This window comes from Tachyglossus aculeatus, chromosome 2, assembly GCF_015852505.1.
Source record: "Tachyglossus aculeatus isolate mTacAcu1 chromosome 2, mTacAcu1.pri, whole genome shotgun sequence".
NCBI classification, from domain to species: domain Eukaryota; kingdom Metazoa; phylum Chordata; class Mammalia; order Monotremata; family Tachyglossidae; genus Tachyglossus; species Tachyglossus aculeatus.
Genome location: NC_052067.1, coordinates 6586954 through 7740386, shown reverse-complemented (window position 1 = coordinate 7740386; position 1153433 = coordinate 6586954). Strand labels below are relative to the sequence as shown.

Here is a 1153433-nt window from a genome sequence, read left to right as displayed (position 1 = left end):
GGTTAAGTAGCCCAACTAGGCAAAACTCCAACAATAATTGCAATGATTTTTAAGAAATACAGCTCTAAGCATTTTCCTCTTAACCATTAGGAATTAGAACAAACGGTATCCTTGGCACTCTTCATTACTAATGGTTTTATCCTTTGCAGAATACTTGGAATCTTCATAAAATTAACAGCGACATCATCAAGTCTGCTCTGAAAAGCTGACACCTCACAGCTCTGGATTGGACTATATGCCGCTGGAATATATTCAGTGTCTCTCTGGCTCTTGGCCTTAATGTTTCTCCCAGACGGGGCTAATTGTTTGTGCAGACTTCAAGTTAGGTTTTGTACATATGTTGATTGTAATTTATTCCTCTCAGATCCTTGGAATTTTATTGTTTCTCAGCAGAATGAGGTTAGCTGAATATTATTATTCCGAGTTTCTCTGTTTTCCAATTCTCTCCAGTATTTGAGATGACATGCGTCTACTGGGTTTGGCCGTGGTAGCTCAGCGGGAACTAATTATGCACGATATGTCTGAGTTATTGTGTGTTTCAATAGCTTAGAGTGAACTAAACTGCTCGGTGTTACACGCATCATTACAAAAACTCTGTTCTGATTATCTTGGATCCTCCCCAGTGCCCGCCACATAGTAAGCACTTCATAAATACCACAATAATTATTACAAAGTAGTAGTAAGTGACCGAAATAGAAGGAGAATAGAAATATGCGGGTGAATGATGCTTAAATAATAGACCAGATAATTATCCAGTCAGTTAATTGTATTTATTTAGCACGTACTGTGTGTAGAGCCCTGTACTACTTGGGAGAGGACAATATAACAGACATATTCTCGAAAGAGAAGCAGCATGGCCTAGTGGATAGAGCAGTGATCCTGGGAGTCAGATGCTTATGGGTTCCTATCCCACCTCTGCCACTTTTCTGCTGAGTGACCTTGGGCAAGTCATTTAGTGTGTCTGTGCCTCAGTTTCCTCACCTGCAAACCTGGGATCAAGACTGGGAGCCCTATATGGGACAAGGATTGTGCCTAACCCGATTATCTGGTATATAATAATAATGGCATTTTTAAGTGCTTACTATGTTCCAGGCACTATCCTCAGCACAGGGGTAGATCAAAGTGATCAGGTTGGACAATGTCTCTGTTCCACATTCATTCATTCAATCGTATTTATTGAGTGCTTACTGTGTGCATAGCACTGTACTAAGTGCTTGGGAAGTACAAGTTGGCAACATATAGAGATAGTCCCTACCCAACAGCGGGCTCACAGCCTTATCCCCTATTTTACAGATGAGGTAACTGAGGAACAGGGAAGTTAAGTGACTTGCCCAAGGCCTCACAGCAGACAAGCAGAAGAGCTGGGATTAGGAACCATCACCTTTTGACTCCATGCTCTTTCCACTATGCCATGCTGCTCTCCAGCTTGTATCTACCCCAACCTTTAAAACAGTGCCTGGCACATAGTAAGCACTTAGAAAATTTCACAACCAAGTGCTTAGTACAGTGCTCTGTACAAAGTAAGCACTCAGTAAGTACAACTGAATGAATGAATGCATAATTACTATATTTTTATCCACATGAATACAGTCTAGATGGGGAGACAACATCATGATAATCAATGATATTTATTGAGCACCTACTGTGTGCAGAGCACTGCACTAAGAGCTTTGGAGAGGACAATACAACTGAGTGGGTAGACACATTTCCCCCTACACACTTCTCACATTCATTCTCCTACAGCCTCTCAATTGTCCCTTTCCTCCCTACTTCTTCCATCTTTTCCCAGCCTCGTTTCTCCTCATCATCCTCTCTCATCTGCCTCTTCTTTCCCAAGTCATCTCTTCCTGTAGACTGTTGCCTGACAGACTGACCAACCAGTATATCTAGCTTCTCAAGTCATTGGATCATCTCGTCTTTCCTAGTAGGGTCCGTATTTTTCCCATCATGTACACTGGATTGATTTATCTGCATTATTAACTCTTAGTTTTTCTTAAAGCATTATAGAGAACTTCCATAATATGGATATAGACAAACCATATGGTTCTTCTTTATAGTTTGGATTAGCCTACTATTAGAGAAGCAGCGTGGCTCAGTAGAAAGAGCACAGGCTTGGGATCCAGAGGCCATGGGTTCTAATCCCACTTCTGCCATTTGTCAGCTGGGTGACATTGGGCAAGTCACTTCACTTCTCTGGACCTCAGTTACCTCCTCTGTAAAATGGGGATTAAGACTGTGAGCCCCTTATGGGACAACCTGATCACCTTGTATCCCCCCCAGCACTTAGAACAGTGCTTTGTATGTAGTAAGAGCTTAACAAATGTCATTATTATTATTACTAATGTGGAAAAAGTTCATTTAGGAGTCAGATTTTGGTTCAGTAGATTTTTCTGGAAGTCTGGGCTAATTCTGTGAATTTTAATATCCACTAAACGATAGTCTGGATCTTTGTAGATCCAGATGAGAAGCAGCGTGGCTCAGTGGAAAGAGCCTGGGCTTCGGAGTCAGAGGTCATGGGTTCTAATCCCAGCTCCGCCACTGATCAGCTGTGTGACTGTGTGAGTCACGTCACCTCATCTGTAAAATGAGGATTAAGACTGCGAGCCCCATGTGGGACAAGTTGAAAACCTTGTACCTCCCCCCTGGCCCCAGATCTTAGAACAGTGGTCAGCACTTAATAAGCACTTAACAAATGCCATCATCATTATTATTATTAGTTGTAGCAAATCCACTCAATCCCATTGCAATTTGATTGTAGAAATTTTGTGACAAAGCCTGAGTATTGGCAAGGAGTTTCTACATTTCACTTTTTCATTGTCAATTATTCCTTTCCTTTCTCAAACTTAGTTACTTCTTTTCCAAGGAAAATTTTAGTGTTGGTGACAGCTGTGGAACTGGGGGTTTGCCCTTAACCACTTGGTCTCTTTTATCCTCTAGCCTGTAAGCTTGGGGTAGACAGGAAATGTGTCTGTTACTGTGTTATATTGTACCCCCTCCAATAACTTAGTAAAGTGCTCTACCCATAGTTACATGCTCAATGAATACGCTTGACTGATTGATCTCTGACCACCATGTTTTGACTCTGGCAAAGGGGCAACAACTGAGAGGCAGGCAAAGATGCAAAATTGTGGCTCCTAGCCCCACAACTTTTTGTTAGGCCATGCCAGCTCTCTGCTTTATTTACATTCCCTTAAAGCCCTTTTTAACCTGCACGACCTGCATGCAGGACACTAAGCTTTGGATTTAGATTCGTTTAGAGGTGACCCAGAACACGCAGAAGTTGGATGGCATAGAATTGAGATACCTTTGAAAGAAAATCCTAAATGTCCACTTTTTTGGGACCTCGGTGAGCAATGACAGCAATCAATCCATTGTATTGAATTCTGTGTGGATAGAACACAGGCCTCGGAGTCAGAAGGTCATGGGTTATAATCCTGGCTCCATGCTGTGTGACCTTGGGCAAGTCACTTCATTTCTCTGTTCCTCAGTGTCACCCGTCGTCGGGGGATGGGTTCATTTGGTAATAGGCTCAGTGAGAGAGAGAGAGAGAGAGAGAGAGAGAGAGAGAGAGAGAGAGAAAGAGAGAGAGAGAGAGAGAGAGAGAGAGAGAGAGAGAGGCTGGGGATGGAAAGCCTGAGTTTTATAAAAAAAAAACTTCTTCTGCGAGGCAAATTGAATTATTTAATTGTTTAGGCACAATGAATTGAACTTCCCTTTCAGGAAGAATGTAATCACTTAGTAATATTAGAGCTTCCCTAATGGGAGGAACACAATCATATGTTACTCGCTCATGGGTGAGGCGGCTAGCTCTCACCCATGTGCACTTCCCACTCGGGAAGGATCCACGTGCTTTCCCACTCGGAAGAATCTACGTGCTTTCCCACACAGGAAGAATCCACTTACTTTCCCACACGGGAAGCATCCATTACATTATGCACACGCGTGGAGGGGCATCTAGCTTTCACCATGTGCTGTCCCTACACGGGAGGAATCCGTCCTCAGCGGAGCACCTGGGTCCCACCCATGAGCATTTAGCGAGACACTCACCTCTCCTGCAGTCCTTCCCTCGGTGTGTTGGTTCTGGATGCAGACTGTGTACAACCCGATTTGCTTGTATCCTCCCCGGTGCTTAGTACAGTGCCTGGCACACAGTAAGTGCTTAACAAATAAGTATTATTATTGTTGTAAATGTTTTTGTAATATCACAAGTGGTGGAATTAGGAATGCCTCAATCGATGTTATTGATTACTTATGGAGGAGATGGGTGTAAAGGTGGGTATGTATAGATGGAGAAAGTCAGCGGGTTTGAAAGGAAAGGGTGTTCTAAGCAGGAGAAGGGGGGGAGAAATTGATCAGAGAAAAGATAATAAAATGTGAGGTATGGTGAGAAAGGAATGCTTGTGTAGAGCTAAGGAACTAGAGGCTTTGGTGAAATGAGAGAAAGAGCTACAGAGAGTATTACTCCTAAAGGTTTGGAACTTGTACCGGTGGCATATAGACTAGACTGAAGAGGAAAAAGGCTGGAGACAAGTTGACTACCATTTTAAATGTTCAACACATAGATCATCTGGATTCAATCTGGAATGAAATCGTACCCAGGTACTATGTAATACATACTTTGTTATCATTCATTCATTCATTCATTCAATCGGATTTATTGAGCGCTTATTGTGTGCAGAGCACTGTACTAAGTGCTTGGGAAGTACAAGTCGGCAACATATAGAGATGGTCCCTACCCAACAGCGGGCTCACAGTGAGAAGCAGCGTGGCTCAGTGGAAAGAGCCTGGGCTTTGGAGTCAGAGGTCATGGGTTCAAATCCCAGCTCCACCACATCTGCTGTGTAACCTTGGGCAAGTCACTTAACTTCTCTGAGCCTCAGTTACCTCATCTGTAAAATGGGGATTAAGATTGTGAGCCCCACGTGGGACAACCTGATCACCTTATATCCTCCCCAGCGCTTAGTACAGTGCTTTCCACATAGTCAGCGCTTAACAAATGCCATTATTATTATTATTATTATTATTATTATTAGAAGACTGACTCAATTGGGCTAATTCAGAAGCCTGCCCGGAGAGGCTATGAGAAGGAAATACATCTATTTCATCTAGAGTACGTCAAACAGTCCACTGTTAGAGAAGTCTTTAGGAAAAAAAAAAACTGGCAATCCTTCCCTTATCCCTGTGTAGGGAAGACTCCCTGGTCTCTTTGTATTTGCTATTGGATTCAAATTGGCTGAACCAAAATATCATTTTTTTGCCAAATTCTACACATAGCTTTCTGGGCCTAAAACATTTTTAAATCATTTTAAAGATCACTCTTCTGAATCCTAACTGGCAATGCACTTATGGGCAAAACAGACAGAGGAAGCCAATAATAATAACAACAACAGTAGTGGTATTTAAGTGCTTACCATGGACCAAATACTGGGGTAGATGCAAGCTAATCCGGTTGGACACAGTCCCTGTCCTGCATGGGGCTCACAGTCTTAATCTTCATTTTGCAGGTGAGATATCTGAGGTACAGAGAAGTGAAGTAACATGCCCAAAGTCACACAGCCGAAAAATAATAATAATAACAATGTTGGTATTTGTTAAGTGCTTATTATGTGCCAAGCACTGTTCAAAGCGCTGGGGGAGATACAAGGTAATCAGGCTGTCCCACGTGGGGCTCACAGGCTTCAACCCCATTTGACAGATGAGGTCACTGAAGAGCAGAGTACTGAACTGACTTGCCCAAGGTCACACAGCTGGCAAGTGGCGGGCCTGGGATTAGAACCCACGACCTCTGACTCCCAAGCCGGTGCTCTTTCCACTAAGCCACGCTGCTTCTCTGACAAATGGCAGAGCTGAGATCCCAAGCACTTAGTACAGTGCTCTGCACATAGTAAGCGCTCAATAAATATGATTGAATGAATGAATTGAATGAACGCAGATCCTGTGCTTTGCTTCTTAGCTTCCTCGATCCTGCACTTGTTTTATCTTTTCTTTCCTTGAAATTCCCTTGCCCGATTTCAACCAGATCTGTGTGGAGGATTTGAAAACAAGCGCACTAGCTGTAAATGATTGGTCATGAGCAGCCATCTAATGCTGGGGGGTGGGGTAGAAAAAGAAGATTCACAAGGAGGGCATTATTCCTGGCTTCCCTCCTCTCATTTTCTCAGATTAGACTCTGGAGATTCATTCATTCAGTTGTATTGATTGAGTGCTTACTATGTGCAGAGCACTGTAATAAGCACTTGGAAAGTACAATACAGCAATAAAAGAATAATCCCTGCCCACAATGGGCTAACTCTTCCCTCCCGCAGGATACTTGTCAACTGCTCACATACTGACTGGGAAGACTTTATCTTTGACTCTCATTTTTTAATCCAGGACATTTCCTGACATATTCAGTGACTGCTGGATGCTATTAGAGCCCCAAACCTAGAGCCCCAAACTTGGGGACTGACTCAACTGGGCTAATTCAGAAGCCTGCCCTGAGAGGCTACAAAAAGGAAATATATTTAATTCATCTAGAGTACATGAAACAGTCCACTGTTAGAGGAGTCTTTAGGAAAAAAAAACTGGCAATCGTTCCCTTAAGCAAAAACCTAGGAAGCATGGGTTTAATTAAAGTGTCCCATGAAATACAAAATACAATATCGTCGACGGCATAGAAATTAAATGAAAACTAAGCTACGGTGGAGAGAGGAATTGTAGTACTGTGATTTCCTATTTGTATTACACATGTCAGAGTCACCCAAGCCCATTTGTACAACACTAGGTCCTTTCTCAAGTCCCTTGCTTGAACTAGACATTTGGGAATAAACAGACGTGATTGAATCACTGAAATTCAGAAATACACTCAAGTCATACTACGTGCCTTTGATTTATCTGACAGGTGACAACAAAGCTCTATTGAGTTAAGGGTACAAACAATATCTCTAAATTAATGTTTTTTGGACTTTGCTGTAGTTATTGTCTTAGCAGAACAATATCCTGCCTCGGGAAGTTGCTTAGAGCAGATGCTTCCAAGGAATGGGGAAAAACACCCATATTACAACAGGATAGATGTGCAATGCTATACCCCAGGGGATATTCAGTTCATCCTGGCCCCAGGTGGTGAATCATTTAGGCTTTGAAATACCTGTGAGGGATGATATTTGCAAGGGGCTATCACTTTGGAAAAGTATTTATAAATACTTTATTTAAAGTACACCCTGTGACAAGTACATGCCTTCAATCTGTCAGGGAGGTAGCTGGGTCACAAAAATCTCCAACCACGATGCCTTTCAACCTTGAAATAAAGAAAGGTCAAGTATTTTTGGCATCAGGGGTAAAACATAGTATCCTCTTCCTCTAATTACATTTTAAAGGGCCCAAGTGACACGGGAGAAAAGGAAATCATCTACTGATAGAGTTGACCCCAAATCACACTTGCATTCTGTTGGGGGGAATGACGCATCGTTTCCTGTTTAAAAATTTTACTATCCAAAAGACTTAAGCGGTTCATTTCACATCCTCAGCATCTTCAGAGTAATTGAGTGGTAACAAGATAATAATAAAAAATTGCATTCTTGAGTAATTGTAGCTGAGTGCTTACTGTGTGCAGAGCACTGTCCTAAGTGCTTGGGAGTGTACAATGCAGCAGAATTAGCAGAAACGTTCCCTTACTATGAGCTTACAGAATATTTCATACCTTAATGCTGCTGAATCTTTCATGGCTTCATGATTTAAGTGGCTTAGTCAGATATCAAAGCAGCACGGCTCAGTGGAAAGAGCATGGGCTTTGGAGTCAGAGGTCATGGGTTCAAATCCCAGCTACGCCAACTGTCAGCTGTGTGATTTTGGGCAAGTCACTTTACTTCTCTGTTCCTCAGTTACCTCATCTGGAAAATGGGGATGAAGACTGTAAGCCCCTCATGAGACAACCGGATCACCTTGTAACCTCCCCGGTGCTTAGAACAGTGCTTTGCACATAGTAAGCACTTAACAAAGACCATCATTATTATTATATCAAAATTTGAGTTTTCATTACCTAATGAAGCTGGTTTGATGATCTGGCAAACCATAAGTGCAAAATGAGGCATACTCTGTTTGGGGAGAGAAAAGTGTTTGTAAGGAATCAACTGGGTTGTGGGTACCAAGTCCTTTAACACAACAGAGAAATTGTTGTGGAAATTAGATTGGGTGCAGAAATTAAAGGAGGATTGTTTTATTAGCTTATCGCAGTCTGGCTGGCTTCCTGAACCTGGACATCTGGTTTTCCCCTCCTTAGATGTGAAAAGCAGTGTGCCCTTTGGGAAACAGCATGGGCCTGGGTTCTAATCTTAGTTCTGCCACCTGTTGGCTGTGACCTTCGGTGAGTCACTTAGCTTCTCTGTGCCTTGGTTTCCTCATCTGTAAAATGGGGATTAAATCCTTCTCCTGCCTATCTAGACTGTGAATACCATGTGGAACCAAGACTTTATTGAGACTGATAACCTTGTATCTACCCCAGTGCAGCGTGGCTCAGTGGAAAGAGCCCGGGCTCTGGAGTCAGAGCCCCGGCTCTGCCAATTGTCAGCTGTGTGACTTTGGGCAAGTCACTTAACTTCCCTGTGCCTCAGTTACCTCATCTGTAAAATGGGGATTAAGACTGGGAGCCCCCCGCGGGACATTCTGATCACTTTGCATCCTCCCCAGTGCTTAGAACAGTGCTTTGCACATAGTAAGCACTTAATAAATGCCATTATTATTATTATTACAGTTCTTGGCACATTAAAAGTGTGTAAATACCATGATTAGTTAGGGCTGTGTCATGAGCAGCATCAGATGTTTGGAAGAGGTGAGGCCCAGAATGGCTATCACCTACAGGCAAGACTGGCTTCCGTTATTTGGGTGCCATTGGATAAGATCAAAATGACAGCCTCCCATGCTCAACATAATATCACATCACCCTGTGGGTTCACTTTGTAAAACCAGAGGCTCAATTCTCTAGAAGGCCATTTATCCACCTGCTCTCCACTGATCCCCCTCAACCACCAAGCAGCAGGGCCGAGTGGATAGAGCATGGCCCTTGAAATCAGAAGGACCTGGGTTCTAATCCCAACTTTGCCACTTGTCTGCTGTGTGACCTTGGGCAAGTCATGTAACTGCTCTGTGCCTCAGTTGCATCATCTGTAAAATGGAGATTAAGACTGTGAGCCCCGTGTGGAACAGGGAATGGGGCCAACCCAATTTGCCTGTATCCACCCCAGTGCTTTGTACAGTGCCTGGCACACAGTAAGTGCTTAAATAACAAAATTATCATTATTATTATTAAGTACCTCAAGCAGTTCAGTTCTGGGACTCCTTATTACGCCCAGCTAATGGACGTTTTTGTGAGAAGTCACGCAGTCAGCATCTTTGAGATGGATTGGAGTCCTCCCTATTTGGAAGATTTCCAGTTGAAGTTCCATTGGTCCAAAGTCTGTGTCTCACAGCCATATAGCAATGCTGCAGAGATGGCAACACAGTAGACAAGGGATAAGAAGTGAATGGGAAAGAAGAGAATTGGCTTGACATGGCCGATATCTACATGGTTTATCAAACAAAACAAGCAAAGAAAACTTTTGTGATGCAAAAAGTTGGGTGATTTCATCCATAAAATGGGAGAGGCCATAAAAAAAAAAAGGAAAAACTTTCATGAATGGAATAAACTCTCATTAAATCCCCTAGAGGAGTAGATTTAGAAAATGCCCCCGATTCATTGCCTTGAATTAGAGTAGTTTCTGGGGATTCTCTAATGCATTTTTTTTTCCCCTGACACTTCACGAGTAGATAATTAATCATCCAACCCTCAAAAGGAAGAGACCAGGTTTCCTGCCATTTCAATAGCATTTCTTTCTTGCCATAGCCTTTTTCTTTTCATTAACTTGAAAAGATTCAGAAACCCATTCAGTGTACCCTGGGGAGCAAGTCTGCAGGAGTTTTCTCCACGTTTCCCCTCAGACTAAAACTGGGAAATTGGTATGAAGTGAAGAATAAGTCTAAAGAGCCCAGTCGTATCAGTTCATAAATCACATCAGTAGCTGTGCCCACAGATTTGTATTCCCTGGATAATCCAAACCCTGTGTGCCCATTGCTTCAATTATCTGAATATGATCAAGGATCAATCATTCAGTGGTATCTGAGTGCTTAATAGGTGCAGAGCATTGTACTAAGCACTTGGGAGAGCACAATAGAGTTAGTAAATGGGCAGGGGATCTGTTTACGCTGAAATATTGGGATGATCCAGCACGGCATTGTAGGTAGAGCACAGGACTGGGAGTCAGAAGGCTATGGGTTCTAATTCTGGCACTACCATTTGTCTGCTGTGTGGCCTTGGACAAGTCACTTGACTTCTCTGTGCCTGTTACCTCATCTGTAAAATGGGGATTGAGACTGTGAACCTCACATGGGACAGAGACTGTGTCCAACCCGATTTGCTTTTCTCCACCCTAGTGCTTAGTCCAGTGACTGGCACGTAGTAAGTGCATAACAAATTCCATTAGTATTATTATGATCAAAATATCCTTCCCCTTCATCTGGCATGCCTTGAGTTGCCTTATAAGTGTATTTCAATCCCAGGAGATGTTTCAGGAGTAAGTGCAGGAAGCTAAACTTGGGGCCTGGGGACAATCAAAGTTTTGAGCTGATTTGTTCTGGGGTTTTTTATAGCATTTATTAAGTGCTTACTGTGTGCAAAGCAATCAATCAATCAATCAATCAATTGTATTTATTGAGCGCTTACTGTGTGCAGAGCACTGTACTAAGTGCTTGGGAAGTACAAGTTGGCAACATATAGAGACAGTCCCTTCCCAACAGTGGGCTCACAGTCTAGAAGGGGGAGACTGTTCTAAGCGCTGGGGAGGTTCCAAGGTGATCAGGTTGTCCCACGGGGGGCTCACAGTCTTCATCCTCATTTTACAGATGAGGGAACAGAGACCCAGAGAGGTGAAGTGATTTGCCCAAAGTCATACAGCTGACAAGTGTCAGAGCTGGGATTTGAACCCATGACCTCTGACTCCAAAGCCCGGGCTCTTTCCACAGAGCCATGCGGCTACTATGTCAAGCACTGTCCCTAGGATTGGGGAATATTCAGGATAACCTGATTGGAAATAGTCTCAAAGACTAAGGAGAGAGAATAAGTATTTTGTTTCAATTCTGCAATTGAGGACAACGAGGCCTGGAGAAATTAAGTGACTTGTTCAAAGTCACAGAGCATGCGAATGTTGAAAATGGGCTTGGAATCCAGGTTTTCTGACTCCCAGTATGGTACGCTTTCTCCAAATCTATTCTGGCCCTCAGTAAATAGTGTCAATTTAGAGAAGCAGTATTGCCTTGTGGATAGAGCACAGGACTGGAAGTCAAAAGGACCTGAGTTCTAATCCAGCTTCACTTGTTATCCGCTGTGTGACCATGGACAATCCACTTCACTTCTGGGTGCCTCAGTTACCTCATCCATAACATGGGGATGAAGACAGTGAACCTCAGGTGAGACAGGGACTGTGTCCAACCTGATCAGCTTGTTTCTATGCCAGTGCAAAGTACAGTGCCTGGCACATAGTAAGCACTCAACAAATACTATGATAAAAACAGATTGATATGATAATTAGATTGACTCGGAGTCAGGAGAATCTATCTTGCCAAAAACAGGGGGAAAAAAAATCAAAGATAAATATAACAATGAAAAGTAAGGGAGAGAGCGTCATCATTCACCCAGTCCGGAGGACATCTGATTGCCGAGAAGGAACAATCCTCTCGCCGTCGGCGGAGTCAGAACCAGTATGGGCTGAAGGTGACAAAATGCCCACCCACAAAGAGTTCACTAAATCCCTGGGATAAACTAGCAGAGTCGGGCTCCGGGAGAGAAGCCAGCCAATGGATCGGGCCTGAGCCAGGTCAGAGTTACTCACCAATTACCACTTCATATGAGTCCCGCCACCCAAAATTATTTCAGGGTCGAGTTCCAGCCACACCTAATTTTCCTTCCTTTGCAAATTCAGCCCCGCTCCCAAGTATTTGAAATTGTTCCATTATTCATTGAATTCCATGATTCCCCTGTCAGAATATTCAGACTACATAAAGTAGAACCAATTGTGCGTGTAATGTCCTATATTCACTAGCAATCTGGGTTTATGCCCTAGGTGGACTCATGCAGTTGTTCTGATTCTCAATCCATCGGTGACATTGAGAATTTATTGTATGTTGAGAGTAGTAAATTCTTGGGAGGGGATAATAGAGATTCTCGATCATTTGATCAATACTATTTATTTAGTGTTTGCTCTATGCTAGTGCTGTACTAAGCCCTTGAGAGAGTATGACAGCATTAGTACATGCAAACTGTGTCCTCAGTGGGCTTAAAAATCTAATAGGGGAGTTCTCAATCTAGCAGTGAAAGTTAATTCCTGACCTCAAGGAAGTTACAATCTAACAAGAGGCAACGCCACAGAATAACTTCCAGATGAAAAAAGAAATGGAAAGATTATTGAATGCAGAGATCTTCTCTAGTGTTTAGCTTCTCTATTGTACTCTTCTAAGCATTTAGTACAGTGCTTTGCACAAAGTAAGCACTCAAATACCATCAGGGGCTAACTATGAGGTTGTATGGTAGAGTAAAATGAAATTGAGAAGAAGCATGGTCTAGTGGAGAGATCACAGATCTGAGAATCAGAGGACCTGGATTCTAAAACCAGCTCTGCCATTTACCTGCTGTGTGTTCTTGGGCAAATCACTTAATTACTTCAGCATTTAGTTCAGTGGCTGGCTCGTAGTGCTGAGCAAATAGCAGTAAAAACAAGTGAGCTTAATTGCCCAGGTAGTAGTTAGGAGGAAATGGCCTGGAGAGAAGAAAGCTTGATTGAAGAAAGCCTCCTAAAGCAAGTGGAGTTTTAGGAGGGTTTTGAAAATGAGGAGAATTGTGGTTTGGCAAGTGTGAAATGAAGGAGGGTAAAGGGGAGTATTGTGAGAGTGGGGATCAGAGGTGGGAGAGGCAAGAATAAAAATAAAAAATAAGAATAAAAATTGAGAAAATTAGTTCAGAGGGTTGAAGGAGTCCCAGTTGAGCTGGGAGATGGGGTAAGTAAAAAAGGAGACAGCTGATGGAGTTCCTTAAAGACAGTGGTCAGGAGTTTCTACTTGAAGAGGCAAATAATAATAATTGTGGTATTTGTTAAGGGTTTACAATGTGCCAGAAACTGCACTAAGCACTCGGGTGGATACAAGCAATCAGGTTGGACACAGTCCCTGTCCTGTATGGGCCTCACAGTCTCTATCCCCACTTTACAGGTGATGTAACTAAGGTCCAGAGAAGTGAAGTGACATGTCCAAAGACCCACAGCAGACAAGTGGTGGAGCCAGGATTAGAACTCATGACCATCTAACTTTCAGGCCCATGCTTTATCCACCAAGCCATGCTTCCAAGAATAGGATTGGAGTTTCATGAGGCATGGAGAGACATGCCGAGTAACCTTTTTAAAAAATGATCCCAATGGCAGAGGGAAGTATGAACTTTAAATGAGAGACTTAAAAAAAACAGAGAAGATTGGTGAGCAGGCAGCTAGAGTAGTCCAGTGAAAATATGACAAATGGTTGGGCCAGGGGAGTGGCCATTTGGATGGAGCAGAAGTGGGAGGATCTGGGACATTTTGTGGAAGAAAAAAATTAGTAGTATTTACTCACAGCCTGAAAATGACAAAGGCATCTTTCAGCTTTGAAATGAACCATGACCATTCCTTACCTCATTTCCCTGCTGCCCACTGACATTCCAGAGCTTGTTGGCAACTCAGAGAGTTGGGAAATGGGGTACACTGAACCGGCCAAGTTGGCTGTTCACTAGTGACTCTTACAAAGGGGAGGTGGAAGACAGCCATGCTTAAAAGTGAGCATTTTATGACCTTATCCAGACAAAGTGGCCCTTTCGGTAGCCCAGATAAATTGAAATCTGGATAGATTTCAATTTTTGCCAATGTTAAACCAGTTTACTAATCACATGACGCACTACTACCAATGCTGACACAACGATTACACGTGCCAATGTGGTTCCTCATAGCTATAAAATGGTACTGATTGACTGACTGATGGTAAGCCCCTCAAGGGCAGGGTCTGTATAATTAACTCTTACTAATGTACTCTGAGCCGGACACCCACATCTGCTCAACCCAGGGCCCTGGCAAGATCTGAGCGTGCCCAGGAAGGGCAAAATAGTCTCCAAATGGCAGCTGGCTGGCCTAGTCGTTGCTTGAAGGCTGAATCCCACCTCCCTGAAATCTTCTCCCTCAAACTCACAATGAAAAGTTGGCTTTTCTGAGAGAGGCCAATTTTATCTTGGCCAGAGGGCTGCCTTCTCATTCCTTCTTCTGAAGACATGTCATACTTCCGATTCAGTCCTCCCCTGAGTGATCTATTTCCTGCCACCCCTGTCCCTCACCTTCTCCACTCACTCTTCTTCCCTAGTCCCTCTAGATTGTCAGTTTATTGTGGACAAGGAATGTATCTGTGATATTCATATCTTTTACTCTCCCAAGTGCTTAGGAAATGTTTTGCATACAGTAAGTGCTCACGGAATGACTGGTCCCACATCCCAAACCCTCTGAGAGGCCTTTTAGATGGAGAAATCTGGGAACTCTTTCTCCCATCCACTGGACTCCCCCACCCAAACTGGTCTCCCCAGTAGTCTGGTTCTTGTTTGGGCCTCTTGACTGTAAGCTTCTTTTGGGCAGGGAACGTTTCTATCAAGTCTGTTGTACTCTTTTGTATTCTACCAGGCATTTAGCACAGTGCTTTGCACTCAGTAAGTGCCCCCAAAATTCTACTGATTAATTGATGATAATCATCCCTTAGCTTGAGACTGCGTGCTGCATCAATCACCTGTAGGACAGGCACTGTGTCTGATCTGATTATCTTGTATCTACCCTAGCACTTAGCACAGTGCTTGGCACATTGTAAACACTAGGCTGTAAGCTCATTATGGCCAGGGAACATATCTGCTAATTCTCTTGTACTCTCCCAAGAGCTTAGAAGAGTGCTCTATACATAGTAAACGTTCAGTATATAGCACTGATTGCACAAACCCCATAATTATTATTCAGTTCTGAAGAACAAATATAATATTGCTTCATTCATTGAATGAAGATTATGGAATTCATTCATATACATTGACTGTGGAGAAGCAGCATGGCTCAGTGGAAAGAGCACGTGCTTTGGAGTCAGAGGTCAGGGGTTTAAATCCCGGCTCCACCAGTTGTCAGCTTTGTGACTCTGGGCAAGTCACTTAACTTCTCCGGGCCTCAGTTTCCTCATCTGTAAAATGGGGATGAAGACTGTGAGCCCCCAGTGGGACAACCTGATAATAATAATGATGGCATTTGTTAAGCACTTACTATGTGCAAAGCACTATTGTAAGCACTGGATCACCTTGTAACCCTCCCAGCACTTAGAACAGTGCTTTGCACATAGTAAGCGCTTAATAAAGCCATCATCATTATTACGATTATCATTATTATTCAAACATATTTATTGAGTGCTTACTGTTTGCAGAGTTTTCCTCAAAAGTTGACAAAATGTCACAATTGAATTAAAGCCGAAAGCGATCGGTGTCGTCTTGCTTCAACTTCATGTCCTAGAAGGATACCTTATTTGTTCAGAAATATCATCTATGCACTTGCAAATATCTGCTGGGAAATTTGAATGCAAAATAGTTCTAAACATTGAGCGTTCTGCATCTTTAAGGATGTGACATCCCCAAAACAGCACCCCAGAACCCTCTGGGAAATATGGCCATCAGCTAGAAGGAGATGGATGAGACGTTAGGAGAATGAATAATCTACAAAATGTACACTCATTGTCCCCTCCAGTTTTGTAGTGATGATTTGGATGATGTACAAAACTTCCTATCACCTAATTGTAAATCACAGTTTCAGAAGTCTAGAAGGCTAGTGTGAATTTAATCTTCCAAAGTAGTCTGTTTCTGACTCGTCCCTTGTAGATGTCAGAAACGTGTAAAAAAAAATGAGTATTGATGCACAAAGCAGTCAAATTGAAAACAGGTAGTTTCAAGGATTTGTACATAAAGCTGAGAGCAGCCAATTTGAAAGAATTCTACCCGGATAGTTTTAAACAACTCAATCAGTGGTTTTGAAATTCGACTTGGACAGATAGTTCCAAGGTCCTAAAATAATTGCATTCTATAACCAAGAAATATACAAACCACGCGCAATAGTATTCCAAAAAGAGCAGAGAGAAAGGCATTTGGAAAATGATGAAAGGAAATTGCCCCCTTGAATATTGAAGCAAGGATCCGGTACCCATCAGCAGAAACAAAAACTGCAAGACAAAGCCAATTTATCCTTCTCCGGCACGAGGGCCCAGATGGATTTGTTACACAGACCCGATCAGTCTTTGAAAGACAACGGTTGAACATCTCAATAAAACTAGGAATACTTCCCCAGAGGCTGTATCTTCCTCACTGGAGCGGGAGATGAAATACCAACCCTGTTAAAGAATGGCTAGTCACATATGACTAAAATTAGGATCCTTTCCTAAGAGGCCCTTCCCCTAGAATAACATTTGGCAGAAGCATTGCTTAATGTGCCAAGAATGGAAATTGGTTATTCCATCTTGTTCTTCCTCATAAACATTTCATTTTCTTTTTGAAACTGCTCATCGAGGGGGTGTGGGGAAGTGTGTGTGTATATATGTATGGGTACACAAGCATACATTTAAAAGGCAGTGACTTGTGAACCATTTGATGACAAATAGCTGATCCTCAGTTGGGAAATATCTTTAATTTTGAGAGAAAGGGTTTATCTCTCCACTGGATGACTGCAAGATAATTCCTCCACCTCCTCCTCATATTGGCTTCTGGCACATCCCATGCATTGCCAGTTGCATGACTTAAAGCCACTACTGGGTATCTGCTGGCCATTTCTCTTCATCCAAAGATTGGACTCCTTCTCCACACCTCCCACCCCTACCCCCTATATCATGGTTCGCAGGGCCTTCAGTGTCTCCTAACTTCACTTGAATCATATTTGAGCGCTTACTGTGTGCAAAACGCTTGGGAGAGTACAATATTACGGACATATCCCTGCCCACAATGAGCTCACAGTCTAGAGGGGGAGACAGATATTAATATAGATAAATTATATAAATATATGCCGTGGGGATTGGAGGGAAGATTAATAAAGGAGCAAGATTGCCCCTCTACCTCTCCAGAATCCCATCCTCTGTGTTATCCCTACGTGCCCCCCACCACCCCACAGTGATGAGTTAAACCAGCCACAGCCTGGTGCTTCCTGCACTAAATAATGATAATAATAACAATAATTATGGTACTTGTAAGCAAGTACTATGTGCCAAGCACTCTTCTAAACACTGGGGTAGATACAAGTTAGTCAGGTGGGGAATAGTCCCTGTTCCACATAAGGCTCACAGTCTGCAACCCCCTTTTTCATGTATTCATTCATTCAGTCAGTCGTATTTATTGAGGGCTTACTGTGTGCAGAACACTGTACTAAGCATTTGGGAAGTACAAGTCGGCAACATATAGAGACGGCCCCTACCCGACAATGGGCTCACAGTCTAGAAGGGGGAGACAGACAACAAAACAAAACATGTAGACAGGTGTCAAGTCGTCAGAACAAGTAGAATTAAAGCTAAATGCACATTGTTAACAAAATAAATAGAATAGTAAATACGTACAAGTAAAATAAAGGTAACTGAGGCCCAGAGAAGTGAAATGACTTGTCCAAGGTCACTCAGCAGAAATACGGTGGAGTTGGGATTAGAACCCATGACCTTCTGACTCCCAGGCTGGTGCTCCATCCACCAAGCTTCTCCAAGCCTGAAGAAGACTGTGATGGTGGTCTCTGTAGCTATGGTTCTGATGGTGGGTTCTGAAAAGTGAGGAGCCTGAAATTCTGCTCCTGTAGCCCTCCCCTACCCTACTGATCTGAATTTGTGTTTCAACATTCACTACACCTCGTGTTGGTCACCTGCCCACTCTCCCCCGTCTTTATTATTAAATTATGAGCTTCCAAGGGGTAGGGACTGTGTCTCATTCCCATCTGTGTATTCTTATCCCAGTGCTCAGAACAGTGCTCCCCACAGGGTAAGTGCTTAATACCATAACTACTACTAAATGGGCAAAAAGAAACACAAGAAATTGCCAGATAGCTACAGCGATTAGACAATAAATGAATAGCATTTCAGAGTAAAATAGAATTGTTAATCTCAAGGTTGTGCGCTAGAGCTCCATGTTGTGTGATTATTTTCCCTCTGGACTGTAAATTCCATTTTTTTTAAATGGTATTCAAGTGCTTATACTATGTGCCAGGCACTGCTCTAAGCACTGGGGCAGATACAAGCTGATCAGGTTGGACACAGTCCCTTTCCCACTTAAGGCTCCCAGTCGTAATCCCCATTTTACAGATGAGGTAACTGACGCACAGAGAAGTTAAATGACTTGCCCAAGGTCACACAGCAGATGATGGCAGAGCCAGGATTAGAACCACATTAATTCAATTCAATTGGATTTATTGAGCAGCTTACCGTGTGCAGAGCACTGTACTAATCGCTTGGGAGAGTACAATATAACAATAAATAAACACTTTCCCTGCCCACAACGAGTTTATACCCAGGTTATTCTGACTCCTGGGCCCTACAGGGTCCTCCTTGTAGGCAGCAATCATGCCTACTAAATTTATTATATTGTACTCTTCCAAGCACTTGATGATGATGATGATGATGATAATGGCATTTGTTAAGCGCTTACTATGTGCAAAGCACTGTTCTAAGCACTGGGGAGGATACAAGGTGATCAGGTTGTCCCACGTGGGGCTCACAGTCTTAATCTCCATTTTACAGATGAGGTAACTGAGGCACAGAGAAGTGAAGTGATTTGCCCAAAGTCACACAGCTGACAAGTGGCTGAGGCAGGATTTGAACCCATGACCTCTGAATCCTAAGGCCGGGCTCTTTCCACTGAGCCATGCTGCTTCTCTGGGACAGTACTGTTCATAAAGTAGCAGTGTGAGAAGCATCATGACCAGTAGAAAAAGCCCGTGCCTGCGAGTCAGAGGATCTCGGTTCTAATCTCGGCTCTGTCATTTGTCTGCTGTTGGACCTTGGCCAAGTCCACTTCACTTCTCTGGGCCTCAGTGACTTCATCTATAAAATGGGGATTAAGTCCGTGAGCCCGTTTGTGGGATGGGGACATTGTCCAACCTGATTACTTTGTATCTACCCCAATGTTTAGTACAGTGCCTGGAACATAGTAAGCGCATAGCAAATACCACAAAAAAATGCTCAGTAAGTACCATAGATTTACTGAGACACGATCCCTCACTTTAAACTGCTTACAGTCTAGTAAATTAGCAGTTATTGTTTAGTGGATGAAACTAATAGCAGCAAGTCAGGTAAGGAACTTCTTTTTCATCATTGGGTTAAACACGGGCATTCAGTCACACTTATTGAAAAGTAATGTGGCATTAGTCCTGACAGTTATAATTGAACCTTTAGAGAGGATTAAAAAATCCCTGCAGGGATAGTAGCAAGACATGAAAACAGCCCCCAGGAGATAGAAAAGAGATTCAGCATGCTATTAACTTTAGATCCTTTTCCTACTAAACTGCCGACTTTATCATTGCATTAGAGAAACAGCATGGCATAGTGGATAGAGCACAGGCCTGGGCATCAGAAGATCATGGGTTCCAATCCTGACCCCTCCACTTGTCCGCTGTGTGACCTTGGACAAATCACTTCACTTCTCTGGGCCTCAGTTACCTCATTTGTAAAATGGGGATTGAGATTGTGAGCCCCATGTGGGGCAACCTGATTACCTTGAATCTACCCTAGCACTTAGAACAGTGTTCGGCACATACTAAGTGCTTAAATGCCGTTATAATCATCATCATTATTCAGCTGTAAGGAGATAGAGGCTAAAAGGTTTGTCTATGGAGCAAGTGCAATGAACTTGGTCTCTAGAAGATGAAATTCAGTGAGGTTGACATAGTTTGGTCTCCAAAGCCACTTAGATGGATGGTTCCGCATTTGACTTTTTTAGTCTACCAATTTTGTAGAAGGAAAAAAAAGAATGAATCAATCAACGGTATTTCTTGAGCACTTATTGCATTCAGAGCACTGTACTAAGTACTTTGGAGAGTACAATAATAATAATAATGATGATGGCATTTATTAAGTGCTTACTATGTGCAAAGCACTGTTCTAAGCACTGGGGAGGTTACAAGGTGATCAGGTTGTCCCATGGCGGGGGGCTCACAGTCTTGATCCCCATTTTACAGATGAGGTAACTGAGGCACAGAGAAGTCAAGTGACTTGCCCAAAGTCACACAGCTGACAAGTGGCAGAGCAGGATTTGAACCCATGACCTCTGACTCCAAAGCCCGGGCTCTTTCCACTGAGCCACGCTGCTTCTGCACTGCTTCTGTTACAATGCAACAGAGTTGGTAGGCATGTTTGCTGCCCACAAGGAATTTACAATCTTAAAGGGGAGACCAACAGTACAATAAATTGTGAAACATAGGGAGAGAATTACAGGAGGAAAACAGAGAAGAAACACGGGCCTGAGAGTCAGATGACCTGAATTCTAAACTTGACTTTGCCACTTACCTGCTGTGTGAACTTGGGCAAGTCACTTAACTTCTCTGTGCCTCAGTGACTTAATCTACAGATTTACAAAATGGAGATTAAAGCTGTAAGACCCATGTGAGCCGTGGACTGCTTCCTTCCCAGACTGAGCCCCCTTTTTCCTCTCCTCCTCCCCATCCTCCCTGCCCTACTTCCTTCCCCTCCCCACAGTACTTGTATATATTTGTACAGATTCATTTATTTATGTATATTTATGTATATTTGTATAGATATATGTATATGTATAGATATATATGTATGTATATTTATACAGATTTATTATATGTTGCCAACTTGTACTTCCCAAGTGCTTAGTATAGTGCTCTGCACACAGTAAGTGCTCAATAAATACTATTGAATGAATGAATTACTCTATTCATTTTACTGGTACACATTTACTATTCTATTTATTTTGTTAATGATGTGCATATAACTTTAATTCTACTTGTTCTGATGATTTTGACACCTGTCTACATGTTTTGTTTTATTGTCTGTCTCCCTCTTCTAGACTGTGAGCCCGTTGTTGGGTAGGGACTGTCTCTTATGTTGCCGACTTATACTTCCCAAGCGCTTAGTACAGTGCTCTGTGCACAGTAAGCGCTCTATAAATATGAATGAATGAATATGCCCATTGCTTACTTTTAAATTGCAGATGGCAGAGCTTGAATTTTTTTCTCCCTTTTAAACTTTTATGTTTTGCTTTCCCAGTTACACTTTGATCCTCTAAGTCTGAAACAGTAAAAGGTAAAAATTAATGTTCTGTTGCAAAATATTGTGACAAACATTTTGTTAAAAATACGAGTTGAGCCAGCCTTTGAAGTTGCTGTGAACAATTTGGGAAAGCTGGAACACTTAAGAAAATTAACTAATTTTCTAATAATCTAATTCTATGTCAAAACAAAGCAAAATTAAAAAAAAAAAACTGGGTTTGGCAGTGCTTTCAAAGTGGTTCCTTTTGGGACTGAGTGATGTTTCAGGTGGCAGCAACTTACCGACATTCCATATTACTGCATGTCAAAACCTCATTAAGACAAATGCAAAGTGATTTCAAACCTTTTATTATATCTTCAGATATATAATCTGCAGGATGTGAATGTAGAATCATTAATTCAATCATATTTATTGAGCGCTTACTGTGCGCAGAGCACTGGACTAAGCGCTTGGGAAGTACAAGTTGGCAACATATAGAGACAGTCCCTACCCAATGTTCAGTGTATAGAAACCGTCTTAAAGATAATTATGCAGAAATGCAATTAAAACACAATTGATGTTACAGAATTTGCCATTACCGCTTGATAAAAATATTTCGGCTCTATTTTGGAGGCTTTCCATCAAAGGTGAAGAGGAAACTGGATCATCCAATCTGCCTTTCTTGAGGGCAATTTTATCGGGTCACAAAAGATAAAGATTGTATTGTAATTATAGCAGAATTTAGTAGAACTCGGTAGAATTTTACTAACATTTTAGAAATCCTGGGGTGAACATAGGGAAAGTGATTTGGTAGCATTTCATAACATTAGTAACAGTTTAAGACTTGCTAACAAACTGAAACTATTTGCTTTGCAGTCAAAAAATTAGCATAGTACTACAGGTCCTAAGCCCTGATGAGATCGGGCTAGATTTGAAAGAATTCAGGCTCTAACAATAATATTCTTTCAAAATAAAATAATAAAAACTGTGGCATTTTTTAAGCACATAATCCATGACAAACACTATACTAAATGCTGGAGTACATCAACAAATCCATAGTATTCATTAAGAGTTTACTGTGTGCAGTACATTGTCTGAGCTTGGAGGAGTACCATACAACATAGTTGGTACATAATAATAATAATGGCATTTATTAAGTGCTTACTATGTGCAAAGCACTGTTCTAAGTGCTGGGGGGATACAATGGGATCAACTTGTCCCACATGGGGCTCACAGTCTTAATCCTCATTTTACAGATGAGGTAACTGAGGCTCAGAGAAGTTAAGTGACTTGCCCAAGGTCACACGGCAGAAATGTGGCAGAGTTGGGATTCGAACCCATGACCTCTGACTCCAAAGCCCGTGTTCTTTCCACTGAGCCATGGTGCTTCTCAGATGTTCCATCTCAAGGACTTCAGGGGCAACTCTCTGCATGAAAGTATTAGGTTTTAGTCCTGGTGGTTAAGTATGTTAAGTTAAGCGCTTACTATATGCCAAGCACTGTTCTAAGTACTGGGGTAGGGACTGTCTCTATATGTTGCCAACTTGTACTCCCCAAGTGCTTAGTACAGTGCTCTGTACCCAGTAAGTGCTCAATAAATACGATTGAATGAATGAATGAATGAATCCAACTTAATCAGCTGGACACAGTCCCCATTCCACATTCATTCAATCGTATTTATTGAGCGCTTACTGTGTGTAGAGCACTGTACTAAGCGTTTGGGAAGTCCCACATGGGGCTTACACTCTTAATCCCCATTTTACAGATGAGGGAACATAGGCCTAGTGAAGTGACTTGCCCAAGGTCACACAGCAGAAACGTGACAGAGCCTGGATTAGAACCCAGGTCCTTCTGATTCCCAGGCCCAGGCTCGTACTCCTATCCACTAGGCCACACTGCTTCTCTGTTCTCTGCCTGAAGTCACACAGCAGGCCAGTGGCAGAACCAGGGTAAGAACTGGTTTCCTGCTCTGGTCTTGTTTTACGCCGGCGAGTCATTTCCAACCCATAGCGACACCGTGGACTAGACCAACCCATTTCACAGTTAGAAATCAGTAAGGGCCTGAGGAGTCCATCAGACAGTAAGTTGTGTTGATTGAGCACTTACTGTGTGCAGACCATTGTACGAAGTGCTTGGGAGAGTACAATATAACAGACATATTCTCCTAAATCAATCAATCGTATTTACTGAGCGCTTACAAAGATATCATCATCATCAATCGCATTTATTGAGCACTTACTGTGTGCAGAGCACTGTACTAAGAGCTTGGGAAGTACAAGTTGGCAACATATAGAGACAGTCCCTACCCAGCAGTGGGCTCACAGTCTAAAAGGCTCACAGTCTAAAAGATATCAAAGATGTGGCTTCACAAAGTGGAGAAGTGTTTCCTCTACACTGAAACCACCCTGTGGGCAGGCATAATGTCTACCAATGAATACGATTGAATGAATGAATGAATGAATGAATGAATGAATGAATGAATGAATCCAACTTAATCAGCTGGAAACGGTCCCCATCCCACATTCATTCAATCGTATTTATTGAGCAATTGCTGTGTGCTGAGCACTGTACTAAGCGTTTGGGAAGTCCCACATGGGGCTCATTCTCTTAATCTCCATTTTACAGATGAGGGAACTGAGGCCAAGCTCTTAGTGCAGTGATCCTCACACAGCCAACTCAAATACAAATACAGATTGATTCTCTTATATACATGATATAGGAAAGATTCAAATCCCTTTACCCTGATGTCTTTCAATCCACCATCTGACACCTGTGTCTTCAGACAGATTGCGGAAGAGCAGTGACTTTCAGTCAGTGGTATTTACTGAGTGCTTATTAATAATAATGATGATGATGGCATTTATTAAGCGCTTAATATGTGCAAAGCACTGTTCTAAGCGCTGGGGAGGTTACAAGGTGATCAGGTTGTCCCACAGGGGGCTCACAGTCTTAATACCCATTTTACAGATGAGGGAATTGAGGCACAGAGAAGTTAAGTGACTTGCCCAAAGTCACACAGCTGCCAACTGGCAGAGCTGGGATTTGAACCTTTGACCTCTGACTCCAAAGCCCATGCTCTTTCCACTGAGCCACGCTGCTTATTGTGTGCAGAGCACCGAACCAAGAGTTTGGGAGAGTACAATACAACAGAGAAGGTAAGTGAATCGCCCAAGTTCACACAGCAGATTTTTTTCAATTTTGCTGTGACCTAAATGAAGGATTTCTGAGAATTCTATTCGGCAGTTCTGTTGATTTTGACACCTGTCTACATGTTTTGTTTAGTTGTCTGTCTCCCCCTTCTAGACTGTGAGCCCGTTTTTGGGTAGTGACCATCTCTATATGTTGCCAACTTGTACTTTCCAAGCGCTTAGTACAGTGCTCTGCACACAGTAATCACTCAATAAATATGATTGAATGAATGAATGAATTAGTGGCACACCTGGAATTTGAACCCAGGTCCTCTGACTCCCAATCCCAAGCTCTTTCCACTAGGCAATCAGTGAGTCAATCAGTGTTATTTGTTGAGTGTTTATCAATCAATCAATCAATGAATCATATTTATTGAGTACTTGAGCACTGTACTAAGCACTTGGGAAGTACAAGTTGGCAACATATAGAGACGGTCCCTACCCAACAGTGGGCTCACAGTCTAGAAGGGGGAGACAGAGAACAAAACCAAACATATTAACAAAATAAAATAAATAGAATAGATATGTACAAGTAAAATAAATAAATAAATACAGTAATAAATCCGTACAAACATATATACATATATACAGGTGCTGTGGGGAAGGGAAGGAGGTAAGGTGGTGGGGATGGAGAGGGGAAGGAGGGGAAGAGAATGGTGGTGTGCAGAGAATGTACTTAGCACTTGGGAGAGTACAAAAAACCCTTATTTTCTGATTTCTTATTCCATTTGCAACCCTCTGAAAAAGGTCATGCATTTCTTCAAAAGTCCTCATTCACTCATTCATTCATTCAATTGTATTTATTGAGCGCTTACTGTGCGCAGAGCATCGTACTAAGTGCTTGGAGAGTACAATTCAACAAGAAATAGAGACAATCCCTGCCCACAGTGGGCTCACAGTCTAGAAGTGGGGAGACAGACATCAAAACAAGCAAACAGGCAACACATCTCCAGGGGTTATTGATAAATGTCTGTATTTTATTCTCCCAAGTGCTTAGATCTGTGCTCTGCACCTAGTAAGCGCTCAATAAACACCACTGATTGATTGATACAGTGTAACAGAATTGGTAGGCATGTTCCCTGTCCACAATGAGCTGAGCTTTTGATACTTCTTCAGTGGTTGAAAATAAATGGCTGATCTATGTGAGGTCAGAGGGTTTCAGGCTCTAAGAACCGAATTCCCAAGTCTCTTGGTGAATCCAAACTGAAGGGATGAACAGGCGGATAGTTTGCGAGCTACACTTTGGTTTCTCCAGCAGGGTGAGTGCCAGATCCGTAACACATCCGAGTCGGAATTCTTGTTAACATTCCAGAGGATGCCAGGCCGTTTCAGAAGCTATTTTAATTAATCCATCAATCCTGTTTATTTCAGGGCTTACGGCTCGCGTGGCACTGTACTAAGGGCTTGGGAGAATACGAAATGCAGACATTTATCAGCAACTCCTGGAGATGTGAGAGTTTTAAAGAATTGCGTGACCTTTTTCTGTGGGTTGCAGCTGGAATAAAAAATCAGAAAATAACTTCTTTAAGAAAAAAAAAAACCCACCAGGACTATTTTTCACTGAATGAAATCTTGCTGAATTAAATAGAAGATTATGCTTTGCTTGCACTATTTTAGAGGGTCTGAAAATAAATTGGAGCTTCTATTGCCCATGAAAGATGACTAGAGCTAAAATGAAAAGACTAGAAAAGAAAAAGGAAAAGGAGAGAAAAAATAGGTCAGAGCTAGGTTCAGTAGGTGGGAGGAAATTAAACTTACTTGATGAAAGGAATAAAGGGAATGGAGGAGGAAATTAATTAAAATCTCATTGACTTTTTCACATTACTCTTATTTCCATGGCAATGAATATGTGTGGCAACAGACTGCTTCATTTGTGACTTCAAACAGAAGACCTGTACCTGTAAAGTGGGTAAACTCTAATTATTTATTGCTTTGTGGTAATTAATTCACTATTTCCCTTAATTGTGGAGAGTTTTGCATTTTTATGGTTTGGTTTATCCACCTACAACCTTCCTGATTTAGTGGAGAAAGTTGTTTGGTAATACTAATCAACAGCGGTAAGCAGCATGGCCTAGTGGATAATAAAAATGATGGTATTTGTTGAGCACTTACTAGGTACAAAGCACTGTTCTAAGTGCTCGGGAGGTTATGTGGTAATCAGGTTGTCCCACGGGAGGCTCACAGTTTTAATCCCCATTTTACAGATGAGGTAATTGAGGCACAGAGAAGTTAAGTGACTTGCCCAAAGTCACCCAGCTGACAGTTGGTGGAGTAGGGATTTGAACCCATGACCTCTGACTCCAAAGCCCGGGCTCTTTCCACTGAGCCACGCTGGATAGTGCATAGGCCCAGGAGTCAGAAGGACCTGGGTTCCCAGCTCAGCCACTTGTTCCTTGTCTACGAGACCCTGGACAAGTCACTTAACTTCTCTGTGTCTCAGTTTCCTCAACTGTAAAATGGGATTGTCTTGTCTTGTTTATCCTGTATCTTATCTGTTTATCTTGTACCTATCCCACTGCTTAGTACAGTCTCTGGCACACAGTAAGCACTTAACAAAGCCTACTTAAAAAATAGGAAAAGCAGCTGCTTAAAATCACTTTTACATTACTAGAATGTGAGCCTTCTAGACTGTGAGCCCACTGTTGGGTAGGGACTGTCTCTATATGTTGCCAACTTGTACTTCCCAAGTGCTTATTACAGTGCTCTGCACACAGTAAGTGATCAATAAATACGATTGATTGATTGATTACTTCAGTGAGGGTAACTACAGATGTGGAAGATCAAAGTGATTGTAGCAGGTCTTCTGAAACTTCTTGAGGTAAATGACCTTAGGGTGCGGTCAGGATAAAAGGAAGTTGGTACAAACAACTGCCAGTTGTTGATTCCTTTTGTTGTAACACTATTAGAGGAGTAGCTGCTTCAATAGAGAGCCCGGCTTGGGAGTCGGAAGTCATGGGTTCAAATCCTGGCTCTCCCAATTGTCAGCTGTGTGACTTTGGGCAAGTCACTTCTCTTCTCTGTTCCTCAGTTACCTCATCTGCAAAATGGGGATTAAGACTGTGAGCCCCACGTGGCACAACCTGATTACCTTGTATCCTCCCCAGCGCTTAGAACAGTGCTTTGCACACAGTGCTTAACAAATGCCATTATTATTATCATTATTATTATTATTTATTGACTGGCCAACTAAGTGCCTGGGAAAATATGATACAAAGCAGGAACGTGTTCCCTGCTCATAAAATGTGTACGCCCCAATGAGGAAGCATTCCATTTCAATTATTCCCCAACCTTGCTCTCTCTTATTATAATAATACTAATGGTGGTATTTAAGTGCTTACTGTGTGCCGGGCACTGTATTGAGCGTTGGGGTGAATACAAGCAAATCAGGTTGGACACAGTCCCTGTCCCACAAGGGGTTCACAGTCTCACTCCCCATTTTACAGATGAGGTAACTGAGGCATCATATGGTAAGTGCTCAATAAATATCATTGATTTATAGATTGACTGAAACTCATTCTTGTCCCCACCCTCTCATCATCATCATCAATCGTATTTATTGAGTGCTTACTATGTGCAGAGCACTGTACTAAGCGCTTGGGAAGTACAAATTGGCAACATATAGAGACAGTCCCTACCCAACAGTGGGCTCACAGTCTAAAAGGGGGAGACAGAGAACAAAACCAAGCATACTAACAAAATCAAATAAATAGAATAGATATGTACAAATAAAATAAATAAATAAATAAATAGAGTAAAAAAATATGTACAAACATATATACATATATACAGGTGCTGTGGGGAAGGGAATGCTGCCCTCCCCTCCTTTTATGGTTAAGCTCTTCCTTTGTGCTAGGCACTGAACTAGATATAAGTTAATCAGGTTAGATTAATCAGGTTAATCAGGTTAGATTAATCAGATTAATCAGGTTGGACACAGTCCATATGGGGCTTAAAGTCTTACTCCCCATTTTACAGCTGAAGGAATTGAGACACAGAGAGTTAAGTGACTTGCCCAAGGTCACACAGTAGACAAGTGGTAGAATGAGAATTAGAACCCAGGTCCTTCTGACTCCCGGGTCTGTGCACTATCCTTTCGGCCATGCTGCTTCTCCAAGGGATTTCCCTCCTCATAGGACCATAACCCTCCCCATAGTTGTAGCCCTCCTGAAAGGCTACCTCCTCCAACATGACTTCCCTGATTAATTCTCAGTATTCCACGTCGTATGAATCCAACAGCCATCTCCGCTGCTAACCCCTACCTCCTATCAACAATGTACCAGGGTTTCTATAAGAGAGGCCCCCAAATAGGGAAATAATTTGCTTGTTGATCGGATATAATTACCAATGTAAGAATGAGACAACACAAGTTCTACAACAATGTACTTGACTGGTTCACCTTTACACTGATGTAACGACCAGGGACTCAAACCTGCATAGCCCAGATTACTGCCTTTGGATCCCTCTTTTACCCCCTCCAACATTATTTACCCCTCCCCGGTTCCAACCTTAAGGAGGGCTTCCTTGTCTCTGATATCACTCTGGATATTCAGGGCTATTGAGAGTTGGGGGGCCTTCATTCATTCATTCCTTCAATCGTATTTATTGAGCGCTTACTGTGTGCTGAGCACTGTACTAAGAGCTTGGGAAGTACAAGTTGGCAACATATGGAGAAGGTCCCTACCCAACAGTGGGCTCACAATCTAGAAGGGGGAGACAGAGAACAAAACAAAACATATTAACAAAATAAAATAAATAGAATAAATCTGTACAAATAAAATAAATAAATAAATAGAGTAATAAATAAGTACAAACGTATATACATATGTACAGGTGCTGTGGGGGGAAGGAGGTATGGTGGGGGAGATGGAGAGGGGGAGGAGGGGGAGAGGAAGGAGGGGGCTCAGTGTGGGAAGGCCTCCTGGAGGAGGTGAGCTCTCAGTAGGGCCTTGAAGGGAGGAAGAGAGCTAGCTTGGCGGATGTGTGGAGGCATTCCAGGCCAGGGAATTCCAGGCCTGTCTCCCTCTTCTAGACTGTGAGCCTGCTGTTGGGTAGGGACCATCTCTATATGCTTCCAACTTGTACTTCCCAAGCACTTAGTCCAGTGCTCTGCACACAGTAAGTGCTCAATAAAGGCGATTGAATGAATGAATTAATTAATTAATGAATGAACTCCTACCTGACCATCTGGAGAAGTTGGGGAGGAGTCCCTCCCCCTTCAATAATGTCATAATCAGTCATCTTCCTGGGGATGAAGGGGTTATCTATTCTTGTTAGAACTGTATTGTCTCCGTTATGCTGGTAACTGCCCTTAATAAACGTGTTATTTGTTAAGCACCTAAACGTTTCAACTTTGTCATCTTCATATTTTGGGGTGTCTCTCAATCAGCGGGATCTGCTCAGTCTTAGCCACAAGGCCATGATTAGGTCAGGCAGCATGACAGGTTTGAAGGAAACCCCAAAGTGAGCCTCCTTTTCCCTCTCCCCCTCCCTATCCCCCCCACCCTACCTCCTTCCCCTCCCCACAGCACCTGTATATATGTTTGTACATATTTATTACTCTATTTACTTTACTTATACATATTTACTATTCATTTTGTCAATGATGTGTGTCTAGCTTTACTTCTATTTATTCTGATGACTTGACAACTGTCCACATGGTTTGTTTTGTTGTCTGTCTCCCGCTTCGAGACTGTGAGCCTGCTGTTGGGTAGGGACCATCTCTAAAGGTTGCCAACTTGTACTTCCCAAGCACTTAGTCCAGTGCTCTGCACACAGTAAGCGCTCAATAAATACGATTGAATGAATGAATGAATGAATGAACATCTGGAGAAGTTGGGGAGGATTCCCTCTTCCTTCAATAATGTCATAATCAATCATCTTCCTGGGGATGAATGGGTTATCTATTCTTGTTGGAACTGTATTGTCTCCATTATGCTGGTAACTGCCCTTAATTACTGTGTTATTTGTTAAGCACCTAAATGTGTCAACTTTGCAAAAAGCGTTGGGATAGGTATGGGGTAATCAGTTCCCACACAGGGCTGAGAGTCTTAGTAGTATGGTTAACAGGTATTGAATCCAATTTTGCAGATAAAAGAATTGAGGCATAGAGAAGTTAAGCTAATTGCCTGAGGTCACACAGCAGAGAAGTGGAGGAGCTGGAATTAGAACCCAGGTCTTTCCACTGGCCACACTGCTTCTTACAGCAGTCCTTGCGGCTTCTAATGTCCTAATCACAACCTCTTTATGTTTCATTCACGGTTGGGCTACTTCCAGGAACTGATTGTCCCACCCTATCCTCCTGCTCCTTTCAGTATTTCCCTTTACATTCATTCAATCGTATTTATTGAGTGCTTACTGTGTGCAGAGCACTGTATTAAGCGCTTCGGAAGTACAAGTACATGTAGTTTGAGTATAATAATAATAATAATGGTATTTGTTAAACTCTTACTATGTGCCAAGCACTGTTCTAAGTGCTGGGGGGGATACAAGGTGATCAGGTTGTCCCACGGGGGTCTCCCAGTCTTAATCCCCATTTTACAGATGAGGTAACTGAGGCACAAAGAAGTTGTGACTTGCCCAAGGTCACACAGCTCGGATTAGAACCCATGATCTCTGACTCCCAAACCTGTGCTTCTTCCACAGAGCCATGCTGCTTCTCTAAATATCCCAATTTAGGCTGCATGATCCCCGCAACTTTGATGCCAGAGAAACCGCATGACTTAGTGGATAACACATAGGCCTGGGGGTTAGAAGACCTGGGTTCTAATCCTACTTCCACCACTTGTCTGTTGTGTGACTTGGGCAAGTCACTTAACTGCTCTGTGCCTCCGTTTCCTCTGCTGCAAAATGGGGATTCAATACCTGTCTCCCTTCTATTTAGACTCAAAGTCCTAAACACTGGGGTAGGGACTCTATTCAGCCTGATTAGCCTGTATCTACCCAGTGTTTAGAACAGTGCTTGACACATAGTAAGCACTTAACAAAACCATAAAAAAAGATTGCCAGCCACCCTAACCATCTCTGGTACTTGGGCATTTATTTATATTCCTTCTCAGCACTTATGCACTTTTTCAATTGCCCAGTCAATTATTTATTTGGGTGGCTCTGCTTGTCAATACTTTGTCTCCTCCATTAGAGTGTAAGCTTCCTGTAGGCAGGGAATGTATTACTTCCTTGCTTTGTGCTTCTCTGCATTTAGTACAATGCATTGCAACCAGTGGGCACTTAATAATTTCCTATGCTATGATGATTAGGAATCAATCATATTTATTCATATGTATTGAGTGTTTACTGAGAAGCAGTGGGGCTCAGTGGAAAGAGCACTGACTTTGGAGTCAGAGGTCATGGGTTCAAATCCCAGCTCCACCAATTGTCAGCTGTGTGATTTTGGGCAAGTCACTTCACTTCTCTGTGCCTCAGTTACCTCATCTGTAAAATGGGGATCAAGACTGCGAGCCCCCCGTGGGACAACCTGATCACCTTGTAACCTCCCTAGCGCTTAGAACAGTGCTTTGCACATAGTAAGCACTTAATAAATGCCATTATTATCATTATTATTAGTAGGTGCCCAGCACTGTACCGAGTCCTTGAGAGAATACAATATAACAGAGTTGGTAGACACATTCCTTGCCTACATGGAGCTTCCAGTCTAGAGGGGGAGAACAGTCCGTTGCACACTCTGAACACTCAACAAGAATAATTGAGAAAGACAATGCTAAAAAAAAGGCTCAAAATTGATTTTCATTAACAAAAAAAAAACAAATTTTACCTAAGCAGCGGAGAAAATATTTATAATAGAAGTCATTTGTATTTGAGTGCTTACTGTGTGCAGAGCACTGTACTAAGCGCTTGGGAGAATACAATATAACTATAAAGAGACACATTCCCTGCCCACAACAACTTTACAGTCTAGAGGGGGAGATGATTAATAACGTGAGTGATTTTTAAGGATGGAGTACAGCTATTCTGAATGTTCTAAAACTCTGGAGGTATGCATTTCTCTATAGAGAAAACGTGCAGAGTTGAACCAATATTAACCGGAGGTTCGGCAATTTTCCATGTGGGTGGTTTAACAGAGAACTCAATCATATCGCTACATATGCAGTTGATAGGTGTGATAGATTTGCAAGAAGATTATATCAACACAATGCACTGTTCACCCCTTTGAAACCCAAGATCTAACTCTAAGAGGACGTGAGTCCGGAATTTTTTATTCACATTGCAGCCCGATCGGCTTCTCAGTGTTGACTTCTGAATAAAGTCAACAACCATTTACTCAAGACAGATGTCAAAAAGTGAGTCATGATTTATGAGTAATAATAGCCGAGCCGCAAGAAAATAATATGCCTTCATAATAAATAGATGAAAAATAGGACTGGCCAAGGAAAAAGAAATAGAAGATGTCATTAAAAATACAGTTTGATGCTGTCCAAAGGCAAAGAGCAAAGATAAATCCAGTATATTAAATGTGATTGTGGAAAAAGAACAGATAGGGAACTTAAGCTGTTTACTTATGTATTTCAACAAATCCAGTATGTGTGCATATATATTATATATGTGTATGGTGGCAGGATGGGAGGGGTCATGCTAAGCATATTGAAAACACAATGTGAATCCAGTAGAGAGTTGAGCAGCTGCCTAAGGAATTACATCAGTGTTTAGGCCTATCTGGCTCATTCGGCCACAAAAAAGATTTTTTTTGGACTGAAGAGTTCTGGTTTGGCTTTCTAGATTAAACACAACCATTAAATAATTGCCAGGTTTCCATTCTATTTTGTGCTGGTTACATGGAATCTTGGGAAAGTGTTTTTTTTTTCCTCACTCATCAATTATTTTTAGTACATTGTACATTGCAACCAGTGTGACCAGTGACACTTCTCTTTCTTTCTCCTGTCGGTATGTTGTTTTAGGTTTTCCTCATTAGATTGTAAACTCGTTCAGGGTTTACCCTAGTTACAGGAGAAGCAGCATGACCTAGTGAAAAGAGCACAGGACAGGAAGTTCTAATTGTTGGATTCATCATTTGCCTCCTGTATGAATTTGGGCAAGTCAATGAGTGCTTCTCTATGCCTCAGTTTCCTCACCTGTAAAATGTAAATGATTCCTCCCTGCTGTCTTAAACTCTGAGCCATATGTGGGACAGGGACTGTGCCCAACCTGATTATCTTGTATCTACCCTATTGTTTACTACAATCTTAGCACATAATAAGTGGTTAACTATTAAAAAAAAAACTACGGAGTGCTTCCTGGGTGGTAAGCAATGAACTAAGGACTTGAGAAAGCACAATAACTGCAAGACACTGGTTCCCTGCCCTGAAGGAGTATACAGTATAAAGAGGAAGATAGATAAAAGTGATTGATAAATCATTTACAATTATTTGCACCCAATGATTATACCACTTTATGAAACTGTTAGATTCTTTGGATTTACATTCACAATTTCCCAATCAATCAAAGGTATTTATTGAGCACTTACTGTGCGAAGAGCACTGTATGAAGTGCTTGGGAGAGTACAGAATAATAGGGTTGCTAGACATGATCCCTCCACAAAAGGAGCTTACAGACTAGAGAGAGGGAGACAGATGTTGAGATACATTACAGTGGCATGTGTGTTACATGTTGGGCTTAGATCAATCTACAGTGTTCATTCAATGCTTACCGCATGCAGATCACAGTACTCAGTTCTTGGGAGAGTATATTACAACAGCGCTGGTGTTAGATACATAAAAATTAGATCAATCAATCAATCGTATTTATTGAGCGCTTACTGTGTACAGAGCACTGTACTAAGCGCTTGGGAAGTACAAGTTGGGAACATATAGAGACAGTCCCTACCCAAAAGTGGGCTCACAGTCTAAAAGGGGGGCTCACAGTCTAAAAGGGGATATCTAAAAGATCAGAGATATCACTGTCCCAAAGTGTGTCCACAGACTAAAATAGGAGATCAGGATATGTTATAGAGAGGAAACTCTGTTATATTTTTCATGTTGTATTCTCCCAACCGCTTAGTACAGTGCTCAGCACTCAATTAATATGATTGATTGGCTGACTGACAGATGGAAGCACATTATTATCACAGGATTTCCCAAGGGGCATCACAGGACAGTGGCAAAGCTAGAATCAAAACCACCCCCCAGTCCCATGCCCTTTCCCCTAGGCCACACTGCCTCCTATATTCCTAAAGACCCTGTAGTTTTCTTCTGGTCACAAGGGATGATGACCTTCATATTACCCCAATAAATTAAAGAACAACGCCAGATCTGTCTGTGTGGAACACGCGAGGAAAGAATTGAATAGGATGGATTCTCATTTAAATGAAATATGTAAAATGGTTCAGTGGACATTGATTTGTTTGTGGAAAGATGATATGTGCTGACATATTCTGAGCACTGAAGCCCTGCAGAGATTAAATGCATATTTAATGCACTTTTTTTCCTTTGCCGAGAGCCCACTGAGGAAGTATATATTAGAGAAATAGATTAACCTTAAGCCTGTCAATAACATGCAATAAACTTTTCTGCTCAAACTCCTTAAAAGTTGCTCCTTCAGTGTTATAGATAAAATGAGGCAACTCTAATACTCAAAATAATTTTCACTGAGGCAAGGTACAAAGACCTACAACCTTAATATTATTGTAAGTATCCGTTTCACTCCCTTATGCGTTTCATTAAACACGCTGTAGCTGTGTCGTCATACTTGAAATAAAATGAAGAGTTGGAGAATTACCCAGTGAAATAATCAAATCGGCCATTTCAGACACATTATTTTTCCTCGATTACGCTTTTTTTTCCAAAATTATCTGCTGAAATGATTCATTTCATTTCCTTATGGTGGCAGACAGCTTCCCTACAAGGGCAGAAATGTTGAGAAGCAGCGTGGCTAAGAGAAGCAGCGTGACAGTGGAAAAAGCACAGGCTTGGGAGTCAGAAGTCATGAGTTCTAATCCCAACTCCGCCACTTGTCTGCTGTGTGACCTTGGGTAAGTCACTTAACTTCTCTGTGCCTCAGTTCCTTCATCTATAAAATGGCGATTAAGATTGTGATCCCCACGTGAGACAACCTGATTACCTTGTATCTACCCCAGTACTTAGAATAGTGCTTGGCACATAGTAAGCACTTAACAAATACCACGATTGTTATTGTTATTATTATTATTATTATTGTTGTTGCTATTATTATTATTATTATTATTATTATTATTGTTGTTATTATTATTATGTGAAGGCTGACAGGCCTGATTTCAGTATGCCAGGTGGTGAGATCACAGGGAATCTTTTTCTGGAACATCTCATCAAGGAGCCAGGGGAATGTTATGTCCAACTGGCAAGAAAAGCAGGATTTGGCCAAGAAAGATCGTTCTTGCTTAGGACAGTGTTTTGCACAGAGTAAGAGTTCAATAAAGTACATTGGTTATCTAGATGCATGAAATTGTGGGTCACCATAAGCAGGTCCTCCCAATTCCACCATTCCTTTCAAGGCTCTACTGGTGGCAAAAATAATTCTGACGAGGATAATATGAAACAGAGTTGCTACAGCCAAAGGGATGCACAGAAACTTCATTTGCTGATGTGGTCACTGCTACAAAGTTCCCCATTATCCTCATACCCACCAGGAGATAATCTAGAAGATCTGAAACAGCAGCAGGGTAGAATAAGAAGCAGAAGAAATAAGAAGCAGCATAGCTTAGTGGATAGAGCTTGGCCATAAGAGTCAGAGGGATCTGGGTCCTAATCCCGGCTCGGCCATTGTCTGCTGTGTGACTTTGGGCAAGTTATTTCACTTCCCGACTCCTCAGTTAACCAGATCTGTAAAATGGCGATTAAGACTGTGAGCCTCATGTCAGACATGGACTGTGTCCAAACTGATTAGTTTGTGTCTACTCTAGTGGGTTTGGACAGTGCCTGAGACATAGTAAGCAATTAGGAAACAACATTAAAAAAAATAGTAAGAGAAGCATTGTGGTCTAGTGGACGGAGGACAAGTCTGGGAGTCAGAAGGATCTGGGTTTTAAGCCCAACTCTGCCGAGTGTCTGCTGTGTTACCTTGGGGAAGTTATTTCAATTCTCTGGGCCTCAGTTACCTCATTTGTAAAATGGGGATTGAGACAATAAGCCCCATAGGGGACAGGGATTGTGTTCAACCTGATTACCTTGTATCTCCCTCAGAGTTTAGCCTGGCACATAGTAAACACTTAACAAATACTATTAAAAAAAAAACAAACCAAATTACGGCTATCACCACCAGCATTGTGACAACAACAACTATTTTGACTGCTGTGGTTGGAAACTTGAAGTGGGGTTGAACCTGCAGAAGAGGCTCAGGCCACCATTACAGGCCTAGCCCTTATGGTCAATGAGAGTATCATTTCTCTTTTTTACTCCTAACTTCCCACTAGATTGGAAGCTCCTTGAGGGCAGGGTTCACATCTACTTTATTGCACTTTCCCAACTATTCTGCACAGAAGAAGTGCTCTGTAAATTCATTCATTCATTCATTCAATCATATTTATTGAGCATTTACTGTGTGCAGAGTACTGTACTAAGTACTTGGGAAGTACAAGTTGCAAATATAAGTGATTGATTACCGCTGTTGCTTGAGGGTGTGCAATTGTGTATGTGTCTGTGCGTATGAGTGAGTCTTACTCTTCCAATCTCTGTCCCTATGTCAGGCCTTCCCAGGCTGAGCCTCCTCCTTCCTCTTCCCCTCTTCCCCCTCCCCATCCCCCCCCGCTTTACCTCCTTCCCCTCCCCACAGCACCTGCATATATGTTTGTACATATTTATTACTCTATTTATTTTACTTGTACATATTTACTATTCCATTTATTTTATTTTGTTAATATGTTTTGTTTAGTTGTCTGTCTCCCCCTTCTAGACTGTGAGCCTGCAGTAGGGTAGGGACTGTCTCTATGTGTTGCCAACTTGTACTTCCCAAGCGCTTAGTCCAGTGCTCTGAACACAGTAAGCGCTCAATAAATACAATTGAATGAATGAATGAATGAATGAATGAATGAATGTCCCTAGCCCCAGGTGAACGATGGGCAGTTCTGTTTGTCGCTAGCCAGATTCCCCAACTAAATGATCAAAGGTCCAAAGTTACAGCCTGCCAAAAAATAAAAGAATCCAAATCTGACCACGGAGAAAACCATTTTTACAAAATTCATTTTTATCCCTTCAGATCCGAAGCAAGTGGTCTAGGCCAGCTGGCATCGTGGACGGCTAAAATTAACTTTTTATAGCTTGAAATCACTTGTCATCATAAAAGTGTAGTCTTCAGAATGTGAAGACAGTGTTCAAGTCTGAATAATTTAGAGTCTAATGAAGACCCAGGATCCTTAAGTCAATATCGTGATGAAGCACTTTGGGTTCACTTGCAATTAATACTTAGAATCACTGGACGGCTGTTCCACAAGATCATAAATTCGAACCCCAACAAAATTAAACCCTTCATCTTACTGAAATTCAAAAGAAAAATAAGGCGCTATTTCTTAAGTTAGTTATTTCTCAAGGAACTAGCAGATCAGTAATTCTGTCCTGCTTAATTGACTTGCATTTGCTTTCTTTCTTCCCCTATGCACCTTTCCCTCTGCGTCGACTAAGCACGTGGCTGTGTACCTCGTAAGCACTTTGATACCTAAACCCCAGAGCATATTTACTCTATATTCATATCCTTATGCACTCATACTCCTATATTCTGCTCTTTTTCCCCTAACTGCAGTTTATTTTAATTCCTGCCTCTCCCTGTAGACTGCAAGTTCCTTGAGCGCAGGAATGGGGTCTACCAAATCTGCTTTACTGTACTCACCCAAGCACTTAGTACAATTAAGGCATTTATGAAGCACTTACTATGTGCAAAGCACTGTTCTCTGCACACTGTAAGCTCTCAATAAATACCCCTCCCCACAGCACCTGTATATATGTATATATGTTTGTACGTATTTATTACTCTATTTTATTTGTACATATTTATTCTATTTGTTTTATTTTGTTAATATGTTTTGTTTTGTTCTCTGTCTCCCCCTTCTAGACTGTGAGCCCACTGTTGGGTAGGGACCATCTCTATATGTTGCCAACTTGTACTTCCTAAACGCTTAGTACAGTGCTCTGCACACAGTAAGCGCTCAATAAATACGATTGAATGAATGAATGAATGAAAGACAAGCCCCTATAATCTAGAGTGACCTAAATTGGAACCCAAACTATTCTTTTCTTTTATGATACTTGTTAAGCACTTACTATGTGCCAGACACCACACTGTGCTGTTTCTTCCTGCTTTCCGTTAACCACATAGCCTCTTCTCCAGTCCTGTGTGGATACAGACAACCCCTGGGCAGTGGGTTCTTCATCAAAGCCTTTCATTTGTTTAAATTGATAGATTGGAAACTCTCTGAGGCAGGGATCTTATATACTTATTCCACTGTACTCTTCCACTCAGTTAATATAAACACCACTGACTGAATGACATACTCTAAAGATTCTTCTGCCCTAGTAGAACAACCCTGTTACCAAAAGTCAGGAGACTAGGGTTTGAACTCCAGCTTGGCCACTAGCCTGCCGTGTGACCCTTGAGAACTCACTTAACCATTCTGAGCCTGCTTCCTCAATCTGTAAAATAAGATACTTACCCCACATAATAATAATAATAATAATAATAATAATAATAATAATGGCATTTGTTAAGCACTTAAGCACCCTCCGCTCCTCTGCCGCTAATCTCCTCACCATACCTCGTTCTCGCCTGTCCCGCCATCGACCCCCGGCCCACGTCCTCCCCCGGGCCTGGAATGCCCTCCCTCTGCCCATCCGCCAAGCTACCTCTCTTCCTCCCTTCAAGGCCCTGCTGAGAGCTCACCTCCTCCAAGAGGCCTTCCCAGTCTGAGCCCCTTCCTTCCTCTCCCCCTCATCCCCCTCTCCATCCCCCCCATCTTACCTCCTTCCCTTCCCCACAGCACCTGTATATATGTATATATGTTTGTACATACTTATTACTCTATTTATTTATTTATTTATTTATTTTACTTGTACATATCTGTTCTATTTATTTTATTTTGTTAGTATGTTTGGTTTTGTTCTCTGTCTCCCCCTTTTAGACTGTGAGTCCACTGTTGGGTAGGGACTGTCTCTATATGTTGCCAATTTGTACTTCCCAAGCGCTTAGTACAGTGCTCTGCACATAGTAAGCACTCAATAAATACGATTGATGATGATGATGTTCTAAGTGCTGGGGGTGTACACAAGGTGATCAGGTTGTCCCACATGGGGCTCACAGTCTTAATCCCCATTTTACAAATGAGGTAACTGAGGCTCAGAAAAATTAAGTGACTTGCCCAGGGTCAAACAGTAGACATGTGGCGGAGCCGGGATTCGAACCCATGACCTCTGATTCCCAAGCCCGGGCTCTTTGCTCTAAGCCACGCTGCTTCTCTATCTTATGAGGTAAGTCCTGGGTCTGACATGGATATGATTATCTTTATTTACCGCAGTGATGTGACACCTGGGAAGCATTGAGTACCACAATTATTATTAATAATCATTATTATTGCCTCACTTGAGTTCACCCAACCCACTCTTTTAGAGAATAATTGGCTTCTGAACAGAGATGCGACCCACCCGCCTTTGAGAGTTTGAGAAAGTGATTTACTCTAGAGACTGTTCCATTTAATATATTATGCTTTTAAGAAATTCAACATGATTGAAAAATAGATGTCAGCTCAGTGGTTTAAATCTATGCAAGAGGAAACTGACCACTTGAGAAGAGGGGACTCAGATATTTGCTTTAGGAAGGAGTTTGACAACATTACGTAGTCTTGCTTCACCTCTCTGTCTTTTCCTCTGTCCTCCCCTATGTGAGATGATGGTATTTGCTATTGTGAGATGATGCTAGAAAAGCAGCATGTCTCAGTGAAAAGAGCCCGGGCTTTGGAGTCAGAGGTCATGGGTTCAAATCCCAGCTCTGCTAATTGTCAGCTGTGTGACTTTGGACAAGTCATGTCACTTCTCTAGGCCTCAGTTCCCTCATCTGTAAAATGGGGATGAAGACTCTGAGCCCCCCCATGGGACAACCTCATCACCTTGTAACCTCCACAGTGTTTATAACAGTGCTTTGCACATAGTAAGCGCTTAATAAATGCCATCATTATTTCCCATATAATTCAGAGGCGGGGTCAGGGTTAATGTTTCCACAGATCCTGAAGCTCCTGATATAAAAAAGAAAGATGAATCATTTGGTTACTCTTCTTTTATTGCTAATAAGGAAGTTTGAAGAGTGATCACAATACTGAAATATTTCATGCTCAATTCTGAAATCCTCATCCAATGTTTTATTAGAACCAGGTCAAAAGGAAAATGAAAAAAGTCAGCTGAGACAAGGGATCAAATAATATTAATTTGCCATAAAATTCATTCATTCATTCAATCATATTTATTGAGCACTTACTGTGTGCAGAGCACTGTACTAAGAGCTTGGGAAGTACTAGGTGGCAACATATAGAGATGGTCCCTACCCAAAAGAAATGGCTATTAAGACTGTGAGCCCCATGTATGACTTGGACTGTCTAACCTGATTAGCTTGTATCTACTTCAGTGTTTAATACAGTGTCTGGCACATAGTAAGTGGTTAAATAAAAAAAAAAATAAATAGAGAGATTTCTCAATCCCATCCAGTCAATCTACAGTACTGGCTCTTTATATATACCACCATAATGAAACATACAGCATGACTGATAATAATAATAATGATGGCATTTATTCATTCATTCATTCAATCATATTTATTAAGCACTTACTATGTGTAAAGCACTGTTCTAAGCGCTGGGGAGGTGACAGGGTGATCAGGTTGTCCCATGGGGGGCTCACAGTCTTCATACCCATTTTGCAGAAGAGGTAACTGAGGCACAGAGAAGTGAAGTGACTTGCCCAAAGTCACACAGCTGACAATTGGTGGAGCTGGGATTTGAACCCATGACCTCTGACTCTAAAGCCCGTGCTCTTTCCACTGAGCCACGCTGCTTCTCTGATGAATCTAGAGAGTTCATTGAGTTCACGCAGAGTTCTTTCTTATTTATTTTCTGCCCATGAATTATTACCACATGAGCTTCATACTACAAGAACTGCTGGCGGAGATAAATCTAGAGGATAACACGGGTGGAGGTGGGCTTTTTGCATAAATTCCCATTAGTACCTATCAGAGTTTAAATCATATTGGGGCCTCAATTTTCACTTCATTTAGTTTCAGAAACAACATATTGAGGGCAGCCCTTGAAGGCTCAAATTATGCTATGTGCTCATTTTTCTGGGTGAGGAGACACGGTGGGCTGAGCGCAGTTGGTAGTGAGAAGATTTAGGGCCTGGCAAGCAAAATTAAGACTCATTCTACTCTTGGCGTTCCTGACTCTGTCATGGCTTTGCCTCCAGATACAATGACCGCCTGAACACCTTATGCATGAGTTGATCCACAAGAGACCTATCCTTCAGACTACCAACGAGCAGTCTAGCTTGGAGCCAAGGACGCAGGACTAGAAGTCAATAGATGTGGGTTCGAGTTCCAATTCCACCACTGCCTGCTGTGTGAACTTGGGTGAGTAATCTAACCTCTCTGGGCCTCATTTGCCTCATTTGTAAAATGGGGATAAAATGTCTGTCTTCACTCCACCTCTCTCTGTGAGCCCCAGGTGTCTGCTGTGATGATGACGAAGATAGTATTTGTTAAGCCCTTACTATGTGCCAAGCACTGTTCTATGATGTGCTTTGATATACTCGAAGCACCGTGGCTCAGTGGAAAAAGCATGGACTTTGGAGCCGGAGGTCATGGGTTCGATTCCTGGCTCTGCCACTTGTCAGCTGTGTGACTTTGGGCAAGTCACTTAACTTCTCTGGGCCTCAGTTCCCTCATCTGTAAAATGGGGATGAAGATTGTGAGCCCCACGTGGGACAACCTGATCACCTTGTATACCCCCAGCGCTTAGAACAGTGCCTTGCACATAGTAAGCGCTTAATAAATGCCATTATTTATTTTGTTTTCATTTATATCCAGCCCAATGCTTAGTATATTGCTTGGCACACAGAAAAGGCTTAACAAATACTACAATCACTAATGTTAAAGAGCAGGTAACTTCTCCCAAAATGAATGTGCTTTTAAAAGATTGAAACAGTATTGCACACACACAAATCAGGCACTTTGTACAAGTTTACTAAGGAGAGGCGGCATTAACCTATCAAAAATGTGTTTTTTTTTATAAGGTGCTTCATTTCCCAACAGCTCCTGTGTGCCTTTGAGAACATAAGCATTCTATTTAGATTGCACACACTCCATTCCATCGCCAGACAGGTGGTGTTAACTGCTGAGCACTCCATCTTTGCTGTTGGGGCTGAGTACTTCAGGGAAAGTCATGACTCTGTATTCGCTGGTTTCACTCTCTCTGGATCTGGATTTCTTTTTCACGAAAAGCCGGGTTTAGTACCACTTGGCCTGTGAGTAATTACATCTCCTTACACCACTTGGACAACGCTTAGTTAAGCTAATCAACAGGGCCGGAAGCCACTTTCCTTTTCTCACAGGTGATAGTTTCCCACTGAGAAACAAGTTAATGACCACCCCCCGTGGCCCCCAGCCCCAGACTCTCTCTCAGAGGAAAATAAGGACACTGTGCACTGAAAGACCAGCGCCAACTTTGGTCTGACATGTGGCATTTTGAAAATATAATTCTATTGTCTGAAAGAGTCAACCGGTCCTCATTTTTACAGCCCTCAAGGAGGTTACAACCTTTCCCTGGCAAGTTTCCCACCACCCGACTCTGTCCCCGCACATGGAATAAATTTACCCGAAGAGGCAGACACTATAACGTCAGACCTTGAGGAGAGAAATGATTGTGTACCAGCCCAGGCGCAGGGCATGAATCACTTAATCGAGGCTCAGAATGCATTCAGTGCCAGATGGTCACTGGATTCTCACCAGGTCAAATCCTCAGTATCAGGCATTTATGTCATAGATTCCACCGCCCCTTTTCAAATTGTTTCTTGAGGCGATTGCCCCTTCTGCTTCCCGTCTGGAGCTGGCCCTAATCCCAAGAGAGAAATTCACAACTGAGTTTCCTAAAGAGAGCTACTAGGAGCTTTAGGAAGCTTGGGGAATCAGGCTGATTGAAGGACACTTGGAGTTCTGGAAGGTGAGGTCCCGACTTCCTCTTAGTTATTTAGAATGTGAAACAGGTCTTTCATTCAGGAATTGAACAGAAAAACATTTTAGGGATAAATGCTTGGGAATAGCTGGATCACGAGATTTTTTAATGCTTTATGGATTCTGGAAAAGTCATGTGGAATAATGATGATAATTACAACACTACTACCATTGCTACTACTACTAATAATACAATTACTACTACTACTAATAATTTCGATAATACAATAGTTTTGGTACAGTTGTTTCATTTTTACTTTGTGATATAGGGAGATGATGGTATAGGGAGATGATGAGAAGCAGCGTGGTTCAGTGGAAAGAGCCCGGGCTTTGGAGTCGGAGGTCATGGGTTCAAATCCCAGCTCTGCCAATTGTCAGCTGTGTGACTCGGGGCAAGTCACTTAACTTCTCTGAGCCTCAGTTCCCTCATCTGTGAAATGGGGATGAAGAATGTGAGCCCCCCATGGGACAAACTGATCACCTTGTAATCTCCCCAATGCTTAGAACAGTGTTTTGTGCATAGTAAACACTGAATAAATGCCATTATTATTATTATTATTCCCATTAAATGACTAAGGAAACTGAGACTCAGAGAGGTTAAGTGACTTACCCGAAGTCACATAGCATTCTTGGGGAAATTTCAAGCAAGACTTGGTCCCATCTCAGATAATAAAATACCTAGGCAAATACTCATTTTGCAGTAATACATACCATGCTTATTGACTGATGATTAATCCAGCCTGGATTTCCTTCCATCGGAAATGGAGAATGCTATTATTGCAAATAAAACCATTTCCCTAGAAGTCACATCCATCTGCTGAAGGAGTCCCTGCTTGCATAGAACTACCTGATCGGCCAAGTCTAAAGAGTTGATAGTTGATGTTGTTCAGGAAATGCAGGCCCTTCCTTCTGTTCCTCATAAATGGGGACCTTACCGGTGGGAACAACTTGGCTCAGTGGAAAGAGTCAGAGTGGCTTTGGAGTCAGAAGTAGCGGGTTCAAATCCCACCTCCGCCAATTGTCAGCTGTGTGACTTTGGGCAAGGCACTTGACTTCTCTGGGCCTCAGTTCCCACACCTGCAAAATGGGGATGAAGACTGTGAGCCTCCCGTGGGACAACCTGATCACTTTGTAACCTCCCCAGCGCTTAGTGGTAAGCACTTAATAAATGCCATCATTATTGTTATTATTATTAGGAAGAGGAGCATGAGGTGGGAAGACAAAGACGGAGGAAGTCTCTGTCAGTTGCACTACCATTCAATCATTCAATCATGCTTATTGAGCGCTTACTGTGTGCAGAGCACTGTACTAATCGCTTGGGAAGTACAAATCGGCAACATGTAAAGATGGCCCCTACCCAACAATGGGCTCACAGCAGATCCTGGTGGTGACTGTTGAAAAATCAAAGGTATTTATTGAGCACTTACTGTGTGCAGAGCACTGTACTAATCGCTTGGGAAGTACAAATCGGCAACATGTAAAGATGGTCCCTACCCAGCAATGGGCTCACAGCAGATCCTAGTGGTGACTGTTGAAAAATCAAAGGTATTTATTGAGCACTTACTGTGTGCAGAGCACTGTACTAAGCACTCGGGAGACTACAATACAATAGCATTTGTAGATGTGATGCCTGCCCACAAAAAGTTTATATTCTACTGTCAGCTGGGTGACTTTGGGCAAGTCACTTAACTTCTCTGTGCCTCAGTTCCCTCATCTGTAAAATGGGGATTAAGACTGTGAGCCCCACGTGGGACAACCTTGATTACCTTGTATCCCCCAAGCACTTAGAACAGTGCTTGGCACATAGTAAGCACTTAACAAATACCGTCATCATTATTATTGTTATTATTACTGGTGTGACCCTTCAGAACCCTGTACCTTCTCACTGCAAATGATATTCCAAATTTGGAGGCATCGTGTCTAGGAGAAAGTTTTCCATTCTAACATACAATCATCCCGAATCCCCTCAGCAAGGGATGCCATGCCACATTTCCTGAAATGGGGGATTTTTTTTATTTTAATGTTGTAACTGATTACACACACATAAATCATTTAGACCAAATAAATAAATCGAGAACAGTTTGAGACATGAGTTCATTGCTTAATCCAGTCTCATTTAATGTTAAAATGCTTTGAAACTTAGTTTTAGTAGACTCTTTAGAATAAATCCAATATACAGCACTTGAAAGGAATGTGAAATCTCTAAATAACAGATGTGGATTTATGACTATAAAAGGATATGATTATTTCCTATGAAAGATCATACTAAATTTCAGAAACTTAATACACCTGGCTGTTTGTATTAGTAGTAGTCAAGGTGCCCTATTGTTTCCAGGTTACACTGCTCAACCAATCAGTGATATTTATTCATTCATTCATTCATTCAATCGTATTTATTGAGCGCTTACTTTGTGCAAAGCACTGTACTAAGCACTTGGGAAGTACAAGTTGGCAACATATAGAGCCGGTCCCTACCCAACAGCGGGCTCACAGTCTAGAAGGGGGAGACAGACAACAAAACAAAACATATTAACAAAATAAAATAAATAGAATATGTAAATATGTACAAGTCAAATGAATAGAGTAATACACCTGTACAAATTTATGAAGCACTTACTATGTTCACAACACTGTGCTAAGTGCTTGGGTGAGTACGATGCCACAGAATTAGCAGACAGGCTCCCTGCCCATAACTTCTCACAGTGGGAATGTCTATATGAGAGGTAGTGTTACTGAGAGTGACTCTCTTGAACATTTAGATTAATTCATTCCATCGTATTTATTGAGCACTTACTGTGCACAGAGCACTGTACTAAGCGCTTGGAAAGTATGCTGGGGCCCTGAAAATACAGCCAGGTACTTTTTCTCCAGTAGACTGAAAGCTCCTTGAGGGCAGGGGTCATGTTGACCAATCCTGTTCTAATCCCGGGTCTGCCACATATCTGCTGTGTGACCTTGGGCAAGTCACTGCACTTAGACTGTGAGCCCACTGTTGGGTAGGGACTGTCTCTATATTTTGCCAACTTGTACTTCCCAAGTGCTTAGTACAGTGCTCTGCACACAGTAAGCTCTCAATAAATACGATTGATTGATTGATTGATTGATTGATTGATTGATTGATTCTCTGGGCCTCAGTTAACCTCATCTGGAAAATGGGGATTAAAATTGTGAACCCCATGTGAGACAGGGACGGTGCCCGACCTGATCATCTTGAGTCTGCCCTAGTGCTTGGAACAGCACTTGACACATAGTGGGCTCTTAATAAATACCATTATTATTCTTATTATTTATGTTGTCATTACTTTTTTCAAGTAACAGTGGGTTTTTCAAAGTGTCAGAAACTTGCCGGTTCTGTCCATGGTGCTATAGTACTGGCAGTGAAGAAGGAATTTTCCAGCGGGGTCTGGTTATTCATTCAATCGTATTTACTGAGCGCTTACTGCGTGCAGAGCACTGAACTAAGTGCTTGAGAAACTTACAATACAGCAGTAAAGAGAGACAATCCCTGTCCACAACGAGCTCACAGTCTAGAGCAGCGGGGGAAGACAGATCGATCAATCAATCAATCAATCATATTTATTGAGCGCTTACTGTGTGCAGAGCACTGTACTAAGCACTTGGGAAGTACAAGTTGGCAACATATAGAGACGGTCCCTACCCAACAGTGGGCTCACAGTCTAAAAGGGGGAGACAGAGAACAAAACCAAACATACTAACAAAATAAAATAAATAGAATAGATATGTACAAGTAAAATAAATAAATAAATAGAGTAATAAATATGTAGAAACATATATACATACATACAGGTGCTGTGGGGAAGGAGGCAAGGCGGGGGGATGGAGAGGGGAAGAAGGGGGAGAGGAAAGAGGGGACTCAATCTGGGAAGGCCTCCTGGAGGAGGTGAGCTCTCAGTAGGGCCTTGAAGGGAGGAAGAGAGCTAGCTTGGCGGATGGACAGAGGCAGGGCATTCCAATACAAGTAAGCAGCGTGGCCCAGTGGAAAGAATACAGGCTTTGGAGTCAGAGATCATGGGTTCAAATCCCAGCTCTGCCAACTGTCAGCTATGTGACCTTGGGCAAGTCACTTAACTTCTCTGTGCCTCAGTTACCTCATCAGCAAAATGGGCACTAAGAGTGTGAGCCCCCCACACCCCCGGGACAACCTGATCACCTTGTAACCTCCCCAGTGCTTAGAACAGTGCTTTGCACATAGTAAGCACTTAATAAATGCCACTAATATTATTATTATTATTAAACAGACATCAATATAAATCAATAAAATTTCAGATCTACATATGCCCTTTCCATTCATTTACTCAGTGGTATTCAGTGAGTGCTTACTGTGTGGGGAGCACTGTATTACTACTGCTGAGAAGCAGCATAGCTTAGTGGAAAGAGCCCAGGCTTGGGAGTCAGAGGTCATGGGTTCTAGTCCGGGCTCCGCCACTTTTCTGCTATGTGACCTTGGACAAGTCACTTAACTTCTCTGAGCCTCAGTTACCTTATCTGTAAGATGGGGATGAAGACTGTGAGCCCCACGTGGGACAACCTGATTACCTTGCATCTACCCCAGTGCTTAGAACAGTGCTTGGCACATAGTAAGTGCTCAGCAAATACAATTATTATTAATTACAGTATATGTTAAGCACTTATGTGCACTAAGCACTATTTACTGAACCCTTACTATGCGCAGAGTACTGTACTGACCACCTGGGAGAATAGAACAGAGTTGGTAGACACATTCCCTGCCCTCAGTGAACTTACAGTCTAGAGACTGACCTTGTCTTTTAATTACACCCAGTTTTGCTATGATGTGTGTTTTTATTACATTACTTGAATATCAAATGTTGGAATATCAAACCCTTCTAGACTGTAAGCCCATTGTTGGGTAGGGACCGTCTCTATATGTTGACAACTTGTACTTCCCAAGCGCTTAGTACAGTGTTCTGCACACAGTAAGTGCTCAATAACAATAATAATATAATAATAATGACATTTTATTAAGTGCTTACTATATGCAAAGCACTGTCCTAAGCGCTGGGGAGGTTACAAGGTGATCAGGTTGTCCCATGGGGGACTCACAGTCTTAATCCCCATTTTACAGATGAGGTAACTGAGGCCCAGAGAAGTTAAGTGACTTGCCCAAAGTCACACAGCTGATAAGTGTCAGTGGAGAAGCAGCATGGCTCAGTGGAAAAAACCCAGGCTTTGGCTTTGGAGTCAGAGGTGATGAGTTCAAATCCCGGCTCCGCCGCTTGTCAGCTGTGTGACCTTGGGCAAGTCATTTCACTTCTCCGTGCCTCAGTTCCCTCATCTGTAAAATGGGGATGAAGACTGTGAGCCCCATGTGGGACAACCTGATCACCTTATAACATCCCCAGTGCTTAGAACAGTGCTTGGCACATACTAAGCACTTAATAAATGACATTATTATTATTATTATTATTATTATTATTATATTATTATTATAAGTGGTGGAGCGGGGTTTTGAACCCATATCCTGTCATTCCAAAGCCCGGGCTCTTCCCATTAGCCATGCTGCTTCAAGCCACCTATCCCTAACCTATTGACTACCAATGAATCAATGGTGTTTGTGACACATTTTTTCCTCAGACTCAATATTTTTTTGAGAAATACAACCTCCACAGTATTTCATGAATGACTTTATCACTCCTAAATATTGTAATAAAAATAATAATAGTCATGGTATTTGTTGAACCTGTAGACTGTGAGCTCCACATGGGGCAGGGCCTGTGTTTGATCTGATTGGCTTGTATCTACTCCAGCACTTAGTATAGTGCTTGGCATATAGTAAACCCTTAAATGCCACACTTAAGAAAGACAGTTGACAATCATCATCAATCGTATTTATTGAGTGCTTACTATGTGCAGAGCACTGTACTAAGCGCTTATTGAGAGATGAACCACTTTCTAACAGTCTGCACTTTTTCAATGTATTTGTTAAGCATTTACTATGTGGCAAGCACTTTTTTAAGCACTGAGGGAGGTAGAAGTTAATGAGTTTGAACACAGTTCCTATCCTGCATGGGGCTCACAGTTTAAGTAATGATAATAACAATAGCAATAATAATAAAATAATAATAAAAATAAAATAATAATAATAATAATAATAATGACATTTCCAGACTGAGCCCCTTCCTTCCTCTCCCCCTTGTCCCCCTCTCCATCTCCCCCATCTTTCCTCCTTCCCTTCCCCACAGCACCTGTATATATGTATATACGTTTGTACATGTTTATTTATATATTTATCTTACTTGTACATATCTATTCTATTTATTTTATTTTGTTAGTATGTTTGGTTTTGTTCTCTGTCTCCCCCTTCTAGACTGTGAGCCCGCTGTTGGGTAGGTACTGTCTCTATGTGTTGCCGACTTGTACTTCCCAAGCGCTTAGTACAGTGCTCTGCACACAGAAAGCGCTCAATAAATACGATTGATTGATTAAATGCTTACTATGTGCCAAGCATTGTTCTAAGCGCTGGGGAGTACAAAGTAGATTGTCACACGTGGGGCTCACACTTTTAATTACCAGTTTACAGATGAGGTAACTAAGGGACAGAGAAGTTAAGTGACGACCAAAGTCACACAGTTGACAAGTAGTGGAGCCAGGATTAGAACCCGTGACCTCTGACTCCCAAGCCTGTGCTCTTAATAATGATAATAATAATGGCATTTATTAAGCGCTTACTATGTGCAAAGCACTGTCCTAAGCACTGGGGAGGTTACAAGGTGATCAGGTTGTCCCACGGGGGGCTCACAGTTTTAAGCCCCATTTTCCATATGAGGTAACTGAGGCACAGAGAAGTGAAGTGACTTGCCCAAAGTCACACAGCTGACAGTTGGTGGAGTCGGAATTTGAACCCATGACCTCTGACTCCAAAGCCCGTGCTGTTTCCACTGAGCCACGCTGCTTCTCCATGACTCACTGAGTCACGTAGGAGGGAGAACAGGAGAACCAGACTGTGAACCCACTGTTGGGTAGGGACCGTCTCTATATGTTGCCAACTTGTACTTCCCAAGCACTTAGTACAGTGCTCTGCACACAGTAAGCGCTCAATAGATACGATTGATGATGATGATGAAGGCATGGAGAAGTTAAGTGATTTGCCCAAGGTTACAAAGCAAACAGTTGGCAGAGTCAGGATTGGAACCCGGGTCCCCTGTCTTCCAGGCCGGTGCTCTTTCCACTAGGCCATGCTGCTTGGTAGAGAGACGAACCTGATATCTCACTCCAATTTTCTGCAGACTGCTCCCTGACAGATCACCAGAGAGGAATAAATACGCTTCTGTTCGGGTTTCCACGTCTCTGCCTCTCAGACTGCCCTAAATCTCTTTTCTTCATCCTCCAATTTCCTTTCTCTTCTGAGTCTCCACATGCCAGCTTCAATTCGGACGGCTCACTGATGAGTCGGCTATCATTAAAACCTCCCTGCACAGAGCGCCAACCCTGAACAGACAACCCTGAAATGCAATACCAGCCTTCAGAGGTTTGGCACCACAGGGTGACCACGAACACCCAATGTTTAGGTTACTTCATTCTTAATGCAATGAAGGTGACAGCAAACCACTGGAAATTCAGTTTTAAACAGGACAGACACCGCTGCAGGGTGAGCAATAGATATTGTGCTTCTTCCCAGAGGCAGCCTTGTTGCCGATTTTTGTGCTCATGTTGAAATGACTTTTCATCTCTGATCAAAGAATAAAAGCATACGGCCCATTGATTCTTCTGGGTTTGTTATCCAATTCGCGATGTGCGTCACCACTCCCCATCTTTGGATCAGAAATATAACAAATCAAACCAGTCCTGGGACTGGAATTTTTTTTTTTCCAGGAGTAACCTGGAAAACCTCAGTTACCTTGCTTTATCTTTACACTATAACTGTTATCCAGTCCTAAATTAATAATCCCAAAGTACAGATGAAGAAATTGAGGCATGATTGGGCTGTCATCTTGAGGCAAATCTACCATGGACCCTAAGGATTTTTTTTTTTTAATCCTGCCTACTTGTATCTTTTTAGCTGAAATAATAGGCTTAAGTTTTCTTTTCAAGCCTAGAAGTATAGCACTCTCTCCTTTTCAAAGATGGTACTTTTTGAAGATGTTTGCGAGCATGACGGAAAAGACCGATGTGTGATCAGCAAACCCTTCCGCGATATTTGTACAAGTAGCAAGATTTTTCTCTATGAATGGATTTGTCCATTCCAGGGTCTGTCTCTATTTTCCAGCTGAACCCTGAACCTGGAAAAGTCTTTGCTCAGACAGAGCAGCCCAGCTCCCCAGTACCTGCCTGCTAGGGGATTCTGTTTACTGCAGAAACTCCCTACAGTTCTCTGATTTCTACAAACAATAAAGACAACGATCATAAATATCATCATTATTGATGATAATAATGGCACTTGCTAAGTCTTTAATATGTGCCAAGTATTGTTCTAAGCACTGGGATAGACACAAGATAATCAGGTCAGATACAATCTCTGCCCCACATGGGACTCACAGTCTAAGGAAGAGGGAGAACAGGTGTTTAATCCCCATTTGACAGGTGAGGAAACTGAGGTACAGAGAAGTTAAGTCACTTAGCCAAGGTCATTCAGCAGGAAAGTGGTGAGCCAGGATTAGAATCAAGGTCCTCAGGTCGCGCTCCTTCCATTAGGCCATATTGCTTATCTTTGTTTGAGAGAGGGTTTCACTATATCTTTGTATCTGGAGAAGCAGCGTGGCTCAGTGTAAAGAGCCCGGGCTTTGGAGTCAGAGGTCATGGGTTCAAATTCCGGCTCCGCCAATTGTCAGCTGTGTGACTTTGGGCAAGTCACTTCACTTTCTCTGTGCCTCAGTTCCCTCATCTGTAAAATGGGGATTAAGACTGTGAGCCCTCCGTGGGACAACCTGATCACCTTGTAACCTCCCCAGTGCTTAGAACAGTGCTTTGCACACAGTAACCACTTAATAAATGCCATTATTATTATTATTATTATTATTATTATTATCATTGCTATTGCTTATTCTGTGGTCTGGTTTGTCTATGTACCCTTTCAGTTCAACATACAGGTGTTATATTTAGTTCAAATCTGGTCTTCAGCTAAATTTTGTCATCCATTAGCAATCAATCGATCGTATTTATTGAGTGCTTGCTGTGTTCAAGACACTGTACTAAGCACCTGGGAAAGTACAATATAGAGTTGGTGGACAGATTTCCTGCCCACACGTTTACAGGATAGAGAGGGAAATATACATTCATGTAAATACATGAATTATGGATATATACTTAAGTGCCATGAGGCTGAGGGAGGGGTGAAGAAAAGGAGAAAATCAGGGTGACAGAGAAGGGAGTGGGAGTGTGAGCCCACTGTTGTGTAGGGACCGTCTCTATATGTTGCTAACTTGTACTTCCCAAGCGCTTAGTACAGTGCTCTGCACACAGTAAGCAGATAGAGAGGAAAGATCAAATTTTAGCAATGTTGTGAAGATGGAACTGAACTGACAGGATTTAGTGATAGACTGAATATGTGGGCTGAATGAGAGAGATGAGTCAAGGGTAAGTCCAAGGTTATGAGCTTGAGAGACGGGAAGGACTGTAGGACTACCTACGGTGATAGGAAAATCAGTAATACTTCTGAAATCTGACTCCCTTTTGTTCACCTGATATTGCCATTCATCCAGTTTATCTTCAAACAATCAATCAATCAACTGATTTTATTGAGCACTGACAGTGGGCAGAGCACTGTGCTAAGCGCTTGGGAGACTTCTATACAACAGAGATGGTTGACAATTACCCTAATCGCAATGACTTTATAGCAAATGGAGATTATAGGTTGGCCTCTTTATCTGGTTTTTCTGAAAGCCTCTAATGGCTCCTTTCAGTCAAAGGGTACAGCTTCGTTCTGCGTGATATTTTTCCAGAAAAGTTGGGTCTTTTTAAAAAATACTTGAAATATCTGAATTTCTCTACCATTAGTTCAGAAAGAAAACTAATAAACTCATTTTTTTCCCAAATGGTGAATGGCTAATCAACTTTATTTTAATTGGTCTGAAATTTGATTTATGAAGATCACATTTCCCCAAATATTCCTCTAATTTGCTCATCAATTTCCAAGCCCCAACCAAAGAAGTTTGCAAACATGATCTGAAATGATCTCTTCAGCATTCCAATTTATTTCAATGAGGGATTAAATTTTCATCCTACACTAAGGGAGCTGGTTATTTTTTTCTTTTTTCGGAAACAATACAGATGGGATCTTTAACAATACACTATAAAGGCTCAGGAATACCAGGTATGTAATGAGGTTTCTGGAACATTTCAGAACAATCATTAGAGAAACAGGAGACAAGAGTAGAGGACTAAAGCCATCCCTCCTCTGTTTCTCCCCCAACCCCCCAGACCCCCTCAGCCAACCCATTTGTTTCCATCCCCCTACTTGATAATAATAATTATATAATAATAATATTATAATATAACAATAATAATTTTTACTTCCATATCTGCAGCAGGGCTGACAAGAGTTCTTGGAATTAGCTCTACATTAATTAATAATTACTTTAAAACTGCTATTGTTGTATCGAGTTGTTTCGGGCTCTGCGTTGCTATGTTTCTTCTGGAGTGTAAAATTCTTGTAAAATCCCTCCACAGGGAGTAGCACTTGGGAACTGCAACTACATGTCAGTCATTAATGAGATAACACAGTTTCCTGGCAAGTTTAATTACTTATATCCCTCCAAGACTAACTTCGTCTAGAAACACGTGTGTTTAAAGATAAATTTATTAAAATGTGTTAACAAATAAAGGCAATTATTAGGCATAAATAGTAATAATAATAATGATGGCTTATTAAGCACTTACTATGTGCAAAGCACTGTTCTAAGCACTGGGGAGGTTACAAGGTGATCAGGTTGTCCTGGGTGGTGGGGGCGGTTAACAGTCTTAATCCCCATTTTACAGATGAGGTAACTGAAGCACAGAGAAGTTAAGTGACTCGCCCCAAGTCACACAGCTGAGAATTGGCAGGCATGGTTTACACTCACAGAAAAAGGAAACACTATAAGTGCCACAGGTTCATGTTGTGAGCAAACATCACATACATGTCTATGCATACGTTATCTTCTCAAAATTGAATTACCTGGACTTTTACAAAGCAAAATTAGGAAATTTGGTAATTATAATAGAACATATGACATTACTGCTGCTTTTCCAAGTAGGCACATATGGACACTGCTTCCAAACCAAATTCTAGGATCTCAGAATGCCTCCTGAATTTCCATGTTTTATGGGGCCAGTAGCCATTGACAATAGAACTAACTCTGTTAAGAAAAATAAGAAAATTATTAAGAAAAATAAAATACACTCATGGCACCTATTAAACACTTACTGTGTGGTAAATAATCAGGTAGATACAAGAAAATTGGACACAGTCCTCATCCACCACAAGATTCACAACCTCTCATGCCCATTTTGTAGATAAGGAAACAGGTGTCCATTTCTATGCAGTCTTAAAAGAGCAATGAGTTTCTTCTATGGCTTTGAAATCTGGCTTTGCCACTATCAATCAATCAATCAATCAATCGTATTTATTGAGCACTTACTTTGTGCAGAGCACTGTACTAAGTGCTTGGGAAGTACAAGTTGGCAACATACAGAGACAGTCCCTACCCAACAGTGGGCTCTCAGTCTAAAAGGAGGAGACAGAGAACAAAACCAAACATACTAACAAAATAAAATAAATAGATATGTACAAGTAAAATAAATAAATAAATAAAGAGAGTAATAAATATGTACAAACATATATACATATTTATAGGTGCTGTGGGGAAGGGATTAGTAGGGACTATTACTCAAGATCAAGGAAGATCTGGAATAATACTCAAGGAAGATCTGGAATAATATTATCCTTGAACTCCACCAGTTAACCAGTATCTAGATCACACCCATCCCAAATTAGATTTGTGTGCTCCCAAGCACTTAGCACAGTGGTCTGCACACAGTAAGTGCTCAGTAAATATGACTGACTGACTGCCTGACTGACTGTGGCATTTCCAACAACCTGGCCAGGTTAATATTTCCAGCGCATTCTGTGGAAATAGATGACCAGCTGTGCATAGTGTTTTTTAGCCATTCCTGCACGCTTAGGTGATGAACAAAGGCTCCACAAACTTGCTGATTCTAAGTTTGAGTTGCCAACACTTTGGAAAACAGGAATAGAATTCCAAGTGACCTAGATAAATTGGGAAAGTGATCTTCTGAAACCAGGATGAAACTCAAAAGGGATAAATGCCAGGCTTGACTTTGGGAAGATAGACAAGCACCAGTAATCCAGGATGAATGAATCAATCAAAAGCACATATTAAGTACCTACTATTACTATTACTATTTACTATTCTATTTATTTTGTTAATGATGTGCATCTAGCTTTAATTCTATTTGTTTTGGCACCTTGACACCTGTCCACATGTTTTGTTTTGTTGTCTGTCTCCCTCTTCTAGACTGTGAGCCCGTTATTGGGTAGGGGCCGTCTCTCTATGTTGCCAACTTGTACTTCCCAAGCACTTAGTACAGTGCTCTGCACACAGTAAGCGCTCAATAAATGCGATTGAATGAATGAATGAATGATCAATCATTTGATCAATGTACTAATTGAGTATTTACTGCATGTAGAGGACTGTAGTAAGCACTTAGGAGAGTATGGTTTAAAGAGTTGGTGGACACATTTCCTTCCCCTTTTTAGAGGAAGAGATAAATTAAGATAAAATGAATGAATGAATTCCAAAAAATTGTGCATAAGGGTTATATTACTGAGGGTGGAGTGAATATCAAGTGTTTAAAGAGAATAGTGCAGAGGTAACTCAGACAAGAAGCAGTGTGGCTTAGTGGAAAGAGCATGGGCTTGAGAGAGAGAGGTCGTGCACTCTAATCACGGCTCTGCCATTTGTCAGCTGTGTGAATTTGGGCAAGTCACTTCGGGCAAGTCACTTCACTTCTCTGTGCCTCAGTTACCTCATCTTTAAAATGGGGATTATGATTGTGAGCCCCAAGTGGGATAACCTGATTACCTTGTATCTACCCCAGCACTTAGAATGCTGATTGGCACATAGTAAGCGCTTACTAATAATGGTGGCATTTGTTAAGCACTTACTATATGCAAAGCACTGTTCTAAGCACTGGGGGGTTACAAGGTGATCAGGTTGTCTCACGTGGGGCTCACAGTGTTAATCCCCATTTTCCAGATGAGGCAACTGAGGCTCAGAGAAGTGAAGTGACTTGCCCAAGGTCACACAGCAGACATGTGGTGGAGCCAGAATTCGAACCCATGACCTCTGACTCCAAAGCCCGTGCTCTTTCCATTGAGCCACGCTGCTTAACAAATACCATCATTAATTAATTAAAGGGCAAGGGAGTAGAGGAAAAAAAATGGCCTTAATCGGGCAAGGCTCCTGGAGGAGACAATCAATCAATCAATCAATCAATCGTATTTATTGAGTGCTTACTGTGTGCAGAGCACTGTATTAAGTGCTTGGAAAGTACAAGTTGACAGCATATAGAGACAGTCCCTACCCAACAGTGGGCTCACAGTCTAAAAGATAATAATAATAATAATAATAATAATAATAATAATAATAATAATAATAATAATAATATTGGCATTTGTTAAGCGCTTTACTATGTTCCAAGCACTGTTCTTAGCACCAATGTGATTTTAGGAGGGCTTTGAAGGTAGGGAGAGTGGTGGTCTGTCAAATATGAATGGGAAGGGAGCTCTAGGCCAGAAGGACTCCAGGCCAGAAGGAGGATGTGGGAAAGGGGTCAGCAGTGAAATAAATGAAATCTAGGTACTGTGAGTACATATACATTGGAGGAGTGAAATGTGTCTGTGGAGAATCCAGCACAAACCTCACGCTTGAAATTTCAGGTCCACAGAATATTAATTAAAAGGCTAGAGATAGGCACACTCTCTGGTTTCTAGTCATTTGATGAATTAATTCATTCATTCAATCATATTTATTGAACACTTACTGTGTGCAGAGCACTGTACTAAGCGCTTGGGAAATACAAATGGGCAACATATAGAGAAGGTCCCTACCCAACAAAGGGCTCACAGTCTAGAAATGAATGAATATTAGAATGAATAAACAATATTATAATATAACATAATATGATATGATATAACATGACATAACATATAATAATATTATATAATGATAAGTAAGTAAATAATAAATAATATAATGAACAATAAATGAACGACATTTATCGAGCACTTACTGTGTGAGGAGCCCGGACTAAAGCCAGCCATGATAACCCTGGGGGATGGAGTGCAATGAGTAAAGGAGAAAGAGATGCAGCACACCACCAAGGGCACGCAGAAGTTTACTATGTGCAGAATATATTTAGCAGCCCAAGAGACCACAGTACAGTTCCAAGGATGTGCCTAAGTGCCACAACTCAATGAGTGTTGTCTGGGGAGTCAATCAATCCATCAGTCATATTTGTTGAGTGCTTACTATAATAATCATGATATTTGTTAGGCACTTACTATGTTCCAAGCAGAGTCCTAAGGTCTCAGCCCATGAGATAGTACAATACAACAAGAAGACATATTCACTACCCACAGTGAGCTTACAGTCTAGAGCAGGAGATGTACATCAACATAAAGAAATAAATGACAGATCTGGACATAAGTGCTGTGGGGATGGGGGGCAGGGGGGTGATGAATAAAGGGAGCAGTCAGGGTGAGGCAGAAGGGATTGGGAAAAGAGGAAAGGAAGGCCTAGTCAGGGCAGGCCTCTTGGAGGATGTGGGCCTTCAATATGGCTTTGAAGTAGCAGCGTGGCTCAGTGCCTCAGTGGAAAGAGCCTGGGCTTTGGAGCCAGAGGTCATGGGTTCAAACCCCATCTCTGCCGATTGTCAGCTGTGTGACTTTGGGCAATTCGCTTAACTTCTCTGTGCCTCAGTTCCCTCATCTGTAAAATAGGGATTAAGACTGTGAGCCTCCCATGGGACAACCTGACCACCTTGTAACCTCCCCAGTGCTTAGAACAGTCCTTTGCACATAGTAAGTGCTTAATCAATGCCATTAAACGATTTAAAAAAAATAAAAAGTTGGGGAGAGTAATTGTCTGTCAGATATGAGGAGGGAGTGCATTCCAGGCCAGAGGCAGGTTGTGGGTGAGAGGTCAGTGGCAAGAAGATTAGATTTTAGACTGTGAGCCTGTTGTAGGCAGGGATTGTCTCTATTTTTTGCTGAATTTTACTTCCAAAGCACTTAGTATAGTGCTCTGCACACAGTAAGCGCTTAATAAATACCATCAAATGAATTTAGAGTAACTCTGGTCCTTACCTCTCCCATTAGCCTGTTATTTTTCAGCGTGCCTCATGAGCCTCTCTACCTCTTAGGGCCTTCTAGATGTTCTTCTATCAGAAACCTTGGTGTTAGCCACTCCTGTCAGAGCAGAAGGCAACCTCTACTCTCAGAACCAGGATTAGAATCCAGAATGAGACTGCATTAGACTGTGAGCCAACTGTTGGGTAGGGACTGTCTCTATATGTTGCCAATTTGTACTACCCAAGCGCTTAGTACAGTGCTCTGCACATAGTAAACACTCAATTAATACTATTGATGATGATGATGATATATGTTCCCCAAACTGGATGATGTTTGCCAACACCTTCCTAATAAAAATGCACTCAAATTTGAAACCAAATTTCTTCTCCTTTGGTTTCTTCTATATTCAAGTCACCTGCCTGAAATGATTAAGCTTCAGGATGAACAATTCAGGAATATTCATGAAGGTGTCTCATTAGTTAAAGATGTTCATAAAGACAATATATGAATAATGGATGTGAAATCTAGTGAGAGTGTGTGTGCATGTTCTGTTGCATAATTATGAATGGATAAAGAAATTATGAATGATTTCTCCATATTTATGATAATATTTAAATCCCCAGATGTTCTTAACTGCAAAGTGGGTCCAAGTATGGGATTTCTTGTGGATGGGATCTATCGATCCCACAAGGAAGAAAGCCAGGAAAGACAGAAAAAAAATAGAAGAATGAGACAGTGACAGTGAAAGGGGACGGAAGGGGACACACACATACAGATAGAAGTATGCTTTAGTGGAAGGACCACTGAGTTTGGAGGAGGAGACCTAGAATCTAATCCCAGCTTCATCTATTCCCTGCTTTGTAATTTAGGGTGAGTCACTTAGCTCCTCCATGCCTCAGTTTCCTCACCTCTGAAACTGGGATGAGATACCTGATCTCCTTCCCCTCTTAGACCATGCAAGACAGGGACTCTATCTGAACTATCTACCCCAGTACTTATCACATAGTGATAATTATTGTTATTCATCATTATTAGGAGAAAAAGACCACCCCAACCCCTCTGCACACATATACCCTTCTACAAAAGTCCCCTGTGATTGGCAACCCGATCAATCAATCCATCAATAGCATTTATGGAGCACATACTAGGTGCCAAACACAACACTAAATGCTTGGGAGCTATCAAAGCAATATATTTGGTAAATATGGCCCCTACTCTCAAGGAACTTACAATCTAGTGGGGGAGACAGATATTAAAATGAATTACAGATAGGGAAAAGGGTACATGAGTGTGTTGAGGCTGGGGTGAGGTGAGAATGCAAATATTGAATTACTCAAGGGGTCTGAGAAGAGAATCAGTTCTCAAGGGGTACAGACAGAAGAGGATAGGCAATGCAGAAGGAGAGAGATTAGGTGAGGGAATGAAGGGTTAGAGAAGGAAGGCCTCATGGAGGAGATGCAATGTTTGGAGGGCTTTGAAGCTGGGAGAGTGGTAGTCATTCAGATATGAAGTGGGAGGGAGTTAGAGAAGCAGCGTGGCTCAGTGGAAAGAGCACGGGCTTTGGAGTCAGAGGTCATGGGCTCAAATTCCGCCTCTGCCACTTGTCAGCTGTGTGACTTTGGGCAAGTCACTTAACTTCTCTGGGCCTCAGTTCCCTCAACTGTAAAATAGGGATTAAGACTGTGAGCCCTACATGGGACAACCTGATCACCTTGTAACCTCCCCAGCACTTAGAGCAGTGCTTTGCACATAGTAAGTACTTAATAAATGCCATTATTATTATTATTAGACCAGAAGGAGGACATGGACAAGGGACAGTGTCAAGAAAGACAAATGGGGGTACCCAGATAGGTTGACATTTTTGGCACCCAGTGTCTGTCTGGATTGTCAATGGAGATTAGTGAGGTTAGGTAAGAAGGAGAGAGCTGATTAACTGAATAATCAGTCCTAATTTGCATCTCCCTGATGTAGGACTAGTTGCGGGGGAGACTAGAACAGGGTGTCTCCAACCCCCGTTCCAGGATAGGAATGCCCTACTTTTCGGGAGCAGGTGTTTTTCCAGAGGCCAGTGACTTGAAATTAATTATTTCCACTGGCAGTGTGCCCTCCATTGCTAACTTCAGTTAGTCAACAAGAGAATTGGCAGAGTTGTTGAGGTCCTTCTCTGTCCTTAATTACAAGTTGTTTCTTTGACTACAATTCAATTCTTCCTGGCAATTAAAGTCAGTTTTCACAAAATGCAAATGGTATTTCTCCCCCATCCCTAGGGAGGTATCTTTTCAGAGCAATCTTTTTTTCCCCCGGTGGCTTCCAGAACTTGTTCTTTTTTTAGGACAAAAAGTAACTATGAGAGCAAACATCGTTACTAAACCGGGAGTCAGATCTGGCATCCGAGAAATAAAATTGAAGATGAGAATGCTTCCAATCCACTTTTGGTTTATAGAATCATGAGAAGTCACATGAGAAGAATGGAGGGTAATGTGTAGTGGATTCATGGCTTTCAAGGCTTCAGTCAATAAATACCACCGACTGATCAATGGAGGAGGAGGTGGGCAGTTGTCAAATATTTCATGGGCAGGGAACATGTCCACCAACTCTATTTTATTGTACTCATCCAAATGCTTAAGACAGGGCTCTTCACACGTTAAACACTCAGTACGATTGATTGATTTTTTGAGGTAAGGATTAATTGCGGTTCATGGTTTCCCATCCCTCATTCCCTTTTTCTCTCTAAATCCTACAACACCCTATGAACCAGTTTTCTTTTTTTCCCCAGCTGCGAAATCCCTTGCATCATGGATTTGTTCCTCTGAAAGATGTAGTTTCTGCTTTTTGCAACGAGAGTCTTTCTCTACTATGTTTAGAATGAACAACAAATTTGAAAAGGAAATTTGGCTGACTGTCTTCAGTTTCCTCTCAAAGTGACTCAATTCATGCACCTGATTTAAAATGTAAATGAACGATGGTTCTGAACACTTTGTTCATTAGATGAGCTATATATATGCTCACACATCTCGGGGATAATAATAAATCCAGTTCATTAAGAGGCTGCATGAAATTAAAAGTTTAGAGGAAACTTTATCCATGAGAACGTGAAATACGTTCATTTGAAAAGATAGAAATTCTCTTGTAAAGGTTGTCGCAACAGTTTCTTAGCTGATGAGAAGCATCAGTCTAGTGAAAGAGCAAACTCTTCCCCTCTCTCCCCCCTCTTCCCCTCCTCCCCCTCCCCATCCCCCCCGCCTTACCTCCTTCCCCTCCCCACAGCATCTGTATATATGTATATATGTTTGTACGGATTTATTACTCTATTTATTTATTTTATTTGTACATATTTATTCTATTTATTTTATTTTGTTAATATGCTTTGTTTTGTTGTCTGTCTCTCCCTTCTAGACTGTCAGCCCACTGTTGGGTAGGGACCGTCTCTATACGTTGCCAACTTGTACTTCTCAAGCGCTTAGTACAGTGCTCTGCAAACAGTAAACACTCAATAAATACGATTGAATGAATGCATGAATGAATTGAAAAGCCAGGAGATCTGAGTTCTAATCCCAGCTCTGCTACTTCCCTGCTGTGTGATAAATTAAGTCGCTTAACTTCTCTGGTGCTTAGTTTGTCGTCTGTAAAATGAGGATCGAATACCCGTTCTTCCTCCCTCTTAGGATAAGTTCCAGGAAGGAAAGGGATTGTGTCTAATCTTGACTAGCTGCTTTCTTACTACAACCCACCCTGCACACTTTGCTCCTCTTATGCCAACTTACTCACTGGACCTCCGTCTCATCTATTTTGCCACTGACCTCTTTCCCACATCCTACCTCTGGTCTGGGACGCCCTCCCTCTTAATCACCGCTGGACGATCATTCTCCCTACCTTCAAAGCCTTATTGAAGGCACATTTCTGCCAAGAGGCCTTCCCTGATTAGGACCTCACTTCTTCTTCTCCCACTCCCTTCTTCCTTTTCACCCCTTCCTCAAACCCATAGCACTTATATCCATAATAATAATAATGGTGGAATTTGTTAAACCTCTTCTCTCACTCCCTTCTTCCTTTTCACCCCTTCCTCAAACCCATAGCACATATATCCATAATAATAATGGTGGCATTTGTTAAATGCTTACTATGTGCAAAGTGCTGTTCTAAGCGCCGGGGACGTTACAAGGTGATCAGGTTGTTCCACAGGGGGCTCACAGTTTTAATCCCTATTTTACAGATGAGGGAACTGAGGCCCAGAGAAGTGAAGTGACTTGCCCAAAGTCACACAGCTGACAGTTGACGGAGCCGGGATTTGAACCCATGACCTCTGACTCCAAAGCCCGTGCTCTTCTACTGAGCCACACTGCTTCTCTTCCATATCCATGATTAATTGATATTAATGTCTTTTTCCTCTTTTCACTGTCAGCTTATTATGGGCAGAGAACGCATGTGCCAACTCTGTTACATTGTACTCTCCTAAGCATTTAGTACAGTGCTCTGCACACAGTAAACCCACAGTAAATATTATTGATTGATTACCTTATACCTACCTCAATGCTTAACAGAACATTTGGCACCGCTAGCATCTAACAAATACTTCAGTCACTGCTATAGTTTTACACATCCATTTTTAAATGGAGAGCCATTGATCTCCTATATCAATCAGCTGTATTTATTGAGTGCATAGTACTAACACTTTGGGGGAATACAGTGAAGTAAGGCAAAGTCTCTACCCTTAAGGGAAGCAGCCTGGACTTGGAATCAGGAAGTCTGGATCCTAACTCCGGCTCTGCTTCTTGCCTGCTGTGAGAGCTTGGGCAAGTCACTGAACTTCTCTGCTCCTCAGTTACCTCAGCTGTGAAATGGGGGTTAAGACAGTGAGGCCCCTGGGGAACAAGGACTGTGTCTTAATTGATTAGTTTGTAGCCACCCTGTTTCCTGGCACACACTGAGCGCTTAATAGGTATCTTAAAAAAAAAAGGTTTATTATTTTCCAGATCCACGCAGTGGATGATAGAGACAATTTGAATACTCTTTCAACGTATTTTATTTGGAAGAATTCTCAGTGTTCTAGCTAATGCTATAAGACTGTGTGCTCACTGTGGGCAGGGATTTTGTCTACCAAGGAGAAGCTGCATTGCCTAGTGGTTAGAGCATGGCCCTGGGTGTCAGAAGGACCTGGGTCCTAGTCCGGGCTCCTCCACATGTCTGCTGTGTCACCTTAGCCAAGTCACCTTCTCTGCGCCTCAGTTCTCTCTTCTGTGAAATGGGAACTGGCTCCCTGTGCTCAATCCCACTTAATCTGGGAATTAAGACTGCCATCCCGTGTGGGACATGGACTAGACCCTACGTGCTCTGCACACAATAAGGGCTCGGTTAATACGATTGATTGAATGCGCAACTTTCATTCAAAGGAGCTATAACCGAGCTCAAAGTTTTCCACTGGGAAAGGCTTCTGTGGTTCTTTCATAGAAAACAATAAGATTCATACTGTTCCTGTTGCAGATATAAAAAAAAATGAGTCTCAGAGTTCCAAAAGTACTTGTCATTCTGCACAATTGCAGTCATCTGCCACAGACCTTGGCGGAAGGCAATCGGGCTGCAGATATAGTAGGAGCTAAAAGTACTAAACCTCACCCTGCCTCTGCTAGGCCTTTCAAACTTCTAGTCCTCAATACTCCTGTACTTTATAATAATAAATGATAATAATAATAATGGTATTTGATAAGCGCTTACTATGTGCTGTTCCTGTCCCGCCATCGACCCCCGGCCCACTTCATCCCCCGGGCCTGGAATACCCTCCCTCTGCCCATCCGCCAAGCTAGCTCTCTTCCTCCCTTCAAGGCCCTGCTGAGAGCTCACCTCCTCCAGGAGGCCTTCCCAGACGGAGCCCCTTCCTTCCTCTCCCCCTCGTCCCCCTCTCCATCCCCTCATCTTACCTCCTTCCCTTCCCCACAGCACCTGTATATATGTATATATGTTTGTACGTATTTTTTACTCTATTTATTTTTTTATTTATTTTATTTGTACATATCTATTCTATTTATTTTATTTTGTTAGTATGTTTGGTTTTGTTCTCTGTCTCCCCCTTTGAGACTGTGAGCCCACTGTTGGGTAGGGACTGTCTCTATATGTTGCCAATTTGTACTTCCCAAGCACTTAGTACAGTGCTCTGCACATAGTAAGCGCTCAATAAATACGATTGATGATGATGATGATGATGATGATGATGATGATGATGATGTGCCAAGCACTGTTCTAAGACTGAGGTAGATACAAGATAATCAGGCTGTCCCACATGGGGCTCACAGTCTTAACCCCCATTTTAAACATGAGGTAACTGAGGCACAGAGAAGTTAAGTGACTTGCCCAAAGCCACACAGTTGACAAGCAGCAGAGGCAGGATTAGAACCCATGACCTCTGACTCTCAAACCTGCGCTCTTTCCACTAAGCCAGTTGGTTAAGCACTTACTATGTGCCAAACACTGGGGTAGATACATTATACGCAGATCAGACATAGTCCTTTTCCTGCGTGGTGCTTTACACTTTTAGGGTAAGGGAAGTTACACTTTAGGGTACGTTTTTAGGAGGAAGAAAAGGTATTGGATCTCATAATATAAAGAAGAGGGAACAGAGGTACAGAGAAATTAAGTGACTTGCCCAAGATCATACAACAGGTAAATGGAAGAGTTAGAATTAGAACCCAGGTTCTCTGGTAGATATCTTGTAGATATTTGATTGTAATGTCATTTCCATTTTCTCCATCCGAAAGGCAAAGATACACTCTCAGAATTCCTGTTATGCACTTGGAATACATAAAAATGGAATCCATTATGTTTGGAGGATAACTTGAGAAGCAGCGTGGCTCAGTGGAAAGAGCCTGGGCTTTGGAGTCAGAGTTCATGGGTTCAAATCCCAGCTCCGTCAATTGTCAGCTGTGTGACTTTGGGCAAGTCATTTAACTTCTCTGTGCCTCAGTTACCTCATCTGTAAAATGGGGATTAAGACTGTGAGCCCCATGTGGGACAACCCAATCACCTTGTAATCTCCCCAGCGCTTAGAACAGTGCTTTGCACATAGTAAGTGCTTAATAAATTCCATTAAAAAAGAAAACATAAAAAAACTTTAAGAACATTTGCAGACCCCTGAAGAGTGGGCTCTGCCACATGTCTGCTGTGTGACCATAGGCAAGTCACTTGACTTCTCCGTGCTTCAGTTACGCCATCTGTAAAATTTGGATTAAGATTGTGAGTCTTCTGTGGGCCAGGGAGTGTGTCCTTGTTTCTACCCCAGCGATTAGTGCCTGGGACATAGTGAGTGCTTAACAAATACCATTTAAAAAAAAAAGAAAGAAAGAAGTGGCTGAGTCGGGATTAGAACCCAGGTCCTCCTGACTCTCAGGCCCGTGGTCTAGCCATTAGGCCACATTTCTTCTCTCCTTTCATTCATTCAATCGTACTTATTGAGCGCTTACTGTGTGCAGTGCACTGTACTAAGCGCTTGGGAAGTACAAGTTGGCAACATCATAGAGACGGTCCCTACCCAACAGCGGGCTCCTGTTCTGCCATGTTGAGAGGCTCCCTTCGAAGTAATAAAACTTCTGCTCCCTTAAACGGTGTGGCCCTGGTGCTTGGGCTGACACAGGGTTTCTGGGGAGAGATGATTATGGGAGCGTGTTCTCAGACCAAAAGAAATGGAGGGCCAGAGGAGGGTGGAGCATTGTCACCCATAACAGCAACTACAAATCAACCATTTATTCTTTCATAAAACACATAAGGATTAATTTGATGATCTTAGAAGACCCACAAAAGCTAGGCATAAAATCTAGTCACGGGGTCCTCTCCTAGACTACTTGGAAGGACTGGTTTTCTTATCAGTGTATGGCATGAGGCCTCCATAGAAACTTAGTTTGCAATTGACACAAAGAGTCAATCAATCAATCAATTGTATTTATTGAGTGCTTACTGTGTGCAGAGCACTGTACTAAGCACTTGGGAAGTACAAGTTGGCAACATATAGAGACAGTCCCTACCCAGCAGTGGACTCACAGTCTATTAATGGGCTCACAGTCTAGAAGAGTCGGCAATAGACAAGTTCTCTCAGATGCGCAAAGGTAGGAATGTCATTATGTATCAGTGGAGTTTGAAGGGCCCTTCCCCTGAAGCTCCCAAATAACCCAAACTCACAAAATTGTGTTCCACGTTAACACCATTCATTCATTCATTCAATCGTATTTATTGAGCACTTACTGTGTGCAGAGCACTGTACTAAGCACTTGGGAAGTCCAAGTCGGCAACATTTAGAGACTGTCCCTACCCAACAACGGGCTCACAGTCTAAAAGCGCTTAGCGCAGTGCTCTGCACACAGTAAACACTCAATAAATACGATTGAATGAATCAATAGAAGGGGGAGATGGACAACAAAACATGTAGACAGGTGACAGAACATGTAAACATGTAGACACCACCACCCGAAGTAGGGAATAAGCCTCAAATCAAACAGGGTAGTCTAAACCTTCTAGATTTGATACCAAAATTACCATTTATTGATCAGTGATATTTAATGAACACTTATTGTGTGCAGAGCAGACAAGTTCTCAGAAGAGTACAATATGACAGATTTGGTTGACATATTCTCTTCCCACATGCACCTTAGTAGAAGTAGTATTTATTAAGTGCTTGCTGTGTACAGAGCACTGCACTATACACAGGGCTAGGTGAATAATAATGGCATTTTTTTATTGAGTGCTTACTATGTGTTAAGCACTGTTCTAAGTGCTGGGGAGGATACAAGGTAATCAGGTTGTCCCACGTGGGGCTCACAGACTTAATCCCCATTTTACAGATGAGGTAACTGAGGCACAGAGAAGTTAAGTGACTTGCCCAAAGTCACACAGCTAACAATGGGCAGAGCTGGGATTTGAACCCATGACCTCTGACTCCAAAGCCCATGCTCTTTCCATTGAGCCACGCTGCTTCCCCATAGTGTATATATGTATATATGTATACCTGTATATTTGTATATATGTTTGCATGTATTTATTACTGTATTTATCTATTTATTTTACTTGTACATATTCTATTTATTTCATTTTGTTAGTATGTTTTGTTTTGTTCTCTATCTCCCCCTTTTAGACTGTGAGCCCACTGTTGGGTAGGGACCGTCTCTATGTGTTGCCAACTTGTACTTCCCAAGTGCTTAGTACAGTGCTCTGCACACAGTAAGCACTCAATAAATACAATTGAATGAATGAATAGTGAGTCAGAAGGTGAAAATGACAAAATAATTTTGGAAACAATATGTTTATAACAGCTGCCCTTTGGAATTAATCAGGGAACGTGAAGATCAGTATCCCTTTTCCACCCACGGAGATCAGAGTCTTGATCCGAACCCCCCAAGAGAGGGCTCTCACTCGGTTTCAGGCCAGGAAGTACATATTGCCCATGCTAATCATAAAAAAATGATGATAATAATTGTGGTATTTGTTATCCACTTACTATGTGCCGAGAACTGTGCTGTGAGAAGGGCGGATTTACGGTACATTAGAAAGAGTACCTGTCCCTCACTGGGGAGGGATGACAGATATTGAGTCCTTATTTTACAGATGAGGAAACTGAGGCCTGGAGCAGCTTGGTGACTTGCCCAAAGTCAGTCAGCGGGCTAGTAGCAGCACCAGAATTAGAACACAGGCCTAATTAGGACTCCAAATCCTGCACTTTTTCCAGTAGGCCACAATACTGTTTTACCATCCATCTAGAAACAGAAACAGGACCAGAGGCAAAGACATGCCAGTGAGGCCTACTGAAAAGGACATGGGCTCGGGAGGTGGGGGCCTGGGTTCTAATCCTGCTCTACCACTTCCCTGTTATGTGACTTTGGGCAAATACCTCTGTTCCCTCATCTGTAAAATGGGGATGAAATATGTGCCTGTCCTCCCTCCTACTTAGGTTGTAGGATGGGGATTGTTGTGTCTGACCTGATTATCTTGTCTCTACCTCAGTGCTTAGTTGAATGTTTGGCACAGTGTAAGTGCTTCACAATACCACCATTATTAGTATTACCCATCAGGGATGCAGTTAATAATAATAATAATAATAATGGCATTTGTTAAGTGCTTACTATGTGCAAAGCACTGTTCTAAGCACTGGGGGGATACAAGGTGATCAGGTTGTCCCATGTGGGGCTCATAGACTTAATCCTCATTTTACAGATGAGGTAACTGAGGCTCAGAGAAGTTAAGTGACTTGCCCAAGGTCACACAGCAGACGTGGTGGAGCAGGGATTCGAACCCATGACCCCTGACTCCAAAGCCCATGTTCTTTCCACTGAGTCATGCTGCTTCTCAGTTGTCAATTCACTGGATCCCTAGACCCATATATCTAGGCCAGCTCAAGCTAATAACAATAATAATAATAATGTAATAATAATAATAATAATGGCATATATTAAGCACTTACTATGTGCAAAGTACTGTTCTAAACGCTGGAGCTAATATAATAATAATTGTATTTATTAAGTGCTTACTACATACCAAACACTGTACTAAACACTGGGGTAACTAAATCTCTTGGTGGGTTAGCAAGCTACAACTTACAAGACAAATGAAGGGTGGTTCAGTACATCAATTCTCAGGAGCACTGGAGCCAATTTTGCACTCCCTCCAAATTCTCGTTGTGACTGCTATTGTACATTAGTGTCCACGTCTTGTCCAAAATTGAGTTTGCATCCCTCAGGAAAGGATTTTGGGGGTTCTTGATATTTGATTCTATTGACGTTTCCATTCTCCCCATCAGAAAGCCCTTGATACACTCCCAGAATTCCAGTTCCATACACACTCACAATACGTAAAAGTGGAATTTGTCATATTTAGAGGACAACTTTTAGTACACTTAAAGACCCACGAGGTTAGGAAATCCTCAATATGAACACCTGGAAAGTTAGACCATGAATCTGAGTTTTCCCTGGAAGTATCACATCTCAAAAACTAAAAGGTCAATAATTGGTATGTTGACAAGAATATTGCTAATGGATATACAATACGTACTCAAGTGTAGTCCTCAATTTCCGAAACAAGTCATAGTGGGCCACATTTTCCAGATTTGAAAAGGGTTCTGTTTTCATTCTTAGACAGTGAACAAGAATGTTTCGTTTCCAAATTCTCTCAGATGACAGATTGCTTCTGTGACATGTCAAATCAAGTTACGTCGTGTCTTAAGACATTATTTAGAAAGGTACACAATTTTAGAATAGTGCACTACCCGGATCACAAGAAAATACCTCAGGTACTCTGGAGGCAGATGTGAAAAATTTTCTACCTTCTTCCCTTGGCAAATCTTTAAAACTGAAATCAGTCTATCACTAGCTATATAAGAACCCACAGACGCATTGAGAAATCAGGCTGACCTTTGAATTCTGTAATTTTTTAGTCTAGAATTAATTGAGCTATGTTATGCTGTTGTTGCTTTCCTGAAAATAGCTATTCCCGAGACATTGTGAAGGAACATTTGAGAGGAAAAATGTGTATTATATAAAGTGTCTTTATTGTTGATCACCTAGCAGCATGGGGTAGTGGATGGGAGTCCAAAGGTCATGGGTTCAAATCCCGGCTCTGCCGCTTGCCTGCTGTGTGACCTTGGGCAAGTCACTTCACTTCTCTGTGCCTCATCATCATCATCATCAATCGTATTTATTGAGCGCTTACTATGTGCAGAGCACTGTACTAAGCGCTTGGGAAGTACAAATTGGCAACATATAGAGACAGTCCCTACCCAACAGTGGGCTCACAGTCTAAAAGGGGGAGACAGAGAACAAAACCAAACATACTAACAAAATAAAATAGAATAGATATGTAGAAATAAATTAAATAAATAGAGTAAAAAAATATGTACAAACATATATACATATATACAGGTGCTGTGAGGAAGGGAGGGAGGTAAGATGGGGGGATGGAGAGGGGGACGAGGGGGAGAGGAAGGAAGGGGCTCAGTTCCCTCATCTGTAAAATGGGGATTGAGACTGAGCCCCACATGGGACAGGGACTGTATCTACCCCTATTTGCTTGTATCCACTCCTGCGCTTAGTACAGTGCCTGGCACATAGGAATTGCTTAACAAATACCGCCACTGTTATTGTTCATTGTCCTGTGTTCAGTCCACTGTAATGGCCATGTTTAATCTCTTGTTTCCTGCTACTCTTCAGCATACTGTGGCCACCTAAAACAGGGAACACAGCTTGCAGAGCCTGAAGAGTCTGTAAAGATGTCACAACTTCAGTCATCCAACTGAAAAAGAAAGTAACTGCCTCTGATCCAAAGATCAAGCACTTTAAAGAATGGAATTCCTCTTTCCCAGGCCAATAATATCATTGAATATTTCCTCGGGACCAACGGAATGGTTCGAAGAGCCGTTGTCTGCCGTCTGACCTACAGCTCTGTTATAGATAAGTGTCCTGTGGCCCAGTGAAAAGAGAACAGAATTAGTAGAACAGAACTGGTAGCCAAGAGAGTTGGATTCCAGATCTTGCTCTGTTACCTGCCTGCTGAGCGACCTCGGGCAAGTTACTTAATTTTCATCATCTGCAAAACGGGGATTAAGTACCTGATTCCCCTCTCCATTCAGCGTGGCTCAATGCAAAGAACACGGGCTTGGGAGTCAGAGGTCATGGGTTCAAATCCCAGCTCCACCAATTGTCAGCTGTGTGACAAGTCACTTCACTTCTCTGTGCCTCAGTTACCTCATCTGTAAAACGGGGATGAAGACTGTGAGCCCCACACGGGACAACCTGATCACCTTTCATTCATTCATTCAATCATATTTATTGAGCGCTTACTGTGTGCAGAGCACTGTACTAAGCGCTTGGGAAGTACAAGTTGGCAACATAGAGAGACGGTCCCTACCCAACAATGGGCTGTAATCCCCCTCCAGTGCTTAGAACAGTGCTTTGCACGTAGTAAGCGCTTAACAAATGTCATTATTATTATTATTTGACTGTTAGCCCTGTGTGAGACAGGAATTTGTCTGATCTGATGGTATTGTATTTACTCAAACAATGAGCACAGTGCTTGGCACATAGTAAGCACTTTACCACAATTATTATTATTATTGTATGTCTAACTTAGAGTCTAAACATGGGCACATGAAGCCAAGATAATTATCTTTAATACTAATTACTCTGACTGTAAAGGATTTGTTAAGAGTGGATCTGTCTCATTATCCATCGAGTCTTCAAATATAAAGGAGACTCCGAGAAGCAGCTTGGCCTAGTGGAGAAAGCCTGGGCCTGGGAATCGGAGGAGCTAGGATCTAATCCCAGCTCTGCCACTTATTGCGTCCCACACAATTACATCACATCGGCCCCAGCGCTTAGAACAGTGCTTAACACCAAGTTGACACCGATTAACTGCCATAATTGGGAACTGGGGTTCCAGTTTAATTATTTTTTAATAATAATAATAATAATAATAATTGGCATTTATTAAGTGCTTACTATGTGCAAAGCACTGTTCTAAGCGCTGGGGAGGATACAGGGTGATCAGGTTGTCCCACGTGGGGCTCACAATCTTAATCCCCATTTTACAGATGAGGGAACTGAGGCCCAGAGAAGTGAAGTGACTTGCCCAAGATCACACAGCAGACATGTGGCAGAGTAGGGATTCGAACCCATGACCTCTGACTCCAAAGCCCGTGCTCTTTCCACTGAGCACGCTGCCTCTCTGAGCCACGCTGCTTATCTTTATATACCACTGCTTTCTTACTGCCAGGAGAGGATGAAGTCATACAGAGGAGCAGCGTGGCCTAGTGGGAATAGCATAGGGCCAGGAGTCAGAGGATCTGGGTTCTAATCCTGTTACCACTTCTCTTCTGTATGACCTTGGGCAAGTCACTAAATCTCTCTGTGCCTCAGCTAGCTCATCTGTAAAATGGGAATTTAGACTGTGAGCCCAATGTGGGACAGGGAATACGACCAACCTGGTTATTTTGTATCTACCCCAGTATTTAGAAAATTGTCTGGCACGTAGTAAGCATTTAACAAATACCATAGAAAGCAATGATAATGCCCTTTTTCTCCCCATGCCACACTGAGATCATCGGTTTTGACTTGCATTACAGCGAGGCTCAGTGGAAAGATCCGGGGCTTTGGAGTCAGAGGTCATGGGTTCAAATCCTGACTCCGCAACTTGGCAGCTGTGTAACTTTGGGCAAGTCACTTAACTTCTTTGAGCCTCAGTCACCTCATCTGTAAAATGGGGATTAAGACTGTGAGCCCCCCGTGGGACAACCTGATCACCTTGTAACCTTCCCAGTGCTTAGAACAGTGCTTTGCACATAGTAAGCACTTAATAAATGCCATTATTATTATTATTATTATTATTATTATTATTATTACTATTACAACTCGTTGCGGGCAGGGAACATTTCGGCCAACTCTGCTGTAATGTTCTGTTGAAAATATTTGGTATAGTTCTCTGCACACAGTAAGTGCTCAATAAATAATAATAATAATAATAATAATAATAATAATAATAATAATAATAATAATAATAATAGTATTTGTTAAGCGCTTGCTATGTGCAAAGCACTGTTCTAAGCACTGGGAAGGTTACAAGGTGATCAGGTTGTCCCACGGGGGGTTCACAGTTTTAATCCCCATTTTACAGACGAAGCAACTGAGGCCCAGAGAAGTGAAATGACTTGCCCAAAGTCACACAGCTGACAGTTGGCGGAGCTGGGATTTGAACCCATGACCTCTGACTCCAAAGCCCAGGCTCTTTCCACTGAGCCACGCTGCTAATACCACGACGAACTATGAAGGCTAGTTTTCTCTCCTCCTGATGTCAGTTTAAGATTCACATTCTTATATTCTTCCCATACTGACAATAATAATAAAATAATAATAATGATAATATTTGTTAAACATTTATTACATGTCAAGCACTCTTCTAAGCACTGAGGTGGATGCAAGCTAGTCAGATTGGATAAAGTCTAGGATCCCCATTTGACAGATGAGGTCTTAATCCCCATTTGACAGATGAGGTAACTGATGTACAGAGAAGTTAAGTCACTTGCCCAAGATCACAAAGCAGACAAGTAATGGAGTTGGGATTAGAACCCAGGTCCTTCTGCCTCCCAGCTCCATTCTCTATCCACTAGGCCATACTGTGATCTATGTGTTGCCAACTTGTACTTCCCAAGCGCTTAGTACAGTGCTCTGCACACAGTAAGCGTTCAATAAATATGATTGAATGAGTGAATGGCTCAATCGTATTAATTGATTGCTTACTATATGCCGAGCAGTGTACTAAACACTTAGGAAAGTACACTATAACAAAGTTGGTGGACACATTCCCTGTGAACAATGAGTTTTCAGGCTAGTAGTTCCTGCCCCATCTTCCCATAGGTTGATGGAAGGGCAGGGAATGTCACTGAGTTGTTGTTTTTTTTACATAGTAGTTAAGCAGAATATAATAAAGTAATATTAATGCACTATTACTCTCAGAACTTCTCTTTAAACGGATTGTTCTGTGTAGCTCAAAATGCAGCGCAAGCATCATGCCCTTTATCCTGACTGTTTCTTTGATGCTTGTAAAATACAGTCACCCATTTTACAGATGTGGAAACAGCTCTGGAGAGTAAAGTTGATGAAACTTCCCATTGAGAATGAAAGTTCTGAGCATTTAGGTCCAATCAATCAATTGGTGGTATTTATTAAATGCTTACTGTGAGCAGACCACTGTACTAAGTGTACAATGCAATGCAAAGGAATTATTTCTATATATTGAAAATAATCTGCAGCATTTCCCTCCCAGGTTTGAAAGAAATTGATGGTATTTAATGAACATTTACTGTTTGCAGAGCACTGTACTATGCACTTGGGAGATATAGTATAATGGAGTTGGTAGACCAGTTCCCTACCCACATGGAGTTGAAACAAATGCCCTAGTAACCCAGTCACAGCAACATCAGAAACAAGATTAATGTTTGTATTTTTTTTTAATTTTGCATTCTTGGCTTTCTATGCTCTAAATATCTGAAAATCCTGCTAGGCTGCTCTCTGCCTGTGTGAATTAAGTCTGCTCCAAATGCTAATGACCACAATGATTTACCTAGTTGCTTAAAGAAGAAATTTATTTAGTGCCATAATATCTGAGATCTGCACAGTAAGGCCATCTAGCCAGAGAAAATAGTTCTTTCCATAGGATAAGGAAATCATAATATACTGTTCCAGCACCAGATTATCTCTATGTCCTACTTTTGAAAAAAGAAAAAAAAAGTGATATGAGAAAAATCATTGCATTGGGATGAGGAAAATGTAAAATATTGCTCTAACACAGGGAAATTCTGGTTAACAAGTTATTCTAATATTCTAAGCACTTAACAAATACCATCGAAGCAGCGTGGCTTAGTGAAAAGAGCCTGGCCTTGGGAGTCAGAGGTCATGGGTTCTAATCTTGGATCCACCACTTGTCACCTGTGTGACTTTGGGCAAGTCACTTCACTTCTCTGTGCTTCAGTTACCTCATCTGGAAAATGGGGATTAAGACTGTGAGCCCCACATGGGACAACCTGAAATCACCTTGTTTCTAACCCAGAGCTTAGAACAGTGCTTGGCACATAGTAAGTGCTTAACAAATGCCACCATCATTGTGTAAACCAGCATTCCCCACTTCTGAATCCTTCACTGCTGGTAATTTTAAAGCAATGTCAGCAGTTGACATTATTTACTAGAACTTCATTTCAACTGACTAGCGATCCTAAAGACTTTGTTCTTTCTTTCTCTGTTTCTTCATCTGAAGCCTTGTTTTAAACCACCTTGGTTGCACAGTCTACTTACCCTGAATTATCTTTAGGCACACCACAGTCGGCTCAGCACATTTTAATTGCCATCTCATGCTGGCAGTAATAAAATCAGACTCAGCCTATTGCAACAAGAAAGAAAACACTCCTTGTGGAGTTTCCACTTTCATGGGGGAACGGTCTCGGTGCAATCTCATCCAGAAGCAGTTCCTCGCCCATCGTCATCATTATTCTTAGAAATATAAAAGGCACAGTGGAAATATTGATCTTTTCTTGAAGGACAATAAATTATTTTTGCCGTTTGGGGCTACATATCTTATCCTGCTACCACCAAGTAGACTTTCATTCATGGCTTCTTTTCCCCAAAGCAGCCATGATGCTGACATAGAGCTTTCACTTTATAAAAGAGGCATTGATTAAATCCTAGGAAATGGTAGTTATCTCCTCCACCCTCACCCCCAGTGCATGACCCTTTCCAAATGGCATCTAGTCCATATTGACGAGTCAGTTGGGCACAATGGATAGAGCCATGGGCCCAGAAGATGTGACTCATAGATTCTAGCCCTGTCTATGTCATTGACCTGTTGTGGGACCTTGGGCAATTCACTTAACCTCTCTGTGCCTCACTCAATCAATTGAATGCTTACTGTGTACAGAGAGAACACTGTCCTAAGCGTTTGGGAGAGTACAATCGATTTGGTAGTTGCAATTCCTGCCCTCAAGGAGTTTACAATCTCATTTCTGAGCTTACAATCTTGTTTTCCTCATCTGTAAAATAGGGGTAAAATTCTTCTTTTCCCTTCGTTTTAGACTGAGAGCCCTCTGAGCCTTCTCCTCTGAAGAATGTAGCAAGAGAGAGAATATCATCTCTCCTGTCACTTCAAGACAGGCAGAGTGAGCTGAATGTCAAATTCTTTGGGGAAAGAGAGAAGGCTCACTAAAGGTGGCCATCTCACCTGCATCAGAGTGAGAGATGCAGGGGAGCTGTCTTTTGTGGGGCCACCGAGATGCTTCTGGGAGAAACAGGATACCCATAGGGTGAGTGCAAACTGGCAAACTGAAAACTAGGAGGTCAGGGAAAACATTTGCAGGATAAGGAAATCAGAACCTCAAATGATCCCTGCTTCCTAGTTAATGGTTAAGAGTCAGGTTTTTTGCTTTGCTATTTGTTAAGCACTTACTACGTGCCAGGCACTGTTCTATGTACTGGAGTCCATACGAGCTGATCAGGATGGACACAGTCCCTGTCCCACATGGTGCTCATAGTCCTCATCCCCATGTTACAGATGTGGTAACTGAGGCCCAGAGAAGTTAAGGGACTCACCCAAGGTCACACAACAGACAAGCCACAGAGCAGGGATTAGAAACCAAGTCCCTTTGACTCCCGTGGCACTCTGAAATTTAAAGTATTGCTTGAGCTGTTTTTGTGTGTAATAATAATTATTATGATGCTTGCTACGCCTTCACCATGTGTCTCATAAGTACTGTTCTAAGTGCTGAAGTAGAAGTTAGTCAGATTGGACACAATTCCTTTCCAACATGGAGCTCACAGTTTAAATAGACCACTGTGAAGTTTAGTACAGTGTGTAGAAACTTTACCAAACACTTGGGAGAATACGATAGAATTAGGAGACATGATTTCTGCCTCCAAAGAGCTTACATTCTACAAGGGGGAAGGACAACAAAATTGGTGTCTGACACTGGAAGGTAAACTCTTCCACTAGACTGTAAAGATCATCTAGGGCAAAGGTTCTGTCTGTCAACTCTATTGTACTGTACTCTCCCAAATGCTTACTGTGGCACTCTGTTCACAGTTAGTGCTCAGTAAATACCATTGACTGACCGACTTATCAGACAAGAGGAAATGATAGACATAAAGCTATCTACTGAAGTATTACATCAGTAGAGGGTAGGGGTGAATCTTCAGTGTTCAGGAACAGTTTGATGTGCTCAGTTAATTAATCAATGGTATTGGTAGTATGCTGTTTACAGAGCAGTGTACTATGCGCTTGGGAGAGTCCAATACAATAGAGTTGGCAAACACAGTCCCACCAGGAGGTTGCAGTTTAGAAGCAGCATGGGCCTAGGATTCAGATGACCAGGATTCAAAACTCTGGCTGCTGTGTGACCTTGGGCATGTCACTCAACTTCTCTGTGCCCCAATTCCCTCATCTGCAAAATGGGGGTTCCCTACCTGTTCTCCCTCCTACTTAATAATAATAATGATGGAATTTATTAAGCGCTTACTATGTGCAAAGCTCTAAGTGCTGGGGAGGTTACAAGGTGATCAGGTTGTCCCACGGGGAGCTCACAGTCTTAATCCCCATTTACAGATGAAGTAACTGAGTCCCAGAGAAGTTAAGTGACTTGCCCAAAGTCACACAGCTGACAATTGGTGGAGCAGGAATTCGAACCCATGAACTCTGACTCCAAAGCCCGGGCTCTTTCCACTGAGCCATGCTGCTTCTCCCTCCTACTTAGGCTGTGAGCTCCATGTGGGACCTGATGATCATTCAGTACGGTAGTTAGACACACAGTAAGTGCTTAACAAATTACCACAATTGTTTTTGCATTAGAATGACAGTAAAGGGGAACACTTGTGGAGATCACCATTCAAGACAGGAGCAGCTTTTTCTGAGCAGATGTTTTTTAATGATTTGAGAAAGTACGGCAAATGTCAAAACAGCACCAGGTGCTGAAAAACTTAACCATGACAGCACAACAAACAATGGTCTTTTGGTTTGCATAACATGACCTGGACTGTGCTTTCCTACACTGAATTTTTTGACAGCCAACTGACCCATAGCGATGTCTTTGAACGCATAGCTATCTTCATTCATTTAATCGTATTCATTGAGCTCTTAAATGTGTGTGGAGCACTGTACTAAGTGCTTGGGAGAGTACAATACAGCAATAAAGAGAGACAACCGCTGCCATTACTGAGCTCACAGTCTAGAGGAAAGAGCTAGATTCAGATTTAGATATCTGGGCAAGCATTTAATTCTTATAATAATGACATTTATTGAGCGCTTACTATGTCCAAAGCACTGTTCTAAGAGCTGGGGAGGTTACAAGGTGTTCAGGTTGTCCCATGGCAGGCTCACAGTCTTAATCTCCATTTTACAGATGAGGGAACTGGGGCACAGAGAAGTGAAGTGACTTGACCAAAGTGAAGTGACTTGCTGACAATTGGTGGAGCTGGGATTTGAACCCGTGAACTGTGACTCCAAAGCCCGGGCTCTTTCCACTGAGCCACGCTGATTCTCTGTTTCTCCAGAACTGGGAGCTACCAGTGAGAACTCCTTGGCACTTGCTCTTGGAGAGAACTTAGAAAGGAGCAGTAAGATCCTTCAACAACCAAGAGGATAGTTTAGCTCAATGTTTAGGGTAGAACAGGGCCCTGGGAGTTAGGAGGATCTGGGTTCAGGTCCTGGCTCTGCCATTCATCTACTTTGAGAGCTTGGCCAAATCACTTCACTTTTCTGTATCTCATTTCCCTCATCTATAAAATGGAAATTACGACTGTGATATCATGTGGGACATGGACTGTGTCCAACCCGATTAACGTGCATCTACCCTAGCGCTCAGCACTGTTCTTGGCACATAGTAAGTGCTTAACAAATACCATAAAAAAGTGGTATTCGGACAGTCAGTGGTATTGAGACATTGAGAACTCCAAGGTGATCTCATGGTTAAGTGTGCACAACTGGCAGTCCATTGGCTACATGCTGATTGATCCCTGCCCTACTGAGAGCTCAACTCCTCCAGGAGGCCTTCTGAAATCAATCAATCAATCAATCAATCGTATTTATTGAGCGCTTACTATGTGCAGAGCACTGTACTAAGCGCTTGGGAAGCACAAATTGGCATCACATAGAGACAGTCCCTACCCGATAGTGGGCTCACAGTCTAAAAGGGGGAGACAGAGAACAGAACCAAACATACCAACAAAATAAAATAAGTAGGATAGAAATGTACAAGTAAAATAAATAAATAAATAAATAAACAGAGTAATAAATATGTACAACCATATATACATATATACAGGTGCTGTGGGGAAGGGAAGGAGGTAAGACGGGGATGGAGAGGGGGACGAGGGGGAGAGGAAAGAAGGGGCTCAGTCTGGGAAGGCCTCCTGGAGGAGGTGAGCTCTCAGCAGGGCCTTGAAGGGAGGAAGAGAGCTAGCTTGGCGGATGGGCAGAGGGAGGGCATTCCAGGCCCGGGGGATGACGTGGGCCGGGGGTCGATGGCGGGACAGGCGAGAGCGAGGTACAGTGAGGAGATTAGTGGTGGAGGAGCGGAGGGTGCGGGCTGGGCAGTAGAAGGAGAGAAGGGAGGTGAGGTAGGAGGGGGCGAGGTGATGGACAGCCTTGAAGCCCAGGGTGAGGAGTTTCTGCCTGATGCGCAGATTGATCGGTAGCCATTGGAGGTTTTTGAGGAGGGGAGTGATATGTCCAGAGCGTTTCTGGACAAAGATAATCCGGGCAGCAGCATGAAGTATGGATTGAAGTGGAGAGAGACATGAGGATGGGAGATCAGAGAGAAGGCTAGTGCTGTAGTCCAGATGGGATAGGATGAGAGCTTGAATTAGCAGGGTAGCGGTTTGGATGGAGAGGAAAGGGCGGATCTTGGCAATGTTGCGGAGCTGAGACCGGCAGGTTTTGGTGACGGCTTGGATGTGAGGGGTGAATGAGAGAGCGGAGTCGAGGATGACACCAAGGTTGCGGGCTTGTGAGACGGGAAGGATGGTAGTGCCGTCAACAGAGATGGGAAAGTCAGGGAGAGGACAAGGTTTGGGAGGGAAGACAAGGAGCTCAGTCTTCGACATGTTGAGCTTTAGGTGGCGGGCGGACATCCAGATGGAGATGTCCTGAAGGCAGGAGGAGATGCGAGCCTGGAGGGAGGGGGAGAGAGCAGGGGCAGAGATGTAGATCTGGGTGTCATCAGCGTAGAGGTGATAGTTGAAGCCGTGGGAGCGAATGAGGTCACCAAGGGAGTGAGTGTAGATTGAGAACAGAAGGGGACCAAGCACTGAACCTTGGGGAACTCCCACAGTAAGAGGATGGGAGAGGGAGGAGGAGCCTGCAAAAGAGACTGAGAAAGAACGACCGGAGAGATAAGAGGAGAACCAGGAGAGGACGGAGTCTGTGAAGCCAAGGTCAGATAACGTGTGGAGGAGAAGGGGGTGGTCCACAGTGTCAAAGGCAGCTGAGAGGTCGAGGAGGATTAGGACAGAGTATGAGCCGTTGGATTTGGCAAGCAGGAGGTCATTGGTGACCTTTGAGAGGGCAGTTTCCGTGGAATGAAGGGGACGGAAGCCAGACTGGAGGGGGTCGAGGAGAGAGTTGTTGTTGAGGAATTCTAGGCAGCGCCTGTAGACAACTCGTTCAAGGAGTTTGGAAAGGAATGGTAGGAGGGATATGGGACGATAACTAGAAGGTGAGGTGGGGTCAAGAAAGGGTTTTTTTAGGATGGGAGAGACATGGGCATGTTTGAAGGCAGAGGGTAAGGAACCAGTGGAGAGTGAGCGGTCGAAGATGGAAGTTAAGGAGGGGAGAAGGGATGGAGCGAGAGATTTCATAAGATGAGAGGGAATGGGGTCAGAAGCACAGGTGGCCGGAGTAGCACTTGAGAGGAGGGAGGAGAGTTCCTCTGAGGATACCGCTGGGAAGGATGGGAGAGTAGCAGAGAATGCTGAGAGCCGGGGGGTTGGAGAAAGGGGGGAAGAGACTTTGGGGAGGTCGGACCTGATGGATTTAATTTTGTTAATGAAGTAGGAGGCCAGATCGTTGGGGGTGAGGGAAGGAGGAGGGGGAGGAACCGGGGGCCTGAGAAGGGAGTTGAATGTACGGAAGAGCTGGCGGGGGTGATGGGCATGGGTGTCAATAAGGGAGGAGAAATAGTTTTGTCTGGCAGAAGAGAGGGCTGAGTTAAGGCAGGAAAGGATAAACTTGAAGTGAACGAGGTTGGCATGGTGTTTAGACTTTCGCCAGCAGCGTTCGGCAGCTCGAGCATAAGAGCGAAGGAGGCGGACAGTGGCAGTGATCCAGGGCTGTGGGTTAGTGGTGCGAGAGCGGCGAAGGGAAAGGGGAGCGAGCGAGTCTAGCTGAGTAGAAAGGGTAGAGTTGAGAGCAGTAATCTGATCATCAAGACTGGGTAGAGAGGAGAGGGCGGCGAGGTGGGGTGTGAGGCGCTCCGAAAGATGGGTGGGGTCCAGAGAGCGGAGATCTCTGTGAGGGAGTAATACGGATTTACAGGGGAAAGGAGTGTGAGTGAGGAGGCAGGTGAGAAGATTATGATCAGAGAGAGGGATCACAGAGTTGGTGAGGGTGGACACAGTGAAGCGGTAGGAGATGATGAGGTCGAGGGTATGACCAAGTTGGTGAGTGGGTGAGGTGAAACTGAGCCCCCTCCTTCCTCACCCCCTCCTTCCCCTCCCCATCCACCCTGCCTTACCTCCTTCCCCTCCCCACAGCACCTGAATATATGTATATATGTTTGTACAGATTTATTACTTCATTTATTTATTGTACTTGTACATATCTATTCTATTTATTTTGTTTTGTTAATATGTTGGAAAGCAAGGTTAGCAGGAGATGAGGTGATAACTGGAAGGAGCTGTGGGGTCAAGGAAGTTTTCTAAAAAAAAATATTTAAAAGAAGGGGGATACATTTGAAAGCAGCTGGGAAGGAGTGATCAGAAAATGAGTGGTTGAAGGAGGTGATCAGGGGGTGAAGAAGAGGGAAAATATTTTAATAGAGTGCAAAGAGATGGGGTTGGTGGGACAGGTCAAGCATGTAAACCTTGATAGGTGGGATAGCTCCTCTTGAGAGACTGCTGAGAATAATGATAGTCAAAGAGAGCACAGGAGGAAGGTGGGATTTAAGAGGAGCAGGAAAGATTTTAGGGAGACAATGCTTGATGGTTTAAATTTTATTAATGAAATGAATGGCAAGGTCATTAAGGACAAGAGATGGAGAGGAGGAGAGGGCTTCGAGGAGGGAGTCAGAAGCCTGAAATAGCTGGTCTAGGCAATGGACATGAGAGTCAAAATAGCTAGAGGAGTATCATTGCCAAGAAGAGGAGATAGAAAAGTTAAACAAGTCACTTTACGTTTGTGCCTCATTATCCTCACCTGCAGACTTTTGTGTCTGTAAAATCCACACACTTTAACACCCTAGATGGAAAAGTTAAAAAAGTCACTTTACTTTTGTGTGTCACTATCCTTCTCTGTAGATTTTTGTGTCTGAAAAATCCACACACTTTGGGAAATAAAGATCACCCAATTGGCTTTCTGTGAAAAGGAAGCCAACTGATAATGAGGGAGGAGAGATGGACAGATTTGCAACCGCTCTAAACTTTTTAAAAGCACACACAGGAGAGGGTTAATTAAACCCAGAGATGGAAAAAAAATTCCAGTGCCTATAGTTCAATAATTAAGTGAGCTTTCTTGGTTTTAATGTTCTTAGAGTCAGGAACATCAGGAACAGAGAAATAAACTGGAGGCAAGGTGGAATTAAAAAAAATACTCTGTTAAGGGGGATTGTGGGAGAGAAGAGGATGTCTTTATGACTTTTTAAGAGTTCTGGCTGATTCACTGATTGGCTGAGCTCTTGCCAGATTCTTATTGGTCAAACTCCCAAATTCCATAGAGATCTGGGAAAAGTAGTTCCTGCAAAAAGAAGAATTCCTGGTAACAGATGAAACAGATGGAAAGATTGTTAATAGGCCCTCAGGTAAACTTCTACAGCATTTTGTTCACTGTTATGATAATTTTTTATTCACTGTAAACATTTCACCTCCAGCTTCAAGGGAGCATGGATAATAATAAACATGATGGCATTTGTTAAGTGCTTACTATGTGCCAAGCACTGTTCTAAGCACTGGGGGTGATACAAGGTGACCAGGTTGTTCCACCTGGGGCTCACAATCTTAATCCCCATTTTACAGATGAGGTAACTGAGGCACAGAGAAGTTAAGTGACTTGCCCAAGGTCACACAGCTGACATGGCAGAGTCGGGATTCAAACCCATGACCTCTGACTCCCAAGCCAGGGCTCTTTCCACTGATCCATGCTGCTTCTATAATAGTAATAATAATAATAGCATTTATTAAGCGCTTACTATGTGCAAAGCAGTGTTCTAAGTGCCGGGAAGGTTACAAGGTGATCAGGTTGTCCCATGTGGGGCTCACAATCTTAATCCTCATTTTACAGATGAGGTAACAGGCACAGAGAAGTTAAGTGACTTGTCCAAAGTCACACAGCTGACAATTGGCAGAGCCGGGAATCGAACCCATAACCTCTGACTCCAAAACCCTGGCTCTTTCCACTGAGCGATGCTGCTTCATACATAACTAATATTATGTATTCGTCAGGAGATACTTATAAATGTATCACAGGAGAACTAAGATTTTTCCCTTATTATTGCAAATGCTTTATAGGTAATTTCATATGTATTGGCAACATTAAAATATATATATATAGTATTTGTTAAGTAGTTACTATGTGCCAGGCACCGTACTAAGCTCTGTACTAACTATACTAAAGTTACTGCCCCTTTCATTATTTAAAGCTAAAAATGTGTCAAACTGTAACTGAAGTTTCAGCCTTCCTGATCCAAAATCTAGGAGTAATCATTTTATGGTTTCATTTTGTGAGTTGGGAAATTCTTACATAATGAAATGCGGTTTTTAAGAGAAGCTTGAGGTGAAGAAAAGGCTTATCTCACCTTGCGATTATTTTGCGTGCTTTCATTTTTCAGAGCTGAATTGAGAAAATAGGCTCTCCACTTTACCTTTCAGTCCAAATTACAGAATTTAAAATGAGGGAGGAAGCCAAAGGGCTGTTAGTACTAAAGCAGAACAGTTAGGCCTCTAAACTGTAATGCTTAAATCATTAAAGTGACAGTACAGCATTCTCAGATGTACTTACTCTTAGTTAATGCATCTACTTAGAAGACCAGTTTCACCTGGCTGTTGGCCTAATGGCTGAAGGATCTTGTTTAACATTTATATGGGTTTCTCACTACTCTCATGAGTGGCAGGGGGTTGGTCACAGAGGGACTATATAAAGTTATGGTAACTCTTGTTCTGCTAAATACGGTAATGGGAACATCTAGGCCTCTGTGTTTTATGGTCCTCTGTGCAGACAGCCCCGACATCTTCCCTGTCTCACAAGCCCGTAACCGTCATTATCCTCAACTCATTTCTCTCATTCAACCTGTCACCCAATCCTGTCAGTTCAACTTTCACAACATTACTAAAATCCATCCTTTCCTCTCCACCCAAAATACCACCCCATTAATCCAAGCATTTAAGCTATCCAAACTTGATGACTGTACCAGTCTCCATGCTGACCTCCCTTCCTCTTGTCTTTCCCCACTCCAGTCCAGTTCACCTGATAGGATCATTTTTCTACAAAAACTTTCAGTCCATGCTTTCTCGCTCCTCAAAAACATCCAGTGTTTTCCCACTCACCTCCCCATCAAAGAGAAACTCCTCACAATTGGCTTTAAAGCGTTCAGTCACCTTGCCCCCTCCTACCTCACCTCACTGCTCTATTACAACCCAGCCCACGCCCTTCGATCCTCTAATTCCAACCTACTCATTGTACCTGGATCTCATCTACCTCACCTCTGACCTGTTGCCCACATCCTGCCTTTGGCCTGCAAAGTCCTCCGTCTTCATATCTGAAAGACGATCACTCTCCCAACCTATAAAACCTTATTGAAGGTACTTCTCCTCTAAGAGGTCTTCCCCTAGGCCCTCATTTCTGCTTCTCCCATTTACTTCTGCTTCACCTTTGCACTTGGATTTCACACTTTATTCACCCCTCCTTCAGCCCCACAGCACTTATATCCATAATTTATTTGTTTATATTAATGTCTTTCTCCCCCTCTAGACTGTAAGCTCATTGTGGGCAGGGACTGTGTCTACCAATCCTGTTATGTTGTATTTACCCAAGCCCTTAGTACAGAGTACTAAGTATACAGTAAGTGCTCAATAAATACACCTGATTGGTGTATGGTAGCCCCCTTGGTCTGAACCCACATTTCTGGACTGACCAGTAACTGGAGGGTCTCCTGTCTTCCCTTCTGCTGCTTCCCCTGGCTATTTCCCCATCAATCCCTCCTCTCCTCTCATTCTCTCTCAGAAATAACAGTGATAGTTGCATTTTAGAAGCACTTACTATATGTCTAGCACTGGGGTAGAGACAATAAAATCAGGTCAGACATAACTCCTGTCCCACTTGGAGCTCACATTCTAAGTAGACAAGAGAAGAAGCATGGCTAAGTAGAAAGAGCACGGGCTTTGGAGTCAGAGATCATGGGTTCAAATCCCGGCTCTGCCACTTGTCAGCTGTGTGACTTTGGGCAAGTCACTTCACTTCTCTGGGCCTCAGTTACCTCATCTGAAAAGTAGGATCAAGACTGTGAGCCCCCCATGGGACAACCGGATCACCTTGTAACCTCCCCATTGCTCAGAACAGGGCTTTGCACATAGTAAGCACTTAATGTCATTCTTCTTCTTCTTCTTCTTCTTCTTCTTCTTCTTCTTCTTCTCTTCTTCTTCTTCTTCTTCTTATCATTATTATTATTATTACTATAACAAATAGTGAATCCCCATTTTACAGTGAGGGAGCTGAGACATAGGGGAGTTGAGTGGCTTTCCCAAGATCACACAACCAGGGAAATGGAAGAGGCGGGATTAGAACCTAAGTATTCTGACTTCCAGGACCATTAATTTTCCACTAGGCTTCCCTTCTGCTTTCCCTCGCGCTCCCCTCTTCTCCTCCTCTCGATCCCCTTGGCTTCCCCTCTTGCTCCCGTTGGCTTTCTCTCATGCTCCCGTTGGCTTTCTCTCATGCTCTCCTGGGCTTCCCCTCACTCTCTCATAGTGACATGGAAATGGGTGTGCACAGGACCATTCTAACATCCTCCAGGGCCCCTAGGAATAAGTTACTAGACCAGTTGTTAAAATCGAACAAAAGTAAGTGACAGGAACTCCTGTCTTTTTCATACTGTCAGGTGTAGAAACCTTCAAGACTGAGATGGAATCTTGATGATTGAGGGATTGAGCAAACTAGGAGCTTGAATTGTCATTGGAGCAACCTGAATCTCAGGAACACATAACACTATTTGGGCATTTGTTCAAGGAGTGGGAGGATGGGGAAAAAATGTAGTTATCGATAATACACATTAATCCTGGTTCTGCAACTTGCCTGCTGTGTGATGCTTGCCAAGCAAAGTCTCTGGGCCTATGTTTTCTCATCTGTAAAATGGGGATTAAATACCTGTTCTCCTAACATCTTAAACTATGAGCCCCATGTGAAACAGTGATTGTGTCTGACCCGAATACCTTGTATTGATCTTGACATGTACAATAACCATTTACTGTTATCATTATTATTGTTATTATTACTACTTCTATTATTCACTGTGAGCAGAAAACATGTCTACCAACTCTGTTATATCGTATTCCCCCAAGTGTTTAGTACAGTGCTGTGCACCCAGTAAACACTCACTAAATATGATTAATTAATCCAATAGTGTGAAGGCTAGGGTTGAAAGAGCAGTCCAGCCTAAAGCAAGTCAGGGAAAAACTGAGTAGAGGGTTCAGGAAAAAGAGCCAGGCCAAAGCCAAGGACGGCATGAAAGCAGGGAAGATCCGGCCTGGAGACGAAGATCTCAGCAGCTCCAAGGGCAACGGGAAGAAGACTGTAAGCTCATTGTGGGCAGGGAATGTCACTTTATTGTTGTAGAGTACTTTCCCAAGCGATTAGTACAGTGCTCTACACATAGTAAGTGCTCAATAAATACGACTGAATGAATGAATGAATGAAAGCACCTGAGGACTAAGGGCAGAAGGGTTGTGTGTCTGCAGTGGCCAGATTCAATCAGTTGTATTTATTGAGGGCTAACATTGTGCCAAGCACTGTACTAAGTGCTTGAAAGAGTACAACAATGAACAGACACATTCCCTACCCACAACAAGCTTACAGTCTCCGATGAATTGTGAACTCTCATCTACCCATCAGGATGACTCACCATCTTTTTATGGTATTTGTTAAGCATTTACTATCTGTCAAACGCTCTTCTAAGTGCTGGTACCAATTAATTAGGGCAGACACAGTCTCTGTCAGGCATGGGGCCTACAGACTAAATAGGAGACAGAAGACAACCTCAAGGGGTTAACCCAGAGAAAATGAAACAGAGACTAGTAACCTTCTTGCTCCCTCAGACCAGGTTGAAAACAGCAGCTGCCTCTCCTAGCCAAGATCCTGGCTGGGAATTAATAATAATAATAAATAATGATTTTGGTATTTGAGTGCTTATTATGTGCTAGGGACGGTACTAAACTCCGGGGTACATATAAGATAACTGAGTTGCACCAAGTCCTGTTCCACAAGGGGCTCACAATCTTTACCCCCATTTTACAGAAGTGAAAATTGAGGCACAGAGACATGAAGTGACTTTCCCAAGGCCAAGCAGCAGACAAGTGGAAGAACTAGGATTAGACCTTCCCAGACTGAGCCCCTCTTTCCTCTCCCTCTCCTCCCCCTCCCCATCCCCCCCCACCTTACCTCCTTCCCCTCCCCACAGCACCTGTATATATGTTATGTATATATGTTTGTACGTATTTATTACTGTATTCATTTTTTTGTACATATTTATTCTATTTATTTTATTTTGTTAGTATGTTTTGTTTTGTTGTCTGTCTACCCCTTCTAGACTGTGAGCCCGTTGTTGGGTAGGGACCGTCTCTATATGTTGCCAACTTGTACTTCCCAAGCACTTAGTACAGTCCTCTGCCCACAGTAAGCACTCAATAAATACGATTGAATGAATGAATGAATGAATGAACCCAGGCCCTTCTGACTCCGAGGCCTGAGCTCTATCCATTAGACCACACTGCTTCTCGATTCAGTGGGGAAGTGGCCCGTGGTGGCTGCTACTGTCATCTAGTTTGTCCTAAAGCCTGGGGCCTGTAGAGAAGTGAGCTATTCCTTCCACGAGCCACCCAGTGACAGACACCAGAAATGTTACAAGAAATTGGGCCCAGAAGCTCAGAAAATCGGGCTGTGTGTGTTGGTTACACATGAGCGTCTGGAGTTACACCGCCTGCATTCTGCACATATGCTTTTTGTTGCCTTTTTGGAGGTTGCCGATGTACTTCTGAGACTACCTTTTCATGCGGGTTGCAAATAACAAACCAGACAGCTCTTTACTCGCAAACCCTGTTTACTCTTCCAAATACAAAAGCAGGACTTGCATTATTATGATGTTTATAAAGCCCTTACTCTGTGCAAAGGATGAAGAGCTGGAGAAGCAGCGTGGTTCAGTGGAAAGAGCACGGGCTTTGGAGTCCGAGGTCATGAGGTTCAAATCCCGGCTCCGCCAACTGTCAGCTGTGTGACTTTGGGCAAGTCACTTAAGTTTTCTGGGCCTCAGTTACCTCATCTGTAAAATGGGGATTAAAACTGTGAGCCCCCCGTGGGACAACCGGATCACCTTGTAACCTCCCCAGTGCTTAGAACAGTGCTTTGCACATAGTAAGTGCTTAACAAATACCATAAAAAAAGGGGTAGAGAAAGCATCTATCCTATTTATCCCTATTTTGCAGCACAAAGATGAGTGATTTGCCCAGAGTCACACAGCAGGTCAGTGCTAATGCTGGGACTAGAACTCATGCCTCTTGTTGCCTAGTTTTATGTTCTTTCCACTAGGCCACTCTGCCTTCTGGCTTGAGCGGTCCTCATGGATTTGAGAGTGTCTTCTGGATATGGTGATGCGGAATAAAACAAAATTCACCTGTCGATACAATTTCAAAACTGCAGATTGGCTAATCGCTGGGCCAGGTCCTCTACAGTCTAAAGGGGAGCTCAGTGAAGTCTTCTCCTCTTGAATAGGGTCATCTGCCCCCATGGAGGTGAAACCAGCGGAGCTAGTGTTCACTCGTCGGCTGGAGTCCAAATGCAATGCTCTCCGAGGTGTCAGAGCAACGACGTCTGGCCCTTCCAAGTAAGGGAGAGGTCAGAAAACATCTTAAACTCTTTCCTTGAGCACAGGTCCGGTCTCCCCTCTGATAAATACAAAATCTCCTGATCTCCAAAGCAGGGAGGGAGAATAACAGAGTCAAGTGAACCAAGTTGAATTCAGAACATGGAGTTACTTGAATAGGATGAGATATTTTGATCGTCAAAAACATGCTCGCTATGGAGTTTGCGAGGTCAAATCTCAACCGCTACCGGTTGCTGGTGTGAGAGGGGTTTGGGTTTCAGGAGAAACATCGCATCCAATGTGTGTGTTTCAGTAACACCATAATTCCCGGGCGTGAGTCCAAAGCAATAATAGAACTGTCATAATCACCCGGGCCACAGTTCTCTCTTTCTGACTCATCTCAGGATGGTGTTTTCAGAGCCACACTTGTGTTCTGCCTTCTACTGTGTATTGCAACACGGAAATAGACACTTAATTATGATATCTCATAAACATTTACTATGTGCCAAATGTTTAACAGTTGGATAGAGTCATGATAATCGGATTGGCCATAGTCCTTATCCCACACAGGATTTGCAATCTCAGAGATAGGGAAAGGCAGATATCTCTTCCCCATTTTACAGATTAGAAAACTGAGGCCGAGAGTGGTTCAGTGACTTGTCTAAGGTCAAGAAGCAGATTAGTGGTGGGTTGGGATTATTTCCCCATTTACTCTACTATTTCCCCTATTCCTAATCTATATCAATGTCTGTCTCCACCTGTAGACTGTAAGCGCCTAGTGGGCAGGGATCGCTTCTATCTACCCTGTTGAGTTGGACATTCCCCATCACTTAGATACAGTCCTCAGCACACGGTAAGCACTCAAGAGATGCATTGATTAATGGATTAGAATTTGGGCCACATGACTCTCCATCCCATTTTCTTACCACCAGACCAAGCTGTATCACTTCAAGCTGTAAGAAAATTACATCACCTATTGAAAATATATTGAAGCATAAGTTTCATTTCTCTCTTGAGCTTTGTGGACTTTCCTGTTCCACAGAGTGGAACATGCCCGAAGCAGTGACCCCCAGGAGAAACGTGATTTTGGGACTGGTGTAGATAATAATAATAATAATGGTATTTGTTAAGTGCTTACTATGCAGTTTTCTAAGCCCTGGGGTACATACAAGCAAATCAGATTGCCCCATGTGGAGCTCACATGTGAGGTAACTGAAGCCCAGGGAAGTTAAGTGATTTTTCCAAGGTCACACAGCAGACAAGTGGCGGAGTCAGAATTAGAACCCAGGTCCTCTGACTCCCAAGGCCATGCTCTTGCCATCAGGCCATGCTGTGGTCTTACAACTCGATCTGAGTGACAATGGACAATCAGGGTTGTTCAAGTCCATGATGCCCTCTGGATACCCCAGCCCTAGCATAGGACACTGTGATGACCAGGCGTTACCATGGAAACACCCTCCAAACCCCTGTTAGATCCCATTAAGCCAGTAATACCTGACGAGCCGATCAAAATGTCATGCCTGAGAGAAATTCGTCAAAAAGGTTGAATTTAGAGGGTCAGCCATTTGAAAAAGTGGAATATTCCACAAATTATTTTGATCTTTCATACTGACTTCACACTACCTGTGTTGCCCTTTCTATTGAGAATGATAATGTTCAGTATTTGTCAAGCATTCACTATGTGCCAAGCATTGTGCTAAGTGCAGGGGTAAATACAGTGCGATCAAATCAGTCGTAGCCCTATCCCACAGAAGGCTCTCAGTGTAAGGGAGATGAAGAACAGTTATTTGATCCTCATTTTACACATGTCGAAACCAAGGCACAGGGAGATTAGGTTACTTTTCCAAGGTCACACAGCAGCTGCTCCCAATCCCTGTAAATCACTTTTGTCTGCCTGTCACTTCAGATTGTAAGTTCCTTGAGGGCAGGGAACATGGGCCTGCTTCTGTTTTACTCTGCCAAGTGCTTAGTACAGTGCACTGCCCACAATAAGCACTCAAAAGATCCCATTAATTGTTATAAATGATAATTACTTACAGACAACATTGTAGATTATTGCAAAATACTTTTCCCCAATGTTACATAATTATAGCCTCTCAGGGGAAGATCTTTTGCCTTCACAGCAGGGATTCTCACTCCCAATTTCCCAGGGAAAATTCTGTTTCTGTCTGGAGTGAACAGCATTCACTAGAATGCTGGAAGGAGTGGAAGGGGAAACTTCCTGTTGCAAAAGCCCCACTAATGCACCTCAGCCTCTGATTCCCTCCAAACTCTATTAGTACAGTGCTCTGCACACAGTAAGTGCTCAATAAATACGATTGACTGATTGATCAGGACGACCCCAGGGAAGACCGAGATCCTGTTGTTGTTGAAAATGAGTGATACTAAACTCTTTTTTTTGTTTTGTTTTGTATGGTATTTATCAAGCACTTGCTCTATTTCCAAGCATTATACTAAATGCCGGGGTAGATGCAAGATAATCTGGTTGGACACAGTCCCTGGCTCTTCTGGAGTTCACAGTCTTCATCCCTATTTTACAGATAAGGTGACTGAGGCAAAGAGAAGTGAAGTGTCTTGCCTTGTGGCTCAGTGGAAAGAGCCTGGGCTTTGGAGTCAGAGGTCATGGGTTCAAGTCCTGGCTCCGCCAATTGTCAGCTGTGTGACTTTGGGCAAGTAACTTAACTTCTCTGGGCCTCAGTTACCTCATCTGTAAAATGGGGATTAACACTGTGAGCCCCCTGTGGGACAACCTGATCACCTTGTCACCTCCCCAGTGCTTAGAACAGTGCTTTGCACATAGCAAGTGCTTAATAAATGCCATCATTATTATTATGGTCACACGGCAGACAAGTGGCGGGCCTGGAATTAGAACCCAGGTCTTTCTGACTTCCAGTCTTATGCTCTATCCACTAGACCACACTGTTTCTCATTCTCCAATAAAGCAGAATATGAGTTACTATTATTTAATAGCTGTGAGGTACAATACAGCACAAGAAAATTATCCCTGTAAATAACTCCTTGTTTGAAAGGATTGCGTCTACCTACTCTTCTATTCCTTTTCCCAAGTGCTTAATCCTCCGCATCCCACCCCACGGCTCAGTTCTATAGCTCCGTCTATTCTCCATCTAGACCCACTCCCTTGGAAAACTCATTCTCACCAATGGCTTCAAGTACCGTCTTTATGCAAGTGATTCCCAAATCTTGTCAATTCCACCTTTATAAGATGGCCAAAATCCACTCTTTCCTTTCCATCCAAATGGCTACCACTGTGTGGCTCAGTGGAAAGAGCACGGGCTTTGGAGTCAGAGGTCATGGGTTCAAATCCCAGCTCCTCCAACTGTCAGCTGTGTGACTTTGGGTAAGTCACTTCACTTCTCTGTGCCTCAGTTACCTCATCTGAAAAATGGGGATTAAAAATTGTGAGCCCCCTGTGAGACAACCTGATCACCTTGTAACACCTCCAACGCTTAGAACAGTGCTTTGCACATAGTAAGCACTTAACAAATGCCGCTATTATTATTATCATTATTATTAATAATCCAATTGCTTATCCTAACCTTTCTTGATTACTGTAAAAATGATGGTGTTTGTTAAGCACTTACTATGTGCTAAGCTCTGTTCCAAGCGCTGGTATAGATACAAGGTAATCAGGTTGTCCCAGGTGGGGCTCACAGTCTTAATCCTTATTTTACAGATGAGGGAACTGAGGCACAGAGAAGTTAAATGACTTGCCCAAAGTCACACAACAGAGAAGTGGCAGAGCTGGGATTAGAACCCACAATCTCTGACTCTCAAGCCTGTGCTCTTTCCACTGAGCCAGTATCAGCCTCCTCGCTGGCCTCCCTGCCTCCTATCTCTCCCCACCCCAGTCCATACTTCATTCAGTCATATTTATTGAGTGCTTACTGTGTGCAGAGCACTGTACTAAGCGCTTCAGTCTGCCACATGGATATTAAAAAAAAAAAAGAAGTATTCAGACCAGGTCTCCCCACTCCTCAAGATGTAGCAATGGTCACCTAACCACCTCTATATTAATGAGAAACTCCTTACCTTCGGTTTTAAGGGATTCAATAAGCTTGCCTTCTCCTTCCTTACCTCACTAATCTACTACTGCCAGGCCTGACCACATCATTCTTCTAGCTTGTTTTCTCACCGTGCCCTCAACTCATAACTTTTCTGAGCCTCAGTTACCTCATCTGTAGGATTAAGACTGGAAGCCCCAAGTGGGACAACCTGATCACCTATATCCCCCCAGAGCTTAAAGCAGTGCTTTGCACATAGTAAGTGCTTACCAAATGCTATTATTATTATTATTATTATTATTATTATTATCATCATCATTATCTCGTCTCTCTAACTGTCGACCCCTTTCCTACATCTTCCTTCTGGCCTGGAATATCCTCTCTCTCCACTCTCCCAACCTTTAAAGCCTTATTAAAGTTACATCTCCTCCAAGCCGCCTTCCTGGATTTAGCCCTCTTTTCCCAAACTCCCTCTCCCTTCTGTGTCATCTATGTATCTGGACTCGTGACCTTCAGGCATACGCTGTTCTCCCCTCCCTCCACGCCACAGCACTTATGTAATAATAATAATAATGATGATAATGGCTTTTGTTAAACGCTTACTATGTGCAAAGCACTGTTCTAAGCGCTGGGGAGGATACAAGGTGATCACGTTGTCCCACGTGGGGCTCACAGTCTTTATCCCCATTTTACAGATGAGGTAACTGAGGCCCAGAGAAGTGAAGTGACTTGCCCAAAGACACACAGCTGACAATTGGCAGAGCTGGGATTTGAACCCATGACCATAGATGTACATATCTGTCTATTTACGTAGCCCCACTTTAGCAGTCTTATTAAAAACACATCTCCTCTGAAAGGCCTTCCCGAAAGCCTCATTTTCTCTTCTCCTATTCCTTTCTCTGTCACCCCATATTTGTTGTTTTCACCCTTTATTTACCCCTGCCCTCGACCTCACAACACTCATGTACACATCCATCTACCAATGCTGTTGCATTGTACTCTCGGTCCTTAGCACAGTGCTCTGCACATAGAAAGCGCTCAGTAAATACCATCGATCAAACAGTACTCTGCCCACAGTGCGCACTTTGTAATTACCACTGACTGAAATACTAGCAACGAATTGTATTTATATTAGCAGATGGCACTTCCTGATTAGGCAAAACTTGGAAAAAAGCTGGGCAGAATGAATTATGCCACCAATGGAGCTCTCTTCCTCCTGAATGATTTTCTTCTCAGCAGACTCCTACATATGCTTCATGAAGACACTTTGACAGCCGAATAGAACACTGACAGTGTGGACTGTAAAAGAGAAAAAATTGATTTTACAAGAAAAATGGATTTTTCTTTTTTTCTTTTGCCTACTGGTCTCTGCCTGTCACGTTAAGGGCTGCTGGTATAGAAGGGATTCTCCCCCCTGGATTGCTGGTAGCACTGTCCGTTATGGGGGAAAAAAATAATCTCATGCCACTTTCCTGTCTAATTGCATGGCCTAATGGAAAAAGGAGGATACTAGGAGACCAAAGTTCTAATCCTGGCTGTTGCTATTGGTTTGCTGAGTAACCTTGGGCAAATCATTTAGTTGCCTCATCTGCACTTGGACCTCTAACTTTTAGGCAACTGACACTCATCCCACCCTCAACCCCATAGAATTTATGGAATTGTCTGTAATCAATTTTAATGTCTGTCTTCCCTTTTAGTTTATAAATTCCTAAGGAGCATGCGTCTACCAAGTCTGTTGTATTCTCCCAAGTGCTTAGTATGGTGCCCTGCATATAGTAGGTACTCAATAAATATGACTGACTGATTGATTCATCTGTAAAATAGGGGCAACATACCTGCCGTCCCTTCCTCTTACACTAAGGCCTATGAGGGACAGGGGCTCTGTGTCTGCTCTAATTCTCCTTATTAATTCCAGTGTTTAAACAGTTCTTCCACCTTCATAGCCTTATTGAAGACACATCTCTTCCAACAGGCCTTTCCCTTTTAGAGAGTGAGCCCACCGTTGGGTAGGGACTGTCCCTATATGTTGCCAATTTGTACTTCCCAAGCGCTTAGTACAGTGCTCTGCACATAGTAAGCGCTCAATAAATACGATTGATGATGATGATGATGACTAGCCCCTCATTTCCTCTTCTCCCACTCCCTTCCGCACCGCCTTTGTAATTGGATTCACATCCTTTTTTCACCCCTCCCTCCGCCACACAGTACTTGGCTGGCACAGTACTGCATATAAGTAATCTATTTATAATAACCTCTGTCTCCCCCACTATACAATAAGCTCACTGTGGGCAGGGAATGTGCCTACCAACTCTTTTCATAATGACCGCGGGATTTTTTATGTACTTGCTATGTGCCAGGCACTGTATTAAGCACCGAAGTGGATTCAAGCAAACAGGGTTAGACAGAGTTCCTGTCCTATATGAGGCTCACAGTGTTAACCCCCATTTCACAGATGAGGTAACTGAGACCCAGAGAGGTTAACTGATTTGCCCAAGGGTGTCACAGCATTCAAATAATGGAAATGGGATTAGAACCCAGGTCATTTGGACTCCAAGGTCAGTGCTTTATCCACTAAGCCATATTGCTTCTCTATGTTGTACTATTCCAAGTACTGAGAACTGTGCTCTGCACACAGTAACCTCTTAATAAATACAATTGATTGATTCCTCTGCGCAGATTTACAGTCCTAAAACCTGAAGAATAAGGTCCAGTCATTGTTCTTGATGGGGGATTCTTTCTCTGACCATGGCCACAAGATGCATGGAACACCTGGAAAATGGATGCCCTTATGACACCGCTTTTATGTTGCGTTGCTAGATTCTTCCTCTGCTTCTTCAAAAATGGCAAATGATCAGTAAATACTTTGAAGTGGAGGTAGCTGCTGTCTTATTCTGGAAAATATTATGAAATTTTGTTGAAATAGATTCTTTTTTGTCTTTAATGATACTTGTTAAGTACTTAGAGAAGTATTCAGAGTTAGAGAAGCAGCATGGCTCAGTGGAAAGAGCCCGGGCTTTGGAGTCAGAGGTAATGGGTTCATATCCCAGCTCCGCCGATTGTCAGCTGTGTGACTTTGGGAAAGTCACTTAACTTCTCTGTGCCTCAGTTACCTCATCTGTAAAATGGGGATGAAGACTGTGAGCCCCACGTGGCACAACCTGATCACCTTGTACCCCCCCCCAGCGCTTAGAACAGTGCTTTGCATATAGTAAGTGCTTAACATATACCATCATTATTATGATTATTATTTATAGCAACAGCTCATTCATGCCACAGTTATGGTGAAACACCACGAGAGGGAGGAGGGAAAACCATCCACTGCTGCTCCGTCCTGCTCCTTTGAAAAAGCCATTCCTTGGTCTTTCTTCATGAACACTTCTCATACTGAGGGGAAACAACATTGTGTTCACACTCTGCTCCTCTCTTGCCTTTAAGGAACACCCAATAGCCCCATCTTAACTGCCCCACCCTGTTCTTCAGACAATTCCTACATAGTAAATTCCTATATTTCAGAGAACACGTCTACAAGAAAAACAGCATTGCATAACGGATGCGCCTTGGAGTCAGAAAGTCATGGATTCTAACCCCGGCTCTGCCACTTGTCTTCTGTGTGACCTCAGGCAAGTCACTTCACTTCTCTGGGCCTCAGTTCCTTCATTTGTAAAGCAAGGATTGAGCCTGTGAGCCCCAAATGGGACAGGGACTGTGTCCAACCCAATTTGCTTGTATTCACCCCAGCATTTAGTACTGTGCCTGGCACAGGGTAAGTGCTTAAAAACTACCCCAATTATTATTATTATTATTATTATTATTATTATTATCATCATCATCATCATCATCATCATCTTCATCATCATCATCATCATCATCATCATCATCATTATTCTTACCAACTCTTTCATGTTCTGCATTCCCAAGCAGTTACTACAGTGCTCCGCACACTGTAAGCACTCAACAAATGAGATTGTTTGATGGACTGATTCAAGGTGCTTTCTATGCTGGGTAGTTCCCATTTTCTCCACCTCACATTTTGAAGAACTCTGCCGACTCCATCTTTAAGGTGACATTATGCATCTGCAGACTGATGAGTGCTAACGTGTTGTGCGACTCGCATGTGGAAGTTGGTTCTAGTAATAAGCCCCAGGATAGATACAGTGTCTATCCCAAATGCGGCTCATAGTCTAAAGGGGAGAGAGAACAGGTATTTCATCCCCCTTTTTACAGAAAAGGAAAATGAGGCTCAGATAGGTTAAGTGAATTGCCCATGGTCACACAATATGTAAATGGCAGATCTAGGACTAGAATCCAATTCTTCTTTCTCCCAGTCCTTTGCTCTTTCCACTTGGCTACACTGCTTTTCTAGTTATGGCATGTGAAAGGGCTTTGGACAAAGTTAAAATAAATCAGTATACAAATTCAAGGTATTATTTTTGTTGTTATTATTGATAGTCATATACATGCGATTACATGTTCATTTTCCAATGTTACTTTCCCAGAAGCATCACATTTGCCTGGTAAAATGGTACATTTGTGGCGCTCTGTATTTCTAGGAAACTAGAGTATGTGCTCAATAAATATGATTTATTGATTGACTGAGTCCCACTGATGGTATTGATTACCTCGAAAGCATTTTTGACCAAGTATGATGAAATAAGTCACCAATAGAGAGATATTCTACTCCCATTGGTGTCCAGACTCCAGTGAGAGGGGGGAAAAAGGGAGGAAAGGGGAGGAAATAATAGTGATAATCATAACTGTGGTATGTGGTAAGTGCTTATTATGTGCCAGACACTATACTAAGCACTGGGATAGAACAAGAAAATGAGGTCTCACAAAAGACTCAAAATGTAAGTAGGAGGGAAGACAAGCTTTGAATCCTCATTTTATAGATGAGGGAACTGAGGCTCAGAGAAGTGGGGTGGCTTGCCAGGGATCACACATCAGGTATGTGGCAGAGTGGAATTAGAACCCAGGTCTTCTGTGTCCCAGGCCTGGCTTCTTTCCAGTAGACCACACTGCCTAGTAGAAATGGAAAGCGATGATGACAAAAGCGTCTCTAAACCTAAGTGTTCAAGTTGTTCATTGAATCTTTCAGATTCATGTGGGCGGAGGATATTAAACTCTGTTGCGTTGGACTCTCTAAAGTGCTTAGTACAGTGCTCTGCTCATGGTAAGTGCTCAATAAATGCCGTTGATTGATTTAGAAAGTCCAGTGATGAGAATAAGGCAGGTAATAAATAGCAGCCGATAGAATGTGATCATAGGTCAAATCCATACTAATCATCTCTAAGAGGATAGGATTTTTGAAAAAATCACAATATTAACCAGCTTAGTCATTCTGACCTTCTACAGCAGTGAGGGAAATTAGCAAGATAAATTCATGGGACTCGAGGTCTAGAAGAATAAAAAGTGCAAATAATAGTGTGAAACCTTTCACTCATGGTTTGCTGCCTACAGAGTAAAGTATATATCTATATATATATAGATATAGATATAGATATAGATAGATATAGGTATATATAGATATAGCTATATACATATATATAGATATATATAGATATATACATATATATATGTATATATCTATATATATCTATATATATATTCAAATCCAGCAATCATAAATAGAAGTTTGATGTAAAACTCTCACTAGGTTCAGTCACTTCTGAGACCTCATATTTTAATCTAGTATCAACTGGACACTGAATGAAAACAAACGATGCTCTTGGCCCTTTTGGCCTGTCCCTTTTTTTTTTTTTTTTGGTGTTTGTTTTTGGGCTGGCAGTTTCACAGTTTATTTCTAATTTTGCTCTGTTTATGACTCAGACATAAACTCCACACAGTGTTCCAATACCACTTGCTCCCACCTCACAGTCCCTCATAAAAAATAGCTTCTGTGGAGCTCTGTAATTAGTAAACGCATGAATCTGGAACAAAGAGTGGATCAAAAGTGAAACTTTAATACTGGTTTTACAGTAGTCAAGCTGGATTTGCTTTCATTTGAAAATGTGCAGAGATAAAAACTTGGAGGAGTCGATATTTGGTGTATTTTTTAATGCATATTGCCTCCTGTGTACATTTTTTAGGAGCCAACGTTGACTTGTATGCAATCAATCAATCAGTTATATTTATTGAGTGCTTACTGTCTGCAGAACAAAGTTTAGTGCAGTGCTTGGCACAAATCAATCAGTGGCATTTATTTAAGGCTTACTATGTGCAGAGCACTAGCAGAAGCAGTATGGCTCAGTGGAAAAGAGCACAGACTTTGGAGTCAGAGGTCATGGGTTCAAATCCCGGCTCTGCCAATTGTCGGCTGTGTGAGTTTGGGCAAGTCACTTAACTTCTCTATGCCTCCATTACCTCATCTATAAAATGGGGATTAAGACTGTGAGCCCCCCGTGGGACAACCAATCATCTTTTAACCTCCCCAGTGCTTAGAACAGTTCTTTGCACATAGTAAGCACTTAATAAATGCCAACATTATTATTACTAAGCCCTTGGGAGAGTACAATACAAAGGAACTACTTACATTCTGCATTAATTAGGTGAAATCTCATAAATGATGATGGTATTTGTTAAGCGTTTACTATGTGCCAAGCATTGTACTAAGGGCTGGAGTGGATACAAGCAAATCAAGTTGGACACAGTCCCTTTCCCATGTGGGCCTTGAAGTCTCAGCCCCCATTTTACAGATGTGTAACTGAGGGCCAGAGAAGTGAAGTGACTTGCCCAGGGTCACACACGCAGACAAGTGGCAGAACCGGGATTAGAACCCCAGGCCTGTGCTCTATCCATTGCGCCATGCTGCTCCTATATATATGCCAGTTTACTCAATTAGAAAATAAATTCTTATTCTACCATGTGTTGGTTCTATTTCCATATAATAATAATAATAATGAGATTTGTTAAGTGCTTACTATGTGCTAAGCAGAGCACTAAACTCTGCGGTGGAAACAAGCAAATTGAGTTGGATAATAAAAAAAATAATAATAATGATGATGATGATGGCATTTATTAAGCACTTACTATGTGCAAAGCACTGTTCTAAGCGCGGTCCCTGTCCCACGTGGGGCTCACAGCCTCAATCCCCATTTTACAGATGAGGTAATTGAGGTCCAGAGGAGTGAAGTGGCCTACCGAATAGTACAGGAGATAAGTGGTGGAGGTAGGATTAGAACGGCTGACCTTCTGACTCCTAAGCCCCTGCTCTTTCCAGGAGCAGCATGGTGTAATAATAATAATAATGATGGCATTTGTTAAGCACTTACTATGGGCAAGGCACTGTTCTAAGTGCTGGGAGGGATACAAGGTGATCACGTTGTCCCATGTGGGGTTTACAGTCTTAATCCCCATTTTACAGGTGAGGGAACTGAAGCTCTGAGAAGTCAAGTGGCTTGCCCAAGGTCACACAGCAGACACAGTGGAGAGAGCCCAGCCCTGGTTGTCAGGTGGTAGTGGGTTCTAATCCTGGCTCTGCCACTTGTCTGCTGTGTGACCTTAGACAAGTCACTTCAGAGAAGCACCGTGGCTCAGTGGAAAAGAGCCCGGGCTTTGGAGTCAGAGGTCATAGGTTCAAATCCCGGCTCCGCCAATTGTCAGCTGTGTGACTTTGGGCAAGTCACTTAACTTCTCTGGGCCTCAGTTACCTCATCTGTAAAATGGGGATGAAGGCTGTGAGCCCCATGTGGGACAACCTAATCACCTTGTATCCACCCCAGCGCTTAGAACAGTGCTTTGCACATAGTAAGCGCTTAATAAATGCCATCATTATTATTTCACTTCCCTGGGCCTTAGTCGCCTCATCCGTAAAATGTGGATTGAGACTTTGAGCCTCACGAAGAACAGGGACTGTGGCCAACCCGATTTACTGATATCCATCCCAGTTGCTTAGTACAGTGCATGGTACATAGTAAGCACTTAACAATACTGCAATCATTATTACTATTATCATGCCATGCTGCTCCTCTATATATTCATTCATTCAATCGTATTTATTGAGCGCTTACTGTGTACAGAGAACTGGACTAAGCGCTTGGGAAGTACAAGTCGGCAACATATAGAGACGGTCCCTACCCAACAACGGGCTCACAGTCTAGAAGGGGGAGACATATATGACTGCTTACTCAATTAAAAAAGAAATTCTTATTCTACCACGTGATGGTTCTATTTCCAGAGGATTGTAAGCTCTGTGAGAGCAGGAAATCACTTTGCACTAGTGCTAACCTGCTCACTCTCACTGTGCCTCCATCTTACCTGTCTCGCCGCCGACTTCTAGCCCGCATCCTGCCTCCGTCCTGGAATGCCCTCCCTCCTCAAATCTTACAGACAATGACTCTTCCCCCCATTCAAAGCCTTATTGAAGGCCCATCTCCTCCAAGAGGCCTTCCCAGACTAAATCCCACCTTTCCTCATCTTTCACTCCCTTCCGCATCGCCCTGACTTGCTGCCTTTGCTCTACCTTCCTCCCATCCCTGCAGCACGTATGTACAAATCTGTCATTTTATTTATTTGTACTGATGTATGTCACCCCGCCTCTAGATTCTGAGCTTGTTGTGGGCAGGGAATGTTACTTTTTATTGTTGTAGTGTACATTCCCACCTCTGCACACAGTAAGCACTCAATAAATACGACTGAATGAATGAATAAATGAACATGACTTTTTTCCTTTTCTCTTTTTTGGCACTTTCCTATTCTCACGCAGGAGGTGTACAATACATATTAATAAGTGAATGAATCTCAAAATAACCCTAAGACAAGTGAAAAGAGAATGGACTGGGAAAGAGTAAATCCAGATTCTCAGTTCTAACTCTGGTTTTAGCCTGCTGTGTGGCCTTAGGCAAATCACTTCACTTCATTCATTCATCCAATCGTATTTATTGAGTGCTTACTGTATGCAGAGCACTGTACTAAGCGCTTGGGAAGTACAAGTTGGCAACATATAGAGACGGTCCCTACCCAACAGTGGGCTCACAGTCTAGAAGGGGGAGACAGAGAACAAAACAAATTAACAAAATAAAATAAACATTCCCTGGGTATCAGTTTCCTCATCTGTAAAATGGGGATAAAACATTTGTTCTCCCTCCCTCTTACACTGTAAGCCCCAGGTGGGACAGGGTGTGGGTCTGATCTCTTTATCTTCAATATTCTCCTGGCTCATAGGAAAGGTTTAAATAAACCTTATCATTATTATTATTATTGTTACTATCATGCCCTTCCACAAGATTTATCTTTAAATGTTGTACTTAGACTGGGGTTTCACTGGCCAGTCTTCATTCTGTTAAGTGATATGTGCATTAAATAACTTTGAAAGTGGTGACAGCCTTTCTGAATGTAAAATGCATTAATCTATTAAATGGCACCCTAAACAATTTTTACCGAATACTCAATTCATGATCTCTATCTAATTTTTGTGAAGAAAATCACCATAATCTGGAACGAAATTTGAAAATCAACCATAGTTTTGAAAGCAAAATTTAATAGAACATTTTTGGTTCCCTTCCACAAAGAGTTTTTTCAAAATACAGACTCAATTTTCTAACCACCCTAAAAATGTAAATAAAATCCATAGCCTCAACTAAATTAAGCCAGCTGGTAAATACTGTGTACCTTCTTGACAATCAGCAAGACATTAAACAAAACCCTCAACTTTAGCAAAGACCATCCTGGGAATCTGGATTGAGAGATCCTGAATTGTCTGAGTCACTAAGTAGTGAAGAAGTGCTGAAAGTGGCTTTGGAAGAATATAAGGGGGAGAGGTGAGGAATTAATCTGGGAGGGCCTCCTAGAGGAGAAGTCTTTTCCTAAATAAACTGAATATGAGCAGTAGGGCCACTAAACTACAGCTTGTCAAACCCGTCAACCACGACCCCCAAATATAAAATCTGAAATACTCTAGGTCGATTCAATATCAAATCCATCTGAGGGCCATTAAGTGATTATACCTAATTATAAGATTACACCTAATTATGATTGGAGAAATGTGGTGTACAGAAGATTGCTTTTTGCCATTCAGAAAGAAAATCATCCCAATTATGAATTCTGTAGGATGGAATTTCCCAAATGCTTAAGGTGGAAGTGATATTGTTCGAATGGGGAGTTTGATAAGTATCAAGTTAATCTGAAAAGAGAATTTATTTTCCAGACAAAATTATAATACTAATAATAATATTATGTCTGATGAGATGCTGTCAATCTAAAATGTTCTAGTGTCCAGCACATTAATCTATCTTGGTGAGAGCAGGAAATAAACCCTAATTAACCAGCAGGAGTATTAAGACCTGATAAGTAAATAAAGCCACCCCTGGCATCATACTGAGACTATTTGTAATTCTTGCAGAGGGTAATAGGGCTAAGCTTAAGATGATAAATTTATTATTATTGTTAGCAAATGCTATGGAGTCATTTCCAATTTATAGCGACTCCATGGATATATTTTCTCCCCTATCTATCTTCTAGAATGTCCTATCTTCTGCCATAATCCGTAACCTTGCTAAGGGTTCTCCTGTTATTGTTGTAATGGTTTCTATCCATCTAACTGCTGGTCTGTCTCTTCCATGTTTTCCCTGGACTTTTGCTAGCATCAGTGTCTTCTCCAAAGAATTAATTCTCCTGATGATGTGTCCAAAATATGCTAATCTAAGTCAAGTCATTTGGCCTTCCAAAGACCACATTGGCTTAATTTGCTCCAAAACCCATTTGTTCAATTTTTGGGCAGTCCATGGTATTCATAGAAGTCTTCTTCAACACCACATTTCAACAGAATCGATGTTCTTTCTATCCCATTTTTTCACTGTCCAGTTTTCGTGTTCATACATTGTCACTGGAAACACCCTAGAATTGACTATTTTATTGTATTCTTGCAGCAATTGTTGCATCAGCATATTTCATAATTGTTTCTTGGCTCTTCACAGCAAATCTTCTTAACATGTATCTTCAGCGTATTGCTTGATTACTAGTTCTTTTATTATTAATTTTAGATCCCAGGAGAGAAAAAATGCCAACTATTTCAATCTTCTCTCCATCCGCTATAAATGCATTCAATCTTCCAGTTGTCATGATCTTTGTTTTCTTGACATTCAAATGCAGGGTCATCACCAGACAGGAAAATTCAGGATTCATCACAGTTTGTGTCTCATTTTTTATGAATCAAATAGATGTAGTTATCAGGTGTTTAACATTTGTAGAGTACTGTTCTAAGTGCTTGGGAGAGGACCATTTAACAGAATTGATAGACAGGGTCCCTGCCCACAGTGAGGATTACAGTAAAGAAATTGAAATATCTGCTGGAATTATACCAGGCCTCTGAGATCCAGAGAAAACAGTGCAGTCATCCTGGGAATGAGATATAGGCATCTATGTATTACAGGTCACCAGAACTATGAGTGATGGGACTGATAAGCTGCATGGCCTAGTGAGAAGCAAAGTGGCCTTAGTGAGAAGACCCTCAGACCTGGGAGTTGGAAGGACTATTTATTTTATTTTGTTAATATGTTTTGTTTTGTTCTCTGTCATCCGCTTCTAGACTGTGAGCCCACTGTTGGGTAGCGGCCGTCTCTATATGTTGCCGACTTGCACTTCCCAAGCACTTAGTACAGTGCTCTGCACACAGTAAGTGCTCAATAAATACGATTGAAGGAAGGAAGGACTTGGGTTCTAATTCTGCTACTACCATTAGTCTATTGTCTGACCTTGGACAAATCACTTCACTTATCTGTGTCTCAGATACCTCATCTGTAAAATGAGGTAGATAGTAAGCACACAGTAAGCACTCAATAAATACAGTTGAATGAATGAATGAATGAATGAATGAATGAATAAAATGGAGATTAAGACTGTGAGCCCCATGTGAGATGTGGACTGTGTCCAACCTGATTAGTTTGTACTTGCTCTTATGCTCAGTGTAGTGCCTGGCACATAGTAAGCACTCAACAAATACCATGAAACAAACAAAACAAAAAGCTGAAATGGATCTAAAATAGTTTTTCAGCCCCCTGTAGACGAAGGGGAGACACTAAGGTGGTCTGTCAGGGACAAAACACATGCAGAACCTGGGCCATGAAAATTTCACTGAAGCTGAATTTTCTTTATGCCACAAATTGATTTGTGTTTTATAGTTGTAAGAGAGAGATTAGGCCTCAATTTGCTTCAAAGGCAGGCATGAAAGGAGAAGCCAGAGAAATGAAAAGCTAGAGGTGCAAATTGAAGCAAAGTAGGAAGAGGATAAAATTTTCTAGAATAGGACTGTGAAGGGTGAAAGGCCAAAGAGCTGAGAAGAAGAGGAAAGGTATGTCATACAGAGGCGCCTGTATGTTACTAATGATCAATCAATCAATCAATTGTATTTATTGAGCATTTACGGTGTGCAGAACACTGTACTTGGTGCATGAGTGAGTAAAATATAACAATATAACATTGCTGGTAAGTAATTTACCACAGGACTAATTAAACGGATATCATTCAGTAGGTGCTCATTAAATGTCATTGGTTGATTTGGGCGGGGGGGGCAGTCAGAGTTAAAGACTGGATTGCTGTTCAAATAGCAACTGGGAAAATGGAGAATGAGAAGGAGTTTAATTCAGGAAGCTTGGCATTTCACAAAGGCCCTACTTCATTTTCCAGGTCCAAGTAAGAATGAGTGTAATAGGACAGGTAAAGTTTAAATTGAGGAAGTTAAAAGGATGATTTTTCTCTTCTACCATGGACATCTGACCTTTTCAATTGCTCTTTTAAATAACAGCTAAAGGGGAAAAGAAGAGAATACTATTAATCTTTTTCAAACCACATCTCTTCCAAAAGACCTACTAAGTCCTCATTTTACTCTTCTGCCACTCATTCCTGCGTCGCCCTGCATTTGTGTTTGCACCCTTTATTCACTCATCCCTCAGCCCCACAGAATTTATGTACAATTCTGTAATTTTATTTTGTTCCTTCTTTCTTTTTTCTTTGTCTTTTTTCTCTCTCTCTTTTTTCCTTTTTCTCTTGCTCTTTTCCTTTTTCTTTCTCTCCTCTCTTTCTTCCTTTCTTCCTTTTTTCCTTTTTTCTTCCTTCCTTCCTTCCTTCCTTTCTTTCTTCCTTCCTTCCTTCCTTCCTTCCTTCCTTCCTTCCTTCCTTCCTTCCTTCCTTCCTTCCTTCCTTTCTTCCTTCCTTCCTTCCTTCCTTCCTTTCTTCCTTCCTTCCTTTCTTTCTTCCTTTCTTTCTTTCTTTCTTTCTTTCTTTCTTTCTTTCTTTCTTTCTTTCTTTCTTTCTTTCTTTCTTTCTTTCTTTCTTTCTTTCTTTCTTTCTTTCTTTCTTCCTTCCTTCCTTCCTTCCTTCCTTCCTTCCTTCCTTCCTTCCTTTTTCTTCCTTCCTTCCTTCCTTCCTTTCTTTCTTTCTTTCCTTCTTCATGTCTGTCTCCCCCTCGAATCAGTAAGCTCATTGTGGTCAAGGAACATGTCCACCAACTCCATTATATTGTACTCTCCCAATCAATCAATCAATCATTTATTGAACCTTTACTGTAATGCAGAGCACCAGTGCACAGTACAGTGTTCTGCGCAAAGTAAATGCTCAATAAATATGATTGAATGATGAATTGATTGATTGAAAATAGATTCATATTTCCACCAAATAGCCTTCCCCAACTAAATTCTCAGATCCTCCCTTTCCTCCCTCCCTTCTGCGTCACCTGTGTACTTAAGTCTGTACCCTTGAGTATTTTGTTACTCTCCCCACTCCACCACTCTTATGTGTATGTCCTCCTACTCCAATGTTTCACCTCTCTGAAATTTATTTTAATATCCCTTCCCCTCCATTAGAGTGTATGGTCTTTGAGGGTAGGGATCACGTCTACTAACCCTAGTCTATGGTACTTTATCATATTATTTTGTATGATATTGTACTCTCCCAAGTACAATGTTCTGTACACTTAAAGCACTCAATAATTGCCAATGATTGATTGCCTGATCGATAGGGGATTCTTGAAGATAGGGTTGGTTACATCAGACTCCTTTGCTTCTCTTCCAAATTGGTCCATCCATCTAGCTATCTCTTCTAGGCCAAAAACATCTGCATCCCTGCCCAGAATCTCACAACTTTAGGTGACATTTTGACTCCCCCTCGAATCATCTTTTCTCCCTTTTCTCCCTTTCTTCCCCTTTCTCTGAAACTGGGGAAAAAATTCACCCTAGTAATAATATGTAAGTGAAATTAGTAAATTACTAATTACTAAATTACTAATGGTTCTGATTACCAGAACCAATAAATCACCTACACAATTGATACTACATATGTACAGAAGTGCTGAAGAAGGGAATAAATACATTTATTAGAGCTAAAGACAGGTGATAGGTTGTTGTGATGGTTCTTGGGCATCAATCAGGGAGGATTTGATGGGGGAGGTTGAATTTTAGGGCAGATTTGGAGATCAAGATAGCTGTAGACTATTGAATTGGGGAGGGAAGGCAGTTCCATCCTTTCCAAATACTCTTCTACTTCAAATACTTCTCTGGGGTTTCCAAGATTAGGCTAGGTCAAGGTTCCTCAAACTGGGGTTCAGAGATATCAGGGATACAGGGATATTCTGAGGGGGCAATGACTCTGAACAGTTGTTTGGTGAACTGCGGAAAAAGCCCTGTTCATCTCTACTCTTCCTAGCATCTCTTAAACATCTACAGCAAACCCTGAAGAAAGGCAAATTGTGATTTTTATCTGTTGGTTTCTTTTTTTAAGAATAGAAGGATGGTGAGGGGCAAAAAGTCCACTGAGTCATCAGAGGAAATGAAAAGTGCGAGTTTGAAAAGTGCATGAGTTTCTTGGACCCCGGCGATCAATTTTCACGCAAATAATCTTTATGAACTCTCAGGTCACAATTTCACCATCTTATCCTATTCCCCAACATTAACTGGTTTTCAGTCTAGAAAAGTAGGTGAAATATAGTATCTGGAGGTCTGGCTTATTCAGTCTTTGTTACGACTTCCTTTGCCAGAAGGGGCACAATAAATATAATACTTCTTGAAATTCATTAGTTCTCACTGAGTTTCAAAATGAAATCTCACAAGGGAGATTTTATAAGGTTTGCATTACAGCCTTTGCTTTTTAATTGGAGTTTTATGTTCACACAAAACTGAAGGAAAATTCCTGCGAAACTTGCTGTTGTCTTATATTAGCTAAAATGTTTTCCACAGTCTCAGAGCTGCTATCTCTCCCAGTGGTCCTGGGGGAAGTCACCTATGTTAACTGTTAAATCAGAAGTGGATTAATTGTTTTCAGACCCAGCCTTGTTGTCATAGTGGAAAAAATGGGCAATACTGAACTGCTAATAAGAGAAGGAAGCACTCGATAAATACTATTGAATGAAAGGAGGGTTAACTTTTTTTTCTCTCTTCTTAGACATCGGGACAGGTAAGGCTGTTTTTGTCAATTTGATGACTGAGAGATCAATCAATCAATTGTATTTGTACAGAGTGCAGAGTAATAATAATTATAATGGTGATAATAATAATAGTATTTGTTAAACCTTATACTAAGTGCTGGGGTAGATAAGAGATAATCAGGTTGGATACAGTCCCTGCCTAACAAGGGGCTTGCAGTTTGGGAGCGAGAACAGGTATTAATCCCCATTTTACAGACGAGGGAATGAAGGCATAGAGAAGTTAAGTAACTTGCTCAAGTGATATATATGAGATTAGAACTCAGGACCTCAAATTCGCAGGTCTGTGTGTTTTTCTGCTAAATCACCCTGCTTCTTATTAGGAATTTGGAAAGCACAGTAGAATTAGTAGACGGGATTATTACCCTCAAGGAGCTACAAATCTACTTTCTCTTTTTCCACCCCTGCCAAAGAATGTGTTTATGATCCACTTCCTAGGGAATCAGAGTTCACAAATTGTGTGACTTTGGGCAAGTCACTTAACTTCTCTGTGCCTCATGTACCTCATTTGTAAAATGGGGATTAAGACTGAGCCCCACATGGGGCAACCTGATCACCTTGTATCTCCACTGGCACTTAGAACAGTGCTTCGCACGCACGTACTAAGTGCTTAACAAACTGATCAGAGATCCTCTCTAATCTCCCATCCTCCTGTCTCTCCCCACTTCAGTCTATACTTCATGCTGCTGCCCAGATCATCTTTGTGCAGAAACGCTATGGACATGTTACTCCCCTCCTCAAAAATCTCCAGTGGCTGTCAGTCAACCTACGCATCAGGCAAAAACTCCTCACTCTCGGCTTCAAGGCTGTCCATCACCTCGCCCCCTCCTACCTCACCTCCCTTCTCTCCTTCTCCAGCCCAGCCTGCACCTTCCACTCCTCTGCCACCACTAACCTCCTTACTGGACCTCCTTCTTTCCTGTCCCGCCGTCTATCCCTGGCCCATGTCCTTCCCCTGGCCTGGAATGCCCTCCCTCCACACATCCACCAAGCTAGCTCTCTTCCTCCCTTCACAGCCCTACTGAGAGCTCACCTCCTCCAAGAGGCCTTCCCAGACTGAGCCCCCTTTTTCCTCTCCTCCTCCCCATCTCCCCCGCCCTACCTCCTTCCTCTCCCCACAGCACCTGTATATATGCTTGTACAGATTTATTACTCTAATTTATTTTACTTGTACATATTTACTATTCTATTTATTTTGTTAATGATATGTATCTAGCTTTATTTCTATTTGTTCTGATGACTTGACACCTGTCCATACGGTTTTTTTTTGTTGTCTGTCTCCCCCTTCTAGACTGTGAACCTGTTGTTGGGTAGGGACCGTCTCTATATGTTGCCATCTTGTACTTCCCAAGTGCTTAGTGCAGTGCTCTGCATACAGTAAGTGCTCAATAAATACAATTGGATGAATGAATGAATGAACAGATGCCATCATTATTATTATTATTATTATTATTATTATTATTATGAACTCTGAGTAATGAAGATCTCTTCCAATGCTGTCTCACCTCATCTCTACCCTCCTGACACACCCCACTTCTTCCTTTCTGGCAATCGCTCAACTTCAGTATAGTCAAGAGTGGGGTCCCTTCCAGAAAAGCAAACTCCAAAGGACTCTGGGCAATATGAAGAGTTGGACAGGATGTGTGAGAATCTGAGGTAAAGGGGTATTTGAAGAGGGGAGACAGACTTGGAGACTGGGGGAAGGGATAATTTGAGGCGTGACTAAAGTGGGGGGGATTAGAGAGGCTCTGGGCTCAACACCATTCCCAGGTCTCAACCCCAGATCCCCTCATCTTGATTACCCAGGTGAATACAGAATATGTTTTCTCTCATTTGCTTTCAAACAGACAGGATACTTGGAAAACGTACCCTGGAATTTGACAAGAGTGGAACAGAGCTAGCCCCAGCCATTGTAAATAACTCCAGTTCTCTTGCTGAAAAAAAACCTATGCCACTTTTTTCAAGCACCCAATCTATAGCTTTATCACACTCTAAAGACATTCTATCCCATGCTTGAGAAGTTGGGAAGCTTTCTACCTCCAGAATGCAACCTCTGGCCATTTACTGCAACAACACTCTAAACTGTCAGCTTTAAGACCCTCTATTTCTTCCTTAGGTCACAGCTAAAGAAGACTCTCAATTCTACTTCCTCTCCTGACTCTGAGCCTTTCCTGAAGCCTGAAAGTAAAGTGGAAAGTAAGGCGTAGGTGATCTACAGAGGTCTCACCCACCTGGGCACCCTGGACATGCTCTCTTTGAGTGGCAGGGGAACTAATAGAGGCACTAGGAGAAAAAGAGGAAAGAGCATAGGCCTGGGACTCAGGAGATCTGGTTTCTAATCCCAGTTCTGCCACTTACCTGCTATGTGATTTTGTGCAAGTTACTTGCCTTCTCTGGATTTGAGTCTCCAAAGTGTAATGATGATAATTGTGGTATTCGTTAACACTTACTATGTGCCAGGCACCTTACTAAGTGCTGGGGTGGATATAAGTGAATCGAGATGGACAGAGTCCCAGTCCCACATGGGGCTTATAGTCTTAGTCCCCATTTTATGGATGATGTAACTGAGGCCCAGAGAAGTGAAGTGACTTGCCCAAGGTCACACAGCAGACAGGCGATGGAGTCAGGATTAGAACGCAGGTCCTCCAGGCTTCCAGGGCCATGTTCTCCCCATTAGGCCATGCTATAATAATTGTAGTATTTGTTGAGCACTTGAGAAGCAGCGTGGCTCAGTGGAAAGAGCTCAGGCTTGGGAGTCAGAGGTCACGAGTTCTAATCCTGGCTCCACCACTTGTCAGCTGTGTGACTTTGGGCAAGTCACTTAACTTCTCTGGGCCTCAGTTACCCATCTGTAAAATGGGGATTAAGACTGTGAGCCCCACGTGGGACAAACTGATCACCTTGTATCTACCCCAGCACTTAAAACAGTGCTTCGCACATAATAATAATTATGGCATTTATTAAGTGCTTGCTATGTGTAAAGCACTGTTCTAAGCACTGGGGAGGTTACAAGGTGATCAGGTTGTCGTACTTGGGGCTCACAGTCTTTATCCTTATTTTACAGATGAGGTCACTGAGGCCCAGAGAAGTTACGTGACTTGCCCGAAGTCACACAGCTGACAACTGGCAGAGCCGGGACTTGAACGCTTGATCCCTGACTCCAAAGCCCGTGCTCTTTCCACTGAGCCATGCTGCTTCTCACATAGTAAGCGCTTAACAAATACCATTGTTATTATTATCATTTTTATTATGTACCCAACACCCTATTATGTGCTAAGGTAGATAAAAGAGAATCAGGTTCCACATGGGGCTCACAGTCTAAGTAGCAGGGAGAATAGGTAATGAATCCCCGTTCTGCAGATGAGGGGACTGAGGCACAGAGAAAGTGACTTGCCCAAGGTCACGCAGCAGGCATGTGGCAGAATCTGGATTAGAACTCAGGTCCTCTAACTCCCAAGGCAATGTTCTTTCCACTAGGTCATGCTGGAATAAATGCCTTTTTAAAACTTTGGTATTGCTAAGCACTTACTAAGTGCCAGACACTGTTCTAAGTGCTGGGGTAGATACAAGCTAATCAGGTTGGACGCTGTCTGTATCCCACATGGGGCTCACAGTCTTAATTCCCCACTTTACAGATGAGGCAACTGAGGCACAGAGAAGTTAAGTGACTTACCCAAGATCACCCAGAAGACAAGTGGTGAAGACAGGATTAGAATTCAGGTCTTTATGGTTTCCAGGCCCTTGCTGTATCCACTAAGCCACACTGCTTCTCAGCTGTAAGTTCAATAATAATAATGGCATTTATTAAGTGCTTACTGTGTGCAAAGCACTGTTCTAAGTGCTAGGGAACTTGTCTACCAACTCTGTTGCAAAGTGCTTAGGACAATGCTCTGCAACAAGGAAGTGCTCAATAAATGCGCCACTTAGCTGTGTGACTTTGGGCAAGTCACTTAACTTCTCTGTGCCTGTTACCTCATCTGTAAAATGGAGATTAGGTCTGGGAGCCCCACGTGGGACAACTTGATTACTTCGTATGTACCCCAGCACTTAGAACAGTGCTTTGCACATAGAAAGCGCTTAATAAATGCCATTATTATTATTATTATTATTATTATTATTATTAAATACCACTTTTTAATGGTATTTGTAAGCGCTTACTATGTGCCAGGCACTGTACAAAGAGTTGGGGGAAGATTCAAGTTAATTAAGTTTGGCCTAGTCCATGTCCCACTTGAGGCTCACTCCTTCCTCATGCATTTCAAAAGACCAAAAGTCCAAGCTGGCTCCTCCTGCCCTTAGGCATTTTGGTTTTCAAAAAAAGCCAACATATGCTTGTAAACATGGAAAATGTCAGCCAAAACAAAATATCCTGGGGGAGGTTTGAGACCGAGATGTAAACTCAGTTGCTGAGATTTCAGCTCAGCTTTCAGCCAAAACTTGCAAATTTTTCCAAGGACAAATAGGGTGAGAAACCATTTCTTCTATGCAGCTGTTCATCTTTCAGGTCTTCTGATAACCACATTCATAATGATGATAATGATGGCATTTGTTAAGCACTTACTATTTGCAAAACACTGTTCTAAGTGCTGGGGGGGGATACAGGGTAATCAGGTTGTCCCAAGGGGGCTTACAGTCTTAATCTCCATTTTACAGAGGAGGTAACTGAGGCACAGAGAAGTTAAGTGATTTGCCCAAAGTCACACAGCAGACATGTGGCGAAGCCAGGATTCGAACCCATGATCTCTGACTCCAAAGCCCATGCTGTTTCCACTGAGCCACACTGCTTCTCATGTCATCTGAACTGGAATGAGGAGACAAAGGCTAAAAAAATTACATTCAGGGCATTGATTAGGCTAATTCAAAGTTAACTCTACCTAGCTAGAGCAAAACCAGCAAAATAAAAGCCCACTAGTCTGTAATTCATTCATTCATTCAATCATATTTATTGAGCGCTTACTGTGTGCAGAGCACTGTACTAAGTGCTTGGGAAGTACAAGTTGGCAACATATACAGTCCCTACCCAACAACTGGCTCACAGTCTAGAAGGGGGAGACAGACAACAAAACAAAACAAAACATGTGGACAGGTGTCAAGTCATCAGAATAAATAGAAATAAAGCTAGATGCACATCATTAACAAAATAAATAGAATGGTAAATGTTAAGCTACCTAGTAATAATAATAATTATGGTATTTGCTTACTATGAGCCTGTATTACATTCTGGGGTAGGTAAAAGCAATTCAGGTTGGATATAGCCCCTGTCCCATATGGGGCTCAAAGTCTCAATCCCCAAAGTCTCAATCCCCATTTTACAGATGAGGTAACTGAGGCCCAGAGAAGTCAAGTAACTTGCCTAAGGTCACACAGCAGAAAAGTAGCAGAGCTGGTATTAGAGCCCACGATCTTCTGATTCCTCGGCCTGTGCTCTAGCCACTACGCCATGCTGCTCTTCTAGTAATAATAATAATGATGGCATTTATTTAATGCTTACTATGTGCAAAGCACTGTTCTAAGCACTAGGGAGGTTACAAGGTGATCAGGTTGTCCCACGGAGGGGGCTCACAGTCTTCATCCCCATTTTACAGATGAGGGAACTGAGGCACAGGGAAGTGAAGTGACTTGCTCAAAGTCACAGAGCTGACAGGTGGGATTTGAACCCACGACCTCTGACTCCCAAGACCAGGCTCTTTCCACTAAGCCACGCTGCTTAAGCTTTGGGGTGGATATCAGCAAATTGGGTTTGAGAGAGTCCCCGTCATTCATTCATTTATTCATTAGTATTTATTGAGCACTTACTGTGTGCAGAGCACTGTACTAAGCACTTGCGAAGTATAAGTTGGCAACTCATACTGACGGCCCGACCCAACAATGGGCTCACAGTCTAGAAGTGGGAGATAGGCAACAAAACAAAACAAGTAGACAGGTGTCAAGACCATCAGAATAAATAGAATTATAGCTATATGCATGTCATTAATAACAGTGCTTTGCACATAGTAAGCACTTAATAAATGCCATTATTATTATTATTATTATTAATAATAATAATAATAAAATATAGTAAATATGTACAAAAAATAGAGTAATAAATATGTACGAATAAATAGAAGTGCTGTGGAGAGGGAGGGGGGTGATGGGGAGGGGAGGAGGAGGAAGAGGAGAGGAAAAAAGGGGGGACTCAGTCAGGGAAGACCTCCTGGAGGAGGTGAGCTCTCAGTAGGGCCTTGAAGGAGGGAAGAGAGCTAGTTTGGTGGATGGATGTGTGGAGGGAGGACACTCCTGTCCCAAGTAGGACTCACAGTCTCAATCCCCATTTTACTGATGAGGTAACTGGCACAGAGAAGTGAAGTTAGTTGCCCAAAGTCACACAGCAGGCCAGTGGTGGAGCTGGAATTAGAACCCATGACCTTCTGACTCCCAAGAACATATTCTATCCACTATGCCATTCTGCCAGTATTTATTGTCTGTTCTTCCAACTACATAGGACTGGAAGATAGGGCCACATTAAACCTGCCAATCCTACAAGGAAATATTTTAGAGAAGCAGTGTGGCTCAGTGGAAAGAGCGTGGGCTTTGGAGTCAGAGGTCATGGGTTCAAATCCTGGCTCCGCCAATTGTCAGCTGTGTGACTTTGGGCAAGTCACTTCACTTTTCTGGGCCTCAGTTACCTCATCTGTAAAATGGGGATTGAGACTGCGAACCCCCCATGGGACAACCTGATCACCTTGCAACCTCCCCAGTGCTTTGCACATAGTAAGCGCTTAACAAATGCCATTATTATTATTATTATTATTATTATTATTATCATTATTATTATTATTATTATTATTATTATTATTATGTAAATTCTGCATCAGTCCATCTGACTTACATGGCAAAAATGGAAGTCAGGTGCCAGAGTTCCTTTCTCCACTTTTTCACCCTGTTAGCAATTGGTCAGTTATCAGTGTTTGGAGACTGAGCCCCCTCCTTCCTCTCCCCCTCCCCATCTCCCCCACCTTACCTCCTTCCCCTCCCCACAGCACCTGTATATATGTTTGTACAGATTTATTACTCTATTTTATTTGTACATATTTACTATTCTATTTATTTTATTTTGTTAATATGCTTTGTTTTGTTGTCTGTGTCCCCCTTCTAGACTATGAGTCCGTTGTTGGGTAGGGACCATCTCTCTATGTTGCCAACTTGTACTTCCCAAGCACGTAGTACAGTGCTCTGCACATAGTAAGCCCTCAGTAAATACGATTGAATGAATGAAAGCCATTGCTCTTTACCTCTCCAATAAGGACATTTTGCAGGAACAGAGGTGATATCAAGTAGGTTGACATTTTCGCTACGTGAAACTATTTTCATTTAAATGTCACAGGCCCCTTGCATTTTCAGTGTTTTTAAAATGGGTTGTTATTTTGGAAGGAAACCACTTCCTAAATAAGGTATAAAATAAATATTGAACTTTCACTCAGCAGCCACTGGGTCTGGAAAATCGCAGAACAATCCCGTAGTGTTGGTTCTTCTTGAGATGTTGCCCAGGGTAACTATGTTACATCGATTTGAGCTTCCGCCTAAACCCCATTTGTCCTGGAAAGCTTTATGAAGTATTACTCTTTGGCCATCTCGGTGAAACGGAGAAGTATGAAGCCAAAGTAAATTTTAGTCATGAATGAATCGAATAGTAAGTTTGGACTTAAAATTTATAGCAGGACACCTGAATTCCTGTAAAATTATGTGCTAAGTTGCCTAAAAGTGTCAGTATGTTCCACATAGACAATTGGACCACCCCCACCCCAATTCATTACTGTAGTATAAACTTGTCACACTTTTTATAGTATAATAATCATTTTCCTTTCTGTTGGTCACAATCACTTTGGAATTTGGTATCCCAACTATTTAAATCCCAATAACGAAACCTCCCCAGCATGAAGCTCGCCTTCCCAAAGCCGTTGAGAGCATTTAAATAGGAGAAAGTCGTTTGTGGGACTGGGCAGAAGAAAAATTATTCAGACTCTTAAACTGACACCCTGACTCCCTTCTTCAAAGACTCAAAAGCATCTAATAAGGTAAATCATACCACTCTAATGATTGAAGAGTCTTTTTTATTTTACAATATTGGGCCTCTTGTCCAGAAAATCATTTCAGCAGACCGCTAAGCGTGCACCAAAATGTTCTCCTTGGCCTATGCCGGCGCAATCGACATAATCCTTTCAGCTCTTACTTGGTTTTTTTTTTTCCTTATCCTTGAGTGGCTAAACTCCCCAGGTCAGAGCTTATTTATCTGTAATAAATGAAGCCGTGTGTTCTAATAAGCCATTAATGTTAAAATGCACTTAGGAAACAGCACCGATGTCTCTCCAGATAAATTACTTTAATGATTGTCCTGAAGTTTGTTGATGCCATGGTCACCATGACAACATTGTGACAAGGACTAGTCACTCTTGGATACCTAGTCAAAGGACAGATCATCTGTAATTTCTGCAAAAATAGAAATTCAAAGGAGGACCCCTGTTTTAAAGGAGGCAATATCATAATGGGTTGTCGTGTTGAAGCAGAAATGAGATGGAACATTTGGTCCAGCAAAGAAAAAAAACTAGTAATATTTCTTTAAAGGTAAAGTTTTCATATTAAAATAAAATATGCAGCTACTTTAACTTTACAATCTGGGAACAATGCTTTCGTGTTGCAATGTAACTTAACTATTGTTTTTGGTCCAGGGCCTGCAATTCAGTTTATATAATAATAATAATGTTATTATTATTATTATCATTATTATTATTATTGCATTTATTAAGTGCTTACTATGTGCAAAGCACTATTCTAAGCCCTGGGGAGGTTACAAGGTGATCAGGTTGTCCCACGGGGGGCTCACACTCTTAATCACCATTTTATGGATGAGGTAACTGAGGCCCAGAGAAGTGAAGTGACTTGCCCAAAGTCACACAGCTGACAAGTGGCAGAGTTGGGACTTGAACTCATGACCTCTGACTCCGAAGCCTGTGCTTTTCCCACTGAGCCACGCTGCTTCTCTATCCATTAAAATGAGTAAGGTTATGCCCTTGGATAATATGTAGTGTTTTACAGTTGTGTTCATTCTTTATTTATTTTTATTTATTTGTTTGTATTGATATCTCTCACCCCCTCCCCCACCCAGGCCCACTGTGAGCTTCTTGTGGGCAGGGATTGTCACTCTTTATTGTTGCATTGTACTTTCCCAAGCACTTAATACAGTGCTCTGCACAGACACGAATGAATAAATGAATGAATGAATGAATGACACTAACTAGGTCTCACACTTTGTGTGAAAGTTTTCATCGTTCCAACTCAAAGCAATATTTGAGTTTCTCAATGCTTATATCATCCTAAAATTCTGTTTTTGGACAAGAACTAGGCCATTTCTCTAAAGAAACAATGCAGACTGATGCCCTTTTTTACTTAAATCCATTTTTCTGTCATTATTCAAAGGTACGTTTTTCTATATTAAAGATATGAAATTAATAATTGGAGTAATCTCAGGGATAAAAAAAAGTATCATCAGAAAGTCCAAGCACTTTCCAATTCATTCTTAGATGACTGGAAATTCATTTTTGCCCCCTCACTAAGTTTTATAGAGTGAAGTGTCACAGTTTTGACATTTGCCGTTAGAAATGCGTAGCAGCAAATATGGCAGGGAACTGTAGACAAATGGCACCTTTCCCAGGAGCGTTTCTGGGTTTAATTTAATCGTGGCCAATATTGAAATTCTGTAGAGGAATTCCTTGAATGCTGGCTTACCCTACCTTTCCAGCAGAAGCTTTCATTTGCCGGCCACAAGTATTATCCATCAATCAATAACCGGTATTTGTGTGCCTATTCCTTACAATCAACTCCGTTGTATTGTACTTTCCCCAAGTGCTCAGTGCAGTGCTCTGTATGCAATAAGTGCTCAATCAAGAAATGCCATTGATTGATTGATTGATTATTATTACTGGATGCCACCTTGGAGAAGAAGTGATTTTAGGAGGGCTTTGAAGGCAGGAAGAGTGATAGACTGTCGGATACCAACGGAGAAGGAGTTTCAGACGAGTGAGAGGTTGTGGGTAAGCACTGTACTACCCATTGAGGTGTTCACAAGCTAGTGACAAACACTAAATTAAATTTTAGAAACAACTAATACAGTATTTAACATGTCACATAAGTACTCCAGGAAATTGCGAACACTTAAGTGCTTAGGTGGTGATGAGGCCACAGTTGGGGAGGATATAATTTTACTTTTTATTTGCAATGTGTTCAGAAAGGGAGGCGTTGAAAAAGGAAGGTTTTAAGCCAACTTTTACCGCTGGGTAGTACAAAAGGGTCACAGCCGCACAAAAGCTAAGGCATTTCAATATGTAGGAGGAAACGAAGAGAATAAAAAACAGAATTGTATTTACAAGAATCATAATCTGAATGAGGTGAAAGGGGGTAGGGGTGGGGCAGTATTGAAAGTAAGAAAAAGTCCTACTAAGAAGGACAGAACATTGCAAGGGACTTAGAAATTGGCAAGAAAAGTTATCAACTAGTTCCAGAACTACAAACTAAAATAATCAAAGATGTGCTAAGTGCCAGAGTGCTAAGTACCTGGGAAACCATAACTTGAATTAGGTAAAGATTCCCTGCCCCGAAGGAACCTAGAGTCTGAGGGAGACCAGCAAAAATGATTCACAAATGGTAGGACCAGGGGGAAGAACAGGAATATTTCAGGGAGTCATACAAATATGTAGTGGAAAGAACACAGTCTGGGAACCAGAGGATTTGGGTTTAATTCCAGCTCTGCCATTTGTCTGTTGGGTGACCTTGGGCAAGTCACTAAAGTTCTCATTGCCTCAGTTACCTCATCTGTAATATGGAGATTAAAACTGTGGGACACTGGCTGTATCTAACCTAATTATCTGGTATCTACCCCAGGGCTTAGTGCAGTGCCTGTTACACAGCAAGAAAATAAAATCAAGGAATACTGCCTCCCTGACTACAAATTTCATCTTGATTGGAAGGTACCTCTTCCCAACTGAATTCATTTGTAGAATTTATGATAGCACGTGTGGGAGATAAGGAAAAGTTTCAGAGAAACTCTGCCAAGAAATGCATATTGACTATTGCCCCTAAACACCATAAATCTGTGGTTTTAGAGAAGCAGGGTGCCCTGGAGGAAAGGAAATGGGACTGGGACCCAGAGGACCTGGGTTCTAATCCTGATTCTGCCACTTGTCTGCTGGGTGACCTCAGGCAAATTACTTAACTTCTCCGTGCCTCGGTTCCCTCATCTGCAAAATGGGGATTAAATACCTGTTTTCCCTCCTATTTGGACTGTGAACCCAACATGAGACCTTCATTCATTCGTTCACTCAGTCACATTTATTGAGCACTTACTCTGTGTAGAGCAGTGTACTAAGTGCTTGGGAGAATACAACAATAAAAAGACATTCCCTGCTTCTCTTGTAATTACCCCAGTGCTTATTACAGTGCTTGGCACATAGTAAGAGCTTAACAAATGCCATCATCGTTATCATTATTGTTATAAATTTCATCACCCAAAAGTGGAATGTCAGAAAAATAAACACATCCAAATAATTCAAAAAAAAAAAAAAAAAGAACAACCTTCAGTACTATGAACTCCTTGTGGAAAGGGAACATGTCTACCAATTGTATTGTGCTGTACCTCCCCCAAACACTTAGTACAGTGCTCTGCACATAGTTAGCACTCAATAAAGATCATTGAGGATTATGGAACAGTAGATCCTCCAAACTTTTTTCCCCCAATATACCTTTTGCCTGTTTCAGCTCCTTGAGGTGATTAACATAAATTCCTTGTAAGTTTGGAGTTCCATTTAGTAGTTTGTTGTTTTTTTTCCCACCAAGACATTTTCTGTAGGGATTTAGTAAACACTTTTGTGTGCCTGGATATAATTTTGACAGGTGGGAGAACAGGCACGCATAATACTTCTTTAATCACCAGTACCCAAATGGGGAAACTTCCAGCTTTGATTTGAGATCTAGCTCTTCGGCAGACTTGAGAGATTTTTCTCGAGGTAAACAACTTAGAATCCAACTTGTGGGAAATGGAACTGTGTTTTAATGGCTAATCGGCATGGGGTTTGGGGAGAAATAGGACACCAGCAAAAGGCGCTCAACTCCTCTAACATTTGTGTATTTGATGTCCACTCTCTGAATCTGAAGAATATTAAGGCCTCCTTGGCAATTTAAGCTATTCAGTTTCAAGACCTCAGAATTCAGGTATCCAGATTACTCATTTATATATGCTTTTGAAAGTGAATGGTATTCTATTCAATGATTCAAAAAGGGTCACAGATGCAGCACTGCATGCATATTTTTTAAGAGGGACTAATACAAGCTTTTTTCTTCAAAAAAACATTTCTTTTCATTTCATTTTGAAGGCCTGAATTACTATTTTCTTTCACATGCAAATTCAGCCAGACACAAGGGGAGTAGTTTTGGGTTTTTTGTTTTTTTTTTTTGTGGGTGTGTGCATGATTTCTCTGTAACTTTCCAGATGGCTGCAAAACGTTTTTTTCAGAACCAGAATCATTGTTCCTATCTGCCTCTAGCAATGCAGTGAACAGTTAGATGTCTCTTTGGGATCAATCAATAATTGGCATTTATTGAACACCTACTGAGTGTGGAGTACTGTACTATGGACCTGGAAAATAATAATAATAATAATAATTATGGCATATGTTAACTATGAGCCTGCTGTCTTCTAGACTGTGAGCCCATTGTTGGGTAGGGACCGTCTCTATATGTTGCCAACTTGTACTTCCCAAGCGCTTAGTACAGTGCTCTGCATGCAGTAAGTGCTCAATAAATATGATTGAATGAATGAATGAATGTTAAGTGCTTACTATGTGCAAAGCACTGTTCTAAACGCTGGGGAGGATACAAGGTGATCAGGTTGTCCCACATGGGGCTCACAATCTTAATCCCCATTTTACAGATGAGGTAACTGAGGCACAGAGAGGTTAAGTGACTTGCCCAAAGTCACACGGCTGACAATTGGTGGGGGTGGGATTTGAACCCATGACCTCTGACTCCCAAGCCCTTGGTCTTTCCACTGAGCCACGCTGGAAAAGTAGAGTTAGTAGCTGTGAGTCCTACCTGTATGGAGATTGCAACCTAGAGATCCCCTTTTTATATGGAGAAGCAGCATGGCTTGGTGGAAAGAGCAAGTAGTTGGGAGTCAGAGGTCATGGGTTCTAATTCTGCCTGCCATTTGTCAACTGTGTGACTTTGGGATAGTCTCTCAACTCTTCTGTGCCTCAGCTACCTCATCTGTAGAATGGGGAACTCTGAACCCCATGTGGGACAACCTGATGACCTTGTATCTACCCCAGTGCTTAGAACAGTGCTTGGCACATAGTAAGTGCTTAACAAATGCCATCATCATTATTATTATTGTGGATAGTATCATCTAGGTCAAACTTAGCTATCACCAATGGTTGCATGATAATTATTTTGAAATCAAAACCTACTATTGACAAAGCAAGCAACGTATCAATTACAGCACCTAAGAACTGTGGTATGTTCTCTAGAGGAGAAGCACCATGGCATCGAGGATACAGCATAGTCCTGAGAGTCAGAAGGTCATGGGTTCTGAGATAGGAAATGTGTCTGACAACTATATTTTACTCCAGCACTTAGCACAGTGCATGACACATAGTAAGCATTTAACAAATACCAGAATTAATCACTGTTATCATCAACTTATCTCCATAATCGGAAGAAGCAGCGTGGCTAGGAGAAGCAGCATGGCTCAGTGGAAAGAAACCGGGCTTTGGAGTCAGAGGTCATGGGTTCAAAACCCGGCTCCATCAACTGTCGGCTGTGTGACTTTGGGCAAGTCACTTTCACTTCTCCGTGCCTCAGTTACCTCATCTGTAAAATGGGGATTAAGACTGTGAGCCCCCTGTGGGACAACCTGATCACCTTGTAACCTCCCCAGCGCTTAGAACAGTGCTTTGCACATAGTAAGCACTTAACAAATACCATCATCATCATAATCAGCATCAAGAGAGAATCCCAACGGATAAGGTCCCGATATGCAAGCAACATGGCAGCCCTGAAGAAACATTTCCCAGAGCTCATCTTGGCTGAGCTGGAAGGCTGTCTAGAGTGCACGTATGGTTTGTAAGCTAAAGAACAAAAAGCAACATAAACAGGGAAGAGAAAATAAATACTTTGCAGACTCAGTAAAGTGAAAGCTCAGCTCACATGGCAGAGCTACCTGCTCCTGGGAGACAGCAGTGGGAAAAGCAGTGCAGCCTAATGGATAGAGCATATGTTTGGGAGTCAGAAGGATCTGGGGTCTAATCCCTGGTGGCATAATCCCTGATGCCATTTGTCTGCTTAGTGACTTTGGGCAAGTCACTTAATTTATCTTGCCTCAGTTACCTCATTTGTAAAATGGAGATTAAGACTGAGCCCCATGAGACAATTTAGCTTATCTCCACCTCAGTGCTAAATCCATTCATTCATTCAATTGCATTTACTGAGTGCTTACTGTGCACAGAGCACTGTACTAAGAGCTTGGGGAAGTACAACAATAAACAGTGACATTTCCCTGCCGACAATGAGCTTACAGTCTATGGGCGGGGAGACAGACATTCATTCATTCAATCGTATTTATTTATTGAGCGCTTACTGTGTGCAGAGCACTGTACTAAGCGCTTGGGAAGTAAAAGTTGGTAACATATAGAGATGGTCCCTACCCAATAGCAGGCTCACGGTCTAGAAATAAATACAGCAGTATGGCTCAGTCAAAAGAGCCCGGGCTTTGGAGTCAGAGGCCATGGGTTCAAATCCCGGCTCCACCACTTGTCAGCTGTGTGACTTTGGACAAGTCACTTCACTTCTCTGTGCCTCAGTTCCCTCATCTGTAAAATGGGGATGAAGACTGTGAGCCCCCTGTGGGACAACCTGATCACCTTGTAACCTCCCCAGTGCTTACCTAGAACAGTGCTTTGCACATAGTAAGTGCTTAATAAATGCCATCATTATAAATACAAATAAATATAATTTAGATATATACATAAGTGCTGTGGTGCTAGGAAGGAGGAAGAATAGAGGGAGGAAGTCAGGGCAAGACAGAAGGCAGTGGGGGATGAGGGAAAGTGGGGCTTAGTCTGGGAAGGCATCTTGGAGGAGATGGGCCTTCAGTAAGGCTTTGAAGCACTAGAAGAGCCAAGTGTGCCAGCTGGGTTGTAGAAGGAGAGAAGTGAGGTAAGAAGGGGCAAGATGGTGGAGGGCTTTTTAAAGCCATTGGTGAGGAGTTTCTGTTTGATGCAGAGGTGGATGGGCAACAACTGGAGTTTTTTGAGGAGCGGGGTCACACTCCTGAATGCTTCTGGTAAAAAATGATCTGGGTAGCAGAGTGAAATATGGACTGAAATGGAGTGGAGTAGTACAGCGCCTGCCACATAGTAAGCACTTAGCAAGTGTCATTAGACAAACCAAGCAGAGGTGCATCCATGTCATCTAACCCCAGCCTACCCTTTTTCACCTCCGACCCCTCGTCCACATCCTCCCTCTGGCCTGGAACTCTCTCCCGCTTCACAGCCAACAGACCATCACTCTCCCCACCTTCACAACCTTATTAAAATCACAACAACTGCTGCAAGAGGCCTTCCCCAATTAAGCCTTCCTTTCCCCTATTCCCTCTCCCTTCTGTAAACCTACTTGGATTTGTAGTGTATAAGTGCTTTTCATCCTGCTCTTAATAATAACAGTATTGATAATAGCATTTATTAAGCGCTTACTATGTGCAAAGCACTGTTCTAAGCACTGTGGGGGGGGATACAAGGTGATCAGGTTGTCCCATGTGGGGCTCACAGTCTTAATCTCCATTTTACAGATGAGGTAACCGAGGCCCAGAGAAGTGAAGTGACTTGCCCAAAGTCACACAGCTGACAATGGGCAGAGACAGGATTTGAACCTATGACCTCTGACTCCAAAGCCCGAGCTCTTTCCACTGAGCCATGCTGCTTCTCTTAGCCCCACAGCACTACTGTACCCATCCTTATACTCTAGAATTTTCCCTCTCTCTAATTTAGGAAGTGCTCAATACATACGATTAATTGATTGATTTTTTTAAAGTCTGTCTCTCCTTCTAGACTATAAATTCCTTGTGGACAAGGATCACATCTTCCAACTGACATACTGTACTTTCCCAAATGCTTAGTAGTGACACGATGAATATCACTGATTGATTAATTGATCGATGGGGAAGGTCACGAGGTGGAACCAAATTCCACCTAGGTCTATCAGTGCATCCTTTCTTAAAGTACAAGAAAACAGAGCTCTGCACGTAGTAAGCACTCAATCACAAATGTGATTGATAGGTTGACTCATTAATTGATACTGTGTGCAAGACACTGTACTAAATGCATGAGAAAGTTCACAGGTCTGATCCCTGCCCAAAATGAGCTTCCAATCGCCAGGGAATACAGAAAAGGGCAATCTTTAAACTCACACAGTGTGAAAAGGGCTCTTTGTAGCCATGAGTCCTGCAGCTTCATTGGCATAAGAGAAACCCAACTTCCTCAGCATAACTTTTAAACCCCAAGAATGGCTTGTTCCCACTTTTTCCCTCATCTAGTGCTCCCTCCCACCACATCAGTGTTTTCCCAAAGGAGATTTTAAAAAAAACCCAAAAAACTCACGACCAAAATAGCCAACACCTTGAATTTTTGTATCTCTACTTAACTGAGATGATCACAATTCTATTTTTCTTGACGTTAGATGAAGGCATTTGCACTTACTAAGAGGTAAAATATTCGGTGACATTCTTGTTCTTTGCTTCTAAGCAGGATATTTTTCTTTCATGCTTTATGTCTCTGTGCCTCAGTTACCTCATCTGTAAAATGGGGATGAAGACTGTGAGCCCCACGTGGGACAACCTGATCACCTTGTATCCCCCCAGCGCTTAGAACAGTGCTTTGCACATATTAAGTGCTTAACAAATGCCATCATTATCATTATTATCATTATGTTTCCCAAGACAACTGTTTAAAGCATTGCACCTTTTATTTTTTTATTTCCTCTACATCACCCTACCCAATTTTGAACAATTGCAGGTGGAAGTAGGGAGTTCTGGAAGAGATGAGTCCATGGAGTCGCAAAGGGTTAGAGATGACTGGACAGCATAAGACTAAACAAGTGCTTTAGAAATACAAATAGACAGTGCTGTTACCGGGTAGTTCTTAGCTGATTACTAGAGTTCTATATTTTCCTCCTTTTTAAACTACGGGCACAACAATTTCTCCTTTCCAATAGTTCAGCCAATTTTGTTGGCCAATGGTTGGTTGATATGGTGTCACACTTTTCACCCCCAAGACAGTGTCTTGACTGATAAGACACCACTTTGGGTGATTATTTTGCAGCCCAGTGGCTGTTGATTCATTAAGCACAACCAACAGCCATGCTATATTTAGTTTTTATGACTAAACTAGTGAGGGAAAAACACAAGCTGGTTTTGTTTATTCTGCTGTTAGCTTAGTGATTTACCAAGAAAAAAAAAAAACGGTGTTTTGGGAAACCTGAACACGGATAAAAAGATTGTGAAGAGAATGTAAATATTTTGGCCCTCCAGAAACATCAAACAATAGCCATTAAGGGTGATTGGGCCTCCAAGTTTATCTTCTGAAGCCTATAGAGAGGCTTCTTCCCCTTACTGCCCTAATGTTAATTTTTTGTTCCTGAAAAAATATCGATATTCATTCTAGTTACAGCATGTTGGTGGTTTTTGACTGATCCAGGATTATCTTCTGGTTTGTTGCTGCTCAAATTCATTTTTGACTCAAACATCTTCCCTGGCATTTATTAGACTCACAAAGTGTCAACTTTAAAGCATTAGTTTCATAGAGTTAGTCTCTTTGTCAGGGAAGGTATTCAGAGTATTTTCCTTCTACCATTAAATATAATCTCACATTATATGTATTTTCATTTAAGAAGTAATGAACTTCAGTTGTGAAACAATTGCTCCTTCAATAATAATAATACTAAGAACGGTTCCTATTAAGTGCTTACTATGTGCCAAGCACTGGGGTAGATACAAGTTAATCAGATTGGACGCCGTCCCTGTCCCACACGGGGCTCACCATCTAAGTAGAAGCGAGTAGGATCAAATCTTCATTTTACAACTGGGATACCTGAGGCACAAAGAAGTTAAGTGACTTGTCCAAGGTCACAAAGCAACATGTTACAGAGCTAGAATTGGAAACCAGATCCTCTGATTCCCAGGCCCGTGTTCTTTCCACTAGACAACACTACTAGCCTGTAATTTCCTTGTGCGCAGGGAAGGGAGTCCTACCAACTCTGTTATATTGTATGCTCCCAAGCGCTTAGTACAATGCTTCGCCTACAGTACACTCTGTATCCACTTCCTATCCTTCCCCAAAATTTTTCTCATAGTAAAGGCCTAATAAACCCCATAAGAATAATTGTTATGTGCAGCGGATGTATCTGGAATATAACCTTGTATTATAAAAATGAATATCCATTTGTACCTAGTATTATCCACTAGATTTGAATGAGCTTCAGTTATTCTTATACAGAATGTTCCTTCCCACCCTAAAACCACCCTGCTCAGATTTTGCTCTAAAAATAAAAGTGAAATTTCAAGGATTGATCGAATAACTACCATCAGATATATCACTAAATTGGCTCATCTCAAATAATTGCCTCATTGCTAGGGAATGGGTAACACGTAAAGTGGATAAAAAGTGTCAGGCTCTATTTGAAAATGCATAATTTCGGCAGACAAAATGGCTTAAAGGGATTTGTAAGTCTTTGGGGAGGGGATGAAGTCCAGCCTTTGACCTTACATTTCTTTAACATACTGAAACCATCTATTTCGAGGGGATGTTTCGATTATGAATGGTATTTTAGAAGTGTATGTTCTGGAATGCTGAGAAACCAAAGCAGAGGATTTTCTTCATTTTCCCAGTGTTTCCCTTAAATTGTTCAGATTGTTTAAACAATGTTTACATTGTTTAAACATCATTTAAATGTTACTCTCCCTATTCCAAGTCACATTCTATTGGGGTCAGAAGAAAGGGTCAAAACTATTTTTAGAGACCAGATGATCCATATTCTGGACAATCTTACTGTTGATCGGTAGCATTTATTGAGCACTTGCTCTGTGTCAAGTACTGTACTAAGCATATGGCAGAAGTGCTTAGTGCTGAGTAAATTATTATTTAGGGTACAGTTCACCCCAGAAGGAGTAGGGCTTGCATTTGAGTTTTTCAGTAGTAGTGATCGGTTGCCCTGAACCAACTGATCAACCAATGATCAATCAACCAATCAATCAGTGGTATGTACTGAAAATCTACAGGGTGCAGAGCACTATACTATGCTGTCTTGAAGGGAGTTTATGCTAGGCTAAGACTCTAGTTTTGGCAGCTTTTGTTTCATTCGAATTTCATCCCTTTGGGACTGATTTCTGGTGCCCTGGCTAATAGGGAGACCATATAATCGTTGTCTGTGGACTGTAAGCTCATTGTGTCTGGTTGTTGTTGTTCTGTGCTCTCCCAAGGGCTTAGTACAGTACTTTGAGCACAGTAAGTGCTCAATAAATGCAATTGAATGAATAAATGTTCAGCAGAGGAGACCTGGACTTGGGAGCGAGAAGACACGGAGGTCTCCAATGAGGGAGCCAGTTGCAAAAGAGATGTTTGTTTGGATTACGAATGTATCTGGGTGTCCTATCAGATCTACTGATCCATAGTAGAGGGGGTTGAATTAAGAATAAACATGGTGCCTCCTCCCCTATGATTGACATCTGCCAGTTATATGATGCAATCAGACGCAAACCCTCTGGTCTGGAAATACAGAAATAGCGGTGGCAAAGAGGGTGCTCTCCTCCTCTCTATCATTCATTCATTCTTATTTAGTGAGCGCTTATTGTGTGTAGTGACTATACTAAGTGCTTGGGAAAGTACAATGCAATGATAAACAGTGACATTCCCTGCCCACAATGAGCTTACAATCTAGAAAAGGGGAGACAGACATCAATGCAAAGAAATACCATTACAGATACGTGACCTTTGAGAGGATGGTTTCTGTGGAGTGAAGGGGATGGAAGCCAGATTGGATGGGTTCAAGGAGAGAGTTGGAGGAGAAGGATTTGATATAGTGGGGCTAGACAACTCGCTCAAGGAGTCTGGAGAGGAATAGAATGAGGGAGATGGAGTGAGAGAAGCAGTGTGGCTTAGTGGAAAGAGCCCGGGCTTGGGAGTCAGAGGTTGTGGGTTCTAATCCAGGCTCCACCACCGATCAGCTGTGTGACTTTGGTCAAGTCACTTGACTTCTCTGTGCCTCAGTTCCCTCATCTGTAAAATGAGGATAAAGACTGTGAACCCCACTTGGGACAACCTGATGACCTTGTATCTCCCCCAGCACTGAGAGCATTACTTGGCACATAGTAAGTGCTTAAGAAATGCCATCATTATTATTATTAATAACTGGAAGGAGCCTTGGGGCCATGGGAGGGTTTTTTTTTTACTATGGAAAGAAATGGCAATATTTGAAGGCAGTGGGGAAGAAGCCATTGGAGAGTGAATGGTTGAAGGTGGCTATTAGGAAGGGAAGAAAGGAGGGGGCGAGAGTTTTGATAAGATGCAAAGGAATGGGGTCCAATGCATATGTGGAAGGGGTGGCTTTTGAGAGGAGACAGGGGATCTCCTCTAGAGACATTGGTGGGAAGGATGGGAAAGTTGAAGAGGGGGCCAGAAGCGGGAGGGATAGAGGAGGGGGAGGGGTGATTTTAGGGGGTGCACATTTGATGGTGTTAATTTTCTTAATTAAGTAGGTGGCCAGCTCAGTAAAGGCAAGGGATGAGGGACTCTAGGGGTCAGGCGGTCTGAGGAAAGAGTTAAATGTCTGCAACAACTGGCAAGGATGAGAGGCATGGCTGTCAATAAGGGTAGAGAAATCGTTTTGCCAGGCAGAGGAGAGGGTAGAGTTAAGGCACACAAGGATACAATTGAAATGGACAAAGTTGGACTGATATTTAGATTTCCTCCAGCAGCACTCCACGGCTCAATCACAAGAGCGAAGGAGGTGGACTGCACAGGCGATTCAGGCCTGGGGGTTACTGGTACAAGATCAATGAAGGGATAGGGGAGCGAGTGAGTTGAGTTCAGTAGAGAGGGCGGTTGTCGAGCGTGTCAAATTGGTCATCAAGGGAGGGTAGTTTGGACATTGAGGCTAAGTGGGGCATGTTGAGTTGAGAAAATTGGATGGGGTCCAGAGAATGGAGGTCTCTGTGGGGAAATAGTACTGATTTTTGGAGTAGGTTTTGGGGAGAGGAGGCAAATGAGGAGGCTGTGGTCAGACAGAGGGATTTCAGAGTTGATGAGAGTGGAGATTGTTCTGTGGTTAGAGATGATGAGATCGTGTGTCCAAGTTGGAGAGTGGGTGAGGTGGGGTGGTCCAGGATGTCAGTGTAGTTGAGGTGTGATAGAAGGTGGGCAGCAGAAGGGTCATCACTAGGATCTGTGTGATTATTGAAGTCCCCAAGGATCAAAATGGGCATGGAGAAAGAGAGAAGACATGTGAAAAAGGGATTAGAACGATTAAAGAAATTGAAGGTGGAACCTGAGGGGAAGTAGATGATAACTGCTAGAATCTAGAGCAGGTGATAGAGATGGATGATAGAGGCTTCAAAGAAGAGAAAGAAAGGGATAGGGGAGGTGGAATGGTTCGAAAGCAGCATTGAGGTGCGAGAAAAGATGACACCACTTTCCCAGTGAGTCTGGGGGAGTGGGAGATTATTAGGCTCCCTCTGGAGAGAGCAGCAAGGGAGACCGTGCCGTCTGGAGAGGGCCAGGTTTCAGTGACGGAGAGGAGGAGAGGAGGAGGAGTGATTGAGACAGGAATGGGTCGAGGATGGAGGGAAGCTTCCCTATGATGGAGTGGGGGTACCGCAGGTCACAGTTGGCAGAAGCTGGGGAGGGGATAGCGGCTGGGGAGGGTTTGGATGGGACTGAGTTGAAGGGGGCTGGTGGGTTGGGAAGGGGAAGAGGGGTGATGCTGGGTTGAAGGAATTACAGGAATGGAGCGGGGAGGAGTTGGATGGTGAAGGGGGAGGGAGAGGTGAGGTGAGAGAAGAAAACTGGGATGGGCAGACAGGAGCCAGAGGGATTGAAGGGTCATGGTGGGGTCAGAGAGGTAAAGGACAGCAATAACAATTTAATAAATGACAGCAATAACAACATAATTGGGTGATACCCAGAGGAGATGGTTGAATTGGCCTTGTGTGTGAAAAGGTCAGTGACTAAGGGAACCCTGGGGTAATAGTTGAATTGTCCCTGGGGTGTAGAGAGTGAAAAGTCCAATATACAGGGCAATCCTGAGGAGATGGTTGATTTGTCCTAGGGGGCTTGGGAGAGAAGAGGCCAGAGAATAGGAGTAAACAGTCTGGGGTGGGCAGAGTAGGGGCGAAGGAAGGCAGAGGAGTGGAGTACCTGAGGCTGGAAATCTGAGGGGAGTGTCCTCCTCATCCCTCACCTCTAGAAGCATGATCCCTCCGGAGGAGCCTGGGTAATCAATGGTGTTTATTGGATGCTTACTGCATGCAGAGCACTGTTGTAAGCACTTAGGAGCATACAATATAACCGAGTTGGTAATAATAATAATGATGGCATTCATTGAGCGCTTACTATGTGCAAAGCACTGTTATAAGCGCTGGGGAGGTTACAAGGTGATCTAGTTGTCCCCCATGGGGCTCACAGTCTTCATCCCCGTTTTACAGATGAGGTCACTGAGGCTCAGAGAAGTGAAGTGGCTTGCCCAAGGTCACACAGCAGACATGTGGCAGAGCTGAGATTAGAACCCATGACCTCTGACTCCCGAGCCCATGCTCTTTCCTCTGAGCCACGCTGCTTCTCACAGAAACGTCCCCTGCCCATGATGAGATCCCAGTCTAGTAGCAGAACCGCTTGGGTTTTTTCTTGGCCTCCTCTCTGTCCATGGTGGCTGTGGCGGTTAGGATGGGGCAGTTGTGATGGGGCCATGGCAGTAGTGGTCATGGTGGCATCTCTTGGCGACCCTCAGTGCTCTCCCCCTCCTCCCCCTCATCCCCCCCATCTTACCTCCTTCCCTTCCCCACAGCACCTGTATATATGTATATATGTTTGTACATATTTATTACTCTATTTATTTATTTATTTATTTTACTTGTACATATCTATTCTATTTATTTTATTTTGTTAGTATGTTTGGTTTTGTTCTCTGTCTCCCCCCTTTTAGACTGTGAGCCCACTGTTGGGTAGGGACTGTCTCTGTATGTTGCCAATTTGTACTTCCCAAGCGCTTAGTACAGTGCTCTGCACATAGTAAGCGCTCAATAAATATGATTGATGATGATGATGATGACCACCTGGGAGAGCCCGGTTTCCCCAGCTCCCACAGTGGCCTCTCGGTCCCCTCCCGACAACCTCCTACGGTTCTCCTTCCCAAGGAGCCAGGCTGGTTGGGATTTTGGTTTGTCATCCCATTCCCTGTTCCTATCTGGGGCATCTCGGGCCACCGGTCCAGGACCCGCCCACACCAAGGGGCTCTTATTATTATCATTATTATTATTATTATTATTATTATTATTATTATCATCATCATCATCGTCATCATCATCATCATCATCATCATCATCACCACCATCATCATCATCATCATATTTGTTAAACACTTACTATGTGCAACCTCTGTTCTAAGCGCCGGGATAGATACAAGGTAATCAGGTTGGACACAGTCCCTGTCCCACATGAGGCTCACCGTCTTAATCCCCATTTTACAGATGAAGTAGTTGAGGCCCAGAGAAGTGAAGTGACTAGCCCAAAGGCACACAGCAAACAAGTGGCAGAGCCGGGAGTAGAACCTGGGGTCAGGTCTGGGAAAGAGGTCTCATATCAGAGTGCACGGCCCCTGGTCTCCTTGATGCCCCCACAAACTTTGCATATAGCCTGGGAGTCAGGAGGTTCTGGGTTCTAACCCCTGATCCACTGCATGGCTGCTGTGTGACCTTGGGCAAGTCACTTCACTTCTCTGGGCCTCAAGTACCCCATCTGTAAAATGAGGATTAAGGCTGTGAGCCCCATGTGGGACAGGGACTGTGTCCAACCAGATTTGCTTGTATCCACTCCAGCGCTTAGTACAGTGCCTGGCTTATAGTAAGTGCTTAGCCAATACCACAGTTATTATTATTATTAAAGTCTGGTGACCTCATAATTTGGACTGTGAAGACAGTCAATCAATACCCAATATAAACTGCTCGTTTGTCAGAACATCTGGAAGGATTTCATCCCATTAACGTGTCACACAAAATGTGCCAATCCATCAAAGAACCTACTCAGGTTTTATCCCCTTCTCCACCACTGGCCTGCTGTGTGACCTTGGGCAAGTCACTTAACCTCTCCTTGGCTCTGTTTCCTCATTTATAAATTGGGAAAAAGATACAATGCACAAAGCAGGTACCAATTGAGAAACCTATCTATTAACTGCATTAGAATACGGAGTTCTTCAATTGAAAAGTACTTTTTTCTCTTTTATGGGGAAAATAAAAGCACGAACAAGCATCTGCTTGTTTTGGTTTTATTTCAAGTTGAAATTATTTTAATGTACCTTAGGCCCACAATAGACTAAGCCATTAAAATCCCAGTGGCGCTCTGAGAATTGATTAAAAATAAGTTTAAGTGTTGGCTCCAGTGACTAACGATTTCAAAGAAATGATGAAAATATCCCAACTCGGAAAAGCTAGTGCTTCGTCAGTTTTAATACAGCAGAAGGAGATGCAATTGTAAAGAAGGCCAAAGGAAATGAGAGTAAACGTTAAGTCATTCTGATGGCAGCATTGAGCAGAAAGGCCAGATACAGGTAGAGTCGATAAATGTCCTGTTTACCAGAGTAACATCTAGAGTAGGGAAATAGATAGAGGAGGAGGAATAAACGACAGCAATAACAATTTAATAAATGACAGCAATAACAACATAATCGATTCAGAAGATGCTGCACGGCCTAATGGTTAGAGAACGGTGCTTGGCACATAGTAAGTGCTTAAAAAATACCAATATTATTATTATTAACGGGCCTAACAGTCATAAGGACCCGTGTTCTAATCCCGGCTCCATCACTTGTCTCCTGTGTGTGACCTTCACTTCAATTCTCTGTGCCTCAGTTACCTCATCTGTGAAATGGGGATTAAGACCGTGAACCCCATGTGGGACGTGGACTGTGTCTAACCTAATTTGTTCGTAGAACCCATGTCCTTCTGACTCTCAGACGCCTGCTCTTTCCACTAAGCCACACTGCTTCTCTCAGGAAGGAAACCTGATTGTAAATGACCCAAGACAATCAGACAATCTGTAGGATCCAAGTTAACTTATTCACCGCAACACTTCCAGGTACTTTAAATATTTAGCTCTTTAATCAATTTATTTCTTTCGGGTGCCTATTTCTTTGTCTTTGCTACGCACTGAATTTGAAAATAATGTTGAGACGGTTGCTTTATCCATTATTAATGAGCACTTGGTTCATAGCATCCTGCCTCGTAGCAAAACAGGAAAATTCACCTGATGAGATTCCACATCCCTCATCATCAATTTTGGTCTTGTTGAACTGATGTAAACCTCTGGGAGTCGAATACCATAATTCTTCATCACCTATCACGCTGCCATCAGACCGCCAGCTGTCATGCCTTCTCCGTAAACCACCAACTCAATATTTTTTTTTGTAAAACTGTTGGTTTTGGATAACTCCTCTAGTCCCTCTGACAGTAGCAACTTCAGCTTCACTTTGGAGGTAAAGTTCATTTTGGAGACTTTCAAGTACAGCGATGAATCTTTCAGAAAGCACTTGAAAGGTATCCGAACTCCTCTCATTCTTGGCTTTTGTTTTACTAAAACACCTAAAATTCTATCAGCAGAATTGAGAAGCAGGGTGGTCTAGTGGAAAGAGCACAGACCTAAGCTGCCACTTGGGCAAGTAGACAAGTCTCTTGGAGTCTCTGTGTCTTAGTTTTCTCATATGTAAATGGGAATTCAGTAACTGTTCTCCCTCTTATTTAGAAAATGAACCCTATGTGAAAGAGGGTCTGTGACCAACCTGATGATCTTGTATCTACTCCAGTGCTCAGTATTTGGCATATGGTAAGTCTTTTTATACCAGTAGTAATATTATTACAGCTAGTAAATTCTACCACTCTCATTGATCCCTGGCCCCCAGCCCAGGTCCTCCCAATGGCCTGGAATACCCTCCCTCCCCACATCCACCAAGCTAGCTCTCTTCCTCCCTTCAAGGCCCTACTGAGAGCTCACCTCCTCCAGGAGGCCTTCCCACACTGAGCCCCCTCCTTCCTCTCCCCCTATTCCCCTCTTCATCCCCCCCGCCTTACCTCCTTCCCCTCCCCACAGCACCTGTATATATGTATATATGTTTGTACATATTTATTACTCTATTTATTTATTTATTTTATTTGTACATATTTATTCTATTCATTTTATTTTGTTAATATGTTTTGTTCTCTGTCTCCCCCTTCTAGAGTGTGAGCCCACCGTTGGGTAGGGACCGTCTCTATATGTTGCCAACTTGTACTTCCCAAGCGCTTAGTACAGTGCTCTGCACACAGTAAGCGCTCAATAAATATGACTGACTGAATGAATGAATGAATCTGCCAAGCTAGCTCTCTTCCTCCCTTCAAAGCCCTACTGAGAGTTCACCTCCTCCAAGAGGCCTTCCCAGACTGAGCCCCCTTTTTCCTCTCCTCCTCCGCATCGCCCCCACCCCACCTCCTTCCCCTCCCCACAGCACTTGTATAGGTGTTTGTACAGATTTATAACTCTATTTATTTTATTTGTATATATTTACTATTCTATTTATTTTGTTAATGATGAGCATCTAACTTTATTTCTATTTGTTCTGACGACTTGACACCAGTCCACATGTTTTGTTTTGTTGTCTGTCTCCCCTTTGCAGACTGTAAGCCCGTTGTTGGGTAGGGACCGTCTCTATATTTTGCCAACTTGTACTTCCCAAGCGCTTAGTACAGTGCTCTGCACACAGTGCTCAATAAATACGATTGAATGGATGAATGAATGAACGATTGAATGAACGATCCTCTTTTCCTACTTGATACCAGGTGTTTGGGATCATAGAATGAAGAGATATTGTCCATACCCTCAAACTTAAATTATTGTGCAGACAGGCAGACCTAAAATGAACTCATATAATAGGATGGAGGGTAAAACAATAGATGCAACTGACTAAAACCCAAAATAAGCAAAATGGAATAAACAAACAGAGATGGACACAAGGGCTAAGAATTGACTAACAGTATGATTTGACAAAGGGAGGTGAGGCTTATTCAGAGAATATTTCATGGCATAGTGGATAGAGTACAGACCCAGGATTCAGAAGGTTATGGGTTCTAATCCTGGCTCTGCTACTTGTCTGGTGTATGAATGCTGTGTGACCTTGGAGAAGCCACTTCACTTCTCTGAGCCTCAGTTACCTCATCTGTAAAGTTGGGATTGAAACTGAGTCCTGCATGGGACAGGGACTGTCTCCAACTTGATTTGCTCGTATCCACCCCAGTGCTTAGTACAATGCCTGGCACATAGTAAGCGCTTAACAAATACCGTAATTATTATTACTGCCTGGAGGAGGGAACATTTTAGGAAGTCACTGAAGTTGAAGTGGGATGTGATCTGGTGGATAATAGTGTAAAAAGAGTTTATATCACATCAATGAGACTTTTCTTCTGCCAGTTAACCTTCTGATAGACTATAAGTTCCTTGTAAACAAGGATCATGTCTACCAACTCTTTCGTATTGTACTCTCTCAAGTAGTTGTACAGTACTCTGCACACAATAAGTGCTCAATAAATGTCAGTGATTGATCGACTGATCAGTTGATTATGTCACAAGGGAAAATTTCAGTGTAAATCGATCAATTAATCATATTTATTGGGCACCTACTGTGTACAGACTGAACCCCCTTTTTCCTCTCTCCCTCCCCATCCCCCCCGCCCTACCTCCTTCCCCTCCCCATAGCACCTGTATATATGCTTGTACAGATTTATTACTCTATTTATTTTACTTGTACATATTTACTATTCTATTTATTTTGTTAATGATGTGTATCTAGCTTTATTTTTATTTATTCTGGTGACTTGACACCTGTCCACGTGCTTTATTTTGTCGTCTGTCTTCCCCTTCTAGACTGTGAGCCCGTTGTTGGGTAGGGACCATCTCTATATGTCACCGACTTGTACTTCCCAAGTGCTTAGTACAGTGCTCTGCACACACAGTAAACACTCAATAAATACGATTGAATGAATGAATGAATACAGAGCACTGTTCAAAGTGCTGGGGAAAGTATGCTACCACTGAGTTGGTAAATATCATCCATGCTCTGCCACTTGTCTGCTGTGTGACCTTGGGCAAGTCATTTAACTTCTCTGTACCTAATTACCTCATCTGTAAAATGGGGATTAAGACTGTGAGCCCCATGTGGGACTGGGACTTTGTCCAACCAATCTGTTAACTTTTTATCTACCACAGCGCTTAGAACAGTGCCTGGCACATAGTAAACACTTAAGAAGACCATAAAAACACAAAACGGTGCTTACAGTCTACAGAGGAGCTTACATCCTAAGTAGTGCTCCTGTTATTTTTAGATTTGAAGGTTTGAGTGATCCTCCAACTACATGTCATCCTTAGTAACAGTCTTTGTGAGAGAGAGTCCAGGCTCCCCAAAGGAAAGACGTGAAGTCAACAGCAGGGTGACGTTACTTCTGATCACACCATGAAGAACAGATCAGCAGTTGGGGGTAACATTCAAATTCGTGAATCATCCCCTCGTCCAAAAATGACTCACAAATTTTATCGCCGTTTGAAAAACTGGAGAGAATTACTACTTTCTAGAAAAGCTCTGGCAGAAGAAAAGCCACGGATTTTCACAGGAGTGAAAAAGCAGGAGACTGTTTTCTTTAGAGAGAGAGAGAGCGAGAGGACCTCTTTGTTCAAGCTGAGAAGGAGCATATCCGTTGCAATCATCTCTTTATCGGGGCTATTGCTGGTCATTTCTTTGGGGTTTTGGGCGGGGGAATGCTGATATAGGACCAACAGAGGGATTTGAAATGAAAAATAATAAAGGCAGCATGGCTGAAAGGTAGGGCGAGAATTGTGTCTGTCAACTCTCTGTTATATGCTCCCATGTACTTAGTACATTGCTCTGCACAATAAAGACTTCTGACTGATTCATAGCAGGTGACAGCAACCAGGTAACAAGCTCCATACCAAATGCCAAGTACACCAGTCTAGGTGGCTGGAAAACCTGTGAGCCCATTGTTGGGTAGGGACCATCTCTATATGTTGCCAACTTGTACTTCCCAAGCGCTTAATATGGTGCTCTGCACACAGTAAGCGCTCAATGAATACGATTGAATGAATAAATGAATGAAACCTGATTGTACAGCATGGCCTAGTGGATAGAGCATGGGTCAGGGCATCAGTAGGACCTGGGTTCTAATTCTGGCTCCTTTACCTGTTGGCTGTGTGACCGCCAGCAAGCCACTTCACTTCTCTGTGCCTCATTTTTCTCATCTGTAAAATGAGGATTAAGACTGATTGATTTAATAATGATAATAATAATAATAATAATAATAATAATAATAATAATAATGGTATTTGTTAAGGGTCTACTATGTGCAAAGCACTGTTCTAAGTGCTAGTGGGATACAAGGTGATCAGGTTGTCCCATGGGGGGCTCACAGTCTTAATCCCCATATTATAGGTGAGGGAACTGAGGCACAGAGAAGTGAAGTGACTTGCCCAAAGTCACACAACTGACAATTGGCAGACTCGGGATTTGAACCCATGACCTCTGACTCCAAAGCCCGTGCTCTTTCCCCTGAGCCATGCTGCTTCTCATAAGACCTGATTAGTTTGTATCTACCCCAGCACTTAGTCCAGTGCTTGACACTAGTAAGCACTTAACAAATGCCATTATTATCATTATGATGATGGTGAAGACAATAATTGTGGTATTTATTAAGCACTTACTATATGCCAAGCACTGCATTAAGCACTGGGGTACATAATAATTATAATAATAATAATTTTGGTATTTGTTAAGCACTATGTGCAAGGTACTATTCTAAGCGCTGGGGAAGATACAAGGTGATCAGGTTGTCCCACGTGGGGCACACAGTTTTAATCCTCATTTTACAGGTGAGCTAACTGAAGCCCAGAGAAGTGAAGTGACTTGCACAAAGTCACACAGCTGACAACTGGCAGAGCCGGGATTTGAACCCATGACCTCTGACTCCAAAGACCGGGCTCTTTCCACTGAGCCACGCTGCTAATCACGTTGGACACAGTCCCTGTCCCACATAGGGCTCACAGTTTTAATCCCCATTTTACAGATGAGGTAACTGAGGCCCAGAGAAGTGAAGTGACTTGGCCAAGGTCACACAGTAGACCACACAGTGCCACACAGTAGACAAGTGGCAGAGGTGGAATTAGAACCCAGGTCCTCCTGATGCCCAGGCCCAGGCTCTAGCTTCTAGATGCCCCCCTTCCCACTGCCCTCTTTGGGCCATGATCAGCATCCAATGGCAGAATGTGACTAACAGTGGGCCAACCAGGCATATAGCAAATGAGGAAGGGATTTCTCTCCTTAATAATGATGGTATATGTTAAACGTTTACTTTGTGCCAAACACTGTTCTAAGTACTGGGGTAGATACAAGTTAATCAGGTTGGACACAGTCCCTGTCCCACATGGGGATCGCAATCTAAGTAGGAGGGAACGCAGGGATTTCATCCCCATTTTCAGATGAGGTAATTGAGACACAGAGACATTAAGTGACTTGCCCAAAGATGCCCAGCCAACACATCAGGCAATACAATGTTATATATATATATATATATATATATCAGGCAATATAATATTATCAGGCAAAAACTCCTCACCCTGGGCTTCAAGGCTGTCCATCACCTCGCCCCCTCCTACCTCACCTCCCTTCTCTCCTTCTCCAGCCCAGCCTGCACCCTCCGCTCCTCTGCCGCTAATCTCCTCACCGTTAGGCCTCGTTCTTGCCGGTACAGCTGTCGACCCCCGGCCCACGTCCTCCCCCGGGCTTGGAATGCCCTCCCTCTGCCCATCCGCCAAGCTAGCTCTCTTCCTCCCTTCAAGGCCCTACTGAGAGCTCACCTCCTCCAGGAGGCCTTCCCAGACTGAGCCCCTTCCTTCCTCTCCCCCTCGTCCCCCTCTCCATCCCCTGCATCTTACCTCCTTCCCTTCCTCACAGCACCTGTATATATGTATATATGTTTGTACAGATTTATTACTCTATTTATTTATTTATTTTACTTGTACCTATCTATTCTATTTATTTTATTTTGTTAGTATGTTTGGTTTTGTTCTCTGTCTCCCCCTTCTAGACTGTGAGCCCACTGTTGGGTAGGGACTGTCTCTATATGTTGCCAGCTTGTACTTCCCAAGCGCTTAGTACAGTGCTCTGCACACAGTAAGCACTCAATAAATATGATTGATTGTATGGATTTATTACTCTATTTTATTTGTACATATTTATTCTATTTATTTTATTTTGTTAATATGTTTAGTTTTGTTAACTGTCTCCCCCTTCTAGACTGTGAGCCCGCTGTTGGGTAGGGGCCGTCTCTATATGTTGCCAACTTGTACTTCCCAAGCTCTTAGTACAGTGTTCTGCACACAGTAAGCACTCAATATATACACGATTGAATGAATGAATGAATGAACATGACAGAGCCAGGATTAGAACCCGGGACCTCTGATGCCCAGGTCTTCACTCTTTCCATTTGGCCTTATGGCTTCTCTTGACCAGAACCTTCATCATCATCTGGATCCCAAGAAGCAGATTGAAAAACAGTGACAGGCCCTGGACAAGAAAAACCCATTAACACTTGGATGTGAGCCCCATGTAGGACAGGGACTGTGTTCAACCTGAATATCTTGTATCTACCCAAGTGCTTAATAATAATAATAATAATAATAATAATAATGGTATTTATTAAGCACTTACTGTGTGCAAAGCACTGTTCTAAGCGATGGGGAGGTTACAAGGTGATCAGATTGTCCCATGGGGGCTCACAGTCTTAATCCCCATTTTACAGATGAGGTAACTGAGGCACAGAGAAGTGACTTGCCCAAAGTCATACAGCTGACAACTGGCGGAGCCGGGATTTGAACCCTTGACCCCTGACTCCAAAGCCCGCACTCTTTCCACTGAGCCATGCTGCTTCTCTAGTACGGTATGTGGCAAATTTAAGCATTAAATAAATATTATACTAATAATAGTTAATAATAACTTTTCCGAGCCCCTGATCTGCAAAATGGGGGTTTAGGCTGTGAGCCCCATATGGGACATGAACTGTTTCCAACCTGTTTAGCTTGTATCTACCCCAGTGCTTAGTTCAGTGCTTGGCACAAAGACCATCAAAACCAAACAAAACTGAAACGATCTATCCTTAAATGCAAGGAGTGAGACAAGATGTGTTGGTCATATAATTATCATTTCACCCTCCCTTGTACACATATATAGATATTACCCTCAGGAACATTTTCTTCAAAAACAAAGAACAGCAATATAAATTGACAGAGTTCTAGGAGGGATTTTTTTTTTAACCAAAAATAAAGTAATTCTTTTGACAATGCTTATTAGCCTCATTGAAAATGAACGTAAAAAGGTTAGGTATGACACGTTGAGTTTTAGCATTGAACATTAGCATTTCTATGCCACATCAGAGTTAACGAAGACATTTCATATTCAAAGCATCTCTGCACAGTAGGTTTTTTATGGCATTTGTTAAGCTGTTCTTATGTGTCAGACACTGTTCTAAGCGCTGGTTTAGGTACAAATTAATTAGGTGAGCCACAGCCCCTGTCCCACATGGCGATCACAGTCAAAGTAGGAGGGATAACAGGTATTTGATCCTCATTTTACAGCTGAGGAATATGAGATACCCAAAAGTTAAAGTCATTCAATCATATTTAATGAACATTTACTGGGTACAGAGCACTGTACTAAGCACTTGGGAGAATACAGTGCAATAATAAGCAGCCACATTGCCTGCCCACAATGAACTTGCAGTCTAGAGAATGAGTTTATAGTCTTGACTTCCCCAAGGTTACACAACAAGCAGTTTGGCAGGGCCGGAATTAGAACCCAGGTCTTCTGGCCCCCAGGCTCCTGCTCTTTCCACTAGGTCACACTGTTTTATTGTTAGGTCACTAGTTCATTCAATCATATTTATTGAGCGCTTACTGTATGCAGAGCACTGTACTAAGCGCTTGGGAAGTAAAAGTTGGCAACACATAGAGACGGTCCCTGCCCAACAGTGGGCTCACAATTCAGTTGACATTTGACACTTTCCTCAATTCAGTGAAGTTTTACTTTACTGCCATCTTTCTGTTTAATTCAAAGCCCACTCTTTTACCATTGGAAATTCTCAATTCACTGGGACACAGGATATATCCGTAGCCAAAAAATGTTTGCTACAATACAGTTTGCTTTTTGGTCGTGTCATGTGCCGTTACTAATGTTTATGCCAATTGTATTTTTGTCTCATTTTTACAGATTTCCCTTGAAATTATATTTCAAGACCAAAATAAAAATGTAGAGTCCGGTACTAAGCGCTAGGGAGAGCACAATAAAACAAAGTAGGTAGACACGTTCCCTGTCCATAATGAGGTTACGATTTAGAGTCTAGTTGAAAGAATCACTGCTGATGCAATATATGTCATCCTTTGCGTCCGTCTTGTAAAAAATCTGCTAATTTTAATCCTTGTCTTCACTGAGCAAAAACAGCTCTATTTCTTTAGCTAGAAAACATAGAATAGTCACGTGGCTAACGGTAATTGTATGTAGTATTAAGTCACTATCAGACTTGTATTTTTATCAGAAGTGGAGGGTATTATAATACTTAGTCTTTCTGAGTCAGGAGGCAATTAGAGAAATGGCTACAATATATTGGTGAGTCTGTTTCAGACAACCTCAATTAATTCATTTAGTTATTATGACATTAGATCTAATATCCCTGTATCTACACCATGTGGGGCTCACAATCCATCTTCTCTCCAATTTACAGATGAGGACACTGAGACACAAAGAAGTTACCTGATTCCCAGAGTCACACAGTAGTAGAGCTGGGATTTGAACTTTGGTCTTCTAACGCATCCAGTGCTCTTTCCACTAAGCCGCACTGCCTCCTTGTTATTTCCATGTTGCCTAGGAAAAATCATTATAGAGAGAAAGCAAAGACCTGGCAGTCATGCAGAGGATCTGGGTTCTAATCCTGCTTCTAATTGACTTACCTGCTATATGGCTTTGAACAACTCTCTTAACTTCTCTGTGCTTTAGTTTCCTCACCTGTAAAATGGGGATGAAATGTCTGCCCTCCCTTGACCTTAGATTGTGAGCCCCATGTGGGACAGGGACTGTATCCAACCTGATTTTGTACTTCCCAAGCGCTTAGTACAGTGCTCTGCACACAGTAAGCGCTCAATAAATACGATTGAATGAATGAATGATTATCTTGTATCTTCCCCACTGCTTAGCACAGTGCTTGAGATATAGCAAGCACTTAATACATAAAATTATTACTTTTATTATTGCTTTGAGGCTAAATTACATCAATACAATAATGAGTTCCCTAATCCCTTCACATTCTAGTTTACTGGAAGATTCTTTTTTCCCTCAGATTTCAATGCCAAGAGAAAATCTAGATTAAAGTGAACTTTTTCTAGAGGTGAGTTTATGTGAATAAGAATGTCCCAAGAGCCTTACTCTTCTCTCCTTGATCTTTACCTGCCTAAATCACAGTTTAAGACTATTATTCACCAGTGGGATATGATGAGAAACAGCGTGATCCCATAGAAAGAGCATGGACCTGGGCATCAGAGCACCTGGGTTCTAATTCTGGCTTCTGCACTTGTCTGCTTTTTGACCTTGGACAAGTCACTTCACTTCTTTATGCCTCAGTTACCTCATCTATAAAATGAGGTAAGACTTGTGAGCTATGTGGGACATGGACTTTGTCCAACCTGAGGAGCAGCATGGCTCAATAGGAAAGAGCCCGGGCTTTGGAGTCAGAGGTCATGGGTTCAAATCCCTGCCCTGCCAATTGTCAGCTGTGTGACTTTGGGCAAGTCACTTCACTTCTCTGGGCCTCAGTTCCCTCATCTGTAAAATGGGGATGAAGGCTGTGAGCTCCCCGTGGGACAACCTGATCACCTTGTAACCTCCCCAGTGCTTACAACAGTGCTTTGCACATAATAAGCACTTAATAAAATGCCATAAAACCCCCCAGAAAACCTTCTATCCACTACAGCACTTAGTATAGTGTCTGACATATAATAAGCACTTAACAAATACCGTTAAAAAACACTTAGTATATTGTATTGCACTTAGGTGGTGCTCAACAAATGCCTCTACCACGACTACATGGATGGTTTCTCCCTTCTGAGACCTTTAATCTACATAAGTGGTCATTACTGGAACTCGGAGCCTGCTGTAGAAAACTAAACTGTAGCAGAAGCAGCATTGCCTCATGGAAAGAGCACATTACTGGGAGTCAGAACACCTGTGCTCTAACCCTGACTCTGCCACTTCTCTGCTGTGTGACCTTGGGAAAGTCACTTCACTGCTCCGTGCCTCAGTTTCCTCATCTACAAAATGGGGATTCAATACCTGTTCTCTTCCTACATAGCTGCATGGGGGACCTGATTATCTTGCATCTAACCCAGTACTTAGTAAAATGTTTGACACTTATCAAGAGCTTATCAGATATTATTATTATTATTATTATTATTATTATTATTATTATTATTATTATTATTATTATTATTATTATTATTGTTATCCAAAGTGTCGCCCTGGAGCATAGAGGGGCCTGGAAGCATTGACTGGAATCCGGTCTAGGGGTCTCCCCCCGTCCCCTCTCTCTCTCCCCCCTGTCCCCCTCTCCATCCCCCCCATCTTACCTCCTTCCCTTCCCCACAGCACCTGTATATATGTATATATGTTTGTACATATTTATTACTCTATTTATTTATTTATTTTACTTCTACATATCTATTCTATTTATTTTATTTTGTTAGTATGTTTGGTTTTGTTCTCTGTCTCCCCCTTTTAGACTGTGAGCCCACTGTTGGGTAGGGACTGTCTCTATATGTTGCCGACTTGTACTACCCAAGCGCTTGTGCTCTGCACACAGTAAGCGCTCAATAAATACGATTGACTGATTGATTGATTGATTGATTACCCCTGCCCTTCACTCAGCCTTTTCAATCGATCTATAGTGTTATTCAGAGAGAAACAGTGGGGTCTAGTGGATAGAGTATGGGTTTGGGAGTCAGAAGGACCTGGGTTCTAATCCCAGCTCAGCCACTTCTCTTCTGGGTGACCTTGGGCAAGTCTTCACTTCTCTGGGCCTCAGTTGCCTTATTTTTGAAATGGGGGTTAAGACTGTGAGCCCTATGTGGAAGAGAGACTGTGTACAACCTGATTATTTTTATAGAATTTGTTAAGTACTTACTATGTGCTAATCCTGTATTACGTCCTGGGGTAATATGAGATAATCGGTTTGGACACAGTCCCTATCCCATGTGGGGCTCGCAATTCTGAGTAAGAGGGAAAACAGGGATTTCATCCCATTTTACAGTAGATAAAACTGAGATACACAGACATATTTACTATTCTATTTATTTTGTTAATGATGTGCATCTAGCTTTACTTCTGTTTATTCTGATGACTTGACACCTGTCCACATGTTTTGTTTTGTTGTCTGTCTCCCCCTTCTAATAATAATAATAATAATAATGTTGGTGTTTGTTAAGTGCTTACTATGTGCCACAATGTTCTAAGTGCTGGGGTAGATACAAGGTCATCAGGTTGTCCCACATGGGACTCACAGTCTTAATCCCCATTTTCCAGATGAGGAAACTGAGGCCCAGAGAAGTTAAGTGACTTGCCCAAGGTCACCCAGCTGACAAGTGGCAGAGCTGGGATAGACTGTGAGCCCGTTGTTGGGTAGGGACAATCTCTATATGTTGCCAACTTGTGCTTCCCAAGCGCTTAGTACAGTGCTCTGCACACAGTAGGTGCTCAGTAAATACAACTGAATGAATATTTGTACATATTTATTACTCTATTCATTTTACTAATGATGTCTATCTATAATTCTATTTATTTTGATGGTATTGACACCTGTCCACTTGTTCTGTTTTGCTGTCTGTCTCCCCTTTCTAGACTGTGAGCCCATTGTTGGGTAGGGACCGTCTCTATATGTTGCCAACATGTACTTCCCAAGCGCTTAGTACAGTGCTCTGCACACAGTAAGCGCTCAATAAATACAATTGAATGAATGAATGAATGAATTACCACCACAATTATTATTATTATTATTATTATTATTGTTATTATTAAGTACTTACAGAATGCAGAGCACTGTGCTAAGTTCTTGGGAGAGTACAGTAAAACGGAGGTGATAATCAATTAATGCATCAAACATATTTATTGAGTGCTTGCAGTGTGCAGAACACTGTACTGAGTGCGACAAGACTGTACAATATCAGAGTTGGTAGACACATTCCCTGCCCACAACAAAGTAATAACTAGCAACACTCTCCAATCTTACTGCTTCATGTACCCAGAAATAAATGTTTCTTTCTTTCTCTCTCTCCCTCTCTCTCTTTCTTTCTTGGGGTTTGAGCCCCACTTTGAACTGGGACTGTGCCCAATCTGTGTCTCTTGTATCAACCGTAGCATTTATCACAGTGCTTGGCACAGAAAAAGCTCCTGATATGTATCACAACCAACTATGAAGGTACAAAATGGATCGTTTGTATCTAATTAAACCCATATTTACTTAGAAAAGAAAAAATATTTTGTGCATTACCCAAATGAACCCATAATGCTTGCGATAAACATTGCTAAATAAGCACTTTCCCTTAGAACTCCCTAAATGAAGTAAAATATTTGATTTTCAAGGATATTTCTTTCTGGGTTATTAATGATAGGAGTGGAAAATTTTAGCAGCATTAAAAAAAAACCCACTGTGAATTTCATGCTTAACCTCTCAGTGCTCTCCTCAGAAATGATTTATTTTTTGAAACCGCTGATATGGAGGTAGGTGAAAAAAATTACAAATGGTAAGAAAGAGTGAGATGTTGATTTTTTTTTTCTTTTTAGGTAGTGACCAATTGCTCTAATCTCTTTTACACTGATGTGGTTACACTGCTCACACTACAGATGATTCATTTAAAGGGTTTCGCTGATTCTCCGTGATTAGCAAAATACAATAAAAGCACAAAATTACTGTAATTTAAGACTTGTATCTATGACACCATACTGCCTTTCTAGTTGCTTTTCTCTAGGGATAAAAAGGTTAGATTTCTATAAATAGAACATGATCCGATACTCTGTAGCACTGGCTATCATTTGATTTGGAAAGTCAGTGACATATTCTTTTAATGATACCGGTTTCTCGCCTAGGTTGAGACTGGGTGTATTTTAAAGGTGATACTACAGTATTTGCTTTCAAGTATACTTATGTATACAATGATGTGTGTGTTGGGTGTGTGTGTGTGCGTAGTATCAGAGTATTTAAAAAAGAAACAGGACTACAAATGAAGCCATTTGTTATTTCGACTCTTTGCCCACCTCCTCCTTCTATTTATTTTATTTTGTGAATATGTCTTGTTTTGTTCTCTGTCTCCCCCTTCTAGACTGTGAGCCCACTGTTGGGTTGGGACCGTCTCTATGTGTTGCCAACTTGTACTTCCCAAGTGCTTAGTACAGTGCTCTGCACACAGTAAGCGCTCAATAAATACGATTGATTGATTGACTGTACATATCTATTCTATTTATTTTATTTTGTTAATACGTTTAGTTTTGTTCTGTCTCCCTCTTCTAGACTGCGAGCCCACTGTCGGGTAGGGACCGTCTCTATGTGTTGCCAAATTGTACTTCCCAAGAGCTTAGTACAGTGCTCTGCACACAGTAAGCGCTCAATAAATATGATTGATTGATTGATTGTACGTAACTATTCTATTTATTTTATTTTGTTAATATGTTTTGTTTTGTTCTCTGTCTCCCCCTTCTAGACTGTGAGCCCACTGTTGAGTACGGACCGTCTCTATATGTTGCCAACTTGTACTTCTCAAGTGCTTAGTACAGTGCTCTGCACACAGTAAGTGCTCAATAAATACGATTGATTGTACATATCTATTCTATTTATTTTATTTTGTTAATACGTTTTGTTTTGTTCTCTGTCTCCCCCTTCTAGACTGTGAGCCCACTGTCGGGTAGGGACCGTCTCTATGTGTTGCCAACTTGTACTTCCCAAGTGCTTAGTACAGTGCTCTGCACACAGTAAGCACTCAATAAATACGATTGATTGATTGATTGATTGATTGACTGGAACTCCCACCCGCTTCATATGCAACAGACCAACATTCTCCCCAACCTTCAAAACCTTATTAAAATCCCATCTCCTTGAAGATTCCTTCCCCAACTAAACCTTCATTTCACCTACTCCCTCTCCCTTCCGCATCACTTATGAATTGGATCTGTATCCTCTACGTACATGACATTTATCTCACCCTCAGACCCCTTATGTACCTAGTTATGATTCATTTTCATGTCTGTCCTTGCTTCTAAACTGTAAGGTCCTCATCATCATGGAGCTTGTTTATTGACTCTGTTGTATTATTATTATTATCATTGTATTTGTTAAGCACTGTCTATGTGTCAGGCACTGTACTAAGCGCTGGGGCAGATACTAGCAAATCAGTTCGGACACAGTCCCTGCCCCATGTGGGGCCTCACAGTCTTCATCCCCATTTTAAAGATGAGGTAACTGAAGCCCAGAGAAGTAAAGTGACTCGCCCGAGGTCACACAGCAGACAAGTGGTGGTGTCAGGATTAGAACCCGTGACCTCCCGACTCCCAGGCCTGTTCTCTATCCACTAAGCCGTAGTCTCCCAAGCACTTAATATAGTGCTCTGCACACAGTAAATGCTCCATAATTACCACTGGTTGATTGATTTACTCTTAGGTAAATTAGAAGGAACTAACCATTAGAACCGCATTAGAACTGAATTTATGTTTAAGTCTATTCTCCTCTTAAGTTCTCCTTCCTTGAAGATTTCTTGGGTGCAATTCTGTTTGGAGGGCAGGGCTGACAGGTGGCAGAAAGGGATTAATTAATGTTTGGGGGGCTTAGTTGGAAAACTTTGTCAGCCTTTTCAATATTTCATCTTTCATGGTGTTAATTGCAGGATTTGGTTCACCACTGTTGAAATGATTAGTCTTAGAAGTTTCTGACTTCCATTTTAATGGCATGATTTAAGTTGAAGAAAAAAAGGAATTATCATCCAGTGTTCTGCATGGTTTGTTTTTTTTTTATTTATTTTCCCTGGGGCCTCTCAACACATTGGAAAATAATGCGGATGAATCATAGATAGAAATGAAATTGGACTACCCCTCCTACATCAGAGCAAAGTAAAGTTAAAGGAGATAAGGATGGAAATGTCTTGAGAAGAGGTGGCCTGATGGAAAGAGCACAGACTGGGACTCAGAGCATCTGGGTTTTAATCTTGGCCCTATCACTTACCTGCTTTATAACCTTGGGCAAGTCACTAAATCAATTGTTCTTAATGAGTGCTTACTGTGTTCAGAGAACTATAATAATAATAATAATAATAATGGCATCCAATGAGCTCGCTGTTGGGTAGGGACCATCTCTATCTGTTGCCAACATGTACTTCCCAAGTGATTAGTACAGTACTCTGCACACAGTAAGTGCTCAATAAATACGATTGAATGAATGAATGAATGAATGTTCTAAGCACTGGGGAGGTTACAAGGTGATCAGGTTGTCCCTCGGGGGGCTCACAGTCTTAATCCTCATTTTACAGATGAGGTCACTGAGGCACAGAGAAGTTAAGTGACTTGCCCAAAGTCACACAGCTCACAATTGGCGGAGCTGGGATTTGAACCCATGACCTCCGACTCCAAAGCCCATACTCTTTCCACTGAGCCACACTGCTTCTCAGCCTTGTATTCCCCCCAGCACTTGGAACAGTGTTTTGCACATAGTAAGTGCTTAACAAATGTCATCATTATTATTATGCCTCAGTTACCTGATCTGTAAAAGAGGGTTTCAATATCCGTTCTCCCTCCTCCTTAGATTGTGAGTCCCATGTGGGACTTGACTGTCCTGAATCTATCCCAGCACTTAGTACAGTCCTAGGCACAAAGCGAGAGGGAAACAGCATGGCATAGTGGATCGAGCCCAGGCCTGGGGGTCAGAACAGCCTGAGTTATTAATCCCAGCTCTACCACTTGTATGCTATGTGACACTGGACAAGTCACTTCACTTCTCTGTTCCTCAGTTACCTCATCTGTGAAATGGGGATTAAGACTGTGGGCCCTATGTGGGACAGGGAATGTGTCCAACAGGACTTGTTCCAAATCTCCAGTGGCTGCCTGTCAACCTACGAATCAAGCAAAAACTCCTCACTCTGGGCTTCAAGGCTGTCCATCACCTCACCCCCTCCTACCTCACCTCCCTTCTCTCCTTCTCCAGCCCAGCGCACACCCTCTGTTCCTCTGCCGCTGCTCACCTCCTCCCTGTGCCTCATTTTCTCCTGTCCTGCCATTGACCCCCAGCCCACGTCCTTCCCCTGGCCTGGAATATCCTCCCTCCACACATCTTCCAAGCTAGCTCTCTTCCTCCTTTCAAAGCCCTACTGAGAGCTCACCTCCTCCAGGAGGCCTTCCCAAACTGAGCCCCCTTTTTCCTTTCCTCCTCCCCATCCCCCCTCACCTCCTTCCCCTCCCCACAACACTTGTATATACATATATATGCATATATATATATATATATATATTTGTACAGATTTATTACTCTATTTATTCTGCTTGTACATATTTACTATTCTATTTATTTTTGTTAATGATGTGCATATCACTTTAATTCTATTTGTTCTGACAATTGTGACACTTGTCTCCATGTTTTGTTCTGTTGTCTGTCTCCCCCTTCTAGACTGTGAGCCTGTTGTTGGGTAGGGACCGTCTCTATATGTTGCCGACTTGTACTTCCCAAGCACTTGAGTGAATGAATGAATGACTTGTATCTACCCTAGCACTTAGTACACAGCCTGGCACATCATAAGTGCTTACAAATATTATTTTTAAAAAAGTGCTGAACAAATACCACAATTGCTGTACAGTCCAGGCATGCTTTCCCCAAGTTGACAAGCCCCATGTTGGAAACATGAATCCTTAAGGTAATAATAATAATAATAATAATGGTATTTGTTAAGCACTTACTATGTGCCAGACACTGCACTAAATGCTGGGGTGGATACAAGCAAATTGGGCTGGACACAATCTCTGTCCCAAATGGGGCTCACAGTCTCAATCTCTATTTAATGATGATGATGATAATAATAATAATAATAACATTTATTAAGTGCTTACTTTGTGCAAAGCACTGTTCTAAGTGCTGGGGAGGTTACAAGGTGATCAGGTTGTCCATGTGGGGCTCACAGTGTTAATCCCCATTTTACAGATGAGGTAACTGATGCACAGAGAAGTGAAGTGACTTGCCCAAAGTCACACAGCTGACAATTGGCAGAGCGGGCATTCGAACTCATGACCTCTGACTCCAAAGCCCGGGCTCTTTCCATTGAGCCATGCTGCTTCTCTGCTTCTCTTCTTTTACAGGTTGTGGTGTGCCCACAACAAACTGCCTTGTGAGTGACTGTGATAATGCAAACAACAAGAAAGAAGAGACTGGCAAAGGCAGTGATGGGCTCTACCTGAGACAAGTGATATTGCTGGACTTTGGGGGTGGATCATGGAGGGAAGCGGAGCTTTCTCTCCCTGTTCTACCTGATAATGGGCCGGGATCAATTAATGACAGCCAGGTAGAGCCAAATTGACACACCTGAGGGAGATAAAAGGCGGTTACTTTGAGGCATCCAAAGGGGTATACACCCAGGGAGATGTGGACACAGCAGGCAGAGGGGCAGAAGCATGCAGAGAAGCAAGAAAGAAGCACTCCGAGAGCAGCACTGAAAAGGAGCAGAAGGCAGCAGCACTTGGAAGCCGAAAGAATAATAATAATAATAAAATAATGATGGCATTTGTTCATCATCATCATCAATCGTATTTATTGAGCACTTACTATGTGCAGAGCACTGTACTAAGCGCTTGGGAAGTACAAATTAGCAACATATAGAGACAGTCCCTACCCAACATTGGGCTCACAGTCTAAAAGGGGGAGACAACTTAACATTTGTTAAGTGCTTACTATGTGCAAAGCACTGTTCTAAGCACTGGAGAGGATACAAAGTGATCAGGTTGTCCCACGGGGGGCTCCCAGTCTTAATCCCCATTTTACAGATGAGGTAATTGAGGCCCAGAGAAGTGAAGTGACGCCCAAAGTCACACAGCTGACAGTTGAAGGAGCCGGAATTCGAACCCATGACTTCTGACTCCCAAGCCCGGGCTCTTTCTGCTGAGCCACTCTGCTTCCCAGCAGATGTTGCTTTATAAGTCATGGTGAAGAAGTACTGGGCTCCTTTGACCAAAGACAGGTATTGGACCCTTCGTGGAGTGGAGTAAGTGAGAGTGTGGATGTGTCAGTCCCTTGATGATGATGGCAAAACGAAGTAAAAATCTTTCCACGGTAACCTTGGTGATCAGAGGTGGGGTTTGACTTCTACTATGTGTCAGCGGGACTCCCCCAGTCTAGGAAGGCCCTGGTTATAATAATAGTGATGGCATTTATTAAGCATGCAAAGCACTGTTCTAAGCCCTGGGGAGGCTACTGAGTGATCAGGGTGCCCCACGGAGGGCTCACAGTCAATCCCCACTTTACAGATGAGGTAACTGAGGCACAGAGAAGTTAAGTGATTTGCCCATTTTGAACCCACTGAACCCATGACCACTGACTCCAAAGCCCGTGCTCTATCCACGGAGCCACACTGCTTGCTTGGTTGCTTGGTACCAACCGGGGGCTCGTGACACAGATGAGGTAACTGAGGCCCAGAGAATCGTAGTGACTTGCTCAAGGTCACACAGCAGAAAAATGGCAGAGCCAGGATTAGAACACATGACCTTCTGAGGTACCCAGGTTTATACGACTACCATGACTTATAAAGCAACATCTGCTGGGAAGCAGCGTGACCTAGTGGAAAGTGCCCGGGGTTGGGAGTCACAGGACCCGGGTTCTAAACCTGCTCTGCCACTTGTCTGCTGTGTGACCTTGAGCAAGTCACTTCACTTCTCTGGGCCTCAGTTCCCTCATCTGCAAAAAGGGGATTCAACACCTCTTCTCCCTCCCACTTAGACTGTGAGCCCCATGTGGGACCTGATTCTCTTGTATAATAATAATAATAGTAATAATAATAATAATAATAATGGCATTTATTAAGCACTTACAAGGTGCAAAGCACTGTACTAAGCACTGGGGAGGTTACAAGGTGATCAGGTTGTCCCATGGCGGGGGGGCTCACAGTCTTAATCCCCATTTTACAGATGCGGTAACTGAGGCCCAGAGAAGTGAAGTAACTTGCCCAAAGCCACACAGCTGATAATTGGTGGAGCCGGGATTTGAACCCATGACCTCTGACTCCAAAGCCCGAACTCTTTCCACTGTGCCATGCTGCTTCTCTTATCTACCGCAGCACTTAAGACAGTGCTGGGCACAGAAGAGGCACTTAAGAAATACTATAATTATTATAATTATCATGAATTACACCCAGTAGAAAGTAATCCACTAAAAGGAATGTTCTGTCATTTTCACCATTGGTGTCAATATCATGTCCAAATTAACTGTACGTACATCTATATAGAATGTAATCTTCTTTTTGTGTATTATTAATTTCTCTAGAAGAATAGAGGGCACCCTATATGCAAACCAAAGAAAACTATCATCCATCAATCAACAGTTTTTATTGAGTGCTTCCTGGGTGCAGAGCACTGTGCTAAGCTCTTGGGAGAGTTGATAGACATAACCCCTTCCCTCCAGGACCTTACAACCTATGCCGAAAAGCTACTTCTCCAAAGACACCAATTTATCATATAAATCCGCTTTTCTCTTCAATTAGAAGTCTGTTTAATTTTCTCTAATAAAGATCACATAGACATGAGTATTATCTAATTAACATTTTCCTCCCAGTAAAAATAACATAGATGATATTAGCCTCTGTCATCCTTCATGTGAGAGCAATTGAGAGATTTTTAGGAGGGTTCCTTTAGTAAAAAATGTAAAGATTGACAAGCCCAGTTGTCAAATATTAAGCATTCATATCCAGTGAATTAGGACATATACTGATCTTAAGATGGGCGAATAGAAGATATAGCACTAATGAAGCCCTAAATAAAAATTCTCAAAGTGAGAAATGTTATCTCAGCTTTAATATATTCTGATTTAGCTTTGTAACGACTCCCACGGGACTGCCTAATTATCTTTTTCATTTTGTGCACCTCTTCTTCCATTTTGTAATTTTATAACCTGTCACCAATATCCATAAAAGATTTCCAAATGAGTCATCGCGGAAACTTTCTTTAGCAGGCAAGGTTGTTATCTTCTTCTGTCTCATCCTGGTGAATTTCTCTTGCTTACATTTCATTTTTAATCATTTTTCTTTATAGATTCCCGCCCTTTCCTGAAGAAGCAGTGACTGACATTTTGGTTTCCAGACACAGAGCTAAGACTTTTCTTCTTAATCAGTTGAAAATATGTCCACAGTATTTCCGCAAAGTGTTCGGCGACCAGGGTCTGCAGTTTTAGGGGTTTCATTTTAATGATGAATGCTCAGTCTTGAACCATCTTGCAATTAATGGTGTTATGAAATGTGTTCCCTTCGCGTGATTTGGTATGTAGTTAGGACTAAGGGCTAGACTGGAAGGAAGTTTGAGTGTAAGGACCCTAGAGGCAAGGATTGTGTCTTATGCTTGTTTTAAACTTTCCGAAGAAGTATATATAATGCATCGCACTGAGTAGCTGCAAAATAAATACTTGCCACCACTGCTCCTTGCTTGCAGTGAATGTGTTTAAAGCTTTTGCCATATTTCTATTATATCAGGCATTTGTTGTTGTCTTATGCTATTGAGACGTGTCCAACTCATAGCGACACCATAGATATATCTCTCCCGGAACGCCCCACTTCCATTTGCCATCGGTCTGGTAGCGTATCCATAGAGTTTTCTTGGCAAAAACGTGGAAGTGGTTTACCATTGCCTCCTTCCATGCAGTAAATGAGTCTCTGCCCTCGAGCCTCTCCCGTGCTGCTGCTGCCCAGCACAGGTGAGTTTTTACTTGTAGCAGATTGTCTTCCACTCGCTATCCATTGCTCAAGCTAGGAATGGAATGGGTAGGCCTCAGCTTGACTCTCCCTCCCGTAGCCAAGACTGGTAGAGGACTGGGAACTCTCCAGCTACAATCCTGAGATGGGATCAGGCATTTAGTAGAGTGCATGTCACCCACTGTGCTCTCAAAAAATAGCTTCACTGCTATTACTAATTCCTACTGCAGCTAAAACTAACTTACCCAATCACCTCCTTCAAAGACTTTGCAGATGCACGGCTGTGCTGATGGTTGGAAGTGAAGAAGCCCTAATTCTCCTCCTCCTCCTCTTTCTCCTCGTCTTCCTCCCCTCTCCTGCCCCTGGAGGGATGCCCTACCTCCCAAATAAAGTCACTTGAACACTGAAACAGGATGTGGTAGATTCACACCACAGAAGATTAGGGTTGGAAGGTTTAGCATGTTCGATCTCGCTCCTGGAAACCACCTCCAGTAGTTACGAAGATGAAGAAATATCGCCAATGCCAAATGATGTTTAAGAAAAGCCCATATTCTGATTAAGGATTAAGCAATCTCGAAAATTCAGTTATCTTTGGAAGGAGGAATCAGTCAGCTTTAAGATCAAATGAGATGAGGGGCCCTCAATCACCTTGCCCCCTCCTCCCGCTCATGTCCTCTCTCCTACTACAATGTAGCCCACATACTTCACTCCTTTCATGCAAACCTTCTCACTGAACCTCAATCTTGTCTATCTCACCGCTGACCAATTGCTCATGTCCTGCCTCTGGCCTGGAATGCCCTCCCTCTCCATAATTGACAGACAATTACTCTCCCCACTTTCAAAGTCTTGTTGAAGACACCTCTCCTCCAAGAGGCCTTCACTGACTAAGCCCTCTTTTCTTTTTCTACCCTTCTGTACCACCCTGACTTGTTCCCTTTATTCATCCCTCCTCCCAGACCCAGCACTTATCTGCATATCCATAATTTATTGATAGTACTGTCCATCTCCCCCTCTAGACAGTAAGCTCACTGTGGGAAGGGAATGTGCCTGTCATATTGCTATACTGTAATCTTCAAGAGTTTAGGACAGTGCTCTGTGCATAATAAATACTCAACAAATGATTGATCGATTAAACAAATTTTTTAAATATACTTGCAGGACAAAAAGCTAAGTACAGAACTATCTGTCAAGTCCCTGGAGATAGCAAGAATCAGAATTGGCTTAAACCCAGTCAAACAGCTACAATTTGAACAGAAAGAATAGTTTTGTAGTTGATGAAGAAAACTGGGTTGGATTTCTCAGCAAAATCTAACTGGGATCCTGGGCCTAGTCATTTGAGTTCCCTGTCTGATGTCGCCGCTTACCTCCTTCAGACTGGGAATTAGAGGAGGAGGTTCTGGAAGGGTCATTCCGTTCCAGTGCAGGGATGGTTTTATCATCCCAGGGTCAGGATCGGATGACGTAAATCATACATCTTGCTATTGAAGTGTTTTGCCAGCTTATGAATGAGGAGAAAGAGTTATCTTTTCACATGATTGCAAATTCTTTTAAAATAAACTGTTATCCAAAATAGCCGGCCAGTAGCTCCTGGAACACTTGCCGTAGGCTGCAGAGCTGTTCGGACAGGTTGATACACAGACTCCCCTGGGCTCAGACCCCACCACGTTTTCTCCTCCTGTCTGTTTATCCTAGTTAGCCCCTTCCTCCGCCTAGACAACTAGCAGGAACATGGACTTGGCAGGAGGAGAGAATGAGACTGTGTGAGAGAAACAAAGAGAGAGAAAGAAGGAGAGAGTGAGTGGTTGTGGGAGAAAGGTTTCCCAGGTTTATAATGATAATTATGGTGTTTAATTAAGTGCTTACTATGTTCCAGGCACTGTATTAAGCGCTGGGGTGGATACAAGGGCTTACTTGTATCGTACATCCCCCTATCCCCTAGTATGTACTCTGGGTCCAGTAAAGGCTTAAAAGATGTGAATGATGGAGAAGGTCTTCATATTGTCTATTGTCCTGCACCTTTGAGATAAGGAGATATATTGCAGTCACATATTACAGGTTACACAGTCCCTATTCCACATAGGGCTCATAGTCTCCATCCCCATTTTATAGATGAGACCTAGAGAGGTATGGCACTGAGGCCCAGGGAAGTGAAATGACTTACCCAAGGTCACACAGCGGACAAGTGGGGGCATCAGATTAGAACCCTGACTTTCTGACTCTTAGGCCTGTGCTCTACCCTGCTTCTGTACACCACACTGCTTCTTCCAGTAGGTGCAAGATAGGGGTATGGATCAATCAATCAATCAATCAATCCTATTTATTGAGTGCTTACTGTGTGCAGAGCACTGTACAAAGCACTTGGGAAGTACAAGTGTGCAACATATAGAGACAGTCCCTACCCAACAGTGGGCTCACAGTCTAAAATCTATGGATGGTGGCGGGAAATGACTGAGGTAGGGAGAAGAAGGGAGGAAGGGTGAGGAGCCCGTTCGATGTCCCAGTCTGACAACAGAGGAGACACTGGCAATCTTGGCTTTGATTCTGCAGGCTTCATTTCCCTGGCTCTGTACTTTATAGAAACTGTTGGGAAGGCTCCCCAGATGTTTAGGGTTTTTTAAATTATTATTATTTATAAAAGCAAATGCTGCCGTATTTTTGTAATCCTTGGAAACCAGCAGCTTCCCCTTGGCAAACACTCTTTCCTTTTTTATTTTTTTTTTACCAGCGTAATTAATCACTCTAGCAATCAATGGTATTCACTGAGCGCTTACTGTGTGCAAAGCACCATACTAATGTTTGGGAGAGTAGATTACCATCTGAGTTCTAATTCCCGCTTCTGCCAGTTGTCTGCTGGGTGACCTTCGTCAGGTTGCTTCACTTCTCTGGGACTCAGATTCCTCACCTGTAAAATGGGGATTAAATCCCTGTTCTCCCACTTACATAGACTGCAAGTCCCATGTGGGGTGAGGACTGTGAAAGACCTGATTAATTTCTATCTTTCCCAGCACTTAGAACAGTGCTTGAATCATAGTAAGTGCTTAACAAATACAATATAAAAATAATAATAATGATGATTAAAGCAGACTTGGTAGACTTGATCCCTGCCCACAAGGAACTTAAAGTCCAGAGGGAAAGACAGATATTAAAATAAATTAGAAATAGGGGAAATGAGGTAGTTTACTGATATGTACATAAGTGTGGTGGGGCTGAGGGTGGGATGTAAATCAAATGTTTAAGGGGTACACAGCCATGAGCATAGTTGCTGCAGAGTGGAGGGCCAGTGGGAGATAAGAGGGCTTAGTCAGGGAAGGCTTTTTGGAGGGGGTGTGACTGATTTGAAGGTGGGGAAAGTAGTGGTCTGCTAGATGTTAAGGTGGAGTCTATTCCAGTCAGGAGTCATATGACTGTAATATTATATATATATATATATATATATATATATATATACCACATCCTGTGAATCTACCACATCCTGTTTCAGTGTTCAAGTGACTTTATTTGGGAGGTAGGGCATCCCTCCAGGGGCAGGAGAGGGGAGGAAGATGAGGAGAAAGAGGAGGAGGGGGAGAATTAGGGCTTCTTCACTTCCAACCATCAGCACAGCCGTGCATCTGCAAAGTCTTTGAAGGAGGTGATTGGATAAGTTAGTTTTAGCTGCAGTAGGAATTAGAAATATATATACATTATATATTATAGATAATATTACAGTCATATGACTGTAATATGTGACTGCAATATATCTCCTTATCTCAAAGGTACAGGACAATAGACAATATGAAGACCTTCTTCATCATTCACATCTTTTAAGTCTCTACTGGACCCAGAGTACATACTAGGGGTTAGGGGGGATGTACAATACAAGTCAAAGACACAGTTCTTGCCCTTGAGGAACTTACAATCTGATGCACTTATCCTACCCTGTCTTCCTGGAACTGTGTAAAACTGCAAAAAGCATTTTGAAGTCATGCCTACCAACTCTATTGTACTCCCCCAAAACCCTGCCCAAATTCAAATCTCTTGTGAATATTAAGGATGGCATTTATTAAACACTTACTGTGTGCAAAGCACTGTTGTAGGCACTGGGGAGGTTACAAGGTGATCAGGTTGTACCACGGGGGGGGCTCAGAGTCTTAATCCCCATTTTACAGATGAGGTAACTGAGGCACAGAGAAGTGAAGTGACTTGCCCAAAGTCACACAGCTGATTACTGGCGGAGCCAGGATTTGAACCCATGACTTCTGACTCCAAAGCCCGTGCTCTTTCCACTGAGCCACGCTGCTTCTCTTAAGCCCACATACTACTACTACTACTGCCCAATGTAGCTCAGTGGAAAAGGGCATGGGCTTTGGAGTCAGAGGTCATGGGTTCAAATCCTGGCTCCACCAATTGTCAGCTGTATGACTTTGGGCAAGTCACTTCACTTCTCTGTGCCTCAGTTACCTCAGCTGTAAAATGGAGATTAAGACTGTGAACCCCCCGTGGGACAACCTGATTACCCTCTATCTACCCTAGTGCTTAGAAAAGTGCTTGGCACATAGTAAGCACTTAATAAATGCCATTATAATCATTATTATTACTACTACTACTACTGATAATAATGATGATAACTGTGGCATTTGTTAGGCACTTATGTGCCAAGCACTCTAGGTAAATCAGACATACTCTCTCTTCCACATGGGGCTTGGCGTCTAAGCAGAAGAGAGAGCAGGGATTTCATCCCCATTTTACAGATGGGGACACTGAGATACACAAGAGTTGGGTGACTTGCCCAAGATCACACAGCAGGCAAGTGGCAGAGCCACAGGAAGAATCATGGCCTCAGTACGCCTGGGCTGGTCTTCTTTCTACTAGGTCACACTGCTTCACAAATGTCCGCAGGCATGCTATCCCCGATAATTTCCAGCCTCCCAATTTATATACATATTTCAGCCATCCCTAGCACTTATAATAATAATGGCATTTATTAAGTGCTTACTATGTGCAAAGCACTGTTGTAAACGCTGGGAAGGTTACAAGGTGATCAGGTTGTCCCACGTGGGGCTCACAGTCTTAATCCCCATTTTACAGATGAGGTAACTGAGGCCCAGAGAAGTTAAGTGACTTGCCCGAAGTCACACAGCTGACAAATGGCAGAGCTGGGATTTGACCCCATGACCTCTGACTCCAAAGCCCGTGTTTTTTCCACTGAGCCACGAGTCTCCTTCTACTCTGAAGTGCTTAGTACAGTGTTTTGCATACCGTAAGTGCCCAATAAATTCCAGCACTTTATGCTCATTCTGTCGTATTTTCCTTTTTTTTTATTGTTTGCCTCGAAAATGTTTTTTCTATCTTCATACCCCAGTGGAATTTATGCATATAATGGGCAAGGGTTGAGTAACATTTTTTAAAAATAGTACTAAGTGCTTACTATGTGCCAGGCACTGTACTAAATGTTGGGGTAGATACAAGATAATCACGTCGGCACAGTTGCTATCCCTGATCCCACAGAGCTCACAATCTTAATCCCTGAGTTACAGATGAGGTAACTGAGGCACAGAGAAGTGAAGTGACTTGACAGCTGACAAGAGGTGGAGCTGTGATTAGAATGTGCTTGTTTTATACTTCCAAAGAACTTAATATCAATCAGTTGACCAGGATATAGTTCACTGCACTTCGTGGTAATTCAAATACTATTACTTCTACTACTAGTAACTTGGGCAAGTCATTGAACTTCTCTGGGCCTCAGTTACCTCATCTGTAAAATGGGGATTAAGACTGTGAGCCCCCCATGGACAACCTGATCGCCTTGTAGCCCCCCCAGTGCTTAGAACAGTGCTTTGCACATAGTAATAAATGCCATTATTATTATTATTATTATTACTAGTATATTGTCAGACATCAGTGCTGAATAGAGAGCTAACCCTAAACTGACTGATGAAATTGGGGTGAAACACTGCCTGAAGAAATTCCATGTAGAACAACCTGCATGGTACACGCCAAAATCATTGTTCATGTATGCGGGTCAATACGCATAGTGTGTCGTGTGTTCGGACATCGCTGATTGTGAAATACACTTCTCAGTGCCTATGGGTTCCAGCCATAGTTCCAGCCAAATTGCACACACAAAAAAGTGGCCCTTGTTGTGTTGCTTTATGCTTAACATTTACAGTGCCGGGTCCGGTTTTATATAATGATATCAATACTACTACTACTACTACTACTACTACTACTGATTGTTTCTTAGGAATCTTTTGCTCAAACAGGACCACTCATTTCCTGATAACAGTGCACCATAGTGCACCATACAGAGAAGCAGTGTGGCTCTGTGGAAAGAGCACAGGCTTGGGAGTCAGAGGTCATGGGTTCGAATCCCACCTCCGCCACTTGTCAGTTGTGCAACTTTGAGCAAGTCACTTAACTTCTCTGTGCCTCAGTTACCTCATCTGTAAAATGGGGATCAAGACTGCAAGCCCCACATGAGACAACTTGATTACCTTGCATCTACCCCAGCTCTTAGAACACTGCTTGGCACTTAACAAATACTTCTTTTAACAAATACCATCATTATTACTATTTGTCCTCAACAACTGACTCCCAGTTTTTAGCAGAAATCTGCTCTTATCTGAGGCTTTGTTTCACTGTCTCCTTAAAACGTTTTCATCTTATTATTCATTCATTCATTCATTCAATCATATTTATTGAGCGCTTACTGTGTGCAGAGCACTGTACTAAGTGCTTGGGAAGTACAAGTTGGCAACATATAGAGACGGCCCCTACCCAACATTATTAGAGAGGAACTACCATAATATGATGAAGTGAATATTACTAAAACTTGTACATATCAGTACCAGAAACAGAGAGGAGTCTAGACAACTTAGGCTAACTACTCAAATTAGTGGTGCAGTGAAAGAGGTAGGTATAAGGTATCTGAATTTCAACAAGATATTGCCACCTAGCAATGTATCCCGTGGGCAAATTGATGTCGACCTGGCTTGGGAAGAGACAAATAAAAAAGACTACAAAGTGCCTATGTAGCCCGAGGCAGAGAGCAATTAGAAATGAAAATTCATCTAGCTTTAGGAAAGAGTCCAGTGGAGTCCATAAAATGAGAATTTGGTCCCATTTTGGTCAGCATTTTTCTAACCCTTCTAACGATAAAGTAGGACACCAGCTAATTAATTTCCAGATTTTCACCTCAGGGGCATATTTCTCTGCTGGCTCTCATTATCTAGTCCTTTCCTTGGTTTTAGAGCTAAATCAAAGTGTAGTCTCTTCCTTGTTTGGGTCTTAACATAGATCCGCTCATAATAATAATAACTGTAGTTGCTGTTAAGCGCTTACTATACACCCAGCTCTCCATCCCCCCATCTTACCTCCTTCCCTTCCCCACAGCACCTGTATATATGTATATATGTATGTACATATTTATTACTCTATTTATTTATTTATTTATTTATTTATTTATTTATTTATTTATTTATTTATTTATTTTACTTGTACATATCTATTCTATTTATCTTATTTTGTTAGTATGTTTGGTTCTGTTGTCTGTCTCTCCCTTTTAGACTGTGAGCCCACTGTTGGGTAGGGATCGTCTTTATATGTTGCCAACTTGTACTTCCCAAGCGCTTAGTACAGTGCTCTGCACACAGCGCTCAATAAATACGATTGATTGATTGACTGATTGACTTAAGAAGCGTTCCGGTAGATGCAGAAGCAGCGTGGCTCAGTGGAAAGAGCATGGGCTTTGGAGTTGGAGGTCATAGGTTCAAATCCTGGCTCGGCCAATTGTTGGCTGTGTGACTTTGGGCAAGTCACTTAACTTCTCTGGGCCTCAGTTACCTCATCTGTAAAATGGGGATTAAGACTGTGAGCCCCCTGTGGGACAACCTGATCACCTTGTAACCTCCCCAGTGCTTAGAACAGTGCTTAGCACTTAGTAAGCACTTAATAAATGCCATTATTATTATTATTATTATTACAGAACACAGAGATCGGATATGGTCCCAGTCCCACATGGGGCTTACAGTCTAAGTAAGAGGGAGAATGGGTATTGAATCCCCATTTTACAGGTGTGGAAACTGAGGCACAGAGAAGATAACCTGCCCCAGGGGACACAATGGGCAAGTTACCAAGGCGGAATAAGAACTCAGGGCCCAGGTCTGATGATGTAACATAAACAAAAGCAGTTTCGTGGAACTCTAAGCTTGGTTCGTTCATTCATTCATTCAATCGTATTTATTGAGCGCTTACTATGTGCAGAGCACTGTACTAAGCGCTTGGTAACTACAAGTTGGCAACATATAAAGACAGTCCCTACCCAACAACGGGCTCACAGTCTTATGTTCAGTGGAAAGAGCCCGGGCTTTGGAGTCAGGCGTCATGGGTTTGAATCCCAGCTCTGCCAATTGTAAGCTGTGTGACTTGGGTAAGTCACTTAACTTCTCTGGGCCTCAGTTCCCTCATCTGTAAAATGGGGATTAAGACGGTGAGCCCCCCGTGGGACAACCTGATCTCCTTGGAACCTTCCCAGTGCTTAGAACAGTGCTTTGCACATAGTAAGTGCTTAATAAATGCCATCATTATTATTATGTTATCATTCTCATCCCTCACCCATATCACTGAAGCTACAACCCTGGTCTGTGGAGGCTTACCAGAGTTCTCTTCTAGCATGGCTCAGTGGAAAGAGCCGGGGCTGGTTCTAATCTAGGCTCTGCCACTTATCAGCTGTGTGACCTTGGGCAAGTCACTTAACTTCTCTGGGCCTCAGTTCCCTCATCTGTAAAATGGGGATGAAGACTGTGAGCCCCATGTGGGATAACCTGATTACCTTGTATCTACCCCAACTCTTAGAACAGGGCTTGGCACATAGTAAGCACTTAACAAATACCAACATTATTCCTAAGGAGCATACTATGTGAGGATGGTTCTCTTCAACACTTACAGGTATGTTCTTTAGAGGATTCATTATTTATGAAATGTGTATTTGGGAACTATGGTTTCAAATGGAAAATAATAATAATAATAATAATAATAATAATGATGGCATTTAATAAGCTCTTACTACGTGCAAAGCACTGTTCTAAGCACTGGGGGTATACAAGGTGATGAGGTTGTCCCACGTGGGGCTCACAGTCTTCATCCCCATTTTACAGATGAGGGAACTGAGGCACAGAGAAGTTAAGAAACTTGCCCAAAGTCACACAGCTGACACGTGGCGGAGCCGGGATTTGAACCCATGACCTCTGACTCCAAAGCCCATGCTCTTTCCCACTGAGCCACGCTGCTTCTATAATATAAAATAAGACCTTCCTTCTTCTCCTGCAAAATTCCCCTTTTGCCCTTCTGTTTTATGCTGCATTCGGTATGGAAGGAAACCCAGTATCTTGTTAAATGCTCATACAGGTGGCACTGAAGCAGCATGGCCTAGAGGGAGGGGCATGGGCCCAGGAGTCAGAGGACCTGGGTTCTAATCCTGACTCTGCCAGTTGCCTACTTTGTGACCTTGGGCAAGTTACTTAACTTCTCTGTGTCTCAGTTTCCTCATCTGTAAAATGGGGATTCAATTGGGCTATTCTCTCTCTCATTGAGACTGTGAGTCCCATGTGGGGCAGGGAATGTGTTCAGCTAAATTAAATTGTACGTACCTGCACTTAAAACATCAGTTGACACCACATAAATACTTAACAAATGTAATAATAATAATAATAATAATAATAATAATAATAATAATAATTCTGGTTCTAAGACCTTATTCTGTGCCAAGCACTGTGCTAAGTGCTGGAGAAGAAAATTGGAAGAATTCTTGTTCAATATGAGGCCCAAAATATAAGAGGGAAGACGAACAGGAATCTTATTTTCAGTTTACCCATTTGTCCAAGGCCACACAAGAGATTATACATGTCATAGTGATCTCAGAATGTCGCATTGTTCTGGGCACTGGGGTAGATATACGATTATCAGGCTTGACACGGTCCCTGTCCCACACAGTCCTCACAGTCAAAGTAGGAGAGAGTAGGATTTAATTCCCATTTTACAGATGAAGAAAGTAAAGCACAGAGAAGTGAAGTGACTGGTCCAGGGTCATATAGCAGAAAAGTGGCAGAAGCAGAATTAGAGCCCATGTCTTCAGAGAAGCAGCATGACTCAGTGGAAAGAGCACAGGCTTGGGAGCCAGAGGTCATGGGTTCTAATTCCGGCCCCGCCACTTGTCAGCTGCGTGACTTTGGGCAAGTCACTTAACTTCTCTGGGCCTCAGTTACCTCATCTGTAAAATGGGGATTAAGACTGTGAGCCCCACATGGGACAACCTTATCACCTCGTATCCCCCCCAGCACTTAGAACAGTGCTTTGCACATAGTAAGCGCTTAACAAATGCCATTATTGTTATTATTTCTCCCAGGTCCATGCACTTTCCACTAGGCCATGCTGATCCTTTATACCATGGGCAGTAAATGGGGCAGAGTGAAAATTCTGTTAGACCTTGAATCCAGAATCAGAAATCACATAAACCATATGTGATGATGAGTTGTGAATAAAGAGAATGTAGTAGTAGTACTACTAGTAGTAGTACTAGTAGTAGTAGTAGTAGTAGTAGTAGTAGTAGTAGTAGTAGTAGTATTTATTGGCCACTTACTGGATGCAGGACATTGTGTTAAAGCAATGAGAGAGAGTATACAGGGGGGGATTAGACAGTGTCCCTCTCCCTCAGCACATAGGTGCAGTCCTTTGGTTTAAAATTAGGCCATTGAATAGTAATTGCCTTGTCAATAAGGACCATGTCTATTATACTCTCCTAAGTTCTGAGTACAGTAGTCTGTAAACAACAGTAGAAGCAGTGTGTCTTAGTGGAAAGAGTATCATCTTGGGATTCAGAGGACATGGGTTCTAATCCCATCTCCGTCACTTGCCTGCTGAGAGACCTTAAGCAAGCCACTTCACTTCTCTGTGCCTCAATTATTTCATGTGTAAAATGAGGATTAAGACTGTGAGCCCCACGTGGGACAACCTGATTTCATTATATGTATCCCAGCACTTAGAACAGTGCTGGGCACATAGTAAGTGTTTCACAAATACCAATATTATTATTATTAATAATTGCCATTATTTAGCCCTTTGGGATGGCAAACTAGAAAAAGCTCCAAATTATTTCAGATTTATGTGATATGTTTTTTCAGCTTTAACTAGACACAGGTAATACTGATGATGGCTTTCATTAAGGCTGAGATCTCCATTTTAGCAGTTTGTCTTCCAACAGGGATGGCTCTCTTTATCATATATAGTAATCCACGAAGCTGGTCTTTCAGATAAAAGCAGCTTTGTTTTGTTGTCTGTCTCCCCCTTCTAGACTGTGAGCCCATTGTTGGGTAGGGACCGTCTCTATAGGTTGTTGTCTTGTGCTTCCCAAGCGCTTAGTACAGTGCTCTGCACACAGTAAGCACTCAATAAACACGATTGAATGAATGAATCAATGGAAACATCTTGAAATTTATGTGATTACTGATGATGATTCTACCAACTTTGTTCCCTTGGAAATCACATGTGATCAGGAATGTTTTTCTGGTTTATTCCCCAGTTTACCATATGCCAATCAAGCAAACATATTTTCATCGGGTGAAGAATCAAAGTAAGTTATTCTTGGGCAAATGAAAATGGAGGCAGGTGATGGAGATCTAGATGAATTTCTGGTGGGGAAAAATACAGGGAGGAGGAGAAGGAAGTCTTTGTGCTTTTCCAAGTGATCTGTGCTCTTTGTTCCGAAGGGGAAAGTGTCTATCTGACGGCTTCATCACTCATTCTCAGACTAGGTGGGGAGCCAGAGGCAGAGCTAGAACTATGCATTTCTTTCACTTTTCTATCTACGCAGACATACAAACTCCAAAACCAGGACAATTGATTGACTGATCCTAATAATAATGATTATAGTATTTGTTAAGTGCTTACTATGTGCCAATCACTGTACTAAGTGCTGGCGGAGATACAATATAATCAGGTCCAACATGGGGCTCACATTTTAAGTAGGAGGGAGCACAGGTTTGGAATTTAAATCCCCATTTTGTAGATGAGGGAACTGAGGCACCTAGAAGTGAAGTGACTTGCCCAAGGTCACACAACAAGTAGGTGGAGATCCAGGATTAGAACCCATGTCCTCTGACTCCCGGGACCTAATGGCCAGGCCACATTTCAAGTGTGTACTTTCAAAGCGCTTAGTGCATGCCACTCAATAGATGCTCAATAAATACCACTCTGACTCCTATTTCCAACATGATTTTTTCTGCTCCCATTATTAGTACTACTTCAACTGTGGATATCATCCATTCCCTGCATCTACATGCAACATTATTATATCCTCCAGATCATACTTTAAGTTATCACTGTGGCTCTTTGCTTTTACGTAGCCACTGGAAAAAGATCAATAGAGACAAATGTAAGAATATTTTTCAGTGGATTTACAGAGGCTCAGTTTCACGGTAGCATTGTTACAGTGTTACATGATTTTCTCGTGTGATCTTATTCTGCAACTACTATTTCCCAATGGAATAAATAATCTTTTTTGTTAAACCAAGGTTACTGATGCTTGATGAAGCTGTACTGTGTAGTACATTCCCATGATCACAGTTCTGACAGAAGAGGAGCTGTTTTTCTCATTAATTAGAAAAAAATCTCAGTTTGACACACTTAACCGCTCCACATTTTCCCTAGAATCTCCTATCTGTCGTGTTGGTGATTCTCCTTAAATTACCATCATGACACATCCTGTATATGGAGATCAATAATGTAGCTGAAACTACTTTAACTTGAAAAACTATTTCAGTCTCATTAGTGCAGACAAAGAAGACTATTTATCTTTCCCACGATTCATCAGCCGGTGTCAGAATGATGCAGGCACTTCAAAGCTCTCTTACCCAGTACTGCTCCAACTTTTAAGAGGTAAGGAAAAAAAAATCAATAAATCTATCAGGACGTCATCGTATCAGTAACCACCAATTAGAAGAAAAAAAAACACCACTACAAAAAGACTTTATTTAAAATAAATCATAGTTTAAATGACTGTTCTTGTTACAGGCAGGGATTGTGTCTACTAACTCTGCTATATTGTACTCCCCCATGTGCCAAGATATGGTGTTCGGCACACAGTAAGAGCTCAATGAATATAATCGATTGTTAATTGCTTGAATTCAGGTTGCATTTCCAGGTGTCAAACTATTTACAGAATTATAAATATAATAGTTGAACTCCAAATACCAGGAGAAGTAGCATGGCCTAATGGACAGAGCTCAGAACGGAGTGTCAGAAGAACCCGGGTTTTAATCCGAGCTCCACCACTCCACCAGTGGTGCCGGGCACTGTACTAAGCGCTGGGGTAGATCAGGTTGGACAAAGTCCCTGATCCAACTAGCGCTCAAAATCCTAATCTCCATTTTACAGATGAGGTAACTGAGGCCCAGAGAAGTGAAGTGACTTGCCCAAGGTCATCCAGCAGACAAGTGGTGGAGCCAGGATTAGAACCCAGGTCTTTCTGGCTCCCAGATCCTTGAGAGAGGGAATCAGCATGACGTAGTGGATAGGACATAAACCCGGGAGTCGGAAGGTCATGGGTTCTAATCCAAGCTCCACCATGTGTCTGCTGTGTGACCTTGGGTAAGTCACTTGGCTTCTCTATACCTCAGTTACCTCATCTATAAAACAGGGATTAAGACTGTGAACCTCATGTGGGACAGGGGCTGTGTCCAACCCGATTTCCTTGTAACCACTCCAGCACTTAGTACATTGCCTGGCTCAAGCAGCGTGGCTCAGTGGAAAGAGCTCGGGCTTGGGAGTCAGAGGTCATGGGTTCAAATCCCGGCTCCACCAATTGTCAGCTGTGTGACTTTGGGAAAGTCACTTAACTTCTCTGTACCTCACTTACCTCATCTGTAAAATGGGGATTAAGACTGTGAACCCCACGTGGGACAACCTGATAATAATGATAGCATTTATTAAGCACTTACTATGTGCAGAGCACTGTTCTAAGTGCTGGGGAGGTTACAAGGTGATCAGGTTGTCCCACAGGGGGCTCACAGTCTTCACCCCCATTTTACAGATGAGGGAACTGAGGCCCAGAGAAGTTAAGTGACTTGCCCAGAGTCACACAGCTGACAAGTGGTGGAGCCGGGATTTGAACCCATGACCTCCAACTCCAAAGCCCGGGCTCTTTCCACTGCGCCACGCTGCTTCTGATCACCTTGTATTCTCCCCAGTGCTTAGAACAGTGCTTTGCACATAGTAAGTGCTTAACAAATGCCATCATTATTTATTTGTTTATAGAAAGCACTTAGCAAATACCACAATTATTATTACTGTACTATTATTATCATTATTAAGAATCTTGTCTTCTAATTCTATTGTACTCTCCTAAGCACTTTCTATCTATTCAGTCGTATATATTGAGTACTTATTGTGAACAGAGTACTGTTGTAAGTGCTTGGGAAAGTACAATGCAACAATTAACAGTTATATTCCATACCCTCAATGACCTTAGAGTCTAGAAATAGAGCTTACTAGAGTTTACTAAGTGTCAGGCGTTGTGCTAAGCACTGGGAAAGAATACACGTTGGGGAATTTGACACCATTTAGACACCATTTTTAAATCCCCACGTGGGACATGATTAATGTTTTTTCCCAAAAAATATAGTCCAGTGCTAGACACATAGTAAGTGGTTAACAAATATTACAATTCTGTTGTGTCGTGCTCCATATATAGCAGGGGCTCAGGGAGTACTGTTGATTGGTTGGAGTGTATCTCATTCATTCATTCATTCAATCGTATTTATTGAGCGTTTACCATGTGCAGAGCACTGTACTAAGCGCTTGGGAAGTACAAGTTGGCAACATATAGAGACGGTCCCTTCCAGACAACGGGCTCACAGTCTAGAAGGGAGAGACAGATGACAAAACAAAACATGTGGACAGGTGTCAGGCCGTCAGAATAAATAGAAATAAAGCTAGATGCACATCATTAACAAAATAAATAGAATAGTAAATATGGACAAGTAAAATAAATAGAGTAATAAATCTGTACAGACATATACAGGTGCTGTGAGGAGGGGAAGGAGGTAGGGCAGGGAGGATGGGGAGGAGGAGAGGAAAAAGGGGGCTCAGTCTGGGAAGGCCTCCTGGAGGAGATGAGCTCATTAATAATAAGAATAATAATAATGAAATTATAATAGTAATAAAAATAATCTCATCATAAAAATGCTGCAAAAAAGCCACATAACCACACCCATGTACATTTTTGTCTGCATGTATTCAGGAAGGTAGTAACAATTTTCTTTGAAACATTTTAGTATTGTTCACTCAACACCTGACCCCCATTACCTTTGCTAAATATTAACAGATAAAAGCATTTGACTTTGGGACGATTCAGACAAGCATTTGAGTTGATATTTTGATATTTTCCCTACTATTTAATCACTAACTCAGTCACATATTCTTCTTCCTATCTGTAAATGATTTTAATGTATGTCTCCTTATAGAAATTGTGAGCTCCTTAAGGGCAGGAATTGTTTTCATTATACTGCCCCAACTCCTTAGTACAGTACTTTGGAAACAGTAAGTGCTCAATAAATACATTTGATTGATTGATATTTTGTAGGGACAAAAACTCCAGCAGGTTGAGAAAACTCTGGTTGAGTTTGTTTCCTGTTGTATATCCATGTAGACTCTGAAATAAAAGCTACTCAGTGATCACAAAATGGCATCACCTATCAGTGGTTATTTTCATTCACCGCACATCAGAAAACAGCACAATTGAAATACCTTTTCTCTGCTTCATATCTGTAGACCCCTACACAGTATCCTGAGGAGAGGCCAACATTAGAATTACCTGTCATCTCTGATTTTGGTAAGACAGAACTCCACTGTTGTCTTTTAAAATCAACTTCAACCTCCATTTGAGCAGCAAGAGATAAGTGTGAAAACATTTTTTCCACCAGACACTGCTAACAGGCTTAAGCTGAGTGCATTACTTTGTAAAATATTTAGAGGGGGAAAATATCTTCTAGCCTCCCCAGAACGGGCATTTAAATGTCTTTCCAAATGTTTCCTTATTAATCTGGGCAGAGTGTCCATCTGGGCATTTGGACTCATCTTTCAAAAGTGAAAGACATAATCAAAATGAGCAATATTTCAAATACTGAAAATCTAAACACTGATTTTATTCAACCTCATGTTTCCCTGTGAGTGCAGGATATTTCTTTTCAGATGAATAAATTGAAAGCAGAGCAATGTGAAATGTAAGAAATAAACTCTCTCATTACAGACCCCTAGAAATGTTTTTTTTTTTAAATCCCAAACTTTCGAATGCTGTAATTCATTTTGCACACATTATTCTTCTAAAATATACTCTGGATTTCATAATGAGTATAATTTTTCTTCATCTAAACAATTTTCCTAAAGAGATAGGTTTCTGAGTAAATGCTCACTGAAACATAAGGAATCTGAAAATGGAGAAAAGCTGTTTTAATAAAATTATCTTTAATATATTTAGTCAGTGACCATAATAATGATTAAATTTATTCAATATTTACTACTTGCCAAGCCCTGGGGTTGATACAAGATCATCACATTGGACACAGTCCCTAATTCACATGTGGCTCACAGTCTAAGATGGAGGGACAGCAGACATCATATCTCCATTTTACAGAGGAGATAATTGAGGCACCAAGAAGTTATGTGATTTGCACTGTACAAAGCACTCCAGTAGATGCAAGTTATTCAGGTTGGACGCAGTCCACGTCCCCATGGGGCTCCCAGTCTTAATCTCCAGTTTACAGATGAGGTAACTGAGGCACAGAGAAATGAAGTGACTTGCCCCAGGTCACACAGCAGACATTTGGCGGGGCTGGGATTATGGGTAGAAGCCGTTTCTATATGCCACCGACTTGTTCTTCCCAAACGCTTAGTACAGTGCTCCACACATGCTAAGCGCTCAAGAAATATGATTGATTGAATGAACCTAGGTCCTTCTGACTCCCAAGCCCGTGATCTATCTACTAGGTCACACCGCTTCTCAAATGGAAAATGGACACATCCAACACCAACTGGTAACGAAACTGGATCAGGACATAATCGATTCCAGATTTAGCTCAAATGATTCACTCCACAACATAGGAGAGATCATCATCCTGACTGTGGGTTGTGTATTGAAAAAATTGGACTAATAAAGCTGTTTTTCTTCTTCTATTACAGAGAAATATGTTCTATATGATCAGGCTGTGAGGGTGAACCGGTCCTGAGACCGGCTTTCTCAGTATAATTTATGTCGCTCTTGACACGTGTGGAGCCTTGGGACAAATGCCGTCATTCCCCTCACTATTGCTACGAATCTAAAAGCCACGAAAAATGTGTTTTCATAGCTAGTCGGTGGATGCAAGGGCCCCGATCGATACAAATAATTCTCAGTTTGCAGTTGTTAAGCATACCCTGTAACACCAGTAAAATGATTGTCCCGTTACAGGCAAATGAATACGAGGATGTGAAAAACAGTCAATATCCTAAAATCAATCAGTGGGGAATAAAATTCACTTTTTATATTGCCCATTCGACCCTTGTTTGGATGTTAGCTTCCTCACTCTGTTCATGCTTGACAGAATTCAAGTAATTTTCTGATATCCTTTCAAGCGTCTTCTAGGATTTTCTTTCCTGGCGTCTGCTTTGGATGAATGGGCTGATAAAATTGACATTTCCACAGGACTAACAGCAAGTCGTAGTCCGGTGGAAAGACCATGGGTCTGGGTCTCAGGATACATGAATTCTAGTCCCAGTTCTGCAAGTAGGAAAACGCCTGCTAGGGTTAGTGAAGACGATTTCTGAACAAAGAATCGATCGCCGGTATTCATCGAACACCTACTACTTGCAGAACTGTACTAAGCACTTGGGAGAGCACAATGCAGCAGAGTTGATAAGCACATTCCCTGTCCACTAGGAGCTTGCAGTCTACAAGGGGAGTGAAACTAGGGTGTTCTGGGTGTTAAGAGAAGCAGTGTGGCTCAGTGGAAAAAGCCCAGGCTTTGGAGTCCGAGGTCATGGGTTCAAACCCCGGCTCCACCAATTGTCAGCTGTGTGACTTTGGGCAAGTCATTTCTGTGCCTCAGTTATCTCATCTATAAAATGGGAATTAAAACTGTGAGCCCCCCGTGGGACAACCTGATCACCTTGTAACCTCCCGAACACTTAGAACCGTGCTTTTCACATAGTAGGTGCTTAATAAATGCAATCAATATTATTATTATTATTGTTATTCTGGGAGATGGACGTGCTCAGCAGAATTCTCTGCCAAATATCTGGCTATATCTAACTGCATAGAGCATGGAGTCTATCAATGCCAAAATGACTCCTGCATATACAAACCTTTACTTGCACTTTCAACGTACTACAATCTGGGCCCCAGAAGGAGCCCAGAGAAGCAGTGTGGCCTAGTGGATAGAAAGCAGGCCTGAGAGTCAGAAAGACCTGGGTTCTAATTCCGTCTCTGTCACTTGTCTACAGTGTGACTTTAGACAAGTTACTTCATTCCTCTGTGCCTCAGTTACCTCATCTGTAAAATGGGGATTGAGACTGGCAGCCCCATGTGAGACATGGATTGAGTCCAACCTTATTAGCTTGTACTTACCCAGCACTTAGAAAAGCTCACAGTAAGCGCTTAAAAAATACCATAACCGCCCCCGACAAAATAATAAACCAAACACAACTAGTAAGGGCGATTGTGAGATTAAGACTCTGTATTCGTTTTATGGAGGGAAAGTATATTTTCTCAGTGTTGTGCTCTTCCAAGTGCTTTGTACAGTGCTTGTATTCTCTAGGTGCTCAGTAAAAATCACTGATCGATTGGTTGATTGAGTGTGAGTCGTGTTGTAAAAACCTATAATAAACTCATTTGAGCAGATTCTTCATCCTGAAGTCTCAGAGTCAAAGCCTCCTCGGTCATCCCATACGGAAGACCCCAGTTGGTTGAGGAAAAGGCTGTTGTGGGAAGGGAATGTGGGGAATATGTGTCTTATAATATTATATTATACTCTCTCAAGCAGTAATAATGATGATGGTACTTGTTAAGGGCTTACAATGTGCCAAGCACTGTTCTAAGCACTGAGGTAGATACAAGTTAATACTTAGATGCTTTACACGCAGAAAGTGCTCAAGAAACAGGACTAATTGATTGAGAAGAGTGAAATATGAGCATTTGTTCAGATGGGTTTGGGCGAGATGTTGATGCTGTGTAGTTTAAGGTGAATGGAGCGGTAATAATACTTCTTTCTCTGTAGGTCTCTGTTAGAACCAAAAATGTTGCGAATAAGTGGAAACTTGAACACTGACAGGGCTGTGGCCAAAGGCACAGAGAACAGTATCAGAAGACTAACTGTGTGGATGTATTAAGGTATTATTAAACAGGTTCAGGGGATTTAAAGGGGCAACCTTTCAGTAGGTGTTTGCAATAAATTTTCCAGGCATTTAACATTCCTCTGCAAGAGGGCTTATGTAAAATACCTGAGCAAGAGTCATAGACCTGAAATCACTGACTCTTTCTCTGCAGGGGAATTAGTCCGCTTTGAAGTGAGTAGGCAGAGAAAGCACCAGAGATAGCTTTAACAACTTGTTTACCTGCACAGCATTGTAAAAGCCCTGAGGAACGAGATCATAACCAAGATATATTTGAAAACCTTAAGTTCAACTATTTGTATTTTATTTCTTACTTCTGAGTCCTTTAGGAGCCTGATTTTTTTTTTTTATCCAGTTGGGAATACTTCCTCTCTAGGTATTTTAGTTTCCAGTAGAAGGATCTTCTGCAGAAATAATATCAGTGATTAGAATAATAATAATTGTGGTAATATGTTAAGCATTGACTATGTGCCAAGCAGTTTACTAAGCCCTGGAGAAGATAATCAGATCCTACATGGGGCTCACAGTCCTCTAGACTGAAGCTCATTGTCGGCAGGGAATCTGTGTGTTTATTGTTATATTGTATTCTCCCTAGCACTTAGTACCCTGCTCTGCACACAGTAAGTGCTCAAAAATATGATTGAATGAAAATAGGAGAAACAGAAGGGACAGAGAGGCAGAGAGCAGGGAACTGAGAGTCAGAAGACCTGGGTTCTAATCCCACTCTGACACTTGCCATCTGTGTGACTAAGCTATTTATTTTATTTTGTTAATATGTTTGGTTTTGTTCTCTGTCTCCCCCTTCTAGACTGTGAGCCCACTGTTGAGTAGGGACTGTCTCTATATGTTGCCAACTTGTACTTCCCAAGCGCTTAGTACAGTGCTCTGCACACAGTAAGTGCTCAATAAATACAATTGATTGATTGATTGATTGATTTTACCTTTCTGTGCCTCCATTTTCTCATATGCTAAAAGGGAATCAGACACTTGGTCTTCACTCCTCTTAGGCTGTAAACCTTATGTGGAACAGAAATTGTGTTTTATGATGATGATATACTAAACAATGGGGTAGATACAATCAAATCAGATCAGACCCAATCCCTTTCTCACACAGAGTTTCCAGTCTAATGGAGAGGGAGAAGGGATATTTAATGCCCATTTTACAGGTGAGGACAGTGAGACCCAAAGAAGTTACTTAAGTGTAATGCAGAACAGCGGGGACTGATGGAGGTAAGAGATTCAGCAGCTAATGCTGAAAATAGTAATGATATTCATTCTTTCCTTCATTCAGTCATATTTATTGAGCACTTACTTTGTGCAGAGCACTGTACGAAGAGCTTGGAGAGAACAATTTGGCAAAAAATAGAGACAATCCCTATCCAACAACTGGCTCACAGTCTAAAAAGGGGGAGACGGACAGTGAAACAAAACAAGTAAACAGGAATCGATAGCATGGTAATAATAATAGTAATTGTTAAGCATTTTTTCTGTGGTGCTTAAGTACTTTCTATGTTACAGACAATATTCTAAGTGCTGGGGTAGATTCAAGCTAAGCAAGTTGAATATAGTTCATGTCCCACATGGGGCTCACAGTCTTAATCCCCATTTTACAGATAAGGCAACTAAGGCATAGAGAAGTTAAGGGAGTTGTCCAAGGACATGAAGCAGGCAAGTGGCAGAGGCAGGATTTGAATCCAGTTCCTTATGACTCCCAAGCCTGTGTTGAAGCAGCATGGCTCAGTGGCAGGAGCCCGGGCTTGGGATTCAGAGGTTGTGGGTTCTAATCCCGCCTCTGCCACTTGTCAGCTGTGTGACTTTGGGTAAGTCACTTCACTTCTCTGTGCCTCAGTTACCTCATCTGTAAAATGAGGATGAAGACTGTGAGCCCACATGGGACAACCTGATCACCTTGTAACCTCCCCAGAGCTTAGAACAGTGCTTTGCACATAGTAAGTGCTTAATAAATGTCATTATTATTATTATTATTGTTATTATTATAGTACATGCTTAACAAATACCATTATTATTATTATTAGACTGTGAGCCTGTTGTTGGGTAGGGACCGTCTCTCTATGTTGCCAACTTGTACTTCCCAAGCTCTTAGTTCAGTGCTCTGCACACAGTAAGCACTCAATAAATACGATTGAATGAATTAACGAATGAATTATTATTCTATCCACCAGGCCATGCTGCTTCTTCCAATGCTTTATGAAGCGTTGAGGTAGATACAAGATAACCAGGCCTCTCATGGGGTTCATAGGTTAAGTAAGAGGGAAAAGGGTATTGAATCCCCATTTTGCAGATGAGGGAACTGAGGCCCAGAGAAGTTAACTGACTTTCCCAAGGTCACACAGCAGGCAATTGGCAGAGCTGGGATTAGAACCCAGATCTTCGGACTCCCAGTTTTGTGCTCTCCACCTTCTTTTCCTGTGCTCCTGCCATTTGGTCCTACTGCTTTTGAGACATGAAACAATTAAGTAGAGTGTTCTGTCGTCATCTGGATGGAAATGGACCACTTGATTTCTTGTACCTACTCCACTGCTTACTACAATGTTTGGCACTTGGTAAATAGTTATTAAATGCCATAATGGTTGTTATAATCGTTCCAGAAACACATAAACAGATATGCTCCCTCAGGAAGGCAGATGGGGCAGAACAACAGGAGCGGAAGGAGGTAAGAGACTTAGCAGCTAATGCTGGTAATAATGATGATAATAATATTCGATAGGCACATATTATGAGCCAAGCACTTGGTTAGATACAAAATAATCATGTCCCATATGGGGGGGCGAGGGGGGGGGGGGTCCCAGTCCAAATAGGAGGGTGAACAGGTTTTGAATTCCCATCTTTCAGATGAGGAAACTGATTCCCAAGCCCGTGTTCTTCCCATTAAGCCAGGCTGCTTCCCTAATGTTGTGCTGTTGCTGCTACCAACTCTGTCATATGGTATTTTCCAAAGTGCTTAGTACAGCGCTCTGCACACAATAAATGTTCAATAAATAGGATTGATTGATTGCTACTATTACTGATACTGCTATAGTACAGTGCTCTGCACACAGTAAGCGCTCAAGAAAAATGATTGAATGAATGAATTCAACATGGCAGCAAAGGCAACAGGTAAGACCACAAAGGACCCAGAAAGAAGTAATAATAATGATGGCATTTATTAAGCACTTACTATGTGCAAAGCACTGTTCTAAGCACTGGGGAGGTTACAAGATTATCAGGTTGTCCCTCGTGGGGCTCACAGTCTCAATCCCCATTTTACAGATGAGGTAACTGAGACACAGAAAAGTTAAGTGACTTGCCCAAAGTCACACAGCTGACATTTGGCAGAGCTGGGATTCAAACCCATGACCTCTGACTCCAAAGCCCATGCTCTTTCCTACTGAGCCACGCTGCTTAAGAAATCCAGATGTGGATTAACTCTTTTGAATAGAATTTACACATTCTAGAAGGGATTCACCCATAACAGAAAATATCACCTTGGCTCTTCAACAACTCAGCTACCTTGGGCATGTTGCTTAACTTCTCTGTGGCTCAGTTTCCTCATCTGTAAAAATGGGGATTAAATAACTGTTCTACCTCCACTTAAGCTGTGAGCCGTATGTGTGACAGGGTTTGAGTCTGATTCAATTGTATCGCGTCTATCCCAGTGCTTTAGTACAGTGCTCGGTACATTGTTATTATTAACTCTGGAATTTGTGAAGCACTTACCACGTGCTAAGCACTGTATTAAGCAGCATGGCATAGTGGGTAGAGCATGGGTCTGAAAGTAAGAAGGTCGTGGGTTCTAATCCTGGCTTCCCCATGTGTCTGCTGTGTGACCTTGGGCAAGTCACCTAACTTCTCTGTGCCTCAGTTACCTCATCTATAAAATGGGTATTGAGACTGAGAACTCCACATGAGAGCTCACCTCCTCCAGGAGACCTTCCCAGACTGAGCCCCTTCCTTCCTCTCCCCCTCGTCCGCCTCTCCATCCCCCCCACCTTACCTTCTTCCCTTCCCCACAGCACCTGTATATATGTTTGTACATATTTATTACTCTATTTATTTATTTATTTTACTTGTACATATCTGTTCTATTTATTCTATTTTGTTAGTATGTTTGGTTTTGTTCTCTGTCTCCCCCTTTTAGACTGTGAGCCCACTGTTGGGTAGGGACTATCTCTATATGTTGCCAACTTGTACTTCCCAGGCGCTTAGTACAGTGCTCTGCACACAGTAAGCGCTCAATAAATACGATTGACTGACAGGGACTGTGTCCAACTTGATTTGCTTGCATGCACCCCAGCATTTAGTACAGTGCTTGGCGCATAGTAAGTTCTTAACAGTTACCACATTTATCATTGCTATTATTACCTTTCTCCTCTTGACCATAGGAAGAGGTTCTGAAATATCTGCATCACATTTCTGACAACAGGGCTATTTGGCTTTTTTTTTTTTTTTAGAAATTCTCCCCTATAATATCAGGATTTCACTAGAAACCTTTGCCTCAGTTATCACTTCTCTTTCCATCCTCTTCCCCCTTTTCCTGCTCTTGCAGACTTTTCACAGAGTTTTGGAGTCTTCTCTCCATAGAAACCAAGGTAGATGACAAGGGAAAAGAACTCCTGTAGATCTCCAAGCCTGGAGCACTCAATAGGACTGTCTTTTATCCTGCACAATTACTGCTTCTTTCTGGGTCCTTGGTGGTCTTCTTACCTGTCCCCTTTGCTGCCATGTTGGCAGAAATACTAGTAGTGATAGCAGTATCAGCATTAGTAATAATAGCTAGCAATCAATCAATCCTATTTATTGAACACTTACTGTGTGCGGAGCATTGTACTAAGAACTTTGGAGAATACCATATGACAGACTTGGCAGCAGTAGAGAAGCAGTCTGGTTTAATGGAATGAATATGGTCTTGGGAGTCAGAGGTCATGGGTTTTAATCCCAGCTCCACCACTTGTCAGCTGTGTGACTTTGGGCAAATCACTTTTCTGTGCCTCAGTTACCTCATCTTTGAAATGGGGATTAAGTCTGTGAGCCCCACGTGGATCAACCTGATTACCTTGTATCCACCCCAGTGCTTAGAATAGTGCTTGGCACATAGTAAACGCCTAACAAATGCCATCAGCAGCAGCAGCAGCAGCACTTAATGAGTGTGATGTACTGTAATGAGTACTTGAGAGATTAAAGGAAAAAACACAAGATACATTTCTGCCTACAAGGAATTTCCCTCTAGACTCAGCTCACTGTGGACAGAGAACATGTTTCCCTACTCTGTTATGTTGTAATAATAATAATGGCATTTATTAAGCACTTACTATGTGCAGAGCGCTGTTCTAAGTGCTGGGGAATTTACAAGGTGATCAGGTTGTCCCACACGGGGCTTACAGTCTTAATCCCCATTTTACAGATGAGGTAACTGAGGCCCAGAGAAGTTAAGTGACTGGCCCAAAGTCACCCAGCTGACGAGTGGTGGAGCCAGGATTTGAACCCATGACCTCTGCCTCCAAAGCCCATGGTCTTTCCATTGAGCCACGCTGCTTCTCTCCCAAGCTCTTAGTACAGTGCTCCGCTCACAGAAAGTGATCAGTAAATACAAATGATGGATCAGTTCTGCTGTAGGCAATGAAAGTTCCTGGCTGTTGACTCTGCCCATCCGCCAAGCTAGCTCTCTTCCTCCCTTCAAGGCCCTACTGAGAGCTCACCTCCTCCAGGAGGCCTTCCCAGACTGAGCCCCTTCCTTCCTCTCCCCCTCGTCCCCCTCTCCATCCCCCCCATCTTACCTCCTTCCCTTCCACACAGCACCTGTATATATATATATATATATATATATATATATATATATATATATATATATATATATGTTTGTACATATTTATTACTCTATTTATTTATTTATTTTACTTGTACATATCTATTCTATTTATTCTATTTTGTTAGTATGTTTGGTTTCGTTCTCTGTTTCCCCCTTTTAGACTGTGAGCCCACTGTTGGGTAGGGACTGTCTCTATATGTTGCCAACTTCTACTTCCCAAGCGCTTAGTACAGTGCTCTGCACACAGTAAGCGCTCAATAAATACGATTGATGATGATGATGATGATGACCTCTTTCAGTGCTGTGAAGCCCCCCACTAGTAAACCTTCCTCCACCTCCCTCACGTAGCAACACCCCATCCTCATCGTCCATCAAACAAGCAAACAAAAAGGTGGGTCAGGAGAGAGGAGGTGAACAGGAAAGATAACCTGGGGGAGTTTATCAGTTTCAATTTTCATCTCTACCATTTCCCTATCCATAATTTATTTTACTGTCTCCCCCCGTAGACTATAGGGAAAACTCATAGACGAGTGGGCAAAGATTGCATCTACAAACTCTATTGTACTGTACTTTCCTTAGGGCAGAGTATAGCGCTTGGTATACAGTGAGCCCTCAATAATACCACTGATTCATTGATTCAACTGAAGCCAGCAACTCTAGCACTTTTCTGCTGGTTCATTTTCCTCCATCTGCAATATAGTAGAGGCTTCCCGAGGTATGTGCTACTGCTGACTGAGAAACTCATTAGATTGAGAAATAAAGTTGGAAACCATTTTTTGTTTTAAAGATGTAAACAAAAGGAAGTTATCAAAATAAGAAAACATTCTAATAAAATAATTATCAACGGGTTTGAAACGTTCAACAATGGAGTAAGGCCACTACAAAAACTTACGTCTAGAAAGAGCAGAATGTGGAGTTTGATCATAATATTGAAATTGCATAAAATGGAGGAAATTATCAGAGTTGTGTTGCAAGAATAAAAGAAAAGATTATCATTTTAAGAAGAGCATTCTGTCTTAATTAGGTTATAGAATTATTAATGAAGTGTCTGTTTCATCAGCCCATCTATCTTGCACTAAATTAGTCCTTGTTATTAATGGATTTTGCATTCACTTTTCAGCTATCAATAATGATAATAATCACTGTGACCTTTGCAGATGAGGGAACTGAGGTACAGTATACCACGAGAAGCAGCGTGGCTCAGTGGAGAAGAGCCCGGGCTTTGGAGTCAGAGGTCATGGGTTCAAACCCCGACTCTGCCAATTGTCAGCTGTGTGACTTTGGGCAAGTCACTTAACTTCTCTGTGCCTCAGTTCCCTCATCTGTAAAATGGGGATTGAGAATGTGAGCCCCCCATGGGACAACCTGATCACCTTGTAACCTTCCCAGCGCTTAGAACAGTGCTTTGCACATAGTAAGCGCTTAATAAATGCCATCATTATGATTATTATTAAGCCCTTGAGAAGCAGCGTGGCCTAGTGGATAGAACACGGGCCTGGAGGGTCAGAAGGATCTGGGTTCTAATCCTAACTCTGCCCTTCATCTACTGTGTGACCTTGGGCAGGTCACTTCACTTCTCTGTACCTCAGTTCCCTCATCTGCAAAATGGAAATTAAGGCTGTGAGCCCTATGTGGGACAGGGACTGTGTCCAATATGATTACCTTGTATCTAGCCCAGCGCTTAGTAGAGTGCCTGGCACATAGTAAGTGATTAACAAATAGCATTATTATTATTATTACTACTACTAATAATAAATCAGACAAAATCCCTGCCTCACATGGGGCTCACAGTCAAATGGGGAAAGAGAACAGAGATTCAGTCACCATTTTACAGATAACAGTCAACGAGAAGTTGCCCAAAGTCATATAGTGGCAAAAATGGCAGAGGCAGGATTAGAACCCAGGTCTTCTGACTCCAGGACCACATTCTTTACACTAAGCTAGCTGCTAAGGGTCGGAATCCACTTGACAATATAAGACAAGACCGGCTTCTAAGGCGAACTCCAAAGTTTTGGAAATAGAATAGCTATCATTACAAACATTGACCAACTTAACTTGCAGATTATAGGTAAATAGAAATGTACATTTATGAAAGAAAAATTCTAAATGACTGTTTCTTCATATACCCCAAGCTACTCTCACTTTTGTATGCCCTGTCTGCACTCGTGACATGCAGTTTTCCAAGTGGGTTAATCTTAGGATCTGAATTCTGCTTCTAGTTTTTCTTGTAGAAAACTCCCACTGAACATTGCAATTTTGCACGTTAATAATTGGTGGAGATTTTGGGCCTCAAAAGCCATTTTTAGTTTTATCATCCAGGGCACATATCATTTCTGAATTCAGGCCATGCCATTTGAGGAAAGGATAAACTGCTTTCTAAAAAAGATACGTGGTAATGTGTCAGCTTTAAGACGAAGTATGCGACATGCTGCAAATTTTCCAAGCTGAGGCTCTTAGTGGACTTTTTTCCCCCAAGTGGAAAAACCTTGGGTTTTCCAAAGTGCTGCTATTGGGAAGTCTCCATCTTTGCAGTAACTTTATTGTAAAAGCTCTTTAGAACAGTGAATATCGCTTCTCTCAGTGCAATCTATCCTTACCGTGTTCACATTCACCCAGGATGTCTTCTTATCACAGTGTTTCTGCTACTGCCTACGGCTAGGAGAGATAATGGAGAACAGAGCAGGACTCAAGAAGGAGAAGAGCGATGGGTGGGAGGGAGGAGGCATGACCTGAAAGGAAGTAGATTATGAAGGATGAAAGAAACAGAATTCATTCCTTGCAAATGTCACTGTGAGTGAAATTTATGTTACAAGACTGTCAACCTGTGCTTCTAAGAGAAGAGTTGGAAAAAGACATCATAGGGTAAAAGATGATTCATAAAGTCATGGAACAAATCGAATTAACAGTCCTTGACCCTCATTCTTTTGGGATTTTCCTCCTGGGTATTACTCAAAAAGAAAATGAGAAATCAAAACATTTTTGGGAAAAGTTTAAGAAAACCCAAGATATTCTAGACTGTGAGCCCGTTGTTGGGTAGGGACCGTCTCTATATGTTGCCGACTTGTACTTCCCAAGCGCTTAGTACAGTGCCTGCACACAGTAAGAGCCCAATAAATACAGTTGAATGAATGAATGAATATAATTTTAATAATGATAATAATAATAAAAATAATAAGTGCTAAATGCAGGGATAGATACAAGATAATTAGATCATACCCCAATCCCTGTCCCCATTGGGAATTACTATTTCAGAAGGAGGGAGAGTAGATATTTTATCTCCATTTTACAGAAGAGGAAACTGAGACCAAAGAGTGACTTGCTTAAGGTTACATACAAAGCAGGAGTCTTGAGGATGTGAGACTAAACCCCAGGTCTCCTGACACCCACTTCCATGCTCTTTTCACTACCCTATGCTGTGAATTTTATGAACTATGCACTTCACATTGAGGCTTAGAACTGATTATTTTGTCTAACCATTCAAGCATTGCTTTTTAAATTCACTGTTGCCAGTTGGAAATTGATGCTCTTTGTTTCTGAACTTAAAAGGCAAGTTTGGCAGGAAACACTTATTTTAAATGTCTTCTTGCATTCCCCAAAGTAACCACATGGCTAAATCCCACACACGTATTTCCCATTTTATCTCTGTGAGGTAAATGATAATGGCATTTATTTGGCATTTATTATGGCATTTATTAAGCACTTACAATGTGTCAAGCACTGCAGTTGGCAGTGGGGCAGATCGAAGACAGTCCCTTTCCCACACGGGATTCACAATCTAAGAGGTAGTGAGAGCAAACTCTTACCCTCAATCTGTGGAATATGGGAGGCAATGTGGTTTGCTTGCCTAAAACTAGAAGTAAAGAGACCTGGGTTCTAATCCTGACACTGCCACTGGCCACAGAGTAAAATATCGATTTTACACAAGCCAGTTAACTTCTAGGCTGTAAGCTTCTTGTGGGTGGTAATAATAATAATAATTATGGTATTTGTTAAGCAGTTATTGAATGTGTCTACCAACTCTGCTGTATTCTACTCTCCTAAACTCTTAGCACAAATGCTTTGCACACAGTTGATAATCAATAAATACCATTAACTGAATGCATAACCTCTATGTCGCTTCTGTGAAATGGGGATAAATGGTTTTCACAGTGCTTAGCAACAATTAATAGTCTATATAACTCACTTCATTAGTAAGCATCAAGCAACATTTCATATACAGTGCCTGGCACATAGTAAGTGCATAAGAAATACCATCGTTATTATTATTGTTTTATTATTATTATTATTATTATTAATTCCCCCAGCTAACCCCATGGCCCACCCCCAGCCAACACCTGCCCCTTGTCCCATCTGAATATCTTAATACAGCACTTAGTACAGTGCCTTGAAAAATAATTATGCTTGGCACATAGTAAGCACTTAACAAATGCTATCATTGTGAATGTATATACGTTTGTACATATTTATTTCTCTATTTATTTTACCTGTACATATTTATTCTATTTATTTTATTTTGTTAATATGTTTTGTTTTGTTGTCTGTCACCCCCTTCTAGACTGTGAGCCCATTGTTGGGTAAGGACCGTCTCTATATGTTGCCAAGTTGTACTTCCCAAGCACTTAGTACAGTGCTCTGCAAACAGTTAGCGCTCAATAAATATGATTGAATGAATGGATGTCTTTTCAATAAAATATACTGAAGAGCACTTGCCAGCTAATAACAGTCTTTTGATATATGTATGCTGTATGTGTGATATAGTATAAAGAGCTCAAAGAATTGAATCAATCAAGCAATGGTATTTATTCAATCCACCAATAATGGTATAAACCATAAGTGCTCAATAAATATGATTGAATGAATGAATGAGTGTACAAAGCACTCCCCTAAGCATTTCATGCAGTAAAAGAGTTAAAAGACATCGTCCCTTTCAAGGTGTTTGCCACTGAAAAGAACCTGGAACAGAAAGTCAGAAGATCCACCTTCGATTCCCAGCTCCACTACTGGTCTATTCAGGGACCTTGGGTGAGTCACTTAGCCTCTTGGCTTCCTCATCTGTAAAATGGGAATAAAATAGATTGTGAACCCCATGTGGGATAGGAACTGTCAGATCTCGTAACGTTTTATCTGTCTCGGTGCTCAATAGAAGTCAGAATAATAATGATATGCCTACATTTAAGAGTGCACTTATTCAAATTTATTAAATTAAAATGTAATAAATGAACTCTACATGACCCAGTCCCTAAAAATGACATTATAATGCCAAAGAAAGGTGACCATTTCACATAGTCTCCCCCTTCTAGACTCTAAGGGTAGTCTAGGGACCGTTGGGTAGGGACCATCTCTATATGTTGCCAACTTGTACTTCCCAAACACTTAGTACAGTGCTTTGCACACAGTAAGCCCTCAATAAATACAATTGAATGAATGAATGAATGAATGAATGAATAGATATTCTAAAGTTGCCATGTTTTAAAGGCAAAATATTCTGAGAATCAATACTCAGAGTGGTGGGAAAAAGCAGACCCACTCAATAATAATAATAATAATGATGGTATTTGTTAAGCACTTACTAAGTGCAAAACATTGCTCTAAGCACTGGGGGGATATAAAATGATCAGATTATCCCACGTGGGGCTCACAGTCTTAATCCCCATTTTACAGATGAGGGAACTGAGGCACAGAGAAGTTAAGTGACTTGCCCAAAGTCACACAGCTGACAACTGATGGAGCCAGGATTTGAACCCATGACCTCTGACTCCAAAGCCTGGGCTCTTTCCACTGAGCCATGCTATTTAAGGGACAAGAGACATGGCTCTCTGGGTGGCTTGCTAGGAATCAACATGGCTTAGTGAATTGAGCACAGGCCTGGGATTCAGAAGGACCTGGATTCTAACCCCGGCTTTGCCGCGTGTTTGCTGTGTGACCTTGGGAAAGTCTCTTCCCTCCCCTGTGCCTCAGTGACCTTATCTGTGAAATGGGGATTAAGACTGTGAGCCCCATGTGGGACAGGGACTGTGTCCAACCTGATTTGTTTGCATCCACCCAACCCAGTGCTTAGGACAGTGTCTGGAAATAACCAAGTGTTTAACACATTCCATTATTGGAACTGTGATGGTGATTTAATGATTTAGATACTTGGAGGAAGTTCTCTGCCTCCCATTCCAAAATAGCATTTAAAAAAATTATTGTTAGTCCAACAACTTTGGATTTTTATTGATTTATTTTACAATGCAGAGCTCTCCAGATCTGGTTCTGTTTTGAGAAAGCAAATCCTCATTCAATAGAACAAACATTCACTGAGGCCTCTTCCATTTCATATGATGATCTATAGGAAACCTTGGGCCAATGTGAATATGATGTTATTTGTCGAGCTCTTAATACGTGCCAAGTAGTGAACTAAGTGCAGGGGTTGATAATCAGATCGGACACCTTCTCAATCCCACTCTCTGAATAATAAATCATGAACTTCCAATCCAAATAAGAAATAATAATAATGGCATTTATTAAGCGCTTACTACGTGCAAAGCACTGTTCTAAGTGCTGGGGAGGTTACAAGGTGATCAGGTTGTCCCACATGGGGCTCACAGTCTTAACCCCCATTTTACAGATGAGGTAACTGAGGCACAGAGAAGTGAAGTGACTTGCCCAAAGTCACACAGCAGACAAGTGGCAGAGCCGGGATTTGAACCCATGACCTCTGACTCCAAAGCCCGTGCTCTTTCCACTGAGCCACGCTGGCTCTCTAAATCAGAGGCATGGCCTAGTGGGTAGAGGATTAGCCTGGGAATCAGGAGGAAATGGGCTCTAATCCTGTCTCTGCCATATGTCTGTTGTGTGACCCTGGGCAAGTCATGTCCCTTCTCTGTGGCTCAGTTTCCTCATCTATAAAATGGGGATAAAGAGTGTGAGCTCCCCCACGGGACATGGACCGTTTCCATCCTGATTACCTTTTATCTACTTCAGGGCACAGTGTAGTGCCTGGCACAGAGTAAGCACTTAACAAATACCATTCAAAAAAAGTTCAGTTTGCTTCCACGGTTTGGGTCTCTACCTCAAAATTCAGGCAGATAAACCTGCCATGTTTCTGCGTGTTTTGCAAATCAGATAAACAATTTCTTCAAAAAAGGACCCACTCAACTCCTACATCTCCACTTACCCTACTGAGAAATGTTCTTGCTTCATCTTCAAATGGAAACTAAAATGGCAAAATGATGGAGAACATCTCTGTGATTTCCCTAAGGTTATTTTCTTTGTCTTTCAGATGATGTTGTTCCCTGGATAACGGTATCTCTGTCAATTATTGGTTGCTTTATTTTACCAGGCAACACGGGAAATATGGCCTTATGGCTAAATTCAAGGTAATTGTTCAGTTTACTGGAAACCCAAAGAGAGGGGCCCAGGAGAGCAAATGCTTTAAATAAGGACAAGCTATGCAGAGCTTCTCAGCTGTGTTGGCGTAAGTATTGCTCGCTTTATTCGTGATTGCCAGTAAGGACTCTGAATCTCTGAGCACCTGTACTAATACCTTATTTTTTATGATATTTAATAGTATTTCTTTTAATGGTATTTTTTTAACGGTAGTTAGTGTAGGCCCTGTACAAAGCCCTGAGGTTGATCCAAGCTAATAGGTTGCGCACAGCCCATAACCCATGTGGGATTGATGGTCTTCATCTCTATTTTATAGCTGAGCTAACTGAGGCACAGAGAAGTGACTTGTCCAGGAAGACAAATGGTGGGGCGGGGATTAGAACCCAGGTCCTTCTTACTTCCAGATCCATGCTCTATCCACTAGGAAGCAGATAAGTTTATCACCAAAAGGTGACAGTTTTAGAACTCGACCAAACAAACAGTGGTATTTATTGAGCACTAACTTTTTGCAGACGACTATGCCGAATACCACTGTTTCATACACTAAACGGTTGGGAATACAGCATAGTAGATGCAATTCCTGCCCACATGGAGCTATAGATAACAGGGGGAGACAGGCACTAAAGCACAGGCTTTGGGGTCAGAGGTCATGGGTTCAAATCCTGCCTCCGCCAACTGTTGATTGTGTGTTCTAGACTGTGAGCCCGCTGTTGGGTAGGGACTGTCTCTATATGTTGCCAACTTGTACTTCCCAAGCACTTAGTACAGTGCTCTGCACACATTAAGGGCTCAATAAATACGATTGATTGATTGATTGATTGACTTCAGGCTAGCCACTTCTCTGTACCTCAATTACCTCATCTGTAAAAATGGGGATTAAGACTGTGAGCCCCCCAATGGGACAACCTGATCATCTTGTAACCTCCCCAGTGCTTAGAACAGTGCTTTGCACGTAGTAAGCATTTAATAAATGCCATTATTATTGTTATTATTATTAGGGAAAATAATCAGGTATATTTTACAAAGTGTTATGGGGCTATGGTGAGTATCAAAGTGCTTAAAGAGTTCTCAGCTGTGTACCAAAATGCACAGAGAGGGAAATGAGGGCTTAGGGTAGATGTGAGTTGAGGAGGGTTTTGAAGGTGGAGAGAATGGTGTTTTTTCTTCATATAAAGGAGGAGAAAGTTCCAGACCCTTGGCTTGATCTGGTCAAGGGGATTGCAATAAGAGTGGAGGATGTGAATTGGATTGTAGTAGGATGCTTCATCTGGAATCTCGCTCTCGGGATATGGTTGATTGGAGAAGCTACTCAGGTCAGAGAAAAATCGATTGCGAGATTCCACGTCGGGAAACACATCCTGTCAGTTGTAGATTGGGACTGCAGAGAGGAAACTAAGTTATTGGAAACTGAGGAAAGCACAGAGTGAAGTATTGTGCACAGGTGAGTGTGCAACAGTGGGAGGTGGGGGTTGTGGCAGGAACAAATGGTTCATTGCAGCTGGTGAGGTTAGGAAGTACTTGCTCTGTGATGGTTGAGGCCCAGCAAACAGTTTGGGTTTCCTGGTCTGGTCCTCTTTCATTCTTTCATTCAATCATATTTATTGAGCACTTGCAGTGTTCAGAGCACTGTACTAAGTGCTTGAAAATTACAATTCAGCAACAGAGACAATCCCTGCCCAACAATGGGCTCACAGTCTACTATGGCCCAACAGTTCTAAGGTTTGAAACACACACCATCCCCATGGCTGCAAGCCTACACATTCCTTTTCTATCCCTTCATTTCACCCCCCCCCCCACCTCTACCCCAGTAGGTCCCTCCTAACTGTCTACCAAACTCCCTCTCCCCCTCCCATACATGCCCAGATGAGAAAAGTGGCCCATTCTGGCCCTCTCATTCCCTGGTCATCTGTCTGGAAAATGGGTTTGGCTGCTACTGGAAGTGGAGATGGAGCAGGTGGGTAGGCGGAAGGGGATTGGGAAGAGGGAGATAAGGTAGGGAAAAGGGGGATGGGATAGAAGGAAGATGATGGGGTTGTCAGAATGGAGGTGGAAGGAGGAGGAGGAGAGCTGGGATGGGGGGGGAGGAGGATTATGTGGGGAAAGAGGTGGGGAGAAGTGTAAGGTCATGTGATTACCCTTCTAGGCTGTAAGCTTCTTAATGATGACATTTATTAAGCACTTACCATGTGCAAAGCACTGTTGTAAGCACTGGGGAGGTTACAAGGTGATCAGGTTGTCCCACGGGGGACTTACAGTCTTAATCCCCAATTTTACAGATGAGGTAACTGAGGCCCAGAGAAGTTAAATGACTTGCCCAAAGTCACACAGCTGACAAGTGGCGGAGCCGGAATTTGAACCCATGACCTCCGACTCCAAAGCCCGTGCTCTTTCCACTGAACCACGCTGCTTCTCATGTCACGCTGCTTCTTGTGGGCAGCGATGTCACAAGCACTAAGTAGAGGGTCCTGTAGAGCCTAAATGATCAAGAAAGATGATTGATTGGTTCAGGGGAAGGAGGATGAAGAGGAGAGTCTAAGCTTGTTGTGGGCAGGGAACGTGACACATAGCATGATCTAATGGATAGAGCATGGGCATGGGGGTGGGGAGGGGGGAATCAGAAGAACCTGGGTTCTAATTGAGAAGCAGCGTGGCTCAGTGGAAAGAGCACGGGCGTGGGAGTCGGAGGTCATAGGTTCTAATCCCGACTCAGCCACTTATTAGCTGTGTGACTTGGGGCAAGTCAGTTAACTTCTCTGTGCCTCATTTACCTCATCTGGAAAATGGGGATTAAGACTGTGAGCCCCATGTGGGACAACCTGATTACCTCATCTCCCTCCCAGCACTTAGAACAGTACTTGGCACATGGTGCTTAACAAATGTCATTATTATTATTGTTAATCCCAGCTCTCCCACTTGTCTGTGGTGTGACTTTCGGCTTGTCACTTCACTTTCCTCTGCCTCATTTACCTCATCTGTAAAATGGGGATTAAGACTGCGAGCCCCACGTGGGACAGGAATATGTCCAACCTGATTCTCTTGTGTCTACCCCAGCACTTAGTACTGAAGCAGCGTGGCTCAGTGGAAAGAGCCCAGGCTTTGGAGTCAGAGGTCATAGGTTCAAATCCCTGCTCCGCCAATTTTCAGCGGTGTGACTTTGGGTAAGTCAATTCCCTTCTCTGTGCCAGTTACCTCATCTGTAAAAATGGGGATTAAGACTCTGAACCCCCCGTGGGACAACCTATCACCTTGTAACCTCTCCAGCGCTTAGAACAGTGCTTTGCACATAGTAAGCGCTTAATAAATGCCATCATTATTACCGAATGTGGCCCATAGTAAGTGCTTAACGAGTACCATAATAAGGTGTCTACCGATTTTGTAACAGTGCCCTCTCCCAAGTGCTTAGTCCAGGGGGCTACGCGCAGTAAACGGTCAGTGACTACTCTTGCTGATGATGATGTGGGGCAGGGGAGAGCCGCGAAGGGGAGTTGGGGAAGCGTTTTGGACGGTTTTGAAGGAGGAAGTGGTTGGCACTGTCATCTGAGCATCCTTCCTGGGCCTCTCCAGGAGAGGGGTAGCGGATGGGTGGCCGTGGCAGGGCTCTGTTTGATTTCGGACCTCGGAGCCCGAGGTGGGCTGGCAGGCTGGCAAAGAGGGAGAAGGGGAGGAGAAGGAGGAGAAGGAGGAGAAGGAGGAGGAGGAGATGGGCAGCCCCCGCCCCTCCTCTCCTCCCCCCAGCCCCTGGTCCTCCCTACCACACAGAGAGACAGAGAGAGAGAGAGAGACGAGCCAGGCACCCACGTGCCCCGCACACACACAAATACACACAGACACACACAAATACACACACCCCCACAGCCACAGTCAGATGGTCCAGACGAGGAGCGGGCCTGGCCTGGCCGGGAGCTGGACAACAGGTATCTCCGGGGGGACAGTCAGGGGTGGCCGGGTCCGGAGGGGATTATCCCCGTGGCAGGGGGATCAGGGGGACCGACTGGCCAGCCGCGGAAAGGCGGGTGCCCTGCCTGGCTGCAGGCAGGGCAGAGAGAGGAGGGAAGGATGTGGGCACAGGCTGCGCGGAGGATGGAGGAGGGCAGGTGTCTGGGCACCGGCTGCGGGGAGGATGGAGGTGGGCAGGATGCGGGCACGGGCTGCGGGGAGGATGGAGGAGGGCAGGTGTGCGGGCACCGGCTGTGGGGAGGATGGAGGAGGGCAGGTGTCTGAGCACCGGCTGCTGGGGAGGGAGGAGGGAGGAGGGCAGGTGTCTGGGCACCGGCTGCTGGGGAGGATGGAGGGAGGAGGGCAGGTGTCTGGGCACCGGCTGCTGGGGAGGATGGAGGGAGGAGGGCAGGTGTCTGGGCACCGGCTGCTGGGGAGGATGGAGGGAGGAGGGCAGGTGTCTGGGCATCGGCTGCTGGGGAGGATGGAGGGAGGAGGGCAGGTGTCTGGGCACCGGCTGCGGGGAGGATGGAGGAGGGCAGGTGTCTGAGCATCGGCTGCTGGGGAGGGAGGAGGGAGGAGGGCAGGTGTCTGGGCACCGGCTGCGGGGAGGATGGAGAACCGGCTGCGGGGAGGATGGAGGACCGGCTGCGGGGAGGATGGAGGAGGGCACGTGTCTGGGCACCAGCTGCGGGGAGGAGAGAGGAGGGGAGATGTCTGGGCACCGGCTGCGGGGAGGATGAAGCAGGGCAGTTGTGTGGGGAGGATGGAGGACCAGCTGGGGGAGGATAGAGGAGGGGAGGTGTCTGGGCACCGCCTGCGGGGAGGATGGTGGAGGGCAGGTGTCTGGGCACCGGCTGCGGGGGAGGATGGAGGGAGGAGGGCAGGTGTCTGGGCACCGGCTGCTGGGGAGGATGGAGGGAGGAGGGCAGGTGTCTGGACACTGGCTTCGGGGAGGATGGAGGACCGGCTGCGGGGAGGATGGAGGAGGACACTTGTCTGGGCACCAGCTGCGGGGAGGATAGAGAAGGGAACATGTCTGGGAACCAGCTGCGGGGAGGATGGAGGAGGGCAGGTGTGCAGGCACCGACTGTGGGGAGGATGGAGGACCAGCTGGGGGAGCATAGAGGAGGGGTGTCTGGGCACCGGCTACGGGGAGGATGGAGAAGGGCAGGTGTCTGGGCACCGGCTGAGGGGAGGATGGAGGAGAGCAGGTGTCTGGGCATCGGCTGCTGGGGAGGATGGAGGATGGAGGAGGGCAGGTGTCTGGGCACAGGCTGCGGGGAGGATGGAGAAGGGCAGGTGTCTGGGCACCGGCTGCGGGGAGGATGGAGGAGAGCAGGTGTCTGGGCATCGGCTGCTGGGGAGGATGGAGGATGGAGGAGAGCAGGTGTCTGGGCATCGGCTGCTGGGGAGGATGGAGGATGGAGGAGGGCAGGTGTCTGGGCATAGGCTGCGGGGAGGATAGAGGAGAGCAGGTGTCTGGGTACCGGCTGTAGGGAGGATGGAGGGAGAAGGGCAGGTGTCTGGGCACCGGCTGCGAGGAGGATGGAGGAAGGAGGGCAGGTGTCTGGGCACCGGCTGCAGGGAGGATGGAGAACAGACTGCGGGGAGGATAGAGGAGGGCAGGTGTCCGGGCACCGGCTGCGGGGAGGATGGAGGAGGGCAGGTGCCTGGGCACCGGCTGCGGGGAGGATGAAGGACGGAGGAGGGCAGGGGTCTGGGCACCGGCAGCGGGGAAGGAGGGAGGGCGGGAGGCTTAGCATCTTGCAGCCGACCTGTCCCGGCTCCGTTGGTCCAGGGAACCGGGCCGATTTTGGGTTGGGGGTTGGGGGCGACTCGAGCTCTCGCCCAACCTCCGTCCGCCTCCGTCCGGGGCTGCGTTTGGTCTCTGCTCCCGCATCATGCTGCAGTAAGGGCCGAGGGGCTGGGAGAAACTTAGGAGCGTCTGGGGCGTCCGGCCTTCCGTCCTTGCTTCGCTGACCGTTCGGTGGATGATAAGAATAATTATAAGGTTACTGTTAAGCGCTTACTACGTGCCGAGCACTGTGCTAAGCGCTGGGGTGGATACAAGCTAATCGGGTTGGACACAGTTCCCTGTCCCACGTGGGGCTCCCAGTCTCCATCCCCGTTTGACAGAGGAGGGAACCGAGGCCCAGAGAAGGGAAGTGACTTGCCCAAGGCCATACAGTAGACAAGTGGTGGAGTCAGGATTAGAACCCAGGACCTTCTGACTCCCAGGACCGGGTTGTAGCCACTGATGGTCCGGCCTAGGGCCCAGGGGGCAGGGGAGGGTGGGCAGCGAAGGGAACCTGTTGCCCCAAATCTCCCAAACTAGAGGAGGGATCCTCCTGACCCAACTTGCTTTGAATTTAAATCCCATCTGGAGGTGAGAAATCCTGTTTGGATTCCCTCTGCTCTGTTGAAGAGGATCAGGGACTCATTGGGTAGGCTGCAAGGAAGCCTCTCTTGCATTCCTTGGGGAGGCTGAACTTTTAAGAGATTTCTTGAAGGTGAGCAGCAGGAAAACTATCCTTAGGTTCTGAAAGCGAGAACTGGTTCCCCCCTCACCCCCAATCCCTCTCTTCCCCTTCACAACACGCTTTCCAAACACAAACTGGCCTTGAAGTAATTTTCAAACAGATTATCTCATGCCAGAAACCCAGGAGCTTTGCTATAGCTGATGGAAAACAGACTCCTTAAACAAAATCGCTTGGAAAATCAGCCTCCAACAACTTGCTGAAATTGCTGATGTCTGAACTGAAGGAGTTGGTTATGTGGGTCGGCAGGGGACAAATAAAGGCTTCCAGGGAAACGCCAGGAGAATACAAAGGGGAAAAGGCATTTCAAGGAGGAGAATTGAGGAGATGAAAGGAATTTGCCTTTCAAGTAGAGAAAAGAAAAGGAAAGAAAAACCCCGTGAAGTGCTTTTACCTTTCAAATGGCCATAATATCTTAATTGAAAATGATGCTTTCTCATCTGGGAAGAATGTCTGAGTCTAGTTTTCTCTCACCCCTTAAAAAACAAAGGGTTTTGAAGTTGTGGAAGAAGAGCTACTCACACACTATTTTGTGATGTGCAGCACAGGTTAAAAATGCGGGGGCGGGGGGGGGGGATCACAGTATCTTCATAAAACAGCCGTTGAAAAATGCAACCGTCTTCATAAAACAAGAGCAGAATTTCAACAGGTCTAAAGCTGCCAATAATGAGGTTGATTCATTTGCCACCTGCCTTTTCATGAGATCTGCAGGTGAAGTGTGTGAAATAATCATTAGTTCTTATTGAGGGCTTACCGTGGGCAGAGCACTGTACTGTGAGTGGTAATTCTGAAACATCCTTGGGGTAGAGAAACTGAGAAACAGAGGAGGAAGAGGTTTTTTCTGTAACATATTTAACATTGGTTGCAAGCATTTCACCCCTCTTTTTCTAACTATATTCTCTCAATAAAGATGTTAGGGAGGTTGTTTTGGGAGATCTTGTACCTGTCCCCTGGACAGCTCTAGAAAATAACACACATCTCAAAGCATTTGATTTTAAATAATGGTCAAAATCTTGTTTATTAAGCACTTATGTGTGGAGCACAGAACTGAGTACTAGGAAAGTGTACCCTGGACTGTACATATTTATTACTCTATTTATTTATTTATTTATTTATTTTACTTGTACATATCTATTCTATTTATTTTATTTTGTTAGTATGTTTGGTTTTATTCTCTGTCTCCCCCTTCTAGACTGTGAGCCCACTGTTGGGTAGGGACTGTCTCTATATGTTGCAAATTTGTACTTCCCAAGCGCTTAGTACAGTGCTCTGCACACAGTAAGCACTCAATAAATATGATTGATGATAATGATGATGACCATGTCTTCCAATCCTATTGGACTGTACTCTCCCAAGCATTTTGTACAGTTCTCTGCACACAGTAAGCACTCAATAATAATAATTATGCCAGGTAGTGTTCTAAGCACTGGGGTAGATACAAGTTAATCAGTTTAAGACACAGTCCCTGTCCCACATCGAGCTCAAAGCACTATTTTACAGATGAGGTCCCTGAGGCCCAGAGAAGTGAGGTGGCTTGCCTAAGGTCACACAGCAGACAAGTGGTAGAGTTAGGATTAAAATCCATGACCTTCTGATTCCCCGGTCTGTGCTCTATCCACTAGACCATGCTGCTTCTCAATGAATACTTCTGATTGATTCAAAATTGGGAATTGGATGTGGGCGGATAAGTAAAATAGTTTCAGCTGAGAGTGGGACAGGAGTTTTTTAGTTTGTGGGGGTCGGGGGGAGGGACGGGGGCCTGAGCACATATGGGCAGTACATTGTTCAGTAATGAACGAACAACCTGGGCTATGTAATTTTCACAGTGCAGGTGCTGGGCTTGGAGAAACCATGCCGGCAGGGAAAAAAAAAGAGTGTAAGGCAACAGCTGTGAGGAGAGCTGCAGGAACAGCAGATTGTCCTAAGAGTGGGGATGTTTTCTTGAAGCTCTGAGCTACGTACCCCCTTGTTATGGGTGGGCAGCTTCAGGGGGGAGGGCTGGCAGAGGCAGGTGGAGGCTTGAAGCCTCTCAGAGCTACTTTAAAGCCACTCACCGGGGAGTTGGAAGCAACAGTGATGGCCCCTGCTGCATGCTTAAGGTGACGTCCTATTAAAGATGCCTTGTCATTGTCTCCGAGAGAGCACCGCGAAGAAAAGGTAAGACCCGTTGGGAAGAAAATGATGATTTGTCATTGCAAAGGAGCATAAGCTCAGCTCTCAGTGCTCTTTCCGACATAATCTGTGCCATTTGTGATCCTCATCAAAAGTATTCTCCCACTTCCTTTCTATGTTGCCCTTGTGCTTGGATTTGGACACTTTATTTGCTCCTCCTTCAGCCGCATAGCACTTATGTCCATATCTGTAATATGTTAATATCTGTCTCCCCCCTAGACTATAGGCTCACTGTCCATCTACTCTGTCGTATTGTACTTTCCCAAGTCAGCGTGGCTCAGGGGAAAGCACAAGCTTGGGAGTTAGAGGATGTGGGTTCTAATCCTGGCTCCACCACTTGTCTGCTGTGTGACCTTGGGTAAGCCACTTAACTTCTCTGTGCCTGTTACCTCCTCTGTAAAAGGGGGATTAAGACTGTGAGCCTCAGGTGAGAGCCTGTTACCTTGTAGCTACCCCAGCGCTTGGAACAGTGCTTGGCATATAGTAAGCGCTTAACAAATGCCATAATTATAGAGAAGCAGCATGGCTTAGTGGAAAGAGCCTGGGCTTGGGAGTCAGAGGATGTGTGTTCTAATCCTGGCTCCACCACTTGACAACTGTGTGACTTCAAGAAAGCTACTTAACTTCTCTGTGCCTGTTACCTCATCTGTAAAATGGGGATTAAAACTGTGAGCGTCAAGTGGGATAACTTGATAACCTTGTATCTACCCCAGTGCTTAGAGCAGTGCTTGGCACACAGTAAGTGCTTAACAAACACAATTATTATTATTATTATTATTACAGTGCTCTGTGCACAATAAACACTAAATATATAATAATAATTTTGGTATTTGTTAAATGCTTACTATGTGCCAAGCACTGTTCTAAGCACTGGGGGAGATACGAGGTAATCAGGTTGTCCCATGTGGGGCTCACAGTCTTAATCCTCATTTTACAGATGAGGTAACTGAGGCATGGAGAAGTTAAGTGACTTGCCCAAAGTCACACAGCTGACAATTGGCGGAGCTGGGATTTGAACCCATGACCTCTGACTCCCAAGCCTGTGCTCTTTCCACTGAGCCAAGCTGCTTTTCTGTATATAGAGTAACTTCATATTTTCTGGGTATTTATTCTGTGTTTTGGCCTGGGTGCTTAGTATAGTGTTCTGTACACAGTAAGCGCTAAATAAATATGATGAGGATTCATTCATTTAATTGTATTTACTGAGCTCTTACTGTGTGCAGAGCCCTGCTCTAAGGGCTTGGAGGGTCTAATACAGCAGAGTTGGTAGAACTGTTCCCTGCCCACATTGAGTTTACAGTCTACAGGATGAGTTTATAATCTAGAGGATGAGTTTTCCATCCATCCAGCTCTTACTGCATGCAGGGCTTTGTAGTAAGCACTTGGGAGAATACAGTGCTTTGCACAAAGTAAATCCTTAATAATATGACTACTATTGCTGAGTATCTACTGTGTGCTGAATACTGGACCATGTACTTGAGAAGTAGGAGGACATGATCTCTGCCCTTAAGCCGCATGATGTAATGGTTAGAGCACAGGTCTGGACGTTAAAAGATCATGGGTTCTAATCCTGGCTCCACCACCTGTCTGCTGTGTGACCGTGGGCCAGTCGCTTCACTTCTCTGGACCTCAGTTCCCTCACCTGTAAAATGGGGATTGTGACTGTGAACCTCACATGGGACAAGGATTGGGTCCAAACTGATTTGCTTGCCTCTATCTCAGTGCTTAGTACAGTGCCTGGCACATAGTAAGCATTTAACAAATTCCGCAGTTACTATTTTTATTTATTATTTAGGGGGAGATGGACGTTAAGCAGAAAGTTGGGGCTGTAGCTGAGCAAGTTCTTCAGTGAGGTGACAATAGGTTGCACAGAAAGAAGTTCTTTGGGGCAGCTGCATTTTAGGGGTTCTGAGCTGCTGGGGTTTGCATTTTCTGCCTTCTGGCAGAATAGTCCTAAGGAGGTATTCGGGAACTGCCTTTGGGGACTCATGCTGAGACATGGCTGGTAGGGACAGAGATCAATGTGTACTTCCCAAGCGCTTAGTACAGTGCTCTGCACACAGTAAGCACTCAATAAATACAATTGATTGATTGATTAATCTGAGGAAAGGGGAATTGCTGAAGTCTGAGCCCCAGCCCCTCTGGTCACAGACCTCCAGTGTCCCGGCCCCCCTGGCCTTACTTGTCTCCACTGTGTGACTCAGCGTTGTTGTTGTTGTGTGAGCCCTGCCTCCTCTTCCACTGTGTGTTTAAACTCTATCCCGCATCCTTCGGTTGTCTCTTCAAATGTGGGGTTCAGTGTAGCCTTGTAATTCTGAAGCCCCTAGGTAGAGCGATTGCCTGCTTTTGAATACCAAACCCTGATTACCTGAGGCTCGGGTGGTAGAGGGAAATGACAATAGTTCTTAAGCTCTTGCTCTGTTCTGACCATTGTAGTAAGTGCTGGGATCAGTACTCGATAACCACATTAATAATAATAATAATATTGGTATTTGTTAGGCACTTACTATGTGCCAAGCACTGTTCTAAGTGCTGGGGGGAAATACGAGGTAATCAAGGTTGTCCCATGTAGGGGTCACAGTGTTGCTGGGGGGTGGGATATGAGGTAATCAAGGTTGTCCCATGTGGGGCTCACAGTCTTAATACCCATTTTACAGATGAGGGAATTGAGGCACAGAGAGGTTAAGTAACTTGCCCAAAGTCACACAGCTGACAAGTGGCAGAGCTGGGATTAGAACCCATGACCTCTGGCTCCCAAACCCGGGCTCTTTCCACTGAGCCACACTGCTTAGATTAGATGGCCCCACTTGGGGCTTATGATGTGAGGAAGAGGGAGGGCAGGCATTTCATCCCCATTTTACAGATGAGGAAGCTGAGGCAACAGAGAAATTAAGGGACTTGCCCAAGGTCACCCGGCAGCCAAAAGCCATAGCTGGGATTAGAACCCAAATTCCCTGATTCCCAGAGCTGTGCTCTTACCATTATGCCATGCTACTTCTCAAGTTGGCCTTGTGTCCTGGTGAACTGTCCAAAGCAAGAAGCAGTGTCACCTAATGGTTAGAGTTTGGTCCTGGAAGTCAAAGGACCTGGGTTCCGATTCCGGCTCCACCACTTTTTTGCTTGTGTGACCGTGGGTAAGACACTTCTTTGTGTGTTTCATTTACCTCATCTGTAAAACGACGATTAAGACTGTGAGTCCCATGTGGGACAGGTGTTGTGCCCGACCTGATGAACTAGTTTCTATTCCAGTGCTTAGTACAGTGCCTAGCTAACAGACACTATTAAAAGAAAAACAAACAAATTGAATCAAGGGTGGTGTCTCTGTCAGTGGGAAGAGTGCTTATAGTTTATGGTGTAGGAAGTCCCACAGAGTTGAAGGAGATACCTAGGTGTATTACTTTCTCCCGTGTATCACTGTAGGGGTGTGTGTGTGTGTGTATTTTTGCCTTATGCTGTCAAGTTGTCTCTGACCCACTGTGACACCATGGGCACATCCCTCCCAGAGGCCCCACCTCCATCTGCCGTCGTTCTGATAGTGTATCCATACAGTTTTCTTGGTAAAAATCTGCAAATGGTTTACCACTGCCTCCTTCCACTGTCAACTTGCGTCTCTGTGCTTGACTTTCTCCCATGCTGCCACTAGCCAAGCTAGGAATGGGATGGACAGGCCTCTGCTCGACTCTCCCTCCCATGATCGAGACTGGTAGATGACTGGAAACTCCCCAGGTGTGACCCTGAGAGGGGATATATTTATATGGAGAGAGAGAGAAAAACAAAGAAAGAAAGGAGAGAGAGAAAATATATTCCTTACTCTCTTTAGTGCTTCCAGTCATTTTCTTTTCAGCGCTGTTCTCAGAAAAGAGAGAATAAAGGGGTGGGGAAAGGAAAGGGGGGTTGGGATTATGCCATGTACTTTGAGATGGGTGGGCAGGATACCCTATCTCCTGATTTAACACACCACTAGTATGGATAATCTTCAAATTTTATTCTCCCGAGCTTTCCTTCTTGAAGTTTATTGATGTGTTAATCACTGAACCTCGCTCTTTAATTGGGTTTCTTAATGGATAGTCTATTTTTAAGTAAGATGCACATCCTAGTCGGCTCTATCTATTCATTTTCTCTTGTTGATTCTCCTGAGCCATTTCTCTACCCGGCTCTGCCAGGGCTTAGTGGAACATGATATTTACAAGGGACTGTTATACACTTTTTAAATTGGTCTGGTTGCCATCATTTTTAAAGTATGAAGGAAACATTGAGTCATTACCTCTTCAGTGATCACACAGATGATACAGGAATGTGTGGTCCAGTGGAAAGAGCAAATGATGAGTTGGGAAACCTGGGTTCTAGTCCCAGCTCAGCTACTTGCCTACTGGGTCACTTAGGGCAGGTCACTTCACTTCTCTGGGCCTCAGTTTCCTCTTCTTCAACATGGGGATTAAATACCTCTTCTCCTTTCTCCTCAGACCATGAGCCCCTTAGAGGCCAGGAAGTACGACCAGTCCAATTAAACTTGAGATGATGATCATGATGATGGTATTTAAGTGCTTACTATGTGTCAAGCACTGGTCCAAGTGTTGAGTTAGAAACAAGCTAAAAAGATGGGTCTCAGTCCCTGTCCCACATAAACTCACAGTCTTCATGCCCACTTTGCAGATGAGGTAACTGAGGCCCAGAGAAGTGAAGTGACTTGCTTAAGGTCACACAGCAGACAAGTGGAGGAACAGGGATTAGAACCCAGACCCTTCTGACTCCTAGGCCTTGCTGCTTCCCCAGGATTAAGCACTATGTTTAGCGCCTAGTTAAAGAATTTAACCAATACTTCAATCTCTGATGTACCAAAATAGGTAGATACAAAAAATATCTCAATTATTATTATTACAATGTCTCAGCAGTAAAAAAACAATCTCCCCTCTCCCCAGATAGTTTTCCCTTTGTGTGAAAGAAGGATCTATTTTTTTTAATGGCATTTGTTAAGCTAGTACTTTGTTCTAGGAACTGTTCTAAGTGCTGTTAGATATTAATGATAATAATTATGGTACTTGTTAAGCACCAACTATGTGCCAAGCACTGTTCTAACCACTAGGATAATCAGGTTGGACACAGTCCCATATGGGGCTCTCGCTCTTACCCCCATTTTACAGATGAGGTACCTGAGGCACAGGGAAGTGAAGTGACTTGTCCAAGGTCATACAACAGACAAGTGGCAGAGCTGGGATTAGAACCCAGGTCTTTGTGACTCCAGGTCCATGCTCTCTCCATTAAGCCATGTGCAATCAGTCAATCAGTGGTATTTACTGAGTGCTTACTGTGTGCAGAGCTGTGTGCTAAGTGCTTGGGAGACTACAGTAGAACAGAGGTGATCATTATGTTCTCTGCCCACAAAGAGTTTGTCTATATAATAATGATGGTATTTGTTAAGCGCTTACTATGTGCAAAGCAGTTCTAAGCTCTGGGGGATACAAGGTGATCAGGTTGTCCCACGTGGGGCTCATAATCTTAATCCCCATTTTACAGATGAGGTAACTGAGGCACAGAGAAGTTAAGTGACTTGCCCAGAGTCACACAGATGACAATAGGCAGAGCTGGGATTAGAAGCCATGACCTCTGACTCCAAAGTCTGTGCTCTTTCCGCTGAGCCATACTGTTTCTCTGAATATATGTGTATGTTAGCATATGTGCATGCACGTAAGGATATTTGTGTGGGTATGCAAGTAATCTAGAAAGTAAGAGAGTAAAATCAATCAATCAATCGTATTTATTGAGTGCTTACTGTGTACTCTAGTAAAACCCACTCATCTGCAGCCCTTGGAGTGAGCATGTTTCTGGTTCTATAGGGTATGGTGAGAGCACACTGAAAACCCCAGAATAATAATAATAATAATAATAATAATGATAGCATTTATAAAGCACTTACTACTAAGTGCTTACTTAGAACAGAGCAAAGCACTGTTCTAAGTGCTGGGGAGGATACAAGGGGATCAGGTTGTCCCACGGGGGGGCTCACAGTCTTCATCCCCATTTTACAGATGAGGGAACTGAGGCCTAGAGAAGTTAAGTGACTTACCCAAAGTCACACAGCTGACAATTAGCGGAGCTGGGATTTGAACTCATTCATTCAATCGTATTTGAGTGCTTACTGTGTGCAGAGCACTGTACTAAGCGCTTGGGAAGTACAAGTTGGCAACGTATAGAGATGGTCCCTACCCAACAGTGGGCTCACAGTCTAGAAGGGGGAGACAGAGAACAAAACAAAGCATATTAACAAAGTAAAATAAATAGAATAAATATGTACAAATAAAATAGAGTAATAAATCCGTACAAACATATATACATATATACAGGTGCTGTGGGGAGGGGAAGGAGGTAAGGTGGAGAGGGGGAGAGAGCTGACCCATGATGTCTGACTCCAAAGCCTGTGCTCTATCCATTGAGCCACGCTGCCTGGAAGACTCCAGGCAGCTAGTCATCGTCATCATCATCATCAATCATATTTATTGAGCACTTACTGTGTGCAGAGCACTGTACTAAGCACTTGGGAAGTACAAGTTGGCAACATATAGAGACAGTCCCTACCCAATAGTGGGCTCACAGTCTAAAAGGGGGAGACTGAGAGCAAAACCAAACATATCAAGAAAATAAAATGGAATAGATATGTACAGTAAAATAAATAGAGAAATAAATATGTACAAACATATATACAGTCCTCATATATAGTCCTCAGACGTAGATTGAAATGAAAGGTGTGGGGATGCTGCTAGGGGAAACTAGAGAGTTAACAGGCAGCAAAAATTGGGGTGCTGTCTCCCTCCTGTCCCCCACAAGCGATCAATCAATTCATTAAGCTCTCTGTAGGCAGGAAACCTGTCTACTCGTTTTGTTGTATTGTATTCTCCCAAGCATTTAGTGCTGTGCTCTGCTCCCAATAAGCGCTCAATAAATAAACTGCACAGAGAAGCAGCATGACCTAGTGTAGACAGCACAGGCCTGGGAATCAGAAGGACCTGGGTTCTAGTCCCAACTCCCTCACTTGCCCCCTGTGCGACCTTGGGCAAGTCACATAACTTCTCTGCCCCTCAGTTCCCTTCTCTGTAAAATGGGGAACTGTGTCCAATCCGATTTGTTTGTATCTACCCCAGTGCTTAGTTCAGTGCCTGGCACATAGTAAGTGCTTAATAAGAGAAGCAGTGGCTCAGTGGAAAGAACACAGGCTTGGGAGTCAGAGGTTATGTGTTCTAATCCTGACTCCACCACTTAGCTGTTTGACTTTGGGCAAGTCACTTAACTTCTCCGTGCCTCAGTTACCTCATCTGTAAAATGAGGATTAAGACTGTGAGCCCCACGTGGGACAACCTGATTACCTCGTATCTCCTCCAATGCTTAGAACAGTGTTTGGCACACAGTAAGCATTTAACAAATACCAAAATTATTATTATATATTGAGTGTTTATTGTGCATAGCGCAGTTCCCAGGCCTGAGCTCTGTACACTAGGTCATGCTACTTCTCTGTGCAGTTTATTTATTGAGCGCTTACTGGGAGCAGAGCACAGCACTAAATGCTTGGGAGAATACAATGCAACAAAATGAGTAGACAGGTTTCCTGCCTACAAAGAGCTTAATGAATTGATTGATCGCTTGGGGGGACAGGAGGGAGCATTCACCCAGGATGTCATTTTATCACAACTTTTCTGCTACTGCCCACGGCTAGGAGAGCGTGGCTCAGTGGAAAGAGCCCAGGCTTTGGAGTCAGAGGGTTTTGGAGTTTGGAGTCAGAGGTCATGGGTTCAAACCCCTGCTTCGCCAATTGTCAGCTGTGTAACTTTGGGCAAGTCATTTAACTTCTCTGTGCCTCAGTTACCTCATCTGTAAAATGGGGATTAAGACTGTGAGCCCCCCGTGGGACAACCTGATCACCTTGTAACCTCTTAGAACAGTGCTTTGCACATAGTAAGTGCTTAATAAATGCCACCATCATTATTATTATTAATAAATACCATTATTATTATTATTGTCATTTGCTATTCTTTGTGCCTCAGTTTACTTCACCTGTAGGGGAATGGGAGCCCTATCCGGGACAGGGACTGTGTCCAACCAGATTAGCTCACATCTACCTCAGAGATTTGTAAAGTGCCTGGCACATAGTAAGTGCTTAACAAATAGCATTAAGAAAAATAAACACCATAGATTGAGCACTTACTGTGAACAGAGCCCTGCATGCAGTGGCTGGGAGAACACAATACAGTAGAGCTGCTTGACCCAAACTCTGCTCTCCAGGAGCTGATAGTTTCCACCTTCCCCTCTCTCATTCATTCCATCATGTTTGTTGAGTGTTTTTTTTATGCAAACCATTGTACTAAGCGCTTTCCTGCCCTGCATGCTAGTTCTTGGACTTTATACTGCTGCATAGTTCAACCCCATTGCAGATCTCTTGAATCACCTTCTTCCAGGAAGCAGACGGGATTGTCGATTTCCCCCATCTGCAGGTGAGGGAGATTGGAAAGGCCGAGTGTAATTTCTTTATATCAAAATCTGTCTTTCCCTCTAGACTTCAAGCTGGTTGTGGGCAGGGAATGTGTCAGGTTTATTCTTATATTCTACTCTCCCAAGTGCTTAGTGCAGTCTCTGCACACCGTAAGCGCTGAATATATACAATTGACCAGCTGAAACTGGTAGACCTGACTTCACCTTCCATTCATGTATAAGTGGTTACTACTTGCAGAATCCTGTACTAAGTGCTTGGGAGAGTCCAATACAACAATAAACTGACCCATTCCCTGCCCACCTCCAAACCCAGACCCAGTGTTCCCTGTTGTGTTGATGGCTTTGCCATTTTTAGGTCCTAATGCAACCAGAAATACAAGGAGAATAGGATATTACCAAGCAATCTTGTATTCTCGCCCTATTTGTCAAACTATTAATCAGGAAGAAAGGTTGAATTAACTATACCACTTAGCAACCTGTTGTTCTGAGGCTGATTTCAGTGGAGAGAATAATATACCATCTTGGGTTTTCACCACCAAAGACACCCTGAAACTTCTTTATGGGCTCAGCATGAGAATCAGTTCATCAATAGTATTTGAGTGCTTATTACAATAATAATAATGATGGTATTTGTTAAGCGCTTACTATGTGCAAGACACTGTTCTAAGCCCTGGGGGGTGGGGGGATACAAGGTGATCAGCTTGCCCCACGTGGGGCTCACAGTCTTAATCCCCATTTTACTGATGAGGTAACTGAGGCACAGAGAAGGTAAGTGACTTGCCCCAAGTCACACAGCTGCCATTCATTCATTCATTCAATCGTATTTATTGAGCGCTTACTGTGTGCAGAACACTGTACTAAGCACCTGGGAAGTACAAATTGGCAACATATAGAGACAGTCCCTACCCAACAGCGGGCTCACAGTCTAGAAGGGGGAGACAGACAACAAAACAAAACATATTAACCAAATAAAATAAATAGAATAAATATGTACAAGTAAAATAAGTAAATAGAGAAATATGTACAAACATCTATACATATACACAGGTGCTGTGGGGAGGGGAAAGAGGTAATGCAGGGGGGGGATGGGGAGGGGGAGGAGGGGGCTCAGTCTGAGAAGGCCTCCTGGGAAGAGCCAGGATTAGAACCCATGACCTCTGACTCCCAAGCCCGGGCTCTTTCCACTGAGCCATGCTGCTTCTCCGTGCAGAGCACTGTACTAAGCACCTGGGAGAGTAAGATGCAACAGAGTTGGTAGACAAGTTTCTTGAGAACAGGAATCTTTGCCAGATTTTCCCAATCTCAACCGGGCACTTTTGTGGGTGAGACTTCTGTGCCCTTTGTGCATGGAAAGAGACTGTGAGCCCACTGTTGGGTAGGGACTGTCTCTATATTTTGCCAACTTGTACTTCCCAAGTGCTTAGTACAGTGCTCTGCACACAGTAAGCGCTCAATAAATACGATTGATCCCTCCAGAAACACCCACACAATAACTGCATGGCCTAGTGGAATAAGTATGGGTCTCGGAGTCAGAGGACTTGAATTCTAATTCCCACTTTGCCACTAGTCTATTTGGGCAACCTTGGCTTCTCTGGGCCCCAGTTTCCTCATCTGAAAGATGGGTCTTCATTACCTGTTCTGAATCATCAGAAGCCATCAGGTTAGTTACCGGCCTCCATATCCATAGTCTCCCTGCAGCTATAAAAATTTACCCTCCAGTAAATTCATGTATTAGTCAGTTTCACTAAGGAAGAAAGACTTCTGACATGCCAAGACAAGGGCATTCTTCCACTGGTATTTTTTTCTACCTAGTAGCATGGGCTTTCATATTTCCAGAGGGCAATTCTGGAGAAGAGGAGCAGCATGGCTCAATGGAAAGAGCATGGGCTTTGGAGTCAGAGGTCATGGGTTCAAATCCCAGCTCTGCTACTTGTCAGCTGTGTGACTTTGGGCAAGTCACTTCACTTCTCTGGGCCTCAGTTACCTCATCTGCAAAATGGGGATTGACTGAAAGCCCCCCGTGGGACAACCTGATCACCTTGTAACCTCCCCAGTGCTTAGAATAGTGCTTGGCACATAGTAGGTGCTTACTAAATGCTTTATTATTATTAACAGTGACTTTTTCAAGTCTCCCCCTTCTGTTTTACCCTATTTATCCTCATTTAATCACCTCCTTTTCCTCTTTTGACTTACCACTCTGCCAAAGATGCTAGGAGCAGTTTTCCATGCAGGGTGAGAAATGTACACTTTTAAATAACAATAATAATAATACCCTGACTTGTACTTCCCAAGCGCTTAGTACAGTGCTCTGCACACAGTAAGCACTCAATAAATACGACTGAATGAATGAATAATGATAATTATCGTATTTGTTAAGCGCTTACAATGTGCCAGGCACTGTAGTAAGCACTGAAAAAATAAGAACTCGAGATTATGCAGATTGCACAAGAATCTGCGTGCTTTGGGCATTTGGGATTCACCCCTGCCCTCAGCCTTGCAGCACTAGTGTGCATATTCATTCATTCATTCATTCAATCGTGTTTATTGAGCGCTTACTGTGTGCAGAGCACTGTACTAAGCGCTTGGGAAGTCCAAGTCGGCAACATATAGAGATGGTCCCTACCTAACAACGGGCTCACAGTCTAGAAGGGGAAGACAGACAGCAACATCCCAGATCCAGGCTCCATCCACTATGCCACAAGAAGCAGTGTAGCCTAGTGGATAGAACACAAGCCTGGGAGTCCGAAGGACCCGAGTTCTAATCCCAGCTCTGCCACTTGTCTGCTGTGTGACCCTGGGCAAGTCACTTCACTTCCACAGAATAAAATGTTTTCAGACCAAGCGAAGCAGCATGGTCTAGTGGGAAGAGGACGGAACTAGGAGTCAGGAGACCTGAGTTCTAATTCTGGTTTTGTCATGTTGCCACGCTGAGAAGCAGCGTGGCTCAGTGGAAAGAGCACGGGCTTTGGAGTCAGAGGTCACGGGTTCAAATTCCCGTTCCACCAATTGTCAGCTGTGTGACTGTGGGCAAGTCACTTGACTTCTCTGTGCCTCAGTTACCTCCTCTGTAAAATGGGGATTAAGACTGTGAGCCCCCCGTGGGACACCCTGATCATCTTGTAACCTCCCCAGTGCTTAGAACACTGCTTTGCACATAGTAAGCGCTCAATAAATGCCATCATTATTGTTATTATTATTATTCTCTGTGCTTGTTATCTCATCTGTAAAATGGGGATTGAGACTGTGAGCCCCATGTGGGACAGGGACTGTTTCCAACTTGATTTGCTTGTATCCACCCCAGCACTTAGTACAGTGCCTGGCATGTAGTAAGTGCTTAACAAATACCACAGTTATATTTACTATATCTGTAAATGTCTGCCTCCTCCCTCTAGACTGTGAGCTCATTGTGAACAGGGAACATGTCTACCAACTCTGTTGTATTATGCTTTACCAAGTGCTTAGTACAGTGCCCTGCACACAGTAAGCGCTCTGTAATTACCACTGATCAAGGAAAAATGGTATTATTAATTTTGATATGTGTTAAGTACTTATTATATGCCAAGCACTGTGCTAAGCTCTCGGTAAGTGAAATAATAACATTCACAGGTGGCATACAGTCAAAGCAGGAGGGAGAACAGACATTTAATTTTCACTGTACACATGAGGAAACTGAAGCACAAAGAAGTTAAGTAACATGGCCTAGGAAGGCCTCCCAGCAGGCAACGTGACAGAACCAGAATTAGAACCCAGGTCTCCTGACTCTTAGTTCCATCCTCTTCCCACTAGACCATGCTGCTTCGCTTGTGAAGAAAACAATTTATTCTGTGGAAATAACTGTCTTTCCCACTTTGTGCTATCTTTTACCTTTTAATTACATAACGAGGCAGCTCCCATCAGTAGCTGTGGCAATTTTTAAGGATGATGCAATGTTACTTAGTAACTTCTGGGGCTGTCACATTACTGGGTTGAGAACTTCAGGCTCGGAATAAACAGCTTATATCTTCCCTGTGCCGGGTTCCAAATTACTAACATAAAGGAAAGGCATGAGTCACTTTTACTGTCTTGTGTTCTTAACAAGAGTACCGATTACCAGGTTGGCTGTTGTATTGTTGCATAATATTGTTTTTGTGCCATGCAAGTCAACCTTGCCAATTGGCTAAGCTGAGGGAATTAACTCTTCACTTAGTATTGGGGAAAAAAAAGTCCAACTCCTTGACTCACTTGGGAAGAAACTGGCTTACTTGTCTTGCTCTTTCAGCTATGTCTAGCTATAAAACAAAAAGGGAAAAATGCAGCACCAACCACCCATTGAGATGACTATTTGTGTGATCTGTCTCCTTTTCTCCCAGGTACCAAATCACAGGGGCCAGGGAGTGCATTGCATTTCTCCTAAACAATCACTAGTTTAGGTCATGAAGATTTGGATAAGAATCCTCAAGCAATTCGCCCACTGCTATTACTCAAATGTAGTACTTTCATTTCTTGAGAATTACTGAGTCTGGTAATCACTAAGGAGCAATCCAAATGATGACAATGATCATAACTGTGGCATTTGTTATGAACTTATTGTGTAACATACACTGTACTAAATGCTGGTAAATACTGGTTAATCAGATCGGATTCTGTCCCTGTCCCACATGGGGCTCACAGTCTAAGTGGGAAGGAGAGCGAGTATTGAATTCCCATTTTGCAGATGAGGGAATTGAGGTACAGGTAAGTTAGGTGGCTTGCCCAAGGTCACACGGCAGACAAGCGGTGGAGCTGGAATCCTCTCACTCCCAGGTCCAATTTCTTTCCACAAGTTCATGTTGATTTTTCTAGTGAGTCTCTAATACATCATTTCATTGGAAAATTTGGAAACCATGTTTTGCTGGGATTTGAAGTATAGGGAGTGCTCAAAACAGTAAGTGCTCAATAAATGCAGGACTGAATGAATGGAAGTTTCCCCTGGATTTATGATACGCTGAATGGATGTGTTGGTGGATTGTGAATGGAGGTAGAAAGACATTGCCGTCTTTTTTACTTTTAATTCTCAGTTAAGCCACCATCAATCATATTTATTGAACACTTACTGTGTGCAGGAGCACTGTACTAAGCACTTAGAGTGTGGCTCAATGGAAAGAGCCCAAGCTTGGGAGTCAGAGGTCATGGGTTCAAGTCTCGACTCCACCAGTTGTCAGTTGTGTGACCTTGGGCAAGTCACTTAACTTCTCTGTGCCTCAATTATCTCATCTGTAAAATGGGGATTAAGACTGTGAGCCCCACGTGGGACAACCTGATTACCTTGTATCCTCCCCAGTGCTTAGAACAGTGCTTTGCATATAGTAAGTGCTTAACAAATGCCATCATTATTATTATTATTATTATTATTATTATTATTATTATTGAGAGAGTACAATGTAACAGACACATTCCCTGCCCACAACGAGCTTACAGTCTAGAGGGGGAGACAGATGTTGATAGAAACAAGTATAATATGGATATGAACCTAAATGCTGTGGGGCTGACAGTAGGGGTTGAATAAAGGGAGACAATCAGAGTGATGCAGAAGGGGGTGGGAGAAAAAGGAATGAAAGCTAAGACAGGTAAGGCCTCTTGGAGGGGCTTTGAAGGGGGAGAGAGTAATTGTCTGTCGGATTTGAGAAGAGAGGGCATTCCAGGCCAGAGGCAGGAGGAGAGCGAGTGGTAGGAGGTGAGATAAATGAGATGGAGTGAGTAGATTGGCATTAGAGGGCTTAGTCAGAGAAGGCCTCTTGAAGGAGAGAGATGTGCCTTCAATAAGCCTTGGAAAGTGGGGAGAGTAATTGTCTGTCATTTATGAAGAAGGAGGACATTCCAGACCAGAGGGAGAAGCCTCATGAAATTCCCTGTGGATCTGGAGGAGTTTCAGGGTTTGACCACAAAACTAACAAATTGAATAAAATTGACTAATAGACAAATTCTGCCACTGAATTTTTCTCTCATCCTTAAAGGCACCATAGCAGATTATAGTTAGTGTTTTCCTTGGGCTTTCCCCACCCTTTCTGTTGGAGAAAGGCTAAGGTGAAAATATTCCAAGGTTGCGTGTGATTAGACATCGTCTTTGGGCTTCGAGGGGCTCATAATCTAAGAAAAAGCATATTCATTGACTACTTACTGTGTTTATGCACTTTATTAAGCATATGGAAGAGAGAGGAGGGAAGCTTGGTGATAGACATGTAAGGAAAGATCAAACACTAAAATAACACACACACAAAAAAAATAATGGCATTAGTTAAGCGCTTACTATGTGCAAAGCACTGTTCTAAGTGCTGGGGAGGATATAAGGTGATCAGGTTGTCCCACGTGGGGCTCACAGTCTTAATCCCCATTTTACAGATGAGGTAACTGAGGCCCAGAGAAGTGAAGTGACTTGCCCAAAGTCACACAGTGGACAATTGGCGGAGTCAGAATTTGAACCCATGACCTCTGACTCCCAAGCCCAGCTCCTTCCACTGAGCCACGCTGCTTCTCAGAAGAAGCACAACAAATATGCACAGTAAACAGACAATAAAAGTACAGTGCCAGGAAAAAGGAGCAGAATTTCAGACTCCTTGTGTTTCAGACTGATTTTATCATCCTTAAGGGCAAAGTTCATGTCTTCCAGCTCTATTCATTCATTCACTCAATCCTATTTATTGAGCGCTTACTGTGTGCAGAGCACTGTACTAAGAGCTTGGGAAGTACAAGTTGGCAACATATAGAGACGGTCCCTACCCAACAGCGGGCTCACAGTCTAGAAGGGGGAGACAGACAACAAAACCAAACATAGTAACAAAAAAAAATAAATAGAATAAATATGTACAAGTAAAATAGAGTAATAAATATGTACAAACATATATACAGGTGCTGTGGGGTGGGGAAGGAGGTAAGGTGGGGGAGATGGATAGGGGTAGGAGGGGGAAAGGAAGGAGGGGGCTCAGTCTGGGAAGGCCTCCTGGAGGAGGTGAGCTCTCAGCAGGGCTTTGAAGGGCTTTGTGCTCTTCCAAATGTGTAGTAGAGTGCTCTGCATGCAAACATTCAATACATACTATCCATTATTTGACAGAACTGAGACTGCAGTGATAATAATACTAATGATGGCATTTGTTAAGCACTTACTATGTGCAAAGCACAGTTCTAAGCGCTGGGGAGGATACAAGGTGATTAGATTGTCCACACATGCCTGCTGTGTGATCTTGGGCAAGTCAGTTAACTTCCCTGTGCCTCAGTTCATGCATCTGTAAAATGGGGATTGAGCGTGAGCCCCATGTGGTACAGGGACGGTGTCCAACCCGATAAACTCATTCATTCAATCTGATTTATTGAGCACTTACTGTGTGCAGAGCACTGTACTTGGGAGAGTACAGTACAATAATAAACAGACACATCCCCTGCCCACAAGCTTGACACATAGGAAAGGATTCATAAATAGTGTAATTTAACTAACGATGGTGATGATGATGGTATTTGTTAAGCACTTACTATGTGCCAAGCACTGTTCTAAACGCTGGGGTAGATACAAGGTAATCAGTTTGTCCCAGGTGGGGCTCACAGTCTTCATCCCCACTTTACAGATGAGGTAACTGAGGCACAGAGAAGTTAAGTGATTTGCCCAAAGTCACCCAGCTGACAATTGGGAGAGCTGGGATTTGAACCCATGACCTCTGACTCCCAAGCCCGGGTTCTTTCCATTGAGCCACGCTGCTTCTCTGTGTCAGCCAATACAGCCTTCCCAAAATTTTGCATTTTGTGGAGAGCACAACGCTTTTTTTTTTTAATTGGTATTTAAGTGCTTATAATGTACTAGGCACTGTTCTAACTGCTGGTATACATACAAGCTAATCAGATTGGACTGAGTTCCAGTCCCACATGGGGCTCTCAGTCTTAATCCTCACTTTACACATGAGGTAACCAATTACAGATATATGAGTTGACTTGCCCAAGGTCACAAAATAGACAAGTGGTGGAACTGGATTAGAACCCAGGTCCTTCTGATTTTCAGTTTTGGGCTCTATCCACTAGGCAATGCTGCTTCTCACGCTGGCTCAGTGGAAAAAGCCTTGGCTTTGGAGTCAGAGGTCATGGGTTGAAATCCCAGCTCCGCCGCTTGTCAGCTGTGTGACTTTGGGCAAGTCACTTCACTTCTCTGGACCTGTTACCTCATCTGGAAAATGGGGATTAAGACTGTGAGCCCCCTCCCCCCTCCCCCCACCATGGGACAACCTGATCACCTTGTAACCTCCCCAGAGCTTAGAACAGTGCTTTGCATGTAGTAAGCACTTACTAAATGCCATTATATAATAATAATAATAATAATTATTATTATTATTATTATTATTATTATTGTTACCTCTGTTTCTGTCTTTCCCATTGCAGCGAGGTACAAGACAGATCAGGATTGAGACCCCAAGAAGATGTGAACAGGAGCTGGTTCAGTCAATTAGTCAGTGGTATTTATTGAGCTCTTACCATGTGCCGAGCACTGTACAAAACGCTTGGGAGAGTACAATATAACAGAGTTGGCAGACACGTTCCTTAGAACAGTGCTGTGCACATAGTAAGTGCTTAATAAATGCCATTATTATTATTATTATTATCATTATTATCATTATTATTATTGTCCACAGCATGGTCCCAGGGGGTCAGTGTTCCTGTTCAGTGGTTCTTTCTACTTGGGAAAGGGACTGTGTCTGATTCTAGGCTGTGAGCCCACTCTTGGGTAGGGACCGTCTCTATATGTTGCCAACTTGTACTTCCCAAGCATTTAGTACAGTGTTCTGCACACAGTAAGCGCTCAATAAATACGATTGAATGAATGATGATGATGATGTCTGATCTGACTGTCAGCTCATTATGGTCAGGGGATGTCTGCCAATTTTTTTTTTTTGTACTCCCCCAAACATTTAATACAGTGCTCTGCACATAAATACCATTAATCGATCAATCGTCTATCTACCCTAGCACCTAGAACGGTGCTAGACACAAAGTACTTAACTCATACCACGATTATTATTATTGGTAGTGATAATAATAATAATGATGGCGTTTATTAAGCACTTACTATGTGCAAAGCACTGTTCGAAGCGCTGGGGAGGTTACAAGGTGATCAGGTTGTCCCACGAGGGGGATTACAGTCTTAATTCCCATTTTACAGATGAGGGAACTGAGGCCCAGAGAAGTTAAGTGACTTACCCAAAGCCACACAGCTGACAAGTGGCAGAGCTGGGATTTGAACCCATGACCTCTGCCTCCAAAGCCCGGGCTCTTTTTCACTGAGCCACACTGCTGATAGCTTTTACTGAGTAACTAATAGGTACAATGCATTGTGCTAAGAGCTCCAGATGTAATAATAATAATGCTGGTATTTAAGTGCTTTCTATGTGCAAAGCACTGTTCTAAGTGCTGTACCAAAAAGTAACACTTGTCATATGCTCACAAGGAGTTTACACTCCCTGCCACACCTTCAAAGCTGGGGCGGGGGGAAACTGACCTCTTTGTTCGTAATTTTTACATGGAGAACATCTTAGGGAAATAAACTCTTAAGCTCACACGCTGTAGGTAGGTACTTTCAGTTTCATTTGTTGAATTGAGTCTCCCTTTGTCCCTGTGAAGAACACTTGGAAGGTTAAAGGTGTGATTAGTTTGTCACGTTTTTTAAATTCATTTAATCATATTTACTGAGCACTTGTGCAGAGCACTGTGCTAAGCACTTGGGAAGTACAGGCTGGCAACATATAGAGATGGTCCCTACCCATCAATGGGCTCACAGTCTAGAAACGCCTACTATATGTCAACTGCTGTACTAAGCGCTTGGTGTAGATACACGCTAATCTGGACTGGAAGCTCCTAGTGGGGAGGTGACAATGTCTGTTAATTATCTTTTACTGTATATTTTATTCTTCCAAGCTCTCTGCACACTGTAAGCACTCAAAGACTATTGATCAGTAATCAGGTAGGGCATAGTCCCTTTCCCACATGGAACTCACAGTCCAAGATTGAGGGATAACAGGCACCGTTTACAGATGAGGAACCTGAGGCACAGAGAGGTTAAGTGACTTGCCCATAGTCACACAGCAGGCAGATGGAAGAGTGGTTAGAACGCAGATCAATCGTATTTATTGAGCGCTTACTGTGTGCAGAGCACTGTACTAAGCCCTTGGGAGGTACAAGTTGGCAACATGTAGAGACGGTTCCTACCCAACAGTGGGCTCACCGTCTAGAAGGGAGAGACAGAGAACAAAACATATTAACAAAACAAAATAAATAAAATAGATATGTACAAATAAAATAAATAGAGTAATAAATACATACAAACATACATATATACATATATTCTGATTTCTGATTTCCAGCCCTCGGCTCTTTCCTCTAGGTGACACTGGGCTGCCACATGGTCTTCAGTATGTAAGGAGGGCAGTGTCTTGAACAGCCCCAAATCAGATTCCCTAAATATCTCAGATGTTCTTGAAGGGTAACGTAGATACAAAGCAGTGCATTTCAGCATTCTTTCTGATTCCAAGTTCTATGCTTCACTGATCCTTCCTTTGCTTTGCTCTTTGGCAAAAGAGGAGAGGCACTTATTAAGACAATAACTAAGCGTTTGGAAAGGAATATGAGAAAACCCTGAAAAGGGCAATGGTTTTCATTATTTCCTGGCAATGTAAAACTGTCTTAGAAAAGTTTCAGTATGCTACAACTATTGGGTTTGCCACATTTCTAAAGTCTTTAATGATTTTTTTTTCAAAATCAGTTCTATTAAAATTTTAAAGCATTCACACTTTAAAAGAAAATCACGGATTTCTCTTTGGCTCTCGGCTGAAATTTCAAATTGGCAGAATGCTCAACTGAAGAAAGTGTCCCTGTTTTTTTTTTCACACGACGATCCTGTCCTCAATAGTGTCCTCTCAATTCTCCCATCATCATCATCTTCATCAATCGTATTTATTGAGCGCTTACTGTGTGCAGAGCACTCCCATTCCACGTGCTTTGGCCATGTGGTTTGCCTAGAACACGATGGCAGATTTAGGGCTTCTAACAGGGCAAATCTTGATTCAGCCTGTGAACTGTGGAACCTGAGTAGCTGTTTGTGTCTAACGATGTAGCATTGGACTAAGGTGGAGTGCTACAATATGAACTCTTCTTTATCATAATTTATTTATATTATTTTATATTTATATTTATATTTATTTATACTGCCCAGCCCGCAACCTCCGCTCCTCCACCGCTAATCTCCTCACCGTACCTCGTTCTCGCCTGTCCCGCCGTCGACCCCCGGCCCACGTCATCCCCCGGGGCCTGGAATGCCCTCCCTCTGCCCCTCCGCCAAGCTAGCTCTCTTCCTCTTCCTCTTCCTCTCTTCCTCCCTTCAAGGCCCTGCTGAGAGCTCCCCTCCTCCAGGAGGCCTTCCCAGACTGAGCCCCTTCCTTCCTCTCCCCCTCGTCCCCCTCTCCATCCCCCCATCTTACCTCCTTCCCATGCCCACAGCACCTGTATATATGTATATATGGTTGTACATATTTATTACTCTATTTATTTATTTTACTTGTACATTTCTATCCTATTTATTTTATTCTGTTGGTATGTTTGGTTCTGTTCTCTGTCTCCCCCTTTTAGACTGTGAGCCCACTGTTGGGTAGGGACTGTCTCTATGTGTTGCCAATTTGTACTTCCCAAGCGCTTAGTACAGTGCTCTGCACATAGTAAGCACTCAATAAATACGATTGATTGATTGATTAACATCTGTCTCTCCCTCTGTACTGTGAACTTATTATGGACAGGAAACTTGTCTGCCAACTCTGCTGTACTGTACTCTCCCAAATACTTAGCTCAGCGCTCTGCACACTGTAAGCACTCAGTAAATATAATTAATTCATTCAATCATATTTATTGAGCACTTACTCTGTGCGGAGCACTGTACTAAGCACTTAGGAAGTACAAGTTGTACAACTTATACAAGTACAGAGAAGCAGTGTGGCTCAGTAGGAAAGAGCCCGGGCTTTGGAGTCAGAGGTCATGGGTTCAAATCCCGGCTCTGCCAACTGTAAGCTGTGTGACTTTGGGCAAGTCACTTAACGTCTCTGGGCCTCAGTTACCTCATCTGTAAAATGGGGATTAAGACTGTGAGCCTCCCGTGGGACAACCTGATCACCTTGTCTCTATGTGTTGCCAATTTGTACTTCCCAAGCGCTTAGTACAGTGGTCTGCACATAGTAAGTGCTCAATAAATACGATTGATTGATTGATTCTCTGTGCCTCAGTTACCTCATCTGTAAAATGGGGGTTAAAACTGTGAGCCCCCCCGGGACAACCCGATCACCTTGTGACCTCCCCAGCGCTTAGAACAGTGCTTTGCACATAGTAAGCGCTTAACAAATACCATCATTATTATTATTATTATTACAAGTTGGCAACATATAGAGATGGTCCCTACCCAACAGCGGGCTCACAGTCTAGAAGATGACTTGATTGATTAAGCTGAGGTTCTGGAAGAATGGGGTACCCTTTAATTTTTGACAGCCCAGAGAAATCATAAGCAGTGTTCTCACTTCTCATTGGCTTTTGAAGTTTGAGAGGCTTCTGTGTCCTTTACTCATTTTAGTGTTTTATAATTACATTCTTATGAGGAGCCAGTCTTCTCTGCCAGCTATCTTCTTAAACTGTAATGCCCTTTAGGATTCAGAGACCATGTCTAATTCTCACCTGAACATTGTTTTCCAGCACTTAGTAAAGGTAAAATACTTGATTGAGTGCTAGCAATACTAATAATGATAATGATGGTATTTATTAAGTGCTTACTATGTGCAAAGCACTGTTCTAAGCACTGGGGGGATACAAGATGATCAGGTTGTCCCACGGGGGGCTCACAATCTTAATCCCCATTTTACAGATGAGGTAACTGAGGCACAGAGAAGTTAAGTGGCTTGCCCAAAGTCACACAGCTGACAAGTGGTGGAGCTGGGATTCGAACCCATGACCTCTGACTCCCAAGCCCGTGCTTTTCCCACTGAGTCATACTGCTTCTCAATACTAATACTACTATTACTCAGAGGACATGGGTTCTAATCCCGGACCAGTCACTTGTCTGCTGCGTGACCTAAAGCAAGCTGCTTAACCTTTCTGTGCCTCAGTTACCTCATCTGTAAAATGGGGATTGACTGTGAGTCCCACGTGGGACAACCTGATTACCTTGTATTTATCTTAGCACTTAGAACAGTGTTTGGCACATAGTAAGTGCTTAACAAATACCATAATTATAATTGTTATTATTACACAAAGCTCTTGCAGGAAGAGAAGTGACAAATCCTTTGTTTTGTGCTCTCCATTCACTTAATACAGTGCTTTGCTCCCAGCGGGTGCTCAGTAAATACAATTACTGTTAATTAACGATATTGAATGCCTACTGTGGGCAGAGCACTGTACTAAATGCCCAGGAAAGTTGAGAACAAGAGACTTGGTAGACATGATCCTTTCCCCCAAGGAAAGCACAGTTTGGAGAGGAAACAGACATTAATATTAATAAGTAAAATGTGGATAGTCATTCATGCAATCGTATTTATTGAGCACTTACTGTGTGCAGAGCACTGTACTAAGCGCTTGGGAAGTACAAGTTCTCCTAGGGTCGCACCTGGAGAGTTTCCAGTCTTGACTACGGGAGGGAGAGACAAGCAGGAGAAAGGGGTTGCTCAGTGGAAAGAGCATGGACTTTGGAGTCAGAAGTCATGGGTTCAAATCCTGGCTCCACCAGTTGTCAGCTGTGTGACTTCGGGCAAGTCACTTCACTTCTCTGGGCCTCATTACCTCATCTGTAAAATGGGGATTTAGACTGCGAGCCCCTCATGGGACAACCTGATCATCTTGTAACCTCCCCAGCACTTAGAACAGTGCTTTGCACATAGTAAGCGTTTAATAAAGGCCATTATTATTATAATATCCATTCCATTTCTAGCTTGGACAGTGGCTAGCGAGTGGAAAGCCATCTACTACAAGTCAAAGCTCACCTGTGCTGGGCAGCAGCAGCATGGGAGAGAATCGAGGGCAGAGACTCAAGTTTATTGCACAGAAGAAAGCAATGATAAGCCACTTATGGATTTTGACAAAAAATACTCTATGGCTATACTACCAGAATGGTTGTAGATGGAGGTGGGGTGTTCTGGGAGAGATGTGTCCATGGCATCACTATTTGGGCAGAGAGGACTCAATGCATAAGACAAGACAAAAATAAGGGTCTATATAATTTCTCTGGGGATGAGGTAGGGTGAATGGCAAGTGCTTAAAGCACTTACTACTACTACTACTAATTATGGTATTTGTTAAGCTCTTACTATGTGCCAAGCCCTGTTCTAAGTCCTGAGGTAGATACAAGGTAATCAGGTTGTCCCACATGGGGCTCACAGTTGTAATCCCCATTTTACAGCTGAGGTAACTGAGGTACAAAGAAGTTAAGTGACTTGCCCAAAGTCACACAGCTAAGGGGCAGAGCAGGGATTCGAAACCAGGACCTCTGACCCCCAAGTCCGGGCTCTTTCCACTAAGCCACACTACTACTGTTTAATATTCCTGATGCTATCTTCCCTTTCATCAGTGTTTCACATTCCTGCAGAAGTTGTATCCACAGATTTTCTATCATCATCATCAATCATATTTATTGAGCTTACTGTGTGCAGAGCACTGTACTAAGCGCTTGGGAAGTACAAATTGGCAACATATAGAGACAGTCCCTACCCAACAGTGGGCTCGCAGTCTAAAAGATATTAGCTTTTCTTCACTTGACTATCTGCTCTGTTGTACTCTCCCAAATGCTTAGAACAGCTCACAGTAGGCACTCAGAAAATACCACTGGTGATGATGATCCAGCCCTCTAGAGTGTGAGCTCGTTGTGGGCAGAGAATGTCATGTATATTGTTGTATTTCATTCTCCCATGTGCTTAGTACAGTGTTCTTTGCGCAGTAAATGCTTAATAAATATGATCGAATGAATGATCCAAGCAGCTGCCTGAACCAAACTCATTTAGCCTTTAAAAATAAAAACAATAATTGTGGTATTTAAGTGCTTACTATGTGCCAGGCACTATACTAAGCAATGGGGTAGATGCAAGAAAATTAGGTTGGACACAGTCCATGTCCTACATGGGACTCACAATTTTAATTCCCAATTTACAGATGAGATAACTGAGGCACATGGAAATTAAGTGACTTGCCCAGGGTCACACAGGAGACATTTGACAGAGCTGGGATTAGAACTCGGGTCCTTCTGACACCCACGCCTATGCTCTATCTATTGATGATGATGATGATGGCATTTGTTAAGTGCTTACTATGTGCAATGTACTGTACTAAGCACTGGATAATAATGATGGCATTTATTAAGCGCTTACTATGTGCAAAACACTGTTCTAAGCACTGGGGAGGTTACAAGGTGATCAGGTTGTCCCACGGGAGGCTCACGGCCTTAGTCCCCATTTTACAGATGAGGTCACTGAGGCACAGAGAAGTTGTGACTTACCCAAAGTCACACAGCTGACAATTGGCAGAGCCAGGATTTGAACCCCTGACCTCTGACTCCAAAGCCCGGACTCTTTCCACTGAGCCAACACTGTTTTTCACGTACACATTCTATTGAAAAAATGCACTAAAAAGAAGTTTCCAATGTCAATTTGTCAGTCCTCTGCTGGATTTCCTGTAGGCCAGCCCTGATTTATTTGAGGTCCTGGGACCATGCTTCTTTTTGTGGCTACTCAAATCATTGAAATTTTGTCCATCATTTAAGCAGGATTCTTCCAGAAATATGTGTTGGGACTGTGACCCAAAGTGGCATTTATTGAGCAGTTGTTGGGTACAGAGCACTATGCTAAGCATTTAATAATAATAATAATGTCATTTATTAAGAGCTTACTATGTGCAAAGCACTATTCTAAGCACTGGGGGGATACAAGGTGATCAGGTTGTCCCGAGTGGGGCTCACAGTCTTAATCCCCATTTTACAGATGAGGGAACGGAGGCACAGAGAAGTTTAGTGGCTTGTCCAAGGTCACACAGCTGACAAGTTGTGGAGCTGTGATTCGAACCCATAACTTCTGACTTCCAAGCCCGGGCTCTTTCCACCGAGCCACACTGCTTCTCATAAGAGTTGGTGGGGCCGGGAACATCCTCCCTCCTCATATCTGACAGACAATGAATTTCTCATCTCTTCCAAGAGGCCTTCCCTGAGTAAACCTCCTTTCCTCTTCTCCCACTCCCTTCTGCGTCATCATGACATGCTTCCTTTATTCACCCCCCAACCTCCCTCCGCCCCTCAGCACTTATGTCCATACCTGTAATTTTATTTATTTATATTAATGTCTGTCTCCCCCTCTAGGCTGTAAACTCACTGTGGGCAGGGAATGTATCTGTTGTATTGCTATATTGTAATAATAAAAATAACAATGGCATTTATTAAGTGCTAACTATGTGCAGGTCACTGTTCTAAGTGCTGGGGAGGTTACAAGGTGATCAGGCTGTCCCACAGGAGACTCACAGTTTTAATCTTCATTTTACAGATGAGGTAACTGAGGCACAGAGAAGTTAAGTGACTTGCCCAAAGTCACACAGCTGTAAATTGGCAGAGCCGGTATTTGAACCCATGACCTCTGAATCCATAGCCCGAGCTCTTTCCACTGAGCCATTGTACTCTCCCAAGCACTTAGTATAGTCCTCTGTGCCCCGTAAGTGCTCAATAAATACTATTGATTGAGGTACTTAGGGGGTGAGAACTCTAATGCATTGGTGACAGATAATATGCTCTTTCTTCCCTGTTCTTGGGTCATCATCCCACACCCTCATCCTTTTTTCACCTCCAGAAAATGGGATCATCTGATGCAAAGCTGACTTTGGCTATTTTTCCGAAGCTCTGGCTTGTAACTTTTGCAAACGTTTTGGCTTGACTTTTTTGAAAGTGCACCTCAGCAGCTTCGTGATCAATGGAGACTTGCTCAAAGGGAAGGAAAGCAACTCCGTAAAGGGCCTTGTTTATCTTCATGTCTAGAAAGTCCAGTGTCATCACTGTAAATCTTTCCAGAAGACTGGGAGAAAGAGCTCCTAAAATTAAAGGGGGGAAATCATCCTAGGGTGACTCAATGTCTAGAAAATATATGAAGGGCCATTCTCTCTGAGTTCATTTTCTTATCTTTACAGTCAGTCAATCAATGGTATTTACTGAGTGCTTAATTTGTGAAGAGTACTAGGGAGAGTACGGTGCTATCTCTCTCTACCATCTCTTGACTTCAACCTTCCATTTTTCTCTCTCTCTCACTAAATTATGGTGGATTCGGTTGTCAGATGCACTGCACAGGCTTCGGCAGCCAGAAGTGGATAATAATTGGGGTAGTTATTAAGCACTTAGGATGGGCCAGGCACTGTACTAAGCACTGGGGTGGTTACAAGAAAATCGGGTTGGACACAGTCCCTGTCCCACGTTTGGCTCAATGTCTCAATCCCCATTTTACAGGTGAGGTAACTGTGAAGTGACATGAAGCAGTGTGGCCTAATAATAATAATGATGGCATTTATTAAGTGCTTACCATGTGCAAAGTACTGTTCTAAGTGCTGGGGAGGTACAAGGTGATCAGGTTGTCCCACGGGGGCTCATAGTCTTAACCCCCATTTTACAGATGAGGGAACTGAGGCCCAGAGAAGTTGTGACTTGCCCAAAGTCACACAGCTGACAATTGGTGGAGCTGGGATTTGAACCCATGAACTCTGACTCCAAAGCCCGGGCTCTTTCCACTGAGCCACGCTGCTTCTCTTTGCCTCTTAGCCGTTTTAGCTTACTGGAAATCAGTAGGCCTGGGTTCTAAGCTGTCACTCGCCTACTGAATACCTTGGATAACTCACTTCACTTTTCTGGGACTCAATTTCCTAATCTCTTATGTAAGTGATTTACCATTGCCTTCCATGTAGTGAGAACTTGAGTCTCTTCTGTTTCCTTTGATCTACATTTGGATCACTTGATCATCCAACTTTTAGACTGTGAGCCCTCTGTTAGGTAGGGACTGTCTCTATATGTTGCCAACTTGTACTTCCCAAGTGCTTAGTACAGTGCTCTGCACACAGTAAGCGCTCAATAAATACGATTGATTGATCCAACTTTGACTCTTTCCCATATCACCGCTGCCCAGCACAGATGAATGAACTTCGCTGTCACAAATAGTAGTGGCTGTCTCTGTTCTGCTGACTGAGGAAACAATCAAAGAGAAGCGATTTCTCCTCCAAGAGGCCTTCCCTGACTGTGCCCTTCTTTCCACTTCTGCCACTCCCTTCTGTTTCACCCTGACATGCTCCCTTAATTCATCCCCCCCCTCAGTACTTAAAGTACATATCCATAATTTATTTATTTATATTAATGTCAGTCTCTCCCTCTCGACTGTAAACTCTTTGTGGGCAGGGAATGTTTCTGTTTGTTACATCGTACTCTCCGAAGAACTTGGTACAGTGTTCTGCACGCAGTAAGCACTCAATAAATATGATTGATTGTGTGACAAGTGTTGTTCTAATCACTGGGATAGATACAAACCACCCTGGGTCCCTGACCAACACACCACACAAGACTCTCAGCCTAAGAGGGAGGGAGGGAGAGTAGGTTCTTTTAACCCCATTTCACAGATGAGGAAAATGAAATACATAGTGGTTAAATGATTTGCCTGGGTTCTACTCCCGGCTCCCCCAACTTTCTGCTGTGTCACTTTAGTCAAGTAATTTAACCTCTCTGTACCTCAGTGTTCTCACCTATAAAATGTGAATAGTAATCATCCTCATCAGTATTTATTGAGTGCTTATTGTGTGCAGAACACTGTAAAGTGCTTAATTTTTGTGAGAGCACTTTGGGCATAAAAGCATTGTGCAGAATTAAGGTATGTAGTTTAATGCACTGTTGTCAGGAGGGGCTTAATAAATACCACTATTAATCATTCATTCAATCGTATTTATTGAGCACTTACTGTGTGCAGAACGCTGTACTAAGCGCTTGAGGAGAGGAGAGCTCCTGAGGAGAGGAAGGGGCATATAAGAGGAGGAAGGAATTTCGAGTTAATCCAGGTTAGAACCTCCTCTAGGCTCTCAGCTCATTGCAGGCAGGGAATGTGTCTGTTTATTGTATTATAATCTCCCAAGCACTTAGTACAGTTCTCTGGACTCAGTAAATGCTCAATAAATACAATTGAATGACTGACATTGCCTATGATTCAAGAATCGTTCGGAGCCAACTCAGTCCTGCTCAGACAACACACTCGCAAAACTTCACTGAGAAGCAGCATAGTGTAGAGGATAGGGCATAGGCTTGGGAGTTGGAAGGTCATGGGTTCTAATCCCGGCTCTGTCACCTATCTCCAGTGCCACCCTGTGCAAGTTATTTCACTTCTCTGGGCCTCAGTTAGTTCATCTGTAAAATGGGGATTAAGATTCTGAACCGGACGTGGGACAACCTGATTATCTTGTATCTACTCCAGCACGTAGAACAGTGCTTGGCACGAAGTAAACGCTTAACAAATACCATAATTATGGCTATTATTATCTCACTTCTCTGACCCTCAGTTATTTCATCTGTACTTGTACTACACGGTACCTGTTAAGCATTTACTTTGTGCCAAGCACTGTACAAAGCCGATTCCTTACGCCATTGTAAGCTCCTTGAGGGTCAGGATCATGCCTCCTAGTATTCTCAAGTACTCAGTACAGTTCTCTCCCAAACTAGGCACTTAATAAGCGCTCTTGATTGGTTGATGTGGGAGAGTGGTAAGCAGACATGGTGCCAGAAAATTGCATTAGGATCCTGGGAGAATTTCCAGTCCTTCAAAAATGAAGTTTTAGCTAATCTCAGATGCCCCAAGAGCCTTTAGAACTATGAAGAGAATGTGTTCAAATGTCCAAATATTTACATAGAATGGAATCACTGCAGGAGACAGTTCTGACAGGATGACGCTCTTGTTGTCCAAACAGCTAGAAAGAAGAGTTGAATATATTACATTGCCATCTGCAGTGAGAGAGACATTCACTCTCTATTAAAATGAGGTCTAACTTCCAATCCATGTACTGCATGCAAAGCGTGAATATTTGGTCCACAACGCTGAAGTTTGCTGAGATTCTCAAAGCAGATTTTTCATGTGTCTAATCGGTTTTATAGCACTTCCTTGTCTCTGTATATGAGACCACATTAAACGGGGTGATTTTTACTTGTCATTGTTTTGATGAGAAACATTACCTTGACTGATGAACCAATATCCCCAGTTGCCTCGCTTCTGTACAAAACGAAATTCATCAAGAATCCATGTGAATTTATTCTAGCTCGATAATGGAAGTCAGGGGACCTTTGTCCCTGAGAGAAAGAAAAGTTTGATCGTGCACTAAATGGATTTTATGATGGTAGTATTTAATATAGTAATGGTATTTTAAGGGAGGCTGATATGTTGATAAAGTAAAGGGCGTAGAACATTTATAGTGGAGGCCGTAAGCAAAGACGTAGAAAATTTATCAAGAATAAGGCAAAATTAAGTTTGAAGCTTGAATAGACCATGTGTTCTAAATTTTCAGTTTCTGGCTCTTGAGTAACCAATGATAGAACCACACTGTCTGGCAAGGAAGCATGCTGTGAGCCATACAATACAGCACTATAGAGAGATGTTATAAGCAATAAAATGTATTCATGAGTCCAAACTGTCACATTTACTCAGATGTATTCTGCTGCTTTGTTCTCTTCCAAGTGATTACTATCTGCAACCAATTGTATTTGAGTGCTTACTGTGTGCAAAACATTGTACTAAGTGCTTAGGAGAGTACAAAACAACAGAGCTGTAGACACATTCCTTGTCCACAATGAGTTTACAGTCTAGAGGGGGAGACAGACAATGATATTATGATATTAATTAGTAATGATATTAAGTGCTTACTATGGGTCAAGAACTGTTCTAAGCACTGGGATGGATACGAGGGAATCAGGTTGGATACGGTCCCTATTCCCACATGGGGCTCCCAGTCAATCTCCATTTTCCATTTGAGGTCACCGAGGGCCAGTGAAGTGACTTGCCAAAGGTCACACAGCAGACAACTGACAGAGCTGGAACTAGAATCTAGGTCCTCTGACTCTGAGATCTGTGCTCCACTCATTAAGCCATACTGTTTCCCTAAGTATAAATTAGTTTTTCATAGACAGGGAACATGTCTGCTGAATCTGCTGTATTGTACTCTCCCAAGTGCTTAGAACAGTGCTGTACACATAGTGAGTGCCTGAATATCATTGATTGACAAATAAATGAATTACTGTTGCGTAAATAATGCTTCGGGCCTGAGGGAAGAGTGAATAAAGGGAGCAAATCACAGCGACACAGAAGGGAGTGGGAAAAGAGAAAATGAGGGCTTAGGGAAGACCTCTTGAAGAACATGTGCACACAATAAGCACTCAGTAAATACCATTGAATGATCTAAGTGGCAAGGATAATTTTCTGATGTGACGCCTAGTGCTTAGCAAAATGCTGGGTACATAGTAATTGCTTAATGAACACCATCAAGTTAACAATTTGAGAGAGATCTCGTGTAACTTGCACAGTGTATTTGCTCTTAATTGAGGATAACGTTTAGGGTACATCCAGAATTTAGATTATGTTGTGGTGATATTGGATTCTTATGCCAGAGTAGAGATGCTAATCTTGGGCGGTCAATAGCATTGATTTTTCCTTTCTTTTCTCTGTCTATTCTCAAAGGTGAATCTGGGTGTGTGATTTTTCTGTCCTTCCAGATAAAGGGAAAGTCCTTTATTTCTATAAGATCTTCCTTGATGTCATTACTATTTTTTTTTGGCCTAGAGAAAGTCTTTAGGAAATTGCACATTAAGAAATTATGGATGGCACTTTTCTGGAGACCACACTTAATCTCTCCTATACATCTTAATTGATAAGCAGTCCCCAAGAGGCAGGCTTCAAGGATGTTCTCTGGTTTTATCATTTGCATGTTTGCCTATTTATTCCCTATATGACTTAAAGTCGGATCTCTTCGGGAATGGAATGGACTAGTGTGGATAGAGCCGGGGTCTGCGAGACAGATAGGACCTAGGTTCTAATCACGGCTCTGACACTTGTCTGCTGTGTGACCTTGGGAAAGTCACTTCACTTCTCTGGGCCTCAATTACTTCATCTGTGAAATGGGGATTAAGACTGTGAGCCTTGTGTGGGGCAGGGACTGTTTCCAACCTGATTAGCTTGTATTCATCCCAGAGTTTCATTCTGTGCCTGAGACAGCATAAACTCTTAGCAAATACAACAATTATTGTTATTATTCTGAGACTTTGTGTTTCAGACTGAAGGACCAATTCTTTTCAAACTAACCATGTTAATGAATCCAGGGACGTAGCCAAACTCCATATTTTTGGTTTTGTGTTCATTGCTAGATTCAGACATCCAAGCAGAGTCTTGGGACATAAGAACGGTAATAATAATGATAATGGTAATTGTTAAGCACTCACTGTATACCATGCTCCACACCAACCACTGAGACAGGTGCAAGATAATCAGATTGAACAGAGTTCCAGTCGCAGTCTAAGTAGGAGGAAGAATAAGTATTGAATCCCCATTATAGAGATGGGGAAAATGGGGCAAAGAGAAGTTAAGCGACTTGCCCAAGGTCACATAGCAGGTAAGGAGCAGAGTCAGGATTACAGCCCAAGTCCTCTTGACTCACAAGGCCGTGCTGTTTCCCCAAGGTCAAGTTATTTTGCATTGGTTTTCTCCTCACAGATTAGGAATAAGAGAGCATCAACAATTTTCTAGGTGACTTATTCCATGTGAAAAACACAAATAGAGGATGATGTAGAACTTCCTGATCATTTTGATTAATTCCTAGCACAATACCTACAGATGATTTTTTTTCCAATTGGAGGATGTAAAAAGTGAGCACCAAAGAGAGATTGGAAGAATTTCTCAGTTGCACAAGGATCCCTTTAGACTACAAGCTCCTTATGATGATGATGGCATTTATGTTTGGTTTTGTTCTCTGTCTCCCCCTTCTAGACTGTGAGCCCACTGTTGGGTAGGGACTGTCTCTATATGTTGCCAACTTGGACTTCCCAAGCACTTCGTACAGTGCTCTGTCAGGTACTTTACAGGTCATAAATATCAAATCACATAAAACTGGAAATGTTAGTCCTGGGGAGGAAGCTCATTGAATGGGCTTCTACAACAGGATCCACAGTGAATTATAAATTAAAGATTAATGATGTTATAAGGGAAGATATGTTTCATCATTTATTCACAGGAAATGCAGATGGTACGTTGAAGGGGAAATTTATATTCAGAACTTTTTTCCTAGGGGCAGCATGCTGGAAATAAAGAGTAGTTATGACTGCTAGCACATCTATCAAGTTCTCCCTTTTGACCAGGGCACATGATGCAAAGAAGAAACTCCTGCCTTCCCCAAGCCAAAGTGCTTAGACTACCTGTCTTTAAAAGCTCGTTATGGGAAGGGAGCGTGTCTGCTAATTCTGCTGTGTTGTACTCTCCCAAGTACTTAGGAAAGTGCTCTTCACAGAGTAACAGAGAAGCAGCGTGGCTCAGTGGAAAGAGCCCGGGCTTTGGAAACAGAGGTCATGGGTTCGAATCCCAGCTCCGCCAATTGTCAGCTGGGTGACTTTGGGCAAGTCACTTCACTTCTCTGGGCCTCAGTTCCCTCATCTGTCAAATGGGGATGAAGACTGTGAGCCCCCCGTGGGACAACCTGATCACCTTGTAACCTCCCTAGCGTTTAGAACAGTGCTTTGCACATAGTAAGTGCTTAATAAATGCCATTATTATTATTATTATTATAGTAAGCACTCCATAAATACAACTTCTCTGGGACTCAGTTACCTCATCTGTGAAATGGGGATTGAGACTGTGAGCCCCACATGGGACAGGGACTGTGTCCAACCTGATCTGCTCCTCTCCACCCCAGCGCTTAGTACAATGCCTGGCAAACAGTTAATCAGCGTGTCTTAGTGGAAAGAGCATGGGCTTGGGAGTCTGAGGTCGTGGGTTCTAATCTGGCTTCACTGCTGGTCAGCTGTGTTACTTTGGGCAAGCCACCTCACTTCTCTGTGCCTCAGTTACCTCATCTGTAAAATGGGAATGAAGACTGTGAACCCCACGTGGGACAACCTTATAACCTTGTATCTACTCCAGCGCTGAGAACAGTGCTTGGCGCATGGGAGCCAGAGGTCATGGGTTCTAATCCCAGCTCTGCCATGTATCAGCTGTGTGACTTTGGGCAAGTCACTTAACTTCTCTGAGCCTCAGTTACCTCATTTGTAAAATGACTTTGAGCCCCACATGGGACAACCTGATCACCTTGTATGCCTCCCCAGTGCTTAGAACAGTGCTTTGCTCATAGTAAGTTGCTTAACAAATGCCATCATTAATTAGTAAGCCTTTACCAAATACCATCATTATTATTATTAACAAATACCATAATTATTATTTGAATAGAGCTCATGAGTGATATAAAACCCAGACTCCATTCACTCCTAGTGAACTTGATGAGCAGATTTTAAAGTCCTTAGGGCAACAGCACTCCCTAATGAATAGAGCACAGTCCTGGGAGTTGGAAGAACATTATTTCTTATCCTGGCTCTGCCATTTGTCTCCTGTGTGACTTTGGGCAAGTCACTCAACTTCTCTGGGCTTCAGTTACCACATCTATAAATTGGAGATTCAGACTGTGAGCCCTACGTGGGATAGTGACTGTGTCCAACTTGATTTGCTTGTATCCATCCCAGTACTTAGTATAGCGCTTGGCACATAGCAAGTGCTTAAAATAGTATTTTTATCATCATTATAAGCTCCTTGAGGGCAAGATCATGTCTAACTCTTTTGTGCTCTCCTGATTGCTTAGTACAGTACTCTGTACAAGTGCTTAGTATAGTGCTCTGCACACAGTAAGTGCTCAATAAATATGATTGAATGAATGAACGTACACTGTATTCTTCATTGTGTACAATGCACTGTACTAAACATTTGAAGGACAATATAGTTAAGTTCTTACCCTCAAGGAACTTGCAATCTGCTGTGTGCAGAGGACTGTAAAAAATGTTAGGGAGAATACAGTAGAGTGAATAGACAATCCCTGACCTCAGAGAAGCTTGTCAACACTAGGAGAAAATACTAATGGGAATCTATCATTAGCATTTACTGAGTGCTTCCTGTCTGCAGAACACTACTCTTAGTGCTTGGATGAATACAATAGAGTTCAGTCGACATGATCCCTGTCCTCGAAGAGCTTACAGTCTAGCAGAAATCCATTCATTGTTATATTTATTGAGCGCTTACGGCATGCAAAGCACTGTACTAAGTGCAGAAGTGACATCAGTTGGCCCTGGGGATTTTGTCACTCAGTGTGGTGTGGCAAAGGGGCTACATCGGTGGGCCATGAAAGATAATCAGGCTGGACACAGTTTCTGTCCCACGTGGGATTCACAGTCTAAGGGAGAGCGAGAACAGGTGTTTGAGCCCCATTTTACAGATGGGGAAACTAAGGCACTGAGAAGCTAAGGGATTTGCCCAAGGTTGCCCAGCAGATGAATGGCTGAGCTGGGATTAGACCCCAAGTGCCCTGATTCCCAGACCTGAGTTCTTTCCACTAGCCCATGCTGCTTCTCAGTGCTCTGCAAATAGTAAGCACACAAAAACTACCAATAGTGATGATGCTTCTCAGACCTTAAATAATCCAGTGCTGAATCAGTGCTGGGCAGGAGCCAGCCCAATTGGAAATCAAACTCTGTTCTACCTTCAGAAATATAGCTTTAATCTGCTCTTTCCTCTCCATTCTCACACTTAGTATGCTGATCCAAACACTCTTGACAGGTGTTCTGGTCCATACATGGCTGCTTATTAATTCTTCAGCATCTTCCCCTGAAACATTGATCTTTCAGAACATGACATTCTTTGTAGCTACATAAATCTATTCATTGAGAAGCACATTCCAGGAAAAAAAAATAGGTTAAATTGGGCAACTGATATCACTGAGTGCTTGCAGTTTAATTTCTTTGTCACTTTATCCAGATGCCTCCTAACTAGACCAAAATATAGATGTATTATTCAGATTAACATATTTTGCTTATCTATCCAATGTGTTTGCATTATAAAACAGCAGAAGTGGCACGGCCTAGTGGAAAGATCACAGGGTTGGGAGTCAGAAGGACCTAGATTCTAATCCCGGCTCCGCCACTTGTCTGCTTGTCAGCTGTGTGACCTTGGGCAAATCACTTAACTTCTCTGTGCCTCAGTTAACCTCATGTTAAAATGGGGACTAAGACTGTGAGCCCCATGTGGGACAGGGACTGTGTTCAAACCGATTTGCCTGTATGCACCCTAGAGCTTCGTACAGTGCCTGGAACGAAGCAAGCATTTAGCAAATACATTAAAAATTTTAGGATTATGAAACAACCTGCTTATCTTTTTGCCTAATCTTACTGAGATCATACTACTACTACTAATAATAATGGCATTTGTTAAGTGCTTACTATGTGCGAAGCGCTGTTCTAAGCATTGGGGTGATTCAAGGTGATCAGGTTGTCCCACGTGGGGCTCACAGTCTTCATCCCCATTTTACAGATGAGGTAACTGAGGTTCAGAGAAATTAAGTGACTTACCCAAGGTCACACAGCAGACATATGCAGAGCCAGGATTAGAACCCATAACCTATGACTCCTAAACCCGGGCTCTTTCTATTAGCAGGAAACAGTGTAGTCTAATGGACAGAGCAAAGGCCCGGGAGCCAGCTAACTTAGGTTCTCATTCTGGCTCCACCACCTGTCATCGGGGTGACCTTGGGCAAGTCATTTAACTTCCCTGTGCCTCAGGTTTCTCAACTGTAAATTGGGGATTAAGTACCTATTCTCCCTCCAATTCACTGTGAACCCCAAGTGAGACATGGACTGGGTCCCACCTGATTAACTTGTATCTACTCCAGCTGGGGAACAGTGTTTGACACATAGTAAGCTCTTAAATACTATAGAAAAAGAATAAGTTGGAAAGACCAATTTTAAGAACCACTTGACTTTCCAAGTAGAGATATCAGTCGTGAGCTAGTTATATCAGAAAGGATTGGAAAAAGCAAGACTGTATTAACCTGATGACATATCGACTTGTGTGACCATCTAATTCAGGCAGAGTGAAATTAATCTGAAATGTTATGAGGAATATTTCACATATTAATTCCCCTGCTTTCCTACCCTCTGTTTTCATTACACTGAACCACCGAGATGGGTCAGATTGAGTCAGGGCTTGAATGGTAGATCTCAAACCACAAATTGGTGTAATGAAATCGAAGGGCATGTCAAGTGACACTTTGAGTGACACATTTTCTCTGTGAGTCAGATTTGTCTTATGGGTCAGAGCTGCTCTGTAAGACTCACACAACTAAAGTTTCAGATCAGATCGCTAAGTGCTAAGTACTAATTTTCAACATTCAATGGCATTTATTGAAAGTTTACTGTATGCAGAGCACTGAGCTAAATTCTTGATACAGTAAGTAGTCACAGAGAAGCAGTCAATGGTATTTACTGAGTGCTTACTATGGGCAGAGCACTTTACCAAGCGAGTCTTGTCTGATGTTGTCGAGTCATTTCTGACCCATAGTGACTCCATGGAAACATCTCTCCCTGAACACCCCATCTCCATCTGAAATTGTTCTGGTAATATATTCTTAGGGTTTTCTCCGTAAAAATACACAAGTGGTTTACCGCTGACTTCTTCCACGCAGTAAACTTGAGTCTCCACCCGTTGACTCTCCTATGCTGTTGCTGCCCAGCACGAGGGAGTTTTAACTTTTGACTTGTAGCAGATTATCTCCCACTCTCTATCCACTGGCTAAGCTAGAAATGGAATGGGTATGTCTCTACTTGCTTCTCCCTCCCATAGCTGACACTGGAAACTCTCCAGGTGCAATCCTGAGAGGGGACTAAGCAATTGGAAAACTACACATACAACAGAGTTGGCAGACTTGTTCCCTGCACACAACGAGCTTACATTCTTTGAGGGTGCTCCAATCGAGGACCTTATAATCTGGTGGGGGAGACAGACATTAAAATAAATTACAAGTAATATAAGTATATGCACATTCATTCATACGTATCAAATTAAGATTATTTATTGAGTGCCTATTATGTGCAGAGCTCTGGACTAAGTACTTGGGTAGTTCAATCAAAGAAGACATACCGCTTACCCACAGGGATCTCAGAATTTTGCAGGAAAGCCAGACGTGAAGTAATTTACAAATAGGAAGAACTACTAATCTTCTTTCCTCAGATTCCGTTATCAAATTGAATTGCCCTTCTGACCTCCTCAGCATCTTCTGGGGATTCAGACCGGGGTGAGTAAAGCCATTTCTGAGCCACTCAAAGAAAGACAACGGTTTCTAGATTCTCTCCCGGTGCCCAAATCACTCACCGATTGTAAATTAGATGCTGAGCGAATGCCAGTTACAGATTCAGGTCACTGGGAAAAGAATCAGTTCATTATTACTGATTTCAAAGGAAGGATTGAACCTAGTTTCCAAAGAAATAACGGAAAACTTTTTTTAAGTCAGTGCTGAAGGAGGTTAAAAACTAAACTCATCTAGGCTAACAAAGTCACCCCATAGACTTGTGTGGCAGAATTAAGTTCGACACACAGCATCAACCTAAGAATCGAATCTGTAAACTCCTTAAGGGCAGGGAAAGTATCTACTTGTTCTTCTACAAGAACAGTGTGGCCTAGTGGGGAAAACACAAGCTTAAGAGTCAGGAGAACCTGGGTTCTAATCCAGTGGGCTCTTTGACCTTGGGCAAATGACTTAATTTCCCTACGCCTCAGTTGCATCATCTGTAAAACAGGGAACTGTAAAACTGTTAGCCCCACATGGATCAGGGACTGTGTTCAACGTAAATAGTTTGTATCTACCCCAGAGCTTAGTATAGTCCCTCGCACAAAGTAAACTCCTAACATCATTAAAAAAGTTATATTCTACCCTCCCAAGGACTTAGAACCGTGCTTTGTACATAGCAAACACTCAAAAAATGCCATTGGCTGATTGAATCCGATTAGGGTAAACGGGTGCTGCCTGTCAGGGATGGTATAAAAATATTATTTTCTTCACCCAGAGACTTCACCCCTTAACCTCTCTGGGTTTCCCACAGTGTATGCTGTTGGTCATGTTGCCAACTTGTACTTCCCAAGCACTTAGTACAGTGCTCTGCACACAGTAAGCACTCAATAAATATGAATGGATGAATGAATGTTTAAGATAAAGGAGTGTGGATGGCTCACTGCAACCCAACACTACTCCTGGAAAATGAAATCCATCAATCAATAGTATTTATCGAGCACTTACTGTGTGAAGAACATTGTATTAAGTAGTTGGGAGACTACAACATATCAGAGTTGGCAGACACATTCCCTGCCCAAAAGGAGCTTATAGTCTAGAGGGGGAGACGAGACCTTCCCTCGTGATGGAAAAAAAAGTCAACCACTGAAATCAGTCACTTGATTGTTGGGGAGACATCAACTCATTTAAGAATAATAATATTAATAATTATGGTACTTGTTAAGTGCTTAGCATGTACCAACCACTGTTCTAAGCACTGGGGGTAGATACAAGTTAATTGCACTCTTATCCCCATTTTACAGATGAGATGGCTGAGGCAGAGAGAACTGAAGTGACTTGCCCAAGTTCATACAGCAGACAAGTGGCAGAGCCAGGGTTAGAACCGAGGTCCTTCTGATTCCCAGGCCGATGCTATCCACCAAGCTATGCTACTTCTATATCTTCTACCCCCATCATTCAGTACAGTGCTTGGCACATAGTAAGTGACGAGCAATTATTGTTATTATTATTATTATCCCCTACAGGTGGGAGGGACTAGAAAAATTACCTTAAATTGTTCATCCTCATTCAAAATACACTTCAAAGCACTGTGACTGATAATACTTTAGTTTGTGGTTTTAAATCGAATATAAAACTCTTGACTAGAACATTCGTATGAGTTTCCAGTCCTGTTTTCCCTCCTTCCTGTCCTCCTAGGAATGCTAATGACAATCCAGATTGTCTGGCAAGGTTTGAGCAGTGAATCCTCAAAGTCTCCAACCCTGCAGGCAACAACCATCAATCAAACAGTCTTCCTGCCAGTCACAAGCCATGAACAAGCACACCTCAAATTCGATACCCCTTCTAAATCAAACGAAAATACAATGGAAAGACCTAATTACATATAGCCCATTTTGCAGAGCTGAAAAAGAGGTTGCCCCAGCAGAAACTTCCAATTTTACCTCCATTAAAAGCTTTTGGCTTTGGCTTTTTGTTTTTCAAAGAAGAGTTGCTTTTTCAGACAAATATGGCTCTATTCCTTTGAGGTTCCGAAACAGACATTGTGAAGCAAAGAGGCAGAGCGTGAATCTGATTTCCAGGGAGTAATCAAGATGTAAAGATGAGCAAAAACCTTTAAATGAGGAGGGGCTAGCAACTGAAGCTTCTGGGAAGAACTGATGCCCGTGAGTGAGGAGACCTAAGTTCTAGTCCCAGCTCTGTCACTAGAATACTGTGTTACACTGGCAGGATCCTTAAAATCTCTGTGGTTTAGTTTCCCCATCTGTTAAACAGAGATTCAAAACCTGTCTTCCTTCCCTATGTGATTGGAAGAATCAGCTTGTTGGACTGACACTGATCCATCATTGAGTGTCAGGCTCAAGTGTTCACTTAGAAATGATATTCTTCAAACTGTCCTGCTATTGTTCATGATGTTGATTATCAAATAAGTAAACAAGAAGCCAAGTTAATTTCAAGCTACATTAAAGACAGTGAGGAAAAAAAAATCACATCATGAAAATCATAGATTTTCCACTCTTTTTTGCTGGTCATAATAGAAACAAAATTTTGAATATATGCTACTTTTTCTAGCAAATATGTTTAAAATTATCCACCTCCCCCCCAAAATAAATATGAATTTTGATATGTTTAGGAAGATATTTAAAGATTGAGCTTGACACATTTAAATTGCTTCCTTTAATTTTATCTTACTCAAACTGCTAAACTTAAAAAAATGATCTGAATGTTCTTTAAAATATTCCTGGGAAAGAGTACTTGCTCTTATTTCTCTGGAAAGTAAAATAACAAAGGCAGTTTAGCAGTCTGGAAAATATATTCAAATGAAACTTCCTTAGAATTATGTGTAGTTAGGGTATATAGTTAGAGTATACACTTGAGGCTGTCTATGGGAAATAGGCTAGAATCACCAAAGAGTTAATAAGGTAGATAAATGCTCTTTAATATAAATTTTAATGTGATAAAAATGTACTTACTTTATAGGTATCATTTAAAATGAAATCTAATCGAATGAAAGCACCTTAAAGGGGCTTTCCAAAAGTAAGCTAATTCTAATCGTTTTAAGAAACATAGGTGGGTTTATGCCTCCAGTGAATTCTTCTAATTCATCAGAGGTATTTCTAGAAATTATTTTATTACTCAGGAGGATAGGCTATTTCTTCTAGATACTGAAAACATGAATTTCTCGGGATTCAATCTTCTAAAGCATTAAATGTGGATGGCTCAGCACACTGGCAAGGAACAATGGAGCGTTTCACTGCTGTGAGGCAGATGAGATTGGAACTGGGTCAGGAACAAATGGGAGTTTTTGTAATAAATTCTGTCCATTTGGCTTCCAAATGATCTGCCACCAAACACAGCTGGCGCATCTAAGTATCGCTTTGGCAGGCTTAACACTGACCTCAGTTTGAAAAGGCTTAGAAACAGAATGATGATGTCTGTTTCAGACCTGAGGAGAAACAAAAACAATGGAGCCAGGTGTCGAGAGAAAGATCTGATGGCAAAGTAGTGCCACTTCAGCCTCCTTCTACTCAGTTACTGATTGTCCAGAGGTTGACGAGCGAATCAATGTTGTATTTTGAGCAATGTCCACTAATTCATTCCTCGCTCAAATTCCTCCCTCCCGTCTCAGCTCCCCAGCTTCTTTCCCAACCATCTGACCTCCTTCCTGCTTTCTCTCCCCTCTCCCGCTCAGTGGATCCCCATCAGGAGTGGGGAATTGGTGCGATTTGACAGTGTGTCGATTTCTGGAAACATTGGTATTTGAATTTTCCATTCTTGAACTTCGGGTATTTATTTTTCTATGAGTTTTGGAAACCTGAGTGAGGCCAAGAAGGTGATCAGGTATCATTTGTTCTGAACTTGATTTTGCCAATTTTTTGCCTTTGTTGAGATTGGCAGTATAAGGAATTAAATGTGTCTTCCTGAAAGTAATCTGGGCTTGTGGCAGGGGGGCAGGGGGGAGAGAGAGAGAAAGAATGACTATATATTAAACTATGTTGTTAATATGTATTAAGTACTCTCTGTTTGCCAAACATTGTGTTAAGTGCTGTGGTACACACTATGTAATCAGATCAGACATGGTCCTTAATAATAAGACTAATGATAGCATTTAATAAGTGCTTAGTATGTGCAGAGCACTGTTCTAAGCGCTGGGGAGGTTACAAGGTGATCAGGTTGTCCCACGGGGTCTCACAGTCTTAATCCTCATTTTACAGATGAGGTAACTGAGGCACAGAGAAGTTAAGTGATTTGCCCAAAGTCACACAGCTGACAATTGGCAAAGCCAGGATTTGAACCCATGACCTCTGAATCCCAAGCCTGTGCTCTTTTCACTGAGCCACACTGCTTCTCATTGAGCCACGCTGCTCCTTGTCCCATATGGAGCTAGCAGGCTAGGGAGGCTGGGAAAATGGGTATTGAATCCCCGCTTTACAGAAGATGAAACTGAGGCACCAAATTTAAGTGACTTGGCCAAGGTCGCACAGCAGGCATGTGGCAGAGCCAGGATAAGAACTAAGGTCATCTGACTTCTGGTCCCATACTATTTCCCAAGTCCCTGGCAGGGGGTGTGTAAAGTTAATTTATAGGCAATTTTTCCTTGAGTAGTCTTCATAAACTTTCACCCAGTAGTCATGCCAGATAGATGAACTAATTAGAAAAATTTAATTCACTAAAAACAGTCCAGGCCCTCCATATGCCCTATGCTCAGTCTCACAAGTCAAATCACATAGGTCCTAGGCCAGTTGTGTGACCTTGGACAAGTCTTTGGCTCCTTTGGGTCTCTATTTTCCAATCTGTAAAATCAGTGTTATACGAGTGCCTCCTTGCTTGACAGTATGGTAGTAAGGATGGATTGGGACAAATTAAATGGGATTCTCTCCTTGGAATCCAGAAGTGCTCAGGCAAGCTGTGGTCGCAAAGAAGGAAATTATAGCCCGCAGAGTTTTACCTCACCGATCGTCCTGCCTGAACTCAGTCAATCAATCAATCAATCAATCGTATTTATTGAGCGCTTACTATATGCAGAGCACTGTACTAAGCGCTTGGGAAGTACAAATTGGCAACACATAGAGACAGTCCTTACCCAACAGTGGGCCTGCTCTAATAATAATAATAATAATGATTGCATTTATTAAGCACTTACTAAGTCCAAAGTACTGTTCTAAGCACTGAGGAGGTTAAAAGGTAATCAGGTTGTCCCACGAGGGGCTCACAGTCTTAATCCCCATTTTACAGATGAGGGAACTGAGGCCCAGAGAAGTTAAGTGACTTGCCCAAAGTCACACAGCTGACAATTGGCAGAGACGGGATTTGAACCCATGACCTCTGACTCCAAAGCCCGTGCTCTTTCCACTGAGCCATGCTGCTTCTCTCTAGTATTAGTAGACGACAACCCAGCCTGCGCACTTCGCTCCTCTAAACGTTAACCTTCCCACTGTACTTCTCGTTTATCTCACTGCTTGCCCACGTCCTGCCTCTGGCCTGGAATGCCCTCCCTCCTCAAATCTGACCGACAGTTACTCTCCCCACTTCTTCAAAGCCTTATTGAAGGCCCATCTCCTCCAAGATGTCTTCCTTGACTAAGCCCTCCTTTCCTTTTCTTCCTCTCCCTTCTGCATTGCCTTGATTCGCCAGAACTGAATTCTCTTAATTGTCCTGGAGCAGCAGTTCCAATATAAAAATTGTTTTGTGGCCAAGGTTATTTTGGGTGATGGGGGTGGGTGGGGAGGTGGGCCTGTTTAGGGGAGGTACTGAGCTCTCTGGCTCTATTCCCAGTTCTGTGGGGTTTCAGTCAATAAATTGATGGCATTTATTGAGCACTTACCACGTGTGGAGCACTGTACCAAGGACTTCATTCATTCAATCATTCATTCAATCATATTTATTGAGCACTTATTGTGTGTGGAGCACTGTACTAAGTGCTTAAGAGACTTGGGAGAGTATGATACAATTTAGTAGAAATGATCCTTGCCCTCGGGAAGAATCACAGCATAATGGATAGAGCAAGACTAGGGAGTCAGGAGGTGATGGGTTCTAATCCCAGCTCTGCCATTTGTCTGCTGTGTGGCCCCAGGCAAGTCACTTCACTTCTCTGTGCCTCAGTAACCTCATCTGTAAAATGGGGATTAAGATTGGGAGCACAATGTAGGACGGACACTATGTTCAACCTGATTTGTTTGTATTCCCTCCCCAGTACTTAGTACAGTGCCTGGCACATAGGAAGTGCTTAACAATTACCATAATGATAATAATAATTATTATTATTAAGGAACTTTCTGAGGAGAAGGCAGACATTAAAATACATATGGAAGGGGAAATGGAAGAGTATAAGGATATGTACATAAGTTTGGGGGCTGAGATTGGGCTGGATATCAAGAGCTTAAAGCATACAGGGCCAAATGCATAAGCTACCCAGAAGGGGGATCAATTGGGATAAATGAGATTTTAGTCTGGGAAGGTCTCTTGGAAAAGATGAAATTTTAGGAGGGTTTTGAAAGTGGGGAAAGAAGTGGACTATTGGATATAATAATAATAACAACAGTGGTATTTTTTAAGCCCTCACTAGTCATTAATTCATTCATTCAGTCGTATTTATTGAGTGCTTACTGTGCAAAGACTACGGTACTAAGTGCTTGGGAAGTACAAATCGGCAACATATAGAGATGGTCCCTACCCAACAATGGGCTATGTGCCAGGTGGTGTACTAAGCACTGGAATGGATACAAGCAAATCAGGTTGGACACAGTCCCTGCCCCAACGTGGGGCTCACCCTTTCAGTCACCATTTTAGAGATGAGGAAAATGAGGCACAGAGAAGTGAAGTGACTCACCTAAGGTCACTTTCATTCGTTGTCGTATTTATTGAGTGCTTACTGTGTGCAGAGCACTGTACTAAGTGCTTGGGAAGTACAAGTTGGCAACATATAGAGATGGTACCTACTCAACAGTGGGCTCACAGTCTAGAAGGGGGAGACAGAGAACAAAACAAAACATATTAACAAAATAAAATAAATAGAATAGAGTAATAAATACATACAGACATATATACATATATACAGGTCACTTAGTAGACAAGGGGCTGAGCTGGGTTTAAAACCCATGACCTTCTGATTCCCAGGCCCCAGCTCTATTCAGTACACCTTGCTGCTTCTCCAGGATGAAGGATAGGAAGGGGAAGGAGTTCCAGTTCCAAGGAAGGATATGGGCAAGGGGGTCAGGGGGGAGATAAGATTTTAAGGTGAAGAGAAGGCTGGCGATAGAGGAGCGAAGTGTGTGGATTGGATTGTAGAAGGAGATCAGTGAGGGAAGGAAGAAGACGGCCACTAGGAAGCACAGTTCAAGGGTCTCACACTTTGGCCTTGCTCCCAGCCTCTGCTGGTTCTTGGTTCTAGAGGCCCTGGCCCCTCTCTGGGTCATAAATGAAGAGTTTCCATTACTCTGCCAGTCTCAACTGTGGGAGGGAGAGTCAAGCAGAGGCATATCAAATTCTGTTCCCAGCTTGGGCAGTGGCTAGCGAGTGGAAGGCAGTCTGCTACAAGTCAAAACTCACCTGCGCTGGGCAGCAGCAGCATGGAAGAGTGTCGAGGGTGAAGACTTAAGTTGACTGAGCAAAAGGAGGCAATGGTCAACCAATTCTGGATTTTAATCAACAAAAGTCTATGGATCCACTACCAGAACGATTGCAGATGGAACTCTCTACTGAGAGCTCACCTCCTCCAGGAGGTCTTCCAAGACTGAGCTCCCTTCTTCCTCTCCCCCTCCTCCCCCTCCCCATCCCCTCTGCCCTTCCTCCTTCCCCTCCCCACAGCACCTGTATATATGTTTGTACAGATTTATTACTCTATTTTACTTGTACATATTTACTATTCTATTTATTTTATTTTGTTAATATGTTTTGTTTTGTTGTCTGTCTCCCCCTTCTAGACTGTGAGCCTGCAGCTGGGTAGGGACTGTCTCTATATGTTGCCAACTTGTACTTCCGAAGCACTTAGTACAGTGCTCTGCACACAGTAAGCGTTCAATAAATAGGATTGAATGAATGAATGAGATGGAGAGGGGGCATACTGGGGGAGATGTGAACATGGCTTCGTTATGGGTCGGAGATGACAGCAAAAAAACAAGAGGCCCTGGGCTGCATGCCCTTGAAACAACTAGATTATAATCACACTGAGGCCTGAGATCGTGACTTCAAAATGTGTCCTAGCTGATTAACTTGTATCATACTGATTGTGAATTCTGGTGTGACATGGACTGTGTTCTTTCTGATCATCCAGTATCTACCCCGTCACACAGAACAGAGTAAACATTTAATGTGTACCCTAATTCTCAAGAATACCGTGGTATAGTCGACCATTACGAGTACATCTGAAAAAAGTCTACTAGCTTATATAATAGATGCTCCCGAATATAGTTATCTTTCATTTTCAAAGATGGTGCTTTTGATGGCAAACCATATCATTCATTCATTCATCCAGTAGTATTTATTGAGCACTTACTGTGTGCAGAGCACTGTACTAAGTGCTTTGAAAGTACAATTCAGCAACACATAGAGACAATCCCTACCCAACAACGGGCTCACAGTTTAGAAGGGGGGAGACAGACAACAAAACAAAACAAGTAAATAGGAATCAATAGCATCTCTCTAAATACATAGAATTATAGAAATGCACACATCATTAATAAAATAAATAGAATAATACATATGTACATATACGCACAAGTGCTGTGGAGTGGGGAGGGGGGTAGAGCAGAGGGAGGGAATCGGGGCGATGGGGAGGGGAGGAGGAGCAGAGAAAAAGAGGGGCCCATTTCTACTCATATATTGATGGCACTCCATTCCCCATAGTGTGTATAAATAGTTCTTTCCTGTACTGAATATTTGTGAACCTCATACTCTAGGAGAGTAGCTTCTCTCCTGCTTTGGTGAGATATTTAAAACTGTAAAATATACTTTTTGTTTGGTACTTGTTAGCACTTACTAGGTGTCAATCACTGTACTAAGCGTTGTGATAGGTACAAGTCAATTAGGTCGGACAGTCCCTATCCTGCATGGGGCTCACAGTCTTAAATGGGAGGGAGAATGGTTATTGAATCCCCATTTTACGGTCGAGGAAACTGAAGCAAAGAGAAGTTAAGTGACTTGCCCAAGGTCACGCAGCTAGCAGCTTATAGTGCTGGGATTGGAACCCAGGTCCTTTAACTCCGGGCCCATGCTCTTTCCACCTCATCATGCTGCTTCCCTTTTTATTTTTATTTTCATAATTTACCAACCAGAATCAAAATGCCAGGATTAATAGCTGCCAAGCTCAGAGCAGTTCCAATTTCAAAGGTGCCAGGACTCTGAACGATCCATTTCAGAAGTGCCCCAGGATTATGCTCTGGAAGCTCTGGAACTAAGCAATGCAGTTGTATTTTGTTAAGATTGAGGTCTACCATGTGTTTCATTCTTGGGACGGAGGGAAAGGAAGAGAGAGAGAGAAATTATTTCAAAATTGGAAGATAAATCACCTTGTCACACTTTCATGATTTCAATTTAAACTAGAGATTTTCCAAACAGTAAGCCAGGATTATGAACTCTGGGAAGCAAGTCACTGAATGCTCAGCTTAAATAAATCATGAATTTTCATTATCTATTCAGCATTTATTGCGTATTTTTCCTCTCTCCTTCATTAGATCATAAGCTGCTTGAGTACAGGATCATTTCTACTAACTCTATTGCATTGTACTCTTCCAAGTGCTTAGCACATAGTAAGTGCTTAATAAATAAAAGCCATAATTATTATTAGTACAGTGGTCTGTTCACAGTAAGTGCTCGGTATATACCATTAATTGACTAGTTGATTAAAGAGCAGGACAACACATCACTCTCCATTCTCTCTTAGTAGGGATCAGTGATAGATTGCGTATGAAATACTGTAAACTCACTGTGGGCAAAGAACACATCTGCCAACTCTGTTGTATTGTACTCCCCAGAGCGCTTTGTACAGTGTTCTGCACACAGTAAATGTTCACTTATACCATTGATTTATACGAGAGAAAAGTGTAGTGAGGAATCGGGTCTGCACCATTTTGGCAAAACACTTGATATGGGAGTATATTTCTAACTCAGTGAAGACTAGAACATAGTGTTCAGTAATTCAATGTTCCCTAGCCCACCTGTTAGAATGAGATTAAAAACAGGAAAATATTAGTAAGGTGTATATATATATATATATATATATATATATATATAACATTCCAAGTAAAAACAGTATAAGAAGCCATTTGAATATTTCCAGTACCCTTATAAATAATAGAACCCACTTAAAGTTTCACAAATGTGAACACATCTTTTGTTTTCATAAAGATTCATTTTGAACCTAGAAATGAAATGCTGAAGTTCTAATGCAGGAACATAGATCTTACATTTCCGCAGTGGCTGAGGAAAAATGAAAATACAAATAGTCCTCAAACTGTGAGAAACTTGGATAGGGAACACTAGATTCCTTCATGTAATATGTCACATATTCATAACGTCCTTGGATCTGTTCCATATCAATTATTAACACATACACTTGAGCTAAGGATTGTGGTTCTTTAGTTATTAAAAAATTTAAATGGCTATTTCATCAACCTAATACACTCAAGGGAGTGATGTACCCTTATTCATTCTGCCTTATTCTAGATGTTTTAAAATATTCTGAGATACCTAAAAAGGCCACTGAGTTAGTTTTTTTTCCCAACAATGTGTATTTCTGGGTGAACTTTGCATATATGTGACAATAGGCATACTTTTGTGGGCTCTCATTTCATTGTCCTGGGTAGAAATGGGAGGAGTCAGGCATGATTTGAGAAGGGCCTGAAGTAAAGCGCCTCATGTAGGCAAGTCCAATAAAAAAAAATGTTCATCTGAAGAGCTTTCAGGACATTAATATATTCTATAGAGAAGCAGTGTTGCTCAGTGGAAAAATACTGGGCTTTGGAGTCAGAGGTCAGGGATTCAAATTCCGGCTCTGCCATTTGTCAGCTGTGTGACTTTGGGCAAGTCACTTAACTTCCCTGTGCCTCAGTTCCCGCATCTGTAAAATGGGGACTAAGACTGTGAGCCCCATGTGGGACAACCTGATCACCTTGTATCCCCCCAGCGCTTAGAACAGTGCTTTGCACATAGTAAGCGCTTAACAAATGCCATTATTATTATTATTATTATTATTATTATTCTGAGGCCCTTGTGCAGAGGTAGATTTTATACTCCTTGCAAGTGGGACTGTGGTTCTTACTCTGAGAAGCAGGGGGCCCAGTGGAAAGAGCAAAGGCATCCATTTGCCTGCCCCATGACATTGGACACGTCACTTCTCTGGGCCTCAGTTTCCTCATTTGTAAAATGGGGAAAAGAGCTCCTCAGGTGAGCCAGAAATTGTGTCTTCTCTGCTTCTACTGAATCTATCCTAACAAATTCTGTGATTCTTATTCGTTCTTGCAACCCATCAGAAGTCCATTGGGTGTGTCGGTCACACAGTGGATGTGAGATGAAGAGGATGTGAGGAGCAGTTAAAAGCCATGGGGATAATATATCCCAGTGATACTTTCTATTTAGTGGAGTTCTCTTTCAACATCCCCCATTGCCTTTTGTCTAACAGAACCTAATTTCTGAAAACACACCTTCCACATGCTACTTTTCACACAACACATCCTAGTGGTATATTCTGATAGATATATATCTGTCTGGCACATGAGTGATGGAGATGGCCCACACATATTTTTTTTGCTCTTCTCCTTTGGTTTTTTCCTTTTCTTCTCTGCCTCCCAGCCCTCCCCCACACTTCCCATTAGACCTTCCCAAATCAATCTCCCTCAAACTTCCTCACCCAATCAATCAATCATCAAATCAATCTCACCCAATCACAGGTTAAAAGGAAATCAAAAGGTTCTAATGCCTCATTCACCTTCTCCTCCATATTATTCCCCTCTAGACTGTGAGGCTATCGTAAGGAGGGAATGTGTCTTCCATCTCTTTTATATTCTCCCACTGCATAGCAAAATGGTCTGCACACAGTCAATGATCAGTGAATATGATGGATTGAGTCCAGAGTTTTTTAATATGTTCAAATTAGGGCAGTAGAAAAGAAGAGGGCCGACAGATTTCAGGAACAAATGTAAATCACATCTCTTGAGGGATATGTAACCTGGGTACTATTTCTACTTTAAGCAGATCTCTGAAGTGGTATTGGTCTCACAGAGAATAATAATAACAATGGTATTTGTTAAGCGCTTACTATGTGCAAAGCACTGTTCTAAGTGCTGGGGTAGATACAAGATGAGCAGGTTGTCCCACGGGGGGCTCACAGTCTTAATCCCCATTTTACAGAAGAGGTCACTGAGGCATAGAGAAGTTAAGTGACTTGCCCAAAGTCACACAGCTGACAATTGGCAGTTGGGATTTGAACCCATGACCTCTGACTCCAAATGATGGGATTTGTTAAGCGCTTACTATGTGCAAAGCACTGTTCTAAGCACTGGGGAGGTTACAAGGTGATCAGGTTGTCCCACGGGGGGCTCACAGTTTTAATCCCCATTTTACAGATGAGGTCACTGAGGCACAGAGAAGGTAAGTGACTTGCCCAAAGTCACACAGCTGACAATTGGCAGCGTAGGGATTTGAATCCATGACCACTGACTCCAAAGCCCGTGCTCTTTCCACTGAGCCACGCTATTCCATTTCCATTTGTAGGGACTGTCTCTATATGCTGCCAACTTGTACTTCCCAAGCTCTTAGTACAGTGCTCTGCACACAGTAAGTGCTCAATAAATACAACTAATTGATTGATTTCTCAAGAGTGTTCTCTTGCAGGTCATTTTCTTGTTGCACGTGACTTTAATTTAAAACAAAAGCTTCTTGGGTAACTTTGTACTTATCATTTTCTTAGAAGCTGTGTATCCTTTTTTTTCCAAATACAATAATCACTTTGGTGCAGGAAGCACCCTGCGGATTGACTGTTGAAAGAGCATCAATACCTCCCAGCTATTCATTAATCCACAGGAATTGCCTTAGACCTTGATCATTATTGCTTAATTAATAGAAAAGAAAGAGTGTAATTGGTACTAGTGTGGTTTTGAAGTCACTGGAAATTCTAAAGAGGATGTGTAGGAGCTGGAATTAATAGGCATTTTCTAAATGAAAACTGTAAACGAGATGGATGGAAATGACTTGGCAAATTAAAATCATCATTTTTCACAGCATTTATTGAGCACCAGTATGTGCATAGAGTTGTAGGGTCAAAATCAATCATATTTACTGAACACTTACTCTTTTCAGAGCACCATATTAAGCCCTTGGAAGAGTACAATATAAAAATTTAACCCGACTCATTTCCTGCCCACGAATTTGCAATCCAGAGTGGGCAGGGAAATTGGGGTGCTCTACAGAGGAATTTTTTTTTTTTTGGTATATGTTAAGCACTTGCTTTGTCCCAGGCACTGTTCTGGAAAAATCACATAACCTCTCAAATCCTCAATTTCCTCACCTGCAAAATGGGCATGAAATAAATTGTGAGCTCCGTGTGAGACAGAGATTGAATTTAATCTCATACCCTTCCATCTCCTCCAACTCTCAGGAGATAGTAAGTGCCTAATGAATGCCCTGATCATAATAATGATAAGAATGATAATTATATCAACCTAACAGCCACTTCTAACACTTAGGTAGTAATGATAATTATGGTATTTGTTAAATATTTACTATATGCCAAGCACTATACTAAACCCTGGGGTAGATACAAGATAATCAGGTTGGACAAAGTTCCTATCTCACATCTCTTATCAGAGACTAAACAGGAGGGAGATAAAATGTTTCACCCATAGTTTATAAATGAGGAAACTGACTTGCCCAAGGTAATACTGCAGACAAGGTGCGTTGTGAAGATTATAACTCAGGTCTTCTGACTCCAATTCCTGTTCTCTTTTTCACTAGGCTCTGTTAAACAATTGAGAGGGTAGCTTTCTGGTATAAACCCACAGTGAGACTTTCTGTTCGTAGGCAGAGACAATATACGAGCTGACCATAGAGAGCAGAGTTAGAGGGTTATAAGTTGAAGGCTCTGAGAGTGAGAACTGCAGGGTAAAAATAATCTCGGGTGACTAAACTATAAATCCTAGAATGCTGTGGGAACATAGCATCAGTTCTAGTAACCGGGGCAGACAAAGTTCAAAAAGGTAAGCGGAACGGGAATGGGAGAGGGGCATTGAAAAGTAGAAAGATGAGTTTATTTAGGATCATCCCAATCCCACAACCAATTTCTTGTTGTGGTGGTAGTTTTAGTAGTAGCAGCAACAGAAACAACTATAAAAATTCAGGATTTTTCCCTGCAAAATTGGGAGATGGAAGTGATACAAATTTTTTCATTTTAGGTGCAGGGATTTTAGTGGGGAAGAAGGGTTAGAGGGGGTAGACTTCAAATGGTTAACAGTCAGAAAGCCACTCATCTGGATCTTTTCACCTCTTATTGGAGACCCCCAGGTCTCTTCAGAGAGACCTGGGATAATTGAAGCTGGGAATTAATTCACTGATAATAAGTAATAATAATAATATTTATTAAGTGTTTACTATGTGCCAAGCACTTTAATAAGCACTGAGGTGATACAAGATAATGAGGTCCCACATGGGGCTCACAGGCTAAATTAGAGGGAACAGAGGCACTGAAATCCTATTTTACAGATGAGTGAACTGAGGCAAAGAGAATAATAATAATAATAATAATGGAATTTATTAAACACTTACTATGTGCAAAGCATTGTTCTAAGCACTGGGGAGGTTACAAGGTGATCAGGTTGTCCCACTTGGGGCTCACAGTCTTAATCTCCCTTTACAGATGAGGTAACTGAGGCAAAGAGAAATGAAGTGACTTGCCCACAGTAACACAGCTGACAACTGGCAGAGCTGGGATTTGAACCCATGACCTCTGACTCCAAAGCCCGGGCTCTTTCCACCGAGCCACGCTGCTTCTCTTATTGTTTGTGCTTTCTTGTTGTGGTGGTAAGTTTAGTAGAAGCAGCAACAGGAACACCTCTAAAGAAAAGTAAAGTGACTTGCCCAAGGTCACACCACAGGCTGGCGCTGGGATTAGAACTCTGGTCCTCAGACTTCCAGGCTCATGGTCTTTCCACTAGGCCAGGTTGCTTCCCAACATCAATCAATCAATCATATTTATTGAGCGCTTACTGTGTGCAGAGCACTGTACTAAGCGCTTGGTAAGTACAAGTTGGGACAACATCACAGCCCCTAGGCCTAGTCTCAATTCCCATTTTACAAATGAGGTAACAGGCACAGAGAAGTGAATAAACTTTCCCAAAGTCACACAGCAGATACACGGTGGAGCCGGGATTAGAAACCAGGCCCAGTGGGCAACGTGGCTTAGTGGATAAGAGAACGGGCCCGGCTCCACCCCTTGTCTGCTGTGTGACTTTGGGCAAGTTTATTCACTTCTCTGTGCTTGTTACCTCATCTGTGAAATGGGGATTGCGCCTGTGAGCCCCACATGGGACAGGAATTGTGTCCAACCCAATTTGCTTGTCTCCACTCCAGCACTTTGTACAGTTCCTGTGTACAAATACCATAATTATAGCTTACCTGTGGAGAGATAAGGAGAGCTGTGTAGAGGCACCACTATTAAAACAATAGTGGAAATAATAGGTCCAGTTCTTTCTTAGGAAATGCAAGTTTATATTGCTCTCATTCCCTCCTTCTGGATTGTTTCCGCAGCCCTGAGGCAAAATGGTACATGCTTGGCTGAAGCTGAGACAACAGCCCCCAAATCTCAGGCAAGTTTGGAAATTGTCCACTCAGTTCAGCCAAGGCTAATTATTTCATTTAACAATGCAAATCAATCTTAATTAAAAATTTCTCAAAGTAATTAAAATCAACTTACTGGAAAATTACCTAGGACAATCATTTGCCTTAAAGATAAATAAGATTACCGTGCAAATCAGGTCAGTTTTATTTTTGAATACCCAAAATATGAGTGATTTATTACTTATTTACCCCAGAGTTCAGTCGCTGTTGCTTTGGATGCCTAACAATCATTTAGTCCAAGCTTTGCTGAGCAAAGATTTCCTTATATTTTCAGATTTATGAATGCTAATTTTCCTTTCCTGAGGTCCTCAAAATGATTCATTTGGTTCTGGCCTATTCCTACAACAGAACACAGGGACTATGTCCAACCTAATTCACTGGTATTTACCTCAGTGCTTAGAATAGTGTTTGACACATAGTAAGAGCTTAACAAGTACCCCAGGGCACACACACAAAAAAGTGGAACATATAGTCATCAGGATTTCTAACTGTTAACTCCCTGAGGGCAAGGATCTTGTCTAAGGACTTTGTCAAATTGTACTTTCTCGAGCACTTAGGATAGCGCTCAGCACAGAGTAAGTGCTTAATAAATACCATTTGATTAGATCTTTTGGGTATGAATGGATTTGAATTTACACACAAGCCTCTCTCACCCCTCACTTCACCTTGGACACGATATTGTCCTGACTAAAGTCACCAGAGCAAGGGGAGATGGCCAGAGAGATCTTTGAGCAAAGTCAGCAACCTTTGAAAGTTGGTTTCACTGCAGGCCAAATCCATGCGTTCATTCATTCATTCATTCAGTCATATTTATTGAGCGCTTACTGTGTGCAGAGCACTATACTAAGTGCTTGGGAAGTTCTGACCCAGCTCAGCGGGTGTTGCCTAAATGTCCCGGGCAGCCTCAAATCAAGCATTTAACCAGAAACATAACCGCTTCAGGCATGTAGTTTATTGATGACTAATGTGCAGTGAGTTTTGTCACTTGGTGGTAATAACTGTGCCATTCACAAAGTTCCCCCTAAGTGGCTAGCCGGTGCTAAACACTAGGGTAACTATAATGCAATCAGATCAGACGTAGTCCCTGTCCCATATGAGGTTCACATTCTAAAGGGGAGGGAGGTATTTAATTCCCATTTTGCAGATGAAGAAGCTGAGGTTCAGAGAAGCTAAATCAATCAATCAATCGTATTTATTCATCATCAATCGTATTTATTGAGCGCTTACTATGTGCAGAGCACTGTACTAAGCGCTTGGGAAGTACAAATTGGCAACATATAGAGACAGTCCCTACCCAACAGTGGGCTCACAGTGTAAAAGGGGGAGACAGAGAACAAAACCAAACATACTAACAAAATAAAATAAATAGAATGGATATGTACAAATAAAATAAATAGAGTAAAATATATGTACAAACATATATACATATATACAGGTGCTGTGGGGAAGGGAAGGAGGTAAGATGGGGGGATGGAGAGGGGGACGAGGGGGAGAGGAAGGAAGGGGCTCAGTCTGGGAAGGCCTCCTGGAGGAGGTGAGCTCTCAGCAGGGCCTTGAAGGGAGGAAGAGAGCTAGCTTGGCGGAGGGGCAGAGGGAATGGGGGCATTCCAGGCCCGGGGGAGGACGTGGGCCGGGGGTTGATGGCGGGACAGGCGAGAGCGAGGTACTGTGAAGAGATCAGCGGTGGAGGAGCGGAGGGTGCGGACTGGGCTGTAGAAGGAGAGAAGGGAGGTGAGGTAGGAGGGGGCGAGGTGATGAAGAGCCTTGAAGCCCAGGGTGAGGAGTTTCTGCCTGATATTTGCCTGATTTATTGAGCACTTACTGTGTGCAGAGCACTGTACTTAGCACTTGGGAAGTACAAGTTGGCAACATATAGAGACAGTCCCTACCCAACAGTGGGCTCACAGTCAAAAAGGGGGAGACAGAGAACAAAACCAAACATACTAACAAAATAAAATAAATAGAATGATCTCTATTTTAGAATGATCTAAAATAAATGATCTCTCTGAGGTGACACAGCAGACCGATGGCAGAGTGGGGATCAGAACCTGGCTGGTTTTCCTATCTTCCAGTCCTGAACTCTTTCCAGTAGGGCACACTACTTCACTACCTCCATTAGGTCTTGCATGTGCTCTGGCCTGGGAATCAGAACACAGATTTGGCCTAGTTTTCTGGGGAAAGGGAAAGCCATCTTGGGTGATGATTGTAATTTCCAATTAATCAGTCAATTGTATTTACTGAGCACTTCTGTATACAGAGCACTGTAGTGCTTGGGAGAGTACTTTACTTTGGAACCAAAAGACGTGTTTCCTGATTTCCAGGGGTTTCCACTGTTTTAGTTTTCTCCCTACTGCCAGGCATATCCAGGACAAGAGGGCAACATTTAGATAATAATAATAATAACAATAATAACAACAACAACAATAATAATAATAATGGTATTTGTTAAGCGCTTACTATGTGCCAAGCACTGTTCTAAGCGCTGGGGTAGATACAAGGCGATCAGGTTGTCCCACGTGGGGCTCACAGTCTTAATGCCCATTTGATAGATGAGGTAACATAATGAGGAACATTAGCATATTTCTTTGTCATTATTACTATTGTTGTTATTTACACTTCTACCCCTGTAAGTACTTTTAGTTGAGTCTGTGAAATAAAAGTGTTATGTGAAAGAATAATGAATAATAAAGAATAATGCTAAATGATAATAACGTTTTGACATTTGACAGATGAGGTAACTGAGGCAGAGAGAAGTGAAGTGACTGGCCCAAAGTCACACAGCTGACAAGCGGCGATGTCGGAATTAGAACCCACAACCTCTGACTTCCAAGCCAGGGCTCTTTTCGCTCAGCCATGCTCCTGGGCTCAAGGAGGTCATGGTCATGGCTTAGTGGATGGAACACTTGCCCGGGTGTCCGAAGAACCTGGTTTCTAATCCAGCCCTGCTACTTGTCTAACACATGAATTAATCTTTGGAACTACTTTGGCTGGAATTCCTCTGGAGTTTTTCTTCTCATTTCCTCGCTCATTTGACCTCTTTGCCTACCCAGCTGTCTTATCATGAATAATTTTTTTTAAAAAAAGAAAAAAACCTGGATTTTCTTCGACTTCCTGTCCTCTCCAAAAGCGTTAGATTGTGCTGGCAGAATTGCAGGAGAACATGGTCTGAATGGTTGGAAAGTCTCAGAAGGGCATGGACTGAATCGCTTCTCAGACATTTTCATTCTGCAATCATCAGTCCTCAGACCTCAAAAATAATTCAAAATGTAGCATGTTGCCATGACTTTATAAATTCTCCTCATTTGAATGCAAATTAGGTTACCGTCGGTTGGAGAAAATCCAGTCCTGAACTTGTGATAAAACTAAAAATTTGTGTTTCTGGTCAATCTGAGTTTTAAACAATGCTATAAATAATCTTTTAGAAGTTGTTTATGCTGAGAAGTCATTTCCAAAAGGGCACAAATCCTTTTCTCTATCCCCTTATCCTGCCTCCTACTAACAGTAAATGATATTAGTGTCTCCCTTCCCTGCTAGAGTGTAAGCTCTTTGAAGGAAGGGGTCGTGTTTAGTCAGATTACTGAACTCTCCCAAGTGTCTACCACAGTGTGCACCACACAGTGGGTGCTCAATGAATATTATTGATTGCTTAACATGGGTTTCCTATACAACATACATTGGTATGGAAAACCTAATGTTTTAAAAGATAAAATGTGATTTTCTCAGGTGGATTAAAGAATCCATTTCAAAATTTGCCAAGCTAATAAAAATTTAAGTGAACATTAGCATATTTCTTTGTCATTATTACTATTGTTGCTATTTACACTTCTACCCCTGTAAGTACTTTTAGTTGATTCTGTGAAATTAAAGTCTTATGTGAAAGAATAATGAATAACAAAGAATAACGCTTAATGAAAACTAGGATCCCATAGGAAATAAAAAGGTAAGGAATATTGATGTGTTCCTAAGATCCGAAAGAAGACCAAAACAGTGTGCACTTCTCATACTTCTCATATTCTCATATATTGAGAAATATGATTTAAAAATATAATCAGTTGGTCAAATACCACCATGAATATGTATCCATAATGGAATGATTTGAGTTGGACTTTTGATGTACACATATAAATACAGATCAGTCTGAATTTGACACTTGAAGTTACAAGTGCACTTGCAACACTGCTTACTCCCTGCCTTGTTTCAGCATTACGATATATCAGTTTTTACTTTGCAACACTATCCTCCTTTATGGTGGGAGCTCCAGGATAGTCGCTTAGCTTCTCTGTGTCTCACTTACCTCATCTGTAAAATGGGGATTAAGATTGTGAACCCTATCTGGGCAGGGTCTGTGTCCAATCTGATTACCTGTCTGCTTGTTTTGTTTTGTTGTCTATCTCCCCCTTCTAGACTGTGAGCCCATTGTTGGGTAGGGACCGTCTGTATCTGTTGCCGAACTGTACTTTCCAAGCGCTTAGTACAGTGCTCTGCACACAGTAAGTGCTCAATAAATATGATTGAATGAATGAATGAACAGTTTATATCTACCCCAGTGCTTAGTACAGTGCCTAGAACATATCAAGTGCTTGATAAATACCCTAGAAAAGAACCTCTTTGACAATATAACTGCATCAACGCAGCTGTATTATTTGATAGCTTTTGGGTACCCGATTCTGGGTAATTTTGGTTAAAACAGACTTTGCGGCCTAGGCTAAGGAACCAATCACCGTGGAGAGCATTTTTTTTAGAAGTAAATTAGTTCTGACTTGTAAGTATTTCACTTACAGTTCTCAGGACTCAGTTAGGTCATACATCTGAAGACTGCCTGGTATTTCACTTTCCATGGAATCAATTGTTCAGATTTATTGAGCACTTACTATGGGTAAAGCTCTGCACTAAATGCTTGGGAGTGTCTGCTATAATAGTCAAGCACTTAGTACAGTGCTCTGCACACAGTAAGCACTCAATAAATACGATCGATTGAATGAATGAGTTGGTAGCACACCCTGCCCACAAGGAGTTTACACACTCTAGGGCAAGACTGACTACAAATGAATGAATTACAGAGAGGTACCTAAGTGCTGTGAGGCTGAAGATGGGGTGAATAAAGGGTAAAAATCTAAGGGCAAGGATGATACAGAAGGGAAAGGGAGTAGAGAAAATGAGGGCTTAGTGTGGGCCATTTGGAGGAGATAATAATAATAATAATGACAGCATTTATTAAGTGCTTAACTATGTGCAAAGCACTGTTCTAAGCGCTGGGGAGGTTACAAGGTAACGAGGTTGTCCCACAGTGGGCTCACAGTCCTCATCCCCATTTTGCAGATGAGGTAATTGAGGCCCAGAGAAGTGAAGTGACTTGCCCAAAGTCATACAGCTGACAATTGACAGAGCTGGGATTTGAACCCATGACCTCTGACTTCAAATCCCGGGCTTTTTCCACTGAGACACGCTGATTTTGAAAGTGGGGATTGTGATGGTCTGTTGGATATGAAGCAGGAGGGATTAATCCCTGCTCCACCACTTGTCAGCTGTGTGACTTTGGGCAAGTCACTTCACTCCTCTGAGCCTCTGTTACCTCATCTGTAAAATGTGGATTAAGACTGTGAGCCCCACGTGGGATGACCTGATCACCTTGTATCCCACCCAGTGCTTAGAACAGTGCTTAGCACATAGTAAGTGCTTAACAAATACTATTATTATTGTTATTATTATTGTTATTATTATTATTGTTGTTAGTATTATTATTGTTATTATTATTGTTATTATTATTATTATTATTTCCAGGCCAGAGGCAGGGTGTGTGTTGGGGGTTGGTGAAGAGATGAAGAATATCAAAGTAGTGAGTAGGTTTGCATTAAAGGAACAATTGTGACCTTGCTGGGTTTTAGGAGATCAGTGAGGTAATAATAACAATAATGATGGTGTTTGTTAAGTGCTTACTATGTGCAAAGCACTGTTCTAAGCACTGGGGAGGATACAAGATGATCAGGTTGTCCCACATGGGGCTCCCAGTCTTCATCCCCATTTTAATAATAATAATAATAATAATAATAATGGTGGTATTTGTTAAGCGCTTACTATGCGCAGAGCACTGTTCTAAGTGCTAGGGGGGGATACAAGGTGAACAAGTTGTCCCACTTGGGGCTCACAGTCTTACTCCCCATTTTACAGATGAGGTAACTGAGGCACAGAGAATTTAAGTGACTTGCCCAAGGTCACACAGCTGACAATTGGTGGAGATGGGATTTGAACCCATGACTTCTGACTCCCAAGCCCGTGATCTTTCCACTGAGCCACGGTAGGATGAAGCCAGGTGACTGAGTCAGAAAGACCTGGGATCTAATCTGGGCTCTGCCACTTGTCTGCAGTACAACTTTGGGCAAGGCACTTATCTTCTCTGTGCCTCAGTTCCCTCATCTGTTAAATGGGGACTAGGACTGTGAGCCCCATGAACGACAGGGACCGTGTTTCACCTGACAAAATTGTATCTAACCCAAGGCTCCATACTGTGCCTGGCACGTAGCACTTAAATACCATTAAAAAAAAAGAAGAAATGAGGGATTAGTGGAGAGGATTTAATCCCCATTTTATGCATGAGATAACTGAGGCCCAGAGAAGTGAAGTGATTTGCCCAAGGCCAAAGAGTAGTCGAGAAGCAGCGTGGATCAGTGGAAAGAGCTTGGGCTTTGGAGTCAGAGGTCATGAGTTCAAATCCCAGCTCCGTCAATTATCAGCTGTGTGACTTTGGGCAAGTCACTTCACTTCTCTGGGCCTCAGTTACCTCATCTGGAAAATGGGGATTAAGACTGTGAGCCCCCTGTTGGACAACCTGTTCACCTTGTAACCTCCCCAGTGCTTAGAACAGTGCTTTGCACATAGTAAGTGCTTAATAATGCCATTATTATTATTGTTAAGTGGCAGAGAATTTAAGTCCTTTGATTCCTAGGCTTGTGCTCTTTCCATTAGGCCACATCACATCTCAGGAAGAGTGGGGAAACATGGACTGAACATTTTTTAAAGAAATGATCTGGACAGCAGAGTGAAGTATGGACTGGAGTGTGGAAAGACAGGAGGCAGGGAGGTCAGCAAGGAGGCTGATGCAGTAATCCAGGCAGGATAGGATAAGTGCTCAAATCAACATTGCAGCAGCTTGGATGGAGAGAAAAGGGCAACTTTTAGCAGTGTACGCGCTTTCCCATCCTATTCAGACAAAAAGGTACATTATGGTAGCCCACCTCCCTGCATTTTTGCTCCACAGATTATTCATTTAATCCTAAATTGAACATGGAAGTATATTTAACATTGTTTCAACAGTTATCTGTCAATTAGCAATGTCAGTGGTCTTTGAGTAACAATACAAATCTTTCTATTTGTCATCTTTCAGTGCTTTCCTCCAAAGTGGAAGCCACAAGCTCCCCGCAGCAGAGCTGTCATACTGACTGTTGAACCGATATCCCACGCTAAATGTTGATGCCACTGGATTATGGGGAATCCTTGAACTGCAGAATTCTGACAAACGGCACAGTCCATTGGTCTGTAATGAAGAGCATCGTCCACTGATATGTGACAGAAGACAGGAGCCTCAAAATGACCAGTCAGGAGAAGTGGGTTAATCTCAGTCCATCTGAGTTTTCTCAGCTTCAAAAGTATGCCGAGTGTAAGTACATGAATAACTTAAAAGTTTCCAACTGAAGTAACATTTGCGCATCATCTCTTCAAGACCATCTGAATAAAATGTCCAGTTTTTTAAAAAATGGCATTTATTAAGCAGTTGCTGTGTGCAAAACACTGTTCTAAGCACTGGGGAGGTTACAAGGTGATCAGGTTGTCCCACGGGGGGCTCACAGTCTTAATCCCCATTTTCCAGATGAAGTAACTGAGGCCCGGAGAAGTGAAGTGACTTGCCCAAAGTCACACAGCTGACAATTGGCGGAGCTGGGATTTGAACCCGTGACCTCTGACTCCAAACCCCGGGGTCTTTCCACTGAGCGACACTGCTTCTCCAGCCTTGCTGTTGATGTGGAGAAGCAGGATGGCTTAGCGGACAGAGCACCGGCTGGGAGTCAGAAGGACCTGGGTTCTAATCCTGGCTCTGCCAAGTGCCTGCTGAGTGATTTGGGGCAAGTCACTTAACTTCTCTGGCCTCAGTTCCCTCATCTGTAAAATGGGGATTTTGTCTGTGAGCCCCATGTGGGACAGGGACAGTGTCCAACCTGATTAACTCATATCTACCCCCGTGCTTGGCACATAGTAAGTACTTAACAAGTACCATTTTTGTTGTTATTATAATTATATAGGGAGATCCTTCTTTTATTGGTCCATTCCTGCAAAACTTGATTAATTACAGGCCTTATAAGAAGAATGTGATCTGGACACAACTTAATTTTAGCTGTTCATTTTTATGTGATTTCTTTCCAGTGAAAGGAAAGGTATTTATTACGATAGATCAGGAAGCGTTCTCTACCAGATGTGGATAGGCTTATGAGTTGATTTGGTTCCTGCTAGACTGTCCATTGTACTACTACTTTTGTTGTTCTCTCCCAAGCACTTAGTATGGTACTCTGCACATGACTGCAAACCTTTTCAGGGCAGGGTCCATTTCTACTAACTCTGTCGTCTCTCCCAGGTACTTAGCACAGAGTTCTGCACACAGTAGATCCTCAAAAAATACTATCGATTGACCCGACTGATATCAAGTTCCAGGAATAGCAACCATTGTTACTGTTTAGCATTATCTGGGCATCGTAGAAATTATTCTTGGTGTTTTGAGCTCTCTGGCGAATGCTTTATAAGGATCGAATCAGGGAATAATACCAGACAGGAATGAAAAAGTGTCTGATAGTTATAATAACACTATTAATTGCTGATTGTGTGCAGAGCACTGTGCTAAGCACTAAGAAATATTGCATAAGGGAGGATTAGACGTGGTCTTGGGACCCTCAAGGGGATCACAACCTAAGAATCTAAGTCAGGGGAAGAGAGTTGAGACAGACACGTTGGGAGTGAGCCCGTTCTTGGGTAGGGACCGTCTCTATTTGCTACCGACTTGGATTTCCCAAGTGCTTAGTACAGTGTTCTACACACAGTAAGCACTCAATAAATATGATTGAATGAATGAGTGATGAAACATTAAAACAGTAAGCCAATATACAAGACGAGGACAAATGGAGAAAAAAAAAAACCCAAAATCAGTAGAGGACTGGTTGTGGAAGAGCAGAAGTCCAGGCTCTTCGGGGTTCAGATTTCAGGACACACCGTAGCCACAGAAGCACCTGTGGCAGCCACCAGTTTTCCCAGGGCTCGTGCTGTGGGGGTAGTTATCTTTTCCCCGTCCCCGCTGGGTTGGTGGAAGGCAGGACGGGATGGAGTCTCCTTGATAGCCTGGTGTTTTGCTACTGAAGCTTATCTCCCCAGGGCGATTTAACTGTTCTTCTACTGCAACCCAGACCACTCATTTTGCTCTTCTAGTGCCAACCTACTCACTGTACCTCAATCTCATCTATCTCACCGCCGACCTCTCCCCCATATCCTGCCACTGGCCTGGAACGCCCTCCCTCTTCATAGCCAACAGACAATGACTTTCCTCACTTTCAAAACTGTATTTTTTTTTTTGTTTAACGGCATTTAAATGCTTACCAGGTGCCAGGCACTGTACTAAGCAATGGAGTAGATGCAAGGTAATCAGGTTGGACACAGTCCCTGTTCCACACAGGGCTTGTAGTCTTAATCTCAATTTTTCAGCTGAGGTAAGCAAGACACAGAGAAGTGAAATGACTTGCCCAAGGTCAGTCACACGGCAGCCTCACATTTGGATGTTCATGTTCCCACTTTCTTCTTCACATCTACTTTGCACTGACTTGTGCTGTGGGAAGGATGTTCCCTAATTGTTCCATTGCGCTATGTAATAAATCCTGTATTGAAAACATGAGAAGCGGTGTGGTCCAGTGAAAAAACCATGGGCCAGAGTCAGAGGACTTGGGTTCTAATTCCGGCTCTATCATTCATCGACTGTGTTACCTTGGGGAAGTCACTTAACTTCTCTGTGCCTCAGTTATCTTGTCTGTAAATTGGGGATTAAAATGTGAGACCCATGTGGGACAGGAACTGTGTCCAACCTGATGATCTTATATTCATTCATTCATTCATTCAATCATACTTATTGAGCACTTACTGTGTGCAGAGCACTCTGCTAAGCACTTGGGAAGCACAAGTCGGCAACATATAGAGACGGTCCCTATCCAACAACGGGCTCACAGTCTAGAAGGGGGAGACAGACAACAAAACAAAACATGTAGACAGGTGTCAAAATCGTCAGAACAAATAGAATTATAGCTATATGCATGTCACTGACAAAATAAATAGAATAGTACATATGTACAAGTAAAATAGAGTAATAAATCTTTACAAATATGTACAAGTGCTGTGGGGAGGGGAAGGAGGTAGGGCGGGGGGGATGGGAGGAGGAGAGGGAAAAGGGGGCTCAATCTGGGAAGGCCTCCTGGAGGAGGTGAGCTCTCAGTAGGGCTTTGAAGGGAAGAAATGAGCTAGCTTGGCGGATGTGTGGAGGGAGGGCATTCCAGGCCAGGGAAAGGATGTGGGCTGGGGGTCGATGGTGGGACAGGCGAGAACGAGGCCCAGTGAGGAGGTTAGTGGCAGAGGAGCGGAGGGTGTGTGCTTATATCTACCCCAGAGCTTAGTACAGTGCCTGCTGCCTCATAAACACTTAACAAATACCAGTTATTCTTATTGTGATAATTATCATTAAGACCATGAGCCCCATGTGGGACAATGGACCATGTCCAGCTCTATTTACCTGTTTCTTCCCCAGTGCGTAGTGAAGTCCCTGGCACACAGTAAATCCTTAACAATACCTTAAAAAAAAAAAAAAAAGAAAAACCATATCTTATGACAGAATTGGGTGTCACAGCATGCTGGTAGTCATGTGTTCTTTTCCTTTGGTATCACATGAGTAGTGGTGAAGTTAATTCAGTGCCGTGCTGGAAGATGCTTCCTACAAAGTGGTTTTTCCTGAATGTGTGACTATAAGATCCTGCTGACTCGATCTAGGTTTCCACAGTGCAATCAGTTTGAACTACAGCCCTCTTCCTAGCTGCAGGGAATGTAATAAATACCAGCAGGGGTAATCAAATGTTCTTTTTGCTTTTATGAGTCTAAGATCCTGCATGGAGGTAATATACTTTTTCTTAACTGTCGGTATCATAGGTATTTTGCTGATTCAGTGTGTGAAGTTTGAATAGAAACATTTTTATTTCTGGATTTTTTTATTAATGGCATCATTCAACCTTATTTATTGAGCACGTACTCTGAAGACCACTATACTAAGCACTTGGGAGACTACTTTTCAAGCACTCAGTAGAGTGCGCTCCCCCTTCTAGACTGTGAGCCCGTTGTTGGGTAGGGACCGTCTGTATATGTTGCCAACTTGTACTTCCCAGGCACTTAGTACAGTGCTCTGCACACAGTGAGTGCTCAATAAATACGATTGAATGAATGCATGAATGCTCTGCACACAGTAAGCGCTCTATAAACATGATTAAATGAATCAATTAATTAGTAGACACAAGTTGCCCTCAAGGAGCTTTCAGTCTGCCGTGGGCAGAAGACTGTACTAAGTATATGAGAGATTACAACTCATGTACTCCCCAGCGCTTAGAACAGTGCTTTGCATGTAGTAAGCGCTTAACAAATGCCATCATTATTGTTATTATTATTATTACAACACAGCTAGTAGATAGAACCCCTGGCCTCTAGGAGCTTACAGACTACTGTTTGTAGAGCACTGTACTAAGCACATGGGAGAGTATAATACACGTAGTAGAAATGAACCCTGCTCTCAAGGAGTTTATAGTGTGCTGGGTGCAGAGCACAATACTAGGCTTGTGGGAAAGTACAGTAGAATTAAATGATTCAATCCCTGACTCAAGGGAGACTGAGCCCCTTCCTTCCTCTCCCTCTCCTCCCCCACCATCCCCCCCGCCTTACCTCCTTCCCCTCCCCACAGCACCTGTATATATCAGCGCTTAGAACAGTGCTTTGCACATAGTAAGTGCTTAATAAATACCATTATTATTATTATTATTAGATATGTTTGTATGTATTTATTACTCTATTTTATTTGTACACATTTATCCTATTTTATTTTGTTAATATGTTTTCTTTTGTTCTCTGTCTCCCCCTTCTAGACTGTGAGCCCGCTGTTGGGTAGGGACCGTCTCAATATGTTGCCAACTTGGACTTCCCAAGCGCTTAGTACAGTGCTCTGCACACAGTAAACGCTCAATAAATACGGTTGAATGAATGAATGAAAAGGGATTTGAAGTCTAGCAGGTTCAGGCGGATATCTCATGGACAGACACGCGGAGGTCTCGATTTCCTCTCCACTTCAGTTAAGGGCACTATAGCTGCTGTTGACACTCTGGAGTCTGAGAGCCTTCCTATTTTAGTGAGTCATATTTATTGAGCACTTACTGTGTGCAGAACACTGTACTAAGCACCTGGGAGAGTACAAAACAACAATAAACGGACATACTCCATGTCCGCAACAAGCTAAGATTCTAGGGGGAACTTCCCTCCTTCTCCTCCACCTGTTTCCACTTCCCTGACAGGTTCCGTCTCTACTGTTTTCTTCCAAATGACTACAGCCCTCCGTTTCCAGCAATCCCGCTTTTCTTTTCCCCACACTAGCCCCCTTTAAGCATCCCCTTCAATCAACCCATCAATAATACTAATGGAGTGCTTACTGTGTGCCAAGAACCGCACTAAACACTTGGGAGAGTGCCGTATGACAGAGCCGATAGACACGTTTCCTCCTCTGAGCTCAAGGTTTCAGGATTCTAACACCAAGGTCTGGAGTTAACGTCAGAGCCGAGAGTCTGCTGTTTGGATGGATGAATACATAATACTGCATTTCCCAAGCGCTTAGTACAGTGCTCTGCACACAGTAAGCGCTCAATAAATACGACTGAATGAATGAAGGAAGGAATAATAGAAGTCTACAAAAAATTCAGGATGACAAACGTTATTTCCAAACCAATTCCACTTGATCTCCGTTTCCAACCATGCACAATGACAAAAGAAAAAGCCATATCAGCCCTGCTCGTGGTCCAGAGGAATGAACACTGATCTGGGAACCAGGAAACCTGATTTTTCTTTTCTTTTTTTTAATGGAATTTCTTAAGCACTTATTATATGTCAAGCACTGTTCCAAGTGCTAGGGTAGATACAAGATAACCAGGTTGGTCAGTCTGTATCCCACATGGGGGCTTGCAGTCTCAAACCTAATAATAATAATCATCATCATCATCATCATGGTATTTAAGTGCTTACTATGTGCCAAGCACTGTTCTAAGTGCCGAGGTAGATACCAGGTAATCAGGTTGTCCCACATGGGGCTCACAGTCTTCATCCCCATGTTACAGATGAAGTAATTGAGGCACCGAGAAGTGAAGTGACTTGCCCAAAGTCACACAGCTGACAAGTGGCGGAGTCAGGATTAGAACCCATGGCCACTGACTCCCAAGCCCGTGCTCTTTCCACTAAGCCACACTGCTTCTCTATGTAGCATCCCCTTAGGATAGTTTCTGCCCTATGTCGATTCCAGTACTTAATACAGTATAGGGTACAATGATCAGTGTTTAACAATTGCCACAATTATTACTATTGTCATTATCATCATTATGAATCCGGAGGTCTAGCAAAGGGTTTAAATCAATCATTTTTATTAAGCACTTACTGGGTGTAAAGACTGTACTAGGCTTTTGGAGGAGTTCAATAAAACAGAGTCGGCAGGCACGTTCTCTGCCCGCAAGGAAACTGAGTCTCCCTTGCAGCCTAGTTTAAAAAGTTAGTAATTTGTTTTTTTTCTCCAAAATGTCATTCTCATAGAAAACACAGCATTTACAGTTGAAATATAAATGGTATTTCAATATGAATCATCCAACACCCACTTGTGCCCAGAGATTGGCATTGCATTTTCTCTCTCTTCAGTTTGGTGTCCAACAATTGAATTCTTTTCTAAAATCATTACAGTGGTGGCAGAAGGGTTTTAAAACCTTCAGAACCATCCTACTCACCCAGGTAGATGGCTTTGGAGCAAGATATGAAATGTTGATGTCAGTTTTGACTTTAATACGGGCATCTGTGTGTCTGATTCTGAATGACAGAACACTTGATTTTTTAAAAAATGTGAAAATCTCATTGATTTCTTAGTAGGTGTAGCCCAGCCCTTTCTTCACTTGCAATAACTGGATAGAGACAACTAAGGTGTATATTTCTTCACTTGGAATAGCTGGATAGAGACAACTAAGGTGTATATTCAGTACCAAGAAGGGGCCTAGGTGAAACGCTTAGTACAGTGCTCTGCACACAGTAAGCACTCAATAAATACGATTGAATGAATAAAGGCATTTCCATAGCCTTGTGGTAAGAGTCAGGAAACCTGGGTTCATTCATTCATTTATTAATTCATTCAATCATATTTATTGAGCGCTTACTGTGTGTAGAGCACTGTAGTAAGCGCTTGGGAAGTACAAGTTGGCAACACATAGAGACGGTCCCTATCCAACAGTGGGCTCACAGTCTAGAATGGGGAGACAGAGAACAAAACGAAACATATTAACAAAATAAAATAAATAGAATAAATATGTACAAATAAAATAAATAATGCCAAATATAACAAATAATAATAAATAATGGGTTCTAATGCCTGGTTCTGTCGAGAAGCAGGGTTATTAATAATAATAATGATGATGGCATTTGTTAGCGCTTACTATGTGTAAAGCACTGTTCTAAGAGCTGGGGAGGATACAAGGTGATCAGGTTGTCCCATGTAGGGTTCACAGTCTTAATCCCCATTTTACAGATGAGGTAACTGAGGCACAGAGAAGTGAAGTGACTTGCCCAAAGTCACACAGCAGACAAGTGGTGGCGCAGGGTTTTGAATCCATGATCTCTGATTCCCAAGCCCATGCTCTTTCCACTGAGCCACATTGCTTCTCTAGGGCTACCTGAGAAGCAACGTATCCTATTGGAAAGGACTCAGGTCTGGGATTCAGGATACCTAAAACTCGTTGTGGCAGGGAATGTGTCTATTTTTATATTGTACTCTCCCAAGTGCTTAGTATAGTGCTCTGCACGCAGTAGGCCCTCAATAAATAAGATTGAATGAATGAATCCCCACTTTACAGATGAGGTATTTGAGGCACAGAGAAGTGACTTGTCCAAGGTCACACAGCAGACAAGTGACAGAGTTGGAATGAGAACTTAGGTCCTCTGACACCCAGGCTAGTTCTCTTTCCACTAGGCCACGCTGCTTCTCTTATCTGTAATTGATTTTACCCATTATAGCGGAAACCTCACCCTACTGAGAGCTCACCTCCTCCAGAAGGCCTTCCCAGACTGAGCCCCCTTTTTCCACTCCTCCTCTCCTCCCCATCACCCCCCTCCCTCCCTCTGCCCTACCTCCTTCCCCTCCCCACAGCACGTGTATATATTTGTACATATTTATTTATTTATTTTACTTGTGCATATTTACTACTCTATTTTATTAATGATGTGCATATAGCTATAATTCTATTTATTCTGATGGTTTTGACACCTGTCTACATGTTTTGTTGTCTGTCTCCCCCTTCTAGACTGTGAGCCCATTGTTGGATAGGGACCTTCTCTATATGTTGCCAACTTGTACCTTCCAAGCGCTCAGTACAGTGCTCTGCACACAGTAAGCGCTCAGTAAATACGATTGAATAAATGAATGATTAGAACCCATGACCTCTGACTCCTAAGCCCAGGCTCTTTCCACTAAGCCATGCTGCTGCTGCTCCTGCTGCTGCTGCTGCTGCTGCTAGTAATAATAATAATAATAATAATAATAATAATAACAATAATGGCATTTATTAAACACTTACTATGTGCAAAGCACTGTTCTAAGCACTGGGGAGGTTACAAGGTGATCAGGTTTTCCCACGGGTGGCTTACAGTCTTCATCCCCATTTTACAGATGAGGGAACTGAGGCACAGAGAAGTTAAGTGACTTGCCCAAAGTCACACAGCTGACAATTGGTGGAGCCAGGATTTGAACCCATGACCTCTGACTCCAAAGCCCGGGCTCTTTCCACTGAGCCACGCTGTTTCTTCTTATCAGACCAAATGATTCTGCTTATCAGACCAAGTGGTCCTTGGTGGGGTGGAATTGTGTTTACCAAATGTATGGTACTCTCCTAAGCGCTTAGTACAGAGCGCTGAAGAAAACTGCTCAATAAATACTGCTCGTTGTTTAATAAGAGTGCAAGTATATGTTCAGTATAGATTACTGGGCCGGAGACAGTGATTTTGCTTTATCCATTGTCTATCACCGTTCTGTGCCCAAGGTGGAAACAACATTAAAGGTTTTGATGAAAATGGCAAAAAACAAAAAACACGATTTCAACAATCAGATGAAACATGTGGTTCACATTTTGAGCTTGGCAAACCACCAATGCAGAAATGTTTCTTCATTCTATTTAAAAACTTTGTTCTCACGAGTATTTTGGCCTTGGTTTTTGATAGTATGAGCTCGTCTTTTCAGAGAGGGAAAGTGAGAAAAGGTGGGGGTTTGGGAGGAAAGAAGAAAGGAGGGTGAGAATGGGAGAGGTGGGAAAGATGCAAATCATCTCCCACTTTGTGTCTTTTCCAGCTCCTCCAGTACACCAACAGATTCCCTGTAGATGAGCAGCCCCTCCTCCGGCTAATGATGGCCTTTGCTTCTCAACTGTCAGTTCTGAATTGCTTTTAATTTTGGAAACGTAAAAAATGGTGTCGGGGGGTGCGAGGGGAAACTGTGACACTAGCAGAAGGAAAAATGCTTTTAAAAACACAAACATCTTAATAAAAGTCACTATTCCAGGCCCATAAAATAATATGAAATCACATTTTACTCTTCTCCTTGCCTATTTTCAAAATCTGGTAGTCTTGCCCCAGAATATTTAAAGTTTGAGTGGCCGACTCTCCCTTTCTTTGAGGAAGAGTAAGAGATTCACTCTTGCTTGCTGTGTTGCCGTGATCTGGGAGTTCAGATGAATTCTCATCCTTAAAGGGATCTGGGAAGCGTCATGATGATGATGATGGCATTTATTAAGCACTTACTATGTGCAAAACACTGTTCTAAGCGCTGGGGAGGTTACAAGGTGATCAGGTTGTCCCACGGGGGTGCTCACAGTCTTCATCCCCATTTTACAGATGAGGTAACTGAGGCCCAGAGAAGTGAGGTGACTTGCCCAAAGTCACACAGCTGACAAGTGGCAGAGCTGGGATTTGAACCCATGACCTCTGACTCCAAAGCCCGGGCTCTTTCCACTGAGCCACGCTGCTTCTCCATGGCCAGGAAGCAGTGCGATCTGGTGGAAGGACCACAGATGTAGGAATCGGAAAACCTGGCTTTCAGTCCCTTGTCCATCACTTGACTGTTGTATAATGTTGGGCAAGTCACAATCTCCTGTGCCTCAGTTTCCTCACGTGGAAAATGGAGGGGGGAGTACACCTTCTGTAATAATAATAATGATGGCATTTAAGTGCTTACTATGTGCCAAGCACTGTTCTAAGCACTGAGGTAGGTTTTGTTCTCTGTCTCCCCCTTCTAGACTGTGAGCCCACTGTTGAGTAGGGACTGTCTCTATATGTTGCCAACCTGTACTTCCCAAGTGCTTAGTACAGTGCTCTGCACACAGTAAGCACTCAATAAATACGATTGATTGATTGATTGAGGTAGATACAAGGTGATCAGTTTGTCCCACGTGGAGCTCATAATCTTAACCCCTATTTTACAGATGAGGTAACTGAGGTACAGAGAAGTTAAGTGACTTGTCCAAAGTCACACAGCCGATAAGCAGCAGAGGCGTGATTAGAACCCCTGACATCTGACTCCCAAGTCTATGCTTTTTCCACTAAGCCATGCTGCTTCTCATCATCATAATAATGGCAGTATCTTTTAAGTGCTATGTGCCAAGCACTGTTCTAAGAGCTCCCATTTAGACTGTGAGCCCGTGTTGGGTAGGGACCGTCTCTATATGTTGCAAACCTGTACTTCCCAAGCGCTTAGTACAGTGCTCTGCACACCTTAAGCGCTCGATAAATACGATTGAATGAATGAATGACTGTGAGACCCTTGTTGGATGGGGACTTTTAGACTGTGAGCCCACTGTTGGGTAGGGACTGTCTCTATATGTTGCCAACTTGTACTTCCCAAGCGCTTAGTACAGTGCTCTGCACACAGTAAACGCTCAATAAATACGATTGATGATGATGATGGGGACTGTTTTTTGGATTTTTTAAAATTAGTATTTGTTAAGTGCTTACTATGTGCCAAGTATTGTATTAAACACTGGGGTAGATACAAACTAATCAGGTTGGACACAGTCCCTGTCCCATGTGGGACTCACAGTCTTATTCCCCACTTTACAGATGAGGTAACTGAGGCCCAGAGAAGTAAAGCGACTTGTCCAAGGTCGCACAACAGACAAGTAGTACAGCTGGGTATGGAACTCACATCCTTCTGACACCCAGGCGCGTGCTCTATCCACTATTCAATACCGCTTCTCATATCCAGTGTGATTATTATCTACCCCAGTGCTTAGTACGGTGCGTGGCACATAGTAATAATACCAGTATTAGTACTATTGTTTTCATTATTTATTGTGACAGTTCCAACGTCATTTCAAAATATCGCTTTGATTCTTTTTTATTAACTCCATTAGCTCAGTGAAGGAATTTGACAGTAATTTTGAAATGATGTTAGCTCTAAAAGGAATAAGTGGTGAGAGAAATAAAGTGGAGAGAAGGGTGCAGCCAGTCAATCGTATTTATTGAGCACTTACTTTGTGCAGAGCATTGTACTACTAATAATAATGATGGCATTTATTAAGTGCTTACTATGTGCAAAGCACTGTTCTATGCTCAGGGGAGGTTACAAGGTGATTAGGTTGTCCCAAGGTGAGCTCACAGTCTTAATCCCCAAGCACTTGGGAGAGTCTGATATAACAATAAGCAGACACATTCCCGGTCCACAAAGAACTTATAGTCTAGGGAGTGAGATGAGCTTTAATATAAATAAATAAATAACAGGTATGTATATAAATGCTGTGGGTTTAGAGAAATTGGATATTCCAGAGCAGTTGCACAGGCTTGAGAGTCAGAGGTCATGGGTTCAAATCCCAGCTCTGCCAATTGTCAGCTGTGTGACTTTGGGCAAGTCACTTAACTTCTCTGTGCCTCAGTTCCCTCATGTATAAAATGGGGATGAAGACTGTGAGCCCCACGTGGGACAATCTGATCACCTTGTATCCTACCTAGCGCTTAGAACAGTGCTTTGCACATAGTAAGCGCTTAACATATGCCAACATCATCATCATCGTATGTCAATCAATCAGTGGTGTTGCATTGTGTCAAGTGGTGCTTCATTCATTCAATCGTATTTATTGAGCGCTTACTGTGTGCAGGGCACCGTACTAAGCAGTTGGAAAGTACAGTTTGGCAACAAAAAGAGACAATCCCTACCCAACAACGGTCTCACAGTCTAGAAGGGGGAAAGCAGACAAGAAAAAAAAGCAAAACAAGTAGACATGCATCAATAGCATCAGTATAAATAAATAGAATTATAGATATATACATGTTGAGTGTGTACTCTGTGCAGAGCACTGAACTAAGTGCTTGGGCAAATATACTATGACAGAGTTGGTAGACAAGATTCCCTCCTGTAAGGACCTTACAATCTAGTGGAAAGAGCCCAGGCTTGGGAGTCAGAGGTCATGAGTTCTAATCACCGCTTTGCCGCTTGTCAGCTGTGTGACCTTGGGCAAGTCACTTAACTCCTCTTAGTCTCAGTTAGCTCATCTGTAAAAAGGGGATGAAGACTGCGAGCCCTACGTGGGACAACCTGATCAACTTGTTTCTCCCTCACCACTTTGAACAGTGTTTGACACATAGTAAGCGCTTAACAAATACCAACATTATTATTATTACTATTGTTATTGGAAATATCCATATATTATAATTCCTAACTGGTTCTTCTCATAATTCAATAATTGAAACATAAGCATGTACAGGCAGTTCTCAGTCTAAGACACGTTTAGTTAAGGTAAATGGCACTTAAAAGCATTTCTAAATTTGCATCCTGTTTCAGCTTTACAACCCATCAGTTCCCACTTTACAACACTACCCTCCTTCACTCATTTTGTCATATTTATTGAGCACTTACTGTATGCACAGCACTGGACTAAGCACTTGGGAGAGTACAGTATAACCATAAACAGACACATTCCCTAAATGGCACTGATTCTGGGGCCACAGGCAGTGTGCAGAAGTAGGGAATGAATTGGAGCTGTTAGGTACTGGGGAAATAATTTTAAAAGCTGCACTGAAGGTGGGAAATAAGGGATAAATTTAAAATGAGCAGGGACCAGAGGCAGGGGGAAGAAAAGGGTCTCGTCTATGTTGTCCCAGAACTCTCACCCACATCCTGCCTCTGGCCTGGAATGCCCTCCCTCTGCATTCCCAGCAAACAATTCCTTTCCCTCCTTCAAAGTCTTATTGAAGGCACATCTCCTCCAAGAGGCCGTCCCTAATTAAGCCCTCTTTTTTTCCTTTTCTTCAACTCCCTTCTGCATCTCCCTGATGTACTCCCTTTATTCACCTCCAGCTTCCAGCCCTGCAGTACTTAAAAATAATAATAATAATAGTGATGACATTTATTAAGCGCTTACTATGTGCAAGGCACTGTTCTAAGCGCTGGGGAGGTTACAAGGTGATCAGGTTGACCCACGGGGGGCTCACCATCTTAATCCCCATTTTACAGATGAGGTAACTGAGGCCCCGAGAAGTGACTTGCCCAAAGTCACACAGCTGACAATTGGCGGAGCCGGAATTTGAACCCATGATCCCTGACTCCCTAGACCGTGGTCTTTCCACTGAGCCATGCTGCTTCTCTACTTGTGTCCATATCTGTCATTTACTCCTTAATATTAATGTCTGTTTCCCCCTCTAGATTTAAGCTCACTGTGGGGAAGGGAAGGTATCTTTTCATTGTTATATTGTGCTCTGTCAAGTGCTTAGTACAATGCTCTACACACAGCAAACACTCAATAAATACGATTGGCTGACTGAGAAGACAGATGAGTGAGAGAATGAATGTCAGTAATGCACCCAATTAATCGCTGGTACCCAGGATATGGATATATATATCCATAGCAAATAAACTGTCAGATGCATTCAGGTACACGTGGGTGTTAGGACAGTGTGCTGGGGAAGGTGGGAGATGAATTAGGAAAGGCTTCCTGGAGGAGATGACTGCTTAGATGGGTGTAGAAGGAAGTGTTTTGGCAAACGTGAGTGGGGAGGTACCTTGAGAAGGGGCAAAGAATTGAGGTCAAGAATTATTTTGGGTGGTGACAGACCACTATTCTCCTTAAAGCATCATGGCTCAGTGGAAAGAGCACGGGCTTTGGAGTCAGAGCTCAAGGGTTCGAATCTCGGCTCCGCCACATGTCTGTTGTGTGACCTCGGGCAAGTCACTTAACTTCTCTGAGCCTCAGTTACCTCATCTGTAAAATAGGGATTTAGACTGTGAGCCCCGTGTGGGACAACCTGATCACCTTGTATCCCCCCCAGCACTTAGAACGGTGCTTTGCACATAGTAAGTGCTTAATAAATGCCATTATTATTATTAAAGTCCTACTAAAATCATATTTTCTCCAAGAAACCATCTCCAACAGACCTCTCATTTTCCCACCCTAATCTCCCTCCTCACCTCTCAGGGGCACACCTGGAGAGTTCCAGTCCTCTACCAGTCTCGACTATGGGAGGGAGAGTCAAGCAGAGGTCTGTCCACCTGTCCATTCCAGTCTTAGTTTGGCCAGTGGCTAGCGAGTGGAAGGCAATCTGCTACAAGTCAAAACTCCCCTGTGCTGAGCAGCAGCAGCAGGGGAGAAGTCGAGAGCGGAGACTCAAGTTAACTGTGTGGAAGGAGGCAGCGGTAAACCATTTCTGTATTTTTTCCAAGAAAACTCTACGGATCCAGTACCAGAACAATTCCAGATGGAGGTGGGGCATTCAGGGAGAGATGTGTCCATGGCGTTGCTATGGGTCGGACACAACTTGTCAGCATAAGACAACGACAACAATCTCCCTCCTGTCTGCTTCACCTATTAAGTTGGCTATGTACCCTTAATAATAATAATAAGTGGTATTTGTTAAGCGCTTACTATGTGCCAGGCACTGTACTAAGCACTGGGGTGGACACAAGCAAATTGGATTGGACACAGTCCCTGTCTCAGGTGGGGCTCACAATCACAATCTCTATTTTACAGATGAGGTAACTGAAAGAGGGAAGTAAAGTGACTTTCCCAAGGTCACACAGCAGGCAGGTGGCAGCAGGATTAGAACCCATAACCTCCGACTCCCAGGACCCTGCTGTATCTACTACTCCATGTCACCCCAGCCCTGGCTGCGCAGCACAACTGTCCATATTATTATACTCTGCTGCTTACTCTATAATTTATAATTTAGAGTCTATCTTCCCCACTAGATTCTGTTAGATGCTTTAGGGCAAAGATTGTATCTACCAAACTGTTTGATATTTTCCTCCCCCAAATGCTTAGTTCAATACTCTATACACTGTAAGCACTCAATAAACACATGAACTGACTTGCCAGCTTTATTTTCTGTTTCAGAAAAGAGGACAAATCCTAAACTGTGTTTAATAGGAAGGACGGAAACACAGGCGCAGTAGAATCTTGGAGGTCATAGAGCCTGGTCTTTGAACTTTGGAAGTAAAGGGTATACGAGGTGGATGGTGGTTGCTTTTGCTGTGTAAAGGACTCACACAGGGATAAATTTAACCTAATAGAACCCACGCTGTATTTCAATTGTCGAAATCTTAATGATTTCAGAATGCGTTTATATACTAAGAATAGTGCTCTTGTGGGAACTGAGAAAAGAAATGAGACAAGTGAGAGGACTCGAGAAGAGATGGAAACATGGGATGTGTGGTAAGATAAATTCCCAGAAAAAAAACCATCGTCCCCCGGGGACCTGGTAGCCATAGAGAAAGAACGTCCATATTTAGAGACCTATTACTGTAATACTGTAATACAATTTGAGAAGCAGCGTGGCTCAGTGGAAAGAGCCCGGGCTTTGGAGTCAGAGGTCATGGGTTCAAATCCCAACTCCATCAATTGTCAGCTGTGTGACTTCGGGCAAGTCACTTAACTTCTCTGTGCCTCAGTTACCTCATCTGTAAAATGGGGATTAAGACTGTGAGCCCCCCGTGGGACACCCTGATCATCTTGTAACCTCTCCAGTGCTTAGAACAATGTTTTGCATATAGTAAGCGATTAATAAAAGCCATCAAATGCCTGACTACTTTAAACTCCTTGTGGGCAGGGATCATGTCTACCAATTCTTCCATGTTGTACTTCCCCACATTTGGCAAACGAGAAAGTGCACAATAAATACCACTGATTGATTCTATAACCACTTATTTTCAAAACGTATTGGGATGTTCGAGATTTGTGTTGGGAACAGTTCAAGGTTGCAGAGAAGTGGAGCTGGAGAAATGTTGTGCATTGTTCTCTCCCAAGCGCCTAGTACAGTGCTCATCTTACAATAAGTACTCAATTAATCTCATTGATTTATTTATTCTATCATATTTATTGAGCACGTGCTGTGTGCAAAACACTGTGCTAAAATCTTGAGTGCTCTTCTGTTTGAGCACTGCATTAAGTGCCTGACATTGATACTGTAATGAGGAGGATAGTTTGAAGAGTGGTGGGAAGAGGGGCTGGGAGGCTTGAATTGATCTAATCACTTAAGGGTAAATAGTAGTAGTATGTTATTAAGCAATTACGATGTACAAAGCACTGTACTAAACGTTGGGAGAAAATACACAGGTGAGAAATGAATGCAGTTCCTGTCCCTCATGGGGCTCACATTCTAAAAACTAACCTAGTTCTTCTTTGGGAGACTTAGTCAATCATATTTATTGAGTGCATACTGTGTGCAGAGCACTGTACTAAGCACTTGGGAGAGTACAGTCAAGCAAAATAACGGACATATTACCTGTCTATAGTGAGTTTACAGTCTAGAGGGTGATATGTTTTATTTTGTTGTCTGTCTCCCCCTTCTAGACTGTGATCCCGTTGTTGGGTAGGGACCGTCTCTATATGTTGCCGACTTGTACTTCCCAAGAGCTTATTACAGTGCTCTGCACACAGTAAATGCCCAATAAATATGATTGAATGAATGAATATGGACATTAATGTAAATAAAATGGCATATGTGTCCATAAGTGCTGTGAGGCCAGGAGGGGGGGATGAATCAAGGGAGCAAGTCAAGATGGTGCAGAAGGTAGTGAGAGAAAGGGAAACGAAGAGAGGGAGAAAGCCCAATGACCATAAACCAACCCCGTATTTCTCTGGGGGAATGGAGAAGATTTTTAACAATTTACAGTTACCTAGTGGATGGAGCACAGGCCTGGGGGTGAGAGGACTTGGCTTCTAATCCCAGCTACACCACTTTTCTGCTATGTGACCATAGGCAAATTACTTCACTTATCTGAGCCTCAGTGACCTCATCTATAAAAGGGGGACTAAGACCATGAACCCCATGTGGGACGTAGACTGTGCCCACCCTGATTAGCTTGAATCTACCCCATCACTTAGTACACTACCTGGCATTTAATAAGCACTTAACAAATATGATTAAAAAACCTCTAAGTGAGGGAGTCCAGGTGTATACGAGGGGCAGATTGTAACCAGTGGGAGCACAAATGGGAGATAAATGGACTTCAAAAATTCGAGTGGTGGTCGGGTCATCCCAGCATTTCAGTCAATCGTATTTATTGAGTGCTTACTGTATGCAGAGCACTGCACTAAGCACTTGGAAGAATACTATATATCAATGTATAGACACACTCCCTGCCCACAGTGAGCTTACAGTCTAGAGCTCTCTGCACCTGTTATTGTAACTTACTTTAGTGCCTGTCCACCTGTCCTATCCAATGTGCATACTTTAAAGCCAGTAATAAGGCATTGCTGTTTGATAAGGAGGTGGATGGGCAAACACTGAAGGTTCTTGAGGAATGGGGAAACATGGAATGAAATGCTTTTATTTTTTAGAAAAATGATTGGAGCAACAGAGTAAATATGCGTTGGAATTTCCAAACTGCAGACAGTTCTCTTTGAAGTGGTTCTCTATGTCTAACACAAATACTTTATACATTGAATTTATTCCTTCATTGTCTGCTAGAGAGGAAGGGTGGCATTAGTGGATTACAGAGTGGATTTCAAGATGACTTATTCATTCGTTAGGTCATTAGCTCCTCCAGGGCAGTGACCGTTTCTACTCACTTTTTTTGTATTCTCCGAAGTGTTTACTACAGTGCTCTGCAGGGATTATGTGCTCAATAAATAAATACCTTTGATTGATTGAAAGAGCTTTGCATCTATGAAAGTGCCAGGCAAATAGATATTATCATTATTTGGGAAAACAATCCCATGTATGGTAAATATAATTTGAATTAAGAGAAAGCAATTCCTTCCTGACAGCTATAACCATGCTTTTCAATTAATCAATCAATGGTATTTATTGAGTGGTTATGGTCGTGCAGGGCACTGTACCCAGTGCTTAGAACAGTGCTTTGCACGTAGTAAGTGCTTAACAAATGCCATCAATATTATTATTATTACTAAGCACTTGGGAGAGTACAGTACAACAGAGGTGTTAGACATGTTTCCCGTTCACAGGGAGCTTACAGTCTAGGAGGGACACAGATATGTACATAAGTGCCGTGGAACTGAGGGTGGGGTGAATAAAAGGTACAAATTCAAGTGCAAGGGCGACATAGAAGGGAGTGGAAGTAGGGGAAATAAGGGCTTAGTTGGGGAAGGTCTCTTGGAGGAGATGTGATTTTAATAAGTCTTTAAAGGTGGGGAGAGTGGTGGCCTGTCACATATAAAGAGGGAGAGCATTCCAGGCCAGAGATAGGATGTGGGCGAGGAGTAAGTGGCAAGATAGATGAGATTAAGGCACAGTGAGTAGGTTGGCTTTAGAGGAGAGAAATGAGCTTGTTGGGTGGTAGCAGGAAAGCAGTGAAATGAGATAGGAAGAGGCAAGGTGATTGCATACTTTAAAGCCTTATTGCTATAAGGCATTGCTGTTTGATAAGGAGGTGGATGGACAAACACTGAAGGTTCTTGAGGCGTGGGGAAGCATGGAATGAAAGGTTTTTATTTTTTAGAAAAATGATTGGAGCAACAGAGTAAATATGCATTGGAATTTCCAAACTGCAGACAGTTCTCTTTGGAGTGGTTCTCTCTGTCTAACACAAATTCTTTATACATTGAATTTATTCCTTCATTGTCTGCTAGAGAGGAAGGGTGGCATTAGTGGATTACAGAGTGGATTTCAAAATGACTTATTCAGATGTATTTATTGAGTGCTTACTACGTGCAGAGTACTGTAATAATAATAATAATGGCATTTATTAAGTGCTTACTATGTGCAAAGCACTGTTCTAAGCACGGGGGGGATACAAGGTGATCAGGTTGTCCCACGGGGGGCTCACAGTCTTAATCCCCATTTTACAAATGAGGGAACTGAGGTACAGAGAAGTTAAGTGACTTGCCCAAAGTCACACAGCTGACAATTGGAGGAGCTGGGTTTTGAACCCATGTACTAAGTGCTAGGGAGAGTATAATATAATGAACAGACATGTTCCCTGCTCACAACAAGCTTACAGTCTAGAGGGGGAGATGGACATTAATATAAATAAATTACAGATATGTACTTACGTGCTCTGGGGCTGGGAGGGAGGAAGAAAAAAGAGAGAAAGTCAGGGCAAAGCAGAAGGGATTTGGAGTAGAGGAAAAAAGAGCATATTTGGGAAAGGCCTCTTAGAGGAGATGTACTTTCAATAAGGCTGTGAAGCGGGGAAAGTAATTGTCTGTCAGATTTGAGGAAGGAAGCACTCCAGGCCAGAGGCAGGATGTGCATGGGGGGGTTGGTGAGATAGACGAAATAGAGGTACAGTGAGAAGTTTAGTGCCAGAGGAGCCAAGTGTGTGGGCTGGGTTGTAAAAGGAGAGAAGGGAAGTGAGGTAGGAGGTCGCGAGGTGATGGACTGCTTTAAAGCCAAAGATGAGGAGTTTTTCTTTGATGCAAAGGTGGATAAGGAACCACTGAAGTTTCTTGAGGAGTGGAAAAACACATCCCGAGGGTTTTTGCAGAAAAATGATCCGGGCGGCGGAGTGGAAGTATGGACTGGAATGGGGAAAGACAGGAGGCTGGGCGGTCAGCAAGGAGGCTGATGCAGTAATCTAGGCAGGATGGAATAAGTGATTGTATTAACAAGGTAGCCATTTGGATGGTGAGAAAAGGGAAGATTTTAGCAGTGTTGTGAAGGTGGACCGGACAGGATTTGGTGATGGATTGAATGAGAGAGAGGAGTCAAGGATAATGCCAAATATAGGGCATTATGAGACAGGAAGGATGGGGGTGCCATCTACAAGATGGAAAAGTGATGGAAAGGGCAGGGTTTGTGTGGGAAGATAAGGAGTTCTGTTTTGGACATGTTAAGATTGAGGTGATGGAGGATTTAGGAGAAGCTGAGAGGAGACAGACCCAGGGGAGAGGCTCTGAAAGTATTATCCTTCATCATTAGACTTCATGCACCATTAGTTGATGTCTGCTAAGATGTATCCTCCAGCTCTCAGATTCCTGTTGATTGTAATGGAGGCTGCTTAATGACCATTTACAACTGAGAGAATCAGGAAAACAACGAAAGAAATGAGAGGAATTGGGTCATTGTGGAGGTTTTTAAGTTCTTCTGTTTCGGTTGATCGTTTAACGACTCTTACCCAGAGTTTGTTGTATATATGTAAATGAATACGTTCAGAGATGCTGTTAAAAAGCTGTTAATGGGCTTTATTTTTCAATCAAGTCACTAGGTGACGATGAATAATGGCATCATACATCCGTGGCTCTTCCATTCACGTAGGGCTACATCGAACTCCTGAATTTTTCATAAAGGCAATGAATCTTGTCATGGGGTTTATAAAGCTGACTGCAATCTATTACCTTATCTGAGTAGAAACTGTCCTGCTTGGGTATCCTCATGTTTTCTGCCCTAGGAAAGCTTGCCATTTGCAGGCTAATCTATTTAATAATAATAATAAAAATAACAATAATAATAATAATGGCATTTATTAAGTGGTTGCTATGAGTAAAGCACTGTTCTAAGCACTGAGCACTGTTCTAAGCGCTGGGGCAGCATGGTCTAATGGATAGAGCTCGGGCCTGGAAGTAAGAAGCAGGGAGTGAGAAGCAGCGTGGCTCAGTGGAAAGAGCCTGGGTTTGGGAGTCAAAGGCCATGAGTTTGAATCCCGGCTCCACCACTTGGCAGCTGTGTGACTTTGGGCAAGTCATTTCACTTCTCTGGGCCTCAGTTACCTCATCTGTAAAATGGGGATAAAGACTGTGAGCCCCCCGTGGGACCACCTGATCACCTTGTAACCTCCCCAGCGCTTAGAACAGTGCTTTGCACATAGTAGGCACTTAATAAATGCCATCATTATTATTATTATTATTAAGAAGGACCAAGGTTCTAATTCCTGCTCTGCCACTTGCCTGCTGTATGACCCTAGGCAAGTCATTCAGTCATGAAGCAGCATGGCTCAGTGGAAAGAGCATGAGCTTTGGAGTCAGAGGTCATGGGTTCAAATCCCAGCTCCGCCAACTGTCAGCTGTTGTGACTTTGGGCAAGTCACTTCACTTCTCCGGGCCTCAGTTACCTCATCTGTAAAATGGGGATGAGGACTGTTAGCCCCCCGTGGGACAACCTGATCAGCTTGTAACCTCCCCAGTGCTTAGAACAGTGCTTTGCACATAGTAAGCTCTCAACAAATACCATCGTTATTATTATTATTATTATTCAATACTTTGTGCCTCAGTGACCTCATCTGTAAAATGGAGATTGACTGTGAGCCTCACATGGGACAACCTGATCACCTTGTATCTTCCCCAGCACTTAGAACAGTGCTTTGCACATAGTAAGTGCTTAACAAATGCCATCATTATTATTGTTATTATTATTCTTATTATTTGCCAGCTAATCTATTTAATGAGAAGCAGCATAGTCTAGTGGATAGAGCACGGGCATGGGAGTAAGAAAGACCTAGGTTCTAATTCCTGCTCTACCACCTGTCTGCTGTATGACCCTGAGCAAGTCCTTCAATTCTTTGTGCCTCAGTGACCTCATCTGTAAACTGGGGATTAAGTCTGTGAGCCTCAAGTGGGACATGGACTGTGTCCAACCCGATTAGTTTGTATCTATCCCAGCATTTAGTACAGTGTCTGACACATAGTAAGTGCTTAACAAATACTATAACAAATAGTAAGTGCGGTATTTGTTAAGGGTTTACTATGTAACAAGCACTACACTGAGTACTAAGGTAGACACAATGCAGACACAGTTCCACATGGGGCTCACAATCTAAGGGGAAGATGAAAACAGATCTTAAATCTTCATTTTACAGATGACAAAATGGAGGCATAGAGATGTCAAATGACTTGGCCAAAGTCACACAACAAGCAATTGGCAGAAGAGGGGTGAGAACCAAGGCCTCCTCTTAGTCCCATGTCCTTTCCACTAGGCCAGGCCATTTCTCTAGTTTATCATTGTCTGGTTCCTGCCTTTGACTGGTCATAATCTCCCCTCTGTCACCACATAGACCTCCCTTCTTTAGGATGGTCAGTGATCAGATACTGAGGTACATACAACGGTCGGTTCCCTACGCCCTGCACGAATCATAGGGAACACTGCACTTATCTTCCATAGGCACCACTTCCGAGCCATGGAAATCGCCGGCAGAAGCCGAGCCGGCAGGGGTCCGGACTCCCAATGTGCGGTTCCTGCCTATATTCCCCAGAAGTGCCATATCCAAACTGGACAGGGGAAACTGAAACCCGGATTGTCTGGTATAAAACCAAATGAATCCACATCTCATCCAAGTGTTTGGCAAACTGGATCATTGATTTGATTGACTGAGCTGCAGATTGTTGGCCATGATGGAATCCATATGATAGGCAATCTTTGCCATACCATTTCTTCACTGTAGGATGTTGACTGTGAATTTAGGACCTCTAGAACGCAGCTCTGCAGATTCATTTCAAAGAGAAGACACACAGCCCAGCGGATAGAGCATAGGCCTGGGAGTAAGGAAACCTGGGTTTGAATCCCTCTACCATTTTTCTCATCCATAACCTTGGGCCAGTCAATATTACAGCACCTAATAATGATAATAATTTTGGTATTTGTTAAGCAGTTTCTATGTGCCAGACATTGTGCATCCCTCTACTACTTTCCTCATCCATGACCTTGGGACAGTCAATGTTACCGCACCTAATAATAGTAATAATTGTGTTATTTGTTAAGCAGTTTCTCTCTGCCAGACACTGTGTTGAGCAACTGGGTGGAAACTAGCCAAATGGGTTGGACACAGTCCCTGTTCCACATGGGGCTCACAGACTCAATTCTACAGATGAGGGAGCTGAGGCCCAGAGAAATCAATCAATCAATCAATCAATCAATCATATTTATTGAGTGCTTACTGTGTGCAGAGCACTGTACTAAGCGCTTGGGAAGTCCAAGTTGGCAACATATAGAGACAGTCCCTACCCAACAGTGGGCTCACAGTCTAGAAGGGGGAGACAGAGAACAAAACCAAACATATTAACAAAATAAAATAATTAGAATAGATATGTACAAGTAAAATAAATAAATAGAGTAATAAATAAATAAATAAATAAAAATGAAGAGAAATGAAGTGACATGCCCAAAGCCACACAGCAGAAAGTGGGCAGAGCCAAGGTCTCAGTTTCCTCTCCTGTGAAATGGGGATAAAGTACCCGCTCTCCCTCCCTTTCAGACTGTGAGTCCTGCATGGACCAGAGACTCTGTCCTATCTGATTTTCTTGGATCTGTTACCAGCCCTTACATAGTCCAAAACGCAGAATAAATGCTTGACAAATATCACAGAGTCCCACATAGCTGAGTTTCTGGATAAAGGGCAAAACTTCTGTCCCTCGTATCTGCTCTCCTTTCCAAGCAGAGAACTCTCCTCACCAACAGTGTCCCTGTAACACCTGTGTATAATCATTTGTCAATTGATATAGCACTCCCATACCATATCTCATATCCTATAGCAATATTCTGGGTATCTTCATCACCTTGCTCTCATTTATTTTTGCGACAACATTGAATTCTTTGAGTTTGTTGAGAGTATCAGCTTTTTGAGGATGGAGATCTTTATGAAGACCATTTATCTCAATGAAGGAACTAGATATCAGCTATCTCTGACCTCTAGTAGAAACTGAGTTTTCATTGCACTCTCCCAAGCTCTCAGGACAGAGCTCTGCACACAGTAAGCACTCAATGGTTATGATTAAATGAATGAATAAATGAATACCGTCATCCAGAACTTCTGAAAGAAACTTCCTGTAGGTTTAGGAAAGAAGTGGGTGACGGAGGAACACCACAATTTCCGAATAGTTTTGTTGGCTTAATGCATTTTCAGCTATTTTTGAATCTTCCCCAGTTGCTAAGATATTGATTTTTGTTCCTTTCTCTCCCCCTTTTTTTCCGTTGGTTTTTAAGTGGATCAATTGTATTTAGATCCCCTTGCTTGTAATGGGCTTCACAATCCACATAGGATCAAGATTAAATGAAATTCTTCATCCTTTGTGTTTTCTATCAAATCGATAGAAACAGCAGTACAATGCTGCTGAGAACTCTGTGCTTAAGGCATACAATGTACAGTATCTGTATTGTTGTTTGACAGGTGAGAAAGCCTTTCATTAAAGTGATTGGGCTGGGAAAACTATCATTAAAATGTTCATTGTTTAGGAGCTGAATATCCTAGTAAACAGTGCCTGCTGAAAAGAAGAAAAATCTTATAAAAAAAAAATCAGAGACTTAGCGTGGGTATGACTTTGTTCATTCGAAATTCATTATTTGTGCTCTTTTTCTGAAGGGCTTCACCAAAATTGCTTGGAGCTTTTAGAGAAGAGTGAGTTTTGTTCTCCCTGGAATCCATGCCATTCTTTTTTAATTTCTGTTATTTGTTAATTACCTACTTTGTGCCTTATACCATATTAAGCACTGGGTTAATAATAATAATAATAATAATAATAATAATAGCATTTATTAAGCACTTATTATGTGCAAAGCACTGTTCTAAGTGCTGGGGAGGTTACAAGGTGATCAGGTTGTTCCACGGGGGGGCTCACAGTCTTAGTCCCCATTTTACAGATGAGGGAACTGAGGCCCAGAGAAGTGAAGTGACTTGTCCAAAGGCACACAGCTGACAATTGGCGGAGCTGGGATTTGAACCCGTGACCTCAGACTCCAAGCCCGTGCCCTTTCCACTGAGCCACGTTGGGTAGATACAAGCTAATCAGGTTGGATCATCATCATCATCAATCGTATTTATTGAGCGCTTACTATGTGCAGAGCACTGTACTAAGCGCTTGGGAAGTACAAATTGGCAACATATAGAGACAGTCCCTACCCAACAGTGGGCTCACAGTCTAAAAGGGGGAGACAGAGAACAAAACCAAACATACTAACAAAATAAAATAAATAGGATAGATATGTACAAGTAAAATAAATAAATAAATTAATAGAGTAATAAATATGTACAAACATATATACATATATACAGGTGCTGTGGGGAAGGGAAGGAGGTAAAATGGGGGGGATGGAGAGCGGGACGAGGGGGAGAGGAAGGAAGGGGCTCAGTCTGGGAAGGCCTCCTGGAGGAGGTGAGCTCTCAGCAGGGCCTTGAAGGGAGGAAGAGAGCTAGCTTGGCGGATGGGCAGAGTGAGGGCATTCCAGGCCCAGGGGATGACGTGGGCCGGGGGTCGATGGCGGGACAGGCCAGAGCGAGGTACGGTGAGGAGATTAGCGGCGGAGGAGCGGAGGGTGCCGGCTGGGCTGGAGAAGGAGAGAAGGGAGGTGAGGTAGGAGGGGACGAGGTGATGGACAGCCTTGAAGCCCAGGGTGAGGAGTTTCTGCCTGATGCACAGATTGATTGGTAGCCACTGGAGATTTTTGAGGAGGGGAGTAATATGCCCAGAGCGTTTCTAGACAAAGATAATCTGGGCAGCAGCATGAAGTATGCATTCCATGTCCCACCACAGTCTTAAGCCTCATTTTACAGATGAGGGAACTGAGACTCAGAGAAGTGAACTCACCCAAGGTCACACGGCAGACAAGCAGCGGAACCGGGATTTGAACGTAGGTCCTTCTCACTCCCAGGCCCATCCTGTATCTACTAGGCTATGCTGCTTCCTGGGAGCAGTCCCTCTCTGTGGTGTTGGGCTTTGGGAACCAGGGTGGAAGTGAATGAATACCCACTTTCACAGAATGCCCAGGTGGGTCAGTGACTGAAGCGTCACCCGATATGGCTGGATTGTGCTGAAAGGGCCAACAGGCCTCCCTTGAAATGTCACTGACTCTATCTGTGACAGACAGGATCATTTCGTTGGGCTCACTGGATCTGCAAATTAAAGGAAAGAACTCTTTTCATGGTCAGTTAACTAAATGATAAATCATGATACTATGAGCCCTTGAAGTGCACCTCTGAGGTTTTCTACGCTGAAACCTGAGCAGGCAGGCAGGCAGTCAATCATGCTTCTTGAGCGCTTACCATGTGCAGAGCACTGTACTAAGCTCTGGGGAGAGGACAGCATCATATAACAGACACATTCCCTGCCCACAACAAGTTTAGAGTCTAGAGGGAGAGACAGACATTAAAAAAATGAATTACAGATATTTACATGAATGCCGTGGGGCTGGGAGGAAGGATGAATAAAGGGAGCAAGTCAGGGTGATGCAGAAGGGAGAGGGAGAAGAGGAAAGGAGGCCTTAGTAGGGGAAGGCCCCTTGAAGATGTGCCTTCAATAAGGCTTTGAAGGAGGGAAGGCAATTGTCTGTAGGATGAAGAGCAATTGTCTGTAGGATTTAAGGAAGGAGTGTATTCCAGGCCAGAGGCAGGATGTGGGTGGGGGGTTGGTCGAGACTGACGCACAGTGGGAAAGTTGTCATTAGAGGAGCAAAGTGGGTGGTCTGGGTTGTAGTAGAACAGTGAGGTGAGGTTGGAAGGGGCTAGGTGATGGAGTGCTTTAAACCCAGCGGTGAGGAGTTTCTATTTTATGTACAGGTGAATGGGCAACCGCTAGAATTTCTTGAGGAGTGGTGGAACATGTCCTGAACGTTCCTGTAGAAAAATGATCCGGGCAGCTGACTGAAGTACGGACTGGAGTTCAGAGAGAGACAGGAGGCAGAGAGGTCAGCGATGAGGCCGATACAAAATCAAGGCAGGATTGGAAAAGTGATTGGATTAACATGGCAGCAGGTTCGATGGAAAAGAAAGGGTGGATTTTAATGATGCCGTGAAAAACAAACTGATGGGGTTTAGTGATAGATTGAATATGTGGGTTTAATGAGAGAGAGAGAGCTCTTAAAATGGTAGAATGAAAGTGATTTGTTTAATCAATCAATTGTATTCATTGAGCACTTATGCAGAGCACTGTACTAAGCACCTGGGAGAATATAGTATAAGAGAGTTGGAAGACACATTCCCAGCTGCTCACAGCGAGCTTACAGTCTAGAAGGGCTTACAGTCCAGAGTCATGTTGGATTTCAACATGCCACTGCTATGCATCCACTAGCGTTTGCACTACCCAAGTGAGTTTCATCAGTCACTTGTAGTGGTGTTTGTTTAATGCTTATATGCCAAGCTCTGTGATCATCTATGGGGTGGATACAATGCAGACACTATCTCTGTACCACACAAGGCTCAGAGTCTCAAGGTAGGAGGGAGGAGAGGTAACTAATCCCCATTTTAAAGATGAGGCAACTGAGGCACAGAGAAGATAAATGACTTGACCAAGGTCAAATAGCAGGCAAGTGATGGAGCTGAGATTAGAACCCTGGACCTCTAACCTCCAGGCCCATGTTTGTACATATTTATTACTCTATTTATTTTACTTGTACATATCTATTCTATTTATTTTATTTTGTTAGTATGTTTGGTTTTGTTCTCTGTCTCCCCCTTCTAGACTGTGAGCCCACTGTTGGGTAGGGACCGTCTCTATATGTTGACAACTTGTACTTCCCAAGAGCTTAGTACAGTGCTCTGCACACAGTAAGTGCTCAATAAATACGATTGATTGATTGACTGATTTCTATAAGGCAACGCTGCTTCTCACAGGCCACAGTGAATTTGTTAGGATGGGATTTAGTATCAAACTGTTGAAGGGGTACAGACCCAGATAATAATGATAATAATAATAATAATAATAATAATGGTATTTGTTAAGTGTTTACTATGTGCAAGCACTTTTCTAAGAGCTGGGGGGATACAAGGTGATAAGGTTGTTCCATGTGGGGCTCCCAATCTTAATCCCCATTTTGCACATGAGGTAATTGAGGTCCAGAGAAAAATAATAATGATAATGGCATTTGTTAAGCGCTTACTATGTGCGAAGCACTGTTCTAAGTGCTGGGGGAATACAAGGGGATCAGGATGTCCCACATGGGGCTCACAGTCTTCATCCCCATTTTACAGATGAGGTAACTGAGGCCCAGAGAAGTTAAGTGACTTGCCCAAAGTCACACAGCTGACAAGTGGTGGAGTCAGAATAGAACCCATGACCCGGGCCCGGGCTCTTTCCACTGAGCCACGTGTGTGATGCAGAGAGGAGGGTGAATAAAATGGGGAAAAGAGAGGTTAATCGGCAATATTTAATCATTTAAATTGGGGATTAGTCAGGGAATGCTTCCTGGCTTTTTTGGAATAGTAGTAATAGTAGTAGTAGAAGAAGAAGAAATAGTATTTAAGCACTTATTGCGTGTAGAACACTGCACTGAGCACTGGGAGAGAATAAACTGGTGGGAATTAGTGTCCCATATTCCTCAAGGGGACTCTTATTAGGGTTAGGGTTAGATGCAGTGGAGAAGCAGCGTGGCTCAGTGGAAAGAGCCCAGGCTTTGGAGTCAGAGGTCATGGGTTCAAATCCTGACTCCACCACTTGTCAGCTGTGTGACTTTGAGCAAGTCATTTCACTTCTCTGGGCCTCAGTTCCCTCATCTGTAAAATGGGGATGAAGACTGTGAGCCCCCCATGGGACAACCTGATCGCCTTGTAACCTCCCTAGCACATAGAATAGTGCTTTGCACATAGTGAGCACTTAATAAATGTTTTTATTATTATTATTATTATGCAGGGGTCTGAGAGTGTGTGGAAGACGTTTTTACCCCTGGTATGAAGGGGCTAGGGCATGCCAAGGGCCTACTGAGAGCTCACCTCCTCCAGGAGGCCTTCCCAGACTGAGCCCCCTCCTTCCTCTCCCCTTCCTCCCCCTCTCCATCCCCCCCGCCTTACCTCCTTCCCTTCCCCACAGCATCTGTATATATGTATATATGTTTGTACGGATTTATTACTCTATTTATTTTACTTGTACATATTCTATTTATTTTATTTTTGTTAATATGTTTTGTTTTGTTCTCTGTCTCCCCCTTCTAGACTGTGAGCCCACTGTTGGGTAGGGACCGTCTCTATATGTGGCCAACTTGTATTTCCCAAGTGCTTAGTACAGTGCTCTGCACACAGTAAGCACTCAATAAATACGATTGAATGAATGAATGAATGAATGAATGCCAAGAGCAGGGACCCTCTCTGGCTGGAGTGAAGGTGATGTTTACCACACTGCTGACCTTGGTGCAGACACACAGGTCTCATAGCGTGTAGGAGCAGCTTTTATTCCGGGGCATACCCACACCTCCTCCCACATTGCTTGCAGCCGAGCACTGCACGTGCCATCCTCAAGGTCGTTCCCAAATCACATCTCCTCACTCTATTTCCACCCCAACTGCAGCTTCAGGCCCTCGGCCCCACCTAAGCGCTTGGGTCTTGATCCCAAGCATGGTCTAGTACGTAGACGATAGGCCTGGAAGTCCAAAAGATCTCGGTTCTAATACCAGCTCCTCTACTTAATAATAATAATAATCATAATAAAAACGATGGCATTTATTAAGCCCTTGCTAGGTGCAAAGCACTGTTCTAAGTGCTGGGGTGGTACAAGGTAATCAGGTCGTCCCATGGGGGGGGCTCACAGTCTTCATCCCCATTTTACCGATGAGGGAACTGAGGCACAGAGAAGTGAAGTGACTTGCCCAAAGTCACACGGCTAAGTGACTATTTATTTTATTTTGTTAATATGTTTTGTTTTGTTGTCTGTCTCCCCCTTCTAGACTGTAAACTCGCTGTCGGGTAGGGACTGTCTCTATATGTTGCCAACTTATACTTCCCAAGTGCTTAGTACAATGCTCTGCACACAGTAAGCGCTCAATAAATATGACTGAATGAATGAATGAAAGTGGCGGACTCAGGATTCGAACCCATGACCTCTGACTCCAAAGCCCGAGCTCTTTCCACTTAGGCACACTGCTTCTCACAGCATGTCTACTTGTCTGCCGTATGACTTTGGGCAAGTCACTTTGTTTCTCTGGGCCTCAATTACCTCATCTGTAAAATGGGGATTAAGACTTTGAGCCCCATGTGGAACAGGGACTGTGTCCAACCTGATTTGTTTATATTTACCCCAGCAATTTGTACAGTGCTTGGCACATAGTAAGTTTTTAACAAATACCAATGTTTATTATTATTATTATTATTATTATTATTATTATTATTATTATTATCATAATCATCATCATCATCACTTGTGAACATATATTTCTGCTTTATTGATCACCACCCCTTTACTGCAATTTACTAAAGTACTTGCATTCCTCACTAGATTTCATGCTTCTTGAAGCAAGGAATCCATTGTAATCTCCCAAGGATGTAGTACCATGTGTGGCTCAGTGGAAAGAGCCCGGGCTTGGGAGTCAGAGGTCATGGGTTCTAATCTCGACTCACCACCTGTCAGCTGTGTGACTTTGGGCGAGTCACAACTTCTCTGTGCCTGTTACCTCATCTGTAAAATGGGGATTAAGACTGTGAGTCTCACGTGGGACAACCTGATTACCCTGTATCCCCCCCAGCGCTTAGAACAGCGCTTTGGACATAGTAAGCGCTCAACAAACGCCATCATTATTATTATTCCATGTTCTGCACAGACTGCTGAATAAATTTACCGTTTGATTATATCAAATACTTCCATTTGTTGGGGAGGTAAATGAGAAGCCTATGGAGGCTTTCAAGGAGAAAAATTAAGGGTTGTGAACTTCTAGACACAGTAAGCACTCAATAAATATCATTGATGATGAATGATGTTTTAGAAAGCCAATCTAGCTCACAGTGGGCAGGGAACGTGTCTCCCAACTCTGTTATAATGTACTCTCCCGAGTGCTTAATACAGTGCTCTGCTATACAGTAAGTGCTTAATAAACACAATTGATTGACTGAGAGGCTGAAGAGGGGAAAGAGAGAGACCAGTATGAAACCCGATTCAGTAATCAAACCAGGGCTTGAAGCAAACACATTTTTAACTTGACATACATACTTCCTCCTACAGGCAATTCAGATAAAGGAACCTCTTCTGAATAAAATTAATCTCCTCTGTGTATTTATAGCTATTTCCTAGGGCTTATTGTTCTTCCTCTGTGCGCTGCCTTTGTCCTCTGGCATTTGGACATTAGGAAAAATTTCCCATATACCTAGGACTAAAGAGCTATGTATGGTTCTTCATAGAAGCAAATGTGATTCTTGAGCCAAGCTGAGGAGTCCAAGGCATGCAGAAGCAATTTTGCCTAGTGGATAAAGCACAGGCCTAAGAGTCTGAAGGGCCTGGGTTCTAATCCTGGCTCTGCCACTGGTCTGCTGTGTGACCTTGGACAAAAAACTTAACTTCCCTGTACTCGGTTGACTCATCTGCAAAATGGGGATTAGAACTGTGAGCCCTATGTGGGATAGGGATTGTGTACAACCTAATTAGCTTGCATCTATCACAGTGCTTAATACATATCCCATAAATGTTTTTTTCAGATAGAATGCCTGACACTTTAACAAATACCATAAAAACAAAACAGAAAAGCAAACAAAACCCTGTCCTGTAGGTTGGAGGAGTGAGGCATCTGAACCTGTTCTATTTACCTTGAAGGAAGGTAGGGTAATTTGTGCTAACTGTGGACGATGGACTCTTAATGCATAGGCTGCTCAGAGGTTTCATTTTAATTGGGTCTTCTGCACCAAAATGTTGCTGACCCCTGCTATGATATAACAATGTGGATTGGCACTTTAGTCTTTTGATGAAGATCAACCAATCATTTATTGAGTGCTTCCTATTTGCAGGGCACTGTACTAAGCACTTGGGAGAGTATAGCACAACAATATAATAGATGCATTCCCCACCCACGGTGAGCTTACAGTCAAGAAGGGGCAGATAGACATTAATATAAAGTACAGATATGTTCATAAGTTCTGTGGGGTTGGGAGGTGGCGGGGAATAAAAAGGAGCAAGTTGGAGTGGTGAAGGGAGTGGGACAAGAGAAAATGAGGGCTTAGGGAAGTCCTCTTGGAAGAGATGTGTCTTCAGTAAGGCCCTAAAGCGAAGGAAAGTAATTGTCACTGGATATGAAAAGGGAGAGCGGTCCAGACTCTAGCATGTGGGCAAGAGGTTGGTAGCGAGATAGCTGAGGTTGAGGTACTGTGAGCAAATTGGCATTAAAGGAGCAAACTGTGTGGCCTGGATTATAGTAGGAGAGTAGCAAGATAATAATAATAATAATAATAATAATAATAATAATAATAATAATAATAATGCCATTTATTAAGCACTTACTATGTGTGAAGCACTGCTCTAAGCACTTGGGAGGTTACAAGGTGATCAGGTTGTCCCACAGGGGGCTCACAGTCTTAATCCCCATTTTACAGATGAGGTACCTGAGGCACAGAGGAGTTAAGTGACTTGCCCAAGGTCACAGCTGACAGTTGGTGGAGCCGGGATTTGAACCCATGACCTCTGACTCCAAAGCCCATGCTCTTTCCACGAAGATGAGGTAGGAGCGGGCAAAATGATTGAACGCTTTAAATTTGATGGTAAGGAGGTTCTCTTCGATGCAGAGGTGGATTATACCAATAGACTTCCCTAGAATGGAGGCAGAAAAATCGATGAATGGACAAAGCAAGCAGAAATGATAAGGAATTGGCCCAATTTGCTTGGCTCGTTTCAGGCTCTCATCAATAAGCATTAAAAATAATTCTCCTTGAATGCAGTGCTCATCTACAGCTGATTCTCCATTATGTACTGGTCTGCTATCTGCTTCATTCTGAATTTCAACTGTGTGGGGTATCCTGTAGCTCTTAGTCAATGCTCTTTTTTGAGCACTTACTCTGTGCAGAACACTATGCTAAGTGTTTGGGAGAGAATAATATAGCAGAGTTGGTCAACACGCTCCTTGCCCACAATGAATTTACAGTCTTGAAGAGGAGGACATTTATGTGAATGAATCAGTTATGGATGCATTTACAAGTCCTGTGGAGGTGAGGGAGGGGTAAATAAAGGATGTAAATCTAAGTGCAAGAATGACGCAAAAGGGAGCGGGAGAAGAGGAAATGAGAGCTTAGTCGGGGAGGGCCTCTTGGAGGACATGTGATTTTATTAAAATTTTGAATGTGGGGAGATGCAATGTCTGTCGGATATGAAGAGGGAGGGCATTCCAGGCCAGAGGCAGGATGGGGGTGAGGGGGCGGCGGCGAAATAGATGAGTTCGAGGTACAGCGAGTAGTTTTGGCATTAGAGGAGTGAAGTGTAGTAGTAAATCAACAAAGAAAGATAGAAGGGGACAAGCTGATTGAGCACTTTAGAGCTAATGATAAGGAATTTCTGTTTGACGCGGAGGACGACGGTCAACCACTGAAGGTCCTTGAGGAGTTCAGGGGTTGTGTGACTAGTTATCATGCTAGAATCTAGTTTGTTATCAGAACGATACAACAGAGTTGGTAGAATGTTTCCTACCCATAATGAATTTACAGTCTCTAGCACCTACATAAACACAGGGGCAAACTAGAAAGGCTCTGCTCATGAGTCAGTTTTGCTTGGAAATCCCTTTTGAGTTTCAAAACATCTTGACAGTGGTTTGGTTTTCCATCTACTGAGCTGCAGATATACTCATTAAGATGTAAATAGGGTTTCTTGGTCATAACTGAGAACATTTTACTCAAGAGTTCCAAATACATAGCTCATTAATTGGGATGGTATCACTGAGTGCCAGAAAAAAAAACACAATCATATTGGCCAGATTTTATAGATGTAGAAAATAAAAACCACTGCAGCAATTAGTTATTAAGCACTTACTATGTGGCAGTCACTGTGTTTGATGGAGGATACCTCATACTGGGTTCACAAATTAAGAGCCTAGAACAAATACCTTCCCATTTTACAGTTTAGGAAAATGAGGCCCAGAGAAATTAAGGAATTTACCAAAGGTCACTCAGCAGGTCATTGGCCAAGTTGGGAGGGGAACTCTGGTCTCCAAACTCGCCCAGGTCATCTGGACTGCCGGTAATGTTATATTAATAATAATAATTGTGGTATTGAATGATGGCATTTGTTATGTATTGTGCCAGGAGCACTGGGGTGGTTACAAGCAAATCGAGTTGGACACAGTCCCTGTCCCATATGGGGCTCACAATCTCAATCCCCATTTTACAGATGAGGTAACTGAGGCACAAAGAAGTGAAGTGACTTGCCCAAGGTCACACAGCAGACAAGTGGCGAAGCTGGGATTAGAAGCCATGATCTTCTGATTCCCAAGCCCTTGCTTTATCCACTATCCCATGCTGCTTCTTATAATAATGGTACTTGTAAAGCACTTACCATGTGCCAAGCACTGTTCTAAGCACTGGGGTAGATACAGGTTAATCAGTTTGGACACGGTCCCTTTCCCACGTGGAGCTCACACTTTAAATCCCCATTTTACAGATGAGGTAACTGAGGCACGGGAAAGTTAAGGGATTTGCCCAGTGTCACACAGCAGACAAGTGGCGGAGCTGGGATTAGAACCCAGGACCTTCCAACTCCCAGGCCTGGGTTCTCTTCAGTAGGCCACGCTGTTTAAGCACTTACTATGTGTCAGGCACTGGACTAAGCGCTGGGGTGGCTAAAAACTAATTAAGTGTAGCATAGTCCTAGTCCCACATGGCGCTCACAGCCCTGAGATTTTAAGTCTGCATAACCAGATTCCATTAATTTGGTGGCACAACGTGTATCGGATTAGCTAAATCACCTTCCTCTTAATAATAATAATAATAATAATAATAATGGTATTTGTTAAGTGCTTACTATGTGTGAAGCACTGTTCTACGTGCAGGGCAGGGATACAAGGTGATCAGGTTGTCCCACGTGGAGCTCATAGTCTTAATCCCCATTTTACAGATGAGGGAACTGAGGCACAGAGAAGTTAAGTGGCTTGCCCAAGGTCACACAGCTGACTAGGTCATGTGGCCTTTATTAAACTTCTTTCCTGTGCATTTGTTGATCTTTTCTGCTGGAGTTCTAGTCTGCAGAAAGATAATAGAGTGTAGTAGCTTGAACTGAATTGGGTTCTTTCCATCTGCATGGCTTTTGCCAACAAACCCAGCTGCTGTTTCAAGAAGTATCGCAAAAAGAGGGCAAACGTTTCTGGTTTTACCCTCACCCAGAATATCAGTTGTTCTCATATTGTAATCCCATGTAAATATTGAGAGCTGTCCCTGAACGCTTTGGTATTTTGCCAGTATTTAATTGCAGAACGAATATGAATGTTTTGATCTGAATACTCAGATGCGAGATGGTCATAGCGGTAGAATACATGATTAGATGAATTGGCTCCAACCCATGGCTATTTGCACTATTTTTATATGGTTTATGGTTTTTATCGACTGTTTCATTTGTTCTGTTTATGATTTTATGTGTGGAAGCACAGTTGGTTGTGGATTCTTTCGGCTGACTCTTGAGCTTTGTTACCCTTCGACAGAGAGGACATTTAAAATGTAATGAAACATTTTCTAAATATATCCCTCAGTAATTTAGTTTATAGGAAATGAGGAATAGAGCATTTACAAGAAAAAAGCTCTCCGATGATTCGGAATTATTCAACTGTGCAAACCCACAGCCCAAGTCTGGAAGAGGAATTTGTATTCCTAACAATGTTTAAACCACACTTCTCTGTTTCAATGGATGGAGCGCTTCCAGACACCACTTGAGAGGAGCTATAGCTGTGTCTTCTCAAAAGCCACCTGTTTCCAATCCTCATTTTCTTGACTTTCCATTTCCCAACTTGTAGCCTGTAGAAATCAGATTAAGATGCTGAGAGCCCATCAAATGCAACTTCTGGACATCCAGTCTCTTGTCCTGCTTTAAATTACATTACAGCAATTGAGGATTCCCCGTCTTCTTCTTCTCCTTCTTCCTTGCCATTTTTCTTTTTTATCGGTAGAGAAGTGACTCGTTTTCCCTTTTTTGGAATATCTAGAGGAGAGCTGTCTTTCAAATGTATTAATGTGGTAAGGAAGAGTCAGATGTATTTGAAACATTCTACCCTTCATGTTTTGAGGTGACTGCTGTTATTTATATGTCCAAATATATGAGGCAGAGAAAAAAAAAACAGGTAGCAAGAAGTAGCATATCCTGTTGGTTAGAACATGGGACTGGAAGGCCCAAGGAGCTGGGTTCTAATCCTGGCTCCGCCACATGTCTGCTGTGTGACCTTCGGCACATTTCAATTCTCTGTGCCTCAGTTATCTTGTCTGTAAAATTGAGATTAAGACTGTGAACCCCATGTGGGAAAGGGACTGTGTCCAACCTGTTAAGCTTGTATCTACCCCAGCAATTAGTACAGTGCCTGGCACATAATAAGTGCTTAACAAATACTAGTAAAAAAAAAAAGAATAAAGGTAGAGTGACAAAATAAGTAACGTATTTTCATTTAGGTAATTCATAATATTTTTCAGGATCTGCCCTTTCTTCTCCATCCAAATGGCCACCATGCTAATCCAATCACTTTCATAAATCAATCAATTAATCACTTGTCACAGCCTGTCCCAGATACTGCATCAGGTATCTCACTGGTTTCTCCACATCTCCAATCCTGAACCTCACCAGTCCATAGATTATTCTGCTGACTGGGGTAGATTTCTAAAATTTCGTTCTGCAAACACCTCCCCCTTCCTTATACAATTGTAATGGTTGCCTTCCATTTCCCAATCGAGCAAACTGAGTTACAACAAATCCAAGTAAATTGCCTAGGGTTACATGGCAGGCGTTTTTCCCTTCACGGTCAGGAAGTTAAGAGGTGAGGTGTAGTATGCACAATTTGTCCTCATATTGGATATGAAACAGTTCAGGCCCCATTAGTGAAGTCAAAACTCAACCATTAAATCAGAGGGATGGCAGAAATGTGTGACACTGGTATTTGCTGTGGAAATCATGTTCCAAAGATATGCTGCCAATGCAAATAATATATTTGGGATGAAACTCGGAAATGGGCTTAGGCAAAATCTTTTCCCAGCTTATTTGCTTAATTGTTTTCTATTTACCTGGTGCCGGCAGTCATGCATCTTGTGGGAAATAGGAACACAGTCAGTTTGGTTTCTCTGGATCCCCTGCCCTAATCGGGCCCTCTCGAAACTTGTGTCCTCTTATTTGCCACCTACCTGAAGACGAGATGATAAAATCATTGAAAATAAAATCATTCTACTCAAATTTTATAAGATCCGTCCAAAATGACCAGAAAACCTTAAAGCTAGGAAAATCATGGCTTTTCACAATAAGATTTTCCATGCCGGGTAGTCTTTTCAATTATTATTAGTATGTTTTTTTTTCCAGGGGTTAATTTTGATTTCTGGAGTCTTCAAGGATTTTTAGTTTTAGACATTTTGACTGTCTTCTAGACTGTAAGCTCATTGTGGGCAGGGAATGTGTCTGTTTATTGTTGTATTGCATTACTAATAATAATGATATTTGTTCAACACTTACTATGTGCCAGGCACTGTACTAGGCACTGGGGTGGATACAAGCAAATTGGGTTGGACATAATCCCTGTCCCACCTGGGGCTCATAGTCTCAATCCCCATTTTGCAGATGAGGTAACTGAGGCACAAAGAAGTAAGGTGACCTACCCAAGGTCACACAGCAGACAAGTGGCAAAGCTTCGATTAGAGCCCATGACCTTATGACTCCTAGGCTCATGTGCTATCCAGTCTGCCATGTTGCTTCTCATTGTATTCTCCTAAGTGCTTCATACAGTCCTAATAAATACGATTGAATGAATGCACACAGTAAGCATTCAATAAATGAAATTGTATGAATGAATGAATGAATAATAATAATAATGGTATTTGTGACATCACTTGTTTGGATTTGTCCATCTTTCTATTCAGAGCCCTGCACTTGGAGGTGGGCAGAAATTTTATTTATTTGTACTGATGTCTATCTCCCCCACACTAGGCTGTAAGCCCACTGTGGGTAGGAAATGTGACTATGATTCTATCGTATTCTCCTGAGTGCTTAGTACAGTGGTCTACACAAGGTAAGCGCTCTGAGCCCACTGTTGGGTAGGGACTGTCTCTATATGTTGCCAGCTTGTACTTCCCAAGCATTTAGTACAGTGCTCTGCACACAGTAAGTGCTCAATAAATACGATTGAATGAATGAATGAATAAATACAAATGAATGAATGAGGAGAAACAACTTGATGAAAACAACATAGTAATAATAATTATCATATTTAAGCTCTTAATATATGACAAGCACAGTTCTAAGAGCTGGGGTAGATACAAGGTAATCAGGTTGTCCCAGTTGATGAGGTAATTGAAGCACAGAGAAGTTAAGTGACTTGCCTAAGGTCACACAGCAGACTAGTGGCAGATCTGGAATTAGAACCCACATCCTCAAGGCCCTGCTGAGAGCTCACCTCCTCCAGGAGGCCTTCCCAGACTGAACCCCTTTCTTCCTCTCCCCCTCGTCCCCCTCTCCATCCCCCCCATTTTACCTCCTTCCCTTCCCCACAGCACCTGTATATATGTTTGTACATATTTATTACTCTATTTATTTATTCATTTTACTTGTACATATCTATTCTATTTATTTTATTTTGTTAGTATGTTTGGTTCTGTTCTCTGTCTCCCCCTTTTAGACTGTGAGCCCACTGTTGGGTAGGGACTTTCTCTATGTGTTGCCAATTTGTACTTCCCAAGCGCTTAGTACAGTGCTCTGCACATAGTAAGCGCTCAATAAATATGATTGATGATGATGATGATGATCCTCTGACTCCCAAGCCCATGCTCTTTCCACTAAGCCATGCTGCTTCTCTAAAAGACTAGCCACCGCAATAAACATCACAAGAGCAATTGTGTGTTGTGATTAAAGGAGCAGAATTTCAGGGTCCTGGCAGGTCAAAGACCAATACGTAATCATTGCATTTTGCATAGAAAAATGATTATTCACCATTGGCTTCAGGTCACTCTATCCCAGAGGGGCTTGCCTCCCTCTTGCCTACCTGCTCTCTTCTGAGAAACAATAAAACTGGGAGATAAGAGGGTTGAATGAGAGAAATTCTTGAGAGGAAAAAAAAATCTTTGCTTTCAGATGACCTTATTTTTCTAATCACACTCCGTTTTCCTCTCTTGCAAACTCTCCTGAAATGCCTTTTACTGGTCTTCTTTTCTCCGCAGTGAAAAGATTTCTTGGCTAATGGCATGGATTCCATTTCTTATTAGTCTAGGTCCTCTTGCCTGTAATCCACCCTACCAAGAGCAGGAAACTTAACTTATCATGGAAAACCCACTCTATTTACCCTCAGAGTCACACTTTGTCAAATCCCTGTTACATTTCCGTCTCCCAAATAAAATACCATCACGAACACAGTCCGGGCCATTCTTGAAGATAAGCACAACTCTGAAAGCTTTAGAAGCTTTAGAGGCAGAAGCTAAGAGACAGGAAATGCTTTCAGAGCTCCACACTCAAGGCATAGACTTGATTGCTGTCCTTCTAGAACCAGAAGATATATCCACACAACTGAGACTGAGGAGCACATTTTCTGAAAGTCCCCAGAGGTGGGGATAAAAGGGTATCAGACAAATATCCTGGGGATCAGAAGAATGTGCGGAGAACTCCTCTGGATTCAAGTGCAGCAGATTGGTTGTCATAACTACTAGGGATCTAAGAACAGTAGAAACTCAATTATCCAGAATGTGGGGGATAAAATGAGTAGGGACGAGAGGATAGTCTGAATAATTCAAGTTTCCTACATGTCACACCATTTGTATCATCTGAAAATAAGAATAGCAGAATTTTCACATGGGTGGCAGGAATAATGGCAGTTACAGTATTTATTAAGGGACTATGTCTACCAATTCTGCTATACTGTATTGGGAAATGGCTGGTGGGAAGAATCCATGTAGTCTACGGTCACAGAACAGGACAACTCAGAGACCTGGAGAAGGTTTCCAATTAATGGTATTTCCGGAGAAGTGGCATGGCATAGTGGATAAATCACAGACCTGGGAGTGAGAAGGTCACAGGTTTTATTCCCATCTCTGCCACTTGCCTCCTGTAACCCTGGGTAAGTCACTTCACTTCTCTGTACCTCAGTTACCTCACCTGTAAAATGGGGTATGAGATTCTGAGCCCCACGTAGGACAGGGACTATGTCCAACACAATTTACATGTATCCATCCCAGTGCTTAGAACAGTGCCTGGCACATAGTAAGAGCTTATCAAATATGATCATTACTGAACACTTAAGGTGTGTAAAACATTGTACCAAGCACTTGGGAGAGTACAGTACAAGAGGGTGGATAGACACCATCCCTGACCACAATGAGCTTACAATGTACAGAGAAAGACAAGCATTAAAATAGAATAGGGATAGGAAACGTAGTGTAGTAGAAGAATATTTACACAACTATCATGGGGCTGGGGGGAATATCCAAGTGTATAAGTCATACATGGTCAAGTGCATAGATAAAACAGGGCAGGGTGGAAAAGAGAACTAAAACATTTACTTTGGGAAGACCTCTTGGATCTTAGTTTTGGATCTGAGAGCTAGAAGATGACATTAAAGAAAAAGTGAGTTTTTCTCCAAAATTGGCTATTGCAGGCTGAAGACAAATACTGAGATAAAGATGATATTTTCTAAGAGGTAAATCTGGGATCTCAAAGATGATATTCTTCATTTGCGCTTTGTTATGGGGTTTATTCAGGTGAAATATTTTCCTTGCATTAGAATAGGGTTCTGAAAACTGTCACGGGAGCCATACCTGGATCTTCCTGGGACTGAATATGGTTCTTGAGACAGGGAAGGGAGGTTGCCAAGACATTTCAAGCCATTAGAGAAGCAGCATGGCTCAGTGGAAAGAGCACAATTTCTGCGGGCAGGGAAGGGGGGTAGCACAAAGTAGTGAGTCAGGGTAACGGGAAGGGGAGGGGAAGCAGAGGAGCATATGTGGCTGAAAAAGCCAATGTGGGATTTATAGTCCTGGTAGTATCATGCAGGTAAAATGGGTGTCCTTCATTGTGTCTTATTATTGTCTTGCTTTGTTTAGTTTTGTTTTCTGTCTCCCCCCTTCTAGACTGTGAGCTCATTGGTAGGTAGGAATTGTCTCTATTCATGTCGAATTGCACTTTCCGAGCTCTTAGTACAGTGCTCGGCACACAGGAAGCGCTCAATGAATATGACTGAATGAAAGAATGAATGAATGCTTTGTGCGTTCAGGACCTCAGTCAATCAATCATTGCCATTTTTTGAGCACTGAATGGAGAGGACTGGTGTAAGTGCTTTGGGGGAGAGTATGATACAACAGAGCTAGCAGGCATGTTCCCTGCCCATGAGTAGCTTTCAGTCTAGAAGGGGAGACAGACACTTAATATCAATCAATAATTTAATTAATTCATATCAATAAACAAAGGATTGGCCCTTTCTCCAGGACTTTTCAAGGTGCTTGGAACAATGCAAAGTGCAAAATACTTGTATTTCCCAAGTGCTTTGTACAGTGCTCTGCACACAGTAAGAGCTCAATAAAAACGATTGAATGAATGAATGAAAATACATTTGAGGAGCTTCTGCACAGAGAACCTCTTCAAGTTTTCAGGAACAACAGGAATCGTGTGTCCTCCTTTAAATTGTACTTAGAACCCAGGTCATTTAGGACAGTCACTGTGGCGTGTGTCTGATAAATAGTTGCTACCGACTGTGATTGTTTCATCAGTCATACTGTGACCATGTGATCACAGGCTGGAATCATAGGAAGAAAAAATAATGAAGGTGTTATAATCACTGAGAGTGAGAAAATGACAAAATATCATGGTTAGTTTCTGTTGAGAGTCTTCCGGAACTCTCATGTCTCACTTGAAGTCCTGCAGGGCATTTGAGTGACTGCACAAACTCACTTTGAAAAAAGTTCTCATGACTGGAAAAGTCCAACTATATTTCATCTGAGTAAATAATCGTAGGAACAAAGAATAATGAAGGTGTTATAATCACTGAGAGTGAAAAAATGACAAAATATCATGAAGTTAGTTTCTGTTGAGAGTCTTCTGGAACTCTCATGTCTCACTTGAAGTCCTGCAGGGCATCTGAGTGAATGCACAAACTCACTTTGAAAAAAGTTCCCATGCCTGGAAAAGTCCAACTATATTTCATCTGAGTAAATGCATTGTATGTTTTCCATTTTTTTTCTAGATTCCACCAAGAAAATCAAGGATGTTCTTGAAGAATTCCACAATAATGGTGTGCTAGCAAAGTACAATCCTGAAGGGGTAATTTTCCTTCTTTGCTTATATTTATTTAGTTTGGGAATTTTTTGGCACTTGTTTGATAGCAGATGCGAAATATTATCTATCTATGAAATCAAAAACCGTCAGTTTTGCTACAGTGTTGGGGTGGTATTCTTTATGAATCCATGCTAAGGAAAATGTGTATTCTAGCACTCACTGTTTTCTTCTGAAAATGCATTATGTTCTATCCAGACGGACATGAGTAGGTGGAAGAATGTTTCCTAATTAACCGGGGTATTCGTTGAGCACTTACTATGGGCCAAGCATGGCCTGGGGAGAAGCAGCATGATCTAGTGCTTAGTAATGAGTGCTTAGTACAGTGCTCTGCACACAGTAAGTGCTCAATAAATATGATTGAATGAATCTAGTGGACAGAGCACAGGCCTGGCACTCAGAAGGACTGGGGTTCCAAACTCCGGTCCACCACTTGTCTGCTGTGTGACCTTGGGCAAGTCACTTCACTTCTCTGTGCCTCAGTTTTCTCATCTGTAAAAGGGGGATTATTGCTGTGAGCACCACGTGGGACAGGGACTGTGTCCAACCCGATTAGCCAGTATCAATCCCAGCACTTAGTACAGGGCCTGGGACACAGTGAGAGTTTAACAAATACCACCTAAAAAACAAAACATAAAGCAAAAATAAGCACTGAGATAGATACAAGATAAACTGGTAGGACACAGTCCCTATTTTTAACATTGTGACTTCTCTGAACCATATGGTGCAACCACTCAATTGGATGTTATTTTGGAAAATAATATTCAGTAGCAGATATGAGATAATTATTCACTAATTTACCTTGGACAGTATTTGTTAAAGGGTTTATTCAGACATCATGAAGCAGGAAAATATTTTAAAATGTAGTGAAATATAACTATTTTACAAGAGACTCGTGGTGCAATTTTAAGTACTTATTTTAATTATTTAGAATATTTTTCACATTCCTACTATTAGCAGAACCTCAGTGAGGAATTCCTCTCTTGGCTCTACATTGCATCTCTTAGTTGAGAGATTTGGGGCTATGACATTTTACCTTCAGTATTTTCACAAGGTGATGAGCAATTCTGAATCATCACATAGCAGAAATAATTTCTTCCAGTGCCCTATAATTGTTCGCACCAAGACAAGGTTTTGTTTCCTGAATTTCAGGCTACTTATCTGATCCTTTCCTCGTTTCATGCCCACAACCCCTTTCTTATTTTCTCCTTTTCTAAAAAGTTCCCTTCCTGGAGTCACCTGCTGCATTGTAAATGCATTCAGCACTCCATTTTTTTTTTTTTGAGCAGTTGGATTCACTCAAATCTACAAACCTTGACTAACGTAGGCAAAATCAAAATAAAGAAAGGTGGACTGATTTGAATTTGACATAATCCTTTCACAAATTGAATCCTAGAAGCTAAGTGTTTGCTCATGTTCCACTCCCTTCTGCATCACCCTGACTTGTTCCCTTTATTCATCTCCGCTCCCAGCCCCACAACACTTAGGTACATATCGGTAATTTATTTATTTGTATTAATGGCTGCCTCCCCCTGTAGACTGTAAGCTCACAGTGGGCAGGGAATGTGTCTGTTACATTGTTACATTGCACTCTCCCAAGTGCTAGCACTGTGTTCTGCACACACGGTCATAGATCAATAAATATGATTGACTGGTTGACAGATTGATTCAATCAATTAATCAATAGCGTTTATTGAGTAGCTACTGTGTGCAGGGCAGTTAGCCAATCATTCAATCATAGCATTTATTGAGGGCTTACAGTGTGCTGAGCACTGTACTAAGCACTAGGGAAAATGCAGTATAATAGAGTTGGTAGACATGATCTTTGCTCCCAGGGAGTTTACAGTATACAGAGGGAGACATGTTAGAATAAATGATAGATAGGAGGAAGTCAGTAAGTATAGACTCTAAGCTTGTTGTGGGCAGGAAATGTGTCTGTTTATTGTAGTATTGTACGCACCCTTAGTACTTAGTACAATGCTCTGCACACTGTAAGGGCTCAATAAATACGACCGAACGAATGAACGTATGAATAAGGAAATGAGCACAAAAACTGTGGTGCTTGAGTCATCAGGAAAGCGTTTGCCTGTGACATAACTAGGTACATAGGCCACATGACGGGGAGGGAAAATAAGGGCTTAGAGAAGGCTGCTCAGAAAAGATGTGATTTTAGGAGGGTTTTGAAGATGCAGAGAGTATCTGATATGAACGGGGTGGGGGGGAATTCCAGGCCTTTAACAAGCACTTGGGAGATACAAATGACTTAGAAGAAGTCAAATCCCTGTCCTTAGGGAGGTTAAAACATAATCAAGGCTGACAATGTAACCGGAATTTTTTTATTTCAGAGGGCTGAAAAATGAAGTTAAACATCATTTTTCCTTTTAAAAAACATGGGATTTCTATTTTATTCATGTAGACAAAAAAAAATCTAAAGATAGCTGCAGGCTATAAAATCAGGGGGAACATGCTGTTTACAAAGTAACCTTATTGCCAAAGCTAATATCTTATCTGAAGGACCATGAGGATTTATTCTCAGAGATTATATATTTCATGGAGATTTATCAGTCTTTACTGAATAGATTTATTGAACTAATTACCAAATTCACTGTTAGAAACAAATGTGATGTCAGCCCTTTAAATAATTTAATGCCTTTAAATAAATTCACAGATTGCCTGATGAAAGACATTATTAAAATATTGAGCAGTTGATAAATTAAAAGGTAGCCTAGGTGTTCATCTACATGACATTTCGAACTTGTGACGGAAACTTCTTCATAATATAAATATTTGTAGAGAGGCTTCCGGTTTAGAAAGGAGTATAACAGACAACCTAACGATTGTTTCTGCTAGTACAACTGAATTTTCAGACCAACCAGCCAGTGAGAGATCATTTGAAATTCTTAGCCATGAACTGACTCTAACCACAAAGGTCTGGTTACCCCATTACCTCATCCAAGGTTCTTAATCATCATCTAGTGAGGAGAAATAATTTCTAGAGATTACTAAAGAGATCATGTTAGTTTCTAGTTCTTGGATAGACCACAGCCATTACAGTTTTTGAATCTACTGGTTATTATCAAAGCAAGAGAAACTCGGCAGGTGATGCATAAATTCACTAAACAGATTCCTTTTGTAAGAAACATTTACCTTTTTGTTTAAGTCCTGAGCAGTATCATAGCTTGCCAAGTGACAACTTTTTCAATGTGGAATCGAGATATCTCCCCATGTAATCTCTAAAAATAATGATCATTAGGGGCTGAAAAAAAAAACCCCACTCTACGTCTTTAAGCACTCATTGGCATGGAACATGGAACACGGTGATTTTTAATATTTTAGATTCAGTCCACACAGCTTGATTGTGAAGGAGACAAGGGATTAATATGTTCCGGTTCTGGCTTAATGGTGCTTTTTCGTTGTTGTTGCTGAGGTGCTCGGGAAATTGTTTAATTTGCTTTTACTGGGGATGGCTTCCTACGCAGGGGTGATCTACAAAGGGTTGGTGTCAGCTTTAGGAAGAACAAGCTGGCTATTAAACGTGACTCAGCTGCAACACAATGAGAGCCTGCCCCTGGCATATTGAATGCCCTACCTTTGGTAAATCAGTTTCCCTCATCTCAGTGGGGCAAATCCTTACTGAATCACCTCTAGAAAATTATTGAGAGGTCTTGGGGTTTCTGTTGGGAAGAGCTACTTGGAATGAGAATTGTTGCATTTTGGCATTTGCAATTGCACCAGTGGGCTGTCAGAGCTGTGGGAAGCATTAGAAATCATGAATAATGTCATATGCCACTATTTTTAACATTATTACTGTAAATAGTATCTGTTAGGTTCTTACAATGTAACAGGAACTGTTCTAAGGACTGGGGTAGATACAAGTTAAAAAAGTTGGACATAGTCCCTATCCCACATGGTGTTTATGGTGTAAGTAAGAGAAAGAATTGATATAGCATTCCCATTTTACGTATGAGGAAACTGAGGCACAGAGATGTTAAGTGACTTGCCCAAGGTTACACAGCAGACAAGTGGTGGAAGTGGGATTAGAACCCGAGTCCTCTGACTCAGGAACATGCTCTATGTACCAGGCTATGCTGCTTCTCTTTCGATTCTAATAAAAGCCTATTAGAGTCAGGTTCCTCCATAGAATGGGATGACTTGGGGTTGATATTTTCAGGGATAGACCCGTTCTGCCTCTAAGGCTTGATCTTGGGGGGGCGGGGGGGGGGGGGAAGGGGGGAGGGAGTAAAGAATGGGACTACTGTCTGGACTAGTTTCCCTTCCTCAGTCTTCCTCCCTGAAGAGATAGTCCATACGGTCGAACTTGTCCAAGCATTTTGAAGGTCACGATAAAGAGGGGGGATGAGGGAGAAAAAGAAGGCGAAGCAGGCCATACAGATTAACTTGTCCAAGCATTTTGGGGGTGAAGGTAAGGGGTGGAAGAAGGAGAAAAAGGAGATAGAGAGGATGGAAAGAAAAGGTAGATGAGAGACAGGGAAGGAGGAATAGAAAAAGAGGGGGCATGGAGAGAGAGGTGCTTCTTGGGCAGATTCTGCTGTCTTTGGGCACGCTGCCTGGCTTCCACCACCAACCAAGCATCAGCATCGCTGGCCAGGATGGATGGGATTGCTGCCATTCTCAGTCTTGTAGATAATAGTGCCTCTGAGTCTGGAGTGGCTGGACTGCTGCCTCATCCCTGGAGCACAGCTGTCATCACATGAAGACAAATCCAGTGGATTATCAATCATTCAGTGTCATTTAATCATTCAGTGTCCTTTAGAAGCAGCATGGTTTAGTGGAAAGAGCACAGGCTTGGGAGTCAGAGATTGTGGGTTCAAATCCAAGCTCTGCCACTTGTCAGCTGTGTGACTTTGGACAAGTCACTTCACTTCTTTGTGCCCCTGTTACCTCATCTGTAAAATGGGGATTAAGACCGTAAGCCTTTCATGGCACAACCTAATTACCTTGTATCAACCCTAGCGCTTAGTGCTCTGTACACAGTAAGTGCTCAATAAATATGATTGAATGAATGAATGAACAGTGCTTGGCACATAGTGAGCGTTTAACAAATACCATCGTCATTATTATTATTATCATTACTATTTATGGAGAGCTTACTGTATGCAGAGCACTGTATTAAGAGCTTGGGAGAGTAAAGTACAACAGAATTGATAGACACGTTACCTACCCGCAATGAGCTTATGATCTAGAGAGAGATTATCCTACTGATGTAGGGGACACTATGGCTGCATTTGTGATTGGACTCTTCATAGTGACCTGAAATTCTGCTCCTCTAGCCACAGTACCCTACTGAGCTTTGTTTATATCCTGTACTGATCCCTGCCTTTATGTTGTCTTACTCTTCTGCTTCATCTCACCTCATGTGTCTGCCACCCAACCCTTCACTTGTTTTTTTTATTTTTAAATTGTAAGCCCCCTGAGGGCCAGAGATCGGGTCTAATTTCCCTCTGTGTGTTCTTTCCCAGGGCTTAATACTATGCTCTGCAAACAGTAAGAAATAAATACTACTCTACTACTACTATTACTATGGCTACTATACGTTTACTACTGCTACAACAAGGACCACCAGTATTCATTCATTCAGTCGTATTTGCTGAGTGCCTGCTGAATGCAGAGCACTGTACTAACCATTTGGGAGAGAACACTACAACAATAGACACACTCTTTGCCAACAACCAGCTTGCAGTCTAGAGGGAGAGACAGACATTAATATAAATTAATAAATTACAGATATGTACAGAAGTGCTGTGGGGTTGGAAGGGGGATGAGTAAAAGGAGCAAGTCAGGGCAACGCAGAAGGGAGTGGGAGAAGATGAAAGGAGGCCTTAGCCAGGGAAGGCCTCTTGGAGGAGATGTGTTTTCAATAAGGCTTTGATTGCAGGGAGATTAATTGTCACATACCACTACGGTATTCAACTTCGGCATTTTCTCCCTCAAATCATGTTTTTAGCCTTCAAAATCTCTTCCTCCAATGCTAGAGTTTAACTCACTGGGTGGAAACATCAAGCGCACATGCCATATCATTCACAGAGAACAGAATTCAGAATAGAACTTCTTTTTTGCAATGTAAGGAAACCAAAATATTATGACACACATCATTATGGAGTGTCTGTCTCTCAATCCTCTCTATACAACTAAACCTTAAATTCTTTCAGACCTAATTTGAGGTAAAAGAAAACTATTGCACTACATTAATATGTGTATTCTTTTTCCTTGCATGCACTTCAGAAACAAGACATTCTTAAACAAGTAAGAACATTTTCTTTATTTGAGCGAATGGGTCTGTTTCGTACGTTATTTATATAAGCCATGCTTTCTTCTGCCCTGTGATTTTAGTACATGCGTGTATTGGTCGATCCGTACAATGACATTATCATTTGGGTCTTCTTTTAGGACTGGAAAACAGGCTATATTGTATTAAGTATGGAGCCTTCACAGTGTTTCATGAGCCAGCATTCGGAAAATGGCGAGTTCCCATTGCCCCAGACTCATTCAGAACAATAAATTAATCAGTGGTATTTACTGAGCACTTCCTTGGTGCAGAACACTGTACTAAGCACTTGGGAGACTATAGTACATTAGAGTTAAAGATGATGATGGCATTGGTTAAGCGCTTACTATGTGCCAGACACTGTGTTAAGCACTGGGGTGGATTCAAGCAAGTCAAGTTGAACACAGTCCCTGTCCCATGTGAGGCTCACAGTCTCAATCCCCATTTTCCAAATGAGGTAACTGAGGCACAGAGAAGTGAAGTGACTTGCCCAGGGTCACACAGCAGACAAGTGGCAGAGCTGGAATTAGAAGCCATGACATTCTGACTTTCAGGCCTGTACTCTATCTACTAGACTGGATATCCTCTGGAGTTGGTAGACAACTAATTTATCCACAAGAAGCTTGCACTCATCATCATCATCATCATCATCATCAATCGTATTTATTGAGCGCTTACTATGTGCAGAGCACTGTACTAAGCGCTTGGGAAGTACAAATTGGCAACATATAGAGATACCTCATGATACCTAAGGTTCTTTTGGGAAGTTGTGTTTCAGGCCACTAAGCTGGCTTCCTCTTTATCTGTTATTCCTCTTTGGTGCAAAGGTTAAGGGAGGATAACTAGTTGGCACTACCTACTTATATATAGTTGTGGAGAGGACGGAAGGTTTAGTTTTTTATTTCAATCAGAGGTATTTATTGAGCACTACTCTGTGCAGAGCACAGTAGAAAAGACTTGGAAAAGTACAATATAATTAGTAGGCATGATTCCTGCTCTGTAGGAGCTGACAATTTAGCAATGAAGCTGTCTGACAAGATTATCTAATCATTTGATTGAAAAGCCCCTTTCTTGACACTGTGAAACCTCCAGTTTTCTCCTCATCTCCCTCCTACCATTCCTCTCCAGGCACTTCGAGCAAACTGTCTAAACTTGCTGCCTCCCCTTCCTTTCCTCCAACTCTCTCCTCAACCCCCTATCATTTGGTTTCTGCCCCCTCCACTCCACAGAAACAGTCCTCCCTAAGGACACCAATGAACTCCTTAGGGTCACAGGTTCTAATCCCACCTCCACCACTTGTCTGCTGTGTGATCTTGGGCAAATCACTTAACTTCTCTGAGCCTGTTACCTCACCTGTAAAATGGGGATTAAGATTGGGAGCCCCACGTGGGACAACCTGATCACCTTATATCCTCTCCCGCACTTAACAGTGCTTTGCACACAGTAAGCGCTTAACAAATGCCATCATTATCATTATTACTGCCCTGATTGTCTGAAAAAGTGCTCAGCCCATGCCTCCACATTCCTCCAAAACCTCAAATGGTTACCAATCCTCCTACCCATCAAACAATCACTCGTTACCATCTGAGTTAGGGCACTCAATCGGCTTTTACCCTCCTACCTTAACTCACTGATCTCCTATTACAACCCACATATTTTGCTCCTCTATTACCAACAACTCTCCATCCTTTTATCATGTCTATCCCTCCCCCAAACCCTTGTCAACATTCTCCCTTAGGCCCGGAACTCTCTCCACTTTCATTTTCGACAGTCTGCTACTCTCCCCACCTTCAAAACCCTCCTAAAAAATGACATTGCTATTAGGCCTTCCATGTTTATTCTCAATCCACTCTCCCCTCTGCATCAATCAAGCAGTCAGTACATGCAGAGCACTGCACTAAACATTTGAGAGAGTACAATATAACCGAGTTGGTGGAAATGTTCCCTGCCAACAAGGAGCTTACAGTTTAGAGGGGGAGGCAGACATTAAAATATGTTATGGACATGTACAGAAGTGTTGGGGGATGAAGATGACATGAATAAAGGATATAAATCCAAGTATAAAGGTGATGCAGAAGAGAGAGGGAACAGGAGAAATGAGGGCTTAGTGTGGGAAGGCCTCTTGGCAGAGAAGTGGTTTCAGTGAGACTTTGAAGGTGGGGAGGGTGATTGTCTGACTGATACGAAGGAAAAGGGAGTTTCAGGCCAAAGGCAGGATATAGACAAGGGATCAGCGGTAAGACAGGTAAGATCGAGGAACAGTAAGTAGGTTGGATTTAGAGAAGTGAAGTTAACATCGACTATGAACTTGATCTTGTATACCTTAAGCACTTTGATACTTACCCACAGCTCCACAATACTTACACAAATATTTTAAACTCTTCTATTTTCCCTGTCCCTAAACTATTCTAATGGCTGTCTCCCCCTGTACTCTGCAGGCTCTTTTGGGGCAGGGATTGTGCCTACCAATTCTTTAGTTTCCGAAATGTTTAGTCCTGTGTGCTGCACACAGAAAGCACCCAGTAAATATTATTGATTGATTAGGAGATGAGAGATTAGTCAGGGACATCTTCCTGGAGAAATTACAATTTTAGTAGGGCTTGGAAGATGGAGAAAGTGTTGTCTATTGGATATGACAGGATGAGGAAGATCCAGGCTGATGGAAGAGAGTTAACAAGGGTTGATGGGGAGAGAGAGAGTGAGAGAGACAAAACAGTAGCACAGCAAATAAATTGGTATTAGGGGAGTGAAGTACACGGCTGGGGTTTAGAGGGAGAGGAGCAAAGGTAGAGAGGCCCAGAACAGCCGGTTAAGAGGATTAGGGTGAAGGAGTAAAGGCTAGAAGACCACTAGCTGGAAAAGGGGTTGCAGTAAGCACTTTCAAGTACCTCAAGAGTTAGTGGAAGACTAGTGATGACCAGCTACCTGTTCAGTGAGCTTCCAGGGTCGAGGATTAAGCATGTGGCTGACACAGGAAAGATTTTTTATCTGAGAGTTTGATCGGCATCATTTGGAGGGCAACACTGCCTAGTGGAAAGGGCATGGATTTGGGCATCAGAGGACCTGGCTTTAAGGCTCAACCCTGTCACTAACTTGCTCAGTGACCTTGGGAAAGTTGCTTTATCTCCCTTGACCTTGGTGTAAAGTGGAAATATTATTACCTGCCTCTCCCAATCTCAAGGGGATGTTGTGAAGATGAAGGGCATCATTTAGTTGAAAGTGCTTAGGAAAAATCTGAGCACTGTACACTTTTGGGAGACTACTATTGTTTCAGGTGCTAAAAGAAAAGAGCAAAATGACCTTTTTGTAGTAGGTCTTGTAAAAGAAAAAAAAATGGATTTTGATTTTCCCCTGAGAATCTTAATTTTCATAATGAATGAATCTAGATCAAACTATCATCTTATTTTCAGGTGGTTGTTGAATACAATAGTTAGACTTCTTAAATGGGGGCCTGATGTTCTTATCAATGCTGAATTTGGGACTTTACCTTCCTTTCTTTTTTTTCTTTTCAATGGTATGTGTGAAGCAGCGTGGCTCAGTGGAAAGAGCCCGGGCTTTGGAGTCAGAGGTCGTGGGTTCAAATCCCGGCTCTGCCAACTGTCAGCCATGTGATTTTGGGCAAGTCACTTAACTTCTCTGTGTCTCAGTTACCTGATATGTAAAATGGAGATTAAAACTGTGAACCCCCTGTGGGACAACCTGATCACCTTGTAACCTCCCCAGTTCTTAGAACAGTGCTTTGCACATAGTAAGTGCTTAACAAATACCATTATTAATATTAGTATTATTAAGCTCTTACTAAGTGCTAGACACCAAATTAATTTCTGAGGTAGATACAAGTTAATCAGGTTGGACACATTCTATGTCTCATATGGGGCTCACATCCTTAATCCCTGTTTTACAGATGAGGTAACTGAGGCACAGAGAAATGAAATGACTTGTCCAAAGTCACACAGTAGACAAGTAGCAGAACAGGAACTAGAACCCAGGTCCTTCTAACTCCCAAGCCCATGCTCTCTGAACGAGGCCATTCTGTTTCTCAAACTGATCCTAACTATATTTGGGACAAGTCAATGATAAATATAGCCCATCATGCTCTCTGTGCTGGGGCTAAATGCTTACCTTAAGTTTTCTCCTATACAAGATTTCCTGTATCCATTTTTTCCTCTCCATCCAGACAGTCACCACTGCCTCTAGACTCCAAGCTCATTGTGGAGAGGGAACATGTCTGCCAACTCTGTTATATTGTACTTTCCCAAGCACTCAATACAGCTCTCTCAATAAATACCACTTGTGATGATGATGGTCAAGACTGCAGTCATAAAAGTTTGGGGGAATACACTCCAATTTCACTCTCTGTTACCTGTGAAGATATTTACCTTCAATCCGTAGACATGACAAATTAGCCCCTCTAGGCAGAATCTATTTTATTATCAGATGGAGGTGATGGTTTCTATGCCTAGCAGTACCTTCCACACATTACTTTGAAAAATAAATCAGTTTATTTGGTTAGTTAAGGAGAAAGTTAAATAAGCTCGCTATAAAGATGAATTTATTTGAATGATTTCACCAGCCCCAAGCCAAACAAATCCATTTGCATGTCTCGAGTCAAGGTTCTAATAATTGCACTGTGTGATCACACCTATATATTTGAATAAACACTATTTTCCATATTAATGCAAACTTTGAGTTTATGAATCACTCAGTTATACTGAATCTTTTAGATAGTTCTCCTGTAAATTGGAAACAGGTCAAATGTTAATTCATGAAATCCAGTTTAACTTGGATACCAAGTAGAAAGTAGCAGAGTTTTGAAAGTGATGGGGGAGGAGGCAGGGAAATAAAGATTATTCCTTCCACCCTTCAGAATGTGCTGGACAGCTCAGTGCTCGATTGATCCATCAATCAATGGTGTTTATTGAACTTTTATTAATAACAATAACAGTTATGGTATTTGTTAAGAGCTTACTATGTGCCAAGCACTGTTCTAAGTACTGGGGTAGATACAAGGGAATCAGGTTGTCCCAAGTGGTGATCACAGTCTTAATCCGCCTTTTACAGATGAGGGAACTGAGGCACAGAGAAGTGATTTGCCCAAAGTCACACAGCTGATAAGTGGCAGAGCTGGGATTAGAACCCATGACCTCTAATTCCCAAGCCCAGGCTCTTACCAATGAGCAACACTGCTTCTCCAATAAAGTATTTGTTATGTGCTTACTATGTGCCCAGCACTGTTCTAAGCGCTGGGGTTGATACAAGGTAATCAGGTTGTCCCACATGAGGCTCACAGTCTTCATCCCCATTTTTCAGATGAGGGAACTGAGGCCCAGAGAAGTGAAGTGACTTGCCCAAAGTCACACAACTGACAAGTGGCAGAGCTGGGATTAGAACCCATGACCTCTAACTCCCAAACCCAGACTCTTTCCACTGAACTACCCTGTTTCTCACGCTGCGTGCAAGGCCTTGTACTAAGAACTTGTGAGAGTACAGTACAATAGATTTGGTAGACTTGATTCCCTGCTCTCAAGGAGCTTACAGTCTAGGTAATAATAATAATGATAATAGCAAGAATTTTAGTACTTGCTAAGCACTTACTATGCACCAAGCACTGTTCTAAGCACTGGGGTAGTTACAAGTTCATCGGGTTAGATACAGTCCCTACCCCACACGAGACTCACAGTCCAAGTAGGAGACAATAGGATTAATCCCTATTTTACAAATGAGGAAGCTGATGGACGGAGAAGAGAAGTGACATGCCCAAGGTCACACAGCAGACTTGTGGCAGAGCCAGATTTGGAACCCACGTCTCTGACTCTCAGGTTTATGTTCTTCATGTCGCTTCTCTTAATTGCCCTTCTTGTGGTCCTTTAAGACACACTTTCAAGAGGTATGTGAGTAGAACAGAACAAGGACACGATTCATTCATTGTCAGTCGCATTTATTGAGCACTTACTGTGTGTAAAGCACTGTAGTAAGCACTTGAGAGAGTACAATATAATGGACAGCAGATGCACCATTCTATCTCCACACTTGCCTTCGATTTCCCCTATCACATTCCCTCCCAGTGTCAAAGCCTCCCAGAAGAGTCACCTCCTCCAGGATTATTCCCTGCCTTTCTCTTCATTTATTCATTCATTCATTCAATTGTATTTATTGAGAACTTACTGTATGTAATTCACTGTACTAAGTGCTTGGAAAGTACAATTCAGGACCAAATAGAGACAATCCCTGCCCACAAGAGGCTCACAGTCTAGAAGGGGGTGACATTATCCCACCAGTTATCTCAGAGTGACATAGTTACCAGTTGGATTTGTTCGCTTAAATGTAACGATTTGTTGTAGTATTTAAGTGCTTATGATATGCCAGGCACATAGTATAAGAGTCAAGGGACCGTGGCTACTAATTCTGCGGTGCTTAGTACAGTGCTCTGCCCACACAAGTGGTGATGTCCATTATTTCATCTTTTCCATGGTATTTATTGAGTACTTAATATTTATAATAATAATAACAATAATTGTGGTATTCATCAAGCACTTACTCTATGACAGCCGCTGTATTGAGCACGGGGGTGGATACAAGCCAATCAGGTGGGATACAGTCCCAGTCTCACAGTCTCGATCTCCATTTTACAGATGAGGTGACTGAGGCCAGAGGAGTAAAGTGACTTGCCCAAGGTCACACAGCAGACAAGTGGTGGTGCTGGGATTAGAACCCACGTCCTCTGATTCCCAGACTCATGCTCTATCCCTTAAGCCATATTGTTTCTGCAGAACACTGCCCTTAGCACTTGGACGAGTAGGACAGAGTTGGGAGACACGTTTTGTGCCCACAGTGAGTTTACAGTTCATCCAACTCAGTTTCAGCAGACTTCATCACCTTCCCAACAGAACCCCTTTCTATACTAAACATCTGACCCACCCGCCATTGATACAGCTCGTCTACTGGGGCCATACAAGTCCATCTGGGAAACTGAGGGGGCCCAGATCTTCAACCCTATATAGGAATCCCCAGGCTCTGTGACTGTCGATACTTATTTGGAGTTTCCCTAGGCGGTTTTGGCCCTCAGCAATTGTAATAATAATGATAATTATGGAATTTAAGTGCTAACTATGTGCCAGCCACTGTACTAAGTGCTGGGGTGGATGCAAGCAAATCTGGTTAGACGCAGTCGCTGTCCCACAAGGGGCTCCCAGTCTTAATCCCCATTTTACCGATGAGGTAACTGAGGCACAGAGAAGTGAAGTGACTTGCCCAAGGCCTCACAGCGGACAAGTGGCGGAGCCGGGATTAGAACCCATGTCCTTGTGACTCCAGGCCCTGCTCTGTCCACCAAGCCATGCTGTTTCCCTATAGTAGAACTAGTAGAATTAGTGTGGAACTGCTAAAAAACAGTTTGTTCAGTGCCCCTTTTAGATGAACAATTTGGAACACCAATTGGGAATAGCATAATTTAGGTCAAAATATTAGGTTACGAACATCAGGGACATATGTAATACTGTGGCCATCGACTTCTAGGGACTTGGGTTTGGAATCCTATTTGAGTCATAAATTAAAGAAAAGTAATAACCACATCCAATCCCTTAAGAATATTTGTTTATGTAATAAAACCAAGAGCATAGAATAATAGCAATTCCTAATCCCAACTCTTCCTTTACTATGGCCTATAAATATTCTTTGCATTAGTTTTGAGAGTGGTCATATCCCAGCCTGAGAAATCGACAAGAAGGGCTGGGTCTAACAATCCCTAGGTTGGCCTGGTTTTTCATCTTTTTGTTCTTTCCTGCACTATCTCAGTTTTGCTCTCTCTCTTTCCCCCTCTCCCTCCCTCTCTCATTTCTCTCTCCCTCCATCTTTTTCTCTCTCCTCCTGTCTCTCTCCTTTCTTCTACCCCTCTGACCCTCTCTTCTCTCTCCTTCTGTCTCTCTCCTTTCTTCTACCCCTCTATTCCTCTCTTCTCTTCACCTCTCCCCCTCTCCTCTTTCTTTCCCCTCTCCCTCCTCTCCTCACCTCTCCTCTCTCCACTTCCCATTCCCCTCCCTCCCTCTCCTCTTTCTTTCCCCTTCTCTTCCTCTTCTCTTTCCTCTCTCCACCTTCCCCTCTTCTTCCTCCCTTTTCTTTTCCCCCCCTTCTTCTTCACCTCTCCTCTCTCCACCCCCACTTCCCCTCCCTCCTTCCATCTCCTCTTTCTTCTCCCCCTTCTCCCCTTTCCTATTTCTTTCCCTCTTTCTTCCTCTTCTCTTTTTACCTCTTCCCCCCCACAATGTTTTCCTCTATCTTTCTCCCTCCTAGTTCCTCTGTTTTCTCCTTCCCTCCCTCAATCTCTTCTTCAATTCCTCACTCCTTCATTTCTTTCCTGCCTTCATCTCTCCCTTTCTTCCCCTCTCCCTTTCACTTGTTGTTTCTCCTTTCCCTGGTTTACCTAAGAACCTCTGACCACTGTGATGGCAGTTTATACTGAATCCATCTGGAGATTCTCTTTCCATATAACGACCTAGAGGGTAATCACTGCAACCTTCCTGAAATATTGCAGCAACCAAACATAGAAATCCAAGGGAAGCATCAAAGCATCAAAGGGAGGAGAAAGGCAGAGAGGTCTCACCGAGGTTATAGATTTTTTCAGGCTTCTGATCGAAAATGTCATCCAGGAATTAGATGATGAGTCTTTTGCTGGTAACTGGGGCCCTAGTGTGTTTGCAGCTATGTTGTTTAAGAATTTGCTGTAATAGGATGATTTGTACTTCTAGTACACAAAACCAAGGCATATTGTCTGAACTTGTTTGATACTGCAGTTAGTTTCATTTGGAATCTGGGGTGTTGTTGACTTTCTTTTCCTGAACTAGAACCATTGTTCCTTCACTGAACTTTACAACTAAGAGTTACAAACAGCTTTTTCATGACCCCTATTTTCCAAATGCTGTGCAGTGCGATATGCAATAGTAATTTCTCAGATTGAGGAGGAAGCATCATGTCCTGTATAATAATCCAACTATTAGCACAAATGTAATAAAACTCAGATAATGAGGGCCACACAACTGGGTGTGGGAAAAAAAATAATACTGTGTTCAAATTTCTGGAATTTTAATTATCCTTCTTTAAAATGCTGTGAATGAAAACAAATGTGTGTGTGTGAACACTGTCCTAAGAATATCTATTTCTATGAATGGTTAGTCTCTAGGAATATTTCAGGTCTAGTTAAAGGATAAAACACTTTTTTTAATGTGAAAATTCATATTTGAAGGGGAAAGTAAATGCTTAGGAATTGCAAGATATTTAATGTCAACATTTAAGAGCATAGAGTACAGTGCTCTGCATGCAGTAAGCACTCAATAAATATCATTAATTGATTAATGAATAGATAGGTAAGGGGAAACTTCAGGAGTGAGAAAACCTGTTTAGGTGGAAGGACAGTCTCCTCTCACCAAAAAGCCTCACAGAGGTGAAATGTCCAATATATTTTTCTTGTAAGTTACTTGCCCTAGGCCAAATAGCAGGCTAGTGGGAGAACCCAGACTAGAACCCAGGTCTCCTGACTTAATAATAATAATGATGGCATTTATTAAGCGTTTACTATGTGCAAAGCACTGTTCTAAGCACTGGGGAGGTTACAAGGTGATCAGCCTGTCCCACGGGGGGCTCACAGTCTTAATCCCCATTTTACAGATGAGGTAACTGAGACACAGAGAAGTTAAGTGACTTGCCCAAGGTCACACAGCTGACAATTGGTGAAGCCGAGATTTGAACTCATCACCTCTGACTCCAAAGCCCGGGCTCTTTCCATTGAGCCACGCTGCTTCCAGGTCCATGCTCATTTCACCAGACCACACTACTTACTCAGTTTAATTAATTATGTTGGGATAAAATCTGCCAGGGAGACCACTTGTAAAAACATTCACTCTTCTCTGAAACCAAGGCCGGACTTCCTTAGGCAGGCTTAATTCTATCTCATTATATAACTATAAAATGTGGGGTATTTAACAGGGAAACAATGAAGCTTCCAGAATTTGGCACAGACATTTGGCTGAGAAAATACTGTGTTCATAAAGCGGCCTAACCCGCAGTGCTTAAATACATATCCCTATACTCTCCCATTTTTCCTATCAATAATTTATTTTAATATCTCTAGACTATGAGCTTTTTGTGGGCACTGAACATGTAGACCAACTCTATTGTTCTCTCCCAAGCCCCTAGTACAGTGCTTGACACACAGTAAGCACTCAGTAAATGCCTTTAATTGTTCAATCATGAAATTTCCATCATTAAATTTCTTTTCCTGAATCCCACAAAACAAAACTTACTCTCCATTGGAAAGCATGATAAATTGTTACATTTTCCTTCATTATTTTTCAATTTTTTCAACCCTATGTTTTTTAGGAAGAGGGGAAAGAAGTGAAATCATTCTGCTAGCATTATTTTGTTAGTATGTTTGGTTTTGTTCTCTGTCTCCCCGTTTTAGACTGTGAGCCCACTGTTGGATAGGGACTGTCTCTATATGTTGCCAACTTGGACTTCCCAAGTGCTTAGTACAGTGCTCTGCACACAGTAAGCGCTCAATAAATACGATTGATTGATTGATTGCTAGGTAAAGGACACCACGCCTTTTATCCCTGGCTAGAGGGTTAATATGGCAATTGAGTTATGGGTACAGTACGGTGCATTTTGCTGATCTCAGGATCTGCTATTGCTTTCACTCTTTGCAGTTTCCATACATTTTTTTAAATAGACCTCAGTTTTTGAGTCTGCTTAAATAAGCACAGTGTGAAAGTTTTGAGGAACTAATGCTTCCATTATGCAGTAGAGGGAAGAGTTGATTCTCAGTGTGCAGATAATTATACGGATATGAAGGAATTAGGAGAAGTTATAAAACAGAACAAATCTTTCTTTATTCAGTGGTAACCATTTGATAATTATACTTCTTGGGGAAGAATTAATAAGAAGGTATTCTCGGTTGTACTTTTTTAGAAGATATTAAATAAAAGGTTTATACAGTCTGTCTCTCTAACTAGAACAGCCTCCCTCCTTGGATTTTCCAGCCGATGTTGTCCTCCTCCAACCAACTCTCCAAAAACCTTCCCCTACAGGGTAAATTCCCTAGTGAATCTACTCCAATCAATAAATCAATGGTATATATTGAGTACTTACCTATGTTCAGCTCATTGCATTAAGCACTTGGAAAAGTATAGTAAAACAGGGTTGGATTTTCCCCTATCATCATCATCAATCGTATTTATTGAGCGCTTACTGTGTGCAGAGCACTGTACTAAGCTCTTGGGAAGTACAAATTGGCAACATATAGACACAGTCCCTACCCAACAGTGGGCTCACAGTCTAAAAGACTAAATAAGGGATAGATGTGGCCTCGTGGATAGAGCCCAGGCCAGGGAGTAAGAAATTCTAATCCCAGCTCTTAATCTTGACTACTGTGTGACCTTGGGCAACTCACTTAACTTCTCTATGCCTCAGTTATCTCATATGTAAAATGGGGATTAAGACTGTGAGCACCATGTGGGACAACCTGATCACCTTGTATCTCCCCCAGAGCTTAGTACAGTTCCAGGCATCTAGTAAGTGCTTAACAAATACCAAGCCCAGGCTCTTGCCATCAATAAGGGCTTGAGGTTGGGGAGAGTGAATATCTGTTGGATATGAAAAAGGAAGATGTTCCAGGCCAGAGGCATGGGTAAGTTTTGTTTAATTTTTTTATGGTATTTGTTAAGTGCTTATTCTGTGCTGGGCACTTTACTAATCACTGGGGTAGGTACAAGGTAATCAGGATGGACACAGTCCCTGTCCCATATAGGGCTCACAGACTTAATCCCTTTTTTATAGATGAGGTAACTGAGGCTCAGAGAAGTGACTTGTCCAAAGTCACAGCAGACAAGTGGCAGAGATGGGATTAGATTCATTCATTCATTCAATCGTATTTATTGAGCGCTTATTGTGTGCAGAGCACTATACTAAGCGCTTACTATGTGCAAAGCACTGTTCTAAGCACTGGGGAGGTTACATTCATTCATTCATTCAATCGTATTTATTGAGCGCTTACTGTGTGCAGAGCACGGTACTAAGCGCTTGGGAAGTACAAGTTGGCAACGTATAGAGACGGTTCCTACACAACAGCGGACTCACAGTCTAGAAGGGGGAGACAGACAACGAAACAAAACATATTAACAAAATAAAATAAATAGAATATTAACAAAATAAAATAAATGTTGTCCCACGGGGTCTCATAGTCTTAATCCCCATTTTACAGACGAGGTAACTGAGGCCCAGAGAAGTGAAGTGACTTGCCTAAAGTCACACAGCTGACAATCGATGGAGCTGGGGTTTGAACCCATGACCTCTGACTCCGAAGCCTGTGCTCTTTCCATTGAGCCACACTGCTTCTCTATGTGCCAAGCACTGTTCTAAGTGCTGGGGTAAATACAAGGTAATCAGGTTGTTCCACGTGGAGCTCACAGTCTTAATCCCCAGTTTACAGATGAGGGAACTGAGGCACAGAGAAGTGAAATGACTTAACCAAGGTCTCACAGCAGACACGTAGCGGAGCTGGGATTAGAACCCATTTCCTCTGACTCCCAAGCCTGTGCTCTTTCCACTAAGCTTCCCTGCTACTCTAGTACAGTGAGAACAGTACAGTTAGTTCAGTTCCTAGCACAAAATAAGGGCTTAACAAATACCATAATCATCATCACCCTCCCTCAGCCCCACGGTACTTATATACATATCTGTAATTTATTTATTTGTATTGTTATCTGTCTCCCCCTTTAGACTGTAACCTCCTTTGGATGGGGAATAGGTCTACCAACTCTGTTATACTGTACTTTCCCAGTCCCTTATTACAGTGCTCTGCACATGATAAACATTCAGTAAATATGAGTGATTGATAATTATGATTGCTATAATTATTATTCTTACATTTGTTAAGCCCTTCCTATTTGTCAAGCATTGTTCTAAATGTTGGGTTAGAGACAAGACTAATCAGATCAGAAGCCGTCCCTCTCTCAAACTGGGCTCACGGTCTAAACAGGAGGGAGAGCAGGTATTTAGCCCCCATTTTACCAATGAGGAAACTGAGGCCCAGAAAAGTTAAGTGGCTTTCCCCAGGTCACCCACCAGCAGGCAATTGGCGGAGCTGGAATTAGAACCCAAAAAAGGATTCCATTAGAAGAGACCTGGCTGAGCTCACATCTCCGTTAGCTCTTGAAAGAGCTAATTTTCTTAAGCCCTCAGTTGGCCACTGTACTTACCGCACAGCAAGGGTATCCTCGAGCACTCTGAATAAAACATCATTTCCCTGACCCACTTTTGAAACTAGACTCTCTCAGCTCCTCTCATATATTGAGTCTCACTGTACATTGGCATCTGGGGGTGTTTAATAGTCTTATTATCATGCCCCACTCACTATCTTGAGCTGTTCTCTCTGTTGACCTTGATATCTCTGCTCCCAGAAGGCTGAAAAAGCGCTCTGAAGGTGCTTGTTGTTTTATTCCATTATTGAGCAGTGAACAGTTCTCTCTATCACAGATTTTTCATTCTGTTGGTTCTTTTACTCCATGCTGGAAGTGTAAATGTGCTGACATGAAGCAACAGGAGTGAATAAGTGGATCACAGTTGGACAATTCTAAAAATAAATACAAGTGTCCTCCATCCATCCCAGACCTGTGTGGGTCCCACGGCCAGGCCTTTTTCAGGGGAAAGGGCAGAGTTGGCAGAGTGGGAATGTGAATGTGATTACCACTTTGATTTGTCCTGGCACGTCTCGCAGATCAAACTGGTTTCGATTTAAATTTATGTGGGATGATGTTTCAACAAGGTTGCTAGATGAGTTATGGTAACTTTTTTTATAGCATTTATTAAGCGCTATGTGCCAAGCACTGTTCTAAGCACTGGGGAGGGTACAAAGTGATCAGGTTGTCCCACAGGGGGGCTCACAGTCTTAATCCCCATTTTACCGATGAGGCAACTGAGGCACAGAGAAGTTAAGTGACTTGCCCAAAGTCACACAGCTGACAATTGGTGGAGGCAGGATTTGAACGCATGACCTCTGACTCCAAAGCCCGGGCTCTTTCCACTGAACCACGCTGCTTCTCTAGTTCACTAGAAACTTGTCATTCTGGAGTTCAGAAAGCCTTCCCCCACAAAACAACCCCAGTACTTTTCCTTTAGGGTGGAGGAACAATAAAAATGTGGCTTCATTGTCTCAGAAGAGCAAATCAGATGGTGGTTGTTTGCTAGAAGGAAATCACGGGTGTGTGTGTTTCTGAAAAGGACTGGCATTTTTGGTAATTGTTTCCCTCTTAGTCCTCCCTCCACCAGAAATTTCATAAATGAGCCATATATTGGTCATAGAAGGATCAAAGCCTTTGACTGCATATCAGTAACAAACTACCAGGAACTATTGCTTTTTAATAGTCTTATAATAATAATAATAATAATAATAATAATAATAGTAATAATAATAATAATAATAACATTTATTAAGCACTTACTTTGTGCAAAGCACTGTTCTAAGTGCTGGGGAGGTTGCAAAGTGTTCAGGTCGTCCCACAAGGGGCTCACAATCTTCATCCCCACTCTACAGATGAGGGAACGGAGGCACAGAGAAGTGAAGTGAGTTGCCCAAAGTCACACAGCTGACAATTGGCAGATCCTGTAGTAGTTGCAGTGCTATTGATTGAGTACCTTCAGAGTGCCATGCACTAGACAAAGAGCTTGAGAGATACCATAGAGTCAATCAATCAGTCAGTAGGATTTATTGAGCATTTACTGTATGCAGAGCACTGTGCTAAGCACTTGGGAGAGAACAAAATAACCAAGTTGATAGATGCATTCCTTGTCCACAAGGAGCTTACAGTCCAGAGGAGCACAAAGTGTTTCCTGCCCACAAAGAGCTTATACTCCAATGGGTGTGAAAAGTTTCTGGGCAGATCTGGCTTTCCAGAAAGCAGCATGGCCCAGTGGAAAGAGTGCAGACTTGGATATCAGAGGACCTGGGTTCTAATTCCTGCTCTGCCACATGTCTTCTGTGTGATCTTGGTCAAATAATTTAAGTTGCCTGGGTTTCAGGTCCCTCATCTGAAAAATGGGGATTAAGACAGTAAGCCCTATGGAGGACAGAGACTGTGTCCAACCTGATTAACTTATATCTACCCCAGTGCTTAGTACAGTGTCTGGCACATAGTAAGCACTTAGCAGATATCATTATAAAAAAGGGATTAGGGACAAATGAGTCCAGGAAACAGATGTGAAACTCAAGGCTCAGCATACCCTAGAGTCATCGGGAGCTGGAAACGTTGAAGAGGCCCAGAGAAGATTAGGCATATTTATTGAACCTTCACCACTGGGAGTATCTGGGAAAGAAAACAGCGAGAGGAAATATGACAGGAAGAAATGGAAAACCGAAGAAGTTCCTTAAGAGTTTAATGGACTGCACCTAGCCTAAATGAATCTCTATGAAAATGGTACCAGGAACAAAACTATGAAAAAGTCTGCTTTCCTGGAGGAACTTACAGTCCTGGAGCTGGGATTTTGTTTTCATTTTTGTTTTTCATCATCTTCACTGGAAAGAAAAGGGCCTGGTCGTTCCATTCGCAATAGTCAGAAAACGGGATGATATATAAGAGTGGAAGGTGAAGAGGAAATCCCCATATTTAGCCTCCCTTGTGCCTCATGCAACTCAGTGTCTGCCTAATAATGACAGAGACATTGAAGATGGGAGGCTTTGGTGAGTGTGTGTGAGGTGTAAGGAAGGCTCTTAAACTCTTAGTTGGAAATCCTAGCCAAAGGGGAAAAGAGAATAGACTAGGGAGATAATTTCCCTTTATTTGGGATACATCAGTAATCTTCATAGATCCGAGAATCTCCAAGCCACTAAAGACAGCTTAGAGCCAGTTATCACTCCGAACAGAAATAAAGACATTTCCGTGAACCTCTCGGAACCAGGTGTAGCCAATGCGATCCACTCTGGTCTTCACGAGCCCAAGTTCTTGGTTACTTTCAGAGAAGTTAACTAGGGTGTAAATTCTGATTTCCCAAGTGGTGTGACCCAGTGGAATGAGCACAAGCCTGGGATCAGAGGCCCTGGGTTCTAATCCCGGCTCTGCCACTTGTCCGCTACGTGATCTCTGACAAATCAGTGAATTTATCTGGGTCTCAGTTTCCCCATCTCTAAAGTGAATATCTGTTCTCCCTCCCTTTTAGACTGTAAGACCTGTCAGGGACCAGAACTATATCAACCAAATTATTTACGCCAGTGCTTAGTACAGTGCTCGGAATATAAACGCTTAATACAGTGCTCTGCACACAATAAGCACTCAATAAATATGATTGAATGAATGAACATAAGTATTATTATTTTATCATCATCATCATCCTGTAATCCCATGGGCTCTGGGTATCCCAGTGACAATCCCAAAAGGAACAAGTCCAGGTTAGATTAATTCCCATTCGTGCTAACCAGAGCTGGAAGGTCGTGGGAGAGGGGAAAAAGGAGAGCCCTCTCAGAGGATCAAAAAGAGGTTATACACATGATATTTTATGGTGTTTGTTAAGCACTTACTATGTGCCAAGCACTGAACCAAACACTGAGGTGGTTTCAAGCTAACCAAGTTGGACACAGTCCCTTCCCACATGAGGCTCACAGTCTTAATCCTCACTTTAAGGTGAGGAAACTCAGGTACAGAGAAGCTAAGTGACCTGCTCAAGGTTACACAGCAAAGTGGCAGAGTGGATTCGAATCCAGGTCTTTCTGACTCTCAAGCCCATGCTCTATCCACTAGATCATGCCATTTCCAAGAGGTGCCCAACTGTACTCTCTGAGATCCTTTTCCGGGAAACTGAGCCAAGTCATTATGTAAAGCCTGTTTGCTTCATAGCAATGAACAGAAAAATCGTGGAGGAATTAGTACAGCCAATACAAGTAGTATAGTAACTCTTTTTACAATCCCCATATCTCCCTTGTAGTTTGGGGCATACAATGACATTTGGTTTTGTTTTTGAAAATAGAATGTAGGTTTGATTTTGCTCTTGAAATTATATTTTTTCTTTTCATTTCTAATCATCTTCCTTGACCTTTTGAGGGGGTAGAGTTTTTCTTTTTGTTCTTTCCTTTCATGGTATTTGTTAAGCACTTAATATGTACCAGGCATTGTACTAAACCCTGGGGTGGATACAAGGTAATCAGGTTGGACACAGTCCATGTCTCACATGGGGCCCATAGTCTCAATCCTTATTTTACAGATGAGGTAGCTCTGGTCCAGGGAAATTAAGTGACTTGCTCAAGGCCACACAGCAGACAGGTGGCTCACATAGAAATCATTGGATTATAAATTCCTTGAGCACACTGACCTGGTGTTCTGTTAGCGATTCCCCCATACCACATCAAGAGCTCAGGAAATGTTGATGATGATGATGATGATGTGTGGTATTTATTAAGTGCTTACTATGTAACAAACACTGTCCTAAGCACTGGGATAGGTCAATCTATCTATCTAAGAGGAGCTGTGTGGCTCAGTGGAAACAGCCAGGGCTTTGGAGTCAGAGGTCATGGGTTCAAATTCCGCCTCTGCCAATTGTCAGCTGTGTGACTTTGGGCAAGTCACTTAACTTCTCTGTGCCTCAGTTCCCTCATCTGTAAAATGGGGATTAAGACTGTGAGCCCCCTGTGACACAACCTGATGATCTTTTATCCCCCCAGTGCTTAGAGCAGTGCTTTACACATAGTAAGCATTTAATGAATGTCATCATTATTATTATTATTATCAATCATTTATTGAATGCTTACTATGTGCAGAGCAATGTACTAAGCATTTGGGAGAATACAATACAAAAGAATTAGCAGAAACCGTCCCTGTCCAAATGAGTTTACAGACTAGATAATCAGGAATCAGGTCAGATGTAATATCCGTCCTAAATGGAGTTTATAGTCTAAGTGGGAGGGAAAAGAAGTATTGAATCCCAATTTTACACAGAAGCACAGAAAAATTAAGTATCTTGCCCAAGGTCACACAATAGATAAGTGGCAGAGAAAGGATTAGAACCCAGGTCCTCTGATCCCAGGACTGGATTCTTTCCACTAGTTCACTCTGCTCCTCCAATAATGATGACACTGCAGTTCAGCACCTGATGTAAAGTTGCTGTAAAGAATGCCTGACCCTCAAGAGGAATATTGACAAAAATATGAGATCTGACCTCCTCCAAGAGGCCTTCCCCATTTAAGCCCTCTTTTCCTCTCCTTTCTGCATCACCTGTGCACTTGGATCTGTACCCTTTAAGCATTTGATATTCACTTTACCCTCAACCCCACAGGAAATTAGGTACACATCTGTAATTTATTTGTATTAATGTCTGTCTTGCCCTGTACACTGTAAGATCTTTATGGGCAGGGAACAAGTGTACCAAGTCTCTTGTGCTGTACTCTCCCAAGTGCTTTCTGCTCACAGTAAGTGTTCAATAGATAGCATTCATTGATTGATTGATCAGAGTAGCATGAACTAGAGGTGCAAACTTTTTTGATGAGTGCAGGGTGAAAAAGTAGGTGGCAATTTAGGAGGGGCGAGGATTGGGAAGAGATAGGCTACAAAGGCTGATAGAATAGAAAGCCACCATTTTGGGTCTTTTTCAGCCCCGACTGGAGTCCTTCAGGTCTTACCAGAGACATTGGTATGAACAAGGCTTGAAATCCAGCTCAGAAAACATCACTCAGTGGCATTTACTGAGAGCTTATTATATGTGCAATGGAGTGGGTGCCTTTGTGAAGTGATGTGTTAGATGTTTACAGTTAGATCAGCAACCCTAGCCATTGCACAGAGATTGTCCGTCAAGCCTATTGAATATTTCCAGCAATAACCTTGAACGTAATATAGCTAAAAATCCAACCACTACCGAAGATACAATATGGAATTGATCTTATTTTTTTTCATTTTTTAATCCTCCTGCAGACCATCGATTTTGAAGGTTTCAAGTTGTTCATGAAGACATTTCTGGAAGCTGAGCTCCCAGAAGATTTCAGCTCACATCTCTTCATGTCATTCAGTAACCAGTTTCAGCATTCCAGTCCTATGGTCAAAAGTAAACCACCCCTTCTTTCGGGAGGTAAGAAAACCTAGTGACTTCGGACAGATCCAGCTAAGAAGATAAATGCAAATTCTCAGTTGCATATAATAGTAAGAACGGCAAGTTGCTTTTCATAGCCTACATGGTGAAAATGATGCTCCTCTGATATCACAGAGATCTCTATGAGGTGGTTGGGTGGAAGCTAAAGATGGAAACTCTTCCATGATTCCTCCAACCATTCTTAATGTCTCTGGAGGAGACAGACAACCAGACCACATTGCTATTTTAATCTGGCCCAAAATAGCACTTCAATCACTTAATCGACTGAATTTATTATGTCTACTATTTATTCAAACCTCAGTAAGTACTTGGGAAAGTTCAGAGAAACTAGAAGACCTGCCCACTGACGCCAAGAAGGTTACACTCTAATGAAGGTGTCAGAAAAGGCACAAATCACTTTCAACTTGTGGGAACAGGAGAAAGAATATATACAGAGGAGAAATAGAAAAATAACTGCAAAAAGATGTAAGTTGAGATGTCAGTGTTAAAGATGGGTGAATTGGCATGGGTTTTAAGGGTGGCTAAAAGATTTGTTCCAACTGAGAAGGGAAATATTAATGAAAAACCCCTTTTGATGGAGATGGAGTTAAAGGTGGGTCTTGGAGATAAGGAGATTTGGGGTCCGGCAGAATTGAAATACAAGGAGGTTTCAGGCAGGAGGAAGAATGAGAGGAAAGGATTGGAGTTGGAAGATCTGGTTTCATGATATAGTGAGGAGATTAGAAGAGGAAGAAAAGGTGGGCTTAGAACTATCATCAGTCATCCTTACTGAACTCTTACTGTGTGCAGATCACTGTACTAAGCACCGGGGAAACCGCGACATAACAGAATTGGTAGGGATGTTCCGTGCCCACAAAGGGCTAACAATTAAGAGAGGCAGACAGACCTTAATATAAATTGTGGATATGTATGTAAGTATTGTGGGGCTGAGTGTGGGATGAATATAGAGTGCTTAAAGGGTACAGATCGAAGTGTGTGGTTGACACAGAAGGGAGAGGGACAGAGAAAATGAGGGCTTAGTTGAAGAAAGCCTTTTGGAGGAGACATGATTTTAATAAGGCTTTGAAGGAGGAGAGAGGATCGGTCTGTTAAAAATGAAAGGGGAGGGAGTTCCAAGCCAGAGGCAGGACATGAGCAAGAACTCAGAAGTGAGATAGGATGGAGGCACAGTGAGTGAGTTGGCATTGGAGGATTAAAGTGAGCGAGCTGGGTTGTAGGAGGAAATCAGCCAGTTAAGGTAGGAGTTGGCAAGGTGAATCAGTGCTTTAAAGCCAATGGCAAGGAGTTTCCATTTGAGGTGGATGGGCAGACGCCGGAGGTTCTTGAGGAGTGGAGAAACATGGACTGAACATACTTCCTGGAAAAAAGATCTTGCAGTAGAGTGAAACATGGACTGGAGAGGGGAGAATTAGGCGGTACTAAGGTCAGTAAGAAGACCGATGTGGTAATCAAGGGCGGGTATGATAAGTGCCTGGATCGTCAGTTAGGGTCTTGCAATGTAGTGATCTCATGACTAGACATACCATCTAGGGTCTTGCAATCTAGTGAGGTGTTCTTATATTCTTATGCTTACTCTGAAAGAGGATCTGGTCCAAAAGGCAACCTTCTTAATTGTTCAGAATCACCATGAAATTGTGGTATTTGGAGATGATGATTTGGGTTTCCTTGGGGTAGCCTGTAGAATGTAAGCCCCTTGTGAGCAGTGTCCATGTTTATCAACTCTACTGTACATTTCCAAGCTCTTAATACAGTGCTCTGCACGTAGTAAGCAATTAATAAATACTATTACTACTACTACTCCTATTTTGCCACACTTGAAACTCCAGCCAGTCAATCAGTTAAGCACTTACTGTGTGTAGATTACTGTATTAAGCTTTGGGGAGAGTAGAAGGAAATAGGTGGTAGACATGACCCCAGCTGTCTAGAAGCTTACGGGCTAGTTCCACATCTGGCCTTAGTGGCCTACTGGAAAGAACATGGGTTGGGGTGTCTTAGACTGGTGTTCTAATTCCAGCTTAGCCGTTGGCCTGCTGTGTGACTTTAGACAAGTCACTTAATCTCTCTGGGCCTCAGTTTCTTCATCTGCAAAATGGGCATAACTGACGGTCCGCTTAAGCCCTTCGATTCACACCCCAGTACTTATATACGTATCTTTAAACTCTATTTCCCCTATCTATAATTTATTTTAATGTATTCATTCACTCAATCGTATTTATTGAGCACTTACTGAGAAGCAGCGTGGCTCAGTGGAAAGAGCACGGGCTTTGGAGTCAGAGGTCATGGGTTCAAATCCCGGCTCTGCCAACTGTCAGCTGTGTGATTTTGGGCAAGTCACTTAACTTCCCTGTGCCTCAGTTACCTCATCTGTAAAATGGGGATTAAAACTGTGAGCTCCCCCGGGACAACCTGATCACTTTGTAACCTCCCCAGCACTTAGAACAGTGCTTTGCACATAGTAAGCGCTTAACAAATACCATCATTATTGTTAGTACTGTGTGCAGAGCACTGTACTAAGCGCTTATGTATGTCTCTCCCTGCACACTGCAAGTTCTCCTGAGCAGGGATCGGGTCTACCAACTCATCGTACTAAGTCTCCCGCTTAATACACACACTGCACACAGTAAATAAATACCATTTATTTAGTCAATGAATACCACTGATTAATTGAGGGTGTAGACTATGAGCCCCCTGTGGTACAGAGACTGTGTCTGGCCTGATTATCTCTTATCTACCCCAGCACTTAGCACCTATGTGGAGCATAGTAAGTGCTTAACAAATACCACAACTACTATTATCATTATCACTCCACAAGCCTGTATGATGTCATGGTCTGTGGTTTGAAGAGTTGCTGAGTTGACTGGACAAGGCATGTAGGCTGATTACAAAGTGAATAGCTGTTTATTCATTCATTCATTCAATCATATTTATTGAGCACTTACTGTGTGCAGAGCACTGTACTAAGCGCTTGGGAAGTACAAGTTGGCAACATATAGAGACGGTCCCTACCCAACAGCAGGCGCACAGTCTAGAAGGGGGAGACAGAGAACAAAACAAAACATATTAACAAAATAAAATAAATAGAATAAATATGTACAAATAAAATAGAGTAATAAATACATACAAACATATATACATATATACAGGTGTTGTGGGGAGGGGAAGGAGGTAAGGCGGGGGGATGGGGTGGGGGAGAGGAAGGAAGGGGCTTAGTCTGGGAAGGCCTCCTGGAGGAGGTGAGCTCTCAGTAGGGCCTTGAAGGGAGGAAGAGAGCTAGCTTGGCGGATGTGCCGAGGGAGGGCATTCCAGGCCAGGGGGAGGACGTGGCCGGATGTCGACGGCGGGACAGGTGAGAACGAGGCACTGTGAGGAGATTAGCGGCAGAGGAGTGGAGGGTGCGGGCTGGGCTGGAGAAGGAAAGAAGGGGGGTGAGGTAGGAGGGGGCGAGGTGATGGAGAGTCTTGAAGCTGAGGGTGAGGAGTTTTTGCCTGATGCGTAGGTTGATTGGTAGCCACTGGAGATTTTTGAGGAGGGGAATGACATGCCCAGAGTGTTTCTGGACAGACGATCCGGGCAACAGCATGAAGTATGGACTGAAGTGGGGAGAGACACTAGGATGGGAGATCGGAGAGGAGGCTGATACAGTAGTCCAGAGGGGATAGTTTGAGAGCTTGAACGAGCAGGGTAGTGGTTTGGATGGAGAGGAAAGGGCGGATCTTGGCGATGTTGCGGAGGTGAAACCGGCAGGTTTTGGTGATGGATTGGATGTGAGGGGTGAACGAGAGAGCAGAGTCGAGGATGACACCAAGTTTGTGGGCTTGTGAGACGGGAAGGATGGTAGTGCCGTCAACAGTGACAGGAAAGTCAGGGAGAAGGCAGGGTTTGGGAGGGAAGACAAGGAATTCAGTCTTGGACAAGTTGAGTTTTAGATGGCGGGCAGACATCCAGATGGAGATGTCCTGAAGGCAGGAGGAGATGCGAGCCTGGAGGAAGGGGGAGAGAGCAGGGGCAGAGATGTAGATTTGGGTGTCATCAGCGTAGAGATGATAGTAGAAGCCGTGGGAGCGAATGAGGTCACCAAGGGAGTGAGTGTAGATCGAGAACAGAAGGGGACCAAGAACTGACCCTTGAGGAAACCCTACAGTAAGGGGATGGGAGGAGGAGGAGGAACCCACAAAAGAGACTGAGAATGAACGGCTGGGGAGATGAGGAGAATCACGAGAGGACAGAGTCTGTGAAGCCAAGGTTGGATAGCGTGTTGAGGAGAAGTGGGTGGTCCACAGTGTTATGTTATGTTTACATAAACATGGTTTGGTAATCAGCAGCAGTAGAAGTGGAAGATGGTATAGAGGAAGTGAACCATTTAAATGAGAACTTATGTAGGAAAAAAGAAGGAAAATAAAGAAAAAACAACTTTGGTAAAGTCTTCCAGAACAAGGCAGTATTTTCATTTCATTTTTAATAACAAATGAACCATCTGGCAATTCATGAAACAGTTTGATTTTATGCAAAAGATTTGTTGTAATGAAACTGTCATTCCACTCCTGTTCCAACACCAGGTGACTCGTTTTTTGGTTTTGAGGCTGAATTCTTTTCATTTGTGACAAAGGTACTTTTGCCAAACTGTCAGATTTGTTCATTTTTAAAAATTTTATATTTCACAGATTTCTTCAGACTAAGAAAGAGTCAGAGTTTTTATTCTTCATTTTTAAATTTTCATCTCTAGAGGCTCATTATTTCAATAAGGCCCTTTGACAGACAGATGCACGTATCTTTGGGAAGAACTTTTTTTTAAAATATATAATTTTCCTAAAGGAACAATAGTCTCTCAAGGAACTATAATAATTACCATGGCTTCTAATGATTTCTCTTGATCCCATGGCTCTGCTGGGAGAACTGCACATTCTTTAGGAAGCCTCCAAAGGCATTTTAGGAAATAATGCAGTATATTGAAATTGCAAACAATATGGGGATTGGGTTTTTGACTGTTCATTTACTATTCTGTTCTCAGTGGCTGACAGTTTAATTGGACTTGATAACACTCATAACAGTATTTGCGTACTTACTGGGTGTCAGTCACTGCACTAAGCTCTGGGGTAGATAAAGGGAAATCAGCTCCTACATGGGGCTCACTGTCTTTGGTAGAATAAAGAACAGGTAGTGAATCCGCATCCTGCAGAGGAGGGAACTGAGGCTCAGAGAAGTGAAGTGATTTGCCCAAGGTCACACAGCAGGTAAGTGGCAGAGGTGAGATTAGAACCTAGGTCTTCGGACTAACAGGCCCAGCCTCTTTCCTCTAGGCTACTCTGATTCCATCCATATTGGTTAGTATTATTAATCTAGTATTTACGAAGCACTTATGTGCCAAACACTTTGCTAAACAATGCAGTCAATACCCAATAATAAGTTTGGACAAGTCTCTCTCCTTAGGAGACTCAAAAGAGCACAGTGTTTGTCTTATTTTTCCATTCTTTCTCTGGGTGATTGTAATCATTTCTATATTGTATTCAAGTCCAAGTTCTTTTTTTTAATGGCATTTATTAAGCACTTGTTATGTGCCAGGCACTGTACTAAGCACTGGGGTGGATATAAGGTAATCAGGTTGGACATGGTCCCTGCCTCACGTGGGGCTCACAGACTCAATCCCCGTTGTACAGATGAGGTCACTGAGGCCCAGAGAAGTGAAATGACTTTCCCAAGGTCACACAGCAGACAAGTGGTGGAGCGGGGATTAGACATGACCTTCTGACTTCCAGCCCTATGCTCTCTCCGCTACACCATGTGATCTCAGGATTGGATGACCTCCTGAGAAGCAGTGTGGCTCAGTGGAAAGAGCAGGGCTTTGGGAGTCAGAGGTCACGGGTTCTAATCCCAGTTCCACTACTTGACAGCTGTGTGACTTTGGGCAAGTCACTTAACTTCTCTGTGCCTCAGTTACCTCATCTGTAAAATGGGGATTGAGACTGTGAGCCCCATGTGGGGCAATCTGATTACCTTGCACCCCCCCTCAGTGCTTAGAACAGTGCTTGGTACATAGTAAGCGCTTAACAAATGCCATTATTATTATTATTCCTCTAACAATTTTTCCCTGCACCCTCTTCACTTTCTCTTGACCCTTTTCAAACAGCATTCTCTAAAACTGGACACACAACTGTGAATAAGCATTGACCATAACAGTGTACTTTGGAAAGACAACTTCCCAGTGTTGGCGTTGGCTATTGCCGAAGCGGGATTCCACTGCTGATTCATATTCAGTCTATTTTTCTTTCACATAGGCCCGGGTTTCCTTTCCCCATTTTGTACTTGTGTTGTTTTTCCTATCTTCCAAAAGACTTATGTGCCAAACACCACATTAAGCACTGCGGTCAATACCCGATAATCAGCGTGGAAAAGTCTCTGTCCTGAACGGACTCACAGTATCCCAAGTGTTGGTCAGAATTTTCCAATGCTCAGTCTCTTTGAGCATCTAGTAAAAAGGAATTCATTCAATCATATTTATTGAGTGCTTACTGTGTGCAGAGCCCTGTACTAAGCGCTTGGGAAGTACAAGTTGGCAACATAACTTGGCAACACAACATAAAGGAATAACAGTGGACGTCAGATCAATCAATCAATCACATTTATTGAGCGCTTACTGTGTGTAGAGCACTGTACTAAGCGCTTGGGAAGTACAAGTTGGCAACATATAGAGACAGTCCCTACCCAACAGTGGGCTCCCAGTCTAAAAAGGGGGAGACAGAGAACAAAACCAAACATACTAACAAAATAAAATAAATAGAATAGGTATGTACAAGTAAAATAAATAAATAAATAGAGTAATAAATATGTACAAACATATATACATATATACAGGATGACCTTCATTCTTGCCCCAGCTCTGCCACTGGATTTTTCCGTGACCCTGGGCAAGTCACTTACCTTCTCTGTACCTCATTTTTCTCATCTCATAATGAAGATAAAGGCAATTGTGATCCCTGTGTGGTACTCTGTCATTCTGATAATCTCGTATCCAGAGCTGCAGCAGTAGCACTAGTAGTAAAAGTATTAAGTGCTTACAGCACTAAGCTCTGAAAGAGAATGTACAGGTTGGAATTGGACGTGGTCCCTTTCCCTCGGGGGACTTACAGAAAAGCAGCGTAGCTCAGTGGAAAAGAGCCCGGGCTTTGGAGTCCGAGGTCATGGGTTCGAATCCCGGCTCCGCCCGTTGTCAGCTGTGTGACTTTGGGCAAGTCACTTCACTTCTCTGGGCCTCAGTTACCTCCTCTGTAAAATGAGGATGGAGACTGTGAGCCCCACGGGGGACAACCTTATCACCTTGTATCCTCCCCAGCACTTAGAACAGTGCTTTGCACATAGTAAGCGCTTAACAAATACTAAAATTATTATTATTATTACAGTCTAAGAATACATGTAGGGAAAAGGGATTGGAGGCAGACACTTCTGGAATGAGGAAACAGGCTCACCACTTGTCTGCTGTGTGAACTTGGGCAAATCACTTCACTTCTCTGTGCCCCACTTGCCTTATGCCGTCGAGTCGTTTCCAACCCATAGGGACACCAAGGACACATCTCTCCCAGAGCACCCCGCTCTCCCGCTGCAATCATTCTGGTAATGCATCCATGGAATTTTTGTGTAAAAATCCAGACGTAGTTTACCATTGTCGCCATCTGCGTGGTAAACTCGAGTCTCCGTCCTCGAATCTCTGCCATGCGGCTGCTGCCGAGCATGGGTGAGTTTTGACTTTTAGCAGACGGCCTGCCACTCGCTAGCCACTGGGCAAGCTAGGAATGGAATGGGTAGGCCTCTGCTTGACTCTCCCTCCCATAGTTGAGACTAGTAACTTGCCCAAGGTCACACAGGTGACAATGTATATATGTTTGTACATATTTTTTACTCTATTTATTTATTTATTTATTTTACTTGTATATATCTATTCTATTTATTTTATTTTGTATGTTTGGTTTTGTTCTCCGTCTCCCCCTTTTAGACTGTGAGCCCACTGTTGGGTAGGGACTGTCTCTATATGTTGCCAACTTGTACTTCCCAAGCGCTTAGTACAGTGCTCTTCACACAGTAAGTGCTCAGTAAATACGATTGGGTGGGGTAAAGGACTGGAAACTCTCCAGGTGCAACCCTGAGAGGGGAATGCCTCACTTACCTCATCTGTGAAATGGGGATTGAGACTGTGAGTGACTTGCCCAAGGTTACATGACAGACAAGAGGCGGATCCCGGATTAGAACCCAGGTCCTTCTGACTCATTCATTCATTCAGTCGTATTTATTGAGTGCTTACTGTGTGCAGAGCACTGTACTAAGCGCTTGGGAAGCACAAGTTGGCAACATATAGAGACGGTCCCTACCCAACAGTGGGCTCACCATCTAGAAGGGGGAGACAGAGAACAAAACAAAACGTATTAACAAAATAAAATAAATAGAATAAGTATGCACAAATAAAGTAAATAAATAAATAGAGTAATAAATTCGTACAAACATATATACAGGTGCTGTGGGGAGGGGAAGGAGGTAAGGCGGGGGGATGAGGAGGGGGAGAGACTCCCAAGCCCATGCTCTATCCACTAGGACATGCTGCTTCTTCCTGCCCAGTTTGCCAGTATCTTAGGGCACAGAATTAAAATCCTGATAATAAGTGGACTGATTCTTTCTCTCCTTCTACTTGCACCCATGAATTTGGCAGGGAAGCAGTTTTTCCTAGTGAAAAGAGTATGAAGCTGTTGGTCAGAGGACCTGGTTTCTAAGCCAGCCTCAGCCCCTTGTCTGCTGTGTGATCTTGGTCAAGTCACCTACCTTTTGAGTGCCTCGGTTTCCTCAAGTACAAAATGGGGATTTTTACCTGTTCTCCCTCTTACTGACTGTGAGCCCTATGTGGGATCTGATATCTTGGGCAATGCTTGGCACATAGTAAGTGCTTAACAAATAATACGATTATTTTCCATTATTATAGAGAAGCAGCATGGCTCAGTGGAAAGAGCACGGGTTTGGGAGTCAGAGGTCATGGGTTCTAATCCTGGCTCCGCCACATGTCTGCTGTGTGACCTTGGGCAAGTTGCTTAACTTCTCTGAGTCTGAGTTCCCTCATTTGTAAAATGGGGATTAAGACTGTGAGCTCCACGTGGGACAACCTGATTACCTTGTATATCCCCAGTGCTTAGAACAGTCCTTGGCACATAGTAAGTGCTTAACAAATGTTATTATTATTATTATTATTATTATTATTATTATTATTATTATTATTATTATTATTATGTGTGGGCAAAGGGATTTGGGGAAAATGAACCATTATGGGAGGGTGAAACCCCCAGCACCATAAATGAGCTGAAGATCCTGAAACCCAAGAGGAAGTGAATAAGGGAAGAAAGAGGTCATCATCTCAAAGGTGATGTGCCTCGTAACTGAGTGCAATCGGTTCTTCTAGAATGCGCGTTTGCACTGTGTTTTCATTGTTTCACTGTGTTTTCAATCATCATTTCATTTTCATTTCACTGTACCTCGTTCTCGCCTGTCCTGCCATCAACCCCCTTTTAGACTGTGAGCCCACTATTGGGTAGGGACTGTCTCTATATGTTGCCAACTTGTACTTCCCAAGCGCTTAGTACAGTGCTCTGCACACAGTAAGTGCTCAATAAATATGATTGATGATGATGATGAACCCCTGGCCCACGTCCTCCCCCTGGCCTGGAATGCCCTCCCTCCCCACATCCGCCAAGCTAGCTCTCTTCCTCCCTTCAAAGCCCTACTGAGAGCTCACCTCCTCCAAGAGGCCTTCCCAAACTGAGCCCCCTTTTTTCCTCTCCTCCTCCTCATCCCCCCCGCCCTACGTCCTTCCCCTCCCCACAGCACCTGTATATATGTTTGTACAGATTTATTACTCTATTTTACTTGTACGTATTTTCTATTTATTTGGTTAATGATGTGCATTTAGCTTTAATTCTATTCGTTCTGATGACTTGACACCTGTCCACATGTTTTGTTGTCTGTCTCCCCCTTCTAGACTGTGAGCCCGTTGTTGAGTAGGGACCGTCTCTATATGTTGCCAACTTGTACTTCCCAAGCGCTTAGTACAGTGCTCTGCACACAATAAGCACTCAATACATATGATTGAATGAATAAATGCTATTTTGGTCACAGTGCGATAACAGAATAAGGAAGTGTCCTTCTTCAATAAGAGACTGTCAGGGTGACCTAGTGGATGAAGCATGAGTTTGGGAGTCAGAAAGACTTGGGCTCTAGTCCCAGATCTGCCACTTATCTGCTGTGTGACCTTGGGCAACTCACTTAACTTATCTGTGCCTCAGTTACCTCATCTAAAAAAGGGGATTGAGACTGTTCAACCCAATTTGCTTGTATCCACCACAGGGCTTAGAAGAGTGCCTGGGTCATAGGAAGTACTTCACAATTGCCAAAATTATTATCAATATGATTATTAGTAGAGTGCAGTGTTGGACACAGGGTGAGTACCTCAATATAGAATCCTGCAAAAACACAACTCTACGGTGTAAGAGAAACTTAAGAACAGCTGGGGCAGAGTTGAGAATCTGTAGCCAGTCTTGACCCACCCTCCCCATGATACCGACCAAAAACGTCAAAGATCCTTTGAAAGAAGCAGCATGGCTCAGTGGAAAGAGCACAGGCTTGGGAGCCAGAGGTCATGGGTTCTAATCCTGCCTCTGCCACTTGTCAGATGTGTGAATTTGGGCAAGTCACTTAACTTCTCTGAGCCTCAGTTATCTCATATGTAACAATAATAATAATAATAATAATGGCATTTGTTAAGCGCTTACTATGTGCAAAGCACTGTTCTAAGCCCTGGGGGTGATACAAGGTGATCAGGTTGCCCTACATGAGGCTCACAGTCTTAATCTCCATTTTACAGATGAGGTAACTGAGGCTCAGAGAAGTTAAGTGACTTGCCCAAGGTCACACAGCAGACATGTGGCAGAGCTGGGATTCGAACCCATGACGTCTGACTCCAAATCCCATGTTCTTTCCACTGAGCCAAGCTGCTTCTCTGTAAAATGGGGATAAAGACTGTGAGTCCCTCGTGGGACAACCTGATCACCTTGTATCCCCCCTCAGCACATAAAAAAGTGCTTTGCACATAGTAATCGGTTACCAAATGCCATTATTATTATTATTATTATTATTATCATTATCATTATTATCATTATTATTATTATCCCCAAGATACCCAAACATAAGAGCAAGTCAATAACAGAAAATATCATTTATTTCACTACTTTTGCTTTGTTTAGCATGGAAGCGTACTAAATAGCGTGTATCCTGTTACTGATTTTAAAAGAATTGAACAAATTTTTTTTTGTTAAAGTAGTCTAAAGAAATAGGTTTTTTTTTCTTCTTTTCACTCTTCCACTAATACTTAGAAGGCTGACAGTTCCTGACCTAATTATAGCTTGTGGAGTTGTTATTCTGATATCTTTGGAAACAATCTCAGGCTTAACTCACGATCTTCATAGGTCTGCTGGATTTGAATGTCAGTAATAAGGAAAGTTAGGTGAACTCACCAAGGGTGACAGGGATAATTAAGCAGGCAATTCCATTCTAATATTGTCAAATTTCTATAGGTAGGTAATCTGGGATTGATGGGCTTCATTTTCAATTAATGCTTCATAGAATAACCAGTGCTCTGCACACAGTAAGCACTCAATAACTATGATTGAATAAATGAACACTGAATCAGTGATGTTGTCTGACTCATTTGTGTTCTCCATCCTCACCATAGATAGGATTGTTCATTTTTCATGATAGCTCAAGTTCATTAAGGCATCAATCATGCAGTCATATTTATTGAGTTCTTGGTGGGTACAGAGTTCTGAAAAGCAGCATGGCAGAGTGGATAGAGCCAGGGCTTGGGAATCAGAATCATGGATTCTAATCCCCATTCCACCACTTGTCTGCTGTGTGACCTTGAGCAAGTCATTTCACTTCTCCAGTCCTCAGTGACCTCATCTGTACAACGGGGATTGAGTCTGTGAGCCCCACGTGGGGCAGGGACTGTATCCAACCCAATTTTCTTGTAGCCACCCAAGAGTTTAGTACAGTGCCTGGCACATAGAAAGTGCTTAACAAATGCCATTATTATTATTATTGTTATTATCTAAGTGCTTGGGAAAGTACAGTGTAACAGGATTGGTAGACCTATTCCCTTCCCACAGAGAGCTTACTGTCTAAAAAACTGTCTGTGTTTTGTGAGGTAATATTTTTATGACTGCTTTTGAGTTACCTTGCCCTTCATGAAATATGTTGTGGACCTAAGGCAAGATAAGTAAGATAGATCGGAAGCTCCTTTAGGGTAGGGATCGTATTAATCAATAATAAAAATAATGATAATTATGGTATTAAATGCTTACCATGTGCCAGGCACTGCACTAAGCTCTGGGGCGGGTACAGGAAATTTGGGTTCGACAAAGCCCCTGTCCCATGTGGGGCTCACAGTCTTAATTCCCATTTGGCAGATGAGGGAACTGAGGCACAGAGAAGTGAAGTGACTTGCCCAAGGACACACAGCAGACAAGTGGCAGATCCAGGATTAGAACCCATGACCTTCGACTCCCAGTCCCATGCTTTATCCATTACACTGTGCTACTTCAATTGTATTGTCCATTCCCAAGCACTTAGTGCAGCATTCTGCATTCAATAATCAATCAATCATATTTATTGAGTGCTTACTGTGTGCAGAGCACTGTACTAAGCACTTGGGAAGTACAAGTTGGCAACATATAGAGACGGTCTCTACCCAACAGTGGGCTCACAGTCTAAAAGGGGGATCTAAAAGGGGGAATAAAAGGGGGAAAATAAGCGCTCAATAAATACCAGACACTATGAACTAGCACAGTGGGCCGGGACCAATAGAAACAACAGCCTTACCTTTTCTAGAGATTGGAAATTGGAAATCATGCATCCACATCCTGTTTTTACTGCATTCTATGTCTTAATCTTTTTATTTATTTATTTTTTTGCACGATTCTCTTTAGAGACTGAAATGATTTGCCTGGCTTTGCTTTTTTCAGAAGGACTTCATTTGTTTTCATTTGTATTTTTCAGAAGTGAATTGGGAAAGAAAGCCCTGCCGGTTTGTAGCAAACTATATCTGCAGGAAGGGAAATTCATTCATCTAGACTGGAGCCTGTTGTTGGGTAGGGACCATCTTTATATGTTGCCCACTTGTACTTCCCAAGCTCTTAGTACAGTGCTCTGCACACAGTAATCACTCAATAATTAACTCAATAGTATTTATTGAGCACTTACTGTGTGCAGAGCACTGTACTAAGCACTTGGGAAGTACAAGTTAGCAACATATAGAGACGCTCCCTACCCAACAATGGGCTCACAGTCTAGAACAATAAAACAAAACATGTAGACAGGTGTCAAAATCGACAAAGCAAATAGAATTATAGCTATATGCACATCATTACCAAAATAAATAGAATAGTAATGTGCAAGTAAAATCTGTTTGATACAGAGGTGGATAGGCAACCACTGGAGATTTTTGAGGAGGAGGGTGACAGGTCTTGAACATTTTTGTAGAATGATTATTTAGGCAGGAGAGTGAAGTGTGGACTGGAGGGGCAGGAGGTTGGGAGATTTAGCAGGGAGGCTGATGAAATAATCCAGGAAGGATAGGATGAGTGATTGTATTAATGTCGTAGCAGTTTGAATGGAGAGGAAAGGGCGTTTTTAGCAATGTTGTGAGGGTGTGACCGACAGGATTTAGAGATGGATTGAATATGTGGGTTGAATGCGAGAGAGGAGTCCAGCATAATACCAAGGTTACAGTCTTGTGAGACAGGAAGGATCATGGTGCTGTCTACAGTGATGGGAAAGTCAGGGGGAGGACAGGATATAGGTGGGAAGATAAGGCACTCTGTTCTGGACATATTAAGTTTGAGTTGACAGGAGGACATCCAAGTAGAGATGTCTTGAAGGCAAGAGGAAAAGCAAGACTGGTGTGGTGGGGGGGGGAGGAGAGAGTGAGGGAGAGAGAGTGAGGGCAAGGGAGTGACTGAGTTCTCCAAGGGAGCCAGTGTACATGGAGAATAGATGGGGACCCAGAACTGAACCTTGAGGGACCTCCACATTTGTGGAGGGGGCACAGGCACAGAGGAGGAGCCCACAAAGGAGACTGAGAATGAATGGCCAGAGAGATAAGAGGAGAATCAGCAAAGCCGAGGTTAGATAACGTTTCCAGGCGAAGGGGGTGGTCCACTGTGTTGAAGGCAGCTGAGAGGTTGGGGAGGATTAGGATGGAGTGGAGGCTGTTGGATTTGGCAAGAAGGAGATCACTGGTGACCTCTGAGAGGACCGTTTCTGTGGAGTTAAGGGGAGGGAAGCCAGATTGGAGGGAGTCCAGGACAGAATTGGAGGAAAGGAACTTGAGAAAGTGGATGTAGAGAACTCTCTCAAGGAGTTTGGAGAGGAATTCATTCATTCAATCGTATTTATTAAGCGCTTACTGTGTGCAGAGCACTGTACTAAGCACTTGGAAAGTACAAGTTGGCAACATATAGAGACGGTCCCCACCCAACAGCAGGCTCATAGTCTAGAAGGTAGGAGGGAGATGGGCCAATAACTGGAGAGAAACTTTATTGTGCTCAGAGTATTGTACTAAGCATTTGAGAGAGTACAGCATTACAATAAACAGATATATTCCTTGTCCATAACATACTTACAGTCTAAAGTTGGATGCTGAGAAATTGAAACATAAGACCAAAGTTGTGAGGTGGTTGTTCCAAGGAAAGAAAAGGGTGAAGTATAAAGCACATTCAATGAGTTTGAGAAGTCTTTTCAAAGATAACCTGATGGGAAGCATAAAAAATGCATTGGGGTGGAAGGGGCTCATGAGATGTTTAATCAATAAATGGAATTTACTGAATGCTTACTGCGTGCAGAAAACTGTATTAAGTCTTCTTAGAACAGTGCTTGACCCACGGTAAGTACTTAACAAATGCCACAGTTACTATTGTTGTTATTGGGAGAATATATTACAATCCCTGCCCTCAGAGAGTTTACAGTCTTCTCCCCCTCTAGACTGTAAGATCGCTGTGGGCAGGGACCATGTCTGTTTATTGTTACAGCATATTCTCCTAAGCATTTAGTACAGTGCTATGCACAGTAAGCACTCAATAAATAGCAGCATGGCTCAGTGGAAAGAGCACGGTCTTGGAAGTCAGAGGTCATGTGTTCTAATCCTGGCTCTACCACTTGTCTGCTGTGTGACTTCGGGCATGTCACTTAACTTCTCTGTGCCTCAGTTCCCTCATCTGTAAAATGATGGGGTTGCCCCACGTGAGCCCCACATGGGGCAACCTGATTACCTTATATACCCCCACACCCAGCACATTAACAAATGCCATCATGATTCCCCTTCTAGACTGTGAGCCCGTTCTTGGGTAGGGACTGTCTCTATATGTTGCCAGCTTGTACTTCCCAAGTGCTTAGTATAGTTCTCTGCACACAGTAAGTGCTCAATAAATATGATTGAATGAATGAATGAATGAATAAATATGATACAATGAATGAATAGTGGGGAAGAGAGATATGAAAATACAACTGCAGATAAGGAAAACAACCAAGCATAAGGGATTCATTCAATCATGTTTACTGAGCATTTACTGTGAGTAAAGCATTGTACTAAGCGCTTGGGAGAGTACAATGCAACAATAAAAAGACACATTTCCATAGTGAGAGTACAGTCTAGAGAGGGGGTGTAGGGGGCTTTTCGGGGGTGGGGGGGGTAGTACATACATGGCTGGGAATTGGGGTTCAGTGTATAGGTGGGAAAATAGGATGGGGATATGACAGCTGAGTCAGAGAAGGCTTTCTGGGGGAGATATGATTTAAATAGGGCTTTGAAGATAGGAAGAGTGGCGACCTGTCAGGTAGAGAGTGGTAAGCATTTCCAGGCAGGAAGAAGGGGGTGAGAAAGGGGTCTAACAATGAGAGAAACAATGGCAGGGAGTGTGGTGTTACAGGAGCAACGTGTGTGAGCTGGCCTGTAGTGGGAGAAGAGTGAAGATAAGATGGAGAGAGCTAATTGCCTTTTCCGTTGAGGTGTCCTCTTTAATTCACATTTTCCAGGTAAAGTACAGTGACATGTTTTCCTGGAAGACTGAACCCTTTAAGAAAACTGTTTTAGCTAGATGTTTCTACAGGCCTAAGCTAAAATGGGATCAATGGGTTGACTTCCAAAGTGCTCCTCTAATATAAATATGATGATGATATTTTTAAAGAGTTTACTATGTAGCAGGCACTGTAGTAAGCACTGAGGTGGATACAAGCAAATGGAGTTGGACACAGTCCCTGGCCCACGTGGGGCTCACCATCTCAACCCCCATTTTACGGATGAACTAACTGAGGCCCAGAGGAGTAAAGTGACATGCCCAAGGTCACACTGCAGACAAGCGGCAGAGCCAGGATTAGGACCCAGGACCTTCCGATTCCCAGACCCGTTACTCGATTACGCCGTGTAGCTCCCCTAACTAATATGTAAACCGTGTGCTTTATCTCCAGGCCTACGGATGAATAAAAGTGCCATCCCTTCTCCTCACACCTCTCCTGCCAATCTACAGTTGCCAGAAGTCATCCAGCTGAAAGACATAGTGTGCTATCTGTCTCTGCTGGAGAGGGGAAGACCCGAGGACAAGCTAGAGTGTACGGACCCTGTTGGATTTCTCCATGGAGGAGCTGGGGAAATGAGTTGGAAACTTAAGCATTCGGGTTCTTCTGTTTCAAAGCAGAGTTTCCCATAGGGCAGTACCAAGGGAATCGATCTTTTCTTGGGACACTGATATGCCTCTGTGGAAACGACCCTCCCAGTTGTCCAGTTGCATCCACAGTGGGAAAATCATCATCAATCGTATTTATTGAGCGCTTACTGTGTGCAGAGCACTGTACTAAGTGCTTGGGAAGTACAAGTTGGCAACACATAGGGACAGTCCCTACCCAGCAGTGGGCTCACAGTCTAAAAGGGGGAGACAGAGAACAAAACCAAACATACTAACAAAATAAAATAAATAGAATAGATATGTACAAGTAAAATAGATAAATAAATAAATAGAGTAATAAATATGTACAAACATATATACATATATACAGGTGCTGTGGGGAAGGGAAGGAGGTAAGATGGGGGGGATGGAGAGGGGGACGAGAGGGAGAGGAAGGAAGGGGCTCAGTCTGGGAAGGCCTCCTGGAGGAGGTGAGCTCTCAGTAGGGCCTTGAAGGGAGGAAGAGAGCTAGCTTGGCGAATGGGCAGGGGGAGGGCATTCCAGGCCCGAGGGTTGACGTGTGATGACGAAAATCTGGTGGGATCCCTGCCAGGCAGACGCATCAATCAATCGGTGGTCAATCAGTGATATTTAGCAAGTGCTTACTGTGTGCAGAGCACTGTACTAAGTGCTTGGGGGAGAGTACACTACAACAGAGTGGGTAGACACGGTTCCTGCACACCAGGAGTTTACAATCTAGTGAGGAGCTGGGTGATTTGCAAGAGCAATGTATTCTTGGTAACCAGGAGTCTTCTGATGGCTTCTCACCTTGACCAGTGATTTCCTATCCCACCAAAGGCCTATCTACAATGCCTCCTCCAAAACAACGCTCTTGGGAGGAATAAGGGTCCTCTCTCATTCGGTAAAGCGAGGAGCTTGACGTTCACCTCCCCAACACACATGCACAAGCACACAAAATCCCCTAACAACAAGTAGACTATGACAAAGCTTGAGATTTTCTAGCATATAGCCGACTTTTCAAGGAACACCGATTCGGTGTTATTTAAAGTTGAATTTAAATGGCCTGAAGTGAAAGTCTAGTGAATGGTCTCCCTCTAGTGGAAAATCGCAAATAATGTACGTCACAACGGTTTTCTGTTTTAGCAGATTTATATTACGGTATTTCCTAAATCCTTGCATTTCTTGAGAGCTTACTATGTGCAGAGCACTGTGCTAAGAGCTTGGGAGAGTAGCATAACAACAGATTTAACTGGCACGTTTCCTGCCCATAACGAGCTTGCAGGTTGGTGAGAGAGACAGACATTCAAAGACTATTGTTAAGTGCTTATTGTGGATCAAAAACGGTTCCGGAAACCATAGGTACTCGGTAAATGACACTGGTTGATTTCTGATCCCATTGGTGTTGAAGTAGTAAGAATAGCATTAATTAAGAACTTACTATATGTAAAGCACTGTACAAAGTGCCTGGCAAAGAAATACACAAAGGGGATATGGGCATCGTCCGCATCGCCCAAAGGGGCCTCAATCTGAGAATAGAGGTGGGGACATGGTTGGTGACAAACACATGAAGAAAGATAAATATATGATGTGTATATATATATACATATATATATATACACACACATTATATATATATATATATATATATATATATATATATATATACAGTATATGGGTCACAAGAGAGCTTAGTTGTGATCATCATCAATCGTATTTATTGAGCGCTTACTGTGTCCAGAGCACTGTTCTAAGCGCTTGGGAAGTACAAGTTGGCAACATATAAAGACAGTCCCTACCCAGCAGTGGGCTCACAGTCTAAACGATGTGATGTGCTCGCTAAATGAGGATTTTCAATATAGGTTTTCAACTGGAAAGAACTCTGAACATTTCTGACTGAAATGTGGCATGATCTCTCATTTTTCCACCCTAATCTTCTCATGAAACCTCTTTTCCCTTGCAGTTATGTTCCGCCTGTACGACACGGATGGAAACGGCTTCTTGGACAGCTCGGTAATTTTCTTCTTTCACAGTTTCAGGATCCTCTACAAAAGATTCCAAACAGACATATTTTTTAAAAGCAGTATTAGTATTATTCCATTATTTGGTGACGGAGAGTATATAAAATCAGTTGTGTGGCAGTTTAGAGCTAATGTGTCCCACCAAGAACTCGGTGGTTATTTGTGGGTGTTTACAATAGTGTTTTACTTAGGATTAATTTACAGGCCATATCAGAATTGGGAGCTTAATTGACAACAGATGAGCGGTTTTACCTAATCAGAACTAAGTTTAAATGATCATCATATAGTATGAGGGCAGCACTGAGATATCTTTGCCTTCTTCCGACTCTCTCTAGGAGCTGGAAAATATCATCAGTCAGATGATGCACGTTGCAGAATACTTAGAATGGGATGTCACTGAACTCAGTCCGGTAAGCATTCAAAAACCAGTTTCTGAAGGAGTTCTCTCTCTCTCCATTTAGACCAGGGATATGTCATAGGGCTTGGGATCTTCTTGGAAACAAATTAATGGAACAGACTGAGTGTTCACTGTATGTAGTCAATCAGCCAATTGTATCTATTGAACACTTACTCTGAACAGAGCGCTATACTAAGCGCTTGGGAGGGTGCCGTGTAATAATATAACAGTCACATTCCCTGCACTGTTCTAAGCACTTGGGAGAGGATACTAACTCACAGACTCCATCCCTGTGCTCAAGGAGCTTATCATCCAGGGATGTGAGTATTGAGTTGTGATGAGGGGCAAGGTGTTGAAAACTATTAAGTACAAAAAGAAGTAGGCTGCATTTTTGTGAGTTTAAATTGTAAGAATGTCTCTGTAGGCACAAACTGTTTAAATATTTCATTTTTTTAGCTCTTCCATGCAAAGAGGTGACTGACCCCTGTTCTAAAGTGATTTTGCTTGGGCTTTAATGATAATGGTAATAATAATAATAATAATGACAATTGTTAAGCGCTCACTATGTGCAAAGCATTGTTCTAAGTGCTGGGGGTTACAAGGTGATCAGGTTGTCCCACATGGGGCTCGCAGTCTTAATCCCCATTTTACAGATGAGATAACTAAGGCACAGAGAAGTTAAGTGGCTTGTCCAGGGTTTCACAGCTGGCAAGTGGCGGAGCCGGGATTCGAACCCATGACCTCTGACTCCTAAGCACGTGGTCTTTCCACTGAGCCATGCTGCTTCTCTTATTATAATGATAATAATAATAATTGTTATGTGTTAAGTGCCAGACACTATACAAAGCGCTGGGGTGAATACAGGCACATCAGGTTGGACACAATCCCTGTCCACTCATTCATTCATTCAATCGTATTTATTGAGCGCTTACTGTGTGCTGATCACTGTACTAAGCGCTTCCACATGGGGCTCACAGTCTTAATCTCCATTTTACAGAAGAGGTAACTAAGGCGCAGAGACGTTAAGTGGCTTGCCATGGTCTCCCGGGAGACGTGGCAGAACTAGGATTAGAACCCAGATCCTTCTGACTCAGATGGCCAGGCTTTATCCACGAGGCCACGCTTTACCCTTGCCCTCTCTGGGTCATACTTCTTGCTTCTAATCAGAATGAGGGCAATGGAACTTGAGTTATCTCTCAGAGAAAAGAGGGATTAAGTAGATGGGTCTCAATTGGCAATTGATGGAGAGATCACAACATGTCAAAATGGAAGTTGGCTGTTTACTGCACCGAGATGCTCTTCAGTGGATTTTTCAGGCTGGAGGTAAGTAGACTAAAAGAAAATTCACAAATGTCAGTTGGCCCCTAAAGAGTTTTGCCTGAGGGTAACACTAACAGGTGCTTCTCCTTGATTGCTGATGTTGAGCAAGAAAAATACTGGTTTGAATCAAAGCAGGAATTGGTTTAGTTGGGAGAACTTAACTGACAGAATGCTATAGAGAAGCAGCGTGGCTCAATGGAAAAAGCATGGGCTTGGGAGTCAGAGGTCATGGGTTCAAATCCCGGCTCCACAAATTGTCAGCTGTGTGACCTTGGGCAAGTCACTTCACTTCTCTGGGCCTCAGTTCCCTCATCTGTAAAATGAGGATTAAGACTGTAAGCCCCACCATGGGACAACCTGATCAGCTTGTATCCTCCCCAGTGCTTAGAACAGTCCTTTGCATATAGTAAGCACTTAACAAATGCTATTGTTATTATTATTATTATTATTACTATTATTATTACTAGAACAGGCTTCCAGGAGAGGTTAGGGAAGCAGTGTGGCCTAGTGGATAGAGCAGGGGCTTGAGAGTCAAAAGGGCCTGGATGCTAATACTGGTTCCACCATTTTTTTTTCTTTTTAGGGTATTTGTCAGGTGCTTACTATGTGCCTGATATTGTACTAAGCACTGGGGTAGAAAGAGGCAAATTAGGTTGGACACAGTCCATGTTCCTCATGGGGCTCACAATCTCAATCCCCATTTTACAGATGAGGTAACTGAGGAACAAAAATGTTATTAGTGACTGAACAACCACTTTATGGAATCACTCGGATAAGGCCAAAAATGAAGGCTGTATATTCTAATTTGTTTGGATCAGAAAGTCAATTTTCTCTTAAACTCCAGACCCAGGTAGTGTTTCCTACAAAGGGGAGCATTTGTAAAAGGGGGGGAAAAAGCTATCAGATCTCCTGTACTCGATCCAAACAATCAAAAGGAGATGTTTCCAAATGTTGAGAGACAGCAGAGTGTGGGAGGGTAATGAGCAATTTCTCAGGAAGCCTTAATTCCAGTAACGTGTCCATGGTCACACAGCAGACAAGTGGCCGGGTCAGGACTATAACCCAGGCCCTCTGACTCCCACGTGTCTGCTCTGTGACCTTGGGCAAGTCACTTAACTTCTTTTTGCCACAGCTACCTCATCCGTTAATGATCTCCATCATGCCACATCCAACGGCCTCTAGTGAAGCAGCATGACTCAGTAGAAAGAGCATGGGCTTTGGAGTCAGAGGTCGTGAGTTCAAATCCCAGCTCTGCCAATTGTTAGCTATGTGACTTGGGGTAAGTCACTTCACTTCTCTGGACCTCAGTTCTCTCATCTGTAAAATGGGGATTAAGAATGTGAGCCCCACGTGGGACCACCTGATTACCTTGTAGCCTCCCCAGAGCTAGAACAGTGCTTTGCACATAGTAAGTGCTTAATAAATACCATTATTATTATTACTCCATCCTAGTCATCTTTGACTTCTCAGCTGCCTTTGACACTGTCGACCACTCCCTTCTCCTGGCTTCACTACCACTGTCCTATCTTGGTTCTCCTATCTTTCTGACCACTCATTCTCAGTCTCTTTCATGGGCTCCTCCTCTGCCTCCCACCCCCTAACTACTGGGGTCTCTCAAGGTTCAGGCCCCCTTCTATTCTCCAACTCCCCCCCTTCCCTTGGACTGGCTTCAAATACCACTTCTTTGCATATGATTCCCAAATCTACATCTCCAACCCTTCTTTCTCTCTCTCTCTCTCTCTCTCTCTCTCTCTCTCTCTCTCTCTCTCTCTCTCTCTCTCTCTCTCTCTCTCTCTCTCTCTCTCTCTCTCTCTCTCTCTCTCTCTCTCTCTCTCTCTCTCTCTCTCTCTCTCTCTCTCTCTATCTCTCTCTCTCTCTCTCTCTCTCTCTCTCTCTCTCTCTCTCTCTCTCTCTCTCTCCTCTCTCTCTCTCCCTTCCAGACATCTTTACTTGGATGGCCCACCAACACCTCAAATGTGACAGGTCCAAAACATAACTCCTTATCTTTCCACCCAAACCCAGTCCTCCCCCTGATTTTTCCAGCACTGTAGACAGTACCACCATCTTTTCTGTCTCACAAGCCTGTAATCTGGCATTATCCTTTACTCATCTTTATCATTCAACCCACATATTCAACCTACCACTAAATCCTGTCGGGTCAACCTGCACAACATCACTAAAATCTGCCCTTTCCTGTCCATTCAAACTGCTACCACATTAATCCAAGTGCTTATCTTATCCCGCCTTGATTACTGTATCAGCGTCCTTGCTGACCTCCCTGTCTCCTGTCTGTCCCCACTCCAGTCCATATTTCACTCTGCTGTGCCGATCATTTTTCTGAACGTTTCCCCACTCCTCAAGAACCAACGGTGGTTGCCCATCCACCTCCACATCGAATGGAAACTCCTCTTTACCACAGGCATAAAAGCAATCACCTTTTCATTCATTCAATTGTATTTATTAAGTGTTTACTGTGTGCAGAGCACTGTACTAAGTGGTTGGGAAGTACAAGTTGGCAACATATAGAGACGGTCCCTACCCAACAACGGGCTCACAGTTTAGAAGGGGGAGGCGGACAACAAAACAAAACATGTGGACAGGTGTCAAGTCATCAGAATAAATAGAAATAAAGCTAGGTGCACATCATTAACAAAATAAATAGAATAGTAAATGTGTACAAGTAAAATAGAGTAATAAATCTGTACAAACATATATGCAGGTGCTATGGGGAGGGGAAGGAGGTAGGGTGGGGGGATGGGGAGGAGGAGAGGAAAAAGGATGCTCAGTCTGGGAAGGCCTCCTGGAGGAGGTGAGCTCTCACCTTGCCTCCTCCTATCTCTCCTCACTGCTCTCCTACTCCAACCCAGTCCTCACACTTTGCTCCTCTAATTTCAAACTACTCACTGTACCTCAGTCGCATCTATCTCACTGCCATAATAATAATGATGGCATTTATTAAGTGCTTACTATGTGCAGAGCACTGTTTTAAGCACTGGGGAGGTTACAAGGTGATCGGGTTGTCCCACAGGGGACTCACGGTCTTCATCCTCATTTCACAGATGAGGTAACGGAGGCACAGAGAAGTGAAGTGACTCACTCAAAGTCACCCAGCTGACAATTGGTGGAGCCGGGATTTGAACCCATGACCTCTGACTCCAAAGTCCGGGCTCTTTCCACTGAGCCATGCTGCTTCGCCAGCATCCTGCCTCTGGTCTTGAACATCCTCCTTCTTGGTCCCCGACAGAAAATTACTCTCTGCCTCTTCAAAGCCTTAATGAACACACTTCTCCTCCAAGAGGCCTTCCCTGACTAAGCTCTTGTTTTCTGTTTCCCACCCCCTTCTGCAAAACCCTGATTTGCTCTCTTTATTCACATTCCCTCTCAGCCCTACAAAATGTATGTTCCTATCCATAATTTATATTCATAATTACAATTCTATTTATTTTTATTAATGATGCATATATATCTATAATTCTTTTTATTCATAATAATGCTACTGATACCTGTTTTCTTGTTTTGAAGTCTGTCTCCCTGCTTCTAAACTGTGAGCCTGTTGTGGGCAGGGATTTTTTCTATTTGTTGCTGAATATACTTCCCAAGCACTTAGTACAGTGCCCTGCACACAGTAAGCACTTAATAAATGTGATTGAATGAATGAATGAATAATTTATTTATTTGTATTAATGTCCGTGTTCCTTTCTCGACTCTGAGCTCATTCTGGGCTGGGAACGTGCCTGCCAATTTCATTCATTCATTCAATCGTATTTATTGAGCGCTTACTGTGTGCAGAGCACTGTACTAAGCACTTAGAATGTACAATATAGCAACAAAGAGAGGCAATCCCTGTCCACAGTGGGCTCACAGTCTAGAACGGGCTCACAGTCAAGATAAAATATAGCACCTTCCCCACTTCTTGTATTGTTCTCTTCAAGTCTTTAGTACAGTGCTCAGTGCACAGTAGGGGCTCAGTAAATATGATTGACTGATCGACTGAATGTCAACTGGCAATTAAGACTTGGGCAAGTCACGTCATTTCTCTGTGCCTTAGTTGCCTCCTCTGCAAAATGGGGATTAAGACTGTGAACCCCATATAATCAATCGTATTTATTGAGCACTTACTGTGTGCAGAGCACTGTGCTAAGCTCTTGGGAAGTACAAGTTGGCAACATATAGAGACGGTGCCTACCCGACAGTGAGCTCACAGTCTAGAAGACATGAATTTCATATAAGACATGAACTGTGTCCAAGATGATTAGCTTGTATCTACTCCAGCTCTTAGTACGGTGCTTGGCAGATAGTAAGTGTTTAACAAATACCACAATTATTATCTAGACTGTTTTTAGATCTAGATCTAGACTATTTCTAGACTGTGAGCCCATTGCTGGGTAGGGACCATCTCTATATGTTGCCAACTTGTACTTCTCAAGTGCTTAGTACAGTGCTCTGCATACAGTAAGCACTCAATAAATATGATTGAATGAATGAATGAATTAATTAATCGGTTTAGGGGGGCCCAGGCTGGGGGCAGGCCCGTCCCTGATCTCTTGCTGGGATCGTCACTAGAGGGGACTCAATCTCAGAGCAAGTGCCCCATAATGGGGCTATCGATCTCTGTGAGTGGGGAACATTGTTTGAGTACTAGAACTTCTAGCAGAGATATTTATCTTATTTTATTTATTTTAGGTTATTTATGGCATTTGTTGAGCACTTGCTACGTGCCAGGCACTGAACAAACCTCTGAGGTAGATAAAAGCTAATCAGGTTGGACACAATCCATGTCCCACATTGGGTTCACAGTTTTAATCACCATTTTACAGATGAGGTAAACCAGGACTTGTCCAAGGTCACCAAGCAGACAAGTGGCAGAGCTGGATCCTTCCTCGAAGTAGCCGTTTCACTCTCAAACTGCACCCCATCCCAGGCTCACCCCTGGAATCAAAGGTTCTGGGCTCTGATTTGGTCCCAGCACCATGGGGGAGGAGAGGAGACCACTTCTGTCTGAGATCTGGGACGGTTGCCCTGATGGCCCCATCCTAGTCATAGCCTTGTCTGGTAAAAGGAGGTAGAATCTAAGCTTGTCCTCTGGACTGTAAGCTCGTTGTGGGCAGGAAATGTGTCTGTTTAATGTTATAGTGTTCTCTCCCTAGTGCAGTGTTCTGCACACAGTAAGTAAGCACTAGCAATAGAATGAAGGAATTATATCTCATTCAAGGGCAGAGATCACATAAACTATCATTTGATGGGGGAACGAATTCATTCATTCATTCAATCGCATTTACTGAGCGCTTACTGTGTGCGGAGCACTGTACTAAGCGCTTGGGAAGTCCAGGTCGGCAACATCTAAAGACGGTCCCTACCCAACGACGGGCTCACAGTCTAGAAGGGGGAGACAGATGACAAAACAAAACATGTGGACAGGTGTCAAGTTGTCAGAACAAATAGAAATAAAGCTAGATGCACATCATTAAGTGCTTTGCACATAGTAAGTGCTTAATAAATACCATTATTATTATTATTATCATTATTATTAATAATAATAATAAAATAAAGAGGGTTCTCTTCTCCCAACACTCCTCTTTTCCTCCCAGTTTAAAGAGCCACATGGTGAATGAGAGCAAAATAGATTCCCCGGCTGCCCTAGCTCCCTGGTGACTTCCCACTGGAGTTTCTTCACCCCTTCTTTAATCTGGAGAATAAGGGGAACACAGATTAAATGGAGGAAGAGAGGTTAACCACTCCAAATACTTTCGCTGAAACACCCACATCTGAAATAGATGATTGAGGCCAGTTTGGGACAGTTAATATGAAAACTACTCCTAAGAAGTGAATAGTATAAATGAGTGGTATTCGTTAAGCGCTTACTATGTGCCTTACATTATACTAACCAATCAATCATATTCATTAGGCACTGATTGTGTGCAGAGCACTGTACTAAGAGCTTGGGAGAGTATGCTATAACAATATAACAGAGTTGGTAGAAGTGTTCCCTGGTTGCAATGACTGTATAGTCTGGAGTGCTAAACCCTGGGGATGATACAATATAATCAAGTCCCACATGGGCTCATAGTCTAAGCAGGAGAGAGAACAGGTATTTAATCCCCATTTTCCAGATGAGGGAACTGAGGCACAGAGAAGGTAGATGATTAACCCAAGGTCAGATACACGGCAGACTGGATTAGCAAACCTACGACTCCTGGGCCCACACTCTTTTCACTAGGCCAAGCTGTTAATCTTGTTACCTTTATCCTCAGTGTTTTGGGTTTATTTATTTATATATTTACTTATTTTTGCTTTTTTGATTGCCTGAACTGGGTTAGAGAAGCAGTCTGGCTTAATGGGAAGAATATAGGGCTGGTAATCAGAAGACCCGGGTTCTAATCCTGGTTCCACCACTTGCCCACTGTGTGATTTTAGGCAAGTCACTTCTCTGGGCTGCAGTTCCTTTAGCTGTAAATGGGTGACTGGATACCTATTCTCCCTCCTACTCAAACTGTGAAGCTCGTGTGGGACAGGGATCATGTCTAACATGATGATTTTGTATGTACCCCAGTGCTTAGTACAGTGTTTGTTATATATTCAGTGCTTAACAAATACCACAGTTTTTATTAATTCTTCCGAAATCCATTTCGCTGTGCATGTGCAGACACAACCATGCTATGAATCACTTTTAGGTTGTTTCCCTTGCCTTTTTTTCTAGATACTGCATGAAATGATGGAAGAGATTGACTATGATCATGATGGGACCGTCTCTCTGGAAGAATGGATCCAAGGAGGAATGACCACAATTCCCCTTCTTGTTCTCCTGGGATTAGAAAACGTACGTATCTTGTCCTGGTATAACCAAATGTTGGAAAGTTGAGTCAAAGTGCTCTGAGGTATTTGGACTAAGGGCACCTTAGTGACTATGGTTTAATCACCTCCAAGATTTTGGCCGTCATTCAGTCAGTCATATTCATTGAGCGCTTACTGTGTGCAGAGCACTGTACTAAGAACTTAGGGGAGTACAACGTAACAAGATGACAGACATATTTCCTGTCCACAACGAGCTTACAATTTAGAGGGATTGTGTCCTATTGGGTTATATAGATATGACCTGTTCTATTTCATGCAACTTCAATACACTCCCTCTGCCAGATTCAAACCCCCAGGTCTTTGAGATCTCTCCTTTCTCCTTTGTTTTAGTATACAACCCACGTTTTTCTGGAGGATAACCTTTTTGGTGCCATCCCTCTTCTCTTTTCCTATATTTTCTGTACTCATTTAAGAGATGTAAAGAACCTATAGCCTAAGAATACCACTTTCCCCATCTTTCAGAGCATAACTAAAATCATACAAATCAACTGATTGTAGTTTTTGAGCACTTACTGCGTGGCGAGCACTACACTAAGCATTTAGGAGCATACAGTATAACAGAGCTGGTAGACACATTGACTACATTGACTTGAAGCTTACAGTCTAGCTATAATCCTATCTCTTTTATGAAGTATTCCCCGATATCCTCTCATTTCCCCACCCTATTTGCCTTCCCTTTAGCATTGCTATTACAGCTGGATCTGCATCCCATAGGACTTTGATAATAATAATTATTATGATATTCATTAAGCACTTACTGTGTGCCAGGCACTGTGCTAAGGGCTGGGGTGGATACAACCAAACTGGGTTGGACATAGTCCCTGTCCCACACGGGGCTCACAGTCTTAATCTCCATTTTACAGATGAGGTAACTGAGGCACAGAGAAGTGAAGAGACTTACCCAAGGTCACACAGCAGACAGGTGGCGGAGCCTGAATTAGAACCCATGACCTTCTGACTCTCAGTCCTGTGCTCTATCCACTATTCCATGGTGCTTCTCTACCCCAACCCCTAGGATGTTCAGGGTAGGATGTTGTTGATTAATCAATCAATCAGTGGTATTTATTGAGTGCATGCTATGTGCAGAGCACTGCAATAAGCACTTGGGAGAGTACAGCAGAATTAGCTCACATATTCTCTTCCCATAATGAGCTTGAAGTCTAGAGATGAGTGTACAGTCTAGAGACGAGTTTACAGTGTAGAGAACTTATGTACCCGTCCTTAGGCTCTGCCACTATTAATTTTTTTTTAAATATCTGTCTTTCCCACAAGATCCAAGGTCCTTGAGGTAAGGAATCATAACTACCTACTCTGTTGTATTGTTTTCTCCCAGGATGTAGTCCAGTGCTCTGCACACAGTAAAGGTTCAGGAAATACCAATGAACGATTGATTAAATCTAACCATAAGGCCTAGTCACTGCCTGAGAAGAAGCTTAACATTCGTAAGAGCCGTTTAAGTTGTAATTGAACGACCTTTGGCTCTGTTATCCTCATCCTGTTTCAAATGATTATCCCTGAGTTCTTGAATATCTCACATGCGAGCATTAAGCCGCCACTCCACAATACATCTCGCTAATACTCAAAAGCCGTTCCTGGTAGGGGGATGAGTCTGGCTGGTGGAAACCCTCACTTTGCCCCAATTTTGGCCCACTGTCTTGCCGAGTGAGCACTGGATGTCCCTAGCCCTTCCCTCTGGCATGATCCCAGTCTTCCAGGGCGAGGGGAGGGTACGGGGGCCATGACGCCCTTTCCCTTGGATAGAGTCTAGATCACCTGTGAGGGCTGACCTGTGGGGGAGATCACCATCGGGTGTGATCTCCTGAAAATCTTACCAACTCCTCTCCTATCTCTGCTCCTTCTCCTCCTCCACCCTTTTGGACTCTCCTTATATTCCCTGCAGTAACTCAAGATGGAATCTCTTGCCTCCTCTCTAAATCTCCCACATCTACCTGTGTTTCTCACCTCATCCCTTCATATGTTTTTAAAGCAGTCATCCCATCCCTTATTCTCTTGTTGATTGCCATCTTCAACTTTTCACTTTCTAATGGCTTCTTCCTCTCTGCTTTCAAATTGGCTTATATCTCCCCTCTCCTAAAAAAAACCCTCCCTTGGCCCCACAGTTCCCTCCAGTTATTGTTCCATCTCCCTCCTACCGTTTCCCTTCAAACTTCTTGAGAGAGTTGTTGACACCCTCTAACTCCACTTTCTCTCCTCCAATTCTCTCCTAGATCCCCTCCAATCTGGCTTCTGCCCCCTTTGCTCTATTGAAACAGCCCTCTCTAAGGTAACCAGTGACCATCTTCTTGCTGAATCTGATGACCTCTATTCCATCCTAATCCTTCTAGACCTCTCAGCCACCTTTGGCTCTGTAGACCATCCTCTTCTCCTTGAAACTTTGTCCATCCTTGGATTCACTGACCTTGTCCTCTCTTAGTTCTCCTCCTATTTCTCTGACCCGCTCCTTTTCAGTCCTATGCTTGATAATTGCATGTTCAGAGAGAAATGAACGACGTGATTTCTTCACAGGCCTCATCTCCTCCCTCTTTATTTCTCCTCATTCCCCTACAGAAGACCCTCAAGCCACTGACCAGAAAATGCTGTTTTCCTCCCTCTGTGGATTCAGGGAGATGAGAGAAGTGGCTCCATGTTTTCTTAAACTCTATATGAAACCAGAGTACCCTTCAGACATGTGTTATTAGATGATTGTAAGAACAGGCACTTGTCCTGGTAATACTTTCAGTTCCAAACTCCTGTTCTGAGATGGGTTATGTGGTTGTAGTCTCCAAGTGCTTAGTACAGTGCTCTGCATACAGTAAGTGTTCAATGAATATGATTCAATAAATAAATACGATTGAATGAATGAGTTACAGTCCTTACAGTTAGTCCCATTTGGGACAAGAAGGGTGTCAGTTTGCTTATATTTGCATTGACCCCAGTACTTAGCCAGGCTTTTCATTCATTCAATCTGATTGATTGAGCATTTACTGTGTGCAGAACACTGTACTAAGTGCTTGGGAGAGTACAATATAACAGTAAACAGACGCATCCCCTGCCCACAAGCTTGACACATAGGAAAGGATTCATAAATTTATAATGCAATTTAACTAACGATGATGATGATGATGATGGTGTTTTTTAAGTGCTTACTATGTGCCAGGCACTGTTCTTAACACTGGGGTAGATACAAGGTAATCAGGTTGTCCCATGAGGGGCTCACAGTCTTCATCCCTATTTTACAGATGAGTTAACTGAGGCCTTGAGAAGTGAAGTGACTTGCCCAAAGTCACATAGCTGACAAGTGGTGGAGCAGGGATTAGAACCCATGATCTCTGAATCCCAAGTCCAGGCTCTTGCCACTAAGCCACACTGCTTCTCTGCCATAGCTAACTTCTGTGGTATTCCTGTGAAGAAGGAAATAGTTCAGGAGTGTCCACACAGACAAGACAGGGAAAAACAAATTCAACAATGAGAAAATCAATCAATGGTATTTACAGCATTTGCTATGTGCAGAGCACTGAAAAGTCACATAAGCAACAAAGAAAACAGAACAAGGAGAGAACCATGATGTGTTATATTATTCACATTATTAAAATCACCCCTGGATATTAATATATTAATCTTGTAAACAAAATGATTGAACCTTTATTAAGAATGTCCCAAATTCCTCATCATAATTTGTGCATCTCAACTATCCTCACTTGGGTTACAAGCAGGTTTATTTCCTCCATTGTCTTCTCCACATATTTTCCCTGAAGATAATCAGCATAGTATGCATTTTTAGATATTTGTTGAAAACAATAAAACTTTCAAAACATCAGCAGTATTTTACCGGAAAAAGGAAATATAAAGTTTTAGACTCCCTAAAGGACAGTTCTTTTAGATTAGGGGAGATATGCAATCCAAAGATTTGGCTTTTTGTGAAAGACAATCCTCTTAGATTGAAAGTGTTGTGTAGGTTAGGGACTGTGTCTGGCTTTGTTATCTTGGCTCTACCCCAATGCTCTGTACAATACTTAGTACATAGTAAGCGGCAAAGAAATACCACAACATCTGATGGTGACATTTTAGGAATTTCTAAAACGAAGATTTTTCCTGACATCAAATAGTATAAAAGCAGATAGATCAATTTTCTTTGTTTCAGGAACCAAAAAGGATTGAGAAGCATAACCTTTTGGAAGGAGTGAAGTTTAGAATCCATATTTTAAAAATCACGGATATAATTCATTCATTCAATCATATTTATTGACCACTTACAGTGTGCAGAGCACTGTACTAATTACTTACAGATGTCCAAGTTCCATTAGTTGTAAGATCCCCAAGAGTAGGGATCAGGTCTGCTTCTGGTATTGCTTACTCCAAATGCTAATGATAATGAAAAAAAAAACATGACAGTGTTCATTAAGTGTTTATCCCAAATGCTCTGCTAAGCCCTAGGGTTGATACAAGATAATCAGGTTGGACACAGTTCTTGTCCCATGTGTTCATTATGATGATAATATTAAAGTTACAATATGCCAAGACTGTACTAAACATTGAGGTTGATCGAAGATAATGAGGTCAAATCCAGACCCTGTACTTCCTAGAGATCACAGTCTAAGTAGGAGGGAGAAGAGCTCTTGACTCCCCATTCTAAGATTAGAAAACTGAGGCCCAGAGAAGTAGGGGTCATAGTTTAAGGAGGAGAGGGGACAGGTATTTTTCCCCCATTATATTTATTAATATACTAGAACGGGGGGAAGTAAAGTGACTTACCCAAGGTCATGCAGCAGACAAGTGGCAGAGCTATAATTAGAACACCCGTCTCATATTTCTGCAGAATTGCATTTCCTCCTGCCTTTAGGGCATCTCTACTCAGATGTCCCACTAACACCCCAAGCTAAACATGTCCAAAACAAAACTCCTCTTCCTTCTTTGCCCTCCCCATGTCTTTCCCATTCCTGTAGATAATAATGATGGTATTTGTTAAGCGCATACTATGTGCCAAGCACTGTACTAAGCGCTGGGGTCGATGCAAGGTGATCAGATTGTCCCACGTGGGGCTCACAGACTTAATGCCCATTTTCCAGATGAGGGAACTGAGAAATGTCAGTTGACTTACCCAAAGTCACACAGCTGCTAAATGGCAGAGCCAGGATTAAAACCCATGACCTCTTACTCCCAAGCCTGTGCTCTTTCTACTAAGCCATGCTGCTGCTCTTTGGCATCGCTATTCTCCCTCTATCACAAGCCTGTAACCTTGTTGACATAATCTTAAACTCATCTGTCCCATTCAACCCATATATACAGTCTGTTAACAGATCCTGTTGTTTCTACCTTCACAACATCATTAAAATCAGCCTTTTCCTCCCCGTTCAAACTGCTACCAAAGCGATCCAAGCATTTATCCTCCACCGCCTTGATTACTGCATCAGCCTCCTGACCTCCCTGCCTCCTGTCTCTCCCCACTCCAGTCTGTCTCACTCAGGTGCCCGAGCATTTGTCTAACAAACCTTCAGACTTTGGGCAAGTCACTTAACTTCTCTGTGCCTCAGTTCCCTCATCTGTAAAATGGAGATTATGACCATGAGCCCCCCGTGGGACAACCTGATCACCTTGTAACCTCCCCAGTGCATAGAACAGTGCTTTGCACATAGTAAGTACTTAATAAATGCCATTATTATCATTATTGTTATTATCTTCCCAGTCCTAAAGAACCTCCAGTGGTTTCCCATCCACCTCGGCAACAGACAAACTCCTCACCATTGGTTCTGAATCCATTTGATTCAAAGCACTCAATCAGCTCACCTCCTCCTACCTTACCTTGCTGATTTGCTACCACAACCTAATCTGTCAATTTAGCTCCTTCGTTCATTTATTCTTTCAGTGATATTTATTGAGTGCTTACAGTGAGCAGAACACTGCACTAAGTGCTTGGGAGAGGGCAATATAAGAATAAACAGACAAATTCCCTGCCCGCACGAGCTTACAGTTTATCTCTTCTAACACCAACCTACTTCAATCTTGATATCTCACCCCGACCCCTTGTCCACATTCTCCTTCTGGCCTGGAATGCCCTCTTCCTTCATATCTGATAGATGATCACTCTCCCCTCCTTTAAAGCCTTATTATTAAAATCATATCACTTCCAAGAGGCCTTTCCCGACTAAACCCTCATTTCCCTACTCCCTCTCCCTTCTGTGTCATCCATGCATGTTGATTTGCATTCATTCATTCTTTCAATTGTATTTATTGAGTGCTTACTGTGTGCAGAGCACTGTACTAAGTGCTTGGGAAGTACAACTTGGCAACATATCCTTTGAACACTTGATAATCACCCCAACTTCAACCCCACAGCATGGGTGTTTGGAGGGAACAGCATGGTGTAATAATAATAATAATAATAATAATAATAGCATTTATTAAGCACTTACTATGTGCAAAGCACCGTTCTAAGCACTGGGGAGGTTACAAGGTGATCAGGTTGTCCCACGTGGGGCTCACAGTCTTAATCCCCATTTTACAGATGAGGTAACTGAGGCACAGAGAAGTTAGTTGATTTGCCCAAAGTCACACAGCTGACAAGTGGTGGAGCTGGGATTTGAACCCGTGACCTCTGACTCCAAAGCCCGGGCTCTTTCCACAGAGCCACTCTGCAGTGTGGTCTAAGTGGAAGGACCACAGGTTTGGGAGTCAGAAGGTTATAGGTTCAAATCCCAGCTCTGTCACTTGTCTGCTACGTCCCACTGGGCAAGCCACTTCACTTCTCTGCACCTCAGTTACCTAGTCTGTGAAATGGGGATTAAGACTGTGAGCCCCATTTGGGAGAGGGACTGTGTCTGACCCAATTTGCTTGCATCCACATAGTACAGTTCCTGGGAAATAGTAATCACTTAATGAATACCACAATTAATATTCTTATGTACATAGTCATAATTTATTTAAATACCAGTCTCCACCTCCATTAGGACTGTATGCTCCTTGTCAGCAGGGAGCATGTCTACTAACTCTGATTTATCACACTCTCCCAAGGACTTTGTACAGTGTTCTGCACACAGTTAACACTCAATAAATACCATTGATTGCTAGATCTCCTGACTCCTCACCCTACGCTCTTTGACCTAGGCCATGCTCCCTCTGAACAGAGATATTATAATAATAATAACAATAATGATGGCATTTATTAAGCACTTACTATGTGCAAAGCACTGTTCTAAGTGCTGCTGGGTTACAAGGTGATCAGGTTCTACCACGGGGGGCTCACAGCAATAATCCCCATTTTCCAGATGAGGGAACTGAGGCCCAGAGAAGTTAAGTGACTTGCCCAAAGTCACACAGCTGACAGGTGGTGGAGCAGGGATTTGAACCCATGACCTCTGACTCCAAAGCCCAGGCTCTGTCCACTGAGCCACGATATTCAGAGGAAAACTTATATTTCTAAATATTTGCACTACTGCATTTGTGCACTGCTACTGTCCCTAACACCTAGACCTGTTTAACCCCACCACGGCACATCTAAAAGCCCAGATCAAACAGCTTCTCCCCAAAACTGAGTGAAAAACAAACAAAAAAACCCACAACCCTCCACCTCCTACTACTTGAGAGCAGCTCAGTCATTCATTCATTCAATCCAAGAAGCAGCGTGGCTCAGTGGAAAGAGCACGGGCTTTGGAGTCAGAGGTCATGGGTTCAAATCCTGGCTCCGCCAATTGTCAGCTGTGTGACTTTGGGCAAGTCACTTCACTTCTCTGTGCCTCGGTTCCCTCATCTGGAAAATGGAGATGAAGACTGTCAGCAACAAGTGGGACAACCTTGATTACTTTGTATCCCCCCCAGCGCTTAGAACAGTGCTTGGCGCATAGTAAGTGCTTAACACTCATTCATTCAATTGTATTTATTGAGTGCTTACTGTGTGCAGAGGACTGTACTAAGGGCTTGGGAAGTATAAGTTGGCAACATATAGAGGCGGTCCCTACCCGACAACAGGCTCACAATCTTGAAGGGGGAGACAGACAATAAAACATGAGACAGGTGCCAAAATTTGTTCACAAATACCAACATTATTATTCAATCATATTTATTGAGCACTTACTGTGTGCGTAGCACTGCACTAAGTGCTTGGAAAGTACATTTCAGCAATAGAGGCAATCCCTGCCCAAACAGGGCTCTCAGTCTAGAAGGGGGAATACAGACATCAAAACAAGTAAACAGGCATTGATATAAAGAAATAAAATTATAGATATGTACACATCCAAGCAAGTACACAAGAATCAATATAAAGAAATAGAATTATCCATATACACGTAAGTACATAAAGAAAGCATTCACAAGTCAGGGAAGGAAAACTGGGATGGGCTTTAGGATGGAGAGAGCGAGGTGGGACCTATAAGGGCTATAGGTGACAGTGCTTGACACATATTAAGCACTTAACAAATAGCATCATTATTATAGACAGGGTTAGAGATAAGAGGATTTTGCAAAGCTGTTGAAAATACTTGAAAAACTCTTTGAAGTTACAGAGTTTCCATTCCTTTCCTTGCCATGGCCACTGGGTGTCAGAACTGCACCGTGCCTAAAGAAATAGAAGAGTTTTGGGGAACAAACCACTTTTTCTCTAGGAAAAGTGTGATTTCAATCCATCATCTATAAGAACTGCTTATTGTGGGCAGAGCACTGTACTAAGCACTTTGAATAATAATAATAATAATGATGATGATGGCATCTATTAAGCGCTTACTATGTGCAAAGCACTGTTCGAAGCGCTGGGGAAGTGATCAGGTTGTCCCACGGGGTGCTTACAGTCTTAATCCCCATTTTTCAGCTGAGGTAACTGAAGCACAGAGAAGTGAAGTGACTTGCTCAAAGTCACACCACTGACAATTGGCGGAGGCAGGATTTGAACCCACGACCTCTGACTCCAAAGCCCATGTTCCTTCCACTGAGCCACACTGCTTCTAAGCGTGGCCTTACCTAATGATTTGAAGCAGACTGACCTAGTCATTTGACAACAGGCCTGGGATTCAGAAGGATCTGGAGTCTAATCCCGACTCCGCCGCATGTTTGCTGTGTGACCTGGGGCAGGTCATGTCATTTCTCTGGGCCTCGGTTCCAGCATCTGTAGAATGGGGATGAAGACTGTGAGCCCCATGTGGGACGGGGACTGCATCCAACTGGATTAACCTGGATCTGTCCCAGCATTTAGAACAGTGCTTGACGCGTAGTAAGCGCTTAACAGATGCCATCATTCATTCATTCAATTGTATCTATTGAGCGCTTATTGTGTGCAGCGCTTGGGAAGTACAATTCGGCAACATATAGAGACAGTCCCAACACAACAATGGGCTCACAGTCTAGATGGGGGAGACAGACAACAAAACAAAACATGTAGACAGGTGTCAAAATCGTCAGAACAAATAGAATTAATGCACATCATTAACAAAATAAATACATTATTATTGTTACATTGTAACATAGTTGGTAGACCCAGTCCCTGCCCTCAACATGCTTTCTTTTTTAAACTGTATTTGTTAAGCACTCATGGAGAAGCAACGTGGCTCAGTGGAAAGAGCCCGGGCTTTGGAGTTAGAGGTCATGGGTTCAAGTCCCAGCTCTGCCAATTGTCAGCTGTGTGACTTTGAGCATGTCACTGAACTTCTCTGGGCCTCAATTACCTCATCTGTAAAATGGGAATTAAGACTGTGAGCACCCCCCCCCCCCCCCCGCAACGTGGGACAACCTGATCACCTTCTAACCCTCTCAGTGCTTCACACAGTGCTTTGCACATAGTAAAGCACTTAATAAATGTCATTATTATTATTATTATTATTATGTACCAGGCACTGTACTAAGCACTGGGGTAGAGCTAAGGTAATCAAGTTGGACCCACTCCCTGTCTCACATATTGCTCACAGCTGTAAACCCCATTTTACAGATGGGAACTGTGGCACAGAGAAGTAAAGTGACTTAACCAAGGTTACATAGTGGACGAGCAGTGGAGTCAGAATTAGAACCCAACTCCTTCTGACTCCCAAGCCCGTGCTATATCTACCAGACCATGCTGCTACTAAATGCCATCTTTTCTTTCTTTCACTTCTTGGTGTCACATAAGCTAATGTTCCTTTTCTAAATCCCCTTAGCCTCTTATAAGAGAAACCCCCAAACCTGTTCACATGAATAAGACATTGTTCATGTTTACTACCTCTATTGTTCTCTTCCAAGAAATTAAAACAGTGCTCTGCACACAGTAATTAATTAATGATGGCATTTGTTAAGTGCTTACTATGTACAAAGCACTGTTCTAAGTGCTGGGGAGGATACAAGGTGATCAGGTTTTCCCACGTGGGGCTCACGTTCTTCATCCTTATTTTACAGATGAGGGAACTGAGGCACAGGGAAGTCAAGTGACTTGCCCAAAGTCACACAGCTGACAAGTGGTGGAGCCGGGATTAGAACCCATGACCTCCGACTTCCAAGCCTGGGCTCTTTCCACTGAGCCATGCTGCTTCTCAAGAGTAGGTAGAGTAGAGTAGGTACTCTATGAGCACTCTAATAATAATAATAATAATAATAATTGCATTTATTAAGCACTTACTATGTGCAAAGCACTGTTCTAAGCACTGGGGAGGTTAACAAGGTGATCAGGTTGTCCCTCGGGGGGCTCACAGTTTTAATCCCCATTTTACAGATTAGGGAACTGAGGCACAGAGAAGTGAAGTGACTTGCCCAAAGTCACACAGCTGACAGTTGTCGGAGCTGAGATTTGAACCCATGACCTCTGACTCCAAAGCCCGGGCTACTTACACTGAGCCATGCTGCTTCTAGGCAGTGTGGCCTTGTAGAAAGTACCCAGGGGTCAGTGAGTAGTCCCTGGTATGTGATCCCAAATCTGCCAACCAGCCTCATGCATGATTTTATGCAAGTCACTTAACCTCTCGGGGCCTCAGTTTCTTTATATACAAAATATGGGTAAAATAAGATAAAGACATAGACTGGTCCATCTACTCCAGGATTTAGCACAGCATAAGCAATCCCAGGGAGAAAAAACAACATTGATTCCAGGAATGGAAAACCTACAACACAATTCTGAGGCCCTCTCTTGTGAGTGAGATGATTTTTCTGAGTGGCTAACGTTATTTCCTGCAGCAAATTTAATGGGTCATTTTTCCTCTTTCTCTGATTAATGTGATCACCTTGGTTTTAGCCATTCAGTTTGCAGCATTTGTTTTTCTGCTGTCTAATAAATTATTGTCAGCTGTCAATTAAAACATTGAAGGGCAGATTCTATTTGACGTTTGATGTTTACTGCCCCTTAAATTACAGGATCTTTTGTAAATTCCCTGAAAGCCTACAGTTCTATGATTTAGGTTTCTCATATTAGATTTCAGTCCATTTTGTGTTGCACATTTCCGCTATGACCACCATCAACTATGATTTTTATACAGCTTTTCAGCCTCTCCACCCATGAGATGTGACAACCTTTGGGGTGTGGAGGTTGTTCTTTCATTGCTGAAATGGCTAGGAGCTGATATTGTGCTGGAAGCCAATAGGTGGCTGTTTCATGTCTCATTATCTTAATAATAATAATAATAATGATGGCATTTATTAAGCACTTACTATGTGCAAAGCACTGTTCTAAGCGCTGGGGAGGTTACAAAGTGATCCGGTTGTCCCATGGGGGGTTCACAGTCTTCATCCCCATTTTACAGATGAGGGAACTGAGGCCCAGAGAAGTGAAGTGACTTGCCCAAAATCACACAGCTGACAATTGGCGGAGCCGGGATTTGAACCCATGACCTCTGACTCCAAAGCCTGTGCTCTTTCCACTGAGCCACACTGCTTGAGGTGAATTGGGTTGTAGGACAAGCCTGGAAGTACAAATCTGGAAGGGTTGGGCCCTGGTGTGAAGAACCCTAGGAGATAGGGAAAATCCGGAGGAATTCCTTAGCCTAGCTGGCTTCCTGAACTGGGTTTTAATCATAATAATAAATGTGGTATTTGTTAAGAGCTTACTATGTGCCAGGCTCTGTACTAAGCACTGGAGTGGATGCAAACAAATCAGGTTGGACACAGTCTCTGACCTGCATGGGGCTCACAGTCTCAATCCTCATTTTACAGATGAGGGAACTGAGGCACAAAGAAGTGAAGTGACTTACCCAAGGCCACACAGCAGACAAGCGGCAGAACCAGGGTTAGAACCCATGACCTTTTGACTCGAAGGCCCGTGCTTTATCCACTATACCATGCTGCTGCACCTAAGCTGTTTGCACTTATCTGTTGAGTGACCTTGGGCAAGTCATGTAACTTCTCTGTACCTAAGTTAACGCCTCTGGAAAATGGGGATTAGATAACCTAAATTAATACCTCTGGAAAATGGGGATTAGATACCTGTCATCCCCATCCCTCAGACTGTGAAACGGAGATGTCGCCCCTCTTCATATCCAACAAACAACAGACAATGAATCTCTCCACCTTCAAAGCCTTCCCTGACTAAGCTCTTATTTCTCTTTTCCCACTCCCTTCTGTATCACTTTTGCACTCAGACTGACCCCCCTTATTCACCCCTCCCTCAGTCCCACAGCATTTTCATTCATTCAATCGTATTTATTGAGCGCTTAATGTGTGCAGAGCACTGTAATAATGGTATTTGTTAAGCACTTACTTTATACAAAGCACTGTTCTAAGCGCTGGGGGGATACTAAGTGATCAGGTTGTCCCACGTGGGGCTCACAGTCTTAATCCCCGCTTTACAGATGAGGTAGCTGAGGCACAGAGAAGTGAAGTGATTGCCCAAAGTCACACAGCTGACAAGCAGCGGAGCCGGGATTAGAACCCATGACCTCTGACTCCCAAACCCATGCTCTTTCCACTGAGTCACGCCACTTCACTTTTGCCCATATCCATCACTTATTCATTTATATTAATGTCTGTCTCCTCCTCTAGACTGTAAGCTCATTGTGGGCAGGGAGTATGTCTGTTGTACTGTTATATCGTACTTTCCCAAGGGCTTAGTGCAGTGTTCTGCATAAAGTGAGTGTTCAGTAAATATGATTGATTAGTTGATTGAGCGGTGAAGAGTAAGGAGAAGTAACTCTCATTTCTCCTGGTCTTTAGGACAGTGGAAAGACATGATAGGCGTGGATGTTACTTACTAGCCATATGCTTGATGCCTTGGGATCGATCACCAAATATTCCAATCAGTCAATCCTTTCTTTTTTATGGTATTTGTTAAGTTCTTACTCTTTGTCAAACACTGCTCTAAGCACTGGGTGAGGTACAAATTAATTAGGTTGGACACAGTCTCTTACCCGCATGGGGCTCACAGTCTAATAAGGGAAAGCAGGAAAACTGAGGCACAGAGAAGTGAAGTGATTTGCCCAAGGTCACATAGCAAGCAATTGGCAGAGGTGGGATTAGAACTCAGATCCTCTGACTCCCAGCCAGGCCTGTGCTCTTTCCACTAGGCCATGCTGCTTCAATATTGATCTCTCTATTCATTGAGCCCTTTCTCCGGGAAGAGCACTGTACTAAACACTTGGGTGGGCACAGTAGAGCAGACAGACACTAAATTAAATTAGAGATATCGGAGGGGGTACATTCTCAAAAAGACAGTAAGACAAGGCATGAACGCACTGAAATGTGGCAGATGAATTGCATTTCCGGAAAATCCTTGGCCATGTACTTAATTCATCCTCTTTTGCTAATGTTGGGCAATATATGAAGCTGAGGGGAACATTACAGGGAATGCTTCATTTTCAGGTGAAGTGTTTCAAATTTACGAAAAGGCTCACTGGCAAGCCTGTAGGAAGTGTAGGATTCCAGTGGAAGGAACACTCATATCTTGTCTTGTTTGCCTTTTTTGATAAAGGAAATTCCAGCTATGTTACCCCTTATGTTCTGTTCCAACAAGGTGAAGAGATTCACATGTGTTGGGCATTCAGGTTTTGAAGTATAATTAATGAAAATGAAAGAAAAGAAATGTCACTGGAAAAGATATTCTCCCTCCTTTGTATTTTTTATTTGTCTTTCTAATGAAAAATACTGTAAAACCTTTTAGTCCATCTCTGTTAAATTTAGTGCTTCTCCGTGTGACATTTTAGAAGGGCAGGTCGATCATGGCTCATGGTGAAGGAACTGTTGAAAAGAATTGATATTTTTCACTTCGAAGTCATTTCCAAATCACTCCCAGTCACCTTAGATGCAAAAATGCTAACTGAATGTGGAAAAACCGAAGAAAAAAAAATCAGACAGAGACCTAATTGAAGTTCAGTACTAAACTAGTTTTCTTCAGCCTCAGCTTATAATGCATGGGTCTAAATACTTATAAGGCATTCATTCGTATGACAGAGGGAAACCCACTAGTCGAAGGAAAAATTGGTTAAAGAGTCTTGCTCATGATTTTTTAAAAGCTTTACTTGATTCACTGATTCCCTATTGACCAGATCCATTTATCCCAGGAAGTCCAATTCTTAGAGGATTCTGGGAAATGGGGTCATTCACAATCCTGGGAAATATAGTCCCAGAAAGAAGAGAGAGGACCAGGTGTCTTAGATTTTCAGTTCATTTTAGCCCCAACTTTGCCTCCTTTATGATTCCGAAGATTTACGGGACCAACTTGGTTGGCATTTTCTTGTGAATAATCTGACAAAAATGCCCCTGAAAAGATGTTCAGTGTTTAGAGTGGCTTTAACAGTGGTTTTGACTTTCAAGTTACTTGAAAAAAAAAAAGGTACTCATCTGACCCTTCCTACGTCACTTTGCTACTCTCCTACTACAAGCCACCTCTCACACTTCACTCCTCTAATGCTAAGTTTCTCACTGTACCTCTTCTCATCCATTTCGCCATGGGCCTCTCTCCCCATTTCTGCTTCTAGCTTGGAATGCCCTCTCTTAAGATATCTGACAGACGGTTACTGTTCTAAGCATAGGTACAAGATAATTGGGTTTGGGCACAGTCCCTGTCCCACGTAGGGCTCACAGTCTTAGCATAGTGAGTATAGTAAGTGCTTAACAAATACCATCATTATTATTATTGTTTTCGCCTTCCAGTCTGCTAGGCAGTTGGTCAATCATATTTACTGAGTACTTACTGCTTTCAGGTAACTGTACTGAACACTAGGGAGAGTATAATCTGACAATAAACAGACAATAAACAGATGCTTTCCTCTGCACTGGCTTAGTATGTGCTTGCTCATTACATACCCTTGGCATAACCATAATTTTATGGTATTTTTCAAGCGCTTACTGTGTGCCAGGCACTGTTCTAAGTGCCGGGGTAGATATAAGCTAAGTGGGTTGGACACAGCCCATGTCAGTGAGTGAGGTAACTCAGAGAAGTGAAGCAACTTGCCCAAAGTCACACAGCAGACAAGTGGTGGATCCGGGATTAGAATCTAGGTCAGGGCCATGCTTTTCATTCATTCATTCATTCATTCAGTTGTATATATTGAGCGCCTACTGTGTGCAGAGCACTGTATTAAGTGCTTGGGAAGTACAAGTTGACAACATATAGACACGGCCCCTACCCAACAGCGGGCTTCTTTGACTAGGCTATGCTGCTTCTCATTCAACTGAGTCTTTCAGTTGAAAGGCCAAACTGAGAGCTCACCTCCTCCAGGAGGCCTTCCCAGACTGAGCCCCTTCCTTCCTCTCCCCCTTGTCCCCCTCTCCATCCGCCCATCTTACCTCCTTCCCTTCCCCACAGCACCTGTATATATGTATATATGTTTGTACATATTTATTACTCTATTTTACCTGTACATATCTATTCTATTTATTTTATTTTGTTAGTATGTTTGGTTTTGTTATCTGTCTCCCCCTTTTAGACTGTGAGCCCAAGGTTGGGTAGGGACTGTCTCTATATGTTGCCAACTTGTACTTCCCAAGTGCTTAGAACAGTGCTCTGCACACAGTAAGCGCTCAATAAATACAATTGATTGATTGATTTCACCATGTAATCAGTCAGTGGTATTTATTGGACAATTACTGAGTTCAGAGCGCTGTACATAGTCCCTGGGAGAGTACAATACAACAGAGTTGGTAGACACGTGCCCTGTACAAATTGTCCCCTGCCAAAGTTCAAGAATGGTGATTCTTTAGGGGGCACAGGTCCACTCCATGAGGCAAGGCCCACCTACCTCCCCTCTCCCCTCCTTTCAAACCACCCTACTTTTCTTTTGGGGAGCACACTCCCCTAAAAATGGAGGTCTTCTCCACTCATCAGGAATAGAATATCAACTGAAGCAGCATGGCGTAGTGAATAGCACACCAACCTGAGAGTCAGAAGGTCATAGATTCTAATCCTGGCTCTGCCACTTATCTGCTGTGTGATCTTGGGCAGGTGACTTCACTTTTCTGTGCCAGTTACCTCACCTGTAAAATGGGGATTGAGACAGTGAGCCCCACGTGGGACAGGGACTGAGTCCAACCCAATTTGCTTGCATCCACCCCATTGCGCTTGGCACATAGTAAGTGCTTAACTAACGCCATAATTATTATTAGTATCACATTAACCCTGCCGTCTTCACCATTATTCATTTTAATGTTCAGTTGCTTGATAGCTTTTATTTAATCTCAGATTCATGTAGTCGGCATTGGTGAAATTCTTCGCCACGATTCGTTTAGTTCCTTGCTCCTTCATCCCATCACGGTGGGTAACCGGTCACTATTCCTTGCATCCCACATAATGATGCTGTGCAATTTTGACCCACAATTAGCTGCAAAGCCAGGTTATCACTTCTTTTCCTGTTTTTGGCCTCTTGCCATAAGGCATATCCCCTATCCAATAAGGTCCATTTGACAATCCCAGGGGAGCAGATGTGAGAGGAGTTCCGGGTGTTTCTCGGCTGCGTTAGCCCCCCGGATCGGAGAAGCCACCATGCCCCTCGAGGACGGCGGGCTTCTGCTCCAGATTCCGTGGGGCTCTTGTGGAGAGTCGTGGGGGCGGGGGGGGGAGGAACAGATTGCCTTTGAACGGTTCAGTCGAGCTCAGATTTTTACTGGCAGTTGCAGAGCGCGCTGTTTATTTCACTAAATGAAATCTGTTCCCTCTGTGTCCCGCGCAGAACGTGAAGGACGACGGGCAGCACGTTTGGAGACTGAAGCACTTTAACAAGCCGGCATACTGTAACCTGTGCCTGAACATGCTCATAGGAGTGGGGAAGCAGGGCCTCTGCTGCTCCTGTGAGTATCCTCAAGTCGCTTCCCAAACTCCCTGCCACGGCTGCTCTTTGACTGACAGCAGTTGACCAAATGGGATTGATGAAGGGGAGAGGTCCACATCCGGGTCAAGCCGTGATCATGTTAATGACATGGATGATATTGACTCTGAGGGAAGGAGGACAGATATATAATCCAGCCTGAAGCAGCGTGGCATAGGGATAGAGTCCAGGTTTGACAGTCAGAAAGTCTTTGGCTATAATCCCGTCTCCTCCATTTGTCTGTGGTGTGATCTTGGGCAAGTCACTTCACTTCTGTGGGCCTTAGTTTCTCATCTATTAAATGGGGATCAAGACTGGGAGCCCCTCGTGAGACAGGGAATGTGCCCAACCCGATTTGCTTGTATCCACCCCAGCGCTTAGTACAGTGCCTGGCATGTATATCATAATTATTATTATTTTTATTATTAAAGTCCCCATTTTCCAGATTATCTACCCCAGGCATGGAGAGATTAGATTGATGAGTCTCCTTGTCTCCGAGACCATTGCACTTTCCACTGGACAACTCTGCCTCCCCTTCAGTCATATTTATAGATGAAAATCCTTTAGGAGAAGGAGGAGGACTGGTGATGACATTTATCAAACAATCAATCAATCATATTTATTGAGCACTTACTGTGTGCAGAGCACTGCACTAAGTGCTTGGGAAGTATAAGTTGGCAACATATAGAGACGGTTCCTACCCAAAAGTGGGCTCACAGTCTAGAACGGGGAAATAGCATGGTATTTTGGATAGATCATGGTCCTGGGAGTGAGAAGGTCATGGGTTCTAATCCCAGCTCTGACACGTCTGCTGTGAGACCTTGGACAAATCACTTCAAGTCTCTGGGCCTCAGTTACCTCATCTGTAAAATGGGGTATTGAGACTGGCAGCTCCTCGTGGGACCGGGACTGGGTTCAACCCGATTTGCTTGTATCTACCCCAGTGCTTACAGTGTGGCATACAGTAAGTGCTTAACAAATACCTCAATTACCATTATTATTATTGAGAACAGATTGAGTGCAATGGATCATTCTAAACACTTGGGAATCACAACAGATGCACAAGACCGGTCTCGCCCCAGTCCGGGGAAAGAGAATTATGGCAGCATCAGGCCTGAGGGGTTAGATAAGCCAGCCCAGTTTCAAATCATTTATGGGCTGCAGGCTTCCCTCAAGCCCCAGTGGGATGTGTGGGGGTGTTTTACTGGGATATTACCTCATGTTTGCGGTCCAATTGGAAGAAGCAAGGGCCTAAGAGTCACAGAACTGGGTTTTAATCTGTCACTTACCTGCTAGGTGACCTTGGGCATATCACTTCATTTCTTCATGCAGCTGTATAATAGGGATAACATACCTCTCTTCCTATGATTCCTGGTTGGGGTAGAGACAGTGTCTGATCTCAATATCTCGTATCGGTCCAAGCATTCGGCACATAGTAAGCACTTATTAAATGTCATTACTATTTAATCAATCTTCTGGGAAAAAAAATCCTACCAACTGCTCAGGTTTCTACTCTCTTGCCTGCTTGTAGCAATTTTTTTCCTATTTTGCCATGCATCCATTTCTTCTACTATTGTTTCTAAGCCAGTTCTTTCAGCCTGAAGGCTTTTTAGAAAGTGTTTGATGAATTATCTCCCCAATGTCATATCACAAGTAAAAGGAATAGGAGACATTTGTTAGATAGCCCAAGATGGCAGACATTTCACCTTATTTGACTTGCTGAATAATTTTATATGCCACATGATCCTTTTTTCTCACAAGGAACTGAAATTACCTTCTATTTTTCTTCTCATTCATATTTGTTGTTACCTGTACAAAGAAAATCAAATAACACAAAGCTGGAGAATAAAAAGAACACTCACGTTGTAGAAAGTGTTTTATCTTTTACTAACCATATCACTGTGGTTGTTGTGCCTGTTTTCCTGAAAGATATAAATGCCCAATTTCCACAGAACAGTTGATAAGAAAAATCCTCAATAATCTAATAGTTCAAGGATGTAAGAAATGCTATGTCCCTTTCTGTCAATGAAGTTGTGGGACATTTGAGGCAAAGTAGACAACCAAGTTGTTGGAGGATAAGACTGAGAGTATGGACATAGTAATAATGGCATTTATTAAGCACTTACTATGTGCAAAGGACTGTTCTAAGCACTGGGGAGGTTACAAGGTGATCAAATTGTCCCATGCAGGGCTCACAGTCTTCATCCCCATTTTACAGATGAGGTAACTGAGGCACAGAGAAGTTAAGTGACTTGCCCAAAGTCACACAGCTGACAATTGGCAGAGCCGGGATTTGAACCCATGACCTCTGACTTCAAAGCCCGTGCTCTTTCCACTGAGCCACGCTGCTTCTCTGTCTAAAGTCTAAAGTCTAGTCTGCATTCCAAACTTGCTGGCTGCATGACCTTGGGAAAGTCATTTAACTTTTCTGTTCCTCAGTTTCCTTATCTGTAAAAACTGGGGAGAAGAAGTCTACTTTCCTTCCCTTTAGATTAGGAGCCTATAGCTAATCTGCTAGTATTGTAACTGCTCCAGTACTTAGTACAGTTCTTGGCAAATAGTAAACACTTAACAGATATCAAAATTATTTCTATATAGTGTACATTGTAATGTAATAGTACCATAATTATGTTATAATGTATAGTTAATAATAATAATAATAATAATTAAAAGACTGTGTCTGTCCCACTGAAATGTGGGCATTATGCTCTAAGGGGCTTATATATTCTTTGCTAGTATGGAATCTGAAACAATATGATTTATATGACAATGAAACTGGCTTCGGTATGGAATGAGCCTGTTTGTTTTTTCTGAAGGTCTTTCATTCTAGGCCATTTGTTTTATTGTGAGAACGTTTGACTAAGTTGTGCTTTTTTCACTAACCAATCGGTAGGAGACAATGTTCTAACTGAACTCATGGAGAGCTATCATTATGGCTTACCATCTTTCATTTCCCTGCTTGGGTTTTGGGTTTCAAGGCTGAGAGGACTTTTTTTTTTCAAATTTGTGAAACAAAATGTGGCATTTATTAAGGAAGCATCTCTCTCAAGAGGTCGATTCTGGCAAGTAAAGGCTGAACTTTTGCTGATTCGCTGGCAAGACAGCAACCGCTCCCTCGAAATGGACTAATCAACCATTTAAGGTTTGGATAAATCAATAGACAAAATAGCATAAACTCATTGGCTTTTATTTCCATGCCTGCCAGCTGCTCTCATGCCTATAGTTTGTAAAATATAGATTTCTTCCTACAAGCAAATGACACCGAACCATTTGGCAGTCATCAGTTTATCTTTAATATTTTTGTCATTGGGGAATTATTGTGAAAAAATTTAGTGCGCGCTGATTTAATTAAGCATTTCCTGCTAGGCCCTGATAGAATAGTCTTGTTTTTTTACATGCATAATATTTCCTGTACTAATTGGTCTTTTGTACTCCAGGATAAAAACAGTCTACTCTGAGTTTTCCTTGATGTGACTGATTGGCTTGATTGGACAGCAGAAGATAAGCTAGGGGTTTTTTTTGTTGTTAACGTCATCCTGCCCCCAAGAAAACGTTCTCAACATCGGTATTAACCTGGCGTTCGTATGTGTGTTTCCTTTCAGTCTGCAAGTACACAGTCCATGAGCGGTGTGTAGCGAGAGCCCCACCCTCTTGTATCAAGACATACGTGAAATCCAAAAAGAACATTGATGTAAGCCGAAATCTGCTTTCTCTCTTAGAGGGTAACTGTTCAAAGCACACCATCCCCTTCCCACCCTCATCACGGCTCTGGTGTTTCTCGGTTCTAGGTAATGCACCATTACTGGGTCGAAGGCAACTGCCCGACGAAGTGCGATAAGTGCCACAAAACTGTAAAATGTTACCAAGGCTTGACGGGACTTCATTGCGTTTGGTGTCAGATCACAGTGAGTAGGCCCTTGGGAAATCACCACCGATGAGACAGGTGGAGAACGGTTTCCACAACCTTCTTTCCTCGCTAGTTTGTCACATCTTTGCCCTTTAGCCTCTGACCCCCACCTAGTTCCCCAAAGCATCAGGTCTCGATAGCGGTAGTCCAGTTTGGCTGCCTTATATTTCCGGAGCAGAATCGGATGTCATCTTTTCCTCTAGACTGTAAGTTCACTGAGGGCAGGGAATGTGTCTCTTGTATTGTTCTATTGTACTCATCCAGTGCTCTACACACAGTTACCTCTCAATAACTACAGTTGACTGAGTGACTTTGCATTTTCCCCCCACCATCCCAAACCTTGAGCTCTTTTCCGCTCTCCCGTCTTTACCATTTTCTCCCCCTTTTCCCCCTTCTTCCTCACTCTCTCATCTGCTTTCTTTCTCCCCCTCCTTTTGGATCCCATTCATCTTGAATGAGGATTTTTCTTTGCAGACGTTAGTTTCAGAGAGGCAATTTTTCTTCCAACTGCTACTGGTGTGGCACAGAATACTTGTGGGGCCCTTTGGTGTTTCCGATTTGTGGGGAAAGGGACAGACAAAACTATGCAGAGGATAGATGAGACAGTCTTCTCGCTATTGTCGGAAGAAAACATGGAAAGAAATGCCTTCGTGAAGTCAATCAGCTGACATTTTCCTTCCAAATATAAATATATATTTATATTTAGAGAATTTTCCTGAGCAAGAAGAGCAGCATCTAGTGACTTTCCAAACGTTAGAAACAATATTTTTTAAGGATGAATCTATTCAGTCCATGCTAAACTACGACTTGATATGCCATTGGAATTATGATTTGAATGACCTAAAAAGCTATTATGAAAAGGACACATTGTTGTTGTTTTTTTACTCTCATAGCTAGGTGGCTAAAATGAAATGTCTAGGAATATTTCCCAAAGAAACAAATGTAGAATCTAAAATGACTCCATTGCTATGGATTTGGCTCAATTTTCATAGGTTCTAAAAAAAAAATCTGTTTTCTGAAAATAACAATAAAGGAGTTTATCCATTTGTTATTATCTATTGTCCAATTTTCATCTCAGTTTTGCAGAAGTCTGATTCTGCAATATGCCCTTTATGAGTAAGCTGGCCATTTACTCTGACAGTCTAAATCTATGTAACTGTGTGTGTGTGTGTGTGTGTGTGTTTGTGTGTGTTTGTGTGTGCATGCGCGGACGCTGTCAGGAAAGGGGACAAGACTTAGAGAAGATTCTTACATACTCCGCCACTCTATGAACTCCAAGGATGTAGTTCAAATTTTTTCTGGATTAGTCTGGCTGGGGTTTCCCGGATACCACACTGACACACATTCACGTGATACACAAAATCATCTTATACTAGCAACATTAGATATTGTTTATGGCTCTAAAAATACTGAGCTTCAAGCCTCAGAGTTCTTGAACCTCTAGGTACCCTTTCCCCTGCCCAACTACTAAATTAAGACATTTTGTTGTTTTAAAGTCTTGCACCATGTTCTTTATTTAGCTTGTTATGGGTAGGGGTTGTGTCTGCTCTATTGTACTCACCCAAGCACTTAGTACAGTAATAATAATAATAAAAATAATAGTATTTGTTAAGCCCTTACTATGTGCAAAGCACTGCTCTAAGCGCTGGGGAGGTTACAAGGTGATCAGGTTGTCCCACGGGGGGCTCACAGTTTGAATCCCCATTTTACAAATGAGGTAACTGAGGCACAGAGAAGTTAAGTGACTTGCCCAAAGTCACACAGCTGACAGAGCTGGGATTTGAACCCATGACCTCCGACTCCAAAGCCCGTGCTCTTTCCACTGAGCCACGCTGCTTCTCTGCTTCTTGTGCTGTACTCTGCACTCCATAAGCATTCAATATATACAAGTGATTGACTGATTTACTTTTGTGTCCAGACTTATATAAGAGATTAGTTGTTATGAAATTCCCAAGCAATATTGGTGAACTTCAAATAAAATTCAAAACCCCTTACCTCTTCCTAAGCTTTTCACACTTTTTCTCTTTCTCAAGCTGTCAGAACTCTACGTTTTTATCGTGCATTTTAGATATTGAATCTTTCATTTTCCAACCATTTATGGAACTCACTCAGTCATCCCTACGTTCACATCAGATGCGCTGAAGAAGGTTTAAATGACTATATCAAGGAGACAGAAATGTCAATCACCTCCCCTGCCAATATATCTTTTTCCCAGGTAGCCCAGGGCATATACCTGTTGCTTACCAGCACGGCCCTGGTGTGGTAATCGGGGCTGCCGTGGGGGAGGTGAGCAGGATCGGAAGAAGTCTGGTATGTTTTTGGTTGAAATTATTTTAAAATAATATGTCTTTTTATAAAAGAATTCTCAGAGAAAGTCTCCTTAGGAAAAGCCTCAACATAAGGGTAAAAATATCCTTTAACAGGTGTAATTATTTAAGCCATGGGTGCTTCTATATAGTTGTTGTTACAGGCCAATTATCAGAAGAGGGTACCTCTGTTCCCCACTTCTTTCTCTGTCTCTCTCTCTTTCTCCCCCTTTTCTCCATCTTTTGTTTCCCCTCTCCTTTCTCTCCCTCTCTGTCTTTTCTCCCGCCCTTTGTCTCCTTTCTTCTCTCTGTCCCCTCTTTCACTGTCTCTACCTCACTGTCTTTCTGTTTCTCATTCTCTCTCCCCTCCCTCATCTTTTCCCTTCCCTTCATTCCCATCCTTTCTGGTTCCTCCCTCCCCTTCTTTTACCCTCTTTCAGCTTCCCTATCCAACCCACTCCTCTCTTTTCCATTGTCTTCCCCTCTCCCGGCTTCTTCCCCACTCTCTCTTCCACTTTCTTCCCCTCCCTCCTTTCTGACCCTGGTGAATGAGGATTTTTCTTTGCAGACATTAGGTTCAGAGAGGCCAGTGAAACAACCCTTTTTTTGCAGCTAAATGCTTCTGCCTAGGCTGAAACCCTGTGTTTTGAGGTTGATGAGCTACTTTAAGCGTTATCGGCTTAAGCTGAAAATCATCTCCTCCGTGTCAATTTCTTGTTTCGTTCTAGCATCAGAAAGTGACACCATTTTATTAATATATTGAATTCCTAATAGTAGTTTTAAAAGGTTGCAAATGCATTAGAAGGGTTAAAGCTTTTGCAAATGTCAGAATTCAGACAACTCCTTGGAATTTGTAAAAGATCAGGAAAAAAGGTTATATAAACTGACGAGATATATTCTTCCCCTGAAGCCGACAACCTGGTTTTAAGAAGATATTTTTTCCTTCTTCATTTTCCCCAGAAAATGTGGTCAAAAATGTATTTTTTCTCTCCCAATTTCAATCTTCCTTTTCTCGCTATATCGTCATGCAAGTGTCTCTTCTTCGGATCCCTGTTATTATCATGTATGGTACCCCTTTTCCTTTCTCTTACTCATTAAATCAGTTCCCTATGAGAACTGCTGTGTCGAATTCTGGGACTGCATCGGTACCTCATAACTTGAGGAACGGGGAGGGCAGCTTCCAGAAGACTTTAAAATATTCTCCATGAAGAGCTCGGTCACTGACAAAATCTAGTACAGCTTGGGAAAATTTGCTATGTCTTTTCTTGATATCAGTTGCATCCCTTCCAGACACAGAAAGAATATATTCAGTTGCATTTATGAAAAGAAGAGAAGTAGTGTGGCCTAGGGGAAAGAGCACAGGCCCGCAAGTCAGATGATCGGGGTTCTAATCCCTTGTTTAGCATCTGCCTTCTGTGTAAACTTGGGCAAGTCATTTCACTTCTTGGAGTTTGTTTCCTCCTCTGTAAAAGGGGGATTCAATACTGGTCCTCCCTTTTATTTAGACTGTGAGCCCAGCAAGGAACAGGGCCTGTATCCAACTTGATTATCTTGTCTCTAACAAGGTGCTTAGTACATAGTAAGGGCTTAACACATTCCTTTAGGAGGAGAAGAATCAGAAGAAGAATAGAAGTTGTATCACAGCGGTATTGTTCATTCATTAATTCAATCGTATTTATTGAGTGCTTACTGAGTGCAGAGCACTGTACTAAGCACTTGGGAAGTACGAGTTTGCAACATATAGAGACGGTCCCTACCCAACAACGGGCTCACAGTAAATACCCAGAAGAAATATGAGTCTTTGAAGTAATTTAAATAGTTTACCCAAACTTTGCTGTGGGCATGGTACATAATAATGATAGTATTTGTTAAGTGCTTATTATGTGCCAAGCACTGTTCTAAATACTGGGATAGATACAAGGAAATCAGGTTGTCCCACGTGGGGCTCACAGTCTCAATTCCCATTTGACAGATGAGGTAATGGAGGCACAGAGAAGTTAAGTGGCTTGTCCAAAGTCACCCAGCTGACAATTGGCGGAGCTGGGATTTGAACCCATGACCTCTGACTCCAAAGCCTGGGCTCTTTCCACTGAGCCATCTCTTTCCCCTGAGCTATGCTGCTTCGCCATCCTCTCAGCAACATCCTGCCTCTGGTCTTGAACATCCTCCCTCTTTGTACCTGACAGATAATTACTCTCTGCCTCTTCAAAGCCTTAATGAACACACTTCTCCTCCAAGAGACTTTCCCTGACTAAGCTCTCATTTTCTGTTTCACATTCCCTTCTGCATAACCCTGATTTGCTCTCTTTATTCACATTCCTGCTCAGCCATACAAAACATGTTCATATCCATAACAATCCATAATCCTCTCTTTCTGATACACAAGGGCTAGGTGTTCAAGGCCCTTCTGAAATCATATTTCCTTCGGAAGGCCTTCCCTGATTTATCACTCAACACCCTTCCCACTCCCCCCACCCCTACACAATTGCCACTGAGCACTTCCACATCACTTTTACACTTGGGTGCTCACCCTCCCTCATTCCCCAATTTCCACCTCCTCCCCACTCCTTGCTGAGCACTTATGCACATCTCAAACATCTGTTGCTTCCCCCTTACCTCTTCTACATTTTAGATTGTAAATTCCTTGAGGGCAAGGATATATCTACTAACTCTATTATTTGCTCCCCAGGACTTAAAGCAGTAGTTTGCAGTTACCCCTCAGTAATATCATTTATTTACAGATTGGCTTTGTGTACACATAATAATAATAATAATGATGGCATTTGTTAAGTGCTTACTATGTGCAAAGCACTGTTCTAAGCGCTGTGGGGATACAAGGTGATCAGGTTTTCCCATGTGGGGCTCACAGTCTTAATCCCCATTTTACAGCTAAGGTAACTGAAGCTCAGAGAAGTGAAGTGACTTGCCCAAGGTCACGCAGCAGACATGTGGTGGAGCCACGATTAGATCCCATGACCTCTGACTCCCAAACCCGTGCTCTTTCCACTGAGCTATGGTTGCTTCTCAGTAATAGCTACGGTGTTTGTTAAGTGCTTACTATGTGCCAAGCACTGTTCTACACACTGGGATAGACACAAGGTAATCAGGTTGTCCCACGTGGGGCTCACAGTCTCAATTCCCATTTGACAGATGAGGTAATGGAGGTACAGAGAAGTGAAGTGGCTTGCCCAAGGTCACACAGCAGACAAGTGGTGGAGCCAGGATTAGAACCCACATCCTTTGACTCCCAAGCCCATGGTCTTGCCACTTAGCAAGGCTGCTTCTCTATGATATTATATTGATATAATATATATAGATAGGTATATTTAATAATGCTAATTATGCTACTTGTTAAGCGCTTACTATGTGCCAAGCACGGTGCTAAGTGATCCACATGGAGCTCACAGTCTAAGAAAGAGGGAGAACTGTGAGCCCACTTTTGGGTAGGGACCGCCATCTCTATGTGTTGCCAAGTTGTACTTCCCAAGCGCTTAGTACAGTGCTCTGCACACAGCAAGTGCTCAATAAATATGATTGAATGAATGAATGAATGAGAATAGATATCGAATTCCCATTTTGTAGACGTGGGAACTGAGGCACACAGAATTTAAATAATTTGCCCAAGGTCATACAGCAGAGCCGGGATTAGAACCCAGATGGTCTGATTCCCAGGTCTGAGCTCCTTCTGCTAGGCCATGCTGCTTCTCACTGCTTCTTGGTTTATATGCATGTATGTGTGCACAAAAAATTGTGCTTTAGCATATGTTTCTCCTGCTTTTATTATTTTCATGCAATTTGGGTATGACATAATGGAAGCCTTAGAGAATGTGCTTCCCCCACTACAAGGGTTCCTTGTATTTTCACAACTTTGCCTCATTTAATAGAGTAAATTAGCAATGAGTGGCACGGATGTAAAGTGTTCTGCTAGTGGTGGACCTAATAATCCTGGAATTTGTTTCAATAAATGTCAGTCACGGTGGGAACTTTAAATCACCTATCCCTTGACCCATTAATTCCCATGAGTTAATGGTTGCTAAAATCCGTTTTTTCCACAACATGAGGTTCTTCAAGAACACAATCTCCTTGTGGCAATTTTCCCCTATACTATTTTATAGCATTATTAAAGAAAAACCAAAACAGTATATCCAACCACTTTCCCTACCCCACTTTACTGCATTTGCCTCCTCGCTGATCTCTCTGCCTCTGCCCACTCCAGTCCGTACTTCACTCGGCTGCACGGGTCATTTTTCTCCCTACCTTCAAAGCATTACTAAGGTCACATCTCCTCCAAGAGGCCTTTCCTAATTAAGTCTTCTTTTCCCCGTCCCCCTCTCCCTTCTGTGTCATATTTGCACCCGGGTCTGTGACCTTTGGGCATTTGATATTCCCCCAACCTTCAACTCCACAGCACTTATAGATGTATCCTTAAAATATATAGTACAGATAATTTATTTGTATTAATGGACGTCTCCCTCTCTAGACTGTAAGCTCATTGTGGGAAGGAAACATGCCTGCCAATTCTGTTGTATTTTTATTGTTCTCTCCCAAGTACAGGGCACTGCACACAGTAAGCATTCCATAAATGCCATTGATTGATTGATTGATTAATTGATACTATACCCCAGGGAGTGCAATCTTGCAGAAGCCTATGTGAGGAAAAGCTCAGGTTGTAGTATTTCATGCTACAAGAATTCATGAGAAGCAGTGGGGACTAATGGAAAGAGCACAGCTCTGGGAGCCAGAAGTCCTGGATTCTAATCCCACTCCATTACTAATTTGCTGTGTGATCCCAAGCAAGTCACTTCACTTCTCTGTGCCTCAGTCCTCTCACCTGCCAAATGGGAATTCATTTGTTCATTCACTCAATCGTATTTATTGAGTGCTTACTGTGTGCAAAGCACTGTACTAAGCGCTTGGGAAGTAGAAGTTGGCAACATATAGAGACGGTCCCTACCCAACAGTGGGCTCACAGTCTAGAGACTCCCTTTCCCGGCCTCTAAACAAGCTGACTCCATTTTCAGGATTGTTGTCACTTTATTTTTTGTGAATGGAAGGGAGGCGAGATGGTTGGTTTCCCCTTGTTCCCCAACTCCCACCTCCTAAGCCACTCATTTAAACAAAACCTGTTGTTCGGCCTTATTAAAGTAAGAAGAGGCAGGCAGACAAAATGGGTTAACACCTGTCTTTTTTCCAGCTTAAGTGAATACCTTCTGAGGTTCTGTTTCACTTCAAGGCCTTAGTTACGATCATGTAGCGTTTTCCCTTACCATCTGTTTCTTTAATAGTGCTTTGCACATAGTAAGTGCTTAATAAATGCCAGTATTATTATTATTATTATTATTATTATTATTATTATTATTATTATTATTATTATTTAATCTCTATTGAAAAGCACAATAATCTCGTGAAGTCCAGGAACTGAAGTCAAGTACATCACTTTTTACCTCCAGGTTTTAATTACCAAAATACGGTTGGTTTCTTCGCTGTGAGTCGTTTGGCAATAATTGCTAGACCTGCCCTTCCTATCTGAAGACAATGATGCTGTCACAGTTGTAGGAGATTTGTTTGGCTGTGGCAGGATGACCTTTGCCTTCTGGACATAAGCATTCTCTGCCCACTTATAATAATAATAATAATAATAATAATAATAATAATAATAATGGCATTTATTAAGCGCTTACTATGTGCAAAGCACTGTTCTATAAGCACTGGGGAGGTGACAAGGTGATCAGGTTGTCCCACGAGGGGCTCACAATCTTAATCCCCATTTTCCAGATGAGGTAATTGAGGCCCAGAGAAGTGAAGTGACTTGCCCAAAGTCACACAGCTGACAATTGGCAGAGCTGGGATTCGAACCCATGAACTCTGACTCCAAAGCTCGGGCTCTTTTCAGTGAGCCATGCTGCTTCCCCTTGTTCCCCTTGCTTCCACTTGTTAGCTATTCTTAAAAAGTCACTTTTCCAACTTATCTGACTGATTCCACTGTTCCTTCAGAATCGGACAATCCAGAAAGACCAGCTTCTAATCCCATCTTCACCACTTGTCTGTTGTGTGACCTTAGGCAAGTTACTTCACTTTTCTGTGCCTGTACCTCATCTGTAAAATGGGGATGAAGACTGTGACCCCCACGTGGATCTCTCCAAGTGCTTAGAACAGTGCCTGGCACATAGTAAGCGCTTATATACCATAAAAGAAACTTGGCCCATTTTTTGTGCAGAGCATTGTACTAAGCATTTGGGAGGGCACAACAAAGCAGAATTGGTAGACACCTTCCTTGCCCACAACAAGCTGACAGTCTAGCGGGGGAGATGGTCATTAATATAAATCAATAAATTTTGGATATATCCAAGAGCAAGGGCAACGCCGAAGGAAGTAGGAGAAGAGGAAATGAGGGCTTGGAGAAAACCTCTTGAAGGAGAGGTGTGTTCAGTATAGGTTTGAAGGTGGGGAGAGTGATCGTCAGTCGGAAATGAAAAGGGAGGGCATTCCAGGCCAGGGGCAGGACGCGGGCGAGGGATCGGCGGCGCGATAGATGAGCTTGCAGTCCACTGAGTACATTGGCATTAGAGAAAGTGTTTGGGCTGGGTTATAGTAGCATGGCTCAGTGAGAAGCGGCGTGGCTCAGTGGAAAGAACACGGGCTTTGAAGTCAGAGGTCATGGGTTCAAATCCCGGCTCCTCCAACTGTCAGCTGTGTGACTTTGGGCTAGTCACTTCACTTCCCTGGGCCTCAGTTCCCTCATCTGTAAAATGGGGCTTAAGACTGTGATCCCCCAGTGGGACAACCTGATCACCTTGTAACCTCCCTATCGCTTAGAACAGTGCTTAGCACATAGTAAGCGCTTAATAAATGCCATTAGTAGGAGGAGGAGGAGGAGGAGAAAAGATAGCCAAGGAAGGAGGTCCCAATCTCCTTGCAACAGGTGCTATGTGCGATGTTTTGCACACAGTAAGCGCTCAACAAATACAATTGAATGAATGACCAGAGATGCCTGCACAGAGGCAGAGGATGACAGACCAGGGAAAGGATAGGAAGAACCTATGCAGTGAAGTTCAGTACACTTCCTTCCCTCTCTCCCCTCCCGCACCCCAATACCTCCTGTCTTCAAGATGGATGGAGGAGACACACACACACACACACACACACACACACACACACACACACACAACTGTAGTATTTGTAAAGCACTTACTTTGTGCCAAGCACTGTCCTTACTTTGCGTCAAGCACTGGTGATATGATTAGATTAGATACAGCCCCTCCACCACCTTTAATTAGCAAGGAGGCCAGGTATTCATTTCTCATTTTACGGATGAGCAATCAATCAATGGTATTTATTGAGCTCTTACTATGTACAGAGAAGCAGTGTGGCTCAGTAGAAAGAGCACAGGCTGTGGAGTCCCCTTCTAGACTGTGAGCCCACTGTTGGGTAGGGACCATCTCTATATGTTGCCAACTTGTACTTCCCAAGCACTTAGTACAGTCAGTCAATCAATCAATTGTATTTATTGAGCACTTACTGTGTGCAGAGCACTGTACTAAGTGAGAGAGTACAGAGAGAGTACAGTGCTCTGCACACAGTAAGCGCTCAATAGATAAGATTTAATGAATGAATGAATGAGTCAGAGGTCATGGGTTAAAATCCCGGCTCCGCCAATTGTCAGCTGTGTGACGTTGGGCAAGTCACTTCACTTCTCTGGGCCTCAGTTCCCTCGTCTGTAAAATGGGGATTAAAACTGTGAGCCCCCCAGGTGATAATGTGATCACCTTGTAACCTCCCCAGTGCTTAGAACAGTGCTTTGCTCATAGTAAGCGCTTAATAACTGCCATCTTTACAGAGCACTGTCCTAAGCATCCGGGAGAGTACAATACAACAGAATTAGCAGGCACATTCCCTATCACCTGAAAACTGACTTGTAGCCTGAAAGTCTCGATGTGGTCTGGGATATTTGCTCAGCTCCATTATTTAACCTGGGTCTCTGTTCACATGAGCTCTGACTTGAATCCTTCCAGCAACTGTGATCAGTGAGAGCCTCATTAATGGCTCACGTCAGATTTCTGTCCCTTCATCTGAATGTTGGGAATAATAGCAATGTCTTTGAAGTCCCCAGGCCCCCGTACATTCAGGAGGATCCATGGAGACATCTAAGTATTCCCCCTACTCTTTAGTTATAAATCTCAGGTATTCTTGGAAAACCATCGTCTCTACCTGGACAACCAATGTGGTGATTTACTTCAGGAATAAGCTTTATTGAGGCAGGGATACTAATGGCATATATTAAATAAATGGCTCATTTTCATGCAAGGGTGTTCAATCTTTCAATTTGCCCTATCACAACGTAGATTTGTTTAGTGGGACTGTACATGTGTCTTGTACCACTTCTTTTTTTTTTATCTCCAACACCTCTTTCCTCTTGTCAAAGATCAGCAGTGCCTCTTGAGAAGATTAAGTCATTTTTCATAGATAAGTTTGCATGCCACTGAGAAGCAGAGCTCCTAATTATCACTGAATATGTGAAGATACTTTTATTTGATGGAACATGGTCTGTTGTGCATTAATTATGATACAAGTAGTCTTACCACCAAGGCAGGGAATTAGCATGACAAATGCTTTAGATTACAAGGGATAGTGAAATACCCTCACAATACAGCTCTAATACCCAGAGTAAATCAACACTCATTAGACTTTTATTCTCTGTTGCTAAGTAACTGTCTGCAAAGGTAAGTTTTCAGCATAAACGAATATGGACAGGTCTCATATGAGGTGGCATTTAGGTCAAAATTGAGATATCGAATAGCCACCATGCTTGAGATTAGATGAGATATCTTAGGAAATTTGTGTCCCTGAAGAAGTCAGAATATTACATCCTGAGATAAATACCATAGACTTGGAATCGCTGGGGTTGAAATGAATAATTCTGGAAAGGAGTATAGGAATACAGGGACAAAAATACTTCAGAGAAACACTTGAACTAAACATTGTGTCGATTCTTATTACATCCAACCATCCCACCTACGTCACCCCTAGGGTGATTCCTCTGCCAATTCAGATATCTAATATATTGAGTTATTACCCAGTAATTGAAATCCAAAGCAGCTGCTGGTAAAAAAAAAAAGAAAAAAAAGTTGGGAATCACACGCTGATAAATGTGTGATTATACCTCAGACCTCGGATGATTATGTACTAACTTAATGTTGAGATAGTCAACACAATATAAAACTGTATTTTTATAATCATAATCATCCTCTTATATTTATATCCTGCTCCCACTGAGATGAATCTCTGGTTACATTTACATATTGAATTGCAAAGTTAAAACTAATGATAGGATCAATTATGCCACATACTGAGCTGTGCACTTTGGAAAGACTTTGCAAAAGCTGGAGGGTCAGAAACGTGCCTGTGAGGGGTTTGTTTTAGGGTTTTTTTTTTTTTACATTTGCTGCCACCGTGGCAGGAAAAGAAATTCTGAGGTTGAAAATATTTTTGTGCTTTTTAAAAGTTAGCTCTCCACCTTATGGAATAGTAAAACCCATTTCTGTCGGTGAAATATGGGACACAAATATCACACACTCAGTCAACGGCATTGCTAAAGAGGATTTTCAAGTCAGATATTAAAAGCAAAATGCAATGTGAATTCCACTGACGGCAGACGTTATCACTGTTCCTGTCATTCCTTGAGGGTTGTTTTTTTTTTTTTTTACTACAACTGTTTTCCCTGTGTCTCTGATAGGATAAATTGACGGTTTACAATGTCAACATTGCAGACTTTGATCTCTCTTTCTCTGTTTCCCCTCCCAAAGCTTCATAATAAATGTGCTTCACATCTAAAACCTGAATGCGACTGTGGACCACTGAAGGACCATATTTTACCGCCCACGACCATCTGTCCAGTGGTACTGGTGAGTTGTTGCTAATCGTACTTCATCTCAAGCTCTGTGTCATAAGGAGTTGTTGGAACAGTGTACCTGAATTTAGCACAAAATGGTTTTTCATTAATCACGGGGCTACAGTGTGGACCAAAGTTGGCTCATTACTTACTAGCAGAAACACATTATTTTAAACAGTATATTGCATTTTCCTTCCTATGACAACGAACTTTTTACTAGGGTCTGCTAGATCTGAAGCTGACTCAGGTTTATCACTAAGTCATGCTTGTACTTACCAGAAATCGTAGAGGCAGAACACTTCTACATTTTACGTCTTTTATAGATCCAGCTTCCCAGAATAATGAAGTTATTCTTACAGGGAGTTTTTTGCTTGGGATGCATATTGTATAACTGCATCACTGAGGTCTCTGTTTTATGCCCAGGGTAACTTGGAATAAAGACGCTACCTTGAAGTGAGCTATGCGTCATTATAATGGTGGGTTTTTTTCCTAGGAATAAATGGTAAATTTCACCATCCACAAAAGCAACCACTCTATTCAAAGGAGATAAAAAAGGGAATGCAGAAATGGAAATGTATATGTGGGAAACACTGGAAAGGAATAAAGCTAATATACAAATCAGGTCTCATGTTTGTAGTAGAATAGAATGATCTTTTTGGTGACCATAGGAGGTATTCACGTGGTTCTCATAACTGAAAAGCCATAAATAGGTAAACATTTCACCATTATGGGAATATCAAACTATAATAGCCTGAAAATGTTAGAAAAAATAGTATTCTGCAGGCAGGCCCAGGCACTAATGATATTACCAAATTTATCCCTGCCTATGAACCGTCCTGTAATCATCCTCTGAAAGATCTGTTTTCAGTTTAATTTGGTTTCGCTGTATATTTGCAAAATTACTAGAGTCTGTTCAGGTCATCTTTTTAAACTCCAAAATGAGAGTTTCAGAGCATATCTCTAACAATGCGAATGGCAGTGTTCCATTTTCTCTTTGACAGGAAAACAGAATGGTCAGCCCTCAAAGTCAAGTCCAAAATTAGGCCTAGGAAATGAAATCAATATTTTGTATTGAATTTTGAACTGATTCATATGTACTTGTCTGATATACCGAATATAAAATATGTTAATACCTTGTTGCAGACTCAGCCCGATCAGTATTTTTTTAAAGGTAAAAAAGGATCAGCTTATATTCAGTCCCACGTCCTGGAACTCAAAACAAGGCATCATTTTGCTGCTACTGTGAATCCTCTCTCCACTCTCCAGTCTCTATGGGGAAATACACTGGGAAACAGCATGGTCTAATGGGAAGAGAATGGGCCTGGAAATTAGAAGACGTGGAATCTAATTCAAGCTCCTCCTTTTGCCTGCTGTTTGACCTTAACGTATCTCTGCCTCAGTTTCCTCCTCTGTAAAATGGTGATTCTGCCCTATGTGAGAGAGGCACTGTGTCCAACCTAATTATCGGGTGTCTGCCCAAGCACTTAGTATAGTGCCTGTCACAAAGTAAGCATCTAATATGTTCCATAAAAAAGGTTACAAGCAAATTGTTCAAATCCCCTGAAAATGATGGGCTCCTCACACTTTCTAATGGAAAATTGTACTTTGGGAGAAGAACAGCTTGAAGGAATTTCATGAACCAAGGACAACTATTGTTCCAGTGATCCTTTAATTACCAAGGAAGTTTCTGGAATAGCCAGACTCCCTCGCTGAGATGACTAGATCCATTTAGATGATCCATTAAAAGAAACCCCACTAGGACTTCTGCTATTGTTGTTGGAACACGGTTCTGATCTTTCTGGTATTCTGGGTTCCCCTGGTTTGCATCATAAATGGACATTTCTAATTAACCCCAGAACCTTATAAGGTCCCCAAAGTAATTATAAGCATTTTATTCTACATCAGAAAGAGATTCCCAACTCCCTTCAAATTCCACACTCCATTCCCTTCACACCATGTCTGACTTTCCTCAACAAAGGCTTTTTTGATATTTGTTTAAGGGCTTACTCTGGGTCAAACACTGTTCTAAGTGCTGGGATAGAAATAATAACAATAATAATGATAATAATAATGGTATTTTTTAAGCACTTACTATGTGCCAAGCACTGTTCTAAGCACTGGGGTAGATGCAAGGTCATCAGGTTGTCATTCATTCATTCATTCAATCGTATTTATTGAGCGCTTACTGTGTGCAGAGCACTGTACTAAGCGCTTGGAAAGTACAAGTTGGCAACATATAGAGACAGTCCCTACCCAACAGTGGGCTCACAGTCTTAGTCCCCATTTTCCAGATTAGATCAGGCACAGGCCCTGTCACAATCTAAGAAGGAGGGAGAAAAGGTATTTAATCCCCATTTCACACTTGCGGTAACTGAGGCCCAGAGAAGCTCAGTGACTTTCCCAAGATAACACAGCAGACCAGTAGTACAGCTGGGATTCAAACCCAGGTCCTCTGACACCCAGTTCTGTGCTCTTTCCACCAGGTCACGCTGCCTGTTTCCCATGCTTCCTTGTCTTGTACACAAATACACATTTGTATATTTTGAGCAGACCTGTTTCTACTCAAATCATAGACTCAAATTTAGGGTTGGTTTAATCAGCCAGAATGAATACCCCCAAATGAAATATTTGGATATTAATTTTGCCCAAACTAGCCAGTGTAAGTGATCTACGACCGCCCCTTCCTCCCAATGGAATTACATCATTCTCTGTTTCCCTTTGGCTGTGAAGACCAGATTTTTGATAGATTTTTCAAAGTATGCCTTTGACGTTTCTCCCAGCACCCTTGTGGAATTCATCTTGCTCCCACCCAGGCTCAGTCTATTACCTTGTCTTTTTAGAGAACAGGTACAGAGCACATTGGCAGTATCCAATAAATGTTTCATCAATGTCACTCATTATTCATTTAATTAATATCCATTACCGATCTATTCATAATCGTCTTCGGGGTAATGATAGGGAAAAGAAGTCTTCATTTGTCCACGATTTGTAACTCTAACCTGCAGTTACTTCTCAGGCACAGAGTCGGGACCAGTGCAAGGAATGACTCCTTAGCGCTAAATCCCGGGATAGGTACCTCTTTATTTTTCTCCATGGGCAAATCGCCCTGAGGTTTCACATGATGTACTTCTCTCTAATATTCACAAAAGAGCGATTCATTAGTGAAGGATATGGCAGTCTCATTGTGTACACAACTTTAAAGAGAGAGGAGAATCAGAGTGTGGATGCAGCAGTGACCAGTCTATGAATAATTCATAAGGGGAAAGTCAAATGTGGAGGTTGCGAGGTAGATTAGCCCGAAGGTGGAATGTATTTTGAATAACCCAACTTTGTCCTGGCCTGACCAGACCAGCAATCTAGCAGTAATCTATTTTTTAAGTGTGGTCTCTTCTTGAAAGATGTGGTTAATGGCTTGGGTGCAATCATACTTCTACAGCAAGAGGTACTGGATATTTTGGAATTTATTTTTGGGTATTGGGACAATCCCTTTGTTTCATTTTTGGCTTATTGTCTGCGTTGTAACGTTTGAAATTAGCCTTGATAGTCATACATTTATATTCATATGTATCATCTATCCATTTCTAGTACCTTTGTGGATAGATAGACAAAACACTGAGGATGAGGTAAGGATCATTTCAAAAGGAAACGCCTTGGTTCCAAAGGGGATTTGAAATGAAATAATAACAATAATAATAATAATAATAATGACATTTATTAAGCGCTTACTATGTGCAAAGCACTGTTCTAAGCACTGGGGAGGTTACAAGGTGATCAGGTTGTCCCATGGGGGGCTCACAGTCTTAATCCCCGTTTTAAAGATAAGGGAACTGAGGCCCAGAGAAGTAAAGTGACTTGCCCAAAGTCACACAGCTGACAATTGGCGGAGCCAGGATTTGAACCCATGACCTCCAAAGCCCATACTCTTTTCCACTGAGCCACGGTGCTTCTCTGCACAGACTTATACATACATGGCAAAGGGAAGGGGGTAAAGTATTCATTATAAAACTAATAAGATTCAATAGAAATTTTAGACAAATCTAAGAGTAAAGAATAGACCCGCAGCAACAAAAAAACACATCCCAAGCCATACAGTCCTTGGATGCAGCTTTAACAAAGGGCACACATTGGTGAAGACAGCTCCTAACGCAGTCCAGTAAAAGAGAAGCAGCATGGCCTAGTGGATAGAGAAAGAGTCTGGGAGCCAGAAGGATCTGGGTTCTAAGTCCGGCTCTGCTACGTTTCTGCTGTGTGACCTTGGGAAAGTCACTTCACTTCTCTGTGCCTCAGTTATTTCATCTGTAAAATGGGCATTAAGACCGTGAGACATAGACTGTGTTCCACCTGATTAGCTTGTATCTACTCTTTTATTTCAGTACAGTGTCTGGCGCCCAGTAAGCACTTAACAACTAACAACCAGAAAAAAAAAAGCATCATGGCCGAAGGACTGGATTTTCTTTTAGTTCAAACTGGGAAAGGCGATGGGGTTGTTGTCAGTATGTAAGAATTTGGGGTGGGCCACGGGAAGGTTAATAGTCTTGGGAACAAAGATGGAAGAAAGTTAGGAAAGGGAGACGGAAGACCGGAGTAACTCACAGAGAATCAGAGGCTGGGGTAGAGGAACACCAAGACCTGGGTTCTAATCCGAACTCCACCACCTGCTTGCTGTGGGCCTTTGGGCAAGTTCCTTAATTTATCTGTGTCTCAATTTCCTCAACTATAACATGGGAATTAAACACTTGTTTTCCCTCCTGCTGTGAGCCCCATGTAAGACAGGGACTATGTTTGAGCTGATTATCCTGTGTCTACTTGAATGCTTAATACAATACTTGGCATCTAGTAAGCACATAATAAATACCATATACTTCACAAATCAGAAGGCTACAACAGTACTCTCCCTGGCTTCAAAGCCTTATTAAGGGTCCATCTCCTCCAACAGGCCTTCCCTGACTCAGCCCTCCTTTCCTCTTCCCCCACTCCCTTCTGCGTCACCTTGACTTGCTCCCTTTATTCATCCCAGCTCACTCAGCCACACAGCACTTATGCACATACCTGTAATGTATTTATTTATATTAATAGACTGTGAGCCCCCTGTCGGGTAGGGACCGTCTCTATATGTTGCCAACTTGTACTTCCCAAGCGCTTAGTACAGTGCTCTGCACACAGTAAGCGCTCAATAAATACGATTGAATGAATGAATGAATATTAATGCCTGGACTACAAGCTTGCTGTGGGCAGGAAACGCTCTGTTAATCATTACATTGTACTCCTTCAAGCGCTTAGAACAGTGTTCTGCACACAGTAAGCACTCAATAAATATGACTGACTGACTAACAATAGGCAGTATAGACCTGATCCCCCTTTAATATAATTAGGAGTAGATGCTCTGCATACAGTGCATACAGTGCTTCACTGTATAAATTATATTTAGAATTGCTTTCTTCATCCTGCACTTATTGATAGACTTTTATTTTTTCTTATATTGCTAAGCCTACTGAACTTGGTGATTTATTCAGGCTCACAACGTGTGTGGTGAAAACACAACTGAAGCTTTGGATTCCTGAATCCTAAACTATATTCCTATCCTAGAATATCAACGAACCAATCAATCATTTGTACTCGAGGACTTTCTGTGTGCAGAGCACTGTACTGAAGGCTTGGGAGACTATAGTATGGCAGAGTTGTTAGATGTGTTCCTACCCACAGTGAGCGGGCATATCTAGTCAATTTCTTCCTGGCATCATAAAGATGTTTTTCAGTCCCACTAGACCTACACCGCTGCTTTCTTTTCCTTATTGGCCACTTCATATTTATTTCCGCTTATTGACGACTTCATATTTATCATCATCGTCCTCCCCATGGCCCCTAATTCTCCTCTCCTCGATACGAAGTCTGAAAAAGTGAAGCCTTTTTCTACCATCATTGACAAATGGTGCTGCTCCTCTTTCTGCACTCTCGCAACAGTTTTTAAAAATACATATTTAATAAATCTGTTAAATGTTCCCAAGTGAAAATCTGTTTGAATGATGCCCACAGGAGACTTAAAAATTAATCAAATATTTCAATAAATATTATGGTGGAAAAATAAGAGGGACAGTTGGGATGGCAGAGAGACATTCTACTACATGTAAAAATAATTAATTTATGGCAAATAGCCCTTTAACGTACCATAGCTGAAGCCAAGTTAATCAGTCAAGCAATGGTATTTAATTGAGTGCTTGCAGTGTGCAGAGTGCTGTAATAAGTGTTTGGGAGATCAATTCGATTGAATTGGTAGATGAGATCCCTGTCAATAACAATAATAATAATAATAATAATAATAATAATAATAATAATAATAATAATGATAATAATAATAACGAGGAGCTTTCTGTCTACCGGGGGAGGCGCACATTAAAATAAATGATAAATAGGGGAAATACTGAAGTATAAAATGACATATTTCATTTTGTTTTCTGTCTCCCCCTTCTAGACTGTGAACCCATTGTTGGGTAGGGACCATCTCTATACGTTGCCAACTTGTACTTCCCAAGCGCTTAGTACAGTGCTCTGCACATAGTAAGCAATCGATAAATACGATTGAATGAATGAGTGATGCACATAATCCAGCATTTAGAACAGTGCTTTGCACATAGTAAGCGCTTAACAAATACCATTATTATTATTATTATTATTGTTATTATTATCATCATTGCTGTGAGGTCGGGATCAGTATCAAATAGCTCAAGGGTAAGAAAACTAACTGCATAATCCTGGCAGAGGGAAGGATGAGTATGGAAAATCTGGACTTGGGGAAGGGCCTGACTAAGTGAATCTGAAATAGGCACTAACTAGTACTAGCGTCTAAAGCATCATTCTAGTAGGAAGGATTTTAATCCAGATTATGTATTTTCATCATAGCAAGATGCATGAAGAGTTGTGTAGTTTTTCCTAGATGTATGGCTTGTACTTAGACATGCTAACATGATGATGATGATGATAATGATATTTGTTAAGTATTTACTATATGCCAAGCACTGTACTAAGCGCTGGGGTGGGTACAGACAAATAATAAGAATAATGGCATTTGTTAAGGGCTATGTGCAAAGTACCGCTCTAAACTCTGGGGAGGATACGAGGTGATCACGTTGTCCCATGTGGGGCTCATGGTCTTAATCCCCATTTTACAGATGAGGTAACTGAGGCTCAGAGAAGTTAAGTGACTTGCCCAAGGTCACACAGCAGACATGTAGGGGAGCCAGGATTAGAACCCATGACTTCTGAATCTCAAGCCTGTGCTCTTTCCACTGAGCCACGCTGCTTCTCTAATCAGTTTGGACATAGTCCCTATATAGAAATAATAATAATAACAATAATAATAATAATAATAATAATAATAATGGCATTTATTAAGCACTTACTATGTGCAAGGCACTGTTCTAAGTGCTGGGGAGGTTACAAGGTGATCAGGTTGTCCCAAGGGGGCTCACAGTCTTAATCCCCATGTTACAGATGAGGTAACTGAGGCCCAGAGAATCAATCAATCAATCAATCAATCGTATTTATTGAGCGCTTACTGTGTGCAGAGCACTGTAGTGACTTGCCCAAGTGAAGTGACTTGCCCAAAGTCACACAGCTGACAAGTGGCAGAGCCGGGATTCAAACCCATGACCTCTGACTCCAAAGTCCATGCTTCCACATGGGCTTCCCAGTCTCAATCCCCATTTTACAGATGAGGGAACTGAGGCCCAGAGAAATGAAGTGGCTTGCCCAAGGTCACCCAGCAGACACGTGGCAGCGCTGGGATTAGAACCTCTGACCTTCTCACCTCCAGGGCTGGTCTCTATCCACTATGCCACGGAAAGTCAGGATTAAGTAAATCCGAAGCGTGTACTAGTACTAGCATCTAGAGCATCAGTCTACGAGGAAGGATTTGAATCCGGATTGGATATTTTAGTTAGAGAAAGATCCATGGAGGATTCTGTAGGTTTTCCTGGATGCTGAGCTCGGAATTAGACACGCTGCCATGTCCACGCTGTTGGATTCTCCAGAACTTCCAAAAGGTGGTGCTGTGAAATGCCTTACGGCAGAAGAAAATTGTCTGGTGGGAAGCATATGGTCGGAGCACATTTTATAATTCTGGGACCACTGAATAGGCTAACTGTCAATGTAACAATATCCAAAGCAGTCGAAACAAAGTAACGCTCCCAGATAAAGCATCCCAAACCATCCATTGATTTTTTTGTTCTTTTCAAAGATCAGCAAAAGAGTAGCACTATTTTGTTCGTTGTGTTTTCATTCCATTTTACAGGGAAGCAGAGTTCGGCGCCCCGTTCAGCATATTTGGAAACATAATTTATAAATGGCTTTCATTCAGTGAATAAAAACGTCTGGGTAGATATTACCCAGTTAGACTTTCATTATGGAGTAGGACCATTAATCTGAATAACAGTCAAATTTCTCTTCATGGCGAATGACGCTGTGCTTACATCCTTCCCCGCAGCAATGCTGATTTTATTTATTTATATTTTTGAGTCTCTCCAATTTTCTCTTTGTATGGGGAATTATTCCTGATGAATGTCGTACGTTGATGAATGAATCTCCAGCCACTTCTCTCGAGACTGGCTGAAGAATATTGTAGTGGCAGGTGGCTTTGTCAAGAAAGACCTTAGGAAGAGTCCCAACTAGAGTGAAGATTGCGCTTGTAAAAATCACGTCTTATAATGGCTTTGGAAGTAATAGAGTCTGTTATTAAGTTCAACACTGGGCTCAGCAGAAAAATTGTGCTTTGGAGAATACTCTAGGACTAGAAGTTCAGTAATGTATTCTGAGGGAAGAAGAGTAGGTTAATATGTTGCAGTGCATTCAGTGAATATGTCAACATTGAATAATGCGAATTGTGTTTAAGCAATCTATTAGACAGAACAGGATATCAGGAGAACCCTATAGCTAGAAAGGAAGTTACGGAAAACTTGTTTCCAAACTTGGAAGATCATCTACAAGGGATTCTTGCAACCCACTGGAGAACAGGAATTTATTGTTATTGCCACTGGCAAGACTCAAGAATCTACGCCACAGATTTGGATTTAATCAGTTCTCTTGGTGCATGGGCAACCAAACCATAAAAGAACACTTTTCCTATTAATAATGGAGTTATATAACCGTATAGTACTGTTGCATGTATTCTGGCTGATTTATTTATTATTATATTAATCACACACTATGTAGCAAGCGCTGTTCTAAGCACTGGGGTAGATCCAAGTTAATCAGGTTGGACACAATCCCTGTCCCTCGCACGGGTCTCTCAGTTTAAGTAGGAGAGAGAGAGAAAAGGTGTTGAATCCCCATTTGACAGCTGAGGAAACTGAGGCACAGAGAAGTTAAGTGACTTGCTCAAGGTCCCATAGCAAACTACTGGAAGAGCTGGGATTAAAACCCAGGTCCACTGATTCCCAGGTCTGTGCCCTTTCCAGTAGGCCACTCTGCTTTTCTGATATAATGAAGCTACATTTATTTATTATTATAAAGCTGATATAATAAATCAATATACTATAATAATAATTTTCTGATATAATGAAGCTACATATCAGATTTGTGCATTTTGGGGTATTTCACAAAGATATCATTTCAGAACTCTATGTGTGAATTCCATCAAGGTCAACAATTTCAGTTACAAGTTTATATCTTATTTAGTATATGTCTGTTATAGAGTTAGATGGCTAGGTCCTCTAGGCTGAAAGCTCGTTGTGGTCAGGGATCGTGTCTGCCAACTCTGCTGTACTATGCTCTCCAAAGTACTTAATACAGTGAGCTGCAATAAGTAAGCACTCAATAAATATCATTGACTGACTGATGGAGTTCATTGTTGACTGTATCCTGTAGTTGTTCTGTCAGAAATGTTGGATTATTTTGGCCATATGGTATGTAATCTTAATGTATGGAATCCTGTGTCATGCAGCCTTTAAAATAGCGAATGTTCTTACAGACCCACATTTACACATTGTACTTTAGGAAAACAGGCTGACTAAGAAACCTATGACATTTTCAGTGGTTGAGGTTTCATTCTTTCATTTTATAAAAAAGTTTTGGTAACTTCTGGGATACTTTCTAGGCAGAGATAAGATGCATCTACTTTAAATCACCACGCTCAGGATGGAACCTGTAGAATTTCCATTCATTCATTCATTCAATTGTATTTATTGAGCACTTACTGTGTGCAGAGCACTGTACTAAGCGCTTGGGAAGTACAAGTTGGCAACATAGAGAGATGGTCCCTACCCAACAGTGGGCTCACAGTCTAGAAGGGGGAGACAGACAACAAAACAAAACATATTAACAAAAAAAACCAAACAGAATAAATATGTACATGTAAAATAAATAGAGTAATAAATCTGTACAAACATATATACATATATACAGGTGCTGTGGGGAGGGGAAGGAGGTAAGGTGGAGGGGATGGAGCGGGGGAGGCGGGGGAGAGGAAGGAGGGGGCTCAGTCTGGGAAGTCCTCCTGGAGGAGGTGAGCTCTCAGTAGGGCTTTGAAGGAAGGAAGCGAGCTGGCTTGGTGGATGTGTGGAGGGAAGGCATTCCAGGCGAGGGGGAGGACATGGGCCGGGGGTTGATGGTGGGACAGGTGAGAATAAGGCACAGTGAGGAGATTAGCAGCAAAGAAGTGTAGGGTGTGGGCTGGTCTGGAGAAGGAGAGAAGGGAGGTGAGGTAGGAGGGGACGAGGTGATGGACAGCTTTGAAGCCCAGGGTGAGGAGTAAGAAGGGAACAGGGCTGTTGGAAGGTTCCGCGTCCCGACTTTTTTTCAACTACCTCTCAGCTACTCTACCTGTCTCAGCTACAGGAGGAAGTGTCAAGAAGAGGTATACCCATTCCATTTCTAGCTGGGCCAGTGGCTAGCGAGTGGAAGGCAATTTGCTACAAGTCAGAGCTCACCTATGCTAGGTAGCAGTGGGATGGGAGAGATTCAAGAGTGAAGACTCCAGTTTACTGCGTGGAAGAAGGCAGTGGTAAACCACTTCTGTGTTTTTACCAAGAAAAATTACATTACCAGAATGATTGCAGATGGAGATGGGGCGTTTTGGGAGAAATATGTCCATGGAGTCGCTATGGGTCGGAGAGACTCGACAGCATGTCAAGTTAAAGTTAAACCGAAACTTGGGTCTCACCTACCCAGCTCAAAATGAAAGAATTTCTGGAAAGTACATAAAAAAAGAGCTACAGTCACATTTTTTCCATAACATCCATATCATTCAGGCACAGATCAATCATGCATTCATTCATTCATTCATTCAATTGTATTTATTGAGTGCTTACTGTGTGCAGAGCACTGTACTAAGGGTTTGGGAAGTACAAATCGGCAACATATAATAATAATAATAATAATAATAATGATAATAATGTTGGCATTTGTTAAGCGCTTACCATGTGCAAAGCACTGTTCTAACCGCTGGGGGGATACAAAGTGATCAGGTTGTCCCACGTGGGGCTCACAGTCTTAATCCCCATTTTACAGATGAGGTAACTGAGGCTCAGAGAAGTTAAGTGACTTGCCCAAGGTCACACAGCAGACACATGGTGGATCCGGGATTCGAACCCATGACCTCTGACTCCAAAGCCCGTGCTCTTTCCACTGAGCCACGCTGTTTCTAAGAGACAGTCCCTACCCTATAACGGGCTCACAGTCTAGAAGGGGGGAAACAGACAAAAAAACCCCAAACAAATGGGTGTCAATACCATCAGAATAAATGGAATTATAGATATATACACATCATCAATAAAATACATATGGTAAATATGTACAAATGAAATAGAGTAATAAATATGTACAAATATATACAGGTGCTGTAGGGAGGGGAATCGGGTAGGACAGAGGGAAGGAGCGATGGGGAGGGGAGGAGGAGAAGGATGGGAAAAAAATGAGGGGCTCAGTCAGGGAAGGCCTCCTGGAGGAGGTGAGCTCTCAGTAGGGCTTTGAAGGGAGGAAGAGAGCCAGCTTGACGGATGTGTGGAGGGGAAGGACATGGGCCAGGGGTCGACGACGGGACAGGTGAGAACGAGGCCCATTGAGGAGGTAAGCGGCAGAGGAATGGAGTGTATGGGCTGGGCTGTGGAAGGAGAGAAGGGAGGTGAGGTAGGAGGGGGCGAGGGGATGGAGAGTCTTGGAGCCAAGAGTGAGGAGTTTTTGCTTGATTCGAAGGTTGACAGGCAACCACTGGAGATTTTTGAGGAGGAGAGTGACATGCCCAGAGCGTTTCTTTACAAAACTAATCCTGGCAGCAGAGTGAAGTATAGACTGAAGTGGGGAGAGACAGGAGGATGGGAGATCAGAAAGGAGGCTGTTACAGTAAGGAGGCTGATGCAATCAATCAGTATTATACATTGAGCACTTACTGTGGGCAGAGCACTGTATTAAGTACTTGGGAGAGTGAAATAGAATTAGTAGACTTGATCATTGCCTTCAATGGATTTATAATGTACTGAGACAGTTACCTATCTGTATTACAGCTAGGACAAAGGGAGGGTAAATAGAGATATGTACATAAGTTTTATGGAGCAGTTAGAGCATGTTAGAGCTCTGAGTTAACTGAGGCAATCTGGCATTTTATGGCATTTATTAAGCACTTACTATGCACAAAACACTGTTCAAAGTGCTGTTATTATCATGATATTTGTTAAGCACTTACTGTGCGTCAAGCCCTGTTCTAAGCGCTGTGGTAGTTACATGTTAATCAGGTTGGACACAGTCCCTGTCCCACTTGGGGATCACAGTCTAAGTTGAAGGGAGAATTTGTTTTTACTTCCCATTTTACAGTGGAGGAAACTAAGGCAGAGGGGAGTCAAGTGACTTTTCCAAGGTCACACAGCAAGCAAGTGGCAAAACTGGGATTAGAACTCTGGTCTTCAGACTTTCAGACCCATGCTTTTCCCACTTGGCCACACTGTTCCGACTCTTCAGAGCCCCTTGATCTGGTAACTGAGATTGACATTAAACAATCTTCCTGCTCTTCTTCTCCTTCCCCATCCTTTCTGCTACTCGATATCATACCTAACCCAAACCTGAAAGTCAACTGTTTTTATAGTGTAATTATCTCTGAGATTTCCCCTTACCGAAGTGATAAAGTGAGAAAATATCAGTATGTGAAAGAGCGCCTTCAGAAGAACATCACTTCATTCGCGGCCTGTTTATTGGATGAGTCCAATATTGGATGGCAAAGTTCCTAAATTGAACTGATGGGGTTTAAACATAAACTGGGCATGTGGATCTCAAGCGATAGCCTCTTAATAGATGTCAGATACACTCTATTGCTACCCTCTTTTATTTCAGTAACATTTTAATTAATTCACACTGATTGAATAAATGTACATTGAGACTTGTTTCCTAATGAGGGCACATTTGGAGGAAAGGTTTTGCATCAGTCTGATATCCTGTGGGTAATTATATTCTAATTATATGGTCGGGGAAAAGAGTCTATAACTCTGTGCTGATATTGTTCATTGAACCCAATTAATTACATGCACATAATGAAAGTTCATGATAAGGTTGACTGGCAGCCAGTACAAAAAAAAAATAAAAATAACTCAATTGAATCCTAACCTAGCATGAGTACAGATTTGTTCTATTATATTATACCTCTGTTCTCTATTCAAATTCTATTATACCGCTGTTATTTTCTAAGGAGTGGGGAGAGGGGATAATGTGCTGCTTGATGTATTGTTTTGGGGTATTAACACGGATCCTCTATCTTTCATTGAACACTCCTGGTAATTGTTATTTAGGCAGAAACACACAGGTCTGTAACCATAGGCTGTGTTGTGCAATGTGTGTTGCTAGAGGTACAATCTTCATTCATACCAGAAAAACTCCAATAGTATCTAAGCATTAAGGACCTCCCCAACAGGGACGGGTTTTAGATGCTAATTACTGAGACATCGGCGGCTCTCCACCTTAAAACGAAAACAGCGACAACAAAAAAACTTGCGTCTAAATAGTCACAAATCAGGTCTGATTTTATAAACTCCAGGCTAGAAATGTAAAACCGTCAGGTAAAAAGAAATGACTTCAAAACCCTGAATAGCCCTTCTGCTCTTATTAGATTTTCCTATTTGAAAGTAATGCAGGTTGCCAGTGTTTGCCATCTTGAGAGTTTCAGAAAACAGTTTTGCAGCCAAATAGTCCGTTCTCATTGCATTACCACCTGCGTCCAATTTCTCTTGACCCTAACAGATGTTACTGAGGCCTGGGTAAGGAACTTTTAAAATACTGTGACAAGTGTTGGGGTAAACTGCAAAACTGGAAATGATGAAATACAGTCTTTCCCTCATTCTTCAACTCTGTGAAAGTGAAGAAATCATGAACCAATACAGAGAAAGGCAACTTGTCTTAGGGAGATGAGTGCAGGACTTTGTGAGACGAAGCAGATTTCCTGTTGGGTGACCTTGGGCAAGATATTCAACCTCTCAATGCATCAGTTTCTTCAACTGTAAAATGGGCATAAAATATTTGTTCTGCTTTTCCTTTAGACAGTGTTTATCAGGAACTGTGATCTGGAGCACAGGCTGGGAGTCAGAAGAAGTGGGTTCTAATCCCGCCATAGGTCTGCTGTGTGACATTGGGAAAGTCATTCTACTTCTCTGTGCCTCACTGACCTCATGTGTAAAATGTAGATTAAGAATGTGAACCTCATGTGGGACAGGGATTCCGCCCAATCTGATTATCTGTATCTACCCCAGCACTTAGAACAGCGCTTAACTCAGATTCAGAGCTTCACAATTATTATTATTATTATTATTATTATTATTATTATTATCTGGCTATCTTGTCTGTATGCCAGCTCTTAGGACAGTGCTTGGTTACGTTGTAAGAGTTTAAGAAATACCATCATTAAATCGAATCGAGGTCATATCTTTGGAGGAATGTTTTTTATGGGTATTTAATACCTGTTCTCCCTCTTCTGTAAACTTGGGGGACAGTGACAACAGCTGACCTGGTTGTCTTGTCTCTACCCCAGTGCTTAGGACAGTGGGAGCAAAAGGGGGAAATCTCCCCAAGAAATCTCCCCCAACTCAACCCAAGTCTCTGTCAAGACACGGGAACTTCCACTCAGGGTTGAAAAGATTCAGATAGGTTCTTTGAAGTCTCCTACTTCATCCCCCTCAAATCCCTGCACCCTATTTTGCTTCCATGCTCAAAACTTCAAAAATAAATGTGATTTATGAGTAGACCACTATATAAATGGAAGATTGAGAGTGAGGGAAACTTTACTCTTGGATAAATAAAAATCTTCATTTTGGTTTTCTGTTTTACTGCCTTCTTCCTGGATATTCAATCTAGGCTGTGAGCTCGTTGTGGGCAGGAATTGTCACTCTTTATTACCCTATTGTACTTTCCCAGGCACTTAGTACCATGCTCTGCACACAGTCATTGCTCAATAAATGCAATTGAATGAATGAATCAAAGGGAAAAACACAAAAGTAGGTGAATGTGTGATATTTCTGGAAGAATACTGGATTTCCGGTAGTTACAGATGAGAGTCTGGCATCCTTTATCTGAAAGCATCAGGTAGGGTTTAGAGTGGGAATTCATTCAGTGAACTAGCGTACCTCTCTCCCCTCTCTGGGATTGGATAGACTGGGCAAAACAGGAGTCCCTTGAAGCCCAGGAGATGAAGCGTGGCCTGTGGAGTGAGCATGGGCCTTGGTTGGAATCAGAATAACCTGGGTTCAAATCCCAGCTTTGCTACCCATCTGCTGTGTGACCTTGGGCAAGTCACTTCACTTTTCTGTGCCTCAGTTACCCCATCTGTAAAATGGAGATCAAGACTGTGAGCCCCATGTGGGACAGGGTCTCTGTCCAACCCGATTTGCTTGTATTTACCCCAGCACTTAGTACAGTGTTTGATGCACAATAGGTGCTAAATCCATGTTTCTGTCTCATTATACAAAAGCACCAAATGGTAGCACCCAGAAGTTTTGAATGTGGCTCATCTCATTTTTTGAAGTAAGATTGTAACTCAGTGTTCCTTCAGATTATTTTGTTAATGTGTCCAGTTTATTATAGTACAGAGATAGGCGGAGCTGAAAATACTCACAGCTTCATAGGCATGGGGATTTAAGAATTATGGACAGTGGAAAAGGAGGAAAAATGTTGAGAAAGAAACAATGGAAAAGTATTCAAACCTGGGAAAAGTTAAGCCTTGCCAACAGATAAAGCTTTAGATAACAAAATGAGGTCATTTATCTGGAGCTGCAGAGACAAACTACTCAGTCATTGATTCAATCATATTTACTGAGTGCTTACTGTGTGCAGAGTGCTCAACTAAGCACTTGGGAGAGTCAAAATAACAATAGAAAGGCACATTCCCTGTTAACAGTCTAGAAGGAGAGGCATTCGTTAATATAAATAAACAAGTTACAGATATGGACATAAGTGTTGTGGGGCTGGGTGAGTTACCTTCATAATAATAATAATAATAATGATGGCATTTATTAAGTGCTTACTATGTGCAAAGCACTGTTCTAAGCGCTGGAGCACTGTTCTAAGCGCTGGACACTGTTCTAAGTGCTGGACACTGTTCTAAGTTTGCCTTGTGTGTGTGAGAGAAAGTGAGTGGAAATTAGAGATTAGGCATTTCTTGTGAAGTCATTGTTTCTTATGTAGAGTAATAATGACTGAAGTACCTTACTCTCTTTTTTCTGTTTTCAGTTTAAATGATAACTTCTCTTTCACATCAGACTCTACCCTCTTGTGGAGTTCCATTTCCTGAGGTGCACAGCCCCATAGTTTTCCATACTTGTAAAAATGGAAGGGTCTCACAATTCCCGTTTCTTGAGGGGCAGCAATCAAATCTTTCTTGGACTGATCCAGTAACCTGTAGGTTTTATTCCGTAGCTTTCTTTCATTATCCCTCTGGACAGTCCAAGTTATAAGCTCATACAGTTACCCATAAGTTCCCCTGAAAGATCATGAATGGCGTCCAGAGGAAATTGCACCACTGGCCCTTTATTTCCATGTACAAAATTCCTAAAACCTCAAAACGATTCAATTCTGCAAGCCATCAAAGCATAATTTTTTCCATAATGATACACTGAGTAACTGTTTCAACGTCCCCATGTCCATCAGAACAAATAATTACATCTACATCGATCATTTAGCCCATATATTAAACACAAAGTCACTGGACTAGAACATAGTCACGGGATAAATGTCTTCTGTTTGGAAAATAAAAGTGGCTACGCTTCATCCTGACATTTATTTTCAATAAAAGTGTCAGGTTTGCTTCAGCATTGATTTGGCAGCTGCTTTACCTTATTCTGTGACAAAACCCTATTCAGTTATTATCTCATAAGGAAATGCCCAAATAATCTTCTTTTCACAGAAACCTTGCAGTTGAAAGCCTCTTGTTCTCCAAAAAAAATGGATTTCAAAGTAATTTAGAATATGGTATCATTTAGAAGTTATAATTGCTTTGCATTTGATTTATTCCATAAAGTTGAGACTCCATTTGCATTAATAGTCTAATTTTATTGCACGTAACTCAAACACTGATGAATGAAACACAGTACAATCAGTTGGAGACTCTCTCAAACCAACCTAACTTAAATTTCTTTTCTCCTGAACATCTTTTATTGCTGTTTATTTCACACTGAATAAAACAAGGGAAACCTAAATGGTAAACTGTTTCAATGCCAAAAATGTTTAAGAGTTGTAGTTAGCAGAATCCAATTAGCCCTTTCAAGTGTATTCTTCCTGGGGAGCACAGTCAAGCAGATGAGTTTTATCTTATGTATTTGGAGGTGGTGAGACATGCCGGGAAATTGGATACTCCTGGGTGTCTTCTGATACTCAGGCCTGATTGACAGTTGTTATTGGGAGATACTGATGACTCTGTCTCTCCATTCACCTCATGGATCCAGAGGGAACTGGCCCAATTCCTCAAAGACACACCTCTGTCAATTCAGGATTGAATCTGACTCCCCCTCAGAGATAATCCCCGCTTGGCCAAGGATGGTGACCAATTGGAGTGGCCACACTGGAGATGGTGTCTGATGGGTGCCTGCCTCTAAGCAATGAGGGATGAGGCTATAAGATCCAGACATGACAATCTGTTAATCAGGTAGGCATAGATTATGTCAGAATTCATGGAGTCAGTTGGTGTCATTACCAGAGTTCAGAACTCAGCATTGTTATCAGGAGACTGACCACATACTTCTTTTTTTTTTTTTTTTTTTTTTGATTTGCCTGGCCCAGAATCATGTCAAATAAAAAGTCCACTTTTCCTCAGGAAGCAGCAAGAACATAATTCTTGACCGTATTTCTTTGGTCATTTCAGTGGGTGAATGCAAACGATCAGTGGTATGCATTGTGTGCTTATTGTGTCTAGAGCACTGTAAGAAGCGCTCTGGACGGTACAGTTTAATAGAGTTGTTTGACCTGAATCCAGCCTAAAAGGAGTTGAAAGTCTAGAAGGGCAGAAATATGTTAAGATGCAGGATATGTATATAAGTGCTGGGGGTGGGGTGAATATCAAGTGCACAGTACAAATGATAAAAATCGTGGTATTTGTAAAGTGCTTACTATATGCCAGGAACTGTTCTAAGCACTGGGGCAGATGCGAGGTAATCAGCTGGGACACAGTCCTTATAAGAATAATAATAATGATGGCATTTATTAAGCGCTTACCTTGTGCAAAGCACTGTTCTAAGCACTGGGGAGGTTACAAGGTGATCAGGTTGTCCTATGGGGGGCTTACAGTCTTAATCCCCATTTTACAGATGAGGCCCAGAGAAGTTAAGTGACTGGCCCAAAGTCACACAGCTGACAAGTGGCAGAGTCGGGATTTGAACCCATGACATCTGACTCCAAAGCCCGGGCTCTTTCCACTAAGCCACGCTGCTTCTCTGATCTGTCGTGGTGCTCATAGTCTTGATCCCCATTTTACAGATGAGGTAATTGAGGCACAGAGAAGTTAAGTGACTTGCCCAAGGTCACACAGCAGACATGTAGCATGGTCAGGATTAAAACCCATGATTTCTGACCCCCAGGCCCATACTCTTTCCAATAATAATAATAATGATAATAATTGTGATATTTAAGTGCTTACTAAGTGCCAGGCACTGTACTAAGCACTGGGGTAGATACAAGGAAATCTGGTTGGACACAGTCTCTGTCCCACATGGGGCTCACGGTCTCAATCCCCAGAGAAACAGCATGGCTCAGTGGAAAAGAGCACCGACTTTGGAGTCAGAGGTCATGGGTTCAAATCCTGGCTCTGCCAATTATCAGTTGTGTGACTTTGGGCAAGTCACTTAACTTCTCTGTGCCTCAGTTACCTCATCTGTAAAATGGGGATTATTCCTGTGAGCCCCCAGGGGGACAATCTCATCACCTTGTAACCTCCCCAGCGCTTAGAACAGTGCTTTGCACATAGTAAGCGCTTAATAAATGCCATAAAAAACTCCATTTTACAGATGAGGTGGCTGAGGCATAAAGAATTGAAGTGACTTGCCCAAGGTCATACAGCAGACAAATAGCAGAGACGGGATTAGAACCAATGATCTTCTGATGCCCCAGCTCTTGCTCTGTCCACTACACCACACTGCTTTTCTGACTTGGCCATGCTGCTTCTCGCAACACAGAAAAGAGGGCAAGGAGGGAAAATCAGGGCTTTGTCAATGAAGGCGTTTAGAAGGAGATGTGATTTTAGGAGAGCTTTGAAGGTAAGGAGAGTGGTGGTCTGTCCGATAGGAATGGGGAAGGAGTTCCTGACTAGAGGCGGGATCTGGGCAAAGGATAGGCCGCGGAACAGAGGAGATCAAGGTACAGTGAGTGGGTTGGTTTTAGAGGAGCGAGATGTGCAGGGTGGTTTGTATTAGGAGATGAATATGGTCAGTTAGGAGGGGAGAGTTGGTTGTGTGCCTTATAGCCAGTGGAAAGGAGTTTGTCTGTGATGCAGCTGAGGAAGGGCAAGGATTGAAAGCTCACGAGAAGAGGGAGCTACAGACAGAACATTTTTTAGGAAACATTGATCCAGGCAGCAGAGCGAAGCGTGGTCTGGCACGGGGAGAGATGGATGCTGGAAGGTCAGCAAAAAGGCCGCAAAGGCAGAGAAGCAGCATGGCCTACTGGATAGAGCACAGGCCTGGGAATCAGAAGGACCTGGGTTCTAATCCTAGCTCTGCCACTTGTCTGCTGTGTGACCTTGGGCAATTCACTTTACTTCTCTGGGCCTCAGTTACCTCCTCTATAAAATGGGGATTATGATTGTGAACCCCATGTGGGACAGGGATTACAACCAACATGGTTACCTAATATCTTCCCCAGAGCTTAGTACACTGCCTGGCACATTGTAAGCGCTTAATAAATGCCACAATCATTACTGTTATTATCATTATCATTATTCAGGACAACAGAGGCATTCCTCTGAGGTGACTCTTCCACTGTCGCCGAATCTCAGTTTTGTGGGTCTTCATATTGCTGTGTCTCATGACAGCTCGTCAAGAGTTACTTCCTGTCTCTACAGGGTAGGGCATGTCCTGGCATGATACCATTGTCATTTATGGCTTGTATGTTGGTAACCATGACGGCAGATTTGGCATTGCTAATTCGGGAAACTCGTTCATGCCTATCGCCTTTTGAACCCATCTACATTAGAAACTGAAGTCTTAAGATCAGAACCCCTTGCCCCTTGGGAGAAAAGGGAATAATTGATACAGATCCATTCCCTGCCAAGGTCAAGTCACTGTTTTGGAACTCACTACTGAATAGAACTATGTCTACAGTGTTAATTTGCAGGTTTGGATCATGCTGTGTATTTCCAATCGGTCAATCATTGGTATTTATTGAGCGATACCTGTGTGTACAACACTGAACTAAGTGCTAGGGAGAATAGAAAGCAACAGAGTTGGTAGACACTTGCCCTGTCCACGAGGCACTTGTAATCTAGAGGGTACTTTTCTACACATGATATGCTTTTCTATACATTATACAGAGGTGAGAGGAAATAATAATTGTGGTATTTGTTAAGTGCTTACTATGTGCCTAACACTGTACTAAGTATCGGGGTAGAAATATTATGGCTTAGTGGATAGAGCATGGGGCTGGGAGTCAGAAGGTCATGCGTTTTAATCCCGGATCCATCATTTGTCCACTATGTGGCCTTGGGCAAGTCAGTTCACTTCTCTGTGCTTCAGTTATCTCATCTGGAAAATGGGGATTAAGATGGTGAGCCCCATGAGGGACAGGGACTGCATCCAACCTGATTTACTTGTATCCACCCCAGCGCTCAGTAGAGTGCCTGGCACATAGTAAGCACTTAATAAATTATTATTATACAAGATAATCAGGTCCCACATGGGGTTCACAGTCTCAGCAGGAGGGAGAACAGATACTGAATCCCCACTCTACAGACGAAATAACCAAGGCATATAGAAGCAAAGTGACTTGCCGGATGCCACACAGCAGGTACATGGCAGAGCTGGGTTTACAACCCAGGGCCAATGACTCCTAAACCCATGCTCTTTCCACTAATTAATTAGTGATAGCATTTTTTAAGTGCTTCCTATGTGTAAAGCACTGTTCTAAGCACTGGGGAGGTTACAAGGTGATCAGGTTGTCCCACGGGGACACAGTCTTAATCCCCATTTTACAGATGAGGTACCTGAGGCACAGAGAAGTGAAGGGACTTGCCCAAAGTCACACAGCTGAAAATTGGAGCCGGGATTTGAACCCATGACCTCTGACTCCAAAGCCCAGGCCCTTTCCAAAGAGCCACGCTGCTTCACTAGATCACTCTGCTTCTCCGAGCCACAGACTAGAAATAGCAAGAGGTTGGAATGCAAAGTGAATATTTCACCATCGGTTTCCTCACCATTTACCACTAGAGAAAGGGCAAGGACTTCTCCACAAGTTTGTCCGCTCCCCCGTGATTGTAGCAAAACAAAAGGATAGCTCTAGCATCTGGTGTTTTCAGGGGTCAGGGTTTATGAAGGTATATTTAAAGACACAGTTAGTTGTGAGAGCTCTGAAGTTAAAAGCTCAGAAGTACTGCTGTTGGCCTATATGTTGAGATCATCACAGCTTATGAAGTTTGTCAGCACGTCTAAGTGCGTTGACCCTCAGGCCCCAGTGGAGATCTTACATTCTGTAAAAAAAAATACACTACTTGAGGTGAAAACACCTAAGATCTGGAAATTCTTGGGGCCTGACTCCTGTCGATCCAAGAGTTTAGTGCCCAGTTACGTAAGTGGCAGAGCTCTGCCGACAGCAAGATAGAGGAGCGGAGAAATGAAAGTTGTTGGCAGAAAGCACTCTTCTTTGTGCCAATAGAGGTGTTTTTGATGCTGTCTGTCTCTCATGCTGGGTTAAAAAAAAAAAAAAAAAACAACTGTGCTTGAGGTAATCATCACTTTCTGCTTGTTCTCCGTGAGTGATCAATAGCAGCAGGTTTAGGCATTGTGGTAAACATCCCTTTCGTGAAAGTAGTTTTCTGTGATGTACAAATACTCTACCTTTGACACTCAGCGGGATATAGAAAAAATCATCGTCAGAGGAGACGCTGAAAAATCAGACCCCTTTTCATTTATTTTTCATACATATATATATTTACTCCTAATGCCAGTCTTTTTTACCCTTTCATTTCAATTATTTTCATTCTTTGGGAAATTTAATGCAGTCTATGGTTTGAGTGTGTGTGTGGTTGTGCTCTTGGTGGAATTCTGTGCTTAACAGTAGGTGGGCATTGAACAGAATGGGCTTGCTATTAGAAAATCCCGGAATATCAATACCCACAATTTTGCCCCTTGCTAATTTAAAGTCTCTAATTCTCCTTAGCTCTCTCTTTCTCTTAGTAAAGTAGCTCTTTTTTGACACTTGTATAATGAGAAGTAGTACGGCCTAGTGGAGAGAACACAGGACTGAGAGTTAGAAGTACATGGGTTCCAATTCCTGTTCTGCTATATGTCTGCTGTGTGAATTTAGGCGAGACACTTAACTTCTCTGTGCCTCAGTTACCTTATCTGTAAAATGGGAATTAAGACTGTGGGGCCCCATGTGGGACATGGACTGAAACAAAACTGAATCATTTGTATCTACCCCAGTGCTTAGTATACTGCCTGGCACACTAAACAAATACCAGAAAAAATAGTATGGAATAAAGCTACCATTTCCCATGTCATTTATCTTACAGAACAATTTTTCTTGCAGAACCAAACTTGCCTTAATTAGTACGGCACCATTTATTTTGTGGAATCATAGAACTTTCATGTATGTAACATAGAAAAAAAAAGTGAAGAGGATATGGGTGAGCATTTTCATTACTAGTGTAAGCTCACTGTGGTCTGGGGATATGTCTACCAACTCTTCTGTAATCTCCCAAACACTTAATACAGGGTTTCGCACATTATAATTGCTGAGTAATTACTATTGATGGTTTCTCTTGTGACGAAACTTCTTCTCCATCACAATTGGTGGCAAATAATATATAAATGATATAATAAATAACAAATGCTATCAGTACATGCTTTTTTCCATTGGTATTAATGTTTGCCTCCCCTCCTCATATGCAGGGAACCAACTCTACCAACTCTATTATATTTTACTCTCCCACACACTTAGAACAGAAGCAGCATGGCTCAGTGGAAAGAGCCTGGGCTTTGGAGTCACAGGTCATGGGTTCAAATCCCGGCTCCGCCAACTGTCAGCTGTGTGACTTTAGGCACACTTCTTTGTGCCTCAGTTACCTCATCTGTAAAATGGGGATTAAAACTGTGAGCCCCCCGTCAGACAACCTGATCACCTTGTAACCTCCCCAGCACTTGGAACAGAGCTTTGCACATAGTAAGCATTTAGCAAATACCATCATTATTATTATTATTATTTTTACATACCGGAACCGCTCAATAAATATGATTGATTGGCACCTGGATAGGAGATGGTTAGGGTAACAAAGAGGCTTCTGCAATCGTTGAAGATTGTTTCTGACATTGTAGCCTGGTTCTGTTTTAGATCTAAAATGAAATTTCATTGTGTGGTTCATCGATCCGTGAAACTATATTCCACAGAGGACAAATTTGTTCGACATTTTCTTTGCTCCCCTAGAGTTGAAATATTTTTCGAGGTAAATATTAAGTTGAAGGATAAAAGTATCAGAATCAATCAATAGCATGTATTTACTCTGTGCAGGGAACTGTAACTATGCACTCCTTCAAGGAGCTTATCATCTAGGGTGGGAGACTGGCACAAATAAATTATGTTAGCGGAAGCAACAGAGTTTAAAGGGAAGGATATAAATGCTACTGGATTTTGAGGCGGGGAAGGAGTTAATGTGGGAAGGATTCCTCACACGTGGAATTAGTGTGAGGAAAGGAAAGATTAATCCGGAAAAACCTCGTAGAAGCAGTGTGGCTTAGTGGAAAGAGCACGGGCTTGGGAGTCAGAGGATGTGGGTTCTAATCTTTTCATCCCACCTCTGCCACCTGTCTGCTGTGTGACCTTGGGCAAGCCACTTCACTTCTCTGTGCCTCAGTTCCCTCATCTAGCAGATGAGGATCAAGACTGTGAGCCCCACATGGGACAACCTGATTCCTTTGTATCTACCCCAGTGCTTAGAACAGTGCTTGCCACATAGTAAGTGCTTAACAAATACCATTATTATTATCATTATTATGAGATTTCAGAAGGGCTTGGAAGAGAAGCGGTGTGGCATAATGGAAAGAGCCCGTCCTCGGGTCAGAGGACCTTAGTTCTGATTTTGACTCTGCCACTTGTCTGCTATGTAATAATAATAATAATGATGATGGCATTTATTAAGTGCTTACTATGTGCAAAGCACTGTTCCATGTGTTCTTGGGCAAGTCACTTCACTGCTATGAAGCAGCATGGCTCAGTGGAAAGATCCCAGGTTTGGGATTCAGAGGTCATGGGTTCTAATTTCATCTCTGCCGCTTGTAAGCTGTGTGACTTTGGGCAAATCACTTCACTTCTCCATGCCTCAGTCACCTTATCTGGAAAATGGAGATGAAGACTGTGAGCCCCATATGGGACAACATGACCACCTTGTATCCACCCTAACGCTTAAAACGGTGCTTCGCACGTAATAAGCACATAACAAATGCCATTATTATATTATATTAATAATACTATTAACTTCTCTGTGCCTCAGTTAGCTCACCTGTAAAATGGGGATTAAGACTGTGAGCCCCACGGGGGGCATAGAATGTGTCCAAACCAATTAATTTGTATCTACTCCAGTGGTGAGTATGTGCGTGGAATACATTCATTCATTCATTCATTCAATCGTATTTATTGAGCGCTTACTGTGTGCAGAGCACTGTACTAAGTGCTTGGGAAGTACAAGTTGGCAACATATAGAGACGGGCCCTACCCAACAGCGGGCTCACAGTCTAGAAGGGGGAGACAGACAACAAAACAAAACATATTAACAAAATAAAATAAGTAGAATAAATATGTACAAGTAAAATAAGTAAATGAATAGAGCAATAAATATGTACTAACATATATACACATATACATATATACAGGTGCTGTGGGGAGGGGAAGGAGGTAAGGGGGTGGCGGGGGGACCACTCAACAAATACCATTAAAAAAAGCAAGAAAACAGCAAAAAAAAGATAAGGAGATAAGGAGAACAAAGGTCTGCCAGATATGAGGGGGAGTGATTTCCAAAGAGGAGGGAGGTTGTGAACAAGAGTTTGTTGGAGAAAGGAATGAGAATCAGACTCACTTGAGTAGGTTGGTTTGAGAGAAATTGACATCTCAAAACACCTCTCTCTCAGTGTTATGAAGCCTTTTTTTTTTTCCTACTTCTTAACACAGCTTGGAAGTAAGCAAGAATCAGACTTGCACTGGGTAATATAGCGGGAGTAATTTTCCATCAGTGATATCGACCAACTGCCTTCTCAGAAACCTGAACTGAACCGGTTTCTTTATCGTTAGAAGAAATTTTGGAACTCTTGGCAGCGATTTGAAAATGGTCGAACTGTGTTAACATTTGCTGTTGATCCTTTTTGCAGCGATTACTAGTTAGCCTCTATTAACCAAGACTGACTGGTGTGGGGAAAGTCAAGGAATAATAGACTGGCTGAGGTAATATTCTTTTCCATTTAGCATAAGACTTATCAAAATTATATGTCACAAACGAGACTGGCAAAGCATTTATGCTCAATCATCTGAGAAGGGAAATCTGAATCTTATTTTAGGGTTCTTAATGGCCTTATGTAGAAGGCAGTCTCCTGGAAATGATCAACTCTTATGACAAGAATTGTTTGACATTTATGTTTTCAGAAATGGTGGAAGTATGATATTTTCATGACAAAGAATAAGCTCATTGTTGACGGGGTTATATGTCTACCAACTGTGATGCTGTACTCTCCTAAGTGCTTAGTACAGTGCTCTGCACACAGTAAGCATTCGACAAATACAAAATAGTTGGCTAGTTAATAATTAGTTAATAATATCAACTTATCGACTTGAACACAAAGGATCATCCCTTGAAACTACAGTACTTTGCAATTACAGTGTTTCTTTTGGACAGTAATTTGACGCTATAGCAGAATCCCAGAATATAACTCCTAAAACATATAAGTGGTTATGATTTTCTGTCATACTTCCTTTCTTTTTTTTCTTTTTTTTTTTGGTGGGAACAGTTCCTGGGCGAATGGGGCCAACATAATGGTGGATGAGCTTCACAATTATCGCATTCACCAAAGAACTAGAATGAAATCAACTGCACTCATTTACTCTCCAATCAAAGCAAAACCTGAGCCTAGATCTTTAGCCTAGAATTTCTCCTGTGTGACCCTCTTTCTGTTTAATTTCCATGCCTCCACCTGCTTGTATAGCATCTGTTTTATTTTGATAGGAACGACAATCAACTGTGAAAAGAGACAAGAGCGGTTCGCAGCAGACGAATAAACTAGGCGATCGGAATAAAATGCAAAGAGCAAATTCCGTGACTGTAGACGGACAAGGCCTGCAGGTATGTCTTCTCTGAGCATTTGAAGGTCTTTATTAATTCTGCCTAGATCTATCTTGTCAGACACCAGCATACTGGCATAAATGACAGATTTACCAGCAGGAGAACATGGTTGCACCCTGCCCTCACCCATGTTTACAGGCACGTTTATCCCCATCAGAAGCTGCTAGACAAGGTCTTCCAGGGATCTATGAATAATAATAATAATAATAATAATAATGGCACTTATTAAGCGCTTACTATGTGCAAAGCACTGTTCTAAGCTCTGGGGAGGTTAAAAGATGATCAGCTTGTCCCACTGGGTGCTCACAGTCTCAATCTCCATTTTACAGATGAGGTAACTGAGGCACAGAGAAGTTAAGTGACTTGCCCAAAGTCACACAGCTGACAAGTGGCAGAGCCGGGATTTGAACCCATGACCTCTGACTCCAAAGCCCAGGCTCTTTCCACTGGAGCCACGCTGCTTCTATGTAAAAGGATGTGTACAAGCGTTCAGTACAGTGCTTTGCACATAGTAAGCACTCAATAAACACCACTGATTGATTGCATACTTACAATGCTCTACTTTTCCAATAAAATTGTAGGACAATTTTAGTGATTTGATATTAAGTGCTTTTGTAGTTGTTCAGCGCTTTCTCTGTGCCAGGCACTGTACTAAGCCCTGGGGCAGATGCAAGATCATCTGGTCCATGACCCACAGGGGACTCGTAGCTTTAACCCCCCATTTTGCAGATGAGGTAAATGAGGCCCAGAGAAGTAAAGTGATTTGCCCAAGGTCCCCTTCTGATTCCCAGGCCTGTGTTCTTTTCACAGGGCAATGCTGCCTCTCAATAAGTAGGTATTTTGTAACATTGTGACGATCATGTCCTTGTTCAGGGCAAAGTCACTTATGGAGAATGAATACTGATGAATATTTGAGCACCATTCTAGTAGATTAATAATTCTTCTGGACCTAGGCATGATTTTCACGAAAACATGCAACACACTGGACAGGAATTTGTTGCAATTCAATTTCTTTATTGTTATTTATTTATTTTAATTTAGAAAATACAGATTTTTAACTTTTCTGTGCCTCAATTACCTCTTCTGTGAAATGGGAATTAAGATTGTGAGCCCCACGTGGACTGTGTCTAACCTGATTATCTTGTATCTACCGACATGTTTAGTACCCTGCCTGACACTTAGTAAGTACTTAACAAATGCCATTAGCTAGAAATACATACATATACACATAGATATGTACACATATCTGCCCTTTTCTCTCCATAATAATAATAATGATGGCATTTATTAAGTGCTTACTATGTGCAAACTACTGTTCTAAGCACCGGGGAGGTTACAAGGTGATCAGGTTGTCTCACGAGGGGCTCACAGTCTTCATCCCCTTTTTACAGATGAGGTAACTGAGGCACAGGGAAGTTGAGTGACTTGCCCAAAGTCACACAGCTGACAATTGGTGGAGCCAGGATTTGAACCCATGATCTCTGACTCCAAAACCCATGCTCCTTCCACTGAGCCACTCTGCTTCTCCATCCAAACGGCTACCTTGTTAACACAGTCACTCATCCTATCCTGCCTAGATTACTGCATCAGCCTCCTTGCTGACCTCCCAACCTCAATCAATCAATCAATCACATTTATTGAGCGCTTACTGTGTGCAGAGCACTGTACTAAGCGCTTGGGAAGTACAAGTTGGCAACATATAGAGACGGTCCCTACCCAACAGTGGGCTCCCATCTCTCCCTACTCCAGTCCAGACTTCACTCACTGCCTGGATGATCTTTCCACAAAAACCTTCAGGAGATGTCACCCCCTCCTCCAAAATCTCCATTGGCTGCTCATCCATTCATTCATTCATTCATTCATTCATTCGTATTTATTGAGCGCTTACTGTGTGCAGAGCACTGTACTAAGAGCTTGGGAAGTACAAGTCAGCAACATATAGAGACGGTCCCTACCCAACAACGGGCTCACAGTCTAGAAGGGGGAGACAGACAAGAAAACAAAACATGTAGACAGGTGTCAAAATTGTCAGAACAAATAGAATTAATGCTATATGCACATCATTAACAAAATAAATAGAATAGTAAATATGTGCAAGTAAAATAAATGGAGTAATAAATCTGTACAAATATATACAAGTGCTGTGGGGAGGGGAAGGAGGTAGGGTGGGGAGGTTGGGGAGGAGGAGAGGGCCTCTGCCTGTCCTCACCGCTAAGCACTAAGTACTCACCCACCTCCACACCCACAGCAGTTATGTATATATCAATATACTCTGTTCCTTCTCTTCTCTGTAATTTGTTTTTGTGTCTGTCTCCCCTAGACCAGAAGCTCCTTGAGGGCAGAGATCATATCTACTTACTCTATAGAACTCTCCCAAGTGCTTAGTGCAGTGCCCTGCACACAATAGTTACTAAATAACCATCATTGATCAATCGATTAACACTGAGATTTTCCAGGAATTATTCTGAAGTTAATCCAGTCACTACCATTGCTAAAATATCCCTGGGGGCTTACCATTGACTTTAAAGCAGTCGATCACCTTGCTCCCTCCTACCCTCACTTCTCTTCTCTCCTTCTACAAACCAGGGCACACTTCACTCCTCTGGTGCCAACCTTATCATCATCATCATCATCAATCGTATTTATTGAGCGCTTACTGTGTGCAGAGCACTGGACTAAGCGCTTGGGAAGTACAAATTGGCAACATATAGATACAGTCCCTACCCAACAGTGGGCTCACAGTCTAAAAGGGGGAGACAGAGAACAAAACCTAACATACTAACAAAATAAAATAAATAGAATAGATATGTACAAATAAAATAAATAAATAAATAAATAAATAGAGTAAAAAAAAATGTACAAACATATATACATATATACAGGTGCTGTGGGGAAGGGAAGGAGGTGTGCCCTGATCTAGTCTGTCACCTAGAATGCCCTCCCTCCTCAAATCCAACAGATAATTACTCTCCCCCTTCAAAGCATTATTGAAGGCACATCTCCTCCAAGAAGCCTTCCCAGACTAAGCCCCAATTTTCCTCATCTTCCACTCCTTTCTGAGTTGCCCTGAAATGCTCCCTTTGATCTTCCCCCACCTTCCAGCCCCACAACACTTACGTAAATATCGGCAATTTTATTTATTTGTATTAATGTCTGTCTCCCCCAACAGACTGTGAGCTTGTGGTGGGCAGGGAATATAAGGCACATCCCCTCCAAGAAGCCTTCCCAGACTAAGCCCCATTTTTCCTCATCTCGCACTCCTTTCTGAGTTGCCCTGAAATGCTCCCTTTGATCTTCCCCCACCTTCCAGCCCCACAACACTTACGTAAATATCGGCAATTTTATTTATTTGTATTAATGTCTGTCTCCCTCAACAGACTGTGAGCTTGCGGTGGGCAGGGAATGTCACTGTTGATTGTTGTATTGTACTTTCCCAAGCATTTAGTAGAGTGCTCTGCACAGAGTAAACACCTAATAAATGTGATTGAAAGAATGGATTTATTAATATATCAATACATATATTGATATATGTGTTAATATATATTAATTATATATTATATTACATATGTATATATATGTATATATACATATTAATATATTGGGGTGGGTAGACTTAGCATATGCAAACAGACCCTACATATATTTGAATTTAAAATAATTCCAGCTCCAGGCTAATTCCCCTGCATTATCATGCCATCCCTCTCTTTTTTGTTGTTGTGTGCTGATTGTGGGTAGCTTCTTGTTAATATACAAAGTTGGACAAAATGTTAACATAAGCAGCATGAGGAGGTCACCTCCATATGGCTCATACATTACTGGCACAGAAACCTACGCACCACAGAAACTTTGGAAAGATCTTACATATTTTGGCATATGTGCCTACTGAGTGTGATTTAAGACATATTGAAATTTCTCAGCTAGAAGTGACTTTGTTGAATAGAAAAATCTAATGAATTCTTTGTAGGGAATAGTATCAAACTTCTTTCACCCCGATGGTTCACTTTAAATTAGCGAATGACCTCATGCAGTAATAAGTTCATAACTTAATCGAACGGACCGAAATGCATGGAAATCTTCTCATAATTTAGAGAAATGCAATTTAGAAAACAGTGCATTTTGATGGGGGGGCTGGGAATGGAACATCCCCACCTTTTCACCAAAGTGAAGGAGGTTGTTTTCTACCTTGCCCGTATTGGTATATTGATCGCAAGTGAAAAGGATCGTATTTTTCCAGTAATTCAGGAAAAAAAAAAACCTGGTAGAAAATGAGATTCATCAGTACATTTCATAAAAGTATAAATATTCTGGAAAAGCTTTGAGTCGCAGCAGAGTTTGCAGATATCTCCATGACAGTAGAGATCTCCGTTTCTTAGAGAAGACTATTAATCATAGTTAGGCACATTCATCTTATTTCTTTCTAGCTAACCAGCATAATGATCAGGATTATTATTTCTAATTAGAGGAAGTAATAGATCATGTATAACCTTAGGATGAGTCTCATTAATTAACCTCAGTCCCCAGGGACTTCAAATAGAGGTAGTTAGGTACTCCATCTTTGTCAGAGCTAAAGCACCATGGGTTTACTCTTAATACACAGGAACAAACATCGCTGGAATGGCAATAAATAGCCAGGCGTGATTAAAATAGATTAAGAAGGAGAAAAGTTTTTGAGCAGTTCTCGTCTGAGAATATATGTAGAGAAACGCAAGAGTGGCTTAAAGCTGCATTGCATAGGTCAGGAATCTTTGCCCGGTCCATGCAAGGATGGCTGACTCTTGCTGAGAAAAGCCCCCCAGATCTGCCATTTTGTTTCAGCCATGCCTATGCCTAGAGCGCAGAATAAAAAGTTCCTATTTTCAGTTATTTTGAACATGAAGCCTATAATGAAGTGATTCCAGTACCCAGCGCGTTGTTTTTAGGAGAAGAGAATATCCGTTTGACATTTTTTGAGCTTATCCGCTTCAGCATCCACGCTAGAGAGTGGCAGAGCTTCTTATTATTCAGAATATTAGGGCTTTTGCCACTGGGTGTTGGGGAGGGTTATCCCTCAGGTCCTTTCCACGTGGTCCTCTTATTGAAATTCCTACGAGAGAAGAATCAAAGAGCCAGAGAGCATCTCAAGAAATTCTCTGGTCTTGTACCTCCAGGGCAGATGGTTTTGAAGTCCTCCAGAGAAGGTCACTTCTTGACTTTCCTTTTCCAGATACTTCTTCAGTTACTCTCAAGGTGCTCCTCTTTAGGGCCATGCATTCTCTCCTGCTTCAACTCAATCCTATTCCTTCTTTTAAATCTTTGTCGGCGAGTTCACATGATCAACAGCTCCCCTAAAGAGCCTCTTGCTGCATTCGAAGATCTGTTCTGTCACCCTCACGTCTCTTCTCCAGGCCTGAATGAATTTGATTCCTTTAACCGATCTCAAAGGGAATATTTTCTATCCCCTTAATTCTTTCGGTTGGTCTCCTGGGGACCTTCTGTTTTTTTCACCAAAATTGAGCCCAGTGATCGAAGACAGGCCAGGCTGTTGGAGAGCAGAGAAGAAGCAGCGTGGCTTAGTGGAAGGAGCATGGGCTTGGGAGTTGGAGGGAGTTGGAGGACCTGGATTCTAGTCCCATTTATTTTGATTTTGACACCTGTCTACATGCTTTGTTTTGTTGTCTGTCTCCCGCTTCTAGACTTTGAGCCCGTTGTTGGGTAGGGACCGTCTCTATGTGTTGTCGACTTGTACTTCCCAAGCGCTTAGTACAGTGCTCTGCACACAGTAAGCACTCAATAAATACAATTGAGTGAATGAACGAATTTATGCTGTGTAATCTTGGCAATTCACTTAACTTCTCTGTGCCACAGTTAACCTCATCAGTGAAATAGAGATTAAGACTTGAAGTACTATGTTGGACAGGTACTCTTACATTTAGACTGTAAACTCGTCCTCTAGACTGTAAGCTAGTCGTGGGCAGGGAATGTGTCTGCTTATTGTTGTATTATACTCTTCCGAGCACTTAATACAGTGCTCTGCCCATAATAAGTGCTTAATAAGAAGCAGTGTGGCTCAGTGGAAAGAGCCCGGGCTTTGGAGTCAGAGGTCATGGGTTCAAATCCTAGCTCTGCCAATTGTCAGCTGTGTGACTTTGGGCAAGTCACTTAACTTCTCTGGGCCTCAGTTCCCTCATCTGTAAAATGGGGATTAAGACTGAGAGCCCCCCGTGGGACAACCTGATCACCTTGTAACCTCCCCAGCGCTTAGAACAGTGCTTTGCACATAGTAAGCGCTTAATAAATGCCATCATCATTATTATTATTATTATTAATAAATGTGATTGAATGAATGAATGAATATCTACCCCAGTGCTTAGTCCAGTGCCTGACACATAATAAGGGTTTAACAAATACCATGAAAAAAAGCATTAAGCTTTGTACCGTAATCCTCTCTTATTTCAGTTATAATACACCGGCATCATGTTGGCTTTTAGGAATAATCCTCAGGCTGCTGCTTATTCTACTCATTGTTGACTGTGACTCCCCCAGATCCTATTTGGATTAGTTCAACTTTCTCTACCCTCCATTTTATGTGATTTATTTTGATTCCCCCAGACTGTACTCCTGTTTCCTCCTACTGACCACTTCTGTTAATTTACAGGGTTGTTTTGAATTCCATCCTCCCAGCACGCTTAGCAGAACCCTCTCATTTAGTGACACATGCAGTGTGATAAATATATCCTCAATTTCTTCTTCCACGTCAGTGCCTCTTAACTGAGCCTGTCTGGTGATGGTTGGGAAAGAAAAAAAAATAAGTACAATTAAGAGACCTGAAACATTTTCAAATATGTTTGCTAGGACAAGGTTGGTGGTGGTGGTTAAGGCTTCATGTTAAAAAACTTCTGATAAGATTCATCCCTCTACTATGTTCTGTTTGCTAATGCTGATGTGGTCCAGGCCTGACCTCAGCAGTCTTGAAATACTGCGTAGCCCTCACGTGTTGTTTTCCATTGTTGAACTCTTTTGAGATATTTTAGTAGGATATTTTCATGAATCCCTTTCCCAAAACAAAACCTGGCAACCTTCAGGAATGAAAACCAGACATTTGGATTCATTTCATTCATTCAATCATATTGACTGAATGCTTCCTGTGTGCAGCTCACCGTATTAAGTGCTCGAGAGAGTGCAATACAACAATAAACAGACATCTTCACTACCCACAACGAGCTTACAGTCTAGAGAGGTGGAGACAAAGACAGACATTAAAATAAATAAATAAATTACTGATCTGTACATAAGTGCCGTGGGGCTGGGAGGGGGGAAGAACAAAGGGACCAAGTCGGGGTGATGCAGAAGGGAGTGGGAGAAGAGGAAAGGGGAGGTTAGAGAAGGTTTCTTGGAGGAGATGTGCCTTCAATAAGGTTTTGAAGTGGGGGAGAATAATTATCTGTCAGGTTTGAGGAGGGAGGGCATTCCAGACGAGAGGCGATATGTGGATGAGGGGCCGGTGGCGATGTGGCTCAGTGGAAAGAGCCTGGGCTTTGGAGTCAGAGGTCAGGGGTTCAAATCTCGGCTCTGCCAACTGTCAGCTGTGTGACTTTGGGCAAGTCACTTCACTCCTCTGTGCCTCAGTTACCTCATCTGTAAAAATGGGGATTAAAACTGTGAGCCCCCCCCCCCGGGACAACCTGATCACCTTGTAACCTTCCCAGCGCTTAGAACAGTGCTTTTCACATAGTAAGAGTTTAACAAATACCATTATTATTATTATTATTATTATTATTATTATTATTATTATTATATCAAGGCACAGTGAGAAGGTTAGCATTAGAGGAGAGAAGTGTACAGGCTGGCTTGTAGTAGGAGAGTAGCTAGGTGAAATAGGAGGGCACAAAGTGATTGAGGGCTTCAAAGCCAATGGTGAGGAGTTTTTGTTTGATGCAGAGGTGGATGGACAAACACCGGAGTTTCTTGAGGAGTGGTGAAACATGACCTGAACATTTTTGTGGAAGACTTTCATCCTATTGTAGAGGTTGCAGTGCTATCTGTTGAGCATGTATGCACAGAGAGTGATGCACTATAATAATAATAATAATAATAATGACATTTATTAAGCACTTAGAATGTGCAAAGCACTGTTCTAAGCACTGGGGAGGTTACAAGGTGATAAGGTTGTCCCACGGGGGGGCTCACAGTCTTCATCCCCATTTTACAGATGAGGGAACTGAGGCCCAGAGAAGTGAAGTGACTTGCCCAACGTCACACAGCTGACAATTGGTGGGGCCGGGATTTGAACCCATGACCTCTGACTCCAAAGCCCGGGCTCCTTCCACTGAGCCACGCTGCTTCCCTGTAGTAGGTGCTTGGGAAGTACAAGATATGCAGATGATTACTCTATTTATTTATTTATTTTACCTGTACATATCTATTCTATTTATTTTATTTTGTTAGTATGTTTGGTTTTGTTCTCTGTCTCCCCCTTTTAGACTGTGAGCCCACTGTTGGGTAGGGACTGTCTCTATAGGTTGCCAACTTGTACTTCCCAAGCGCTTAGTACAGTGCTCTGCACACAGTAAGCGCTCAATAAATATGATTGATTGATTGATGACCCATTTCATGTCCACGATGATCTTATACCTTTAAACATCTCTCATAATATTTATTGAGGGCAGTTGTATTGCCCCAGGTTCCATAGAAGCAGCATGGCTCAGTGGAAAGAGCCCGGGCTTGGGACTCAGAGGTCATAGGTTCTAATCCCGGCTCCACCATTTGTCTGCTGTGTGACATTGGGCAAGTCACTTAACTTCTCTGTGCCTCAGTTACTTCATCTGGAAGATGGGGATTGAGACTGTGAGCTCCACATGGGACAACCTGATCACCTTGTATCCCTCCCAGCGCTTAGAACAGTGCTTTTCACGTAGTAAACACTTAACAAATGCCATTATTATTATTTGTCATGTTTGCGTGAATGTGAATGCTTTATGTTTCTCTGGTGGCCCATTCTAGTGTGAAGTAGCAGGCACCAGTGGAAAGAGCAAGGGCCCAGGAGTCAGGGGACCTGGGTTCTAATCTCGACTCCATCACTTGGTGTCATGTGACTTGGAGAAAGTCATTTAATAATAATAATAATAATAATGACATTTATTAAGCACTTACTATGTGCAAAGCACTGTTCTAAACGCTGGGGAGGTTACAAGGTGATCAGGTTGTCCCACGGGGGGCTCACAGTCTTAATTCCCATTTTACAGATGAGGTAACTGAGGCCCAGAGAAGTGAAGTGACTTGCCCAAAGTCACACAGCTGACAATTGACAGAGCCTGGATTTGAACCCCTGACCTCTGACTCCAAAGCCCGGGCTCTTTTCACTGAGCCACACTGCTTCTCTGCATCTTCTTTGGGCTTTGGCTTTGGGATTTGGGCTTCTTTAACTTCTTTGGGCTTCAGTTACCTCATCAAGAAAATGGGGATTGATGTTGTGTTCTCCCTCCCACTGAGGTTTGACCTCCATGTGGGACAGGGTCTTTGTCTGACCTGATTGACATGTATCTATCCCAGCGCTCAACAAAAACCCCGATTCTGATTTTCAATATTGAGTAATTGAAATTTGTTAGTTCCACTCTACCTGAATCAAAGCTAAATGAATCCTCCTTCTCTAGATCGGTTTGCTCTCCGGTCCAAAAAAAGTTGGAGAGACATAACGGGAAATTGTCTTTTCTTCCATCTTCATAGTTTTCTACCCTTCTTGCCCTGTTGTCAGGGACAGAAGAGTGAACTAGGTCATGTTTTTCCAGTCGACAGCTTTCATAAGGGGTTTCAAAGATACAGAGTAAAGTTGATGTGGAGAAGAAGGAAGGAACGAGTATTTCGGGCCCGCCGATCCGCTTGTGCGGAGAGCCGGAGGCGAGTAGGTGACAGGAACGAAAGGGCAAGTGGAAGAGAGTGAAGAGCTTTGAAGGAGTTGGGTGTTGAGGAGGGAAATAAGCAAAATCCAGTGCAACCTCTTAAGAAGGGTTGGAGCTTTCAGCATGGCTTCTCCAATCTAAGTGGTCCTTCCAGGACTTCCTTATTTCTCCTCTAACCTTCAGAAGAAGCCAGAAGCAAGGGAATCAGAAAGGCAACTTTTTGTTTTAGGAAGAAAGGTAAAGGGGAAAATTGGGGAATTAGGAAGAATTAAGAACTAGGAAGAAATAGGGAAGTACTTCCAATCCCAGGTCTGCCACTTGTCTGCTGTGTAACCTTGGACAAGTCACTTACCTTTCTAGACCTCGGTTACTTTGTAAAATTCATTCAATCGTATTTATTGAGTGCTTACTGTGTGCAGAGCACTGTACGAAGTGCTTGGGAAGTACAAGTTGGAAACATATAGAGACGGTCCCTGCCCAACAGCGGGCTCGCAGTCTAGAAGATGGGCTTTCAGACTGTGAGCCCTATGTGAGAAATGGACTGTGTCTCTACTGAGTAGTTGGTATCTATGACAGTGCCTAGGACAGTGCTTGGCACATAGTAAGCACTTAATAATTAGGATAAAAAAAACCCAAAACAATAACAAAAAAGATTCAGATATTCTACTCACCCATTTAGTGGAGTGTTGTGCACATAAGTGCTCAATAAATACTGATGTTGATGATGATAACAGTCATTGGGTATGTCATTTCGAAAGGGGAAAGAACATAGGCCTGGAAATCAGAGGACCTGGGTTCTAATCCTGCCTCCATCAGATACCTGCTGTGGCTTTTTTTTTTTTTAAATGGAATTTTTTAAGTACTTGTCACTTAATGTCTCTCAGTTCCCTCTTCTGCAAAATGAGGATTCAGTACCTGTCCTTCCTCCTACTTAGAGTGTGAGCCTCATGTGGGACCTGATTATCTTGTATCTATCCCAGCATTTAGTAGTGTTGGGCGCACAATAAGTGCATACCAAAACCACAATTATCACTATTATTCAAAGAGGTACCATTACTCCAGATTAAGTACCAAATCATACAATCCCTACAGTCAACTCTACAGACAATGAAACTGTCACTGTAAGCTCCTTGTGGGCAGGAAACCACTACTGTTACATTTTACTTTCCCAAGTAGTACGATGTTCTGCATGCAGTAAACACTCAATCCCTACCACCGAGTGATCAGGTGGTTGGTAGTCACCTATTGTGTGACGTGTTGAAGTATTTTCTCTTTCCCTGTTTGAGAGTTTTTTAGGGACTTCATATGTATAAGCTCACAACTCTGGATGAAGGTTTCTGGATTTCCAAAGGCCTGTCAGGCGGGGGTGGTTTAGAAATTTTCTGGCTGCAACTGCCTTGAAGCTAGGGGACTCTTGTCCCGTTACCCATCAACTGGCTGGTCTGAGGGGTGGGAGTTGGAGAGGATGATAATAATTCCAATTGTAGTTTTTGTGAAGTCCCTACTATGTGCCAAGCATTGTACAGATACAGGATCATCAGATCAGATGCAGTTACCATTTTACAGATGGTGAAACTGAGGCACAGAGAAATGACATAACTTACCCAGTGGACTGCCAGCAAGTGCATGGCAGAGCTGGGATTAGAAACCAGGTCCTCTGAATTCCAGGCCTGGGTTCTTTCCACTATGGCAAGTGGATATTCCTGGTTCTAGTATTCCTGGTTTAACCTGAGCCCCAAACTCTATGTCAAAGGAAGAGAATTTTTAGGTGTGGCCACACTCCAAGCCAAACCGAAGTAGGACTACGGAGCTCTTGTGTAGACTGGGAGGCTAAACTGAAGAGACACAAACACTGACCCTGCATTCAGGGCAGTTCTTTAAATTCAACCTCTTCTTGTCATCTGGGTGAACATAACCAACTTGTGTCTAAAACAATCAATCAACCAACAGTACTTATTATGCACTTAAGTTATGCAGGGTACTGTACTAAATACTTAGTGCTTATGGTATAAGAGTGATAATAATTAACAATTGTGGTACTTGTTGAGCACTTCCTGTGTGCCAAGAACTGTTCTAAGTGCTGCAGTAGATAGAAGTTAGTAATAATAATGATGGTATTTATTATTATGGTATTAGAGAAGCAGCATGGCTCAGTGGAAAGGGCACAGGCTTGGGAGTCAGAGATCGTGGGTTCTAATCCCGGCTCCACCACTTATTGGCTGTGGGCAAGTAACTTAACTTCTCTGAGCCTCAGTTCCCTCATCTGTAAAATGGGGATTAAGACTGGGAGCCCCACGTGGGATAACCTGATCACCTGACTGTGAGCCCACTGTTGGGTAGGGACTGTCTCTACATGTTCCCAACTTGTACTTCCCAAGCGCTTAGTACAGTGCTCTGCACACAGTAAGCACTCAATAAATACGATTGATTGATTGATTGTATCCCCCCCAGCGCTTAGAACAGTGCTTGGTGCATAGTTAGCGCTTAACAAATGCTATTATTATTATTATTATTATTATTATGCACTTACTATGTGCCACACACTGTTGTAAGTGCTGGGGGAGATACAAGGTAGCCACGTTGTCCCTCATGGGGCTCACAGTCTTAATCCCCATTTTCCATATGAGGGAACTGAGGCACAGAAAAGTTAAATGCCTTGCCCAAGGTTACACAGCAGACAAGTGGCGGAGCTGGGACTAGAACCCATGACCTCTGACTCCCAACCTGTGTTCTTTCCACTGAGCCATGCTGCTTCTCAAGTTAATCAGGTTGGACACGGTCCCTGTCCCACATGGGATTCACGGTCTCCAACCCCATTGTACAGATGAGGTAGCTGAGGCCCACAGAAGTTAAGTGACTTGCCCAAGGTCACCCAGCAGACATGTGGTGGAACTGGGATTAGAACCCAGGTCCTTCTGATTCCAAGGCCCATGCTCTGTCCATTAGACCCCCTGTGGTGGTAGACACACTATGATACCTTAGTCTTAGTGTGGTAACCTATTTTCAAAATTTTGCCTAGTATGTGCTTTGCTATTCAGGGCCAGATTGATGGGTTATTCAGACTCCTTATTACCGATTCACCTTGCTTCTTCTCATTACTTCCTCCCCTAATCGCTTTTCCCCCAACCCACATTTCACTACCCCCGCAGATCTCCATCAGAGGAGAGGTGAAATTATAATTCATTCAGTTGGGAAAGGGGTGAGTGGGAGGAGGTGGATGAATGGAGGGCCAAAATAAGGTTTGGGAATTAAAGGAGGATTGCAATTATCCATCTTATCTCTGTCAACATGGACAATCAATAGGTACCTGCATTTTGAAGTAAGAGATTTAAAGATTTACCAATTCTAAATCATTCAGTTGGCGATCCCCTGAGTACATGGCACTATACTCATCATAGGAAAATTTAAATAGATTGTAAGCTCTTTATGGGCATGGGATATGTCTACTGATTGATGTATTATACACTCCCAAGTACTTAGCATAGTGCTTTGCACACAGTAGGTGCAGAGTGCACAGTTAGACTCCAAGAGACCTTCCCAGACTAAGCCCCCATTTTTCTCAGCTCCCCCTCCCCTCTCTGTTGCCTCAACTCTCTCCTTTTTCTCTACCCCTCCCCACCCCACAGCACTTGTGTATATATGTACATATCTATAATTCTATTTATATTGAAGTCTGTTTACTTGTTTTGATGTATGTCTCTCCCCTACTAGACTGTAAGCCTAGTGTGGGCAGGGATTGTCTCTCTTTATTGCTGAATTGTACTTTCCGAGTGCTTAGTACAGCCCTCTGCACACAATAAGTGCTCAGTAAATATGATTGATTGAATTAATAAGTGATCAGTGAATCCCATTGACCATTGATTGATAGAAGCAGAATAAACTTTCGGTGCCTTCAGAGTTTATATTCTAATGTGACCATGTCCGATTTTTCTTCTAGATCACTCCTGTCCCAGGCACTCATCCACTTTTAGTATTTGTCAACCCCAAAAGTGGAGGGAAACAAGGAGAAAGGTATGGATCCATTTATTTTTTTTCCTCCTTGGATCAGGTGAAGTTGAAGGCATTGGAAATGTAGCATAACATGCTTAAAGCTATAAATTCTGGGCATTTCAGTCACAAAATTATCATTTAATTTATGTTTTAAAAAAGTATGCTTTGGAATATTTACCTTCTCAACATTTGGTGGTGGTGAAATGTACTCTGGCCCAGGAAAGGTTCTACTTTTATTTCCTCTTATCATAGATGCAATTGGCAATAAAAATCTCGCTAATAATAATAATAATAACAATAATAATAATAATAATAGTATTTGTTAAGCATTTACTACGTGCAAAGCACTGTTCTAAGTGCTGAGGGATACAAGGTGATCAGGTTGTCTCACGTGGGGCTCACAGTCTTAATCCCCATTTTACAGATGAGCGAACTGAGGCATAGAGAAGTTAAGTGACTTTCCCAAAGTCACACAGCTGACAATTGTTGCAGTTATTAAAATAATCCCCAGATCACAGGCTTCATCTCAAGGACACAGAAAGACTGATCATGGGTTCAACATTATCATTTTCCCACAGTTAATCTTAAAGGAGATACAGTGCTCATGACCCTTTTTGTTGAACATAAGATACATCAAACAATACAGCCTTATCTGTAACCTGAAAGGGTAGATTGAAAATAAAAATCTTTTCTTCTCTGTCTCAAGTCCCATCTTTTTATGGAGAAATAGAAGGCATCAAAGTGATATTAAATATTGACCTTGCTCTCAACTGGCAGAGAGCATAGCCTCCAAGAGTCACAGGACTCCATAGTGTTTACGTGCAAAGCACATCCTGATGGCATCAGATCCATTTTGGGGGTTTGGAGGCAAATTCTAGACTGTGAGCCTGCTGTTGGGTAGGGACCGTCTCTATATGTCGCCAACTTGTACTTCCTAAGCGCTTAGTACAGTGCTCTGCACACAGTAAGCACTCAATAAATACAATTGAATGAATGAACTGAACTCTAAATCCCATTTTATAAGACCCATTCATTCATTCAATCATATTTATTGAGCACTTACTGCATGCAGAGCACTGGACTAAGCGCTTGGGAAAATGCAATACAACAATAAACAGTGGCATTCTCTGCCCAAAGTCTAGAGATGGGGAAATGAACATCAATGCAAATAAATAAAATTACAGATATTTTCGTAAGTGCTTCAGGCTGGGAGGGGGGAAGAGTAAAGAGAGCTAGTTGGGGTGATGCAGAAGGGAGGTGGAGATGAGGAAAAGTGGGGCTTCTTCTGGGGAGGCCTCTTGGAGGAGATGTGCCTTCAATAAGGCTTTGAAAGGAGGGAGAGGCATTGTATGTTGGATTAGAGGGTGTTCCAGGCCAGAGACAGGACATGGGCTAGGGGTCGGCGGCGAGACAGGTGAGAGCAAGGCACAGTGAGAAGTTTAGTTTTTAAATGCCTACTATATGTCAAGCACTGTTCTAAGCACTGGGCCAGATACAAGCTAATCAGGTTGGACATAGTCCCTGTCCAACGTGGGACTCACAGTCTTAATCCCCATTTTACAGAGGGAACTGAGACTCAGAGAAGTGAAGCGACTTGCCAAAGGTCACAAAGCAGACAAGTACAGGCGGCGGGGCTGGGATTGGAACCCAAATCCTTGTGATTTCCAGGCTTGGGCTCTACCCACTAGGCCACCGAGGACTCAGAAACCTGTGCAGCCTCCCATTGCTGACCTTTGGCCCATTGCTGGAGTGAGCAGCAAAGCATTCCTGTGATGCTACCTAGCAATGCAGGCCTTGGTTAGCCTTGTCACTAGGATGTACAGTAAAACACTCCCATTCCATTGTCCGGCAATGCAGGCCTCGGTCTGTCCCAGTGCTGGGCTACGCAGCAAAGTCCTCTGATTGATTGCACCGCCTAGTAGCATAGGCTTTGTTGGACCCTGTCGTCAGGTGTGCGGAAGAGTGCTTTCTTCATGTTGCCAGGCAATGCAGTCCTTGGTTGGCACTGTTGCTAGAGCCGTCCCTGTTGCCCGGTGACTCTCCGTTCGAAGTAGGCCGAGACCTGCTTCGGTTAGAGAACATGTGGAAGGGGTCCAGGGAGGTTGTGTTTCCTTGGTGACACCCAGGATGTGTTTTTGTGCACCTATAGGGTGGGTTTTCCCTAAGCCGGGTGTAACATGCTGTAATATTGACTGTGACCTCCACATGAGACAGGAACTGGATTCATTCATTCACTCATTAAATCGTATTTATTGAGCACTTACTGTGTGCAGAGCACTGTACTAAGCACTTGGGAAGTACAAGTTGGCAGCATATAGAGATGGTCCCTACCCAACAACGGGCTCGCAGTCTAGAAGGGGGAGACAGACAACAAAACAAAACATGTGGACAGGTGTCAAGTCGTCAGAACAAATAGAATTAAAGCTAAATGCACATCATTAACAAAATGAGTAGAATAGTAAATCTGTACAAGTAAAATAGAGTAATAAATCTATACAAACATATATACAGGTGCTGTGGGGAGGGGAAGAAGGTAGGGCGGGAGGATGGGGAGGAGGAGAGGAAAAAGGGTGCTCACTCTGGGAAGGCCTCCTGGAGGAGGTGAGCTCTCAGTAGGGCCTGGAAGGGAGGAAGAGAGCTAGCTTGGCGGATGTGTGGAGGGAGGGCATTCCAGGCCAGGGGGAGGACGTGAGCCGGGGGTCGACGGCGGGATAGGCAAGAACGAGGTACAGTGGATTTGATTTGATTATTTTGTATCTAGTACCTCGATCTCGGATGTCTCCCATCAACCCTTAGCCATCCTGCCTCTGGCCTGGAATGCCCTCCTTCCTCAAATCTGAGAGACAATTACTCTCCCCCCAACTTCAAAGCCTTATTGAAGGCAGATCTCTTCCAAGAGGCCTTCACAAACTAAGCCTCGCTTTTTCTCAACTCCCACTCCCTTCTGCCTTGCCCTGACTCACTCCCTTTTCTCTTGCCCCCTGTCTCTTCCCCACAGCACTTTTGTATATATCTGCAATTTAGTTTATTTATATTGCTGTCTGTTTATTTTTATTGATGTCTGTTTCCCACACCTCTAGACTGTGAGCTCATTGTGCGCAGGGATTGTCGCTCTTCATTGCTGTATTGTACTTTCCCAAGTGCTTCGTAGAGTGCTCTTCACACAGTAAGCACTTAATAAATACTATTAAATGAATGAATAAGTCACTTAACTTCTCTGGGTCTCAGTTACCTCATCTGTAAAATAGGGATTGAGACTTGGGGGCCCTATATGGGACAAAGACTGCGTCCAATCCGATTATCTTGTATCTATCCCAGTGTTTGGTATAGTGCTTGGCACATAGTAAGCATTTAACAAATGCCAAAATGATTATTATTATTATGAATAGTCAGTGAATTTTTCTATTGCCAATAGGTTAGGAAGAATAGCCGGTAATTGTAACAGTTAATGAATACACCTTGAATGCTTCTAATTTTAACTATTAGTGTAATGTTACAAGTGGATTCACATATAGAGAGATGGTAGATTTGGGGTGAGCTGTTCCCTGAGGTACAGCATGTGCTGAGATGTTCATTCATTCATTCAATCGTATTTATTGAGCACTTACTGTGTGCACAGCACTGTACTAAGCGCTTGGGAAGTACAAGTTGGCAACATATAGAGACGGTCCCTACCCAACAGCGGGCTCACAGTCTCAGACAGGGTCCAGTCAGGAATGTAGAAATGCCCTATCACTCCTTTCCATGACACACTGAGGTGCAGAGCTGGGGGAGAGAGGAAGGAGGAGTCATTTCCAAGGCAACAGGAGTCGACAGATAATAATAACGGTGGAATTTGTTAAGCCCTTACAATGGCCAGGCGCTGCACCTGGATGGTAAAATCAAATCAGGTTGGACAGTCCCTGTCCCATTTGGGGCTCATAGTCTCAATCCCCAATTTGCAGCCAATTTGCAGATGAACTAAGGCCACAAAGAAGTGAAGCGATTACCCGAGGTCACATAGCAGACAGGTGATGGAGCCGGAATTAGAACCCAGGTCCTTCTGACACTCAAACATGGGCTTCAGACACTACACTATGCTGCTTAGCTCTCTGTGTCCCTCTCTTCCCCACACTGACGACTCAAATATTTCAGGAGACAGATGAGGTTTGACGATATCTGCCTGTGCAGGAAGAGGCTGTGTGGAAAGGAACCAGCATAAATGCCATCATCATTATTATCATTATTATTATAAAGGAGGATGAGACGTTATTCTGGTCAGGACTGAAATGGTCACTGATATTTAAAATATGCAGTCATTTCCCAAAACAGTTGATTGGGAAACATTTTGTGAATGCAACCTTGTTTTTACCCCTACTTCTTCAAACATTTCATTTTCGCTAACAGATGTCTTATATTTGCTTGGCTTTCTGATTTTTACACCCTAATCAATGAGTTTTTCGAGCCGCTGGCAAGCAGCAAAAAAAATAACTTTTTCTTCAAGAATTTAGTCTCTCTTTATCGGCATTAAGCTGTGCCCTTATTAACACGAACAAAACCAGTTATTTTTAGTAAATGGTGGTATGGAATAAGTATGCCTGTGAAGAGGGAGCATTTTCCTTGAAAATATAGATATCACATTATTAAACAAAATAGTCCCAATATTCATAGAGATGTGACATTAATTTGCATAATAAAGACAACTGTAATAGCTCAAATTACGATTTTTAAATTGTTTTCCCTCTTACTACTGAGGGTACCTTAACTGCATTAACAAGATACAGAGCCCAAAGTATATTCAGTACAGGTGTCTTGGGATTAAAAAAAAAAGTTTTACAAAGGATTGGAACAAGACTATATAATTTGCACTCTAAATTAGAGTGAATAGAAGAATGAAAGTAAGGCATTATGCCATATGCATTTGCATACAAAAAATTCCTTCTAATTAAAAGCTTATATGTAGGCATATAGATATATATTCATATCTGTACATATTGTTGTCCTTTGAACTTGAAGATGATTCCATTGATGGTGGCAGGACCTATTGGTGTGTGTGTGGCTGAAAAGGTCAATGTGGGGCCTTCGGTGCCTGCTAATTCTGTTGAATTGTACTCTCCCAAGAGCTGAGCACAGTAATCTGCACATAGCAAGCGCTCAATAAATATGATCAATTGATTCAGTTCAAATCACGGTGTTTCCAAAGATGTGTGTTGATTGTGCTAAGAATATAAGTGCCTTTATATAGTCTCCCAACTGCTTGGTACAGTGTTTTTCCATAAGCGCGTTGTGGGCAGGGATTGTCTCTTTATTGCTGTATCGTACTTTCCAAGTGCTTAGTACAGTGCTGTGCACACAGTAAGCTCTCAATAAATACAATTGAATAAATGACCTAATGAATAAACCCCATCGATTGATGTACTGTATTGTGAATGTGAGTTTGGAATATATCAGATGCCAGTTAAAAAAATATATAATGGCATTTGTTAAGCGTTATGTGCAAAGCACTGTTCTAAGCGCTAGGGAGGATACAGGGTGATCAGGTTGTCCCACGTAGGGATCACAGTCTACATCCCAGTTCCACCACTTGTTTAACATAGTTAAACAGAGAAGCAGCGTGGCTCAGTGGAAAGAGCATGGGCTTTGGAGTCATGGGTCATGGGTTCAAATCCCAACTCCACCAATTGCCAGCTATGTGACTTTGGGCAAGTCACTTAACTTCCCTGTGCCTCAGTTAACTCATCTGTAAATTGGGGATTAAGACTGTGAGCCCCCCGTGAGACAACCTGATAACCTTGTAACGTCCCCAGTGCAAAGAACAGTGCTTTGCATGTAGTAAGCGCTTAATGAATGCCATCATTATTATCCCCATTTTACAGATGATCTAACTGAGGCTCAGAGAAGTTAAGTGACCTGCCGAAAGTCACACAGCTGACAAGTGACAGATCCGGAATTTGAACCCATGACCTCTGACCCCCAAGCCCGTGCTCTTTCCATTGAGCCACTTTGTTTCTCTGCTAAGTTAAACCTGTGCTATATGAATTGCCACCATTAACTATACATCTAGGCTGTGAGCTCGCTGTGGGCAGGGAATGTGTCTGTGTTTTGTTATATTGTTCTCTCCCAAACAGTACAGTGCTTTGCCCACAGTAAGTGCTCAATGAAATATAATTGAATGAATCTAGATGAACAGGCTTGATGAATAAGTTGCTTTCTGCAGATGTAATGCCTCATCCACACTCCCACAGTAGACATGATGGGAGTACCCAAGTCATGAAAACCTTGTTCATTCATTCGATCTTATTTATTTAAGCATTTACCATGCGCAGAGTACTGTACAACTATAAACAGTGACATTCCCTGCCGACAACGAGCTCACAGTCTAGAGAACGGGAGACAGACATTATACGAATAAATAAAATGACAGATATATACGTAAGTGCTGGGAGGCTGGGAGAGTGGGGGGAAGAGCAAAGGGAGGAATTCAGGGCGATGCAGAAGTGATTAGGGAATGAGGAAAAGTGCTCCTTGGAGGAGATGTGCCTTCAATAAGGCTTTTGGAGGGGGAGAGTCATTGTCTGTGGGATGTGAGGAGGGAGGGCATTCCAGGACGGAGGCAGGATGTGGGCCAGCAGTCGACGGTGAGACAGGTGAGGTGGAGGAACAGTAAGAGGGATGGCAGCACTAGAGGAGCAAAGTATATGAATGTTGTGGGAAGGGAATGTGTCTGTTATATTGTTGCTTTGTATTCATTCAGTCGTATTTTTTGAGCACTTACTGTGTGCAAAGCACTGTACTAAGCGCTTGGGAAGTACAAGTTGGCAGCATATAGAGACAGTCCCTACCCAATAATGGGCTCACAGTCTAGAAGACTCCCAAGTGGCTAGTACCGTGCTCTGCATACAGTAAGAGCTCAGTAAATATGACTGATGGATAAAATCTGGAGAAGTCATGCTCGCATCACTGGTGTAGATGAGGATGTGATTGCTGGAAAATCCACCCCCTTCCCGCCCCTCCTGTCCTTGCTGCTGTTCCATCAGACACTGTTATAAGTGGTGGGGTGGATACAACGTATCTCTATCATAGTCTAAGAAGGAGGTAGAAGAGGTATTTAATCCCCATTTCACAGTTGAGGTAACTGAGGCCCAGAGAAGTCAACAATAATAATAATAATAATAATAATAGCATTTATTAAGCACTTACTATATGCAAAGCACTATTCTAAGCACTAGGGAGGTTACAAGGTGATCAGTTTGTCCCACGGGGGCTCACAGTCTTAATCCCCGTTTTACAGATGAGGGAACTGAGGCACAGAGAAGTTAAGTGACATGCCCAAAGTCACACAGCTGGTAATTGGCAGAGCCGGGATTTGAACCCATGACCTCTGACTCCAAAGCCCATGCTCTTTCCACTGAGCCATGCTGCCCCAGTTAGCCATAGTTAAGTGATTACCCAGGGTCCACAGCAGACAAGTGGTTGAACCGGGATTAGAATCCAGGCCCTTTTGTCTCCCAGGCCCATGCTCTATCCATTAGGCCACACTGCTTCTGATAACTTCTTGGCTGTCTCTGGGGGATATCGGGATCTTTTGCCTCTTAACTTCCGTCAAGCCTGGTGGTCACAGCTGCTCGTTCTTACTAGTCAATCATCTACGGAAAACATATCTGTGGTCATGTAAGCAGATTCATTTTTCTTAGACACATTATTTGTACTTCTACTTGAAGATGCAAGTGAAAATCCAACATAGTAAAGTATCGCCCACGGTGAGACCCTTATTATAGGAAGAGGAAACGCAGACACCATTGTACTGAGGGGAAGGGGAGCGGGGGAGTATGTAATTATCTTTCGATCTAAGTTCTAACCCACCTGCATGCCTCTTTAACAAGCACTTGTTCAAACAAGAATTTTCTGGAATGTTATAACCTCTCATTAGATTGAAGATGTGCTTGTGGTACGATCTCTTTGTTTTTTTGTGTGTGATATCTGAGGCGTTTTTCTTGTTCACTGGACTCTGATGCATGGTAAAGTAATCGTAGTAGTAGTGGTCATTGTCATATTTAAAAGCTCACTATGTGCCAGACACTGTTCTAAGCACTGGGGTAGATACAAGATAACCCGGTTAAACACATTTCCTGTCCCCCAGGGGGCTCAGAGTCTTAATCCCCATTTTACAGGTGAAGTAACTGAGGCCCAAAGAACTGAAGTAATTTGCCCAAGATCACACAGCAGACAAGAGGTGGAGTGGGAATTAAGAATCCAGGTCCTTCTGATTTCCAGGCCTGTGACCTATCCACTAGGCAACGCTGCTTCTCTAACTTACTGTCACTCATTGTCAACCTGAAAAAGTGCACACTATCTATTGTTATGGATCATGTAGTCTGACACTTTGATGTTCATGTCACAACTAGTTTTTCACCAAGATGAAGATCTAAAAAGCATTGACGGTGCCCAAAATTCAATGTAATAGACATCTGATTTCTACATATGGCATATTGGACTCCTTTCAGAATCAGGATCGCTCACAGGCCTCTATCAGGTGGCAATTGGAAATCACAAACAATGAGCCCTCTGTCCACCAGCAATGCTTGTCGAATTATCCATTTGCAGAGTGGACTGTATGAAGAGCAAGAGCATAGCAATAGGATGTCTAAATTTTACAGCTGTCCTGGAAATCATGGTGTGAATATGTGCCTGAGAAACAGGCGTGAGCAGAGAGAGATAGGGAGACAGGAAGAGAGAGTGAAAGTGAGAAAGAAGTAGAAAAGGAAGAGAGGAAGAGGAGGTGACAGAGATGGAAAGGGAGGGAAGCAGAAAGGGATAGTAGGTGCGCAAATAAATAGCATCGATTGATGTACTTAAGGTACACTTTCTCCTCCTTTGTTTTTAAATGGAATTTGTTAAATGCTTAGTTTGTTCCAGGCATTGTGCTAAGGACTGGGGTAGACAGAAGCTAATCAGGTTAGACACATTCCCTGTCTAACATGGGGCTACCTTCTAGCATGAGAGTGAAACCTGGGTACCTTTTCACAAGGTTGTAGAAGTTTGTAACCAAAGACTGTTGCCCTGGAGAAGGGATATCTTGAAGCCTGCCCCTTCTGAGTACTGCTTCTCTGCATATTTTATCACTGACAAATTTGATCGTTGAATTTTAATTTATTTTTGTGTGTGAAATACATCTGCATCATTCTGTGGGTATGTCCTCCCCGATTAAGGCTTTTTTTTTTTCTCAGTGGTATTTAAGGGCTTACTATGTGTCAAGTACTGTTTTAAAGACTATGTCTTAGTTGATTTTCTTGATTTTCTTGCAATTGCCCCAGTGCTCTCTCCTGGCTAATACATTGTAAGTGCATTTATTAAGCACATTTTAGTAATAATAATGATAAAATTCACATTTGGTTCCTGCACTAAAAAAACAACCTATCTTCACACAAAGCATTGAATATTAAATATGAGGAGATTGTGAATGATGAGAATAACAACAATGACATTTGTTAAACATTATGTGCCAAAGACTGTAGTAAGCACTGGTGTAGATAAAGGACTGTAAAAGTGGATTACATAATAAGCTATCAATGCAGCATTTATAAATTCCTCTACTTTTGAAAAAGTAAACATTTGGGTAGAACCACCAGGCATGGAAAAATCACATTCTTGACAAAAGCATAATGCCAATTAAAAAGGAAACAAGAAAAAGAAAATAACACAAATAGGCAAATAGAAAGACATTCTCTTCCTAGGTATTATTTTGGCCAGTAGTTTGTAAAGCAGAGAGTCATTGCCAGCATTTATTTAGAGAAAACATTTAATCTGCGTAAAAGCTATGTCTAAAACATTCGATCTATTTTCAAAACTACCCAGCCTTAAATATGCTTATAGGGAAAAAAATATATTTATAGCCAGCACTCTAGAAAATCAAATTTCACTGTTTCTAAATATGTGTTTCATGATGGCTTTCTTAGGTCTCTGAAAACTCTTATGATTTCCTTCAGTATGTGTTTTATAAAGATTACTTTTAGCCCAGCCTTTTCTATGTATATGGATCCAGTATTTGGATAAATTAAAATAACAAATGTGAAATAATTTTAGCTTCAGTGCCCTTTGGTGTTTTTCCCATTTATTTGTTCGGAAGTAAAAGATAATTGTTAGTGCACTAAAAGGTTTTTTTTTCCTCTTAAACTTTTCCACCTTTACAGAATTTACAGAAAATTTCAGTATCTTTTGAATCCTCGCCAAGTGTACAGCCTTTCTGGAAGTGGACCAATGCCAGGGTAAGTCTCAGGCTAATATCATTACCATTAACTCATTTAATACCACTTAATTAAATAAACTGCCTGATATACCTAGAAATAATGTGATTTGAATGCAACAAAGACCAGTATGAGAGAATTAAATATCAACTGCTGAAAGGAAACCATAAACAGATACCATCCTTTAAAATGGCTAATATACTGTTACCAGGGTGTTTCTTTTCTTCTTCTTCTTCTAAATGAGAAGAAAAATGTAGTACACAAAGAATGACTCAAAGGCTAACTAGAAAACCAGATTTTGAGATATTTTTGTAGTAAGACATTTGTTAAGTGCTTACTATGTGCTAAATGCAGAGTTAAACATAAGATTGGATTGGACACAGTATTCATCCCAGATGGGCTCACAGTACATTTTATTCTCATTTTACAGATGAGGAAACTGAGGTCCAGAGAGGTTGGGCTACTTTTACCAGGTCACCCAGCAGGACTGGAGGCCAGGTCTCCTGATTCCCAGACATGTGCGCTTTCCATTAGGCCATGTGGCCGAACTCCTCATTTTTCAAAAACTATGGGCAAGGTTTCAAAAATAATTTCTGGTGCAAGAGAACTTAGGACGCATTTCAATCAATCAGTCATATTTATTGAGTGCTTACTGTGTGCAGAGCACTGTACTAAGCACCTGGGAGAGTACACCACAACAATATCACAGACCGTTTCCTGCCCACAATAAGCTTACAATCTAGAGGGCAAGACAAGCGTTAATATGAACAAATAAATTACAGATCTATACATATGTGCTGTGGATCTGGGAGGGAGGATGAATGAGGGGAGCAAGTCAGGGCAATGCAGAAGGAAGTGGGAAAAGAGGAAATGAGGGCTTAGTCAGGGAAGGCCTCTTGGAGGAGATGTGCTTTCAATAAGGCTTTGAGGTGGGGAGAGGAATTATATGTTGAATATGAAAATGGAGGTTGGTCCGTGCCGGAGACAGAACATGGGCAAGTGGTGAGATAGAAGAGATTGAGGTACAGAGAGTAGGTTGGCATTAGATGATCAAACTGTGCAGTCTAGGTTTTAGTGGGAGAATAGCGAGGTGAAGTAGAAGGGGGAAAAGTAAATGAGTGCTTTAAAGCCAATAGGAGTTTCCATTTGATACAGAGGCAGATGGACAACCACCGGAGGTCTGTGAGGAGTGGGGAAACGTGGACTGAACATTTTTTTAGAAAAATGATCCAGTCAGCAGACTGAAATATGGTAGGAGGCTGATATAGTAATAAGAGGAAGAAGGAACCACATTAAATTACTTAACCATTGTTGGGTAGGGACCGTCTCTATATGTTGCTGACATGTACTTCCCAAGTGCTTAGTACAATGCACTGCGCATAGTAGGTGCTCAATAAATACGATTAAATGAATGAATAGTATTGATTGACCGCTCAACTCCGTGTAGAGTAATATAAGTGCTTGGGAAAGCACAAGAATTAGTAGACAAAATTCTTGCTGTCAAGGAGCCTACAGGCTCACGAGAGAGGCAAACATTAAAATAAATTAAAGATAGGAGAAGCAATGGTATCAAAGTGCTGTGAGGGAGGGAGAGGATGAGTATGCAATTGCTTAGATGCTCTGCAAGTCCTGAAGTGGCAGTAGAGGAGGAGGTGGGTTAGGGAGAGGAGAGATTGATCCAGGAATGCTTTCTGGAGGAGATGTGATTTTAGGATGGCTTGGGAGATGGGGAGAGCAGTGATGGACAGGGGAAGGAGTTCCGGGAAGAAGAGAAGGAAGAAGAGAGAGGTCAGTGGTGAGAGAATAAAGAATGAGGCACAGTGAATAGACTGGCATTATTCATTCATTCAATCATATTTATTGAGCACTTACTGTGTGCAGAGCACTGTACTAAGCACTTGGGAAGTACAAGTTGGCAACATATAGAGATGGCCCCTACCCAACAATGGGCTTATAGTCTTGAAAGGGGAGACAGACCACAAAACAATACATGTAGACAGGTGTCAAAATCATCAGAACAAATAGAATTATAGCTATATGCTCATCATTACCAAAATAAATAGAATAGTAAATATGTACAAGTAAAATGAATAGAGTAATAAATATATGCAAATATATACAAGTGCTGTGGGGAGGGGAAGGAGGTAGGGCAGGGGGATGGGTAGGAGGAGAGGAAAAGGGGGGCTCAGTCTGGGAAGGCCTCCTGGAGGAGGTGAGCTCACTCTCAGTAGGGCTCTGAAGGGAGAAAGAGAGCTAGGTTGGCAGATGTGTGGAGGGAGGGCATTCCAGGCAAGGGGAAGGATGTGGGCTGGGGGTCAATGGCAGGACAGGTGAGAACGAGGCCCCGTGAGGAGGTTAGCGGCAGAGGAGCGGAGGCTGCTGGCTGGGCTGGAGAGGGACAGAAGGGAGGTGAGATAGGAGGGGGTGAGGTGATGGACAGCCTTGAAGCCGAGAGTGAGGAGTTTTTGCTTGAGAAGCGAAGTTTGCGATCTGGGTTGCACTGTGAGAGGAGCGAAGAGAAGAAGGGAGGAATGAGCTGACTGAGTGTCTAAAAGCCAGTTGTCAGGAGTTTCAGCTTTAAAAAGATGGGGGCTCTAAAATCGTTTTGTATCACTTGCATAGGTATAACTTGAAAATAAAATTGGGGAATTAGTACAGTGTGAACTCCCCTGTGAGAAAGGTCAATCAGTCAGTCAAACATATTTGTTGAGCATTTACCATAAGCAGAGCTTTAAGGGCAAGGGACATGTAACCTCTTTATACTGAACTTCTCAAACACCCAGGACATTGTACAGTGCCAAGTAGGAGCTCAGGAAATGCTGCTTCTACTGTAATGACGTTTGCTTCTTCTTCACCTCACCTTGAAGTCCTTCCCTGTGACCTTCACCTTGACAGGCTCATAAATGAGGAAATGCTGAATCCAATTAAAGTCTCCCTGCTGTTCAGCATTTCCTGAGGCTGCAGTTTGGAACACCCTGAACAGAATATCAGGCTGCCTAGTGGCAAGAAAGCAATTCCTAGGAGTCAGAGGATCTGGGTTCAAATTCCAACCCTGCCACTTGCCTGCTCTGTTAACTTGTGCAATTCATTGAAATTATCTGTACTTCAGGTAGTTCATCTGTAAAATGAGGATAAAATGTCTGTTCTCCCTCCCTCTTATGCAGTGAATCCCATGTGGGACAGGGATTCTGTCCAGTCTGCTTATCCATATCTACTCCGGAGCTCAGAACAGTGCTTGGCTCAAAGTAAGCTCATAACAAATGCCGCAGTTGTCATGAGTATCCTCAGTCCTCCCAGAAGGCACGTTTTGGGTGAATTGAGTGTCAGGGTTCATTCGTTCAAATGCTCACATCTGTCTACATTGAATTAATAGTGTTTTATAGAGTGCTTGCTCTGTGCAGAGCAGTTAATCAATCAGTGGTGTTTATTGAGCACTTCCTGTGTTTAGGGAGAGTCCAATATAATAGAGCTGGTGAACATAATCTCTGCCCGCAGGGAGCATATACCCTAGTGAGGGAGACAGACATTAAAATAAATTATGGATCCGAAAATATGCGCTGTGGTGCTGAGGGTGGGGTGAATATCAAGTTCATTCATTCATTCAGTCTTATTTATTGACTGCTTACTGTGTGCAGAGGACTGTACCAAGCACTTGGAAAGTACAATGCAGCAGCAAAGAGAGACATTCCCTGCCCACAATGGGCTTACGTTCTAGATGGCGGAGACAGACATCGAAACAAGTTAATAGGCATCAATATGAATAAATAGAATTATAGATGCATACATGTATACATAAGTGCTGTGAGGAATGGAGAGGAGGGGGAAGAGCAGAGAGAGAGATTTAAGTTGATGCAGAAGGGAGGGCAGCTGAGGAAAAGGGGGCTTAGTCTGGGAAGGCCTCTTGGAGGAGGGGTGCCTTCAGTAGGGCTTTGAAGGGGAGAAGAGTGATTGTTTGGAGGATTTGAGGAGGGAGGGCATTCCAGGCAGCGGGACAGGCAAGACTGAGGCACAGTGAGAGGGTTAGCACGAGAGGAGCGGAGTGTGTGGGCTGGGATGTAGAAGGAGAGAAGGATGGTGAGGTAAGAAGGGGCAAGGTGATGGAGAATTTCGAGGCCAATCGTGTGGAGTTTTTGTTTGATATGGAGGTTGATAGGCAACCACTGGAGACTTTTGAGGAGGGCAGTGACATGCCCTGAAACGTTTCTGTAGAAAGGAAATGCAGGCAACGGAGTGAAGTATGGACTGAAGTGGGGAGGGGCAGGAGGTTGGGAGGTCAGAAAGGAGGCTGATGCAGTAATCCAGTCGGGATATGATGAGTGATTGTACTAACGTGGTTGCAGTTTGGACGGAGAGGAAAGGGTGGATCTTGGCGATGTTGTGAAGGTGAGAGCGGAAGGATTTGGTGACGCATAAGAAATGTGGGGTGAATGAGAGAGCGGATCTCGATCAATCAATTGCTCAAAGGCTACAGTTCCAAGTGCATAGGTGAAACAGAAGGGAGAGAGAAGAGGGGAAATGAGAGTTTAGTCAGGGAAGACCTCTTCAGGATCAAATGATTTTAGTAAGGCTTTGAAGGTGGGGAGACTGGTGATCTGTTGGTCGGTATGAAGAGGCAAGGAGTTCCAGGCCACAAGGGAGGATGTGGACAAGGGGTCAGCAGCGAGATAAACGAGATCGAGGTACAACGATTGCATTGGCTTTAGAGGAGCAGAGTGGGTGGGCTGAGCTGAAGTAGGAAATCACTGAGGTAAGTTAGGAGGAGGTTAGTTGACTGAGAGCCTTCAAGTTGATGGTAAGAAATTTCTGTTGAATATGGAAGTGGCTAGGCAACCACTGGAGGTTTTTAAGGAGTGGGGAGACGTGGACTGAACATTTTTTAGAAAAATGGTCGGGCCAGTAGAGTAAATCATACCAATACAATGATAATGATAATAATGGCATTTATTAAGCACTTACTATGTGCAAAGCACTGTTCTAAGTGCTGGGGAGGTTACAAAGTGATTGGATTGGATTGGATCCCCATTTTACAGATGAGGTAACTGAGGCACAGAGAATTTAAGTGACTTGCCCAAAGTAACACAGCTGAAAATTGGCAGAGCCTGGATTTAAACCCATGACCTCTGACTCCAAAGCCCGTGCTCTTTCTACTGAGCTATGTTGCTTGGACTGGACAGGGCAGAGTCAAGAGGCAGTGAGGTCAGCCAGGAGGTTGATGTAGTGCCTGAGGCTGGGATAGGATAAGTGCTCGGATCAGTATGGTGGGAGTTTGGTTGGAGACCATTGTTCTAAGCACCTAGGAGAGTAAAGCATGTCTTAGTGGATAGAAGCAGCTTTTCTAAGTGATTAGACTATGGCCCTGGGAGTCAGAAGATCATGGGTTCTAATCCTGGCTCGGCTACATCTGCTTTGTGACCTTGGGCATGTCACTTCACTTCTCGGGCCTCAGTTACCTCACCTGTAAAATGGGGATGAAGAGTGTGAGCCCTGTGTGGGACCGTCCAACCTGACTAAGCTGAATCTACCCCAGCTCTTAGAACAGAGCTTGGCACATAGTAAGTGCTTGACAAGTACCCTAACTATGAATATTGTTATTATTCTAGTACTATAATACATAGGAAGCACTCAATAATTACGAGTGACTGGTTGAACGGTTGTATTGTATTCCCTCAAACGCACAGTTCAGTGCTCCATGCACACTTACCACTCAATTGACGGATTGATTGAGCCGGGTCAGAGACAGCTGTAAACCATTCTTAAAACATCGTCACTTTGCAACAAGATTTTCCATTCAGTAGCACTTAACTCTGAATCCCAGAATTTGGATTTGAACCCATTAGAATGATTTTCATAAAAAAATAAAAAACGGCTTTCTCTGCCGTTTGTTACCCTCGCTTACAAAGCAGAAATCGTCCCCGTAATTATTCCTCTTAGATGTGGAGACGTATGAATGCATTGCTGTCTTTACAGCTATAGAGTAAGAGTCTGAAAACCCTGTTCTGTTTAAATATTGAAAGCACTGCAGCTGAAAGTGTAAAGAAGGTACCGTACAGCTCGACTCTGCTACGGTTAACAAAGTGACATGCAAATTGCCAGCCTGATGCATTGTGTAATTTTTGCCTTGCACCTGTGTTTTTAGCCTTGAAAAGAGTTTCCCAGTTTGGGTGTTACGGCTCTACAGGCGAGTCTTCTACTTCTGTCAACAACCGCTATTGTGAATTTAATGATGTTGAAAAATCTGAAATTCAGTCATTATTCACCTCACAGAGAGACAAATGAATAGCAGCTGGACAGTGGATCCATATGATATTGTCCAGCAGTCTCTGCTTCTCAAAAAGCGTGTGCCACGGGAAGGAGTGCAGATGTCACTAAATATGTTATTGGAAACATCTCATTTATATTTGTTTCCTTTAACTTGATCATGATTTTTTTTCTCTCTCAAAAGCTGTGGTTCTGTTAAATACCATGAGCCATTTAATGAAACATCAGTGGTGGGAGTTGGCCTAAGTGCTTTGTTTTGAGTAAAACCACCCTGCTGTCAATAATAATAATAATAATAATAATAATAATAATGGTCTTGGTTAAGTGTTTACCACATGCCAGGCATTGTACTAAGCACCGAGGTGGGTAGAGAAAGCAGTGTGGCTTGGTGGAAAGGGCATGAGCTTGAGAGTCAGAGGTTGTGGGTTCTAATTCATTCAATTGTATTTATTGAGTGCTTACTGTGTACAGAGCACTGTACTAAGCGCTTATCCCAGCTCTGCCACTTATCAGCTGTGTGACTTTGGGCAAGTCACTTAACTTCTCTGTGCCTCAGTTAACTCAGCTTGGCTCAGTGGAAAAAGCACGGGCTTTGGAGTCAGAGGTCATGGGTTCGAATCCCAGCTCCGCCACATGTCTGCTGTGTGACCTTGGGCAAGTCATTTAACTTCTCTGGGACTCGGTTACCTCATTTGTAAAATGGGGATTAAGAGTGTAAGCCCTTTGTGGGACACGCTGATCACCTTGTATCCCCCCCAGCGCTTAGAATAGTGCTTTGCACATAGTAAGCGCTTAACAAATGCCATCATTATTATTATTACCCCAGCACTTAGAACAGTGCTTGACACATAGTAAGCGCTTAACAAATACCACCATTATTATTACTATTATTACAAGCCCATCAGGTTGGAGGAGTCCCTGTCTTACATGAGGCTCACAGTTTTAATCGCCATGTTACAGATGAGGTAACTGAGGCACAGAGAAGTTAAGTGATTTGCACAAAGTCACATATGTCAGAGCTGGAATTAGAAACCAGGTCCTTCTGACTCCGAGGCCCATAGAGAAGCAACGTGCCTCAGTGGAAAGAGCCCGGGCTTTGGAGTCAGAGGTCATGGGTTCGAATTCCGGCTCCACCAATTGTCAGCTGTGTGATTTTGGGCAAGTCACCTCACTTCTCTGGGCCTCAGTTACCTCATCTGGAAAATGGGGATTAAGACTGTGAGCCCCAGGTGGGACAACCTCATCACCATGTATCCTCCCCAGCGCTTAGAATAGTGCTTTGCACGTAGTATGTGCTTAGCAAATGCCATCATTATTAACAGGAAAGTTGAGAAAGATTAATGGTTAGGATTTTCCGGACAGAGGCATGAGCTGGGATGCCACAGTGAAGGACAGCTAGACCAGAGGAATCCAGCGGTCATGCGCTCCACTAGATTGTGAGAAGCAGCATGGCTCAGTGAAAAAAGCACGGGCTCGGGAGTCAGAGGTCATGGGTTCTAATCCCGGCTCTGCCACATGTATGCTGTGTGACCTTGGACAAGTCACTTAAATTCTCCGAGCCTTAGTGACCACATTTGTAAAATGGGGATTAAGACTGTGAGCCCCACATGGACCAACCTGATCACCTTGTATCCTCCCCATTGTTTAGGACAGTGCTTTGCACATAGTAAGCACTTAACAGATGCCATCATTGCTATTGTAAGCTCCTTGTGGGCAGGAATCATGTCTACCGACTCTACTATACTCCCCCAAATGCTCTGTGTAGTGTTTTGCACACAGTAAGTGCTCAGTAAGTGATACTGATTGACTGACTGTGTTTTATATGAGAGTCTGAGAGTAGCTATTGGTGGTTTTTCATGAGGGGGAGGTAAGGAAAGATTTTCCTGATTTACATTATCCAAGATACCATTGAGCATTTCTAGGAGCAGATGTATGCCAGGGGAAAATATTTCACACTAGAAAAATGACAGGGGAAAGATCATTTTGCAAATGCTATCTTTAACCGAGGCTTCAGATCATCCCAACATACTCCTTCTTTATCAAAGAAACTCCCATGAGCTTTTTTCTTGGAATTTCACTTTTTATAACCCATCAAGAGATTGACAATGCATTTGATACTTTACTGAACATTTATAATGCTCATGGGCACATTGAGAAAACCTGAGGAAGATTCTACCAAGGTGTAATAGCATTACGTTACTCATTCATAATGATCATAATAACTGTGGTGTTTGTTAAGAATTTATTGCGTGCCAAACAATGTACTAAGCTCTGTGGTAGTTGCGGTATGATCAGGTGGAACACTGTCTTGGTGCCAGTGGTGTTCCCAGTGCAAAAGGAAAGGAGAATCGGCATTTTATCCCCATTTTACAGATGAGGAAACCAAGGCATAGAAATGTTGTGGCGTGGTGGATAGAACACGGTCCTGGGAGTCAGAAGGTCATGGGTTCTAATTCTGCTCCATCACCTGTCTGCTCTGTGACCTTGGGCAAGTCACTTCACTTCTCTGGCCCTCAGTTACCTCATCTGGAAAATGGGGATTGAGACTATGAGCCCCACCTAGGACAACCCCATCTGTTTGTATCCACCCCAGTGCTTAGTACAGTGCCTGGCACACACTTAAGCGCTTAACAAATACCATTATTATTCCAGCACTTAAATCAGTGCTTAGTACTTAGTAAGTGCTTAACAGATGCCATTATTATTATCATTATCGTTATTATTATTAATATGATTTAGGCACTTATCTGCATGGAAGTAGGAGGAAGATACAAGCAACTTCATGGTATTTCTTTACCTCTATTACAAGATTGTATCAATCAATCAGTGATATTTACTGAGTGCTTACTCTGTGCACAGCACTGTTCTAAACTCTTGGGAGAATGCAGTGCAAGAGAATTAGCAGATACATTCCCTTCCCCTAATTCATTCATTCAATCATATTTATTGAGTGCTTACTGTGTGCGAAGCACTGTACTAAGCGCTTGGGAAGTACAAGTCGGCAGCATCTAGAGACGGTCCCTACCCAACAGTGGGCTCACAGTCTAGAAGGGGGAGACAGACAACAAAATAAAATATATTAACAAAATGAAATAAATAGAATAGTAAATATGTACAAGTAAAATAAATAGAGTAATAAATCCGCACAAACATATATACAGGTGCTGCCCACCCGTTATCCACATCCTCCCTCCAGCTTTAAGCTCCCTCCTCCTTCATATACAACAGTCCTTTACACTGTAAACTCACTGTGGGCCGGGAATGTGGCATCAACTGTCCTGCCTTGTATTCTCCCAAGCGCTTAGTACAGTGCCCTGCACATAGTTAATGCTCAGTGAATACCATTAACTGCAAAACAGACCACCACTCTCCCCACCTTCAGAGCTCTATCAAAATCGCATCTCCTGCAATAGGCCTTCTCGAACTAAGCCCTGATTTCTTTGTCTCTGTCTCCCTTCTGCCTTGGCCTTGCATAGGGATTTTTACCCATATGGATTTTCAACCATTTGGAGAAGCAGTGTGGCTCAGTGGAAGGAGCACGGGCTTTGGAGCCAGAGGGCATGGGTTCAAATCCTGGCTCTGCCAACTGTCAGCTGTGTGACTTTGGACAAGTCACTTCACTTCTCTGTGCCTCAGTTACCTCATCTGTAAAAAATGGGAATTAAAACTGTCAGCTCCCCCGAGACAACCCGATCACCTTGTAACCTCCCCAGCACTTAGAACAGTGCTTTGCACATAGTAAGCGCTTAACAAATACCATTATTATTATTATTGTTATTATTATCCTTTAAGCACTCAATATTCTCCCCACCTTCAGACACACATCACTTATGTGCATAGCCATAATTTATTTTAATCTCTGTCTCCACCCCAGATTGTAAACTCCTTGTGGTCCGGAAACCTGTCTACCACCTCTGTGTTATTAGACTAACCCACACACAAAGTGCAGTGCTTTGAAAACAGTAAGCACTCAACAAATGAGATTGATTGATTGATTTTATTGATTAAGCATAATGCAGAAAGCAGTTAAATATCACAACCTTAGATGATAGAAGCAGAGTCAAAATACAATTTTTTTTAAAGCTAAGGGGGCATCTGCATGTTAGTTATCATCCTGCTAATAAAGGTAGATTATGTTCAAAATCCATTTATGCTGCTGTTGCTATTTGAGCCTGCTCTAGACCACGGTTTCTTCAACTGTAGAATGAGTCTAAAATACCATCTCTTTTTCCTCTTTTATTGTGAGCCCAGTGATGGTCTTCAGCCCAGTGCTTGGCATATAGCAGGCCTTAGTAAATACTGTAATCACTAGGATTATATGATATTTAAGAACATTTAGGTTTTTCACACGTATGCATTTCCAGACCATAAATTAATGCCTGAATAGCTGTTTTCAACTGGAATATACATTGATTGAGTTGTACATTCAATTGTTCCTTTGTGGACAGAGAACAAACACGTCTGCTAATTCTGTTTTATAGTACCTTTCCAAGCACATAGTACAGTGCAATGCACACAGAAGCACTCACTAAATATGATTCGATTAATTATTTTGATTTCTCCGGCAGCAATTGCAGCAATATTTTAAGTTTTTCACCCCATCAGATTATAGGTTCTTTATGGGTAGGGGAGGTTTCCCATGTTTATTCTGTACTTCCCAATCACCTAACATAGTAATGCACCAAGTGGGAGCTCAATAAAAACCAACACTGCACTACTAAGCATTTTCATTTCTATTTTTTGCTAACTGTGATGACTCAACAGATATATCACATTCAAGTATGTGATTGGAACTGGCTATGTAAGACCAGAATACTCTTTTTCGTAGAACCATAAAAATGTGGACGTTTGATAAAAGGAGTGCTACACACTGTCTTTATATAAAAAAAAATACTTCAGATTGCATCTTGCATCATACTACTTTAGGATTCTTCTGCTTTATGTTGTACTTCATTCTTTCAAAGATTAGACATTATCTGTGGTGGTTTTAAACATTATTATTATGCACCATAGGAAGCTTTTCTAATTTTGTCTACATTAGCTATCTGTGAACTTTCTTTTAAAATTGATGCTAAGATCTTGAGGTTTTAGATAAAATTAGCTCCACTGTTTTTCTCTACATTTGTAAAGAATGGTAGTCAACATCACAAAATCGCTATCTTTTCTTTGCACAAAGTGTAATTCAGGTGATGAGCTTGTTAGGGAAGCATCGGGCATAAACTACTGTAAAGAGAAATATTGTAAAGAGATATATAAAGTCTTTCCTGGAACTGAATTTTAGAAGCTCTCTCATGCTTCTACAATTGTTCTAAATATTCATTCTAAGGCATCCCACGGGCATAAGATGTAAATGTATGTCAACATAATATTTGAATTTAGTAATACTCTAAACCAAATATTTCATCCTTTTAATTAGTCTGAAGAAACACTGAAGGCGACTTGAGGGTACTTATTGTCCTAACTTACTTAATGTAACTGCTGAGAGGATGAGAGACCCCAAGTGCTCAGGTGGTGACCTAAAGAGTCACATGAAGGAATTGACATCCATTATTTATTATCACCCAAATTTATTTATTGTACTTGTAATTTATTATGTCCATGATGAATTTATTATTTCTATGATACATTTATTTATATTCATTCATTTAATCATTTTTATTGAGCACTTACTACTGTGTGCAGAGCACTGCACTAAGCGCTTGGGAAGTACAAGTTGGAAACATATAGAGACGAGCCCTACCCAACAACCGGCTCACAGTCTAGAAGTGGGAGACAGACAACAAAACAAAACATGTGGACAGGTGTCAGGCCGTCAGAACAAATAGAATTAAAGCTAGATTCATTTCATTCATTCAATCGTATTTATTGAGCACTTACTGTGTGCAGATCACTGTACTAAGTGCTTGGGAAGTACAAGTTGGCAACATATAGAGACGGTCCCTAACCAACAACAGGCTCACAGTCTAGAAGGGGGAGACAGGCAACAAAGCAAAACATGTGAACAGGTGTCAAGTCATCAGAATAAATAGAAGTAAAGCTAGATGCACAGCATTAGCAAAATAAAATAAATAGAATGGTACATATGTAGAAGTAAAATAAATAGAGTAATAAATCTGTACAAACATATATACAGGTGCTGTGAGGAGGGGAAGAGGGTAGGGCAGGGGGGTGGGGAGAGGAAGGAGGGGGCTCAGTCTGGGAAGGCCTCTTGGAGGAGGTGAGCAATTGATATTTATATCAATCCCTGTTTTCCCCTCTGGGCTGTAGCTCCTTCTGGGCAGGGGATATGTCTACCAATCTATCATAGCGTAATCTACCAAATGCTTAGAACAGTGGTCCACCCACAGTAATAATAATAATAATAATAGCATTTATTAAGCGCTTTCTATGTGCAAAGCACTGTTCTAAGCGCTAGAGAGGGTACAAGTTGATCAGTTTGTCCCACGTGGGGCTCACAGTCTTAATCCCCATTTTACAGATGAGGGAACTGAGGCCCAGAGAAGTGAAGTGACTTGCCCAAAGTCACACAGCTGACAATTGGTGGAGCCGGGATTCGAAGCCATGAACTCTGACTCCAAAGCCTGGGCTCTTTCCACTGAGCCACGCTGCTTCTCTACATTCAATCAATATGATTGATTGATTGAAAAGTTATTTTTGGTGATTAGTAGTTTCAAGGAGCACACCCTAAACTATTTGAACAGAAAAACAACTCGGGGTTTAGAATAGCCTACCTGGCAGTCATTTTATTTTTGAGTGAGTTTTGATTTGGTTAAATGGGGATTGCTTGAACATCCATAGAAATGCCAAAGCCAGGCCAAAAGTGCAGATGTTGCATCATGAGTCTCAGGTTAAATTGGCCATTAAGGATCAGTTAATCAATTTACTGAGTACTTACAGGGTGCAGAGCACTGCACTAAGCACTTGGGAGAGCACATTACAACAGAGTCAATCAATCATATTGACTGAGTGCTTACTCTGTGCAGGCCACTGTACTAAGTGCTTCGAAGAGTACTGTACAGCGTGGCTCAGTGGAAAGAGCATGGGCTTTGGAGTCAGAGGTCATGGGTTCAAATCCCGGCTCCACCAATTGCCAGCTGTGTGACTTTGGACAAGTCACTTCACTTCTCTGGGCCTCAGTTACCTCATCTGTAAAATGGGAATGAAGACTGTGAGCCCCCGTGGGACAACCTGATCACCTTGTAACCTCCCAAGCGTTTAGAGCAGTGCTTTGCACATAGTAAGCGCTTAATAAATGCTATTATTAATCATATAACACCCACATTCTCTGCAATCATTGATCTTAAAGTCTGCATTAAGGATTGTCCCTTCTTTTTTTAAGGATTAAGATTTAAAAGGGATAAAGGGATGGAATGTATAGCAAACTTCACTTGTGTAAACTGTCCCCTTAACTCCCTCCTGGTTTAATCTGGTGAAATTTAGAAGAGGTTTTCAGCGTGGCTCAGTGGAAAGAGCCCGGGCTTTGGAGTCAGAGGTCATGGGTTCAAATCCCAGCTCTGCCAATTGTCAGCTGTGTGACTTTGGGCAAGTCACTTAACTTCTCTGTGCCTCAGTTACCTCATCTGTAAACTGGGGATTAAAATGGTGAGCCCCCCGTGGGACAAACTGATCACCTTGTAACCTCTCCAGTACTTAGAACAGTGCTTTGCACATAGTAAGTGCTTAATAAATGCCAATATGATTATTATTATTATTATTATTATTAATTACATGTTCCCTGCCCACAGTAAAGGATACAATTACTACTTTTTGCCAATTCAGCATTGATATCAATCAATCAATAGTATTTAGGGAATGCATATGTTGTGCAGAGGTCTTTATTAAATGTTTAAAAGAGTACAATAGACTTAGCAGACATTTAACCCTCTTATCAATTAGGCATGATAACTGGGTCTAAGATTTCTGGCCAACACAGAAGTTAAAGTTTTAGTTTTCAGTTGAGATTTCGCTGCATTAAAAACTTTTTTTTATCTGTCAGAGCATTGAATGTTTAGCATTTTCCAAAGTTGTAAAACAAACCCCTAATTTTTAATAATGAACATGAAATTGTGATTATTTTTCAGGTTAAATTTTTTCCGGGATGTTCCTGACTTCAGGGTACTGGCATGCGGTGGAGACGGAACAGTGGGTTGGATTTTGGACTGCATAGGTAATGAAGAGTCGTGTTTTAAGGGAGATGAAGTGGAAGTGGTAACCCTTCTGAATTATATATTGATTGAAATACATTTATATTTTGAAATACGAATGTGATCTGATTAGTGAACTTCACTGTATCTCCTTAGGGTCCTTTGATGTAATTGTAATTTTAGGCCTGACATCATAGTGCATATAATTAAATGTTGCATTCAAAGATGGGCCCACTGATTGTACTTTTTCCTGTATTAGAGTGGCTGAAAAAAAATAATGTGGGATTGACAGTCCAGAACACACCACTTATACAAAAAGGCTGGTTATGCTGATGATTTTGCTTTGTGTTGCTCTTGGTTATGATTTTTATTTGCCTTTTCATCCTCGTGGCTCGCTAACTAATGCTTGAAATCCACCTGTCTTTTCTTCAAGCATCCTGCCTGGATGGTCTGCCTGCCTCAGTTATCTAGTAATAAAAGTCATGATAATTGTGGTATTTATTAGGTGCTTACACCTGCCAAGTGCTGATGTAGATATAATACAAATAGATCAAACTCAGCCCCTGTCTCTCATGGGGATTATGACCCTAGGGTGGGGAGAACAGGTTTGGAATTCCACCTTTTACAGATGAAGAAACTGAGGCACCGAGAAGTTAAGTGCCTTGCCCAATTTCACCCAGGAGACAAGCGCCAAAGTTGGCATTGGAACCTATCTCACCTGACTCCTTGCCCAGTGCTCTTTCCACCAGATCACACTGCTTCTCTTTTACTCCATTATGAAGAAAAAACATTTCTGTCCCCTCTTTTTCTCTCTCTTTCTTCCTGACATCCTTTTTTCTTTTTCTTTTTTCTATCTTTCTCTCTCTGTCTCTCTCTCACTTTCTTTCTCAAACTTAAATGTAGGTCACAGTGAAGGGAAACAGGTATTTTAAACTAAAATGAAATATAGGTACTAGAGTTTTACATTTGGAGTGAAGGCTGATGAACCTTAAACGGGAAGAAATGATCTCTGCTGATTGTAATGTTGAGCTTAACCCAAAATAGTGGTGCCTCCTTCCAGTTCCTTTTACTTTCACTGTATCAGAAATAGGTATTCTAAGGGCAAAAACACTGAAACTGGTTCAAAACTGTTCCCCGTCCCCAAGCCTAAACTTTTTAATCTTAGACTTGATGTGGTTTTTTTTTAAAACTTTAGTGTTACATTCTTGTTAAAATGCCGTAGGAGCCGAGCCCTTTACAGATCTGTTAAAGGAAGAGAAAGGTTTTAGGAATAAGCATCCAACACTCTAGACAACTTGAGCCTCACCAGTCACTAAAGTAGTTAGGAATTTTAGTTTCCAGTAATGGGTATATCGGGGGTGAGAAAAGCATTTTCGGGTGTGCATATTCAAGGTATACATTCTCCCACCACCCTGGCAACATGTGTCTATCTACCCTACTGTCAAAAAAGGAGTAGCTAAAATACAAAGTGTCTAAATTCTTCATAGGTTGCTAGGAGACACCCTTGTTAGTTTCTCCTTCAGTGGATTTTTGTAGATGGTTGTGAGGATAAAAAAAAGAAATAACCTTCTTTTGTGTACATGGAAACTGGGCACAAAAATCTAAACCAAAAACTCAGCAGTGGTTTTACTGAGTAGAAAGAGAATTCGGTCCATATTTGCTTTGGAATTGAGGCCCAAAGATGATTCTAATGGACGAGTAAACTTGCCCTTCAGGAACAGAAATCAGTGCTATCTGAGTATAGCAGGTGGTTACGTCAAGCTGAATCTCTGAGGAATACACTGATCTAGGAGGTTTATCCTGCTCTTCGATCTGAAGTCCTTCTTCTCCAACATAAATAGAAGGCATAACAAGTGCGAACTTAATAAAATAAATTGTTCCCCATTTACTCATGCTTTAAATTCCCTGTTCCCCAAAACGGCATACTATGTGCTAAACTTGTTGACTTGGAGATACAGCTCCACATGCTTTGTGAGGAAACAGATTTGGAAATAACACACTCAAATGCAACGTTAGGATGCCATAAATCACATGAAATGGGAGCTTGTTTAGCTCTAATATTGGTCCAGATGAAAGACCACTGCTCATAAATGCTCAATAAATACCATTGATTATTGATAATAATGATCATGGTATTTGTTTCTTAAGCACTTATTATATGCCAAGCGCAGCACTGAGCACTGGGGTAGATACAGGATAATTAAGTCCCACATGGTTCACATAGTAAATAGCAGGGAGAACAGGCATTGAATCCCCATTTAACACATGAGGGAACTGAGACACAGACGTAGTAAAGTGACTTGCTCAAGGTCACACAGCAGGTAAGTGATAGAGCTTGGATTAGAACCCAAATCCTCTGACTCCAGGGTCCTTGATCTTTCCATTAGGCCACGTTGCCTATTCAGTCCCGGATTGATGGATTGCTGCAGGATGCAATAGATGCAGGGTCGCGCCCCGGCTACTTGGAGATCCTGCATCTCTATCCCCAAGGCTCCCTGCAGACCTCTAATTTAAAAATAAGAACGATGGCGGTATTTGTTAAATGCTTACTATGTGCCAGGCACTGTACTTAAACACTGGGGTGGATACAAACAAATCAAATTGGATACAGTCCCTGTCCTATGTGGGGCTCATAGCCTCAATCCCCACTGTACAGATGAAGTAACTGAGGCGCAGACAAGAAGTGGTGGTGGGATTAGAACCCAGCCCCTCGTTCTATCCACTGCACCATGATGCTACTCATGTGGGCAAAACCCTCACTTGCACTGATCAACAGGCTGCATCCCTGTCAGCAGGAAAGGGATGGACTGGGATGAAGTCTGCAGGGACAGGGAGGGAAAGGAAAGGCCATGCAAACCCCTTGCCCTATCAGCAATTCTTGGATGCGTGGTTAGGAACCAGAACTCTCCTCCAGACCGAGGCTCAGCTGCTGTTCCTGATGGGAGGCTCAGTCAATCAATCAATCAATTGTATTTATTGAGCGCTTACTGTGTGCAGAGCACTGAACTAAGCGCTTGGGAAGTACAAGTTGGCAACATATAGAGATGGTCCCTACCCAACAGTGGGCTCACAGTCTAAAAGCAACATAAACATTTCTAGACTTGGAGTAAAGGTCCCCACTAGACTATAAGCTCATTCATTCATTCATTCATTCAATTGTATTTATTGTTCACTTACTGTGTGCAGAGCACTGTACTAAGCACTTGGGAAGTACAAGTTGGCAACAGATAGAGATGGTCCCTATCCAACAGTGGGCTCACAGTCTAGAAGGGGGAGGGCAGGGTTCCTGTCTACCAGGGAAGCAGCGTGGCTCAGTGGAAAGAGCCCGGGCTTTGGAGTCAGAGTTCATGGGTTCGAATCCCGGCTCCGCCAAATAATAATAATAATAATAATAATAATAATATTTGTTAAGTGCTTACTATGTGCAAAACACTGTTCTAAGCGCTGAGGGATACAAGGTGATCAGGTTGTCCCACGTGAGGCTCACTGTCTTAATCCCCATTTTACAGATGAGGGAACAGAGGAGGCACAGAGGAGTGAAGTGACTTGCCCAAAGTCACACAGCTAACAATTGGTGGAGCTGGGATTTGAACTTATGACCTCTGACTCCAAAGCCCGGGCTCTTTCCATTGAGCCACGCTGCTTCCCTGGTAGACAATTGTCAGCTGTGTGACTTTGGGCAAGTCACTTCACTTCTCTGGGCCTCAGTTACCTCATCTGTAAAATGGTGATTAAGATTGTGAGCCCCCGTGGGACAACCTGATCACCTTGTAACCTCCCAGTGCTTAGAACAGTGCTTTGCACATAGTAAACGCTTAATAAATGCCATTATTATTATTATTATTATTATTATTACCAGCTCTACTGTATTGTTCTCGCTCAGTCAGTTAATAATAATGATGGCATTTATTAAGCGCTTACTATGTGCGAAGCACTGTCCTAAGTGCTCAACCTGTAACATCCCCCCTCCCTTCATCTCCCCCTTTTTAAAGCACATCTCCTCCAAGAGGCCTTCCCTGACTAAGGCCTCCTTGCCGCTTTAGTCCTTACCCCACAGACACATAGAGGGCATTTAATGGATACTGCTAATACAATGATTGTAAGGAACATCTCTACAAACTCTGTTATATTGTACTCTCCCAAGAGCTCAGTACAGTGCAGTAAAGTACAATGCAGTAAGCGCTCAATAAATATCACTGTTGGCTTAATTGTATATTCAAAAGTAGCTCTTTTGTAATTTTACCAACATCACTCCATTTACATTTAATGTATTGATCCCATGTTTGAACTTTATGTGGAGCAAATGAATTCCCTCCTTCTGGTTAAAAACACTAATCTTTATGAGAACGGAATGCAACTACCGTCAGTTAATCATTAATTCCTGCTTGCATTTTTCTCATCACTTTTGCCATTTTATGTTTTTGTTTTATTTCACAGAGAAGGCAAATCTAGTCCATCATCCTCCAGTGGCTATCCTGCCTCTTGGAACGGGCAACGATTTAGCACGGTGTCTGAGATGGGGAGGAGGTAAATCCAAAACATTGCAATACATTGTCCGATGTTTCTTTCTGTGGAAACCAAAGTGGGCCAACCGGTAAATCTGGCTGAAACTAAAATACATGGCGAGGATCAAAGTTCTGTGTATTGAAATGTACTTCCCAAGCGCTTAGTACAGTGCTCTGCACACAGTAAGCGCTCAATAAATACGATTGATTGATTGATTGATTGAAATGCGCCAGTGGGTACGGATCCAAATGATCAACTCAAAAGGAAAAAGAAAAAAAAAACCCTCCAACACCACTCTGGGTTTCATTTATAGAGTCATTGTGGATCTCTGTAAGCATATTTTTCAACAAATATAGTTTATGCTTAAAATGTTGATTTAAAAAAAAATGCCTGTACTCTTCTGAAATGTAAAATATTTAAAATGTTGACATTTCTGAAGTCAGTATTAAATAGAAGGAAAGTGCTCTGAGTTGGGGGAATGAAAGGCAGGTGGCTAAATGTGAGCTAAATTGCTTGTGGTACGATAATCTTGGCTTCCAGCCCCAACACAGCTGTAATTTCTAGGCAGGGGAACATTTCCCTCAACAGATGAAGGTGAGTCACTAAAGGTGCCACATTTGTAGGAAGAGCGGGGAGCCCAAGCAAAACTAGCCGGAGGGCGTCTACTGGACTCCAGACGGAGTTTTCTTTTTCAGTCACATAGGCTCAACATAGAGCCACTGGGTTTTCTGAATATCTCCAGTCCAAGATGGGAAACTCCTAAACAGGTAGCTCTCCTGCTGGAGCATAGTTTAGCAAATCAATTGCAGAGTTGGAGGATGGAAGGATTAGAAGCAGTCGTTTTGCCTTCATCTTTAAGACTGTGAGCCCACTCTTTTAGACTGTGAGCCCACTGTTGGGTAGGGACTGTCTCTATATGTTGCCAACTTGTACTTCCCAAGCGCTTAGTACAGCGCTCTGCACACAGTAAGCGCTCAATAAATACGATTGATGATGATGATGATGATGACTGTCTCTATATGTTGCCAACTTGTACTTCCCAAGCGCTTAGTACAGTGCTCAGCACACAGTAAGCGCTCAATAAATACGATTGATTGATTGATTGATCCTATTTCAAAAGTAGCAGCTCAGCGCTTTGGTGTTATCCCTAGTGGTTAAAGCACGGGCCTGAGAGTTAGAAGAACCTGGGTTCTAGTTCCAGCTCTGCCGCTTGTCTGCTGTGTGACCTTAGGCAAGTCATTTAATTTCCGTCTTCCTCAGTTATCTGCAAAATGGGGATTACAACTGGGAGCCCCGTGTGGATTTCTAGACAGTAAGCTTGTTGTGGGCAAGGAATGTGTCTATTTATCATTCTTTTGTACTCTCCCAAGTGCTTACCATAGTGCTCTGCACACAGAAGGCACTCATTCATTCATTCAGGCGTATTTATTGAGCGCTTACTGTGTGCAGAGCACTGTACTAAGCACTTGGGAAGTACAAGTCGGCAACATATAGGATGGTGCCTATTCATTCATTCATTCATTCAACCGTATTTATTGAGCGCTTACTGTGTGCAGAGCACTGTACTAAGCGCATGGGAAGTACAAGTTGGCGACATATAGAGACTGTCCCTACCCAACAACGGGCTCACAGTTTAGAAGGGGGAGACAGACAACAAAACAAAACATGTAGACAGGTGTCAAAATAATCAGAACAAATAGAATTAAAGCTAAATGCACATTATTAACAAAATAAATGGTAAATCTGTACAAGTAAAATAAATAGAGTAATAAATCTGTACAAATATATATACAGGTGCTGTGGGGAGGGGAAGGAGGTAGGGTGGGGGGGATGGAGAGGAGGAGAGGAAAAGGGGGACACAGTCTGGGAAGGCCTTCTGGAGGAGGTGAGCTCTCAGTAAACATGATTGAATGAATATGTGACAGGGACTGTGTTTAACCTAATTTGGTTGTATCCAACCCAGCACTTTGTACTGTGCCTGGCACCTAATATGCACTTAACAAATATACCACAATTATTATTATTATTATTATTATGCACTGTGCTGTTACAGAAACCCCTATGATTCACCAATGAAATACAGATAGATAGTGACTCTAGGAATAGAATGAAAGATGGAAGTCATGCATTTTCCTCCTCCTGTATCACTCCTCGATCAGAGAAGTTTGGGGTGGGTGACAGCTCGGTCTGTTAGAAACAGATCTTGTCGGCTTATTTGGTAGGAACTTTAGCAAAGCAACTGCGGTTCGCATCAAGATGGATGTGTGTAACATTGAAGACCTAGGTGGAATGCAATGCAAAGCACTGTTTATGTGTTTATGCAACATGCTTCTTAGCTAGGTTTGGGACATTAAAACAAAGCCATCAAAGTCCCGAAAAATAAAGCTGCTGTAAAAATCAGTGAGGTATTTCAGTCATAGATCTAGATTTTTAGATTTTTAGACTGTGAGCCCACTGTTGGGTAGGGACTGTCTCTATATGTTGCCAATTTGTACTTCCCAAGCTCTTAGTACAGTGCTCTGCACATAGTAAGCGCTCAATAAATATGATTGATGATGATAATGGTGATCTAGCCTAAGCCATAATTTCCCAATTACAATTTATTCAAAAATAGCAACTTAACACCTGAATCTTTAGAAACCGGTGCACTGCACCTTTGACGCCTTTGCCATTTGATGTCATCATTGGATTCAGACTTCAAAAATGTTGACATAAAAGCATAATCCCTATTTGTTGAAAAATATGCTTATAGAGAGTCAGGGTAGCTTTGTGACTCACAAGTAGTAGTTACTACTGTTAGAAAAGGAATCTGTTGCTTGCCCAGCCCCACATTTCAAGAGTTTTTCTTTAGCATTCAGTCAAAAAATGTAGAGTACAGAAGGCTAGAAGGCTCTGCGCCTGTTCGATATCTTGTGAACCACGTGTGTGAGGAAGGAAGGTTGTGGAAGAACAAATATAAGGAAATCATGGGCTTTTTGCAACTGTATGTCTTCAGCATTGAACCTGATGCTCTCTCCTATCAATCAATAGAACTTAATGAGTGTCTAATGAGCACAGATCACTATACTAAATCCACAGCCTAGAGAGAAAACCACACAGGGCTGTGTCACCGGGAGGCCTCCCGTGAAAATAAGGAAGGTGGAAGGCAGTAGATTTTGCCATATGCCCTCTGCATAGGCTAAAAACATAGCGGGCTGCGTTTGTGTTGCGAACATCAGGAATTAACAGCTTGTTCCTGTGAGACCAGGGTAATATTGCATGAGAAACCTTAGAGAAAACCTTGGTCTTGGGAGAGGCAACATGCACCTAAGGGCTATTAGTTGAGACTTGCAAATATTATTGTTCAAAAAAATAGGTGCTATTAGTTGAGACTTGCAATTATTATTGTTTTTTAAAAAATGGCTGTAAAATTCAATTGGAAATTTGCCCAGTTGAAATATTTTGGGCCAGCTAGCTCTGATTGTTATGTTCTTCAAATTCAACTCCTCCCATTTGTCTTCCTGGCCTAATTTTCTCTACAGTCTTCCCAAGAATTGGTTAAACATGTGCCAAAGTTTGCCCTATTTATTTATTTTTATTATTTTTGTGGTAAGTGCTTATTATTCATTCATTCATTCAGTTGTATTTATTAAGCACTTACTGTGGGCAGAGTGCTGTATGTGCTAGACACTACACTAAGCGCTGGGGTAGATACAAGTTAATCAGGTTGGATGCATCTCTTCCCACTTGAGGCTCACGGTCTTAATCCCCTTTTCCCAGGTGAGGTAACTGAGGCACAGAGAAGTGAAGTGACTTGCCCAAGGACACAGAGCAGACATGTGGCAGTACCAGGATTAGAACCCAGGTCCTTCTGCCTCCCAGCCTTGGGCTCTTTTCACTAGGCAACACGGCTTCCCGACTACCTTCCTAGTAGGAGGATGAAGGGAGACAGTATGTGGCCGAGTGGAAAAAGCATGGAACTGATGGTCAGGAGATCCAGATCTTGTCCCTTGGTTTGTTTCTGGCCTGCTAAGTGACCTTGGGTGGTTCATTTAACATCTTTGGGTCTCGGGTTTCCTTATCTGAAAAATGGCAATAATTATACCTGCTGCTCCATATTTCCCAGGAAATATGTGAGGGTGAAATCAGAAAACTGATATGAAAGATCTTGGGGAAAGTAAAGGGGCTATACCAAAAGCGTATTGGTATTTAAATGCCTCACCCCTATTTTTTATTAACAATAATAATAATAATAATAATGAAAATGGCATTTATTTATTCATTCATTCAATCATATTTATTAAGTGCTTGCTGTGTGCAAAGCACTGTTCTAAGTGCTGGGGTAGATATAAGGTGATCAGATTGTCCCACGGGGGGGCTCATGGTCTTCATCCCCATTTTACAGATGAGGTAACTGAGGCCCAGAGAAGTGAAATGACTTGCCCAAAGTCACACAGCTGACTAGTGGCAGAGCCAGGATTAGAACCCATGACCTCTGACTCCAAAGCCCGGGCTCTTTCCACTGAGCCACGCTGCTACCCACTGATCACCTAAGAAAATTTGTGAGGATTATTTTCAAGCTAGGGGAAGATGTGGAAGAGATAGATAGATAGATAGATAGATAGATAGATAGATAGATAGATGATAGATAGATAGATTTAAATTCTGTATATAAATTATTCATGTTAATGTCCATCTCCCCCTCTAGGCTTGTTATGGAAATGGAGAGTGTCTGCTAATTCTTTTGTATTGTACTACTCTTCACATAATAAGCGCTCAATAAATAGCATAAAAAATGAAATTGAGAAAAGTGAACTGTTTTCAGTAATGCAAATGGGATGCAGGGAGCAGGTGAAAGGTGTTGAGGACACATTCAGCACTTAGAACAGTGCTTTGCACATAGTAAGCGCTTAATAAATGCCATTATTATTTTTATTATTATTATTACCTAAGTTATTTTTCCAGTATTATCATAGATTTCTTTTGCTTGTTTCCTCCACCAAAGCAAAAATGCCTCTTGGATTTTAAAATTGATTCGGATTTATTGAGTTGTTTGTAAATGTTAATGATAATAATTGTGTTATTTGTAAAGGTCCTTTTCTGGGCCAACCACTGTATTTGGGGTGGTAGTAATAATAATAATAATAATGGCATTTATTAAGCACTTACTATGTGCAAAGCACTGTTCTAATAATAATGATAATAATACATGTAAAGTGCTTTCTAGGTGACATGCATGGTCTTAAGGGCTATAGACAAGATAATTAAGTTGGACACAGTCCCTGTACACATGGGGCTCACAGACTAAGTACGAGGGAAAGTGGGTGTTGAGGCCCCGCTTTGCAGATGGGGAAACTGAGGCACCAAACAGTTAAGTAACTCAAGGTCACATAGCAGGCACATGGTGGAGACAGGATTAGAACCCAGGTTCTCTGATTCCCAGGCCCATGGTCTATCCATTAGACCATAATGTTTCCCATTCCCCAATATATTATCTGTTGAAACCTGTAATAATATTAATGATGGCATTTATTAAGCACTTACTATGTGCAAAGCACTAAGCGCTGGGAAGGTTACAGGGTGATCAGGTTGTCCCATGGGGGGCTCACAGTCTTCATCTCCATTTTACAGATGAGGTAACTGAGGCCCAGAGAAGTGAAGTAACTTCCCCTAAGTCACACAGCTGACAATTGGCGGAGCTGGGATTTGAACCCATGACCTCTGACTCCAAAGCCTGTGCTCTTTCCACTGAGCCATGCTGCTTCTCCTGTAGTGAAGCAGCGTATAGTGTTCCTGTAGTGTTTGATGTTTATTAATTACCTCAAATGTCTATAAATTCATTCATTCAGTTGTATTTATTGAGAGCTTACTATGTGCAGAGCACTGTAATATATGCTAAACAATATAAAATGAGCAGGCACATTTCCTGTCCACTAATTGCATATGTTTAGGAGGATTCCATAGGTGAAACCTTTCTTAATATACTCCAATTGTAATGACGCTAATTTGGTGTTGCTGTGGGAAAGATAGTATTGTCTGTTTTTTTAATCCCATTGTTATTAACTTCCATTGCATGTACACACATTGACACACAAACCACATATCATCATCTTCATCATTAAGATAATAATAATAATAATGATGGCATTTGCTAAGCGCTTACTATGTGCAAAGCTCTGTTCTAAGCGCTGGGGGGGATACAAGGTGAGCAGGTTGTCCCACGTGGGGCTCACAGTCTTAATCCCCATTTTACAGTTGAGGGAACTGGGGCTCAGAGAAGTTAAGTGACTTACCCAAGGTCACACAGCAGAAATGTGGCAGAACCGGGGTTAGAACCCATGATCTCAGACTCCCAAGCCTGTGCTCATTCCACTGAGCCACTCTGCAATCAGTATGTGGGGTGATTGGGTATATATTCTAAAATGAGTGCTAAGGGTTTACATGCCATTCCTTTACACGTTAAAGTTTCCAGAAATAATATTGTGGGATTATCCAAATCCTATCACGGAAATTTTGACTAGTGATTTACAAACTCAAGAAAATTCAAGAAGGTGTAATGATGATGGTATTTAATAACTATTTACCATATGCCAAGCACTGCCCATAGTACTGGGCAAAGTAATTCTTTGTACCTCTGAAATGCTGAAGGAGGTCCTATTTATAAACGGTAATTTGGATATAAGAATATTTGTGGAAGGAATCTTGAAAGAATAATGACTATGTCTTGTTATGCACAATTAAGATAAGTTCTTCATTGGCTAGCTGGATGAAGCAGCTTAGAGAAGCAGAATGGCTAAGTGTCAATGGCTAAGTGGCACACAGTCTAGAGGGAGTGAGAACAGATATTTCATCCCCATTTTACAGATGAGGAAATGGAGAAGGCCCAGAGAGGGTAAGCGACTTGCCCAAAGTCACCCAGCTTCCAAGTGGCAGTGCCATACCTCCTTGAAACTTACACCCATGGTTTTTCCAAACCATCAGGAGTCTAGTTTGGACCCTCTTTCAATGGTGGGTCTGTTCTGACCTTTAACATTCATCTGAAAGAGTTAATTGTCTGTATCCTCCTCTAGATTGCATATATGTATATGTATATATGTTTGTACATATTTATTACTCTATTTATTTTACTTGTACATATCTATTCTATTTATTTTATTTTGTTAGTATGTTTGGTTTTGTTCTCTGTCACCCCCTTTTAGGCTGTGAGCCCACTGTTGGGTAGGGACTGTCTCTATGTGTTGCCAATTTGTACTTCCCAAGCGCTTAGTACAGTGCTCTGCACATAGTAAGCGTTCAATAAATACGATTGATGATGATGGTAGATTGTAAGCTCACTGTAGGCAGGTAACGTATCTGCCAACTCTGTTATATTGTACTCTCCCAAGCGCTCAGTACAGTGTTCTTCACACAGTGGGAACTCAGTAAATGCCACTGATTATAATAACGCCCTAGCTAAAAACAATAACTCATACAGTCATCATCAGGGGCCGTATTTATTGAATTCTTCGTGAGCGCCCAGCTTCACCTTAGGGACTTGGGGAATATTTCTTCATTCTTTCTTGATCTAAAACATACATTTTTGTTTTATTTTTAACCTTAGGATATGAAGGTGAGAGCCTGATGAAAATTCTCAAAGACATTGAAAACAGCACAGAGATCCTGTTGGATAGATGGAAGTTTGAAGTTATTCCTAATGATAAAGATGAAAAGGGTGATCCAGTGCCTTACAATATTGTCAATAACTACTTCTCTATTGGTGTGGTAAGATTTTTTTTTCCACCTCGCTATCTTTCTACCCTCAGTTATCATTCCCGTTTCTGGTTGTTGAATTCAGGCTCACTGACTGGTATGTCTTGGAGTTCTGTTAGTGAATTTGTTTCCCTGGTGACTGGCAATAATCGATTTATTTAGGAGGATACATTAAAAATTCTTTGTACCTCTGAAATGCTGAAGGAGGTCCTGTTATAAACGGTAAGTAGGATATAAGAATATTTGTGGAAGGAATCTTGAAAGAATAATGACTGTATCTTTTTATGCACAATTAAAGTAAGTTCTTCATTGGCTAGCCGGATGAAGCAGCTTAGAGCAGCAGAATGGCTAAGTGTCAAGAGCCTGGGCTTGGGAGTCAGAGGTCGTGGGTTCGAATCCAGGCTCCGCCACTTGTCAGCTGTGTGACTTTGGGGAAGTCACTTCACTATTCTAGTCCTCAGTGATCTCGTCTGGAGAATGGGGATGAAGACTGTGAGCCCCACGTGGGAAAACCTGTTAACCTTGCCAGTACTTTTATGATGGCATTTATTAAACGCTTACTATGTGTAAGGCACTGTTCTAAGCACTGGGGAGGTTACAAGGTGATCAGGTTGTCCCACAGGGGCCTTACAGTCTTCATCCTCATTTTTCAGATGAGGTAACTGAGGCACAGAGAAGTTAAGTGATTTGCCCGAAGTCACACAGCTGACAACTGGCAGAGCTGGGATTTGAACCCATGACCTCTGACTCCAAAGCCCAGGCTCTTTCCACTGAGCCACGCAGCTTCTTAGAACAGTGTTTGGCCCTTAGTAAGTGCTCAACAAATACCATCATTATTATTATGTTGGACACTTGAGATATCGGTAAGACTATTGGAATAGAATCAGGATGATATGATCATGTCAGATTTTTTTTTTAGCACAGTTTTTAATTTTGTCTTGGTGACTGAAGCTGGGATTAGTAAAAAAAAAAATCTTGTTTCCCCCTTGCTTATAAGGAATAATTCTAATTAATAAATCAATCAATTGTATTTGAGCCCTTACTTTGTGCAGAGCACAGTATTGAGTGCTTGGAAGAGTACTATATAACAAAGTCGGTAGCTCATTCCCTGCCCATAATGAGCTTATAGGCTAGACGTGGAGACATAAACTTATATAAATAAATAAATTACAGATATGGACATATGTGCTGTGGGGCTGGGAGGCGGAGGGGAAAATAAAGGGAGCAGGTCAGGGTGACCTTGGAAGGAGTGGGAAAAGAGAAAATGAGGATTTAGATGGAAAACATCTAATATGCCATTGATTGATTGATTGATCTAATTTCATGATCCTTTTGGCAAATCAGATTCAGTAAAATAATTTAAAGAAATGAATCATTTGAACCTTAAAAGTGTGTATCAATTAATATATATTGTAATTCTGAGAATTTATTGTTCAGAGTAATGAAATTGGCTTCACGTTAGTGAAATATTACTTGGATCTAAATCCTGACTTGAATCCTTCTGTTGTGGGACACCTCTTTCTATAAGTGAATTATCTTGTACTTTCACTCTCCTTTTTTTCTCTTTTTCCTCCCATCTCTCTGCAGTGCATTAATCAATTCCACTTAGCAGTTCATGCTTAGACTTGGAAGGCTCCATGTGGCCTCCTAGGATCCTCCTATTATATAGTGGTTTCTTATTCTAAATCCATTCTTCCCTTAGGTTCTTATAATGCCTAGGCGAAAACATTATTTGGTGTGTATATATAGCTAGAAGGAGTTCCAGCTCAATGTGGGTAGGGAATTTGTCTTCCAGCTGTTTTTTTATTGTACTCTCCCAAGCACTTGGTACAGTGTTCTGCACAAAGTACACACTCAGTAAATACCCCTGATTGACTGATTGAGATGGACATAAGAAAACCCATGAGATGGCATAAAATCAGACTATTTTTACTTGGCTATCCATTTACTTGGCTGAAACACAATTGATGTCTAATATGATCCTAATTAGAGAGAAGACTTAAAAATCAAAGGGAAGAAGCAAACCCACTTGGGAATAAATGCACATTTCTTATGTATATTTTACAAGATTTTAATTTCAATTAGAAAACATAAGTATTTCATGACATGGTGTTTCTGCAGAATGTTTTCTCTGGTAAGAAAAAAGGATCTAGTACAATAGCATCAAATTCCCTATAATACAGAATGCTGGGCCCATTAATTCTGATCTCCCATCTTCCTGTCTCTCCCCACTTCAGTCTATACGTCACTCTGCTGCCCGGATTATCTTTTTATAGAAATGCTCTGGGCATGTCACCCCCATCCTCAAAAATGCCCAGTGGTTGCCTATCAACCTTTGCATGAAGCAAAAACTCCTCACTATTGGCTTTAAAGCTTTCCATCCCCTCACCCCCTCCTACGTCACCTCCCTTCTCTCCTTCTCCATCCCAGCCCTCACACTCCGCTCCTCTGCCGCCAACCTCCTCACTGGGCCTTATTCTCGCCTCTCCCGCCGTTGACCCCTGGCCCACGTCATTCATTCATTCATTCAATCGTATTTATTGAGCACTTACTGTGTGCAGAGCACTGTACTAAGCACTTAGTCCTACCTCTGGCCTGGAATGCCCTCCCTCCTCACATCTGCCAAACTAGAGCTCTCTTCTTCCCTTCAAGGCCCTACTGAGAGCTCACCTCCTCCAGGAGGACTTCCTGGACTAAGCCCCCCTTTTCCTCGGCTCCATCTCCCCTCTCCTCTGCCCCCACTTACCCCTCTCCACGCCCACAGCACTTGTGTGTACATATGTACATATTTATAATTCTATCTATTTTATTAATGATGTGTATATATATCTTATTATTATTTATATTGATGTTGATTAATGATGTGTATATATCTATAATTCTATTTATATTGATGTTATTGATGCCTGTTTTACTTGTTTTGATGTCTGTCTCCCCGCTTTTAGTCTGTGAGCCCACTGTGGGCAGGGATTGTCTCTATTGGGCACAGAATTGTACTTTCAAGAGCTTAGTACAGTGCTGTGAACACAGTAAGTGCTCAAAAAATATGACTGATTGAATTAACTCATTTAGAAAATAGGTTATATTTGATGGGTGAATGGGTAAATGATTTTCCCGCTTGGACTCTTGCCTGTGAATGGACGTGGATTCAGGAAGTCTAGTTCAGTTGGGGAATGTCTCAATCAGTAGTATTGATTATACCTACTCACTGCACCTCGCTCAATCAATCAACAGAAGCAGCGTGGCTCAGTGGAAAGAGCCCGGGCTTTGGAGTCAGAGGTCATGGGTTCAGATCCCAGCTCCGCCACTTGTCAGCTGTGTGACTTTGGGCAAGTCACTTAACTTCTCTGGGCCTCAGTTACCTCATCTTGAAAATGGGGATTAAGTGTGTGAGCCCCATGTGGGACAACTTGATTAACTTGTATCTACCCCCAGTGCTTAGAACAGTGCTTTGCACATGGTAAGCACTTAAAAAATGCCTTTATTATTAATAATAATAATGAACAATAATGATAAAGCTATTTGTTAAGTGCTTACTATGTGCCAAGCACTGTTCTAAGTGCTGGGGTAGATACAAGGCAATCAGGTTGTCACACATGGGGCTCACAGACTTAATCCCCATTTTACAGGTGAGGTAACTGAGGCACAAAGAAGTTAAGTGAGTTGCCCAGAGTCACACAGCTGATAAGTGGCAGAAGCAGGACTAGAACCCATGACCTCTAACTCCCAAGCCCGTGCTCTTTCCACTAAGCCAAGCTGCTTCTTTGAGATTTGTCTTGGACCCTTTGTCCACCTCAATCCGTCAATCAGGTATTTATTGAGTGTGTACTTTGTGCAGAACACTTTACCAAGTGCTTGGGAGAGTACAATAAAAAAAAAAGTTGGAAGACAAATTCCCTACCCACATTGAGCTGGAACTCCTTCCCATTTGATATCATAATGATGGTATTTCTTAAGCACTTACTATGTGCAAAGCACTATTCTAAGCGCTGGGGAGGTTACAAGGTGATCAGGTTATCCCATGGTGGGCTCACAGTCTTAATCCCCATTTTACAGATGAGGTTACTGGGGCACAGAGAAGTGAAGTGACTTGCCCAAAGTCACCCAGCTGACAATTGGCGGAGCTGGGATATGAACCCATGGCCTCTGACTCCAAAGTCCAGGCTCTTTCCACTGAGCCACGCTGATATCTGACAGACCACTATTTTTCCCACCCTCAAAACATTAATAAAATCACATTTCTTCCAAAAAGCCTTCCCTGGCTAAGTCTTCATTTTCCCTCTTCACCTTCTCCCACTTCAGCACTCCCCAGCCCGAAGTCTTTCCACTGTCACGCTGCTTCTCTAATTTATGTATTCTAGACTGTGACCTCATGGTGAGCAGGAAGCATGTCCGTTTTTGCACTGCACTCTCCCAAACGCATAGTGTAGTGCTTTTCACACAATATGTGCTCAATAAATACAACTGAAAATACATTTTCTATACAAGTTAATGGGCCTAGCATTCTGTATTACAGGGAATTTGATGATATCGTATTAGATTCTTTTTTCTTGGATCTTTAAGTTCCACCCCAGGTGCACAACACTTTGGTACATATCCATTTACCTTGTCTGTAACTTACATGAATAGCTGTCTCCCCCTCTGGAGTGTAAGCCCTCTCTGGGCAGGGATTGTCTCAGTTGTTAGTCATATTTACTGAGTACAGAGCACTGTACTAAGCACTTAGAAGAGTGCAATATTACAATAAATAGACACATTCCCTGCTCATAATGAGCTAACAGTCTACGGGGGAGACGGGCATTGATATAAATACATAAATTACAGTTATTAGTTCATTTGGTTGTATTTATTGAGTGCTTACTGTGTGCAAACCACTGTACTAAGTGCTTGGGAGAGTACAGTGCAACAACAGACACACTCCAGCACACAACAATGAGCTCACACTGTAGAATACATGTTAGAAAAACAGCATGGCTTAGGGGAAAGAGCTCGGGCTTGGGAGTCAGAGGACATGGTTCTAATCCCGGCCCCGTCACTTGCCTGCTGTGTAACCTTGGGCAAGCCACTTAACTTCTCTGTGCCTCAGTTACTTTATCTGTAAAGTGGGGGTTACAACTGTGAGCCCAACATAGGGCAACCTGATTACCTTGTATCTATCCCAGTGCTTAGAATAGTGCTTGGTACATAGTAAGTGCTTAACAGATATCATAATTATCATTATTATTGTTACTTTGTGCTCTGTACTTACAAATGCTTTGGGGCTGGGGATAGGGGGGTGAATAAAGGAAGCAAGTCAGGGTGACACAGAAGGGAATGGGAGAAGAGGAAAGGGACCTACCAATTCCATTGCATTCTCTCCCAAGTATTCAATGGAGGCTCAATACACAGTATAATAATAATAATAATAATAATGGCATTTTATTAAGCCCTTACTATGTGCAAAGCACTGTTCTAAGCGCTAGGGAGGATACAAGGTGATCAGGTTGTCCCACGGGGGGCTCACAGTCTTAATCCCCATTTTACAGGTGAGGTAACTGAGACACAGAGAAGTGAAGTGACTTGCCCAAAGTCACACAGCTGACAATTGGTGGAGCCCGGATTTGAACCCATGGTCTCTGACTCCAAAGCCCGGGCTCTTTCCACTGAGTCACGCTGCTTCTATTATCATTGTTATTGTTGTTATTGTAACTTTTATCATTGTTATTAACTTCAAAACGTAGAGAATTCCCATAGCTGCTCCAAAGAGCTGAGTGTACATTAATATTTGTAATTTCAATGAGTAAGAAGTTGTACATTTGTAAAATATCTAAACATCCACTGCTTCTATGACTATTGTCCTTTTAGTCTCCAAATCAAATGTTTTGCTTTTTTATGCAGATCACGTATATTTCCCGATGTTAACAGTTAATAAGACATTTTTAGGAATATTTATCCCCGTTTAATTATAACCATCAAAGTCTTCATAGTGCATATGTTTCTAGCTACCTTACAGTTCTGTAATTAGAGCACGAGGGTGTAATAAACCAAATCTACAAACATCTGTGTTATCTTTCAGTTTAAATTTGGATGGCAAAAATTATCAGTAGGATTGACTTTAAGACAGATTGCAACAGCTGTAATAGTGTAACTTGGAGTGTCAGCCATTATAAATGTTAAAATAGTGAAAAATTGAAGCAAAACACACGTTTTGCTAACTAGAACAGTGATCATCTCTGCAGTTGAATTTATGCAAAATAACACATAATTAAGATCTCTGAATTTATTTCCCCATCCTCCTCTCCTGGGGCCAAGGGATTAGCAATGCCTGTGCTTATACTGAAGGAAACACTTCCACTGATGTAGATTATATTCGGCTTCCAAGCTTCGGTAGATATTCAGCACTCAAAGCAGAATAATGCTCAGACAAGACCATCTTAGCCCAATTCTGTTTTTACTACATGGAGTATTGATTTTTGCAGCAGCTGTTAGCCTTCCCAGTCAGTTCCAATTTGGACCCTCTTCAACAGAGAAGTCAGCACTCTCAGCGCAAACAAGGAAGGCAGAAAGGATTTCAGAAGCTTATGGAAATGTCCTCCAGCTTCTGTAGAAGGTATCCAGAATCTAAGTTTCAGAGCATACTGTTTTTCAAAGGAAAGCCAAGTCCGAAGCTGCATTCTCATTTGGTAAGCACTGCAGCTGAACTGGAGTCTGTATTCACTGGAAAACTGGGATTGGGCGGTAATAATAATAATAATAACAATAATAATGGCATTTGTTAAGCGCTTACTACGTGCAAAGCACAGTTCGAAGCGCTGGGGAGGACACGAGGTGATCAGGTTGTCCCACGTGGGGCTCACAGTCTTAATCCCCATTTTACAAAGGAGGGAACTGAGGCACACAGAAGTGTAGTGACTTGCCCAAAGTCACACAGCTGACAACTTGTACTTCCCTAGTGCTTAGTACAGTGCTCTGCACACAGCAAGCGCTCAATAAATATGATTGAATGAATGAATGAAAGTGGCGGAGCCGGGATTAGAACCCATGACCGCTGACTCCCAAGTACGTGCTCTTTCTACGAGCTAGACCGGAGTACTTTTATGATGATAATGAGTTTGGTACTTGTTAAGCACTTACTGTGTGCTAAGCACTGTTTTGAGGGCTGGGGTAGATACAAGGTAATCACATTGGGCACGGTCCCTGTCCTACGTGGGGTCTGCAGCCTAAATCACCATTTTACAGACGAGGTAACTGAGGCACAGAAAAGTTAAGTGACTCGCTCAAGGTCATGCATAGCAGACACGTGGTGGAGCCGGATTTAGAACCCAGGTCCCTCTGACTCCCAAGCCCATACGCCAACCACTAAGCCACACTGCTTCTGCTTATGACAATACATATTATCATCTCAAAGCACTTTCAAAATAGATATTTTCATGATCTTGATCTAATCTCCCTCAGCACAAGCCAGTTGTTAGGAGCAGTTTCTTCCACCAACATAAAAAAAAGACTGTTTTAACCCTCACTGTTAACAAATTTCAAGTGACATCAGCCTTTAGGTCATCGGCCTTAGTTTGCATTACAATGCTTTTTCGGGTTTTGTTTGTTTTTTAATCTGTCCTACCGAATATTCAGAAAATGATCATCATCAGAATGTCAAGTCATTTCTAGTCTTTTCAGTGTGATGGAACTTTGTGCCTGTCTCCCGTTGATACCCCTGACTTCTAAATGGGAGAGAACCCTTATCTATGCTGTGTTAAGCTCAGATTTTTGGACGACTTACCTTGTTCATTACCTATTTGTTTAGCCTGGAACGGAATGGTTTGTTAAAAACTGCTACCTGATTTATTCCTTGACAACAAATGTGTCTGGACAGAGGGCATCAGAGTCTAAAATATTCTACAATTTTTCTTCAAAAATGTTCAGTCCAGATTTCTCCACCCCTCAAGAAACTCCAGTGGATGCCTATCCACCTCCACATAAGAACAAAAACAATTTGCTTTGTAATAATAATAATAATAATAATAATAATAATAATAATAATAATAACATTTATTAAGCGCTTACTATGTTCCAAGCACCGTTCTAAGCTCTACAGGGGATACAAGGTAATCAGGTTGTCCCAAGTGGGGCTCACAGTCTAAATCCCCATTTTACAGATGAGGTAAGTGAGGCACAGAGAAGTTAAGTGACTTGCCCAAAGTCACACAGCTGACAATTGGCAGAACTGGGATTTGAACCCATAACCTCTGATTCCCAAGCCCGTGCTCTTTCCACTGAACCACGCTGCTTCTCCTCCAAGAAGCCTTCTCTGACTAAGCCCTTCTCTCCTCCTCTCCCATCCCTTCTGTGCCACTCGTATTTGCCTTTCATTCATCTTCTCCCCCATCCAAGCAGCGCATATGTACATATCTGTTATTTATCTATTTTTAATTTATATCACTGTCCATCTCCCCCTGTAGATTGTGAGCTTGTTGTGGGCAGGAATGTTTCTCTTTCTTGTTATAGTGTACTCTCCCAAGCACTTAGTACAGTGCTTTGCACACAGTATGCATTCAATGAATACAATTGAAGAGATCAACCCATCAGTTGTATTTACTGAACTCTTACTGTGTACAGCGCATCGTACTAAATGCTTGGTAGAATACAGTATAACGTAGTTGGAAGACATGTTCCATGCCCACAATGAGCTTACAGTCTCGGAAGGGAGTTTACTATTTAGACTGGAACGAGAGAGATGAGTCAAAGAAAGTGGCGTGGCTATTTGCTTTTTAGACAGGGAGGATTCTGTTCCTCTCTATAATGACGGCAGATTCATGGGGAGGACAAGGTTTGGTGTGAAGATGAGGCATTTTGGTCATCCTGTTGATCAAATGGAGGACCCAGGTTTAAAAAGTCAACGTTTGAAATGTAAGCCAGGTGAGCTCATGGCAAGATCAACTAGTTGCTCAATAGTCCTATTTATTCTAGTGAAGGAGGATGTTCTCTCAAGAGTCGTGTGCATCCATTTGTGAAAAGTCGATTGTGCAGAATATGCTCAAGAGAAGTGACATCTCCAATAGAAGCCCTCGTGGCCCCTCTCCCTTCTGTGTCCCCCTTGCAGTTGGATCTATATCCTGTACGTTTGGCTCAGTGGAAAGAGCATGGGCTTTGGAGTCAGAGGTCATGGGTTCGAATTCCGGCTCTGCCAATTGTCGGCTGTGTGACTTTGGGCAAGCCACTTAACTTCTCTGTGCCTCAGTTACCTCATCTGTAAAATGGGGATTAAGACTGTGAGCCCCCTGTGGGTCAACCTGATCACCCTGTAACCTCCCCAGTGCTTAGAACAGTGCTTTGCACATAGTAAGTGCTTAATAAATGCGATTATTGTTATTATTATTATTATTATTATTATTGTTGTTGTTGTTGTTGTTGTTATTATTATTATTATTATTATTATTATTATATCCCCCCGACCCTCAGCTCCACAACACTTCTGCATATATCCAGAATTTATTTTTTGATGTCTGTCTCCTCTTCTAGACTTTAAGCTCATTGTGGGCAGGGAATGCTTCTACCAACTCTGTGGTATTGTACTCTTTCAAGCACTGTGTACAGAGCTCTGCACACAATAAGGGACCTTAAATGCATAGATTGATTAATTTTACCTTAAACCTAATAGCCTTCCAGAAAAAAAATTCATTTATTTTTTTTTAAATTCACCATACCCTGTCCTCCCCCTGACTTTGCCATCATTATAGCCAGGACCAGAATCCTCCCTGTCTCACACGCCCATAGCCATCTTACTTTCCTCGACTCATCTCTCTAGTTCCACTCTGGATCGTAAACTCCCTTCCTAGACATTGTGGGAAGAGAACACATCTGCCAACTACGTTACACACTATTCTACCAACCATTTAGTACCATGTGCTGCACACAGTAAGAGTTCAGTGAATACAATTGATTGATAGATCTCTTCAATTATTTAATTGAAGTACATTTAGAGGGGGTGGGTTTTACTCATTAGGCCCCACTGTGGGGCTTTCAGTGGCTAAATTCATTCATTCATTCAATCGTATTTATTGAGCACTTACTGTGTGCAGAGCACTGTACTAAGCGCTTGGGAACTACAAGTTGGCAACATATAGAGACGGTCCCTACCCAACAGCAGGCTCACAGTCTAGAAGATCAATCCATGGTATTCATTGAAAACTCTCTGTGCGCAGAGCACTGTATTAAACACTTGGGAGGGTAGGGTAAGCGCTTAGTACAGTGCTCTGCACATAGTAAGCGCTCAATAAATGCAATTGATGATAGAATACAATAGAGTTGGTGGACATGATTCCTGCTCTCATGGTGCTTACAGTTTAGTGGGATATCTCTTCAAGGTGAGAGACTTTTTCATTCATTCATTCATTCATTCAATCGTATTTATTGAGCACTTACTGTGTGCATAACACTGTACTAAGCGCTTGGGAAGTACAAGTTGGCAACATATAGAGACGGTCCCTACCCAACAACGGGCTCACAGTCTAGAAGGACCAAGGACCAGCAAGTATTACTGATATTACCTGAGAGATGCTTTTACTAAATGTCTCTGAAGAAGGTTAAAACCATAGTATTATCCCCACATCTCAGTGGTCAATAATACTTTTGGCTGCTGCCGCAATTTCCAAAATTAATAAATCCATATCTATTGGGGTCAGAAGTGTAGTATTTCAGAACATGGATGCAGTAACTACCCAGTTACACCACCTTTTCCTGACTGGTTGATTTCTTGATTTCCTCAATATTAGTTAGCCGGGAGAGGAATTTACACATTTTCCAAAGAATGGGAGTATCAAACCAAAAATACATGTAAAAATTACATTTAGCAAGTAAAACCTTTATATATAGGAAAGAAATAGGATTATCTGTACTGGACACATCAGAGATGATCCAATAATGGATAATTTGGTTTTACTTTCACAATTCAAAGACCCACGCAAGAGAACTGAATTAAAATAAGGAAATCAAATTACTCCTATTTTTTTTCTATGGCTCTATCTCTTTGCCAGTGTGGAACTGTCTGTTCTAATTATGCACAGCAGTTCTACTTTTTTGGGGGGCTGCATTTTTCAATGAAAGTTGTTTAGAATCAGAGGTTTTTTTTTCATATTTTGCCTTAAAAGTCAAGCAATCATCTGAGTCAGGAATCAATAGATTGAATGATTGATCAGACATTCTTTGCTTTCAGAAAGTGCAATGAAGTCTCACTAATCCAATATAAAAGATCTACAGAGTGATTCGCTTTATTTTAACAACCTAAAACAAGTTCTTACTGCCAGCTTGTTTTTAATTACACGTACATCAAACATGCTTCAGTAGTGAGCGGCTGAGAGGCTTATATGTGTATTGGAGGGTTTTTTTTCCCCTTTTGGTGATAATTTAAGAAATCTTCATCATTGTTTCCCTGTTCAGAACTGATATGTGCATAATTATTTCTCACCCAATGTTCGTTGACTTGACAATTTTAAGATGTTAGTCCTAAGTCATGAAAACTCGTTTTTAGTAATATCGATTTAGTTCATCCAGAATCTGCAGGAGCAAACCAGTTATTCGATTTTGAGCTATTCTCTGGTAAAATGTTCATACATGAAAAATTCAGTCTCAAACCAGGTATTAATCACTTGCAAATGTATCTAAACAGTATACACCAAATAGAGTCTCTCCCAGGGAACTTGACTTGATTTTTTTCTGAGTTTGATGGCTTAAATTAGAGAAGCAGCATGGCTCAGTGGGAAGAGCACGGGCTTTGGAGTCTGAGGTCATGTGTTCAAATCCTGCCTCCATCAATTGTCAGCTGTGTGACTTTGGGCAAGTCACTTAACTTCTCTGTGCCTCAGTTCCCTCATCTGTAAAATGGGGATTAAGACTATGAGCCCCCCGTGGGACACTCTGATCACCTTGTAACCTCCCCAGCGCTTAGAACAGTGCTTTGCACATAGTAAGTGCTTAATAAATATTATTATTATTATTAGTAGTAGTAGTATTAGTATTATTATTATTATTAAATGTTATCCTGTATGAGGACGGAGCTTGGATTGAATATGCCCAAGGGGACCTCCTTGTCCCAAGACTATACAAGCCGTATTTTTCTTAAGTGCCATCTATAATTTCATTTGACCTGGTTACCTGTCACACATTCTCTAAATGCTCAACTTGCCAAAAGCACCCCGGCCATAGAATGTGTTTTTCAAAGTTAACACAATGACACCAACAAAGCAACTTAACTGGGTGCTAGAATGTTGCGGGCGACAGTGATAAATGAGAGCATATGCCTGAAGACATAATTAATCTGCAACAGCTCCTTAGGTAAATGAAAGTAAATCAGTTGTGTAGTGTATAATTAACTTACAACTATATTAGTCCTAGTGCAATATTTTTCATTATATAGGTAATAATTTATAATAAATAATTATTTTTCACCACAAGAAAGTTCTAATTTACAATGTAATGATTAACAATTCGTCACAGAATCTTATTCGCATAATCATAATTGTGATGCATTTTCATCCTCTTTGGTTTACCGTTCTTACTAATTACAAAGTCAATGATATATATGATACATATATGTACATGTATCATATATATCATTGCCTTTGTGTATCATTGTGAACATATTCGTAAAGGCGGTTATATATACATATATATATACATATATACATATATATCATAATTGTGTGGCATTTTCATCCTGTTTGTTTTACCATTCTTACTAATTACAAAGGCAATGATATATATGATACATATATAAATGCATATATATGTATATACATCATTGCCTTTGTGTATCATTGTGAATATATACATATGGTACTGGGGATGAAGTGCTTCAGTGAATTCTTTCAAATAGCCTGAATTTTAAGTTAGAGTCACAGTTGATGAGTTCCACATGGGACTACTTGAATTCTGCTCCTTGTGGGCAGGGAATATGTCTGTTTAGTGTTGTACTCTCCCAAGTGCTTAGTACAGTGCTCTGCACACAGGAAGAATTCAATAAATACTATTCAGTGAATGAATGGCATGAAATGTGTCTATGAAGGGCAAAAAATAGAATCAGGACTTAAGGTCTTTCTTCCCTTAGGAATCACAGCCAAGGATTTCTGTCCATGTTGACAATTGTGGAGGTTCCAGAGAAAGTGGTCCTCTAGAATGTAAGCTTGTTGTGGACAAGAACTGTGTCTGTTTATTGTTGCATTGTACTCTCCCAAGAGCTCAGTGCAGTGCTCTGCACACAATAAGCGTGCAACAAATCTGATTGAATGAATGGAAGAGGTCTGTGTGCATGTTGGCTGTAGAAATTCATTCATTCAATCAATCATATTTATTGAGTGCTTACTGTGTGCAGAGCACTGTACTAGTCATAGGCAAGCACAGGAATTGGTAACTGAACTAGTCAACCAATCAATCAATGAATCAATTGTATTTATTGAGCGCTTTCTATGTGCAGAGCACTGTACTAAGCGCTTGGGAAGTACTAATTGGCAACATATAGAGACAGTCCCTACCCAACAGTGGGCTCACAGTCTAAAAGGGGGAGACAGAGAACAAAACCAAACATACTAACAAAATAAAATAAATAGAAATAGAATAGATATGTACAAGTAAAATAAATAAATAAATAGAGTAATAAATATGTATAAACATATATACATATATACAGTTTGGAGAGACAACGAGGACCTTGGGACAACAGAAAACAGAAATTGGGATTGGGGTTGGGTGGGGAAAGACACTGGAGAATGGCGGAAGGGAGAAAATGTACTTAGAACTGTGGAAGATGAGAATGAAGAATTTGGGTGTGAGCTTGTGTCTGGAAGAACTAGACTCAAAGACCTCTGTCAGAGAGGAATATTCTTGGGTACAACTGAGCTAGAATGCACGAGGATTCAAAAAAAAAAGGAAAATAGCAAGTCAGGGTGTTAGACAGAGAGGTCTGTTTATGGAGACGGAGAGGATCCAGAAGCTTGGGAAGACTGAAGAGGAGAGAATAAAATGTAGCCTTTAGATGCTTACTGGTGAGGATCAGAGTACAGATCTGGCATGGGAAGGGTGGGAAGGCTTGGAAATATTAAAAGTAAAAAAAAAAAAAAAAAAAGCAGAAGTCTCCAAGCATCTGCCAGAAAGAGCATCTGACAGTAGAAATAGAAGTGGGAGGGAATGTGGGGGAGAATTGACGTTTGGGAGAGAGCCTAGAAAGTAGAGGGAAAAAAAAAAAAACGTCTGGTGGAAAAAAACAGAGACTAGAAAACAGAGAGAGGTTACTCTAAATGAGGGAGCGCTACTGCTAAGGAATTTAACATCCTGTCCTGGGAGATTTCTCCTGCCAAGAATCTGTAAATGTGAGGACTTTAAAACAAAACAAAAAAAATAATGATAATTACCCACACCAAGTGTGAGTCCAAACTACTTTTGAAGGGGCTTTTCTCTAGAAATAAATAACTTAATATGTTGCAGGATGCAAAACATCCCCCTGGACATTGGCAAGAGCATATTTACCTCATGAGAATCTCTTGTTAGCTCTGTGTGGTCTATCAGGGGGAAAAGCTGTTGTCAACCTGTAGATCTGACCTTTATATTCTAGATTATTATTATTATTAATAATCATTATTAGTGGCATTTGTTAAGTGTTTTCTATGTGCCAGGCACTGTACAAAGAGCTGGGGTGGATACAGTTCTTGTCCCATAAGGGACTCACAGTCACAATACCCATTTATCAGATGAGGTAACTGAGGCCCAGAGAAGTGAAGTGATTTGCCCAAGATCACACAGCGGGCAAGTGGAGCTTGGCTCGGTGGAAAGAGCCCGGGCTTTGGAGTCAGAGGTCATGGGTTCAAATCCCAGCTCTGCCAATTGTCAGCTGTGTGAATTTGGGCAAGTCACTTCACTTATCTGTGCCTCAGTTACCTCATCTGAAAACTGGGGATTAAGACTGTGAGTCCCCCGTGGGACAACCTGATCACCTTGTAACCTCCCCAGCGCTTAGAAAAGTGCTTTGCACATAGTAAGCGCTTAATAAATGCCATTATTATTATTATTATATGGAGGAGTCGGGATTAGAATCCATGACCTTCTGGCTCCCAGTCCTGTGCCCTTTCCACTAAGCAATACTGCTCTCATGGTTTATTACACAAGCCCCCCCCGCCCCCCCCCCCATGGGTTCTTGCATATGTTATTAACACTGTGTCTTCTACCACTAAGCGCTTAGTACAGTACTCCACATAAAGTAGGTGGCCAATCCACACTGTGGATCAGACAGTCCATATGATCCATTATATGTCTGTCTCCCCCTCTACACTGTAACCTCCTTTAGGGCAAGGAATGTGTCCACCAACTGTGTTATACGTATATATGTATATATGTTTGTACATATTTATTACTCTATTTATTTATTTTACTAGTACATATCTATTCTATTTATTTTATTTTGTTAGTATGTTTGGTTTTGTTCTCTGTCTCCCCCTTTTACACTGGGAGCCCACTGTTGGGTAGGGACTGTCTCTATATGTTGCCAACTTGTACTTCCCAAGCGCTTAGTACAGTGCTCTGCACACAGTAAGCGCTCAATAAATACGATTGGTTGATTTATTGATTGATTATACTCTGCCAGATACTTAGAAAAGTGCTCTGCACACAGTAAGTGCTCAATAAACATGATGGGGTAGAACTCAACCCACGTTTCCAACCACGGTAAAGTCAAGATCTCCATTTTCCTGAAGCTGCAAGAATATTCGAAAATGTGAAATCACTTGATGCTGTGAATACTGCGTTAGTCAAGACCCTTGTTGAAATCATTTATGGTCTTGAGCTATTGAGAGTACATAATAATAGAAATTAGAATGGGATGACATGTACTCTATCAGGTCTTCAAGTCTACCCCCTACTCTGTTCTCTTCTACAGTCTAAAGTGCTCTATGTGTTGTCGTTTGAAGCGATTCATCAGTTAGGCTTTCATCCCTGCCACCATTTTATAAATCACCAGTCCAAAGGCTTTGTTCTAATATTCAAACCGGTTTCTTAATAAGTATGATTTCACAGCCTTTTCCTCTAACTCAGAAGAATCCACGCCCCCAGTGACATTATATGAATTTCTGATGCTCTGTTTTGCATGTGGGGGTCCATGGATCACTTATGGGATACTGCTGAGTGTAAAAAATAGTCTATAATTCAGTCTTATTTTTAGAATACCAAAGCTATAAAAAATGCTCTTTGAAAACTGTAGTACGTGTGATACATCCAGCTAGAGAGCCCATGGCCTAAATTTTCAAAAGATGCAAAGGCACATTTTGGCCTGATTCAACAATGAAAACCACTAATATGTATTTGCCTCAACAAAGGTTGATGAGTAAAAAAATGCGTGTGAAGTAATTGCATTTAAATAAATTCAGGATTTAATCGTCAGATTTCATGCAGTTGAGAAGTGGAGTTTTGGTAGGTTTTTTTTAAAAAAGATAACTTTCTCTTGCTTTGCAAATGTGTGTTTCCCAGAAATATTTCTAATAGTCAGAATTATAGCTGCATTTTCCAGGTGCCTATTATGTGTCGAGCACTGTACTAAGTGGTGCAAGATAATCAGATCAGACATAATCCCTGGCCCACTTGGGGCTCGCGGTCTAAGAGAGAGGGAGAACAGGTTTAATCCCCATTTTATACATGAGGAAACGGTGGCACAGAAAAATGACTGACTTTAAGTTAACCGGGAGGCAAATGATGGGCTGGAATTTGAAACTCTTGTCCTCTGGCTCCCTGATGTAGGCCCTCTCCGTTAAACCATGTGGTGTTCTCTCTATCCTGTAGACTGTACACTCCTCCCGTAGACTGCAAGCCCCTTGTAGGCAGGGATTGCGCTTCTCAACTCTATTACATTGTACTTTCCCAAGCACTTAGTACAGTGCTCTGCACATAGTAAGGGCTCAATAAATACCATTGATTGATTGCTTATCAAAGCAAACCCCCATTAGATTGTGACCTCTTTGTGAAGTCTGGGACTCTGGATTCTATCTCGGGACTGCCAGAGAATGCAATTTAAACTTATTCAGTGCTCCTTTCCTGTGTGTAGCATCCAACCCTAGTCATCCTAGCTGTTCAGTAAGTCCCAGTGATGATGGATAGATTTTGAAGCCCTGTTTGCTACTGCATGATTGCAGCTCTACAAAAACTATAACCATATTCAAAGGGGGAAGACAAGTTTTTAAATTACATTACACCATAGTCCCTCAGGAAATATATTCCTCAGAGTCAGGGATTGGGTTTAAAAACTCTGTTGTCTTGCACTCTTTCAAGAGCTTAGTACACTGCTCTGCTTATGGTAAGCGGTCACTGAATCCCATTGATTGATTGACCTTAGGTCACCAGAGAAGTATTTAGTACACACAGTTCTTCCATAGCACATTTTTCACCACATCTTTTAGCTAGAATGAGGGTAGTGTTGGGGAAAGTTATTCCGGCAACACACAACTGTCTGGATATAGCACGATGCCATGTGGGAAGAAGGCAGAATACAACCTCATTTTTCCTTAATGCCTGGAGAAATCGGGGGATCAGACAGCCCACTGATGATGATGATGATGATGATGGCATTTGTTAAGTGCTTACTATGTGCAAAGCACTGTTCTAACTGCTGGGGAGGTTACAAGGTGATCAGGTTGTCCCACGGGGGGCTCACAGTCTTAATCCCCATTTTACAGATGAGGTAACTGAGTCCCAGAGAAGTGAAGTGACTTGCCCAAAGTCACACAGCTCCCCCTTCTAGACTGTTCTCCCCCTTCTAGACTGTGAGCCCACTGCTGGGTAGGGACCGTCTCTATAGGTTGCCAACTTGTACTTCCCAAGCGCTTAGTACAGTGCTCTGCACACAGTAAGCTCTCAATAAATACGATTGAATGAAAATGAATGAACGAATTGGCGGAGCCGGGGTTCGACCCCACGACCTCTGACTCCAGAGCCCGTGCTCTTTCCATTGAGCCACTCTTTTTCTCACCTTCTCACTTCCCCAAATGATTTGTCTGTTCTAATGTAGTTTTCTTGGGCTGTTTCTCTGCACACAGACAGGGATCACTCAATAAATACCATAGATCGATTGAATGATTGTCGCTCCCGGCTGCTGGCAGCCTCTGATTACCGTTGTTTTTAACCTGTCTACCTCGCTGAGATCTTGTGTTCTGAGTGAGGTCAGAGAATCTGTCAGATGTGTTATTTTTCTATGTACTGCAGATGGACATCACTTGGCACGCCGTAAGCACTTAATAGCTACCAGAACTCACTGCGACAACATTCCCTGGGTTTCTGTGGGTCTGTTCCAAACACCACTTTTTCGACACAGATCTTTGTGATTGATGTACTGAGCTGTGAAAGGTCTTTCACTTCAACATCTGGTCTAAAATGGTTCGTTAAACTCATGAGGATTCGTTCTCCAGTCTCTGTTCCAGGGAAACCCTTGTAGCTATCATCCAGAGGGGGATACGTAATCACCTCAAAAATTCATGTTTCAAGGTGAGGACAGAGAAGAGTTTTTTTCCTTTTTTTGCTTAATGGTATTTGTTAAGCGCTTACTATATGTGCCAAGCACCATACCAAGAGCTGGAACAGATAATAAAAATTATAATAATGGTATCTGTTAAGCACTTACTATGTGCCAAGCACTGTTCTAAGTGCTGGAGTAGATACAGGGTAGTCAGGTTGTCCCATGAGGGGCTCACAGTCTTAATCCCCATTTCCCAGATGAGGTAACAGAGGCCCAAAGAAGTGAAGTGACTTGCCTGAGTTCACACAGCAGACAAGTGGCAGAGCTGGGATTAGCAGCGTGGCTCAGTAGAAAGAGCCCGGGCTTTGGAGTCATAGGTCATGGGTTCAAATTCTGGCTCCTCCAATTGTCAGCTGTGTGACCTTGAGCAAGTCACCTAACTTCTCTGGGCCTCAGCGCCCTCATCTATAAAATGGGGATTAAGATTGTGAGCCCCCTGTGGGACAACCTGATCAGCCTGTAACCTCCCCTTCTGAGAAAGAAGCATAAAGGAAAATGGGACCATCCTAAAGAGGAGTGCCATTGGAATTACCATGAACAACCATTTCATTCCACTGTAGAAATCCAGGACATGGAGGGCCTCCCAAAAAGTCAAACAATCTATAACAGTCTATAACAAATAGTTCAGAAGTGAAGAACATTTAAAAATGCAAGTAATGGTGACTGTGAAGAGGAAAATGTGAAGATGGTGTATCACTAATGAGCTTGGTGAATCAATTTAAAAAATTGGGACTTGGTGCCCTATTTCCTTGTATTTACAGAGGTCCTTATTATGTATGGTCTATTCACTCATGAAGAAAACCTTTTTTAAGGGAAGGTATAAGTATTTGATCTAATAATAACAAATAATTATCAATCAATCAATCAATCATATTCATTGAGCGCTTACTGTGTGCAGAGAACTGTACTAAGCGCTTGGGAAGTACCAGTTGGCAACATATAGAGACGGTACCTACCCAACAGTGGGCTCACAGTCTAGAAGGGGGAGACAGAGAACAAAACAAAACATATTAACAAAATAAAATAAATAGAATAGATATGTACAAGTAAAATAAACAAATAAATAGAGTAATAAATACGTACAAACATATATACATATGTACAGGTGCTGTGGGGAAGGAAAGGAGGTGAGGCCGGGGGTGGAGAGGGGGAGGAGGGGTAGAGGAAAGAGGGGGCACAGTGTGGGAAGGCCTCCTGGAGGAGGAGAGCTCTCAGTAGGGCCTTGAAGGGAGGAAGAGAGCTAGCTTGGTGGATGTGGGGAGGGAGGGCATTCCAGGCCAGGGGGATGACGTGGGCCGGGGGTCGACGGCGGGACAGGCAAGAACAAGGCACGGTGAGGAGATTAGCGGCAGAGGAGTGGAGAGTGCGGACTGGGCTTGAGAAGGACAGAAGGGAGGTGAGGTAGGAGGGGGCGAGGTGATGGACAGCCTTGAAGCCCAGGGTGAGGAGTTTCTGCCTGATGCATAGGTTGATCGGTAGCCACTGGAGATTTTTGAGGAGGGGAGTAACATGCCCAGAGCATTTATGGACAAAGACAATCTGGGCAGCGGCATGAAGTATGGATTGAAGTGGGGAGAGACAAGATGATGGGAGATCGGAGAGAAGGCTGATGCAGTAGTCCAGATGGGATAGGATGAGAGCTTGAATGAGCGGGGTAGTGGTTTGGATGAAGAGGAAAGGGCGGATCTTGGCAATGTTGCGGAGCTGAGACCGGCAGGTTTTGGTGATGACTTGGATGTGAGGGGTGAACGAGAGAGCAGAGTCGAGGATGACACCAAGGTTGCGGGCTTGTGAGATGGGAAGAATGGTAGTGCCATTAACAGTGATGGGAAAGTCAGGGAGAGGGTAGGGTTTGGGAGGGAAGACAAGGAGTTCAGTCTTGAACATGTTGAGTTTTAGGTGACGGGCAGACATCCAGATGGAGATGTCCTGAAGGCAGGAGGAGATGCGAGCCTGGAGGGAGGGGGAGAGAGCAGGGGCAGAGATGTAGATTTGGGTGTCATCAGCGTAGAGATGATAGTTGAAGCCCTGGGAGCGAATGAGGTCACCAAGGGAGTGAGTGTAGATCGAGAACAGAAGGGGGCCAAGAACTAAACCTTGACTGCCCTGTGCTGGGCCGTAGCGTTAATACCTAATTATGGTATTTGTTAAGCAGTGATTATTTGCCAAATGGTGTACTTAAGAGCTGGGGTAAATGCATTCTTAAGCAGAGTGGACAGTGGACATGGGAAGGGAGAACTGGTATTTTATTCCCATTATTACAGAGAAAACAGAGCCACGGCGAAGTTAAGTGACACACTCAGGGTTAAACATCACACACACAGCAGGAATGGGATTAGAACCCAGATCTCCTGACATCTTGGTCCACCCTCTTTCCACTAGAGAATTCTTGTCTTATGCTGTCAAGTCATCTCCAATGCATAGTAACACCGGGGAGACACCTCTCCCAGAACGCCCCACCTCCATCTGCAATTGTTCTGGTAATGGATCCACAGAGTTTTCTTGGTAAGAATACAGAAGTAGTTAACCATTGCCTCCTTATATGCATTAAACTTGAGTCTCCGCCCTTGACTCTCTCTCCCTTAACGCAACTGCCCAGCATAGGGCAGTCCTGACTTGTGGCAGATGGCCTTCCACTCACTAGTCATCGGTCAAGCTAGGAATGGAATGGTTATGCCTCTGTTTGACTCTCCCTCCCATAATCGAGACTGTTAAACTACTGGAAACTCTTCTCCCAAGTTCCAGAGTAGTCTACTTTTACGTCAATAGCATGGGGAGTTGGAATTTGGAAATGTTCTATCTCCTGGCTTGGAAAGATTTTACGTCTCTCTTATTGTCATTATTAAAAGACCTTTTTCTGAGCCAGTTTGATATTGTATAACACCACCAAACCTGAGAGAGCCTCTGCTCTCTCATCTGGGAAGCACGAAAGTGTCCCTGGACGCAGAGACTCCTCAAGATCATTTGGAGAGACAGTTGCTATCCTTGACCACGACTTTTATTTGAAACGAGGAGTCATGGGTTAACTTTCTGATATCACCTCACATGGATTTGGCCACAGTTTACTATCAGCGTGGCTCAGTGGAAAGAGCCCGGGCTTTGGAGTCAGAGGTCACAGGTTCAAATCCCGGCTCTGCCAATTGTCAAGCTGTGTGACTTTGGGCAAGTCACTTCACTTCTCTGGGCCTCAGTTCCCTCATCTGCAAAATGGGGATTAAGACTGTGAGCCCCATATGGGACAACATGATCACCTTGTATACCCCAGCGCTTAGAACAGTGCTTTGCACATAGTAAGTGCTTAACAAATACCATCATCATCATCATTATTATTATTATTATTATTATTCATTCATTCATTCATTCAATCATATTTATTGAGCACTTACTGTCTGCAGAGCACTGTACTCAGCGCATAGGAAGTACAAGTCGGCAACATATAGAGATGGTCATTCATTCATTCATTCAATCATATTTATTGAGTGCTTACTGTGTGCAGAGCACTGTACTAAGCACTTGGGAAGTACAAGTTGGCAACATATAGAAACGGTCCCTACCCAACAACGGGGCTCACAGTCTAGAAGGGAGAGACAGACAACAAAACAAAACATGTGGACAGGTGTCAAGTCATCAGAACAAATAGAATTAAAGCTAAATGCACATAATTAACAAAATAATTAGAATAGTAAATATGTACAAGAAAAATAAATCGAATAATAAATCTGTACAAACATATATACAGGTGATGTGGGGAGGGGAAGGAAGTAGGACAGGGGATGGGGAGGAGGAGAGGAAAAAGGGGCTCAGGGTTCAATTAGCTTCACGTGTGGGGATCTGGCCACCGGGCATTGGCAATTATTAGAAATGAAAGAGCTTGAGACATCAGCCTCAGAACAGTTTGTCCATGTATAGGAGACAAATATGCTTACATCATCTATATGGACTTACATTTCTACCAAGGATTTATGCCCTCCAAATGTGTAACATTACTATAAATGAGCAAATTTATAGTATATAAATAAGAAAATGATATCTGGAAAAGCAGGATGGGCTGTTTTTAGAGCACGGGACTGAGAGTCAGAAGGACCTGGGTTCTAATTCCAGCTCCGTCACTTGTCTGCCTAGTGACCTTGGGTAAGTCACTTCACTTTTCTGTGCCTCAGTTACCTCATCTGTAAAATGGGGATTAAGTCCGTGAGCTACATATGGGACGGTGACTGTGTTCAACACGATTTGCTTGTATCCACCCCAGGACTTAGTACGGTGCCTGGCTTACAGAAAACACTCAACAGATACCATGATTATTATTATTATAAATCAAAATCAAAGATCACAAGGATGAAAGAGGGTCCACTATCAATCTGGTCAAGTCCTCTTTGTAATTATCTCGTCAATCCCTTTATCATCAAGTGATCTTCACTTTCATCATTTTAAATAGATGGCAATCTGCAAGTTACTGTCTACAAAGAATTGCATAGACTCTCTCAATAACTGTCCCAGTGCTTTATAGACCTTGATTCTTAAGTCTTCCGATTTTCCAACCTAGATCCACCTTTTCATCTCACCCTGCCCTTTGTGGAAAAGGAGAACTGACTCTCGCCATTGTCCAGATAGGAACCCCTCAAACATTTTTTTATGACATTTGTTAAGTGCTCACTATGTGTCAACCACTATTCTAAGTATTCTAAGGCTGATAATTACTGCATCAGCATCCTCTCTCATCTCCCATCCTCTAGTCTCTCTGCACTTCAGTCTATACTTCACTCTGCTGCCTGGATTATCTTTTTACAGAAATGTTCTGGGCATGTCACTCCCCTCCTCAAAAATCTCCAGTGGTTCCTGTCAACCTACAAGTGAAGCAAAAACTCCTCACCCTCAGCTTCAAGGCTGTCCATCCCCTCGCCCCCTCCTACCTCACCTCCCTTCTCTCCTTCTCCAGTCCAGCCTGCATCCTCCACTCCTCTGCTGCTAACCTCCTCACTGGGCTTTGTTCTCCCCTGTCCCGCCATCGACCCCCGGCCCACGTCCTCCCCCTGGCCTGGAATGCCCTCCCTCCACACATCCACCAAGCTAGCTCTCTTCCTCCCTTCAAAGCCCTACTAAAAGTTCACCTCCTCCAGGAGGTCTTCCCAGACTGAGCCCCCAGCTTTTCCTCTCCTCCTCCCCAATGCCCCCACCTACCCTATGTCTTTCCCCTCCCCACAGCACTTGTATATATTTGTACAGATTTATTACTGTATTTATTTTACTTGTACATATTTACTACTCTATTTTATTAATGATGTGCATATAGCTATAATTCTGTTTATTCTGACGGTTTTGACACCTGTCTACATGTTTTGTTTTGTTGTCTGTCACAGTCTTCTAGACTGTGAGCCTGTTGTTGGGTAGGGACCATCTCTATATGTTGCCAACTTGTACTTCCCAAATGCTTAGTACAGTGCTCTGCACACAGTCAGCACTCAATAAATATGATTGAATGAATGAATAAGAGCGGGGGTAGGTATAAGTTAATTTGATACCTGGTTAATTAGAATGTGGCTCACAATCTAATTAGGCGGGAGAACAGGTATCCCCATTTAGAGTTGAGGAAACTGAGGCACAGATATGTTACATGACTTACCCAAGGTCACACGGCAAGCAATTGGCAGTCAGAATTAGAACCCAGGTCCTCTGACTCTCACGCCCAGGTTATTTCCGCTGGCCAGACCACTTCTAATTGCAATGATTGCAATTTAAAGAAGATAATTATGAAAGTGTTTGGATTAGCTGATATATCAAGCTTTCAAGATACAAAGCAAAACCTCAAATCCACCCTGAAGATTCATGTGACTTTGCAGTGGGAGAAATAGGTGTCGTGTGGGCAAAGTAGTTGGGAAAGGATTTTAATGGAAGTGATCATGGAGTGTATTGTACTTAACATTTCTAAGGGTTTTGGAGAGTTAAAAAAAAAGAATTAAAAAAAAATTCCCTGTCCTCAAGGGACATTCTAATGGGGGACACTCTTCCAAAGTTGCTTACAAACAGCGGTAGCAGGAGGAAGAAGAATCAGCTATGTAGTAGAGTTAATATGCCAAGATGAAGTATCAGAATAAATGCTTGAAAATTTACATATATATAAAATCTACGTACACATAAAGGACTCTTCAGATATGCTTAAGTGCAGAGGAGGCATATGAGAAATTCATAAGGGTGAATGTGGCTTTTGAATCACCTTGGGTTATTAGGAATTAATTTAAAGATACCTTAACCTTTTCAGGTCAAAGAGGTATCCATTAGTGTTCGATAGTAGCAACCACTATACAGCATTCTCTGGCTTGAGAAAATTAATATAACAAAGACACATTTTACCCTCCAGGAGAAGCTCATTCAATTTCTTTATCAGTACTCTGATAACAGAGCCGGAAGGAGGGGAAGATAAACTTGAGAAGCAGCATGGCTCAGTGGAAAGAGCCCGGGCTTTGGAGTCAGAGGTCATGGGTTCAAATCCCAGCTCCGCCAACTGTCAGCTGTGTGACTTTGGGCATGTCACTTAACTTCTCTGTGCCTGTTACCTCATCTGTAAAATGGGGATTAAACCCCCCCGCACAGGGACAACCTGATCACCTTGTAACCTCCCCAGCGCTTAGAACAGTGCTTTGCACATAGTAAGCGCTTAACACATACCATCATTATAATTATTATTATGTCACATTTTAAAAACAATGATAATAGTGGTATTGGTGAAGCACTTACTATGTGCCAGGCACTGTTCTAAGCACTAGGGTAGATTTCTAAACTGTGAGCCTGTTGTTGGATAGGGATTGTTTCTATTTTTTGCTGAATTGTACTTTCCAAGTTCTCAGTACAGTGCTCTGCATGCAGTAAGCACTCAATAAATACAATTGAATGAATTAATACAAGTTAATCAGGACGGACACAGCCCTCGTCCTACATAGTGCTCACAGTCTTAACTACCATTTTACAGATGAGAGAATTGAGGCCCAGAGAATTGAAGTGACTTGACCAAGGTCACACAGTGAACAAGTGGTGTAGACAGGATTAAAACTCAGGTCCCTCTGACTCTCAGTCTTATCGACTAGGCTATGCCAGTTCTGTTGGCCCTGCCTGTTTTTTTGTTTGTTTGTTTGTTCGGGGGGGGCGAGTAGAAATCTGGACACCAACTGATTTTGATGGTTGTAATTTCTATAGAGATAGAAGCAAGTGACTTGATCAGTGTACTACAAAATAACTTCCAAAATCCTAATCTATTTTGGAAGTTGGCAAAGGTCTTGAAGGCCCTTGGGAGAGGAGTGTGCCACTTTACCAGCTTGCAATAAGTAATTTTAGACCCGAAAAAGAGCAGGCTTTCCTTACCAACACTCCTCTACCCCTCTTCCAGAGTGATTGCAAGCTCTTTATGGAAAGTGACCTTTACTCGTTAGATTTCAATTGTAATGTTGTATAGATGAATGCGCACGAATTTCTCAACTAGGGACAGAAAAAGATATAAATAACAATAGGGAGCTAATGAGAGACTTTTCCTGAAATGCAACAGAGACTATTTTTTGAAGTTATTAGATTATGAAGTCCAACCGTAATCAAATAACTTCTCCCATCTTGGGAAGGCTGTTGACATCTTGATACGGGGTAAAAACCTTTAATGAGATCTCAATCAAAGGTAATATTGGGGTAACGATCCATGAATTCATAAATGCTAGGCACAACGATAGCCGTCCATTTAAGCTTTCACCTTCTAGGTAGCAGCCCAGGTCAAAAGATTAACGAGAACAGAAAGTGATGACTACCCTTCTCACTTGACCCATTCAATTATTTCAGAGTAATTGTGAAAGACAGTATTGAAACATAATTCTACAAAGCCATTGTTGAATCTAGCATGCAAACCTAGAACTGCAGCTAAGAAGGAAAAATGCCATATTAGACATCATGCATCTTTAGCACTGTGGTTCAGATTCTTACTCTATTTCTTATTCTCTTATTTATTCATTTATTTATCTTTCCAACCTCTGGCTTTTCCCAGCTGTCTCCCTGGGTCTTGTCTCTGTTCCAATTTTTAGCAATTTTGTGTTTGCCTTTCTTCCCTATTAGACTGAACACTATAGCCAAGGGATCATGCCTTTTACGTCTGTTCTGCCATCTGAAGTACTTAATACAGCACACTGTGGACAGTATTTGTTCAGTAAATACATTTCAATCAATCGTATTCACTGAGCACTTACTCTGCACCGTACATTTGAGGGTTCTGATCAGTGGCAGCTAATACCGTATGCACGATACTGTAAATGCTTCAGAATGTTTTCCACATTGTAGAACTGTAACGACCGGTATTTGAAGCAAAGGTAATTTATTTCTGAAAAGGAAACTTTGCCATCCACTCTTTGAATGTGAGTGATTCGACAGTGAATTAACTTGATGAAGCGGATTTTTCATCAAGGCCTGCAATGTGATGCTACCCCCTTGAAAAATGTGTTTTCCATTTCTAGAGCTTCCAGCATCTTCTATGGATATTTAATTTGTAATTGTACTGCGGTTACTCTAGATGGCAAGCAGCTTAGCAAATGATGGTGGTGGCGGTGATGGATAAATAATGGGGTCAGTTTCAGGTTCAGCTTTTGGTCAAAGCCTAGTCTAGACTCACTCAAGTCTAGACCCATCTGATAGATTTTTGCATTCCTATATTGCAGATGTAGTCTTAGCCTACTTAGAATAATGAAGAAGCTCTTGATAAAGCAGATTCAAGAGACTGAGCAATTTGAAATTGGTAAATACCTGATCCAAGTTCAGTAGAGGCTGTGACACTTTGTGAGTTTTCTGTCTCAATTTGTCTCATGTATGAAATAAGATGATGGCACAGTCTTGGATTCTTCTGAGAAATACGGAAGAAAATAGCACGGTGATTTTGAATACTGAACCCAGTTCTGCCTTCTGACCTATTAATAATCCTACCCCAGACATATGAATTTAGATGTTGCAAATATATGTGCCTATTTGTACTCTTTAATGAGTGGTGTAATGATCTTTTTGTTAACCCGAGTCTCCTTCATTAGTACAATATAATGATAGATTTTTCCCCCCTGTAGAACTTTTCACGGGATACATATTACAATGTAGCTACTCTGTAATTACTATGCATGGCAACTACAATACAAATACATTTTCAAGTAGATTACTTGGTAATTATACTTGAAGTTACCATGTTGTTCGATGACTAATTACCATGTTACTCGCAATTTTTATATCTTGTAGAGCTGCAGTTTAAAAGACAGAAATAATCAGATAATTATGCTTTAATTGCACAGTAGTCACCCTGTTCTTAAATGTGCTTAAATGGTCAATAATTACCATGTAATTACGGAGCAATTACTGTATATGTAAGACCCTGGCTGTGATCGCATCCCCTGTGTTTAGAGATGTATGACTCAGTCATAAAAGGTCAGTCCAGGCTGCGGAGTGTCGAAACCCAGCCCATTGGACTTGAGGGGAAAACAGATTGCATTGCCGCAAAAGAGAGCTAGTAATAGAAATCGGAGAAGGTTGCGTCACACTAATTTCATTTTATGTGTTTTTGAAATCTGAATGGATATTGAAGAGTGTATTGTGGTGAAGGAGCATGGCATCTCAGATGGCGCTTCAGGGTTGAACGGTTGGGAGGGTCACCGAGGTGGATTCTTTGCCTGGTTACTTTATCATATGGTTGATTCCTTGGCAGCTGATCTGGAGTTCGATTGCCAGCGGTCCTTAGAAATCCTTCCGGGGACAATATTCAGTCTAAAACAGTCCATCTCACTTCCATCTAGCAAGAGACTTTCCATGCCAGCCCCTGGCACCCCAGCAGAAGATCGTAGTTAGCACATTCTCCTTTCATTGAGCTGTTACATGGCAAGAATTGCTGATTTCCCACTCTTTGAGCTAAATAAAGATTGTTGCTTTTATAATAAGTTTTCCATAGTTGTAGTTCCCTGCTGAACCCCGTGCTCTAGAACATTCCCCCAGGTTTTATTTTGGGGGAATTGTGTTCGCTCTCCATCCTTCTTATCAGAAGTAATTTGCAATTATTCTACTGAGGGGATCTCTGATTTATTTATTTATCTATATTAATGTCTCTCTTCCCCTCTCCTGCTTACCAACTCTGTTGTATGCACTCCCCCAGGTGCTTAGTAAAGTGCTTGGCACACAGTAAGCACTTAATAATTAGCACTGATTGAATGGAAGAGAGATAAATGACAAATAAGTGAAATCTGGAATGAATATAAAGATTTTGGGATTTCAACACATTCCCCATGTCAACCTTTACCACAGATGCTAACAAGCATTAAAAGTGACTTATTGAGTCTGACTTTATCCACCTTCCTCTGCCCATTCTTGAACAGAGCTACTAATGAGCAGTGCATTGAGTATTTAGTAGTCGAAAGAGGAAGGAGGAAATCAGAATAACTGAAAACTGGATAACGAAGAGTTGAGGGATTAATAGCATTGGGGTTGCTAATGCCGCAGCTAATGCCACTCTTTGTTCATTAACGGTTCAAGGTAGACAAAATATTTTTGCTCTATTCTTGTAGGTTATCATTCCTGCTTAAAGAAATATAGTGGCCTAATGAATAAGCCAACAGCCTTAGGGAAAAGAATGGTACTCACCACAGGGTACTTATTCTACCTGACTTGACTCTCCTCATTTTACAGGGGTGAACTGTGAAAACCATTGTTCCTGGGGAAATAGGAATTGTGTTCGGTGGAGAAAAGTTAAATGAAAATTCAAGTGGAGAAGTAGCTCATTATACGAATCAACCATTTTTTTACAAAGAGCAGTTTGCTATTTAAAGCGGTAGTTCATCTCGGGGTCCTTGTGAGTCCACACACCTTGTAAGCTCCTCAAAGGCAGGGATCAATCTCTGCATCTACTAAGTCTCTTGTGCTCCCCCAAGCACTTAATGAAGTGTTATGCCCACAGTAGACTGTAAACTCACTGAGGGCAGATGTCATGACTACAAAGTCAGTTGAACTCTCAGAAATGTCTAGTTCAGTGCTCTGCACACAGTAGATTGCATGGTCTCTGAACATTGTCTGAGCGTTCTTCGAGCATTTTTAACCCCCTGTAAATCAAACCCAATGTATGCTCTCCCGAGCATTTAGTATAGGGCTCTGCATAGAGCAGAATGTGAGTTCCAGGAGGGCAGGAATCTTATCTACTAATTCCATTCAAGTCTCCCATGCGCACACAGTAGGCACACAATAAACGCTATTGATTGCTTGAATATTAAGCAGCATCACAGTCTGCAACAAACCCTTTCAGACTATGAGCCCATTGTGGGCAGGGATTGTCTCTACTACTGAATTGTACTTTCCAAGTGCTTAGTGCAGTGCTCTGCACACAGTAAGCGCTCCTTCCCAACCCCCCTGCCCTACCTCCTTCCCCTCCCCACAGCACCTGTATATATGTTTGTACAGATTTATTACTCTATTTATTTTACTTGTAAATATTTACTATTCTATTTATTTTGTTAATGATGTGCATCTAGCTTTATTTCTGTTTATTCTGATGACGACACCTGTCCACATGTTTTGTTTTGTTGTCTGTCTCCCCCTTCTAGACTGTGAGCCCATTGTGAGGTAGAGACTGTCTCTATATGTTGCCAACTTGTACTTCTCAAGCGCTTAGTACAGTGTTCTGCACACAGTAAGCACTCAATAAATATGAATGCGTGAATGAATGAATGATCGGCACCATTTTCAGTAACCGCGGCACATTTTAAAACGAGACTAAAAAGATTAGAAGTCTTCAGTCTGGAAGGAGTCAGGACGAGGAGAAATCAGACATTCTTTATTCAGCACTTAAAATTTTCAGAATAGGCGGCTTGAGTCAATTTCTCTGAAGCCGAACCACTTTTCAGATCAGCATCCCCTAGACGATACGGACTGTGTTTATTTGACTTATTTTATAGAGTTGCTGAAACAGTGCCACATGCAAATAGACACTCAATAATGCTTTTTATGATGCTGATGATATGATATCAAGTGGGTTGAGCGTGCAGTCCAGATCATCAAATGAACTCTCTTGATCTGCGAATAGCCTCACTCGGTAAATATGGAGTGCCACTTGCTTGCCACTGGAGTGCACCTGTTTTCTTCAAATCAGGGGCACATTAAGCTAAATTTGATGCTTTGCAAAAGTTTTGACTAGCGTCAGCATGTAAAAGGGACGCCAGCTGAGAACCGTAATTAGATGTATGAGATCAGTACGTTACAGATGTTGCTGAACACTTGGAGTCATAGAACACTATGGGGCTTGGGGGTCACCTACTCTGTTTCCCTACTTCAGTTAGATGCTAGACAGATGAAAACTGTTTTTTGGGTTTTTTGGAATTTTGGTTTTTGTTAATTTCCAGGAAAAAAAAGGTCCCCAGTAAATCCCCTTAGGAGCAACCTACATTGACTGTCTTTAGAACTAGCAGAAATTGTCTGTCTTCCTCCAGATTACATATGCATTAGACGGATTCTCTGTCTCTCTGTCTAATGATAATAATAATAACAAATCATTATCATAATAATAATAATAATGACATTTATTAAGTGCTTACTATGTGCAAAGCACTGTTCTAAGCGCTGGAGAGGTTACAAGGTGATCAGGTTGTCCCAAAGGGGGCTCACAGTCTTAATCCCCATTTTACAGATGAGGTAACGGAGGCACAGAGAAGTTAAGTGATGTGGCCAAAGTCACACAGCTGATTATTGACTGAGCCGGGATTTGAACCCCTGACCTCTGACTCCAAAGCCTGGGCTCTTTCCAGGAGGCCTTCCCAGACTGAGCCCCTTCCTTCCTCTCCCCCGCGTCCCCCTCTCCATCCCCCCCATCTTACCTCCTCCCCTTCCCTACAGCACCTGTATATATGTATATATGTTTATACATATTTATTACTCTATTTATTTATTTATTTTATTTGTACATATCTATTCTATTTATTTTATTTTGTTAGTACGTTTGGTTTTGTTCTCCGTCTCCCCCTTTTAGACTGTGAGCCCACTGTTGGGTAGGGACTGTCTCTATGTGTTGCCAACTTGTACTTCCCAAGTGCTTAGTACAGTGTTCTGCACACAGTAAGCACTCAATAAATATGATTGATTGATTGATTGATTGATTGATTTCCACTGAGCCACGCTGACTGTCTTTAGAACTAGCAGAAATATTTCTGTCTTTCTCCAGATTCGGTATGTGTTAGACAGATTCTCTGTCTAATGATAGTGATAATAATAACAAATCATTATGGTATCTGTGTCTGTCTTTCTGTCTCTGTTTCCTTTCCACCTGCAATTTTCTTCCTGTACCTCTTCCCTTTACAAACTTCTCAGCCTTGCCCCTTTCCCATTCCTCCTTTATTCTGTCCACATTGTCCTACTCATTTGTCCACCATGTCCAACAGGTTGTTTGAGCACAGGAAATATGTCCATTAACTTTGTTTTACTGTATTCTCTCAAACTTAGTACAGTGCTCTGCATACAGTGAGCACTCAATAAATACCACTGATCAAGAGATTTCTTTTCCCTGTTCCTATAAGATTTTTTTTTTCCCTCACTGCATCCCTCTGCTGTCCAACTGGCATTCCCCACGTTGTTGGGAAGGGACTGTCTCTATCTGTTTATGAATTGTACTTCCCAAGCACTTAGTACAGCGCTCAATAAATACGATTGAATGAATACAATCCCTGTTCCACCTGGAACTCACAGTTTTAATCACCATTTTACAAATGATGAAATTGAGAAACACAGACGTAAGTGATTTGCCAAAGGTCACACAGCAGACAAGTGATGGAGCCAGGATTAGAACTCAGGTCCTCTGACTCCGAAACCAGTGCTCTTTCCGCTAGACCACATGGCTTCTTCTGCCAATCTATATGTCGCACAATCATTATTCAAATCCTTACGCATGATGATTGATAAATGGTGGAATAAGGTTATTTTCACTGGAAATATATGACCAATTCTCAAAGAACATGAACTAGTGTGTAAAAGAAGAGGGGACTGTTGGGGAGGAAAATGTCTTTGGTGTTCAATCAACAGTAATTATTGAGCCATTAATCTATGCAGAACACTGTTCTAGCTAATAATAATAATAATAATAATAATGGCATTTATTAAGCACTATGTTCAAAGCACTGTTATAGGTGCTGGGGAGGTTACAAGGTGATCAGGTTGTCCCACGGGGTCTCACAGTTTTAATCCCCATTTTTACAGATGAGGTAACTGAGGCACAGAGAAGTTAAGTGACTTGCCCAAAGTCACTCAGCTTACAGTTGGCAGAGCTGGGATTTGAACCCATGACCTCTGACTCCAAAGCCCGGGCTCTTTCCATTGAGCCAAGGGTCTTATGCATTAAACACTATTGGCTTAGTCTTTCGTTACCTCCTTTGGGCCCTTCAGTGTTTTAAATCAATGTAGAAGTTAAGATTGATGCTAAAGTAAATCAGATGCCAGAAAATGTTTGTACCTCAAAATGATACAGTTGTGCATCGACACGTAGGCACGCTGTCCCTACATTATTTCATTATTTGTAAAATTGCACTGAAGCTACCTGGCTTCTTCAAGTATGAGATGAATGCACATTTTTATTTTATGGTACTTGTTAAGAGCTTACTATTGTGCCAAGCACTGTTCTAAGTGCTGGGGTAGATGCAGCTTAGCAGGTTGAGCACAATCCCTATCGCACATGGGGCTCACGGTCTTAATCCACATTTTACATATGAGGTAACTTAGGCACAGTGAAGTGACTTACCCAAGGTCATCCAACAGATAGGTGGTTGAGCTGGCATTAGAACCCAGGTCCTCCTGATGCCCGGGCCGTACCCACAAGGCTAATTTTCCACAGAAAACCCAGGTCTGTCAGTCAATGATATTTAATGAAGTGAGCCCACTGTTGGGTAGGGACCGTCTCTGTATGTTGCCAGCTTGCACTTCCCAAGCGCTTGGTACAGTGCTGTGCACAGAGTAAGTGCTCAATAAATACAATTGAATGAATGAAGGCATACTGTGTGCAGAGCCTCCCACTAGGTCCTTGGGAGAGTAGAATATAACAGAGTTGGTAGACACGTTCCCTGCATACAATGAGCTCTCAATCTAGAGGAGTCTGATAAAGGAAACAAACACCTTTTTGAATGAATGAATGAATGAATGAATGAATGAATGAATGAATGAATGAATGGAACTGCAGCCATAAATCCATTCATGGGATACGCTCTTAGAGAAGTAGTGTGGCTCAGCAGAAAAAGCACGGGCTTGAGAGTTAGAGGTCGTGGGTTCTAATCCTATTTCCGCCACTTATCCGCAGTGTGACCTTGGGCAAGTCACTTAACTTCTCTGTGCCTCAGTGATCTCATCTGTAAAATGGGGACTTGGACTGTGAGCCCCACGTGGGACAACCTGATTATGTTGTATCCCCCCCCCAGTGCTTAGAACGCTTAACAAATGCCATCAATGTTATTATTATTATTGTAAAATACATAGGCTCTCCCGGCTGTAGGTGGAGAAAAATATAAAAATCATTGTCTGAAGAAAGTTTCATCCATAATGACAAGGGAAGCATCATCCAAGACCCTCTTTTTGCTGCTTCTGTTGAAGATAAGTGGAAAAGCAGTGCATCCCATATAATATTGTGTTTGTTCGAGAAAGTATCCAAGACAACAGAAAGTTGTTTCAATCTCACTGGTAGAAGAGAATATCAAGCAGAATTTGATTTGATGTACCTGACCTCCATCTCCAGGTTTATGTTTTCAAAAGTTGCCTTTTTATCTGACAGCATATAGAGTGAATACTGAACCTAAGAAGAGATTATGAATAATAGTTTGGGATGCTAGGAAATGCATCCTAGATGAATTAAGCATTCAGAATGGTGATTCCATCTGCTGGTGAATCCTGATTTGTTAATTATGAAGAAAAGGACAAAGTGGGTCTTCCACAGTCCATAGATTGTTCTCATCAAAGCATTCAAACCCTGAGAGATGAAAATGCAGTAACTAAACTGATGACAGGCCAGATTGTTTTAAGGCCAGGTCATAATAATAATAATAATCATGGTATTATGATAAGGGCTTACTATATGCCAGGCACTATACTGAGTGCTCGGTAGAGTTCAATATCTATTCTCCCTCCTACTTCAACTGTGAGCCTCTGTGGGACGGAGACTGGGTACGACCTGATTAAGTGGTATCTATCTCAGAGTTTAGAACAGGGAATGAGATGTAGTAAGTGTTTAGTTAGCAGCGTGGCTCAGTGGAAAGAGCACGGGCTTTGGAGTCAGAGGTCATGGGTTCGAATCCTGGCTCTTCCACCTGTCTGCTGGATGACATTGGGTGAGTCACTTAACTTTTCTGAGCCTGTTACCTCATCTGTAAAATGGGGATTAAGACTGTGAGCCCCCCGTGGGACAACCTGATCACCTTGTATCACCCCAGTGCTTAGAACAGTGCTTTGCACATAGTAAGCGCTTAACAAATGTCATTATTATTATTATTATTATTATTATTATTATTATTACTATCAGCTCTAGAGAAAGGACCAAGTTTGTGGGAATCCTACTGTGTTATGAAAAAGACCATTATCGCCATTCCAATGGCCAATGGAAGGTGATCCTGAATGATGAGAGCCCAAAATGAAAGTCCATCTTCTTGATGACCAGGGGTTTTTGCGCCGGATATGCCATTTCCTCCTACATCAGGGATTCAAGCCGGGTCCCACTTTGAAGACTAAAATTCTTCTGAACTTGGATAAAGACATTATATCAATGGAAACTCAAGTTCATATCCCCTTAGCTGCCCCTATATGCCTGTCAACATTTTTTCGTCCACTTTTGTTTGCTTACTCAACCGCTCGCAGCACTCAAACAATTGTAATGTAATTTAGACACCCTATTCTTCTTCTTCAAATGTCGTCGAATCGTTTCCGACATGGAAGCATTAAAATAAGAGACATCAAAATATGTTATGAATAATATACATCAGTGCTGTGGGGCTGAGGTGAGGTGAAAAATTGTATGAATCCAAGTGCAAGGGTGACAAAAATGGAGAGGGAGAAGAGGTTCCCTTTCTTAGAGAAAGAGGAAGAGTGTGGTGTCTGTTATTTTCATGGCACGTTCCTGTCTATAAATTCAGAAATCTGTATTTCTATATTCCTCTTCAAATCCACCAAACTAGCATGCTCCTCCTGTTCTAAGCCCTAGTGAAAGCTCACCTCCTCCAGGAAATATCCCCAGACTAAGCCCCTCCTTTTCCTCTGCTCCCCCTCCACTCCCCATCACCTTTGCTCTACCCCCCTCCCAGCCCCACAGCACTCGTGTATATATGTACATATTTATAATTATAATTCTATTTATTTTTATTAATGATGTGTATATCTATCATTATTTTATTTATAATGCTGCTACTGATGCCTGTTTACTTATTTTGATGTCTGTCTCCCCCCTTCTAGACTGTGTACCTGCTGTGGGCAGGGATTGTCTCTGTTGCTGAATTGTACTTCCCAAGCACTTAGTACAGTGCTCTGCACTCAGTAAGCACTCCCTATATACGATTGAACGAATGAGTGAATGAATGTATTTTCCAGTAACCTTTAGGGAAGTAGAATGGTCGAGCTGTAAGAGCATTGGACTGAAAATCAGAAGGTCTGGATTCTAATCCCAGCTCTCCTCCTAGAATGCTGTGTGACCCTGGACAAGTCATTTAACCTCTGTGGGTGTCAGTTTTCTGGTTTGTAAAATGGGGCAGGATAGCACCTTTCCTTAACTTAGATTGTGAGTTCACCGGAGGACAGGGAGATGGACTGATCTGATCATTTTGTGTCTCCTCCGGGATTTACCATTGGACCTGTTGGATAGGAACTGTGTCTATATGTTGTCGACTTGTACTTCCCAAGTGCTTAATACAGTGCTCTGCACACAGTAAGCGCTCAATAAATATGATTGAATGAATGAATGACTAATATCTACCACAGTAAAATGAAGTAAGAATTTGTAAGAAAATCAAAATATTCCTCAAGGCCTGACTCTACTATAATCTCTATTGATCAATAGTATTTACTGAGCTCTTACTCCTGTGCAGAACACTGTTCTAAGCGCTTGGGAGAGTACAATACGACAGAATTAGCAGGCACATTCCCTGCCCATAACGAGCTTCCTTTATGACATTGATAGGGAGAAGAATGGTGAAAATGTTGAGGCTAGTAAATATCTTTGCTGACTTGCATATTTTTTTTTCCTGTCTGAAAGACGCTGTTAAGTCTGCGCGTTTCTTTTCACGTTACTCAATTTTTTTTAGTTGTTTCTTGAGTACAACAAGGAACAGTAAAATGCTCTATTTTGGTTCTAGTTTTGTGTTCAGCAGTTTTAAAAGATGATAGGTCCATGTATAGATGGCTTTGAAAAGGTAAAATGGAAGCTTTTTTCTAAAGTGTTATCAAAATATCTTTATTTTCATGTAGCAAATGGGCATTCCTAGGGCTTTTTTAAAAACATTGCATTCCTGTATTCCTTAGAAGTTGGCTTGGAGTTATATTATTCAACATTTCATTATAGATCTTTGGATTGACTCCAGTTTAAGTCCTGATAACTTAGCGCAATTTTTAAATTTGCAGCACATGTAATTACCATGCATTTCTGACTGATTATATAATATAAATCTTTGGAAATGTGTTCCAATTTCTAATTGGTGAAGATGGGGTAATGAACCTGGAAGACAGAATTGATTTTCTATCGAAAGTGCCCCTTCACTTTGAATTTCAACTTAGCTCACAGTGGTTATGATAACGAAAATAGTGTGCAGGGAAAGTCAGATTGACAGATTCTAGCATCTGAAAGGACTTCCAAATCCCATCCTTTCCACTGGCCATCAGAAGTGAGAAAAAGGAAATAAATCCAGCACATCTACCTTAATGAAATTGCTCCCATCTATGGGGCATTCTACTCTCTGAATATTAGTTAGTGTCATTTTTGAGGTTTAGTAATTCTTCCAAGCCATTAAAAATACTATTTCCTGAAGCTACTAACACATTTACTAAAGCCAAGTTGTAACTGTAGTCACTCAGGTACGAATAATGATAATATTAAATACACTTTAGTGATAATTAACAATGGCAGTGCCCATTAAGATACTCTATGCCATCTTTTGACAATCAGGAGATGTGAATTATCCTACCCCATGTTATAATCCAAGCAGTTAGAGGCCTAGACATCTAGAGAGGTTAATTGGCATGCTGATGGACACCTGTATTACTCTACGATGTTTACAAATCAGTTTTTGGAAATAATCCAGTAGGATAAACAGAATAAGTGTGGATGTAAAAATCACTAACAATTGTCCATTTTTCATAGAAGAGTCTTACTTTCCACTCCAAAATCAATCAATCAGTGATATTTATTGAACACACTGTAATTTCCCAAACTCTCATTATACTGCTCTACGCGGTAAGTCTTCAAAATAAATGCTATTGGTTGGGAGCACCGTATTAGGAGCATGGGAGAGTCGAGTACAGCAGAATTGGAAGACATGTTCACTGGTTCACTGCCCACAAGAGTTGCAGTCTAGAGGGTGAAACAGACATTTAAATAAATTGTGGATTTAGACATAAGTTCTGGGGTGGCTGGAGATGGCCTGAATATCAAGTGCCTAAAGAGCATATATCCAAATGACTAGGGGATGCAGAAGGGTGAGGGAATAGGGAAAATGAGGGTGTTTGCCACGTTTTTAAATCTCCCCCACTGCAGTTTCTTGGGATTTGAAATGCATGGACTATTTCAGTTTTAAAATACTTTACATTGTTTCTTTCTAACTACCTTAGTCTTCAATTAAATTGAAGAATTTGCCCAAATAGTGCATAATCACCTTCCCATGGATGCCATTCTGCGAATGTAGATCACGGCATGGAGCCCAACTGAAATCACAATCCTATTTTTGAGGCAGAGACAGATCAAGAGATCCCTCTGCAGTTGGAGACAGGGTAGATAGGGTATTTGGATGTCCCTAGGCACTGAGCTTGTTCTAAAATGTTAAACAATTATAAAAATATGTTTGTTACATTTTGCGCTTACCTGGAAATTTTCACAACCCAAAGCATCATCATCTTTCAGCAAAGGACTTGATGCTATAGAGTATGTGGATGGCAGGAACTGAGAGGAAGCCTGATTTGGCAGAAAGATGTTGAGACTGAAAGTCCAGACACTGGGTTTCTATTCCCAGCTACATCCTTGGCTTGCCCTATGACCTTAGCTAAGTCACTTAACATCTCCCCCTTCAAAGCCTTATTGAAGGCACATAATAATAATAATAATAATAATAATATTTATTAAGCACTTACTATGTGCAAGCACTGTTCTAAGTGCTGGGGAGGTTACAAGGTGATCAGGTTGTCCCATGGGGGGCTCACAGTCTTCATCCCCATTTTACAGATGAGGTAACTGAGACACAGAGAAGTGAATTGACTTGCCCAAAGTCTCACAGGTGACATTTCGTGGAGCCAGGACTTGAACCCATGACCTCTGACTCCAAAGCCCGGGCTCTTTCCACTGAGCCACACTGCTTCTCCTCCAAGAGGCCTTCCGTGATTGCACCCTCCTTTCCTCTTCTCCCACTCCCTTCCGCACCCCCCTGACTTGCTCCCTTTATTCATCCCCCCTTCCAGCTCCGCAGCATTGATGTCCATATCCATAATTCATTCATTTATGTTAATGTCTGTCTCCCCCTCTAGACTGAAAGCTCACTGTGGACAGGGAACCACCAACTGTCTACCACTTGTCTTACATTGTGCTCTCCCAAATATTTAGTACAGTGCTCTGAGCACAGTAAGTGATCAAGCGCTTAGTACAGTGCTCTGCAAACAGTAAACACTCAATAAGTATGATTGAAGAAATGAATGAATAATCAATAAATATGATTGATGGATTAAAATCCCCATTTCACTCCCGCACTTATCATGAAAAGTTGGTACATTTACGTATGTATCATCATTCAAGTAATCCTGACACTCTGGATTGCTGAGTTGTAATCTGTTTATATAATTCATAGAGCACAACTGAAAAAAGTTACGCACGAGAACTTTTTTGTGAGTAATAGAAAAAGAGTAAAGATTTTTTTTTATTCTTATTTCCTCAAAAATTGACCTCTTCCCCCAGTTAACTTTACCTCCCCTCTCCTTGCTGCCTCCCAAATCATGTAACTGTGGTAGTCCCTCAAGGCTCAGTTCTGGGTCCCCTTCTATTTTCTGTCTATTCCCACTCCCTTGGAAAATTCATTCACTCCCACAGCTTCAATAACCATCTGTACAGAGTTGATTCCCAAATCTATCTAGCCACCTCTCACCTTCTCTGCAGTCTTTCATTTCCTCCAGCCTTAAGAACATTTCTTCATAGATGTCCTACCCACACCTCAAATTTAACATCCAAATCAGAACTCCGCCTTTTCATACCCAAACCCCGTCCTTCCTGCGTCTTTCCTAGCTCTATAGACACCACCACTATCTTCCCTGTCTCACAAGCCTGTAAACTTGGCATTATCTTTTTAAATACTTCTCATTCCGTCACCAGTGATCTCCTTCTTGCCAAATCCAACGGCCCCTACTCCATCCTAAACCTTCTTGATCTCTCAACTGCCTTCGACGCTGTCGTCCACCACCTTCTCCTGGAAACGTATTCCAACCTGGTCTTCACTGACACTATCCTCTCCTGGTTCTCCTCCTATCTCTCTGTTACAGACTCCTCCTCTGCTCCCCACTCTCTAACTGTGGGAGCCTCTCAAGGCTCAGTTCCTAGTTCCCTTCTATTTTCCATCTACACCCACTCATCTGCTCATGGCTTCAACTACAGTCCCTCTTTGGACGATTCCCAAATCTACCTCTGCGGCCCTGATCTCTGCCCATCTCCGCAGTCTCGTGCTTCCTCCTGGCTTTCGACTTCATGAGAAGCGGTATGGTGTAATGGGTAGAACATGGTCCTGGGAGTCCCATGGGTTCTAATCCCAGCTCCACCAGGTGTCTGCTGTGTGACCTTGGGCTGTTGTTTCACTTCCCTGTGCCTCAGTTCCCTCATCTGGAAAATGGGGATTGAGACTGTGAGCCCCACCTGGGGCAGGGACTGTGTCCAACCTGATTTACTTTTATTTACCCCAGTGTTTAGTACCATGCCTGCCACATAGTAAGTGCTTAACAAATATCACATTATTATTATTATTATTATTATTATTATTATTATTATTACCTCTACTTGGATGTCCCACCAACATATCAAACTTAACATGTCCAAAATAGAACTCCTTTATCTTCCAACCCAAACTCTGTCCTCCCCCTGAATTTCCCACACTGTAGGCAACACCACCATACTCACTGTCTCACAAGCCCGTAACCCCGGCGTTATCCTTGACTCATCTCTCTCATTCAACCCAAATATTCAATCTGTTACCAAATCTTGTTCTTTCAACCAACATAACATCACTAAAATCTGAGCATTTCTCTCCATCTGAACTGCTACCACATCAATCCAAGCATTTATGCTCTCCTGGTTTGATTACTGCATCCTTATCCTTACTGACCTCCCTGCCTTCTGTCTCTCCACACTTCAATCGATACGTCACTCTGATACGCAAATCGTATTTCTACAAAGCTGATCAGTCCATGTTTCTCCACCCCTCAAGAACCTCCAGTGGTTGTCCATCCACTTCCACATCAAACAGAAACTCTTTACCATCAGCTTTGAAGCACTCGATCACCTTGCTCCCTCTTAGCTTGCCTCACTGCTTTCTTAATTCAACCCAGCCTGCATGCTTTCCTCCTATAATAATACTACTAATAATGGCATTTATTAAGTGCTGACTATGTGCAAAGCACTGTTCTAAGCACTAGGGAGGTTACAAGGTGATCAGGTTGTCCCACGTGGGGCTCACAGTCTTAATCCCCATTTGACAGATGAGGTAACTGAGGCACGGAGAAGGTAAGTTACTTGCCCATCACACAGCTGACAATTGGTGGAGCCAGGATTTGAACCCATAACTCTGACTTCAAAGCCCGGGCTCTTTCCACTGAGCCATGCTGCTTCTCTGTAATTCCTATAATGCCAAGCTTTTCACTATACTTAAAGAAGCAGCATGGCCTAGTGGATAGAGAATTGGCTTGGGAGTCAGAAGGATCTGGGTTCTAATTCTGACTTTGCTACTTCTCTACTGAAATACCTTGGGCAAGTCACTTACAGTGGGCAGGACACTCTATTAAGTCCTTGGGAGAGTAACAATTATAGCAGTAATAATAACTGTGGTATTTGTTAAGCACTTACTATGTCCCAGGCTCTGTACTGAACGCTGGGGAGGATATAAGCAAATTAGGTTGGATACAGTCCACGTCCCACTTGGGGCTCACAGTCTGACTACAGTACAACAGAGTTGGGAGACACATTTCCTGCCCATAACAAAACTAGAAACTCCTTCTAGTGAATTTTAGCTGGGAAGCAAGTTTTAGATTGGTAGGAGTTGGGAGAAAGGAGTCGGACTCAGGAAAGTTTGTATAGCTGTTCACTCCAGCATCTAAAATCCCTTTCTATATGTTGTAGCAGCCCATCTGCCACCCATTTGACAGAAGAGGATATTCTGTTTACCATACCTTAAATCTCTGTGTTTAGCACACACATTTAACATCCTGACACCCCTGTTTCTTACGACAGGAGAAAAAATTGTATTAACTACGATTGAAAACAATGATTTTATCTATGAGAAGCAGCATGGCTCAGTGGAAAAAGCATGGACTTGGGAGTCAGAGGTCATGGGTTCTAATCCCAGCTCTTCCATTTGTCAGATGTGTGACTTTGGGCAAGTGTGAGCCCCCCATGGGACAACCTGATCACCCTATAACCTCCCCAGCACTTAGAACAGTGCTTTGCACATAGTAAGCACTTAATAAATGCCATCATTATTATTATTATTATTACTTAACTTCTCTGTGCCTCAGTTACCTCATCTGTAAAATGGGGATGAAGACTGTGAGCCCCACATGGGACAACCTGATTACCTTGTATCCCCCCCCCCCCCCCAGTGCTTAAAACAGTGCTTGGCACATAGTAAGCGCTTAACAACTACCATTATCATTATTATTATTATCTATTGGATCTGTTTTTGCCACTGGATTTGGAAGGGCTTGGGACCTGTAGCTCCATTGCTTTTATATTAAGTCTGGCTGACTGAAATAAGAAGGCAAAATCTACACTTGATATTAGCTCACTGGTCAAATTTATTATTTCTCATCTCAAAATACTCCCTAATTGGGTAGATTCCAGGTTCTGCCTCTCAATATTGATAAGTCTCCTGAAAGCAAGAGGTGATCAATAAATATTTTCCGTTAAAGGAAGGGATTTCAGTTTCAGTGATCATTGCCTCGCTTAAAACTCTACATAGGACTGCTCATTTTTGGAATAGAAATAATCCTGTTAGACACATCAGTGCTTTGACCTGCTAACCCTGCTGAGATATAGGTCACCCTAAAAGCTGTATTTGCTTATTCAGATTTTCAGATGTCGGACCCTTACAGATCTGGATGAGATATTAAAATATGTGCTTTCACTTGTAGAAACCTGTATGGAAGCTGTAAGCTTTTCCACAAATAGGCTTATGGTTTTATCCTAATCCCTTTAACACACCATAAAATATCCATGTGATTCAATAGGTCCAGCAGGGGAGATTTTTACCAAGGCGCAGAAAGACTGTGAGGGTGGATTTCAGTTTGCTTAGTGTTCTGAATAGAATTGTGAATATGCACATCCTTTCTGCTGTATTTATTGAGCACTCAGTAATAATAATAATAAAGATGGTATTTGTTAAGCCTTTACTATTTGCCAAGCACTGGTCTAAGCGCTGGGGTAAATATGCGGTCATCAGATTGTCCCACGTGGAGCTCACAGTCTTCATCCCCATTTTACAGATGAGGTAACTCAGGCACAGAGAAGTTAAGTGACTTGTCCAAAGTCACTCAGCTGACAAGTGGCAGAGGCAGGACTAGAACCCATGACCTCTGACTCTCTAGCCGTGCTCTTTCCACTAATCCACGCTGCTTCATCCTAAGTTCCTTTGAAGTACAAAATCAATCAGTCAGTAATATTTATTGAATGCTACAGAGAGCAAAACACTGTAGTGAGCCCTTGGAAGAATACAATACAAAACAGCTCATAGATATGTTCCCTGCCCTCCAGGAGTTTACACTGTAGAGGGGAAGACAGATATGATGGCAAAATAATTGATACATTCCAGGCCCTTATGCTTTAATGGTGGAAACTGACATGAAAATATTAAAGTATATACAGCTATAGAGTAATCAAAATAACTAGTTGAATGCATGACTGAGGATACACAAATATAGTGCATGAAAAAGTGCTGAAGAAAATTTACAATCTGGTTTTGTGTATCCACACATTATCCTACGTACTTTTTGAATACCACACTTAGAGTTTTGAGTATCCACAGTATTCTGCATCTCATCATCATCATCATCATCATCATAGAGAAGCAGCGTGGCTCAGTGAAAAGAGCCCAGGCTTTGGAGTCAGAGTCATGGGTTCAAATCCTGGCTCCGCCACTTGTCAGCTGTGTGACTTTGGGCAAGTCACTTAACTTCTCTGGGCCTCAGTTACCTCATCTGGAAAATGGGGATTAAGACCATGATCCCCCCATGGGACAACCTAATCGCCTTTTATCCTCCCCAGCGCTTAGAACAGTGCTTTGCATATAATAAGCACTTAATAAATGCCATTACTATTATTATCATCCTCGTCCATGGTATTTAACTGAGCATTTGTTCTATTCAGAACTCTGTACTAAACACTAGGGAGAGTACAATATCGCAGAGATGGTAGACACATTCCCTGCCCACAGTGAGCATACTGTTTGTTACAACAGCTGAGCCTTGATCATTTCAAATGGCTCACACTTTCCCAAGCTTCCATCGTGAGATACAGGCTGATACTGGGCTCTAGACTCTGAGCCCATTGTTGGGTAGGGACCATCTCTATATGCTGCCAACTTGTACTTCCCAAGCGCTTAGTACAGTGCTCTGCACACAGTAAGCGCTCAATAAATCCGAATGAATGAATGAACCTAGCAGATAAGTGGTGAACCTGGGATTAGAACCCAGGTCAATCAATCAGTCGTATTTATTGAGCCCTTACTGTGTGCAGAGCACTGTATTAAGTGCTTGGAGAGTATGAAAAAACAATATCACAGACAGGGTTTAGTGGTAGATTGAATGTAAGGGTTGATTGAGAGAGAGAGGTGTGAAGGAAAACTACCGCTGAGTTGGGGGTCCCGTGAGGGTGGCTATAGAAAGCCGGAGGACACGGGTTCAGGCTCACGCTCTGCCACCAGCCTAGGCAAGTCACTTAACATCTCTGGGCCCTTTTTCCCCCTTTTTCCTCTTCTCCTCCCCATTCCCCCAGCCCTACCTCCTTCCCCTCCCCGCAGCATTTGTGTGTGTATATATATATATATATATATATGTATGTATTTGTACAAATATATATTACTATATATTACAAATATTTATATATGCATTTGTATATATATACAAATATATATTTGTATATACATTTATATATACATTTATATGTATACATAATATTTATACATTTATATATTTGTATATACGTGTATATATACATTTGTATATATGTATATATATATACAGATTTATTACTCTATTCATTTTACTTGTGCATATTTACTATTCTGTTTCTTTTGTTAATGATGTGCATATAAATTTAATTCTATTTGTTCTGATGACTTTGACACCCGTCTATATGTTTTGTTTTGTTGTCCATCTCCCCCTTCTAGACTGTGAGCCCATTGTTGGGTAGGGACCGTCTCTTTATGTTGCCAACCTGGACTTCCCAAGCGCTTAGAACAGTACTCTGCACACAGTCAACGCTCAATAAATATGACTGACTGAATGAATGAATAACTCCTCCAACTCAAAAGCCTGTACTCTTTCCACTAGGTCACACTGCTTCCATATGTCCTTGTTCTCTATATAATCTAAAAAAGTTGAAATTTTTAACCAACGGCAGAAGGTTGGAGTATTTGAGCCATCTTGCATAGGTAAAGGATAGACTGTAAAGAATAGGTTTCAGTCTTAATCACTCCAGTTCTTTAAACATTAATATGCTGTCATTAACTGTACCTGCTATAATGTCATTTATTTCACCGAATGAGAACTTCTCATCATCTCTCAAGAACTCATTCCCAAGTCAGAGCCTAATATTCAAACCTTTTTAATTCTGAATTTGGCCCAACTCTGGTGTTTTGTGTTTCCCTACTCGCCGTTTCAGTGCCTGGAATTCAGTGTTACCACTGGAGCACAGCAATTTGGAATAGAAAACAAAGCAAACAATATGAAATGGGCTGTTGGCAGGTCTCACTCACGTGGACAAAACATAGATGGCATCATTTCCTTGTCCACTGAGATCACAAACAAAGAATGCAGCAGGAAAGTTGTGATGCTATGTCTGTGTGCGCACATACATACACACTTGAAGTAGTCACAATGCACTTTACTCCCCCTCTTTTGGCATTCCGCCCTTTCCTCTCCATCCAAACCGCTACCCTGCTAATTCAAGCTCTCATCCTATCCCGTCTGGACTACTGCACTAGCCTTCTCTCTGATCTCCCATCCTCGTGTCTCTCTCCACTTCAATCCATACTTCATGCTGCTGCCCGGATTATCTTTGTCCAGAAACGCTCTGGACATATCACTCCCCTCCTCAAAAACCTCCAATGGCTACCGATCAATCTGCGCATCAGGCAGAAACTCCTCACCCTGGGCTTCAAGGCTGTCCATCACCTCGCCCCCTCCTACCTCACCTCCCTTCTCTCCTTCTACTGCCCAGCCCGCACCCTCCGCTCCTCCACCACTAATCTCCTCACTGTACCTCGCTCTCGCCTGTCCCGCCATCGACCCCCGGCCCACTTCATCCCCCGGGCCTGGAATGCCCTCCCTCTGCCCATCCGCCAAGCTAGCTCTCTTCCTCCCTTCAAGGCCCTGCTGAGAGCTCACCTCCTCCAGGAGGCCTTCCCAGACTGAGCCCCTTCTTTCCTCTCCCCCTCGTCCCCCTCTCCATCCCCCCGTCTTACCTCCTTCCCTTCCCCACAGCACCTGTATATATGTATATATGGTTGTACATATTTATTACTCTGTTTATTTATTTATTTATTTTACTTGTACATTTCTATCCTACTTATTTTATTTTGTTGGTATGTTTGGTTCTGTTCTCTGTCTCCCCCTTTTAGACTGTGAGCCCACTATCGGGTAGGGACTGTCTCTATGTGATGCCAATTTGTACTTCCCAAGCGCTTGGTACAGTGCTCTGCACATAGTAAGCGCTCAATAAATACGATTGATTGATTGATTGATTGATTGATTGATTAAGCGCTTACTATGTGCAAAGTACTGTTCTAAGCACTGGGGAGGTTACAAGCGATCAGGTTGTCCCACAGGGGCTCACAGTCTTAATCCCCATTTTACAGAGGAGGTAACTGAGGCACAGAGAAGTTAATTGACTTGCCCAGTGTCACACGGTTGACAATTGGAAGAGCAGGGATTTGAACCCATGACCTCTGACTCCAAAACCCGTGCTCTTTCCACTGAGCCATGCTGTTTCCTGTCACCCGTCGTCCGGGGACGGGTTCATTCAGTGATCGGCGAGGCGAGAGTGAGAGAGAGGCCGGGAACGGAAAGCCTGAGTTTTATATAAAATTTATTCCGCGAGGCGAATTGAATTTATGTAATTGTTTAGGCGCAATGGATTGAACTTCCCTTTTGGGAGGAATATAATCAATTAGCAATATTAGAGCTTCCCTGCACGAGAGGAACACAATCATACGTTAATCGCGCGTGGGTGAGACGGCTAGCTCTCACCCATGTGTACTTCCCACTTGGGAAGAATCCACTTACTTTCCCACATGGGAAGAATTCATTCCATTCCCCGCGCACGTGGTGGGCGGCTAGCTCTCAGCATGTGCTCTCCCTACATGGAAGGAATCCACTCATGATTCCCATCAGCAGCGGGGTACCTTGGTCCCACCCACGAGATACTCACCCATCCTGTGGCCCTTGACTCAGTGTGTTGGTTCTGTTTGCAGGGCGGGCATCTGGCCTTCTGGGCAGAGAAAGACACGTGGGTTGGGGCTGCTGCTGTTGCTGCTCCTCCTGCTGCTGCGTTTCTTGGTGTTCTGACCCCAAAAGGTCAGAGGCCACAGGTATTTATCACCTGTGCCCCTAGGCCATTCCAGCTTCTGGCCTCAGTCTACCCAATCTCTTTCCTCCCCCCTCCTGCATACCTAATTTGATTGGCATGGGGGCGAGGGACACCTTCTGTATTCCTGTCTTGGGCTGTCAATCTAGCAGATTCATTCATTCATTCAGTCGTATTTATTGAGCGCTTACTGTGTGCAGAGCACTGTACTAAGCGCTTGGGAAGTACAAGTTGGCAACATTAGTGACGGTCCCTACCCAACAGTGGACTCACAGTCTAGAAGATTTGGTCGTGGGGGTGGTATCCCACCCTCACTGCCGAGTTCAACCTGCTGGCTTGGGTGGTCAAGCAATAGCTTTTGACCTTGAGATGGCAGGTACTAGCGCTTAGTACAGTGCTCTGCACACAGTAAGCGCTCAATAAATACGATTGATTGGTACCCCATGGTCACCTCGTGACGCCCCCCCCCCCCACCCACACATCCATCAAAAATCATGATAATGATAATTGTGGTATTTATTAAGTGCTTACTATGTGCCAGTCACTGTACTGAGTGCTGCGGTGGATACAAGGAAATTGGGTTGGGCACAGTCCCTGTCTCACTTGGGGCTCACAGTCTTAATCCCCATTTTACAGCTGAGGGAACAGAGGAAGAGAAAATTTAAGGACTCACCCAAGATCTCACAGCAGACAAATGGTGGTGTCGGATAAGCTCATCTCTAGATTGTAAGCTCTTTGTGAGAAAGGAATGTATCTGTTGTTATATTGTACTTTCTGAAGCACTTAGTACAGTGTTCTGCGCACAGTAAGTGCTCAATAATTATGATTGAATAGATTAGAACCCAGGTTCTTCAGATGCCCAGGCCCCTGTGCTCTCCACTAGTCTATACTGCTTATCTGGGTTTGATGCTACATACACACTCATGGTATTTATTTTGAATATAATCTTTGTAAATAACTTTCTGTCTTGCTCCCTGGTTAGAATCTAACCCTCTCTGGGCAGGGAACATGTTTCCTGTCCCTGTGGAATTTTCCTCAAGTGCTTAAGTACATTTGAAGCAGCGTGGCTCGGTGGAAAGAGCACGGGCTTTGGAATCAGAGGTCGTGGGTTCAAACCCCAGCTCTGCCAATTGTCAGCTGTGTGACTTTGGGTGAGTCACTTACCTTCTCTGTGCCTCAGTTCCCTCATCTGTAAAATGGGGATTAAGACTGTGAGCCCCCCGTGGGACAGCATGATCACCCTGTAACCTCCCTAGTGCTTGGAACAGTGCTTTGCACATAGTAAGCACTTAATAAATGCCTTCATTGTCATTATTATTATTATTATTATTTCAACCTGTGGGTATTGTTGCACCCCAATCCCCCAGATATGGGGCCATGATAGAGCGGCGATTAAAAGGAAAACAGCTTTGTCTTCTGTGGACTTGGTTACCAATGTTTTGGATTTATCCTGCAGTTCCAAACGGGTACAGCCAAGGAATAAATTTCCCCGCACTTTAGCTCTAAATTGTCCGAGTGATTCAGGGAACATCAGTGCTGGAAAGGGCAAAGGGGATTTTGAATAACAACCCCGGACCAAATTCTGTCTAAATCCAATTGCAACAGCTGTCCTCCTCAGCTACTGGTACCTTTTCAAAAATTAATTTTAAAAATGAATCTGTCTTAGCACTAGATTATTGATGACACATCCCTATAACCATAAGCATGTACTATAAGCTCTGAATGGACAACTGTTTGGACCTTTATGTCTGGGAAATACGCCATTAGTCCCCACAGCTGATGCACAGAGTTTCTTGGCTCTCTCCCCTTGCGCCATCTGGTCTCTTGGCGGGGCTTCGCCACACAAGTTGGTCAGACCTATGCCAGCAGGATTGAATATAGATGGATATTCCGCAGTTAGAGGCTTTTTATAAAGAAAACCTGCTTTTGGGGACACTGTATCAGTAGAGCATATGGCCTTCTAGGAACACCTGAGGAGAAGGGTGGGAGCTATTCACTGCCAGCACAAAAAGCAGGGAAGCTGTGAATCCGCACTGAAGAATTCCAAGGTATTTAGATCACCCTACCTCATTTTGTAGATAGATGAACTTTAACGTTTGTTTATAAAAAGGAGAGTCTCCCAAGTTTATCGGGTTTGATAATAATGATAATAATGGCATTTATTAAGCGCTTACTATTTGCAAAGCACTGTTCTAAGCAATGGGGAGGTTACAAGGTGATCAGGTTGTTCCATGGGGGGCTCACAGTCTTAATTCCCCTTTTACAGATGAAGTAACTGAGGCACAGAGAAGTTTAGTGACTTGGCCAGAGTCACACAGGTGACAATTGGCGGAGCTGGGATTTGAACCCATGACCTCTGACTCCAAAGCCCGTGCTCTTTCCACTGAGCCACGCTTAACTTTTTCAAGAGGACAATCACAAATACTTAGCAACTGACAAAGACACAAGGAAGGATCTCAGAAAAGCAGTCTTTTCTTTCTGCTGACTCCAAAGCCCGTGCTCTTTCCACTGAGCCACGCTTAACTTTTTCAAGAGGACAATCACAAATACTTAGCAACTGACAAAGACACAGGGAAGGATCTCAGAAAAGCAGTCTTTTTTTTCTGGTACTTTCATTCAGTTGTATTTATTGAGCACTTACTGTGTGCAGAGCACTGTACTGGGGCTTACTATATGTTGAGCACTGTTCTTAGCAAATAGGGTAGACACGGGTTTATCAGGTAGGACTTCATTCAGTCAATTGTAATTATTAAGCATTATACTAAGTGCTTGGGCGTGTACAACAATAAACAGACTTATTCCTTTCCCACAACAAGCTTACAGTCTCTGTCCCACATGGGGCTCACAGTCTATGTAAGATGGAGTAGGATTTATTCTCCATTTTATAGTTGAGGAAACTGAGGCACAGAGAAGTCAAGTGACTTGCTGGAGATCACAGCAGACAAGTGGCAGAGCAGGGATTAAAATTCAAGTCATTTGACTTTCCAAGAAGCCACGCACTGCTTCTCCTCTTCCCTAATATGAAGACCAGCATACTTGCCCATAGTCATAGTAGCGAGACCAAGATTTATATTATGATTATCCACAATCCTTCAACCTTTGAAGTGCCCCTGGTGTTTGGAATGGAGTTAATGGACATCATATTTTAGTCCTCTAACTTTGGATCATATACCGTTCACCAATGCCAAATTCACTTTTGAGGAATAAAAAAACAGTTTGTAAGAGGAAACATTCTCATGAGTCTCTTGAAAGCTGGCTAGAAGAGTGCAAGCCAGAAAAAAGAAGTTATTTGTCTCTTTCCCTTTAGGGGTTATTGGCTGTGGGAGTGTTGTCAGTCTGAATCCCTGAAGCATTCCCTGCTTATGAATGTCAAAGCTCCATCTGAGCATGCCTAGTTGAATCAGTTTGACATCATCCACGTGGGTGGGTTTACATATATTGGCGGGTGGGAGGCGTGATATTTTGCTCATCTCTAATCAGGGGCTGCTGCCAGAACCTTTTATCTGAGTTTCAGAGAAGTGTTATTAGTAGTATTTAGTATTTCTTCAGTTTCCTCAGTAAGTGAGGTGCTGGATTTCTTCAAGAGATAGAGTTCCGGCTACAGAGCAAAAAGAAAAAGACACTTACCTAGACTTGATAATTCATAATTGTATTTTAACAGGCTCTACTATTTGGATTTTTCCATCTTGGCTTTTTTTGTCTTTGTAAAGAGGAGGAAGAGCATGAGCAAAAAAATAGACTAGCAATAGAAAGCCTGAGAAGACGGGAGCAGTATTGGGGAGAGGCTGAATGGGGAGGAGCTAAGGAACATGGGGTTCGGGAGAAGAACCTGACATGACTAACTTTCTCACTACCTGAAGTCATTTTTCTGCTTCGTTCTGAATGGGGAAGTTAAGGCTTGTTGATTTTTTGGCTGGAGCTGGTTTCAAATTTGTGGCCATTTCGAAGTGCAGAAAAATTTGCCACACCACATCTCCATTCTATGCAGTGTCTGCCAACAGCATGACATGGTGACATCACAAGAGAGTCGGGTCAAAACCCCAAGATAGAATATTTTTCCGATCAACCAATCGATGGTGGCATTCATTCATTCATTTGTACTTATTGAGCACTTACCGTGTGCAAAGCACTGTAATAATAATTGCGGTATCTGTTAAATGCTTACTGTGTACCTGGCACTCCACTAAGCGTCGGGATGGATACAAGCGAATCAGGTTGGACACAGTCCCTGTCCCTCACGGGGCTTACAGTCTCAAACCCCATTTTACAGATGAGGTAAGTGAGGCATAGAGAAGTGAAGTGACTTGCCCAAGGCCACATAGCAGACAAGTGGTGGAGCCAGGATTAGAGCCCATGCCCCTCTGAGTCCCAGGCCAGGCTGCTTCCCTGTACTAAGTGCCTGGGAGAGTCCCACATCATAGAATTGATAGGTATCATCATTGTCCACAAGGATTCACAATCTCTAAGTGGGCACTGACCGCCCCTCTGCATTTTAACCAGTAATATTTTATTTCTCTCTCACAGTTACTCTACACCCAGGTGTCATTTGAAACTGAGCTGAGTCTGCCCCTGACAACCTTCCATAGTATTCGCCCCAAGACGCTTCTCTGGCTCACTTACCATCTAAAGCTAGCTCAGTACCTGGGCAGATACAGAAGAGAAAGAGAGAAGGATGCGGGTAGGTCAGTGCAATGTAAGTCTAACCTATGGATAGGATCAGAATCCTGGGAAGCAGTTTATTCATTCAGTCATTTATTGAGCACTTACTGACTTTTGGGAGTTAGGGGTGGTGATTTAGATTGTTACTGGTGAAGTTTTAAGGAAAGGGAAAAATCTTCTCACTTGCTAGACAAGAAGAGAGAGTGTTTGGAGAGGAAGAAAGAATGGATGAATGCCCAAGAAAGTAAGAAGAAGAACAGGAGTGGTAGGATGGGAAAAAAAAAAAACTGTCCCCTCTGCTGTGAATAAATTGGAGCTCACTGGAAGATGGTAGAATGGGTGGAAAAATGAAAATGGTCTCGTCTGCTTTCTGATTCAGAAGGTCAAGGACTTTTGAATTCTAGAACTGCATCCCCAAAGGATTGTTGACTGTTAAAACCCACTTACCAACCCATTGGTTTGCTGCTCCTAATGAGAGAGGGGAGGACTTTTTTACTTTTGGGAAGTCTGGGACTCTTTAAGCCCCTAGAATCCATCCAGTACTCTACAAGGTATTCCTCTTCTCTGATGCAAAGACAGTCCTCAAGCTCCCTCCCGACATTGGCCAGAGTCCCCCAGAGTCCCAGCTTTCTCCTCCTTGGTAACGGATAGCAAGACTCTTCTGGCAGAGAGCTAGCTCTTTAATACAGAAGGAGCAGTTTCAGCACTATTTTGCTGGTCTTCTGGCGGTCTGAAAGAGTTGCAGTCCCTCCCACAGTGCCCAGGTTTCTTCTATAGGGGCTTGGAGAATTGGACTCATTATTTCCAGAGCTGGCTTCTGCTCCCCGGGAAAATACAATGGTCATTTCATTCAACTGAACAGCATGGCCTAGTGGATAGAGCTTGGGCATGGGAGTCCGAAGGTTCTGGGTTCTAATCCCAGCTCTGCCACTCGTCAGCTGTGTGACCTGGGGCAAGTCACTTAATTTATCTGGACCTCAGTTCCCTCGTCTGTAAAAATGAGGATTGAAACTGGGGGCCCCATGAAGAACAGGAACTGTGTCCCACCTGATTTATTTATATCCAGAGCTTAGTATAGTGCCTGCGACATAGTAAGCACTTCACAAATGCCACAAACAAAAAACCAAAAACGAATATTCCTCAACGGGAAAGTTTCACATTAGTTTCTCTGCGTTACCAGAGACTCCAAACCTTTGCCAGTGAAAATAAATAAATCCCCATACTATAACATGTAGAATTTATTAACAGACAGTTTCTCATTATATGAATGACATTAGATGAACTAATTAAGAACAAAGCTATTAAAAAACCACATCTAACAGATTCATTTTTAGATCCTCTCTGCTGTAAACCTCCCTCATCTCTTCAGTTTGTCAATACTGAACTTTAATGAGTTCTGATAAGAAGCCAGTCAATGGATACCCATTTAGCTAGTGATAATCTGAACTCCAGCTGATTGTCCTAGCAGCTGTGTGACTTCATTACCATTAGAAAGGCATACAGCCAAGCCAGCTGGTATCCAAAAGGGCCACTCAATACACATAGCATATCAATTTGTTGCTTTACATCAGAATTACAAGAGGTTCTCATGACAAGTTTTGAGCATAAAATAGAATCTGCATAAAGATTTAATTTAAAGGGCTTATCATTATTGTGCCAAATACACTCTAGTTATGTTTTGTTTCTACTTTGATATAGTTTATTGCTGCTGTTTTCAGATCTTCAGTGAATGCAGCCTACATGTAAAATTTGCATTTGGATTCCAAACATAACAGCACATCATAATTTCTCAGTTAAGAAAACATCTTTTTTTGTTCTGTTTGTTTTAGTACATACAACAATACATTTTCATTTTCTCAGACTGATTTCATGGAAGCCTGTTTTTGAACTTTCGCAATAACCGCTTACGTCTTTATAGGAATTCCAACAACTTTTTGTAGCGTGCCTACTCAAATGTAACCATAAAAGCTAACACTATGCGCCATCTCTAATTTCCTATAAACTAGGAAGATTTTCAGAGACAAAACATGATGCTTGAAATGTAATTTGCATGGAACCAATACAAATATTTTTGGACATGAACGAATACATGTCTTAAGTGACTTCAGGGGAAACTTTCCTCTGCTTCAACTCAGAAAACCATTCAAGTTTATACTTCATTTGGAATTTGGGCTTAAACGGGTACTCTCTGTCAGGAATATTTTGATATATGTGGGACACTTGAAAATCATTTCATGCGAGTGTCTTCATTTTTTCCCTTTTGAATCAGAATCCCCGTATTTCCCTTTTACAGCAGAAGTTGTGGAAATATAATTTAATTTAATTCATATAATATATTGAGCTCTCACATGATGCACTTATTATTATTTTTATTATTTTATTTGTTAAGCATTTACTATGTTTCAAGCATTCTTCTAAGTGCTGGGGTAGATAAAAATTAATCAGGTCAGACACAGTCACTGTCCCTCATGGGGCTCACATTCTAAGTAGGGGGGAGAACAGAAGAAGCATGGCATAGTAGATAGAGCCTTGGAGTCAGAAGGTTTTGGGTTCTAATCCTGGCTCTGCCACTCATCTTCCGAGTGGGCAAGTCACTTCACTCCTCTTGGCCTCATTTTTACCTCATTTGTAAAATGGGGATTGAGACCGTGAGCCACACGTGGGACAGGGACTGTGACCAACCTGATTTGCTTGGATCCACCTCAGTGCTTAGAACAGTGTCTGACATGTAATAAGTGATTAAAAAATACCATAATTTAATTTATTTTTAATTTAACAGGTATTGAATCTCCACTTTACATGTTTTGTTCTGTTGTCTGTCTCCCCTTTCTAGACTGTGAGCCCGTTGTTGGGTAGGGACTGTCTCTATATGTTGCCGACTTATATATCCCAAGTGCTTAGTACAGTGCTCTGCATACAGTAAGCGCTCAATAAATACGATTGAATGAATGAATGAATTTTGGGGAAAAGGCACAGAGAAGTAAAGCGACTTCCCCCAGTCAAACAGCAGGGAAATGGCAGAACTAGGATTAGAACCAAGACCCTCTGACTTGAAACTTGTCCTCTTTCCACTAGGCTATACTGCTGCATCGTACTAAGTACTTAGGAAATTGGGGAAATTGAACTGACAAATTTCCTGTCCATGAGGAGCGACATTCTAACTGGGGAGACCAGCATAAAGATATTTTCAACACAGTCAAATTAAAGAAATCGAGTGGGCATTTCTGCTAAAGAGGGTGCGCATAAGGTCATAAGCACTAGTTATTCCATTAATAGTATCTGTTGAATGCCCTCTACGTGCTCGATTTGTATGGAGCTGCGATGTGAGTAGAAAACATAGTCTCCGTCTTTTTGCTTAATCCTCATCTGTTAACAATTTAGCTCGGCCAAAGTGAATAATTGGACCAATATAGATCTACCCTAGGGCACTGAAAACTCTCGTGTCTTCAAAAGGAATTTGCTTCCTTCTGCCTGTACAGAAATGTTCAGAGTATGTTAATTAAGTTGGTGTTCATAATGAATCCCTGCCCTTAACACAGCTATTGCCGAGGTGGATCATTTATGTTTACATGCCTATATTTTAATGAGGTTTTTTGTGGACATTTAAGCAAAGTAAGCATTTATAATAAATGCTATTAAAGAGAATGCGTGAGGTGGCAAATTTTCTGCAGGAAGAAGAAGTGTGTTTGCATTAAAAATTAGTAAGAGGCAAAATAAGTGGGCTTTGGAAAATGCATCCCATCATTGCTCATTTGCCTTGCGAAATTTGACCTTTGGATTGTTTCTGAAATAGTATTTTAAAGAACAGATATATTTCAAAGAAAAAAGGAAAGTTTCTTCAGGTGAGTTGGGGATCTCCTGTCAAAGAGGGTGAATGATCTCCCAAGTGCTTAGTATAGTGCTCTGGACACAGTAAGTGCTCAATAACTTTTTTTAAATGGTATCTGTTAAGCATTTAACTATGTGCCAGACACTGTACTGGCTTAGTGGAAAGAGCCTGGGCTTGGGACTCAGAGGTCGTGGGTTCTAATCCCGGCTCTGCTACTTAATCAGATGTGTGACTTTGCACAACTCACTTCACTTCTCTGTGCCTCAATTACCTCATCTGTAAAATGGGGATTAAGACTGTGAGCCCCAGGTGGGACAACCTGATGACCTTGTTTCTACCCCAGCACTTAGAACTGTGCTTGGCACATAGTAAGCGCTTAACAATTACCATCATTATTATTATTATTACTAAGCACTGGGTGGATACAAGCAGATCAGGTTGGACACAGTGCCTGTCCCACATGGGGCTCATGGTCTCAATCCCCATTATACAGATGAGGGAACTGAGGCTCAGAGAAGTGAAGTGACTTACCCAAGATCTCACAGCAGAAAAATGGCCTAGCTGGGATTAAAAAACATGACCTTCTGATTCCGAGGCCTGTGCTGTATCCACTACGCCATGCTGCTTTTTTTTTTTATAATGGCATTTATTAAGCGCTTACTATGTGCAGAGCACTGTTCTAAGCACTGGGGAATTTACAAGGTGATCAGGTTGTCCCCACGTGGGGCTCACAGTCTTCATCCCCATTTTACAGATGAGGGAACTGAGGCCCAGAGAAGTTAAGTGACTTGCCCAAAGTCACACAGTTGACAAGTGGTGGAGCCGGGATTTGAACCCATGACCTCTGACTTCAAAGCCCGTGCTTTTTCCACTGAGCCACGCTGCTCCTCTAATGAATGAGCCTCTGTCCTGAGCCTAATTTCTTCCCACGTTTGTTTGTTTCTGATTAGAGTGGTAGGAGTAGGCACAGAACCAATTGGTTGTTCTGGTCCCTAACAGTGATGAAGCCTCTGGGGCTCGAGTATGGTGAAGAGCTAGTGAGGCAGGGGAAGACCTCACTGTGAAGTGCACACGTAGGATGTTTTTTTCCATACTACTACTAATAATGGTATTAGTTAAGCACTTACTATGTACACGGCACTGTTCTAAGCTCTGGGGGGTGGGTGGATACAAGGTAGTCAGGTTGTCCCACTTGGGGCTCACAATCCCAATCCCCATTTTACCGATGAGGTAACTGAGGCACAGAGAAGTGACTTACCCAAAGTTACACAGCTGATAAGTGACAGAGCCGGAATTCGAACCCATGACCTCTGACGCCCAAGCCAGGTCTCTTTCCACTGAGGAGCCACGCTTATGGCTGAAGTCAGCAGGCAGCTATCCTGATATTCGCGGCAGCCCATGGATGCCTACTGTTCAGGATTCCTGCACGTTGCAGAGATTTCTACTTCTTTGGGCAGAAGGCTTCCCACTGAAACTCCAGCCCCACGTATTCCCCCTCTTGTAGAGGGGATACTAAGAGTCAGGTTTCCTGATTCCTAGAATCCTACTCTTTCTACTGGATCGTCAGCAAGGCTAGGCAAGAAATTTCAGGTTCAAGTCACACCTGCACACAGTGAGCACTCAGTCGAGCATTGTTTGACCTATTGTTATCTCCAAAGCTCTTAATTCAGTTCGATAATTACTATTAAACTCAATAAGTACTCTTGTTTAATTGGTACCTGAATGATTTCACTTTCTAGACTGTAAGCTCATTATGGGCAGGGAATGTGTCTACCAAGAGAAGCGGCGTGGCTATGTGGAAAAATCCCGGGCTTGGGAGTCAGAGGTCATGGGTTCTAATTCCGGCTCTGGCACTTGTCTGCTGTGTGACCTTGGGCAAGTCACTTCACTTCTCTGTGCCTCAGTTCCCTCATCTGTGAAATGAGGATTGACTGTGAGCCCCCTGTGGGACAACCTGATCACCTTGTATCCTCCCCAGCGCTTAGAACAGTGCTTTGCACATAGTAAGCGCTTAATAAATGCCATTATTATTAGTATTATTATTCTCCATGCTTCAGTTACCTCATCTGTAAAATAGGGATTGAGAATTTGAGCCCCACATGCGACAGGGACTTTGTCCAACCCAATTTGCTTGTATGCACCCCAGTGCTTAGTACATTGTCTGGTACATAATAATAACGGCATTTAGTAAGCGCTTAGCAAATACCACAATTATTATTAGTAGTAGTAATAGTATTGTACTCTCCCAGGTGCTTAGTACAGTGCTGTGCACACCAGTAAGCACTCAAAAAATATGATTGATTAATTCTTGGATGCTTAACTGAGTCATGCACTAAATTACTGAACTGACATATATGATGACATGTATGATGACATGAGTCCCCTCCTTTCTCTCCGCTTCTTCCCCCTCCCCATCCCCCCACCTTAACTCCATCCCCTCCCCACAGCACCTGTATATATGTATATATGTTTGTACATATTTACTACTCTTTTTATTTATTTTATTTGTACATATTTATTCTATTCTTTTACTTCCCAAGCACTTAGTACGGTGCTCTGCACACAGTAAGCGCTCAATAAATACGATTGAATGAATGAATGAATGATTGCTTCTTTGTTTTTAATGGCATTTTGTTAAATGCTTACTGTGTTCCAGGCACTGCACTAAGCAATGTGGTAGCTACAAGCTAATCAGGTTGGACAAAGTCCATGTCGCGCATGGGCTCAGTCTTAATCCTCATTTTACAGATGAGGTAACTCAAGCAAAGAGAAGTGAAATAACTTGCCCAAGGTCATACAACAGACGAAGGGTAGATCTGGAAGTAGAATCCAGGTCCGTCTGAATCCGTGGACTGTGCTCTATCCATTAAGCCTTGGAGAAGCAGCACGGCTCAATGGAAAGAGCCCGGGCTTTGGAGTCAGAGGTCAGGGGTTCAAATCCCAACTCCACCAATTGTCAGCTGTGTGACTTTGGGCAAGTCACTTCACTTCTCTGGGCCTCAGTTCCCTCTTCTGTAAAATGGGGATTAAGACTGTGAGCCCCCCGTGGGACAACCTGATCACCTTGTAACCTCCCCATCGCTTAGAACAGTGCTTTGCACATAGTAAGTGCTTAGTGAATGCCATTATTATTATTATTACTTCTCATCCATTATGTGCATCTAGCTTTATTTCTATTTATTTTGATGACTTGACACCTGTCCACATGTTTTGTTTTGTTGTCTGTCTCCCCCTTCTAGACTGTGAGCCCGCCGTCGTGTAGGGACCGTCTCTATATGTTGCCAACTTGTATTTCTCAAGCACTTAGTACAGTGCTCTGCACACAGTAAGTGCTCAATAAATATGACTGAATGAATGAAAAGTGGAGCAGGATCTGTGCCCAACCTGATTATCTCGACTAACCTCATGTGGAGCACAGTGCTTTGGCAAATAATAAGCTGTTAACCAATATCAAAAACAAATAGGGTCTGAATTCATCCTGCCTCCTGGAAGAGATCTAGTTCTTTCCACCTGCCAACTTCAGGGACCTGATTAAACTCCCTGATGATCTTGGTTGCTCTTCTAGTGCGTCTTCTAGCTCCCGTATAACGTTCATTCATTCAATCGTATTTATTGAGCGCTTACTGTGTGCAGAGCACCGTACTAAGCACGTGGGAAGTACAAGTTGGCAACATATAGAGACGGTCCCTACCCAACAGCGGGCTCATGGGATTAGTTAAGCACTTACTATGTGCCAAGCACTGTTCTAAGCACTGGGGTAGACATAAGGTGATCAGGTTGTCCCACGTGGGGCTCACAGTCTTAATCCCTATGAGGTAACTGAGGCACAGAGAAGCTAAGTGACTAGCCCAAAGTCAAACAGCTGACAAGTGGTGGAGCTTGGATTAGAGTCCATGACCTCTGACGCCCAAGACCATGTTCTTTCCACTAAGCCATGCTGCTTTTCATAATTATGGCATGCCAAGCACTGTTCTAAGCACCTGGGTAAATACAAGGTGATCAGGTTGTCCCACGTGGGGCTCACAATCTTAATCCCCATATTCCAGATGAGGTAACTGAGGGCACAGAGAAGTTAAGCGGCTTGCCCAAGGTCTCACAGCAGACAAATGGCTGAGCAGTGATTAGAACCCACGTCCTCTGACCCCCAAGCCTGTGCTCTTTCCACTAAGCCATGCTGGCAGTCCGTAAATATAAACGATACTGTAATGTAAAATATATAAATGTATAATATATGAATAGACTGTGAGCCCACTGTTGCCAACTATATGTTGCCAACTTGTACTTCCGAAGCGCTTAGTACAGTGCTCTGCACACAGTAGGCGCTCAATAAATATGATTGATTGATTGATTGATTGATTATATCATCATTATTTAGAATGTAAAATATAACTACAACAATATGTGCAGTATTTCCAGGGTAGATGAATGACAGTTTTATGAAATGGCAACACAATTTCTTCTAGTTTGATTTTGATCATTTTCCAAATGATACCTAGATTTTCGGGGATCGTATGTGTATTTCAGATGCATGGCTCAGTGGAAAGAGCATGGGCTTTGGAGTCAGCAGTCATGGGTTCAAATCCCAGCTCTGCCACTTGTCAGCTATGTGATTTCGGGCAAGTCTCTGTGCCTCAGTTACCTCATCTGTAAAATGGGGATTAATAATAATAATAATAATGATGATGATGATGGCATTTGTTAAGCGCTTACTATGTGCAAAGCACTGTTCTAAGCGCTGGGGAGGTTACAAGGTGATCAGGTTGTCCCACAGGGGGCTCACAGTTTTAATCCCCATTTTACAGATGAGGTAACTGAGGCCTAGAGAAGTGAAGTGCCTTGCCCAAAGTCACACAGCTGACAGTTGGCAGAGCCAGAATTTGAACCCATGACCTCTGACTCCAAAGCCCGAGCTCTTTCCACTGAGCCACGCTGCTTCTCCAAGACTGTGGATTAAGACTGTGAGCCCCCCGTGGAACAACCTGATCACCTTGTAACCTCCCCAGCGCTTAGAACAGTGCTTTGCACATAGTAAGCCCTTAATAAATGCCATTATTACTATTATCATTATTACCAAATTCACACAGCAAGCCATTGGAAGGATTGGGTGATTTTAGAATGACTTTGGAGATAGGGAGCATGGTGTTCTGTTGGATATGAAGGGGGATGGAATTCCAGGCCAGAGGGAGGACCTGGGCAAGGGATTGGTGATGAGATGGATGAGATCTACTTTGCTGATTTCCACCACAGTGTGTAGCCCCTGAACTGAGTGAACAATTGCAGTGACTTTGTATCTTTTTTTCCAGAACTGTGACATGGTAGTTCAGAGTTGATTATCATCAATTAATCAGTGGTATTTATTGAGCACTTCTTGTGTGCAGAGCGCTGTATTAAGCACTTGGGAGCAGTGGACATGATTCCTGCTCTCCGGGACACTACATACACACACACACGCATATATACACACATGCATATATAGATATAGATATATAATGTATCAATCCATATCTCTCTATCCATATCTCTCTATCCATATCTATCTATATACTATATATATATATATATATATATGCTATATATAGATAGATAGATATAGATATATATATATATAGATATATATGTAGAGAAGCAGCGTGGCTCAGTGGAAAGAGCCCGGGCTTTGGAGTCAGAGGTCATGGGTTCAAATCCCGGCTCTGCCAATTGTCAGCTGTGTGACTTTGGGCAAGTCACTTAACGTCTCTGTGCCTCAGTTACCTCATCTGGAAAATGGGGATTAAGACTGTGAGCCACCCGTGGGACAACCTGATCATCAATCGTATTTATTGAGCGCTTACTATGTGCAGAGCACTGTACTAAGCGCTTAGCACTGTACTAAGTGCTTAGCACTGTACTAACCTTGTAACCTCCCCAGCACTTAGAACAGTAAGCACCTAATAAATGTCATTATTATTATTATTATTATTATTATTATTATTATTATTACTTTAGATTATTTTCCTCAGATGTATTTACCTCACAGTAAATCTACTCTTTCTTTTACATCTAGCTTAGTGTTTATTTCCACTGAAAATGAATATTTTCTACACTCCTCTTTATAAACTCTGCTCCGGTCATTTCTTGATTCTGTCATCATTTTCTTCATATCATTAATTTGACACATTTTGAAATTCTCCACGTGACTATCAAACTGTCGGCCCTATGTACAGCCCACTGAGAACAATGGATGTGAAAATCTAAAAAATCTGTTGTGTACTATAGTTGATAATGCAAAAATTGTTTGATTACGCTGAGGTAGGAGAGCTACTAGTTCAGTAAGTAAAAAGTACAAGGCACTAGGTTAAATATTAATCTGAATGTCTACAATAATGGGTATCTCTGCTATTTAAGGAAGTCATTATTCCTCTGTGTAGTCAACAAGAGTATTGATTAGAATTAATTCACTGCAAAAAGTCTCCAATCATTTTTAACATAAGTTTTTCCTCTTTAACCATACCCTGAAGCTTGTCTTTTCTGCGGTCAATTTAGCAACAAATTTGCAATTAATCATTTGCTGATTGCAATGAATGGTATGTCAATAATACGCAGCTCACATTGCTAAAAGGGTTATACTGAGCTTTATTGTTTTCCTTTCGTCTTGGGAGCACTTTGTCTAGCTGTGTTTCCTAGAATGCATTTTGAATAGATGTTTTGAAGTAATGCACACCAGTTTTAGAGAGACACCCCTGACTGCTTTGGGGGTATAAATCAAGATCTCCCCTAATTCTCTACTGGCATGCCAAAATTTGGACATCTGTTCTGACTCCTTCCATGCGCAATAAGATTCTTACAACATAACAGTATAAATGAAGAGTTTCATTATCTTAAATGTCATAGCATTTGTTTGATTTATCTTGTGTAGATTTGAAGAGCTGAAATTGTAATCTGGGTTTTCTTTTTTATATTTCAGTGTCCTTTCCAACGTCTGTGCACCTGAAAAATCTTTAAAAAATCATATCCATAATTCAGGGGATGCAATTGGCGATTTTCGTGATTACTGAGAAATTGTTGTGGGTGATCTATAAAGTTTAGTAATTTCTAAAAGCATAAATATTTTACTAGAGAAACATACCCTTTTAAAGCACAAAAAGGTTTCTGTTCCATGGTGGTATACTTAGTGGGAAATAATGCATGAACGGGAGGCATTCTTCACCACTTATAAGATTTTTTTTTTGAGAATGGCTTTATAGATTCCGATTTTTAAGTTGTAAAGTCGTTGCAGTTGGAATTTTTCCATTGTGCGTTTCAGAAAGAAATGAGCCTGTATGTTCCACCCTCCCAATCTGTGATGACTATATGAATAATAAACTATCTATATCGAACCTCAAATAGATAGCTTCAAAGCCTGGCATGATCAACTTTTCCTGTATCTGCTTCCCATTCCTGTATCAGGCTTTAATAGCCAAAGGGAGCAATGATGAACCGTGATCATAATCGAGTATGGACCAAAAACAACCACAATTTTAATGTTCCCTTAAAGGGTTGGACTGACCAGAAATCATGACTGATTTGCAGTTGATCGTAAAAACCCATCGAATACGTCTTCGCTAGGAGGGTAGACTATTGCACTGCAGTCCTAATGCCTGCTTATTGTTTTTGGTGTTTGAGCGAAATAATGGCCATACCATTTGATGCACATTAAATTACTTAACTAAGTTACTGAGGCACAGCAGTGTTTGATAGATACCCTGGATTTGCATTTTTTTTTATGTAGAAGCTTTCACCCTCATATGTTTTGCATACTTTGCATATCCGATGTCAGAGGTTCAGTGGCGTTTTGACTAGGATAACATTTAGATCAAAGGCACTTTAGAGCATTTTGTCGAGGCTCAGTGGAAAAAGCCGGGGTTTTGGAGTCAGAGGTCATGGGTTCAAATCCCGGCTCCACCAACTGTCAGCTGTGTGACTTTGGGCTAGTCACTTCAATTCTCTGTGCCTCAGTTACCTCCTCTGTAAAATGGGGATTAAAACTATGAGCCCCCCGTGGGACAACCTGATCACCTTGTAATCTCCCCTGCGCTTAGAACAGTGCTTTGCACATAGTAAGTGCTTAACAAATATCATTAAAAAAAAAAACTAGAGGAGGTGGTGGTTCTCCAAAACAACACGCACAGTGGATAATTGTGTTGAAATCCGCCCTTGAATTGGAAAAGCACAAGGCTATTATTGTCCGCCTGGGAATTGTGAACTTCAACCTGCTTTATATTTTGGGATTGTCAGATTTGAATGATCTAAAATAGTTTAGGTTCTGATTGATGATATTCTGAAATGTTCCTTCACCAATTTGTTAGGGGGTTATTGGATGCTACGTTTTGAGTTAGAGCCAAAAGTCAAGTGCATCCCCATCCCAGTAGATTTTAGATTTTACAGATGAAGAAACTGAGCCACAGAGAGGTTAACTGGCTTACTCTAAGTCACACAGCAGGCCAGGAGTGGAACTGAGATAAGAACTGGTGCTGGGGAACCGTATGATTAGGAATCTTCAGTGCTTCATTTCAGCTTTTGGTCCTAGCGATATTTTATTTGAAAAGTGAATTCTCTTTAAAAGCCCCAATATGTCTAAACTGTTCAAACCCTTATTTATTGGGGTAATGGGTTCAGAACAAAGCCCTCTTATTCACTCAATCATATTTATTGAGCGCTGTATGTACAGCACTGTACTAAGGGCTTGAGAGAGTGCAATGCAACAATAAACTGACACATTCCCTGCCCACAGTGAGCTTGCAGTCTAGAGGTGGGAGACAGGCATGAATAGAAATGAAGAAATGACATAAGTGCTGTGGGTCTGGGAGGGGGATGAACAAATGGAGTAAGGCTGGGCGCCACAGGGAATGTGTCTGTTTTATTGTTATTTTGTTCTCTCCCAAGCACTTCTTAGTACAGTGGTTTGCACACAGTAAGCGCTCAATAGACATGATTGATTGTCTTCAATAGGTGAAACACCATTCGATTTAAAATGGAGTGCACTGCCTCCATCTCTGATCAGAAAGTTCAAAGTAAACTTAGCCTTCCCAATGGGAAGTTTAAGCTTCTTGGGGTCAACCTCTCCAGGAGGAAGGAAACTCAATGACTGTCAGGCTTGTGACCTTCACGTCCCATCCTCACACAAATAAATTTAAATCGAATAACTCTTTTCAGTTCATGTTGATGTATAATTTGACTAGAAAAACAGCGTGGCTCATTGCAAAGAGCTTAGGCCTGGATGTCCGAGGACCCGGATTCTAATTCTGTCTCTACCAGGTGTCTGCAGTGCGACCTTGGGCAAGTCATTTAACTACTCCATGCCTCAGTTATCTCATCTGTAAAATGTGGGTTAAATTATCCTACTTTCTATTTAGAATGTGAGCCCCATGTGGGACAGGGACTGTGTCCAAAACGATTAACTTCTATATTTCCTAACTGCTTAGAACATTGCTTGGCACATAGTGTTTAACAACTGTAATAATACTAGTGATAATATAGAAGACCAAAGTAGCCATTCAGTTTTAGGGAATTGAAATCCCTACATTCATTCATTCATTCATTCAATTGTATTTATTGAGCGCTTACTGTTTGCAGAGCACTGCACCAAGCGCTTGGGAAGTACAAGTTGGCAACATATAGAGACGGTCCCTACCCAACAACGGGCTCGCAGTCTAGGAACAACAATTAATAATTATTATTAGTTTAATAGTAGTATGGACTTGAGTGGGGAGAAACAGGAGGCAGGAAAGTCAGCAAGGAAGCTGACACAGTAATCAAGGCGGGATGGGATAAGTGCTTGGATTAACAGGGTGGCAGTTTCACCTTCGAAAGGAAAGAGTGGATTTTATTGATGCTGTGAAGGTTGAACCGACAGGATTTAGTGATAGACTGAGTGTGTGGATTGAATGAGAGAGATGAGTCAAGGGTAATGCCAGTCTTGTGTTTTTTCTACCAAGCTAATAATTAAGCTAATTATAATTATAATTATATCTGCTAATATAACATAAATTATAAATATATTTATATTTATGTATTTATATAAATATATTTATATAAGCACATTATATTTATATACTATATATTTATATGTATAAATAAAGTATATGTATTTATATTACATAATATGAATGCATTAAATAAAATATATCATATTATATATTACACATTATATTCTATTATATTTATTTTATGTGTGATATGATATGGCAATATTATAATATCATAACTATAATTAAATTAATAATGATTGGTTCAATAATAAGAAGAACAATAATTTTGGTATTTATTAAGTGCTTACTATGTTCAAAGCACTGTTCTAAGTGCTGGGGAGGATACAAGGTGATCTGGTCGTCCCATGTGGGGCTCACAATCTTAATCCCCATTTTCCATATGAGGTAACTGGGGCCCAGAGAAGTGAAGTGACTTGCCCAAAGTCACACAGCCGACAAGCGGCGGAGCCGGGATTTGAACCTGTGACCTCTGTCTCCAAAGCCCAGGCTCTTTCCACTGAGCCACGCTGTTTGTTGTGGAGGTTTTTGAAGAGGGGAGAACCATGGACTGAACGGTTTTGCAGAAAAATGATCTGGGAAGCAGAGTGAAGTATGGACTTGAGTGGGGAGTAACAGGAGGCAGGAAAGTCAGCAAGGAAACTGACACAGTAATCAAGGTGGAATAGGATAAGTGCTTGGATTAACATGGTAGCAGTTTCATCTTCGAAAGGAAAGAGTGGATTTTATTGATGTTGTGAAGGTTGAACCGACAGGATTTAGTGATAGACTGAGTGTGTGGGTTGAATGAGAGAGATGAGTCAAGGGTGATGCCAGTCTTGTGTTTTTTCTACCAAGCCAGGCTGCCTTCCCAGAGCACAGATGATCCCTCTTTCTTCTTTCAAAACCTCATTAAAAGCACATCTCCTCCAGGAAGTCTTCCCCGACTCCCTCATTTCCTCTTCTCCCACTCTTCTGCCTCACCCTGTTCTTGGATTAGCTCCCATTATTCACTCTTCCCTCAGCTCCCCAGGACATATATACATACATAACCAGAATTTATTTAGTTATATTAATGTCTATCTCCCCCTCTAGCTCGAAACTTCGTTGAGGGCAGCGCACTTCTCTAGCAACTTTGTTCTATTGTACTCTCCCGAGAGCTAAATACCTTCAGCGGGACGTGGTGACACTCTAGGAGGGCTTTGAGGGTGTGAGGGTTGTCTTTTGGTGAATTGGAGGGGCAAGAGGGCTCATGAAGGAAATGATCTGTACAGTAAGTAGGTTAGAGATAGCAGAGTCATGAGCGGCTTGAAGCCAGTGGTGAGTCCTTGTGTCATGTGAGCCAAAAATGGTTAGCCAGTGCAGGTTTGGGAGAAGGGAATGGTGTGTTCCAAACTGCATTGGATGATGCTTATTGGAAGGTTTATGTTGGAACAATTGAGTAGAGTCGGAGACAGCGGCAGAAATAAGGAAGAGAATAATACAGTGCTTTCTGCACATAGTAAGCACTCAACTGATGCAACTGATAGATTGACTGATGAAGGTGGTTGAATTTTGCAGTGGGCTTTGTGAGCATAAGCAGTATCTACCGACCATTAATCATGACTAACTTCTCTGATATATTTAAAACTATGGTCAAGTTATGTGGGCATTGTTAACCCGGGTATTCCTGAATTATCCTCATTTAAACTTCCCAGCTCTGCACTTCTGTTTCATTTTAACTAGAGGAAACCATCTTGGAAAAATCAATCAATCAATCAATCAATCATATTTATTGAGCACTTACTGTATGCAGAGCACTGTACTAAGTGCTTGGGAAGTACAAGTTGGCAACATATAGAGACGGTCCCTACCAAACAGTGGGCTCACAGTCTAGAAAAAACAAAATCAGCCCGTTTACATTCAAGGTAGTTGTTCATCAGTCATTTATGTATTTTTCTCTAGCATAAAATTATTATTTAATGGAGATTTTAATCACAGAAAGTTTATAGATGGGCAGAATGTAAGTGCATTAATCTTTCCAATAAGGTTATTCACAATGTATAAGGTTGCTCCTATGAGGAGGCTGATACAAGATTCCCTTCCGGTAATGCTAATAGCCATTAAAAAGATGAATATATCCATGGGTAAGTCAATGATAAGGTATTATAGAGGTATAGGAATTTAGAAATCTACTTGGCAGATGGCTTTGGGAGCTGTCCCAGTTCAATTAAAACTTTTTTTTTTCCATTTCCTAGGAGTACATAGAGAGGCATTGTGCACCAGGTTGGTCTGACCTGAGCTGGCTGACTTTGCGGGGTCCTTTGTCTTTAACACACATGTAGAAAGCCCTATATAACCTTGAGAAGAAGGCACCTGGAAATGAGTTGGCAAAAACATATTTCTTTTAAAACTTCAATAGAAATGTGGGTGGGCTGCACGTTTAGCAAGCTAGACTCTTCCACTTGAAAGACCTAAGTCAGGGATCAGTCAGTCAATCGTATTGAGCACTTACTGTGTGCAGAACACCATACTAAGAGCCCGGGAGAGTACAGTATAATAATAAACAGACATATTCTCTGCCCTCAATGAGCTTAGAGTCTAGAGAGGGAGATTGCTACTGCCCTGCTACAATTCAGCCCACACACTTTGATTCTCTTACACTCACCTTCTCACAGTCTCATCTATCTTGCCATGGACCGCTCCCCCACATCCTGCCTCTAGCCTGGAATGCTCTCCTTCCTTGTATCCCACAGACAATAATTCTCCCCGCCTTCAAAGCCTTACTGAAGGCACATCTCCTCCATCCCTGACAAATCCTTCTTTTCTTCTTCTCCCACTCCCCTTCTCTGTCACCCTGACTTGCTCCCTTTATTCATTCCCCCTGGCCCAGCCCCAGAGCACTTATGTACATCTCTGTAACTTCTTTATTTACATTAATATCGACAACTTTTATCGCAGAAGAGCCAAACGAAATGTGGGGTGAGCAGTTAGTAGCTGCGCTGAGGGCTGGACGTTTTCAGACCCGACACATGTCAAAAGATGTTAGTACGTCACCCTTCATAGGCACCGTGTGGTGTGCTTGCCCTGGGCAGCTTATAATGATGACATTTGTTAAGCGCTTACTATGTGCCAAGCACTGTTCTAAGCACTGGGGAGGTTACAAGGTGATCAGGTTGTCTTACGGTGGGCTCACACTCTTAATCTCCATTTTACAGATGAGGTAACAGGCACCGAAAAGTGAAGCGACTTGCCCGAGGTCACGCAGCTGACAAGTGGCAGAGCCGGGATTTGAACCCATGACCTCTGACTCCAAAGCCCGGGCTCTTTCCACTGAGCCACGCTGCTTCTCCATGAGATGAGAAAGCAGAGGGTGGGAGGGGAGAGAGAGGAATGAGAGAGGAGAAGAGAGGGGAGAAGGGAGAGGTGGGAAGTGAGGGGAGAAAAAAGGAACAGAGAGAAGGAGAGAAGCATCATGTTTCCATCATGCTTCCATGAGCCACTGCAGGGTCTACTGAGGTGGGAAACACCGTGGCTTAGCAGAGAGAGCCCGAGCCTTGGAGTCAGAAGGTCACAGGTTTTAATTTCAGCTCTGCCACATAATAATAATAATGATGGCATTTATTAAGTGCTTACTATGTGCAAATCACTGTTCTAAGCACTGGGGAGGTTACAAGGTGATCAGGTTGTCCCACGGGGAGCTCGCAGTCTGCGGTGTACCTTGGACAAGTCACTTAACTTCCCCACACCTCAGTTACCTCATCTGTAAAATAATAATGATGGCATTTGTTAAGCGCTTACTATGTGCCTGGCACTGTACTAAGCACTAGGGGGTTACTAGGTAAGCAGGTTGTCCCACATGGGGCTCACAGTCTTAATCCCCATTTTACAGATGAGGTAACAGAGGAACAGAGAAGTTAAGTGACTTGCCCAAAGTCACACAACTGACAAGTGGCGGAGCCAGATTAGAGCCCACGACATCTGACTGAGAAGCAGCGTGGCTCAGTGGAAAGAGCACGGGCTTTGGAGTCAGAGGTCCTGGGTTCAAATCCTGGCTCTGCCACTTGTCAGCTGTGTGACTTTGGGCAAGTCACTTCACTTCTCTGGGCCTCAGTTCCCTCATCTGTAAAATGGGGATTAAGACTGTGAGCCCCCCGTGGGACAACCTGATCACCTTGTATCTCCCCAGCGCTTAGAACAGTGCTTTGCACATAGTAAGCGCTTAACAAATACCATTATTATTATTATTATTATTATTATTATTATTATTATTATTATTGTTATTATTATTATTATTATTATCTGACTCCCGAGCCCAGGCTCTTTCGACTGAGCCGCTCTGCTTCTCAAAATGAGGATTAAGAGTGCGAGCCCCATGGGGGATGGAGACTGTGTCCAAACTGATTAACTTGTATCTGCCCCAATGCTTAGAACAGTGCTTAGCACAGAGTAAGCGTTTAACAAGCACCATAATCTCTGGCCTTCCGGGTCTCTAAGCAGGCTGGCTGTTTTTGAGAAGCAGTTTGGGGGGCGGGGGGGGGTGCTCCCTGTTTCTGATTCCTCCCTCCCCTCCTCCACCTGTGTGGCAACAATGGCTAGGACAGAGTCCAACGGTCCTGAGTGACTATTAGGTAGCTTATGACTATGCCTCGTGGCCTAATGGAAAGAACAAGGGATTGGGAGTCAAGAGACCTGGGTTCTAATTCAATAATAATAATGATAATAATAATGAAGATGATAATAATGATGAAAAGAAGAAGAATTGTGGTATTTATGAAGCCCTGGGGTGGATTCATGCAGATCAGGTTGAACACAGTCCCTGTCCCATGAGGGGTTTACAGTCCTAATCCTCATTTTACAGATGAGAAAACTGAGGCCCAGAGAAGAAAGTGACTTGCCCAAGGGCACACAGCTGACAAGTGGCAGAGCCGGGATTAGAACCCACAGTCTGCTGACTCCCATCTCCTTCACTTTCCTGCTGTGTGATCTTAGGCCATCCACTTAACTCCTCCATGCCTCAGTTCCCTCCTCTGTAAAAATGAGGATTAAATATCTGTTCACCCAGTCGAACAATTGATCGCATTTATTGAAACATATAACCCTGTCCTAAGCACTCAGGAGGGTTACAGTATAGGAGAAGTGGTAGACACGTTCTCTGCCCTCACTGAGTTTATAGTCTGGGGGGGAAACAGTAGTATCAATGGGAATATAAATATGAAAATGAGCATATTATATAGAGCCCAGGCCTGGGATTCAGAAGGTCATGGATTCTAATCCCAGATTTGCCACTTTCATTCATTCAATTGTATTTATTTATGTATGTATGTATGTATGTATGTATTTATTTATTTTTAATGGCATTTATTAAGCACTTACTATGTGCAAAGCACTGTTTTAAGCACTGGGGAAGTTACAAGGTGATCAGGTTGTCCCACGGGAGGCTCACAATCTTAATCCCCATTTTACAGATGAGGTAACTGAGGCACAGAGAAGTCAAGTGACTTGCCCAAAGTCACACAGCTGACAATTGGTGGAGCCGGGATTTGAACCCATGAACTTTGACTCCAAAACCCGGGTTCTTTCCACTGAGCCACACTGCTTCTCCATTGAGCACTTCTTTATTGAGCACTTACTGTGTGCAGAGCACTGTACTAAGCGCTTGGGAAGTACAAGTTGGCAACATATAGAGACGGTCCCTACCCAACAGCGGGCTCACAGTCTAGAAGACTTGTCTGTCACACACACTTGTCTTTTGTGTGACCTTGGGCAAGTCACTTAATTTTTCTGTGCCTTATTTCCCTCATCTGTAAAATGGGGATTGAGATTGTGAACCCCACATGGGACAGGGACTGTGTCCAACCCAATTTGCTTGTATCCACCCCAGCACTTTTGTACAGTGTCTGACACATAGTAAGAGCTTAACAAATACCGTTATCATTATTATTATTATTAATAAATAAATTATGGATATGTGCATAAGTGCTGTGGGCACATGTCGGCCAGAGCCTGGGACTGAACTGATTCATTCATTCAATTCATTCAATCATACTTATTGAGCACTTACTGTGTGCAGAGCACTGTACTAATTGTATTGTGTCTACACATAGTGCTTATCAAAGTGCTTGGCTCATGGTAAATGCTTAAGAAACTTAGACTGTGAGCCCATGAGGGAGAGGGACTGTCCAACCTGATAAACCTGTGCTTTCCAAGACTGAGCCTCCTCCTTCCTCTCCCCCTCCTCCCGCTCCCTATCCCCCCACCTTACCTCCTTCCCCTCCCCACAGCACCTGTATATATGTATATATGTTTGTACAGATTTATTACTCTATTTTACTTGTACATATTAATTCTATTTACTTTATTTTGTTAATATGTTTTGTTCGGTTGTCTGTCTCCCCCTTCTAGATTGTGAGCCCGCATTTGGGTAGGGACCGTCTCTATATGTTGCCAACTTGGACTTCCCAAGCGCTTAGGACAGTGTTCTGCACACAGTAAGCGCTCAATAAATGTGATTGAATTGACTTGAAGTGGTGGAGGGGGGATTTGATACCACGACCTCTGACTCCGAAACCCGTGTTCTTTCCACTGAGCCACGCTGCTTCTTGTGGGATGATGAGGCAACTGAGGCACAGAGAAATTAAAAGACTTGCCCGAGGTCACACAGCAGACAAGTGGTGGATCCAGGAGTGGAACCCGGGTCTTTCTGAGTCGTCTGGGTCCATTTTCTATCCACTAGGCCATGCTGCTTCCCTGGGGAATTGTAAATGATGACTAGTCTGTACAGAGCGCCTACTGTGTGCAGAGCACTGTGCTAATCATTGGGTGAAAACACTAGAGTTAGTGGAAATTTTCCCTGTACTCATGAGGCTTACAATCCAGTGGGGAAGAGGGATACTGAAATAATTTATGGATCGGAGTTTTCTGATTAACTTACGGGAACCCCTGGCTAACACTTTGTTCTGGGATTGTCAGCTCCTTACTCCATGTTCTTGGGGGAGATGCCAAAAGGACACGATCTCAGAGGGATTTGGACTGAATTGGCTTCCAAATGAACACCTTGCTGCCATTGTTCTCTCTGTTCTTTTCAATCTCCTAGTTAATTCTGACTCACTGTTTGAGGGTGAGTCTTCACTGTTTGTGGGTGAGTCTGTTTAATCTCCTCCAAAAAGCTTCATTTACTTGAAAAATGGCTTCACTTAGTTCTTTCTCACGACAGGACACGTTCCAGGATTTGTGTATCCAATCAGTTGAACCTTTTTTTCTTTTAAATCTATCTCCCTCACCTACAGGTTCTACGTTGTCGATGATTTCATGATCTTAACTGTGGGGGATTTTAATGCAATAATTGTTTCTCTGGCCTGGTAATGGTAGAATATGGGTATATGTCTGACATTTCCTTTTTGCTTATCCTACTCGGGAGAAGATGATGATAATGGCTGGGATCTGCTTTCCCCGCTAATGGCCCCATAAAGCAAACCTAGGTTTGACAAAGAACTCTATAGCCCACTCCCCAAAGCCCACAGAACTCAGGGTACAATTAAGCTGCATTTATACAGACAAACTGAAGAGGAGATGTATGAGCTGAGTGATCAACAGACAGAGATTTGAGAGCAAGTTTAATCAATATAAAGAGACACATGGGAGACTACAAATCCAGAATTACCATCCTTTCCTCAAATGTAGAAGCCTTTTTTTCTTTACTTCAATTACCCACATAATTCCCTCAACTTTCCACTTCCCCATGCTTGTATAGACACTGGCTTAGTCTGATTTATACCTAGATTTTCCGCCTCCTGGGATTTTATGTGAAAGAGATTCTCAGTGTTCAAGTTTATCTCTGAACTGTAAAGCTTCTTTGTGACTACCGATCTGTTATAGTTTATTCTCCCAAGCACTAAGTACAGTGGTCTGCCTACAGTAAGCGCTCAATACATACAATTGATAGATTGCTCGATTGATAACCTGTTTCAGGGAACGTTATAACCTCTAATATGCACATTATTTAATGTTGTTATTCAGAATAATAATAATGACTATGGCATTTGTTTAGCACTTCCTATGTGCTCTAAGTGATGGGGGAGATGCAAGGTAATCAGGTTGTCCCACGTGGAGCTCACAGTCTTAATCCCTGTTTTACAGATGAGGTGACTGAGGCACAGAGAATTTAAGCAGCTTACCCAAGGTCACACAGCACACAAGTGGCAGAGCCAGGATTAGAAGCCTCGTCCTCTGAATTTCAAGCTCATGCTCTTTCTACTAAGCCATGCTGTTTTTCTATACAGGTTCTTTCACTACTGAGATTTTTTTATTTGGTTGTAATTAGGATAGGATAGGATATCCAAATTTGGGCAGTCTTACTTAATTCATCGTATTAGGCTCGACAGCCTTAACAAGGTGCATGGCCTAGTGGATAGACGACTGGCATGGGACTCAGAGGCCCTGAGTTCTAACCCTGGCTCTGCTACTTGTCTGCTGTGTGACCTTGGACAAGTCACTTAACTTACTTGGGCCTTAGTTACCTCACCTGTGAAATGGAGATTAAGATTGTGAATCCATGTGGATATGGGCTATGTCCAACCTGATTATCTTGTAACTACCCAGGACTGTGAATGAAAACCATAAAAAAAATTATAATAACGCCTTAGTCTTGGTTTCCAGTTCATTCATTCATTCAATCATATTTATTGAGCACTTACTGTGTGCAGAGCACTGTACTAGGCGCTTGGGAAGTACAAGTTGGCAACATATAGAGACGGTCCCTACCCAACAGTGGGCTCACAGTCTAGAAGGGGGAAACAGAGAACAAAACAAAACATATTAACAAAATAAAATAAGTAGAATAAATATGTACAAGTAAAATAAATAAATAAATAGGGTAATAAATATGTAAATAGGGCAAATAAATGAATAGGGTAACTATATATTGTTACAGATAGAATGACAATGCACAGGGGCTAAGGAGAACCCACCTTGAAACCTCCCAACCTTTTTACAGACACAACATGGAAACTCCTCAGTCGAGGGTTGGGTGGATTTTAAAAAATGCCTAAATCTTCCAAATTCCCCATACTGGATCTATTGACAACGAGAGATCTTTGCAGTTCATCGCACACATGCTTTAAATTAACTTAAACTAACTGTGGCAAATCGATGATGGATTTGTAAATCAATTGGACTCCTTTTTGGCAGTGGTAAAGTAAAAAAAAACTCAACAAAATATAATGATTCAGGCTTTTTCAGGATCAACTCCAAAAACAACAACAACAAAGAATGATTCAAGGGGCAGGAATTGTTAAACTGGGGAAAATCCTGAAAATCTCTTCTCCAGTTATGGTGTGTGACAGTTTTACCGGTCAGAGCACTGCTCAATGGCTTAGCGTTAAAAGATTGCATTTGAGCTTTGAGCCCCTAACAAATTTACCAAGACACCCTTCAAGTTGCACAATACATTTTGGAAATCTGAATAATAGAAATAATGGTATTTATTAAATGGTTTCTCTGTGTAAAGGGCTCACAGATCCAAGAGGGAGGGAAAACACAGAAGCAGCGTGACTCATTGAGCGGAAAGAGCCCGGGCTTTGGATTCAGAGGTCATGGGTTCAAATCCCAGCTCCGCCCATTGTCAGCTGTGTGACTTTGGGCAAGTCACTTCACTTCTCTGGGCCTCAGTTCCCTCACCTGTAAAATGGGGATTAAGACTGCGAACCCCCGTGGGACAACCTGATCACCTTGTAACCTCCCCAGCGCTTAGAACAGTGCTTTGCACATAGTAAGCACTTAATAATTGCCATTATTATTATTATAAAACAGATATCCCAGTTCCATGTTTCTTATGAGAAAAGATGGAGAAGCAGTGTAGCTGAATAGAAAGGGCACAGTCCTGAATTTCCTGGAAGTCAAAGGCCCTGGGTTCATTCATTCATTCAATCATATTTATTGAGCGCTTACTGTGTGCAGAGCACTGTACTAAGTGCTTGGGAAGTACAAGTTGGCAACGTAAAGAGACAGTCCCTACCCAACAGTGTGCGCACAGTCTAGAAGGGTTCTAATCCTGGTCTACCACCTGTCTGTGTGACCGTGGGAAAGGCACTTAACTTCTCCAGGCCTCACTTTTTTTGGTTAATGGTATTTGCTAAGGGCTTACTATGTGCCAGGTACTGAACTAAGCACTGGGATAGATACAAGATAATCATGTTGGACACAATCCCTCCACCACACAGGGCTCACGGTCTTAATCCCCAAGGTAACTGAGTCACAGAGAGGTTAAGTGACTTGCCTAAGGTCACACAGCAAATCAGTTGCAGAGTGAGGACTGTGACGCAGGCGTCCAGACTCCCAAGTCCATTCTTTTTCCACCAGACCATACTGCCTCCATAGGGACTCTGACTGTGACATGGAGAAATGGCCCTAGGGGAAGTGACATAGGCGAAGGGGAAAGAAGATCCACCAGGCAAACATGGGTCAAACAGGCCTGTGCCTTGCCCTGAATGGCAGAAATGGGGTGAGTCTCCTCAGAGCAGCTTTGTTGAAGAAGCTCCAAACCAAGGGAGTTCCCCCCGGGACATGCTTGGAAAGAAGGAATGGGAACTCAAGAAGGACAGAGGAATCACAATGTTATGGACAGGTGTTAAAATACATTATGGATATGTCCATATTGAGATTTTGGTGGAAATGTGGGCAAGGACGGTGTCTGTTGTACCTTCTCAAGTGCTTAGTAAACTATCCATCAATCAATTGTATTTATTGAGAATTTACTGTGCAGAGGACTGTATTAAGTGCTTGGAAGAGTACAGTATAACAGGATTGGCAGACACATTCCCTACACTTACTACTGTGTTTGGCCTACAGTGAGCACCCAATGAATACGATTACATGAAGTTCATTCATTCATTCATTCATTCAATCGTATTTATTGACCTCTTACTGTGTGCAGAGCACTGTACTAAGCACTTGGAAAGTACAGGTTGGCAACAAGTTGGAAGTTCCCTGCCCACAATGAGCTTATAGTCCACAGTCTAGTATCGTGCTCTATGCATCATCGGACACTGTAAACTCCTTGAGGGCAGGGATTATTTCTGTCAACTATGTTGTAGTCTTCCAAGCACTCAGCACACAGTAAGCATTCAATAATTGATTGATGGATTGATTCTCACCAGGAACATCCAGCCCATTCAGTTGTCTAAAACCACAATTAGAGCCTTGATGAGCAACTGGAGCATGCTGGGCTAGCAAATCAAGACTTCCTTCCCTCCTCCCTTGAAATGTTGATTCTGTGCTGACCTACCTCATTTGATCTGTATGTCTAACTGCTTTTACCTCATCAAGAGGCTTGATCTGTTTTGGGGTAGGAAAAATGTTCATGCAGAAGGTGTGGGAACAGGGGGTGGTTTCAATCAAATCAGTCTTCCATAGAAAAATTGCCTCTCTGTTTACCATCTGCAGTGGGCATGCTCTCCCTGGCTGGTTCCTGCTTTGCATTTTGTTATGCAAGAGTAAGCACATTAGCCTTTTCATTTCATTCATTAGCCTGTTAGTCCTTGATTAGTGTTTTTAGTTTCTGTCAGATACACAACTTCTTCATTCTTCCTTTTGTCTTGTGTCTTTCTTTCCCTTTTCCTCTACCATGGAACAGAATTAACAATTAAGCAACAGAGTGGCCCTTTCTCAAGTCCCCCCCACCCCCATGGGGATGATTTGTAAATATATTTGTTTTCCCCTAGAGCCCTCAAGATTCTTCTCTGATTGGGAGATAATGGCCCAGCTGTTTCAGGTCAACTATCAGGGTCTTTTTTGAGAAACAGGGAACTCAAGCTTTCTATTTCATTCATTCAATCGTATTTATTGAGCACTTACTGTGTGCAGAGCACTGTACTAAGCGCTTGGGAAGTACAAGTCGGCAACATATAGAGACGGTCCCTACCCAACAACGGGCTCACAGTCTAGAAGGGGGAGACAGAAAACATTTCCTCTCAACTACATTGGGTGCAATTTTGGGGTCCCAGGTCCCCCGTTGTTGGGTAGGGATTGTCTTTATCTGTTAGCGACTTGTACTTCCCAAGTGCCCAGTACAATGCTCTGCACACAATAAGCGCTCAATAAGTACGATTGAAATGAATGAATGAATAATAGCTCTTGTGGTCAAAGCCAGGTGTATTCCAATATCAGAAAAGTCTCAATGTCTCTATTCATTCTCTAAATGGGAGACGGGTCCAGCGTTTATGACTTCTGCTGAGAGATGATTAATGAGTGGAAGAAAATAATCACAGGTGTTGGTTGGATGTGGCCATTTGCTACAAATGAAGTTTTTGGTACCCCAAATACCAATTTTCTTCTCCGCAGTTGCTTCTCACCCATAGTGAAATCAGGACCCTAGTGATGAAAGCTTCTGTTTTCAATCTCACCATATTAACTAGGAACTTGCTCAACTTTTCCTTAAATGCTCTTACTCTTTCAAACTATCGGGAGATCTTAAGTGAATCCACAGAGACAAATAGCATGCCTAGGAAGGTCAGATAATGTGCTCAAAGGTAAAAACTTCACATAAATGAGTCACCGCGATCACGTGAAAAGGATGGTAACATATAAGTGTATATTTTTGTGTATCGATTGAAACAGTGTAACATTTATGTGTACCTTTTTTTAAGAAAATTGTGAGTTTTATAGTTATAATAGTGATACTTTTTTTTCCTCTTAGGATGCATCAATTGCTCACAGGTTCCACATCATGAGAGAAAAACATCCAGAGAAGTTCAACAGTAGGTAAGGACACAAATGAAACTATTACCACTCTGGCTATCGTATCAGCTCATGACATGATGGAAGTAAATGCCACAGGGTTAGTTTTCAGGACATGTGGGTATTTAAAATATTGTGCATAAGTTTGATTCATTTCCTCTGATCGGTCTATTGCGTTGATTTGTAGTGGGTTACTAGAGTTTCTGACCAATTGAGGTCAAGTGCTGGGGAGAGATGGGCAGGGAGAAAATTGGGGAAGAGAGAGCGGGGGCTAGGGAAATTTCTGACCTGGAGGATTTTGGAAGAGCAACTTGCCTGGCCCAGTGTCTTCTCTTCTCCCCAAACCTCTCCCGGACTGCCTCCCCCATTCTGCAGCCCAGTGTCTCTCTGTCGTGAAATCTTGTGTTTGGTCAGAATTTAAGGAAGAAAAAGCTCATTCCTGTCCCCTTTTCTACTGTATGTGGGTCAGGGGCACTGTTGTTATGTGAATGTGTGGATATCTTTCTATGTCTTTATATAGTATCTTGGGTATCTGCTTCTATGTGTTCTGACGATTTTGACACCCGTCTACATGTTTGGTTTTGTTGTCTGTCTCCCCCTTCTAGACTGTGAGCCCATTGTTGGGTAGGGAACGTCTCTATATGTTGCCGACTTGTACTTCCCAAGTGCTTAGTACCATGATCTGCATACAGTAAGCGCTCAATAAACACAATTGAATGGATGAATGTGAGGGGAGTCCCGGAAAATTGGCTAATAGGTGAAAGGTACGGCAGTGTGAAAAGAAAATTAAAGGAATCCATCCAAGTGGGTAGGGATTGCTGATTAATGGCTGTAGTTGTCCCAACTTCATGTTCAATCCAACTAAAGGAAAGTAGTCACTGGGATATTTTTTGTTCCAGTTGGTCTCAGTGTGTGGAAAACTCTGGATTGGGCTGGGGGAACTCTCATCTAAACTCTCTTTTATGGGATTCCTGATCAGTCAGGAAAGTCCAGGATTGGCAGTTGGTGTCCCAGGGTGTTGGAGGTTCTGTTTTCCATCCTCCCTCCGTGCTGCCAGGATTCTGGAGGGTTTTGTAAATTTGGCAGCATGGTTCCACCCCGGGAATGAGGGGTGGGTGAGAGTGAAATACTTCCCGCCAATCTAGTTGATTTGGTGGCAGCAAAATCCAGAAAATGGCTGTGAAGAAGAATCCTGGCACAGGTTTGGAGATAGCCCTGGGGGTGTATTTCCCCGTAATGGGAAGCCAGCCCATCCACCAGGAGTGTGATGTACAGGATTCTGACCAACCTATGAAATCATGGGTAAAATAAAACTTTTATTGAAAAATTCAGAGGGAGAAAATTTTGATCCCTGTGTGAATGATACCAAGCGGCCTCCCCTCACACCCACTCACCTGATAATTGTAATGTTTGTTAAGCTTACTATGTGCCAACCACTTGTACGAAAGATGGGATAGATATAAGAATCAGGTTGGACATAGTCCCCATCCCACATGGAGTTTGCAGTCTAAGTAGGAAGGAGGACAGGACTTCAATCCCCATTTGACAGATGAGGAAACTGAGGCACCCAGAATTGACTTGCCTAAGGCCACACAAAAGGCAAAGGGTGAGTCAGAATTAGAACCCAGATCCCAATAGCCCACACAATGCAACGGCCTCACAAAAAGGCAGCGGTCTGACTGGGCATGAGAATGCAAGAGGGCAGCCAGTTCATTGCTCATCCCCCTCCACCGGTGCATCACTGAGCTCTCACCTGCTCACACAATGTGAACTAGAAGAATTTCCCGATGCTCCATGCACCTGCCTTTATGTAGAATCGGATACACATTCTGTTTCTTGTTTCAACCATGGTGTGGAACATAATCTGCAAATCTTTATGAACTCAAGCATAATTCTTAATATTAGTGTTCCAGGAAGGAATTAACCGTTATCTCTGGTTTGCTGACATTTTGCCACCAAACACTACAGAACACTTGTTCAAAGATGGCAGCTGGAAATCCTTATGTTTATTACCAGTTTTGAAACACACTCTACATAGACAGTGGCTTCTTTCATTTAGACTCTTAATACACAAATGTAGGGGGTGGGGGGTGGGGAAGAGCCAGGGAGCTAATGCATTTTGAGAACCGGCATTTGGTGTACTTTGAATGCACTACAAGAGCAATTGTAATCTGCATAAACATTGTCCCAGAGCATTTTCTTAAGGTTGAGTTCTGTCAGCATTTTTTTTTTCCTTAAATGTTTATTATGTGCCAAGCACTGTTCTAAGTGAGTGAGTAGATACAAGGTAATCAGATCTGACTTGGGGCTCACAGTCCACTTGCCTGCTATGTGATTTAGGGCACATTGCTTCTCTGTGCCTGATTTTCCTCATCTGTAAAATGGGGATTCATATCCTGTTCTCCCTCCCACTTAGACTGTGAATCCAATGAGGGACCAGGGCCTCTGTCTAACCTGATTAAACTTTCATCTACCTTAATTTTTAGAACAGTTTGTGGCACAGAGCAAGTGCTTAACAAAATACAATTTTTTATTAATGTTATGATTAACCTGAAGTAACAGAGGCACAGAGAAGTGAAGTGACTTTACAAGGTCACACAGTAGACAAAGGGCGGAGCTGGGATTAGAATCCAGCTCCTTCTGAGTTCCAGACCCAGGCTCTAGTCCCTAAACTATGCTGCTTCTCTGTGTCTCACAACATTTCATAGGAGCCTCAGTCTAATCTTAACTCTGATTTGTTTGTTCAGGAAATGATAATCATAACAACATTAATAAAAAATAGTATTTGTTAAGCACTTTCTGTATGCCACAAACTGTTCTAAAAGTTAGGGTAGATGAAAGTTTAATCAGGTTAGACAGAGGCCCTGGTCCTACATTGGATTCACAGTCTAAGTGGGAGGGAGAACAGGATATGAATTCCCATTTTACAGATGAGGAAAATGAGGCACAGAGAAACAACGTGCCCCAAGTCACATAGCAGGCAAGTGGCAGAGGCAGGATTAGAATCCAGATCATCTGAGTCCCCAGCCCATGTTCTATCCAATAAGCCATGCTATTTCCCTTGCTGCTGGTGATTGATATCTGATTATTAACTTTCAATCAATAAATCAATTATATTTGATTTGTGTGAGGGGCACTGCATTAGATGCCACCACTCTAAAGAGTTCCCTGCTAAAGGTTCTCTGCCCCAAGTCCAGTGATGGGAGAGCTTCATCTTGGTAGCTTCCCAGCCTGATGGGAAAGATGTGGCAATCTTCCTACAGAGCCAAGAAGGCGCATTGCAAAGTGGAAAGTGTTTGGGCCCAGGAGTCAGAGGACTTGGGTTCTAATCCTGCCTCTTCCACATGTCTGCTCTGTGACCTTGGACAAATCAGTTAGCTTCTCTGGGCCACCTCACCTGTAAAATGGGGATTAAGACTGTGAGCCCCACATGGGACATGGACTGTGTCCAAACTGATTAGTTTGTGTCTACCCCAGCTCCTAGTATAGCACTTGGGACACAATAAGCACTTGACAAATACAAGAGAAAAAAAACTATATATCTACATCCATGTTAATTCTCTCTTCTTCCGGGAAATCATGTTTGCATCTTTCCCCCCCGTAGCCTGTAAGCTCTTTGAAGACAGAAATCATGTCTTCCAACTCTATTGTATTCTCCCGAGTGTTTAGTACAGTGTTCTACCTGCAGAAAATGCTCAATTGATACTATTTAGTCAACAAAGGATTTGATCATGAGTACGATGAAATCGATAGCAGTTCGTGAACCCAAGGACACTATGGCTATCACCCCCAGGCTGGAGTCCCAAGGTGGAACCGGTTTATTAGTAGGCGTTCTGTATATTCTCTAGAGTCGGCAATTACAATTTATAAGAAAAGTCTGCTACTAATGGGTTCCCCGGATCGCATCTCTGGTCACGATAAATCACATGCCATTAATAACATCTGCCCCGGGCGCACCTTGAAATTCATCCATATTTTACAGGATCTGATGTTTCTAACATTATCTTAAGGAAATTAATTACAAAAATATATAGTTCTACTCCCTGCGTTTCTCGTGACAGAGAAATTGGAAGGCCTCGAAGAGGTAATGATTTTTCCGGTGCTTAAAGAGAAGTCTTCTACTTGAAAAATTTTAGATGGTATTTGTCAAAAATATCTTAATGCAAATCTAAGTGCTAACTGCTAATAGGAGGCATATGTTTTCTAGCCTAGAAGAGAATTTACGTCAGTTTGGATTTATCTTTCGATAGATGCATTTATAATGATTCTGGTATTTTATTTGGAAAGCAGTATTTGATTGAAAAATATTTCTTCATTGTGAGGGAGGACACTTATGGAATATATTTCAATTTTTTTTTATTTTGCATGTAATAGTGCATTCTATTCTTATTAGACTATAATTAACTTTATAAATTAAGCCCCACTATATTTTGAGTCCTGGACAATGAATGTTATATAAAACAATCATGGTCCCTGTAGTAATGGAGCTTCTATGTAATCAATCAATTATTGGTTTTACTGAGCACTTCTTGTGTGCAGAGCACTGTGCTAAGCACTTGGAGCAGTATAATATAAGAGAGTTGGTTGACGTTCCTTGCTCATAAGGAGCCTACAGTCTACAGCGGGAGAAAGATATTGATGCAAATAATTACAGATATAATAATAATAATGATGGTATCTGTTAAGCGCTTACTATGTGCCAAGCACTGTTCTAAGTGCTGGCGTAGATACAGGGTAATCAGGTTGTCCCACGTGGGGCTCCCAGTTTTAAGACTCACTTTACAGGTGAGGGAACTGAGGCACAGAGAAGATAAGTGGCTTGTTCAAGGTCACACAGCAGACAAGGTGTGGAGCTGGGATTAGAACCCACACCCTCTGACTCTCAAGCCCATTCATTCATTCAATCATATTCATTGAGTGCTTAATAGTGCTCTGAACACAGTAAGCACTCAATAAATATGATTGATTGATTATTGAGCGCTTAGTGTTTGCAGAGCCCAGGCTCTTTCCACTATGCAGCTCTAAAGGGAAGTGACTTGCTCAAAGTCACACATTTGACAAGTGGCGAGGTTGGAATTGAACCCACGACCTCTGACTCCCAAGCCCAGGGTCTTTCCACAAAGCCACACTGCTTAATAATAATAATAATAATAATAATAGTGGTATTTGTTAAGTGCTTACTATTTGCAAAACACTGTTCTAAGCACTTGGGAGGATACAAGGTGATCAGATTGTCCCACTTGGGGCTCACAGTCTTAATCCCCATTTTGCAGATGAGGTAACTGAGGCACAGAGAAGTTAAGTGGCTTGCCCAAGGTCATACAGCTAAGTGGCAGAGTCAGGATTTGAACCCTTGACCTCTGACTCCCAAGCCCGCACTCTTTCCACTGAGCCACGCTGCTATGTGCAGGGCACAGCCCTTCTAGACTGTGAGCCCACTGTTGGGTAGGGACCGTCTCTATATGTTGCCAACTTGTACTTCCCAAGCGCTTAATACAGTGCTCTGCACACAGTAAGCACTCAATAAATACGACTGATTGATTGATTGAGGTGGATACAAGAAAATCAGGTTGGACACAGTCCCTGTCCCACGTGAGGCTCATAGTCTCAATCCCCATTTAACAGATGATGTAACTGAGGCACAGAGAAGTTAAGCGAATTGCCCAAGGTCACACAGCTGACAAGTGGCGTAGCTGGGATTAGAACTCATGACTTTTTGGTCCCTCAGTTTCCTCATTTATAAAAGGAGTCAATACCTATTCTCCCTCCTTCTTAGACTTTGAATCCAATAAGGAATACGGACTGTTTCTGATCTGATTAACTTGCATCTACCCCAGTGCTTAGACCAGTACTTGACACGTTGTATGAGCTTAACAAATATCATTATCATCATGTTAGGATAGTGTTCTGAGCAGCTGAATATAGACTGGGCAGAAGAGAAGCATTTACGCATGGGCTGATTTGCACCCAAACCCTGTCCAACCCCTACTATTCCATCATTATAGACAACATCACCATCACGGGAAGCAGCGTGGCTCAGTGGAAAGAGCCTGAGCTTTGGAGTCGGAGGTCGTGGGGTCAAATCCCGGCTCTGCCAATTGTCAGCTGTGTGACTTTGGCCAAGTCACTTCACTTCTCTGGGCCTCAGTGACCTCATCTGTAAAACGGGGATTAAGACTGGGAGCCCCCCGTGGGACAACCTGATCACCTTGTTACCTCCCCAGCACTTGGAACAGTGCTTTGCACATAGTAAGCACTTAATAAATGACATTATTATTATTTTTATTATCCTCCCCGGGTTTACCTCACATTGTCTTCAATTCATCTCTCACATTCAACCCATAAATTCAAAATGTCACCAAATCCCTTTAGTCCTACCTTCACAGCAACTCTAGAATCCAGCTTTTTCTTTTCATCCAACTGCTACTACCCTGATCCTGGCGTTTCTTCTATCCTGCCTTAATGAGTCCGTCAGCCTCCTCATTGAGCTCCTTGCCTCCTGTCACTCCCCACTCCAGTTTCTACTACACTTTGCTGCCCGGATCATTTTCCTTAAAAAACATTCAGCCCATCCACAAAAACCTCCAATTGTTGCCCATCCACCCCTGCATCAAACAGAAATTCCATACCATCAGATTTAAGGCACTCAATCGGCTCCCCTACTCCTACAGAGAAGCAGCGTGGCTCAGTGGAAAGAGCCCGGGCTTGGGAGTCAGAGGTCATGGGTTCTAATCCCGGCTCTGCCTCTTGTCAGCTGTGTGATTTTGGGCAAGTCACTTAACTTCTCTGTGCCTCAGTTACCTCATCTGTAAAATGGAGATTAAAACTGTGAGCCACATGTGGGATAACCTGATCACCTTGTAACCTCCCCAGCACTTAGAACAGTGCTTTGCACATAGTAAGTGCTTAACAAATGCCATTATTATTATTATTATTATTATTATTATTATTATTATTACAGCACCTTCAATTCAATTGGGGAAAAACGCCTACATCAGTAAGTGTTTTATATAATAATATGACTACTACTCTTCTAAGCACTTATTATAGTGCTCTGCACACAGTAAGCTCTCAACAAATACGCTTGATTGATTGATCGATGGATTGGTGGATATTTAGCATCTATTGGAAGAAACAGGTCTTCTTTGGCTACACTCTTCTCCACTTCAAAGGCTTTCTGAAATTGCATTCTCTTCAGAAGGCAGCTTCTTTGGAGCTACATATTTAAATAAGTGTTCATGACTCCCTTGAAGCATGCGCAGTACATGTTTTACATACTCCTATCTCAGTCACGGGTTCAAATCCCAGCTCTACCAGTTGTCAGCTGTGTGACTTTGGGCAAGTCACTTAACTTCTCTGGGCCTCAGTTACCTCATCTGTAAAATGGGGATTAAGACTGTGAGCCCCACGTGGGACAACCTGATCACCTTGCATCCTCCCCAGCACTTAGAACGGTGCTTTGCACATAGTAAATGCCTAACAAATGCCATTATCTTCATCATTCATTCATTCAATCATATTTATTGAGTGCTTACTGTGTGCAGGGCACTGTACTAAGCCCTTGGGAAGTACAAGTTGGCAACATATAGAGACGGTCCCTACCCAACAGTGGGCTCACAGTCTTTAAGGGGGAGACAGAGAACAAAACAAAACATATTAACAAAATAAAATAAATAGAATAAATATGTAGAAATAAAATAAATAAAGAAATATATACAAACATAGATACATCATTATCATTTCATTCATTCATTGTCATATTTATTGAGCGCTTACTGTGTGCAGAGCACTGTACTAAGCACTTGGAAAGTACAATTCTGCAACAAATAGAGACAATCCCTACCCAACAACGGGCTCACAGTTTAGAATATACCTTAGTGTCTGTCTTTTTTACTAGAATATAAGCACCTTGAGAGCAGGTATTATGTCTACTACGTCTATTTAATACTCTAAAGCACCTAATAGATGATTCTGCAGGGATTTGGTATTCAATAAATATTGTTGATTTATGGACTGATTTCACAGTTCAGTTAATGCCTTCTTATTCAGGATTTGTTAAATAATACAGCCACATTCACTATTCCACACACTTAAATGATTAGAGAGTAAAAGAAACCAGTCCCTATAGCTTATGGAAACTGAGTGTGTGAGAAGAAAATCTAAATGCTTAACAAGTCAGTATTGGGAAGTCTAAAACATTATTCTGCTAAATAAGGATAGTTTTAAAAGATTCCGTGGAATCTAAAAATATGCAAGAATTTATTTGCTCAGCAAAATTTGCAATTTTAAGTACATCTGCTTCGGTCTTTCATATACTGAATTGCCCTTAGAATTTTATGCTTCCTTTATGCTGACAAAATCAAGAAACTGGAAAGAAAAAGCCTCCCTATCCATGTCAGATAGTGTGATGCGATCCAATCGCACTCTTTTTTGAGACTATTTAACCTTTAGGACCTTAGCAAGTGGAATAAACAGCCTATGAGACAAGTTAGTAGTAGGCTTGAAATACATTTAATGACGATCAGTCATTTATTATGCAGAGCAGTGTACTAAGTGGTTGGGAGAGTACAATGGAATTATCAGAAAAAATCCTTGATCTTAAAGAACTGTCATATCCTAACAAGGGAGGCAGACCTTAAAATGAATTACAAGTAGGGAGAGCAACACAGTTTAAATTTATCAGTAAATCTGTGGTACTTATTGAGCACTTAACTGTGTGCAGAGCACTGTACTGAGCTCTTGGGAGCATAGAATCGAACAGAGTTGGAAAATAAAGATATGCATATGCATATACTGTGTGAAGGAGCGTACTGGGTGGGAACCAAAATGTTTAGAGGGCACGGACTTAAGTGTATTAGATCATTCATTGGTGTAGAGGATAGAGCTTGGGCCTGGGAATCAGAAGGTCATGAGTTCTAATCCCAGCTCTGCCACTTGTCTTCTGTGTGTCCTTGGGCAAGTCACTTCACTTCTGTAGACCTCAGTCCCCTCATCTGGAAAATGGGGATTGACACTATGAGCCCCATGTGGGACAGGGACTGTGCCCAACCCGATTTGCTTGTATCCATGCCAGCGCGTAGTACAGTGCATGGCACATAATAAACACTTAACCAATGTCATTATTATTATTATTATTAAGTCATTCAATGTTATGGGGAAGCAGCGTGGTTCAGTGGAAAGAGCATGGGCTTTGGAGTCAGAGGCCATGGGTTCAAATCCCGGCTCTGCCACTTATCAGCTGTGTGACCTTGGGCATGTCACTTAACTTCTCTGGGCCCCAGTTCCCTCATCTGTAAAATGGGGATGAAGACTGTGAGCCCCACGTGGGACAATCTGATTACCTTGTATCTTCCCCAGCGCTCAGAACAGTGCTTGGCACATAGTAAGCGCTTAACAAATACCCACATTATTATTATCATTATTATTATTATTATTTATTGAGCACTTACCGTATGCAAAGCAATGAACTAAGCACTTTGAAGAATACAATACAACAACAAAGTATGGAGGGAAAATAGTGTAGGGAGCAATCAGGGAGGGTTTCCTCCGAGAGGTTCGGTTTTAGTAGGGCTTTGAAGATGGGGAGAGTAGCCATCCTCCAAATATGAAGGGAGAAAGAGTTCCAGAGGAAGGATGTGGGAAAGGGGTCGATGTGAGCTAGATGATGTTGAGATGCAGGAAGCCGAGTGATGCTAGAGGAGCAACGTGTCCGGGCTGGGATGCAGTGGGAGCAGAGCAGGGATAAGTAGTGGGAAAATAGCTTCTGCTCAGCTCACAGCCCTAATGTGAGCAGCGTGGCTCAGTGGAAAGAGCCCGGGCTTTGGAGTCAGAGGTCACGGGTTCAAATCCCGGCTCTGCCACCTGTCAGCTGTGTGACTTTGGGCAAGTCACTTCACTTCTCCCCCTTTTAGACTGTGAGCCCACTGTTGGGTAGGGACTGTCTCTATATGTTGCCAACTTGTACTTCCCAAGCGCTTAGTACAGTGCTCTGCACACAGTAAGCGCTCAATAAATACGATTGATTGATTGATTCTCTGTGCCTCAGTTCCCTCATCTGTAAAATGAGGATGAAGACTGTGAGCCCCACATGGGACAACCTGATCACCTTGTATTCCCCCCAGCACTTAGAACAGTGCTTTGCACATAGTAAACACTTAACAAATGCTATTATTATTATTATTATTATTTTTATTATTATTATTATGTCCATATCCATAATTGATTTCTTCATATTAATATCTGTATCCCCCCTCTAGATGGTAAGCTTGCTGTGGGCAGGGAATATGTCTACCAACTCTGTTATATTGTATTTGCCCAAGCACTTAGTACAGTGCTCTGCACACAGTAAGTGATTAAAAATGTGATCGATTGATTGGGGTACCTTAAAAACAACAGTCATTCAGTTGTACATCCAAGCATATGCATTGAGCACTTACTGTGTGCAGAGCACTTAGGAAAGTACAGTATAACTCCACAACTTGTCCTCTGTGTGACCTTGGGCTAGTCACTTCACTTCTCTGAATCTCAGTTCCCTTATCTGTAAAATGGAGATTGAAACTGAGAGCCCCACGTGGGACGGGGACTGTGTCCAACCTGATCTGCTTGTATCCACCCCAGCCCTTAGTACAGGGCCTGGCACATAGTAAGCGCTTTAAAAAATGTCATAATTATTATATTATTACAACAATAAACCAGTCAGGAGTTTCTACCTGATGCAGAGGAAATGGGTAGCCATTGGTGCCCCAGACTGTGTAATAACTAGGATCACCGTGAGCTGAAGAGCTCAACTTCAGTTCATCCTGGGCACAATTTGTTGATTTTGCAACCACTCTATCCATATGCTGTACAGCTATAGGCCAAGGTCAATAAAATCCCATTTACTTCAAATGGTGTCAAGCCAAAAGAGGGCTGTACTGAAGAGGATATTTCATTACACAGAGTAGGTCACGAACTCTTTTTTTTATAGATTTTGAGTGCCAATTGTATGTTCTGTATATTCTTTAATTAATTGAAACCGAGCCTATTATTATGGGGTATTCCCTGAGCAAATGTCAGCGTTGAAGTTGAGGATAAAAGCACCAAATCTAGGCTTTTGTTTATAAGATGCTAATTTGAAAAAAAAATGTCAGCAATGACATGGGTAATGACGCAGAAAGTTGCCATTCACTTGTCCTGTTACAGTGGTAAAAACTAGAATTGTACTGGAGGATGCAAAATATGAAAGGTCTCCGTGTATTGGATGAAAACTGCTGCATCCACCCAGGTCTTCTTGCCTAGAGGATCTCTTTTGGCCCATTGAGATGGTTTTTCAGAGTTTTTAAGAGCCATATTGTTTCCTACTAATGTTCAATACACTTTTAAGCTTTTCTGGATTTTGATTTGGGGCAGAAGATTGAACAATGGCTGTTCATTGCAAATGCGTATTGAAGAATATATTCATTAATTGGTTTTTTGTTTGTTTTTTATGTGGCAAGCACTGTGGTAGCTACAAGAGAGTATGATTTGACACAGTTTTTTTTTGTTTTGAATTATGGTACTTGTTAAACGGTTACTAGGTAGTTACTAAGGTAGTTTCTAAGCTCTCTGATACAAGGTTATCAGGTTGGACACAGTCCCTGTCCCACATGGGGATCACAATCTAAGTCAGAGGAGTTAGGATTTAATCCCCATTTTAAAGTTGAAGAAACTGAGGCACAGAGAAGGTGGGTGACTTGCCCAAGGTCACACAGCAATCAGTCGGCAGATCTGGGATTTGAACCCAGGTCTTCTGATTCCCAGGCTACTCTGCTACTATTTTTCACTAGGCTAAAGGCCACCATGAAATTACCAGTCTAAGAGAAAAGGAGAGCAGGTATTTTATCCCCATTTGACAGATGTGGAGACTGAGCTCTAGAGTGGTGGCCAGATTTGTACGAAGTCACCCAGTAGCGTATTGGCAGAGCTGGAACTAGTACCCAGTCAATCAATCAATCAGTGGTATTGATTAAGCTCTTACTGTTTGCACAGTGCTGTATTAAGGACTTAAGTACAGTACAATAGAGTTGGTATTCTGTCCACAAGGAGCTTATAGTCTAGAGGCAGTAACCAAAGATACAATTAAAAGATTCATTCATTCATTTAATTGTATTCATTGAGCACTTACTGTGTGCAGAGCACTGTACTAAGCACTTAGTAAAATACAACAGTAAAGAAAGACAATCCCTGCCCACAACGGGCTTACAGTCTCAAGATGGGGAGATGAAAGGAATAGAAAAGAAATTCCACATCAAAACCACAGGCTCAGGAATGAACCAGGATCCAGAAATCCAACTTCTTTTTATTTTGATAGCCCTTTTCCCCAGCGATTGATGAGATGATAAAGAGACTGCTTTCTGTCTCAGTGTTCAAAGCACTGTGCTAAGTGGTTAGCACTATTTAGGGCCAATGTTAATCTAAATTTCTACTTGAAAAAGGGATGGAAGGGGAAGGCTAAGATTTAAACCCTTTAAACCCTATATAGATGATAATAATAATCATAATAATAATAATGGCATTTATTAAGTGCTTAATATGTGCAAAGCACTGTTCTAACGCTGGGGAGGTTACAAGGTGATCAGGTTGTCCCACGGGGGGCTCACAGTCTTAACCCCCATTTTACAGATGAGGTAACTGAGGCACGGAGAAGTTCCGTGACTTGCCCAAAGTCACATTCATTCATTCAATCATATTTATTGAGCGTTTACTGTATGCAGAGCACTGTACTAAGCACTTGGGAAGTACAAGTTGGCAAAATATAGAGACGGTCCCTACCCAACAATGGGCTCACAGTCTAGAAGGGGGAGACAGACAACAAAACAAAACATTTGGACAGGTGTCAAGTCATCAGAATAAATAGAAGTAAAACTGGATGCACATCATTAACAAAATAAATAGAATAGTAAATATGTACAAGTAAAACAGAGTAATAAATCTGTATGCCATTAGGGATGCAGAAATGTTAGAGACTGAAAGCGCTTAGTGCAGTGCTCTGCACACAGTAAGCGCTCAATGAATACAATTGATGATGATGAAAGCACTAGGAAAATAGACCTATAAGTTAGGTGAGATATAACCCACTGACTTCAGAAGGAAATGTTTCCTGAGAGACAGGAAAATATGAGTAACAGCAAAGCTGACAATTGGCGGAGCTAGGATTTGAACCCGTGACCTCTGACTCCAAAGCCCGTGCTCTTTCCACTGAGCAACACTGCTTCTCTGGGGATCGCAAATCCCTACTTCTCTGATGGCTTATTCCATACTTTTAGGAAAATTACTCAGGCAGTAGTGTTTATTGACCGCTGACTATGTTCAGAGCACCGCACTGAGGCTTGGGAGAGTACAATACAGCAAAATTAGCAGACTCTTCATGACCCAAAATGAGCTTGCAATCTAGAGGGGAGAAACTGACTACATGCCTTTAGTCCAGGCTGGGGGCAGTATTTAAGAAGCTGGAAGACCCCCCAACCACCATCCAGGTAAGAAGAAACCAAGCTTTTCTTTCCATCCCTCCAATAGAAATCTGGGAGGTTTGCTCCATCCGGGATAATATTTTACTTTCTGGAAATAGAGGGAATCAGCTCCTTTGCTTCCTAGGAAGTGTAGTTTCTTGATTCTTTCTCTGCAAGTTCTGAGTCTTCTCTCAACCAGATTTGATGATGGCACCAAAGGTACCTGACTTTCACAGGTAATTCCCCCACATGGGGCTCATAGTCTTAATCCCCATTTTACAGATGAGGTAACTGAGGCACAGAGAAGTTAAGTGGCTTTCCCAAAGTCACACAGCTGACAAGCGGCAGAGGTGGGATTAGAACCCATGACCTCTGACTCCCAAGCCCGGACCCTTTCCACTGAGCTGCTTACAGTGTGCAGAGTACTGTATTAGACACTGTGAAAGAATACCTAATATACAGTACTCTGCACAATGTAAGACTAAGACTATGAGCCCCATTTGGGACAAGCTGATCACCTTGTATCCCCCCAGAGCTTAAAACAGTGCTTTGTGCATAGTAAGTACTTAGCAAATACCATTATTATTATTATTATTATTATTATTATTATTACTATTATTATTATTACTATTATTATTACTACTGCTACTACACATTTTTAGCAAGTACAAGACCCATGGCATTATCTTGCAAAATCAGGAAAAGAATCAATATGTACTGAGAGTTTATACGGAAACCTGTACCGAACACTCAAATGAAAACATTCCCAATCACCTCATTTGGTGAAGTCAAGCCATCTCTGGGAAAAGAGATCCTTATTTTATTTCTCTTCAGAAGATTCATATTCCATATGATCCTCTTTTTTGGCAGACATCATTTCTGACCTGGTTGTGAATGATAAGAAGAATTGTATATGAAAAGAAATATTGGTCCCAGGTTTTTAATATATAAACTATAGTAGATCAGAGAAAAAATGGTCGCAGGAGGGAATCTTCTCAAAGCATGTTCTATTGAGCCAATGTGACCTGGATTTTGCATCTGTAAATACAATTAACTTGACATTTGTTTAGTAAAACATTTTTTCTTATTTGAAAAATGGAAATTATTTTGATTTAATGCATGCTTCCACCTTATGTAAATGATATCACCTTTAAAAAAATCATCTGGACAAACTTCAGGAGCAGCTCTGATAATATTTTATGTATTTCAAATTTCCATGCTATTCTTCAGAGACATGGTGCACATATCTACCTGGAGAAGAATAAATGAGACTAAGCACCTCAGCCCTGAAGCACTTACAAGGACCCATTACACTTTTTATGCACGTCGGCTAACGTACTCTACTCTTTAAACATGCGTTCGCTTATTCATTTTTCAATTATTTCTTTCCTTCTAACTGCAAATCATTTTAGATTTGTGTCCCCCACTGGACTGGGATCCCCTTGAGAGAGGAGTTTCTGTCTTTTTACCTCTATTGTTCCAAATGCTTGGAACAGTCTTGTTTTATGCTGTTGAGTCAATAAATCCTACCGATAAGGCTTTTGACTTTGGGAAGACCATGATATCCTTCTTTAATAATAATAATTATAATAATAATAATTAGGGTATTTGTTAAGAGCTTACTATGTACCAAACACTGCTCTAAGCACTGGGGTAGATGCAAGGTGATGAGGTTGTGCCACGTGGGGCTCACAGTCTTAATTCCCATTTTGCAGATGAGGTAACTGAGGCACAGAGAAGTACAGTGACTTGCCCAAGGTCTCACAGCAGACAAGTGGAAGAGCTGGGATTAGAACCAACGTACTCTGGCTCCCAAGCCCGTGCTCTTTCCACTAAGCCACACTGCTTCTCATCGATAGCTTTAGACTATAAGCTCCTCCTCTAGACTGTAAGCTCCTTGTGGAAAGGGAAATCAATCAATCAATCAATCGATCATATTTATTGAGCGCTTACTGTGTGCAGAGCACTGTACTAAGCACTTGGGAAGTACAGGTTGGCAACATATAGAGACAGTCCCTACCCAACAGTGGGCTCACAGTCTAAAAGGGGGAGACAGAGAACAAAACCAAACATACTAATAAAATAAATAGAATAGATATGTACAAGTAAAATAAATATATAAATAGAGTAATAAATATGTACAAACATATATACATATATACAGGTGCTGTGGGGAAGGGAAGGAGGTAAGATGGGGGGATGGAGAGGGGGACAAGGGGGAGAGGAAAGCGTCCACTAACTCTGTTGCGTTGCACTCTCCCATGTCCTTAGTTCAGTGCTTTGCACACAGTAAGTGCTCAAGAAATATAACTGATTGATTGGTTTATAATATAATCTCCCAAGCGCTTAGTACAGTGTTCTTCACATAGCAAGCGCTCAATGAATATGATTGAATGACTGATTTATTAAAAGAGTGACAGGCATGAGAGTTGGTAAATGCAACAGTGGAACAAGGGACCATCTTTCCCTGCACAAAATGGAGACGGATTGTCAGGCATGCTTGGCCTTGTTGAATATACCTGGAGGAAGTGGGTTCTAATCCCGGCTCTGCCCCTTGTCTGCTGTGCGACCTTGGGGAAGTCACTTCACTTCTCTGGGCCTCAGTTACCTCATCTGTAAAAAGAGGATTAAGAACTGTGAGCCCCATGTGGGACAACCTGATTGCCCACTGTTGGGTAGGGACTGTCTCTTTATGTTGCCAACTTGTACTTCCCAAGCGCTTAGTACAGTGCTCTGCACACAGTAAGCGCTCAATAAATACGATTGATTGATTGATTGTATCTACCACAGAGCATAGAACAGTGCTTGCCACATAGCGCTTAACAAATACCATCATTATTATTACTGATGATAACCTCATCACTTACAGCTTTGTCCAAAAACAGAGGATAAGCTGATCCTTTTCTCTGAATATTGGGACTGTGTTTGCAGAATCATAATAATCATCATAAGTGTGCTCTTTGTTAAGGATTTACTCTATGTCAATCACTGTGCTAAACACTGGAATGGAGACAACATAGAGTTGTCCTTCATACTCTTAAGTCACCACTGATGGTGAAATCTGCAATTGATTGATGGGGTGAGTAGAGCAATGTGGGATCCGTGGTCCTAACCATATTGGGAACACAAAAACGTCATCTTTTGTTACATTGTTGAGATATAATAGGAATGATTAACTCATACTCATGTCTGTCAAACTTCTAGACTGTAAGCTCAGTATGGGAAGCGAATGTGACTTCTAATTCTGTTGTATTGTACTCTCTGAAGCTGTTAGTACAGTGCTCTGCACATTCATTCATTCACTCATATTTATTGAACTCTTACTTGGTGCAGACCACTGTGCTAAGCACTTGGAAGTGTAAAATATAACAATAAATGGATACATTTCCTTCCCACATAGATCTTACAGTCTAGAGGTGGAGGCAGACATTAATATAAATAAATACATGATAGATTTGGATGTAAGTGCTGTGGGGCTGGGAGGGGGGAGAAAAAAAGGGAGCAAGTCTGGCTGAGTGGGAGAAAGGAAAGGAGGGCTTAATCAGGGAAGGCCTCTTGGAGGAGTTGGGCCTTCAATAAGGCTTTGAAGGGGGGAGAGAGTCATTGGCTGCTGGATATGAGGAGGGAGCCCATAGCAAGTACTCAATAAATACCATGGATTGATTGATTGATCATGAGAATCAGCGTGGCTCAGTGGAAAGAGCATGGGCTTTGGAGTCAGAGGCCATGGGTTCAAATCCTGGATCTGCCAATTGTCAGCTGTGTGACTTTGGAAAAGTCACTTAACTTCTCTGGGCCTCAGTTCCCTCATCTGTAAAATAAATCAATGGTATTTATTGAGCGCTTACTGTGTGCAGAGCACTGTACTAAGAGCTTGGGAAGTACATGTTGGCAACATATAGAGACGGTCCCTACCCAACAGTGGGCTCACAGTCTGTGAACCCCCGTGGGACAACCTGATCACCTTATAACCTCCCCAGAGCTTAGAACAGTGCTTTGTACATAGTAAGTGCTTAATAAATGCCATCATTATTATTATTTCAAACATAGCCCCTGTACCTGACAAAAACCCCATGTCACAGTCTACAGAGGAGGGAGAACAGATATTTTAACCCAAATTTTACAAATGAAAGAACTAAGGCACAGAAAACTTAAATGGCATTCCCAAGATCACACAGCAGGATGGTAGTAGAGCCCCTAGTTCTCACAGAGTGATTTTTCCCCCTAATTGTTCTGAGCGATCTCTGTTTCATAGCTATACAAAGTTACTATTCTTCTCTTTTTTGATCAAAGTGACCAAACCATTTAGATAAAGTAATTCTAGTTAGGCTTCTTTTGATCAATCAATCAATCAGTGGTATTTATTGAGTGCTTGCAACGTTCAGAGCACTGCATTAAGTGCTTGGGAGAATATAATACAACAGAATTAGCAGACAGGTTTCCTGCCCATAATGAGCTTACAGCCTAGAGGATAGGCAAGTAAGCTTCACTAGAGTATGAATTACAAGGGTCTGAGAAATGCGTTCGTCGTAGCTGTTACTAAATTACTTCTTCAGTAATCGATCAGAGGTATTTATTGAGTACTTATTGTGTATATAATGAACTCTCATTGTGCACAGAGCACTGTACACAACGTTTAGGGGAGTACAATATGATTCATTTATTCAATCGTATTTACTGAGCACTTACTGTGTGCAGAGCACTGTACTACGATAGAGTTGGTAGACATATTTCCTGCCTCATGGGCCTTGCACTGCTCAACATTTCAGTGACCTGAATTCAAAGCACATACTACTAAAATATTAAAGGACTGTAAACTCTTCTTCATGGTATTTGTCATGTGCTTATTATGTCCCAGGCACTGGACTAAACACGGGGGTGGATACAAGCTAATCAGATTGGACACAGTCCGTGTCCCACATGGGGCTCACAGTCTTAATCCCCATTTAGCAGATTCATTCATTCATTCAGTCAGTCGTATTTATTGAGCGCTTACTGTGTGCAGAGCACTGTACTAAGCACTTGGGAAGTACAAGTTGGCAACATATAGAGACATTCCCCACCCAACAGCAGGTTCACAGTCTAGAAGTAGATCAATCAATCAATCCATCGTATTCATTGAGCACTTACTGTGTGCAGAGCACTGTACTAAGCGCTTGGGAAGTACAAGTTGGCAACATATAGAGATGGTCCCTACCCAACAGCGGGCTCACAGTCTAGAAGCAGATGAGAGCAGGGAGCAAGTCTACCAACTCCACTGTATTGTACTCTCCCAAGTGTTTTGTACAGTGCTCTGTGCACAATAAGAACTCATTATATCGTGGCTCAGTGGAAAGAGCACAGGCTTTGGAGTCAGAGGTCATGGGTTCAAATCCCGGCTCCACCACTTGTCAGCTGTGTGACTTTGGGCAAGACACTTCACTTCTCTGGGCCTCAGTTACCTCATCTGTAAAATGGGGATGAAGACTGTGAGCCCCCTGTGGGACAACCTGATCACCTTGTAACCACCCCAGCACTTAGAACAGTGCTTTGCACATAGTAAGTGCTTAAAAAATGCCATTATTATTATTATTATTATATACCACTGATTGTAATTGATTGCAGTTTAAGCCAACCAAAAGCAACCATTTCTTTCACCCGAAACAGTTAAAAGCATTTCAAAAGCATTTAAAATAATTCCATTTTACCCCTCTGCTGTTACCCCCTTCCTTTCCAGTTTGTATTTGAAAGATGCTTGCTTATATTTTTCTGTATCATTTTCATGCAAATAATGCAAACATTTTTTTCTGACTTGATTACAGCTTCATGTTTCCAATGTTGGTATTATTGCTTTACGTGATTTTGCATGAGACTTATGCAAAAGGAAAAATAAAGCACTTCCGACGGGAACACACAGAATTTGCAAATTATTTGTCAATCAGGGTCTTCCATAACCACCTGAAGAGTGAGTCAAGCCAAAACATATTGTTTCCGTAAATAGTTAGTTGTGGTACTTATTAAATCGTAGTTTGATTGATCAATCAACCATATTTATTGAGTACTTACTGTATGGAGAACACTATAATAATAATAATAATGGCATTTATTAAGCATTTACTATGTGCAAAGCACTGTTCTAAGCACTGGGGAGGTTACCAAGTGATCAGGTTGTCCCACGGGGGGCTCACAGTCTTCATCCCCATTTTACAGGTGAGGTAACTGAGGTACAGGGAAGTTAAGTTACCTGCCCAAAGTCACACAGCTGACAATTGGTGGAGTTGGGATTCGACCCCATGACCTCTGACTCCAAAGCCCGGGCTCCTTCCACTGAGCCACGCTGCTTCTCCTGTACCAACTGCCTGGGAAATTACAACACGATCCTCTAACAGACGCTTTCCTTGCCCACAACGAGTTTATGGTCTAGAGGGGGAGACAGACTTTAATATAAATAAATTAGTTATGCATAGGTACATAAGTGGTGTGGGGCTGGAAGTGGGGATGAATAAAGGGAGCAAATCGGGGTGACTCAGAAGGGAGTGGAAGAAAAGGAAATGAGGGCTTAGTCAGGGACGATGTCTTTCAGGCGATGTGCCTTCAATAAGACTTTGAAGATGTGGAGAGGAATTGTCTGTTGGATATGAAGAGGGGAGGGAGGGGAGCCAGAGGCAGGATGTAGTGAGAGGTCGACGGCGAGGTAGAGGAAATCAAAGGACAGTAGGTAGGTTGGCATCAGTACAGTGCTCTGCACACAGTAAGCATTAAATAAATATGATTGAATGAATTAGAGGAGCGAAGTATGCCGGCTGCGTTGTAGTAGGAGAGTAGCAAGGTGAGATAGGAGGAGGCAAAGTGGTTTGAGGGCTTTAAAGCTGATGGTAAGAAGTTTCTGTTTGGAGCAGAGATGGATGGACAACAACTGGAGGTTCTTGAGGAGTGGGGAAATAATAATAGCAATACTAATAATAATCATAGCAATAATAACAAATGGCATTTGTTAAGTGCTCACCATGGGCAAAGCACGATTCTAAGCACTGGGGAGGGTACAAGGTGATCAGCTTGTCCCATGTGGGGCTCACAGTCTTAATCCCCATTTTACAGATAAGGGAATTGAGGCCCAGAGAAGTGAAGTGACTTGCCCAAAGTCACACAGCTGACAATTGGCGGAGCCGGGATTTGAACCCATGACATCTGACTCCAAAGCCCGGGCTCTTTCCACTGAGCCAAGCTGCTTCTCCAATACGCACTCTGATACTCTAAAGACACACTGAATGTTTTTGTAGAAAAATGATCCGAGTGAAGTGTAGACTGGAGTGGGGACAGAGAGAAGGCAGTGAGGTCAGCAAGGAGGCTGATGCAGAAAACAAGGCAGGATAGGATAAATGCTTGGATTAACATGGAAACAGTTTGGATGGAGAGGAAAGGGTTGATATGAGCTATGTCAGGAAGGTTGAACCGACAGGATTTAGTGATAGATTGAATATGTGGGTTGAATGTGAGAGAGGAATCAAGGATAAAGCCAGGGTTGCGGGTTTGTGGCACAGGAAGAATGGTGACATCGTCTACAGTGATGGGAAAATCGAGAGGAGGATAGGGTTTGGGTGGGAAGATGAGGAGTTCTGTTTTGGACACGTTACGTTTGAGGTGACGGCAGGACATCCAAGTAGAGATATCTTGAAGGCAGGAGGAAATGCAAGACTGCATAGAGGGATAGTGATCTGGGCTGGAGAGGTTGATATGGGAATGATCTGCATAGAAATGTTAGTTGAAGCCTCATATTAATTGCATAAAGGACAACAATAATAATAACAATAATAATAGATTAGTTGACAGTGTAATTTGGGGGATATCCAGGCATACAGTTACTCACCAGGACTTGTATTTCTTTATTTTTTTTTCCCATGGTAATTATGGAAGGTCTTTATGGACTAATTGGTTGGCTCAAGGTGGAATCTTATAGCCTCAGGTCCTCAATTATAGTACTAATAATTATACTATATTATATAATTATATAAAATATATACTATTATAAATATAGTATATATACTATACTACATAGTATGGTATATATGCTATATTATACTAATAATTATACTAGACTATACTAGTCTAGTATAGTCCAGCGCTTTTAACAGGGCTTTGCACATAGTAAGTGCTTAATAAATGCCATTATTATTACTATTATTATTATTACTAGACTAGGGGCTCTTCATGAGCCTAATCTGAAAGGTAAGCATTAGCTAGGCCACCAGAAACAGCATTGCATCGTGGATAGAGCATGGGCCTGTGATTCAGAAGAACTCAGGTCTAATCCCAGCTCTGCCATTTATTTGCTGTGTGACCTTGGGCAAGTCACTTTATTTCTCTGTGCCTCAGTTACATCATCTTTAAAATGGGGATTAAGGCTGCAAGCCCCACGTGGGACAGGGACTGTGTTCAACCTCATCAGCCTGTATCAAACCCACCACTTAGGACACTGCCTGAGACATAACAAGTGCTTAACAAATACCATCAAAAAAAAGAAAAAAAGATGAAGGATAACAGAGAATCATGGGTCTAAAAGGATCACTTCCACATCAGATACTACTCACCATCAGTTTTAAAGCACTTAATCAACTTCCTCCCTTCTGCAAGCTCATTGTGGGCAGGGAGTGTGTCTGTTTATAGTTATATTGTACTCTCCCAAGCACGTAGTACAGTGCTTGCCGGATTTGAGGTGAGAGAGGAAGGTTTGGTCTGAATATTAACGTGGGAGAAGCTATAGGGAATGCAAGCCACCAAACCACATAGGGAAGAGGGTCACACAGTAAGCTCAATAAATACAACCGATCGGAACTGTTGATAGAGGAGGCTTGAAGCCAAGGTGAGAACTTTTTAACGTGGAGAGAAATGGGAGGTTTTAGAAGAAGGGAGGGAATGCACATTGATTCTATAAATGACTACATCATTTTATCTACAGCTCCTCTTTGGTAGGATGTTATATTCAGGTGAAACACCTTTTCCCTAAACAAACGGAGAAGCAGCATGGCTCTGTGGAAAGAGCCCGGGCTTTGGAGTCAGAGGTCATGGGTTCAAATCCCAGCTCCGCCACTTGTCAGCTGTGGGACTGGGCAACTCACTTCACTTCTTTGTGCTTCAGTTATCTCATCTGTAAAATGGAGATAAAGACTGTGAGCCCCATGTGGGACAACCTGATCACTGTGTAACCTCCCCAGCGCTTAGAACAGTGCTTTGCACATAGTATGCGCTTAACAAACACCGTTATTATTATTAAGTATATTCATGATTAAGCCGCTCAAAGGAAATGAAACAAGCAGCAGAGCCTCACGGAGCAGAAACACAACCGCCTCCCGGCAATAAAGGTGGGAGCCCGAAGGAGGCGTCTGTACATTGTTTGTACATATTTGTTACTCTATTTATTTTACTTGTACATATTTACTATTCTATTTATTTTATTTTTTTAATATGTTTTGTTTGGTTGTCTGTCTCCCCCTTCTAGACTTGTGAGCCCACTGTTGGGTAGGGACCATCTCTATATGTTGCCAACTTGGATTTCCCAAGCACTTAGTACAGTGATCTGCACACAGTAAGTGCTCAATAAATACAATTGAATGAATGAATGAATGAATGAATGAATGAAGAGCTCAACAACTATGATTGATTGATTGATTGAAGGCGATTGGTTCAGGACAACAAAGGGAAACATTTTCATCATGTTAGCAGCATGGCGTTGTGGATAGAGCACCGGCTTGGGACTCAGAAGGTTATGGGTTCTATTCCCAAATCTGTCATTTGTCTGCTGTGTGGCCTAGGGTAAGTCACTTCACTTCTCTGGGCCTCCGTTACCTCATCTGTAAAATGGGGATTGTGAGCCCCATGTGGGACAGGAACTGCTTCCAACCCATTTGTTATAACCACTCCAGCGCTTAGTATAGTGTCTGGCACATAGTAAGCACTCAAAAGATATCACAATAATTAAAGCAGAGGACACCTGATGCCACAGGAAATTATACAGGCCTAGGAAGAGTTTGGGCAATGTCCTGAATGAGAAGACCTTATTGAGTTATTGAAGGGAAAGTGAGAAATGTCAGATGATATATCCACAATCATTAGGATGGACATCAAGGAAAAAAATACATATAATTTTTTCCTTGATAATAATAATGATCATAAAAATGATGATATTGGTTAAGCGCTCACTATGTGCCAAAGATTGTCCGTCCTAATGATATAGGATATGTGTGCGTGTGCATACACATATATACACATATGTGTGTGCACACATATGTGACCCGTGTGTGTGTGTGATGCGTGTGTGTGTGTGTGTGTGTGTGTGTGTGTGTGTGTGTGTGTGTGTGTGTGTTAAAGTGAAACCTTTGGGAAAGAGCCTAGATTAAGGAGCCAGGAGACACCTAGATAATCATCATCATCATCATCATCATCATCAATCATATTTATTGAGCGCTTACTATGTGCAGAGCACTGTACTAAGCACTTGGGAAGTACAAATTGGCAACATATAGAGACAGTCCCTACCCAACAGTGGGCTCACAGTCTAAAAGGGGGAGACAGAGAACAAAACCAAACATACTAACAAAATAAAATAAATAGGATAGATATGTACAAGTAAAATAAATAAATAAATAAATAGAGTAATAAATATGTACAAACATATATACATATATACAGGTGCTGTGGGGAAGGGAAGGAGGTAAGATGGGGGGGATGGAGAGTGGGACGAGGAGGAGAGGAAGGAAGGGGCTCAGTCTGGGAAGGCCTCCTGGAGGAGGTGAGCTCTCAGCAGGGCCTTGAAGGGAGGAAGAGAGCTAGCTTGGCGGATGTTGGGAGGAATAATAATATAATAATAATAATGATGGCATTTGTAAAGCACTTACTATGTGCAAAGCATTGTTCTAAGCGCTGGGCACTTTTCTAAGTGCTGGATGTAAGCCCCTCTATACTGTGACCGTGGGTAAGTCACAATCTCTCTGGGCCTCAGTTTCTTTATCATTAAAAGGCAAATGGGATACACTCTGGACTGTAAGCTCTCTAGACTGTAAAGTTGTTGTGGGCAGGGAATGTGTCTACCAACTCCGTTGTATTATATGCTCCCAAGCCCTTAGTACAGTGCTCTGCACACAGCGAGTGCTCAATAAATACCCCTGCTTGATTGAGACCTGGGTTTTAATCCCAGCTCTGCCTCTTATCTTCTCCATGATCTTTATCACTTAACTTCTCTGGGCCTCAGTTTTTACATCTATAAAATGGAGTTCCAATACCTGTTCTTTCCCCCTTCTTACACTGAAATCCCCATGTGGAACAGGGATAGTGTCCAATTTATGTACATAGCTGTAATTTATTCATTTATATTAATGACTGCCCCCCCCCCCCCCCCCCACCCAGGCTGTAAGTTCTTTTTAGGCAGGGAATGTGTCTGTTATAGTGTTATATTTTTATATTGCCCTCTCCCAAGCACCTATTACAGCACTTTGCACACAGTAAGCACTCAATAAACATAATTCACTGATTAGCTCATCATTACCAACTCCTTGGCACAGAGAAAATAATGAATACCATCTTCATCTGGTTCCTCTCAGCTTCCTATCCGAGGCATGATGTTGCCAAGACACGGTAATAACGAGAAATCCCCCTGAGTCTGATTTTCCTCTGCACCTATGGCATAAACCATTCCTGGTGTCACCACTACTGTCAAGATTTTCCTTGTTATTTTCATCCCAGTAGTAGGGAGGGTGCTAATTGAGACGTGAGAGCTGTGTGCTTTCATTCCTACTCCCAACCACCCACTGGAAGGGGAGAAAAAGTCAAATTCGAGGTAGAATCTAGGACGTAATTGCTGTCCTCAATAGTCTGGATAGTGTACTGCTAAATGTATTCATTGTTACAGGATACTAGAGTACCTCTTACTCAGTTTCTTCTTCAGTAATCAATCAGTGGTGTTTATTGAGAGCTTACTGTGTGTTGAGAGCTGTACTAAGCATTAAGCATTTGGGAGAGTAGAATGTAATAGACACAATTTTTACACACAAGGAGCTTACAGTCAAAAGGGGGAAGTAGATTAGGATTTTAGCCCACTCAGGGTCGTACTTGGAGAATTTCCAGTCCTCTACCAGTCTCGGCTATGGGAGGGAGTGTCAAGCAGAGGCCTGTCCAGTACATTCCTAGCTTGTCGAGTGGCTAGCGAGTGGCAGGTAATCTGCTACAAGTCGAAACTCCCATGTGCTGGACAGCAGCAGCACGGGAGAGAGTCGAGTGTGGAGACTCGACTCGAGTTTACTGCGCAGAAGGAGGCATGGCAAACCTCTTTTGTATTTTGTATTTCGTATTTTCGTGCTTTTACCAAGAAAACTCTATGGATTCACTACCTGAATGATTGCAGGTGGAGGTGGGGCATTCTGGGAGAGATGTGTCCATGACGACTCAACAGAATAAGACGAGACAAGGTTTTGAGTGAAACTTTTTTCTAAATATCTTGATATTTACTTTAGGGCTTACTGTATACCAAGCAGTAGTTACTAACCGCGCAGTGAGTTATGATTGGTAATTACTATATAGTTCTTATCCCACAGTATTTATTGGGTGCTTACTCTGTGCAGAACGCTGGAATAAGCACCCAGAGGAGCACCAGAGAGTTGATAGACATGATCCCTGCCCTCAAAAACTTACCCTATTCTATTTTATTATACTCTCCAAGCACCTAGTAAGCTCTCAATAAATACCGATAATAATAATAGTTATGGTATTTCTTAAGTGCTTACTATGTGCCAGGCACTGTACTAAGTGCTGGGGTGGATACAAGCTAATTGGGGTGGACACAGTCCATGTCTCACTTGGGGCTCACAGTTTTAATCCCCATTTTACAGATGAGGTTAATGAGGCACAGGGAAGTTAAGTGATTTGCCCAAAGCCACAGAGCAGACAATTGGCAGAGACAGGATTAGAACCCATAACTTTCTGACACCCAGGCCCGTGCTCTATCCACTATGCCAGTCAAGCAATTCATTCATTCATTCAATCGTATTTATTGAGCGCTTACTGTGTGCAGAGCACTGGACTAAGCACTTGGGAAGTACAAGTTGGCAACATATAGAGACGGTCCCTACCCAGCAGCGGGCTCACAGTCTAGAAGGGGGAGACGGACAACAAAATAAAATAAATAGAATAAATATGTACAAGTAAACTATTGATCCATCAATTATATTTATCAAGCACTTATTATGTGTGGACACTGTACTGAGCACTTTGGAGAGTACAATACAGCAGAATTCCAGGACTTCTTCCCTAATGGATTGTACGAAGGTCATCGACCAACCTAGCAGGTAGAGAGTCAAGAGGGGGTTCGTTTTGGATTCTGAATCCAGAGGGAATAAGAGGCTCCCGGATGGTGGAAGAGATAGAGTTTTTTGGATGCAAATACTAATCTAAATATTATGAACTGATAAGCACTTTAGTCGAGTTCCTTGTAGCTAGTATTTAGTCAGAGTCAGTCGCAAGAGTCTCTTATATCCGTCCCTTCGTGCACCATGAGGCAAAAAATCGCAGTAATTCATTCATTCATTCATTGAATCGTATTTATTGAGCGCTTACTGTGTGCAGAGCCCTGTAATTGTAATGCGATCCTTATGGCTCTAATGGAAGTGACTTCCTGAGTCCCCTTCCCTAACTCGGCCTTGCGATGGTGGGGAGGTTCCCCATCACAGCGGGTAATAATAATAGTGATAATAATAATTAGCAGCAGCAGCGTGGCTCAGTGGAAGGAGCCCGGGCTTTGGAGTCAGAGTTCATGGGTTCAAATCCCGGCTCCACCAACTGTCAGCTGTGTGACTTTGGGCAAGTCACTTAACTTCTCCGGGATTCAATGACCTCATCTGTAAAGTGGGGATTAAGACTGTGAGCCCCCCGTGGGACAACCTGATCACCCTGTATCCCCCCCAGTGCTTAGAACAATGCTTTGCACATTGCAAGCGCTTAATAAATGCCATCATTATTATTATTGTTATTATTATTATAATCATGGTATTCGTTAAATGCTACTGTGTGCCAGGCACTATACTAGGGGTTGATACAATCTAATTAGGTAAAATACATTCCCTGTCCCACAGGGTTCACAGTCTTTGTCCCCAAGTTATAGACCAGTGCTTAGAACAGTGCTTTGCACATAGTAAGTGCTTAATAAATGTCGTTATTATTATTATTATTATTATTATTATTATGAAGGAACTGAGGCACTGAGAAGTGGACTCACCCAAGGTCACACAGCAGACACGCGGTGGAGTCGGGATTAGAACCCGGGTCTCTAACTCACAGGCCCAGGCTCTAATCATGGGGCAACACTGCTGCCCAGGCTCAGACCAGCTGGTGAACTTAGCACGGAGGCTACCATGGTCAGTTTGGGTTATTATACACAGACGCGGTTTTGCCAGATGTGGAAATGGCGAGCATTGCCATGTCCTCAACTCACGATTGTCCACTTCCTGGACAACCTGGACACCTGGGCCCTTTATCATGGATCCATTCATTCATTCAATCATATTTTTTGAGCACTTACTGTGTGCAGAGCACTGTAATAATAATAATGATGGCATTTATTAAGCACTTACTATGTGCAAGGCACTGTTCTAACCGCTGGAGAGGTTACAAGGTGATGAGGTTGTCCCACGGGGGGCTCATAGTCTTAGTCCCCATTTTCCAGATGAGGGAACTGAGGCCAAGAGAAGTGAAGTGACTTGCCCAAAGTCACACAGCTGACAATTCATTCATTCATTCAATCGTATTTATTGAGCGCTTACTGTGTGCAGAGCACTGTACTAAGCACTTGGGAAGTACAACTTGGCAACATACAGAAATGATCCCTACCCAACAGTGGGCTCGCAGTCTAGAAGTGGGAGACAGAGAACAAAACAAAACACATATTAACAAAATAAAATAAATAGAATAAATATGTGCAAATAAAATAAATAAATAGAGTAATAAATAAGTACAAACGTATATCTCCTGATCCAGAGACCGGAGACCTCTGCCGGGACAAGGAATTTGGTGGAGCTGGGATTTAAACCCATGACCTCTGACTCCAAAGCCCGTGCTCTTTCCACTGAGCCACGCGGCTTCTCCAAGCACTGTACTAAGCGCTTGGGAAGTACAAGTGGGCAACATATAGAGAAGGTCCCTCCCCAACAACGGGCTCACAGTCTGCCATGGCACCTCACCAGCTGAGCAATCCAAGTGTCCGTGCTACCGGGCCAAACTGCGTTGAGGACTCACATAGGTGTGGGGTCACCGGTCACCTGAAGTGCTTTGTCTAATACAGTGGACTTAGTTGATCTGACCCTGTCCCTCAAGGAACCTACAATCTCTGTGTGCGGAACACTGTACTAACCGCTTGGGAGAGTACACTACAATTAGGAGACACGAATGTCACTGTTTATTATTTTATTGTACTTTTCCAAGCACTTAGTACAGAGAAGCAGCGTGGCTCAGTGGAAACAGCCCGGGCTTGGGAGTCAGAGGTCATGGGTTCAAATCCTCACTCTGCCAACTGTCAGCTGGGTGACTTTGGGCAAGTCACTTCACTTCTCTGTGCCTCCATTACCTCATCTGTAAAATGGGGATTAAGAGTGTGAGCCCCCTGTGGGACAACATGATCACCTTGTAACCTCCCCAGTGCTTAGAACAGTGCTTTGCACATAGTAAGCGCTTAACAAATACCAAAATTATTATTATTATAGTAAGCACTTAAAAATGCCATTATTATTATTGTTGTCATTATTATTATTATTATTGTTATTATTATTATTATTCTCTGTGCCTTAGTTACCTCCTCTGTAAAATGAGGATTAAGACTGTGAGCCCCATGTGGGCCAACCTCATCACCTTGTATCCCCCCAGCACCTAGAACAGTGCTTTGCACATAGTAAGCACTTAACAAATACCATTATTATCATCCTTATTACTACACTGCTCTGCACATAATAAGCGCTTAACAAATGCCATTGAATGAATGAATAAATGATTCCTGGCCCAGGAGTAGCTCTGGGAACATCACGTGGCATGCTCACCCCAATTTACTCATCATCGCTTTACGATTACATCCTCCAGGTCAGCATAATAATTCTTTCATGCATTCATGTGTATGTATTGAGTGCTTACTGTGTGCAGAGCACTGTACTAAGCGCTTGGGAGAGTACAATACAACAATAAACGGACACATTCCCAGCCCAAGGTGATATCGAGCTGTCTTTCGGCCCAGAGATGACACTGCATCATTAGAGTACCTTTTTATTAATGATCGTGTCACAACAGAGCCAATCAACCATCTTGTTACAGAGAAATAGATTCAATCTATCGCTGTCATTGGATTCTCTGCCCCGTGGAGAGAGATTAGATCTGATAAAGAACAGGCCTGTCTGAGAGAAGAGACATTCCCAGGGCATGGGAGGATATGGAGAACAAGTCAATCAATCAATCAATCAATCGTATTTATTGAGCGCTTACTATGTGCAGAGCACTGTACTAAGTGCTTGGGAAGTACAAATTGGCAACACATAGAGACAGTCCCTACCCAACAGTGGGCTCACAGTCTAAAAGGGGGAGACAGAGAACAGAACCAAACATAACAACAAAATAAAATAAATAGGATAGAAATGTACAAGTGAAATAAATAAATAAATAGAGTAATAAATATGTACAACCATATATACATATATACAGGTCAGTCAGTCAGTATATATACATATATACAAGTCAGTCAGTCAGTCAACAGTATTTATTGAGAAGAAATACTCACGGAGTCAGAGGTCATGGGTTCAAATCCCTGCTCCACTCATTGTCAGCTGTGTGACTTTGGGCAAGTCACTTAACTTCTCTGGGCCTCAGTTCCCTCATCTGGAAAATGGGGATTAAGCCTGTGAGCCCCCAGTGGGACAACCTGATCACCTTGTAACCTCCCCAGTGCTTAGAACAGTGCTTTGCACATAGTAAGCGCTTAATAAATGCCATCATTATTATTATTATTGAGTGCTTATTGTATGCTGAGCACTGAGCTAAGTGCTTGGGACCTTGGGCAAATCACTTAACTTCTCTGTGCCTCAGTTACCTCGTCTGTAAATAAATGGGTTTAAATTGTGGGACTGGGACTGGGTCCAACCTGATGTATTTCCCAAGCTTTCCCAAGCGCTTAGTACAGTGCTCTGAACACAGTAAGAGCTCAATAAATACGATTGAATGAATGAATTAGCTTGTTTCTACCCCAGCGCTTAGAACAGCTTGGCGCATAATAAACACTGTAATTATTCATTATTATAATTTAAGAGAAGCAGCGTGGCTCAGTGGAAAGAGCGCGGACTTGGGAGTCAGAGGTCATGGGTTCAAATCCCACTTTGCCACTTAATAATAATAATAATGATGGCATTTATTAAACGCTGACTATGTGCAAAGTACTGTTCTAAGCGCTGGGGAGGTTACGAGGTGATCAGGTTATCCCACGGGGGGCTCACAGTCTTAATCACCATTTTACAGATGAGGGAACTGAGGCCCAGAGAAGTGAAGTGACTTGCCCAAAGTCACACATCTAACAAGTGGCAGAGCCGGGATTTGAACCCATGACCTCTGACTCCAAAGCCCAGGCTCTTTCCACTGAGCCACGCTGCTTCTCAGCTGCTTGTCAGCTGGGTGAGTTTGGGCAAGCCACTTCCCTTCTCTGTGCCTCAGTTCCCTCATCTGTCAAATGGGGGTGAAGACTGTGAGCCCCCCATGGGACAACCTGATCACCTCGAATCCCCCCCAGTGCGTAGAACAGTGCTTTGCACATAGTAAGCGCTTAACAAATGCCATCATTATTATTATCATTTACAATGTAACAATATAACAGAGACATTCCCTGCCCACAGTGAGCTTACATATTAGAGAGCCATCATCATCATCATCAATCGTATTTATTGAGCGCTTACTGTGTGCAGAGCACTGTACTAAGCGCTTGGGAAGTACAAGTTTGCAACATATAGAGACAGTCCCTACCCAACAGTGGGCTCACAGTCTAAAAGGGGGAGACAGAGAACAAAACCAAACATACTAACAAAATAAAATAAATAGAATAGACATGTACAAGTAAAATAAATAAATAAATAAATAGAGTAATAAATATGTAGGTGCTTGGAGAGTATAATAAAATACAATAGGGTAAGCTTTTGAGGGCAGGGATCGTGTCTAAGTCCAGAGCTCTGCACACAGTAAGCGCTCAATAAATACGATTGAATGAATGAATGAACATCTTCCCTCTGATCTGGAACTCCCTCCCCGTCCATACACAACAAACCACCACTCTCCCCACCTTGAAAGTCTTGTTAAAATCCCCCTGTCTTCCCCACGGCACTCATGTATGTGCATAGCACTGTACTAAGCACTTGGGAGAGTACACTTGTCTGCTGCGTGACCTTGGGCAAGTCACTTCGCTTTTCCAGTCTTCAGTGACCGCATCTATAAAATGGGGATTGAGACTGTGATCTCCACATGGGGCAGGGACTGCGTCCAACCCGATTTGCTTGTCTCTACCCCAGCGCTTAGTACAGTGCCCGGCCCATGGTAAGCGCTTAACAAATGCCATCATTATTATGGGAAGCAGCGTGGCTCAGTGGAAAGAGCCCGGGCTTTGGAGTCAGAGGTCATGGATTCGAATCCCAGCTCTGCCACATGTCTGCTGTGTGAACTTGGGCAAGTCAGTTGATTTCTCTGAGCCTCAGTTACCTCATCTGTAAAACAGGGATTAAGACTGTGAGCCCCAGGTGGGAGAACCTGATAACCTTGTAACCCCCCCCAGCGCTTAGAACAGTGCTTTTCACATAGTAAGCACTTAATCAATCAATCGTATTTATTGAGTGCTTACTGTGTGCAGAGCACTGTACTAAACGCTTGGGAAGTACAATGTGGCAACACATAGAGACAGTCCCTACCCAACAGTGGGCTCACAGTCTAAAAGATTAAGGCTTAACAAATGCCGTCATTATTATTATTACAATATGACAATAAACAGACACTTTCCCTGCCCACAGTGAGCAGAAATCTAGTGGGTGGGGACGAGGGAGTGTCAGTCATTTGACTGGTCAGTCAATTGTATTTACTCAGTGCTTACTGTGTGCAGAGCACTGTACTGGACGCTTGGGAGGGTATAATATGACAGGAACATTCCCCGCCTACCACGAGCTTACAGTCTAGAGTGGGAGAGCGGAGGGGGACGGGGGCTGAAGAGAAACCCCCCACCACCATGGGCCATTCTCCCACAGGATACTCTGCTTCGGGATCCAGAAGGCCGCCGTGGTAGCTTCCCAAATCATCCCTGACAGCCGGAGACTTTAACCTCAATTTTTGGGGATGGTTATTTTACCGCTTGCAAATGTTTTTCAAATCCCATCAGTATCACTCACCTGGACAGCAGTCGAGGGAGAACAAATTAACCAATGTGTCTTGTAGTGTGTCGGGCCTCAGAGGTTGATACCTTATTTTCCTGTGGAGAGAAAGGTTGGAAACTCTGTGCCGTTGAAAATTGTATCGTCCCGGAGTGTGATGGACAGAGTAGTGGGGGCAATTTATCTTTATACATTTTTTTAGACTTTGAAGTTAGTACTGGGTGGAAGAACAGCCGCGTGCCCACTGACTCTTACCAGATTCTAATCCCAGGTCTGCCACTTGCCTGCTGTGTGAATTTAGGCATTTTTTAATGGTGTGGTTAAGCACTTACTTTGTGTTAAACACTGTTCTAAGCGCTGAAATAATGATGATAATAATAATAGTGGCATTTATTAAGAGCTATGTGCAAAACACTGTTCTAAGTGCTGGGGAGGTTACAAAGTGATCAGGTTGTCCCACGTGGGGCTCACAGTCCTAATCCCCATTTTCCAGATGAGGTAACTGAGGCCCAGAGAAGTGAAGTGACTTGCCCAAAGTCACACAGCTGACAATTTATTGGAGCCGGGATTTGAACCCATGATCTCTGACTCCAAAGCCCGGGCTCTTTCCACTGAGCCACGCTGCTTCTTTAAGTCACTTAACTTCCCGTTACCTTATTTTTCTCATCAGTAAGAAAGGATAGGATCTCTGTTCTCCTTTTTTTCACTCTTTCTTTTAATGATGCTTGTTAAGCACTACTATGTGCCAAGCATTATGCTATTCACAGGGTTGATGCCAGCTAATCAGTTTAGACAAAGTCCTTGTCATTCAATCATTCATTCAATCATATTTATTGAGCACTTACTGTGTGCAGAGGACTGTACTAAGCACTTGGGAAGTACAAGTCGGCAACATATAGAGACGGTCCCTACCCAACAGTGGGCTCACAGTCTAGAAGGGGGAGACAGATAACAAAACAAAACATATTAACAAAATTAAGCTATATGCACATCATTAACAAAATAAATAGAATAATAAATATGTACAAGTAAAATAAAGTAATAAATCTGTATAAACATATATATTGTATATATGTATATATGTTTGTATGTGTTTATCACTCTATTTGTTTTACTTGTACATGTTTATTTATTTTATTTTGTTAATACGTTTTGTTCTCTAGCTCCCCCTTCTAGACTGTGAGCCCACTGTTGGGTAGGGACCGTCTCTATATTTTGCCAACTAGTACTTCCCAAGCGCTTAGTACAGTGCTCTGCACACAGTAAGCACTGAATAAATACAATTGAATGAATGAATGAATGAATATATACAACTGCTGTGGGGAGGGGAAGGAGGTATGGCGGGGAGGATGGGGAGGAGCCCACGTGGAGCTCACAGTCTTATTCCCCATTTTATAAATGAGGTAACTGAGGCCCAGAGAAGTGAAGTGACTTTTCCAGAGTCACACAGCAGACAGGGATTAGAACCCAGGTCCTCCTGTTTGCCAGGCCCAAGTTGCATCCACTAAATCACCATACCGGTTTCGTAAAAATTCTCCGCAATCTAGATCTCCCCCTCCAGACTGTAAGCTCGTTGTAGGTAGGGAATGCGTCCACCAACTCTGTTGTATTGTACTCTCCCAAGCGCTTAGTACAGTGCTCTGCACACAAGGCAGGCTCAATAAATGTAACTGATTAGAGAAGCAGCGTGACTCAGTGGAAAGAGCCCAGGCTTTGGAGTCAGAGGTTATGGGTTCAAATCCCGGCTCTGCCAATTGTCAGCTGTGTGACTTTGGGCAGTTCACTTCACTTCTCTGGGCCTCAGTTCCCTCATCTGGAAAATGGGGATGAAGACTGTGAGCGCTTAGAACACTGCTTTGCCCATAGTAAGAGCCTAATAAATACCATCATTATTATTATTATTATTAGAGAAGCAGTGTGGCTCAGTGGAAAGAGCCCGGGCTTGGGAGTCGGAGGTCATGGGTTCTAATCCCAGCTCTGCCAATTTTCAGCTGTGTGACTTTGGGCAGGTCACTTCACTTCTCTGTGCCTCAGTTCCCTCATCTGGAAAATGGGGATGAAGACTGTGAGCCCCCCATGGGACAACCTAATCACCTTGTAACCTCCCCAGCGCTTAGAACAGTGCTTTGCACATAGTAAGTGCTTAATGAATGCCATCATTATTATTACTATTAGTAACAATAATAATGATGATGGCATTTGTTAAGCACTTACTACGTGCAGAGAACTGCACATTATTATTATTATTATTATTATTATTATTATTATTATTATTTTATTATTATCAGCTGACTGATTGGATCAGAAGGCAGCATGACATAATGGAGCCGGGGCCTAGGAGTCTGAATGTCATAGGTTCTAATCCCGCCTCCGCCACTTGTCTGCTGTGTGGCCTTGGGCAAGTCACTTCACTTCTCTGGGCCTCAGTTACCTAACCTGTAAAATGGGGAGACTGTGAACCTCACATGGGGCAGGGAAGGGGTCCAACCCAATTGGCACGTCCCCACCCGCAGCACTTGGCACATAGTAAAAGCTTAACAAATACCCTTTTTATCGTTATTCCATAGGGCTCGGATTCTCCCAACCAGGAATCCCCAGGGATCTGGATTGGGAATTTTAGTGAATCTCTAGCCGATCCAGCAGAGGGCAGTTGGGCTCACACACTGCAGAACCCACTGTTTCCAAGCACAACAAAGGGCGATTTTTCCATTTTGGAAGTAAAACCGAAAAGTATTTCAGTGATACATTTCATTCCCGATAATATGGAAGGGTCTTATCCCACGACTGTGCCTTGTAGAATAGCTTCTCCCATCTGTTTCAGAAGAAGCGTACCTTCAGGAGGAATCGAATGCCAGGCAGACTTGGAAGTCTTGTTCGGAAAATGCCAAAATCAGAACAGGCGGCTAGAAGTCAAAGGCTATCTGGGCACTTAGATCAAACCGACTAATTAAGAAGCTTTTGATGACATCTGCAAAACAATCCCGGTTTTAAGCTGTGATCTGGAAGGGACTTTTCTTCAGTCGAACTAAAAATCTCTGTTGATAGTCCTCCCTAATTATATCATTACAGATGAAATAAATGTCAAAATGTCAAAAATCACATTTTCTACTGCGAAGCCTAGTGCATCCACAGCTAATTATCACTGTTACCATTGCAGGAGTTTTAGGTTTCAGGAGAAGACCATTCGTCTGAATAGAAAACGAACCTGGAATTCATTTTCCATCAAAGAAAACATTTCCTTTTTTTCAGAGATGTTTTGCTTAAGGGATGCTCAATTTCCTAATTGACTTATTATGGAAACATCTCAGAAATTTTCTTGAGTAACATTTTGTGAGATCCAAAATACATCCTTTTTCCGTACAGAAGTGATCTGCACTTATAAATTCTGACCTATTAGAAGTTTTCCCACTCTTTTTAGACCAGTACTTACTAATGCCGGCTCCTGGGCTTCAATTTTTATGCAGAATTATTATTTGTTAATCTAACAGGAGGGCATATTTTCCCATCTATCTTCAGTTAAGTACATGTTGTATACTTAGAGTGCTCTCGAATGTATTTGTTTTTTAAAATTGATATGAAACGTTGCTTTCTTACCGTTTAAAGCAGATAATACTGTTGGGGTTTTTTTCTTTATGATCTGGCACAGCGAAACCTTCGTAAACAATTCAGAAAACTGTGGGAAGTTAATTTTAATGTGTAATGGGCTATGTGTTGGTGTGTAAGTGGGGGGGTCATAACATTTTCCTTTCCTTCATACAATGAAGTTTATAACAATTTTATTTGCAAAGATGATGATTATTTAATAACACGGCAAACTGTCCCACTGATAAGATACATTAATTTGCTTCTAAAGCCGTTCCTTGTACTCTCTAAGAAGGTGATAATTAGGTTTCCAGATTAGAATAACATAATCAGACCACTTGTATAGATGCTCGTTAAAATACATTTTCCCTTTCATATATACCTCAAAGTAATTAAAACCTGTAAATTTTTTTTTTCTTCCAACATGGATTCTTTAAATACATTTGTACTGTAGAGCCGGTTAGTCAGAAACAAACTCAACTCTTGAAAAGGTTAACATTTGAAAAAGAATATGTGCGATTAACTCATCAGTTAAAAAATTAGTGTTGGGTTTTGGTAGACACCTACGGAATAAAACAGCACTCATTCATATCCTGATTTAATTTCTTCCACTGTCATTACTGATCGTTCCATTTACTCTTTGATAGGTTGCATGAAATTATCGTGTATGTGTAAATTAACACTCTCAATTTCTGATCCTGGCAAGAGCGTGAAATATTGTCAAGGATATTGCAAAATTATTACGTTCTAATTTTACTCGTATTAAACAAAATTAAATGCATTTATAGATGCCACTTCAGAATGTGTAATGCCTGTACAATAGGAATGAGATTAGCAAGTCCATTTTGAAGTTCTAACAGTGGAGATGCAGTTCAGAGAAGCTAATCTGGAGAAAAGTGTCCCATGAAGGCTCCTCTGATCACCTGTGACCAGATAGAATTGATCATACTTTCTTCAATAGTCAGTTATAATGAACTAATGGTGTGTTCATTCATTCATTCATTCATTCAATCGTATTTATTGAGTGCTTACTGTGTGCAGAGTGCTGTACTAAGCGCTTGGGAAGTACAAGTTGGCAACATATAGAGACGGTCCCTACCAAACAGCGGGCTCACGGTCTAGAAGGGGGACACAGAGAACAAAACCGAACATATTAACAAAATAAAATAAATAGAATAAATATGTACAAATAAAATAGAGTAATAAATATGTGCAAACATATATACATATATACAGGTGCTGAGGGGAGGGGAAGGAGGTAAGGTGGGGGTGATGGGGATGGGGAGGAGGGGGAGAGGAAGGAGGGGGCTCAGTCTGGGAAGGCGTCCTGGAGGAGGTGAGCTCTCATTAGGGCTCCTTTTGGGGAGATTTTCAAAGGGTTAAAGTACTTTTTTAAACTAATTTCCTGCACACAGGATTGTTGTTCAGGCTAAATTAATTTAGCCTGCTTACTGCACCGTCCCTAAGGGGTTGGAGGAATCACCAAATTCTCTTCCTGGTAAAGCAAGTCTTGAGAAGCTGAGTGTGTGTGATAGTAATAATTAATAATTATGGTATTTATTAAGCATTTACTCTGTGCCAGGCATGATTCTAACCCCTGGGGTGGATACAAGATAATTGGGCACAGTCCCTGTCCCATGAGGGGCTCACAGTCTTGATTCACATTTTACAGATGAGGCCCCGAGAAGTGAAGTGACTTGCCCGAGGTCACACAAGAGACAAGTGGTGGAACTGGGATTAGATCTGGGCTCTATCCACTAGGTAATACTGCTTCTCAACCTTGATGAACATAGAGAAGCAGTGTGGCTCAGTGGAAAGAGCCCGGCCTTTGGAGTCAGAGGTCATGGGTTCAAATCCCGGCTCCGCCAACTGTTAGCTGTGTGACTTTGGGCAAGTCACTTAACTTCTCTGTGCCTCTGTTCCCCCTTCTGTAAAATGGGGATTAAGACTGTGAGCCTCCCCCGTGGGACAACCTGATCACCTTGCAATCTCTCCAGCGCTTAGAACAGTGCTTTGCACATGATGATGATGATGATGGCATTTATTAAGCGCTTACTATGTGCAAAGCACTGTTCTAAGCGCTGGGGGGGATACAAGGTGATCAGGTTGTCCCACGGGGGGCTCGCAATCTTAATTCCCATTTTACAGATGAGGTAACTGAGGCACAGAGAAGTTAAGTGACTTGCCCGAAGTCACACAGCCGATGAGTGGCGGAGCCGGTATTCGAACCCATGACCTCTGGCTCCCAAGCCCGTGCTCTTTCCACTGAGCCACGCTGCTTCTCAAGCATAGTAAGCGCTTAATAAATGCCATTATTATTATTATTATATTTGGTCAGCATTGCATAGACTCTGGGCATCAGATTGTCACCGGCAGAATGAGGGGAGACAAAATGAATTAAGTGGGTAATGGGTGCCCCCCAAATGGCAAAATAAATGAATTAGTAGAGGGTAGTTGGTCCCTCCCCCTCTTAGGGTCGCACCTGGAGAGTTTCCAGTCCTCTACCAGTCTCAACTACGGGAGGGAGAGTCAAACAGAGGTCTATCTATTCCTCTCCTGGCTTGGGCAGTGGCTAGTGAGTGGAAGGCAATCGGCTACAAACTCACCAGCCCACGTCATCCCCGTGGCCTGGAATGCCCTCCCTCCGCACATCCGCCAAGCTCGCTCTCTTCCTCCCTTCAAAGCCCTACTGAGAGCTCACCTCCTCCAGGAGGCCTTCCCACACTGAGCCCCCTCCTTCCTCTCCTCCTCATCCCCCCTACCTTACCTCCTTCCCCTCCCCACAGCACCTGTATATATGTATATATGTTTGTACGGATTTATTACTCTATTTATTTATTTATTTTACTTGTAGATATTCTATTTATTTTATTTTGTTAATATGTTTTGTTTCGTTCTCTGTCTCTCCCTTCTAGACTGTGAGCCCACTGTTGGGTAGGGACCACCTCTGTATGTTGCCAACTTGTACTTCCCAAGCGCTTAGTACAGTGCTCTGCACACAGTAAGCGTTCAATGAATGAGTGAATAAATGAGGGCGGAGACTCGAGTTTACTGTGCGGAAGGAGACAATGGTAAAAACTTCTGGATTTTTACCAAGAAAACTCTGTGGATTCACTACCAGAATGATGGCGGACAGAGAGCAGGGTGTTCCGGGAGAGATGTATCCATGGCGTCTCTATAGGTCGGAGATGACTCAATGGCATCAAACGAGATAAATTGTTCCCTAAGTGTTAATAATAATAATAATAATAATGGCATTTATTAAGCGCTTACTATATGCAAAGCACCATTCTAAGTGCTGGGTACATTACAAGGTGATCAGGTTGTCCCACGGCGGGCTCACAGTCTTAATCCCCATTTACAGATGAACTGAGGCACAGAAAAGTGACTTGCCCAAAGTCACACAGCTGACAATTGGTGATGATTTGGTAGGATGTTTTCTTTTATCTATTGGGGAATCCTTTTTTTAAATTTATTGTAACATTTACAATACACCTGTGAAAATCTAAGCAGGGCTTGTCTAGAGCAATTTTGCAAAAACAAAAACTCTAACAAAGTTTTGAGCAATTTGCATAATTTCACACGAGTGAAATATTTCATTTCTATTCAGAACTCTCGGGGGTCTGAATGACATGAAAGCAGCAAATCATGAAAGATACGAATCAATCAAAGTAGCTCTTTGAATTTTTATTCACAGACCACGTGGAACCACCCAAGTGTCACAAGTTTCCAGCCAGTACTGAAAGGGAAATTTATAGCCAGGTCAAGTAGAAGAGAAAACACTATGTAGTAGTAGTAATAATAATAATGATAATAATCATCATCATCATCATCATTGGGGTACTTGTTAAACCCTTACTATATGCCTGTCAGTCAGCCAATTGTATTTATTGAGTGTTCACTGTGTGCAGAGCACTATACTAAGTGCTTGGGAGAGTACAGTGTTGCTTAACGCCACGAGCTTGGGCTTTGGAGTCAGAGGTCGTGGGTTCTAATCCCAGCTCTGCCACTAATCAGCTGTGTGACCTTGGGCAAGTCACTTAACTTATCTGGGCCTCAGTTATCTCATCTGTAAAATGGGGATTAAGACTGTGAGCCCCACGTGGGACAACCTGATCACTTTGTAACCTCTCCAGCACTTAGAACAGTGCTTTGCACATAGCGCTTAATAAATGCCATTATTATTATTATTATTATTTCAGCACTTAAAACAGCTGTGTGACCTTGGGCAAGTCACTTAACTTCTCTGGGCCTCAGTTATCTCATCTGTAAAATGGGGATTAAGTCCGTGGGACAACCTGATTATCTTGTATCTACCCCAGTGCTGAGAACAGTGCTTGGCACGTAGCGAGCGCTTAACAAATACCTTCATTGTTATAATTATTATAATATAACAGGCACATTCCCTGCCAACATGTCGTGCTAAGCACCAGATTAGATACACAATATTCATTCATTCATTGTTGTATTTATTGAGCACTTACTGTGTGCAGAGCACTGTGCTAGGTGCTTGGGAGAGTACAGTACAATAAAGAGACACATTCCCTGCTCAATACAAGCTTACGGTCAGACACAGTTCCTGCCCATTGTGGGACAGGGACTGCAGCCAACCTGATTACCTTGTATCTGCCCCAGTGCTTAGAACAGTGCTTGGCACATAGTAAGTGATTAACAAATACCATAGTTCCTTCTATGTTCACGCTGAGAAGCAACGTGGCTCAGTGGAAAGAGCACTGGCTTGGGAGTCAGCGGTCATGGGTTCGAATCCCTGCTCCGCCACTTGTCAGCTGTGTGACTTTGGGCAAGTCACTTCACTTCTCTGGGCCTCAGTTCCCTCATCTGTAAAATGGGGATTAAGATTGTGAGTCCCACATGGGACAACCTGATCACCTTGTATCCTCCCCAGTGCTTAGAACAGTGCTTTGCACATAGTAAGCACTTAACAAATACAAAAATTATGATTATTATTATTCATTCATTCAATTGTATTTATTGATTACTATTAATCAATAACTATTAATCATAGTTATTATTATTATTGTTTATGAGAAACCCCCTTCTAGACTGTGAACCCATTGTTGGGTAGGGACCATCTCTATATGTTGCTGACTTGTACTTCCCAAGTGCTTAGTACAGTGCTCTGCACACAGTAAGCGCTCAATAAATCGTGGCTCAGTGGAAAGAGCCCTTGCTTTGGAGTCAGGGGTCATGGGTTCAAATCCCGGCTCTGCCAATTGTCAGCTGTGCGACTTTGCGCAAGTCACTTAACTTCTCTGTGCCTCAGTTACCTCATCTGCAAAGTGGGGATTAAGACTGTGGGGCCCCCGTGGGACAACCTGATCACCTTGATTGATTGATTGTAACCTCCCCAGCGCTTAGAACAGTGCTTTGCATGTAGTAAGCATCATCATCAATCATATTTATTGAGTGCTTACTGTGTGCAGAGCACTGTACTAAGCACTTGGGAAGTACAAGTTGGCAACATATAGAGACAGTCCCTACCCAACAGTGGGCTCACAGCATGAATAAATGCCATTATTATAATAATAATAATAATGCAATAATAATAATAATAATAATAATAATAATAAATATGATTGAATGAATGCATGATCTGGGTTTCCCAGTTCTCTGTTTCCTTGGGCATCTAGTTACCATCCTTATCATGACGTCATGTGCCCTTCCTGTCTCCTGCAACCTTCTGTCTCCAAACTCACGCTTCCTTCTCCTTCATGTGGGAACGTATCTACCAACTCTGCTATATTGCACTCTTCCAAGCACTTACTACAGTGCTCTGCACACAGAAAGCGTGGCTTAGGGGAAAGAGACCAGGTTTGGGAGTCAGAGGATGTGGGTCCTAATCCTGGCTCCGCCACTTGTCTTCCGAGTGACCTTGGGCAAGCCACTTCACTTCTCTGGGCTTCAGTTATCCCATCTGTAAAATAGGGATGAAGACTGTGAGCCCCAGGTGGGACAACCTGATTACCTCGTCTCTCCCCCAGTGCTTAAAACAGTGCCTGGAACATAGTAATGCTTAACAAATATGATAATTATCAATTGTTACTGTTAAAGCACTTGGAACAGCACTTAGAACAGTGCTTGGCACATAGTATGCACTAAACACGTACCATCATTAATAGTGAGCCTGCTGTTGGGTAGGGACCGTCTCTATATGTTGCCAACTTGTACTTCCCAAGTGCTTAGTACAGTGCTCTGCACACAGTAAGTGCTCAATAAATACGATTGAATGAATCTAAGCAGACAATAAAATACCACTGATGATGATGATGATGATAATGATGACATAATACTAATAATAATAATAATAATAATGTTGGTATTTGTTAAGCGCTTACTATGTGCAAAGCACTGTTCTAAGCGCTGGATGGCAGGTTCTTTTATCTAGCACTATATATTCCTCCTTCTCTGCTCCAGTGAAAAATCCACTGACTGGATATTATTATTATTTCTGAGCCACTTTCATTTCCTCCCTCATTGGAGTTTCATTCAATCGGGTGTCTTTTGTGCAGTGTGGTCTAGTGGAAATAGCACAGGAGTAGGAGTTAGGAGAGTTGGGTTCTAATCCCACCTTTGCTGTGTGATTTTAGCCGTCAATTTCTCCGTGCTTCAATTCCAGATCTGGAATATGAGGATTATTATTATTAACAATAATAATAATAATAATAATAATGGCATTTGTTAAGCCCTTACTATGTTCCAGGCACTGTAATAAGCACTGGGGTGGATACAAACAAATTGGATTGGACACAGTCCCTGTTCCACTTGGGGCTCACAGTTTCAATCCCCATCTTACAGTTGAGGGAACTGAAGCACACAGAAGTAAAGTGACTTGCCCAAGGTCACACAGCAGAAACATGGCAGAGCCAGAATTAGAACCCATGACCAGGATTAGATACCTGTTCTCGCCCCATCTCAAATTCTTAGCCCCATCTGGGACAGGGACTGTGTCTGATCTGATTGAATTTACCCCAGTGTCTCTACATAGACAACGTTTAACAAATGTCAGTGTGGCTCAGTGGAAAGAGCCCGGGCTTTGGAGTCAGAGATCATGGGTTCGAATTCCGGCTCTGCCAATTGTCAGCTGTGTGACTTTGGGCGAGTCACTTATCTTCTTTGTGCCTCAGTTACCTCATCTGTAAAATGGGGATTAAGACTGTGAGCCCAACTTGGGACAACCTAATCACCTTGTAACCTCCCAGTGCTTCTTAGAACAGTGCTTTGCACATAGTTAGCGCTTAATAAATGCCATTATTATTATTATTATTATTATTGTTATTATTATTATTTCTACTACTAGCATCATCATCATCATTATTAAAATCTTATTTGGAGTCGGGAGAAAAGTCATGCCAAATAATGTGGGTGGATTTGGCACCTGTTGTGTTATGGTTGGCTCCTGGCCTAATTCAAAAGGAAAGAGTCATCAGAAAAGGTTAAAAGCAAGTACTTCACATACGGCTAGATTCTGTGGAGAGGAACAAATTAAGACTATCAAAGAGCACCAATACAATTAGGAAGTCAATTTTGGGTGAAAGAAAAATCACAATGACTCCTCAAGCTTTACATAATAAGGCAGATTTAGGTTTTCAGTTGTTGGTGCGTGCAATATTAGGCGATTTCTTTTTCAAAGTTCATTGCCTGAACCCTTCGTTTCAACAAAAAAAACCCCAAAAAACAGATCAATCCTCTGTTCTGATTTACCTGGGAGAATTCCTTTCGAATAACATTGACCACTAACCTCCCCGAGGGCTTTGCCAAACTTTACAAAAGAGTAGATCAAAGACTCAGTAGCCTTGATTTACCTAGGTTTTGAAACAGTTTTGCTAAGGGGGTCCTAAGTGGTTTTAAGGGTGGGCAAACAGAAAAAGGCTAGTCCAGTTGGGAATGGGGTAGTGGATAAGTGATAACGATCTCAAAACCCAGAAAAGGTTGGTGGTCATTGAACTCGCTGCTGATAATAATGTTCTCCCCGCTGGCCAGGCTATGATTCTAGAGCACTTCATGACTTCAAAGGGAATGTTGCTTAGTAGCGAGCTTTGGTCGTGGCAGAATTTGGTTTTCCGGGATTTAGAGAGGGAAGTGCTTGGAGAAGACATTGTTGGTGTGGTCAGCAGGTGTGCTGGAAATGTCCATCAAGTTGGCGCTGATGAAACTCTTCTCCCAGTACATTGAGGAGAAATCTGATAGTGGTTGAAATGAAAAGTGCTTAGTACAGTGCTCTGCACACAGTAAGCACTCAATAAATACGATTGAATGAGTAAGTGTGACATTTGAGAATAATAATAATAATGGCATTTGTTAAGCGCTTAGTATGTGCAAAGCACTGTTCTAAGCTCTGGGGAGGTTACAAGGTGATCAGGTTGTCTCACGGGGGGGCTCACAGTCTTCATCCCCATTTTCCAGATGAGGGAACTGAGGCCCAGAGAAGTGAAGTGACTTGCTCAAAGTCACACAGCTGACTAGTGGCGGAGGCGGGATTCGAACCCATGACCTCTGACTCCAAAGCCCGGGCTTTTTCCACTGAGCCACGCTGCTCCTCTAAGCACTTACTATGTGCCAGATGTTGTACTAAGTACTGGGTTCCAAGCTCCAAGAGGCCTTCCCTGACTAAGCCCTCATTTCCTCTTCTCCCAATCCCTTCTGTGTCACCCTTGCACTTCAATTTACTCCCTTTATTCACCCCTCCATCAGCCCCGCAGCACTTATTTACAGCATGGCTCAATGGAAAGAGCCCGGGCTTGGGAGTCAGAGGTCATGGGTTCTAATCCTGGCTCGGCCACTTATCAGCTATGTGACTTTGGGCAAGTCACTTAACTTCTCTGGGCCTCAGTTGCCTCATCTGGAAAATGGGGATTAAGACTGTGAGCCCCACGTGGGACAATCTGATTACCTTGTATCTCCCCCAGCGCTTAGAACAATGCTTGGCACATAGTAAGTGCTTAACCAATGCTAAAAGTATTACTATTATTATTATTACATAGCCATAATTCATTCATTTGTCTATAATAATAATAATGGCATTTATTAAGCGCTTACTACATGCAAAGCACTGTTCTAAGCGCTGGGGAGGTTACAAGGTGATCAGGTTGTCTCAAGGGGCTCACAGTCTTAATCCCCATTTTACAGATGAGGTAACTGAGGTCCAGAGAAGTGAAGTGACTTGCCCAAAGTCACACAGCTGACAAGTGGCAGAGCCGGGATTTGAACCCATGACCTCTGACTCCAAAGCCCGGGCTCTTTCCATTGAGCCATGCTGCTCCCCCTCTAGACTGACAGCTCATTGTGGGCAGGCAATATGTCAACCACCTCTGTTACATTGTACTCTCCCAAGCACTTAGTATAGTGCTCTGTTCACAGTAAGCACTCAATAAATACTATTGATTGATCGATTGATTGGGGTCAGTATAGTAGTAGATCCCAGCTCCACCAATGGTCAGCTGTGTGACTTTGGGCACGTCACTTAACTTCTCTGTGACTCAGTTCACTCATCTTTAAAATGGGAATTAAGACTGTGAGTCCCCCGTGGGACAACCTGATCACCTTGTAACCTCCTCAGCGTTTAGAACAGTGCTTTGCACATAGTAAGCGCTTAATAAATGCCATCATTATTATTATTATTATCAGACAGAGCCTCTGACATCCCACATGGGGCTCGTAGTCTAAGTAGGATGGGGAACAGGCATTAAATCCACACATTACAGAGGAGGAAATTAGGCACTACAGTGCTTAGTAAAGTGTCTGTAGCATAGTAAGCCCTTAAATGCTATTATTATTATTAATAATGATGTAGTGAACGCTACATCAAGCCTTGTTCTAAGCACTGGAGTAGACACAAGATAATCAGGGAGGACACAGTCCCTGTCCCATATGGGGCTCACAGTCTAATCAGGAGGGAGAACAGACATTGTACCCCCATCATCATCAATCGTATTTATTGAGCACTTACTGTGTGCAGAGCACTGTACTAAGCCCTTATAATAATCATGGCATTTGTTAAGAGCTTACTATGTGCAAAGCACTGTTCTAAGCGCTGGGGGGATACAAGGTGATCAGGTTGTCCCACGTGGGGCTCACAGTCATCATCCCCATTTTACAGATGAGGTAACTGAGGCTCCGAGAAGTTAAGTGACTTGCCCAAGGTCACACAGCAGACATGTGGCGGAGCCAGGACTCGAACCCATGACCTCTGATCTCTGACTCCAAAGCCTGTGCTCTTTCCACTGAGCCACGCTGCGTCTCTAATTTTGTCATTTTGCCATTTTCCCCATTTTGCAGTGAGGGAAACTGAAGCCCAGAGAAGTGGCGTGACTTGCCCAAAGTCACACAGCAGCAAAGTGGAAGAGGCAAGATTAGAACCCAGATCCTCTGTCTCCAAGGCTTGCGCTTTTTCCATCAGGGCCTACTGCTCCCTATAGTTTTCTTCTTATTTTTCCTTTGGCTGCCAGGCCTGTGCTCTTCCCTCTCATAATAATAATAATGATAATAATAATTTTGGTATTTGTTAAGCACTTACTACGTGCCAGGCACTGTTCTAAGCACTGGGGAAGATACAAGGTGATCAGGTTGTCCCAAATGGGGCTCACAGTCTTTAACCCCCATTTTCCAGATGAGGTAACTGAGGCACAGAGAAGTAAAGTAACTTGCCCAAAGTCACACAGCTGATAAGTGGCGGAGCTGGGATTAGAACCCATGAGCTCTGACTTTCAAGCCCGCGCTCTTTCCACTGAGCCACACTGCTTCTCTAAGTAAGAGAGAGAAGAGGAAGAGAGGGTGTAATTGGAGAAGGAATCTTGAAGGAGATGTGATTTTGGTAAGGCTTTGAAGGTGGGGAAGAGTAGTGGTCTGTCATATAATAATGATGGCATTTGTTAAGCGCTTACTATGTGCAAAGCACTGTTCTAAGCACTGGGGGGATGCAAGGTGATGAGGTTGTCCCTCGGGGGGCTCACAGTCTTAATCCCCATTTTACAGATGAGGTCACTGAGGCTCAGAGAAGTTAAGTGACTTGCCCAAGGTCACACAGCAGACAGGTGGAGGAGCTGGAATTCGAACTCATGACCTCTGACTCCAAAGCCCGGGCTCTTTCCACTGAACCATGCTGCTTTTCGTCATATATGAAAGGGAAGGGAATTCCAGGCCAGAGGGAGGATGTGGACAAGGGGTCAGCAATGAGATAGACGAGATCAAAGTCACAGTGAGTAGGCTGGCGTTAGAGGAGCGGAGTCTGTTGCCTCGATTATGTTAGGAAATTAGTGAGGTAAGTTAGTGGGGGCGATCTAAAATAAAAATACTAGAGCCAAAGAGCCTATCATGTTTTTGTAATATATTGACCTCAAAATCAGCATTTATTCCTTCAAATCTCCTAACGTCTGTAGGGAGCTGGATTTTAATATCTTCAGAATCAACAAAGATGCTCTCTAGATCATCATCATCAATCGTATTGATTGAGCGCTTACTGTGTGCAGAGCACTGTACTAAGCGCTTGGGAAGTACAAGTTGGCAACATATAGAGACAGTCCCTACCCAACAGTGGGCTCATGAGACCCTGTTCATTGGATGTCCATCCAAATAAAGATGACTGAGTCTGTCACGGTTAACTTCTGCCAGCTGGAAACTTGGTCAATAAAATACTCCTCATACTTATTTTGCAAAATTGTTTGCAACTGAACCTGATCCGAACCGCTGCTCCGTATGATATTCCAATATTGTCATGACATCACTTCAGCATTGCGCCTCTTTTGCTCCATTTGGTGATTTTTTGGGCAACCAGTCATCAGGTTTCCTACTGACATGGTGGTTTCCAGCCAGCCAGCGTCCCGTCGGTGTTTACCTTGGGTGTATTTATTTGCAGTGGAGAGTCTCAACTCTGTCCCAATTCCTGCTGTCGGGTTCCACGTCTCAGAACCAGAGCCGGATTTCGCCTCGGCCTGGCCTCTTAGACTGTGAGCCCACTGTTGGGTAGGGACTGTCTCTATATGTTGCCAACTTGTACTTCCCAAGTGCTTAGTACAGTGCTCTGCACACAGTAAGCGCTCAATAAATACGATTGATGATGATGATGGGATGGGGGCCTTTGAGGTCCCAGTGTGGGTGTTGGGGGCGGGGGGTTTCTGGGGCCTTCCACTTGTACTTCCCAAGTGCTTAGTACAGTGCTCTGCACACAGTAAGCGCTCAATAAATACGATTGATGATGATGATGGGATGGGGGCCTTTGAGGCCCCAGTGTGGGTGTTGGGGGCGGGGGGTTTCTGGGGCCTTCCCAGAAGAACACTTAAGGATCACCCAAAATCCACATCCTGCAGCAAAAGAGTGCCCGTGACATGATATCAGTACAGTGCTTAGTACAGAGTACAGAGTGCTTAGTGCAGAGCGCTTTGTATCGTGTTCTGCACACAGTAAGTGCTCAATAAATACGACTGAATGAATGATTTAGTAATGCCGTGTGCCTGACAAAAACTGTGTCACATCCCGTGGTCTCCTTTCCGGTTACCGCTATAGTAAACGGCATACGATGGGTCTCCTTTGAGCCATGCAGGGCCGCAAATCAATCAGCCAATGAGATGGATTGAACACCTATTCATTGCCAAGCGAGGAACTAACTATTTAGGACAGTATGGCAGAATCAAGACACATATATTCCTGCCCTCAAGAAATTTGTGATCTCATTGGAGAGGCGGGCAGACTAAACTGATTTCCCCAGGTGAGGAGAGAGATGTACTAGGAAATAGTTCGGCGTTTCAGGATGAATCCGCAGAATAAGTCACCCAGTATATAAAAATATACATCTTGGGATTCGATTCGGTGCCCCAGTGACTTCTGTTCATTCCCACTTTTAATAGGGTTGTGGGAAAGCACAATCATTTAAGCTCATTGTGGGCAGGGAATGTGTCTGTTTATTGCTGTAGCTTACTCTCCCAAGTGCTTAATACAGTGCTCTGCACACAGTAAGCGCTCAGTACCTACAATTAAATGAATGGGTGCATTTAAGGATAGCAGTAGAATCTGAACCTGGCTGGGTTAACATGCAATCTCTCTGCCACCCCTTAGAATGGAGTATTACTTTCTCTCTTTTCTTAGGTGTTCTGTGCTATAGGTTTATTGTGTTTGCCCTGGGTTTGACCTGAAGAATGATTTTTTAAAATATAAATAATTGGAGTTTTAGCCCATTTCCCCAACCTTCCTTTCTTTTTGTTTAATTTCTCCAGTAGTCATTTGCTAAAGGCCGTCAGCTCGCCCTCCTCGATTATTCATGGGAGGATTTAATTTATCTTTGTTATTAACTAGGGCTATAATAGCCTCTAGATTCCTATCTGTCTTTTGACCAATTTCCCAATAATTTTCTTAGGGAAGACCTAATGTGGTGCTTGGTCACGTGTGAGATTTGATGAGAGGAAGCATCACTCTGGAGTCTGGGTAAAATGGGTTTAGTTACCGGGTTTTGAGAGGAAATGTTTCATTGTTTCATTTTATAATATTCAATTTTTTGAAGTTATATTCATCCGTAAGCATAGGCATAATATTGCAGTTAGCTAGTTTAGCATCGGAGTTCAGAAAAGAGGGGTCACTTTAATTATTATAATTATTTTTATCATTATCATTACATTTGTTCATTCATTCAATCGTATTTATTGAGATCTTACTGTGTGCAGAGCACTGTACTAATCGCTTGGAAAATACAATTCAGTAATAAAGAGAGACAATCCCTGCTCACACTGGGCTTAAGTGCTTACTATGTGTCTAGCACTGTTCTATGTGCCAGGATAAATAATACAACTTTATCAGGTAAGATACAGGCCCTATCCTACATGGGGCTCACAATCTAAGTAGGAGTGAGAACAGGTTTTGAATCCCCAATTTGCAGTTGAGAAAACTGGAGCTCAGAGATGTTAAGTAACTTGCCTAACGTCACACAGCCAGCAATTTTCAGAGCAAGGATTAGAGCAAAGGTCCTATGACCCCCAGGCCCCTGCTCTTTCTATTAGAATAATAATAATGGCATTTATTAATTGCTTACTATGTGCAAAGCACTGTTCTAAGTGCTGGGAAGGTTACAAGGTTGTCCCACGGAGGGCTTATTGTCTTCAACCCCATTTTACAGATAAGGGAACTGAGGCCCAGAGAAGTGAAGTGACTTGCCCAAAATCACACAGTTGACAATTGGCAGAGCCGGACTTTGAACCCATGACCTCTGACTCCGAAGCCCGGCCTCTTTTCCACTGAGCCACGCTGCTTCTCTACTAGAAGCCCGTGCTGCTTCTCAGTTGTCCAAACTCTTGTTCCTGAAATAAACAACGGTGTTTCCAATTTAAGAGGAAAATATCATGAAATGAATGGATTTTTAAAGCAGTGTTAAGCAGGACACCCAGGTGGGAAATGCAGTGGAGTAAAGATGTTAACTAGTGAGGTTGCCTATTCAATCACTAATTGGTAAGGCTCACATTAGGGATTACCCACAGCAAAGGATAGAAAACTAATTGGCTTTTGTATTTCTGCCTCTTAAAAAAAAAGTGTTATACACTATTTCCAAAATCAGCCTCCTGTGACTGAAATGCATTATTTCGTTTCACTCCCAAGAAAACTTGTCCACGCAAGCCCTCATGAAAAAATTATGTCACCTGACACTAAAACCAAACTTTCATTACAGAAGAGAGGCAGCATTTTGGCTCCACTCTGTTGAATACTTGAATAGATTTGGAAAGCACGGACGAATCCCAAGTGAGGAAAATCAGTAAATGTGCAATTTAAGGAATTTATTACGTTCAGGTTCTTCTCGCCTTTGTTACACCTCACCTCTTGATTAAAAACACTTTTTTCCCCAGTCTGTGCAATATTCATTTTGCTCCCAATGCAAACCAGTGTCATCTTTCCAAGGAAATAGCTCAGACTTAAAAGAAAAAAATCATTTTCAGGGTGAGCCGTACTATTATGGGATTTTAAATGTTAAAAAAATAGCTCGGATAATGGTAAAGGTTAGAGAGTTTATTCAGGTTACCACATCTTTTTCTTACTATCTGGATCTTAAAACATGTGAGTGTTAACCTTTCAAAAAGGCACAGAGAAGCAAGACAATTAAGAGATACTTAATTATCTGTTTCTTCAAGAAAGAGATCGTCAGAACCAATCCCACCCCCACTGCCAATGCATGCTAGAGTCCTGCTCACTGCCCAGTGGCCCGGCTCTAATTTGAGATAAAATAATGCACCGAACTATGCCGTCATCTATAATTCATGGCCACTTATGAGTGTAATTCATCGAAATCTCACCTATGACCCAACCTCTGTCACTCCAGGAACTGAGATTCATCGCACTGTACTTTCTGGTTTTATCCAAATCATTATGTTCGCTTTCTAGGGGGTTTAGGCAGTAAATGACCCACAAGAAGCGCAGAACAGAAGTCTCACGGGAAGATGCTCCTCTTAATAAGAGGCCTTGCATGTATTTTCTTTTCCTTTTTATAGAACACAAGAGGCAAAAACGATTTGGTGGCTTCCCTGCTAAGCCTCAGCCCAGCTTCTAATGCCACGTGTTTGGTGGAATGGTAAAAAAAATGGAAGACCTTGGCTCATTTGACCTTCTAGCGCGGATCTGTCACGATTCAGTGAGGAGCCGTGAGGACGCGAATCCTGATAACGAGGACCGACCGCGGTGGATGCGTTTTCCCCATCCCCGCTGCTCAAACAGTCCTGGGGCGAGTCAGAAGAGCAATTTTGTGGCTCTGAATTCATTTGTATTAATATCCTTGAGTATCTGTCAGATTTAACCCGATCCCTAGAAAACATCGCAAAGCCTCACGGTTATCTAAACAGCTGACTGTGAATTTAGACTTTTGCCGTCTGTGGGCATAGGATCTTTGTTCCAGCCTCAGGAATATGAGAATTTGATCCTAACTCTTTCATAATATGGGTAGTCCCAGAAAAGAGTGGGCAGGGAAAGGATCCCAGCACATTTTATTTCAGAAAGGCCAGAGAACTCTCTTGAGGTAAAGGCTAACTTTGTTCCTCAAGTTGAGAAAAAAAAATACATGAACCAATTCAACTTCTTTCACCAGGAGAAGGAAAGGAAGACCATTTTACACCCTAACTTGATTCCCCCCTTTCATTTTTCATTTTCTTGAAGCTCGGCGATTATTTATTTCTCTAAAATGCCTCTCCCAGAGTTCTCCGGGACAAAATTCTGAGACATTTCCTCTACTACATAGGACTCCTGCTGACTCTTAAAACCATAATCAAGGACAGAAGAGAAGCTGGGTCCCGGAGAGGGGCTTACCTTACGGGGGTCATAGGGCGAGTGAGAGGTTAACTTCCAGAACACCTTCAAGGTTAATCATTGAAAATCACCAATTTTTTTTTCCCCCAAATTCAATTCTGTTCTTCAGAAATTAACTTGAAGACAATTCTCCGTTTTTCAAAGCTGCCCTTTCAAGATGCAAATTAACACAATTACCTTTGCTGAAAACATATTTAGGAGGTATGCAATCAAAATAATAAAGCAGTTAAATAGAGCAGGCATGTGCAATCACACTTAGAAAGTAAATTCTGCCTAATGAGAAAGTTGAAGGGATTTGTTTAATGTACTTTCACATGCAGATTTGAAGCTGGGGCTCCTGAACAGGTATGCCTCCTCAGGAGAGAGTTCTCATTCTGAGGTTTTTCAAAACTAGTAGGAGGACGGTTGATTTTAACAAGACGAATGAGTGATTCTGAAAGAGCCGATCCTTTCTGACACATTTAGATTGCTCAGCTAATTACAATATGCAGCCAGACGACGTTGCAGTTAGTGGATAAATAAAATGCTAACCCCCCCACAAAACTCTTATGAGGGTGTTAGCTGCCTGTCTTTCTTTCCTTGCCCACCTACCCACTCTCTTGGAGATGGAAAGTACTTTCCAAGTGCTTAGTACGGTGCTCTGCACACGGTAAGCACTCAATAAATACGATTGAATGAATGAATGAATGAATGGAAAGGAAAATGAAAAAGACAGAGCCTGGGCCTGCAAGTTGCCTAGTGTCACTTTTCTGTGCCTGACTTTCCTTTCTGTAAAATGGGGATTAAAGACCTGTTCTTCTTTCCTCTTAGGCAGTGAGGAGGAGACTGTCTGATCTGCTTATATTATTTCTACCACAGCACTTACTACAAGGGTGTGATGAGATGCAGAATGGCTCAGTGGAAACAGCCCGGGCTTTGGAGTCAGAGGTCATGGGTTCAAATCCTTGTTCTGCCAATTGTCAGTTGTGTGACTTTGGGCAAGTCACTTCACTTCTCTGGGCCTCAGTTACCTCATCTGTAAAATGGGGATGAAGACTGTGAGCCCCCCGTGGGACAACCTGATCACCTTGTAACCTCCCCAGTGCTTAGAATTGTGCTTTGCACATAGTAAGCGCTTAATAAATGCCATTATTATTATTATTACAATGCTTGACATAGAGTAAGCTTAATGTTATATAACGATAATTATTATTATTATTATTATTGATATCAATATTTGATTTCCTATTTCCTAATCCAGAGTGTCCTACAGCATGCTTGAAATGCCAGTATGAAGCCAGATCACATTAAGGACTGCTTTTCGGTCTGCTCTCTTGGGGTTTTTTTTACGTTATTTGCTAAATACTTACTATGTCCCGGGCACTGTAATAAGCCCTATCAGGTTGGACACAGTCCACATCCCACATGGGGCTCACAGTTATAATTCCCAGTTTACAGATGAAGGAATTGAGGCACAGAGAAGTGAAGTGACTTACCCAACTCCTTCAATCAATGGTGTTCATTGAGCTCTTACTGTGTGCAGAGCACTGTACTAAGCACCTGAGACCACACAAATCACTAGAGTTGGTCAACGTGATCCCTGCCCTTGAAGATCTTAAAATCCAGCGTGGGAGACAGGCATAAAAATAAATAATGGAGAAGGGACAAGGCAAAGTTTAAGACTATGCTGAGATCAGGATGAGGTAAGATTCCAAACACTTCTGGGATACAGCCCCAAGGGCATTGGTGACTATTTTGGTAAGATGATTCTGGAATTAGGAAAAGCTTGTATGACAGTGCCTGTTTGGTTTGTTTGTTTTATGGCATTTAAGTGCTTACTATGTGTCAAACACTGTTCTAAGCGCTGGAGTAGATACAAGTCAGGTCAGACACATTCCCTCTCCCGCATGGGGCTCATAGTCCAAAGTAGGAGGGTCTGCCTGGATCCATTGTCAGGTGATGTCAATAGCAAACGTTCGGGGGCAGATGTGTGACGGTGGACATGGGGCGAGTTCTACATCGTCGGTTTTCTTTGACGTGCAGTTCCACAAGAATGCAACCCCCAACGTCCTAGGAGAACTAAGTGGAATGAAATTGGCATTTGGGAACTGTTATTCCAAGAAATATGCCGATTGTTTTCTCCCCCGCCTTCTCCTCGGAATTGCCTATTACCTCCATATGAAAGTAAATAAATATCTCATTTATTCTCATTCATTCTCATTCACTCCGTGAATGAATACTTTTCTGATTATTTATGCTGCTTTTAGGGGCTCTCTGCTCCCTGTGCTGTTGGTCCAGAAGAAAGGGCTGAGGCCTGGGAATCAGGAGATTTGAATTCAAGTCACCTTTTTACCTCCTGGGTTTATGCCTTCAGGATGTAGCAGCATGACCTGGATAGAGCACAGGCCTGGCAGACAGAAGGTCATGGGTTTTAATCCCGGTATCTTCCACTTGTCTGCTGTGTGACCTCGGGCAAGACATTTCACTTTTCTGTGCCTCCATTCCCTCATCTGAAAAATGGGGATTAAGACTGTGACCCCTGTGTGGGATAGGTACTGCGTCCAGCCCAATAATCTTTTATCTACCCCAGCGTTTAGAGCAGTGCCTGGCACATAGTAAATGCTTAACAAATACCATAATTATTATTATCATTATGTCAGTTCTTCACCAAGTGGTCAGGTCCAGCAGTCGGTCAATCGTATTTATTGAAAACTTACTATGTGCAGAACACCATCCTAAGTACTTGGGAGGGAACAGCAGAACAATTACAGATGCAGGAATCTCTAAAAATAGCTGGTTAATGTGAAGAGACTAACAAACCTGGTAGATTATGATTCTCCGGCTGCAGCATCAGCCCTGAATTATAGTCATTTTCAGTGGGTCTTGCAATGTAAAACTCTTTGTATTTTGTTCACAAGGTGTTGACTTGTTGTGCTTGGTTCTCCAACTGTGACATCACCAGCAGGGCGGAGAGAGTGCGAATGGCACTGTGACCATCACCCCCGCTACGGATATATATTTTTTCAATAGTATTTGTTATGTGCTACTCTGTGTCAAGCACTATTCTAAGTGCTTGGATATTTATGAGTCAATCATTCCGGGCACGGTCCTTGTGCTACACTGGGCTCACAATCCAAATAGGAGGGATGACTGCTGATAAATATCATCAATAGCATTTATCGGTCAATTCCTTCACACAGATTCTGGAGATCCAGGACTGGTCTATAGCTCTTGGTGAGAAAGTCCGTCCTCGTCATTATGCTGAAATGCAGTGTTGCACTGTAAAGAGAATTATGATTATTCATTATTGTTATTAAGTAAATGAAATAACAATAATGATGGCATATGTTAAGCGCTTACTATGTGAAAAGCACTGTTCTAAGTGCTGGGGGGGGGGGGTACGAGGTGATCAGGTTGTCCCACGTAGGGCTCAAAGTCTTAATCCCCATTTTACAGATAGGTAACTGGGGCACAGAGAAGTTAAGTGACTTGCCGAAAGTCACACAGCTGACAAGTGGTGGAGCCGGGATTAGAACCCATGACCTCTGACTCCCAAGCCCGGGATTTTTCCACTGAGCCATGCTGCTTCTCTAACCGGGCCCTCTCTTTCTCTCTCTCTCTTACATGGACACACACACACAAACGATTCAGTAACCATTGTGTGTTTACGAGTGAGCTTGTCTCAGGCTTATTCAATTATTTATTTATTTATTTATTTTAGTTGTGCATATCTATTCTATTTATTTTATTTTGTTAGTATGTTTGGTTTTGTTCTCTGTCTTCCCCTTCTAGACTGTGAGCCCACTGTTGGGTAGGGACTGTCTCTACATGTTGCCAATTTGTACTTCCCAAGCGCTTAGTACAGTGCTCTGCCCATAGTAAGCGCTTAATAAATACAATTTATGATGATGATGATGATGATTCAATTAATCTGTGATACAGAAGGCGATAATATCAAACTGTGAACTTTTGAAACTTTTTTGTTCTCTTGATTTCTAAAACCATTCAAATGCTGATTTGAGTATTTATAAGTTTCGAATATTATAGGAGAATTACTCAATACAGAACATGCAGTGTGTAAGCCATCTTTCCTCATGAGGCCACTCAATGTCTGGGGTCAAGAAAGGATTCTGGAGCTGATAACCATAATTCTTCCCCTTACTATTTTTCAAAAAGAAAAAAAATCACTATCAAATCAGGAGCTGATGACCTCCAGGAAAAATTTTTGCTCTGTGGAAACATAAATGCTGAGGTGGCACCTATTTACTGCTAAAACCTAGATATAAGCAAAAAAAAAAGAGAGCAAATCCTCAAATGCCAATTGAACCAACTTCATTAGGAAAAGACCATTTAATTGTCTTAATTAGTTGATATAACAAAAACATTTTAACAGGGATATGGTACTTAATAATTCAGCCAGGTAATTTCACTCTGATGATGTTCATTATAAATGTTCCAGCGCGATCGCCAGTTTTTCTGGATTCCCTATCTGTAAAGCCAATTTATAAAAATGTAATATTGCAATTTAACTAATTGAAACAAATGTCAGCTCTTAGTACTTAAGCGTAGGCTAGCATCTTCACTTAATTAATTTTGCGGTGTGTCTTTGGCACATCAGGAAGATAGGAAGATAAAGATGAATAGGAAATTTTAATGAAATGCCACACAACGCAAACAGGAATGCAGACTATTATCAAAACATGTAATTTGATTATTCTCTTCACTTACTGAGCTCTTCACTCAAAGGAGTGCAGAAAGTAAATGTACAGTTGGCTTGCTTTAGAGAAAAGTAGCAGGTTCTTGATGGAAACCAAAAGTGCATGGGATGCAGGTTAGCCCAAACTGTGAGATATTAGATCAACCTGAGGAATCAATCAATCAATCAATCGTATTTATTGAGTGCTTACTGTGTGCAGAGCACTGGACTAAGCGCTTGGGAAGTACAAGTTGACAACATGTAGAGACAGTCCCTACCCAACAGTGGGCTCACAGTCTAAAAGGGGGAGACAGAGAATAAAACCAAACATACTAACAAAATAAAATAAATGGAATAGATATGTACAAGCAAAATAAATAAATAAATAAATAGAGTAATAAATATGTACAAACATATATACATATATACAGGTGAGGAAGGGAAAAATGTGTCAACGGCTTCTCATTCCATATGGCCTCAATATGTTACATTGCATGTGCATTTTGTGAAGGGCAGTGGTGACACCATCTTTGAAAGGGGCTGGGCAGTGGCCATATTTGTGAAGAGTTGACTGGCAGCTGTCTTTGTAATAATAATAATAATAATAATAATAATAATAATAATAATAATAATGGTGTTTGGCACATATCATGTGCCAGGCACTATACTAAGCCCTGGGATTTTTACAAGCAAGTCGGGTTAGACACAGTCTCTTGTCCCACATGGAACTCACAGTCTGTCCCCATTTTGCGGTTGAGGCAACTGAGGCCCAGGGAAGTGAAGTGACTTACCCAAGGTCACAAAGCAAAGTGGTGAAGCTGAGATTGGAACCCATAACCTGGTGATTCCTAGGCCTGTGCTCTAGCCCCTCTGCCATGCTGCTTCTGTACCGCACTGAGTTAATTCCTTACTTTGCTTAGCATCTTAAGGCAGCTCCATATTTAACATTGAAATCCACTGGGAAAAAAAAAAGAAACATGTTGTCCAGACTGCTAAAAGTTCTTTCTAGTGTGCTGCACTTGAACACAGTTGACCAGTGTTTGGATTTCAAGAAGGATTTCCATTTCTCCCTTCCTTTTCTATTTGTCCTGCTTTGTACTTCCTAGCAGGATTCACTGTCTGAGAAAAAAATCTTCCCGCAGAAATAAGAAATGAACTTTTAAGAGAGGGCAAGGTAACAGCAGGAGATTGTAAGCTCCTAGTGGGCTTTCAATTAGCGACTCTTGTTATTTTGTATTTTCCCAAGAGCTTAGTACAGTGCCCTGCACATAGTAAGCACTGATAGATTGATAGTTTAGAATCTTTTTGGAAATCTGATCCCAAAATATTTGTCCTGGAACTGGGTTATTGGGTTTTTTTCACATTTCCACAATTCCTTCTTTATTTGGACTGCTAGCGGCTGAATCTCTTTCTGGGTTTCAGTGACATAGATACAGGGAAAAAAGTGATGAAAACTGTGTTTCATTGAACTGGGCTATCGCATAATGAAAGTGATAAAACTAGGGGAAAAAAAGAACATGAGCATCGTTTATCTATAAGAGCACTTGGGGTCTATTTTTATTAACACAAATAAAAAGGCGAAATGTAAATAGCTGAAGAATCGACCCTTCATAATTTTCCCACTATTAAACCATTTAATCTCTTGTTAGTCAAGTACTTTCATTTCCCACTGAAGCGTAACTGGAATAGCCTTTCCCCACTATCAAATGTCAAGGCGTTGCAAAATGTACATTTGTAAATAATACGTACAAATGTGCTCACAGGGATCAGAAAAAGGACGTGATCCTTTGTACCGGCTCTGTTATATGTGAATGTGTGATTTTACCATATTACGCTTAAATTTTTATTATAACGATAATAATAATAATGATGATGGTAGTTGTTAAGCGCTTACTATGTGTGAAGCAGTGTTCTAAGCACTGGGGGATACAGGGTGATGAGGTTGTCCCACGCGGGTTCACAGTCTTCATCCCCATTTTACAGATGAGGTAACTGAGGCACAGAGAAGTTAAATGGCTTGCCCAAGGTCACACAGGTGACAAGTGGTGGAGCCAGGATTTGAACCCATGACTTCTGACTCCCAAGCCCGGTCTCTTTCCACTAAGCCACACTGCTTCTCTTTATAGGTTAAAGCCGCTATACTTATATCAACTCTTTGGTGTTGTACTCTCTCAAGAGCTTAGTTTAGTGTTCAGCACATAGTAACTGCTTGATAAATACCATTGATTGATTGATTGGTAGATTGAGAAGGGGTGCCAGCCAACGGGACAATCAATCAATTGTTAGTATTCATAATAATAATAATGATATTTATTAAGCACTTACTCTGTGCCAAGCACTGTTCTACGGGTGGGATAAATACAAGATGACCAGGTTGTCCCAAGTGGGGCTCACAGTCTTAATCCCCATTTTACAGATGAGGCAACTGAGGCACAGAGAAGTGACTTACCCAAAGTCACACAAGGTGAAAACGAGTTGAGAGAGGATTTGAACCCAGAAGCTCTGACTCCCAAGCCCATTCTCTTTCCACTAAGCCAAGCTACTTCTCTTCACGGCAGGTCACAGTACGGAGCACTTGTAACAATAATAATAGCAATAATATCAATAGCTGTGGTATCTGTTTAATCAATTTATATGTACCCAGCACTAGGGTAGATGCAATATAATAAAGTTGAACACAGTCCCTGCCCCACATTGGGCTCACAGTTCATTCAGTCGTATTTACTGAGCACTTATTGTGTGCAGAGCACTGTACTAAGCCCTTGGGAGAGTACAGTTGAGTCAGAAATTGACACCTTCCCTGCCCACAGCGAGTTGCAGGAGGGAGAACTGGTAATAATTTGTATATTATTATGTATATAATAATGGCATATAGAATTGGCATAATATAGAGAAGCAGTGTGGCTCAGTGGAAGGAGCCCGGGCTTTGGAGTCAGAGGTTGTGGTTCTAATCCCGGCTCCGCCACTTATCAGCTGGGTGACTTCGGGCCAGTCACTTAACTTCTCTGGGCCTCAGTTCCCTCATCTGTAAAATGGGGACTGTGAGCCCCCCGTGGGACAACCTGATCACCTTGTAACCTCCCCAGTGCTTAGAACAGTGCTTTGCACATAGTAAGAGCTTAATAAATGCCATCATTAAGAATAATAATAATAATTATAGTGGTATTTTTTAAGAACTTAACATGTGCCAGGCACTGTATTAAGCCCTGATTCGTTACAAGATCCCTAGAGCCCAAAGTGTAAGTAGAAGGGAGACTGTACGTTCGCTGTGGGCAGGGAGCTTGTCTGTTATGTTTTTTTCTCTCCCAAGTGCTTGGTACAGTGCTCTGCACACAGTAAGCACTCAATAAATGTGATTGATCGATTGAATTACTATTTTACAGATGAGGAAATTGAGGAACAAAGAAGTTAAGTGACTTGTCCAAAGTCACCCAAGTACAGAGGCAGAATTGGAACCAAGGTCCTTAGATCCCCAAGACTGTGCTGTTTCCACTAGGCTACACTTCTCATACCTCAATCTTGCATATCTCCTCACTGACCTCCAGCCCATGGCCCGCCCCCTTTACATCTGATAGATGGTCCCTCTCCCCTCCTTTAAAGTCTTATTAAAATCACTTCTCCCCCCAGAGGGCTTCATTCAGTCATTCATTCATTCAATCGTATTTATTGAGCGCTTACTGAGTGCAGTGCACTGTACTAAGCACTTGGGAAGTACAACTTGGCAACATATAGAGATGGTCCCTACCCAACAGCGGGCTCACAGTCTAGAAGGGGGAGACAGACAACAAAACAAAACATATTCACAAAATAAAATAGATAGAAAAAATATGTACAAGTAAAATAAATGAATAAATAGAGTAATAAATATGTACAAACATATATACAGTACATGTTCATTCATTCATTCAGTTGCATTTATTGAGCACTTACTGTGTGCAGAGCACTGTACTAAGTGCTTGGAAAGTACAATTCAGCAACAAATAGAGACAATCCCTGCCCACAATGGGCTCACATATATACAGGGCTTCTGTGACTAAGTCCCCAATTCCCCAACTCTCTTTCCTTCTGCATCACCTTTGCACTTGAATTTCATTCACCCCATCCTCAGCCCCATAGCACGTATGCACGTATCTGTAATTTATTTTAATGCTTGTCTCCCTTTCTCTACTGTGAGTTGCTTGTGGAAGGGGAACATGTCTACCAATTCTGTTACATTGTACTCTCCCAAGCACTTAGTAGAATGCTCTTCACACAGTAAGTGCTCCAAAAATATGATTGATTGATTGATTCTTTGAGAAACCAGCGTTTTATTTCCTCTCATAGAAGCTTTCAGCTTCTGTTGTCTGGGCCATTCACTGTATCAAATCAACCCTGTTTCCAGAGAACAGAGGTGGGGCCCAAATTCTATAAGATGCAGTTCAAATGTTTAGTGCGGTGGTCTACTTAGTAAGCACTCCAAAAATACCATTGATTCATTGATTGATGTAGTCTTAATGTTCATGAAGACGCCTGCCATTCCCTTAAAGGCAATTTCTGAATCTGAAAATCGTTTGAAAGATCATATCCTTGAAGTGGAGTGTGGAGGGGACTAAAGGTGTTAACAATAATCCTTGCTTAGAGCGATCTAAAAATATTTTTCTTTTTTTGTAAATGCTGATATGGGCTACACTGATTAGGCACCATAGGCACTTTCAGGAATCTTTAATGTGAGTCTGATTACGAGATAATGTCAATGACATACTGCCAAACGCTGTCACAAGATAATTGTCTTCTCTCTCCTGCTGTTCCATAAATGCTGAGGAAAAACTGGAACATTTATTTTCAAAGCAGGAGACATTGATTCCTGTAACCATGATCTATTCCAATAAGTTTACATCTTCTGCCAATGATCAGATTATTGCTTTTAGTTGATTTTTCAGTTCAGATCTGATGGATGGTGAGCACTAGAGTGACGGTGAATATCCTTTCTTCTGGAGCTGCTCAGTTATTATGTTTCTTACCTGGGATTCTTCTCCTGTCTTCACTCTTCACCCAAATCTAAATGTGGAAGGTTTTTTGCTGTTTTTTTCCTCCCCTGTTTGCGGCTATGACTGAACTCCTGCATTCCGGTTGGTCAGTGAGGCTGCCATAAAAGAGCCTTCTTCTTCTTGTTTCACTTTCAGATCTCTTGGAACAAATGTTCCCTCTTCTCCCTCTCCCTCTGCATCACCCTGACTTGCCCCCATTTTTCACACACACACCCCCGCCCGCCCTCAACCCAGTCTCAGAGCACTTATACACATATCTGTCATTGATTTATTTTTATATTGATGCCTGGCTTCCTCTCTAGAGTGTGTAACTCGCTGTGGGCAGGGAATGTGTCCATGGTGTAGTGAGTGGATAGAGCACAGAAGGCCATTCATTCATTCAATCGTATTTATTGAGCGCTTACTGTGTGCAGAGCACTGTACTAAGCGCTTGGAAAGTACATGTCGGCAACATAGAGAGTTGGTCCCTACCCAACAACGGGCTCACAGTCTAGAAGGGGGAGACAGACAACAAAACAAAACATGTGGACAGGTGTCAAAATCGTCAGAACAAATAGAATTAAAGCTATACGCACATCATGGACACAATAAATAGTAAATATGTACAAGTAAAATAGAGTAATAAATCTGTACAAATATATATACAGGTGCTGTGGGGAGGGGAAGGAGGTAGGGTGGGGGGGATGGGGAGGAGGAGAGGAAAAAGGGGGCTCAATCTGGGTCATGGGTTCTAATCCCAGCTCTGCCACTTGTCTGCTGTGTGACCTTAGTCAAGTCACTTCACTTGTCTGGGCCTCAGTTCCCTCATCTGTAAAATGGGTATTGAGACTGTGAGCCCCACCTGGGACAAACTGATTACCTCATATCTACCCCATCGCTTAGAAGAGTTCCTGACACAGAGTAAGGGCTTAACAAATGCCATAATAGTTATGATATTGTACTCTCCCAAGCACTTAGTACAGTGCTGTGCGTACAGTAACTGCTCAGTAAATGCGAATGAATGAATGAATGGATCAATAATGTCATCTCAAGTAAAAGCAACTAAAATCAAATTAATGGTTCCAAACCCTCGCATCTCCTCCAGGAGGCCTTCTCAGACTCCTCTGTGGGGACTATGCACTTCGCTGTGTACCCCTTAAACTCTCTGGCATTCACCCCGGATCCACACCACTTATGTGTACATTTCTATAGTTTCCTTTTTTCCCTCTCCTTATTCTCTTTAATGACTGCATCTCCCTGTGAACTATAATCTCCTCGGTAATAGGATTGCGTGCAGCAACTCTGTTGCTCCTCAGTCTCGGCTTCAAGGCTGTCCATCACCTCGCCCCCTCCTACCTCACCTCCCTTCTCTCCTTCTCCAGCCCAGCCCGCACCCTCCGCTGCTCTGCCACTAATCTCCTCACCATGCCTCGTTCTTGCCCGTCCCACCGTCGACCCCTGGCCCACGTCCTCCCCCGGCCCGGAATGCCCTCCCTCCTCACATCCTCCAAGTTAGCTCTCTTCCTCCCTTCAAAGCCCTACTGAGAGCTCACCTCCTCCAGGAGGCCTTCCCACACTGAGCCCCCTCCTTCCTCTCCCCCTCCTCCCCCTCCCTATCTCCCCCACCCTATCTCCTTCCCCTCCTCACAGCACCTGTATATATGTTTGCACAGATTTATTACTCTATTTATTTTGCTCATACATATTTACTATTCTATTTATTTTATTTTGTTAATATGTGTTGTTTTGTTGTCTGTCTCCCCTTTCTAGACTGTTAGCCCGCTATTGGGTAGGGACCGTCTCTATATGTTACCAACTTGTACTTCCCAAGCGATTAGTACAGTGCTCTGCACACAGTAAGCACTCAATAAATATGATTGAATCAATGAATGAATGAATGAATGAATGTTGCATTGTACACTCTCCCAATAATAATAATAATAATAGTGGCATTTATTAAGCGCTTACTATGTGCAAAGCACTGTTCTAAGCACTGGGGAGGTTACAAGGTGTTCATGTTGTCCCACGGGGGGCTTCCAGTCTTAATCCCCATTTTCCAGATGAGGTAACTGAGGCCCAGAGAAGTGAAGTGACTTGCCCAAAGTCACACAGCTGACAATTGGCGGAGCTGGGATTTGAACCCATGACCTCTGACTCCAAAGCCCATGCTCTTTCCACAGAGCCACACTGTTTCTCCCACTGAGCCATGCTAGTTTAGTTCACTGCACATAGTAAGTGCTCAGGAAACGCCATTGATTAATTGAGTGATTGATCCAGACCTTTGTGGCAACCAACATGAACTGCTGCCATTTTCTTGTGTTGGTGCGACTTTCAAAATGTATTTTGCAGAATAACCGTGATTCATTCATTTTCAGCAGTGATTCGCTCATAGTTCCAGCCCATTCAGAACAGACTGTAAGCTCATTGTGGGCAGAGAACGTGTCTATCAACTCTTACGTCATACTCTCGCAAGCACTTGGTACAGTGCTCGGCACACACTAAGCACTCAATTAATATAATTGATTGATAGATAAGGTTATTTCATTGCTCAGACACTTTCCCGGGAAGGAGGGGTAGGGGAAGAAGGTCCCCTGTTGTAACTATGTTGCGTCTCCTGTAATTTGTGCTTTGAAAATTCAAAATAATGTTCAGATTTTAAATTACAGTGTTCAGTCGAATTGTGCAGTCTGAAGTCAAGGACAAAGAGAGGAATTGTTATATATTTAAGAAATAAACCACATGTACTTATACCTTTATTGGAATCATTTTTAGATGAATCAGAATCCCTCGGCTTGAAGCTTTTTGAGTTTTTCCTATTATGACCTAGACACGTGTATGCAGGCATTAACTAAGAAGAATCTAGGGAGGCATTTAACGGCCTCGGACAAATTAAACCTCACACATTTTTTTCCCCCTGAAATGGAATTTTGTCAAATGATTAAGCATTTATTGAACTTCCAGTATATACCCTGACGATACCTAGCACCGTTAGCTTGCATATACTAATTAGACACCGATGATATTTAAACCACAATTCGCTGATGTCTCTATGTATAAGAGACATGAAGCAGTTTTAAACTTCTTAAATGTCAAATTGTTATATCAGTTTTTCTGTAATTAATATTCCATTGCTGGTTTCCAAAAGTAAAGAGCATTATTCTTTATGGCAGGTAGTTTTCAGGGTGATATGAATTTCTTCCTTTCCCTTGGATTTCAGGGCCGAATAGGATGGCATGGTATGTGATTAGTCAGAAGATTCATTAAGTGTGGAATGATTTTTTTTTTCGTATATGAGTTAAATCTTAATAACTGGAACTCACATTTTCCTTTGTTTTAAAATTCAGTTCCCATCCACTAGTCTTAATTGCTGGATGTTTAAGAATCAATCCTTCAGCTGTATTTATTGAGTACTTATCTGAAGCACTCAATGGAAAGAGCATGGGCTTTGGAGTCAGAGGTCTTGGGTTCAAATCCCAGCTCTGCCAATTGTCAGCTGTGTAACTTTGGGCAAGTCACTTCACTTCTCTGGGCCTCAGTTACCTCATCTGTAAAATGGGGATTAAGACTGTGAGCCCCCCATGGGGCAACCTGATCATGGGGACAACCTGATCACCTTGTAACCTCCCCAGCTCTGAGAACAATCAATCAATCAATCAATCAATCAATCATATTTATTGAGCACTTACTATGTGCAGAACACTGTACTAAGCGCTTGGGAAGTACAAATTGGCAACATATAGAGACAGTCCCTACCCAACATTGGGCTCACAGTCTAAAAGGGGAGACAGAGAACAAAACCAAACATACTAACAGTGCTTCGCACATAGTAAGCACTTAATAAATGCCATCATTATTATTATTAATAAGTAACAATAATAAGAAGAAGAAGAACCAAGCTATTTGTGCACTTATTATGTGCCATGGACTGTATTCAGCACTGAGATGGACACCAAACTATCGTATCGGATCCAGTCCCTGTCCCATGTGGAGCTCTCAATCTAAGCAGTAGGGAGGACAGGCGTTGAATTCCCATTTTTCATATATGGAAACTGAGGCATGGAGAAATTAAATGACTTGTCCAAAGTTCCAGAGCGTATAAGTGCTGGAGCCAGGATTAGAACCCAGGTCCTATGACCCCAGGGCCCATGCTCTTTCCACTAGGCCACACTGTTTCTCTTGTGTCTTTGGACACCCGCTGAATGCCATGTGCCATTCTAAAGTACACAGAGGCCCCGGGTACTTTCTCTACTTTTGTGGAATTTACACCTTAATGGGGAAATCAAACATAAAAATGTGTACAAATGATGAACTCAGAGCCAATCTTTTAGTACACTATTAAAAATGCATGTATACATAGAAGAAGGATTGAAAGCTGAAGAAGGATTGAAATCCTACGAGTTGTGCTCTCTCACATGCTTAGCTTAGTGCTCTCCATGGAGTGGACATTCAAGAAATACAGATTTTTAGTGATCTCATCTGGGTAAAAAACAGTGAGAATTCAACTCTCTCCCAATAAGGAATACAGAAGTAACTCACTGTCAATAATTGTGGTATTTGTTAAGCGCTCACTATGTGCCTAGCACTGTACTACTACTACTACTACTACTAATAATAATAATAATGATGGCATTTATTAAGTGCTTACTATGTGCAAAGCACTGTTCTAAGCACTGGGGAGGCTACAAAGTGATCAGGTTGTCCCATGGGGGGCTCACAGTCTTAATCACCGTCTTACAGATGAGGTAACTGAGGCACAGAGAAGTTAAGTGACTTGCCCAAAGTCACACAGCTGGGATTTGAACCCATGACCACTGACTCCAAAGCCCAGGCTTTTTCCACAGAGCTTCGCTGCTTCTCAAGTAGCTGCTTCTGCCACTAAATGCTGGGATAGATACAAGTCATCAATCAATGGTATTTATTGTTTACTGTGTGCAGAGCATTCATTTATTCATTCAATTGTATTTATTGAGTGCTTACTGTATGCAGAGCACTGTACTAAGTGCTTAACCAAGCCCTTGAGAGAGCAAAATAGAGTAGAGAAGTCATTCATGTGATAACAACTAAAGGTGCTTGGCATATAGTAAGCGCTTAACAAATATCATAATAATAATAACTGTTATTATTATTGTTTGTTTATCCAACTAAAGAGAGGGACACAGTGGTCATTTGAGCAATTCACAAGAAAAATTCACCATGGAAACAATATTTCAGGTATATCATTACAAGGAAATTCAAAGCTTATCACATGAAGCAGCGTGGCTCAGTGGAAAGGGCACGGGCTTTGGAGTCAGAGGTCAAGGGATCAAATCCTGCCTCCACCATTTGTCAGCTTTGGGCAAGTCATTTATATTCTCTGGGCCTCGGTTACCTCATCTGTAAAATGGGGATTAAGATTGTGAGCCCTCCATGGGCAACCTGATTACCTTGTATCCTCCCCAGCGCTTAGAACAGTGCTTTGCACATAGTAAGTGCTTAATAAATGCCATTATTATTATTATGAAGAGAGACATGTTGCCTGACTGAGTTTTAAATACTCCGCAGGGCAAGTCACAAAAGTACAGTGAGCCCACTGTTGGGTAGGGACCGTCTCTATATGTTGCCAACTTGTACTTCCCAAGCACTTAGTACAGTGCTCTGCACACAGTAAGCGCTCAATAAATACAATTGAATGAATAAAGGAATGAATACCTTATTGACACTACATTCATCGTCTTTAGGAACAATTGCAAGCACCTGAGTTTAACTGTATTTTCCCTTTCATTCATTCATTCAGTCATTCAATAGTATTTGTTGAGCACTTACTGTTTGCAGAGCACTGTACTAAGCGCTTGGGAAGTACAAGTTGACAACATATAGAGACGGTCCCTACCCAACAGCGGGCTCACAGTCTGGGTTAATGGAACTGAAGTAAGCACTATGATTCAGCAAATTGATCAAGGAGATTAGTTGTCACAAGTGCATTTAAAAATATACAAACACCGAATATCAATAATGCATCTCTTCCATAAATATGTTCATTCTTTTCCCAAGAGACTTTAATAGCTTTTTTGGATACCACGTTTAAGCCAGAAGTGAATTTTTATGATCCAGTTATCAACCCCTAAAAGAAAGATTCATAATGGAAACATGGCCAGACATTTAATAACAACACTGTAATAGGCAAATACTTCTGAGCCCGATACTTGTGCCTGAAAATAGTAACAGCCTGCAGATTTTTCTCTCAGAGGTAATATCATCTTTAGCTGCATGCCTGTGTGTGCCTAATTACAGCTGTGCTCTTTGCACCACTGTACTGATAATAAGGGTACATCAGTGTTATTTTCCATTTCAAAGTATCTAAAAATACCGTAAACCTGCAGACTCAGTTCAGGGGTGGAGGGGTGGCGGGGGGGATATTTTTCATTGACAAAGTTTAAAAAGCAAAACTATTCTGTTTTTTGGTCCAACTGTAGATACTATTTTACCAAGAAAACTCTCACATTTAAGTTATTTCTTCTCACTCCCATCGGTAATAGTAATAATAAACATAATGATGATTGTGGTATTTTTAACTGCTATCAGTAATAATAATGAGTGTGGTATTTGTTAAGCGCTTATTATGTGCCAGGCGCTGTATGAAGTGCTGGGGTGGATACAAGCAAATCGGACACAATCCCTGTCCCATGTGGGACAGCACTTAGTACAGTGCTCTGCACACAGTAAGTGCTCAATAAATACGATTGATTGATGAGGGTCTCACAGTTTTAATCCCCATTTTACAGACGAGGTACCTGAGGCAGAAAGACGTGAAGTAACTTTTCCAAAGCCCCTCAGCAGACAAGTTGTGGAGCCAAGATTGGAACCCAGGACCTTCAGAATCCCAGGCCCGTGCTCTATCCACTACATTCATTCATTCACTCGTATTTATTGAGTGCTTACTGTGTGCAGAGCACTGTACTAAGTGCTTGGAAAGTACAATTAAGCAACAGGTAGAGACAATCCCTATCCAACAACGGGCTCACAGTCCAGAATCGGGGAGACAGGCAACAAAGCAAAACAAGTAGACAGGCATCAATAGCATCAAAATAGATAGATAGAATTAAAGATATACACATCATTAATAAAATAGAGTAATAAATATGTACAAATATGCACAAGTGCTGTGGGGCAGGGAAGGGAGTAGAGCAGAGAAAGGGAGCAGGGGCGATGGCGGGGAGGAGGAGCAGAGGAAAGGGGGGGGCTCAGTCTGGGAAGGCCTTCTGGAGGAGGTGAGCTCTCAGTAAGGCTTTGAAGAGGGGGAGAGAACTGATTCCCTAGTGCTTATTCATTCATTCAATCGTATTTATTGAGCACTTACTGTGTGCAGCGCACTGTACTAAGCACTTGAAAAGTACAGTTCAGCAACAGAGACAATCCCTACCCACAATGGGCTCACAGTCTAGAAGCAAGGAGACAGACATCAAAACAAAACAGAATAAATATGTACAAATAAAATAAATAGAGTAATAAATATGTACAAACATATATACATATATACACGTGCTGTGGGGAGGGGAAGGAGGTAAGATGGGGACGGGGAGGCGGGGAGATGGCCTCCCTAAGTGTAACATGGTGATTATAATGTCGAGTTATGTTGCCAACTTGTACTTCCCAAGCGCTTAGTACAGTGCTCTGCACACAGTAAGCACTCAATAAATACGATTAAAAAAAAGAAAAGAGTTCTAGAAATGAAACTTTTCATTTAAGGTTCTCTATAGGGACTTGAGTCTCATCATAGGATCACTGCATCACGTCCTGAAAAAAAAAATACCTATGTTCCAAGTATATCATCGTATGTAGTTCTTAAAACAAACTAACACGTACACGTGCACAAAGAATAATGCCCAGCAACTCAACTTGTCAGAAATGTTAAGTACCCTTCGGTCTTGCCTAAAGTTGTGGAATGCAGTTTCACACTCCTGACAACCTATTGAGGATTGAGTAACCTGCTGTGGAGGTTTGGGAGGGGGAGAGTGAATGGGGGCTAGGGAAGAAAAGGAACTTTTTTTCTATTTACCTATTGAATTTCTTTCTATTTCTCTTGAATGGAAAGGTTAATCGGCCTGAAACAAAGTGTATGGATAATTCAGCGTATGGTCCTTCTAGCACTTCTCTCATTTCAGTCCCTCAGTTCTTTTATATTCCTCTCAGCTTTTTGACCTTGTATGGATCAGATCTGTTGAAGTGACCATAAAGGCCTCTCTGTTTCTGCACCAAATTTCCCTATTCATTCCTTCAGTAGTATTTATTGAGCGCTTACTGTGTACAGAGCACTGTAGTAAGTGCTTGGAAAGTACAATTTGGCAACATATAGAGACGGTCCCTACCCAAAAACATGCTCACAGTCTAGAAGGGGAAGATAGACAACAAAACAAAACAAGTAGACTGGTGTCAATACCATCAGAGTAGATAGATAGAATTATAGATTCTGTAATTCTAAGCATGGCTTAGTGAGAAGAGCCCGGGCTTGGGAGTCGGAGGACGTGGGATCTAATCCCGGCTCTGCCACTTGTCTGCCATGTGACGTTAGGCAAGGTGCTTAACTTCTCAGTGCCCTCAGTTACCTCATCTGGAAAATGGGGATGAAAGCCGTGAGCCCAACGTGGGACAACCTGATTCCTTTGTATCTACCCAGGTGCTTAGAACAGGGCTTGGCACGCCCTAAGCACTTAACAAATACCATTTCTCTATCCAACTAGATACTTTCTGGGAACTATTTTTTGACTATGTTCCCAAGGTTTGGGAAGTCTAGGTTCATTAAGAATACTATTCCTGCCAATAGCAGATTAAACCTGAGGGCTCTTGAGGTATTGAGTCAGCTATTTTTATCCACTATCCACTTTTTTTTATGGTATTTGTTTAGCATTTACTTCATTTCAAGCACTGTTCTAAGCATTGGGGTAGATACAAGTTAATCAGGTCGGAGGCAGTCCTTGTCCCATATGGGACTCACCCTGTACGTGAAAGAGAGAAAGTGTATTGAATCCCCATTTTGCAGTTGAGGAAGCCTAGCCCTAGAGAAATTAAGTGACTTGTCCAAGGTCACACAGCAACCAAGTGGCAGAACTGGAATTAGAACCCAAGTCCTCTGGCTCCCAGAACGATGCTCAATGTGCTAGGCCAAATTGTTTCCTTGAGATTAGGGGGCCACATTTTTCACTTTTAATGATCTCTCCCAGGAGTCTCTTACAGTGTCAGCTTACGGTAGGGGCTCAGAAAATGAATGGACAGATGAATGTGAGCATAGTTGTTCATTCATTCATTCAGTCATATTTATTGAGCACTTACCATGTGCAGAGCACTGTACTTTGTTGTAGTACTGAGTACCCACTTGGTGCGGTGAAATGTATTTAGAAGTACAGAATTTTGAAGGGACAACTGCCCCGCCCTCAAGTAACTCACACTTTAACTGGGGATACCAAAATAAGGATATTTCCATCATTGTCACAATAAATATATTTAGCAGACACAAAAAGAAGGATTTAAGGAAGTTCATTTATGTCCTTGAAGTGACTGAAGGGACGATGTGACTTGGGCTGGGAAATGAATGAGGGATAGCTGGCTGAAGGAGATGGGAAGGAGAGCTTAGCTCTGTCTAATCAGGTGAGGGATGGAATTCCAGGCCTGGAACAAGGTGAGGAAAGGGATGGAGGTGGGAAGAGTCGAGAGCTAAGGACCACTAGAAGGTTGGCTTGGGAGCAGCAAGAAGAGCAGTTTGGGGAAAAGTGGATGAAGAGAGCAGATTGGTAAAGTGGAGATAGCAGATTGGTAATGTGGAGATAGCAGAGGTATCTCCAGATAGTGGAAATCAATCGATCAATCAATCAATCAATCGTATTTATTGAGCACTTACTGTGCGCAGAGCACTGTACTAAGCGCTTGGGAAGTCCAAGTTGGCAACACGTACAGACGGTCCCTACCCAACAGTGGGCTCACAGTCTAGAAGGGGGAGACAGAGAACAAAACAAAACATATTAACAAAATAAAATTAATAGAAGTAAAATAAATAAATAAATAGAGTAATAAATCCGTACAAACATTTATATATATATACAGGTGCTGTGAGGAAGGGAAGGAGGTAAGGTGGGGGGTATGGAGAGGGGAAGGAGGGGGAGAGGAAGGAGGGGGTTCAGTCTGGGAAAGCCTTGAAGCCGATTGTAAGGAATTTTGATTTGATGCAAGAGACACAGGGAACCAGGGGAGGATTTTTGAGGAGAGGAGAGATGTGGGTCGATGCTTCAGGTTGATGCTTCAAGACGTTTGGATGGGTAGGGAGGGGTGGATCCAGGGGATGGAAAGGGAAAACTGTCGAGGTTTGGCAGCGACCAGACTGTGGATTTGTAGGTGGGCGGGATTTGGTGAGAGTCCTTGTAGCGGGAGGACAGTAAGGAGCTGAAAATGAGTCAGGCAATCAATCGAGTGCTTACTCTGTGTGGAGCCCTGTATCTTGGAAAAGTACAATGAAGTAACTAGGCACAATCCCAAACCTAAAAGAATCTACAGTCTTATGGAAGTGGATCTTCTTTCAGGAATCCCTAAACTTGGTTCCTACTAATCCAATCTGCTCAATGGTTTTGGACTCCCAGAAGTTGAATGTAAGTGTGTTTTCTCCAAGAAAAGTTCCAAGGATACACAGAATGTCCTTCTGAGAGAAAACTGTGAAACACTTTTCTCAGGCAGAGACAATCCATTGGTTAAGAAGAAGGTTTTCCACTTATTTCCTCTGGACCAACATAAAATAGTCATTTACAACCAGATGTCCTGAATGAGGGAAAGATGTGTGTTGTGGAAGATAAAGCTCGTTGTGGTCAGGGAATGTGACTGTTCACTGTTATATTGTATTCTTCCAAGTGCTTAGTACAGTGGTCTGCATGCAGTAAGTGCTCAATAAGTACAATTGAATAAATGAATGTGATAAACCAGCTTCTTAGAGCATCAACAAAAATCTCACATATTGGTGTCCAATCACTGAGGGCCAGTGCTGAGAAATTTTTCTTACCGGATTGCTTGTGGAAAGAATGAAAAAAAAGAGCATATTTCTTCAGGGAACCACTTATGCTTTCACTGCCCTCCAAATATCTTAACCCATGTATTCATTTCACCTTTCCTTTCCCATCTTCAACATTTCAAAGGACATGAAGTTGAGCTGTTAGTTTAATTTCTCAAACGGTCTTCTTTCATACTTGGAAAATTCAAAATGCTTTTTGATTATTACTTTAAAGATTTTTTTTTATTAGAAAGAGCAAATTAAATTCCACTAGAACAGGGATTACTCAGAAGAAACATGCTACACTAGGTTATGTTATTACCGCTAATATGGCCTAATTGATTTCAGGATTCTTGCAATTTTCCGGGGTGTGTTTTATCTTCATAAATATTCAAGATGTAAGTTACTACAAACACCCTTCCCAGTTCCTCGAGAGAATTCTGAAATGCCCAGAAAAATTGAGCAAACGGGATAATTGACCATGGTTTTAAGGCAGCTTCATATGAAATAATGAAAAACACAATATTAAGTAGGCTCCAAAACAGGGAGAGAGAACAATTAATTACATAGACATTCTGCTCACTAGTGCTGTTTTTCTAAATTGTTCTTAATAGATCTCTTCCTTGGTTTAAAAAACAAGAACTAACAGAAATGTGGTCTAGTTTCGCGTCGTAGCAAACAGAAGTCAATGCAGTCAGCTTACAATGGGAAACTCTTGTTGGCTTCAGGGTCAGGGCCTAGATCAGAAATCACTGGGGTGGCCAGATTGTTTGGTTTTCAGCTTCTCTGTTCCCTTCCAGCTTCTGATTTGAATCAGGGAGTTCTTATGTGCCTCCTGCCACTGACTTCTACATTTTGTGGTGTTTGTTAAGCTTTTACTATGTGCCAGGCACTGTACTAAGCGCCTGGGTGGATGCAAGTAAATCAGTTTGGACACAGCCCCTGCCCCACGTGGGGCTCACAGTCTCAATCCTCATTTTACAGATGAGGTAAATGAGGCCCAGAAAAGTAAAGTCACTTGCCAAAGGTCACACAGCAGACAAGCGGCAGAGCTGGGATTAGAACCCAGGACCTTCCGACTCCCAGGACTGTGATCTTTCCAATATACCACCATGCTGAGCTGGTTGGGAAACCAAGGCTCTGAACAAGGGGGAACACCACTGGCCAATCTATGGGATTTACTGGGGTCCTTCTGTTGTGCAGAGTACTAGTCTAAATGCTTGGATGAGTACAATAAAGTAAATAAGCATGATCACTGCCATCAAAGAGAAGCAGCATGGCTCAGTGGAAAGAGGACGGGCTTTGGAGTCAGAGGTTGTGGGTTCAAATCCCGGCTCCGGCAACTGTCAGCTGTGTTACTTTGGGCAAGTCATTCAACTTCACTGGGCCTCAGTCACCTCATCTGTAAAAAAATGGGGATTAAAACTGTGAGCCCCCCGTGGGAGAACCTGATCACCTTGTAACCCCCCCAGCACTTAGAACAGTGCTTCGCACATAGTATGCACTTAACAAATCCCATCATTATTACTATTATTATTATCATTAGATTGAAGCAGTGGGTTAGGGGAGGTGTTTTGTCTTTCAGATACCAAGAAGGAAGGTGCCTCTGAGCTGGTGGTAGGACGTTGGGAAGAGGTTGACAGCAAGATAGGCGAAATGGAGGTATAGTGGGTAGATTGGCACCGGAGGAGCGAGGAGTTCAGGCTGGGTTGGATTAGGAGAGCAGTGAGGTGAGAAAGGAGGGGGCAAGCTGATGAACCGCTTTAAAGCACCCCTGACCAATCTGTCATCTTTCCATCCCTCAACTGCATCACCCATGCACCCCAAGAAAGTTGTTCTCTACATCTTCCACCGCAGCAGCCCTTATTTGCAGATTTTAACACTCACTTGCTTCCCTGACCTGTGATTAATTTTAGTGTCTGTCTCCCCTGCTAGATTGTAAAGTGTTTGAGGGCAGGGATTGTGTGTACTAATTCTGTTGTGCTGTCCCAGTACTGGACTTTAATAATAATAATTTTGATATTTGTTAAATGCTTATGATGTGTGTCAAGCACTGTATGAAACTCTGGCATGGATACAAGATGGCCAGATCCCACATGAGGCTCATGACCTAAGTAGGAGGGAGTAATAATAATAATAATGATAATAATAATAATGTTGGTATTTGTTAAGCGCTTACTATGTGCCAAGCACTGTTCTAAGCACTGGGGTAGATACAAGGTAATCAGGTTGTGCCACTTGGGGCTCACAGTTTTCATCCCCATTTTACAGATGAGGGAAATGATGGCATTTATTCAGCGCTTACTGTGTGCAGAGCACTGTTCTAAGCACTGGGGAGGTTACAGGGTGATCAGATTGTCCCACGGGGGGCTCACAGTCTCAGTCCCCATTTTACAGATGAGGGAACTGAGACACAGAGAAGTTAAGTGACTTGCCCAAAGTCACACAGCTGACAATTGGCGGAGCTGGAATTTGAACCCATGACCTCTGACTCCAAAGCTCGGACTCTGAGCCATGCTGCTTCTCTACCGGTATTGAATCCTCTTTCAGCAGATGAAGGAACTGAGGCACAGAGAAGTTAAAGGACTTACCTAAATTCACACAGCAGACCACTGACAGAGGCAGAATTAGAACACAGGTCTTCCATGCGCTTTCCATTGAGCCATGCTGCGTTTCTGTAGAGAGTATGTGCCAAATAAGTCTTATCGATTGATTTTTTCCAAATTGATTATCAGGTTTCTACTTCAGTGCTTTCCACAGTATTCATTAGGTTGTAAGTGATTAATCAATACTATTGTTCTCATTATTATCCGACCAGAGCCAAGTAAGCTGTGCAACTTTAAATAGGAAAACATATTAACCATGACTTTTTTTTAATATTTTCCACAAGGAATGTCTTTTTCAATTGTTCAGAAAAAAAGACAGAGATAGAGATATGTCTTGTGTCATTCACGAGCGACACAAGAAATCCCATCAGAGATGAGAGATTTTCCCAGGGAGATGGCATTTATCACTTTATATTTGACTGTTGTGGAGGAGAGTTCTTTTGAGCCGAGGCAGTTAGAAGGCTCACAGGCTCTCTGAGGGTGAATTGGTTAACTATAATGCTCGAGCGAGGCTATTATACCAATTATCTGAATCATTTAAAAACTAGCCTAATGTAGACGATTATGTTTAACGTTAATGAAGCAGAGATTCCCGTGATGTCGTTGAGTAAAGAAAAGAAAGAACTTATGCCAATAACAATCTCGTCAGGTGACGGCCATGACAGAAGAACCTAGTAGTCTTGTCATCCAGAGCTGTCATAAACAAACCGCTGATGAGACAATGACAATAATTAACCCGGTGCTAATGGGATGTAGAGGTTCCCAGTTATTTTTCAGCTACAGTGAGCTGAAAGAATGCCAGGCAATGCACATGGCTTAACATCTGAACATGCTTCTCTTCCATTTGTTGGGATCAAGTTGTCCCTCCTGGTTTCGAATCACGGGGGAGTCCCTGTCCCCTTCGCAATCTGGGGAGTCGGACTCCCCTTGGGACAGATGTGGCCTTTGACCTCCCAGTGGGTGAGCTCCCTCCTCGTGGTTTAATCAGGAGGATGACTTGGAGAGAAAGGAAGATGGGTGTACGGAGGAAAGGGTGAGGGGAAAGGGAGGGGAGAACGTTTTGTCCCGAGGAGCTGGAACAAAAAAGGGCAAAGCTTGCAGAGCACATATAATTTAATTCTATCGACTGATGACGGTAAAATATCGGTATAAACCGGTATCAGAAATGTATTCCTTTTTTGCTTATTGTTGTTGTTCCCAGTTGTTTCAAGTACTTACCATGTACAAAATACTATGCTAAGTGCCGGGATTAATCCAAGATAAATGAATCATGCCCAGTCTCTGCCCCACAAGAGCCTCACAGTTTGTGTTTATTGTCTATATCAGTTTTCTCACATTTTTATCTATTGCATAGTCAGCAATTTTTATCTACCATCTCCTCCTTTAGCTGGTTGCGTTTTGTGGCAGAAACCAAGTCTTTTAGTTTTCCAGAGTTTCCCAAGGCCTCGGCAGAGTGCTATGCAAACGCTCGGCTCCCAATCAATGCCATTGATCCCCGATATGCTGTGTCCATGTAGACTTGTTTTCAGTTTTAGGGAGTGTGAACTTAAATCAAGGGAAACAGTGACTTTGCTTAAAGTATATTCAGTGATGGGAAGGGAAATGTTCTGGTTCCCCCTAAAATTTTAAAAAATTAAATCGTAATTGTTATTAAATATTAATTCACTGAAAGTTTTTTTAAAAAAATGAGACTAGTTGTTGCCAGTCGGAATGACAAACCATTCCAAGCTGACACTGGAGCAATTCATCCCTCTCCATTGCTACCACTTTAGTGGATAAACAAAAACTGTTGACAGCACTCTAAAGAATGTGCTGTTCTTATTTAGGCTCAGTGAAATATTGCTGAAATTTTCCAGAGAAACGGCAGCTTTAAGTGGACTGAGTATGGGAGGAATCTAGTCTAATTGAAAGAGTTCAGTTTCATAAAAAGCTATGATAGCTAGTAATCCAAATTTGTAAGGCTATTATTTTTGCAAGGTAATCCTTACTCAAGGCATTTGTTAAGGACTTACTTTGTGCCAGGCACTATACTAAGTGCTGGTGTAGATACAAATGTGTCTGTTCAGTGTTGTATTGTACTCTCCCAAGGTACAGTTTTCCTGTACTGAATGAATACTGTACAGTATTGAATGAATGAATATAAGATCATCAGGTTTGGATCCCCATTTTAAGAGGAGGTAACTGAGTCACAGACCAGTTAAGAGACTTGCCCAAAGTCACACAGCAGACATGTGTGACACTGGCAGACATGAGAAGCAGTGTGGCTCAGTGGAAAGACCACGGGCTTTGGAGTCAGAGGTCACGGGTTCAAATCCCAGCTCCGCCAATTGTCAGCCGTGTGCTGGGCAAGTCACTTAAATTCTCTGTGCCTCAGTTACCTCATCTGTAAAATGGGAATTTAGACTCTGACCCCCCCGTGGGACAACTTTGTAACCTCCCCAGTGCTTAGAACTGTGCTTTGCTCATAGTAAGCACTCAATAAATATTATTATTATTATTATTATTATTATTATTATTATTATTATTACTATTATGTGGTGGAGGCAGGATTAGAACCCAGGTCCTTTGACTCCCAGGCACATGTCTTTCCAGTTGGCCACACTATTTCTCCAGTTTCACATCAGTCATCTCATTATATCTGCACAACAGCCTTTTGGGGTAGTTTGGGAGAGGCAGGTTTAGTAAGGTTAAGGCTCATCATCTTACAGATGAAGAAACTGGAGTAAAGATGAGTTAAGCAACTCATCATCCAGCAGGGCTGAGGAAAAATTGGCTCCATAACAGAGATGTAGTAACATCAATCAATCAACGCTATTTATTGATCATAAATACCCTGTGCAGAGCACGCTACTGTGTGCTTGGGAGAGTACAATAAAACAGAGTTCGTAGAAACTCCAGATGCTTGCTCTTCTCACTAGACCATGCATGACAGAAACTGTCTCGTCGATCATCTATATATCTTATAGGCCTACCGAGGACAAATAATTTTTTTTAATGGTATTTGTAAAGGCCTTAGTATGTGCCATGCACTGTACTAAAAGCTGAGATAGATACAGGATAATCAAGATGGACACAATCCACCCCCACATGGAGCTCACAGTGTTAATCCCCACTTTATAATAATGATGGTATTTGTTAAGCGCTTATTATGTGCCAAGCACCATTCTAAGCGCTGGAGTAGATACAAGGTAATCAGGTTGCCCCACGTGGGGCTCACAGTCTTCATCCCCATTTTACAGATGTGGTAACTGAGGCCCAGAGAAGTGAAGCGACTTGCCCAAAGTCACACAGCTGACAAGCGGCGGAGCGGGATTAGAACCCACGACCTCTGACTCCCAAGCCCGGGCTCTTTCCTCTAAGCCACACTGCTTCTGAGGCACTGAGAAGTTAAGTGACTTGCCCAAGGTCACACAGCAGCCAAGTGGTGGAGCCAGGATTAGAATTCAAATCCTCTGACTCCCACTACGCCGTACTGCTTCTCATTGTGCTGAACTTCAGAGGGAGATCACATGATGTTCATTCTCAAAATGCTTACCACCCCTTCCCCAGATCCAGAAGTTTAATTTTATAAAATGATTCAGTATATCTTTTTTAATGGAACTTCTGACATGATTCTCTCACAAGTTTCAGTGCATCAATGGCAGCTTTAATATCCCATTATCTCTGCCTGTGGACCGCTCTTCCCTTAGAAATCCTTTGAAAATCACTCCCAATTCTCCTGCCAAAAGTCACGGTAGTTTCCATATTAATCTGGATCCACCCTATCAAAAGGAAAGACTCTGGGGTTCGGAAACCATTACAGATCTTTCATTCGGGTGGGGCCAAAGACCTCAGATTCAGATGCCCCTTGTTTGTTTCCTTGTTGGTTCTCTGAAGAGGAAATGTCTTTTTCTTTTTCAAAATCTGCTCTGTTGCAATGGATTTGTCGTTCTGAAAGACATCATTTGGAAGATATCCCACACTCTGTTTCCATTAAAAGTTCATTGATCTTGAGCCTCCCTTTTATCCCATTCCAAAAGGAAAAGCTTCCACAATCATGGAAATAAATATCCAGGACAGCCATTGAACATGCCTGCCTAATTTGTTCCTTTACCAAACATTCAACCGAGACACAGACGTCTTGGCTCAAATATAAATTGGGTGAGGCCCACTTAGTCTATAGCTTTGGTTCCCTTTTTTGGCTTTGTTCGTGGTTAGAGTGTGGGTTCTCCTGATACGGAGTAATAATAATGATAATGGTGATATTTGTTCATCATCAAATGCTTACTATGTCAAGTGACTGTATTAAGCGTTGGAGTAGATACAAGAAAATCAGATCAGACCGTCTCTTGCCTTCACCGAGCTCACGGTCAAATTAGGGGGAAGGTCGGTCATCAAATCCCCATTTTATAGGTGAGGAAACTCGAGTCACGGAGAAGTTAATGACTTACCTACGTGGCTCAGTGGAAAGAGCCCGGGCTTTGGAGTCAGAGGTTAGGGGTTCAAATCCCAGCTCCGCCGATTGTCAGCTGTGTGACTTTGGGCAAGTCACTTAACTTCTCTGTGTCTCAGGGACCTCATCTGTAAAATGGGGATTAAGACTGTGAGCCCCCTGTGGGACAATCTGATCACCATGTAACCTCTCTAGCACTTAGAACAGTGCTTTGCACATAGTAAATGCTCAATAAATGCCATCATTATTATTATTATTGTTATTGTTATTATTATTATTATTGTTATTATTATTATTATTATATTGCAGGTAAATAGGACAGCTGAGATTCCGGTCTTCTGACCCTCAGGTCCACGCTCTTTCCTCTAGGTCTCATATGGGTAGGGAGTATGTCCTATTCATCAATCCATCCTACTTATTGGACAGTTACTGTGGGCAGAGCAGTGTACTGAACACTTGGGAGAGTACAATAGAATGGAGTTGGCAGACATGTTCCCCCTCTACAATGAAAGCTTACAGTCTAAAGGACATTCACGTGTTGTACTTTTTCACATATGCCTGAAGAGGCTAGGTGTTCAAATGGGAAGAGCAGGTGTCTGGTAGCCTGGAGAACCGAGTTCTAATCCTAGCTTCCCCTAATGCCTGCTGTGTCACCTTGGGCAAGTCACTTCACTTCTCTGTGCCTCAATTACCTCATTCATTCATTCAATCATATTTATTGTGTGTTTACTGTGTGCAGAGCACTTGGGAAGTACGAGTTGGCAACATATAGAGACGGCCCCTAACCAACAGCGGGCTCACAATCTAGAAAATGGGGATAAAATGGATCGTAAACCCCACAGGGGGAAGGGATTATGTCTGATCTGGGATTATGTCTGAGCCATGAGATGCAGCATGGCTCATTAGAAAGAGCATGGGCTTTGGAGTCAGAGGTCATGGGTTCAAATCCTGGCTCCGCCACTTGTCAGCTATGTGACTTTGGGCAAGTCACTTCACTTCTCTGGGCCTCAGTTCCCTCATCTGTAAAATGAGGATTAAGACTGTGAACCCCTGTGAGACAACCTGATCACCTTGTGAACTTCCCAGTGCTTAGAACAGTGCTTTGCACATAGTAAGCGCTTAATAAATGCCATTATTATTATTATTATTATCTGATAACCTCATAACTATTTTAGCTCATAGCCCATAGTAAGCCCTTATTAAAGACCAAAATTATTATTTTAGTCTATTGGATTGCACACAGTAGGTGCTTATTTTTTTTAATGGTATTTGCTAAGAGCTTACTATGTGCCAAGCACTGCACTATGTGCCAGGGTAAATACAAGATAAACAGGTTGGACACAGTCCGTGTCCATAAAGTTCATAGTCTCAGTCTCCATTTTACAGGACCACTGAGGCCCAGAGAAGTGAAGTGATTTGCCCAAGATAACACAGCAGACAAGTGGCAGGGCAGGGATTGGAACCCAGGTCCTATGACTCCCAGGATCGTGCTCTTCCCCGTAGGCCAAACTGCTTCTTGAAAAAAATACCATTGCTACTACTTCCACTGTTCCAACTATTTCTACTATTAGAGGCAATCTGAAGAGGCACAGATTAGAGGGATAATAATAATAATAATAATAATAACAATAATGGCATTTATTAAGCGCTTACTATGTGCAAAGCACTGTTCTAAGTGCTGGAGAGGTTACAACGTGATCATGTTGTCCCACGGGGGGCTCACAGTCTTAATTCCCATTTTACAGATGAGGTAACTGAGGCACACAGAAGTTAAGTGACTTGCCCAAAGTCACACAGGTGACAATTGGCGGAGCTGGGATTTGAACCACTGACCTCTGACTCCAAAGCCCAGGCTCTTTCCACTGAGCCACGTATTGTCTTGGAGAAATTAAATTTCTGGTTTGTAACTTGTATGATAATAACAGCGGGTCCTCTGAGGATCTGACCTCAACTCTTAATTGCTATTTGAGCTATCATACTCTACTCCTTCATTCATTCATTCATTCAATCATATATATTGAGTGCTTACTGTGTGCAGAGCACTGTACTAAGTGCTTGGGAGTACAGGTTGGCAACATATAGAGATGGTCCCTACCCAAAAGCGGGCTCACAGTCTAGAAGGGGGAGACAGACAATGAAACAAAACATATTAAGCAAATAAAATAAATAGAGTAGTAAATATGTAAAAGTAAAATAAATAGAGTAATAAATCTGTATAAATATATATACAGGCGCTGTGGGGAGGGGAAGGAGGTAAGGCAGTGGGGATGGGGAGGGGGAGGACGGGGAGAGGAAGGAGGCGGCTCAAGAGACTCTAAACAACTGAATTGAGAAGCAGTGAGGCTCAGTGTCTAGAGCCCAGGCCTGGGAATCAGAAGGGCCTGGGTTCTAATCATGACTTTTCCATTTGTCTGCTATGTGACCTTGGGTAAGTCACTTCACTTCTCTGGGCCTCAGTTACCTCTTCTGTTAAATGAGGATTAAGACTGAGAGCCCCACGTGGAACATGGACTACGTCCAACCTGATTACTTGCATTTATCCCAGTGCTTAGTATAGTGCATGGCACACAATAAGCACATAACAGATATCATTTTTTAAAAAAAGGAATGATTAGCTTGAGATTTGAATTAGAGATGGCCCAGTGTTCTGAGCAGGTGACAGTGGCAGGATTTCCATGAAGCTCTGTCAGAGGAAGAAACTTGTGTGCAGGGATAACAATAATAATAATAATAATAATAATAATAATAATCGCATTCGTTAAGTGCCTACTATAATAATAAGAATAATAATAATAATGGCATTTGTTAAGTGCTTACTATGTGCAAAGCACTGTTCTAAGCATTAGGGAGAATACAAGGTGATCAGGTTGTCCCATGTGGGGCTCACAGTCTTAATCCCCATTTTCCAGGTGGGGTAACTGAGCCCCAGAGAAGTGAAGTGACTTGCCCAAAGTCGCACAGCTGACAATTGGCGCAGCTGGGATTTGACCTCATGACCTCTGACTCCCAAGCGCCTGCTCTTTCCACTGAACCACGATGCTTCTCCCACGACATCTGACTTCCAAGCCATAATAATAATAATAAGAAGAAGAAGAAGAAGAAGAAGAAGAATTGTGGTATTTGTTAAGCTCTTACTATGTTAGAGCTGTTAGCCTGGCACTGTTCTAAGTGCTAGGGGTAGACGCAAGTTAATTAGGTTGGAAACAGTCCCTGTCCCTCTTCAGGCTGCCTCACAGTCTTAATCCCCATTTCACAGATGAGGGAACGAAACACAGAGTGTCCAACCGCAATTTGCTTTGATCTATCCCGGTGCTTAATACAGTGCCTGGCCTAGAGGGAGAGCTTAACAAATACCTCAATTATTATTATTAACCTTATTATTATTATTGTCGTGAGCCCCATTTGGGATAGGGACGGTGTCAATACTGATTTACCTGTGTCTACACCAGTGCTTAGTACAGTGCTTGCCTTAAAGGAGAAGCTTAATAAATATCATCATTATCATTATCAGGAGACCTGCATTCTATCCCCAGCTCCCTACTGTGTGAACCAGACAAGTCACTTAAATTCTCTGTATCTCAGTTTCCTCAGCTGTAAAAAGCAAACAATCATTTGTTTTTATTGAGCACTTACTGTGTTCAGCGCATTGTACAAAGCACTTAGTACAATTCTGTGGGGCTGAAGTGTGGGGGTGAATAAAGGGAGCAAATCAGGGTGATGCAGAAGAGGAAATGAGAGCTTAGTCAGGGTTTAAATACCTTTACTCCCTCCCTCTTTGACTGTAGTCCAACAAGGGATAGGGACTGGTCCAATCCACTTGTCTTCTATCTATCCCAGTGCTTGGCACGTAGTAGGAGCTCAACAAATGCCACAATTATAAACAGAATGAGGTAAAGTAACAGTGCTGTTTCTTACTAAGCGAAACCTGAATTTTGGTCCATTTTGAGAATGCGGCATTTATCAATCGCTTGACATTTGTTCTACTGTGTGTACAGCTCTGTGCTAAGAAGAGTAGGCAATAGATTTGTGATCCCTGCTTTAAAAAGTTAAGTTATTGTCCAGCCGGAAAGTAAAAATGTCTAAAAGTGTCAGGGCGTATTCAGTCCGAGGGGTCTTCTCTGTTTTGGAATATCCATGTACCATTGGAGACACCTGTCATCATGGTGTGAAATAAGGCTACAATGGATTAAAACCAGCAAGCACTCAACACTCTTCATCCAAAGCATCAATTCTGTTTCCCCACGCGACCTGCCTTAATCTTCACACAATTCACCTAGATTGATCATCGGACCTTTTCCGAAGCAGACATCAGCAAACCATCATTCCTTTCCAGATTCTGATTCTCAGGGATAGAAATTCAGGTGGTTCCTTTTGGAAGTCCCTTAGCTGAAATTATCATTAAAGCATCAAGGACTACTAACAGAGTTTTAACACAAGAAAGCCTGATTTATGAAGCCAAATTTAATGCAATTTCTGGTGGTAGGCCAAGAAGCCTGTATATTTTTAGAAAACAACAAGTTTTAATTATTTAGATAAATAGCATAAAAGCATTATGTGCCTAGAAGGACTACAGGACCTCTCGTAAAATGGTGTGCTTTAACAAAACTGTCCTTTGGCTTTCTGAGTGACTTTTGCTGCATTCAGTTTATTTTTCTTGTCACTGATGCCACTAATTGCTTTTTTTTCCCCAAGTAAATGTGTCTTAGAATAGGGTGTTTTATTTCTCTGAGAATAAATAAATAATAAGGTAACCTGTAGCTCTCAATCATGGAACTTGCATTTTTAACCCTAGGGTATATTAGAAGGGCAGGTATTGTTTCACAGTTTGCAACTGAACCCCACAGTACATTGTCTCCCTTAAAAAATAATAATAATAATAATTATATGAATCAATCAATCAATCAATCAATCGTATTTATTGAGCGCTTACTATGTGCAGAGCACTGTACTAAGCGCTTGGGAAGTACAAATTGGCATCACATAGAGACAGTCCCTACCCAACAGTGGGCTCACAGTCTAAAAGGGGGAGACAGAGAACAGAACCAATATGAAGAAGAAGAAGAAGAAAAAAGTTTGTGTCCTCTAAAGATCTTTTATGTTTGACCAATAATGCTATGTTCTGGGAACTTTTCCAGTCACCTTAATTACAATCCATCCAGGAAAGTAGTCTTTGACTGATATATTGATAGCTTTCAATGGGAAATTTCATATTAAAAACATTTCTTCAAATAGGCAATGTATGACCTTGGAATACTAAAGGGTTATGAAGGGTAATAATAATAATGATAATTCAGTCGCATTTATTGAACACTTACTGTGTGCAGAGCACTGTACTAAGCGCTTGGGAAGTACAAGTTGGCAACACATAGAGACGGTCCCTACCCAACAGCGGGCTCACAGTCTAGAAGGGGGAGACAGAGAACAAAACAAAACATATTAACAAAATAAAATAAATAAAATAAATATGTACAAGTAAAATAAATAAATAGAGTAATAAATATGTACAAACATATATACATATATACAGGTGCTGTGGGGAGGGGAAGGAGGTAAGGCGGGGGATGCTATTATTAATACTATTATACTAATTATATAATACTATTATTACTTAATGATAGTATTAAGTGCTTACTATGTGCCAACCAATCAATCAATCAGTCATATTTATTGAGCGCTTACTATGTGCAGAGCACTGTACTAAGCGCTTGGGAAGTACAAATTGGCAACATATAGAGACGGTCCCTACCCAACAGTGGGCTCACAGTCTAAAAGGGGGAGACAGAGAATAAAAACCAAACATACTAACAAAATAAATAGGATAGATATGTACAAGTAAAATAAATAAATGAATAGAGTAATAAAGATGCACAAGCATATATACATATATACAGGTGCTGTGGGGAAGGGAAGGAGGCAAGATGGGGGGATGGAGAGGGGGATGAGGGGGAGAGGAAGGAAGGGGCTCAGTCTGGGAAGGCCTCCCGGAGGAGGTGAGCTCTCAGCAGGGCCTTGAAGGGAGGAAGAGAGCTAGCTTGGCGGATGGGCAGAGGGAGGGCATTCCAGGCCCGGGGGATAACATGGGCCGGGGGTCGATGGCGGGACAGGCGAGAACGAGGTACGGGGAGGAGATTAGCGGCGGAGGAGTGGAGGGTGTTCTAAGCACTGTTCTAAGCACTGTTCTAAGCACTGGGAGAGATACAAGGTAATCAGATTGTCCCATGTGGGGCTCACAATCTTAATCCTCATTTTCTAGATGTAACAGGCATAGAGAAATACAATAAATAATGATGGCATTTACTAAGTGCTTACTATGTGCAAAGCACTAGTGACTTGCCCAGCTGACAAGTGGTGGAGCCGGGATTAGAACCCACAACCTCTGACTCCCAAGTCCATGCTCTTTCCACTGAGCCACGCTGCTTCTGGACAGTCGACAGTGGTTGTGGCCCTAAGAATTAGAGTTCAAGATGCGGGCTTGGAAGTTGACAGGTACAATGAGAAAGTGCTTGGTTCTGTTCTCTGTCTCCCCCTTTTAGACTGTGAGCCCACTGTTGGGTAGGGACTGTCTCTATGTGTTGCCAATTTGTACTTCCCAAGCGCTTAGTACAGTGCTCTGCACATAGTAAGCGCTCAATAAATACGATTGATTGATTGATTGATTGATCGTGTGTCTCACGAAGACAGGTTTGTGATTGTGAGAGACTAAGGACCCAGCACGAAGCAGGAGAGGTTTGGAAGTCGTAGAATTGGTCTTCCTGACTCCCCTGGGTCATTGCTACTCCCGTGGACAACCTGATCACCTTGTAAGCTCCCCAGTGCTTAGAACAGGGCTTTGCACATAGTAAGCGCTTAATAAATGCCATCGTTATTATTATTATTATTACTAGATTTTGCATGTCAGTAATGTCTGTCTCCCCTTCTGGACCATAAACTCGTTGTGGGAAGGGCTTGTCTCTATTTTTACAGAGAAGCAGCGTGGCTCAGTGGAAAGAGCACGGGCTTTGGAGTCAGAAGTCAAGGGTTCAAATCCCATGTCAGCTGTGTGACTTTGGGCAAGTCATTTCACTTCTCTGGGCCTCAGTTACCTCATCTGTAAAATGGAGATGAAGGCTGTGAGCCCCCCGTGGGACAATCTGATCACCTTGTAACCTCCCCAGTGCTTAGAACAGTGCTTTGCACATAGTAAGCGCTTAATAAATGCCATTATTATTATTATTATTACTAGATTTTGCATGTCAGTAATATCTGTCTCCACTTCTAGACCATAAACTCATTGTGGGAAGGGGTTGTCTCTATTTTTATAGAGAAGCAGCATGGTTCAGTGAAAAGAGCATGGGCTCAGGGGTCATGGGTTCAAATCCCATGTCAGCTGTGTGACTTTGGGCAAGTCACTTCACTTCTCTGGGCCTCAGTTACCTCATCTGTAAAGTGGGGATGAAGACTGTGAGCCCCCCGTGGGACAACCTGATCACCTTGTAACCTCCACAGAGCTTAGAACAGCACATAGTAAGGGCTCAATAAATGCCATTATTATTATTATTATTATTATTATTATTATTATTATTATTATTATTATGTATTTTTAAAAGCACTTAGTACAGTGCTCTGCACACAGTAAGTGCTCAATAAATACGATTGACTGACTAACCTGGACATCAGGGGTGAAGTGTCACATGATTGCCTCAGAAAGTCAAAAACAGAAGAATGTGGAATTAGAGTTGCCAATGACTGAGTGCAAGAAACCGCCAATGCAAGTTACTGAGGCCTGTTCCTAACTGCAGCACCTAATCTCTCCCCATGCTCCAATTTTTTACTCCTGTCGCATCATGGTTCTCAAGGCACTGATCTGGACATAGTAGATTATCGTTACTGATCAACCAATCACAATAATTTATTAAAGAAGAAGAACCCTAGGTCTGGGTGAAGAGAACAATAGAAGTAGAAGACTTGATCCCTCCCCACTAGCGAATTTATAATCTAGCAGGACTATAATAATAATAATGATGATGGCATTTTCTAAGCACTTACTATGTGCAAAGCACTGTTCTAAGAGCCAGGGAGGTTACAAGGTGATTGGGTTGTCCCACAATGGGCTCCCAGTCTTAATCCCCATTTTACAGATGAGGGAACTGAGGCCCAGAGAAGTGAAGTGACTTGCCCAAAGTCACACAGCTGACAATTGGCAAAGCTGAGATTCAAACCCATGACCTCTGACTCCAAAGCCCGGGCTCTTTCCACTGCGCCACGCTGCTTTTGATGCTTCATCAGTCTGCATTATTGATGAGGGGGTTCTGGATTTAATGGATGTTTTATTTTGTTGTCTGTCTCCCCCTTCTAGACTGTGAGCCCGTTGTTGGGTAGGGACCATCTCTATACATTGCTGATTTGTACTTCCCAAGGGCTTAGTACAGCGCTGTGCACACAGTAAGCGTTCAATAAATATGATTGAATGAATGAATGACTGTTAACATGTTTCAGAACCCCGTGGCTTAGTGGAAAAAGCACAGGTTTGGGAGTCAGAAGACATGGGTTCTACTTCCAGCTCCAGCACCTGTCTGCTGTGTGACGTTGGGCAAGCCACTTCACATCTCTGTGCCTCAGTTCCCTCATCTGCAAAATAGGGATTAAGACTGTGAGCCCCATTTGGGACAACCTGATTACCTAGTATCTACCCAAGCTCTTAGAACAGTGCTTGGCACATAGTAAGCACTTAACAAATACCATCATTATTATGATCATTGTTTTTATTATTATCATTACCCTTCACAGCCCTTTAAAATTTGAAGGTCAGACAATGTCCGTTTGAAGAGATGTTTTCAGTATGAAATTTCCCATTGTAAAGTGTAAAAGGGGGATTAAGACTGTGAGCCCCACGTGGAACAACCTCATTACCTTGTATCTATCCCAGTGTTTAGAACAGTGCTTGGCACATGGTAAGTGTTTTACAAATGCCATAATCATTATCATTATTATTATTATTATTATTAAGCTTTAATTTGAGGAAAGATCCACATTTGCACTGAAAGCTGGATATCTGAGAGTCAAACTATGAGAACTCTAGACTGTGAACTTGTGGTGGACAGGGAAACTTTCCACCAACTCTGTTATATCCTCCTCTCCCAGGAGCTTAGTACAGTCTTCTGCACACTGTAAGTGCTCAAAAAGTTAAATTGATGGATTGATAGTAAGGATTCTTATTTTATCGCTACTTTTGAAAGTCTCTAGTAAATTATCTATCCCTGTCAGTGAATTTTGTAATGACAGCTCCCACAAAGATGCCTGATAGGCCAGTGAGAGAAAACACCCAAAGCACTCTTGAAGTTTTTTCACACCTTAACTATCTTTTCAAGTGCAAGCTGCTGAATTTTGAAATTCTTTGTGTGTTTTTAGCTTAGTATTCACAATAATGAAGAATGGACGGGAGGTATACGGGAGACTAGTACAAATATCACTCAATTGAATTCATCATCAGATTTACAAAAACAAGCTTTTTTATTGACTATCTTCCATAATTAATGACATTTTTCTGTGTAAATCAAATTAATCCCATTTTTCTATTATACAGGCTTGGTGTTAGATCATTTTTTAAAACACTAAATGACCCTGACAAAAATGAAAAATCAATAATGAGTTGATTAGCAGTCTATTTGCTGGAATAGTAAATGTTTCCCTGTGCAATTCTTTTTTCCTGTTATAATTCTCTTAGAGGTTGAAGTTCCTGACCTTGTCATTCCATTTTCCTAAGACTGAAGGAGTTGACCTGATTGGGTGCTAACTCTGATGGATTCCCTCTGACATTTTTATGGAATTTTCTCCATGCTGCTTTAATCTACTGGTTTTTTTTTTTTTTCATTTTGGATTGAAGATTATTTTATAGGATATTCATTATCTGTGATGTTAATTCTTGTCTCATGAACATCACATTCCCAGTTTAACTTAAGTTCGATTTAATCAGGGAAGGATCAGGAGTTGTTTTCTAGTGTAAGAATACTCTTATAGGGGATTGAGGATTCAAAAATCAAGAGCAAAATTTTAGAAGGCTGAAGGGGACAGAAGAGTGAGGCGGGGAAAACTGTGCTCAGTCATAGCTTAAAGTTATAGTCATTCATTCATTCAGTCAGTCATATTTATTGAGCACTTGCTGTGTGCAGAGCACTGTACTAAGCGCTTGGGAAGTACAAGTCGGCAACGTATGGAGATAGTCCCTACCCAACAGCGGGCTCACAGTCTAGAAGGGGGAGACAGACAATAAAACAAAACACATTAACAAAATAAAATAAATAGAATAAATTTGTAGAAATAAAATAAATAAATAGAGTAATAAATACGTACAAACATACATACATATATACAGGTGCTGTGGAGAGGAGAAGGAGGTAAGGCGGGGGGGGTGGGTCATCGATGCTCAATAAATCAGAGATGATTACAAGAAGGTGGAATTCATGTGAAATTTCAGAAACATCATCAGTTATATTGTGTTTCTTATGGAAATCTACATTTCAATGTGGTACCTTTTTCCACACCAGCTGGGGGAAATTCAGAGATGGTAAAAAGCAAAACAAAGCACTACCTAATATATATATGTGTGTATAAACACACACACTATATATATATATATAGCGTGCCTCAGTGGAAAGAGTTTGGGTGTCAGAGGTCATGGGTTCTAATCCTGACTCCACCACTTGTCAGCTGTGTGACTTTAGGCAAGTCACTTAATTTCTCTATGCCTCAGTTACCTCATCTGCAAAATGGGAATCAAGACTGTGAGCCCCAAATGGGACAACCTGATTACCTTGTATCCCCCTCAGCACTTAGAACAGTGCTTGGCACATAGTAAGCACTTAACAAATGTCATCATCATTATTATTATTATTATTACATACACTGCACCACACACACATGCACACATGTATGATATATAGTCAAAAATGCATTTTCCAAGGAAATAGTTTGCTTATGGGAGTCCATCGGCTCACAGAATAGATGAGATACAATTAAGCGAAGAACAATTTAGTTTGGATATCATAGCAAAGTCTTTAATGATGCTTTGGTTCAGATGAATTTGATTTTGAAATGATCTCTTCAGTTATTTAAAGCTGGGTAGGACCAAGTTAATATGCTGAATGGGAAAATTGGAACTGTTGAAATGGGCTAAATGACCTAATTGATCTTCTTTCCATCACTGATTTCTGGATGTTGCTATGGATTAAATGAAAAAGGTTAATTTTTGGCATTTGAGATGAAAAAGAAATAAGTGAACGAACAAAGGCGTCCAATTTTTTATCCTCCTTATGGTTTTAGCGATTGGTCAATGTTATTCCCCTCAGAACATTAGGATGATCTTCCCTTTTGTCTGGGAAAGCGCAAAATGTAAGTATAAAGGATTCCCTTTCCTTAATGGGGAAATAAATTGTACTATATTGATGAAAGTGAACAACTATATGACACCATCTAGACTGATTTGGCTCTAATTGGAAATAATGCCGAAGTGTTTGCATAAACCCAGCCCACACACTCTGCTTCAGAAACACCATGGCCTAGTGGATTTGGACTTGGGAGTCAGAAAGACCTGGATTCTAATCCTGGCTCCACCCCTTGTCTACTGTGTGACCTTGGGTAAGTCACTACACTTTTCTGAACCTCAGTTACCTCATATGTGAAATGCAGATGAAGATCTTGAGTCCCATAATAATAATAATGATGATGGTATTTGTTAAGCACTTATGTGCAAAACACTGTTCTAAGTGCTGGGGAGGTTACAAGGTGATGAGGTTGTCCCACAGGGGTCTCACAGTTTTAATCCCCATTTTACAGGTGAGGTAACTGAGGGACGGAGAAGTTAAGTGACTTGCCCAAAGTCACACAGCTGATAGTTGGCAGAGCCAGGATTTGAACCCATGACCTCTGACTCAAAAACCCGTGCTCTTTCCACTGAGCCACGCTGCTTCTCGGCAACGTTGGACTATGTCCAACCTGATAAACTTGTCTCTACTCCATCACTTAGAAATGTAGTAAGCTCTTAACGAATACCATCATTATTGTTATTTTATGCCAACCTCCTCACTGGGCCTCCGTTTGACTATCTTGCTGAGCTCTTCCAATCCCCTCATCACTTCACAACAGTTATGAATCCAGGGAGGTGGTCCACAAAAGAAACCGATCTTAAGAGCAAAACTCAAGGCCACCTTAAATCATGAGCCCCCTGAGGGACAGGGACTGTGTCCCCTTCTAGATTTTGAGCCCGTTGTTGGGTAGGGGCTGTCTCTATATGTTGCCGACTTGTATTTCCCAAGCGCTTAGTACAGTGCTCTGCACACAGTAATTGCTCAATAAATGCGATTGAAAGAATGAATGAATGACTAGTACAGTGCTCTGCACACAGTAAGAGCTCAATAAATGCAATTGAATGAATGAATGAATGATTGAATGAATGAATGACTGTGTCCCATCTGATTTAGGTTGTATCTATCCCAGTGCTTAGTAAAATGTCTGGCACATAGCAAGTGTTCAGCAAATACCATAAAATAATTGCTCAACCTGTTTGTACATAGATCAACTCTGGTGACTCTTGTCATTTCTGTGAAGAGCAGGGGTCTGGGAAGCAGAATGACGATGAGACTTCATCCCAGCTCCTCCACGTATCTACTGGGTGACCCTGGGAAAAAAGCACTAAACTTCTTTGTGCCTTAGTTTCCTCACCAGGAAAATGGGAATTAAACTCTCCTCCTTCCAATTTGACTGTGAACCCCATGTGGTGCAGGGACTGTGTCCAACCAGAATACTTTGCAACTACCCCAGGGCTCAGATCAGTGCTTGGCACATAGTAAGCACTTACCAAACGCCATCATTATCATGAATTGCTATCTTCATCCCTCCTCTCCCAATCAGTCAGTCAATCAATGGTATTTATTGAGCATTTACTGTGTGCAGAGCACTGTACTAAGTGTGTTGGGGTAAGTGCAACCCACTAGACTTGGTAGAAATGATCCCTGCCCTGAAAGACCTGACAGTCTAGTGGGGGACACAGGCATTTAAATAAATTACAGATGATGAGAACGTCAGAATATAAGAATGTGTGCAAAAGTGCTGAGGGGCGAAGGGTGGTTTTCCATGTACTTAAGGGGTGCACGCCCAAGTGGATAGGTGACACCCAAGTGGATAGGTGACACACAAAGGAGGTTGGATTGTGTGAGGAAATGAGGGATGAGTCAGAGAAGACCTCTTGGAGGAGTTGAGATTTTACCAGAGCTTTGAAGATGGGGAGAGTAGAGGTCTGTTGGATATCTGTTTGGAGTCAGAGATGAGGGGTTCAAATCCCGGCTCCGCCAATTGTCAGCAGCGTGACTTTGGGCAAGTCACTTCACTTCTCTGTGCTTCAGTTACCTCATCTGGAAAATGGGGATTAAGACCGGGATGCCCCTGTGGGACAACCTGATCATCTTGTAACCCCCAGCGCTTAGAACAGTGCTTTGCACATAGTAAGCGCTTAAGAAATGCCATCACCATCATATGAAAAAGAGAGAGTTCCAGGCCAGAGGTAGGATGTGGGCAAGGGGTTGGCAGTGAGGTTAATAGGATCAAAGTACAGTGTTTAGGCTGGCATCAGAAGAGCAAAGCATGCAGACTGGGTTGCAGTTAGGAATTAGCAAGATTAGAGAGGAGGGGGATGCTTGCTCAGGTGCCGATGGTAAGGAGTTTTCATTAGATGCAGAAATGGTTGGGTAACCATTAGAGGTTTATAAAAATAAGAATAGTAATAATATTTGTTAAGTGCTTACTGTGTGCCAGGCGCTGTTCTAAACGCTGGGGTGGCTACAAGCCAATTGTGTTGGACACAGTCTCTGTCCCACGTGGAGCTCACAGTTTCAATCCCCATTTTACAGATGAGATAGTTGAGGCCACACATGTGAAATGACTGGCCCAAGGTCACACACCAGACAAGTGGCGGAGCTGGAATGAGAACCCAGGTCCTTCTGACTACCTAGCCCATAAGGGGATTGGGGAGATGTGGAATCAACAAAAACTGAGTGAGGAATGGAGTGGAGTGGGTGGAGACTGGAAGAAGGGAAGTCAGTTAAGAAGTCGAAGCGGTAGTTGAGGCGGGATATAATAATGATGGTATTTGTTAAGCACTTACTATGTGCAAAGCACTGTTCTAAGCGCTGAGGTAGATACAAGGTGATCAGGTTGTGATCAGGGATATGATAAGTGCTTCGACCAGCAGCAGTCTGGATGAAGAGGAAGGGGTGGATTCTCATGACGGTGTGAAGGTAGAAAAGCCAGGATTTGGTGACAGAATAATAGTAATGATAATAATGATGGCATTTGTTAAGCGCTTACTATATGCAAAGAACTGTTCTAAGCACTTGGGAGGATACAAGGTGCTCAGGTTGTCCCACAGGGGGCTCACAGTCTTAATCCCCATTTTACAGATGAGGTAACTGAGGCTCAGAGAAGTTAAGTGACTTGCCCAAGGTCACACAGCAGACATGTGGCGGAGCTGGGATTAGAACCCATGACCTCTGACTCCCAAGCCCGGTCTCTTTCCACTGAGCCACGCTGCTTCTCCAGAATGCAGGGTAGAGACGAGTTGAGGTTAAAGCCAGGTTTTGTGAGACAATGAGGATGGTGGTATTTTCTACAGTCAGGGGAGGTTGACGGGGTGATAACAGCACTGAGCCCCACAGCATTTATGTACACATCTTTAAACCCTATTGCTATCCCCTACCTGTAATTAATTTTAGCGTGTGTTTCCCCAACTAGTTCGTCAGCCCCTCCAAGACAGGGATCAGGTCTATCAACTCTTCAGTCCACTCCCAAGGGCTTAGTACAGCTCTATAAATGCTATTAATTGATTGATGAATTGATTAGCCTTCTTTACTCTCCCTTCCCATAATAAAAATCTTTTAAATTAGCCAAGCTCCAGTTATGAAAGACAGCCCCAATACATTTATTATATTTACTAAATCTACTAAATTTACTCTTGTACCTATTTACTATTCTATTTATTTTGTTAATGATGTGCATCCAGCTTTTTTTCTATTTATTCTGATGACTTGACACCTGTCCACATGTTTTATTTTGTTGTCTGTCTCCCCCTTCTAGACTGTAAGCCTGTTGTTGTTTAGGGACTGTCTCTATATGTTGCCAACTTGTACTTCCCAAGCGCTTAGTACAGTGCTCTGCACACAGTAGTGCTCAATAAATATGATTGAATGAATGAATGAATAAATAAATCAAATGCAGATTTTCTTCTGCAACATTTTTCTCTATTTTCTATCAGTTACCTGAAATCCCTATCTAATCTTAGCATATCCAAATAATAATAATGGCATTTATTAAGCACTTACCATGTGCAAAGCGCTGTTCTAATCACTGGGGAATTTACAAGGTGATCAGTTTGTCCCTCGTGGGGCTCAAAGTCTTAATCCCCATTTTACAGATGAGGTAACTGAGGCACAGAGAAGTTAAGTGACTTGCCCAAAGTCACACAGCTGATGAGTGGCAGAGCCAGGCTTTGAACCCATGACCTCTGACTCCAAAGCCCATGCTCTTTCCACTGAGCCACGCTGCTTCCCCAAATCTCATCTCCTTAAGATTTACTGAAATCCTAAAGGAAACTTTCAAACTAAAGCAATTTTTTTCTACCAAGTTGATACAAAGCAGTTCTTCAATTGAGGTTCATCTAATATGTGTGAATTTATTCTCCAGAAATCACAAGTCTGCTCCTGAAAAACCAAATGTTTATTATCTGCTGGTCCACAGAGATATCTGTGGCTCTGCCTGAATGATGTAATTAATCTATACTCTGTCTAAGCCACTGAACAAATCTTGGCCTCCAGGGCAGTAATCATGATATGATAACCATGAAGTACTGGGCTAGTATTGGGATAAAACAAGATATGGAGAAGCAGCGTGGCTCAGTGGAAAGAACCCAGGCTTTGGAGTCAGATGTCATGGGTTCAAATCCCAGCTCTTCCAATTGTCAGCTGTGTGACTTTGGGCGAGTCACTTAACTTCTCTGTGCCTCAGTTACCTCATCTGGAAAATGGGGATTAAGACTGTGAGCCCCACGAGGGACAACCTGATCACCTTGTAACCTCCCCAGCACTTAGAACAGTGCTTTGCACATAGTAAGCGCTTAATAAATGCCATTATTATTATAATCGGATGTGGAAGCAGTGTGGTCTAATGGACAGAATCTGGGCCAGGAGTCAGAAAACCCTGGATTCTAATCCCGTATCTGCCATGTGCTTGCTGTGTGACCTTGGGCAAGTTATTTCACTTCTCTGTCCCTCGGTTTCCTCATCTGTAAAATGGGAATGCAATACCTGTTCTCCCTCCTATTTAGGTTTTTGAGCCTTATGTGGAACGGGGACTCAGTAAGTAAGCTCTTGAGAGAATACAATACAAAAACAAACAGACATATTTCCTGACTACAATGAGCTCCCTGTCTAGAGGGGGAGATAGACATTAATATAGATGAATAAATAAATAAATAAATTTCAGATATATACATATCTACTGTGGGGGCGGGAGGGAGAATGAATGAAGAAGGCATGTCAGGGCTACACAAAAGGGTAGGGACTGTCCCTATATGTTGCCAACTTGTACTTCCCAAGCACTTAGTACAGTGCTCTGCACACAGTAAGTGCTCAATAAATACCATTGAATGAATGAATGGATGGTAGTCACAGTAGTATTCATCCATCAATCCATTAATCAGAACTGCTTACTGAACGCTTGTAGTGTCCGTTGTACTAGGTAGACATGGTCCTTGTCCTCAAGGAGCACGCTTCCTCAGTGCAATGCCATGTGATAAGCACTTGGAAGTGTACCACAAGATGAGAACAATTTCCTGCACACATGGAATTTAATCTTTGCCAAATACCTCTCAAGGACAGTGGTGGCAGAAGCCCTGTTTCTATACCATCAGGGGAAAGCCAAGAACTTTAGGGTGTTAACCACACAATAATAATAATAATAATAATACTACTACTACTAATAATAATAATAACTGTGGTATTTCTTAAGTGCTTACCTCGTGCCAAGCACCATTCTAAGCACTTGGTTAGATACAAAGTAAGCAGATCCTTCATGGGGCTTACAATCTAAGTAGGGGGGAGAACAGACATTGAATCACAATTTTGTAAATGAGGGAACTGAGGCTCAGAGAATAATGATAATAATCATAATAAAAATGACATTTATTAAGTGTTTACTATGTGCAAAGCACTGTTCTAAGCGCTGGGGGGATACATGGTGATCAGGTTGTCCCACGGGGGGCTCACAGTCTTAATCCCCATTTTACAGATGAGGTAACTGAGGCTCAGAGAAGTGAAGTGACTTGCACAAGGTCACACAGCAGACATGTGGCAGAGGCAGGATTCGAACCCATGACCTCTGACTCCAAAGCCCGTGCTCTTTCCACTGAGCCATGCCGTGACTTGCTAAAGGTCACCCAGCAGGCAACTGGCAGAACTAGAATTAGAACTCCGGTCTTTCAACTCCTGAATTCTTTCCACTAGGCCACACTGCTTCTCATGAAAATTTTCACTTCACTCAGAGAGAGGGGAAAGTAAGGGCACTTTGGCCTTTCCAAGGACAAAAAATCCTGATTGGTTCTGGCGGCTGGCAGCTTCCCGTTCGTATTTAACCAGAAATCTTTGCGATGGACTAATATGAATAATGGAAGAGCATGTGATGTATGAGAGAAATAAGCAGCCCCACAAGTTAAGCCATTAAAAGAAAGGCAACATTTCCTCCACGGTCTCAAAATTAAAATTTACTTCGCCTTTCCCCACTCTCTGACTCACTCGAGTTTCCCCGACTGGTCCACTGTAGGTGATTTTCCGACCCCGGGGAACGTTTCAAATTTCTCCCACCCTGTACTGTGACTGTTTTTGCTCTAAAGCGAGTTGAATGGGATGTCGCCATCCTTTAACGTTAACAAGTACTGTTGATGGATGCGGTCCATTGAAATGTGCAACAGAGAGCTGAACTAGATAACGAACTTATTATTACTCTCTGAGGATTATAGGTTAGTCCCAGAGGGTTGCGGTAAATCAGAGAAAATCCATATCTACTGGCAAAACAATAGCCAAAAGGCTGACTGGAGATATCGATTCGCTTTCTGGACCATTTAGGCCTTAATGGCGGAGAAAAGCTGAAACACTGTTTACTTTTCTGCTGGAATAGACCAAACAACCGGTCCATTTTTTACAGGTTTTTGATTGATTTTGTTTAGCGGAATTAGAGGTGATTTATTTTTAAGCTGAAAGCAGCTCGTAAATATCTTCGACTACACAGGTTCCCTGAGAGTAAATGTTAAGTGGAAATACTTATTGAGAAATACTTTGCTGCGAATCGATAGGAGCAGGTAACATGCCTCTTTCTGAGTGGTCAGGCGTCAGACACCTTCGAGAAAATGGTCATCGCTCTAATCTCACTCTTTGAGAGATTTTTTTTTGTTTAGGTTTGGGGTTTTTTTGCTAAAAGTCTTGGCTTCCCAGTATAAACTTGATTGCCTGACTGTCTTTAAGTCACATGCACCTTGCATGTTTTGGGCCAGATGCCGGACAGGGCAGCATAAGCCATTTCAGCATTTGATGACTGAAAATATAATTTATCACATTTGGAGTGATTTTCTGTCATTTCTCAATCCTTCACATACTCACTGAAAGTTAGAACATAAACAAAGAGTCCCAAGGTCCTCAAAATGATACGGGCTCAAGCCCAAATATGTCCATGTTAGACAAATATTTTTAAAAAGTTTCATAAAGATCAACAGTCTGTTTCAGGAAAGCACTTGAGAATGATGTTTGGATATATTTTGATAGCGTTAGTCAGTTGTCCATTTGACTATTTTGATTACTCCAGTTTTTTTGGGGGGGAACTCTCCACCCATTAGAATACAAGCTCCATGTGGGCAGTAGATTAGTGAGTTCTCTCTTTTGTACTTCCCAAGAACTTAGTACGATGCCTTGTATCCAATAACTCCATAATATATACCATTACCACCACCACAGCTATTACTGCTACTAGTCCTCTAGACTGTAAGCTCGTTGTGGCCGGGGAATGTGTCTATTGTTGTATTGTATTCTACCAAGTGCTTAGTACAGTGCTTCCACACAATAAGTGCTTAATAAATAGGCAATCATATGATTGACTATTATACCTACTATTCAATTGATCATTAAAAGCTGGCTAGGGGTGTATTCAAGTGTAGAAGTCCAGAGATAGAAGTTGGAGGGATATAACTGAGTAGAAAAAAAATTGTCAGGGAAGACTTCCTGGAGATGCGATTTCAGAAGGGCTTGATAGGTGGGGAATGCTGTGGCCTGCCAGATGGGAAAGTGGAGAAAGTTCAAGCCGGGGGAAAGTTGTGAACAAGAGGTCAGAGGGCAGACTCTCAAGGGAGTCAAGAGCAAGGGAGCGGCTTAGTGGATACTGAACAGACCTGGGTGTCAGAAGGACCTGAGTTCTAATCCTGGCTCTGCCACATGTCTGCTGTTTGACCTAGAGCAAGTCACTTTTTTTTTTAAATGGCATTTGTTAAGCTCTTACTATGTGCAAAGCACTGTTCTAAGCGCTGGGGGGATACAATGTGATGAGGTTGTCCCAAGGGGGGCTCACAATCTTAATCCCCATTTTACAGATGAGGGAACTGAGGCTCAGAGAAGTTAAGTGACTTTCCCAAGGTCACACAGCAGACATGTGGTGGAGTTGGGATTCGAACCCATGACCTCTGACTTCAAAGCCCGTGCTCTTTCCACTGAGCCACGGTGCTTCTCTGGGCCTCAGTTACCTCATCTGGAAAATGTGGGTTAAGAGTGTGAACCCCTTGTGGGACAGGGACTGTGTCGAACCCGATTTGCTTGTATCCACCCCGGCACTTAGTAGTGTCTGACACTTACTAAGTAATAATAATTATTTTTATTATGGTATTTGTTAAGCGCTTACTATGTGTCAAGCACGTTTCTAAGCTCTGGGGTAATTACAAGTTAATCAGATTAGATAGAGTCCATGTCCCACATGGGGCTCACAGTTGAGCAGGAAGAAGAGCGGGTACTGAATCCTCATTTTACAGTTGAGGAACTGAGGCACAGAGAAGTTAAGGGACTTGACTAAGGTCCCACAGCAGGTAAGAGAAGGAGCATGGCTCAGTGGAAAGAGCATGGGCTTTGGAGTCAGAGGTCATGGGTTCAAATCCAGGCTCTGCCACTTGTCAGTTGTGTGACTTTGGGCAAGTCACTTCACTTCTCTGTGCCTCAGTGACCTCATCTGTAAAATGAGGATTAAGATTGTGCGGCCCCCGTGGGACAACCTGATCGCCTTGTATCCCCCCAGCATTTAGAACAGTGCTTTGCACCTAGTAAGCGCTTAACAAATACCATCATTATTATTATTATTATAAGTGGTGGAGGTGGGATTAGAACACAGGTCCCCTGCTTCCCACACTCATGCTTTCTCCACTAGACCACGCTGCTCCTCAACATCTTAATATCTTTGTATTCTGCTGAACATTTAGTTATTATTGATTTTATCTGCGCAAGGAAAATAAAATCCGTGGTCAGGGTTTCCTTTCAAAGAATACGTCCTGTGCGCAAACCTATCTTCCCTCTCTCCACTCCATTTCTCCTTCCCTCTCATATTTTTCCCCTCTTTTCTTCCTCTCTTCCCTTTCTCCCTCCCTTCTTCCCTCTCTCCCTCCCTCCCTTTCTCCATTTCACACCCGCCACCCTCAGTTTTTGGTTGTTTGGACTGGGTCATCCTAACCAGGGCCGGCAAAATCGGTTCATAACTGGATTTGCGAATGCTCTATAAGGCAAGTTTTGCCAAGGGACAGTGGACCGCAGCTCTGCTGTAATTATTGTAGGCCCAGCGCTGCTGTAATTTATGGGCTGACAATTCACACTTTCTCTCTCACTTATCTAAGGCTATTCACTAAAATCTGTGCAAGCATTTTAGCAAGTGGCCTGTGGTTTTGACACAATCCCCTTTGCACAAATCACCTTTGTGCTGGGGTTCATTCTTCCTTGATGAATTACGGTGCTAAACTGGTAGAGAATTAGACTGGATTGAAAAAAGAAAGTCAAGTGTCAGGCCAAGAGGCCACGAGATCACTTTGAACTCTTCAAGTCCGAAAGACGTAAGCCGAGAGGTGTGAGAAGGTTCATTTTACGTTCATTTCCCTTTTGTCTTGATAATTTCAGTGGAGGGGTTTGGAGAGAATAAATGTGAGGCTCTGAGCAATTCAAATTCTCTTCTGCAAGTGAAATATAGAGAAAACAACAGCTGGTATTGTGGAGTGGTAGTGGAGCTGGAAAAAAACAGATAAAGTAATAAGAAAGAAATTTAGAAATGCAGTATGGAATCACAGTATGAGAAACATAGCTAGAAAAGCAGTAAGCTCTATCGATAAAATTTAGGTTGATGCACAGGTCTAATTATCGGTCTTAGTCGCTAACTTCAAATTATCTCCCCATGAGGAACAGTTTCCTCCGTCGTTCTCAATCTACAGAAATGAAACCCACCACGTAGACAATCTCCTCTCAAAACTCACTGATTGCCTGAAGAGTTTAAGCTCTCAAAGGGATTTAGTAAAGTTTGTTTCTTTAACACCAGTTTACTCACTGTACCTCGAATTTGTCTGTCTCGCCGCCGATCCCTTGAGCAAATCCTGTCTCTAGCTTGGAACTCCCTACCCCCTCATATCGGACAGATCATCACTCTCCCCAACTTCAGAGTTTTATTAAAAGCACCTCCCCTCCAAGAGGCCTTCCCCAACAAAGCCCTCATTTCCCCTATTTCCTCTCCCTTCTGGATCACCCTTACACTTGAATTTCTACCCTTTATTCACCTCATCCTCAGCCCCACAGCACATATATACATATCCCGGCTCTAGACTGCAAGCTCCTTGTGGGCAGGGAATCTGTCTATCAACTCTTTTACACTGAACTCTCCCAAGCGATTGCTCATCACACGATAAGCTCTCAGTAAATCGACTGGAGTCAGAAAGTGGGGAAACCCCAGTTGAAGAGCCCACCATAACCAAAGCAAAAATGCATTTTTGTGTGTGGCGGGCCTCTAGGTGAATATGGGGATGATGGTTTAAGCAGTCATGGAATGCAATTAAGAAAAACTATAAGCTTTTTCTGACAGAATGGGTCACTTCTAAGCTTGGTATTTTTCTGGTAAAGAGTTAGGACTAACTAGATTAATGGTTTGGGAACGTACCAAGCCTCCAACATTATTGCTGAGTGCAGTCGAATGAATATTTTCAGCCTTTTTAACACTTCTAGAACATATGGGCATTTATCTAAACTCCAGGTATTTATATAAAACTCGGTGTCTGTTCCACAAATAATTCTCACTTTAACTTGCTAAACTTTAAAATGTTCAGGCTTGAAAATAGACTCGAAGATCCAAAGGCCCACAAAAATTCTATTTTGCCTGCAAAATATTAAAGCAATCCAATACTTACTTTCATGTCAGATTTAACAGTTCAAGAGCCCTTGAGTGAGGTTGAGTGGTACTTGGTATTTGAACACAGTGACTTCTAGGGCTCTGGTGAAGGTGACCCTTGAACTTTGCACAAGGTTTTTTTTTTTTTTTTTTTTTACTGTTGCTAAACGTCTCTAGGAGATGGAAAAGGTTACACTTCTCCCCAAAGAAAATCAGAAAAAAAACAAACAGATCCACTCCACTCCCAATCAAAATAAAGATGCTGACCAACTCGACTGGAATTCTACTCTCCCAAGCACTTTGTACAGTGCTCTGCACACAGTAAGCACTCAGTAAATACCATTGACCGTTGGATTGACTGATCAGACATTTCAGAGGTCCACGTTTAGCGAGAGCACCCTAACTTGAAAGGATTTTTTTTAAAGAAGAGCTAGGTAAATAAGAAATTAACAGAAGTTACGATTTTAACAAGATCCCGCCTAGTTTTCTCTGTTTACAAAATGAATGATTCTGTTCATCCAATAATTAGAATGAGTGAAGTAGATGGTATGAACTCACCTTGCTAGGATTCAACCTTTTTTTTCAGTAGCAGACTCCCAGTATTCAGTTTTGGTGAAGTAGGGAGGCCAAACCAGAGTACTTTCTACTCTTCTAACCTGTAAACTCATTTTTGTTTTTTGAGGTTTCTTTCAAATGGTATTTGTTAACTGCTTATTTTATGCCAGGCACCATTCTAAGTTCTGGGGTTGATAGATGCTAATCAGGTTGGACACAGTCCCTGTCCCACATGGGGCTTACAATCTTCATCCCCATTTTACAGATGAGGTAATTGAGGCCCAGAGAAGTGATGTGACTTGCCCAAGGCCACACAGCAGTCAAGCAGTAGAACCCAGGTCCCTTTGATTCCCAGGCCCATACTCTAGACCACACCGTTTTTCATTAAGGGCATTTGAGTCTACCAAATCTGTTATTTCATACTCTCCCAAGTGCTTAGTACAGTGCTCTGCACACAGTAACTGCTCAATAAATACAACTGAATAATTGATCCTTTTGGGCTTTCTTCTGAAATAATTCCTACGAGTCTCATCTGCAGGTTTCATCTGTTTCAACTGAACTTGAAACAACTTCAGACTTAATCTCTTCATGCCTCCAAGAGGAGGCAATCTGCGTTTTCTTCCGATATTAATGCATACTAGGATGCAAAACAGATTTCACAACACTGTAGTTTATGAAATAGATACCACCAAAATATCGGGCATGGCTTCTGAAAGAGTCAAATGCTCATGCAACTGTGGTTCATAGAAAAAAGTAATTTTTTATATGAAAGCCAATTTCTAGATTTAGGGAGGCCATCAGGGCCCGACTGGATTACTGCATCAGCCTCCTCTCTGATCTCCCATCCTCCTGTCTCTCCCCACTTCAGTCTATACTTCATGCTGCTGCCCGGATCGTCTTTGTGCAGAAATGCTCTGGGCATGTTACCCCCCTCCTCAAAAATCTCCAGTGGCTACCAATCAAGCTATGCATCAGGCAAAAACTCCTCACTCGGCTTCAAGGCTCTTCATCACCTCGCCCCCTCCTACCTCACATCCCTTCTTTCCTTCTCCAGCCCAGCCTGCACCCTCCACTCCTCAACTGCTCACCTCCTCACTGGGCCTTGTTCTCGCCTGTCCCGCCATCGACCCCCGGCCCGCATCCTCCCCCTGGCCTGGAATGCCCTCCCTCCGCACATCTGCCAAACTAGCTCTCTTCCTCCCTTCAAAGCCCTACTGAGAGCTCACTTCCTCCAGGAGGCCTTCCCACACAGAGCCCCCTCCTTCCTCTCCCCCTCCCCCTCCCCCCACACTACCTCCTTCCCCTCCCCACAGCACCTATATATATGTTTGTACAGATTTATTACTCTACCTGATTACCTTGTATCTAGAGAAGCAGCGGGCTCAGTAGAAAGAGCAAGGGCTTGGGAGTCAGAGGTCATGGGTTCTAATCCCGGCTCTGTCACTTCCCTGCTGTGTGACATTAGGCAAGTCACTTAACCTCTCCGTGCCTCAGTGACCTCATCTGTAAAATGGGGGTTGACTGTGAGCCTCACATGGGACAACCTGATAACCTTGTATCTACCCCAGCATTTAGATCAGTGCTTGGCACATAGTAAGTGCTTTCTGGACTGTGAGCCTGTTGTTGGGTAGGGATCGTCTCTATCTGTTACCGGTTTGTACTTTCCAAGTGCTTTGTACAATGTTCTGCACACAGTAAGCACTCAATCAATATGATTGAATGAATGAATGAATGAATGAATGAATGAATGAACAAATACCATCATCATCATTATTATTATTATTACCCCAGTGCTTAGAACAGTGCCAAGCAAGCAGTCCTTCACAAATACCATTATTATTATTATTATTCACCACCTGCTTAGTGCAGGGTTTTGCACACAGTAGGTGCTCAGTGCATACTGTTTATTGATTCATTGGTTGGTTGCCACTGACCTGCAGTAGGACCTTGAGCAAGTCACTTCTCTGGGCCATTTCTGCTTCCACAATCACCAGTAGAGAAGAGAAAAGTACTCAGGCTGACTCTAGGCTGCAAACTCCTCCTCTACAATGTAAGCTCGTCCTCTAGATGGTAAGGTCGTCTTTTAGACTGTAAGCCCCTCCTCTAGAGTGTATACTCATCCTCTAGACTCTAAACTCCTTGTGGGCAGGGGATGTGTTTCATATTGTTGTGTTGTACTCTCCCAAGCATTTAGCACAGTGTCCGGCACACAGTAAGTATTCAATAAGAGAAGCAGCGTGGCTCAGTGGAAAGAGCCCGGGCTTTGGAGTCAGAGGTCATGGGTTCAAGTCCCAGCTCCACCAATTGTCAGCTGTGTGACTTTGGGCAAGTCACTTCACTTCTCTGGGCCTCAGTTACCTCATCTGTAAAACAGGAATTAAGACTGTGAGCCCCCCGTGGGAAAATCTGATCACCTTGTAACCTCCTCAGCACTTAGAACAGTGCTTTGCACATAGTAAGCACTTAATAAATGCTATTAAAAAATAAGATAAATATGATTGAATGATTGATCGATTGATGGTGTGATAATATCCCACTTTTCAACCAAAAAATGATCTGGTCAGCCCAACCATAGGATGTAGAGGACACCGATTGCCTTTTTTATGTGTGTATACCATACTCATATATGATGGAAATTCCCAAATATTGACTATAGGATCATAATCTGGCCTACCTTCTATGAATTGCTAAAGGAACTATAAATAAGCATATCTACTTTGAGAACAAGAAAATAACACAAGAGGTAAAATTGTTAATTGTTCCCTTAGATGCATGATTCATTGTTTAGCTCAGGGATCATCCTTCATATTGGTTTTAGGGAACTTTGGGTGAGAACACTGAATAGGAGAAAAGCCATAGGTGATTTTTTTTCCTGGCTTCCTGGACATATACTACCAAACCCAAAGAGTTTTAATATCCCATAGCTCCAGTCTTTTCATGAAACTTTAGTTATTTAAATAGTATGTGGAGAAGCAGCATGGCTCACTGGAAAGAGCCCGGGCTTTGGAGTCAGAGGTCAGGGGTTCAAATCCCAGCTCCACAATTGTCAGCTGTGTGACTTTGGGCAAGTCACTCAACTTCTCTGGGCCTCAGTTACCTCATCTGTCAAATGGGGATTAAGACTGTGAGCCCCCGCTGGGACAACCTGATCACCTTGTAACCTCTCCAGTGCTTAGAACAGTGCTTTACACATAATAAGTGCTTAATAAATGCCATTATCATCATTAGTATTATTATTATTATTATTCTGTGCCCATGTAATTTGAATACAACAAAAATCTCAGAAGAAAACAAGGTGAATTAATCTGTCACTGATCTGATAATAAGAATAATACGGATGGTATTTATGAAGTGCTTACTGTGTGCCAAAGCACAGTGTTAATCAGTGAACTACATAGTAATTCGATTGAATACAGTCATTGTTCCAGACAGGATTTACAATCTATCTGATCTTCATTTTATTTTATTATTTTTTAATGGTATTCATTAAGCATTGTGTGTCAGGCACTGTTCTCAGCACTGGGGTAGATACAAGGTAATCAGATTGGACACAGTCAAGTGTCCCACATGGGGCTCACGGTCTTAATCCCCATTTTACAGGTAAGGGAACTGAGGTGCGGAGAAGCAAAGTGACTTGACCAAGGTCACACAGCAGACAAGTCGAAGAGCTGGGACTAGAACCCAGGTCCTTCTGACTCTCAGGGCTGTGCTCTAGCCATTACACTGTGCTGCTTCATTTTACAGATGGAAAAGAAAAGGAGGCACAAAGATGTTTGCAACTATAATAATAATAATAAAATTGGGGTATTTGTTAAGTGCTAACGATGTGCTAAATGCTGCGCTAAGCACTGGGGTGGATATAATAGAATCAGATCAGAAACTGTCCCAGTACCACATGATGCTCACAGACAAAAGGGCCAGGGAAAACAGGTATTTAATCCCCGTTTTAGAGACGAAAAACTCAGGCACAGAGAACTCAAGTGACTTTTTTAAGGTCACACATTAACAATGATAATAATAATAATGGCATTTATTAAGCGCTTACTATGTGCAGAGCACTGTTCTAAGCACTGGGGAGGTTACAAGGTGATCAGGTTGTCCCACGTGGGGCTCACGGTCTTCATCCCCATTTTCCAGATGAGATAACTGAGGCACAGAGAAGTGAAGTGACTTGCCCAAAGTCACACAGCTGACAATTAGCTGGTGGAGCTGTAATTAAAACCCAAATCTCCTGACTCCCAGTCCAATGCTCATTTTAGGCCAGGCTGCTTCTGTCTTACAGGAGATTGACCAAATCAGTCAGTCCGCTGGAAAATTGTATTTACTGAGCACATACCGGGTGTAGAGCACTGTACTAAGCGGTTGGGAGAGGACAATAGAACAATAAAGACACATTCTCTGCCCACACTGAGCTTACAGTCTAGGGGGAGAGACAGAAATTAATGTAAATAAGTACATTACAGCTACGTCCATAAGTGTTGTGGGGCTGGAATGGAGCATGAATAAAAGGAACAAATCAGAGTGACCCAGAAAGGAGTGGAAAAAGAGGAAAGCAGACCTTAGTCAGGGAAGGCCTCTTGGAGAAGATGAGCCTTCAATAAGGCTTTGAAATCGGCAGGAGAGTGAGAACTAGTACTATAAATATTTTGACATAAATGTGGGGCTCTTCGTATGTGGATGCCGGTTTGCTTATGTGGTTTACGTTACTACAGTTCTCATTGTCTTTAGCACAAACTCCATCTGATTTGGTTTCTATCCAATCTCTCTCGCTTGTCCTTTGTAACACAAACTGTTTCCTTCCACTTTTCAGTTAAAATGCAATCTGAAAATGCACAAATGATAGCTTTTGATTGAAGAACAAAATTCCTTTTTTGAAGTCATAAAGGAATTTGGTTTATAACGTCTTTCAGGGAAAGAACTGTGAGTGATTTCAATTTATTAAAGTCAATTTCGGCCTGTCTTAGGTTTACCTAATTAAGCCTGTAACGTGGATTGGAGTACTTTAGTGAGGACAGAAATCCTAACCACTAAGAGCTTGTTAGTAGATGGCTTTCCACCAGGATTTCAGCTGAACTTCACAATTATCAAAACAAATGGTTGCCAGACCCCCTCAAGACCAATTTGCAGGGAGAATTATTGCATTAGAAGCAATTGCTCAGAGACAACTACAGTCATGAAATTGGTAGGATACTTGACACCAATCAAGATTTCCTTCTGCTTCCCCCTTCTCCCCCTTCCTGTTTTCTGTTCTTTGCCTTCCTTTTCCTTTCTTCTTCTGCTTCCTATTTACCTCCCTCCCCCTTCCTATTCCCCTCCTCCTCCATCCCATTCCCCCTCCTCTGCCTTCCTATTTGCCCTCCTCCCTCTCCCTCTTCATCTTCCACCCCATTCCAATTCTAAGCGCTTAGTACAGTGCCAAGTGCTTGGTACTTGCTCTGCACACAGTAAGTGCTCAATAAATACAACAGAATGAATGAATTCTCCCTCCTCCCTATCCCTATTCACCCTCCTTCCCTTGCTATGCTCCCTCCTTTTCTTCCCTATTTTCTATCTCCACCCCCACACTCTCACCCACACAAATACCAGAGTTTACTTGGACAGAGAATAAAGTCTAGAGAATATATTTTTTTAACAGTATTGTTTTGAGGAACTCCACATTGCATTTCTTAGTATTAACCTTTATGCCTAAAGTTCAACGACCAGAAAGTTGACCGAAGAAATTTTTCTACATGATTTAAGGTTTATGATTGAAGAGAAATGAAAGTTCTTTAAGTAGGGTTTCAAAACAAACACTGTCGGAATTCAGAATAAGGAGGGAAGGAATGGAAACCAGGAAGTGAATTTGATTTACAAATAGAACATTTTAGGACATTAGGGAATCTGGTGATCAGTGCCATGGGAGACATAATGGAGTACAGTTCTTTTGAAAAAGGAGTCGGAGAAGGAACTGAAAATAGATCTTATTTTCTCCCTAGCAGACTACACAGTCTTCATTTCACATTCCCTCTTTTCCATTTTATTCTCATTTCCCTCATTTTGCATTCCCTCATTTCCATTTTATTTTCATTTCCCTCATTTCTCCTAGTTTTTAAAGCAGGCTTGCAAATAACTTCCCTTCCACTTGCCAAGGAGGAGTTCCTTGGTTCCACAAGTGGGTCGGAGTTTCGACTTGTTTGCGGGGGTGCGTAAGGATCTCAAATAAGTGCATCCTCTTTTTGGAGAACAAACTTTAATTCTAGGATTCACAATGAGACACAACCCAAATCTCCTTAGGACTTCCAGGAGACTTTCACAGGGAAGAGTAGAAAGAGGAAAACTGTGGAAAGGGGTATTGAAAAGAACTATTAACCATTTGATGAAATCAGTCATTAATAATAACGATGGCATTTATTAAACACTTACTATGTGCAAAGCACTGTTCTAAGCGCTGGGGAGGTTACAAGGTGATCAGGTTGTCCCATGGGGGGCTCACAGTCTTAAACCCCCATTTTACAGATGAGGTAACTGAGGCACAGAGAAGTGAAGTGACTTGCCCAAAGTCACACAGCTGACAATTGGCGGAGTCGGGATTGAGCACTACTGATTCGAATTTCTGTAGTAAAGACTTGAGAGAAGGCGATAAAAGTGAGACCCACAGACCGTAATGGATGACTCTATTATGAGAAGCAGCGTGGCTCAGTGGAAAGAGCCCGGGCTTGGGAGTCAGAGGTCATGGGTTCGAATTCCGGCTCCGCCACTTGTCAGCTGTGTGACTTTGGGCAAGTCACTTGACTTCTCTGTGCCTCAGTTGCCTCATCTGTAAAATGGGGATTAAGTTTGTGAGCCCCACGTGGGACAACTTGATTACCTTGTATCGACCCTAGCGCTTCGAAAAGTGCTTTGCACATAGTAAGCGCTTAATAAATGCCATTATTATTGAGAAGCAGCGTGGCTCAGTGGAAAGAGCCTGGGCTTTGGAGTCAGAGGTCGTGGGTTCAAATCCCGGCTCCACCGCCTGTCAGCTGTGTGACTTTGGGCAAGTCACTTGACTTCTCTGTGCCTCAGTTGCCTCATCTGTAAAATGGGGATTGTTTGTGAGCCCCACGTGGGACAACTTGATTACCTTGTATCGACCCTAGCGCTTCAAAAAGTGCTTTGCACATAGTAAGCGCTTAATAAATGCCATTATTATTAAGAAGCAGCATGGCTCAGTGGAAAGAGCCTGGGCTTTGGAGTCAGAGGTCATGGGTTCAAATCCCGGCTCCACCGCCTGTCAGCTGTGTGACTTTGGGCAAGTCACTTAACTTCTCTGTGCCTCAGTTCCCACATCTGTAAAATGGGGATTGACTGTAAGCCCCTCGTGGGACAACCTGATCACCTTGTAACCTTCCCAGCGCTTAGAACAGCGCTTTGCACATAGTAAGCGCTTAATAAATGCCATTATTGTTATTATTATTATGACGACCCCAGGCTTGGGAGTCAGAAGATGTGGGTTCTAATCCCGGCTCTGCCACTTGTCTGCTGTATGACCTTGGGCAAGCCACTTGACTTCTCTGTGCCTCAGTTACCTCATCTGTAAAATAGCTGAACAAAGACCATTAAAAAAAAAGAAAACAGGAAACGATGAGAGGAAAGGGCTTCCAGACTGAATGCACGGAAAACTCACGTCTCCCAGTCCTGTCCTTCCCACTATGGGCCAGTGATTGTGCCCATAGTCAGTGCTTTACATTTGACTTCTCTGTGCCTCAGTTACCTCATTTGTAAAATAGGGATTAAGACTGTGAGCCCCACACGGGACAACCTGATTACGTTGTATTTGCCTCAGTGCTTAGAACGGTGCTTGGCACATTGTAGGCGCTTAACAAATACCATAATTATTATAATTATTATGACGATATTTTTATGTCGAGGAATATTTCTACCAACTCTGCTGCACCATACTCTGCCAAGGGCTTAGTACAGTGCTCTGCACCTGGTATAGCGGAGGCACAATAGCAATTAGTCCATGGCTCAGAGAGCAGCTTGGATTAGTGGATGGTTAGTGCATGGAGTCAGAAGGACCTGGGTTTTCCTCCTGGCTCCGCCTCACATCTGCTGTGTGACTTGCCCAAAGTCACTTAACTTCTCTGGGCCCAATTACTTCCTCTGTAAAATGGGGCTTAAGACTGTGAGCCCCATGTGAGAGAAGAGCAGGAGAAGCAGTGTGGCTCAGTTGAAAGAGCCCAGGCTTTGGAGTCAGAGGTAATGGGTTCAAATCCCGGCTCCACCACTTGTCAGCTGTGTGACTTTGGGCAAGTCACTTCACTTCTCTGGGCCTTAGTTGCCTCACCTGTAAAATGGGGATGAAGACTGTGAGCCCCATATGGGACAACCTGATCACCTTGTAACCGCCCCAGCACTTAGAACAGTGCTTTGCACATAGTAAGCACTTTATAAATGTCATCATTGTTGTTGTTGTTCTTCTTATTATTATTATCATTATTATTATTATTATCATGTGGGTCATGTACCATTTCCAACCTGATTAGCTTGTATCTACCCCATTGCTTATACCAATCCCCTCCTCCCCATCCCCAGCCCCCGCCTTACCTCCTTCCCCTCCCCCACAGCACCTGTACATATGTATATATGTTTGTACATATTTATTACTCTATTCATTTATTTTATTTCTACATATTTATTCTATTTATTTTATTTTGTTACTATGTTTTGTTTTGTTCTCTGTCTCCCCCTTCTAGACTGTGAGCCCACTGTTGGGTAGGGACCGTCTCTATCTGTTGCCAACTTGTACTTCCCAAGCGCTTAGTACAGTGCTCTGCACACAGTAAGCGCTCAATAAATATAATTGAATGAATGAAATGAATGGACAGTTCTTGGCACATAGTAAGCACTTAACAAGTACCATAATTATTATGATTACTTATGATTATTATTATGGTAAGGGTTTTTCCGCTCAAAAATCTGTGCACACGTGGTTCATGGGTAGGATTCTGGGAGAGAATGCTAGGTGCATGGGCTGAATTAGTACAGTGCTTTGCACACAGTAAGCACTCAATAAATGTGATTGAATGAATGAATGAATCCAATCATCATCAGTCATATTTATTGAGCGCTTACTGTGTGCACAGCACTGTACTAAGCGCTTGGGAAGTACAAATTGGCAACATATAGAGACAGTCCCTACCCAACAGTGGGCTCCAATGGGGCCAAGGATACAAGATAAGGGGTATTGGAGACATTGAACCCCTTTCTCTGGACCTCCTCTTCCTGCCACACTATTGGAGAGCTCCTAGTTGGGTGGACAGTTATTTTTGGGCTGCAACCATGCTGACTTCATCTATTAATTAAAACTCTTCAGGATTCCCATCAAATATTCATGCCTTTCCCACCATCAGTGGGCTACCTCAGAGATGAGAAAGTGTAAAGTTTAAATTAAAAAAAAAAATTAACCGGAGAGCAATACGTGCTGTTTTCCAGGTTTCGTTTTCAATTTACCCGTGGAAATAAAGCCATTTTCTTTCCTCAGTCTCCTAGAGGAAAGAGCACAGGGCTGGGCGCCGTGGAAATTCCACCCATCAATCGATCAATCAATCAGTGATATTTATTGAGCCTTTACTGTGTGCTGAGTAGGGTACTAAGTGCTTAGTCCTCTGGAAAGATCAAGACTCCTCAGAGGGGAGAATACTCTAAAATTTTCCATTTTCTTGGACACCCTGCAACTAGAAGGTAGATCTTCAAGACGAGCAACGTGCCTCTATTTACCTCCCGCTCTGACTCATTTTACCCCTCTCCTCTCATCCATCTCGGCGAAGAAGCCCCTTCTCAAAGAATCTGTCTGCAACATGGCTTTCTGCTGTTTTTATTTCCAAATGGGCAGCCGTCGCACTGAGAGAGAAAGCCAGCCAAACATTCCCTATTCTAAATCCACCACTAAACTTGCTGAGTGCTGTAACAAAGGTTTCATTAATTTAGCCATCCCTCAATGTCATATCTGTGATAATGCAGTGGGCTCTTAAAGGGAGGGGAAACTAAAATGGTTTTATTCCCATGATTTAATTTAAAATGAAAAATTGCCCAGCTCAACTTTTTGGTTGGCTGACAACACATCGCTCTTTCAGTGTTCTTCAGGCACATAGAGAAATAGAAGTTTAAACACTTCAGGCCTGTTAAAGAGTTATTATCTAGAGGCTGGGAGAGATCAGCTGCTGGCTAAGAATAGGAGGTAGAGGATGTAAACTGCAACATTATACTGAGGGTAGATGCAGGGAGAAATTCTTGACAATGAGGGTTATTTTTGTATTTTGTAACATTTTGTATGTGTAGAGCACTTTTATTTTTCCAGAGCATTTTCATTTCATTCTCATGACTCTGTGGGATCTGGAGAGGCAGGCATTATTAATTCTCGCCCCACAGAATTTACACATGTAGTCAGGAAATCGTAGTCATTGAGTGATTAGAGAAGCAGCGTGGCTCAGTGGAAAGAGCATGGGCTTTGGAGTCAGAGGTCATGGGTTCAAATCCCGGCTCCACCAATTGTCAGCTGTGTGACTTTGGGCAAGTCACTTCACTTCTCTGAGCCTCAGTTACCTCATCTGTAAAAATGGGGAATAAGACCGTGAGCCCCCCATTGGACCACATGATTACCTTGTAATAATAATAATAATGGCATTTATTAAGCGCTTACTATGTGCAAAGCACTGTTCTAATCGCTGAACCTCCCCAGCACTTAGAACAGTGCTATGCACATAGTAAGCACTTAATAAATGCCATTATCATTATTATTATTATTATTATTATTATTATTATTACTGTGTGCAGAGCACTGTAGTAAGCACATGGGAGAGTACAATATAACAATATAACACATTCCCTGCCCACAACGAGCTTACAGTCCAGAGGGGGAGACAGATATTGATATAAATAAATCATTTATGCACTGCTGCTTCCCTTATATGTAATAAATTTTAATGTCTGTTTCCCACTTCTCAATTGTAAGCTTCTTAACAATAATAATAATATTAAAAATAATGGCATTCATTCAGCACTTACTATGTTTTCAGAACCTTTCTAAGCCCTGGGGTCAACCCAGAGTCTGTCGAACCGTACTCTCCCAAGGGGTTAGTACGGGGCTCTGCACAGAGTAAGTGCTCAGTAAAGACCATTGATGGACAGGGGGAACAGTCCAAGTAGGACACAAGGAAGGGAATGAGTGACAATGAGCCCATCATGGTGTGACATTTCATTCAAAGCAGACACTTTTCAATCTCTTCAACTCCTTGGCAGCGTAGAGGTTGCACTTTCCTCAGAGGTAACTGTGTCAAAGAGCACAAGCCTGGGGTTCAGAGCCAGTTATTGAGCGCTCACTGTGTACAGAGCACTGTGCTAAACGTTCGGGAATGTAAGATACAATAGAGTTGGTGGCCACGATCCCTGGTAGAAGCAACTTGGCCTAGTGGAAAGAGCAGGGGCCTCAGATTCAGACCTGGGCTCTAATCCCTGCTCTGCCATCAGCTGGGCAACCATGGGCAAGTCACTTGACTTCTCTGTGCCTCAGTTACCTCATCTACAAATTGGGGATTAAGACTGTGAGCCCCATGTGGGACAGACTTGTTGCTTTGTATCTACCCAAGTGCTTAGAACAGTGCTTGGCACATAGTAAGCACTCAACAAATACCATTATTATTATTATTATTATTATTATCATTATTATTATCTCTACTTTGATGTCCTGCTGCCACCTCAAATTTAACATGTCCAAACCAGACTCCTCATATTCCAATCCCTATCCTCCCCTTGACTTTCCCATCACCAAAGACAGTACCACCATCCTCCCTGTCTCAGAAACCCATAATCTCGGTGTTGTCTTTGACTCCTCTCTCCCATTCATATTCAACCTATCATTTAATATCATTTAATATTTACTATCATAGAGAAGCAGCGTGACTTAGTGGAAAGAGCATGGTCTTTGGAGTCAGAGGTTGTGGGTTCAAATGCTGGCTCAGCCAATCGTCAGCTGTGTGACTTTGGGCAAGTCACTTAACTTCTCTGTACCTCAGTTACCTCATCATTAAAAATGGGGATTAAGACTGTGAGCCCCCCGTGGGACAATCTGATCACCTTGTAACCTCCCCAGTGCTTAGAACAGTGCTTTACACATAGTAAATGCTTAATAAATGCCATCATTATTATATTATTATTTGATCTAGTCCGTTCAACCTTCACAACATTGCTAAAATCTACCTTTTCCTCTCCATCCAAACTGCAACCACTTTAATCCAATCACATATCCTAACCAGACTGGATTATTTTATCAGCCTCCTCGCTGACCTCCCTGCCTCCTGGCTCTCCCCATGCCAGTCCATACTTCACTCTGCTGCCTGGATCATTTTTCTCTGAAACCATGAAGCCCTGGTTTCCCCACTACTCAAGAAACTCCAGGGCTTGCCCATCCACCTCTGTGTCAAACAGAAATTCCACACCATGGACTTTAAAACACTCAATTACCTTACCCCCTCCTACCTTACCTCCTTGATTTCCTACTACTACTTGAGAAGCAGCGTGGCTCAATGGAAAGAGCCCGGGCTTTGGAATCAGAGGTTCAAATCCTGGCTCTGCCACCTGTCAACTGTATGACTTTGAGCAACTCACTTAACTTCTCTGTGCCTCAGTTACCTCATCTGTAAAAATGGGGATTAAGACTGTGAGCCCCCTGTGGAACAATCTTTTAGACTGTGAGCCCACTCTTTTAGACTGTGAGCCCACTCCTTTTAGACTGTGAGCCCACTATTGGGCAGGGATTGTCCCTATATGTTGCCAACTTGTACTTCCCAAGCGCTTCGTACAGTGCTCTGCACACAGTAAGTGCTCAATAAATACGATTGATGATGACAATCTGATCACCTTGTAACCTCCCCAGTGCTTAGAACACTGCTTTACACATAGTAAATGCTTAATAAATGCCATCATTATTATATTATTATTTAATCTAGTCCGTTCAACCTTCACAACATTGCTAAAATCTACCCTTTCCTCTCCATCCAAACTGCAACCGCTTTAATCCAAACACATATCCTATCCAGCCTTGATTGCTCTATCAGCCTCCTTGCTGACCTCTCTGCCTCCTGGCTCTCCCCCCGCCAGTCCATACTTCACTCTGCTGCCTGGATCATTTTTCTCTGACACCATGAAGTCCCGGTTTTCCCACTACTCAAGAAACTCCAGGGCTTGCCCATCCACCTCTGTGTCAAACAGAAATTCCACACCATGGACTTTAAAACACTCAATTACCTTACCCCCTCCTACCTTACCTCCTTGATTTCCTACTACTACTTGAGAAGCAGCGTGGCTCAGTGGAAAGAGCCCGGGCTTTGAAATCAGAGGTTCAAATCCTGGCTCCGCCACCTGTCAGCTGTGTGACTTTGGGCAACTCACTTAACTTCTCTGTGCCTCAGTTCCCTCATCTGTAAAAATGGGGATTAAGACTGTGAGCCCCCCGTGGCGCAATCTGGTCATCTTGTAACCTCCCCAGTGCTTAGAACAGTGCTTTACACATAGTAAATGCTTAATAAGTGCCATCATTATTATATTATTATTTAATCTAGTCCGTTCAACCTTCACAACATTGCTAAAATCTACCCTTTCCTCTCCATCCAAACTGAAACCACTTTAATCCAATCACATATCCTATCCAGACTTGATTATTTTATCAGCCTCCTAGCTGACCTCTCTGCCTCCTGGCTCTCCCCACGCCAGTCCATACTTCACTCTGCTGCCTGGATCATTTTTCTCTGAAACCATGAAGTCCTGGTTTCCCCACTACTCAAGAAACTCCAGGGCTTGCCCAACCACCTCTGTGTCAAACAGAAATTCCACATCGTGGACATTAAAACACTCAATCTCCTTACCCCCTCCTACCTTACCTCCTTGATTTCCTACTACTACTTGAGAAGCAGCGTGGCTCAGTGGAAAGAGCCAGGGCTTTGGAATCAGAGGTTCAAATCCTTGCTCTGCCACCTGTCAGCTGTATGACTTTGGGCAACTCACTTAACTTCTCTGTGCCTCAGTTCCCTCATCTGTAAAAATGGGGATTAAGACTGTGAGCCCCCCGTGGGACAATCTGATCACCTTGTAACCTCCCCAGTGCTTAGAACAGTGCTTTACACATAGTAAATGCTTAATAAATGCCATCATTATTATATTATTATTTAATCTAGTCCGTTCAACCTTCACAACATTGCTAAAATCTACCCTTTCCTCTCCATCCAAACTGCAACCACTTTAATCCAATCACATATCCTATCCAGACTTGATTATTTTATCAGCCTCCTCGCTGACCTCCCTGCCTCCTGGCTCTCCCCACGCCAGTCCATACTTCACTCTGCTGCCTTGGTCATTTTTCTCTGAAACCATTAAGTCCTGGTTTCCCCACTACTCAAGAACCTCCAGGGCTTACCCATCCACCTCTGTGTCAAACAGAAATTCCATTCCATGGACTTTAAAACACTCAATTGCCTTACCCCCTCCTACCTTACTTCCTTGATTTCCTACTACTACTTGAGAAGCAGCGTGGCTCAATGGAAAGAGCCCGGGCTTTGGAATCAGAGGTTCAAATCCTGGCTCTGCCACCTGTCAACTGTATGACTTTGAGCAACTCACTTAACTTCTCTGTGCCTCAGTTACCTCATCTGTAAAAATGGGGATTAAGACTGTGAGCCCCCCGTGGGACAATCTTTTAGACTGTGAGCCCACTCTTTTAGACTGTGAGCCCACCCATTTTAGACAGTGAGCCCACTATTGGGTAGGGATTGTCTCTATACGTTGCCAACTTGTACTTCCCAAGCCCTTAGTACAGTGCTCTGCACACAGTAAGTGCTCAATAAATACGATTGATGATGACAATCTGATCACCTTGTAACCTCCCCAGTGCTTAGAACACTGCTTTACACATAGTAAATGCTTAATAAATGCCATCATTATTATATTATTATTTAATCTAGTCCGTTCAACCTTCACAACATTGCTAAAATCTACCCTTTCCTCTCCATCCAAACTGCAACCGCTTTAATCCAAACACATATCCTATCCAGCCTTGATTGCTCTATCAGCCTCCTTGCTGACCTCTCTGCCTCCTGGCTCTCCCCCCGCCAGTCCATACTTCACTCTGCTGCCTGGATCATTTTTCTCTGACACCATGAAGTCCCGGTTTCCCCACTACTCAAGAAACTCCAGGGCTTGCCCATCCACCTCTGTGTCAAACAGAAATTCCACACCATGGACTTTAAAACACTGAATTGCCTTACCCCCTCCTACCTTACCTCCTTGATTTCCTACTACTACTTGAGAAGCAGCGTGGCTCAGTGGAAAGAGCCCAGGCTTTGGAGTCGGAGGTTCAAATCCTGGCTCCGCCACCTGTCAGCTGTGTGACTTTGGGCAAGTCACTTCACTTCTCTGTGTCTCAGTTCCCTCATCTGTAAAATGGGGATGAAGACTGTGAGCCCCACGTGGGACAACCTGATCACCTTGGAACCTCCCCAGCGCTTAGAACAGTGGTTTGTATATAGTAAGTGCTTAATAAATGTTATTGTTATTATTATTATTATTACTACTACTACTTCCCAGCCTTCACACTTCACTCCTCTAATGCAAACCCACTCCCGGTACCTCGGTCTCTTCTATCTTGCCACCGACCTCTCTCCCAAGACCTGCCTCTGGCCCGGAATTCCCTCCTTCTCCATGTCCAACAGCCGATCACTCTCCCTACCTTCAAAGCCTTATTACCAACTTGGCATGCTACTGGTAATTGGGGGATCATAACCTGGGGTGAGAATTGTATACAATATATTGTATTAGTATTTTAATTATATAGTTATTATAGTTAGGTTTTTTGTGAAGTTGTTCTTTCTGCCATCATGAAAAGATGGCTGTCCTTTCCCAAGTCCTCAGTACAGTGCTCTTCACACAGTAAGCACACAATAAATATCACTGATTGAGTGATCTTCTAGACTGTGAGCCCGTCTTCTAAACTGTGAGCCTGTTGTTGGGTAGGGACCGTCTCTATATGTCACCAACTTGTACTTCCCAAGCGCTTAGTACAGTGCTCTGCACACAGTAAGTGCTCAAAAGGAGAAGCAGCATGGCTCAGTGGAAGGAGCATGGGCTTTGGAGTCAGAGGTCATGGGTTTGAATCCCGGCTCTGCCTCATGTCTGCTGTGTAACCTTGGGCAAGTCACTTAACTTCTCTGACCCTCAGTGACCTCATCTGTAAAATGGGGATTAAGACTGTGAGCCCCATGTGGGACATCCTGGTCACCTTATAACCCCCCCAGGGCTTAGAACAGTACTTGGCACATAGTAAGCGTTCAATAAATGCCATTATTATTATTAATAATAATAAATACAATTGAATGAATGAATGATGAATCGGTTGATGTTTGTCTGGGTGGATGTGCAGTTGGAGTAGTCTCCGCTGCATCAGCTCTGAGCAGAAGATCTAGGGTCAGTTTCTTAAAACTTTGGAAGTCAGAGAAGCAGATGCCAATATTTCAGGGAGTGATGAGCTGATTAAGTAATTTCCTCTGCCTGAAGCCAACATGGGACCCTTGAAGCTTCAAAGATTCTCCACACATGTGCCCAGAGAGTTTCAAAGACCTCAGCCTTTGTGGCTCTCCAGAAAAAGCAGGGCTCAGGCATATAGTTTTGGGGATCACACAACAGATCCATGGGTTTGGGGGGTTCAGAGAACAGACCTCCTCTCCCCCCATCCTAAATCTCCGGCTTTTGGGTCATTGGAGAAAAGCCCTCACTACACCTCAGGCCAGACCAGCCAATGGTGCTGAGAGATGGGTGCTGAGATATGAGGCTCTTTCGGACCCAGTTTTTGCTTTTCCGTAGAAATCCAATTTTTAAAATTGTAATTTTTTCTTGAAGTGTGAGGGAAAGCATCATATTTTCAGTTCCTTCTTTCATTTGTTAGGTTCCATTGTGTCTAACAAGTGTTTGGAGAGTAGGGAGATGATAGAGCAAGTGAGATTTCAGACCAACTTCTAGACTGTGAACCCACTGTTGGGTAGGAACCGTCTCTATATGTTGCCAACTTGTACTTCCCAAGCGCTTAGTACAGTGCTCTGCACACAGTAAGCACTCAATAAATACGATTGAATGAATGAATGAACTAAGTCCTGAGGCATCATGGCTTAGTGGAACGAGCCTCTGTCTGGGAGTCAGAGGACCTGGGTTCTAAATCCTGACTCTGTGTTTTGCTTGCTGTTGGGACCTTGGGCTAGTCACTTGACTTCTCTGGCCTAAAGTTTTCTCAGATGTTTCCTCTGACTTAGATTGTGAGCCCCTGCAGCGGAGACTACTCCAACTGCACATCCGCCCAGCCAAACATCGATTGACCTATCATTCATTCATTCAATTCTATTTATTATTATTATTATTATTAATAATAATAATAATAATAATAATGGCATTTATTAGGTGCTTACTGTGTGCAAATTGCTGTTCTAAGCTCTGGGGGGCTACAAGGTGATCAGGTTGTCCCACGTGGGGCTGTTCACTTCTAGACTGTGAGTCCCTTCTAGACTGTGAGCCTGTTGTTGGGTAGGGATCATCTCTGTATGTTGCCAACTTGTACTTCCCAAGCGCTTAGTACAGTGCTCTGCACACAGTAAGTGCTCAATGAATACGATTGAATGAATGAATGAATGGTACTCTCCCAAGCACTCGGGTCGGAGTCAGAGGTCATGGGTTCAAATCCAATTCCGATGGGTTCCAATTGTCACCTGTGTGACTTTGGGTAAGTCATCACTTAACTTTTCTGTGCCTCAGTTCCCTCATCTGTAAAATGGGGATTAAGACTGTGAACCCTCCTTGGGACAACCTGATCACCTTGTAACCACCCCAGTGCTTAGAACAGTGCTTTGCACATAGTAAACACTTAATAAATGTCATTATCATCAAGCACTCAGTACCAGAAGCAGAAGGGCCTATTCAATAGAGCACCAGTTTGGGAGTCCTTCTGACCTGGGTTCTAATCCCAGCTCTGCCACTTGTCTGCTGTGTGACCTTAAATGAGTCACTTCACTTCTCTGGGCCTCAGTTACCTCATCTGGAAAATGGGGGTGGAGAAAGTGAATCCAATGTGGGACAGGGGCTGTGTCCCACTCTATTTGCTTTTATCCACGCAGTGCTGAGTACAGTGCCTGGCAGATAGTAGCTTTTAACAAATACCACAGCTATAATTATTATTATTCATTCATTCATTTATTCAGTTACATTTATTGAGCGCTTACTATGCGCAGAACCTTGTACTAAGCGCTTGGAAAGTACAATTTGGGAATAAATAGAGACAATCCCTACCCAACAATGAGCTCAAAGTCTAGAACGGATTCTCAGGAGCTCACAGACAACAAAACAAAACAAGAAGACAGGCATCAATAGCATCAATATAAATAGAATTACAGATATATACACATCATTAATAAAATAAATAGAATAATAAATATGTACATATATACACAATAATGAAATAATGTGTATTATTATTAGAGTGCTCTGTACATAATAAGCACTCAGTACATATAATTGATTGATTTTTTTATGGTATTTGTTAAGTGCTTATTTACTACAGTGTCCTGGCTCCACCAGTTGTCAGCTGTGTGACTTTGGGCAAGTCACTTAACTTCTCTGGGCCTCAGTTACCTCTTCTGTAAAATGGGGATTAAGACCGTGAGCCCCCCGTGGGACAACCTGATCACTTTGTAGCCTCCCCAGCGCTTGGAACAGTGCTTTGCACACAGTAAGTGCTTAATAAATGTCATCATTTTTATTATTATTATTACAGTGCTTTGCAGACAGTAAGTGCTCAAGAAATGATGATGATGATGCTGATTATGATGATGGTATTTGTTAAGTGCTTACTATGTGCAAAGCACTGTTCTAAGCGCTGGGGGGAATACAAGGAAATGAGGTTGTCCCATGTGGGGCTCACAGTCTTAATCCCCATTTTACAGATGAGGGAACTGAGGCACAGACAAGTGAAGCGACTTGCCCAAGGTCACACAGCAGACATGTGGGGGAGGTGGGATTCGAACCCCTGACCTCTGACTCTCAAGCCCGTACTCTTTCCACTGAGCCACGCTGCTTCTATGATCGAATGAATGAATGCACTAAATTCTGGGGTAGATACAAGATAATTGTGTTGGACAAAGGATCCATCCCACATAGTGCTCACACTCTTAATCCCCCTTAAGAGTAACTGAGGCACAGAGAAGTTAAGTGCCTTGCCGAAGGTCACGCAGTAGACAACTGGCAGATCCAGGATTAGAACTCAGATACTCTTGCTCCCAGGCCCGTGTTCTTTCCAAAAGCCCAATGCGCTCCTCCAATCTAATTATCTTGTTTCGGACCCAACACCGCTTGAAACAGAGTAAGCAGTTAACAAACACCACAGTTATTTTTATCATGGCCTGACAGAGCCACTTTGAGGCTGGATGTCTTCGACGAGATTCCTCTGAAATGATCCTTTCCTCTCTGAAGCTCACAATAGCTCCAATTACCATTCTGTTCCAATCCTAACTCTGAATAGCAGGCTGGCTAAACAGGCTTCAGACACTTCCCCCGCAAACCTTCCTTCGCTTCTCTTTGTTTTTTTTCCGGTATTTTTTAAGCACATACTATGTGTCAGGCGCGTCACTAAGCACAGGGGTAGATATGGGCTTATCAGGTGGGACACAGGGACTGTCCCCCATAGGGCTCGCGTTCTTAATCCCTATTTTGCAGATGAGGTAACTGAGGCGCAGAGAAGTGAACTGATTTGTCACACGGTTCCTAAGTGGCAGAGGTGGGATTAGAAGCCAGGTTCTTCTAACTTCCAGACTCATGCTCTCTCCTCTAGGCCAGGTATTCTGCACGCAATAAGCACTCTATAAATAATAATGATGGCATTTATTAAGTGCTTACTATGTGCAAAGCACTGTTCTTTAGGATACATATCTATCCTATTTATTTACATATCTATCCTATTTATTTACATATCTATCCTATTTATTTTATTTTGTTAGTATATGTTTGGTTTTGTTCTCTGTGTCCCCCTTTTAGACTGTGAGCCCACTGTTGGGTAGGGACTGTCTCTATATGTTGCCAATTTGTACTTCCCAAGCGCTTAGTACAGTGCTCTGCACATAGTAAGCGCTCAATAAATACGATTGATGATGATGATGATGATGTTCTAAGCGCTGGGGAGGTTACAAGGTGATCAGGTTGTCCCATGTGGGGCTAACAGTCTTCATCCCCATTTTACAGATAAGGTAACTGAGGCTTAGAGAAGTTAAATGACTAGCCCATGGTCACACAGCAGACATGTGGCAGAGTCAGCATTTGAACCCATGACCTCCGACTCCAAAGCCCGTGCTCTTTCCACTGAGCCACGCTGCTTCAAATACAGTTGAATGCATGAGTGAATGATTCCCCACTCGGCCTCATCATTAATTCTTTCCACTTCTGATCTACAAATTGTTTCCACTCCCCATATGCGACTTTCCCTTCCAGAAACACCCAGGCAGGGAGTTGTGGTTGACTCTCCTACTAGATTTTAAGTCCTCAAAGAACAAGATTATATCTGCTACTAATTTTCCAAGTGCTAAGTATAATACTCCATACATAGAGCACTGTTTGCTTACTAAATACCATTGATTAATTGATGGTAACACTGAATGGTTACCAGTAGTACTGCTGCCTGGATCATTTTGGAGAAGAGCACAGGCTCGGGAGTCAGAGGCTATGGGTTCTAATCCCGGCTCGCCACTCGTCTGCTGTGTGACCTTGGCAAGACACTTAACTTTTCTGCACCTCAGTTACCTCAACTGTAAAACGGGGATTAAGACTGTGAGCCCCACGTGGAACAACCTGATTACCTTGTAACTACCCTAGCATTTAGAACAGTGCTTGGCATATGGTAAGTGCTTAACAAATACCATCATTATTATTATCGCTATTTCAGTGTCTGGCACATAGTGCTTAACAAATGCCATTATCATTATTAATTATTATTTTTCTATGAAAACATGGTTGCCCAACCACCTCCACACCAAACTGTACCATCAGTTTTAAAACAATCAATCAATCATATTTGTTGAGAACTTACTGAGTGCAGAGCACTGTACTAAGCACTTGGTAGACACATTTCCTGCCCATTCATTCATTCATTCATTCGTATTTATTGAGCGCTTACTGTGTGCAGAGCACTGTACTAAGCTCTTGGTAAGTACAAGTTGGCAACATATAGAGACGGTCCCTACCCAACAGGGGTCTCACAGTCTAGAAGCTTGCCCATGACAAGCTTGCAGTTTAGAGCGGGATATAGACATTAATATAAATCAATAAATTGCAGATATGTACCTATGTTCTGTGGGGCTAAGAGAGGGATGAATAAAGGGAGCAAATCTAAGTGTAAGGGTGACACAGAAGGGAGTGCGAAAAGAGGAAATGAGGTTTTAGTTGGGGAAAGCCTCTTGGAGGAGATATGCCTTCAAAGGACTTTGAAGTTAGGGAGAGAAATTGTCTGTCAGATATGAAAAGGGAGGGTATTCCGGGTTAGATGCAGAATATGGGCAAGAGGACAGCGGTGAAATAGAAGAGATCAAGGTTCAGTGAGTAGGTTGGCTTTGGAGGAGGGAAGTGTGTGAGCTGGGTTGGAATAGGAGAGCATTGAGGTGAGTTAGGAGGGGTCGAGTTGATTGAATGCTTTAAAGCCGATGGTAAGGAAGTTCTGCGGAGGGCAACCACTGGAAGTTCTTGAGGAAACAAGGAGTGAACATTTTCATTGAGAAACAAAAGCACTCAATCAGCTCAAACTCTCCTAACTTACATCGCTGACATGCTACTCCAGCCCAGCCTGCACACTTCGCTCCTCTACAGCTAGACAGGTCTACCACCTCTGTTATACTTGACTCTACCGAGCACTTGCTATTCAGTCGTATTTGTTAAGCGCATACTGCATGCAGAGTGCTTGGTAGCGCTTGTGAGCTTGGGAAAGTACAATACAGCAATTCATTCATGTATTCATTCATTCAATTGTATTCATTCATTCATTCAATGGTATTTATTGAGCGCTTACTGTGTGCAGAGCACTGTACTAAGCACTTGAGAAGTACAAGTTGGCAACATATAGAGGCAGTCCCTACCCAACAGCGGGCTCACAGTCTAGAAGGGCGAAGAGAACAAAACAAAATATATTAACAAAATAAAATAAATGGAATAAATATGTACAAATAAAATAAATAAATAGAGTAATAAATATGTACAAACATATATACATATATACAGGTGCTGTGGGGAAGGGAAAGAGGTAAGGCGAGGGGGAGTGCTTACTGTGTGCAGAGCACTGTACTAAGAGCTTGGGAAGTACAAGTTGGTAACGTATAGAGATGGTCCCTACCCAATAGCGGGCTCACAGTCTAGAAGGGAGAGACAGACAACAAAACAACACATATTAACAAAATAGAATAAATAGAATAGTCTGGGAAGGCCTCCTGGAGGAGGTGAGCTCTCAGTAGGGCTTTGAAGGGAGGAAGAGAGCTAGCTTGGCAGATGTGCGGAGGGAGGCCATTCCGGGCCAGGGGGAGGACGTGGGCGGGGGGTCGATGGCGGGATAGGCAAGAATGAGGCACAGTAAGGAACAATAAACAGTGACATCCCCTGCTCACAACAAGCTCACAGTCTAGAGGGAATAATAATAATAATGCAGTGCTCTTCACAGAGAAAAAGCTCAGTTAACGCAGTACATTGATTTATTATCGATCAATTTTTGGAATGATTGTTTATTCAGCTTAATAATAATAATAATAATAATGACATTTGTTAAGCACTTACTATGTGCAAAGCACTGTTCTAAACCTGGGGGAGGTGAATACAAGGTGATCAGGTTGTCCCACGAGGGGCTCACAGTCTTAATCCCCATTTTACAGATGAGGTAACTGAGGCCCAGAGAAGTGAAGTGACTTGCCCAAAGCCACACAGCTGACAAGTGATGAAGCCGGGATTAGAACCCATGACCTCTGGCTCCCAAGCCCAGGCTCTTTCCGCTGAGCCACGCTGCTTCTCTCTGAGCCACATTTGGTACAGGAAGGGCGTCCACCCTGATCATCTTGTATCAACCCCAGTGCTCAATACAATGCTTGGCACATAAGAGCTTAACAAGTACCATAATTCAGGGAACAATGTCTATGAAGTCGGCTTTTTTGCACTCTCCCAAGCGCTTAATACTGGGCTCTGCCCCCAGTAAGCGCTCAGTAAGTATGATTGATTGATTGATAGATAATCATCATTGTTAGACATTCACTTCCCATTGCAAAGTAACCAGCCCCTCAGATTAATCTGCACAACCTCACTCCCTCAGAGCAAGTTTGCCATCTGGGAAATCTATCGGTCAGTCAGTCAGGCAATCATGTTGATTGAGTTCTTACTGTGTGCAGCGCACTGCACTAAGCGCTGGGAGAGTATAATGCAACAATGAACAGACACATCCCTTGCCCACAACGAGGTTATAGTCTGGTAACCAGCGACTTTATTGTAAACCTAAAGTTGTCACAGGTTACAACAGAAGCCCAAAATGCGTGTCCTGTTTTCTGAGAGCTGACTATTTAATTGGGAAAACAGGTGCACGTTACTTAAGTAGTGCAAACAGGAGAAGGAGGAAGGTTCTTAATGGTAATGACATGAGTGTGATAGATGAAATAGATACGGAGGGGACGTAGATCAATATAGTTGAACAACCCCTTTTACCGATCTCTAATAAAGGACTAGGTGTGTAGTGACTAGATAAATGATAACGGGTCTTTTGAGATTGGTAGGTATTGGGGTGCTGAGAATGAGTAAGGTACCTCCCAAACCACTTAGCACAGTGCTCTGCACACAGCGAGCTCTCAATCAATCCCATAAAAGACGATGAAATCTGACCAGTGAATCAGATGGTAATTGTTGATTTCCTGCTTACTGGATTGCACAGCACAGAACTAAACATTTGAAAATCTGGTAAGAAACTTAGGGGGTGTTATAGGGTAGAAGTTGAATTTTTCCCATTTCAAAACTTCCTGAGATATTTATAGGGATGGAGCATTTTGGATTTTTTAGATGGCAAATGCTGAAAGGTACCTGTAACTTTGTGTGGCAAGTTGTTCCAGTAACAGCTTATCTTCCCCACAATTTTTAACCGTCACGGGGCATTCTAAAGCATACAACTTAAACTGTCTCTTCATCTATAATGTAGAAAACGTTTTAAAGATTGTCTTCTACCTCGTGTATTGTAGTCTGAGCCAAGATTATATCGGCTTCTGAATGTGTGTGCATATGTTATTTTATTTTAAGAATGTCGGTATTACCGAGTTATACTAACAAACTCGCGGGATCAGATTCGTCGGGAAGATAATGAATACAGTATTGTTTTTGAATTCTAAGTCAGCTCATTTCTATGCAGGCAATTTCAACATTTTTATTAAACCACCCTGATTGAAATACTTCCATTTTCACATTAATCGGGCATGTTCGCTGTGACATGAGTTGATAATGTATTCTTCTGACGACTCGTGATAATATCACCTTGGATTTATGTAGGGCCTTCTAAAGACCTTAAAGCCTTTTCAGTTATATTGGATCATTTTATCATCATAACATTTCTGGAAGGGAGGGAAAGACGGGTATCATTATTCCGCCTTTGGAGCTGGGAAACAGAGGTTTAGACAGGATAACGAGTGAGGCAATGTGGTCTAATGGAAAAAAGCATGAAACTGGGAGTCAAGAACTAAGTGAAAAAGGCCCAGGCCTGGGACTCAGAGGACCTGGGTTCTAATCCCGACTCTGCAACATGCTTGCTGTGTGACCTTGGGCAAGTCACTTCAATTCTCTAGGCCAGTTTTGTCAACTGTAAAAATGGAGATGCAGTACCTTTTCACCCTCCTGCTTAGACTATGAGTGATATCACATGCCCAAGCATATATGTTTATATCTGCAACTCATTTATTTATTTATCTATTTATTTATTTATATTAATTTCTGTCTCCCCCTCTAGACTGTATGCTCATTGTGGGCAGGGAATGTATCTGTTGTTTTATCGTATTCTCCCAAGCACTTAATACAGTACTTTGCACACAGAAAGTGCTCAATAAATATGATTGAATGGATGAAAGATCATCAGGGACAGGGACTCTGTCCTACCTGATTAAGTTGTATCTACCCCAGTGTTTAGAACAATGCTTGTCACATAAGAAGCACTTAAGAAATGTTATATTATCATAGACTGTGAGCCTGTCTTCTAGACTGAGCCCATTGTTGGATAGGGACCTTCTCTATATGTTGCCAACTTGTACTTCCCAAGCACTTAGTACTGTGCTCTGCACACAGCGCTCAATAAATACAACTGAATGAATGAATGATCATTAATAATAATAAGAGCCTGGGTTCTTGTCTCAATGGGCACACATCTCTGTGCCGGTTTGAGTGTCAGAGGTTTGAAAGTATGTTTTCTTGGACGTGGTCACATTTATCCTTGCAATATGCTTTCCACCACAGATCACCTCCTAAAGGAGAAACAAAGTCAATTCATTTCAGTTCATCAAGATCGATGAGTTAATATTGATTTATCAACTTTTCCTGGAGCCTAAGATTTGCATCCCCATCTTATAATGTGGTATTAGGCCTTGCAAATATATTCATCCTTGTGGTGACCTTCTGTATGATAACCTTAGTGTATTCCCTTCATAAGCTGCATTATTTTGAGGTCTCTTCATTCACCACTTTGGGTACTTAGGATTTATACACCTCTGCGGGTTGGGCTTATACTTCATTAACACCTTGATTTACAATGAGGGCAGATGAAAGAGAGAAAGAGAGAAAGAAAAAGAAAAAGAAAAAGAAAGAAAAGAAGAAAGAAAGAAAGAAAGAAAGAAAGAAAGAAAGAAAGAAAGAAAGAGAAAGAGAGAGAAAGAGAGAGAGAGAAAGAAAGATAGAGAGAGAAAGAAAGAAAGGAAGGAAGGAAGGAAGGAAGAAAGAAAGAAAGAGAAAGAAAGGAAGGAAGAAAGGAAGGAAGGAAGGGAGAAAGAAAGAAAGAGAAAGAAAGGAAGAAAGGAAGAAAGAAAGAAAGAAAAGAAAGAGAGAAAGAGAGAAAGAGAGAAAGAAAGAAAGAAAGAAAGAAAGAAAGAAAGAAAGAAAGAAAAAGAAAAAGAAAATGAACCCTGGTATTTCCTATGATTAAATTTCTCATGGGTGTGGATTTCTATCTTGGCTATTTCCTTACCGTTACGTATGATTCATTCAAAAGCAGAACAGTGATTATTAGACGATTGTTAAATCTGAAGTGGGAAGGAAAGTAGAATATTAGAAAAAAGTCAGGGCATCTTATTAATATATATTATGTGCTACAATGAAATGGTTTTGCCTAAGGATTGCCAAGATGATAGATTTATGAACGATGAGAAACGAGTCAAGTATTCTATTGGGTATGCGGACTGCAATTGGAAAAGCTCTTTGTGGCTGCCACTCTGAGTTTTAGTCATGAGCACACGCTTCGAACATGTCTGCTTTTCCTGGGCATTTGCAGGTGGCTGATACTGAAAATAGCAAGCGATTTTCTTAGGAGGTGATGAGGCAAAAAAAAAAAAAAACATTTTGTTGGGATGGGAAATACACACTCTCCATTTGTATCGATGTGAAGCGATTAAACCCAAACAAAACTTTTTCCAAGAGTGATGTGTAGAAAAGTTGACTGAATCATCCATTTTGCATTACTGGAGAAAATATGAGGTATGTAGACAAAAAAAATTTACAGTCGGAATGGTCTGTGCATAGCCATTACTAGTAATAAAATTTATTGAATACTTGCCGGGCACAATACACTATACTAATCACATGGAAAGTACCCAAAAAAGACATATTCCCTGCCAAAAAGATGGACTTAAAATGTTTTCAAATAGATCAATCGAAGTAAATTAATTGAATGTGCAATTGAATATGAGTGTATATATCTATATAGATAGATATATACTAATGATATGTATTAGCTAATGCATATGGGCTAATAGTAACCATAACAACAATAATAATATCAATTGGACACTTACTATGTTGCAAGCACTATTCTAGGCTCTAAGAGAGATATAAGCTAATCATGACAGACACAGTCTGTGGCCTATATAGAGCTTACAGCCTAAGTAGGAAAGAGAACAGGGATTGAAACCTCATTTTACAGATGAGGAAACTGAGGCTCAGAGAAGTGGAGTGACTTGCCCAAGGTCACCCAGCAGGCAAGTGGTGGAGGCAGGATTAGAACCCAGGTCCTCTGACTCTCAGGCCTGTGGCTTTTCACCTAAGCCAGGCTGCTTCTAATTGTTGTAGACTGTGAGCCCACTGTTGGGTAGGGACTGTCTCTATGTGTTGCCAATTTGTACTTCCCAAGCGCTTAGTACAGTGCTCTGCACATAGTAAGCGCTCAATAAATACGATTGATTGATTGTTGTATATGTTGAACACTTACAATTTACCAAGCACTGCACTAAGTACTAAGAGCAGCAGCATGGCTTAGTGGAAAGAGCACAGGCTTGGGAGTCAGAGGTCATGGGTTCAAATCCCGACTCCACCAATTGTCAGCTGTGAGACCTTGGGCAAGTCACTTAGCTTCTCTGTGCCTCAGTAACCTCGTCTGTAAAATGGGGATGAAGACTGTGAGCCCCACGTGGGACAACCTGATCACCTTGTATCCTCCCCAGTGCTTAGGACAGTGCTTTGCATGTAATAAGCGCTTAACAAATGCCATTATTATTATTATTATTATCATTATTATGCGTTCTAATCCTGGCTCCGCCATTTGTCAGCTGTGTGACTTTGGGCAAGTCACTTAACTTCTCTGGGCCTCAGTTATGTTATCTGTAAAATGGGGATTACCTGATCTGTAAAATGGGGATTAAGACTGTGAGCCCCATGTGGGACAAACTGATTACCTTGTATCTCCCCCAGCACTTAGAATAGTGCGTGGCACATAGTAGTAAGTACTTAACAAATACCATTATTATTATTATTATTATCATCATCAATCGTATTTATTGAGCGCTTACTATGTGCAGAGCACTGTACTAAGCGCTTGGGAAGTACAAATTGGCAACATATTGTTATAATTACTATGGTATTTACAAGAAAATCACACACGGGCTATACAGTCTAAGAGGAAGGGAAGGGAGAATAGATACTCCATCTCCACTGCACAGATGAGGAAACTGAGGCCAAGAGTGCTTACGTGACTTGCCTCATATGTCACCCTGCGCGCAGGTGGCAGATCCAGGATTAGAACTCAGGTTCTCTGATTCTTGAGTTTATATGATATAGGAATCTGGCAATCAATCAACAAAGATTTGTTGGATTTGGTGGGATTCTTGGAGGTTTTTGAATTTGATGTGAGTTTGGTCTGTGGAGAAGAAAGGAGTTCCAAGCTAGAGGAACAACACCAGCAAGGTCAAGGAAGCAGGGGAGTAGAGGATGAATTACAGTTGAGCGAGACATTAGGATGGATGAAAAGTAATCATTGTGGTATTTGTTAAACTCCTATTGCATACCTAGCACTGTACTAAGCTCGGGGATAAATACAAGATAATCAAGTCCCACATGGAGCCCACAGCCTAAGTATGAGGGAGAACATGTATTTAAGTCCCATTTTTCAGATGACATAACAGCAATATAGAGAAGTGAAGTGATTTCCCCAAGGTCACCTGGCAGACACGTGGCAGAGCCAGAATTAGAACCCAGGGCCTCTATGTCTTCCAGGCCCATGTTCTTTCCATTGCTAGGCCAAGCTGCTTCCCATTAAAGTACATTAATATAGTCTCCAAATCAAAAAAAAAAATCTATGCTTTAGAAAAAAACATATCTTGAAAAATTGGAATACACCAAATGTCAATGCATTCTGTTGAAAACATTTTTTAAAGAATTATAAAAATAAAATAACTTTGTTCACCACATCCCAAACTCTTACCACAGATGCATTTATTTACATTAGGTGACCAATTCATTGTTTAAACCCTTTGATTTTAGTACATGTTTTTCCAATGAGTGGGGTAGTCACCGCTGACCCGCTTTTCCCTATATTTTTGGTTTCATGGATCTGCTATATGAATCGAGACTCTTCTTTTATGCAGTAACTCTGTATGTATAATTTCCATAATATCTTCTGTGAGCCATAGAGGTTTATGTGGCTGCAGTGTCTTTACCTCATTATTTAACCGGAAGACAAATGCCAGGTTGTCGAGTGGAGAGCCCCATTGAATGGTACTGTGAGGATGAGTTAGGAAAGATTGGAAATTCCACATGTGCTTTCCGGAAATTGGGGTGTACCCTGCCCAAGGGGACATCTAAATGGAGGGCTTGGAAGAGATTTCAATCAATCAATAGTGGGAAAAACATGGGTCTGGGAATCAGAGGACCTGTGTCTCCAATCCTGGCTCTGCCATTTGCCTGCTGTGTGACTTTGGGTAAGTCATTTCACTTCATGCCTTAGTTTCCTCCTCAGTGAAATAGGGATTCAATACCTTTTCTCCTTCCTACTTAGACCGTGAGCCCCATTTGGGACAGGAACTGCATTGGATCTGATAAACATGTTTCTATCCCAAAGCTTAAAACAGTGCTTCACACATAGTAATTGCTTAACAAATGCCATATAGTAATTTTTTTATAAAAAAAGGTGTCAGTGTATTCTCTTGCCAATCAGAAGATTACATGTGGTATTGCAAAGGATAGGAGGAATTTGAATGGTAAAGATCCCCCTGGCTCCCATTGTCCCCCGTGGAGTCTACTCCAGTGCTTCAAAGAATGCTTAACACATAATAAGCGCTTAACAAATTCAATGATAATCATTATTATTCATAGTGCTAATAATAATAGCAATGATAATAATAATGGTGGGCTATGCGATGGCAGGCTTTGCGGATAAGGAAAAACAAAGATAAAGAAGTGCCCGAGAGATTTCTCCTAAATGCATCGTTCAACCCCAGCATTTGATACTGAGCTTAAAACAGTGCCCAGCGCTTAGAACAGTGCTCTTCACATAGGAAGCGCTTAACAAATGCCATTATTTTATACTGCCTCCCCCCATTAGATGGTAAACTCATTGCGGGCAGGGAATTTGTCTGTTATAATCTTGTGTGTACTCCCCCAAGCACTTAGTATAGTGCTTAGCACGCACTAAGTGCTCAATAAATGCAACTGAATAATTGATTAAATACAGTGTGCCACACATAGTAAACACTCAAAAAATATGATTGATAGATAGATTGATTGATCAGAAGAAGATATGCATTGCTGAAGCCATCTGTTACCTGGTCTGTAAAACAGAAATGAAATATCTGTTCTCCCTCCCACTTAGATTTTTCTTATTTGTTGTTTTATTGTACTCTCCCAAGTGCTTAATACAGTGCTTTGCTCACAGTAAGCCCACAATAAATAGGATTGAATGAATAGATGAGTGAATGAATGAATTATGAGTCCCTTGTGGGACAGGGACTGTATTTTATCTAGCCCTAATGCTTCACACAGTGTTTGGCACTTAGTACGACTTCAGTGAGTACTACAATCATTATTACTAATCAGTATTACTACTTTAGGATGATTTTCAACGATTCAACCCATTGTTGAATGTGCTAATTCTGTTGTGTTGTACTCTCCCAAGCATCAGTTCAGTGTTCTGCACATATTAAGTGTTCAATAAATACCATTGATTGATTGATAGAAGCTGGCAATGGTCTTAAATATTTCTTTTCCACCTGGCTTCTACTCTGTTTTTTGGCATTGAAAACTAGGCATTGCTTTTTTTCCCCAGTTGCATAATTCAAGAGAGAGATATTTTCTTTGCTAATTTGGGTAAATCAACTGAAATTAGCCCAATTATTTTTTTGACCTTTTTATGAGATCAAACTTCCTTCATTATTTAACTTTAACTCATTTTTTATTAACACATCCAAAGAACAGATCAGATAAACGATCAATCGGCCAGTCAATTAGATTTATTGAGTGCTTACTGCGTAAAGAGTACTGGACTAAGCGCTTGTGAGAGTATGTTACAACAGAGTCGGTATACATGGTCCCTGCCTTCAAAGAGCTCACGTCTAAAAGGTGCTTTCGAAAAGCCACCTGAGTTATTTAAAGAAACTGCTTGAAGTTTTAAAGAAAATATGTATTTCTAGCCTCTCATAGAATTTCTTGATATCCAGGGAATGTAGCCTACTTTCATGTTGAATGAATCCTACCCCTGGTAATATTTACCACTGTCAATTAGTAGATGAACTCCCTCTCAACGCAGATAGTGTATATGATGGATAGTTTTCCTACTGAGTGCAAAAAGAACGAACAACTCATCACTGTATTTCAGGGAATAAACCGCATCCCAAAGGTTGCAAATCACTGGTAAAAGTATAATCCAAATAGTAACTGATGAGCAGCTCTAAATCCACTAGACTATAATTCCTCATCTTGATGAACATATCAACAATTTCCAATAAACTTCAAGTAGCATCAATCCCTAAGCCATGCTGTTTTCATACACGGTAATTAATCTGTCTTTGAATGCCACTATATTAGGAAACTTCAAGAACTCCCGGGGGGATGGCTATCTTTTCTATTTCTTGGGTGACAAATTTTAATGTACAGAGAAGCAAAAAGGGACAAAATCATATTCTCTTTCTCAAACTGGAATGGGGGAAGTAAAACAAAAGAGGAAAAGTCTATGTTGACTTTTAGCATTTAAAGCTTGTGCTGAGTGCCTGAAACTGGGGATTCAGGAATATGCGAAAGAGCATATGTGTCAGTTCTCTCCTGTTGCCTTAAATTTAAGTGTTCAAATTTCAGCTATTTAGAGTGGTTGGGGAGAGAGGAATGAGTGGAATAAGGGGGAGGGAACGAAGTCCATACACAGAGGTTTGTGGATTAGATTGTCGATCTCAAAATGAGACTCGTGATCCAATGTTGGCTTATAAGTGAAGCTCCCCTATGTAGGTGAGCTCCTCATTACCCAATTATTTATGATGAAGAGGATGTCCAAAGTTCTCCTCGTGAATTTGGCTTAGGTGGAACATTAACTCTTTCACACTACTAATGAACCTTGTAGTAATTGTCACTATTGGGCTGGGACAGAATTCATTCATTCATTCATTCAATCGTATTTATTGAGCACTTACTGTGTGCAGAGCACTGTACTAAGCTCTTGGAAAGTACAAGTTGGCAGCCAATAGAGACGGTCCCTACCCAACAGTGGGTTCACATTCATTCATTCATTTATTCAATCGTATTTATTGAGCGCTTACTGTGTGCAGAACACTGTACTAAACGCTTGGGAAGTACAAGTTGGCAACATACAGAGACGGTCCCTACCCAACAGTGGGCTCACAGTCTAGAAGGGGGAGACAGACAACAAAACAAAACATGTGGATAGGTGTCAAGTCATCAGAATAAATAGAAATAAAGCTAGATGCACATCATTAACAAAATAAATAGAATAGTAAATATGTACAAGTAAAATAAATAGAGTAATAAAGCTGTACAAACATATATATATATATATATATATATATATAGGTTCTGTGGGGAAGAGAAGGAGGTAGGTTGGGGGGATGGGGAGGAGGAGAGGAAAAAAGGGGACTCAGTTTGGGAAGGACTCTTGGAGGAGGTGAGCTCTCAGTAGGGCTTTGAAGAGAGGAAGAGAGCTAGCTTGGCGGATGCGCGGAGGACGTGGGCTGGGGGATGATGGTGGGACAGGCGAGAACGAGGTACAGTGAAGGGGCTAGTGGCAGAGGAGTGGAGAGTGCGGGCTGGGCTGGAGAAGAAGAGAAGGGAGGTGAGGTAGGAGGGGGCGAGGGGATGGGCAGCCTTGAAGCCGTGAGTGAGGAGTTTTTGCTTGATGCATAGGTTGACTGGCAGCCACTGGAGATTTTTGAGGAGGGGACTAACATGACCAGAGTGTTTCTGCACAAAGGTGATCTGGGCAGCAGCGTGAAATATAGACTGAAGTGGGGAGAGACAGGAGGATGGGAGATCAGAGAGGAGGCTGATGCAGTAATCCAGTCAGGATGGGATGTGAGATTGAACCAGCAAGGTAGTGGTTTGGGTGGAGATGAAAGGGCAGAATCCAACAACCAGGAATAAAAAAAAAAAAAGGCAGCTGTCTCCAAGTGTTTGGACTTGAGACCCTGGAGAACAATGGAAATTGGGACAACGCGTTAGAAATTTTGCCACCTCAAAAATGTCCATTAGGTATTGAATTGTGCTGAGTGTGAGTAAGAAACCTGGGGTTAAGAGTACGGATGAGGAATCAGAAGACCCGGTTTCCAATTTTGGCTCTGTCAGTTGCCTGCTGTGTGACTTTGGGCTAGCCTTTTTTTATTTTTTTAAATGGTATTTGTTAAGCATTTTACTATGCTCCAACTGTTCGAAGTACTGCGGTAGACATAAACTAATCAGGTCAGACACAGGGGCTCACAGTCTTCATTCCCGTTTTACAGATGGGGTAATTCAGATCCAGAGAACTGAAATGAAGTGATTTACCCAAGTTTACACAGGTAGCAGGAAAGTGGCAGAGCTGGGATTAGAAGCCACGTCATTTTCCCATTCTCTATGCTGTGGGCTACACTGCTTCTCTTGACAACTTGTCTATGCCTAAGGTTCCTCCTCTACAAAATAGGGATTAAGTACCCCGTTCTCTCTTCCTCATGGACTGCAAACCCTGATCTCATTATTCTTGTATCTATCCCATTCATTCATTCATTCAAACGTATTTATTGAGTGCTTACTAAGTGCAGAGCACTGTACTAAGCGCTTGGGAAGTACAAGTTTGTAACATATAGCCTTCAACCCAATGTTTGGTCATTTTTTTGTCAGAAAATGAGAGTTTGGTGACCTACAATATACTTTCATGATTTAGAGGACAGCCTATTTTAGAATTCCATCAATTAATAATAATAATAATAATAATAATAATAATAATAATAATAATAATCATGGTATTTGTTGAGTACTTTGTGTCAGACACTGTACTAAGTGCTGGGGTGCAGTCCCTATCTGACTTAAGGCTTTGCATTCTCAATCCCTATTTTATAGCTGAGGTAACTGAGGCACAAAGAAGTGAAGTGACTTCCCCAAGGCCACACGGCAGACAAGTGGCAGAGCCGGGATTGGGACCTATGACCTTCTGATTCCCATGTCCATGCTCTATACACTACACCATGCTGCTTCTCTTTAGATCTGTTATGGAAATCCTTCCATGAGAAGCAGCGTGGTTTAGTGGAAAGAGCCCAGGCTTCGGAGTCAGAGGATGTGGGTTCTAATCCTGGCTCCACCACTTGTCTGCCGTGTGACCTTAGGCAAGTCACTTCACTTCTCTGTGTCTCAGTTCCCTCATCTCTAAAATGGGGATTAAAAGTGTGAGCCCTATGTAGGACAACCTGATTAAAGTGTCTCCACCCCAGTGCTTAGAATAGTGCTTGGTACGTAGTAAGCACTTAACAAATATCATTATTATTATTATTATATTTCAGTATTTTAAGAGTAAATGTTCAGAAACAGGACCATTACCTAGAGGTTTACAAATTAAACAGCTGAGAAGCAGCGTGCCTCAGTGGAAAGAGCCCGAGCATTGGAGTCAGAGTCATGGGTTCAAATCCCAGCTCTGCCAATTGTCAGCTGTATGACTTTGGGCAAGTCACTTTGCTAAGTGCTTAGTACAGTGCTCTGCACACAGTAAGCGCTCAATAAATACGATTGATTGATTGATTCACTTCTCTGTGCCTCAGTTACCTCAACTGTAAAATGGGGATGAAGACTGTGAGCCCCCCTTGGGACAACCTGATCACCTTGTAACCTCCCCAGTGCTTAGAACAGTGCTTTGCACATAGTCAGCGCTTAATAAATGCCATTAAAAAAAATGGAGGAGGTCATGATCTATTCATGGCTTATGCTCTGATACCCTAATATTTACGCTTCTAAATAGAGAAATCTGCAGTTCCTGACTTAATCGTAAAAGCACCGTGGTAAATGGAGAGTTGTATTTGGTTGACGTGAAGTCCGCGGCTTGTAGCCAGAGTTGATGTTGTGCCAAAATCTAGTGTCCTCTTCTGATTCAAATCAACAGAGTAGGGTCGACTTAATTTTCACCCAAGGAAAACCAGAAAAAAAGGTCTAGCAAACCTGCCAGCTCCAACTAAGGTTGCACATTTAGAGATCGTCAGAGAAAATAAAAAGACCATTACAGATACCACAGTCACACCGAAGTTTAACACAACAGCAGTACATGCACACAAACACAGAAAGACACACCCCACAGGACTTTAGTGGAACAAACTGAAGCTTTTCCCTCATTCAAATTTCTTATAAACAGAAATTGTGAGGTCTTACTGTAATTGATTATTGTGAAAGATTAACTTAGGTTGGTGTCTAGATTGTGAACTCTGTGAGGGCTCACACTGTACTCTCCCAAGCACTTAGTACTGTGCTGTGCACACAGTGAGCACTCAATAAATATGATTGAGTAATAATTACTTCATTAGAAGTTTTCATCAAGTACTATCATTTCTTATGTACTTTAGAAGAGCTTAGATCAGAAACTTCAAATAATCCTGGAGCAATAGGTTTGTTAGCATAAAAGCTCTCCAATCAGGATTAAAGTGCAGAACCAAGCTGAATTAGTGAAAAGTAAGAATTATAGGAAAAAAAAATAGTTTTATCACTCAGTCACTCATGTGGAACACATCGGAGGAACCAAAAGCATTGGGATACAGTTTGGTTTTGTTTTCAGCCTTCAGGGGAGAAAAAGAGCAATGGATTTTTCTTTTTCCTTTTCCAGTGGCATTTCTGAAGCACTTACTATGTTCTAGGCACTGTTTTAAGTGCTGGTGTCGAGTCAAATCAATTTTTCTCTCCTGGGATCAATAATTGATAATAAAGGAGCTGGTAGCTAAGAAATACGCTGAAGATTACTGTAAGGAAGACTTGTTATGAAAAGCCTGGACAAAGTCATGAAATGTGATGATGTAACGATCGCCACAAAAATAAAAATTGTCAACTCTGTGGTGTTGCCAGCCACAATGTATGGATCCAAAACCGGGACAGTGAAAAAACGGGATAGAAAGAACATAGATTCTTTTGAAATGTGGTATTGGAGAAGGCTTTTGGGAATACCATGGACTGCCCGAAAAACAAACAAATGGATTTTGGAGCAAATTAAAACCAAAGTGGCTCTTGGAAGGCCAAATGACTCAACTTAGATTAGCATATTTTGGACACGTAATCAGGAGGACTCATTCCCTGGAGAAGACACTAATGCTAGGAAAAGTCCAGGGAAAATGTGGAAGAGGCAAACCATTCCTTCATTCAATTGATTTTATTGAGTGCTTACTGTACGCAGAGCACTGTACTAAGCGCTTGACCAGCAGCTAGATGGATAGAGACCATAACAATGACAACCGAAGAAGTGTTAGAAAGGAAGCAGATTATGGCAGAGGACAGGACGTGCCGGAGAAATGGGGTCACTATTAATCAGGAATGACTCTACGGCACTTAATAATACTAGATTCAAGCTAATTAGTCCCTGTCCCACAGAGGGCTCACAGGTGTAATCCCCATTTTACAGATGAGGGAACTGAGGAACAGAGAAGTGAAGTGACTTGCCCAAGGTCACACAGCCGACAGATGTCGGATTCGAGATGAGAACCCATGTCCTTCTGACTCCCAGCCTCCTGCTGTATCCACTAGGCCACTCAAAGATGTAGTGAGGATGGCTATCTGGGGAAGAACAACCTGATGAGAAGAAAAATATGATTTTTTATTCCCTGCTTTTTGAGGGAGCAGGGGTGTAGATAGGGTTAGGAGGACACAGACAGGAGTGGAAGAAGGAATAAGCTATCTTTAGCACTTACTGATTTCATTCCCATCCTCAGCACTATACATAATATCTATTCTTTGGCTTTTCATTTTTATATTCAATTGGTCATTCTGCTTGAACTACTTGAACAAATTTCTGTTATATCCTCCTAGAGATACTTTTTTATCCATATTTTTGTTCATCATTCTCTTTAGGTTGTGAGGTTTTTGAGAGTAGGGAATGAGAACCTTGATTCTGTACATTAAGTACAGTTCTTTGCATTCAGTAATTGTTCCATAAGTAACATTGATTGACTAGATGACTTCTGACCTTTATTCTCTCTTCCCTCCCTTTCCCTCCTTCCACCCATCTTCCTTCCGCCCTTCCTTTCCTCCCTCTATCATACGAACACCAAGAACAATTAGGGAATTTCAGAGTTAATAAATTAAAACTTCTTTTTTAACCCCTAGTCAATTCTTTATTCCTCCTCTGCTCTCTCATTTACCACCTACTCTCTCTGCATCTCTGACCCTGCTCCTTTCTCCATCCTTTCTGCCACTGCTTTGATATTTCCTCCAAGCAGTTAAGTTAATATAGTGCTCTGAACATAGTAGGAACTCAATAAATACCATTATTCGGGAAAATTTTAAACCATTTCCTAGGCAGCCACCATTTTCTCTGCCTGATCTCATCTTAAGTACTGTGCACAAGGCCTCAGTTGAGATTATCATAAATTCTAAATGAGTGATACCCCCATATCGTGATATTTACCAAGAACATAGTGTGAGAGTTATCCATCAATGGTATTTCTTGAGCGCTTACTGTATGTAGAGCACTGTACTAAGCACTTGCTAGAGTACAATGCAAAAGAGTTGGTTAGACACGATTAAATCACTATTTAAATTGTATTTGAAAATTGCATATAGTAAAATTTGTTGAAAAGTACATTTTGTGCACATACTATTGAATAAAGTTTCTTTATACTGACAAAAAGCAATTCATATGAAAGATAAAACTTCCCTGAGCATATCCTCTCATAAAAATAAGATGGAGTATTACAATTCTGGAAAGGGTTTTCTAGAGCATATTTCCATGTCTCCCTGGGCCTTAACCTACACATTTTTTTTATCTGAACTAGAAGATCCAAGCATTTTTACGTGGCATTTTGTGATGTACCTATTTATCCCTGCTACGGGTTGGAAATGTGAAAAATGTTTGATCTCTTTGGTATGAATACCAAATGGCCCCATTAAATTCCCTGCAGCAATGTCGGTTCTCTATGAGATGACATTCAATCCACAGAGAGAAGTATAAATTGGCAGCATAAAAAAAAAAAAAGCCAGGAAAGGAGATTCAGAGTTTATAGCACATTTTCTGGAATCTTATTTTCTTTAACTCTGTTAATTCAATTATTTTATAATTAATTATAGACTGCCTATAATATATCTGTATCTATAAATATATATATATACAGATCTGATGTTCTTTAATTACAATCAAGTATAATTAATTTTATATATTATAAAATGCCTTAAGTATACATATATATTATTTGTATACTTAAATTTAAGGAATATATATATATATTCCTTAAATTTGAGGCATTTGAGATTGCCATCCTACTGAGAATTCTGGTATAGGCTTTGAGGTTGTGGATTCAAATGCTGCCAATAATCATACCCAGTCCAATTGTGAACTCCTTGGGCAGGGAATATTTCTACCACCTCTGTTGTATTGTACTTTCCCATTCATCCAATCAATCAATCAATCAGTCAATCGTATTTATTGAGTGCTTACTGTGTGCAGAGCACTGTACTAAGCGCTTGGGAAGGATAAGTTGGCAACATCTAGAGATGGTCCCTACCCAACAGTGGGCTCACAGTCTAGAAGGGGGAGACAGACAACAAAACAAAACATATTAACAAAATAAAATAACTAGAATAAATATGTACAAGTAAAATAAATGACTAAATAGAGTAATAAAAATGAGCATGGGCCTGGGTAACAAGGGATCTGTATTCTAATCCCCGCTTCACCACGTGCCTGCTGTGGGGCCTTGAGGCAAGTCACTTAACTTCTCTGTTCCTCAGTTTCCCTACCTGTAAAATGGGGACTAAAATCTTTATCCTTCCCCTTAGGCACGGAGCTTTATGACGAACAGGGACTGGGTCTGATCCAATTGCATTTCTAGACTGTGAGGCCGTTATTGGGTAGGAATCGCCTCCATCTGTTGCCAAATTGTACTTTCCAATTGTTTAGTCCAGTGCTCTGCACACAGTAAGCACTCAATAAATACGACTGAATGAATTCTATCTACCATAATGCTCAGTACAAAATAGATGCTTTACAGAGGTCACAATCACTACCATTTTTCTCATGTACTCAATCCGAGAGCTGAAAAGGTGTGAATGAACGACTCTCTCTGGGATGTGGGGAAGGAGAGACAGTGTTTTCAGCTGTCAGCTGTACTTACTGGTGCTTACCGCATACAGAGCACTGTACTGAGCGCTTGGGAGAATACAATATAATAATGAGCAGACACGTAACGGTGCACACTCTTGAGTCCTTTGCCTAGCAGTGCATCCTCACAGTTAAGGGGGTATTTTGTCCCCTCGCCCCATAAACCCCCTTCTCCTATAATGAGGGGGTCACATTCTTAAAGAACCTGTCCTGAAGAAAAACGAGGATTGGGTCTACCAAATCTAATGTATTCTCTCAGTGCTTAGTATAGTGCTCTGCACATAGAGCACTGAGAAGCACCACTGAGAAGCAGCATGGCTCAGTGGAAAGAGCACAGGCTTTGGAGTCAGAGGTCATGGGTTCAAATCCCCCTCCGCCAGCTGTCAGCTGTGTGACTCTGGGCAAGTCACTTCACTTCTCTGTGCCTCACTTACCTCATCTGTAAAATGGGGACTCTCTTCCATGCTACTGCTGCCCAGCATAGGTGAATTTTGACTTGTAACAGATGCTCTGCCACTCGGCCACTGGCCAACCTAGGAATGGAATGGGTGGGCCTCTGCTTGATTCTCCTTCCCATAGCCGACACCGGTAGAGGACTGGAAACTCTCCAGGTGTGACCCTTAAAGGAGTTCACAAACTCCTCGGTATAATAATAAAATAATAATAATAATAATAATAATAATAATAATAATGGCATTTGTTAAGCGCCTACTATGTGCAAAGCACTGTTCTACGCGCTGGTACCCTATAGGGCTTTTATTACCAAAGCACTCTCACATTAATTAAGAAAAGCAGCATGGCAGAGTGAATAGGACATGGGCCTGTACATATTTATTATTCTATTTACTTTATTAATGATGTGTATATATCTATAATTCTATTTATCTATTTCGATGGTATTGATGCCTGCTTGCTTGTTTTGTTTCATTGTCTGTCTCCCCCCTTCTAGTCGGTGAGCCCTTTGTTAGGTAGGGATTGTCTCTATCTGTTGCCGAATTGTACTTTCCAAGTGCTTAGTACAGTGCTCTGCACACAGTAAGCGCTCAATAATACGATTGAATGAATAAATGAATGATTATTTTCCCAGCTCTACCACTTGTCTGCTGTGTGACCTTGGGCAAGTCACTTCACTGTTCTGAGTCTCAGTTACCTCATCGGTAAAATGGGGATTGAGACAGTGAGCCTCATATGGGACAGGGGCTGTGTCCAACCCAATTTGCTAGTATCGAGCCCAGGTTAGAGAGGAACATATAAAAGGAACATTTGGATCAATTATTGTATTTTATTTATTTCTGTTAATGTCTGTCTCCCCCTCTAGACTGTAAACTCGTTGCGGGCACGGAATGTGTCTGTTTATTGTTACGTTGTACTCTCCCAAACATTCAGTACAGTGCTTTACACTGTATGTGCTCAATAATAATAATAATAATAATGATAATGGCATTTGTTAAGTGATTACTATGTACAAAGCACTGTTCTAAGCGCTGGATGAAGACGATTGACTATCCAAGATGGATCCAATCACCTACACCATTAATAGCAAAACTTGGCCGTTGTCTCAATAATAAGAACATTATCTGAAAAATAGTGACTGAGTTAAAACTAAGTTTCAACCACCTTGTATGCTTCAGAGTTTTGAGAGGAGCTGAAAACAAACGAAGAGGTTACATTATCTTCTTTGTGGAGTATCTAACAGATGCCTCACACTATGTGGGATACACATAGACACTTTATTCCTTCTTTATCATTTTACATCTGACTCACTAACCTTCCTAATCAAAAACACCATGTAAGCACTAAGATATACAGACACGGCTAATCATTTGCAATGTGTATCTGGGAATTAAATTCCCATCTATTATGTGGTAACTAGCATAACTGAAAAAAATAAAGACCAGTTTGTGTTTAGGAAAGAGTCCTTGATATTTGTACATTTCTTTACTGAAGTGTGAAAGAACTGAAATTATATGGTCCAAGAGAAAATGCTTTGTAAATGTAAAATATGCCTTCCACCCTCAGCTTAACATGAATGCACCTGGGAGACACATGCTTGGAATGTTAAATGGAGACAGAGAGGTTTACAATTAGAGCAATTGAACTACTGTTTAATGAAGATATGCACCAAAATACTGTAATTGCAGGAGAGCTCAAACCTGAGTTATCTTAATAGCTTGGTACTTATTCCTAGACTCACTGTACATCCAATAAGGCTTCTCTTTGTCTTACAAATCCACTGTGAGCTGAAACTTGAAGGAAAAAAAAATTCCCCCTCAGTCAAATCAGTGGGTAGGGACCGTCTCTATATGTTGCCGATTTGTACTTCCCAACCGCTTAGTACAGTGCTCTGCATACAGTAAGTGTTCAGTAAATACGATTGAATGAATTGAATGAATGAATCAGATTTTTTTCTTGTCCTTGGGCAAATAACAACAACAACCACGAACAGAGAAGCAGCATGGCCTATTAGATAGCGTGGCTTAGTGGAAAGAGCACGGGCTTTGGAGTCAGAGGTTAGGGGTTCAAATCCCGGCTCTGCCAATTGTCAGCTGTGTGACTTCGGGCAAGTCACTTAACTTCTCTGTGCCTCGGTTACCTCATCTGTAAAATGGGGGCAGAGACTGTGAGCTCCCCGTGGGACAACCTGACCACCTTGTAGCCTCCCCAGCGCTTAGAACAGTGCTTTGCACATAGTAAGCGCTTAATAAATTCCATCATTATTATTAGATAGAACACAAGCCAGAGTGTCAAAATGACCTGACTTCTAATCCTTGCTCCTCCCCTTGTCTGCCGTGTGACCTTGGATAAGTCACTTCAGTTCTCTGTGCCTCAGTTTTCTCATACATAAAATGGGGATTAAGAATGTGAGCCTCGTGTGGGACAGGGACTGTGTCCAACTTGATTAGCTTGTATCCACCCCAGGGCTTAATACAGTTCCTGGCACATAGTATGTGCTTAACAAATATAATAATAATAATAATAGTAATAATAATGGTTAAGCACGAGCCTGTTGTTGGGTAAGGACTGTCTCTAAGTGTTGCTGAATTGTACTTTCCAAGTGCTTATTACAGTGCTCTGCACAAAGTAAGCGCTCAATAAATACAATTGAATGAACAAATACCACATACCTATCACTATACTAAGTGGCGGAGTTGATGCAATAATCAGGTTGGACATAGTTCCTGTCCCATATGGGACTCCCAGTCTAAATAAAATGAAGACTGGGCAAACAATTCCCATTTTACGACTAAGGAAACTGAGACACAGAGAAGTGAAGTGACTTGGCCAAGGTCACCCAAGAGGCAGAGTCAGAATAAGAACCCAGGTCCTCTGACTCCCAGCCCCATGTTCTTCCCGTGAGAGGCCACACTGTTTCTCTTCCAATGCACCCAATAAAAGTAGAAGGTGAAAGCAGCGTGGCTCAATGGAAAGAGCTCAAGCTTGGGTGTCAGAGAACATGGCTTCTAATCTGGGCTCCGCCACTTTTCAGCTGTTTGACCTTGGACAAGTCACTTCACTTCTCTGTGCCTCAGCTACCTCATCTGTAAAATGGGTATTAAGACTGTGAGCCCCCCATGGGACAACCTGGTGACTTTGTAACCTCCCCAGTGCTTAGAATAGTGCAATGCACATAGCAAGTGCTTAATAAATGCCATTATTATTATTATTATTATTATTCTCTGTGCTTCAGTGACCTCATCTGTAAAATGAGGATGAAGACTGTTAGCCCCACGTGGGACACCCTGATTACCCTGTATCTACCCCAGCGCTTAGAAAAGTGCTTGTCACATAGTAAGAGCTTAAGAAATACCATTATTATCATTATTATATATGCCTTCTACATTCCCACTCTCCAAAGACAGTTGGGCATTTGGTTTAAAAGCTTTTTATCTGTCCTGAGTAGTGCAAATTTGATTGACTCTCAGTTCTCCGGGCACAGATTGCCGGTTTACCCCAATGCCTAGGACATTTGAAGGCACATTCATTCATTTATTCATTCAATCATATTTATTCATTCAATCATATTCATTCATTCAATCATTCCATTTATTCAATCATATTTGTTGAGTGCTTAATGTGTGCAGAGCACTGTGCTAAGCACGTGGGAAGTACAAATCAGCAACATATAGCACATCTCCTCCAAGAGGGCTTTCCAGACTCAGTTTTCCTCAGTTTTCCTCATCTCCCACTCCCTTCTGTGTTACCCTGACTACCTTTGCTCTTCCCCAATCCCACGTCACTTATGTGTATCTCTGTAATTTTATTTATTTGTATTGATGTCTGTCTCCTCCTCAAGACAGTGAGATTGTTTTGGGCAGGTATTGTCACTGTTTATTGTTGTATTGTTTTTTCCCAAGCACTTGGTGCAGTGCTCTGCACACAGTAAATGCCTAATAAATAAGATTGAATGAATGAGTGCTTGATAACTAGGAAGTGCTTTATAGATTCTATTATCATCAGAGGCTGTTTGCTAAAAAGAAAGGGAACAGCATATAGCTTAAATAATAATAATAATGGTAATACTGATAATAATGACAATAATAAGAATAACAACGACATTTGTTAAGTGCTTACTATTTGCCAAGCACTGTACTATACATTAGGGAAGGTAGAATTAGGCGAGAAGCAGTATGGCATAGCGGAAGGAGCATGGGCTTGGGAGTCAGAGGTGGTGGGTTCTAATCCCGGCTCCGCCGCTTGTCAGCTGTGTGACTTTGGGGAAGTCACACAGCTTGGCTCACTTTTGGCTTCAAGGCTGTCCATCACCTCGCCCCCTCCTATCTCACCTCCCTTCTCTCCTTCTCCATCGCAGCCTGCACCCTCCTCTCCTCTGCCGCCGCTAACCTCCTCACTGTACCTCGTTCTCACCTGTCCCACCATCGACCCCCGGCCCACGTCCTCCCCCTGGCCTGGAATGCCCTCCCTCCGCACATCCGCCAAGCTAGCTCTCTTCCTCCCTTCAAAGCCCTACTAAGAGCTCACCTCCTCCAGAAGGCCTTCCCAAACTGAGCCCTCTTTTTCCTCTCCTCCTCCCCAGCCCCCGCATCCAACTTCCTTCCCCTCCCCACAACACTTATATATGTTAGTATAGATTCATTACTCTATTTATTTTACTTGTACATATTTACTATTATATTTATTTTGTTAATGATGTGCATATGGCTTTAATTCTATTTGTTCTGACGATTTTGACACCTGTCTCCATGCTTTGTTTTGCTGTCTGTCTCCCCCTTCTAGACTGTGAGCCCGTTGTTGGATAGGGGCCGTCTCTATATGTTGCTGACTTGTACTTCCCAAGCACTTAGTACAGTGCTCTGCATACAGTAAGCGCTCAATAAGTATGATTGAATGAATGAGTGAATGAATGAAAGTCACTTAACTTCTCTGTGCTTGTTACCTCATCTGTAAAATGGGTACAAAGACTGTGAGGCCCACGTGGGACAACCTGATTACCTTGTATCTACCCCAGTGCTTAGAACAGTATTTGGCACATAGTAAGTGCTTAACCAATACTATCATTATTATTAGAATTCAGACTCTGTCCCTGCCCCACATGGGGCTTACAGTGCAAGGGGGAGTGAGAACTGGTATTGATTCCCTATTTTACAGATGAATAAGCTGTGGTACAGAAATGCTAAGTGATGTACACAGGGTCATGCAGTAGACAAGTGGCAGAACCTGGATTAGAACCCAGGCCCTCTGATTCCTAGGCTCATGTGCTTTCCACTAGGCTGTACTGCTTAGGAACCTAGCCGGTATAGCTTTGAGAAATGGTTGGGCTAGTGATAGTAGAGATGATGGTTGGAAAGAATGCCTGTGATAAACCCTCCTGAGAAGCATTTTTTCCCAGTGGAAAGAGCCCAGGTCCCGGCTCCACCATTTGTCTGCCGGGTGACCTTGGGCAAATCACTTCACATCTCTGGGCCTCAGTTATCTCATCTGTAAAATGGGGAATAAGACTGTGAGCCCCATGTGGGGACAGGGACTCTGCCCAACCTGATTTGCTTGTTAAGAGCTTACTATGTGCCATACACTACTCTAAGCATTAGGTTAGATACCAAGTAATCAAGTTGGACACAGTCCATATCCCACATGGAGCTCACAGTCTTAAACCCTATTTTATGGAGGAGGGAACTCTGTAAAACAAAGGAGGGAACTCTGCGACACAGGGAAGTGACGTGTCTTAACCAAGGTCATGCAGCAAACAACAAACAAACAAAAAAACTCCTCTAATGCTAAACCTTCTCACTGGTACCTCACTCATGTCTATCTCACCATTTTCCTCTCACCCACACCCTGCCCCTGACCTGGAATGCCCTCCCTCCTCATATCCGACAGACAATGACTCTTCCCAGCTTCAAAGCCTTATTGAAGGTACATAATAATAATAATAATAATAATAATAATAATAATAATGGTATTTGTTAAGCACTTCTATGTGCAAAGCACTGTTCTAAGCTCTGGGGAGGTTACAAGGTGATCAGGTTGTCCCACGGGGGGGCTCATAGTTTTAATACCCATTTTACAGATGAGGTAACTGAGGCACAGAAAGTTAAGTGACTTGCCCAAAGTCACACAGCTGACAGTTGGTGGAGTTGGGATTTGAACCCATGACCTCTGACTCCAAGGCCAGGTCTGAGGCCTTCCCTGACTAAGCCCTCCTTTCTTCTTCTCCGGCTCCCTTCTGTACCGCCCTGATTTGCTCCTTTTATTCATCCCCCTTCCCGTCCCCGCAGCACTTATGAACATATCTGTTATTTATTTATTTATATTAATGTCCATCTCCCTCCAAGACTGTAAGCTCATTGTGGGCAGGCAATATGTCTGTTTATTGTTGTACTGCACTCTCCCAAGTGCTTAGTACAGTGCTATGCACATGGGAAGCACTCAATAAATATGACTGACTCACTGACTGATCAGTGGCGCAGCCAGGATCTGAACCCAGGTCCTTTTGATGCTCGGGTCAATGCTCTATCCGCTAGGCCAGGGATAGTAGTCAACATTGCAATGCTTGCAGATTCAATTGTAGGGGGAGTGGCGGGGAGGGATTCCTATACCTCTCTCTCCCTTCAGAGGACAAGATATCTGGTTCTGTATTCTCTTCATTGTCTAAAGGCTTAATTTGAGATTTGAATGAATAAAAATTGTGTCTTTTGAAGGATGGTTTCCTTTCCCAGTTTCAGGCAGCTATGAATTGAGCCTGTCTCTACAAAATTCCATTTAATTTTCCAAAACTGAATAGCATAATGGGATGAATTTTCCCCAACAGACTGAGGAACAGGTGTTCTGCAGGATGAAATTGAGAGGAGTGTACCAACCCCTGCCTCTTGACACCCCCCCTTTTTTTTTCTTTTCCTCCTCTCCCCTTGCATTATCCTCTTACCCACCTCACATTCTAGTCATAGTAGTATTTATTGAGTGCCCACTGGGTGCAATACCCTGAGCTAAATGCTGGGGAAATTCCAGACAAGAAAAGCCCACAAGGGGCTTGTGTTCTAACAGAAGAGACCAGTTGAAACATATTTACAATAGAGCACTGGAATAAAGAGTTGAATGTACAGTTGACTAGATGTCTTTGCGTTAGTGCTGTGTGGGTATAAACAGTGGTGATAATAAGAATAATAATGATGGCATTTGTTAAGCGCTTACTATGTGCACAGCACTGTTCTAAGCGCTGGGAGGGATACAAGGTGATCAGGTTGTCCCACGGGGGGGGCTCACAGTCTTAATCCCCATTTTACAGATGAGGTAACTGAGGCTCAGAGAAGTTAAGTGAGTTGCCCAAGGTCACACAGCAAACGTGTGGCGGAGCTGGGATTAGAACCCATGACCCCTGGCTCCCAAGCCCGTGCTCTTTCCACTGAGCCACGCTGCGTCTCTATAGCATGTAGCATAGCATGTAGTATGCTATGTGTGATAGCATGTAGTATTTTCTTTCTGAGTGCCCAGCACTGCAGAGTGCAGTGCAGTGTAGTGTTTGGCACATAGTTAGTGCTTAACAAGTATTATTATTGTCGTGAGCTCTCAATAAATATCACTGATGATGATGATAATGATGAAATAATTTTATAGATCATTATAGAGTCAAACTAACTTGGAATTATGGAAAATAATTGCAAATAACATCTTCCTCTCTGCCTCAGTTGTCTTATTTTCATCGGACCTTTTCACATGGGTTTATTTTACACCTCATATCTAATTATGAGATGCAAACATCCATGCAACTTATCTCTGAAAACGATAATGTTAACATGTCTTAATATTGTGTCTATCTAAAGCCAGACAGGTTTTCTCTGTCTATCCACCAGCAGTGGTGATTTGAGTCTTGTCTGTCCACATCAGTAGGTAATCCAGTTCTTTTCTTCGTTAAAGAGCTCTCAGAGAGGTGGTTGAATGTGAAATCAAAGGGTCTAAGGCAGGAGAGAGGAATAATAAGTGGCAAAGTGACATACAAAATTGATCATTCCAGAGAAAGAAAAGTCAAAGGTGCACTTGAACCTGTCAGTTCAAAATGCATTTCTGTTCTCCCTTTAGGGGCTATCTTACAACTTGACACCAACATTTAAGCTCTGAAAATTATGCCCTCATCTATTTCAGCTTGGGTGTCTCACATTCTCAAGCCTTCCCCATTACTTATGATGGAAGGCAAGTTATCCTATGTTTTCGAGCCTTTTCTGATCCTGATACTGCCTAAGCCGCTTCTTCTTCTTCTTCTTTTTTTTTTTTTTTGTTTTGTTTTCTGATTTCAGAATGAAGAACAAATTTTGGTATTTTGAGTTTGGCACTTCGGAGACTTTCTCAGCCACCTGCAAGAAGCTGCATGAATCCATAGAAATAGAAGTAAGGAAAATGAATTCCGTCCTACACTCGAGTTGGGCCGCTAATAGGAGAACCGCAGAGTACAGAGAGAGAGATCCTCAATAAGGTGGCAGGCACCCAGTTTTGACCCAGGATTCTGAAATGTTATTTTTATCCTCTTTATCGGTACAAAGTCTGTTGGGTGATTAGTAAAGTACTAATGCACTGTAAGAGGGCCAATAGGTGAAGTTAACATTAGAAATCAGTAGGGAAGGTATAGGCTCTCTGCTGTGGAAAGAAAAATGTAAGGTAAAATGAAAGACACTTGGAAGGTGGGCGAAAAATGCTGCAAGATGCCCCAGAAAACTTATTATTTCCAGGTCTCAAGATTTTATAACCTTTTTCAACCCATTGCCTTCCCTTTTCTTGGAGCACATTGTAGACATCTTTGTATTACCCAGAAAATGAGTGGAAAAATCCAAAAAAGAGCAGAGTTAGTCAGAAGAAAGGCACTATCGAAAGACATGGAAAAAGTAGGTTAGCTCATAGGGAGGAAGTGATACCCGGGGCAGAGAATATTTTGGAGAACAGTAATACAAGGAAATGGATTTGTTTATTCTGGTGGGGTTGGTACAGCAAAATTGAAGAAGGGAAATAGATGATGGACACCATTTTGGAAGATAGTTATGTCATGAAGTTAAATTATTCTGATGGGAGAAAGGTGGGAATGAGGAGGTGAAAGACGATGAATGCCATTTTGGAGGATATTCTTATCGATGGATGTGGTTCGGTAAGGGGAATAGAGAGGGGATAGAGAGGCGAAAGAGGTAGTGGATTCCATTTTGGAGGATAGTTATGGCAGGAATGGATTTGTTCTGATTGAAAGAGGGAGGGAAGAAGGACGTGAAAGAGAGTGGACCCCCAAGATAGAAAAAAAAAACAGGAAATAATCTAAATGAAAAGTGTTAAAAATGATTAAATCGATATTGGCTATTAGGGAGCCATGGGATTGGGTCAGGGGTTTATGTATGATTAACATGGAGCAGCCGAAGGGCCAGGGATTTTCAAGAAGAAGTAACAAGTAATTCAAGATTGGACTCAATCTCCGGCTCCCCATCGCTAGATCTTTCCTGTCCTTCACTCCACAGGTGTCTCTATAATAATAATAATAATAATGGTATTTGTTAAGTGTTTACTATGTGCCAAGCACTATTCTAAGCACTGATACAAGGTAATCAGGTTGTCCCACACGGGGCTCACAGTCTTAATCCCAATTTAACATATGAGGGAACTGAGGCATAGAGAAGTTAAATGACTTGCCCAAAGTCACACAGCTGACAAGTGGCAGAGCTAGGATTAGAACCCATGACCTCTGACTCCCAAGCCCACACTTTTTCCACTAAGCCATACTGCTTCTCTATGCCCACCCATTACACACTCCTTCCCAAACCAGGCCATGGCTCTCTTCTGTTCCTTCCTTCCTTCCTTCCTTCCTTCCTTCCTTCCTTCCTTCCTCCCTTCCTCCCTCCCTCCCTCCCTTCCTCCCTTCCTTCCTCCCTCCCCTCCTCTCTTCCTCCCTTCCTCTCTTCCTCCCTTCCTCCCTTTCCTCCTCACTTCCTTCTTTTCCCTCTCTCCCCCTAGCCCCCTGGAGGCACACAATCTACAATAAGGGTTGGGAAGTTAGTGATGGAAAAACAAGGAAAGAATGAGTACCCAAAGAATAAACAACATGAAACCACAAAGTCTCCTTTGAGATCCATTTGAAACGTGGCCACAACTCACTAGGTGAGCCCCACCTTTCCCAGATAACAGGGGAAGATTTCTTCATTTCCCTCTCATCCAGTCTCCAAGTTTGACTAATTTTGGAAAAAGACTGTTACATTCATTCAGTTGTATTTATTAAGCACTTACTGTGTGCAGAGCACTGTACTAAGCGCTTAGGAAGTACAAGTCGGCAAAATATAGAGACGGTCCCTACCCAACAACGGGCTCACAGTCTAGTTACGTCTTCCTACATATTTATTCAGCACTTAATATATGCCTAGCACTGTGCTAAGTGTTCCAGTAGTTAAAGGACAATCAAATGGGATATAGTCTCTGCTTCACATTAGAGGCTTCAGTCTAAGAGGGAAGGAGACCCAATATCATCTCCACATTTTATAGGTAAGGAAAACTAAGGTCAGTGATTTGCCCAAAGTCACACAGCAGATCTGTGGCAGATATGGATTAGAATCTGGGTCATCAGATTCTTAGTTCCACACTCTATTCCTCTAGAACATGCTACTTTCTAGAAGCAACATTAACCCAGTCTATGAGGCATTTTTCCCTACTCCTTTTTTTCTTCCATCATCTTGTTCCTGTCTTTTTTTCTAACATGTCTCCTTGATTTTTCTTCCTCCCCTCCATCTCATTTTAGACCTGAGTTTTCTTTCTTCCTTTCATGATGTTCCTCTCGGGTGTGTTGCTGGCAGTAGCCACCATCTTTCCAACAACTGTGGAACACCAAACAATCCAGCAGTTCAATTCCAAAGTGTTTTTGAGATAAGCCATGGCTCACTTTTAGGGAATAGACCTCAAACTACATTAGAACAGTGCTCCGCACACAGTAAGTGCTTAATAAATGCCATTATTATTATTACTATTATTATATGAGACACAGCATGGCCTGATGGATAGAGCTAAGGACCTGAACTCTGATCCCACTCCTCTATTTGTCTGCTATGTGAACTTGGGCAAGTCACTTCACTCTCTATGCCTCAGCTATCTCATCTGTTAAATGGGCATTAAGACTGTGATCCCCTTGTGGGGACAGGGACTGTGTCCAACCCAATTTTCTTGTGTATCTAACCCAATGCTTAGTTCAGTGCCTGGCACAGAGTAAGCGCTTAACAAATACCCACTTTATTGTCAGAACTATTTTAGAAAATGTGGAGGAAGAAGAGATATTATCCCGGCACGATAGCAAAACAGTAAGGCTCACTAGCAATATTGGAGCACATCACACAAACATTAGAGAAGCAGCATGGCTCAGTGGAAAGAGCCTGGGCTTTGGAGTCAGAGGTCATGGGTTCAAATCCTGGCTCCGCCAATTGTCAGCTGTGTGACCTTGGGCAAGTCACAACTTCTCCGTGACTCAGTTCCCTCATTTGTAAAGGGGGGATTAAGACTGTGAGCCCCCCGTGGGACAGGCTGATCACCTTGTAACCTCCCCTGTGCTTAGAACAGTGCATTGCACATAGTAAGCACTTAATAAATGCCATTATAAATAAATAAATAAATTAGACTGTGATGTTAGAATTATCTGTATTTAATAAGTACGGTATTAGGAACTTATTAAGTGCTAAGCACTGATCACAACACCGAGGTTGAGGATAGGCTCAATCTCTTACCCTCATGGGGGTCATAATCCAAGAGCTTGGATTTTCATCTCATTATCCAGATGAGGACATTGAGGTCCAGATAGTTGAAGTGACTTGCTCAAGTTCTCACAATAAGGCAGTAGCAAAACTGAGTATAGAACCCAAGTCTCCTGGCTCCCTTCCCCATGATATTTCCAGTAGATCAAGCTACTTCCCAGTAGTCATGGCTGTTGATTTTTCTCTAGATTTATTTATTTATTTATTTATTTATTTATTTATTTATTTAGATTTGTATTTATCTTTAGAGAAGCAGTGTGGCTCAGTGGAAAGAGCATGGGATTTGGAGTCAGAGGTCATTGGTTCAAATCCCAGCTCTGCCGCTTGTCAGCTGTGTGACTTTGGGCAAGTCACTTAACTTCTCTGTGCCCCAGTTGCCTCATGTGGAAAGTGGGGATGAAGACTGCGAGCCCCTCCATGGGACAACCTGATCACCTTGTATCCCCCCAGTGCTTAAAACAGTGCTTTGCACATAGTAAGCGCTTAATAAATGCCATTATTATTATTATTTTGTTTTTTTCATTTTTCATTGTGGTTATTTTTAAGTTAGTTTGGATTTATTGTGTAAATGACTGCCCTATCTGGTATGACCTCTGGAATGACCCCAACTTAACATCTTGTTCCATTCCATGAATAAAATATGAAGAGCATATTTAAGCATAAGACCAAGTTTTGATGGAATCCACCCCCCCTAAAATAAATTCTGCCCACTGACCAGATAATACGTAGGTCCCATTCTAAGGAAGATTTTGGTTTTGTTTCTTACCCTTAATTGCTTTGCTTATTCACACCGGTATCTCTTTGTGGACTTTTCCTTTTCCTCTGAAATACTCAGTGAATCTGAAATTCCGAAGTCCAGCTCTAGCACCTGTGTGTATGTTCTAGTAAAACAACATATGCAGAAGAAGATAAACAGTCTTCTCTCTCTCTGGTTTTACTTGTCACCAGAATGAATTGTTCAGGTGTGCAAATGCAGGCAAAAAGCAGATATGGCACCATGCCAATTCACTCTTTTAGCTGTCACTGAAGTCTATAGTATGTTAAGAAGCTGCTTTTCTGACGGCCGCGTAATAGTCGAGATTTATTGGCTGGCCTGAATGGTCAGCACGGCAAACTTTTACGTACTGTGCCTCCGCAGCTAATTTTAAGAAATCATAAATCTGCAAAGAGAAGCAAAATAATGTCTGATGTTGAATCGATGCTTGTTTATATTTCACAGCCCTCGCCTCCTCTCTCAATTCCAAGCTCTCGACGACTCCGTCCTATGCCTGGTCTCCTTCAAAAATAGTACTAGAAGTTTCGAGGCTATTAGGCATAATGTTAAAGCAAACAAAGGAACGTAACCTAGTGTTGAGAAATAATGGAAACAATCCATTAGTCCGCAGCAGCGTATTTAACCTCTTTGCCCAGTCTCCAAGAGGCCGAGATGTTCTTCAGAGTCCTCTATTCCTCATCCTGTGGAACTTTAGGAAATTTTCCATGCTCCCTGCAAGGCCATCTTCTCCATTCCCCAAAGTTTCAGAAGGTAGAGTCTGCGGAAGGAAGTGGCCCACATCAAAAAATAAAATAAAATAATTGTACTGATGTTTTTAACCTTCCCCTCTGACTCCATTTAGATAGTGGTGAAAACCTACCGGTCATGTTTCGTGGAAACTCCTTCTCTGCAGATGAACAAAAGAATCCTTCTTTACGGATTCTGAAAGTAACTCATCACAGTGGGATTCTGAGGCCTAGTCAAATAATTGTCTTAGTGTACTACCTGCTGTGTTCAATATTGAGTGAAAATGGAAGCCAGGCATCTGAACCATCCTATTTCACAATTCTTCTGTTATTTAAATAATTCCAGTCAGTTTGGGGGACGCCAGACCTTTATAAATTAACAGCAGGGAAATACCAAAGGTGTCAGATTGCATATTTATCATCTTTTTCGTGTAATACTTAAATATGTATTAAGAAGTGACTGACATAAATTAGGCAGATTTCAGAAGCCACAGGCCGTAGCTTGGAAAGGACCCCCTTCTGCTTGACATTTCATCCTTGTCAAAGATCAAATTATTTTAATTTAGGCTGCAAATTATAAGGAATGAAGACTTCTTTGTGGGAATTCCCTGTGGTAATCTGACTTTTGTTGTTACTGCTGCTTGTCAGTGTGCAAAAGATATAATATGCATGCAAATAAGGTTAAAAAATATGTACTATCTAATTATCCAGCCAGTACATTCCACTTGAAGACAGTGGGAGTCTTGACACACAGTATGTGTTTGATTCATTGAGGCCTGCGGGGTATTTACACAAGATTACTTTTAATTATGAAATTAATATCTGTTTATCTAGCATGTATAGCAGTAAGTGAGTATACACATGAGCAGAATTTTTTAGTAAAATAAATCAACTTAATTTAATATCTTAAAAATGGAGGGAAATCAGCCCTGGCTCAGGAGGACAGAAAAAAAAAATTCCGTGGAGATCTTTGTTTCATCCACTGGATGGAAACTTGGCTCTTTTGCTGAGATTTGTTTTCCTCATTCCCCAGCTGCTTCAAAACATCCGACTGCATTGTCCACTTTTCTCTCTGTGGCCATTTTCTGGCTGCTCTAGCTTTCTGGTACAGCCCTGGGCCGAAGCATTACAGTGACAGATTTCTCTCAATATCCAAAAGTCATTCCTGCCATGAGAAATAATGTTATCTGGGAAACACCAGTGAGATCTTTTTGCAAAATGATTTAACAGATTGTATGATACTGCGCTAGTATTCTTCCTCTCCCTTTGAACTCAGAGAACCATGAAACCACCCATTGTTCTTTCTATTTACCCACTTTGCTGGTGTGTCTGTGTCAGAGGGCTTGGGTTAGATAAATCCATCCAGGCACATTGATAAACTGTCGGTGGGGTTTTGAAGAACAAAGGCCTCAGACTCCTTAGACATTCAAGTAAATTGCCTTGCTTGCTTGCTTAACTTCAGGTTCTCATACCCTTTAAAACTATAAAATGTGATGCTGATAATTTAGCTGACAATCTCAAACCTGGTGAGACCCTCAAACAGCAAGAACTCTCTGCGGGCAACTAATAGTAATTATTAAGCAATGGGTACAGAGTATTGTCATAAATCCTTGGAAGAGTAGACTAGAGTCGATAAACATGATCCCTGTCCTCGAGGAGCTTTCGGTCTAGTGGTTCTTCTAAAACATTTACATAATTCATATTTTATTTCAAAGTACCACTCAGATATTAGCCAGCACATAGTCCATTCATTCATTCATTCAATCGTATTTATTGAGTGCTTACTGTGTGCAGAGCACTGTACTAAGCGCTTGAGAAGTACAGGTTGGCAACATATAGAGACGGTCCCTACCCAACAACGGGCTCATAGTCCAGTGCTCTGAATCCAGAAGTAACGCAGTAAATTAGTTAACAACTTAAGAAGAGTTTACAAAGTCAAAAATTAAAAATACTGAACCCGTTTTAGAGATCAGGATTGCTGAGTTAACCCAAAGTGTCAGTAAGATTCCAGTGATTGACCAGTTTTGGGAGGTTGTGCGAAGCCCATTCTCCACTGAGGTTACTAAAGACTGTTACTGTAAGCACCCTGAGGGCAAGGATCATGTCTACCAATTGTATTTTGCTCTCCCAAGACTTTAGCACAGTGCTCTGCAAAAGGTAAGGGCTCAGTAAATACCACTGATTGATTTAAACCAAAACTGCACTGCCCCCTCCATTCACGACATTGAAAAGCCATATATACCTGTGAAAGACAGAAAATAATATTAATAATGATATTTGTTAAGCATTTACTTTGTGCCAGGCACTGTACTAAGTGCTGGGGTGGATACAAGCAAAATGAGTTGGACACAGCCCCTAGACCATATGGGCCTCACAGTCTCAATCTCCGTTTTACAAATGAGGGAACTGAGGCACAGAGAAGTGGAGTGACTTGTCCACGGTCAAATAGCAGACAAGTGGCAGAGCCAGGATTAGAACCCATAATAATAATAATAATAATGATAACATTTATTAAGCACTTATTATGTGCAAAGCACTGTTCTAAGCACTGGGGAGGTTACAAGGTGATCAGGTTGTCCCACGGGGGGCTCACAATCTTAATTCCCATTTTACAGATGAGGTAACTGAGGCACAGAGAAGTCAAGTGACTTGCTCAAAGTCACACAGCGGCCAATTGGCAGAGCCGGGATTCGAACCCATGAACTCTGACTCCAAAGACTGGGCTCTTTCCACTGAGCCGCGCGGCTTCCCCATGACCTTCTGATTCCCAGGCCCGTGCTCTATCCGCTATGCAACACTGTTTCTCTAAAGCTACTCACCAGCTGGATTTTTATTCAACAGCCCCAGATATTTTAAATATTAGTCTCGACCTCCCAGTACTGAAACATTTGTTGTGCCAGGTGAGAATTTGGAGATATTATGCTGACACGGATTTCTTAATACTGATAATAGTGATAAATTGACTCTAGAATCTGTGGAACAGAGACTGTATCTTAACTATAGTAGTAGTAGTAGTAGTAATAGTATTTATAAAGTGCTTACTGTGTGCAGAACACTGCACTAAACTCTGGGAAAAGATTGCATTGGTGACACAGTACCTGGGTTTCAAAGACTTCTTAACCTAAGAAAAAACGGAGAGAAGGAATTAACAGATAAATAAGGAAACATGAAACAATGAAACACTGCAGTCACATAAAAGATACCTACCATGGTACTTAGCCACAGTGTTTTATTCATACTGAGCCCATAATAAATACCATAACTATTTATCCAGAACATTTTATTTTTCCCAAGGCATTTTCAGATCGATGACTTCATTCTTTTCCTAACAACATCCCTGTCAAAGATGGAGAAGAAGCAAGTATCATTATTATCCCCATCATCCCATGATAAAATGAGCCACAGAGAAGTTAAAATGGCTTTCCCAAGTTAAGTGACTTCTACCCAGCAGAGAGAATTCAGCCCAGAATCCAGGTTTTCCAGCTTCCAGACATTGTACCTTCTCTGATAGATATCACTGTCAATTCTGAAAAAAGTGTCTCTTTCACCAGCAATATTTAGATTACCGGTGACTACCAGGGATGTCAGTCTGTTTTATTTCTATTCCTTCTTTATCGTTCCCCTACATGGCTTTCATTTCCCCCATCCTTGATCACCTTTCTCATTTCCTTCTCATCCTTCCTTTTATTCTTTCTGTGCCACTGATTGAATCTTTAGTGTCTTTCTTAGTCCTTCCCTGGCTTATTTCCACAGTGGCTTATAATCCGAAATGCCAGTGGTTTACCAAAGAGTTTCCAGGGAGATCTGATTTTATACAACAGAGATGCCCACCTCAAAGGCTCACATCTGAAATCACTAACAGAGCTCAACCTTTCACTTATCCAAGAATGAGAAGTTTGCTAACGATAAAGAAGGAGGCCAATGGAAGAGGAAAAAGAGGAAAAGCAAATTTTGAAATCCTGATCTTCTTTCTCTCTCCTGCTTTTCCACTGAACAGTGTGATGGAGTTCAAATAGACCTGATGAACGTTTCTCTGGAAGGAATTGCCATTTTGAATATCCCAAGCATGCACGGTGGGTCAAATCTATGGGGAGAGACCAAGAAGAGACGCAGTCACCGTCGAACTGAAAAGAAGAGATCTGACAAAAGAGCAACCGTCACTGATGCCAAGGAGTTAAAGTTTGCCAGTCAAGGTAAATGACATCACTTCTCTTCACTCTATCACCTCATAAACTTCACTTCACAGGAGCAGCGTGGCTCAGTGGAACGAGCATGGGTTTGGGAGTCAGAGGCCATGGGTTCTAATGCTGACTCCGCCACTTGTCCGCTGTGTGACCTTGGGCAAGTCACTTAGCTTCTCTGAGCCTCAGTTTCCTCATCTGGAAAATGGGGATTGAGACTGTGAGCCCCATGTGGGACAACCTGATCACCTTGTATCCCCCCCAGCGCTTAGAACAGTGCTTAACAAATGTTGTCATCATCATTATTATTATTATAAACCCCAGTATTTCCTCAACTGAGGTTTTCAGTGCTTGAAAATCATCAAAACCACCTTTCTCTCCATTTGTATGCTTCGCGTTACCTGAAAAGTATACGTGATCATAGAGAATTAAGGTCAAAAAAATTTGAAATGTGGGGTATATTTGCTTAAATCAACCTTCGTTTCTTTATTCTCTCCATTATTCTTTCCCTACTAAACAAGATTATGCCTATGTAGAAATCATATCTAGATTTGATCAGCTGGATAACATTGGGGATTATTCTACTGAGACTTTATTTGTCAAAGATTATTTTAACCATTTCTTTAAAGGGAATTGGGCAGAGCATATCAGAAATACGATCTGTCTCCAAATGGCAGTGCCAATCAGAAATTACCTTCCAAAGTCAAAATCATCGTTTTCCCATTGCTGCGGCATTTCTGAACGCTTCAAACACTATCCTGCCACAAATCTATTTGAAGCAATTCCAGTGGGATTATAGTGAGAAGTCATCTTTTAGGAAAATTATGCTGATAGTAGATTACTCCCCTCTCAGGGTCACACCTGGAGAATTTCCAGTACTCTACCAGTCTCAACTATAGGAGGGAGAGTCAAGCTGAGGCTTATCCATTCCATTCCTGGCCAGTGGCTAGCGAGTGGAAGGGAATCTGCTATAATTCAAAACTCATCCGCGCTGGGCAGCAGCGACATTGGGAGAGAGTCAAGGGCGGAGACTCAGGTTGGCTGCACAGAAGGAGGCAATGGTAAACCATTTCCGGATTTTCCCCATGAAAACTGTATGGCTCCACTATCAGAATGATTGCAGATGGAGTTGGGACATTCTGGAAGGGATAGGTCCAAGGCATCTCTACGGGTCGGAGACGACTCGACGGCCTAAGACCAGTAGACTCCTGGTAGCCACCCAGCCCTATGTGGAAAGTCTCTTGCCACTGGAAGAGACGTTGTTACTCGAAATTAGGACCTGTCTGGATTTGCACTCGACTCGGGGAGCTGCAGGGGACCCTGGAGATAAATAACCAGCTCATAAAGAGCTTGTATCTGTCACCCTTGCAGACAGATGAGAAGACACTGGTTCAAGAGAGGTTAATCTCCAGAGAGGTTCTTGTCTCTGTGGACCCCTGGTGCAGTAGCGAGACCAGATCATTTAGCGAGAGGTAGGACGTGTGCTACTATTCTTCAGATGTACATACAATGACAAGGAATAGGTCCAAAGAAGCTGGGGTGAAAGTAAGATGGAAGAACTCCAGTTTTCTTTGTAGGAAAGGTAAGTGACCGTCTGAGTTTCGTTTCACGTCTCTGAATACTGCCTAGAATCTCTGGGACAGATCTCTGGGGGAAGCATTTATAGCTCATCCGTTAACCTTACTCAACTTCAGGGCAAGACCCAGTTAAAAGAAGTTTGCCGAAAGGGACAGGAGGGTGTGTTCCGATTTCCTCATCGAAGCTGGGTCCTGGCGTGAAGATGAAAGCATTAGTTCTGACTGAAGAAACAGCATCTCCGGAGTGGAGAAACAGTGTATCCTAGTGGAAAGAGCACGAGCTGGGAGTCAGTGGACCTGGCTTCTAATCTTGACTATACCAGTTGCCTGCTGAGTGACCTTGGGCTGGTCACTTAACTTCTCTGGGCTTCGGTTTCCTCCTCTGTAAAATGGACATTAAGGCTGTGAGTCTTATGTGGGATGGGGACTGTGTCCAACCTGATTTTCTTGTATCTGCCCCAGTGCTTAGAACAGTGTCTAGCACATAGTAAGCACTTAAAAAATACCAGTATTATTGTTATTATTATTATTACAGTAAACAGAGTTAGGAGACACATTTCCTGGCCACAACGAGCTTACAGTCTAGAGGCTGAAAAAACCTATGATAGTATCTTCCTGGCTTGTTAGCTCTCTAAAGCCTGTTCCCACCCAGTCCCCATTCCTGCTAAAATCCCTGCCCTCTTATTGCCCCTGTGCTCAAAAGGAAAAATTGGTACTGACAGCCATAGCTAGTATCAGATGGGATTCTTTTCCACTGCTGCCTGTGTTGCTTCCTCAATTTCTCCTTGAATTTTCTTATCGAGAGGACGTGATTGGGGAATGAAACTTGTTCATAGCTTCGGAATGTCACCTTCCCTGAGGGGAGAAGCAGAGAAACAGCATGGCCTAGTGGAAAGAGCACAGGTCTGGGAGTTAGAGGTCCTGGGTTCTAATCCTGCCTCCACCACTTGATGCCGTGTGATCCTGGGCAAGTCACTTTACTTCTGTGTCTCAGTTTCCTCAACTGTAAAATAGGGACCCATTGCCTTTTCTCCCCACTACTTAGACTGCGAGCCCCATATCAAATGGGAACTATAATAATGATGGCATTTATTAAGCGCTTACTATGTGCAAAGCACTGTTCTAAGCGCTGGACTATGACCGACCTGGTGACGCCAGTGATTAGAACGGTGTTTAGCACTAAGTGTTTAATACATGCCATAACCATTATTATCAATTACATCTATTCATTCATTCATTCAATTGTATTTATTTAGTGCTTACTGTGTGCAGAGCACTATACTAAGCTCTTGGGACGTACAAATCAGCAACATATAGAGACGGTCCCTACCCAACAACGGGCTCACAGTTTAGAAGGAGGAGACAGACAACAAAACAAAATGAGTAGACAGGTGTCAATGCCATCAGAATAAATGAATTATAGCTTTATACTCATCATTAATAAAATAAATAGAGTAATAAATATGTACAGCTATACACAAGTGCTGTGGGGAGGGGAACGGGCTAGGGTTGTGGGGGGGATAGTGAGGGGAGGAGGAGGAGAGGAAAAGGGGCATGCCAGGCCAGAGGTAGGACGTGGGCCAGGGGTCGACGGCTGGACGGGCGAGAACGAGGCCCAGTGAGGAGGTTAATGGCAGAGGATCAGAGGGTGTGGGCTGGGCTCTAGAAGGAGAGAAGGGAGGTGAGGTAGGAGGGGGCAAGTTGATGGAGAGCCTTGAAGCCGAGAATGAGGAGTTTTTGCTTGATTTGCAGGTTGACAGGCAACGACATGAGATTTTTGAGGAGGGGAGTGACATGCCCAGAGCATTTCTGTACAAAGATAATCCGGGCAGCAGAGTGAAGTGTAGACTGAAGCAGGGAGAGACAGGAGGATGGGAGATGAGAAACGACGCTGATGCAGTAATCCAGATGGGCTAGGATGAGAGATTGAACCAGCAAGGTAGCGGTTTGGATGGAGAGGAAAGGGCAGATCTTGGCGATGTCGTGGAGGTGAGACCGGCAGATTTTGGTGATGAATTGGATGTGTGGGGTGAATGAGAGAGCAGAGTCGAGGATGACACCAAGGTGCGGGCTTGTGAGACAAGAAGGATGGGAGTGCCGTCAACAGTGACGGGAAAGTCAGGGAGAGGACAGGGTTTGGGAGGGAAGATAAGGAGCTCAGTCTTGGACATGTTGAGATTTAGTTGGCGGGCAAACATCCAGATGGAGAGGTCCTGAAGGCAGGAGGAGATACGAGCCTGGAAGGAGGGAGAGAGAACAGGGGTGCAAATGTAGATCTGGGTGTCATCAGCGTAGAGATGATAGTTGAAGCACTTAGCATGTAGAAAATAGTCAGGACACTGGCCTGTTATGTTGGGAAGACCAGGGCAACTAATTTAGTTCTGCATGAGAATCCCAAACTGCCACTCATTAGGAGTGACTTCCTGAAGGAGAACAGTGAAAAGAAAATAGAACTGGACCCATTTAAATTGATCGTACCACAGGTGGTTTTGTAAGGAGGCAAATGTCTATTTCATCACACCGCTCAGTCAACATTTTAAGCTTAGTGTGAAAGGGAAAAGCAATATGGTGAGGTGACCCAATATAGACCAGACTGGATCTTGATGCCCTGTCAAGAATGATGACTCACAAGAAATAAGCAGTAGCCTGATATTGGGAATTGTATTTGTGAGAAAACCCAAGATGCAGCTATTGGCTGGAGTCTTTCAAATAGACCTAGGTTACTGAATGGTGAATTGGACAAATGCTTCCAAGATGTGCTTATGCTTTTCTGAGATCATGAATTTTTGTTTTTTATTAAGTTAGATTACTTAGTCATTTTTAATGAAATTTTGAAGGCTTGAGAGATCCCTGGTAGGGAAGATGGACTCTTATAACTCAAAATGCCAAATTTCTATACTTCAACACAACCTGTTTTCCATTTTAAAGAATTAATCTTGACAGACCATCTTTTCAAATACATGCTTCTTCTCAGTCAGTGAGTCACCTCGAAGAGCTGAATGACACTTTTCATTAGATTTAATATCTTTCATCTTCAGGGAGGCACTTTCCCCATTATTTATGTATTTTTGCCAGTCGTCATTTGCGGAGAGTTTATCTGTGCAACACACGGCACAAAGCACTGGGATAACATCCAAGGATATTTCTCTGTTCACTGTGCCTAGGTCAGAGAAGCAGTATCCATAGTGGATAGAGCATGGGCCCTGGGATTCGGAAGGATCTGGGTTCTAATCCCAGCTCCGTCACTTGTCTGTTGTGTGACCTTGGGCAAGTCACTTCACTTCTCTGGCCCTCAGTTCCCTCATCTGTAAAATGGGGATTAAGTGTGCGAGCCCCATGTGGGACAGGGACTGAATCCAACCTGATGGACTTGTATCTACCGCAATCCCTAGAAGAACACTCGACACATAGTAGACTATAAGCTTGTGGGCAGAGAATGTGTTGGCTTATTGCAAATAAACACAGTAAACATGCAATAAATACAATTGAATGAATAAATTGATGAACAAGTACCATATTGTAATTATATAATTATAATTATGAGAAGCAGCATGGCTTAGTGGAAAGATGCCGGGCTTGGGAGTCAGAGGTCGTGGGTTCGATTCCCGGCTCTGCCACTTGTCTGCTGTGTGACTTTGGGCAAATCACTTCACTTCTCTGTGCCTCAATTACCTCATCTGTAAAATGGGGACTAAGACTGTTAGCCCCACGTGGAACAACCTTGTATCTACCCCAGTGCTTAGAACAGTGCTTGGCACATAGTAAGCACTTAACAAATACCATTATTATTATCATTATTATTATACCATATTATTATTATTATTATTATTATTATTATTATCAGGGATGACTCATATTCCAAAATAACAGAGGAAGGAGAGGTGGGAACTGTAAATTTTTTGTGGACAGGGAACTTCTCTACCAACTCTGTTATATTCTACTTTCCCAAGTGCTGAGTACAGTGCTCTGCACACAGCGAGTGCTCAAAAATATGAATAACAACAACAAAACAGCAATAACAACAAGAAAAGCCACCACACTTCACTGCTGAGCTGTGTGACATTGGACAAGACATTTAACCTCTCGGGGCCTCAGTGACCTCATCTATTTCCAACATGATTAGCTTGTATTTACACTTAGAACAGTGTAGATCTAAGAGAATTTATTTTCTTAGCCTGGAGGCTTAAGAAGCAGCATGGCTTAGTGGAAAGAGCCCCAGTTTGGGAGTCAGAGGTCATGGGTTCTAATCCCATCTCTGCCACTTGTCTGCTGTGTGACCTCGGATGCATCACTTAACCTCTCTGTGCCTCAGTTACCTCATTTGTAAAAATGGGGATTAAGACTGTGAGCCCCACGTGGGACAATCTGGTTACCTTGTATCTACCCCAGCGCTTAGAACAGTACTTGGTACATAGTAAGCACTTAACAAATGCCATCATTGTTATTATTTTACTATTATTATTAAACCAAGAGATGAGCTGGAGAAGGGCAGAGAATAACAGAGCCAGGAGAAACCCAGGCTTGTCCTTGATAAAATACATTGAGTGTCAGATTATCGAAGGCTCAATATTGAGATAATAATAATAACTATAATAACTGTGGTGTTTGTTAAGCACTTACTAGGTGCCCGGCACTGTTCTAAGAAGTGGGGTGGATTCAAGCAAATTGGGTTGGACACAGTCCCTGTCCCACAAGGGGCTCACAATCTTCAACCTATTACTTAAATCTATTACTCTATTTATTTATGTATTTTACTTGCACATGTTTATTCTATTTATTTTATTTTGTTAATATGTTTTGTTTTGTTCTCTGTCTCCCCCTACTAAACTGGGAGCCCACTGTTGGGTAGGGACTGTCTCTATATGTTGCCAACTTGTACTTCCCAAGCGCTTAGTACAGTGCTCTGCACACAGCAAGCACTCAATAAATATGATTGAATGACTGAACGGAACCCCATTTTACAGCCGAGGGAACTGAGGCACAGAGAAGTGATGTGACAGAGCAGATAAGTGGCGGAGGCGGGATTGGAACCCAGATCCTTCTGACTGCCAAGCCCATGCTCTATCCACTAGGCCACTCTGCTTCTCAGTGACCGTGGACCGGGCTATGGCCAGGCTGGGTTGTACCAAAAAGGTCAGTCTCCAAGACCCACACAACCCAATCTGTTTGTCACAGATCCCTCTCCTCTTTCTACTCACCCCTCTCTTCCCTTCCCCTTCTCCCCTCCTCCCTTTCCCCATCTCCCCTCCCTCTCCTTTGTCTCCATCCCCCTTCCCCGCCCTCTTCTCTCCCCTCCCGCGCACCCATCGGTTCACAGCCTTTTGTTAATGATGTGCATATAGCTATAATTCTATTTATTCTGACGATTTTGACACCTGCCTCCATGTTTTGTTTTGTTGCCTGTCTCCCCCTTCTAGACTGTGAGCCCGTTGTTGGGCAGGGACTGTGTCTATATCATCATCAATCGTATTTACTGAGCGCTTACTATGTGCAGAGCACTGTACTATATGTTGCCGACTATATAGACTATATAGACTACCTGTCTATATGTTGCCGACTTGTACTTCCCAAGTGCTTAGTACAGTGCTCTGCACTCAGGAAGCGCTCAATAAATATGATTTAATGAACGAATGCTGCCTAACCGCTGGTTTTAGCCATCATCTTTGCTGAGCGACGACGCCACAGGATTAGCCAACAAGCCATTACTTCAAGTGGGATTAACAGTGTATTTTTCAAATTAAGCCGTCGGGTGTCCATTTTAGGCGGCATCCGTCAGCTGCAGTTCATACCAACCATTTCTCAAGTTTCCTCCTCTATGGATGCCACTGAATTGGAAGGTGACAGCCAGTTAAAATTAGCCCGAAAAACCCCCAAATGGATAAGCAGGACTATTTTCTGAGCCTCCTCAGCTTCTCCGCGGAAGTTCAAATCTTGATGAACAGCTTGCAGGGATTCTAATTATTGTATATTAGGGTGTAAAAATAACAATCTCATTTTCCCATTTTATTTCCAAAGCAGAGGCAATTATCATTGTATTTTACCTTTTGCAGAGCTGAGAGATTGCTCCTCTCCGAGAGATATTCATTAAAAGAGAGTAATTACGGTATATTTCACAGATTGGCACAAAGAAAATGTGTCTTTGAACAATTCCATTTCCCTTAACAGTTGTTCATTTCATACTGGAAGACAGGTCTATTAAGTATCTTCCATCCTTTTTAAACATGTCAAAGCTAACGATTAGTAATGCCGAGATTAGTAAATCTGATTCTGGTTAAATGAAAGAACAGGTTGCCACTATTTGCCGAACTTTGTATTCCTGGGAACTAAGCATAAACAGGACAAACAAGGGATTCCGAAGAGATTGATTAAAAAGACATTAACAGTGTGCACTCATTTGTCTGCACGGAGATTTACATGCTCGTTTCCTCTGACAGGTAGGAAGGCCAGTGAGCAGTGGCAATTTCCAGAGCGATTGTCAGATGTGTTGGAGGAAGAGCAAGTGGGTATATTCATTCATGCTTTATTCAATCGTATTTATTGAGCTCTTATTGTGTGCAGAGCACTGTATTAAGTATTTGGGAAGTACAAGTCGTCAACATATAGAGGCGATCCCTACCCAACAACGGGCTTACAGTCTAGAAGGGGGAGACAGATGACAAAACAAAACATATGTCCAGAGGACTTTAATATATTCTCTTCCGGCATCAGAAGCAGCATGGGTCAGTGAGAAGCAGCGTGGCTCAGAGGAAAGAGCCCAGGCTTTGAAGTCAGAGATCATGGGTTCAAATTCCGGCTCTGCCAACTGTCAGCTGTGTGACTTTGGGCAAGTCACTTAACTTCTCTGGGCCTCAGTTCCCTCATCTGTAAAATGGGGATGAAAACTGTGAGCCCCCCGTGGGACAACCTGATCACTTTGTAACCTCTCCAGCACTTAGAACAGTGCTTTGCACATAGTAAGCGCTTAACAAATACCACCATTATTATTATTATTCTGGATTCTCTGACCTTCAGATGTGTGGCTTCCAGTTAAAGACCTCCTCAGACATAAAGGTATAATGAACTTAGAGGGATTTTCCATTTCTAATTATTCTGATTTCTGGGAGCCTGGGATCATTTCACCTGTGAAGATTGGGAATTAGGTATTAGAAAAGAGGATAAGAGAAGTTGGGCTAGTGGCCAGTGCACAGGACAGGGAGTTATTTTGTACTCTCCCAAGCACTTCGTTGATGATGATAGCATTTGTTAAGCACTTACTGTGTGCCAAGCACTCTTCTAAGCACTGGGAGGGTACAAGGTAATCAGGTTGTCCCACATTTTACAGATGAGATAACTGAAGCACAGAGAAGTGAAGTGACTTGCCCAAAGTCACACAGCAGACAAGTGGTGGAGCCAGGATTAGAACTTGTGACCTCTGACTCCTAAGCCCGGGCTCTTTCCTCTGAGCCACGCTGCTTCTCTTAGTTGAATGCTATGCCTGCAGTAAGGTCTCAAAAAATGCTTGGACTGCCCTCCTTCCTCACATCTGCCAAACTCGCTCTCTTCCCCTTTTCAAAGCCCTACTGAGAGCTCACCTCCTCACGGTCTTCATCCCCATTTTACAGATGAGGTAACTGAGGTCCAGAGAAGTTAAGTGACTTACCCAAAGTCACTCAGCTGACAAGTGACGGAGCCGGGATTAGAACCCATGACCTCTGACTCCCAAGCCTGGGCTCTTTCCATTGAGCTACGCTGCTTCTCTCTATATATCTCTGTATGTTGCTGATTTGTATTTCCCAAGTGCTTAGTACAGTGCTCTGCACACAGTAAGTGCTCAATAAATATGATTGAATGAATGAAGGAATGAATGAATATGCAAACAAGAAAAAAATGAAAGTAGGAAAATAAACAAGTAACTGCTTTACTTGTAAAGTAACAAGTATTATTGCAATCCACATGTTTGGGTTGGGAACAAGATGGGAACTCAAGGAACAGAGTAGTGCGAAGCCAGTTGTGGGCAGGGATGGTCTCTCTCTATTCCTGAATTGTACTTTCCAAGCGCTTAGTAAGGTGCTCTGCACACAGTAAGCGCTCAATAAATACGATTGAATGAATGAATGAATGAAATAGGAAGTCAAAGAAAGATTCATCCAGTTTTGGCAAGAATGTGTGTGTCTGTGTTTCAGCTAGAACATGACAAAGGAACTAAGGATTAGTCTTCTGATACTGTGAGCCTGTTTAGTCAGTCAGTCGGTCGTATTTATTGACTGCTTCGTGTGTTCAGAGCACTGTACTAAGCGCTTGGGAGAGTACACTATAACAATAAACAGACACATAGCGCTACTGGTATTGAAAGTAACGGTTGTAGACATAGAACAGTGCTTTGCACGTAGTAAGCACTTAATAAATGCCATCATTACTATTATGGAAGAGCACTTGTTGGACATCACTTAATCAATTAATGGCATTTATTGAGTGTTTACTCTGTGCAGAGAACTATACTAAGCCCTTGGGAGAGTATGATCAAGAAAGTAATAATAATAATAGTATTTGTTAAGTGCTTCCTGTGTGCCTAAGCATGGTTGTAGGGCTATCTACAACCTAATTGGGTTGGTCACAGTCCCTGTCCCACATAGTGCTCGCAGTCTTAATCCCCATTTTACAGATGAGAGAACTGAGGCACAGAGAATTGAAGTGACTTGCCCAAGGTTACACAGCAGAGAAGTGGCTGAACCTGGATTCGAACCCATGACTCTCCAACTCCCAGGCCCAGGCTCTAGCCCCTGGACTGTGCGGCTTCTCAACTGCATCTCATCTGCCTATCTGTAAGGTGCTTCTAATCTATAATAATAATAATAATAATAATAATAATAATAATGGTATTTGTTAAGCACTTACTATGTGCAAAGCACTGTTCTAAGTGCTGGGGGGATACAAGGTGATCAGGATGCCCCACATGGGACTCACAGTCTTAATCCCTATTTTACAGATGAGGAAAGTGAGGCACAGAGAAGTTAAGTGACTTGCCCAAAGTCACACAACTGACAACTGGCAGAGCTGGGATTTGAACCCATGACCTCTGACTCCAAAACCCGGGCTCTTTCCACTGAGCTACATTTTTTCTCTATCTAAGCAGGGCTTGAAGTGACTTGACACAGGGTTCATCAGGAAAGCATCCTCAGCTTTATCAGAGAACCGGCTGGGCCAGTTTTTTACCTTCGGCTCTTCCCCGAAATCTTTCTTTAATATTAATAATAATGCTGGTATTTGTTAAGCATTTGTTAAGTGCTTACTGTGTGCAAAGCACTGTTCTAAGCGCGGGGGAGATACAAGGTAATCAGGTTGTCCCACGGGGGGCTCACAGTCTTAATCCCCATTTTACAGATGAGGGAACTGAGGCACAGAGAAATGAAGTGACTTGCCCAAAGTCACACAGCTGACAATTGGCAGAGCTGGGATTTGAACCCATGACCTCTGACTCCTAAGCCCAGGCTCTTTCCACTGAGCCACGCTTCTTTCCACCCCGGATTCTCACTTCTCCCAGATTCCCTAACCACACCCTGCTGTTCGCTATCCTATTCCCCTAGAACCTTGGGCCTGAAATATTATGTCTTTAGGACCTTGGAAAAATCCAGTGGGAAATCAGAGAATCAAATGACCAGGCGCAAGACTAAAGGGCAGATCAATCATTTATTTATTCTTTCATTCAATCATATTTATTGAATGCTTACTGTGTGCAGAGCACTGCACTAAGCGCTTGGAAAGTACAAATCGACAACATATTGAGACGGTCCCTACCCAACAACGGGCTCACAGTCTAGAAGGGGGAGACAGACAACAAAAGAAAACATGTAGACAGGTGTCAAAATCGTCAGAACAAATACAGTTAAAGCTAGATGCACATCATTAACAAAATAAATAGAATAGTAAATATGTACAAGTAAAATAAATAGAGTAATAAATCGGTACAAATATATATACAAGTGCTGTGCAGAGGAGAAGGAGGTACGGTGGGGTGAGGGGATGGCAGACCTGTTCTTTACGCACAGTGAGCTTACAGTCTAGAGGAAGAGAGAGACATTAATAGAAATAGAAAACCGGTAATTATAATATATAATTTAAAGACATGTACATAAGTGCTCTGAGATTGAGTGGAAACTGGATGATTGAGAGTTAGATTTAGCGTAATTTACAAACAAACACATGTATCTATAATCAGAAAGGCCACAACCAGCAGCATTTTGGGGGCGAGCTCTTGGAATTCACACAAACTATAGAAGTAAAAAATAGTGGCATGTAGCAGCTGCCTCTCTAAAATAACAGGTTAGTGTAGGGAAGACCATTGTGGATGGAATTTTTAAAAAGTGTTTCAATTATTCAGCATTTTTGCCCTTTTGGATATTGTTACTGGAATATATTTCACCAAAGTGTGTTTATAAAAGCCTTTCCTTTCAGCCGATAAACTCAAAGATCTGTTGTTTTCTAGTTGAGTTTCCAATACATTTTAATTATTCCCTCGTCTTCTGTTTCTGATTCTTTTCCATGTATAAGTAATCGTTGTAAACATTACTTTCCCTCCAAATGCTTACACAAAAGTCGGCAATTAGCAAAGAACTATAGCAGGTGTTTCCTTTCTGGAGCAGGAATGAATATGTTGTTTGTGGTACCTACAGCAGTTTAGCTTCCTTTGCAAGTCAAGAAGCCATTCTGTTACTTCGGAGCTCTACAAACAAACAGAAAGGAAACCAATGTTGTCTTTAGGCAGAGGTTGGATTACATTCAGTCAGAGACTGAACACAGTACTATCTAAACCCCTTTCATTATTGTTACTATTAGTTATAATCATAACAATAAAATAATAGTAATGGTGTTTGTTATTAATAATAATAATAATAATAATGGGATTTCTCAAGCACTTACTATGTGCAAAGCACTGTTCTAAGCACTGGGGGGGATACAAGGTGATCAGGCTGTCCCACGTGGGGCTCACAGTCATCATCCCCATTTTAAAGATGAGATAACTGAGGCTCCGAGAAGTGAAGTGACTTGCCCAAGGTCACACAGCAGACATGTGGAGGAGCCGGAATTCGAACCCATGACCTCTGACTCCAAAGCCCGTGTTCTTTCCACTGAGCCACGCTGCTTCTCTAGTATTCCTTCTAGTGTGTTAAGCACACGCTACGTGTCAATCACTGTTCTAAGTGCTTCAGTCTCATCTTGTGAGCAGCAGCGTGGCTCAGTGGAAAGAGCCCGGGCTTTGGAGTCAGAGGTCATGGGTTCCAATCCCAGCTCCACCGATTGTCAGCTGTGTGACTTTGGGCAAGTCGCTTCACTTCTCTGAGCCTCAGTTACCTCATCTGTAAAATGGGGATTGAGACTGTGAGCCCCCCGCGGGGCAACCTGATCACCTTGTAACCTCTGCAGCGCTTAGAACGGTGCTTTGCAATCAATCAATCAATCAATCGTATTTATTGAGCGCTTACTGTGTGCAGAGCACTGTACTAAGCATTTGGGAAGTACAAGTTGGCAACATATAGAGACGGTCCCTACCCAACAGTGGGCTCACAGTCTAGAAGTGCATAGTAAGCACTTAATAAATGCCATTATTATTATTATTATTATTATTATCTCATCTTGTGCTGTCATGTAGTTTCCGACCCTGAGAGGCTCCATGGACAAATCTCTCCCAGAACGCCCCACTCTCCATCTACAATCTTTCTGGTAGTGCACAGATTTTCTTGGTCAAAACACAGAATCAATCAATCAATCAATTGTATTTATTGAGCGCTTACTGTGTGCAGAGCAGTGGTTTCTCATTTCCTTCTTCCGTGCAGTCAACTTGAGTCTCCACCTTCAACTCCTTCCCATGCCGCTGCTGCCCAGCACAGGTGGGTTTTAATTTGTAGAGGATCGCTTTCTACTCGCTAGCCACTGCCCAAGCTAGGAATGGAATGGGTTTGCCACTGCTGGACTCTCCCTCCTGTAGCCAAGACTGGAAACGGTAGCCGCATAAGAGTTTTCTCTCTGAGCCATGGTAATTGTGTTTTTTTCCAGAGCACTTCCTGTGGATATTGAGCCCACTGTCTTCTAGACTGTGAGCCCACTGTTGGGTAGGGACCGTCTCTATATGCTGCCAACTTGTACTTCCCAAGCGCTTAGTACGGTGCTCTGCACACGGTAAGCACTCAATAAATACGATTGATTGATTGATATCCCTTAGGGCAGGGTCCTGTACTAATATTCACAGGGTCCCCGTAGGAAAACGCACCAGCTCTGGAGCGAGTGGAGAGGTCAGAGATTCCCTGCAGTGACACAGTCTAAGTTAGAGAAGCAGCGTGGCTCAGTGGAAAGAGCCCGGGCTTTGGAGTCAGAGGTCATGGGTTCAAATCCCGGCTCCGCCCATTGTCAGCTGTGTGACTTTGGGCAAGTCACTTCACTTCTCTGAGCTTCTGTTACCTCATCTGTAAAATGGGGATTAAGACTGTGAGCCCCCCCGTGGGACAACCCGATCACCTTGTAACCTCCCCAGCGCTTAGAACAGTGCTGTGCACATAGTAAGCGCTTAATAAATGCCATTATTATTATTATTGTGTGGATTCCCACAGAGAACATTTTGGGGTGCTTTTATGACACCTTTTCATTCCATTTACACACAGGGTCTACTGCAGTGTAGATCCAAGTCAGCAAAGGGTGTCCAGTGTATTCTAGCGCTACTAGCACCTCATGATGCTTCTTTGAATAAATGTGGTTCGCGTCAACAGTTTGGATGCCTAAACTTTTCCTCCTAGCCACCGTGCTAATGGCGGATTCGGTCTGTCCCTTTATTTTGTCTCAGAATAATAGTCCGTCAATCGTATTTATTAAGTGCTTCCTCAATTAATTTATTCATTCAACTGTATGTATTGAGTGCTTACTGTGTGCAGAGCACTGTACTATGTGCTGGGTAGGGTGCAATATAGCAATATAACGGATGCATTCCCTGCATACAACAAGGTTACCGTCCAGAGGGGCAAGTGAAGAACATTTGCTTTTTCAATTCCTCCTCTCCCTTTTCCCCTTTCTTTCGGTGGGGTTCTAGAGGCCAATGAATCAGTCATTTTCCTCGAGAATAGCAAATGTGAATAAAGCCCAATCTGGTTAAAAGGGAATGCTTATTTACAGCTTGCTTGCTTACAACGCTTAGAACAGTGCTTGACACCTGGTAAGTGCTTAACAAATACCATCATTATTATAATTATTACAGCCTCCCCTTTTCCTCAGCCGAGACCAAGCAACCGCCTTGACCTGTTCGGTTTTTACCTGCTGCTCTTATATCCCAGTTTTCTTGCATTACTAGTAAACCGCCAAGCTGTTTATAAGCGTCCACCATAAAGCAGGCTGTATCGGAGAGTTTCAGCCGCCTAACAAATTAATGACATCGCCTGCCGGGGTGAAAATAAATTGAACGAGGAGATAGGGAGAGAGGTAATGGCCACTGCCAATGCTGCAAAACTCTTCTTCAGCCGCAGCTGACCGAATACCAGTAGATGTGGCAATAACCGTCAACGCGATTTACAGCCTTTCCCATTTACCCAGGGAAAGTTGGAAAAGTTGAAAGAGTTCCGAGGTTTAATTTCAAGTTGACTGCCGGCTGTTTCTGTCGCGGCAATTTCCAGGAGGCAGAGTCACAAGCGACTGTAATGTCGTTGTGGGCAGGGAATGTGTCTTTTTGTGGTTGTATTGTAATCTCTCAAGTGCTTAGTACAGTGCTCTGCTCACAATAAATGCTCAGTAAATACCATTGACTGACTGACTGACCGGGAAGATTTGGAGGCATCTCGAGACTTTGAAATCTCATCTGTGGATTTTTAATTCACAATAATACTAATTAATTAATAATATTAATAATGGTATTTGTTAAAAGCTTACTGTGTGCCAAACATTGTTCTAAGTGCTGGAGTAGATACAAGATTATCAGATTGTCCCACGTGGGGCTCACAATCTTAATCCCCAGTTCCCAAATGAGGTAACTGAGACCGTGTGCAAAGCACTGTACTGAGCGCTTGGGTACGAGAAATATAATAGAATTGGTGCAGTGCTCCTCAAACAGTAAGTACTCAATAAATTTGATTGATTGATTGATTGGTAGAAGCGATCCTTGACCACAAGGAGCTTGGAGTATATAGGGGAGATAAGCATTAAAATAAATAGGGAAAATAATACTTTATAATAGTATTTACATAAGTGCTGTGGGGTTAGGGTTAGTATCAACCCAAAAGAGGGTTGCCATTACTTGTCTCCCCCTTCTAGACTGTGAGCCCACTGTTGAGTAGGGCTTAGTATAGTGCTCTGCACACAGTAAGCACTCAATGAATATGACTGAATGAATGAATGAATGAGTGAAGAAGCCATTTTATCCTTTAAACCTGTCTAAATGTTTGATACCATACCCAACTATTATTTTCACTATTGTTGTCCCTCAGAAAATGTTTAACCTTATCTCCTTCACACTATGAAATAGATGTTAGCCTTGATCCTCTCTTCGCAGAATATGCATTCCTACCTTTGATCTCTAAACTACTAATCAGTATTCTTAGGAGAGGGATGCCTAGATCTCACACACTTAGTGTAATTTTACTCCTCTACAATGGTGAATAAGGTTTTACTGACGTTGGGAATGTTGAGACATTGTGTTGGGAAAATGTGTATTGCCGTAAGAAATGGTGGGATCCCTGTCAAAATCAAAATCAAAACTGCTTTTGGCTGGGCAATTCAAAGATCACTAAAGGACTATGTTGCAAAAATGAGCCATCTTTTTAACTGGATATAATGATCCCTCATGTCAAACCTTAACAATTTAGCTGGTTCTCAGAATGTTAATTCTTCTGAAAGATTGCTACTGGACATGAAGAAAAAAAGCCTAGGCCTTATCTTTCACGCACAATGAGCGAAAACAGAAGAAAAGGGGCAGCTTGGTATTGTTTGAAGTCGATACTCCACAGCTTCTTTTCCCGTTTGCCAGTTGTGTTTGAAGTCCTTGTCAAGTCTCATTCCAGCAAGAAGGAGTATTCCTGCTTGAGGTATTCACAAGGAGGTGAGATCGTAAAACAGTTCTGGGTTCTGAAATTATCAGGAAGGAAAGATGAAAGTGATCAAAAGCCACCCTTCCCCCTGAATTCCATGATAATCATTTCCTCAAATGATTCACGAAGAAGCATGAAGGGAGAATTAGCCTAGAAGATGAGGAAAAAATCATTTTCGCCAAGGCTACACTTGAATGTGGAACCGTACCGAATGGTTCACTTGAATTAAGTGTATGGCGCATACATCAGTGGTCATATCTGAAGAAATGACTAAATGTTTATTCAGAGTCCGGGCCTCCATTTAAGAGGCAGTTGACCTTTGAAAAGCCAACCACCGACTGGGCTTATGCACTTTGATGTTTGTAGGCTAATAGCAGGCTTCAAAAGTGCCTCCGTGATTCACTGACCAAATTTGAACTTGGGCAAGAGTGGTGTTCAGCTGGATCAGGACCAGGTGTGTTTCTGAGTAGAGAGTTGCAAGATGGCCAAAAAAAGAAAAGAAAAGAGCAAGTGGTAAAATTAGTAAGTTGTTGAATTGTAAATATGGTAAGTCAATTAGCTGACTTTTATGGAAAAGAATTGACTCACTGCTGCCAGGACAGCAACTGCTAGTAACCATAACAAACTTGTTTCTGAAACTAGAGATAAATAGACTTGGTTCTTTGGGAGCCCGGATTTGTGGATAAAATATGTTTTGTGGAAAACTGAGCATGAAATTTCGGGGGCCCGTTGATGTCTCTTTAATAAAATGTCAGAAAACCCAATCCAGAAAACGATGTAGTGCCCCCGGTTTTAAGTGGTACAATGCGCTACACGCAGAAGATCCTTGAGGGCAGGGATTATGTTCAATTATTTGATTGTGCTCTCCCAAATTATCAGTAGAGTGTGAACAGAGTAAATAGTATCGATTGACTGATTGATTGTTCAGAAGGTTGCGCATTTAGGATCCTTGCTAGCTTCCTATCGGCCTGCCTCAGTAAGTCACTTTGACTTCTCTGGGCCTCAGTTCCCTCATCTGTAAAATGGGGACTAAGAGCGTGAGCCCCATGTGGGACAGGGACCGTGTCCCATATGATTAACTCATATCTATCCCAGCACTTAGAACAGTGCTTGGCACATAGTAAGCACTTAACAAATACCAGAATTATTATTCTGTCTGCTGCGTGTCCTTGCTCAGTTACCCCATCTGTAAAATGGGGATTAAGACTGTGAGGCCCACATGGGACAACTTGATCCCATTGTATCCCCCCCAGCGCTTGGTATATAGTAAAAGCTTAACAAATGCCATCATTATTATTATTATTATTATTACACACACAGTACTGAAGCCTAAAAATTCACACTGCCCTCACTGAGCTGGCAATGGCAAGACTTTAAACAATGCAAAAAACGAACGAAAAACCAACCCCCTTGAATTGAAACTAACCGGACATTGAGGCGGAAGTGTAGATTGGGGTTCTAGATTTGTGGGGGGTTATTTTTCAGATTTAGCTATGCCTTAGGTTGATTCCAGTGCTGTTTTAAATTCAGTCGTTGCGTTTTGGTTGTCTTCAGTTGGATATGTTAAATCTGAATCAGTCTGTTGGTTTAGGAAATCATAGTTCTGCTTTGAATGTTCACGTGAGTCGATAGAGCTGCTGATAAAGACATAGTGTCCTGTTGAAAATGAGAGTGGAGCCTCAGTCCTGGGTCTTCAGGGTGAAAAACCTGCTTGGAGACTTTATTCTAGTGCTTCTAGCATGTACATTGCCACTCATAGCACACTGGTATAAATTGTGCCTTTTGTTAAGCACTCACTATGGGCCAAGCACTGTACTAAATGCTGGAGTGGATACAAGATAATAATAATAATAATAATAATAATAATAATAATAATAATAATAATGACATTTTCTAAGCACTAACTATGTGCCAAGCACTTTTCTAAGCACTGGGGTAGATATAAGGTAATCAGGTTGTCCCACATGGGGCTTACAGTCTTAATCCCCATTTTACAGATGAGGTCATAATAATAATTATGATTATAAAGATGGTATTTGTTGAGTGCTTACTATGTGCCAAGCACTGTTCTAAGCACTGGGATAGATACAAGGCAATCAGGTTGTCCCACATGGGGCCCACAGTCTTAATCCCCATTTTCCAGATGAGGGAATTGAGGCACAGAGAAGTTGTCACACAGCTGATAAGTGGCGGAGCTGAGATTTTTAGCACCCATGACTTCTAACTTCCAAGCCTGTGCTCTCTCCATTAAACCACAAGATGATCAAGTCCCACATGGGCCCCATTTTCCAGATGAGGGAACTGAGGCCTAGAGAAGTTAAGTAATAATAATAATAATAATAATAATAATAATAATAATGGCATTTGTTAAGCACTTACTATGTGCAGAGCACTGTTCTAAGCACTGGCGGGCATACAAGGTGATCATGTTGTCCCACATGGGGCTCACAGTCTTAATCCCCATTTTACAGATGAGGGAAATGAGGCTCAGAGAAGTTAATTGACTTGCCCAAGGTCACACAGCAGACATGTGGTGGAGTCAGGATTTGAACCCATGACCTCTGACTCCAAAGCCCGTGCTCTTTCCACTGAGCCACCCTGCTTCTCTAAGTGACTTCTCTAAGTGACTTCTCTAAGTGACTCTCTAAGTTAAGTGACTCGCCCAAGGTCAACAGCCAGTATGACATGGAGCCAGGATCAGAACCCTGGTCCTCTGTCACCCAGGCCCATGCTCTTTCTGTTAGGTCATCCTGTTTCTCTGGAAATCCTGTTTAATCCCCATTTTACAGATGAGAAAACTGAGGCAAGGAGAACAGAAATCACTCTCCCAAAGCCACACAGCAGGCAAGTGGCAGAGCCGGGCTCAGAGTCCCAGGCCTGTATTTTTTCCCCCTGGGCCATACTGCTTTCAGCATAATTGCAGTGTTGGGTTACAGTACCATCCCGCAGCAGGCTGTTGCCTTGACGACAACTCTGACCTTTGCTGCTCACAATTTCCAGCTATTTTTCAGGACTTCTTACTGGACCAGTCCACCTCTTGGAAAGCCCTAAGAGGTTTTTTTTGGCCAAAAACCTTCTCTACTGATGGAGGAGGAGGAGGAGGAGGAGGAGGAGTAATGGTTAAGCAGCTACTGTGTGCAGAGCTCTGTATTACTTTTACTACTACTAATAATAATAATGGCATTTATTAAGAGCTTACTATGTGCAAAACACTGTTCTAAGCACTGGGGAGGTTACAAGGTGATCAGGTTGTCCCACTGGGGGTTCACAGTCTTAATCCCCATTTTACAGATAAGGTAACTGAGGCACAGAGAAGTTAAGTGACATGCCCAAAGTCACACAGCTGACAACTGCCATCCCCAAAAGGCTACCTTCTGGAGACCCCCAGCTTCCTCTCTCTGGAGTTTGGCCCAATTCCATCCCTCTTCGTATCTGACAGACTGACCGCTCCCCAAACCCTCCTGAAGGAACATCTCCACCAAGAGGCCTTCCCTGACTAAGCCCTCATTTCCTCCTCTCCCATTCTCTCTCTTAGCTCTGTCCACTTTAAGTAGTTGATATTCACTCCAGCCTCAGAAAGGAACAGAGGGAAGACAGAGAACAGAGAGGAAAGTGAGGGGGAGAGAGGAGAAGGAGAGAGGAAAGAGAAGGGGTGATCACAGAGAAGGGGAGAGGAAGAAGGGAGAGGAAAGAGGAGGGAAAGAGGGGGGTAGAGGAAAGAGGAAGGGAAAGGAAAAAAGGAGGGTAAGGAAAGAGGAGGGGAGGTGAAAGAGGAGAAGAGATGAAAAAGGGAGCGAGAGGAGAGGTGGGGAGAGGAAAGAGGAAGGAGAAGAAAGAGGAGGGTGAGGACAGAGGGGAGAGGAAAGAGAAGGGAGAGGAAAAAGGGGGAAGAGAAAAGAGGAGGGAGAGAGCAAAGGAGGGAGAGAAGAGCAGAGAGGGAGGAAAGGGAAGAAAGGGCAGGGGGAGAGGAAATGGAGAGGGAGAGATGGGGAGAGGAGATGGAGAGGGAGAGGTGGGGAGAGGAAAGGCAGGGAAAGAGGGAAGAGAGGAAGGAGGAAGTGATGAAAGAAGAGGGTGAGGAAGAGGAAAGGGAGAGAGGAAATGCATACAGAGGAAGAGGAAAGGGGGCAGGAAAATGAGAAAGAGGAATGGGAGAGAGGAAGGGTAAGAGGGAAGAGTTTAATAACAATTGTGGTATTTGTTAAGCACTTACCATGTGCCACCCACTGTACTAAGCCCTGGAGTAGATACAAGCAAATCCAGTTGGACACAGTCCATGTCTCACACTGGACTCATATTATTCATCCCCATTTTCCAGAAGAGGTAACTGAAGCACGGAGTTATGAAGTGGCTTGTCCAAAACCACCCAGCACAGAAGTGGTGGATCGGAATTAGAACCCATGACCTTCTGACTCTAGGCCCGTGCTCTATCCACTATGCCATGCTGCTCCTCTCTAGTAATGATAGTAGTAATAATAATAATAAGGAGGGTATTTGTTAAGCGCTTATGATGTGCCAAACACTGTTCTAAACTCTGGAAGGATACAAGATAATCAGGTTGTCCCACGTGGGGCTCACAGTCTTAATCCCCATTTTACAGATTGAGGTAACAGAGGCCCAGAGAAGTGAAGTGACCTGCCCAAAGTCACACAGCTGACAAATGGCAGAGTTGGGATGAGAACCCATGACCTCTGACTCCCAAGCCCGTGATCTTTCCACTGAGCCACGCTGCTTCTCTGTAATAGTGTTGATAGCATTGATTAAGCAGTTGCTGCGTGCAGAGCTCCGTGTTACTACTATTACTAATAGTAATAATTGTGATATTTGTTAAGCGCTTATTATATTCCAGGCACCGTTCTAAGCACTGGGGTAGATACAAGATCATCAAGTTGGACACAGTCACTGTCCCACACGAGGCTCAGTCTTAATCCCCATTTTACAGATGAGGGAACTGAGATACAGAGAAGCGAAGTGATTTGCCCAAGGTCACACAGCAGACAAGTGGCAGAGCTGGGATTAGAACCCAGATCCTTCTGATTCCCAGGCCTGTGCTCTATCCATGAGGCCACACTGCTTACTACGTACAGGGTCCCCATCCCTTAGGAGGCTGACAATCTAAGGCAATCTAATCCTCCGCTTCTTGCTGTTACACCCCCTCAAGCTTGGTGATTAAACTATGAAAATCACTGCGAAGCCATCAGTCAATCCATCAGCGTGGAAAGAAACTACAGTAACGCCACACGAAAACCGTCGGCTACTAAGAACATCCAGAATTAAACACACAAGAGCCCCGAAGCCCGTGTATGTCAGCTACAACCTGTGGCCCCTTAATGAAGTAACGAGGCTTGTATCCAAGCGGATCAACATCCAGGAAATGATCGTCAGCGTGAGATGAAAGAGCTCGTCTGACAAAGCAAATGTTGCCCCAGTCTCATAAACCCATTTCTAATGAAATTCCGCGGAGACTGAATCACTGAGTTTGACGACAGTGTTCTATATTTAAAATGAAATCCCTCAAAGTGCGCTGTGGTTGACAGATGAGACGGCTCGAGTTAAGAGAGAGAAAAGGAAGTGAGACGCCGACAGTGGGGTGGAGAAAGAGCGATGGATTTTTGGTGGAGGAAAGTTGGGTGAAAACTGGAATCGCCTATCTACTTTGCACATTCAGTCTGTCTCTTCATCTGGTTGCTCCTTGTCATCCATCGATCAGTAGTGTTTATTCATTCATTCATTCAGTCGTACTTATTGAGCGCTTACTAGGTGCAGAGCACATGACTAAGTGCTTATTGAGCACTCACCAAGAGCGGAGCTGTTGGGAAAGTACAATGGAAGTGAAGCGCATGATCCACAAGGAGCTCACAGACTAATGATAATAATAATAGAGAAGCAGCGTGGCTCAGTGGAAAGAGCCCAGGCTTTGGAGTCAGAGGTCACAGGTTCAAATCCTAGCTCCACCAATTGCCAGCTGTGTGACTTTGGGCAAGTCACTTCACTTCTCTGGGCCTCAGTTACCTCATCTGGAAAATGGGGATTAAGACTGTGAGCCCCCCGTGGGGCAACCTGATCACCTTGTAACCTCCCCAGTGCTTAGAACAGTGCTTTGCACGTAGTAAGTGCTTAATAAATGTAATTATTATTATTATTGTTATTATTATAATAATGGTATTTGTTAAGTGCTTACTATGGGCCTGGCACTGTACTAAGCACTGGGGTGGATACAAGCAAATCGGGTTGGACACAGTCCCTGTCCCACATAGGGCTCACCATCTCAATCCCCACTTTCCAGATGAGGTAACTGAGGCACAGAGAAGTAAAGTGACTTGCCCAAGGTGACACGGATGCAATCCTTCCTCTCCAACTTCAAAGCCACCCCTGGGAACTCACACTGATCTCCTCTCATCGGGATTTCTCTTCTTACCTCTTTCAAGGCCTGCCAGCCTCCATCCCCTTCCTTCTCCAACCTATCTCGATTAGAGAGGCTCATCTCTTTAAAGCAATCAAACAATGGCATTTATTAAGCAGTTACTGTGTGCTGAGCACTGTACTAAGCACTTGGGAGAGTACAGTAGACACAATCCCTGCCCTCCATGATCTCCAGTACTTTCCCTGTCTTTTATTCAAATCAAACAAATAACCTCCGACGTTCGGTTTCTAAGCCTCCCTATTTTCTAACTGCTCTTCACCCTTCTCCTGCAAACATTCGAACTCTCCCTTATTTCAACCCTCCCATCCCGGACCCATTTCAATCGATCGATCGATCAGTCGGGGCATTATTGAGCATTTCCTGGGTGCAGATCATTGTACTTAGCACTCAGGAGAGTATAATACAATCAAGTTGTTTTTTGGTGAGGTTTTTTGGTTGTTATTTTCTTTTATGGTATTTGGTTAGCGCTTACTAAGTTCATTCATTCATTCAATCATATTTATTGAGCGCTTACTGTGTGCAGAGCACTGTGCTAAGCGCTTGGGAAGTACAAGTTGGCGACATATAGAGACGGTCCCTACCCAACAGTGGGCTCACAGTCTAGAAGACTTAAGTGCCAGGCACTGTACTAAGTGCTGGGGTAGATACAAGCTAATCAAGTTGGACACAGTCCATGTCCCACGAGGGGCTCACAGTCTTCATCCCCATTGTAGAGATGAGATAACTAAGGCCCAGAGAAGTGAGGGGATTTGCCCAAGATCACACGGCAGACAAGTGGAGGAGCCAGGATTAGAACCCAGATCCTTCCGACTCTCAGGCTCTTGTTCTATCCACTTAGGCCAAGCTGCTTTTCAGCTTGGTAGACACGATTCCTGCCCACAAGGAGCTTCCAGTCTAGAGGGATCGTAGCTCTACAAGAGCCAACGAAGCCGTTTCCCTCCTTCAAAGCCGGCCTTAAAAGTCACATCCCTGTGAAGCAGCGTGACCCAAGGGAAAGACCCTGGGAGTCAGAGGACCTGGGGTTTATTCTCAGTTCAATCACTTCTCTGCTGTGTGACCTTGGGCAAGTTGCATAGCTTTTCTGTGCCTCAGTTCTCCCTCCTCTTCCTCTTATGTAGCCCAGGGGCCCCATTTGGGTGGGGACAATGCCTGAGCCAAATATGCTGTATCGACACCAGTGCTTAGTATAGTGCTTGGCACACAGTAAGTACTCCCTCAATGCCACAACTAGGATTATTCCCCTTCCTTCCTCTCCCCCTTGTCCCCCTCTTCATTCCCCCATCTTACCTCCTTCCCTTCCCCACAGCACCTGCAGATATGTATATATGTTTGTACTCTTTATGTTATGTTATTGTGTTATTACGTTAAGTTGTGTTATTACTCTTTATTTATTTATTTTACTTGTACATATCTATTCTATTTATTTTATTTTGTTAGTATGTTTGGTTTTGTTCTCTGTCTCCCCCTTTTAGACTGTGAGCCCACTGTTGGTTAGGGACTGCCTCTATATGTTGCCAACTTGTACTTCCCAAGCGCTTAGTACAGTGCTCTGCACACAGTAAGCCCTCAATAAATATGATTGATTGATTGATTATTTACCACTTCACATTGCTGGCCATATAGTAAAAACATAATAAGGGCAGGGATCAGGGATCTATGACTTATGCATCCATGTGCCTAGTGAGAAGCAGCGTGGCTTGGTGGAAAGAGCCCGGGCTTGAGAGTCAGAGGTCGAGGGTTCGAATCCCGGCCCCGACGCTTGTCTGCTATGTGACCTTGGGCAAGCCACTTAACTTCTCTGTGCCTCAGTCACCTGTCAAATGGGGATTAAGACTGTGAGCCCCACGTGGGACAACCTGCTTACCTTGTATCTCCCCCCGGTGCTTAGAACAGTGCTTGGCACATAGTAACAAATACCATACTTATTTTTGTTATTAATAATTCCCTGTGCAAAGTAGGCATTCAGTAAATGTTGTTGATGGTGATGGAATTTTCATTTAGTGGATCAGAGACACTGAGTGAACTTGTTTCCAGTTTTACGGCTTTTTATTTTCCATAGAGGGGAGTGGAATCAACTCCCTAGGCCGCATCAGTGAGCTGCCCAGTTGGTATCAGAAAACTTGTTTCATGTAAAAATAAACGACCACCGTGGAAAAAAGTTGACCTTCTTTGGGCCAAGTCAGTTTTCCTATCATTGAAATAATAATAATAATAATGATGATAATCGTATTTTTCAGTGGTTGGATATAGAAGCAGCGTGGCTCAGTGGAAAGAACACAGGCTTTGGAGTCAGAGGTCTTGGGTTCAAATCCTGGCTCTGCCACTTGTCAGCTGTGTGACTTTGGGCAAGTCACTTCACTTTTCCGGGCCTCAGCTACCTCATCTGTAAAATGGGGATGAAGACTGTGAGCCCCACGTGGGACAACCTGATCACCTTGTATCCCCCCCAGTGCTTAGAACAGTGCTCTGCACATAGTAAGCACTTAATAAATGCCATCATTATAATTATTATTAGTAGTATGGAAATAGCATTGGACAGGGAGTCAAGAGACCTGAGTTCCAATCTCAGCTCTGCTATTTGCCTGCTGGGTGACATTGGGAAAGACACTTTACATCTCTGTGCCTCAGTTTTCTCCTCTGTAAAATGGGGAGTGATTGCCTGTTTTCCCTCCCTCTTAAGACCGTGAGCCCTCTGTGGGACAGATACTTGGTGCAATCTTTATCATCTCATATCTTCCACAATGCTTAGGACAGTGTTTGGCAAATATTAAAGTCTTAATAAATTTAACAATTAGTATTAGTCGAATATGTGCGTAATTTTCTCTTGACATCAGTACTGATCGTTAAAGGAATATTCTTTTAGAAGGAGAGTCCTGGAAAGGAAATCAAAAGTTAAGTCATCAAGATGTAGGGAAAAGTTATCAATGTAGAAAAGAACTTTGGGGAAATAAACTAGAAGCGTATAAGAGAAAATTGGGGAATTTACCAAAATTATTCAGATGCTTTTAAAAGTAGTTACACAAAATAAAGTAGCTATTTACATACCCTAGAAAATGATCTCTTTTAAAGAGACTGAAAGAAATAGCAGCTCATTTTAATGTTGGAAACAGGCACCGTCTCCTAATGCACCACAAGCAATGAATCAGAGATTTGACGACTAAATCTGAGGTTGAAGATTAAGAAGAAAGAAGTGGAAAAGGAAGAGCGAGATGGATTTCATTGATCGGTTTGCTCCCCAAGGATGAGAGTGAGAATTGTGTGGATGGCAGACCTCTAAAAGATAATATCTTCGAGCACCTCCCCCATCCTCCTCAATGCGCACACAAGCTGGAGATGTACCCAGTATCAGAAGTATCCAGATGGCCACGTGTAAGAAAAATGAAAATAATAATAATAATGGTATTTGTTAAGCGCTTACTATGTGCCAAACACTGTTCTAAGCTCTGGGATAGATACAAGGTGATCAGGTTGTCCCGCTTGGGGCTCACAGTCTTATTCCCCACTTTACAGGTGAGGTAACTACATGTTTTGTTGTCTGTCACTCCCTTCTAGAGTGTGAACCCATTGTTGGGTAGGGACCATCTCTATATGTTACCGACTTGTACTTCCCAAGCGCTTAGTACAGTGCTCTGCACACAGTAAGCGCTCAATAAATATGATTGAATGAATGAATGAATAACTGAGGCACAGAGAAGTTAGGTGGCTTGCCCAAGGTCACACAGACACACAATGTGTACATGTATGCTCAATAAATACAATTGAATGAATGAATGAGTGTATGCAGCCTGTGGATTCTTCCCCCGCTAGACTGAGTCATTGTTGTGGTTAGGGATTGTGTCTACCATCTCTTATTATATTATGTTGTACTCTCCCAAGTGTTTAGTACAGCATTCTGCACATAATTAGGGCTCAATAAATATGATTGATTGATGGATACCTGTGGATTTTTACTGCTGCAGTAAGGTGTTCATCCATGGAAGAATCAGTCAATCAATTCCATGTGTTATGATAGACAATCTGAATAGGGCTTTATATTTTTTTTAGTGATATTTGTGGATTGCTTACTATGTGCCAGGCACTGTGCTAAGTCGTGGGGTAGATACAGCCTAGTCAGATTGGAAACAGTCCCTGTCCCTCTTGGGGCTCACAGTCTCAATCCCCATTTCACAGATGAGGGAACTGAGGTACAGAGAAGTGAAGTGACTAGCCCAAAGTCACACAGCGGATGAGTGGCAGAGCCGGGATTAAAACCCAGGTCCTTCTGAATCCCAAGTCTCTGCCGCATCCACTAGGCCATGCTTGTTTTTTTCCGAAGAGTAGTCAACCTTATTTATTAAAGCATTACTGTGTGAAGAGCAGTGTATTAAGTGCTTGAGAGAGGACAATGCAAAAATAAGCAGACCCGCTCCCTGCCCACACTGAGCTCACAGTCTGGAAGATTCCTCCTCATCGAAGTAGGGCATTACTTGTTGAGGGGCACTTCATCAGAGCATGGTGATGTGTAGAGAACACCTCCCACAAAAAAGAGATTCCAGTTATAATGCATCAACAAACTGGCACATCTCCAGTCAATCAAAAAACCAATCAGTGGTGTTTATTGAGCACTTCCTATGTACAGAGCACTGTAGTAAGTGCTTGGGGGAGTACAATGCAACAGAGATGGTAGATTTGTTCCTTGCCTACAAGGACCCTACAGTCTAGGGAAGCATCATATCCAAGTGGATCGAGCACAGACCTGGGAGCTTCTAATCCTGGCTCCGCCAGTCGTCTCCTGTGTGACCTTAGGGAAGTCACTTCCCTTCTCTATTCCTCAGTTACCTCATCTGTAAAATGGGGATTAAGACTGTGAGCCCCATGTGGGACAGAGACTGTGTCCAACCTGATTAGCTTGTATCTACCCAAGCTGTGTTGTCAGCTGTGTTAACTTCTCTGTGCCTCAGTTACCTCATCTGTAAAATGGGGATGAAGACTGTGAGCCCCCCATGGGACAACCTGATCACCTTGTAACCTCCCCAGCGCTTAGAACAGTGCTTGACATGTAGTAAGTGCTTAACAAATACCATTGTTAGTAGTAGTTGTAATAGCAGTATTGCTATTATCATTATTAGTGGGGCAAAATTGGGCTCCCCCAGGCCCCCTTCTTCCTCTGTGCTTCCTAATCTATACCTACCTCAAACCACTAAATAATAATAATGATAGCATTTATTAGCAATGTTCTAAGCGCTGGGGAGGTTGCAAGGTGATCAGGGTGTCCCATGGGGGGCTCACAGTCTTCATCCCCAATTTACAGATGAGGTAACTGAGGCACAGAGAAGTTAGCACAGCTGACCATTGGCGGAGCTAGGATTTGAACCCACAACCTCTGATTCCAAAGCCCCCGCTCTTTCCACTGAGCCATGCTGCTTCTCTAAAGCCTCCTTGATTAGCCTGTCTGTGAACTCTGGGAAATAAACAAGGTGTGCCCACTCCCCGTAGCCAAGTACATAGTAAGCACTTCACAAATACCATTTAAATACAAAAAAAAAAAAGGAATCCGTATAAGACAATTGAGTTAATTAGTCCCGATCCCTGCTTTTCAGCAGCTTACAGTCTAGAGGGGAAGACAGGCCTCAAAAATGAATTGCAGGCAGGGAGGAAGCCCCCAAATGTGGGGCACAAGTGACCTTTCACTATGGCTAGGACAACGGCATTCATTCATTCAATTGTATTTATTGAGCGCTTACTGTGTGCAGAGCACTGTACTAAGCGCTTGGGAAGTACAAGTTGGCAACATCTGGAGACAGTCCCTACCCAGCAGCGGGCTCACAGTCTAGAGGGGGGAGACAGAGAACAAAACAAAACATATTAACAGAATAAAATAAATAAATAAATATTGTCTTTTCACTCCTGGGCCTTTTAAAATGGAGTTTAATGAAGGCTTGTCTATGAATCCTTCTCCTGCCGTATCTAGGTCCACAAACCCTGAGCCAGAATCTGGCTTTCTGTGGTGAATTTGTATAAAAACAACTATCAGGTGGAATTGTAGCTTGGTCCAGCTATGAATACGCGCAAATAGAGATCAACGAGCGAAGGCTGAGAGCTTCGCCGCTCTGATTTTCACAGCTTGACTCTGCTTAAAATACCGAAAGAATGGTGGCTTCGCTCTGTATTTCACAATCTGAGTCAGTGCGCACAGTGCAGCCCCATTTTGGGAAGGAAGCCACAGCAGCAGGGTGCGGGTAGAACCAGGAGGGAGAAGAGGCAAGAGGAATGAATCACGTCCTATGATTTCAAAAGGAAAATAGGGAGAAGCCACAAAGTCCAATGCACTGTGCTTTTCTTCGATCAGTCAATGGTATTTATTGAGTCAGTGGTACTTATTGAGCTCTTACCGTGTGCAGAGCACTGTACTAAGCGGTTGGGAGAGTACAATACAGCAGAGTTGGTAGACACGCTCCCCGAACACAATGAGCACGAAGTCTTAAAGTTTGATATTGTGCATTTTCACCAACTAAGCTCAGACCCCAAGGAAGGCGACTTTCACATCCAGGGTGAGGTAGAGAAGCAGCCTGGCCTACTGGATAGAGCCCTGGCTTGGGAGTCAGAAGGATCTGGGTTCTAATCCCAATTCCACCACCTGTCTGCTGGGTGACCTTGGGTAAGTCATTTTACTTTTCTGGGCCTCAGTTACTTCATCTGTAAAATGGGGATTAAGAGTGTGCACCCTATGTGGGACAGGGACTGTGTCCAACCTAACTTCTATCTACCCCAGTGCTTAGAACAGTGCTTGACATGTAGGAAGGGCTTAAGGAGTATTATTATTATTATTATTATTATTATTATTATTATTATTATTATTATTATTATTATCAGAGAAGCAGCGTGGCTCAGTTGAAAGAGCCCGGACTTTGGAATCAGTGGTCATGGGTTCAAATCCTGACCCCACCAATTGTCAGCTTTGTGACTTTGGGCAAGTCACTTAACTTCTCTGGGCTTCAGTTACCTCATCTGTAAAATGGGGATTGACTGTGAGCCCTGTGTGGGACAACCTGATCACCTTGTGCCCTCCCCAGCGCTTAGAACAGTGCTTGGCATATAGTAAGTGCTTAATAAATGCCATTATTATTATTATTGTTGTTATCATTGAGACATTCCTGGTTGGCCTTGCAACGACTTTTTTCTGCACTGACAACTAAGGTGTTCCTACCTGAGAAGCAGTGTGACTTAATGGAAAGACCACAGGCTTGGAAAACAGAAGACCTGAGTTCTAATCCTGGCTCCATTAGTTGTCTGCTGTGTGACCTGGGACGTGTCACATAGCTTCTCTGCACCTCAGTTCTCTCATCTGCAAAATGGGGATTCAAAACTTGTTTTCCCTCCTAATTACACTGTGAATCCCAAGTGGGACCCGAATATCTTGTATCTACCCCAGTGCTTAGTACAGTGCTTGACATATAGTAAGCACTTCGCAAATAGCACAACTGTCATTGTCATTATTCCCAGGCGGGAATTCATTCTTCCATTTTAGAACTACTTCAAAGTTAAGGCACTGAAACTAAAAAGGAGGCATTCACAGTACTCTGAAGGCTTTCTTGAATCCAAACTCACAAGACACAAAGACCAACATCCTGACCTTTGCTCTTTGTCTAAAATAACATTGTTCATTCATTGGCGCTTTTTGGCCACCTCGAGGACATTGGTCCATTGGTTCATCCATTCATTTAGTTGTATTTTTTGAGCCCCTATTGTGTGCAAAGCCCTGTATTAACTTGGGAGAGTACAGTACAACAATAACAGAAACATTCCTTGCCCACAGCAAGCTCATAGTCTAGAGAGAGAGAAAGACATTAATATTGAATACATTGAATAATTAAATAAATACACTGCTGCTATGTAGATAAGTGCTGTGGGGTTAGCTATTCTTGCCTCTACCAGATTCCATTAGCCAATCAAGGCTCTGCATATCTCTTCAGCTGACAATACCATGCCCTAAATTAATGAACCAATCCATTGTATTTTTGAGGGCTTAATAATAATAATAATATATAATAATAATAATTATTATTATTATGGCAATTGTTAAGCACTTACTATGTGCAAAGCACTGTTCTATGTGCTGGGGAGGTTGCAAGGTGATCAGGTTGTCCCACGGGGGGGCTCACAGTCTTAATCCCCATTTTACAGATGAGGCAACTGAGGCACAGAGAAGTGAAGTGACTTGCCCAAAGTCACACAGCTGACAATTGGTGGAGCCGGGATTTGAACCCATGACCTCTGACTCTAAAGCCTGGGCTCTTTCCACTGAGCCGAGCTGCTTCCCTAATGTGTGCAGAAAACTGTACTAAGTGCTTGGGAGAATACCATAGAACAAAGTTTAGTAGAAACATTCCTTGCCCACAGTGAGCTTTCGGTCTAGACGGGGAGACGGACATTAGTATAAATGAATGAATTATGGGCAGGGGATGTGTTTTTTATATTGTTATATTGTACTCTCCCAAGCGCTTAGTACACTCCTAATGGTATTTATTGAGCACTTAAAATCTTACAGTCTTAGGTTGTAAACCCCACGTGGGACAGGGACTGAGTCCAACCTGATTAAATTGTATCTATGCTAGTTCTTAGTATGGTGTGTGGCAAAGAGTAAGTGCTTAACAAATATAATAACAATAACGAAACTGAATTTCTCTCTGCCTCCGTTTCCTCATCCGTAAAATAAGGATTAAGACTGTGAGCTGCATGTGGGACAGGGACTGTTTCTAACCTGATTTGCTTGTATCTACTCCAGGGCTTAGTCCAGTGCCTGACTCATAATATGCACTTAACAAATACCATAAAATAACAATAATAGTAATAAGAACAATAATACTGTGTGCAGAGACTACTGTACTAAGCGGTTGGCCGAATCCGCTTTACTCTTCGATATGTAGAGAGAAGGAGGGGACTTGGTTGAAAGACTCATTAGTAGTATTCTGTCCTCTCTAAAAGAGCTTCTTTAATCGGACCGTTTTCACGAGGCTGCTCCTGTCATCATTTTTCTCCTCTTCCTGATTTACCTCATTTAGATTTTTTGTTCTCCCTGGGGTGTTATTTTAGGGTGTGTGTGTGTGAGGGGGATGCAGAGAGGAAGTGAGGAGGCTGAGCAAATGAGAAGACACACCGTTTCTTCTTTTTTCAGGTCCTAGCCCGGTCTGTGGTTGGAACCCAAAGTGGCACTGGACACCCCCTTTTCCTAAGAACGCTAAGAGCGTGGCCGGGTGCAGGATGAGGTGGGCCTTGAGGGAGGGAGAAGCAGGGTGGTTGTGAAGTTGACTGACTAATGCAAACCTCAGGCTCTATCTACACCTGGGTATGGGTAAGCGATAAAGCTTCTAAGTACTTGGATATTTGTCTCCCTCATTAGACTCTCAGCGCCTTGTGGGCAGGGAATATGGCTACTCTTGTCCTTTCTTAAGTGCTTAGTACAGACATTGTACTTAGTAGGTGCATAATTAATACAATTACTACTTCTAACCCCTCTCAGGGTCGCACCTGGAGAGTTTCCAGTACTCTACCAGTCTTGACCATGGGAGGGAGAGTCAATCAGAGGCCTACCCATTCCATTCCTAGCTTGGGCAGCGGGCTAGTGAGTGGGCTAGCCAATTTGTACTTCCCAACCGCTTAGTACAGTGCTCTGCACCTAGTAAGTGCTCAATAAATACGATTGATGATGATGATGATGATGATGGAAGGCATTCTGCTACAAGTCAAAACTCATCTGTGCTGGGCACGGGAGAGAGTCGAGGGCGGAGACTCAAGTTGACTGCCTGGGAGGAGGCAGTGGTAAACCACGTCCGTGTTTTTACCAAGAAAACTCTCTGGATCCACTACCAGAATGATTGCCGATGGAAAGTGGGGCGTTCTGGGAGAGATGTGTCCATGGTGCCGCTGTGGGTCGGAAACAACTCGACGGCATAAGACAGGACAAGACTTCTTCTATAATGCGAAAATACCCAGAGGTTTCTCGATCGATTTGGTTGCCTGGAAACTTCATCGGCAGAGTGGAGGCGGGTGACCTAGTAGAAAGAGCTTGGACCTGTTTGTGGGTTCTTTGGAGGTGATTCAGTTTGGTAACTTCGCCACTATCAATCAATACTGATTGTGCCCGGATGTGTAGCATTTTATTCGACATTCAATCAATCAATCAATCGTATTTATTGAGCGCTTACTGTGTGCAGAGCACTGTACTAAGCACTTGGGAAGTACAAGTTGGCAAAATATAGAGACAGTCCCTACCCAACAGTGGGCTCACAGTCTAAAAGGGGGAGACAGCGAACAATACCAAACATACTAACAAAATAAAATGAATAGAATAGATATGTACAAGTAAAATGAATAAATAAATAAATAGAGTAATAAATATGTACAAACATATATACATATATACAGGTGCTGTGGGGAAGAGAAGGAGGTAAGATGTGGGGGATGGAGAGGGGGACGAGGGGTAGAGGAAGGAAGGGGCATTCGACAAAGAACAGTGCTTTGCACATAGTAAGCGCTTAGTAAATGCCATCTATTATTATTATTATTATTATTATTATTATTATTATTATTATTATTATTGTTATTATTATTATGTACCTAATGGCTCCCAGATTTCAGCTGGGTTGCAGCACTGACTGAATCTTTGATTGGGTCCTTAAAACACTTCTTCTGTCTTCTTACTTTATTTTCCGATTTCCTCTTGCCAAACAAAAGGTGCTTGGATATCTTCCTATCATCCCGGCTCCACCACCTGTCTGCCATGTGACCTTGGGCAAGTCACTTCTGTGTGCCTCAGCTTCCTCATCTGTAAAGCGGGGATTCAATACATGTTCTCTCTCCTACTTAAACTGTGAATAATAGTAATAATAATGGTATTTGTTGAGCGCTTACTATGTGCCAAGCACTGTTCTAAGCACTGGGGGGATTCAAGGTGAACAGGTTGTCCCACATGGGGCTCACAGTCGTAATCCCCATTTTACAGATGAGGTAACTGAGGCACAGAGAAGTGAAATGACTTGGCCAAAGTCACACAGCCGATAAGTGACGAAGCTGGGTTTATAATTCATGACCTCTGATTCCCAAGCCCATGCTCTTTCCACTGAGCCACTCTGCTTCTCTCCATGGGGGACAGGGGCTATGTCTGACATGATTAACTTGTATCTTTTAGACTGTGAGCCCACTGTTGGGTAGGGACTGTCTCTATATGTTGCCAATTTGTACTTCCCAGGCACTTAGTACAGTGCTCTGCACACAGTAAGCGCTCAATAAATACGATTGATGATGATAATCTACCCCAGGGCTTAGAACAGTGCTTAGCACACAGTAAGCTCCCAATAAACACCATCAAAACCAAAGAAAGTGCCTACACAGAATCCTGTCCATATAAGAATAATGATAATAATAATGGTATTTGTTAAACACTTACTATGTGCCAACCACTATTCTAAGTAGTGGGGTAGATACAAGGTTATCAGGTTGCCCCACATGGGGCTCACAATCTTAATCCCCATTTTACAGATGAGGTAACTGAGGCACAGAGAAGTGAAGTGACTTGTCCAAAGTCACAAAGCTGACAAGCAGTGGAGCCAGGATTAGAACCCGTGACCTCTGACTCCCAAGCCCATGCTCTCTCCACTAAGCCACACTCTTTCTACTATGTCACCTCTTGATGACATGAATGTTTTTCCTGTATTTTCTGCTCAGGTACAAAAGGATGGTTTTGTTCATCACCAAATCCCTCTAGACTGTGAGCCTGTTGTGGGCAAGGAACATGTCTACCATCTCTGAGAAGCAGCGTGGCTCAGTAGGAAAGAGTCCGGGCTCTGGAGTCAGAGGTCATGGGTTCAAATCCTGGCTCTGCCAAGTGTCAGCTGTGTGACTTTGGACAAGTCACTTCATTCATTCATTCAATTGCATTTATTGAGTGCTTACCGTGTGCAGAGCACTGTATGAAGTGCTTGGGAAGTACAAATTGGCAACATAAAGAGACAGTCCCTACCCAACAGTGGGCTTCACTTCTCTGTACCTCAGTGACCTCATCTGTAAAATGGGGATGAAGACTATAAGTCCCCCGTGGGACAACCTGATCACCTTGTAACCTCCCCAGAGCTTAGAACAGTGCTTTGCACATAGTAAGCGCTTAATAAATGCCATATTAAAACTCTGTTGTACTCTCCCAAGCACTTAGTACAGTGCTCTGCCCACACTAAGTGCTCAATGGATACAGCTGATTGATCGACATTGAATAATCAATAGTCTGCGCACAGTGAATACTCAGTGAATCACTACTGAAGAGGACTGTGCTTTTTCAGAACAATAAAAAGAGGATTAAAATGGGAATGGTTGGAAGAAAGGAAAAGCTAAAAAAAGCCATAAAAAGCCTGTGACGCTTGGTGGGAAATTATTTTGGTTGTCATATTTTTCACATTTTTTCCCACTCCAAAGACATATGATCAATCAGTCAGTCAATCCACGGTATTTGTTGAGTGCTAAACAAAGTACTGTACTAAGCACTTGGGAGAGCATAATATAACGGAGTTGATAGACACGTCCCCTTCCCCTAATAAGCTTGCAGACTTGAAGGAGAGACAGACAGTAATATAATTGAATAAGGAAATAAGTAAATAAATAAACAGACATCATCATCATCATCATCAATCATATTTATTGAGCACTTACTGTGTGCAGAGCACTGTACTAAGCGCTTGGGAAGTGCAAATTGGCAACATATAGAGACAGTCCCTACCCAACAGTGGGCTCACAGTCTGAAAGGGGGAGATAGAGAACAAAACCAAACATACTAACAAAATAAAATAAAAAAACATGGCAAGGGAACATGGCTACCAAGTATTTCATCCTGTTTTCTCCCAAGTGCTTAGTACAGTGCTGTGCACACAGTAAGCACTCAATAAATACCATAAATAGCATGGATTGTTATGGGCAGGGACTGTGTCCGTTTATTCTGTTTCATTGCACCATCTCCAGTGCTTAGTATAGTGCTCTGCAAATAGTGAGCACTCAATAAATACCATTGATTGATTGATTGATTGACATTGATACTTAGGGTTATAACCAAGCAGGCTCCGCATAGGCGCTTTTGTGGTTTCAAAGATGGTGTCATTCATGGCAAAGATTTACCCTGTACATCAATCAAGAGTATTTATTCAACACCTATTCTGCGCAAAATATCGCACTAAGCACTTGGGAGAGTGAGAAGCAGCATGGCTCAGTGGAAAGAGCCCGAGTCAGAGGTCATGGGTTCAAATCCTGGCTCCACCAACTGTCGGCTGTGTGACTTTGGGCAAGTCACTTCTCTTCTCTGGGCCTCAGTTACCTCATCTGTAAAATGGGGATTAAGAGTGTGAGCCCCCCGTGGGACAACCTGATTACCTTGTAACCTCCCCAGCGCTTAGAACAGTGCTTTGCACATAGTAAGCGCTTAACAAATACCATCATCATTATTATTATTATTATTAGAAGTCTTAGCCCTTATCCATGAAGAGCGTACAGTCTAGCGGGAGGAAAGCATAGGCAGAACCAGCCCGAGTGATGTGCGTAAAATAATCCCATCCACGTTGAAACCCGCCACATCTACTATGCTCTGTGTTGATTTTGACTTCTGTCTCCTGATATGTTGCAGTCTTTCCCTAGCTTCTCCTCAAAAAGCGCCATCCCAATCCAACAATCCAGCCATTCCAGACCGTCTGTCTCTGTTGTCTGTTTCCTTTTAAAAAAGGTGCAAATAGAACCTTTTCCTTTTGTAAACATATATTCTTGTTTAGGTTAGAAATACACAATTCCTCCAGTCAGGAAAGTTATTATTTCACAGGTAACGGAGCTTATGTATCGCTGAAGTGGGTTTTAAAGATCTGCTGTTTTTGCTTTCGTTTGAGTCATTTTAACAAATTGACCTTTCTTAATGAATGTCAATTGCATTTCTTTTCGGCAATCAAAAAAGTGACTTTTTCCAGACTAAATAACTGGTGGAAATGAGGTCATTTATCCCAGTTTCATGTTGGATTGTAAAATTTCAACTCTCCGTTCCAAAACATTTTCCCCCGGTTCTTGACTGGAAAAATTCAAGTGAGTCGACTGCTTCTATCTGCTTAACTGTGGCTCCAATCCAGTAGACTAGAACCCTGTTGAGGGTGGGGATTGAATCTTTATTGGATTGTACTCTCCCAGGCACTTAGTACAGTGCTCTGCACAGAATAGGTGCTCAATAAATATTCTTGATCGACTGATGAAACTCAGTAAATCAGCCTCAGAACTATGCTATGTATACATGCCAAGCCCTAGAGTGAATCAGTCAATCAATCCATCAATTATATTGATTGAGTGCTTACAGTATGCAGAACACTGTCCTAAGCACTTGGGAGATTACTCCACAACAGTATAACGGACACATTAAGAGAAGCAGTGTGGCTCAGTGGGAAAGAGCCTGGGCTTTGGAGTCCGAGGTCATGGGTTCAAATCCCGGCTCTGCCGATGGTCAGCTGTGTGACTTTGGGCAAGTCACTTAACTTCTCTGTGCCTCAGTTCCCTCATCTGTAAAATGGGGATGAAGACTGTGAGCCCCCCCGTGGGACAACCTGATCACTTTGTAACCTCCCCAACGCTTAGAACGGTGCTTTGCACATAGTAAGCGCTTCATAAATGCCATTATTATTATTATTATTACATTCCCTGACCAAAATGAGTTTACACTGTAAAGGGACAAACCCAGCTGGATCCAGGGGAAGTAAGCACCTTTAGGAGTTACGTGGGGACTTTTTGAACAGTTAGATTTGCCATGTTGCAACACAAACGTCCTCAGAATCTGCTATTTGAAGTCGGCTCAGAGCGGGTTTCAGCTGAGATGTTTGCTGATCCATTGGACTGCTTCCCCACAAACAGTAAGCACCGATAATGGGGAGATTTGTATAGCTTCGGACGTGAAACTCAGAGCTTCCGCACCTGTGCGGTTTTGATTGCAATAAATGGGGTAGGGAAAATGATAGAGGGAATATGGGCAAAGAGGAAAGAGGGAGAGAGGCAGTATTTCAGAAGCTTTCGTGTCAGGGAGATGAGACTTGTCAGGGGCTACTGGCCATGGTACCCCCAAATCAGATATGCCATTTAAGTTTTTCCACTCTTCTACTCTTCTTTTCTCTCCTATGAATCAACACCTCATTGTGGCAGGAAATTTTCATCCGCCAGTGAGCTCTGCCACAGAGAGATATTCTCTCACCAGAGTTAATCCATAAAGGAGAGATCTAAGCCAAAGCATCAGACAAAGTTGATTCACCTGTGCTGGGCCGCAGCAGCAGGGGAAAGTGTCAAAGGCTGAAGATCAAGGGATCAAAACATTGGTCAAAGACAACAGCAGTGACTTAAGTTTTTACCGCACAGAAGAAGGCGATGGTAAACCACTTCTGTATTTTTTACCAAGAAATCCCTATGGATAAAGTCCATAAAGTCACTGTAGATGCGAAAAGACTAATGAGATTTGATGATGATGATGATGATTTCTAGACTGTGAGCCCACTGTTGGGTAGGGACCGTCTCTATATGCTGCCAACTTGTACTTCCCAAGCGCTTAGTACAGTGCTCTGCACACAGTAAGCACTCAATAAATACGACTGTTTGATTGATTGATGATGACTCTTAGCTCACCTGCGTCATCAGCACTTATGTCCAAATCCATAATTTACTTTAACATTTGTCTCCCCTTCTAAAATATAAGCTCCTTGTGGGCAGGGAAAGTTTCAACCAACTGTGTTGTAATAGTTTTTTTATAGTATATGTTAAGTGCTTACTCTGTGCCAGGCACTATTCTAAGGGCTGGGATAGATACAAGCTACTCAGGTTGATAATCAGTGTGGCTCAGTGGAAAGAGCATGGGCTTTGGAGTCAGAGGTCATGGGTTCAAATCCCGGCTCCTCCAATTGTCAGCTGTGTGACTTTGGGCAAGTCACTTCACTTCTCTGAGCCTCAGTTCCTTCATCTGTAAAATGGGGATTAAGACTGTGAGCCCCATGTGGGACAACCTGATCACCTTGTAACCTCCCCAGTGCTTAGAACAGTGCATTGCAGATAGTAAACACTTAATAAATTCCATCATTATTATTATTATTGGACACAGTCCCTGTCCCACATGGGGTTTACATTCTTAATCCCCATTATACAGGTGAAACAACTGAAGCACAGAGAACTCAAGTGATTTGCCCAAAGTCACATAGCAGACAAGTGGCAGAAATGGGATTACAATCCAAGTCTTCCTGAATTTCAGGTTCCATTCTAGAAGGGGAGACAGACATTAAAGTAAATTATGGATTTGGACATAAGTGCTGATGACGCAGCATCCAATAGGTCATGATGTGACATTTGTTAAGTGCTTACTATATGCCAGGCATTGTACTAAGCACTGGGTTGGATACAAGCAAATTAGGTTGGACACAATCCCTGTCCCACATATTCCCATGTAACTGAATCCCTGCTCCACTTTACAGCTGAGGTAACTGAGGCAAAGAGAAATTAAGTGACATGCCCAAGGGCACACAGCAGACAACGGACAAGTGGCAGAGCTGGGATCAGAATCCACATCCTTCTGACTCCCACAAGACGTTTACAGTCAAATGGGGGAAATTGAAATAAATTATTAATGAAATAGATTATAGATAGGAAAAATAGTATCGTGTTTTCCAGTCTCTTCCTTTGGGCAGGTAAATAACTAAACACCCAATAAGAGAAGTGCAGCTTGGAGAAGCAGCTTGGCTCAGTGGAAAGAGCCCGGGCTTTGGAGTCAGAGGTCATGGGTTCAAATCCCGGCCCCACCAATTGTCAGCTGTGTGACTTTGGGCAAGTCACTCAACTTCTCTGGGCCTCATTTACCTCATCTGTAAAATGGGGATTAAGACTGTGAGCCCCCTGTGGGACAACCTTGATCACCTTGTAACCTCTCCAGCGCTTAGAACAGTTCTTTGCACATAGTAAGCACTTAATAAATGCTATTATTATTATTATTAAGAAGCAGCATGGCCTAGAGGATAGAGCATGAAGCTGGGAGTCAGAAGGTCATGGCTTCTAATCCCGGCTCCACCACTTCTCTGCTGTGTGACCTTGGACAAGTCACTTTGCTTCTCTGGGCCTCAGTTACCTCCATCTAGAAAATGGGGATTGAGACCATGAGCGCCACATGGGACAGGGACAGTGTCCAACTTGATTTGCTTGTATCCACCCCAGCGCTTAGTATAGTGCCTGGAACATAGTAAAGGCCTAACAAATACCATAAATATCTTCTAGACTCTGAGTCCGCTGTTGGGTAGGGACCGTCTCTATATGTTGCCAACTTGTACTTCCCAAGCGCTTAGTACAGTGCTCTGCCCACAGTAAGCGCTCAATAAATATGATTGAATGAATGAAGTATTATTAATTGAAAGTGTAAATGGCTTAAACCGCTTTTCAAACTCTTTTCTAGGTAACCTAAGTGACCTTCGAGAGCCATCAATGACCTTTAAACTCTTCATTTCCTTGGCATTTGTAGTGGTTTTGGTCTTGGATTTGGGATGCTAGAAAGTGGTGGAGAAGGTTTTTAAATAATTGGAAAATGAGAGGTGGCCTCCTGAAAAATCTCCCTCCTCTTGCTCAATTTGTTGTGGCACGCAGAGACACTAATGCACTGCGGAGGGAGTGTTCTCAGTAATGGATGACATTTTGTTTGAAGAGCGGAGTGGAATGTCAGTAGACATAATTAAGAGTGTGACAGTGGTTAGAACTGACCTAGCTGACGACGTCCATGAATAGCAGGGACAACCATTTGTAAACAAGCTTCAGAAAAGAAATTCCGCTGAAGAATGAACCCAACGTATACAACTCTTTTCTACCACTCTTTTGTATTCACGGGTGTATGAGAGCAATTATTATATATCTAAGTATTGCCTTTGACCACTCTCATTGTACATATTTTTTATGTTTGTTTCCTCTATTAGCGTGTGGGCTCCCTGCTGATAGGGAATGTGTCATCTTTTTATTTTTTTAATGGTACTTAAGAACCTACTCTCTAATAACTTACCCAGACTGAGCCCCCTCCTTCCTCTCCCCCTCCTCCCCCTCTCCATCCCCCCGCCCTACCTCCTTCCCCTCCCCAGAGCACCTGTATATCTGTTTGTACAGATTTATTACTCTATTTACTTTACTTGTACATATTTACTATTCTATTTATTTTATTTTGTTAATATGTTTTGTTCTGTTGTCTGTCTCCCCCTTCTAGATTGTGAGCCCGTTGTTGGGTAGGGACCGTCTCTATATGTTGCCAACCTGTACTTCCCAAGCGCTTAGTACAGTGCTCTGCACACAGTAAGCGCTCAATAAATACGATTGAATGAATGAACCATTCATAAACAAGCTTCAGAAAAGAAATTTCGCTGAAGAATGAACCCAACATGTACAACTCTTTTCTACCACTCTTTTATATTCATGGGTGTATGAGAGCAATTATTATATATCTAATTATTGCCTTTGACCACTCTCAGTGTACATATTTTTTATGATTGTTTCCTCTATTAGCGTGTGGGCTCCCTGCTGATAGGGAATGTGTCACCTTTTTATTTTTTTTAATGGTACTTAAGAACTTACTCTATAATAACTTACCCAGACTGAGTCCCCTCCTACCTCTCCCCCTCCTCCCCCTCTCCATCCCCCCTGCCCTACCTCCTTCCCCTCCCCAGAGCACCTGTATATATGTTTGTACAGATTTATTACTCTATTTATTTTACTTGTACATATTTACTATTCCATTTATTTTATTTCGTTAATATGTTTTGTTTCGTTGTCTGTCTCCCCCTTTTAGACTGTGAGCCCGCTGTTGGGTAGGGACCGTCTCTATATGTTGCCAACTTGTGCTTCCCAAGCACTTAGTACAGTGCACTGCACACAGTAAGCGCTTAATAAATACGATTGAATGAATGAATGAATAACAATAATAATTATAGTATTTGCTAAGTGCTAACTAAGCACTGTTCTAAGCACTGGGGTAGATACAAAGTAATCAGGTTATCCCACTTGGGGCTCACAGTCTTAATCCCCATTTTACAAATGAGGTAACTGAGGCATAGAGAAGCAGCGTGGCTCAATGGAAAGAGCCCGGGCTTGGGAGTCAGAGGTCCTGGGTTCTAATCCTGACTCTGCCACTTGTCAGCTGGATGACTTTGGACAAGTCACTTCACTTCTCTGTGCCTCAGTTACCTCATCTATAAAATGGAGATTAAGACTGTGAGCCCCACGAGGGACAACCTCATTACCTGGTATCCCCCCGGTGCTTAGAACAGTGCTTGGCACATAGTACGTGCTTAACAAATGCCATCATCATTATTACTATTATTATTATTATTATTATTAAATGACTTGCCCAAGGTCACACAGCAGACAAGTGGCGGATTGGGATTAGAACCCACAACCTCTGACTCCCAAGCCCGGGCTCTTTCCACTAAGCCACGCTGCTTAAGCGCTTACTGTGTACCAAGGACTGTTTTTAAACCTTGGGGTAGCTACAGGATAATCAGGTTGAACACACTCCCTGTCTACAGTCTAAGTGGAAGGGGGTAGGATTTAATCCCCATTTTACAGATGAAGAAAGCGAGGTACAGAAAAGTTAAATGACTTGCACAAGTTCACTAGGCAGACGAGTGACAGAGCAGGAATTAGAAGCCCTAGGGGCTCAATAAATACTAATTCTATTAGCTCTTCCTCCATTTCAGATTGTGAGTCCTGTGTGGATAAGAGACTGGATCTGATCGAAATAACTTGCATTTACCCCCTCACTTGACATCAAGAAACTGTGTAATATGTACTAGAACTAATTATGTAGATCTTCATGACTTTTAAAATAATAATAATAACTTAATAGAAGTTCTCTTCTTAAGATTCTCTTAATAACTTAAGAGAAGCAACATGGCTCATTGGAAAGAGCACGGGCTTTGGAGTCAGAGGTCATGGGTTCGAATCCTTGCTCCGCCACATGTCTGCTGTGTGACCTTGGGCAAGTTACTTAACTTCTCTGAGCCTCAGTTCCCTCATCTGTAAAATGGGAATTAAGACTGTGAGCCCCACGTGGGACAAATTGATCACCTTGTATCCCCCCCAGCGCTTAGAACAGTGCTCTGCACATAGTAAGTGCTTAACAAATGTTATTATTATTATTATTATTATTATTATTATTATTATTATTATTATTATTATTATTATTATGTACTAAGCACTTACCATGAACCAGGCACGGCAGTAGATTTAGGATTATCAGATCGGACACAGTCCCTGGCCCATATAGGGTCCAAAGTCTTAGGAGGAGGGAGAAGAGATATTGAATCCCCATTTAACAGATGAGGAAACTGAGGAATAGTCAAATGACTTACCCAAGGTCACACAGCCAGCAGGTGGTGAAGTCAAAATGAGGCTTCATGTCCCTTGACCCACGGTCCTATGCTCTATCCAGCAAGCCACACTGCTTCTTACTGCATTTTATAATCAGGTAGTCTTCCACTAGTCACAGTTGGGTAACTTTTTCAGGTCATTATTTTTGACGGCTTCATTTTGAAACTGCAGCTTGGCTTCAAGATCATAAGTCTTCGTCACCAAGCTCTTGTGGAAGATTTTTGCCACTTAAAAGATGTTTAAGCATCAATAATTTGGAAACCAAATGCATTGTGAGTTGAAACCAATCATAGAAAGATGGGTTTTCATATATCATTTTGCTATGGCAGCTCTTAATTTTTGTAATTCTTGAAACAAGACACCAGTCATGTAAAATTTGTAAAGATGAAATGAAAAAGACATAATTCATTACCATGAAATACTTCATTCATTCAATCGTATTTATTGAGCGCTTACTGTGTGCAGAGCACTGTACTAAGTGCTTGGGAAGTACAAGTTGGCAACATATAGAGACAGTCCCTACCCAACAGCAGGCTCACAGTCTAGAAGGGTGAGACAGAGAACAAAACAAATTAACAAAATAAAATGAATAGAATAAATATGTACAAATAAAATAAATAAATAGAGTTTCAACTCTGCTTCCCCTCGAATTGCCCTGAATTTCCACCCTTAAGATCGGATGAATTTGTCACATGTATTTCAGACTGTGAGCCCTTTTAGACTGTGAGCCCACTGTTGGGTAGGGACTGTCTCTATATGTTGCCAACTTGTACTTCCCAAGCGCTTAGTACAGTGCTCTGCACACTAAGCGCTCAATAAATACGATTGATGATGATGTATACATTTAAGAAACATTAAGCCAAAATTCTCAAGAATCTAAATAGATGGGGAAGGACAATGTAAAACATAGTCCGGAGTATGGCTAATCGAATTAAATTAATAGTAGCAGGCAGTCATGCTTGTTTAGCTCATCTTTTGCTACTCAGAAAGAATCTCTCTCTCCTACTGTAAAAGATCTCAAAATACTTAGGAGAGTATTAAGCGCTTAGTACAGTGCTCTGCACACAGTAAGTGCTCAATAAATACGATTGAATGAATGAATGAATGCAATAGAACAATAAACACATTCCCGGGTCCCAATTAGCTTACAGTCCAGAGGAGGAGCTTACCCTAACACGTCTTCCAACTCTGTAATATCATACTCTCCCAATCCCTTAGTACAGTGCTCTGCACAGAGTAAGCGTTCAATAAATACAATAAATTGATTGTATTTAGTCCAAGCTTTCATCATGCCATCACTAGATTACAACTGCTTCAGCCTCATCGCTGACCGTCCTGCCTCCCTCTTCTCCCCGCTCCAATCTGTCCTTGGTGGGTTGAAGTAAAGCTTGAACTTGTTTGGTAGCCAGAGGGACTAGTCCCAGGCAAAGCTAGCCTTCTTCATTCATTCGTTCATTCAGTCATATTTATTGAGCGCTTACTGTGTGCAGAGCACTGATGACCTTGAGGATGATCTTGATGACCTTTGGCTAACATTTCCGTGCCTTAAGGGAACGGGTCTACAACCTCTGTTGTACTCTCCCAAAAACTTAGGATGCTTAGGATGCTAACTTAGGGTGCTTTGCACATAGTAAACACTCAATCACTTAGAACAGTGCTTGGCACATAATAAGTGCTCAACAAATGCCCCCCCCAAAAATAAAAATAAATTAAAAATAAATAAATAAAATAAATGCTACTGATTCCTCCTTTATCTTCCTCATCTAATAATAATAATGATGATGATGACATTTGTTCAGCACTTACTATGCACAGAGCACTGTTCTAAGTGCTGGGGGGGATACAAGGTGATCAGGTTGTCCCATGTGGGGCTCACACTCTTAATCCCCATTTTACAGATGAGGTCTCTGAGCCTTAGTGACTTGCCCAAGGTCACACAGCAGACATGTGGCAGACTCAGGATTCGAACCCATGACCTCTGACTCCAAAGCCCGTGCTCTTTCCACCGAGCCACGCTGCTTCATCTGTATAATAGGGATTAAAATATCTGTTTTCCCTACTTCAAAAGGATATTTTGAGGACAAAAAGTGAGTCCAGTACTGTTTGGCAAATAAGAGTGCTATATAAATTTAGGCTACTGTTAGTATTTAGTAATAATAATAATAATAATAACAATAATTATAATAGTATTTGTAAAGGCCTTACTATGTGCCAGGCACTGTATTAAGCATTAGAGAAGCAGCATGGCTCAGTGGAAAGAGCACGGGCTTTGAAGTCAGAGGTCCTGGGTTCGAATCCCGGCTCCTCCACATGTCTGTTGTGTGACCTTGGGCAAGTCACTTAACTTCTCTGAGCCTCAGTTACCTCATCTGTAAAATGGGGATTAAGACTGTGAGCCCCATGTGGGACAACTTAATCACCTTGTATCCCCCCCCAGCGCTTAGAACAGTGCTTTGCACATAGTAAGCGCTTAACAAATGCCAACATCATCATCATCATCATTGGGATAAACACAAGAAAATCACATCAGAAGCTGTCCTTGTCCCACATGGGGCTCACAGTCTTAATCCCCATTTTGCAGATGAGGTGACTGAGGCACAGAGAAGTGAAATGACTCACCCAAGGTCACACAGCAGACAAGTGGCGGGGCCGGGATTAGAACCCAGGTGCTTCTGATTCCCAGGCCCGTGCTCTATCCACTAGGCCACTCTGACGAAGCATTAGCTCATCTCGATTTTGTCCTTTCTTCAAGGTGGACAAGGTAAACATTTGTGAGTTGGAGAAGAGACCCATCAGAATAACCCCAAGAGCAGTGAAATTATTCCTGCATATGAGCTAATACCCCAATGAAAAGCTTTGCGGTTGTTGGCATTTAGAGGCAAACACCTGCCTTGGATAGGTATCTCTCTCCAAGAGTCACTCTGTGTATTTTGCTATTATTTAAAAATGATAATGCTTTAAAATGAGTCTCCTCACCCTCAAAGCCTCCTCTGTCTGCCCAGGATCCTCTGGTTAGTAGCTTTTAGCACCTGATAAATTAGTAATGGTCTACTTTGAGGCTCCTGGGCTCTGTTATTAAATTGTGGTTTCGTGCTAAAAAGTACATACTTCAAACTCTTTAGAGACAAATAGCTGGGAGAGAATTGGTCCAAAGCTATTAGTTTCACTCCTTCCTGGGTCGGTTAAAATAGTAGTGAAAACTAGGGAAAATGTGGTCTGTAGAGATCTTTGCAGATTTTACAAAACTCTAACCCCTGAATAGTTAATCAGTCCATCAGCTAACAACATTCAATCAATTGATGGTATTTTTTTTTTATCTTTATTTTTTTAAACGGTATTTTTACTAGGCGCTTGGCACTGTACTGAACTCTGGAGTAGCTACAAGCTAATCAGTATGGATGCAGTTCCTTCCTTCCCATGTTTTAATCCCCATTTTATAGATGAGGGAACTGAGGCTCAGAGAAGTTAGTGACTTAGCCAAGGTCACACAGCAGGCAAGTGGCCGAGTCGGGAAACCAAGTCCTTCTAGAAGCAGCGTGGCTCAGTGGAAAGCGCCCAGGCTTTGGAGTCAGAGGTCATGGGTTCAAATACCAACTCCGCCAATTGTCAGCTGTGTGACTTTGGGCAAGTCACTTCACTTCTCTGCGCCTCAGTTCCCTCATCTGTAAAATGGGGATTAAGACTGTGAGCCCCCTCAATGGGACAACCTGATTACCTTGTAACCTCCCCAGTGCTTAGAACAGTGCTTCGCACATAGTAAGTGCTTAATAAATGCTATCATTCCTATTATTATTATTCTAACTCCCAGGCTCATGTTGCATCCACTGGGCCACATTGCTTCTCATTGCTTGAACACTTAACGTGTGCAGAACCCTGATGAGGAAATGTCCAACAGAAGTGAAAGTCCAAATGCTTAGTACAGTGCTCTGCACACAGTAAGTGCTCAGTGAGCACTATGGATTGAAAGACCCGATCAGGGACATGGAGGAGACATTATTTTAAATTTGGGAGACATTTGCAAAAAGCAGGAACAGTAGGAAGAACAAAATATAGCTGTTGCAAATTTCTGTATAGAATAATGAATGAGTAATAATAATAATAATAATAACAATAATAATGGCATTCATTAAGTGCTTACTAAGTGCAAAGCATTCATTCATTCAGTCATACTTATTGAGCGTTTACTGTGTGCAGAGCACCTGTACTGAGCGCTTCGGAAGTCCAAGTCGGCAACATATAGAGACGGTTCCTGCCCAACAACGGGCTCACAGTCTCAGTCTAGAAGGGGGAGACAGACAACAAAATAAAATAAATAGAATAGTAAATATGTACAAGTAAAATAAATAGACTAATAAATCTGTACAAACATATATACAGGTGCTGTGGGGAGGGGAAGGAGGTAGGGTCGGGGGGATGGGGAGGGGGAGAGGAAGGAGGGGGCTCAAGTGCTCAGTACAGTCTTCTGCCCACGGTAGACTTGTAAGCTTCCTGAGGACAGGGATTGGGTTCAGTAACTCCATTATACTCACCCAAGCGCTTAGTACCGAGTTATGACCCTCGAGGGGCAAAAAATGCTAATAAATGAAGGGGCTTTGAAAATCAACTACTGCATTAACTCAGGTGATGGCCTCAACCGTCTCTGTTGCCTGTACTTTCCACTATTATTGTTTGTGGAGGAAAAAAAGATGATTTGTTTAGTACATAATTGTAGGCAGAGATAATCCCGCATCAAACATAAACTCCTTTACCAACAGCTTTAAAGCAATCACCTTGCTCACTCGTACTTCACCTCCTCACTCTGCTACTACAACTCAGCCGGCCCGCTTCTCTCCTTTAATACTCATCTACTCAATGTATTTTGATCTCATGTATCTCACCTCGGACCCCTCGCCCACATTTATTTATTCATTCAATCGTATTTATTGAGTGCTTACTGTGTGCAGAGCACTGTAGTAAGCGCTCGGAAAGTACAATTCGGCAACAGATGGAGACAATCCCTACCCAACAACGAGCTCACAGTCTATAAGGGTGCAGCCAGACAACAAAGCAAAACAAGTAGATAGTCACCCTCCCTCTCCATATCTGACAGAAAATAACTTTCCCCACCTTTATTAATAAATATTTATTTAATAAAGCCTTTATTAAAAGCGCATCTCCTCCAGGAGGCCTTCCCTGATTAAGCCCTCTCTTTCTCTTCTTCCACTCCCTCCGCGTCGCTCTGACTTGCTCCCTAATCTAATCCTGGCTCTGCCACGCATCTGCTGTGTGACCTTGGGCAAGTCACTTCGCTTTTCTGGGCCTCAGTTACCTCATCTGTAGAATAGGGATTAAAAATGTAAGCCTCATGTGGTACAGGGACTGTGTCCAACCTACCCCAGCACTCTACAAGTACCATAATTATTATTATTTATTGATTCCTCCTCCCAGCCCTGTGCCACTTATGAACATATCTGTAATTTATTCATTTGTATTAATATACGTCTCCCCCTCTAGACTATAAGCTCGTTGTGGGCAGGGAATGTATCTGTTATATTGTCAATTTGTATCACCCAAGCGCTTAGTACAGTGCTTTACACACAGTAAGTGCTCAATGAATGAGATCGGTTGATTGATTGATTGATGTGCTAAGTGGGAAGGGGAGAATTGATCCGAATGTGGTAACCCAGGAGAGATATCTGGGTATGGGTAGTTTTTTCTTTGACTCTATCATGCCTTGGGGAAGGAAGAATAGAAGAGAATGAGAAAATAATCATAATTCATTGAGTGCCTAGTGTGTGCAGCATCTGAGAGTGGGATAGAAGCAAGAAACATAATACTAAAAGCCCTCTTTTACCTCTTCCTCTCCTGCTTTCCTCCTCTTTTTATCTTTTCCTCTTTTTTTCCTACTCACCTGATTATCAAACTTAATTCTTATACGACCCTACTTAGTAACCCCAACCCTATTTCAATGTTACTGAATTATGTCCTAAAGTGGAGCAGTTGTGACAGGAAAATATGGCATTTGCATATGCATACTTAAAATTTGGTATTCAAAATATTTTGTCATATTTACCTGGCTATTTGACTGTACGATTATACTGTGCTTTTTAGCTCCTTTTTATGGATATTGTTTTGGTCTTTTTCATCTTTTTTTGTATCTCTATTATGGCCTGTGGGGAATTATATCTTGAATATTCATTTATTCATTCATTCAATCATATTTATTCATTCATTCACTCAATCATATTTATTGAATGCTTACTGTGTGCAGAGCACTGTACTAAGCGCTTGGGAAGTACAAGTTGGCAACAATTTATTGAGCGTTTACTGTGTGCCGATCACTGTACTAAGCACTTGGAAAGTACAATTCAGCAACAGATAGAGACAATCCCCACCCGATAACGGGCTCACAGTCTAGAAGGGGGAAGGGAGACAACAAAACAAAACAAGTATAAATAAAAGTACAAGTAAACAGGCATCAGTAGCATAGAATAGCATTCTTTCATTTAAAGCTCTATTTTCATGGAACTCAGAACGCTAGCTGGGGTGAATGTGTGCTCCTAACAGATAGGCACGGCGCTTTGTACAGTGCTTTGCGCACAGTAAATGCTCAATAAATACAATTGATTGAATGAATGACTGCTAAGGATGGCTGTTTGTGTGTAAGGACGGAGCAGGGCGAGATTTACAAAAGTGCCATTCCAACTTCACTCAAACCAGTTACCAGTCACCAGAGAAGCAGCGTGGCTCTGTGGAAAGAGCCCAGGCTTTGGAGTCAGAGGTCATGGGTTCAAATCCCGGCTCCTGCACTTGTCAGCTGTGTGACTTTGGGCAAGTCACTTCACTTCTCTGTGCCTCGGTACCCTCATCTGTAAAATGGGGATGAAGACTGTGAGCCCACGTGGGACAACCTGATCAACCTGTAACCTTCTAGACTGTGAGCCCACTGTTGGGTAGGGACCGTCTCTATATGTTGCCAAATTGTACATCCCAAGTGCTTAGTACAGTGCTCTGCACACAGTAAGCGCTCAATAAATATGATTGAATGAATGAATGAATGTAACCTCCCCAGCGCTTAGAACAGTGCTTTGCACATAGTAAGTGCTTAATAAATGCCATTATTATTATTATTATTACCCCATTTTGGACTGCACAAAACTGTTCTAGCTGAATTAATTCCATTATTCTCCTACCCCATTCTGTTCAGCCTCCGTTCTCGGCCCAAGAAGCCAGCATTTCTCAACCGCCCTTCCCCAAGGTGGTGTTTTCGACATGTATAGAATGGAAAATCAAAATATTTCTCAGAAGAAGGCAAAAGAAGCCCAGAAACAAATCTATACGAAGAGCCAAATGAATCCTATCTAAATAGAAGGTTTCTAAATGAGCAAAGTGCTATGCATGGCCTGTTGCCTCCAATCTTCCAGACTCCGCTGGCAACAGAAATCTTGCCCCAAGTGCCCACCCCGATTATCGGCACGTGAGGACGCATTCTGACACCACTGATGCCGTCTCCGGTGCTGAGCGGAGGGGGACCCGGGGAGATTGGGGAATCCAAGATTAGATCTCGACAGAGGTTGGGGCTGGGGGTGAAAAACAAGTGGAGATTTCAGGGGGTGCTGAGGAACTGGGAGAAAAAAGCTTCAGAGCTAACAGGACAAAGTGCCACCATCTTTTCAGCCCTCATCCGGACATTATCGAGGCCCGCCGAGTCAGGGAATCCAGCTAAAATAACTCTGAGAACCAACTACTCCCACGGAGGGACACCTGTGGTTCCTGATGACTTTCATTCATTCATTCATTCCATCGTATTTACTGAGCGCTTACTGTGTGAAGAGGAGGATGCACACACCTCCTCCAGGATGCCTTCCCAGACTGAGCCCCCCTTTATCATCTTCTCCTCCTCCCGTCCCCACCGCCCCCACCCCCTTCTTCTGCCCTTTCCCCTTCCCCTCCCCACAGCACTTGTGTGTATTTGTACATATTTATTACTCTATTTTAGTAATGATATGTAGATAGCTATAATTCTATTTATCTATTTTGATGGTATTGACACGTGTCTACTTGTTTTGTTTCGTTGTCTGTCTCCCCCTTCCAGTCTGTGAGCCCATTATTGGGTAGGGACCGTCTCTATCTGTTGCCAAATTGTACTTTCCAAGTGCTTAGTACAGTGCTCTGCACACAGGAAGCGCTCAGTAAATACGACAATGAATGAATGAATGCAGAGCACTGTACTAAGCGCTTGGGAAGTACAAATTGGCAACATATAGAGACGGTCCCTACCCAACAATGGGCTCACAGTCTAGAAGTCTAGTCTAGAATACTTCCCAAAGTTGAGCTCTCACAAGCGCTTAGTGCAGTGGCCATTCATTCATTCATTCAATCATATTTATTGAGCGCTTACTGTGTGCAGAACACTGTACTAAGCGCTTGGGAAGTACAAGTTGGCAACATATAGAGACAGTCCCTACCCAACAAAGGGCTCACAGTCTAGAAGTCTAGTCTAGAATACTTCCCAAAGTTGAGCTTTCACAAGTGCTTAGTGCAGTGGTCATTCATTCATTCATTCATTCATTCATTCATTCAATCGTATTTATTGAGCGCTTACTGTGTGCAGAACACTGTACTAAGCGCTTGGGAAGTACAAGTTGGCAACATATAGAGACAGTCCCTACCCAACAACGGGCTCACAGTCTAGTATACTTCCCAAAGTTGAGCTTTCACAAGTGCTTAGTGCAGTGGTCATTCATTCATTCATTCATTCATTCATTCAATCGTATTTATTGAGCGCTTACTGTGTGCAGAACACTGTACTAAGCGCTTGGGAAATACAAGTTGGCAACATATAGAGATGGTCCCTACCCAACAACGGGCTCACAGTCTAGATGTCTAGTCTAGAATACTTCCCAAAGTTGAGCTCTCAAAAGCGCTTAGTGCAGTGGCCATTCATTCATTCATTCAATCAATCGTATTTATTGAGCGCTTACTGTGTGCAGAACACTGTACTAAGCGCTTGGGAAGTACACGTTGGCAACATATAGAGACAGTCCCTACCCAACAACGGGCTCACAGTCTAGAAACAACGGGCTCACAGTCTAGAAGTCTAGTCTAGAATACTTCCCAAAGTTGAGCTTTCACAAGCGCTTAGTGCAGTGGTCATTCATTCATTCATTCATTATTCCATTCATTCATTCAATTGTATTTATTGAGTGCTTACTGTGTGCAGAACACTGTACTAAGCGCTTGGGAAATACAAGTTGGCAACATATAGAGACGGTCCCTACCCAACAACAGGCTCACAGCCTAGAAGTCTAGTCTAGAATACTTCCCAAAGTTGAGCTCTCAAAAGCGCTTAGTGCAGTGGCCATTCATTCATTCATTCAATCATATTTATTGAGTGCTTAGTGTGTGCAGAGCACTGTACTAAGCGCTTGGGAAGTACAAGTTGGCAACATATAGAGACAGTCCCTGCCCAACAACAGGCTCACAGTCTAGAAACAACAGGCTCACAGTCTAGAAGCAGCGTGGCTCAGTGGAAAGAGCCCAGGCTTTGGAGTCAGAGGTCATGGGTTCGAATCCCGGCTCCACCACTTGTCAGCCTTGTGACTTTGGGCAAGTCACTTCACTTCTCTGAGCCTCAGTTACCTCATCTGTAAAATGGGGATGAAGATTGTGAGCCCCACGTGGGACAACCTGATCACCTTGTACATAGTAAGTGCTTAGTAATAAATGCCATCATTATTATTATTATTATTAGAAGTCTAGTCTAGAATACTTCCCAAAGTTGAGCTCTCAAAAGCACTTAATGCAGTGGTCTGTGCACAGTAAGCATTCAGTAGGAAATGACATGGCCTGCTAGATAAACAGGCCTGGGTGTCAGAAGGACCTGGGTTCAAATCCCGGCTCTGCCACTTGTCCTCTCTGTGATCCTTAGCAAGGCACTTCACTTCTCTGTACCTCAGTTACCTATCTGTAAAATGGGGATTAAAAGACCGTGAGCCTCATATGGAACGGGGACTCTGTCCAACCTGATTATCTTTTATGTACCCCTGCACTTAGAACAGAACTTGACACATAGTCAATGTGTAACAGATACTATCATTTGTTGCGGGAAAGAGCAGGAGCTTGGGAGTCAGAGATCATGGGTTCTAATCCCAGCTCCGCCACTTGTCAGCTGTGTGACTTTGGGCAAGTCACTTAACTTCACTGTGCCTCAGTTACCTCATCTGTAAAATGTGGATTAAGACTGTGAGCCCCACTTGGAACAACGTGATTACCTTGTATCTACCCCAGTGCTTAGAACAGTGCTTGACACATAGTAAGCACTTAACAAATACCATTATTACTATTATTATTATCATTATTATTATTATTACTATTATTATTATTGTTATTCTCTGGGCTCAGTGACCTTATCGGTAAAATGGGGATTGAGACTGTGCACTCCATGTGGGACAGTGACTGTGTCCAACCTGATTACAATTGCATCTACCCCTTAGGACGCGCTTAGGACAGTGCTTGACACATAGTAAAAACAACGGTGGAAAGAGCACAGGCTTTGGAGTCAAAGGTCATGGGTTCAAATCCTGACTCTGCCAATTAGCTGTGTGACTTTGGGCAAGTCGCTTCACTTCTCTGTGCCTCAGTTCCCTCATCTGTAAAATGGGGATTGAAACTGTGAGCCCCCGTGGGACAACCTGATCACCTTGTAACCTCCCCAGCACTTAGAACAGTGCTTTGCACATAGTAAGTGCTTAATAAATGCCATTATTATTATTATTATTATTAAGTAGATAGTCACCCTCCCTCCCCATATCTGACAGAAAATAACTCTCCCCAAATTCAAAGCCTTTATTAAAAGCATGTCTCCTCCAGGAGGCCTTCTCTGATTAAGCCCTCTTTTCCTTTTCTTCCACTCCCTCCATGTCTCTCTGACTTGCTCCCTAATCTAATCCTGGCTCCGCCACACATCTGCTGTGTGACCTTGGGCAAGTCACTTTGCTTTTCTGGGCCTCAGTTACCTCATCTGTAAAATAGGGATTAAAAATGTGAGCCTCATGTGGGGCAACGTGATTACCTTGTATCTACCCCAGTGCTTAGAACAGTGCTTGATGCATAGTAAGCACTTAACAAATACCATTATTACTATTATCATTATTATTATTATTATTATTGTTATTGTTATTGTTATTCTCCAGGCTCAGTGACCTTATCAGTAAAATGGGGATTGAGACTGTGTGCTCCATGTGGGACAGGGACTGTGTCCAACCTGATTACAATTGCATCTACCCCAGCGCTTAGGACAGTGCTTGACACATAGTAAACACTTGGCAAATACCATCATTATTATTATTGTTATTATTATTATTAATCAATCAATCAATCGTATTTATTGAGCGCTTACTGTGTGCAGAGCACTGTGCTAAGCGCTTGGGAAGTACAAGTTGGCAACATATACAGACAGTCCCTACCCAACAGTGGGCTCACAGTCTGAAAGGGGGAGACAGAGAACAAAACCAAACATACTAACAAAATAAAATGAATAGAATAGATATGTACAAGTAAAATAAATAAATAAATAAATAAATAAATAAATAAATAGAGTAATAAATATGTACAAACATATACATCTATACAGGTGCTGTGGGGAAGGGAAGGAGGTAAGATGGGGAGATGGAGAAGGGGACGAGGGGGAGAGAAGAACAATATTAAGAAGAACAATAATAAATACTATTATTTATATATAAATTTATTGGTGTATTGTATAATATAATACAATATGAATAGATATTGATTATATATCGTATATAATAATAATCATAATAATAAATACCATTGATTGAATGATTGCCAGAGACTGTAAGCCCATTGTCTGTGGCGATTGTGAGTTATATATTACTCTCCCAAGTTATATTTTACTCTCCCGAGAGTTATATGTTACTCTCCCATATTACTCTGTTATTGGAGAATAACAATAATAATAATAATAATAATAATAGTAATAATGGTATTTGTTAAGTGCTTACTATGCATCAAGCACTGTTCTAAGCACTGGGGTAGATACAAGGTAATCACGTTGTCCCACATGAGGCTCACATTTTTAATCCCTATTTTACAGATGAGGTGACTGAGGCCCAGAAAAGCAAAGTGACTTGCCCAAGGTCACACAGCAGATGTGTGACAGAGCCAGGATTAGATTAGGGAGCAAGTCAGAGAGACATGGAGGGAGTGGAAGAAAAGGACAGTGCTCTGCACACAGTAAGCACTCAATAAATATGTTTGATTTATTGATTGCTTAAGTAGAATCTGCCATATTTTGTGAATATGAAAGAAAAAACATTGAGGTGGGAATTTCTTTTATTTTGTATTATTACACAGGCCATCATCTGGGTACATCTTAGTGAAAAACTGCTGACCTTCTCAGCATATGATTACACTTTATCATCATCATCATCATCAATTGTATTTATTGAGCGCTTACTGTGTGCAGAGCACTGTACTAAGCGCTTGGGAAGTACAATTTGGCAACATATAGAGACAGTCCCTACCCAATAGTGGGCTCACAGTCTAAAAGGGGGAGACAGAGAACAAAACCAAACATACTAACTAAATAAAATAAATAGAATAGATATGTACAAGTAAAATAAGTAGATAAATGTAGTAATAAATATATACAAACATATATACATATAAACAGGTGCTGTGGGGAAGGGAAGGAGGTAAGATGAGGGGGATGGAGAGGGGGACGAGGGGGAGAGGAAGGAAGGGGCTCAATCTGGGAAGGCCTCCTCGAGGAGGTGAGCTCTCAGCAGGGCCTTGAAGGGAGGAAGAGAGCTAGCTTGGTGGATGGGCAGAGGGAGGGCATTCCGGGCCCGGGGGATGACGTGGGCCGGGGGTCGATGGCGGGACAGGCAAGAACGAGGTACAGTGAGGAGATTAGTGGCAGAGGAGCGGAGGGTGCGGGCTGGGCTGGAGAAGGAGAGAAGGGAGGTGAGGTAGTAGGGGGCGAGGGGATGGACAGCCTTGAAGCCCAGGGTGAGAAGTTTCTGCCTGATGCACAGATTGATTGGTAGCCACTGGAGATTTTTGAGGAGGGGAGTAATATGCCCAGAGCACTTCTGGACAAAGATAATCTGGGCAGCAGCATGAAGTATGGATTGAAGTGGGTCGAGACACGAGGATGGGAGATCAGAGAGAAGGCTGCTGCAGTAGTCCAGACGGGATAGGATGCGAGCTTGAATGAGCAGGGTAGCAGTTTGGATGGAGAGGAAAGGGCGGATCTTGGCAATGTTGTGGAGCTGAGACCGGCAAGTTTTGGTGACGGCTTGGATGTGAGGGGTGAATGAGAGAGCGGAGTCGAGGATGACACCAAGGTTGTGGGCTTGTGAGACGGGAAGGATGGTAGTGCCGTCAACAGAGATGGGAAAGTCAGGGAGAAGGCAAGGTTTGGGAGGGAAGACAAGGAGTTCAGTCTTCGACATGTTGATCTTTAGGTGGCGGGCAGACATCCAGATGGAGATGTCCTGAAGGCAGGAGGAGATGCGAGCCTGGAGGGAGGGGGAGAGAGCAGGGGCAGAGATGTAGATCTGGGTGTCATCAGCGTAGAGATGATAGTTGAAGCCGTGGGAGTGAATGAGATCACCAAGGGAGTGAGTGTAGATCGAGAACAGAAGGGGACCAAGCACTGAACCTTGGGGACCCCCCCCCCAGTAAGAGGATGGGATGGGGAAGAGGAGCCTGCAAGAGACTGAGAAAGAATGACCGGAGAGATAAGAGGAGAACCAGGAGAGGACGGAGTCTGTGAAGCCAAGTTCAGATAGCATGTTGAGGAGAAGGGGGTGGTCCACATCCACAGTGTCGAAGGCAGCTGAGAGGTCAAGGAGGATTAGGACAGAGTATGAGCCGTTGGATTTGGCAAGCAGGAGGTCATTGGTGACCTTTGAGAGGGCAATTTCCATGGAATGTAGGGGATGGAAGCCAGACTGGAGGGGGTCGAGGAGAGAGTTGTTGTTGAGGAATTCTAGGCAGTGCGTGTAGACAACTCATTCAAGGAGTTTGGAAAGGAATGGTAGGAGGGATATGGGGTGATAACTAGAAGGTTATGTGTGCTTGTGTGTCTGTGTGGGTCTGCCCAAGGGTTATGTTGCATCTTGTTTCTCCCATGTTTTCTTTGGGGACCATCCTACATCATTTCTCTCCCAGAAACAGCTGCTGGTCCGTGGTGAAGGGACGTCCTGTTTTGGCTCTCCTGGGTGATTTTTTTATTTTTATTTTTATTCAGGAACTTTGGAATTTTGAAATGAGTTGGGACTGCACAGAAATACGGTGGCCAGGGGGCCAGAGGTCAGAGAGATCTCTATCCATTGTGGAGCTAGAAGGCAGGAAATCGAGGTTCTTTCACCAACTTCATCGAGTCCTCAGTTACCAGGGTTAAGCAAGAGCCAGTAATTAAGCGGCACGGAAATGACCGTTCCTAATTTGCCAGCTAATTATGACTCCTGCTGTAGTACAGCGTTCACTTACGCACCGATTGAGTTCTTCCTGGAAGGGATTAAATCTGGGCTGTCGCCTTCTGAGCCGACAAGGAACGCTCCTTCGGATTCGACAAAGACAGGGCTGGGAGGACAAGCTCGCCCGTTGATTTAGAAATAACCGTGGGGCTTGGCAATTCAGCCAGTAGAATTTCTCTGAACTACATAGTGAGTGAGAATGTAATCTCTTCCAGGATAATCAATCAATCAATCGTATTTATTGAGTGCTTACTGTGTGCAGAGCACTGTACGAAGCGCTTGGGAAGTACAAGTTGGCAACATATAGAGACAATCCCTACCCAACAAGTCTCATGTCTATTGAGACTGTGAGTTCCATGTGGGACAGGGACTGTCCCCAACCCTCCTATCTCCTCTTTACCCCGGCGCTTAGAACAGTGCCTGGCACATAGTAAGCGCTTAACAAATACCACTATTATTATTAGAGAAGCAGCGTGGCTCAGTGGAAAGAGCCCGGGCTTTGGAGTGAGAGGTCATGGGTTCAAATCCCGGCTCCGCCAAGTGTCAGCTGTGTGACTTTGGGCAAGTCGCTTCACTTCTCTGGGCCTCAGTTACCTCATCTGTAAAGTAGGGATTAAGACTGTGAGCCCCCTGTGGGACAACCTGATCACCTTGTATCCCCCCAGTGCTTAGAACAGTGCTTTGCACATAGTAAGTGCTTAACAAATACCATCATTATTATTATTATTATTGTTATTACTGAATGGAAATCTTCCAAGCATTTAATACACTGCTCTGTATGAGTGACCGCTCAAAAAATGCCACTGATTAAGCCATAGAGAAGCAGCGTGGCTTAGTGGAAAGAGCCTGGGATTGGGAGTCAGAGGTCATGGGTTCTAATCCTGCTCCGCCACTTGTCAGCTGTGTGACTTTGAGCAAGTCACTGAATTTCTCTGTGCCTCAGTTACCTCATCTGTAAAATGGGGATTAATAATGATGGCATTTATTAAGCGCTTCCTATGTGCAAAGCACTGTTCTAAGCGCTGGGGAAGTTACAAGGTGATCAGGTTGTCCCACCGGGGGTTCACAGTCTTAATCCCCATTTTAATCTCAGGATTAAGACTGAGAGCCCCACGTGGGACAACCTGATTGCATTGTATCTCCCCAGTGCTTAGAACAGTGCTTCGCACACAGTAAGTGCTTAACAAATACCATCATTATTATTATTAAGCTCCCCCTCAAGAATGTAAACTCCTTGTGGTCAGGGAACATGTCGACCAACTTTGTTGTAGTGAAATCTCCCAAGTGCTAAGTACAGTGCTCTGCTCACAGGAAGTGCTCAATAAATACCATCGATTGATTGAATTAAATAGTTATAGGGAACTCTTCAAAGCTGCATAACCAATGGCAGCGCCTAAGTTCAGTGAAGCATATCATCATCCTCACCTCCTCCAAGAGGCCTTCCCAGACTGAGCCCCCTTTTTCCTCTCCTCCTCCCCATCCCCCCACCCTACCTCCTTCCCCTCCCCACAGCACCTGTATATATGTTTGTACAGATTTATTACTCTATTTATTTTACTTGTGCATATTTACTATTCTATTTATTTTGTTAATGCTGTGCATTTAGCTTTAATTAATCAATCAATCAATCAATCGTATTTATTGAGCGCTTACTATGTGCAGAGCACTGTACTAAGTGCTTGGGAAGTACAAATTGGCAACACATAGAGACAGTCCCTACCCAACAGTGGGCTCACAGTCTAAAAGGGGGAGACAGAGAACAGAACCAAACATACCAACAAAATAAAATAAATGGGATAGAAATGTACAAGTAAAATAAATAAATAAATAAATAAATAAATAAATAAATAAATAAATAAATAGAGTAATAAATATGTACAACCATATATACATATATACAGGTGCTGTGGGGAAGGGAAGGAGGTAAGACGGGGGGATGGAGAGGGGGACGAGGGGGAGAGGAAAGAAGGGGCTCAGTATAGGAAGGCCTCCTGGAGGAGGTGAGCTCTCAGCAGGGCCTTGAAGGGAGGAAGAGAGCTAGCTTGGCGGATGGGCAGAGGGAGGGCATTCCAGGCCCGGGGGGATGACGTGGGCCGGGGGTCGATGGCGGGACAGGCGAGAACGAGGTACAGTGAGGAGATTAGCAGTGGAGGAGCGGAGGTTGCGGGCTGGGCAGTAGAAGGAGAGAAGGGAGGTGAGGTAGGAGGGGGCGAGGTGATGGAGAGCCTTGAAGCCCAGGGTGAGGAGTTTCTGCCTGATGCGCAGATTGATTGATGCGCAGATTAATTCTATTTGTTCTGATGACTTGACACCTGTCCACATGTTTTGTTTTGTGGTCTGTCTCTCCCTTCTACTGTGAGCCCATTGTTGGGTAGAGACCATCTCTATATGTTGCCAACTTGTACTTTCCAAGTGCTTAGTACTGTGCTCTGCACACAGTAAATGCTCAGTCAATACGATTGAATGAATGAATGAATCATCCTTCAGGAGAAAGGATGTTTTGTTTTCATGAGAGTCCACGAGACCAAAGAAGCTCTTTTCTCAGCTACTAAAATGACAGAGAAGCAGCATGGTCAAGTGGAAAGAGCAAGGCCCTGGGAATCAAAAAACGTAGGTTCTAATCCCAATTCTGCCCCGTACCTGCTGTGGGACTTTGGGCATGTTAACTTCCCTGAGCCTCAATTTCTACATTTGTTAAATGGGAATGCAATATCTGTTCTTCCTTCTACTTATATTGTAAGCCCCATATGTGGCAGGGACTGTGACAGATCTGCATTTACTTTATCTACCCCACAATGGGCTCACAGTCTGGAAGGGGGGAGACAGATAGCAAAATAAGTAAACAGTCATCAATAGCCTCATTGTAAACAAATGGAATTCTAGATTTAGGCACATCATTAATAAAAATGAATAGAATTGAAATTATAAATAAGTACATATAAACACAAGTACTATGGGGTGGGGAGGGGGGTAGAGCAAAGAGAGTGAGTTGGGGAGATGGGGGGGAGCAGAGCAAAAGGGGGGCTTAGTCTAGTATTGAGGCCAAGGGAAGTGAAGTGACCAGCCCAAGATCACACAGCAGTGAAGTGGCGAAGCCAGAATTATTATTATTATTATTATTATTATTATTATTATTATTATTATTATTATTATTATTATTATTATTATTATTATTATTATCAATGGCATTTATTAAGTTCTCAATACATACAATTAAATGAATGAATAGGAATGGTATTCATTGAGTCCCTACTGAATGCAATGCACTGAACTAAGCATTTGGAAAAGTACAACTGTAAGCTCATTGTGGGCAGGGAATATGTCTGTTTAGTTTTTATATTATGCTCTCCCAAGGGCTTAGTACAATGCTTTGCACGCAGTAATTGCTCTACAAATGTGATTGAATGAGGGGATGAGTGAGTACAATAGTGGCATAATTCGGCTTACTTGCCCATCCAGTACTGACATTTTAATGCGAGAGACAGATGTATTTACAGGCAAGGGAATCAAAAACGTGAAAGTTCAGTCAAATGTCCATATGTACACAGGTTCTGAGGTTGGTAGCAGTAAATACATATGTGCTGAGGTGTCTTTTAGGTTGATATGATTCAGGAAAGGTAGCCCCACTTACTACAATGATGAATTGATATAGGAGGGAAAACAGAAACATTCACTTAGTTTTACTGGTGGTTATACCTGAGGGATTTCTTTTAAAAGGCACCAAAGTTTTTAGAAGAATCGGCAGATTAAGCCTCCATGGAGAATATGAATTGATAGAGTGAATGTTGTCATTTCATTCTGAGGCTCGGCGGAGTCCGGACGGTAATAAACTGATATTTAAAATCTCAGTAAAAATACTTGAAAGGTCAAAACTCACAGGAACCTCTCTACCTGTAATGGTGAGAATGATATCATCCCTAACCTTTTTAGCAACAGACATATTTCCAAAGAGCAATTTATGGATGCTTCTCTAAGAATTAGTCAATATATTCCCTCTCTCTTAAAATACCCAGCTGCAGGCGCAAAAGCCACATACATCTTCTTTGGCCTTGATCATTTCTTCTGAGTTCTAGGAGCTATGGATTTTTTTGAGAGATTTGGCTGAAACTCAAGGTAGAAAACCATTTAAAAAATAGAAAAGCATTTCATTCTTTAAAAATGCTAAAAGTATAAAAATGCAAGATGGCATCGTTTGGCTGGAATAGCATCAGCCTTTGAATCAATCAGGCAAAAATAACTGTTATTTCGACACAATCTGAAGGTACAGAAACTCGAAACGGAATTTGAAATCTTCCCTCAGGCGTTCGATGGGTTCCAACAGGTATTTGCCTTGGAAAAGTGCAATTGAGTGAACACAGTATACAAACCACTACAAAGAGAAATCACCTTAGCGCACCCTGGTCTGAGGAAGAATGATTTACCTTTTTTTTAAATGATATTTGTTAAGCACTTACTATCTGCTAAACACTGTTTTAAGAGCTGGGATAGATACAAGTTAATTAGGTTGGACACAGTCCCTGTCCCTCATGGGGCTCACAGTCTAAATAGGAGGGAGAACAGAGGCACAGAGAAGTTAAGTGACTTGCCTAAAGTCAGACAGCAAACAATTGGCAGAGCTGGGATTGGAACCCAGGTCCTCTGATTTTCAGGCCTGTGCTCTTTCTGCCAGGCCATACTGCTTCCCATTTTTCTGAGAGATAATAATAACGCTAATTATTATTATAATTGCGGCATTTGATGAGGGTTTATTCTATGTCAAGCACTTTACTTACTAAGCACCCAGTAGTGCTGTGTCTGACGATCAGGTCAGTCACAGTCACTGTCCCACATGGGAATCACTCTCTGAAAGGGAGACAAGGGGAAGGAGTGGTTAATCTCCATTTAAAGATGAGGAAACTGAGTCACCGAGTACCAGTCAATCAATCCATGGTATTTATTGAGCATTTATAATGTGCACAGCACTGAACTAAGTGCTTAGGAGAGCACTCCTAGGCACTCCTTTCCCCTCCTCACAGCACCTGTTTTTATGTTTGTACAGATTTATTACTCTATTTATTTTACTTGTACATATTTACTGTTCTATTTATTTTATTTTGTTAATGAGTTTTGTTTTGTTGTCTGTCTCCCCCTTCTAGACTGTGAGCCTGTTGTTGGGTAGGGACCCTCTCTATATGTTGCCAACTTGTACTTCTCGAGTGCTTAGTACAGTGCTCTGCACACAGTGAGCGCTCAATAAATGTGATTGAATGAATGAATGAGAGCACAGAGTAACAGAGTTCCCTGCCCACAAAAAGCTTATAATCTAGAGGAGGAGTTAGGTGACTTCCCCAAGGTCTCACAGTATGCAAATGCCATCGTCATTATCATCATCATCAATGGTATTTGTTGAGCCTTTTCTATGAACTGAGAACTGTACTAAGCGCTTGGGAGAGTACAATGCAACTGAGTTGGTAGATACATTCTGCACTTACCGCATGCAGAGCACTGTACTAGACATTTATAATAATAATAATAATAATAGTCGTGGTATTTGTTAAGTGCTTACTATGTGCCAGACACTGTATTAAGCTCTTGGGTGGATACAAACAAAATCGGGTTGATAACAGTCCCTGTTCCATGTGAGGCTCACAGTCTCAATCCCAATTTTCCAGATGAGGTAACTGAGGCCCAGAGAAGTGAAGTGACTTACCTAATAATAATAATAATAATTTTGGTATTTGTTAAGCGCTTACTATGTGCCAAGCACTGTTCTAAGCACTGAGGGAGATACAAGGTAATCAGGTTGTCCCACATCGGGCTCACAGTCTTCATCCCCATTTTCCAGTTGAGGTAACTAAGGCCCAGAGAAGTGAAGTGACTTGCCCAAAGTCACACAGCTGACAGGTGGCAGAGGCGGGATTCGAACCCATGCCCTCTGACTCCCAAGCCCGCACTCTTTCCACTGAGCCACGCTGCTTCTCTAAGGCCGAAGGCCACACGGCAGAGAAGTGGCAGAGCTGGGATTAGAACCAGCGCTTAGTACCGTGCTCTGCACACAGTAAGCACTCAATAAATTGAGTGCTTGAGCAGAGAAGAGGCGTGGCTCAATGGAAAGAGCCCTGGCTTTGGAGTCAGAGGTCATGGGTTCAAATCCAGGCTCCCCCACTTGTCAGCTGTGTGACTTTGGGCAAGCCACTTCACTTCTCTGTGCCTCAGTAACCTCATTTGTAAAATGGGGATTAAGACTGTGAGCCCCCCGTGGGACATCCTGATCACCTTGTAACCTCCCCAGCGCTTAGAACAGTGCTTTGCACATAGCAAGCGCTTAACAAATACCATCATTATTAATCAATTGAATGAATAAACCCATGACTTTCTGACTCTTAGGTCTGTGCTCTACCCACTGGGCCATGCTGCTTCTCTCCCGAGAGCTTAGTACAGTGCTCTGCACACAGTAAGTGTTCAGTAAATACTGACCGACTGACTGTTCAACTAGTTTCCCATTTTCCCTACCGCCTCTACTCCTCCTTGGCCCTTCTCCGAGCCACTCAACACTCTGCAAGGATCCAGACAGTGGTGGTTGGATAGAATATAGTATATTTTCGGTGTGTGTCACTTGCTTAAACTTCGCTTGCCCTTTATCTTTTCTCTTTCCCTTGAGTCGAGAATGGAAACATTCCCTCCCTTCCCTCACAGTATTCCTACCAACGTATGATTTTCTTCCTCAGCCGAGGGTCCGGTTATGTCTAAAGGTGACACAGAAAAGAAATTAATCATTTATAGTGATAGGGTTATCTGAGCAAGATTCTTAGCCACTCTTGATGAAAGTTTAAATCGTATTCTTTTGCAGGTTTGAAGTAGAGCTTAATCATAACCTTACAGTGGTTAAATGTTCACATTTGGTTAGTATCAACTCTGGCTGAAACATGAAATGCTACTGTAATTCTATACTATTAGGTTGGCTACACTTAGGCCAGAGGGTTGCTAAAATTAACCCGAAATGGCTACTTTCCTGACCTTTCATGAGCAGAAAAACTCACTCTTAATTATAGTGGTTTCCAGCCCCAGTGATGTTATCAGAAACTGAAGCCCAAGAGTCATCATTTTATTGGTAGTTTTAGTGCAGATCCAGTTCCGCAGCTATGGAAATCTTCTCGTACCATTTAGCATCATCAGTGCTATTTACTGAGCGCTTACTAGTCGCAGGGCACTGTGCTGAGTGCTCGGAAGAGTAGAAGGCAACAGAGAAACAGCCACTCACAGCAGCCTCAATCCAATCCCCAATCCATCAGTTTATACTGCTGGAAGCTCACCAGCACAGTTTAATTTTAAATTTGCCAAAAGAAAATAGTTGCTGGAAAACAACTTACTGCACTTTTCTCTTTGTAAAATTATGATTGAAAACAGTTCACCTGGGAAAATCCAAATTCAGATCATAAACATAATGGTGCTTATAAGAAGTACTAATGATATACTTTATGAATTTTAATTTCTGTTTGGAAGTCAGCAAGTGTGCTTTCTATAAATGTAAACCATCTGTTGGCACCTTCTAAAAGACTAGAATTCAGTCCATCTAAACATGAATTATTTATTTTGATGGATTTTTTTTTTCCCTAAGCAAACTCAAGGTTAGTATTTTTTAATCCATGCTTTTAATCTGCTATAAAGTTTCAAAGTCGGGGCATGCATAATTGCAAACTTGGAAAACTTGAATGTTCAACAATTTGAAATGTCTTTCTTTTATGTCAAAAGGTGGTCTTAAAATTTAGAAGCACATCTTCCCTATCATTAGCCATGAGGCTAAGTTGGAAAATAAGGCGGGGGGAAGGCAGGAGAGAACAGCAAGAAAATATTTAATGTTCATTAATTAATCAGTCAGTTCATTGATTTGGGGGCTTACTTTGCGCAGAACACTGTCCTAAGCACAGGGGAGAGTTCAGTATTCATTCATTCATTCATTCAATTGTATTTATTGAGTGCTTACTGTGTGCAGAGCACTGGACTAAGCACTTGAGAAGTACAAGTTGGCAACAGAGTCGGTCCCTACCCAGCAATGGGCTTACAGTCTAGAAGGGGGAGAATAGTGTTGGTAGACATGAGGGGCTTTTAATACATTGGGGGAGACAGACATTAACATAAATAGTGTGGCTCAGTGGAAAGAGCACGGGTTTTGGAGTCAGAGGTCATGGGTTCAAATCCCGGCTCTGCCAATTGTCAGCTGTGTGACTTTGGGCAAGTCACTTCACTTCTCTGGGCCTCAGTTACCTCATGTGTAAAATGGGGATTAAGACTGTGTGGCCCCCGTGGGACAATCTGATCACCTTGTAACCTCCCCAGTGCTTAGAACAGTGCTTTGTACACAGTAAGCGCTTAATAAATGTCATTATTAATCAATTAATTAATTAATAGATCAGGTAGGGGAAGCAACTAAATGTAAAAATATGTATGTAGGTACTGTCGGAAAAAGGGTTGGGTTGAGTAACCTAAGTTCTGAGATGGCAGGGAATCAAGTGTATTGGTGATGTATTAGGGAGGGAAATTGAGCAGAGATGGGAAGTTAGTTAGGGAAGACTTCCTGGAAGAGAGGTGATTTCAGTAGGGCTTTGAAGATGGGGTGAGTTGTGGTCCTTCAGATAGGTAGGAGGAGAGAATTCCAGGCAGGAGGTTGGGTGTGAACTAGGGGTTGATGGCAAACCAGTCACTCACTGGGGGATCTATTTCAACTCCTCTGTCTTTAAATCCTTCCAAATTTGGACATATCCCCATTTTTTTCTGTAAAAAAAGTATCTATTTGTTTCCTGGCTTAGTGGATAGAGCACGGGCCTGGGAATTAGAAGGATCTGAGTTCTAATTCTGGCTCCACCACTTGTCTGCTGTGTGACCTTGGGCAAATCACTTCACTTCTCTGGACCCCAGTTGCCTCATCTGTGAAATGGGGATTATGACTCTAAGCCTCCCTTTCCTCTTCTCCTACTCTTTTCTGCATCCCCCTGACTTGCTCCCTTTGTACCCCCAGCTCCACAGCACTTATGTCCGTATCTGTTATTTATGTATTTATATTATTCATTCATTCATTCAATCATATTTATTAAGCGCTTACTGTGTGCAGAGCACTGTACTAAGCGCTTGGAAAGTACAAGTCGGCAACATATAGAGGCGGTCCCTACCCAACAGCGGGCTCACAGTCTAGAAGGAGGAGACAGAGAACAAAACAAAACATATTAACAAAGTAAAATAAATAGAATACATATGCACAAATAAAATAGAGTAATAAATTTGTATAAACATATATACGGGCATGTATATACAGGTGTATACATATATAAAGATGACACCAAGGTTATGTGCATTTGAGACACGAAGGGGGGTGATGACATCTACAGTGATGGGAAAGTCAGGGTAAAATTCAGAGTTAAACATAAACATATCTCACCGTCCCCGCTCCCCACAGTTCCAAGGCTCAAAGCTATCCTAAAGATGGGAATCCTGGGTCACCAGAATCAAATTCATCATTCCTTCAGGGTCACCACCCAACCCAGACTAACGTCTTCATCCCTCTGGCCTCGGCTGCTTTCAGCCCACTATCAATCAATTAATCGTATTTATTGAGCGCTTACTGTGTGCAGAGCACTGTACTAAGCGCTTGGGAAGTACAAGTTGGCAACATATAGAGACAGTCCCTACCCAACAGTGGGCTCACAGTCTAGAAGGGGGAGACATCTGTCTCTCCACCTCTTGCCTGTAAGTGCATTGTGGGCAGAAAACGAGTCTGCTTATTATTGCATTGTACCCTCCCAAGCGCTTAATACAGTTCTCTGCTCATATAAGCATTCAATAAATATGACTGACTGAATGAATAGATGAATGAATGGCTTTGGCTTCAAAGCTGTCCATCCCCTCACCCCCTCCTCCCTCACTTCCTTTCTGTCCTTCTCCAGCCCAGCCCGCACCCTCCGCTCCTCTGCCGCCGCTAACCTCCTCACTTGGCCTCATTCTCGCCCATCCCGACATCGACCCCTGGCCCACATCCTACCCCTGGCCCGGGATTCCCTCCCTCCACACATCCACCAAACTAGCCCTCTTCCCCTCTTCAAAGCCCTACTGAAGGCTCACCTCCTCTAGGAAACCTTCCCAGACTAAGCCCCCCTTTTCCTCAGCTCTCCCTCCCCTCCCCATCACTTCGACTCTCTCCCTTTTCTCTACCCCCTCCCCGCCCAACAGCATTTGTGTATATTTGTACGTATCTATAATTCTATTTGTTTATATTCATGCCTGTTTACTTATGTTGATGTGTATATAGCTATAATTCTATTTATTTATATTGATGCTATGGATGCCTATTTGCTTGTTTTGATGTCAGTTTCCCCCTTCCAGATTGTGAGCCCATCGTGGGCTTTGTTGCTCACTTTGTTGCTGAATTGTACTTTCCAAGCACTTAGCACAGTTCACTGCTCCCAGTAAGTGCTCAATAAATACGATTGAATGAATGAATGAATGAGTAAATGAATGTGGGACAGGGAAAGTGTCCAATCTGATTAGTTTGTATCTATTGTGGCAATTAGAACAGTGCTTGAGTTATAGTAAGAGCTAAACAAGTGGGCTCTAGACGGTGAGCCCACTCTAGACTGTGAGCCCACTGTTGGGTCAGGACCATCTCTATATGTTGCCAAATTGTACTTCCCAAGTGCTTAATACAGTGCTCTGCACACAGTAAGCGCTCAATAAATACGATTGAATGAGTGAATGAATGAGCAAATATCATTATCATTATTACTACTACCTGTAGCCAAAAAGACATTTTATGTTTTATATAAACATAAATGCCTGTTTGTCAATCAGTGCAATTCACTGAATCTTACCATGTGCAGGGAGTACTAAGCATTTGGGAAAGGACAATACAACAGATTTAGTAGACAGATTCCTGCCCACAAGGGCCTTACAGTCTGAAGGATAACTTTTATATCGTTGTTCTTCATATTTGAAGAAGGCACCACTGATGGAGAAATGCCCCCAAGAGTGTGTGTGAGGCTAAAAACGCCAGTGTAGAATGTAAGCTCACTGTGGGAAGGGAACGTGTCCATTTTTTGTTGCATTGTCTTCTCCCAAGCACTTAGAAGGGTGCTTTGGGCACAGTGAACACTTGATACATATGACTGAATGAATGAATCCCTAGCCCCAGCTATAGATAAAGGTGGTCTCTTACAGCTGATGTAACTCTTCATCCACACAAAGATAACCTTCTAGACTGTGAGCCCACTGTTGGGTAGGGACCGTCTCTATATGTTGCCAACTTGTACTTCCCAAGCACTTAGTACAGTGCTCTGCACACAGTAAGCGCTCAATAAATACGATTGAATGAATGAATGAATGAATGAACAAATATCAATATTGCTATTACTATTACCTGTAGCCAAAAAGAGATTTTATGTTTTATAGAAACATAAATGTCTGTGTGTCAATGAGTGAAATTCACTGAATCTTACCATGTGCAGGGAGTACTAAGCATTTGGGAAAGGATAATACAACAGATTTAGTAGACAGATTCCTGCCCACAAGGACCTTACAGTCTGAAGGATAACTTTTATATCGTTGTTCTTCATATTTGAAGAAGACACCACTGTTGGAGAAATGCCCCCAAGAGTGTGTGTGAGGCTGAAAAAGCCAGTGTAGAATGTAAGCTCACTGTGGGAAGGGAACGTGTCCGTTTTTTGTTGCATTGTCTTCTCCCAAATGCTAAGAATAGTGCTTTGAGCACAGTGAACACTCGATAAATATGACTGAATGAATGAATCCCTAGCCCCAGCTATAAAGGTGGTCTCTTACATCTGATGTAGCTCTTCATCCACACAAAGATAATCTTCTAGACTGTGAGCCCACTGTTGGGTAGGGACTGTCTCTATATGTTGCCAACTTGTACTTCCCAAGTGCTTAGTACAGTGCTCTGCACACAGTAAGCGCTCAATAAATACGATTGAATGAATGAATGAATGAATAACCAGCCACTCATGCTGATGGTAAAGCAAAGGCGATAAAAGGGTTAACCACATTGGCTCTCTCCAAAGTCTAATTCATTATATTTTAAATAAATGCAATTAATTGCAAAGGGATCATCAGTACCCACCATGCATGGTATCCAGGTGTTACACCGTTAATACTGCATTTACGTTATCCTTGGAGTCCAATTTGGAAACTAGAATCCTGACAGATGTTATATATTACTGTACATTCGTCCACTTTCTAATCTTAATTACTGTCTCTGTCTTCTGCCTGGAATTTTCATTTAGTGGAGCAGAGGCATTGAGTGAACTTGTTTCCACTTTTATGGCTTTTGATTTTCCGTAGAGGGGAGTGGAATCAACTCCCTAGGCTGCATCAGTGAGCTGCCCGGTTGGTATCAGAAAACTTGTTTCATGTGAAAAGAAGTGACCACCGTGGAAAAAAAAGTTGAACTTCTTTGGGCCAAGTCAGTTTTCCTTTCACTGAAATAATAATAATAATGATAATAGCACTTTTCAGTGGTTGGATATAGAAGCAGCAGAAAGAGCACAGGCTTTGGAGTCAGAGGTCACGGGTTCAAATTTCGGCTCCACCAGCTGTCAGCTGTGTGACTTTGGGCAAGTCACTTGACTTCTCTGTGCCTCAGTTACCTCGTCTGTTAAATGAGGATTAAAACTGTGAGCCCCCCGTGGGACAACCTAATCACCTTGTATCCCCCCCCCAGCACTTAGAACAGTGCTTTGCACATAGTAAGCGCTTAACAAATGCCCTTATTGTTATTATTATTATTATAGTCCCCATTCCACATGGGGCTCACAGTCTTAATTCCTATTTTACAGATGTGATAATCAGCGCTTAGAACAGTGCTTTGCACATAGTAAGTGCTTAATAAATGCCATCGTTATTATTATTATTATTATTATTATAACTGAGGCCCAGAGAAGTGAAGTGAGTTACCCAAGTTTCCCCAGCAGACAAGTGGCGGAGTCAGGATTACAACCCAGGTTCTTCTGATTCCCAGGCCCGGGCTCTAACCCCAAGGCCACGCTGCTTCTTGAAATCAAAGTACAATACCAAAGACTCCCAAAGCAGAGTCTCAGGATGATTAGGGATCTGGTCCAGTTAATCAATAGCATTTATTGAGTCCCAACTGGGTGCACACCCCTGCACTAATTGATGACGATGATGATGATGATGATGGTATTTGTTAAGCGCTTACCATGTGTCAAGCGCTGTTCATTCATTCATATTCATTGAGTGCTTACTGTGTGCAGAGCACTATTTCAAGCACTGGGGTAGACACAAGGTTATCAGGTTGTCCCACAGTCTCAATCCCCATTTTACAGATGAGGTAACTGAGGCACAGAGGAGTGAAGTGACTTGCCCAAAGTCACACAGCGGACTAGTGGCAGAGCAGGGATTTGAACCCATGACCTCTGACTCCCATGCCTGGGCTCTAGCCACTAGGTCATGCTTGCTTGAGAGAGGATAATCTTCCCCATTTACCACTTCAACCCCTTCAGTTTCCTCACCCCCCACCTCCCAAGCCAAGAGAAGCAGCGTGGCTCAGTGGAAAGAGCCCGGGCTTGGGAGTCAGAGGCCATGGGTTCTAATCCCGGCTCCGCCACTTGTCAGCTCTGTGACTTTGGGCAAGTCACTTCACTTCTCTGATCCTCAGTTACCTCATCTGTCAAATGGGGATTAAGACTGTGAGCCCCACGTGGGACAACTTGATCACCTTGTATCCCCCCAGAGCTTAGAACAGTGCTTGGCACATAGTAAGCACTTAACAAATGCCATCATTATTATTATTATTATTATACCTCTTATGTAATAATAATAATAATAATAATGTTGGTATCTGTTAAGCGCTTACTATGTGCCAAGCGCTGTTCTAAGCGCTCTAAACTCATTAAATTCCTACTATTTTAGTTTCTGTGTCCCCTGTTTGACTGTAAGTTACTTGAGGTTTGTAATTCTCCTGTACTCTCCCAAACACATCAATCCATCCATCAATTGACAGTAATTTGGAGCACTCACTGTGTGCAGAGCTCTGTACTAATTGAATCAATCTATTAACGGATGGTATTTATTGAGAGCTTATTATGTACAGAGCACTGTACTAAGCACTTGGGAGAGTACAATGCAGCAGTACTATACAGCAGTATTATTATTATTATTATTTCAATGAAAGGAAAATTAGCAGACAAACAGAAAGCAGAAGTAACAAACTCCCTAATCTTCGCTAATTGCAGCTCCAATCCCTCCCTTCTCCTCCTATTCCCCCAGCCACACCACTTATGTACATATTTTTAATTTTATTACTTCCTGCTACTTTTAATCTCAGTTTAGTTTTTTCTCTCCACTGCTTAATGTTAAGTTCCTTGAGGGTAGTAATTCTCTTATACTATCCCAAACACATCAATCAATTAGTCAATCAATGTTTTTTATCAAGCATTTACTGTATTCAGAACATTGTCCTAAGCACTTGGGAGAATACAATTCAACTGAGTTGGTAGACATTTTTCCCTGCTCACAAGGAACTTACAGTACTTCTAGACTGTGAGCCCACTGTTGGGTAGGGACCGTCTCTATATGTTGCCAACTTGTACTTCCCAAGCGCTTAGTACAGTGCTCTGCACACAGTAAGCGCTCAATAAATACGATTGATTGATACTGGAGAAGCAGCGTGGCTCAGTGGAAAGAGCCCGGGCTTTGGAGTCAGAGGTCAGGGGTTCAAATCCCGGCTCCCCCAATTGTCAGCTGTGTGACTTTGGGCAAGTCACTTCACTTCTCTGGGCCTCAGTTACCTCATCTGTAAAATGGGGATTATTATTATTACAGAGGGGGAGACAGACATTAATATAAAAAAAAAACGTGGATTTGTACACGTGCGTAAGTACTTGGGGCTGAAGGGGGGGTGAATGTCAAATAATGATAATAATAATGGCATTTATGAAGCACTTACGATGTGCAAAGCACTGTTCTAAGCACTGGGGAGGTTACAAGGTGATCAGGTTGTCCCACTGGGGGCTCACAGTCTTAATCCCCATTTTGCAGATGAGGTCACTGAGGCACAGAGAAATTAAGTGACTTGGCCAAAGTCACACAGCTGACAATTGCCAGAGCCAATTGCTATGCACTTGTTAGTAGCAGGGAACATTTCTGCTCATTCTGTTGCATTTTACTCTCCCAACCACTTAGTACAGCGCTCCACACTTAGTAAGCACTCAATAAATACGGTTGATTGATTGATGGATTGAAGGGTACAGATCTGAGCGCATAACCCAAGGGAGAGGGAATTGGGGAAAAGCGGACTTAATTGAAATTGACCTCTTGGAGGAGATGTGACCTTAATAAGACTTTCACGGTGGGAAAGTGGGAGTTCGGCATCTATGGATGGGGAAGGAATTCGAGGCCAGAGGGAGGATGTGGGAAAGGGGTCAGTGGTGGGATAGATGAAATTAGGACACAGTGAGCAAACTGGCTCTAGAGAAGCCAAGTGTGCCGCCTGGGTTGTACTAGGAGATCAGTGAAGTAAGATACGAAGAGTAGCATGGCCTAACAGAGAGAGCAGGGGCCTGGGATTCAGAAGGAATTGGGTTCTAATCCTGCCTCTGCCACTTGTTTGCTGTGTGACCTAGGAAAAGTCACTTCACTTCTCTGCACCTCAGTTCCCTCATCTGTAAAATGGGGATGAAGAGTGAGCCCCATGTGGGACAGGGACTGTGTCCAACCTGATTTGCCTGTATCTACCCCAGCACTGAGGGCAGTGCTTAACAGTAAGCAGCGTGGTTCAGTGGAAAGAGCCCGGGCTTTGGAGTCAGAGGTCATGGGTTCAAATCCCGGCTCTGCCAATTTTCAGCTGTGTGACTTTGGGCAAGTCACTTCACTTCTCTGTTCCTCAGTTACCTCATCTGGAAAATGGGGATTAAGACTGTGAGCCTCGTGTGGGACAACCTGATCACCTTGTATCCCCCCAGTGCTTAAAACAGTGCTTTGCACTTAGCACTTAACAAATACCATTATTATTATTAATAGTAAGTGCTTGACAAGTACCATTTTGTTAAAAAGGGAGGGACACTTTCATTCAATCACATTTATTGAGCACTTACCGTATGCAAAGCACTGTTCTAAGTGCTCGGGAGAGTACAATACTGCAATAAACAGACACATTTCCTGCTCACAAAGAGCTCAGTACACACAGAAATTTTGTTACAAAGTCTACTCTAGCAACTTCAGTCTATCAAGAGCACTTCCACCACAATTACCCTTTTTTATCCTGACACATCTGCCCTACAAAGTAGGAGAGGCAGGACACCACTGCCCCATTGTACAGATGAAGAAACTGAGACCCCAAACTTTCCGGATATCACCCAGCAGATTAACCCTGACTCCCAGACTTGGGTTCTTTTGTTTTAGAAATCTCAAAGAGAAATGTCCAGGGGACTCATTACCAACCCCCCATTTCAAGCCACATGTAAATGAGGCATCAGTCCTTTGAAGGTTACCAGCAGGTTTGTCCCTGAGGCCAAAGCATGTCCTTTCACAGAACAAATGGTTCATTCATTCATTCATTCATTCATTCATTCATTCATTCTTTCATTCATTCATTTATTTATTGAGCACTTACTGTGTGCAGAGCACTGTACTAAGAGCTTGGAAAGTACAATTTGGCAACAGATAAAGACGGTCCCTACCCAACAACGGGCTCACAGTCTAGAAGGGGGAGAGAGTCAACAAAACAAGTAGACAGGTGTAAATACCATCAGAATAGATAAATAGAATTATAGATATATACACATCATTAATAAAATAGAGTAATAAATGTGTACAAATATACACAAGCACTGTGGGGAGGGGAAAAGGGTAGGGCAGAGAGTGGGAGTGGGGGTGATGGGGAGGAGGAGAGGAAAAGCAGGGGAATCGGTCTGGGAAGGCCTCCTGGAGGAAGTGAGCTCTTAGTAGGGCTTTGAAGGGAGGAAGAGAGCTAGTTTGGCAGATGTGTGGAGGGAGGGAATTCCAGGCCAGGGATAGGATGTGGACCGGGGCCGATGGCTGGACAGGTGAAAACGAGGCCTACTGAGGAGGTTAGCGGCAGAGGAGTGGAGGGTGCGGGCTGGGCTGGAGAAAGAGAGAAGGGAGGTGAGGTAGGAGGGGGCAAGGTGATGGACAGCTTTGAAGCCAATACTGAGGTGTTTTTGCTTGATACAAAGGTTGATAGGCAGGCATTGGAGATTTTTGAGAAGGGGAGTGACATGCCCAGAGCATTTCTGTAGAAAGATAATCCGGGAAGCAGATTGAAGTATAGACTGAAGCAGGGAGAGACGGGAGGATCGGAGATCAGAAAGGAGGCTGATGCAGTAATCCAGTCGGGAAAGGATGAGAGATTGAACCAACAAGGGAGCGGTTTGGATGGAGAGGAAAGGGCGGATTCTACCACATGCTTTGCGGGGGTCATTTCTGGTTTCCTTTGCAGGGCAGTGGTCTTTGTTTTGCCAACAGTGACAGTGAATAAATCCTGGAGTGTATATGGGATGACACTTCACTTTCCCTCACCATCTTTGGGCCAGGAGAGAGGTTCAGATTCAGGAACCAGAAACAGACCCTCTAAACTTGGACTGCTTACTTGAACCTAATGAGGCTCATTCATTCATTCATTGTCGTATTTATTGAGCGCTTACTGTGTGCAGAGCACTGTACTAAGCACTTGGGAAGTACAAGTTGGCAACATATAGAGACGGTCCCTACCCAACAGCGGGCTCACAGTCTAGAAGGGGGAGACAGACAACAAAACAAAACCTGTGGACAGGTGGTAAGTCATCAGAATAAATAGAAATAAAGCTAGATGCACATCATTAACAAAATAAATAGAATAGTAAATATGTACCAGTAAAATAGAGTAATAAATCTGTACAGACCCCCTAAACTGGGACTGCTGACTTGAACCTAATGAGGTTCATTCATTCATTAATTCAATCATATTTATTGAGCACTTACTGTGTGCAGAGCACTGTACTAAGCACCTGGGAAGTACAAATAGGCAGCATATAGAGATGGTCCCTACCCAACAACGGGCTCACAGTCTAGAAGGGGGAGACAGACAACAAAACAAAACATGTAGACAGGTGTCAAGTCATCAGAACAAATAGAATAAAAGCTAAAGATTCAAATGCGCAGAACTCCCTTGTGTGATGGAGAAACAGTGTGGCTTAGTGGATAAAGGATATTTGGCCTTTTTATCTTTTATTTGTATTTGCATGGTATTTGTTAAGCACTTACTATTTTTCAGACACTAAACTAAGCACTATGGCAGAATAAAAATGAATCGGATTGGACACAATCCATGTTCGACATAGGGCTCACTGTCTTAATCCTCATTTTACAGATGAGTTAACTGAGGCACAGAGAAGTGAAGTGACTTGTCCAAGGTCACACAGCAGGCAACTGGAGAAGCCAGGTTTAGACCCCAGGTCCTTCTGACTCCCAGGCTAATGGTCCTGTTGCTCTTTTGTTTTTTAATCATACTTATTAAGTGCTTACTATATACCAGCTAGACTGTAAGCTTGTTGTGGGCAGGGAATGTGTCTGTTTATTGGTGTATTGTACTCTCCCAAACACTTAGTACAGCGCTCTGGGCACAGAGAGCACTCAATAAATACAATTGAATAAAATATGATTGAATGAACCAGGTACCCTACTAACCGCTGGGGTAGATGCAAGATAATCTCCCCCTTTTAGACTGAGCCCACTGTTGGGTAGGGACTGTCTCTATATGTTGCCAATTTGTACTTCCCAAGCGCTTAGTACAGTGCTCTGCACATAGTAAGCGCTCAATAAATACGATTGATGATGATGATGATGATGATGATAATCAGTTGGGATACAGCCCCTGCCCCACGTGGGGCTCACAGTCTAAGTAGGAGGGAGAGCAGACACTGAATCTCCATTTTACAGATGAGGTAACTGAGGCATAGAGAAGTGAAGTGACTTGCCCAAGGTCACACAACAGACAAATGACAGAGGCAGGATTAGAACCCGGCTCCTCCAGCTCCCAGGCCTGAGCTCTGTCCACTAGGCCATGCATTATAAGTTCCAGCAGTTCAGGAACTCATTGGAGAAGCAGTGTGGCTCAGTGGAAAGAGCCCGGGCTTTTGAGTCAAAGTTCATGGGTTCAAATCCCAGCTCCACCAATTGTCAGCTGTATGACTTTGGGCAAGTCACTTCACTTCTCCGTGCCTCAGTTCCCTCATCTGTAAAATGGGGATTAAGACTGTTAGCACCCCCTATGGGACAACCTGATCACCTTGTAACCTCTCCAGCGCTTCGAACGGTGTTTTGCACATAGTAAGCGCTTAATAAATGCCATGATTATTATTATTATACCCAATCGGTCCTATTTTCCTGCACAGATAGCAGTTGACCAGACTCTGCTCTTAATAATGATAATAATGCCCTTCCTGGCTTGTTGTGGGCAGGAAACATGTCTGTTTATTGTTGTGTTGTACTCTCCCAAGAGCTTAGTACAGTGCTCTGCGCACAGTAAGCGCTCAATAAATATGATTGGTGGGGCCAAGGCTTTTTTTTTGGGCAGGCCCTCCCAACATCCATGCACGGATATTTCCAGACTCATCTTGGTGAGGTCGGTTTGTAGTTTGTCAACAGTGATGAGAGTGTGGAGAAGACTTGGGGGAGGAAGACTACTTCTGTTCCATTTCCTCCTCCTTCAACCCTCTTTGGAGCTACTCAGCTGACTCCAGAAAAATTTGTCACTCTTGGTGTGGAGCGCTTCATTCCCTGTCCTCCCCTACCCACATCAGTCACACTTCCCTTTTCCAGCTTCTCTGAAAAGATCTCAACCTTGCCTCAGAATCTTCCTTTTTCTTCCCTTTTCTTCGCTGAAGGGCAAAGTTAGAAGCCATCTCTCCAAATAGATCCTCCCATCCCAGATGGTTTTCCATCCTAAAAAGTTTAAATGTATCCACTGTGCTGATTGCATTATGTGTACTAGCCATGGGAGGGTGATTGCTATTAAAATATTTTTTTCATCATTAAACGAGGGTAATTTCCAATATCTTAATAAATGGAACATGGTTGGAAATGAAAATGTTTGCATTTTTGAGGCTAGATGCACCCCGAAGCCCGTCTGCTGTAAACATATAGACATCTGGGTTGAGAGATCGCTTTTCACCCAGATAATGGAAAGCAGTTTCAATATGCGCTTAACTTAATTGATTTGCCGCCACACATGGATGTCCTGGGTTCAGTTTATAGGCCTCCAGATCCCGCTACTTCCCTACAACTGTTGTCTCTCCTGCAAAATGAGAAACAGCATTGCCCAATGGTTAGAGCATGGGCCTACACATCAGAAGGATCTGAGTTCTAGTCCCCGCTCTGCCACATGACTGATGTGTGACCTTAGGCAAGTAACTTCACTTCGCTGTGTCTCATCTGTAAAATGGGGATTAAGATCATGAGCCTCATTTGGGACACGGATTGTGTCCAACCTCGTATCCATCCCAGTGCTTAGTACAGTGCCTAGTACATAGCAAATGCTTAGCAAATGCAATTTTTAAAAAATGACCACTTTTAAGATCTCATCCACTATATGCAGTTCAAAAGCTTTGGGTAGGGTCACTCATCATCATCATCATCATCAATCGTATTTATTGAGCACTTACTGTGTGCAGAGCACTGTACTAAGCGCTTGGGAAGTACAAATTGGCAACATATAGAGACAGTCCCTACCCAGCAGTGGGCTCACAGTCTAAAAGGGGGAGACAAAACCAAACATACTAACAAAATAAAATAAATAGAATAGATATGTACAAGTAAAATAAATAAATAAATAAATAAATAGAGTGATAAATATGTACAAACATATATACATATATACAGGTGCTGTGGGGAAGAGAAGGAGGTAAGATGGGGGGATGGATGTTGTCACTCATTCATTCGATCAGAATCTGGAAAGAAAATCATAATAGGTTTCTCATCTATGCATCCAAAGAAGTTGCTCACCCAGTCTCCTAGCATTAAAAAAAAATGCAGAAGGCAATAAAGCCAGAAGGTAAAATGTTAATGGAGTTTGCTAATGAAGCAAGCGATAAATAGCAATCGAATCTCCACTTCTGCAACTTTATTGTTTTGAAGCTAAATGGAGGGACTCCTTGAAAAGGGGTGCATCTATGATATGCTGATGACCCGAAAGGAGGGTCATGTGTAAATGTGTAGGTATTTGAAGACAGAAACAGTGTTTTAGCAGTCTTAAACATGCTATTGGCCCGGTCTTAAGTGGGGCAATACAATCTCAAGGGAATAAAATCTTGATGGCCTGAGTTGTCCCCGGTTTTAATGAGCATGGTATTGAAATTGCTTCCCCCATTTAGATTATCATGTGATAATCGCCCTTTTCCTAGCCTAGGTCAAGGGTGCAGGGTTAAGAAAGGTTAGGAAAGGAGGGTGGCTTCCAACGCCTCACACCTTCATTTGTTTTTTTTACACTAAACTCTCAACATGTATACTACTTGGAAACTGATTTTAACTGAGCCTCCGAAAGATGAAGCTTTGAAAGATGTTTGAAGCAACTTTTTTGGATGCATAGAGGAGAAAATGGTTTTGATTTTCTTTCCAGATTCTTTCCAGATTCCAATCGAATGAATGAGTGACCCTACCCAAAGCTTTTGAACTGCATATAGTGGATGAGATCTTAAAAGTAGTGATTTTTTTAAAATTGCATTTGTGAAACACTTACTACGTACTAGGCACTGTACTAAGCACTGGGGTAGATGTTTGGTGAAAGATGTTTGAAGTACTACCGTCCTTTTAACTCCCTTTCTTTCCCTCTCACCTTCTTTTAACCTCTTGTCTTCCTCTCCCTCTAGCTTTTGGGAACAGCGCAGGATTCTGACATTTTGTAGAGGAGGTTTTATTTTTGTTTCAATACGATGTTTCTTTAAAATGTATGGCTTGTGGCCCCTTCTACCACATTTCAAAGCAATAACATCATATGCAGGCTTTTTTTTTTTTGTATTATTGACTGGAGAACTGGAGAGGTTACCAGGGAATAGCTGAAAGTTGAACTCTAACCTTATCCTCCCCTCATCAATTAAAGTTTATGACTTTTCCTGGGGACAAACTGGAGACCTAAAAATTGTGTGTGTGTGTGTGTGTGTGTGTGTGTGTGTGTGTGTGTGTGTAAGGTTTGAATTAGTGTGTGTGTGTGTGTGTGTGTGTGTGTGTGTAAGGTTTGAATTATGTCTTCTGGATAACCATCAGTATTTGCTCTAAGTATTTCTCCCGCTGTAAAGTATTGCTTTGAGGAGCCTATATGGTGAAAATTGACCTAGATTCCTGAGGGATGCAAGCTTCATCGCTTGATGGGATTTAGTTCCTCCTTATAAGAACAGCCTTCTGAATCTAGAGTGGAAAAAATAAAATAAAATAAAATAAAAGCTGCTTTGCTCCGTGACCTAGGATGTAGGTCACAACAGTAACAGCTGAAAAGGTGACCCAAGTACCTCTCACCTCCCAGAAAGTCAGGCCTGAGGTCCCTGGCAGAACAATAAAAAGGGAAGATAGCTGAGGACTTCTAGAGAAGCAGCGTGGCTCAGTGGAAAGAGCCCAGGCTTTGGAGTCAGAGGTCCTGGATTCAAATCCCAACTCCGCCAACTGTCAGCACTTAACTTCTCTGTGCCTCAGTTCCCTCATCTGTAAAATGGAGATTAAGACTGTGAGCCCCTGTGGGACAACGTGATCACCTTGTAACTTCCCCAGCGCTTTGCATATAGTAAGCCCTTAATAAATGCCATCATTATTATTATTAGTTGGGGTTATGACTTTATGTTTGGTTGATTTATCATTTATTCATTCAGTCGTATTTATCGAGCGCTTACTGTGTGCAGAGCACTGCACTAGAGTCTTGGGAGAATACAATGTAACAATAAACAGACACATTCCCTGCCCACAGCAAGCTCACAGTCTAGCGGAGCTTATCCAAAGACACAGACACACACACACAAACTGCCCAATTCCCCTGGAGGACTCCATAATTCAAAGCCACGTCTTCGTACAGTGGATCAGATCAGGAAATCTAAGGGCCGGAGTCTGGGTATGGGGAAGGAAAATGGTAGGTGTCACTTGGCAGGCAGGTCGCCGACTGACTGAATTACATGAAATCTGTTTAGGATCCTGCATATCCTGCCTGATAAATACAGTCCAGAGGGTGCAGATTTGGCCACGCTTAGGGCGTTTTGCGTTAGCCGTGTTGGAACACCGAAATCACAGCAGTTCAGTAACCCACAGCAATGGGCTCTATTTTCCCGTTCAGTTGTTCTATCACAATTGCTGCTTGTAAAATACTCTCCTGCACAAAATTTTCTTCATACTTTTATCTTTTTGTTGTTAATGTGCAGTGATTTTACAGTGTGTTTGGAAGATGGTTTGTTGTTTTTAATACTTTCTCCTGCTTTATACACAGTACATCCCAAATGCTCTCTTCCTTTCCTTTCTTCATGACCACAGAAATGTTCTTTTTGTGCATTTATAAGCTTCCCTAGAGCCGAGATGAGGCAAATTACTTTTTTTGTTGTTGTCGTCGTTTTTCCTCCTCTTCCCAGTAAAACCCAATCAGCCAGGGGACAAATCCGTAAAAATGCACTGAAGAAAATTCCTCAATAAAATCTTTCAATTGGGTGACACTATTATTTACCAAAGAGTGAATCTGTGGAACAAAATGATTAAAGCAACTTTCCTTTTATAAGGAAAATCTGACACCCCCCTGGCCCCAATCCTAGTGCTCTTAATTATGTTTCACTTCTATTGTAAACTGTGGGACTTGTGTTTATAGGAACAGGGCAGGGCTTGGCTCTCCCCACTATTCATTGATTTCACGTATTTATATTAGAATTTATATAGAACACTTCTGCCAAAGTGTGAAAGCACTTCAAACCTGAAATGCCCTTCACAGACTGGAACCCATTCCTTTCAAGGAAGGTATTGAGGTTAAAAAGTAGGCAGGAAAGAGGAAAAAGAAAAAAAAAATCTGCGTGAGAGAGGAAATCAGCACCACTTATGTAGGGGTGACTTTTTCCTGGGAGTGGTGGACGCCGGAATTCAATCTATGGTACTTATTGAGCGTTTACTATGTGCGGAGCTTTGCACGGGCTAGGAGATAGAGCACGCACCTGAAAGTCATGAGGTCATGGGTTCTAATCCTGGCTGCAAAACTTGTCTGCTATGTGACCTTGGGCAAGTCACTTCAATTCTCTGTGCCTCAGTTCCCTCATTTGTAAAATGGGGATTGAGACTGTGAGCCCCACGTGGGGCAGGGACTGGACCCAACCTGATTTGCTTGTATCCACCCCAGCGCTTAGTACAGTCCATGCCATATTCATTCATTCAATCATATTTATTGAGCGCTTACTGTGTGCAGAGCACTGTACTAAGCGCTTGGGAAGTACAAGTTGGCAACATATAGAGCCCAATAACGGGCTCACAGTCTAGAAGGGGGAGACAGACAACAAAACAAAACATGTGGACAGGTGTCAAGTCGTCAGAACAAATAGAAATAAAGCTAGATGCACATCATTAACAAAATAAATAGAGTAGTAAATATGTACAAGTAAAATAAATAGAGAAATAAATCTGTACAAACATATATACAGGTGCCGTGGGGAGGGGAAGTAGGTGGGAAGGGGGGGATGGAGAGGAGGAGAGGATATCTCCCCTTTGTCCCCCTCTCCATCCCCCCCATCTTACCTCCTTCCCTTCCCCACAGCACCTGTATATATGTATATATGTTTGTACATATTTATTACTCCATTTATTTATTTATTTTACTTGTACATATCTATTCTATTTATTTTATTTTGTTAGTATGTTTGGTTTTGTTCTCTGTCTCCCCTTTTTAGACTGTGAGCCCACAGTTGGGTAGGGTCTGTCTCTATATGTTGCCAACTTGTACTTCCCAAGTGCTTAGTACAGTGCTCTGCACACAGTAAGCGCTCAATAAATACGATTGATTGATTGATTGAAAAAGGGGGCTCAGTCTAGGAAGGCCTCTTGGAGGAGGTGTGCTCTCAGTAGGGCTTTGAAGGGAGGATGAGAGCTATATAGTACTATATAGCCATATAGTTATAAATGCCATAATAATAATAATAATTATTATTATTGTTATAGAGTACCATAGAATTGAGTTAGTAGACAATTTCCAGGAACACCAGTAGGTACTGAAAGGGTCAGGACTCACGAAAAGCCTTGGAATCTTATCTCTGGGGAGGACATTGGGATCCTTGCCATCCCCAGAATCGGGACTGGGGAAGTAAAGTCATTACCTTCGTCCCTCAGCTTTTTGGGCAGAGCAGGAAACTCAAGTGGCTTAGCCAAGAGCCCTCCATTCATTCATTCATTCATTCATTCATTCATTCATTCGATCGTGTTGATTGAGCGCTTACTGTGTATAGAGCACCATACTAAGTGCTTGGAAAGTACAGTTCTGCAACAAATAGTGACAATCCCTCCAAACACTTATCCCCTAGCTGGGAGAATTAGGCGCAGCTTCACGAGGCCTCTGTCCTGGCACACTGTCCCCTGACCTATTGTCATCTAACCATAGTGTCCACCAACTAATAGAAGCCTGGCCTAGTGGATAAAGCCCAGGCCTGACAGTCAAAAGGCCATGGGTTCTAATCCCGGCTCCGCCACTTGCCTGCTGTATGACCTTGGGCAAGTCACTTCATTTGCAGTGTGGCTCAGTGGAAAGAGCATGGGCTTTGGAGTCAGAGGTCATGGGTTCAAATCCCAACTCCACCAACTGTCTGCTGTGTGACTTTGGGCAAGTCACTTCACTTCTCTGGGCCTCAGTTCCCTCATCTGTAAAATGGGGAGTAAGACTGTGAGCCCTCTGTGGGACAACCTGATCACCCTGTAACCTCCCCTTGCACATAGTAAGCGCTTAATAAATGCCATCATTATTATGATTATTATTATTATTCTCTGGGCCTCATCTGAAAAATGGGGATTAAGACTATGAGCCCCACATGGGAAGGGACTGTGTCCAACTCGATTTTCTTGTATCCACCCCAGCGCTTAGTACAGTGCCTGGCACATAGTAAGTCTTCATCATCATCATCAATCGTATTTATTGAGCGCTTACTATGTGCAGAGCACTGTACTAAGCGCTTGGAAAGTACAAATTGGCAACATATAGAAACAGTCCCTACCCAACAGTGGGCTCACAGTCTAAAGTAAGCACTAGTAAGTGCTTAACAAATACCATCATTATGGGAAGCAGCATGGCCTGGTGGATAGAGCACGTCCCTATGAGTCAGAAGGTCATGAGTTCAAATTGTGACTCTACCACATGTCTGCTGTGTGACCTTGGCCAAGCCATTTCACTGTATGCCTCAGTGACCTCATCTGTGAAATGGGGATTGAAACTGTTAGTCCCTAGTGGGACAGGGACTGTGTCCAATTCAATTCGGTTGTGTCCATCCCAGCACTTAGTACAGTGACTGGCACATTGTAGGTGCTTAATAAATACCCCAATTATTAAATGCCCTCAACCCCAGCCCCCCTTTCCCAATGCCCAGCCCACTGACAAAGTGCTCTCTGACTCAGTACCCCTTTCATTCATTCATTCATTCATTCACTCATTCATTCATATTTATTGAGCACTCACTGTGTGCTAAGTACTGTACTAAGCTCTTGGAAGAGTGTGTTATAACGATATGCAGACACATTCCCTTTCCACAATAATAATAATAATATTGGTATTTGTTAAGCGCTTACTATGTGCCAGGCACTGTTCTAAGCACTGGGGTAGACACAAGGTCTTCAGGTTGTCCCACGTGAGTCTCACAGTTTTCATCCCCATTTTAGAGACGAGGGAACTGAGGCACAGAGAAGTGAAGTGACTTGCCCAAGGTCACACAGCTGACCAGCGGCGAAGCTGGGATTATAACCCATGACCTCTGACTCCCAAGCCCGGGCTCTTTCCACTAGGCCACGCTTCTTCTCTATGAGCTTAGTGTTTAGAGGGGGAGACAGACGTTATTATAAATAAATAAGCAAATAAATAAATAAGTAAATTACAGATATGCCTCTTAACCAAGTGCCCCAGTGGCCCCTGCTTCTCTAAATCTAACCTCCTCCCTGTACCTCAATCTCGTCTGTCTGGCCGCCAACCTCTAAGCCACATCCTTCCTCTGGCCTGGAATGCCCTCCCTCCTCAAATCCTGCAGACAATGACTCTCCCGACCTTCAAAGCCTTATTGAAGGCCTGTCTCCTCCAAGAAGCCTTCCCTGACTAAGGCCTGCTTTCCTCTTCTCCCACTCCCATCTGTGTCACCCTGATTTGCTCACTTTATTCATCCCCCCCTCCCAGCCCCACAGCACTTATGTACATATCTGTCATTTATTAATTTATATTAATATCTGTCTCCCCCTCTACCCTGTTTTAACTTGTTGTGGGAAGGAAATAATTTCAATTTCTGTCACCCCCAATAGCTTGTATGCTCCATGAGAGAGGGGATCATGTCTACCAATATGACTGCACTCTCCTAAGCATCTAGTCCATAGTAGATGTGTCATAATTACCCTTACCTTGTAGATGCTGCATAGCACTTGACAGTCAGCTCTCCTAAATGTCATGATATTTATGTCATGAAATGTCATGATTTATTTACTTATTTTACTTGTACATATCTATTCTATTTATTTTATTTTGTTAGTATGTTTGGTTTTGTTCTCTGTCTCCCCCTTTTAGACTGTGAGCCCACTGCTGGGTAGGGACTGTCTCTATATGTTACCAACTTGTACTTCCCAAGCGCTTACTACAGTGCTCTGCACACAGTAAGCGCTCAATAAATACGATTGATGATGATGATGATGATAGTGGAATTTCTTAAATGCTTACTATAATAATAATGGTATTTGTTAATAATAATAGCAGTAATAATAATGATGGTATTTGTTAAGCGCTTGCTATGTGCAAAGCACTGCTCTAAGCACTCGTGGGGATACAAGATGATCAGGTTGTCCCATGTGGGACTCACAGTCTTAATCCCCATTTTACAGATGAGGGAACTGAGGCCCAGAGAAGTTAAGTGACTTGCCCAAAGTCACACAGCTGACAAGTGGCTGTCTGGATTAGAACCCATGACCTCTGGCTCCCAAGCCCGGGCTCTTTCCACTGAGCCACGCTGCTTCTGTTAAGTGCCTACTATATGCCAAGCACCGTTCTAAGCACTGGATAGATACAAGTTAAGCAGTTTGTCCCAAGTGGGGCTACTATGTGCCAAGCTCTGTGGTAGATACAAGATAATTAGATGAGAAACAAGTCCCTGTCTCACATGGCTTTCACAGTCCAAGAAGAAGAGAGGACAAGTACTTAATACCCATTTCACAGATAAAGAAAGTGAAATACAGAGAATGATGATGCTAATAATAATATAATTATTATTATAAGAAGCAGCATGGTTCAGTGGAAAGAGCATTAGCTTTGGAGTCAGAGGTCATGGGTTCAAATCCCAGCTCCACCAATTGTCAGCTGTGTGTCTTTGGGCAAGTCACTTAACTTCTCTGAGCCTCAGTTCCCTCATCTCTAAAATGGGGATGAAGACTGTGAGCCCCACAGTGGGACAACCTGATCACCTTGTATCCCCCCCAAGCGCTTATAACACTACTTTTCACCTAGTAAGCGCTTAACAAATGCCATCATTAATTAATTAACTATAGGGTGGGGGAGATAACCGACTTGTCTCTTCAGATTCAGAGACACCCAGTTTCAGCAAGCTGATTCAAAAACTCACTTTGGTTTTGATCCTCATCGTAGCTTCTCTCGTTTATCATACCTACGAGCTTTAAAATTTTCCTGCAGACACTTCTTAACATTTTTTTTATTTTGAAATCAGCAATAACAATACCGAAGCTGTAAAAACCTGATGTTACAACCGCGCTTTTTATGTACTCGTACCCTTTCTTGGTTTTATTGCCAAAATGGAAAAAAAAAAATGTCCCAAAACACATGGAAACCAAAGATGCGGGGAAGATATGAAAGGAAGCATTGACTGCTGCTGAGCAGTTATCCAGGGGATGAATAATAGACAAGTACATAAACAGATGCAAACTGAGCACGAATGCAAAATGAATGAGAGGAAACGAACTGCAAACACTGTTTCAAAGTTTGGTTCAGGGAGTGGGCTTTCATCTCTGGGGGGAGATATTCTGTTGCTGACAAAACAAAATCCTTCTTCACTGTAATATAATCATTGCTTTAGATGTCTCTCTCAGCCCTCTCTCTCTCTCTCTCTGCTTTGACAAGCAGAAGAAAAAAAACCCACCTTCAGCTCTCGCTAGGATGACTCGAATTTAGGGTGTACCAATTTCAAATGGCCATGTCACCGGAGGTTCTATTAGCCTTGATCGAGTTTTACGAAGGAAAGTGCGTGGCATGTTTTTTTGAAAGAATTTTGGGCTCTGAGCCTTGTATCATAAAGGTTAGGGAGATGGGAGAGAGGAGAGGTCCTTGTTATCGTAGAATTGTGGAAACTGCACTGCTTAAACTTTTCTGAATGTAAAAACAATAATCATAATATAATTGTGCTATTTGGTAAGCATACACGATGTGTTCAGCGTCATGATAGGAACAATCAAATCAGATATAGCTTCTGTTGCATATGGACCTCGCAGTCTAAGGGGAAGGAGAACAGGTTTCTAATCCACCTTTTACAGATGAGGAAAATGAAGCACAGAAAAATTAAGTTCATTCATTCAATCGCATGTATTGAGCATTTACTGTGTGCAGAGGACTGTGCTAAGTGCTTGGGAGAGTACAATACACCAGTAAGCAGACACATTTCCTGCCCACAATGAGTTTACAGTCTATAGGAGGAGGGTCTTGCCTACGGTCTCACATCAAAGAAGTATCGGAGCCGGGATTAGAACCCGGGTCTCCTGACTCCTAGTCCTGTATTCTTTCCAGTAGGCCACACTGCTTCCCTGGCGGACCTTTTTTCATGGTTCTAGATTTCCCTCTTCTGGTCCTTGCCCCGCCATTCATTTGTAACTCAGAACCAGGAAAGATGTCAGAGAAGGGCCCCCGATGTGAAGAGAAGAGTAATATTAATAATGGCATTTGTGAAGCACTTACTGTGTGCCAGACACTGTACTAATCGCTGGGGTGGATTAAAAAAATCGAGTTGGACACAGTCCCCGTCCCATGTGGGACTCAACTCTCAATCCCTGTTTGACAGATGAGGTAACTGAGGCCCAGTGAAGTGAAGGGACTCAGCCAAGGTCATACGGCTGAGAAATGGCGGAGCTGGAGTTAGAACCCATGACCTTCTGACGCCCAGGCCTGTTCTTTATCCACTATTCCATGCTACTTCTCCTAAGAGTAGAGGGAACAATGGGTGAGGGGAAAGTAGGAGACGATCCACTGGAGAGAAAGTCATTGTCTCCGACCATTTTTTCAGCTCTTTCAACCCAAGTTTCCCTTCTCCCCATCTCCTCAAAGAAACCATCTTCTCTCTCATCCCCTTCACATTATGCAGAAGCCTCCATATTCCCCTCCAAACCCCCTAGTCAAGAGTCAACCAATGGTATTCATGTCTTACTTCCTGAGTGCCGAGCACTGTACTAAGTGCTTGGGAGGGTACAGTAGAGTTGGTAGACATGATTCCCTGGTAGCAGTCTAAGGGAAGAGTTTACAGACTAGCGATTCACAACCAGGGAACACTGGATTAAAATGGGAGTTAGGAAGGAGCCAAGGGGAAGGAAGAAATGGGAAGATACATGGTCTATGCCGCATAGAGGAGTCCATCTCACTGCTGACCACTAGCCCACACCCTGCCTCTAGCCCGAAGCATCCTACCCCTTTGACAGACGATCATTCTCCCCACCTTCAAAGCCTTATTGAAATCGCATCTCCCCCAAGAGGCCCTCCCTAGCTAATCCCTGGTTTCCTCTTCTCCCACACCCTTTTGCTTGGAGTGGCAGCCTTTATTGAGAAGCAGCGTGGCTCAGTGGAAAGCACCCGGGCTTGGGAGTCAGAGGTCATGGGTTCAAATCCCGGCTCTGCCACTTGTCTGCTGTGTGACCTTGAGAAAGTCACTTCGCTTCTCTGAGTCTCAGTTCCCTCATCTGTAAAATGGGGATTAAGACTGTGAGCCCCCCGTGGGACAACCTGATCACCTTGTATCCTCCCCAGTGCTTAGAACAGTGCTTTGCGCATAGTAAGTGCTTAACAAAATGCCATCACTTATTTATTTATTTTATTCACCCCTTCCTCAGCCCCACAACGCTTAGGTCCATATCCCTAATGTGTTTATTGATCTACATGTGTGTCGCCCCCATCTAGGCTGTAAAGTCATTGAAGGCAGAGAATGTCTCTACTTAATACAGTGCTCTGCACATAGTAAACACTCAATAAATACAATTGAATGAAATGAATGAATGAACTGTTATATTATACTCTCACAAGGGCTTAATACATGCTCTGCACACAGTAAGCCCTCAATAAATATGATTATTATATGATTAATTGATTTTTTATCGATCTATTAAGTGCTTACTATGTGCAAAGCACTGTTCTAAGTGCTGGGAAGGTTACAAGGTGATCAGGTTGTCCCACAGGGGGGCTCACAGCCTTAATCCCCATTTTACAGATGAGGTTACTGAGGCCCAGAGAAGTGAAGTGACTTGCCCAAAGTCACACAGCTGACAAATGGAGGAGCCGGGACTTGAACCCATGACCTCTGACTCCAAAGCCCATACTCTTTCCACTGACCCACGCTGCTTCTCTAATAATCCACCCGGGGTTCCAAATCACCACTGTAAAAAGAGAAGTGGAATGCCATTGGTCTGCGAAGCTTGGGCTCAGACTTTGAAACGGATCCTTATTAATCAGTCAGTCAATTGTATTTACTGAGCGCTTACTGTGTGCAGAGCACTGTATTAAGCTATGGGAGAGTACAATTAACAGACACATTCCCTGCCCACAACTAACTTACAGTCTAGAAGAGAAGACGACAGCAAATGTGAAGGATTCATTTATTCATTCAATCATATTTATTCCTTCATTCATTCAATCATATTTATTGAGCGCTTACTGTGTGCAGAGCACTGTACTAAGCTCTTGGGAAGTACAAGTTGGCAACATATAGAGACGGTCCCTATTTATTGGGCGCTTACTGTGTGCAGAGCACTGTACTAAGCGCTTGGGATGCCCAAGTTGGCAACATATAGAGACGGTCCCTACCCAACAACGGGCTCACAGTCTAGAAGGGGGAGACAGACAATAAAACAAAACATGTAAACTATCACCACGACATTCCCCCATGCTCCACAGTGGCAGCCAAGGTGGGCCAACGGGACTTTTTTGGATGTTTGTTAAGCGCTTACTATGCTCCAGGCACTGTTCTAATCACCAGGGTGCCTACAATGCCATTATTATTATTATTATTATTATTATTATTATTATTATTATTATTATTATTATTGTAAAGAGCAGGAGCGTGGAAGTCAGAGGACGTGGGTTTTAATCCTGGCTCCGCCGCTTGTCTGCTGTGTGACCTTGTGTGATGATGATGATGGTATTTGTTAAGCGCTTACTATGTGCCAAGCACTGTTCTAAGCCCTGGGGTAGATACAAGGTAGATACAAGGGTGCCTACAAGCTAATCAGGTTAGACACAGTCCCTGTCTCATATGGAGCTCACAGTCTTCATCCCCACTTTACAGACGAGGTAACTGAGGCACAGAGGAAGTGAAGTGACTTGCCCAAGGTCATACAGCAGATCAGTGGTGGAGTCGAGATCAGAACCCCGGTGCCCGACTCCGAGGCCCATGCTCTTATAGGAAAGATAAAGAAGAGGCAGGCTGGCTAGTGGGGAGTGAGGAGATAGGTCTATCTTGATCAGTTCAACTTTAAATGCCCCGGTATGTTATTAAGCTGATATACTAGTTTGCTTTCATCCTGATCGTGCACCCAGTTCCCTACGCAGCCCTTCCAAGCCGATGCCGTTATCTGTGTTTCTGCTACAGAAATAGGATTTTCTTAAATAGGTTGTCACAGATTGGCATGTCATTTGGTAACTGTCTCAGAGAGAAGAAACTGAGAGGTAAACCAAGTCCTAAAACAAGAAGTCGGGGGCAAGGAAAAAAAATGTGTGTCAGATTTATTTCGCTGTGAAGAAAAGGCTTTGATGTGCTGAAAACCTTGTGAGTTTCATGCCATTCGTTGCAATAGAAGACCAGGTATTAGGAGATATGCTTCTTTGGTCTGAACAGCACTGTTCTGTGTTTAGACCTAATCAACTGTGGAAAATGGGATCCTTGGTTTGTGTTTTGTCTGAAAAAATCTTTCTTCATCAAAATGTAGGTGTCAATTCCTCTTTGGAATCCCAATCCTTGCTTCATCAATTGATTAATCAATCATTTGAGAAGCAGCGTGGCTCAGTGGAAAGAGCCCGGGCTTTGGAGTCAAAGGTCAGGGGTTCAAATCCCAGTTCTCCAATTGTCAGCTGTGTGACTTTGGGCAAGTCACTTAACTTCTCTGGGCCTCAGTTACCTCATCTGGAAAATGGGGATTAAGACTGTGAGCCCTCTGTGGGACAACCTGATCACCTTGTAACCTCCGCAGGGCTTAGAACAGTGCTTTACACATAGTAAGCGCTTAATAAATGCCATCATTATTATTATTATTATTGTAAAGAGCAGGAGCGTGGAAGTCAGAGGACCTGGGTTTTAATCCTGGCCCCGCCGCTTGCCTGCTGTGTGACCTTGGATGATGATGATGATGGTATTTGTTAAGCCAAGCACTGTTCTAAGCCCTGGGGTAGATACAAGGTAATCAGGTAGTCCCACGTGGGGCTCACACTCTTAATCCCCATTTCACAGATGAGTAACTGAGGCCTAGAGAACTTGAGTGACTTGCCCAAAGTCACAGAGATGACAAGAGGTGGAGCTGGGATTAGAACCCACGACCTCTACTCCCAAGCCGGGGCTCTTTCCACTAAGCCACGCTGATGAGTCACTTGGCTTCTCTGTGCCCGTTGTCTCATTTATAAATTAGGGATTCAGACTGTGAACCCCTTGAGGGACATGGAATGGGTCCAACTTGATTATCTTAGATTTACCACAGCACTTAGTAAAGTGCCTGACACATAGTAAGTGCTTAACAAACACAATTTAAAAAATAGTAATAATGATTATATTGATGGATTTAGAATTGAGGGTCTACTGGGGAGCAGAAAAAAGATCTGTAGTGAGTGTTTAAAACCGGAAAGACCCCTAGGTATTCATTATCTTGGAATTGTCTGATTTCTGGATTTTTCGCTAAAAAATGGGCAGAGGCAGTAGCTCCCAGGGTCGTTATTTCATCGTATGAAATAATTTGAGAGACAATAGAAAAGCAACCTTTTCACTCTTTAGAAGTGGAGATGAGCCATTACAAACCGATTTTAACAATTTTCCAGTATTATTGGCCATTTGAAATTGAAACTGTCAGACAGAATCACACCTAGGCAGTAGAACACCGCAACTGATAAGATTGTGACTGCCCCTAAGAGGAGCTGGTCACCCCGCAAAATATGCACTGTGTGTTATTTCTTCATAATGAAAAAAATCATGATTCACCCTATTCATTTTCCCCATTGATTTCAATGCCAAATGGATGGGAAATTAATTTAGTGGTTCATTCGTGGCGATAACACTGAATGTGTCTGTACACCTGTGTTGGTGTATTCTGCTAGTATAGCATGGTTAAAATGTGTAAGGAATTCGCAAGGAAACTATGATTTCACCTTAGTATCTCTCCCGCAGCACGTCTCTCTAATTTGGGGTCTAGTCAGCTGTTCTCTGGTTGCTTCTCTTCTAGACTGTACGCTCCTTGTGAGCAGGAAGTGTTTCTACCAACCGTATTATATTGAACTCTCCCAAGAGCTTAGTACAGTGCTCTGCACATAATAAATCCCATTAATTGATTGAGCTAAATCCCCTCACCTCACAGTGATCTCAGCTTTCTCCATCTCCTTTTCCAGATGAGTTTTCTTGTCTGCCGAGAGAGCCCCTTGTCTCAAGCACAAATTTTCAGGGCTGTGTACATTCATCCATCACCCCCTTTTAGACTGTGAGCCCACTGTTGGGTAGGGACTGTCTCTATATGTTGCCAATTTGTACTTCCCAAGTGCTTAGTACAGTGCTCTGCACATAGTAAGCGCTCAATAAATACGATTGATGATGATGATGATCTCTTACCCTCCTCGCTTTCCCTCTCCGCTACCCCACAAGCTCTGTGCAAGTGAGTGTGCATTTCAGCCCCCCACACAATCAGTGTGTATTTTAAAACCAGAAACATCCCTCCTCCACTTAGGCACATCTCTCCTGTTTACTGTCATAAAATTTTATAGCTGCAGAGAGCAGTCAAATTAGCTACAGGAAGCTAAACATTAATAAATTCCTCCTTAAGTATGCAAGAAGAGATTCCAGTAGAGGTGAAGGGAGACGTAGACAAAGAGAGGTATAAGGCATGTTCAGCCATATCCAGTCATCCATGCCTGCCTGAGGAACCCATTTCACCTATTCGATAATGGTATTTTTTCCCCTCATTTGTCCCCTAATTCTTCTGATGGCTGAGATTACCTGTATCATATATCAGTCTGCTTTTAGCCAGCGGAATCATGTTATGAAATGAACCGTAGGAAATGGTGAAAAAAAATGAGTACAAGTAGGATTGCACTATAAGTAAATGTCCATTTGGCTCCTCTACCATGACTTTGATGGGGAGGGTGGAGAGATTGTATCCATCAAACCCCTGATCTGATTCTGAAGGGCCCCTGGTCCTGTTAGAATGACTCAACCAAGAGATCCTGTCTTAGAATGTAAACCTTCTAAGGGAGAAGCAGCGTGGCTTCGTGGAAAGAGCTCGGGCTTGGGAATCAGAGGACATGGCTTCTAATCCTAGCTCCACCACTTGTCAGCTTTGGGACTTTGGGCAACTCACTTGCCTTCTCTACGCCTCAGTTCCCTCATCTGTAAAATGGGGATTAAGACTGTGAGCCCCACATGGGACAACCTGATTACTTTGTATCTACCCCAGTGCTTAGAGCAGTGCTTGGCACATAGTAAGGCTGAATAAATGCCATCATTATCATTTATATATGAGGGACAGAGACCATCTTTATTTCCCACCTTTGTATTAACTCCCAACCTTTAGTACAGTGTTCTGCACACAGTAAGTGCTTCTTAAATTCTATTAATAAAGCCGGTGGTGAGGGGTTTTTCTGCCTGATGTGGAGAGGAATGTGCTACCACTGACGGTTTTTGAGGAGTGGGGCAGCATGGCATATTGGATAGAGCACGGGCCTGGGTTCTAATCCTGGATCCACCACTTGTTTGCTGTGGAAGCTTGGAGAAGTCCCTTCACTTCTCTGGGCCTCAGTTACCTCAACTGTAAAATGGGGATTGAGACGTGAGCCCCACATAGGACAGGGACTGTGTCCAACTGGATCTGCCTGTATCCACCCCAGAATTCAGTACAGTGCCTGGCACATAATTAAGTGCTTAACAAACACCTTATTATTATTATTATTATTATGTGTGCGTGATGATGATGATGATGACGATGATGATGATGACGGTGTGGGCATGTACTATTTCTTTAATTCCCAGCTCTGCCACCTGATTGTTGTGTGACCTTTGGACAAGTCACAACTTCTCTGGGCCTACGTTTCTTCATCTATTAATTGGAGAAGAAATCCCTGTCCTCCATTCCCCTTAGGCTGTGAGCCCCATGTAGAACAGGGACTGATTATCTTGAATTCATCCCAGGGCTTAAGACAGTTCCTAGAACAGAGTCAGTACTTAACAAATACTACAACCTGTATATATGTATATATGTTTGTACATATTTATTACTCTTTTTATTTATTTATTTATTTTGCTTGTACATATCTATTCTATTTATTTTATTTTGTTAGTATGTTTGGTTTTGTTCTCTGTCTCCCCCTTTTAGACTGGGAGCCCACTGTTGGGTAGGGACTGTCTCTACATGTTGCCAATTTGTACTTCCCAAGCGCTTAGTACAGTGCTCTGCACATAGTAAGCGCTCAATAAATACGATTGATGACGATTGATGAAATACTACAACCAAAATGATCCAGGCAGCAAAGAGAAATATGTTGATGCAGAAGTCACAAGAGAAGCAGCGTGGCTCAGTGGAAAGAGCACGGGCTTTGGAGTCAGAGGTCATGGGTTCAAATCCCAGCTCTGCCAATTGTCAGCTGTGTGACTTTGGGCAAGTCACTTAACTTCTCTGGGCCTCAGTTACCTCATCTGTAAAATGGGGATTAAGACTGTGAGCCCCAGTGGGACAACCTGATCACCTTGTAACCTCGCCAGTGTTTAGAACAGTGCTTTGCAAAGAGTAAGTGCTTAATAAATGCCATTATTATTACTATATGCCAGATATCTGGGCCAGGTGGGGGTAGTTCGAATGGAGAGGAATGCCATTATTATTATTATATGCCAGATATCTGGGCCAGGTGGGGGTAGTTTGAATGGAGAGGAAGAAGTGGATCCTGGAGATGTAATGGAAAAAAAAATTTGGTGATGGACTCATTAATAATTAGGGTATTTAGTAAGCACTTACTATGTGCACAGTATTGCACTGAGCACTGGGGTAGACAAAAGATAATCAGGTCCCAGTCCCACATCACAGTCTAAGTAGGAGGGAGAACAGGTATTGGATCTCCATTTTCCACCTGAGGGAACTAAGTCACAGAGAAGTGAAGTGACTTGCCCAAGGTCACATAGCAGATTAGTGGAGGAGCAGGCATTGGAACCCAAGTCCTCTGACTTCCAAGCGCAAACTCTTTCCACCAGACCGTGCTGCTTCTCATATTTAGCAGGGACTTCCAAGTTGCAGGGGGGAGAGATCAAGACTGGCAAGGGAGATTTGGGTGTCATCCAGGTGGAGGTGGCAGATGAAGCCATGGGAGTGGATGAATAGAGAAGCAGCGTGGCTCAGTGGAAAGAGCATGGGCTTTGAAGTCAGAAGTCATGGGTTCAAATCCTGGCTCCGCCAATTGTCAGCTGTGTGACTTTGAGCAAGTCACTTCACTTCTCTGGGCCTCAGTTTCCTCATCTGGAAAATGGGGATGAAGACTGTGAGCCCCCCGTGGGACAACCTGATCACCTTGTAACCTCTCATCATCATCATCATCATCATCAATCGTATTTATTGAGCGCTTACTATGTGCAGAGCACTGTACTAAGCGCTTGGGAAGTACAAATTGGCAACACATAGAGACAGTCCCTACCCAACAGTGGGCTCACAGTCTAAAAGGGGGAGACAGAGAACAAAACCAAACATACTAACAAAATAAAATAAATAGAATAGATATGTACAAATAAAATAAATAAATAAATAAATAGAGTAATAAATATGTAAAAACATATATACATATATACAGGTGCTGTGGGGAAGGGAAGGAGGTAAGATGGGGGGATGGAGAGGGGGACGAGGGGGAGAGGAAGGAAGGGGCTCAGTTTGGGAAGGCCTCCTGGAGGAGGTGAGCTCTCAGCTCTCCAGCGCTTAGAACAGTGCTTTGCACATAGTAAGCACTTAATAAATGCCATTATTATTATTATTATTATTATGAGCTCCCAAAGGAAGGGATTGACATGAGACTGTGCCTTGAGGGACCCCTCACAGAGGAAGGGCCAGCAAAACAGACTGAGAAGGAGAACCAAAAGGATAGAGGGAGAAGCAGGAGATGATGATGATGATGGTATTTGTTAAGCGCTCACTATGTGTCAAGAACCATTCTAAGTGCTGGGGTAGATACAAGCTAATCAGGTTGGACACAGCCCCTGTCTCATGCGGTGCTCAAAGTCCCCATCCCCATTTTCCAGATGAGGAAACCAAGGCCCAGAGAAGTGAAGTGACTTGTCCAAGACCACACAACAGACAAGTGATGGAGCTGGGATTAGAACCCAGGTCCTTCAGATTTCCAGGCCTGTGCTCTGTCAGAAAAACAAACAAGGTTAGATAGTGTTTCCAGGAAAAGAGAGAGGTCAGCAGCTGAGTGATAATAATAAAAATTGTGGCATTTGTTAAGCGCTTATTACGAGCCAAGCACTGGACTAAGCGCTGGGGTGGATGAAAGCAAATCAGGTTGGACACAGTTCCTGTCGCACATGATGCTCACCTTCTTAATCCCCATTTTACAGATAACTGAAGCACAGAGAAGTGAAAGGATTTGCCCAAGGCCAAACAGCAGATAAATGGCAGAGCTCAGAACCCAAGCAGCGTGGCTCAAGAAGCAGTGTGGCTCAATGGATACAGCACAGGCTTTGGAGTCAGAGGTCATGGGTTCAAATCCCGGATCTGCGAATTGTCAGCTGTGTGACTTTGGGCAAGTCACTTCACTTCTCTGTGCCTCAGTTCCCTCATCTGTAAAATGGGGATTAAGACTGTGAGCCCCACGTGGGGCAACCTGATCACCTTGTATCCCCCCAGCGCTTAGAACAGTGCTTTGCACATAGTAAGCGCTTAAAATGTACCATCATCATTATTATTATGACCTCTGACACCTAGGCTCATACTCTGGCAGAAAAAAAAGAAGGTTAGATAGTGTTTCCAGGAGAAGAGAGTGGTCAGCAGCTGAGTAGTGAGAACTCATCTCACACCCTAGACTTTAAGAGCAGGGAATGTGGCTGTTCATTGTACTCTCCCAAGTGCGTAGTACAGTGCTCTACCCCCAATAAGCACTCAATAAATATGATTGCCTGATTGACTGACTTACCTTACGCCCCAGTTATCCCCTGGCCATTTGGCTATTTCATGTGGCCAGAAGGCAGGGTGTCGGGGCAACCGTCTAAGGTTGGGAGGATTTGAAGGCAAGAGTCACAGCTTGTAGACACCAAGTTGGCATGGAGAAAGAGAGGCAGTTCCCCCCACCTTTCTAAAACACTCTTTGTTGTTGTTGACCCATTTTTATGCAGAAGGAATTTCAAGTGAGTGTTAAATGTAGCGCAGAAATGAATTTGAAATTCTTAATGTATGCTTTTTCAGCACTTTCTAGCAATTATGACAATTTAGGTGGTTAGAGTAAATTACACAATTCTTGTAAAATGACATAATTATGAAATGTTGGGGCAGAAACAGAAAAGTAATACATTGCTTCAAAATGCCATGAGATAAGGAGATATTCCGCACTCTTGTTGTCCCTTCGGATCAAATGGTGGCATGCTAAATGTTGGTTTTTCCAGTGAATAGCGGTGTGAGTGGAAACTGGGACAGTCCGGTTACGAACCGACTGTCTTCGGCCCTCTTCGGAGACTGACTCACTATCACTCCAATCCAGTCTGTCGTATTTATTGAGCGCTTAATGTGTGCAGAGCAATGTACTTAGCGCTCGGGAGAGTACAGTATAATAATAAACAGACACACTCCCTGCCCACATGAGCTTATAGAGGGGGAAATAGGCATTGATATAAATAAATGACAGATATATTCACTCATTCAATCATACTTATTGAGCGCTTACTGTGTGCAGAGCACTGTACTAAGCACTTATACATAAGTGGTGTGGGGCTGGGAGGGAGGATGAATAAAGGGAGCAGTCAGTGCCACAGAAGGGAGTGGGAGAAGAGGAGAGGACGGCTTGGTAGGTTGGCTTTGTATGAAAGGTATTTATTGAGAACCCACTGGGTTCACACACGAACTGATTCACCCAGGAGCCCAGCATTTTAAACCAATCTGGATGGCCAAACCCTCCTCCGAAGGAGATTTGTTCATTCCCATAAAACCACACTCCATAAAAGGAAGAGAAAAGGTCGATTCGCCCAATTCTGTCACTGAAGCGGCTTGGACATGTCTTCATTTATAAACGGGAAAAATAAAGTGCCGATTTATCAGCCTCAACCTCAGAAGTTATCTCTTGCCATCCAAATAGATTCAGCAAATAGGATTTGGTCATGGCAGATTTGGGGACAGATTTAGAAGTTGACTCTTGATCACTTCCGGATAAGTAATCAATCAAGGTTATTTATTGAGCACTGACGGTGGGCAGAGCACCATCCAGCACTTAGAACAGTGCTTTGCACATAGTAAGCACTTAATAAATGCCATCGTTATTGTTATTATTACTAAGGGCTTGGGAGGGTGTAATAGAGTTGGCAGGCACTATTCCTGCCTTCAAAGAGCTTGTAGTCTAGTAGGCTCTACAAATGTTTCAGCCTCAAAGTCCTCGTTACCTTCGTTTTCATGACTTCAGCATCCACCACTAATCAGTCAATTAATTAATCATATTTGTTGAGCACTACTGTGTGCAGAGCACTATACTAAGCACTGGGGAGAGCCTGATAGACATTCTTCCTGGAGATTTGGACCACGAGCACAGTAACATAGACTGAACTTAATGGAAGGAGTTCCTCAGTATAACTGTGGTATTTGTCAAGCGCTTACTATGTGCCAAGCACTGTATGAAGTGCTGGGGTAGATACACGGTAATCAGATCCCATATGGGGAAGCAGCGTGGCTCAGTGGAAAGAGCCCGGGCTTTGGAGTCAGAGGTCAGGGGTTTGAATCCCGGCTCTGCCACTTCTCAGCTGCGTGACTTTGGGCAAGTCACTTCACTTCTCTGTGCCTCAGTTCCCTCTTCTGTAAAATGGGGATTTAGACTGTGAGCCCTCCGTGGGACAACCTGATCACCTTGTAACCTCCCCAGCACTTAGAACAGTGCTTTGCACATAGTAAGCCCTTAATAAATGGCATTATTATTATTATTATTATTATATGGAGCTGACAGTCTACAGTAAGAGGGAGAGAAAGTACTGAATCCTTGTTTTGCAGATGAGGGAACTGAGGCACAGAGACGTTAAGTTACTTGCCCAAAAACATACAGTAGGTGAGCAGAGGAGCAGGGATAGGAATCTAGGTCCTCTGATCCCCAAGCCCATGCTCTTTCCACTAGACCATACTACCCAGCACTTAGAACAGTGCTTTGCACATAGTAAGTGCTTAATAAATGCCATTATTATTATTATTATTATTATTACTCAGAAGTTCATCACCCATCTCAAAGTATTCGTAAATAATAATAATAATAACAATTGTGTTGTCTGTTAAGTGCTTACTATCTTCCAGGCACTGCGCTTAGTGCTGCAAATCGAGTTGGATACAGTCCCTGACCCCAATGGGGATCACAGTCTCAATCCCCATTTTACAGATGAGTTTACTGAGGCCCAGAGAAGTGAAAAGCCTTGCCCAATTTCCCACAGCAGACCAGTGGCCGAGCAGGGGATTAGAACCCATGACCTTCTGAGTCCCAGGCCCATGTTCTAATAATAATAATAATAATAATAATAATAATAATGGCATTTGTTAAGTGCTTACTATGTGCAAAGCACTGTTCTAAGCACTGGGGAGGAAACAAGGTGATCAGGTTGTCCCACTTGAGGCTCGCAGTCTTAATCCCCATTTTACAGATGAGGGAACTACACCATGCTGTTTGTATTGTATTGATGGGAAAAGCCCAGGTTTGGGAGTCAGAGGATGTGAATTCTAATCCCAGCTCCGCCACTTGTCTGCTTTGTGACCTTGGGCAAATCACTTCACTTCTTTGTGCCTCAGTTACCTCATCTGTAAAATGGAGTTTAAAACCGTGAGCCCCATGAGGGACAACCTGATTACCTTTAGACTGTGAGACTACTGTTGGGTAGGGACTGTCTCTATATGTTGCCAACTTGTACTTCCCAAGCGCTTAGTACAGTGCTCTGCACACAGTAAGCGCTCAATAAATACGATTGATTGATTGATTGATTACCCCTAAGCTTAGAATAGTGCTTGGCACAGAGTAAGTTCTTAACAAATACCATAATTATTATTTTATTATTATTATTATTGTATTAACCCTAGCATTTAGGACAGTGCTTGGTGTCTAGTAAGTGCTTAATAAATACCACTATTAGATGGCAAGCACTAAGTAAACGAGTCTCCTATCCCACGTGGAACTCCCAGTTTAAGCGGGAAGGAGAAAAGCAGCAGCAACATGGCTCAGTGGAAAGAGCACAGGGCTGAGAGGCAGAGTATCTGGGTTCTAATTGTGACTCTGCTTCTTGCTTGCTGTGTAACCTAGACTGTAGGCTCATAATAATGATAATAATAATGACATTTATTAAGTGCTTACTACGTGCAAAGCACTGTTCTAAGCGCTGAGGAGGTTACAAGGTGATCAGGTTGTCCCACGTGAGGTTCACAGTCTTAATCCCCATTTTACATATGAGGTAACTGAGGCACAGAGACGTTAAGTGACTTGCCCACAGCTGACAATTGGCGGAGTCTGGATTTGAACCCATGACCTCTGACTCCAAAGCACTTGCTCTTTCCATGGAGCCATGCTGCTTCTCTGTTATGTTGTTCCCCACCAAGCACTTAGTAAGTGCTCTGCACACAGTAGGTGCTCAATAAATACGATTGATTGGGCAAGTCATTTCACGTTTCTGTACCTCAGTTTTCTCACCTGTAAAATGGGGATTTAATACCTGTTCTCTCTCCATGAGAGAAGCAACAAGGTGTAGTGGATAGAGCATGGGCCTGGAATTCAGAAGAATATGGGTTCTAATCCTAGCTCCTCCATCGGTCTGCCGGGTGACCTTGGGAAGTCACTTCACTTCTCTGGGCCTCAGTTACCTCATCCATAAAATGGGAATCGAGGCTGTGAGCCCCGTGTGGGATAGGGACCGTATCCAACCCGATTTCCTCATCTCCGCCCCGGCACTTAGTACAGTGCCTGGCACATAGTAAGTGCTTAACAAATGCGCTGCTTGGAGAAGCAGCGTGGCTCAGTGGAAAGAGCCCGGGCTTGGGAGTCAGAGGTCATGGGATCGAATCCCAGCTCTGCCACATGTCTGCTGTTTGACTTTGGGCAAGTCACTTCACTTCTCTGTGCCTCAGTTACCTCATCTGTAAGATGGGGATTAAGACTGTGAGCCCACCGTGGAACAACCTGATCACCTTGTAATCTCTCCAGCACTTAGAACAGTGCTTTGCACATAGTAAGCGCTTAATAAATGCCATAAAAAAACTCAACTATTCCTGTTTAGGCTTTTTTCCCTGTGTGGGCAGGAACCATTTCTGACCTGATTAACCTGTAGCCACCCCAGCACTTGGTAGGATGCTTGGTGTATTTAGTAAGCGCTTAAAAAATGACACTTAACAAGAACCTTATCCCTATTTGCTCTGGCAGCAGTTGCACGTTTGTTAGTGAAAATCTAGCTTCCTCTTGGAGTCCTGTAAATCTGTCCATTTCCCTCTAACAAGTCATCTGTCAGGTTCACATATGCTCCCTTCCATTTTTTGTGGAAGAAAACAGTCTGTTTGGGAAGGGCCGGACATGTCCGGGTGGCAGTAATTATTATGAGCTCAGTGCAATGATAAAAAGTTCTACGTGTGCTATTAATACCCCGAAGCCGTGTTCAGACCGTTCATATTAGATTCCGTGTCTTTTCGGATTAGAGCCTGGGTTTTTCAAATAGGGTAATGAGAGGAAACTCGCCACCGTAACAGACAGGCCACTAGGAATCCTCCAGAAGGCTACGACATTAAAATCATCACGACGGCATTTTCCGAATTAATTCCGAGCACGCTGCGGCGGAGAGGGCCTGGCCTTGCCAGAATATGTCAAGCAACAACCTAGTCTTTGTCTGCCAGTGTTGTTAACCTCCTGCTTTACTTCCTTCAAATTGAGGAAATAATCAATAATACCAGCTGCAGCTGTTTCCAGACTTTTGTCTGCAAGCCAATCAGCTCCAGTGGAAGAAAAAAAAATATATAAAGAAACTACAGTCATTGGGAATGGGAAGCCAAGGAAACTTATGACATAATACCACTTCAAAGCCAGCATTTGCTGGGAGATCTTCAAGGTGTGTTTTTTTTGTTGTTGTTGTAGTTTGTTCGTTTTGATTTTTATGGTGTTTGTTAAGCACTTACTACGTGCCAGGCACTGTATGAAGCACTGGGGTAGATTCAGTTATTATTATTACTATTATTCGTGAGAGTTAGTAGGAAGGATCGCTGCCCTTGAGGGATTTACAGTGTAAAGGGGGAAACTGACACAAACTAATAATAAATAATAGCAGTAATTGTGGTATTTGTTAAATGTTAACTGTGTCCCAAGTAGTTTCCAAAAACTGGGGCAAGATACAGGATAATCAGGTTGGGCACAGTTTCTGTTCCATGTTGTTTTCTCAGTCTAAGGTGGAGGGAGAATACGAATTTAACCCCATTTTAAAGACGAGGAAAGTGAGGCTGAGGGAAGTGAAGTGATTTAAGACTCTGAGCCCCACGTGGGACAACCTGATCACCTTGTATCTCCCCCAGCGCTTAGAACAGGGCTTAGCACATAGTAAGCGCTTAACGAATGCCATCGTTATTATCATTATTGCAAGCTAATCGAGTTGGATACAGTTCCTGTCCCACTTGGGGCTCACAGCCTTAATCCCCATTTTACTGATAAGGTAACTGAGGCGTAGTGAAATGAAGCGACTTGCCCGAGATCACACAGCAGACAAATGGTGGAGCAGAGATTTGAACTCAAGTCCTCTGGCTTCCAGGCTCAGACTCTGTTCACTAGGCCATGCCGCTTCTTGGGAATACTCATTTTCTCTCTAATCTTCTCGGAAGGGTGATTTGGTGGCTGACACCTTCAAGCACCTGAATATTAAAAAGTAAACACTTTCAGTTCCACAGTTCTATAGAGAGGAAAACTGACACGAAATCACCGGAGTCAAGAAGGGCAGAGGAATCCACCTGGAATTAAACCAACATCTTCAAAAATTCACTTTTTTTATTTGATTCATTTTTTTGGAGACAACAGGAAAAGTTGTTTGTTGTTTTTCCTTCAAGGACAGAGGGTATTGCTCACCACGATTCCTCTTTGCTTTTCCTCCAGTGATATCTTCTTCCAGAGATAGCTGCTGAAAAGAGAACTGTACTTACACCTGGTTTCTAAGCATTGAAGTGCTTGGAAATTCTTTACAGGATCTTACTCCAAAGGGAATGTGCAATGAGAAAAGTTGAAATTTCAACTTTAAATTTAAGTTTAAACTTACAGGAAGCAGCACGGTCTGTGGTAAACAGCATAGCCTAGTGGAAAGACTACGGGCCTAGGACTCAGAGGACTTAGGTTCTAACCACAGCTCTGCCAATTGCTTGCTGGGTGACTTTGGGAAAGTCACTGAACTTCTCTGTGTCTCAGTTTCCTCCGCTGTAAAATAGGGATTCAATATCTCTTCTCCCTCCTAATTAGACTGAAAGACCCGTGCAGGACAGGGACTGTGCCCATTGTAATTAGCATGATAATAATAATGGCATTTATTAAGTGCTTACTATGTGCAAAGCACTGTTCTAAGTGCTGGGGAGGTTACAAGGTGGTCAGGTTGTCCTACGGGTGGCTCAAAGTCTTAATTTCCATTTTCCAGATGAGGTAACTGAGGCACAGAGAAGTTAAGTGACTTGCCCAAAGTCACACAGCTGCCAATTGGAGGAGCAGGGATTTGAACCCATGACCTCTGACTCCAAAGCCTGGGCTCTTTCCACTGAGCCACGCTGCTTCTCTGTACCTACCCCAGCATTTAGAACTGTGTTTGACACATAGTAAGCGCTTAACAAATACCACTGGAAAAAAAGTAAGAGAGCACGGGCCTGGGAATCAGAGGACCTGTGTTCTAGTCCTGGCTCTGCCACTTGTCTGCTGTATGACCTTGGTCAAGTCAGTTAATTTTTCTGTGAGTCAGTTACCTCATCTGTAAAATGGGGATTAAGAACGTGAGTCCCATCTGGGACAAGAGCTGTGGCAAACCTGATTATCTTGAATCTACTCTAGCATACTTGTCACAAACTAAACACTTAACAAATACCAGAAAAATGAAAAAATAACAAAAAACTAAAACATCGATTGAACTGCGTTTTTAATAAGGGTTCAGATGACCTAAAATGGTAGCTTTCGGGTTGGTTAGCTCTTTGAAGCCCTTTTTCCCTCTCAGTCCTTCATCCCTTACCCCCCTAAAATCACTGCTGCTTCTTTCATCTCTGTGCTCACAAAGAAATGTTGGCATATAGAACAACCAACTTTAAGTCTTAAAAGAAAAAAAGATGAAGAAATACTCCTCTGAGGTCCCACTTTGGCTATCATTTGATTTCAGATATTACATCATCGCAGATTTGTTTTAACATTTGTCATGACTTTTTAAGCAAATCTGAAAGCCATAAAAAAAAAAACACACCGCTTACATCAATCTCCTCAACAGGCACATACCAGATGGTGTTTCATACCAGGTCAGAAAATAATGAAGAATCTGGCGTCAAAACTGAGAAACAAGGAAAGATGAGTAGCAGGGGATTACACATTTGCTATAGCCTTTTTCTCTACCAAACTCAACCATTTGAAATGATTTCTGATGGACCTGGAACTATTGAATGTGGATTTATTTGTACTTATTTCGTTTCTATTATACCTTGTTGGGATTTGGAGAGGTTATTTATGGTGCGATTGGATCTGCTCCCAATCTCCAGATCTCTGGAGCCTGGCAATAATTTGACCTTCAGATGTTTCAAGCTAGAAGCATGGAAGAGAGGACCTTTCAGTGGCGGGATGGTTGGGGGAAGGAAAAGGAAAGTTTCAGGTGCCGGAAGAGAACAGGATGGCTCTAAAGCAATCAATCAATCATATTTATTGAGCACTTACTGTGTGCAGAACACTGTACTAAGCCCTTGGGAGAGTACGTGGCTCAGTGGAAAAAGCACAGGCTCGGGAGTCAGAGGTTCTAATCCCGGCTCTGCCACTTGTCAGCTGTGTGACTTGGGGCAAGTCACTTCACTTCTCTGTGCCTCAGTTTCCTCATCTGTCAAATGGGGATGAAGACTGTGAGCCCCATGTGGGACAACCTGATCACCTTGTATCTACCCCAGCACTTAGAACAGTGCTTTGCACATAGTAAACGCTTAACAACTACCATCATCATCATCATCATCGTCATTAATCAAAGTGCACCATGTGGACCCTGTTTAGTACGATGTTCTGCCCCACAAAATGAATATGAATGATTGATTAACTGACCCAGCATCACAATGGAGTGTCAAAGAACCCTGAGCTGAAATCCTTCTCCCTTTTATCGCGAACAGGAGGCGACTTTGTTCCACCCAAACCCACCCCCAAGAAACCAGGAGTCAAGCTTGGGAAATGTAATTTTTCTCCTTGTCTTCCCAGGCTGACACCCAACAGGCTCCTTTGGGGGACCAACATCTGACCACAGTGCAACACTGCTAACAGTGACACATAACCTGCCCACAGGGAGCTTACCCTCTTAACTAGGAATGCTGCCAAGACCACCTACATTAGCATGATGAGAAATGGAATGCCCATCAGGGATTGGCTTCACAAATTCCATCTTTTCAATCGGGTACCAGTTTCATTCCTCTCCTGAAAACACTACAGTCTACCATTTTGCTTCAGTAGTTTGGGGGGAGTTGTGATCCTCTTCTCTATGGTAATCAGGATTAAGATTCCTAGTTTGCATGGCGTTTAATCCATGAAAACATGGCTTAAAATGTCATTGTCCACTTGGACAGGACTAAGTTGGTTATTCACGGGGAAAGTTTCTAAGCTCCTTTACTGTTCCCCCGCCCCACCTCCAAACAAGCTAGTGGCACACTCATGGAGTTTTCTATTTTAAATGGCATTAATATTAGAATACCCTGTTCAGATAGCATTTCCTGAACTTGTTTACATTCCACATGATCTTTCGCCCTGTCAGTCATGGAAAGCCACAGTGTACCAGTATGTATATCACTGCTGTGTGTCCATGAATACCATCTCACAAATAAACCTCAGATTTTGACCAAGAAAAACAAAATAACAGATTTAGAAACAATCTAAAGGTTGCACCAAGGTGATTTAGATGTATTTTAAGATAGCCAGTCTAGCAGGCAAGGAAGAGAGGATCTTGGTTACTGTTTACATTTTGCTGGTATAGAGTGATGGAAAATTCTACCGCTGTGTTTAAGTTTTGGATTGTGTTCTTTCAAACTACAGAAAGATGAGTCTGGGTATGGTTTCATATAGTCTGTTGGATTTTAAAATCATTCCAAAAATTGAGAGTGGAGACGAGCTTCAGGATTTGTCATCCCAGATCTTGGCAATCATTTTAAAATCACATTAAAAATTTTTTGATGAGTTTCTTAAAAGTCGACTATGAAGAAATTGGCAACCAAGTTGCACAGGATCACAATTGGATCATAAACCATATGGCAGTCCACAAAGGTTAAAATGCACAATAGGAACAGACATAAGTCCAAGTGGGAAATTAAAGATTAAATTATTGAAACTTTTATGAAAAACACACCTCCATATGATCAAAATAGGTAAGGAAGGATTGAATTACGATCAAAGCTGCTTCAGGGATATCAACACAATCAATATTTAGCATTTCTTCAGAAAGAATTAGCACAACGAAGTCTGTATTTTTTTTTTCATTTTTGTTAAATTTTCAGTTCCAAAATGAAGCAGTGATCTTTATTGCATCACACACCAACTGTGATAGGCACCAAAATAACAGACTACCTAAGTTTCACTTTTTACCACTTATATATCTTAGAAATGTAATCCACGCAAGTGGTAAAATTCTGTGATAAAACTCATTATATCTGTTGATATACATCTGTTGATATTTATTGACCACCAACCGAGTGAATAATTCTGTACTGCACTGTTTCAGCACTTAGAACAGTGTTTAGAAATAGTAAGCACTTAATGAATACCACTATTATTATTATTAATGTAATTATTACTGATTGCCTAGGAAGACTACCAGGATCAAGACATTCATTTGATGTCTTCAAAGTGCTTATCAACCCATGGTCCTCTTTATCTTGGTCTATCACATCAGAACCCTAATCCTGGAAGTGCATTTTTTAATTTTTTTATTCAATAAATGACTATTATTATTTATTAAATGAAACCAAAGAAAATGCAAACTATCTCCAGACCATCTTAATTTAGAGATCAACCCCCCTCCCCTCCCCACACACCATTTAATCAGAGAATCTTCTCAATCCGCCAAGAGATTAACGCAAGTGTTGCCCATTTATTTTATTTATAGCTCACTACTATCAGTTCAGAGAGTCTCACACCCTCTTCTAAGATCCCTGCAATGAGTTTAAGAATGGACAGGAATTCAACTTCCCATCTCTACTTGCTACCTAAAGTACCTATAACCTCCCACAGTTATTCAGAGGGAAAATATAATAATAATGATGGCATTTGTTAAGCACTTACTATGTGCATAGCACCGTTCTAAGTGCTGGGGGGGATATAAGGTGATCAGGTTGTCCCACGTGGGGCTCACAGTCTTAATCCCCATTTTACAGATGAGGTAACTGAGGCTCAGAGAAGGTAAGTAACTTGCCCAAGGTCACACAGCAGACATGTGGTGGAGCTGCAATTCAAACCCATGACCTCTGACTCCAAAGCCCGTGCTCTTTCATTCATTCAATCGTATTTATTGAGCTCTTACTGTGTGAAGAGCACTGTACTAGGCGCTTGGGAAGTATAGTTGCTGCTTCTCTAGGCCCACTGTTGGGTAAGGACCGTCTCTATATGTTGCCAACTTGTGCTTCCCAAGCACTTAGTACAGTGCTCTGCACACAGTAAGCGCTCAATAAATACGATTGAATGAATGAATGAATGACCTAAGAATTTTAACCTGGGCCCATTTCCATTCTCTCTGTGCTACTGCCCTGTTTTGTTAGTACAATGTTTTGCACATAGTAAGTGCTCAATAATATGAGTGAATGAATGTGCTCTGCACACAGTAAGTGCTCAATCAATCAATCAATCATATTCATGGAGCGCTTACTGTGTGCAGAGCACTGTACTGAGCACTTGGGAAGAACAAGTTGGCAACATATACAGACGGTTAAATATGAATAAATACGATTCAATGAATGAATGAATGGATGAATGGAATATCATGGGGGGCCGGGGGTTTCACAAAATGGAAGTTAACAGATTTTCCAATGAACAACACACACACACATATACACAGCAACCACATTCCTCCTTCGGAGGGAAAGTTCATTTGGCAATGTCAATAATCCTGGCTCCTTGCCCTCTGGCAAACCCCCCCACCCCCCCAAAAAAAAACTAGCAGTACTGTTTGTCCCCTTGTGTTGAGTGGAAGAGGCAGGCATTTATCAGCAATAATGAATGGATTGCAATTTATTGTCCCGTCATTCCACACCAGATGTATCATATAAATACTCTAATTGGGTGGTGATGGTCTAGAACACAGGAGATAATCCAACGCGGGCAGATGCTCGCAGTCAAGATGACTCAAGCCGTACTGAAATTTCCCTTGCACCTGGCCCTGGAGGTGTTCGAACCATGCCAGTTCAATCCCCCCAACACAGATGTTCTTGTTGTCCTACTTTGTATGTATAACATTTAGGTTTCTGTTCAGCTTTGCCATAGCACACATAAATACTGTAATCCGAAGACCACCCATTTATTAGTGCACCTGCATTTTCAACCAGCTCTCTTTCATCCTTCTCGACGCGGGCTCTCCACTTGTATTTCTTTTTCGAAGACGCATCCGCAGAGCGAATGAACTTCTCGAGCCGCCGGAGCTGGCAGGAGAAGCGGGCTGGGGAAACTAGAAGTAAAATATTAATCTAGCTTCGGGGTGATTTACGGGGTCAAAACAGAGGGATTTAAAACTGATCTGTTAAATGTTCCGTGCCTTTAACAGTTAGCGCCAATTAGGGGAGGTATTCTGCATGGATGGATCTTGCCAGAGCAAAGTATTGGATTCTTTGTCTTGTGACGGTATAGAGCACAGGCTTGCCGGGTTGGGCTGGGGAATTCAGACTGGAAATTCCATTTTAAGCCAATAATAATAATAATAATAATGATGGTATTTGTTAAGCATTTACTATGTGCAAAGCACTGTTCTAAGTGCTGGGGTAGATATAAGGTTATCAGGTTGTCCCACGTGGGGCTCACAGTCTCAGTCCCCATTTTACAGATGAGGTAACTGAGGCACAGTGAAGTTAAGTGACTTGCCCAAAGTCACACACCTGACAAGTGGCCGCGGAATTCGAACTCATGACCTCCGACTCCAAAGCCTGGGCTCTTGGGCTCTTTCCATTAAGCCACGCTGCTTCATGGAGTTCCATGTAACTGGAGCAGGATATGGTTTCACTGGTGAGAAATGGGTGGAAACACCCCATAAGAAGGCAGTGTTATTCATTCATTCCATTGTATTTATTGAGCGCTAACTGTGTGCAGAGCACTGTACTAAGCACTTGAGAGAGTACAGTAGAGCAGTCAACATCTTCCCTGCCGACAACGAGCTTACAGTCTAGAGGGGGAGAGACAGACCTTAATATTCGAACTGTGCTCTCCCAAGCGCTTAGTACAGTGCTCTGCACACAGTATGCTCTCAATAAATATGATTGAATGAATGAACGAATGAATGAATAAATTACAGATCACCCTCTTAGTCATTCAGTCGTATTTATTGAGCACTTACTCTGTTAAGAGTAATAATAATCATAGTGATGGCATTTGTTAAGCATTTACTATGTGCAAAGCACTGTTCTAAGTGCTGGGGAGGTTACAAGGTGATCAGGTTGTCCCACATGGGGCTCACAGTCTTAATCCCCATTTTACAGATAAGGGAACTGAGGCACAGAGAAGTTAAGTGACTTGCCCAAAGTCACACAGCTGACAATTAGCAGAGTGGGGATTTGAACCCATGACCTCTGACTCCAAAGGCCGTGCTCTTTCCGCTGAGCCACGCTGCTTAGTACTGTACTAAGCACTCAGGAGAGTGCAATACAACAATAAACAGGCACATTCCCTGCCCTTAACAAGCTTAGCCTATGAGCTCCACTTGAAACAGGGACAGGCATCCGCTTAAACCCTATCTGCCCCAGCGCTTAGCACAGTGCTTGGCGCACACTTAACAAATATGACAGTTTATGCTCCCAAGCCCTCAGTACGTGCTCTGCACATCATCAGCAGTCGATAAATACCACTGATTGATCGTTGCTTTCGTTATAATGGTGAAACAAATCGTACTTTACGGCACTGGGACTTAACTAAGCAGAAGTGCGGTGTTGATCTGGTTTTGTTGTTCTCCTAGAGCCTTCTCGCTTCGGTCCAGAACCGTGGCTCCAGGAGATTCCTGTGCAGCTTAATCTTCACGTCTAGAAAACCAGGTTGGGTTGAAACGCTCCCACGAAAAGGAATAAATGGCTGAGGCCGGGTGATTTTAAGGGGCCAGAAATTGGATCGGGCTCCATTTTGCCGTGTTGTTGAATACGTTACCTTCGATACACCAGTAGGACTTAGTGCTGTCACTTCCCAGGCAGAACCTGCCTCAGTGCTTCCGGGATTTATGGATGCCTCTTGGGATGCAATAATAATAATAATGGTATTTGTTAAGCACTTACTATGTGCAAAGCACTGTTCGGATACAAGGTGATCAGGTTGTCCCACGTGGGGCTCACAGTCTTAATCCCCTTTTACAGATGAGGTAACTGAGGCACAGAGAAGCTAAGTGACTTCCACAAAGTCATATAGTTGACAGTTGGCAGAGCCAGGATTTGAACCCATGACCTCTGACTCCAAAGCCCGGTCTCTTTCCACTAAGCCACTCTGCTTCTCTAGGAGAGAAAAGAGAGGACGGTGTTCTCCACTGAGTTTGCATCATTCCATTACGGCAGTCGTTCATGGTGGGAATTAAAGTGACTAAGGAATTGGATATATGGTCCACTAAGAAACAAGCTGATTAAGGAACAGAGAGAGGCTGAGGTAAAAGGCTCGATGAAGGACTGAACTAAAATGAGAGGCCGGAAAATGAGGAACAGGAAAATGCAGAAGCAGCAAGGAGAAGAAACTGTGAACAAACAAATGCCAGCGCCTACTCTACTGTTTCCTAGAATTTCGCCAAACATAGCTCACCACCCTGGAACCTGAATGCATTTCCCTCATCTTAACTGAGGAAACAGTTGCTCTATTTGTTATATATAAAGTAGAAAATTGATGAAACTAAGAATATATATATATATATATATATATATATATTTATATATCAGCACTTAGAACAGTGCTTTGCACACAGTAAGTGCTCAACAGCAGAGAAGCAGCGTGGCTCAGTGGAAAGAGCACGGCCTTTGGATTCAGAGGTCATGGGTTCTAATCCGGGCTGCGCCAATTGTCAACTGTGTGGCTTTGGGCAAGTCACTTAACTTCTCTGGACCTCAGTTACCTCATCTGTAAAATGTGGATTAAGACTGTGAGCCCCCCATGGAACAACCTGATCACCTTGTAACCTGCCCAGCGCTTAGAACAGTGCTTTGCACATAGTAAGCACTTACTAAATGCTTTTATCATTATTATTAACAAATACCATTATTATTAATAGTAATAATTTTCTATGTATATATAGTGTCTTTGGGACTGTACTCTTACCTCCATAGCCAGTAAGATCCTGCCTCTCTGCCCTTCTCCAGATAACTCAGAGAAGCTCACTCTTTCTCACAATAATAATAATACTATTAATAATTATAATAGTGTTTCCTAGGTGATTGTCGTGTGATTGGGTATTGTGCAGATGCAAGAGAATTGGCCCATTCATTGAGCTTCATTGAGAGCTTACTATGTGCAGACCACTGTACTAAGTGGTTGGGAGAGTGCAATGCAACAGAATTGGTAGCTGCAATCCCTGCCCACAAAGAGCTTATGGTCTAGGAGGGATCAGACACCATTTCAGCCCCCATGTAGGCCTCCCAGTAAAAGACAAGGAGAGAGCAAGTAGTTTAGCTCCATTTTACGAATGAGGAAACCGAATCACAGAGAGGGTAAGTGACTTGATCAGAGTCACCCAGCAGACAAGTGGCATAGTCAGACTGAGCCCCCTCCTTCCTCTTCCCCTCCTTCCCCTCCCCACAGCGCCTATATATATGTATAATAATAATAATAATGTTGGTATTAGTTAAGCACTTACTATGTGCCAAGCACTGTTCTAAGCGCTGGGGTAGATACAAGGTAAGCAGGTTGTCCCACGGGGGGCTCACAGTCTTCATCCCCATTTTACAGAAGAGGGAACTGAGGCCCAGAGAAGTGAAGTGACTTTCCCGAAGTCCCACAGCTGACAAGTGGCGGAGCCGGGATTTGAACCCATGACCTCTGACTCCAAAGCCCAGGCTCTTTCCACTGAGCCATGCTGCTTCCCATGTATATATGTTTGTACATATTTATTACTCTATTTTATTTGTACATATTTATTCTATTTATTTTATTTTGTTAATATGTTTTGTTTTGTTCTCTGTCTCCCCCTTCTAGACTGTGAGCCCACTGTTGGGTAGGGACCGTCTCTATATGTTGCCAACTTGTACTTCCCAAGCACTTAGTGCAGTGCTCTGCACACAGTAAGTGCTCAATAAATACGACTGAATGAATGAATGAATGAATAGCCAGGACTAGATCCCAGATCCCAATCCTGAGCTCTTTTCATTAGTCCTGGCTGCCTCTCTTTCAGGGTTGAGAAGGTGGCAGAGGTGGTCTCTCCACAGCCTCTCCATGAAGTATCATCACCATCATTGCAAGAGGACCGATCCTGTGTTTAATATGAGTTAATTGTGGTATTTGTTAAGTGCTTACCGTGCATTAAGGATTGTACTAACTGCTGGGGTAAATAGAAAATTCCCTGCTCAGGATCTTACCTGGAGAGTTTCCAGTCCTCTGCCAGTTTTGACTACAGAAGGGAGAGTCAAGCTGAGACCTACCCATTCCATTCTTAGCTTGACGGGTGGCTAGCAAGTGGCCGGCCATCTACTACAAGTCGAAGCTCCCCTGTGCTGGGCAGCAGCAGCTCGGGAGAGAGTCGAGGGTGGAAACTCAAGCTCACTGCGCGGAAGGAGGCAATGGTAAACCAATTCTGGATTTTTACCAAGAAAAGTCTATGGATCCACTACCAGAACGACCGCAGGTGGAGGTGGTGTGTTCTGGGAGAGATGAGTCCATTTATTTAGGACAGTGCTCTGCACAGAGTAAGCGCTCAATAAATACCACTGATTGATTGCTATTGATAGTTTATATATTTATATTTTTATCTGTCTCCCCATCTAAACGATAAGCTTGTTGTTCATTCATTCAGTTCATTCAATCGTATTTATTGAGAGCTTACTGTGTGCAGAGCACTGTACTAAGTGCTTGGGAAGTACAAGTTAGCAACGTATAGAGACGGTCCCTACCCAACAACGGGCTCACAGTCTAGAAAGTTGTTGGCAGGGAATGTGTCTATCAACTCTATTATATTGTTGTTGGGCACTCTCCTAAGTGCTTAGGACAGGATTCTGCACACAAGTAAGCGCTCATAAATTATGATTGATTGATTGATTGATCATAGTTACTGAGTGCCTCCTGTGCACAGACAGTGTGGATAATAATAGTAATTATTAATAATAATAGCTAAGGGCTTACTATGTTCCAGACACTTTACTAAGCAATGGGGTGGATACAAGCAAATAAAGTTGGACACAGTCCCTGTCCCATGTGGGGTTCACACTCTCAATCCCCATTTCTTTCATATGAGGTAACTGAGACACAGAGAAGTGAGGTGTCTTGCCCAACTTTCCACAGCAGGGAAATGTTAGCAGACAAGATCCCTGCACTAAAGGAACCTGGGAATTCTGCCCTGTTCTGCTCCCAATCCAACTTCCCTTTCCTCTCTGTCACACCCTAATCCCATTCTGGGCTTACCTCTGGCTCCTGAGCTCCAATTACAGGACTTTTGTTACTCCGTTAGGTTGGAGGTTACTTTTTTACATTCCCTTAAATGGAGTGAGTGTCGTTTTAGCAAGACGGGTCACTCAGAATTTGAACCTTTTAGTTGTCGGGCTTGGTGCCAACACATTTCTTTTATGGTGTAGTTAAGGTCTGATGAGCTCCCCTCAACCCGAATCATGCTCCTTTTGACTTTTCCTTCAGCTTCGCCACTAATATCTTAGTGCTAAGGGGAAGAGCAGAATAGAGCTGTGGGTTCACCAGGATTGTGTTTCCCAGCTCCTACAGTAATCAGGGACTCATTCAATCGTTCAATCATACTCATTGAGCGCTTACTGTGTGCAGAGCACTGTATTAAGAGCTTGGGAGAGTACAAAATAACAATAAGCAGACACATTCCCTGCCCACAACGAGCCTACAGTCTAGAGAGGAAAATCAGATTGGACACACAGTCCCTGTCCCATATGGGGCTCACAGACTTTATCCCCATTTTACAGATGAGGTAACGGAGGCCCAGAGAAGTGAAGTGACTTGAGGCCCAGAGAAGTGAAGTGACTTGAGGCCCAGAGAAGTGAAGTGACTTGGCCAAGGTCACGCAGCAGACAAGTGGCAGAGCCAGGGTTAGAACCCATGACCTTCCGAATCCCGGGCCCGGGCTCTATCCACTAAGCTGTGCTGCTACTCAACTCAACTGGCTCCTCAGCTTCCAAACATTGGAAATGGGAACATTGTTGCCGGCCTCACAGAGATGATGGCCTATTGGAAGAGCGAAGGCATGGGAGTCAGAGGACCTGGGTTCTAATTCCTCACTTGCCTCACTTTCCTGCTTTGTGATTTTGGCAAGTCACTTTAGTTCTCTGTGCTTCGGTTTCCTCATCTGTAAAATGGGGATAAGATACTTGTTCTCCTTCCCCATCACACTCTGAGACAGGGACTGTGTCCAACCTGCTTCTATGTTTCTACCCTGGAACTTAGTAGTTGGAATAATGCTTGGAACCTAGTAAGTACTTAACAAATACCACAGTCATTATGCACTGTACTTAGCACTTGGGAAGCACAAGTTGGCAACATATAGAGATGGTCCCTACCCAACAGTGGGCTCACAGCCTTCTAGGCTCACCCTCTTACAGTCTTCTAGACTGTGAGCCCACTGTTGGGTAGGGACCGTCTCTATATGTTGCCAACTTGTACTTCCCAAGCGCTTAGTACAGTGTTCTGCACACAGTAAGCGCTCAATAAATGTGATTGAATGAATGAATGAATGGATGATGATTATAAGATGATAAAAATGATTCCTATTAAGGATTTGGGGGCTTGTGGACTAAGGAACTGAATAAACATGCACCATATTCTCATCAGTACACAAAGTCCACTTGTAAAATTATCAGCCTGCACATACATCACTTAATTCTGAATGATTGTGACCACTAATTAAATTCTAGTTCCTTAACTGTGACTACAATAAGTTAATTATCTGAATGCTAGTGAACTGAACCACAGGTTTTCGACACCCATTGGTCGTGCAAAGAAAAGCTAACTAGGACCATTGAAGAAGAAGTCTGTAGAACAACTAAACTGGACTTGTACCCATTCAGGAATATAGGAATATTTGCTCAGAAATCCAAACTTTCACATAGCTGAATTGACCTCAGCCCTAATGGGTGTGGAAAAACAGCTCTCTACTTTACATTTTTAACCAGAATATTTCCATATTGTCACGTTTTCACAAATAGGTGACTGCTTGAGGCTCTTATTAAAATAATAAGTGAATGCACACTACCAGATTTTCCCAGTTTTCGAAGAATGCGCAACATCAAATTCTCCCTGTTTGAAAATGTAGATGACCCAGGGGCTGGTAAGAATAATAATGGTGATTGTATTTATTAAATGCTTACTGTGTGTCCCGCACTGTTCTAAGTGCTGGGGTAGATACCAGCTAATGAGGTTGGACACAATCCCTTTCCCACATGGCACTCACAATCTTAATCCCCGCACATCCACCAAGCTAGCTCTCTTACTCCCTTCAAGGCCCTGCTGAGAGCTCACCTCCTCCAGGAGGCCTTCCCAGACTGAGCCCCTTCCTTCCTCTCCCCCTCGTCCCCCTCTCCATCCCCCCCATCTTACCTCCTTCCCTTCCCCACAGCACCTGTATATATGTATATATGTTTGTACATATTTTTTACTCTATTTATTTATTTATTTTATTTGTACATATCTATTCTATTTATTTTATTTTGTTAGTATGTTTGGTTTTGTTCTCTGTCTCCCCCTTTTAGACTGTGAGCCCACTTTTGGGTAGGGACTGTCTCTATATGTTGCCAATTTGTACTTCCCAAGCGCTTAGTACAGTGCTCTGCACATAGTAAGCACTCAATAAATACGATTGATGATGATGATGATGATGTATATATGTTTGTATGTATTTATTACTCTATTTTATTTGTACATATTTATTCTATTTATTTTATTTTGTTAATATGTTTTGTTTTGTTCTCTGTCTCCCCCTTCTAGACTGTGAGCCCACTGTTGGGTAGGGACCATCTCTATATGTTGCCGACTTGTACTTCCCAAGCACTTAGTACTGTGCTCTGCACACAGTAAACGCTCAATAAATACGATTGAATGAATGAATTTTACAGAGGTGGTAACTGAGGCTCAGAGAAGTGACTTGCCCAAGGTCACACAACAGCAGGTCCTCCTGACTTCAGGATCCTGCTCTATCCACTAGCCCGTGCTGCTTCTCCCTGTTTCCCTTGTGCTGCTAAAATGCCCATGGAAACTTCAGGAGAGTGAAAGTGGACTGTTTCTGCAGAATTTCTTTAAGCGCTTAGTAGTACTCTGCATACAATAAGGGCTCCATTTTAATCAATTAATCAATCAATCCATTGTATTTATTTAGAACTCACTGGGGGCAGAGAACTGTACTCAGTGCTTGGGGGAGTACAATACAGAAAAGTGGGTAGACATGTTCCCTGCCCACAAGGAGCTAAATACCATTAATTGGTAACTTTCTCTGCCTGTGGAGGTACAGGGGTATATAGGGCTCATTGGAAAGGAGATGGACTAGATAGCCCCCTTACAATCTCCCCCAACTCTGTTTTTAATGCAGTTTAACTGAGATGAAGCTTGTTGGTCTTTGGAGCCTATTAAAAGGCTTTCTGATCTACCTTCTCTCTCGTTTATCTAAAAGTCACTTATTACTGTGAGACTCAAATGTTAAATTGTTGCACCATTCTTCAGACATTACTGCCTCCCTTCTGCATATAGCATTTCGGTAGGCTGTAAACCCCTTGCGGGCAGGGGTCATGTCTACTGATTCCATTTTTTCCACCAAGCCCCCTCTCCCTTCTTTTTTTTTTAATGGTATTTGTTCATTATTCATATCAGCGCTTAGAACAGTGCCTTGCACATAGTAAGCGCTTAACAAATACCAACATTATTGAGCGCTTTCTGTGCGCAGAGCACTGTACTAAGCGCTTGGGAAGTTATGTGCCAGGCACTGTACTAAGCAGTGGGGTAGATACAACATAGGTTGAACACAGTCCCTGTCCCACATAAGGTTTACAGTCTTAATCCCCATTTATGGATGAGGTAACTGAGGCACAGAGAAGTTAAGTGATTTGCCCAAGGTCACGCAGCAGGTATGTGAGCAGAGGTGAGATTAGAACCCAGGTCCTCTGTCTCCTAGGCCCATATTCTGTCCACTTCACCTTAGTACAGTGCTCTCTAAACTCTTGATAAATGCTAATCGCTTAATTCTGTAGATTTCAAAAAAGGATGAGGCAGAGGATGAGAACAGTTAATTGGGGATTCCCTGGTCAAAATTGGAATTGTTTCAGCTATGAGTTTGAGAGCTCACCTCCTCCACGAGGCCTTCCCAGACTGAACCCCTTCCTTCCTCTCCCCCTCGTCCCCCTCTTTATCCCCCTATGTTACCTCCTTCCCTTTCCCACAGCACCTGTATATATGTATATATGTTTGTACATATTTATCACTCTATTTATTTATTCATTTATTTTGCCTGTACATATCCATTCTATTTATTTTATTTTGTTAGTATGTTTGGTTTTGTTATCTGTCTCCCCCTTTTAGACTGTGAGCCCACTGTTGGGTAGGGACTGTCTGTATATGTTGCCAACTTGTACTTCCCAAGCGCTTAGTACAGTGCTCTGCACACAGTAAGCACTCAATAAATATGATTGATTGATTGATTGATTGAAGTTATGAGAAAAGCAGTATGGTCTAGTGGATACAGCACAGGCCTGGGGGTCAGAAGGACTTGGATTCTAATTCTAGCTCCACCACTTGTCTGCTGTGAAACCCTGGGCAAGTTACTTAAAACTTTTCTACGCTTCAGTACCTTATCTGCAAAATGGGAATTAAGACTGTGAGTTCCACGTGGGACGGGGACTGTGTCCCATCTGATTATGTTGTCTCTTTCCCAGTGCTTAATGCAGTACCTGACACATACTGAGCGCTTAACAAATACCATAAAAAAAGCCACTGTGCTTGATACCAGAAATCCTGGGATTTTTCTCACGGTATGTTTCCCAAGTGCCCTATTACTTGGGAAGCAGAATAAAATCTATGCAGAAAACACAAATGCTATTATTCCTGTTTAGCTGCTGTTCTTTTCACTCCTGGTTCCGGTGCAGAGAGGAGTCACACCTCTATTGATTTTTCACATGCACATATTTACACCTCTTTTTTAACATCGACTGAATCATTTCATTGTGAAAGAGGGCTCATTTTCATGTAAATCGTACAGTAGTGCCTGAGTGAATGTATGAAAATAACTTGGAACAGTTTAAGTGGGCAGAATTCTCCTTTGATCATAATGGGCCTCTTCAGCATTAAAATAAACTTGCAGCATATGCTGAAAACTATGTGGAGTAAGTTTCTCTTCCGTAGTGTCAGGTAGCTGGAAAAATAGAATATCACTTAATAGGATTCAAAAATCATGAAACAGTGCTAACAACTGACAGTGGGACTGTATGATTAGCATCATATAATGACAGGATAAGAACCTGTTTATTTCTGCCTCTGAGACCCAACTTTTTTTTAACTCTCAAAAAGGCAACATTGCATAGTGATTTTTTCAAGGTATTTAAAATACAAAGGGAGCGGCATGAGCTATATATTGTTGCGGAGTAATTCCAAATTGATTTAAGTCATCCATCTGTAATGAAATAAGCTGGAGTGCACGGCAAATGTTTTGCATTCTTTAAAGCGACTGTTTTGAATATCTGGTTATGGACAGAGTAACTGGATTATGATAAGGGTTGGGGAGAATTAGTATGGCTTCTAAGGAGTTTTTAAATGCTCAGAAAATCGAATCAGCTTGAAACCACACTTTATACCTTAGATAATTTCCTTCTCAACAAGGACCCATGTATGAAAGTAGCGTGAGAGCTGGGCTAAGCACTTGGGAAAGTACAGAACAACAGAGTTGGGCCTAGTGGAAAGAACCTGCCCCTTGGAGTCTAATTTCGGCTCCGCCACTTGTCTGCTGTGACCTTGGTCAAGTTGCTTCACCTCTCTGGGCCTCAGTTTCCTCATCTGTATAATGGGAATTAACACTGCACGAGGGACAGGGATGGTGTCGAAAGTGATTACAGTGCTTTGCACACAGTAAGTGCTTAACAAATACGATTGAATGAATGATTAGTTTGCATCTACTCCAGTGCCCGGCACGTAGCCAGCACTTAGCAAATACCACCATTATTAGTATCATTATTATTCGTATTAGACACAATCTCTGCCCACAAGGACCTTGGAGTCTGCAGTATTGTGTTTTTTTGTTAAATAATAATAATTAATAATTATGGTATTTGTTAAGACCTTACTATGTGCCGGGCACTGTACTAAGCGCTGGAAGGGTGTCTTGCTCACCTCTGGTCATTGATTTGAGCGTGCCGGCATGCTTAAAACCGTGTTGATATCGGGAATGATCCTGGAGGAGATTGGAACCTCTCGGGAATCGAACTAGATAAAGGAGTTATTGATCACATAGATCACAGGTGGTGTAGTCTAGTGGGTAGCACTGGGGGGACTAGGAATTAGATTCTAGCCTCAACTGTGCCACTGGGCACATGTATGACTTTTTTTCTTAATGGTATTTTTTAAGCACTTACTGTGTGCCACATGTTATTCTAAGCTTTGGGCTAGATACATGGTTGTCAGGTTGGACACAGTCCCTGTCCTATATGAGACTCATGGTCACTTCTCTGGGCCACAGTTGCCTCATCTGTAAAATGGGAATTAAGACTGTGAGCCCCCTGTGGGACAACCTATCACCTTGTAACCTCCCCAGTGCTTGGAACAGTGCTTTGTACATAGGAAGCGCTTAATAAATCCCATCATTATTAATCCCCATTTTACAGATGAGGTAACTGAGGCACTGAGAAATGAAGTGATTTGCCCAAGGACACACAACAGACGGGTGGCAGGCCCGGGCCTAGAACCCAGGTCCTTCTGACTCCTGGGCTCTTGCTCTATCCACTAGGCCATGCTACCTGTATTGTACTCTCCCAGAAATATCATTGACTGATTGACTGAATGTGCCTCAGTTTCCTCATCTGTAAAATGGGAATAGGATATTTGCCCCTCCTTCCTCTTGGTGCTCATCCTCAGAATTTATGCATATATGTTTATTCTATTTTAGTATTGATTTCGATTACTTTATAAATAATAATGATAATAATGGCATTTGTTAAGTGCTTACTATGCGCAAAGCACTGTTCTAAGCACTGGGGAAGACACAAGGTGATCAGGTTGTCCCACATGGGGCTCACAGTTTTAATCCCCATTTTACAGATGAGGTAACTGAGGCCCAGAGAAGTTAAGTGACTTTCCCAAAGTCACCCAGCTGACAAGTGGCAGAGCCGGGATTTGAACCCATGACCTCTGCCTCCTAAGCCTGGGCTCTTTCCACTGAGCCACACTGCTTCTCAATATATGCTTTTTTGTCTGTCTCCCACAGTAAAGCGTGAGCTCCTTTTGGGTGGTGAATGTGTTGCTGCTCATTTTATACTTTCTAAGTGCTTAGTGTGGGACATTGTCACAAAAATGATACTCATTGTGGCCAGGGGCTGTGTCTACCTACTCGGTTATATTGTTCTCTCCCAAACTCTTAGTACAGTGCTCTGCATACAGTAAGTGCTCAATAAATATGATTGATTGATTACCCTTTCCACCTGTGCTTCTGATTCCATCCCTTCTCACCCCATCAAAGTGCTTACCCCTTCCCATCTTCCTTCCTTGACTGCCATTTTCAATCCCTCACTTCCCAGTGGCTTCTTCCTACTTCTTTCAAACATGCCCTTATCTTCCACCATCCTAAAAAAAACTCTCCACAGCTCCCTCCAGTTATCGCCCCATCTCCCTCCTACCATTCCTCTCCAAACTCCTTGAGCGAGTTGTCTACACGTGCTGCCTCTGCGTCCTTTCCTCCAGCTCTCTCCTTGACCTCTAAAATCTGGCTTCTGCTCCTTTCACTCCACGGAAACTGTGCTCTCTAAGGTCATTCATTCATTCATTCATTCAATCGTATTTATTGAGCACTTACTGTGTGCAGAGCACTGTGCTAAGCACTTGGGAAGTACAAGTTGGCAATATATAGAGATGGTCCCTACCCAACAGTGGGCTCGCAGTCTAGAAGGGGGAGACAGACAACAAAACAAAACATATTAATGAAGTAAAATAAATAGAATAAATATGTACAAATAAAATAAATAAATAGAGTAATAAATCTGTACAAACATATATACGTATATACAGGTGCTGTGGGGAGGGGAAGGAGGTAAGGCGGAGGGGATGGGGAGGGGGAGGAGGGGGAGAGGAAGGAGGGGGCTCAGTCTGGGAATAACCACCGATAACCACCAATAACCTCTTTTTTCCCAAATCCAATGACCTCTATCTTCACCGTCATCATCACCACTATCATCAGCATAGTCGATATGGTATTTATTGATTGGTTACTCTATGCAGAGCACTGTACTAAGCACTTGGGAGAGTATAGTAAAACAAACTTGGCAGACAGGTTCCCTGAACATGAGCATATAGTCTAGAGGGGGAGGCAGACATTGATATAAATGATTTGTAAGATATAATCCAAATATATGTACATGTAGGAGAAGAAGTGGATAGATCACAGGTCTGGGAATCAGAAGGTCATGGGTTCTAATCCCAGCTCTGCCAAGTGACCTTGGGTAAGTCACTTAACTTCTCTAGGCATCACTTAACTCATCTGTAAAATGGAGATTAAGAGTGTGAGCTATTTTTGGGACAATGACTGTGTCCAACCTGACTACCTCGTATCTACCCCAGTGCTTAGAACAGTGCTTGGTGCATACGAAGTGCTTAACCAGTACCATTGTTATTATGTACATAAGTGCTGTGGGGTTGATGGTGGGACCAATGTCAAATGCCCAAAGGTCACAGACCCAAGTGCCCAGATGATGCAGGCCTCCATCCTATTCCTCCTTGACATCTCAGCTGCCTTCAGCACTGGACCATCCCTTTCTCCTAGAAATATAATCTAACATTGGCTTCATTGTCACTGTCCTCTCCTGGTTCTCCTGCTATCTCTCCAACCTCTCATTCTCAGTCTCTTTCATGGGCTCCTCCTCTGCCTCCCACCCTCCTAATTCTGGGAATCCCTTAAGGTTCTGTTCTGGTCCTCTTCAATTCTCCATCTGCAGCCACTCCCTTGGAGAACTCATTTGTTCCCACAGCTTCAACTCCCATCCCTACACGGGTGATTCCCAAATCTACCTCTCCAGTCCTTTGCAGTCTCGCATTTCCTCCTTCCTTTAGGCCATCTCTACTTGGATGTCCTGCCGTCGCCTCAAACCTAACATGTCCAAAACAGAACTCTCTATCTTCCCACCCAAACCTGTCTTTCCCCTGACTGTAGACACCTGTGGACAACTGTAGACATCTGTATCTCTATATCCCTACTACATCACTGTGGATAACAACACTATGCGTCCTTGGCATTATCCTTGCCTCGTCTCTGTCATCCAGTCCACCCATTCAGTCGGTCACAAAGTCCTGTCATTTCTCTCTTCATAGCATCTCTAGAGTCCTCTCCATCCAAACTGCTACTATGCTGATCCAAGTTCTCATCATTTCCCACCTTGACTATTACATCAGCCTCCTCACTGATTTTTCTAAATCCCATCTCCCCCTTCTCCAGTCCACTTTTCACTCTGCTGCCTGGATCATTTTTCTGAAGAAACATTCAGTCCATATCTCCTCACAACTCCAAAACCTCCCATCTACGTTCAAATCAAACAGAAACTCCTTACTATCAACTTTAAAGCGTTGATTCAGCTCTCCCTCCTATCTTACCTCATGGATCTCCTCTGACAACCCAAACCACATACTTCCTCTCAATGCCAAACTACTCTCTAAACCTTGATTGTATCTCTCCCACTATCGACCTCAAACTCCTTTCCCCTTCATGTCTGAGAGTCCACCACTCTCTCCACTTTTGAAACCCTCCTAATATCTCATCTCCAAGAGGCCTTCTCAGACTAAACTATCTATTCCCGCTAACCACTCCTCTCTGCTCCTCCTACAAACTTGATTGATTACCCCTTAATCACTTTGATACTCTTCCCAGCCCCACAATTCTTATGTAAATACCCTGTATTCTACTATTTTCCCTTTCCCTAATCTATTGTAATATCCATCTCCCCCTGTATATTGTAAACTCCTTGTGGGCAGGGATTACATCTACAAATTATGTTGTAGAGTACTTTCTCAAGAGCTAAGCAGTACTCTGTACATGGGAGGCACTCAGTGAATACCATCAATTAATTGATCGATACTATTATTTAGATATCGAGTCATATTCCGGACAAGGAACTGTGCCTGGTCTGGTTGTTAGGAAACTATTCCAGCATGTAGGATATATAGTAACGAATAAATATTTTTCTTTTTGTTGTTTTGGTTGATGCCTTTCAGCTCAGACTCAAGATGCCTGTCATGGTTGATTTCCAGGCCTGTTTTAGATGGCATTTTTGATTCTTTGACTTTTCCTGACACCAACCGCAGAATCGGTTGGGAAGATAGATTCAGCTGAACTTTATTTTGCCGGAATGGAAAATCTTTTGTCTTATTACAATGACATAGTCTCTGGGATTTTTAAGGATAACTTGGCCCGGGTTTATCTTGCAGGGATGAGGGTTTGACTGGGGTGAAGCTGTTTATCAGGAGATCCGTAAGTTCCACATGTCAGCTGTGTGACTTTGGGCAAGTCACTTAACTTCTTTATGCCTCAGTTATCTCATCTGTAAAATGGGCATTAAGACTGTGAGCCTCACGTGGGACAATCTGATGACCTATTATCTACCCCAGTACTTAGAACAGTGCTTGGCATGTGGTAAGCACTTAACAAATACCATCATCATCATCTTAGGAGAAACAATTTGAGTGGATGCTTGAGATTCTTGCTTGCCCAAAGTCACACAGCTGACAATTGGCAGGGATTTGAACCCATGACCTCTGACTCCAAAGCCCATGCTGTTTCCACTGAGCCAAGCTAGTCCTGTTTCAAGTAGAGACTATGAGAGAAGGAGTTATATTTATATCTGTCATTTTATTTATTTGCATCGAGGTCTTTCTCCCCTACTCCAGACCGTGAGCTTGTTGTGGGCAGGAAATGTCACTATTTATTGTTACATTGTACTTTCCCAAGTGCTTAGTACAGTGCTCTGCAAATAGTAAGCTTTCAATAACTATGACTGAATGAAAGGTAAACGATCATGTTTCCCACTGTGCATCGCAGTGGACTCGGAAATTCTGGTGGGTATAACAGAGCGCACTGCTTTTACTTTTTAGTGCCTGTTCTGGGAAGAGTTCAAATGGCTTCACAAAAACCAACTTAATCCCCAAGTCCTCCAACCCATTTTCCCTTAATTAATATTGGCTCATCTTTTATTCATTCTCATGGTGCCAGAGGCCTGTGTAGATGGATCTGGTTTGGCTTTTCCATTCTGACCCTGATTCGATGAGAAAAACTGGATCAATCATCTTGTCCTCCGAGGAATCATTCAGAACCCACTTAGCATAGAGCAAATCGAGAAGTTTTGGGGGGTGTTTTCTAATGGTATTTGTTAAGCACTTACTATGTGTCCAGCACTGGTCTTTCAGGGGTAGATAAAAGCTAATCATTCATTCATTCAATCACATTTATTGAGCGCTTACTGTGTGCAGAGCACTGTACTAAGCACTTGGGAAGTACAAGTTGGCAACATATAGAGATGGTCCCTACCCAACAGTGGGTTTACAGTCTAGAAGGGGGAGACAGAGAACAAAACAAAACATATTAACAAAATAAAATAAATAGAATAAATATGTACAAATAAAATAAATAGAGTAATAAATACATAGAAACATATATCCATATATACAGGTGCTGTGGGGAGGCGAAGGAGGTAAGGCGGGGGGGATGGAGAGGGGGAGGAGGGGGAGAGGAAGGAGTTTAGAACAGTGCTTTGCACATAGTAAGTGCTTAATAAATGCCATTATTATTATTATTATTATTATTATTATTATTATTATTATTATTGAGGGGGCTCAGTCTGGGAAGGCCTCCTGGAGGAGGTGAGCTCTCAGTAGGACCTTGAAGGAAAGGGGGAGATGGACAACAAAACAAAACAAGTAGACAGGTGTCAATAGCATCAAATTAGGTAAAAGAATAAACAGATAAAGAGAATCATGTTGGACACAGTCCCTGTTCCACGTGAGGCTGCTGGTCTAAGTCTTAAATTCCCCCATTGTACAATTGTGGAAACTGAGGCACAGAGAAATTAAGTGATTTTCCCAAGGTCACAGAGCAGGCTATTGCCAACATTAGAACCCAGGTCCTCTGACTCCTAGGCCTCCCAAGAGCTTAGTACAGTGAGCTGCACACAGTTGGCACTCAGTAAATATGAATGAATGAAAGTAGACATGATCCCTGTTCTCAAGGAGCTTACTCTCTAGTTGAGGAGAAAGACATTAAAATTGATTACAGGTAGCGGGGGGCAACTGAATGTAAGAATACACAAATTAAAGTTACCTGTCCGAGTTCACACAGCAGGCAAGTGGCAGAGCTGGGATTAGAACCCAGGTCCTCTGATGCCCAGGTCTGCTTCTATATTCTACTATCGCAAGTGCTTTAATTCATTCACTCATTCATTCAATCATATTTATTGAGCGCATACTGTGTGCAGAGCACTGTACTAAGCGCTTGGGGAGTACAAGTTGGCAACATATAGAGATGGCCCCTACCCAACAGCGGGCTCACAGTCTAGAGTTTGCCCAGCGTTAGTAGGTGGCCCACTTTAGGAGCATCATTTCCTGCCTCAGAAGTGAAGGTTTGGATACTCCTGCCCCATAACCTCCTGTCTTAAAGTTAGTTCTAGTCAGATCTTTCCCTAGATCCTCCAAAACCAACCTACTCTATGTACCTGAAGCAGCACAGCTCAGTGGAAAAGAGCCCAGGCTTTGGAGTCAGAGGTCATGAGTTCGAATGCTGGCTCTGCCAACTGTCAGCTGTGTGACTTTGGGCAAGTCATTTAACTTCTCTGTGTCTCAGTTACCTCATCTGTAAAATGGGGATTAAGACTATGAGCCCCCCGCGGGACAACCTGATCACCTTGTAACCCCCCCAGGGCTTACAACACTGCATAGTGTAAGCGCTTAATAAATGCCATCATTATTATTATTATTATTACCTTGATTTGCTCTCTCAGACTGCAAGCTCAATATGGGCAAGGAATGTGTCTTTTATATTGTTATATTGTACTCCCCCAAGCGCTTAGTACAGTGCTCTGCATACAATAAGCGCTTAATAAATACGATTGAATGAATGAATGAATGAATAATTGATGGACAGTGACCAAGGGCCCCTTGTCCACATTCATTCATTCATTCAATTCATTCAATCGCATTTATTGAGCGCTTACTGTGTGCAGAGCACTGTACTAAGCTCTTGGGAAGTCCAAGTCGGCAACATATAGAGACAGTCCCTACCCATCAACGGGCTCCCAGTCTAGAAGGGGGAGACAGACAACAAAACAAAACATGTGGACAGGTGTCGTCATCAGAACAAATAGAATTAAATCTAAATGCACATCACTAACAAAATAAATAGAATAATAAATATGTGCAAGTAAAATAAATAGAGTGATAAATCTGTACAAACATATATACAGGTGCTGAGGGGAGGGGAAGGTGGTAGGGTGGGGGGGGATGGGGAGGAGGAGAGGAATTCCTTATGCCTGGAACTCCTTCCCACTTAAAAATAATAATGATAATAATAATAATAATGGCATTTATTAAGCACTTACTATGTGCAAAGCACTGTTCTAAGCACTGGGGATGTTACAAAGTGATCAGGTTGTCCCACGTGGGGCTCACAGTCTTCACCCCCATTTTACAGATGAGAGAACTGAGACCCAGAGAAGTTAAGTGACTTGCCCAAAGTCACACAGCTGACAATTGGCGGAGCCGGGATTTGAACTCCTGACCTCTGACTCCAAAGCCCGGGCTCTTTCCACTGAGCCACACTGCTTCACTAACTTCATATGTGACGGTCCACTGCTCTCCCCATTTTCAAAGCCTACTAAAATCCCATCTCCTCCAGGAAGCCTTCCTTGCCCCACCCTATTTGCCCTTCCATCTGGGTTGCCTCTTCTCTTGGATCCATTCCCCCGAAGCATTTTGATATTAACCCCTCCCCAACCCCCCAGAACTTTATCTTTATACCAGTCTGCTTCCCCTATCTGGAATTTAATTTCAATCCCATCTCCCCCAGCTAGATTGCAAACTCCCTGAGGGCAGGAATCTTAATCCCCATTTTACAGATGAGGTAACTGAGAAATGAAATGACTTGCTCAAGGTCACACATGTGATGGAGGGGGGATTAGAACCCAGGTCCTTCTGATTCCCAGGCCTGGGCTCTATGCACTAAGCTATGCTGCTTCCCAGTTGTAATCTCCCCGGTGCTCAGTACTGTCCTCTGTAAACAGTAGGTGCTCAATAAATACTAATGACTGATGGATGACATCTGAACATGAACTAAATGGGGAGTTTTAATGCAATTATGAATCTTGGCAGGAGGCTACAGAAGGAAACTCCTGGTGGGCAAGGATGATGTCTACCAACTCGGTTGCATCAAACTCACCCAGGTGCTTGGTAGAGTGATTTGCACACAATAAACACTGGATAAATACCTTGGATTGATTGATTAAGTAGACATGTGTTCTGTAAAATGGGGACTTAAAACCTGTTGTTCCTCTTACTCTTAGGCAATAAGCAATCGGTTCAGTCTGATCATCTTGCGTTTACTCCCGTGGAATATCTGGCAGATTGTAAATGCATTATTATTATTATTATTATTATTATTATCATCATCATCATCGTTACTATTATATGGGCTGATGTTCTCCATTTTGTGCCACAAGCCAAATGAGGGAGAAAGGAGCGCGATGGGAGCAGAGTGTCTTAGGTTAAGGCCTCCACTGAAATAGTTGAGCTTGAACTGTGCAGGCAAAGAAAAAGGCAGGAAGAAAAGTTGAGGAACTGGGGAAAGTTTCATAGTCATGAGTCAGACTTCCTGGTGCTCAGATCTTTTCAGTTTCAATTCTCCTTTTGAAGAGCATACTCCCTCTAACTCCCGCTCGTTTCTTCCTTGTATTTGCATTTTGCCAACCCCTTAAATGGCGGTCTTCTCATTTTATCCTTGTGCAGCTGGGAGAGGGAGAGATGACTGTGCCCATTACGCAGATGGGGAAATTGAGACCCAGAGAGTTTAAGCGATTTGCCCAGGGTCCCACGGTAGCCTGATTGCTGAGATGGGACGTTTTTTTTTCTTTTTTAATGATATTTATGGAGTGCTTACTGTGTGCCAGGCACTGTAATAAGCACTGAGGTGAGCCCACTGTTGGGTAGGGACCATCTCTATATGTTGCCAGCTTGTACTTCCCAAGCGCTTAGTACAGTGCTCTGCACACAGTAAGCGCTCAATAAATACGATTGAATGAATGAATGAATGTAACCTCCCCAGCACTTAGAACAGTGCTTTACATATAGTAAGTGCTTAATAAATGCCATTATTATTATTATTACCCCATTTTGGGGTTCACGGTCTTAATCCCCATTTTACAGATGAGGTTAGCGAGGCCCAGAGAAGCGAAGCGACTTGCCCAAGATCACACAGCAGACAAGTGGCGGAACCGGGATTAGAACCCAGGTCTTTCTGACTTCCGAACATGCGCTGTATCCATTAGGCTATGCTATGTCTTGACATCATTCCTCGCGACTGTTGTGCTCTTTCCCTTAGATCAGCCGGCATTCTTTCGGATCGAGTTGTCCGACTGGATTTTGCAATTAGGGCCCTGCCACTCACACAAGGTGTTTTGTATTCTCGGCCTTATTTAGGGCAGGGCGGCTTCTGGAAAAAGTCGACATGGGCGTAAAGTTACTTTAACATAAAGCTAGTGTTTCCAGACACCCGAGCGTTGCCCTATAAACTCCGGGAGGTGAAAAAAAGCACCCTTTTTCACATCTGTTGTCCTCGGACGTTTTATCTGGGCCAGTCAGACCGGGTTAGGATGGCAGTCAGAGAGTGATATCCGGAATACTTGCCTCGCCCCTGGGGGGGCTGACCCACCGTAATCAAGCAAAAACCACTCTTTTGGGGGGACTGACCCACCTTAATCGCTTGAAAAACCACTCTTCGGAGACCCCCTCGAAAGGAGGGTCAAAGCTCCACGAGTGGGATTTGAAAATTAGCAAGAGTCGAGGGGCCGAGTGGAGACTGACGTTGTTCACAGCTCCATTCTACCTCATAGCCTGTAATGCAAGAAGCAAAAACAGAGAAAAACCTTCAGACGGAGAAACTGGACAGATCCGTTAAAAGAAGCGATGGTTCCGAGGGCACTAGAATTCCATTTTTCTGCAAGTGTTTTCTCCAGATGACCCTCGGTGATCTTAAATATATTTCTGTATCTGTAACTGAATAGAGGTCTTCCGTACTGCGTGTTCTAATGGTACTCTGGCCTTTAGCCAATGAGGCTCTGAATAAGGCTATTTTTAAAATACAGAAACTGGGAACAGCTGCAGCAATCCAATTTGATAAAAACAGAGAGGAACTTTGCTTTTTTTACGGTTTATCCAAGTTTAGACTTCTTTCACAGAACTGCTTTTGTTCTGCTGGATAAAGGGATACAGGCCTAATACAGTGAGGCCCTTTTAAATAAATAACTCTTGAAAGAATTCAGCTTAAAAGACTCATTTTTCTGGGCACCGAAGAGATCAATGCAATAGTATTTTAAACTTTTAAAAGAATACTTCTCTTTTTTAAAAAAGGAGAGAAAGGGAACACATGATGTCAACGAAGCTTCTACGATAAAAGAGGGTTTACTGCTTCCCCCCTGACCCCCCACCACCAAAGAGATTCCTTAAAAGGGAAGATGAAATTTTTAGGCCTCTGCAATGTGGAAATCGAAAAGTTCATATTATAGCTCTGTGAACAGTCTTGGGAGTGGTTAAGGGTAATGGCAATTTGAATGTTCCATTTCTCCTTTTCACATTATTGTTAGTCATCCTGACTATCTCTGTTGAAAAAGGCAGATTAAATGTCAATGCAGCGCTCTTGTATGGAGATGACATGCTTTTTAGCACATAGAGGACCAGAGAAATTTCAGAGACCTTTTGTACACATTCGAATCCCTCACAACTCGTTGAACTACAAGGGCTTTTTTTCTGTTTTTCAGGATTTTCCAGTTCTTGGGGAAGTTGTCACTGGGTGATTAATATGAGCCAGGAGATGATTACATGTTGAGAGCCTCATCTCCAGTAGGACGTTTGAGTTTTATCTCCTAAGTGATTTCATATGAGGAATAGATTTCACTGCTAGCTTCATAGCTGACGTAGAACAAAGGATATTGTATTTCTTATAAGTATTTACAAATGGCATCAATTTAAAAATCCTATCCAAATAAAACTACTTATGTCAACATTAATTCAGTTTGGTAATCCAAGACAGTAATAGCATTCTTTTCCCTAGCCATATGGCCGTGAAATAAAATTACCTTCTTGCTCCAGAAATTGCCAGAACGGATGCAAAATGTGAAAACTCAGGTGAATCCAGAGGGTCTCACATTTGCTGTCACCCCAAAAGGAGATGGGATTTATCTGCCCCAATCTGTTTTTTTTCTTATTTTTTAAATAGTATTTGTTAAAAGCGTACTATGTGCCAAGCACTGTATTCATTCATTCATTCATTCATTCAATCGTATTTATTGAGCGCTTACTGTGTGCAGAGCATTGTACTAAGTGCTTGGGAAGTACAAGTTGGCAACATATAGAGACGGTCCCTACCCAACAACAGGCTCACAGTCTAGAAGGGGGGGAAAGACAACAAAACAAAATATATTAACAAAATAAAACAAATAAAATAGTAAATATGTACAAGTAAAATAAATAGAGTAAACTGGGGTAAGTACAAGCCAATCAGGTTGGACACCATCCTTGTCTCACATGGAACTTATTTTACAGATGAGGTAACTGAGGCCCAGAGAAGCTTAGAGACTTGTCTAAGGTCAGGTAAGGAACAGGATTAGAACCCAGGTCTTCTGACTCCCAGAGTCCTGCTCTTTCCACTAGGCCATGTTGCTTCTCAGTTAAAAGCCTTAAAAGAACGAACCCAGCCTGGAAGGAAATGTTGATTAATCAAGGAACTGCTCATCTTTAAACACACAAACACTAAGACACCAAGGGCGTCTCTGGTATCTCACACAATAGCCGTTACTGTCTCGATTCCCTAACACGTTCCCGCCTTCCTGAATAATGACCAAACTGTAGTTTAATGCACACACTGTTCTGGGCAGGCCCCTTAACATTCTTGTTGTGAAGACCACTGAACTCAGCAGGTTTTTGAGGATCCCTGGCGAAGCCCCAGTTTTCAGAATCTCTCATATTTTAACTGGCACCGGAAAGTTCCAACAGGACGGTTACTGGGTTTTAATTCTATTTAGTCGGCCCCGTAGCCTCTCCTCTCCGAAAACAAACTGCCGGGAGAGGGAGATTTCCCACTGACTGGTCGTGTTTTTATGCAAATACTCCTGAGTGAGTGAAATACTCCAAATATAATAGAGTCTTTCAACCTCTTTCCAGGAAGTTGCTATTTATATATTACCCGGATAAATTGGCTAGCCCAAACAGCTCCATTATGGAGGAAAGTTGCGTAGGGAACATCACCGTGCCTAATCGCTGTGTTTTCCCTTTAGTTGAAGTGCTTAGTACAGTGCTCTGCACACAGTAAGCGCTCAATAAATACGATTAAATGCATGAAATGAAATTGTCTCGCTTAAAGCCCAGAGATGAGTTCTCAGCGTACGATTATAAGCCTATTTCACACGTTTGTGTGGACTATCTCATCGATACTGAAAGTGAACGCCTAAGTCGCATCGGGTTGTGAAAACGGGCCGGGGCAAACGATCCTGTCTTCCTTTCCGTGACCGGTCCGGTGGAGGTGTGATGGGGAGTGAGTGCCGTGTGGTTTCGTTGCTTTGTTGGCGTGTTTTAATTGCCGAAAGTGCCTCTCCAAGAGTAGGCAAGCAATCTCCCGTGTGACTTTAGGAGCAGTAGAGGACAGACGCCTCTGGGCAGTGCCCCACATTCATGAGAGCTATCTTTGTTTACGGATGGTGCTTATAAAAGGGGACACGTGAAGGAGCTGGCTTTATGCAAGAGGGCAGGAGAGGCATGGTGCTGTGAAAACATTCCCACACACTCTAATGGTTCATTCACACAGAAAACAAGCGAGGCCCTTCAGTCCCTCCACAAAGCTTTAAAGCAGAACAAACTGACTCGAGCGTCCAGGGGCTCCATTTAAAACAACTTGCCGGTCTGGCCCGTTCTGCCCTATGGCTTTCGAGGGGCCCGCAGCCTTCCTCAGCCCCTCGGCACTCATGTCTGTAGCCATAACTGATTTAATAATGATAATAATAACAATAATTGTGGTATTTGCTAAGGGCTTGCTAGGTGCCAGGCACGGTACTAAGCGCTGGACTGGATGCAAGCAAATAGGGTTGAACTCAGTGCCTGTCCCACATGGGGTTCACAGTCTTCATCCCCACTTTCCAGTTGAGGCAACTAAGGCTCAGAGAAGTGAGTGACTTGCCCCAGGCACACAGCGGGCAAGTAGCGGAGCGGGATTCGAACCCCTGACCGGACTCCCGGGCCCAAGCTCTATCCACTATGCCAGAAGCAGTGTGGCTCAGTGGAAAGAGCACAGGCTTTGGAGTCAGAGGTCATGGGTTCAAGTCCCGGCTCCGCCAATTGTCAGCTGTGTGACTTTGGGCAAATCACCTAACTTCTCTGTGCCTCAGTTACCTCATCTGTAAAATGGGGATTAAGATGTGAGCCCCACGTGGGACAACCTGATCACCTTGTATCCCCCCAGCACTTAGAACAGTGCTTTGCACCTTTTAGACTGTGAGCCCACTCTTTTAGACTGTGAGCCCACTGTTGGGTGGGGACTGTCTCTATATGTTGCCAACTTGTACTTCCCAAGTGCTTAGTACAGTGCTCTGCACACAGTAAGCACTCAATAAATACGATTGATGATGATGATGATGCACATAGTAAGTGCTTAACAAATGCCATCATTATTAGTATTATTACGCCATCCTATTTCCATGTTCATTTATTTACATTCATCTTTTTTTATGTCACTGTCTGTCTCCCCCGCTCTAGAGTGGGAGCTCGTTGGGGACATGGAATGCATCTACCAACTCGGTTCTAATGTCCTCTCCCAACTTTTAGTACAGTGCTCTGCACACATAAGCGCTCAATAAATACGATTGATTGATTGATTGAGACCCTCTGCTCGAGCATGTTCTGTCGAAAAGGGAAAGGCACCCAGGGAGTTGGAGTGTGGGTTGAAGGGAATGTGGAATCTGTTCTAAATGGATGAGATTAGCGGGGGGATATTTTCGGTGCTGTGGAAAGTTGATAATTATGGTACCTGTTAAGCGCTTTTTATGTGCCAAGCACTGTTCTAAGCACTGAGGGAAGATACAAGTTAGGCAGGTTGGACACAGTCCCTGTCCCATGTGGGGCTCACGGTTTTCATCCCCATTTCTGTTGAGTGGGGACCATCGCTATATGTTGCTGACTTGTACTTCCCAAGAGCTTAGCAGAGTGCTCTGCACAATGTAAGTGCTCAATAAATACAATTGAATGAATGAATGAGGTCGCTGAGGCCCAGAGAAGTGAAACGACTTGCCCAAGGTCACACAGCAGACACGAGGAGGAGCCAGCATTGGAACCCAGGTCCTTCTGACTCCATGGCCCGGTCTCTATCCACTAGACCACACTTCCACTCTGTTCAATTGTACTCTCTCAAGCAATTAGTACACGACTCTGCACACAGTAAGCACTCAATAAATGTCAGAGCAGTAGCGTGGCTCAGTGGAGAGAGCCCGGGCTTGGGAGTCAGCGGTCATGGGTTCAAATCCCGGTTCTGCCAATTGTCAGCTGTGTGACTTTGGACAAGTCACTTCACTTCTCTGGGCCTCAGCTACTTTATCTGTAAAATGGGGATTAAGACTGTGAGCCCCCCATGGGACAATCTGATCACCTTGTAACCTTCCCAGCGCTTAGAACAGTGTTTTGCACATAGTAAGTGCTTAATAAATGCCATTATTATTTTTATTATTATAATTTATTGATTGATTGATTGACGAGTAACTGCTTTTCCCATTCTGCCTCCCAGGCAACAGTTGAAGTTTTAAAATCCTTTCGATCTGGGCATGTAATTGGGAGAACACTTACTTAGAATGTCAGCCCTACGTGGGACAGGAACTGCGACTGACCTGACTTGCGTGTATCTACAGACCCTTTGTAAGCACCTAAACCCATAATTATACTGAAAAATATCAAAGTAATCTGTGCATTTCAGGACCCTATCAGATTCTATATGAGCCATCCACAGACTGCTGTTACGTTCTGTTCTTGAAAAAAGTACATCTTAAGATGATGCATTGTGAGCCTGTACCAGTGATCATCATCATCATCAATCGTATTTATTGAGCACTTACTATGTGCAGAGCACTGTACTAAGCGCTTGGGAAGTACAAATTGGCAACATATAGAGACAGTCCCTACCCAACAGTGGGCTCACAGTGATCTCATAGGAATAATGCTGAGATCAATCAGTCGATAATATCTATTAATCGCTTATTTGGGGTCGTTGTCATTGTCAAAGGCCATCGAGTCGTTTCCTATTCATAGCAACCTTATGGATTCACGTCCATAGAGTTTTCTTGGTAAAAAAATACGGAAGTGGTTTACTTCTGCTCGGTAGAAACTTAAGTTTCTGGCGTTGTCTTTGATCAGCATTTTTTGATCCCTTGATTATCCCTTGATTAGAGAAGCAGAGTGGCTCAGTGGAAAGAGCCTGGGCTTTGGAGTCAGAGGTCATGGGTTCAAACGCCGGCTCCGCCAATTGTCTGCTGTGTGACCTTGGGTAAGTCACTTCACTTCTCTGGGCCTCAGTTCCTTCATCTGTAAAATGGGGACTAAGACTGTGAGCCCCACGTGGGACAACCTAATCACCTTGTAACCTCCCCAGAGCTTAGAACAATGATTTTCACATAGTAAGTGCTTACTAAACGCCATCATCATTATTAGTATCTTCCTTTGACTCTTTCCCATGCCGCTCACTGACCAGAACAGGTAAATCAGTTGTGTCTGACAATTTGGCTGAGGCCTTTCCATTATGGGTAACCCTGGCAAGGGAATATCTCTCCATGGCATAGATCTAAGCTTCCCTGGTGGAAACAAACTCTCCTTCCACGATAAGGCGTTGATTCTTAGGAAGTCTTTAACTGGGGTAGAGCACTGTATTGAGCATTTGGGAGACTACAGTAAAGTTTGTAGTCACAACCCTGACCCTCAAAACTTGTGATACATTCATTCACTCATTCAATTGTATTTATTGAGCTCTTTGTGCAGAGCACTGTACTAAGCGCTTGTGAAGTATGAGTCGGCAACATATAGAGATCGTCCCTACCCGACAACGGGCTCACAGTCTAGAAGATGTAGATGGGGAGACAGACGCTAAATAGATTCCAGGTAGTGGAAATCAACAGATGTCATGATTCATTTATTTGTTCATTCAATCGTATTTACTGAGCACTTACTTACAGTGCAGAGCACTGTACTAAGCAATGGGTGAGTATAATATAACAATAAACAAGTTTGACAAGTCTCCACCCAACATGGGGTGCAAATTCTATGTAGGAGGGATATTGAATCCTCATTTTATAGATGAGAAAATTGAGGCACAAAATACTGATTCTCCCTCTCTTTGACTGGCAGCCCAATGTGTCCAATCTGATTATTTACTACAGTGCTTGGCATATGGTAAGCGCTTAATAAATACCATCATCATTATGAATTATTTCTAGATGTAAGTAGTAGGTTTTTCTATGACTGATACTTAATGTTATATTCTTTATGCATAAATTAGCTCTTCAGTATCCTAGGATTGCCCAAGCTACATTTGGGAGGTTTTCAAGTTCCCTAAGAAGAAGCTAATGCAACTTCTATGAAGAAGCTACTGGGGACAAAGAGTTCACTGGCTACAGATTAGATTGTGAAAAGTTTTTTTGTTTGTTTTTTTAAGTATTTGCTAAGCGCTTTCTACATGCCAGACATTGAACTAAGTGCAGGGAAGATAGATTCAAGAGAAGCAGTAAGGCTTAGTGGAAAAAGGACAGGCTTGGGAGTCTGAGGATGTGGGTTCTAATCCCGGCTCTGCCACTTGTCTGCTGTGTGACCTCGGGCAAGTCACTTCACTTCTCTGGGCCTCGGTTCCCTCATCTGTAAAATGGGGACTAAGACTGTGAGCCCCATGTGGGACAGGTACTGTGTCCAACCTGATTTGCTTGTTTCTCCCCCAGTGCTTAGAACAGTGCCTAACAAAGCAAGCACTTAACAAATACCATCGTTATAAATCAGTTTGGAAAAAGCTCCTGTCCCACTTGGGACTAAGAGTCATAATCCCCATTTTACGGATGAGGTAACCAAGGCACAGAGAAGTTCAGTGACTTGTCCAAGGTCACACAGCAGGCAAATGGCAGAGATGCAATTAGAACCTGGGTCCTTCGGACTCCTTGGCCTGTACTCTTTCCACTGGGCCACGCTGCTTCTTTGATCCATTCATATACCCTCATTTAGAAGAGATTAGGAAATGCATTTGGGGCTCTTTTAGAATAATAATAATAATGGCATTTATTAAGCACTTACTATGTGCCAAGCACTGTTAGAAATTATCCCTTTGTCTGATGCCAATTTGCACAGAGTTTGCAGACAATACAACAGGTCACACGAATCGGAGGTTTTTGGTAAATCCTAACTTTGCCACGCTGTCAGTTTGACCTTCAAAGCATGGCTAAAATCGGCCCTGTCCTCTCCATTCATTCAGTCGTATTTATTGAGCATTTACTGTTTGCAGAGCACTGTACTAAGCGCTTGGGAAGTACAAGTTGGCAAAATATAGAGACGATCCCTACCCAACAACGGGCTCACCGAACAGCTACCATGTTGATCGATGATCCTATCCCGCCTTGACTACTGCATTCTACCTCCTCGCTGATCTCCCTGCCTCCCATCTCCCCCCACTTCAGCCCATACTTCATCATCAATCGTATTTATTGAGCGCTTACTGTGTGCAGAGCACTGTACTAAGCGCTTGGGAAGTACAAGTTGGCAACATATAGAGACAGTCCCTACCCAGCAGTGGGCTCACAGTCTAGAAGGGGGAGACAGGGAACAAAGCAAAACATATTAACAAAATAAAATAGAATAAACATGTACAAATAAAATAAGTAAATAAATAGAGCAATAACCACACCACAGCTCATAGGCATTTCTTAACCCTCAGCCCTTTAGATTCTTAGAGTCTAAGTCTTTAGGATGGACTGAAAAAGATCTATCATAAGGCAGACACTGTTGCATCAACAGAAGTTAATTTCTTATATCCCATGTTCACTTGACCCACGGCCGAAGTAGAAATGAGAAGAATGAGAGAAAAAGATGAAAAGAATAGTTCTTTTCAATAATAGGACCTAGTGAAAAAAGCCATTTCTCCCCACTCCACCCCTCCCTCTTCACTGACCCTAACTAGTCTCAAATAATTAGGTGGAATAGGACTGGCCTATAAAAACAATTTTACTCACTCTGCTGCCCCTATCTTTTTTCTACAAAATTCTTCAGGATGTATTTCCCCACTCCTCAAGAACATCCAGTGGTTGCCCACCCACCTCCACATCAAACAGAAACTCCTCACCATCAGCTTCAAAGCCCTTAATCCCCTTGCCCCCTCCTACCTCACCTCACTACTCTCCTACTCCAGCCCAGCCTAGCAGACTCCGCTTTCTCACTGGGCCCTGATCTCTTCTATCTCATCACCGACCCCTTTCCCATGTCCTCCCTCTAGCCTGGAACTCCCTCCCCCTCCATATAATAATAATAATAATGGTATTTGTTAAGAGCTTTCTATGTGCCAAGCACTGTTCTAAGCACTGGGGAGTTTACCAGGTTATCAGGCTGTCCCACGGGGGGCTCACAATCTTCATCCCCATTTTACAGATGAGGTAACTGAAGCCCAGAGAAGTGAAGTGACCTGCCCACAGTCCACAGCTGACAGTTGGTGAAGCCAGGATTTGAACCCATGACCTCTGATGCCAAAGCCCGGGCTCTTTCCACTGAGCCACACTGCTTCTCCACCAGATCACCCCTCTCTCCACCTTCAAAGCATTACTAAGGTCACATCTCCTCCAAGAAGCCTTCCCCAATTAAGCCTTCTTTTCCCCTAACTCGCTCTCCCTTCTGTGTCATTTATGCACTTCAATCTGTGACCTATGGACGTTTGATATTTACCCCACCCCAGCCCCACAGTATTTATGTACTCATCATTGAATTATGTATTATAAATTAATTATTTACTCACGTTAATGTCTGTCTCCCTCTCTAGACTGTAAACTCTTTATGGGCAGGGCACTTGTCTGTGAATTTGGTTGTAATAATAATAATAATGGCATTTATTAAGCGCTTACTATGTGCAATGCACTATTCTAAGCTCTGGGGAGGTTACAAAGTGATCAGATTGTCCCACGGGGGGCTCACAGTCTCTCCCAAGTGCTTAGTACATTGCTTTGCACACAGTAGGCACTCAATAAATATGATTGATTGATTGATTAACATGGACTGTACCCAGGCTGACTAGCTTGTACCTACTCCAGTGCTTAGTTCAATGCCTGGCACATAGTAAGTGCTTAACAAATACCATAAAAACAAAACAAAACCCCTAAGGCTCTGGTACTCTTTCAAGCACTTAGGACAGTGCTCTGCACACAGCAGACACTTAAATTATTTTGATCGACCACCTACCGATCACTGATCACCTATTTGGAGGGAACACAAAGGTGGATTATTAGCATCTGAGAAGATTTAGATTTAGAAGATTTAGAACTTTTCAAATCTAAAACTGAAATTTGCAAAGAACCTGCTTCACTATCGCTTATCGGCTAAACTGTTGAGTTATTTTTTCTGGCATTTTAGCCAAGAGAAAACAAAGATAAAATGAAAGGAAAGAAGATCAGAAGGAAAAAGGGTAGTCAATCACAATATCCTAGGGGGTAATTCTCTGGAATGAATTAAGCGGTCCAAGAGAACCGACCTAAAGTACCACCAAGAGAAGTTGCTCACCTTCTCAAAAAATAGTCAACTGCTTCAGACAATTATAAAAATTAGCATGAAATTCCACCTCGATTCAAAACCCAGTGGATCCAAGTGCCCACATCATAAATATGCCTTCCATTCTTTTTTTATTCCTCATGCGGCTCACATCTGTGGTTTTAGTGCTACAGTATGTAGTTTTTTTGGTTAACAGATCTCCAAGAAACATGGATATTAACAGCAATCTATAAAGCAAGGCACTTTTAAGTGCAGGCTACAGCTGAAAGAATATGTTTCCATTCCTTGTCCATCTGTTCTTGGCAACATAAATTTAGACTCGAAACGCAGGATAAGTTTCCCGAGAAATCTAAATGGGGTGGAAGATATCTAGGAGGAATCTTCATGCAACTCTGATGAGTTATTATTTGGCTCTGTTGTTAGAAGGATTGGGGAATTCTAGTGACTAAATAGTAATAATAGTAGTATTTATGAAGCCCTTACTGTGAGCCGAACACTGCGGTAAGGCCAACTCATTCATTCAATCATATTTATTGAGCGCTTACTGTGTGCAGAGCACTGAACTTAAGTGCTTGTACTAGAGATGCACTAAGCGCTTGTTTTAGAGATGTAACTCATCTCTAAAATGGGCATAAGCTACCTGATCTCCCTCCCTCTTAGTTTGTGAGCCTCAAACTCATTCAGTAGTATTTATTGAGCACCTACTGTGTGCACAGCACGGTACTACTACTACTAATAATGATAATAATGGTATTTGTTAAGCGCTTACTATGTGCAAAGCACCGTTCTAAGTGCTTTGGGGATACAAGGTGATCAGGTTGTCCCACATGGGGCTCACAGTTTTAATCCCCATTTTACAAATGGGGTAACTGAGGCCCAGAGAAGTGAAATGACTTGCCCCAAGTCACACAGCTGATTAGTGGTGGAGCCAGGATTAGAACCCACAACCTCTGACTCCCAAGCCTGTGCTATTTCCACTTAGCCACACTGCGCTTGGAAACTTCAATTCAGCGACAGAGACAATCCCTGCCCACAATGGGCTCACAGTCTAGAAGCAGGGAGACAGACATCAAAACAAATAAACAGGCAACATTAGCATCAATATAAATAAATTAAATTGGAAATATTCCAGGACTCTGTCAGTACTAATTGTTTTTTGCCTGGCCCAGCACTCAGCACAGTACCTGGTATCTTAGAATAAATTAATCGATCAATCAATGGTACTGCTTTGCACATAGTAAGCGCTTAACAAATGCCAATTATTATTATTATTATTATTATTATTATTATTATTATTATTATTATTATCATTAAGTGCTTACTGTGTACAGTGCCCTGCTGCAAGTGCTTGGGAGAGTCCAATACAACAGAGTTGGTAGATATGTTCCCTACCCACAATGAGCTTACTTTCTGGCTCTGTGGAAAGAGCCCGGGCTTGGGATTCAGAGATCATGGGTTCTAATCTCGGCTCCACCACTGGTCAGCGGTGTGACTTTGGGCAAGTCACTTCACTTCTCTGTGCCTCAGTTACCTCATCTGGAAAATGGGGATGAAGACTGTGAACCCCAAGTGGAACAACATAATAACCTTGTATCTATCCCTGTGCTTAAAACAGTGCTTGGAACATAGTAAGTGCTTAACAAATACCAACATTATTATTATTATTATTATTCTAGAGGTAAGCCAGATATGTACAAAGAAATAAATTACGGACATGTATGTAAGTGTGATGGGGGTGAGGGAAGAGGAGAATGAAGAGAGCAAATCCATTGCTCAGTGGAAAGAGCCTGGGCTTTGGAGTCAGAGGTCATGGGTTCAAATCCCGGGTCCGCCACTTGTCAGCTGTGTGACTCTGGGCAAGTCACTTCAGTTCTCTGGGCCTCAGTTACCTCATCTGTAAAATGGGGATTAAGACTGTGAGCCCCCCGTGGGACAGCCTGATCACCTTGTAAACTCCCCAGAGCTTAGAACAGTGCTTTGCACATAGTAAGCGCTTAATAAATACCATTATTATTATAATTATTATTATTATGTGCCAAGAGAGAAAGATAACAATCAGTTTGCCTTAGTGGACAGAGCACGGGACTGGGAATCAGAAGGACCTGGGTTCTAATCCTGCCTCGGCCACTTCTCTGCCGTGTGGGCTTGGGCAAGTCACTTCACTTCTCTGGGCTTCAGTTACCTCATCCGTAAAATGGGGATAAGACTTGTGAGCCCCATGTGGGACATGGACTGTGTCCTACCTGATTAGCGTATATCTACCCCAGTACGGTGTATGGCACATGGGAAGGTCTTAACAAATACCTTTAAAATATAAATGTACTCTGATTATTAGGTAGCATCCATTTGGACCATATTTTGCAGTTGCTCAGAGAGAAAGAGAGAGCCATTTTTGTTGTAGCCATGGGTGATGGAATGTTTCCTTCTGGCACTTGTGTTCACCCTCCCCATGTTCAACACTCCAGTTTCACACATCTCTGTCGCTTTTGCCCAGGCTTTGTGCAGTTACCTCGCTGAACATGTAACCGTTTATCTTGAGGGTGTATCTTTGGGCCACCAGCAAGGGAATGGGTGGCTGGGTGTAAGGAAGAGGCCTGGAATATTGAAAACTTGTAACACCAATGATTGGGGAGGTAGGAAGGAGGAGGAGGAGGAAGGGAGGAAGAGACGGAGCGCAGGGCCTCAGGAGAGTTGGAAAACGTTTAATGTGTCAATCCGTTTTGGTATTTATCAAAACGTGAGGTGCCAAGTATTGTGTACTGGAATAAATACACAGTAATGAGGTCAGACATAATAATAATAATAATAATAATGATAGTAATAATAATAATGTTGGTATTTCTTAAGCGCTTACTATGTGCCAAGCATTGTTCTAAGCACCGGGGGGATACAAGGTAATCAAGGTTGTCCCACATGGGGCTCACAGTCTTAATCTCCATTTTACAGATGAGGGAACTGAGGCACAGAGAAGTAAAGTGACTTGCCCAAAGTCACACAGCTGAGAAGTGGCAGAGTCGAGATTAGAACCCAGGACCTCTGACTCCCAAGCCCGGGCTCTTTCCACTGAGCCACATTCAGGGTCTAGGAGGGAGGGTGAACAAGTACTTCACTCCATTTTTCTAGATGAGGAAACCAAGGCCCAGAGAGCATAAGTGAGAGAGAATAGAACAGTGCTTGGCACATAGTAAGCGCTTAATAAATGCCATCATTATTATTAACAAATACCATTTAAAAAAATAAAAAGGAGCATGGCCCCGTGGAAAGAGGTTAGACCTCGGAGTCAGAAGACCTGGGTTCTAATCCTATCTCTTCCACTTGTCTGCTGTGTGACCTTCTCTGTGCTTCAGTTTCTTCATCTGTGAAATGGGGTTTAAATGCCCATTGGCCCTCTTCCTTAGTCCCATGTGGGACAGGGAACGGTTCCAACCTCATCAACTGTAATCTAGCCCAATGCTTGACACATGCTGGGCACTTAGCAAATGTCTCAAATATTATTATTAATAGTAATAGAATTGCTATTATGATCTGTCCAAAGTCACACAGCAGGCCAGTGGGGATTATAATTTGAGTATCCTGATTACATACCGATTTCAAACTGCTTCAGCTAGCCCAAATCGCCTTCTTCCTCAGTGACATTCAGCAATGTGTCTCTGTACCTTCATTTGTGAATTTGTGAAAACTCTAGTCTCCGCCCTCCCATTGAGTTAAATTCGGGCATCTCTCCACCGACCTCTCTCCCGCATCCTTCCTCTGTCCTGGAATGCCGTCCCTCCTCATATGAGATGGACAACCACTCTCCCTCATTTTAAAGTCTTATTGAAGCCGCATCTCCGAGAGTCCATTCCCACACTAAGCCCTCCTTTCCTCTTCTCCCTCTTCACTCTACGTAGCCCTGACTTTCTCCCTTGATCCATCCTCCCTCCCAGTTCTACAGCTCTAATTTAAGTATCTATCACTTTATTTATTTCTACTGATGTTTATCTCCCCCTCTAGACTACTTCCCAAGCGCTTAGTACAGTGCTGTGCACACAGTAAGCGCTCAATAAATATGATTGATGATGATGATGAGGATGATGACTGTAAGCTCCTTGTGGACAGGGAATGTGTATGCTATATTGTTCTGTCGTACTCTCCCAACCACTTAGTCCAGTGCTCTGCACACAGTAGATGCTCAAATAAATACAATTGACAGATTTACTGACTGACTGACTGCCTGAAGGATTACCAGCGTCTAAAAAAACTCGGTCAGGTATAGATTCAGTTCTGTCACTGGTCTGCTATGTGGCACTGGGTTAGTCGCTTAACTTGCCTGATCTCAGTTTCCTCATCTGTAAAATGGGACAAAGATACCTGCTGTCCTTCCTCTTAGATTGCAAGGCTGTGTAGGTCAGGGACTGGGTGGGTCTGACCTCATTATCTTGTATTTACCCTAGTCTTAGCACGGTGCTTGGCATTTGTCTTGTCTTGTTCCATGGAATCGTTTCCGATCCAAAACGACACCACAGACACATCTCTCCCAGAACGCCCGGCTCTCCGTCCACCATCTTTCTGGTAGTGGATCCACAGAGTTTTCTTGGTAAAAATTCGGAAGGGATTTACCACTGCCTCCTTCTGTGCAGTAAATTCAAGTCTTCGCCCTCAACTCTCTCCCATGCTGCTGCTGCCCAGCACGGGGGAGTTTTGAATTGTGGCAGATTGCCTGCCACTCGCTAGCCACTGGCCAAGCTAGGAATGGAATAGGTATGCCTCTGCTTGACTCTCCCTCCCAAAGCCAAGACTGGTAGAGGACTGGAATCTCTCTAGGTGCAACCTGAGAGGGGGCTTGGCATTTAGTAAGCACTTAATAAATACCAGACTTATAATAAGTATGGAAAATGTACCTTATACAATTTCTACTGCTTTGTATTTATTATTCTTCCAGCAAACTTCTAGGGATTCTAAAGGATCGGAGCCAACCTATTTTGGATCATTTGGTCAGAAATGGAACCCCAGTCTTCCCCCTTCCCTAGAAAACCCTCAGAGTGGTTGAAAGAAAGAAGGGGAGAAGCCAGAGGGAGACTAAGATATGTTTTATTGTTTTCATAATTATGATTCCAGGTAGAGTTCCCAAATTCATACGATTTTGGCTCCACCTCCCCACTTTTCATTCATTCATTCATTCAATTGTATTTATTGAGCACTTACTAGGTGCAGAGCACTGTACTAAGTGCTTGGGAAGTACAAGTCAGCAACATATAAAGATGGTCCCTACCCAACAATGGACCCACAGCCTAGAAGGGGGAGACAGACACCAAAACAAAACATGTAGACAGGTGTCAAAATCGTCAGAACAAGTAGAATTAAAGCTATATGCACATCACTAACAAAATGAATAGAATAGTAAATACGTACAAGTAAAATAAATGGAGTAATAAATCTGTACAAATATATACAAGTGCTGTGGGGAGGGGAAGGAGGTAAGGAGGGGGGATGGGGAGGAGCAGACAAAAAAGGGGGCTCAGTGTGGGAAGGCCTCCTGGAGGAGGTGAGCTCTCAGTAGGGCTTTGAAGGGGGGAAGGGAGCTAGCTTGGTGGATGTGCGGAGGGACGGCAGTCCAGGCCAGGGGAAGGATGAGGGCTGGGGGTTGATGGCGGGACAGGCGAGAACGAGGCCCAGTGAGGAGGTTAGCAGCAGAGGAGCAGAGGATGCAGGCTGGGAGGGAGAAGGAGACAAGGGAGGTGAGGTAGGAGGGGGCAAGGAGATGGACAGCCTTGAAGCCGAGAGTAAGTTTTTGCTTGATGCGTAGGTTGACTGGTAGCCACTGGAGATTTTTGAGGAGGGGAGTAACATGCCCAGAGCGTTTCTGCACAAAGATGATCCAGGCAGCAGCGTGAAGTATAGTTTGCTGTGGGGAGAGACAGGAAGATGGGAGATCAGAGAGGAGGCTGATGCAGTAATCCAGTCGGGTTAGGATGAAGCAGAGTGGCTCAATGGAAACAGCATGGGCTTTGGAGTCAGAGGTCGTGGGTTCAAACCCCGGTTCTGCTAATTGTCAGCTGTGTGACTTTGGGCAAATCACTTAACTTCTCTGGGCCTCAGTTCCCTCACCTGTAAAATGGGGATTAAGACTGTGAGCCCCCTGTGGGACAACCTGATTACCTTGAAACCTCCCCAGTGCTTAGAACAGTGCTTTGCACATAGTAAGTGCTTAACAAATGCCATTATTATTATTATTATTATTATTATTATTATTATTATTATTATTATTATTATTATTATGAGAGATTGAATCAGCAAGGTAACGGTTTGGATGGAGAGGAAAGGGCGGATTTTGGCAATGTTGTGGAGGTGAGACTGGCAGGTTTTAGTGACGGACTGGATGTGTGGGGTGAATGAGAGAGCGGAGTTGAGGATGACACCAAGATTCCGGGTTTGTGAGACAGGAAGGATGGTAGTGCCATCTACAGTGATGGGAAAGTCATGGAGAGGGCAGGGTTCGTGAGGGAACTCAAGACTCTTATACTGGACAGAACTCATGATATTGCCCTCTAGGACACCCTGCAAAAGGATATCCCACAAATTCTAATGAACCTACCTTAAATCATTAAGTTAAAAGCAGTCTGGGGTAATATATTTTCATCATTGATTTCACTGTTCTTTGTTGTTCAAACACTCTCTTGTTCCTAAACTGTTTGATAACAATAATAATAATTGTTAAGTACTTACTATGTACCAACCATTGAACTAAGCGCTGGGGTAAATGCACGATATTTGGGTCCATATGGGGCTCGCGGTCTAAGTAGGAGGAAGAACAGGTATGATGATGATGGTATTTTTTAAGTGCTTGCTATGTGTCAAGCACTGTGCTAAGTGCTGGGGTAGATGCAAGGTATTCAGGTCGGACACAGTTCCTGTCCCACATGGGGCTCATGGTCTTAATCCCCATTTTACAAGTGAGAGAACTGAGGCCTAGAGAAGTGAATTGACTGGCCCAAGGTCACACAGCAGAGAAGTGGCATGGTTAGCGGAGAAGCAGCGTGGTGCAGTGGAAAGAGCCCCGGCTTTTGGAGTCAGAGTTCATGGGTTCAAATCCCAGCTCCGCCACTTGTCAGCTGTGTGACTTTGGGCAGGTCACTTCACTTCTCTGGGCCTCAGTTACCTCATCTGTAAAATGGGGATGAAGACTGTGAGCCCCCCGTGGGACAACCTGTTCACCTTGTAACCTCCCCAGCGCTTAGAACAGTGTTTTGAGCATAGTAAGCACTTAATAAATGCCATTATTCATCATCATCATCAATCGTATTTATTGAGTGCTTACTATGTGCAGAGCACTGTACTAAGCGCTTGGGAAGTACAAATTGGCAACATATATTATTATTATAATAACAATTATTATAATTATATATTATAATTATATTCATAATATATTATATTAAATATAATATATATATCATATAATACATAATATAATATAATATAATATAATAATATATTATATATTATTATAATATAATTATATATTATAATAATAACATTATTATTATAATCATCATTATTATTATTATTATTATTAGAGCACTGGCCTGGTATTCAGAAGGTCATGGGTTCTTATCCCGGCTCTGGCTGTGTGTCTGCTGTGTGATCTTGGGCAAGTGACTTCACTTCTCTGAGCCTCAGTTCCCTCTTCTGTAAAATGGGGATTGAGACTCTGAGCCCCACGTGGGACAGGGACTGTGTCCAAACTGATTTACTTGTATACACCCCATTGCTTAGTACAGTGCCTGGCACATAATAAGTGCTTAACAAGTACCAAATTCATAAATAGTAAGCAGCAGAGCTGGGACTAGAACCCAGGTTCTTCTGACTCCCCTATGCCAGTAGGAGGAAGGGTCTTGAATTCCCATTTTGCAGGTGAGGGAACTGAGGCCCAGAGAAGTGAAGTGACTTGCCAAGGTCACACAGCAGGTGTGTGATGGAGCCTAGATGAGAACCCAGGTGCTCTGACACCCAGGCCAGTGTTTTTTCTACTATGTCATGCTGCTCAGATGGCTGAGATGAATGGTCCATTGTCCAGAACGCAGTGTTAGTGGAGACTAGGAACCATAATAATAATAATAATAATAGTAATAATAATAATAGCATTTATTAAGTGCTTACTATGTGCAAAGCACTGTTCTAAGAACTGGGGAGGTTACAAGGTGATCAGGTTGTCCCACGGGGAGCTCACAGTCTCAATCCCCATTTTCCAGATGAGGTAACTAAGACACAGAGAAGTTAAGCGACTTACCCAAAGTCACACAGCTGACAATTGGCGGAGCCGGGAATTGAACCCATGACCATCACTGCCTGTCCACAGCCTGGTTCACCATAGGATACTTGGGACAAACCTGTCTGTGGGGTTGGGCTTTGGGGGTTCTCAGTCAGCTGGAACCCTCTCAGGAAAGAGCACTGGCTTGGAAGTCAGAGGTTGTGGGTTCTAATCTCAGCTCTGCCTCTAGTCTTCTGGGTGACTTTTGGCAAGCCACATCACTTCTCTGTGCCTCAGTTACCTCATCTATAAAATGGTGATTGAGACTTTAAGCCCCACGTGGGACAACCTAAAGACCTCTTATCTCCCCCAGCGCTTAGAACAGTGCTTGGCAAATAGCAAGCGCTTAACAAATACCATCATTATTATTATTCACTTCTCTGTGCCTCAGTGACCTCATCTGTAAAGTGAGGATGAAGACTGTGAGCCCCATGTGGGACAGGAACTGTTTCCAACCTGATGACCTTGTATCTACTCCAGAGCTTAGAACAGTACTCGGCACATAGTAAGCGCTTAATACCGTATTCATTATTATTATCATTCCACATTTCAGCTTTTCTCCCAAGCGATGACATCTCTGCTCCCGGTAAGACTTTGGCATTCTGTGCTCGTGAGACCGAGCTCCTCAGCAAGCGGGGCATCTCGTCCTGGCCCCCTAAAGGGAAATGTGTTTGCTGTGTTTCAGATCTGAGCGATCAGCTGATGGAAGTGGTGGGGCTGGAAGGCGCCATGGAGATGGGGCAGATCTACACAGGCCTGAAGAGTGCCGGCCGACGCCTCGCTCAGTGCTCATCTGTTGTCATTAGGTAGTCTCCTCTTTGTGTACCACAGCTTTCAGTTGCCCTTTACCCCAGGTGAGGGACCGATTCATCTTGCGGTTGGCCTTCTGAGAACAGAGAACAGCTGGCTATTAGGGATGGCTACTACTATTTAGGCAGGGGAGTATTGGAGGGGGGGAACCACCAGGGAATGGAGGAAGGAGAGGAAACAAAGCCAAAGAAGCCACAATGGAGTGCTTTCTAGAAATGAGGACAAACCCGTTTTCTGGCAGGAGACCCAATACTGGAGTATCTGAGCAATGCAACCAGCCTGCTCAGAGTCATCAGGATCCAGCCCGCTGACGATCAGTTATCATGCAAGATGGGATTTCCCTTCTTTCTTTTCTTTTTTGCTTTGCTTTCTTTGACATCATATTTCTTGTTGCCCCTTTTTAGGTATTTTAATATTTCAGTTACTCAGTCACTTAGTTTGTGTCCTTTTTTTCCGAACTGCCCCCCCCCTCATGAAAATAGTCAGGTTAAAGACTGAATTTTGGAGACAACTGGTCGGACTCATTGTGAGGGGTAAGAGCTCAACTGCACCGTACCTATAATGTATATCCCCAAATTTCCTGAAAGAGGAAAGTCCAGAAAGTACAGCTGCATCACCTGTTGAGAGTTCACTCAACCATCCATCCATCCATTCATCTGTCCACCCACCCAACCATCCATCCATCCATCCATCCATGCAATCATATTTATCCATTCATCCATCCATCCATCCACCCATCTTTCCTTCCATCCATCCATCCATCCATCCATCCATCATCCATCCATCCATCCATCCATCATCCATCCATCATCCATCCACCCATCCACCCACCCATCTTCCCATCCATCCACCCACCAACTCATCCATACCTTTCCATCCTTCTTCCCCTACTTTTTCTTTGTGGACAGGAAACTCATGAGTTCCTTGTTTAGTACTTCCCCAGGGATTAATACAATGCATTGCACTCAGCGGATGCTCGATAAATGCTCTTATCATCACTAGTAGTGAAGCAACAGAGAAGCATTGTGGTTCAGTGGAAAGAGCCCGGGCCCTGGAGTCAGAAGTCATGGGTTCAAATGCCGGCTCTGCCAATTGTCAGCTGTGTGACTTTGGGCAAGTCATTTAACTTCTCTGGGCCTCAGTTCCCTCATCTGTAAAACGGGGATTAAGACTGCGAGCCCCCTGTGGGACAACCTGATCACCTTGTAACCTCCCCAGTGCTTAGAACGGTGCTTTGCACATAGTAAGTGCTTACTAAATGTCATTATTATTATTATAATTATTATACCGTTATTATTAATAATAGCTGGGTAGGAGACCAAGGTTGATGATTCAGCTAGGGATCCTATCTCAAGGGAGACTCCCCAGTCTAAGATTATTCATTCATTCATTCAATCGTATTTATTGAGCGCTTACTGTGTGCAGAGCACTGGACTAAGCGCTTGGGAAGTACAAGTTGGCAACATATAGAGACAGTCCCTACCCAACAACGGGCTCACAGTCTAGAAGGGGGATGACAGACAACAAAACAAAACATGTGGACAGGTGTCAGGTCGACAGAAAAAATAGATTAGGCGGGAGGTAGAGAAGAACTGGCTGCAGACACAGGGAGAGATTGAAATGGGGAAAGTCATTAAACAAGTTAAAAAGCCAGGGTCTTAAAATGCTTCCAGGGTGCATCTGAAAGCCAGATGCATGGGGTGCGGCCAACCCACCGGGCCCCACAGGTAGCACTGAGCGCGCCATAGTCTGCGGGCAAGCCGTGGGCATGACAGCAGATAAATGACAGAGCCGAGATTAGAACCCATGACCTTCTGACTCTCAGGCCCAAGCTCTCTCCACTCCATCATTCCCTGTCCCTGGTGAGCTCACAGTGGAGAGGGAAGAGCGAGCGGGGCCCCCTTAAAGTCCACCCACCAGGCCCGGCCCCCGGCCGGAGATTGGCCGTCTTCGGGTGGCCGTTTCTGGGCACGTCCTGCCTCTTCATTTGCCCAGCTGTGGCTCTGGTTTTCACGGCTCCAATTTTCCCTTCCAGGACCAGCAAGTCTCTGCCGATGCAGATCGACGGAGAGCCGTGGATGCAGACTCCCTGCACAGTAAGTGTTCACACGCTGAAATCATCCAATCCCACTCCCTCTGTAGCTCTCCTGGATTCTTCCACAACTGTTTCCAATTAATAACAACTGAGTCCTTGGTATGAACAGGAAGATTTTTTTTTTGAAGGGCTCTTTCAGTGGACCTGCCATTTTCTCTGGAGATCTATTATAAGATATTTATTCAGATGGATAAAATAACCCCTTTGTTTGGAGGTATCATGCTACAAGTATAGCCAATTTTGTGATGATTTTTTTCCCCTTGGCTCTCCTGATGTTTATGTATGCCGTTTGCTCCTCTGCGAAGCGTCAATAGCGGTGCTGTAGAATGATGTGTGATAAAACTTCGGTAGGTGCGTGCGGTGGCTGGGATTGACCAAAGCAAAGGCATCAACCAGTCCAACGTTACCTGAGGTTATTACTATTATTACCGTGGTATTTTGCATTTTACTCTCCCAAGCAATTAGGACGGCACTCTGCACAGAGTAAATGCTCAGTAAATACCATCGATGATGAATTCTTAATCAGTTGAATGACAGGAGCCATTCCTAGTGCTGGGATAGATGCGTGAAAATCAGGGCAGGCACAATCGCTGCCCAAATAGGGTATACATTCTAAAATGGAGGGTGAACAGGTAGAATAGTGATGGTATTTTGCGTAGTGAATCTCCCTTTAATGGAGGAGAAAACCGAAGCACGGAGAATAATAATAATAATAATAATGATAGTATTTGTTAAGCGCTTACTTTGTGTGAAGCACTGTTCTAAGCGCTGGGGGGGGATACAATAATAATAATAATAATAATGGCATTTATTAAGCACTTACTATGTGCAATGCACTGTTCTAAGCACTGGGGAGGTTACAAAGTGATCCGGTTGTCCCACGGGAGGCTCATAGTCTTAATCGCCATTTTACAGATGAGGGAACTGAGGCCCAGAGAAGTTAAGTGACTTGCCCGAAGTCACACAGCTGACAATTGGCAGAGCCGGAATTTGAACCCATGACCTCTGACTCCAAAGCCCGCGCTCTTTCCACTGAGCCACGCTGCTTCTCAAAGTCACAGAGCTGACAAGTGGCAGAGTTGGGAGCAACGTGACCTGCCCAAAGTTGCATATCAGGCAAGAGGTGGAGCCAGGATTAGAACCCAGGTCCTCTGACCTCCCAGCCCATGCTCTTTCCATTAGGCAACACTGCTTCCTTTCTTCACGAGGCTCCCAAGCTATGATGGAGAGGGAACGGAACTATTATCCCTTGTTTTCCATCATAAACTCACTGTGGGCAGGGAATGTGTCTATTATTGTAGCGTACTCTCCCAAGTGCTTAGTGCAGTGCTCTGCATTCATTCATTCATTCATTCAATCGTATTTATTGAGCGCTTACTGTGTGTAGAGCACTGTACTAAGCACTTGGGAAGTCCAAGTTGGCAACATATAGAGACGGTCCCTACCCAACAGCGGGCTCACAGTCTAGAAGGGGGCTCACAGTCTAGAAGCACACAGTAAACACTCAATAAATAGGATTGAACAAAGTGACCTGCCTAATCTATCCATCAGTCAATTTATTGGGCATTTTGTATGTGCAGAGCAATGTACTAAACACTGCGGAGAGTTGTTCAACAGGATACCTGTGCTCCCGGAGTTTACAGTCTGGTGCCTGAGAGATTACATAGCAGACCCAAGGTCACACAGCCAACAGGCCAAGGCCACAACTGGGATTAGAACCCAGCCCCACGCCCTTTCTGCTAGGCTTCTGAGAAGTAATGAGGCTTAGCGGAAAGAGCACGGGCTTCGGAGTCAGAGGACGTGGGTTCTAATCCTGGCCCTGCCATGTGTCTGCCGTGTGACCTTGGGCAAACCACTTCACTTCTCTATGCCTCAGTTACCTCATCTGTAAAATGGGGATTGAGACTGTGAGCCCCATGTGGGTCAGCCTGATTAGCTTGTATCTACCCCAGCACTTAGAACAGTGCTTGGCACATAGTAAGCACTTAACAAATACCATTACTATTATTATTATTATTATTATTATTATTATTATTATTATTATTATTATTATTATTATTATTACTAGGCTTCTGCTACCTCAGTAGTTTTTCCCTGGTCAAGCCATAATGTGCAGTATCAATTATGACACTGAAGAAAACCTTCTTCTTGCTCCAGATTTTGACTCAGCAAACTAGAGGGTGGAGAAAAATGCTGTTTTAGGCAGAGGGACTTTTTCTTTATTTGGATCTTTAAATAAAAAAAGAGCTCATAAAATGTGTTTCACTACGGGTCCAGCCTACACTCTGAGCCTTGTTTTCATCTCATGGCTCAATGGAAAGAGCACGGGCTTTGGAGTCAGAGGTCATGGGTTCAAATCCCAGCTCCACCAATTGTCAGCTGTGTGACTTTGGGCGAGTCACTTAACTTTTCTGTGCCTCAGTTACCTCATCTGTAAAATGGGGATGAAGACTATGAGCCCCATGTGGGACAATCTGATCACCTTGTATCCTCCCCAGTGCTTAGAACAGTGGTTTGCACATAGTAAGCTCTTAACTAATGCCATTATTATTATTATTGTCTTATGGCCAACCCATTTCCCAAGCCTTCCCTTTTGCTTGAAACTCTCTCCCCACTTCACGTCCTGCAGACTGCTGCTCTCCCTATCTTCAAAGTACTACTAAAATCATCTTTCCTCCAGAAGACCTGCCCTGATTAATCTTTCATCCCCCTACCTTATTTCACCCAGTAATGCCACTCCAGCACTTCCTCATCATTTTAGCAACTTCCCCGAAACACTTGTGAACTTACCTTGCTGCCCTAGTCCTTCATCCTAACTGTAATTTACTTTTTCTTCTGTCTCCCCCGACCAAACTGTAGACACCCTGTGGGCAGGATTTTGTGTCTTTTAACACAATTTTATCTCTCAAGAGCTTAGGACAGTAAACTGTACAGAGGAAGCCCACAGTAAATATCGTTGATTGATTGGGCCAAAAGAAGGAGGTGAAAGAGAGATAAAGTTGAAGCAGACTAGTTGTCACCCTCATGGAATCTGATAACAGAAAGAGATCTGCAGGATCAATTCTAGGAACACGGGGATTTTTTGTTTTTTTTTTTTAACTCCACAGTTTTGTAGTAGTATAGTAGTTTTTTTTTTCAACTATACAGGTATTTTTATTTTCAATAAAGGACAATATCTTTACACACTTTATATCACAGAAATATGTCAGAAGGCTTTGTACAAAACCTCAATTTTGGTTTCCATTCCCTGTATGATTAATAGACTCTATTAAATATCAAATATCTGCAGTTGCTCTATCAGTGGTATTTCTTGATCATTTATTCTGTGCAGAGCACTGTACTAAGTGATAATGATGGTATTTGTTAAGCACCTACTATGTGTCAAGTGCTGTTCTAAATGCCAGGGCAGATAGCAGCTAATCAGGTTGGGCATCACCCCTGCCCAACATGGGGCTCACAGTCTTAATCACCATTTTACAGATGAGGTAACTGAGGCACAGAGAAAACAAGTGACTTGCCCAAGGTCACATGGAAAACCAGGACTCCCAAGCCCATCTTCTATCCACTAGAGTAGGAGAGTACAGTACAATAGAATTGGTAGATGATCCTTGTCCTCAAAGAGCATTCAGTCTACTCTAAAGAGAGCACTGTACTAAGCACTTGGGAGCATACAGTAGAGTAACTGGAACAAAACCCTGCTTCAGAGCAGCATTCTAGTGGAGAAAGCGGACATTGAAGTAAATTACAAGTCACAAAAATAACTGAGTAGAAGGCTATCTACATAAGCCCTGTGGGGATGGGAATGGAGGTGAATACCTTCACATGAATTCATTCAAGGAAACCTGTTTTTCTTTTATGTGTATGATGTACATGCCAGCAGGGAGCTTCTATGTTTTTGGAGATGGACAGAGAATGTATCTGGAGTCATAAAAACTGGGAGCCCCCGAAGGTTTTAATGAAGTGAATATTGGATGCTGGACGTTCATGGCACAAACATAAATTAACCAGAGATATGTTCGCCCCTGAAAAAGGATAGCTTATTTTTCACCGGGGACCGAGGAATTGTTAGAATTCTAAGTTGTATCCTGGTCTGACATCCTGAGGTTGCTCTAGAGGTGATTTTTTTTTTCCCAAGGCAGAAGTGCAGTTACCGGTGGTGTATGCAGAAATGGAAGTCAAGCAATGAGATGGTCTGACATCTAATCAAGCATGAAAACTGAACAAATAAGGCAAAACAAACTCATTTTATCAACACAAAGAGTTCACAGACAGACAGAGGACTTGGAGAAAGAGCCATCTGCATCTGAAAATATGTCACTAAATGGGCTCTCGATTTCAATCCACAACCATCATCTATTATTAATATATTTGTTATCCATCAATGGCATTTATTGAGCACTTATTAAGAAGCAGTGTAGTTTAGTAGAAAGAGCACAGGCCTGAGAGTCTGAGGACCTGGGTTCTAATAATAATAATAATGATGGCATTTATTAAGCGCTTACTATGTGCAAAGCACTGTTCTACGTGTTAGGGAGGTTACCAAGTGATCAAGTTGTCCCACGGGGGGCTCACAGTCTTCATCCCCATTTTCCACATGAGGGAACTGAGGCCCAGAGAAGTGAAGTGACTTGCCCAAAGTCACACAGCTGACAAGTGGTGGAGCTGGGATTTGAACCCAAGACCTCTGACTCCAAAGCCCGGGCTTTTTCCACTGAGCCATGCTGCTTCTAGCTAATTGCTTGCAGTCTGACCTTCAGCAAGTCACTTAAATTATCTGTGCCTCAGTTTCCTCAGCTACAAAATGGGGATTCAATACCTGTTGTGCCTTCTCCTCGGACTGTGAGCCCTGAGGTAGGACAGGGACTCCATCTAATCTGATTAACAAGAATCTACCCCAGTGCTTACAGAGCTTGACACATACTAAGCACTTGACAAATATAATAATACTAATAATAATTATAATAGTCACAACATACTGTGTGCAGATCACTGTTCTAATTCATTCATTCATTCAATCATATTTATTGAGCACTTACTGTGTGCAGAGCACTGTACTAAGCACTTGGGAAGTACAAGTTGGCAACATATAGAGACGGTCTCTACCCAACAGTGGGCTCACAGTCTAATCACTTGGGAGAGGGCAATAGAATTAGTAGAAATGATCTTTTTCCTTAAAGAGCTTACAATCTTAGCAGGGGAGAAAGATACAAACAAATTATTAATTCATTCAATTTTATTTATTGAGCGCTTTCTGTGTGCACAGCACTGTACTAAGTGCTTGGAAAGTAGAATTCGGCAACAAATAGAGACAATCCCTACCCAACAAAGGTCCCGCAGTCTCAAAGGGAAACTACACAGGAAGAAATAATAAAGTAGGAAGATATTTTCATGAAGGTTATGGGGTTGAGAGTATGTAAAAGATTTGGTGGCAAGGAAAGGTTGAAATGGAATTTGGAGGATTTAGGGTGGGGACATTAGGAATTATTTGAAAAGCAAAATCACCTTTAATCTACCCAAACTTGAACAGGAAGTGCAAAGTCTGAGCCCTAACCTTTAGCAACCTCACTGCAAGAAGGAAAACAAACATTCAATCAATAGTATTTTTTGAGCACTTACTATGTGCAGGGCACAGTACTGAGCGCTTGGGAGAGGACAATCTAACAGAATTAGCAGACATATTCCCTGCCCACAACGAGCTTGCAACTAGAGGGGGAGACAGACATTAAGAGGAATAAAGACATTAATGGGAATAAAACAAGAAAGAGTTTGGAACACCGAGTGTGATGTTGTTGTGATAGATTGTCCTAAGGAGTTAGAAGCATCCTTCCTTGGTGTTTTTTTATAAGAACATTATTAAAATCATATCAGAGGACTTTGTTAAGTTAAAATGTTGTGTCTTGTTTGTTCCAGGCCCTGTTGCCTGCTTGGGTGTTTTTTCCTTTTTTTTTTTTTTAATGACAAGATACATATTTTTCAAATTGCTAAGGAAAGACCCATTTGGGACTGAATTAGAAAGAAACTAGTAGACCAACAGTGTAGACTAGTGAGATCCATGCAAATGAGGAGGAGGGAATTTGTTCTAAATGCTTGGGAGAGTGAAGTCTTAGGAAAGCCATGTTCCCACCCTCAGGGGAATAGCCATCCAACTGGGGAGACAGTCCTTCAGAACTAGTAGAAACAGAAGCAAGGACAAGTATGAAAGGAAAGAGCCAGTAGTCAAAGTCTGGGAGACAGGAGAATCCGTAGGACAGAAGATGTTGAATTAGCCATTCATTCATTTGCATTTATCGAGCGCTTACTGTGTGCAGAGCAGTGTATTTAGCTCTTGGAAAGTAAAGTACAACAATAAACAGACACATTCCCTGCCCACAACGAACTCACAGACTTGAAGAGGAGTTTAGACTCTAGAAATCAGTATCTCGCCCTAGTTCCGTGACTCATTTGTGAATTTATCAATCAAAAATATTTATTGAGCACCTGTTGTGTGCAGAGCACTGTACAGAGCTCTTGGGAGAATGCTTCTTTAAGTGGGAAAAATAATTCTAGCCACCTTGCGCACCAAATCACTATTGCACTGTACTCTCCCATGTCCTTCGTATGCTTTGCACATGATAAGCCTCAATAAACACGATTGACTGAATATAGCAGTCACAGTGGCCTAGGTTGAGTCTTCTGAGCCACAAGGAGCCTAAAATTCTACTCCTCTAGCTCCCAAACCCCACTGTTTGTGTCTCCATGTTGTCTGAGTGTTTTGTTTACTCTCTCCCTATGTGTCTGTTGATAGCCCCCTTTTTATTTTTAGATAGCGAACCCCCTCAGGGCAAGGGATTCACTTGTTTATTCTTTCCAAGGGCTTAGTACAATGCCCTACACTCTAAGCGCTTACTGAATACTAGTACAACTGCGCTGCCCAGAAATATTGAGAGAATTATGGTAATAATAGTATTAGGTGCTTAGGTCAAGGATGGAGTAATGCAAGCTAATCAGGTTGGATACAGGTCTTACCCCATGTGGAGCTCACAATCTAAGCAAGAGGGAGGACAGGTAGTGAATCCTTCCTTACAGATGAAGAAACTGAGGCCCAGAGAAATCAAATGACTTTGCCAAGACCACCCAGCAGACAAATCACAGTAGCAAAAACAGAACCTTGAACTTTGGATTCTCAGGCCCATGTGTTTTCCTCTAAGCCACACTACTTCCCTACAGTTAAGAGAGTTATAGGAGTAAAAGCACTTTGTAAGCCTACATATTGAGCAAAAACTATATTGCTCAACTATTTAGCACCTACTTTCTCCCTTTTCCCCAATTTTGGCCAACAAGAATTCTGAGACATCTCAAAAGAAATCTCAGAATAAAAGGGAAAAGGATGCCATTTCATTCTGGGCATAAAAGAGAGAGTCCTTTTGAGGTTTAGACATGATAATATAGAAAATGTATAAGTGACTTTATCATCTTTCCATCATTTTTAGTATAGCATTGATGAGGAGTAGGTACATCATTTCAGCATTATGTTAAACATCTTGTGTAATTAGCCAACGGAGAAATTCCACCACAGCTCCAGCAGCCTCAGATAGTGTCATGAAATATATCTTCAGTCTCACCTGATTCCCGAACAGACCATTAATTGTAATGAATCTTAAACGACTCCTGCATTAAATTGATTAACTTTTCTCTACAGGTAGCATAAAATCATTTTTTTCCCCCAAATTCACTGATTTTGGTGGGTTGAAGAGACGGTGTGTTTTGGAAAAAAAATATAGAAGTAGTCTCTAAGACAAACCTGTGTCTATTTAAAAAAAAAAACAAAACAGTTACTGGCTTGCTGGCTGCACCTGTTAGATTGTAAATTCCTCGAAGAGGAGGACTGAAATTAGTGACTTTATTACCTTAAATTCTTAGCTGTAGTGCTCTGCAGTGTAAGTGTTTTGTTGTTGTTGTTTTAGGGTGTTGGGTGTTCATTTGTTAGGGTGTAAAGTGCCTTGTTCTAAGCGCTGGGGTAGCCACAAGCTCTTCAGGTTGAGCGCAGTCCCTGTCTCACGTGGGGCTCAAAGTCTTAATTCCCATTTTGCAGTTGAGGCAACTGAGGCCGGGAGAAATGTTCAATAAATACTACTGATTAACTGATTTTTCAGTTCAATTTAGATGGAAGAAACAAAGTAGGGAAAACATCCTCTCCGGAAGACCTACTCCAAGACAAAGAGACTTCAAACGGGTCTCTCACAAACTGTACAAGTTTAAATCTAATTTGCCTTGAAGTCATATTTCACCACGCAAACGGATGGGGCCAAGAATTATTTTTAAGGAAGGGAGGGAATTTGTATTTGAATGCATCGAATCACAATTTTATTTTAATTTTTATACCAATGAGGTCTTAAATCAGATCATAAATTATACCTCAGAGCATTAAATTAAACGTAGGAAGAAAGATCAGCAATCCTGAAAATTATGTCTGGATAGGTATTTTGTGAACAATTTCTTTCTTAGATAGGCGAGATCCAGCAATAGCTAAATAGACTGTAAACTGGTAGCAAGCTTTTACTCAGGTATAAAAGTATTCTTCGCAATGTCGATTTGCATAAATTTGCATTTATCAGCCTTTATTTTTGTCAGAGTGACACCTTGGTGTTTAGTTGGGCATTATTTTTTGTGTTCACAGTTACATTATGAATTAATTAGTTTTGTTTACCTGTGCATAATTTTTCCTAATTTCACAACAGTTGTTGCTTTTGTAATTGACAATGCAATTTACTGCATGTGTGCTTTCTGCTCCTCAGACAAGAATCCTAAGATGTATTGCACCAATCTTTCAATTTCAGATGGTTAAGAAAAGAATCAGTTGTGACTAATTTCCAATTAATTTGCAGTGGGTAAAGGGGGAGAAAAAAACAATTGCACCTACTAATTAAAATTTAAAATATTCCAAAGTGTCATTTTTAGGTGTCTGTGGAATATATAATTTCCATTTCGGTTTCATTGCTTGGATCCGTAACAACCCTGGTCTCGACAGCTCGATTAATTTAAAAGCTCTGTGATACCTATTAGTATAAAACATGAAAAAAATAGCATTAATCATTTATTTTAATTTTGCAGCTCTGTCATTTTCTCAGTGTGTTTAAAAATTATGATGACACCGTAATGTTCTCCAATCTACCTATGAAGGGGAATCAGATCACACCACTTAGGAGAGATGCTCTAGAGTACATTATTAGAGCTTAATTAATGCCAAACTGATTAGATTTGATTGCCTTTTGCACCATAATATTTTAAAGAAGTTATATTTTAAAAAAAAAACTGTTGGAAAAAAGTCACTCTTTAAACATTATGTTTGTTAGTCACAGATTTACCGCACTTACAACTTTAATTCATTATTATTTAAGTAGTTTCACCTACATTGGAACATCCTTTGTTTCAAGACTCTTAAATATTAATCCTTGTGCTCATTAGTTTTCATTTAGAAAACCCCACTGCATCTTGGTTGGTAGGCTACCATTGTGCTTAAGAATTCACTTCCTCACTAGGCTACAGACTGCAGAACCCAGAAAGGCAAATTTTTGATCCCAAAAGACCACTGTAACCATTAAGCCTGGCTCTTCCTTGTACATGTTCATCTGCCGATGGTCACTCTTTCCACCGCCTCAGCGTGTTATCGGATGGGCCCGTCGCCACCGTTTTCTGTTTTCGGATGGTCCGTTAAGTGGGAGGTCCGTCCGTCGTCCCCATTTCCACTTGTCCTTTCAGAGTCTGGTTGCTGAAATGTTCAGGTTTCCGTTCATGATATAAATGACAGAAGAGGACAGAGCGGGGAGTAGGAAACAGACTATTGCAATTCCTGCTAGTTGGGAACTGTATTTCCCAGAATCATCTGTGACAGAGAGTCAATCAGCAAACTGGGTGGCATCTTAAAACTCCAAGTAGGGACAGACCGCTCACTTCTTTTCCCTTACTTCCTGCTGGGACTCACTCTGTCGTTCTGTGTGCTGAACATCGTCTCGCATCTGTGGAAGTTTCCTTGTAATTTTACAATAACATATCTGCATATCTTCTAGACTGTGAGCCCCTTCTAGACTGTGAGCCCCTTCTAGACTGTGAGCCCACTGTTGGGTAGGGACTGTCTCTATATGTTGCCAGTTTGTACTTCCCAAGCGCTTAGTACAGTGCTCTGCACACAGTAAGCGCTCAATAAATACGATTGATTGATTGATTGATTGACCACCTCTGTACCTTGAGGAGGCCGATCTTGTTGAACACACTGCGTTTTCTTTTAGACTGTGAGCCCACTGTTGGGTAGGGACTGTCTCTATATGTTGCCAATTTGTACTTCCCAAGCGCTTAGTACAGTGCTCTGCACATAGTAAGCACTCAATAAATACGATTGATTGATTGATATTGAAGCCTATATGTCAATCGATCAGTCATGTTTGCTCAAATATTGGACTTAGAGCACTGTACTAAACACTTGGGAGAGTATAATACAGTTGGTTGACACGTTCCCTGCCCTAAAGGAGCTTACCATCTAGAGTTGGGGTTTAGTAATTGTATTTTTTTATCGTAATGTCAGTCTTTTCTGCCTCTCAACTTTAAGCTCCTTGTGGGCAGGGAATGTCTGTTACATTATTATACCGTACTCTCCCAAGCATTTAGACTGTGAGCCCGTTGTTGGGTAGGGACCATCTCTATATGTTGCCGACTTGTTCTTCCCAAGTGCTTAGTACAGTGCTTTGCACACAGCTCTCAATAAATACGATTGAATGTATGAATGAATTTAGTACAGTGCTCCGCACACAGTAAGTATTCAATAAGTACGACCGACCGACTGACTTAAGTTCGCTCTTGGGTCTCCCTCGGTTGCCTCCCTAAGCGTTAAACTCAACTTCAGGTTCCGGGTTCTGCATTTGAGACATAACTGGAGGTAAAACTAATTTCACTCGGCCTCCTCCCCAAGCAAGCCTAACACACCTTCTTTCACTGAGTGTCGCCTACTAATGATTGTTGGCAGACCTTAGAGTCAAGCAATTAATCAATCAATAGGAATTGTTGAACACTTACTCAGTGCACACCACTGTAGTAAGCACTTGAAACAATAGATATGATTCCTGCCCTTAAGGATTGTACACTCAAGCAGGAGGAGAAGCCTTGCCCCATAATAGTAATAATAATAATAATAATAATAATAATAATAATAATAATAATAATATTTATGGTACTTGTTAAGAACTTAATACGTGCCAAGCACTGTTCTAAGCACTGGGGTAGATACAAATTAATCAGGTTGGACACAGTCCCTGTGTCCCAGGGGGCTCATACTCTTAATTCCCGTTTTACAGATGAGGCAACTGATGCCCAGAGAAGTGAAGTGACTTCCTTTAATCTATAGTTGCTTCTGGATCCTTTCATTTGGATTGTATTAATGCAGTCCAATTTCCTCACCCTCTGACTTTTACATCAGGCTATCGACTTGTCTATTTTGCACATTTTCCACAATGTGTTGCATTGTGGAAGTGCGGGCCGAAGGTCAATACTCTTAGAGAAATAGTACCAGAGCTTTATAGTGGTGGTATTCTGCTTTTACAATGTTTCAGTCACATGATGATGCCTTCTCCACCCTAATTTATAGAATAGTATGTAGAAAATTTAGTCTGTAAAGGCCCTCAAGCCCTTTAAAAGAATATAGTAAGACCTCCATAGTTGGGTATATGATCGAGCCAATGTCTGGTGACAAGATAGGCATTTAGGAAGTTAATGATCTTTCTTCCTATTGGTTCATTCCTTCTGGGAATTCCTGGAAAAGAATGGATATACTTCCTGTCAGTTGTATTTATAGAGCACTTATTATGTGCAGAGCACTGTACTGAGAGCATGGGAGAGAATACTAGGACAATAAACGGACACATTCCCTGCCCACAACAAGCTTACAGTCTAGAGGGCTGTAAACTAAATTACTTCCAATGAGGGACTAAGGTATGGAGAGTCCAACATATTGTTGTATTAGTGGTAGAAGTAGTAGTAATATTAATGGTATTTATTTAGGTTTACTGAGCAGGTGTGATGAACTGTACTTAATGCTTGGGAGGTAGAACAGAAGCACCTAATGTTTTCCCTGCCCTCTAGCTATTGTCACTCCAAAAGTGGAGAAGCAGCATGGCCTAGGGAGTCAGAAGATCATGGGTTCTAATCCTGGCTCCGCCACTTGTCTGCTGTGTGACCTTAGGCATGTCATTTCACTTATATGGGCCTCAGTTACCTCATCTGTAAAATGGGGATTGAGACCGTGAGCCCCACATGGGACAGGGACTGTGTCCAACTCGATTTGCTTGAATCCAAGCCAGAGCTTCATGCAGTGCCTGGACCATAGTAAGCGCTTAACGAATACCATTATTGTCATCCGAGAAGACTGACATAAAAATACTGAAATGCATCGCATGACTAGTGGAAAGAGTACAGGGCTGGGAGTCAGAGGACCTGGATTCTAATCCTGTCTCTGTAACTCGTCTGCTGTATGACCTCGGACAAGTCCCTTCACTTCTGTTTGCCTCAGTTACCTCCTCAGTAAAAGAGGGATTAATTCCTATTCCTGCCTGCTTCGACTTTGAAGGCAATGTGGCACAGGGAATGCATCCAACCAGATGATCTTGTATCTACACAAAGAGAAGCAGCGTGGCTCCGTGGAAAGAGCACGGGCTTTGGAGTCAGAGGTCATGGGTACTAATCCCGGCTCTGCCAACTGTCAGGTGTGTGATTTTGGGCAAGTCACTTAACTTCTCTGGGCTTTAGTTCCCCCATCTGTAAAATGGGGATTAAGACCGTCAGCCCCCCGTGGGACAACCTGATCACCTTGTAACCTCCCCAGCACTTAAAACAGTGCTTTGCACTTAGTAAGCACTTCATAAATGCTATTATTATTATTATTATTATTATTATTATTATTATTATTATTATTATACCAGTGCTCAGTACAGCGCTTGGTGCTCAATAAACGCTTAACAAGTACCCTTGAAAAAAAAATGCATCTAAACGCAAGAGCTGAGGAGAGCCATAAATAAATAAATAAGGAACTGGAACGGAATGAGCCAAGATGTAGCATCCCACACTTTTCAGGTTTGACAACCTCTTGTAGCAGATTTGAAACCCTAATCAGTGCCCCAGTGCCCCAGTATCTCCAATGGAAACAACTCCCCCATACCCTCCCTCCATTTCATCCATTTCATCATTGGAGAAGCAGTGTGGTTCAGTGGAAAGAGCACGGGCTTTGGAGTCAGAGACCTGGGTTCAAATCCCAGCTCCGCCAATTGTCAGCTGTGTGACTTTGGGGCAAGTCACTTCTCTATGCCTCAGTTACCTCATCTGTAAAATGGGGATTAAGACTGTGAGCCCCCTGTGGGACAACCTGATCACCTTGTAACCTCTCCAGTGCTTAGAACAGTGCTTTGCACATAGTAAGTGCTTAATAAATGCCATCATTATTATTATTATTATTACACCAGTGCTCAATACAGTGCTTGGTGCTCAATAAGCGCTTAACAAGTACCCTTGGAAAAAAATGCATCTAAATGCAAGTGCTGAGGAGAGCCATAAATAAATAAGGAACTGGAACGGAATGAGCCAAGATGTAGCATCCCACGCTTTTCAGGTTTGACAACCTCTCACTCCCTTGTAGCATATTTGAAACCCTGATCAGTGCCCCAACGCCCTAATATCCAACAGAAACAACTCCCCCATACCCTCCCTCCATTTCATCAATTTCATCATTGGAAACGCAGCATGGCTTAGTGGAAAGAGCACTGGCTTTAGAGTCAGAGGTCATGGGTTTAAAACCTGGCTCCACCAACTGTCAGCTGTGTGAGTTCGGGCAAGTCACTTCACTTCTCTGTGACTCAGTTACCTCATCTGTAAAATGGATATTAAAACTGTGAGCCCCCCGTGGGACAACCTGCTCACCTTGTAACCTCCCTAGTGCTTAGAACCGTGCTTTGCACATAGCAAGCGCTTAACAAATGCCATCTTTATCATTATTATTATTATCCTCTCTCCCTTTAAACCGCAAGTGGAGTGTATTCCAAAACTCAGGCCTGTCTCTTTTCTAGAAGCCATTTTCCCCAGTCGACAGGACGGTGCTTTACTCAGGGAGATGTGATGTTGATCCAAGGGAAAGGTCACTGCTTGGGGAAGCCGGAGAGCTGGGTTCTTGTCTTGTCTAATGCCGCTGAATCGTCTCCGACCCATAGCGACACTATGGACACAACACCCCACCTCCATCTGCAATCATCTGGGCTAGTGTATCCACAGAGTTTTCTTGGTAAAAGTAGGGAAGCGGTTTACCATTGCCTCCTGTGCAGCAAACCTGAGTCTCCACCTTTGACTCCCATTCCACTGCTGCCCAGCACGGGTGAGCTTTGACTTGTAGTAATAATAATGGCATTTATTAATCGCTTACTACATGCAAAGCACTGTTCTAAGCGCGGAGGTAGATACAAGGTCATCAGGTTGTCCCATGTGGGGCTCACAATCTCAATCCCCATTTTACAGGTGAGGTAACTGAAGCCCAGAGAAGTGAAGTGACTTGCCCAAAGTCACACAGCTGACAGTTGGCGGAGCCGGGATTTGAACCCATGACCTCTGACTCCAAAGCCTGAGCTGGGTCTTTCCACTGAGCCACGCTGCTTCCCTTGGTAAATCATCTGCTAGCCACTGGCCAAGCTAGGAATGGAATGGAGTCCATTCCATTACAAACTCTGTGTTTAGATGCATTTTTTTTTAGGGGTACTTGTTAAGTGTTTATTGAGCACCAAGCGCTGTACTGAGCACTGGTGTAATAATAATAATAATAATAATCAATCAATCAATCAATCATATTTATTGAGCACTTACTGTGTGTAGAGCTCTGTACTAAGCGCTTGGGAAGTACAAGTTGGCAACATATAGAGACAGTCCCTACCCAACAGTGGGCTCACAGTCTAGAAGGAATAATAATAATAATAATAATAATGGCATTTATGAAGTGCTTACTATGTGCAAAGCACTGTTTTAAGCGCTGGGAAGGTTACAAGGTGATCAGGTTGCCCCACAGGCGACTCACAGTCTTAATCCCCATTTTACAGAGTCTGTAATGGAATGGAGTCTGCTTGACTCTCCCTCCTGTAGTCGAGACTGGTAGAGGTCTGGAAACACTCCAGGTGTGAGCCGGTGAGGGGGAGCTGGGTTCTTGTCTCAGTTATTATTATTATTTTGTTTTGTTGTTGTTAAGCTCTTGCTATGTGCCAAGCACTGTAGTAAATACTACGGTATATCAAGATAATCGGGTCCCACATGGGACTCACAGTCTAAGAAGAAGGGAGACTAGGGATTGGATCCCCAAGTTGCAGATGAGGGAACTGAGGCACAGAGAAGTTAAGCGACTTGCCCAAGGTCACAGAGGAGGCAACTGGAGGGGTGTCTTCTGTTCCAAAAAGTCCTGGTTTATCCGCTGTCATTGACATGGTCTACAGGATAGCGCACGGGCCTGGGCGTCATTCATTCATTCATTCAATCGTATTTATTGAGCGCTTACTGTGTGCAGAGCACTGTACTAAGCGCTTGGCAAGTACAAGTTGGCAACATATAGAGACGGTCCCTACCCAACAATGGGCTCACAGTCTAGAAGGAGGAGACAGACAACAAAACAAAATATGTGGACTTGTGTCAAGTCGTCAGAATAAATAGAAGTAAAGCTAGATGCACATGATTAACAAAATAAATAGTATAGTAAATATGCACAAGTAAAATAAATAGAGTAATAAATCTGTACAAACATATATACAGGCGCTGTGGGGAGGGGAAGGAGGTAAGGCGGGGGGGATGGGGAGGAGGGGAGGAAAAAGGGGGCTCAGTCAGAAGGTTCTGGGTTCTAATCCCGGTTCTGCCACTTGTCTGCTGTGTGTGACATTGGGCAAGTCATTTCACTTCCTTGCCCCTCAGTTACCTCATCTGTAAAATGGGGATGGAGACTGTGAGCCCCACATGAGACAGGGATTGTGTCCAACGCGATTTGTTTGTATTCAATCCAGGGCTTAGTACAGTGCTTGGCACCTTTTAAACACTTAACAAATATCACAGTCATTACTTGCATGTGTAACCTTCACTGAAGGCAGTTAGACCTGGACTGACAGTAATAAATGCTTTCTTTAAGGCCTGGAAAATACATTTTTTTTATAGTTTAAATCAAACCACTTAACACACAGGTAGAAAACCCAGTCCTGAACAGGAGTCTTATTCTGTGCACTGAATTTCAAGTCAGTAAGATTCTTAGAAGAGTTTAAGTGAAGAATATGGATGTGTGGTTAAGCCAGCTTTAAATACTCTGGGAACATTCCACAATTTGGAACATTCATCACATTCTAATTTATAATTTTCAGTTTCAGTTTTGCATAGTAGGAATATGAGATTGGCGAGAATTATACAGTGAAGAGGCATGGTATTTTCATTATTTTCCATTCTTTTCGCGTCTCTTGACCTGTTAAATATTGATTCATTAGCAAGCTTTTAGATTTCTTTTTAATGGCACAAATGGGAAATTTGCTATTTTCAGCATAAGCCTTACAATTACAGATTTTAAAATATCTAACCATAATAAATGGACATTTTATAGCCATGTAATCTCTCTCTCTAAATGAATAGTAATTATGAAGGTTTGTTCCACCATTCAAGCTTAGTTACCCCTAGATCACGATGTTGTTCACTTTTAACTGTTCATACTAACAGCATGTTTCACCTTAGAAAAAATGATAAGCGATTAATCCACTTGAATCAGTGAAGAAAGGTTTCTCTTAAATGTTTAGAATGATTATTAATTTTAGGCAACAAGCAGGATACAAAGAATAATTGTGCAGTTTTGTGTGGAAACACTATGATTACCAGAAAGATGTGGTAATTATAATGCATCTCCGAGCAAGAAAGCAAAACCCTTGCAAATGTGTTTTTGAATTTGTTCTCGACACCCTGTGAGGCGGTAAACTGAGGCCCAGAGAGGTCAGGTGACTTGCCCAAGGTCCTAAAGGGACTACTGAGATGCAGATTGCCTGATACCCAGTCCAGAGTTTCTTCCATTTAGATGTGAAAATGATGGAGGACATTTGAAAATAGAGGAATGCAACCTGAAAGCATAATTCATATTTAAGCAGGATTCTCTAATTGAGTTAATGAGTTCATTTCTGCATCCGCTTTTGAAACAGATTGGTCTTATTTTAGCCCATTACAGACTGCTAAACTATTGAGAAAGCTCACTGTTAACCCTTTGAGCCTCTTTCTCATGCCCTAAGTACTAGAACTTTCTCCTCAGCCAATATCAATCAGTCAGCCAATACTGAGAAGCAGCGTGGCTCAGTGGAAAGAGCCCGGGCTTTGGAGTCAGAGGTCATGGGTTCAAATCCCAGCTCTGCCAATTGTCAGCTGTGTGACTTTGGGCAAGTCCCTCAACTTCTCTGTGCCTCAGTTACCTCATCTGTAAAATGGGGATTAAGACTGTGAGCCCCCCGTGGGACAACCTGATCACCTTGTAACCTCCCCCAGTGCTTTGCACATAGTAAGCGCTTAATAAATGCCATCATTATTATTATTGTTGTTATTACTATGCCAGTCGCTTACCCCTCCTCCCGATCCACATTCAAAATCCTCCTCGGATCCCACATGATGCGATGCAAAATGGTAGATGCTGTATAAGGAATCCTACCAACTTCAAGTTCCACTAGACTATATCCAGTCCATTCCTAGCTTGGGCAGCGGCTAGCGAGTGGAAGGAGGCATCTGTTACGAGTCAAAACTCCCCCAAGCTGGGCAGCAAGTGGCAGGGGAGAGAGTAGAGGACGGAGACTCAGGTATACTGCATGGAAGGAGGCAGTGGAAAACCATTTCTGGATTTTTACCAAGGAAACTCTGTGGATCCACTCCCAGAATGGATGGAGATGGGGAGTTGTGGGAGAGATGTGTCCGTGGCATCGCTATGGGTCGGAGACAACTCAACAGCCTAAGACAAGACATAAATTTCAGAGAAGCAGCAATGTCCAGTGGGACGAGCACAGAACAGGGAGTCTCCTCATCCTGAGTTCTTATCCTAGATCCTCCACTTACCAGCTGTGTTACCTTGGGGAAGTCACTTACCTTCTCTGTGCCTCAGTTCCCTCATCACAAAATGGAGATTCAATGCCTGTTTTCCTTCCTACTTAGACTGTGAGTTCTTTGTAGGCCCTGATTATCTTGTATCTACCCCAGCGCTTAGTACAGTGCTTGACAAATAGTAAGTGCTTTACAAATACAACAATGATTATAATTAACTCTTGAGCAGTGTGGCTCAGTGGAAAGAGCATGCGCTTTGGAGTCAGAGGTCATGGGTTCAAATCCCAGCTCTGCCACTGGTCAGCTGTGTGACTTCGGGCAAGTCATTTAACTTCTCTGTGCCTCAGTTACCTCATCTGTAAAATGGGCATTCATTCATTCATTCATTCATTCAATCGTATTTATTGAGCATTTACTTTGTGCAGAAAACTGTACTAAGCGCTTGGGAAGTTCAAGTTGGCAACATATAGAGACGGTCCCTACCCAACAGTGGGCTCACAGTCTAGAAGGGGGAGACAGAGAACAAAACAAAACATATTAACAAAGTAAAATAAATAGAGTAAACATGTACAAATTGTGAGCTCCACGGGGGACAACCTGATCACCTTGTAACGTCTTCAGTGCTTAGAACAGTGCTTGGCACATAGTAAGTGCTTAATAAATTTTATCATTATTATTATTATTATTATTATTATTATTATTATTATTATTATTATTAAGAGCAGGGGACTGTGTCTTCTTTCCTTAGTGCCTAAAACAATGCTCTGCACACTGTGAAGTTAATTAACACCATTAACTGACTCCAGGAATTAGCCCTCTAGACTGTAACCTTGTTGAGGGCAGGGAACACGCCTGCCAACTCTGTTATATTGTATTCTCCCAAGCGCTTAGTACGGTGCTCAATAAATAAGATTGAGGATCTCTCTCTCTCTCCATTTTGCTATGTCCAAATCAGTTTTACACTATTAGGTAATAACAAAAAGAGGGACTCAGGAAACAGTAATATTTAAGCACTTCAGTCTCTATCTTCCTCAACTCAGTTTTCTCGTTCTTCAGGTAATGATGGTGTTTCCACTAAGCAATACTGCTTCTCTGTAGTTGTCATCAGAAGGCATACAAAATAGAAGCAAAATCATATCGCTCTTTTTAAAATGAATTCCTTTCAGTTCTACCTGCTTATTACAGCCCTATCAACCCCCCTCTCAGACATAACTTTTAGGGTATTCTACTATTCCATTTAGATGGAAATCGCTAAGCGTTCTTCACTAATTGAGACTAAGAATGTTTTTCAACATTGGATTTCCAAATAAAAACTTTCATTTATGCATATTTTTAGAGAAGCAGCATGACCTAGTGGATAAAGCCCGGGCCTGGGAGTGAGATGGACCTGGGCTCTAATCCGAGCTCCACCACTTGTCTGTTATGTGACCTCGGGTAAATCAATTCACTTCTCTAGGCTTCAGTTACTTTATCTGTAAAATGGGGATTAAGACTGTGAACCCCATGTGGGACAGGGACTGTGTCCAACCTAATCAGCTTGTATCTACTCCAGTGCTTAGAACAGTGCTTGACGTCTAGTAAACCCTTAATAAACACCACCACCATCATCGTCACTTGCTTTGTGCCAAGCACTGTACTATGTGATGGGTTAGATCCAAGATCATCAGCCCACAGATGGGGCTCACAAGCCAAGTAAGAGGGAGAACGGGTAGTGAACCCCATTTTGCAGATGTGGGAACTGAGGCACAGAGAAGTTAAATGACTTGCCCAAAGTCACGCAGCAGGTAAATGGCAGTGCTGGGATTAGAATCCAGGTCCTCTGACTCAGAGAGCTTTGTTCTTTCGACTAAGCTATACTGCTTCCTTGTGTTAGACGAGCTCAGAAACATTATGTACATTATATTATTATATACATTATATAACATATATATATAACATATATATAACATATATAATATATATTATATAACATTATATACAGCACCTGTATATGTGTTTGTACGTATTTATTTCTCTATTTATTTATTTATTTATTTTACTTGTACATATCCTATTTATTTTATTTTGTTAATCATCATCAATCGTATTTATTGAGTGCTTACTATGTGCAGAGCACTGTACTAAGTGCTTGGGAAGTACAAATTGGCAACATATAGAGACAGTCCCTACCCAACAGTGGGCTCACAGTCTAAAAGGGGGAGACAGAGAACAAAACCAAACATACTAACAAAATAAAATAAATAGAATAGATATGTACAAATAAAATAAATAAATAAATAAAGAGTAATAAATATGTACAAACATATATACATATATACAGGTATGCTTGTTATGCTTAATATGCTTTGTTTTGTTCTCTGTCTTCCCCTTCTAGACTGTGAGCCCACTGTCGGGTAGGGACCATCTCTATATGTTGCCAACTTGTACTTCCCAAGCGCTTAGCACAATGCTCTGCACACAGTAAGCGCTTAATAAATACGATTGATTGATTGATTATGTAATAGACCCCATTTGATTATACTCTTGAAAGCAGGAAATCTGTGCCTTGGCTCTACTGTATTCTCCCAAGTACTTGATACAGTGCTTAGCAAGATGTCTCTCAATAAATACCCCTGATTGATTGAAAAATGAACTGACTTCAGCTTCCTCATCCGGGTGATCAAGGGAATGTTTGGATTAAAAACACCTTAAACATGTTTTTATGATATTTGTTAAGCACTTACAATGCGCTAGGCACAGTCTTAATCTTGGTTTCACAGATGAGGGAATGGAGACACAGAGAAGGTAAGTGAGTTTCTCAAGGTCACACAGCAGACAAGTGTTGGAGCTGGGATTAATAATAATAATAATAGTTAAGCACTTACTATGTGCAAAGCACTGTTCTAAGCACTGGGGGGATACAAGGTGATCAGGTTGTCCCATGTGGGGCTCACAGGCTTAATCCCCATTTTACAGATGAGGTAACTGAGGCACAGAGAAGTTAAGTGACTTGCCCAAAGTCACACAGCTGACACTTGGCGGAGCCGGGATTTGAACCCATGACCTCTGACTCCAAAGCCCGGGCTCTTTCCATTGAGCCACGCTGCTTCTCTGGATAAGAACCCAGGTCCTCTGACTCTCAAGCCCTGTTACTTCTTTCATTAGCTGGAAGCTCATAAGCATTCACAATTAGAATGATTCCATATCATATGATGTTAATATTGTTTTTCTTTCATCAGAAGGGTGTTCTTATGTGTAAAATGTACATGTGTGTGTATTTATATATAGACACCTATAAAGAAGATTTAAGGAAGTGGACATAAAGGGGGTGTGTGGGTATCGGTACCCCCTTTATTTAGTGTAAACCTCATGTGGGCAGAGATGTAATAATAATGTTGGTGCTTGTTAAACGCTTACTTTGAGCCAGACACAGTACTAAACGCTGGGGTGGATACAAGCAAATCGAGGTGGACACGATCCCTGTCCCATGCGGGGCTCAAAGTCTCAATCCCCATTTTACAGATGAGGGAACTGAGGCCCAGAGGAGTGAAGTGACTTGCTCATACACAGCAGACAAGTGGCGGAGCCAGAATTTGAACCCACGACCTTCTGACTCTCAGGCCTGAGCTCTATCCACTTCGCCACGCTGCTTCTCTCTGTGTGGTGAAAAAAGCGAAAGAAAGAATAGATGGCAATCCCTGCCCTCAGAGAGCTTTCAGTTCATTCCCGCACTAACTTGGGATTTTCAGAATTTGGTGTTCGGACACTCTGTTCATGCAGACTACCGGTGGAGAAGCCAACAGGCTTCAGGCTATATGTTGCCAACTTGTAATTCCCAAGCGCTTAGTACAGTGCTCTGCACACAGTAAGTGCTCAATAAATATGATTGAAAAAAAAAAATAACAGGAAAATCCCTGCTAAACCTAGCCAAGAGAATCAATTCTATCCAAGCCTTCATTCAAAGCAAAAGACTTCTCCTCTATGGCCAGCTGTGGAAAGCTACCAATCAATCAATCAGTCAATCAATCCAAGGTAGTGATTCAGCTCTTCCCCCTCAATCAATCAATCAATCAATCGTATTTATTGAGCGCTTACTGCTTGCAGAGCACTGTACTAAGCACTTGGGAAGTACAAGTTGGCAACATATAGAGACAGTCCCTACCCAACAGTGGGCTCACGGTCTAAAAGACTGTAAGATCGTGGTGGGCAGGGAATACATCTGCTTATGGTAATATTGTAATAATAATAATAATAACAATAATGGCATTTGTTAGGCACTTACCAGACACCATACCAATTGCTGAGGTGATTACAGGCAAATCAGGCTGTACACAGTCCCTATCCTACGTGGGGCTCAATCCTCATTTTACACGTGAGGGACCTATGGCCCAGAAAAGTGAAATGACTTGCTCAAGGTCACACAGCAGACAAGTGGCGGAGCCTGGATTAAAACCCAAGACATTTTTATTCCCAGACCCCAAGCACTTACTACAGAGCTCTGTACACGGTAAGCACTCAGTAAATACAATTGACTAACTAAGCACTTGAGGCTGGGAATGTGTTTACCAACTCATATATTGTACTCACCCAAACGCTTAGTACAGTGCACTGCACACAGTACTCAATAAATATGACTGATTGAAACTCTTGTGGTTAAATCAATCTTTATAGTTCGATGCCCCAGGACCATCCTATTCTGGATCTGTAGCTTATCAGATTAATTTCCCTCCTCAAAATGGCCGGATGGTTGTTTTAATGGATTCCTTATGTGACACTCATTCTTTGCTGCATCCCTATTAGTGAATGACAAGGGAGGGAAATTCATTTTACCTTGAAAATGTCAGGGATGCACTTTAAGATATATAGATATATATTTTTTTTGCAGTTTTTAATGAGGCAGTGTTTCTTTTGGAAAGAAATACTCATCTCTGATATGGGTCTTGTGCAGGTGACAACTGATATTTAATAAGCGATGCTTCTTGTTCGCTAAAGAAAATGTCTCAGATTGCTTTTGAAAAACTCAGCATCACTAGCCCAAAGGCAAGATGTGACCTTTTTATTACATAATGAGAATCATTTATTATCTTACAATGTATCTTAAAGTCACAGACAAAATGCCACTTTGATAATTGCTTTCAATTAGCTTTGAGCATAGCATATATTCATAAAATGTCTTCTCTAATTTAGACTTGAATTAGAGAAAATTGCAGACATAATCTCCTTTAAGGTTGTCTAATTTAAGGTGATTCGTAGTTTTATATCAAAGAAATCAAAGTGGGTAGCTTTTTAAACAGTCTTTTGGAGTGTTTTAAATAGGTTTTTCAATATTTGATTTTATTCTATTACCAATTAATTAGCAAATTAGAAAGATAGTTCATCATTTCTGACCTTTTCTGCATGTTAACTTCTGACTTTCATGCTTAATGATTGTTTTGAAATTAAGCATTGCAGTTCGTGTTAAAAGAGAGAAACAATCTGATTAGCAAGATAAATACAGTTTTCCATGAAGCCGAACCTATCTTAATAACAGTCTTCTTCTGGGGGTCCCCAAATGCAAGAGACATTTTTTTTCCTCCCTTTAAAGTGCATTTCTTTATGTACTCTATAATGGAGATTTGCATAGGACCTTTCTCACGGCACACAGATGAGCAACTCAGCAGGCAACCATTTAACTTAGAAAAGGATTATATAGCTATGTATGTGTGTATATACATACATATATATATATAGTTTATGTTCAGAATGAACTGAACTACAGTGATGCACATTTTTTATAGTAATGATGGCATTTATTAAGCACTTACTATGTGCAAAGCACTGTTCTAAGCACTGGGGGGGGGGTTACAAAGTGATCAGGTTGTCCCACGGGGGGCTCACAGTCTTAATCCTAATTTTACAGATGAGGTAACTGAGGCCCTGGTAAGTGAAGTGACTTGCCCAAAGTCACACAGCTGACAATTGGCAGAGCCAGCATTTGAACCCATGACCTCTGACTCCAAACCCCGGACTCTTTTCCACTGAGCCACGCTGCTTCTCTATACCTTTTAAGCACTGTACTGTGTGTCAAGCACTGGAGTAGATAAAGAATGATCAGGTGGAACAGAGTCCTTGTCCCAAATGAGGCTCGCTGTCAAAATAGGAGGCAGTATGATTTAATCCCCATTTTACATATGAGAAAACTGAAGCACAGAAAAGTTAAGTGAATTTCCCATGGTCACCCAGCACACAGGTGTCGGAGCCAGATTAGAACCCAGGTCCCCTGGCTATCATAATAATAATAATAATAATGGTATTTGTTAAGCGCTTACTATGTGCAAAGCACTGTTCTAAGCGCTGGGGAGGTTACAAGGTGATCAGGTTGTCCCACGGGGGGCTCACAGTTTTAATCCCCATTTTACAGATGAGGGAACTGAGGTCCAGAGAAGTGAAGTGACTTGCCCAAAGTCACCCAGCTGACAGTTGGCGGAGCCGGGATTAGAACCCATGACCTCTGACTCCAAAGCCCGGGCTGTTTCCACTGAGCCACGCTGCTATCAGTCCTGTGATCATTCCACTAACCTTAGAGAAGCAGCATGGCTCAGTGGAAAGAGCCCGGGCTTTGGAATCAGAAGGTCATGCGTTCCAATCCCAGCTCCGCCATTTGTCAGCTGTGTGACCTTGGGCAAGTCACTTAACTTCTCTGGGCCTCAGTTATCTCATCTGTAAAATGGGGATGAAGCTTGTGAGCCCATCACGGGATAACCTGATCACCTTGTAACCTCCCCAGTGCTTAGAACAGTGCTTTGCACATAGTAATTGCTTAATAAATGCCATCATTACTATTACTATCATTAGCCACACTGCTTCTCATGTATTAAGAAATGCCATTAAAATGGTATTTTATTGAGTATCTGCTGGGTACAGAACACTGCGTTAAGCACTTGGGAGAGCACTGTAGACTTACAAGGTGCCATCCCTGTCCACAAGGGATGTCTTGTTTACCTATAGTAGAGAAAAAGGAATGGAAAGCTAGATGTATGGTTGAGGAAATTCAGGAAGCACAACAAATTTCGATTGAATTCTTTTTTTTTTTTAATTGACTAGGTTGCTGTGAAATAAGGTAAGTTGTGAGTGCATTTCAATAATTCCTGAAGAAAGGTGCTAAGATATGCTAGAAGCTCAAGAGCGATGTATTGTATCTCAAGGTGTTCAATTCCTTGTTACCTTTTGGGTGCCTACCAACAAGTGGGATATTATTCATTTTAGGCATTTTGTCATGAAACTATACCTGCATTTCATAAGGTTACAGATTAGAGAGCATTTTTAAAAAAAGTCTTAAATATCTACTTTTATGAGATATCTGAAATAAAAACTTGTTTCACAAAGTGCTACTACATGTAATAGTACCAGGAATGGTATTTATGGACAGCCTCTGGATGCAATGCACTGTAATAATTCCTTGGGAAAGAACGGTGGAAGCTAAATCAGCCCCGTCCCCCAATTCACCCCAAGGAACCTATAATTGAATAGACACACAGACCTGGGAGAACTTTTGAAGGAAAGTCCTATCTTCTTGAATTTGATTCCTGAATGAGTGAGGTGTAAAATTAAACAGGTTTCACCGGTCAACGTTTATGCACTTGCAACATTAATTCTTCCTGCATATTGTTGATTTAAACTCTCTCTCTCCTTCTGTCCCTCCCTCTCTCTCATCCTCCCTCTTTCCCTCTTCCTCACTCCCTCTCTCCTTCTTTCTCCATCTCTCCTCCAATCCCTTTTCCCTGGCTTTCTTTCTTGTCCTCTCTCCCTAACTTCCCCCCTCTCCCTCTCCCTCTCCTCCCCCATTTCTCCTTCACACCTCTTTTCCCACTTTCCCTTCCCCCCTTTCTCTTCTTCTCTCCCTTTCTCCATCCCTCCCTTCCTTCCTCCCTCTTTCCTTCTCTCCTTTTCCTGTCTGCTTTTCTACTTTATTCCCTCCTTCCCTTACCCCCTTCCTCTTTTTCATCCTCTGTCCCTCTCCTTTTCTCCCTTTCTCTCTCACTCCTTCTCCCATCTTTCTCATCCTCTCTCCCTAAATTCCTCCTTCTCCTTCTTCCCTCCATCTCTCCTTCACTCCTCTACTTCCACCTTCCCTTCCCCCCTTTTCTCCTTCTCTCCTTCTCCATCCCTCCTTACCTTCCTCCCTCTTTCCTTCTCTCCTTCTCCCATCTGCTTCTCTTCTTTATCCCCTTCTTCCCTTTCCCCATTCCCTCTCTCTCATCCTCTCTCCCTCTCCTTTCTTCCCTTTCTCTCTCTCTCCTTCTCCCATCTTTCTCACACTTTCTCCCTGATTTCCTCCCTCTCCCTCCTCACCCCATGTCTCCTTCACTTCTCTACTCCCACTTTCCCTTCCCCTTTTTCTCTTCTCTCCCTTTCTCCATCCCTCCCTTCCTCCCTCTTTCCTTCTCTCCGTCCCTCCTCTCTGCTTGTTTTCTTTATCCCTTCCTTCCCTTACCCCCTCCCTCTTTTTCATCCTCTTTCCCTCTCCTTTCCTCCCTCTCTCTCTCCCTTCTTCCATCTTTCTCATCCTCTCTCTCTAACTTCCTCCCTCTCCCTCTTCACCCCTTCACTCCTCTACTCCCACTTTCCCTTTCCCCTTTTCTCTTCTTCTCTCCTTTTGTCCATCCCTCCCTTCCTTCCCCCTTTCCTTCTCTCCTTCCCCCTTCTCCTTCTCTCCTTTATCCCCCTTTCCCTTGCCCCTCGCCCTCTTTCTCATCCTCTCTCCCTCTCCTTTCTTCCCTTTCTCTCTCACCCCTTCTCTCAATCTCTCTTTCTTCTTCTCTCCTTTTGTCCATCCCTCCCTTCCTTCCCCCTTTCCTTCTCTCCTTCCCCCTTCTCCTTCTCTCCTTTATCCCCTCTTTCCCTTACCCCTCTCCCTCTTTCTCATCCTCTCTCCCTCTCCTTTCTTCCCTTTCTCTCTCACCCCTTCTCTCGATCTCTCTTTCTTCCTTTTTCCATCTTTCCTTCCTCCCTCCTTCCCATTCCCTTTCTCTCCTTGTCTCTAGATAAAAATTACACACAAGAGCCAAGCCCCCATCTTGATGGGCCCTCCTCCCAAAACTGGATTTCTCTGCTCCATCATCTCCCGGACAAGGAACCAGAGCAAAGAGTGAGCCTCTGGTCTCCATTCTCTCTCCCCCACCATGAGCGTTTTGGGCACCTTGGGACTAGAAATCAGCTCCCATTCCTTGGGACTCCTGCAAAGGTGGAATCGTGGAATTGGTTTCTCAGTTTCTGTGACAGAGCTAATGAAAATTCTGCTACTAGAAAACTTATTGTCACGGTCTCGTAGGCATTTTGCATGAAGAAAGCAGATGTTTACATAAAGTGATACTGCATATTTTTTGTTGCATGCATTTCCATCCAGTTTTAAGTACCCTGTTTACTAATGTGTAAATGAAACTTCGTTTGAAACAGGAAAGGAAATTATCTTGGAAATTTTGGTTTGGGAGGGCAGGGGGAGCAATTCCATTTATTCTGGTAATTAATCAGAAGAATTTATTGAGCTCCTACTGTGTGCAGAACACTGAACTAAACACTTGGGAGAACATAGTAGAATTTACCAACTTGACCCCTGCTCTCAAGGAGTTTACAATCTAGAGGAGACTGAAGCACATGCTGTGAGCAGAGCACTGTACCAAGTGCTTGAGAGAGTACCTTAGTAGGGTTAGCTCTGCACACAGTGAGCACTCAATAAATACAATTGAATGAATGAATGAATGAATTAGTTAATGACTATTAATCAGTACACTGCCATGGTCACAAAGGTGGGAAGTTCCCAGTCTGCATATCAGGCCAATGTTTGTTTCAGATAAGACTCTAAGAGATCCACAAAATCTCATCTTATTTTACTCCCACACCTTCACGCCAGTGGTGTGGACACACAGAGCAATTCATGGTACTGTGCCTGAAAAAAGAGGATCCTTCTTGAAAAGCTGGCAAGCAGGAATGTTTGTTCCAGGCTGAAATGAAAGCATTTAACTCAGCAGTAAATTTTGATAGCAGTGGAAAACCGTAAATTTTCCAGCAGAGAAGCTCACAATTCAACACCGTAGTCCATCGGTAACCGAACTGATTTTTTTTCAACTATGTGCCTGATCAACTGGATTTCCCACCAAAGATTTAGTGAGTGAGGCTCGAGAGAAATGGGTTAATGCATAATTAATCAACCTTCTTGGAATAGGCTCTCTTCAGAAATGCACCGTTCTTTTGATTACCTTGTCTGCGTTTAAAATAATGCTGGGAGAGAGGAGGAGCCATCCATTAATTGAAATTAACATGCACGCCTTTCTCGGGAAGTGGTTCACAGGGCACAGACCCGACTGTAAAGTGATCTCTGGCCATTTTAAAAAAAAATAAATGTTTGAGTCCACACCTTCTTAATGCCTCAGTAAAGTACGCTCGACAAGGAGAAGGCAAAAACCCATCATCCCTCTTTGCAACTGCTACTAGAAGGTTGTAGATTTCTACTCTCTGTGAGGATTGGGACAAATCAGTCAGTCAGTCAGTCAGTCAGTCGATCGTATTTATTGAGCACTTATTGTGTGCCGAGCGTTGTACTAAGCGCTTGGGAGAGTACAATATGATGATATGAAGGACACATTCCCTGCCCACAGTGAGCTTACTTAGAAGGGGAGACAGACATTAATATAAATAAATGGATTCTAGATATGGGCGTGAGTGCTGTGGGGCTGGGAGTGGGGTTGAATAAAGGGAGAGAGTCAAGGCAACACAAGTGTGGGAGTGGGAGAAGAGGAAAGGAGGAAGTAATCAGAGAAGGCCTTCTTGGAGGAGATGAAGGTGGGGACAGTCACTGTCTGTCAGGTAAGAGGGGGGACAGTATTCCTGGCCAGAGGCAGGATAAAAATCAGCCATCCCCACCCCTGATTTTCCTCTGGTCCTTTCTGAGAGAGCTATAAAGAACATTGGTGAATAAGGGTGTTCGATCTATGTCTATGGTCTGCATGTCCTGGATGGCCAAATCTAAGAGTGACATGATATCCAACTCCACGTTGCATTAAAAGCGTAAGGTCTGAAGTGAAGTGATCCTCTGAGTTGCCTTTATATCGCTGGTTCCTATTGACCTGCATCTCATCCTAACATGTTTTATGTTTTCAGGCACTCCATCAGAAAAAAAAGTGTTTTTGAACTGCATGATTTATTAGTCTCCCCCCTCCCCCGCCTCTGCATTAAAGTGCTAATGATTTATCTGTTCCGTTTTTCTATTGATTCATTCATCTCTGAACACCAGATAACATCTCGTCACTAGGTTGAGCGGGATCCTGTGCAAGGATTTCAAGTGAAATGATCACAGTTTTCATTCTTCAGTTCGGGCATTCAACCCGGTTCTTTTTTTGCTATGAACGTGCTGAATTCATAGACACAGTACTGCAGGTGACGATAATGTATAGAAGTTATGCTCTCCATGTTCCATAAGTACTGAGTCCTACATTAAGGTGGACATAATAGTTTTAAAGAGAAATCAGTCATAATGCTTCAACATTTCTAGATACAGTGATGTATCATTATAATAACCATCGTTTATTCTTGTATATCAACTGAAGACGTATTTTGACACGGTCCGTATTATGGTTACCTAGACTAAAACATTTGTCCACACACAAAAGAAAATTTTCTGGCAAGTTGTTACATATTGTATACATTGATTTTATGAAACTATGGCTACAGGTAATAAATATTTTCACAAATTGAAAACATTTTCTATAGTGATATCCTGCCTTTTGGGTTAAAGTATATCGTGGAATAAATATGATGACATGCTCCCTGAAACAACGCTTATCTCTATTCCATCCACTAGAACACTTCACAGGTTGCTCTTAACCCTCTTGCATGGAAAAAAAAAATGAATGGGGCATAGGTTGGAAAGGGATTGACAAAAGTGTATAGGATAAGATCAGAAAAATTGATGGAGAGGAATTAAAGGATATAGTTTCACTTTAATGTCCTTGTAGAACTCCAATTAGTGTTAATAACAGTCACACACACACACATATCCATTTCATTGTTATTCATCTTACCAGGTTATGACCCTTTGGATATGTGAACAAATTTTTTTTCTTTCCAAGGCCATCTGCTAATGGGTTTTGCCCCTTAGTGAAACCACACCTGGTTTCCAAAGGGTTTTTTTGGTGTATTAAGACCAACCTTTAAAACCTCACAAAATAGTGATGTTACAACCAAATGAGCCTAGTCAGGGCATTGTCTTGAATATGCTGTTCTTCTTGAACTTGAGCTGCTTACTGTGTGCAGAGCACTGTACTAAATGTTTGGGAGAGTACAATCCAGTAGGATGTGTGTTTGTTTTTGTTTTACGGCATCTGTTAAGTGCTTACAATATGCCAGGCATTGTACTAAGCACTGGAGTAGTTACAAGCTAATCGGGTTGGACACAATCCCTGTCCCACTTTGGACTCAAAGTCTTTATCCCTGTTTTACAGATGAAGTAATGGAGTCCCAGAGAAGTGAAGTAACTAGCCCAAAGTCCACAGCAGAAAAATGGAGGAGCTGGGATTTAGAACCCAGATCCTTCTGATTCTCAGGCCCGGACTCTAGGACATGCTGCCTCTCTTGGTAGACACACTCCCTGCCCACAAGGAGCTTACAGTCTAGAAAGAGAGAAGAAGAGTTACTGAATTGAACAGTGTTTTAAGTAATAATTATAATAATCATTACATTAGTTAAGCACTTATTATGTGCCAGGCTCTCTTCTAAGCGCTGGGGTAGATACAAGATCATCAGGTTGGACACAGTTCCTGTCCCACATGGGGCTCACACTTTTAATCCCCATTTTACAGATGAGAGAACTGAGGAAGGGAGAAGTTAAGTGAATCACCCAAGGACACACAGCAGCACACAGCACTGTAGACAGCACTACCATCCTTCCCGTCTCACAAGCCTGCAACCTTGGTGTCGTCCTCGACTCTGCTCTCTCGTTCACCGCTCACATCCAATCCGTTACCAAAACCTGCAGGTCTTGCCTCCATAGCATCGCCAAAATCCGTCCTTTCCTCTCCATCCAAACCGCTACCTTGCTGGTTCAATCTCTCATCCTATCCCGACTGGATTACTGCATCAGCCTCCTCTCTGATCTCCCACCCTCCTGTCTCTCCCAGCTTCAGTCTATACTTCATGCTGCTGCCCGGATCATCTTTGTGCAGAAATGCTCTGGGCATGTTACTCCCCTCCTCAAAAATCTCCAGTGGCTGCCAGTCAACTTACGCATGAGGCAAAAACTCCTCACTCTCGGCTTCAAGGTTGTCCATCACCTCTCCCCCTCCTACCTCGCCTCTCTTCTTTCCTTCTACAGCCCAGCCCGCACCCTCCACTCCTCTGCCACTAACCTCCTCACTGGGCCTCGCCTGTCCCACCGTTAACCCCCAGCCCACATCCTCCCCCTGGCCTGGAATGCCCTCCCTCCCCACATCCACCAAGCCAGCTCTCTTCCTCCCTTCAAAGCCCTACCGAGAGCTCAGCTCCTCCAAGAGGCCTTCACAGACTGAACCCCCTTTTTCCTCTCCTCCTCCCCATCCCCCTGCCCTACCTCCTTCTGCTCCCCACAGCACCTATATATATGCACCTATATATAGGTGCACGGCACCTATATACCTATATATATATATATATATGTTTGTACAGATTTATTACTCTATTTTACTTGTACATATTTACTATTCTATTTATTTTGTCAACGATGTGCATTTAGCTTTAATTCTATTTGTTCTGATGACTTGACACCCATCCACATGTTTTGTTTTGTTGTCTGTCTCCCCCTTCTTGACTGTGAGCCCACTGTTGGGAGGGGACCATCTCTATATGTTGCCAACTTGTACTTCCCAAGTGCTTAGTACAGTGCTCTGCACACAGTAAGCACTCAATAAATACGATTGAATGAATGAATGAATAAATGAATGAAATGGCAGAGCCGGGATTAGAACCCATGACCTTTTGACTCCCAGACTGGGGCTCTATCCACTATGCCATGCTACTTCTCTAAGATTTGGGCATATGAAAACTGGGTCGCACAGTTCATGTGCCTGGGGACAATAGTAAGTCAAAGGTGTGCCTGTTGTTGGGAAGGGACTGTCTCTAAATGTTGCCAACTTGTACTTCCCAAGTGCTTAGTACAGTGCTCTGCACACAGTAAGTGCTCAATAAGTATGATTGAGTGAATGAATGAATATACTAGTACTTCCAATCACACATTATCATGCTGTTAACATACGCCGGTAGGCACTTTCAAGGACAAAGACTCTAAATTTAGAAATGACCATCTGATGTCTGTGTTTTTTTGAAGCTCAAATAAAAGCATCCTGTTCTTGAATCTCTAGACTTTTCTATTGGAATAAATGGACACTTCTGAAGGGTCACCAAAAACCACCTTTTACATCAGTTGTATCAGTTATTTTTATTTCCTTGCTGATCACCCCAGTGGCAATGGTCTTCAGATGACAGTTTTGTCAAGTTACGAATGCTTGGACTATAATCGCTAAATGGAAAGCGGTAAGGTATATTTTATGGTGATGATGATGATGGGTTATAAACACTTGGCAGTTACTTATCCAGAGATAAGACATGTGTCATTTAAAAGAGCACCTATAGTCAAAAGAATTAGGATTAAAATATAATGAAACTGAAGGAACCAATACCTTCCTCTTGCAATAATGAGAAGAAGTGGCTCAGAGAGAAGAGAGAGAAGAGAAGCAGCATGGCTCAGTGGAAAGAGCACAGGTTTTGGAATCAGAGGTCATGGGTTCACATCCCGGCTCTGCCAACTGTCAGCTGTGTGACTTTGGGCAAGTCACTTCACTTCTCTGTGCCTCAGTTCCCTCATCTGTAAAATGGGGATGAAGACTGTGAGCCCCCCGTGGGACAACCTGATCATCATGTATCCTCCCCAGTGCTTAGAACATAGTAAGCGCTTAATAAATGCCATTATTATTATTATTATTAAGTGTTGCCTAGTGGATAGCACAAGGACCTGGCTTCTAATCCTGGCTCTTCCACTGGTAATAATAATAATAATGATAATAATAATGATAATAATGATTACGGTACTTGTTAAGCATTTACTATATGCCAAGCACTGCTCTAAGTGCTGGGATAGATACAAGTTGATCAGGTTGGACACAGACCCTGTCCCAAAAGAGCTCACACTTTAAATCCCCATTTCATAGATGAGGTAACTGCGGCACAGAAAAGTTAAGTGACTTACACAAGGTCACAGAGCGGACATGTGGCAGAGCCAGATTAGAACCCAGGTCTTTTTTGACTCCCGGGCTCAGGCTCTATCTACTAGGCCATGCTGATTCTCTTCCCGGACCCCTAAGCATTTCAAGTGAGAAACAGCCTCTAGACGGTAAACTCACTGTGGGTGGGGAATGTGTCCGTTTTATTGTTCTACTGTACTCTCCCAAGCGTTTAGTCCAGTGCTCTGCACACGGTAAGCGCTTAATAAATATGATTGAAAGAATGAAAAGCCACTAGGAATTGGGCTAGCCGAAAGCAGTTTAGCCTCAATAGTCTCAATCTGAGGACACTTGTGTACTGACCATTAGATTATAGACTCCTTGAGAATAGGGATCGTGGTTGCTAATTCTGTCGGTTTCTCCCAAGAATTTAGTACAGTGCTCTGCACACTCATAGCACTCAATAAATACTATTGACTGATTGACATTCTCAGATTCCTAGGAACAGCATTCAAAGACCCAGGACTTTCCTAATCCCCTGGCATGGGCACATTAGTTCAGCCTAATAGGAGCACTTTTCTTCTCCCAAAGAGTGTTCCATAAGTATTATATCATTTATTCTCAAAATGTCCCTGGGAACCCATGGAGCGGATATTATCATCTCCATTTTGCAGGTAATAAAAAGCGAGGCAGAGTTTGACGTCCTAAACCCGCTGTTCTCCACAGATTTATTGCCGCCGCTAAGGGGTCGTTAACAACAGCAGAAAATGTGTATGATTGACTCTCTCCAATTCACCTTAGTGGGTAGAAGAGGATCAGTTCTGTTTGTTTGACGGAGCCCGGAATCCCAGCTTGTATGGGAGTGAATTACCCCGCTCCTCCTCCCCAAAGGAATTCTTACCCCACAAAGTGATAGGAGCACTATTTGGAGTTTTCACGGCTGTCCTTTCCATTGATGGAGAGGATGGGAGCCAAGGAAGGCGTGAAACTCCACCTCTACCTTTTCTGGCAAGTGGGATTCTGTTGATCATTTTTTGGACGGCCCTCCGGCTGCTAGATGCCCCCAGCCAAAAGACTCCCTTGGAGTTGTACCCACTGACACCTTGATTTTCACCTTCAGCCCCACATCACCATGTCCATAGCTATAATTTATTTTAATGTCTGTCTCCCCCTCAAGACTGTATTCTCTTTGAGGGCAGGTCACTTCTCTTCTCTGGGCCTCAGTTCCCTCATCTGTAAAATGGGGATTAGGAGTGTGAGCCCCATGTGGGACAGGGACTGTGTCTAACCTGATTAACTTGTATCTACTCCAGTGCTTAATGCCATAGTAAGCGCTTAACAAATACCATCGTCATTATTATTGCAACTCTGTTCTACTCTAATAATAATAATGTTGATGATGGTATTTGTTAAGCGCTCACTATGTGCCAAGCACTGTTTTAAACACTGGGGTAGATACAGTGTAATCAGGTTGTCCCACGGTCCTATCCCCATTTTATAGATGAGGTAACAGAGGCACAGAGAAGTGAAGTGATTTGCCCAAAGTCACACAGCTGACAAGTGGCAGAGCCAGGATTAGAACCCATGACCTCTGACTCCCAAGCCCGGGCTCTTTCCACCAAGAGAAGTGAAGTGACTTGCCTAAAGTCACACAGCTGACAAGTGGCAGAGGCAGGATTAGAACCCAGGTCCTTCTGACTTCTGGGCTCTATCCACGAGGCAATGCTGCTGCTCAGAAGAGAAGAAGCCTGACTCAATGGAAAGATCCTGGGCTTGGGAGCCAGAGGTCATGGGTCCTAATTCCACCTCTGCCACTTGTCTGCTGTGTGACTTTGGGCAAGTCACTTAACTTCTCTGGGCCTCAGTTCCACCAAGATACCCTTTATTTTCCTAGGCGCTGAGTAGAGTGCTCTGCATAATAAGTGCTCAATAAATAATAATAATGATGGCATTTATTAAGCACTCCCAACTGTTGGGTAGGGACCGTCTCCATATGTTGCCAACTTGTACTTCCCAAGCGCTTAGTACAGTGCTCTGCACACAGTAAGCGCTCAATAAATACAACTGACTGACTGAATGAATGAATGCAAAACACTGTTCTAAGTGCTGGGGAGGTTACAAGGTGATCAGGTTGTTCCATGGGGGGCTCACAGTCCTAACCCCCATTTTACAGATGCAGGAACTGAGGCATAGAGAAGTTAAGTGACTTGCCCAAAGTCACACAGCTAACTGGCGGAGCTGGGATTTGAACCCATGACATATTTACTATCTTGTACGTATTTACTGTTTTATTTATTTTGTTAATTATGTGCATATAGCTGTAAATCTATTTGTTCTGACTAGTATGACACCTGTCTACATGTTTTGTTTTGTTGTCTGTCTCCTCCTTCTAGACTGTGAGCCTGTTGTTGGGTAGGGACCATCTATAATAATAATAATAATAATGTTGGCATTTTATTAAGCGCTTACTATGTGCAAAGCACTGTTCTAAGCGCTGGGGAGGTTACAAGGTGATCAGGTTGTCCCACAGAGGGCTCACAGTTTTAACCCCCATTTTACAGATGAGGTAACTGAGGCCCAGAGAAGTGAAGTGACTTGCCCAAATTCACACAGCTAAGTGGCGGAGCTGGGATTTGAACCCATGACCTCTGACTCCAAAGCCCCGGGCTCTTTCCACTGAGCCACGCTGCTTCTCCAGTATATGTTGCCGACTTGTACTTCCCCAGTGCTTGGGACAGTGCTCTCCGCTCAGTAAATATGATTAAATAAATGAATGAATGACCTCTGACTCCAAGAGGAGCCGAGGAAGGCATGAAACTGAATGATTGATTGATTGATTGATTGATAAAGTGACACTGATTGATTGATTATGAAGGTATTTATTTTATTGTATTTGTTTATTTATTTATTTGTTTATTTTATTTGTACATATTTATTCTATTTATTTTATTTTGTTGACCTGTTTTGTTTTGTTCTCTGTCTCCCCCTTCTAGACTGTGAGCCCACTGTTGGGTAGGGACTGTCTCTATATGTTGCCAACTTGTACTTCCCAAGCGCTTAGTACAGTGCTCTGCACACAGTAAGCGCTCAATAAATACGATTGAATGAATGAATGAATGAATGAATGAATGAATGAATGAATGAATGAAAGAAAGGTATCTGATCCAACATGCCACTGGAGGATGGCAGTCTTGGCACTAGGGATGTTTTGGGGGTCGGGGCTGCTCGGGACTCTTAAATCTTGTTATACCCTAGCACCATACCTAAGTCCTTCATCGCTTCTACTTGCAGTCTGATGACTTCTTTTTATTTAATCAACATCGATCGCGAGTGGATTTCGCACCTCTGCAGATTCAAGCTTTCGGCAGAAGGAATTTTCTGGGATTCAATCAGATGCTGTAACACAGGTAACATTTTCAAGGACACTTTAAGGCCATCCACTTTTATTGGGCCGTGCTTAAGCAGCGTGGCTCAGTGGAAAGAGCTCGGGCTTGGGAATCAGAAGTCATGGGATCTAATTCCTGCTCCGCCACTTATCAGCTGCGTGACTTTGGGAAAATCACTTAACTTCTCTGTGCCTCAGTGACCTCATCTGTAAAATGGGGATTAAGATTGTAAACCCCACGTGGGACAACCTGATCACCTTGTATCCCCCAGTGCTTAGAACAGTGCTTGGCACATAGTAAGCACTTAAATGCCATCATTGCACTAAGCACTTGGGAATGGACAACAGAAGCAAGAGATATAGTCACTACACGCAATGAGTTTAGATTCTATTGAGGAGAGAGATACAAAAAATATTTACCAATTGGGCAATTCTTAAAGGTAAAAAATAATAATAATAATGACATTTATCCAGCGCTTAGAACAGTGCTTTGCACATAGTAAGCACTTAACAAATGCCATATATATATATTAAGCACTTACTATGTGCAAAGCACTGTTCTAAGCGTTGGGGAGGTTACAAGGTGAACAGGTTGTCCCACGGGGGGGCTCACAGTCTTAATCCCCATTTTAAAGATGTGGTAACTGAGGCCCAGAGAAGTGAAGTGACTTGCCCAAAGTCACACAGCTGACAATTGGAGGAGGCGGGATTTGAACCCATGACCCCTGACTCCAAAGCCCGAGCTCTTTCCACTGAGTTGTGGACAGGGAATGTGTCTATCGTTGGATTGCACTCTCCCAAGCTCTTCGTACACTGCTCTTCATACAGTAAGTACTACTGACGGATTAACTTTTTATTTTGTTAATATGTTTTGTTTTGTTCTCTGTCTCCCCCTTCTAGACTGTGAGCCCACTGTGGGGTAGGGACCGTCTCTATATGTTGCCAACTTGGACTTCCCAAGCGCTTAGTACAGTGCCCTGCGCACAGTAAGCATTCAATAAATACAATTGAATGAATGAATGAACCAGCGGCGGAGGCGGGATTAGAACCCAGTTCCTTCTGATTCCCAGACCCATGCTCTGTCCACTAAGCCATGCTGCTCGTCCCTTACACTGAACTGCTGTCCTACATTTTTCTCCAGAGTCATTTTGTAAATTCCATTTCAGGCTGAACGGTTGCATGTTAATGAAGGGAGTAATAAATCCTCAGCAAGTCCCCCCCACTCCTCCACCCCGGCTTTCAGCTGGAATGTTATCACAGTTCAAACAGCTTGATTTAGGGAGTGGCAGTCAAATACTAATGACTGGAAACTGGTTCATGTTTAAAAGTTAAGGGTTTGAAAGAAAAAAAAGCTGCAGAATAATTTTAGGCATCAAGACCTCTCCTGAAAACCCGCTCTAGAATTCTTAACTAGGTCCCTCCTTAGAGAGTAAATTGCCCTTACTGTGCACAGACTTTTCCCTCTCCCATTAAATAATTCCCTAAACCTTCCCCCTTTCCCTCTTTCTTTAATTGCTGTTATTCAGTCTGTTATATAAGTTGCCAAGCTGATCAGGATGGTTGTTATGCACAGTGTAGAAAATGAGCTTTCAGTAGTTACATTTCAACAGGTCAGGGGCCACTTTTCTGCGCCTCAGTTACCTCATCTGTAAAATGGGCATGAAGACTGTGAGGCCCCACGTGGAACAATCTGATCAATCAATCAATCAATCGTTTTTATTGAGCGCTTACTGTGTGCAGAGCACTGTACTAAGCGCTTGGGAAGTACAAGTTGGTGACATATAGAGACGGTCCCTACCCAACAGTGGGCTTACAGTCTTGACCTTGTATCCCCCAGCGTTTAAAATAGTGCTTTGCACATAGTAAGCGCTTAACAAATACCATTATTCAGAAGCAGTGTGGATTAATGGAAAGAGCCCGGGCTTTGGAGTCAGAGGTCGTGGGTTCAAATCCCCGCTCTGCCAATTGTCAGCTTTGTGACTTCGGGCACGTCACTTCACTTCTCTGTGCCTCAATTACGTCATCTGTAAAATGGGGATTAAGACTGTGACAAGGGGACAACCTGATCCCCTTGTAACCGCCCCAGCGCTAAGAACAGTGCTTTGCACATAGTAAGTGCTTAATAAATGCCATTATTATTATTATTATTATTATTATTATCACGGGCTTGGGTGTCAGATGTCACGGGTTTTAATCCTGGCTCTGCTGCTTGTCAGCTGTGTGACTTTTGGCCAAGTCACTTAACATCTCTGTGCCTCAGTGACCTCATCTGTAAAATGGGGATTAAGACTGTGAGCTCCACGTGGGGCAACCTGATCACCTTGTATCCCCCCCCAGCACTTAGAACAGTGCTTCGCACATAGTAAGCACTTAACAAACACCATCATTATTATTCGTTCAGTTCAGTCATTCAGCCTTACTTATTGAGTGCTTACTGTGTGCAGAGCCCTGTACTAAGCTTATGGGAGAGAACAATAATAATTGTGGCATGTGTTGATGATGATAATGGTATTTGTTAAACCCTTACTATGTATCAAGCACTGCTCTAAACACTGGGGTGGGTACAAGGTGGTCAGCTCGTCCCACGTGGGGCTCACAGTCTTAATCCCCATTTTACAGATGAGGGAACTGAGTCACAGAGAAGTTAAGTGACTTCCCCAAAGTCCCACAGCTGATAAATGGTGGAGTCAAGATTAGAACCCACGACCTCTGACTCTCAAGCCCGTGCTCTTTCCACTGGGCCACACTGCTTCTCCTCAGCACTATGTACCAGGCACTGTACTAAAGTTGGGGTAGATACAAGATAAAGGGATTGGACACAGTCCCTATCCCACATAAGGCTCACAACCTTAATCCCCATTTTCCAGATGAGGTCACTGAGGCCCAGAGAAGTGAAGCAACTTGCCCCAGGTCACACAGCAGATTTGCAGCAGAACTGGGATTAGAACCAAGATACTTCTGATTCCCAGGCCTGTGCTCTATCACAATAAACATGTGGCTCAGTGGAAAGAGCCCGGGCTTGGGAGGCAGAGGTCATGGGTTCAAATCCCAACTCTGCCACTTGTCAGCTGTGTGACTTTGGGCAAGTCACTTCACTTCTCTGTTTCTCAGTTCCCTCAGCTGTAAAATGGGGATAAAGACCCATGTGGGACAACCTGATTACCTTGTATCTCCCCCAGCGCAGAGAACAGTGCTTTGCACATATAAGTGCTTAACAAATACCAAAATTATTATTATTATTATATTAAACAGACACATTCCCTGCCCACAACAAGTTTACAGTCTAGAGGGGGAGACAGACATTAATATAAATGAATAATTACAGATTACAATAAGTACTGTGAGTGTGGGAGATGGACTGAATAAAGAGAGCAAGTCAGGGTGACGTAGAAGGGAGTAGAAGAAGAGGAAAAGGGGGGTTTAGTCAGGGAAGGCCTCTTGGAGAAGGTGTGCCTTCAATAAGGCTTTGAAGGGGGGGAGGGACATTGTCAGATTTGAGACAGATTTGAGAGTGTTAATATGTTTTGTTTTGTTCTCTGTCTCCCCCTTCTAGACTGTGAGCCCACTGTTGGGAGGGGACCGTCTCTATATGTTGCCAACTTGTATTTCCCAAGCGCTTAATATAGTGCTCTGCACACAGTAAGTGCTCAATAAATATGATTGAATGAATGAATGAATGAATTTGAGGAGGGTGGGCTTTCCAGGCCAGGGGTCGGCGGTGAGACAGGCGAGACGGAAGCACAGTGAGAAGGTTATCACTAGAGGAACAATATAAATGTCTCTCTCACCTTTAGACTGTAAGCTCATCATGGACAAGGAATATGTCTGCTAATTCTGTTTTATTATACTCTCCCAAGAGCTTAATACAGTGTTCTGCACACAGTAAGCACTCAATGAATACCAATATTTACTTGTGCATTGCATTGTACAACACAACTGAAGCAGCGTGGCTCAGTGGAAGGAGCCGGGCTTTGGAGTCAGAGGTCATGGGTTCAAATCCCGGCTCCGCTGTGTCAGCTGTGTGACTTTGGGCAAGTCACTTCACTTCTCTGGGCCTCAGTTACCTCATCTGTAAAATTGGGATTAAGACTGTGAGCCCTCCGTGGGACAACCTGATCACCTTGCACTCTCCCCAGAGCTTAGAACAGTGTTTTGCACATAGTAAGCGCTTAATAAATGCCATCATTATTATTATTATTCATCCCCATTTTACAGATGAGATAACTGTGGTAACCTGGTTCTAATCCCACCTCCATCGCTTGTCTGCTGTGTGACCTTGGGCAAGTCACTTCAGTTATATGGGCCTCAGTAACTTCATCTGTAAAAGAGGAATTAACACTGTGAACCCCATGTGGGGTTTGGACTGTGTCCAACCTGATGAGCTTGTTTCTACCACATGCTTAGCACATACTAAGCGCTTAACAAATACCATCATTATTATTATAGTTAGTGCTTAACAAATACCATACTAAGTGGGGGGTGGTGGGGGATGAAGTGGAGTTGGGCGGTGTAAAAATAGGAATTGCGCTCCTGTGTTTAATTTGTGATACTTTCCTTCATTTACCAAACATCTTAATGATGTGGAGTTCAAAGTGAATTCATTCATTCATTCATTCATTCATTCAATCGTATTTATTGAGCACTTACTGTGTGCAGAGCACTGTACTAAGCGCTTGGAAAGTACACTTTGGCAACAGATAAAGTGTAACGGTAATTCATTCATTCATTCAATCGTATTTATTGAGCGCTTACTGTGTGCAGAGCACTGTACTAAGCACTTGGGAGAGGACGATTCATCAACAGATAGAGACAATCCCTACCCAACAACGGGCTCACAGTCTAGAAGGGGGAGACTGACAACAAATATATTTGTTTAGCTAATACTTCCATAAAACAGCCCCAAATGGGAAACTCCTATTTGCTACCCTCTAATTTTCAAAATATGAGTTCTTGTAGTAATATCTAAACGGAATCATTTTTCCGATAACCTATGTGAGTGTAAACAGTAAATCTGCACTTATAAGCCTTCATAAACAACACTTTTCCTTGTGTGCTACTATTAACACCCATTTAGTATATTTGCAGTAAAATAGATTATATTAAATAATAATAAACCAAGCCAAGGTGTACAGCTTTCAGTACTTCTCTTTCCTTCTGAAATGGTGTAATCAATCAGTGGTATTGATTAAGCACTTATTGGGTAAAGAGTACTGTATTAATGTAGAGCACTGTATTAATGTTGCGGGCAGGGAAGGTGTTGGTTATATTTTTATATTATACTCCCCCAAGCACTTGGTACAGTGTTCTGCACACAGTAAATGCTCTATAAATATGATTGATTGGTTGATTGATTGATTTTAAGCACTTGGGAAAGTACAATACAACAGAATTAGTAGACATCATCATGGCCCTCAAACAATTTACAGTCTATGTTAATGGCGTAACACAGCACTTGGATCTGTGACCTTGGGAAATGAGATATCTGAGCCACAGAACTTATCAATCAATCAATCAATTGTATTTATTGAGCACTTATTGTGTGCAGAGCACTGTACTAAGCGCTTGGGAAGTACAAGTTGGCAACATATAGAGACAGTCCCTACCCAACAGTGGGCTCACAGTCTAAAAGGGGGAGACAGAGAACAAAACCAATCATTCTAACAAAATAAAATAAATAGAATAGATATGTACAAGTAAAATAAATAAATAAATAATAAATAGAGTAATAAATATGTACATACATATATACATATATACAGGATTATGCATATATCTCTAAATTATCAATTATTTATTCATATTAATGGCTGCCTCCCCTTCTAGACTGTAAGCTTCTTATGGGCAGGGAGCGTGTCTGCTGATTCTGTTGTATAGTACTCTCCCAAGCACTTAATAGAGTGTTCTGCACATAGTAAGCCCTGAATAAATACCACTGATTGATTGATAACCTTTATACAAAAAATGGTGATGAGTGCCTGGCCTAGAGGCAAGATCAGGGGCTTGGGAGTCAGAGGATGTGGGTTCTAATCTTGTCTCCCCCAGTTACCTGCTGTGTGACCTTGGACAAGTTACTTAACTTCTCTGGGCCTCAGTTACCTCATCTGTAAAATGGGGATTAAGATTGTGAGCCCCATATGGGACAGGGACTGTGTCCAGCCTGACTATCTGGGCTTGGAACAGTATTCGACACATAGTAAGTGCTTAACAAATCCCATAATTATCATTAATTATTATTATGCAGACACATACACCTTTCAAGGTACACAATGTGTCTGAAGGATGGTATTCATTCATTCAATCATATTTATTGAGCGGTTGGGAGAGTGCAATTAGAACAATAAACAGACACATTCTCTCCCCACAATGAGTTTACAGTCCAAAAGGAGCTTATGGTAATGGGCAGGAGGGTATTGGTGACAATCAATGAGAAGCAGCATGGCTCAGTGAAAAGAGACTGGGCTTTGGAGTCAGAGGTCATGGGTTCAAATCCCAGCTCCACCAATTCAATCAATAGTATTTATTGAGCGCTTACTGTGTGCAGAGCACTGTACTAAGCGCTTGGGAAGTACAAGTTGGCAACATATAGAGACAGTCCCTACCCAACAGTGGGCTCACAGTCTAAAAATCACTTCTCTGTGCCTCAGTTACCTCACCTGTAAAATGGTGATTAAAACTGTGAGCCCCCGTGGGACAACCTGATCACCTTGTAACCTCCCCAGAGCTTAGAACAGTGCTTTGCACTTCGTAAGCATTTAATAAATGCCATCATTCATTCATTCATTCAATCTTATTTATTGAGCGCTTACTGTGTGCAGAGCACTGTACTAAGAGCTTGGGAAGCCATCATTATTATTATCATTATTAACCACACTTGTACAATCGCAACCAAACACTTACTGGAAGACTTGGGAACATTTAAAAATTGTGGTATTTATCAAGTGCTTACTATGTGCTCAAGTACCACAAGTATTCCTTGAGGGACGGCGCTTTGTCCGTACTATCGATTGATAGCCCAGCGCTTAGAACAGTGCTTTGCACATAGTAAGTGCTTAATAAATGCCGTCATTATTATTATTATTAGTGTAAGCTCGTTGTGGGCAGGGAAAGTATCTACCATCTCTGTTCCATTGTTACATTGTACCTTCCCAAGTGCTTAGTACAGTATTCATTCATTCATTCAATCGTATTTATTGAGCGCTTACTGTGTGCAGAGCACTGTACTAAGCGCTTGGGAAGTACAAGTTGGCAACATATAGAGACAGTCCCTAACCCAACAGTGGGCTCACAGTCTAGAAGAGTGGGCTCACAGTCAGTACCCTTACACAGAGTAAATACTCATTAAATAAGATTGATTGATTGATTGGCTCTTTAAAGGAAGTGCTGGTTTGGTATGACATCTGGACAAGCAATGTAAGAGAAGTAGCGTGGCTCAATGGAAAGAGCGCAGGCTTTGGAGTCAGAGGTCATGGGTTCAAACCCCAGCTCTGCCAGCTGTCATCTGTGTGACTTTGGGCAAGTCACTTCACTTCTCTGTGCCTCAGTGACCTCATCTGTAAAATGGGGATTAAAACTGTGAGCCCTCCGAGGGACAACCTGATCACTTTGTAATCAATCAATCAATCGTATTTATTGAGCACTTACTGTGTGCAGAGCACTGTACTAAGCACTTGGGAAGTACAAGTTGTAGCCTCCCTAGTGCTTAGAACAGTGTTTTGCACATAGTAAGCGCTTAACAAATGCCATTATTATTTATTATTACGGAAAAAGCAGCAGCCTGGGAGTTGGGTAGCCTGAGTTCTAATCCCGGCTCTGCCACGTTCCTGCTCTGTGACCTTGGGCGAGTCACAAGAGAAGCAGCGAGGCCTAGTGGATACAGCACGGGCCCGGGAGTTAGAAGACCTTGGGTTCTTATCCCGGCTCCACCACCTGCCTGCTGTGTGACTTTGGGCAAGTCACTTCACTTCTCTGAGCCTCAGTTTCATCATCTGTAAAATGGGGATTGACATTGTAAGCCCCACCTGGGACAGGGACTGTGTCCAACCCAGGGACCGTCTCTATATGTTGCCGACTTGGGCTTCCCAAGCGCTTGGTGCAGTGCTCTGCACACGGTGGGCGCTCAGTAGGTACGATTGAATGGATGAATGAATGAATACTGAGAGCTCACCTCCTCCTGGAGGCCTTCCCAGACTGAGCCCCCTCCTTTCTCTCCCCCTCCTCCCCCTCCCCATCCCCCCGCCTTAATAATAATAATAATAATGATGGCATTTATTAAGCGCTTGCTGTGTGCAAAGCACTGTTCTAAGTGCTGGGGAGGTTACAAGATGATCAGCTTGTCCCACATGGGGCTCACAGTCTTAATCCCCATTTTAAAGATGAGGTAACTGAGGCCCAGAGAAGTAAAGTGACTTGCCCAAGTCACACAGCCGACAATTGGTGGAGCCGGGATTTGAACCCATGATCTATGACTCCAAAGCCCGTGCTCTTCCCACTGTGTCATGCTGCTTCTCTGCCTTACCTCCTTCCCCTCCCCACAGCACCTGTATAGATGTATATATGTTTGTACATATTTATTACTGCATTTATTTTACTTGTACATATTTATTCTATTTATTTTATTGTGTTAATATGTTGTGTTTTGTTGTCTGTCTCCCCCTTCTAGACTGTGAGCCCGCTGTTGGGTAGGGACCGTCTCTATATGTTGCCGACTTGGACTTCCCAAGCGCTTAGTACAGTGCTCTGCACACAGTAAGTGCTCAATAAATACGATTGAATGAATGAACCCAATTTGCTCGTGTCCTCCCCAGCGCTTAGTACAGTGCCTGGCGCCTAATAAGCACTTAACAAATGCCATAATTCTTCTTCTTATTATGCCTCCCTCCAATCCCTGAGCAGCTCTGGGAAATGGCAAAGCAAAACCCTCTGAAGATGCCATTTCAGAATCAGACCTGCTTGTAATTATGACCACCGACCAAGTCCCAAATGCACTCAGTCAATCAATAGTATTTCTTGAGCAAGCGCTTAGTACAGTGCTCTGCACACAGTAAGTGCTCAATAAATACGATTGATTGATTGATTGATTGATTGAGCACCCATCTTCTACAGAAAGAAAGCTGTCAAGGGATTGAGATGCTTGAAGGAATAACACCTTTAGCAACATCCGATCCTCGCCCTGCGGGATTCATGACAGCTGAACAAGTTGACAGAGAATCACAAACACCTTTTTAGCTCAAAATTGTCACTCTCTCACACGTTCCATTGACCCGATCTTCTGCCCTTGGGGCTCTGACACCAGAAGGGAGAACTCTGGTGTTGACACCCTCCTGATTTTTCCTGGACAGACTTTTCTCTAGGGGCTCTAAATTATGGCAGATGAGGATTTCAGTCTGAAATGTTTGTCACCCGCTTCAGAACTGAGGTTTAAAATGATCTCCCCAGGTCAATAGAGCCTTTAGAGCCTGTCTCCCCCTTCTAGACTGTGAGCCCACTGTTGGGTAGGGACTTTCTCTATATTTTGCCAACTTGTACTTCCCAAGTGCTTAGTACAGTGCTCTGCACACAGTAAGTGCTCAATAAATATGATTGATTGATTGATTGATTTAAATATCTAGACTGTAAGCTCTTCGTGGGTAGGGAAGTGTCTACCACCTCTATTTTATTATACTCTCCCAAGTGCTTAGGATAGTCCTCTGCACAAAGCTAACACTTAATAAATACTATTGATTGACTGATTAATAAGTACGTTACATATACTGGATGAAACTCACGGGATTCCTGGCCAAAGCTTTGATTACAGAGGGATAAAAAGAAGGAATGATATGCCACTTTGACAAAAGGCGACTCACCTTAGTTGAAACACTGCCCTGCCTCCCCCAACTGATGAGTTGAAATCTTTTCTCATTCATTCATTCATTCAGTCGTATTTACTGAGCGCTTACTGTGTGCAGAGCACTGTACTAAGTGCTTGGGAAATGCAAGTTGGCAACATATAGAGACAGTCCAGAAACAGTGGGCTCACAGTCTAGAAGTGGGCTCACAGTCTAGAAAAAAAAATGTTGGTATTTGTTAAGTGCTTACTATGTGCAAAGCACTGTTCTAAGTGCTGGGGTAGATACAAGGTAATCAGGTTGTCCCACGAGGGGCTCACAGCCTTCATCCCCATTTTACAGATGAGGGAACTGAGGCCCAGAGAAGTGAAGTGACTTGCCCAAAGTCACATAGCTGACAAGTGGCGGAGCGGGGATTTGAACCCGGACCTCTGACTCTAAAGCCCGGGCTCTTTCCACTGAGCCACGCTGCTTCCAGTCTCAAAGTTGGTTCTGAGGTACAATTTTGGGAAAATTCCCAATGTGTACAATTAGCGTTTGGGTGATTGTAATGAAGACAGCCAGTAAGGAGATTTGGCAGGTTCACAAACCAAGTCTGTGACTTGTGCGAAGCAGGGTGGCTTAGTGGATAGAGCTGGGAGTCTAATCCCGGCTCCGCCACATGTCTGCTGTGTTACCTTGGGCAAGTCACTTCACTTCTCTGGGCCTCAGTTACCTCATCTGTAAAAAGTAGGGATTAAGAGTGTGAGCCCCATGTGGGATACGGACTGTTTCCAACCTGATTAACTCGTACCTACCCCAGTGCTTAGAGCAGTGCTTTGCACACAGTAAGCGCTTAACAAGTACCATAATTATTATTATCATTAGCACTTGGAGGTTACAAACCCTTCTGGGTTCCCCTCAGGCAAAGGCCAACTATTTTTTTAAATGGTATTTGTTAAGTACTTCCTATGTGTCAGACACTCTGTGTCAAACACAGTTAAATTAGGTAGGACATAATAATAATAATGATGATGGCATTTATTAAGCGCTTACTATGCGCAAAACACTGTTCTAAGCGCTGGGGAGCTTACAAGGTGATCAGGTTGTCCCATGGTGGGGGCTCACAGTCTTAATCCCCATTTTACAGATGAGGTAACTGAGGCACAGAGAAGTGGAAGTGACTTGCCCAAAGTCACACAGCTGACAATTGCGGGATTTGAACCCATGACCTCTGACTCCAAAGCCCGGGCTCTTTCCACTGAGTCACATTTCTGACATGGTCCCTGTCCCTCATGGGGCTAACAGCCTAAGTGGGAGGGAGAACAGGGATTGAATCCCCATTTTACAGATGAGGCACAGAGAAGTGTAGTGACTTGTCCAAGGTCACACAGCAAGCAACTGGCAGAGCCAGGATTAGAACCCAGGTCTTCTGACTCCAAGGACCATGTTCTTTTCATGAGAACACGCTGCTTCTCATTTAACTTCCTCACATTATATTAGCCTTTGTTTTTATTTTGGTGCCAGGGATTTACCAAAATCCAAAATGTTTCTTTCCTTGGCAATTGCCTTTTTAAAAAAAAAAAATGTGGTATTTGTTCAGTTCTTATTATGTGGTAGGCTCTATACTAAGCACAGGGATAGATACAAGTTAATCACAGGTTGGACACAGTCCAGGCCCCACAGTGGGGCTCACAGTCTTAATCTCCATTTTACAGATGAGGTAAGTGAGGCACAGAGAAGCGAGGTGACTTGCCCAAAGTCACACAGCAGACAAGTAGTGGAGCCGGGATTAGAACCCAGGTCCTCCGACTTCCACTGTCCAGTAGGCCAAACTACTTCCCCTGGAAAATGTGGTAAGAGCACACAGCCTTCTCACATTCAACATCCTGTGTCAGCAGAATTCTTTAAAATTAAACACATAGAGGCTACCACTGCAGTGAGAACTTAAAGCCGGGATGATCGCGACCTTATTTCTTTCCAAATGAGCTCATTATGATTGTTTTTCTCTGCCCTCGGGGACTATTTGGAAAAGCAGGTTCATCAGGAGAAGGATAAAATTGTAAAATTGGAGTGAGTAAACTCAACTCCTTTTCAGAAAACCCTTCCAAACAGCCTGCTCCACTCGCATGCTCATCATTACCACAGTAAACTATTAATAGATGTCAATGCTATTGGCTCCACATGCTTTCTGGAAGTCTTTATGGATAGCTTGACATGGGCATAATAAAAACAAAAAAACACCATAATACTAATGATAACTATTTGCAGACGGCGAGCAAACTCACACAACCCAAATGGACTGTATTCTCCAGATGGCCACACACCATACCTTCTCATTTTCTTCTCTGGAAGTCAACACATCAAGAATGAGACTCCAAAGGGGAAATATCGAAACTGGTTTTCCAGGGTTTATTCCTTTGAAGGGACAGATTGACTCGGATGAGTTTTGTTGTTGTTGATGGAGAATCTTTTTATCATTAAGCGCTCGATAAATGCCAATGATTCATTGATTAATAATGATGGTATTTTTAAGCGCTTACTACGTGCCAGACACTGTACTAAGCGCTGGGGTGAATACAAACAAATTGAATGGGACACACTCCCCCTCCCACGTGGGGCTTACACTCTCAATCCCCATTTTACAGATAAGGTAATTGAGGCCCAGAGAAGTGAAGTGATTTGCCCAAGGTCATACTGCACACGTATGGCAGAGCCGAGATTAGAACCCACGACCTGGGTCCCAGGCCCGTGCTCTATCCGCTAGGCCATGCTTATTATTCATTCAATCGTATTTATTGAGAGCTTACTGTGTGCAGAGCACTGTACTAAGCGCTTAACTGCAACACAGAGCAGTGCTCCTTTCACGGCTTCTCGGTTTAGTGGAAAGAACCCAGGCTTGGGAGTCAGAGGTTGTGGGTTCTAATCCCACCTCTGCCAATTGTCAGCTGTGTGACTTTGGGAAAGTCACTTCACTTCTCTGTGCCTCAGTTACCCCATCTGTAAAATGGGGATTAAGACTGTTCGCCCCACGTGGGACAACCTGATTACCTTGTTTCTACCCCAGCACTTGGAACAGTGCTTGCACATAGTAAGAGCTTAACAAAATACCATTATTATTATTATTATTATTATTAATTATTCCAAACAATGAATCAACCAATCACATTTATTGAATAGCTACAATTCATCAATTCATTCATTCAATCAGTCATACTTATTGAACACTTACTGTGTGCAAATAACGGTACTAAGAGCTTGGGAGAGTGCCCTACAACAAGAAACAGACACATTCCTCTTCACAGGAGCTCACAATCTAGAGGGGGAGACAGACACTAATATAAATAAATGAATAAACAAATTTGTGAATAAACCATATTTATTTAGAGCTTACTGTGTGCAGAGCACTGTACTAAGCACTTAACAGAGTACAATATAACACAGTTGGGAGAGCCATTCCCTGCCCACAAGGAGTTTACAGTCCAGAAGACGCAAAGAACACTGTACTAAGTTAACTAAGTTATGTTGCCAGCTTGTACTTCCCAAGTGCTTAGTACAGTGCTCTGCACACAGTAAGCGCTCAGTAAATATGATTGATTGATTGATTGATTAAGTGCTCGCCAGATTGCAATCAATACACATGATCCATGTTTTCAACAAGTTTACCATCTTGTTGGGGCTACATGAAAATCAAGTTCATATAGGCAGATGTAGTAGAGAACGTAAGATATACATAAATGCTTTGGGGGATAATAATAATGATGGCATTTTTTTAAGCACTTACTATGTGCAAAACACTGTTCTAAGTGCTGGGGAGTTTACAAGGTGATCAGGTTGTCCCACCTGGGGCTCACAGTCTTCATCCCCATTTTACAGATGAGGTAACTGAGGCCAAGAGAAATGAAGTGACTTGCCCAAAGTCACACAGCTGACAATTGGCGGAGCCGGGATTTGAACCCATGACCTCTGACTCCCAAGCCCGAGCTCTTTCCACTGAGCCACTTTGCTTCTCATTGAGTCATGAATTTAAGTGCTTATGTGGTGTGGAGGAGTTGAATTTCAGAGAAGCTGTGTGGCTTAGTGGAAAGTGCCCAGCTTGGGAGTCAGAGGTCATGGGTTCTAGTCCCAGATCCACCACTTGTCAGCTGTGTGACTTTGGGCAAGTCACTTCACTCTGTGCCTCAGTTATCTCCTCTGTAAAATGGGGATTAAGACTGTGAGCCCCACGTGGGACAACCTGATGCCTTTATATCTTCCCCAGAGCTTAGAAAAGTGCTTGGCACATAGTAAGCGCTTAACAAATACCATCATTATTATTATTATTCTAGACTGTGAGCCCATTGTTGCGTATGGGCCGTCTCTATATGTTGCTGACTTGTACTTCCCAAGTGCTTAGTACAGTGCTCTGCACACAGTAAGCGCTCAATAAATACGATTGAATGAATGAAGTGGCAATGGTGGCAGAGGGATAAAAGGTGGGGAGATTAGAAACAAAACAGCAAATGCCTCTTGGGGGAGATAATAATAATAACAATAAAAATAATAATAATAATGGCATTTATTAAGTGCTTACTATGTGCAAAGCACTGTTCTAAGCTCTGGGGAGGTTACAAGGTGATCCGGTTGTCGCACAGATGACTCATAGTCTTCATCCCCATTTTACAGATGAGGGAACTGAGGCCCAGAGAAGTGAAGTGACTTGCCCAAAGTTACACAGCTGATAATTGGCGGAGCTGGGATTTGAACCCATGACCTCTGACTTCAAAGCCCAGGCTCTTTCCACTGAGGCACGCTGCTTTTTCAGCAGGGCTTTGCAGATGGGGAGAGCTGTGATCCATCAGATATGAAGTGGAAGTAGTGTTGCCTAGTGGATAGAGCACAGGCCTGGGAGTTGGAAGGGTTCCAATTCTGGCTCCGCCACCTCTCTGCTCTGTGACCTTGGATAAGTCACTTCACTTCTGTGTGCCTCGGTTACCTCCTCTGTAAAATGGGGGATAAGACTATGAGAGATATGGACTGCACCCGACCTGATCGGGCTGATCTACCCCAGTGTTTAGTACAGTGCCTGGCACATAGTGTGAGCCCATTGTTGGGTAGGGACTGTCTCTATATGTTGCCAACTTGTACTTCCCAAGCGCTTAGTACAGTGCTCTGCACACCGTAAGCGCTCAATAAATACGATTGATGATGACATAGCGTGAGCTTAACAACCAACATAAAAAGAGAAAAAAAAAGTAGGGGAGATTGCCATTCAGGGAGGAACACGTGAACGAGAGCTGCATTACAGGTGAGATGAGGAGCTTAATTTCGGGAAATGAAGACTGAGAAGCCGCGTGGCTCAGTGGAAAGAGCCCTGGCTTTGGAGTCAGAGGTCATGGGTTCAAATCCCTCCGCCACTTGTCAGCTTTGTGACTTTGGTCAAGTCACTTAACTTCTCTGTGCCTCAGTTGCCTCATCTGTAAAATGGGGATTAAGTCTGTGAGCCCCTCATGGGACAACTTTTACCTTGTATCTACCCCAGTGCTTAGAACAGTGCCTTGCACAGAGTAAGCGCTTAATAAATGCCATTATTATTATTAAGGGGAAATGGGAGAAGAGTAGAGAAGTAGGAAGGAAAGATCTAACTAAATGCCTCAAAGCAAATGATCAGGACTTTCTGCTTGAAGCGGGAAGTAATGAGGAACCACTAAAGGTTTGAGAGATATGGAAAGATAATATGTGCCGAGTGATTTTGTTTGAAAAATGACTGGAGTAATCGATCAAAGTATGGACTGGGCATAGGAGAGAGTGGAGACAGGGAAATCGGCAAGGACGTTGAGGCGGTGAGGTGACGTTTGAGCGGAGAGAGAAGGGCGAAGTTTAGAAATGATGTAAAGAAAGAACTGAGTGGTTTGGTGATAGGCTGATCACTGGAGTTGAAAGAGAAGTTGAAGTCAAGTATAATACGAGGGTTATTACGGGCTTGAGAAAGGGGGAGAACTTGGGAGCAACTCTGATGGGAAAGCTTGGGACAGATTGGCTGTCTCTCTCATTAAACTGTAAATTCTTTGAGGGTGGGAATCAATTGTTCCCAAATGCCTAGTAGACACTCAGGAAATACCGATGATGATGACTTTCAGATAGGGAGAATCCAATTCAGTCTATGAACAATCAATCAGTAGTGTTTACTGAGCAACAACAATGTGCAAAACACTGTACTAAGAACTTGGGAGGGTAGAGTAGAGGTTTTAGACAAGTTCCCTCAAGAAGTTTACCATCTAGCATGTCTGACAATTGATCTAAATACCAAGTGCTTGTTCATTCATTCATTAATTCATTCAATCATATTTACTGAGCGCTTACTGTGTGCAGAGCACTGTATTAAGTGCTTGAGAAGTACAAGTGCTTCAGAAGTCTTGGCAAAGGAGGCATGCTAAATGGGGTTTTTTCATGGTCTCCAAAAAGAGGTTAGAACTAGAATTTCCAGTTCAATATGTTGCCTCCTGACATCCTTTACATTTGACATCACTGATTATCAATCAATAAATGAATGGTATTTATTGAACACTTACCATGTGCAGAGCACTGTACTGAGCACTTATTATCCAACAGCAGAGAAGTAGCATGGCTTAGTGGAAAGAGTCCGGGCTTGGGAGTCAGAGGTCGTGGGTTCTAATCCCAGCTCCACCACTTGTTAGCAGTGTGACTTTGGGCAAGTTATTTAACTTCTCTGTGCCACAGTTACCTCATCTAGAAAATGGGGACTGTGAGCCCCACTTGGGACAACCTAATTACCTTGGATCTACCCCAGCACTTAGAACAGTGCTTGGCACATAGTAAGCACATAACAAATACTATAATTATTATTATTAAAGAGTAAAAATCTAATTTCAGGGATGGTACAGGAGGAAGTGGGGGAAATGAGGGCTTAGTCAGAGAAGTCCTCTTGGAGGAGATGTGACCTTAATAAGGCTGTAGAGGTGGAGAGATTGGTGATAATTTGGGTCTGAAGAGGGAGGATGTTGCAAGCCGAAGTCACGTTGTGGGCGAGAGAGAGGTCGGCAGCGAGATAGATGAGATTGAGGTTAAGTGGGGCTGGATTGGTGTTGTCTTATGCCGTCGAGTCAACTCCGACCCATATGATGATGATGATGGCATTTATTAAGCGCTTACTATGTGCAAAGCACTGTTCTAAGCGCCGGAGAGGTTACAAGGTGATCAGGTTGTCCCACAGGGGGCTCACAGTCTTAATCCCCATTTTACAGATGAGGGAACTGAGGCCCAGAGAAGTTAAGTGACTGGCCCAAAGTCACACAGCTTAGTGGCGGAGCTGGGATATGAACCCATGACCTCTGACTCCAAAGCCCAGGCTCTTTCCACTGAGCCACGCTGCTTCTCATAGCTACCCATAGCGATGCCACAGACACATCTCTCCCAGAACGCCCCACCTCCATCTGCAATCGTTCTGGGAGTGGATCCAGAGAGTTGTCCTGATCAAAATCCGGAAGCGGTTTTCCATTGCCTCCTTCTTAGTCTCCATCCTCGACTCTCTCCCCTGCCGCCGTTGCCCAGTACAGGTGAGTTTTGACTTGTAGCAAATTGTCTTCCACCCTCTAGCCACTGGCCAAGCTAGGAATGGAATGGGTAGGCTTGATTCTCCCTCCCGTAGTTGAGACTGGTAGAGGGCTGGAAACTCTCCAGGTGTGACCCTGAGAGGGGAGGTTCATTCATTCATTCATTCAATCAATCGTATTTATTGAGCGCTTACTGTGTGCAGAGCACTGCACTAAGAGCTTGGGAAGTACAAGTTGGCAACATCTAGAGACGGCCCCTACCCAACAACAGGCTCTCAGTCTAGAAGGTTGGTGTTAGAGGAGAGAAATGAGCATGCTGAGAGGGACAAGGTGATTGAAGTCTTTTAAAGCCAACAGAGGTGGGTGGGCAATCGATCAACCAACCAATGATATTCATTGATCACTTATTACATGCAGAGCACTGTACTTAGTGCTTAAGAGAAGCAGTGTGGCTCAGTGGAAAGAGCATGGGCTTTGGAGTCAGAGATCATGAATTCAAATCCCGGCTCTGCCAATTGTCAGCTGTGTGACTTTGGGCAGCAAGTCTCTTATCTTCTCTGTGCCTCAGTTACCTCATCTGTAAAATGGGAATTAAGACTGTGAGCCCCCCGTGGGACAACCTGATCACCTTGTAACCTCCCCAGTGCTTAGAACAGTACTTTGCACATAGTATGTGCTTAATAAATGCCATTATTATTATTGTTATTATTATTATTACAATCCATCAGAATCAGCAGACATATTCCCTGCCACTAACAAGCTGACAGTCTAGGGCAACTGCTGGAGGTTCTTGAGGAGTGGGAAAGCGTGAACTGATTTTTTTTTAGAAAAAATCAGCAGAGAGAAAGAATGTTTCACAGTGTTGTGGACAGAAGATCCACAGAAGGGTTTTGTTGGTGTGCGAAGAAGACTCAAAACACGGAGGAAAAGAAAAACTTTACAAAGCCTCACAGAGACAAGGTCACGGTTCTGGCGTTGACGAAGGGTTGGTTTGAGTGGGTGAAGTGAAATAATGAAATTGCATCGATGAGTAGATTATGCACCGCAGACCTTTCCAACAGGGAAAGCAAAAGTCCCTTTTCCTCTTTTATTTCTTATTTATTCTAATTCATAATGCATGATGGTGATCTCAGCAGTTTAGAACGATGAGTTCCACATCTCTCATTTTCTATCTAGGGTCTCGAAATGTGACTTAGCTATCAGGGCAACTTGTGGCCTTTGTTGTATAATGCAAAGAAAGAATCCACAGCTCCCGTGGCTTGCTTTCAAAACCACCTCCACCGCAAAGTATACATCGCTGTCTTATCCAAGAGAGAGAGAGAGATGATGTAATTCTGTGGCATGTTGGCAACCAGTCGTTAATGTTATACAGTATGAGAAAAAGGATGAAAAGAAAAAGCTCCAGGGTACGCAGTGATCACTCAAGACTAATATACCTCCAACTTTTCTAATTTCATTAAAAGTCCTGGCCTGAATGGAAAGAGTGCTCCATTTTATGATATTTTCCAGAATGCAGTAATAAGGATAATACCCACAGTTTTCTCACATAATCAACTAGATCGCTTTCTATTTAGTGAATGCATTTTTAAAGACAGAGAGATATGGCAGAGCCAACCAAGCATTTAATAAACCCTGCATGGATTAATGCTGCCAGGGGACCAGATTCAGATAGGACTTTTCCTATAAAAACCAGAGCATTCTTAACAAATATTCAGACCATTATTCAAAGGATCGAATCAAGAGATCTTCTCCGGATTGAAGAGAGGTCTCCTCGAAAGGGGGTTAGTAGAGACCGGCTAGTCTTGATTTAAGAATTCATTGTGAACCTGAAGCAAAACTATCTTCCAAGCTAAGCCACACCCTGCCATCTGTCCCTCCAGCAACTCTTGTAACCCCCTACCATGATCGCCTCACCCCACCCCACCAAAAAAAGATATTTAAGATCCTAGTGGTCTGGAAATGAATCATGTCTTCTTATTCAACCAATCACTTTATTAGTGGAATTTTTGAATTCTTACTTTCTGCAGACCACTCTACTAAGGACTTGGGAGAGTAAACTAGATTGGTAGATTCTATCCCTGTCCTCAAGAAGCTCATAATCTACTATAATAATAATAATGATGATGGTATTTGCTAAGCGCTTACTATGTGCCAATCACTGTACTAAGCACTGGGGTGGGTACAAGCAAGTCACGTTGGACAAAGTCCCTGTCCCACATGGGGCTCACAGTCTCAATCCCCATTTTACAGATGAGGGAACTGAGGCACAGAGAATAATAATAATGATAATGGCATTTAGTAAGCACTTACTATGTGCAAAGCACTGTTCTAAGCGCCGGGGAGGTTACAAAGTGATCAGTTTGTCCCACGTTGGGCTCACAGTCTTGATCCCCATTTTACAGATGAGGTAACTGAGGCACAGAGAAGTGAAGTGACTTTCCCAAGATCACACAGCAGACAAGTGGCCAAGCCAGGATTAGAATCCATGATCTTCTGACTCCCAAACCCATGCTCTATACGCTATGCCATACTGGAGAGCACCATTTTAAGCACTTACTACTACTTCTACTACTACGACGATGACGACTACTACTATTATTTGTTAAGTAAGTACTTATTTTGTACAGAGCACTATACTGAATGCCGGGAAAGAATACACAAGTAGAAATAATTCAGAGTCCCTGTTCCTCAAGGCGCTCACAGTCTAAAACTACAAGTTGAGGAGAGGGGCCTGGTGACAGATACATAATCAGTCAGCGGTATTTCAATTAATGGTATTTACTGAGCACTTACTGTGTGCAAAGTATTGTACTAAGCACTTGGGAGAGTGCAATACAGCAGAGTTGCTAAGCACATTCCCTGCCCACAAAGGAGCTTCCAGTCTAGAGGGAGCGATGAAACAAACCACAAAAGCAACATAAAAGACATGGACAAACCCTCAGATGAGAACAAGGCCAATGATCTTGTCATGTTTAACTGTGACCTTCCATTCTAAAGATTTAATTTGATCAGCTCTGGAGTGGATTAATTGGATTAACCATGTTTCCTCATGGTTCGCCCTCCCTCCCCTCTGGGGGACTTGGTCTTTTCTTGATGACAAATTTATCGGATCCCTTGTCTTCACCATCGGGCTTTCTTCCAGCCCCTTCCCTCCCCTCTGCCTTTCGTATCAGGGGTAATTAAAGATGAGAAGTCACTGCCAAAGAAAAGCCAAAAGCTCCACCGGCCTTGGAGAGCTTTAAGAATGAAGGGGACTAGGACTTGTCACGGCTAGCTGAGGTGAAGGTGGAGAGCGAGTCTGGGTGACCTATTGCGATTTCTTCCCGTTGTAAGTTCTGTGACTCGTTTCCTCCAGATGCATCTCTAGGGTGACCTCCTGCACGGCTAAATATTGCTTAAACACCCATGGGACTTCTCTAAAGTCCCCATCCCCTCGAAGGTTAAGACAAAAATCAAACGCATTATTACTCCCCAGGATAAAAGGGAGAAAGAAAACTAGAGGCCAAGCTGTAACTACAGAAGTAAATTAAAATCACAAAGTCCCAGGAATGAATACTTATCATTTGAAGAGTACAGAGAACCGTAGGCAGCTGTAATGGAGCTTTTTATATAGATATATATATTTCATTTTTTTTCTCCTCTATTTTAGGCTAATGTTCAAATCCACAGTTTCTTCTGAGTTCGGTTTGGCAATCACATCCCACTCACTATGAAGGCGGGCAGCAGAGAGAGGGAGAGAGAGAGAGAAAAAACTCAGTCTGCTAACGTAGTAGCAGAGGCTCGGTTTCTTACTCATCTCATGGCGGAAAGACTTCCTTTCGATGCAGGGGTGCCAATGAGGAAAGTAAAGTACAGCGTTCCATCGTTTGCATGCACTTTCTGACACAGATAATAATCGCTCACAATCCTGGTAATTAAGCGCTTAGTACAGGGCTCTGCACACGGTAAGCGCTCAATAAATACAATTGAATGAATGAATTTAACACCCAAGTGCTAGGTACTAAGCTAAACGCAGGGGCAGACAAAGATAATGGTAATGGTGGTATTGGTTAAGCACTTACTAGATGCCAAGCACTGTTCTAAGTGCTGGGGGAGATGCAAGATAATCAGGGTATCGACACTTGTTTAACTTGTACTGTTTTGTTGTCTGTCCCCCCCTTCTAGACTGTGAGCCCGCTGTTGGGTAGGGACCGTCTCTATATGTTGCCAATTTGTACTTCCCAAGTGCTTAGTACAGTGCTCTGCGCACAGTAGGTGCTCAGTAAATACAATTGAATGAATGAATCAGGCTCATAATCTAAGCAGGAAGGAGAACAAGTATTGAATCCCCATTTGGCAGATGAGGAAACTGAGGCACCGAGAAATGAAGTGGTTTGCCCAAAGTCACAGAACAGATGAATGGCAGAGTTGACATTCCCTCTGCTCTACCCCCTTCCCACCCAACAGCACTCAATAATAGTAATAATGATGGTATTTATTAAGCACTTACTATGTGCAAAGCACTGTTCTAAGCACTGGGGAGGTTAAAAGGTGGTGCGATTGTCCCACGGTGGGCTCACAGTCTTAATCCCCATTTTCCAGATGAGGTAACTAAGGCCCGGAGAAGTTAAGTGACTTGCCCAAAGTCACACAGCTAAGTGGCGGAGCTGGGATTTGAACCCACGACCTCTGACTCCAAAGCCCGGGCTCTTTCCACTGAGCCACGCTGCTTCTCACTTGTGTGTATATATGTACATGTGTATACTTCTATTTATTTTATTAATGATGTGTATGTATCTATAATTCTATTTATTTATATTGATGCTACTGATGTCTGTTTACTTGTTTTGATGTCTGTTTCCTCCCTTCTAGCCTGTGAGCCCATTATGAGCAGGGATAGTCTCTATTTGTTGCTGAATTGTACTTTCCAAGTGCTTAGTACAGTGCTCTGCACGCAGTAAGTGCTCAATAAATGCAATTGAATGAAAGAATGAATAAACCCAGATCCTTTGACTCCCAGATTTATGCTCTTCCCTCTAGACCACACTGCCTCTAGACCATACACGTGCTGTGGGCAGGGAACATGTCTACCAACTCTGTTGTATTGTACTCTCCCAAGCGTTTAGTACAGTGCGCTAAACACATTAATATCTGTCTCTCTAGATTGTACGCTCGCTGTGGGCAGGGAATGTGTCTGCTCATTCATTCATTCAGTCATTCATTCAGTCAGATGTATTTATTGAGTGCTTAGTGTGTGCAGAACACTGTACTAAGCACTTGGGACAGTGCTAAATAATAATAAACAGACACATTCCCGGCCCACAATGACTTGACAGTCTTGAGTCAGGGGAGACAGACATCAATACAAATAAATAAATGACAAATATGTATATAAGTGCTGTGGGGCTGGGAGGGGGGAAGAAAAAAGGGGAGAGTCAGGGAGACACAGGAGGGAGTGGGAGAAGAGGAGAGAGGGGGGCTTATACAGGGACGGTTTCTTGGAGGAGATTCATTCATTCATTCAATTCATTCAATTGTGTTTATTGAGCACTTACTGTGTGCAGAGCACTGTACTAAGCGCTTGGGAAGTACAAGTTGGCAACATATAGAGACAGTTCCTACCCAACAGTGGGCTCACAGTCTAGAAGGAGATGTGCTTTCAATAAGTCTTTGAAGGGTAGGAGAGTCATTGTCTGTCAAATTTGAGGAGGGAGGGCATTCCAGAACTGAAGCAGGATGTGGGTGAGTGGTTGGCAGCGAGATAGACAAGATCAAAGTACAGTGAGAAGGTTAGCATTAGATGAGCGAAGTGTGTGGTTTGGGTTGTATTGGGAGAGTAACGAGGTGAGGTAAGAGGGAGCAGGTTAGTGAAGTGCTTTAAAGCCAATGGTGAGGAGTTTTGTTTGATTTGGAGGTGGATGGGCAACAACTGGAGTGTTTTGAGGAGCGGGATGACATGTCCTGAGCGTTTTGGTAAAAAAATGATCTGGGCAGCACAGTGAAGTATAGCCTGGATAGGGGAAAGGCCAGAGGCTGGGAGCTCAGAAAGAAGGCTGATGCAGTAATCCAGGTGGGAGAGGAAGAGTGATTGTATTAAAATGGTAGCAGTTTGGATGAAGAGGAGAGGGCGGACTTTAGCGACGTTGTGAAGGTGGGACCGACGGGATTTAGTGATGGATTGAATATGAGGGTTGAATGGGAGAGCGGACTAAAGGATAACGCCAAGGTTACGGGTTTGTGAGACAGGAAGGAAGGAGGACTTCAAAGCCCTACTGACAGCTCACCTGCTCCAGAAGGCCTTCCCAGACTGTACCCCCTCCTTCCTCTTCCCCTCCTCCCCCTCCCCATCCCGCCGCCTTACCTCCTTCCCCTCCCCACAGCACCTGTATATATGTATATATGTTTGTACGTATTTATTACTCTATTTATTTATTTTATTTGTACATATTTATTCTATTTATTTTATTTTGTTAATATGTTTTCTTTTATTCTCTGTCTCCCCCTTCTAGACTCTGAGCCCACTGTTGGGTAAGGACCCTCTCTATATGTTGCCAACTTTTACTTCCCAAGTGCTTAGTACAGTGCTCTGCACACAGTAAGCGCTCAATAAATACGATTGAATGAATGAATGAATGAATGAATGACTTTCCCATCCACACAGGCATGGGAAAGTCATGGGAAGGACAGGGCTTGAGTGATGATGATGATGGCATTTATTAAGCGCTTTCTATGTGCCAAGCACTGGGGAGGTTACAAGGCGATCAGGTTGTCCCACAGGGGACTCACAGTCTTAATCGCCATTTTACAGATGGGGTCACTGAGGCCCAGAGAAGTTAAGTGACTTGCCCAAAGTCACACAGCTGACAGTTGGCGGAGCTGGGATTTGAACCCCTGACCTCTTACTCCAAAGCCCGGGCTCTTTCCACTGAGCCACACTGCTTCTCGTAAGGGTAGGAAGATGAGGAGTACAGTTTTAGCCTTGTTAAGCTTGAGATGATGGGCAGACATCTGAGTAGAGATGTCTTGAAGGCAAGTGGAAATGCGAGACTGCAGAGAGGGAGAGAGATCAGGACAGGTGTTCTGTTCCCCAAGATATTTTCCCCAGTTGATTTTTATCCCGCTATTTATTCCACTCGAACTTTATTTTCTTCAAATTTCAGTAGTTTTCTGATCTCTGGTCTTCTTTCACTTTTTAAAGATATGTGTTGTGCCAAGTCTTTTGTGCTGTCTGAAAAGCCCTCAGCTCTCTGAACATCTGGAAATAAAACTTTGCAATTAACAGCCACATTTTCATCGCTTGAAGTCTGCAAGCTTTAGAACATCTTGTTCTTGCCTTTCCAAGACAGTAGGTAAGTTGAGAAACGGCACCATCTGGGTCCAGTGAAACAGAAAACGAGCTAAGCATCATTAGAACATAGGGTCTACAAGCACAAACTCTTTCCCTCCTCTCACCTCATCTCCGCACATTTTACCTCGCTTGAGCTGATCGTCGGGTATTTGATCCTTTGCAGAGATGAGAGTCGCCACACAATGAAGATTGGCAACCTCAACTAATCATTCACATGTGCCAACGATATCTGCGTTGACTAAAATAATGGAAATGCTCTAATGGACATCTCCATCAAATACGAACTTCAAGTGTAATGAAAAGTGAAGCGTTTAAAGCGTCTGTGAGTCTCTCATTCTTTTAATGTGTCTTCCAAAGTGTGGATGGGTAACAGTTCAATAACACTGCGTCTTCTCTGGGTGAAGAGAATGGTAAGTTGAAAGAAATCAGGTCATAGGAATGGTGGTATTTGTTCAGTGCCTACTCTGTGCCAGGCACTGTACGAAGCACTGGGGTGGATACAAGCAAATTGGGATGGACACAGTCCCCATGTACCACATGGAGCTCCTAACCTCAATCCCCATTTGGCAGATGAGGAAACTGAGGCCCAGAGAGGTGAAGCGTCTTACCTAAGTTCACACAGCAGACCAGTGGCGGAGCTGGGATTAGAAACCAGGCCTGTGGTCTATTCACTAGGCCCCGCTGCTTTTCAGTCATAAGTAAGGATCACTGGCTGCTTCTCGGGGTTCAGCCCTCAATTTCAATTCATCAGAAAGGTAACTTGTATCTGCAGTGGTAGTTGATCCCAGTACATTGGATCACATGCTTCTCGTGGACAAGAATCGTGTGGTTTAGTAGAAATCAATCAATCAAAAAAGGGTCTTAAATTCATTCAATCGTATTTATTGAGCGCTTACTGTGTGCAGAGCACTGTACTAAGTGCTTGGGAAGTACAAGTCGGCAACATCTAGAGACGGTCCCTACCCAACAGCAGGCTCACAGTCTAGAAGGGGGAGACAGACAACAAACCAAAACATATTAACAAAATAAAATAAATAGAATAGTAAATATGTACAAGTAAAATAAATGCATAAATAGAGTAATAAATCTGTACAAACATATATACACATATACAGGTGCTGTGGGGAGGGGAAGGAGGTAAGAAGGGGGGGATGGGGAGGAGGGGGACAGGAAGAAGGGGGCTCAGTCTGGGAGGAGGGAATTTAATGAGTACATGTTGCGTATTCATTCATTCAATCGTATTTATTGAGCGCTTACTGTGTGCAGAGCACTGTACTAAGCGTTTGGGAAGTACAAGTTGGCAACATACAGAGACGGTCCTTACCCAACAGTGGGCTCACAGTCTAGAAGGGGGAGACAGAGAACAAAACATATTAACAAAATAAAATAAGTAGAATAAATATGTACAAGTAAAATAAATAAATAAATAGAGTAATAAATACGTACAAACATATGTACATATATACAGGTGCTGTGGGGAAGGGAAGGAGCATTGAGAAGGAAGTATTGAGCACTATACTAAGTGCCTAGGAGAGTGGAATATGATCGAGATGCTAGACCTGATCCTAGGAGCTTACAATCAAGTCAGGGAGAACATGGCAGTGGTAGCTAAGGGACCTGGGTTCTAAGCCTCGTTCTGCCCCTGGTCTGTGATGTGGCTATGGACAGGTCACTCAACTTTTCTGCACCTCAGTTTCCTCATCTGTAAAATGGGGATAAAATATTTGCTCTTCTCCCCCTTAGACTGTGAGCCCCAAGGGGTCAGGGATGTTTTATGCTCTGATTACCTTGTAGCTACACAACACTATTGATTGAAAGTGCTTAATAACACTTATATCTTACTTTTCAGAGGTAGTCTTGTCTTTTGCCGTCGAGTCATCTCTGACCCAAAGCGACGTCATGGACACATCTCTCCCAGAACCTCCCCACCTCCATCTGCAGTCGTTCTGGTAATGGATCCACAGAGTTTTCTTGGTAAAAATCCAGAATTGGTTTACCATTTCCACCTTCCACGCAGTAAGCATGAGTCTCTGCCCTCGAGTCTCTCCCGTCCCGCCGCTGCCCAGCATGGGGGAGTTTTAACTTGTAGCAGATTGCCTTCCACTTGCTAATCACTGGGCAAGCTAAGAATGGAATGGGTTTGCCTTCGCTTGACTCTCCCTCCCATAGTCGAGACTGATAGATGACTGGAAACTCTCCAGGTGCCACCCTGAGAGGGGTTTGAAAATCCAAAAGACGGCCTCGCAGAAGTCTCACCCACCTACCCAAATGACCATTTATTTTCCTGGTCTTTTGCCCATCAGTTCAGTTAACAGCATGCTTCTATCTTTGTAGAAAGTCTGTTCAGGGAACATCGATCAGTCAGGGAAGGAAATGCTAAATATTTTTGATTTTTTCATGTAATTAGTTAAATAATCATAAAAGAGATCCTGTGCAGCTTACATGCACGTAAAGTTATGTACACATCCATAATTTATTTAACTGTCTGTTGATCCCTGAATGTAAGCTCCTTGTGGTGTTGGTTAAGTGCTTACTATGGGCCGGGCACTATACTAAGCACTTGGGTGGAAACAAGCAAAGCAGTATGGACACAATCCCTTTCGCACGTGGGGCTCACACAGATGAGGTAACTGAGGCACAGAGAATTCAGTGCCTACTCTGTGCCGGGCACTGTACTAAGCACTGGGGTGGTTGCAGATGAGGTAACTGAGGCACAGAGAATGGAAGTGACCTGCCCAAGGTCACAGGGCAGACAAGTGGTGGTGGCAGGATGAGAATCCATGACCCTCTGACTCATTCATTCATTCAATCGTATTTATTGAGCGCTTAGTGTGTGCAGAGCACTGTACTAAGCGCTTGGGAAGTACAAGTTGGCAACATATGCGACTCCCAATCCCATGCTCTATCCACTAGGCCATCCGTCTTCTCATTTGTGGGCAAGGAGTATATCTAACAACTCTGTTCTATTGAACGTTCCTAAGTGCTTAGTACAGTGCTCTGCACACAGTGTGCACTCAATAGACACCACTGATTGACTGATTGATTGATTGAAGTATATAGCTTGTTCATTCCTGTGATTTTCAGGCTTTTTTCATTACAAACTTCGGTAGACATCTTCCAAAATTGCACTGCTATTTACAGGTGTGGGTACAAAAATGACGCCCAAATAAAACTGAAAGATGATTAAAACAACTTCCTTTTCAGAAGCTTATTTATAAGTCAGTCCTACAAGATTCTACAATTAACAGTCGCATTTCAATCACTTTCAGACAGGTTGTCGTGAAGATCGCTTCTCCGCATTTCCAAGAATAAATTTGAGAATTTTCAAAAATCAAATCCTTCCTCCTTCTACCCCAGTCCTTCAGGAAAATATTTCACGTGTAGGCAAGCTTCGTTGAGGCAACTAAGAGCTACAATGATGTACCACGCGTTGTCTCCTGCCTCTCACACCTGATTCATTCATTCAATCGTATTTATTGAGTGCTTACTATGTGCAGAGCACTGTACTAAGCGCTTGGGAAGGACAAATCGGCAACATATAGAGACAGTCCCTACCCAACAATGGGCTCACAGTCTAGAAGGGGGAGACAGACAACAAAACAAGTAGACAGGTGTCAGCACCATCAGAATAAATAGAATTATAGCTAGATACACAGTCCTGAAAGACAGTCTGAGGAAATGGAGCAGTTACATCAAAAGGTGGAAATGGGGCCTTCTGCAATCCCCAGGAAAAACCAGGTCAGACATCGTTATCAATTCAATTATAGTATTTTTGGATGCAATAATTGTGAGGGTGTGAGGGTTTCCCGTGTCTTGCTCCTTTTGGAATTATTGGAATATCTTGCTTTCCTTCATATTTGGAAAAGCAACATGGTCTAATGGAAAGCTCACAGGCCCGGGAGTCAGAGGATCTGGGTCCTAATCCTGACTCGGCCACTGGTCTGCTGAGTGACCTTGAACAAGTCACTTGACTCCTCAGTTCCTTCATCTGTAAAATGGGAATTAAGACCGTATATATCTGCAATGTTATTTATTTGTATTGATGTCCGTCTCCCGCCGCTCTAGACTCGGAGCTAGTTGTGGTCAGAGATTGTCACCATTTATTGCTGCATTGTTCTTTCCCAAGCACTTAGTACAGTGCTCTGCACATGGTGAACGATTAATAAATATGATCAAATTAATGAATGAATGAGCGTCCATGTGGGGTAGGGACTGCATCCAACCTGATTAGCTCTTATCTACCCTAGTGCTTAGCATAGTGCCAGGTAACAAATGCCATTAAAAAATAGATAAATAAACACCCCATGGGTGAAATTCACCTATGGAGTAGCAGCGTGGCTGAGTGGAAAAAGCACGGGCTTTGGAGTCAGAGGTCATGGGTTCAAATCCTGGCTCCACCAATTGTCACCTGTGTGACTTTGGGCAAGTCACTTAACTTTTCTGTGCCTCAGTTACCTCAACTGTAAAATGGGGATGAAAACTTTGAGCCCCCTGTGGGACAACCTGATCACCTTGTAACCTCCCCAGCGATTGGAGCAGTGCTCTGCACATAGTAAGCACTTAATAAAGGCCATTATTATTATGATGATGATGATGATGATGAGTTTGTGTGTGGCTGAAAAGACCAGTACCAGAACGTCTAGTCTGTCACAGACTTACACAACAAAAAGGTCATCCCTTGTTGTCTTGTTTCCTTCATGATTGTAGAGCCTGGAGTCGTTTTCTCTTTTGCCTCATTGTCTCTCTTCTCACTGATAGTTTTTGCTAAAAGAGAGCCCCTCCCTTCTCAATAGCAATGTAGGATGCAATTCTACCCTCCGTGGACTTCCAGTTTTCCGTTAGGATGCAATTTTATTGGTCCTGGATATCAATAGAAATTGAGCCAGCAAAATAAATGTTCTGTTCTACCTGTCTCTTAGGTTGGGATGGGGACTGTCTTCACTCTGATTATATTGTGTCCAATTAATCAGTCAGTCAATCGGTGGTATTGACAGGTGACTTGACACCTGCCCACATGTTTCGTTTTGTTGTCTGTCTCCCCCTTCTAGACTGTGAGCTTGTTGTTGGGTAGGGACCGTCTCTATGTGTTGCCAACTTGTACTTCCCAAGAGCTTAGTCCAGTGCTCTGTACACAGTAAGTGCTCAATAAGTATGATTGAATGAATGAATGGTATTTATTAATAAATGTGTCCCCCTCCTACCTCTCCTCACTACTCTCCTACATCAAATCACTCTGCACACTTTGGTCTTCTAATGCCAACCTGGGCAATGGACCTCAATCTCATCTATCTTGCCACTGACCTCCGCCCATGGACTGCCCTCCCTCCTCATGTCTGACAGACAGTGACTCTCCCCTTCTTTAAAGACTTATTGAAGGCACCTCTCCACCAAAAGACCGTCCCTGACTAAGCCCTCTTTTCCTTTTCCATTTTGTGTCACCGTGACTTACTCTCTTTATTCATGCCCCCTCCCAATCCCTCAGCACTTATGTACATATCCGTAATTTATTTATATTAATGTCTGTCTCCCCCTCTAGACTTTAAACTCATCGTGGGCAGGGAATATATCTGTTATGTCATTACATCATACTCCAGCACTTAGTACAGTGCTCTGCATACAGTAAGAGCTCAATAAATATGATTGATTGATATTTATTAAGTGCTTACTATGCACCTTGCCAACCACTTTACTAATTGGTGGAGTAATAATAATAATAATGGCATTTATTAAGTGCTTACTATGTGCAAAGCACTGTTCTTAGTGCTGGGGAGGTTACAAGGTGATCAGGTTGTCCCACAGGGGGCTCACAGTCTTCATCCCCATTTTGCAGGTGAGGTAACTGAGGCCCAGAGAAGTTAAGTGACTTGTCCAAAGTCACACAGCTGACAATTGGCAGAGTGGGATTTGAACCCTTGACCTCTGACTCCAAAGCCCGGGCTCTTTTCACTGAGCCCCACTGCTTCTCTAGATACAAGATAATCAGATCCCACATAGGGCTCACATCTAAGTAGGAAGAAGAACAGGTATTGAATCTCCATTTTTCAGATGAAGGAACTGAGGAACAGAGAAGTGATGTGACTTATCCAAGGTCACAGAGCAGACAAGTGGCAGAAGCGGAATTAGAACCCAGCTCCTCTGACCCTAGGGCCCCTGTTCTTTCCACTTGGGCACACTGTTTCTCTCTGCTTCTTATATCTGCTTCTATACGTAGCAGTTGGGAAAGCACAATAATAGCAGAGTTGGTAGACACATTTCTTGCCCACAATGAGCTACCCTAGAGATTAGCAGATATAATAGTAATAATAAAATAGCAGCAGCATAGTAAAGACATTAAATGATCATCAGCTGAATGCAATACAACAAACCTAAGCATTTGAGAAACACAATAGGCTCACAGGATGTATTCTCTGCTCATCAGGGGCTTCCATTCCAAAAAGAGACACAAACATGGACATTTCAAATATAAGTACATACACAAGCTTGGAGATAGACACGTATAATAATAACAGTGTATGAATGAATAAAGACATTATGTAAGTGCTTTGAGGGCTGAAGGGATGAGAAAAATCAAGATACTAATAAACAGGTTGGGAAGGCTCTTTGGAGGAAGTGGAATTAGTTATGCTATAAGAACTTAATACAAACCATAATTAGAAGTAGCCCCTCTCCTTAGGAGCATTTGAACTGATCATCACAGCAAATTGTTTTTCAAGTCTCCAATAGTCAGCTATTGTGGATTCTGTTTTGTTTGCATTTTGCCTTACGTTTCACTAATACTCTGTTATTAATCCCAGCCAGGAAATAAACATGTCACAAATGTAAGGAAAGAGAAAATCAGAATTTTAATGATTGCTCAGAAGACACATTTAACCTGAAAAGAAATGGATAATTATTGTAGCTATACCTTTTTTCTGCTATTCTCTCTCCCCATTCAGAAAAGTGTATTTAGGCATTCCCTGCCTGGGAATTAATGATATTGAAGGAAATAAAAATTGAAATTATATTTTTCCTTTTTTACAATGATCAGTACTTTAGACTGTTCTTCCACTGTGTAGAATTACCTGGGCTTTTTGTGGTGGACACTTAAAAATATCTGTGCAGGAGGAGCTCTCTTGCAGCTGTTTTACGTTTCACAGGGTTTCTTCACTTGTTGGTCAAGATTTTAGTGGCTTTGTTATAAACTCTGGGCGATGTGAGTTTATGCTTAGCATCCTCATTATCTATGCCAAGCTAGTAATGGATTGAGTTGTCACAACATATTTTAGAAATTTCAGTGTACTTTCTTATTTCTGGCCAAGATAAGTGACTTTTAAAAGAGTCTCTCTAAGAGCTTGTGGTCCATTTAAATATTGATTTTCCCTTAACCATAAACATATTGTTAGAGTTTTGAAGCCTCTAAAAACTGTGGCATCTTGTAAATTTGTGCAGTTACCTTAACAGACTGTTAAAAGGCCTTAAATTGCAGGCTGTTGTATCTGTATTTTACTCAAACTGTGATACCACCCGGACCATGCTGCTTATTAAGAGATTTAAATGGCCTCTTACTTCCTACCAAGATGCCATTCTGATTTCTAAATGTGAGACTACGGGTATCTAATCGATCCGCTACCGCACGTGGATCGGCAAATGTTCATTTAGCTTCTCTGTGCCTCAGTTACCTATTCTGTAAAATGGGGATTCAATACCTGTCCTCCCTGTGACTCGGACTGTGAGTAGATTAGAGAAGGGAGGATGCTCCAGGCCGGAAGGCAAGAGGTGGGCAACGAGATAGAGGCCCAGTGAGAAGGGAGACAGACAACGAAACAAAACATGTGGACAGGTGTCAAGTCATCAGAATAAATAGAAATAAAGTTTAGCGGCACTAGAGAAGGGAAGTTTGTGGGCTGGGCTGTAGAAGAAGAGAAGCGAGGGGAGGTAGGAAGGGGCAAAGCAGTGGGGTGTTTTAAAGCTAATGGTGAGAAGTTTTTCTTCGATGTGGAGGTGGATGGGCAACCACTGGGGTTTTTGGAGGAGAGGGGTGACGTGTCTTGAATATTTTTTGTAGAAAAATGATCCAGGCAGCAGAGTAAAGTATGGACTGGAGTGGTGAGAGACAGGAGGCTGGGAGGTCAGCAAGAAGCCTGATGCAGTAATCCTGGCAGGATAGGATGAGTGACTGTACTAATGTGGTAGCAGTTTGGATTCATTCATTCATTCATTCAATCGTATTTATTGAGCGCTTACTGTGTGCTGAGCACTGTACTAAGCGCTTGGGAAGTACAAGTTGGCAACATCTAGAGACGGTCCCTACCCAACAACGGGCTCCCAGTCTAGAAGGGGGAGACAGACAACAAAACAAAACATGTGGACAGGTGTCAAGTCATCAGAATAAATAGAAATAAAGCTAGATGCACATCATTAACAAAATAAATAAAATAATAAATATGTACAAGAAAAATAAATAGAGTAAATAATCTGTACAAACATATATACAGGTGTTGTGGGGAGGGGAAGGAGGTAGGGCAGAGGGGATGGGGAGGAGGAGAGGAAAAAGGGGGCTCCATCTGGGTGAGAGGGAGGATTTTAGCGATGTGAAGGTGGGAATGACGGGATTAAGCAATGGATTAAATATGTGGGTTGAATGGGAGTCAAGGATAATGCCAAGGTTATGGGTTTGTGAGACAGAAAGGATCATGGTGCCCGCTGCAGTGATGAGAAAGTGAAGGGGGAGGACAGGGTTGGAGTGGGAAGATAAGGAGTTCTGTTCTAGACATGTTAAGTTTGAGGTGGTGGGAAAGAAACAGCATGGCTCAGTGGAAAGAGCACAGGCTTTTGAGTCAGAGGTCAGGGGTTCTAATACCGGCTCCGCCACATGTCCCTGTGTGACCTTGGGCAAGTCACTTAACTTCTCTGAGCCTCAGTTCCCTCATCTGCAAAATGGGGATTAAGACTGTGAGCCCCACGTGGGACAACTCGTTCACCTTGTATCTCCCCCCCCCCCCAGTGCTTAAAACAGTGCTTTGCACATACCAAGCGCTTAACAAATGCCATCATTATTATTATCATTATTATTATTATTGATTGTTTGATTGACTGATTGAATCAACAATATTTATTGAGCACTGACAGTATCCAGAGCACCATACTAATTACTTGAGAAAGTAGAATAGAGTTGGTAGACGTTCTAGTCTACCTTCACAGTTCTTCTAGATGGTGAGCCTGTTGTTGGGTAGGGACCGTCTCTATACGTTGCCAACTTGTACTTCCCACATGCTTAGTACAGTGCTCTGCACGCAGTAAGTGCTCAATAAATACGATTGAGTGAATGAATGAATGAATGAATAGACCACCAACTCTTCCATCAGTAATAGCAGCGTGGCTCAGTGGAAAGAGCCCGGGCTTTGGAGTCCAAGTCATGGGTTCAAATCCCGACTCCACCGCTTGTCAGCTGTGTGACTTTGGGCAAGTCACTTCACTTCTCTGGGCCTCAGTTCCCTCATCTGTAAAATGGGGATTAAGATTGTGAGTCCCACATGGGACAACCTGATCACCTTGTATCCTCGCCAGAGCTTAGAACAGTGCTTTGCACATAGTAAGCGCTTAACAAATACCAAAATTATTATTATTATTAATAGTATTTATTCAACCAATTAATCAATCAATCATATGTATTGAACTCTTACTAAGTGCTGAACAATGAGGTAAGTGCTAGGGAGAGTACACTGTGTATTGAGTGTTTATTCTATGCAGAGGGATATACTAGCCACTTGGGAGATTACCATTGAGTTAGTAGACCTGATCTCTCTCCTCAGAGAGTTTAAAATCTATTGTGCACAGGACTGTGTGCAAAACCTTGGGGATTAGAGTTGGTAGATCTGAACCCGGCCCTCAAGGAGTTTACAATCTACTGTCTGCAGGGCACTGTGCTAAGCACTTCTTGAGTGTGAGCCATTGTGGGCAGGGATTGTCTCTGTTGCTGAATTGTACTTTCCAAGCACTTAATACAGTGCTCTGAACACAGTAAGTGCTCAGTAAATTTGATTGAATGAGTAGAGTTGATAGGCCCAATCCCTGCCTTCAAGGAGCTTTCAATCAAGAGGGAGTCAATCTGGTATTTCCTTGTTCGGCAGTTTGCAAAATTTGAGCTCTATTCTTCCACCTTCCTTGGGGGTGGGAGGAAGGGAAGACTGAATCCTCAGAAGTGGGGGAGGTTAGAGGAGAGGACCGTCAGAGTGGTCTAGCAAGCCATATGAGGAGATAATAATAATAATAATGGCATTTATTAAGCGCTTACTATGTGCAAAGTACTGTGCTAAGCGCTGAGGGGAATACAAGGTGATCAGGTTGTCCACGTGAGGCTCACAGTCTTAATCCCCATTTGACAGATGAGGTAACTGGGGCACAGAGAAGTCAAGTGACTTGTCCAAAGTCACACAGCTGACAAGTGGCGGAGCTGGGATTAGAACCCATGACCTCTGACTCCCAAGCCCGTGTTCGTTCCACTAAGCCACGCTGCTTCTCTGTTATGCTGTGTTGTGTTACGCTGTTATGTTGATGTTATGTTATGTTAGGAGATGTTACGTTGTGTAGATCTCACTGTGTTCCCTTTCCACTGCTGCAGTAATGACCGCAACCAGCCTCTGTATGTCTGGAGCCCACTTCCACCGAAGAAATGGGAAGGGGCTACAGAGAAACTGAGTCCCTTCTGCAGGTTCCAGAGGACATATATACACACACGTTTATGTGTGCGTGTGTGTGTGTGTATGTCTACCTAAAAATCCTCCTAATCATAGTAACTGTGGTATTTGTTAAGTATTTACTATGTGACAAGCACCGTTTTAAATGCTGAGGTACATAGGCTCGTTGTAGACAGGGAATGCGTCTACCAACTCTAAGCGCTTAATACAATGTTCCTCACGTAATAAGCAATCAATAAATACGATTGATTGATTCACATTAATAGGTATCTTACCATCAGATCTGACAACAGTGTCAGATCAGGCCTATCAACTGATAGGATGAGTGAGAAAAATCTTAAAAAGTAATAACTATGGTACTTGTTTTGTGCTTACTTTGAGCCAAGCACTGTTCTAGGTGCTGGGGTAATAATAATAATAATGGCATTTATTAAGCATTGTACTTCCCAAGCGCTTAGTACAGTGCTCTGCACACAGTAAGCGCTCAATAAATACGATTGAATGAATGAATGAATGAATGGGCCTGACCAAAAATTGAGATGTTTAGCAATATGGCCTAGTGGAAAGATCTTCGGCCTGGGAGTCAGAGGAACTGGGTTCTAACTGTGGCTCTGCCACTTATCTGCTTTGTGACCTCGGGTAATCACTAAACTTCTCTGTGCCTCAGTTTCCTCAACTGTATTCATTCAATCGCATCAATAGACTCAGGCTGGGCTGTAAAATGGGGATTAAATCTTACCGAGAGTCTGAGCCCCAAGTGGGAAAGGGACTGTTCCCAACCTGATGATCTTATATCTACCTTCTTATAGCTGAGAAGCAGCGTGGCTCAGTGGAAAGAGCCCGGGCTTTGGAGTCAGAGGTCAGGGGTTCAAGTCCCTGCTCCCCCAATTGTCAGCTGTGTGACTTTGAACAAGTCACTTAACTTCTCTGTGCCTCAGTTACCTCATCTGTAAAATGGGGATTAAGACTGTGAGCACCCCGTGGGACAACCTGATCACCTTGTAACCTTCCCAGCACTTAGAACAGTGCTTTGCACATAGTAAATGCTTAATAAATGCCATTATTATTATTACCCCAGCACTTAGTACAGTGCTTGGCTCAAAGTAAGCACAAAACAAGTACCATAGTTACTACTTTTTAAGATTTTTCTCACTCATCCTTCACCCTAATCACTTTTGAGCCTCTGTGACAGGATGTCTCCAGTATGGATGTCTATTTCCAGGTTACTGAGCAATGGCGTGCTGATAGAAAGAAAAAAAAGGCTTGACAATATGCTTTCTTGAGTGGGAATTATGTTATTAATAATAATTGTAGAATTTGGTAAGAACTTACTATGTTCTTAGGACTAGGCTAAATGTGAGGATACATACAAGACAATCAGATCAGCGTAGTCTAGTGGAAAGAGCATGGGCGTGGGATTCAGAGGACTGGGCTGTAATCCTGACTCCACCATGCACCTTTCCACTACGCCACACTACTTTCCCAGTAGGAGAAGGAGATTAAGGAGATGAGGTAGGAGGAGGCAAGCTGACTGAGTGCTATGAAGAATGAATGTAGTGCTTGGAACACAAAGGCCCCACTTGATTAAAATTGAAGTCTGTAAAGAGAAATCATTTAAAGAAAATTTGAACTTAGATGTTGGCACGTGAACTATGTAAAAGGCGAAACGAAATCGAGGCCGAGAACTATAGTCAAGAGCGTACCCACCCAGGGAGGCCCCAGGTAAGCCTCCATGCATAATCGTACCTGCACCAAAAAATATTCACGTCAGGCGGGGATTCCTTGATAGGCTCGTCCCTTTCAAGTGCTCTCAATGTTTGTGAGAGTGGTTTGCCCGCATGACTACGTTTTCAAGGAGTAACAAGAAGATTGTCTGTGTTTATTTATTTATTTATTTACTTATTTATTTTCCTTGTACATATCTATTCTATTTATTTTATTTTGTTAGTATGTTTGGTTTTGTTCTCTGTCTCCCCCTTTTAGACTGTGAGCCCACTGTTGGGCAGGGACCATCTCTATATGTTGCCTACTTGTACTTCCCAAGCGCTTAGTACAGTGCTCTGCACACAGTTAAGCGCTCAATAAATACGATTGATGATGATGATGAAGCCGATGGGAAGGAATTTCTGTTGGATGTGGTTCACAGTAAGTGCTTAAATGCCACAATTATCATTATTATCAGTATTATTATTATCATTATTATTAGATCAGACATAGTCCTTGTTCTGCATGGGACCCCCAATCTTAGGGGGAGGGGGAACAGGTACTTAATTCCCATTTTACAGATGAGGAAACTGAGGCTCAGAGAAGCTTAGTGACTTCGAGGTCACACGGCAATCACGCGGATTGCGTCCAAATGCAGGTATGAAAAATGCTCTAGACAGTAAGCATGGGCTTAATCCAACTCGTACTAGAGCATTTGAATTCTCCGAGAGCGATTCTTTATATTGTCTGCCATGTAATCAAGAGAATGTATTTTCTGGGACCTGTCTATTGCAGAGCCCTTGATTCTGAATACACCTTCACAAGTGCTTTTGAATAAATGGATATCTTGTGAGTGGCCTCATTTAACTTTTATTCTAACTGGTGGTTTGGTAGTTAGATCGGTGAAAAAATAGGCCTAGCTCCACTTTCAGTGCATCTTATTAATACGAGTGGACTTGACCTATGCATAATTCCTTTGTCAGGTAACATTTAGTTTGCTCATTTCTGATGCTCGGTAAATGCTCTATTGATTGCTGCCACCAGTAGTAAATCAGCTTACCTTAGCAGCGTGGAAGCTCGATTCTTCGTCCTCAGAAAACTGTTTTATCCCTATCAGATTCCTCCTCTTGCTGAGGTTCACGGAACTGACTTCTTTCTCCGGACTTACGGCTTGTAGAACGATAGTTTGACTCATCTGAATTCCTCCTTCTGAGCAGTGTTTGGTGAATTATGTTGAAGGGGCTTTCGCGCACCATGGAAAGAGTACAGCCCTGGAAATCAGAGGACTTGGGTTCTAATCCTGACCCCGCCTCTTGTCTGCTGTGTGACCTCGGGCAAGACACTTAACTTCTCTGTGCCTCATCTGTAAAATGGGGATGAAGACTGTGAGCCCCACTTGGGACAACCTGATGACCTTGTATCTACTCCAGCGCTTGGAACACTGCTTGGCTCATAGTAAGCGCTTAACCGATACCATCATTACTATGATTATTGTTGGCTGAGTGACCCTGGGCAAGTCACTTCACTTCTCTGGGCCTCAGTGCTCTCATCTGTAAAATGGGGATGAAGACGTGAATCCCACTTGGGACAACTGATGACCTTGTATCTACCCCCGTGCTTGGAACACTGCTTGGATCATAGTAAGCGCTTAACTGATTCCGTCATTACTATGATTATTGTTGGCTGGGTGACCCTGGGCAAGTCACTTCACTTCTCTGGGCCTCAGTGCTCTCATCTTTAAAATGGGGATGAAGACTGTGAGCCCCACTTGGGACAAACTGATGACCTTGTATCTACCCCAGTGCTTGGAACACTGCTTGGCTCATAGTAAGCGCTTAACCGATACCATCATTATTATGATTATTGTCAGCTGGGTGACCCTGGGCAAGTCACTTCACTTCTCTGGGCCTCAGTGCTCTCATCTGTAAAATGGGGATGAAGACAGGGAGTCCCACATGGGATAGGAACTGAATTGAACTTGAATATCTTGTATCTACCCCAGTCCTTAGTCCAATGCCTGGCACATCATAAGCGCTTAACAAATGCCATTAAAAAAATCATTGCCGAGGGGTTAAGTGACTTGACTTCTCCAAGGTCACCCAGCAGACCTTGGTGCAGCTGGGACTGGAATGCAGATCAATCAATCAATCAATTGTATTTATTGAGCGCTTACTGTGTGCAGAGCACTGTACTAAGCGCTTGGGAAGTACAAGTTGGCAACATATAGAGACAGTCCCTACCCAACAGTGGGCTCACAGTCTAGAAGATCTACCGAATCTTAGTCACGCGTTCTTCCTACTAAGCCGAGTGGCCACCCAACGTCACCCTGGTTTCCCAGGATGAGAGGCATTATTTCCTTAGAGTTGAATGTCGGCTATCATCATCATCATCATCAATCATATTTATTGAGCGCTTACTGTGTGCAGAGCACTGTACTAAGCGCTTGGGAAGTACAAGTTGGCAACATACAGAGACAGTCCCTACCCAACAGTGGGCTCACAGTCTAGTCTATCTGTCCCCTATTCTCAGTGAGGGATTCAGGATAGACGCGAGGAAGGATTTCTCACAGAGGAGTTAGCAAATCCAATGCGTAACTCCGGAGTTTGGGAACCTTCTCTGAGGATCTTTAAAAATAAAAGAGCTCCCCTCGTGTCAGGACTGGGGGAGAGGAGGGCCGAGGCTCCTGTGAGGCTAAGATCTAGGAGTGGATTATGTTGGCAAATTGCGAGCCACTCAAAGAGGAGCCTCCTCCCCAGGCTAGGGGATGTGGTTGAAAAGAATGAGCCTCTCACGGTGAATTGACTTGCCTTAAAAGCAAACATTTCCTTTCATTTCCTTTCAGCCGGTGACCCACCCTTCAACTGTATGCCTTTTGTGAATGCGGGGTACGTTTGATGGTTATCACCGTGTCATTCCCTGAGCACCGAAAGGCCTGGGCTTGGGGGACTTGGTGGGTTTGGGGGGCTTGGGCGGATGATGCAAGTTCCGGTTTCTAAGTAAATAATAATAATGATGATGGAGTCAGAAGTCATGGGTTCAAATCCCAGCCCCGCCAATTAGCTGTGTGACTTTTGGGCAAGTCACTTCACTTCTCTGGGCCTCAGTTACCTGATCTGGAAAATGGGGATTAAGACTGTGAGCCCCCCGTGGGACAACCTGATCACCTTGTAACCTTCCCAGTGCTTGGAACAGTGCTTTGCACATAGTAAGCACTTAATAAATGCCATTATTATTATTATTATTGTATTTGTTAAGCGCTATGTGCCAAGCACTGCTCTAAGCACTGGAGTAGATACAGGGTAATCAGGTTGTCCCACGCGAGGCTCCCACTTTTAATCCCCATTTTGGGATGAGGCAACCGAGGCCCAGAGAAGTGAAGTGACTTGCCCAAGGTCACACAGCAGACGAGAGGTTGAGCCGGGATTAGAACCCACGACCTCCGACTCCCAAGCCCGGGCTCTTTCCACGGAGCCAGGCTACGTCTCTGTTGGATTTGAGGAGGGAGGGGAGGGATTAAGACTGTGAGCCCCATGTGGGACAACCTGATTACCTTGTATCCCCCCAGTGCTTAGAACAGTGTGTTTTACACCTAGTTAGTGCTTAACAAAAACCATCGTCATTATCATCATTATTATTATTATTATAATGACCCCCGCCCACCTTCAAAGCCTTATTGAAGTCTCGTCTCCTCCCAGAGGCCTTCCCAGACTAAGCCCCACCTTTCCTCATCTCCCACTCCCATCTGCGTCTTCTGACTCACTTTTTGCTCTTTCCCTGTCCCAGCCCCACAACGCTTATGTACCGATCTATCATTTTATGTATTTGTATTGATGTCTATCTCCCCCAGTCTAGATTATAAACTCAGTATGGGCAGGGAATGTATCTATTTACTCTTGCGTTGTACTCTCCCAAGCCCTTAGTACAGTGCTCTGTACATAATAAGAGCTCAATGAATACGACTGGATGAAGACTGTAAGCCCGTCTCTAGTCTGTGAGCCTGTTGTTGGGTAGGGACCGTCTCTATATGTTGCCAACTTGGACTTCCCAAGCGCTTAGTACAGTGCCCTGCACACAGTAAACGCTCAATAAATACGATTGAATGAATGAGTGAATGAGTGAGTGAGTGAGTGAATAAATGAGGGGACAGAAGCACTGAATTACAGGTGGGAGAAGTAACCTAATTTGTTAAAAGATATATATGTAAGTGGGGCATGGTTGTGTGTGTGTGTGTGTGTGTGTGTATATGTATGTATGTATGTATGTATGTATGTATGTATGTATGTATACCTAAGCACTAGAATGGAAAGAGTAGAGAAGAGAAATTAACCAAGAGTGGAGAAGAGAAATTAGTTTGTCTGTTTCTCCCTTCCAGACTGTGAGCCCGTTTTTGGGTAGGGACCGTCTCTATATGTTGCCAACTTGGACTTCCCAAGCGCTTAGTACAGTGCTCTGCACACAGTAAGTGCTCAATAAATACAAATGAATGAATGAATGAGTGAATAAATGAGGGGACACACACTGAATTACAGGTGGGAGAAGTAACCTAATTTGTTGAGATATATATGTAAGTGGTGCATGGGTGGGTGTGTGTGTGTGTGTGTGTGTGTGTGTGTGTGTGTGTGTATACATGTACCTAAGTTCCTAGTACTAAAATGGAAAGAGTGAGAAATGAACCAAGAGTGGAGAAGAGAAATTAGTTTGTCTGTCTCCCCATTCTAGACTGTGAGCCCATTGTTGGGTAGGGACTGTCTCTATATGTTGCCAACTTGTACTTCCCAAGCACTTAGTACAGTGCTCTGCACACAGTAAGCGCTCAATACATATGATTGAATGAAAGAATGAGGGGACACAAGCACTGAATTACAGGTGGGAGAAGTAACTAAGTTTTTTAAAAGATATATATGTAAGTGGGGCATGTTTGTGTGTGTGTTTGTGTGTGTGTGTGTGTGTATGTGTGTGTGTGTGTGTGTGTGTGTGTGTGTGTACCTAAGTTCCTAGCACTAAAATGGAAAGAGTGGAGAAGAGAAATTAATTTGTCTCTCTCCCCCTTCTAGACTGTGAGCCTGTTGTTGGGTAGGGACCGTCTCTACATGTTGCCAACTTGTACTTCCCAAGCACTTAGTACAGTGCTCTGCACACAGTAAGCACTCAATAAATACAACTGAATGAATGAATGAATGAATGAATGAATGAACCAAGGCAGATTTCCTGGAGGACGTGTGATTTGATAAGGGCTTTGAAGATGAAGTGGGCAGTGATCTGCCAGATGTGAAGGGGCAGAGGTTTCCGCTCTAAGCCCTTGCCTCATCTTAGAGGCTCTACTGAAAGCTCATCACCTCCAGGAAGCCTTCCCTGATTAATCTCTCATCTCCCCACCGTATCCACTTCATCACTTCCACACTCACCTAAGCCCTCGGCTGCTAACAGTAAACAATAGCACTGTTAATGAACATATCTTTAAACCCTAGTCACTCCTCCTACCTGTAATTCGATTTTACCTCTGCTAATCCTAATACACTCTGTGAGCCTGTTATGGGCAGGGGTTGTCTCTGTTGCTGAATTGTACTTTCCAAGCACTTAGTACAGTGCTCTGCACACAGTAAGCATTCAATAAATACAATCGAATAGATAATTGAATGAGCTCTAAGTCTAATAATAATAATAATGATGATGGTATTTGTTAAGCACTTACTATGTGCAAAGCACGGTTCTAAGCACTGGGGGATACAAAGTGAGTGCTGGGGGGATACAAGGTGAATCTAATTGTCACTTTTATATTCACTCCCAGCACTTAGTAGGCACTTAATACATAATATTACTATTACTAATTAGTATAACACTTTGCAAACATTAGGTACTCAGTCAACCAGTAGTATTTACTGAGGGCATACTGTTTGCAGAACACTGAACTAAGCACTTGGGGAGTGTAAAACAACAAAATTAGTGGACACGTTCTCTGACCACAGCAAGCATACAGTCAAAAAAAGAAAGAATGATTAATTGTGAAGGGTAAGACAAAGAAGCGATAGATGCCCTCCCCACAGTGAGTTTATACTCAAATAGGGGACAGATGACAAGCAGCATGGCTGAGTGGATAGACCACAGGCCTGAGAGTCAGAAAGATCTGGATTCTAATCCCTGTTCTGCCACTTGCCTGCTCTGTGATCTAGGGCAAGTCACTTAACTTCTCTGTGCTTCAGCTTCCTCATCCATAAAATGGGGATAAAATACATGTTCTCCCTCCTACTTCTACTGTTATTCTCCAGGTGGGACGGGACTTATTGTTATTTTTACCCCAGGGCATACTAGAGCGCTTTATGCATAGTATGTGCTAAACAAATACCACTTATCATCATCATCAAGGGGCTACCATGTGTAAAGCTGGGGAGTAATACAATGAAGAATAAATAACACTCGGTTTCTGGCTCTCTGGTCTGGAAGGCTAGAACAAGGTTGTTAGTTGTCAAGGGGATGAATTGTAGCAGCAGAGAGAGAAGGTAAAATTTAGAAAAAAAATGTTTGCTTGTCACCATAAGCCAAACTTGTTACTTCAATAATTAATTTTTCCGTGCCTCTAAGTTGTTTTTATTTGATAATCAACAAGGGAAAGGGGCCATCTCTCCTGTCTTCAATGAAGAGAAGATCATTACAGATTAGTCACAGCTGGAAAATGACTTGTAGGTCAAAGGCAAGAACTCTGGAAATGCCTTCCGTGTGCTGGAGTCTTTCTCCAAGTTTACAGTTTCATTTTCCCTCATGGTCTTGTAGCTGCCTTTGAGAAGCAGTGTGGCCCACCGGAAAGCGCACAGGCCTCGGAGTCAGAGGACCTGAGTTTTGAACCTGGCTCCTCCACTAGTCTGCTCTGTGATCTTGTGCAATTCACTTCACTTCTCTGTGCCTCAGTTACCTCACCTGTAAAATGGGGCTTAGGATTGTGAGCCCCATGGGGGACGGGAACTATGTCCAACCTGATTAACTTGTATCTACTCCAGCGCTTAGTATAGTGCCTGATACAGATTAAGAGTTTACGAGGGGCCATTAAAAACAAGCAACAACAACAACAAAATCAGCCAAAAGTGAAACAAGTAAGACATCCTCTGAAGGTAAGTGTGGCTTAGTGGAGAGAACATGGGACTGTTACTCTGTTACTGTTACTCTGTACTCTATTACTCTATTTTATTTGTACATATTTATTCTATTTTATTTTGTTGATATGTTTTGTTTTGTTCTCTGTCTCCCCCTTCTAGACTGTGAGCTCACTGTTGTGTAGGAACCATCTCAATATGTTGCCAACTTGTACTTCCCAAGCACTTAGTACAGTGCTCTGCACACAGAAAGCGCTCAATAAATACGATTGAATGAATGAATGACTGAAACCCAGGAGACCTAGTTCTAATCCTCGCTCTGTCCCTAGCCTGCTGTGTGACCTTGGACAAGTCACCTAACCTCTCTGGGCCTCATCTGTGAAACAGGGAGAAAATCCCGTCTCTTCATCCCCCTTCGATTGTAAATTCTGTGTCAATCAATCGATCGTATTTATTGAGTGCTTGCTGTTTGCAGAGCACTGTACTAAGCGCTTGGGAAGTACAAGTTGGCAACATATAGAGATAGTCCCTACCCAACAGTGGGCTCACAGTCTAAAAGGGGGAGACGGAGAACAAAACCAAACATACTAACAAAATAAAATAAATAGAATAGATATGTACAAGTAAAATAAATAAATAAATAGAGTAATAAATATGTACAAACATATATACATATATACAGGTGCTGTGAGGAAGGGAAGGAGGTAAGATGGGGGGGATGGAGAGGGGGGTGAGGGGGAGAGGAAGGAAGGACAAGAACCGTGTCAGTCGATCAGTGGTATTCATTGAGTGCTTACTGTCCGCAGAGACCTGTACTAAGCACTTGGGAAAGTGCAATAAAGTCAGTAGACACAATCCCTGCCCCAAGGAGGTTATTATTTGAGTGTCTCATAGCTACCCCAAGGATTTATCACATAAATCAATGGTCAAAAAATATCATAATTATGTAGACTTTCAATTTTTAACAGCAACGTGGCCTATTGGAAAGAGCAGGGGCCTCGGAGTTAGAGATCTGGGTTCTAATCCCAGCTCTGTCACTTGTCTGCTGTGTGACCTTAGGCAAGTCACTTCACTTATCCGTGCCTCAGTTCCCTCATCTGCAAAATAGGAGTGCAATATCTGTGCTCCCTCCTACTTAGAATGGGAGCATTTTGTGAAACCTGATTATCTTGTATCTAGCCTAGTGCTTAGAACAGTGCTTGACACATAGTAACCACTTAACAGATCCCACGGTTACTATTATCCTTTGATTATATCACAACTATAATAAATACTGAAACTACCCTTCTTGAATCTGAGCTCTGAGAGCCTGCGTGAGTTAAAAAGAAAAGTTTGCAAGAAGCGATCTTTCTTCCAGAGGAAATAAAAGCAGCCAAACTCCCATATTCACTGTTTTATTATTTCTGCTGGTCTGCCGATGTGCACACCAGATCGATAATGAAGCCTCATGGAACAGAAAGGATACTAAGCAATTTTATTTCATAATAGGTTGCAGAAACTGACCACAGTTTGCATTTCCTGGACGTGCGGTGGTTGTTTTGGCTCTCAGAGTCTTCCATCAATATGAAGTGACAGTCTGGTAAAAGTCTACCTGTATCTTAGTTCAGGGACACACTGAAAAACTAATGGTGAGGTAGGACCAGACAGATCTATATCCAATTCAAGTTTCAGTCATACCTCCGTCTCCCTGCATCTTGTCACGTTTTCTCCAAGAGCCCAGGCCAATTCTTTAGTAACTTGCGGTATATATTGCCTCTCTCTGAAAATGAAAAGCTTCAGAAAGTGTTTATTAATCAATCAATCAGTGGTATCTATGGAGTGTTTACTAAGTGGAGAGCAGTGTATTAAGCGCTTCGGAGAGTGCAGTGCAACCCTTCTAGATTGTAAGCTCATTCTGGGCAGGGAATGTGTCCGTTTATTGTTACATTCATACTCTCCCAAGAGCTTAGTACAGCGTCCTGCACTCTATAAGTGCTCAATAAATATGATTGAATGGATGAATGAACAAAAATAGCAGACCCGTTCCCTGCCCAAAATGAGATTACAGTTTAGAGGGGGAGATGCACATTCATTTCAATAAATATGCCAAAAGGAAAGAATATTTTGAAGGTGCAAACCAACAAAAGCAAAGAGACCAGAGTAAAGATGCCTCTTTTTTTTTTAATGGTATTTAAGCATTTAGTATGTGCACCGCAATAGATACAAGCCAATCAGTTTGGACACAGTCCAGGTCCCACCTGGGACCCACAGTCTTAACCCCCATTTTACAGGTGAGGTAACTGAGGCACAGAGAAGTGAAGTGACTTGCCCAAGGTCACACGGACAAGTGGCGCAAGGCTCTTGATTACCATATCAGCTTCCTCGCTGACCTTCCAGCCTCCTGTCTCTCCCCATTCCAGTCCATACTTTACTCTCCTGCCCAGATAAATTTGGGCAGGGATGGGGGAACCTTCTGGAATGTTCTTCCAAGCACTTAAAACAATCAATCAATCAATCATATTTATCGAGCACTTACTGTGTGCAGAGCACTGTACTAAACGCTTGGGAAGTACAAGGTGGCAACATATAGAGACAGTCCCTACCCCAAAACAGTTAATCAATTCAAGGTATTTATTGACTGACAACGAGCTTGTGGATGGTTCTGGTGGCGAATGCCTCCCTATCCGTACAAACGTGGAAAATATCAGGACTGAGGCTTATCCATCATTCTCAGTGGATCAGTTCATCAATCGATCATATTTATTGAGCACTTACTACATGCAGAGCACTGGACTAAGCGCCTGAGAGAGTCCTATAGAATGGCTAGTAGTAATAATACTACACAGTATAATAATAATAATAGTATAATGATAATACACAGTTTTCTAGACTGTGAGCCCACTGTTGGGTAGGGACCGTCTCTATATGTTGTCAACTTGTACTTCCCAATCGCTTAGTACAGTGCTCTGCACACAGTAAGTGCTCAATAAATATGATTGAATGAATGAATGAATAATAATGGCATTTATTAAGCGATTACTATGTGCAAAGCACTGTTCTAAGTGCTGGGGAGGCTGAGCCCACTGTTGGGTAGGGACTGTCTCTATATGTTGCCAACTTGTACTTCCCAAGCGCTTAGTACAGTGCTCTACACACAGTAAGCGCTCAATAAATACGATTGATTGATTGATTACAAGGCGATCAGGTTGTTCAACGGGGAGCTCAAAGTCTTCATCCCCATTTTCCAGATGAAGTAACTGAGGCACAGAGAAGTGAAGTAACTTGCCCAAAGTCACACAGCTGACAATTGGCAGAGCGGGGATTTGAACCCATGACCTCTGACTCCAAAGCCCGTTCTCTTTCCACCGAGCCATGCTGGTAAAATCGCTGAAGGAATTGAAAGGCTCTGGGAAGGGCCAGCATTTGTTTTTCCCCCTCGATATTATTTGTTTGAATGGAGGCAGAGAGAGGAGTTGGTTATGGCATGGTTGGGTTTTTCCAGAAGACGTCTGATGCCCCTCTGTTTAGAGATCCAGTATGATGCGTGGCACAGTGTAAGCTCTTGAGAAGCAGCATGGCCTAGTCACTACAACTAGGCTTTCTGTGCCTCAGTGACCTCATCTGTAAAATGGGGATGAAGTCTGCTAGCCCCAAGTAGGACAGGGACTGGGCCCAACCCGTTTAGCTTTCATCCACGCCGGCCTGGTACAGTGGCCCAGCACATAGCAAGCATTAAACAAATACCATAGTTTTTATTATTATTACTATTATTATTAACAAATGCTATTAAAAAGAAGCCTTGCCTCATGCTCATCTCAAACAAATGTTTTCATAAAATGCATCATGGGGCAAGACCCTGTTCTCCCATAAAGTGAACGCCTATGTCTCTCTGCACGATTAATTCCTCCTCTACATAGTTTGCTGATGAAGAAAAATAGAGGGAGGGCTCTTTGACGATGATTAAGTCGCACTGGCTGTTGTGACTGCAAGACAGGACCGGCTGAAAGCTTGGAGGAGTAGTTCCCTCTGCTTATTTCATTGAGAGCACAGATTGTTAATATTAGCCATGAAAAGAGAACCGTTTCAACATGATTTCCTTTGTTTTGTTTGTATTGTTAAAACAACTGAGGGGAGGGTTGGTTTCCCTGACGTGGCAGTTTATACGTCAGTAGCATCAAAGTAATTCAACCCTTCAAATAGCAGTGGGTGAATCGGAAAGCGCAAGGCAGGGAGAGTGGACACAGAATTGTTTCCACACACTTACACACTCAGAGAGGCTGTCACTTCAAGGAAGGACTTCCAGACAGCAATAGTAATGATAATAATGATTCATTCATTCAATCATATTTATTGAGCGCTCACCGTGTGCAGAGCACAGGACTAAGCGCTTGGGAAGTACAAGTCGGCAACATAGAGAGACGGTCCCTACCCAACAGCGGGCTCACAGTCTAGAAGGGGGAGACAGACAACAAAACAAAACGTGTAGACAGGTGTCAAAACCAACAGAATAAATAGAATTACAGCTATATGCACATTATTAACAAAATAAATAGAGTAGTAAATATGTACAAGTAAAATAAATAGGGTAATAAATCTGTACAAATACATACAAGTGCTGTGGGGAGGGGAAGGGGGAGAGTAGAGGGGTGATGGGGAGGAGGAGAAGGAATGATGATGATATTTTTATGATAATTCGTTAAGAGCTTACTATGTGTCTGGTGGGGTAGATATAAGCTAAGCAGGTTGGAACCAATCCCTGTCCCACATGGGGCTGATGATCTTAATCCCCATTTTGTAGTTGAGGTAACTTAAGCACATAGAAATTAAGTGACTTGACCAAGTGGTGGAGCAGAGATTGGAACCCAGCTCTTCTAACTCTCAGGCCTGTGCTCTTTCCACTAGGCCATGGTGAATAATAATAATAATAATAATAATATTTGCCAAGCACTGTACTAAGCATTGGGGTAGCTACAAGATAACTAGATAAGGTCTTGTGCTTCAAGCGGTTCACAATCTAATTAGGAGATAGAATAGGTAATGGATCTTCATTTTACAGAGGAGGAAGCTGAGGCATGAAGACGTTAAATCATTAGGCAGAGTTCACATGGGGGGCAGGTGGACCATCAGAATTAGAACTCAGATCCTCTTACTCCCAGACCTTGGGTTTTCCACTAGTGGATTAGTATATATAAATGCCATTTTCATCTAGGGCCTTTCTATCATTACATCCTCGCTGAGGTAAAACAAAATGGAAGGGGTCTGTTAGGTTTTCAGAAAAGATGCACTTTTTCCTGGTTCGACAAGTTTACCAACTACTTTTAATGACTAAAAGGCATCAGTACCCACTAAAGTGAAATGGTCACATTTCTAAAATGTTAGTTGTAGATTAAGCAAAAGGTAGTCTTAAAACTGATTTTGGCTCATAAATAAATTAAAGAAGAGGTCTATTTTTGAAAACACGACGAAAAGACCATTTGGCCTGTGAACGTGGATGTCACTGATCAATTTGGTCCGATTTAAGGATCCCAGACAAAGAAAGAGGCAGTCTGGAGATGGATGCAGCTATTCTGCGCACTTTCAAGGAATCAAGTAAACATAGGCACATGGAGCAAACATAGAAGCAGAATCAGTCATGACTTAGAGTTGAAGAGTTCAAACGGTTGGAAAATCAGCTTCGCAGCCAAAACCCTGGGCGTTCTCTGTCTCCTGGACTCTGCGTCTTAACAATCAATCAATTCTATTTATTTTGAGTGTTTACTCTGTGTAGAACACTATACTTGGTTTTTGTTTTGTTTTGGATTTTGAGGGGGTAATGGTATTTGTTAAGCGCTTCATACGTTCCAGGCACTAATAATAAAGATAATAACAATAATGGCAATTATTAAGCACTTACTACATGCAAAGCACTGTTCTAAGCCCTGGGGAGGTTACAAGGTGATCAGGTTGTCCCACGGCGGGCTCACAGTCGTAATCCCCATTTTCCAGATGAGGTAACTGAGGCACAGAGAAGTGAAGTGACTTGCCCAAAGTCACATAGCTGACAATTGGCGGAGCCGGGATTTGAACCCGTGACCTCTGACTCCAAAGCTCGTGATCTTTCCACTGAGCCACGTTGCTTCTCCACTCCACTCCACATTTAGGCACTGTCCTAAATCCTGGGGTGAGTACAAGTTAATCAGGTTGGACACAGTCTCTGATTCACACAGGACTTACAGTCTTAATCCCCATTTTACAGATGAGATAACTGAGGCACAGAGAAGTGACTTTCCCGAGGTCACACAGCAGACAAGTGACGGAGCCGGGATTAGAACCCAGGTCCTTCTGACGGCTAGGCCTGGGCTGCTTCTCAAGTTTAGAACTTGGGAAAATAAGATAGGGTTAGTAGACAGAGTCCTTGACTTCAGAGAGTTCACAATCTAGCAGGGGAAGCAGAATCTATTCATTCATTCAATCGTATTTACTGAGCGCTTACTGTGTGCAGAGCACTGTACTAAGCGCTTGGGAAGTACAGGTTGGCAACATATAGAGACGGTCCCTCCCCAACAGTGGGCTCACAGTCTAGTATCATAGGACCTGTGATACATTAATATCAGAGAAGCAGCGTGACTCAGTGGAAAGAGCGCGGGCTTTGGAGTCAGAGGTCATGGGTTCAAACACCGGCTCCACCAATTGTCAGCTGTGTGACTTTGGGCAAGTCACTTCACTTCTCTGGGCCTCAGTTACCTCATCTGGAAAATGGGGATGAAGACTGTGAGCCCCCGAGGGACAGCCTGATCACCTTGTATCCCTCCCGGCGGTTAGTAAGCGCTTAATAAATGCAATCATTATTATTATTATACATTACAAGTAGGGAGAAGCAGCTAAATTTAAAGATATGTATGTAAGGGCTGCCTCTTTCAGGGTCGCACCTGGAGGGTTTGCAGAAGCCTACCAGGCTTGATGATGGGAGGGAGAGTCAAGCAGGGGCCTGTCCATTCCATTCCCAGCTTGGCCAGTGGCTAGCGAGTGGAAGGAAATCTGCTACAAGCCATTGGCATGGGAGAGAGCCGAGGGAGGAGACTCAAGTTGTGACTGCTCGGAAGGAGGCAATGGAAAACCACTCCCGGATTTTGACCAAGAAAACTCGGTGGATCCACTCCCGGAACGATGGCAGATGGAGATGCAGTCTTTTAGACTGTGAGCCCACTGTTGGGTAGGGACTGTCTCTATATGTTGCCAATTTGTACTTCCCAAGCGCTTAGTACAGTGCTCTGCACATAGTAAGCGCTCAATAAATACGACTGATGAGATGGAGGTGGGGCGTTCTGGGAGAGATGTGTCCGTGGCGTCGCTCTGGGTCGGAGGCGACTCGACAGCAAAAGACAAGATCTAAGGACTGGCAGAGGCGCTGATGTGCTGTGAGATCAGTTTCATAGGTGACACAGTAGTGGGGGAAGCAGCGTGGGGAGATGAGCGATTAATCAGGGAAGGCTTCCTGGAGGAAGTGCGATTTTTTTTTTTTTTTAAGAAGGACTTTGAAGACGGGAGAGTAGTGCCCTTTCTTTTGCTCCTTTTATTGGTAAATGACTTATGTCCACCTTGTTCCCCCACATTAGAGAAGCGGCGTGGCTCAGTGGAAAGAGCGCAGGCTTGGGAGTTAGAGGTCATGAGTTCTAATCCCTGCTCCGCCACTGATCAGCTGTGTGCCTTTGGGCAAGTCACTTAACTTCTCTGGGCCTCAGTTCCCTCATCTGTAAAATGGGGATTAAGACTGTGAGCCCTCCATGGGACAACCTGATTGCCTTGTATCCCCTCAGCACTTAGAACAGTGCTTTGCACATAGTAAGCGCTTAACAAATGCCATCATTATTATTATTGGGAGTCCAAGGTCATGGATTCTAATCCCAGCTCCGCCACTTATCAGCTGCATGACTTTGGGCAAGTCACTTAACTACTCTGTGCCTCAGTTATCTCATCTGTAAAATGGGGATGAAGACTATGAGCCTCATGTGGGAGAACCTGATTGCCTTGTATCTCCCCTAGTGCTTAGGACAGTGCTTGGCACATAGTAAGTGCTTAACAAATACCAAAATTATTATTATTATTATTAACATTCATTCAATTGCATTTATTGAGCGCTTACTTCTATTTATTTTTTAGACTGTGAGCCCACTGTTGGGTAGGGACTGTCTCTATATGTTGCCAAGCGCTTAGTACAGTGCTCTGCACACAGTAAGCGCTAAATAAATATGATTGATTGATTGATTGATTCTGATGACTTGACACCTGTCCACATGTTTTGTTTTGTTGTCTGTCTCCCCCTTCTAGACTGTGAACCCACTGTTGGGTAGGGACCGACTCTATATGTTGCCAACTTGTACTTCCCAAACACTTAGTACAGTGCTCTGCACACAGTAAGCGCTCAATAATACGATTGAATGAATGAATGAATGAATGAATGAATGAATGAATTACTGTGTGCATATCTTATAAGTCCCCTGAGAATAGGAACCAATGTGTTTTGCTTTTGGTGTTCTGTCCTCAACACTTAATGAATGTTGCACGTTGCACACACACAGTGACGACGATGATGATGGAATATCCTGTCAGAGGCGACGGATTGTCTGTGACGGAGAGTCTGATGACCCGCGCTGAAACAGCGATTACGATCCTGGCCCGGGAAGACACTCCATAATCAATAATTGCCATTGATGGATGATTGATCAGGTGGGTGCTAGACACTTCCCATGCATCTGGATGAACCGACTCTGAAGTCGGCATCCGGCAGCAGCTGTACACCGGGGGAAATAATATTAGACCCGCTCTCTTTGGCCCGTAAACAAATGTGCTGTGTGTTTGCCTAAGGAGAAGCCGGTTATGGAAAGTCACTCACACGTCTTTCATTTAAAAGGGAGTCGAACAAAGGAAATGTAGGTGACTTTCAGGAAACTCTCAGTAATGGCTAAATAATAGTAATAATAATTATGGTATTTGTTAAACGTTTACTATGTGCCAGCCACCGTACTACGTGCTGGGGTGAATACGAGTAAATCGGATTGGACGCGGTTCCTGTCCCACATGGGGCTCACAGTCTTAATCCCCATTTTCCAGATGATGTAGGTGCTTCGCACATAGTAAGCGCTTAATAAATGCCATCATTATTATTTATTTATGAAGCCCAGAGACGGGAGGGAACTTGCCCAACGTCACACAGCAAATGGCGGAGAGAGGATTAGAACTCAGATCCTTCTGATTCCCAGGCCTGTGCATTGTCCACTAGGCCAAGGTGCTTCTCTAGTAATAATAATCAAGACATCATTGGTATTTATTGAGCACTTATTGTGTACAGAGCGCTGTAATAGCACTTAGAGAGTTGGAAGAGTTGTATCCTGCCCACAACGAGCGTATAGTATAGAGGGGGAGTGGAATATGTTAGCCCAGTGCTTAGAACAGTCCAGCGCTTAGAACAGTGCCAGTGCATAGAACAGTGCTTTGCACATAGTAAGCGCTTAATAAATGCCATCATTATTATTAGCCATTTACTATGTTCCGAGCTCTATGCTAAGTCTGATATAGGTAGTATGCACTCAGATTGGACACAGTCCCCATCCCATCGTTGGGGAAGCAGCGTGGCTCAGTGGAAAGGGCACAGGCTTTGGAGTCCGAGGTCAGGGGTTCAAATCCCGGCTCCGCCAATTGTCAGCTGTGTGACTTTGGGCAAGTCACTTCACTTCTCTGGGCCTCAGTTACCTCATCTGTAAAATGGGGATGAAGACTGTGAGCCCCCCGTGGGACAACCTGATCACCTTGTGACCTCCCCAGAGCCTAGAACAGTGCTTTGCACATAGTAAGCGCTTAATAAATGCCATTATTATTATTATTGTTATTATTATATTATCGTTCTAAGGAGGTGGGAGAAAAGGTATTTCATTCCCTTTTTACAAGTGGGGAAACTAAGGCACGGAGAAGTTAAGTAACTTGCCCAAGGTCACATAGCAGGTGGAGAAGGAACCTAAAGAAGGTTGTAAGGAAAACGGAGGGAATGCTCCAACCAGAGGGTTCAATTCTGAATACAGATAGGAAGCAGAGAAGGGTGGGAAACAGTTGGGAGAAGCAGTGTGGTCTAATGGACAGAGCACAGGCCTTAGAGTCAAATAGACCTGGATTCCCGATCCACCATGTCTTTGCTGTGACATCTTAGGCATGTCACTTAACTTCTCTGGGCCTCAGTGAGCTCAGCTGTAAAATGGGACTTAAGACTGTGAACCTCACCTGGACTGTTTCCAGCCTGATAAGCTCGTATCTACCCCAGTGCTTAGTACAGTGCCTCACACATAGTAAGCACTTTAATACAATTTTAAAAAAAAAAGATCTGATTGCAAGAAAGGACATCTTGAGTTTCTCTAAGTTTCAACTTCTTTTCCATTAGAGAAGCAGCCCCTGCATCTGAATTTACCTCAGTTAATCAGTCATATTTCATTCATTCTTTCATTCAATCATATGTATTGAGCGCTTACTGTGTGCAGAGCACTGTACTAAGCCAAGGGTAGAGTACAGGATAAAAGTCAGTAGAAATGTTCCCTGCCCACAACAAGCTTACAGTCCAGATAGAGGGGAGATAGACAGTAATATCAATGAATAAATTATAGATAATAATAATAATGGCATTTATTAAGCACTTACTATGTGCAAAGCACTGTTCTAAGGTGATCAGGTAGTCCCACAGGGGGCTCACAGTCTTAATCCCCGTTTTACAGATGAGGGAACTGAGGCACAGAGAAGTGAAGTGACTTGCCAAAAGTCACACAGCTGACAATTGGCGGAGCTGGGATTTGAACCCATGACCTCTGACTCATCCCCCTCATCTTCCCTCCTTCTCTTCCCCACAGCACCTGTATATATGTATATATGTTGTTACATATTTATTACTCTATTTATTTATTTATTTATTTTACTGGTGCATATCTATTCTATTTATTTTATTTTGTTAGTATGTTTGGATTTGTTCTCTGTCTCCCCCTTTTAGACTGTGAGCCCACTGTTGGGTAGGGACCGTTTCTATATGTTGCCAACTTGGACTTCCCAAGCGCTTAGTGCAGTGCTCTGCACGCAGTAAGCGCTCAATAAATACGATTGATTGATTGATTGATTGATTGACTCCAAAGCCCGGGCTCTTTGAATGAATGAATACCCAGCATTGGTGGGGTTAAACTTGTAGCAGATTACCTTCCACTCGCTAGCCACTGGCCAAGTAAGGAATGGAATGGCTAGGCCTCAGTTTGACTCTCCATCCCATAGCTGAGACTGGTAGAGGACTGGAAACTCTCCAGGTGCCATCCTGAGAGGGGCTTCAGGGGAATGAGTCTTCCTAAATCAATCAATCAATCAATCAATCGTATTTATTGAGCGCTTACTGTGTGCAGAGCACTGTACTAAGCACTTGGGAAGTACAAGTTGGCAACATATAGTGACGGTCCCTACCCAACAGCGGGCTCACAGTCTAGAAGGGGGAGACAGAGAACAAAACTAAACATATTAACAAAATAAAATAAATAAATCAACTTCGGATGCAGCTGACATTTTTCTGCACATGTCACATTTCAGGGTCATCTCTGCGGCGTTACCCCCAGAAGTCCTAAGCCTTTCCCACCATATCGCCACTGTTGTTCGGAACCAGTTTAAGGAACCCACTCATGATTTTTCTCAAAAAAACATGTTCTGAGGATATAAATATTCATTTAAATGCATAGTTGCCTCTGTGCATGGCCTAGTGGAAAAGGATTGAGAAGCAGGAGACTTAGAATAATAATAATAATAATGGTGGTATTTGTTAAGCGCTTACTATGTGCCAAGCACTGTTCTAAGTGCTGGGGGAGATACAGGTGATCAGGATGTCCCACTTGGGGCTCACAGTCTTCATCCCCATTTTACAGATGAGGTAACTGAGGCACAGAGAAGTTACGTGGCTTACCCAAGGTCACACAGCTGACAAGTGGTGGAGCGGGGATTCGAACCCATGACCTCTGACTCCCAAGCCCGTGCTCTTTCCACGGAGCCACGCTGCTTCCCCTATATATGTCTGCTGACTTCCACTATATGTCTGCTGTGTGACCTTGGGCAAGTTAGTAACTTTTCTGTGCCTCAGTTACCTCAACTGTGAAATGGGGATTAAGACTGCGAGTCCCAGGTGGGATGCGGACTGTGCCACTGATTATCTTAAAATCCTCATCTGTAAAATGAGGATTGAGACTTCAAACCCCCTGTGAGACAGGTACTGTGTCCAACCTGATTTGCTTTTATCCATCTCAGTGCTTAGTACAGTGCCTGGCACATAGCACGTGCATAACAAATACCATTATTATTATTATTATTATTATTATTATTATTATTATTGTTATTATTATTATTAGCCCAGCACTTAATACAATGCCTGCAAACAGTAAGCACTTAAAAATCATTTTTAAAAAGCCCTCAGTAAATACTGCCGATTGAATCGAGAAGCAGCATGGCTCAGTGGAAAGAGCATGGGCTTTGGAGTCAGAGGTCATGGGTTCGAATCCCGGCTCCGCCACATGTCTGCTGTGTGACCTTGGGCAAGTCACTTAACTTCTCGGCGCCTCAGTTATCTCATCTGTAAAATGGGGATTAAGACTGTGAGCCCCACGTGGGACAACCTGATCACCTTGTAACCTCCCCAGTGCTAAGAACAGTGCTTTGCACCTAGTAAGTGCTTAACAAATGGCATCAATATCATTATTATTATTATTATTTATAGGCTCTTCACTCCCAGATGAACCACTGGGACAATTTCTTTTCTCAACCTGCATCGTTCCCACACCCAGATTTAGAGCAGAATTTAGGGTCAAGCTGCCATGAATCGCGTCAAGAAAGCCCAGAGGAAGTGGAGGACAAGGAAAAAATAGAAGAGGTAGTGAGCTGTGAGACTTGGCAATATCTACAATTGGAAGGCATCAGACATCATGAATGAAATTCTGATTTTCATGAGGTAAATATATTCTGCATTTTTGCAATCTGTTCCAGAATTAGTCTGGTGTGAAACTTTGTTTTTTGGGATAAATACTGTTTTCATGAATAGCGATAGGGGCGTCAAAAGGGAATGGAATTTCATATTTATTGTGCCTTGTTTGGAAAATTGTCATTAAAGGATTCAAAGTTTATCCTCTTAGGGTATCTTAAATATCCATCTAAAAATGTGGAACCTAGCGTTAGACGCATTTTTTTCTGTTACATTTAAAATTTCAGGTAAACAACATCAAAGAGAACTTGCAAGAAAACTATGATTGGTGGGAGGATGGCTTAATCAGAAGTATGAGCCTACCTATTTATTTTTAATCCAAAAACCTTCATTTTTAGAGGATTCAGGAAAATTGAGACTGCTTGCTTTGAGGTATTCAGTGGTCATCATCATCATCATCATCATCAATTGTATTTATTGAGCGCTTACTGTGTGCAGAGCACTGTACTAAGCGCTTGGGAAGTACAAATTGGCAACATATAGAGACAGTCCCTACCCAACAGTGGGCTCACAGTCTAAAAGGGGGAGACAGAGAACAAAACCAAACATATTAACAAAATAAAATAAATAGAATAGATATGTACAAGTAAAATAAATAGAGTAATAAATACGAACAAACATATATACATATATACAGGTTTTCTCCGTGTAACCTCCAATACTGTAAGCTCACCATGGGCAGGAAACGTGTCTACCAGGAGAAGCAGCGTGGCTCAGTGGAATGAGAGATGTATATATGTATATAGTTTCTACGTATTTATTACTCTATTTTATTTGTACATATTTCTTCTATTTATTTTATTTTGTTAATATGTTTTGTTTTGTTCTCTGTCCCCCCCCTTCTAGACTGTGAGCCCGCTGTTGGGTAGAGACCGTCTCTATATGTTGCCAACTTGTACTTCCCAAGCGCTTAGTACAGTGCTCTGCACACAGTAAGCGCTCAATAAATACGATTGAATGAATGAATGAATGAATGAATGAAAGAGCCCGGGCTTTGGAGTCAGAGGTCATGGGTTCAAATCCCAGCTCCGCCAACTGTCAGCTGTGTGACTTTGGGCAAGTCACTTCACTTCTCTGGGCCTCAGTGACCTCATCTGTAAAATGGGGATGAAGACTGTGAGCCCCCCGCGGGACAATCTGATTACCTTGTAACCTCCCCAGTGCTCAGGACAGTGCTTTGCACATAGTAAGCGCTTAATAAATGCCGTCATTATTATTATTATTATTATTCTCTGGGCCTCAGTGACCTCATCTGTAAAATGGGGATGAAGACTGTGAGCCCCCCGTGGGGCAACCTGATCACCTTGTAAACTCCCCAGCGTTTAGAACAGTGCTTTGCACATAGTAAGCACTTAATAAATGCCATCACTATTATTATTATTATTACCAACTCTGTTAGATTGTACTCTCCTAGTGCTTAGTACAGTGATCTGCACACAATAAGCGCTCAATAAACACGATTGATTGATTGATGGGACGAAAACCCTTGGATTGAAAGGGTGGGACGTTCCTGTCAGGGGGAAGTTTTGAACGCAGGAAAGATGCGAGGGAGTCCAGCTAGGAGGTTATTTTGGGAGGGCTTCAAAAACCACGTGGGATTTAGGGAAGGAGAGAAGACCTTTCTTTCAGGAAAGATAAAGTGTGTGGCTTTGAGCAACTTCAGAACATATTCGGTGGAAGGACAACACCTCAAAGAACCTGCCTTTTGATCCAAAAGTACTGATCAATTCTAACGATCCTACCGTGGCTTTTCTTAGCAATGTGCCAAGGAGTTATAAGGAAACTAGGGCTTAAATAGATCTGATCAAAGCAAAATGAATCTCTGAAACAAAGAGCTCAGCATCCACTTTCTTTTTTTTTATAATAATAATGGCATTTATTAAGCGCTTACTATGTGCAAAACACTGTTCTAAGCGCTGGGGAGGTTACAAGGTGACCAGGTTGTCCCACATGGGGCTCACAGTCTTAATCCCCATTTTACAGATGAGGTCACTGAGGCACAGAGAACTTAAGTGACTTGCCCGAAGTCACACAGCTGACAAGTGGCGGAGCCGGGATTTGAACCCACGACCTCTGACTCCAAAGCCCATGCTCTTTTCCACTGAGCCACGCTGCTTCTCACTTTTTTCTCACTTCTCATTTTTTTTGGTATTTATTAAGCGCTTACTATGTACCAGGCACTGTATTAAGCGCTGGGTAGCTACAGGATAAACAGTCTTCATCCCCTTTTACAGATGACGTAACTGAGACACAGAGAAGTGAAGTGACTTACCCAAGGTCATATAGCAAACAAGTGGCTGAGCCGGAATTAGAACTCAGGACTCCCAGGGCCAGACTATAGCCACTGTCCCACACTGCTCCTCCGTCTTGCTCTGTTACGCTTTTCTCTGTCTCCCTTGCTGAAAGAGACCACTGTTTGGACCAGAGTTTGTTTTTAATAAAATAGTACTTGATAAGTGCTTACTCTGTGGCTAAGCATCGTGATAGATAGGCGATAATCAGATTTAATGTGTTCCTGTCCCACACGGGGCTCACATCCTGTGAGCCCACTGTTGGGTAGGGACCGTCTCTATATGTTGCCAACTTGTACTTCCCAAGCGCTTAGTACAGTGCTCTGCACACAGTAAGCGCTCAATACATACGATTGATTGATTGATTAAGAGGAAAATTGAGCGTCTAGACTGAAAACTCACTGTGGGCAGGGAATGTGTCTGTTTCTTGTTGTATTGTGCTCTCCCAAGCACTTAGTCCAGTGCTCTGCACATGATAAGTGCTCAATAAATATAATTGAATTAATAAATTCAATTGAATGAATGAATGAATGAATGAGTCTTCTCCCCACTGTACAGATGAGGAAACTGGAGCCCAGAGAGGTTGAGTGGCCACCTGGTTGGATAAGCACTACAGCTACATTCAATCAATCAATCAATCAATCATATTTATTGAGCGCTTACTGTGTGCAGAGCACTGTAGTAAGCGCTTGGGAAGTACAAGCTGGCAACATATAGAGACAGTCCCTACCCAACAGTGGGCTCAGTCTAAAAGGGGGAGACAGAGAACAAAACCAAACATACTAAAAAAATAAAATAAATAGAATAGGTATGTACAAGTAAAATAAATACATAGAGTAATAAATATGTACAAACATATATACATATATACAGGTGCTGTGGGGAAGGGAAGGAGGTAAGATGGGGGGATGGAGAGGGGGACGAGGGGGAGAGGAAGGAAGGGGCTCAGTCTGGGATTCATTCCGCTAGGCCTGGTTCTCGCCTTATCTTTTAAAAGGGTGAAGTTTCATACGTTCTAAGCCACTGATTTTAAGCTTCTTTTCTGAGTCAATCCATCAATAAATCAATGGTATTTGTTGCACACTTACTGTTGTGCAAAGTACTGTATAAAGCACTTGGTAAAGTACAATACAAAGAGTTGGTAGAGATTTACATGCTTCCCCTGCCCACAGAGAAATTAGAGTCCAGAGGGGGAGACAGTTATTCAATTTTAGACAGGAGCAGAAGTGCCGTACAAAGCCTTACTGAAAGCATGTCTCCTCCAAGAGGCCTTCCCTGCTTAAGCCTTCTTTTTTTCCTTCCACTCCCTTCTGTGTCGCCCTAACTTGCTCCCTTAACTCATCCTTCCTCCCAGCCCCACAATCTGCACTTTATTTCTATTCATTCATTCAATCGTATTTATTGAGCACTCACTGTGCACAGAGCACTGTACTAAGCTCTTGGGAAGTCCAAGTTGGCAACATCTAGAGACAGTCCCTACCCAACAGCGGGCTCATAGTCTAGAAGGGGGAGACAGACAACAAAACAAAACACTTTAACAAAAGGAATAGAATAAATATGTACAAGTAAAATAGAGTAATAAATATGTACAAACATATATACACTCATTCATTCAGTCGTATTTATTGAGCGCTTACTGTGTGCAGAGCACTGTACTAAGTGCTTGGGAAGTCCAAGTTGGTAACATCTAGAGACGGTCCCTACCCAACAGCAGGTTCACAGTCTAGAAGGGGGAGACAGACAACAAAACAAAACATTTTAACAAAATAAATAGAATAAATATGTACAAGTAAAATAGAGTAATAAATATGTACAAACACGTATACATTCATTCATTCAATTATATTTATTCATTCGTTCATTCATTCAATCGTATTTATTGAGCACTTACTGTGTGCAGAGCACTGTACTAAGCGCTTGGGAAGTACAAGTTGGCAACATATAGAGACGGTCCCTACCCAACAGCGGGCTCACAGTCTAGAAGGGGGAGACAGACAACAAAACAAAACATTTTAACAAAATAAATAGAATAAATATGTACAAGTAAAATAGAGTAATAAATATGTACAAACACGTATACATTCATTCATTCAATTATATTTATTCATTCGTTCATTCATTCAATCGTATTTATTGAGAGCTTACTGTGTGCAGAGCACTGTACTAAGCGCTTGGGAAGTACAAGTTGGCAACATATAGAGACGGTCCCTACCCAACAGTGGGCTCACAGTCTAGAAGGGGGAGACAGACAACAAAACAAACCATTTTAACAAAATGAATAGAATAAATATGTACAAGTAAAATAGAGTAATAAATATGTACAAACATATATACACTCATTCATTCATTCAATCGTATTTATTGAGCGCTTACTGTGTGCAGAGCACTGTACTGAGCCCTTGGGAAGTCCAAGTTGGCAACATCTAGAGACAGTCCCTACCCAACAGTGGGCTCACAGTCTAGAAGGGGGAGAGAGACAACAAAACAAAACATTTTAACAAAATGAATAGAATAAATATGTACAAGTAAAATAGAGTAATAAATATGTACAAACATATATACATTCATTCATTCATTCATTCAATTATCATCATCATCAATCGTATTTATTGAGTGCTTACTGTGTGCAGAGCACTGTACTAAGCGCTTGGGAAGTCCAAGTTGGCAACATCTAGAGACAGTCCCTACCCAGCAGCGGGCTCACAGTCTAGAAGGGGGAGACAGACAACAAAACAAAACATTTTAACAAAATAAATAGAATAAATATGTACAACTAAAATAGAGTAATAAATATGTACAAACATATATACATTCATTCATTCATTCATTCAATTATCATCATCATCAATCGTATTTATTGAGTGCTTACTGTGTGCAGAGCACTGTACTAAGTGCTTGGGAAGTCCAAGTTGGCAACATCTAGAGACAGTCCCTACCCAACAGCAGGCTCACAGTCTAGAAGGGGGAGACAGACAACAAAACAAAACATTTTAACAAAATAAATAGAATAAATATGTACAACTAAAATAGAGTAATAAATATGTACAAACATATATACATTCATTCATTCATTCATTCAATTATCATCATCATCAGTCGTATTTATTGAATGCTTACTGTGTGCAGAGCACTGTACTAAGCACTTGGGAAGTCCAAGTTGGCAACATCTAGAGACAGTCCCTACCCAACAGCGGTCTCACAGTCTAGAAGGGGGAGACAGACAACAAAACAAAACATTTTAACAAAATGAATAGAATAAATATGTACAACTAAAATAGAGTAATAAATATGTACAAACATATATACATTCATTCATTCATTCATTCAATCATATTTACTGAGCTCAAAATATCTGTCTCCCCCTCTTGATCGTCAGCTCATTGTGGGCAGGGAACGTGTCCGTTTTATTGTTGTATCGTGCTCTCCCAAGCGCTTACTAGGGTGCTCTGCACAGAGCAAGCGTTCAATAAATACGACTGAGTGCCTGTCTGCCTGCCTGCTCAGGGGCTGAGGGTGGGATGACTCTCAAGAAGTTAAAGGGTTCCAAGAGCGCGGTTCTTGGTCCTCCCTTAAACATCCGTGTTTGGTGTCACTTCAGTCAATCAATCAATCAATCAATCGTATTCAAGTCATCATCCCCTGCCTTTCAGGTTCCATCTTTGTTTGGCGTTTTCTACATTTGGCTCCCATATCGTCTGAGGAACGGCCACACTTTCTCCCTGAGTCACCCAGCCTGATTCCAGGCATCATTTCTCTCCAGGCCTGTTCATTAAGCAGCTTGGGAGCCTGACCAGGCAATCCATCGTGTACCTGTTCATCATCATTATCAATTGTATTTATTGAGCGCTTACTATGTGCAGAGCACTGTACTAAGCGTTTGGGAAGTACAAATTGGCAACATATAGAGACAGCCCCTACCCAACAGTGGGCTCACAGTCTAAAAGGGGGAGACAGAGAACAAAACCAAACATACTAACAAAATAAAATAAATAGTATAGATATGTATAAGTAAAATAAATAAATAAATAAATAGAGTAATAAATATGTGCAAACATATATACATATATACAGGTGTTGTGGGGAAGGGAAGGAGGTAAGATGGGGGGCATGGAGAGGGGGACGAGGGGGACACTTCGTGGCGGGAGCCCGGATGTCTAGCCCTGATAATTTGATTTTCATCCCATTCTCGGAGCAGGGACTAGGGTCAAACAGCTGACATCAGGCCAAGGAATGAGCTCCTGGAAAAGTGGAATGGGATCATCCCGTTCCAAATCACCCTGGTCTTCTCTGGAATCAACCAGTGGTATTTATCGAGCGCTTAGTATGTGCAGAGCACTGTACTGGATGAGAAGCAGCGTGGCCTAGTGGATAAGAGCAGGAGCCTAGGAGTCAGAAGGACCTGGGTTCTAATCCTGGCTCTGCCTCTGATCTGCTGTGGGACCTTGGACAAGTCACTTCACTTCTTTGGGCCTCAGTTACCTCATCTATAAAATGGGGATTAAGACTGTGAGCCTCATGTGGGACAGGGACTGTGTCCAACCTGATTTGCTTGTATCCACTCCAGCACTTAGTACAGTTCCTGGCACCTAGTAAGCGCTTAACAAATAATAATAATAACGGCATTTATTAAGCACTTACTATGTGCAAAGCACTGTTCTAAACACTGGCGAGGTTACAAGGTGATCAGGTTGTTCATTCAATCGTATTTATTGAGCACTTACTGTGTGCAGAACACTGTACTAAGCGCTTGGGAAGTACAAGTTGGCAACATATAGAGACGGTCCCTACCCAACAGTGGGCTCACAGTTGTCCCACGGAGGGCTCACAGTCTTCATCCCCATTTTACAGATGAGGTAACTGAGGCACAGAGAAGTGAAGTGACTTGCCCAAAGTCACACAGCTGACAGTTGGCGGAGCGGCGATTGGAACCCATGACCTTTGACTTCAAAGCCCGTGCTCTTTCCACCGAGCTACGCTGCTTCTCTAATGATGCCACAGTTATCATTATTAATATTATTATCATCATTACAAAGCACTTGGGAAAAGCCCCGGATGGCTTAAAATCCTAATTCAACTTCAATGTCAAGCAGTTGGTTGAGAATGCCTCTCCTTTCCAGCCTACAGACCTGGGAAAAGAAAATGATCTCATCTCAATGAGCAGTTATACTACAGAGCGACATATTATCATTTTGAAAATGAACAAGAATAGTACACGCGATCATCTACATTGCTTTTCTTTTAAAAGAGCCATTATGCAACCCACATAACATATCATGATGTAAGTGGCTATAAAGTGTGGTGTTTTTTGTGAAATTTTATTTCATCTTTTAGTTTTTAAAAGAGAAATCAAGGGAATGAAAAGCACATAAGAGACGGAATCAGACTAATTTGCCATGCAGTACATTAGCAAGGTTTACATTTTCCAGTCTCCAATGCCAGGTGCCGATTAATTTTAGGGTGACTGAATTTTAGAAACCCATAAAAAGCTATTTGCTGATTTTTCACATTTTTAGGCATTAAAGGGGCATGCCATCATTGATAAAAACTCTCCATTGTGCCGCAAATTTGTGCATTAGATCAGGAGTTATCACGGGCCAGGACTATTTCTTCTATTTTTGTCGGCTGTTGGGCCTAGTGGAATGAGCACAGACCTGGGAATCAGAAGACCTGAGTTCTAAATCTAACTCCAATGCTTGTCTGCTCTGTGACCTTTGGCAAGTCACTGAACTTCTCTGTTAAGTGCTTATTATGTGCTAGTATTCATTCATTCATTCGTACTTATTGAGGGCTTACTGTGTGCAGGGCACTGTACTAAGCTCTTGGAAAGAATAATGTGGCAACAAAAAAGAGACAATCCCTGCCCACAATGGGCTCACAGTCTAGAAGCGGGGGGACAGACATCCAAACAAGTCAATAGCATCAATATAAATAAATAGACTTATAGATAATAATAACGATAGCATTTGTTAAGCACTTACTATGTGCAAAGCACTGTTCTAAGCACTGGGGGGGAGACAAGGTGATCAGGTTGTCCCACGGGGGGCTCACAGTCTTCATCCCCATTTTACAGATGAGGTAACTGAGGCACAGAGAAGTGAAGTGACTTGCCCAAAGTCACACAGCTGACAAGTGGCAGAGCTGGGATTAGAACCCATGACCTCTGACTCCCAAGCCCGGTCTCTATCCACTAAGCCACGCTGCTTCTCTTTCCTGTCATGGGGCACGAAGTGCAACAATCATTTAGGCTGGCAGGGGTGCGCACAGGAGATTTTTAGGATTTATTCATTCAATTGTATTTATTGAGCGCTTACTGTGTGCAGAGCACTGTACTAAGCGCTTGGAAAGTACAAGTTGGCAACATATAGAGACAGTCCCTACCCAACAGTGGGCTTGAGGAGAGAAGAAAGAAAACTGCCTCTTTGGGGTGGCTGGGTTGGTCGGGTGGATGGTTTATTTCAGTTTGATTCACAAACAGAATAGATGGAGCCTGCTTAAGTCCTTGAGGGGAGAGTTTTCTAAGATAATAAAATTAATAATAATAATAATAATAATAATGATGGCATTTATTAAGCACTTATTTTGTGCAAAGCACTGTTCTAAGCACTGGGGAGTTTACAAGGTGATCAGGTTGCCCCATGGGGGGCTCACAGTCTTCATCCCCATTTTACAGATGAGGTAACTGAGGCCCAGAGAAGTTAAGTAATTTGCCCAAAGTCACACAGCTGGCAAGTGGTGGAGTGGGGATTTGAACCCATGACCTCTGACTCCAAAGCCCGGGCTCTTTCCACTGAGCCATGCTGCTTCAATGAAGGTGATTCATTCATTCATTCAATCGTATTTATTGAGCGCTTACTGTGTGCAGAGCACTGTACTAAGCGCTTGGAAAGTACAAGTTGGGCTCGCTTACTATGTGCAAAGCCTGTTCTAAGTGCTGGGGAGGATACAAGATCAGGTTGTCCCACGTGGGGCTCCCAGAAATAGTGTGGTATTAGACACACTTTCTTTAACCAATTGATTGTATTTTTTGGGTGCTTACTATATGTCAGAGCCACTGACAACCTAAGTGAAAGCAGCCTAATACAGGAAGCACTGTGGCCTAGTGGAAGTCAGAAGACCTGGGTTCTAGTCCCGGATCTGCCCCTTACTTACTGTGTGACTTCAGTCAACTCACTTAACTTCTCTGGGGCTTGCTTTCCGCAACTGTTAAATGGGGATTTAATATTTCATTCATTCATTCATTCAATAGCATTTATTGAGCACTTACTGTGTGCAGAGCACTGTACTAAGCACTTGGGAAGTACAAGTTACTTTGTACTTCGTTACTTTGTTCTTCCTCCTACTTAGACTGGGCACCCCGTGGGGGCCGGGGATTCCCCTTCTAGACTGTGAACCCACTGTTGGGTAGGGACCATCTCTATACGTTGCCAACTTGTGCTTCCCAAGCGCTTAGTACAGTGCTCTGCACACAGTAAGCGCTCAATAAATACGATTGAATGAATGAATGAATGTTCTCCCTCTTACTTAGACTGGGCACCCCATGTGGGCCAGGGATTCCCCTTCGAGACTGTGAGCCCGCTGTTGGGTAGGGACCGTCTCTATATGTTGCCAACTTGTACTTCCCAAGCGCTTAGTACAGTGCACACACTTACTGCACACAGTAAGCGCTCAATAAATACAATTGAATGAATGAATGAATTCTGTCCAACCTGATTAACTTGTATCTGTCCCAGCTCTTAGAATACTGCTTGATACCCATTAAGCGCTTAACAAATGGCATAATTATCATTTCTAATATTGGGTCATAGTGCCATGACCCAGCAGGTGATTGTCTGGGTAATAAGAATAATAATAATAATGATGGCATTTGTTAAGCGCTTACTATGTGCGAAGCACTGTTCTAAGCGCTGGGGGGGATACAAGGTAATCAGGTTGTCCCACGTGAGGCTCACAGTTCTAATCCCCATTTTACAGATGAGGTCACTGAGGCCCAGAGAAGTTAAGTGACTTACCCAAAGTCACACAGCTGACAAGTGGCAGAGCTGAGATTAGAACCCATGACCTCTTGCTCCCAAGCCTGTGCTCTTTCCACTGAGCTGTGTGGCTTTGGGCAAGTCACTTAACTTCTTTATGCCTCAATTACCTCATAGCATGGCTCAGTGGAAAGAGCCCGGGCTTTGGAGTCAGAGGTCATGGGTTCAAATCCTAACTCCGCCAACTGTCAGCTGTGTGACTTTGGGCAAGTCACTTCACTTCTCTGTGCCTCAGTTCCTTCATCTGGAAAATGGGGATTAAAACTGTGAGCCCCCAGTGGGACAACCTGATCACCTTATAACTTCCCCAGTGCTTAGAACAGTGCTTTGCACATGGTAAGCACTTAACAAATACCATTATTATTATTTTTAAAATGAGGATGAAGACTGTGAGCCCCCCGTGGGACAACCTGATCACCTTGTAACCTCCCCAGCGCTTAGAACAGTGCTTTGCACATAGTAAGCACTTTTTACAGATACCATTATTATTATTTCTTAAATGAGGTTGAAGACTGTGAGCCCCCCATGGGACAACCTGATCACCTTGTAACCTCCCCAGCGCTTAGAACAGTGCTTTGTACATAGTAAGCACTTAACAGATACCATTTTTATTATTTTTAAAATGAGGATGAAGACTGTGAGCCCCCTGTGGAACAACCTGATGAGCTTGTAACCTCCCCAGCGCTTAATGCATTGCTTTGCACATGGTAAGCACTTAACAAATACCATTATTATTATTTTTAAAATGAGGATGAAGACTGTGAGCCCCCCGTGGGACAACCTGATCACCTTGTAACCTCCCCAGCGCTTAGAACAGTGCTTTGCACATGGTAAGCACTTAACAGATACCATTATTATTATTTTTAAAATGAGGATGAAGACTGTGAGCCCCCTGTGGGACAACCTGATCACCTTGTAACCTCCCCAGCGCTTAGAACAGTGCTTTCCACATGGTAAGCACTTAACAGATACCATTATCATTATTTTTAAAATGAGGATGAAGACTGTGAGCCCCATGTGGCACAACCTGATTACCTCGTATCTACCCCAGTGCTCAGAACAGTGGTTGGCACCGAGGAAGCGCTTAACAAATACCATCATCATCATCATCATCCAACCGCAAGACATTAGGATACAGTCTCACCTGAAGGTAGTAGCAGAACTCAGTTCTCACAGCTGCACTTTCAGCCTGTGCGTCTTCTAGGATTTCAGTCCTGGGCTTCTGCTGTAGCATTGTGGTGGCTAATAGCACTTCCTTAGGATGTGGGTTGGTTTCTGATTGTTCTTTTAGTGGGTTACGGTTTCATTTTCATTACATTGCAAACTCCTCCACTAAGCTGTAAGCTCCTTGAGAGCAGGAATTGCCTCAACAAATTCAACTGTATCATAATTCAGTGGAGAAGCAGCGCGGCTCAGTGGAAAGAGCACGGGCTTTGGAGTCAGAGATCATAGGTTCGAATCCCGGCTCTGCCACATGTCTGCTGTGTGACCTTGGGTAAGTCAACTTCTCTAGCTTCAGTTCCCTCATCTGTAAAATGGGGATTAAAACTGTGAGCCCCACATGGGACAAACTCATTACCTTGTTTCCCCTCCCCAGTGTTTAGAACAGTGCTTTGCACATAGTAAGTGCTTAACAAATGCCATTGTTATTATCATTATTATTATTATACAGTAGAATGAAAACATAATGAATGAAGAATAATAATAATAATTAGAGTATTAGGTAAGCACTTCCTATGTGCCAAGCAGTCTCCCCCTTCTAGACTGTGAGCCCACTGTTGGGTAGGGACTGTCTCTATACATTGCCAACTTGTACTTCCCAAGCGCTTAGTACAGTGCTCTGTACACAGTAAGCGCTCAATAAATGTGATTGATTCTAAGCTCTGGGGTAGAGGTAAGCAGTTTCATTCATTCAATCCTATTTATTGAGCGCTTACTGTGTGCAGAGCACTCTACTAAGCACTTGGGAAGTACAAGTTGGCAACATATAGAGACAGTCCCTACCCAACAGCGGGCTCACAGTCTAGAAGGGGGAGGTTGTCCCACGTGGGGCTCACAGTCTTAATCCTCAAGTGAAATGACTAGCCCAGGGTCACACAACAAACAAGTGGCAGAGCCGGGATTAGAACCCACGACCTCTAACTCCCAAGCCCGGGCTCTTGTTGGACTCTCTCAAGCGCTTGGTACAGTGCCCTGTATAAGGTAAGTGCTCAATAAATGCCACTGATTGATTGACTAGCGTTCGGGCCTCAAATTAAAACAGACTCTTCAAATTGCAGAGCTGCATGTTCTCCCGGGATATTTTCTTGCCCCCGGACAAGACATCACCTAAGAAAAGAAAGGTTTATTTATTATTATTATTATGGTATTTGTTAAGCACTTACTATGTGCAAAGCACTGTTCTAAGCGCTGGGGGGATACAAGGTGATCAGGTTGTCCCACGTGGGGCTCACAGTCTTAATCCTCATTTTACAGATGGGGGAACTGAGGCACAGAGAAGTTAAGTGACTTGCCCAAAGTCACACAGCTGGCAATGGGCAGAGCCGGGATTTGAACCCATGACCTCTGACTCCAAAGCCAGGCTCTTTCCACTGAGCCACGCTTCAAAAACAATGCCCACGGTTCTTCAGAGAAACAAGTCAGGGACACCTGCGGGAAGCAGGACCGTCTCTGTAAATTGCCAACTTGTACTTCCCAAGCACTTAGTACAGTGCTCTGCACATAGTAAGCGCTCAATAAATACGACTGAATGAATGAAACTGAAGAGGAAATGTTGTCCTTCTGTTTCCAGGTAGGTTTCCTTTGATGCTCGGGGTAGACGGGGAACATGTCTACCAGCCCCGTTACAATGTACTCACCCAAGTGCTTAGTACAGTGTCCTGCACACATAAGCACTCAATAAATACCGCTGATTGATTTATTCATTGATTGATGCTCCAGAATGAAATGCAAACCAAGTGAGGGTGGTCAGCCTGTGGGAGGATGAATTTCCACTTCCCTTCGAGGAAGAAGAAACATCACTTGGCCTAGTGGCAAGAACGTGGGCTTGGGAGTCAGAGGACGCGGGTTCTAATCCTGCTCCGCCACTTGTCTGCTGTGTGACCTTGGGCAAGCCGCTTAACTTCTCTGTGTCTCAGTTCCCTCATCTGTAAAAAGAGGATTAAGACTGTGAGCCCCGTGTGGGACAACCTGATTACCTGGTATCTCCCCAAGCGCTTAGAACAGTGCTTGGCACGTAGGAAGTGCTTAACAAATACCATCATCATCATCAACCTGATTATCTGTATCTACCCGAGCACTTAATACAGTACCTGGCACATAGTAAGCGCTTAACAAATACTATTGTATTTTTTTTTTTAAAAAAGGAGCACATTTATTCTATCATATTTATGACTTCTTGTTAAAGCCAGAGGGTTTCCGTGAGAAGCACCTTGGCCTAGCGGCAAGAGCCTAGGTTTGGGAGTCAGAGGTCCCGGGTTCTAATCTCGCCTCTGCCACTTGTCTACTGTGTGACCTTGGGCAAGTCACTTAACTTCTCTGAGCCTCAATTACCTCATCTGTACAATGGGGATTGAGACTGTGAGCCCCATGTGGGACAACCTGATCAATATGGCTCAGTGGAAAGAGCCCGGGCTTGGGAGTCAAAAGTCATGGGTTCTAATCCCGACTCCACCACTTATCTGCTATGTGACTGTGGACAGGTCACTTAACTTCTCTGTGCCTCAGTTCCCTTATCTGTAAAATGGGGATGAAGACTGTGAGCCCCATGTGGGACAACCTGATTACCTTGTATCCCCCCCAGTGCTTAGAACAGTATTTGGCACATAGTAAGTACTTAATAAATATTATTATTTAATAATAATATTAAATAATATTATTTATAGGAAGGAGGGGGCTCAGGGTGGGAAGGCCTCCCGGAGGAGGTGAGCTCTCAGTAGGGATTTGAAGGGAGGAAGAGAGCTAGCGTGGCCGATGTGTGGAGGGAGGGCATTCCAGGCCTGGGGGTGGGAGGAGCAGACAAGCACACTTGTCTGCTGTGTGACCTTGGGCAAGTCACTTTAATTCTCTGGGCCTCAGTACCTCATCTGTTAAATGGGGATTAAGACTGTGAGCCCCATGTGGGACAGGAACTGTGTCCAACCTGATTAACTTGTATCTACCCCAGTGCTTAGATCAGTGTTTGGCACAGGGTAAGCGCTTGACAAGTACTATATTATTATTATTATTATTATTATCATCATTATTATTATTATTATTACTCTATTGGACTCTCCCAAGTGCTTTGCATGGTGCTCTGCACACAATAGGCACTTGATAATTCAAGAATTTTGTGGGATCCGGTTAGAGGAGTAGATTGCCAAGTATTCGAGGGGAAGCAGCGTGGCTCAGTGGAAAGAGCCCGGGCTTTGGAGTCAGAGGTCGTGGGTTCAAATCCCGCCTCCACCACTTATCTGCTGTGTGACCTTGGGCAAGTCACTTAACTTCTCTGGGCCGCAGTTCCCTCATCTGTAAAATGGGGATGAAGACAGTGAGCCCCACATGGGACAATCTGATTACCTTGTATCTACCCCAGCGCTTAGAACGGTGCATGGCACATAGTAAGCGCTTAACAGATACCAACAGTATTATTATTATTTCAGCAAGCTTTTGGTGTTACGGATAGATCTCCATCTCTTCTGCACTCACTGAATTGCACATTTTAAGTGCTGGTCTTGCTTTTCATGATGTTCAAGCGTGACTTAGCCTATTTGAAGATGGTAGGGTTACAGCTTTAAGTCACTGCAGGATTCACCGTGTGGTGGTTAAAGTCAGGTCCTGTGATATTCAAGAACAAGATTTCTTTGGACTGCATATAATACCAGTTGCAGTTCTTTGTGATCTTCCTGAATCGCCTTTTACATTCCAAAAGAATTCCTTTTGTCCCGAATTCTTTAACAAATTTAGAAACAGCAGTTTGACTTGAGGCATTTCGTGTGTGCACACCAAAGACCGAATGGCTCCTTGGATCTGTATGATTGAGTTACACTCTAAATAAAAACTCAAGTTTTTGTCTTTTGCTCGCATCTAAACACCACATTGGAATTACTGGCTCTTCTCCTTGGTCAAAATAACTTTAAGCTCCCAGGGGATTCCTTTCTCAGGAGCAGCAGCATGGCCTAATGGAAAGAGCACAGGCCTGGGATTCAGAGGACCTGGGTTCTAATCCCAGCTCTGACAATGTATGTGTGACCTTGGGCCAGTTATTGAATTTCTCCATGTCTCAGTTTCCCCATCTGTAAAATGGGGATTCAACACCTGTTCTTCAGTGCAGCGGACTCCAAAAATACCACTGATTTTTCACTGATCCATGATTCTGTTTTGGTTGTTGGCATGTCCTAAAGTTTTAGTCCTAAGCGATTTATGTGGCTTTTTTTGCATAAATAAGGGACGTAGCGAATGAAATGCCAATGAAAGAGATAAGGTCAAGGACATTTGTTCTAAGATGCACTTTTCCCCCCCTCTTTTGACTCAGTGGAAATTATTAATGGAGTCACGGAAATGGTTTGCTCACTCACCTTCTTGTTTGTGTGTAGAAAATTATCCGGCATGGAGAAAACTAGGTAGTAGATGGGCAAAAATACTTGCAATCATTGAGCTAGTCATGGGGATTTGACAATTTTTGTCAGTTCCTTCTAGGAAAGTCGCCAAACAAACATTTCTTCATTTAGACCAACAGCTGGAAGTTTCGTTTCTACATGGAATTGCCCTATTGCCAACCTTGTGGTTCCAAGAACTCCGAGGACACTTAAAAAGTCTTCCACAGAAAACCGGATTATAAGCATCTTGAGGGAGGAGATGCTAGTGTTATCTTAGCATTCAGTAGAGTAGAAGCAGCATTACTTACTGGAAAAAGCACAGGCCTGGAGTCAGAGGACCAGGTTTCTACTCATGTTACCTCGGGCAACACCTCTCCATGCCTCAGTTTTGACATCTACAAATTGGAGATTTATTACCTGATCCCCCTCCTGTGAGCCCTGTATAATCGAACTCCTTGTAGCTACCCCAGAACGTAAACGGCGTTTTGGACCGAGCACAGTCCTGGGAGTCGGAAAGTCATGAGTTCTAATCCCGGCTCCACCACTTGTCCGCTGTGTGACCTGGGGTAAGTCACTTCACTTCTCTGGGCCTCATCTGGAAAAATGGGATTGAGATCGTGAGCTCCACGTGTGACAGGGACTGTGTCCAGCTCCAATTGCTTGTATCCACCCCAGCAGTTAGTACCATTCCTGGCCATCATTATTATAATTATTGCCAGTGCCATAGTAAGGTCTTAATAAATGTCACAATTATTGTATTACTATTATTATTATTACATGGCTCTGCGAATGCTATTGACTGATGCTTTTGAGCTCATGGATGAAAACGTGAAGTCCATCACTTCTCCCCTAATGGCTATTGTCTGGATTCCATTTGGTTCATCTGTCTGGATGCCATGTTGGAAGAAATGTTTGTGGGAATGAAAGCCCACGGCATCAGTCAAGCCATGTGCATGTGTGTTGCTGCCCAAGAGTTGATGCACACCAGAGAGTCATCAGGAATGGAATTCGGGTGTTAGCAGAAAACTGGTTGAACTGAAAATCAGCATGGCCTAGTAATATTGCCTTGTTATATTATTATTATTGTTAATATTCATTCATTCATTCAGTCAGTCGTATTTATTGAGCGCTTACTGTGTGCAGAGCACTGTACTAAGCACTTGGGAAGTACAAGTTGGCAACATATAGAGACGGTCCTTACCCAACAGAGGGGTCACAGTCAAGAAAGGGAAGACAGAGAACAAAACAAAACATATTAACAAAATCTTACCTCCTTCCCTTCCCCACAGCACCTGTATATATGTATATATGTTTGTACATATTTATTACTTTATTTATTTTACTTGTACATATCTATTCTATTTATTTTATTTTGTTAGTATGTTTGGTTTTGTTCTCTGTCTCCCCCTTTTAGACTCTGAGCCCACTGTTGGGTAGGGACTGTCTCTATATGTTGCCAATTTGTACTTCCCAAGCGCTTAGTACAGTGCTCTGCACATAGTAAGCGCTCAATAAATACGGTTGATGATGATGATGATGATGAATAGAATAAATATGCACAAATAAAATAGAGTAATAAATTTGTACAAACATATACACATATATAGAGGTGCTGTGGGGAGGGGAAGGAGGTAAGGTGAGGGGGATGGGGAGGGGGAGGAGGGGGAGAGGAAGGAGGGGGCTCAGTCTGGGAAGCTCTCCAATAATTATTATTATTATTATATTTATTAAGTGTCTACTCTGTAACAAGCACTGAACTGAGCCCTGGGGTAGATTTGAGATAATTACTTTGGATAAAATTCCTGTCTCATGAAGGTTTAAGGGGATAGAGCACAGGCCTGGGAGTTAGGAGGATCTGGATTCTATTACCAACCCTGCCACCTGTCTGTGGTGTGACCCTGGGCAAGTCCCTTCACTTCTCTGAGCCTCAGTTCCCTCACCTGTAAAATGGGCATTGAGACTGTGAGCCCCAAGTGGGACAACCTGATAACCTTGTATCTACCTCAGCGCTTAGAACCGCGCTTGACACCCAGTAAGCACTTAGCAAACACTACAATCATTATTATTCTTGTTAAGTGTTGAATTCCCATTTTCCGGAAGAGGAAACTGAGGCACAGGGCAGTTAAGTGACTTTCCCAAGGTCACATAGCATTATTGATTAACTGCTCTGTGCCTCAGTTTCCTCATCTGGAAAATGGGAATTCAATCCCTGATTTCCCTCCTCCTTAGATTGTGAGTACCTTGTGGGACAGGGATTGTACCTGACCTGATAATAGTAACTGGGGTGTTTGTTAAGAGCTTACTGTGCACTAGACACCATATGAACTAAACCACTTATCCTATACCACCTGGATTACTGCATCAGCCTCCTCGCTGACCTCCCAGCCTCCTGTCTCTCCCCATTCCAGTCCATACTTCACTCTGCTGCCTGGATCATTTTTCTTCAGAAACACTCAGTTTGCACCTCTAAAACCTCCAGTGGCTGCCCATCCACCTCTGCATCAAACAAAAACTCCTCACCATTGGTTTTAAAGCCACCCACCACCTTGCCCCTTCCCACCTCACCTCCCTTTTCTCCTTCTCCAACCCAGCCCACCCACTTTACTCCTCTAGTGCTAACCTTCTCACTCTGCCTCCATCTCGCCTGTCCCACCGCCGACTCCTGCCTCACATCCTGCTTCTGACCCGAAATGTCCTCCCTCCTCAAATCCACCGGAAAATTTTCTCTCCCAACTTTCGAAGCCTTATTGAAGGCCCATCTCCTCCAGGAGGCCTTCCCTGACTAAGCCTCACCTTTCCTCATCTCCCACTCCCTTCTGCATCCCCCTGACTTGTTCCCTTTGATCGTCCTCCCTCCCAGCCCCACAGCACTTATAACCACAGCTGTAATTTAATGTATTTGTAGTCAAGTCCGTCTCCCACCCTCTAGACTGAAAGCTCTTTGTGGGCAGGGAATGTGCTTAGCACAAAGCACTGTGCTGAGCACTTGGCAGAGTACAATACAACAGATCTGATGCCTGTCTACTTGTTTTCTAGTCTTCTAGACTGTGAGCCCACTGTAGGTTAGGGACCGTCTCTATATGTTGCCAACTTGTACTTCCCAAGTGCTTAGTACAGTGCTCTGCACACAGTAAATGCTCAGTGAATACGATTGATTGATTGTTTTGTTTTGTTGTCTGTGTCCCCACTTCTAGACTGTGAGCCTGTTGTTGGGTAGGGATTGTCCCTATCTGTTGCCAAATTGTTCTTTCCAAGCGCTTAGTGCAGTGCTCTGCACACAGTAAGCGCTCAATAAATACGATTGACTGAATGAACGCCAGGTACCGTGCTAAGCACTGGGGTGGATACAAGCACATCGATCGATACGATTGATTGATTGCTCTGCGTACAGTGAGCTCTGAAATATGATTGATTGAATGAATGAATGGATCTAGAAGACTGTTCCCTGTCCACAATGAGTTTTTGGTTCTCTAGAATTCCGGAATTTTTAAAATCAACTAGACCCCTGAATTTCTACTCAGGGTTATACTCTACAATCTCCCCTATGTGTAATTTATTTTACTGTCTCTCTCAGTAAACTGTCAGGCCATTGTGGACAGCACTGTGCTTTCCCAAGTGCTTAGTACTGTGCTCTGATCACAGTGAGCACTCAATAAAGACCACAGATTGGTTGATTGATAATAATGATGGTATTTATTAAGCGCTTACTATGTGCAAAGCACTGTTCTAAGCGCTGGGGGATACAAGGTGATCAGGTTGTTCCACGTGGGGCTCACGTTCTTAGTCCCCATTTTCCAGATGAGGTAACTGAGGCACAGGGAAGTGAAGTGGCTTGCCCAAGGACACACAGCTGACAAGTGGTGGAGCAGGGATTCGAACCCATGACCTCTGACTCCCAAGCCCGTGCTCTTTCCACGGAGCCACGCTGCTTCTGTGATTGATGGATTGATGCCATTTGTAGGTAGGGCGAGGCGACCGACAATTTACCCAATCACACAATGTTTACATGGATAATAATTCTGGTATTTGTTAAGTGCTTACTGTGTGCCAGTGAGCCCGTTGTTGGTAGGGACCGTCTCTATATGTTGCCGAATTGTACTACCCAAGTGCTTAGTACAGTGCTCTGCGCAAAGTAAGCGCTCAATAAATACGATTGAATGAATGAATGATTCCCCCTTCTAGACTGTGAGCCCGTTGTTGGGTAGGGACCATCCCTATATATTGCTAACTTGTACTTCCCAAGCACTTAGTACAGTGCTCTGCACACAGTAAGCGCTCAATAAATACGACTGAATGAATGAACGTCAGGTACCATGCTAAACACTGGGGTGGATACAAACACATCGCTTTGGACGCAGTCCCTATCCCACAGGGGACTCACGGTCTTAATCCCCATTTTACAGATGCGGAAACGGAGGTACAGCGAAGTGAAGTGACTTGCCCAAGGTCACACAGCAGATGGGGGCCAGAGCCGGGATTAGAACCCACATCCTTCTGATTCCGTGGCCTGTGCTCTATCCACTACGCCATGCTGCTTCCCAATTCGGGATTGCATGGGGATTCGGTATGGACAGAGGATTAAGTGGTGGAGGGGAGACAAAGAAAACTTTATATATATATATATATATATATATATATATATACATATATATATATATATATTATTATATATAAAATATAATGATTATATTTACTAGGCACTCAGTACTAAGCCTTGGGCAAAAAACAAAAGGATAATAATAATAATGATGGCATTTGTTAAGCGCTTACTATATGCAAAGCACTTTTCTAAACTCTGGGGAGGATACAAGGTGATCACGTTGTCCCACGTGGGGCTCACAGTCTTAATCCCCATTTTACAGATGAGGGAACTGAGGCTCAGAGAAGTAAAGTGACTTGCCCAAGGTCACACAGCAGACACGTGGCAGAGCCGGGATTAGAACCCATGACCTCTGACTCCCAAGCCTGCGATTCAGGCAGAGTGCCTGGCCTCAAGGGGGTTTTACAGACTGAAGTATACCAGTGAACCATCTAAGAGTTCCTGCTGTCATAAGTTCATTCATTCATTCATTCAATCGTATTTATTGAGCGCTTACTGTATGCAGAGCACTGTACTAAGCGCTTGGGAAGTACAAGTTGGCAACATATAGAGTTGCCCGTCACTCTATCTTCAAGAGATCAAACTTGTTCCTGGCCCTCCCCCACCGCCAAAGTCTGTGTGAGATCATAGAAACTGGTAAATTGACCACCTTAAAAAAAAAAAAGAGAATGGAAAAAAACTCCAAGGAATGATCTGTAGTTTGAATCACACCCAATTCTTCAACCATATATTTCACTCAAGAAATAGTTTTGAAATAACATATTTTCATCGAAAAACCCGATTCAGACATCCTTGCTCTAAACGAGAAAATGTGTTTCTTGAAAAGTGCTACTTGAAGCAAAATCGCTTAACGTGAATTCTAATTTTGCCATGATTCCCAGGATCTAAGTAGGAGTGATTCACAGACACACACACACACACACACACACACACACACATTTTATGTTGAAGAGTGAAGAGCTGGTTTACATTTTTATAGTAATGATGGTATTTGTTATTCACTTACTACGTGCGAAGCACTGTTCATTCATTCTTTCAATCAATCGTATTTATTGAGCGCTTACTGTGTGCAGAGCACTGGACTAAGCGCTTGGGAAGTACAAGTCAGCAACATATAGAGACGGTCCCTACCCAACAACAGGCTCACAGTCTAGAAGGGGGAGACAGTCAACAAAACAAAACATGTAGACAGGTGTCATTCATTCATTCAATCGTATTTATTGAGCACTTACTGTGTGCAGAGCACTGTACTAAGCGCTTGGGAAGTACAAGTTGGCAACATATAGAGACGGTCCCTACCCAACTGTGGGCTCACAGTCGTTCTATGCGCTGGGGGGATACAAGGTGATCAGGTTGTCCCACATGGGGCTCACAGTCTTCATCACCATTTTACAGATGAGGGAACTGAGGTACAGAAAAGTGAAGTGACTTGCCCAAAGTCACACAGCTGACAAGTGGCTTAGGAGGCCTTCCCAGACTGAGCCCCTTCCTTCCTCTCCCCCTCGTCCCCCTCTCCATCCCCCCATCTTACCTCCTTCCCTTCCCCACAGCACCTGTATATATGTATATATGTTTGTACATATTTATTACTCTATTTATTTATTTATTTTATTTGTACATATCTATTCTATTTATTTTATTTTGTTAGTATGTTTGGTTTTGTTCTCTGTCTCCCCCTTTTAGACTGTGAGCCCACTGTTGGGTAGGGACTGTCTCTATGTGTTGCCAGTTTGTACTTCCCAAGCGCTTAGTACAGTGCTCTGCACATAGCAAGCGCTCAATAAATACGATTGATGATGATTATGATGATGATGATGAAGTGGCAGAGCTGGGATTTGCACCCATAACTTCTGGCTCCTCAGCCCGGGCTCTTTCCACCGAGCCACGCTGCTTCTCTTATGCATTCGCACTTTGCAGCTGTTGGTGAGCTGATTTTTTTTTTTGCTGTTGGCCTGGGTTACAGATTCCGTCCAGTGGTCGGGATCGGATTCCCTCTCTGGGCAGGTCACTTCACTTCTCTGGGCTACGGTTTCCTCATCTGTAAAATGGGGATTTAATAAAGGTTCCCCAACCTACTAAGATGTGAACCCCGCGTGGGTCAGGGGCTGAGTCCTCCCTGATGGTCCAGAACTCTGTACAGTGCTTGCCATCGGGTAAACACTTAACAACTAGCACAGTTATCATCATCATCAATCGTATTTATTGAGCGCTTACTATGTGCAGAGCACTGTACTAAGCGCTTGGGAAGTACAAATTGGCAACATATAGAGACAGTCCCTACCCAACAGTGGGCAGCAGTAACATAAGTAATAGCCTTTATTAGACCTCTGTTGGATGCAACGTACTGTATACTAAGCACCTGGGAAGTACAAAGCAGAGAAGTGACAGATGTGAGCCCACTGTTGGGTTGGGACCGTCTTTATATGTTGCCAACTTGTACTTCCCAAGCGCTTAGTACAGTGCTCTGCACACAGAAAGCGCTCAATAAATATGATTGATTGATTCCCTGACAATAAGGAGTATAAACCTTGAAGGGGGAGACACCGATTAAAATATTTACAGCGTAATGAGGGTAAATGGAGTGCTCTTTTCTGGGGCTCTGAAGCCAGAAGTTTGGGAGGTTAGCTATCATTCATTCATTCATTCATTCATTCAATCGTATTTATTGAGCGCGTACTGTGTGCAGAGCACTGTACTAAGCGCTTGGGAAGTACAAGTTGGCAACATCTAGAGATGGTCCCTACCCAACAGCAGGCTCACAGTCTAGAAAGGGGAGACAGAGAACAAAACAAAACATATTAATAAAATAAAATAAATAGAATAAACATGCACAAATAAAATAGAGTAATAAACTTTAGTATGGGCTTGGAAGCTAGGGGATCTGGGTTCTAATCCTGGCTCTGCCACTCGCCTGCTAGACTGTGAGCCCGTTGCTGGGTAGGGACCGTCTCTATGTGTTGCCAACTTGTACTTCCCAAGTGCTTAGTACAGTGCTCTGCACACAGTAAGTGCTCAATAAATATCACTGAATGAATGAATGACCTTAACTCACTTAACTTTTCTGTACCTCAGTTCTTCCATCCATTCTCCCTTCTTCTAGTGAAGTTACTAGACTGTGAGATACTTGAGTCTACTGACTCTATTGTATTGTACTCTCCCAAGTATTTAAGACAGTGCTCTGCACACAGTAAGCACTCAATAAATGACACTGATTGATTGATTGGGAAAAATGTTGGAAGGGTCCCACCTAAAATGGGACAGATGGTCATGCTGCCACTCAGGTGATGCCACTCTTCATTCATTCAATCGTATTTATTAAAAATAATAATAATTCAATATTTGTTAAGCACTTACTATGTGCAAAGCACTGTTCTAAGCACTGGGGAGGATACAAGGTGATCAGGTTGTCTCATGTGGGGCTCACAATCTTAATCCCCATTTTACAGATGAGGTAACTGAGGCCCAGAGAATCAATCAATCAATCAATCGTATTTATTGAGCGCTTACTGTGTGCAGAGCACTGTACTAAGTGCTTGGGAAGTCCAAGTTGGTAGCATATAGAGACGGTCCCTACCCAACTGTGAAGTGACTTGCCCAAAGTCACACAGCTGAGAAGCGGCGGAGCCGGAATTTGAACCCATGACCTCTGACTCCAAAGCCCGGGCTATTTAATAATAATAATAATAATGGCATTTATTAAGTGCTTACTACGTGCAAAGCACTGTTCTAAGCACTGGGGAGGATACAAGGTGATCAGGTTGTCCCATGTGGGGCTCGCAATCTTAATCCCCATTTTACAGTTGAGGTAACTGAGGCCCAGAGAAGTGAAGTGACTTGCCCAAAGTCACACAGCTGACAAGCGGCGGAGCTGGGATTTGAACCGATGACCTCTGACTCCAAAGCCCGGGCTCTTTCCACTGAGCCACGCTGCTACTGTGTGCAGAGCACTGTACTAAGGGTTTAGGAGAAGAGTACAATATAGCAATAAACGGACAGGTTTCCTGCCCAGAACGGGCTTAAGGACTAGACACGGCGAGACAATATTATTATAGTTTTAAAAAGTTACAGATATGGAAATGAGTGCTGAACCGAGGGAACGAGTCTGGGCAAAGCAGAAGGGAGTGGGAGAAGAGGAAAGGAGGGCTTAGTTAGGGAAGGCCTCTTGGAGGAGGTGGGCCTTTGATAAGGCTTTGAAGGCGGGGAGAGTCATTGAATTGTAGATATTCCCCCTTCTAGACTGTGAGCCCACTGTTGGATAGGGACTGTCTCTATATGTTGCCAACTTGTACTTCCCAAGCGCTTAGTACAGTGCTCTGCACACAGTTAGCACTCAATAAATACGATTGATTGATTGATTGATTGATTGATTATGAACCGTACCACGTTCTCACCTGTCCCGCCATCGACCCCCGGCCCACGTCATCCCCCCGGGCCTGGAATGCCCTCCCTCTGCCCATCCTCCAAGCTAGCTCTCTTCCTCCCTTCAAGGCCCTGCTGAGAGCTCACCTCCTCCAGGAGGCCTTCCCAGACTGAGCCCCTTCCTTCCTCTCCCCCTCGTCCCCCTCTCCATCCCCCCATCTTACCTCCTTCCCTTCCCCACAGCACCTGTATATATGTATATATGTTTGTACATATTTATTACTCTATTTATTTATTTTACTTGTACATATCTTTTCTATTATTTTATTTTGTTAGTATGTTTGGTTTTGTTCCCTGTCTCCCCCTTTTAGACTGGGAGCCACTGTTGGGTAGGGACTGTCCCTATATGTTGCCAATTTGTACTTCCCAAGCGCTTAGTACAGTGCTCTGCACATGGTAAGCGCTCAATAAATATGATTGACGGTGATGATGATGAGGAGGGAGGAGGTTCCAAGCCAGAGGCAGGACGTGGGCCAGGGGTCGGTGGAGAGATGGACGAGATCGAAGCCCAGTGAGAGGGTTAGCGGTAGAGAAGCCAAGTGTGCAGGCTGGGTTGTAGTAAGAGAGCACAAGGAGATCGAGTGCTTTGAAGCCAACGGGGAAGCATTTGAGGGTGCTGATAAACACAATAATAATCGTACTAGAAACTTGTCGTTTTTGTTAAGTGCTTACTGTGCGCCAAGCACTGCATTAATCGCTGGGGTAGATTCAACACATGAGGTTCACAGTCCAAGTAAGGGGGAAAACACACACTGAATTCCCATGCTGCTGAAAGCCCACTGTTGGGTAGGGACTGTCTCTATATGCTGCCAACTTGTACTTCCCAAGCGCTTAGTACAGTGCTCTGCACACAGTAAGTGCTCAATAAATATGATTGATTGAGACCGAGGCACAGAGAAGTGAAGTGAATTACCTAAGGTCCAACAGCAGGTAAGCGGCAGAGCTGGGATTAGAATCTCAAGACGTCGCAGTTTGTAACTGTCGACCTAAATCCCCAGAATATGTTCAAGCCACCGTTTATCATCAATCGTATTTATTGAGCGCTTACTGTGTGCAGAGCACTGTACTAAGCGCTTGGGAAGTACAAATTGGCAACATATAGAGACATTCCCTACCCAACAGTGGGCTCACAGTCTAAAAGTTTATCTCAGTGGGTTAAGGCCTGCTTTTTGAAAATGGACTTTCCTTATTATCTTGATTAATAGCTAATTATAGATTATGGCATTTATTAATAATAACAATGGCATTTATTAAGCGCTTACTATGTGCAAAGCACTGCTATAAGTGCTGGGGAGGTTACAAGGTGATCAGGTTGTCCCACGGGGGCTCACAGTCTTAATCCCCACTTTACAGATGAGGGAACTGAGGCCCAGAGAAGTGAAGTGACTTGCCCAAAGTCACACAGCTGACAATTGGCAGAGCCGGGATTTGAACCCATGACCTCTGACTCCAAAGTCTGTGCTCTTTCCATTGAGCCACGCAGCTTCTCTAAGTGAAGTGAATTACCTGAGGTCCAACAGCAGGTAAACGGCAGAGCTGGGATTAGAATCTCAAAACCTCGCAGTTTGTAACTGTCGACCTAAAAACCCAGAATCTGTTCAAGCCACCGTTTATCTCAGTGGGTTAAGGCTTGCTTTTTGAAAATGGACTTTCCTTATTATCTTGATAACAGCTAATTATAGATTATTATGGCATTTATTAATAATAACAATGGCATTTATTAAGCACTTACTATGTGCAAAGCACTGCTCTGAGCGCTGGGGAGGTTACAAGGTGGTCAGGTTGTCCCACGGGGGGCTCACAGTCTTAATCCCCATTTTACAGGTGAGGGAACTGAGGCACAGAGAAGTTAAGTAACTTGCCCAAAGTCACACAGCTGACAATTGGCGGAGCAGGGATTTGAACCTGTGACACTGTTGGGTAGGGACAGTCTCTATATGTTGCCAATTTGTACTTCCCAAGCGCTTAGTACAGTGCTCTGCACACAGTAAGTGCTCAATAAATATGATTGAATGAATGAATGAATGACCTCTGACTCCAAAGCCCGGGCTCTTTCCATTGAGCCATGCTGCTTCTATGTGCAAAGCACTGTTCTAAGCGCTGGGGAGGATACAAGGTGATCAGATTGTACCACGTGGGGCTCACAGTCTTAATCTCCATTTTACAGATGAGGGAACTGAGGCACAGAGAAGTTAAGTGACTTGCCCAAAGTCACACAGCTGACAAGTGGTGGAGCTGGGATTTGAACCCATGACCTGCCAATTTGTTGTTGCCAATTTGTACTTCCCAAGCACTTAGTACAGTGCTCTGCACATAGTAAGCGCTCAATAAATACGATTGATGATGATGATGACCTCTGACTCCAAAGCCCAGCCTCTTTCCACTGAGCCACGCTGCTATTATAGATGATAATAGAGAATCAGTGCGGCCTAATCCCAGTGAGTTCTAATCCCAGCTACTCCTCTTGTCTCTTGTGTGACCATGGGTAAGTCCTTTCACTTCTCCGTGCCTCAGTTTCCTCAATTGTAAAATGAGGATAAATCAAAAATTGGAATTTATTGAGCACTTACTGCGTGCAGGGCACTGAACTAGAACTACGGCAGAGTCCAAGGCAACAGAGTTGGTAGACACATTCCCTGACCACAACCTCTGAGGGTTTGGTGATTTTCCCCGCTAGATTTTATGCTCAATGTAGGGAGGGAACTTGTGTACCAACTCTGCTATACGGTATTCTCCCAAGCCAATTAAATATGATTGGGAGAATATATAATATTCTCTCAATTAAATATGATTGACTGACTAGCAAGCTTAGAGATTGTGAGCTTTATGTGGAACAGGGACCGTGTCCTACCCGATTACCTCATACTTACCCCAGTCCTTTGTACAATGCCTGACACATAGTAAGCTCTCACTCTTAACAAATACCATAAAAAAAAAAAAAGTTGGCCTTGGAATTTTGAATTTTTTCTGAGGTGCTTTCTATCTTTCAATTTGCGACTAACTCTTCTCAGTTTCCATGGATCAAACCAAGGAACGCATCTCCCTCGTCTATGTCCCCTATTATATTATGAACAAAGGGAACTAATATAGCCCTCACATTTGTCTAATGCTCTGAGGCCCTCACAGGGATGATAATAATAGCCTTTCTCTTTAACCTTCTGTCTCCTTCTAACGCTCCTGCCTCCTTCCCAATTCTAGCGTTACTAGACACTGGTCCGAAACTTTGGCAATTTGATCCGAAAAAACCTCTTTGATCAATCGATCAATCAATTAATGGCATTTATTCAATGCTTCCTTATAATGATAATAATAATGATGGTATTTAAGTGCTTACTATGTGCAAAGCACTGTGCTTACTATGTGCAAAGCACGCTCACTCTCCACTGGTTCCTTCCCCTCTGCCTTCAAACATGCCCATGTCTCTCCCATCCTAAAAACAACCCTCTCTTGACCCCACCTCACCTTCTAGTTATCGTCCCATATCCCTCCTACCATTCCTTTCCAAACTCCTTGAACGAGTTGTCTACACGCGCTGCCTAGAATTCCTCAACAACAACTCTCTCCTCGACCCCCTTCAGTCTGGCTTCCGTCCCCTACATTCCACGGAAACTGCGCTCTCAAAGGTCACCAATGACCTCCTGCTTGCCAAATCCAACGGCTCATACTCTGTCCTAATCCTCCTCGACCTCTCAGCTGCCTTTGACACTGTGGACCACCCCCTTCTCCTCAACACGTTATCTGACCTTGGCTTCACAGACTCCGTCCTCTCCTGGTTCTCCTCTTATCTCTCCGGTCATTCTTTCTCAGTCTCTTTTGCAGGCTCCTCCTCCCCCTCCCATCCTCTTACTGTGGGGGTTCCCCAAGGTTCAGTGCTTGGTCCCCTTCTGTTCTCGATCTACACTCACTCCCTTGGTGACCTCATTCGCTCCCACGGCTTCAACTATCATCTCTACGCTGATGACACCCAGATCTACATCTCTGCCCCTGCTCTCTCCCCCTCCCTCCAGGCTCACATCTCCTCCTGCCTTCAGGACATCTCCATCTGGATGTCCGCCCACCACCTAAAGCTCAACATGTCGAAGACTGAGCTCCTTGTCTTCCCTCCCAAACCTTGTCCTCTCCCTGACTTTCCCATCTCTGTTGACGGCACTACCGTCCTTCCCGTCTCACAAGCCCGCAACCTTGGTGTCATCCTCGACTCCGCTCTCTCATTCACCCCTCACATCCAAGCCATCACCAAAACCCGCCGGTCTCAGCTCCGCAACATTGCCAAGATCCGCCCTTTCCTCTCCATCCAAACCGCTACCCTGCTAATTCAAGCTCTCATCCTATCCCGTCTGGACTACTGCACTAGCCTTCTCTCTGATCTCCCATCCTCGTGTCTCTCTCCACTTCAATCCATACTTCATGCTGCTGCCCGGATTATCTTTGTCCAGAAACGCTCTGGACATATTACTCCCCTCCTCAAAAACCTCCAATGGCTACCGATCAATCTGCGCATCAGGCAGAAACTCCTCACCCTGGGCTTCAAGGCTGTCCATCACCTCGCCCCCTCCTACCTCACCTCCCTTCTCTCCTTCTACTGCCCAGCCCGCACCCTCCGCTCCTCCACCACTAATCTCCTCACCGTACCTTGCTCTCGCCTGTCCCGCCATCGACCCCCGGCCCACGTCATCCCCCGGGCCTGGAATGCCCTCCCTCTGCCCATCCGCCAAGCTAGCTCTCTTCCTCCCTTCAAGGCCCTGCTGAGAGCTCACCTCCTCCAGGAGGCCTTCCCAGACTGAGCCCCTTCTTTCCTCTCCCCCTCGTCCCCCTCTCCATCCCCCCGTCTTACCTCCTTCCCTTCCCCACAGCACCTGTATATATGTATATACGGTTGTACATATTTATTACTCTATTTATTTATTTATTTATTTATTTATTTATTTTACTTGTACATTTCTATCCTACTTATTTTATTTTGTTGGTATGTTTGGTTCTGTTTTCTGTCTCCCCCTTTTAGACTGTGAGCCCACTGTTGGGTAGGGACTGTCTCTATGTGATGCCAATTTGTACTTCCCAAGCGCTTAGTACAGTGCTCTGCACATAGTAAGCGCTCAATAAATACGATTGATTGATTGATTGATTCTAAGCGCTGGAGAGGTTACAAGGTGATCAGGTTGTCCCATGGGGGGGGGCTCACACTTTTTATCCCCATTTTACAGATGAGGTAACTGAGGCCCAGAGAAGTGAAGTGACTTGCCCAAAGTCACACAGCTGACAGTCGGCGGAGCTGGGATTTGAACCCCTGACCTCTGACTCCAAAGCCCGTGCTCTTTCCTCTGAGCCATGCTGCTTCTCCTGCTTCCTGTGTGCAAAGCACTGTACTAAGCACTTATTGGAGAGTATAATATAATCATAATAGTAATGGCATTTGTTAAGTGCTTCCTATGTGCAAAGCACTGTTCTAAGCACTGGGGAGGATACAAGATGATCAGATTGTCCCATGTGGGGCTCACAGTCTCAATCCTTTGCATTCATTCATTCATTCAATCGTATTTATTGAGCACTTACTGTGTGCAGAGCACTGTACTAAGCGCTTGGGAAGTACTAGTTGGCAACATATAGAGACGGTCCCTATGGCAACACATAGAGACGGTCCCTACCCAACAGTGGGCTCACAGTCTAGAAGGGGGAGACAGACAACAGAACAAAACATATTAAAATTAATAGAATACATAGTAAGCGCTTAACAAATACCAAAATTATTATTATTATTAATGCCCATTTTACAGATGAGGTAGCTGAGGCCCAGAGCAGATCAGTGACTTGTCCAAAGTCACACAGCTGACAAGTGCTGGAGCTGGGATTTGAACCCATGACCTCTGACTCCCAAGCCCAGGCTTTTTCCACTGAGCCACGCTGTTGGTAGACACATTTCCTGCCTACAAGGAGCTTCCAGTCTGGGGGGGAGACGGACATTGGGAAAGGGGCAGGGAGCAGAGGGAGGAAGAAGCATCGGCTCTTCAGGCAGTTTAGATGATGACGATGGTGAGGAGGAGGAGGAGGAGGAGGAGGCAGGCCGCGCTCGTCCGTCTGTCCAGTTTTCACAGGGCACGACCCATTTCCCCTGAGCACCACCCACAATCTTCCACCAGGGCCTAGGGCTCTTTTTTCACCTTTTCTTTCTCATTTTTATTACATATATTTCACATATTTATTACTCTATTTTACTTGTACATATTCTACTTATTTTATTTTGTTAATACGTTTTGTTTTGTTCTCTGTCCCCCGTCTAGACTGTGAGCCCACTGTTGGGTAGGGACCGTCTCTAGATGTTGCCAACTTGTACAGTAAGTCGTCCGTCTGTCCAGTTTTCATAGGGCACCATCCGCTTCCCCTGAGCACCACCCACAAGCTTCCACCAGGGCCTAGGGCTCTTTTTTCACCTTTTCTTTCTCATTTTTATTACATCTATTTCCAATATTTATTACTCTATTTTACTTGTACATATTTATTCTACTTATTTTATTTTGTTAATATGTTTTGTTTTGTTCTCTGTCTCCCCCTTCTAGACTGTGAGCCCACTGTTGGGTAGGGACCGTCTCTAGATGTTGCCAACTTGTACAGTAAATTGTCCGTCTGTCCAGTTTTCATAGGGCACGATCCACTTTCCCTGAGCACCACCCACAAGCTTCCACCAGGGCCTAGGGCTCTTTTTTCACTTTTTCTTTCTCATTTTTATTACATATATTTCACATATTTATTACTCTATTTATTTTACTTGTACATATTTATTCTACTTATTTTATAATATGTTTTGTTTTGTTCTCTGTCTCCCCTGTCTAGATTGTGAGCCCACTGTTGGGTAGGGACCATCTCTATATGCTGCTAACTTGTACTTCCCAAGCGCTTAGTACAGTGCTCTGCACACAGTAAGCACTAAATAAATACGACTGAATTTGGCAAATGAAAACACAAACTTCCATGATGTTCACGAAGCAGCCTGAATCTTGAGAATAATCTCTTTTTTTTTCTGTTTTTAGATGGTTTTACCACTATTTTTACTCAAGTAGTGACATTAGTCGAACTGGGATGTCGCGTTGTTTATCTCATTTAATAATGATGGCATTTGCTAAGCGCTTACTATGTGCAGAGCACTGTTCTAAGCGCTGGGTTGGGGATACAAGGTGATCAAGTTGCCCCACGTGGGGCTCACAATCTTAATCCCCATTCTACAGATGAGGTAACTGAGGCTCAGAGAAGTTAAATGACTTCACAAGGTCACACAGCAGTCATGTGGCGGAGCGGAATTCGAACCCATGATGCCCGGGCTCTTTTGTTTGAGCTTCGCTGTTTCTAGGCAGAGATCAATTGACTCTGTATCAGAGTACAGTGCTCTGCACATAGTAAGCGCTCAATAAATACGATTGATGAACTGGGGTTCCGACAGGATTTACCTGATTCCCAGACTGTGGCCCTGATCACTGGACCACACTGCTCTTCTCGATCAATACTCTGTCATCTTCTTTAAGAACCGAGAAAAACGATAATTAAGACTACCCTCGGTCAATCACATTCCAAATTAAAAAGAGGACAACCAGTAGTTCAGTTATCGTTCTACTCCACCTTGATTAAAATAACGGGCATTTTATTTCAATAGCTGCCAATCATAAAAAAGGCTTTCACATCACTGTACTTTTTTAATTTTTAACTTTGATCATTTTTCTTTAATTGCAAAAAAGGATATGGATTTCTGACAATCGCCATCACGATTTTCACGAACTTTAATGTGAACAGCAATGAAACAACCACAGAGAGGTACGCGGCACGCATAAGGTATCTAAAATTCAAAATCGCACTTCAGGTTGTTATTTTGGAGTTCACCCACGTTTTCCTCGTCTTCCTTTTTCCCCCACAAAAAGTGATTTTTGAAACATAAGCAAATAAGTACGTGTCAGAGAGTTTTCCTCTTCGTTCTGCCATTTTGACTCCGAAATTCTCCCAAACTGGGGAAAAAAAAAATCGATTCAGACAGTCTTGCTTTTGCGGAACTGATTTTTTTCTCTCTCTTTTTTTTTTCCATTCAGTTTCAAAAGTAGTGAAAACTTTGTGCAACCCTTGATTTTCCTAAGCGCGCACAGAACAGCGGCCTCTCTGGATTCTGTCCACAATGGTAACATTTTCTCGAAAACAAAAATACTTCAACACCACCGGAGCCTTCCTGCACCGTGAATCTTGGATTTCTCCCAACTCGGAATAAAAACCGACACAGGGCTCTCGGTGAGTATCAAGCTTCGAGAGGAAAAAACAAAAAAAAGGAAGAAACGGCAGAGTCGAGGAAAGGCTTACATCCCTGCCACTTGTAGCAGGGACCACGGTTACATTACAATTTTCCACTCTTACTACAGAAAATAAACAAAAAACAAACAAATCAAGGAACTATTCAGACTTTGGCTCCACCCCTGGTTCTTATAGAGATGATTTCCAGTAGATACTACAAAATCAACATTGGGGAGGCTAAGCGAATATAATAATTAGGGTGATAATTATGCTACAATAATCATTATTATGGTATTTGTTAAGCGCTTCCTATGTGCCAGGCACTGTTTTATAGAAGCGAAGGATGGCATCCTAAAAGAAGGAAAACGCAGAGCAGAGGTGAAGGGGACGTGGTTTCAAACGTGGTAAATTGGGAATCAGAGAGACAGTGGAGTGGGGAGGAAATTGGGCTTGGGAGTCGGAGGTCATGGGTTCAAATCCCCCTCCGCCACTCGTCAGCTGTGTGACGTTGGGCAAGTCACTTCGCTTCTCTGGGCCTCAGTTCCCTCATCTGGAAAATGGGGATTAAGACTGCGAGCCCCACGTGGGACAACCTGATCACCTTGTATCTTCCCCAGCGCTTAGAACGGTGCTTTGCACATAGTAAGCGCTTAACAAATGCCATCCTTATTATTATAGGGTGGTCAAAAAAGGGGGGATAAAACCGAAGCCAATATGAACCCGCTTTCAGCTGGTGCAAAGCTTAATTGCAGCCAGGGAGGGGGAGAGGAAAGACTTCCCAACAGACAGGAGACAAAAAGGAAAAAAAAATATGTCAGCGAGAGGGAACAAGTAGGAGAAACTCTAGCCTCTTCTCCAACTCTTGCAGCTGCTGCTGCTGCTTGGATTTCCCACTTTTCCTTCCCAAATCCAAAGGAGGATGCCTGCAGACTCTTGCATTCTGCACCCCGTTTTTTGTTCCCTGCCCCAAATCTGTGCCAGGCCAGGGGATTCATCATCATCACCATCAATCGTATTTATTGAGCGCTTACTGTGTGCAGAGCACTGTACTAAGCGCTTGGGAAGTACAAGTTGGCAACATATAGAGACCGTCCCTGCCCAACAGTGGGCTCACAGTCTAGAAGATTCATTCATTCAATCGGAGACTGAATTGAATTCAATTCGGAGAAGCAGCGTGGCTCAGTGGGAAGAGCCCGAGCTTTGGAGTCAGAGGTCATGGGTTCAAATCCCTGCGTCGCCAACTGTCAGCTGTGTGACTTTGGGTAAACCACTTAACTTCTCTGGGCCTCAGTGACCTCATCTGTCAAGTGGGGATGAAGACTGTGAGCCCCCTGTGGGACAACCTGATCACCTTGTAACCTCCCCAGCACTTGGAACAGTGCTTTGCACATAGTAAGCGCTTAACAAATACCATCATTATTATTCAATCCCATTTATTAAGCGTTTAGTACAGTGCTCTGCACACAGTAAGGGCTCAATAAATACGATTGAATGAATGAATTTCAATCGCATTTATTCATTCAATCGAATTTATTGAGTGCTTACCATGTGCAGAGCACTGTACTAAGCGCTTGGGAAGTACAAGTTATTGAGCGCTTACTGTGTGTAGACACTAGGTGTTCTTCGTTGCACATGAGGTGGGGAAGGAGATAATAATAATAATAATTTATTCAGCACTTACTATGTGCAAAGCACTGTTCTAAGCCCTGGGGAAGTTACAAGGTGATCAGGTTGTCATTCATTCATTCAATCGCATTTATTGAGCACATACTGTGTGCAGAGCACTGTACTAAGCGCTTGGGAAGTACAAGTTATTGAGTGCTTACTGTGTGTAGACACTAGGTGTTATTCGTTGCACATGAGGTGGGGAAGGAGATAATTATAATAATTTATTCAGCACTTACTATGTGCAAAGCACTGTTCTAAGCGCTGGGGAAGTTACAAGGTGATCAGGTTGTCATTCATTCATTCATTCAATCACATTTATTGAGCGCTTACTGTGTGCAGAGCACTGTACTAAGTGCTTTGGAAGTACAAGTTGGCAACATATGGAGACGGTCCCTACCCAACAGTGGGCTCACAGTCTAGAAGGGGGGACAGACAACAAAACAGAACGTATTAACAAAATAAAAATAAATAGAATAAATATGTACAAATAAAATAAATGAATGAATAGAGTAACAGCCACGCTGCTTCGAGATGTGCGTGTTTGTGAGTGTGTCGAGGGGGAGGGTAGAGTTGTGTTTGGTTACACAAACCCTTCTAGACTGTGAGCCCACTGTTGGGTAGGGACCATCTCTATACATTGCCAACTTGTATTCCCAAGCGCTTAGTACAGGGCTCTGCACACAGTAAGCGCTCAATAAATACGATTGGATGAATGAATGAATTTATTTTACTTGTACATATTTACTATTGTATTTATTTTATTTTGTTAATAAGTTTTGTTTTGTTGTCTGTCTCCCCCGTCTAGACTGTGAGCCTGCTGTTGGGTAGGGACTGTCTCTATACGTTGCCAACTTGTACTTTCCAAGCGCTTAGTACAGTGCTCTGCACACAGTAAGTGCTCAATAAATACGATTGAATGAATGAATGAATGAATGTTCTCCCTCCTACTTAGACTGGGCACCCCATGTGGGCCAGGGATTCCCCTTCTAGACTGTGAGCCCGCTGTTGGGTAGGGATCGTCTCTATATGTTGCCAACTTGTACTTCCCAAGCGCTTAGTACAGTGCTCTGCACACAGTAAGCGCTCAAGAAATACGATTGAATGAATGAATGAATGAATTTATTTTACTTGTACATAGGTACTATAGTATTTATTTTGTTAATACGTTTTGCTCCCCCGTCTAGACTGTGAGCCCGCTGTTGGGTGGGGACCGTCTCTATACGTTGCCAACTTGGACTTCCCAAGCGCTTAGTACGGTGCTCTGCACACAGTAAGTGCTCAATAAATACGACTGAATGAATGAATGAATTTATTTTACTTGTATATAGTTACTATTGTATTTATTTTATTTTGTTAATACGTTTTGTTCTGTTGTCTGTCTCCCCCGTCTAGACTGTGAGCCCGCTGTTGGGTAGGGACCGTCTCTATGTGTTGCCAACTTGTACTTCCCAAGCGCTTAGTACAGTGCTCTGCACACAGTAAGCGCTCAATAAATACGATTGAATGAATGAACGAAAGCATTTTACTTGTACATATTTACTATTTTATTTATTTTATTTTGTTAATAAGTTTTGTTTTGTTGTCTGTCTCCCCCGTCTAGACTGTGAGCCCGCTGTTGGGTGGGGACCGTCTCTATACGCTGCTAATTTGTACTTCCCAAGCGCTCAGTAGAGTGCTCTGCACACAGTAAGCGCTCAATAAATACGATTGAATGAATGAGTGAATGAATTTATTTTACTTGTACACAGTTACTATTGTATTTTATTTTGTTAATAAGTTTTGTTCTGTTGTCCGTCTCCCCCGTCTAGACTGTGAGCCCGCTGTTGGGTGGGGACCGTCTCTATACGCTGCCAACTTGTACTTCCCAAGCGCTTAGTACAGTGCTCTGCACACAGTAAGCGCTCAATAAATACAATTGAATGAATGAATGAAAGTATTTTACTTGTACATATTTACTATTTTATTTATTTTATTTCGTTAATAAGGTTTGTTCTGTTGTCTGTCTCCCCCGTCTAGACTGTGAGCCCGCTGTTGGGTGGGGACCGTTTCTATAAGTTGCCAACTTGGACTTCCCAAGCGCTTAGTACGGTGCTCTGCACACAGTAAGTGCTCAATAAATACGACTAAATGAATGAATGAATTGATTTTACTTGTACATAGTTACTGTTGTATTTATTTTATTTTGTTAATAAGTTTTGTTCTGTTGTCCGTCTCCCCCATCTAGACTGTGAGCCCGCTGTTGGGTGGGGACCGTCTCTATACGTTGCCAACTTGTACTTCCCAAGCGCTTAGTACAGTGCTCTGCACACAGTAAGCGCTCAATAAATACAATTGAATGAATGAATGAAAGTATTTTACTTGTACATATTTACTATTTTATTTATTTTATTTTGTTAATACGGTTTGTTCTGTTTGTCTGCCCCGTCTAGACTGGGAGCCCGCTGTTGGGTGGGGACCGTCTCTATATGTTGCCAACTTGGACTTCCCAAGCGCTCAGTACAGTGCTGTGCACACAGTAAGCGCTCAATAAATACGACTGAATGAATGAATGAGCTTTTCCCTCCTCCTCCTCCTCCTCCCCCACTTCGTTTCCTCCCTCCATCCCTGCGCCACGTGACCCCGGCCGGATGGGATTTTTGTGAATGGACCGCGCGAGGGGCGGGGCGGGCGGCGTAGGCCACGCCCCCTCTCCCGACGCCGACCAATCACCGAGCGTCTCGCGGCGCCCGGCCCCGCCGGTGCCAACCCCCATTGGCTGCCCGGCCCGCCCAATCGGAGGAGGTGCGGGGGCGCTGGACCACGCCCCCTCCCCGTTGCCATGGAAACCAGGCCCGCTCCCGCCGCTCCGGGCGGCCTTGGGGAAAACCCGGTGGTGGATTCTGCGGAGCGGACGGGAAGCCCATTCATTCATTCATTCAATCGTATTTATTGAGCGCTTACCGTGTGCTGAGCACTGTACTAAGCGCTCGTGAAGTACAAGTTGGTAACATATAGAGATGGTCCCTACCCAACATAGGGCTCACAGTCTAGAAGGGGGAGACAGACAACAAAACAAAACGTATTAATAAAATGAAATAAATAGAATAGTAAATATGTAGAAGTAAAATGAATTCATTCCTTCATTCAATCGTATTCATTGAGCACTTACTGGGTGCTGAGCACTGTACTAAGCGCTTGGGAAGTACAAGTTGGTAACTTATAGAGACGGTCCCTACCCAACATAGGGCTCACAGTCTAGAAGGGGGAGACAGGCAACAAAACAAAACTTGCTAACAAAATAAAATAAATAGAATAGTAAATATGTACAAGTAAAATAAATTCATTCATTCAATCGTATTTATTGAGCGCTTACTGTGTGCAGAACACTGTACTCAGCGCTTGGGAAGTACAAGTTGGCAACATATAGAGACGGCCCCTACCCAACAGTGGGCTCACAGTCTAGAAGGGGGAGACAGGCAACAAAACAAAACTTGCTAACAAAATAAAATAAATAGAATAGTAAATATGTACAAGTAAAACAAATTCATTCATTCAATCGTATGTATTGAGCGCATACTGTGCGCAGAGCACTGTACTTAGTGCTTGGGAAGTACAAGTTGGCAACACATAGAGACGGTCCCTACCCAACAGTGGGCTCACAGTCTAGAAGGGGGAGACAGACAACAAAACAAAACTTGTTAACAAAATAAAATAAATAGAATAGCAAATATGTACAAGTAAAACAAATTCATTCATTCAATCATATTTATTGAGCGCTTACTGTGTGCAGAACACTGTACTCAGCGCTTGGGAAGTACAAGTTGGCAACATATAGAGACGGTCCCTACCCAACAGCAGGCTCACAGTCTAGAAGGGGGAGACAGAGAACAAAACAAAAGTTAACAAAATAAGATAAATAGAATAGTAAATATGTACAAGTAAAATAAATAGGGTAATAAATCTGTACAAACATATATACAGGTGCTGTGGGGAGGGGAAGGAGGTAGGGCGGAGGGATGGGGAGGAGGAAAGGAAAAAGGGGGCTCAGTGTGGGAAGGCCTCCTGGAGGAGGTGAGCTTTCAGTAGGGCTTTGAAGGGAATGAATGAGTTGGGTAGGGACCGTTTCTATATGTTGCCAACTTGTACTTCCCAAGCACTTAGTACAGTGCTCTGCACACAGTAAGAGCTCAATAAATACGACTGAATGAATGAATGAATCAATAAACAGTTCCTGAGCCAGGACCCACAAATAATAATAACAAGGATAATAATAATCATAATATTAATGGTATTGGTTAAGCGCTTACTATGTGCAAAGCACTGTTCTAAGCGCTGGGGGGATCCAAGGTGATCAGGTTGTCCCACGTGGGGCTCACAGTCTTCATCCCCATTTTAAAGATGAGGGAACTGAGGCACAGAGAAGTGAAGTGACTTGCCCAAAGTCACACAGTTGACAAGTGGCACCTGGAATGCCCTCCCTCCACACATCCGCCAAGCTCGCTCTCTTCCTCCCTTCAAGGCCCTACTGAGAGCTCACCTCCTCCAGGAGGCCTTCCCACACTCAGCCCCCTCCTTCCTCTCCCCCTCCTCCCTCTCTCCATCCCCCCTGCCTTACCTCCTTCCCTTCCCCACAGCACCTGTATAGATGTATATATGTTTATACGGATTTATTACTCTATTTATTCATTTATTTTACTTGTACATATCTATTCTATTTATTTTATTTTGTTAATATGTTTTGTTTTGTTCTCTCTCTCCCCCTTCTAGACTGTGAGCCCGCTGTTGGGTAGGGACCGTCTCTATATGTTGCCAACTTGTACTTCCCAAGCACTTAGTACAGTGCTCTGCACACAGTAAGGCTCAATAAATACGATTGATTGATTATAACCTCCCCAGCGCTTAGTACAGTGCTTTGCAAGTCGTAAGCGCTTAATAAATGCCATTATTATTATTATTGTAGTATCCCCCCAGCGCTTAGAACAGAGCTTTTTTACATAGTAAGCACTTAACAAATGCTATTACTATTATTCATTGGCAACCTTGAACGACTTGGGGGTAATTTGCAGGATTTATTCCTCAGTGCGGGTCCCCTGGCTCATTTATTCATTCAATCATATTTATTGAGCACTTACTGCGAGCAGAGCACTGTACTAAACGCTTGGGAAGTACAAGTTGGCAACAACAGTAAGCACTCAATACATACGATTGAATGAATGAATGAATGAATGAATGATGCTTTGGGGGGGATGTATGTGGGGGGATTAGGGGTCTGGAGGTGGGTATTTGAGAGACGCCCTTGCGTCCCCCTTTTCTGTGTGTTTTCTGTTTTCATTACGTGTTCCAACTTGATCCAAGAAACTTCGCAGGGGGAGATTGGGAGCCCGACGTTGGGTGGGGACCGTCTCTATATGTTGCCAATTTGTAATAATAAAATAATAATGATGGCATTAGTTAAGCGCTTACTATGTGCCAAACACTGTTGTAAGCACTGGGGGGGATCCAAGGTGATCAGGCTGTCCCACCTGGGGCTCACAGTCTTAGAGAAGCAACCTGATCACCTTGGATCCTTCCCAGTGCTTAGAACAGTGCTTGCCATGTAATAAGCGCTTAACAAATGCCCTCATCTTCATCACTATTCATCCCCATTTTACAGATAAGGGAACTGAGGCCCAGAGAAATCAAGTGACTTGCCCAAAGTCACACAGAGGATGAGAAGCAGCTTGGCTCAGTTGAAAGAGCCCAGGCTTGGGAGTCAGAGGTCATGGGTTCTAATCCCCACTCTGCCGCTTGTCAGACGTGTGACTTTGGGCAAGTCACTTAATAACAACAATGATAATAATAATAGTGATGGCATTTGTTAAGCGCATACTATGTGCAAAGCACTGTTCTAAGCCCTGGGGAGTATACAAAAAGTGATCAGGTTGTCCCACGTGGGGCTCACAGTCTTCCTCCCCATTTTACAGATGAGGTAACTGAGGCTCAGAGAAGTTAAGTGACTTGACCCAAGGTCACACAGCAGGCATGTGGCAGAGCCGGGATTAGAACCCATGACCTCTGACTCCCAAGCCCGTGCTCTTTTCATTGAGCCACGCCGCTCAACCTCTCTGGGCCTCAGTTACCTCATCTGTAAAATGGGGATTTAGACTGTGAACCCCATGAGCCCAATGTTGGGTAGGGACCATCTCTATATGTCGCCAACTTGTACTTCCCAAGCGCTTAGTACAGTGCTCTGCACACAATGAGCGCTCAATAAATACGATTGAATGAATGAATGTGAGACAACCTGATTACCTTGTATCCCCCCCCAGCACTTAGAACAGTGCTTGGCACATAGTAAGCACTTAACAAATGCCATTATTATTATCACTGTAGAGTGGGGATTAGAACCCACGACCGGGCTCTTGCCACCGCCAAGCCACGCGGCTTCCAAATTTGAAAAGCTTGACTGTGTCCTCTCCCAAGCGCTTAGTCCAGTGCTGTGCACACAGTAAGCGCCCAATAAATAGGATTAAATGAAATGGCAGGGCGCGGGCACAGAGGGACCCCCGACGGCCTGGAAGACGATCCCCTCCCCCCCGGTGGAAAAGCCGGAGAGGAAGGAAAAGCGTCTAGTACAGAGGCTCCCCCTCCTGTCCCCTCCCCTCCCCCATCATGTAGACACATAACAAAAGCTTAGGAAATGTTTAGGGCCTTCGGATTTCCGCTCCAAATTCCCACCTCTGGGCTGCCCAGGAGTTTCCCGGGGTCCCCCTGAGCCCCAGAGGGAAAACCTGGATGGGCGTCCAGACCACCCTACCCCCTACCCCCACAAACTCATTACTTCCTTCCTTCCTTCAATCCTATTTCTGGAGCACTTACTGGGTGCAGGGCACTGTATTAAGTGCTTGAGAAGTACAAATTAGCAATAAAAGAGACAACCCCATGTCCACCACCCCGCTAGTCATTCCTATTTCTGGAGCGCTTACTGTGTGCAGGGCACTGTAGTAAGCGCTTGGGAAGTACAAATCAGGAATAGAGAGAGATAATCCCTGTCCATCCACCCCCCCTCCAGACATTCATTCATTCCTTCATTCAATCCTTTTCATTCAGTCAATTCATTCATTCAATCCTACTTCAGGAGCGCTTACTGTGTGCAGGGCACTGTATTAAGCGCTTGGGAAGTACAAATCAGCAACAAAAGGAGACAATCCCTGTCCACTCCCCAGCCAGACATTCATTCATTCATCAATTCCTCCATTCCTATTCATTCATTCATTCCTATTTCTGGAGCGCTGACTGAGTGCAGGGCACTGTAGTAAGTGCTTGAGAAGTACAAATTAGCAATAGAGACAACCCCTGTCCAACCCCCTGATATTCATTCATTCATATTTATGGAGCGCTTACTGTAGGCAGGGCACTGTATTAAGCGCTTGGGAAGTACAAATCAGCAATAAAGGGAGATAATAACTTTTAGACTGTGAGCCCACTGTTGGGTAGGGACTGTCTCTATATGTTGCCAATTTGTACTTCCCAAGCGCTTAGTACAGTGCTCTGCACATAGTAAGCACTCAATACGATTGATGATGATGATGATGATAATCCTTGTCCACTCCCCCTCCCGCCCCCCCCCCCCCAGCCCCCAGGATAGTCATTCATTCAATCCTACTTCAGGAGAGTTTATTGTGTGCAGGACACTGTATTAAGCACTTGGAAAGTACAAATTAGCAATAAAGAGAGACAACCCCTGTCCACCCCCCCCCGATATTCATTCATTCATTCATTCATTTCTATTTCTGGAGCTCTTATTGTGTGCAGGTCACTGTATTAAGCACTTGGAAAGTACAAATTAACAATAGAGATAATCCCCGTCCTCACTCCCCCCATAACCTTCCCAAATATTCCCTCTCCCCTGGACTTGTTTTTTGTTATCTTGGGACATCTTGCCTTCTTCTGCTGCCCTGAAAAAAGGGGAATCCTTAGTAATAATAATAATAATATTGGTATTTGTTAAGCACTTACTATGTGCTAAGCACTGTTCTAAGCGCTTGGGGGAGATGCAAGGTGATCAGGTTCATTCATTCATTCAATCGTATTTATTGAGCCGTTACTGTGTGCAGAGCACTGTACTAAGCGCTTGGGAAGTACAAGTTGGCAACATATAGAGACGGTCCCTACCCAACAGCGGGCTCACAGTCTAGAAGACTAGGTTGTCCCACGTGGGGCGTACAGTCCTCATCTCCATTTTACAGATGAGGTAGCTGAGGCCCAGAGAAGTGAAGCGACTTGCCCAAGGTCACACTGCTGACAAGCGGCGGAGGGCGGGATTAGAACCCATGACCTCTGACTCCCAAGCCTGGGCTCTTTCCATTAAGTCACGCTGAATCTTCCAAGGAAACCCAAAATTCTACTAGTTTTGTTTGTGGTGTTGTCTGTCTCCCCCTTCTAGGCTGTGAGCCCGACGTTGGGGAGGGACTGTATCTATTTGTGGCTCAATTGTACTTTTCAAGCGCTTAGTCCAGTGCTCTGCCCACAGTAAGCGCTCAATAAATACGATTAAATGAACGAATGAAAGTTACACACACCCCCCCCTTTCCCCCTGGGATTCTCCTCCCCTTCTTTTATTCTGGGACAAGGGCCCAGAAATGGGGTGCAGGCCCAGTAAGGCCAGCAAGGAGCAGGAAGGCAGGGGGAAGAGGGGGGAGGGGGCAGGCCAAAAAAGGGGGAAGGGGGGAAGAGAAGAGAATCCCGGGAAGCCCAAGCCAGTCAGGAAACAGGTCGATTTTGGGGAGGGGGTGTGTGTCCCGGTTGGAGGGCAGGAGAAGGAGGAGGAGGAGGAGGAGGAGAGTTGCTGTGCTCTCCCTCTCCCCCCAAGCCGGTCCTGAGTGGGCCCTGGGTATCTGCATATCCCCTGGGAGAGAGGGAGGGAGGGAGGGAGAAAGGGAGGGAGAGGGAGGGAGGGAAGGAAGGAAGAAGAGGGAGGGAGAGAAGGAGGAAGAGGGAGAGAGAAGGAGGGAGAGATAAGAAGGGAGAATATCAGAAAGGGGGAGAGAGAAGGAAAGAGAGGGAGGGGGAGAGAGAAGGGGAGAGAGGGGGGAGAGAGGGAGAGGGCAGAGAGAGGGAGGAAGAGGGAGAGAGAAAAGGAAGGAGAGAAGGAGGAAGAGGGAGAGGAGGGAGGGAAAGAGAAGGGAGAGAAAGAGAAGGGAGAGAAAGAGGAACGGAAAGGGGAGAGAAGAGGGAGGGAGAGAGGGGGAAGGAAGAAAAGGCAGGAGAGAGGGGAGAGAGGAGAGAGGGAGGAAAAGGGAGAGAGGGAGAAAAGGAGGGAGAGAGGACAAGGGAGAGAAACAAAAGGGGGAGAGAGAAGAGGGAGGGAGGGAGAGAGAGGAGAGGAGGAAGAGGGAGAGAGAGAAGGAGGGAGAGAGAGAGAAGGGAGCGAAACAGAAAGGGGGAGAGAGAAGAAGGAGGGAGAGATAAGAGGGAGGGAGAGAAGGAGGGAGAGAGAAGAGGGAGGGAGAGAGGGAGGAAAAGGGGGAGAGGGAGAAAAGGAGGGGGAGAGAAGAAGGTAGAGAAACAGACGGGGAGAGAGGGGAGGAGAAGGAGGAAGAGGGAGAGAGAAAAGGAGGGAGAGGGAGGAAGAGGGAGAGATAAGGGAGAGAAACAGAAAGGAGGAGAGAGAAGAGGGAGGGAGAGAGAGGGGAGGAGGAGAAGGAAGGAGGGAGAGAGAAGAGGGAGGGAGGAAGTGGGAGAGAGAATAGGAGGGAGAGAGGGAGAAGAGAAGGTAGAAGGAGAAGGGAGAGAAACAGAAAGAGGGAGAGAAAAGGAGGGAGAGAGAGGGGAGGAGAAGGAAGGAGGGAGAGAGAGGGGAGGAGAAGGAAGGAGGGAGGGAGAGGGAGGGAGAAAAGGAGGGAGAGAGGGAGAAAAGGAGGGAGAGAGGGAGAAAAGGAGGGAGAGAGGGAGAAAAGGAGGGAGAGAGAAGGAGAAGGGAGAGAAACAGAAAGGGAAGAGATAAGAGGGAGGGAGGGAGGGGGAGGAGGAGAAGGAGGAAGAGGCAGAGAGAAAAGGAGGGAGAGAGAAGAAGGGAGAGAAACAGAAAGGGGAGAGAGAAGGGGGAGAGAGAAGAGGAAGGGAGAGAAGGAGGGAGAGAGAAGAGGGAGGGAGAGAGGGAGGAAAAGGGGGAGAGGGAGAAAAGGAGGGGGAGAGAAGAAGGTAGAGAAACAGACGGGGAGAGAGGGGAGGAGAAGGAGGAAGAGGGAGAGAGAAAAGGAGGGAGAGGGAGGAAGAGGGAGAGATAAGGGAGAGAAACAGAAAGGAGGAGAGAGAAGAGGGAGGGAGAGAGAGGGGAGGAGGAGAAGGAAGGAGGGAGAGAGAAGAGGGAGGGAGGAAGAGGGAGAGAGAATAGGAGGGAGAGAGGGAGAAGAGAAGGTAGAAGGAGAAGGGAGAGAAACAGAAAGAGGGAGAGAAAAGGAGGGAGAGAGAGGGGAGGAGAAGGAAGGAGGGAGGAAGAGGGAGGGAGAAAAGGAGGGAGAGAGGGAGAAAAGGAGGGAGAGAGGGAGAAAAGGAGGGAGAGAGAAGGAGAAGGGAGAGAAACAGAAAGGGAAGAGATAAGAGGGAGGGAGGGAGAGGGGAGGAGGAGAAGGAGGAAGAGGCAGAGAGAAAAGGAGGGAGAGAGAAGAAGGGAGAGAAACAGAAAGGGGAGAGGGAAGGGGGAGAGAAACAGAAAGGGGAGAGAGAAGGGGGAGAGGGGAGGAGGAGAAGGAGAAGGAAGGAGGGAGAGAGAAGAGGGAGGAAGAGGGAGAGAGAAGGAGAAGGGAGAGAAACAGAAAGGGGGAGAGAGAGGAGGGAGGGAGGGGGAGGAGAAGGAGGAAGAGGGAGAGAGAAAAGGAGGGAGAGAGAAGAAGGGAGAGAAACAGAAAGGGGGAGAGAGAAGAGGGAGGGGAGGAGGAGAAGGAGGAAGAGGGAGAGAAGAAGGGAGAGAAACAGAAAGGGGGAGAGGGAGGGGAGGAGGAGGAGAAGGAAGGAGGGAGAGAGAAGAGGGAGGGAGGAAGAGAGAGGGAGAAAAGGAGGGAGAGAGAAGGAGAAGGGAGAGAAAAGGAAAGGGGAAGAGGAAGAGGGAGAGAGGAAAGGAGGGAGAGAAACAGAAAGGGGCAGACAGAAGAGGGAGGGAGGGAGAGAGAGGGGAGGAGGAGGGGGAGGAAGGAGGGAGAGAGAAGAGGGAGGAAGAGGGAGAGAAAAAAGGAGGGAGAAAAGGAGGGAGAGAGAAGGAGAAGGGAGAGAAACAGGAAGGGGGAGAGAGAAGAGGGAGGGAGGGAGAGGGAGGGAGAAAAGGAGAGAGAGAAACAGAAAGGGGGACAGAAGAGGGAGGGAGGAAAGGAGGGAGAGGGAAGGAGGAAAGGAGGGAGAGGGAAGGAGAAAGGGGAGAGAGAAGAAAGAGGGAGAGGGAGAGAAAGGGGCACAGAGAAGACGGACGGACGGAGAGGGAGGGACAGGGAGGGGACAGCGGGAGCGGGAGCGCGCCGGCCGGCGGGCGGCTTGATTGACAGCGAGCGCTGGGATCTTGTGGCCGAGGGCGGCAGCCAATGGGAAGCGGGGATCCCCTCCCCCTCCGCCTCTCCCCCCCCCCCCCCCCCCGCTCCAGCGCCGCGTCCAGTGCCAGCGCCAGCGCCAGTGCCAGCGCCAGTGCCAGCGCCAGGGCCCCCCCCCCTCCCAGCCCTCCGAGCCCTCCCCCCCCCCCCCAACCCCCCCCGGGCCGGGCCCGGGCCCGGAGCATCATCCATGCGGCGCTTACACGGGGAGGGAGGGAATCCTCAGCAGCCGATCGGCCAGCCTTGCCTCCAGGTGGGTCCTTCCCGACAACTTTTCCCGCTTCCCCTCCCTGTCGTTGCAGGCTGGCGGGTTGCAAAAAAAAAAAAAAAAACCCTCCCAAAGCAGAAAAAGAAAAAAAAAAAAAAGCAAACCACAACCTCCCCCCAAAAGGGGCCCTGGAGCAGGAAAAGGGGGGGAGAGGCATCCCGTTAGGTGCAAAGCGAGGCGCGTTGCTCGCCATTACCAGTTTTGCACACGTTTGCGAGTCGGAAATTACACCCTAAGAGGGTGTCGATCAACGCATCGATTTTGTTTTTAATTTGTTTTTTTTTTCTGGCTTCGCCCCGGCTGCAAAGTCTTTTAAATCCCGGACCCCGCCGGCTCCCTGGAGATCCAGGTGAAAGGAAAGAGGCGGTGGGAGCGCGCGGGGTGATTTTTATGAATGGGGCTGTTGGAAGGTAATTAGCTATGCTAATTCGAGGGCTTCCATTCATGATTTTTTTTTTTTTTAAGGGGGGGAAAACTAAAAGCCATCTTGTTCTCCTTCTCTAGGTTGCTCGGAGGTCCGGAGCCCCGGGAGATCTCCGGCTCAATGCCCAGAAAATAAAACCCTGAGCTGAGATTTTTGCGAAGAGCGGCGGGATGGATGGATATTACGACCAGCAAGTGCCTTACATGGTCCCCAGTGTGAGTGATCCGTCCAGAAGTTGGTGTTTGCATCAACTTTGACCCCCCAACTTCTCTCCCCGGGTTGGGGGGTGGGCCAGAGAGGGAGGAGGAAGAGGGAGGAGGAGGGAAGAAGAAGGAATGGGGATTGCAGATACAGTATCAGCTTTGTTACCCACCCTGGGGTGACTCTTCATCTACATGTCCGGCCTGCAGAATGAGTTGCCCTTCCAGGGATTTGGATAAGGCATCGTTTTGTTTTTCTTTTATTGTTATTATTTTTTTTGGAGTGGGGGGAGGGATGGTTAAAATGCACACCATGAGTGGAAGAGGAGGAGGAGACCAGCAGCAGCTGCTGTTCCCAAAGTTTCTGGCTGGGTTTGTCTGCCACATTGAAAAGAATGAAGTTGAGACAAATGTTGACACGTTGGGTTTATAGGGTTTTCTTTAATTTTTTTTTGGGGGGGGGGGAGGGAGACTCGAAAAACAGCCCAGGGAATAAGGCCGCTTTTAGGGACTTTGGGCGTCTCTTAAAGTGAGAAATGTGCCTTTTACTCCAAACTGCCGAGTTAAGCACTGAAAATGGGATCCAACAGTAGGAGGATTCGCTCGGGGCTGGAGGGAGAATACATAGCTACATATGTAGCCGGGGAGATGGACGTGCAGAAGGATAAATAGCAGGGTGGAGGGGATCAGCCACATGTAACCCTTCCAGCCTGCTGAACACTTAGCATAAGCTTTCACTGTCAAATGAATGCAGAAAAAGGAAGATTAGAAGCTTTGTTGTGGAAATGTTTGCCTATGGAGGGAAAAGGAAAAGAAAAAAAAAACTCCAGTGGACTTTCTAGCTTGGGTGTGAGTTTTCATTTTTGAGGGTTTTTTTTTTTTGAATCTTTTAAAGTATTCGATTTTTTTTTCCCTCTCTTTAGAGTCAGCGTGGGAGAAATTCTAATGAGAGACCAGCAAATGTCAGGAAAAGAAAATTCATGAACAGAGACCTGGCTCATGATTCGGAAGGTGAGGCTTTGTTGTTTTTGGTGCCGGGATTTTTATAACGGAGGGATGCCTTCCTTCCATTTTTAAGCCCCGGGAGAGTAGCGTTGTGGGAGCGAGATTATTCAGAGTGCTATTTACATATTGGGACACTCTCTGCCTCTAACTCCATTTTATGGTTCTGACACAAACTAACAAAAAGAAGGAAATGCAGAGTTGCCAGAGGAATCCTTCTTCCAGTCATTCTGTTGTGCTTTAACTGTTGCAGCCCATATGGCATATATATACATAATATCATACACTGAGGTGAGAACTCTGAAATAGCTAGCTAAAGAAGACAGTTGAAGGGAGAGTGATCCAGTTTCTACACTCTTGATCTGTTTTAGTAGTTTATGCTGTGAACCGGGAGAGAACGATCCAATTTCTCTGAACCATTTCCATTTTCCCACTAATACGCTTATTTAATTCCTCACCAAAGTTTTATGTTTACCGACTCAGCTAACGAGATCTTGTGGAGGCCCTTTTGCAGTGAAAGCTATTTAGAGAGAAGGTGGTGAGCATTTATAGTTCTAAGGCCTACGTGGGAATTTAAAATGCAGATCCTTCAGAAAATCTCTTGGGTTCAGGTTGTGTCTCAAAAAGTGAATGAATATGCAACGGTGTTGGCGGATGGGTTCAGAAAAAAAATACCTGGGTTAGTCTAGGAGACCTTCAAAGCTCAGTATGGAAAGCAGTTTGCCCAGATTCTTGGCAAACTAACTGAGCTATTTTGAATTTTGTGACTTTCAGAAATATCCATATGCACAGCCCACATTACACGTCAGAATGCATTCTTCTTGGATCTCTTAGGTCCTCCAGAAAAATGATGAGTTTACCTCCTCCCCCCGCCCCCCTCCTTCCCCCATCTCCATTTTAGTCAACCTTGAAAGAAAATAATTTCTCCGGAAAACTTTTATTCTAAGATCCCTTCCCTCATGAAATCTCCAAACTGCTGAGTTAACCACTGAAAATAGGATCCAACAGTCATAGCGGTAGTGCTTCCTTATACAGAATACCACCGACAGTTCCAGTTAAAAACCTGAAAATGGTCTAAATACCACCCCCCCCACCAACATACACACACACACACGAATACTTTGCTCATCAAGGTACAGATTTTAAAATGCACCTAAGAAGCAGCATCTCTCCCTGAGTTAAGCGATGCCCATAAACTTCCCTCCTCTCTCCTACTGTGGCTTCAATGTCAGACAGAAAGATTACTGTTAAGAGGGTAAAAGTTCACGTGGCTAGCTAAACTTGTCACCTTCTGCACAAATGTTTTGGGCTTTGTAACTGAGCTTATTTATTAGCTAATCGGGGTTTTTATTCAACCAGTGATGATGGACCGTTGACTCTTTCACTTACCTCATGACTCGATCTAAGGGAATCTCAACTTTGAGAGTACCAGGTAGCCAAAGAAGAATTCAGATGTAGCATTCCTAAACGCCGTTTTCATCGGAGACGTTTTCCATTGGAAGAGATGAAAGATCTGCCTGTTTTATATTTCTGTAAGTCTATTTTCCTTTCGTTCCAGAACTCTTTCAAGATCTGAGCCAGTTACAAGAGACATGGCTTGCAGAAGGTAAGGGGAAAAAATAATGCTTGGAAAAAAAGGTTGGTGGGGGGGGAGATAAACAACTCCAAGGACTGGGGGGTGGGGGGAAAGAAGAAGAAGAAGAAGACCTGAACTTGCTGTCTTAATGTTCAGCCCAATTAATTGAGCTCTAACAGAGCCACCTCATGTGTCATGCATACATTAGAACCGCTGATGAGTTTGTCTTTGGGGAGGCTGGGGTTACCCTACCCAGTGTCATCACAAATTACCAGGAGAAATTGCTTCCAGCTCACAATCACATCTGCTTTTGGCAAGAACTAATGCAGCAAGACTTCAAGTTCTAAGCCTCTGTTCAGATTTTAATTGCAATTGATCAGGTTTATATTCTTGTACCTCGAGAGACATCATCGAGCCAGACCCGGGCTTGCTGTTTCCTTTAGAGCAGCACGTATAATTATTCGGTGTTCTGGCAGAGTACTTTTCTGATGGCAGAAATTAGTTTCTCTGGGTTCATCGGGACGGGATGCTTCAAGATTTGAGCGCAAGTGTCTTCTTTCCTCCTTGTTCGCAACCCAGGACGCTAGGTGTGTATCAGAGACTTAGGAAAGAAATAGGTGGGTTTTAAAGGAAATCTTTGGAAATCGCAGGAACTTCTCATTTTCTCGGTGTCATGTTCTTATCGCAGCGTATGGCGGATGATTATTGACATGACGTTTGTCATTTTCTGACTTTTCTCGGGATTACGCTTTACTTGAAATGGGATCTTAGAGCATTTGATCTAATTGTGTGTATTTTTAAGGACGGTGCAGTCTCAATCCATATTCTCGATTTTGAGATGCTGATATTGTTTGTGGTAGGGAGAATCAAATTTGACTGCAAGGAAAACTTCATGAAAATTCAAAATCTGTTCCTCATGTTTGGGGGCTTTTGTTTTACAGTGGTGATCTTACTCTTTTCTCAGAATTTCCACATTCTGTCTGCAAAAAGCTAAGGTTATTTCTAAAATGTGTAGTTGACTTTTATCCTGTTCCGGGGTGCTCTGTGGTGAACTTTCAGCAGATAATTATGGATGAGTTAAGAAGTCAAAATATCTGTATGGCTGTTTTACATTTCTGGAACGTCCAATATTGTGTATTTTGCTTTCGTTACTCTGCCGTATTTTGGATTCTTGTTTTTTGAAGAGATGCTCGTTTAGACTTTGGTGGGAAGTGTGAAGAGGACCGCTCAGTTTAAAGAACTGAACTGTTGTTAATAACTTCTCCGGTGAGAAATGGTTTCCTTTTCCCCTGATAGTCAGGCATGTAATTGGTCAAGTTGCCGGTAGCGTGTAATGGAAGTTTCTTACTCTTGTTGACATTTTAATTCTCTGAGCAGCATATTTGCGTTAACATGAATCTCCGAAGATGTGGTCCAAAAGTCCTTGTTTACTGCCTATGGAAAGGTGATTGGGCTTAGTTAAGCATTAATAACGGTTTATTTTGCGCGTCACTGCAAGTGGGTCTTATTGCAATAGATTACTGATTGTTACAACATAACTCGTGGTTGCGGGGGTAACTTTCTGGATAATTTTTTATCCAGGTTCTGTTATTGACCTCCATCTGTTTGAACCCTTTGAAGTTGGTCAAAAAATGCTACTCAAACCTGTGGCACAATTTCTCGTATCACAGAAAACCACATTATATTCAATTAATCTGAATCATTTTCTATTTCTTAAAATAAAAAAAATTAACCCTCATGGATTATAATTAGAATGAGTCCTCACACGGTCTAACGCAGGCACAGAGCAACTCTGCTGCCCTGATATGTGGAATTTCCCAAAGCTTTAAGTCATCTTTAAATATGTGTAAATCAGTTTTTCATGATATGCAAATCAGTTGAAGTACATATGTTTTTTTTTTTCCTTTTTGGGAGTCTGTATTTGTTCAGGAAAAAAAATGAGTGAAGATTTTGAATAATCTTTTCTAAGTATTTCCTTGGTGATCTTGAGCTCAGGCTACTTGGAAAATATCCACAAATTCGGTTAAAAATGGAGCAGCCCACCATGGGCAAATCCAAGAGGCTAGCTGTACAACCCTATGAAAATAGTTCTTTTTCTTGGGTGATATAATAGAATTTTGCATGTGGCCTGAAAAAAAAACAAACCCAAACCAATGACTTCTCAGTGCAACTCTGCACAGCGTTGATAGTACGTCCATCTGCTCCTATTTTCAAACTATGAATGGTGTAACGTTTCAGGAATCCTTCAGGTTAATTTTGTTTGTGTTTGTCACATACTTGAAAAGGGTCAAAAATTTCACCATAAGAAAAGCTCTTGGATTTCCTGTATTTTTTTTTATTTTAAAATTTAAGGATGAGGATGGTTTTCATTTCCTTGTCATTCCAGCACTAACTAATACAACATTTTGCTCTTCACTTCGCACTGGTATTTATAGTACGATGATGTAGAAGTTATCGTATTGTAGCATCACTTATCTCATTGACAAGACATCTGTAGCCAAGAACAAATCATGGAATTAGCCTTGTTTATCCACTGCTAGGTGTATCCATTTATGTCCTTCTGGACCTTCAGAAACCAGAATGTGGTCGAGTTGGCCGACAGTGTAGTGTTTACATATTTCCTTTCATGCTCCTCTGAAGTGAGGAAAGTGACCATGAAATTTAAAGCATCTTGATCCTTCGCAAAAGACCGGGGACAACTGACCAGGTTTCCTAACAAGTCCAGAATTCCACTGAGTCAGAAAATCTGCTTATTAAACAAGAGAGCGAAGTGAATTGTATTATATCACACACGAAGAATGCTGGCACGAGATGATGAAGGTTGCATTCCAGGCCGGAGACATGTGTTTTTATTTGGTGTTTCCTGTAGGAATTTTTATGGTAAGCAGGTAAATCCAATGGACATCATAAAGTTCATGAGTAAGTTTTATAAATTAACCTGGATTATGAAATATAATCTTTACATCAGCTCAGGGGAAGGGGAGGAGGGCAAGGAAGTTGGTGGAAAAGAACTGTACACTACTTATTAGGGGAGGGGAGGAGCAAAAATCAGTATTTTAAAAACCCCAGTGGCTCCAGAATTCTGTGAAACAGACTTTCCTTTTTCACCAGCGAAAGGACCGAAAACAAGTCTTTGGGGCGCGTAATTTAAGAAAGGTCCGAGTGTCCAAGTACTAAATTTGGCAGAAGGGAGAGCTCATTAACACGTGCCGCAATTTGAAATGACCAAGTTTAGTGCTTGAAGCGGAACATGTGGAGATAAGATTCCTCATCGTTCCCGAAAGACGTGCAGAAATATTTTTCAGATAGGGTTCGTGTCTGATACTTGTGTTCTTCAGGCTCCACCTTTCCATTTCAATACGCAAAATGCTTTTATCGATTCTGTATGTTTGAAATTAGATTACTGGTGGCAGATGGCAGTTAATCAGTGACTCGAAATAATTGGTTCAAATATTAATCCATTGTTAGTTCATCCCGATAACAACTTTGCTTTACTCTGGCGCAAATATGGCGTTGAGCTCCCTGCTGCTTTGCCTGGTTCTGTGGATGTGGACATCATTCTTACGCCCTGATAGCTGGAGAGTTGATCCTTAGAGAAAAAACAAAACAAATCTCCCTTCGAGAACTGAATTAACTCAAAACCTTGTGCACTGGTTATTTCTGGAAACAACCTAACGACACGTGTTTGCTTTTAAATATATCCATAATATCAGTATATCGCATTTTGTTGTAAATGAGAAGCATTTAACATCTCTTCAGGTGCTAAATATTTGAGGGAGCATTAAATACGAAAGGCGTACTAATTTGGGCTGTGGCATTGAGAAATTTGGAGAAGTGATGCGGTGCTAAATATTTGAGGGAGCATTAAATACGAAAGGCGTACTAATTTGGGCTGTAGCATTGAGAAATTTGGAGAAGTGATGTCAAGAGTGTCAGTAGGTTTTGTTTTTGGGGTTTTTTTTGTTCCCTCATCAGTCACTGAGGGGTTTGGTCTTTGGGAAGTACCACCATCCCCTCTGAGTTCCACCTGGGTGAATCAGCAAGCATTCTCAAATGAACCCGACACTTCGTGCTGACTCCTTTTCGCTGTGTATTTTCATCGCTGACACCAAAAAATAGTCACTTTGAGTGTGAGAATCAGAGGATGCTTGATAGCACCTCTGCCTGCTGTAACTAATTTTGTACATCAGGGTGTTCCAGAGCTATCGGAATAAGAAAGTTGGACTCCTGAAAGACACCAGGTGAACCAGAAGTCGCAATCAAACCTGCCAGCATATATGCTTTGCAGATGACACAGATGCCGTTTCAAATAGAACATAGAATTGGATCTGTGGGAGATGGGGAACAATTTTTCTAAAGTCATTTGTAAGACTGTTAAGTTGGGTGGTATAGAAAAAAAACCCCTCAAAATCGAAGATTCAGATATCCAGCTATCTTCGACTCAGAGCAAAGCAAGAGATGGTGCTTTTTATAAAATTCATTTGCTAGGAACTTTCCTTAAATATGTTAGAGACATATTTGTACTTGGAGTAAGAGTGTTTGGCTTCCATTTTAGGATGCTCTTAGAGTATTTGACTCCCAAATGATCATTGACATTATCCAAATGGCTGCTTTCTAGCCTCTATACTAAGATAAAAATGAGGGAAAATAGGATCTGCTGAGGAAAATCTCCAGTCCTTTAAAAACCAAAGTTGGTAATGAGTTACTGCAAAAGTGTAATTTGAGAGGTTTTTTTACAGAGAAAAAAGAAACTATAATTGATCACATTTAATAGTGTAGCTTATAGACTGTGGGTCCAAAATGTAAAGTCTTACCAGGTTAAGAAATATCCGTTGTTGAGTATGTGTCATTCTGCCCCAGTCCCTCTCATCCCCCTTCTTTCTTTTTTCTTTAGCTGAGTGAATACAAAATGAACATCTAAGCTACACTTAAGTTGACAAGTCACAACAGGTCAGCTTCAGAAATGAGAGTTGGAGGTTGTTTTGAGATTCAAGACACCCGCTACTTGAGCTTGATATTTTCATACTGGGGATATCTAGAAAGGTTGTCTTTATCATGACTTAAGGGTGTTCATGTTATTGGAAATTTGCACCCCTCTTGTCTAGGTAACCGTGTTTATGCTCAGGCATTAATGAAAGCGTATACTTTGGAAGAAACATTCTAAATGTTCAAAACGGATGTGGAATTAAAGCAAGCTTAGCGCACTCCTGATTATGTTGTTCCATGGCCCGGAGCTTTATTTTCGGATTAGCCAAAGTACTACTGTACTGCAATTGATTTTTGGCACTGTTATTCCTGTAGGCCAAACGTAAAAATCACACCACGCGACCAGGTTCCGATTTTTGGTATGGAACGAAGTGAATCCCCCCAAATCCAGTAAGGACTAAAAAAGAAAATTAAAAAAAAAAATACAAACGATATGGGAAAAAGTTTGGAAATGAGGCATCATGTTGTTTTCTTTTGTTTTGTTGTCAAGGGAGGAAGGGTTAAACTTTGCAGGCTCTAGTTTTCTTAAACATTTCCTTTATTAAATGTGTCCTGTAGTGAGCGGATCCCCCTGCTTCTGAGACCAAGGAACAGAATCGGTGTGTTTATGCTGAGAGTTCAAGTTTACTTTGCTGGAGCTCTCTGGATGGGTGTGACATGAAAAGATTGTGGTTTGAGCCACATGGTTCATATGCTGGACTGTGTTTTTGTGAATGGAGGCAGGACTCCAGTTCTGACTGCTTGTCTTGAGGAATTGCTTAGGAGATCAGCTGTCTCATTCACTGGCAGAAAGAATGACTCATACATCTTCTGCCTTGTTTGGCTTCAGGTCATTGTTACAGTGGAGAGAGCTGGTTTTAATTAAATATTAACCCTTTTTGTAATGGATATCTGCTGTAGATAGTGATTTTTTCCTCCCTCTCTCTTGCTGTTTATTTCTGTCAAGCAGACTCCCCCCTCAGCCTCCCTCAAAAAAAAATAAAGAGACTTTTTTTGCAAGCTGTTCACCTTTTAATCTTAGTGTTGATTTTCGGTAGAGCTATCTAATGTTATCTGCAGATTAATATCTATCCATATGAAACATCCACGTGCTCTGCCCACACCGTCTTTAGGGGGAGGTGGTCTTAATGTGGTCTTGAAGCCAGAAGGGACCCTGATGTCACTCCAGGAGCAATGAAGATCAGAATTGATATTTTCATGGGCTTCTTTTCCCTTAAAACATAATGCAGTAGAGGGTGGGGGGAGGAGAAAAAAAGCTGGGTAATAATCTAAGCAGAAGTGAGTAAATAGCTGAGAGTGCAGATGCTTGCCATTTCAAGAAAGAGATTGTGAGACTTGATGACAACTTGTCTATTAATGTGGAATGAACTGATAGAGCTGTTCCAGCTATTACCAATAAAATCCACATGCTTAATCTTCTTGAAAGCCTTTTATTGGCCTTTTGGTATATACTTTTTCCCTCTACCTTCCCTACCCAGGCTCCTTCTTTCTCCCTTACCCTCAATTAAGTAGTGTGGTGGAAACCTTTTCATTATCCAGGTGATTATTTTGAACAAATTTGACAATAGACCCGGGTAGGAAACCATGTTGACTTTCTTAGATGATCCATGAATTTTCAATTCTATAGTTGGTTTAGTTTCCCCTTTCTCTAAAGACTTCTAGGGCGGTTTATGACAGCCTCGCCGAATTACCCTGCCTGTGACTAGGAGAGGAAATGGATGATACATGAACTGCAACGCTTTGTCACATTTTCCTTGCCCAGATCCAAGTTAGGTTTTCAGTGAACTGCCTTCTTGCTCGTCTGACTAGCGCCAAAGCTGATTAAATGATCATCCTTAAGTATGTAAGAGCTCTTCCAAAGGACCTGGTTGGATTCCACTGCACTGGGAGTGTATTTGTTGTCTTAGAGTTAGCCTTCGTGAAGACGGGAGTCATGTTGTTTGCATCTGGGTGCGGTTGGATTTTGGAAGTACACTTCTATGTCCATTCGGTAGGTTAAGAAAAGAGTTGGATACCCCAACAGTTATCCTTCTCTCTCTTCACCTATTCTGGATGAAGAACTACTGAGAGCTCACCTCCTCCAGGAGGCCTTCCCAGACTGAGCCTCCTCCTTCCTCTCCCTCCCTCCCTACTTCCCCTCCCCACAGCACCTGTATATATGTTTGTACAGATTTATTACTCTATTTATTTTACTTGGACATATTTACTATTCTATTTATTTTATTTTGTTAATATATTTTGCTTTGTTGCCCGTCTCCCCCTTCCAGACTGTGAGCCCGTTGTTGGGCAGGGACCGTCTCTATATGTTGCCAACTTGTACTTCCCAAGCGCTTAGTACAGTGCTCTTTACACAGTAAGCGCTCAATAAATACGACTGAATGAATGAATTGAATGAATGAATGAATGAATGAAGAACTGCTGTCCATAACCATTTGTTTGCAAGGGTTTTCCTGCAGACTTACTTGATAATTTTCTTTCTTTTCTCCTTTCTCCAAACTATTCTCTATTCCCATTCCACGCAAATATTTTTCGACACTTTCTGCGTGGTATTAGATTACTAAAGAGCAGTGCAACTTTTCCCTATTCTTTTCCTCTCCTCCTTGGACTGGTTTTTAGGAAGTTCGTACCAACACATTCACTCACAAATATTCTTTCAAGTACATTAGTCACCAGCTATTTTTAACCATTCCTATAAAGGGATATTGTATTTTTACTAGATTCTTGTAAATGTTTGGTATTTAAGAGCAGAGCACTTGGAACTCTAGCAGATAATTTGATCTCTGTATTGCTTTTCTTCCAGAACGAAAGCAGAAAGACTCGACTCCTTTTAGGGTACAGATAAAAAATGGCTCTCCCCTTGATAAAGCCTTAAACTTTCTTGATACGTCGGAAAAGATTCTCTTCTGTTTTGTAGGTGACCGATTTTTTTTAAATAATTAAAATATTCCCATCATAAATTATACATCTAACCAATATAAATATCCGCCTTCACTTGAATGTCAAAAAGGGTATGAAGTGTGTGAGCTCAGGAAGAAAGGCCTTAGAATCATTCAGAGTGTTGAGGTGATGATTATTGGTTGTTCAAGCATAATTCGTTAGGAGTAAAGGGCGCACACAGTAATGCGGCGCTTGTTTTCTCGAAGCCAGGGTTTGCGATCTGGGTCAGGCAAACCTTGAGTCCGGTGGACTAGGAAAGGAGAAAACCTATGTGCACGTGGAAGCCATTTCAGCAGTAGTAGCTACACCTTTCAAAGAGAACCTTATTTGATTGAATTCTAGCACTGAGGCGCCAAGGAATTGCGGGAGTAGAGAGGGTTAATGAATCACAAAACGGTTACTTGTGTTAGGTTAAAATTGCCTTTTATACCATTCTTACAGTTAATAACAGAGAGGTCCTTGTGTTGGAGATTTTCTTGTCCTGGATACTTTATTGTAAAATATATTGAGTCATAAAAATATTTTATTTTTGAAAGATAATTTGGGTTCATGCAAACTTATAAAAGAGGTGTAAATGCCCGGTTTTAAAAATGAGATAAACCTGGTCCCTCATTAACTCATCAACTAACAGGATTGCCTCTGCTTGCAAAGTAGAAGGCGTTTATATTTATCTAAAAGAGAATTCAGCATACTTCATCAGCTAGGGCTACAGACATACGTTTTGGAGCTAAATTAGTTCACTTGGTTGAAAGTGCCTTCTGTTGAACTAAGGAAACCTTTGATAGGGATGGGAGGAGGGGCTGGGACTTATTGAAAAGGATATATATTTTTTTCTTTTTCCTCTTAGTAGTGCCATTTGTGTTAATGGTAGTTATGCATGTGTGCTGAAAAAAAAAAAACAATGGAGCCCTTAAGACTTCCTTTCCTGGAAAGCTCTGTGAAATGTTCAAACACTATATCTTTTCTTCAAACACTATATCTTTTCTTCACCCTTCTGATTTACATTACACAATTTTTGAAGCATCACATGAATTTTCAACTGTCATTTAACCCTTGGCAAAGTAAATCCCAGAGTCAGTTTTACCTTGAGTTACCCATAGCTCATGGTTAAATTTCTCCAACTAGAAAACTTCACTTCCCTGTTATGCAGTTTGTTTGTTTGTTTTTGTGACCTATGACTCTGGTCAAGGGTTAGGTCCTATCTGGGGATTACATCCCACTGCGTCCAGCAAACAGACTTAAATGTCAACTAAGATTTCTTCCACCTCACTTGGAGTAACTAACCCTTACCACGTTTGGAGCCAACTTACGTTAAAATGTTCCATCATGCAAGGCAGAGGTTTCACTGACAGAAGTTTCCAAGAGCACATATATTGCTCGAAGCAGATGGATGGATGTGACACTTACAATATGTATATGGGTGTCTATATATAGTGTATATATGCTAGGAATGTAGTTACCGATTTGCTCGAAACACTCATGTCTCTGCGGAGGGTGGGCAGTGGTGGTTGTCGCAGTTTGCACTGCTATCTGACTTCAACGTACTGATTGTGAAGATGATACACGTCGGCTCACTTTTTTACACTCACATGCAACTGAAAACAGTTTTTCTAATTTTTTCTTTACTCAGATGGTGATTTTCCCCTCAAACCATCACTATATTTCCCAGTATCCCCACACTAGTCCTTAAGAGGAAGAGAAAAAGGAGCACAACTACTTGACCATAGAAAATAGCATCGCGTTTCACCTGTCAGTTGGAGAGGCCTAGTCTCAGTTGGTTGGATGTGTTTTTAAAAAGTTTCTAAATAAAACTTTGAAGTTAACCCCTCCATGAATTTCTCTCTCCCCTGATACACTCTGAGTAGGGCATCAAGTACTTGTTTTACTTAACTGTTCATTGGCAACATATTTTCTGACCAAACACATTAGTGATTTCTTATGCTTTGATCATTTCTCTCAATTTTTTTTCCTTTTTTTTCTTCTTTCTTCAGCTCAGGTACCTGACAATGATGAGCAGTTTGTGCCAGACTATCACGCTGAAAGTTGTAAGTAGAGAATGATTCATTTCTTCTCTGTGCTTCCTTCTTTTTTTTTACCTTCTTTCTTTCTCCTCTGTTTGAGTCTGCTTGTTTCCATTTCTGGTGTTGGTAAAAGTACTGCCTGGGCTCCTTTTCAGCCTATAGTCACATGGCGAGACCTGTGGGCTGCGACATCAACAGAATAATGATGATGATTGTGGTATCCGTTAAGCGTTTATCATGTGCCACGCTCTGCACTAAGCGCTGGGGTAGATAGGAGTTAATCAGGTCGGACACATTCCCTGTCCCACATGGGGATCGCTGTCTAAGTGCCCTGGAAAATGGGAGCAGGGATTTATCGACGCCTCACTGCAAAATGGCTTCTGGGGTGCCTCCCTCCCTCCCCTCCCTCCTTCCTCCCCTGAGCCCATCGTGCCTTTTGGTCACTGCCTAGACTGTGAGCCCACTGTTGGGTGGGGACCATCCCTATATGTTGCCAACTTGTACTTCCCAAGCACTTAGTACAGTGCTCTGCACACAGTAAGCGCTCAATCATCATCATCATCATCATCAATTGTATTTATTGAGCGCTTATTGTGTGCAGAGCACTGTAAATACAGTTGAATGAGTAAATGAAAAGGAAAGTTGAGAGAGTGCAGCTTCAGAGAGCCCTCTTTGTGCCTGGAAGAGATAACCCAGAAACATTTGGAAGAAAAGGTGATGCTCTTTACATTCATTTGTCCTTAGATGATAAAGGACGGGGAACTTGATACTTTCTTTACAAGCTGTTTGCTGGGCACCTCTCTCAACATAGACTCTAATTCACTCATCGATTGATAATTGCTCTTGATGGATTGATTAATCTGAAACAAACCACCAAAAGAGGCCATTTGGCTTGAAAAGACAGCTTGTGGTCCCCGGATATGCATTTTTTTCGTGTGATCTAGTTGACCTCCCCTTGCAAATCCAGTTTGCTTGAGTCTGACTTGACCCCAAGTTTTCTATTTCCCTCATGGCCTTATTGACATCCAACATGGGGAGGTAGGTGGTCTGATTAGTGCGTCTTTATTTGGGGTTTGCACTTGGAGAAGGCAGGAGGAGGGATGCCTTGGGCATTGGCTCCTCATTGCTGAGGGAGTAGCACACTGCTCTTTCATCTGTGGTCTTCATCCATTTCATTTATGTGGCCAGAAATCTTTGTGAATCTGGCAGGCAAATTTAGCTGTTGACCCAAGGAGGGGATTGGAAAATATGCAGGAACAAATATCTTATTTGTATAATTGACCCACTCAAATCATTTTCTTTTCTCCCCCCGTCTTTCCTTCTCTCTCTTTCTTTTTCTTTCTTCCTGTTTCTTCCTTTCTTTCGCTTTTTTCCTCTTTTTAGTCACTTTCTATCTTTTTTTCTCTCTTTCATTTTCCCTTTCTTTCTTTCTCTCCTTCTTTCTCTCATTTTCTTCCTCTCTTTCCCTTCCGCCCTTCTTTTTGGAAACACTGGACGATCTAATTTATTTCACCGTATTGGAATACTGTGTGTCACATGAGGCCACATCAGAACCTGCTTTAAAAAAATGATGTCTTTTATCCCATCCCGGTCTTGATTTGTAAACTTAGACCCATTAATCGCTTCAGCACTCATGTTAGAAAGACCCAATCCGAAGTACTAATATGTCCATTACAGATACCTAGAAACTGAAGACAGAGGTGTTAGGGGGTGTTAGAGGTCTTAATTCAAGTTTGCCTACATTATTTTTACATTAAAACAAAAATTACTTTGTATCTTGTTGGGTTCCAAAGTATAGAATCCAATTCCTAACTGTTCAGTTGGTCAGTTTTATAATTTGAAATAGGGTGAACATGTAACAGGAAGTCTAAAGCTCCAGAGTTCTTCCTGCACTGTCAATTTTCCTTCAACCTGTTGAATTAATTGAATGATGCCAATCTTTATGGTATAAAAGTGTTTACTAATTGCTAAGCGCTGTGGTAGATATAAAACAATTGGATCAGATCCAATCTCTGCCTCATATGAGGCTCACAATGTACGAGACATGGAGAGTAGATATCCCAGCTAATTCATTCTTGGGCTGTGTCTTCTTTCCCAGCACTTAATACAGAGCTCTGTATGCAGCAGGCCAGTATTACAATTATTATTGTTTAATAATAATTATAATAATGATGGCATTTGTTAAGTGCTTACTATGTGCAAAACACTGTTCTAAGTGCTGGGGGACATACAAGGTGATCAGCTTGTCCTATGTGGGCCAAATTATATTTGTTAAATGTTGACTGTGTTTCAGGCACTGTACTAATCACTGGAATAGATAGAAGCTAATTGGGTTGGACACAGTCCATGTCCCACACGGGGCTCACAGTCTTAATCCCCCTTTTACAGAAGAGGTAACCGAGGCAGAGAGAAATTAAGTGACTTGCTCAAGGTCAGACAGCAGACAAGTGAAGGAGCCACGATTAGAACCTGGTTCCTTCTCACTCTCAGGCCCGTGCTAACCACTAGGCCATGCAGCTTCTCACCACATAATAATAATAATAATAATAATAATAATAATAATAATAATAATAATAATAATAATAATAATAATAATAATAATAATGACATTTGGTAAGTGCTTACTATATGCCAGGCACTGTACTAAGTGCTGGGGGTGGATAAAAGCAAATCAGGCTGGACACAGTCCGTGTCCCATGTGGGGCTCACAGTGTCAATCTCCATTTTACAGATAAGGTAACTGAGGCCCAGTGAAATGACTTGCCCAAGGTCACACAGCAGATAAGTGGCAGAGCCAGGACTTTCATTCATTCATTCAATCGTATTTATTGAGTGCTTACTGTGTGCAGAGCACTGTACTAAGTGCTTGGGAAGGACTTGGGAGAGCCCAATGCAGTGAGTTGATAGATATGATCCCTGCCCACAAGAAGCTTACAGTTTAATAACTTCCTCAACTCTAAATTTCAGGGGTTATTGATTCCCTCAGCAACTTTACCACTTAGTGCTGGGGTAGTTAAAACAAATAATCACGTTGGACACAGTCTATGTAGTGGGAGTGAGAACAGGTGTTAAATCTCCGTTTTACAGTTGAGAAACCTAAAGCACCAAAAATAAAGTGACTTTTCCTAAATCAGACAGCAGATGAGTGACCGAGCCGGGATTTGAACCCAGGTCCTTTGACTCCCAGGTCCTTGCTCTTTCCATTAGGACACACTGCTTCTAGAGGATTGGAGTGTTTTCGTTTATGGTACATTTGGTACCCAGGTGAAAAAGTACATCTGCTACTTAGAGGACAGTTAGAACACTGACCTGAGCAGAAGGCTGAATAATCCCACTCCTTTTAACTTGGAATAATAATAATAATAATAATAATAATAATAATAATAATAATAATAATAATAATAATAATAATAGCATTTGTTAAGCACTTACTATGTGCAAAGCACTGTTCTAAGCGCTGGGGAGGATACAAGGTGATCAGGTTGTCCCACGTGGGGCTCACAGTCTTAATCTCCATTTTACAGATGAGGTAACTGAGGCACAGAGAAGTTAAGTGACTTTTCCAAGGTCACACAGCTGACAATTGGTGGAGCTGGGATTTGAACCCATGACCTCTGACTCATAAGCCCGTGCTCTTTCCATTGAGCCACGCTGCTTCTCTTGGAAGTATTGATAGGCACGATGTAGGTGTGGTCAAGCATTTGATTTTGGATTGCTGGGTCTGAGGCTGTATGATGAATGGTTAAATAGGAAGCGTGTGGAAGGCAGGGTAGGTAAATGGAAAGAGTCAGTCAATCTTTTTTATTGAGCGCTTACTGTGTGCAGAGCACTGTACTCAGCACTTGGGAGAGTACAAAACAACAATAAGCAGACACATAATAATGATGATGGCATTTATTAAGTGCTTACTATGTGCAAAGCACTGTTCTAAGCGCTGGGGAGGTTACAAGGTGATCGGGTTGTCCCACGGGGGGCTCACAGTCTTAATCCCCATTTTACAGATGAGGTAACTGAGGCACAGAGAAGTTAAGTGACGTCCAAAGTCACACAGCTGACAATTGGCGGAGCCGAGGTTTGAACCCATGACCTCTGACTCCAAAGCCCGGGCTCTTTCCACTGAGCCATGCTGCTTCTGGAGCCATGCCCTGCCCACAGTGAGCTTAAAGTCTAGAGACTGTAAGAGCAGGGCAATGGGAGTCTGGAGAGCTGGGTTTTAATCCTAGCTCTGCCCCTCGTACACTCTGTGGTGTTTGGCAGGACAATTACCCTCTTCGTGCCTCAGTTGGCTCACTTAGAAAATTCTGGGATCCGTGTTAATCAATCAATCAATCGTATTTATGGAGCGCTTACTGTGTGCAGAGCACTGTACTAAGCGCTTGGGAAGTACAAGTTGGCAACATATAGAGACGGTCCCTACCCAACAGTGGGCTCACAGTCTAGAAGACTGTTAAAATTGAAGAGTGTTAAAAAGGAACTCTGTCCAATCGTCCATGCCCTTCTTTGTCGCCCTGATGTGCTCCCTTTATTCATTCATTCATTCAGTCGTATTTAATGAGCGCTTACTTTGTGCAGAGCACTGTACTAAGCGCTTGGGAAGTACAAATTGGGAACATAACTTTATCCAATCTCCCTCCAGCCCCACAGCACTTATGCACATATCTGTCATTTTATGGATTTATAATCACTGTCTGCCCCCCTCTAGACTATAAGCCCATTATGGGCAGGGAATGTCTGTTGAATTGCTATATTGTTTACTCCCAAGTGCTTAGTACAGTGCTCTGCACACAGTAAGCACTCAGTAAATGCTACTGACTGACATTGTGGTTTCTAGACCTAGCACAGTGTGCAGCATGAGAGAGCTTAATAAAGAGAAGCAGCGTGGCTCAGTGGAAAGAGCACGGGCTTTGGAGTTGGAGGTCATGGGTTCAAATACCGGCTCCGCCAATTGTCAGCTGTGTGACTTTGGGCAAGTCACTTAACTTCTCTGTGCCTCAGTTACCTCATCTGTAAAATGGGGATTAAAACTGTGAGCCCCCCGTGGAACAACCTGATCAACTTGTAACCTCCCCAGTGCTTAGAACAGTGTTTTGCACATAGTAAGCGCTTAATAAATGCCATTATTATTATTATTATACCATAAATAGATCAGGACTTAATTAAAATCTAGCCATCTAGAAATTCAAATACGGATGTCTTACACTGTTCCCAGGTGGGGTGGAGGGAGATAAAATGAGGCTTTCTGTCATCTATTTTTTTTTTTTTTTTTGTGACAACAGCTAGCTTTTTAGGCAAGCTGATTTCTGGTTCTTCAAGAATTTCCATTTTTAGATGATCAGGCTGGTTTTGATTTCGGCGATTGGTGAGGACACTTAGGGCACAAGGCTTTCCACTGCGTCAAAAGTCCTCGTGCCATCTCCCAGAACTGCTACGGAGGAGGAGGAGTGCGGCTTTTTGTGGTGCGTAGAAACATTGCACCAAGGTCGCAGTCCCGTGTGGTTAGCTCACCTTCTTGGTGATCATTAAGTCCTCGAGAGGACAGCGGTTCCCATTTCTAATTGGGAAGCTGGTACTCCAGGGCCCTGAGTTCTAATCTTCCCATCGTCAATAACCCACCGTTGTGACTCGAGGTGAGTTACTTTGGCGGCCAGTGCTTTAGTTTCTTTGTAAGATAAAGATCACAACAGCCTTCCTTGCAAAGGAGAACTTGCAAAGGAGCAAAGAAGCAGCATGGCTCTGTGGAAAGAGCCTGGGCTTTGGAGTCAGAGGTCATGGGTTCAAATCCCGACTCTGCCAGTTGCCAGCTGTGTGACTTTGGGCAAGTCGCTTCACTTCTCTGGGCCTCAGTGACCTCACCTGTAAAATGGGAATTAAGACTGTGCGCCCCCCGTGGGACGACCTGATCACCTTGTAACCTCCCCAGCACTTGGAACAGTGCTTTGCACATAGTAAGTGCTTAATAAATGCTATCATTATTATTATTATTTAAGCACTTAATAAATGTTATTATTATTATTATTATTATTATTATTATTATTATTATCATTATTATTATTATTAAAGGAGAAGCTTGCAAAGGAGAACTATTTCATGGGTCATGGGTCTCGACTGTGAGCCCGCTGTTGGGTAGGGACCGTCTCTGTATGTTGCCAACTTGTACTTCCCAAGCGCTTAGTACAGTGCTCTGCACACAGTAAGCGCTCAATAAATACGATTGAATGAATGAATGAATTCCATATATCCCGCCTTGCCACTCAAATAGTTCAAAAGTCTAAGCCCCCATTTTCCTCTTCTCCTCCTCCCCTCCCCATCGCCCCAATTCCCTCCCGCTGCTCTACCCTCCTCCGCGTCCCACAGCACTTATAATGGTATTTGTCCAACTTGTACTTCCCAAGCGCTTAGTACAGTGCTCTGCACACAGTAAGCACTCAGTAAATACGATTGATTGATTGATTAAGCACTTGTGTATATATGGACATATTTATTATTGTATTTATTTAATTCATGATGTGCATCTATCTATAACTGTATTTATGTATATAACTGACACTATTGATGCCTATTTACTTGTTTTAATGTCTGTCTCCCCCCTTTTATTCGTTCATGCATTCATTCATTCAGTCATATTTATTTATTCACTCGTTCAATCGTATTTATTGAGCGCTTACTGTGTGCAGAGCACTGTACTAAGCGCTTGGGAAGTACAAGTCGGCAACATATAGAGACGGTCCCTACCCAACAATGGGCTCACAGTCTAGAAGGGGGAGACAGACTTGAGCACTTACTGTGTGCAGAGCACTGTACCAAGCACTGGGGATGTACAAGTTGGCAACTTATAGAGACGGTCCCTACCCAACAACGGGCTCACGGTCCAGAAGGGGATTGTGAGCCCGTTGTTGGGTAGAGATTGTCTCTATTTGTTGCCGAATTGTACTTTCTAAGCGCATAGTACAGTGCTCTGCACACAGTAAGCGCTCAATAAATACGATTGAATGAATGAATGAAATTCCTGGCCACTATAATGGGAGGAGAGGGAGCCAATACTGAGTTGGGAAGCGGTGTTGTCTAGTGGAAAGCATCAGGGACCTGATCCCAGCTCCACCACTTGTCTGCTGTATGACCTTGGGGAAGTCACTTAATTCATCAAGTGCCTCAGTTTCTCTATCTGTAAATGGGGACTAAATGCCTGACTCTCTCAGACTTTGAGTCCCTTGTGTGACAGGGATGCTGTCAGATCTGATTATTCTCTATCCCAGTGCTTACTACAGCACTTGACACATAGTAAGCACTTAAGAAATGCACAGTTGTACTGTCCCAACATGGGTTTTTTTTGTTTTTTTGGGGTATTTGTTAAGCACTTACTGTGCGCCAGGCACTGTACTACGCGCTGGGGTAGATACAAAGTTGGATACAGTCCCTGTCCCACATAGGGCTCACAGTCTTAATCCCCATTTATACAGGTGTATAAATGGGGATTAAGACTGTGAGGGTAACTGAGGCCCAGAGAAGTGAAGTGATTTGCCCAAGGTCTCACAGCAGACAAAGTGACAGAGCTGGGATTAGAACCCAGGTCCTTCTGATTCCCAAGCCCGGGCTCTATCCACTAGGCCACACTGCTTGCCTTCTTCGTTGCTTCTTCCTCAGTGCCCCAACTTCTGGCTGTAAACCAGAAGGTGCTAACATATTGCTTTTAGAGAAGCAATATGAGTTAGTGGCTAGATACAAGCAACCCCCCCCCCAGCGCTTAGTACAGTGCCTGGCTGTATTATTACTCTATTACTCTATTTATTTATTTATTTTACTTGTACCTATCTATTCTATTTATTTTATTTTGTTAGTATGTTTGGTTTTGTTCTCTGTCTCCCCCTTCCAGACTGTGAGCCCACTGTTGGGTAGGGACCGCCTCTATATGTTGCCAGCTTGTACTTCCCAAGCGCTTAGTGCAGTGCTCTGCACACAGTAAGCGCTCAATAAATATGATTGATTGATTGGCACCTAGTAAGTGCTTAACAAATACCATTATTATTATTGTTATTATTGTTACCCAAATTGTGAGATGGGTTATGCCAGTGACGCAGGGAGAATCAGCCTCCCTCCGTTCTCATCTGGAAAATGGGGATTGAGACTGTGAGCCCCACATGGGACAAGGACTGTGTCTAACCTGATTTGCTGGTATCCACTCCAGCGCTTAGTCCAGTGCCTGGCACATAGTAAGCGCTTAGCAAATTCCGTGATTATTAAGGCCGTGTCCTCCGGCCATGCCTTCAGGTTGGCTCTGTCCAATCAGGGACCGACTTTTGTGTGAAATCCTGGTGATCCTCTGGACTGTAAGCTTGTTGCGGGCAGGGACTGGGTCTACCGACTCTGTCATAGTGGACCGTCTTTGTGCGTAGTACAATACTCTGCAAAGAGTAAGCATTCAACAAATACGATTGATCGATTGCTATGCAGATCTCTTTGGAACTATGAACATAAAAGTATTCTACAAAAAGTGAAAAAAATTATAGAAAAGAGCACAATTTTGAGAAACACCTAAATTCCTGAACAGCAAGTTTTACTAATGATAGTTATGGTTCTTAAGTGATTATTATGTAACGAGCACTGTTCTAAACGCTGGGGTAGATGATAATAATAATAATAATGATGGTATTTGTTAAACGCTTACTATGTGCAAAGCACTAAGCACTTGAGGGGGATACAAGGTGATCTTGTTGTCCCACAGGGGGCTCACAGTCTTAATCCCCATTTTCCAGATGAGGGAACTGAGGCCCAGAGGAGTGAAGTGACTTGCCCAAAGTCACCCAGCTGACAATTGGCAGAGCTGGAATTTGAACCCGTGACCTCTGACTCCAAAGCCCGGGCTCTTTCCACTGAGCCCTGCTGCTTCTCTAAGATACAAGTTAACCAGGTTGGATGCAGCCCCTGTCCCGCATGGGGCTCACACTCTTATCCCCATTTTACAGATGAGGTAACTGAGGCCCAGAGAAGTTCCATGAATTGCCCAAGGTCACACAGCAGACACGTGGCGGAGCTGGAACTAAAACCCAGGCCCTTTTGACTCGTAGGCCCGTGCTCTATCCGCTAAGCGACACTGCTTCTCTGTAGTGGACCTCTTTTAAGTAGTTGGCATTAGTTTGAGCATTATTCCAAAGTCCAGCTTTCCAGCCCCGTGGCCCGAAGGGGGAAAGCGGATTTCTTCCCCTCATCTTATCTGGAGCCTGAAAATGGACTCCAGATCTTATCCTGAGTACCCACCCTTTTAAAATGATTGATCCGTAAAATGTACTGAGCGCCTACGGTGTGCAGAGCGCTGTACTAAGCACTGGGAAGAGTACAATTAGAGTTTGTAGACATTATTCCTTGCCTTTCAGGAGCCTGCAGTCTAGTGGGGAAGACAAACCCTAAACAGATAAGCGGACTAAGGGAAAGTGGCTTGGTGTACGAGTTAATAATTAAGTAGCAGGATACTACAGAATTAATCAACCAGTGGTCTTCATTGAGCACTTACTGGGTTTCATTCATTCATTCATTTCATTCAGTCGTATTTATTGAGCGCTGTGTGCAGAGCACTGTAATAAGCGCTTGGGAAGTACAAGTTGGCAACATATAGAGGCGGTCCCTACCCAACAGCAGGCTCACAGTCTAGAAGGGGGAGACAGACAACAAAACAGAACATATTAATAAAATAAATAGAATAAATATGTACAAATAAAATAGACTAATAAATACATACAAACATATATACATATATACAGGTGGGGTGGGGAGGGGAAGGAGGTAAGGCGAGGGAGGAGGGGGAGAGGAAGGACGAGGCTCAGTCTGGGAAGTCCTCCTGGAGGAGGGTTTAGAGCACTGTACTAAGGGCTTGGGAAAGTATAGTGCAACACAGTGGGAAGACCTGGTCCCTGACCACAGCAAGCTTCCAGTCTCGAGGGAGAGACAGACATTAATATAAATAAATAATCAGTGGTATTTATTGAGCATTGATTATGTGCAGAGCACTGTACTAAATGCTCAGGAGAGTACAACAGAACAGAGTTGGTAGACACATTCCCTGCCCACAAGGAGCTTACAGTCTAGAGGGGGAGACAGACATTAATCGAAATATATTAACTCTGGAGATGTACATAGCTACCGTGGGACTGAAGGAGGGGTGATTACTAAGTGCCCAAAGGGGAATAATAATAATGATAATGATGGTATTTGTTAAGCGCTTACTATGTGCCAGACACATAGTCCCTCTCCTCCTCCTCCCCCTCCCCATCCCCACCGCCTTACCTCCTTCCCCTCCCCACAGCACCTGTATATATGTATATTTGTTTGTACAGATTTATTACTCTATTTTATTTGTGCATGTTTATTCTATTGATTTTAATTTGTTACTATGTTTTGTTATGTTGCCTGTCTCCCCTTTCTAGACTGTGAGCCCTCTGTTGGGTAGGGACCGTCTCTATATGTTGCTACCTTGTACTTCCCAAGCGCTTAGTACAGTGCTCTGCACACAGTAAGTGCTCAATAAATAAGATTGAATGAAGGAATGACACTGTACTAAGCGCTGTACTAATAGTACAGCCACAGGTACCTAGATGTCACAGAAGGAAGAGGGAGTTGGGGAAAAGAGGGTTTAGGTGGAAACCATCTTACCTCCTTCCCTTCCCCACAGTACCTGTATATATGTATATATGCTTGTACATATTTATTACTCTATTTATTTATTTTACTTGTACATATCTATTCTATTTATTTTATTTTGTTAGTATGTTTGGTGTTGTTCTCTGTCTCCCCCTTTTAGACTGTGAGCCCACTGTTGGGTAGGGATTGTCTCTATATGTTGCCAACTTGTACTTCCCAAGCGCTTAGTCCAGTGCTCTGCACACAGTAAGCGCTCAATAAATACGATTGATTGATTGATTGAAGTGCAAATTTGACCCAGAAGCAGTGCAACCGGTAGTTGGGGTTCTCTTGCTGTAATAAAAGTCATTTATTTTGTGTTTACTATGTGCTGCAGTACAGTTCTAATCTCTGAGACGGACACAAGATAATCAGATCAGACCAAGTTCATGAGGCAGCTGAGGAACAGAAAAATTAAGTGACTTGTCAAAGGTTTCGCAGCAAAACTTTGGGGAGAGCCAGAGGTCTTGCGTCTCAGGCCTGTGCTCTTTACACGAGGCCTCCTCCCTTGATATGAGGATCCCAGGTGCGGCCGTATTGTTTATTATTGACCTAATTCAGTTCTTACCGTAATAACTTCTTTTTTTTTTCCCCACACAGTAGTCCCTGCTTCTAACAGGCATCTGGTCTCTGTGTGTGATTGTTAATCATTGCTGAGGGAAAGCCATCAGGGCAGCATTTCAGGTGAACTTACTCCGCGGTTAAAGAAGTGAATTTCTGGGTTTGCCAGGCTGTGAACTAGGGAGGTTTCACCAGTTGGTAAGAATGGGAGACGGCTTGACTTTAAAATTATCTGCAGAATGAGGTTTGCAAAAAGCCGAGAAGCAGCGTGGCTCGGTGGAAGGAGCACGGGCTTTGGAGTCAGAGGTCATGGGTTCAAATTCCGCTCCGCCAACTGTCAGCTGTGTGACTTTGTGCAAGTCACTTCACTTCTCTGGGCCTCAGTGACCTCATCTGTAAAATAGGGATTAAAACTGCGGGACAACCTGATCACCTGGTAACCTCCCCAGCGCTTAGAACAGTGCTTTGCACATAGTAAGCGTTTAACAAATACCATCGTTATTATTTCCTCCCCTCCTGACATGTCTCGGGCACACTCGGGAAAGCAAGCGCAGAGTTTAGCACATTGGAGACGACCATTGCCGTTTTTTTCCTATGTGACTGTGGTGGGGTCAGTTGTAACTCGAGCCAAACTAAGACATCTGGTGCCTTTATAACCTAATTGTGCTTTTGCTGGTGGTTGCAGCGTTTTTATTTACATCATTATGCTTTTGCTGTTTGCTTTCCTTTTAAAATGTAGATCATCTACTTAAGATTCACCGTATACACTTTTTGTTTTCTTCTGTTATTGAATTTGCTCCTAATAAGAGTTGGTATGCTGTACTAGATAAATGAGATTCTTTCTTTTCAATTTTAATATTTTGCTCTTCACCATACATTACTGTCATTTAACGGTAGTAAGGGAGTACATGTTAATAATGGAAGAACTAAGCTGCTGATAAACTATTGGGAATGACTGCAAAATCCTGTTTACAGAATGCCTGATAAAACTCTAAGATAAGAACAAAAATCCCTTTTGGTAATGATTTTTATGTGGTCTTTCGGAATCTTTTTTTAAAAATAAAATCCCAGAGTTAATAATAATAATAATGATGGTATTTGTTAATTGCTACTACGTGCAAAGCACTGTTCTAAGCGCAGGGGGGGATACAAGGTGATCAAGTTGTCCCATGTGGGGCTCACAGTCTTCATCCCCATTTTACAGATGAGGGAACTGAGGCTCTGAGAAGTTAAGTGACTTGCCCAAGTTAGAGAGGAAGTTCTCTTCATTGGAAGACCAGAACCTTAAATTAATCAGAGAATATGTTTTTTAAATAATCTTTTAAAAGTCTTAAGAAAGATTCCCCAGATAGGCCTCAGGTACCTGTACTTTATCCTTTAAAGTAAAGATTATATTGGGTGTAAAGTGAGGGAAAATCATTTGCGTTCATTTTCTTCCTGTAATATCAGAAGATTTTGTATCTCAATTTCATCTCCCAAATGAATAGTGGTTTGGTTTTCTTCCTTATGTTGTGATGATTATAATAATAATAATGGTATTTGTTAAGCGCTTACTGTGTGCAAAGCATTGTTCTAAGCACTGGGGGGGATACAAGGTGATCAGGTTGTCCCACGTGGGGCTCACGGTCTTAATCCCCATTTTACAGATGAGGTAACTGAGGCACAGAGAAGTGAAGTGACTTGCCCAAAGTCACACAGCTGACAATTGGCGGGGCCGGGATTTGAACCCATGACCTCTGACTCCAAAGCCCGGGCTCTTTCCACTGAGTCACGCTGATTATCAATCAACTGTATATATCAGGTGCCTGTACTGACCGTTTGATAGAGTACTATAGGATGAGTAGATACAGAGGTTCTTTCTTTTGCTTAGTACAGTGCCCTGCACATAGTAAGCGCTCAATAAATACCATCGATTGATTGAGGAACTTGCAATCTAGGGGATTAGAATATTTATTTGTAATCGCCTCACGGAACTGTAGTGAGGTGAAGCTGGAGTTGCTGGTATTTGTCTCAGATTATTTTTCGTGTCGCTGCTTCTTCAGACTTTCGTTCTACAGGTAATGTAGAGAAGCAGCGTGGCTCAGTGGAAAGAGCCCGGGCTTTGGAGTCGGGGGTCATGGGTTCAAATCCCACTTGTCAGCTGTGTGACTTTGGGCAAGTCACTTCACTTCTCTGGGCCTCAGTTCCCTCATCTGTAAAATGGGGATTAAGACTGTGAGGGTCCCCCCACCCCCCACCCCCGGGCAACTTGTTCACCTTGTAACCTCTGCAGCGCTTAGAACGGTGCTTTGCACATAGTAAGCGCTTAATAAATGTCATCATCATTATTATTATTAATGTGTTGAAGCACCAGTCTCCCTGCTGTCCTTGAATTTTATCCAGGGATGTTGTCCTTAGTTAGTTAGTGTGAAATGGCTCTCACTGCAAGCCTGTACAGCGCAGAGATCCGACATGAGTAATGATAAATCATCATTGTGGTTTTTGTTAAGTGCTTACGGTGTGCCAAACACCGTACTTAGCGCTTGGATCGATAGAAGATAATCAGGTCGGCCACAGTCCCTGTCCCACATGGATCTCATAGTCTGAGGAATAGGAAGAAGAGGTATGGGAGACCCATTTTACAGATGAGGAAATTGAGGCCCTGAGTAGTTTCCAGCGCTTAGAACAGTGCTTTGCACGTAGCAAGTGCTTAATAAATGCCATTATTATTATTAGTAATAAAATAATAATAATCTTTTTTTGTGTGTGTTAAGCACGTATGTGCCAGGAACCATACCAAATGCTGGGGTAATAATATAATAATGATTTTGGTATTTGTTAAGTGCCTACTATGTGCCAAGCACTGTTGTAAGCACTGGGGAGGATACAAGGTGATCAGCTTGTCTCATGTGGGGCTCACAGTCTTAATCCCCATTTTACAGATGGGGTAACTGAGGCCTAGAGAAGTTAAGTGACTTCTTAAGTTAAGAACCCACGACCTCTAACTCCCAAGCCCAGGCTCTTTCCCCTGAGCCACGCTGCTCAGGGGAAAATAATAATAATACAGATGGCATTTGTTAAGCACTTACTATGTTCCAGGCACTGTACTAAGTGCTGGGGTAGATACAATCAAACCAGGTTGGACACAGTCCCTGTCCCACCCGGGGCTCCCAGTCTTAAGCCCCATTTTACGGACAAGGCGACCGAGGCCCAGAGAAGTGAAGTGACTTGCCCAAGGTCACGCAGCAGACAAGTGGCGGGGCTGGGATTAGAACCCAGGTCCCTGGCATCCACCTGGCTTCTGGTTTGCCACCTGCTGAACTGGGTACAATTGTTTGGGATCCGTTCCCGTGCCTTGGGGGTTGGATCCAGGCCCGAATAGAGCTGGGGATGAGAACATGCCAGGCTTTTCTCCTCAGGCACGCCACCCAGCCAAATGCTGTGGTTTTCCTCTCTGGACGAACAATTCTGCCGAGTCTAATAATAATAATAATGGTATTTAAGTGCTTACTATGTGCCAAGCACTGTTCTAAGCACTGGAGTAGATAACAAGGTAATCTGGTTGTCCCACTTGGGACTCACAGTCTTAATCCCCACTTTACAGATGAGGTAATTGAGGCACATTCATTCATTCAATCGTATTTATTGAGCGCTTACTGTGTGCAGAGCACTGTACTAAGCGCTTGGGAAGTACAGGTTGGCAACATATCAAGACGGTCCCAGGCACAGAGAAGTAAAGCGACATGCCCAAAGTCACACAGCAGACAGGTGGCGGAGCCAGGATTAGAACCCACGTCCTCTGACTCCCAAGGCCGGAGCTCTTTCCACTAAGCCACGCTAGAAACTCGTTATCAGTCAGTCAATCAGTGGTATTTATTGAGCCGTTAGTGGGTGCAGACCACTGTACAAAGCGCTTGGGAAAGTAGTTTGTAATAGCATTAGTAGACTTGATCGCTGCCCATAATAATAATAATAATGGCATTTATTAAGTGCTTACTCTGTGCAAAGCACTGTTCTAAGCACTAGGGAGGTTGCAAGGTGATCAGGTTGTCCCACGGGGGGCTCACAGTCTTCATCCCCATTTTACAGATGAGGTAACTGAGGCACAGAGAAGTGAAGCGACATGCCCAAAGTCACACAGCAGGCAAGTGGCGGAGCCGGGATTAGAACCCACGTCCTCTGACTCCCAAGGCCGGGGCTCTTTCCATTAAGCCATGCTAGCAACTCGTTATCAGTCAGTCAATCAGTGATATTTATTGAGCAGTTAGTGGGTGCAGAGCACTTTACAAAGCGCTTGGGAAGGAGTTTATAATAGCGTTGGTAGACTTGATCGCTGCCCATAATAATAATAGTGGCATTTATTAAGCGCTTACTCTGTGCAAAGCACTGTTCTAAGCGCTAGGGAGGTTACAAGGTGATGAGGTTGTCCCACGGGGGGCTCACAGTCTTCATCCTCATTTTACAGATGAGGTAACTGAGGCATAGAGAAGTGAAGCGACATGTCCAAAGTCACACAGCAGACAAGTGGCAGAGCCGGGATTTGAACCCATGACCTCTGACTCCAAAGCCCGGGCTCTTTCCACTGAGCCACGCTGCTTCTCCTAAGGAGTTTACGGTCTAGAGGGGGAGACAGACAAATGGGAAGCAGCTTAGCGGAGTGGATAGAGCACAGGCCTGGGAATCAGGTGGTCATGGGTTCTGCTTCCTGCTCTGCCACTTATTTGCTTTGTGACCTTGGGCAAGTCACTTAACTTCTCTGTTCCTCAGTTGGCTCAGCTGTAAAATGGGGATTAAGCGTCCATGTGGGACGGGGACTGTGTCCAATCTGATTAGCTTGTATCTACTCCAGAGCATAGAATGGACTTAATAAGCGCTTAACAAATGCCAGTGTTATTGTTATTTTTATTATATGTACATTAAGAGCTGTGTGGCGGAGGGTGGGGTGAATAGAGAAGCAGCGTGGCTCAGTGGAAAGAGCACGGGCTTTGGAGTCAGAGGTCATGGGTTCAAATCCTGGCTCTGCCAATTGCCAGCTGTGTGACTTTGGGCACGTCACTTCACTTCTCCATGCCTTAGTTACCTCATCTGTAAAATGGGGCTTAAGACTTTGGGCCCCCCGTGGGACAATCTGATCACCTTGTAACCTCCCCAGCGCTTAGAACAATACATTGCACATAGTAAGCGCTTAATAAATGCTATCATTATTATTACTATTAAGTGATTAAGGGATACAGATCTGAGTTGAGTGGGTAGGTGATGTGTAAAGGTGGGTGGGTAGAGAAAATGTGGGCTTAGTGAGGGAAGGCCTCTTGGAGGAAATGGGATTTTAGGAGGGCTTTGAACATGGAAAACTTTTTTTTCCAGTGTGATTTTTTTAAGCACTTTGTGCCAGGCCCCGTATTAAGCGCTGGGGTAGATACAAGCTAATCAGGTTGTACTCAGCCCATGCCCCACGTGTTGCCAACTTGTACTTCCCAAGCGCTTAGTACAGTGCTCTGCACACAGTAAGCGCTCAGTAAAAACGATTGAATGAATGAATGAAACTCACAAGTCTTAACCCCATTTAATAGATTAGGTAACGGAGGCACAGAGAAGTTAGGTGACTTTCCCAAGGTCACAGAGTGAAGTTGGTGTGTGGCGGGCTGTGAGTGGTGGACAGAAGGCGTCCCAGACCAGAGGGAGGACGGGGGCAAAGGGGTCGGGGCTGAGACAGATTTCGTCCAAAAACAGAGTGTAATTTGGCGTTAAGAGGTGTAGAGTGTGCAGGTTGGGTTGTGGGAGAGCAGTGACGTAAGGTAGGAGAAAGAGCTGATTGAGTGTCTTAAAACTGTCTCCATGTTTTGTTTTGTTTTCTGTCTCCCCCTTCTAGACTGTGAGCCCATTGTTGGGTAGGGAACGTCTCTATATGTTGCCCACTTGTACTTCCCAAGCGCTTAGTACATTGCTCTGCACACAGTAAGTGCTCAATAAATATCGCTGAGTGAATGATGATTAAAAAGTTCCTTTGAAATATGGAGGTGGAAGGTTGTAGAAGGATATGGTTGTAGAAAGAGAGCAGCGACGTAAGGTAGGGAAAAGAGCTGATTGAGTGTCTTAAAACTGTCTCCATGTTTTGTTTTGTTGTCTGTCTCCCCCTTCTAGACTGTGAGCCCGTTGTTCGGTAGGGACCGTCTCTATACGTTGCCGACTTATACTTCCCAAGCGCTTAGTACAGTGCTCTGCACACTGTTAAGTGCTCAATAAATATTGTTGAATGAATGATGATTAAAAAGTTCCTTTGAAATATGGAGGCAGACGGGCAACCGTTGGGAGGTTCTTGAGGAGAGGGGAAACGGACTGAACATTTTTTTTAAGAAAAAATATCTGGACAACAGAGTGCTGTATTGACTGGAGAGGGGCGAGACAGAAGGCAAGGAGGCTGATGCAGTAATCAAGTAGTGGGTATGATAAATCCTTGGATTAGCTTGGTAGTGATTTAGATGGAGAGGAAAGGGTGAGCTTATTTAAACACGCGTGAACTTGAATAAAGAGATCAAATGATAAAGTGACATCCCTCCATCCATTTCGACTCCTGTTAAACCGTGTGGTGGAGTTGAAGAAGTAGGAATTACTGTTCCATTTTATACATGATGCCTGTTAGGGTGGGGCAGAGGCACCTGTTATGAATTATAAGAGAAATTAGAGCAGTAGCATAGAACTAGGCCAAATGGCTTGATTCCTATACATCTAAATGCTTAAAGATTTTCAAAGATTCAGGATGTGAAGACTATCGCCGTTATTTTCGTGCCCCCTCTCCTAGATTTTTCTTTTGGGGAAGTGAGTGCGTGTTGATGTGGTAGGCATTTAGAGTTCTGAGTCGGGAGTTAAATTAAGGCTCTGCTATAATTCTTGATTTTACTGTGTACCTTTTCTAACCCTTTCTGTATTTTCAAATGGTTCCACAACATTCTAATTTGTTATGACAACTTTGCATAGGAAGGCATTATTATAAACAATATTATTCCTAATTACAGCAATCTTATTTCCCTAGTTAAGAATGAAATAATGAGGTGAACATGATAAAAGTAGCCTGGGTAGATTTGATCTTGTCCATTGTTGGATTCATTGACTGAGGTTTGCGATTGGTTGTCAGTGGACAGGTGGAGCGAGGTTTACACCTGCCTTATCTGAAAGTCCAGAACTGGCTTCATGGAGACAAAACTAAGCAGGGAGGAACAAAAAAGCAGAGAGGAAAAAACAAAGGAAAAAAAAAAAAAACGAAAACATCCCCCAGGCCAAAGTTCAGCAGAGCTTTTCCTGGGTAGGTGTGGCTAGAGTGTCTTTCTTTGATTTGTGATTACCGCCTTTATCAAATCCTCCATCTGTGGTTCTTTGCGTGTGAGAGAATAATCTCTTCAAAACTTCTTTTTAATTCCGGTTCTCTATTTGAGAAGACAGTGTCGAGCTGTGTATACCCAAATCTGTTCATCTTCATTCTTGATCATTCTTTCTTTTCTCTCCCTCTTTCCACTCTCCCTCTCCTTCTTTCTCTCCTCTCATCCTGTGCTCCTAATCATTGTGCTAAATTCATCCTTGGGTGAACTCTCCAAGTTTCTGATATCAGGACTACATTCAGTCGTATTTATTGAGTGCTTACTGTGTGCAGAGCACTGTACTAAGCGCTACAGATAGCATTTGCTATTTAATAAGACAACGAAAGCTTGTTGATTCATTTCAAAAACACAGTCTCCCTCCCGGCCCACCCCTACTAGAGACCGTGGCCGTCTTCAGGGCAGGGATGGTATCTGACAGCTCTGTTGCGTTGTGTCCCCGAGCGCTTAGTACAGTGCCCTTCACCACATTAAGCACTCAGTAAATACCATTGATTGACTGATCCGGTCCCAACATTGAATTTTTATGCTGCGCTCGAGCCCTGGAGCCCAATAAATTCCTGTTAGTGCCTTCTTTCAAGGAAACGGCGATGCCAGGAATACGGTCTGTAAATACGATCGGGTCGATCGGAACTGTTCGAAGCGGCGGGATCGTATCAAGAGGAGGGGAGCGTTTCCTTTTGAAATGAGCGGCCTGTTTTGCAGTTAACTTTTTCTTAAAGTGGAGACAGCAACCCTGATGTGCTGAAGTGGCTCGCCTGTGTAGTAAGCAACTTGCGGGGAGGCGGATGTGAATGTTATGGACGGAGAATGTGTCTACCAACTCTGTCGTATTATACTCGTCCCAAGAGCTCAGTACAGTGCACACAATAAGCGCTCAATAAATGCCGTGGATCAGTTGAATGAAATGGTCCAATTGTCTACTCACTGGACGGCACTCCTGAGGTTTAAGGAGGGGGAAGGTCTTTAAGGCACTTGTTCCTTCCCGGATGGCTAATCAAACCCAATTTTCCTTCCTCCCCGCTGCCCTCATTCATTGTTTTATTGCAGATTAAAGGCTTGGCTGGCATGGGAAGGTTATCCGCTAATCAATAAACTCCAGTCATCCCTCCCTGTGATAAAGCTGTCACATTGATCAAAGTGGAAACGTTTAGGCGTTTGCCTTCAAATGGCAAATTCTTCAGGATAACTTTCTCCTTGTGAGGGCGTGTTTGTGTACGGGATGCATTTATATTTAGGCTTGCGCAGGTGTGAATGCTTATAATCCACATATCCACCGCTGGTAATTGCTGCAGCCGTTACCGGTGTCTTTTGTCAAAATACTGAATTTTCAGTCCTGTTGAGGCCTCATTATTTACTTAGAGTATTATTCTCTATTATTAGTCTGTCAACTCTATCTCCACTGTTCTATGGACAGAGGGAAATTTTCTTAAAAGTATTTGGATAAGCAGGTAAACTGGGGTCAGGAATTATTGCATGTCCCTCCAAAATACTGGCTAGAATTATTTGAAGTTGTAAGTTTTGATTAGTATTAATTAACGCAGGGACCAGCCAAACTCAGTTAAACTAATTTACCTATTTGCCACCCTGTGTAATTACATAGAAAGGTACGTACATTTTTAAAATTCAGATTTAGAGGGCATCTTGCAGAAGTTTTTGTGTGAAATGTGAGTTCAGTTAAGCACCAGATAAAATTTTCTGACAGTAAACGAAACTGGTTACAATTCCCAGAATGCTCTGTTTATGCCCATGAATACATCAGTAAGATGGATAACCATATTTATAAAATAATGTGCCTACATAATATCTGCAGATTCATCCATAGAAGTATATGGCCAGAGATGAATAAATGAAAACATAGCCTTAATAAAAGGCAGTAGCGGTGAAGCAAACAGATCATCGGACACATTCTGTTGATTGTTACAGGTTGAGGGTAGACTCAGTCATTGCTAGAGTGGCCAACTTGTACTTCCTAAGCGCTTAGTACAGTGTTCTGTGCATAGTAAGTGCTCAAAAAATACGATTGAATGAATGAATGAATGCTAAAGCCCCTCCGATCCTCTAAAAAAAAGTCCTCACCTAAGCTTGAATTGGACGAGTGTGGTGAAGAGCTAGCTTAGCATTTCAGAAATTCTCTCTTTGCTGGGGAAAGCCCTTCTCTAAAAGTTTGATTAAGAGCCGGGTTTATCTTGGGCCAACGTATCTATAAATAGGCCAGCAGTCTTTGCTAATGGTATGCTGAGCTTTATTTAGTGCCATAAACTTTGACCTTTGTCATCCTTGTTGACTTTTAATTCCTCATTCCTAGTGAGTGCTGTCTGTCTGCCGCTCTAGGGAATGCCACGTTCCCCCTTGGAGCTGAGGAGTAGTAGGAGCAATAGTATTTATTAGAGACACTAAGCTTGGAAGCAGCTGCTCAGAGAAGCAGCGTGGCTCGGTGGAAAGAGCCCGGGCTTTGGAGTCAGAGGTCATGGGTTCAAATCCCGGCTCTGCCAATTGTCAGCTGTGTGACTTTGGGCAAGTCACTTCTCTGTGCCTCAGTTACCTCATCTGTAAAATGGGGATTAAGACTGTGAGCCCCCCGTGGGACAACCTGATCACCTTGTAACCTCCCCAGCGCTTAGAACAGTGCTTTGCACATAGTAAGCGCTTTTTAAATGCCATCATTATTATTATTATTATTGGGAAGACTTTTGGAGGTGAGAATAAGATACCGCTATTACAGGGCTCACAGTCTGAAGAGGGAGAGAGGACTGGAGACAGACAAATAAAGAGCGGCAAAACAGAAAAAGACTAAATCTAAAAAGACAAGGACAAACAGAGAAAGGAAAACCAAAATTCAGTCGAGGGGCTGTGGCTGGAGGAGCTGAATTTCAGGCTCCTCGGGGCCCAGAGTTCAGGGTATCCCCCATAGCCACAGAGGCCTCTCCGATGCCAGGAATACGGTCTGTAAATACGATCGGGTCGATCGGAAACTGTTCGAAGCGGCGGGATCCTTTCAAGAGGAGGGGAGTGTCCGGCAGCTGCCAGTCTCCCTGGGTTTGGAGGAGGAGGCCTCGTAGTGAGCCCGGTTCTCTTTCCCCCCTAGCTGGGGTGGTGGAAGGCAGGTTGGGATTGTGACCTTGGGCAACCCACTTAGCTTCTCTGTGCCTCAGTTACCTCATCCGTAAAATGGGAATTAAAGACTGTGAGCCCCACGTGGGACAACCTGATTACCTTGTGTCTACTCCCGTGCTTAGAACAGTGCTTGGCACATAGTAAGTGCTTGTACATGTTTATTATTCTATTCATTTTGTTAATGATGTGCATCTAGCTTTATTTCTATTTGTTCTGACGACTTGACACCTGTCCACATGTTTTGTTTTGTTGCTTGTCTCCCCCTTCTAGACACTGATCCCTTGTACATATTCTATTTATTTTATTTTGTTAATATGGTTTGTTTTGTTCTCTGTCTCCCCTTTCTAGACTGTGAGCCCACTGTTGGGTAGGGACCGTCTCTAGATGTTGCCAACTTGTACTTCCCAAGAGCTTAGTACAGTGCTCTGCACACAGTAAGCGCTCAATAAATATGATTGAAGTAGGGACCGTCCATTCATTCATTCAATTGTATTTATTGAGCACTTACTGTGTGCAGAGCACTGTACTAAGCGCTTGGGAAGTACAAGTTGGTAGAGACGGTCCCTACCCAACAGCGGGCTCACAGTCTAGAAATGTGGGGATGTTGTAAAGGTCAAACTGACGGGATTTGGGGGCAGATTGAATGGGTAGGTTGAGTGAAAGAGATGCGTCTTGTCCTCTGGACTCTAACCTCATGGGCAGGGTATGTTTCGGCTAAGTAATAATGTTTCTGCTGGGCAGAGACTCGTTTACTGCATGGAAGGAGGCAGCGGTAAGCCACTTCCATATTTTTACCAAGAAAACTGTATGGATACGCTACCAGAATGATTGCGGATGGAAGTGGGGCGTTGTGGGAGAGATGTGTCTATGGCGTCGCTATGGGTCGGACACGACTCAACAGCATAAAACAACAACGACCCATAAAGCTTGTCGTTTACATCAGAACTGTCCAACTTTCCGATCCAAGGGATCATTTAGTCTCTGTCGATGTGCTTATTCAGCAAATCCAGTTGCCAGTTAATACGGAGAAATGTTTTAAGAAGAATAGCATGCGTCTGGCGGGCTCCAAGCACGGAACAGGCTTAGATGGATTTGAGAATGCACCTCTTGACTGGAGAGGGGAGAGACGGGAGGCCGGGAGTTTAGCAAGGAGGCTGATGCAGGAGGCAAGGTGGAAAGTCACGCGTGTTGGGAGCAGTTTGGTAGTAGTCTGGATGGAGCGGGAAAAGTGGATTCTGGGGATGTTGTTAAGGTCAAACTGACGGGATTTGGGGGCAGATTGAATGGGTAGGTTGAGTGAAAGAGATGTGTCGTGTCCTCTGGACTCTAACCCCGTGGGCAGGGTATGTTTCTGCTAAGTAATAATAATGATAATAATTTGGGTATTTGTTAACCGCTTACTCCGTGTCAGGCACTGAACTAAGCACTGGGGTAGAATAAAGGTAATCAAGTTGGACACGGTCCAGTTAATTCCGTTGCATTGTACTCTCCCAAGTGCTCAGTACAGTGATCTGAACGTAGTAAGCGCTCAGTAAATATGATTGATAATGCCAGGGTTGCCACAGGAAAAGTAGAAGACACACTGAACAGTGTTTAAGCTAAGTGACTGTGTAAATTGCAGTGAAGAAAATGAAATAGACTCATATAACAAGTTTTACTTGCCGGGTTATTGATTGACTGTTATCCATGTTTTGTTTAGTTGTCTGTCTCCCCCTTCTAGACTGTGAGCCCGTTGTTGGGTAGGGACCGTCTCTATATGTTGCCGACTTGTACTTCCCAAGCGCTTAGTACAGTGCTCTGCACACAGTAAGCGCTCAATAAATACCATTGAATGAATGAATGTGTAACTATGTGAAAACCCTGTTGCTTTGTAGTTATTTATGCGTACTGTTTTAGATATTAGTCTGTTAGGGCTTCCCTTACTAGTTCCCTTACTTAGATTTGCCACTTGGATTTGCTCAGCCTACAGCACTTACGTATCTATCCATAATATATTTATTTATATCAGCGTCACTCTCCCCCTCTAGACCGTAAACTGATTGTCGGCAGGGAGCGTGTCTGTCAACTCTGTTACATGGAAATGATAATAACAGTAATAACAATAATTGTGGCATTTGTTAAACTCTGTGTGCCAGGCACTCTACTGAATGTTGGGGTGGATACAAGCAAATCAGGTTGGACACAGTCCCTGTCCCACTTGGGGCTCACAGTCTTCATCCCCATTTCACAGCTGAGGTAGCTGAAGCCCAGAGAAGTGAAGTGACTTGCCCGAGATGACACAGCAGACAAGTGACGGGGCCAGGATTAGAACCCATAACCTTCTGATGCCCAGACCTGAGCTGTATCCATTAGGCCACATTGCTTTTCTCCCAAGCAGTCAGTACAGTGCTCTGCAGACAGTAAGCACTCAATAAATAATAATGATGGTATTTGTTAAGCGCTTACTATGTGTGAAGCACTGTTCTAAGTGCTGAGAAGGGGATACAAGGTGATCAGGTTGTCCCACGTGGGGCTCACAGTCTTATTCCCCATTTTCCAGGTGAGGTAACTAAGGCACAGAGAGGTTAAGTGACTTGCCCCAAGTCACACAGCTGACAAGTTGCGGTGACGGGATTAGAACCATGACCTCTAACTCCCAAGCCTGGGCTCTTTCCACTGAGCCACGCTGCTTCTCCAAATGTGATCGCTCGACTGATTAGTTGGGGAGACATTGCAGTACACAGAGTCATCCCAAACCCATTGCGTCAGTTGTGCGTAGCAAATACCACAATGTGGCTGTTAAGCCATTTTCTTCCATCCAGATGTCTGTGCATGTTAGAAGCAGCTTGGCTTAGTGGAAAGAGCCCAGGCTTGGGAGTCAGGGGCCATGGGTTCTAATCCCGGCTCTGCCACTTGTGTGCTGTGTGACCTTGGGTAAACCGCTTAAATTCTCTGTGCCTCAGTCACCTCATCTGTAAAATGGGGATTAAGACTGTGAGCCCCACGTGGGACAACCTGTTTACCTTGTATCTACCCCAGCGCTTAGAACAGTGCATGGCGCTTAACAAATACCGTCATCATTCTTAACCACTTACAATGGGCCAAGCCCTGGGTTCGACATGAGGGAATGCAGCAGGACAGAGCCCTCGTCTCTCACGGACTCACAGTCTTTGAGGTAAGGGGAGCGGGTATCCCGTTTCACAGCTGGGAAAATGGAGGGCCAGAGAGGTTAAGTGACTTTTCCCGAAGGTTACACAACAGGCCGGGGCAGAGCTGGAATTAGAACCCGGGTCCGGTGAGTGACAGTCCCCCGCTCTCTCCTCGAGGCCGTGCTGCTTCCCCATGCTGGGCTACCTTATGCCTGAACCAGCTCGGCATGTCTGTTCCCACCAGACCATATGTGCCTGTTTTGTTCATCATTTCCGAGGCCATTTGGGGAAGTCATAGCAAGCCCTTCCCGCCCCCAACCATCTCCCTTCACGTAGTGTTCTTGCTTTTCTACCGTAATCCCCAAACAGAACAGTGCTCCCCATCAGCCTTACCCATTAAGTTAGTTTTGGATGCCTAAAGGGAGCTGTTTAAGCCTGTACATAGGTGACAGTTCTTAAACAGGAGAAGATAAATTAGCGGCAGGGTTAGGAGAGAATCCTACATCCACACAAAAAAAAAGGCAAATAAAGCTGCATCATCTGCAACGAATCCATCGGCCCGTTGGGTGGCAAGGGAGCTGACTTAATTCTGATCTTCCTCTACACCCTTGGGTATCTTTTTTCATGCACAAAGATTCTATTGACTTCAAAGGGGTGGGGAAGAGAATGAGAACCAGCCTCTGGTATTTATGATCATTGAGTTTTTCGCAGGTGGTATCCATGTGTTCTACATCATGTCTTTCTTGTTTGTGGAAAGAGAAGGCGTTTTCCCTGTCCTTTCATCTTTATACATTTTCCTTTCCATTTCCACTTTCTTGGAAACTTTTCTTTTACAAAGGAAGTTCGGCCTGTAGGGTCTTTTTGTGCTTAATGGGCTAACGGCGGTCTCTGAATGCGCACCGTCCGGGCGTGAGACCTGTCGGCTGACGAAGAGGTCGTCTTCCACCTGGGGACGCAGCGAAGGCCTTGGCAAGGTGAAATCTCCCACCAGCCCAGGCTAAAAAAAGGGCTAAATTCTGATTTGAGTTAGAGTCTCCCATATTGTTTCCCTGATGGTGCACCATCAGGAATAGAAAACAGTGTGGCCTAGTGGAAAAAGCACAGGGTTGGCCCTGGGAGTCAGAAGGACCTGGTTTCTAATCCCTGCTCTGCCACCTGCCTGCTGTGTGACCTTGGGCAAGTCACTTAACTTCTCTGGGCCTCAGTTACCTCATCTGTTAAATGGGATAAGAGCGTGAGTCTCATGAGGGAAAGGGACTGTGTCCCACCTGAATTACTTGTACCTACCCCAGACTTTGGAACAGTGCTTGGCACATAGTAAGCACTTAGCAAATACCATTATTATTAGAGGACCCGGATTCTAATCCCAGCTCTGCCTCTTGCCCGCTGAGTGACCTTGGGCCAGTCATGCCTCGGTTTCCTAATCAATAAAATCAGGTATCAGAATCTGTTCTCCCTCCCCCTTAGTTTGTGAGCCCTAGGTGAATAGGGACTGTGTCTAACCTGATGATCTTCTATCTTCTCTAATGCTTAGCACAGTGCTTGATCCGTAGCAAACACGTAACAATTATTATTTGACCCAAGGGACATTATCTGAAGAAAGATTTCTTCCTTTGAGTCCTTGTGTCCCCGGACCACTACCATTTTGGAATACTCGGTAAAGTCGAGGAACAGAAATGAACAACCCCCGATAAGCAATAACAATAGCAAGATTCAGCAATAACTGATTACTGAAAGTCCTTTGAGCAACTTTTACCATCTGGGATAGAGTACCCCAGGCAGTTTTTTTTTAATCGGTCAGTAAATCAATCAATAACTTTTATTGAGTGCCAAATGGGTACAGAGCACTATACTAAGCTTGTCTGGAGGGTACAGAATAAATTAGTTTACATGATTCCTGGTCCCCAGAGATTTTAACATCTAGCTGGGAAGAGAGACTAAAATGAATTGCAGATTGAAGGATATAAAAAAAGTATGTGCATATTTATGTACATATATGTGTACTCACATGCACGTGTGTGTATATATATGTATGTGTACATATATGCACACAATATATACAATACACACACACAGTCCTATGTGTGTTGTAAACTCCTTGTGGCTAGTGATCATCCCTACCAATTCTCTAGTATTGTAATCTCCCAAGTGCTTAGTACAGTGCTCTGCACATAATAAGTGCTGAAATACCATTGCTTGATGAGTTTATATGTGCTAATTGAGTACATTTTAAAAACGGGGTCTGTTAAGTGCTTACTACGTGTCAGGCACTGTACTGAGCACTGGGGTAGATACAAGGTAATCAGTTTTTATTACTGATTTGATTACTGTGATTATTGATTACTGTGAACCTATTCACGGTAGGTTCACCTTTTTAAATAGGTTCACAATCTTAATCCCCATTTTACAGATGAGGTAACTGAGGCACAGAAAAGTGAAGTGACTTGCCCAAGGTCACGCCGCAGGCAAGTAGCAGAGCCGGGATTAGAACCCAAGTCCTCTGACACCCAGGGCCGTGCTCTTTGATTCTTTAGTACTGGTGTGGATTAGGTAGCACAGAAGAGCTGAAGTGGCGTTTGGGTCTGTGAGTTGGGGCTATAAAACGTACATACATGAACACATTTTAAATATCAGCATGGAGACGCAGGGCTGTGAAAGAAAGGTGACACTGGAATATGGTCCTGGACGTTGAAAACAGTCAGATAAGGGTTTGGTTAAGTAAAGTGGGGTTGGACATAATTCCTCGTGGAAGAATAATGATGCATTTGTATAAACGTTCCCTGTAATCTCATTGAATGTATGCAAAATCAAAAGGCTCAGTAACCTTGCTATTGATTTAAGGTTGAGTCTGATTCAAAATAAAATCCTCTTCAGGACTCATTTCCTGGTAGGGAATACACAGATGATGTGAGCAGTCCTAAATACTGTCATTGTGGAAGGATTAAGATGGATTTGGTGTATGTTTTGGTACTGCCACAAAGTGCTTTGACTTGGGTTGAAGTAAAGAGATTTATAATCTGCTATGTTCTTCCTTCCTTACAGAGATTTGCTACTTATAATAGTCTAGGGTTGCCATGCAGCCCCGGAGTCGTATGTCCTTCTGAAGTTAGGTTCTGTTTTGTACTATTGCACTGAGTCTTTTGCAGTTTTCACTCTTTACAAATCACTTCAAATAGTCTCATAGATCTGTTAAAAAAATTAATAAAAGAAACTCACTTCTTCAGTGTGTCCAAGAAAGTTTCATGAACCCTTTAAGCACTTCACCCCCTCGCACAGTCCCACAGAACATACACATGTATCCATAATTCATTGATTTATGTATATTAGTGTCTGTCTCTCCCTCTAGTTTCCTTCTAGGCTGTAAGCTCTTTGTGGGCAGGGAAAGTGTCTACCAACTCTGTTGTGTAGTACTCTCCCAAGTGCTTAGCACAGTGCTGTACACACACTAAGCTCTCAAATCATGAATTTAGATTAGAGATCCAGCAGAGTTGTCTCAAGATTTTTTTTTTAAATATAAAGTTGTTTGGTCTTTGTAAGTGGTGGGATTTTTTTTAAGCCCCAAACTCCACCAAAACATAGTTCCATGATTTTCGAAAATCTCCCTGCATATTTGCATAAAGACAGATTTTAGTGTTTTCCGCAAGAGTGGGTCTCTAGCTATTTCCTCCAGATCGATTTCCTCTTCCAGTGTTTCTCTGATGGATCAACTTTGGTTGCAAGTTGGTACTGTTGGAAAATAAGAAACTGATTTCCGGGTGTCTACTTTTAATCCAATACACTTCCGCATGGGTGTTTCTTAAAATCCAATCCTGTATTTTCCAACCATTGCCATCCATCAGAAGATTAGGGAAATGTGGAGATAGAGACTCTGATGAAAAAAGTAGCTGAAAACTTAGAGGACACTCAAGTCGTCTCTTCCTGCAGTCAGACTGTCTCCCACCCCTCTCTGTTTCTTGGGCCTTTGAGGGTCTTTTCCCCTCAGTTTTCCTTATAACATTATTTCGGTCTCCTCCTCCACCTGCTTTGTGACCTTGGATAAGTCACGTAACTTCTCTATGCCTCAGTTTCTTCATCTGTAAAATGGAGAGCCATTGCCGGTTCCCCTTCCTACGTAGACTGAGCAGCCCCAAGAGGGACAGGGACTGTGTCCAGCCTGAGTGTCTTGAATCTAACCCAGTGCTTACTACAGTCCTCGGCACATAAGAAACGCTTACCAAATATCACAATTATTATCATAATTAGCCTTTCCAGTCTTTCTGACTCAGCCCCCTCTTTTCATTTTATTCTGACCTTGGTCTTCAGTCCAGAAATGCTCAGGTCCTGGTTTTCTGTGTCCTTTCCTCCTCTCTCCCAATTCCTGCCAGCAGTAGTTAGGATAGATAATTCCATATCGTTTCTCGCGATCTTCCCTGTAATCAGATCTTGGGGAGTTAGGGTCTCTCTGAGGTTGATGAGTTGTGTCAACTTCTCGTGTGCATTTAGAGCAAAACATTTCAAAGTGTTTTTAAAAAGAGATACTGAGGTCTTTAAAAGATGGTAACAGAAACCACATGCCTCATTATCATTATCATTATTATTATTGGTAGTAGTAGTATTATGGTACGTATTAAACACTTACTACATGTTAAGTACTGATCTGACTGCGGGGGTTGATAGACGTTAATCAAGTTGGACACAGTCCCTAATAATAATAATAATAACTGTGGTATTTATTTAGCGCTTACTTTGTGCCAGGCACTGTACTAAGCGCTGGGGTAGATAGAAGCAAATTAGGTTGGACCCAGTCCCTGCCCCACATGGGGCTCACAGTCTCGATCCCCATTTTACAGATGAGACAACTGAGACACAGAGAAATGAAGTGACTTGTCCAAGGTCACCCAGGCGACAAATGGCAGATCCAGGATTAGAACTAATGACCTTCTGATTCCCAGGCCCTATCCGCTACCCTGTCTCACAGGTTCAAGTAAGAGGGGAAAAACCTGATTTAATCCCCATTTACAGTGGAAGAAATGGAAGCACAGTGAAGTGAAGTGACTTGCCTAAGGTCACACGGCAGGAAATGGACAGAGCTGGGATTAGAAGCCAGGACTTCTGATTTACCAGCCACTCAGTCGTGCCGCTGCTCAGATGAGCGGTCCGCCCTCAAAAAAAATGGCCTGGATGTTACCGAGTGACGGAGCTTCTCGGCCTCCTAATGGCCGAGCCAGCTGAAGCCAGACGGCTGAGGGAGATGTTTACTTCCAGGACCGCTAAAAAGTTTCCTTTGTAACTCTCCTCCGTGGATCCCTCGGGCAACAGGTTAACGTTGGTTGACGTTCGCGGAAAGCGCTTCAGATTGGTTTTTTCCTGTGGTGCAGCTGGGCTTTCTCTTGTGGGGACGCTTGCCTAGCTTTGGAATTGAGCGTGGATTTGCAGCTCCGATTATCAGCCGATGGCATCTTTTTGAACAAGTTTCCAAGTGATCGATAATGTCTGGATTGTCCGCTTTTGGGGCCTGTAGTGGGGTGATATCACAGTGCCACAGGGGCACTTTGAGGGCCACTAGCCCACCAAACTCCACTGCAGTGTTGCCGAGTGGAAAGAGCCCAGACCTCGGACTCAGGGGGACTTGGGTTCTAACCCCGGCTCTGCCACTTGTCTGCTGTGTGACCTTGGGCAAGTTACTTCACTTCTCTGTGCCTCAGTTACCTCTTCTGTAAAATGGGGATTAATGTGGGACAAGGGACTGTGTCCAACCTGATTATTTTGTATGTACCCCAGCTCTTAATACTGGTCCCGGCACATAACAAAGATCATTTAAAAAAAAAAAAAGCAGCAAATCAGTTGTGGGCTGAAGCGATTGGATAAAATCGGCCTTCCTAGCGGAAAGAGCACAGCACTGGGAGTCCCATAAACAAAGATCATTTAAAAAAAAAGCAACAAATCAGTTGTGGGCTGAAACGATCGGATAAAATTGGCCAAACCTAATGGAAAGAGCACAGCACTGGGAGTCCAGAGATCTGGGTTCAAATCTTGGCTCTGCCAGCCAGTGGTTTTTATTGAATGCTTACTCTGTGCAGAACACTGTACTAAGCACGTAGGCGAATACAGTAAAATAAGTTGACCCAATCCCTGCCCTCTGAGCTTTACCATCTAAGCACCAGTGGCCTGGTGTGTGATACCTTGGGCATATCACTGAATTTCTCTGGATCTCAGTTTCGCTGTTTAGACTGTGAGCTCCAGGTGGGCCAGATACTGTGTCCAATCTGATTAAGCTTTATCTACCCCAGTGCGGAGCACAGTGTTCGGTGCATAGTGGTACGTAAATACCATCATTATATTATAGTCGGTATCATTTTTACCCTGGGGAACGGACTTGGGAATGGCAAGCGGAGATATCGTTTTCAACAAATACAAGAAATTGCAGGCAAGCTAGGAATTCAGACACCAAGCTTGCAAGTCCCTTTCACATGCCAGAGATATGCTGTAGAAAAGGTCATTTGGCTAAAATAAGAGGACAGAGATGACATTTGGCTCTTACCAGCTGCGTGCTTGATAACGAATAGCTACCAAGTGACAGTTCGCATGTAAGCTCCTCTTGGGCAGGGGATTTGTCTTTTTTTTTTTTTTAAATGGTATTTGCCAGGCACTGTTCTTAGTACTGGAGTAGATACAGGCTCATCAGGTTGGACACAGTCCCTGTCCCACATAGGGCTCACAGTCTTAATTCCCATTTTGCAGATGGGGTAACTGAGGCCTGGAGAAGTGAAGTGGTTTGCCTGAGGTCACACAGCAGACAAGTGGCAAAGCTGGGATTAGAACCTAGGTCCTTCTGATTCCCAGGCCCGGGCTGTCTCCACTAGTCCACGCTACTTCTCGTCTTCTGCATCTGTTTTATGTCCCAAGCGATTAGTACAGTGCGTTCCACCACTTTTAGACTGTGAGCCCACTGTTGGGTAGGGACTGTCTCTATATGTTGCCAATTTGTACTTCCCAAGCGCTTAGTACAGTGCTTTGCACATAGTAAGCGCTCAATAAATACGATTGATGATGATGATTCAAATACCATTCCTTCTTGTCTCGTCTTATGCCGTTGAGTCGTTTCCTACCCATAGTGACACCATGGAAAACATTTCTCCCAGAACGCCCCATGCTCTATCTGTCATTCATTCATTCATTCAATCGTATTTGTTGAGCGCTTACTGTGTGCAGAGCACTGTACTAAGCGCTTGGGAAGTACAAGTTGGCAACATATAGAGACGGTCCCTACCTGACAGCGGACTCACAGTCTAGAAGACTGTGACTGTGCCATCATTCTGGTAGTGGATCCACAGTTTCCTTGGTAAAAAATACGGAAGTGGTTTACTCTACAACTTGTTAAATGAACAGAGTTGACGGCCTTGGTGGTTCTTGGCTGGTTTATGCCATCTTTTATTCCACGGCCCTTAACCTTCTTCCTTTTACTCTCAGATGTCATCTACTTACCGGTTATTTGTGGCACCCAGATGATGCTGAAATGATGCTGAGGAATGATTTTATTTAGAATTGCAGTGGAAGGGGGCAGATCCTATTGGAGTACTGCACTGGGAGTCAGGAAGCCCAACTCAGTGCTTGGCACAGTGCTTTGCACAATTAAGCACTCAATAAATGATTGAATGAATGAATGAACTTGTAAGTTCCAATCTTGCGCTCGCCTGCTGTGTGAACATGATCCGTGTCCCTGAACCCCTGTGGGCCTGACTTTCCTCGTCTGTAAAATGGGGATAGAAAGACCTTCTCTCCACACCTCTAAAACTGTGCTGCTGATGTGAGACAGGAACTGCGTTCTGATCTGATCATCCAACATTTAACAGCTGGTAAGCACTCGCTAAATACTTGTAATTATTTTTATGACAGTGCTGTGCACACAGTAAGCACTCATCCCATTGATTGATTGATCCAGAAGTGAAAATCAATCACTTCATTTCAAACGAGCACTTGCTGCTTGCTTTCTTAAAATCCATAATCTCCCATCCTTTAAACTTAACCCATGGTAGCACCCTGGGCAGGGAAATGAAAAAGCAGTCATAGAACTAGAAGTATTACAGAACTGTTGTCATCCCTGAACCTTGGAGATGATGGTGCTGATGATGATGATGGTATTTGTTAAGCGCTTACTATATGCAAAGCACTGTTCTAAGCGCTGGGGAGTTTACAAGGTGATCAGGTTGTCCCACAGGGGGCTCACAGATTTTAATCCCCATTTTACAGATGAGGTAACTGAGGCCCAGAGAAATTAAGTGACTTGCCCAAAGTCACACAGCTGACAGTTGGCGGAGCCGGGATTTGAACCCATAACCTCTGACTCCAAACCCCAAAGCTCTTTCCACTGAGCTACACTGCTTCTCCAATGGCATTTATTAAGCGCTTAGTATGTGCAAAGCACTGTTCTAAGCGCAGGGGAGGTTATAAGGTGATCAGGTTTTCCCACGTGGGGCTCACAGTCTTCATCCCCATTTTACAGATGAGGTAACTGAGGCCCAGAGAAGTGAAGTGACTTGCCCAAAGTCACACAGCTGACAAATGGTGGAGCCGGTATTTGAACCCATGACCTCTGACTCCAAAGCCCGTGCTCTTTCCACTGAGCCACACTGCTACTCTGGAGAGATATGCTATGGCAAGCTCATAGCTGGTGAAAGAGCTAAAATATGCAACAATCCCCTTGAGGGAAACCAACATATCATCGGACTGCTATTTGTGCATTATTCAGTTTCAGCGTCATTTGATCTTAATCTGCTGGGCCAGAGAAAACCTTCCTCTTTTCACCCCAGTGTATCTTACAGGGTTCGACCGATAAATGTAAAAATAGAAGCAGGCATCCATCCTCCTCTGTCAACTACAGACCGGTTGTCTATGAAGTCCTACAGGAGTATGGGCTAGTGAAAACAGCCCGGGCTTGGGAATCAGAAGGACCTGGGTTCTAATTCCAGCCCTGCCAGTTGTTTGCTTTGTAACCTTGGGCCCGTCACTGAACTTCTCTGTGCCTCAGTTTCCTCAGCCATAAAATGGGAACTGAGACTGGGAGCCCCACGTGGGACATGGACGATGTCCACCCTGATTACCTAGTATCTACCCCTGGACTTAGAACAATGTTGACACATAGTAAGCGCTTAACAAATACCGTGATAATAATTGAGCCAGTCTGTCGTCAGGCCCTTACCCACTGCCTGGATCAGTGGAGAGGAGGAATATCTGGTTTGAAGCTCAAGAAAACCTGATTAGATTGGGATAGTACAGACATTATTAGCCGCTTCATAGATTCTCCTGCCTCCTTCCGGATAGGACTCCTGGAGTGAATACTAATCATAACGTCCCACACTGGGCTCACAGTCGTTATCCCCATTTTATAGGTGAGGTCACTGAAGCACAGAAAAGTGAAGTGACTCGACCAAGGTCACATAGCAGACAAGTGGCAGAGCTGGGATTAGAACCCAGGTTCTTCATTCATTCATTCAGTTGTATTTGAGTGCTTACTCTGTGCAAAGCACTGTACTAAATGCCTCGGAGAGTACAATATAACAACAAACAAGCTTCCACAATGAGCTCACAGTCTAGAGTGGGAGACAGACATTAGTATAAAGAAACAGACAGATAAATATATAAATAAATTACAGATATATACATATGTGCTGTGGGGATGGGAGGGAGAGTGAATGAAGGAGAAGTAAGAGCAGCACAGAAGGGAGCAGGAGAAGAGGAAGATGAGGGCTTAGTCAGGGAAGGCTTCTTGGAGGAGATGTACCTTCAGTGAGGTCCTTCCTACTCCCAGTCCCAGGCTGTATCCCCTAGGCCATTGCTGCTTCCCGTTTTTACCTCACCTCAAGGCTGGGTAGATTGGCGGCAGCAATGGGCTCTTTAACTACCCATAATGTTATTTCCTTCCTAAGACTTCCCCGTTTTTCCTTCATCTATTACATTTTTGAGATCTTCTCATTCTTTCATTCTTTCATTCATTCAGTCGTATTTATTGAGCGCTTACTGTGTGCAGAGCACTGTACTAAGCGCTTGGGAAGTGCAAGTTGGCAACATATAGAGACAGTCCCTACCCAACAGTGGGCTCACAGTCTAGAAGGGGGAGACGGAGAACAAAACAAAACCTATTAACGAAATAAAATAAATAGAATAAATATGTACAAATAAAATAAATAAATAGAGTAATAAGTACGTACAAATATATATACATATATAAAGGTGCTGTGGGGACAGGAAGGAGGTAAGGCAGGGGAGATGGGGAGGGGGGAGAGGAATGAGGGGGCTCAGTCTGGGAAGGCCTCCTGGAGGAGGTGAGCTCTCAGTAGGGGTTAGATGGCATCTTATAGGTGTTTTCAGGCCTATGAGGCTGAGAGGATACAGGGGAGAAGACCCTTAGACATGAGCCTTTCTATTTGAAACCAACAGGGCTGCAAATTTGTTTCCACCAGCAGATCTCGTCTAGTTCTCCTGAAATGAATTACAACTGCACCACTACTAATCTACTGTGTGACCTTGGCAAGTCAGTTAATTTCTCTGTGCCTCAGTTCCATCATGCATGTACATTTCTAACCTTCCCATTCCCCCGTACTGAATCTCAACTTTACTTTCAGTAGTGCAAGGGACAACATCGTTAATTGGGTTATTCAGTGCTTGCTACGTACCAAGCCCTGTGCTAGATATAGCACTATGTACTGTGTTAGATTCGAAATAATCCGACCAGATGCGATCCCTATCCCACTCAGGGCTCACGGTCTCACAGGGAGGAAGAACAGGTATTTTACACCCATTGTACAGATGAGGAAACGGAGGCCGAGGGAAGTTAGTGGGTTTTCCTGAGGTCACATGGCAGGCAGGTGCTGGGTTGAGAAATTAGGTGTCCTGATAGCCAAGCCTGTGCTGTTTCCTCTAGGCCAGCCTGTCATGGTAATCTTCCCTTACATTTGGTGTTTTCATGATAGAACCATTGCAGGTTTCCATGTAAATCAAATGTTGGGAGTTTCACAGTTTTCATGTCAAGTACTCCCATCTCCAAACGGAGGGCTGTATTTTCTAGCTTCCACGTTCCCTCTCGAGTAAAATCTTTTGGATAATAGATACTACCTGTTGTGGTCCAGTGTTAATAAATCCTTTCCTAGAAACGTGAGGTGAACGCTTGCCCAGATGCAGCCGAGGGACGGAAAAACAGCAAAGGTACAAATCAGGGTCTCTGTCCTTAAATGTGTTTCGGTTTGCATTTTGATAGCAGTTTAGAAATGTTATTCCCGGTTTTGTCACAGGCATAATTCACATCTTCAGGCACTGTAAACAAGAGAAATGGTTTAATGGTTCCATAAAGGCACTCTGTGCTGATGGCTGAGATTAGACCCTTTAGTAATGGATTTTAGTGTGTGTGTCTCTGTGTGTGTGTGTCTGTGTGATTCTGTGTGTGTCTGTGTGTGTGTCTGCTGGGAGCTGAGGTTAGGGGAGGGGTGAGTGGCAACGGGAAATGTATGGGCGGGGGGGAAATCTCTTAGATTCTCTGATGGCTCTCAAGGGCCTGTTACTTTTCTACACGGATGTGAAGATGGATTTCAAAAGTGGGTGACACTGTTATTGGCACGCTAGCCTTCCCCCCCTGCCTCTGAAATTTATCCGAGCATTAATTGAGGTCATCCCGATCCATTCATCACCTGAAATCGAAGGGATAGTTGGTGAAAGTAAATGTTTCCCGTCATCTGGGCGAACTTAGCCCAAACATACCAGGATTATTTGTGTCTGTGTGTTGGCTCTTCTTTACTTGTCAGGGTCCTGACGTTGAACACATTTATGCACAACCACACATGTTGGGGAAGTTTGCTGTAGATACAGATGGAAAACCTTCCGCATCACGTGAATGGCCATTAGATGATTCTTTTGGGCTTCTCCGTTTCATTTCCTTCAGGCTGGTGTTGAGAAATCCTCCTGTCAGTCAGTCATACATATTTTTTGAGCTTTTAATGTATGCAGAACACTGTACTAAGCGCTTGGGAGAGTACAGTGCAACAGTATAACAGACACATTTCCTGACCATAATAAGCCACCTTATTCACGTGGTTTTAGCCCCACTCAGGTCCATAAAACACATCATTTTTCAGGGTTTCAGTGATATTATATCACAATTATGGTACTTGCTAAGTGCTTACTATTTGTCAAGTGCTGTTCAAAGCACTGAAGTAGATTCAAGTTTATCTGGTTGGACACAGTCCCTGTCTCACATGGGACTCACAGTCTAAGTGGGAAGGAGTAGGATGCATTCATTCATTCATTCAATTATATTTATTGAGTATTTACTGTGTGTAGGGCACTGTACTAAGCACTTGAGAGAGTCCATGCAACAATAAGCAGACACATTCCCTTCCCACATCAAGCTTACACTCTAGAGCGGGGAAGACAGACATTAATATAAATAAATAAATTACAGATATGTACGTAAGTGCTGATCTAATCCCCATTTGACAGTTGAGGAAACTGAAACACAGAGATGTTAAGTGACTTGCCCAAGGTCACACAGAAGACAAGGTGGGGGGAGGAGGGGAGGGATTAGAACTCAGGTCCTCTGACTCCTGGGCCTTTGCTCTTTCTACTAAGCCACACTGGTTCCTACTGCGAATTGGTTAATAAATGTTTTGGCCTTCGATGTCTAAGCAAATGCTGAGGAAAGGGACTTGCGCTAAGCGTTTGGGATTGTCGACTTAGTTGAGTTATAGCAGAAGATGAGCAGAGATCCCCGTGTCAGCTTTTTTTTCCCTTTTATTTCTTTGCTCCATAATGCAGAGTGGGCCTTCTACGGTAGTGCTTCTGAGCAAGCTTAAATGGTAACCTCCCTTCACAAATCTAAAATCACTTCTAAATCATCTAAAATCGTTGTAACTAAGCGGCTTGGCTCAGTGGAAAGAGCCCGGGCTTTGGAGTCAGAGGTCATGGGTTCAAACCCCGGCTCCGCCACTTGTCAGCTGTGTGACTGGGCAAGTCACTTCACTTCTCTGGGCCTCAGTTCCCTCATCTGGAAAATGGGGATTAAGACTGTGAGCCCCCCGTGGGACAACCTGATCACCTTGTAACCTCCCCAGTGCTTAGAACAGTACTTTGCACATAGTAAGCGCTTAATAAATGCCATTATTATTATTATTATTATTATTATTATTATTTCCCTTCCTAACTGGAAGTTTGACAGGTTCCTTTCAGTATTTACATCCCCAAAGGGTTTTTTGATTTTGTCTTATGCTGTCGAATCGTCTCCGACCTATAGCGACTCCATGGACACCATCTCTTCCAGAATGCCCGACCTCCGTCTGCAGGCATTCTAGAGTGGATCCAGGGAGTTTTTTGATCAAAATGCGGAAGTGGCTTACCATTGCCTCCTTCCGAGCAGTATATCTGAGTCCCCGCCCTTGACTTTCTCCCAGGCCGCTGCTGCCCAGCGCAGGTGAGTTTTGACTTGAAGCAGATGGCCTTCCACTGGCTAGCCACTGGCCAAGCTAGGAATGGAATGGGTAGGCCTATGCTTGACTCTCCCTCCGGTAGCCGAAACTGGTAGAGGACTGGAAACTCTCCAGATGCCATCCTGAGAGGGGGCAGCACTTATCAATAATTTATTCATTTATATTAATGTCTCCCCCTCTAGACAGTAAGCTCATAGTGGGCAGGGAATCTGTCTGTTTAGTACAGTGCCCTCCTTCTTCTCCCCCTCCTTCCCCTCTCCATCCCTCCCGCCTTACCTCCTTCCCCTCCCCACAGCACCTGTATTTATGTATATATGTCTGTATGTATTTATTACTCTATTCATTTATTTTTATTTGTACATGCTTATCCTATTTTATTTTGTTAATATGTTTTGTTTTGTTCTCTGTCTCCCCCTTCTAGACTGTGAGCCCACTGTTGGGTAGGGACTGTCTCTATATGTTGCCAACTTGTACTTCCCAAGTACTTAGTACAGTGCTGTGCACACTGTAAGCGCTCAATAAATATGATTGAATGAATGAATGAATGAATGCCCTGCATACAGTAAGCAATCAATAGATATGATTGATTGATTGATTGACTCTCATTGGAAGAGCGCACTGCCTCCCCACTGCTCTCCTCCTATCTGCCCCCTCCCACTATCCTCTTCCTCACAGCCCAGCCTTGTTTCCTTTCTCTTTGAACCACAAATATGACTCTTCTCCTCCCTCACCTTCCCCAATCCCCCCACCCCGTTTGAAAATAGTTGCAATGTCTTCAGTTCCTGAGTGAGTTTAAAAAAAAAACAACTGTGAAGATAAATCCTGAGTTCATTAGAGTCCTCTACAAGCGTTGGCGTCAATTTTGCATTTTATTACACTGTTAGTGTTTGCCAGAATTGTGACTGGAGCTCTCCTTGCTTTTAAAATTGGGTGGGTTGAGTAGATTTCCATCTCCAATGAGAATAAAGTTTTCTGATATGAACAATTTCAATTTGAGGTAGGAAAGCAAGTGCTAATTTTTAAAGGGGGTTTAAAATGAAGGCCACAACTCAAAATGAAGTTGCTCACTCCTTACCTTCCCCTTCATATGATGATGATGATGATGGTATTTGTTAAGCACTTAAGCACTTACTCTATGTCAAGCACTGTTCCAAGTGCTGAGGTTGATATAAACTCATCAGGTTGGATACAGTCCCTGTCTCACATGGGGCTCACAGTCTTAATCCCCATTGTACAGATGAATAATATAATGATGATGGTATTTGTTAAGCGATTACTATGTGCAAAGCACTGTTCTAAGCACTGAGGTGATCAGGTTGTCCCACGTGGGGCTCACAATCTTCATCCCCATTTTACTGAGGCCCAGAGAAGTTAAGTGACTTGCCCAAGGTCACACAGCAGACATGGGGCAGAGCCGGAATTAGAACCCATGACCTCTGACTCCCAAACCCATGTTCTTTCCACTGAGCCACGCTGCTTCTGCCCTCAAGCAGTTTTATATTGAAGGTGGTATTTGTTAAGCTAATCAAGCATCTTAATACCAATTGTAGTGTTTGTATGTGCCAAGCATTGCACTAAGATGCAGACAGGGTTGGACACAGTCCCCGTCCCAAGGGAGGCTCACAGTCTTCATCCCCATTTTACAGATGAGGTAACTGAGGCCCAGAGAAGTGAAGTGGCTTGCCCAAAGTCACACACAGCTGACAGGTGGCGGAGCCGGGATTAGAACCCATGACCTTTGACTCGCAAGCCCATGCTCTTTCCACTGAGCCGCGCGGCTTAACTTGCCCAAGGTCACACAGCATTCAGGTGGCGGAGCCGGAATTAGATCCCAGGTTCTTCTGACTTGGTCACATCACCACCTTCTCCATCTCCAAAACCCTATTAAAATCTCATCTCCCGGAAGTTTCCCTCTAACCAACCACCCAACTCCATTTTCCCTCCTTACTAGATCACCTTGACACTTTGTCCTAACCCATTAAGTACTTTGGTACTCACCACAGGTCTTGCCTCCATACACTCATTCATTCATTCATTCATTCAATCGTATTTATTGAGCGCTTACTGTGTGCAGAGCACTGTACTAAGCTCTTGGGCAGTACAAGTCGGCAACATATAGAGACGATCCCTTCCCAACAACCGGCTCACAGTCTAGAAGGGGGAGGCAGACAACATAACAAAACATGTGGACAGGTGTCAAGTTGTCAGAACAAATAGAATTAAAGCTAGATGCACATCATTAACAAAATAAATAGAATAGTATAGAGGTACAAGTAAAATAGAGTAATAAATCCGTACAAACATATACAGGTGCTGTGCGGAGAGGAAAGAGGTAAGGGGGGGGGGGGGATGGGGAGGAGGAGAGGAAAAAGGGGGTTCAGTGTGGGAATTGCTTAGAACAGTGCTTTGCACATAGTAAGCGCTTAATGAATGTTGTTATTATTATTATTATTATTATTATTATTATTATTATTATTATTATTATTATTATTAGGCAGAGCCAGGATTAGAGCCCATATCCTTCTGGCTCCCAGGCCCGGGCTCTAGCCACTAAGCTACGCTGCTTCTCTTAGTAATTGAGAAGTGAGGTGAGGGAGAAGGGGGCAAGCCTTATACTCATTCAGTTGTCTACCTGTAATTTATTTTAATAATAATAATAATTTTGGTATTTGTGAAACGCTTACTATGTGCAAAGCACTGTTCTAAGTGCTGGAGAGGATACAAGGTGATCAGGTTGTCTGATGTGGGGCTCACAATCTTAACCCCCATTTTCCAGATGAGGTAACTGAGGCCCAGAGAAGTTAAGTGACTTGCCCAAAGTCACACAGCTGACAAGCGGCAGAGCCGGGATTTGAACCCGTGACCTCTGACTCCCAAGCCTGGGCTCTTTCCACTGAGCCACGCTGCTTCTCTGTTGTCTATTAATATATTCTTCTCTGCTGGACTATAAATTTTTTGAGTGGAGGGATAGCGTTTCCCTGTTGTAGTGTGTTCTTCCACGTACTTAGGGCGGTGGTCTGTCCGGAGTAAATGCTCAGTAAACACAATTGATTGATTGACTGAAGAAATGGTATTTTTTTTTCCATAAGGGAAAATGAAACCGATTGGTGTGGGAGTCAAAGGTCCTGGGTTGTAATCCCGGCTCTATACCGTTTACCTGTTGGGTGACCTTGGGCAAATCATTTCACTTCTGTGCCTCAGTTACCTCATCTGTAAACTGGGCAATTCAATACATGTTCTCCCCACAGCTTAGACTGTGTGGGACAGGAACTGTGTCTGTCCTGATGATCTCATAGCATCCTCAGCGCTTAGAAGAGTGCTTGGCAGATAGTAAGCTCTTAACAAATACCAGAAATATTATTATTATTTTCATTATTATTAATATCGGGGTGAGGTGCGGGGAGACCAACATAATTCTCCCACTTTCCCTCCCTGAAATTTACATGGTCAAAGAGTGACGTACCGTAAAACTTTGCAAGGGAAATTCTGCCGCCGATCGCCTTCGGATGACTTGCGATTTAATAGGCGCATTATCTGCGCCGACTGAAGTCAGAGATAGAGATCTAATCTAAAATCATTTGGAACCATTGGTCTTTGGAAAATGAAATGAAGGAGTTAACCCACTTGATCTGATTCACTTCCCCGCAGCAGATAAACTTGAAGAGGGAGGGGGGGCCATACTTTAATTAAAATCAAACAATTCTGATGCCTCACTGCTTCGTCTTGAGCCCAGTCAGCGGAGTCTGTACGGTAAGGGAAATGCGATGTATTTAAGCAGCAGCAGCAGCAGGCTGGAGCCGTGTTCGGAGAAAGTAATTTAATTAGTGTTGATCATGACTCCAGATGATGGTGATTTGATAAGGAATAATTTAGTACTTAACAGCCTTTTACATGCACCAACTCCATGTGGGAAGGTAAAGCCCAGAGAAGACAATGAATTGGCCGCTCTCGATAGCGCCTGTGCCAGGGAGCTGGAAAACTGCCTTGAAGCAGACGGTGCGGGCTCTTGGCCTTAGGATGAAATACCCAACCGCGTCCCAGCCTGGACTTCTAGTTTGTTGGGTTTTTTTGTGTGTTTTGTTCTGCCTTCAATCAATCAATCAATCGTATTTATTGAGCGCTTACTGTGTGCAGAGCACTGGACTAAGCGCTTGGGAAGTACAAGTTGGCAACATATAGAGACAGTCCCTACCCAAGAGTGGGCTCACAGTCTAAAAGGGGGGAGACAGAGAACAAAACCAAACATACTAACAAAATAAAATAAATAGAATAGATATGTACAAGTAAAATAAATAAATAGAGTAATAAATATGTACAGACATATATACATATATACAGGTGCTGTGGGGAAGGGAAGGAGGTAAGATGGGGGGGGATGGAGAGGGGGTCAAGGGGGAGAGCCTTCCCCTCGCTTCAGTGAGAAGAGGGCAGAAAAACCTTCTAGACTATAAGCTCGTCCTCTAAACTGTAAGCTCGTCCTCTGGACTGTAAGCTTGTTGTGGGCAGGGACTATGTCCATTTATTGTTGTAATAATAATAATGATGATGGCATTTATTAAGCGCTTACAATGTGCAAAGCACCGTTCTAAGCGCTGGGGAGGTTACAAGGTGGTCAGGTTGTCCCACGGGGGGCTCACAGTCCTCATCTCCATTTTGCAGATGAGGTAACTGAGGCCCAGAGAAGTGTGAGCCCACTCTTTTAGACTGTGAGCCCACTGTTGGGTAGGGACTGTCTCTATATGTTGCCAACTTGTACTTCCCAAGCGCTTAGTACAGTGCTCTGCACACAGTAAGCGCTCAATAAATGCGACTGATTGATTGATTGATTGATTGAAGTGACTTGCCCAGAGTCACACAGCTGACAGTTGGCGGAGCTGGGATTTGAACCCGTGACCTCTGACTCCAAAGCCCGGCTCTTTCCGTTGAGCCCCGCTGCTTCTCGTTATAGTAGTCTTCCAAGCGCTTAGAAAAGCGCTCGGAGGAATTGATTCTAGTGCCCGAGTGGCAGCACACGCGCTCTCTCCCTGCCCTGTCCGTCGAGTTCCCGCCGGGGCATCAGTGGGACAAGCAAGTAGCCGGGCAGGAGTGTGTGTGGTGTGGCCTAATGGATGGGGCAAGGACTTCATTAATACCACACTGATTGTCACTGAGTGGCACATTTCTTGAGGGCAGGGACTGTGGCTTTCATTTCGGCTTTAATCTTCCGAGGTCACGGTGACGTTGGAGCTGAGTTCTCCTGTTGCGAACAGCTGATGAACCTCGTTGTAAGACTCAAGGCTGTGGATCCCGGACTAAGCCCTCTGTTTTCCTCAGTTCCCCCTCCCCTCCTCATCGCCTCGACTTGCTCCCTTTGCTCAGCACCCCCTCTTCCGCCCCGTTTCACAGCACTTGTACACATATATGTACACACAGGTATGTACAGAGAAGCAGCGTGGCTCAGTGGAAAAGAGCCCGGGCTTTGGAGTCCGGTCATGGGTTCAAATCCCGGCTCCGCCAATTGTCAGCTGTGTGACTTTGGGCAAGTCACTTCACTTCTCTGGGCCTCAGTTACCTCATCTGTAAAATGAGGATGAAGACTGTAAGCCCCCCGTGGGACAACCTGATCACCTTATAACCTCCCCAGTGCTTAGAACAGTGCTTTGCACATAGTAAGCGCTTAATAAACGCCATTATTATTATTATTATTATTATTCTAGACTGTGAGCCCACTGTTGGGTAGGGACTGTCTCTATATGTTGCCAACTTGTACTTCCCAAGCGCTTAGTACAGTGCTCTGCACACAGTAAGCGCTCAATAAATACGATTGATTGAGTGATTGATATCTGTAACTCTCATTAACTCATTAACTGTAACTCCCCTTTTAGACTGTGAGCCCAATGTTGGGTAGGGACTGTCTCTATATGTTGCTAATTTGTACTTCCCAAGCGCTTAGTACAGTGCTCTGCACATAGTAAGCGCTCAATAAATATGATTGATGATGATTAATGCCTGTTTACTTGTTTTGATGTGCATCTCCCATCTTATAGACTGTGAGCCCATTCTGGTTAGAGATTGTCTCTCTTTGTTGCTGAATTGTACTTTCCAAGCGCTTAGTACAGTGCTCTGCACACAGTAAGTGCTCAATAAATTTGATTAAATGAGAGAATGAATGGTCCTGGGAGTCAGAAGACCTGGGTTCTAAGATTGACTCTGCCACTCCTTACTGTGTGACCTCGGATGAGTAATTTAATTTCTGCGTGTCTGTTTCCTCATCTGTAAAATGGAGATTAAATACCTTTCATTCATTCATTCAGTCATATTTATTGAGCGCTTACTGTGTGCAGAGCACTGTACTAAGCGCTTGGGAAGTCCAAGTTGGCAACATATAGAGATGGTCCCTACCCAGCAGCGGGCTCACAGTCTAGAAGGGGGAGACAGACAACGAAACAAGACATATTAACAAAATAAAATAAATAGAATAAATATGTACAAATAAAATAGAGTAATAAATACGTACAAACATATATACATATATACAGGTGCTGTGGGGAGGGGAAGGAGGTAAGGCGGGGGGGATGAGGAGGGGGAGAGGAAGGAGAGGGCTCAGTCTGGGAATACCTGTTCTCCTTTAGACTGTGAGCCCTGTGTGTGTGTTTGTCGTTTTGTTGTATTCATTCATTCAATCGTATTTATTGAGCGCTTACTGTGTACAGAGCACTGTACTAAGCGCTTGGGAAGTACAAGTTGGCAACATATGGGATTGTATGGAATTTGTTAAGCGCATACTATGTGGCAAGCAATGTATTATGTGCAGGGGTACACTGCACTTTACAAGATAATTAGGTTGAACTCAGGGCTCACAGTCTAAGAAGGAGGGGGAATGGGAGAACGGAGGCGCAGAGAAGTGAAGTGACTTGCCCCAGGTCATAGAGCAAGTAATTGGCAGAGCCGGGACTAGAACCCAGATCCTCTGACTCCCAGGCAGGTGCTCGTCCCACTAGGCCTTGTTGCTTCTCCAGACACAGGAGCTGTGTCTAATAACGATGGTGTTTGTTAAGGGCTTACTTTATGCAAAGCACTGTTCTAAGTGCTGGGGGGGGGGAGGGTACAATTTGATCAGGTTGTCCCATGTGGGGCTCACAGTCTTCATCCCCATTTTACAGATGAGGGAACTGAGGCCCAGAGAAGTGAAGTGACTTGCCCAAAGTCACACAGCAGACAAGTGGTGGAGCTGGGATTAGAACCCATGACCTCTGACTCCCAAGCCAGGGTTATTTCCACCGAGCCACGCTGCTTCTCATGTCTGACCTGATTACCTGACATCTGCTCCAGCATTTAGTACAGTGCCTGGCACAGAGTAAGCACTTAACAAATGGCACTGTTATTATGAGTAGTCACATTGCCAGATGCCTGGGAAGGTTTTGCAGTCATTCATTCATTCAACTCTATTTATTGAGCGCTTACTGTGTGCAAAACACTGTACTAAGCTCTTGTGTGCACAGGACTCATTCCTGGCTAAGAGAATACAGCTTTGGGCTGTAGACTGTAAGCTCAGTTTGGTCAGGGAATGTCATTGCTTACTGCTGAGGTGTACTTTCCCAAGCACTTAGTACAGTGCTCAGCACACAGTAAGCACTCAATAAATACAATCGAACCAAGAGGGCCAATGCCAGAATTCTCCAGCCCCCTTTTCACAGTCACCTTCATCTCTCCTTTCTAGACTGTGAGCCCGCTGTTGGGTAGGGACCGTCTCTATATGTTGCCAACTTGTACATCCCAAGCGCTTAGTACAGTGCTGTGCACACAGTAAGCGCTCAATAAATACGATCGATTGATTGATTTCACCCACGGCAGCCCCGGAACCGCTGGCTTTTGGCCATTTCTTTTCCCTTCAGTCCGGGTTTTCGGTTCTGCGAGCAAAAGGGAGTCGGGCGTTGTGGGCTGAGTCACGATTCACCGCAATTCCTTCCGAGTATTCCGGGAGTATTCCTGCCAAGTGTGGCCTAGTGGAAAGAACACGGGCCTGGGATTCAGGGGATCCGGGTTCAAGGTTCCTGAATTGAGCTTTGGGAGAGTCAGTCAATCAGTCATTCCATCGATGGTATTTATTGGGCGCTTACTGTATGTAGAGCGCTGTGCTAACATTTCACTTCTCTGGGCCTTCGGTTTTCTAATCGGTAAAATGGAGATAATAATAATAATGAGAGTATTTGTTAAGCGCTTACTATGTGCTAAGGTAATGTAGACAGACTCTGGTATCAGGAGTGTCTGATCTCCTAATGTTGTATCTACCCTAATACTTAACACCAAGTGCTTAGTAAATCCATCAATCAATCAATCAGTTGTATTTATTGAGCACTTACTGTGTGCAGAGCACTTTACTAAGCTCTTGGGAGGTACAAGTTGGCAACACAACTTGCCCCAACTTAGTAAATGCTTTATTGTTGTTATTAATAATATTTGTACTTCCCAAGCGCTCAGTACAGTGCTCTGCACACAATAAGCGCTCAATAAATACAATCGAATGAATGAATAATAATAATAATGATGGCATTTGTTAAGCATATTCTATTCTATTTATTTTATTTTGTTAATAAGTTTTGTTTTGTTCTCTGTCTCCCCCTTCTAGACTGTGAGCCCACTGCTGGGTAGGGATTGTCTCAATATGTTGCCAACTTGTACTTCCCAAGAGCTTAGTACAGTGCTCTGCACACAGTAAGCGCTCAATAAATACAGTTGAATGAATGAATGAATGAATGATAATAATAATGATGGCATTTGTTAAGCATATTCTATTCTATTCATTTTATTTTGTTAATATGTTTTGTTTTGTTCTCTGTCTCCCCCTTCTAGACTGTGAGCCCACTGCTGGGTAGGGATCATCTCTATATGTTGCCAACGTGTACTTCCCAAGCGCTTAGTACAGTGCTCTGCACACAGTAAGCACTCAATAAATATGATTGAATGAATGAATGAATGAACTTACTATATGCAAAACACTGTTCTAAGCGCTGGGGAGGATACAGGGTGATCAGATTGTCCCACGTGGGGCTCACAGTCTTCATCCCCATTTTAGAGATGAGGGAACTGAGGCACAGAGAAGTGAAGTGACTTGCCCAAAGTCACACAGTTGACAATTGGCAGAGCCGGGATTTGAACCCATGACCTCTGACTCCCAAGCCCGGGCTCTTTCCATTGAGCCACGCCGCTTAACAATATTATTACATCTGTAGTGTGTCTTTTTAGGCAGGCATGAGGACCAAACCCCGAGTTAACCCCAAGATTGTAAGCTCCTTGTGGGCAGGGAATGTCTCTTCGATTTCTGTTTCATCTGCCGAGCACTAAGACGGAGCTCAGTAAATACCGTTTCTAGTACAAAAACTCAGCATAATTGTATGCTAAGCCCTGTCATGACCTGAAAGATTAAATATGCATGTGCTTCTCTGTTAAATAAAAATATGTATATGAAGGGTATTCTGATCTCCATCTCCCTCCTCTTTCTCTCTTACGCTTTCCTTTCACAACCAGTTGCTCTTTGGAAAACCCACTGCACGAAACAGGATTCTTCCCAAATGAACCATTCCGTAAGCTTTTCTTAGAAACCCCTAATTTCCGCAAAAAGGCATTCAGCTCTTTCCTAGATTTCTCCTATTTCACGCCAACTCAATTTGATGTACCATCCATCACTTCTAGTAAATGTACGCCGCCGACCAGATAGCGAGTGTTTATTTTATGTTTTGAAGCTCTTGAGTACATTTTGCCAAATTACTTTAAAAATTATAGGGGGTGTGAGGTAACTGTAACCTAATGGTGCTAAATAAGCCAATTATAGTTGGCCACAAAGCAGCCCGGGTGTCATAAGAGACCAGCAGAGGAAGAGACAAAAGTTTTCTCGTGGTCCAGGAGAGAACTTTTACCTTGAGCCTGGACTCTGTCCTGGAGAAGAGAAGCAGCTTGCTAATAATAATAATAATAATAATAATAATGATAATAATAATAATAATAATAATAACTATTATATAATATAAATATAACTATTATATAATATAATAACTATTATATAATATATTAACTATTATTATTACACTATAAGGAAAGTGTAAGAGAGAAAGAGGAGGGAGATGGAGATCAGAATACCCTTCATATACATATTTTTATTTAACAGAGAAGCACATGCATATTTAATCTTTCAGGTCATGACAGGGCTTAGCATACAATTATGCTGAGTTTTTGTAGTAGAAACGGTATTTATTGAGCTCCGTCAGTGCTTGGCAGATAAAACAGAAATCGAAGAGACATTCCCTGCCCACAAGGAGCTTACAATCTTGGGGTTAACTCGGGGTTTGGTCCTCATGCCTGCCTAAAAAGACACACTACAGATGTAATAATATTGTTAAGCGGCGTGGCTCAATGGAAAGAGCCCGGGCTTGGGAGTCAGAGGTCATGGGTTCAAATCCCGGCTCTGCCAATCGTAATAATAATAGTTATTATTATTATCATTATTATTATAATGGCATTTGTTAAGCACTTACTATGTGCGAAGACCTGTTCTAAGCGCTGGGGGGGATACAAGGTGATCAGGTTTTCCCACGTGGGGCTCACAGTCTTCATCCCCATTTTGCAGATGAGGGAACTGAGGCCCAGAGAAGTTAAGTGACTTGCCCAAAGTCACCCAGTAGACAAGTGGCGGAGCCAGGATTAGAACCCACGACCTCTGGCTCCCAAGCCCGGGCTCTTTCCACTGAGCCACGCTGCTTCTCTTAGGGCGCTAACACCTTAGATCTGCCAGTTTAGACCGTAAGCTGGTTACGGGCAGGGAACGTGTCACTGATTTTGTTGTACTGTACTATCCCAAGCACCTAGTACAGTGCTCTGCACACTGTAAGCGCTCAATAAATACCATTGATTGATTGACCTTGATTCTTCGGCAGTTTTGGGTTTATTTCTGGTTTCCTTTCTTATTTGTAAGCTGGCGGGCAGTTGGTGTTGGGAGAAGGAAGATTCATACTCTCTGCACTGTAGGGGAGGTTAATTTCTCTAGAAAACACTTAGAAATTCATAATAATAATTATAATGTTGGTATTTGTTAAGCGCTTACTATGTGCCAAGCACTGTTCTAAGCACTGGGGTAGATACAAGGTAATCAGGTTGTCCCCCGTGGGGCTCACAGTCTTCTAGAGAAGCAGCGTGGCTCATTGGAAAGAGCCCGGGCTTTGGAGTCAGAGGTCATCGGTTCAAATCCCAGCTCCGTCACTTGTCAGCTGTGTGACTTTGGGCAAGTCATTCAACTTCTCTGTGCCTCAGTGACCTCATCTGTAAAATGGGGATGAAGACTGTGAGCCCCACCTGGGACAACCTGATCACCTTGTAACCTGCTCAGCGCTTAGAACAGTGCTTTGCACATAGTAAGCACTTAATGCCATTATTATTATTATTATGATTATTATCCCCATTTTACAGATGAGGGAACTGAGGCACAGTTAAGTGACTTGCCCAAGGTCACCCAGCAGGGGAGATATAGTGTTTTAATAGTAATTGTGGTATTTGTTAAGCGCTTACTAAGTGCCAGGCACTAGACTAAGCACTGGGGTGGATACAAGCATGTCTAGTTGGAGAAGGTCCCTGTCCCACATGGGGCTCACAGTCTTAATCCCCATTTTACAGATGAGGGAACTGAGGCACAGAGAAGTTAAGTGACTTGCCCATGGTCACACAGCAGAGGAGATAGTGTTTTAATAGTAATTCTGGTATTTGTTAAGCGCTTCCTAAATGCCAGGCACTAGACTAAGCACTGGGGTGGATACAAGCATATCGAGTTGGAGATGGTTCCTGTTCTGCACGGGGCTCACAGTCTTAACCCCCATTTTGCAGATGAGGGAACTGAGGCACAGAGAAGTTAAGTGGCTTGCCCAAGGTCACACAGTAGGGGAGATAGTGTTTTAATAGTAATTGTGGTATTTGTTAAGCACTTACTAAATGCCAGGCACTAGACTAAGCACTGGGGTGGATACAAGCATATAGAGTTGGAGATGTTCCGTGTTCCACACGGGGCTCACAGTCTTAATCCCCATTTTATAGATGAGGGAACTGAGGCACAGAGAAGTTAAGTGACTTACCCAAAGTCACAGTAGGGGAGATAGTGTTTTAATAGTAATTGTGGTATTTGTTAAGCACTTACTAAATGCCAGGCACTAGACTAAGCACTGGGGTGGATACAAGCATATGGAGTTGGAGATGTTCCCTGTTCCACACGGGGCTCCCAGTCTTAATCCCCATTTTGCAGATGAGGGAACTGAGGCACAGAGAAGTTAAGTGACTTGCCCAAGGTCACACGGTAGGGGAGATAGTGTTTTAATAGTAATTGTTGTATTTGTTAAGCGCTTCCTAAATGCCAGGCACTAGACTAAGCACTGGGGTGGATACAAGCATATCGAGTTGGAAATGGTCCCTGTTCCGCATGGGGCTCCCAGTCTTAATCCCCATTTTACAGATGAGGGAACTGAGGCACAGAGAAGTTAAGTGACTTGCCCAAGGTCACACAGCAGAGGAGATAGTGTTTTAATAGTAATTGTGGTATTTGTTAAGCGTTTACTAAATGCCAGGCACTAGACTAAGCACTGGGGTGGATACAAGCATATGGAGTTGGAGATGTTCCCTGTTCCACACGGAGCTCCCAGTCTTAATCCCCATTTTACAGATGAGGGAACTGAGGCACAGAGAATTTAAGTGACTTGCCCAAGGTCACACAGCAGAGGAGATAGTGTTTTAATTGTAATTGTGCTATTTGTTAAGCGCTTACTAAATGCCATGCACTAGACTAAGCAGTGGGCTGGATACAAGCATACCGAGTTGGAGATGGTCCCTGTTCCTCACGGGGCTCACAGTCTTAATCCCCATTTTACAGATGAGGGAACTGAGGCACAGAGAAGTGAAGTGACTTGCCCAAGGTCACACAGCAGACACATGGTGGAGCTGGGGTTTGAACCCATGACCTTTGACTCCAAAGCCTGTGCTCTGTCCTCCAGTACACCATGCTGCTAAGACCGTGCCTTAATAATAATAATAATAATAATAATGATGGTATTTGTTAAGCGCTTACTATGTGCAAAGCACTTGGGTACAAGGTGATCAGGTTGTCCCACGTGGGGCTCACAGTCTTAATCTCTAGATTAGAATGCCTTCTAAACTAAGTTATATGCACCCCTTTGTATCAGCATATTTACATGCCTCCACAAGCTAGATGGAATGAGATGATCGGGCTGCTTAACAGCGATTAAAAGTGATAACTGAGCTATATTTGACTTCTCAGTACGTACATTTTCCAGGTGTAGTCCAATTGGCTCTGAGTACCCATGACTTCAGCCGATAGATATGTGCCATATTCAGTCAAAATCCATCCGTCTTGGAAAGCACTAAGCAGCTCACCAGCGAAGTCAAATACAAGTAGAGAAGCAGCGGGGCTCAGTGGAAAAAGCCTGGGCTTTGGAGTCAGAGGTCATGGGTTCAAATCCCAGCTCTGCCACTTGTCAGCTGTGTGACTCTGGGCAAGTTGCTTCACTTCTCTGGGCCTCAGTTACCTCATCTGCAAAATGGGGATTAAGACTGTGAGCCCCCCGTGGGACAACCTGATCACCTTGTATCCCCCCAGCGCTTAGAACAGTGCTTTGCACATAGTAAGCGCTTAATAAATGCCATTATTATTATTATTATTATGTCTGCCATTACGTTTTAGTTAATGAGATGGGATTCAGACGTTCATTCTATTAATCAAATAGTAATGCATTACACTAGCATTCCATTAATTGCCGAAGGCAGCTCCTGCTAGATTGCAAGCTTCTGAAGGTAGGGATTAATAATAATAATACTAGTAATGATGGCATTTGTTAAGCACTTACTATGTGTAAAGCACTGTTCTAAGCGCTGGGGAGCATACAAGTTGATCAGGTTGTCCCACGGGGGGCTCACAGTCTTCATCCCCATTTTACAGACGAGGGAACTGAGGCCCAGAGAAGTGAAGTGCCTTGCCCAAAGTCACACAGCTGACAATTTGTGGAGCCGGGATTTGAACCCATGACCTCTGACTCCTAAGCCCGTGCTCTTTCCATTGAGCCACGCTGCTTCTCTGTGTTTACTTACTGTTGTACTCTCCCAGGCGGCCAATACAGCACTCTGCATAAAGTAAGCGCTTAGGAGAGGTGATGGAATGATTGCTTGATCAATCTCTTTTCTCCCTGTAAATCATAATGCGTTAAGAGCAGATTTATTCGGTCAGTGATTTCTCTATGCCAATCAATCAGTGATACTTACTATTATTAATGATGATAATAACAACAGTTATAGTCATTGTGATATTTGTTCAGTGCTTAGTATGTGCCGGCACTGTACTAAGCACCAGGGTAATAATAATAATAATAATAATAATAATAATAATAATAATAATAATAATGGCATTTATTCATTTAATTGTATTTATTGAGTGCTTATTGTGTGCAGAGCACTGTACTAAGCGCTTGGAAAGTACAAGTTGGCAACATATAGAGACGGTCCCTACCCAACAGTGGGCTCACAGTCTAGAAGGGGGAGACAGAGAACAAAACAAAACAAATTAACAAAATAAAATAAATAGAATAAATATGCACAAATAAAATAAATAAATAAATAGAGTAATAAGTGAATACAAGTATATACATATATACAGGTGCTAAGCACTTACTATGTGCAAAGCACTGTTCCAAGCGCTGGGGATGTTACAAGGTGATCAGGTTGTTCCATGTGGGGCTCACAGTCTTAATCCCCATTTTACAGATGAGGTAACTGAGGCACAGAGAAGCGAAGTGACTTGTCCAAAGTCACACAGCTGACAAGTGGCAGAGCCGGGATTTGAACCCCGACCTCTGACTCCAAAGCCCGGGCTCTTTCCACTGAACCACGCTGGGTAGATACAAGACAATCAGGTTGGACACAATCCCTGTCGCATGTAGGGTCACAGAGTCTTAATATCCCCCATTTTACAGTTGAGGCAACTGAGGCCCAGAGAATCAATCAATCAATCAATCAGTCGTATTTATTGAGCCCATACTGTGTGCAGAGCACTGTACTAAGCGCTTGGGAATAATAATAATAATAATAATTGGCATTTGTTAAGTGCTTACTATGTGCAAAGCACTGTTCTAAGTGCTGGGGAGGATACAGGGTGATCAGGTTGTCCCACGTGGGGCTCACAGTCTTAATCCCCATTTTACAGATGAGGTAACTGAGGCCCAGAGAAGTTAATCAATCAATCAATCGTATTTATTGAGCGCTTACTGTGTGCAGAGCACTGTACTAAGCGCTTGGGAAGTCCAAGTTGGCAACATATAGAGACAGTCCCTACCCAACAGTGGGCTCACAGTCTAAAAGGGGGAACTTTTAAGTGACTTGCCCAAGATCACACAGCAGACATGTGGCGGAGTCGGGATTCGAACCCATGACCTCTGACTCCAAAGCCCGTGCTCTTTCCACTGAGCCACGCTGCACAAGTTGTCAACATACAGAGACGGTCCCTACCCAACAGTGGGCTCACAGTCTAGAAGGGGGAGACAGAGAACAAAACCAAACATAGTAGCAAAATAAAATAAATAGAATAGATATGTACAAGTGAAATAAATAAATAAATAGAGTAATAAATAGAGAGTGAATAAGTAGAGAAGTGATGCGACTTGCCCAGGGTCACACAGAAGACAAGTGGCAAAGCCAATATTCAGAGCTCTGGTCCTCTGACCCCCGGGCCCTTGCTCGGTCCACTAGACTACTCGGATTCTCTAATTATTGATCGTCCTCCCTGTGTAGGACACGGTACAAAACACGGGAAAGAGTGCAGTCGAATTAGGAGCATTGGTAGGCATGATTCATTCAATCAAACAGTCGTATTTATTGAGCGCTTACTGTGTGCAGAGCACTGTACTAAGTGCCTGGGAAGTACAAGTTGGCAACACATAGAGATCCCTGCGCGCTGGGAGCTTACAGGCCAACGAGATTGTAAGATACAAGATAAATTATGAACAGGAGAAGGAAGAGAATGGAAATATGGTCAGGCGTCTGACTGAGTGCTAGTAAGTAAGCGCTAAGTGGTCTGGTAGGTATGTCCCTATGATCAGGAGCTGACTGTATTGATTAATGCAGAGTGCAATTCTCACTTTTCCCGCTTCTGTCTTTCCAGTGGCTTTTCACGGTCTCCCACTGAAAATAAAGAAAGAACCACACAGTCCGTGCTCCGAACTTGGCTCCGCCTGCAGCCAAGAACAACCGTTCAAGTTCAGCTATGGAGAAAAGTGCCTGTACAATGTCAGGTAAGGCATCTGGAGGCGCCTGTATATATGTTTGTGCGTATTTATTACTCTATTTATTTATTTTACTTGTACATATCTATTCTATTCATTTTATTCACTTCTCTGGGCCTCAGTTCCCTCATCCGTCAAATGGGGATGAAGACTGTGAGCCCCACCGGGGACAACCCTGATTACCTTGTATCCTCTCCAGTGCTTAGAACAGTGCGTGGCACATAGTAAGCGCTTAACAAATGCCAATATCATTATTGTAATAATAATGCTAATGATGGTATTTGTTAAGCGCTTACTATGTGCAAAGCACTGCTCTTAAGCGCTGGATTATTACTATAACATAAATATGCTATTATTATAAGAAATATGCACAAATATTCATTGAATTTATACATATTTGCAAGTATTTGATATATGATCATTAATAATCAAGCAATCGTATTTATTGAGCGCTTACTGCGTGCAGAGCACTGTGCTAAGCGCTTGGGAAGTACAGGTTGGCAACATATGGAGACAGTCCCTACCTAACAGTGGGCTCACAGTCTAAAAGAGTGGGCTCACAGTCTAAGTTTAATAATGCAGTTTTATGACCCAAAAATACGTATCAATCCCCCAACCTGATGACCTTGTATCCCCCAAGCGCTTAGAACAGTGCTTTGCACATAGTAAGCGCTTAACAAATACCATCATTATTATTATTATCAATATTCAGTTTATGACTTATAAATTTGAATAAAAGTGACTCATGAATTTAAATAGAAGTGAATTGTTAAGCTATAAATTTTACTAACAAAAATTATACATTGATAAACGGAAATATTTCTAAATGCTTATGCCTGTGACCTTATGACTATATAGGAAGACGTTTTGTATCACTCTTGAGAATATGTTAAACCTTGTATCCCCCCCAGCGCTTAGAACAGTGCTTTGCACATAGTAAGCGCTTAACAAATGCCATTATTATTATTATTATTATTATTATTATTATTATTAATATGTTTGGTTTTGTTCTCTGTCTCCCCCTTCTAGACTGTGAGCCCACTGTTGGGTAGGGACTGTCTCTATATTTTGCCAACTTGGGCTTCCCAAGCGCTTAATACAGTGCTCTGCACACAGTAAGCGCTCAATAAATGCGGTTGATTGATTGATTGATTGATTGATTACTGTGTTTATTTTATTTGTACATATTTATTCCATTTATTTTATTTTGTTAATATAATAATGATGGCATTTGTTAAGTGTTATGTGCAGAGCACTGTTCTAAGCGCTGGGGGGATACAAGGTGATCAAGTTGCCCCATGTGGGGCTCACAATCTTAATCCCCATTTTACAGACGAGGTAACTGAGGCTCAGAGAAGTTAAGTGACTTGCCCAAGGTCACACAGCTGTCATGTGGTGGAGTCAGGATTTGAACCCATGACCTCTGACTCCAAAGCCCGGGCTCTTTCCACTGAGCCACGTTTGTTTTGTGCTCTGTCTCCCCCTTCTAGACTGTAAGCCCACTGCTGGGTAGGGACTGTCTCTATATGTTGCCAACTTGGACTTCCCAAGCGCTTAGTACAGTGCTCTGCACACAGTAAGTGCTCAATAAATACGATTGAATGAATGAATGAATCTGGAGGTATGTTACAGGGAGTAACATATGTTGAGTGATTGCTTCCTCTGGGCACTGTATCCAAGCACTTAGCACGGTGCTCTGCACATAGGCGGTGCTCAATAAATACCGTTGCTTGATTAATAATAATGTTTAATAGTAATGATGGTATTTATTAAGTGCTATGTGCCAGGCACTGTACTAAGCACTGGGGTAGATACGAGCGAATCAGGTTGTACACAGTCTCTGCCCACTTGGGGCTCACAGTCTCAGTGCCCGTTTTACAGATGAGGTAACTGAGGCACAGAGAAGTAAAGTGACTTGCTCAAGGTCACACTGCAGACAAGTGGCAGAGGCAGGATTAGAACCCATGGCCTCCTGACTCTATCCAACTATGCCATGCTGCTTCTTGATTGATTGTACTAAGCACTTGGGAGAGTCAAATAGAGAGGGTAAACTAGACAATAGTAAAATAATGAAATAGTCAAAACGACACGTTCTCTGCCCATAAAAGAGCTAGCAGGATGTCAGTCAGTCAGCTATATTTAGTGAGGGATTATTGTGTGCAAAGCACTGTACTAAGCGCCTGGGAGAGGACGCTAGAACTTAGAACAGTGCTTAGCACATAGTAAGCGCTGCAAATACCATTAAAAAAAATGGAACAATATATCAGACACATTCCTTGCCCACAGTGAGATTTCAGTCTAGAGGGGAGGCGGACGTTGATAGAAATAAAGAAATAACAGCTATTGTGGGGCTGGTGGGGGGATGAATTAAGGAAGCAAGTCAGGGTGACGTAGAAGGGAGTTGAAGAAAAGGAAAAGAGGGCTTAGTCGAGGAACACTTCTTGGAGAAGTTGTACCTTCAGTGAGACTTTGAAGGAGGGAGAGAGTGGCTACCGACACTGTTGAATTGTCCTCTTCCAAGCGCTTAGTGCAGTGCTCTGCACATAGTAAGTGCTCAGTAAATACCACCTGCTGATTGATGAGACCTTAGACTAAAGTTAGAACTCCCGACTGAAAACGGAGGAGTTGTGCCTTCAGTAAGACTTTGAAGGAGGGAGGGAGTGGCTACCGACGCTGTTGAATTGTCCTCTTCCAAGCGCTTAGTGCAGTGCTCTGCACTTAGTAAGTGCTCAGTAAATACCACCTGCTGATTGATGAGACCTTAGGCTAAAGTTAGAACTCCCGACTGAAAACAGAGGAGTTGTGCCTTCATTAAGACATTGAAGGAGGGAGAGAGTGGCTGCCGACACTGTTGAATTGTCCTCTTCCAAGCGCTTAGTGCAGTGCTCTGCACTTAGTAAGTGCTCAGTAAATACCACCTGCTGATTGATGAGACCTTAGACTAAAGTTAGAACTCCCGACTGAAAACAGAGGAGTTGTGCCTTCATTAAGACATTGAAGGAGGGAGAGAGTGGCTGCCGACACTGTTGAATTATCCTCTTCCAAGCGCTTAGTCCATGCTTTGCACTTAGTAAGTGCTCAGTAAATACCACCTGCTGATTGATGAGACCTTAGACTAAAGTTAGAACTCCCGACTGAAAACGGAGGAGTTGTGCCTTCAATAAGACTTTGAAGGAGGGAGAGAGTGGCTGCCGACACTGTTGAATTGTCCTCTCCCAAGCGCTTAGTAAAGTGCTGTGCACACAGTAAGTGCTCAGTAAATACCACCTGCTGATCTGCAATCTTCTAGACTGTGAGCCCACTGTTGGGTAGGGACCGTCTCTGTATGTTGCCAACTTGTACTTCCCAAGCGCTTAGTACAGTGCTCTACACGCAGTAAGAGCTCAATAAATACGATTGAATGAATGAATGAAAGAGATGAGACCTGAGACTAAAGTTAGAACTCCCGACTGAAAAAGCATGATAGTGGAGGCATAATTGTGGTAATAGCGTGTATCGAACAGCCACTGGGGTCCACGGGACCGTCTCTATATGTTGCCAACTTGTACTTCCCAAGCGCTTAGTACAGTGCTCTGCACACAGTAAGTGCTCAATAAATACGATTGAATGAATGAATGAATGAAAGAGATGAGACCTGAGACTAAAGTTAGAACTCCCGACTGAAAAAGCATGATAGTGGAGGCATAATTGTGATAATAGCATGTATTGAACAGCCACTGGGGTCCACGGGACCGTCTCTATATGTTGCCAACTTGTACTTCCTAAGCGTTTAGTACAGTGTTCTGCACACAGGAAGCGCTCAATAAATACGATTGAATGAATGAATGAAAGAGATGAGACCTGAGACTAAAGTTAGAACTCCCGACTGAAAAAGCATGATGGTGGAGGCATAATTGTGATAATAGCATGTATTGAACAGCCACTGGGGTCCACGCGCTGTACCAGGAGTTTGGAAAAGTACAACAGAAATACTAATAATTGTTGTGCTCTTTGCTAAGTGCTTGCTATGTGCCAAGCACTAAGATAATCGGGGGCCACATGGGAGAATGGGTATTGAATCCCCAGTTTGCCGATGAGGGAACTGAGGCAGGGAGAAGTTAAAGAGACTTGAATACAGCGAGATTGGAGTGGAGGTGGGATTAGAACCCAGGTCTCTGGCTCTCACGTCCGTCACTCCCAGAAAGTAGAAATGCATCCCTTGCCCACAAGACACAGAAAAATACGTACAACCAGAGGAATCAAAATGAATGTGTGTTTAGGATGGGGATGAATAGACGTATAAGTCTTCTAGACTGTAAACATATTGTCGACAGGGAACGTGTCTACCAACTCTGTTGAATGGTACTCTTCTAAGTGTTTAGTACAGTGCTCTGCAGCATTAGGCACTGAATTAAACCCTTTGATCAACTGATTATGAGAAGCAGTGTGTCCCACTGGATAGAGCCCAGACCCGGGAGTTATCAGGCCCTGGGTTCAAATCCCGGCTCCGCCACTTGTCAGCTGTGTGACTTTGGGCAAGTCACTTCACTTCTCTGGGCCCCAGTTCCCTCATCTGTCAAATGGAGACTGTGAGCCCCCCGTGGGACAACCTGATCACCTTGTAACCTCCCCAGCACTTAGAACAGTGCTCTGCACATAGTAAGCGCTTAATAAATGCCATCATCATCATTATTATTATTATTCATTCATTCAGTCGTATTTATTGAGCGCTTACTGTGTGCAGAGCACTGTACTAAGCGCTTGGGAAGTACAAGTTGGCGACATATAGAAGACGGTCCCTACCCAACCGTGGGCTCACAGTCTAGAAAGGGGAGAGAGAGAGAACAAAACAAAACATATTAATAAAATAAAATATGTACAAGTAAAATTCTTCTCCCCCTCCTCCCCTTCCCCATCCCCCCTGCCTTACCTCCTTCCCCTCCCCACAGCACCTGTATATATGTATATATGTTTGTACGGATTTATTACTCTATTTATGTATTTTATTTGTACATGTTTATTCTATTTATTTTATTTTGTTAATATGTTTGGTTTTGTTCTCTGTCTCCCCCTTCTAGACTGTGAGCCCACTGTTGGGTAGGGGCCGTCTCTATATGTTGCCAACCTGTACTTCCCAAGCGCTTAGTACAGTGCTCTGCACACACTAAGCGCTCAATAAATAATAATAATAATAATGTTGGTATTTGTTAAGCGCTTACTATGTGCAAAGCACTGTTCTAAGCGCTGGGGTAGGTACAAGATAATCAGGTTGTCCCACAAGGGGCTCACAGTCTTCATCCCCATTTTACAGATGAGGGAACTGAGGCCCAGAGAAGTGAAGTGACTTGCACAATGTCACACAGCTGACAAGTGGCGGAGCCGGGATTTGAGCCCACGACCTCTGACTCCAAAGCCCGTGCTCTTTCCACTGAGCCACGCTGCTTCCCCTATAATCAATCCATATAATGATTGTAATCATTATATAATAAATTTTATGATTGTGAGCCGCTTGCGGGACAGGGACTGTCCAACCGGATTAGTTTGTATCTATGCCAATACTTAGTACGGTGCTCGGCACACAGTAAGAACTTAAGAAATGCTATTAAAAAAATAAGGGCTGGAAATGGTGGGTTTGTGCAGCTCGGAGTGCTGAATATTAAGCAGGGGTAAATTTGTTTTAGGAGGGCTTGGGAGCTGTGGAATGGTGGATCTGGAAAGAGAGTTCCAGGATAATGAACTTCCAGCAGATTTTCCTTGAGCACAGAACGCTCAAATGAGATCACCCCTCTAAACAATCCTCACAAAACTGTACTTTTAGAATTATTTCAAAGCAGTGATTTCATCCAAAGGGTTGATTGCTCTCCTTCTGTATCTTCGGTTCGAAGAGAGGGTCTTGTTGGCGGGAGCAGAGTGTGGAAGTTCTCTTCAGAATGCATGATCCACTTTGGAAAGGGAATGCTCACAGAAACCCACTGAGATTGGCAGGGTGGACCTGAGCATTAGGTATCTGGCTTGTTTTGCCGATGAGCTGTCCCAGGCATTTGAGGATGATGACAATATAACGGGAGCATTTTATTGTTATTATTAAAGGAGAAGCTTGCAAAGGAGAACTATTTCATGGGTTATGAGTCTCGACTGTGAGCCCGCTGTTGGGTAGGGACTGTCTCTGTATGTTGCCAGCTTGTACTTCCCAAGCGCTTGGTACAGTGCTCTGCACACAGTGGGCACTCAATAAATACGATTGAATGAATGAATGAATTCCATCTATCCCATCTTGCCACTCAAATAGTTCAAAAGTCTAAGCCCCCGTTTTCCTCTTCTCCTCCTCCCCTCCCCATCGCCCCAATTCTCTCCTTCTGCTCTACCCTCCTCCGCGTCCCACAGCACTTATAATGGTATTTGTCCAACTTGTACTTCCCAAGCGCTTAGTACAGTGCTCTGCACACAGTAAGCACTCAATAAATACGATTGAATGAATGAATGAGGCTGTGCAGATGCTACTAGGCATTAAGAAGACGTTTGCCTCCTTCCCATGACAGTAAGGACAGAAGAGTGAAAAGAAGCTCGCTTCTAATTTTTCAGGAGTCATTCAGTGCTTTGCACACAGTAAGCGCTCAATAAATACGATTGAATGAATGAATATCTTAATCCTGATGTCTTTCCTAGATGGTATTTAGTTTCTTTTCCCCCGGAGGGTTGTACTTTCTCTGTGAGTACTCATCATAATTATTATGGTATTTGTTACGTTCGTACTATGTCTCCAGGCACTGTCCTAATGGCTGGGGTAGATGCGGTGTCATTCTCAGTTTCTAGACTGTGAGCTCCTTGTGGGCAGGAATATGTCTGTTTGTTCTTGTATTGTACTCTCCCAAATGCTTAGTACAATGCTTTGCACACAGTAAGTGCTCATGATGATGATGATGGTATTTGTTAAACGCTTACTTTTTGCAAAGCACTGTTCTAAACACAGGGGGGATACAAGGTGATCAGGTTGTCCCACGTGGGGCTCACAGTCTTAATCCTCCTTTTACAGATGAGGTAACTGAGTCACAGAGAAGTTAAGTGACTTGCCCAAAGTCACACAGCTGACAATTGGCGGAGCCGGGATTTGAACCCGTGACCTCTGACTCCAAAGCCCGGGCTCTTTCCACTGAGCCATGCTGCTTCTTTAAAATACGAACGAAGTAATACAAAGTACTCAAATCGGGTACAGTCCCTAAGCGGGAGGGAGAATAGGTATATTTAATCCCCATTTTACAGATGAGGAAGGTGAGGCCCAGAGAATCAAACAATCAGTGGCATTGATTGATTGATCGATTCATTCAGTTGTATTTATTGAGCTTTTACTGTGGTGCAGAGCACTGTGCTAAGCACTTGGGTGAATACAACAGAGTTGGTAGACCCATTCCCTGCCCACGGTGAGTTTACAGTCTAGAGGGGGAGACAGACATTAGTAGAAATAAGTAATTTGTGGTTATGTACATAAGTGCTGTTGGACTGATTGTGGAATGAATGCCAAATGCCCAAGGGGTACAGATCCAGAGAAGCGAAGTGACATGCCCAAGGTCACGCAGCCGGCCAGTGGCAGAGTCGGGATTAGAACCCAGGTCCCTGACCCTCGGGACCGCTAGGCTATGTGGGAGGTGTACCCTGTTTTTAATATTGATGGCTTAGGGGGTTAAATATGATTTCTCTCCATCACTTCAGGACTTTAATTTGTTCATTCATTTGGTTGTATTTTTGAGTGCTTAATGTGCACAAAGCACTGTGCTAAGTATTTGGGAGAGTCCGGTATAACAATACATTCATGATAGGAGATTCTCATTAGGGGCTAAAACGTGACTGATTTTTAAAAGCCGTTGGCCAGTCAATCCCATTGGCTTGTATCAGTGGGTGTTCTTTAGCTTCTTTAATGTCCTTCCCGGTTTAATTGTTCCTGTCATCCTCCACCAACACAGTCTGCCCACATTTGGCTATTCATTCATTCATTCAATCGTATTTATTGAGCGCTTACTGTGTGCAGAGCACTATATTAAGCGCTTGGGAAGTACAGCTAAGGCTGTTGGTGGAAATTGGGCACCCTATTGTATTGTATTCTCTCAAGCGCTTAATCCAGCGTTCTGCACACCATAAACGCTTAATAATCACCATTGATTGATTGCTTGATGGTGAGGTGAGATCCTCCAATAAAGTTGGCTCCAGCCTTGAAGTCCCCTCCTCTCCCTCTCCATCCCCCCCAGCTGTACCTACTTCCCTTCCCCACGGCGCCTGTATATATGTATATATGTTTTTACGTATTTATTCCTCTATTTATTTATTTTACTTGTACATATTCTATTTATTTTATTTTGTTAATATGTTTTGTTTTGTTCTCTGTCTCCCCCTTTTAGACTGTGAGCCCACTGTTGGGTAGGGACCGTCTCTATATGTTGCCAGCTTGTAAGTGCTTAGTAGAGTGCTCTGCACATAGTAAGCGCCTAATAAATGCGATTGAATGAATGAATGAATGAATGTGCGCTTCGATTGCCCTGCTGAAATCAGACCTGATCTGGCAGTGTGTGAATCTGGGGGAACTTTCGAGAAACGCTCAGATCACCCAAGGAACCAGGAAACTCCTGGTCTTGATTGAAAGACCTCAGGGAGTGGCTGAGAGACAGCTGGAGAATTGACAATAATAATGATGGCATTTATTAAGCGCTTACTATGTCCAAAGCACTGTTCTAAGCGCTGGGAAGGTTACACGGTGATCAGGTTGTCCCACGGGGGGCTCACAGTCCTCATCCCCATTTTACAGATGAGGTAACTGAGGCCCAGAGAAGTTCAGTGACTTGCCCAAAGTCACACAGCTGACTTAATTTGAACCCATGACCTCTGACTCCAAAGCCCGGGCTCTTTCCACTGAGCCACGCTGCTTCTCTGACAAAATGACTGCCATCGGCCCCGCTTCAGGATTTCCTCTGGCCAGTTTCACAGACAGTCAGTCGTATTTATGGAGCGCTCACTGTGTGTAACGCACTGTGCTAAGTGCTTGGGAGAGTCCAAGACAACAATATCATTATCATCATCATCAATCATATTTATTGAGCGCTTACTGTGTGCAGAGCACTGTACTAAGCGCTTGGGAAGTACAAGTTGGCAACATATAGAGACAGTCCCTACCCAACAAGTGGGCTTACAGTCTAAAAGGGGGAGATAGAGAACAAAACCAAACATACTAACAAAATAAAATAAATAGAATAGATGTGTACAAGTAAAATAAATAAATAAATAAGTAGAGCAATAAATATGTACAAACATATACGTATATACAGGTGCTGTGGGGAAGGGAAGGAGGTAAGATGGGGGGAAGGAGAGGGGGACGAGGGGGATAGGAAGGAAGGGGCTCAGTCTGGGAAGGCCTCCTGGAGGAGGTGAGCTCTCAGTAGGGCCTTGACAATATAACAGATCCATTCCCTGCCCACAACGCGCTTACAGTCTAGACGGAGGGGAAGGGGAGGGCAGACATTAATAGTGACAGACAGATATGGACATGGGGGTGGTGAATAAAGGGAGGAAGTCAGGGTGATGCAGAAGGGAGATGGGGAGATGAGGAAAAGCTTAGAACAGTGCTTTGCACATAGTAAGCGCTTAATAAATGCTATCATTATCAAAAGAGGGCTTAGTCAGGGAAGGCCTCTTGGAGGAGATGGGCCTTCAATAAGGCTTCAAAGGGGGCGAGACTCATTGTCTGTCGGACATGAGGAGGGATGTGGGCGAGAGCGAGATAGATGAGATCGAGATAGAGTGAGAAGATAAACATTAGAGGAGTGAAGTGTGCCGGCTGGGTTTTAGTTGGAGAGTAGTAAGGCGAGGTAGGAAGGGGCAAGGTGATTGAATACCTTCAAGCCAGCGGTGAGGAGGGCCCTAGGCAAGGCTCAGCGGGAGTTGATGTAGCCCTAATAATAACAATAATAATGATGATGATGATAATAATTGTAGTATTTGCTCAGCACTTACGAAGGCCAAGCCCTGTACTGGGGTAGATACAAGATAATCAGGTTGGACACAGCCCCATCCCACACGGGGTTTACAAGGTAAGAGAGCCGGACAGAGGACAGGTATTTAATCCCCCTTTGACAGATGAGGAAACGGAGGCACAGAGGAGTTGTGACTTGCCTATTTAATCCCCATTTGATAGATGAGGAAACGGAAGGATGGAGAAATTAAGCGCCTGCCCAGGACCACACAGCAGGCTAGGGGCAGAGGCGGGATTAGAATCCGGCTCCTCTGACTAGGCCTGTACTCTTTCTTTCCACTTTACTTCTGCTGTCTCTACCCTCCGATTCTGCATAAATGTACTCCAGTCCACGGCAGCCACCTTTCACAGTTGGAAAGGCCTTTTTTGCCGTCCCGTTGTTCCGCAGGAGTCTCGGGAGTCAACCAGGGCTTGATGCGTTCATTAATCCCTAATACTTGTTAAGACATAGCTCTTCCCTATGTTATTTTTCATCCGTGGATCGGCAGTGTGATTCAAAAGTGGAAGGCCCCATGTGGAGAAAGCGTTATCTTGAAAGGGAAGAGAGTGTGGGTGGGTGTTTTTGAGTGTGTGTTTGTGGGTGTGTTTTGTGAGGCTGCACTATAACTGAAAAGCTGATTTTCAGGACTTCCTTAATTAATGCTGGTAAAGCACTTGGAAATCATTAAATGTAAGGCACTTTGTAAGGGTAGTATATTATTCACTTTGTTTTGAAGCGAGACAGCATTATTATGCAACACATAATGGGTAGCTTTCTACGGCGATATTTTTTTAAGTCATATATCACAGCTTACTGCTAGATACAGCACAGCAATTATTTAATGAGACAATAGAGTGTAATTCAGAAAGATCTATTTCTATCTTAAGAGACAAAGTGACTGGAACATATTTTTGCTTTCCTTATCCAAATTTACTGAAATGTAATCGCTAAACTTTTTTTCATTCATTCATTCAATCATCATCATCATCAATCGTACTAAGCACTTGGGAAGTACAAATTGGCGACATATAGAGACAGTCCCTACCCAACAGTGGGCTCACAGTCCATTCACTCATTCAGTAATATTGAGCGCTTACTGTGTGCAGAGCACTGTACTAAGCACTTGGGAAGTACAAGTTGGCAACATATAGAGACGGTCCCTACCCAACAGTGGGCTCACAGTCTAGAAGGGGGGAGACAGGGAACAAAACAAAACATATTAACAAAATAAAATAAGTAGAATAAATATGTACAAAGTCCAATGTTTATCCGTCATGAAGTGATCCCTTCTTTTGTATAGAATCAGACTTTGCAGAGGATAAGGCAGAATAAAACAGCGTCCTAACGATGCTATTTTATATTTTTGTCACTTTTCCACCAAGCAGGACAAAGAATGTTAGGACCATAATCAAGTTCCTCATTAATCTTTACTGCCCTCCAGGTGAGATAGCCAGGGGACTATCAAGCGCTTAGTACAGTGCTCTGCACACAGTAAGCGCTCAATAAATACGGTTGAATGAAAGGGGACAATCCCTATTAAACTAGAAGAAGGAAACAAGAACAGAGTACCTTTCCCCATATGCCTCAGCAAACTGGAGGTGGAACCAGGATTTAAACTCCGCCTCTCCCAACGTCAATTCCAGTATCATTCATTCATTTAATCGTATTTATTGAGCGCTTGCTGTGTGCAGAGCACTGTACTAAGCTCTTGGAAAGTACAATTCAGCAACACTATGTTAGGAAATATTTGGACAGCGTTAACAGCCATTGGAAAACGTTAAGTACATATTTACTATTCTTTTTATTTTGTTAATGGTGTGCATCTAGCTTTAATTCTATTTGTGCTGACGATTTTGACACCTGTCCACATGTTTTGTTTTGTTGTCCATCTCCCCCTTCTAGACTGGGAGCCTGTTGTTGGGTAGGAACCGTCTCACTATGTTGCCGACTTGTACTTCCCAAGCGCTTAGTACAGTGCTCTGCACACAGTAAGCGCTCAATAAATATGAATGAATGAATGAATAATAAAGAGAGACAATCCCTGCCCACACTGGGCTCACCGCAGACTGCTCACAGAGGAAAATAAGTTAGAGAAATATTAATGGATTTGGGAAAGACGCAGAAAGAAACGTAAAACCCGTGACAACTCCTCAAGAGTAGAGAACCAACAAGATTGATTTTAGAGGACCGTGGTGTTCAAGCTATTAGCTTTCAAAAATCGATTTTCCATCCGTTATTTTCAGTATCTGTTTACACTTCTTTTCAGCCCTTGTGTATATGTGTTTACTCAGCCGAACGTTTGATTATTTAATCTAACTATTGCAGATGTAGCAACTATTGCAGAGAAGCAACGTGGCTCAGTGGAAAGAGCCCGGGCTTTGGAGTCGGAGGTCATGGGTTCGAATCCTGGCTCCGCCACATGTCTGCTGTGTGACCTTGGGCAAGTCACTTAACTTCTCTGAGCCTCAGTTACCTCGTCTGGAAAATGGGGATTGACTGTGAGCTCCACGTGGGACAGCCTGATTACCTTGTTTCCCCCCCCAGCGCTTAGAACAGTGCTATGCACGTAGTAAGCGCTTAACAAATGCCATTATTATTATTATGTAATACTAGTAGAGATAGCAGTATTATGGCTCAGTGGATAGAGCTGGGCCCGGGCGTCAGAAGGTCGTGGGTTCCGATCCTGGGTCCGCCACATGTCTGCCATGTGACCTTGGGCAAGTCTTTTTACTTCCCTGTGCCTCAGTTCCCTCATCTGTAAAATGGGGATTGAGACTGTGAGCCCCATGTGGGACGGGGACTGTCCAAGCCGACTTGCTTGGATCCACCCCAGTGCTTAGTACAGTGCCTGACACATAGCAAGCACTTAACCAGTGCCACAGTTATTATCCAGAGCTTAAAGCCGCGCCCAGTGCTTAGAACAGTGCTTGGCTCATAGTAAGCGCTTAAAAAATACCATCACTATTACTAATCATCATCATCAATCGTATTTATTGAGCACTTACTGTGTGCAGAGCACTGTACTAAGCGCTTGGGAAGTCCAAGTTGGCAACATATAGAGACAGTCCCTACCCAACATTGGGCTCACAGTCTAAAAGATAGTAAAAATATTCTATTCTATTTATTTTGTTAATGATTTGCGTATAGCTTTAAGTCTATTTGTTCTGACGATTTTAACATCTGTCTCCACGTTTTGTTTTGTTGTCTGTCTCCCCCTTCTAGACTGAGCCCGTTGTTGGGTAGGTTCCGTCTCTATATGTTGCCGACTTGGACTTCCCAAGCGCTTAGTACAGTGCTGTGAGCACAGTAAGCGCTCAAGAAATACGATTGAATGAATGAATAAAAATAACAGTAATAGTAGTAGCAGTAGTAGTAGCAACAGTAGTAGGAGTAGTAGCCCACTGTTGGGTAGGGACTGTCTCTATATGTTGCCAACTTGTACTTCCCAAGCGCTTAGTACAGTGCTCTGCACACAGTAAGTGCTCAATAAATACGATTGATTGATTGATTAATAGTATTGATTGTTCATTCATTCATGCATTCAATCGTATTTATTGAGCGCTTACTGTGTGCAGAGCACTGTACTAAGCGCTTGGGAAGTACACTTTGGCAACATATAGAGATGGTCCCTACCCAACAGCGGGCTCACAGTCTAGAAGGGGGAGACAGAGAACAAAACAATCAATCAATCAATCAATCATATTTATTGAGCACTTACTGTGTGCAGAGCACTGTACTAAGCGCTTGGGAAGTACAAGCTGGCAACATATAGAGACAGTCCCTCCCCAACAGTGGGCTCACACAGTCTAGAAGGGGGAGACAGAGAACAAAGCAAAACATATTAACAAAATAAAATAAATAGAATAAATGTGTACAAGTGAAATAAATAAATAAATAGAGTAATAAATACGTACAAACATATATACAGGTGCTGTGGGGAGGGGAAGGAGGTAAGGTGGGGGGGATGGGGATTGTGTGTCTATTGGGTGAAATGCACTGCACTAAACCTAGGAAGTATGAAGCAAGCAAGTAACCTATTTCCTGTCCACAAGGAACTTGATCTCTAATGAGAAAATGCTATTATATCTGCTTCCCCTGTTAGAGTGTAAGCGCCTTTTGAGTCGGAAACATCAATTCTCTGTGCTTCCATCCCCATTAACTACTGGCACTTCTGAAATATCATCATCATCATAATCATAATGATGGTATTTGTTAAGCGCTTACTATGTGCCAAGCACTGTTCTAAGCGCTGGGGTAGATACAAGGTAATCAGGTTGTCCCACATGGGGCTCACAGTCTTAACCCCATTTTACAGATAAGGGAATTGAGGCCCAGAGAAGGGAAGTGACTAGCGCAGGGTCACACAGAAGAAAAGCGGCAAAGTCGGGATTAGAACCCGGGTCCTTCCGACGCCCGGGCCCGGGTTCTAGTCACTAGGTTGCGATGCTTTGCCAGGACAATGCAGTGCTCTGCACCCACACAGCAGTTTCACTTGTGGCAACGTTTAATTGTTTGCAGGATATGGATAATAATAATAATAATGGCATTTATTAAGCGCTTACTATGTGCAAAGCACTGTTCTGAGCGCTGGGGTCGTTCCAAGGTGATCAGGTTGTCCCACAGGGGGCTCACAGCTATTTTCCAGAAGAGGGAACTGAGGCCCAGAGAAGTGAAGTGACTTGCCCAAAGTCACACAGCTGACAATTGGTGGGGCCGGGATTTGAACCCGCAACCACTGACTCCAAGGCCCCTGGTCTTTCCACTGAGCCATGCTGCTTCTCTAATGGATGTAGCAGAACGAGTATAGGAAAATGAGCAAAATGCCTGTCCATCAACCAGTGGTATTTATTGAGCGCTTACTCCGTCCTGAGCATTTGTACTAAGCATCGGGGAGCGGGCGGTAGAGTAAGCAGACACAATTCCTGCCCTCCCATACAGTGCCGTTGTTGGTGTGATTTGAAGTTTTTGTCCCCCCTTTCAATCAATCGTATTTATTGAGCGCTTACTGTGTGCAGAGCCCTGTGCTAAAAGCTTGGGAAGTACAAGTTGGCAACATATAGAGACAGTCAATCAATCAATCATATTTATTGAGCACTTACTGTGTGCAGAGCAGTGTGCTAAGCGCTTGGGAAGTACAAGTTGGCAACATATAGAGACAGTCAATCCATCAATCAATCGTATTTATTGAGCGCTTACTGTGTGCAGAGCACTGTACTAAGCGCTTGGGAAGTCCAAGTTGGCAACATATAGAGACAGTCCCTACCCAACAGTGAGCTCACAGTCTAAAAGGGGGAGACAGAGAACAAAACCAAACATACTAACAAAATAAAATAAATAGAATAGATATGTACAAGTAAAATAAATAGAGTAATAAATATGTACAAACATATATACATATATACAGGTGCTGTGGGGAAGGGAAGGAGGTAAGATGCTTTAATGGAGATACCATCATCAATCATCATCAATCGTATTTATTGAGCGCTTACTGTGTGCAGAGCACTGTACTAAGCACTTGGGAAGTACAAGTTGGCAACACATAGAGACAGTCCCTACCCAACAGTGGGCTCACAGTCTAAAAGGGGGAGACAGAGAACAAAACCAAACATATTAACAAAATAAAATAAATAGACTGTGAGCCCACTGTTGGGTAGGGACTGTCTCTATATGTTGCCAGTTTGTACTTCCCAAGCTCTTAGTACAGTGCTCTGCACATAGTAAGCGCTCAATAAATACGATTGAGGATGATGATGATGATGAATAGATATGTACAAATAAAATAGAGTAATAAATATGTACAAACATATATACATATATACAGGTGCTGTGGGGAAGGGAAGGAGGTAAGATGGGGGGATGGAGAGGGAGACGAGGGGGAAAGGAAGGAAGGGGCTCAGTCTGGGAAGGCCTCCTGGAGGAGGTGAGCTCTCAGTAGGGCCTTCCACTGTTGGCTCTGTGGAAGAATGATAATGATTCCCCTTTTCTGTTTGCCGATAGTGCCTATGACCAGAAGCCGCAAGTGGGAATGAGGCCTTCCAACCCCCCGACGCCATCCAGCACCCCAGTCTCGCCGCTGAATCATGCATCCCCCAGTTCAGCCCACACTCCAAAACCCGACCGGGTCTTTCCTCCTCACCTGCCTCCGTCCCAACCCATCCAAGACAACAGCTACCCTATGGACCACAGGTAAGGCTCACCTGGACGGAAGCTGGTACCTTGTCCTTCTTTCCCACCCCTAGGCCCGGCTCAGCAGCTCTGCCCGGAATGACAGCGAAGCAGCGTGGCTCAGTGGAAAGAGCCCAAGCTTTGGAGTCAGGGGTTCAAATCCCAGCTCTGCCAATTACAACAATAATTTTGGCATTTGTTAAGCGTTACTATGTGCAAAGCACTGTTCTAAGCGCTGAGGGGGGATACAAGGTGATCAGGTTGTCCGCCGTGGGGCTCACAGGCTTCATCCCCATTTTTCAGATGAGGGAACTGAGGCCCAGTGAAGTGACTTGCCCAAAGTCACACAGCTGACAGTGGGCGGAGCCGGAGTTTGAACCCGTGACCTCTGACTCCAAAGCCCGGGCTCTTTCCACTGAGCCACGCTGCTTCTCGTATTTTATTTCCATTTGTGGATTGGAATTCCACACAGTGTGGCCTAGTAGAAGGACTACAGTCCTGGGATTCAGAATACCTGGGTTCTGATCCTCCATCTGACACTTGGGCAAGTCACTCAACTTCCCCGGGCCTCAGTTTCCTCATCTGGAAAATGGGGATTAAATTCTCCCCCCTTCTGCCTAGACTGTGAGCCCATATGCAGGACGGGGATCGTGTCCAACCTGATAACCTTTTATCTCTACAAGCGCTTAGAGCAGTGGTTGATAGAGAAGCAGCGTGGCTTAGTGGAAAGAGCCCGGGCTCTGAAGTCAGAGGTCATGGGTTCGAATACTGACAGCTGGGTGACTTTGGGCAAGCCACTTAACTTCTCTGTGCCTCAGTTACCTCATCTGTAAAATGGGGACTAAGACTGTGAGTCCCATGTGGGACATATCTATTCTATTTATTTTATTTTGTTAGTATGTTTGGTTTTGTTCTCTGTCTTCCCCTTTTAGACTGTGAGCCCACTGTTGGGTAGGGACTGTCTCTGTATGTTGCCAATTTGTACTTCCCAAACGCTTAGTACAGTGCTCTGCACATAGTAAGCGCTCAATAAATACGATTGATGATGATGATGATGATGATGTGGGACAACCTGATTGCCTTGTATCTACCCCAGCTCTTAGAACAGTGCCTTGCACATAGTAAGCGCTTAACAAATACAATTATTATTATTATTGTTATTATTATACATAGTAAGTGCTTAACAAATACCCTAGTTTATTATTATTGTTATTCTAATTATTATTCTAATACCAATTCTGTCATTTAGCTGCTGCTTGTCCTCAGGAAAGTCACTGAACCGCTCAGTGCCTCAGTTTCCTCATCTGTCAAATAGGGATAAAATACCTGTTTTCCTTCCTTTGTACCCTGAGATCCCACTGCGGGACAGGGAGGGGCCGTGTCCCATCTGATTGTCCTTGGTCAACCCCAGCATTTAACAAAGTAAGTGTTTATCAAATCCCACAATTATCATCACTGAAAATAGAAACCTTCCTTTTATACGCACACGCGTGCACACACGAACAACGCACACAAACACGAACGGAATCAAGCTCGCGGTTCTGGTAACAGCTTTCCAGAACAGAAGTCGTTTGACCGTCGCAACCGTGAAGTGTTGGTTAAATCTCCCTGTCTCCGTGGAGGGGGTCAGTGTTCAAAGCAACTTAAATGGCGATAATCCCTTCCTGTCCAGAATTCCGAACTACAGGAATTAAATCAGGCAGGATGAATGGTTCAGGACCTCCAATCGATAACGCTTTAGATTGAACGGGAGGAAAGATGGCTAAGAAGAAGAGTGTGGGCCTGAGGGGATGATCACCTTGTAACCTCCCCAGCATTTAGAAGAGTGCTTTGCACATAGGAAGCGCTTAATAGACGCCATTATTATATTATTATTATGTTTTCAAAATTTTACACCTCAGTTTTCACCGTTAAAGCTCTTTGGTTTTCTTTTCAAACCCCTCCTGCTCTCTGCCTCGTCACCCTCCCCGGAGTCACTCCCATCGCTGACCTCAGTGGTATGTGCGCATCTGTGTAAACAGTTCTGTAAATCCAGAGGAGCGGATTTGCAACGCGGGGTTGGGCCATTAAACAGGCACGCATTGTGTAGGTCCGAACTGGGGGAGGGCAGAGAATCCCCCCATCCCCAAGATTCCCACTTCCCTCTTCCTCTGGAGCCCACAGTTCCGACCTTTCCGTAGCTGCAGACCGGCTCCTCGGCCGGGATGCTCCGGAACCCCGTGGGATACCGTGGAATACCGTGGGTTGCTCTCTCTCTCCGAACAGGTGAATCCCTGTTGGAAGAGAAGATCCCGGCCAGGCATTAGCTCAGAATTCCCCTCAGCTAACACTCTCCGGGGCCAAATCCGTTTGGATTTCTGGACCTGAAGGCCCGAGGCCGAGATGGGGAGGCATCCAGCCCGGAACTCGGCAGCGGGAGGCCGGGAGCGGGGGGCCTTTCCCCGCCTCCCCTCCCCTCGGCGCGGCGGGAGCCCAGCGCCGGCTGTCCAGGCTCAGCCGGACGTCGGGGGCCGCCGGATGTCTGTGAGGAGGGCTCCGGCCAAGAAGTGCCAATCGCTCCGCCGCACGGCTCCGACCTTCCCCGGGAGCCGGGATGGAAGCGATCCCTTCCCTGCGTTCTCTTTTCCAGAGCGGGCGACTTGCCCAGCTCTGGGAAAGCTCGGTGCCGCCTGGGCCAACACGCCGCTTCCTGTCCTCGGGTACACCGTGATCCCGGCCTCTTCCCATCCTCCCTCCCCGGGCGGGGCTCAGGGACGGGCCGCTTGCGTAGCCTAGTGGCTTGGGAGTCAGAAGGACCTGGGTTCTAATCCCAGCTCCTCCATCTGTCTGCTGTGTGACCTTAAGCAAGTCACTTCACTTCTCTGGGCCTCAGTTACCTCATCCGTACAATGGGGATTAAGACCGTGAGCCCCGTGGGGGTCAGGGACTGTGTCCGATGTGACTCACTTATATCTACCCCAGTGCTTAGAACAGTGCGTGGCACATAGCAAGCGCTTAACAAGTACCATGATTTATTATTCCTCCTCCTCTCAGACCTCATCTACTCCCCCTGGGCCCCGGCCTGACTGTCTCCCGGTTTCACGGGAAGCGCTTGCTCTGCACACAGTAAGCGCTCAATAAATACAATTGATTGATTGATTCAGCCTGGGTTCACCCACTGTCAGTCCATTATCAACCTCATTGTAGGCAGGGAATGTGTCTCTTTATTGTTGTATCATACATAAATACGATTGAATGAATGAATGAATGAATTTTTTTTACTTGTACATATTTACTATTCTATTTATTTTGTTTTGCTAATATGTCTTGTTTTGTTGTCCGCCTTCCCCTTCTAGACTGTGAGCCCACTGTTGGGTGGGGACCGTCTCTATACGTTGCCAACTTGTACTTCCCAAGCGCTTAGTAATAATAATAACAATAATAACGATGGCATTTATTAAGCACTTACTGTATGCAAAGCACTGTTCTAAGCACTGGGGAGGTTACAGGGTGATCAGGTTGTCCCACGGGGGGTTCACAGTCTTCATCCCCATTTTGCAGATGAGGTCACTGAGGCTCAGAGAAGTTAAGTGACTTGCCCAAAGTCACACAGCTGACAAGTGGCAGAGCTGGGATTTGAACCCATGACCTCTGACTCCAAAACCCGTGCTCTTTCCACTGAGCCATGCTGCTTCTCTAGTACAGTGCTCTGCACACAGTAAGCACTCAATAAATACAATTGAATGAATGAATACTCTCCCAAGCGCATAGTACAGTGCTCTGCACACAGTAAGCGCTCAATAAATACGATTGAATGAATGAATGAGTGAGCACTCAATAAATTCGATTGAATGAACCTCAGCGGGCTGCTTCTGGGCCCCTTAATAATAATGATGGCATTTACTAAGCGCTAACTATGTGCAAAGCACTGTTCTAAGCGCTGGGGGGAGGGATACAAGGTCATCAGGTTGTCCCACGTGGGGCTCGCAGTCTTAATCCCCATTTTACAGATGAGGTAACTGAGGCCCAGAGAAGTGACGTGACTTGCCCAAAGTCACACAGCTGACAACTGGCCGAGCTGGAATTTGAACCCATGACCTCTGACTCCAAAGCCCGGGCTCTTTCCACTGAGCCACGCTGCTTCCTTTGTCCTCTGCCGCGTTCAGAGATTCAGAGGGAGCAGTTTCAACAACTTTCAGGGTCTCCTGGTGCTTGGGGAGTCCAATTGGTCCCAGAAAGGAGTGGAAGTAACCAACCATTCATTGATTCGTGCAATCATTTATTGAACGCTTACTGTGTGCAGAGCACTGTACTAAGCGATTGGGAGAGTACAGTATAACCACAAATAGAAACGTTCCTGCCCACAATGAGCTCAGAATCTTGAGGGGGGAAGGCAGATATTAATATACATAAATAACTAAATAAATAAATAGATATACAGATAAATAAAAATAGATAAATAAAGGAATCACATTTCCTTGTCCAGATACACGGCCCGATTCCGTAGGAAGCTTTTGGTTCAACCAGGGTCGTTAACATCATTATTCATTCAAGTCAGTTGTATTTGTTGAGTGCTAACTATGTGCAGAGCACTGTACAAAGCACTTGGGAAAGTCCAATACAACAATAAACAGTGACATCCCCTGCGCACAATGAGCTCAAAGTCTAGAGGGGGGGGAGGCAGATATTAATATGCATAAATAAATAAATAAATAGATATACAAATAAATAAAAATAGATAAATAAAGGAATCACATTTCCTTATCCAGATACCCGGCCCAATTCCGTATGAAGCTTTTGGTTCAACCAGGGTCGTTAACATCATTCATTTATTCATTCAAGTCTATCGTATTTGTTGAGTGCTCACTCTGTGCAGAGCACTGTACAGAGCACTTGGGAAAGTACAATGCAACAATAAACAGTGACATTCCCTGCTTCCAAGTGGCAGTAACCAATCTTGATTCATGCAATCATTTATTGAGTCAGCTTACAGTCTTTTAACATCCTTTGAGGCTCTGCGGGTCAAGCAGTTTCTTATTTTAACTCAAGTCTCAGTTCTCTGATTCGCTCCTTACCGGTTCCTAAGGGTCATTTCTGCTTCTTTTTTTGGCTAATGAAATAAGGAAGAGACGGGGAGACGAGGGTAGTGTCGGTTTGCGGAGGCGTTTCACCGGCCCCCGGGTTCTGAGTTGGTTTTCCGTAGGTGCAGGTGGGATGGCCTGCCAAGATCCGCCCTTTCCTCTCCATCCAAACCGCTACCCTGCTAATTCAAGCTCTCATCCTATCCCGTCTGGACTACTGCACTAGCCTTCTCTCTGATCTCCCATCCTCATGTCTCTCTCCACTTCAATCCATACTTCATGCTGCTGCCCGGATTATCTATGTCCAGAAACGCTCTGGACATATTACTCCCCTCCTCAAAAACCTCCAATGGCTACCGATCAATCTGCGCATCAAGCAGAAACTCCTCACCCTGGGCTTCAAGGCTGTCCATCACCTCGCCCCCTCCTACCTCACCTCCCTTCTCTCCTTCTACTGCCCAGCCCGCACCCTCCGCTCCTCCACCACTAATCTCCTCACTGTACCTCGCTCTCGCCTGTCCCGCCATCGACCCCCGGCCCACGTCATCCCCCGGGCCTGGAATGCCCTCCCTCTGCCTATCCGCCAAGCTAGCTCTCTTCCTCCCTTCAAGGCCCTGCTGAGAGCTCACCTCCTCCAGGAGGCCTTCCCACACTGAGTCCCTTCTTTCCTCTCCCCCTCGTCCCCCTCTCCATCCCCCCGTCTTACCTCCTTCCCTTCCCCACAGCACCTGTATATATGTATATATGGTTGTACATATTTATTACTCTATTTATTTATTTATTTATTTATTTTACTTGTACATTTCTATCCTACTTATTTTATTTTGTTGGTATGTTTGGTTCTGTTCTCTGTCTCCCCCTTTTAGACTGTGAGCCCACTGTTGGGTAGGGACTGTCTCTATGTGATGCCAATTTGTACTTCCCAAGCGCTTAGTACAGTGCTCTGCACATAGTAAGCGCTCAATAAATACGATTGATTGATTGATTGATGGGATGGGAGAGTTAAGGGCAGGAACGATCATACTGTTAGGCTACATTCATTGATTCATTCGGTTGTATTTATCGAGCACTGCGTGCATCACGCTGTTCTAAGCACTTGGGAGAGTATAATAAAACAATAAATAGTCACATTCCCTGCCCACAATGAGCTCACAGTCTGGAGAGGGAGAAAGACATTAATATAAATAAATAAATGCATTAAAATAATGATAACACTGATATTTCTTAAGTGCTTACTATGTGCTGGGCTCCGTACTCAGCACTGGGGTGGTTACAATAATAATAATACTAATAATGATGGCATTTATTAAGCGCTTACTATGTGCAAAGAACTGTTCTAAGCACCGGGGTGGTTACAAGGTGATCAGGTTGTCCCACATGGGGCTCACAGTCTTCATCCCCATTTTACAGACGAGGTAACTGAAGCCCAGAGAAGTCAAGTGACTTGCCCAAAGTCACATAGCTGACAATTGGCCGAGCTGGGATTCGAACCCATGACCTCTGACTCCATAGCCCGTGCACTTTCCACTGAGCCACGCTGCTTCACAATTGTAATTGTGGTATTTCATTCGCTCATTCATTCAATCGTATTTATTGAGCGCTTACTGTGTGCAGAGCACTGTACTGAGCGCTTGGGAAGTACAAGTTGGCAACATATAGAGACGGCCCCTACCCAACAGTGGTCTCGCAGTATTTGTTAAAAGATATGTGCCAGGCACTTCGCAGAGTGCTGAGGGGGAATACAAGCCAATCAAGTGGGACACAGTCCCTATCCCACATAGCGCTCACAGTCTTAATCCCCATTTTACAGATGAGTAACTGAGGCACGGAGAAGTGAAGTGACTTGCCCAAGGTCACACAGCCGACAGTTGGCGGAGGCAGGATTTGAACCCGTGACCTTCTTACTCCAGGGCCCGGGCCCCCCATGCTGCTTAATCATGGGTACTCTTAATGAAAATCTCAATCTAGCACCAAGACTGCAGTGATTAATAACAATAATTATTGTGGTATTTGTCAAGCACAACGTGCCAAGCACTCTACAAGGCACCGGCGTGGAGAGAAGATTATCAAGTCCGGCGCTTAGAACAGTGCTTTGCACATAGTAAGCGCTTAATAAATGCCATAATTATTATTATTAAGTCAGAGATGGATCATGTCTCGCAAGGATGTACTCGTTCGGGGGTCTTGCTTGTGTATTTGAGCCCTCTTTCCACCCTCAGACCCTCAAAATTTACATGTAGGAATTCTTATGTTCATGGGTGAAGCTGAAATGACTTTTGTTGTTGTTGTTGTTGTTGTTGTTGTGGTTGTTGGTTTTTTAATGCTATTTGTTAAGTGTTTACTATGAGCTACTCACTGGGGTAGATACAAGGTAATCAGGTTGGACATAGTTCGTGTCCCACATGGGGTTTACAGTCTTAATCCTCGTTTTACAGATGAAGTAACGGAGGCCCAGAAAATATTATTATTATCATTATTATTATTTTAGTGTTTAACAAGTACCATTGTCCTTATTATCATCATTATTATAAAATTATTATAATTTTAAAATTATATTTAAATTTTAATTATATTTAATTATAAATATACGATTATATATTATGATATATACATTCTATTATGTATTATATATAATATGAATTGAATTATGTAATTAAAACATTTAATTATAAAAATGCCACCATTGTTATTATTGCTATTATTACGATGATAATTATTATGATAATAATGGTAACAGTACTTGTTAAGCGCTCATTATGTGGCGAGCACTGTTCTAAAGCACTGTCTAAAATACAGGTTCATCATGTTGAACGCAATCCCTGTCCCATGTGGGGTTTACACGCTTAATCCCCATTTTACAGATGAGGTAACAGGCACAAAGATGTGAAATGAAATTGCCCAAGGTCACACAGGAGACAAGTGGTGGAGCGGAATTAGAACCCAGGTCCTCTGACCTTGAGGCCTGTGGTTTTTCCACTAGGCCACGTTGTTTTCCAGTGTTCATGAGCATCTGTTTCTGTTTGGGCAAAGAATAGGTATGTCATCCAAGCAACTTCCAGCTATTTGGAACTGAGTCATCAAATCCCGTGTTTCATTGGAAATAAAGCAATTTGGGGAAATTTTTTGGTGTTCTGTAAGTGTGGAGCAAAAAAACAACAACATTCAGTCTGGGAGTTGATTTCTTGACGAACACCTTGTCACATGAAATTCTGATCTGTGAGATGAAAGTGTTTTTACTGTCTTCAAGCTCCAGTGGATGCCCCTTTGTGCTGGAGTTGTGGAATTTGACAACCATTTTGATTTCTCCTGTCCACACCCTTCATGATTTTTCTCGACTTCAATAATTCCTCTTCTCCACAGGTGGCTTTTCACTCCCTGGCGACTTTGGTAGGCCTTGTCTGGACCTTTACAATAACGCCAACCCAACCTTCACAGTGTTTCTATCCTACTGGGGTAGATACCTGATTAATAATAATAATAATGGAAATGATAATGATGATGGGATTGGTAAAGCTCTTAGTATTTGCTAGGCAGTGTTCTAAGCACTGGAGTAGATACAATGTCATCATGTAGAAGACATGTCATCATGTCTTCTAGACTGTGAGCCCACTGTTGGGTAGGGACCATCTCTATATGTTGCCAACTTGTACTTCCCAAGCGCTTAGTACAGTGCTGTGCACACAGTAAGTGCTCAATAAATACGATTGAATGAATGAATGAATGAATGTTGTACACAGTCCCTGTCCCACAGAGGGCTCAGAGTCTTGATCCCCATTTTACAGATGAGGGAACTGCGGCACAGAGAAGTGAAGTGACCTGCCCAAGGTCACCCGGCAGACAGGTGGCAGAGCCGGGACTAGAACCCAGGTCCTTCTGACTATGGGGCCCATGCTCTATCCATTAGACCACACTGCCTCTCCATGCTGCTGCTGCTTGGATAAATGTCATCCAGTCCTGGGTTTTTGGAGTATTTTGGGGTGGGTTTTTTTTACATTTTAGTTTATCCATTTGTGCTCTTGCCACGGTGTGATCTAATATCTCTGAACTGTCTGTCATGATAAAAGCAATCATGTCTAATAATCCTTCCAACGCCTGTCTCAGAAAAGTCCAGACTCAATTTCTTGCATCTTTTAGCTGTTGCGTTTGAGTGACCCTTTTCCACTTGGACTTCCAAATCTCACTTCCTTTCTTTTTTCATCTCCCTCACCCAGTTGGTCCCTGCATCCTTATTTTCCCATCCCCCTTCCCCCCCGTTGCCTCTCTATACCCCTCCTCCCACCTGGAGGGTGGGCCACTCATGCATCCATTCATTCAATGGTACTTATTGAGTGCTTACTGTGTGCAGAGTACTGTACTAAGCGCTTGGGAAGTACAAGTTGGCATTCCATCTGCTAATCAGAATCCCATGGAATTCTAGGAATGGGCTCTTCTGCAGGAAGGGGATGGAGTTCTGCCATTAGATTGCAGGGGTGTGGGTTGATAAAGGGGGAAAATTTGCTCCCTCTTGGGGAGGCTACATTCATTCATTCAGTTGTATTTATTGAGCGCTTACTGTGTGTGGAGCACTGTACTAAGCACTTGGGAGGTACAATTCGGCAGCAAATAGAGACAATCTCTGCCCACAGTGGGCTCACAGTCTAGAATGAGTCACAGTTGTTGATGGACGGAGGCCTGTAATAACAACAGTAATAATAACAGTATCTGTTAAGGGTTTAGTCTGTGCCAAGCACTGTACTAAGCACTGGGGGTACATTGTGGAGAAGCAGGGTGGCTCACTGGAAAGAGCATGGGCTTTGGAGTCAGAGTTCATGGGTTCAAATCCCAGCTCTGCCAATTGTCAGCTATGTGACTTTGGGCAAGTCACTTCACTTCTCTGGGCCTCAGTTCCCTCATCTGTAAAATGGGGATTAAGACTATGAGCCCCCCATGGGACAACCTGATCACCTTGTAAACTCCCCAGTGCTTAGAACAGTGCTTTGCACATAGTAAGCGCTTAATAAATGCCATCATCATTATTATTATTGTGGGATGCCTGGTGGGGGGGGGGTTACCCCAAGACCTGGGCTTCCATCTTCAGCCCCTGCATTAATCTGGTCTCAAACTTAGCTATTTATTATTAATAATAATGATAATAATAACAATAATAATGGTATTTGTTAAGAGCTTACTATGTGTCAAGCACTGTTCTAAGTGCAGTTCAAGCGCTTAGTACAGTGCTCTGCACACAGTAAGCGCTCAATAAATACGATTGATTGCAGGGGTACGTGCAAGGTAATCAGATTGTCCCACACGGGGCTCACAGTTCTTAATCCCCATTTTACAGATGAGGTGACTGAGGCACAGAGAAGTTAAATTCATTCATGCATTCATTCATTCAATCATATTTATTGAGCGCTTACTGTGTGCAGAGCACTGTACTAAGCGCTTGGGAAGTACAAGTTGGCAACATGACTTGCCCAAGGTCACACAGCAGACAAGCATCGGAGGCAGGATTAGAACCCACGTCCTGTGACTCCCAAGGCCGTGATCTTGCCAATAGGCCACACTGCTTCTCATGTTTCCTTTCCTTTCCATCCAAGAGTGAACCATTTACATTTACGCCATCTGCACCTCGACTCGCACGTGGCCACAACAACTTGGCTCGTTGACTTTCTTTCATTCATTCAGTCTTTTTGTTTGAGCGCTTACTGTGTTCAAAGCACTGTACTAAGCTCTTGGGAGAGTACAGTAAAGCAATAAGCAGACACATTCCCTGCCCACAGTGAGCTTACGGTCTAGACTTCTTGAGTTTAGTGAACTGAAGAATCTTAGCAAATCCTTGGAGCCTTTGCAATCATTGGAAGGGGACGTGACATACCCGTTTCTCGTCTCTCTGGACTGTGAGATCGTCCCTCAAGACTGTAAACCTGTTGAGGGCAGGAAGGCCCTGCTGAGAGCTCACCTCCTCTAGGAGGCCTTCCCAGACTGAGCCCCTTCCTTCCTCTCCCCCTCGTCCCCCTCTCCATCCCCCCATCTTACCTCCTTCCCTTCCCCACAGCACCTGTAAATATGTATATATGTTTGTACATATTTATTACTCTATTTATTTATTTATTTATTTATTTATTTATTCATTTATTTATTTATTTATTTATTTTGCTTGTACGTAGCTATTCTATTTATTTTATTTTGTTAGTATGTTTGGTTCTGTTCTCTGTCTCCCCCTTTTAGACTGTGAGCCCACTGTTGGGTAGGGACTGTCTCTATATGTTGCCAATTTGTACTTCCCAAGCGCTTAGTACAGTGCTCTGCACATAGTAAGTGCTCAATAAATACGATTGATGATGATGATGATGAAGTGTGTCTATTACTATTATATCTTACTCTCCCAACCTCCTTCCCATCCCCACAGCACTTGTATATATTTGTACAGATTTATTACTCTATTTTACTTGTACGTATTTACTATTCTATTTATCTTGATGATGTGCATTGTAATCAATCGATCAATCGTATTTATTGAGCTCATACTGTGTGCAGAGCACTGTACTAAGCGCTTGGGAAGTACAAGTTGGCAACATATAGAGACAGTCCCTACCCAACAGTGGGCTCACAGTCTAAAAGTAGCTATAATTCTATTTGTTCTGATGATTTTGACACCTGTCTACATGTTTTGTATTGCTGTCTGTCTCCCCCTTCTAGACTGTGAGCCCGTTGTTGGGTTGGGACCGTCTCTATGTGTTGCTGACTTGTACTTCCCAAGTGCTTTGTACAGTGTTCTGCGCACAGTAAGCGCTCAATAAATACGATAGAGTGAATGAATTGTACAGAGCTGCATACACATTAATAATAATAATAATGATGGCATTTATTAAGTGCTTACTATGTGCAAAGCACTGTTCTAAGCGCTCGGGAGGTTACAAGGTGATCAGATTGTCCCATGGGGGGCTCACAGTCCTCATGAGGTAACTGAGGCACAGAGAAGTGAAGTGACTTCTCTGTGTATATATGTATATATGTATATACATATACATATATACATATATACTTACTTACTTACACATATGTATATATGAGCCTGTATATATGTATATATGGTTGTACATATTTATTACTCTATTTATTTATTTATTTATTTATTTATTTATTTATTTTACTTGTACATTTCTATCCTACTTATTTTATTTTGTTGGTATGTTTGGTTCTGTTCTCTGTCTCCCCCTTTTAGACTGTGAGCCCACTGTTGGGTAGGGACTGTCTCTATGTGATGCCAATCTGTACTTCCCAAGCGCTTAGTACAGTGCTCTGCACATAGTAAGCGCTCAATAAATACGATTGATTGATTGATTGATTGATTGACTTGCCCAAAGTCACACAGCTGACAAGTGGCGGAGCTGGGATTTGAACCCGTGACCTCTGACTCCAAAGCCCAGGCTCTTTCCACTGAGCCACGCCGCCGTGAATACAGTTGACCGACTGATTTTTTTGGCTTCCATTTGAGCAGGAATCCAACTTAGCCTTCAAAAACGACGGTCCGATTTTCCAGTTTGGGAGCACGCATTTCACCCGTCGTCTTCTGTCTTGTGTCCTAGATTCCGTCGCCAACTCTCTGAACCTTGCAATTCCTTTCCACCTCTGCCCACCATGGCAAGGGAAGGACGCCCGATGTATCAACGCCAGTTGTCCGAGCCCAACATCCCCTTCCCCCCTCAAGGTTTCAAGCAGGAGTACCACGATCCGGTCTACGAACACAGCGCCGTGGTCGGCAACGCAGCCAGCCAAAGCTTCCCCCCTCCGCTGATGATTAAACAGGAACCCCGAGATTTTGCGTACGATTCAGGTAGGTGACTGTTTGATCTCGGCCGAGTTGGATGGGTTCGACCAATGGACTTTTTTATGTGCTGTGTCTCGCCAGCAAAGCGATTTTCGTTACGTGTCGACTGGCGGAATTAATAATAATAATAATAATAATAATGATGGCATTTGTTAAGCGCTTACTATGTGCAAAGCACTGTTCTAAGCGCTGGGGGGGGATACAAGGTGATCAGGTTGTCCCGCGTGGGGCTCACAGTCATCATCCCCATTCTACAGATGAGGTAACTGAGGCTCCGAGAAGTTAAGTGACTTGCCCAAGGTCACACAGCAGACATGTGGCGGAGCCAGGATTCGAACCCATGACCTCTGACTCCAAAGCCTGGGCTCTTTCCACTGAGCCACGCTGCTCCTCAATTACCTGTGGTCATCCCTGTTGAAATCAGTCCGTGGTTTTTACCGAGTGTCAGTCAGTTAGGCATATTTATTGAGCCCTTACTGTGTGCAGAGCACTGTACTAAGCGCTGGGGAGAGTACAATATAACAATAAAGACACATCCCCTGCCCACAGTGGGCGAATAGTTTAGCAGGGGAGACAGACATTAATCATCATCATCATCATCATCATCAATCGTATTTATTGAGGGCTTACTATGTGCAGAGCACTGTACTAAGCGCTTGGGAAGTACAGATTTGCAACATGTAGAGACAGTCCTTGCCCAACAGTGGGCTCACAGTCTAATATATTATAATTAATATAAATTAATTACAGATATGGACACAGAGAAGCAGTGTGGCTCATTGGAAAGAGCACGGGCTTTGGAGTCAGAGGTCATGGGTTTGAGTCCCGACTCCGCCACGTGTCCGCTGTGTGACCTTGGGCAAGTCACTTAACTTCTCTGAGCCTCAGTTCCCTCATCTGGAAAATGGGGATTAAGGCTGTGAGCCCCACGTGGGACAACTTGATCACCTTGTATCCCCCCCAGCGCTTAGAACAGTGCTCTGCACTTAGTAAGTGCTTAACAAATGCCATCATTATTATCATTATTATTATTATTATAAGTGCTGTGGGGCTGGGAGGGGGGATGAATAAAGGGAGCGCTTATTGCGTGCAGAGCACTGTACTTTGTGCTGGGCAGAGTATGGAGCAGTAGAATTACTAGACACGTTCCCTGAACACTCGGAGCTTGCTGTCTAGAGGGGACGCTTCCAGTCTAGAGTATACGATCATTTAGTTCAGATAGCTTAGAACAAGTCTATCATCATTATCAGTGGTATTTATCGAACGCTTACAATCTGTAGAGCATTGCGCTTAGCCCTTCAGAGAATACAACAGGTTGGCAGACACGTCCCCTGCCCACAACGAACTTACAAATGCGAGTTTAGATTTGATTGATACGGGTCAAAGGTGTTTAATGGTCCTGTTTTTGTCCAGTGAAGAATTGCATTTTTCAGAGTGGGATAGTTTCTAGGAATGACAGTCGATTATGACATCCTACGCGCTGGTCATTTTCTGTAATCTCTCCAATCCAGTTAGGAATCTGTATTTGGCCCAAAACTCTTTTCTCAACTCTGGATTTTTGCCCGTGTTTGTCAATACCTGAGTAATTAGGGATGGAATGTTGTTCGAAATCATGTTTCAGGAAATATAAGATAATCGGTCCATTCTGGATAACGCAGTAGCTCCACCCAAGTGAAGGTTTGTCGTTTTCTGGAAACGCTATTGGACAAGGTCTTAAAGTGTAGAAAACCAGTGACAGAAACTAGATGTTTGTCTTGGCCACATTATGTGATTCTACACGGGGTTCGATCAGTGTCGGCTTATTCTCCAGTCAAACAAAATTTCCACCCCTTAGTTGTGCTCTGCCTCTTTGTAGGGTGGTTTTTGGTTCGGAGTCCTTGCTTTACTCTAGGAATACATTCAATTGTACCTGATGACCTAAATGGAGTACACCTTTCAAATGGTGGTCTGAAAAAACTATGTTTGAGGGGCCGTTTTTTTCAGGTAGCATCCAGTTATATACTTTCAGAAACCTCCCCAGGTGTATATATTTACAAGATAGATGGTACAACTTTACCACAGATTTGGCACCAGAGCATCCTTTATTTAGGACGCTGAAGACTGATCACTGATGGAAAACCATTTTATTCTTTGCTAAATCTGTGCTTTCAAGAGGAGAAATTAGGGCTTTCTTCCCAAAGTACCACTAGAGTCTGTACCACTTAGCACTGAAGGGCTCTTCTCCTTAAAGCTTGTTTTTTGTCACTTTAGGGTAGCATTTTCTTTGTGACCCCGATTTTTCAATCCTCTCGTGTCGAAGGAATCTCTGTACCATCGATCAACTGATTGTAGCTCCAGTGAAGCTGCTCTTCCTCTTGGGTTGGAACTGATCAGTCAGTCAATCATATTCACTGAGTGCTCACTGTGTGCAGAGCACTGTTCTAAGAGCTTGGGAGAGAACAATATAACAGCCTCGGTAGTTGTTCCCTGCCCACAACAGGCTTACAGTCTAGAGGATGAATGCTTTAGAGGAAGGAGGCAAACCTTACGACTGTTTAAAGTGGCTCCGGCTCGTGTTTAAATTTCTTCTGTCTTCAGAACTGTCAACTCGGTGCATTTTGTCATCTCTTCTGTGAATTGTCAATCACTCAATCATATTAATTGAGCACTTCCTTTGCACAGAGCACTGCACTGGATGCTTGAAGAGAACAATTGAGCTAGTAAATACGATCCTTGCCCTCAAGAATCTTACAGTCTAGGGAGGGAGACGGCCACTAAAATACTATACAGTTAGAGGAAAGCAATGTACATAAGTGCATTGTAGGGGTGGCGAGAGTGAGTAACTAAAGGCGGAGATGACATGAAAGCGCTGAAATCTAGAAATAGGGTGAGGTGATGAGAAGTTAATCAGGGAAGGCCTCCTGGAGGAGGTGTGATTTTGTTAGGGCTTGGAAGATGGGAAGAGGGTGTGGCCTCTCAGATGTGAAGGGCGCAGGAGTTTCAAACAGATGGGAGGACGGGCAAGGGGTCAGCTGAGAGAGAGAGATGAGAGCATAATAATAATAATGGCATTTATTAAGCGCTTACTATGTGCAAAGCACTGTTCTAAGCACTGGGGAGGTTACAAGGTGATCAGGTTGTCCCACGGGGGGCTCACAGTTTTAATCCCCATTTTACAGCCGAGGTCACTGAGGCCCAGAGAAGTGAAGTGACTTGCCCAAAGTCACAGCTGACAAGTGGCAGAGTCGGGATTTGAACGCATGACCTCTGACTCCAAAGCCCGGGCTCTTTCCACTGAGCCACGCACGAGAGATGATTGATGGCACAAGTTGCGAGAGGAACGGAGCGTGTGAAACTAGGATTCATTCATTCATTCATTCAATCGTATTTATTGAGTGCTTACTGTGTGCAGAGCACTGTACTAAGCACTTGGGAAGTACAAGTTGGCAACATATAGAGACGGTCCCTACCCAACAGTGGGCTCACAGTCTAGAAGGGGGAGACAGAGAACGAAACAAAACATATTAACAAAATGAAATAAATAGAATATGTACAAGTAAAATAAATAGAGTAATAAATACGTAAAAACATATATGCACATATACAGGTGCTGTGGGGAAGGGAAGGAGGTAAAGCAAGGGGGATGGAGACGGGGAGGAGGGGACTTCAAGGCTGGAGCCAACTTTATTGGAGGATCTCACCTCACCATCAATCAATCAATCAATGGTGATTATTAAGCGTTTACGGTGTGCAAAGCGCTGGATTAAGCACTTGAGAGAATACAACATAATAGGGTGCTCAATTTCCACCAACAGCCTTAGCTGTACTTCCCAAGCGCTTAGTACAGTGCTCTGCACACAGTAAGCGCTCAATAAATACGATTGAATGAAGAAATGAATAGCCAAATGTGGGCAGACTGTGTTGGTGGAGGATGACAGTAACAATCTAAACCAGGAAGGACATTATAAAGGCTAAAGAACATGTATTGAGAGAGGACAAAAAGTCATCAAATCACCACATATAGAAAGGTGAAGAAGCTACCTCGTAGAGAGAAATTCTGGGAGCAGATTTCAGGGTTGGCTCTGCCTTTCAGGAGTGAGTTGGGGACAGATGGAAGACTTAATAGCAGTGGTGTTTATTGGGTTATTCTATTATCTGGGAAAGTGGAATGGAAGTTCAAGTGGAATGAAAGTTCATGGCACAGTTCCTCCTCACCCGGGGCACACAGTCCGGCATGGGAGACAGATCTAAAACCTCTCACCGATCCATAATTCACAAGTGTTGATGGTAGGGAGAGCGAAACTAATTTAGGCCGGATGGATGGAGGCGTTGTCCTGTGAGGTGGGAGTAAAGGCATTTGGAAGTAATTTGAGGAGAAGCAGGTGCTTTGGGGTTTGCCAGACTTAACTTTCCACGTTCCCAGAAGCAGCGAGTCTTGTAGCATGGGAGTCTGAAGAATTGAGTTCTGATCCCGGCTCCGGCACTTGTCTGCTGTGGGACTCAGTTTCCTCAACTGTAAAATGCGAATTCGATACCTGTTCTCCTTTCTACTTAGAGCCTCTATGGGACAGGGACTGTGTCATAACGACTTATGTGTGTCTACACCAGTGCTGAGCACGTCGTAAGTGCTTAACAAATACCACTGTTTTTCTTATTATTATTTCAATGCACACTTCACTGAACTCTTGGTCTGCTGAAGGGTGTTGCCTATGGATAGAGCCCCAGGTCTGGGAATCAGTCGAACCTAGGTTCTGATCCCGGTTCTGCCACTTGTCTTCCGTGAGACCTTGGGAAAGTCACTTCACTTCTCTGTGCCTCAGTTCCCTCATTAGTAAAATGGGGATTAAAACTGTGAGCCCCTTGTGGGACAGGAACTGTGTCCAGCCTGACAACTTCTCAGCGTAGCTCAGTGGAAAGAGCCCGGGCTTTGGAGTCAGAGGTCATGGGTTCGAATTCTGGCTCCACCACATGTCTGCTGTGTGACCTTGGGCAAGTCACTTAACTTCTCTGAGCCTCAGTTACCTCATCTGTAAAATGGGGATTACGACTGTGAGCCCCCCGTGGGACAACCTGATCACCTTGCATCCCCCAGCGCTTAGAACAGCGCTTTGCACATAGTAAGCGCTGAACAAATGCCATTATTATTATTATTATTATTATTATTATTATTATTATTATTATCTATGCTAGTGCTCAGTTCAGTGCCTGGCACATAGTAAGCACTTAATACCACTAAAAAACAACAAAAGAACTGGAATGGGTCAATGCTTCTGGTTTATACTTGAATTTTACAAAACGTCTGGATTGATAAATTTTCCAATTCGTAGTCAACTTGGTGAATTTATTATTGCTGAAGCATCCGAGTGTGCTGAGTTCTCCGTTTTAAACGAAAGGACGCCTTTAAATTTTCTCAGAATTTTCTCAGAACCGTCCTAGTCGATAATAGCTCCATAATTCATTTAAAAGTTAATATTAAAAGGAGCTCATTAGGCTAAATAACTGTCCCTCCAGTTCCATCTTGAAACGGTGTCCTTGTGGTTTAAATAGTTGAAAAGAATTTGAATTTATGAATGTGTTTTATGGAAGCATCAGTTGAAAAACTGGCAAGGGAGAGTGAAAAGCTTCAAGGGGTTAGTCTTTCGCTGTGTTAGGTTGCTTGTGTAGTGTGGCTGGGGCGACGGATGGTAAAATTCCATCTGATTCCAGTTCTCATGTGCCGAAAGTGAAATGGGGATGTATGTTCAGTTTCTGTTCACCCCTTCCATTTTCTGCAAGAACAGCTATTTATGTGCCTAATTGAAGAGAGATGAGGAAAACACTTTTGCATTTGTGAAATAAAAAAAGATTTGGCTTATAGAACACGTCTTTGCATTTTAGCATCGGTTTAAATTTCAGGGTTTTTTTTTCCAGAATGATCATTTTAGAGTACAAAAGCGGTCTTTAACGTCAAAGCAAGGTGAACAGACGTCTCCTGTTTCCCCCCTGGCAGTGACGAGTGTTGAAAGCTTTGGCCACCTTGGGCTCAGCCGGACCCGTCCAGGCATTCCAAAGCCGTGTCGGACCGGAGATTTTCCCGGTCCAAACGCGAAGAGGTTCAGAGCTCATGGAAAGACGGTGGCCAGTGACCCCAGGAGCTTCTGGAAGTTGTGGTCTCTGCTGCCCATGAGTTTTTTTGTGCATACCAATAAGCACCTCTTCTCACCCCTGGTTTATCGTTGTATTGCCCTCTCACAAGCACTTAGCACAGCGCTGTGCACACAGTAAGCGCTCAATAAATACGATTGAACGACTGGCCCTTGAAAGGGATCGAAAGGTCAGATCACTGGCCTCTGGTTCAGCCCAGACTCCCATTAGCAGTTCCTTCGCTTTGGCATTTCATTCATTCAGTCAGTCGTATTTATTAAGCGCTTACTGCGTGCAGAGCACTGTACTAAGCGCTTGGGGAAGTACCTCCTCGGCCCGAAGACTTGGAACCAGGATTCTCTGGGACCCAGATCACGCCTGCTTTTGAGCCCTAGGAGACGATGGCAAGTTCATTAGCGTGGCTCAGTAGGAAAGAGCATGGGGCTTTGGAGTCAGAGGTCATGGGTTCAAATCCCGGCTCCACCAATTGTCAGCTGTGTGACTTTGGGAAAGTCACTTAACATCTCCGGGCCTCAGTTCCCTCAACTGTAAAATGGGGATTAAATCTGTGAGCCCCACGAGGGACAACCTGATCACCTTGTAACCTCCCCAGCGCTTAGAACAGTGCTTTGCACATAGTAAGCGCTTAATAAATGCCATCATTATTATTATTATTATTATTATCTCATGCCATCCATGTAGCAAAGTTGTGGTTTCTGGTGGAAGTGAAAAATTAGGGAGATTGGAGGCTTTTATTTTTTTTTTCTGCTTGGTTCCAATGTAAAAACTGGGTAGCCTGTAGTAGTGAAAAATTAAACTGTGAATATCCAAAGTATTTTATTGGCCATAGAATTGCAGCATTTAAGTTGACACATCTGTACACACCATAAATTGCAGTCAGCAACTGTGATCTGCAGATATTTTGTCTTGTAGCCATCTGTTCTCCAGAAACAATCATTTTTCCATCCTTGCTGAGAGTACATTAAATAACCCCTTAGGAAAACCAATGTATTTATCGCCGAGTCATTGATTTCCTCTTTCATCTTTCGATGTTGAACAAATAGCATATTGGAAAATCTTTTACATGGGTCTCTGTCGCGATGCTAATAAGCTTTTGTAAGGCCGTTTAAATAGGGAATTGGAAATCCAACAGTCGTTCCTGTTGAGAGTCTTTTAAAAGAGTTCCAGGATTCTTCGCGGTATTTTTCATGGAGAAGCAGCGTGGTGTAGTGGTTAGACCATGGGCCTGGGAGTGGGAAGGTTGTGGGTTCTAATTCTGGCTCCGCCACCTGTCTGCTGGGGGACCTTGGGCAAGTCACTACACTTCTCTGAGCTTCAGTTACCTCATCTGTAAAATGGGGATTGAGATTGGGAGCCCCATATAATAATAATAATAATAATAATGGCATTTATTAAGCACTTACTGTGTGCAAAGCACTGTACTAAGCTCTGGGGACATTACAAGGAGATCAGGTTGTCCCATGGGGGGCTCACAGTCTTAATCCCCTTTATACAGATGAGGGAACTGAGGCCCAGAGAAGTGAAGTGACTTGCCCAAAGTCACACAGCTGACAGTTGGCAGAGCTGGGATTCGAACCCATGACCCCTGACTCCAAAGCCCGGGCTCTTTCCACTGAGCCATGCTGCTGTCCATACGGGGCAGGAACTGTCTCCCACTCGATTTGCTTGTATCCATCCCAACACTTAGTACAGTGCCTGGCACATAGTAAGCGCTGAACAAATACCACAATCATTTTCATTACAGAAACTGGGGTTCGTTCATTCATTCATTCATTCATTCAGTTGTAGTTATTGAGCGCTTACTGTGTGCGGAGCACTGTACTAAGCGCTTGGGAAGTACAAGTTGGGTTCCTGCTGTAATAACAGGATGGCTCTACCCCGGTAAAACACAGAATTGACTGTAAGTGCTATTGATTAATTACAACATGGAAGTGATGGATCTACTAATTAGAATTTTAAGCAGCGTGGTTTAGTGGAAAGAGCCTGGTCCTAGATGTCAGAGGACCTGGGTCTTAATCCTGTTTCTACCACCTGTCTGCCGTGTGACCTTGGGCAAGTCCCTTCACTTATCTGTTCCTTCATTTTCCTCATTTGTAAAATGGGAATCAAATCCTACTCCCTCATCTAAGGCTGTGAGCCGTATATGGGACACGGTCTTTGTCCAACTTGAATATCTTGTACATAGCAAGCACTTAATGAAAATGTTCATAATAATAATGACAATAATAACACCCCCTCGTGTTCACTAACATGAAAGTGTAAACAGATTAGGTAAGATTAATTAGAACGTTTTAGGCCGAATTCATAGCACTTACAATCATCATGAGCTTTAAAATTCTGGGCCTGGGTCAAGATCTGTTTTAGTAGCAATAATTATATTTTTAAGTGCTGATTATGTGCTAAGCGCTGGAATTGTGGGAGTCAGTCTACCAATCTCAATCATTCAGTGAATCGTTAATATTTATTTAGCATCCACTCTGGGCAGAGTGCTGTCCTAAACACTGGAGAGAGTACAGTACAATCAATGGACTTGATCCCTGTCATTCACTCATTCATTCAATCGCATTTAGTGAGCGCTTACTGTGTGCAGAGCACTGTACTAAGTGCTTGGAAAGTACAATTCTGCAACAAATAGAGACAATCCCTACCCAACAACAGGCTCAGAGTCTAGAGCACTGTACTAATCATTTGAAAGAGTATAGTACAACAGAGATAGTAGATAAGTTCCCTGTCCACAGAGAGCTCACAGTCTATCTTTCAGTCAAGCAGTGGTATTTACTGAGCGCTTACTGTGTTGAGAACACTGTATGCTGTCCTCAAAGAGTGTGCAATCTAACGGGGGAAACAGACGGGGGAAGAAGTCAAAACGTAAGTCACACATATGAGCTAGCGTTTACATATATGTGCATAAGGACTCCTGGAACGTGTGAGAATTGAAGTGGTTACGTGATGCAGAAGTGATGATTGAGAGTTTTGGGAGACATAAACTGGGAAGACCTCCAAGAGCACATGTGTTTTCAGAAGGGCTTGGAAGGTGGGAAGAGCTGTGGATCTGAAAGGGAGAAGGATCCTCCCGCTTCCCATGCAATATTTTTTTTTTTCACCGAATCCCACTACTCCGAGAGTAGAGGGGTGGTGGTCTTCACACAGTTTGGAATTCGTCACCACAGGAAATTGGCCGGGCTGAAAAGGTGAGTAGTTTCAGGAAGGATTTAGCAAAATTCATGAAAGATGGGTTCACAGTCAATCAATCAATCAATCAATCGTATTTATTGAGCGCTTACTGTGTGCAGAGAGTTTATAGAAGGAAAGTTAAAGATTAAAGAGGGTGCACTTCTGGTACATCTTTATTTAAGGCTGTGATCCCCATGTGGGACATGGACTGTGTCCATCCAGTTGAGTTTATATTCATTCATTCAATCATATTTATTGAGCGCTTACTGTGTGCAGAGCACTGTACTAAGCGCTTGGGAAGTCAGCACTTAGAACAGTGCTTTGCACATAGTAAGCACTTAATAAATGCCATCATTATTATTATTATTATTATTACAAGTCAGCAACACATAGAGACGGTCCCTACCCAACAATGGGCTTGCTTAGTGAAGAGACTGGCAAATAAGAAAGCGCTAAACAAATCATGTAAAAACAAACAAACAAAAAGCCATGAGCAGGTGATTATCAAAGGCACATTACCCAGTTGTTTTGGTTATTATTATTCTTATTGTTATTGCCATTAGTATTACATATAAGCACTTACTATGAGCCCAGCACTGCACTAAGCCCTGGGCAGATACAGGTTGGACACCGCCCCTGTCCCACGTGGAGCTCACAGTCTGATCATCCTGTTGCCACGGCCTGCCTGGAAGAACCAGTGGTTTGACCCAAGAATGATGGTATTTATTAAGCACTTACTCTGTGCCAAACACTATGCATTCAATCGTATTTATTGAGCGCTTACTGTGTGCAGAGCACTGTACTAAGCGCTTGGGAAGTACAAGTTGGCAATATCTAGAGACGGTCCCTACCCAACTGCAGGCTCACAGTGTAGAAGGGGGAAACAGAGAACTAAATATTAACAAAATAAAATAAATAGAATAAATATGTACAAATAAAATAAATAAATAAATAGAGTAATAAATACATACAAACATATATACAGGTGCTGTGGGGAGGGGAAGGAGGTAAGGCGGGGGGGATGGGGAGGGAGAGAGGAAAGAGGGAGCTCAGTCTGGGGAGGCCTCCTTCATCCATTCATTCAATCATTCAATCGTATTTGTTGAGCGTTTACTGTGTGCAGAGCACTGTACTAAGCGCTTGGGAAGTACAAGTCGGCAACAGCCCCATGAACCAGATAAATGATAAAAAAAGCCGATTCTTGAGAATGTGGCTATGCAAAATACTGGTATGGGTAAAGGATAATCAGTGTGGACATGGGGAAGCAGAGTGAACTAGTGGCAGGAATACTGTAATAATAATAATAATGATAGCATTTATTAAACACTAGGGGGGCTCACAGTCTTAATCCCCATTTTACAGATGAGGGAACTGAGGCCCAGAGAAGTGAAGTGACTTGCCCAAAGTCACACAGCTGACAAGCGGCAGAACCGGGATTTGAACCGATGACCTCTGACTCCAGTGCCCGGGCTCTTTCCACTGAGCCACTCTGCTTCCCCCGCTTGGGAGTCAGAGGTTGTGGGTTCTAATGCCGGCTCTCCCACTTTTCTGCTGCGTGACCTTGGACAAGTCACTTAGCCGACCTTAGAACCCAGGTCCTTCTTGCTCCCAGGCCCACGCTCTATCCACTAGGCCACGCTGCTAGCGTGGCTCAATGGAAAGAGCGCGGGCTTGGGTCAGAGGATGTGGGTTCTAATCCCGGCTCCACCACTTAGTAATAATAATAATGATGGCATTTATTAAGCGCTTACTATGTGCAAAGCACTGTTCTAAGCGCTGGGGAGGTGACAAGATGATCAGGTTGTCCCACGGGGGGCTCACAATCTTCATCCCCATTTTCCAGATGAGGTAACAGGCCCAGAGAAGTGAAGTGACTTGCCCAAAGTCACACAGCTGACAAGTGCCAGAGCAGGGATTTGAACCCATGACATCTGACTCCAAACCCTTTCCACTGAGCCACACTGTTTCTCTTGAAGCACACTTACCAGCTGTGTAACCTTGGGCAAGCCACTTAACTTCTCTGTGCCTCAGTTACCTCATCTGTAAAATAAGGATGAAGACTGTGAGCCCCACGTGGGACAACCTGATTACCTTGTATCTCCCCCAGCGCTTAGAACAGTGCTTGGCATATAGTAAGCGCTTAATAAATACCAAAATTATTATTAGTTACCTCGTCTGTAAAATGGGGATTAAGACTGTGAGCCCCAAGTGGGACAGCCTGATCACCTTGTATTCTAGAGTGTGAGCCCACTGTTGGGTAGGGACCGTCTCTATATGTTGCCAACTTGTACTTCCCAAGCGCTTAGTACAGTGCTCTGCACACAATAAGCGCTCAATAAATACGATTGGATGAATGAATGAATCCCCACAGTGCTTTGCACATAGGAAGCGCTTAACAAATACCACTATTATTATTATTATTATTATTATATAGTTAAGAAGCAGCGTGGCTCAGTGGAAAGAGCACGGGCTTTGGAGTCAGAGGTCATGGGTTCAAATCCCGGCTCCACCGGTTGTCAGCTGTGTGACTTTGGGCAAGTCACTTAACTTCTCTGGGCCTCAGTTACCTCATCTGTAAAATGGGGATGAAGACTGTGAGCCCCTCATGGGACAACCAGATCACCTTGTAATCCCCAGCGCTTAGAACAGTGCTTTGCACATGGTAAGCGCTTAATAAATGCCATCATTATTATTATTATTAATAGTTCACAGGACCATCTATCAGTTTTAGTGGTCAGCTTTGTCCCTCCTCTTTCTCAGTCAGGGTCACGGATTAGAAAGAAGAGTTATAGCGGAGCCCAGGAGGGATTTTTCCTGAGATCCTTGCTATCGGGGTCCAACCCTGTTTATCTTGAAACACTAGAGGGATTGTAGGTCTTTGGTTCTATACCTAGAGAAGGAATTGTTTATTACCAACACGTGGGAACAATAAATGGAGCAATTTTGGGAGGTCAAAGGGGGGAGGTTTGTTCAGCTCAAGTGAAATGTGATAGAGTGGCAGGGCCCTTGACTTGCATCTTCTGAGCAGTCTGGAGGGACAGCAGAGCCCGGGCAGGTGGCCTCTTTTGACCTTTGAACCTTGCATGTTAATTCATTCAATCCTATTTATTGAGCGCTTACTGTGTGCAGAGCACTGTTAATTGCAGCTTCCCAGTGACAAAGACCAGGCAGGGTTACATTTCCGGTTTTCACATTATCCTTTATTCAGGCTTTTTGAGTTTTTTCTGTCGGCCCCAAAACTTGGAAAAATGATGTGCGGGGAGAGGCAGGGGGATTATTTCCTAGAGTCAGGCTCATGGATCATCAGTCAATCAATAATCAATCAGCATTGCATAGTAGAAAGAGCAGGGGCTTGACAGTCAGAGGACTTGGGTTTTAATTCCGGCTTCGCCAGTTGCTCGCTGTGCAACCTTGGGTAAAGTCACTTCTCTGTGCCTCAGTTCTCTCATCTGTAAAATGGGGATGAAGACTGTGAGCCCCACATGGGACAGTCTGATTACCTTGTATCTATCCCAGCACCTAGCACATAGTAAGTGCTTAACAAATACCAACATTATTATTATTATTATTATTAAGACTGTGAGCCCAATGTGGGACAGGAACTGTGTCCAACCCAACTACCCTGTATCTACCCCAGTGCTTAGTACAGTGTTTGGCACATAGTAAGTGCTTAACAAATACTACAATTACCATTATTATTATTATTATCATTATTTTGAAAGGGGACTTGGGATTTGGATTAAATTCTAGTCTGAGTTTTGAACAACCTGCCATGTAACCTTTAACATATAGAGATGGGTAGGGACTGTCTCTGTATGTTGCCAACTTGTACTTCCCAAGCGCTTAGTACAGTGCTCTGCACACAGTAAGCGCTCAATAAATATGAATGAATGAATGAATGAATGAATGAATGAATGAATGAATGAACGCTGCCTGGTCAGAATATCCCTGATGGTTCTTTTCTTCGTCTCTTTGTAGACTTCCTTGGCCAAAATATCATGGCAACTTGACCAGGAACTACTATAGTAGAGCACCCCAGGCACTGTACTAAGCACTGGGGTGGACGCAAGCAAATCGGGTTGGGCAGAGTACCTATCCCGCGTATCTTATTCCCCATTTTACAGATGAGGTATCTGAGGCACAGAGAAGTGAAGTGACTTTCCCAAGGCCGTACAGCCGATAAGTGGCAGAGCCAGGATTAGAACCCATGACCTTCCATCTCCCAGGCCCGTGCTGTGTCCACTACGCCATGCTGCTTCGATCCCTGCCCTCAAGGAGCTTATAGTCTAGTGGGGTAGACAGACATTACAGTAAATTATAGGAAGCGACTTAAATTGAGATATGGACCTAAGTAGGGTAGGGTTGGGGTGAGTCTGAAAATGTGATATTTTCTGGGCCTAAAAGAGACTTATCCACTGGACAAAACCCTCTTCCAAATTTCCCTTTACTTCCTGTAGGCTGGCAGTGCATAAACCTTGCTCTCTGCTTTTCAGAGCTCCCAACAAGCCCCAAAGTATATGTTTGACAAGGAGGAAATCGGCTGAGACTGGAGCGACGATTCCTCGCTGGATGATGATTTCTTCTCTCCCGTGGAATTGTATAAATGCAGCATAGGGCAGTGATTTATATGTTTATAGACAATGAGTCAGAGAAACATATAACTCTCTAAAATTATACCCAAAGTTGGCCAAAATCCTGAAAAAAAAAAAACCCAACAGCAACAACAACAAAAAACACCCCACCAAATCCGGAACCTTAAATTAGCTGAGGACAACTTAATGGCAGTTTACTGTAACCGTTTTGCTCCGCAATTCTGATCATCAACTCTGAGCCGTTGCGAAATCTGGTTCTGCTTACTCGGTCACATTATATAGGATGCGTGTAGTCCGACGGTCTGAAAGAAATTACGTTCTCCGACCAAACTGAGGCAATCCATTTTCAAATTGATTTTGGTTGAGTGAATTGTTGATAGACGTTACATGAAACAGATGACAGAAATGAGAGGAAAGAGGCAGGGCCAAAGGGAGCCTGCTAACTTCAGTTTGACACTCACGTCCATCCCAATCGTACTGTAAATAACTCAAATCTGCTTTTGTTTCTGCTGTTCCTGTGACTTCAGGTTTGCTGGTGGGTGCTCTTGCATTTCATTCATTCAGTCAGTCGTATTTATTGAGCGCTTATTGTGTGCAGAGCACTGTACTAAGCGCTTGGGAAGTACAAGTTGGCAACATGTAGAGACGGTCCCTACCGAGATCCGTCTCCCAACTGCACCGTAATCTACCAAGCGTGGCTTAGTGGATAGAGCACAGGCCCGCGAGTCGAGTCAGAAGGACCTGGGTTCTAATTCCGGCTCCGCCACATGTCTGCTGTGTGACCTTGGACAAGTCACTTCACTGCTCTGGGCCTCAGTTACCTCATCTGTAAAATGGGGATTAAGAGCGTGAGCCCCATGCGGGACAGAGATTGTGTCCATTTTGCTTAATTTGTATTCATTCATTCATTGATCGTATGTATTGAGCTCTTACTGCATGCAGAGCACTGTACTAAGCACTCGGGAGAGTGCAATACAACAATAAACGGTGACATTCCCTGCCCACAGTGAGCTCACAGTCTAGAGTCGGGGTGACAGACATCAATACAAATAAATAAAATTACAGATATGTATATAAGTGCTGTGGGACTGGGATGGGGGAGGAGTGTCTACCCAATTATCTATCCCAGTGCTTAGCACAGTGCTTGGCACATAGTAGGCCCTTAGCAAGTCTCATAGTTATTTATTATTACTATTTTACAGTGCTCTGCTCACAGTAGGCTGTAAGCTCCTTGAGGTTTGTGTCTACCAACTTGAGTAATATTTTACTCTCGTGCTTAGTACAGTCCTCTGCATACAGTAGGAGCTCAGGAAACACTGTTGATCAATTGATTTGAAAAATTTCCCATATTCACCTTTGTTCGGTTATTCCTGTCGGCACTTTTGGCAACCAACCACCTCAATCTGGATGGTATTATTATTATTATTATTATTATTATTATTATTAATGACAACATTTGTTAAGCGATTACTGTGTGCGAAACACTGTTCTAAGTACTGAGGGGGATACAAGGTGATCAGGTATCCCACGTGGGGTTTACAGTCTTAATCCCCATTTAACATATGAGGTAACTGAGGCTCAGGGAAGTTAAGTGACTTGCCCAAGGTCACACAGCTGATATGTGGCGGAGCTGGGATTAGAACCCATGACCTCTGGCTCCCAAGCCCGTGCTCTTTCCACTGAGTCACACTGCTTCTTAGAAATGTTGGGAGTTGGAGAGAAGTCAAACGGATTTTGAGGCTTGCTATATCTAGGACCAAAATCCCATTGCTAGATGAAGTATCCCAAACTGAACTAGTCACAGGGCTTGGTGTGTGGGCATTGCTTTCTAGACTGTGAGCCCACTTCTATCAATCAATCCATCAATCGTATTTATTGAGCGCTTAGTGTGTGCAGAGCACTGTACTAAGCGCTTGGGATGGCAACATATATAGACGGTCCCTACCCAACAGTGGGCTCACAGTTTAGAAGGGGAGACAGAGAACAAAACAAAACATATTAACAAAATAAAATAAATAGAATAGATATGTACAAGTAGAATAAATAGAGTAATAAATACGAACAAACATATATACATATATTCTAGACTGTGAGCCCGCTGTTGGGTAGGGACCATCTCTATATGTTGCCAACTTGTACTTCCCAAGCGCTTAGTACAGTGCTCTGCACACAGTAAGCGCTCAATAAATTTGATTGAATGAATGAATGAATTATGCTATGATACTCATCATTGTCATTTGACTGCCTTCTGAAGTAGAGGATATGATCCCTGCCCTTAGAGAGCTTCAGCTCTAGTTGGGAAAGACAGACACAATTACAAGTAGGAAGGAAAAAGAATGGAGAGGTGGGGAGTTGGATGAGTAATTAATAGTCCGTGTAAATTAGTATGTCCAAGACAGTACTGACCGTAGTCTTTTCAGTACACGAGGGTGGAGGTGGTGTCAAAAAGTGTTGTTGGGCTGAGGCTGGGGTGAATAAAGTGTGCAAATCCAAGTGCCGTTACATGTGTAGACATGATAGTTGAAGCCATGGGCGTGAATAAATTCTCCATAGGAGGGAGTATAGATGGAGAATATAAGAGGACCCAGAACTGAGCCTTGAGGGATTCTCTCATTTAGGGGGTGAGAGGTAGAGGAGGAGCCCATGAAAGAGATTGAGAGGAGCTTCCAGAGAGATAGAAGAATAAGGAAAAGTCGGTGTCAGTAAAGCCCAGAGGGTGATTGACATTTGTTAAGCGCTTGCTCTGCGCTAGGCACTCTACTAAGCACTGGGGTAGATATAAGGTAATTGGGTTGGACGCAGTCCCTGTCCCTCGCTGGGCTCACTGTCTTCACTCCCATTTTACAATTGAGGTAACTGAGGCACAGAAATGTGAAGTGACCCACCCAAGGTCACAGAGCAAAGTGGTGGAGGAGGGTTTAGAACCCAGGACCATCTAACTTCCAGGCCTGAGCTCTATCCACTAGGCTATGTTGCTTTTCTTGGCTCAGTAACTCCTCTCCAAAATGGGGATTAGATACCTGTTCTCCTGCCTATTTAGACGGAAGCTCAATGTGGGAGAGAGATGGCATCCTATCAGTGAAGCAGCATGGCTCAGTGGAAAGAGCCCGGGCTTTGAAGTCAGAGGTCACGGGTTTGTACTTCCCAAGCGCTTTTGTACTTCCCAAGCGCTTAGTACAGTGCTCTGCACATAGTAAGCGCTCAATAAATACGATTGATTGATTGATTGATTGATTCAAATCCCGGCTCTGCCAATTGTCAGCTGTGTGACTTTGGGCAAGTCACTTCACTTCTCTGGGCCTCAGTTGCCTCATCTGTAAAATGGGGGTTAAGATTGTGAGCCCCACATGGGACAACCTGATCACCTTGTAACCTGCCCAGCGCTTAGAACAGTGCTTTGCACATAGTAAGCACTTAATAAATGCTATTATTATTATTATTATTATTATTATTATTATTATTACTATGTACAAAGAGTAAATACAGACAGGGCTCTCAACTCTCCAGTTGAATCACCAGCCAGTGTCGCTTACTACCCCAGAATTCTTGGGGTAGAATTTACCCCAGAATTTAGAATTTAGTACAATATTTGATATGTAGTAAGTGCTTAACAGATACCTCAGTGATGATGGTGTACAAATCTGTAATGTATTTTATTTATATTAATGTCGGTCTCTCCACCCTCTAGACTGTAAGCTCTTTGTGGGCAGGGAATGTGTCTGCGTATTGTTCTGTTGTACTCTCCCAAGCGCTGAATACAGTGCTCTGCTTACAGTAAGCTCTCAAGAAATACAGTCGATTGAATTAATGGATGAATGAATGAACAAATGGATGGTGGTCAGTCAGAGCTGCAAAGAGAAATCTGTTTTTGGCCTTACTATGTTGCCAAAGATTTCAGTGCTCTAAGAGGGATAGGTCCTCCCAAGTACCATTTTTGTTGTCTGTCTCCCCCTTCTAGACTGTGAGCGCATTGTTGGGTAGGGACCATCTCTATATGTTGCCAACTTGTACTTCCCAAGCGCTTAGTACAGTGCTCTGCACACAGTAAGCACTCAGTAAATACGGTTGAATGAATGAATGCATTTAAAATTTCTTTTTTTTTTTATGGTTTGTTTTGTTTCATTTTTTTCCTCTCCAGACTGTAGGCTCTTTGTCTGCAGGGAACCTGTCCGCCAACTCTGTTGTACTGTGCTCTCCCCAGTGCTTAGTACAGTGTTCTCCACACCCTAAGCAGTCTGGATCGATTGACTGATTTCTGCCCAGTCCCCAGGGCCAAAACTGCGGTCCACGACTCCCGTTTTTTCTAAGAAGTCCTCAAATGCCTTCTAAGTCTCCGGTTACAGTAAGCGACACTGGCTGGTGATTCGACTGGAGAGTCGAGAGCCCTGTCTGGATTTACTCTTTGTACATTAACCCAGGTCACCCGGACCCGGGCTGCATTTTAAATCAGTAATGGAAGGCCGGGGGCTGTCTTAAACCCATCCCGTCAGCTTCCCCCCAAGACCGATTGATCCCTAGGGGCCGAGCCCGCGAGCTCCGCTCTTCTATGAATGGACTCTGGGCAGCCTGCAGTTTCATTCATAAAATGGAGGCCGGCGGGAAGGCCGGAGGAGGATGCACAGACCCTGGAATGTCCATTTATACGGAGCCGGAGGGCGTAATATTCCCCCAGCTGCTGCTTCTGCGGGTAGACTTGCAGTAATGATTAATGCTCATTGGCTCTCCGGCCTGTAACCCAACACTATTAATGGCTTCTCCCGGATTCCCGATGTATAGTGAATGAGGAGGCCGCGTTCTCCAATCAGAAACATAAACAGGAACTGGTTGGTCTGAATTCCATTCAAATATGTCACTTCAGCCATGCACTGTTTGTCCAACTTGGATTTTACAGGCTGGGAAGGGGGAGGGGTTCGGGCTGCCCGGCCGTTTCCTTTTTTTCCCCCCTCTTGCTGCGGGATGACGGAGAGACGGGAGAAAGTGGGAAGCATGGCTGTTGTGTCTTAGGTTAAAAAAAAAAGGAGAACCGCAGCTGCACCCGAGCTTAGAAGTAAGACGTTCCATTCATTCAATCGTATTTGAATGAATTTGAATCGTATGAATTGAAACGTATTTGAATCCCGGCTCCGCCACTTCATGCATTCATTCATTCAATCGTATTTATTGAGCGCTTACTGTGTGCAGAGCACTGCGCTAAGCGCTTGGGAGGTACAAGGTGGCAACAGATAGAGACGGTCCCTACCCAACAGTGGGCTCACAGTCTAGAAGGGGGAGTTCCATGTGCTGGGAATGAAAATAGCAGGGATAAAATGTGGTCGGCCCGAACCGTGTTGCTTAATTCAGCGGGAGAGGCTTGGGCGGCAGAACTTTCCACTTTGGTCGAATAGTAACGATAATAATTAGAAGAAGAATTGTGGTATTTGTTAAGTGCCTCCTAGGTGCCAAGCCCTGTGGTAAGTGCTGGGGTCGATAAAAGCTAATCAAGTCGGACACAGTCCCTGTCCCACCTAGGGCTCACAGTCTTAATCCCTATTTTACGGATGAGGAAACTGAGGCCCAGAGAAGTGAAGTGATTTGCCCAAGCTCACACAGCAGACAAGTGGTGGAGTGGAATTAGAACCTAGGACCTCCTCACTCCCAGGCCTGTGCTCTATTCATTAGGCCGTACTGCTTCTGTTGTTATTATTGCTATTACTAATAGTAACAAAAATAATGTGGCACTTTTAAAGTGCTTAAATGCTAAGAACTGGGGTTGATACAGGATAATTTGAACGGACATGGTCCCTGTGCCACATGGCACTCAAAGTTTAATAATAATTAATAATAATAATAATTTTGGTACTTGTTAAGCTATTACTACATGCCTGGCACTGTACTAAGCACTGGGGTGCATACAACCTGATTATCTTGTAACCCCCACAGCGTTTAGAACAGTGCTTGGCACACAGTAAGTGCTTAAAAAAAACTATCATCATCATTGTTACAAGCAAATCGGGTTGGACACAGTCCCTTGTCCCACATGGGACTCACAGTCTCAATCCCCACTTTACAGTTGAGGTAACTGAGGCACAGAGAAGTGAATTGACTTCCCCGTGGCCACGCAGCAGACAAGTAGTGTAGCCGGGATTAGAACCCATGACCTTCTGAATCCCAGGCCTGTGCTTTCTCCACTACACCATAGTTAATGGCAATACTATAGGTTAATAATAATGATGGCATTTATTAATCGCTTACTATGCACAAAGCACTGTTCTAAGCACTGGGGAGGTTACAAGGTGATCAGGTTGTCCCACGGGCGGGCTCACAGTCTTCATCCCCATTTAGTACCCATTTAGATGAGGTAACTGAGGCACAGAGAAGTTAAGTGTGTGTGTATGTGTGTATGTGTATATGTCCTGTATATATGTATATATGTTTGTACATATTTATTACTCTATTTATTTATTTATTTATTTTACTTGTACATATCTATTCTATTTATTTTATTTTGTTAGTATGTTTGGTTTTGTTCTTTGTCTCCCCCTTCTAGACTGTGAGCCCACTGTTGGGTAGGGACTGTCTCTATATGTTGCCAACTTGTACTTCCCAAGCGCATAGTACAGTGCTGTGCACACAGTAAGCGCTCAATAAATACGATTGAATGAATGAATGAATGAATGAATGAAGTGGCAGAGCCGGGATTTGAACCCACGACCTCTGACTCCAAAGCCCGTGCTCTTTCCACTGAGCCATGCTGCTGTTCCCGATTGAACTTAATCTCCATTTGAAAGATAACTGAGGCTTGGAGAAGTTAAGTGATTTGCCCAAGGTCACCCAGCAGGAGAACCCATCATCATCAATCGTATTTATTGAGCGCTTACTGTGTGCAGAGCACTGTACTGAGCGCTTGGGAAGTACAAATTGGCAACATATAGAGAAAGCCCCAGGTCTCCTGACTCGCAACTCCAAGCTCATGTTTTTCAAACAGACCTTGGAGTGGGACCCTTCTGTTTTAAGGAGAATGGCTTTGTAGCTGGCTGAGACGGCATTGCACTTTCTGCTCAGGGTTAAAGAAATGGAGTTCCATCATCATCATCATCATCATCAATCGTATTTATTGAGTGCTTACTATGTGCAGAGCACTGTACTAAGCGCTTGGGAAGTACAAATTGGCAACATATAGAGACAGTCCCTACCCAACAGTGGGCTCACAGTCTAAAAGTTCCATGGTCTTCTGGCTTCACTTTTAGAAGTAAAGCCTACAATTTTAATTCCAATTTTGATGGGCCCTCTGAGAGGACGAAAAGAATGGTCCAAACCTGTTGAGATTGGGACCCACTGCAGAGGGGGGTGGACCTGAAGGATTTTGGAGGTCCTTCAAGCACCCTAAAAATTCAGTTGTACTTATTGAGCGCTTACTGTGTGCAGAGCACTGTACTAAGCGCTTGGGAAGTACGAGCAAAGAGAAGCAGCGTGGCTCAGTGGAAAGAGCCCGGGCTTTGGAGTCAGAGGTCATGGGTTCAAATCCCCGCTCTGCCAATTGTCAGCTGTGTGACTTTGGGCAAATCGCGTTCACGTAACTGTCACGTAACAGTCTTTTAGAACGTGAGCCCACTGTTGGGTAGAGACTGTCTCTATATGTTGCCATCTTGTACTTCCCAAGCGCTTAGTACAGTACTCTGCACACATTTAGCACTCAATAAATATGATTGATTGATTCTCTGGGCCTCAGTTCCCTCATCTGTAAAATGGGGATTAAGACTGTGAGCCCCCCGAGAGACAACCTGATCACCTTGTAACCTCCCCAGCGCTTAGAACAGTGCTTTGCACATAGTAAGCGCTTAATAAATGCTATCATTATCATTTTAACTAGCAGGCAATAATTGTGTGCTGCTCAAGTTGAATCTTTAGCCCCTCACCATAAAGGGAGAAAAAAAAGCCCACATCATTAGCTTGCTTGTGAAACATATTTCCAGCTGAAGTTTGATTGGATAAACCCAAACGGGGATTGGGGTAGTATTCTTTATCAATCAATCAATCAAGCAAGCAATGTATTTATTGAGTGCTTACTCTTTTCAGAGCCCTAAGCGCTTGGGTGAGAATATGTAACAGTTCAGCAGACACATTCCCTTCCCACGATGAGCTTACAGTCTAGAGGGAGAAATAGACATTAATATGAGGAAATAGTTTTGAACAAGGAAAATCATTCTCTCTACAGGAGATTATTATTTTTAGGAGGAGAGATGGGGGTCTGTTCTGTTGGAAAACTCCGCTACAGCGGGGATAAAAGCTCAGAAATAGATGTTGGATCCATCTCCCCATCCTTTCCTGACAAAATCCACGCAGCGAGGAGTTTGCTCTTTGTCATTTCCAGCGAGGCCGGCCCCAAGACAGACAATGATTATGGTATTTGTTAAGCGCTTACTGTGTTCCAGGCACTATACTAAGTGCTGAGAAGGCGAAGTTGAGCCTGGAACTGAGGGACAAAGAAGCGTAGTGACTTGCCCAAGGTCATACACAATAGGCAAGTGGCAGGAGTCAGGATTAGAACCCAGGTCTTTGGACTCCCAAGGAAAGCCCTTAGGCCACGCTACTTCTCAGTGGAATTAGCATTTGCTGAATTCAAAAATGACTGATTGTCGGACTTTCAGGCACATCTGTTCCAAAGTGTCGTCAAGGGAGATAGTCACCATGATCTAACTCCAACTATTAAAAGACCAAAGTGACTCACCGGGGTTTTCTATTCAGAAAGCTCTTATTTATAGCTTAAAAAACCCCTCAAAATATCGATACAATTTTAATGTAAAAAGATCGTTTGCAGGAAAAGCATTGCAGTCGTCCTTTGGAAAGAAGGTGAGGGACAAGAGTTGTTGGCCTTAACAATTCCACGTTATTTTGTGGGCCTTCTATCAACAAGATGGCATTATTGTATTGGGCAATACTCCTGCACGGGGTAACGAAGTTAAGATATTCATTAGGGATTATTAATGTTGAAAGCAGACAGTGCAGATCAGATGAGTATTGTTAGGATCAAATGAAGGTGAGGAAATCAAAGGAGAGGGAGGGAGTGGGGAAGTGGGCCACAACATATCTGTTGCAATTTGGTTCACTTAGAAATATCTAATTGCTTTGGTTCTGTTTAATTCTGTGTAATTACCCCGAGAACCTTAAGTAGTTCAAGACCGAAGCCTCAGGGGCTTTTTGAAAAATGTATTTCGGCTGGCATTGGTGGACAGATCTCGCTACCCCGTTCTTTGTTTTTTGTTTGTTTTCCATTTGTGGAAGACCTGGCAGAGTGCTAAAATACCCAAGAAACTCACTCCTCACGGGTGCACTCTGCTCACCGAGGCTATCACTCCGGCTTTATTAAGCGTGCCTTGTAAAACCATCCCAGGCTCGTAAAACCGTGAGCCTGGTAGAGAGTTTAAACTAATCTGGGTTGGACGTGGTCAATATTTACCCGGGAGATTGTCCAAGGAAAACCCAGATGCTTGGAACAAGCGAAGTTTGTGATTCAGTCAGTGAAATTATTTCCCCGGCACCCCCACGGCCGAGAGCCCGCATCTGTCCTCTCTTCGAGCCGGGGTCCGGTGAGCCGGGCCTGGAATCTTCCCAAATGGGCCAGTTTCATCAGTCTAAATATGCTCGGGTCTCTGTCCTCCTCTCTTCCCTCTCGAAACTCGTGAGGGGTTTGGTGCTGCTAAATTAAACGGCAGCGAGCTTGATCCCCAGCTCAGTGGGAAAAATGATCCCTCTCTAGCTTTTCGGCTCCTCGTGTTTACCCCGCTCGCGGAGATCAGGGAAGATAAGAGCTGGGCCGAGGGACTCTATTCTATTTATTTTATTTTGTTACTATGTTTGGTTTCGTTCTGTCTCCCCGTTTTAGACTGTGAGCCCACTGTTGGGTAGGGACTGTCTCTATATGTTGCCAACTTGTACTTCCCAAGCGCTTAGTACAGTGCTCTGCACACAGTAAGCGCTCGATAAATACAATTGATTGATTGATTGATTGACTCCACTAGATCGGCGCACTGGCAACAGTGGGAGAAAATCCATCGTGCGGCCCTCGAGTGACGTAAATTTACCCGGAGTTCAGCAGGGACTTTTTAGGTCATCCCGCAGGGCCGGGAGATTCAGGGATTCAGGGATGGAGTTTACCTTCAGGCTAGGAATTGTGACCCATGACTAGTGATTTCCTCAGACAAGTTTTGCTCCTGAAGGGGTGCCCCTTCTGAGCTTCAGACCCACACAAAGAGGTACGGGGAGGATTTGGGGCGGGGTGGGAGGAGACAGGTGTAAACTAGTCTGTCCCAATGGAAAGAACATGGACTTGGGAGTAAGGAGACCTGAGTTCCAATCCCAGCTTTGCCAGCTGTCTGCTGTGTGACCTTGGGCAAGTCATTTAACCTTTCTGTACCTCCGTTTCCTCATCTGTAAAATGGGGATGAAATCCCTAGTCTCTCTTTCTGTGTCTGATCTGTTTCTGTCGACAGCAGAGAGAACAGCAAAAGGCGCTACAAATATAAAGGATAACACAACAACCAACCTGTATATCTGTAATTTATACATGTGTGTATTTATACGTCTGTGTGTGTATATATACATGTATATATAAACACATATACATATATCTACATGTATACTCTGTATCTATTATATGCAAATATAATAAATGAGTTACATATGTATATGTGTGCATATATATGTATATGTATATGTATATATATATTTATAGTATTACAAATATAATAAAAGAGTTACATATGTATATATACGTACACATGTACGTTACATATGTATATATGTATGCATATAATAATAATGATAATAATGATAATAATAATAATAATAATGATAACTCCACTATTATATTTGTAATTCATTTTAATGCCTGTCTCCCCCTCTACACCATAAGCTCATTTTAGGCAGGGAGTGTGTCTGTTATATTGTACTTCCCCAAGCACTTAATACAGTGTTTTGCACACAGTAAATGCTCAATAAATATGATTAAATGAATGATTGACAAATATACATATATGCCCATCAGTTGAAAATATATATTTTTCATCACAGTACAGTGCTTGGCTCATAGTAAGTGTTTAACACATCCCCTAACCGATGTTTTTCTTATTACTACTCATGCACTTAATAAAAAAAGGGCAACTGAAAAAACTCTCAGCATACCCCTGTCAATCAGATCTGCCCTACCTACTTTTTATGCCCTTTTGTAGTTTGATGTTGATGCCATTTAATTTGGGGCCACTAAATTCTTAACCAGGATGTTCTTTCCACCTTCAAAGCCTTATTTAAAGCACACTCCCTCCAAGAGGCCTTCCCCGACTAAGCCCTCATTTCTTCTCCTCTGTCTCCCTTTCTGCGAAGGCTTTGGATTTGTACCCCTTATTCACCCCATCCTCAAACCCACAGCACTTGGCGTACATAGCCATGATTTATTTTAATCTCTGCCTTCCCCTCCAGATAATAAGCTCATCGTGGGCAGGGAAGTGTCTCTCCTCAGTGCTTAGAACAGCACTCAGCTCCCAGTGAACACGATTTATTGATTGATCCGTCGGCCCATGCAGTCGTGACAAAAATGTGTGGGTTAGTCACGGATTTGGGAGTCAGAGGACGTGGGTTCTAATCCTGGCCCTGCCACTTGTCTGCCGTGTGACCTTAGGCAAATCACTTCACTTCTCTGTGCCTCAGTGAATCCATCTGTAAAACGGGGATTAAGACTGTGAGCCCCACGTGGGACAACCTGATTACCTTATATTTACCCCAGAGCTTAGAACAATGCTTGGCACAGAGTAAGAGCTTAACAAATACCATAATTATTATTAGTCGCCAGGAAATGACTGGACTTTCAAAGAAATGAAACAGTTATTGAAACTGCAACCCAGTCAAGATTTGTAAAATGATTTTTCCAGTCATTCTACTGACTATAGGGTAAGGGAAGTGCCCAAATTAACCTAGGCATTAGAGCCTAGGTTAAGGTAGCTACTTCTTTGGTTAAGGTCTTCGACATTATCTCCCCACCATAAAGAAATAATAACTCTTCTTGAAAATTTCTAGATATTTCCCATTGAGGCATGCTTCTAGAGCTGTCACAGAGAAAGTCGAAAGTAACTCAGTGACTTCAATTCAGCCCTCAAAATGGTAACACGGCTGAGATGCGTTATCATTCCTTAATCAAAGGAAAATATACAATGTGCCTGCCATTTCAGCTATAAAATGTTTGCTTTTGAAGTCGATCGATTAACCAGTTAACATACTTCTGAGCCTTAGTAGAGCATTATGTACAATTTAAAACGGCAATGCTAAATTTCATTGGTTGGCCTTTTTATTAGATAAGGTAGAAATGAAAGCAGCAGGCAATTTAATTAGCAGTAATTTTTCTGGGCAAGTCATTACTTTGATGAACTTCAGAGCAATGTTTATGGCTCCTAATTAACCATGTTAGTCATTTGATTGAATAATCACTTTGGAAATGTTTCTACAATTTGATTAGAGTCTGACCCACCCTGATAGTCATAAATTAACTGGTAGCACTTTAGAATAACAAGACTTTAGTTACTTTACAGGGAACAAGCTCTTCTCGACTATATTTTTTTTTTCCATCCCGTGTGGATTGCTTAAAAGGAACCGATTTTTAGGATGGGTCGGACTTAATGTCTTCATCTTTAAAAACCACCGAATGATAATGATGTTTTGACAGTGGAGCATGAGCTGTGTGATCAGGAATGTCTAAAACCAAAACGGCAGTGACACCCCCGTGGTTTTGGCTGTTGTCTGTCCGAGTGTCTCAGTATTATCCTGACAAATTATAGAGCGAGCCTGGTTGCAATCACGGAAGAAAGGAGAGAAGGTCTCTAGGATTTGTAAGACTTTGAGGAGGAGAATAAAAATGGAAGGACTCGTAAAATATTCTTTGTGATACGTAGGAATAGGCAATTACCTTAAAAAAAGGCAAAAAAAAACCCCAGAAAACCACGTTCCTCTTTTCACTCACCTGCACCTGACTATTGTGTTTGCTTGTTGACTAGGGTCATTTGTCAGGCTTTGTGGGTCTTCCTTTTTACCTTAGCCTGTAAACTGATATTTTCGATGTGATTTTTAGTCTTGCAGAGATCTACTTGGTATGTTTGGGCATACAGAGTGTCAGATATTTTATGTTTTGTTTTATTTTATTTCATTTTGTTTTTCCTCTTAATATAGGAGTGAAGTTTTAGGGATTTGTGATGATTCCAGTAAATTTGAAGAGGAAATATTAGGGAGAGAGAGGAGAGGAAATGAGGGCTTAGTCGGGGAAGGCCTCTTGGAAGGAGTGTGCTTTAAATAAGGCTTTGAAGGTGGAAAGAACATCCCGGTTGAGAATTTAGTGGCCCCAAATTAAACGGTGTCAACATCAAACTACAGAAGGGCATAAAAAGTAGGTAGGGCAGATCTGATCGATAGGGGTGTGCTGAGAGTTTTTTTCAGTTGCCCGTTTTTTATTTAGTGCCTAAGTAGTAATAATAAAAATGGAAGGACTCGTAATATATTCTTTGTGATACATAGGAATAGGCAATTACCTTAAAAAAAAGACAACCCCCCACCCCCCCCCCCAGAAAACCACTTTCCTCTTTTCACTCACCTGCACCTGACTGTTGTGTTTGCTTGTTGACTAGAGTCATTTGTCAGGCACTTGCATGGTTAGTCGTTCATTCAGTTGTATTTAGTGAGCGCTTACTGTGAGCAAAGCACTGTACTAAGCACTTGCAAGAGTATAACAGTAAATACACCCATTCCCTGCCCACATTGAGCAATCTGCTCCTGTCCCTTCTCTTCCCTTGTCACAGAGGCATTGGAACCTCATTCTTTTGTATTCCAGCTAAAGGAATCGAAAACCCAACCCCAGATTTGTCTACCCGCTTTGTGGGTCTTCCTTTTTACCTTATCCTGTAAACTGATATTTTCGATGTGATTTTTAGTCTTGCTGAGATCTATTTGGTATGTTTGGGCATGCAGAGTGTCAGATATTTTATGGTTTGCTTTATTTTATTTCATTTTGTTTTTCCTCTTAATATAGGAGCGAAGTTTTAGGGATTTGTGATGATTCCAGTCAATTTGAAGAGGAAATATTCATTCATTCAATCATATTTATTGAGCGCTCACTGTGTGCAGAGCGCTGTACTAAGCGCTTGGGAAGTACAAGTTGGCAACATATAGATATGGTCCCTACCCAACAGCGGGCTCCCAGTCTAGAAGGGGGAGACAGAAAACAAAACATATTAACAAAATAAAATAAATAGAATAAATATGTACAAATAAAATAAATAAATAAATAGAGTAATAAATATGAGTGTTAGATGAGGTATCAGAGACTTTCAACCTCATATGGAGTTTCAGGATTCTTGTCTTATGCTGTCTGCTCTTTTTCATTGGGTTAAATGTCTTGTTTGGAGTTCTGTAACAACAACAATAAAACAACAACAATAATAATACTTATAATCAATCAATCAATCGTATTTATTGAGCGCTTACTGTGTGCAGAGCATTGTACTAAGCGCTTGGGAAGTACAGGTTGGCAACATATAGAGATAGTCCCTACCCAACAGTGGGCTCACAGTCTAAAAGGGGGAGACAGAGAACAAAACCAAACATACTAACAAAATAAAATAAATAGAATAGATATGTACAAGTAAAGTAAATAAATAAATAGAGTAATAAATATGTACAAACATATATACATATATACAGGTGCTGTGGGGAAGGGAAGGAGGTAAGATGAGGGGGATGGAGAAAGGGATTTTATAATATTTATAAAGTGCTTACTATGTTCCCAGCACTGTTCTAAACCGTGGGATAGATATAAGATAATCAGGTCAGGCACAGTCCCTGTCCCACACAAAATTCACAGCCTAAGTAGAAGAGAGAACAGTATTGAATTCACGTTTTGCCTATGAGGTAAACTGAGACACAGAGAAGTTAAATGAATATCCAAAGTCACATAATGCAGCTCCAGTCTGTGAAAAGTGGAATGCAGATAGGCAGTGTAAAAAGAGTGTTTGGAGTTCAATAAATGTGATATCTGCTAGGCGCTCACAGTGGGCCACTTAGCACTGTTCTAAGCACTGGGGTAGATACAAGTAGATACACACAATTACTCTCCCCCTTGTTCAAAGACTTCCTGAAGGCACATCTCTTCCAAGAGGCCTTCCCAGATAAGCCCCACTTTTCCTCATCTCCCACTCCCTTCTGCATCTCCCTGACTTGTTCCCTTTTCTCTTCCCCCCACCCAGCCCCACACCGCTTATGTCCCTAGCTGTCATTTTATTTATTTATATTGATGTCTGTTTATTTGTATCGATGTCTGTCTCCCCTCACCCCCACGCCCCCGCCCCACCTTCCCAGGCTGCGAGCTCATTGTGGGCAGGGATTGCCACTCTTTATTGTTGAATTGCCCTCTCCCAAGTGCTTAGTACAGTGCTCTGCACACAGTAAGCACTTAATAAATACAATTGAATGAATGAATGATGAGACAGTCAAGTTGGATAGGTTTTCCTTAGCAAGTAAGTAGTAGAATCATTTATTAGAATTAATCTGTGACCCTCGTGTGGTACATAGGCTTTGTCCAATCTGATTATCATGTATCTAGCAGAGAAGCAGTGTGGCTCAGTGGAATGAGCACAGGCTTGGGAGTCAGAGGTCATGGGTTCTAATCCCGGCTTTGCCACTTGTCAGCTGTGTGACTTTGGACAAGTCACTTAACATCTCTGTGTCCCCCCCACTGCTTAGAAAAGTGCTTGGCACCTAGAGCTTAACAAATACCATCTCGATCTTCTAGACGGTGAGCCCGTTGTTGGGTAAGGATTGTCTCTGTCTGTTGCCGAATTGTACTTTCCAGGCGCTTAGTACAGTGTTCGGCACACAGTAAGCGCTCAATAAATACGAATGAACGAATAATAATAATAATAATGATGGCATTTCTTAAGCGCTTACCATGTGCCAAGCACTGTTCTAAGTGCTGGGGAAGTTACAAGGTGATCAGGTTGTCCCACGTGGGGGTTCACAGTCTTAATCCCCATTTTACAGATGAGGGAACTGAGGCCCACATAAGTGAAGTGACTTGCCCAAGGTCACCCAGCTGACAACTGGCGGAGCCGGGATTTGAACCCATGACCTCCGGCTCCAAAGTCCATGCTGTTTTTCACTGATCCACGCTGATGAGTTCAACACCAAATTCCGCAACAAACCGGACGACGGTCGGTGCTTCCTCGGCTGTCCCAATCCGGAGGGGTTCACTTGGCCTCGAAGGCGAAGCGGGATCTTTGCTTAAATCTTGCCTTCCGTAGCCTGACATCTCTGGTGTGGACAGCTAGGCCATCTCGTCTGGGTGGATCAGACTTCCGCAGTGGCGGCTGCGGGGAGCCAGAGGGGTAGAGCGATTCGAGCAGTTGGAGAAACCGCACACCTGGGGTTGGACGGGGGTCGCGGGAGATGTGGACCTCTTTATCCCCTCTAGCCGTAATCATTCCCGAATGTCTGGTGGGTCGGAGATGCCTCTTCCAGATGGAGTGGGCACCTTTCATTATTTTCCAGCCTGTAGCTAGGATGTGTCTGAAGGTACCGGTAAAAATTCATTCTTTCATTCATTCAGTCATATTTATTGAGTGATTATTGTGTGCAGAGCACTGTACTAAGCGCTTGGAAAGTGCAGTTCAGCAACAGAGACAATCCCTCATCATCATCATCATCAATCGTATTTATTGAGCGCTTACTATGTGCAGAGCACTGTACTAAGCGCTTGGGAAGTACAAATTGGCAACATATAGAGACAGTCCCTACCCAACAGTGGGCTCACGGTCTAAAAGGGGGAGACAGAGAACAAAACCAAACATAGTAACAAAATAAAATAAATAGAATAGATATGTACAAGTAAAATAATCCCTGCCCACAACGGGCTCACAGTCTAGAACAGGGGGAGTGAGACATCAAAACAAGTAAACAGGCAGATAATGATAATAATTGTGGTATTTGTTAAGCACTTACTATGTTCCAGGCAGTGCGCTAAGCGCTGGGGTGGATACAAACAGATCGGGTTGGACACAGTCTCCGTCCCAGGTGGGGCTCACAGTCTCCAGCCCCATTTTACAGATGAGGGGACTGAGGCATAGAGAAGTAAAGTGCCTTGCTCAAAGTCACAGAGCAGACAAGTACCAAGAAACCTCTAGACTGTAAGCTCGTTGTGGGCAGGTAATGTGTCTGTTTATTGTTATGTTGGAGACGCAGCGTGGCTCAATGGAAGGAGCCCGGGCTTTGGAGTCAGAGGTCATGGGTTCAAATCTTGGCTCCGCCAATTTGTCAGCTTGTGACTTTGGGCAAGTCACTTAACTTCTCTGTGCTTCAGTTCCCTCATCTGTAAAATGGGGATTAAGACTGTGAGCCCCCCGTGGGACAGCCTGATCACCGTGTAACCTCTCCAGCACTTAGAACAGTGCTTTGCACATAGTAAGCGCTTAATAAATGCCATCATCATCATTATTATTATTATGCTATACCCTCCCAAGCACTTTTAGCACGGTGCTTTGCACATAGTAAGCGCTCAGTAAATACGAGGGAATGAATGACTAAAGGTATCCCACAAAAGTAATCATGACCCTAGATTACCCTCTTGACTGTAAACTGGTGATGGGCAGTAAACGTGCCTACCAACTTTGTTATATTGTGCCCTTCCAAGTGCTTAGTTCCGTGCTCTGCACAGAATAAGTGCTCAATAAATACCATTGATTGATTGATTGATGGCTTTTTGTCCCTTGTGCATCCCAGTGATCATCTGTAAGCTCGTCTCTAGACTGAAAGCCCATTGTGGACAGGGAATGTGTCTACCAACTCTATTGTGTTGTACTCTCCCAAGCACTTCTCGCCATTCTCTGCACAGATTAAGCGCTCAATAAATACCGCTCATTGACGTCTCTTGTCCCTTGTGCACACAATGAATCATGTGTAATAATAATAATAATAATAATAATAATAATAATAATAATAATAATGGCATTTATTAAGCACTTACTATGTGCAAAGCACTGTTCTAAGTGCTGGGTAGGATACAAGGTGATCAGGTTGTCCCACGTAGGGCTCACGGTCTTAATCCCCATTTTACAGATGAGATAACTGAGGCACAGAGAAGTTAAGTGACTTGCCCAAAGTCACACAGCTGACAATAGGCGGAGCCGGGATTTGAACCCGTGATCTCTGACTCCAAAGCCCGGGCTCTTTCTACTGAGCCACGCTGTCTAAGCTCGCCTCTAGACTGATAGCTCGTTGTAGGGACGTGTCTGCCAACTGTGTTGTAGCGTTCTCTCCTAAGATCGCAGTACACTGCTCAGCACATAGTGAACGCTCAGTAAATACCACGATGAAGATTTGATGTGTCTCAAGCGCCAGGGCCCCAGGAGTTCCTCTAGAACAAAGTTGATTTTGATGGAAGGCAGAGTTCTCAGGCCTCCACGAGACAAGATCTCATTACACTTCTTCTTCCGTGTGCATCCCCAAAATGCTAAGTATGTGTCGACAGGCCTCTCCGCCCCGTGACTTACGTCCTGCCGTGTTACTCTCCTCTCCGCACCTTGTCGCGTTGATGACCGGCGAGCGTTCAGTTCCCGGCAGATCTGTGATTCGTGTTTTCTTCTCTTTCAGAAGTGCCTAGTTGCCATTCCCTTTACATCAGGCAAGAAGGTTTCCTGGCTCACCCCAACAGAACAGAAGTTAAGTTTTCCATTCTTTGTTCCCCTTGCACAACGCGGACCATTTTACATCGCGGGTAACGCCAGGGTGCGGTCACCCATCAGATTATTCCATTGTGTCGGAAAAATCGCTCCTTCTTGTTCACTCTGGAAAGAGAGGGTGGGATAAAACCGATCCTGGGGAGGTCAGGGGGCACTTTGAGTTCAAAACACACCAATCATCTTATCGGGCAGGGACCAGGTTCTCGATCGTGCGCTTGTAAACACGTCCCTGGCCTATTCCCGTCTTAGCGCTTTCTGAGGGGTGGGGATAATAATGATAATAAAAGTAATTATTATGGCATTTATTAAGTGCTAGATATGTGCCAGACACTGTATTAAGCGCTGGTGTGGATGAGAACCGTTGGTTTGGGAGACCGAGATTGTCGTTTTAAAACCAAACGAAACAGTTGGATTTGAATATGGAATCCATCTTTGGAAAATACCCTGAGATTTTGTCTTCCCCCCAAACACTGGAAAACGGGAGACTAGAGCTTTCCATTGAGTGTTTAGCACAGTGATCTGCGCTCAGTAAGTATGATTGAAGGAATGCTCCTGAAAATTACCTCTCTGGATGCATCCCTACTAATGGGAGAAGTGGTTTCAAATTTGCACCCGTAAAATACAACTATAATAAAAATAATGGCATTTATTAAGTGCTTACTATGTGCAAAGCACAGTTCTAAGCACTGGGTAGGTTACAAGGTGATCAGGTTGTCCCACAGAGGGCTCACAGTCAATCCCCATTTTACAGATGAGGTAACTGAGGTGCAGAGAAGTTAAGTGACTTGCCCCAAGTCACACAGCTGACAATTGGCGCAGCCGGGATTTGAACCCATGACCACCGACTCCAAAGCCCATTCTGTTTCCACTGAGCCACGCTGCTTCTCTAACTATCCCTTTAAGGGACTCTGTTTGAAGTATGCTTGTGCCTTAGTAGTGTGCAGATTTGTGGAACTAATATTTCTGAGCTGCTCTTTTCCACACAGATTATTATTATTGTTACTAGTAATAATGATATGTATGGTATCTGTTAAGTGCTTACTATATGCAAGGCACTGTACTAAGCAGTGGAGCGAATACAAGCAAATGGGACACAGTCCCTGCCCCACATGAGGTTTCCAGGCTCAATCCCCATTCTACAGAGGAGGTAACTGAGGTACAGAGAAATGAAGTGACTTGCCCAAAGTCACACAACAGATAATTGGCAGGAGTCGGGATTCGATCTCAGGACCTTCTGACTCTCAAGCCTGTGCTCTACCCACTAGGCAACGCTACCTCTCTACTTCTGTTATTAGTCCCATGATCCCAGTTGTGATCTCATCAAGCATTTATTGAGCACCCATGAGGTGCTCTGTAAGGTTTGAGGGGTTTGAAGGAAGGCAGACCCCCCGACCTTAAGGAGTTTAGAAGCTAGAACGGGATTAATGCACTTGTATCTTTGAAATAATAATTGAAGATGCACAAAGAGAGAGACTCCTTATCTCTCCCGAGGAAGAGTTCCAGAGCAGAATACACAGAGAGGAGAGGAGCAAAACATCAGGGGAAAGCTGAGTTTGGCATTAAAAACATCATGGCCTAGAGGAAAGAGGGCAGGCTTGGGGGTCAGAGGACTTGAGTTCTAATTCCAGCTCTCCTACTTCATCATCATCATCATCAATCGTATTTATTGAGCGCTTACTATGTGCAGAGCACTGTACTAAGCGCTTGGGAAGTACAAATTGGCAACATATAGAGACGGTCCCTACCCAACAGTGGGTTCACAGTCTAAAAGGGGAGACAGAGAACAAAACCAAACATACTAACAAAATAAAATAAATAGAATAGATATGTACAAATAAAATAAAGAAATAAATAGAGTAAAAAATATGTACAAACATATATACATATATACAGGTGCTGTGGGGAAGGGAAGGAGGTAAGATGGGGGGATGGAGAGGGAGACGGGGGAGAGGAAGGAAGGGGCTCAGTCTGGGAAGGCCTCCTGGAGGAGGCCTACTTCTCTGCTGTGTGACCTTGGGCAAATCTCTTCACTGCTCTGGACCTCAGTTACCTCATCCATGAAATGGGCATTAAGATTATAAGCCCCAGAGAAGCAGTGTGGCCTAGTGGTTACAGCACGGCCCTGGGGTTCAGAAGGACCAAGTTGTACTTGCAACTTGTACTTCCCAAGCGCTTAGTACAGTGCTCTGCACACAGTAAGCGCTCAATAAATACGATTGATGACCTGGGTTCTAATCCCAGCTCCTCCGCTTGTCTGCTGGGTGACTTTGGACAGGGCACTTCACTTCTCTCTCCCTCAGTTACCTCATCTGTAAAATGGGGATTAAGCCCGGGAGCCCCACGTGAGACATGGACTGGGTCCAACCTGATCACCTTGTCTCTACTCCAGCGCTTAGAACAGTGCTTGGCACTTAGTAAGCACCTAAGCTTGTACTTCCCAAGCGCTTAGTACAGTGCTCTGCACACAGTAAGCGCTCAATAAATACGATGGATTGATTGAAATACCATCATTATCATTTGGTGGTATCTTCCCCAGCACCCAGCAGAGCAGCGTGGCTCAGTGGAGCCCGGGTTTTGGAGTCGGAGGTCATGGGTTCATATCCCAGCTCCGCCGATTAGCTGTGTCACTTTGAGCAAGTCACTTAACTTCTCTGGGCCTCAGTTCCCTCATCTGTAAAATGGGGATTAAGACTGTGAGCCCCCCGTGGGACAACCTGATTGCCTTGTAACCTCCCCAGCGCTTAGAACAGTGCTTTGCACGTAGTAAGTGCTTAATAAATGCCATCATCATCATCATCGTAGTAAGAGCTTAACAAATGCTGAATGCTTAGGGAAGCAGCGTGGCTCAGTGGAAAGAGCCCAGGCTTGGGAGCCAGAGGTCATGGGTTCTAATCCCGTATCCACCACTTGTCAGTTGTGTGACTTTGGGCAAGTCACTTCACTTCTCTGGGCCTCAGTCACCTCATCTGTAAAATGGGGATTAAGACTGTGAGCCCCCTGTGGGACAACCTGATCACCTTGTATCCCCCCAGCGCTTAGAACAGCGCTTTTCACATAGTAAGCGCTTAACAAATGCCATCATTATTATTATTATTATCACTAATAATAATAATGTGGGAAAGGGACCGTGTCCAATTTGATTATCTTATATCTCCCCCAGCATTTAGTACAGCATTTGACGTATAGTGAGTGCTTAACAAAACCATTACAAAAAACAAACAGTCTTGAGGTCCTTTTGAGTCCTGACATTTGAAAGTGTCAGAGGCGAACGGAGCCTTTTCAAAGAAGGTTTCAGCCCCTTCATAGCACCCACTGAGACCAGCTGCAGCAGGAGGGCAGAAGACATCCCATACAGTGTCTCACGTTCCTCCCTTGATCCCCTCCCCGGCAGCCTCTCACGAGGACATCGGGTCGTCTCTCAGGACCCGGGTTTTTCCCGCGCTGCCTTGACTATAGACGTCTCTCCTTTTCCTCCTGCAGGCTGCGTGTTCGAGAAAGGCCCGAGACAGTTCTACGATGACACCTGCGTCGTTCCGGAGAAGTTCGACGGTAGGCTTGTCGTTCATTCACTCCGTCGTATTTATTGAGCGCTTCCTGTGTGCAGAGCACTGTACTAAGCGCTTGGGAAGTACAAGCTGGCAACATCTAGAGACGGTCCCTACCCAACAGCGGGCTCACAGTCCAGAAGATGTGGGATGGGCGGACGGGGGACGGGGGAGGGCTCCTCTCGTCGAAAGGTCACGATGCCAGTCCTGCTCTCAAGGTTTCATTCATTCATTCAGTCGTATTTATTGAGCGCTTACTGTGTGCAGAGCACTGTAATCAGCGCTTGGGAGAATTTGATATAACAATAAACATTTCTGGCACATGTCCAACCCCAGCTGACCTTAGAATTATTTCTTCAAGGTGATGCCATTCACAGCCTGGCCTAGTGGAAAGGACACGGGCCTGAGTGTCAGAGGACCTGGGTTCTAGTCCCGGTTCCTCCACTTAATAATAATAGTAATGATAATAAGGCATTTATTAAGTGCTTACTATGTGAAAAGCACTGTTCTAAGTGCTTGGGAGGTTCCAAGGTGATCAGGTTGTCCCACAGGGGGCTCACAATCTTCATACCCATTTTACAGATGAGGTAACTGAGTCACAGAGAAGTGAAGTGACTTGCCCCAAGTCACACAGCTGACAAGTGGCAGAGCCGGAGTTTGAACCCATGACCTCTTTCCAAAGCCCGGGCTCTTTCCATTGAGCCACGTCACTTGCCTGCTGTGTGACCTTGGGCGAGTCACTTCACTTCTCCGTGCCTCACTTTCCTCATTTGTAAAATGGGGCTCAACAGTGTAAGCCCCCTGTGGGACAGAGACTTTGTCCACGCCGATTGTCTTATACCTACCCCAGCGCTTAGTACAGTACCTGGCACATAGTAACAATAATAATAATGATGATGGCATGTATTAAGCGCTTACTATGTGCAAAGCACCGTTCTAAGTGCTGGGGAGATTACAAGGTGATCAGGTTGTCCCACTGGGGGCTCACAGTCTTAATCCCAATTTTGCAGATGAGGTAACTGAGGCACAGAGAAGTTAAGTGACTTGCCCAAAGTCACACAGCTGATAATTGACGGAGCCGGGATTTGAATCCCTGACGTCTGACTCCAAAGCCCGTGCTCTTTCCACAGAGCCATGCTGCTTCTCGTTTGTTAAGCGCTTAGCAAATACCACTATTGCTCATCATCATCAATCGTATTTATTGAGCGCTTACTGTGTGCAGAGCAGTGTACTAAGCGCTTGGGAAGTACAAGTTGGCAACGTATAGAGACAGTCCCTACCCAATGGTGGGCTCACAGTCTATTGCTGTTAGTTTGGGAGACCATTCCCAGTATGGTGACAGAAGAGCAGCAATCTCACTGTCCCGCGTGAAGAGCATCAGATAGATTTCCACTATCCCGAGGATCACATAGAGCTGGTTGTTTGAAATGTCCTGGAAACCGATCCTGTAATTAACGAGGCAGAGCAGAAAGCATAATACCGTGAATTTGTTGGTGACTAATGCACCCTCTCTTCTCTCATGGCCGTGAGAAGGTGAATTACAGAGCACGAGGTACTCATTTGGATAGAGCTATTTTGTTCTCTTGATTTTTCTTCTGGAGAGAGGTGGCCTACTCACGCGGCGTTGCTTTGTGATTGTTTAAAAGGGATGGTACAAAATGCCCTCCTTGGCTCAGGGTAAAAATAACAATAATGGTATTTGTTAAGCTCTTATTATGTTCCGAGCGTTGTTCTAAGTGCTGGGGTAGATACGAGCTTATCAGTTTGGACACAGTCCCTGTCCCACTTTTCTTAGGTAGCAGGATTTAATCCCCCATTTTCACAGACAAGGAATCGGAGGCACAGAGAAGTGAAGTGACTTGTCCAAGGTCACCCAGCAGACAAGTGGCAGAGATGGGATTAGAACCCAGGTCCTCTGAGTCCCAGGCCTGTGCTTTTTCCACTAGGCCACTCCACTTTCACTTCACCCCACCTCAGGAGAAATGGTCCCGGGGTTAGCGAGCGGTGTCAAATTAGGTGTAATCTCCTTCGGCGAACAGAAGCAGCGTTTAGAGAAGCAGCGTGGCTCAATGGAAAGAGCCCGGGCTTTGGAGTCAGAGGTCATGGGTTCAAATCCCGGCTCTGCCACGTGTCGGCTGTGTGACTTTGGGCAAGTCACTTCACTTCTCTGGGCCTCAGTTCCCTCATCTGCAAAATGGGGATGAAGACTGTGAGTCCCACGTGGGACAACCTGATCACCTTGTATTCTCCCCAGCGCTCAGAACAGTGCTTTGCATATAGTAAGCACTTAACAAATGCCATCATTAGTATTATTATTATTAATCAAGCAGGTCCTGTGTGACTGCAGAATGTTTGGGGAGCCATGGTCCTAATGAGATGGGAGATAGTTGAATAATAATAATAACCATAACTGTTATTAATCAATCAATCAATCGTATTTATTGAGCACTTACTGTGTGCAGAGCACTGTACTAAGCGCTTGGGAAGTACAAGCTGGCAACATATAGAGACAGTCCCTACCCAACAGTAATAATTATGATATTTGTTAAGCTCTTACTATGTGCCGAGCACTGTCCTAAACACTGGAGTCGATATAAGTTAATCACGTTGAACACAGCTCACACTCTTATCCCCATTTTACAGATGAGGTAACTGAGGCATAGAGAAGTGAAGTGACTTGCCCAAGGTCACACAGCAAGCAAGCAGCGGAGCCGGATTAGAACCCGGTTCCTTCTGACTCGTAGCCCCATGCTCAATCCACTAAGCCATGCTGCTCCACTTACACTACTTACAACTATGGTTTAGTTGTTTTAAATAGCTACAACATCACAACTTCGGGACAATATTCTTACGTGTGCAGTGTAGCTGCCACAGTGGATTCATTCACTCATTCAATCGTATTTATTGAGCGCTTACTGTGTGCAGAGCACTGTACTAAGCGCTTGGGAAGTACAAGTCGACAACATACAGAGACGGTCCCTACCCAACAACGGGCTCACAGTCTAGAAGGGGGAGACAGACAACAAAACAAAACATGTTTACAGGTGTGAAGTCATCGGAATAAATAGAAATATTACACGTGGGCTCTTCAGATACATACAAAGTCACAGGTGATTTTCATATTCTGTGGTGTTGTCTTCAACTGTGAAGAACCACTAACTAGACAAATGGCATCTGAGGTTTTCAGAGTGGGATGGGTGAAAAAAAAAATTCCTTCCAAAACCCAGAATTATTCATTCATTCATTCAGTCGTATTTATTGAGCGCTTACTGTGTGCAGAGCACTGTACTATGCGCTTGGGAAGTACAATCGATTTATAGTGGGATAAGCAACTCCCTCACATCCTCTTCCCAGACAATCAGTGGTATTTATTGAGGGTTTAGTGTGTGCAGAGCACTGTGCCAAGCTGTTGGGGAGAGTAAAATAATTTAATTTGCCGAAACAAGGAGTGGAGGGTAGATGCGCATGCGAATATCACCCAGCACTTAGAACGGTGCTTGGAACTTAACAAATACCATCATTATCATTATTATTACATGTGGCCAGTAGAGTAAGATAACTGGGCAAATATAGGCCAGAGCTTCCAAAACTTGTCAACGCTTTTGAACGCATTGTACCTAATTGTCAGCCATCCCAATGAAAAAGAAAAAAATTTGTTAATCTTAGAAGAAAATAACAGAAAAGTCAAACTGTCATTAAAATCAATACAAAGAGACACTTGTATATTTTCTAGCTGGGGCCAAACCACATAATGATTTTTTTTTTCCAGCTATTGATGGTATAATTTTATATTTTGGGCTAGGGTTTAAGTGGGTTATGTCTTTCTGTAATTATTTTAAGAGCTGTGTTCTCTGTATTGACTGAGAAAATATCATGATGCCCTTGGCTTAACCATAATCCTCGTTTTTAGTTTCAACCTATCAATGGGACAGTTTTAGCCAGTTTTCTTGTTTGGCTGTTTTTTTATTTTTGTGGGGGTTTTTTTGTTTTGCTTTTGTTTTTTTCTGGGAGAGAAATGAGGAGTTTAAATGATGTGTGCTGCATGTTTTCCTTCACTCTTTCCCAACCAGTGGCTCTCCTCTCACCATGTTCCTCTGTTTCCAAGGCATGGAGTGGGGAATGAGGAATAAGTAGCCCTTACTAAATCATAGTAAGAGCATTTAAGAGACGCAGCATGCTGTAGTGGATAGAGCATGGGCCCTTGAGTCAGGAAGTCATGGTTTCTAATCCCGCCTCTGCCATTTGTCTGCTGTGTGACCTTGGGCAAGTCACTCTCATTCTCTGGGCCTCAGTTCCTTCATCTGTAAAATGGGGATTGAGACTGTGAGCCGCCCCACATGGGACAGGGACCGTGTCCAAACCAATTTGCTTGTGTCTACCGCAGCGCGTGCCTGGCACAGAGCAAGTGCTTGACGAATACCATAATTATTTAAGAGCACCGGCTGGTTGCAATGAATCTGTCAGTGGCATTGAGCACTTACCATTGCAGAGCGCTGTACTAAGCGCTTGGGAGAGTACAATAAAACAGACTTAGTAGATACATTCCCTTCCCACAATAAGCTTAGTATTAAGTCCTTGGGAAATACAAAGCAAAGAAGGGACATAGACTCTGTGCCCACATGGAGTGTCTGTTCTCAAGTGGGAGATATCCATTGGTATCCACTCTCATATTTAGGAACCGGACAATCTCTCATCCTTAATGCTTCCAACTTCCCTTAACACTTCCACCTTTCCCTGTTCCTTCATCTGTAAAATGGGGATTGAGACTGTGAGCCCCACATGGGACAGGGACCGTGTCCAAACCGATTTGCTTGTGTCTACCGCAGCGCGTGCCTGGCACAGAGCAAGCACTTAATCAATCAATCGTATTTATTGAGCGCTTACTGTGTGCAGAGTACTGTACTAAGCGCTTATCAAATACCATAATTAAGAGCACCGGCTGGTTGTAATGAATCTATCAGTGGCATTGAGCACTTACCATTGCAGAGCACTTGGGAGAATACAGTGAAACAGACTTAGTAGATACATTCCCTTCCCACAATAAGCTTACTATTAAGTCCTTGGGAAATACAAAGCAAAGAAGGGACATAGGCTCTGTGCCCACATGGAGTGTCTGTTCTCAAGTGGGAGATATCCATTGGTATCCACTCTCATATTTAGGAACAGGACAATCTCTCATCCTTAATGCTTCCAACTTCCCTTAACACTTCCACCTTTCCCTGTTCCTTCATCTGTAAAATGGGGCTTGAGACTGTGAGCCCCACATGGGACAGGGACCGTGTCCAAACCGATTTGCTTGGGTCTACTGCAGTGCGTGCCTGGCACAGAGCAAGCACTTAATCAATCAATCAATCGTATTTATTGAGCGCTTACTGTGTGCAGAGCACTGTACTAAGTGCTTATCAAATACGATAATTATTTAAGAGCACCGGCTGGTTGTAATGAATCTATCAGTGGTATTGAGCACTTACCATTGCAGAGCACTGTACTAAGTGCTTGGGAGAATACAATAAAACAGACTTAGTAGATATATTCCCTTCCCACAATAAGCTTACTGTTAAGTCCTTGGGAAATACAAAGCAAAGAAGGGACATAGGCTCTGTGCCCACATGGAGTGTCTGTTCTCAAGTGGGAGATATCCATTGGTATCCCACTCTCATATTTAGGAACAGGACAATCTCTCATCCTTAATGCTTCCAACTTCCCTTAACACTTCCACCTTTCCCTGGAGGATCGCTTGCCTCTCAATTCATCCCCAATCCACCCTTTAATGTTTACAGGCCTGGGAATCAGGAGACCTGGGTTCTAATCTCTCTTGCTTGCTCTGTAACCTTGGCCAAGTCACTTCACTTCTCTGGGCCTCGGTTTCCTCTTCTGCAAAATGGGGATTTAGTTCTCGTTCTTCCTCTTACCATGAGCACTATATGGAACAGAAGTTGTGTCCAAACTGATTAGCTTATAGCCACCCCAGAGCTTAGAACGGTGCTTGCCGGGAAGCACCATGGCTTAATGGAAAGATCCTGGGCTTGGGAGTCAGAGGATGTGAGTTCTAATTCCGGCTCCGCCACTTGTCTGCTGTGCGAACTTGGGCAAGCCACTTATCTGTGCCTCAGTTACCTCATCTGCAAATTGGGGATTAAGACTGTGAACCCACGTGGAACCACAGCGCTTAGAACCGTGCTTGGCACATTGTAAGCGCTTAACAAATACCATAATTATTATTATATAGTAAATGCTTAGCGAATACCGCAATCATCATTATTCTTATTACAGTCACCTATTTTCTCTAGGCCTCAGTCTCTTCATCAGTAAAATGGGGATAGGGGATACCAGTTCTCCCTCCTCTTTAGATCGTGAGCCCCTTATGGGGCAGGGGCTGGCTCTGATCTGCTTAAATCTTATCTACCCTAGTGCTTAGTGTAGTTTTTGGCACGAAGTAAGGGCTTAACAAAACCACGATTATTATTATAACTAACCTTTTTGGCCTGGAGAACTTCCTGAGGTATTGGGAGGAGTGCCAAAGTTAACGATAAAAGGCTCTTCCCCAAAGAAACGGGCTGGGAAAGCCACTGGGCAGTCGGTGACGTGCAGATGAGCAGTTCTTATTTCGGTTCTTTGAGGTCCGGGAATAATATTATGGGGTCTGCCGTACAGTTGAGGATGAATGGGAGGCTATGAAGAAATGAAATTGATTTTCCAGACGTGCCCACTAATCACTGGCAGAGCCAGAACTAGAATCTTGAGTTCAATTCCTAACAATTCTGATCCTTGCCACCGTAATCCGGAGAATTCAAAGAATACAGTGAGAACACAGAGAAGCAGTGTGGCCCAGTGGATAGAGCCCAGGCCTAAGAGTCAGAAGGACCTGGGTTCTGATCCCGGCTCCTCCTCTGCTGTGTGACCGTGGGCAAGTCGCCAAACCATCTGTGCCTTAGTTCCTTGATCCTTTAAATGGGGAGTAAGTCCCATGGGGGACATGGACTGTGTCCAAACTGATTAACTTGTATCTACTCCAGTGTTTAGCACAGCGTTTGTCACTCTCCCCCACTTCAAAGCCTTACTGAAGGTCCATCTTTTCCAAGAGGCCTTTCTAGACTAATCCCCACTTTTCCTCTTCTCCCACTCTCTTCTGCGTCACCCTGACTTGCCCCCTTGGCTCTTCGCAGCCCATCCCAGCCCCACAGCATTTATGTCTGTCATTTTACTGATTTGTATTGATGTCTTTCTCATGCCCCCTCTAGACTGTGGGCTCTCTGTGGGCAGGGATTATCCCAGCCCCACAGCATTTATGTACAGATCTTGTCATTTTATTGATTTGTATTGATGTCTTTCTCATGCCCCCTCTAGACTGTGAGCTCTCTGTGAGCAGGGATTATCCCTGTTTATTCTCGTATTGTTCTTCCCAAGTGCTTAGTACAGTGTTCTGCACAAAGTATGCTCCTAACAGATACGATTAAATGAATGAATGAATGAATGAAAATAGTAAGCATTTGCAAATATCAAAAAAAAGAAGAAAAAAATAAATAAAAGAAGTCCGCCCACCTTGTTAACTAACCCCTAGGATTTTCCTGCTCTCCAGGGGACATCAAACAGGAGCCCGGGATGTACCGGGACGGACCCACCTATCAGCGACGAGGCTCGCTCCAACTCTGGCAGTTTCTGGTCGCCCTCCTCGACGACCCTTCCAATTCCCATTTCATCGCCTGGACCGGCCGAGGCATGGAGTTCAAACTGATCGAACCGGAAGAGGTGGGTGCCGGGGGACGGGCGATAGACGAGCCCCAGCGAACTTCGGGCAGACGGGCTGGGGTGCCGCCTCCCTCGTTGACGTCGGTCGGGTGGAAATCTAGACTGTGAGCCTGCTGTTGGGTAGGGACCGTCTCCATATGTTGCCCCAAGCGCTTAGTACAGTGCTCTGCACACAGGAAGCACTCAATAAATATGATTGAATGAATCAAGGCACAGGCCCTGGCACTGAGGTTGTCAAAGAGTTTGAATCAAGCTACAGATCAGTCGTCCGTATTTATTGTAGCTTACTGTTTGCAGAGCGCTGGAGTAAGTGCCGGGGAAAGTACAACACAACTGATTTGGTAGAGGCGATCCCTGTGTCCTACCTGAGTTGCTTGTATCTGCCCCAGCGCTCAGTACAGTGCCAGGCACATAACGTGTAACAAATACCATAAAAAAGTGGCATTTGGCGCATTTCTCCCTCTTACTTGCATGGTGAGACTCATGTGGGACTCTCTCTAGGCTGTGAGCCCCTGTGAGCAGGGAATGTGTCTACCAACTCTTCTTTTTTATTAAGAGTATTTATTTACTCTTAAGCAAGTATTTACACTTGTTTATTAGTGTATTATATATTGTATGTATATATATATATATATATATAGTGTAGTGTGTATTACCGAGCACACTATCGAGTGTAGTGCTCAATAAATATGATTGATTGATGGGGACGGAGACTGCATCCAACCTGATTATATTGTATCTACCCCAGGGCTTAGTACAGTGCATATCACATAGAAAGAGAAGAACAAACACCATAATTATTCATCATTAGTATTTGTTCAGCCCTTAGTATGTGCTGAGCACTGGGGTAGATGATACAGTATGATCCCCCTTGCCATGCGGAAGGGAAAGCTATAGGATTGAGATCTAAGAAGATCAGGTAAGGAATCTGTTTCAGGTTTTTGTAAGCTAAACTGAAATATCTGGTTTTCCATTCTTTTTCACATAAGAGCTTGTAGTGGCATTAATATTTACCGAATGCCCATTTTGTGCATTGTGCTGTACTGTGTGTATGGACAGTACAAAATACTACTGAGACGCAGTGTGGCCTAGTGGATAGAGTATGGGCCTGGGAGTGTCTAGATTTGTGAGCTCATTGCTCATTGTGGGCAGGGAATGTCACGATATATTGTTGTATTGGACTTTCCCAAGCACCAGGAAGCGCTCAATAAATATAATTGCAAGAATGAATGACCTGGGTTCTGATTCTGGCTCCACCACTTACCTGCTGTGTGATCTCGGGCAAGTCCCTTCACTTCTCTGTGCTTCAGTTCCCTCATTTGTGAAATGGGGATTAGGACTGTGAGCCCCACTTGGGGCATGGACTGTGTCCAACTTGATTAGCCTGTATCTGCCCCAGCGCTGAGTACAGTGCCTGGCACAGAGTAGGCGCTTAACAAATACCATTAAAAAAAGAAAAACGACTGGCAGCATCTTGGCTGAATTGTAGTCTCAGAACAGTTCCCAGCCGAAAATCAATCAATCAGTCAATCAGTCAGGAAAGGAAGCAGAAACCAAGAGGAATGTGTAGGCAGAGACTTTAGCCCCATGTGTCTTTGGAAATGAAGATATAATCTGAGGTACAAGTCTCATTAGGACGGAGGAAACGATTGGAAGATAATTGAAGATGGAACATTTCTTGAGAAGACAGCAGCTACCCAGAGGATGTAAATCAATCGAATTGCCTCAGCAAATAATAATTTCTTGTGTCATCCATCAGTTTCTGAAGAATTATTTTTAGGGCAGAGTTCTACATGTGATGAACTTTTCATATTTCCTTTGAAAACGAGCGAAGCGGTCCTAAGGAAGAAGTTAGTTTTGTTTGGAGAAAGGCTATCTACACGACAATTTTACTATCTTACTCTTTTGATCCACTGTCTATTTAAAATTGGGGATATTACACGTCTAAACATCTTGCTCCCCAGCAGTGAGATGTTGGTAATATTTGATCAGTTCTCAGTGATGAGTTGAGGTTTGGCCTGATTTTCTTGGCAAAAGCGATATGGCATAGCGGGAAGAATACAGGCCTGGGATTCAGAGAACCTGGATCCTAATTCCAGCTCCGCCACTTGTCTGCTGTGTGACCTTGGGCAAGTCACTTCACTACTATCTGCCTCAGCACCCTCATTAGCAGAATGGGGATTCATTCATTCATTCATTCATTCATCCAATCGTATTTATTGAGCGCTTACTGTCTGCAGAGCACTGTACTAAGCGCTTGGGAAGTACAAGTTGGCAACATACAGATACGGTCCCTACCCAACAGCGGGCTTGCAGTCTAGAAATTCAACACCCGTTCTCCCTCGTACTTACACAGTGAGCATCATATGGGACCAGATGATCTTGTACCTACCCCAGTACAGTGCTTGTATTAAGCACTTAACAAAAACCACAATTATATTTGGTGTGAAGCTCAGCGTTAGAAAATCCCTTACTACTGGCTTTAATGGTTTTCAAATAAGCGATTGCTAGCCCCAAATAAACCTCTGTCACCCCAGAGTCAGCAAAGATAGGCGAGTCTCTCTTCCCAGTGGAAGTCACTCTGTCTTGGTCCCTCTGTGAGTAATGAGTTAAATCTATACGGAAGCATAAATTCTGTTTACAAGTCACTGTGGTCTCTGCAGCCCCCTGAAGCAGTAGTAGTATCCACCCTACTTATTGAGCACCTCATGTGAGCAGAGCAATGTACTAGATGCTTGGGGAATGTATGGAAGACATTGAAGATACAATCGTGGCTTTCATAGAGCTAGCGCTGAGGTAATAACAGATTAATCAGATTAGACACAGCCTCTTTCCCACATGGGGCTCACAGTCTTAATCCCTATTTTACATGTGAGGTAACTGAAGCCCAGAGAAGGGAAGTGACTTGCCCAAGGTCACACAGCTGACAAGTGGCGGAGCTGGGATTAGAACTCAGATCCTTCTGAATCCCAGGCCCGTGCTCTCTTCACAAGGTCACATTGCTTCTCATTCATTCATTCATTCATTCAATTGTATTTATTGAGCGCTTACTATGTGCAGAGCACTGTACTAAGCGCTTGGGAAGTACAGGTTGGCAACATATAACCATCGAGGATACTATGTCATTATGACTGTGTCCAATTGGATCATTCTGTTTCTTCTCCCGCACTTAGCACACAGTACTTGGCACATGGTAAGAGCTTAACAAATAGCACATTAATTATTACTGTTACCTTTCCAGAGAAGAAGGCTCAGTGGCAAAAAGTAAGCTCACCTTTCTCCAGCCAAAAATGCAGCGATAGCTTCTTTTGTTTGTTAATGAGGATGCTGACAATTCTCTGAGGAAAACTCAGCTTAAGTAATAGTGTCTAGGTTCTATAAGGTATTTTGTGTTTTAAGAGGTGTGTGAGACACAGAGTCAAACGAGGCCGAAGAGAGAAGGAAAACGATTAATCAGAGTAAAAATAAAAATTTGCTGTAGCATGATGGGAGTCGGGGCCCTAAGTAGCCTAACGGAAAGAGCGCGGGCCTGGGATTCAGGGACCTGAATTCTAATTCTGGCCAGCCATCGGCCCACTCTGTTACCTTGGGCAAGTCAGAGAAGCAGCGTGGCTCAGTAGAAAGAGCACGGGCTTTGGAGTCAGGTCATGGGTTCAAATCCCGTCTCCGGCAATTGTCAGCTGTGTGACTTTGGGCAAATCACTTAATTTCTCTGGGCCTCAGTTACCTCACCTGTAAAATGGGGATTAAGACCGTGAGCCCCCCGTGGGACAACCTGATCACCTTGTAACCTCCCCAGCGCTTAGAACAGTGCTTTGCACATTGTAAGTGCTTAATAAATGCCATCATTATTATTATTATTATAAGTCCTTCAACTTTTCTGTGCCTCACTTTCCTCATCTGACAAGTGGGGATGAAATACCTGTTTTCCCACTTAGACTGTGAGCCCGCTGTAGGACGGGAACTGTACCTAACCTGATTCTCTTGTACCTGCCCCATTGCAAAGCGCAATACTTGGCACCCAGAAAGTACTTAACCAGTACCGCATTTTTATTATGATTAGGACACCAGCCATCCCGAGGAAGAAATGGCTAGTGCGAGCCAGACAGAAGAGCCCAACCACCTATCCCCAACCAAGAATTTTTCTTGGCACTTTTCATTTATGCTAAATATCTATTAAACTGGGAGCACCTCGAAATATAAACTGCTTCTAGGAGCCAACATTACCTGACCCAAAATATTACCTTTTTCTAGGCAGACAAGCTCTTGACAGCTTGAAAGTCTTTGTTGGTGCTAAGAGGAGGCAAAAAGAATAGCTTTGGAGATCCAGTCCAAATAAACACAAAGCAAAAGTGAAATAAGAGAAAGTGATTTGCAAATCAAGGTCTCAGTTCAGCCAAACTGAGTTAATCCAGATATTTTTCTTGGGCTTTTGTGAGGAGAATTGCCGTGCCGTAACTCAGGGACTGTTTTGCAGTTGGTTACCTGCTGCCTTGGAACCCTCACTCAAATCAAGACCAGGAAAATGACAATCCTGATTAATTATAATGATTATGGTATTTAAGTGCTTTGCTATGTGCCAAGCACTGTGGTAAATGTAATACAGTCAGTTCAGCCACACACAAGCCTCACAGTCTAAACAGCGGAGGGGAAAAGATATTTCATCCCCCTTTTACAGACAAAGAAATTTAGGATTAAAGAATTTAAGGCACTTGCCAAAGTCACACAGAGAGATCTCCGAGCATCTTGGGAAGCAGCATAGTCTAGTGGAAAGATCTATGTGCCAAGCACTGTGGTAAATGTAATACAGTCAATTCAGCCACACACAAACCTCACAGTCCAAATAGGGGAGGGGAAAAATGGTATTTCATCCCCCTTTTACAGACAAAGAAATTTAGGAATAAAGAATTTAAGCGACTTGCCAAAGTCACACAGAGAGTTCTCTGAGCATCTTGAGAAGCAGCATAGTCTAGCGGAAAGAGCTCAGCCCAGGGAATCAGAGGACATGGGTTCTAATTCTGACTCCACCACTTGTCTCCTATGTGACCTTGGGCAAGTCACGACACCCCCCGTACCTCAGTTTCCTCATCTGTAAAATGGGGATTGAGACAGTGCCCCATGTGGGACGTGGACTGTGTCCACCCTGATTAGTTTGTAGTCCTTGTATCTCCCCCAATGTTTCACAAATACCACAAAAAATGGTGGGGGAGAGCTTAGGAGCTGTGTGAATTTGTGGGGTGGGGAGATCAGCACTCCAGACCACCTGGACTTTTTTCATACCGTGTTGGGTTTTGGACTGACCAGGGTGGGGGGATCCAGCCTAGAGAAGAAATGTCGCTTAGTGGATAAGAGCATGGGCTTGGGAAGGGATTTTCATCCCAGGTCTGCGACTTTTCTGTTTTATGACCTTGGGCAAGTGGACCACTTACGTCATCTTTAAAATAAGGATCGAGACTGTGATCCCCACAAGGGACAGGGACTGCGTCCAACTCGATTTGCTTGTTTCCACCCCAGCGCTTAGTAGAGCGCCCGGCACAAAATAAATGCTTAACAAATACCGTCGTCAGTATTATTATATTATTGGACTTTTGAGATGGGATCGGCCTTTATTTCACATGGCCAGGCCACATGATATCTATTTTACGTGGGCTAAGGAGTCAGCAGGCCTGAGTTCTAATCCTGACTCTGCCAGTTGCCTGCTGGGTGGTCCTGGGTAAGTCACTTCACTTGCTAAAATACAATGCAGTGCTCTGCACACAGTAAGAGCTCCAAATGGGACAGGGACCATTTCCCATCTGATCATTTTCTATCTACCTCAGAGTTGTCAAGGATTAAGCCCACCACAAATATTGTTATTATTATTGTTGTTGTTTGTTGTCATTAATGTTTACCATTATTATTAATGACAGGAACAGATTCATTTGTAATTGCAGAAATTACCTGATCCTAAACATTGCCTTGTTTCTGGGCAGACAAACTCTATACAGCATGAAAGTCCTTGTTGGTGATCAGAGGAGGTAAACAGAGTAACTTTGGCGTTCCATTCCAAATAAACACAAAGTATAAATGAAATAAGAGAAACCTGTTTAAAAATCACTCCCCCCCCCCCCCCCCATTTTTCTTTTCAAGGAATTTTAGTGTTCTGGAGGATTTTTTTTTTTAATCCTCTTGCTTTCGTTAAAGCTAAGAAACTTTTCAGTAAGTAGCAAAACAGACCTTACCACATTACAGTTTCTCCTCTTGTGGAATCTGATTATGACCTTTTTCATAACCTTCTTATTTTTAGCCCTCCATTACCATCCACTTAATGAATAGCTAATTCCTGGATTTAGGGTGGACTCCCTGTGTGGTTCTTATCCTCCTGCAGGCTGCATCAATGGTTCGCCGTTGAGTTCATTAATTTGTAAATCGTTTTCCCCTATTGTACGCAGTGTGCCTCTTGCTCCCTGATCTGCAGAGCCAGGAGCCGAATGGGATGTTCCTTGTCTTACTTTCATAATGGGCTCAGTATTGCCCGCTTGAAAACACAACCACTCCGCTTCCTGCACCCAACTAGAGATTCTGTGTTGACATGAACCTTGAACTACAGGGTGGAAGAATGAAAAGGGAGAAAAGCAGGCGATACCTCAGCAAAGCCGAGTGAAGAAAGAGTTTTCCTCACTTTGGCAATTCCCCGGACTATTCATTCGCTTTGTAAATACATCCCCTTATTTCCATTTAATTCTGTACCCAAAACAGAACGACAAAGAGGTCTATTGTAACGTTTCAGGGTGATGATTGCATGCCTGGTTTAGAAAGCATACTGGGACACAGGAAATTCAGGTCACGGCGACCTTTGTCTCTTTACTTATGTCTTCAACCTGCAAAGGTTGTGTACTTTAAAAGAAAAAGAATGCTTGTTAGCTCCGTTTAACAATCCAATGTTTCTAATTTTTTTTTTTTTTCGGCCAGGTGGCACGTCGCTGGGGTATTCAGAAAAACAGGCCAGCTATGAACTACGATAAACTCAGCCGTTCGCTCCGCTATTATTATGAAAAGGGAATCATGCAGAAGGTGAGAAGGCCGTGACTGCAGCATTAAAATGCACTGCATTGTCGAGGGTTAATTTGTATACGTCACGCCACAAAACCCAACAATGTGCTCCTTCCTGAAGCGAGGCAAGCTTAGCTTAGTTCTCATTTCAGGGGTACAGCACCCCTGCCTGCATATGGGGATGAATATGAGAACTGAGAGACGATCCTTGAAAATTTGGATTGAGGGGATCTAGAGGAAATTTCCTCTAGAGAATTTTTATTGTTTGCCAGTGGTGGATCTGCCACTTGGATTCAAGTCCAGAGAAAAAGTCCCATGTCTGGACAAATTGCAGGTATTTTTCCCTCTAGGCTACAGGCTTATTGCGGGCAGGGAATGTGTCTTTTATAATGTTGTGTTGTACTCTCCCAAGTGCTTAGTACAGTACCCTGGACACAGTAAGTGCTCAGTAAATACAGTTAACCGATTGATAGTGAATCAACAGCAAGGCCTAATCAATCAATCAATCAATCAATCGTATTTATTGAGCGCTTACTGTGTGCAGAGCACTGTACTAAGCGCTTGGGAAGTACAAGTTGGCAACATATAGAGACAGTCCCTACCCAGCAGTGGGCTCACAGTCTTAAAGGGGGAGACAGAACAAAACCAAACATACTAACAAAATAAAATAAATAGAATAGATATGTACAAGTAAAATAAATAAATAAATAAATAGAGTAATAAATATGTGCAAACATATATATATACATATATACAGGTGCTGTGGGGAAGGGAAGGAGGTAAGGTGGGGGGATGGAGAGGGGGACGAGGGGGAGGGAAGGAAGGGGCTCAGTCTGGGAAGGCCTCCTGGAGGAGGTGAGCTCTCAGTAGGGCCTGGAAGGGAGGAAGAGATGGAAAGAGCACGGGCCTAAGGAGTTAGAGGACCTGAATTCCAATCCCACCTTTGCCATCTACTTTCTGTGTGACGCTGGGAAAGTCACTTAACTTCTCTGGGCTTTAGTTTCCTCATCGGTAAAATGGGGATTCAATATCTGTACTCTCTCCTGCTTTGACTGTGAGCCCTATGTGGGACAGTGACTGCGTCCTACCTGATTATCTTCTATCTCCCCCAGCGCTTAGTACAAGGCTTGACACATAGTAAGCGCGTTACAAATGTCACAATTATTATAATGTTTTCAAACAGTCTGCAGAGCGATCTCTTTCTGTTACTTGGATTCTGCTTTGTTATTTTAGTCAGCTTAAGTCAGTCGGTCAATCGTATTTATTGAGCGCTTACTGTGCGCAGAGCACTGTACTCAGCACTGGGGAGAGTACAGTAGAACAGTCACATTCCCTGCCACAATGAGTTTACAATCTAAAGAGGGAAAATGTCTATCGTCTGCCCAACTTCTTTGCATCCTTCTCAAATAAGCCTTTGACCTTGATGGGGGTTAAGGAAAGCCAGGAATGGGATCACAGTTGGGAATCCTTAAGAACCCTCTTCACAATAAGACTAATGGTGTTTTTCAGGGCTTACTATGTGCCAAGCACTGTACTAAGCACTAAGCACTTTTAGACTGTGAGCCCACTGTTGGGTAGGGACTGTCTCTATATGTTGCCAACTTGTACTTCCCAAGCGCTTAGTACAGTGCTCTGCACACAGTAAGCGCTCAATAAATATGATTGATTGATTGATTGATAGAAGATCATCAGGTTAGACACACATGTGTCTGTGCCATATGGGACTCTCAGTGTAAGAGGTATTGTGAACAGGTATTTATCCCCCTCTTCCAGATGAGGAAACACAGGTACAGAGAAGTGAAGTGGCTTGCCCAAGGTCACTCAGCAGACATTCGAGCAGCGTGGCTCAGTGGAAAGAGCCTGGGCTTTGGAGTCAGAGGTCATGGGTTCAAATCCCGGCTCCACCAATTGTCAGCTGTGTGACTTTGGGCAAGTCGCTTAACTTCTCTGTGCCTCAGTTCCCTCATCTGTAAAATGGGGATTAAGACTGTGAGCCCCACGTGGGGCAACCTGATCACCTTGTAACCCCCCAGCGCTTAGAACAGTGCTTTGCACATAGTAAGCGCTTAACAAATACCATTATTATTATTATTATTATTATTATTATTATTATTATTATTATGTGGCAGAGCCAGAACAAGAACTTGGGTCTCTGGACTCCCAGTCCTGTCCTATTTCCACCAGACACACTGTCAGGGCTGTCAGCGAGATGGCCTAGAGAATTGTCTTCCAAGAAGCAGAATAGCCTAGGGGCAAGAGCCCCCTCCTCCCCCTCCCCATCCCCCCAGCCTTACCTCCTTCCCCACCCCACCGCACCTGTATATATGTTTGTACAGATTTATTACTCTATTTATTTATTTATCTTACTTCTACATATTAATTCTATTTATTTTATTTTGTTAATATGTCTTGTTTTGTTGTCCGTCTCCCCCTTCTAGACTGTGAGCCCGCTGTTGGGTAGGGACCGTCTCTATATGTTGCCAACTTGGACTTCCCAAGCGCTTAGTCCAGTGCTGTGCACACAGTAAGCGCTCAGTAAATACGGTTGAATGAATGAATGAAAGACCCTGGGCTTGGGAGTCAGAGGTCGTGGGTTCTAATCCCAGATCTGCCACCTGTCTGCTCTGTGACCTTGGACTAGCCACTTAACCTCTCTGTGCCTCAGTTACCACATCTAAAAAATGGGGATGAAGACTGTGAGCCCCACGTGGGGCAACCTGATTACCTTGGATCTACCCCAGTGCTTAGTGCAGTGCTTAGTGAGCGCTTTAAACAAACACCATTATTATTACTAAGCTCACCGTGGGCAGGGAGCTTGTCTGCCGACTCTGTTATAGCGTACTCTCCCATGTGCTTCGTACAGTGCCGTGCACACAGTGAGTGTTCAATAAGTGCAAATGATTGACACGTTATTGTTGTTGTTTGTTGTCATTAATGTTTACCATTATTATTAATGACAGGAACAGATTCATTTATAATTGCAGAAATTACCTGATCCTAAACATTGCCTTGTTTCTGGGATTGAGGGAACAACAGAGCCCAAGGTGGAATTCTAGTGGTGCCCCTAGTGTGTGACTTGATGGGAAAAGTTGGGAGACCAGTAGTAGTAATGGTATTTATTGAGCGGCTACTTGGGTATCTATTTTATATCAATGTCCATCTCCCGCTCTGGACTCTAAACCTTCTGTGGGCAGGGAACGTGTCCACCAACTCCATGACATTGTACTCTCCCAAGCCCTTAGTACAGAGCTCAGCACACAGTCAGTGCTCAGTAAGTACCATGATCATGCTGATGATGAAGAAAGAGAAGCAGCAAGGCCTAGTGGCAAAAGCAGTCAGAGGATGTGAGTTCTGATCCTGGCCCTGCCATTTGTCTGCTGTGTGACCTTGGGCAAGTCGCTTAATTTTTCTGGGCCTCAGTTACCTCATCTGTAAAATGGGGATTAAGACCGTGGGACAACCTGATTACCTTGTATCTACCCCCAACACTTAGAACAGTGCTAAGCACATAGTAAGCACTTAGCAGATACCCTAATTAATTAATTGTTTGAACAATTTGTACTTCCCAAGCGCTTAGTACAGTGCCCTGCACACAGTAAGCGCTCAATAAATACGATTGATGATGATGATGATGATGATTGATTGGTGCAGTACAGCATGAGCGGGGATAACATATAATAAGAACGGGGACAACATATAATAATAATAATGATGGTATTTGTTAAAGTGTTTACTATGTGCAGAGCACTGTTCTAAGCGCTGGGGAGGTTACAGGGTGATCAGGTTGTCCCACGGGGGGCTCACAGTTTTAATCCCCATTTTACAGATGAGGTAACTGATGCACAGCCAAGTGAAGTAACTTGCCCAAAGTCACACAGCTGACAGTTGGCGGAGCTGGGATTTGAACCCATGACCTCTGACTCCAAAGCCCGGGCTCTTTACACTGAGCCATGCTGCTTCTCCACATTTCCTACCCACACTGAGTGTATTCTCTTAACCGAGGTGACAGAGAAATGCTTGCGAATCAAACAAATAATAAAGAGTAGAGGGTCAGATATGAGGAATGACCTACCAGAATTCCTTCCCCAAAACAAACATGGCATAGCACCGAGCCTGAGCTCAATAACTCAATAACTATTTTTTTCATCTGTCTCCCCGTTAACTTTCAGCTCCCCAACTCCATTATATTGTCCACACCTCTGCAGAAAGAAAGTGCTCAATAGATAATAGATTACTTGATAATAATCAATAGATAACTTCATTGATTGCTTTCTACTACTACTACTACTACTACTACTAACAATAATAATAATAATAATAATAATTATGGTATTTGTTAAACGCTTACTATGTGCAAAGCACTGTTCTAAGCACTGGGGACGTTACCAGGTGATCAGGGTGTCCCATGGGGGGCTCACAGTTTTAATCCCCATTTTACAGATGAGGGAACTGAGGCACAGAGAATAATAATAATAATGATGGCATTTATTAAGCGCTTACTATATGCAAAGCACTGTTCTAAGCTCTGGGGAGGTTACAAGGTGATCAGGTTGTCCCACATAGGACTCACAGTCTTCATCCCCATTTTTACAGATGAGGTAACTGAGGCCCAGAGAAGTGAAGTGACTTGCCCAAAGTCACACAGCTGACAGTTGGCAGAGCCGGGATTTGAACCCATGACCTCTGACTCCAAAGCCTGTGGTCTTTCCAATGAGCCACACTGCTTCATTCATTCACTCAGTCATATTTATTGAGCACTTGCTGTGTGCGGAGCACTGTACTAAGCTCTTGGGAGCTACTACTACTGCACTATAACCAAAAACAGACACATTCGCTGCCCACAATGAGCTTCGCCACTTGTCAGCTGTGTGACCTTGGGCAAGCCACTTAACGTCTCTGTGCCTCAGTTGCCATATCTGTAAAGTGGGAATTAAGAATGTGAGCCCCAAGTGGGACAACCTGATCACCTTGTACCCCCCCCAGTGCTTAGAACAGTGCTTTGCACAAAGTAAGCGCTTAACAAATGCCACCATTATTATAGTCTAAAGGGGGAGACAGACATTAATAGAAATAAATGAATTAGAGATATATGCATAAGTGGTGTGGGGCTGGGAAGGAGGACGTATAAAGGGAGCAAGTCAGGACGATGCAGAAAGGGATGGGGGGAAGAGGAAAGGAGGGCTTAGTCAGGGAAGGCCTCTCGGAGGAGATGTATCTTCAATAAGGCTTTGAAAGTAGGGAGAGTCATTGTCCGTCAAATTTGAGGAGGGAGGACGTTTCAGGCCAGAGGCAGCATATGGGCGAGGGCTTGGCAGAGAGATAGATAACAGATAAAGGTACACTGAGGTACTTCTACAACTACTACTACTATTAATCCCACCACTACCCTCCCAGAATTGGGCCAGAGTGGATTGGAGAGCCTTGTACCCTCCAGCACACAAATAAAGTGGTCCACTCTTGGCCCTGGCCTGCTTCTATATAGTAAAATCTTGTCCTCTGCATTTTCACGACAGCTTCTCCATTGTATCTGGCTTTTGGCAGCGCCTGCCTCATTGCCTGCCTCAGAGATGTGGTGAACAAGTGACTTTATTGTAAAGCGCCCTTCTTTGCCAAGAAATAATCTCTCCTCTACCCCTCCACTTTTCCACCTTCACGGGCTGCCCTCCTTCCCCCAAACCGAAATCCATTTCTCCTTCCTGCCTGCTTGCAGGATACGGTTTCTTCTCCCTCTCGGCTCACACACACGGGGACTCCATTTCCGCTCAGCCGTTCCTCACCGGTGCAAGTGCGTCCTCTTCCCCCTAGACTGGGAGCTCGTGGTAGGCAGGAATTACGTCCGTTATATTGTTGCCGTCCACTCCCAAATGCTCAGTACAGTGCTCTGCACGCAGTGAGCCACTCAATGAATACCACTGACTGATTGATTCCCGATGTTTTCCATGTTCTCCCCGGGCCAGGGAGAGAGGTTGGTTTCTGTTGAGCTCAGAGGCCTTCCCTGACTAAGCCGCCCTTTCCTCTTTTCCCACTCCTTTCTGCGATGCGCTGACTTGCTCCCTTTTAATAATAATAATAATAATAATGATAGCATTTATTAAGCGCTTACTATGTGTAAAGCACTGTTCTAAGCGCTGGGGAGGTTACAAGGTGATCAGGATGTCCCACTGGGGGCTCACAGTCTTAATCCCCCTTTTACAGATGAGGTAACTGAGGCACAGAGAAGTTAAGTGACTTGCCCAAAGTCACACAGCTGACAAGCGGCGGAGGCGGGGTTTGAACCCGTGACCTCTGACTCCAAAGCCCACGCTCTTTCCACTGAGCCACACTGCTTTTTTCTTCCCTCCCCCCCTCCCAGCCTCACAACATTTATGTCTGTCATTGAGTTTTGTACATTAACATGTGTCTCCCCACTGTGGACTGTGAGCTGGTTGTGGGCAGGGAGTCCGTCCGTTGATCGTCCTGTTGTAATCCCCCGAGTGCTTAGTACGGTGCTCCGCACGCAGTAAGTGCTCAATAACTACAGCTGAATGAATGAGTAAATGAATGAATGAACTCAGTCTTCCCTTTTCCCCAGGTGGCGGGAGAGAGATACGTCTACAAATTTGTGTGCGACCCCGAAGCCCTTTTCTCCATGGCCTTCCCAGACAACCAGCGCCCGTTGCTGAAGACGGACATGGAACGCCACATCAACGAAGAGGACACCGTGCCCCTGTCCCACTTTGACGAGAGCATGGCGTACGTTCAGGAAGGGGGCTGCTGCAACCCGTACAACGAAGGCTACGTGTACTAACGTGCGCGCTGACGTGTACACGCCAACAGCAGTGACAGTGAAGGGGCGGGGAGGGGAAAGGAAGAGCCATCTCCCTGAGCTCTTCCCTTTCCACGAGATACGGAGAAAAGCTGAATTCACTTCGTTCGTTTTCTTTTTGTTTGTTGTTTTGTTTTTTTTTTTAATAGTACACGAAAGGGGGCTCTTCCTGTTACATTATTCCTATGGTCTGCCATGGACAGCGCACTTTATTTGAAGGGGGAGGGAAGGAATCTAAACATTTGTCTATGTAATAGGAAGGAAAGGGGCGGGTGGGAGGGGATTTCCTTTTTACTTAAGCTTGGGCTGGGAACAAACAGGTTTTGAGTACAATGAAGCTATATCATGTCTGTTTTGTTTCATATCAGCATAAGATATTGTACATTTTCTCTGGGTATCCATGGTACAGTTAATTCTCATTGTGTAAATAACCATTTGGATCATAGTTAAAGAGAAATTCCTCCTCTTTGGCCAGGATTCTGAAGAAACGCCCACAGTCAGAATTTCCTTGTGAGGAGTGACTGATTTTGCACCTTTCTTTGGGAGGAAAATAAAGGGTCTTTAAGGATTGCTTTTATCATTCCGTGTGGGTTTAGTTTTTTTTTTGTTTTGTTTTGTTCTTTTTTGGGGGGAGAGGGGGAGGGGACGGTTGGCATGCCTTTTTTTTCCCCCTAAACATAGCTCACGGTGGATTCGCACAGAACAAGACGTTCCGTTCTCTCAGACAGAGTAACCGCCCAAACCGACCGAGGAGCAGAATCCCAACTCTAGCTCCAACCCAACCCCAAGGTTGTACCGTGACGTGTCACGATTGTCGTTCAAATTGAGCTCCTCTAGTCTTTGACCTGCTCCAGAGTCCGTTCCATCGAAATCCCGACACCCGGCGGGCCTTCATGCCGGCGTTAGAGATGGGATCGCGATAGGGACAAAACCAATACTTTCCTTCCGTTTCCTCGGGTACCGACATCCGTTATTTCCTCAATGGGAATTAACTGTACTAAGTCGCCTCTCTAATTCTGCTGTTCTAGCTACAGCAAGCACTCCTTGAGAAGATTATCCAATACACTAAATAGGTACTTTAGGAATTTTTAGACACGGTACCCATTGATATGCATTTAAGCCTTTTACTGCTGTGTTATGTTGATAACATATATAAATACTAGATAATGCTAATGCTTCTGCTGCTGTCTTTTCTGTAATATTCTCTTTGATGCTGAATTTACTATGACCATTTATAAGCAATGCTGTAACTACAGGTAGCATTTCAGGACAAAATAGATGACTTGAACCATTTATTGCTTAGAAAATAGCTTTCGCCCGAGCTGTGCTATAAGCAGCTTTTATGCGCATCAACGAATGAATAGTAAAGCTTGAGCTTGCTAAGGGAACTCTACGGAAACTTTTGTTAACTTTCTGTGGGGCGGAGACTTCCGTACGAACTGTCAGAGAATACCACGAAGTCGCCGTATGATGTCCTAGTGCCGGCACTGATAACACTCCATCCACTAGTTTTGGACACTCAATGTAAATGTGATCGATTATGTTTGGAAGACAATTTAAAGTTTTAATTTTTTTTTAAATCGTTTTTTTTTCTTCTTTCTCTTCAGAGGGGCAATCATGAAAGCAGGACGTGGTTTCTTTCCATTAGATTGTTGGGTTTTTTTAAGTGAGAAAATGTTGTGCTTGACTATTTATAATCACCTTTCTGAAAGTTATGCTTACTGAGTTAAAGGAAGGCAAGGGTGAGCTGAGCGATTCGGTGAGATGCCAACACGCGGTACTTCGGCGTGGATGGTTTGAGATTCGGTGGCAGGTTGTCAAAAGAAATATTCCTAGCCAAAATTCCACCAAGGACAACACTGAAGAACATAGGCAAGGACAGAGAAAGCCCCGAGCAGTGATTCGACCTTTTAGCGAGCAGGGATTAAGGGTCCCAGGTAAGAATGAACATCTGTGTGATTTGTTTAATCCGCCTCCCAACACATCGCAGACCCTTGAGCTCTTAGGGACGAGGGGCCCTCTGTGAATTCAGTGAAAGTTCTGTGCACAGAGAAACTCTTCGTGTGTCAACACGCCTTACTAGCCCCGACCTTCCTATCTATGTCGAACTGTAATCTTGTGGACAACTGTGGCACTTAAAGTACAAATAAGAAATAGAACTCGACGTTCAGTTTATCCGGACGGGATTTTGGAAGTAGCCAGCCGGGGAGATACTTCTGTCGGAGAATTCGTTTGGGGTCGTAAATGCTTGTGGAGGAGCACTGACTGGGGAATCTCAGCAATGGGGTTAGTTAGGGGAACAAAGGAAGGCGCTGCATTAATTATATAATATTTAAAGAAAAAATATATATTATGCTGTATAAGGTAGTGACTCACTGAACAATCAATCGGTCCAAAACGGAATTTCCCAGCAAAGGAAGAAAAATATTTCATTGAACTAACTCTTCGGAAAAAAAAAATGTACCTAAAGGTTTATTTAAAGTTCTGTTTTTATTCCTCTTTTTTGTTTATTTTTTTTCCAGGTAGATTAATAAATCTGGCAGCTGATTTCTGCAAGGTTGTTGCGTTGTGGATTTCTAATTGAATAGATCCTCACAGACCAAACCGACCCCTCGGTAAATCTTCCTGTGAACCTGTGGGGGGGGAGGTGGGGGGTGGCGGGAATAAAGCCAAACAAATCCTCCTTTGCCCCATGACAGGCTCAATAAGAAATTATTAATACTGAACAAAAAGTCACTGTAAGGAAAGAACATTTGATTGAAGATAGAAAAAAGCACAAATGTCACGCAATAGGAGTCACTGAAGAAGTTTCCACGCAAGAATTGTGCTGGTACAAAAGACATTTGTAGGGGAAAGAAAAAAATGGCAGGATGATTCTCAAGGCATTTAAAGACACAGGAACCTAGGGTTAGTTTTCAAACACATTCTCCCAACACACCTTAAGTACCTCACTTGTTTTCAGTCATCCAAGGCTACTCACCTCTAAGACCGTAGAAGGTAGGAGGAATATTTTCTTTGAAATGTTGCTCCACTCGTGTGCTTTGAGATGGCCCTAAATCAATCAGTGGTATTTATTGAGTGCTTACTGTGTGCAGAGCACTGAAGTTTGTGCTTGGGAGAGAACAATACAGTAGAGTTGGTCGACACATTCCCTCCCCACACTCGTTTTCAGTCATCCAAGGCTACTCACCTCTATAAGACCGTAGAAGTTAGGAGGAATATTTTCTTTGAAATGTTGCTCCACTCGTGTGCTTTGAAATGGCCCTAAATCAATCAGTGGTATTCACTGAGTGCTTACTGTGTGCAGAGCACTGAAGTTTGTGCTTGGGAGAGAACAATACAGCAGAGTTGGTTGACACATTCCCTCCCCACACTCGTTTTCAGTCGTCCAAGGCTACTCACCTCTATAAGACCGTAGAAGTTAGGAGGAATATTTTCTTTGAAATGTTGCTCCACTCATGTGCTTTGAGATGGCCCTAAATCAGTCAGTGGTATTTATTGAGTGCTTACTGTGTGCAGAGCACTGAAGTTCGTGCTTGGGAGAGAACAATACAGTAGAGTTGGTCGTCACATTCCCTCCCCACACTCGTTTTCAGTCATCCAAGGCTACTCACCTCCATAAGACCGTAGAAGGTAGGAGGAATATTTTCTTTGAAATGTTTCTCCACTCGTGTGCTTCGAGATGGCCCTAAATCAATCAGTGGTATTTATTGGGTGCTTACTGTGTGCAGAGCACTGAAGTTTGTGCTTGGGAGAGAACAATACAGTAGAGTTGGTCGGCACATTCCCTCCCCACACTAGTTTTCAGTCATCATCAATCGTATTTATTTAGCGCTTACTGTGTGCAGAGCACTGTACTAAGCGCTTGGGAAGTACAAGTTGCTTGGCAGAGAACAATACAGCAGAGTTGGTCGACACATTCCCTCCCCACACTTGTTTTCAGTCATCCAAGGCTACTCACCCCTATAAGACTGTAGAAGTTAGAAGGAATATTTTCTTTGAAATGTTGCTCCACTCGTGTGCTTCGAGATGGCCCTAAATCAATCAGTGGTATTTATTGGGTGCTTACTGTGTGCAGAGCACTGA

General features: G+C 42.9%; 3 protein-coding genes and 2 non-coding genes across 9 annotated transcripts; 2 read left to right on the top strand and 3 right to left on the bottom strand.

Annotated features, from left to right (window-relative positions):
* Nucleotides 1-155601: 155601 nt before the first annotated feature.
* Nucleotides 155602-155739, bottom strand: LOC119924591. The gene has a single exon (XR_005449296.1). It is a non-coding gene; the product is annotated as a small nucleolar RNA SNORA7 (small nucleolar RNA).
* A 36203-nt stretch (nt 155740-191942) lies between these two features.
* On the top strand, nt 191943-881987 carry DGKB (diacylglycerol kinase beta). 2 transcript variants are annotated; one of them, XM_038767643.1, is made up of 25 exons: nt 191943-192072; nt 256841-257113; nt 299230-299306; nt 305562-305582; nt 324543-324696; nt 341260-341400; nt 343435-343484; nt 343828-343902; nt 351907-352026; nt 369098-369215; nt 372835-372923; nt 373021-373137; nt 385249-385347; nt 412198-412314; nt 426127-426200; nt 436349-436423; nt 450742-450827; nt 455242-455331; nt 462890-463050; nt 541942-542006; nt 693518-693608; nt 702480-702675; nt 852170-852290; nt 854330-854390; nt 881476-881987. In XM_038767643.1, exons 2-25 carry the CDS (start codon nt 257044-257046, stop codon nt 881581-881583), a joined length of 2376 nt encoding a protein of 791 aa, XP_038623571.1. In that variant the 5' UTR covers nt 191943-192072; nt 256841-257043; the 3' UTR covers nt 881584-881987. The 2 variants fall into 2 exon arrangements, with proteins under 2 accessions (XP_038623571.1, XP_038623580.1); XM_038767652.1 differs by lacking the exon at nt 305562-305582.
* LOC119939682 (basic proline-rich protein-like) lies at nt 192091-227723 on the bottom strand. The gene is made up of 6 exons (XM_038759854.1): nt 227631-227723; nt 225515-225628; nt 225192-225252; nt 196689-196765; nt 192820-194073; nt 192091-192654 (listed from the first exon to the last, which is right to left on the bottom strand). Exons 1-6 carry the CDS (start codon nt 227721-227723, stop codon nt 192091-192093), a joined length of 2163 nt encoding a protein of 720 aa, XP_038615782.1.
* Nucleotides 881988-994766: 112779 nt separating the features above from the next.
* On the top strand, nt 994767-1149612 carry ETV1 (ETS variant transcription factor 1). 4 transcript variants are annotated; one of them, XM_038741303.1, is made up of 13 exons: nt 994767-994839; nt 995359-995493; nt 996402-996489; nt 998039-998086; nt 1007971-1008024; nt 1062452-1062581; nt 1078544-1078732; nt 1091343-1091590; nt 1124128-1124196; nt 1127697-1127765; nt 1135341-1135510; nt 1142462-1142563; nt 1149114-1149612. In XM_038741303.1, exons 2-13 carry the CDS (start codon nt 995449-995451, stop codon nt 1149327-1149329), a joined length of 1428 nt encoding a protein of 475 aa, XP_038597231.1. In that variant the 5' UTR covers nt 994767-994839; nt 995359-995448; the 3' UTR covers nt 1149330-1149612. The 4 variants fall into 4 exon arrangements, with proteins under 4 accessions (XP_038597231.1, XP_038597223.1, XP_038597239.1 ...); XM_038741295.1 differs by lacking the exon at nt 994767-994839 and adding an exon at nt 994980-995264; XM_038741311.1 differs by lacking the exons at nt 994767-994839; nt 995359-995493 and adding an exon at nt 995641-995719.
* On the bottom strand, nt 1046269-1046406 carry LOC119925077. Its single transcript, XR_005449748.1, has one exon. It is a non-coding gene; the product is annotated as a small nucleolar RNA SNORA7 (small nucleolar RNA).
* Nucleotides 1149613-1153433: the final 3821 nt, after the last annotated feature.

Excerpts from the sequence above, each read along its gene's own strand:
- LOC119939682 (XM_038759854.1), bottom strand. The coding sequence starts at position 227,723 with ATGTCCCAAGACTCTGCTTGGATGTCTGAATCTAGCAATGAACACAAA. Across the intron at positions 225,629-227,630 it reads TCCCTGGATTCATTAACATG|GGACAAAGGTCCCCTGACTT; the intron begins GTTAGTTTGAAA and ends TCTTTCTCTCAG. Across the intron at positions 225,253-225,514 it reads ATATTGGTTCATCAGTCAAG|CTGTTTGGACAACAAGAGCG; the intron begins GTAATGTTTCTC and ends TCTTCTTTCTAG.
- ETV1 (XM_038741303.1), top strand. The coding sequence starts at position 995,449 with ATGGATGGATATTACGACCAGCAAGTGCCTTACATGGTCCCCAGT. Across the intron at positions 1,062,582-1,078,543 it reads AAGTGCCTGTACAATGTCAG|TGCCTATGACCAGAAGCCGC; the intron begins GTAAGGCATCTG and ends GTTTGCCGATAG. Across the intron at positions 1,124,197-1,127,696 it reads TCACCCCAACAGAACAGAAG|GCTGCGTGTTCGAGAAAGGC; the intron begins TTAAGTTTTCCA and ends TTCCTCCTGCAG.
- DGKB (XM_038767643.1), top strand. The coding sequence starts at position 257,044 with ATGACCAGTCAGGAGAAGTGGGTTAATCTCAGTCCATCTGAGTTTTCT. Across the intron at positions 369,216-372,834 it reads GCAGGGCCTCTGCTGCTCCT|TCTGCAAGTACACAGTCCAT; the intron begins GTGAGTATCCTC and ends GTTTCCTTTCAG. Across the intron at positions 436,424-450,741 it reads GGAAGTGGACCAATGCCAGG|GTTAAATTTTTTCCGGGATG; the intron begins GTAAGTCTCAGG and ends ATTATTTTTCAG.